The sequence below is a fragment of the Chlorocebus sabaeus genome, chromosome 21 (genome assembly GCF_047675955.1).
Source record: "Chlorocebus sabaeus isolate Y175 chromosome 21, mChlSab1.0.hap1, whole genome shotgun sequence".
In the NCBI taxonomy this organism is placed as follows: domain Eukaryota; kingdom Metazoa; phylum Chordata; class Mammalia; order Primates; family Cercopithecidae; genus Chlorocebus; species Chlorocebus sabaeus.
This window is the reverse complement of record NC_132924.1, coordinates 106,172,057-107,325,489: the sequence shown is the minus strand read 5'-3', so window position 1 is coordinate 107,325,489 and position 1,153,433 is coordinate 106,172,057. Positions and strand designations below refer to the sequence as shown.

Below are 1,153,433 nucleotides of genomic sequence, written 5' to 3'. Positions count from 1 at the left end.
GCAGGTTTATGGAAGAGGAGAAAACCACAAAAGCAGATAGCTTGTATGGGTTCTTATGAATCAGCCACACCTCTCTGGCAATTTTGTTATGAGCTCAGTTTTTGCTCTTCTTGTATGCCTACTCCATCCTCCAACATAACATTCTCCTAAAGCAGGCATCTGACAGACACTTGGGAGATGGCCCCAAACAGTGGATTCTCATGTTTTTAAGCCAGAAAGCCCTGGGCTGCTTGGCTGGCGCTCCCATCGGCTGGGTGATTTGGGGTGGGTAATTTAACCATTCTGGGCCTCAGTTTACTCATATATATGATGTCTCATTGGGGCTTTTGTCCACTGTGAGACATAAGCAGAGCCCCTGGTACATAACAGATATTTAGACAATGTTAATTTTTGTTTGAGCAAGGGATGGAGTCTTGCTGTCTCACTCTGTTGCCCAGGTTGGAGTGCAGTGACACGATCTTGGCTCACTGTAACCTCTAATTCCTTGGTTCAAGCAATTCTCCTGCCTCAACCTCCTGAGTAGCTGGGATTACAGGCACACTCCACCACGCCCAGATAATTTTTGTATTTTTAGTAGAGACGGGGTTTCACTATGTTGGCCAGGATGGTCTCGATCTCCTGACCTCGTGATCCGCTTGCCTTGGCCTCCCAAAGTGCTGGGATTACAGGTGTGAGCCATGGAACCCGGCCTAGACAATGTTACTTTTTCTCCCCTGGAGGCAAAAGCCATAAAGGTGGCTGGCTCTAGTAGACCACACAATCTCTCATGCTTACAAAATGTCTGTAATCATTTCTACTTAGGGAAAGTTAGCGTCTGGAGAGAAAAATTCAAATAATGCAATTTGTCTAATCCATTAGCGAGACAGCATAGAAGTTCCTAACCTAGCTTTGATCTGCAATTTGGAGGAAGGAGTTTCCAAATACTTGAGGGATCGTTTCTTCCCCTTAATATGATGCTGGAATTTAACTCCCATTAACCATAACAGGCATAATGAGTCGGCAGCCACGGGAAAATACCCTCTAGTGCTTAATGAACACAAAATAAAACATTGCCTTTTATCTTCAACATCTACCAGGGTAATTTGAATAATGATATTCATATTCATGATGCATACGACCCTTCCATCAGCTCAGCATTGTCACTAAGGCTCCCACGGAATGCCAATAAGTAAGCAGAGATCTTTCTGATGATGTGGTAGTATGGAAGACTCTACCGCAGATGAATCATTGCATCTCAGCTCAATGAGGCAGATAAAAGGCAGAGGACATTGCACACTAGCTGCATCTTTCCATCTGAACCCATGGAATTGGGAGGCCTTGAAGTGCTAACCTCCAAGTAGTTCACAAATCACCTTTAACAGAGCAGAGCTACTACTACCTGATGGATGACAACAGGGCAGTGGCAATAATGAAGACAGTGTTAGTTCATTCTTGCATTGCTATAAAGGAATACATGAGGCTGGGTAATTTATAAGGAAAAGACGTTTATGGCTGGGCACGGTGGCTCACGCTCATAATCCCAGCACTTTGGTAGGCTGAGGCAGGCAGATCACTTGATGTCAGGAGTTAGAGACCAGCCTGGCCAACATGTTGAAACCCCTTGTCTACTAAAAATACAAAACATTAGCTGGACATGATGGCATATGCCTGTAAGTCCAGCTACTGGGGAGGCTGAAGCATGAGAATTGCTTGAACTCAGGAGGCAGAGGTTGCAGTAAGCTAAGATCATGCCACTGCACTCTAGCCTGGTTGACAAAGTGAGACTCCGTCTCAAAACAAAACAAAACAAAACAAAAAAAAGAGGCTTAATTGGCTCATAGTTCTGCAGGCTATACAAGAAGCATGGTGCTGGCATCACCTTGGCTTGGCTTCTGGTGAGGCCTCAGGGAGTTTGTATTCATGGTGGAAGGTAAAGGCAGAGCAGGCATACACATAGTGAAAGCAGCAGCAAGAGAAGGGGAGGCTCTACACTCCTTTAATCAACAAGATCACACATGAACTCAGAGCGAGAACTCACTCATTATCCCAAGGACACGACCAAGCTATTCATGAGGGTTCTGGCTCCATGACCCAAACACCTCCCACCAGGCCCCACCGTCATCACTGGGAGTTACATTTCGACATGAGATTTGCAGAGGACAAACATCCAAACCATATCAAAGACCTTTCCACCAAACACGAGATTCTGCAATATGCCCAACTGGGACTAGACAGGACAGATGTAGGAATTTGAAAAGGAGTGGAGATGTGCAGGGGGAGGTGGGTGGAAGGGTTCAGGCTGTATTATGGTACCAAATTGGACATGAGAAAATCTCTATAGGGAAGCCATCTCTATCTTTTATTATATCTATGAGCTCCTTGAGGCAAAAGACTATGTCCTATGTATTACATATTTCTATTTCCACCTCTTAGCACACGGCTTGGTGCATAGAGGGCTAACAATTTCAAAGCATTCATTATGCACCAGGCCCTGGGTTAAGCATTTTACATTACACAATCTTATTCATTTCTCACTATGAATCTGTGAGGGAGGGAGGTAGTATTATTTCCTTTTTACAGATTAAGAACTTGAGTTTGGTTTAGAGAATTCTAAAAAATTGCCCAAGGTCTGCTAGTAAATGTTAGAACTGAGACTTGAACCAAGGTCTGTCTGGCGCCATAACCTACAATCTGATGTACCATAAAACGCTGACTTCACAGCATTGGCGTCAAGGATGGGGTCAGCACAGGCAAAGGATGTGTGACTTTTCTACATGAGTCTGTGGGCACAAAGAGCAATACAAGGATGAATTTAGCCTAGAGGACTTTGCGTGGTTTTACAGCGGGAGTTGGAAAACTGCTTCTTTAAAAGACCAGATAGCAAAGATTTTAGGCTTTCTCACAACTTCTCAACTCTGCTGTTGTAGCACAAAAGTCAGTCATAGAAAATATGTAAATCAATGGGCGTGCCTGAGGTCCGATAAAACTTTGTTTACAAAAACAGACAGCGGGTGCATTTGTGCTGTCTGTCTCCGTGGTTTTCCAGTCCCTGCTCTGTAGCATCTTGCCCACAAATATCAATGTCTACATTAAGTTGGGGAAGAGGTAGACCCCCAAAGCAGACACTGTGTAATTTGCCACTCTATCAATCAGGGTCCCAAAAGGAAACAGATGACATATTCAAAAGATTAATTAGACAAAGTTGTATGAAGGGGCTGGCTATGGAAATGTGCACAAGGTTAAGAATAAAGGATGGTTAAACTTCCAGAGGCTAGCAACAGTACAACCCTAGGCCTGAAGGGACAAAGAGAGGGAACCTGGCATGAGTTATATTCATGGGAGAGGATTTTCCTATCAGGAATTGTGGTCCTAGGTAGAAAGATGCTGCCATTGCCAGAACCATCGCCCATGGGGACAAGTAGCAGGGGCAAGAAAGACCTTGAGTTCTCTCTCTTCCTGCCCTCTGATCTCTTGACTGGTACCGGGGTGGCATGTTCCGTAGAGATGGGACTCTCAGGGCTCAAAACAGGACAGAAGAGGATGGAAAATGAATCTGGAGGGACAACAGAGAATAACCTGTATAGTTTTCTATGACAAAGTTAAGCATTGCTGTTTTGTTGAGTTGCTGAATAGTTTTTATGAATCAACCAATGTTCTTCTGAACCTTCTTTTCACCACCTTTTTGGGCCAAGACACTAAAGAAGGGCCATTTTCTGGACAAACTAGTAGCAGCCCTTCAGAGAGTAGCTCTTTTCAGAGAATAACCTCACAGATCTCCGTCCAGTTTTGTTGGAAAGATTCATCATGCACAGCTGCCCAACTGTCCCTTGTCCCGTCTGCTGAGTGCAACTTTCAGCTATGCCAAACCAAGTAAAAACTGAACAATCAATACTGATTCAATGAGTACTGACAGAGAGTTAATAGTTAAAATAATAATGTTAATAAAATAATAATGCTAATAAAAATGCTAATAAAAGTTAATAATGCTAATAAAACAATGTTGGAAAATCATCATCTCTCAATGTTGGGATGATGAATAATTTTTATGTCTTTTCTTGGTATTTTTATGTATTTCCCTTTTATTCTGTGGTGAACAGCAGAAAACATCCAAAAATGTGAAGAAGAAGGAGAGGAGGAGAAGAGGTGGGGAGGGGAGAGACAAATGATCTAATAGCACACTCTGTTGTTCTAGTGGATGTCAATGTTTGCACCTCCAGGCTCTCCCAAGGATATCTTACTGCTGACCCACGTAGAGTCATTCATTTATTTAGCAAGTTTCTATTGAGCATACATTATGAACCAATATTATTCTAGGCACTAGGTTTCCAGTGCTGAAAAAAGAGCTCAACCCTGGCTACATGGAGCCAACAGAGCAAGAAATAGATGAATAAGGCCCAGGGTCCTTATTTACCCTCATGGCCTCTCCAACTGAGATATGCTGAATACCCAAAAGGATATGTGCTGTGAGAGAGGTAGGAAAAGGAAGCTGTAAGAACACAGAGAGGGGCTCCTAGCCCAGTCAGCATTCATGGAAAGGTTCTTGGAGGATGCAACGCCCGAACTTACATTGGGAGATACGTAAAATTGATCCAGGAGGCGAGAGTAGAAAGGGAGGTCCAGGCAGAGGAAATAGCACAAGCAGATGCACAGAGGAACAAGACATTTTAATCTATCAGTGTCGAAAGTAATGCAAGAAGCGGAGGTAGACGGCTCCAGAGCAGCACCGTCCGGTAGAACTTTCTGCAATGATGGCAACATTCTATAAATCAGCACTGCCAAAGGAGAAGGTGTGTAGAATGGACAAGTCTAGATATCTAATGTGCAACACGAGGACTATAGGTAATAAAATTTACTGTATGTGAGATTTGCGATAAATGAGTAGATTTTAGCTGCTGTTACCCCAAAAACAAAAAAGCACAGGTAACTATCTGAGATAACGGGTATGTTAAGTTGCTTCACTATCACAACCTTTTAACTATCTAAATATGCCCCATAACATCACGTTTTATAACTTAAATCTACACAGTAAAGCACACTAATATGGTAGCCACTAGCCACGTGTGACTATTGAGTACTTAAAATGTGGCTAATTTGAGTAAAAAATCGAATTTTTCATTTTCTTTAACTTCACATATTTTAAATGTAAATAGTCGGATGGGGCTAGTAGCTACCAAACTGGACGATGCAATTTGAGAAGAAAAGGTTGGGGAAGAGACTTCACATCAAGAGGGTTGAGTATCGGATGCCGCACTTCCATTCAGAATTTGGCCTTGGATTCTCTGGACCATGGGAAGCCACTAAAGAGTGTGAGTCTGGAAGTGACAGTCAGATTTGGGTTTGTAGTGAATTGCAGCATCGTGGAAGATACACAAAGCACAGGGTGCTATCAAAGCTCATAAAAGGGAACCCTAACTCAAGATGAGCTTGGAAGACTTCCTGGAGGAGGAGGACACACCTGGGCAGAATTTGGAAAAATGAGCTGACATTTGTCAGGTGGCCCTACAGAGAGGGCATTGGATATAGAGACAAGAACAGGTGCAAAGCATCAGAGCAGGACCACGCGGCCATGCTCAGGGATGTCCACGTGCGGGAAGTGGAGGGCTGTGGAATGAGACTGGGAAGTTAGGGTGTGAAGGGCCCCGGACACAAGTTTGGAATTTCTTTTTCTGTAAAGATATAAGAGATTCACGAAGGCTTTTAAACAGAAAAGTGTATCTTATGTGTGTGACCTTGGGTTAACTATAAACCTCTCTGAGCTTCTCTTTCATTTTTTTGAAAATTGCGAATTGTGGATGATGGCACCTGCTTTGGGGATCTGTGTAAGGGCCAGGATGTTGCCTGCAGCAGAGTAACTGCAGGATAAAAGTCAGTTGCCTAGGGTTCTCCCAGCTGCCTTGTGAAAACTTAGCACCCTGGGGGCGGGCATGCCGACCCTTCCCTTTCCTAGCTGTCACCACTATAGGCTTGATGACTCCAACTTCCTTGAGACTCCATCTAAAACAAACAAACAAATAAACAAACAAATTGCACTTGAACAAACCCCGTTGCCACGTCATCGGAAACTTTGGGAGACATTCTTTCTAGGAAACAAGTTTTCCTTATGTTAGTGGGATGGGCAGGAACATAAAGCCTTCTTTGCTTTGCATTTCTCCGACTACTCCTCATTACCATTCACATAAGCCATCTGCCATGGTTGAAAAGTAAAGAGATATGAAGGATCTCGGATGAAATCTGATCCTGAACAAGCAGGCTTCCTGTATCCTGACCTTTGGGAGGTTATGTTGTGGACATTGGACTGGAGCTTGAAAAGCCTGTAATTCAGTTTTCTTCTCTATCCTGTTAGAACTTGTTGAAATACCATGAGGGCAAAATGGACGGGAAACTACTTGCCACTAACAGCTTTGGAGACGTAGGCTTTAGCACTGCAAGAAAAATAAGCCTGGAAGAATGAACTCCCGGGACAAACTCACAGTGGAAAAGAGCATGGACTCCAAGTCAGACGCTGTGCTCCACATCCTGCTCGGCCACCAGCTGCCTGGAGCCTGTTCTTTAACCTTTCTGAACTCGATTTCCTTATCTGTGTCTGTAAAATGAAAATTAAATAATACACCTCTCCCATCGGGCTGTGGCAAAGTAATATATGAGATACTGTAATGAAAAACATCTGGCAAAATACCAGGCACGGGATGGCTGTTCAATATATGTCAATTACCTTAAAGAACACTGACATATATAGTAAAGGCGTTTGTTCATTTGACAAGTATATATTGAGTACTACCATGTGCCAGGCACTGTTCTAGGTGCTGGAGATTCACACAAAGTCTCCGGCTTCCTGGAGTTTACTACTGAGTGGAAGACACAGGCAATAAAAAAGAAAATATAGAAAGATAATTGATATGCTGTTAAGTAATGGTAAAACAAAGAAAATAAAGCAGAGTAAGCTAAAACATAGTGTCAGGGGATGCTATTTTAGATAAGGTGGTCAAAAAGATCTCTGTGAGAAAGTAACATATAAGTACAGAACTAAATGAAAGGAAGGAGGGAGCCATGGATGGATACACCTCAGGAGAGAGTGTTCCAGGCTGAGGAAATGGCCCGGGCAGAGACGCTGGGGCAGGAATGAGCTCAGTATGCTGTAAGAGGCCCAGCATGGCTGGAGGGCAGATTGCACAGGCAAGAATGGGCAGATGAGTAGGAGAAAGGTACCAGGGGCCAGGTCACAAACTGGAGTATTTTGAACAGACTTAGTGGTTTCATCTGTGTGTATCTTGCCTCTCTGATGAAACTGAAAGCCTCTAGGATCAGTGGAGTAGAGTAGTTATGACTATGGTTTTGAGAATCAGACAGATCTGGGTGTTAGTCAAACTCCCAACTTAATAGTGCCTTGGAAAAGTTCTTAATTTCTCTAAGCCTCGATTTCCTCATCTATGAAATGAATATTATAATAGTGCCCATCTCACTATATTTTTATGAAGACTAAATGAGATAACTTGAATAAAATTCCTGGCATCATGTAATTGCTCCATACTTCAGATATTACTGAGGGCAAGGGGAACATGCTCTGAGCTTTTCTTTTGCCTATCAATAAATACACATTAATCTCTTACCATGTACAAGCACCGTGATGGATAATCCCATATTTCCTAGTGTCGTGTTGGCCACATGACTAGGCTCTTCACTAATTTTTTGTAGACTTACAAAATAGCAGTAACTTTTAAATCTAGCAATCAGCTGACTGACGACTCCATTCAGAACCCAAGAGCCAGGAGGAAAACAAAATATGTCTTGGAATTCCCAAAACACGTGTCAGAAAGATTATGCACTAAAGCTACAAACCTGAATCATGGAGAGGTCTCCATTCCCTACTCGTTTTTAAACCCAATCTTAATGGCGCAGTTGGGTTTCTCAAGCTGCAGAGAGTTAGAGGGGGACAGCGGCCAAGGGCAACATGCTGAATTTAAAAAGAGCAACGGTGTGAAAGAAGACAAAAATAAAAGCTATAAAAAGCAGAGAGAAAGACTCAAGGAATATAGGAATCTATTTATTCCTTTGTTCCTTTAATCATTCATTCACTCAACATGTACTTATGGGTGACTATTGTAGGCTAGGCACTATCCTGAGGAACTGGGTACATAGAAGTGACAAGAACATATCCTTGCCTTCACAGAGGCACCCCGGCTCATACACATGGGTGTCGTGGGGGCAGACAAGCAAGAAATGATTTCAATACAATATGTTAAGAAGCCAAGGGGGAGTACAGGACACTAGAGGGTACTGGAGGAGCATTGATCAGTCTTAGGTATCAGACGACTTCCTGGAGGAAATGGGGGCTATTTCGTATGAGGGTTCTCAGACCATGGTTCACCCAGTGGCTCAGTGAGAATCAGCACATTGCGATAGGGGATGCTCAAAACCATGGAGTTGAGTGCACAAACGAGGATAGCGAACATTCAATGTATCATACTTGATAAAGCAGGGGATTGCATGAAGACTTCCATTCAAAATCACTTTAGTACAAAAAATTTCAGCTCTAAAGTCAATGTATTATCTGGAAGTTCTTGGTTAGTTGGAATGAGTTATTTCCTAATGATACTGGATCTGTGAGGAATTACTGGAGGCTGTACTTTTCAGACAATATATAAAGTATACTATAATAATATTTTATATTGTACTTAAGTATTAAACAAAATATCTGCTTTGGTGTTATCTGTATTTGGAGTTTGGATTTTTTTAAACTATCTGGTTATAGGGAGAAGATTTGGAAAGAAGAATCCTTAGCTACAGGAGTTCTTTGAAAGCTTGTGCTATCAATGCTACGGTTACGAATCTAAAGTGTGTCAGTCCGTTAACCTAAGTTTCATAGCCAAGCAAGGGCCAGTTGTCCATGTATTTAGTTTACTCAAAAATACGTACCATGATATTCAATGCAGTGCTGGCTGTTACAGCAAAAGATGGGAACCAACCTACAGATCCAATAACAGAACCAGTTAAATAAAAGATGGTATAATCATAAGTGGAGTATTATACAGTCATTAAAAAGAATAACACACTACTAATGTGAGTATTCTCCAACATCTATTTTTAAGGAAAAAACAGCATGTGAGTGAAAAAACTACCTATTTTGTAGAAAATGGAAGAATGTACAAAACACTGGTGACACTGGTTGCTTCAAAGTGGGAGCAGTGGGTTACTGGGGCTCAGGAGATGGACGGAAAATTATTTTACACTAGTATCCTCTAGGCTTTTTGAATTTTGTACCAAGTAACCAATCCCAAAAGTAATATATCGGGGTAAGCTGGTGGAGTGACTGAGCTGGTGTCAAATGAGGGTGTTAAAGAGCTGGCTCATCCTTTTCCTGGCCCTGTCACTTAGGACAGGATCGGGGGCATAAGCCAGCAGCCTAGAGAAGAAATCTGGCTCAAAGATTGGTGTATGCCATGTCTTAACAATGTGAATTTGAAGGACTTAAAGAGACATTTCTCCAAAGAAGATATACAAATATACAAATGACCAATACACACATGGAAAGTTGCTCAACATCACTAATTGTTAGGGAAATGCAAATCAAAACCAGAATGAGATATACCACCTCGCACTCACTAGAATGGTCACTATGCAAAAAACAGAACATAGTGAGTACTAGCAAGGACATGGAGAAATTGGAACCCTGGGCAGTGTTGGTAGAAATATAAAATGGTGCAGCCACTGTGGAAAACAGTATGGAGGTTCCTCAAAAAATTAAATGTGAAACTATCATATGATCCAGGAATTTCACTTCTAGGTCTATCCCCGAAATAACTGAAAGGGTTTCAAAGGGACATTTGTATCCCTGTGTTCATAGCAGCATTATTCACAATAGCTAAAAGGTAGAGCAACCCAAGGGTCTGTGGATGATGAATGGTTAGACAAAATGTGTGGTACGCATAGAGTGGAATATTATTTAGTCTTAAAAAGGAAGGAGAGTCTAACATATGCTATCACATGGATGAATCTTGAGGAAATTATGCTAAATGAAATAAGTCACTAAAGGACAGATACTGTATAATTGCACTTGCATGAAGTACCTAGAGGAGTCAGATTCAGAGGTAGAAAGTAGAATGGAGATTTCCAGGGGCTGGTGGGAGGCAGGAATGGGGAGTTATTGTAGAATGGGTATAGAGTTTCAGTTTTGAAAGGTGAGTTTTGGAGCTGGATGGTGGGAATGGCAGCCCAACAGTGTGAGTGTATTTAATACCATGGAACCTTACACTCTAAAATGGTTAAGATGGTCAAAATGGTTATGTAATGTGCATGTTACCACAGTGAAAAATAATGTTGAAAATGCAAATTCAAATATATTCAGACAGAGCTTACACTTTTTAATTCCCCAACAAAACTTCTGTGATTTACGGCCAGTTTCACACATTTGCCTTAGAAATCAGTTTTACCCACTTTACCTTACCTGCCCGGCCTCATGCATTCACACCAGTGAGCCTTGGAAAATATACTTAATCATATTTCTCCTAGGACTAATAATGCCTATCTGCTTCATATGATTCATGTAGGGGGTAGATGGGCTCTGTATGGGATCACTTTATAAGCTGAAACTGTCAGAAACTGAGATATGCAGCATTCACTTCCTGGAACAGCAGATCAAAGCACATGCTTGGTACGTGGGTTAGTAACATCTTCTCAAGCACCTAATGCCTGAATCAGAGGAGAAACGTGGCAGTCGGGGTAGGAAAACTAAATGATCCCATAGGTCTGGTATTTTTTCCCCTAAGATATCATCAGTTGGCAGGGCACAGTGGCTCACGCCTGTAATCCCAGCACTTTGGGAGGCAGAAGTGGGTGGATCACGAGGTCAGGAGATCAAGACCATCCTGGCCAACATGGTGAAACCCTGTCTCTACTAAAAATACAAAAATTAGCCAGGCATGGTGGTGTGCGCCTGTAGTCCCAGCTACTCGGGAGGCTGAGGCAGGAGAATGGCTTGAACTCAGGAGGCAGAGGTTGCAGTGAGTCGAGATCATACCATTGCACTCCAGCCTGGGTGACAGAGCAAGACTCCGTCTCAAAACAAAACAAAACAAAACGATATTATCAGTTATACAAGGCAGGGGGGTAGAGGAACAGTAAAAAAAAAAAAAAAAAAAAAAAAAACCTTGGAGGCTTCTCATACTTGACACGGGTAAAGAACCAAGAAAACTTGATTCTTGGACACGATTCTTTTTTTTCTTTTTTTTTTTTTTTTGAGACAGAGTTTCTCTCTTGTTGCCCAGGCTGGAGTGCAATGGAATGATCTCTGCTCACTGCAACCTCTGCTTTCTGGGTTCAAACAATTCTCCTGCCTCTGCCTCCTGAGTAGCTGGGATTACAGGCGTGCACCACGCCCGGTTAATTTTCTGTATTTTTAGTGGAGACGGGGTTTCACCATGGCCAGGCTGGTCTTGAACTCCTGACCTCAAGTGATCCGCCCACCTTGGCCTCCCAGAGTGCTGGGATTATAGGCGTGAGCCACCGCACCTAAAGGTGGTATAAACAGTCTCATTTCCTCAGTTAGATTTGCCACTTCAGTTCAGTAATATAATTTAACAAACATCTTCTCAGCAACAATGAAGGGGAAAATGATAAGGCACGTAGACAAACGAGCTCTGGTACCTGCTGTTCAGGAGCTCCCCCACAGTCATGGGCATTAATGTTTGTTTCTTCAGGGAATTATTATTTTTTTCTTTTTTTTTTTTTTTTTTTTTTTTTTTTTGAGACGGAGTCTCGCTCTGTCGCCCAGGCTGGAGTGCAGTGGCGCGATCCTGGCTCACTGAAAGCTCCGCCTCCTGGGTTCACACCATTCTCCTGCCTCAGCCTCCCGAGTAGCTGGGACTACAGGCGCCCGCCACCGCGCCCGGCTCATTTTTGTATTTTTAGTAGAGACGGGGTTTCACCGTGGTCTTGATCTCCTGACCTTGTGATCCGCCCGCCTCGGCCTATTTTTTTCTTTTTTAATTAAATTTTTTATTTTTATGGATTTAGGGGATACAATTGCAGTTTTGTCACATGGATATATTGCATAGTGGTGAAGTCTGGGTTTTTAGTGTACCCATCACCTGAAGAGTGTGCATGGTACCCATCAGGTAATTTCTCATCCCTCACCTTCCTCCTACCCTCTCACCCTTTTCAGTCTCCAATGTCTATTATTCCACTCTCTGTGTCCATGTGCACACATTGTTTAGTTCCCACTTATAAGTGAGAACATTCGGTATTTTACTTTCTGTTTCTGAATTATTTCATTAAGGCAATGGCTTCCGGTTCCATCCATGTTACTGCAAAAGACTTGATTTCATCCTTTTTTATGACTGAGTAGTATTCCACTGTGTGTGTATCTATACCACATTTTCATTATCCAATCATCTGTTGATGGATACTTACATTGATTCCATGTTTTTACTATTGTGAACAGTGCTGCAATAAGCATACTAGTGCAGGTATCTTTTTGGTATAATTCTATCTTTTCTCTGGGGTAGATACCCAGTAGTGGAATTGCTTCAAGAAATCTCTATACTGTTTTTAATAGGGATTATACTAATTTGCATTCCCACCAGCAGTGTATAAGTGTTCCCTTTTCTCTGCATCCTCACCAATATCTGTTGTTTGTTGATTTCTCAATAATAGTCATTCTGACTAGTGTAATGGTGTGAGTAGTGATATTGAGCATTTTTTTCACATGCTTATTGGCTGCTTGCAAGTCATCTTTTGAAAAATGTCTGTTTATGTCTTTTGTCTACTTTTTAATATTTTTTTTTTCTTGTTGAGTTGTTTGAGTTCCTTGCAAATTTTCTTCAGGTAATTATTCGTACTTAATTTCTCTCATAGCAGGCACCATTTTCAAACCCTCACCTGTTTTCTTTATGAGTCCCTTAAAAAGTAACTGGTTTTTTGAAAGGTCCCCTTCCTTCCTTCCTTCCTTCCTTCCTTCCTTCCTTCCTTCCTTCCTTCCTTCCTTCCTTCCTTCCTTCCTTTCTTTCTTTCTTTCTTTCTTTCTCTTTCTTTCTTCTTTCTTTCCTATTTCTTTCTTTCTCTCTTCTTCCTTCCTTCCCTCCCTCCCTTCTTCCTTCCTTCCCTTCCTTCCTTTCTTTCTTTCTTTCTTTCTTTCTTTCTTTCTTTCTTTCTTTCTTTCTTTCTTTCTTTCTTTCTTCCTTCCTTCCTTCCTTCCTTCCTTCCCTCCAGCTGTTAGTTACTGAGCACCTACTAAAAGCCAGATGTCATCCAGATGTGGAGGATACTGTGGCTAATAAGACAAAGTGCTTGTCCTTGGGCCACTAATATTCTGGTCAAGAAGGTTTTCTTCCTAACCAAAGCGTCATGCTCCCAAATTACAGTAATCTGAAAAAATATATCTTCAAATAATGCCCTTGAAAATGTTAAAGTTCATAAGTCTATTAATATACCAGGGCATTGCTTGAATCTGACCTATGAAACAAACAACAAGAATATTTTGACTCTATGAATAATATCTTAAGTATATTTATAGTGCACAGCTCTAAATATCTCAAGATTTACATAATGCAAAGATGAGAAAACAATCTTCATAAGATAGATATGGAAAAGAGGTTTTAAAAAATCAAATGACAGATCTCTGTAGGACTGGCAATTTGAGACTTATCAGGCAGTATTCCATCAGAGTTATATTATTTAATTTTTTCTCAACAAGTTGTGTAAGTGAATTTTACAAATGATTCAAAATATGTCTGACTGTCTAGAACTAGATACAAAAATGGCTTTTAGAACAAGCTTGACAGCTTTTTCCACTGAGAGCACTAGGTCAAAGATGATGAACATTCCTAAAATGATAGATCCTTCTTTATAAAGTAAGAGGACTGTGAAGAGGTTTAAACATGTTGAGCCCAGCTGGTGTCTAAGAAGTTGCTATTCATTCAAAAATGTTAGAATTCTGAACTCAGGGTAATAAAAGAAGAAAAAAAAAAGGTCTATGAGATGAAATCATAACTATACTTCATAACTTTGGTTTTATGATAAAACAAAATGTCAAAGTTGACATGACCTCTATAAAAACTCCTGGATGTTCTAGTTGTCAATTTATGGCCTCTCTGCTCCAAATACACCCTTCATGGCCTTGTTTGGGATGCTGGAGCTGGACCCTGTGGACGTTTCTCCTCTGACAGGGGGCACAGTGTGGAGCTTTGTCACAGAGGGGGCTGCAGGGACACTGAGGGAGGAGCCGGCTTTTCTTCCTGGTTCTGGTGTGCTTTCCTCCATGTTGTTCATGCAGTGCTCAGCCAGCATGTAGGACACCCTGGTGCATTCACCCTGGTGAGTTCAACCGTACCCTTACAGCTGGTATCCAGAAAATTCTGTCAGAGTCCCACCCAGCTTCCTAGCAAGTACAAAAGTTCCACCAGCAGCTTCTCAATGAACTGGCCAGTGCCCCACCTGGACCCCAGAGGGTGATCATCAGTGAGTTTCATCAGCACCTCACTGACCTTCTCTGCTAGCCAGAGGACTACAGCTCTACCCCCTTCAATGAGGGCTGAATCTCCATTTGGGGAGGAGGGGAGAGGACCTTTTTCTAAATACGTTCTTTGCTTGGGTAGTCTGACTCAGTCTTACATAGTGGCTACTCCTTGTATCTGCTGTTCCTATAGTCTAGGGAGTTCTTTTAATCCTTTATAGTAGTTAATCTTCTAGTTAATACTATTAGTTAATAATTCTTTATATTAAACTTTCTTTGTTCAAATTACTATATAATTTCTATCTCCTGCCTGGACCTTGATTGATATGCTGATATCCAGCAGAAATGTACAAAAGATATGTACAAGATATTTCACAGTAGCACTATTGATAATAGCCAAATTGTCCATCACCAGAGAACAAATAAATTGTAGTATATTCATACAAGGAAATGATATACAGCAATAAGAATAAATGAGCTACAAATACACACAGCTGAATTGACAACATAATGTTGAGCAAAAAAAGCAGAAACAAAAGAAATATACTGCATGATTCCATTTATGTAAAGTGCAAAAGCAGACCAAACTTATCTTTGGTGCTAGAAAGTCAGAATAGTGCCTGCCCTTGGAGGGGGTTAGAGATTGGAATGGGGCACAGGAGCTGCTGGAATGCTAGTACTCGTTTATTTCTGAACCCGAGTATTGGTTATACACCACTGTTTATGCAAATTCACTGAGCAGTACATTTTTGATGTTTACATTTTTAAAATTAATCAAGCTGAAAAATAGCATATATTCATGAGGTGTGAATTATTTGACTACGTCAAGCTGATTCATTCATTCATTGAATAGAAAGTCTATGCACATATTTTATACCAGTCACCATGTAAGATGCTGAGGATCTAGAGATAAATTAGTTATTTGTGGATTCTGTTCATCAAAGGCTTAGTCTAGAGGGGGAGACCAACATGAAAACAGGTAACTACAGTGCAACATGATTAATGGATTAGTGGGGGTATGGAGGAGTGCTGGAGTTATAGAGAAGGGAGCCATGAATGGTTCATTGAAAAGCAGTCAGGAGCAGTAGCTCATCCCTGTAATCCCTGCATTTTGGGAGGCTGAGGCAGGTGGATCACCTGAGGTCAGGAGTTTGAAACCAGCCTGACCAACATGGTGAAACCCCTTATCTACTAAAAATACTATATATATATTTATACATGTATTTATATCTGCCAGACGTGCTGGCAGGCACCTGTAATCCCAGCTACTCAGGAGGCCAAGGCAGGAGAATGGCTTGAACTCTGGAGGCAGAGGTTGCAGTGAGCCAAGATCGCACCATTGCACTCCAGCCTGGGCAACAAGAGCAAAACTCCCCCTCCAAAAACAAAGAAAAGAGGAAAGAAAAGCTACACACAGAAAAGTGACATCTTAGTATGGCACCTTCCTCCTGCACAACATAGAGGTATCTACTCACTCTACTGTCCTCTCTGGCCACTGTAAAAGGATGAACAGGAGTTGGCTAAAGAGAAAAGAATAGTCCAAGCAGACAGAACAGCATATGCACAGGTAGGAATTTTGAAAGTTACTGTAAACTCAGAGAAGAGAGTGAGTTTATGTGAGTGGAGCCCAGGTAGCTCTAGGGAGAATGACACCAGATAAAACCAAAGAGGTAAACTGAGGCTTGACTGTGATGTTTATATGCCTTCTACTAAGTGTGACTTTTACACAAGGAATCAAGGAACACTGTATATAGCTAGACTTCAAAGACGTTCCTCCCACACAGACACAACTGATGATTGTGTTACTTTTCTCCCACAGTGAATCAAGCTTGGTCCTACAGAATCAATAGGGTGTGGCACAAGTGGCACTGTGTGACTTCAGAGGCCACCACGCTTCCGCCTTAATATCTTGGAATGTTTGTTCTAGGTGAAATAAGTTACCATTTAAGAATTCCAACTATCTTGAATCCACCATGTTGTGAGCAAGCACGGCCTAAGAGACACCATGTTAAGAGACTTGCTCCTGCCATCTCGGGGATCAACGTTTTTGAGCCTTCAGTGAACTCCAGCCCCAGCCCACATCTGACTGCAACTGCATGAGAATCCAAACAGAGGATAGAGTAGCTGTGTGCTGGGCACGGTCAACACACAGAACCTGAGTGAGAAATACAGTGTTTGGGTTTTTCTCTTTGTTTGTTTTGCTTTGAATCACTACAGTTTGGGGTGGTTTGTTATGTTGTACTACACAACTGGAACGGACACCTTGGAATAGCAATGGGACATGAAGATTTGGGGTTTTTGGAATCAGCCTGGAGGCAGCAGGAAGGATGGGTTAAAGAACACAGAGGCTGAAGGTATCAAGATGTTAGGAGGCCTTTACAGGAGGATAAGTGGATGTCAATGGGAATGGAAAAGAAAGGCTGGAATCTAGAGATACTTGTGAGGTGGAACGGACGGGATATAAAGAGCAAATACATATGCAGTGGAAAAAAGAGGAAGACCTAAATCTTTCAGGTTTTTCCCAAAGAGAAGAAGTACAGTGTTCTTAATAGCAATAAAGGCCTATTAGGGAGGGTAGGTAATGAAATGTGTATGCCCTGATGGTGAGGGGTTTACAGGGAAATATTAGAGAACATTCCAAAGACACTGGAAATTTTGGTTGAGGACACAGGGAGATGGGGGCTGTACATAGATATACACATAGGATCACTGTTCCATATGGCAATGGTGGAAGTTCCACGGGTGAAATTGCCAAAAGAACATGTACAGGGCAATAAGAGGAGGGAATAAATGATGGAACTCTGAAAGGAGAACCCAGCGGTCAGAGGAGGAGAGCCCATTAAGGAAACTGGCAAGGGTAAGTCAGAGAAGTCAGAAGAGAAACAGGAGACTCATGTCTTATAAACAGAGGGACAAGAGAATGTCCAGAAATAATGGGTTTTCATTGTAAAAAGCCACTGCCACGTCAAGTAAGGTGAGACTGTGGTATATGGTGTTGACAATTAAAAAGTCATTACGGCTCTAAACAGGACTACTTTTAATATTCTGACATTGATCAGAGTAGTTTAAGAAGCTGATTGGAGGTTTAACAAGTAAAGACTACGAACATAGATTACTCTTTAAAGACAGTTGATGGTAAAATGAGGGAGGAAGAAAGATAAGTTAGTTTCTTTGAGCATGATTTTGGTCTGAGGATGGGTTTGCTAGCAAAAGCTCTCTGAGCGAATCAGAGGGGAGGATAGAGAGGTCTTCAGAGTTAACGATTTTACAGGCTTCTGCTCTCCAACTGCGGTCAACAGGTCAGTAGCATCAGCATCACCCGGGAGCTTCTTAGAAATACAGAATCTCAGGCCATGCTGCAGGCCTAGTGAATCAGAATCTGCATTTTAATAAGACTCCTAGGTGATTAACATGCACATTAAATTAATACTCACTGCAGTAGGTCAAGACAGAAATGTGAAGGAAGGAAGGAAGATACAGAACTCGTGTAGATACTACAGTACTCAGGCCATTTTTTCTTGTTCAATCACTTAGGCATGCTTTGGTTTTTATCTGAGATGTAATGAGAAATGTTTAGAACATCCTTTAAGGGCTTCCAAATTCTTGGCATATATGGAAAATGAAGGTCTGTGTGAAGAGAAATCTCCTCTAATGAAATCCAGATGAAAATCCAGATCAGCCTTCCTCTTGGTAGGATTATCTATAGTGGAGGTGGAGATAGTATCATTGCTTCAGCCTCACTCCCAGATAGTCTGCTTTATTTGGTCTGAAGTAGAACTGGCACTACTATATACCTGTATATATACCAGTTTTATATATGTGTGTGTGTGTATATATATATGTATATATGAATATAACCGGTATATACACGTGTGTGTGTATATATATAATTGGTGTGTGTATATATATGTGTTTGTGTGTATGTGTGTGTGTATACATATATATACACACATATATCTTGTGTGACTCTATTATGCTGCCAGGATTGAGAACCACTGAGAATTCAAGTAAAGCAGTGGCTCTCAACCACATCTGTACATTGGAATCACTTGGAGAGCTTTAAAGATAGCCAAGTCCCACCCCCAGCGATTCTGATTCAATTAGACTGAGGTGCAGTCTTAAAGATGATCCATTGCTATTATCCTTAATCCTAGCTCTTTAAGGTACTCCCTTCCTTTACCTCAGTGGTTCTCAAACTTAGCTGGCCCCGCTCCGCTCGGGCCACAGTCAAATCACCTGGGGGATTTGAAAACTGCCAACGTCCAGGCACTTCTACCAGCAAAAATGCCTGTATCAGCAATCAGATCTTAATGGTGAAAAGAAGGCACACTTCCTTCTTCTTACAGGGGTATTCTCATAGCACTCAGTCTGAGCCATTCGACTTGACTCTTATTTACTCAATCAACAAGTGTTTGTTAAGCACATATTATGTACATAAGCTAGTGCCCCACTGCTCTTTATTTGTAAAATAGGTATGCACACTTCATCTACCCAGCAAGACTAGTTTTTGATGGAAACATGTTTACACTTCCTTTCTGCTTCCCAGTGTCTACTATAAAAGGTTAGCATTACTGCTTAGTGTTTTACCACACCAAATATTTCCATTGAATAGAATCCAACAGCAATAGCAAAGTACATGGTACAAAGCTAGGTAGAATTTTGGAATGTTATATTGTTTTTGCTATTTCCTGTGAGACATGAACCCTCTGAAGTCTTTCTCGAGATCTACAACATAGTTTGGAATGCTTTTTTCCCCCGTGGCTGGGAGATCACACTGGAATCATCTGAGGTACTCGTTATCAAGTGCAGATTACTGGGTCTCACTTTAGACCTACCAAGTCAAAATCCTTGTGTATGGGCTCTAGAAACCTGTATTTTTAACAAGCACTCCACGTTCTAATTCTAATGTATTCTAGAATTTGAGAACTGCTGCCTTAAAAAGGTGAGTAGGCAGAACTAACATGAATAGAATGCCTACTACCTGTGAAATTCAGTATTTAATGAGCACCCGTCTTGAGTCTGAACAGTGCTGGCACATTACAACAATGAATGAAAGAAAGTCCTGGGGTACATGTTCTGGGGGCACTGTGTCTCGGGTGAAAAAAATTAAAATTAAAAAAAAAAGGAAGGAAGGGAAGGAAGGAAGGAAGGAAGGAAGGAAGGAAGGAAGGAAGGAAGGAAGAAAGGAAGCTAGGAAGGAAGGTTGGTTCTTAGAGAAAGCGAAGAAAAGAAAGAGTCCTCACCATAGAGTTGCTAATAGAGTTGCTACCAGAGTCAATTAGTGCCCTGGGTGCCTCATTAAGAATGATAATATAAAAGCAATACACTTAGTATGTTAGGCTTTTCAGAGATCATATCTTTTAATTCTCACAACCTCCAGGTGAGATAGGCATTCTCGATCCTCTCTTTACCAAAGGTGAGATTGAGGCTCAGAGAAGTAGCCTGAGACAGCAGCGCTGATGAGCCAAGATTCAACCTCAGAACCTCTGAGTCCCACTATTCTTTACTAGAGGTAGAGAGGTAAGTTCAGATGAATTTCTACTTCCACTTAGTTCAAGAAGCAGAGTTGTTTCAGATGCTAGAAGGTATCTATAACAAGCAGTCACATCTCTGTAGTTCTAGTGCCGCCGCTGCCAGCAAGTTTGTTGTGACCCTGGCGGCCGAGTTACTTTCTGCGCTCTGGGCGTTCTCGCAATAAACAGTCACCTTTGGGACTTCATTTCCCAGCAAGCCCCGCGGCCGCCTATCGCGCGAGGGATGCCGGGCACCTCGTCCCCTTGTCTTCTCTGGCTGAGCTGCCTGGCGGAAGCGGGAACGCCGCAGCCTGACGTAAAGGTGCACGGCATCCTGGGACATGTAGTCTGGCTGGGGCTCGGACGCCCCCTCGGATGAATGGGACCGAGGCTGACTGCGAACTACAGATCCTGGGTGGCAGCGTCGGTGTTGACCGCGGGGGAAGGGGAGACCCGGCGCCCCTGGTGAGAGCGGCTCTCCAGGACCGTGCGATGTGCTGCGCTGCGGCGAGGCAGGAGGCCGGCTTCCTGGGGTAGCGGTATAAGCGGGCGCTTACTCTGTGCGCTCGCTCCCCCAACCCTGCACCGGCCATGCGCCCGGCCTTGGCGGTGGGCCTGGTGTTCGCAGGCTGCTGCAGTAACGTGATCTTCCTAGAGCTCCTGGCCCGGTGAGTGACCCACTCGGGCCGCACCCGGTCTCCCGGGGCGGGGCGGAGGAAGCCGGAGGAGAGGTCCCCCCGGGACGCGCCCACGCCCTGGCACCATCCCGCCGCCCACGGAGCCCGGGGCAGGACGGCCTGAGCCCCCCAACAATCCGTCCTGTCTGGGCAGCCTGGGACCCCGCTGAGTGCGCTGCTTCCCAAAACTGCGCACCGGCCGCAGTCCCGCCTAACAGTTTCAAAGCATTCCTGCGGGGGGAACACTCAAGGTGTTGCTGTTGTCACCCCTTTTCTACATTCGGGGAGGATTGATTGAAGCCTGAAGAGTTTTTCACATAACCAGTCCAAGGTCGGCGGAGAGCTAGTGTCAAAACCAAGGTTCCTTCACCAAACCACTCTCTCTCTTCCTTCCCATCCAACTCCAGCTCTTTTTTCGATCCTGTTAAATGGCACAGGCTGGACTTGAGCAGAGATTTTTGACGTACAGAGTCTTTGTACATGCTGCAAAGAAAGTTTTACTTTTATTACGGCGTCCTGCAAAGCATTTGCTTTACTGGCCTTGGAGATGGTTATGAGTGCATACATAAATGATGCGGTAGAACAGATTTTTATGTAGAAGATCAGTCCACGTGACCCGGGAGTGCTCTTTGAGGTGGCTTGCAAAAAGAAAAAAAAAATTATGTAGAAGATTGGTCCAAGTGACCCGAGAGGGCTCTTTGAGGTCGCTTTGAATGTGCAAAGTTCAGTGGATAGAAGCTATTACAGAAGAGACAACAGGTGGTGTGGAAAAGGCTCCAGGACTAAAAAGCTGTGTTGTGAAATTTCACTCTTGGCTCCGTCATCCACTGGCTGTGTAGCCCTTCAAGTCACTTAGCCTCTCTGGGCCTCCTTTTCCTGGCAGTAAAACAATACCTATAGTGTTTTCTGGCTCGTGTTTCTGAATCTATACATTACAAGTTGAGTATCCTTCATTTGAAATGCTTGGAAACGGGTGTTTTGTATTTTGTATTTTTTTTTTTTTTTTTTGGATTTGGGAATATTTGCATATACATAATGAGATATTTTAGGGATGGTACCCAAATCTAAACACAAATTCGTCTGTGTTTCTTATACACCTTATACACATAACCTTAGCTTGAAGGTAATTGTATACAATATTTTTAATAATTTGTACATGAATTAAAGTTTGTATACACTGACCTATCAGAAAGCAAAGGTGTCAGGTGTGGAATTTTTCGCTTGTAATATCATATCAGTACTCAAAAAGTTTCAGATTTTTTAGAGCATTTCAGAGTTCAGATTTTCAGATGAGAGATACTCAACTGGTATCTCTGTTGATCATCCGAACAATCCTGTGCAGAAGATAGGTCAAGAATTATAAACTGTTTTACTGAAGTGGAAATGGTCCAAAGAAGTTAGGTGACCTTTCACTGCTTGTAAGTGGCAGAGCCAGAAATGGGAGCCAAGATATCTAAGCTCCTAGTCCAATACCTTTTTGAACCTCCCTGCCAGTTTTGAACTTGAACAGCCCATAGATTTTGGTTATCCAGTTCTTCATGTGGTGCCTACTAGAAGTTTGTTTTATTGGGTATCATTGATTAAGTCATCCTGAAGCAATCAGTTTATTTAAGGTAAACTCTGTATGGGGTTAAGTTTTGCTGTTACGGAGCTTGAAATTTTGTTATACAGAAAGTGTTGATAAAGGTGTCTTATTTGACTTGGGTGAGGGTCTTTTTGACTTGGGTGAGGGTGGTGAGGGATATAAAAATGACAAAAAAAAAAAATTGTATCCAACTGTAAGTCTGATACACTTTTAAAGGAAGGCCACTTTGGCAGCAGTTGATGTGAAAATATAAAAAAGTCGGCCAGGCACAGTGGCTCACACCTGCAGTCCTAGCACTTTGGGAGGCCAAAGTGGGTGAATCACGAGGTCAGGGGTTCAAGACCAGCCTGGCCAACATGGTGAGACCCCATGTCTACTAAAAATATAAAAATTAGCTGGGCATGGTGGCGGACACCTGTAATCCCAGCTACTCAGGAGGCTGAGGCAGGAGAATCCTTAGAACCTGGGAGGCAGAGGTTGCAGTGAGCCGAGATAGCACCATTGCACTCCAGCCTGGGCAACAATGCGAGACTACATCTCAAAAAATAAAAAAAGAAAATATCAAGAAGTGATTTCATCAGGCCAGCCATGGAACTGAAAGTCAGGGAATAATGGTAATATTTGTGTTGAATATGCCATTAAATTAAATCTTGCCAAAGGCTGTATGACATGAGAATATGCAAGCAACTGAATCCCCTCTTTACTACTTTGTGAGCCCCTGACTGAATTACTTGATTTCCCTGAGTCTGCCCCAACTGTAAAAGGGGGTGATGGTGATGATGGTTCTTCCAGCTTCACAGAGTTTTGAAGGATGAAGTGAGATGTGCATGTGAAGCCTAAAGCACACTTGCAGGGCTTCCCATTCTTTCCAACAACTTGGTTTCAATACAGATTTATTTCTTTTATGAGATGGTCCTGCAAAGTCCTGGACAAATCTGATTTTACAAAATATTTTCATGCATTATAGGAGCTTCTATTTAAAATATTTTGAATAATTTGTAAATAAATCATCACTTCTTCTTTTTTTGGTAAATCTGCATTTTTTGCATAAAACAATGGTTTTTCATAAAGTGGCGAGGAGGTACATATATTAAAATAATCAATGGTGCACCAGACTGAATAGAGCCCTTTCCTAATTTGCTTAGACAAGCCTCCACTTCTCGTGTTACAGATCAATAAAATAAGAGCTAGTTGAACCAGATGGCCTTAAAGTTCTTTCTAGATATGGCCTCGGAATTTGTGACTTTATCTTGAGGCATCACAGTGGAAGGCCCATAAATTTTTATAGCATAGGAACTGTGCTTTTTATATTGGCTGGCTTGGAGCCATTAGGTGCCCTAATAAGTAGCAAGTATAATACTAAATATAAATGCTAAGTGACTTGCAGGAAGAAGAGGACATTTGTAACCATTTTCCACAAATTGGAAAACAAATTTAGGCTTTTCTTTCTGATTTTTATACCTACAATTGGGACCAATATTAAAACACAATGCAGTGGACAGAGCAGATAGATAGTAAGGGACGAGTGCCTTGATATTCCTCCTTAGGGAGCTTACATTCTACCTTGGAAACAAGATATACACACACCAGCTAACTAGGTAAGATATTACATGCCTTACATCAGGAAAACAATCTGAAACTTTTTTTCCCATTTTATTTTTCATTCAAGTGCCTGATCTTGAATTAAATAGTTTCCTAAATTCAGCAAAAGAAATGCAAAAGGCATAAACTATCTGCCCAATTCATTCTCTTCAAAGTTGCATCATTTTTTAAATAAAAATTTGAATTTTTGCCAAGAGAATTCAAAGTAAGAGAAACTGTTTGCAGTTAGTGATTACAATTCCTAAGGAATCGAGCTCAAGAAAACAAGATTAAGGGATCCAAGTTTTTACTCTGAAGTTTTAAAATGAATTATTCAAGTTAAAATAAATAATTCCACTGGTAGCTATACAACAGTGTGTTTCAAAAAGGCTTCATAAGTTGAGTTTTCAAAAATTATTTGAGCACATTAGGGAGATTTGTAAATTCTATAGAAATAGAAACAAAAAGTAAATTAGGGTTGTTGCTGGACTGGAGAAAGCAAGAAATGGAAAGTGACTCAAAATGGGAGTAGAATATCTCTTGGGAGTGTCGTAACATTAGTGGCAATTATTGCACAACTAAAAACCCATACCAAACCCCACTGAATTGTAATAATCATAATGCTAAGGGTAACTGCAAATGCCATTTCTTTGCCACTGACCCCTGGGAGACTTACCTAACGCAGTGCAATGGGACCCTCAGCGTCTTTAGCAATGGAATGAAATGGGCATATCAATACCCACCTCCATAAAATAACAAGTATTAGGATGTCCTTTTAAAAAATCCTATAGAGAATACACATGTAAAGTGAATCGTTTTTTAAATCTCTTTTTATCTCTCATAGACATTATAAGATTCTAGATCACATTGAAACACTCCCATTCATTCTCTTGCTTGAGCGAAGGTGGGTCACTGATCGGAAAGTGAGAGCAGAAAGGTAAAGGGACATGGTCTGTCCCCTCACCATCGCTGCTAAGGCACTGGCTTCTGATGGCCTCCTCCTTCATGTCTGGCTCCCTCATATTGTCATCTTCTTGGGCAGGGATCCAGTCCCCTTCAAGTTGGGGGCTCCCTGGAAGCTGCCACCTAACTCTACACGTAATTGGATCTTGATCATTGTTCTTTAGTTGACTTGGCCTAAGCTTGTTAAAGAGAACATAGAAGGAAACTTTTAAGCCTCTTTTGGATTAAGTCTTGTGCTTGGCGCTTATATGTATTTTCTCATTGAGTGCTCACTACAACAGTGAAGTCAGTTTCATTTTAGAGATGAGAAAACTTAGTCAACTGGAATGTCTTTAAAAGGGGGAGGACCTTTTAAAGGTTGAAGACCTTTCAGTATGCAAGATCCTGAATCCTGGTCATCATACTTGCCGTTTTCACTCTGTGGCAGGCACTGTGTTAAGTGCTTTTCAGGGATGACTCATTTACTCTACAATAAATCAAAGAGATAGGCACTTATATGGTTTCCATTTTAAAGATAAAAACACCAGACTTAGATAATTCACTTCTGTCACACAGCAAGTGACAGAGCAGCATCTCACATGTCAGTGTGTACTTTTAAGCACGGTGGAGCATGGTGGTTCCCAACCTTGTGTCAGCACCTGAGAACTACCTGTGCATTCACAAACACAGCGATACATGCACTCACACACACTCTTAACCCTTTCCCTGCACCTCAACTGGTATTTCTCCAACCTGGCTGCACATGACAATGAAGTGGAAAGCTTTTAAAAGTACAGATTCCAGGGTCCTACTCCAGACTAATCAAATTAGAAGTGGGAGAGTGAGCCTCTTTGGGTAAATAGGTTGTTTTTTTGTTGTTTGTTTTTGAGACAAGAGTCCCGCTTTGTCACTCAGGCTGGAGGGCAGTGGCGTGATCTCAGCTCACTGCAACCTCCACATCCCAGGTTCAAGTGATTCTCCTGCCTCAGCCTCCCGAGTAGCTGGAATTACAGGCATACACCACCATACCCAGCTAATTTTTTGTATTTTTAGTAGAGACAGGGTTTTACTAAACCTGTCTAATACCATACCCAGCTAATTTTTTGTATTTTTAGTAGAGACAGGGTTTTACCACGTTGGCCAAGCTGGTCTCGAACTCCTGACCTCAGGTGATCCACCTGCCTTAGCCTCCCAACGTGCTGGGATTACAGGTGTGAGCCACCGTGCCGACCATTTGGGAAACAGGTTTCTAAAGAGCAGAGTAGGCTGGCCCGCATTCCAAAGCACCGTGCTAGCAACCGTCTAGAGTTAAAGTTCTTTCTGTTGCTCATATTTAGGCTAATGGTTTTAATTAGCTCCTTGAATGAGGTAAATGTCTTACATGATTATTTATGGATTCCTGCATTTAGCCTTGTCCTTTGAACATAAGAAGTGCTAAAAGAGAACTTGTTGAATTGAATAGACAGCAGTTTTCAAGGAAACCTTCATAGGCAGCAGAACTTAAAGAGTAGCAACAGTTCTGCTTCAGTTAGTAAGCCTAGCTCTGTAGGAATGGCTCCTGCCTGGGCTGTCTTATTTTTGTGCCTGATGGGTATATTTAAGGACTTGTAGATCTTGGCATTGATTTATATATAATACTAACACCACCAATGGAGAATGGAGTCATTTCTGATAAGTAGCATTATATTAATATGTGATAATACAATTACATCCCTCTCTTCATCAGCTTCAGGTAAATGCCATTGGTCAAGATGAAAACGCAGAATACGAAGGCGGGTGAATATTGGGATTATAGGAAATCTGGAAGCTTCAGGAGAGCAAAGATAACTGCTCACTTTGTTCTTCTTCCAGTGATTGAGCAGAGCTGAATGGAAGACATGCTCAAGAAAACCTGAACATTTTAAATGACTGGTTTTCAGAGTGCCTCAAGATGAATGTCAGGAGAAAGTTTTTAACTTTGTAAATTTGTTCCTAACAATCACTGTTGAACGTGGGGAATCTTCCCCAACTATTTCATAGATCACTAAAGAGAATCTATTGAATTCCACAAACATTTTTTGAGTGCCTAATATATTCAAAACACTGGGTTAAGTGTTGTGGAGAATAGTAGACTACGGCAGTGTTTTTCAGTCTTTTGTTCATTATGCCTCCTCCAGAATACTTTTTTGACGTTGTTTTCTTAATCCCTCCCCCAGGTGTACTGGTTCAGGTACTGTATGTATATTTGTATTTTATTATTATAAAAAGAATAAGATTCCCCCCATCCCAGGAACCAAGTTTTGCCCCGCTGCTGGGCACCATTACCATTAAAGTAATGTCCCTATCATCAACAATGGGTTCATTTTTCATTTGACAGCAGTCTTGGTGATTCCTGGTCAGGAGGGATATATAAACGTTCCAGGAGACCTGAGCATATTTCTGTCTCTGGGCTTTGCTGCCTAAGCTGACTAGGATCCTGATTAAAGACCTTTTTGGTGAAGCAAAGATCCCAATAAGAACTTATGACCAATTTCCTGCAGTTTACTAGGAAAGCTGTATCATAGTTTTGGAAACAAATGTGTCACAGTAATTCTCACTCATGGCCTGGTACACACAAGGAAGAGTAAAATAAGAAAGCTTGACATTCTTCTCTGTGAGGTCAATGCTAAGTATATGTGATCCAAAGGCTATGAACATTGAAATAAAGGACAGTGGGTAATCGAAATCCCTCCACCCTGTTATTCTGGCCCTCTCATTAGAATGCATTTTAGTGTTATCTCAATTTTTGTGCCTTTCCCCTCCTCTTTTGTTATTCACTATACAGGAAGCATCCAGGATGTGGGAACATTGTGACATTTGCACAATTTTTATTTATTGCTGTGGAAGGCTTCCTCTTTGAAGCTGATTTGGGAAGGAAGCCACCAGCTATCCCAATAAGGTATGGTACATTAGAGTCTCTTTTAGCTTTTGGATTTTTTAAGAAAGTAAAGAGGTGGTACCTGTATAAAAGGAGTATGAGACATTCTTTTGTAAGATTTATTTCAGAGATATCAGTAGAATACTAAGTCATTTTCTGAATTTAATACGTTGTGAAAATCCAGGGTGCCTACTTCCAAGCTAAAATTTCTGCCACAAGATTTAAAATAACCATGATGGAGACAAGGGTGTGTATGTGTGTGTGTTCTTATTTAGTATAGGATTACTCAGAAGGCCTAGTGTGACCACAAATTTTGTACTGTCTTCTGTGTTGGTAAAGTTATCAAACATTCTAAAAGAGGAGTATCCTTGTTTCTCTTGAGAAACGAATGGCTTTTGGAAATAAACAGAGGTAGTAGTTGCATAACTTTGTGAATGTACTAAGTGCCACTGAATTGTTCACTTTAAAATGGTTAGTTTTATGTTACGTGAATTTCACCCCAATTAAAAGAAAATGAATGGCAAGCGAAGTCAAAATTTGTTGATGCCAGACCTGTAGTCCATTAATCCAAATTTGCTTAATTGTACTAATGGGGCCAAATAGAAAACAGGGCAGTTCTTATGATAAACAATGTATTGAAAACTCACCTTTCTTGCTGAGAGTGACTCGAGATAAAAGTGTAATCCATCCAATTGTGAGAACTTAGTAGCATGGTATCACTTACTCCCTTTTAGAGCGACATTCTGGTATGAATATATCCAAGTACCAAGGCGAAGGCCCATCTTTGTTGGTTTTCTTTTGCAGCATTCCTACGTAGCCTGCTATAGAAAATCTGGCTGAATTTTGTTAATATTATACTTTTAAAGTTCCCAATGCGATGCTAAATATTCCAGATACTTTTTGTTTTTCATTGGCTTTAGTATCTGCATAAAACTTTCTGCCCCTAAAAACCAGCATTTACATTGCAGTAAAAGCCCCAGAATTTCTTGACTCCTCTGGCCCTTTCCCGCCTCTTCCCACTGTCTCTCCCCATTCTCTCTACCACTAGCATAGATCAGGAAGTATACCCTGTCACCATATCTTTTATAATAGCATCCTAGCTGACTGACTTCCCTGCCTCGCACCTCTTCATCCGTCCATTTCACTTAATATCATTTTATCATGTGGCCTCACTCTGTGGTTACCATGATGTTCCGAATGACATCCAGACTCCCCAGCCTGCCCTTTGAGGGTCTCTGTGATCTTGCCCTCATAACCATATTCCCATGCATGTCCTATGTGTGGTGGCCATTTTATTTTCTGTAGGTGGAGCCGTAATCAAAATTTTGCTCATGTCATTCATCCCCATCAACAATTTCTAGGCAAGCAATGTGGAATAAATTAATTGTCCTAAAAGACCTTGACAAACTCTCTGTAAATGGCACCTCTTCAAGATAGAACTAAGAAAATTTGGCAAGAAACCTGATAAAGTTGCAGATAGTATGTTATGTAGAAGCTGTGAAGAAGCTGTTGCTGGTAATTTTGCATGTGTATTCATTGTCAAGTTCCTCAGACTCTCCAGACTATATTAGTTTAGCCTTGGCTTGACTGGCCTGTTGTGGTGTATGGCTCCACACCTAACTAGCAACGCAGAATGGGTTCTTTCAGGGAAGATCGCTTAGGACTCAGTGCCGTCATATCCTTCAGTTGTGCAAAGGTGGAAAATGGTTGGGAATCTCAAAGATCAACATTTCCTGAAGAATATGGAACCACTTATTTGCCTTTGCCCTGCATTCTTTAGCCATTTATTTTAAATACTGTTTTTTCTCTTACTGAATATGGTAAGTTGAGTCATATGAAATTTCTGGCATTCAACTTGTTGACCTATAAAAACGGCAATTTTATATGGTTTAGCCCAATATATGTAGAAGGCATCTTATGTATTTTCTGGATCACAGTGATGACATATAAATGTAAAATTATTTGTTTATTCATCTGTTCATAATTATTCATTTGTATTTATCCCTTTAAGTTATTAGGGTTACTGGATTTTGTTTGTTTGTTTGTTTTTGTTTCTGTTATTATTTTAAGACCTATAAACTTTCAAAAAACAGAGACCCTGATTTTAAATAAAAATCTGTACAAGTCAAACCATGTCCTCATTAATTTGGAGGCCACTAGTTCAGAATGCGGGAGAATTTAGCAGCTGCTAGGCTGAAAATAATCCTTAACTTAGCAAATACTTTCTTTAGAAACAGCGAAAATTAACAGTACAAACAAGTGTATAGAGGACGTATTTGAGAGAATCAGCCATTTGCAAGTTCTTCAGAGGTGTATGAAAATTATTTACAAAGAACCAATGCAATCATTTTAAGTTGCTATGTATACTTGAAAAATATTAAATAGTGTTTCTTTAAATGTACTTTATAACTCAGACTTTCCCATGTTAGTCTGGCTTTGTGAAGCATTTTGATACTTACTTAGTAGTTGACATTGCATGATAATAGCGATGCAATTTTGTAACGCAGAGGAAATATGCAAAATGCCTTTTTAGCCAAAAATACGTATTTCCTATACTTGATTTTCTTGAAATCCTAGATTCTGTTTGATGAGCTATTCTGTCTGCATTTCAGGTACTATGCCATAATGGTGACCATGTTCTTCACCGTGAGCGTGGTGAACAACTATGCCCTGAATCTCAACATTGCCATGCCCCTGCATATGATATTTAGATCGGTAAGTGCTGCCGGATCCCGTGTGTATGTTCGTCTGAAAAGTATAGTTAAATAGGTCAATTGAATATATGGCAGAACTAGAAGGGTCTTGTAGTAAGTGGTCTTGAGTAGAAGAATAGGTTTGTGAATGCATGAGCAAAAGTGGCTTTCATCTGAAAAGCAAGGCAAAAAGAAATCTCAAAGTGGATGGTTTACTTTTATTCATCTGAGGCCTAATGAGTGATTAATAAAAAGAAAATTAAATTTTCCCTAGGAAACAGATTTTGCCTTCATTTTCCCTCATCTCTTTGATTTTATATTCAAACATGCTATGTTATTTAACGTATTTCTTATCACTTACTTCTTTCTTTCATAAAAGTACATTTACTTCCAGAACATGAAAGAGATACTTGTCTTTTCTGATTTTACTTTTTAAAGCAGAGACTTGAGATAATAAAGGGAAATTCTTGATGAAGGTAGGGTTTCTCCCAAAGCACTCCAGGCAAAAAAGGCTGATAATTGTGATGATAACATTTCCATGTGGTCTGAGATTTTTGTGAGATTGTACTGTTCCCTGAGGGAGTTTCCAAAGCAATTATAATAATTAAGGTGACCTTCAAAGCATTGAAAACATAGTAGACTTTCAAAAACATCTGTTGATTGATTGTCGCCTTTTTAGAGAGCAGAGAGATCCTTGCATGACTTTTCCCATTAAAACTAGTCAGGGGCTGGGCGCGGTGGTTCACGCCTATAATGCCAGCACGTTGGGAGGCTGAGGTGAGCGGATCGTTGGGAGTTCAAGACCAGCCTGACCAACACGGAGAAACCTCGTCTCTACTAAAAATACAAAATTAGCTGGAAGTGGTGGCACATGCCTGTAATCCCAGCTACTTGGGAGGCTGATGCAAGAGAATCACTTGAACCCGGGAGGCAGAGGTTGCAGTGAGCCAAGATCACACCGTTGCATTCCAGCCTGGGCGACAAGAGCAAAACTCCATCTGAGGGGGAAAAAAAAAAGTGTTCGGGGGTGGAGGGTGCAGGTAATAGGGAGAAGCTTATTAAAAGCTCTTATAAATTAGGTAGATGGAAATTTCGACAAATATAAGTCCATGATATAATTTATTCCTGCTAGCCCTAGCTTCAGCACTGACCAATTATAGTTGACCCTTGAACAACATGGGTTTGAACCTCATGGATCCACATATATGCAAATATTTTTCAAACAAATATGAAAATACAGTATTCTAGGGATGTAAAACATGCCTATAAGTAGGGCTGATAATGACTATATTGAGAATTGATCCTTTTTATTCTCATTATCATCTTTAAAAGGTTTTTTTTAAAAATATATATACACACACACATATAGTTTTGGAGACGGAGTTTCGCACTTGTTGCCCAGGCTGGAAGTGCAGTGGTGCCATCTTGGCTTACTGCAATCTGCACCTCCTAGGTTCAAGCGATTCTTCTGCCTCAGCCTCCTGAGTAGCTGGAATTACAGGCGCCTGCCACCATGCCCAGCTAAGTTTCGTATTTTTTAGTAGAGACAGAGTTTCACCATGTTGGCCAGGCTGGTCTCAAACTCCTGAACTCAGGTGATCCGCCCACCTCGGCTTCCCAAAGTGCTGGGATTATGGGCGTGAGCCACCACGCCCAGCCATCATAATAGCTTTTTATGGTTTATACTTTTGCCGTCATAAGAACAACTAAATCTTACTAATTATTCATCCTAGCCTCCTTCATTCCATGTTTTTCCCCCTTGCCCATGTTCCTATTCATCTCGAATTATGTTTTTTTCCTAGCGCACTAAACCTGTTACTGTTGTCTCCTTTTGCAGGGTTCTCTAATTGCCAACATGATTCTAGGAATTATCATTTTGAAGAAAAGGTAAACAATATACTTCTATATTTTGTGAATGGAAATGATATCCTGAGCCCCTGTCCATAAGCTAGTCATCTGGATTCCTTGTCTCAAAGTAGTGATAAGTTTGCTTCTGGCCATCTACCTCTTTTCTTAGTTCTTTACCAGTGAGGCCCAATCATGCAATGTCCTGAAGCAGCTGACCAGGTAAGAGGCGACACCTATGGGGTCTCTATGTAGAACTGAATAGCTCTTGCCATCGTTGAATTTTAGTATCATAATAACCTGCGAAGCCAACTTAAAAAGATGATAGAGAGATTCACTGTGCAGTATGGTCACCACGAACCACGTGTGACTATTTACATTTACATTTTTCAAAATTAAAGAAAATTAAATATTTAGCATCTCAGTTTCATTAGTCATGTACACTTTTTTTTTTCTTTTTTCCTTTTTTGGAGACGAGGTCTCACTCTGTCATCCAGGTTGGAATACAGTGGTGCGATCTCGGCTCACTGCAGCCTCCAGCTCCCAGGTTCAAGTGATCCTCCCACCTCAGCCTCCCAAGTATTTGGGACCAAAGGCATGTGCCACCATGACCAGCTAATTTTTTTTTGTATTTTTGGTAGAGATTGGGTTTCGCCATGTTGTTCAGGCTGGTCTCAAACTCCTAGTCACATTTTCAGTGCTCAGTAGACTCATGTGGCTGGTGGCGACCATGTTGGAGAGCCCAGATGTGGAACATTTCTAACATCCCAGAAATTCCATGGGACACTGCTGCCCTAGAAGATGCTTATCAGTACAGCATAGCGAACTAAGGAATGGTTGTACATATTAAAAAGGAAATTCCTAACAAAGGCCCAAATAGCCAAGAAGATGGAAGGAAAGGTTCAGGGCTGTTCTTTGTGACCATCACCAATGGCTCTCTTTGGGATAGGAGCAGGAGGTACCAGAAGTACCTGGGATGCTTTTTCAAAGTATTTGTCTCTCACCTTCACTTTGAGCTTCACCCCTCACTCCTAAGCAGGAAGGATGTTAGCGAGAGACAACACATACAGTTTGGGAAATTTCTCAGGGAAAGTTCACTGGTAAGACCAAAACTATGTAAGTGATGGCAACTTTTCAATGTATTTGATATCCAGCCCCAAGCTCTCTATACGTGCTTGGAAAGTAGCTGTCAATTCAGAATGTGAGAACCTAGAGTTTTTAAGTATTAAGGGCTGTGTCATAAAAAGAACAGCTGTCCTGTCCTGCTAGGCTCCGTATCATGGACCCTTCATCTCCTGAGGCTTATGAATTCCCTGAAAAGTACTACTATAGTTTTCTTTCTTTCTTCTTGGTTCTCTGCATTTCAACATATATACATATGATGGTCAGGTTTGTTACACTTGAAGTGATCACCATGCTTCTTATAGTGTGGAATTCACCTTGGGACAGGCCTGTGCTCTTTTCCAACCTTTGATTCTGGCTCATAACAAGGATACCAAAGAACATGTTGTAAGAGGAGTTGTGTTCTCCTGGTATTGCCCCAAAATATTAGGGGTCTTTCCCAAGCATCTGTTGCCCTTAAGAACTTGTTCTGAGGGTGTCATCTTGCATCTGTCTAAGCCTTTTGACTCTTTTCTATGTGTATCTCTTTCCCATAGAGCAGGAATTTCCGTAAGTTAACTTTCCAATAGAGTGAATTAACTTCTTATCTCCTTTTCTCTTGGGTAGAAGACCCTCAAGTTCATAGTGTGCTCCTCCTTCCAAGATTTGGAGATCAAATCTATATTCACCTTACCCATGCCTTTATTATTCTTTTTGGCCTGAGTTGTAAACCTCTTCAGCGTGATCTTTCCGAACTAAAGAGGTTCATTATTTTTTACCATACATCCGCTCATACCTGCTTCCTCCCCAACTGCTCTCTAACATGGTCTTCTCGGCCCTTTTGGTCCCTTTCTCTGCTTATTAGCTAGTTCTGCTGGCCTTTTACAAAGTACTGTGACCAAAACAATACTATGTATTCGAGTAGAAAACCTGGGATGGTTCATCTTCTTAGTTAAATTTCTTTTAATCCTTGCCCGAGGCCTTTTGCTTGATCACCAAGAATCTGAGAGGGTGCTAATGATACTAGCTAATGTGAAATGGTACTGTTATTACTGCCCGTAGTTCTATAATCCGAATATCCTTCCCCTTATCCAACTATGCCAACATTTTAAAACAACATTAAGTCATTCAGAGATTTAAAAAAACAAGCCTCCCCCAGAGAATGGATGATTGGATTATGTTCTGAGTATTGAATCCTGCTACTTGCACCTGATAGCCTGTTCTTCCACTTGCATAGTGTGTCTTAGGACACAGATTTGGGCCCCCTAAAGACAGGAAAAGCAACAGATCCTAGTAAGGACAGGGTCAGGCTTTCATTTGGACTCTTGAGAGCAGAATGCAACATCACATCCGGTCTATTTATGTTTTTATTTCCTGATGAAATAATCGATTGGTCAACAAAGTGTTGGAGACAGACTAAACAGTACCAAGGAAAAGTGTTGGTTAGAAACCAGTCAATATCCTGATTCATTCATATGCATACTTCTGTGGACTGTGCTGGAAAGTAATCCTGTCTGTCATATTTTAGTGATTTGTACTTTCACGCACCATCTGACTGTAAATATCACTGGGAAATTCATATCTGTGCTTTCCTAAGGTGTTTTTCTTCTTTTTTTTTTTTTTTTTTTTTGCAGATACAGTATATTCAAATATACCTCCATTGCCCTGGTGTCTGTGGGGATATTTATTTGCACTTTTATGTCAGCAAAGCAGGTGGTAAGAAGCTCACAAATCATTTTATGTTCACTACTTGCTATTGGGGCCCAGTTACCAGGCAATTAATAAAATTCAAATTTTTAGGTAATACAAAGATTTTGAAAGAGAAGAGGGGAGGGAAATGGGTAACAAATATTTCCCTTGTATGTTGGCACCTTGCATGTAGTTCTGCTCTCTGTACCTAGTTTATTTTCTCATTTCCTAGACTTCCCAATCCAGCTTGAGTGAGAATGATGGATTCCAGGCATTTGTGTGGTGGTTACTAGGCAAGTACAATAATGATAATAAAGCTAATTGCCTCTGCAGTTGTGTTTGCTGAGTTTTCTCCTAAGAGACATGTTTCTTGGCAAGAAGCTTCAGCTAAACAAGTTATGCCATGGAAGAGAGACACCTGGGATCATATTTCTCTGAACCTTAGCGTTCAAGAAAGGAAAAAAAAGAAAATGCCCCCACATCCATGGCAATATGTTCTACAACATGGATCCGTGTTTTTCTTGGATGCCACTGGTGTAGAAAGAAGTGTGTGTCTACTTGCCCATCACACTCTTTGAATGTCATCCGTCTCTTCACGATCTGTCTGCCGAGCTGAAGCTTCTGCAAGAGAAGGGCACGTTAGAGCAATTGACTCGTTAAATTTCCGAGGGACTCATTTCTAAAGACTTATTTTCTTCAGAGGTTAGCTGTTCCATATGGCAGTGTTCCCAAACCTGACTGATCATCAGAATCTCCTGGGGAATTTTTAAAAATACAAGGATCTCTCTGTGGAATTAAATAGGCAGCTCCTGTAGAGCTTTGTTCTCCTGTTTTTTTGATATGGAGGTGAGATCGTCCCAGGGGCTTTCAATGATAACAATAACAGATTGAGACTGACCAAGTGGAAGAGAAATAGCAGTGAAAGAACTGTGTTCTCCTTGCTTCTTGGCTTTGAAACTTTATCCCTTTAGGTTGCTGTTTGTAACATAGAAAGATCCTCATGCGCTATTAGAAAAATACCCAATGAGAAAAATGTGCAAAGGATGTGAACATATAGTTCACGGGGGAAATAGTAGTACCCAACAATTTTAGGTTCAGCCTCACTAGTCTAGTAATCAAATAAATGCAAATTGAAACCCAAATGCAATACCTTTTTATGTTGGCCTATCATACCGGCAAGATGATAAATGGTTATCTCATTGCTGCTGAGGGTACAGTAAGACAACTATTTTTATAAAAACAGTTTGGGTATAAATGGACACAGCTTTTACGGAAAAATATATATGATATTTTTAAATATATTTATTTATAAAAAGTATTGTATTTTTTAAATGTCCAACAGCCTTTGACTCAGTAATTCCACTTATGAGGGTTTATCCTAAAATATATCAACATTTGTTTAAAGATTTGTATACAAGGATGTACATTGATTTTAATAATGAAATAATTGGAAATAACCATTCTCATATGTCTAAGTATGCTATATCCATATCATAGTCATTAAAAGCATTCTTTTGAAAAAATTTTAATGACTGATTTGAAGGAAAAGTCCAGGCAAAAGCTCATGAAAAAAGCAAGATATAAAATTCCATATGCAATCTGATCCTGTCTTAGTGTAAAAAATTTTACATAAATGAATATATAAGGAGATGTAGAAAGCTGTAAAGGACTAGATGGTAATAATGTGTTTTTATTTCTTTTTACAATTTTGTACATGTTCTACAATTAGTTTGTAATATTTGCAGGACTTTAAACAATAATGTTCTTCAAGAAAAACATCTGGAAATGAACAAATGCAGACATCTTGTAACCTGATGTTTTTTAGGTATTGGGGCACTGACTTTTGCTCTTCTGATGTCCGCAAGGATGGGTATATTCCAAGAGACTCTCTACAAACAATTTGGGAAACACTCCAAGGAGGCTTTGTTTTATAATGTAAGCAACTTGTTGAACCTGGGAACATGAAAATTCCTAAGTTGTAAAATGTTACTCCAAGTGAACTATTCCCATTCTTCTGGTGTAGTTGGAGGTTGATTATCGGTAGATGGCTTTAAGACCCACAGACTGAAGCGGTTTTGATGAGATGCTCTGGTGGGTTCTGAGTCACAGATCACTGCATGAGATGACACAATCAATCAAAGCGAATTAAATTGTGTCTGCATATTTAGCAAATCCTTTTGTGCAGAATGACTATATGTTTAAATTTCTCCATTCCCTGTTGTTGAGGAAAGGATGCTGGCTTCATTGTTTGCTTTGTCTGTAATGGCCCTCAGACCCTATAAGGGCAAGAACCATAATTTGGGAGTTGATAATCCTGCCATACAATGTGAACTAGTCAAGAAGCACCGTATATATTTAAGTCTAACTTGCTTTTCTTTATATTGCTGTCAAACAACCTATACAACTTTTAATCATTGTAAAGCTACTCTAATTATTCTATAATGTTTTTGCACTTACATGTATGTGACCGATTTCTTTCCACAGCACGCCCTTCCACTTCCCGGTTTCATCTTCTTGGCTTCTGATATTTATGACCATGCAGTTCTATTCAATAAGTCTGGTGAGTTTGGGGTTAGACAGTAGGATTACCTGACAATTTCTGAGGCAGAGTCTCAGTTTTACTCTTGACTTGGCCACGGCCTTTTTCATGATCCTATTCAAATCGTGTGTTCCTTTCGAAAATGTCTCCATTCCACTTTCCAGTCATTGCAGCAGCAAAAGCTTTCCGAGGAGTTTCTCAATTATTTACAAATGAAGTAAAAGAATATTTTTGAGTTTTCTATTTTGCTTTGATATTTGTGTGTTTGCATTTGAATGTGAAATGTTTGATGTTTTGAGAATGCAAATGAATACTTACAGCACACTGCAGAGACGGGAGCCCTGCGAAGTTGGGCAGCCGTCCAGCTCTCTCAACTGCTGTTTATCCTTCTCTGTCGTGAAAGGCAGAGCTGCTCACAGATCCATCCCAAGCTACTGTGGAGCAGAGCAAGAGGGGAGCTCCATGATGACAAGGTTTTTCTCCTAGTTACACATGAGATAGGCAGCAGATGAATAAGCAAAATTAGTTTCAAGCTTCTAGTGTAAGTTAGCTGTCACTTTTTTAAATGGCCAGTTAATAAATTAGCTATAGATTGTCAGTTAACTTGAAAGGGATCACTTATATGATCTGATTATCTACTAACAGTATTATATAGACAGTGAACACACAAGGAACAAATAAACATTTTTAAAATCAAGCTTTTATGTTGCACACACCTCAAATGCTTAAGTGCATTTTGTGGAATGACAGTAGGTGCTCAGTAAACATTTGTTTGCTATCTGAGCATGAATCATGAAGTTATGACTATTCTCTGCATTTATAGTGTTGCCTCTTCCATTTGCCCCACCCCCAAAAAAATGTGAAGGTAGTGTGTAAGAAAGTTTGTAAGGCTCTGAATTACTCAAATAATCATGTTTTCATATTAACACAACAGTTTTTAAGATCTCTGAGAAATCCCACACAGCAAAGGGCTATTGAAATAAAAATGTCAAATTCCATGTGATTGATTTAATTGTTAGAATGCTTCTAAAAATCACAGGGCTAGGCATTTATGATAAAATGTTTTACAGAATCTGCCTTCAACTTCTTCAGAATCATTTCCAAGTTAAAGATACATTTTCCTTCTCTTGCTTTTCTTGAGATTAAGTGTCCGAGATCCGTGAATTTTCCAAGAGAGCTAAATGTCCATCAAAATAAGTGATATCATTGTCTTTCCTTCAGGGATTCAGTGTATCTCTGAAGTTATTAAAAAGTAATCACTTTTGTTAACTTCCTTTTCATTTCAATATTTGCTAAGTATATCAAAGACAATAGAATACCAGATTATTGGCATTGCCCACTGATCCAGAACCAAGTTCCAAAACTGAGTCTTTGTGTGTGTGTGTGTGTATATATATGAGACATTTTATTGGTGAAAGAAAATTGATGTTTATTTTCTTACCAGATCTCAGCATCATTGTATCAGAATTTCTTAAATTATGCTATATAGTTCAAAACCTGAAAACAATTTAGTAATACAAAAAAACTGACCCATTGAGGATTTCTGTGTCTTTATTCTCTTTCATCTTAGGTATTTTATTTCCTCCCACAAATTTACTGTGCAAGTGTCATTATATAAAGCTAACATAAGAGTGAGTGTGTGTGTGTGTGTCTGTCTTTTAAGAGAGACAGGACCTCCCTATTGCCCAGATTGGTCTCGAACTCCTGGGCCAAAGGGATCCTCCTGCTTTGGCCTCCCAAAGTGCTAGGATTACAGGCATGAGCCACTACTCCTGGCCTAAAACTAACATAAGAATATATTTAAAGTTATTCACAGTTCCATCAACCTAGACATCTGCTAATTTTATTTTTATTGGTTTTCTTCTAGACCATGTCTATTTACAGAGATTCTTACATAGCTGTAATCCTTGGGTGGATATAATTTTATATTTGTTTTTTACTTTTTTTCTGAGTTTTATGTGGCTATGTAATCGCTACGATTTTCATTTTTATCAAACGTACAATGCTTCCTCTAATGAAAGTGCCTTTGTTTATGTAGCCATTGCACCATCATTGGACATTTGATTGATTTTGATTCAGAGTTATTCTTTATTATGTCTAGTACTTTAATGAGTGCAGAACCTTTTTCTTCCTTGGAATTAACTAGGATTAATTCTGAAGGATGGGTATGAATACTTTCAGAGACCCTTAATAAGGATTATGAAATTGATTTTTTGAAGAATGAAACCAAGTTATACTGCCACCAACCTGTGGCTGCCAGTTCCATTACCAACTTGCCGGATTAAGATATTATTTATAAATTTTGAATTGGCTAGGCACAGTGGCTCAAGCCTGTAATCCCAGCACTTTGGGAGGCCAAGGCAGGCAAATCACCTGAAGTCAGGAGTTCAAGACCCGCCTGGCCAACATGGCGAAACCCTATCTCTCCTAAAAATACAAAAATTAGCCAGGTGTGCTGTTGTGCGCCTGTAGTCCCAGCTACTTGGGAGGCTGAGGCACAAGAATCACTTGAACCTGGGAGGCAGAGGTTGCAGTGAGCTGAGATCACGCCACTGCACTCCAGCCTGGGTGACAGAGTGAGACTCTGTCTGAAAAATAAATACATAAATATTGAATTGCTAATTTTGTAGCTATAAAATGGTACAGTCTTATTTACTTTGGAATTCTGTAATTACTAGTGTGAACATATTTCCAAACGGTATTTGGTTACTAGCCGCCATTCCTCTTGCGTTGAGTAGTTAAGGCTGTCTGTATCATTTTATCATTCTCAACTTTTCTGTGCTTCACAGTGTTTCTTTGTAAAGTGAGGTACTAGTCAGGCAAATGGTAAAGCATTTCCTTAAAAATTAAAACGACTATTTGTTTTAAGAAACCAATTTAATGACTTTAGTGGCTGCTATAGACTGGAGTCAAGGCGAGTAAAGTGATGTGTGGTCCAATTCTATTTGCAAGGAAGACAATGTTGCTGTTCCTGTTATGTTCAGTCTGTATTACCCTGTTCAAACTATGAAAAATTCAGCTGTGAAAAAGTGATGTGGCTATATCCTCTTGTAACCTCTACAGAGTTATATGAAATTCCAGGCATTGGAGTGACCCTGCCCATCATGTGGTTCTACCTCCTCATGAACATCATCACTCAGTATCCTTTGGACTCTGCCGTCACCTTTATGTCGTCTTCAGGTTCTTTTGGCATAAGAATGGTCATTCTTGTCTTCCAACAGTGTGTTGACTTGAATCTGATTTTCGCTGGATTTGTTCTGCAGCAAGCTGGAGACAGAGACCCATTCAGGGAACTCCTTGTAGAGGGCAGAAGAGGTGCTAGTGGTGCAGTAGGTCAGTAAGGCACAGGGCAGCAGGAGGAAGTGCCCTGAGTGGAAGCAGAGGAGTCCATTGATTGATAGTGGCGGGTGCAGTGGCTCATGCCTGTAATCCTAGGACTTTAGGAGGCTGAGGCGGGCAGATCACTTGAGGTCAGCAGTTTGAGACCAGCCTGACCAACATGGTGAAACCCCATCTCTACAAAAATACAAAAGTTAGCCAGGCATGATGATGGGTGCTTGTAATCCCAGCTACTCCATAGGCTGAGGCAGGAGAATCGCTTGAACCTGAGAGATGGAGGTTGCAGTGAGCTGAGATCATGCCATTTGCACTCCAGCCTGGGTGACAGAGCGAGACTCCATCTCAAAAAACAAACAAAAAACTGTATAGCTTGAATCATCTGTGATTTCTACCTGTGATTTTTTGGTGTCCTAAGATATTTCCAGTGATCACAAGCTGCTGCAAAGTCCTGAAAGAAATTTCAAATTAAGAGGCTGAGGTGGGAGGATCACTCAAGTCCAGGAGATCGAGGCTGCAGTAAACTTGATCACTCCACTGCACTCCAGCCTGGGTAACAGAACAAGACCCTGTCTCAAAAAAAAAAAAAAAAGAAAAGAAATTTCAAAATAGCTTTCGTTTTTTAAAATAGTTATTTCGAATGATCTTACATTCATTATAAAAATAATTATGTCTTTGAAATAGTAAAACCAATCACAGTTGACCTCATTCCTCTGAAGTCAGCTCCTTGGTTTGCCATAGAGTCCCTTTCTGGAGGAGAGGATAGAAGGACTAGAGGCAAGATAAATAAAGGTGAATGGGATCACCCTTACCGAGAGTGTCACCCTCTGTCATTACCTTGGAGGTGCCTGTCATTGTAATCATAGGAAGACTCCAACATAAGAATAATTGGCAGTTTTTTAGGTGATTTCGAATTGGTACCTATAAATGGAATGTCAGGACAGCTGTTCTGCAGGTTCTCCCCAGGAGGAGCCTCAGAGCTGCCGTAGCGGACTTTCATGTTTTCTTAGAATATGAGAAGTTAAGCCAGGGACCATGCCAGAAGGTTCTCCCACTGATCCCCCAAGTATAGTCTACAAAAAACTACCTTGACTCCACTCCTCCAGATACGTGTGCATCCGGGGTGTGTTCATCCTCACTACGGAATGCGCCTCCCTCACCGTCACGCTCGTCGTGACCCTACGCAAATTTGTGAGCCTCATCTTTTCCATCTTATACTTCCAGAACCCCTTCACCCTGTGGCACTGGCTGGGCACCTTGTTTGTCTTCATTGGGACCTTAATGTACACAGAGGTGTGGAACAACCTAGGGACCACAAAAAGTGAGCCTCAGAAGGACAACAAGAAGAACTGAGGCCTGCCTGGAGTATGTAGACCAGTGTCGTCGTGAGGGAGGGACCACCGTTTCGCTTTTGTTAATGCCGAGCTACCCGCAGTGCTGAGCCAGCCATGCAACAGGAAATCTTCAGGAGGAGGGGACTTCTCACATTGCTCATACTGACACGTGTAGACTGAATAGAAACCCCTCAGCCCTAAAATAGAAAAAAGAACAGTTCTGGACTATTGAACAGCCCATTCATTTATTTGTTTTGTTTACCAAAATATTCAGTATTATTCTTGTTTATTGAATTCTGAGTCTCCATGAACTACTGGCTTACTATCCATGGTCTTGGAAAAGATTGTCCCTTCTGTTGCTGTTCTAATGCATCTCTGCCACAGCAGTCATTGTCATCCTGTGGCCTTATCCCTTTTGTCTCTCCCATCACCTTTTCCTTCCTCAGCAGCACCTCACTGTCAGTCAGACACCACCATCACCAGGAGTGGCCAAGTAAACTGAGACACCGGTAACAGCAGGGCTGGACTTCCTCCCGCGTTTTGGGAAGGAAACAGATGTTCCCTTGAGCTGATTCCCAGTGACACCGGAGCAACACTAGTGGGACTCCTCTTTTCCACATTTTGCTTTTTTTTTTTTCCTATGAAAAAGTCGGATGCTTCTATCCGTTGCTTTCTGTGGTTAGGGCAGCCCTGCAGCCTATCTCACAGCAGACACAGTGTTCATAACAAAGAAAGGTTGTGCCGGGCACCGTGGCTCATGCCTGTAATCCCAGCCCTTTGGGAGGCTGAGATGGGCGTATCACTTGAGGTCAGGAGTTCAAGACCAATCTGGCCAACATGGTGAAACCCCAACTCTACTAAAAATACAAAAATTAGCTGGGTGTGGTGGCGCATGCCTGTAAGCCCAGCTACTTGGGAGGCTGAGGCAAGAAAATCACTTGAACCCGGGAGATGAAGGTTGCAGTGAGCTGAGGTCTTGCTACTGCACTCCTGCCTGGGCGACAGAGTGAGATTCTATCTCAAAAAAAAAAAGAAAGAAAGGTTGTTACAGACTGGGCACCTCTGAAGCCCATTACCTAGGCCACAGTGGTGACAGCAGGATGGCCCTGCCCAGCACTGCAAGAGCCATGGCTGCCCCTGTTGGCCCAACCAGGCACTCACAGGGCAGAAGGGTAGGTCTCCAGTGGGAGGATAAAACTTCACCACCAGGAGATTCCCCTCTGCCCGATGACTCTGATAGAGTCACGACCAGTCAGGGGAATGCATAGATGGAGATATGTAGTGTGTGATGTGTAAATCAGGTCAAACCTCAACTACAATTGAAAGTTGTTATTTTATTGCCCTATAAGGTATCTTACCATTCTCAGTGGGTATTGATGCTTTATTGTATGTGGAAACATACCTCTCTTTGCTAATCATTTCAGAGATCCAGTTTTCCTCTCACGGGACAGTCTTGAGTAGGAGGAATGCTGTCGCTGTAATATGCGTAGCTTGTGTGTACTTTTTGTAGTCTGTGTGTGATCAAAGGGCACGGAAGTGGCTGCGCTTTCACATCCCCTTTCTTTACTTGGCTGGGACTTTACATACCAGTACACGTTCCCCTGTAAGCAGCTGAACTTGCCGGCCACTTCTCCTTTTGCCTATAGACAAAGACTGTGTGTGTGTGTGTGTGTGTGTTTGTGGTGCGCACATTGTGTTCTTAAACTGAGACGTGGCTCTCCGGGTCTCCTGGGCTCATTCCATGGTGTGGTATGTTTATTCCACTGTCCAGAGCTATTCTCTGATGGATTTGAGCTACGGCAGTGGAAATAAATGTCCTAGAGTCACCAGGTCGCTTGGAGAAGAAGTCATTTCAGCTGCCTCGGGTTTTTGTTACTTAAAATGTGGATATTATTTCTCCACCTAAATCACTGAGTTTACAGAGTAATAATGTGTTGCTCTGGACATTGACAGTGTTCTAGAGCCAGTAATGGGCTCTTCTGAAAGATGCTCAATTAGAAGTGAACCCATTCATAGGATCAAAAGCCACTTGCTTTGAAATATGTAAAGTTCCTCAGAATTGACGGTGCTAGAAATATCCAAGTGTTAAATAACCTCTTAAAAGCAACAAAAGCTACTTTTTTCTTATCACCTAATAGAAGAACCTGTCCCTAGAGGCGACTTGATTACCGCATATCTGGAGTCTCTGAACTCTTAATAGGATGCAGCCTCACATACATATTAACACCCATTTTATGTTGATGAAAACATTACAGGTTTTCATTATTGGGTATGTGTTGATGTGCGCAGACAGCACTTGGGCCCATTAGGTTTTAGCATCTGGTCTTAGAGCATGTGTGTTCATCTCAATGTGAATACTTCAGCCAGTCTTATGAATAGGAGACCATGCATAGGCACAGCTTAGGTTAGAACACTCGTACAAGAAGACCACATATAGAAGCACAAAGCCCCAAATCCCCTGGGAACTGGTTTTTCTCTAGTAGCTGAATATAAGGAAATATGTCTAATGGACACCAGTTAATACTTTTAAAAAACTACTCTTTAAAAAAAAAAAATATGTTCCCCTTGGTTAACTGATTTTTCAATCCAGGGTGGACATTTTTTCAACCTTTATTAAAAGGACAAATAAACTATTTTGAAGATCAGACTCCTACCTAACTGGAAGAGAAATGTCTATTAAATGTCTCTCCTCTTTCTCTGGGTCAAGACCATGTAATTTTATGCTTCAGAGATGAGGATATAGTTTGTTTACAAAGATGTTAGTCTTTAAGACATCCAAAACTCTATGCTAGAGCAAAAATCAATAGCAAAGGACACTAGCCAGAAAATACAGTGTATGTGTGTGTGCACCTGTGTGCCTGCTGAATGACTTGACAGTATAACAGATAAGGTAACAGAAGATGGTGGCTATTTGAATTGTATTAGCTTAATGTCTGCATATCTTTAGCCAAAACTCTATTGTCATATTAGAAACATGTTATCTTCTCCATGTTTATTAGTTTATTTTTTATTGTTTTCTTTTTCATCCAACTAAAACAACTGTAATGTACTTGATACATTTATATCAAGTTCTAAAGTATTTAGACAAATCCAAATACTTTGTTTTTAGTTTTTTCTTCCTTTCCATCCAGTTAACCACAGTGAAATGCTGCAGTATTTTGATTTGGTCAGTGCTACAGAGGAAGACCATGAAAGCTGAATTGGTCTGTGCCACCCAGAGTAAACCTCTTTTCTTCTGGAAAGAGGGCGTGATGTTTTTCAAGGATTCTAACAAATATCTCGCAGTCATCTCCTGAGCACCTTTCCTCTATTTCACTTCCGAACTCCTTCCCCCACTTTCTTCACTCCAGTTTCTTCACTTGCAGTGTTTTCTGCTAAGAAAGACCTATGATCTTGTATCTGCTTATGCCTCTATTCTTTGGGGCCTCTGGATGTTTTTGTGGATTTTTACAGAGTATTTATATCTGCACAGCATGTATTTATACATTCTTATACGCATTGATATGGGGGGGGTACATTTGTAATGGTAAGAATATCTGGCAGGGTATGTGAATGCCATATCTGTAGATGAGGATGAACGTGAAGGGTTAATGTAGAAATGTTAAAAATAAAAATTTGTTTATTCTGTTACAGCCCAAAATGGGGGCTGAGAATCTGTACCACCATTCCCGTCTCTATTTGGGAAACAATACTTTTCTTATTTTGCTATTTTTACCTTCCCATTAACTGGCTTCACTCCACAGTGCCAGATACCTATGGAGAGGGGAAGTAAAACACCTTAGGTCAGGAATAATTATAAACCATTGAGTTAGCTCAGGGCTGATGGACATGTTCACTGGTGGACCAGGTGGCATTGACCTAAGCAGACAGAAATGCACCACACGGAGGAGAACCACATTGAAATCAAGATCCTATGTCTATTGTATTTTGTTTTTCTTTGCCTGGAGTAAATAGCATTATAAGTCATTCCACCCTTATTAGATAACCAAAGCATTTTGGTCTCAATAGCTTTCTTCTAAAAAATTTGAATCTTACGTGTGGCAGTTCACTCTTAAGGTTGAAAGAACTGTCAATATAGATAAAATCCATGCCTTATTATTGATTGGCATGACATTTGAAAATATGTCTAAACAATATTTTTTTAAGTAAAAGAACTAGTCATAAGCTTCAGATGTGTTCAGTATGTACCAAGCTGGAATGGGAGACTGGCCCCTCTTGGCTTTGTAGTGTGTTGTCTTTTTCCAGCAGCTTCCTCCTAGTAGACATTCCAGGGATGAGAGGGGCCAGGGATCGTGTCTTATTTCTGTATCGCCAGCCCCTGGCATATGGTCTGGCTTATGTTACGTGAACAAATGAATGCTTGACAAGATCTCTTCTTCCCTCACGTTTCTGGGAAACCTGAAGGTTCCTGATGCCTGTTCCACTCCATCAGCTGGTTAGCAAGAAAGCAAATAAGGGAAAACATTCCTCACATTCCAAGCAAGAGAAGGAAGAAGGACCATTGGGAGGAAGTACACCAGCGATTGCTCAGTGTGCAGCCTGCTACCTCGCCTTTGGCTCTCTGGATTGCCTGGTGGTAGAAGGGAAGAGCATTATGTAGTTAGCACCTTGCAAATTTGATGCTCAGAGAAAGTGCAAGGAGATCCCTAATAGAACATTAAAGATTCTTAAAAGTTTCTGAAGTAGGCTGCCTGGGGTGACCAGTCCCACCCTTACATCTCTCCATAGCTGGTACAGTTAGCTTGCAGCAGGTGAAGCTGATGCCTGGAGATCACTGTCTGTTGGTCTGATCTCAGTATCATACTGAGGCACCTCCCCTGAGCCTTACCTACTTAAATTACTAACCGTCCTACCAAAATTTGTCAATTTTAATCAAATGAGGCAAGTTGCAGGGGAGCCAGAGATATGTGAAAAAAGAAAAGCAGAAATCCTAATACTTTCTAAGAAAGAAGTTGTAATAATTTCTTTGGTACATTGACTTACTGATATCTTTTGAAATGCATAGACGACTCTTGTGAACCAAAGAAAGCAGCAGTGGTTATTCCCCGGCGCAATAAAAATGCCTTTGTGTATCACTTGCGATTGCCAGTCATTTCTGTGCCAGTTGCTTTCATTCCAGAGAATGGCCTCATTCTCCAAAAAAAGACTATGATTTTTAGAAGTAGGATTTCCTAACAAATTATGTGGTGGGGAGGGACGGTGGGAATTTTATTCATCCCGTCTGATCTCTTCATTCAGTACTACCATTAGGTTTTAAGAACCAAGATGGGGGAGGAGGGAGTAGAAAGCTGAGAGTATGTAGAACAGCTACAAGACATTAGTGGGTATTCAGATTTTGAGCTGTGTAAATATCAAACATCGGCTTCCAGCCTTAAGAGTTATTTGAGCAGAGTTAAGGAGAAATGGGAGATTTTGTGAATAAAATGTTTTGCCAAACTGAATGAGTCTTTTTGCCATTATTTCTCAGAGAGAGCCATTTTTTACCTTCTGAAACAACTCATCAGACATCTGGGGTTTATCTTGAATTGTACCATCATTGTTTCTTAATAAAAGTGATACATTTCTTGCAGGTGTTTCCAATCACCATTACCTTTGAAGTGGCTGTATGCAGTTTCAAAAGCTCTCCAATTTTTACCTTGTCGAGTGGCAGTGGCATATTTTACTACAAACGATTGTCAGCAACCTGTCTTCCTAATTCCTCGCAGCTGGATCAGTAATAAACCACTTCTCAGGCCGGTTCCCGCATCAGAAGTTAAAGAGGATCAGCCTACTTTTGGAAGTTTTAGAGGTTTGTGGCAGTACATTCTGTAGCAAATCTCTCAAAACCTCTTTGCCTTGCTAGAAATACATTGACGTTTGTAAGCTGCAGTGACCAGCTCTCTTTGTCTTTGATATGTTGCTTTTAAATAAACCTCAACTGGAAAGCAACTCTTCAAAGCAGTTTACCACACCCAGCCTATTTTTAATCGTGGTATGCAGTAGCCCCCAGGTACAGAACACAAAAAGAAAAACAAATGAGAAATTTTGCACTAAATATAGCATAGTTACAATTCATCTCTTTAAAAATGGCATTACTCTTTTATCAGGACAGGGCTGGATGTTCTTAAACAGCCCTGGGCCTGTCATTACACGCAGGAATGGTCTCACTGCTTCTGAAGCCCTTTCACTCGCAAGTCATTAAGGCCTTAGAGTGTGTTGAACTCTAAGATATTATGAACCACAAGCCTACAAAAAGGTAAAGAACCTTCTGGGGGACAAAAGGTTGTGGTTTAGTTCAACTCTAGCAAATTGTATCATCTCGTTAGTGGAGGAGACTTCTACACAGAACTCTGATTCTGGGGCTAGCAGCAAAACACAATTGCAGACAATGCAGTGGGGGAGATGTCCCTCATTAATAAAGGCTCCAAGCACATAGGTGGGTGTCAGCAAAGATCCAATTTCTTTGTCCCGTCTTACATTCAGCATTTCAGCAGTACATTAATTCATTCTCGCGCTGCTACTAAAGAGATACCCAAGCCTGGGTAATTTATAAAGGAAAGAGGTTTAACTGACTCACTGTTTTGCGTGGCTGAACAGGCCTCAGGAAACTTACAATCATGGTGGAAGGGGAAGCAAACACATCCTTTTTCACATGGCAGCAGGAAGGAGAAGTACAAGCAGAGGAAATACCAGACACTTATAAAACTATCGGATCTCGTGAGAACGCGCTATCATGAGAACAGCATTGGGGAAACCATCCCCATGATTCAATTATCTCCACCTGGTCCCGCACTTGACATGTGAGGATTATTACAATTCAAAATGAGATTTGGGTGGGGACACAGCCGAACCATATCAGGCAGCCATAAGAAATGAATACATATCAATGAGTTGAATATGTGTTTATGTCAAAATTTCTCTTTAAAAGGAAAAACAAAGCACATCTGGCTATGCAAGTGTTTGTTAATAGAACTTTTCAGTAATGTTCTTTATCTGCAAATTAAAATCATGTCATTAAAATTATTTCATCATCTGATTGTTTCTTAATCAGCACTTCAAGGAATTAGCATGTGGCTCCATTTTTACATGTGACTCCATGATGTACGGATGCATTCTAAAGCCAAGGGGGCTTATGATTATGATTACTGGAGTTTCGTTATTTCCTGTAATAGCTTTGAATGAAGTTTACTGCATGAAACACTCCTTTCAAGAAGGCCATAAATCTGTATCGATTTCCAGAATCTTTAGCATTGTTAAAATAATAGGTTCCATTCCAGCAATTAAATGGAGTGACATAGTAATAATAGTAAACATATTTACTACGTGCAAGGCACTTATATCAATTTATTTAGTCCTCATGAAAAATCGTTGACAAGAAAATTACCCTGATTTTACAGATGAGGAATCTGAGGCTCAGATGAGCTTCCTGACTTGTCTCAATTACTCTTATATTTTGGAGCTGGGATTTGAGCCCGTGAAATCTGATTTCAGAATGCATACTGTTAAATCCCTGCATTATGCCACCTCAAAAATCTCTGTAATGGGACTACAGTCTCCCTTTGCCCTGTGTGTCCCTTCATGGTGTAGATTTTTATATGCTAAATGTCATCAATCAGTCTTGAGTCGTTATCATGTCATCTTGTGTTTGAATTCATGTCCTGTTTCCTCTCTAAGAACTTATGATCTGTTCTATAGTACAAGTGTAGTAGTCTGTTTTCACACTGCTGTAAAGAACTACCTGAGACTGGGTAAATTTATGAAGGAAAGAGGTTTCATTGACCTTCCACTGGCTTAACAGGCTTAACAGGAAGCATGGACTGGGAGACCTCAGGAAACTTACAATCATGGCAGAAGGCGAAGGGGCAGCAAGCACCTTCTTCACATGGTGACAGGAGAAAGAGGGAAGGGGAAGTGCCACACACTTTAAACCATCAGATCACGTGAGAACTCACTCACTATCATGAGAACATCAAAGAGGAAATCTGCCCCCATGATCTAATCCCCCCACCAGGTCCCTCCCCTGACATATGGGAATTACAGTTGAATATGCGATTGGGTGGGAACACATTGCCAAGCCGTATCAACCAGCAAGAAGAAAATAAAACCCAGGAAGTTAGCAGCAAAACAGGACTCTGAAACCATTCCACTTCTCACATGTTCACATCAAAATGTACCCATTTTCTCTGGTATCTGTAGCATATGACTTTCAGGTTAATCAGCAATAATTAATATACAGAATAGAAAAAGGTAATTAAATCCAAATATCAATGAATGCTACTTAAGTAGGTATAATTTTACAGAATATTTAATATATATATTAATTGGTCTTTCAGTTTCTCTAAGTTCTGTCCCAGAAAACATTTAAATTCTATTATCTCACCTACCTGGATAAATGTCATCCCTGAATTATCCTTTGATAGTAAACCTTCAACCATTATACAAGGATCATTACAAGAGTTTTCATTTTCAGTGATTCAGTATCTTTGACACAAATGGAGTTTAATACTTTAGCCATTATCCACTGGATCGCCTAATATCCCCCACTCAAAAAAGGATCCATGTTATATTATGGCTCAATTTTTAGTTCTAGAAAGCTTTTGTCTCTACAGATGTGTTTGCATGCGTAATTTTGTCAGAAAATGAAAACTAGCAGTCATCTCTTTTATACAGATTTTTTCAGGATTATGTTTAATTGCATGTAATGGAAACTCAAACCAGTCACTTAATCTGACGGTTTATTTTTCACAGGAGATAGGCACATTGGGGCTGGGTCAGTCATTCAAGGAAGTTATCAAGGAAAATAAGTGGAAGCTGCTATAAAATGGCACATCTGATCCACCCGTCTTGGCCTCCCAAAGTGCTGAGATCCGGCCACTGCACTCTGGCCTGGGCGACAGACCGGGACTCCGTCTAAAAAAAAAAAAAAAAAAAAAAAAAAAAAAAAAAAAAAAGGCACATCTGCAAAAGCCCACTTGCCAGAGGAACAATGCGATGCCCTTCTGCTTCACTTCCGCCTTCCACCCATCAAGTACCTGTCATTACAGGAATCCCAGAAAGCTGCCAGCAAAGATTGTGGGAAATGTAGATTCCAAGACTCCCAGCCCTTCTGGTACAGGGGAGAAATGAATGGGGAAATATGGCTGACTTGGCAACTCGCAATCCAGCACAGTCCACCCCTGTGGTGGACTATTCAACAATGTTTAACTTCCAGACAGAAAAATGAGAGCAACAACAGCATGCTCGTAATATGATGTGACTATCCCTCCTGCAAATGAACATGCTATCATTCTTTCCCAAAATGGAGACTCAAAGTCCCTTTCCTGCCTACACTGGTGATGGTGTTCATTAACTTTTACCACTGGACATGCAAGTACTAAGAAAGGTACACAGGGAATGCCTTGAGTTTCACATATTCCTTATCTGCATGATGTAGCAGGAACTCTGTTTCCCCTTGATAACCAGGATCAATTCCCCCAGCAACTGTAGTCATCGTCTTTCTTGCCTACTGCTTTGGTGGCATAAAAAGGCAAATGTGACCAGGTGGCAGTCTCAACTCTCTCCTCAACTATCCCTTTGTTATACTCCTTGGTGACAGTGTTCCTCCCTTGAGAACTAAAACTTCTAGACCAGCAGCTCTTGAAGTTGTGGGGATCAGAAATAAAAATTTCGCAAGGGGGTTATTATGGGTAACAATGAGAAGCCATTCATTTCTATCTCCTAACTCTTGGACCTGGGGTTTCTTGTGGGTGAAAAGGTGCCATATTGAACTGGTTGCAGTTTAAGCATACACTGTAACTTGTAGGACAGCAAGTTTTCATTAATCATACAATCAGCCTCCATGGAGACTCAACCAAGTAAACCAGGATGTGTCAACTTACCTAGATCATCCTTTTCCAACGGCCAGACAAGCAACGAGGTCTCAGGTGTTCATTACTGGTTTAAAACAACTTGAGTGGCATAAAGAGATTTGGCTGAGCTTAATCTGTCTGTGATGTCTTCCTTAAACATTGCTTAAACACATGCAAATGGAACACACTCACATTTACAGTATTTCTGCTGTGAATCCTGAAAGCTACATTCTTTCTTTTTATTCTGAAGGCTTCTCAGCTCCCCCAATCCCCTACACCTCTTTCTTTTATGGGCTCATTTTAAATGTGTTAAATCTAGGAAAAGATTTCATTAAAAGGAGAAAAACAGGTGGGAAAGAAAGAGATGAAAACACTCTTTGACAGTTCACTTCTGTTTTGCAGCTGTGAGAGCTGTAGATTGAATTGTGTTACCCCCCCCCACCAAGCTAATTAATTCTCTTTTTTGAAAAAGCCACGTCTCCTTCCTTCAATCAGTGTCAACAGCCAATTACAATCTTTCATCACCCAAAGTGTAATAACGCAAATGTTATCAAGAAAGAAAACAGTTGGACTGACAAGATTAGCAATTCACTCCTTCTTTCTTAATCTTGTAATCACATGGTATACAGCAGTTTACAATAATATACACCCAAGTTTGCTAGTAAATTACTCTATAAAGGCCGTGTGTAAATCCCCCATCATGTCATGTCTACACTTGGCACAGAAGCGCGTGTCTTCCTGTAGGAGACGCGGGATGAATTAAGATCGCTTCCTTAGAGAGCTTTCTCCTCATCCATTAACCACTGCAGAAGTCGTTAATTATGTAAAGAGAGGCACACTTGGTAGAATATAAAACCACGAATGGCATTTAGGGGTAACAGAAAACCGAGGCAGCTGACAGTGACAGAAGCTATTTCACCAATGTTAAGATTAACACTTTGCTGTTATCTGCTGGAAGACAAAAAACTTCTTACTTTATGGGAGTCTTTGACTCCCATATTTGTTGATGTCATTTGGAATTTGTCCCTAAAGTCTTTGGAAAGCCCAAGTTCATTATCGGTACACTCCCCACAAGCCCGGTGGGTGTGAGTACAATGGGTATGAATTTTGCAACACAAACTGGGTTGTGAAAGGAATGGCACATAGAATTGTTATGAAGACTTTGATTTCAAGCGCTCATTTCCAGCCCTCATTCTGCCAGATTGGTAAAGCTCTCAAGCTCCACCTTTGCTAAGGCACCCTCATTTCCCTGGTGCCAAACCGAAACCCAGGAGGCTAATGTGATGTTTAAAAAATGAATGGGGGCTTCTGCATTTCTGCTCATTCTGTGGTCCCTGAAGCCTGGTGACCTTGCAGCTCCGGAGCCTGACCCTGGAAACAATGCCTTGGCTACCCTTGGGCATTTAACTCTGAGCATTTCCCTGGGTCCAAACCCTGGCTTACCTCAGGCAAGAGAGCACAAAGGGCTTGGAGTGGGGGAATAAAAGCTTGGCAAAGGGATTTTAATGAATAAAAGGATGGCAGAGGCAGATCACATTCAGTGAAACACTGAAAGTGTAGCTTTGAGGTGGAGGAAGGATTGGGGCACCTCCTTAATTTAGAGCTTTCTGTCTTCCTATTATTATTCTCCTAGATTCCAAGAGGACTCACCACAACCACCACCATCTCTATCAAGTAGACGGTATAGCTTGTGCCCTCTGTGGTCTGTGGGGTCGCCTTGTCTCTGCTGCTGCTTCCATGCCCATTCCTTGACTTGCGATGCTGAAGGAGAATTTCTCTTTCTTGGGTGGCCACAGGAATATCAGTCAATCTTAGAAGATCTTATATGAGAGTGATTACAGGTGAGAGTGACCCTCTGCTGAGGAACCGGGAACACATTCCCTACTCTCCCAAAGTCTTCTGCATCATTTCTGCCAGGGGACCTCTAGGGCTCTCAGGCCAGAGGACTGGTGATGTGGTTTGGCCGTGTCCCCACCCAAACCTCATCTTGAATTGTAGCTCCCATAATTCCTGCTTGTTGTGGGAGGGACCCGGTGGGAGAAAATTGAACCATGGGGGCGGTTTCCCTCATACTGTTCTTGTGATTGTGAATAAGTCTTACGAGATCTGATGGTTTAATAAGGGGAAACCCCTTGCGCTTGGTCCTTATTCTCTCTCTTGCCTACCACCAAGGTAAGACGTGCCTTTCACCTTCCACCGTGATTGTGAGGCCTCCCCAACCATGTGACACTGTGAGTCCATTAAATCACTTTTTCTTTATAAATTGAGAAATTTCTCATGTATGTCTGTATCAGCAGCGTGAGAACGGATTAATACGTGATCCTATAATTGAATGGCCTGGGAAGCGCAGGCCCCACAGTCACTACTGCTGGAGTCACACATAGTCAATCCAGGATCAGATATTGGCAGCCGATGGGTAATACAAAAAAAAATTAGAATGAGAACATATCCCCAAATCATCCTTGAGTAGCTAAAATGTAGTCATGGTATAATAGATAATTGATGGAAGGCAGCGTTGTTGAGCTCAGTATGTTTAGTGCCTTGTGCTTGACTATCTCCCACCAAGAGTGAATGGAAATATTTCTATTTCAAATCAAACAAGAACACACACACTCTGCTGTGGATGCTGCGCGTTGAGTTCAATTCAAGCAGCTAAGGCACAGATTCCACAGCACACTTTGTCAGCACAGTCTGCAGGCGTTCAAAGGAGATGGTGAAAAGTCCGTGAGGTGCCTCTGCCATTTCCAGCCCCTAGAGTGCCCTTAGAGGGCATGGCCCACGCCCTGTTTTGCAAGCAGAAACTTGAGATGATACACAGAGTTTTAGAATGCATGACCAATGACAAGTTAGTGAAAATAGGCCGTGAAGGATTAAGAATTTTAATTGTTTTTAAGTGTGCTATTCTAATTCTTTAATTGTTGGGTACCAGAATTCACAAGCACTGAGCTAAGCTATAGAAATACATAGCTGAAACACCTTGATACTAATTTCAAGGTGCCTCCAACTCATCTGATGTGGTGGTTCTCACTAACCAAAGACAACGACTGAAAAACATTAGTATTTTTCTTTCCAGTTTTTTCTTTGCCTATATGCCATATGCCAAAATTAATATCATACTAAATATACAGCTCTATGTTGTTTTATTCACTTTGCACTGTTTTGTATACATTTCTAATATTCTTTGAAAATGTGAGTTTTCATGACTTCATGACAGTCTATTATGTGGATGTTCCATAATTATTTAAATAAAATTCATTATGGTTGATCATTTAACATTCACTGTTTCCAAACTTATTTTATTTTATTTTTATTTTTATTCATTTATTTTTTTTGAGACGGAGTCTCGCTCTGTCACCCAGGCTGGAGTGCAGCGGGCGATCTTGGCTCACTGCAAGCTCCGCCCCCGGGTTCACGCCATTCTCCTGCCTCAGCCTCCCGAGTAGCTGGGACTACAGGCGCCCGCCACCTCGCCCGGCTAGTTTTTTGTATTTTTAGTAGAGATGGGGTTTCACCGTATTAGCCAGGATGGTCTTGATCTCCAGACCTTGTGATCCTCCCGCCTCAGCCTCCCAAAGTGCTGGGATTGCGCCTGGCCCAAACTTACTTTACTATAAATAACAATCCCACAAACGTCTTTGTAGGTAAATATGTCTGCATTGATCAGATTTCCTTCCTAGAATATATCCCTAGAGATAGACATATTAGTCCACAGACCATACATATTTAAGATTCTTAAAGACAATTTTGTGGCTGTATACTTTACCTAAGTCATTAGTCAAGTATATATTGGGCAAGCTATTAGGTGTCAGATAAGATGCTAGGTACCAGGAGTACATTGCTGAGCAAAATCAGCAGAGTCCCTGTTCTTACAAATGTTATCATTGACCAAGAATCTAGATCTAATCTTGGAACAAGAATCTTTATAGATTTAATGTTAAATTCATACAAAATTAAAAGCTTAGTGGAAGGAAAAATTAAGAACAAAAAGAAAGATTTGACTCTTAGAATATCATTTATGCAAATAATTCCAGGAAACAAATGACATTAAAATGTGCTAAGCATTGTAGCAGCTGTCAAATTACCTATAAATTATGCATTGTGTTCAGTTAGTTAAGGTTATGGAGGAATATTGGAAAATGGTTTAACTCCAAATGGTGTTCAAAGGAAGAAATAAAAATAATTATTTTACTCCCCAATTTAATAATGAAAAGGAATAATTTGCACACCAGAGGTGTTAGCTATTTGTTTTTTTTGTTTGTTTGTTTTGTTTTGTTTTTTGTTTTGTTTTGTTTTTTTTGCAAAGTTATCTAGGAAAGGCTACCAAAAATGCTAGGAATGGGAAAATTTAAGAGGAAGGAAGAGTCTATTGGGAATTTCTGCATAATGTGACGAATCAAGTTGACATGAATGGGTTCTCCTCCTGTTCCAAATCCATAGATAGTCCAGAGGAAAGTGTGACAAGGAAGAGAGGGGGAAAAAGATGAAAGGATAATAATTAAGCCACAAACTAGGAGAATATGTTTGCATACATACAACAGATAAAATATTTAAAAACAGCATTCAGAAAGAACTCCTAAAATCAGTAAGGAAAAGACAACTAAATAGAAGAACAGGCAAAAAAGGCATGAACAATATTTCACAAAAATAGAAATTTCACAGAATAGAAAACACCCAATGGTCACTAAACAGGAAGGATACTTGATCACATTAATAATTAAAGAAATGCATTTTAAATCCAGAGTGACATATCACATTACATTCATCAGATTGGCCAAAATTGGAAAGCCAGGAAATATTAAGTTTGGACAGAGAGTGTACGCACAGAAACTTTTTATATACTACTGTGTAGCTCAAATTGGTAGAGCCAACTTGGGAAATAACTTGAATTTATCTTTTAAGGCTGAAGACCTGTCTGCCCTGCAACCAGAAATTCCACTCCTGGATGTACCCATAGAGAAACTCTTTCACATGTGTACCAGCAGACATACATAAGATTTTTCATAATAGAACTGCTTACTTTGCAAAAAACTGGAAAGATCAAAATTGCTGTTGACAAGAGAATGGAAAAGTGGAAAAGTAATGAATGTACTATAGCTTCAGCCATCAACAAAGCTGAATCTCAAAAGCATAAGGTTGAGCATAAAAAGCCAGACTCAGAAGACAACAAACAGAATGACAGAATTTTCATAAAGCTCAAAAATTAGCAACATCAAGCAACATGCCCTATTAACAAAACAAGGTAATCACAGTCTAGAAATTTACAATCGAGATTATCTCTACTTTTCTGGGCTTACATTTTAATAAGAGGAAACACATGGTAAACAAGATACATAATTAAAATAAATGTTAGATGTTGAAAAGTTCTCTGGAGACAAATGAAGCAGGGAAAGAGAAAGATGTGGGGTGTAGGTGGGGGCTCTAGACTGAGAGATGTTTAAAAAGGATGATCAGGGAAGACCTGAGACGTTGATGTGTGAGCAGAGACCTGAGAAGATGAGGGAGCAAGCACTTTGGTGATCTGGGCAAAGAGTGTCCTGGGGCAAGTTACAGGAAATGCTCACACTCTCATCTGTAGCTCAGTTTCATAAGTGAAAGTCACGTTGCAACACTGGTGCAATGAAATCAACCAGCATCATTCACCTTCCATTATCTTGCCTTCCCTGTTTCTCCATTTCCCTCCATCCTCTGGCATTCTGAGCCGTATACTGATTAGTTTTTTAAGGACCTGCCCAAGAACAAGCAAGTGTAGTTATTATTTAGGCAAATTGAGTGACTCAAGCAAATCCTTATTTTGCAGAATTCATAGTTAGATCCAGAATTTTGCTGCAATTTACAAGAACTGCAATTTTAGGTAAATAGATTGGAACTTTGTACCTAAGCTCAATGATCCGGTAAATGCAAAAATTTAAATATTCCACAGTGGCAATTCAGAATATTTTGACTTTATAATTGGCATGGTCTTTTATAGGAGTTAAAGAATTAGAGGCATGCATTAGGATAATAGAATAGAATTTTCAAGAGAACCTTATAAACCAGGGTGAAAATTAGATTTGGGGCTTTAGTGTCTGGGATTCTAATCTAACATGCTGTGGAATGCACCTCATCAAATTGCAAAAACTAATCTCTCATGTCAACAACTGCCTAGGTTAATAAAAAACCTGAAGTTTTTTACATGTTAGTAAACAAGAGAAAATATATAACTACAGACCTTTCCCCTTCTTAAATGCAACCAAGTTGTATATGACCTTAGTGGAGCCGCTTTGACTGACGGAAGCATTGTAATTAGTTAATCAAATTGCTCTCATTTTTCAGAGTTCTTGTTTGACAAAACTTCCTGCATATGATTTTTAAAAAGAGTAATAGCACAGATCCTGTCTGGTGCTACACTGATTTTTGTACTGAGTAGCTGTTCTTCATGTGTTAATTTCATCATCTTTCTAAACAACACCCTGTGCTATTAACAGCATTTGGGATTGGGGTATTTTCATTAATCAACTTCTTTAGGGAAGGTTTTTTTTTTTTCAGAAAAGTAAACAATGATAACATAGAATGCTTATGCATTTGGAAATCTAAATGGCACATGTATGAATATGCATGCAATGTCTCACCAATATTGCTATGAGAAGTGTTTGTTTTAGAGGGTTTGATGTGATGTGGGAAAGGAAGGAAAGGTACATTTTCCAGGTGCCCTCACACCTCTTCTCCCCCCGCCACAGACATTCCCTGGGCACCACACTGTGAGAAGACCATTAGACCACAGAATTTAAGAGTTGTTGCTATTCATAGACTTCTAGCTGAGGCCTAATTTTCATTTTTTCCCATTTCTCTTTTAGATTTTGGTTTATTCGTTTTGGTAAGCAGATAAATATTATGTATCTCTATATATATTACAAATATAAACATATATATGTGTATTACATACAGCTATGTATTGCTTTAATGAGTTTTTCTCATTCTAGTTTTATTCTTTTGTTGCCTGTTTATATTCATCCTATTGTGCAATTTATCTATTTAAATATTTAGGTTCTCTATTTTGTCCTTTAAGATTTATTATTACATGTTTTAATGTTATACCTTAAAAATACTTATTTCGAACTGTTGGTTTAGAATAGTTCTTTTATTTTTTCTTTTTTATTATACTCTAAGTTCTAGGGTACATGTGCACAACGTGCAGGTTTGTTACATATGTATACATGTGCCATGTTGGTGTGCTGCACCCGTTAACTCGTCATTTACATTAGGTATATCTCCTAATGCTATCCCTCCCCCCTCCCCCACCCCACTTCAGGCCCCGGTGTGTGATGTTCCCCTTCCTGTGTCCAAGTGATCTCATTGTTCAATTCTCACCTATGAGTGAGAACATGCGGTGTTTGGTTTTCTGTTCTTGTGATAGTTTGCTGAGAATGATGGTTTCCAGCTGCATCCATGTCCCTACAAAGGACATGAACTCATCCTTTTTTACAGCTGCATAGTATTCCATGGTGTATATGTGCCACAGTTTCTTAATCCAGTCTGTCATTGATGGACATTTGGGTTGGTTCCAAGTCTTTGCTATTGTGAATAGTGCCGCAATAAACATACATGTGCATGTGTCTTTATAGCAGCATGATTTATAATCCTTTGGGTATATCCCCGGTAATGGGATGGCTGGGTCAAATGGTATTTCTAGTTCTAGATACTTGAGGAGTCGCCACACTTTCTTCCACAGTGGTCGAACTAGTTTACAGTCCCACCAACAACGTAAAAGCGTTCCTATTTCTCCACATCCTCTCCAGTACATGTTGTTTCCTGACTTTTCAATGATCATTAGAATAGTTCTTTTAACTTCTCCAGTGTCTACCTTTAGCAAGTCTAATCTAGAAATGTCCTATGCCATGGTATTTATTTTTTATGTGTGTTTTTATTTATTCCTGGTTTCTTGGGTTTGAAATTCTTGTTCTCAAGCATTTGAATACCTTACTGATTTCATTTTTTAATCTCTCTACATTTAAATTATTTCTCACGTGTATGAAAGGAAACAGAAAGTTGGACTCACATGACCCACATGTAGAGTGATTATGAAATTATTGTCTGCATGAGAATACTTTTGAGGGTGACAGGGACCTCTGTGAATAATTTTGCTGGGACAATAGACATAAACTGAGACAGCCAAGGGCAGCCCAAGGTGCATGGATCTCTCAACCCACAGGGACGCTTCTAGATCTTCCCCTCCCGCTGCATCGTGCATTCCTAGGCCCATGAAATGCAGAGCTGCATTTCTGGGATTTTCTGATAGATCTTCCATACCTGCCAAACCTGTCTGGGCAAACAAACTTATACAAGGAAAAATAGCTCATGTTTATATGGGGCATCGATCATTTGACAAGCATTTTACAGGAACAGTTCAAGGGGAATGGGGTATAAACTTCCCCTGAAGGTAAATGTAGCCTCTTCCAAAACAGGTATGGTGTAGCTAGTTCTGCTTCTCCCACGTTTTTATGAGTTTCTCTGTGCCTCAAACCCAGTGGTCTCTGATATCCTTCCCGTTGGATTTGGGGCCAGTCTTGCCAACAGCATAGGAGGGAAAGGTCAGAGAAAGCATCCATTGGCAATGATACCTCCACAGTCCTGGTTGACTGGTGAAAAAAACATATAACCATAGGGAAATGGTACTGGTGAGGCCCCTGGAAGGCTGTCGACCTGCTCCCTGCCTTCCTCTGATCTGCATATGCTCATGTGTATTTGTGGCTGACTCTTCTCCCTGGCAAACAAAAGGAGTTTTCTGCTGTATGCAGATCCTTGGTTCCTTTTCACCATTACGAGGATGCTGGGAACGGCAGCAAGGATTAGCCTTAGGAAGGATTCCTCTTAAAATAAGAGAACTGTGCTTCTGCTGAACACCTTCTCACCTGACGGCACCCTAACTGGACAGACATGGTCCTCTTGGATTGCCAGAACTTTAGCCAGATCCATGCCACCTCTCCAGACAGACCTTGGCTGCCCCTGAGGAGCGGCTGGTCTCTTATAATAATTATTGCCACCTTAATTTATTGAATCTGGGATGTAGTACATTGTAATATACACCATCATTTTCTATTCCACCAAGAAAGAAAAACAATGCTGCCAGTTCAGCCATGGCATGCCATCAATTTTTAAATGTGCCCTGAGTTTAGAGATATTAAAATGTGAAAAATGCCCTCTTAAAATCAATGGAACACTTTTTTTCCCTTCTATTTTCCACCACTTGATTATTAATTCTCTTCCAAGATGCAGCCACAGGGAATTGAGGACTCGAGGCTAGAGGCCTGCCTGATATTGTTCAACCTGATTCATGATATGCCCCCATCCATCTCCCCCACCCCGTCCCCCACCATTCTGTGAATGACACCACCATCAGTCCTTCCATGACCGAGCCTAACAGATGAAGAAACAGAGAGCAGAGTAAATTGCCTAAAGTCAGACTCCTAAAAGGGATGAACCAGGATTTGAACTCAGGAATTCTGACAGCAGTCTCCCACCGTGAATAATTCTATAATAATACCTTCCTACATAGTTAGACATGTCTGTCAAATCACGCCTTTGGTGAGGGCAGGGAGAATTGTGATTTCGTATTCTATAGTCTACATTAGAGGACGTTACAAGGAATAGAAGTGGCTTTGTCAAACTCCAGACTGTATTTAATGCCTATAAGCTACTGAGAGTGTGGTCCATACCTTCATACTGTTGCCCCCTTTGGGAGAATTGGGAAAGTAAATCTCTGAAGTCATTGTCAAGAAAAGCTGTGCTGCTTCTGAGCAACTGTTTGACTCATGGTCTTAGGGTCACCATGAGTCTTGCTACTGTGGAATGGAGCTTGCTTCTTTCTTTGCTTTGGCTACCAGGAAGCTTAATTTTGTGACTCTAACAATTGGAGCTTGCATTTGATATATTAAACATTTTTCTTTCTTTTTGCCCCAATATCCTTGCCCTTTTTGTGCTTTATCTAATTGAATTGAATTTACTACTAAATATTCTCAAAGATTTTTGGAATGAGATGATATAAAAATACATAAATACACACATTTTTATGAACTTTTGAAAACTTAGTGCTCTCTAGAAATTGGAGTGCAGATAAACCGGGTTAATATGGTAGCATATTGGCAGCTACTTATCCTAAACTTCTCATTCAATGAATTTGTCAAAGGGGTGAAAGACAACAGCTTGATAAAATCCAGGAAAAAGCTTCAACAATAACAAGAGTAACTGGTAGTAGAAATAGCATCTAAAGTTAAGTCCGTATGCCAAAGTCTTGGTATTTCCACTGAGCACAGTATCCGGAGCATAACAGAAAAAAGATATATATCGTGGGAACAGCAAAAGAAATGCAAAGAAAAAAATGCTGTCATTTCTCACCTCTCACCTCTCCTGCTGGAATACAGAAATCAAGCCGACTCTTCTATTACCGTGTATTTTCCAAAATGCTCCCTTCCCCTCACTTTCTTTTCTGGCTTTTAGATCAAGAATTTGACCATGAGACAGTCATCATATAAAACAATTGGTAGTAAACATTTAAATTACTAAAAAGTTCAGAGAGAATTGCAATAACATACATATTGAATATAAAGTCAAAATAGCTCTTAAAGATTTATTTGAAAAAAATGGAGATGGGATTCTATAAACTGAGTCTGTAATTTCTAATTAAACATAATTGTGAGAATGGAAAAGGTAGGGAAAAATAAAAGCAATAAATACTACGTTATATATCAGAGAAGAGAAAAATATATCTTTCAAATTACTATAAATGAAAAGAGCAAAAAAAAAAAGTATAGCAAAAAGTGTAAACCAATAAGTGAAATAGCAAAACATCAGTGTCAAACTCAATAAAAAATATAAAACAAAATGGTAGAAATAGGACTGAACTTAGTATGAAAGATAAATTAAAATAGTTTTGCTCTACAACTGAAATGAAAGATTTGAATTGAGTTAAAGAAGATCAAGAGTGAGACCAAAATTAAATTACATTGAAAAGATAAGATTGAAAGGATAGGTATAGAAGGCAAATAAAAATAAGCACAGGTGGCACTGATATTTTCAAAGGAAAGTTCAAAGCAAAAACAATTCAATACAACAATGAAACAAAAAGGACTCTTTTCCATTGAAACAAGATGAAATCTGTAATTATGGTATAATAGTCCTGTGCATTTATGAGCTGATTAACATAACATCAAAATTTTATATAGCAAAAAACTATTTGATATATAAGAAGAAAGAGACTGAAACACAATTACAATTAGGTACTGAAATCCCACACCATCTATTACAGAACAAGTTGATAAAAATAAGAGGATGTATCTAGGTAATTTAAATAACATAATCAGTAAAACTGAATTAGTAGATGCAGCAAAAGTTTGTATCACAGATTTTCTTTTCAATTCCACCGATTTTCTAAAATTGAGCACGTTATAATAAGGCACAAAGAACATTAATAAAATTTAGAAATATAAACTATATAAGCCAAACTTTTATTTCTTTATTGTAATTCACCAAAACTAGAACTTATAAGGAAGAAAACTCTCAAAATGACTGTTGGATCATAAAGCACAAAACTATAATGATAAACCCTTTATAATTGCACTGTCCATTGTGGTAGTCACTAGTCACATGTGATTATCTACCTTTCAATTAATTTAAAACAAGTAAAATGAAAAGTTCAGTTTCCCAGTCACACCAGTCACATTTCAAGTGCTCAACAACTACACAGAGCTGGTGGCCACCACAGTGGACAATGTAGGTATTTCTACACCTTTCCATCATCACAGAAAGCTCTATTGGACTGTGCTGCTTGTGGAAGACAGGATTTGTGCGTATACACAAGCAAACACTACATAGGAAAATATAGAGTTAAAAACTTCTCTATTTAAAATAAATGAAGACCAATAACAAATTGAGATGGATATTCATAACAAATGGGAACCACATAGTTAATATTGAACAGACTATTATTAATGTTGAATCACTTTCACAAAAATATAAGAGAAAACACTAACATCCCAGAATAAAAATGTAACAAAGACATGAGCCAACAATTCGTAGTTCAATTAAGAAGGAAATACTAACAAAAAATAAGCATATGAACAATAGTAAACCTAATCAGTAAAATAACATATTTTTCAACAAACAAATTAATAATTCTAAAAAAGTATAATATACTTTATGCTAATGAGGCTGTGTTAATATGATCACTCATAAACTGCTGAAGGCCAAAAGTTAAAAAACTTGACAAAATCATTCTAGAAAGCCCCCATTCAACCTTGTGGAGCAGCGGTTCTCAAATCTATTTGCACATTGGACTCACTCTGGGGACTTAAAAAAAAAATGCAATGCCTGAGCTTCTCTGCCCATAGATTCTTATTCAATTGGCTTGGGTTGGATAGTGGGCTTTGGTATTTGGGGAGCTTATACAGAGTCTGATATGCAGACCAGGTTGAAAACAACTACTTTGGAGGCATAACCTCAGGGACCACGGTACCATAGACATCTCATCTGAGTGTGGGACTCTGAGAGGAAGGGCATTCATGCCCACTGCCTGGCTCTACCATCGAGAGCTCTACCAGGCATCAGGTTCACCAAGTTCTCAATATGTCCACATCCCAATATGTCTTCCCCTATTCAGGGGAAGACCAGGTGTGTGTCAAGGCAGAGAAGGGCTGAGCCTGACTCTTGGCACGGAGAGCAGTTGATTTATTACGTGCTTTCATGAAGGGAACCAAAGTTCCATGAAGAAGACTGTTGACACACCTCGAGAGCTCAGAATGATGGGGACGCAGCCACAGCCAGGCATGCATTCTGGCAAATAGACAATACCCAAGACTTTCTCATGAATTCAGGGAGGAACCTAATGTCTCCCCTGATGCCTTGAAACCCCACAAGCCCCTGGAAATTGGATAAAATCCGAAGTAAAATGCAAGAGAGGAGAAACTGTGAATTAATTGAGATTGTCCTGAATTGACTGAGAATAAGATTAATTCTTTCACTTTGGATTTGCACTTCAAATTAAGTTTGTGGCCTGAAGTATTCACACTCACCATAGATGCATTATCTAGTTTAATCATCACAAGACTCTTAATAAGTAATTCTGTTAGTTTTATAAATGATAGTACTGTCATTCAGATAGAAAGTAATTTACATTTTTATACTTTTTGCCTTATATACTTTGATGTCATGTTATTCAACTCATTAAGTCTTATAACTGTTATTATACCTTAATAATGGGATGTACCTGACTTAATGTAAAAGGTGTTTTATGTATCATTTAATGATTTTTGTCTTGACTTCTCCTTTGTCTGATTGTAATATTCCTACCCCTCCTTGCTTTTTATGTGTGTGGTATTTACTTCTGATTCTTCTGTAAGCATTTCTTATATACCACTGACTTTTCTACAACCATCCAGCAATACAAGAAGGAAAGGAGGGAGGTAAGAAGGGAAAGGAAAGAAGAGAAGGGAACAGAAACCCTACCACAGTGAGAAGTTTTTTGACCTATCAGTATGAATAAGTAGGAAAAAATGAAAAAGGAAATAAATGGTTTGAATAATACAATTAATATGATTGAATTAATACATACTGCAAATTTTTGTACCCTACAAAGAAAACACCCTCTTATCAATACTTATTCATGGTAAAACTCTTAGTAAACCAGGAAGAAAATGAAACTTCTTTCTCCAAAGAAGTTTATCTACCTAAAATCTATAGCAAATCTCACACTTAATAGTGAAGCACTAGGCAGATTCAGATGTGAGACAAGGATTCTCGTTATCATTGTTTCTATTCAACATTGTATTGAAGGTTGTCTCCAGTGCAGCTTAGAAAAGAAGAAAGGAAAGGAAAAAAGAAAATAATAACAAGAATGGAAAGAAAGGGAACATTGTTATGTTTTATTATACTATCTGCATAGAAATCCTGAAATAATCTATAGTACATTGTTAGAATTAATACACAGGGTTATCTGTAGAAATGAATTGCATTTTATACACCAGACAGAGAAAATATAACCTTTAAAAACATTCAATTTACAACAACCAAGATAAAACACATCTAGGAATAAATCTCACTAAAGATACATTTGTCCTTTATGAAGAAAAGTATACAATTTTATTAAAGAAATTAATGAAAACCTACATAAATAGAGAATGTTTATAGACAGGGAGAGCAAGTATCATAAAAAAAGAGAAGCCTCCTCAAATTTTTGAATTAAATGTAATTCTAACCAACTCCAAGTGAGGCATTTGTAGAATTTGAAACATAAATCCAAGCATTTATGGAAACAATCTATGAGAGAGAAGGTCTTACAAACTAGGAGGGGAGAGTAATGGGACAATTGGAATTTAAAAAAATTCAATCCTGTCTCACATCTACACAGAAGTTCATTCCAAGTAAAATATAGGCCTAAATTGGAAGAGCAAAACAACAAAAATTTAGCAAAGTATCTGAGATTATGTTTATGACAATAGGATAAAAAAGAAACTCATAAGATGTAAAAAGTACAAATGAAAAAGAAAAAGATTGACAACATTGGCCATATAAAAAACTTTTATTCATTAAAATATAACATTTTAAAAGTTGAAAAGATAAGTCACTACCTGGAAAAAGATCTTTGTAATATGCATAATTAACAAAGAATTATTAACCAGAATATATAAATACATCAAATCAATAAGAAAAAGACAATAACTCAATTTAAAATTGGGCAAAACACATAAACAGGCAATTCACAGAAGAGAACCATAAGTGGCCAATAAGCTTATTTAAAAGGTTCAACTTTACTTCACAATTAGAGAAATTCAAACTAAACACCTAACACCACAATGAGATTACATTAACATTTATTGGATTAGCAAAAAAAAGACTATTAATGCCACTTGTTGAAAATGTGAAAAAATGAGCACTCTTGTATGTGTTGGTGAGCGCATATTACAGCAACCATTATAGTAATATCTGATAGTTAAGTATTTGTATACCTATAATGCAGCAATTCCACCCCTACGGCAAGAATGTTTTTAGCTGCATGCTTCGTAATAACAAACATGTGGAAACAAATTTAGTGTTCACCAACAGAAAAGTGAATAAATTACCGTATATTCTTACAGTGCAATATTAATATATTTGCATACAATAATAATATATGCATATATGCTATATACAGTGTATATAGCAATGAAAATTATAAAACTACAACAATAAAAACTATGTGGATTAATCTTACAAACGTTGAGAAAAAAGTTAATTGCTGAATATGTGTAATATAACATGAAGTATTGACTCATGGAGAACAACAGTATATATTGTTAGGAATAGACACATATATACCAAAAGTGTAAAAAATTCATGGGAAGGATAAAAATCTAAACTGAGAATAATGGTTACATCAGGGTGGGAAATCAGGAAAATATAATTAGAAAGGATACAAAATGGGCCTTAAATATATTAGTAATGTTTTGTTTTTTAAAGTGAGTATATTATGGGCTTAGAGTTTTATTATATTATTATTCTTCACTTGTAAGATGTAAGTCTTGCGCATTTTTAAAAGATCTGCATCTAAAAATTTCATTTTGTTGAGTGAGTGTAGTTTCTGTTTCCAAATGCTCATTATTAGTATGCAGAAATACAATTGATTTTTTGTATCGATCTTAATACCTGAGACCTTAATGAACACATTTAGTCATTCTAAGAGTTTTTCTTTTCTCGATTTCTGGGAATTTGCCATGTAGATCATAATATTATCTGCAGATAAGGATTTCTTTCTTTCTAATGTGTATTCTTTTTGTTACATTTTCCTGCTATATTGCACCGGCTTGAACTTCTAGTCCTATGTTAAATGAGTGATGAAAGTAGTCACCTTTGCCTTGTTATTCTCAGAGAGAAACCATTCGGCCTGTAACCACTAAGTATGATTTTAACTGTAGATATTTTGTAACTGTTCTTTATCAAGTTGGGAAAGGTCCCCTCTATTCCTAGACTTTTATTGTGAATGGGTGTTGGACTTTTGTCAAGTGCTTTTCCTGCATCAATTTATATATTCTGATTTTTCCTCTTTAGCCTATTATGATAGATTTCACTTGTTGGTTTCAACTGTCGCACCAACCTGGCATCTCTGGATTAAATCCCACTTGGTCACAGTGCACACATCTTTTATGTATTGCTGAATTTTATTCACTCATGAAATATTTACCAAGATGGAATGTATCCAGAGCCACAGAAGAACTTCAATAAATTTAAAAGAATTGAGGCTGGGCGCACCTGTAATCCTAGCATTTTGGGAGACTGAGGCATGAGGATCACTTGAGGCCAGGAGTTTAAGACCAACCTGGACAACATGGTGAGACCTCATCTCTACAAAAAAGGAAACTTAGCCAGGTGTACTGGCACACACCTGTATTCCTAGCTAGTTGGGAGGCTGAGACAGGAGAATGGCGTGAACCTGGGAGGCGCAGCTGGCAGTGAGCCGAGATGGAGCCCCTGCACGCCAGCCTGGGCGACAGAGTGAGACTCTGTCTCAAAAAAAAAAAAAAAAAAAAAGAATTTTTGCGTATATAAGTGATATTGGTTTGTAGTTTTCTTTTTTTATATTGTCTGATTTTGGTATCAGGGTAATATTGGCCTCATAAAATGAGCTGGGAAGTTTTCCTTCCTCTTCTGTTTTCTGGAAGAGATTGTATAGAATTGATGTGAATGCTTCTGTTAGCAATTTGTTCTTCAGTGAAAGCATTTGGGCTTGGAGATTCTTTTTCAAATTCAATTATAAATTCTTTAATTCAACCTAATTATTCGATTTCCTTAATATATTTATAGGGTTATTCGAATTATCTATGCCATGCTGCATGAGTTATGGGAGTTTGTGTTTTTTAATAAATGAGTTTGTTTTATCTAAATTTTCAAATTACATATGTAGAGTTGTTTGTAGTATTTCCTTATTATCTTTTTGATATTCAAGGAGTCTGTAGTTTCATCCCCTATTTTATTTATATTATTGGTAATTTGTATTAAACTATATTATCTTCATCTGTTTTTACTAAATAGTCCTGTTTTATTGATTTTCCTCTACTGTTTTTTCCACTTTCATTAATGTCTGCTCTTTATTCTTTTCTTCTACTTGATCTGGGTTTATTTTGCTTTTGTTCTGGTTCATGAGATAGGAGCTTATGGATTTAAGACTTTTCTTGCCTAATGTAGGCATTTAGTGGTATAAATTTCCCTTTCCGCACTGTTTTAGATGCATACTACAAATTTTGATATGGTATATTTTCATTTTTATTCAGTTCAACGTATTTTATTTTATTTTTTGTAAATTCTAGATTCTGGGGATACTTGTGCAGGTTCGTTACACTGGCATATTGCATGATGCTGTGGTTTGGGCTTCTAGTGAACCCGTCACCCAAATAGTGAACATGGTACCCAATAGGAAGTTTTTCAAACCTTGCCCCCTCTGTTAGTCCGTTTTCATGCTGCTGATAAAGACATACCAGAGACTGGGTAATCTACAAAGAAAAAGAGGTTTAATGGACTCACAGTTCCACATGGCTGGGGAGGCCTCACAATCATGGCAGACGGTGAAAGGTATGTCTTACATGGCAGCAGGCAAGAGAGAATGAGAGCCAAGAAAAAGGTGAAACCCCTTATAAAACCATCAGTTCTCATGAGAATTATTCACTACCCATGGGAACAGTATGGTTGAAAGTTCTCCATGATTCAATTATCTCCCACCAGGTCCCTCCCACAACACGTGGGAATTATGGGAGCTACAATTCAAGGTGAGATTAGAGTGGGGACACAGCCAAACCATATCACTCCCAACCCTTTTGGAGTCCCAGTGTCTATTGTTGCCATCTTTATGTCCATGTGTACCCATTGTTTAGCTCCCACTTGTAAGTGAGAAGATGTGATATTTGATTTTCTGTTTCTGAGTTATTTCACTTAGGATAATGGCCTCTGGCTGCATCCATGTTGCTACAAAGGACAGGTTTTCATTCTTTTTATGGTTGTGTAGTATTCCATATTTTTACTCTTTCCATTTTTCTTTCTTCCTTCATGATCTTTCAGGTATCCTTCTTTTATCATTTCCATTCTGTTTCAGTAATTTTCTTCAACTATTCTTTTAGGATAGGTTTGTTGGCAACAAATTATTTTTGTTTTCTTTCATCTCAGAATGTCTTGATTTCTCCTTCATACCCGAAGAGGATTTAGCTGCCTTCGATTTCCCTGCCCAACCTGGTCATCTCCTTCATGGTCCTCCGGCTCCACCCTTACCAATCCCAAGAAAAGAACTTTCATCAGCTTCTGTTTGAGGCAGGACTAGGGGGAGGACAGGAGCCAACAGCAAATTGTGTTACAACCAAATTTGTCACAGGGAAGTGGATTATTAAAAGGGGTTTTGATATTTTAAAAAGGAAAGTCATTAGAGGATTATGATACTCAAAATATTTAACAATGAGTATAGTACTATGTGGAGGCTTCTCTTTTCACTAGTCATCATGCACAGAGTACTTAGAGAAGAGACCATTTACCAGTACAAAGGAATGTATGTCAAAGTTTTAACCATCAGGATAGCCTTACTGGCACATACTAGCTGAATACCAGCCTTGTCTATAACTGCTCAATGGAGGTGTTTCTTTTTAAGACAAGAAGTGAAACCACAAAGATGATGAAAGTTGTCTAAAAGTATATCTAATCACAAGCAGTCCATAATCAGAGTCAAAGAAGGGTGAAATAAAAGAATCAACTGTTACTCTTTATTGTTTCATGTTGCTAAAGCAAGTCAAGAACCCCCCAAAATTACATTAATTCCTTATGAGAGATGCAGTCAATATCATGTTGGTTACAAGTTAAATGGAACTCTGCAGTCCTTTCATAATCAGAACAAAATAAATCAATCCTCTAGAGCATACAGGAATGTTGTAAATGGACATGTTGAAATTTTAAGAGCACAATCCTAGTTGGATATATCAGAAAGCCACTCTGTATATCGCAGTGCAGGGATCTTGGGAGATTTTCCCATCTGATATTTCCGAGCAGGTAGCAGCTGGAAAAAATTTATTTATAGCTATAGAAAAAAAAGAAACGATATTTTTAAAAGCTAAGAATAATTCACATTCTAAAAAAAACTCACATCTTTAAAAATTATTTAAGAAACAATTTTTTTAATTAAAAAAACTAAAGACACCAGCCAAAGAATCACAAAAGAAATTGATTGAGAGAATTAAGGCAGATAGAACATTCTTCTGTGGGTAATGGGTTGAGTGAGAAACAGCTGGATCCATGGCCAGGTAAGGCAAGGAATTCAACATCAGCAGAGCAAGTTTTCCATGTTAGGATCAGACATCAAGTGCTGGTCTACCTGCGGCCCTGAGGGATTGGTGGGAGGGTGGGTTTGACGTTGGAACCTGGGCGACTGATGACTGGGACCGAGTCTTTTCTGTGTTGGTGAGACTCTTTTTCACGTGAAAATGATTGTATAGGCAGTGCTGTGAAACATTCAGAAAAAATGATAGTTAATCCCTTGGTTTCTTGGTACAAAGAAAATAAGTGTTGCATGATATAAGCACTAGAACAATTTCTAGAATTCATTCATGACAAACTATAAGAAATAAATGAGGCCAGGTGCAGTGGCTCATACCTGTAATCGCAGTACTTTGGGAGGCCAAGGTGAGTGGATCACTTGAGGCCAAAAAAAAAAAAAAAAAAAAAAGAGAGAGAGAAAGAAATGACATTCAAGGAAGAACAATAGTGGACGAGGTCAGACTATAGCATGTACATGGCTAAATAAGCCTTAAGTTGTATAGACTTGCCCAATGACCGCAGGATGCTATAGCGTGCAGTCACTAGCGATTCTTCCACCTGCTCATGCCCTCTGTAACAATGCTCCACTAGGTACTCTTTCACAATCGTACACATGCACACACACACACACAGTGAAGTGAAGTTCTTTCTATAGAAGCTTCATTTAATGCCCTCTAAAGATTGGCCTGCTCACCAAGCAGGAAGACATCTGGATCTCGGTTTCTCCCGGGACTGTGGGAAGCAGGAGGAATTTAGAAGATAGAGAAGAAAGATAGAGGCATGGTGGCCATAGCAGAAGCAGAATTCTCACTGGTAAGAAAGCAGAGTAGCAGGGATTGAGAAAGTAAAGCAGAGGATTTTATAGAGAGTGAGAGAAACAGAAATGACAGATAAGATTATGAAGACTGGATCTATTGGCCAAACCAAAGCAATGAAAAGTCAAAGGGAACATTGACCTTTTTAGGATATATTCAAAGAAAAAATAAGACATTATTTGAGAGGATATTGTTATCAGTAAAATAAAAAAAAAATCTCCTCCTTTTTAAAAATTTTTTTATTTTTTTGAGACCAGGTCTCACTCTGTCACCTAGGCTGGAGTGCAGTGGTGCGATCTCAGCTCACTGCAACCTCCACCTCCCAGGTTCAAATGATTCTCATGCCTCAGCCTCCTGAGTGGCTTGGATTACAGGCATGTGCCACCACCACGCCTGGTTAATTTTTGTATTTTTGGTAGAGGTGGGGTTTCACCATGTTGGCTAGGCTAGTCTCGAACTCCTGACTTCAGGTGATCCTCCCGCCCTCAGGTGATCCTCCCGCCTTGGCCTCCCAAAGTGCTGGGATTACAGGTGTGAGCCACTGTGTCCAGCTCTTCCCTGTTTGCTGGTTTTTGTTTTTATCCGTGGCGATATTTTTTAAACAGGAAAGAGCAAAGCAAACATGTTGAGAAGAAAGCAGACAGTAGAGGAGTAGGCCTCCTTTTTCAATCCGTTCAAGTCCTACAACCAGCTAAATTGTATCTTGGGGTGCTGGAATTGCTTATGGAAGCAGTTTTAGAGTATCCAGGCTTAGATAATTCATCCACAGTGAGAACAGTGTTGGAGACAAATAATATTGCCATTTTAAAACATAGGAATAAAGGTTTACAAACCAGTACATTTGAATTTTTATTTATTTTTGAGACAGTCTCACTTTGGCACCCAGCCTGGAGTGCAGTGGCACAATCTCGGCTCACTGCAACCACCACCTACCGGGTTCAAGTGATTCTCCTGCCTCAGCCTCCTGAGTAGCTAGAATTACAGGTGCGCGCCACCACACTCAGCTACTTTTTGTATTTTTAGTAGAGACAAGTTTTCACCGTGTTGTCAAGGCTGGTCTCGAATGCCTGACCTCAAGTGATCTGCCCACCTCAGCCTCCCAAAGTGCTGGGATTACAGACATGAGCCATTGCGCCCAACCACATTTGACTTTAAATCTTAGCAAATTTCAGTTTATTAAAGAAATTGTTGTGCATTTATAAAATACTGTTGTGAATGATGAGTGTTGAAGGGGTCTGCAAATAAAATTTACTTGAAAGTAACTTCATTTCCCTTTTATTTAGGCAGGGGTCCATAAACTATGGCCACACTTTTCTGTTTCTTTGTATGCCTTTGCTCTTTTGTTGAAAATTGGGCATTTGAGAAAACAGCTACCTCACCAAGGCTAATGTTAAAGAGCTCTCCCCGTTCACTTCATTCCTCTATCGGCTACTCACAGAGCCCCATCTTTGCTATTGACACCCAGATTATTCTCTCCCATTCCCATTTTCACCTCCTATTCAAGGTCTTTACTCAGTATTATTTGTGAACACTGCCGATGAGCCCAGAGAGAAACATACAATGTCCCTTCTGCCTCCGCCTGGACATGCACGTTCACATGTGTGTTTGGGATCTAGGAGAAAAAGGAGGTGAACGGGGGCTGGGCCAGATCCTTCGAGCCTCAAGTCATCAGAATTCTGCCAAACCGCCACAGTGAAGACTGGACTGCAACGCAAAGCCTCCAAGCTTTCCTCCCCTTCACTAAATGGAGTCTACCTCACCAAAACCTCTTCCAAAGAGCGTGTGGTCCTGGCCCCAGACCCGTGCAGATAATGTGGCCAGGTGGACAGTGCAGCAGCTTCTACTCAAAGTAGCTAAATGACCGTGGGTGGACTCCCCACCTTTCTCAACAGTGGGCAACAAGATAACACTCTACCTTACAGGGAGATTCTGACTCAATACTCTCATTCAACTTTCAAAAATCGGGATCAATAAAAAGACAGTGGGAAACATATATAAATATATACAGACTTATATTTATAATACCATATGTGAAACAACTCATATCTTTTTTCCCCTTTCTTTTTTTTTTTTCTTTTTTTTAAGACAGAGTTTTGCTCTTGTTGCCCAGGAGTGCAGTAGTGTGATCTCAGCTCACTGCAACCTCCGCCTCCACCTCCTGGGTTCAAGCAATTCACTTGCCTAAGCCTCCCGAGTAGCTGGGATTACAGGTACCCATCACCACGCCTGGCTATTTTTTGTACTTTTAGTAGGGACGGGGTTTCACCATTTTGGCCAGGCTGGTCTCGAACTCCTGACGTCAGGAGATCCACCCGCCTTGGCCTCCCAAAGTGCTGGGATTACAGGCGTGAGTCACGGCGCCTGGCCTAACTCATACCTTTCAGGGTCTCTTCGGTCTCACTGTCACTGGCTCCTGATCCTAGGTGTGAAGAAATGCTCCCCTCTGGAGGCTGGAAAGGCAATTCTTTTGACCACGGACAGAACTGAAGCAATGAACGTTCCGTGGAAACCAAGGCATCCTTCCCACTGAAATAATGAAAAATCAAAGATCTTTTTGAGATGCAAACTATGCACTGCTAATGGCCACACGATCTATGCCTATGACTTCACTGGGTTACTTTGTGTTGAGCCAGTTTTCAACAGTGTCTATAGCAGGTGCTACCTAGCAGCTGACATATCTTAAAGTATATTAGGTACTGTACACATTAGCATAAATGTCCCAGCCATTATACAAGGCATGGCTGAGTATCTACTAAGGGCAAGACATCATGATAGGTGCTGGAGTATAAAACAAGATGAGTAAGGCACAGATCCTCATCTCCAGGATTTTAGAATCAGTACTATATCAAGGATAGAGAAACAAAACCATGTTAGGTGGCCTCACATTGGGCATAGGTTTTGGGGACTGTGATTTCCTCTCCTTTTTTTTTTTTTTTTTTTTGGAGAGAGTCTTACTCTGTCGCCCAGACTGGAGAGCAGTGGCACGATCTGGGCTGACTGCAATGTCCACCTCCTGGGCTCAAGTGATTCTCCTGCCTCGGCCTCCCGAGTAGCTGGGACCACAGGCATGCACCATTGCCTGGCTAATTCTTGTCTTTTTAGTAGAGACAGGGTTTCGCCATGTTGGCCAGGCTGGTCTCGAACTTCTGACCTCAGGTGATCCGCCAGCCTTGGCCTCCCAAAGTACTGGGATTACAAGTGTGAGCCACTATGCCCCACACTCGTTTCCACTTTTAGGATAATGTTCAGGTATGATTGGGTGCCTGAAATCCCTGCTTCTGAGCCAAAACACTTCCTACTGCCAGGTTCCTCTCCTTTGGGATTCACCTGTTTCTTCTCTCCCTGCCAGGGAGGCAGCTCTACCAGGGGAGCTCATCCTGCAAAGCCCTGGCAAGCAGCTGAACCTTGTTTACAGGCACTTCTACGCACTGTGCCTCATCCCCACCATATTTGCTCTCATTGGAGAATCTGAAATTGATCATAAGAAAATGGTTGATATTTAAGCCATTACGTTTTGGATAAATCCTGCCTTTTAACAAGGGCCAAAGTCTTAAAAGAATGCAGCTCTCATGGCAGATTTCAGGCCTAAGCAAGAAGGCAGGAGAAATTTGCTGAGTGAAATTTCCTCACTGAACATTGAAGTCATGCCATTAGTAGTCCCTGACTCAGCAAGGGGACAGCTTTGATTCCACCTGACAGACAGGTGGACACAATCCTCTCCCCTCTCCCTGACCAGTGCAGTCCCCATCTCCCACCTTGGGACCCCAAAGATTGTTTACACTCTTAACCCTTTTCTGTCGCTCATTTATCAAGTCTCATTCACAATTCTAACACTGAGGAGGTTCAGGGGATATAGCAGTGAACATGAGATCTGGACCTGCCCTGTCCAGCTTACAGACTGGGGGGTGTATCTAATCCCACACGTGCTTTACAAAAACTGAGATATGAAGGAAAACGCAGATGCTATAAGATGATATATTAGGCATTCCAGGACAGCTTTCCTTGAGGAAGTGCCATTTTAGTTAAGACATGTGGGATCAATTAGCTAGAAAAGGGGGAAGGTGGGGTGAAGGTTGAAACTGGAGGGGAGGAAGGAGAACGCTCTCAGCAGAGGGACCATTGTGACATCTGAAGGGCCTCACTGGGAGACTTCTCTTCTCCAACTTAATGGTTCCGGAATGCTTCAGTCAAAGTAAACTTCAGGAATGATAGATGCTGGCTTGGAAAACTAATTGGAAAAAGGTAAGGAGTAGACTTTTTTTTTTTTTTTTGGAGACAGAGTTTTGCTCTTGTTGCCCAGGCTGGAGTGCAATGGTGCATCTCAGTTCACTGCAACCTCCGCCTCCCTGTTTCAAGTGATTCTCCTGCCTCAGCCTCCCAAGTAGCTGGGATTACAGGCATGCACCACCACGCCTGGCTAATTTTGTATTTTTAGTAGAGATGGGGTTTCTCCATGTTGGTCAGGCTGCTCTTGAACTCCGGACCTCAGGTGATCGGCCTGCCTCAGCCTCCCAAAGTGCTGGAATTACAGGCATGTACCACCACTCCCGGCCAGAAGTAGACTTTTTAAAGAGAAGGTTCGGGAATGGGAATAGGATAATTCAACTACTGAAAAGGCAGGAGTGGGAAAACATGAGGCCTGGAGTTTTACACCACTAGGGCTTGGGAAGAGGGCGCCATAACCCAAGTGACATGTGTCTCTTCTGACCCAGGCCACAGGGGGCTTGTTCCCGCCCATGTTTCTGGATCTCACCAGCCAATGACTCCAGGACCAGATGGTGGCTGACTGAAGTATTTATAGAGTGTGCTCTTGACCTCCCCAGCTGTCTCATCACTGGGTGCCCTCAGCCATTGGTAGGACCTTGGCAAAGAATCATGCTGAGACCAGATAAAAAGATCCCCTCATCCCCTGTGCACACACAGAAAGATTTCTAGTTAACAGCAAATGTCAAAACAAAACAAAACAAAACAAAAAAAACAGGTAAAAATGTAGGTGAACCCTTCAGACATAGAGTTGAAATGCAAATATGGGGCCCTCCCATTTTAAAAGTTTAATAATTTTTCTTTAGAAAGCCACAGAGAGTGTGAATTCTCTGTCGGAGATGCTGGCATATCTTGGGGGGCTTTAGCAAATAAGAGGTAGTTTGGGGAGAAAAAAGAAATGTCTGGTAGAAAATAATGAAAGACAAAAAAGATGTCTGAACTAATTGTGTTTCATTCATCACAGACGTGCCTGTGTCATTGGTGTTTCTCTATACATGTCTTCTTCCTCCAGTTAAGTTCTAAGCCTTGCAAACAGTGTAGCCAAGTGGCTTAGCACAAAGATTCAAGCCTTTTGGCTTTGGTTCAGACCTCAGCTCTGAGACTTGATAGCTTCAAGTCCTTTTACCGACTAATTAACTTGCCTCAGTTGTCACATTTTTAAAATGAGGAAAAAGACAGCATTTTCTTCTCGCCGGGTAGTAGTTATAAATTTGTGTGTGTGTGTGTGTGTGTGTGTGTGTGTGTGTGTGTGTGTGTGTGTGTGTGTGTTGAGATAACATATGTCACATTCCCAGAACAGAAACTGGCATGTGGTTGAGTGTTACACAAGATCCACTAGCTTTGTAACTCTGCTTCTCATATCCCATACACATTCATACTTCAGTTGTTTTGGATTGACTTATCTTTATCCACTGTATTAATTTCCTAAAAACAAAGTTCACTAATTGCTTCTCATTATAAAACTAAATCATATGCATTATAGACAATTTAGAAAATACAGAAAACTAGAAGGAAAAAGGAAAATCAGACATAGAAAGCCACTCTTACAGTTTGGCTCTTTTTGTTTTATGTAATTGTGCACATTTTCAGTGAATTTCAGTGAATTTTAAGTTATCAACAGTTTTCTGAACCCTGATCTTTAACCGCTGCATAACAGCCCATCAAGTATACGCTTCATGCTTTATTTGATCATTCTGTTATTTTTGGACATTCAGGTTCCTTCTAATTTTTTCTGTCATAATGAATATCTTTGTATATGATGATTTTCCACATGTTAATTTAGTAGTATCTGCTAGGGTCTGAATGTTTGCATCCCCACAAATTCCTATGTTGAAATTCTCGTCCCAAAGTGATGATATTAGGAGGCGGGGCCTTCAGGAGGTGCTTAGGTCATGAGGGTGGGGTCCTCATGGTGGGATTAGTGCCCTTATTTAAAACTCCAGAGAGCTCCCTCACCTCTTCCATTGTGTAGAGGACACACCTACACAATGCCACAAGATGGCATCTGGAAACCAGAAAGTGGGCCCTGACCAGACACTGAATCCGCCAGCACCTTGATCTTAAACTTCGAGCTTCCAGAACTGGGAGAAATAAATGTCTGTTGTCTATCAGCTACGCAGTCTATGGTATTTTATTATAGCAACCTGAATGGTCTAAGACAGCATCAATTCCCAGAAGCAGGATAACTAGGTCAATAGTAAATATATTATTTAGGATTTTGCTATAAACTTCCTAATTGCTCCCCAAAAGATTGTGAAATTTATCTCCCAACGAAATCTGGGCTCTCCAGCAGTATCTTTCTCTTTGCACCATGTAAAAAATAATTTTTAAAAAATCAGTTATGCTAATTAAACAAGCAAAAAGTGGCATATTATTTAAAATTGCTTTCTAATCACAAACAAGATTAAACATTATTTTTTATATTTATTCATTAGCTCCTCCCCATACTCCTTTTGTGACCTGTGTATGTCTTTTGCTCATTTATCTGTTGAGGACCGTACTGTTTTTCTTATCAATTTGTCTGAACTCTTTACATATTGAATATTAACCCATTTGTTGTATTGTATAAAGCTTGCTGTTTTTCTTTTAAATTTGATTTGGACCTAGACAAACTTTTTCTCATCTCTCCAAAAACTTCTCATTAACATTTTAATCAACCTGCTCTCTATATATAGTTAAAATTAAGTCAAATTATACAGAGAGGCTCTGTCTGTCACCCAGGCTGGAGTGTAGTGGCGCCATCCTGGCTCACTGCAACCTCTGCCTCCTGGGTTTCACTGATTCTCCTGCCTCAGCCCCCTCAGTAACTGGGGCTACAGGTGTGCACCACCATATCTGGCTAATTTTTATATTTTTAGTAGAGATGGGTTTTTGCCATGTTGTCCAGGCTGGTCTTGAATTCCTGACCTCAAGTGATTTGCCTACCTTGGCCTCCCAAAATGCTGGGATTACAGGCGTGAGCCATACCACCCAACCCTGACATCAATTTTAAATATATCTTTTAATAGATACGATTTCTGCTATGATACAGAAGAACTTAACTCACTTTATAACACTCCCCCTACATAGTTCTATCACTATTCTCAGTTCTTCCATCTGTCAGATCTGCATCTTCGTGTATCATATTTTAAAACTCCATTTCTTCTTTCATTAACAACAGATAATAAAATTGACCCTCCACCTCTACCTCCTAAACTTTGTCATTACAGGTCTGCTTTTCACTGTCAATGTTGATTATGTTAAGCTTTGTATTCATAATTCTGTCTTTTCATGATTTGGCCAAAGGTTGATTAAAATGTTGAAAATTAATAGGTAATTTTTTTGCTGCAGAACCTAGTAGGTGGCTGTGATTATACTTTCTCTTCTGTAGTTCCAATATTATGATCCCTATCCCAGCAAAGAAGTACATTTCTAGGATCAAGTTCAAGTTGACCTCCACTTGTTCACACTCCACATTTAACTTAGATTCGTACCTGGCAACAGGAAAGGCTGATGCAATTGGGTCTGTACAAAGTAAAGCCTGCCATTTAAATGAAGGCATCTACATTTACTAGGATGATATTATGACTGTGGCAGAGATTAAAAGAGTAGAAGCCAGTCTTAATGAAATGCCCCCAGGAGTTCAGGGCTCTAGTATTGAAAGACATAGTGCAATTAGCTCTCATCTGGGCCTGTCCTTGAGCCGGGAGGTAAGGGAGTGGGGTGGTATAGGCGTACTGAGGGTGACACAGCTAATGCGCGCCACTCACTTTGTCTGTATCATGTTTGAATGGCAAGCAGAGGGCACAGCACTGGTACACTTGGGAATCCAAACCCAGCTCTCCTGGAAAACCCACATGCTGCTGGGCATAGACACCTGCCTACTACTTGGACCTCAGATGTCTGTCAACTACAGCTAGGGCTACATGGCACCAACGTTCCCAGAGATGTTCTGTGATGGGCATTCTCTCTGCACCCTAAGGGTTCTGCTTAGAAGTGTCAGTTACTTGTTATCAAGTGGCAGAGAAGTCTGCCACTGCTTGCTCAAAGGAGGAGGTCCATCTTACCATCTTGGGCTGAGTTCTTGGGACTGTCTTCTCTTTGTTGGACAACAGTTTTTGGAATTCTACACCAGAATGTTAGGTCCCTTTAAATTTAACTTAATTTAATTTAATTTAATTTAATTTATCTATTTGAGACTGGATCTGTCACCCAGGCTGGAATGCAATGGTGCAATCATGGCTCACTGCAGCTTTGACCTCTTGTGCTCAAGCCATCCTCCCACCTCAGCCTCCTGAGTAGCTGAGACTACAGGCACACACCACCATGCCCAGCTAATTTTTTTTTTTTTTTTTTTTTTTTTTTTTAATGTAGAAACAGGGTCTCACTATGTTGCTGAGGCTGGTCTTGAACTCCTGGGCTCAGATGATCCAATCCTTCCACTTTGGCTTCTCAAAGTACTAAGATTAGAGGTGTGAGTCACCACACCAGGCCTAGGCCCCCTTTAGTTAGAGCAAAGTCTCCTAGGAGACCTTGTTTCCCAATCTCTTGCTCCCGCCTAGGGTAATTGAGCTTGCCCAAGAAGCACTTTCTAGAGAAGAGTAAACTGAGACCAATATTGCCAACATCTGGCTCTTCCAGTCACCGGACAAATCTCTCCTCTATTTCCTGCATTGGGAAAGTGTCATTATTAACCTATGCATGGGATCTTCTCTTTAGATTTATTCCTAGACTGAGTCTTTTCCCCTAAATACAGCAGTAGATGCATTTATGTTTTATGGGATAGAGCTTTTTATCAAATGATAGATGCATAAAGATGTTCTTCCACCTTTTAGTGAAAAATGCAGTAACCCAAAGTGATAAAGATATAGTGCATACAATAGTAGGTTATATTTATAACATATAAATTAAATACATACATAGCATATAACCATGTAGCATGTTAAAGGAAACACAGAATTGACAAAAAAATTTCACTGGATTTTTAATACAGGTTGTATTAGTTTGCTCCGGCTGCCATAACAAGGTACCATGAACTGAGTGGCTTAAACAATGGAAATGGATTGTCTCACAGTTATGGAGGCCTAAAGTCCAAAATCAAAGTGTCAGCAGGGTGGATTCCTTCCAGGGTCTGTGAGGGAGAATTGTTCGGGGCCTCTCTCACCAGTTCTGGTGGTTTGCTGGCAAGCTTTGGTGCTCCTTGGCTTCTGCCCATCACCCCAATCTGAGTCTTCATCACAAGGTATTCTCCCTATGCATGTGCCTGTGTCCAAATTTCTCCTTTTCACAAGGACAGCCTTACTGGCTTAGGAGCCCACCCTACTCCAATATGACCTCATCTTAACAAATTACATCTGCAGTGACCCTATTTCCAAATAAGGTCACATTCTGAGATCCTGGGGGCCAGGACTCCAACATATGAAATTGGGAGTATGGGGGACAGCTCAAACCATAACACATATGTTTTGGGAAAGAATATGTCTGCATTTAAGACACACACCAAAAGTGTCATCACAGAGCAAGTTCTGTCTTTCAACAATTGTTTTTCCTTTGCATCAAAGTATTAAATGAATACTCATTGAAAGTCAGAAGAAAGAAAATGGTGGAGTTAAAAGACACATGCATGACCACAGGTGAAGTGTCAGACTTGAGCCACAGGCCTGACCCCTTTTACCACAGGAAGAGATGATGTGTAAACCTACTGCAGCCCATTAGGCCACTTTGTTTTCTCTTTTTTGCTGTATTCCCATCTGCCTACCTCACTGGACTAACAATTCAGAGCTCAAACAAATCCTCAGAGATCACAGTTTCAACATGATTACAGAAAGCTAATTAACTAATGATAATGCTAGGGTCTCTCATCTCTAGAGAAATGTGCAGACTGAGAGGGGACCACTGAGAGGGGACAGCTATTTTTCATCATCAAATGTATGAAAGGAAACCCCAAGTGTCAGAAGAATAAAACTCAGAAATAAAGGAAAGCATTGCTCATTTAAAAAGTTTTCATTCTCATTATGATATATCACCCTCATAAAATATCCCTTTGCTGTGACAGACTTCTAAAATAACTTTGTAAAGAAATACTAATGCTTCAAAAATTATAAAAATGTTCATTGTTGAAAATATGGGGTGGGGGGGGTGAACAAAAGAACAAAAACTGGCCATAATCTATTCACTAGAAGATAATAACATAATATTTTGGTGTAAATATTTTTTACTTTCTCATGTATTGACTATTTCATTAAATTCTTAGGGATTTTAAATAGTTTTTTTAGGATACAGAAATAAAATGTATATCCCTGTGCAAATAATTTAGGCATTATAGGGAAAAAAGGATAAAGAAGAAAAATAAAATAACTGGTAATTCTAGAGAAATGGCCAGTGTTAACATTTTGGTGAGCTTTCTTCCAGTCACATTGTATGTCCATTACACTGCCATGCGTTTGGATGCTCCAGAGAGACTGCCATACCCTCAGACCCCTGCTGAAGAGTTTTCCACTTGGTTTGCTGTCACTGGTCTGACCACAGAATACTGGCTAAAAGATAGGTGCCTGGCATAGGGACAGCCAATCTATAGACCAGCCAGCAACCTATGAGGGCCCTGGCTAGAGATCTCTACCCAAGAGAGGCATCCTGTAGTAGACGGCGATTGACCCAACCAGCTAGATCTTTGTGTAAATTTGTTTTCAAGACCTACAGCGAGATGGTCAGTTGCAGTGGCAGGAGCAACTGAAGGAGAAACAAAATGTAGTAGAACGTTCACAAAAGCACAGCACTACACTCAGCGATGGAGGCTCTGTTGTGGTCTGTATGGGGCCCTCAGCCTAAACATGTTCAGCTTTTGAGCCACACTGTGACATATTGAACACTGAGACCCTGGAATGGCCTTTTATATATTGGACTTCCATTGGTAAACATTTTGAAATACAGCGTCATACTAATCAAAATAGTTGGTTGCAAATACAGACACTCTTTGGCCAAGACGAATATTAAAAAGGGAATTATTGGAAGGCTATGGGGTACTTTATGAAATTAATGGCAACTAAAATGAGGCAGGAACAAAGGTAAGCTTGGAGCCAAGAACACGGCCGAATCACAGTACAAGAAGAGATTAGCAGAACATCATTGCCTGCCTTACCACAATGGATGTCTGTGCTTTTCCTCTGAAATCTCGGTTCTTCTGCTACTGGTGACTTGAATAACCTCTAACTGCCCCTCTGTCTTTGTATCGCTCCCTCAAGATTCAAAGTCCCAGATAAAAGCTTCCAATGGTATGAACCTAGGTTATATGTCTGGGCCCTCCATAGAGGGGCAGGGTCTACTCCCTTCAAATTCTACAGTGGGAGTTAGGACCCTGCTTCCCAGTTTTAGGATCTCTCTGAAGCCTAGAGATGAGTACCATGATTTTAACTAACCAGCAGAAAATAGCCAATTCCATCCGACGAAACACCTCAACTCACCTCTTTTCAGGATATGGTCCAAATGGAGGTTTAAAATAGTCTTTACAAAGATCAAAACTTTTCCGTAGTTCTTCTAAATTTGTATAATAGTGTAGACCACTGGTGAGAGGTACTGGTACTGGACCCCTGGAATCAGAAATTAAAAAAAAAAAAAAAACCCAAAGGATTTTGTTATGATTACAAGTGTATACACATGTATACCTAAATATCCCAGATAAATGCAAATGCCAATGAGATCTATGTGGAATAATGTAATGTATTCACTCAGAAACATTCACATCAGAGCTTGTCTAAGTCATTGGCATCATTACATTCTAATTTGAAGGTTAAGTAAATATTCATTGCTGTGAATATTCCATAGCCATTAAAGTACTAATATAGGCAAATTATCTTCCTGGAGATTCATATGTACTCTATTATAAATCCTAGTCCATTTGTTATGCAACGGTTGGCAATATATCAACTGCTACAAAAGTTAAAAATAGGTGTTTTCCAACTTTATTTATAATCTAATGCTTTGAAATGGTATCCAAGTAAAATATTTCTAAAAATTCTACCATTATACGTTCAACTAAACTCTAGTATAAAATATCCTTTTTCATCTACTCATATGTGCTGTATGCAAGTCTGTTCCCTCGGACTGATTTGAAAGAAAAAGAATCATTAGCCATTTTTCGTGAATAAACCCTGCTGTTCTTCAGACTTGCTGGAGTTGCTATGTGCAAAGCAGCCCAGTTGCATATAAATGCAGGCAAATTCAAAGCATCTATCTGCCTTTGTGACGACCCATTTGGAACTCATATTTAAAATTGCATAGTTTCTCTGTCCAGGCTGTTTGAACAGGCCTGGCATTCTGCTGGGCAGTGGTCACCTAGGCCCAGCTTCAGCTGCTCTGGGAGACAGTGTCTCATTCCTGGCCACCACCCTCGCAAACCCCCCATACAAATGTGCATATATCACACAGCCTGTGTTTTGAATCCGACTATCCAAAGATAGCCTACTAACATCAAAAAAATTAATCACTCTGTTTTGACATAGCAGCAAACAAGTGAACAAAAATGTATTTATATTGATTAAAGATTCTCGATAGATAACTTAAAATTACAAACAATAAAAAGAACCGAAACAAGCAACAAAGGGAAAGGATAGATGGTAATTAAAGGTGGTGAAGCCACAACTCCAGATTAATCACCCGTCTTCTTCTTGCAAAGAAATATTATTTGCAATCTTCAAAAAATCATCAGTTTCTAGTAGCTATGAGCATATTGTGCCTTTTAATAATGTATACAAATGAAAAGGAAATACAACTTCTAGAACTGGGTGTACTGCTGAATCACTGGGTCCATTTTAGGACAGAGGTTTCTGTTTATGTTCATGATTTGGGATTCATTTGATATATTTGGACACTAGGAAATCAATCTAAAGTTGCTCATGTGATAAACTGCTACCTTTGAAATAGGAGTGTGTGATCAGGGCGTATCCTTCCCATTAGAGCTTGCCGGGCTGCCTCATGCTGTCTGTGTATAGAATCTCTTTCCTAGGTAAGAAATATCATTAGAGAATTATATTGATGTTAAGAATGTCAGACGATTAAAACATCTATAATAATTCTCTTTTGTACTAGAGATTGACCAATGTGTGGAAAGAAAAAGGGGGAAAAAGACAGGCATAAAAAACAATTGATATTCGCTCAGGAAAAAGAAAGGAACAAACTTTATAAATAAAACCAAAATCTCTTTATAAAGACTGTAATATAATATATAAACTCTATTTGACATCTAAATAATAATATGGCAATTTTTATTCACATTTTATGTGTGCATTTTTATCTTTCTAATGAGATTATAAACTTCTCAAAGGTACAGACTATTATGGTCTTTTTAGTCTTCTCAGATCTCAGCACATAGAATAGCTAACTGATTGAATGAACATAGCCACCAAAGTTTAATTATGATCCTGAAATAGGAAAAATTGATGGGGGTGGGGGGAGTCTTTCTGTCATTATTTCACAAATATCACTATCACTGTTTAGTAAGCATTTAATGCGGATACAGATACATAAAAGTAGTCTCTACATTCAAAAGGTTTATGGTCTGGTGGCAAAAGGCAACAAAAAAGGAGGAAATAAAACCCAGATAGCGCATGTTGTTTTATAAATAACAGAGGATGTATTGATACAAAGATCGCCTGATGGAGTATGACCTATTTAGCAACTGTTCAGGTACTGGATTTCCTCCCTTAAAGCAAACCTAATACACAAAGTTCTTAACTTACAGAAAAGATAAATTAGCAAGTAATTATTTGTTTTACATAAAAGACTTACAAGAGGATTTATAATGGTATTTATTTAAACAGCAAGTACACTTAAAATACATTAATCTTGGCTTCCAGTAACTTAATCTGAAATAAGCCTTGCTGTTTTGAGTTTTATGTCATTACCAGGCTCCACTATAAATTGGCATTCACTTAAAATTTCACAGGAAATAACAGCAAACAAGCATGCAAGGGAAGGATAGCCAATAGTTAAAGGTGGTGAAACCACAACTCCAGATTAATCGCCTGTCTTACCCTTGGGGGCTAGCATAGTTTCAATTGTTTGTTTGCATGTCTTTAGGGGAAGTTTTTTAAAAACAATTTTTAAGAATTAAGTTGATGTGATTGTAAAAACATTTTTGCATCACAATAACTTATCTGTAGTGATGCTAAGACTGACACACCTAACATCTCTGGAAGTAAGTCACATCCCAGAGAGATCAGCATCCCTTTTTTCACTGCTGTATCCCTGCACACAGCACGCACACTTTAGCACAAAGCAGGACCTCAATAAACCACTTTAATGTACAACAGTATACATTTGGGAGGGATAATGTAAAGAGTGAATAATGTTTACCATTTTTTTATAACCTAGGTTAGAATTTGCTGTCCACTGTTCCTAGCTTGAAAAAGTCTAGGTCAAGCTTTGAAATTGTTCCTTAGAGACCATGACACATGAGTGCTAACGTGGGCTCACTGAACACACTCCCAGGTGCATATTTGATTACCAAAATCATTTTACTCTTTCCCTGAGCTCTGTGTTTCTATGTAAACAAGATGAAGAGACAATTGTGTTGGGAAAGTCGGGGGAGGATGTAATGAGAGAAGAAAGGAACAGGCCTGATTTACATTTCACCATTTAAAAACTACAGGTTTAAATAATTCCATGAATACATCTAAAAAACTTGACATTACTATAAAAATAACTATACATTAACCAAGTCTGCTGTGAATTTATTTTTTGTGTTTGTTGTTATTCACTCTTCCGTGAATTTGTCATTATTTTGCTGGGAATCACTTTATAGTAGTACACTATTTACTACTGTGATTTCATTTTATACCACCCTTATTTTTTCCCTTATTGTAATATATTTTATTATAACTGAGAAGATGACAGTGGTAGTGGCAGCATACTTTTTGGATCTTCTAGAATTCCACATAAAAATAAACACAGCAACTAAATAGCAAAATCAAAAACATGTCAAAAAATATACAACAAAACCAGATGACAGAGTATCTCCTCAAACCCCAAAATGCAGGTGGGGCTTTCATAACCACAACACCTGCATGGTATCAGTGTCGATGCAGGAGAAAGTCAGAGGATAGCCACAACACCTGCATGGCGTGTCTATGCAGGAGGGAACTGAAGGAAGTGTCATCGTAACTGAAAGACCTGGAAACAGGGGAATGCCAAGACAGCTGAAAAATATTCACTGAAAAGCAAAACAGGACAATCTGGGAACCACAGCTGAAACAGAAAAGGGGTCATTCCCACTCCAGTAGTGTTTGAGTGTAAGAAGTCATAGGAACTTCTAAAGGAGCTGGGTCAACTGTAAATTCTTGAAACTGACCACCTGGGGCTCCCTGCTAAGACAGGCTCCGCACTCAGAGAAGGTGATGGGAGTGGAATAAAAATGTATTAGAATGGAGTCAACAGAAACAAAAGAAAGAGAAGGTCTAGACCAAAGGGGTGGGGACAGAGAACAGAGCCAGGAAATCCCAGGAAGAAAGCTGCCATGTATTTTGATGCTATTTGAAGGAATTGTGCTCCCTTCCAAAAGTCTGAGAAAACTAATTTCACATAAAAATGAGCAAAAGAAAGTATCAAGTGGAATCCCACACAAAGTTACTGTGAGAGAAAAAGGAGGAGAGTAACACGCTGACAATGAAAGCTTTCATATAAAACCAGAAAAAAATATCTGCAATCTACTACTTCAGAATAAACTAAAAGACGTTAAGAAAATGACACAAAACATCAGGAACAGATAAATTACAATTTTAAAAACTCATGAACTAGGTGGCAGAACTCAGGAAAGAATTAGAAATAGAGAAAAAACCACCTCAGAAACGAAAACTAAACTAGAAGAAATAGAAGAGTGAATAAACACAACAAACAATGGTTAAAAAAAATAGAATGTGAGCAGAGTAAAAAATTTTAAATAAAAAAGAAATGAATAGAGGTAAAAAAGGACTCAAGAGAAAATGATGAATATTTAAGATAAAGAAGACTCAACACACAAACAACAGTCTTCCTTGACAAAATAAACAGAACAAGGAAACAGGGTAATGATAAAAACTACAATTACAGTGTAAAGTATAAGTGTATCACACACTGTTATCCATATACAAGAACTCAGGAAATACTGTTTCTATAATCCTTTTTGTAGCTAGTAAAGAATAAGCTTAGACAACAAAAAACTAGAGCAGTGTTGACCTATGGTCTAATGATGAGTATTAAGCATGTACATACTTGAGAACTAAGGTAAAATAATTTGAAGGTAAAATGAGAGTTAAAAAGGAGAGTATTCAGTGACTATGCTTTGATAGTGTAGCTATGAATCCATAAATAATGGGGGGAGAACATTTGTAAAAAACGTTCTTAACTATTTTTCGGTTTTCATAATGGGTACTGGTGGTATTAGTATTGTTATTCTGAGACTGTTCTGTGTGTAAGGGGATAAATCAAAGGAGTAATTTAATGGGAGATTGTATCATCTCCTGTGTCTTTCAGAATCAGGGTTCTCAGTGTGGAAGAAAGAGAAATGCATAATAGAAAAAAAACTTAAGTAAAAATCTTGAAAGTCCTGAATTTTAATTGGAAATATTAACTGAATTCATGAAACATTTTATCTCTCTACCTAAAAGACCTAGAAACGACAACCACCTCAATAGTAATGAACATCCCTGGTAACAACAATGTGTTCTTGCACTACCATTTTTCACTTAAAGAAACCAAGATTTCTCGAAGAAAAGACCGATTCCAGGTCTGGGATAGGGAAAGTACAAGAAAGCATGGATTATCTTGTCATAACAGACAGTAAGACAGCTATGAAAGACTCCACAGGGCATGTTAAAGGACACAGATGTCAACTTGAACAGGCTTCCATTAGCCAAAGGTAAGATAATATGAATTTCAATAAGGATAAAAAATGTGGTGGGTGGTATCCTTCAAATATGCTTAAATGAAGACCATAATGACCATCAATGATAATTTAAAATTAATTGGTCACCTTCAGAGAATAAATGGGAGCCAATTCATTATCTTGAAAAAAGCATTAGCTGGGCATAGTGGCTCACACCTGTAATCCCAGCACTTTGGGAGGCCGAGGTGGGCACATCACAAGGTCAGGAGTTCGAGACCAGTCTGGCCAATATGGTGAAAGCCCATCTTTACTAAAAATACAAAAATTAGCCGGGCATGGTGACAGGCACCTGTCGTCCCAGCTGCTCAGGAGGCTGAGGCAGGAAAATCACTTGAAGCCGGGAGGTGGAGGTTGCAGTGAGCCCAGATGGTGCCACTGCACTCCAGCCTGGGCAACAGAGTGAGAGACTGTCTCAAAAAAAAAAAAAAAGAAAAGAGAAAAGCATTTAGCCTGCTGATCCTATAAGAACTGATGAGAGATGAAAGAAGTATCTCTTCATAGTATTATTCCAGCTAACAAAAGAAAATGAAATGATAGAATTACAAAATCATCAGTTTTCAATCCTCAACATATTAATTGAACTAGGTATTGAACAACAGCTAATATAATAACAATAAGTGTAAGAAATTTCTTCTGCTAGCTTCTTTTGAATTTCTGCCTTCAAATCCTCTTAGTGTTAAATTCTTCCTGTCACTGAAAGAAAATGGTACCTGATAAACTGTTCAGAAAAGAAGCTTGTTTTTACTTTTCAGAGCTAGATATCTGTATGGCCCTATAGGGGCATGTGGGTGTAGGAAACTTCTGCTGGAAGAACATCACAAAAAGAGAAAAACAGATGTTATTTACTCTTTAATGAAAAATAAATACCACTATTTACTGCCTTGATAAAGGAACAGATCCTGAGTCTGAACAAACTTCTGGATCCAGCTGCCAATTACAGGAAATTCAGGGGCAGAAGAACATGATGAATGGCACCATAAGCATGCAACTGGCAAAACCCAAAGTGTGGGAGATGCTACAGTCTAAACAGAGTCCTTTAACAGGAACTTGTAAAGAAAAGAAAAGGCTGGGTGGAGAACCTGTAGATTAAAAGATACTGTAAATATATATTATTTATTTAAAAATAGACAAGACTAAACTAGAATCTAAGGATGCACACTTGTGCAATAAAACCAAAAGTATTAAAAGGAATTGGTTAATACAGAGTCAGAATGATGGTTTCCTTTGGAGGGAGTGTAGGATGGGGCTCATGGGAGGGCTTCTGGAGTAACTGGAAAAGTTCCATGTCCCAACTTGGGGAGTGGTGACAAGGAGATTTGCCTTATAATTATCTATATGTTTATTTTACTTGTTTTTTAATTTTATAATTTAAAAAAGGGTAAGAAATTATATTGTATTATGATAACATGGAACTTAAATAAAATTGAGGTAGAAGATTGGGACTTGAGGAAGAATTAAAATATCACTGTGCTTCTTACCTATTAATATCTTACTAAAAATGTGATATCTTATTATGCATGAGAAGGAACATGATGCTAATAACATTTGTTCTAGCATTGCCTTGATTTAGCAAATAAAAATATAATATTGATACTTACTGAGCACTTAATATATTCCAGGAAATTAACGTTAACTAACCTAAGACTTGATTACTATTATCACTACAGATAAGAAAACTAAGACTCAGAGAAGACATGTGACTTGCCCAAGTGACAGTGCTCTAAACCGTACTTCCCCCTATTCCTTCATTCATTCAACAAGTATTACCTGAGCACTACTGTGTGCCTACCATTGTATAAAATAATGAATACATCAGGGAGTAACAATGATTTCTGCCTTTGGAGGATTTATAGTCTAACAGGGGGACACCAATGACAAGCATAATAGATAATCAAATAGCCTAATACATTAGAGGATGATATGAATTTTCCAAAAAAAAAAAAGTAGAGCAGGGAAAAGGGGCTAGGGAGGGCCAAGGAAGGACACAGAGTAGGGGATACAGGTTGCAGTATAAATTAGGGTTTCAGGGCAGACAGCATAGAGGTGGTAAAATGTGAGTTAATAGTTGAAGGAGGAAAGGGAGTCAGCCATGTGGCTATCTGGGGAAAGAGTGTTCTGGAAAGAAGAAATAGTTAGTGCAATGGCTCTAAGGCAGGAGTGCTGGTGGGTTAGAGGTACGATCACTTGCCAGTGTCAGTGGAGTTAGGTAGGAAGAGGAGTAGTAGGAATGAGATCAGAGACACCAAGGGAACAAGATCATGCAGGACTTTGCAGGAAACTGAAAGGCACTGAGCAACATGGAAGCAATTGCAGGTGTTTGAGCAGAGGGGGCTCATGATCTGACTTAGGTTTGCAATTGATCATTCTGTCTTCTGTGTTTGCAAATAGCCTATAGGGGCAGGGGTAGAAGCAAAGAGACCACTTAAGAGGTGGCTGCTGTGATCTAGGTGACAAATAATGGAAGAGTAGACCAGGACAGTGGGCAGATTCTGGATTCCAGAATAATTTGAAGGTAGGGCCAGTAGAAGTTTTTAACAGATTGGATATTGGGTTGGGAGAGAAAGGAGTACAACGTTTTTGGCCTGATAACTGCAAATATAGAGTTTGCATCAAATAAGATGAAGATTTAGGGCAACAATCAGTATTTTGGTTTTGGAAGAAGTGAGTGTAGATAGGGAAATAGTGGAAGGGAGAGGAAGAAAAGGAAAAAGGAGAGAAGGGAAGGGAAAAGAAAGAAAGGGAAGGACAAAGAACTGAGCCCTGAGATACTCCAATACCAAGAAACTGGAAAGAAAAAGAGAAAGGAGGCCGAAAAGGAACCAGAGAAGCAGAGGGGGAAACACAAATTTAATTAAATGGCTCAGACAATAAATCTATTCTTAGAAGAACAAATTTATCATGAGAAGGAACATGATGCTAATTTTAGGAGGACTAGAGTTACAGTAAGATAGTCATTCTATAACCAATTCCCTGCCCATCTACCAGTTGGAAACAACAATGAAGAAAGGAATCAAAGGAAAACTTTAGAGGAAGGGTTCTAGTATATCACAAATCATTCCTTTGTCCATTCACTTTTACTCATTCATAGGTTCAGCAAAATTTATTGAAACCATGCAGGGGGTCAGACAACCACACTAGATGTTGGGAAACCATCATTGAACAAAGCAGAGTATCTCATCTCAGGAAGACCAGTGTGTGAGATCGCTAAGAGACTGGGAGACTGCAGTAGATTGTGGTATCTGAGGGTCATATAATGCTTAGAAAAAGGGATATTGGGAATTAGCCTCATGAAGAGCAGGAGAACAGGTTTGAGATGCTGATCTGTGCCCCTATGAACCTAACCGAAGCTTTTTTTTTTTTTTTAATGACAGAAGACATATTGAAAATGAAACAGTTTAGAGCAGGGGTGTCCAATCTTTTGGCTTCCCTGGGCCACATTGGAAGAAGAATAATTGTCTTGGGCCACACATAAAATACACGAACATTAACAATCACTGATGAAATTAAACAAAAATACATTGCAAAATAAATCTCATAATATTTTAAGAAAGTTTATGAATTTGTGTTGGGCTGCATTCAAAGCTGTCCTTGACCACATGTGGCTGGCAGGCTGTGGGTTGGACAAGCTTTGTTTAGAGCCATGAGGATCCTGAGTTCAAATTAGACACAAAGAGCACAGGCCAAAGATACTGGATATCAAATGCATTCTCTCGAGATTCCTGGGTGACAGAGCAAGACTCCATCTCAAAAAAAAAAAAAAAAAAAAAAAAAGATTCACATTGATGTATCAATACTGAAAAATGCACCTGAATAGAAGAAGGCATTTTTCTTCTGAAATCAAAATAGACATTCCTAAGCTGTGTGATCCTTGGACAAGCAGCCTCTCTTCCCTGAGCTGACCTGGGTCCTGAGAGTATTGAAAGGAAATGGTGTTTAATACTTTGTCACCACAGGTCCACTTTGTTATTTCCCCTTCGTACAGTTTGTACTTACAGGATTGTACTGGCCTTGTCTGCTGTACACATATATTTGCTAAATTGTCTCTCAATTAATTGGTCATTCAGCAATTTTTCTTTCTGGAGAATTGGCTCTCAGTGACTTGGCCTGCTTCAGGGGTAAAGGTGTTGAAGGAGCTGGTTGAAGAAACAGATATGATGGAAGTAAAGAAAGTCAAGCTTCTAGAAGGCAAAACCTAGTCACAATAGCAAATCCAGAGCAAGAAACCTTAACTAAGTCAGCACAGCCTTCATGTATGCTTTCCAGGGAGCCAACCATGCAAAGAGCATTGGGTTACCATCAGGGAGGGAGACTGAAGTATAACGATATCTGACAAGTAACACACAAGAACTTAGATATCTGTAACCTACACATGAGTGTTGCAAAAATAAAAACCTCTCACTGATAGAGTTGGTCATTTATTTTTTGCAACAGTAAGAAAAGAGCTGTGCACTTTTTTATACTCAAACCTGCAAAGAAAAATGTTTAAGTGTTTAAGAAGTAAGGCTGATTAAAATTACATTTACAGTTCTCTAAGATTCTCTTAGAGATATTCAAATTAATGTGCTTTGGGAGTCATTCAGAAAAGTAAGTACCATTTAAGATAGGAAGAGAGAAGAAATAAAGCAACAAAGAATTGTATAAGCAAGGAATGAGAAAATGAGTAAACTCGATATTTTATTATCTAAATTCATATTAAATTTTGATCATATTTATAGAAAGAATTTTATATTTATAAATGATTGAGGTAGCAATCAAGACATGTGATGTTAGCAGATTTTGTTCAGATTGAAGAGTAAAAAATAATATTCGTGGGCATTTCTTCCTAACAAAGACAAGTCATTTAGGTTCCAGAGGAAACCTCCGGTGACCTTAGGAATAGGAAATAAAGAGCCTGGTGCGGTGGCTCATGCCTGTAATCCCAGCCCCTTGGGAGACTGAGGCGGGTAGATCAGGAGGTCAGGAGTTCAAGGTCAGCCTGACCAACATGGTGAAACCCAATCTCTACTAAAGATACAAAAAATTAGCCAGGTGTGGTGGTGCGTGCCTGTAATCCCAGCTACTCAGGAGGCTGAGACAGGAGAATTGCTTGAACCCAAGAAGCAGAGGTTGCAGTGAACTGAGATCATGCCATTGCACTCCAGCCTGGGTGACAGGGTGAGACTCTGTCTCAAAAAAAAAAAAAAAGATTAAAAATAACTGTCAGTATATTGGAAGTCAGTAATACTGAGGATTTTCTACTCAAAGAAAGAAGGTAGTAGTAAGAGGACTAGGGATACACTGACCTTATCCCATCAGTAAAAGTAGACCAGAGGATCTCACTATTAGAATATTAATTCTATCAGGACAGGGACCAGGCCCATATTGTTCTAGTGTCTACAGCACGGTCTGATCAGCAAATGTCTGCTCATATTGAAAAAGCAAATCAATGTCCTACATACATGATAGGAATTCAACAAATATTAGATGGGTAGATAAACAAATGAGGAAATGGGAAGAAGGCAAAAGAAGGGAAGAAGGGATGGGAAGGGAGGGAAAGGAAGGAAGAGGGGAGGAAAAGAGGAAGGAAGGAAGAGAAAAATGAAAGGATGGAAGGGAGAGCTAAAGTAAAGAAGGAAGGGAAGAGGAAGAGAAGAAGGAAAGAAGGGAGGAGGAGAGAGAGAAAGGGAGGAAAGAAGGGAGGAAGAGAGGGAGAAAGGGAGGAAGGAAGGGAAAAAGGGAGAGAGGGAGGGAGGGAGGAAGGAAGGAGAGAGGGACGGAGGGAGGAAACAAGGAAGGAAGGAAGAAAGGAAAGAAGGGAGAAAGGAAAGAAGAAAGGAAGAGAGGAGGGAAAAAAAGAAGGAAGGTCCTTTTGAATATGGGAATGGAGACAATGGCTATGAGAGCAAAGGCTCTTTTTAAGCTTGATCAACTAGCAATGACATAATGAACTCATCTGCCAACAAACTATCACAGACCACAGACACTACTTTCTTACTTGGCCACACCTCCCTTGACTCATTATTTCACTTTTCTCAGATTTATGTCCAGTGGGGTGGTAAGCTGGGTCTCCCCCTAATCTGGGCTACTGCCATGGATCCTCACTCACTTCAGATCTTTCAGATGGATCATCAAGTTGGACTCTGGCTGGTTTGGGCTTCAGCATCACCCTTGGATCCTCGCCTTATAGATTACTCTTAATTTTTCAAACTACAGCCCTCAGAAAATCCTACCCAATCCCAGAGTGGGTTATGTTAACTCACTGCGGCTTGTCCAGCTAATGAACAGAACAAATAGCATTCCAGTTCACCAGGTGGCCCCCTAAACCTCACAAACAATTGCCAGCGTCTCCAGGTCCCTCAAGACCCTTTTCAACTATTACCACATCTTCCCCCTCTGGAGATAAGCACTCTCCTGACTTTTACAGTAACTACTTCTTCTTTATAGTTTTATCACCTAGATGTGCATCCCTAAATACCATGGTTTAATATTGCCTGTTTTAAATTGTATATTAATGGAATCAGATGGCATGTATAGCATGTATTCTTTTGCATTAGAATTCTTTAGTTCAACAGTATGTTTGTGAAATACAACCAAGAAGTTAAGTGTGTTGGTTTACATTACTGTATATGTTTTATTATATGACGATTCAAAAATGTACATAGCCATTCTTCTGCTGATGGACATGTGAATTTTTAGTTTAGGGCTATTATGAACAATGCTACTATAAATATTTTTGCACATATCTTTTGGTGCACATAACCACTCATTTCTATTGGGTATATACACAAGAATACCACAGTTGAGGTGTAGGGTATACGCATGTTCAACTTTAGTAAGTAGTGCTCAACTATTTTCCAAGGTATACCAATTTAATTTCCCATCAGTTGTCTTATAAGAATTTCCATTGCCCCACATATTGATAGTCTTTATAATTTTAGTACTTTTAGTTTATGCATAGTAGTATCTCATTGGGATTATATTTTACATTTTCCCTGATTAGTAATAAGGCTGGGTATCTCTTCATAAGAATATGGGGTATTGGATATTACTTTGTGAAGGGATTTTCCTATGGGTTACCTATGTTTTTTTCTTAATAATTTGTAGGAGTTCTTTATATATTTTGGATACACTTTGTTGGTTAAGTTATGGCAAATGTCTCCTCACTCTCTGTAGTCTTTTTTTTCCTCCTTAATGCTGTGTTTTCAATTAACAGGAGATCTTAGTTTTATGTACTGCAATATTTCAGATTTTTCCTTCGTAATGAATGATTTTTGTGTTACATTTAAGAAATCTTGACCTCAAGATCATAAAAATATTATCTTACATTTTTATTATTATTTTGCTTTTCACATTTTATAGATAATCTACCTTAACTGTTATATATGGTGTGAGATCAGGGTTAAATCTAATTTTGTTGCTATTTATATCTAACTAATGCTATAAAAAAGGCATCATTTTCCTGCTGCTCAGTAGTGTCACTTTTTTCATAAATCAACTTTCCATGTGTGCATGGATCTATTTCTGGGCTGTTATTTATTTTACTTGTCTATTTTAGTGATGATACCAGCATTTTCAGATACATATTAAAATCAGATTATTAATTTCCACAAAAATGTGAGAATGTTTTTGACTGGATTGCTTTGAATGTATAGACCTATTTGAAGAAAGCAGACATTTGTATAATATGGAGCCATGCAATCCATAAATATGGTCTATCTCTCCACTTTTTAGGTCTTTAATTTTTCTAGAAAATGTGTTTTACATTTTTCTGAGTAGAAGTATTGCACACCTTTTATTAATTTGTTTTTAAATATTTGACACTCTAGATGTTACTGAATATATATATATATGTGTGTGTGTGTGTGTGTGTGTGTGTGTTTGAGACAGAGTCTCCCTCTGTCACCCAGACTGGAGCGCAGTGGTGTGATCTCAGCTCACTGCAACCACCAGTCTCCCAGGTTCAAGCGATTCTCGTGCCCCAGCCTCCCATGTAGCTGGGACTACAGACGTGTGCCACTACGCCTGGCTAATTTTTGTATTTTTAGTAGAGATGGGGTTTCACCATGTTAGCCAGGCTGGTTTTAAACTCCTGACATTAAGTGATCCTCTCATCTCAGCCTCCCAAAGTGCTGGGATTACAGACATAGGCCACTGCACTCAGCCTGAATATATATTTTTTAAAAATTAAATATATTTAAAATTGTTGCTATTAGGTAGAAATTTATTTTTATATGTTTTATGTTTCTAATAATTTTGTCAAATGCATTTATTAACTATTTTCAAGCTTTACACCATTTATTTCTTGTTTATGCTTTATTGCACTGGCTATGACCTCTGATACCATGTTAATTATTTATTTATTATTCTACTCCTTCCCCCAATTAGACTAAAAATAATACATTTCCTAATCTTCTTTTAGTATCATCCTAGAGATTAAAATGTTTTCTTGACTCATCAAAATCTGATAATCCGATATTATTACATTTACCCTCTTCTTAGACTTCAAATGCAAGGATTCTAAAACATTTTATCTCCATTTATATCCTTCTTGAGTTACTATAATTGTTGTCATAAATTTAGTTTTATTTTTAATTTTTATATTTTAATTAAAGTTTTTTATTGAGGTAAAATATACACATATAACTTACCGTCTTTACCATTTGTAGATGTATAGTTCAGTGGTATTAAATACATTTACATTTTTCCCTTCATTCCACATATTTTAATTTTATACATTTTAATTCTATGTATTGTTAAAGCCATTGCTGTTTTATATAGTCAATAACCCTTTAGATTTACTCATGTATTCAGATTTACTCCTGTATTACCCTTTGTCTTGTTCTTCATTTTTTTCTCTATCTATGATGCTGTCTCTCTGAAATCATTTTCATTCTGCCAAAAGAAAATTCTCTAGTGTTTCCTTTCATGTAGGCTTCCTGTGACAAATCCTGTTTCTTCGTCTGGAAATACCTTAATTCACCTTCATTTTTGAATGATATCTTCACTGGGTACAAAATTCTAGGTTGGCAATAATTTATCACTTTAAAGATATTCTCTGTCTTCTTGCTTTCATGATTTCTTTTGGAAAGTCAGCTGTTAACCTAATATTACTTTTTTGAAAGTAATTTTATCCCCTATGACTGCTCTTTAGATGTTTTCTTTTGTTTTTAATTTTAGTACAATATGATTTCAAAACAAATACGTGTCTAAGTTGGGTTTTTAAGATTTATTTAATCTATGGCTTGATGACTTTTATCAGGACCATAAAGTTTCAACCATTATCTCTTCAAATTTTGTTTCTGTTCCATTTCTTCTCTCCTTTCAGGATTCAATAACACGTTAGAACTTCTCACATTTGCTTTATGTCTCTTACTCACTCTTCCACTGTATTTCCCATCTTGTTATGTTTCTAAGATTTATTTTTCTTATCAAATTTTCTGTCTATTAATTCTCTCTTTAGCTGTGTCTAATGGGGTATCAATTTCAGTTACTGTTTTCCCCCAGGTTTTTACCATTTCCATTTAGTTAGTTTTTATTGTCTCCACTTTTGCTGAAATTTATATTTTTGTCTTATATCTTGGACATTATAAATACAGTCACATTAAAGTCTTGCTTTGATAACATCAATGCTTGAAGGCTTCAAAATATGTATTTAAAATCTGGAGGCTCTTGTAGGCCTGTTTCTATCATCTGGGGATTCTGTTATTTTTAGTTCAAGTTTTCCCATGTCCTTATGTGCCTAGTTATTTTTCATTATGCATTAGACAGTGTATTTACAACATTATTTATATGTATTTTTTTCTGCCATGGACCTAGGGACATCTGGGATCTTTTGAATATAATTTCAGGAATAAGAGTACTTTAACTGTGGCTCCTGTGAAGTCCTGACTACTTTTTGTTCACCTTTACTCCAAGGTTGCAGCCCTTTGGTTACCAACCTAAAGAAAGCATCGTTCACTAAGTTTACCTCCTTGATGGACCTCATATTTGATGTTATTGTCCTAGTTCCACAAGACTCTCAAAGTGTCAAGTCAGCCTTCAGCCATGTCTACCTCAATTAGCAAAGGTCCGTCCACAGGAGTAAGTGGTCTCTGGTACCAGGTTCACCTCTCAGGATCATCCTCCCCTAATTCCTGACCAGATAAACTTTCTCTTCTGTTTATTCTCTAATCCCTTCAAGTAGATATTTTTTAATCCAGATTTTCTAGCTGTTCTCAGCAAGAAGGTTACTCCAAATTACCAGGTCTGCCTTTAGTGGAAGCAGAAATTCAATTAACCACTTTTCAGGTATCTGAAGGTTCTTGGTGATACGGGGATGCCGATGATCCCCCAAAGGAGAGCTGCTGTTCTTGAATATAAAGAAGTACAGCTGAGGGCCTGAGCCCTTCCTCACTCCCTGCCTACCATCACCGCCAGAGCGACAACATTTGTTCTGTAGTCAATCATTTACAAAGAAGTTTCATATGCATTTGACACCATGACATTGTAAGATAGGTATTATTATTTCTCTGTATGTACTTTACAGAAGAGGAAATGGCATCTCATAGCAGATGAGTGGCTTTTGTAAGATCACCCAGTAGATGGCAAGGCTGTCACATGATTCAAAAGTTAGTGCATTTTTCCTCTTGGGTCAAAAAGCCAGTAGTTAAATGGAAATAGATATGAACATAGACCAAATACATACATAAACATGTACTTACCCAGCTAGTTATGACATGTGCCATATGTGACTACCAAGAAATAAGACTGGTTTCCTTAAGACATACACAAAACCAGCCTCATTATTTTGTAATCACAGCTCACACACATGTCACTGCACGCAATGGCCAAGGGAAGAGGAGAATATTAGATTACAGAAGCAGTATGGACAAGGCCTCATGTACACAGTGAGTTTTGAGGTGGATTTCAGCAGGAGAGAAAGAATGCTATCTTTGACATAACTGAGAATGGTGCTTCAGAGAAACAGAACCAGAAACAGAAACACACACACACACACACACACTGGAGATGGGAATTGCTACCTTGTCCATCACTGTCAAAGCCCTCTTAATAGTTTGCAAAAGAAAATATAAATACATTAAATGTACACTTAAGACACCAAAAAGCACAAAAATGCCTTTTTTCTTTTGGATAATTTAAGATAAAGTTTTTTGACAAAGGCAGCTGCAATTACTTTCTTCCATCCACTAAAAAGTTCCAAAAAGACATGGAAATTTACCTTGGGAAGGCAAGAGAAGAAAAACAACATCTTCTCCTTAGGGTTGCAGTGAGGGGTATGTGAGATATCCCACACAAAAGCTCTTTCTAAAGTATAAATGCTGCGTAAAGGCAATGTATGTTCTCTAACACATGGCATAATGTCTCAATGAAACTTCTGTTGTGATGGTCTTAAAAAGGTATATTGCTTCTTTTGCAGCATTATACCAGCTGTGCAAAAGGTTAACAACCTGTGAGATCTCCTAAAATGGGATAAATACTTGCAAATTCCAAGAGCACTGAATCCATAATCTTTAAAAGAAAAATGAGGCACCAAACATAATCTTAGGTGAATTCACCCATACATATGACAAGAGCAATTCAGTTATTACATTTGCCCTAATTTCATAAGAGTGAATCTGTTAGTTCTGAGGGGGGTTGATTTGCTTTTCTATGAAACTACCTTGTTACATTTGTATTTCCACCTAAACTACTAGCACTGAGAGGCACAGGCATCAGAACCTCAGGGCTCTGCAAATTACTACCATCAGAGGTCAGTAAATGCCACAGTGCTGACACTGGACACAACACAGGCTCCACACAGGGTTCCAGATGCTATGGATTATGGGGGCTGCTCAGTTTCTCAGGGAGGGGCACTGCAGGCAAGGAGCAATCCGGTGTCAAAGTTCATGAAACTCTTTCCAGTAACAGGTGGCCTGGGATATTGGATCCTTTCCCCCATCAGTCATCACCAGGGTGGCCCCTTCCACTCTCACAGATTTTTTATCCTCTCTCCGGTTTCCCCATACTGTCTTCATTTCATATTAAAACGTTAGAGCTGAATCACAGTTAAGAGCACAGAGTGGGTTTTTGTTTTTTTTTGTTTGTTTGTTTGTTTCCAGTTCTGTTCCCTTGTCCCCACCCCTTAGTACCTTATTGCCCTTGACCAGTGCTTTTTTTTTTTTTTTTTTTTTTTTTTTTTTTTTGAGACGGAGTTTCACTCTTGTTGCCCAGGCTAGAGTGCAGTGGCGCAATCTCCACTCACTGCAATCTCCGCCTCCCGGGTTCAAGCGATTCTCCTGCCTCAGCTTCCTGAATAGCGAGGACCACAAGCACGCGCCACCACACCTGGCTAATGTTTTATATTTTTAGTACAGACAGGGTTTCACCATGTTAGCCAGGATGGTCTCGATCTCTTGACCTCATGATCTGCCCGACTCAGCCTCCCAAAGTACTTGGATTACAGGCGTGGCAGCACTCTCTTTAATTAGGCCCCAACATTTTCTAACAGGTGATATTTAGATTGGACTTTTTTTTTTTAGCTTTTATTTAAGTTCAGGGGTACATGTGCAGGTTTGTTAGGTGAACTTGTGTCATGGGGGTTTGTTGTACAGGTTAGTTCGTCATCCAGTTATCAAGCCTAGTATCCATTAGTTATTTTTGCTGATCGTCTCCCTCCTCCCACCCTCCACCCTCTGAAGATCCCAGTGTGTGATGTTCCCTTCTATGTGTCCATGAGTCCTCGTCATTGATAAGTGAGAACATGCGGTGCTTGATTTTCTGATCCTGCATTAGTTTGCTAAGGACAACAGCCTCCATGTTCCTGCAAAGGACGTGATCTCCGAACACATTTAAATAAACCATGAATACCCATTAAGTGGAAGAGGGGTGCAAGTCAATGGTGTGTGCTTCTGCCTATCAGTGTGAATCCAGCTGTGCGTCAGGACAGCCCACCTGGGAAATGGGCTGCCTCTGATTGTCAGGGCACAGGCTTAACACTAAGGAATAAATAGGTGGACAGGATTTAGTGGTCTGAAGGTTTGCACTCTGGATTTCCATGTCCCAAGGGGACATTAAAACACTGATGCTGTATTTGAAAGTCCAAGAAGCATCAAGCCACACCATCCAAGAAGGCTGGAATACCAAGGGCAGAAGAGAAAGCTGTGGGCTGATCTGGAAAGAGGTGGATTTCCCAGGACCAGAAGGACTGAGAGTGATAGGTTCCTCATGTAGAGGGAGCCTTACCTGTTGACTTCCACCCATTACCCCAGGTATAGCAAGATGTCAGGGGTAGGTATTAGGAAAAAACCTACTAGTTAGCTGGGCTCACTGACTCATGCCTATAATTCCAGCACTTTGGGAGGCTGAGGAGAGACGATCACTTGGGGCCAGGAGTTCAAGGCCAGCCTATGCAACATGTGAAGACCCCGTCTCTACAAAATAAAAAATAAAGAAAAAGGCTACTAATAGTAGGAAAAGGTAGGATATGGAGAATACCAGGGCCACTGGCTCAGAATGGGATTTAGTGCCTTAGATAAGAAGCATGTCCACGGTAACAATGGTGGTTATTAAGCTAGACGCCCTTCTGCAATTTCCCAGGATGGTGGAACCCTCAGGATTCTTAAGCTTAATCCAAATATGGGGAGTGATCCACATTTCTAATGACATTTGATTTCCCACAAATCCTAGTGGGATGGGAACAATCCCAGATTTTATTGATTTTGGATAAATATGACTTTCCTACACTCAGTATCATGGAACAAATTCATCTTATTTATAGATGTTTAGTGTGCACTGACTTACCCCCTGCTGCCTCTAAGAAGCCACAGCCTGAGCCACAGGTCATGCCTTCTGCCCTGCCACAGGTGACCAGACAGGCAGGCTAATATGACCTCCATGGCATGGCTTGAAAAGTCAAGCTGGGCTGGGTAGATTCTCCTGCCTTCAGCAACTTGAATTAAAGAGATGAAAAGAAGTTGCTGGGAAGAATGAGCACAGAGCCAAGAGTCCTGGACAGTCGGGGCTGGATGGCGCATGAGAGCATGCTCACGCTAGTGGGAGCAAAGTCTGTGGGCGAGTGGAAGAGACCAGCCAGGAGAGAGAGGGCCACCACACGCAGGAAACAGAAGCAGAGATACTGTTTCTTGCACCTAGAACACCCAAAACTATTATGACTCAGTAAGAGTAAACTGTATATAGCTATACTATATCTGTATATACCCCAGCCTGAGACTTTTTGCCTGAAGTAATCAGTAATCAGTCTGATTCTTTTGACCACTGAACCATTGGCACTGAACACTGCCAATGGTTCTGACTTGATGCAACTATTTGTTTAGAACAGGCTATCCTTGGTGGGGCATGGTGGCTCACACCTGTCATCCCAGCACTTTGGGAGGCTGAGGCAGGCCAATCACCTGAGGTTGGCAGTTCGAGACCAGCCTGACCAACACGGAGAAACCCCATCTCTACTAAAAATACAAAATTAGCTAGGTTTGGTGGTGCATGCCTGTAATCTCAGCTACGCGGGAGGCTGAGGCAGGAGAATCGCTTGAACCTGGGAGGCGGAGGTTGCAGTGAGCGGAGATTACACCATTGCACTCCAGCCTGGCAACAAGGGCAAAACTCCGACTAAAAAAAAAAAAAAAAAAATCAACAACAACAAAAAACAGGCTAGCCTTAAGGAAACACAAACAAGGAACTGACAACCAAAACAAAAAGTTCTGTTGCTTCTGCAGCAAATTGCAATTGCAAGTAAGTCTCTGTATTCCCAGATCATCATATAAAAGTCATTACAGATGGAAAACAAGTATGACCTAATCTGAATGCCGTGCCAATTTTGCATTCAATACTCCTGTGCATGCTGCTTTCTCAAAACTTTCAAAGAATTAAGTTGGGACTAAGTGATGTGATGGGTTTAAGAAGTGCTAAGTTATAAAACACGGAATCTTTGAGTAGACTCACTTTTCAGGCTCAGCCCAAGAATACTCAAATTTATACCCTAGCAACAAGTTTTCCCTTGAAATACATCTTTCACTGCATTAATTTTCTTGTAATGCTTTTCTGTTCTTACTAAATGGAAGATTTGAATGTCAGAATTTTCCCTGGGAGCCTGGGAGAAAGGTACTCACACAATCTGATACTGAATATTCTACTTTTAGAACCAGTGTCTATTCTCAGGGATGTACAAAGAGGCAATATCCTGTCTTCAGCTGACACTAGCGAGAGAATAATTTTGGGGAAATCTATTGGTCTCAAAATATTAAATCCTCTCTTTGTCTGACATTGTGTAGAGCCCAGTTGTTGCTTTCCCCCTTCTATCCCTCCCTTACCGCTGGTGTTTTTTTGGCTGAAAGTTTGGCCCATAATTTAACAAGGTAGTTTCTGTCTGTAGAATGCAGGAAATCACCAATATTCGAAGAACTATACTTTGTAGGATGCACTTCAGATTTCAGGTGGGATGTCTTACCATCTGGTAGGAGAAAAAAATAGAGTTTAAAATAAAAGGCATAATATAAAGGAAATTTCTGAAGGGATAGAAATGTTTTATATTTTTATTTGCCCAAACATAACAAGCTAGATACTTAAAGTCTGTGCATTTCAACTTTAAAATAAAATAAAAATATATCTTACAATAAAATAATAATAACTCATAATAATAAAGTCAGTCTGTAACACCTAATAGATATATCCTCTGAATATACCCAATACTTAATCAATTCAGGCTTATAAATAGAATCAAAAGTAGTAAAGCATGTCAAAAACAGGGCTTCTAGATATTTAATTGAAAAATTACCCTTATAATGACTTTTCATTTGATGAAAGTCCAAAAGGCTAAAAGGAAAATAAACTACTCAATGTTAAGAGGCTTTGAAATAGAATAGAATGATGAGGCCACTGTTTTTTTTTTTTTTTTTTTTGAGATGGAGTCTCACTCTGTCACCCAGGCTGGAGGGCAGTGGTACGATCTCAGCTCACTGCAAGCTCCGCCTCCCAGGTTCACGCCATTCTCCTGCCTCAGCCTCCCTAGTAGCTGGGACTACAGGTACCCACCACCACGCCCAGCTAATTTTTTGTATTTTTTGTAGAGCTGGGGTTTCACCATGTTAACCAGCATGGTCTCGATCTCCTGACCTCGTGATCCGCCCGCCTCGGCCTCCCAAAGTGCTGGGATTATAGGTGTGAGCCACTGTGCCCAGCCTGAGGCCACTGTTTAACAGAATTTATTCATAAATAATATCTAATATTTCCTTTAAGACGTTAGAATGTTCAGAGACCTAGAATATAATAATACTGTATAAATTTGTATTACTGCTCATTCACAGAGGGGCTAGGAGTAGATAGCTTTGGCTACATGGGAGCATCAACACTTTCAGGAGTATTGCTTTTAAAGTGCTAAAATAAATGATATCCACATGTACCTTCAGTCAATACGATGGACTGAGCAGAAGCAGAAAACTACCCCCACCCAAAGATGAGAAAAACACTAATGTATAACATAAACTTGTTTTGTTTTTAATACATAGTAAGGCAGAAACCAAGAAAGAAAATTTTCTGGATACTACAAGTGTAGTGAAGGCTCGAAGTCAGAGGAGTGGGAATTGATGCTAAGAGGTCAGAGGGCATCAGGGGCTGAGGTTTGAACACGTGTTCTGAGAGGGGAAACCACAGTCCCTGCATGCTTGGCATACAAGACCTGACTTGGCCAGGTACGATGGCTCACACCTGTAATTCCAGCACTTTGGGAGGCCGAGATTGGCGGAACGCTTGAGCCCAGGAGTTTGAGACCAGCCTGGCCAAGATGGTGAAACCTCTTCTCTACAAAAAATACAAAAATTAGCCTGATGTGGTGGTGTATGCCTGTTATCCCAGCTAATTGGGAGGCTAAGGTAGGAGGATCACTTGAGATCAGGAGGTAGAGACTGCAGTGAGCCATGATTCTGCCACTGCACTCCAGCCTGGGTGACAGAGTGAGACCCTGCCTCAAAACAACAACGACCAAAAAAAAAAAAAAATGAAAAGAAGAAGAAGGAGGAGGAAGAAGGGAGGAGGAAGAAGGAAGGAGGGGAGGGAGGAGGAAGAAGGGAGGAGGGGAGGGAGGAAAAGAAGGAGAGGAAAAGAAGGAGAAGGAGAAGGAGAAGAAGGAGGAGAAGAAGGAGAAGAAGGAGGAGGAGGAGGATACCTGGACTGTTTGAAAAGGTGACAAGTTGGAAAAGGGGTATCTGGAAATGTCAGTCCACAGACGTAGGGGCTTTGTCTGGGGACAGATTCTTACTTAACCAGATGATAGAAACACCTGTGGGAAATCAGACTCTATTTTGGTTTGGAATCCGAACTTGAACTTCACCCAAATTGTGTGGCAATCCCAAACCAATAACACAAGGTCAAAGTTGTTGCAGACAAGTACAAGTATTTAATCATGGTAACGAAGTCTAAAGTTCCACCTAGGCCCTGTCTTGAGAAAGGGAGCTAGAACAGATGCAACAAATGGGTGAGGACTATATCCAAAGAATTTCAGGTAATAGAACAATCTACAAAGGAATATTAAAGAAACTGTGTTTAATCACAAAGCGATAAAATGAAACGACTGTATGCAGAAGCATTCTCTGTTGAATCTCTGCGATAAAAGTCACTTGACCCACATTTATTGCGCACCTGCTATGTGCTGGCTGTTGCTCTGGATGCTGGGGATATAGCAGTAAATAAAAGTTCGTGACCTGTGGGGATTACATGCTAATATTGGAGTCAGACAAATAACACATTAAATAACGTCAGGTAATGACAAGTGTGATGAAGAAACAGAAAGCCGGATGAGGGGACAGCATGAGAGATGGCATGGTGGTCAGAGGAAGTCCACCTAAGGTGGTGACATCTGAACACATATTAAAAGGCATAAAGAAGAATTGCATTCAAACATCTGGGGGAAACTATATCAGATCGAAAAAGTGGCCAGTATAAGAACATAGATGTATCCTTAATATAACTGCATCACAGTAAAGAACTCAGTGTGGCTGAGGCAGAAACAGAGAGAGAGAGAGAGAGAGAGAGGAAGGAGGTGCATCCTGTGCTAATTTATCTTTCAGAAAAAAACCCTTGTCCTGTTGATGTCACTCTAAGTACAAAGCATTAGGAAAAAGACTAGATGAACTGGAACCATATCAATAAGATAGAATTTAAAGAAATAAAAGCTATATTCACTGAAATAATTTCCATAGAATAGATCCTACATAATATATAAGTTTATTCAAAATATAGTTTTTGTGTCTGGGTTCCTTTTTCCAGTTTTCTAAGACATAAGCTGTCTGTGCTGTGGTGTGAACAAGTCAAGTTCCATCTGATGACACAATGCAGCTGTAATTCCAATAATTTAATGTCTTAGTGATTTCTCAGCAACCAAACATTCTGGGTAAAGATAATGTGTTTAGATTACTATTAAACTACATTGTAATACTACCACTTTAACGACTTGAACTCCTATAATAAAGAGTTTCATACAGTTCTTAATATATTGTCTAATGTCTTAATACATCAATGGACAAAAGAGCTTACTTCCCAATTTAAGGAGAAAACCATAATTACCAATGTTAGAACACCATGCGACAAATTTTCTTAATGTGATTTTATTCAAGCTATCTAAATTAAAGTCAACCTTGAGGCAACATTTTAAATATATATAAACTACTTTACAGTCCACAAAAAGAACCAAGTTCTTCAGTATATATGCTAGTTAAATTTCTTTAAATACCTGCAGTGAAGCATAAATGAATTTAATGATCCAAGGCAGATTTTTAAAGTTATTTTATGGATTAGTACCATTACAAATGCAGGAAAATGTAAATGAAGTATCTGGAACAACTGGAACCACATTTCAAATTAATTCTAAATGGCTTAGATCTTTTATGTTAGACATACTCTTTTGAAGTCAAACAAATTAAAATAATATTTGTATAAAACATTTTAAAAGAATAAGCATAAAATCCAAACTAAACACCAAAAGCAGTAGAGGCCATGTACCTAAGAATAAAAGATTTGTATGTATATTTAACATTATATCATCAAACAGACTAAATAGGGCCATTTACTGCATTAAGGAAAGTTAAAAATAGAAGATGTTGATGATCTGGTATCACAGGCATGTAGCCAGGTCAATAATCAGTGATGAACTTACCATTTGGGGGTCAGATTATAAATATTTTGAAAAGCAAACTCTCTATTTTAATGACAAGTGTCTCTGCATTAATAAGATTTCTTATACAGCAAGGCGATGTAGTCATTCTCCTGTCCAAAAATATCACTGATTACTTTTCAATATGAGCTTTTGAGCTTTTGACATTTAAATAAAACCTTGCAAAAAAAAAAAAATGTATCAACACTAGAGCTGATCTCTCTTTGAAAGCACTTAGAAGTGGATGACTTGGAAACAGGCTTTAATTAAAAAAAAAAAAAAAAAAAAAAAAAGTCCTCAGATGCACAGACGACTTCAGAATCACTTCTTTTTTTTCCCCCACTCAAATGGGGCTTTGTAATCCCAGCACTTTGGGAGGCTGAGGCAGGCGGATCACTTGAGGTCAGGAGTTTGAGACCAGCCTGGCCAACATGGTGAAACTCCGTCTCTACTAAAACTATAAATATTAGCTGAACATGGTGGCATGGGCCTGTAATCCCAGGTACTCAGGAGGCTGAGGCAGGAGAATCACTTGAACCCGGGAGGTGGAGGTTGCAGTGAGCTGAGATCGTGCTACCGCACTCCAGACTCCAGCCTGGGAGTCCTCCAGGCTGGACTCCACCTAAAAACAACAACAACAACAACAACAACAAAACCATATAGCAAGAGTTTTTCTTTTTTTTTTTAAAAAAAAGGAAAACTAACAAGAATAATTCATACCTACAATGATTAAATGCATATATACATATGATGTAAATACCTGTAAAGTTAAAATCTCTATAAGTCTTGATACTGAAATATGTAATCACAAAAAAGAGCTTAAAAGAAAACACAATAATCTGCTATCGAATTTTAAATATTTTTAATATGATAGATAATTTGTAGTGGAAAATTAAGACAAAAGTTTAGTTTATTAGGAAGTGCTATCACAAAACTAAAGGTGGCAAAAGAAGCTATTTTTCTAGGACAGAATTACATCTTAAAAGTCTTGTCTATCTGTGCTTCTAAGAAAAGAATAATATCAACTAGAAAAATAATAATTTTGCATAGTATCCATAATTTTCCATAGCAAAATAAACTTTTAGAGTAGAAAAATAACATAAGTCCAAGGAAATACAGTACTAATGTTGTAGTCATGTTACATAAGGTAAAGTGAATACATTTATTAAACTATGCTAACAGTGAAGTGCTATATTCTTGAGTGTCTAATCAAAGAAATAATTAAACAAAAACAACTTCTATATCAAGAAAAAGGAAAACACACACATTTACATTCATAAGAGCAAATAAAGTACAAAAATGTTCTTTTCCAGTAAACTTCATACATTGTAATGTCTTCAGTGGAGGTGAACTAATGGGTCAATATTTGGGCCTTGCATCAAGAATGTTCCAATTAAAACATAGAGCAATAAGGCCCAGAATTCCAAAAAAAAAAAAAAAAAAAAAAAAAAAGGATAGTATATAATGAAGTAGTTAGTTGACACTTTAAAGAAGATAAAACACATAGAACAGGTAAATTTCAAGAGTGAAAACTTGCTATATACGATCTGCATTAATATAGAAGAATTTGGGAAAGAAAAGAGGAAAAGGGTAGCAATGATTGGCAGAAAACAGAATATACATCATCAGGAAGCTTCAATATACACTAAAGACTTCCTTTCCTTCTACTAACATGTTCAAATAACTGTATTTCTGATGGGATTTCCACCCAATCCCACACCCCAAGCATGATCTTTGATTGCTAAGGGCTTATCCTTCAAGAATAACATCTTTTTCAAAGATGTTACTTCATTGGTCACTTTCTCCAGCAAAAACATTCTCTGTCTTTCTTCACTTTGCTTTTCTATTTTTATCCTAGGACAATGAGGGGGTATAGATCTGGTAATTGTAGAAGCTGGTCTTTGTCTCAACTGAGTCTCAAAGAGAAAATAAAATATCTACTATCTGGACCAGTGACTTGACAGCATTCACTATCTAACAAATCTGAAACCCAGAATATAAATGATCTTGATTTTATCAATAATGAAATCATAGTAAAAATAATAGATAGCATTTATTGAGCATGTACTATGTGCCAGGTATTACTACAGGTCTTTCATGTGTGGATCACATGGACATTCATAATAATCTCAGAACTGATGTTTCCCTACTCACTTCTCCAAACTGCAATGCTCCCTATGAATACCCATTGACAAACCTCTTGGTCTTCGTAATATTTTGCTCAACTACAATTTCTTTCCAATATTACTCTAATCTTACGTTCCTAAATTAAATCAAGGTTGTCACATTTTTAAAAAAGTATTTCCACAAAGACCATCTCATTTACCAAATATTTCCACCCAGCTTGAACAGTGTCGTCATCTTTCAATGAACAGGAAATGCAAACATTTTTGCTGCTTTCATATTAATATGAACACACGCTACTCATAGAAGCACTTACTGTGAGCTAGATATTGTTCTGGGTGGTTTCCAGTATACTAACTCATTTAATCCCCCTAAAAACACTGAGGTAGGTACTATTATTACCTCCATTTTATACATGAGAACTCTGAAACTTGCCCAAGGTCACATGGCTAGCTTGTAATGCAACTGGAATTTTCAAGGATTATTTTGAATTTTAGTGTTATCTGCAATCATGAATTTCTAAGGTTACAATCTGTAATAAAAGGTCTTCAGCTTTTGCAAATCATGACTGCACTCTCATAATCAGTTTTAAGATTAGAGGTTTGATCTTGTAACACCATTTATCTGTCATCAACACAGAAATGGTTAGGCCGTTCTTATTCTCTTCTCTGAATGCCTGGTCAATACAGAAAAGTGATTTCTAGAATTATGTCTTTCAAATTGGACTACGCAATTAAATTCATTTACAGACACACTGTGCTACATACTATATAAATAGTGCAATTATCTGAAGTGGAAATTGGTGGATCTTTTATGGTAATAAGATGATTTTCAGACTTGTCATGGAGCAAAAGGCAAGGAAGTAAGCTGATCAAGATTGTTCTGAAGTGCTTTTTTTTTTTTTTTAAAAAAAGCTCTATATAAAATGTATGCATATGAATTTTGGATGTATCTTATCCTGAGCCCCAACACTGAAAAAGAACATAACTGCCAATACACCAGATCTTTGTCCCAGAGCAGAATTCAGTATAAATGATGTCAACCCATCCAACCTCACTTGAAGGCAACCAGAGCAGGGGGGCAGTCTGGTAACAGGCCTCCAAGTAAGGACAACATCAAAGCAAAGCTCTAGGGCACTCAGTGCAGTGTTTTCCAAACTGCAGGCTGCAAACAAAATTGTGAAATCAATTTAGGAGGCCACGACCAGAATATTAAAAATTGAAATTCAGCACCATAGAAAATATCAGTCATCTATCACCATAGTAAGGGTGTTTTATGACACATTTTTTTTTTTTTTTTTGCCAGGTATGTATGTGTTTACTGGGTCACGATATTGTAACATGTATACTTCTAATTATGGATCTTGGTCAATAAAACTTTGAAAGCCACGTATGTAAGGAGTACTAAGCACATGTAATTTTCTAGTACTAAGCACTACATTTAATAAAACAGGATTCCTCATAACAAACAAATGGAGTCAGTTGCAGTAAGTGGATCTTAGATCATAAAATGAACCTTACATTTTAGCCAGTCCAACTAATCACCCAACATATGAAGACTTTCTGTAAGATTCCCGTAACAGAGCATCTAACTTCCGGAGCAAGTCAGTCTGTTCCTCTGCAAATCACCTCTAACTCTTAGAAAGTTCATGATGTCAAATCAAAACAGAATGTAAGGCTATTGCTTTCGCATGACAGCTCTTCAAAGTGTGTGTGTGTGTGTGTGTCTGTGTGTGTGTTTAAATTTAATTCTATATAACTTTTTCTGAATAAACATAGGTCATGGTAAAAAAATTCTAAAAAAATACTAAGAAGCATAGATGGGAAAATAAAAATTATGCAGAATCCATAATCCAGAGCTAATAACTAGAGCCATCCTGGCTCTACCTCCATAACCTGCTTTCTACTTACTATGCAATAAATAGTTTCCTCCAATTAAATATTCTTCTACTACATGATTATAATGACAGCATAACATTCCAGCATATAGTTATACCATAACTTATTTCTAAAATCCCATTAGATAGCTAGATTATTTCTAGATTTTATCATAAAAAAACACTAATATGAACACCCTTGCACATAAGCGATTTCCTTACAATAATCGTCAGATTCGCATTACTAGACTGAAGATATACAAAATATTAAGGCTTTGACAGAAAATTGTAAAACGTGTCCCAGAAAAATTGTGCCAATTGACTTTTTCTCCTGAGACATAGAAAGTGCCTTTACCCACAGCCTCGCCAACAGTAGACATTAAGTTGTTTTTCATCTGCCAATTCAGTACAAAAAGTCTATCCTGTTTTAACTTATAATGAGATTAAATACGTTTTGACATATCTATTGGACATTTTTATTTCCTCTTCTGTGAATTTCCCAATCATGCCCTTTGTTCAATTATCTTTTGAGGTTTTGGAAATAACTGATTTAGCTCTTTAAATATTTGAGGAAGGCTTTCATGCCAAGAGGCACTATTATCTCCACTGATTTGAATATTAGGTGCCGGTCTTCTTTAAAGGAGTTAAAGATGGTATTACTAACGTAGTAACTATAAGCCACAATGTTTTTTTGCGCCTATAAAGATCACCTTGCTGAGCAACATATCAAATGGGAATGATAGGAACTTGGCAAATATAGATGGAAAATGGCAAATTTTAAACATTGTTATTCTATGTGTAAAAATCAGAGGTTTCCCTTATACCAAGAAAATCAATAATAGCACTAAAGACCTCTTGTTGATACTCTTTTCCACTCCTTTCCTCCGATCACAAACAAAATGTTGTCCAGTTCCACTGAGTCTAAGACATTAGGAATGTATACTACCAAAACAATAACAGAAACACAAAGAAGTGATAACAAAAATTTGGCTTATCACTTCCCTTTTGTACCCTAATGGAAATGCAACCACAAATGCCTTCGGGAGCCTCAGAAACAGGCGCCCAAAGAGGAAAATTATACATTTCTAAAAGTAATTTTAAATTTGGAAATTCTTCACCTAAATGAGACATGGACAACTCTGAAGTGCCGCACACCTACCTCATAGAAAATGAGTAATTATCTTAATTTTCTTCCTCTCTTGTACAATCTGCCCTCCCCGACATCCAAGCTAAATATTTACCTAATTTGACAATTCCTGCCCCACAGCCTTGTTTCAGGCCTAACTTCTTTTCTGGACTACAGCAGTAACCTCCCTGCCACTCCTCCTGCTTCCTGTATTGCTCTCCTCAAATTCATCCTCTATACTCCCTCCAGACAGATGCCTCTCAGATACAAATTCAGTGGCTCCCATTGTTAAAGATCAAGTTTCCAAGCTCTTTGGCGTAGCACAAAAGGGACTTTGGATCTATATAGACCTACACCTCTCCTGGCATTCGGGTCCTTAGAAGATGCTATGCCTGTGCGTGCCTCTGCTTAGGCATACGTGGTTCCTTCTGCTAAGAAAACTTCCTCTCCCCATCAGTCTGCTGACTAATTCTGCAACCGCAAAGACTAAGCCAAAGGCTGACCTTCTCTTCGAAGTGTTTCCTGATCCCATATTTGTATCCCAGGCCAAATTCAGTGTCCTTCCTTGGTATTCCTATGACAGTCTGGAAAAGTTAACAAATGGATTTTCCTGTCTGTAGGATGCAAAATATAGCCTAGCACACTGTGGGGCCTTCAGTTGCCCTAATCACATGGCGTTATTAATATAATGAACCCTCTTATCTATCTCCCTTGATAAAAGACAAAGCTTCTTGAAGTATCCTCATCACCTCACCTTATCTAGCAACCATCACTGTCTGGCACATAGGGTGTGCTCAATAAATGCTTGTTGGATGAATGAACTTTTAGTAAAAATGAACACACTTTTAGTAAAAATAAATAAATGAAATAAATGATATGTTTTCTACAGTTACTGTATTATTTTTATCATGGACAAATCAGATAAATCAGAGGGTAATTACTGGCATTATATATGCTTTTCATTTTGCCAGAGGATTTCCATATCCTGGATTTCTAAAATATCAATTTCTTTTACTGCCCTTGAAATAACATTTGAAATTCACAGTTTCTCAGATACCTCTCTTTTGTGTAAGATAACATACATTTACAAAGGCATTTAATCATCAGTTACATTTTTAAATATGAGATACCAAACACAGTTTAGCATGCTGCTGTGTACACAGTAAGTGGTCAATAGATATCCTGTAGCTTTTTAAGAGTCACATCTTGGGTTGTCTGTTTTGGTCACAATTATCTTCTTTTTGGGTGGAGTAGAGTGTCCATACATAGGAGTTGGTTCAATAGGTATGTCTAAAGGTAACCCTGGTCCCTGCCAGAGTAGATTGGTTTGAGAACGAGTGCCTAAACCAAGCTAGGCCAACAAGATTTTCTCTGGATTAGGGTTAATGAACATTCATTCAAATTAATCCCTTTACAGTAGTGGGAGCTTCCAGAGGTAAAATCAGATGTGGGCTTGAGAGCTGCTGGTGGCCTTGTTCCCCGACATGTGCAGAAACTGAAAGAGTCATTTGTAGTCCAAAGAATGAAGCCAACATGGAGAAAGAAACAGAGATGAGAAGTGGTGAGAGTCCTAGACCAGAGTCCAGGAGATGACTAGAGTCCTGGTTATGTTCCACAACTGGCCCCCAGTCTCTCTGAGACCTGCTGTAGCCCTGCCCTTCCCATAGTTTGGTCATAGAAATCTTCTACTCCCTTCTAATAAGAGTCACACAAGCTGGCTTAGAATGCACTTCTATCATTTGCCAGCGAAAGAATCCTAATGGTATGAATAAATGAGCAACTGATTCATTTAAATGTTCTCCCCATTAATTCTTTTAATTGATTTAACCAGATGGTTTGGCATAATAAAGGCATGGGCTAATTTACATGAGATTTCTATTCAGAGATAGAAGGAAGGTATTCATTTTGAAATACATTTCAAGCAAAATAAGTTTCAGGCAACATATTGCCAAGACAAATCTGAAGCATTTGATCACAGCGTCATGTATGCAAAATATGCCCTCTTCCCTACAGAAGATTCCCGCAAGTTAACTGTAGGTTTGGAATCTCCAGGAACAGCAAAGGCTTCCTGCCTCAAGAGTTCCTTTTGCTTTGAAACTCCTCAATAATGCAAGAGGGATAAGAGGATGTTCTAGAAGTCTAGAAGTGAATTTTCCTTATAAAGAGAACAAAACTTAATGGCAATATGGCCCTGCTTCAGTCAGAGTTGGAACTCAGGTTGGATTCGTGTCTGGACACAAAGGCTACTTGCTGGCACCAGCTTTCCAGAACAGCTGAATTTGGTGGCAGCAGCTGATCAAGCCGCATCCCTCTGGGACAGCTGCTCTTCCAGGCGTGACAGCAACAGCAGAAGAGGCCCAAGAGTGCAGATTGGCTGCCTTCTAGGAATCCAAGGTTTGGACAGCACTGAGCAGCCCCTCCACCTATGCTGACCATGGGTTCAGGAGGAAGCCAGTGTGGAGACTCACAGCACCCAGCCATAGCTGGTCATTCTCTGACAGTACTGCCTTGGGGTTCCCAGACCTTAATGAGCTGGTGGCTCCAGGGATGGCTTAAACCTTGGTGCGATGACTGCCCCTGGAGTTCAGTCTTCCCTTCCAGCTACCCTGCTCCACAGCAGACACCTGGTTCTGGGGAGGGATGGGGCTTTTGTCCTGTGGCACTGCCCCATGTTTTCAGGTTTGCTTCTTTTTGGTTTGCTGCTTGGAATCAAGGGCATTGTGCCTTTGGACAGAGCTCTCTCTGGCCTGACCTCTCCCTGATGGGCTGGTGTGTCTTTGACAGGCTGCTGGGTTTGGGGCTCACTGTCCTCCTCTGGGGGTTGCGAGGCAATGTCTCTCCTCTGAGACCTGCCCTTTCGATGAACCTGTCCCTTTCTCCCTGGATGCTCCACAGGAGCTGAGCTATCCTGTAGCGACTCCGCGGGGGCCTCTTCCCTCTGGAGGGGTCTCCCGGGTGAGGGCTGGCCTTTCTGAGCTGGCCGATCGCCGTTGACGGGAGTTTTATTTTCTTGAGATAATTCTCCAAAAATCTCTCTCTTCAAAGATGGCCCTGGTTTGGACACATCTACATTCCGAGGCAGGTCATTTGTGGGGAGGTCGGTATGGGCTCTTTTTCTGGAATTATGTTGTTTTTTTACCTTCTTGTAATTGGGGGTCTCTAGGTGATGGCTGGGCATGGGGGGGGGGGCTCAGGAATTTCAGGTGTATGGAAGTTGCTTCTCTGGTTGTTTGGATCTCCCGAGTTTGTAATAGTTATATACTGAAATACTAGCTTAGACAAGAAACAAGAGAAGGGCTGGGGTTGGGATGGTCGGGCACCATGGCGGGAGCTGGCTGACGGAGGGGTTCTAGCTCCGAGGCTGGCTGGTGGCTCCCAGGCGGTGCCTCTTCCAGAGGTGCCAGTCCTCCAGCCGTCCTTTTCTGGATGGGGAGTTTTTTTTTCCTAGCCCCTGTCTGCTGAAGTGGCCCCTGGTTGTGGGGTGAGGCCTGCATGTCTGGAATCCTCCTCCTGGAGGAGCCGCCTGCTTGGGGAGCTTTCCTTTCCTTTGCAGGCCTTGGATCAGGCTGAGCCCCCGAGTTCTGGGGCAGCCCTGGCTCCGGGAGAGGAGCAGGAATGCGAGGGAGCCTCACTTTCTGAGCCGCCTCCTCCAGGGCGGGACTGAGGATGCGCGGTGCTGCTTGCTCCTGGCTGGGGGGACGGATAAGAGGGAGTTTCACCTCACTGACCTTCTCTTCCTGGACTTGCTGAGGACTGTGGGCTGCCTGGGGGCTCAGATTTGGTGGTGGTTTTGAGTGCGGAGCGCTGATGGGAGGAAGTTTACTGGTGTCTGCTTCCCGGGTTGGTGGAGGCCTGGGAGAGGGAGTCATGGTTTGATCGGAGGTTGTTCCTAAAGCCTCTTCCCTGCTGGGCGATAGGAGTTTGGGTGTGGGCCTCCTGCTCTGGAGGGGAGCCAGCACCTGAGGCTGGGGCAGCCGAGTGGGAGCCAGCCGGATTCTAGAAAGCAAGGTCGCCGGGGCTTCCCTGGCCTGGGGCTGCTTGGTATCTGTTGCTAAGTCTTGGGGATGTGGCAGTTCTAGGGCAGGGGTAGTGACCCCGATGGCTTCCGGTTTGGAGGTTTCCTCCTTCAGAGCTTGCTGAGAATCTCCAGCAAGTTTCTGCACCACCTCAGGGTGGGAAGAATCTTTTGGAGGATCATGGTGGGAACTGCTGGGTAGATGTTCGTCTGACTCAATTTCCTCATCCCGAATTCTCTGAGGGCTGAGGGGAGTGGGGCCAGGTGCCTGTGGAGGTTCAGACAGAGGAGGGCCACTGGGGGTTACCTGGGCCTCCCCTGACTCCTCATCCTGGCCTGGCTGAGGGCCGCCGGACAGGGGAGGGGAAGGGTGTGCAGGAGGCGCCAGGGTAGGGGTGATGGGAGACTGCCCCACCTCACTGGCTTTCACCTCAGGGACATCTGTCTCAGTGGCTATTTGTTTTAGAGGAAGATCTGATTGTTGGACATCCTCTTCCGTCAAGTTTAGGGATAGGTCCTGGGCCTGCTGAGGAAGACCCAGTGCCGATGAACTGAGGTGTTGAGGGAGCTCAGGATTGAGATGGCTGTTAGGAGAAAGCTCTTTTTGATGGGTTTCTCCATCCTGAGCCAGCGGTTGGTTCTGGGCAGGAGTTAGGCTCTGATTTTCTAGGTTCTTGGCATGAATTTGCATTCCAGAGAGATGCTCTGTCATCTGGCCATCTGCTTGCAGTTTTGCCAAGCGCCTGGGAGATGGAACCAGGTGTGCTGGTACCCCAGAGAGAGTCTTCTTGCTAGAGGGAGCCCCTGCTTTAATATAAAAAGAAGTTGGCTATAAACAGAAGTTAACTAACTGCTTAGAAATTAATAAGAAAAACATCTTTTCCCCTGTTAGATGCACATAGGCCCTTGAAAGGAATAAAATTACACATATAGGAGAACTTAACCTTCCCTTCTCCTTGAAGATACTAAGTGTCTATAATTCTCTTATTTTGTGGAACTTAGAACAATTTTAGTCAACTGAAAACATTAACTTCAATGAATAAACATAAGAGGTTTATGTCTGGTTCTCATTCATAGAACCAAAATTTACATCCAGGTTTGTGGGTGGTGACACATTTTCCAAGTGAATGAGATTTTAAATTTATACCAACTTAGAGTATCAGTGCTGCTTTTGATGGTAGAAACTAGAGGATGCACATCCAAGCCGGATGAAGTCTCATGGGTTTGTTTCCTTGTTTAACGGCAGCCCCCTTATATAAGCCGTGAGCTCTGTGAAGCATTGTCTGTTCACCAATACCTGGCAAAGGGGCAGGAACTGAGGAAATGGGTGATGAATGCAAGAAGGAAGGAAAGAATCAGCCTGACAGAATCACAAGGCACCATGGCTCAGAGCAGCTGTTCCTGGGGACCCCCATCCAGGTTGCTATACCCCCACTCACATCCCCAGGCCTCCCCTTGGACTTCCACATCTACCTTGCCTTCAAAAATGGCTCTCAGAGGCCACTAGCAATGCTGGTGTTGCAGAGAGGGGGTCCTCCTCCATTCACCATGACACCAAGTTCTCAGAATGACTGATCTCTGGGACAGTCTCACAGATGCCATCATCCAGCAGGCACTCGTTCAGTGGACACTTGTTCACTAGATGGATTCTGGGGGCCCAAATACCGTCTTACCCCAGTCCTAAGGACACAGCTCTGAAATGTGGAGCGGTCAGAGGTGGTACACCAGTCTAGAACAGCCTTGAAGAAGCTAGTTTCAGCTCACTTTGGGGGAGATCTGATACTCAGAGACTCCAACCCAAATCAGACCTCTGAGGTAACCCCGGAGTGATCCATTCCCCAGAGGTAAACCAGGCTCCCAGCCCCCGATCCCCTCCACTGACGCAGGATGAGCTTGCACTGCTGGGTTCTCACTGAGCCCCTAGTCTGGACGCGCACCCTTTGCATCCCATCAAACTGGTGTTCTCTAGGGAGAGGGTGGCACAAGTGGGAGCAAAGAAAGGCTTCCCTCAGTGTGGTTTCTGAGGGGATGTCCTGTTCATCATTTGGAACTCCCTAGTTTATAACAGCTATAAACTAAAATACTAGCTTAGACAAGAAACAGGGTTAAATTGAAAAATTAAACTGTGAAAATATCAAGAATAGGCAAACTCATAGAGAAAAGAAAGTAGATTCGAGGTTACCAGGAGTTGAGGGGAGTAACAGTTTAACGGGTTTAGAGTTTCTGTTTGGGGTAATGACAAATTTTGGAAACAGGTATTGGTGATGGTTATACAACACTGAGAATGTAATTAGTACCACTGAATTGTACACTTAAATGGTTAAATTTTAAAACATAAAATTTTATGTTATGGTATGCTTTTTAACCAAAATATAAAATTAATTTAAAAAGGTGGAAAAATATCAGAACAGTGAAATCCTGTGCTAAAGCTTCTTTTGTTCCTTAATCTCTCTTGGTTTACTGTAATCAGACATACAAGGATGTGTTCCCCACTTTTACAATTTAACAATTGACATAACTTGGCAAATCATACCAGGCCTTTTATTAAAGATAAAGGGAAACTTTATGGACTAGTCAACTGCTCAGTTCTCCTCTGTTTGACTCATCATAACCATCATCATTTCTTTCTACCATCAGTCAGAATAATGATTTACAAATATAATTTTATTTTATGATCTATATAGCAAGAACTCAGGGTGATAGTTGGTCCAACTTTCTAAAAGCTTTACTGGAAGCACTAACTATCCCAGAAGTAGGTTGTTTAGAGACAAATGGAAGGAAAGACATCCCTTAATACTGAGTTGTGAATATAGTTTTTTCCTTATTTTATATAAACTATTTTGTTTATTTGCACTTTTTAAGTTTTTGGGTATTAGAAATAAATGTTATTCACATTACAATAGGGAAAATAAGATGTGTGTATATATGTGTGTGTGTGTGTGTGTGTATATATATATATATATTTTTTTTTTTTTTTTTTTGAGATGGAGTCTCACTCTGTCGCCAGGCTGAAGTGCAGTGCTGCAATATCAGCTCATTGCAACTTCTGACTCCCTGGTTCAAGCAATTCTCCTGCCTCAGCCTCCCTAGTAGCTGGGATTACAGGCACACACCACCACGCCCAGCTAATTTTTGTATTTTTAGTAGACACTAGGTTTCTCCTTGTTGGCCAGGATGGTCTCAACCTCCTGACCTCGTGATCTGCCCGCCTCTGCCTCCCAAAGTGCTGGGATTACAGGCGTGAGCCATCGGGCCAGGTCAATATATATTTTAAATTAAGGGGATATCTGAAGATTTCAAGGGTTTATGATCACTGTGTACCTAAAGTTACTATTTTATACATGCATTAAGTGAAAATTCAATTAATCCATCCATTGGTGAAAGTTTATATTTCTGGGTCCAGGCTGAAAGATGCTGTACTCAGAACTGATAAACCTTGCACTTCCTTTTATCACTCTGTTCCATTCTCATTGTTAAGAGTAGAAATTCAGCTTGTATTCGTAGTTACAAATTAGCAATGTAAAATTACAAAAGATAAAGCTATATATTACTACTTCAGATATCTGGGAATAATTTTCAGTTTGCATTGATACAGGATTACCACTTTAAGAAAAACAATGGTGTTGGTCATAAGATTTCTGTTTGTACTGACGCCTAATCCAATTGGGAAAAACCTCAGCTCTGGACAGCCAGATTCTAATAGTGCACCATGACATTATATATAGGTTTTTATTTTAAGAAATTGGAGCTCAAAATTATTTCTCCAATCAAGTTAATGGTTATTGGTTAGATTTAGAATAGAAAACCAAGGCTTCATATTTCTAGTCCAGTTTTCTAATTGCTCAGACAAAGCTGTCTTTCACAGAATCGTAAATATTTTTTATTTCAATTTCTTCCTTTTGACAGCTCAATTATTTTTTAAAAAATTCATTATACTAAAACTATTGTTTATTTCTAGAGGTCCCATTTATATGAATAATGTGTTTATACACATATATCTAAATTATAGAACTTAAAATCAGAGTGACCCAGCTCAGCGCAGGAGCAATGAGGTGAAGCACCAGCTGAGCACATGACTGTGACTCTGCTGGGGCTCTGGGTCCCTTCCTGGGGAGTACTGATGAGAGGTGAGGCCAGCTGGACTTCCTGGGTCAAGTGGGGACTGGGAGAACTTTCCTGTCTTACAAGAGGATTGTAAAATGCACCAATCAGGAACTTTCCTGTCTTACAAGAGGTTTGCAAAATGCACCAATAAGTGCTCTGTAAAACGCACCAATTGGCAGGATTCTAAAAGTAGCCAATCACAGGGACGATTTGAAAAAGGGCACTCTGATAGGATAGAAAGGGAACATGGGAGGGGACAAATAAGGGAATAAAAGCTGTCCACCCCCACCAGCAGCGGCAACCCACTGGGGTCCACTTCCATGCCGTGGACACTTTGTCCTTTCGCTCTTCACAATAAACCTTGCTACCCCTCACTCTTTGGGTCCGTACCATCTTTAAGGGCTGTAACACTCACCATTAAGGTCCACAGCTCTACTCTTGAAGTCAGCGAGACCGCAAACCCACCTGCAGGAACCAACTCCAGACACGCTGACACTCGTTTTAAGGTAATTATGGTTGTCTCCACTCTCGTGCACTGAACCTGTAAACATCTGGCCCCAACTCCTTGCCACCTTGTTCACAGCCCTGAGACTCAGGAAGAACATCGGCTCTCCTTCTTGTCCCACTGGAGACATCATTAAATGTGTATTAATAAGGACCATGGCCATTAGAACTTTTTAGATACTCACTTGAATAATGTCTGGCCTCTACAATGTTACTTTATGTGCAAGCTTATCCTTAAACCCACAAGTGGAAAAAGTAACTTCCTCAGCAAATTAATTGTCTAGATAAGATAAAGTGGTTGGCTTCAGAAAACACATTGTTTTTCAAAATACTAAACATGCCAAAAAAAAAAGGGGGCCTTGAGGCTAGTGATTTGATACATTAATTACAAATCTGCCTACCTACCTTTTAAAGATGGAATTCTATTAGTCAATAACTAGATGGCTCAGTTTCAGTTATGAAATGTAACTGAGAGCTATCACATTTTTACAAAAGCAGTAATTCACACTTTTCATTAAATCAGCCAAGCCTGACCTCATTAGTCCAAATAAATAAAATTTCATTATACCCGTTAAAATCAAAGTCTATTTTTCTATGCACACATTATCTGGTCTATTAATTTACCAAATGGCAACTGCACCCAATAGCCAGTGTTCCTGATAGTTGTAGAATAAGAAAAGATACAGAGATGGACTCTCACTGGCTGTTGAGGCAAAGTCTTGTTCAAGCCTCACTAGTTAGTGGCAACCTCAGATTGAGAAACACACTGTTCTCAGTGACTCAGAGCTGGTCAGGCTCAGGGGGGACTGATTCATGTTTATCCAAACTCACAAGAGGCTGATTTAAAAGCCAGTACACCAATTAATTAATTTACAATGGAGACAAGCCTGGCTCAGGGATCAGGGCAGGGTGAGTAACGTAGGGTACAGCCCCCACAGGAGCAGGTCCACCTGATGGGACCAAATTAAAGATCAGAAGGTTGCTTGATTAGCAAAGAATTAAGGCAAGGGGAGCCAGATTTCCTCAAGAGAAACTTCTACTGAGCTACAGAAGCCTCATTAGGTACACTACACAGCCCTTCTCCATAGAGATGGCTTTCTAAAGAACCGACACCCAGTGCAGAGATTCCAAGCAGGGCTGGATAAATACACTGACACTCTCCTAATCTAATGTCCCCCAATCCCCCCTTCGTAGACTGAGCATAGTCCTCCAGTCCTCCATTCCTGTCTATTTTCAGACAGGTCAAACTTTCTCCAGGAACATTCTAGTCAGCAGGTCATACCCTGGTCACTTCATCTCCTATAAGACATATGGAGAACGAAATTCTCAGCCATTATCTGTTGATTTTTACCAGTTTCACATTGACCCCATTCCAAAACACCAGGGGCCCTCAACCTGGGAGAAGTGTGCAAAATTACAAGACAGCATTGATTTGAAGTCTGGCAAGATCATGACCTGCCCTGCCTCAGTCTGTCAGGATGCAACCTGGTAAACAAATCCTATTTGGGCAAAAAGTCACAACTGCTAAAACACAAAGCTGAACATACTTGCAAAACAGCCAGGGTCTCATGTTAACATTTCACAATATGCAGTGCATGAATGGGGTTCAGTCCATCAAGGGAAAGTTTTAAAATTTACTATGGTGGCAAAATATACATAATACAACATTGACTATCTTAACCTTTTTTTTTTTTTTGCTTGTTTTTGTTTTTGAGATGGAGTCTCGCTCTGACGCTAGGCTGGAGTGCAGTAGCGCAATCTTGGCTCACTGCAACCTACTACTCTCTGATTCAGGCAATTCTCCTGCCTCAGCCTCCTGAGTAGCTGGGATTACAGGCATGTGCCAACATGCCTGGCTAATTTTTGTATTTTTAGTAAAGACAGGGTTTCACCATGTTGGCCAGGATGGTCTCTATCTCCTGACCTCATGATCCACCCACCTCGGCCTCCCAAAGTGCTGGGATTAGAGGCATGAGCCACCACGCACGGCCATCTTAACCATTTTTAAGTGCACAGTTCAGTGGCATGAAGCGTATTCACACAGTGCCACCATCACTATCATCCATCCTCAGAACTCTTCTCATCTTCCCAGACTGAAACTGTACCCATTAAACCACTCCTAGCTTCTGGCAACTACCGTTCTTCTTTCTGGCTCTATGAACTTGACTATTCTAGATACCTCATGTAAGTGGAATCATAAAATAGTTGTCCTTTTGTGACTGGCTCATTTCATTTGGCACAATATCTTCAAGGTTCATCTATGTGTAGCATGTGCCAGAATTTCCTTCCTTTTTTAAGGTCAAATAAAATTCTATTTTATGGGTTCCTTCCACCTTTTGGCTATTGTGAATAGTGCTGCTAAAAACATGGGTGTGCAGCTCTCTTTTTGAGACCCTGCCTTCGATTCTTTTGGAGGTAGATCGGAAGTGGGATTGTTGGATGATAGGACAGTTCTATTGTTAATTTTTTGAGGAAACTCCATACCGTTTTCCACAGGAGCAACACCATTTTACCTTCCTGCCAACAGCACACGAGGGTTCCAGTTTCTCCATATCCTTGCCAACACCTGTTAATTTCTGTTTTTTTATTTTGTTATTATAGTAGCCATCCTAATAGTTGTGAGGTAGATTCAAGGGAGTCTTTTAAATACATCTCAAAATTCATGTACCAAAATTCTAACTTAGGGCTTTAGAATTCCTGGATTCCAAGGGGGTGCACTCTTACGTATACTACATCATGTGCTGCTCACCATCCATGTGGTAGATAAGGAGCATTAGGTCTATGTAGCAGAAAAGTAAACTGAAACTCTGAACAGCGAAGAAGCTGACCCAAGAGAGCACAGGGCTAGGACAGGAGCACCAATCCTATGACTAGTGCTTTTGCCACTATATTCCACAGCACAGTATTTTGAGGACTGGGGTAACACAAAGAAAAGGGAAAAGAAAACTCTCAGACTAAATACAAACCCGACAAGTAGAACAACATCTCAGCTCTCTAAGGAATGAAACTTCTGGAAGGCTGAGTTCTGAGCCATGAGGTTAACCCTTATCTATTACCTCCATCAAGGCACTGCCCAGCCTGTTCCTGAAGGGCAGTCCCCGGAGGGCCATCATGACCATGGAGTTAAGCAGAGTTACAGATCCAGAAGGCTGACTCATGCTGCTTGTTTTGGGGACAGTTGCCCCAGAAGAAGTACAGGAATAAAAGAGAACCAGCTTTAGCCCAAGTGATGCGTACCCAAATAGGAACTCAGATTTGTTTTCCTTTCCATGGAAGAAAAAAAAAAATCCTGGCACAAAAAGGATAGGATTGTACCTGCAGTTGTAGCCAAACTCTTGGCAGGTTCCTTAGTCAATCCAAGGTATTCTCTAATGAGCTGACTCAGGTTTTGGTAGGCAACATCCAAATCATCTGCAGCAAAGAGAGTACATTTTAAAACAACAGGATCAGATCCAAAACAGTTGATGCTTAACTATTGGTGGTAATGATTTGTTTACTGCATTTAATTTTATATATTATGGTGGAATTTTATATATATTATGGTAGAATTCTAAGATGATCCTAAGGACACATCACCCTTGTATAATCAATCTCCTCCCCTTAAGTGTGGGCAGAACCTGTGGAGGCAATGAGATACCACCTCCACGATTGTATGACATTCAGCAAAAGGGATTTTTGCAGATGTGGTTAAGGTTGTTAATGGGTTGACTTTGGGTTAATCAAAAGGGAGGTTATCCAGGCAGGCCCACCCTAATCACATGAGCCGCATAAAAGGAGAGTTCTCTCCAGCTGTTGGCAGAAAAAGAAGTCAGAAACTCAGATCCCAAGGAGGATTCGATGTGCTAGTGCTGGCTTGAAGATGGTGGGGCCACGTGGATGAGACCTGAGAGCAACCTCCAGAAACCGAGGATAATTCTTGGCAGACAGCCCAGTAGAACTGGGACCTCAGTTCTACAACCAAAAGAAACTCCATCCTGCCAACAAGAATGAGCTTTGGAGGCTTATCCCCAGAGCCTTCAGATGAGACCTCAGCCTCCTGATACCCTGAGCAGAGAATCCAGCTATGCTGTACCAGACTTCTTATCTACAAAACTGTGAATTAATAAATGGGTGTTGACACTTTAAGACACTAAGTGTGATAATTTCTATGCAGGAATAGAAAACAAATTCAACTGTGTAATACATTAACATGTTTCAGAGACCAAAAACTATTATTAATAAGTTGAACCATATGAAATTGCTGTTTTCATAGGTCAAAATAGTTGAATATCAACAATTTCATATGGTTCAACTAATGTCCCCTGTCCATCTAGTTCATCTAGTTTCCCTTTCCCCTAAGAGGTAATCAGGGTTATTAGTTTTTTGCAGATTCTGCCAGAGAATTTTTTTATGTAGTACAAGAAAATATAATTACACAATTTTTTTACATAAATGATGGCATACTATATTAAAAACCTGTCTTTTTTAGTAACTGTATGACTTGAAGATATTTCCTTATCTGGACACAGAGAACTTTCTCTTTCCTTTTTATGACTGTGTAATATAGTGCAGTTTAAAAATATATAGAAATTTGCTAGGCATGGTGGCTCATGCCTGTAATCCCAGCACTTTGGGAGGCTGAAGAGGGCAGACTGCTTGAGGTCAGGGGTTTGAGACCAGCCTGGACAACATGGCAAAACCCCATCTCTACTAAAAATACAAAAATTAGCTGGGCTTGGTGGCAGGCACCTGTAATCCCAGCTATTCGGGAGGTTGAGGCAGATGTACTGCTTGAACCTGGGAGTTGGAGAAAGAGGTTGCAGTGAACCAAGATCACGCCATTGCACTCCAGCCTGGGTGACAGAGCGAGACTCTCTCTCCAAAAAAAAAAAAAAAATATATATATATGTGTGTGTGTGTGTGTGTGTGTGTGTGTGTGTGTATGTATAAATTTCTAGAATATATCTATAGAAATTTTGTATGTGTAAAAATATATATACATATATATAGAAATTTTCACATTTCAAAAAATTCTCCCATGAACTATCGCTTTAAATTAAATGGTGATTTATAAACTAGTTTCTGAAAATATTTGTTTTACACATACATTTTTATGGTTATATTTTGAGTAGTTGGGTTTTTAACCTATGTGTAGATTATAATAAAATTACCTGAGTTTCATGTGCCTTTCTAGAAATTTAAATGTGTATTTCAAATTACATATAATTTAACTTTGTTCTCACAATGTCCCCTAAAAAATGAACTCAGTTCAGGCTCATTTTACACCAAATGTTATTAGCTACAATCTTAAAAAATAATTGAGACAATGCTCTCATTAAAACAGTAGAAAATTAGACCTCTTGGATTCTTACCCTTTTTGCATTCTTTGTGATTCACTGGTACAAGGAAAATAGCTTTTATCCAAGAATTTTATCCCCATGAAACAAACTTTTAATTCAGTAATCTTACTGAAATTTCAAAAATAAAACTTTGCTGAAAATTACCAACCTGCATTGATTACTGCATCAAAATATCCTGGAAAATTATGATTAATTTTAATATAAAGGTCCACTCTGGAGACAGCAAATTCAATTTCTGCACGACTGAATAATCCTTTTCTCCGCAAATATCCCTCATATTTTTCCTTGTTCATGGGTACCACCAGGATATAACGAGGCTCAAAATAGGAATATTTTAAACTTCTTACACCCTGTGCATTAAAAGGAAGATAATAAATTGGAGACACATCCATGATTTACAAATCATTTTGGAGCCATCTGACAACATGGGCATAAGAAGTAGTATTATTAATATATCGAAGAATGTATTTCACCTGTAGAGTTAGCTGCTGTTTTTCTATAAATATCTCAAGATTGGATTACATTTCTCTCTTCATCAAGTTTTAAATTGTCATTGGAAATATTAGAATTCACTCCACCTGGCTTTCCTTTAATTAATCATTCTAATGAATATGACTGTTAGAAAATTGCTGGATATAAAATAGGTACATTCATAGCAATATTGCAACTTTATTACAGAAAGGTAATTTTGATTCTATATTTCAAAAAGCTTCTGTGGAGCACCAGGAGACAGAGATCTTACCAGGGAGAAAAGGCTCTTCTGTGACCCCTTTGTCATCATCTTGGGACCCTTTCTGCAGCTAAATCGGCACCCTGGTTGGGAAGGCCAAGCTCCTGGTAGCCTGCAGACCAGGAGATCACAGTGTGGAACTGTGTAAGGAACTGACTGGTCTGTGAGTCTGGAGGGCTTGGTCACAACTGCAGCTCTCCGGCTCCCGTAGACTCTGCATAAATCCTTCAAGTTCTCTGGCTATCAGTATCCTCGTGGGTGAAATGAAAGAGCCATTCCAAATGGACTCTAAAGTCCCTTCCATCTCAGTCAGTTTCACTCAATGTTCAAAATCTTTGTTTTAAAAATTCAGTTGGAAGAAATACAGGCTATTTCCAAAACAATTTCTGAGTCAATGACCAGGCCAGTCTGGAAAAATACTTCAGCTGGGGAGAATCAGGGGAATAAAGCATGGATTATAGACTCAACCTCCTGGAAATGGGTAGGAGTGAACTCCCAGGGAGAAAAAGAGTGAAACAGGAGCCACTCCTCAGATAACTGTTGGACCAGAGAAAGATAGATAGAAAGGATGGAGAGTTTCTGGACTCACAAATGCATTAATTTTTGTTTCTGCCTTGTCAAATGAATAAATTTTTTAGAAAAGACCTTTTATTTTTGCTAGTTATTATAGAAACAAAGAAAACTCTCCTTTAAAATACCAAACCAATTAATCACAGAGAAATAAGATTTGAAATAGTCTAAGTCAGGAAAGTTAAAGAGCTGGAAGAAATATGTAAGCTAGGAAACACTTACACCAACACAGAGTCAAAAGGGAATTGCAGTCTCCTACTGTGTGAAGTCAGGAGGAAAAAAGAAGGATTCAGAGTTGACATCAAAGGATTATGCACCCAATTTGCCTAGGTTTTGTTTTCTGTATGTTTGGTCTAATTGAATTAGTTTTATAATTGCTTTCTTTTTAATTCCAAAAGTGTCATACTGCTCAGTTAAAGGATCTTGAAAAAACAATCAACTATCTTTGAAGGTTCCAAGTATGCAATAAAGCTATATTTTTAAAAAATAAATGAGTGGGATATTCATAGTTTTACTCTGGATCTTAATTTTGGAGAAGCTTCTATATACTCTAATTATAGATCATTGTTGGGGGAAGACAGGGTATCGGGGTAGAGAGAAAAATCTCTGACATCTACAGGTCTACATTGCCAGAAGTATGAAAATATTACACCCAGTAAGCAACTGCAGTTAAATGGCAGCACAGCCCACACATCTCATGCAGAACGAAGGAACAAAGTTGACCGCATGGGGCTGTCATGGTCCTAGGCCATGGGGAACCAGTTCCACACTCTACGAATCAGGCTTTATCTACAGCCTTTTATATAAACAGAGGCCATGCTCTAAAAAGAAAAAGGAGACTTTAGTGAGGAAATAACAGAAAATAAAGCTCGAGTGGCAGTTACACTCACAATATCTGTGCAATTTCTTGTATTGTAACCTAACTCCTGTCACTTAATGTTTCACGTGTCTTGCCCCCCATACTAATTATAAATGGAATATCTTATCTTGTGCCTGGCAATGTGTCGCCTGTGCATTGTAACCCCCTCCCCAACCTCAAATATGTATATACATTATCGCATGTACCCCAAACATGTACCTCAATTATGTATCAATAAAAAATTTATATATATATACACACACACACACACACACCCACCACACTCACACAAACTACACACACATTAATTGGTGGAATGAAAAACACTTACTTCTATTTCCATATGAACACAGCTTGCCAAACCATCTCTTGCGATAGCTTCTATGGTGTCCCTATTTAATCCATACTTGTGATTACCATAACTAAATGTTACAATGAATTTCCCCTGGAATTCGAGAAGAACAAAGATTTTCATATAACAGCAGCCATCATGGAATTTGATCACAACTAAAATCATTTGATGTCTTATTCTAAATAATTTCAAAAACCTTACAAATTTTAGCAACTGCATACGGATGACAATGGGGTACATGAAACTTAATTTCAAACTGTGACAGAGAAATTTATTCAGAATTCTCAGCTGACAAAAAAAAATAGGTTTTTAGAAATAATCTGCTGACAAAATGTTGAGGAGTGTTAAGGCACTGCAGCATATGGTAAAATAGACTATTTTGTTTACTTACCCACTTCCTGCCAAACTCGCACCAAAACCTTCATTACTGAGAGAACAAAACTAATGGCCTGCCCTTTACCGCCGCCATTTCAGCTGTGCCAGCACACCAGGCAACCCAGAAAAGGCCTCCATTTCCAAAAGCCTTGCATTCCAAGATAAGCCATGAATTATAGATAATTCCGGAAGGCCATGAATTACAGGGACATCCTAAAAGCTTTGAAAAAGCAGACCCATCCTGTTTTTCCTCATAAAGATAGCTTTCTACTGAAACTGCCCCAAATGTTATCCAACAGAATTGGTGTCTGCCCTATAGCCATTTGAACTATAAATGATGCCTCTGTCTGTATTCTGGAAGCTCAGTTCTTCCAAAAACTGTATTCCCTTGGGGAAAAAAAAGGCAAGTAAAAACACGTCTCTCAAAATTGTCTGTGACTTTTTCTTTGGCAATACTATATTCATTAAACCACTAGGTCAAATCTAAACTGCGTAATTGATGACAACAGAAGGAATAAAAATGTGGATGATCTCGGCAAGTGTGACTTCTCATATACGTGATTTTGAAATAAACAATGAAGTGAAAACTTGCAGGGCTGCACTGAATCCCATCAAATGGCGGTGACAGCATTAAGAACAGTAGCAGCTGGGTCTATTGCTGCCCTGCGTCCTGGCCCCAGATATTCTGGAAATGTGAGCGTACACGGATGGGCTGTCTGTCAGGGAAGAGAGGTGAGAGACCAGAAGGCATAGGGTGTCTTTTGAGGTTGGGGGATGGGTCTCTGGGCAATGTGTCTGCTGCGGGTGATGAGGAAAATCTACATCCCCCATAATCAAAAGAAGTTTATGTTATGTATTCCAAAAGTTAAAAACTCAACAATAAATATCCTTACTATTTTATTCCTTCAAAGACATGCTTTCTTTTTTTTTTTTTTTTTTTTTTTGAGACAGAGTCTCGCTCTGCTGCCCAGGCTGGAGTGCAGTGGCCGGATCTCAGCTCACTGCAAGCTGCGCCTCCCGGGTTTATGCCATTCTCCTGCCTCAGCCTCCCGAGTAGCTGGGACTACAGGCGCCCGCCACGTCGCCCGGCTAGTTTTTTGTATTTTTTTAGTAGAGACGGGGTTTCACCATGTTCGCCAGGATGGTCTTGATCTCCTGACCTCGTGATCCGCCCGTCTTGGCCTCCCAAAGTGCTGGGATTACAGGCTTGAGCCACCGTGCCCGGCCGAAAGTCATACTTTCTTTGTTATTTGGAACAAATACTGTGACTCCTTTTCTATATATGTATGTCACATATATATATGTGACTCCTTTTCTATATATATATGTATATATATAAAACCTGTATAGATATATGTCTGGCTCTCCTTTCAGAGAGACACTTTATCTTGTTCATTGCATCTGCTGGTTAGTGTTACATGTCAACTTGGAAGATGTTTGGGGTGAGATGAACATTTAAATTGGGGAACTTCAAGGAAGCAGACTGCCACCCACAATATAGGTGGACTTTATCCAATCAGTTGACCTCAGTGGAACAAAAAGATCAGCCTTTGGATTTCATCTGCACCACTGAAACCTCCATTGCAAAATTATGACTGAGACAATGAAAGAGATTTAACCTAACTGACTCCATCTTGCTTCTAACCTCCAAACTGTCCTTGTTCAGTCTTGGGCATAGGCTGAACTAACTTTGGGAGGAACTTACTTTACACTTTAAAACAAAGATGATAACAGCCCTTTCCCAAAACAAACTTCCTTCTTGCCTGGGGACTAGACTGCCTTTGTAGGACTAAAAAATTAGCCACAAGATTAGAAATTATGGTTTAGGGGTCATGCAGCTGGAGGCTATAAGATTCTGACCCTCCCTAAACTGTTCCTGAGATTAGTGCTTGAGATATTTTGCAGAGCCTGCACTTGATGGATCAGCTGGCACCGCCCAGATTGATAAACTGGTTCATCTGATCCTGTGGCCTCTACCCAGGAACTGACTCAGTACAAGAAAACAGCTTGACTCCCTATGATTTCATCTCTGACCAATCAGCACTCCCGGCTTGCTGGCTTCCCCCGACCCACTAAGCTGTCCTTAAAAACCCAAATGCTCAGGGCGATTGATTTGAGTAATGATAAAACTCCTGTCTCCTGCACAGCTGGCCCCGTGTGAATTATTCTTTCTCTACTGCAATTCCGTTGTCTTGATAAATCGGCTCTGTCTAGGCAGTGGGCAAGGTGAACCCATTGGGATTTCCTGGCTGCCTGGCTCACACTGCAGATTTGGATTTGCCAGTCCCCATAATCCATGTGTGCCAATTCCTTATACTAAATCTCTTTAAGAGATGGCGTCTTGCTGTGTTACACAGGCTGGGGTGCAGTGGGGCAATCATAACTCACTGCAGCCTTGACCTCCTGGGCTCAAGCAATCCTCCTGCCTCAGCCCTCCTGAGTTGCTGAAACTATAGGCATGAAACCCTACACCAGGCTAATTTTTTATTTTTTGAGGAGATAGGGTCTCATTATGTTGCCCAGGCTGGTCTCAAACTCCTAGGTTCAAGCAGTCCTCCCGCCTCAGCCTCCCAAAGTGCTAGGATTACAGGTGTGAGCCCAACCCTAAATATCTTTCTATACATATACACATCCTATTCTATTTCTCTGGAGAACCCTGACTAACACTCTATGACTCACCCTGTTTTCAAAATGTATACTTGAATTCCTTTTCAGATATATACTGTAAGTTTGTTTATTCACACGTACAAGGACCTTCCACTGTGGATCAAAAAAAACCAACCAACCAACCCATTTTCTAGAAAGATGTAGAGACAGAGTTGGGAGGAATCTTGCATAGTACATAGGTATAAAAAAGACTCCATTACAAGTTTGTTAAGAATTGGGATTAAGTGGTTTCCCTCTACCCCATTCTGGCTGGTGATGCTACTTTGGTTTCTTGCTGCATGTGGATTTCCTAATAAATAGCAATAGTCTTACTCCAGAAACCTCAGGGTCTGTGGTTTGATTTCTGCAGGAGAGGGAGAGTTTCTGTAGGCACTATGTATGTGTCCATAAAAAGGGTTCTCATATCTGCGGGCATGTTAGGGGGGTGATTGTGTGTTATGGGGGAAGTATCTGACGGGATGGAGGAGGCACCTGTGTTGGGGAGGGTGTGCAGGTCTATGTGTTGTACCTGTCAGAGCAGGAAGGTGTGACTGTCCACAGTAAGGGTGTGCCAAGGCTGTCCGTCAGTGGGCCTGCTGTAATGGAGGATGGTGGGCAGACTGTCTGGGTGGCTACTGTGTAGAGGGGGGTTCTGTGTACAGAGGACTGAGTGTCTGTGGGCGATTGGCAAAGCTGACAATGTGTCATGAGTTTGTCATCTCTAAGTTTGTTTCTCTTCATGAAACAGTTTCAAGCTTACATTAAAGGAAAAGAGATCAGAGGCACAATTCAAGTTCACGAAAATTATGTTATCCTGAAGTATATGTATATATTATCAGAATCTGTAAAAATAAGTACTTCTCAAACACAGGAGGATTTTTGTAGAGGTAGTACAATTCTAAGACTAAATATAGTACAGAAGTGTAGTGACTTTTTAGACTAGGAATTGAACCAGACTAGATTACAGATCTGATAAGGTATGAAACACCAGAGAGCAGATGGGGTTCTGAGAACAGATGAACTGACATGAGAAAAAAATGCCTCATACTCCAACAAGAGAAATTAACATTAATTTTGGGAACTAGTTGTCTTTCAACCTAAAGAGTCCTAAGAGAATGCTTCTTACTAATATCAAGATAACTTCTCAAATCTCTATTGAGGCTTTTAGAAACAAAATCCCAGAGTATTCTTAATCAATTAAACTGAACTGCCAAAATATAGCCCTAGGAGAGAAAATTATAAAGAATTTCCAAGATGTTCTTTTGACAAGGTTAGAGGAAAACAGGGATCATACGTTTTTCTCACTTGTATGTCTCCACAAACACAAGAGAAGTCCAGAAAACATGCACCATGTATAGAGTTGGCCATTCAAAATTAAACTCATAGAAACTGCAAAGCCTATGCTGAAATGGTTCATGATTTTGTACAATGAAGAATAAGCCAGGTCCATTATTTTGGGGGTGTAACAGAGGAAGGAAGAAGGAAAAAGAAGGAGAAAGAATGAAGAGGATATATAGCTATAAGGGAATCACCAGTTGGGTGGTAATCTTTCAAAAGCAGGAACACAGATGAGTCCCTCATCTGATAGTTCAGTGGGCTTCAGAAAAGAAAAGGAAGTGGTGTAGGATTTACTTGGTGATAGAAACAATGAAGATATAAACAAAAATAAGGGCCATAGTGAAGTAAAAACAAAGGGTTTACAGATACATTGGTCGTGATGACAATATGAACTCCTCTTTCAGTTTAACTGAAGTCATGGGCAGATACATATTTACATTAGCATAAACTTTTCAACAGATAAAACATGCTAGGATTATGAGGGTTCACTTTGTATGTGAAGGCCAAGAAGGAACAAATAAGTTGTTTTGAAGAAAATGAATTCAAAGACAAGAGTGTTTTGAGTTACTATCAATAACTAGATTGTCAGGGTTTCAGTAAAAAACAAACAAATGAAAAAACCCAAAACTTAAACAAGATTGCTCTGAGTGCCTGTGAAATGGACTAACGCATGGTAATTACCTTGACCTTGTTAAAACAGTCCTCAAAGAAGTTAGGGATCATCTCCCATCTTCTAGCAAGGGCTTCCATCTGCATTAGTGAACTGCTTGGCCTCCAGGACTGAGAACTTCTCCAACAGGAACATGACCATGGAAGGTAACATGTCCAGAAAAAGCCAACTAAATGGGACACACCATATTGAAATGGTGCTTAGGGCTGTAACAATTAGAAAGCACCACAGATAATACACAGAAAGAGTACTCTCTGGACAGAGTAGCCAAATCTCCAGACATACTTAATTTACAAGCTTTGTGCACCATCGGTTCTGTAAGAACTGTTTTTCTTGAGTAAATCTGACTAATAACAGCAGCAGCAACTGATAAACACAGATCACAAGAATTTTTCATATTGCTTTAGTTCTATTTCCTTAAAATGCCTACTCATTCATTTTTATTGGAAATTTACAATATTTTCTCCGAGACCATAAAGTAAAAAAGCATGTGAAGAATGATGTATTAAGCACTTTAAGAAAAAAAAAACCAATATGAACTCACCTCTCATAACAAGCACAAAATTTAATTCTTCCTTTTTTTAAATTTATAACTATTTCCTAACATTTTTGCCAGAGAACGTGCATTTCTTGTGCAATAAAAACAAAGGCAACATTCTTACCGTGTTTACCATTGCATCGAAAACTTCTTGAGAGATAAAATGATAATCAACTCGATCCCCTTCTCCAAAGTAAGGTGGTCTTGTGGTATGACAGGCCCTGAAATCATAAAACAGATCATCCTAGTCTATTTCTAACTGGAAATTCAAAATGGAAAAGGTTTCAGTATAAAGTATGTTTTAGAAAATGAAGTTAATCCACAAATCACAAATCATAAAGTAATACAGTTGTGAGAATATGTTGGTTTCAAAGTGCTAGATTATATTCAGTTGCTATCATCTGTAAGGATTATATAAAATTTGGATCATCCATACCAAATTTTTACTCATTATTACTTATCACCTTCTGAACCTCTTCCTCTGCCATCATGTAATAATACTTTAAGAAGTAAATCAATACTTATCATTTAACTATTTTCCACCCACCTGCTTTCATGTTTAATGTATGAGCCTTTTCCACAGGCTGTCCGTCTCTCCTTCCACCTGACTGGCCTACTCGTTTCTTAGGACTCAGTTTAAATGTCACCCCTCCAAAAATCCTTTCCTGACCTCTATAGCTGGATTATTCATCGCTTTATATTTCCACAGCCTCAGTGTCTGTGCCAACTGCATTTCAATTATATGTTCAGGGCCCATCCCCTCCACCACTTGAGGGCAAATCTGTCTCATGTGCCCTGTGCTTGGTCCATATCAACACTGTGTATAACCCTCCTGTGGCAATCCATGGTGCCAATGCTGAACGGAAGTCTCAACTCAACCAAAGAGGCCTTTTCTCTCCACTGTCTGAAATAGCCTCCCCATCCCACCACACCGCTCAACTACTGTCTATCAGCAGAACTGCTTTCTTTTATATATTGATCTGGTTTTTTCCCCATCTTCCCCAGCAGAACATATGAATCATAAGGGGAGGACCATGTCTTATTTACCACTGCATTCCCAAAGCCTGGCACACAGTAGGCATTTGATAAAATTTTGTAAAGTGAATGAAAAATGAAACATGAGAAGTGGATAACAGCTACTAAGAACTCCCTTTTATAGATGACTACAAAAATGACTCCTCTAAGGTCACACAGCAGGCCAGTGTTGGTCCTACAACAAGAATATGGTGGTCCCAACCACCAGGACTCTTGAATTCATATAATTCTGCCTTCCACTGTTAAGTGCAGGAAATGCAAACTGATTTTTAGATTTTCCTGTAGTTTTAAAATCGGAGATGAGAGCCAGGCACAGTAGCTTATTCCTGCAATCCCTGTACTTTGGGAGACCAAGGCAGGAGGATTGCTTGAGCCCAGGAGTTCAAGACCAGCCTGGGCAACATAGTGAGATTCTGTCTCTACAAAAAAATTTAAAAATTAGCCAGGTGTGGGGGCACGTGCCTGTGGTCTCAGCTACTCAGGAGGTTGAGATGTGAGGCTCACTTGAGCCCAGGAGTTTGAGGCTGCAGCGAGCCATCATTGCCCCATTGCATTCCATCTGAGGCAACAGAGCAAGACCCTGTTTCAATAAATAAATAATAAAATAAGAGATGAGACTAGCTAGACACTTGACATGTTATTTCATTTATTTCTTACAAAAACCATGAGCTAAGTATTATCTCTTATTTTTATTTTATAGATAATGAAACTGAGGCACAGCTATTAAGGAATATTACTAAGCAGCAATGCCCAGATGACTCAAAAGTCAATTCTTGTTAATATCATACTAATTCAGACAGTCAAGTTGCAACCTCAAAAGACTTTTCATTGCAAAGTCAAAGGCAAATAAATGTTTATAATTCATACCACTGCTCCCTTTCCATTCTACTCAAGAATTAACTGTACTAATACATTTTAAGGTCTTAACATCATATTTAAATTATATACTCAGGAAAGAGAGCACATTCTAAGAGAAGGCTGTCAAAACACCGTGGCATTTGTTTTGTTGTTTGAATACATTGGCATTTCTTCACACGCCTTAGCAGAGACCTGACACCCTCTGTCTATTGGCGTCCTTGACAGTCAGGGAAGATAAATCAATAGCTTGGCACCCTTGCAGCAAACCCTTAGCATAGCCTGTACACATTATGCTGGACTTACAGTTCTCAACAAAGGAATTGAGTGGCAAGAATTTCTTCTGAATTTCTCAAAGAAAGACAAAACAAAGAAGCAATTTGAAGCTTCTAGGCAGGTAAATAAAGAGATGGCTCCACTGGTGTGCAGAATGCTGATGACAGAGCCTGCAGCCACTGCAGACTTTCTATTAAGAAGAACCTAAGATGATCTGTGTTTTTGAATTTGTCATCCAATTTCCACATATACAAATGTTCACTGTGTTATATGCCGCCCAAATATGAACATCTCAAAAAGAAAATGCTTCACAGTGAAGGCAACATTTCACTCAACTTACATAGGAAAAATGATACCAAATTCTAGACAAAGAAATTTGCTCGAGCCAGGACTTTCAAAATTCGTCTTTTCCCTTGTCTAAATCTTTCTGCAGGTTCATTATTTACTAATTAATTTACTAGTTAAATTATGGTTTGTAATAGGAGCCATAATTCCAGTAATTTCACTCAACACAGAAAAGGACTGAGTTAGAGATGAACCCCAGACTCCAACTCTGGTCCTAAAAGTCTAAGGGTGCCAATTCATGGCCAGGTGTCACTGAAGCTACTACCAAACCGAATTCACAGAAAGGAGATGACCAAGAGGAAAAGGAATTGGAAGGCCAGGCCAAATAATGGAATCCCAAAATATCCAGGGAAATGTAACAGGAAGAAAAGATATCTAAGAAGAGCTAGCAGGTGGATGAGGAAGTAGAATTTTTTTCAGTGTCATTCAGAAGCATGCAGATTTAGAATCTTAATTCTGAACCAGATTGCCTCAGGAAATAATGAACTTGTTACTGCAAATATTTAGGCAGAGGCTTGGCTCTGAGCACATCTGAATTCAAGCACATTACAGCACATCATATTATTAGTAAGTGAGCTCTATCAATGGGTAGCCACAAAAGCCCAGGTATTACTAGAGGAATGTGGGAGGTAAATGAAATTGGTCTGAACACCCAATGCAGATATATGTCAATAGCTTGCTGGACACAATTTAAGTGATCCTCCACACAAAAGATTCCAGCACATACTGTATCTAAGTATCAAACTCCATGAAGCCACTACTCTGCTCCACTTTTCAGTAACTACACACCATTTTCTGACTCACGCTACCATCACCTGTCACTATACTCTACCTGGTGTTCTTGTCTCCAGACTTCCTTCCCTAAGCCCTTTCCCAAACTGCCACCAGGATACAGTTTTTAAAATGCAAATGTGATCACATCATTCCCCTCCCTGTTTAGAAATCCTTTATGACCAGACCCCTGTCTGTCCTTCCAGTCTTAACTTTTGCCATCTCCCTTGATAGTCTAAGCTGAGGCATATGCTGTACTCTCTGCCTAGAATACACCCCCACCTCAAGCCCCACTTCCCACTTCTCTTTTATTTCTATCTCAGAGGCTCTTTACCTCCCTCATCATAGCACCCATCAAACTATCTTGTGAGCATTGACCTGTTTAAATCCCATACTACTTTGTAAGCTGCCAGGAGGAGAAGACCCATACCTGTTCATTTCACAGTTTCATCACCCACATATAGCATAGCATTTGCACAGTGCTCGATAAATATTGAATGAATAAATGAACCATTCTACAAATTTGTCACATGTGTATAAACAGACACATTAGCTGAGACTGCATTTAGATTGCTGCAGCTCATATCATCTCATGTAGCTAAATAGCTGTGGTCTTTTATTTTACTGTATTACAATGCTAAAAATAAAATATATTTAGTAGTCAACATCATAAGAAGCCTATGAAAATAGAGATGGCTATAAAATAATGATCTAAAAAAGAATAAAGTTTTTCTTTCAGGGCCATTCAGATCACTTTCATGGCCTTAAATCTAGAAGATAGACAGGCATGCTGATATTGTTTTGTGTTGCCCTCATTATCCGGCACTTTTCCAGGAAGTCACTGATTTGTGGGTGCTCAGCTAGAAATCAATAGAGAGACTTTGAAGAAAGTAAATGCATATCTCCAGGTCACCCATAACTAATACTGGTAAAGAAAGAACATTCAACATATTTCTAAAACCAAGAACAAATAGTAAAATCAAAACCTAACCACAGCAAAATCTCTCAGCCACACCAATATTTGTTATGTGACTGAGTTACGTTTTCAACATTTATATAACTGGATATGCAACTTAGTGCGCGAAAATTTCATTGAATATCTCGATATTGGGTCAATACAATTTAGAAAGGAAGTAAAATACCAGGAAAAAATTAAACGAGGAAGAGGGAAAGAAATGATTCAAGCAAATGGTGGAGAAAGTGCCTTTGTAAATGCTTTTATGTTTCACCATGAGACTCTATTCATGCCTTTTTTCTTTTTACATAATTAAAAATCAGTAAAACTTATGTTGGATAAAGAATAATAGAAAGGAAAATCTAAACAAGAGCAATGACTTGCCCTTGAGAATGTGAGAAGGTGCTTTGGTTTTATTTTTAAATTCTAACTAGAAAGTTGCTGCATATAATGGTAGCACTATCTTACTTTCTCAATGGATCAAGTAACTACCTAACACCCTTTTTCATCTGATGCATAGTCTTTTATCCATGCCTTGATGAAATTCTTAGAATAATTTGCCATTGAACAAACCTTGACCTCTGCCTTCATGAAGATGACAGTGAATGGTTGGATGGTGCTTCTGAACCTCTGAGGGAGGTAGATGAATGAGTTTGTAGTCGGGAGGGGGGCAGTTAGGAGTATCTTTCTACTCACCGCTAATTCCAGCCAGAAGAGAAAAATAGCAGTGGCAGCAGTAACAGTACTGGAGCATGAAGCTAATTTTAGGATTCTGTTTGGCCATCTTGTACCTCCACCTAAATTTCATATAGCACTAATTACCTAAGGTCTGAGTCCCCCATTAGATTACAGATTTCATTAAGGCAACGACCTCACCAATCTTATTCCTGCTGTACCCTCAGGGACTAGCACAAGAGATGAAATCAATAAGTATTCATTGAAAGAATGAACAAGTGGATGAATCCATTCATCTCTGCATAGCTCCATCAGTGGAGGCTGGGGAAAATCACCCATGCTTCTTATTGTAGTCATTTCTATGATCTGTTGCACACAATGCCATTAATTCAGCCAACCATTTACTCAATCAGTCAGTCAGTTATTTAACAAATATTTATTACACACATATTAAGTGTCTGGCCATATACTGGGCATTGAGAACTCAATGGTGAACAAAGCTGACATGAGCCCTACCCTCAATGGGCTACATACAAGTAAGGAAAGCAGACATTAAATCAACTCATCACAAGCATGATGGATAAGCATTCTACTTAGGGAAATAAAAGATTTAATGAAAATGAGTAATTGGGAGGCCTCGCCAGATAAGAATGTAAGGGCAAATTGGCTCCAAATCTTGATGATGAGTCAATAAACACCTCTAAAAACATATCCAACAAAGCATGTCTTGGCAGTAGCATATCACAAAGAAATAAACAGGACTGGGCTACCAATCATTTGCTACATAACTGGTATCAGAGATGTGAAAGGAACTGGAGAAAACCTTGATTCCTCATCGGTCACTTTGGTTTGCTAAAAAGTTCCAAATTTATGCATTAGAAAATAGCATATACCCTTTTGCCCTAGTTTGACCTTCCATTCATTGTGTTCAGCTTATCTTTTAAAGCAGGTTCAGTACATCCACAGAAACATAATGTACTGTGTATTTTTATTCTAACATTAACTTTTATTTTTGTTACTTCAGGGTATTTAAAATATATTAATCAATAAATTATTCCATAGTGTGTGTGGCCTAGAGTTGTTCAAATAAAGGATGTAATTTTAAATATCTAAATAAATGGACCTGTTTGAAATAGTGTTTACATTGTTTGAACATGTGTAGCTTCAGGGAAGGAAGTTTTTTTTTTGTAATAGCATTAGGAAATAATTTGCGCTTATTTTTCTGGCTGTCCTATATATCTTCGTAGTCACATCCTCAGTTCACTGACAGGAACCACTAATCTAAAAGTAATTTATTTGCCATACATAAAAAATACAAGAGGAAACCAGTTTAAGAGGTGACAGACAATTCTAAATTTGAGTCACCAAAACCTCTGAAAAAAATCTTTTTTTTTTTTTTGAGCTAGAGTCTCGCTCTGTTGCCCAGGCTGAAGTGCAGTGGCACAATCTTGGATTCTCATGTCTCAGCCTCCCAAGCAGCTGGGATTACAGGTGTGTGCCAACACACCCAGCTAATTTTTATACTTTTAGTAGAGACAGAATTTTGCCATGTTGGCTGGGCTGCTCTCGAACTCCTGGCTTCAAGTGATCTGCCCCCCTCAGCCTCCCAAAGAACTGGGATTAAAGGCATAAGCCACTATCCTCAGGCTCTAAAAAACTTTTTAAACTCAGTTGGAGTTTTGTGTGTGTGTGTGTGTGTGTGTGTGTGTGTGTTTTCTGATGGTTCTAGTTTTTTGGATATGTTCCTCTATTTTAACTGGGTCATTAAGACATCACTAAGCAAAATATTTGCTCCAGAAAACTTGAAGTGTATTGAATGCTAACCTGAAGGAAAGAAAAAGAAAAACTTGCTGCCCCTTCTTCCTTCCTCCTGATAAACAACTCAAAAGAGGAAGACCGGCTGGGCGCGGTGGCTCAAGCCTGTAATCCCAGCACTTTGGGAGGCCGAGACGGGTGGATCACGAGGTCAGGAGATCGAGACCATCCTGGCTAACACGGTGAAACCGCGTCTCTACTAAAAAATGCAAAACACTAGCCGGGCGAGGTGGCGGGCGCCTGTAGTCCCAGCTACTCAGGAGGCTGAGGCAGGAGAATGGCGTGAACCCGGGAGGCGGAGCTTGCAGTGAGCTGAGATCTGGTCACTGCACTCCAGCCTGGGCGACAGAGCGAGACTCCGTCTCAAAAAAAAAAAAAAAAAAAAAAAAAAAGAGGAAGACCTGTCAGAGACAAAGAAGCTGAAGTGCCGTTGGCACATGTTCCAAGCTCAGACAGGACAGTCTGTCCCTGAACACAGATCTGCCCATCATACATCACAACACGGTGATTCATGCTGTCATACCGCAAGGCAACAGGAGAAGCCTGCCTTCAAATGCCATTATGCTTAATTAAAAAGATGTTTATTTTCAAACCCTGGAGGGTGATTTGGGCTGAGACTGAATTAAGTTAAGCATTTGGAAAATTAAAGTTAAAAAAAAAAATACAGTGTATATTACAGTATAATAAATGACAAAGAAGCTGATAAGCCTTTTATGGAAAAGGTAGGGAACAGCATGAATGAACCATGCTGGTTTGCTTGCTTATTTTTGTGGGGAACAGGGGAGTCATTGCTGTATGTTTACTGTCTGCTTCACAAAAGAAAAATTATTTTGTTTTGGCCAGGCATGGTGGTTCACACCTGTAATCCCAGCACTTGGGAGGCCAAGGTGGGCGGATCACGAGGTCAGGAGATCGAGACCATCCTGGCTAACACAGTGAAACCCTGTCTCTACTAAAAGTACAAAAAATTAGCTGGGTGAGGTGGCAGGCGCCTGTAGTCCCAGCTACTTGGGAGGCTGAGGCAGGAGAATGGCGTGAACCCAGGAGGCGGAGCTTGCAGTGAGTGGAGATCGCACCACTGCACTCCAGCTTGGGTGACAGAGCCAAACTCCGTCTCAAAAAAAAAAAAAGAAAAATTATTTTGTTTCTTCCTGCTATATGGTAAGTTCTTCTATTGCTAGAAGTATACTTTAGCAATCATCTTTACCATATCGATTAGAATGGCACAAGAATCAAGATTCTATCATTCCAGAACCAGGTAATCACATTGATCCAATTTTATCAATAATTTACTGTCAAGGATTAATACTCGCTTGGTGCTCTGTCTTTACCAAGAGTTAATATCTATTGACCATTCAATTTACTTACCACTTTTGGTTTTGCTATAAAGTGTAACTTAAATATTAAGTTGTTTTGTACATTCTGAACTTCCTTAAAATTAATAGCCAACATTAGCAATATCAGAGATTTTACTAGAAATGAACTGTTGATACTTCCAATAATTCAGATAAATTTCCAAGTCTTAGCAAGCCAATAAACAAACTTACCCGTATCTGAAGTAAGTGCTAAACTGTCTGCAGAGGCGATGGGCAAGTTCTCGTTTCCCACAAGCTGCAGGACCAGCTAGTATCAGCATGGGATAAGGGGCATCCAGGCTGGGAAGAGTGCTACAACACAGGAGCAGAGTCAGTTCTCCTACTGCAGCCAAGGAGACAGCACATGAACTACATCCATTAGGCCATCATTAACCCGGCTGAATGAGGACTCACTATAGAAGACACTGCATAGAAGAATAGTTGTCCTTTCCGGAAACAGATTGATTATATGTCAAAAATCATATTCAAAGCATAGATAACAGTATAAGGTAAAATATGAACTTCCGTAAATTTGCTTTACCATGACTTTTAAAGGAAAACTATTAATATTTATTGGTTCTTGATTGCTAGAGTGAAATATTCCTCCCCAAAACTGATCAATGAAAGAAATGACTGTTAAAGTTAAATAAGACTGTAAAGTTAAGATAAATATTCATAACTACTGAATTAGAATGCAGGTATGCAAAGCCAACTTAACAGTAATAGCTAAAATTTACCTGAGCAATTACTATGTGCCAGGAAGCATTCTAAGAGTCATACATGTATTACCTCATTTAATTATCACAAGAAGCTAATGAAGATGTTTCTGTCATTATCCCCTTTTAACGTATGAAGAAACTGAAGTACAAGGAGGCTAATTAAGTTGCTCAAAGTGATAGTTAATCAGGGAGAGCTGATATACAAATGTAGGCTTGACTGCCAAACCTGAAGACTGGACTAAAGAATGAATTCATTAATAAAATCTACTGCAGCTGGGCGTGATGGCTCATGCCTGTAATCCCAGCACTTTGTGAGGCTGAGGCAGATCACCTGAGGTGAGGAATTCAAGACCAGCTTGAGCAACATGGAGAAACGCTGTCTCTACCGAAAATACAGAATTAGCCAGGCATGATGGTTCACACCTGTAATCCCAGCTACTTGGGAGGCAGAGGCAGGAGAATCTCTTGAACCTGGGAGATGGAGGTTGCAATGAGCCAAGATGGTGCCATTGTACTCCAGCCTGGGCAATAAGAGTGAAACTGTCTCAAAAATAAAAATAAGAAATAAAATAAATAAAAATAAAATCTCTTGCAACACACTGAACGATGTGTTTAGACTCTACTCATGACACAAATTGTAGCAATCTAGAATCAAATATAAAGTTTTTAAAAACCACATGGCTGAGGTGTGGATTCTGTGAAGATGAAGGTGTAGATTCTGAGTAGAGTCTGTGGAAACAATGAAAGAACATAGTTCTTCAGTCTCTCTGAATTCCCACAGAAAAACAGAAAAACTTGAGAACAAAAGCCTAAGGGAACACATATAAGTACATGAAACGGTATCACCAAGAGCTACGGACCCACAAAACCTGTGTGGTACTGGAATCAATGCAGGAGGAAGAAGAAGGAAGCAATGGGCAGCATCTGACAGATCTGAGAGCAAGTGAACCCCAAAACAGCCACTGGGTAACTGCCGAGAGCAGGCAGGCTGAAGCTGTATACATGCGCAAAGGCCTGCACGTGAATGTTCATGATAGCCCTATTTGCAATCACCCAAAACTGGAATCAGTCCAGATGTCTTTCAACAGGTGAGCAATTCAAGTAACCGTGATATCGCCATGCCATGGAATGCTACATGGCAATAAGAAAGAATGAATAATTGATTCATGCAACAACTCGAATGGATTTCCAGGGAATTAGTCTGAGTGAAACAAATAAAGCCAATCCCAAAAGTCTATATACTGTATGATTCTATTTATATTACATGTTTGAAATAACAGCATTATAGATAGAGACAGGGACAGATTAGTGGTTTCCAGGGGTTAGGGAAGATGAGGGGCAGGGAGGTGCTACGGCTATTACAGAGTATTACAAGGGATCCTTGTGATGAAACTGCTCTATATCTTGACTGTAGTGGCACTAAGATGAATCTGCACGTGTGATAAAATTGCACAGAGGTAAACAGAACTAAAGACAAAAGAGTACATGCAAAACTGGTGAAATCCAATAAGGCTGGTGAATTTCCTGGTCAATTTCCTTGTTTTAATGTTCTGCTATAGTTATGCAAGATATCACCATTGAGGAAAACTGGGTGACTGGTATATGGAATTTCTCTGTATTATTTCTTACAACTTCATGTGAATCTACAATTACCTCAAAATATATTTTTTCAAAAAAATAACTAAGAAAAAGAAAGTGATGAATATTGAAAATAAGCAAGAGAGATCTTCCTGAAGATGAAAACCAAAGCAAAGGAACAGAAAACAGAGGCTATACTTCAAAAAACCTTTCCTGAAATTAAAACAAAACAAAACAAACAAACACTATACATTGAAAGGGCACACATTATACCCGAAATATCAGCCCGGAACTAATACCAGGACATAGTCTAGTAAAATTACTGGGCTTTAAAGAAAAAGAAAAAAAATTCCAATGAGAAAGAAAAAGCACATTACTTATAAGGGAAAGAAAATTAAATTATCATCAGATTTTGACAATGTTTTATGCCAAAAGACAATGGAGTAACATTTTTAATATATTCAAGGAAAAAGGCATGGGTCATGAATTTTATATTTAGCAGAAATGACTTTCAAGTATAAAGGGCACACATTATTATAACATGCAAGAATTCAGAGGATACTGATCCTATATCCCTTCCTAAGGAATCTACTAGAAAACAAGCTTCATACAACCAAAGTGACTCAAGGGACATCAATGTAACGACTGGTAGTAAGCAACAACTATGTAGTTAGCCAGAGAATTAAGACTAAATGAGAGCAAAGAGGGAGAAAGCACGGTATGTGATGGCTATAAGTTTTGACAATATAAATATAGTACAACACTATTTTCTAAACGGGGTGGTTGATACTTATATGAAATACATAGAATAGGCAAATTCATAGAGACAAAAGTAGATTAGAGCTTATTAGAGGCTGGGAGCAGAGAAGAACCAGGAGTTATTGCTTAATGGGTACAGAGTTTCTGTTGGGGGTAATGAAAATGTTTTGGAAACAGATGGTGGTGATGGTTACTTAACACTATGAATGTACTTAATGCCACTCAACTGTCCACTTTAAAATTATTAAAGTGGCAAATTTTGTTACATATATTTTACCATAGTAAAAAACACGGGAGGGAATTGGTAAATTATAGGCAAAAAAAATATTTTTAATGTTTTCAGGAATCATTTTGGTGGTAGTATTAGTACTTGTATTCTGATACCATTGTGCTACAATCTAGGATTTTTTCAAATAAGTAATTATGGGATTTGGTAATTTCATCTTCCTCTGTGTCCCTTAGAACCAGATTTCTTTTCTTGGTGTGGGAAAAAAAGAAATACCCATACAATAGCAAGGAGGTTGAGTAAAAGCTTAACTGTAGTTGTGGAATCAAATTGTAAATATCAAGAATTCAGAAAGTATTTAATCCATCTATCTATAGATAAACACAGGTAGGTCTACCCAAACAGACAGAGATAGATATAGATAGAACAAATATAGACAGGTACAAATAGATTGGATGGATGGATGGATGGATGGATGGATGGATGGATGGATGGATGGATGAATGAATGGATGGACAGATGAACTGATGAAAAGATTTACATTCTTAGCTCTTTCCACTAAAAGGCCTCAAAATAAATGACCAACCTGGTAGCAATGAGTATCTTAACCCCCAGACTGGAATGGGAAATACTACTTTTCACTAAAACTGGAGCTTCTTGCAGAAAAGGCTGATTACAGATTTGGGACAGGACATATACAAGATGAGTCTGGAGAACTTTCTCATATCAGAAGGTAAGAAGCTATCAATGACTACCAGACCAGAGTCAAGGTTTGGTCATGTCATTTTAATACTGTATCCTCACCTCAATTTTACCAGGAGAGGGGACAGTGATTCCCCAGTAATGCAGCATACAAGTCCCAAAGCCAAGGGTTGGGGTTCCTCTCCTGAATCTTGACTTCTGGTGCTGACAGAGAGCGGTATACTGGCCTAGACAGAGTAGGAAGGGCATTGCAGGCCTGCACATTAGCTACTGGTTCTGTGTCCATGAGTTTCCACAATGAATGCCACTCCATCCTGGAACATCTGGGCCTACTTGGCCTTTGTTCTTGTTTGCCCGACAGCCAGAAATGATCAAGACATATGTGTTTATCCAACACTGCTGCAAATGTCTTTGATATATGTTTTTATTTAAGTGTACCCTAAAGCATGAAACAACTAGCAATACCATAAACTAGAAAAGAAATACAATGAGGAGATAAATGCCCCTCTTTTGAATCAAATGTGCTTTTCCAGATGCATGTAAATAAATGATAATTCATTTCACCTAGAGGGCCACCATAAACATGTAAAACTGTCAATATCTACGTTATTAAATTATATGTAAAACTCATGTCCTGGGTTGCAAAATAAAACATTTTGCTCTCTGTGGGAAACCAGCCATGTGAAGTACAGGAGCAAATACCACATGAAGAAAAGAAACCATTTATATCCAAGAGATTTTACAAGTATTTTTAAAATGCCTTTGGGTATTGATAGAATTTCTCCATTATACTTATAGCATATATGGCCATCTGCTCCAACAGATTGTTTTAAAAAGAAATGGAGAAAGCACGGTAAATCTGTCTTCGAATTCAGAGGTGAGAGACTCTGTTCATGTGTTCCATCGAGCTGGGTGACTCTTCCCTACTGAGTTTATTGCAGCTTAGTGCAAAGACTGCTTCGGGTTTGCCTTAGGCTAGCTGGGTTTCCTTCTAAGGGACTCCCTAATAATGTGAATTCATGGAACAGTCTTTGGCAAGGGTATTTAGCATTCACTCACAGCTGAGGGAAAATTTACAATGGATATAAATTATCACAATTTTCTGTTAAGGTTAAGGTCTGTGTTTCTCTCATAAGGTAGAAAAATTGACTTTTTTTTTTTCTTTTTTCCAAAGATTTCAGTGTTGTATGGCACAGAATGGCCACCATACAAGGGGCTAGACAAATTAGTGAAGATGAATCAACTCATCACCACGCTTGGGGAAATACCAGCAAGCAAGCAGCACATTCAAGTACATGATATTAATAATATACCATAACGGAGACAATATCATCTATCAAATAAAGACTTGGTCCCTTCCCTGAGAGAAGGGTAAAAAGCAGCCTTTATCGGAAATAAAGGGGTCACAAAATAGAGGGCTAGGGGAAATGATGAGGCTGTCTTGTGCTTGCTCACCCTGAATTCTGGCCTGTGGATTCCTAATAAATACCTGTCAAAGATCCTCTGCGGCTGCATCACGCTGTTGACAACATGGGTCAGGTGGTCTTGAGCTGCAAGCACTTCAGGGGGAGGATCATATTTATTCACTGCCGAAACCTTTTCCAGAATTAGAGATGTAAAAGGGAAAAAAGGTTTTATTTCTTAAAAGGAGACAAAGCTTGGAGTTTTCCTTAATGAAATGTTGTACACATGCAGCCAGGTACACACAATAATTTAACACATGCCCATGAATGTTAGTATTCAGTCTTCATGTCTATGCTAATTTTCCTAAAATTCAAGAAATGATAATTATTTTAAAATATTGAGTGGAGTCTTTTGATCTCCTACTTCTTTATACTGCCTGGTTTGGGAGGGAAAATGACAAAAAAAAAAAAAAAAAAAAAAAAAACCAACACCAAACAAAAACCCACAGCCCCTCTAAAGCCTATGATTACTTTTAATATAGTAAACATTCCAACTTTCAATATGTGAAAAATGAATAAAACTTATAGCTGTAGATTCCAGGTTTTGATGCGTGGGGAATGTTTTCCTCATACCATCTCACCAAGAACAATTCCCACAATCTCAAATTCTACCAAAACTTCCTCTTCATTTAGCATAACTTTCTTCATTCAAAGATATGGGCCTTTTCTTCATAATGTACAGTTCTCCATCCCCTTGTCTTTCCCATTCTTCTAAATACATTATCCTCATCTACCATATGCCATATCTTTACTTAATACATGGTTTTAAATGGTATTCCTTTTGCAAAATGTTAAAGGAAAAGAGGAATCTAATAAGTACCTTTGAGTGTGAGAATAATGACAGTCTGGCATCTGTAACTATTTTTAACCAAGATTTCAGAAAGGCATTTATGAGATGGAATACGTGCCTCTCTACATATTTACACCTGTTTTCATTCCCATCTCAAATTTGCATCCAGTGTAAGAAATCCTTCATTAGTAGAGATTTTGGCTGTCACCAACCACTAAAGCAAGACAAAGCAGTGACCATGAGTTTGAAAAGCAGGGAGGCAGGTGCTAGCATTCAAGGTCTGGTTATTCTGGAATTCTGTGACTAGATGAATCATTATTTTAAAGAGCAGAATTAAGGATTTAAAATATCAGAGTAGTGATTTATTTGAGTACCTTTCGATTATATGGTAGAGTGACATTATAGTACATTTTGTTGTTAAATGAATTTTTCAGGTAACACAGATAGAATCATACACCTTCCAAATAGGATAGTTTTTCAAACTGATAGTCTGCCATAAAGCTATGACCTATATAAGTGGAGTGTTGCTTCTGTTCCCTACGGCCAACCTCTTCACTGTACTAACAGCAAGTCATCAGGCCTTTCACTACATTTGTGTTGATACTCACCTTTGCAGAGGGTTAAACAAACAGATCCTAAGACAAGGAAACATTCCCTAAATGAATTAATGTACATATTGTTATGTGTCTTATTTATTGATTATATTGCTTCCACAGCAGGCAACACGAGCTTTTGAGCATATTAACCCATAAACACAATGGTAATGGTATGACATGATTACATACCTTTTCTTCCACTTTAATCTTCTTCTGATCTAATTCTGTTAATCGCAGAAGCATAAAAATTACGGAGAACCAATATTCAGACTTTTCCTATTTAAAATATTAAGAGGACTGCTCAGTTGCCTTCCTTTTCCCAAAATAACAAGCACCAACATTGGGTTTTCATGAGCTTGGGCTTTTCACCTGCTACCTCATCATTCCCACACACACCCTCACAGGGCTATGCATTTCACACTTCCCAGTGTCCTTACATTAACTTAATGCAGACTGTGCCTTGTAACTTATAAAGGTCTTCAAGTGTACATTCTTGTTAATCTCCCTGTGAGATTAGAGATTAACAGGACAGGTGGGTTACCCTCATTTCTTTTTTTAAAATTTAATTTAATTGGCCAGACGAGGTGGCTCACGCCTGTAATCCCAGCACTTTGCGAGGCCAAGGCGGATGAATCACAAGATCAGGAGATCAAGACCATCCTGGCTAACACGGTGAAACCCCGTCTCTACTAAAAATACAAAAAAATTAGCCAGGCGTGGTGGCGGTGCCCATAGTCCCAACTACTCAGGAGGCTGAGGCAGCAGAATGCCGTGAACCCAGGAGGTGGAGTTTGCAGTAAGCCGAGATCGCGCCACTGCACTCCAGCCCCTGGGTGACAGAGCAAGACTCTGTCTCAAAAAAAAAAAAGAGAAAAAATAATAATAATAATTTAATTTTAAGTTCTGGGATATATGTGCAGGACATGCACGTTTCTTACACAGGTAAGGGTGTGCCACGATGGTTTGCTGGACCCATCAACCCATCACCTAGGTATTAAGCCCCGCATGCATTAGCTATTTATCTTTATGCTCTCCCTGCTCCTGGCCCCCGACAGGCCCCAGGGTGCACTGTTCTCCTCCCTGTGTCCATGTGTTCTCATGGTTCAGCTCCCAGTTATAAGTGAGAACATGCAGTGTTTGGTTTCCTGTTCCTGTGTTAGGTTGCTGAGGATAATGGCTTCCAGATTATCCTCATTTCTAAAGGCTACCAAGCCTCAGAAAGGTGAAGCATCTCATCTAAGATCCCGTGGCCAGTCACTTCAACCCTGTCTTCTAATTCCAACAAGTCTCAATTCTGCCAATAATGAAACTTTAATATTTTATATTATTTTGTTATTATTTATATGCAATATTTCATATTAATTTGTATTGTTTATTATGAATTTTTGTAATAATAAAATGATATTCATTTATCAGATCAACACCTTATTACTGCCTACCATCAGGATTATCTGCCTTTTGGAAATATAATTAGAGTTTTTGTAGTAAAAAGCTATGCCTCTTTGAGGGGAAAAAAGACATTAGATATTAGCAGATAATCCGTTATATATTAGGTTGGTGCAAAAGTAATTGTGGTCTTTGCCATTAAAATAATGCAAAAACCACAATTACTTTTGTGCCCTCCCAATAGATGAGACCGCATATGAGGTGAATGTACAAAGCTTAGGTGTAAATGTTGGAGGGAAGGTTTTGTATATAAATCAATTAACATGTGTCAAAGGGCTTGTGATGCTTATTCATGCGTATGCACAAACACCCTTCAGGGATCTGAAACTGAGGTGTGCTGACCACTTTAAACCCTGCCTCTTACTTTTCCAGAAATGTTTTTAAATTGCCTCTCACTGTTCCTGTCCCAAGGGCAGTTTTTAATTTATAAATCTTTCTTATATTTTTTTTCACCTATCTAGACATTTTCATCAAGATACACACAAAAAGGTTACTAAGAGCTACATGCAAAGTCAAGAGCCTGTGGAAACTAAGTGAAGGATACAGGTAGAAGAATGGAATGAAGGACAAGCAGACAAGGAAGGAGGAAAGGAGGCCGGGAGAAAGCATCAATCAATGGAGAGAAAGAGAGGGACTCGAAACACAGTCCCCGATCCTTCAAACCCAGAGGTGTGAAGAACTCTTGGGAAATGTATTATTTTGCTCTATAATTATTTTACATATACATCAATTTCATGGCTATATCCAGGTAAATTAGGTATCTAATCTTAGATTTTCTTTCCCTTGTTATAAAATAGGAATCACATTCTGTCTCCACCTATGTCTTGCATTGTCTAATGTGAGAGAACATTGTTCTGTAATCTTATTACCTCTTTCCTGTAACCTTTAGTACCACCAGGGATGAGTCACAAATGACCAGCAGAGCAACTAAATGATATTCAGTTTCAGGCTTTCCTTCACTGACAGTCATGTGACAGCTTGTTAGTCATGAAAGAAGATCTTAAGTCTTAAAAAAAAAAATGGTCACTGTAGGTACTACTAAATCCTTCCTTAGAGAGAAGGAAAATAGACAAATTCTAGTCACATTCCTGATATTCTTTTACCAAAAGTACTTCTTAAAGAATTCCTAGACAGTTCCCCTCCACCCTCCCACTTTCTTCTCTCTCTCCCTCCCCTGAGATAAGTAATGTTTCACCTGAATTGGATTTTTCAGAAGATTGAGAACTCGAAGGATGGGTAAATTTTTGATGTATTCTATTTCTCTCAGCTCAGCAATCTGTTCAATCAAAGAAAAAAAAGTACCAACAGACTAAATGCATAAACACAACAGAAAACATAACACAATAGGAGCCAGTTTGGGTCCTTTCAATTCAAGTTATTTTAAAAATTGCTCTGTCCAGCTTTTTAATGAGAATTCCACAGAACTACACAGAACAAGGGAATGAGTGCATACCCCTTCTATAAACATGCATGCACACAACCACTTCTTCTCTAGGTAGGGAACAGTAAGTTTCCTCCTCTTACCCATGTTCACTTTAAGGCAGAAATAAAATAGCATTCACAGTCAAAAAAACAGTACAAAAATGCATCCAAGGATGACCTGGTTACCCACCCCACCCCTGTTCCTAGTCTACCAGCCCCCCAACTTCCTTTCCCAATCCTGCTTCTGCCACCTTAGTCATTTGTGTGTTTTTTGTTTGTTTGTTTTTTTGTTGTTTTTTTTTTTTTTTTTTTTTTGAGATGGAGTCTCACTCTGTTGCCAGGCTGGAGTACAGTGGTGTGATCTCGGCTCACTGCAACCTCCGACTCCCTAGTTCAAGCGATTCTCCTGCTTCAGCTTTCAGAGTAGCTGGGATTACAGGCACACAGCACCACGCCCAGATAATTTTTGCATTTTTAGTAGAGACGGGGTTTCAACATGCTGGTCAAGATGGTCTCAATCTCCTGACCTTGTGATCCGCCTGCCTCGGCCTCACAAAGTGCTGGGATTACAGGCATGAGCCACCGCGCCCGGCCAAAGTCTTCTTACTGCATGCACATATATGGCTTTATCACTTTTTCCACCAGAGAATTAATTCAAGGAAAGGTAAAAAACTAAAAATTGTATGACGTATTTCTTGATGGGTGTGTACTGTTCACCTTGAACTCTTTAGCTAACTTGTACACTTACGTTTTATATACTTTTCTGTATAGGTTGTATTTCACAATTTTAAAAGGTAGCAGAACAGAAAGAAAAAAAAAAATGATTGCTTGACAGTTCCTTAATTTGACCAGGAACAGCACTTGGGTTGTGGCAGGCCTGAATTCTCCACTAAATTAAAGGCAAATAGGTTTGTTTAAATTTTTGTAATTAGCATAATTACAATTTTGTATCAAGTGTAGATATTAAACTTTTGCAAAAAATTAATCATCACTTTTTCATTTCTATTTTTCTCCAAATCATTTCTGCATGCATTGGAATGCACTCCAACAGAAGGGTCACCAATAACTCCTGAGTTATCCAACCACAATACACAATTAAAATGCAAACTAGACCCAAAGCCAAGTCAGAGGACAAACAGATGCACCATGTTCAAAGGATGCCATTTTCAAAGATATAATATGAAAGGTGAACACCAGAGTTGCAATCTACAACCTGCACACGTTAATCTTGTTAGAGCAACATTATACTATTATACACATCTTTTTCCATAAGATGACTAAACTGTCCATCAGCCTGCCATTTGGATTATCTTTTTTTTTTTAAAAAAGGGATCAATTGTTTTCTATTGTATTATTCAGGGAAGTGGAAAAGTAAACTTGTGAACAATGGATTAATTTTCTTCTAGCATTCCACCTGCTCTTGTTCTTTTTTTTTTTTTTTTTTTTTTTGAGATTGGGTCTCGCTCTGTCACCCATGCTGGAGTGCAGTGGTATGATCACAGCTCACTGCAGCCTCGACCTCCCTAGCTCAAGGAATCTTCCTACCTCAGCCCCCCACCCCCAAGTAGCTGGGACTACAAGTGTGCACTGTCAAGCTCAGCTAATTTTTCTATTTTTTTGGAGACAGGGTTTTGCCATGTTGCTCAGGCTGTTCTTAAACTCCTGGGCTCAAGCAACCCACCCACCTCAACTTCCCATTTCCAAGTGCTAGGACTACAGCCATGAGCCACCACACTGGCCTGCTCTTGTTTTTGGACCTAACATTAATGTTAAGAGATGTGTTCCTTCATTTATCACGTCTCACCAACAAGTCGTGGCCATGTGCATTTGCATACATTGCTAGTGAGAGTGGAAACTGGTGCATTCTTTCTACAGGGCAACCTGTTGTGTTTCATGTGTTTCATAAGCTATGAACCAGCTTTCCCACTTCAAGAGGCTTATACTAAAGAGATCATTTGTATCTAATTTTTTGGTAAACATTAGATTTCCCTCAAGGCCATAGTCTCTAAGCATCACCATCCAGATCTAAAGGGAACCACTAAATTCTTTTCTTTAAAAAAAAAATTATATATAATATGTAATTTCTACATGTGAAATATTCTATATTCTAATTTTTTGTAAAAAAATTAGATACAAGAACATTCAGCCTAACATTATCAACAAAAGTAAAAAAAGTGTAAATTCCTAAGAACACCACGATCATGTAATTAAATGGGTAATAGTACAGTCCTATAGTAGCAACACTACATGCTCATTTTAGAGGATAGTGATATTTACAGTGATTGACATGGAAAGATCTTGATATGTTTCAAACATCATGAACACAGTGGTCATGGAATATACAAAATTATACTGCCACAAGATGTCAGCTGGGATCAGTTGGCTTTTTGAGAGTCAAATGAAAGGGACCCATTTTCCCTTCCTGGCCTTCCATGGGTAGGATGAGGTGAGAGGGGAGAAGGTATGGGGTGGCCTGGCTTCACCTCCCCATGTCTACTGAATTAGCAAAGTGCCACAGATACTGCTTGCCCTGCATGCGCCCTCCCTCTCCTGCACAACCTACCCCAAGGACTCCACCCTCACATCTTTTCTCTGCAAAGGCCACAAAGCCAGGACTGTGTGCATAACAGACTTTTACAGCAGGAGTAGAGACAATAGCAAACAGCTTCCAGTGAAATACTGCCGGAAAAGTTATGTTCCTACAGGAAGTTTAGTCATCTGCTGCCAAGAATGTCATCTTAGTACAGTTGATCCCTAGACTCCAGTCCAGCCCATTCTCTCACCTCCTTTGCCCCTACTGACGATAGTCCACAACCCCATCCCCAAAGCATGTGTTGACTTCCTCTTCTTTTCTTCTTTTACCATTTCCCTCAAGGCCATAATCACTAAGCATCACCATCCAGATCTCAAAGGAACTACCAAAGTTTTATTTTAAAAAAAATTATATATACATATATAATTTCTATATGTGAATATATATTTATATATGTGAATATATAAAAATATATAAGCATATATAAATATATGTTATATATACACACATACATATACATATATATTTGTCTTCTTAGAAAACAATTGGGTACAACCATTAAAATTTTTTTCACTGCCACATTTAAACATAAATCTGCGCAGAAAAATATTTTTCAAACTGCAGAGAACCCATCAAGTAGCTGATGATGTTGGTAAGTGCATTACTGGAATAAGAATCAACAGATGGATCAATGGAACAGAATAAATACTCCAGAAACAGATCTTTTCAGTATTGGTTTTGTTTCACAATTTTAAGAAGGGGGAAAAAGAAAAAAAGAAAAAACAAGATTGCTTGACTTCCTGAATTTGGCCAGGGTTAGAATTTGGGTTGCAGCAGGCCTGAGTTCTCCACTAAACTAAAGACAACTAGTTTTATCTAAGTTTTCTGTATCTTAGTAGAATCTTAAGAGAAATAAGAATGGTGTATATTTAAAAGATGAACCACAAATATTTTTCAAACTGTGGGGATCTATCAACTAGTTGATGATGTTGGTAAGTGCATTACTAGAATAAGAATCAACAGACAGATCAATGGAACATAATAAATACTTCAGAAAATATTTATTTCTGTATCAGTGAGAAAATTAGTCTTATTCAATAAAACTATTTGTTAAATGAGTTAATTAATGTGAATTGGTTAGCACAAGGCTGGGGACATAATGGGTCCTCAATACATGATAGCTGTTATTATATTACTATTAGTTATTGAAAAAAGTAAATTGATTTTTTACATTTTTAGTTATTGTGGATACATAAGAGTTGTACATATTTATGGGGTAAATGTGATATTTTGATACAAGCATACAATGTGTAATGATCAAATCAGGGTAACTGGGGTATCCATCACCTCAAGCATTTATTATTTCTTGGTGTTAGAAATGTGACAATTCTACTCTTTTAGTTATTTTGAAATATACAGTAAAATATTATTAACTATAGTCACCCCATTGTGCTATTGAATACTAGATCTTATTCCTCCTATAAATTAAAATGTTTGTTTCAATTATACCATAAAATAAATTATGGATTAAGAGTTGAAAGGTAATAAAAGAAACCAGGGGGAAAAAGTTTAGGTGAATACCTAACAGATTTCAGAACAGAGAAAGACTTCATAAACATTTTAAAAATAATAAAGGAAGACACAAAGAAAAATAATGATAGACTTCAGAAATTACTTTCAAATGTATAGCAAAAGTACAATGAGTATAATGAAAAGTAGAACGATAATAATATAAATGATAGTCAAGGGCATGAATAGACAATTTCTAAAAAGAAAACTAAGTGTCTAACAAACAGGTCAAAAAAATGTTTAACCTCATGGGTAATCAAAAAATTTTTATATAAAATAATGCAAAATACTGTTTTTGTCTACCAGAGTGACATAATTTTTAAAAGATATTTGCTCACAAAGGTGTAGTAAGATGTGCTTATAATATAGTATTCTAACTGGTAGGATATTAATTAGTATGAACCTGTATGAAATATAGTAAGAGTCTTAAAAATGCCTATATCCAGTAACAGTATTTCCAAGAATCTATCCTAAGTAAATCATTTAAAATATACTTAAAGGTTTATATAAGAATATACACTACAACAAATTTTAAACATAAATTTCAATAAGTAAATGACTCAATAAATCCTGACATATCCATTCAATAGAATATTTTACCAGTATTAATCAGAATTCTGAAATGTTGGGACAATTTATTTCCTACCTGGGAATGAGATGCCCACCTCACACTACCCACAAAAGTAAATCCCAATTGGATTAAAGACTAAATATGAAAAAACAAAACTTGAAATTATAAGAAAATATATGAGAATATTTAAAACCTGGGGTATAGAAAAATTTCTTCAATAAAACATAAAAAGCAGAAATTACAAAAGACCATAGTGAAGAATAACTTTCAGACCTCATACTCTAGTCCCCAGACATAGAATTTTACTTGATATATAAGTTTTCTAGGGTTTACATAACAAACTACCACAAACCTGGAGGCCTAAAACAACAGAAATTTCTTCCTGCTACAGTTCTGGAGACCAGCAGTCTGAAATCAAGGTGTCAGCAGTCCCGCGCTCTCTCAGAAGGTTCTAGAGAACCCTTCCCTGCCTTCTCCAGCTTCCAGTAACTCCAGACCTTGCTTGGCTTTCAGCAACATAACTCTAATCTCTGCCCCATCTTCGCTTGGGTCATCTCATGGCCTTCTCTGTGTGTGTGTGTGTGTGTGTGTCTTCTTCCCTTCAGCCTCTTATCAGGACATTGGGTTTAGGGCCACCCTACATCCAGGATGTTCTTCTCTTTAGATTCCAAACTTGATTACATCTTCAAAGATCCCTTTTCCACATGAGGGGACATTCACAGTTTCCTGGGGGTAGGCTTTTTCGAGGAGAGGGGCACACAATTCCACCTGCTATACTTAGTAAGGATTAGCTTCCAAGAGAAGTGGCTCCATGGACAGGGCTTGCCTTCTGTCACAGACAACTGGCACAGCATGCCCCCACCCTGCTGTTGAAATGGGACACTCTGCCTCTAAGGTTTAGGACAAGATAAAGAACCATGCCCCAGGGGCTCTGGATGACAGTAAGGAGGCTGGATGGCAGCACTGTCACCCAGTCACCTGAGTCACTTAAGTTGCAAACCCGGGAGTCGTCCTCAGAAACATTTTCTTCCTCATCCACCACCTCCAATCTGCCCTAGTAATTCTTCCTCAGAAACACCTCTAGACCCCAGCCTTCCTTCCCCTTCCTCACTACTGCTACCTGATTGGAGGCCCTCATGCACTCAGCTCAAACCACTCCTCTGATCTCCAGTCACATCTCCCTTCTCTGCCCTGTAGGAAGACACTCGAGCCTCACTTCTTATACACAATCATTCCAGAATCTCGTCCCATGCATCTCAAACATCAACCGAGCACTTGATAGAAGGGAGGCAAATCTGGGTATTCCTGAGAGTTCCTGAGGGTCCTGCATTCAGTCAACAAATATTCTTTGTTTTTTTTAAGAGATAGGGTCTCGTGATGTTGCCCACGCTGAGGTGCAGTGATGTGATAATAGCTTACTGCAGCCTCAAACTCCTAGACTCAGGCCATCCTCCTGCCTCAACCTCACAAGTAGCTGGGACTACAGGTACATGTCACCATGCCCAGTTATTTATTATTTTTTTTTGGTGGGGGGAAGAGATGGGAGTCTTGCTGTGTTGCCCAGGCTGGTCTCAAACTCCTGGACTCAAGTGATCAGCCTACCTTGGCCTCCCAAAGCTCCAGGATTACAGATGTGAGTCACCATGCCTGGAGCCAAGACAACAAATATTCTTCAGTGCCATCTCTGAGCCAGGCATTGCTCAAAGTGAGCAAGATAAAGTCCCTGAGCTCTTGAAGCTAACATTCTAGTTGGAAAGCCAGTGAACTCTAACAGATGTGAAACTAGAATATGCAATATGACACAATCTCAGGTACTAGTAAGTACTAATGATAAATTAAGAAGTGTAAAGGGATAAAGAAAACAGGGAGGGGGTGCTGGAGAGGCCAGAGGGGGGTCAGAGGCCATTTTTTGTGAGAGTTTGCCAGAGGCTTAAATGAAATGAAGTGAATTTTTTTGAAGATGAGGGGAAAAGTTTCCAGCAGAGACATCAGATGTTATGAAGCTCCAGAGGTGGAAAGACGCTGGATCTGCATGAGGATCAGAAGAAAATGGCTGACTTAACATTCCCACTCCTTCTGCAAGGGAGCACTCACCCCGCCAGCTGCCCCTGAGAGTGCTGGTCTCCATCCCCAGTCACATAAACTGGCCACTGACAGCCAGTCCTGCGTAGCCGGCCTAACCAAGTCAGATGGCGAGGAACATGTGCTCTCCTGGTCAATGGCCGGCACTCTACTCAGTAAGCCAGTGCTAAAGCAGGCAAAGGGCAACTCTCCCTGCTGACCCATCATCATGGAGCCAAGGCACTAGGAAGCAGGCCAAGTCCATCACCGGGATATAAGCGTTAAGAAAGGGGTCGGGGCAAAGGGGAAAGTCACATTCACCTTGATCTGAGAGTTCAAAAATTGTTTCTAAAAGTGATGAAGCAGCATCAAAACCTGGACTCAAAGCGTGCACCCATTAGCACTCTCTGCAGAGAGCCAAGACTATCCAGAGAGCAGTTGCTGAGCAGATCAGGGTATCCTGCCTTGGGCATCACCTTTGGGTGTAAGGAGGCCAAAGACTTCCAAAGGAGCCTCCCTCCTGCTTGCATCCCAGGGCAGGTGTATGTTGGCCAGGTGGAATGGAGATTGACTTTAGCAGGAGATCTGATCACACTGGCATCAATGGTATGCCTCTGCATCAATGTTTTCAGCCCCTGCAGGCCCCAAGGACTCACCCAGTCCAACCCTTCTCATTATAGGCCTAACCTAACAAACTTAAATCCAGAGAGAAATAAAGTTCACTTAGAAGTCTGATTGGGTTTAATGTCCCCAAAGTTCCTTTTGCTCATATATGTGAAGAGAAGTGTGAGCCAAGGTTCAGTGAAGAAGGGGGTAATGCACATTGCTTGCCAGGGACATCAAATGGCATCTGTCTTTGAACAACAAGAAGCAAGGAGTCCTCGGCAAAGAATGTTCTGCCTATACAAAGCATCACAAAAATAGAGTGGAATAATGGTCTTCAGCTGCCATTGTCCCCATCAGCATTCAAGGAGAATGATTTAGAAGGAAAGCCAGAGCACTGCAAAGAATGAAGAGACAGGAAGCTCTGGGAGGAGCACTTTTATTACTTAGGATTCAAGTTCTCTCCATGCTTCCATTGCTTTATGAGTATTACCTTGCAAATCCTCACAAAAATTCAGAAAAGTAATTGGGAACCGACAGTGTGAAATAATGACACTGAGACTTAGAGAAGTAAGACAGTGTTTTTCTAAGTCACTCCTAAACTGATATCTTGCTTCTAGAAGAAAGGATTGAGGTTATAATAGAGCTAACAGCTTGGGATATGTTTTAAATGCTGGAAATGATGTAAAATCTAACAAGACTACATAGTAGAGGGTAACTAAGGTCCTCAAACCCCCAGCTGATGGTAAACATTCTCAAGTGGCCTTAAAAAGATGTTCAAATGATCACATGTGGGTGCTACAATGTCTCAACTGCTAAAACCAAGTACATAATAGTGATGCAGTGCTACCGATAAAACAATACTCTTAATGTCAGATTAATCATATGAGAAGCAGAAGTTAGGTTATGTTTCTGCCTAATGATAAATTTTCCATCCCTGATACACAGTATTCTCAGCAGTCCTGGAGAGTTCTCTGAGGAACTCTCCTGAAGCCTCAAAGAATATTTCAAAGTACTGCTGGTTGCTCCTCAACCTGCCCAGGGGGGAGCCGGGGAATAAGGTGATTGTTACAGACCTCATGGGTGCCAAAGGATCCCCCTTTGGGACACGTGGCCATTTTTTTTTAACGGATCCTCTTTAACATTTGAAAATTATAAACTCCTTTCTTCACATGATGATACTCCTCTTTTTTCTTTAAAGTTCGTCAAATACAATTTGAAAAGTCTCTTGAAATGGAAGAGAACGACATGCTATTTGTGAGGTGTTTCTAGATCTGCGCTGTCCCATATGATAATTACTAGTCACATGCAGCTGCCCAGCACTTAAAATATGGCCAGGATGAATTGAGACATACTTTAAGTGTAAAATACACACCGGATGTCAGAAATTGAGTATGAAACAATAGAAAGTTAAATGTCTCATCAATAAGTCTGTATGTAGATTACATGTTGAAATGACAACATTTTGGATCTACTGGGTTAAGTAAAATGCATTATTAAAATTAATTTCACCTGTTTCTTTGCACCTTTTTACTGCGGCTACTGGAGAATTTTAGATTACATCTGTGGCTCACATCTGTGGCTCACATGACGTTTCGCTGAGAAAGCACTGTATTGGGGCATTACAACAGGCCCTTTCAGAAGGGAGGCCCATTAGCATTTTATGTACTATATCACCCTGCAGAGGTTAAGAACATTGAAACTGGAGGCAAACCGCTCTCTATTTGCAGACTGGCTCTGCTATTTGCTGGATATATGACTTTGGGCAAGTTACTTAACCTCTTTCTGCCCCTGTTTCTTCATTTGTAAAATGAATAATAGGGTTATAATGAGGATTAAATGAGATAAAGTGCTTAGGAAAGTGCCTGGTGCATAAAGATCCTCAACAAATATCTCTAGATTATTTTATGACCAGAATTGTTACTATTATCATTACTGTTACTCCTTTTCCTAAATCCTTAGATGCATTGAGTTGAGATTTAATGAGTGTTTTCCACCTTTTCAACAGCCCTTGTATATATGTGAGAACCATTTTAAGTAAGACATTTTCTAAAACTCAGTCTTCGATGGCAAATGCATGAAAAAGGACACTAAAACCACACCAGACGGAGATTGTGTGGACTTCCTAAGACACGTGGTACAGTGAACAAAGATTGTCCATTAGAATTAACTGGAGAAGTTGCCAAAACAACTAAACATACAATTCAAGGACTCACGCCTGTAATCCCAGAACTTTGGGAGGCCGAGGTGTGTGGATCACGAGGTCAGGAGATTGAGACCATCCTGGCTAGCACAGTGAAACTCCGTCTCTACTAAAAATACAAAAAAATTAGCCAGGCGTGGTGGCAGGCGCCTGTAGTCCCAAGCTGCTCGGGAGGCTGAGGTGGGAGAATGACGTGAACCCGAGAGGTGGAGCTTGCAGTGAGCCGAGACAACGCTACTGCACTCTAGCCTGGGCGACAGGGAGAGACTCCGTCTCAAAAAAAAAAAAAAAAAATATATATATATATATATATATATATATATATATATATACACACACACATACACATGTATATATACACACACACACAAGTCAAGGAGAATGAAGAGGAACAGTTTTGTCTGTGATTGAAAACTCATCTGTTCCCAGGACTAATAACTGACTCTTCTTGATTCTTAGCAACCTAACAGATGAGGGAAGTTTGTTGGAAAACAAGGCTCATCACGCAAAACTGACAAGCACCACCACAGCAGAACACAGCAAGATCCCCACTACACGCCAGCTCACTTGAGCTGACACCAACTGTCCCTTTCAGGCTCAGCCCAACTTTTCATTTTCATGAAGAAATAAACATTCAACCTCCTTATGAAAGTGTTCTCCCAAAAATGTGATGAAGTATTCAATATAAATAAAATAACTTTGTAGACCTTATAGCATAAGAAGTCAGGTAAAGTTACCAACTTAATATACCATGATTAGGAGCACAAATTCTTTATTAAAAATAAAATATAAGAGTGAAAGCCCGTTTCTGTGATTTTTGAAGTAAAGTGTGCATTATTAAGCCAGACATGAAAATTTGAATAAACCCAGTCCCCAACCCATTGTGTAGATTGGTATATAAGAACTCCCTTCCTGTGCCTCTTCTCTTTAGTTTTAAGGGTTTAAGCCTTTTCTAAGGTATTTGCATTTTTTAACGTTTTAATTTTTTTTAAATTGACATATAAAATTATAGGTACTTATTGTGTACAACACGATGACTTAAAATTCATCACATCATCATGTTACATTGTGGGATGGCTAAATCTAGCTTTTTAACATATGTGTTACCTTGCAAAGTAATCATTTTTGTGGTAAACATGTTTAAAATCTGCTCTCTAAGCATGGAAAAATACAATATATTTTTATTAACTATAATTGCCATGTTATACAATAGATCTCTGGGACAAACTCCTTATGTAACCGAAATGTTGTATCCTTTGACCAACATCTTCCCAACACTTCCCTTACCAAGGCCCTAGACTTTTCTTTAAATGGCAGACACGGAGCACCACCAGCCTATGGCTATTCTGATATCTCCAACCTCCTTACTCCGATATTTCAGACATTCCTACTGCCACATTTCTACACAAAATTTTGTATGAACACGTATACTTTAGAAAATCACCCACACGTGGTTGCAGTTTAAACCTTAAAAATAATGTAATTAGGAATCATCACATTTTCAATAATTAAGATTTTAAGTACTTTTTAAAAACAATCCTTCTGCAACTACTCTAGGAATTTTGCTAGAACAATATTTCTAAGCTGGCATTTAATGTGTCCACCCTTGAGAAACCAAAAATGAAGTGTCTGTGCTTCTCTAATATGTCCTCTTATGTCAACACTGAAACCAAGACATGTGAAGTACAACACTACCTTATTATCTTCCAGGTTGATCACTTCCAAGAGGTCATGATTCTCTAAGCCTTGGAGGCTGCTTATCTGATTGTGGGACAGATCCAGATTCTGTAGGGCTTTTAGATCCTCCAAACCTGTGATTGTCTCAATCTGGTTATTGCTCTAAAATAGACAAAATACATTTAATGTCTCAAAGACCTCTCAAGGAAAAGTTGTAATGGCAAGTTTTCATTTTGGATACTGACCCAAATCTCTCTAAAAAAATCAGTAAGGCATGCTTGTCCTTCCCTCCATCCCATTTCCATCATTCACCACTCTAAACACATACACATATCCCAGAAAGAAGTTCCAGTGTTTCAGCTGGAAAACTCAGAATATAACATTTTCATTAAGGTTAAAGCAAGATGAGTATTCAAATCAGTAAGAAAGAAAAAGGCAGGTAATTTAAGCTTTTAACACCGCACACCTAAAATGTAATGATAGCATAACTCCAGATATATCATTAGAAATATAAATTTAATGTAATTATTTCATCATCATCACAAGAAGCCACTTGACTCACTTGACTATTATAATCCTCACATACATTTTGTTTTCAGCAACACCCTAAATATAATCACTCATGTGGTGAGGGTGCTAGTAGTCTGTTATCTTAGTGTTCTTCAATGAGTTATGCCCCCAGTTATTCCTGCCCTTGTGCAGTTCCCTCCACTCTTTTTTTTTTTTTTTTTTTTTTTTTTGAGAAGGAGTCTGGCTTTGTAGCCCAGGCTGGAGCACAGTGGCACGATCTCGGCTCACTGCAACCTCTGCCTCCAGGGTTCAAGTGATTCTCCTGCCTCAGCCTCCCGACTAGCTGGGACTACAGGCGCGCACCACCATGCCTGGCCTATTGTTGTATTTTTGGTAGATATTTGCTTATTTTTGTATATTTGGTTTCACCATGTTGGCCAGGCTGGTCTTAAACTCCTGACCTCAAGTGATCCACCTACCTTGACCTCCCAAAGTGCTGGGATTACAGGTGTGAGCCGCTGCACCTGGCCGTGGTCCCCTCCTCTTAAACTAGGCTGGACCTATGACTTAGCTTCACCAAAGAATATGGTAGAAGTATGCCAGTTCCAAGCCTAAGACTTAAGAAGGCCTGGCAGCTTCTGCTTTTGTGTGTCAGAAGTACTGAGCTACCACATAAGAACTGCAGTTACTCTGTTGGAGAGAACTTTTGGAGAGGTTATATGGAAAAGGAAATGTCACATGGGGAGACGTCCTGACACTAAATAGAAAAACCCAGCCATCCCAGCCTCTCAACTGAGCCAAGCCCCCAACCAATATGCCAGCTAATGCAGCAAGCCCAGTGGAAGAACCTCCCAGCTGAGCCTGGCTCAGATTGCAGAATTGTTAGTTAATACAATGGTTATTTTTCCAAGTCACTAAAACTGTGGTAGCTTGTTATCCAACAGTAGATAACCAAACCAAGTTTTTCAGTAATTCACACAAAAGCATCTTCCTCACCAATAAGAATAAAACAAAGATTTAAGACTGAAATGTTGTCTTCTTCCCCAATCTCCATATACCCATAACAACAAATAACAATAACAATAATTCTCTTCCCTCTGTATTTTCCCTGGTACATTTGATAGCAAGAGCTCATTTTCATCCTATTTTTTTAAAAAAATTTCATTTCAATAATGAGCAAGATTTGTGTTCATTAGTTTAATTCTATGGCTTTAAAAACATGTTAATAGAATGTTGATAATCTACAAAGCTAAGTGATAGCATACAAGGGTTTATCATAGTATTCTTTTTATTTTTAGAAAAATATCATAATAGAAAAAAATACCCATAATCCATTTGCCAAAGTACAGCCAAATTTCCTTCTGTCCAGAGTTCAAAAAAGTTATATAAAGTATAATAGAAAAGGGAAAGAAAAAAACTACACCAAACTTAACATCATATCCATATTAATTTAACATACTGCAATAAGACCCCAGTAGCCTATTCAAAATATCCCCACATATCAAATTTATATACAATATATTTCTTCCTAAAGAACTCTGAAATTCTTTAGATGTGGTAGATAGACTGTAATTCTTTTTAATACACTTCTTCCCAGAGAACTTTGAAGTCCTTTAGGTGTGGTAGATAGACTAATTCTTCCCACAGTATCTCTAATGGCTTTCAAAGTGGTAGATGACATGAGAAGAGTGAGCATAGAAAAGTTTAATTAGATAGCCTATAGTCATAAAAGAAACCAGAACTGAAAAAATTTAGAATCACAGAATTTCTGAATTGAAAGTTTTCTAGTTAAACTCTTTATCCAATGCTGAAAAACCAGTGCATCTCTCCTAAAAGTAGACATCCAGCTTCTGCACAAAAACTTCTTTCTGCTTGTTTCATAATGATTATCTGGGAAAAGACTTTTAGAATAAAGCCATTTTCTTGAATAAATGAAATTGGAAACATTCTTAACCAACCAATTTTGGAAGAAAAAAACAAGCAGTGTTTACTGTGACAAAATGAATTTTAAAGTTTGGAATGCATTGTTATTACTTGCTAAGAAGCTGGGTGACAGAACAGCCCATTAGCGAACCACATTTTCCACTTATATTAATCACAAAAGTTGATATGCGAGAATTAACAGTTGATTTGTATGGTGAGTTGTTCTTTTTTCTCTAAATTGTAAATTATTTTCAATAGTAACTAAAGCTGCTGGTTTCCTGATTCCATGAATTAAAAATAAAAGCATTAAAAACTATTGAAACAAATTTTACAGATTTTATTAAACTTTGGAAAAGAAAACCTTTCTATTCTCAAAAAATTAAGAAAAATGAATGATAGTATATTCCATGTATTCTAGTTGATCTTGGGTGATGAGGGCAGAGATTGGGAACAATCCACCAAATCTAAGAAAATAGAAGTATTCTATCCTTTTTCTAAAAGCTACCTGAGACAGAACTGTCAACATGGATTATTTATTTTGCAATTGAAACACACTCTTAGGATGAAAATGCTACATATTATTATTCTTAATAATGAGTTCATTCTAATTTCCTTAAGCACACCCCTATATCTTTTTCTATTTACCATGCTCCACTTTAAATGAATGGGAACATCAATACAGAGAAGATACGTAAAGAAAAGAACAAGATTCCAACAGACCACAAAATGAAGCATACATGCTGCTAAAAAATCCTTCAGACTGTCATAATTTTAAAATGTGACTTTCTTTTCTAACTTGAACATTTTCAATCTAATTTATCAAATTCGTTTTCATTTATGTTTGGCTTACATGCCTTCGTGGGCAGAAAACATGAAAGATCAGGAAAATTATTAAACCCTCAGGTTCATCCTCAGTACTGGGATGCCAGTACTTTATCCCAACCTAACTCACTGCAGGAATGGAAGAGGTTTGGTTTGTGGTTTTTGTTGTTGTTGTTCGTTTTATTTTGTTTTTTTGAGACAGAGGCTCTCTCTGTCACCCAGACTGGAGTACAGTGGCACAATCTCGACTCATTGCAACCTCTGCCTCCTGAGTTTAAGCAATTCTCCTGCCTCAGCCTACCGAGTAGCTGGGATGATAGGCGCCCGCCACCGCGCCTAGCTAATTTTTGTATTTTTAGTAGAGATGGAGTTTCACCATCTTGGCCAGGCTGGTCTTGAACTCCTAACCTTGTGATCCACCTGCCTTGGCCTCCCAAAGTGCTAGGATTACAGGCATAAGCCACCACGCCCAGCCTGGAAGAGTTTTAAGAAAGCACTTCGAGCTCTAAGCTAAGGGAAAAAAAAATTAACACATAGCCAATCTTCAGTGATCTATGGTTAAATAAGACAGAAATAGTGTATTGCATATGTCAAAAATCAGCAGATAATCCAAGATGTCATTTCTTTTTTTTGTTTTGTTTTGTTTTCTGAGACAGGGTCTCACTCTGTTGCCCAGGCTGCAGTACAGCGACATGATCATGACTCACTGCAGCCTTGACCTCCTGGGCTCAAGTGATTCTCCCACCTCAGCCTCCTAAGTAGCTGGAACTAGAAACTTGCGCCACCATGCCCAGTGAATTTTTTATTTTTTGTAGAGACAGGGTCTGGCTATGTTACCCAGGCTGGTCTCAAACTCCCGGACTCAAGTGATCCTCCCACCTCAGCCTCCCAAAGTGCTGAGATTACAGGCATGAATTGTAGTGCATGGCCCAAGATGGCATTTCAAGCAACAGTTTCAACAACCCTCTGTGGGATAGTTCTCGTAAGAAATTTACAAGCTACAAGCCTCATGGCTTGAAATCCCACCTGCCCACCCCATGATAGATGTAATGAAGAACAGCAAAGCCACCCAAGGGGGTAAGAGGTAGGAGGAAGGAGAAGAAAGAATCCTGGATATTTTACAGACAATACTGTAGACCCCCAAGTTAGGGAGCTATACCGTTATTTCAAAAATATTGTGCATATCTTTGGGACTATTAGAATCCTGCTGAATTTCTGAAAATTGAGTCATAGTCACACAGCAGGTCACACAGCTTCAAAAGAGTGCCCTCTGTGGGAAAAAATAATCACATTTAAACTTTCTGATTGGAATTGTTCATTTATTCTTAGCACTATTTTTTATTTTCTAGAGTGGAAGACTAACACATGTTAAAATAAAAGGACTGTCAAAATTCAGTACCCAGAAAACATCTTGTGGTTCATTTGAAAGCAGTTAAAGTGTTAACAGCAATAAATACTATGCTTAAGTATCCTTAAATGTTATTTTCACCAATAAGATATTATAAAAAATATTTGTAAATACATGCTAAAAGTATACCTTTCTTCCCTAGTATAAAAAAGTCAATCATTTAAAATATTGAATTTGGATAACAAATTAGCAAATCATTTTACTTTAGCATGAAATATTGCTTTCTGTCTCTCACAACCACACACGCACACACACATGCAAATGGTAAAGAAAGGAGTAAACACAACTGAAGACAATAACATTTCATGGAGGAATTTGCTCTTTATATATTTGAATCCTAAATAGTCATAATTCATGCAGTTACTAAAAATATGAACTACTATTTCTATAAAGAAGGACATTTTGTTAGACTCACCAGACTAAGTGTTTTGATTGGTAACTTGTTTAAGCCATTAATTGTCATGATCTTGTTGTTGGCCAAACTAAGGTAAGTTAGATTGTTGCACATCTCCAGTCCACTGATTTCTTCTATCTCATTGCCTATATACCATGACTACGTTTAAGGAAAATGTTATTAAAAGCATTTGGAAGAAAAAAAAGAATCAGTGTTAAATCATCAGTAGACAAAACAGCCCACAGTTTAAATAAAGAATGATTATATGCCCAATATAGGATGATTATTAATCCTGAAATACATTTTTCCATACAGAACATGTCATATTTTATACAATTTTTATTTTAAAAAGGCATAGCAGCCTGGTGTGGTGGCTCATGCCTGTAATCCCAGCACTTTGGGAGGCCAAGGTGGGCAAATCACGAGGTCAGCAGATCGAGACCAACCTGGCTAACATGGTGAAACCCCATCTCTACTAAAAATACAAAATTAACTGGGCATGGTGGCGGATGCCTGTGGTCCCAGCTACTCGGGAGGATGAGGCAGGAGAATGGTGTGAACCTGGGAGGCGAAGTTTGCAGGGAGGCGAAGTTTGCAGTGAGCCGAGATCATGCCATTGCACTCCAGCCTGGGCGACAGAGCGAGACTCCGTCTCAAAATTAAAAAGGCATAGCTTTTGAGTGTGCTGGGTTGTATTTGACTTATTTAATCAGTATGGAAAGAAAAATCACCGTGGCTCATAGCTGCCTCGTTGGCACTGTGTTTTCCCTTGATCAGTTAAGTCCCCATGAGAAACTCACGTGTGTTCCCACAGGCAGAACTTCTGACTACCAGATCGCCCTGCAGGGGCAACATGCAACACGCATTATTATCCGCATAACTGGGCTAAGAGCCTGGGAGGTGTCATCTGTAGCAAATGGGTGGTCCAAAGACCAATACCCTGTTATAGAAAGGAACAGCCCTTTCTTTCTGTCTACATTGACCTCTATTCTCCTTGTAAAATCAGTGAGGCTTAAACTCTGCCTTACTTTCTTCATCTGTTAAGTTCCATTTATTGTGAAAATTTTAGCTTATCTTCTGTGTTCCATCTTGTAGTCACCTAACACTACAATCTCAAAGTCATTAATTCTGTTCAGCTCTCTCTGTTCTCAAACTCTTTGACCAATTTCCAGGATTTAATGTCATTTCCCCATCAAAGCTCAGTTTTTCCTCTCAAGTAACCCATGACATCTCCATTTCTCAGCCACTCATAATCTGCAAGGCATCCAATCACCAGACCTGCCATGTTTTTGCCTTAAAATATCTCTTTAATGATTTCTTTCCTTTTTATTCACTCCTCTACCAACTTAACTCACCGTTAACATCAATAGTTACACTAATATCCATTACTTTCTGCCCTAAAGTCACTCTACACACTGTAGGCTGATTAATTTTTAAAAATATTGATTGAATATCATGTTTCAATTTAAAAATTCTCATCGAATTCCAAATTCCTCACTCTTCTATCTAAGGCCCTTTACTATAAGCAAAACCTGTTTATCCAGTTCCATCGACATTATCATCTAATGAGAATACCTTATTCCTGCCAGGTCAATTTCTCAATAGTTCTGGAATGTACCAAGAACTTTCTTTTTCCTACTTCTTTCTAAACCACACCCATTCTTCAAGACAACTCCAAATCCCACTTTTTTCTTTTTTTTTTAACATTCACATTAAATCAATATCTTAAGTATTTCTTTTTGACATATAACACTCATTCTCTTACTATTTATTTTCTTACTATTACTTTTTAAATACATAAATAAGTGAAAATGATAGGCTACAAGAACATGTTCACAACATATATTAGCAGACAAAAGATTCTACCTAGAATACATTAAAAATGACAATAAATCAATAGAAAAGAAACAACCCAATAAAAAATGGACAACGAATATGCCCAGGCAATTTCCAAAAGAGTGAATCCAAGTGGCTAATAAACATATGAAAAGACATTCTGTCTCACCTGTAGTCAGGAGAATGCAAATTAAGATAAGCTGCCATTCCTTACTCATTAGCTTGGCAAACATTTTAAAGTAAAAAGTTTTGAGTAACAGATACTTTTATACTACTGAGAGAGTTCATTATGATATAGCCACTTTAGAGGCAATTTTGCAATGTCTATCATAACTGTAAATATGTCACAGCCATTCCATTTCTTAGTATATATTCTAGACAAACCATTTCTTCCTCAAAGCCTCTCCTGGTCATCTTCTAATCTCCAGCTATCTCCTTCCATTAATCAGAGAAACAAAGAATTTTTTTAAAAAAGAAGGAAGAAGTCATAAATATCACAAAAACATTATGCCTCCATAATTATTTGTAATTATCCCAACTCTACTACTTTGTAGATTTTTCATTTAAAGTGGGGATAGTATCAGGTGGCCATTAAGGCCAAAAGTTAGGTCATGGTAAAAAAATTAGAAAATGGGTGTGAATGAGCAACAAACCATAAATCATCTCACAATTAAAAGGCATTGATATCATTACCAAATTACATTACTTGAGGCCAAGGAAGCACATCCTCTATCTCTTGGCCAATAGCACAGAAATGAAAAATTCAAGGTTAGGATTAAGCCTGAAAATACTTAGGCCAGAGAAAGAGGTAAATAAGGAAACTAGACAAAAATGTAAAATGTACCAGAAATTCTTGGGTTTTCCTCAATGGTTTCAGTTTCAATCCTTGGATTGTTTGTGGTCAACATGCATTTTCAAATCTATTTCCATAAAGCTTCCTGCCAGAATAGCCCTACAAACAGATGTGTGTGCTCGCAAATACTATCCTTTCTGGTTCTATTTTCTTTGGGCTGCTTAAATAATTGTTCTGAAACTAGAACAAAGACCAGATCTTTGTAGATACAGATTGTAACAAAATATGAATACGAAACATGAGAAATAGGAGATTAAACTATCTCACTCAGGTATGGATGAAATAAAATACCCTTGGAGCGGGCAATCTTTGGCAACAAAACTGTGCAAGGAAAACTTCGAATGGCCATCTGTCTCAGTTTAGCAAAGACAGGAATCACGTTTAAGTCCTATTTTAGAAGCACTAGAGTGTCCTGGTAGCTCTACCCCAACCAAGGTGAAGATCCTCTGAATCACGGCAGAATAAAACCAGTGCTTGTGGGTATCTGCCTCAGGAAGTATTCTCATGGGAAGCAGGCAAGGATCAGAAAACTAGAAAACAGGAATCCTGAAATTATCAAGAGATATCAGGAATCAAAAAGGAAAGCTTGTTTATTGTGTCTACAGTAATTTTCTAAGACATTAGAGGCTAACCACAGTTCCCTTGGTACATCCAACTTACTCTCTGGCTTGGACTCCCACAGCTAGTCATGTGTTCTGAAATTAGCACTGCAAGGACAGAAGGGAGGAGGAATTCAGACGCTCACTGCAATCACAGCCATGGTTTCTGCAGGTGCCATTGCGGTCACTAACAGCACTGGGGCAAAGGAGCAGGAGTTGCCTGAACATCTCTGTTGAGAAATATGCTCATTCCAGAAAAATTATTTCCTCCTGTTTCTCAGCTTTTCACTCTCCTTTAAATATCAAGGAACTTCAGGCACTCTAAATTAATCAGGCTTCTGAGTATAGAGAACTTTCTATAGTGACACAACAGCTTTTTCCTCTACTTGCTCCCACAGTTACCTCGTGTGCCTGGCGGCACTGCCAACAGTCAATATGCAGGCCTGGGTCATAGAGAGCTTTGAGTTCATAGTTGGTCTTCAATATCTTTATCTCCCCAAACTCTCGTTCTCTTAAGAACCTTCAGAAAATGTTACTTGCCCTTCCTCCTAACGTTATTCGTGTTCTTTCATAGGTCTTGGGACTTCCTGATAAAAAGAAACATAATCTGATAAATCACTACACATTACAATGAGTTAGCTTACTGGGTTAATCCTCTTAGGTATATTTTAATTTTAAAAGACCACTATTGGGAGAAAGAAACTCAAAAGAACTCAAAATCATCATACCACATTCCAGCTCTAAACTTTTATGATTCTGTGAATAAATCTTTTAAAGTGAAATTGTAGATCCTTGGGGAAACTGAATGAAGGAATCCTGTGGCACTTAAGCATAACTTTACAACTGGGGAAAAACTCAACAATATATTTTTACATTTTGACGATGCTGTCAGTAGTTCACAATGCTTGACATGAATTATTCACTAGTTCAGTATTTGCTCTTATTCATTTGTCTACAATCATAAAATATGGTTCGGGTGTATAGAAAACAGTTACTGGGAAATAGTAGGAAATCCATCACGGTACTCTTAGTGGAGAGAGCTGCAATGATGGCTTTAATCAAAACCAATCCTGAAAGATCTATATCACCTTACCAGTGAAAAATGCTCTTCACTGTGGGAGAGAATCTCTCCAAGAAATGAAACACGCATAGTTTAAATGCCTCTGTGACAAAAGTTGTAATTACTCAATGAATTGCAACATGGAAAAAACAATGGAATTCAGAAGTCTCAGTTCAACCATTTACCAAATAATCTGGGGCAAGTTGTTGACCCTTCTGGAGTCCCAGGCTCCTCTTCCATAAAATAAAATAGTGATTAGCACTAGCTGATCTCTAAATTTCTGTCTGGAATTAAATTTCTATGAATTTTTAAATTCCATTATTCTATCATCATAAATTCTAATAAACAACTAGTCAATGTTTATAGGTAAAGAATAAACTGTACCCTTTCTTAAGAATAAATATACTTACTTAACCTTGGCAAAGCTTATTGTACTGCAATTTAGGATGATTATCAATTAATCATCAATTATCCACATATGGAAAGACAAAATAGTGTAAGATAAAAAATTGATATCTTATAGTTACCGATTCATTCTGAAATATTGATATAATCCTCTACAATTACACTGTCGGTATTACTAGCTCAACTGATTTGTTTTTATTTTAAAGAATTATTTTAAAAGAAAATAATTTAGAATTTTCGGGTTTTTAAATTTTTACATAGAGCTGAGCTAGGTTTAATACTTGATTCACCATTGACCTATGCTTGACTGATTTTATTTTTAAAAATATGAGCATGCTTGAAACTAGTGCCCCTCAGCCCGATCAGTAGAAAATTAACTTGAACCTACCTCTGCATACCTCTCCTGTCAAATCCCTGTGTCTCCTTCCCAGAGATAGTAACTATGCTCAGTTGTCTTTCCTCTTACCTTCCTTAGTTTTATGCCTAAATTTTATTTACATGCATGTAGATATATTTCATTCATTTTCTCATACTGTATGATATGCTGTTGTGTGACTATACCATAACTCATGCTTTCTCTTATGAATGTGTTTGGGCTGTTTCAATTTTTTACTAGTAGAAGCAATACTGCTATGAACATTCTTATACAATGCTCCAAGTACACATATGCTAAACTTTCCACATGTAGGAGTAAAAGTACTAGGTCAAAGTGAACTTGGATGCTCAACTTTATAAGACAATATAAAATTGTTTCCTATGGTGGTTGAACTAATTTCATACCCACAAACAAGGCAAAAAGATCTTCTGGATCTACAAGTTCTCCAACACTTGGTATGTTTTGATTTCTTAAATTTTGTCAATTGAATGGATATAATACAATATCCACTAATATCCACTAAGAGCACATTTCATGTGGTCTTTAGTTGCATTTATCTGAATACAAATGAGGTTGATATCTCTTCGTATGTTTATTTGCCTTCTCTGATTTATTTTCCATAAAATTCTTTTTCTAATCTTTTATTTTGCCCATCTTCTTATCCAGGGACATGGGATATATTTCTCTTTAGTTAGGCCTTCAACACCCTTAAATAGAGTTTTGTTAGTCCTCCTACCCCCACAAGTCTTATTCATCTTTAATAAGATTTGTTTTTGTTGTTTTTATAAATGGGTTTCTTTTAAAAGTTGTTTTCTAATTGCTTGTTTCTGGCATACAGAAATGCAACTGATTTCTGTTTATTGAAGTCATATCTAGTCATGTTGTTGAACTCTCAAAACTCTTATTTATAGTAGCTTATTGCACATTTTTAATATTCTCTATAGATAAATGTGTCATTTGCAAAGAATGATTTTTATGTTCTCCTTACTAACCTTTACACCTTTAATTTCTTTCTCTTGTTTTATGGTGTTGGCTAAGACCTCCAAAATAATGATGGGTTGAAGTGGCAATGGCAGACATCCTAACTTGTTCCCATTTTAAAGGAGAAAGCTTAGAACATGTTCCCCAATTAGGATAAAGTGTGTTTCAAAGATTTTTGTAGGCATCCTCTATGAATTTGTGGAAATTCCCTATTACTAGTTCACTGAGGGTTTTTATTGTGAATGAGAGCTGGATTTTATTAAATTGTCTGTTGAGTTTCTATATCTCTAGATCATAAGGTTTATTTCCCTTAATCTATTAAAATAGTTAATTATGTTTATAGATTTTCTAATATTAAACTCTCCATACACTCCTGAGAAAAACCCAATTTGGTGGTAATACAGAGTCTTTTTAATACACTGTCAGATTCTGTTGCTAATATTTTGTTTAGGACTTTTACAGATACATCATGGGTGAGACAAGCCTGTCATTTTCCTTTCTCTTATTGCTCCTTGGCTGGCTTAGATATCAAAGTAACCTCATTAAAATGAATTGTGAATATGCCTTCTATTTTTAGTGTTTGAAAAAATTTGTTCACTATTAGAAGGTATGTTTTGAAAATTTTGGGTCTAGGCTTTTTTGGTAGAAAGATTTTTAATTTTTTAATTTAGCTTATTTTAATTTATAATAAATTACTTTTATAGTTATAGGACTACTCAGGGTTTCTATTTCCAAGCTGATGTGTAATATTTTCCTAGGAATTTTTGTATTTCATCCAAGTTTTCAACTGTACTGACATAAAAGTTGTTTCAAAATTCTCTTTTTAATCAAACAGTTTTAATATTTTCAAAAACAGTCTAATCTAGTGATTTTTCTTCTCAAGACATTAATTTATCATCTAGATATATTTTTGCTTTCTGCTGTCCAGAAAAGCTTGTGCAACTTCACCACCTATACCATGCACAATATGATACGCTTACACAGAACCGGAGAGAAAGAAGTATATTTCATGCTGTTTCAAAACTAGCCTACTATCTTTTCAAAACTGCAAGAGATCTAAGAAGTTTATTTCATTAACAGTTGATGAATGATAGTTTGTTTTTGCATTTTTTAAAACACAGGCGAGAAATGGTGCCACGTTACACTCTAATTATATACCCATGTTCTGAACTTCTATTGGTTTTGATGTAATAATTACAGTTTTTTATACTTTAGTGATAAGACTCAATTGCTACATCTAATGTCAAGGAAAAAAACCCTAATTCCTTTTTTCATGATATCTGACATTTACAAAATCATGATACTTTAGTTTTTACACGGAAAGCTAAATGTACATAGAAATTAAGACTCTCATGATAGAAATGTTTTCAAGTGTGTTTTGAGTCCAAAATACTGTGGAGTTGTTTTCTTTGGCAATTCCATGTCAAAACATAGAATGTTTTCTGGGGGAACAAGAGATCTCCATAACAAACTCCAGACTGTCATGTCACTATCAGCATTCAGGGTCCCCTAATTGCTGAATTCTTCTGGTTAGCAAGAATTTAGGGGCTGCTCACTTCTAGACCAACCAGTGTTTTTGTTTGTTTTTTTGTTTTGAGATGGAGTCTTGCTCTGTCACCAGGCTGGAGTACAGTGGTACAATCTCGGCTCACTGCAACCTCTACCTCCCAGGTTCAAGTGATTCTCTTGCCTCAGCCTTCCAAGTAGCTGGGGACTACAGGCACGGGCCACCACGCCCAGCTAATTTTTGTGTTTTTAGTAGAGACAGGGTTTCACCATGTTGGCCAGGATGGTCTCTATCTCTTGATCTCATGATCCGCCCGCTTCGGCCTCCCCAAGTGCTGGGATTACAGGTTTGAGCCACCACTCCCGGCCTAGACCAACCCCAGTGTTTCTTAAGCTTTAATGTGTGCTCAAATTGCTTTGGGGGGGGGGGTCTTATTAAAATGCAAATTCTGATTTCTTAGGTCTGCAATGGAGCCCAAGAATCTGCATTTCTATGAAGTTCCAGGTGCTGCTGCTGCTGTGGACCTTCCTGTGAAGCACCCTACACAGCCTGAGATAAATGGATGTCTGAGCCAGATAGCTTCTGGACTGTCCGGCTATCTCTTTGCAAACTCAAAATATATGATAGTCAAGCATGAAGTGAAGGTTCTACAGAGATACGCTGCTAATGTGTATGCTTTTAGTTTGTCAACAAAACGTGTTATTTTGGTCACTTTCTGATTTCTCTGTTAGGCTATAATCAGAAACACTTGCTCATTTAAGCATCATCTAAATGTCCACTAATTGCTCATTTTCACACACAGGTTCTAACGGGAGTGGTGCTATGTTCCAAGCTTTCCATCATATATGAATAAAGGATTTTTTCTTTTACAAGATACGTCTTCAAGAAGATGTACCCTCTGTTGTCCCTCATCTCAGCCTTATCACAAATGTAGTGTGTACTAGCTGCTGTCACATCCCTGAATGAGGCACCCAAGGCAATCAATTCATTCTCCATTCTGTCCCCAAAAATCCTCAGGTGAATAGAAAGATACTTACTGAGAAAGAGAAGGTACTGGCTCCCCTGCCACCAAGAAAACATCAGTCTCTGGTGTGAAGAAGAGACTCAAGCTCATTAAACTCAGGATCTCCAATTAGCCCCTTCTTAGCTCTAGAAGTTGGAGCTCCCTGTCTTTAAAGTAGGTGCTCTGCTTGCATGGGAGCCTGGCTCATGAAACAGGTATGTTCAAACCAAATCAAAAGTTCTTTTTTTAAAAAAAGAATGAAAGCATATTTAAAATACATTAGAAAAGCTTACTAAAGAGAACTTAGCATGAACTTATTGTAAAATAAATAATCACTAATTTTCCTTATGACCATATCTAGATTTTCAAATACTGAATTTACATAAAATAGGACACAAGTTTCAGTAAATTTGAAGAAAGGAGTTAATTTTTTTTTTTTTCTTTTGAGACGGAGTCTTACTCTGTTACCCAGGCTGGAGTGCAGTGGCACAATCTCGGCTCACTACAACCTCTGCCTCCTGGGTTCAAGCAATTCTTGTGCCTCAGCCTGCCAAGTAGCTGGGATTACAGGTGTGCCCCACCACACCCGGCTAATTTTTGTATTTTTAGTAGAGGCAGGGTTTCCGCCATGTTGGCCAGGCTGGTCTTGAAATCCTGACCTCAGGTGATCCAGCTGACTTGGCCTCTCAAAGTGCTAGGATTACAGGTGTGAGCCAACACACATGACTGAGAAAGGAGTTAACTACAACAGAACTTCTTCTCTGGTTCTAGAATAAGAATAAGCCTACACTTATCAGAAGGATGACTATCTTACTTAGCTTTTCAGGGGTAAGATACTCTTGGCAAGCTTTGACTCACAGTTTCATTTCTTGGTAAATAAAATATTTATCCTCATTTTGTGAATATCAATTCCTAGTCATTTGAATGAATCACATCTCTATTAAATTGCTTATCTGGTACTAGTCCATGTAATCTAGTCCATGTAATCTAGTACAATTCTTGTATATGTAGCCTTTAATTTTTATATTGTTTTTAAAATTTTCCCCTTTACTTATTCAAAGGATACCATCCAAGATTAGTTTAGTGAGAGCATGATACGCCGACAAATCACAAATTTCAGAAATGTGGTTGTGGGAAAAGTCCGCCTTCTGGCAAGAAAAAGAGAACAAAATGTTACATTAATATTTTACTTTTCATATTTACCACAATTAACTGCACAAGAAGAAGGTATTTCCGAATGTAAAGTTAGAATTCATTACTGAAAGTACACTAAGGCTAAAGGAGTCATCTGTCTTTAATCTTTTTTTTTTTTTTGAAATGGAGTCTTGCTGTGTTGCCCAGGCTAGGGTGCAGTGGTATGATCTCAACTCACTGCAACCTCCGCCTCCTGGGTTCAAGCGATTTTCCTGCCTCAGCCTCCTGAGTAGCTGGGATTACAGGTGCCCACCACCACACCCAGCTAGTTTTTTCTGTATTTTTAGTAGAGATGGGGTTTCATCATGTTAGCTAGGGTAGTCTCAATCTCCTGACTTCATGAATCGCCCACCTCAGCCTCCCAACGTGCTGAGATTGCAGGCGTGAACCACCGCGCCGAGCCATTTAATCATTTTCTAACTGGGATACTTTTCTGTCCACCTTGAGGATAGTAAGAAGGCCTCTTCCTTATGGTGCACAGGAACCTCCCAATAACCTAAACACTTTCAATTCCTGCAGCCACGCTCTCCACTTTTAGCATTTATTTTAAATTTCCTTGGTCTTCCTGCAGGATTTACCTCAATTTCATCCTTACCTACAACCATTTTATTTTCTCTACTGCCCAGTAAACTGTATTCACTTCATTTCTGTGCATATCTTCTTTCCTGTTCCTTTACCTTTTCTATTCCTATTTCCATATATTGTCCCATGATACTCTCTAAATGCCAAAATATTCATTTTTGTTTGTTTGTTTGTTTTGAGGTGGAGTCTCACTCTGTTGCTCAGGCTGAAGTGCTGTGGTGCGATCTCAGCTCACTGCAACCTCCGCCTCCCAGGTTCAAGCAATTCTCCTGCCTCAGCCTTCCAAGTAGCTGGGACTGTAGGCGTGTGCCACTGCACCCGGCTAATTTTTTTTTTTTTTTTTTTTTTTGTATTTTTAGTAGAGACGGGGTTTCACTGTGTTAGCCAGGATGGCCTCGATCTCCTGACCCACCTCCTGGTCCACCCGTCTCGGCCTCCCAAAGCGTTGGGATTATAGGTGTGAGCCACCATGCCCGGCCTAGTCTTTCTTATTCATCTCCAGGCAATGCCTCCTCAACTTTACATTCTTTCTCAAAGTTGACTACTGTAGGAAAACATTTTCAGCAACATCTGTTGTTCCTAGTCAAACATGTAAGACTAAAAAACAACATTAAATAACTTCAATTATTCACCTACTGGCAAAAGATAAACAAAAAAGGTTTTTTAAGGAAAGAAAAACTCAAGTTTTAGAAACACTGCATTCATAATATGCTGGGTACATGATAATCATTTTCTGGAAAACCATCAATCAATTACACAATAAGTGCTATTCTTATTTTTCCATGTCCTTTAAAATAGTGATTTCACCCCCTAAATTTATGGAGATTATTTTAGCAACACATTAAATACTAAATCCTTTAAATACTAAAAACTTTATATAGTAAACACTAAAAACTAATTTAGATACAACTCAAATGGCATAGAAAACTGATGAAGTGAATTGCAATATAGCAAGCAACAGGACTACTTAGTAAAATACAAGTGAGCAGACCATATGAAGAAACAGAAATGTACAAATAAAAGTGTTACTAAAAAAATCAGAACACCAAATGTATGCATATGCAAATAGGAGCTAGGTAAAATGCATACTATGAAATAAGTCAATTTGGCATGATGTAAATGGAGTTTAACATTCATTTTTTTCTTCTACAGAATAATAATAAACTAGGAATAAACTTATCATATAGGGTTTACTTATCATTGACACTTTTTCATGAACACCTTTCATTCTGGTGCCATAGCATGACATCTGTGTAACTACACCTCAGGCAGGGGAGCTAATACTATGCTCTCCGTGTAGCTATGGTATTAGGTTTCTTTTTCTTTTCTTTTTTTTTTAGATGGAGTCTCACTCTGTCGCCCAGACTGGAGTGCAGTGGCTCAGTCTTGGCCCACTGCAACCTGAGCCTCCCAGTTCAAGCGATTCTCCTGCCTCAGCCTCCTAAGTAGCTGGGACTATAGGCTCCCACCACCACGCCAGGCTAAATTTTGTATTTTTAGTAGAGGCGGGGTTTCACCATGTTGACCATGGCTGGTCTCGAACCCCTGACCTCAAGTGTCAGCCTCCCAAAGTGCTGGGATTACAGGCCTGAGCCACTGTGCCCAGTCAGGTTTCTTGAAAGACCTTAAAGGGGTTTGTGCCATTGTTTGGACTCCCATTGGAACCTAGAGCTTGGAAAAAGTAGCCATCAAGTCAAATTAACATTTTTCACCTAGTAAGAGCAAAAGCATTCTAATAAATACAAAAAGAGTGTACGTACAAGTTCCCACTCTAGGAAATGCATGTTCTCTCTGGTTGGTGGTACCAGGTTCATAGATATTAAATGAAAAGGAAGTGGAGCTTCTCGAGAGGGTGGGGGATAGTACACGAGCCTGACTTACTGGAAAGATGCGGGCTGTGGGGTCTCAGACAGTGGGTTCAATCCCAGTTCCGCTACCTCCCAACAAAGGTGAAGTTAGTTACTTAACCTTTCATGCTTCAGTATCAGGACAGTACCAGCTGCCCCACAGCTTTATTGGTGGGATTAAATAATACATTGAAACACCTGAGGCTGGGCGCAACAGCTCACACCTGTAATCCCAGCACTTTGGGAGGCCAAGGCGGGCAGATCACCTGAGGTCAGGAATTTGAGACCAGCCTCGTTAACATGGTGAAACCCCATCTCTACTAAAAATACAAAATTAGCCAGGTGTGGTGGCTCATGCCTATAATCGCAGCTACTCAGGAGGCTGAGGCAGAAGAATTGCTTGAACCTGGGAGGAGGGTGCAGTGAGCCAAGATCTCACCATTGCACTCCAGCCTAGGCAACAAGAGTGAGACTCCATCTCAAAAAAAACAAAGAAAAGAAAAGAAACACCAGGAAGCCAACATCATTCCTTCCCAGGTCTACACAGAGCTCACAGTGGCTCGCAGCACCTCAGGGTACAGCCTGGCACTTGGTACACACTTCTCTAAAATGACCAATATATTTGCTCGTAATTCTCCAGGAGCTCAGAACCTTAAAGATGGGGTCTATGATTTGCTTTTGTTCGTTTGTGGGGTCTTTCTGGGAGAGTGCAAGGAAGGGGTATGAAAGGGAGAAACTCCAAAGTTTTTCCTGGGGTAGGGATCATGCTGTTACCATGAATGACTGCCCTGTGGCTTCAGGCAAGGCGACTGGAACAGCAAAAGGAGGAGCAAATCAGCTCTGCAAATTCAATTCCTGATAACCTCAAAACCCTGCGGCCCCACACTGAGTACAGACAGGCACCTCGTGCGGCTTACCTACACAAAGGAATGTCACCCTGGCAAAAACTACAATGTCAAAGGGAAAAAGTGTGCTATTGATAACCGAATGATATAAAATAGAAGAAAAATTGAAAATTAAGGTCTCTCATCAGTATAAGGGAATGTCTGTTTCTTGATTTCAAACGGATTTTCCTATTTGTGCAACTCTCCACAGAATATTTTGGATTTAAGTTAATTTGGTTTGTAAATAAAATAAAACTAATAGATAATAAAAAGCAATAGTTGATGTCCATTCCTTAAAATAACTTTTTAGTTAAATATTTGAGTCCAATATAACAACACTAATCACAAAACCCAGGGCGATCATTTCCAGATTTGTCAGCACATTAGAGTCACCTGATGGTCTCTTTAAAAGTCCAGGCCAGGCGTGATGACTCACACCTGTAACCTAGCACTTTGGGAGCCTGAGGCAGGTGGATCATTTGAGTCCAGGAGTTCAAGACCAGCCTGGGCTACATGGCGAAACCCCATCTCTACAAAAAAATACCCAAAAAAATTAGCCGGGTGTTTTGGCAGGTGTCTGTAGTCCCAGCTACTCAGACTGAGGTGAGAGGACCACTTGAGCCCAGGAGTCCGAGGTTGCGGTGAGAGTGAGACAAGATTGTGCCACTGCACTCCAGCCTAAGCAACAGGATCACTTGAGCCCAGGAGGCTGAAGGTGTGGTGAGACAAGACTGCGCCACTGCACTCCAACCTATCTCCAAAAAGAAAATGTCCAAAGCCCACGCCTTACCTTGGACCACTTAAATCAGAATCTCTTGCAGCGGAATTTGGGCATCAGTAGGTCTGAAAACTCTCCCAGGGCATTCTAAAGTGCAGAAAAGTGTAGGAACCACTTCTCTCTGACCTTGCTACTTAAGTATGACCCATGGATCAGTGGCATGACATCACCACGAAGGTGTTTAGTAATCACAGGCTCAGGCCCCACCCCAGACCCAATGGGTCAGAATTCCCTTTTCACAAGAACCACAGGTGATTTGGGCATGCATTTAAGCAACAGACTCACTGCTCTAGGGCATAGCAAACTATTCCATCCACTGCTGTTCATAGGTAGTTTATTTCTGCTTCAGAAATGCAAAAGCAAGTGCAGAGAAGCAAGAATGGAGATCTGAAAGCATTATTTTCTTAAAAAGTAAAGTTGGATAAATAAAAGGGCAAAGTTTGAGCCTAGGACATTTTTACAGATTATTTGGATATAAAATTTTTCAGATAAATTATTCTGCTATATGTTCCATACCATCATGCTGTACATCTCAAATATATACAACAAAATGCATTTCTTTAAATAACATTTTCCAAGTAATATTTTTAAAAAATTGTTCTGCTATAATAACAAAAAAGTGCAATAATAACTACTATTCAAATGAGGGAAAAAGGAGACCAGAGGAAAGTTTGTTGGTTTGAACACCAGGTTTGAACAAAGCTTGCTGAAAGCCTATCCACTGACAGACCATATCCCTTTTCCAAAATAAAGGATACACAAGGTTGCCTTTTTTATTTCAATTCAGAAACTTACATTACTTACCTCTGTATCTTATTCTCTCTGAATTCTCTATTTGAGTGGTATTTTGCTTATTTAATGCACTTTTGCAAACCCCTAAATATGTGTAATTAATGTATTCGTAAAGTCTACCTTGAGGTTTTTGGGTGGCTTGAAATTGAAGAATGTAGTCAAATTATTTTGAGAAGCATTCAGTTCTAGGAGATAAGGCATACAACTCACACAAGATAAATCTGGGGGGGGAAACAGATACAGAATAAGGTGAGCCAATAAAATAACAAGACAAAGGCATTAAAAACAGTATACATGACCTCAGAATATTTTAAAATTATAATGGTTGCAAAGACATCTTAATTATTCCATATGAGTGAGAGGAATAAAATCAGGAGTATGTGAAACACACACAAAAAAATGTGGAAAACTCTCGATGAGTCAATAATTTAATCCTCTTCCGCCGGGGTGGCCAATCCTTGTATGCCCTGTTTTGGGGGCAGCCAAGTAACCAATCCCTGTGCCCTCTTCCTCATGCCCGCTCACTCTCCCGCTAACAGTGAAATGCTACAAAACTTGCCAGCCTTTGAGAAAAGGATGAGAAGGAAAAGCCTTGATAATCCTCTTGATAATTAGCCCTTAAATAACTAAATTAGATCTTTTCATAAAGAGTGGAAATGCCACAATTCGGAAACTCTCTTTGTTGTAAATTAAATTTTGTTTCAGTTGGACTTAGCACCAGATCGCATTAAGTATTTGAAGTGATTTAACTCATTGCTGTTATTTGATTTTGACTCTGGATTGGATCAAATGCACATCCAAGTTTTGCATTTTATCCCAAGCACACACTTTGAATCTTGAATACTAAGTAAAGGACTACTGTGCTAATAAAGGATACTGCTAATGAAATTACATATAAAAGATAAAAGATATGAACTCTTGTTTTACATTTCTCTATGACTTTACAGCAGACACAGAGGTAGCGGAATGAATTAGGGAAGGAATCAGGAAGGGTCACACAGGAAGGGTTATGGCCCTGTCTCTACCAATAAGTCCTTTCTCCGCCTGAAAATGGCAACAATACTAGCATTTCCCTCTCGCTCCTCATTCTAGATCACAGTATGTGCTATTACAACCCCCTGGGGACGGCCTCTAGTGGGAGAGTGGAGCCTCCTCACCCAAAGCCAAGCAAAGTGCTTCTACCTTTCTCCAGGTGGCACAGACACACGCAGATCTGGGGAAGGAAGCCAGTCTGGAGTAGCTGGGGCCCTGCCCTGAGATGGGTGGGACACGCTGTGTAAGGGACCTCCTGGTATCTTCCCTTTTCAATAGTCACTGAAGCCAGAAAATTCCCCCCAATTTCTATGTTATTTCTCTGGACGAAACCATGCCCTTCCTTACTAAATGTAAATAGTTCTAGGAGAGACAATACTTTGAGACATTAACACTTTGTTGGAAATGAATCAGCAAATCAAGGAAGAACTCTTTGAGGAAACCTAAGGAGAAACTGTGATTGCTTTCCAATTGGTATCAATTTGTCCACGCTGAGCTCAGCTACTTGTCTGCCAGTAGTGGTCTCAACTCTACTAACTTCACAGGACACCCAGACCCTCATGAAAGATGATCTTTCTGTGGGCAGGTAAATGGAGATCCTTCTTGAAGCAGAGGCAGCAGCTAGTACTTAGCTAGAGACAAAGAGATGGTGAGTGCATTTCACACACTGTACATAGCCAGTGTTTTCATATCAAGACAGAAAAAAGTCCCTGGTCTGGGTTGCTGGACTTTGAACTTGAGCTGGCCTGTTGTCCCTATCAATGCAGTGACCTCCTTGCCCACCAGAGGGCAGGAGCTCCTCGTGTCTCCATCACTGATTCTCGGCGTGTGGTCCCAGACCAGCAGCATCAGCCTCATCCAGGAGTTTGTTCGAAATGCAAATTCCCAGGCCCCACCCCAAACCTACGGAATCAGAAACCCTGAGAGTGGGGCCCAGAAATCTGTGTTATCAGGGCTGCCAGGTGATTCGGTCGCAGTCTGAAGTTTGGCCTACACCAGGAGACCAGTGAGGCTGTCATCACAAAAAGAAAAATACGCTGTACCTTACACACAGGAGGCTTTCAAACAGTTGATGAACTAGTGAAATGTGCCATCCAAGGTTCATGAGTACTGACCCGGCTGAAGAGGAACGCCTGGAGCGTAACTGTGGCCTCCCTGCTCCTGTTGTCAGCACTGAGCATTGGCAAGGCCCCCACCACTCCGCGATTTCCTACCCAGCAAACGGAAACAACCTCGGACGTATGGCGTAGGCCAAGTGCTCCTGCCAGAAACACTAGAAAACTCATGGCCTTCTGATGAGAGGACCATCTGAGATTTGCTTTAAAATAACCCTGGGGAAGCGGGGCAGGGAGGTATATAGATGGACTGATAATTGTTGAACCCAAATATTCATTCCAAAATTCTATGTATGCACATATTTGTAATTTTCCATAATAAAGCTTCAGAAAACTGGGAAAAAAAATTAAGTCTTTCAACAAAACAGTAGCATTTTAAGAATGAAAACGGGCTAGAATATTTCTTAATCGTCAAAAAGTGGACTTTAATTATTAGGGTCCTAGAAGGGGGAAAAAAACCAAAATCAAACAAAGAAGACATATCAGCAACATTTATTTGTCATAAAAAAGGCAGGCAAAAGAAGCAAGTGGAAAGATTATCAGTGAAGAAAGCAGGTCAGAAGTAATGATTTGCTCACTTCCTTAGAAATCTAAAGAAAAACATTGTACACTGTCAACTTCAAATAAGATCAGAAAAACATAAACAAGGATCAAGCTTTGAAGAAAATTTGACAATGGTAGGACTAATTCATTAAATGTGAACAAGGTGTCATAACAAATAAATTATATAGAACTACAAATGGTGGAGTTAGAGTTGAAAGAATCAACTAAACAAAGACAGCAAAAAAAAAGAATGAAAAATATGTATCTGTGAATCTCTGGTGCTCAATAATAAGGATAAAAGAGCTAACAGATTTAAAACACAAAATGTAGGCCCAGGCACAGTGGCTCACACCTATAATCCCAGCACTTTGGGAGGCCAAGGCAGGCAGATCGCTTGAGCCCAGGAGTTCAAGACCAGGCAAGGCAACATGGTGAAAACCCATGTCTACAATCAATACAAAAAATTGGGCATGGTGGCATGTCTGTAGTCCTAGCTACCCAGGAGGCTGAGGTGGGAGAACTGATTGAGCCCAGGATGTCAAGGCTGTGTGAGCCGTGATCACGTCACTGCACTCCAGCCAAGGTGATAGAGCAAGATCCTGTCTCAAAAATAAGATGGCTGGGTGTGATGTCTCATGCCTGTAATCCCAGAACTTTGGGAGGCTGAGTCAAGCAGATCACATGAGGTCAGGAGTTCAAGACCATCCTGGCAAACATGGCGAAACCCTATCTCTACTAGAAATACAAAAAATTAGGCAGCCGTGGTGGTACACGCCTGTAATCCCAGCTACTCCGGAGGCTGAGGCAGGAGAATCACTTGAACCCAGGAGGTGGAGGTTGCAGAGAGCTGTGATCATGCCACTGTACTCCAGCCTGGGCAACAGAGTGAGACTCCATCTAAAAAAAATTTTTTTTTTTTTAATTTTAAAAATAAGATTTTAAAAATGCAAAATAAGGAATGCAATAAAATATAAATCAAAAGCAAAATGAAAAGAATCCATTAAAGAAAAAAAAGACTAATTCATCTGCACTGAGTGACAGAGGAAAAGAAAAGAAATCATTAAATATTCAGGGAGCATTGAAGAAGTAATGATCGATCTCTTAAAAGGAAAAAATAAAGCCAACATTCCATCTCCTAGTCTTAAATATCATTGACTGCATCTCAGCCACATCATAATATTGCAGATCTGTACCTTTTTCTCTCTCATCAGTTATCGGTGCCTTTCTTGCATGGAAAGCAAAGGATCAATATGTAAATTGATACACAAATTAGTTATATCAAGTTTGGTATTATTAAACCATATTGCCTACTGCAACGTTTACGTTTTCAGAAAATTCAGTGATCAATCTAGAATGACAATTACATACCTTCAATTTTATTCACTGAAAGATCCAACTTCTGTAGGTGAACATATCCACAGAGAATGCTAACATCAATTAAATTACAACCCTGAGAAAATAAAAGGTAAAAGACCTTAATGTTGCTTTATCAGGTTACTACTCAGCCTTCTTGCAATAACTGTTGATGGAAAGAAATCCAGAATTTCTTTCACAAGTATAGAAGTGAGAGAACAAAATCTGAAGTCTGCTACTAATAGGATCTCAAAACAGATGCCACCAAAAAAAAAAAAAAAAAAAAAAGCCCTTCCTTTGAAGAAAATAATAGCTTAGTAATATTAGTGTTGTTAGCAAAAACAAATACAACATGAAAGGCCAATTTAAAGCAGTGTTCATGGAGACCGTTAGAACAGAGTCTTTTTTTTTTTCTTTTAATAAATCACACAATAGCAATAAAGACAAGGCCTTTATCTAGTAGAAGAAAAGAAAAAAAATGTCTAGAATTTAAATGAAGTTTTAAAGAGAATTCACAGCTCATCAGGAGATCATTAATAACAATACTACCTACACTTTCACCGGGTTCATTTTCAAAGCTCTTTCACAATAATCGCATCTGATCAAACACAGCTGTGAAATCTGTAGGGCTGCTTACTCCCAATTTAGAGATGAGGGGTGTGAGGTACAGAGAGGTATGTTAATAGCCTGAAATCACACAGCAAGTTAGTGATAGAGAAGCAGTATCTAAGTCTCTTGAATCCTTGTCCAAAATTCTTTTCAGGAAATCTTGATTCTAGTCAACTTCAAGTGAGGTTGAGGGGAATTCGGTTGAGTGGAACAAAGACTTCTATGACTGTTTTATGTCGTGATGTCAGAGTCAGAAAAAAAAGCAAACCAATGAAGAGTCATTATGAGCAGGTTCTCATATAGAATAATGGTGATTGCTTAATGAAGGCCGCTAGAACAGTAATAATAAATAAACACTTACTGAATATTTACTATGTATAAGGCATTGTGCTTGGCATGATGAGAAATACAATGATGGAAAAGAGCTATACTGTGCCCTTAAGAAACTTATGACTTTGGTAGAAGAGAAGATATGTACACAAGTAATAAGAGAAAGTAAAAAAATAACATGTAACATAAGTAAGACATAAAGGAAAAAAAAAATCACCAAACCAGGCAACTCTAAGAAAGTGTATTCAGTAAGACAGGTTATTAAGTCAAAGTAATTCAACGTGTAATATCTCAAATGTAAGGAGGTCAGTGGCAAAATAAATTAAGCTTCAGTCCATCCAGCTGAAATAAGATTTAAAGGATTGCTTTTTGGGGTAGATCAATTTAAGGCATAGCAGTACCTACATAAGTAGAATATTGATTGAAAGGGGCTTGTGTGGGGATGCATTGGCTGCTGGAATTATATACCATATTCCAGCATCGAACACAGTGCAATGCATACAGGGTGCTCCCTGTATGTTATTGCCTGACTGGCTGAGTCATCCATAAAATGTTATAAAGTGAAAATAGAAAAAGATTACTGTTTTAATATGCTGACCTTGAAGGACATGCCCATGGAACTAGTAAAGGTGAAAACAGTTTAACATTTCTTGCATAGCTTACTCATTCAAATCCAAGATAGAACAGGCTTACAGTGAATTATATATACCCTTTCGCCAAATCATGGTGCCATGGTAAAATTTCAATGCGCGTTTTTTTTTCTCATATGTACCTAAATTTACTCTGTGGATCTCCAATGAATATTTAATGCTTTACAATATAAGGAGGCAAAACGACTTAAATTGTTTTCCTAGGACTACGGAGAAACAAAATGAGGAAAGAAGCAAGTATTCCCAGTAGTTTGCTCTTACAGCCTCTCTTCTGATAAAATTGAAGCCAAGATTTTGTGCTACTCTATGACGAGTACTGAAATCTTAAAAACTGATGAATAATAATAGATTTGTTTCTTTAATGATAGGTATCTTTTGGAAAGTAAGATATAGCTCAAAGGCTCTTATTTCTTGACATACTTAGTGGGGAAAGTCAATATCAAAATACTTTGTTCCCTTGGATTCAGATATAAAGTTTAGTGCTTCTTCCACTGATCAGAGAGAAAATTCTTAGTCTTTGATTGGTTTTACAGAATCAAATTCAACCTCCTGGAAAGAAAGCATTGATTACTATAATACAGACTACTTAAGATGAAAGAAATAGAATGCGAAGAGAATGAAAACTAAGAAATTTGGGGGGCTGATTACTGGATTGGTCAGAGCTCTCTGGAGTCTAATATTTACATAAATATCTCTTATCAACAGTCTCCGTCAAATGTGAGGCTCCAAGATTTTCTGCCATCACAAAAGCTGTGAGTACTGAAGAAAAGGAATATGGTCTAGCCAGTGTCAAGCTGTAGCCAGCCAATGGAGATTTTGTCATACTCACCGACAAAGTCAGATTGAGGTAGACTTGCTCAGTCCCAGAGCCTGAGCGCCCCAAGTGATGGAGTGCTTCGGCCACGGCCTCCTCTCTCAGGACCCCATCAAATTCCTCCTGTAAAACACCCAGAAAGGTAGACAAAGAAAAGACTTTCATTAGAAAAGAAACAATCTATCTTGTCATATCCAGCACTTATTTAGTATATTTTATACCCAGGAGCTGAGCCCTCCAAAAATTACCAAGCCCCCCAAAAATTCTGTGTTGATAACATATACGTATTACATATAATTAAATAACTATCTGCCAAATCAATGTTTTCATTGCCACTGGTTTTTTCAGGTGGTCACTTGCATTAGGCATTCAAAGTTGAGTGAACACTCTAGCAGTAGGAACAGTAGTATCAGTGGTGGTATTGAGTGGTTCTCTATTCCAGACACTGTACTAACAGCCCTCAATGGATGAACTCATTGAATCCTTTGGACAACACTGAGACAGGTACTCTTATCTCCACTTTACAGACGGAAGAATTAGGGTTTGGAGGTTAACTTGCCTGAAACTAAACAGATAGTATGTGACAGAGCTGGAATGAAAATCCCAATCTGTCCAATCCCAGGGCAATTCTCCAAAACTGCCCTAACCACTGCATTTGACTGCTTACCCACACCCTAAAGGATGGTTACATCAAATTAAGGCAATTATTTCTCTAAATCTGGTATTCTTGCTGGAGAAGACAGGTCCTTCAGTTCACCTCCTATTAGTCAATGTTGCTAGATTTATAAAATGTACAAGATTATTAAAAAGGCGATGATCATTTTCACAAGAAGGTTGGCCCTTGGTCTATAGACATCACATGGACCAGTGGCACCCTGACATGCCCTTCCTCCAACAATGACAGACAAAAGAGATAACAGGTAGGTCAGTATCATGTTTGTGCTGCTTTTGGCTCCATAATGACCAACACATTGACACTGACATCAACATGAGGACACAAAACATAGTGATCACATGAGTCACACCGACATAACTAACCATGACTAGCATATAGACTACAATGGCAAAATACCCTTTTTCTAAGTCCTCTATATGAATTCAGGAATCAACAGTGCTGCTCCGGCTGTAGGTACTGATGACATATGCATGTAGGCTTGTGCTATTATAAAGAGTTCCTTTCCCAGCAAGTTTCCACTGATTCAGGGAAGTAAATACCACCAACGGGGAGGCAGCACATGGCTTCAGAATTGGGCAGGCGTGGCTTGAACCCCAGACCTGCCATTTTGGATGTGTGACTTTGGGGAGGTAAAGTTTTCACTGAGCCTCGTAGTTTTCAGCTATAAATAGGAAATGTTATTACCTTTGAAGAAATTCAGGACATGTCGCTCTAAAATATGCCACGTTGGTATATTGATTATTTTGAGCTGAAGGCACTTGAAAAACAGCAAATGCAGGGAAAGGCTCTTTCTGAACTCCCTTTATCTGCCTAAAGGCAGATCCTCCAAAAGAAACTCAGTTGTCCTAAATTCCTCCCCGCTGGTGGTTTCATCAAACACGGAAGAAGGACTTTTACCCACTCGGGAGAGGAGACCAGAAGTCAATGTCACACTCAGACAGACTTTGTCACAAACTCTCATACCTCACGTCTGTTTTTCTAAGGGACTATTTATTCCCTAAAAAGCATTTACTCTCCCCTAAGTGACCTGCATCCCTTCTCCCCTTCTCCTATTGAGATGGTACATAACATCTCAAATCTCACTGCTCTTTTGATTATTCACTTTTATTTTTTCCTGCAATGTCCCCCACAAACATTAAAAATTTATTAAAACTTAATACATGTATAATACCTTTTCTCCTGTTAATCCACCTGTTGTCAGTTTATTTTGTAGACCCAGCTATAAAAGCCAGGAGAGTAGAGGGAAAGTCATTCTTTCCCTGCACCTTCTTTTAATATTTTTGGAGAAAGGAAAAAAATGGATATAAAACTCACAGCACAGTATGTGCAACACAGTGTTCCCAGTAGATGACGATTTTTGTTACTACTAATTGATGAAGTCAGAAATTCCGCATCTTAATGTTTCACTCATCTATGCCAATCAGCCTGTTTACAAAATGGGCAAAACACATTTACTTTTCTAAATGAAGTTCTAATTTATTACATAAGGCCGGGAAGGAATGTTACCTTCCCTCCAAACTTTCCACCTAGCCCTCTGAAGTTCATCCATTTCCTGGAAATACGAAGACACTGCATCTTCACTTCTAGCAGGTGGATGCTTATTTTTCAACTTAGCCACTGACATGGAGATGAGCAACACTGTCACCATTTTTCCTTGGGGAAGGCAGCACTCTGCACAATAACCTCCTCACACCTCCTGAGGTTCCTGACATTTGGCAGTATCATGTCTTCTCCTTCTGATCTTTGGTCATTTTCAAGCTCCTGTCATTATCTTGAGTGGCTTCAGAATCCCTATGGATGGCCATCCAACACCCTATTCCCAGCACATGCACACACGCACAATTCTTTACTGCCTCAGCTCCAGACAGCTTACTCTCACAGCCATGCCCTGGACCTAGTCACCATGCTAAACTGCTCCACCCTGGAAACCTCAGACCCCAGTGTTCCACTCTAATCCCACAATTGCTTATCCTTCAACCTATCTAGCACCTGTTGAACTTGCTCACTGACCACAACAAAATCTCCAGTCTGTTCACAGATAGACACCTTTCTCAGAGTCTATCTGTTCCCGTCTAACTATACTCCCTTCCCTACTGGGTAGCCCATAGGCAACTCCTTTTTTTTTTTAGACATGGTCTCGCTCTGTCACCTGGGCTGAAATGTAGTGTTGTGATCTCAGCTCAAAGCCTCAACCTCCCAGGCTCAAGCCATCCTCCCACCTCAGCCTCCAAAGTAGATGGGTCTACAGGCATGTGTCACCATACCTGGCTAATTTTTATCACTTTTTTTTTTATAGAGGCAGGGTTTCACCATGTTGCCCAGGCTGGTCTCAAACTCCTGGACTCAAATGATCAGCCCACTTCCACTTCCCAAAGTGCTGGGACTACAGGCACGAGCCATCACACCTGGCCCCATAGGCAATTTCAATTTCTCTCTATCTTCAAGTCTCTGATCTTTGTCCCCTGGTTACAACTACCCCATCCATATACAAATCAGAATCAAGTTCACAATCAACTGCTGCATTGAGGCAGGACTGTGTCATGTTCGTCATTCATCAGGGGAAAAAAATCTATAGAATACCCAGCACATGCCAGCCACTATGCTTGGCTCAATGGATAAGACACAGTGAATCAGTGAACAGATATGGTGCCTGTCTATAAGGGATTTACAGTTCAGTCTGGGAGACAGACAAGTATGCAAACAATTTTTGGATTTGATAAATAGTATAATAGAGATAAGCAGTGTCTGCTGACTATGAGCAGGGCCCCCATTGTATGTCAGTACCAGGGTGGAGTAAGAGGTTAGCAAAATCTTCCTAGGAGAGACCAATTCAATTGAGACCCAAATTGTGAGTTACTCTGGCCAAAGGGAAGATAAAGCTGAAGAGCGAGCCAAGAAATAGTATTACAGGCAAAAGGGGCAGCATGTACAAAATCCCAAAGGCAAAAGCAAGCATGGCCTATTGAGAGAATGATGAAGGTTCAGGACGGCTGAAGCCTAAGTGTGAAGGAGGCAAACAGTGGCTCGCACATGGTGAGTGCTCAAACATGGGTTGAATGAATGAATGCACCTCTTCTGCCCCCTAGCTGCTGAGTGGGCTGGAGAAGACCCCACAACCCTGCATCCTGGAGTCCCTGTAAAGCTGACTTTCAGCTGGGCCTCTTTGCTATGAAAGTCTCCCGTTCTTCATCAGCCCCTTTTCAACTCCCCTTCTTGACTAGCCCAGCTCTCCATCACTCTCAAGCTGTGCAGTGCCTCAACTCCTTTGCCCTCTTCTCCACTAATGCCCTTCTCTTCTACTTCTGAGACAAAGTGGAAGCTCTCAGATGTTAAGCCTCTCAGCTTCCTAGGAGCACCTGTCCTAATGCTTCTCACTCAGGTCTTAGAGGAAGACTGTGCCTTCTCTCTACTCAGGGTCCCACCCCCTTCTCTTTCCTTGGGGACCATTTTTTCCCCCTTTCGTCTGTGTTTTGAACCCACCACTCTCTACTGTTCCCACTCCAGCTATACAAATGTGTCAGACGCTTCTGTCCTACAGAGGCTCTCTTCAGTTCTGCAGGTTCCTTTAGCTATAAACTAGAGTTTCCTTTAATAACCAATCTTCTCTAGAGTTGTTTTTTATGCCTTAGTTCTCCTTTCCTCGCCTCCCAACTAGTCTTCAACTTCACTTAGCCTCCTATTCACCCACCTCATAAAAACCACATGGGCCAATGTCTCCAATGACCCTCAAACAGGCAAAATGAAGGAGCACTTTTTAGACCTCTTCCCACTTAACCTATTTGTAGCATAACCCATTCCCATCTTCTTTTTTTTTTTTTTTTTTCGTTTTCTTTTGAGACAAGGTATTTCTCTGTCACCCAGACTGGAGTGCAATGGTATGATCATAGCTCACTGCAGCCTCGAACTCCTGGGTTCAAGTGATCCTTTTGCCTCAGCCGCCCAAGTAGTTGGGACTAGAGGTGCATACCACTATGATCCATCGACTAATTTTTTAAAAAATCTTTTATAGAGATGGGGTCTCACTATGTTACCCAGACTGGTCTCAAACTCTGGCCTCAAGCTATCCTCCTGCCTCTGGCTCCCAAAGTGTCAGGATTTCAGGCGTGAGCTGCTGCACCCGGTCATCATGTTCTTGAGACTCTTGGCTTCCCTATCATATAGGTCTTCTTTCTCCTCCTACTTCTACCAGTCCTTCCCAGTTTTCTTCCCTGCTTCTTCATCTGCCTACCGCTTAAATATCCTTCGTATCTGTACCTTTATGGTTCTATTTGTGGTCTTTTCCCTCCTATTCCTTCCGGGATGATTTCCCAGAATCTAGTGGTAATGATTCCCATGTCTCCTACTCTGAGATCCCTGCCCTGATTCCCAGTCATATGGTTCATATATCCAACTCCTTAACACATAGCTCCATCTGTCCCTGATTCCTGTGATAGACAACAGCCTTAATATTACCCCAGACCATGCCATAGGCCTAACAGTCATCCTAGACTTCTAATATTTAGTTTGTAACTGAACCATCTTAAATACTTTGAATATGTTTTATCTTCAGTTTCCTTTCCATTCCCATTGCCACTGCCTTAATCCAAGCTCTTCTCACTCCCCCCTGGATTTTGCTAGAATCTTCTCACTGATCTCCTTGCCTCCAGTATTACCATCCTCCAATCTAATACCACCTGGCCAACAGAGCAGTTCACTACTGTGTAGAGACCCAAGTCCATGTTCCTACAGTATCACAGTGCCCTCCACAATCTCACCCCTACCTAGGAGGCTGCTTCTGTTCTCACCTGTAACTCATCACTAGGAAAAGCTGCCACCTGCCTGCCCACACACCACCTCTCCACCCAGGCAAGAGTCTCCTTCCCCTGGCGTCTTCAATGTCCCTGCAATCCAGGTGTCAGCTGTACTCATCTCTGTATGACATACTACAGGTATGCTGAATTGCTATTATTTACTCACATTCTTATGTTGCTTTGAGAGCAGGGACCATGCATGTCTTCAATCATGTTCTCATCTTTTTCTACCATTACTGTTATTATTTATTGCAGCCATAATTTTTTGAGAGTCTATTCTGTATGAGACACTATAGTAAGAACTTTAAATATAGAGTTTCTTATTAAATTTGATGTTCATAACTATCCCAGGAGTAGGTATTATTACACATATTAAGGTTCTGAAAAGAAGTGCTTTTCATGCATCAATTTTTGGGCCCAGACACTTCTGCTCTGTACAGTCAAAGAGTGCTTTCTGCATAGCAATCATTCAGTAAATGCTTGTTCAATGAAGGCTAAATTAATCAAATCACTTAATGGGCTGTAGTTAGCAGATAAAAACATGTAAGTTACTATTTGTATTATTAACTGTATCAAAATATATTATGATAAGTGTTTAACATATAGGATCGATCTCATTTAATTCTCACAATTGTTTGAGTATTATTATAATTCCCACATTAACAATGAGAGAGGTTAAGTAACTTGCTCAAGATCTCACAACTAACAAAAGGCTAAATCAAGCCTCAAACACAAATCTTTGATTCCAACGGCAGTGTTTTGAACAGGTGGTCCATACTGCCTCCCTTACTTCATAAGGGTTTCCGAGGTTTAAGGCATATTGTATTGAAGGCACTCAATAATCATTGTGACCATCATAGCATTGCAAAGGTGCTAAGCTGGGAATAACACGCTAAGATGGGAATAATAAATCACTGAACATGAATTTCCAAATGTTTCTTTTTAAAACTTTGTTTCAGTTTATTTAGCATATTAAGATGTATGCAATACTATGAAAAGCCAAAATAGAATAAAAACACAAATGGAAGAAATAATGAACCTGTTCCACACGTGTCTTACAAGCCAAAAAGGAATAGCTAGTTCATGTCAACCCCTTCTATGGTTTGTTAATGGCATACTGAAGACAGATTAACAATGGTGCTAATGAACCCCACAGCCGAAGAGCTATGTGTTAATTAGAATAACAAAATATACTGGTGGTTCATTTGTGAATTCCTCTTGGGGGGGAAGCTGGTGGAAACCATACAAACATCTCAAAGTTGCAAAAACACTGCTAGAGTTTTGCAGTAGTCACTGTTAAAGATAGAAAGTAAATCAACAAAAGACAAAAGAAGTAATAATGAACAGAATAATTAATAGCTTTCTACGGTCAACTTTAAGCATAACTAATGGGAACTAGCTCACGTAGAAGGAAGTAAAAAAGAGGAAAGACAAAATGGAGGATGAGGATGGGAAAAACAAAACAAAACAAAATAGGCCAAATGTTGAAAGTGAACAGAAGGACATTACAAAGGAAGGGGAACCCAAGTGGTTAATAGAAGAATCAGAGTAACAGAAGACACTGCAGGTTAGAAAGGGGAGAATAAGGAGAAATAGGACAAATGAGGAAAGGAGTTTGTGAAAGCGAACAGGCATAACACAGAAATATGTTTGGCCTCAAAGAGAAAAGGTGACTATGAATAGATGCAAAGATGCAAAGAGGGGAAACCAGAAGAATATCACAGAATGAGAGCACTGAAAATATCCTAGGCTGGGCACAGTGGCTCATGCCTGTAACACCAGCACTTAGGGAGGCTGAGGTGGCCAGATTGCTTGAGCCCAGGAGATTACGACCAGCCTGGGCAATATGGCGAGACCTCTGTCTCTACAAAAAATACAAGAATTAGCCAGGCGCTCTGATGTACACCTGTAGTCCCTGCTACTCAGGAGGCTGAGGCAGGAGGATTACTTGAGCCTAGGAGGTTGAGACCGCAGTGAGTCATGACTGCACCACTGTATTCCAGTCTGGGTGACAGAGTAAGACCATGTGAAAGAAAGAGAAGAGGAGAGAAGAGGAGAGGAAAGGAGAGGACGGGAGGGGAGGGGAGGTGGGGAGGGAAGAGAGGGAAGGAGAGGGGAGGGGGGAAGAAAGGCAGGAAGGAGAGAGTGGAGGGGAGGGAGGGAGGAAGGGAGGGAGGGAAGAAAGAAAGAAGGAAAGAAAGAAAGAGAAAGGAAGAAAAAAGAAAGAGAAGGAAGGAAAAGAAAGAGAGAGAAAGAAAGAGAGAGGAAGGAAAGAAGGAAGGAAGGAAAAGAGGGAGGGAGGGGAAGACAGGAAGGAAGGAAGGGAGGAAGGAAGGAAGGAAAGAAGAAAGAAAGAAAGAGAGAGGGAGGGAGGGGAAGGAAGGAAGAGAAAGAGGGAGACAGGGGAAGGCAGGAAGGAAGGGAGAGAGGAAGGTAGGAAAAAAGAAAGAAAGAGAGAGAGGGAGGGAGGAAGGAAAAAAAGGAAGGAAGGAAGGAAAAGAAGGAAGGAGGGGAAAGCAGGAAGGCAAGAAGGGAGAAAGGGAGGTAGGGAGGGAGGGTGGAAGGAAGGAAGGAAGGAGAAGAAAGAAAGAGAAAGAAAAAGAAAGAAGAAAAGAAAATATTCTAATTCTCTACATTATATTTACTTCTGAAAAGAATTTCATGCAATTTATACTGTCAAGGAAAAGGAAAGGGGAGAGAAAACCTAAATAAAACTTTGAAATTAAGAAAAACTATTGAATCTAAGTTTCCTGGCAGCCAACACAAAGAGAAGAACCTAACAGTGTATTGAAAGGAAGCAAATTAGGCCGGGTGCGGTGGCTCATGCCTGTAATCCCAGCACTTTGGGAGGCCAAGGTGGGCGGATCGCGAGGTCAGGAGATTGAGACCATCCTGGCTAACACGGTGAAACCCCATCTCTACTAAAAAAAAAAAAAAAAAAAAAAAAAAAAATTAGCTGGTCGTGGTGGCACGCACCTGTAGTCCCAGCTACTCAGGGGGCTGATGCAGGAGAATCGCTTGAACCCAGGAGGTGGAGCTTGCAATGAGCGGAGATCACGACACTGCACTCCAGCCTGGTGACAGAATGAGACTCCATCTCAAAAAACAAATAAATAAAATAGAAAGGAAGCAAATTAAATTACGCTTTTGAAAGAAAGTAATTTATTGGAAGCCAAGAGAAAAAAGGGATGTGATGAGAAGTGAAAAAGGACAAGAAGACAGCAGTGGACTAAGAAAGGAAAAGGACGACAATAAGCGTAAGAAAGAAGAGGAATTGTGCGGTGGTCAGAAGAGGTATTGTAGAAAGGAGGGAATCCAATCAGCAGTTACGTGAAACGTGAAGCCGCCACCCCAGTCAATAGAGGCGGGATGATGGGAACATTCCCCACATCCTAAAATACTCCCACAATGAGCTGACTCTTTGAACATTCTAGGGATCTTTTCTGGTGTGTGTGCATGTTGCTTGTATAAGGCATATGCCCCAGACAGAAGTAATGTATTCAAATTTTAAGTCACTTAGTCTTTGAAGAAGCACTTTCAAAAGAGGATTATTATTATTATTATTATTTTCCCTGGAGAGAGGCTGACGGGACTAAAACTGAGGAAGAGTGTGGAAGTATGTCATAGCCATGGGCAACAGGTGCTGGCAATGTCAGAGATGAACTCTGCCTATTCACAAGACTGTCAAAGTATAATTTTGAAAAAGCTAAAGCCATAATTCCCAGACAATTATCTAGACACTCTTTCAAAGTGACGCTGTGTTAACTTGACTCATAAGAAATCAAATGTGTTAATGAAAAAAGAAAGGAGATATTTAGAGCTATTTCAGGCAGGGGGTGAGAAAATGGGGTAACAGACAGGGGAAGAAAAGTGGGGGAAGAGGCGTTCCTGGAGGCGAGAGAGCCTGACAAGGTGTGGGAAGCTTCGGGCTGGTGGGGGTGCATCAGGGAGCTGCCGCTGAAGTAGCAGGGCCTGACGGCTGGACGAGGAAGCCAGGGAGTGAGGGGTGGGGGGAAGACACACCTCCAAATTCAGCATTTCGGACTCTGAGGACTCCTCGGATCCCGCCTCGCCCTCGCTCTGGTCTTCGTCTCCGTCCACGTCCAGCTCCTGATCGGGGTGCATGAGCTGCTGGAGCAGGTGGGAGGAGGCTATGTTAGACCTGCCTTTCGTCTTCTGCCCCATGGGAAAAGAAGGCCAGCAAGGCTGACGCTCTTTTTCTGAACGAAACTGTAACGATCGGGCTCCAGTTCGGGATCTGCCCAAGCCTCTCAGGAGAGAGGAAGCTCTGGTCCTCAGGAGAGCCCTCTTGGGGGTCGCCATCTTGTTTAGCGGGGTTGCCTAGGAGACTGACCCCCGGCAAGGGGAACCGCAGGGGATTCTGGGGCCTGTAGTCTCCTCCGCGCGAGCTCGCTTTCTGCAGGCGGGGCATTGGGAGCTCCACTTCACTTTTCTTTTTCTCAGCCTCTTCTGTTATTTTTCTCTCTTTGGTCCGTTCTGTTCGCTTCTCTTTCTTGTTTTCACCTCTTTTCGCTATACCCCGTTTCTTTGTCTCCCGCTGTTTCCTCCCTACCCTGAGACCCCTCTTAGAGTTTTGTCATCCCACGCTGGGATCGCAGGTGCTCCACGTTCCCGCTTCATTCTCAAAGGGCTCTTTCCGCAGAGTCGTACTTTGGAAGTGTCTAATGTCTCTAAAGCTGACTGTAGGAAAGCTAGTACCGTTGAAATTTATGCAGAGCGCGATGCTAGGAGATGAGGGTGCATACAAGTGAAATAGAAGGCATGGTTCCTGTCCTTATGATTTAATTGCAGATAATAAAGAGAAACTACCGGACGACGCCTGAGAGCTGACTTCCAATTAATTTACATTCCCCACCCCCACCCCCCAATGATAAGCCTTGTCCTTGGGGAGAAAAACTGGCAGTGGTCTAACAATCCAAACAGAGAGAGAAAGAACTGCTGTCAAATTGACACTATCTGAAAGCGTCTGAAAAGCTATTAGCATCCCATAAATAATTATATTAGTCAAGTGACCTGCATTGGCAATTATTTTAATATTGTTGCATAGGCTTTCTTTGCAGTTAAAAAAATACTCTTGCAAGATAACAAAGCGTGATTTTATGCTAGTGTGATTTTATGTGACCCGAATCCCATAGCCTTAAGCTCCACAAAGTCGACACTCTATAGAAAAGCAGAATGAAAATTATAGTAACTATTATTGCCATAGTGATGACAATAGAGATCCTTGCAGGGAAGTAACCCTCATCCTCCTGGCCTTACAGGGCCTTTTCTGCACGCTTCAGTGACAGCAGTTGCAAATACAAAATGATCCTGTCAATGGCTGTCAGGGGAGAAGGAGAAAAAATCCTTATGGACACCATTCATTGACTATTATCTTTCTCAGTGCTTGAGGGGCCGTTAAAACTGACATAAAGCTTTCAGAATTACCTTCCTTCATTATCTTGCTAGTCATAAACGTAAAGGCCATAAGCAAAGTATCTCTTTCTGCCAGGCTCATCTTGCTTTTTGCTTATTTCTTTTTCCAATAAGTAGAGATTCCTTCAAGGGAATTTTCCCCACCTTAACCCTTGTAGGGCTTGGCTTTGGCTAAGTGACATAGGGAAGAATCAGGCAGAAAGTGTAAAAATGCAAATCTCGATCGTTTTTCTTTTTTTCAGTAACTTAATCAGCATTTCTAGTGAGTTTCACCAATGTCGGTCTACTGAGGAGAGTGTCTGAAGGCAGTCAAAGAATAATTTTCAAAAAGTTAAAAACAGCATTCTTATATAAAAAATATAATGAAGCACATGTGAAAGTTTCTATTCGACTCAATAATTAATGAAGAAATCAGGAAGATAGTAATTAGGTATTCAGAGTCCATGAGAAAAGACATTCTGAAATAAGTTTGCCAAGTTGTAGACAAAACTGGTTAAAGTCCCGCAGGGCAATCAAACTATAGCCTTCGAGGTCATATGGTCTAAGAATTCTGCCTCCTTTCATCTTCACATCTACCCTCTGTCTATCCTCATTAGACAGATGAGACCACTGAGCCTCAGAGAAGTTAAATAACTCAGAGACGTCAAAAGCCAAGTGGTGGTACTGAAGTCCAGACCTAGAAATGACCAACTCCACAGTCCACCTTCAACTACCACTTTTGCGTGTGAAAAAAAAAATGTGAGTCAAGATAAAGCTACGCAATAAGAGGTCTCAGAAGAAAAAATACATCAGTCGAGGTTTTTTAAGTATTAATGAAAGAATTCATTCAGAGAAAAACCTTTTCATATAGAACGATAAAATATAAAAATCAGAATGAAACTACAAGTCCATCTTATCCCAATTCTTTTTACAGAAGAAATTAATAGCCTTCAGGGGCTAATGACTTGCCCCAAATTGCCTGGCTTGTAAGCCCCAGAGCAGGAATTAGAGTCTAGACCTCTTGTTGCTCAGTTTTTGCTCATGCTAGTTCACCAAACTGCTCACTAGGCTGGACCTTTACTAATAGAATCCCTACTTTGGGATTCTGGGCATCGAATTACAAGGCATTGTATCCATAAAACAAGTTATTTTATCAGGCAGAGAAGACAGAATTAGACAGAGGGAGAGGAGGTGAGGGGAGGAACTATTTACTCTAAACTCTTCTGATTAGTACAAAAACATCAATAATCACTTCCATTTATTCATTGTTTACTGTAAACCAGGCCTGTTCTAAGTGCTGTACGCATATCTTGTTTAATTATTCCAATGACCCTCTGAAATAGGATTGACATCCCTATTTTCAAAGGAGAAGAAAGAGGCCCAAAGATGGTAAGCAAATGCCCAGTTACAAAATTTGTGTCTAAAGTGGCATTCCAACTCAGGTCTTCCTGGATCCAAAGCCCCTAAAATTAACCATTAATACTCTTCTTTCTCCAAAAGTATGAAATAGTTGCTCAGGAACTTATCATAAGGCATAGAGAACCTGGCCCTGGTGAGACTCTAAAAATGGGAGAGAGAGAGTGAGAATGGGGTGCGTGTGTGCGTGTGTGCGTGCGTGCGTGCGTGTGTGTGTGTGTGTGTTGGAGCAGGCAGGAAGACCTCAGGTTTCTCCAACCAGGGAATTAAGTGAGGTGGGCAAAGACAGTGGGATATGATTGTTCTGGAGAGCAGGGTCTTTTGTGATACCACTGGATCCTTGCCACCTTGGGTGAGAGGAAGGAGAAAGTAGAGGAGTGACATGATGATACTCAAGAGTGCCTTTTTTGAGAGGGCATCCAGGATAGGCTGTCCTGGAGGGAGAACCAAAGGGGTAAAGAGCTTAAGTTGGAAAGAGGGTGCTGACTCCAGCTTCAACTTCATGATATCTTTGCGTTGGTGTTATTATTAACTCTTACTTACCTCAAACTCTTCTGTGTGCAACTGAGTTGTTCCCCTAGTCTGGAGCCAGCACCTAACCTCATTCAGAATGGAAAGAAGAGGCCAGGTGCACCTTCTGTTGCCTATATTTTGGAAAGAATGCCTTTCTAGGAGTGTGGACCTTGGGCAAGGCAAAGAATGTGCGTCCCCTTCCCCTGTACATACTTACACCCCTTTTGTGCAAGGACAAACAGTGCTTCTCAGACAAATTGAGATGGCAACACTTCAAACTCATGGTGATTTTTTGTGGAACACTGTAATTTTTTTGTTTTTTATTTATTTTTTTTTTTTGAGACAGAGTCTCGCTCTGCCGCCCAGGCTGGAGTGCAGTGGCCGGATCTCAGCTCACTGCAAGCTCCACCTCCCGGGTTTACGCCATTCTCCTGCCTCAGCCTCCCGAGTAGCTGGGACTACAGGCGCCCGCCACCACACCCGGCTAGTTTTTTGTATTTTTTAGTAGAGACGGGGTTTCACCGGGTTAGCCAGGATGGTTTCGATCTCCTGACCTCGTGATCCGCCCATCTCGGCCTCCCAAAGTGCTGGGATTACAGGCTTGAGCCACCGCGCCCGGCCACAGAACACTGTAATTTTTACAGAACACCTTGAAATGAAGAGAGAAGATAGACAATAGAAGGCACCATTAGTATTAACATAATAATAACAATTAAAACACAACCACATTCATATTTATGAGTAATTGCTAAATGCCAACTAAGTGCTTTACATATATGAACTCACTTAATCCCTAGAGATTAATATTATTATTCCCATATTATAGATGAGGAAGGATAGGCATAGAGAGGTCATGTAACCTTCAATCCACTGTGTCAAATAGTGACAAAACTAGGACTCGGATACGAAGTCTGGTTTCCCAGCCTACACCCTTAATCAAAACGCTGTGCTTCCACTCAACTGCTTCAGTAAAACTTTACGGAGGAGAGCCTTAAATTTGAGATAATTTGATGAATTAACTTACTATCCTTTGATGGTTTCTTATCCCTGTCTAGGAAGAAGAAAAGAAAGCTTATCATCTCATAAAAGCCTAGTGGGTATATAGACATTAAGCAAACGATTACACTAATAATCATGTCGTTTTATTTGTCATAAGGGCTAAGGAGGGAAAACATAGGAGCTATGAGAATTTCACCTGGAGCCTTGACCCAGTGTGGTGGAGAGGGGCCCTTTAAAATGTTAGACAAACACTTTGAGCCGCAAAATTATAAAGTTGGGAAAAGCCAACAACGGATGAGGAATGCAGGTGTTACCTTTGCAGAAATCAGCTACATTCAGAATATAATTGTCATAAGTAATTGCGCTAATAAGATCCGATAAAGTCTAGGCAGAATTCGACTGAGCCAAATAATATCCATTCTAGCAGATTATCGAAGACGCTTTGGAGGTTGCCCCAATATTAGAAAACCCAGATCAGATACTGGTGTTGAGATCAAAGATAAAAATTGCAGTCCAAGAAAAAGATTATCTTAAAAGCTCAGAGACCAAGGCAAAAAAAAGTTAAGCCAATGAACAATTGTTGCAAAGGAATTGCAAGCATCATGTTGTGAATAAAATCTGAACACAGGACTAGATAAGGATTACTGAGAATTTCTAGCTCGGATTATCTTAGCAGACACAAAACTGGATATCATCAGGGAAGTCACAAAGACTTAAAATCAAAATGATTAAAATGATGACCAGAAGGGACTGTGTGAAATCTTTTGGGGATGAAGATATGAGAACTTGAGAATGTTACACTAGGACAGTCGGGAGATCAAAGAAGACCAGGAGAAATTCAGGAAGAAATTTATGAGTAAATTGCTAAGGTCTGACTCTAAATGAGTCCTGTTAGCCCCTCTGAATGCTAGTTTGTGTCTTTTTAATTCTTGGGAGCCTTCGGAGTCTAGGCACTCCTGTGATTACAGGAGGTGGTAAAAGGAAGAAGTGCTTGAAAGACACAAGTTTTAATAACTAAAGCGTCCCAGTGGCGCTGAATAATAAAAACAGAGAGAAGAGCAAATAGAAGACAGACACATGAAAGGTTCGAGAAATCCTGCCAGAGCACGTACACTTCAAAAGTAGCAACACAATTCATCTAGTTAAGAACAAGTGTGGAACAGTGCTGCTTTATGGAAAAGCAAATCATGCAGGCTCTGATATAAAGCACAGGTAACACCCAAGTCACCATTATCACTGACTGGTTATACAATCTATGAGGCCCTACTACACAGAGAGGGCTGTTTCAGGCACTGGGGATACAGAAAAAGTTAAAGTCTTGGTCTCTTTATTCAAGGGATTTGCATTACGGTTGGAGCAGCGGGACACCTACACCAAACATATAAGTTAAAAGTATACAAGAGGAGAGAGGTTCCACCTGACTGGTCTGGAGTTATGTTACAGGTCTTCACGGAGGGACTGAATTGGAGGCAGCAGTGGCCATCACTTTCCCCTTACCACTGTTGGCAGATGGGGCTCACTCCTGGACTCAGATAATGCAATGCTCGAGCCAGTCCAGGGGAGTTAAGAGAAAAATCTCAGTTGGGGTCAAATCTGTCCCAAGACAGCGTTGCTCAGGAGCTTTAGGGAAGAGGTAAGAATTGAGCGAGACCCTGAAAGAGGAGAAGGAAGTGGGCATTCTGGGAAGGGGAAGCAATAGAGATAAAGGGGAGGAGGCTGGCTGGGCTGTGCTGCAGGAAGTCTCTGAGAAGTAATTATTAATAATATAGAAATAAACTCTGCTCACAGCAAGTCGGAAGAAGGACGAGGGTCTTCCGAGGGTATTGCCTTCCTGTAAGAAAAGGGACATGAGTGAGGAAAAGGAGGAAATCGTGTCAAATGTCTAAGCAGAATCTAGAGATGAGAGTTAAAACAAAGGAAGAAAAGATGGGCACAGCTAGAGGCCCTGACAGCAGTGAGGAGAAGGCAGGAGCCTTATAAATCCTGGTCTTAGGTGACATCTATTACACACAGATGATGCTCTCCCGTGAGGTTAATAGGAGACTCTGTTGCCTGTGATCTACCATACCTTTTAGGCACCTTATAGAACTTTTATTTATACCTTGTATCCAAACTTCCTCAGTTACTTTTCTCCCACAAGCGTGTTTCTCTTTCTTGCTGAAAGTCTCCTGCACATAGTGGTATGCTTTATAAACATGCATAACTGCTCACAAACTTATCTTTATGGTGATCATGCCAAATGCATCTGCCACTTCGTTCCTCCTAAGTGAAATGACATCTGTGCAGATGAGTGTTTGGAATGAAATGATCAGGATGTTTATCTCAGAGAGGAGTGCCTAGACTCTGCAGCCTCCAAAGAATTAAAAAGACACAAACTAGCATCTAGAGGGGCTGACAGGACTCATTTAGAGTCAGACCTGAGATCTAATCCAAACTAGTCCAAATGCCTACCTTCCAAGGTTACAGGAAAAGTTAAAGGAAACGAATATAAAATTGGCTGATTCAGCATGCTAGATTGCAAAGACAGCTACCAATTCTTCCCATCCCTGCACGCACAACTCTTGCAAGGTGACTTTTGTAGCTCTCCAGTTAAGAGGTGGAGTCTGTTTCTCTACCCCTTGAATCTGGGTTTAACCGTGAAACTTGCTTTGGTCAAAAAACAGTAGCAAATGTGGTACAAATGCTTGGCCATTGGCTACTCGTTCTTGTTGCTCTTGGGAATGCTGTGACCACCCTGTGAAGAAGCTTAGGCTAGCCTGCAGGATAACAAGAGATGCTGCGGCCAGTTTCCCTTGTGGGCCTGGCCAACCATATCCCATTGCCAGACATGCGAGTGAAGCTAGCCCAGATTATTTGGTACCAGCTGCCTCGCCAACTAATTTATGAGGGAGCACAGTAAAAATCAGTTGAGATGACTCAGGCCAGAAGAACTGCTCAGGCAACCCAAAGAATCATAAGCCAAGTCAATGGCTATTTTAAGCCACTAATATTTGGGATAGTTTGAAAGGCAGTAAAAGTTAACTTATACATACAGTACCTGGATGTATATAGGATGTGAGATGCCTACAGTCTCACTCAGCTGGTTAGTAAAAGACTTTATTTTCTGACTCTCACTGAAGTGATTAGTTTCATATTAGTCTTTGCTACTGTGAGTACTATCTTCCATAATAAACAAATCTTTGCTGCTATAAAGGCCAAAAAAGAAGCTGCAAATCTTTCCCACAGTGCAAGTGTATTCATAGTCAGGGTTCTCTAGAGAAAGAGAACCAATAGGATGGAAGATGTTTCTTCAGAGAAACAGAATGAATAGAATGGGCTATAGATACATACATACATACATATTATAAGGAATTGACTCATGCAATTATGAAGATTAAGAATTCCATGATCTTCAGTTTGCAAGCTGGAGGCTCAGGAGAGCAGGTGGTAAAATTCCAGTATAAGTCCAAGCACCTGAGAACCAAGAGAACTAATGGTGTAAATGCCAGTCTGAAGGCAGGGGAGGACCAAAATCTCAGCTCAAGAAACCGGGCAGACAAAGTTTCCTCCTATTCAGCTTTTTTGTTCTATTCAGGTCTCTAATTAATTGGATGAAGCACACCACATTAGGGAGGGCAATCTGCTTTCCTCAGTCCACCCATTTGTATGTTAATCTCATCTAGAAACACCCTCACAGACACACCCAGAATAAAACTTGACCAAATATCTAGGCACCTCATATCCCACTCAAATTGACAAAATTAACTATCACAGCATGTTAACACTTAGAGAAGTTTCTAACTAAAGAACAGTGTCTTAGTCTTTTTTCTGCTGCTATAACAGAATACCAAAGACAGTAATTTATAAAGAAAAGAATTTTATTTCTTACAGTGCTGGAGTCTGTGAAGTTCAAGAGCATGGTGCCACATCTGGCAAGGGTCATCTCACAGTAAAAGGGCAAAAGGCGGAAGGGCAAGAGAGGGTGAGAGGGCACAAGACAGAGACGAAAAGGGGGCCAAATTCCCAAAATAACTAACCCACTCCCATGATAAACACATAATCCATTCATGAAGACAGAGTCCTCATGGCCCAACCACCTCCCAAAGGCCCCACCTTTTGACACCTCACAATGGCAACCAAGTTTCAGCATGTGTTTTGGAGGAGATGTTCAAACCACAGCAAACAGAAAGTCCTTTAGAATCTCTTAAAGGGAAAGAACAAACCTTACATCTTTGAATGTTGCTGTACCAGCCTTTCCATCCAGCCAGGTGGGCCTCATGGTGCTCTGCATGAACATCCTCGCCCATTTCGTGCACCGCTGTCTGTAAAGTGCTCCAGCCTTCCTTAAAGTTTGTGACGATGCAAACCATTAAGAATACTACAAAGTCTAGGATGCACATAGAAATAATACAATAATAATAGTGAAAAGAGCCACACTTGCATGAAAAAGTACAAGTAGACAAGAAGTGGCTTTGAAATTCCTTCCCCTTCAAATCAAACATTAAATGTTTAAAATGGAAAGAGTATCAGAAAAAGAGAATCACACCCTGAGTCATTTCACACAGGGCCTTCTGGTGAGGCATAGGACATCAGCAACATGCATTTCTGGAGGACAAAAATCCATTGCCTTGTGAGGAATAAGACAGAAGCCTGACCTTTGTCCCTCATTGCCTTTAGATATCAAGGTGAGTGATTTTGTGTTTGAATTATTTACTGATACATATACAGTCTTGCACATACAAACAGCTTTGAGTAGGCTTGGTATTTCCATTATAAATAAATTGAGACGTAGGGCATTTTTCAAAGTCATTCATTATTGAAGCGTCCTCAAGAAGTTCTCACTTTGTCACGTTCTGACTTTCATTCCTGAGCAAATCAAGCTAGTCAAAAGTCCGTCTTGACTGGAAACTCATTCTGAAAGTGATTTATGGACTTTTACAAAATTCTTTTGAAGAAAAACCATTTTAGAGAAATTTGATTTTAACTCTTTAGGTATTGAGTTTCTCTTAATACTACAGCCTTTAGAAACATTGTGGTAAAATACACATAACACAAAATTTACCTTTTAACTATGTCTAAGTGTATAGTCCGCTGGCATTAAATACATTCACATTGCAGTGCAACCCACCTGTCTCGAGATCTTTCACCTTCCAAAATTGAAAGTCCATTGCTACTAAATGATAACTCCCTATTTCCTTCTCCCCTGTTCCCTGGCAAACACCATTCTACCTTCTGCCTCTATGAATTTGACTAGTCAAAATACCTCATATAAGTGGAATCATACCATATGTGCCTTTTTGTTACTGGCTTATTTCACTTTGCATAACACTGTTAAGGTTCATCTATGTTGTAGCCTCTGTCTGAATTTCCTTCCTTTTTAAGGCTGAATAATATTCCATTGTATGGATGGAGCATGTTTTGCTTGCCCATTCCTCTGTCAATGGACGCTTAGGTTGCTTCCACCTTTTGGCTATTATGAATAATATTTCCATCAACTTGGGTGTCCAAATATCCCTTTAAGAACCTTCTTTCAATTATCTGAGGTATATACCCATAAGTCGAGCTGCTAGATCATATGGTAATACAATGGCTTTAGAAAATGCCATATAGTTTTTCACACTGGTTGCACCATTTTACATTCTTACCAACACTGCACAAGGGTTTCAATTTTGTTACATTCTCATCAACACTTATTTTCTGTTTTTTATAGCAGCCATCCTAAAGGGTACAAGATTATTTCTCATTGTGGTTTCCATTTCCATTTCCCTAATTATTGATGGTGTTGAGCATCTTTTTGTGTGCTTGTTTGACATTTGTATATCTTCTTTGGTGTAATGTCTATTCAAGTCCTTTGCCCATTTTTAAATTGGGTTATTTGTTTTGTTATTATTGAGCTGTAGGAGTTTTTGCTTTGTTTTGTCTTTTTGTTTGTTTGTTTGTTTGTTTGATTTGGAGTTTCACTCTGTCATCCAGGCTGGAGTGCAATGTCAAAATCTCGGCTCACTGCAACCTCCACTTCCTGGGTTCAAGCAATTCTCCTGCCTCAGCCTCCTGAGTAGCTGGGATTACAGGTGTGCACCACCACGCCCAGCCAAGTTTTGTATTTTTAGTAGAGACGGGGTTTCGCCATGTTGGTCAGGCTGGTCTCAAACTCCTGACCTTGTGATTCGCCCACCTTGGCCTCCCAAAGTGCTGGGATTACAGGCGTGAGCCACCACACCCGGCCAGGAGTTCTTTATATATTTTGGATGTTAACCTCTTATCAGATCCATGGTTGGCAAGTAGTTTTTTCTCCCATTCTATGGGTTGTGTTTTCACTTTGTTGATTGTGACTTCTGATGCAAAGAAGGTTTTAATTTTGATGTAGTCCAGTTTATCTATTTTTACTTTTGTTGCCTATGCTTTTGCTGTCATGTCCAAAAAGTCATTGCCAAATCCAATATCATTAAGCCTTTCCCCTCTTTTTCTTCAGCTTCACTGAGGTATAATTGACAAATAAAAATTATATATATTTAAGGTATACAATCTGATGTTTTGATATAAGTATACATTGTAAAATGATCATACAATCAAGCTGATTAACAGATCATTGGCCTGTATAGTTATCATTTTCTTTCGTGTGTGTGTGCGCGTGTGTGGTGAGAACACTTAAGATCTACTCTATTAGCAAATTTTAGTACACAATACAATACTGTATTGTTCATTATAGTCACTATGCTGTACACTAGATCTCCAGAACTTAGTCATTTTGCATAACTGAAACTTTGTACCCTTTACTAAAATCTCCTGATTTCGTCCTCTCTTGGGCCCCTGGGAACCACCATTCTACTCTCTGTTGCTATGAGTTTCACTTTTTAAAGATTCTACATATAAATGAGATCATGCACTATTTGCCTTTCAGTATTTGGCTTACTTCACTTAGTATAATGTCTTCCAGGTTCATCCATGTTGTTGCAAATGACAGGATTTCTTTCCCTTCTAAGACTGAATAATACTTCATTTCATATATATGTTTGTTGTATATATATGTATATGTGTATATATATAATACATATGATTGGATATGACATAAAAGTACAGGAAACAAAAGCAAAGATGACAAGTAGCAAGATGACATCAAAATTGAAAACTTATGTGCATCAAACATCAAAATCAACAATGTTTTATACTGTCCAGGACTGGTGGCTCATTCCTGTAATCCAGCACTTTGGGAGGCCAAGGTGGGCAGATCACCTGAGGTCAGGAGTTTGAGGCCAACCTGGTCAACATGGCATAACCCCATCTCTACTTAAAATACAACAATTAGCCAGGTGTGGTGGTGCACACCTGTAGTCCCAGCTACTCAGGAGGCTGAGGCAGGAGAATTGCTTGAACCCAGGAGGTGGAGGTTGCAGTCAGCCAAGATCATATCACTGCACTCCAGCCTGGGTGACAGAGCAAGACTCCATCTCAAAACACACACACACACACACACAATGTTATATACATACATACACACACACACACACATATATATATACATGTATCTGACATTTTCTTTACACATCCAACTGCCAATGAGCATTTAGGTTGTTTTCATATTTTGGTTATTGTGAATAATGTTACAATGAACATAGCAATGTAGCTATTCCTTCAAAATCCTGATTTCATTTCCTTTGGCTATGTGCCCACAAGTGGAGTTGCCAGATCACAGGATAGCTCTATTTTTAATTTAAGAAAATCCTATACTCTTTTTCAAAATGACTGTATCAATTTACATTACTACCAACGATGTACAAGCGTTCAATTTTCTCCACATCTTCACTGTATTAATCCATTCTCACAATGCTATAAAGACATACCTGAGACTGGGTAACTTATAAAGAAGAGAGGCTTAATTGGCTCCTGGTTCTGTGGGTTGTACAGGCTTCTGTTTCTGAGGAGGCCTCAGGAAACTGACAATCGTGGTGGAGGCTGAAGGGGAAGTAAGCACGTGGCTGGCATGAGAGAGAGCAAAGGGGGAGGTGCTACACACTTGTAAAAAACCAGATCTCACAAGAATTCTATCATGAGACAGCACTAGGGAGATGGTGCCAAACCATTAGAAACCACCCCTATGATCAAATCACCTCCCACCAGGCTCCACCTTCAACACTGTGGATCACAATTCAACATGAGATTTTGGTGGGGAAATGGAGCCAAACCATATCACTCACCAACCCCTGTTTCCCTTAATAGTGATGTTGAGCATCTTTTCATATACCTATGGCCATTTGTATGTCCTCTTTGAAAAAATATCTACCCAGGTCCTTTGCTCCTTTTTTAATTAGGTTATTTGTGTTCTTTGCTATTGAGTTATACGAGTGCCTTATATATTTTGAATGTTATCAGCTTATTAGATATGTGGTTTGCAAACATTTTCTCTCATTCACTCTGTTGATTGTTTCCTTTGTGGTGCAGAAGCTTTTCATTTTGATGCAATGCCACTTGTTTATCCTTGCTTTTGTTGCCTGCGCTTTTCTGTCGTATCCAAAAAATTGTTGCCAAGACCAATGTCAACAAAGAGTCAAAGAGTCAAACTGTAAAATATTTAAAAAGGTTTAATATCTGAGCCAAATATAAGTCACCAAGGCCCATGACACATTCTCCAGGTCTGAGAACATGTACCCAAGGTGGTTGGTTACAGCTTGATTTTATACATTTTAGGGGGACAGACGTTTCAATCAGACATCAATCAATATATGTAAGGTGTTCAGTCTGAAAAGATGGATCAACTCAAAGTGCAGGCTTCAAGGTCATAAGTGAATTCAAAGATTTTCTGATTGACAATTGGTTGAAAGAGTTAAGTAATTATCTAAAGACCTAGAATCGATAGAAAGGAGTGTCTGGGTTAAGATAAAGGGTTGTGGAGACCATAGTTTTTATTATGTAGATGAAGCCTCCAGGTAGCAGGATTCAGAGAGAATGGATGGTAAATGTCTCTTATCAGACCTAAAAAGGTGCTAGACTCTTAGTTCTCTCCTGGATCAGGAAGTGACCTGGAAATGGAAGGGGATTCTCTCCTGAATGTAAATTTTCCCTGCAAGAAACAGTTTTGCAGGGCCATTTCAAAATATGTCAAAGAAATATATTTTGGGGTAAAACACTTTGATTTCTTTCAGGGCCTGCTACCTGTCATGTGATGGTATACTAGAGTCAGATTGGAATTCAGTATCTTATTGTTTCAAGAGTCTGTTTTGTCAGTCTTAAGATCTCTGTTTTAATGTTAATGTTGGTCAGCTGTGTTTGTATTCCAAAGGGAGGAGGGTATAATATCTGACCCCCCATGGCCTGAACTAGTTTTTCAGGTTTACTTTGGAATGTCCTTGGCTGAGAGAGTAGTCAGTCAGTCAGTTGGGGATCAGGGGGAGAGCTTAGAGTTTTATTTTTGGCTTACACCAAGATCAACATTAAGAATCATTTTTTTCCTGTGCTTTCTTCTAGTAGTTTTACAGTTTGAAGTCTCATGTTTAAGTTTTTAATCGCTATTTTTTTTTTTTTTTTTTTTTTTTTTTTTTGAGATGGAGTCTTGCTCTGTCACCCAGGCTGGAATGCGGTGGTGCGATCTGGGGCTCACTGCAATCTCTGCTCCCAGGTTCAAACGGTTCTCCTGCCTCAGCCTCCCGAGCAGCTGAGACTATGGGCATGTGCCACTGCACCCAGATAATTTTTGTATTTTTAGTAGATACGGGGTTTCACCATGTTGGCCAGGCTGAGCCCAAACTTCTGACCTCAGGTGATCCACCTGCCCTGGCCCTGCAAAGTGCCGGGATTACAGGCATGAGCCACCATGCCTGGCCAAGTTTTTAATCCATTTTGAGTCGATTTTTATACATGGTGTGAGATAAGGGTGCAATTTCATTCTTTTACCTGTGGATATCCAGTGGTCCCAACATCATCTGTTGAAAAGACCCTACTGCTTTTTAAAAATATACTGTTTGCTTCTCTTCATCCTTCAGCTTCCTGCTGTGGCTAGGCCCCAGGGACCTCAGCATCCTTTGTTGGTTTCCTTAAACTTGCCCATACCTCTGTACATCGACCCTTTATTAAATTCTCTTCAGAATTCTGAGTGGGTCAAATGTTTCCTGCTGGGCTCCTGCCCAGTAAGAATGGTATGTGAACATAAAGACAGCCATCTGAAAGGAGCCAACAAAACTAATTAGTCTAGAGAGATATTCACTATGGTACTTACATCCTGTTTGGAAGTTGACGGTTAAATGAGAGAGACCCAGGAGTCATGTCCCCTGTGCTTTTTATTTTTCTTTTTCCTTTTCTTTTCTTTCTTATTTTTCTTTTCTTTCCTTTTTTTTTTTTTTTTTTTTTTTTTTTTTTTCTGTACGGGGGTGGGGAACTGTGGGAGAAAAAAGGAAAGGGAAATTCTGGGGTGAGGGGTGTGTGTGTCTGTGTGTTTTAAAGGCTAAGATTCCAAAGGGAAAACTTGATGTAAGAGACCAACATCTCTCACTGAGTAGTGATTCATATAGTTATTATACGCAGACGAGTAATAGGATTTTACACTACCAGCAGCTTAAAGGATCCAGGAGGGTTTCTTCAGTCTCCCTAAACCCAGACAAGACGTTAAGCATTGTTTATGTATCACTCAGCCACAGAAATACATTTATAATTTGGACATACCAAGTGAATGCAGGACTGGATTACATTAACCAAAATGTATCATATCAGAAGTGAATGAGAGCTATGACACCAATCTGGGACTACCAAAGTGTTCTCTTTCTCTTGTTCTTGCTCTTTTAGTCCTCTTTCAAAGGGATTGTATCCTCTTGTTACAGTAGGTAGCCAGCCAGGCATGAGCATTGTAAACCCAACCTATTTCAAGGATAATAACCATCACAATTTACACAGTTACATGACTACTTCCTAATCCTTTGTTGTTACTCTTTATGTTAAACTTTTTAAAATAAATAAGTGGACATGGATCACAGTTAAACTATAGATAGAGAGATCGTCTCTTCATCTAATCAGCTCATACGTATTGAAATAATGACTTAAGGCTAGGAGAGACAACTTCTAAATTTGATACATATTTCTTTATCTCAACATTTCTCAAAGAAGCTGCCAAATCTTCTTAGATAAATCCAAAACGATATTTTATATTTTATGCTTGTTTTTAAAAATGAAAATATAAAGACGAAGTATTTTTCACCCTGGCAATAAACCTGCACAGGTAGAGAATTAGATGTCAGAATCTTTAGCAGAAGCCACATTATTTAGCTGATGAATTAGTAGGAATTTGTGGAAGAGGAGGTAGGATGGAAAGTTAAAGCTGAATAACAATTAGGTTGTTTTGTCATTAAAATTCCACTTTTAGCTGCTACTAATTTTCTTTTGACCACAAAAGACATTCGTTTTTCTGAGTGAAGAAGAAAAAGATCTATATTGTTTTACAACAGTATCTACCAGAGAGGCTGCCATTGTAGGAAGAGGTTGTCATTTGAATTGCTTAGGAAGAAATAGATGAACAGAGGGGAAAGATAGGGAGAGAAAGGAATACACCATGGTCTATGTCGAGTCTTGATTGCATAAGCAGACTCGGATGGGAAGCAGCAATACTGTTTCCAGGGGTAAGGGAACGAATGAGGGAGGGCAAGAAGAAAGAGCAGAGGCAAGCTCCTCAACCCAGGGGAAGAGAGCGCTGAACACCAACATGGGCATGGGCCAGGTACTGTCCAGAAAAGGATCAGGTGCTTTAGCAGGGAAAGTCATGTTATTCAAGATCAAAGACAAGTCCGCTTACCTTCAAGTGACACTGTGGCTATTGGCTTTAAGCCTTTAGCAAACTTCCATCATTGAGATATTAGTTGGTGCCCAGAACTTACCTGGGGATGATGGGGTTTGAGAAATGCTACCCCAAAATGTCACCTTGAGGTACTGAATATTTCACACCAAAAGAATTTGAGAAAACTACAGAAGCAGAAAGGTCACTCTGACTGCCATCCACCCTCCCCAACCTCCTGAAGCAGATCATAAAACCTAAAAAGGATCTGCCGACCTTCCCCTGAAGCAGGTCAAAAGACTCTAATGTGGGAGGTGCCCACCTGCACGTGAAAGAAATAACATTCTTATCTTTGAAAACACAGAGATGGCAAGAAGAATCTGAACAGGGCTTGCTAAGTTTCCCTCAGTTTATTACCATTAGATCATTCCTTTTTTGCCCTATCATATTTCTCCACAATTTTCTGCTCTTTATCAAACCTACTATTAAAAAATGCTCAGGGCCAGTGCGGTGGCTCACGCCTATAATCCCAGCACTTTGGGAGGCCGAGGCGGGCGGATTGCCTGAGCTCAGGAGTTTGAAACAAGCCTGGGCAACACGGTGAAACCTCGTCTCTACTAAAATCCAAAAAGAAAAAAAAAGAAAAAGTTAGCTGGGTGTGGTGGCATGTGTCTGTAGTCCCAGCTACTCAGGAGGCTGAGGCAGGAGAATTGCTTGAACCTGGGAGGTGGAGGTTGCAGTGAGCCGAGGCAGCGCCACTGCACTCCAGACTGGGTGACAGAGCGAGACTCCATCTCCAAAAAAAAAAAAGAAAATACTCAGGTTTAACCACTTCAGGTCTTCTTTATGAAGGCTCCTGTATCACATAAAACTTATATTAAATAAGTTTGCCTGTCTTTTGGGGCCCCAGCCAATGCACCTAAGATGGGTAGAAGGAGACAATTTCCTCTCCTATAGGGCACAGGACTTGGGTTTACAGCCTGATTACCCCTTCCCATCCTAGTCTGCCTTCCTGTCCCAAAACAAATGCTGGTCTACTATTAGGATCACCAGGGCTACCCACCTACCTTGTTCACGATTTCAGACAATAAATACAGAAACTGGATACATTTCATTGTTAAGCAGGCCCGTTGATATATTAATTGAGGGCAAAAGAGCACAGGCATTTTAATTATGTGACAAACTGTAGAATTTTGGCTATAGACTGTCAAAGCTACAATTCTGAGCTCAACCACTCAAAGACCAAAGTGTCTAAGGTGAAGAAGTATCACTGTATGAGTAATACCTAGAAATGCAAAACAAGGATGAAGCCACCACTGCTCAACTCAAGACTATTACTAGAAAATCAAACATTCTTCTTAAAGCAACTCTGGTAAGCACACAACTTCTAGAGGAACAACAGCAAATCAAAGAAAGCTGATTCCATAAACTTGGAGTCACTCTACTAGAATAGAGGAACAAGAACTCCCCCTCAAGACCAACAGTTAGAGAGCTGCCATGAGAGGCTGAGATTAACAAAGAAGAAAAAAAAGAAAGAAAAAAGAAAAAAAAGGAATAAGGGCAGGCACAGTGGCTCACGCCTGTAAGCCCAGCACTTTCAGCACTTTGGGAGGCCGAGACAGGCAGATCACCTGACGTCAGGAGTTTGAGACCAGCCTGGCCATCATGGTGAAACTCCATCTCTACTAAAAGTACAAAAATTAGCTGGGAGTGGGGGAGGGTGCCTGTAATCCCAGCTACTCAGGAGGCTGAGGCAGGAGAATAACTTGAACCTGGGAGGCGAGGTTGCGTTGAGGTGAGATTGTGCCGTGGCACTCCAGCCTGGGCAACAAAGCCAGACTCTGTCTCAAAAAAAAAAAAAAAAAAAAGGAATGACTCAGCAAGAAGATGGCAGACCCTTACAAAAATGAAATGTGGGTCAGAGCCTCAGCCCTCCCTTGCCTTCCTAATGGCTCCTCTGAAAGTAGCTCTGTTAACTTTGCGGCTATCCCTTAAAGACACGAGGAAATGAACATCCCGTGACCCCATCACAGCACTAAAAGGGGTCATATTTCAGTTGGAAAATGGCAGTCTGTCTCTGTAATTTACATACTATACAGAAGCTTCTAGATTCCTGGGATTTCCCTTAGGAAGATAAGAAAAGTTTTTTAAAAAGTGCCTAGGCTAACCCGTGGTCTAGCAGGAGAAAGTGAACTAAGTCCAGATGACTCATAAAGCTGGGTGGCTGTGGTAATACAATGCGATTATGTACTAATGGAGCTATGGACCAGGGGCTAACAGAAAGCAGCAGAAATGGGGGCCAGTGGAGCTCTTTTTGTACCCACCAGTTCTCACTTCATAGACTAGTGAACAAGTGGAGTACCAAGTCCTAGTGAGGAGAGAAAACATGCCAATGTTTTCGTTTTCAGTTTGAGCCTCCTAATTTACTTGACTGGCTCTAGGTGCCTCCCTTCCTCAATACTTTACGAAGATACGCAATCCTACCAGTTTTCTCTGTGGACGCTGTGAACTGTAAATTATTTATTGCATTTCCTCTGAAAACAAATCCAGGATGTCAACCCGCTAGCAAATTAATAAGCAGCTGGCCCACCAGGTACTGCCACCATTTTGGACATATATAGAATAAAGGGATTTCACAGTAAGGGCACCTTCTATAATCCGGGCATTATACTGAGTTCTTCACACACTTTCTGTTTCTTAATATTTATAATGGTGGGAATTATTATCCCCATTTTGCAGAGGAACATAGTTTAGGAGTTTAGGTGACTTGCCTAAGACTGAGAGCACATAAGCTACTCGGTGGTGCCGCAAAAAATGTCAACCCAGGTCTTCCGATCCCTAAACCCATGCTCTTTCTACCACATTCTGTGCATCCCACAGAAAACCAGCTTGGACCTTTCCTTATTTCCCTTGATGATGGTAACTGCCTTTGGATGTTTCCAATGGCTAAATGGTTACTTAAACTATGTTGCCTTTTTTTTTTTTTTTTGAGAATCTGGGGCAATTAATTACTACACATTCATTTCTTTTCTTGTAATTTACAGAGCTTTCTTTCTGAAATGCAGAGCAATTACACAGGAAGCCGGAGGAAACTTCTCTCCCCATGTTCTTTTGTAAGATCAAACAGGTATCTGTCAATAAAACGCAGTCATTCAGGCTGGAGCTCTTTAATGTGATAATGAGATAATGCTAGGTCTCAGATTTCTCTGGGGCTTTTCAAGGGTCTGCAGACTGCACCCTATTTGTACCTCTTGTCCCAATTTGGTCCCTCTCTGTATCCTCCTCCCACTCCTCTCTCTCAGATGCAAACGAAATGTCTCAATATTCTCTGTCTTTTTACTCTTAACCCCTTTACAATCTTAAATTCACAGGGCACCCCAGATCTTCATCACTAAATTCACCAAATAGTGTGGATTGCCTACTATGTGCAAAGCACTGTGATAAGTGTGATGCAAGATATAAACTCCAGTAAAGTCAAGTCTCTGCCCTCAGCTTATACTCTTGAAAGGGAAATAAATCAGGGTAAAGTAAGCAGAGAGTACAAATCAGGGTACCATTTTTTACCAGCTGAGGAAGAAAGGGAAGGTGAGCCTTGGGGGTGAGCAGACAGGGGGAGGGGGGCAGAAGAGGGGAGTCAGCTCCTGCCTCCTTCACTTTGCAGATCAACTGCAGGACACTGCAGGTTCCAGGTCCCCCACTATTTTTTCCACTTCACCCTTTTCTTGACCCTCTTCTTAACTAGCCCATTGCCCCTTGTTGTGCACTGCTGCCTTCCCTCTGCAATGAGGAGCTCTCTTCAACCACTTTTTAAAATGTAGTATTGAGGCAGGAGAATAGGATCTGGAGGCAGGGAACATAAGGCCAATTCATGCTGACTTCCTAGAACTAAATCAAATGGAAACATTTCAGCTATGACAGGAAATATCCTTTACATTTACACAGGGCATACACCAAGTAAATGAGTTTGTAACCTTATTTCATCCTCCTCATTTACATAGGGCATACACCAAGTAACCAGTAGAAACCTCTAGAGGGTATTTAAATGGCAGAAAATTCTGTAACCAGCTCTTGAGCCCCTGTGCTTGGCCTGCTCCTACTCTGTGGAGTATACTTTCGTTTTCAAAAAATCTCTGCTTTTGTTGCTTCATTCTTTCCTTGATTCGTCTGTGCATTTTGTCCAATTCTTTGTTCAAGATGCCAAGAACTGGCTGGCCATCGTGGTTCATGCCTTTAATCCCAGCATTTTGGGAGGCTGAGGTGGGCAGATCATGAGGTCAGGAGTTCGAGACCAGCCTAACATGGTGAAACCCTGTCTCTACGAAAAATACAAAAATTAGCCAGGCATGGTGGCACACACCTGTAATCCCAGTTACTTGGGAGGCTGAGGCAGAAGAATCACTTGAACCAGGGAGGTGGAGGTTGCAGTGAGCCGAGATCGCGCCACTACACTACATACAGCCTGGGGAACAGAGTGACACTCAGTCTCCAAAAAAACATATGCCAAGAACCTGGACACCCTCCACCAGTAACATGTTTTATTGCTGCTAGCTGCCACCCCTTCTCCCTGGGATCTTCTAAGGCTGGGCATGAGGAAGAGCCAGCTGCAGGATGTTGAGTAAAATCTCATCCCTCAGTGTCACCTGAGGGAACAAGAGTTTAGCAGGAAAGGGGCTGGGGCTTCCCAGGGTAGAGAGTGGGCAGATGCCTTGGCTTCTGTCTGTGAATAAGGTTCCCTATCTGCCCTACCCTATCAGTAGGTGTACGTGGCTTCAGTGTTGGGTTGAGTGAGATTTGCTGGTACTGTTGTGGGCTGGGATGGGGGCAGTGGGATGGGCTGCATCCAATGAGTCACATACCTTGATGAGAATGTGAGACAGGCTTGGATACCACATGGCCTGCATTTGATACAGGAGGGGGGCAGGAAAGTGCTGGGTAGAGAAGGGCATGGTCCCTGGTTAGGGCTCCACCCTCAGGCCTGTGCCCACGGACCTAAGTGAGGACAAGCGTTTCTGTTTTCATACCCAAATGCTGCATTTTGCAAGACCACCCAGGCCTGCCACACCCCTATTCTGTGCCCATGAAAACCCCAAAACCCTAGCGGGCACAGACACAAGTAGTTGGATGTCAAGAGGAACACACTGGCAGAAGAGCACACGGGCAGACACCAGAGACACTGGCAGGTCATGTACAACAGGACAATGTGGAGTTCAGTCAAGGGTGGTTGGAAGAGAACCTGGCCACTGAGGGGCGTGACTCCAGGGAAAGACCACCCCGCTTCTGGCTCCCGTCCATCTGCTAAGAGTTACTTTGACCACTCAGTAAAACCTTGCCCTCATTCTCCAAGCCCATGTGTGATTCAATTTTTCCAGTACAGTAAGGCAAGAACCCCCGAATACAGAAAGCCCTCTGTCTTTGTGATAAGGCACAGGGTCTAATTGAGCTGATTAACACAAGCCACCTACAGATGGCAAAACTAAAAGAGCACATTGTAACACATGCCATGTGACTTGTTCAATGACAGGATACGAAAATCTACCAAGTACTGCCAGTAGAGTTGGCTTCTGTCCTTATGATGCTTACAGTAAAAAGGACCAGTAATACTGAAAATTAGGGCCTTTACTGGTAACACCAGCTGTTACTGGTAATATGTACTTCTGCAAGGCATTTATCCTCTCATATCCTCAGTTTTCCCAACAGAAAAATGGTGTTAATCTATGTGTTGCTCAGCTGAATGTAAGAATTACCTGAAATAGTGTAAATGCAGTGCCTAGCATGGTATGTGGCACACAGAAAAAACACTGGGTAGATGTTCTCCTTCTCCCCAGTTCCTTTCCATTAAAATTTGAGATTCAAGCTTGCCTTTGCACTGTAGGGGAACAAAAACATCTTTTCCTCATCCATTGTTAGCTTCATGGCTAAAGCCCCTATAACAAAAGACAGATTAACAAGAGAAAAAGCATACAAATTAATTTAGTAAGTTTTACACACACGGAGCCTTTATAAAAAAAATAACCCAAAGAAACACTTTAATTTAATGCTAAGTTTAGTGAAGAATGGACAGTCATGGAGAAAAATGGACAGTCATGGATAAAGGGGGGATGATTTGATGGTAATAAACTAGGGAGATCTTAGCAAGGTCTATTTGTTCAGATTCTTCTCTGTGTCTTTGTATCCTCAAAGATAAAAATGTTCCTTTCCTGCAGGTGTAGAGAGGGCACCTCTTGGATAAGGGTCTTATAACCTGCTTCAGGGGAAGGTCAGAAAATCCTTCCTAGGTTTTATGCTTCAGAGGAGAAGTGTGAAACAAAGTCAGAAAGTGACCCTCCTGCTTCTTTGGTTTTCTCAAATTCTTTCAGCCCACAATATTCAATATGTCAAGGTAGCCATAGTTTGGAGTAGCAAATCGTGAACCCCATCAGCACAAAATAATATCTGTAAACTGAGTCCTGTGGCTTTTATTTATTTATTTATTTATTTTTTTGAGATGGAGTCTCACTCTGTTGCCCAGGCTAGAGTGCAGTGGCACAATTCAGCTTATTGCAATCTCCACCTCCTTGGTTCGAGCCATTCTCATGCTTCAGCCTCCCTAGTAGCTAGGACTACAGGTGCATGCCTCCATGAATGGCTAATTTTTGTATTTTTAGTAGAGACTGGGTTTTGCCGTATTGACCAGGCTGGTCTCAAACTCCTGAACTGAAGTGATCCACCTGCCTTGGCCTCCCAAAGTGCTGGGATTATAGGCATGAGCCACCACCTACGGCCTTGAGTCCTGTAGCTTTCAAACAGGAGGAAATACCTTATAATTTTGAAGAAATCTCTAGAAAATTAACTGGTCACACATTTTGAAGTGTTAAAAAAATCTGGGGATGGGGAATCATTAGACTGGGGTGACTCCAACATTTTAAGTTTCTACGTAAGCAGACCAAAGCCTGATATAAATGACAAAACAAAACTAAAAACTTCACCAACCAGAAACTGCCAATAAACCTCCAACTAAGATCTTTCTACTGTAAGCAATGAAATAGATTTTCTTTGTGTTACTTTTATACCAGCTTATAAAAGCTCACTGCTCATGCTGCTACAGCTACAGAGCTCTCTGAACCTTTCCTGCTTTGGACTGCTGCCCGGTTCATGAATTGTTCTTTGCTCAAATCAATTCTGTTAAATGTATCTTGTCTAAAGTTTTTTTTCAATCAGAAGAAAGATCATCCATTGTGAAAATGAGGTGTGATGCTATAACTAGAGAATGGGTTTGTATAAATAGCAAGGACTGAAGTCTTCTGTTCAGAAGAGATGGTGCTGTGCTTCCCAATAAGTGGGCCACCAGCCACACAGGACCCTCAAACACTTAAAACTGAGATATGTGGCCAGGTGCGCTGGCTCACGCCTGTAATCCCAGCACTTCAGGAGGCCGAGGCAGGCGGATCACGAGGTCAGATCAAGACCATCCTGGCTAACACAGTGAAATCCTGTCTCTACTAAAAATATAAAAGATCAGCCAGGCATGGTGGCGGGCGCCTGTAGTCCCAGCTACTCAGGAGGCTGAGGCAGTAGAATAGTGAGAACCTGGGAGGTGGAGCTTGCAGTGAGCCGAGATCATGCCACTGTACTCTAGCCTGGGCGACAGAGCGAGACTCCATCTCAAAAAACAAAACAAAACAAAACAAAACAAAAAACTGAGATACACTTTAAGTGTAAAGTATATGCTGAATTTTGAAGACTTCACACCAAAAAAAAAAAAAAAGTAAAATACTTCAATAATTTTAAAATATGGATTGCATGTTGAAATGGTAATATTTTGGACACACTGAGTTAAATAATATATATTATTAAAATTAACTTTGCTTATTTCTTTTTACTTTTTAAAATGTGGCTACAAAAAAGTTTAAAATTATTGGCTGGGTGCTGTGGCTCACGCCTGTAATCCCAGCACTTTGGCAGAGGTGTGTGGATCACCTGAGGTCAGGAGTTTGAGACCAGCCTGGCCAACATGGCAAAACCCTGTCCCTACTAAAAATACAAAAAAGCAGCCAGGCGTGGTGGTGGGCTCCTGTAATTCCAGCTACTTGGGAGGCTGAGGCAGGAGAATTGCTTGAAACCAATTGGGAGGTGGAAGTTGCAGTGAGCTGAGATCGCACCACTGCACTCCAGCCTGGGTGACAAAAGCGAAACTGTCTCTAAAAGAAAAAAAAAAAAAAGAAAGTTTAAAGTTACATGAGGCTTGTATTCTATTTTTATTGAAGATTGCTGAAGTAGTAAGTAGTTTGCTTGTTTGTTTATTTGTTTGTTTGTTTGAGATGGAGTCTTGCTCTGTCGCCCAGGCTGGAGTACAGTAGTGCAATCTTGGCTCACTGCAACCTCTGCCTCCCGGGTTGAAGTGATTCTCCCGCCTCAGCTTCCTGAGTAGCTGGGATTACAGGCACCCACCACCACGCCCAGCTAATTTTTGTATTTTTAGTAGAGATGGGGTTTCACCATGTTGGCCAGGCTGGTCTTGAACTCCTTGCCTCAGGTGACCCACCTGCCTCAGCCACTGAAAGCACTGGGATTACAGACATGAGCCATGGCACCCGGCCTGAAGTAGTAAGTAGTTCCCACGGCAAGCCATCCTGTGTGATCTTATTCAATATTATTTGTCTTAATGAGTTTTGGTGACAACAGATCACATGTGGTATTTGTCACTTGTACCAGGCTTAATAAATACTTAAGAATAGAAGGTGTTAAGTAGGGTTGAGTGTGAGTTACATTCTACTACCCCTCACTGTTTAGCTGAACCAGGCTTTTCTTACTGTACTTTAAGGAAAGGCCTTTCTTCCATTCTGGCGCTAAAAGCATCCAAGCTCTATCCAGATGGGGCTGCTTCTCTCTTTCTCCAGATGCATCAATTAATAATACTTTGATAACCCGAGCTTCCTCTCTGTGGGAGAACTCAGTCTTCACCAGCTAATTAACTCTACAAAGAAAGCAGAGCTGCCATCATCTCAAATGTTTCCACTTCTGCTTCCTGAGACAGCCAGGAGAACAAAGCCAGAGATCACCCCTGTGGGCTGCGGGCACCTCGGGCTGGAGTTCCTGCATCTGTCTTTCTAGTTGAGAGGGACCTTCCTTGACAAACAAGAGTACTTCATCCTTCTGAAGAGAGGGATGACTTCGCTAAAAGCAGTGTTCAAGTAGTTTTTGCCACTGACCAGACCTTTTCTTTGTTAATAGTACCTAAGTGCGCGCACACACACACACACACACACACACACACACACTTGACTAGATGAGAACAACCTTTAAATGGATTAATTTATTTTGTTTTTTGCTTTTTTGTGTATTTTTTTTTTAACCATTTCACTTCATTTCTTGCAGAGTAGAACCATTATTTTTTAGCTGCCTTCAAAACCTCAATTCTCTTGTTTGGATGAAAAATGGTGCATTTTCTCCTAAGTCCAACTGCCTGCTGGACCCCTCCACCACCTCAGAGTCAATGTGTGCAAAACAAACTCCTCCACCTCCCCCACATGATGCTTCCTCCTAAATCTGCAAATGGCACCACTGTCCTCACAGTTACCAGGCTCAAATGTTGACCACGTTCCATTCAATTCCTCTCTCTCCCTTCCTCCCACATGCAAGCATTCGCCAGGTCAACCTATCATTTCACCTCTTGTCTTTATCCCCTCTTCTCTGACCTGCTGCCCTTTTCCTAGTTCAGACCTGCTTTGCATAGTTTTCAGATGATGGCCACAGCTTCTCACCGAGGCTGCTGCTTGGCTCTGTTTCTCCAAGGAGTTGCATCCGAGATTATCTTCCTGTGCAGGTGCTGATCAAGTCACTTTCTGGCCCACAATCTGCTTCGCCATGATCTACATGCTAAGGTCAGCCACCTCAAATCATTTTAGGCCAAGATAGAGAGAAATAAATATTAACACAAAACAAGCAAACTCCGCTAGACAAAAATGTAGATGTCTTTTATTTTTATTTTTATTTTTCATTTCAGATAGAGTCTTGCTCTGTCGCCAGGCTGGAGTGCAGTGGCACAATCTTGGCTCACTGCAACCGCCACCTCCTGGGCTCAAGCAGTTCTCCTGCCTCAGGCTCCCAAGTAGCTGGGACTACAGGGGCCCGCCACCACACCCAGCTAATTTTTGTATTTTTAGTAGAGACGGGGTTTCACCATGTTGGCCAGGATGGTCTCGATCTCTTGACCTCGTGATCTACCCACCTCGGTCTTCCAAAGTCTTGGGATCACAGGCGTGAGCCACCGTGCCTGGCCCCAAAATTTAGATGTCTTTTTCAGCATTCAAAGCCTGTTACTTGGCCAAATTAACCTTCCCATGCTCCTTTACAGACCTTGGTTCCAGTAGAACCAAACTGCTGAATGCTCTCAACATATTCTTACCCCAGTAAGCTCATGCTCCTCCTTCCACTTGAGGTTCTCCTTCCCATTTCTAAAAATACAGTCCTACAAACCTGTATTCGTTTCCCAGGGCTGCTGTAACCAAGTACCACAAGCTGGGTGACTTAAAACAACAGAAATATATTGTCTCACAGTTCTGGAGGCGAGGAGTTCAAAATCAGTATGTTGGTAGAGCCTTGCTCCCTCTGAAGGTGCTGGGGAAGGAGCTGTTCTAGGCCTCTCTCCTGGCTTCTAATGGTTCCTAGGCTTGTGGCAGCAGAACTCAAGTCTTCACATGGCATCTTCCCATGTATGTGTCTGTCTCCAAATCTCCCCCTGTAGGGAGAAAAAGGTATTCTCCTCACCCATTAACAACCTTCATGGCTGAGACCACTATAACACAAGACATATCAGCAAGAAAAATGCATATGTTTATTTAAGTTTTATGTGACATGGAAGACTTTAGAAATAAAAATCCAGCCGGGCACAGAGGCTCACGTCTGTAATCCCAGCACTTTGGGAGGCTGAGGGGGGTGGATCACGAGGTCAGGGGCTCGAGACCAGCCTGACCAACAGTGTGAAACCCAGTCTCTATTAAAAATACAAAAATTAGCCAGGCGTGGTAATCCCAGCTACTCAGGAGGCTGAGGCAGGAGAATCGCTTGAACCTGGGAGGCGGAGTTTGCAGTGAGCAGAGATCGCACCGCTGCACTCCAGCCTGGGCGACAGAGTGAGGCTCTGTCTCAAAAAATAAATAAATAAATAAATGAAGACCCAAAGAACCAGGAAAACCTGTGCAGAAGTGTTATGGGAGGGCTGGGTGCAGTGGCTCATGCCTGTAATCCCAGCACTTTGGGAGGCCAAAGCAGGTGGGTCACCTGAGGTCAGAAGTTCGAGACCAGCCTGGCCAACATGGTGAAACCCTGTATCTACTAAAAATACAAAAATTAGCCGGGTGTGGTGGTGGGCACCTGTAATCCCAGCTACTTGGGAGACTGAGGCAGGAGAATCACTTGAATCCAGGAGGTGGAGGTGAGCTGAGATTGCTCCATTGCACTCCAGACTGGGCGACAAGAGCAAAACTCTGTCTCAAAAAAAAAAAACAAAACAAGTGTGATGGGAGGAGCAAAGGGAACCATCTAATGATAATACACTGGGGGGAGCTAGAAGGCCTGTTTGTCCAGCTCCTTCTTGGTGTCCCTGTGTGTCTTTCCTTCCCTCTAGGTATAAGACAGGACAGCTGTCACATGAGCCTCTCCAGGAGAGAAGCGAGGGAGGTCAGAGAGTGACCTTACTAGGTTTTATGGCCTGCTTCAGGGACAAAGGGTGAGGGGGACGGTGAAAATGACCTTCCTGCTTCTGCTGTTTTCTCAAATGCCAAAGTGCCACAATTTCGGTAGCATGTCCTGAGTCCCATCACCCTTTTCACAAGGACACCACTTATGGGATTAGAGGCTCGCCTTACTCCAGTATGACCTCATCTTAACTAATTACATCTACAATAACCCTAATTGCAAATAAGGTCACATTCTGAGGTACGGGGGGTTAAGACTTAAAATACGCATTTTGGCTCAGGACACAGTTCAACTCATAACACCATCCTTTAGGTGAAGCCCAAACGCCATCTCCTTCTGGAAACAACCTTGACCCTTTCCCCACCTCCTTACCCCAAGCTTGACATAAACTCTATCCCTCCTTGAATGCCTCTGGCCTAAGAAACTCTTACATCTTTATCATACGTGATGGCACAAAACACTGGCTTTGCATTTGAGTCAGGCACTGTGTTGGATGCGGCTCTAAGCTATTTTCTAAAGGGCTTCTCTTTCTCACACCCATGTCTCATCTCCCTTGGAGGATGGAGGACAAGAAGCATAAACACTTCAGTGAGAGCTCTCGTTGGCCCCGGGAACTGGCTGAATGTGTGTCCCTGCCATGACAGTTGTCCCCAGAACCAGAGGTAGAGTTCTGAAGACAGCTGTGAGGATTTCTTCACTTTCAACTGCTAGAGGAAGTACCTCCAACTGCCACCCCTGAAGTACTGATGTTCTCAGCTGTCCCCACCCCTCCACCCCAGCAACTTTCCCACACAGGGCAGTTAATCTGCTATTTAAGATGCAGACCTAGCTTTCTTTTCACAGCTTGCTCAGCCACATTTTGCAGTTTTGATTAGGAAATAGCACTCCGTGTGCAAGAATTGGGTTGGGTTACACCATTTAATAAAGCTATCATGACTGATGTGAGCACTACTCACAAAAGGGAACAGGAGTCGCACAGCTGTACTCTTTGTGGCATGAAATCATGCAGCTTGCATTTGGGTAAGGACCTTTCTGATGTCACTGGGTGAGGGATTAAGTCATAATTATGTAGATCTGAATTACCTTCCAGCAAACCCACTGGCGGTTCTTCATTAACATCACAGCAGGCTTTAATTCTAGGAGAAGACTGATCAGCCTTCAGCTGCCCGACATCCAGCCTGAAGAATATGTTTGGAATTAAGCAGGGTTCTTGGTTGAAAAGAACATCAGGTGCTGTTTCTTGGCTTTGGTCTGAGACTTTATGTTGGTATGTGTGAATCCTCCTTTCGTGACAGTGCTTGGGATGTGTGTGTGCCAGGTTCTACCCATTTGCCTTCATTGTCTCATGCTCACACACTGGAATCTGAGAATCCAGTAGTTACTAGGGACCTTGGATACCACTGATCATCTGAGTTTTGATTAGAAGGCGGTACTGATCCAAGTCGGATTTCCAGGACCATTTATGACTGAGGTGGCCAGTTGATGGCACCATGAACATCTTCCAGGCCCCAGAAAACTCTTCATGCAATGGACCAGAGCTATAACACCTTAGTGTCTATCCCTAGGGAGGCTGAAATAACCAGGAGAAGGGTCTTATGGATAAATGGGATTTTCTGGGAACTTGGGTGTTTCCCTCCCACATAAACTTGTGGGGGTAGATTTCCACTCAATGTGTAGGAAGCCCTGGGATTGATTAGTTGATTTTTGTTTTGGGTCACCCAGAGGCTTGTCTCAGCAAGAATAGTCGATAAACCATTTTCTCTTCCGTTTTCCATTAGGGTGAACCAAAGAGAATGCCTCCTAAGTTAGGCAGGATAAAACAACCTTGCTTCAGGGAACTACAAAGCAGTCCCTGTGAATAATGAATTGTGAGATTTGCTTTTCTCCATTAGGGAGGGAACTAGGCATTTCATACCCACCTTCTGGGAACTGCTGCCCATGAGCTTTTTTTTTCTATCTGTAACAGGAATACTCTTTAGCTTACCTTAAATTGGGTAACGTTTAGCCTCTGACAAAATCATGGAGGAGATGACCAAGAGCTGGGAGAGACCGTCTGAGACAGTCGATCTCTAACCAGAATTAGATAAGAGGCTTAAAAAAAGAATATATTACCCGGTTCCACTCTAGATGTACTAAATCAACATCGCCAATGGTTGGGAGTTGAATTTTCTTCTTTGAACTTCCATAAGCTCAAATTTTTAATTTTAATTGTTGCTACTCTCCTAAGTCTTCCATGTGGTTTCTGATCTCTGTTTTTTTTTAAATTTGTATCTTTTTAATGTGTATATATCATAATTCCATACTACTTCATATTTTTTCTGTAAAAAAAATGGTGGTGGTGGTGGATGTCAAGTTATAAGTCAACTTGAAAACAAAGTTGTGATGGTTAAGATTGAGTGTCAACTTGATTGGATTGAAGGATGCAAGATATTGTTCCTGGTTGTGTCTGTGAGGGTGTTACAAAAGGAGATTAACACTTGAGTCAGTGGATGGGAGAGGCAGACCCACCCTCAGTCTGGGTGGGCACCATCTAATCAGCTGCCAGTGAGGCTAGAATAAAGCAGGCAGAAGAATGTGGGAGGACTTGATTTGCTGAGTCTTCCAGCCTACATCTTTCTCCCGTGCTGAATGTTTCCTGCCCTTGAACATCAGACTCCAAATTCTTCAGCTTTTGGACTCTTGGACTTACACCAGTGGTTTGTCAGGGGTTCTTGGGCCTTTGGCCGTGGTCTGAAGGCTGCACTGACATCTGAGTCCTGACATCTGAGGTTTTGGGTTGGACTCCCTTCCCTGCTCAGCTTGCAGATGGCCTATTGTGGGACTTACACCTTGTGATTGTATGAGTCAATACACCTTAATAAATTCCCCTTCATATATATACCTATATCCTATTAGTTCTGTCCCTTTAGAGAATCCTGACTAATACAAGAGGTCTTCTAAAAAATTCTCTATCCAGTAGAGAAGAAAATCACATTCAACATTGTGATAAATGGCCCTCTATCTTGGATTGAAGTATTTAAGTGAAAAGCAGCACACCACTTTAAAATGTGACTTATTCCATTGTGGGCTAGTCTTCCTACGTAAAGTTCTTCCTTTTATTAAAACTCACTGTGCTTTTGATTTATACCTCTCTGATGATTAGTGATGTTGAACATTTTTTCATATATTTTTGTATGTCTCCTTTTGAGAAGTGTTTGTTCATGTCTTTTGCCCACTTTTCAATGTTTTTTGTTTGTTTGTTCGTTCAATTATTTAAGTTCCTTATAGATTCTGGAAATTAGACCTTTGTTGGATGCATAGTTTGCAAATATTTTCTCCCATTCTGTGGGTTGCCTGTTCACTCTGTTGATAGTTTCTTTTGCTATGAAGAAACTCTTTAATTAGGTCACACTTGTCACTTTCTGTTTTTATTGGAATTGCTTTTGAAGACTTAGTCATAAATTATTTCCCAGAGTCCATGTCCAAAATGGTGTTTCCTAGGTTTTCTTCTAAGATTCTTAAAGTCTGGGGTCTTACATTTACTTTAATGCCTCTTGGGTTATTTTTTTATAAGGTGAAATGTGGGGGTCCAGTTTCATTTCTCTACATATGGCTATCGAGTTATCCCAGTAAGATTTATTGAATAGGAAGTCTTTTCCCCATTGTTTATTTTTGTCAACTTTGTAGAAGATTAGATGGCCGCAGGTGTGCAGCTTTATTTCTGGGTTCTCTATTCTGTTTCATTGGTGTATGTGTTTATTTTTGAGCCAGTATCATGTAGTTTTCATGACCGTAGCCTTATAGTATGATTTAAAGTTGGGTAATGTGATGCTTCTGGCTTTGTTCTTTTTGCTTTGGATTGTTTTGGCTACTTGGGCTCTTTTATGGTTCCATACGAATTTTAGAATAGTTTTTTCTAAATCTGTGAAAAATGAAGTTGGCAGTTAGATAGGAATAGCACTGAGTCTGTAGATTGCTTTGGAAAGTATGGCCATTTAAATAACATAGATTCTTCTAATCCATGAGCATGGAATATTTTCCCATTAGTTTGTGCCATCTATGATTTCTTTTTTGCAGTGTTTTGTAGTCCTCCTTGTAAAGATCTTTCATCTTCTTGGTTATATGTATTCCTAGGATTTTTTTTTGTTGGTGTTTTGTTTTTGGTGTGGCTATTATAAATGGAATTGTGTTCTGATTTGGCTTTCAGCTTGAATATTGTTGTTGGTGTGTAGAAATTATGTAATTGATTTTTGTACATTGATTTTGTAGCCTGAAACTTTGCTGAAGTCATGTATTAGTTCCAGGAGCCTTTCGGTGGAGTGTTTAGGGTTTTCAAGGTATAGAATCCTATCATCCATGAAGAAAGATAGTTTAACTTTTCCTATTTGGATGCCTTTTCTTTCTCTTGCTTGATTGCTGTGGCTTGGAGTTCTAGTACTATCTTGAATAGGAGTAGTGAGAGTAGGCATCCTTGTCTTGTTCCCCTTCTCAAGAGAAATGGTTTTAGCTTTTGCCCATTCAGTATGATGTTTGCTGTAGGTTTGTCATAGATATGTTCCTTTGATGCCTAGTTTGTTGAGGATTTTTATTATGAATGGATGTTGGATTTTATTGAAAGTTTTTTCTGTATTTATTGAGATGATCATATGGTTTTTGTTTTTAATTCTGTCTATGTGGTGAATCACATTTATTGATTTGCATTTAATGATTGGCATTTGAGGATTTTTGCATCTATATTCATCAAGGATCTTGGCCTGTAGTTTTCCTTTTTTGTTGTGTCTTTGCCAGGTTTTGTTATCAAAACTGATGCTGGCTTCACAGAATGAGTTAGGGAAGAGTCTCTCCTCCTTGATATTTTAAAACAGTGTCAGCAGAATTGGTACCAGCTCTTTTTTGTATGTCTGGTAGAATTTGCCTGTGAATCCACCCAGTCTGGGACATTTTTTGGTTGGTAGTTTTTAAATTGCTGATTCAATTTCAGAACTTGATATGGGTCTGCTCAGTATTTCAATTTCTTCCTGATTCAATTTTAGGAGATTGTCTGTGTTTCCAGGAATTTATCCATTTCCTTCAGATTTTCTAGTCTGTGTGTGTAGAGGTGTTCATAACAGTCTCTTAGGATCTTCTGTATTTCTGTGGAATCAGTTATAATGTCATCTTTGTCATTTCTGATTGTGCTTATTTGGATCTTTTCTGTTAACCTAGCTAGCAGATTATTAATCTTGTTCATCCTTTCAAATAACCAACTTTTGGTTTTGTTGATTCTTTGTATGGATTTTTGGGACTCAATTTTTTCAGTTATGCTCTGATTTTAGTTATTTCTTTTCTTCTGCTAGCTCTGAGGTTCATTTGCTCTTATTTTTCTAGTTCCTCTGGGTGTGATGTTAGATTGCTAATTTGAGATCTTTATAACTTTTTGAGGTAGATATTCAGTGTTATAAACTTTCCTCTTAACACTGCTTTTGCTGCATGCCAGAGATTTTGATATGTCGCATCTCTGTTTTCATTTATTTCAAATAATTTTATTTCTGTCTTGATTTTGTTGCTTACCCAAAAGTCATTCAGGAGCAAGTCATTAAATTTCCATGTAATTATGTGGTTTTGAAGAACCTTCTTGGTATTGATTTCTATTTTTATTCCACTGTAGTCTGAGATGATGGTTGGTATAATTTCGAGTTTTAAAAATTTATTGATACTTGCTTTATGAATGAGCATGTGATCAATCTTGGAGTATGTTCCATATACAGATGAGAAAAATGTATATTCTGTGGTTGATGAGTGGAGTATTCTGCATATATCTAATAGGTCCAATTGGTGAAGTGTTGAGTTTAAGTCCAGGATTTCTTAACAGTTTTTGCCTCAATGACCTGTCTAATGCTGTTAGTGGGTTGTTGAAGCCCCCCGCTATTATTGTGTGGCAGTCTAAAATCTTTTTGTAGATCTAGAAGTAATTGTTTCAGTAATCTGGTTGCTTCAATGTTGGGTGCATATATATTTAGAATAATTAACTCTTCTTGTTGAATTGGATTATCATTATGTAATGCCCTTCTTTGTCCTTGATTCCCGTTGTTGGTTTTAACTCTGTTTCATCTGTTATAAGAAGAGTGACCCCCTGCTTTTTGCTTTGTTTTGTTTTCCATTTGCATGGCAGATCTTTCCCCAATCCTTTACTTTGAGCCTTTGGGCACCATTATGTGTGAGATGGATCTCTTAAACACAGCACATGGAAGGAAGGGTCTTGTTTTTTTAATCCAGCTTGTGACTCTATGCCTTTTAAGTGGGGCATTTAGACCATTTACATTTAAGGCTAATATTTATGTGCGAGGTTTTGATCCTATGGTGAAGTTGTTAGCTTTTTGCTTTGTAATTTCTATTGTGTTTTTGCTCCGCTGGGTCTGTAGTCGATGTACTTAAGTATGTATTTCTGGCAGTAGGTATCGTTCTTTGGTTTCCTTTTTTTTTTTTTGAGATGGAGTCTCACTCTGTCACCCAGGCTGGAGTGCAGTGGTGCGATGTTGACTCACTGCAACATCCACCTCCTGGGTTCAAGCAATTTTCCTGCCTCAGCCTCCCAAGTAGCTGGGATTACAGGCGTGTACCACTACACCTGGCTAATATTTGTATTTTTAGTAGAGATGGGTTTTCACCATGTTGGCCAGGTGGTTTCAATGTATATAACTCCCTTCAGGATCTCTTGTAAGGCTAGTATAGTGGTAAAGAATTCCCTTAGCATTTTCGTGTCTGGAAAAGATTTTATTTCTCCTTTGCTTATGAAGATTAGTTTGGTGGGATATGAAATTCTTGTTTGGAATTTCTTTTCTTTGAGAATGCTGAAAATATGCCCCAAGTCTCTTCTGGCTTATAAGGTTTTTGCTGAGTAGATACTATTATTATGCAGTCCTTTAACTCTTTAGACATGATTTCCTTTAATTCTTTGAAAATATTCATATTGGATGATTAAAAGTATCCGTATAATAAGTCCAGTATCTGGATTTCCTCAATTTCTATTGAGTCGTCTTTTCCTGTGTACGTCTTTTTCTGATTTCTTTGTGCATCTCATAAGTTTTTTTGTTAAAAACTGGACTTTTTTTCTTTAAAAATTTTTAATTGAAATATGTCTTATAATATTGACCCTTTTAAAATGTTCATATAATTCAGTGGATTTTAGCACATTCACAAGGTTCTGGAAGCATCACCACTAATTCCAGAACACCTTCATCAACCCAAAAAGAAACCCCTTACCTAGTAATTCAAAACTGGACATTTAAAATAATGTAATGTAGTAACTCTGGAAATCAGACCAAGTCACATAACCCTTATTCAAAATGATTAAGAACAAAGTGTTTCAGATTTTAGATTTATTTTGGATTATTTGCATATATACAATGAGATATATTGGGGATGGGACCCAAGTCTAAACATGAAATTCATTTGTGTTTCATATACAGCTGAAGGAAACAAAAATATTCCTTTCTAAAGTACTGGGGATTTTAGTTAAGTCTTATAAAAGGTTTAAACACAGGGGCACACTCTGACCCTGCTCTCTGCCTTTCCCACCTAAAGATAGGCCCCTTTATAATGCTTGCTTATAAACTGAGAGACAGACGTCAGAAACAGTGCTGCTAGATCATCTAGAGCAGACTTTACTCTTCTCATAAATTTACCTTTCCACATTTTCCTGCCTTTTGGAAGCCTTCTTTGTCTTGTCACTATATAAGATTTATGGGTCTTTGTGAAAATACTGTCAGAGGCATTGAACCAGAGCAACTCCATCTTGAATAGGGCTGGGTAAAATGAGGCTGGGACCTACTGAGCTGCATTCCCAGATGATTAAGGCATTCTAAGTCACAAGATGAAATAGAAGTTCAGCACAAGATACAGATCATAAAGACCTTGTTGATAAAATAGGTTGCAGTAAAGAAGCTGACTAAAACCTACCAAAACCAAGATGGCCATGAAGAGTGACCTTTGGTCATTCTTACTGCCACACTCTCAACAGTGCCATGACAGTTTACAAATTCCATGGCAATGACAGGAAGTTCCCCTATATGGTCTAAAAAGGGGAGGCATGAATAATCCAGCCTTGTTTAGCATATCATCAATAAATAACCATAAAAATAGATAACCAGCAGCTCTTTTGGCTGCTCCATCTATGGAGTAGCCATTCCTTTATTCCTCTACTTTCTTAACAAACTTGTTTTTGCTTTGCACTGTGGACTCGCCCTGAATTTTTTCTTGCCCAAGATCCAGGAACCCCCTCTTGAGGTCTGTATCAGGACCACTTTCCTGTAACATCTTTCTGGCAACCATGAAGGGATGATACTGAAGAGACCCCTAATCCCAACTAAAAATCATCTGCTCGCACCAATTTTGGCTGACTTTGGGTAAGTGGGGTGCATATACCTGGGTAAAGAATGGGATTGGGTTAGAGGCTCAACTTTGGGGAGTTAGAGTCTCTCCTAAGACAAAGTGGATTAGAGGCCCCTCTTGGTACAGTCTTTTTTGGCTAAGGATGGGTTTGGCACTATGGGATGCTAACTGCTGTTCTCTTTGGATTAATCTACCTTGCACTCGTTGCTGATGGCTGTGGGTGACAGGATTAGGCATGTACAGGATCATGGGACATGGGGAGTATCTTCTTCCCTAAAAGGGAAAACCTAAGAGCTGATGAAACTGCTGGAGAAGATCCCTTCATGACCAACAAGCAGCTGCCTGAACATTTGAGCAATGGGTGGATCTTTCTCTGGTCTCCCTGAGCTCTTCGCCTTCCCCACCCTGCCTCAGGCAATGCTTTCTTTCTTTCTCTCTCTCTCTTTCTATGCTAACCGGTTGAATTAACGGTAAAAATCACATTTATCTCCTCTGTAAAGTTATGATTAATGGAAAAAGGATTTGAGAGGGTAGTGTTAAGCTGTAGTGAATCTGGTGCACTTTGTGTGTTTTTCTGTATTATTCTGTCATAAAGAGGGGTACCTTAGGATAGAGCATGGGCTTTTCAAAATGGCCCAACAAACTGGTCAGCTACAAACTTTGCTGCAGGTCCCTGAAAAAAACTGGATGAGGTTTCCTTCTTGTCTAGTATGTCCTTGGGAGCTTGACCTTGTAACCACGTGGCCGTGCTTTCTCTTTTCACAATGGTGGCCTGGGTTCAGGGTCCAATTCCTGGCTTAGAGAATGAGTCCTTTATCTTCTGTCTGTCTGTGTATTTATATGTTTTGCATGTGTGATTACACATGAAAGAGCTTTGATTAATTGGCTTAAAAATAAGTGCTTAAATCAAATATTTTGTCAAAAAAGTAGAAAGTGTAATGCCTTTTACTTCATGTGACTTTAGTAATCTTTGGAAAATAGAGACAGTTTTTAAAATTATTGGTAAAATAAAAATATCTTCCAAAATGTAAACATTTGGTCTAAATTATGCAGGTCAGATATTAAGTTTATTAAATGCTTTAAGGTCATAAACTGCTTCTTTGACTTTTAAAAATTGTTCAGTTTACCTACTTTGAAGCACTAGATTCTAGATAAGGCCTGGAGACATGTGGAATTAGCCATACCCCATAGCTATGCAAAGAAGTTTATAAAGAACAGAGACTATATAAGGAAGGATCTTATATGGTAAATTCTTGTCCTAAACTAAAATAACTGGTTGTTTAAAAAAAGGGATGTTTAGGATAAGTCACAAAGTCAAAGTATGTCATAGATAGTCTGTGTAGGTCACGAAATTCCCATAACAGGGAATTTATGCAAGAAATGTAAAATTTAAATGTGATTAGGCCTCCTAAATGCTTCATAGAATACTACTGTGATGCTTAACCGTACAACTTGCCTGCTTTATAGCTAGGTAAGGCTTGGGACATGTGAAGTTAGATGTTGGAAAGAGTCAGGACTTATCTGCACTTCTGTCTGGGTCCTAGGCTCCACACTAGTACATAATTAAAACGGCTTACTAACCAGGCTTTTCACCAGAAGAGTTGCTAAGAGTTAACAGTGTAACATGTATTTGAGACTAAAAAACAGTTTTATGTGCAAGGTGTGTAAAGAAAGTGAAATATGTTTTTGGTAAAAGATTATAAGAAGTCATAGGAATGTGGATTTTTTATGCCTAAAGTGTTAAAGGATTGTTTTAAGTTAGATAAGGTAAAGCTGAAGATTCAAGCAAGTTGTGGAAGGTTTGTGAAAAATTAGTTGTAAAAGAGATTCTGTGTGGGAACGTATTGGCTGAAGTTAAAGGGGTATCATTCAGTTTTTCCATAAATTGAACAGTGGAATAAAAGGACAACAGGTTTTTCTTAAAGCAAAAACCTGCTTATAATCTGCTCTTAATCAAAATTTGTAAAGGGTTATACAAGATTTAAGAAAATCTTATCTTATGGTCAAAGGGATTAAGATTGGACAGATTTATGTATAAGGTTTTTATTAAGAATTGGGTTTAACAGTACACTAATGCAAAGGTAAAATTTGCCTTGTTTGGTATAGTAAAATCATACAAGAAGTACTGACAAATATAATAAAACTTATTGTAGGTTATTAATAATTATAATTGTTACATAAAATCATTGTGTGCCACAGAGGTAACCAAACTTCTTTCTCAATCATGTTTTTGGCTGTGGTTGTCCTAAAACGTTTTGTCATCCACAAACAATTGTTGTCTTGTTTTAATCCTCTTCAAAAGGTGGTTTATAGTCAGCTATAGAACTCTAACAGGTGTTCTTAAATGCAGGTTTCTGATAACTTTGGAAATTGTGACATTAGAATAGAAGAAACAACTTTCAGAACTCTCATGGAGAACTGAAATATTCATGAATATCAAACAGAAGAGAAATTAACTGCATGGAGTAAACTAAAAGAAGTCTGAAGTAATCTTTTTAACTTTTTGCTTAAAACGTTGCTGATTCTTTGTTTTGTTTTTCAAAGTCAAGAAAACAAATTTTAAGCTATTTACGGTTTTTATCAATTAGGTAAAGTATACTCCTATGAACCCAATTTGGAGCATATTTGTTTCTCTCTACCTTGTTTCTCCAGAATTTGGAAACTACAAGTGAATATTCTTAATTTATGGCAATATAGTTATTTGCATAAGTTATTTGCAATAAGAATCTGTTTTCTTTTGTAACAGGACACAATTGGAAAAACTGGTTATTTTACCAAGGCTTTGACTGGAATGGTGTGTTTTCCTTTAAGGAATTAAATTTGACTTATAGAGCCAATAAAAGCCCCTTGGGAAAACTGGCCTCATACCTTGTCTACACAGTCCCTGTACAGGGTTCCTGACATGCCGTAAGTAAAGAATGTCACTTTCTATCAGGCCTGGGAGAGCTAAGTTATCTTGGAACCTCAAGAGGAGAGGAATTTATTCAACTTACAGGTATTTGAGGGTACAAACCCATGGCAGGGCTCAGCTCTAAAAAAAGTCTTATCTAAGATTCCTTTTATGGAACAGAGTTCCATCAATGGCAATTTAAAGAGAGCTTATGTGAAAAATAATTATTCTTGCTGCACTTTATACAAATAATCAGGCCAAGTAAAATAAAACAAATCAGTCTTACCATGATTTGTCTTAATAAAAATGGGAAACTGGAGAGAGAAAAATTATGTTTCAAGAACTATTGTACACTTGTTATTAAATTCTAGTCTCATTAGTTGTTTATGAGTTTATTTCCTGCAATTAAGACTAATTCTGCTTATTCCTGTGAACCAACCAGTGATCTCTGGTTGCTGCTCAGAAGAAACAAGAGGCATGGGTAATGTAAAAATCTGGATCAATATTTTAATTCTAGGCACATATTGAAATCATCTAGCAACCCCATATTAGCTTGGTTCCAACACAGCCCAGTTCATGGAAAGCCTTCTAATTTAGTTTACTTGGGATAATTTTACTTATTTTGCCTTACTCTTGCATAATATATTGCTGTTGTACTCTTTGTGTAGGAATGCGGGTGAGGTTACTCAATGTTTTCTTAAATTGAACAGTTATTAATATTCCAGATATCACCTTTTGTTGGAACTCAAAAGTTATGAATGGCCCTCATCATACCAATGCTTTCTGACTGAGCTGTTCTCTACCCCACATACAAGAGACTCTAATAGTTAGGCATGAACATCATTGCCCCTATTCTGCCTGAAGAAGTTACAGAAGATAGATCTTCATTCCTCTGCAAACCTTGAAATGAGGGTTGTCTTTTAAAAGGGAGGGGGGAAATGTCAGAGGCATTTGAAACAGACCAAATCAATCTTGAATAGGGGCTGGGTAAAATGAGGCTGAGACCTACTGGGATGCATTTCCAGATGGTTAAGGCATTCTAAGTCACAGGATGAAATAGGAGGTCAGCACAAGATACAGGTCATAAAGAACCTGTTGATAAAACAGTTGCAGTAAGGAAGCCGGCTAAAATCCACGAAAACCAAGATGGCCATGAAGAGTGACTTCTGGTTGTCCTCACTGCTACACTCCCACCAGTGCCATGACAGTTTACAAATGCCATGGCAACAACAAGAAGTTCCCCTATATGGTCTAAAAAGGGGAGGCATGAATAATCTACCCCTTGTTTAGCATATCATCAATAAATAACCATAAAAATGGGTAACCAGCAGCCCTTGTGGCTGCTTTGTCTATGGAGTAGCCATTCTTTTATTCCTCTACTTTCTCAATAAACTTGCTTTTGCTTTGTACTGTGGACTCGCCCTGAACTTTCTCTTGCCCAAGATCCAAGAATTCTCTCTTGGGGTCTGGATCAGGACCCCTCTCCTGTTAACAATACTATTTAAGCAAGGCCCCAGAACCACTGCCTTGAGAGGGAAATACTTTTGAACTGAGGGCTTTCCCTGTGATGGGTACAGTATGCATTACTAAACTTCTACTTGTTTTTCTTCTGTTAATCTTACTTTTGTTTTCAGGAGGGTGTCTCAATTAAGAACTTAAAAAAGAAAGGAAAAGAAATTATGTTTGCTCCCCTACATACTTTATGCACAGAGCCTGAAAGTAATTGTTTATAATACTTTGAATAATTTTGTGCATGAAACAAAGTTCTGACTGAGACCTGTCACATGAAGTCAGCTGTGGAATTTTCCACTCATGGCATCATGTCAGTGCTCAACTTTCAAATTTTGGAACATTTCAAATTTCAGATTTTTATATAATGGATGCTCAACCTGTACCCTTTGTATCCAGGGTTTGTTGTTGCTCTTTTGTTGTTTTTACTGTTTGTTTAGTAACTTTCCTGGACAAATTCTGTAAATAAGTATTTCCTATTATGATTGAAGTCCTGCTCAGTTAACTTAGTGGTCAGCTAATAATTGAACAGAGATTTTCATAAGTTCTTTGAACTAATAAGTCTCTAGCCTTAGCCAAGGGGTACTGTTAGCTATGTGCTGGGGCACACTTTCAATGCTCTGGTATGACTTCCTGCTTGCAAGGTCAGCCAGAGGTGAGAAGTTAGGTTCCACTTAGGTCTTTCCTGAGCACATACAGCTCTGCCATGTGTGTGGCCTTCCAGATGCCCTGTGATATGTTGGAGCTTTTCAAAGCCCCCTGTGAATATCCCCTTCCCAAGATCTTCCTTTTAAATGTTTTGCCAGGCTCCCATTTGCCCCAGCTGGTATTGCAGCCTCAGGCAGCCACATGTTAAATCATTGCTATTGGTTGTTTTTGACACACACCCTAGGGATAAGTTCTACTCCCCAGATCCCAAGCAATGAGTTGTGAATCAGATCAAATAATGACAATAACATCCTGTGAATGGAACCTTTCCAGGGAGCTGAAAGACAGGTAAAATAGTGACAATTCTAAGGAGATGTGCTTTTGGGGGAGCTCTAAACTCAGGTTATAACTCCAGTGGCAGTAAGGCTGCTCATATTCATAGCTTCCATAATTGCAGAGCTGCTGTTTTCAAGGTTTCTGCAGAGTGGGAGTGAGGAGTACAGGAATAGTGCAAGTTACAATGTTACAACATTTTGCTATTCTTACCAAGATTCAGCAGTTTTTCTTGCATAAATGTTCCTTGGATTTTTTGCAAGCCTTTGGTTAACTGCAGAGTTTTAAAAACGTTGATGATGATGATGATTATTTTTTTGGCCACGTATTCTTAAGAGTGGATTTTGGGAAGGTTATTACTTCACCATTCTGGAAGTTTCCAACCTCTCAACCTGACCTAGAGCTGCAATGAACAGGTATGAGGTATTAAAGCAAACTAAACATGGTCTGAGAAGGACTCCATACTTCTATATTTGAGTCCTTGTGGATGAACTGTAACCTAACTGGATAGGTAGACAAGATTAAAAACCTCATTTAGGAGTATGCACCTGTAACAATAGCTGAGTCTTGGCCAGTCCCAGCAGCCATACTTCAACCACTCATATACTGCTGAGCGTTCAAAATGTGTTCAAAAAAGGCAAATGCCCAGCTGTAACCAACCCAGCTGTTTTTATGGCTTACTTCTGATTTCTGTATGTCACTTCCCTTTTTTTGTCTATACATTTGTTCTGACCACCAGGCATCACTGTAGTCTCTCTGAATCTGCTGTGATTCTGAAGGCTGCACAATTTGTGAATCATTCATTGCTCAATTAAACTCCTTTAAATTTAATTTGGCTGAAGTTTTTCTTTTAACAGAGGCTTAGCAATGGAATTAAGGGGATGGGAAGACTGTCCTTTTGGTGAATTTTTTTTTTTTTTTTTTTTTTTTTTTTACAGCTGCACCAAATGCTTTTCCAGAAGTTTCTGTCCTTTCCCTCTTTTTTTTAAATTGAGACAGAGTCTCGCCCTGTCGCCCAGGCTAGAGTGCAGTGGCGCGATCTTGGTTCACTGCAAGCTCTGCCTCCCGGGTTCACGCCATTCTCCTGCCTCAGCCTTCCACGTAGCTGGGACTGCAGGTGCCTGCCACCACGCCCGGCTAATTTTTTTGTAGTTTTAGTAGAGATGGGGTTTCACTGTGTTAGCCAGGATGATCTCGATCTCCTGACCTCGTGATCCGCCCGCCTCAGCCTCCCAAAGCGCTGGGATTACAGGCATGAGCCACCTGTCCTCTCTTTGAGCACTTGGAAAGCCTGTGCCCTTTGTAACCACCTGCCAGCCTTGCAAGGTAGAAAGGTATCTACATTCAGAGAAACCTTCCTGACGCCCTCCTGATATAAAGATAATCCAAGGGGAGTCCTGATGTCAGCCTGAGATGAGAGGATCTTCCAGTCTCTTGGGACCTTCTCTCTGATCAGCTTTCTCAGCGAGGTTTCCCAGTGCCACTAGTCGCTCTTCTCCTTGCCTTGATGGTGCCTCACCAATTTGTAGCTATCTTCTCACTTTTGGCCACCCCTCAGGCACTTTTTGTGTACTTCGTGATACCCTAAGAGATTTTAAACTGTCTGTAACACTGGCAAGAGCTATATCTCTTCACTGTTGGGAAATAAGGAAGTCTCAATGACTTTCACAAGAATATTCAGGAATTATAACCAAGGTCTGCACATCTGGCTTAGAAGCAGTTGCCTTCAGAGTGACCAGTTATTGCCGGTGACCAGTGTGATAACTGATCAGTAGAAACTCCACACCCTTGGATGAGTCATGTTTCCAGGCTGATTACCTCTCTTTCACAGCAAATGGCCTTCTCGGGAGAGCCAGCTTAGCATCTCACTGGAGCCAGACAGCCTTGGTATTAGAGTGATAGCATAAGGGATCCTTTTTATTTGCTATAATAAGCCTCATTTCCTATGAAGAAGGAAGTGGAGAGATTTTGACTTTGCAAGACACTTCTAGAGAGAAATTGGCCCACACAGTAAGAGGAGCAGAAGGAGAACAACTTGGATGTATGCGTCAGACCTTGCCCCCTTGAAAATCCTGAACCAGACAGTGTGGCAGATTACAGATGGCTGCAAATTCATTGATATTCCTCCTGTTGAGAGGTTGGATCTATGACTGGCCTATTACATTTTGACCTTTAGAGTATGGTCAAAGTGATTCTATGCTAATTTTAGGACTAGCATTTAAAAGGACTGGTCACATCTGTTTTGGTTTTTTTTTTACAGCCCTGAGTCACTGTTTAAGAAGTTCAACTACCCTGCTGAAGAGATCACATGGATGGGCTCTGAGACTACAGCCTGAGAGCTGTTCCCACCAAGGTGTCAGGCTTGTGAATGAAGCCATCTTGGATGTTCCAAACTGGCCCAGGTATCAGCTTAGTACCATCAGGTGACTCTAGTTGGTGCCATATGGAACAGAAGAATCACCCAGCTGATCACCCCTCAGAAAATTCCTGACCCATAGTATCATGAGATACAATAACTGTTTTAAGCTACTAAGTCTTGGATTAGTTTGTTTTGCAGAGACAAATAATGAGAACAGGGAGCCAGTTGCCCTTCTGTGAGAGTCTGCCTTAGACATGAGCAAGGGACCAGAGATAGACCCTTACATTTCTGCAGCTGCATCTAGATGGGGCCCATATGACCTCTCTTAGGGTGTCCTGCTGGTGCATCATTGAATGGGGCTCCTAGGTGTCTGCTTAGTACACTAGCTGGTCATACCCTCCCTTGTCCTCTTGGTGAATAGCAAATCTTGTGCTTATGACTAGCAAATATATATACCTAGAAGGAAAATTGCTGAGTCATGGATATGTAAATTTCTAAACTTTTTGATACACACTGTCAAATTGTATTCCAGAAAGATTCCACCCTTTTCCAGTTGCTTCCAAAGTCTATGAGAGTGCTTACTTACTGCCCCCTCAGTAACACTGGCTGTTATCAACTGTGTGGTAACTGTGACTTTATATGTAATGTCATCCATTTGCATGACCTTGTCAGAGGCCTTTACCAGAGCAACTTCATCTTGAATATGAGCTGGGTAAAATGAGGCTGAGACCTAGGGGGCTGCATTCCCAGACGGTTAAGGCCTTCTAAGTCACAGGATGAGATAGGAGGTCAGCACATGATACAAGTCATAAAGAACTTGCTGATAAAAGAGGTTGCAGTAGGCTGGGTGTGGTGGGTCATGCCTATAATCCCTGCACTTTGGGAGGCCGAGGCGGGTGGATCATGAGCCCAGGAGATTGAGACCATCCTGGCCAACATGGTGAAACCCCGTCTCTACTAAAAATACAAAAATTATCTGGGCCTGGTGGCATCTGCCTGTAGTCTCAGATACTCTGGAGGATGAGGCAGAAGAATCACTTGAACCCGGGAGGCAGAGGTTGCAGTGAGCAGAGATCATGCCACTGCACTTCAGCCTGGTGACAGAGCGAGACTCAGTATCAAACAACAACAACAACAACAATAAAAACTAGGTTGCAGTAAAGAAGCTGGCTAAAACCAACCAAAACCAAGATGGCCATGTGAGTGACCTCAGGCCATCCTCACTGCTACACTCCTATGAGTGCCATGACAGTTTACAAACGCCATGGCAACACCAGGAAGTTACCCTATATGGTATAAAAAAGGGAGGAACCCTCAGTTCCCAGAATTGCCCACCTTTTCCAAGAAAATTCATGAATAGTCTACCCCTTGTTTAGCGTATAATCAAGAAATAACCAAAAAAAATGGTCAAATAGCAGCCCTCAGGGTTGCTGTGCCTATGGAGTAGCCATTCTTTTATTCCTTTACTTTCTTAATAAACTTGCTTTCACTTTACTTTATGGACTCTCCCTGAATTCTTTCTTGCGTGAGATCCAAAAACCCTCTCTTGGGGCCTGGATCAGGACCCCTTTCTGGTAACAACCTGTTTACTCATCTGTGTATCCAACATGCTTGGTGTAGGGTCTGGAACCAAGTGGGTTCACAACAAATTTTTTTTTAATGTATAAGGACTCCAAAGGCTGCACAATCTATTCTTTCAGCCCAAAGTCCTGTTGCCTCTACATCTTTCTGTACACGGCCCACAAGTGCCTCAAGTTTATTATCACCTCCTTCACCTCCAACCCTTTACCTCCAAACCTGCTTCTCCCCATCCTGCCTGGTGTTCCTTATCTCACTGAATAGCAGGCCATCCCCTCAGTTAACCTAGCTAGAAACCGGGGAACCTACCTTTGCTCCTTTACCACTTCCTCTTACCCCTTCCCATTCAACCAATTATCATGTCCTGTCAATTCTGTCATCTTTCACCTATTCATTCATTCTAAAAATATTTATTGACCATCTATTGTGTGCCAGGGATTGTTCTAAGTGTTGGAGCCACAGAGAACAAAAGATACAAAAGCCTCTGCCCTCAAAGAGTGTATACTTTAGTTGGGGAAGACAAACAATAATCAAATTAATGATTGAGTTGTACAGAATGTCAGATGGCAATAAAAACCATGGAGAAAAATTAAGCAGAAAAAGTATATGGTGTGGGGAAGGGGCTGCTGTTTTATTTATTTATTTATTTATTTATTTATTTATTTAATTTTTTGAGTTGGAGTCTCGCTTTGTCACCCAGGCTGGAGTGCAGTGGTGCAATCTCAGCTCACTGCAACTTCCACCTCCTGGGCTCAAGTGATTCTCCCGCCTCAGCCTCCTGAGTAGCTGGGATTGCAGGCATGTGCCAATAAACCCAGCTAATTTTTGTATTTTTAGTAGAGGTGGGGTTCTGCCATGTTGGCCAGGCTGGTCTCAAACCCCTGACCTCAGGTGATTCACCTGCCTCAGCCTCCCAAAGTGCCAGGATTACAGGCATGAGCCACCACGCCCAGCCAGGGCTGCTGTTTTAAATAGGTGGTCAAGAAAGGAATCATTTAGAAGGTAAAATTAAAGCAGAGACCTAAAGGAGGTGAGGGAGCAATGACGCTTTTATTTACGTATTTACAATTTTTTAAAGTCAGGGTCTCATTTCTGTTGCCCAGGCTGGAATGCCATAGCCTACAATCGTAGCTCAATTCAACCTCGAACTTCTGGACTCAAGCAATCCTTCTGCCTCAGCTTCCCAAGTAGCTGAGACTATAGGTGGGTACTACCATGCCTGACTAATTTTTAGATTTTTTTTTTTTTTTTTTTAAAGATGGGGTCTTGCTACGTTACCTGGGCTGGCCTGGAACTGCTGGGCTCAAGCAATCCTATCTTGGCCTCCCAAAGGAATGGGATTATGGGCATGAGACACTGCACCTGGCCATTGTGTTTTTAAGTATTTCCTGAATCTGTCTACCTCCCTCCATCTGTATTACTACCACCCTAGTTGAAGCCACTACCGTCATTCTCCTTGACCACTGACTAGTCTTCCTGCCATCTGCCTTCCAATCCATTATCCATCTTCCAGGGTGATATCTGTAAAGTCAAAACCCAATACTACTTTCTGGCTTAAAACTCCTTAGTGGTTACACCAGATCCCTCAAGATAAAAAATATATATACTTATTAATATCTCCTACTGGCCACTGAATTATTCTCCAACCTTATCTCTCCAAGTCCCCAGTTGTAGTCACAACTACTTTTAGTCCTTTCAGTAAGCATGGAGCTGAACTTTTACAAACCTTCTGCAGCTCTTTTTTTTCTCATTCCATAAAGAAAATAGTGGAATTTTGTTTTTGCTGTCGATTCTTTTTTATTTGGGTTTGAGATGTGTTTTAGAGAACTTGGCTGCCTTTAAAAGAGCCATTCATTCAGAAAGGGTAGGTTTTGTGGCAGGATGATGCTTTCTAATCAGTAAGAAAGGAGCTAATCATGCAGGTGAGGAATGTTTATAGCTGAACTAAGTCAGGGGCTGCAGCTATACATTATTAATAAGCTAGATCTTGGCTCTGTATCCTTGGAGAGGGAGCCTGTTTGGACTAGCATCAGGGGTTAGGTTTTGCGGGCGAGAGGGTGTTTCTGGTGAATGTGTTTAGCATCCCTTGTGCTCTGAGGCAGGCTAGGACTGCACCCTGGGTCCTGCCTTGAAAATCTGCATTGAAGTTTCCAAGGACACGTGGATGGCTCAGTGCAAACTCATGCCCATAACTAAGAAAGTCATGGTTAGTAGATGTCCTATTGTGGAGGACCAGAGGAACTGACACTGCATCTGAAGGGCACAGCATTTATTAAGGAGGGACAGGATAGCCCAAACTGGGCAGCTCCCTGAGAAATGACATCCTTAAAGACCAGACTCAGGTGCCTCCTTCCAGAACACACTTCCCAGAAGCGGCTGTGGCAAAGTTTTCAAGGACTGCCATCTAAACAGGAATAGTACTGGAGGGTTGGTTAATCAGCATAAAAGGGGTAAGAAATGAGTGCTGAAATTGTTCAAGACGTGGTGGGCTGGTAAGACTTTATGGGCTTTAGCAACTTTTTGTGAATGAATTAAAAAAATAAGTAAACCTAGTACTTGACAGCTATGAAACAGCACTGGGGGTCCTCAAGCACCCAGAACGCATGCAGAACTCTGTCTCTAGATAAAACTAGAAGGTGGGTCTGATCCTGCTGACAGAACATCGTTGTGCTTGCCTCAGAGGAAACTTTCCAATAAGGTGCTGGACAGAGAATAGGGACAGAGAGTGCTTCCTGAGCAGGCTGGAAGACGATGTTTGTGCTCACTTGCTAATGAATGTTGTCTGTGGACTGCTCATTTTGTAGCACACTACCTGCTAGCAAAGTTGTGAGGAGGAGCCACATTGCTTCCATCTCTGCTTATGGCAGAAGGCTACTGATGTTTACTGAAGGAATTTGGACAGCAGGAATGTCAAATTGCCCTAGATCAGTCCTCGATGGAGGGTGGGACGTGGGGCAAATGATGTAACTACTCCTACTTCCCTTCTGAACTCTGTAGGGTCTGGAACAGTGTGTAAGCACCTCAGGGGCATCCAGAAAACACGGAAATGAAAATACAAGAAAACGATGACAGTTAATACAACTGCAAGATGCAAGAATTTCTATATCCCCTATGAAAACACTTTAATGTTTGCTGTTATCATAGATGATGAATTGCTCTTTAACTGCCAAGAGGCTAGTACCTTGTGCTTTATTAGTCTCTTAAAGCTAGCTGAGTTAACAGCATTTAAGTGTTATGTTTCCTCATTTTAAGATGGCAACTTCAAATCTCATTCAAAACCATTAGCATTTACATCCATTGGGATATCAGAGAAATACAAGGAACTCTAAGCTGTTGGGGAGGAGGGTAGAAAAATATATTCTTTTCCTGAATCTTTTTCATGTTTTGGTGATTGGGTCTATATTGTTAGAAGGTAAACACTTACTGCTGAGGACGGGTAATAAATGATACTGAAATAGAAAGTTCCTAAAGAAAAAGGGGCTGGTCCAGTGAGATAATTAGACATCAGGATTTTGGAGCAGGGATGTGTGGCATCTTGTAGGGGGTTTTAAGCTTTGATAACAGCTAATTATTATGGATAGCAAATTTATATCTATCTATAATATTATAATATTACACATAGTTAACTATTATAGTTTTATTCTGTTTGTTGGATTTGCATAGAGGCTTTCCTATGAATACTCAGAGACACTGAATTAAGACCTATGTATTTGAGCTCACTAATACTATAGGAGTTCAAATAAAGGAAAAAGGTGGATAAAGCAAAAGACACAAATAAACTGGGTGGATCCAGGGTTGCTTGTTGTGATGGTTGAGGCAGGAAATTAAAGAAAAATAAATTAAAAAGAGAAATAAGTTTTCCCGTATTAGTCTGACTTACCCCAGAGGCAGCAACAGGCACAGCCCAGACCCAGGAAAAGTCTTGGTAATATTATGTAATGTGCTCTGGAGACTCTCCCAGCACTCTTTCAACATAAGGAGAAGAAAAACAAATTTTCCTTTGTTTTACGGAATGAGTTTATAGATTCCTGTTCTCTGTAACTAGTGACTTCAGGTATTCTGTTTTATCTAAGAAGTACAATGAAGGTCATGAGAAGCCTGAGTAGGCCTGAACTACAGCTGCCTGGGCACTAGAATGAAGGTTATAGGATAAGTCCATTCCCAGACAAACCTAGGGAATGGACATCTAGGTTGCTTGGCAACAGTCATGTGCAATCCTGTCTTAGTCCTGCGTCTTATCCCTGCTTTCATGCCGCTGTGAGCTTGCTTCAAGCTAGCCCACCCCCTTTTGTGAAGTGTGTATAAAAGTCAGGTGCAGTCTTTGTTCCAAGTTCAGTTTTTTGGAGGTGAGTCAGCTGGGCCTGAGTGCACTCAATAAAGATTCTCCTGTTTCAACCTGAGGTCTCTCTCGTCCTCCTGAATCCTGCAACAAGGGTTAGTTTTTTATGTCAACTTGACTGAGCTAAGGGATGCCCAGATCACTGGTAATGAATTATTTCTGGGTCTGTCTGTGAGGGTGTTTCTGGAAGGGCTTAGCATTTGAAGCAGTAGGCTGTGTAAAGATCTGTCCTCACCAATGTGGGTAAGCATCATCCAACTTGTTGAAGGCTGTGTTAGAATAAAAAGGTGGAGCAGGGACAAGTCTTTCCCTCTTTCTTTGAGTTGGGACATCCATATTCTTCTGCCTGTAAACATTGGAGCTCTTGGTTCTTGAGCCTTTGTACTCTGAGACTTAGACCAGTCCCCCACTTTCAACTCCCCAACTGAGAGTTACACCACTGGCTCTACTAGTTTTCAGGCCTCCAGGCCTGGGCTGAATTACACCACCAGCTTTCCTGATTCTCCAGCTTGCAGATGGCAGATTATGGAACTTTTCAGTCTCCATAACCATGTTAGCCAACTCCCATAATAATTCTGTCTCCTCGTCTCTCTCTCTCTGTCTTGCTCTGCTCTCTCTTTTATACACACACACACATATATGCAGGTCTTCAACTTACGATGTGTTTAACAGGATGTAAGTGAAGGAGTGTTATTGAATGAGTATTGCTTTTGAACCATTGTAAAGCCAAAAAATTTTACATCAAAACATTGTAAGTCATGGATCATCTGTATACGTAATTCTAGGGGTGCAAAGATTTCATGTATCTGCTGAGTTCTAACAAGGTAAGAACAAAAAAGTCAAGAATATTTGTTATTCTTTTATTGTTTGAGATATACATATATATGTATATATATAAAATTATAGACAATAGTTTTTTCTGTTTATATGTTAGATATATATTTATATATTTTTGTTTATATGTTGGATATATATCTTAAAGATACATATATATATCCTATTGGTTCTATTTCTTCGGAAAACCCTGGCTAATACACTCCTTGAGTGAACAACACATACTTGTTGCTTCTGTCTTTAGGACAGACATGTACCGACTGAGGACTTATTGGGAAAGCACTATCTTTTCTCCCCCTTCAGACTCTAAATTTGGCTCTTATTCTCAATCCTCCACTCAACTAGTTCTCTTTAAAGTCAAAATTTCATCCCTCATTAAAATTCTCTTGCTCTTTCTGCTCTCCTCACCATGATCAGCCTCTTTGTTGTGTGTATCAGTCAGGATAGGCAGGGTTATGCTGCAGTAACAAACAATCTCAAAATGTCAATGGCTTTAAACAACAAAGATGTATTTCTTACTTACCTCATGTGTCCACTGCAGGTCAGCTGGGGCTCTGGTCTGCATCTTCCTCCCTCTGGAACCCTAGCTGAGTGAGTGGTCACTATCTGGAACATAGCTGATCATTGTGACAGAGGGGGCACTGAGCTCTGGAGGGTTTTACACAGGTAATTAAATGGCTTTGGTTGGGAAGTGACACCCTTCTACTCATAACTTATTGGCCAAATAATCACATGGTACCACCCAAACACAGAAGGGCCTTGATATGGTTTGGCTGTGTCCCCACCCAAATCTCATCTTGAATTGTAGCCCCCATAATTCCCACATGTGGTGGGAAGGACCCAGTAGGAGATGACTGAATCATGGGGGCAGTTTCCCCCACAATGCTCTGCGGTAGTGAATAAGTCTCATGAGATCTGATGGTTTTCTAAGGGGTTTCCCCTTTCACTTGGCTCTCATTCTGTCTTACCTGCTGCCATCTAAGACATGCCTTTCGCCTTCCACCATGATTGTGAGGCCTCCAGCCACGTGGAACTGTGAGTCCATTAAACCTCTTTTTCCTTATAAACTACTCAGTCTTGGGTATGTCTTTATCAGCAGTGTGAAAATGGACCAATACAGGCTCAGAAATGCAATCCTACTATATTCCTGGAAGAGGAAGAGCAAGATATATTGAGAACCTAACGAAAACCTCAGACCTGATTTCATATAATGCACTTATATACCATCACCTCAAATCACCCATGCTGTATGCATGTAATTCTAGAGGGTTCAAAGATCCCATGTATCTACTGACTGCCTGTGGTGGTTGACAAAATGCATACCTTCATCTCAGCCCTCACATTGATTCTGTAGCTCCACTTGTTTCTCAAGACCATGGTCCAGTTCCATTTCCCCAATTAAGTTGTATTTGACTAACGATAGTCTACAATCATTATTCGTTTTTCTGAGTTCCTCAGAAACCACCCAGTGAGCTTTCAGTGGTACACTGGCTTACCATACTCCATAGTGGATTCATGTGTGTTGCCCTGTTCTTTCCATGCAACAGTCATGTCTCTTAAGGCAGGACCTTGCCTTCTATCCCTCTACTTGGCAGTCTAACAGCGTGATTCACATGGGGGCTCCCAAATGCAGGACCCTGGGAATGGTAGTCGAGACCTGGATGCTGGTCCTGGCTCAGACATGAACTAGGCATCCCCACTCTCTTCTCTTGGGCCTGCTCCCTTTGCTCCTCTGGCTCCTTTGAAAAATGAGATGGTTGGGATGGAAGCTCTCTCAAGTTATATCCAGTTCTCTGAATCCAAACAGGGTAAGTTATTGCGAAAGTAATTGATGCCAACTCCCCATCCCAAATTAGGATAAAAGATTCCCACTGCCACCCTGTAGGGTTACTTGGGGATTGCTCTTGAGTCCAGGCTCTCTTTATCCTCAGAAGTCTGGTTAACAAACTTCTTGTTTCAGGGCAGAAGAAGAAAAAAGGGGGAGAATAAGAGAGGGGAGGGGAGAGAGAAAACTTATCTTCACTCAGATACTCCCTCCAGCAGCCTATTGTTTTGAAAGGTATAGATCCAGGGAAGGAGGCTTTGCTCTCCCAGTGGCAGAAAGGAAAAGAGGCTTTGGCGTTGGGAGGAAAGAGGAGAGAGCTGCCCAACCTGGTGTTGGATCCCCGAAAGCTGGGAAGAGACAAGGGCTGTAGTGTGCACGGGAGCTCCACGGCATCTAGCTCACAGTGCCCATGCGGGCAGGCCCTCGTGTCGGGCAGCTGTGAGGGATGCCTGTGGTGGATGGACACTGAGGCTTGGAGGTCCCCAGAACAAAGCCTGGGCACACTGGAAAGGACTCTGCGTGTGGAGCACAGGGCCTGAGGACAGCACCAGACAGTGTTTAGAGCCTTCGCTGTGTCACAGAAGGAGCACAGGGACAGAGTGATCAGGATGCCCTGATGATGTAGTGCTCACCCCGCTCTCCTGACCTGCTTCAGCAGCAGGGTGATGGTGCAACCTGAAGAAGGGGAGGCCTCTCCCCAAAATCCCCATCCGCGGCCCGTGAGGAATTCACAATGACTGGAGTCGGACTTCTGCTGAGAACGATAAGCAGGGGCTCAGAGCCAGATTTGATTTTTAAAAATTAAAAAAAAAAAAAAGATTGTGACATTTTTCTCACCTCAATTTCGTAGAGCAACTTGTGAACTTATTAGAAATCCAGGGGCTGACATTCCTCAGCAGAGGTAGAAAGAGTAACAGCAAACTCAAACCCCAGGCAGAAGGCCATTATGTCTGTGAAGGTCTGGTCCCTAAAGGGTACTGGAGCCTTGAGTTAATGAGATGCTCATAATACGCTGGCAGGCAATGAGATGCAAAACCCTTGCTAATAGCTAAAATGGAAGCAGGCTTAAGGAGCCAGACACTGAGGGCAGTCGGCCTGTGTGGGGAGGGGGCTGAAACAATCGTGTAAGATCAGAACATCCAGTTCCTATGATGAGGACATCCAGTTCCGGGGGCCTTCAGGTGTCCACATACAGCAAGTAACAGTCTTGGGTCCACCCTGCCATAGCCTGGGCCTTTCTTTGTTTTTGTTTGTTTTGTTGGTTTTTTGTTTTTTGTTTTTTTGAGACTAAGTCTCACTCTGTCGCCCAGGCTGGAGTGAAATGGCATGATCTTGGCTCACTGCAACCTCCATCTCCCAGGTTCAAGGGATTCTCCTGTCTCAGCCTCCTGAATAGCTGGGATTACAGGCACCCACCACTATGCCCAGCTAACTTTTTGTATTTTTAATAGAGATGGGGTTTCACCATGTTGGCCAGGCTGGTCTCGAACTCCTGACCTCAAGTGATCCACCCGCCTCGGCCTCCCAAAGTTCTGGGATTACAGGCGTGAGCCACCATGCCCAGCCTAGCCTGAGCTTTTCTAACCAAGAAGCGTGGTAAGCGGGGTTGCACTCTTACTACACTTCAACACAGCAGGCTTTCTTGACAGTGTGTCTGAAACTCCTCAAATAAACAGACAAGATAATATTATTTGTTATGTATATATAATATTTATGACATGCCAGGCACTGAATGGCTCTGTTGGACAGGAGCTATTGGTATCACTGTTATCCCATTTCAAAGATGAGGCAACTGAGGGCATTTTTAAGCACGTGTAACCACATCAAAAAAACAGCATGTGCAGGGAGGTTTCTCTGACCCCCTGCCATCCCACTTCTTTCCCCCCTGAAGCGGGTCATAAAACCTAGGCAGACTTTTCTGACCTTCCCCTGAAGCAGGCCTAAGACCCTCCTGTGAGAGACCAGACTGGGCGATACAGCAAGACCCTGCCTCTGAAACACCACCACCACCACCATAAACAACAACAAAACCCCACCCAGGTTTAACTACTTCTTTGGGTCTTAATTTTTTTTCCATGTATAAGTTATATTAAATTAGCATGCTTTCTTCTTCTTAACCTGTCTTTTGTTACAGAGGTTCCAGTCAATGAACCTAAGATGGATAGAAGGAAAAGATAAGTTGCCTTCCCTACAAAGGCTAAGGCAATATGTTGAACCAAGATACACCAGATTCTAGAACCTGAGCATTTAGCCTCAGCCTCTCGGGGTTATCTCCAGTCTCCAACTGGCTGGGGGTCAGCCCCCGAACCAAAGGTTTGTGTTTCCAAGATTTCTATCAATGTACTGGCTACAGGGATGGGCTTGGGCAGCTGGGGGTGGAAGAGAATAAGAGAGGAGAGTGGGCAATGGTGGCCCCAAATGTAGTCCAGAAATGGTTCCTGCTGGAGGTTACAGGAGAGGACAGGGTGAATGGATGAGTCAGACTACCAAACAGTGTCACTTGGGGTTCAAGTATAGCATATGAGAGTCCCTGCCTTTGCCACACTAGACAAGGGGGTTTGGCTCAAAATAAGAGCAGAGGGGGTTTCCGTAGCAGTGAGAGAAATTTAGTGTAGTTGACTCCATCTTGCTTCTAACCCCCAAGCAAACTGCCTTTGCTCATTCCTGTGTGTAGCCCCAGCTAACCATGGGAGGAATTTAGTGTGTAGCTTAACTTCAAAGCAAGGATGATAACAGGGCCTTCCCCCAAAGTAACCCCCGAGGAGATAAGGAGGGCATACAACCAAGTAACAATGTTATGCTAAAGACTTATAGGAGTGCTGTGACCTGACCAAGGATAAAGAAGTTATGAAACTCCCTCAGACTCTTGCTGACACCCAGATGTCTGTGGTCACCTGTCACCTCCTGACCTTAACCCCCTCCTTGTTCCCTTTACCCAATAGAAAAAGCAGCTTGAGATTCATGCCTTTCAAGATGGTTCTTTAGGACACCAGTCCACCATCTTGGTTTGCCAGCTTCCTGAAATAAAGTCACTTTCCTTTATTTGGAAAAAAATAGTTGAGTATGTCTTGTCTTATTGGCTGTTGTGAGACAAGTGGTATGAGCTTTGGATGTGGCTATGGTTCCAAGCATGAACTCTGGTGTTGGGCAGAACTGGCACACTTACCAGATCTGGTGCAAAGCCCTTAACCTGAGTCTTAGTTTCCTCTGTAAAGTGGGGATGATAATAGTATACATCTTGTCAGATTATTGTGAGGATTAAATGAAATAATGTGGTAAAGCATTTAGCACAGCACCTGATACACATGAAGGGTTCCATAAATGGTGTTTAGAATAACATAGCAGCAATCATAAAATAAAAACAACCACAAAAACCAGCTACTAATGGTTTCCTGATCTCTCACACACAGTACATAAATCCTTGTGTGAAAGAAAACTTGAGCTGGTGATAATTAAATCAGTTTGGGATGAGGAGATTGCCAGGTTTTTTGTTTGGAATCAGGTTCTTGCTAGAGTATCTATTGCAAAGTCAGCAGGAATCTGAGGTCATTTTTCTAAATGGGATCAAGCATTCACCTGAAAACACCTAACCTCCTTTTTTTTTTTGGGGGGGGGGTTATTTGTACACACACAAGCGGTCACATACATCTTAATAGTATGCATGTGGCTTTCACAAGTTATCGCGTTCTTAGGTTCCCGGGGACTCTTGCTCCAGCTGTGTGAATGTCTGGCAATATTTTTAATTACAGACGCGTCTTTGGCCCAGACATATGAAAACGGCCCCTCCCCACATCGTGTAGTTTCATCACACTCACACCTACCTCCATTAGCAGAAATTCTCTCCTGGTGTTTGTATCTTAGTTCACTTTTAAAGAAATTTCCAGCTCAGTTCCAATGGCTTTTGCATCTCATTACACTCTTGATAATTAGCTCTATCTCATTACACCCCAGCCCAGTTGGAATAGGATTAGTTGTTTTCAGGTGTAAACCTGTGGTGTGCATCTTACTACACCTCTTCAAAATTCCAGGCAGGCCTTCTGCCTCCGCCAAATTTGGACAACCACTTCCAGCTGCGCACAGTTCATTACCCCTCCATTTCAGGAAAAACCTCTGTTGTATTCCACATCTGGTCACATGCTTATTAATTATGTACTTCTTATAACAACTGTGCCTAATTAGGACAGGGTTGACACCTTGCCGAGCCTAGTGATTCTTTATGTTTTCTTGTTTTTGGTACCTCATTACACTCCCTCCAAATTATGTCCAATTTGTTTTACATTCCTGCCACATTAAGACAATCACTCTCAGGTGTGTGTATTTCAGCATTCACTTTGCTTCGGAAAGCAAAATTGTGTTGACCAGGACTCTCCTTATTTTCACATCCTGCTAGAGGGACAGCCCCTTGGCTGGTCTTCTGATCACATCTGCCCTGAATGAAATGACTCTGGCTTGGAGCTGGCCTCTCGTCTCCTTCATGGTTACTGTGAAATTTCTGTGCCCTGGTCCTAGGGAGACAGCCACAGCTACACACCAGAGCGAGAATCCTGAATTCAATGGCCTCGGTCCATTCATAAAGGCTGTGGGGGTGGGGATCCATTAGTTCCATGAAGAAATGGTAAAGTGGCCAGGTGTGGTGGCTCACGCCTGCAGTCCCAGCACTTTGGGAGGCTGAGCTCCAGGGGTTTGAGACCAGCCTGGACAACATGGTGAAACCCCATCTGTACTAAAAATACAAAAATTATCTGGGCGTGGTCTGTAGTTCCAGCTACTCGAGAGGCTGAGGCATGAGAATTGCTTGAACCCAGGAGGCAGAGATTGCAGTGAGCTGAGATGGTGCCACTGCATTCCAGCCTGGGCAAGAGTGAGACCCTGTCTCAAAGAAGAAGAAGGAAGAAAGAAGAAAGAAGGAGAAGGAAGAGGAGAAGGAGGAGATGAGGAGGAGGGAGGAGGAACGAGGAGAGGAAGAAAAAATGGTAAAGGGTGAACTGCTAGGTGTGCTAGCCAGTGGGGCACAGTAGATCGTGAGAGTCTTAAGCTTCCAGAGAAGCAAAGCTCAGAAGAGAGTGCACAGAGTCAGGCTGAAGATTCGAGTTGTCTTCCGAAATGAAAGGGTGGTCTCGGAGAATCGAGGTGGGAAATAAGGACTCTGGGAAGGGTGTATCAGAGAGGAGTTGTAAGAAGCCAGTGGAAGTATAAGCTTTGTGTCACAAGGGGCTGTCTCTTTTGCCTGCCATTGCTTGACTCCCATATCAACCTGAGCTGTAACAGGCAATTCTATCTATTTGACTGACCGAATGCAAGCATTAATGCTATGAAATTCATGGATATGACTTGACAGTAAGTAGCATCAGGGTTTGGTTGCCAATTCAACTTGTCTGCATTGGAGTTTTTCCTCCCAAGCTATTTGAAGCATAAATAAGGACTGTCAGGCTCAGAAAACATTCAGGCAAGAATAAAGTCTTGGAGAGAGGCTGGGGCTTCTTGGAATGGGGTTACTCTGCAGAGGGCAGTAACTGCCAGAAGAGGGTCCTAGCAGATTAGTAGTAATGTAGTAGAAGTAATAGTACCTAAGGATGGGCAAGACACAACCCCTATGTTAGTCCATTTTCATACTGCTATGAAGAAATACCTGAGACTGGGTAATTTATAATGAAAAAGAGGTTTAATGGACTCACACTTCCACATGGCTGGGGAGGCCTCACAATCATGGTGAAAGGTGAAGGAGAAGCAAAGTCACATCTTATGTGGTGACAGGCAAGAAGGGTATGGGAGAACTGCCTTTTATGAAACCATCGGATCCCGTGAGACTAATTCACTATCACATGAACAGCACTGGAAAAACTCACCCCCAAGATTCATTAACCTCCTACCAGGTCCCTCCCATGACACGTGGGGATTATGGGAGCTACAATTCAAGATGAGATTTGGGTGGGGACACAGCCAAACCGTATCAGCCCCTTTTCTCAAGTAGGTCAGAAACAAGCAGGAAAGCTCATGAAAAGCCTCTGCTTTTTCCAGTGCGGTGTCACTGGCTGTTTCAAGAGAAAGGGCTGTAGCGGCTCAGGCCTGGTCTTACCACGAAACTTGAGCTGATCTGGACATACTAAAAAATAAACTTGTCTTTCAGAGCCTGGAAGCAGGGCTTGTCCTCTTACAGCAAGGGCAACCTGAGGAACCAATCCTTGTCTAATCATTGGGATGAAATCAGTGTGGAGGGGAAAACGTTCTAGTTGGGCAGTTAGATTTGAAAACCCTACTGTGAGGCGGGAATAAAAACGCTGTCCTAGGAGAAGACCCTGAAAGAAACTGTATTAATAGAGCAGGTAGAAAGAAGTGCCTGTGGGGTAAGGGGCACAATATCACCCAAAGAGTAGTTTCATTTATAAATTAAAAGGTATACTGACAGGCAATAATACGATAGCTAAAAGTAACCACAAAATGTAGAAGAAACCACTACCTGCACGTCTGAGAACACAATTTGCCTGCGTGTGTGCATACATATGTATATATATATAAAATAGTTGGATCCCAGCTGATGAACTAGTACTTCTTTTTCAAGGAATTTATTCCAAGGATGGCTAACTTGGAAGAGATTCTTTCAGTAGTTTCGGGGCCCTTGGGTATGGAAGAAAGGAAAGTAATATTTATGACATGGGTTGCTGTGAGGACAAAATGGGAAGACATGCTAAGTACCAGAGAGTAGATAACAGTGTTAGCAGAAGGAAGTGCTCTCTGGGAGCTGCTGTACTGATAACCAAGTCAGATGACATCACTCCAAAGCCCATGTTGATTTCCCATCTCAGGATCCCTCCTACTCCTGTGGGCCTTCTCCACGGTGCAGTGACTAGTGATGCGGGCAGCAGTCCACATGTCCCTCCCATTTGTACCTCTGTATAAGAATGAGAAAATGGTTTGCTTTGTTTCCAGCACCCCTTCTGGTAAGGCCTATTTCATTGGCTTTTTTGTTGAGACGCAGTCTTGCTCTGTCGCCTAGGCTGGAGTGCAGTGGGGCAATCTTGGCTCACTGCAACTTCCACCTCCCGGGTTCAAGTGATTCTCCTGCCTCAGCCTACTGAGTAGCTGGGATTACAGGTGCGCACCACCACACCCAGCTAATTTTTGTATTTTTAGTAGAGATGGGATTTCACTATGTTGGCCAGGCTGGTCTAGAACTCCTGACCTCCTGATCCGCCCGCCTTGGCCTCCCAAAGTGTTGGGATTATAGGCGTGAATCCTACACCCAGTCTTTGTTGGCCTTGTTATCTGCAATAGCACACTTAGGGAGAGGTCTTCATGCAAGAACATGATGTAACTCTGTATGTGTTTGGTGGGCCCTGTCCTTGGCAGACCCTGGCTCTCTCTAGCTCTTTCTGGTTGGTCAAGGCTGTAAACAGCACAACAGTCTCACAAAATACCCCTAAGTAGGATCAAAATGTGGAAATATTCACTATGTTTCAAAGGCATGTAGGTTCTTAGGTAGCCGTTGACTATCTACTGAGTGTGTCACTGGCTGTTCTTTACCTGTAAAGACTGATGTGCCAACCTTCAAAGAAACTTGGATGTCCTAAATGTCTTGGAAGAGTCCTAGAGCCCCTTTTCTGTGCAGAATTACCATGTTCAGTCCCGTCATTGTAAGCAAAGCAGGGATTTCACTTTCCTAAATGTTGCCCCTGAAGCAGCTTATCTGTCATTTTTAGGTTGGTTCTCAGGGCTCTTGACATTCTGCTCAATCCAAACCCATGTCTCTTTCCACACCCCAAAAAAACTAGTCTGAGCACTCTCAGTCCCACCCTGGCTCTGCTGCCATCACTGTCACCACTCCGGGTTCTCCGCCTGGAGTGGACAGGAAGAAAAAGAAAAGGTACAGAATCAATGCTGGGGGTCATGGCCATGAAGAAGCAGCTTAGGCAACCCTAATCTCCTCTCATCCCCCTTCTCCCACTACTGCTTATAGGGTAGACTATTTCTCATGATATTGTTTAGGGCAGTATGTTTTCCCACAGTTGTCTCCTACAGAGATTCTTCTTCTTCCCAGTTAGGCCCTTGGAGCCAGACTGACTACATTCCTTCCCACCAGAATCCCCTGGAACCTCCAGCTGCCCAGTGAATCCCCTTCACGGCAGCCCCACTGCCTGACCTGATTCTGACCCAGCCCTGAGTTTGAGCTGTTGGGATTTTTGACTCCAGTCCAGTTCCCACACTCTTAGATAATAAGGGGGTCCTCTTCATGTATCCATTTGCTCCTGTGTATGGCAGCATGGAACACATATTACGCTTCTGGGGAATATTTGCTGAATAAAGAATACAAGAAAAATAACATGAAACATTTAAGCTTCTCAAAACACTTTTTAATATTCCATTTTCCCATCAAGACCAAAGCTGTACAAACAGGTATAAAATCCCCCACCTTCAGGGTGTGAGGCATCACTGTGTGTGGTCAAAGTCCCTCCTCCTCCCCTTTCCACGAGTTTTCAAGATGTGGCCCAGTCAGTGCTTTGCTGCCTTCTGTGACCTATGAACCATGGCCAGCAAGAGGACTGGGGACATGGTGAGGTCCAGTGTGCCAGGAACACGGTAAATGCCCACAATGCGGGGGAGAGGACAATCCAGGGACAGGCTCAGCTGGAGGCCACACAGAGGAGAAATGTCACTCTGTCCCATCTTCCCTGCATTCAGCTGAGCTCAGACCAAGTGAGCACCTAAGAATCATTTACTCCCAAAGGATGTTTCAAGTGAGATGAAATGTTCTCTAACCATTATTCTCTCCGAAATTAGGGCGGCGGGCGGGGGTGGGGGTTGGAAATCAAGCAGATGGTTGAATTGCCTTTCATTCCTCCATATTTGTCTAATTGTATGGCTCTTGGTTTTTATATAGCAGAAATAAAACAAAATGGCAATAAACCAACCTACAACCTGTGTACAAGATATAGCATACAAAACTGTCCCGGGGACTGGGACCAAAAGACTTCGATTCCCAGCCCTAAATTTCTGTTTTGTTAGGGAAGTTTGTTGTAAACAGCAGCTGAGAAGCCATTTATTTGACTTTGCCAATAGAGACAGACAGCAATGCACAGACACTTATTTCATTGAGCTGCAAATGGATAAGGTCAGGAGAGAAAAATCCTACTGTTTATGTAATAGAACCCTACTAAATGGTTTTAGGAAGGGACCAAAACTTAGGTAGCAGTCTACTTTCCAAGGCTGGAATTATATATATATATATATATATAGAGAGAGAGAGAGTAATAAATGAAATATTAGTAATCCATCCACTCGTTTTTCAGAGTCCAGCAATTTGATACCACCTTCCTCCCTATCCCACCCTAGTCCCGTTAGACTTGACTGCATTAAAGTAGTTGTTCAACCAAAACAGTCAATACTGTTGCCTTCCTTTAGCATTTATATGAAAAGTCAAACTAGAGAGAAAAAATCCTTACACCTCCTCTCCACTAAAGCAACAGTGTAGAGAAAACTAAGCTCAGAATATACCAATAACATACCAAGGGAAAAAGTGAGTGTGACTGAGGGGACCCCAGCTACCAACCGAAGTAGGCCCTGCTAAACGGTAGTTATCTTCTTGTCCTTGGTGGCTTGCTTGATGGCAGCCTGCTCGCAGATGATCTCTTTGAGCCGCTGCAGCCTCATGTTCTGGGTGGTCAGTTCCCCCACCCCTGTCTGGCTGCGGTGCAGCAGGGTCAGGGCGTGGATGTACTCCAGCTCTGTGTACTTCACACCCTGGTCCACCACCAGGTTCAGGAGCTCGTCAGCTGTGTTGTAAAGCATCTCGTAGTACTGCCTGAGAAAGAAAGAGAGAACACTGCTCACCAGCTCCACCATTGGAAACATCCGTCTCGAGGGGACAAATATGCTGTCTATACATTGATTCCTCTGCTTAGTTCATAAAAATTGATCAGCAGGCAGTGTTCTAGGCCCCACCAATAGAATAAAGAACATGACAGCCACAAGCTCTGTCCTTTCGAGCTCACAGGAGCTCTCTTCAGGAGAAGTCTAAGTGAGGACCCAGGGAGGCCGCATACCTTTCAGTGGCTCAGTTCATTCTACATTGTTTGCTAATTTTGCACTTACCTTGGGAGAAAGGAAAGAAAAGTAGGGGCGTAGCCTGAAGAAGGAGAGAAGGCATTGTTAACAGGTTTTTGTCTCATTCAATCCCTCATTCATTCATTATTCATTGGAGTTTTGTGAAATACTGTACATGGTTTTCTGCTCCATAAAGTGGGTTAATAATAGTACCTACCTCTTGGGGTTATTGAAATAGTTGAGTTAATTAATACATACAAAGCACTCAGAGTGGTGGTGCTTCATAAAGATTAACTATTACTATTAGAACTATAATGATGCTAATGTGTGATAGTAATGTGATAAAATTAATAGTAGTACATAAGGATGGGCAAGACACAGCCCCTTTCCTCAAGTAGCTCAGAGACAAGGAGGAAAGGTCCTGAAAAGCAGAGACAGAAGGATTTCTGTGCTGTTGACCAAGTTCATTCCCATGCACTGTGCCACTTACCCCTCACTCCACCCAGGGGCTATGCCTGCCTTTTCCCAGACACAAAGACCAGAGCATGGAGAACTTAGAGGGCTTGCCCATGGCACAAAGACAGGGGCTGACTACGCCAGGATCTGAATCCAGGTTTCTGACTCTAAGTTCAAGACTGCTTTTTCATGGACACTTGACAACTCCCAAGAATATTCTATGTGCCATAAGTGAGGTCCTAGTACCGTGAATTAATAGCAGAAGAGGAGAAATTGCACCATGCTGAGGGGATGGTGTGGGACTGAGGAAGACGTCCTATGGGTAAGATTCTGTCAGGCAGGGCTTCCAGGAAGGAAATTCTAGTTGGAGGGAAGAGCATGAGAAAAGGCATGGATGAGTAATCTGGTTAGACTGGGGAGTGCAGAGCAATAGCAGAAAGTCCTGGGATAAGGCAGTTGAAGCCTCTGAACATCAGGCTATGACTTTAGACCTTTAAGCCAATAAAGGACTTCCTTTTTCCAGAGATCAGAGGTGCCATTCAAAGTTGTGTTTCTGGAAGATTAATGTGACAATGGGATGCAGAATGGTCTGGGAGGGCATTGGTTACAATTCTAGCAGAAAGAGGAGACTTGAGAGCCACTTAACGGCAAGGCCATTGGCCTGGGCGGTGGAGAAAGACTTGTGCCTGTAACAGAAATATGCATTAGAGTGATTCTTCAATGCAGCGAGAAGATGAAGGTGGGAGTCAGGAAGTCGAGAAGACGACCACTCACCATTCTTTAAGCCAATACTGTGCCACTGCTCTCTCTCAGAGTCTACTGGACTCTGAGGCTGTGACTTGCACAGCCACTCCAAATTACCCAGGAGGTCAAGTTCAACACAAACTCTGAGCCAGCAAGGCTTATCGCAGCTTGTCAGCGAAATGAAGAGTGTTACTCACTTCTCTCTGACGTGAAGGGTAACTTTGCCAAGATTGAGGGGACAGAACCAGGCAGTGCACTCAAGGCAACTCTTGGGGGCGAAAGAATCTTCCAGACCAAACAGGATCAGTGGCTCAGAAATCCTGTATTATTAGACTCAGGGCCATGAATTTGTTTCTTTCTCATCAGGAACATTTTGAAGAAAAAGAGCCTCCTACGGGGAAATGAAGCTATCCTTGTGGTAAGAAATACATTCTAGGAGCTCCATAATTTCAGGCCTGTTTTACTGAATTGCTGGTGCAAGGGGAATGTGGTCAGGAAGAGTTGCGGTGTCTTTTCACATGGTTAGCTTCTTTTCCTCCTGCTAAGCCTCCTTTTCTAACTAACACACTCTTTTAAAAAATAGGGGAAAGAATAATCTTTTGTGACTATTCCCCAAATAGCGGCAGAAATTCAAAGGGCTCTTTGTAGACTGTTAAGTTAATGAGGATCTCCTGGGAGCAAATTGGTCAGCATCCTTGTGTACAGGGGGCTAATTTTTCTTTTTTTTTTTGAGATGGAGTCTCGCTCTGTTGCCCAGGCTGGAGTGCAGTGGCACAATCTCGGCTCACTCCAAGCTCTGCCTCCCGGGTTCACACCATTCTCCTGGCTCAGCCTCCCGAGTAGCTAGGACTACAGGCGCCCGCCACCATGCCTGACTATTTTTTTTGTATTTTTAGTAGAGACGGGGTTTCACTGTGTTAGCCAGGATGGTCTCGATCTCCTGACCTCGTGATCCACCCGCCTTGGCCTCCCAAAGTGCTGGGATTATAGGCGTGAGCCACCGCACCCGGCACAGGGGGCTAATTTTCTACAGTGGTTTCAAACAATGTTCATTTTGGCATCACAGAACCAGATATATAGCAATCACTGGTTGAGGGCGACCCTAAATATAGACAGAAATGCTTGGTAAGAGGAGAAAAAAACTCCACTTCCAGAGGTGTGAGACCCCAGTATCAGCTACAATCAGTAAATCTTTTGAAGTTTCATGTTTAGCATAAAACTCACATGAACTTTGCATTCTACTCCTCAGTGTATCTGCTGTAATTTAAATACAGTTTCCAAGAAAAACTTGATGCTGCAGGAAGATGCATCATATTAATATTTATCCTACAGCTTTGCATGTCCCCTGGCTCTCACTGATATTGGCCCCTATTTTGAGAAATGATGCCCTATGTCATCTAACTCTGTTTCCTGTAGATGCACAGGTGAAGGAGAGAGTTGTCTATTAATGGAACTTCCAAAGAGTATACATTTTTAAAAATTGCCCAAGAAGAGCTCATGCATGTATCGAGATTCACCAAATGAAATGAGAGCGTATCTGGGGCTCACGATTTTTTTAAAGCTAGAAGGAACTTGAAAGCTGTGGTTTCAAGACTAGTAGTTCTTGAACTTCAGGGTACCTAACTAAGAATTACCTTGGGGTGCTTATGAAAAGTGCAGATTCCTGAGGCCCCATCCCCAGATACGTGCTTTTTAAAGGTTCTGAACCAGCCACGACTCAGCCAGACTCTGTTTGGCAGACGAACAGTTACAGAACTACTGTCTCCTCCAGCCAAGGACCTAAACACATCAGGGAAGGCTACAGAAGCAATAAAAGGTTTGTGATGCTTTTCACTGAGATTAAACCAAAATAACTGGATTTCTTTGTATTAGGATGTTGGTATTTTTATCATTTATCTTAAGAAGCAACACTGAACCCATCATGCCAGATGAAATTGGATTTCTTTTGAAAAATCTGATGAATTGTTTCCAGGGATACTGCCTGCTTTTCTACAGAGGCTGTTGTTCCACGCTGGGAGCAAACAACAAAACAAAGATGCCTGCATTTCTACTCCTGGCTCGTCCAGTGTGATGAGTGATAAAGGGCATGCTGCTTAAGTCCTTAATGTTTCAATATCCTCTGTGCAATGAAGACCTTTATAAATCCCAGAATGACAGTCTGAAGTGGACTGAGAGACTAAGAGTCCTCAAGAGCCTCGGATGAACAGTGCCCCTGAATTGCAAAGTGAGTTATTCAACAAAATTGACAGGTAACTGATGGTGTATTTTCTATAGTTACGGAGAAAAAATTCCTCCATAACCATGATGATATATTAGATCATAAAGAATCATAAATATTTAAAGACAGAACAAAATTCATTTATCTTTCAGAATGGTACCCAGGGGCAAAGATGACTAAACTGACATAGCAACAGTTTCACTTGGAGGTGGGGAAAAGATGCTACCAGGTGCCCTGAAGAGAAAACAGAAAAATGCCCCAAACTATACCATTAGAATGAGCTTCCATGATAAACACTGACAGACCGAAATGAAATCATGTCACCCAATAGGGATAAGTAATTTATCAACACTTATTGAGGCCCCAGGAAATTGAAAGCTTGGTCTTCATTATTGAGCATTAAAATAGCAGTCATGGCTTCCAGGGCAACACGTTTTCCATTTGATGACACTTTGCTCGGGCTGCCTGGATGGGATCAGTGAATGCACATTTGATTGAGACATTTTCTGGCTCAGGGCTTGTAGCCCTTCACAGCCTCTTCATAACCTACAATATTCAGCAGCCAATTGCTAGATGTACACCAAATATCTTATTCTGGAGACCAAAGAGTTTCATGTCACCCTGGTGGATGGAATGTTCTGGAAGGAGACGTGTGCCTTGCCGTGGTTTCTCCTACCCTTTGCTGTGTGCCTTTGAGCAGCAGTTCCCAAAGTATTATGAGCAGAGAGGGTGAGGGAGTGGAGCGACAGAGAAATGGAGGTGTGACTTCACAGACTGGTCTTATGTGCAGAGTCTAGAACATGACAATGTTTATGCTTTGTTCTGGTGCAAACAGATCATTTTCTCTTATCTTCCTCATGTTTGCTTTATCAACAGACTGTTCTCTGTGGCTTTTTCTTTTGTGCTTTATTTTAACGGTATAGCACTGCGACTCTTTCTCCCCCATACATTCTGTTTGAAAGCATTTCTACCAGGAAGGAAATGCAAGGTATTTTGGAAAGGTGGGCAGATATTTTTAAAGTTTTAAAATAAATTTTATCTTCCTCTGATTGGAAAGTTAATACATGTGCCATATAGAATATATGGGCATAGAGAAAGATTTCTCAGAATTCCATCATAAAGATAAACCACAGTTTGGCATATTTTCTTGTAGTTTGCCCCCACCACATGTAGGGTTCTAGCCAATTTTTTTCTTACAGTTGAAATATTTAGGTTGAAACACAATTGGATACTTCAATTGTTTCCAATTATAAAGACTTACTTTCTCAGGGATAGATTTCTAAAAACAGAATTAGTTAAAAGATAAGTATATTATTGAGGACACTTGACAATGCTGCCAAGTTGCTTTCTAAAAAAGCTCTATCGATTTATCCTCCTATCAACAACATATGGGCAGCATCTAACTCACATTCTTTTGAATTTGCATGAGGTTGAACAATTTTTCATCGACTTGTTTTTAATGTATGTAGGTATGTGTGTGTGTATAAATGAATTGTTGGTATCTTTCGATCTTTAAGTATTAGTGCTTTTCTGACTTCTCTTTAAGAGCTTTTCATAAATTTTCATAGACAAGAGGCCAGGAGTTTTCTCATCCCTGGTTCTACCTCTCACGTTGGCATATTCAGTGCAAAAATTAGTACTGTATCTCTGAAAGTGATTAGAAAGTTTCAGTTCCCTGCTTTGCAAATTGAGGGAAGAAATATTCACTAACATAAACTATTCCCATCCATGGCAACTCTTGTTCCTGTACTTGTAGGCGTTCAATAAACTTTGCCTCTAGGGGTGACAGCAAGGCCCTGACTGGGGAACTGTCCAAGGTCCCTGAGGAAAGCTTTGCCTGTTGCCTTCCTTTACTTTGTAGAATTCAGGTCCTAGATCCCGGGATGGAAACTGTGTTTTAAAATACATAGCTACATCTCATGCTGGGTTTTGGAATCTGTCTTGATTGTAGAATATTAATAATAATGTCTAGCTTTTAGGTGCATTTAAATCCTTTTAAATAGGTACTACAATTATCTACATTATACATATGAGAAAACTGAGCTCTACAGAGTATGAGTGATTTGTCTAAGGCCTCAAAATGAAAGACTTTGAGCCCTGTATTTACTCTAAAACCACCTTAATACAAAAATATTTGAAACTATAAAAAGCAAAAGAACTAAAAATAATATTTTTATCGCTGACTCATTTGAGTCTTGAGTACACAAATATGAATTAAATAAAATTCCCATACTCAGCTCTGCCTTTCATTGTAATGCAATGAGCCAGTATTGTGGCGATTCAAATTCGTTTGTACAAACTTTGCGGTTATATTTGAACAACACTGGATTTCATCTGGGAATTCGGTGCTCTAAACCAAGTAATGCAGTCATGTTGTAAATTTAACACTTAATTTGGGAGTTTACAGGAAAGATTTTTTGGCTTTTTGTTTCTTTTTATTTCTTTTATTTCTTCCTTTTTTGCCCCTTCAAGTTGGTAATGGATGAAGTAACCTTTCTTTCCAAAAGTTGACTGTCCCTCTGATTCAGTACATTTTTGGGGAAGGGAGACAATTATTTTCATTGTAAAGACTTTCTCTTGTAGTCCTTCCCAAGATAAAGTTCCAGTATTAATGTCAACAAATGAATTATATGCTGAATCGGACTTTCGAAATACAAATTTGAGAGGGAGAAAAATTGAGCTGAATAAAACTTAGTATTGACCATAGCTCCCAACATTATTTTTAGCCAATATCTATAGCATTTTGAGCACTTTAATAAAACCCAATGGTAGACAGGTCACTAAATTGTCAAGTGAAGCAGTGAACTTCTGTCTTCTCCACCCACTCAATGGTACCTATGATAATAACAGGGAAATGACAAGAGAAAAAAGAGTAATCCATAAACCAGATAATCATCCATAAATAACTGAGAGGTCATGGTTATAACACAACAACTTAGTGAGGTAAATATTTAAAAGATCAACTAAACTCAGATCCTGGGTAAGTCTTTCATTCCTCACTACTAACTAGCCATGTGACCTTGGGCAAATACCATCAGCTCTCTGGATCTATTTCTCACGTCCAAAGCAGAAAGGTTACAGCAGATGCTATATAAGCACTGGCATTTTTGGATTTTAAACCTTTACAGCATCCCCTGCTTGGTCCTTTAAAATCATGGGGCTCCCATTAGAATTAGCTGATGCTGTTTTTCTTCAAGCAATGGTAGACAAAGAGGCAGTAGCAATTGATTTGAAAACTCTGAACAAGTGTAATCTCAGCTCAAATGGACTTTCCAGACCAATAATGAAATGGATGGTAATCTGTGTGTCAGAAGAATAAATTAGTTTATTAAAAAGTGTAATCTAATTGCTCTTATTTGTATTCCCCTTCGAAGAGCTTAGAGTTTATTACAAACATGATTGAAAATTCTAATTTAAAATGAGCTGAAGTTATTTTCATTTTAGGAATGAGAAAACTAAGGTAGGGAAAAGCTAAATAATTTTCAGACAGTGCATGGCACAATTAGATGTATATTCTATATCGGGGTAGTGTTTTTGTTTTTTTTTTCCACTTCTCACAACAGATTGTACAGGTTTTTGCTGTGATCAGGACATGCTAGAAGTAAAGAAAGGTCTTTAGAAAAGATATTGCCTATATTCCCTCTGCTGGTGGCAGCAGAAAATCATTCAAGAGGTAAAGATAGCCTGGGAGTCTGTTGCTTTAAGGCTTGCTTGGGCTTCTTTGATCGGTCATCTACTAGCTACCTGTTTTTTATATATAGTGACACATGCACGCACCCACCCTTTGTCAATGGCGCTATCCTTAAATGGCAGTTACCAGTTACCTCTTGGCCTTGTTATGATAACCATCATGCCTTGGCAGTACTGCAGGGGTTGGACTCTCCTGGGAGGCGCTGAAAGTTAAAATCAGCTGTTTCACTCCTCTCAGGAACGTATCCTGACATTTTTGATAGAGAGCAGCAGCTAGAGCCTTGCTTTATTTCTCGTCAGAAAATAAAACCACTTGAAACAAAGAAACTCCTCCAGGACATCCCCATCAGCGTCGAGATGATGACACACTCCCAGGCTCGGTTACAGTCATTGAAATGGGGCTAAAATTTCTTTTTGTTTCCTTAGCTAGCTAGCAACTTCGCTCCCCGCCTCTGGAACACATTCTAAATTTATAAACATCTATGGTTGAAATGTCCTCTTCAACAACTTAAGGATTCATATGTCACTCTCCGCTACATCAGATAATTTTTTAAATTAAGTTTTCTACAACAGGGCTGGAGAAAGATCTGCATTTTAAATTCAGTACAATTAAAACTGTGTCTCTTTGGTCTGGCACTGCCTTTGGTCAAACCCTATTTGTATGAATAATTATTCAGTCCATTAAGAAGTCTGCTCAACTCCTTCTCCCATTTTGAAGGTTTTAATAAATATTGATCAGGCACATTTCTGTTTGCACTTGCCAAGACAATTCTGATGGATTCATCTTCTGATGTTATCAAATAATGAAATATGAAAGAGTGAATAGAATTACCCTCTTGTTCTGTGATTTTTTATTTAGGGCCTTCATTTTACTTTCATAATTGTGTTTGTCTCATACTTCTGTAAATGTTCTTTTGATTATCAAAAGGTGAGTCCAGGTTAAGGAATGCTATTCTGGGCTGAATATCACTTTAGAGTCTTTTCAATTTAAGAAAATAGTTAATCAAATATCACTTTAGAGAGTCTTTCTGATTTTTAAAGACAATTTATCTAATATCATAGGTTGATAAAAAGGACATTGTATTATATACTTTGGTGACCACAAAGCTACATATCATTTAACCCAATTAGCACAAGACTCTTGTAGTGTGTATTATCTACATTTTTCAGATTAGCAATCCGGGAAACAACTGCTGAGAGGCCCTACGGCTTTTTCAACTTTTAGTAATAAAATCACATCATTAATTTTTCAATAAATAATGCAAAGGATTTCTTCAAAGCAAAACCTAATGTTATTACTAATGCTTAGGAAACTCCAATAACATTTTAAATGTTAATATGATATAGAAAGGTATAGTCCTTAGCTTCAAGAAGCTTTATTTATTTATTTTTAAAATCCAATCCAGGCCCAGATCAAAAATACCCAAGGCATGAAGCAAACATTCTAATTTAAAGTAAAGGAAATCTAGGGCTTGGCAGTCTGTCTGCCTGCCCTTGTCTCCTGGTACATAAGAAGGGTACAAAGAATTGGAGTGCCCTAGACAAGGGATAAAAACAACGCTTCTGCTCCAAATGACGACCAGGGTTGGAAATGAGATGGTGAAGTGAATGGGTAAGGGGCTTCCTGTATTTATAATACTGGATCTTGCCCTACCTGTGGGTGTGTGAGGAGAATGGTCAGTGGCAACAGGCATGGCCTGCATGGCTTTGATGGGAACATATGCTCCCATCAACGAGAGCATGATGAGCATGATGCCAGCGAGGCCAAGGTAATGGTTGATTCTGGCAGTGCCAATTTGTTCTATTTTTTGGCCACCGACTCTGCCCCTAGCCAGCTACCTCACAATGATGTTAAGACAGGGCTGGGGGAGGCTGAATGGAGAGTTCACTGCAACCTACTACAGCTGCTGGGAGTCTTAAGACGCAAGGACTGCTATTCAGCCATCACTTGGCTGAGTCAGTCAAACCCTGATTCCTGACCTTCTGGTCCTGGTTAGTGACTCTAGCACAGTTCTTGAAATTGTAGATCTCTCTGCCTTGCTGAGACACAAGACCACTTCTTACAGGACTGAAGGGCCACAAAGGAAAATGATTTCGTAGAAGAACCAAAAAACTCTGGAATATTTGAGAAGTGTGAGCATATGCAAATCAGCAGGTCCCAGTGGCAAACACTTGAGGGTGTATTAACTAAACCCTTAGGTAATTTATGAAAGAGAGAAAAGCTAAATAAACCAAAGCTACAAAATGGGCCACCTGAGATTCAAGGACATGTGACTCAGAACAGATGTCAATTAGAAAAATAATAGACTAACTAGAAAGGAGCTAATGGAAATACGAACAGTATCCAGCAGGTTTAATTAAAGACCCAAATACTCTGACAAACGTGATGGATAGCTTTGGATAACAATGTGAATTTGGTGGATGAAAAGACTATCGTGGTTGATATATATTTGAATGTCAGTGAACCATTTGATGCTGTACCTCCAGAAAAATATAACTAGCAAAATGAATTTATTCTGAATGGCTACCCTCGATAGGACACAGGCTGAAAAACAAACAGAGGGTAATGATAACGGCAAGTCAACAAATGCAGAAGAGAAGCATCTAGTGAATGCTAAGGATGCTGGCTTTAGAACTGATCTCACTTAATACCTTCATTAATGCACAGGAAGATACAGAGTGGTGAAAGGGGCCAATGTTAGTGAACGGGGAAGGGCTGTGAACGGCAACAAAAAAGGAAAAATCACAGCAAGGACTCCAGGGAATCTGGAATTATGGGAAGCAAGTAATGAAAGGCGATTCATCTTAGAAAAACCCAAGTGAATTTGTTTGGGAGAAATTCTAACCTCCTATATTTATTCAATAGTTGGGAGAAACCTTAGAACAGGTGGGTGAATGGTCACTGGGTGGTGGGGAGGAGGAGATGGGTGTGTTGGGGTGGGTGGTAAGGGCCATGGAACCAGAGCATTTCTTATTTCCTATTTAAAAAGTACAATTTCTGTAATCCCAGCACTTTGGGAGGCCAAGGTAGGTGGATCACCTGAGGTCAAGAGTTCGAGGCCAGCCTGGCCAACATGGCAAAACTATGTCTTTACCAAAAATATAAAAAATTAGCTGGGCGTGGTAGTGCACACCTGTAGTCCTACCTACTTGGGAGGCAGAGGCAGGAGAATTACTTGAACCTGGGAGGTGGAGGTGGCAGTGAGCCAAGATCATGCCATTGTACTCCAGCCTGAGTGATAGAGCAGGACTCCATCTTAGAAAAAATAATTAAAAAGTAAAGTAGAAGAAAAAGTACCAGCTATAGAGCAAGGAAGTGACAATGATTTGTCTTTGTTGTACTTCATAGTTCTTCTTTTGCTTTATACTGTAAGTCAATTGAAAGAAAATCAGAAAAGAAGCTCAGATGGGATTAAAGGGACAGGAAGTTGGGGGAAAACAGAAGATTAAAAGAGATTCAGGTCAATTTTTGCTCAAATGTCTGCTTATCAATAAGCGAGGTTTTCCCTGACTACCTTTATTTTAAATGATACTTGCTCCATCCTCATCAAGCTTTGTCCTTTAAATAAGCTTTAATTTTCTTTTTAGCTTTCATCTCCGTCTAAAAAATGTATTTCCAAACTATATTTAAAATTATATATTTAAATATAAAATCAGAGATACTTTGATCAGCATATACAATGGTTAAGATCATGGACTCAGGAGCCAGTGGCCTGAGATTTCAACCCAATTCTGTCTCTTCCTATTTGTATGACTTTGGACAAGTTATTAATCTCTCTGTGCCTTATTCTCTTCATCTGAGAAAAGGAAATAGTAACATAGGATTGTTCCAAGGCTTAAATGATTAAGAACAGTGGCTACACAGAGTAAGAATGTAGAAGCAGTTAGCACATAAACAAGTATCTGCTTCCCCCTCCTCCAGTGCAGGTTCTATTAGACCAGGGCTGAATTCTTTTTTTCTTTTTTTTTCTTTTTGAGACAGAGTCTCGCTCTGTCGCCCAGGCTGGAGTGCAGTGGCGTGATCTCTGCTCACTGCAAGCTCCGTCTCCCGGGTTCACGCCATTCTCTAGAGCAGGGCTGCATTCTATATTCAACTTGCTCTTACCCCTTGGTCTAAGGAGACAGTAACTAGTGAGTGCTGAGTAAACGAAAAAGAATGAATGAATGAATGAGAGAGCTGATAGTCTATACATGTCATTAAGTATGGCATACGATCTAAAAAGCAGTCTATGATTCTCTGACACTGGGAAGAGAGGAACTATGAATGAAATAATTGATCCATATGAAACACAAAACGTTATTCTGATGTAACTCCGGGGGGAGATGATTAGGATAATGGTCGCTAATGGAAAAGGGGGTGACACAGAGATCCATGTTTTGGCTAGTGATCTGTAATCCTTCTCAGCTTTTCATTCTCTGGCAGATTTAGACACGAATCCTACACCTTTTACCTAAAATGCATGACTGGAAATTTCTGAACCCGTCTCAACTTCAGTTTTTTCATTTAGGCATGGGATAAATAATAATACATCACGTTAAGTTTTAAGATTAATCAAATGATATGATAGAACACCTGCTATGTGATATAATACAAATGATAAAGATAATTGCTAAGTTTGGCTGCATACTCCTCTGCAGTCTGTACTGGCCAACGTTCATGTATACATTTTCTCTAAGGGTCTCACAGTTGTATGAGGTATCACATCCTCCGTACCGAAATACATTTTAAAAAATCAATCCTTCCCTCGACTCAGAACAAGAGGGGCTTCTTTTCTTTCTGTAAGATTAACCCTGTGCCTTTGATCCTCACCCCTCCCAGTGCTTTCAAGACTCTGCTGGGTTTTTGTTTTGTTTTTAATTCTTGTATCCAGTATCTTTCCTTTTCACTGGTTCTTTCATGTCTGCTTCAAACATCCTTCTGCTTCTCACATTTTGGAAAAACAAATCAAGAAACAAACCCCAAACCCTTTACGTGATCCCGTGTCCACTCCATCTCTCCTTTTGTGTCTTTTCTCCCTTTCGTTGTTGAATTTCTTGAACAAATCATTTGTATTCACTGCCTGTCCTTTCTATGCCTCCACTGCATCTATGAAAAGGGTCATCAACGACGTCCTCATGGACACACACAGAGGCTTTTCCTAACTCCTCTTTTCCTTGACAGTTTTCCATCCTAAACCCAACTGTCATGGAGCCACATTTCTGTTTTCTTTTTCTTTTCTTTTTTTTTTTTTTTTTGAGACAGAGTCTCGCTCTGTCGCCCAGGCTGGAGTACGGTGGCGGGATCTCGGCTCACTGCAAGCTCTGCCTCCCGGGTTCATGCCATTCTCCTGCCTCAGCCTCCCAAGTAGCTGGGACTACAGGTACCCACCACCACGACCAGCTAATTGTTTTGTATTTTTAGTAGAGAAGGGGTTTCACCGTGTTAGCCAGGATGGTCTCGATCTCCTAACCTCATGATCCACCCGCCTTGGCCTTCCAAAGTGCTGGGAATACAGGTGTGAGCCACTGCGCCAGCCCATGGAGCACCCCCCCCCTTTTTTTTTTTTTTTTTTTTTTGAGATGGAGTCTTGCTCTGTCTCCCAAGCTGGAGCGCAGTGGCACGATCTCGGCTCACTGCAACCTCTGCCCCACCAGGTTTAAGTAATTCTCTGCCTCAGCCTCCGGAGTAGCTGGGATTACAGGTATGTGCCACCACGCCCGGCTAATTTTTTGTATTTTTAGTAGAGATGGGGTTTCACATCTTGGCCAGGCTGGTCTTGAACTCCTGACCGTGATGCACCTGCCTCGGCCTCCCAAAGTGCTGGGATTACAGGCATGAGCCACCACGCCCGGCCCCATGGAGCCACATTTTTAAGGCACTTCTCCCAGCTCCCTCTGAGTTTCCTTCTCTGATTCTGCTATTGGCTCTGTGTCTGCTTGCTGCAGGTGTTCCCGCCAGTGGGGGGGCGGTGGCCCTCCATTCTTCTCCCTCTGCTTCTGAAAGTCTTATCTGTGCATGTAATGCTCAGATGTCTCTCTCAAGATCTGGTCTCTCAATAGATCAAAGCTTCATTTTCACTTGTCTGCAGACATTTCTATCAGCTGCCCTTGTCAGGTGGCCTCCCTAGCCTCTGAATTTTGCTTAACGGTACTAGCTTGCAAAACCTCAAAATCTCAGTGTCACCTGGAATCTTCGCTCTCCTTCATTTCTTTTGTCCAATTGTTACCAGGTCTATCACTGCAACATCTTTCATGTTCATTTCTTCTTTCCAATCTCACTATCACAGGTCCTACACACTTTTCAATGGATTGCTACAGTTGCCTCTTAACTGGCCACCTCACTCACTCACTCCTCCTAGACTAACCCCCAGTTCTTAGTTGGATCATCTCACTATTCTGTATTTAATAATAAAAAAAAACCTTGTGCGTTCACTAGTGCTAACAGAATCAAGTCCAAACTTCCAACACTGACATCCAAGGCCTTTTAAAGACTTGACCTGTATTCCACCTTTTCTCCCAATTCTTCCCTGCTTCAACCTGCCATTCAAGCCAAATTGAGCTACTCACTGTCCCCTGAATAATACTTAGTACTTTTTGGCTCTAAGTATCCAGAGCCTACTTCATGTTCAAAATCGTTAAATCCTCTACCCTCTCTGAAGCTATCCTAAGCGATTTCTTTCTTCTCTGTCACTTACTGCATGGGTCACCCACTTAACATTTATCATGTAGAATCAAACCTTTTATTAAAAAACAACTCAATATTCTTTTTGAGCTGATGATACAATAAAAAAGGTTGCTAGGGTATTTACTTACTAGTTGTGTGAATTTGGGAAAGTTATTTGACCTTTACAGGCTTCAGTTTCCTCATCTGTTAAATGAGGATATTGATAGTACCTAGCTCATAGGATTGTTAAGAAGACTAAGCAAGTTAATATTTGTAAAGTGCTTAGAACAGTGCCTGGCACGTAACATTCTTGTTATGTAAAAAGATAAAGGAACAAAATAAGCATATAGTGCAAAGCCTCTCTCCCACCATTTCCTTTCCTAGAGACAATTACTGTTACTACTTTCCAGGGTATCCTTCCAAATATATTTTATACATATACAAGCAGTCTTTCTTGAGTGTGTGTGTATATATAGACACGCAAATATATTTAAAGATAAATGGTGTTTACATACTGTTCTGCACCTTATTTTTTCTACTAAATAATGGAGCTTGGAGAAGGTTCCATTTCAGTTCATATCAACGTGCCTCATTCTTCTTAATGGTGGCAGAGTACTCAATTGTGTGGATGTACCATTATACGTATTTATTATCCTCACCTAGACTGCAGGCTACTTGATGTCAAAGACTGTGTCTTACGACTTTTTGTATCATCCTTACTGCTTATATAGTGCCTTTCAAAGTCCTTTTTAAATCTGTTTACTTGCTCAACAAATATTTCAGCATCAATGACACATCAGGCAGTATACAGTAGACACTGTGGATGCAGAGGTAAGTAAAACATAGTCCTTGTTCTCTGGCAATGCAGAGTTTGGTGTGAAAGTAGCCAGGCACTGTATGTACTTATAGCAATGTGACTGTGGCTATAAAAAGGTACGGAGGAGATTCTCTAAGATCACAGGCAGGAAGTGTTGTAGGCTTCTGAGAGCAGCCAGGGAAGGCTTAATAGAGAAGGAGAAGTTATCAACAATGAGACAAATATGAAGGAAAGAAAGTCCTCCACAAGCAAAGGAAATAGAATGTGTGAACTGGATGGGAGAGTAGGAAGAATACAGGATTTGGGGAAAATGACAAGTGATTTATTGCTCACTGGAGTGCATGGAGCGTGGGGAAGGGCAAGGAAGGGGAAAGGTGGGCAAGGAAGGGGAAAGGTGGGCAAGGCAAGCTGGGCCCAGAGCATAACAGACCTGTGGGCCATGCTAAGACTTTGGACTTTCATGGGTAAGTGGAAGGAGGAAGGTGAATTAACCTTTATTTTGCCCAGATTATTCAAACAAAACAATTACCATCTATTATTACCAGGATTTGATAAAAGAAGGTATATTAACACACTTAAGTAGAAAGAAAATAATCTCAGAACAAAAAGGTTAAATGTTTTGTTGCGTGGGAAACTCAGAAACTTTTAGTCATTATTTATGAGAAACTCACAAAGTACAGTCATTATTTTTCTAATTTTCCCATGGATAAGGACAATCAGCTTCAGTTTATATACACCCTGGCATTTGGAACCAATGACAGGGAGGAATCTGGAAACAATTTTAGAAAGAAGTCACACGTGATGACAAGTGTGTTTTAGAAAGACCTTTTTCGCTGCAGCATGGTGGACGGACCTGAGGGTAAGAAAGCCTTCAGACTGTTGGGCAACTTGGCTATTTTGTTTTCTAGTATCAGACCACGCCAATCTTCTAGAAGGTTTCCTCACAACTCCACATCCCCAAGCTTGTAGCTAAACAAAATCAACCTCAAAGAGGGAAGGATGCCAGCACCTCAGTAAAGAACAACAGGCCGGGCGCCGGTGGCTCACGCCTGTAATCCCTGCACTTTGGGAGGCCGAGGCGGGCGGATCACGAGGTCAGGAGATCGAGACCATCCTGGCTAACACGGTGAAACCCCGTCTCTATTAAAATACAAAAAAATTAGCCGGGCACGGTGGCGGGCGCCTGTAGTCCCAGCTACTCGGGAGGCTGAGGCAGGAGAATGGCACGAACCCGGGAGTGGAGCTTGCAGTGAGCCGAGATGGTGCCACTGCACTCCAGCCTGGGCGACAGAGTGAAGACTCCGCCTAAAAAAAAAAAAAAAAAAAGAACAACACATCAGGCTCTCACCTCTAGTATGTCTCCTTCAGGTCAACAGTGACCTGGGGCCGTTAACATACACACAACTGTACTGAGATGAGGCCGGTATCTGAGAGGAAAGAGAAGGCTAGCAGTGAGAATATAAGAAATAAGAGGACACCTTTTACTCAAAGGTTCCTCCTAACCTACTCCTCAACTGGTCTGGCTGAAATGTGTGGGAGGGGGACTGAAACTGCCTTTGCAAAAATTATAACTGAGAAAGTTATTAGTGAAAGAGACCCTGACTTAACAGACTCCATCTTGCCTCTAACCTCCAAGCTGTCTTTGCTTATTCCTGGGCATATGCTGAACTAACTTTGAGAGAAACTTAGCTTATAGTTAAACTTTGATGACAACAGCACTTTCTCAAAACAAACCCCTTCCTGCCTGGGGACTAGACTGTCTTTGCAGGACTAAAAAATTAACTACAAGATTCAAAATTATGGATTAGGAGTCATGCAGCTGGAGGCTGCAAAATTCTGAACCTCCCCAAATTGCTCCTGGGGATAACACCACTATTGTTAAAACTAAGATCAGTGCTTGAGATACTTTGCAGACCCTGTACTCAGTGGATCTGCTGGCACCACCCAAATTAATAAACTGGCTCATCTGGTCTTGTGGCCCCCACCCAGGAAATGACTCGGTGCAAGAGAACAGCTTCAACTCCCGATGATTTCATCTCTGACCCAACCAATCAGCACCCCCCACTTTCTGATCCCTTGCCCACCAAATTATCCTTAAAAACTCTGATCCCTGAATTTCTGGGGAGATTGATTTGAGTAACAACTCCATCCACTGTTGGCATGGCCAGCCTCACGTCAATTAGACTCTTTCTTTACTGCAATGCCATGGTCTTTATTTGTGCAGCAGGCAGGAAGAACCTGTCCAGTTAGGTTACAGGACCTAAGAGCACAGAGTATAAATTGGGAGTATAAATATGATCTCATTTAAACTCTTGACAAACATACAAGAAATGCTTGACAACCTTAATTTGGCAGATAAATAAAGGGTCAGAGAAGAAGGTCACAAAACCTCCTTGTGATGAATATGACTCAAATTCTAGTTCATCCAATTCAAAAGCTCAAGCTCTGATTCTACTAAAGTTATGGGGATTTGCTGGGGGCACCAGGAACTCCTAGAGTCACTGTTACACAGCAGGAGTTTATATTAGATTCTTAGTTGTAGAATTGGGATTTGTGCCTTGGTGGGGGGGTGTCTGGAGTGGAATGACATATAATAGGATAAAATTAACCATAGGAAAATACATCCTGAGAGTCAGCTGAGAAAATCAGGCATTGCAGGAGAGAATAGCAATTTTTTTTAAGTGGCCCTTTCCATACAAAAAGACTAATACTGAGGCTGCTCCATAATGTGGCTCTCCTAAGCCTATATATAAAGAAAAAAGGCCTTTGATGGGAAAAATATAGAGAGCATTTGCATTCATTTTTTAGGACGAAAAAGTATCTGATTTGAAAAAAACCTCTCAGAAAGGGCAACATTAAGAGAGGAAGGTCTTCAGGCAAGTTTAATGCCTCTATTTAAATGCTAATGCTAACCTATAGCTCTGGACCACACAAAAACTAAAGTTTTTCAAAGACCATAAAGTGAATTTAAAATGAAACCTTAATTTCTTTAAGAAAAGATATTTTATTTCTGAAGAGCCAGCTAACACACATAATTTCATAAGAGCAGTACTGATTTGATCGCACCAGTGAGGAGGTAGGTGAGTTAATGGCAGAGGCTGGCCGGCATCCAGTGTGCAGGGGCTGCCTCTGTCACAATCAGTCCTCCTCAAAACACCTGCTTCTGGAGCTCAACATTTGCCTCCAGCTGTCCCTGATGGGGATTAATGCTGCCCTCCACAGCCCGCCCCACTGCCCCGAATTGTTTTTTGCAATGACCTGTGCTGAGAGCTTGCTGGTGTTTAGAAGGAAAGCTGGGGACAAAAGTGAGGAGAAAATACAAAGGCATGGGAGTCCCTGGGTTCAGAAGAGGAGGCTGTGGGTCCTGAGTGCTTGCCACTGCTTGTTTTCCCTGGGAACCAACATTAACGAACTCAGGTAACCGGGGCCTGGAGTACTGGGGAAAGGTCTCCCAGCTCGGGGGACCCCATACTTACTGCCTGTATTAATAGATACACAGGGAAACAAACTCAGAAAAAAAAAAATCAAACAAAATTAGGAAATGCCTGTGGTGAGGGCAATGACTAGGAGGGGGGCAATCTGAGCCGATTTTTTTTTTTTTTTTTTTTTTTTTGAGACAGAGTTTACTCTGTCGCCCAGGTTGGAATGCAGTGGTGCGATCTTGGCTCACCGCAACCTCTGCCTCCCAGGTTCAAACGATTCTCCTGCCTCAGCCTCCTACGTAGCTGGTACTACCCTCATCTGGCTAATTTTTGTATTTTTATTAGAGACGGAGTTTTACCCTGTTGGCCAGGCTGGTCTCGAATTCCTGGTCTCAAGCGATCCGCCTGCCTCAGCCTCCCAACGTGGTGGAATTATAGGCCTGAGCCATTGTGCCCGGCCCTGAGGTGGCTTCAATATTCTGTATTTTTACAGGAGTGATGGTTATAAGGGTGCATTCTCTTTGTCAAGAGGAATCCAGTTGTGTACTTAAGATCTGTGCAGTTTACTGTGTGTATGCCATACTCGCTATAAACACCTTTGCTTCCTTCTCCCCACCCCTACAGAAAAAGGAAATGAAACGGACAGCAGGCTGCAGGCCAGGTGTTGGGATGTGTACATGAGTACATTTTTAACTGGTTATTAAGTTAATACCTGGTTATTAAGACAAGTGCTAATTTTATAAATCTTGAACGTATTCTGCTAATTGAAACAAGCTAGCCACAAAAGACTAAATATTGTGTAATTGCACTTCTATGATCTATCCAGAAGAGGCAAACGCACAGAGAGAGAAAGTAGATGTATGGTTGCCAGGGGTAGCGTTTAGGGGAAATGAGGTGTGACTGCTAATGGATACGGGCGTTTCTTTTGGGGGAGATGAAAATGTTCTAAAACTAGCTGGTGATGATGGCTGTACAACTCTGTGACTATACTAAAAACCAATGAATTGCACACGTTAGAAGGGTTAATGTTTATGGTATGTAAATTATATCTTGATAAAGCTATTATAAAAATGCAAATCCTATAAACTACAACCCTGACTTCTTAACTATACAAAAGACATCTGTCCACAGCCAGTACTGTTGTGAGGATTGATCCATTAATTGAGACGTTAGCTGCAGTTCCACGTTCTCCTGTGATCATTGCAGAGAAGATTCTGTAAGCTGACAAATATGGCAACATCTTCACCAGTTCACATTTTCACTAAGTGCCCCAGAAATGTATTACAGTCATGTCTCAGGGCTCTACACTTTTGTAAGTTAACTGACCCCCAGCATCTTTGTACTAAATGCCTTTGAACTCTCTCCATCCCTACATACTATTCTCAAGAAACACTGATAACAACTAGTACTGAGTAACCCTTACGAGAATCATAGGTTAGAACCGGGAACAACTCTATGTACGATAGAAATATAATTCAGTCAAAGAGTCACTAAAGATTCTATTAATGTTTATTATTAAGAAGGACCATAATTATAGGGAACAATTAGCATTTAACACTTACTATATACCAGGTCCTTTCACATACACCTGATTTAGTCCTCACAACCTGAGGCTCCAAAGGCAAAACACCTGCCTAAGGTCGCCTGGCTGGCACCAGGATGGAATTCTTTTATTCTTTCAGGGTTAAAGTTTGACTATATAGCAAGACACTATCATACTTTACCTCCCACACATCACTCCAGGAAAACTGCTGAGTTAGGCTGTGAGAAAATAGTTCAAATCAGAAAATGCTTGGGGAGACAAAAATGTTTACTCATCAAGAGACCCACTGAAATCTCATTTGTGAAAGCTCTATGTTGATTGTAAAGTGCTATGTGAATATAAGTATCTAGCAAGAACATATTAACAGCACTGGATGGAGGGAGCTGGAAACTGGGGTGCGGCTGACTGCTCCAAGTGTGCATGTTGTGCTAACTTGTGCTACATTAAAGTGAAGGAGGAGATGCCTTGCAATTGTCTGCTCTTTCACAGATCAGACCTTCAGATCTTTATTCGTGGTAATGGATGACTGTTCACAGTTGAGTTGAGGCTGTTCTAGACAGCAAGGTGGCAACCAGGATGGCCTGTGATCTCAGCAGATACAGATGTCAAAGAAAATACACGCTGATCCCTAGTAGAAAAAGTAGACACTGTTCAAAAGGCAGCAAAAGTAGCCTGGAAACCTGAACCTAGTTTTTCACAAATCCTGCAGAAGATGGTGGTAGGCACGATGCAGCAGAGGTTCTATTTCCATCACACTTGCTACCTTCAGGATTAGTCTTGTAATTTCCAGTGCTTTCAAAAATCTCATGGCCTTCCACAGGTGCTTCACCTGTTTCAGTGGGGATGTCAGTGAGCGGGATGTGGCCTTATTGATTACTTCCCTGTGGCTCACAGGAACGGCTGCTCTCATGACCTGGATATCAGTGGAGAAAACAAAATGGGAGGAAGGTGGTGACAAGGACTCCCTTGGGCAAACTCTGGACAGGTTCCTTTGAGTTCTTCTCCACCAGGCTTCACCCAGTGCAAGGTGGATTAGTTGAGATTATCCATGAGTCAGAAATAGAGTTAGGATTCAACCCATTCTGCATAGACCATGCTCCATCACTGATCAGGCCAGCACTACAAACCAAGGTTATTTTAAAGACCCCACTTCCAATCAACACAACTGTGTTGGAGCTGCAGAGGCTGTGCTGGGAAGTGAGGGAAAAAATGAGGAAGAATCAAGTAAGCCTCAGCCTGTCCTTCTCTACAGGGAGACTGCCCTGGCCAGTCTCCCTGTCTTTACACTTCCTGCCTCCTGTCTTTACACTTCCTTCTCAACAACTATCCTACATTCACAGCTGCACGAGAGAACACACTTGCCACCGCCAGACCTCCCCCGAAACCACCGCACTCCTCAAGGTACCCCTAATAGTTTACACCCGAGAAAAGTCAAAGTCTAAGGTGATGCTGGGAGGTGTCACACATTCCTAGGGGCCAGGAAGAAACTGCTGTCCCTGGAGGACCCTGAATGCCCCAAACCAGGTGGCTGTGGGTGTCCCTCCCCTTCCAGATTTATACTTCTATTGAGAATCTGTTTTACTGACAAACATTCTAATGTTTTCAAAGAGAAATCTTTCAAATGTGGTGGTGATACAAACATTGGTTTGTGACCCAAATGTTGCTGCGAATGTTTTCTCAGGCTGGGGGATGTAAATGCTTACAAACCATTTGAGTAGGAAAACAGCAGTGATGTGTTTCAGTAATCGTTGCTTGGGGGAAAAAATCCCACCCCTACCAAATGCAGCCAGGGTGTCATTAAGAAAATTATTATCTGCTCCGTTATTTGCTGTGTGACAGTGCAGACATGACATGACATCTCTGAGGCATCTATTCCAGTCCTTGCCCCAGCACCAGCTCACTAGTGATCACGATCATGCCACGCAATCCCACTGTACCTCAGTTTCCATATCTGGGAAAAAATGGAGTAGACTAGAATATATGACATCTAAAAACCATCCAAACCTATGAGGGAAACTGCAGTGGGGGAAGGCGCAGCATTATATTGATTGATTGATTGATTGATTGAGATGGAGTCTTGATCTGTCACCCAGGCTGGAGTGCAGTGGTACAATCTTGGCTAACTGCAACCTCCGCCTCCCGGGCTCAAGCAATTCTCCTGCCTCAGCCCCCTGCACCAGTAGCTGAGATTACAGGCATGCACCACCATGGCCAGCTAATTTTTGTATGTTTAGTAGACACGGGGTTTTGCCATGTTGGCCAGGCTGGTCTCAAACTCCTGACCTCCGGTGATCCACCCGCCTCAGCCTCCCAAAGTGCTGGGATTACAGGCGTGAGCCACCGTGCCTGGCCGGGCAGCATTATTAATATTATTTCCATTTTCCAGGAAATGAGATTTAGGTGCGGAAAGACAAGGTCCAGATCACACAGCTAATCAGTGGCAGGGCTCTCACTTAAATCTGCATATCCTGAGCCCAAAGTCTCTAACCTTTCTACTACACCACACAGGCTCTTGACAATTTATCCAGTTCCCTGGCTTCCTCAGGCCTCTGTCATAATCAACAGTGTGCCCAGTTGTAGATGGCCCACATTTGTCATGTGTTCTTTCACTTTCCTTTTTTTCTTTTTTTTTTCATAGCATGCATTGTGTCACTCAATCTGCAATGAAGAAAAAGTGCTTTTGACAGGAGCATTGAGCACACTGGGAAATGCGGTTGATGCAGCTTTATTTCCAGGCATATTCAATTGAAAGTAATAGAGGCTTTATTGTATTAAAAAGCTTTATTGCGCTTTGTAATGAAGACACAAAGCACCTAGTTGAAAATAGTCTTTTAAATTAATCTGCTTTATACTCTATAGCAGAGATGCAGATACAAGGGAATTCAAAAGTGATTTCTGCAAAATGATTCACTCAAAGTCACTGTATCTTTTGAGTAGAAGCCTCAGTTTCTCCCAGGTATCCTCCTGTGCCAGGGTTTCTTTCTTGTCTCTTTTCCTAAGACATTTGTGGCAGTGCTCGCTGATCTTTCTCAATGTTTATTCTGCTTGGGAGGACTAGATAGACTTCCCCACAAATGCCGCTACATATTATATGATTGCCATCAGGGTACACAAACCCTGTACTGCCTACCTGCACATACGCCCAGCAGAATGTAACACAGCTGGCTCAGTGGGAGAAGAGGGAAATGAGGATTTTAAAGCCTTTAAATAAAGATTGTAACTGTTGTTGGACTGCACAAAGACACAGAGTAATTAAAAAGCTCTTCAAAGAATGGAATAAGCCCATTAAATCCAGTTAAATAATTTTTCAGAAACACTGCAAGAAACATTCTTGCTGTTTCCTTCTCTCACAATGAACTGAAGGAAGAATATCTCATTTTCCAAATGGAACTTTATGGAGTTTTCAATAAGCCCCCTCAGCACTTATCTAAATCTTTAATTAGTTCTATAATATACTGATGATATCAAGCCTAATTAAATTTATATAGATAAGGTGCAATGAAATTCTAACCAAGTGATCTGGAAAGCATATATTAAATAGTAAATTTAATGGTTCAAGCTGATAACCACAATTTTATATCAAAAAATTAAATTCAATTTACATGTTGTATTCAAATTGATTTTGAGTGTGCAAATTATTGGAAAAATCTCTTAAATATATCAGTAAAATTGCTAATCCAGCCTGTTTAAATATCAGTTATTAATGTCTACATTTGCAAATAAGCCACACACATTTCCATTTTTACTGCATATAGTAAAAAATTATGTAAACCTTATGCCATTTTTATTAAGAATATGAAGTAATTTTTCTTTTGGCTTCATGCATAAATTAAGGAGGTAAAGAAATGACTACTGGGTCTAAAGTAGAGAGAGTCAGCAATTCAATACCTACCAAGGCAAAGATGATATATATATTTTGCTGACTAAAGCAGTTTATGTTATCCTTTCGGAATAGCAGTTACAATGGTAAAAGTTTCCCTTATTTAGGATCAACTCAAACAGAACTATCTATAAACATCTGATGTCATAATCACGGGGAGAGGTGGCTATATGCAAATTTGGTGGGTTTTACCATCAGTTTAGGGGGGGGAAGGAAAATGCATGCTTCGGCTTTATTAGAGGGTAAAGGTACACACCAGCTGATCACGTGTCACAGTTCAGCCAAGGATTAGACCTGGGAAGTTACATTAAATATTCATCTGATTAAAGAGAAGGCCCGACCACCGATACCACATATGCTGACCAATAATAGTACCATTGATGATAGTACCACAGGTGATTGACTATCCTTTAGAAGTATCATCCTGAAACATGCTTACATATTTTTCTTTGTTGACAAACAATATTACAAATATTAACTGAGCTTTAGTTACCTCAGAATTAGCTACATATTGCTAAAAATTTGTGCACTCATTACTTTGCCATTATCATTACCTGCTTTCCCCAAGACATGCCTTTATTGCTCTTCAATTCCATTGGTTGGAAAATTATCTTTGAAATGATCAAATATTATTAAATATCTGTTTTATGCCTTGTGCTTCATTATGGAGGTTTCACGTAACATGCCAATGACTTTGGAAAACCGAAAAATGAGGGTCAACTGGAGCAGTCAATTATTCCAGAGAAAGGGTGCGAGTGCGATGTGTTCTGAAGGCTGGGAGTTGAAGAATGAATCAGAACAGCCAGAATAAAGAAGGTCTGGAGGATGGACCGTGAGTCACACCTAAAGAAGACTCTTAAATCAGTGGGAACATAAGGTTAAATAATGAGAGAAGATGCTGGCCAATTAAGAAAGAACAGTTATCAGGCAAATTTTTCTTTAACCCTGACAAGTTTGGGCCAAATAGTATATTTATAAAAAAGTCACTCTAAGGATTGGGCAAAAAATTAAGAGAAGCAATATCTTGGGATGATTAATCTATCTACATCACAAAGGATGGCTGAAGGGAAGAGACCAGGAGATTATAAACATCAGCTGTGGGACTGTCGCTTTATTCCAGATGTGATATGGTGGCAATGGTGGGAACAGTAAAACAGGTATTGAACTGAGAACCATTTGGAGGGAGAAAGAGTCAACAAGTCTATGTGTTTAACAGGATATAAAGGGCTGACAGGACAGACGGGTGAGTCACAGAGAGGTGTTGGCAATTTGTATAACGTGAAATGTAGGGTTAAGGGATGGAATACGGGACCGAGATTCAGATTTGGCAGATCTTGAGGCTACTTTCACAGAGAACCCAAATCCAAGTTAATGAAGCTATTAGTTTGTTACCAACATCTGGAAACTTGTAAGTAGAAGTGCTAGGACCAGATACAGATGATGAAAGAGAATCAGGAGTGAACAACCATCCAAGACTTCCCTCCTGAATGAGAATGCTATCAAAGTTAGAAATGGGGACCTGCTGTATGAGAGAAGATGATGAGCTTTGCATGTAAACTTCAGTATGGTGAAAACCTGGGTATCCTGAGACTCTGTTCCCATGGTTGCTCATTATACTGCGGCAGCAAGGAAAAGCAATATGACCAGCTGGGGGTAGAGGTCAGTTCTGAATGGAGGACTATGATGGAGGGCAGCAGAGAAGGAGATGACACTAGCAGGCCTGGAAAGATGATTTCATTTCAGCACTAGTACGATTGCCTATTCTGATTCCTAATGTTTTGTTCAGAATTCCAAGAACAAGAAAGCAAATACAGCCATCCAAAGAGAATGGATTTAGAATCTCACAGCACCTTTTGAGAATTTGGGAAAATCATGGACTATCCTGCCAGAAAAAATTCACATCTATATAAACATAGATTTTGCATATAATTTTGGGGGTTTATGGACTCCCTGAAGCTTTATCATGCACTCCAAGTTAGGAGTATATGGTTTATACTCCTGTACTCCTCACGTAGGTATGGTATACACTATACCTACGTGAGTACATATACATTTATCTATTATCTATATCTATTGATCATTAAGGCCTTATGTAGCAATCTTTCACTCATTTCTATCTCTGATTAAGCAAGATGTCTACTCAGACCATACACAGAAGCAGGAGAGGGGAGCAATGTAAAGGTGGGTGAACCTTTCCATGTTGCACCAAGAAAAATGAAGGCAGAAACCTCAATATCTCCAGAAGCGGGAACACAGGTTATGGGATTTACCACGTAAACACACACATGGGTATCTCTTTACATGTGCATTTGGAGTGCTTTGAGACTGCTAGGTAAGCAAATGTCCATTCATCTTGATTCTCAGCATCCTGACCTAGACCTAGTCAAGCCCTAGGAAGATCTTGTTTCCAACTGATAGCTCAGGGATGTTCCAAGAGCCCCCAGTTATTGCCAATGGTGAGTGACACAGACTGGGAGCAGCCTGTGGTGTGGCTGTTCTGCTTGTTCTAGGCTTTCCAGCACTCTCTGGGAAGATAAGGGCATGGGGCCACGGAGGACAGTGAAGGAACATAAGGTAATAAACAGGAGAAGTAAAATAAAAATGAGAATGAGTTAGAGGGTGAAGACTGGGAAAGATATGAGGAATCAGAAGGAAGCAATAGAGAATAAAATTAGTGTGTTACAAGTGATTTCTCAAAAAAGACTAATTGAACCACATAATGAAGCTCAGCAATCTAAGGCAATTAAAGGATATATAAAACAAACGAGAGTTCAACAATCCCTGAATATGTGACTACACGGAGGGGTTCCCGAAGAACATAAACGTAAATATATGCCTAGAGTATTAATACAGCACTTGGGAAATATTTTTATTTTGTAAAGCCTAATATATCCAGGAATTCATAAAAACTGAAATCTTTTTATGTGTTCACTGGATCTCCACAGGAGAAGTCAGGCTGCATGTTAAAATCCTCAATTTGCTGTGTGAAAGTTCAGCAATGCCAATCTGCCTGGTGCAAACGCCTCTCAGTTGAACGAGTTCAGACAGTTCCCATCTGCCAGATATGCTAATCCTTATACAATCGATACTGCGACTCCTTAGCCCATGCTTCTCAGACTGGCCTCAGGAAATGTGATGTCTGTTCTACTGAGTGGTCCATAGTGGGTATAGGGGGCCTAGATGGCACTGGGTCTTGACCTTTTAAAGGTAAATAGTGGAAGACAAGTTACCTATGTTAGTACCTGTTATCTGTAGTTCTACGCCTTCTGAAAAGAATTCCCTGGGTTCAGAATCAGAGAACACCTGAGTTGGTGAGTAGCAAGATGCTGAGGATCGCTATCTTATAATTGGAATACTAGAAAGAAAAAAGGTCCTTTTTATCAAGAACTCCTGGGACATCACTGGGAAACAAGAACTTGTAAAAACTCATAGGAAGTCTTCAGTTTTATTGTGGCATTCTGTTTCATGAACTGTTTGAACCTAGAGCAATTGCTCGAAGGGGATTCAAGAGAAACTGGAAAGATGATGCTTCTATACTCAAGGACTCTCCCTGAGGAGGAAAACTGAAAAATGAGGGTCAACTGGAGCAGTCAATTATTCCAGAGGAGGGCTGGGAGTATGATGTGTTTTGAAGGCTGGGAGTTGAAGAATGAATCAGAACAGCCAGAATAAAGGCATGGAGGTTGGACTGTGAGTCACGCGTAAAGAAGAACATTTCTTCTACATTGTGCCTAAAATGTTCATGTTCATGCTTATAGAGCCATGGGTACCAAAGCTACAGGAACACTGCTCCGGTCTCACAGCCTGGGTGGGGTGTGAAGAATGGAAAGTCTACCACAGGGCCCCGCTCCACCGATGTATGCCAAAACGAATTCAGATAATATGTCTGAACTTCTTTGAGCCTCCCACAAGGGAAAAATGCTAGAGACATTCAATTATTATTGAATTATAATCCTATAACATATTTCACCCACCATCTCATGCTTTTTGATCATCTGATTTCTTTTTATAATCAAAGTGTTTCAGCGAAGAAATAAAGTCACCGTGGTCTCCTTCTGTGAGGAAACCATTCCACTGAAATCCCCTTCAATGGGGCTCTGTAGGATCTGGCTCTGGGCAACGTGGGAGCAGCTTGCAGTCTTTGATTGAGAAAACTTGGTCAAAACCACTGATATCTTGTCCCTTCGGTCTTTATCCTTGCTGCCTTTCATCTCTCCTCTTGTTACTATATTCCTGTTTAAAATGAGAATTAAATTCCTCTGCCTTGCCCCCTAATTTGACTCCCTTTTCAATAACATCAAGCTACTATCAAAAATATAAAAACGGGGAAACCAAGTGCTAGATATCCTCTTACACATTACAATAGGAAGAATAAGAATGAACAATCACAAATCTCCCCCTTCTATTTGTACTGGGTATTTTACGTGCAGTTTCATTTAATCTACAACCACCCTAAAGTGTAAAGAAATCATCTCCATTTTATAGACAAGGTAACCGAAGTATTAAAAGGTTAAAAAGCTACTGGGGGCTAAGCAGCTACTAGTAAAAGGTGGGATTCAAGCTCTAGCTTGCATTTGGTTTCCACCTCACCAAGGAAACTTTGAGAAGTGACACAGAAACTTTCTGTCTCTATAGAATCTCTACATATGTAAATGTAAAATCTATAGATTTACAGAGATGAAGAAACTTCTAGAATCTATGAATTATATAAAGCTGTTTAATCCAAGAAAAAATTCATTCAGCAGTTCTGAGGATTCTCTCTCTCTTTTTTCTTTTGGGATAGGGTCCTGCTCTCCCTCCCAGGCTACAGTTCAGTGGCATGGACACGGCTCACTGCAGCCTCAACCTCCCAGGTTCAAGGGATCCTCCCACCTCAGCCTCCTGAGCAGCTGGGACAACAGACATGCACCACCACACCCATAATTTTTGTATTTTTGGTAGAGATGGAGTTTCCTTATGTTTCCTGGGCTGGTCTTGAACTCTTGAGCTCAAATGATCCACCCATCTTGGCCTCCCAAAGTGATGGGATTACAGGCTTGAGCCACCGTGCGCCCAGGCAGGTCTGAGGATTTTGATATGATACATAAGCTGGAGAGAAGGATGCTCTCTTTCTGTATCTCAAGGGAAAATCATTGATCAAGGAAACTAGAAAATCACCATGGCCTTTTTTTTTTCTGAATTATGTGTCATTAAACTCATACAGGGACAGCATAGACAACTTGTCTGTAATAGGTCTACTGGTAAGAACACTTATCAATTAAGGGAAAAGGTGAGATTAACAGTTGTCACACTTAAGTCTTAGGTTCATGCTGAGATACCAATTGCTATTTCTAGGGACTTCCACCAAATCAAATCTGCTGAAGAATGGCCGTAAGAAAGCAGCGTTCCATTTCTGTTGTCAGTTACTAGTTTAGGGGGAATGTGTGATCAAGTTCTGGCCAACAGAACATGGGAGGAAGTCAGCTGAGGGACTGCTAGGAAATGTTTCCCTGTTGATGAAGATAAAGCCCAGAAGGAAACACTCTTCTTCCAATGTGTCTCTGTGATGACTGGAAACTCAGCAGGCAACCCTGTACCACAGGAGCAGCTTAAGAGGATGAAGCCAACAAACTTTAAGGAAGAAAGAGCAGAGAGATGGCAAGAGCCTGGGTTCTTCACGACATCAGTGGGCTACTGAATTAGCCCACCCACAAGCCACCCTATCTTGGGACCTCACATTAGATGACAGAAAACTTTTTTTAAAAAAGTTTAAAGTCACTATTTAAAGTCAGTGTTTTCTGTTACATGTGGTTAAAAGTGTCCTAAAAGATAAACTTTCTGATATGGAAGACAAAGATATGGCTCATCTGTAGTACTGTTCTCCTTCTTTCAGTATTTTATGGTTATATTTTATCATTTTTGTGCAAAAATGTTGTTCTTTGTAATTTAACTACCTAAACCACTATTTTTACTTCAACAAATCTCTTGCCTGCCCCCACTTTTACGATGACACTATTAATGACCCTTTTAAAAAACCTTTTTGGCCAGGTGCAGTGGCTCATGCCTGTAATCCCAGCACTTTGGGAGGCTGAGGCAGGTGGATCACCTGAGGTTGGGAGTTCGAGACCAGCCTGACCAACAGGGAGAAACTCTGTCTCTACTAAAAATACAAAATTAGCCGGGCGTGGTGGTGCATGCTTGTAATCCCAGCTACTCCAGAGACTGAGGCAGGAGAACGGCTTGAACCTGGGAGATGGAGGTTGCAGTGAGCCGAGATCATGCCACTGCACTCCAGCCTGGCTGACAGCTAGACTCTGTCTCAAACAAAACAAAACAAAACAAAAAAACGAAAGAAAAGAAAAGAAAAGAAAAAAACCTCTTTTTTCCTCCTTCTTATTTCTGTGTCTCACCTTATATTTTCTCTCAGCTACATTCTTACTTTTGCTGGGAGAAGATAAACATTTACATACTATCCTGCAAACACAATGGAGTCTTTCATGCTTTGTTTGTATGATGATTCATGAAAAACAATAAAAAGCATTTAGGCCATGCATATACGCAAATAGTGCTCGGCCAGTGCTGCTAAGGATTGTATTTCCCTCTCTATCAGTCACTTACAACCTGCATTAGTCCGTTTTCATATTCATACCGCTACAACGAACTGTCCAAGGCTGAGTAATTTACAAAGGAAATAGGTTTAATTGACTCACAGTTCAACATGGCTGGGGAGGCCTCAGGAAACTTACAATCATGGCAGAAGGTGAAGGGTAAGCAAGGCACCCTATTCACAAAGCTGCAGGAAGGAGAAGTGCTGAGCGAAGGGGGAAGAGCCTTATAAAACCATCAGATTTCATGAGAACTCACTGACTGTCATGAGAACAACATGGGGGAAATTGCCCCCATGATTCAATTACCTCCACCTGGTCTCTCCCTTGACACGGGATTATGTGGATTACAACTCAAGATGAGATTTGGGTGGGGACACAAAGCCTAACTATATTACAGCCCTGAGGCCTCTCAAAGAGGGTGCTTCTAGAAGTTCACTTTGTATGCAGGCCACACATTTCCTGTACAGTTGCTTTTTTCCCTAAAGATTTCCAATTGCCTTTTTCTTGTACTACTTGAGTTTTTCACATATAGGTTCTTTTTCAATCTCTCAATCATACTACCTATTTTCTTGAGTCTTTTCCCACCCAGAGACCTTTCCCCAGAACAGCTATATCTCATTATCCCAATTTGGACTGGTTCTTCTCTAAGCCTGCTTCATGGTTACCTTTTCACTGTTCTGAGTTGGATCAAGTGTTTTTAGACATGACGTTTTCTAATTTTTGTGGTTTATTTACTTGCTTTGCTTAAATGCATTCTCAAAAAGTTCCCTTGAAAGAAGAGCATGAAAAGTAAACTTTCCAAGTCTTTATAAATCTGAAGATGCCCTTATTGCACCCTCAGAATTGGCCGATACACTGTTTGGATGTCTAATTCTAGGTTGAAATCATTCTTCCTTGGAGCTAAAAAAGCATTGCTTCATTATTTCTTAGCACTTAGTGCTACTGATCACAAGTCTGATACCAGCTGACATTTTTTTATGCACCTCTCTCTGGAGCTTTTATAAGTTTACTTTTGGCATTCTGAAAATTCACGAGGCTGTGTTTTAGGTGCTATTTCTTCATTCACTGCACTGGGCACCCAACAGGCTCTTAATACGAAGACTTGGGCCCTTTCTGAGTTCTAGAAAAGCATTTTTACTAGTTCTTCAGTAATTCCCCCTTCCCTTCATTTTCTGTTCTCTTTTCCACAGATTCCAATTGAATCCTGGGCCTCTAAGTATAGGCAAGATCATGTTTCTAAAAAGGCTCTTAGTGGGAGGGAGTTCCTGGGAGTGTTATGTGGGGTGGTGCAGAAGGTGCTAACAGGTGGGTTTCTCTTTAGGATGAGCAGGTGGGATGCCAACTGTCAGGCTGGGGACCTCTTCCTCCAATGCTAGAATGAAGAAGGTTTTATTTTGGCTCTCCAACGTCCACACCAGAAGTCTTGACTTTCCCTAAATATTTCCTAGGATGGCTCTTTCAAGAATAACTTCTGGATACCAACATTTTGGAGGGATGAAGAAAATAGTGCTGTAGGATATATATTTTTATGTCTAGAAAATTTTCATTAATCTCTATTTTCAGTGTGTCTTGGCACTCCTTTTTTTTTTTTTTTTTTTTTTTGAACTTCTGATTATGAGCCTGGAACTTCTCTGAGGTCCTCATTGCACATTCCAGACTGACGGTTTCCTTTTCCCCCACTACTTTATCCATTAATAATGTTCCATCTTCGTCCTATCATCCAGAAAGTTGCTGTCATCATTTGCTTATTGGTAAATCCTCCTATTCTTTCTCAGTTGTGGATTTATTCCTTTTTGTTTCTCTGCGAAAGTACAGTAATGAAGTCTGCCATCTTATACCCTACGCATTACCTAAACCTTACAAGCTTTGTGAAAAATGTTAGAGCTAATGGAGGACATTTAAAAATAATTTTCAATGCATGGCATTAATCTTTGCCTAGTGGTCAGGGAGGGGCAGAATATTGCTTATTTCTGTTACCTATGCAGGCACATGGTGAGGAGAAAGCTGTTGGTGCTGTCCACTCTCCTAGACAGAATAATTCCCTAATTGCTTTCATCTCCAGTAACTAGTACAGAAGAGACATGCTGGGGCTCTAATGTGCTGACCCCTAAAAGTACAGAATTCTTTGAGTCCCCAGGTCCAGTCTCACTGAGAGGCCCAGCTGCTTCTGCAGGCAGAAAGGTGGCCACCACACTCCCTTTACCAGTGAGGCACCCCCAGCTCAGGACTGGGCTAGTTCCTGTTGGCTTCACTGCTGTGAGGGTGATAACGAATGGTGGCAGTAAGAGGTGTCAGATGGCTCTGAGCCTGGCAGGGGAAATAGCTCCTGCACCTTGATGTGGTATGGAGAGGTGCCAATCAGTCCCATTAGCAGCAGGAAGATGGTGGCAGGGGCAACAGCTTGTGTGTGATGGTGATGACAGCAGCAACAGTGAGAACAGGCTGGCAGCTGTTCAGACACCAGCTGAGCAGCCACTGGACAGTGACAGTAGCGACAACTGCAGGAGAAAGTGTTCACAGACCTAGGGCAATACACACCGAACGCTTTGGTGTAATATATTGAAAATCACTTTCAATATGGAGGATGTTGCTTTCTAGGTAACGTACTTATAAGAAAAAACTTCAGTATGCATCAAGATGCCTATGACAAGGGGCCTCTTTCTCATATCAAGGTCAAGGACCTTATAAAAAGCCTTTGTCACCATCTCTGAATCACTGATTCCTAACTTCATCTTTCAAGAAATTAATTTGTTTCTAGAAAGGCTAGTATTTGCAGAAGGGGTATACTCTTTGTTGTCATCAGGTGGCAACAAAGAGTCATAATTTATAATCCCAGATGCTTGGGGTTACTAGGGAGATTAGACATTTAGTATTTTAAATCAGGACTTTATAAACTCACTGCTTATTAAAATAACAACAACTGAGAGAGATTCAGCAACAAATGAAACTTAGAAAAAAAATCTTTGTTGCATATATAAAACAAAATAATTCTGTATGCTTCTTTAGCTCTTCACTTCATGGGTATATACTGGAAACTTAGATTCATATACTGGAAACTTCATTTGCATAGAAGTTTCCTTCCCTTCTTTGGATGCATCTATTCTAACTTTGGAATTGCTATTTCTTCAGTAGCTCATGGCAGCATAGTTCCCTTTCTAGCATAAGCAAGTCTTCTTCCAGCTGGATGGAGGTGTCAGATTCTGAACTAGTAAGACTTCTCTCTACCCTCCCAAGTGTAATCTGCTCCTCCTCTACTTGAAAGTTCCTTAGTCCTAGTTAGCTCCACAATCACCTCTTAATAACAATAATGATGATGGTAATGATACTAAAATCACCAGGACCACTAAAACCATTTCCTTACTTCCAGGCAGGGTTATAAACCTTGTGTCTGTCTTTCCATAATCCATAAAAATGTTTTCCCTTTTAGAGAGAGACAGAGAGAACAAAAACAAAACAAAACAAAAACCTCTCTGCTATTCCCTACACTGCTCTCAGTTTTTGCTCTTATTCGTTTTTTTCTTCAAAAAACAGCTTTATTGAGATATAATTCACATACCATACAAATCACCAATTTAAAGTGTACAATTCAATGGTTTTTAACCTATTTACAGATATGTACAACCATGACCACAATGAATTTCAGAACATTTCTTCACCTCAAAAAGAAACCCTGTATCCTTTAGCTCTCATCCCCTTCCCCGCTACTCTCCATCCAGCCCTAAAGTGAACACTAATCTACTTCTGTCTCTATGTCCCTATTCTGGACCTTCATATGAATGACATTATAAAGTGTGTGGTTTCTTTTGACTGCCTTCTTTCATTTAGTGTAATGTTTTTGAGGTTTACCCATGTTGTATGTTGTAGGAGATTGGCCAGGGTGATGGCAAAAGGTTAAAAGTTATAGGGAAAGATGCAAACCTTCTTGGAAAGCTGGGAGGTTGCGCAAAAGCTTCAAAAGAAAATTTGGCTGAAGGCAGCCAAATTCTCTTATCCAGAGCCTGACAGCAAAGGGTAGATAACAAGGGAATGTAAAGGGTCTTATCTAGATGAATTTGTTTACTCCTGTCTCCAGAAACCAACCTTTGATCAATCATGTGCAGGACTGCTCTCTACTTGCAGGGTCAACAATGTTTACTACCCACAAATTGTGTTAGCTTCAAGCCTTTGTCATTAAATCTGTACTAAATAAATGCAAGTGTCTCTGGCTTATGGGGGCTGCTGTGGCTGCACTGCACTCTCATCAGCGGTGCTAAGCTGTGGGGTCCTCTAGCCACGCTGTCAGGCAACATACCTGTGTCAGTGAACTTCTTCCATCCGTTGCTCGGCCAGAGTCTGCGGGACAGGCTTGGCAACATGTAGCATGTATCAGTACTTCAAGTCCACTATGGTCACATAATATTCTGCTGTGTGGATATGCCACATTTTGTTTATCCACTCATCATTGATGGACATATGAATTGTTTCTACCTTTTGGCTATTATGAATACTGCTGCTATAAACATTTGTGTGTAAGTCTCTGTGTGGACACATGCTTTTCATTTCTCTTGGGTATATACCTAGGAGGGAATCTTACGAGGTTTTAACCTCCTTTCTTACCTTAATCCTCTCCCTCTCTTAATTCTTATCACAAGGTTCTGCTCCCATTACTGAGGTCTACTGTGCTATACTGTGTGCAAATAGGAATCATATTTTTATCTTTGTAGCTCCAGGAATGATTAGCTCTCACATTTATTCAATAATATTTGATGTATGAATGGAATGACTGACCCCTTGCCAATCTGTCATAACCTCAAGCAAGTGACTACTTTAAGAAACGTTCCAGATATTTAAACAGTTTAAATCATATGCTTGTACATGGCTATTCTCATTTCAGAAAGTAGTGGAGAGAAGCTCTCAGTGGTGGATGGTTCAAAAGATATGTAAGAGCCTAAGAAGAGCTACTTTAAAAGGGCCACCAGCCAGGCATGGTGGCTCATGCCTGTAATCCCAACACTTTGGGAGGCCAACACTGGAAGACTGGTTGAGTATAGGAGTTTAAGACCAGCCTAGGCAACATGGCGAAACCTTATCTCCTCAAAAATTTAAAAAAATCAGCTGAGCACGATTGTCTGTGCCTGTGGTCCCAGGTACTCAGGAGGCTGAGGTGGGAGGATCACTTGAGCCCAGGAGGTTGAGGCTGCAGTTAGCCGTGTTCACACCACTGCACTCCAGCCTGGGCAACAGAGTAAAACCCTGTCATTCATGAAGTAATAAAATAAAGCCAATCAATCAACCAATCAATCAATAAATCAATAGATAAGACCACCAAGGCCCTACAGTGAGGAGGAGGCATAATGTAAACAGACAAGGGAGACATTAGAATGTTTTGGATACTGAGGGTACGTCATCCCTACACATAAGAAAGATAACCCACTGGGTGAATATCTTGGCCTCGACAAGGTCAGCTTCCTTTATGAAGCTAAGAGAAAACCACCTGGGTGGGTGTCCTATGGTCACAATGGCTGGTTCCCTCTGGTCCCTCCTAACTCCTCAGAAAGACCCCTGAAGAGGCCGGCCACCTGAGGATCATTTCATATCTCTTTGCTAGATATGCCAGTACAGCTGAGAATGTTCTTTCAAGGCAGCCAGTAGGTGTCTAGATTAGACCACATTCCTCTCAGCGAAAAAGTGAGAAAACGAAGATTACGTGTAAGTGGCCCCAACACTAAATCTCTGCTCTCCTCCAAATTGGTCAGAGGTACAGATTCTCTCTTATCACTCCACACGTTAAGGGTACATGATGACCCTAAACTCTGGGCTCAGGAGAAGAACCTGTGCACCCTAAGGAGAAATCTTCATTGGAGGCAGAAGACTAGTTGGCACTTAACAAGTTAGGTGAAGACACTCTTCTTCCAGGCTTGGGCAATGGCACCATGCCCACTGCTAGCGAAAGAGGAGTCCAGCCACCCTCCACACTGCGGCTACCTAGGAACTCCATGCCTTCTTCCAAAGATTTCACTTTCCGCATCTTAGCAGCAGGAACAGTCTTCCACATGTTATTCTCACATAATCGCAGTTTTCATATTTTGTTTTGACTTATAGTTTAGTGGAATTTTGATTGTAATTGTGTTATAGTTTCTACTTTAATTTCCTTTCGAAAAAATAACCAAGTTGACGTGGGCAGAGCAGGTCTTTATAGCTAAGAGAGAACATGACAATTTCAATACCAAAGGCTAATAAAACTAATAATCTTTTTGCATTTACTTAGTAACAAGGACATGAGTATGTGAACAGAAGTCATAATTACGGTCACATAGTAATTTTTGTTTGTAAAGATGTGTCCACAGCAAAGTTACTCTAGTATTAGAGAAGGTGGATATTATGGTTAATGGGGTTAACATGATACTCTTAGGATGGTGTGAGAAACACCTCACAAGATGACCCTCCTCCTCCAGAGGATTCTAGTAATCATCCTCCTGGGTTGCCTGTTGCTGCCCTAGGGCATCACTCTTCCCTGGGAGAATGTGAATAAGGCTGAGAACTCCTGACATGAGTCTGCAGGGGGTGTTCAGAGCTCCAGGAGGGAGCCCAGAACAAGGAGTTCAGAAATCTGGGTTCTAGCCCTATCTGGATCATTTGTGCCCAGTTACTCCATCTCTCAGAGCAAGTCTCCAGCCTGATAAATGAAGGGGCTAGAAGACACCATCTCTAAGGTCCTACTCAATTAAGACTTTCTGAGTTTCAGATAGTACGATCTAGTGATCTGAGTCAACCAGGACTCTCTTCTTAGCAAATTGAAATCCTGTCTCAGATTTCTGCTTCTTTCTCCTTCACTAACCCCATGAGAACTGTAAAGTCAGCTCAACCAATTCTTTTTTTTTTTTGAGATGGAGTCTCTCTCTGTCACCAGGCTGGAGTGCAGTGGCGTGATCTCGGCTAACTGCAACCTCTGCCTCCTGGGTTCAAGCGATTCTCCTGCCTCAGCCTCCCGAGTAGCTGGGATTCTAGGCACGCACCACCACGCCCAGCTAATTTTTCTATTTTTAGTAGAGACGGGGTTTCACCATGTTGGCCAGGATGGTCTTGATCTCCTGACCTTGCGATCTGCCCGCTTCGGCCTCCCAGAGTGCTGGGGTTACAGGTATGAGCCACTGTGCCCTGCCAGCCAATTCAGTTTTTGCTGCTTTTCTCCTCATATTCTCAGTCCTCTTTCACTGTGTTTCTCAGACAGAGGTACGGGTGGGGTGGTTGGGAGTATTTTGCTTCTGTTTCCTCCTGAGTTCATGAGAGTGGAACCAAATTAATTTACATTTATGGAAACCTTCAGATTCACAGGAGGACTATAAATACAGATGACTGTTATTTCTGGTAATTTCAGCATCTATTGTTAATCAAAGTGACTAAGGACAACAAAAATGCATATATTGTACACTTTTTTAAGAGTTTTCTTTTCCTTGATAGCAATCACCTTGATAGTTTTATTTTTGTGTGAGCCCCCTACCTCCCCTTAATCACTAAAACATCTATTTGTCATATCTAGGTTAAAAAAATTCTTTCTGGAACCAACTAAATCTGTAACTATATAGTTCAACATACTATAATAACCAAACTCCTGATTTTCTTACAGGTATAATTTCAGAGGATCAGAAACATCCTGAAATTATACTCTGCAACCTTCTCTCTTATTAACAGCATTTGTTTTTTAAGAAAGCAACGTTTCCTCTGCCTATAAAATCCTCCTTCCTTCTAAATCTTACCTTTTTCAAAGTACAGCTCAAAAACTGCTTCTACAACATTTTCTCTAAAGATTTCAACCCACTTTGAGTAATATTCCAGCAGCACTTCTACCTCTTTCCATAAAAATGTCTTTCCATAACAGCATTGTTTTTAAATGTCTATCTTCTTTGACACCTAATAAACTCAGTGCAGTAGTGTCTGCACCACTCAGTTATAACCTACATTTTATTCATTCAGCAAACTGCCACTGGGCTTAGGCATGATCTTGTTTTTGTTTATCCAGTATCTATCCCCCTTCTTTTTGGTAACCAAACCTTCCCTTTCCGCAGAAAATGTTCTTCTAGGTCCAGATCAGACTGAGCAACTTTTCACCACAGGTGCAGATGGGTGATCTGAAATTGTCCAATCAGAATGCAGCATTCCTCTTGACCACAGGAATTGGCTCAGAAATGGACAGAGCCCATCAAGAGGCCTTCCATGGATTTTTCCCTAAGATTTCCAGCTATGAGTATAAGCCCGGGCTACCACTTTGCCATCGTGGGGAAGCAGGCTATGTATTAATAAAGAGAAGCAGATGCAAATAGAAGCAGGAGTTGGAGGAAGAAAAGCGATCCTGCTGATATGGTTTGAATCCTTGGATAAAACAAGCCTAAAACCAACCAGCCCTTGAAAATCTTAGCTTCATGATTCAAGAAATTTCCTTTACTGGCTTAATCATTTGAATTAAGTTTCTGCTCCTTGCACTGAAAGCATTCTGACAAATAGATGGAAGGTCTACTGTATGAGGCACTGTGTTGGGTGCATATAACTGGAGGCTGAAGTTTAAGTATAGTGGTAACTAAATTCCAAAGATAACTCCTAATGAACCATGCCTCCTGCTATTCATGCCTCTGTTTAGTCCTCTCCTACATTAAACCTGGGCTAGCCCTGTGACTTGCTTTAAGAAAGTGACAGAAGTGATACTATGCTCATCCTGGGTCTAGGCCTTAAAAAGGCCTGATAGCTTCTACTTTCATGCTTTTGGGAGCCCCAAGTAACCATGCAAGAGTTATGCCTACCCCGATGAAGAAATCACATGGAAAAACTACATGGAGAGGGGGAATCTCTGAGAGTACACAGAAACAGAGAGGAACCGAGCCATGCCCATCTCCCAGCTGAGTCCAGGCTTCCAGTCGGCCCCATCAAATCACCAGACAGATGAGACAAGCCATTTTGGATGTTCCAGCCCTAGCTGCCATCCCACTGCAACCACAGGAGAGAACACAAGGCAGTCCAGAGAAGAACCTTACAGCTGGGCCCCAGTCAATCTGCTCAACTAAGAGAACTCATATAATGGTTGTCGTTTTAGGTACTGCGCTTTGGGATGATTTACTGGAAACAAATGTGTAGATCCAATAACTACCTTTTCCCAGATCTGGGTAGCCTTGCTTCAGGGCATGCAATCCAGTCAATTTTGCTTTTTCTTTAAAAAATAAAAATTCTTGATAGACATTTAAGTTTGTTATATAACTGACCAAGATAAAGTGATACAATGTGGGTTGAAACTTCAATAGTACTAATAATAATGCAAGATTCCAAACTTCACTGTGGGCTGTCAGAATTAAAAGCTAAGATTAACAATTATTACTAGATTTTACTACAAATATATGTATGTAACAATCAGGGTTCAAAGTTGCAGAGAAGGAATTATTGAAAAGGTACTGGGCAACTCCAAGATGAGCCAGGAAGGCTGGAGAATGAGACTTGGAAAGGGAACAGGAATAAACAAAGCTAGACAGCAGCTGGGATTGTGGCCAAAATCTCTCCAGAATCACTCTTCAAAGATAGTTTTGTGAAGATACCACCACAGCTGCTGCTAAACACAGAACACCAGGTCTTGCTCTGCTGCCAGCAGAAGCGGATGTTGGCTATACCACTGCCACTACTACTGCCGCCACCTTAGGTAACCAGAAGTTACCACTGCTGCTGAGACAGCCTTCCATGGTGCTCTGTCACCTTTGTGCTTGGAGTCCTTAGCCCCCTGATCAGAGTTCAGAGTGCGTGCATCTGATGGTGCAGCCGAGGTTGTCTCCACACAGTGAGCAAGTTGGGCTTTTGTGTGTTGATGGTGGAAGATGTGCTTTGTTTCACTCCAAGACCAGGTTGTGAGGAATTCCTTAAACATAGATTTTAGAGGAGAGGTAGCCAAGAATGGACAAGTGTCAATAATATATCACTACTCTTTCTTTTAAAATGACTAGATTTTTTATTGAAATAACAAAAGACAGAGCTTCTTGATTTCTCCTCCTTTGTAAATATTTTAAAGTAATTAAAAACATACTAACTTCTAGCCAGGCGTGGTGGCGGGTGCCTGTAGTCCCAGCTACTTGGGAGGTTGAGGCAGGAGAATGGCGTGAACCCGGGAGGCAGAGTTTGCAGTGAGCCAAGATCATGCCACTGCACTTCAGCCTGGGCAACAGAGCAAGACTTCGTCTCAAAAAAAAAAAAAGAAAAGTCAAAAAAAATACTAACTTTTTTTTTTTTTTGAGATGGAGTCTCGGTCTGTTGCCCAGGCTGGAGTGCGGTGGCGCGATCTCAGCTCACTGCAAGCTCCACCTCCCGGGTTCACACCATCCTCCTGAGTAGCTGAGACTACGGGCACCCACCACCACGCCCAGCTAATTTTTTGTACTTTTTAGTAGAGATGGGGTTTCACCGTGTTAGCCAGGATGGTCTCGATGTCCTGACCTCGTGATCCGCCCCCCTTGGCCTCCCAAAGTGCTGGGATTATAGGCGTGAGCCACCGCGCCCGGCCACTAACTTCTTAAGGGCTATTTTAAGACACTTACATCAGTCACCGCGGTAGCACCCTAGGTAGGAGCTCTACTGATACTGTGGGAACTGAGGTTTATACTTGGTGGACTCATTCTCCCTGGAAGGTGTGGTCCAGCCTTCCTCCTGGATTTGGGCACCCCTAACGCTGCTGCCATGCCAGGTCTCTCTGAGGTCTTACATCCCCTTCATGCCTGTGGTCAATTCCTAGACAGGCCTTTGGGGCTGCGGTACAATCCTGCCTCATCATCTTCCTGGGTCTTCTTTTGTTTTTCCCTGCAGGTCTACGATACAACATCTCCTTTCAGCTCCTCTCTGTGAAGATAAAACACTGCCATCCCTCCTTTAAGTTCTTTTGACTAGGAATACTGTGCAATACAGTCAATAAGAATATTGAGGCTGTGGTACATTTTCCTGAAATACTGATGTATTACACTGTCATAAGCTGTATAGCGCAACGGCTAAACTGCAGATAGACCTGACTTTGAATCATGGTCTTGTCATTTACTACAGTGTAGAACCCGGGTTACTTAATCCTTCAGAGATTGAGTTTTCCCATTTGCAAAATGAAAAAGTTAATTCGTAAACATACTAGGTTAGTATAAGGATTAAATAAGATAATGTGTGCAAATAACATAAGTTACACGAAGTACTCAATTCATAGTAGTTATTAATAATACTAAAAATAACAAAGTAATATAAAATTATTTTAAGCAGTTTGTCATTACTACCTAGTCTTATGGAAGAAATGAAATGCTATGACAATTACAGAGATACGAATACTCTATGATGCAGGATGAAAAAAAATGAGGGCTTATTTTTAATCAGATATTCTTGCTTATTCTCAGATATATCATATTGAGTCACTGATTTTTCAGAGACAGAATACAGCAAAATATATATAATGGTAACTATACTAAATTGTAGTAGTATTCTTCTTTGGTAATGGATGGGATATTCTAGACTCAGGCAAGCATCATGAATCCCAATTATCATTGCAATGTAAAAGCACAGAGTCCTAGTTTAGCACAATTTTCCATACAGAGGAATTACTGATAACCAGTTCTTACTGTTCTTATATTTGGTTCTAAATATAAATAATAGTTCAAAGACAGAGGTTAACATCGAACAGGGAAAACATTGTTTTAACAGGGACAGCTTGGTATGGGAAATGAAGCAAACCTTTGAAATGCAGACTTAGGATACTTCAGTGATCAGGAATGAACAAGAGAGATTAGACAGAATAGACAAGCAAGATTAACATGAATTATTTGAGTTGAAAATACATGTGAACAATCCCTATTTTGAGGAGTGAGTTAGCCTTAGTGCAGACAGAAGGACATTGATGTGTGATAATATGCCATGCTGGCCAGTATACAGGCCTCACTATTCTATCTGCCAGGGCAAGGGTACCTGTTCAAATAGCTGCCAAAAGGAAATTTCTCTCTCTTTGTCCAGGTGAGTCAACAGAGAGGTTGGTATTATCCAAGTAGATCTTTACAGATCTTACGGGAAGGCAAGAACCCCAGGCAAGGAGCTACAGCTTTTAATAGAAAAAAACAGATTTTTTTTTTTTAAGTTTGAAAAAGGGGAAAGGGCTATTACACACTCTTTGGCTTGAGGGTCCATAATGTAAACCTGTGCTATTGGTGGGAGGAGCCTCAAAATGCCTGAAAGCCAGCTCTTCCCCTCTGCACAACAGACAGTAAATATTTAAGGCCCATTAGAGAACTGGCAAATAGCTGATAGCCAATAGCTACGAAACTTAACTAAAGCAATGAGCTTCCTCACACACATATGCTTCCCTTGTTCAAATGCTGGTTATGTGTAATTATCGTTTCAATACCTATGTCCCTGAAGAACTATGCACCAAGAAATGAAAAAAAGCAAAATTTCTGAAAACTGAAAAATAAAAATTCTCATACGCTATATAATTAAAGTTAACAAAAGAAACAGACGGACTGCCACACACATAAAACAGAGAGAAGCTGAAGCTTCAAATGACTGATTTACCACAGCAAGTAATGACTTTATGTTTTTCACAAACATTTGAAACCTATTATTACTTTCACAGCGGCACACATCAACAGAAGACTGTCACCTAAGGGAGAAATGGGGAACTGGGCTGTAATTAATTTCTGGTCAAATATATCATGAAGCCTTTAATGTTGTCAATAAAAGGCTCTAGCCACTAAAAATCCCCAACCTCTCCCTCCCTCCCTCTGTCCCCAATACCCCAAAATGTTTAATCAGGGTCTCTGCAAAACAGATTGCCTGAAGGAGAATGAGATGCAGTGTTAATGCCTGCTGAAAAGTTGAGGCCATTGATCCGTTCCTTCCCCTGACTGTATGTGTCAAGAGAGAGAAGTCAATCAAGAGCTGGCCTCTCCTACTCCACTCTTTTTTTTTTTTTTTCTGCTTTGACTCCATCTGTAATTGAGAAAAACAGAAGGTGCACAATTCTTTGGAGGAATTTAAACATGCAGATTCCAGGCAATGGAAATCATTACACGGCAACCGAAGTCTATATCGTTAAAGGTTAGAACACAGAGATTAAGAATGCCTCCAGGAAAAAGAGAAATGGCTGATCTGAATAAAACCTTTCCATCAATTGGAAAACTACAGCACAGCAAAGGAGATGAAGAGCTAAAGCAGATGTGACATTTATGTTTTTGAGTACCTACACGTTTATGTTTTGAATTACTGTTCAGAGCCTTATAAGACCTTTATAGGTCATGCAAAAGCAGTAGCCAGCATCTATCTCTGTTTTACTTTCCTGTATGTGTGGTAAGCAAATGCTATAAACACGATCTTGACTATGAAAATGAACAGGCCTCCAGTCCTTCCTTCCTCATTAATTCATCCATACACACATGCATTAGTTTATCCAGTCAACAAATATTAAAATGCCTGTTATATACTGCGTATCTCAGAAATCTTTACAGTATCTTTATAGAATTGGATGGGAGCTAATTTCCTTCCTCTTAGTTTTCCTGTGATAGTTTCTTCTGAGAGCTAGGAGTTGAGGCAGGGCTCTAGATCTCTCAAACCCCTCTCTGGTTTTATATCATGGAACTCTAGGCAAGTCCAATCTGCAAGAGACCCTATGGTTGATCTTCTAATCAAACCCTTCATTTTTTTTTTTTTTTTTTTTTTTTTTGAGACAGAGTCTTGCTCTGTTGCCCAGGTTGGAGTGTAGTGGCGCAATCTTGGCTCACTGCAACCTCCGCCTCCCAGGTTCAAGTGATTCTCCTGCTTCAGCCTCCCAAGTAGCTGGGACTACAGGCACCTGCCACCACGCCTGGCTAATTTTTGTATTTTTAGTAGAGACAGCGTTTCACCATGTTGGCCAGGCTGGTCTCAGACTCCTGACCTCAAGTGATCCACCTGCCTCAGTCTCCCAAAGTGCTGGCATTACAGGCACAAACCCTTTATTTTATAGATGAGGAAACTTCAGCCAAGAGAGCTGAAGTGACTTACTCAAATTCATGCAACAATTAAAGGTTGATTTATTAGCCAACTACTAGGTGAATGAAATGCTATTTACTCCCAAATTTCCAAGAATACAACCCGACCCTGCCTCAGTGTCTACACATGTTAACTGAGAGTAATAATGGTGACCACCTTGCCGGTCCTTTTAATGATAAGATAATCTAGAAAAGTGCTTTCAAGTTATTTTTACTTTCACTGCCTGAAGTAGGAGATAAGAGTCAGGGGGACTGAAGGAGAAACATGAGGCTGAAAGACAATGGTCTGGATATTTCACGACTCTCAAAGAAAACAGGTCAGGCCAGTATTTCTGCATGGGGATAATCTCCTGAGCACTTTAGTTAAACTGCAGATGCCCAAGCCCTACCCTCAGCCTTCTGAATCAGAACTTTTAGGGATGGAGTCAAAGAGTTTCCACTTAAAGCAATTTCCCTGGAAGAGACCCTATACCTGAGCAGGAAATTCTTATACCTTCTAGTCTTTGGGAAGCACTTGGTTGAGCTGCTGACTGTCTTAAAAGCACAGGTGTGTGCATTTGGATTAATGACAGGGCTGCTCAGTGCCGTGGACGATGTGCTAGTTTGTGGTGAGGTTCTGAGACAGTGGTCTTGGGTCTAAGTGTTGCTTCCCCAGGACAGTTGTTTGGAAGGCCAGCAGAAGACCCATAAGCAGCACGAACACCTGACAACTGAGCAAAACCAACCCCATAACACCTACCAAAGTAGGAAGAGTCTGCAGACCCCTCTGCCGTCAAATTGCCCATTAAAGCTGATTAAAACGGTTAAAATCAGAGCTCAGTGGAAATCAAGGGGGAAAGACACCCAACCAGAGAAAATAAAGGGAAAGAAAATGTTTGATAGCTAAGAGACTAACTGAAAAATCAAATCATATTTTAATATAAGCAAAAGAGAGACCCAACATTGACCAAAATGGTAGCCTCACTTCAAGTAGTTAAGAGCATACATAGACTTCGGGGTTGGATTGACCTAAGTTTGAATCTTGCCTCTCTTCTTACGTAAACTAGGAATTTACTTTACTTCCTTAAGCTTTAGTTTTCTATCTATTTGCAGCAATAGCTACATACAGAGTTTCAGGGACATTCAGTGAACCAATGTAGGTAAAACATTTACTACAATTCATGTCATGTGCTGAGATCATTATATAACAGTAATTATAAGTACTCATATTATGATGGGAATATGTCATCATCATCATCATCACTGAGAGAAAGTCACCAATATAGGCCTCTAGGATGGTTTGTAAAAAAAAATCACATGTCTTGCAGGAGCTTTCCTTGTTTTAGAGAAAGTAGTTTAAAGTGAAAGGTCTGTAAAGCTAGGTACAAAAACTATTTCTTGGTAACTTATTTGTATTTAGCTATAGATGCTCTCTAAAACATACGTCACGGCCGGGCGCCATGCCTCATGCCTGTAATCCCAGCACTTTGGGAGGCTGAGGTGGGTGGATCACTTGAGGTCAGGAGTTTGTGACCAGTCTTGCTAACATAGTGAAACCCCGTCTCTACTAAAAATACAAAAATTAGCCGGGTGTGGTGGCACATGCCTGTAGTCCCAGCTACTTGGGAGGCTGAGGCAGAATCGCTTGAACCTGGGAGGCGGAGGTTGCATGGGGCGAGATCACGCCACTGCACTCCAGCCTGGGTGACACAGAAAGACTCCATCTCAAAGAAAAAACAAAAACAAAAACAAAAACAAACATACATCGAAAGCAATACATATCAAACATACTTTGAAACCCAAATTATTTTCATAAATACTTTAGATTGCTGACAATTAGTCTATTACAGAGAAGCAAAACGGGGAAAATCACCCAGAAACCAAACAAAATACAATCATGGTAACTAGTCACAAGAACTTTATAATTCAGTAGAGACAGAGAGAGAGAGAGAGAACATGCTAATAAAAATTAGAGGAATAAAATATTAAAAGATGGGAACAAATGAAGAACAATATAGCACATAATGAGGTATTAATTTTAGAGTACAGAAAATTAAAAAAAAAAAAAAGGATTATAAAAAGAGCAGCTGATATGGGCCAGGCACATTGCAGAAGGTTTCAGGGAACAAAAGGTCCCTGAGCTGAGTGCTGGCCACAGAATTCACTGCGGCCATGTGACCTTCCTTCAGTACTCTGATCTTTTTCTCTTTGGATCAGCAAAGGGTGTTCAGCAAAGCAGGAGGTGGGAATGAAGAGAAGGACTTTCTTTCTGTATATGCCAAAGCAGGTAAAGGGAGGGGCAGGATACAAAGTCTGGCCATGATACCGTTTGCAAGGGACCGCAGCTCTGCTTTTACAACAGCAATTGTGCCAGTTTCCTACTTTTAAGCATCAAATTTTAAACACTACATCTTTATTTACAAAACAAGAAAGGTCAGTTTCCAGCCTCAATTTTTTCAGTGAGAATTCTAATAGAGTTGGTAAATGATCATTCTTGGGCTTCAGTCACAGAACAAGCTTAATATCTTTTCAGTACAATGCAACCCTTCCCTGGCAGAAAAATAGCCTCCCTGGGTGGGTTAATTTAATTTACTAACTATGATGAATACAAAGGTACTGCAGGATATATAAATAGCAGGATTCGATGAGAGATTTTGGACAAGTCACTTCTTATTTCTGTTCCTTGGGATCGTTATTGGATGATAATAACACTCGCTATCTATGCTAATCTCTGAATCATCCCAATTCCAGCACATGTGCTACAAAGGGAAGACTGTCACTGTCTGCCAGTAATCTCGAGGAACCCTAAATTATACATTGACAATATATACATACAAAATATGGTGACACTAATTGAGCATAATCAAAAGAAATCTTACTTAACCAAAGCCTCACACATGAGATATGTTTATGGGGAATCAAACGTCAGTTACTGAGAGAGATTTTTGTGAGAAGCTTAGAAATATTTATTGCTCTGAAGTGCTCTATGAAAGATATGCGGACCAGTAAGGCATGCTCACCTGTATTCAAGGAGTCCTAATTAAACGATTAATTAGAGATCAATTAACTAATTGTTACAATGCACGGGACCTAATGTAAATGTAAAAAAAAAAAAGGGAGATCAGAAAAAAGCGACATGGTCAGAAATGGGACAGCAAGGTCAAATGAGGTTTCATTAGAGAGATGTAATATTATTTAAATCTATTTATATAAAGATCTTTAAGAAAGTCCATCAGATCAGGCCATACAAGATTTTGTTTTATTATTGAATTTTATCAACTGGTATATTTCCTTCTATCTGGCAGCGGGAGCCATGTAAACCATCGCATTTCCCAATTTACTCTGGTCCCTAGGAAAATCGAGGCTAGCTTTTTATCACTATTACATTTAAGAGATTTCACAGCATTTTAAGGGGCATCATCATTAAAAAAAGAATTTTTTTTGGCAGCAGACTAGTCTTTTCTACAAAATTAATCCCAAATCTACATGGCTAATAATCTTGAGTCAAAAATCTGGAGTATTAAAGGTAAATCTTGGGAAAAGGATAGGTGCCCCTAGAATTGGGAAGGCGAACAAGACCAATGGCAGAATAAAGCTGGCAAATGCAAACAGAAAAAAGGATGTGACAAATACTGTGCTTCTCTCTCAGAAACAGAATTGTTCTTCTAGCAAAGCAGTCAGATACAGTTTTATTTGATAGGGTGAGGCATTTCACGTTTTCAAGGCAAGTCACTTTTGAAGTCTACTTCAGGGGCAGGACCCTCTCTTGATTCAGAAGAGTCAGGGGAGATTTAGGAGACCACAGACATTCTCAGTAAGGCTGTCTGTGGGCATCTCCAGTAGGTGGCAGCATGTCATTGCTAATCCCCTTCTATCAAACTACACTTCGGTCATTCCAAAAGGGAAAATTCATAACCTTTCCTGCAGGAAACAAAAAGTAATGTTCCTGCTGCAATCGGTTTGTAGGAAACAAATTTATGTAAACAGCTCCCCTGGGAAGAATTCAACATTCTCAGCTATGCCAGAGATCATTCCCGGCCTTAGTGAAGGTACAAGGTCAAGGAAGAAGCAGGGGTCTGAATCTGTATGTTTAGTTGCTAGGCTGGCTTTGTCACTCTGTCACTTGAGGAAAGTATCTAGACAGTTTAATTAAAAGAGTTGGAGAAGTTAACATGAGAAAATGCTTCCATGTATTGGGAAGAAGGATGCTCTATCAATTTACGGGGAAAGTGGCATTTCTGTGCAGGCAGCTACGTGATCATGCACTCTGCTTGGTCTACATGAGCTGTGTTCTGCCCTTGTCCTATAAGACCATTCCTTCCCTATCTTCTTCAGGGGCTCCTTTTCCTTCTCATGCCCTTTACTCTGGGTCTTCCCCAGGGGATTGCTCTCCATCTACCTACAGCCTTGATCTCCATTAACGGTTTTAAACAGCTCCATGATGATGATTCCCCATATCTGTTGGTTTACTCCCGGCCTCTCCCTCAAGCTTCCAGTTCACATGTCCAGTTGCATGTTAGATGTCTCCACTTGGAAGTCCTACATCCATCTTACACTCACCACAGCCACTGATGATCTTCCCTCCATCAAACCTACTCCTCTCTCCTCCTGTATCCTTATCTTACTTGACCGTGGTGTAATCTGGCTAGACACTCATGTTAGAAATTGGAGAGTCATCCTTGACTCCTTCCCTTTACCCTCACTATTCAATCACTCCCCAAGACCTGCCTATTTTAGCTCCTTCACACTTCTCAAATATGTCTCCTCCATTCCCCCTCCACCCACCGCCAAGCACTGATATTGTTGAAGCCCTGCACATCACTTACTTTTTTTTTTGAGATGGAGTCTTGCTCTGTCACTAGGCTGGAGTGCAGTGGCGCGATCTCAGCTCACTCTAACCTCCGCCTCCCAGGTTCAAGCGATTCCCCTGCCTCAGCCTACCAAGTAGCTGGGATTACAGGCACATGCCACCACGCCTAGCTTTTTGTATTTTAGTAGAGATGGGGTTTCACCATGTTGGCCAAGATGGTCTCGATTTCCTGACCTCGTGATCCACCTGTCTCGGCCTCCCAAAGTGCTGGGATTACAGGCATGAGCCGCTGTGCCCGGCCCCTACACATCACTTTCTTAGCAATCACCTTCCAACTGATTGGAAGGCATCCAGTTTTATCTTCCTCAAATCCAAGTCCTATACTGCTGCTGAAATGATGTACTTAGAATATAAATCTGACCATCTCACTCCTCTGCTTCAAATCCTTTAGTTACTTATAGGATAAAGTCCAAATAACTTTAACACCCACAAGCATTTACTGAATGTCTACTATATGCCAGGTACTGGTTTAGGTCCTGGGGCTACAGCAGTGAACAAAAAAGGATACCTGCCTACGGAACTTACATTCTATTCAGGGCAGACAGATGAGGAACAAATAAGTAAATATAAAATATGTCAGATACTTGCTTTTTAAAATCATGGTAAGGAGAATAGGGAGTGCTGGTGGGGGAGGAAGGCATGTTTTCAAAGTGCAGGAGAGAAGGCCTTAATAAGGTGGCATTTGTGGCTTATCCTAAGCCAGCCCTGACTTCAGGACTGATGATGACTCAGGTCTCTTCTTTCACCATCTCCTTCCTTGAACGTCTTCACCAGTCCCCGGAACTACCCTTTCTCTTCCAAATGACTTTCTCCCTATTCCGGATAATTCCTATCAAGACTAATATGAAGCATCACCTCCTTCTCCAAAAATTCTTCCTTTATCTTCTATCTCTCAGGATGGATTAGGGAAACTAAAAAATGAGCCAAATATTTCCTTTTAAAAGTTTCCCCACTAATGAGAGGCTAAAACTTGGGCTCCTCATTTCCTATGGCAAATCATTTGATTTTTCAAGTCTTAAAGCTCAACCTCTTTTTTTTGTTTGTTTTTAAAACAGCTTTATCAAGATCTAATTCACACACCACATAATTTTCAGACTTAGAGGGTACAACTCAAGGACTTTTAGAATAGTCACAGGGCTGTACAACCATCAGCACAATCTAGTTTAGCACATTTTCATCACCCAAAGACGACTCTATCAATTTCCCCATTTCCTTTCAACTCCCACTAATCTTTCTATCCTATGCACTTGCCTATTTTAGACATTTCATATGAATAGTATCATACAAAATGGCTTTTTGTTTGTTACTAGCTTCCTAAATTTAACATAATGCTTCAAGATTAAGCACATGACCTCTTTTTGTGGCCAAATAAAGTCCATTGTATGGATGTACCACATTCTATACATCCATACGTTGATGGATATCTGGTTGTTTGTACTTTTTTTTTTGAGATGGAGTCTCGCTGTCTTGCCCAGGCTGGAGTGCAGTGGCGCGATCTCGGCTCACTGCAAGCTCCGCCTCCTGGGTTCAAGTGTTCTCCTGCCTCAGCCTCCCGAGTAGCTGGGACTACAGGCATCTGCCACCATACTCGGCTAATTTTTTTTTGTATTTTTAGTAGAGACAGGGTTTTACCGTGTTAGCCAGGATGGTCTTGATCTCCTGACCTCGTGATCTACCCGCCTCAGCCTCCCAAAGTGTTCGGATTACAGGTGTGAGCCATCACGCCCAGCCTGTTTATACTTTTTGGCTATTATAGATAATGCTTGCTATGAACATTTGTGTACATATTTTTGTATGCATGTATGTTTTCATTTATCTGTGTATATACCTAGGAGTGAAATTCCTAGGTCATACCATAACTCTATGTTTAACTTTTTGAGGAACTGATGCAGCTGTGCCATTTTACTTTTCTACCAGCGGCAAAAGAGGGTTCCAGTTACTCCATAACCTTGCCAACATTTTCACTGTCTTTTTAAAATTATTATTATCGTTAGTGCAATCCTGGTGGGCGCAGAGTGGTTTCTCATTGTGGTTTTAATTTGCATTTCCCTAATAACAAAAGAATTTGAGCATCTTTTCATGCTCAATGTGAATTAGCCACCTGTATACCTTAATTGGATAAACGTTCTCTGAAATACTTTGTCTAATATTTTTATTAATGGACTTTATTTTTTAGAATAGTTTTGGATTCACAGAAAAATTGAGAAGATAGTACAGAGTTCACATATAATCTGTACCCAGTTTCCCTATTATTAACATGTTACATTAGTATGATACATTTGTTACAGTGAATGAACCAATATTAACACATTATTTTAACTAAAATCTATAGTTCATTCAGGGCCTCTTAGTTTTTACCTAATGTTGTTTTTGTTCCAGGGTGCCATCCAGGAGGTCACAGTACATTTTAGTCATCATATCTCCTAGGCTCCTGTTGGCTGTGATAGTTTTTCAGACTTTCCTTGTTTCTGATGGCTTTGACAGTTTGGATGAGTACTGATCAGGTATTTCACAGTACGTATCTCTATTGGAATCTTTCTGATGTCTTTCTTATGATTAGACTGAGGTAATAGGTTTTGGTAAAGTGCCATTTTCATCACCTCATGTCAAGGGCACATAGACATACTGTCAACCTAATTTATACATGTTGATATTGACCTCAAGAAATGAGAGGCTGCCAATTTGGTCTTTTATACATCGCACTAAAAATAATTGCATTTCTGTTTTGCCCTGATCACATCAAACCCTACCGTAGACTTGAGGAGTGAGGAACTTCTTCCCAAATATATACATTTGAAGCGTACTCCTACTTTAGGTCAGTTGTGTACGGAAGATAAAGGAATGCAGACCAAAGCATTTCAGGGCTCTTGTCAAGCTCACCAGTAGCCAGTTCTCTGTCTTGAGCTAATTTAACCTATCAACAGCATTTGACACAGATGAAGACACACTCCTCTGAAAACACCTCCCTTGACTTCTGGGACAACACCCTTTCTTAGTTACCTTCCTATTCTGTTGGCTACCTCCTCAACTTCCTCTGCTGGTTCTTCTCCAGCAGCTCAACAGTGGGGTACCCAAGGTCCAATTCTTGGATAGCTTCTCTTTTTCCTCTACTTGTGCTCTCACTGAGATCTCACCTCCCAGCCTTTCTCATGACTTTAAATCCCACCTATAAGCTGATGACTCCAAAACTCCCATCTCCTCAACTCCAGGTTGTATAGCCAGCTCCCTTTTTATGTCTATTCTGGTGCCTAATAGGCATCTCAAACTAACATTTCTTATTATCCACTCTCTTTCTGAGCCCCTGCTCCGCCCTCCACACACTTCAATAGCCTCTCCTATGGTCTGGTTCACTTTCATTACAGTAAATAAAAACTTCATGCTTTGAATTGTTCAGATCAAAAACTTTGGAGTCTCTGGTTCACTTCTGATTCCTCAGCAAATCCTGTTAGCTTAACTTTTAAAATATATCCTAATCTGACCATATCTCATCCTCTCCAGTGCTACCATCTTGCTTTGAATCACCACTACCTTTCACCTAGAAGATTATTGCCACAGTTTTCTAACAGAGTCTCCTGCTTCTGCCTTTGCCAACAATACCCTCCACAACTAACAACTGCGATGTTAGTTTCAACATCGCGGCCAGACTGATTCACATTATGTAGCATCCTTCTGCGCCAAACCTTCTAATAGCTTCCAACCTCATGCAAAGTAAAACTCAGTGTCATTACAATGACTTTCCAGATCTCAGCTCCTTAGACCAAACCTCAGACTTCATCTCTTACTCTTCCCCTGCTCACTCACTTCATCCATGCTGGCCTTTCTGCTTTGTTCTTCGGATGTTAAGTGTCCGCCTCCCTCTGGCTCTTCACCCTTACATGTTCTTTCCTGGTATGCTCTTTCCCTAGATAGCTGCATGGCTTGCTCCTACTCTTCCTTTAGGTTTTTCCTAAAATGTTACCATCTCATTAAGGACTTCCATGAACACTCTAAAATTTCAGATTACCTCCATTATACTCTGGCACCCTCTGGTCCCCTCCCCATGCCTACTCTTTTTTTTTTTTTTTTTTTTTTTTTTTAACTACAGCATATATTATCATCTGAAATACTTTATATATATTTTACTTATTTATTACTTTGCATCTTGCCCCACAGTAATGCAAGTTTCATGAGGCCAGGACCTACAGAGAACATACACTGAATAAATATTTGATGAAGGAATGAAGAAATGAAGGAATAACAGGGCGAGGAATCTGTCTTGGGTGTTACAATTTTTTGCCCTACTGCTTCCTGAACTGCAGCTTTTGTTTCCTTATCTTGCACAGGTTTAAGAATGAAAGATACCAGTCCAAAGAAAACCAAAATCAGGGGAAAAACTGAGGAGCAATGAAACCTTGAAGGAGGACAGCAGGAAGTAGAGTTGTTGGAGAAATAAAGGAGAAAAAAGAGACAGTTGAAGAGGTAGAGAAAGAGACAAAAGGGTGAAGAGGGGAGAACTGGGAAGAAAACTCTGGGATATTCTTTTTGAACGATGGCATCACTCAAGCTAGAAGCGTTGTCAGATACACCCTGGGGACTCCAACCACCATTCATTTGGACCTCTCTTGTTATGCTCCCACCATCTGGACTCCTAGGAGGCTTCTGTGACTCACATGTGGAAGGGCACATGACAGCTCAAGTTAAGATGCTCTGTGATGAAAGGAACTAAAAAAGCACACTCATAAAGCCCTTCCACCTTCTAACTCCTCTGCACTGATTTTCCTGGATAAAGCATCTTTTTGGCTCTGAAAATTAACAGTGGGGTCAAAACCGTAGGACAGCTTACATGATCATTACCATAGAGGACAGAGGCTCTCTGTACTTCTGGTAATGTTACAGGTTGCCTGGTTCCTTTGCTCACCCAAGATCTACCCTCCTATTAGAGATCAGTTAGAGGAAAGGTGTATATGAAAAGAGAGAGACAAGAAAAAATACTATGAGTAGAAGAATCAACATCAATGGAATTGCTCCAGATCCCTCATTTCTTTATTATAGAAAGGTGTTATATTTTCCACTGGCCAGGAAGGCTGAGAAGGTAAGAAAACTACAAGCACTTTGCAGCTTCTTGTTAAATAAGTTTTCTGACACATGGCAACTGGTGATTAATTACTGTGTGAGCAGATAACATTCCTATAGAGATTTGCTGGAAGTACAGATGCTGTCCATGCTTGATTAGACATTGCTTAAGGAATGCTGAGGTATACTGCTGTAGTCTATTATTTCTGGCTATTTTGGTATTGCTGTTTTATTTATTTTACATAGCTTCAAATATGGTAGAATTGGTGGAGCCCCTTTCACAAAACCTGTCCCTATCAAAAACAAGAAGGGGGGAAAAACAAGGCTATAAAGTATGTCTATATGAAAGCAAGAAAAAATGAGAGGGAAAGAGACTCTGAATAGTAGGGCTACATTATTTCTTTTTGTAATGCTTTTTGTTTTACAAAGAATGAACTGCAAGGAAAATATGTTTTTTCTTACAAGCTTGTAAGAAAACTGACCCATGCCGGCTAGTTTAAACCTTCAGGGAATTAAACATAAACTAACCTGTCAATATCCAAGGCCTTCATCCACACCAAAATTAGCCTTGATTTGGTATCTGTTCATTCATTCAGCACATACAATGAACACTTACTTTGGCAAGGCACTGAGAAAAACGTCTCAGCCTCTTGGAGCTTATAGTCTTAGAAAGGAGATGTCTTCTGAAGCAGGAACAGAAGAACAGATTCAGCCAGTACTGTATGTTTATGCTAGCCTATTTCCTGTCAAAAATCCATGTCAGAATAAAGAATAATAGTAGCAGTACACCTCCCAAGTGGTCCACATGCCACTTGTACCTACTTCCTGGGACATAATTCACCAATCCAACTGTAAAAGGCGTGGCGTGGTTGGGACTCAGTTAGTTCCTGAAGAAATGCTTCATCGGCACATGACCTGCTGATGCCAACTTCAATCCTGCCCAGTCAGCATTGCATTATTCAGATGCCAGGTTTTTCAGGCCCCATACTGTCTGCCAAAAACTGTGTTAATTTACTTATTTCAGCTAAATAAAAAAAAAAAATCATTTAAAATAGGATGATTGAATTTAGGAATTGTATTCCTTAGAGCATTAGTAATGGGTTTCTGTATCCCTCAGGCCTCTATGTTCTTAACTTCCCCTTGTCAATGTTATTATGACTAGACTAATTCAATAATGAGATCATTCCCCATAAGAGCGACCAAATAAATGCAGCATTCTGTCACACCTGGTTTCCCTAATCTGAGCAAGGAAGGCTTTCTACCAAATTTAGCCTAGAACATGGAATTTAATGAAAACACACACACTATCTTTCTCTCTCTCTCTCTCACTTTCCCACAAATAGAAAAAGAAAGGGAAGGAGAAGGACAGAAAGGCAGAGGAACACGGTAGCAATGGAACAAATGTAGTAACAGATTGAAGAAGAAAGGTTAAAAATGAACATATATGGTTCATAACCAAAACAAAGATCACAGCATATTTGTCTTTATAATTGTTAAAGTAATATAATATTTCATCATCTCCGTAAATGCCTCAAGAATTGTTTCAAATTTTCCTGCACTTCTCAAGGAATCAAAAAAATCAAGTGATTTCACCTTGTTAGCCAGGATGGTCTCGATCTCCTGACCTCGTGATCTACCCGCCTCAACCTCCCAAAGTGCTGGGATTACAGGCATGAGCCAGCGCACCCGGCCAACCCCGTCTCTACTAAAAATACAAAAAAAATTAGCCTGTAGTCCCAGCTACTCAGGAGGCTGAGGCAGGAGAATGGCGTGAAGCCGGGAGGCAGAGCTTGCAGTGAGCCGAGGTCACACCACTGCACACCAGCCTGGGCGACAGAGCGAGACTCCATCTCAAAAAAAAAAAAGAAAAAAAAAAAAATAAGTGAAAAGACACAGAAATACTAAATGTCAGGCAGAAACACTGGGGATTATTAAAAACAAGTGACTTCCTAGCCATGAAGGCTTCTGGAAAACAAGGGAGTTTACAGAATAATCCACTCAGGTATAAACGGCAATACAGCATGAAAATAACATATTTATCATCTTCAAATTGCTTAAGCTTTTATTAAAGCACCAAAGGTTTGATATTCTAATTAAGGTTTAGATGGTGTTAAAACAAAGAGAGAAGAAAACTAACTCTCAAATTTTGAAAAAGTGTGTTATACAAAAACATTAAAACTTGAGATCAAGGCCAGATGCAGTGACTTATGCCTATAATTCCAGTGCTTTGGGAGGCTGGGGCAGGAGGATTGCTTGAGGCCAGGAGTTCAAGACCAGCCTAGGCAACATAGTGAGACCCTGTCTCTATAAAAAAAATATATAAAAATTAGCCAGGTGTGGTGGTGTGCGCCTTTAGTCCCAGCTCCTCAGAGGATCCCTTGAGCCTAGGAATTCAAGGCTACAGTGAGCCATGTTCACACCACTGCACTCCAGTCTAGGTAACAGAGCAGTACCCTGTCACTTAAAAAAAAATTAAGATCAGAAAACTTAGAGAAAGGATAGTGATGAGTTCTCACTTTCCTCCTAGTGAGAACAAGAAGAGATGGGTTTCAAACGGAACAAGATGGAAGAAATGACAAGTAGGTTCCTGTAAAAATACAGTAGATACATGTTATTTACAATGAGAGGAAAAAAAGGGAAAAATTCAAATATTCAAAAATTTGCAAGTGATTAAAAATAAATATGGCTCATTTATGCCATGAAATATTTGTTTGGGCATCATTAAAAGTAATGTTTTCAAGGAGTATTAATGAATGTGGAAAAATTATGTTTTCAAACAACGTCATGGATATGGGAAAACAAAATTAAATTAATATAAAATTGCATTAACGTAGTTCCAATTTTGGAAAAAGGGAAATCATATGCTCGAGTATGTGTGAAAAGTCACATAAACAATACAGCACATGCAAGAAAGTCAGGAGAAAATATACCAAATATCTTAGCCTCTAGATCAAAGGTTTATATTCTTCTTTGTATTTTATCTTATGTATTTTATGCAATAAGCATGTATACTTTTATACACAGAAAAAAACGTTATTCAAGCATTGTAATAAGAACAACTTCGGTTAGACATCAGGAAAAACTACCTGCCAAAGTAACAAAATTCAACAGAATTCTGTGAAATTACCTTCTCTATAGGACCTAAAAACACCTATCTGTGCTTCTTTCTTTCTTTTTTTAAACTAAGCTTTTTCTGCATCAAGAGTCCATTTTTAAAAATGCCTTCGCAGGCAATGAGGTCTTGACTTTGGCACAAGAAACTAAGCCCAGTTTTCCCTCCTACCTTGCAAAGTCCAGGTCTGCCTCCCGTGACATGGTGATGTTGGTCAAATTCTGCTGAAGAACAAAAATGTTCCTACACATTTTCTTGATGCCAGACTCACTGATGCGCCTGAAGTACTGGGCACCATTAATGAGGATGCAGGAGATCAGGTGGCCCAGGCCTGAGGGGTCAGCACAGTGCGGGGCAAAGAAAACGGAAGACAGATTAGAGGCATTCCTACAGAAACCTGCACACAGAATTGCTGTCTTCTAATCCTACATTTAAATGACCAAAGAAAATCTACCTCTGATGGTTGCATCTGCTGATCTGATAATAATTTTAGGGTGTTTCTACATCGCCCTAGTAGTTACAAATGGGTGGACTTCATGTTGGCGGCAAAGCCTGGTAACAGCCACATCTCCGGCATTGCCATGTACACCTACTGCCACCATGCCAAGGCCTTAGAGAAGAGGCCAGGTTATTACAAACTGTTGAAGTGTACGGGAAATCCTGCTTTTCTTTACAGACAATTGGGAAGCAGAGAAGAACACAGGCATATAAAATGACCTGTTTGGCCTCTCCTTCCTCCTGCAAAGTAGAGAAGGACACTTTTGGCTCAAAAGTTGACTGGGAAGCTACATAAATAAAATCAATATGAAACTGGGCCTTGGCAATAATGTTAATATATTTCAACACTGTCAAGTAAAAAATAAATCAGTAAGAAAACTGGGTTATTGGCAATAATGCTAATACACCTTAAAAATGGCAATAGGTGTATTTCTAAAGTAGTAATTGGAGAAAATGTAATTAGAAACAAAGGGTGAAGGCAAAGCAGATAATACATTAACTGTTGACTTCCCGTGAGACATCTTTGGACATTTTGGGGCCACTTAAGTGGTTTGTTCTTACATCTGGAGGGTTCTTTTGTGGTCTGTGAAATTTAGCAAAGGACAGCTCAGGACATCAGCAAACTAACAAGTCCTCCTCAGGATACCCCATGTAATTAAGTTGAGAAACGCTGGTTCAGAACAACGTGAGGCACATATGGGTTACTATTTTTAAAAGCTGGATTTTAATTCTAAATGGAATTCAGTAAACGTTTCTTCCTTCTTTCTTATTCTTGGATGCTAGCAGGACATTTTCCTCGGAACTGTAAAACTGGTCTGACTAGTCGCAAGCCATTTGCTATTGGTTGTTTTCCTGTTCTGAAGTCTAGTCCCTTCCCCGAGACTCTCAGGTTTAGATCAGAGTGCAGGGCTTATCTTTAGGTCCGTGGCTCCCCATGTCTTCAAAATGAGTTTTCCCTTGATTAAGGTGAAAGAAGAAATGAGGGAGGAGATGCATTCAGGTCTTGCTTCAGCTACACTCACACAACATTGCTTCAAGACCACAAACTTGTATGTGCTACTATTTGAATGTGAAGAAAAGTTTTTATTCAAAGAAAAACACAACCGCAGATTCTACATTTAAAGCTAGACAACTTATTTACATGAAAAATCTCTGTAGGCCAAGTTTTGGTGTCATTCTCTCACGTCCATAACTTTAGGTACAGTTTTTTGTTTTTTGTTTTTTTTTTCCCTGCTACAATATAACATGGTCTGCAAGTCTGGGTAATGAAGGGGTATTCTGTTTGTAGAGAATAAGAAATAATAATACATTATAATAAATACATTAAATGCATTTTGTCATAGGAATAAAACAAATGTTGATATGCAGGGGCTGGGAAGAGCCACAGGCAAGGGCAAAGAGGAAACTCGGTATAATAACAGAAAAGTGAATTCTCAGGTAGGCACTGCAGCTTGAGGCTGCAGAATATTCCAGGTGCTGCCAAACTTATAGTGCCATGGGGTTAACTGATAGCTAACCCTTTAATCACTTATACTTTTTGGCTAAAGTCTTTGAGAGATATACCCCAAGAGAATACATCTCTTTATAACTCCATATATATTTAAGGATTGGATTTTGGGGGGTGTCCGAATTTGCAGGAATATAACTTTCATAAAGCAAACATTGGCCATGTATTGTCAGTTTGCCACAATCCTTTGGAGAACGTACCTTCTTAGTTGTTTTAAAAAATACTAGTTTAATTCTGTGAGAGAACACACAGATACAAGTTTTCACATAAACAAACCAAAACATGGACAAAGGGAACATAATGTGAAATCCTAACAGGGGTCCTCTGGGTGAAATTCATGAAAAATTATTTGGGTGCCATCACATTTCTTCAAAATTGTGAAGCATAATGTCTTTAGATGGTACTTCCTGTCTCTCACACCCTTCCTTGCCTGCCCCTTGGAGGCATTTATGGACATATCCTTCCTAAAAATTGCTGCTAATCAGAGGCTTCTGTTCTTTCCAGATGATTATAACATTCTGTGAGAAAACTTCCCGTTCTAGTGATAATTTTAGCCAATGAGTGATCTTTCAGGATTCTCTCCTCATTGTGTATGTGTGCTTTTTTTTTTTTCTTTCATAAGCTCCTCTTGAGTTAATTTGTGGCCCAGTCTGCACATTCTCTCAAATCTCATGAGTGGCATGTCAGGGAGGCAGCCATCTGCCTTATCTTGGATTAAATCTCCTTATCAACCACGAGCAGATGGCGGCCATATTGTTGTCTACCTAGTCACACACAAAGAGGCTAGGTATTGCAGATTTACTTCAAACAAGCAAGCAAACAAACAACTCTTTTCTACAAGTCTTCAACTTCAGTAATACAGAAAATCAGGAAAACCTTCATCCTTTCTTCCTCCCCAACTCCCAGAGACAGAAGCAGGGCCTGACCTTCAAAGATATACTGGAACTTGTGCTGCTGAAGGCTGGCACTCATGGCCTCTTCAATGGCGCTGATATCTTTGTTGAGCTTGACCACCAGGGGGTCATAATCCATACTTTCCACATTAGCCACAATGGCATAGTTCCCCTCCTTTGCAAGAGGGATGAGATAGTGGAAACAGTGAACCCTGAAAAAGAGAGAGATGGGGAGAGCAGTTACTAATAAATCTTTCCAGGGAGGGCAATGATCTTGGGACACAGCACCAAAATAACTACTAAATTATCATTAATAAATGTAAGACTAGCGATGATAGCCAACGCTTAACTCTGTACTCTATTTGTGCCAGACACTATGCTCTACACTTAATATGAAGCAGCTGTGGCCTTGTATGTTTTAATGTAAACACCCTCCCCTCTTTTAACCAGAAAGCCATCTTACTTATTCTATAGAACAACTGAGTGATCTGGGGCAAGCTGGCTGCTATGATTATTGCTTCTTTAATCCATACAGTGTTGGTAAGGAGTTCTAAAATTCTTTTCAATGCCAGGGTTGTAGGCATAGTGTGAAAAGCATTGTAATTTTCAACAGATATTGTTGCAATGAAGATGAGAGGCAGAGTTTACAGATCTTAAAAGTGTAAGGAGACTACTTTGGCTTTAGTCACCAGCTGTATAACTTTAGGCAAGTTACTTTATTTCTCTATCCCTCAGTTTCCTCATCCATTAAATGGGGGTAAAAACAACAGCTGCCTCATAGGGTGCTGTGATTACACTACTACTACTTATTAAGTGTTATGTATAGCAGTGTCTGGCACAAATGGAGTGCATAGTAAGTATTGGCTGTCATCACTAGTCTTATATTTATTAAAGATAATGTATTAGTTAAGTAAATCACGTACGGAACCTCTATGAATTTGTAAGACATTGTGCTAGGCCCTGGACATATAAGACAGTTTGTATCCTTAAAGACCCACAGCCTAGTGGGGCAGATTAAGAAAATGACTAAAAGAGAACAGCACCTCACTCCAAGCACATCTACACAGTGTGCCATGGAAACGTGCCACGGGGTATCAGGAAAGGGTCCTGACGGAAGGTGATGTTTGAGTCTCACAGAACATATCTGACAGCTTGAGGAAGGAGGGCATTTCTGTGTGAAAATGGCCTGTGTCACTCTGGTCACACACAATTCTCAGGTTCTTTTTGGCAGATATTAGTAGCTGCTGAAGAAGTCTGAGGTGGGTATGGATTGGCTGTACCAACACAGCCTTTTAAAGTTATAATCAGAGTGTGTTTCAGTCCAAATTCTGCCCTACATGCAGGTATTTATTTTGAATCCCCCATCCTAGAAAAAAAAAAAATCCTAAACCAACAGTATCCCTTGGCAGGCAGAGTTCAAACAGGCTGTAAGCCCAGTCTAGTCCTAACTCTGTCATTTTAGGTGCTCTGTCTGACCTTGCATGGAAGGTTCACTGGAGGTAAGACATGATGACATAATCCAGGGTCCAGGTTCTGTTACCTTTACAGTTGGCATCAAGTAATAAGAAATATTCCTAAATGAATGGCTGCAAAAGCCTAGGGCATTATTATCTCTAATGATGCGACCACGCTTTGCCTGTCATCTTTCTTTACTTCTAGTCAGGTTTATTGAGAAATAATTTACAAACAGTAAAACTACCCCCTTTTAGTGTACAGTTCTATTAGTTTTAACAAACATGTACAATTGTATAACCACCACCAGAACCAAATTATAGAACACAAATTATAGAACACAAACATCTCCTCCAAAATTCTCTGTGTCCCTTTATAGTCAATCCCTACTCAACTCCCAAACCTTTGGCAACCACTGATCTATTTTTCTGCCTCTACAGTTGTCTCTTCCAGGATGCCATATAAATGGAATCATACAGTATGTAGCCTTTTGAGTTTGGCTTTTTCACATAGCACAAAGCATTTGAGATTCGTCTATGTTGTTCATTACTTTTTATTGCTGGGTAGCCTTCCACTGAATTGGATGTCCCACAGATTATCTATTCACCCACTGATATTTAGATTCTTTCCAGATTTAGGTGGTTGTGGATAAAGCTACTTCATGTACACATTTTTGTGTGCATGTAACTTTGCATTTATTTCTCTTGGATAAATACCTAGAAGTGAGATTGCTGGATCATATGGTAAGCATATGTTTACTTTTGTAAGAAACTACCAAATTGCTTTCCAAAGGAGCTGTGCCATTTTGCTTTCTTACTGGCAGTATACAAAAGTTCCAGTTGTTTCACATCCTCATCAGTACTTGGTGTTGTCAGTTTTAAAGAAAAATTTTTGGTCATCCTAATAGATGTAGAGCAGTATCTCACTGTGGTTTTAATTTGCATTTTCCTAATGATGAATGATGTTCAGCATATTCTCACGTCCTTATTTTCTGTACATGTATCTTTGATGAAATATCTGTTCAAATCATTTGCCCTGTTTTAAAAATTGGGTTTTTTGTTTTCTTAAATTTTGAGAGTTCATTATATATTCTGGATACAAGTCCTTTATCAGATACACATTTTGCAAATATTTTCTCCTGGTCTTTTGCTTGTATTTTAATCTTGACAATGTCTATCAAAAATGGTTTTAATGTTGATGAAGTTCAATTTATAACTTTTTTCTTTTTGGATGGTACTTTCAGTGTCATATTTCAGAAATCTCTGCCTAAATAAAATGATAAAAATTTTTTCCTATGTTTTCTTCTAGAAGTTTTAGAGTTTTAGATTTTACATTTAGTTGAAAGATCTATTTTAAGCTAACTTTTATATGGGATGTGTTATATTCTTAAAAGCAGTTCATCCAAGAGAATCCAAATATCTTGACTACTGCTCATTTTTACTGATAGATACTCATCTTAACAGTTGCTAATTAACTAATAACTAATTTCACCAATAAAAACTCATTCTGACATTCATGTACTAATTGGCACAAATGTATAATTTTGATAAGAATACCGGTAATGGCACTGGTGGCAGCCTCCTCTGGAACGTGATCTTTCTGACAGAATGAAAGTTGACCAACTCTGGAATGGGATTCATGACTAGGGCACCGATTGCTACTGTGGTTGAAATTTAAATAAAGTTTACATTTTATTTTTAACTTTATTTTCAAAGAAGTTGAATACAATTAAAGCATCTACACTAAAGTATTTTTAAAGTAAATGACAGATATTATGACTCCAGGCAATGAGAAGACCATGTAAAATAGCATGAGACTATAAATGCAGGATGTTCTGAGGACTGGTGAGTAGTTTTTTTCAGATGCACACCGATCCGACATTACAGGCATGCCACGAGCTTGGGGAGATGGGCACGGGCCAGGTCAGCACAGGCTCTGAAGGCCATGTAGGGAATCAGGCCTCTATCCTAGAAGCCACAGGGAGCCTTAGGGGGATTTTAAGAGGTGAATAATATAATCAGACCTAAGCTTTGGCAAGATCACTCTGGCACAGTATACGAGTGGATTAATAGTAGAGAATGGAAGCAACTGGAAGTAGAGCGACTAGTTAGGAAACACTTAGGAACTGGAGGTGAGAGCTTATGAGATCCTGAAGCTATTGGGAGAGAAGACATATAACCTTTCTTTAAGGTATTATCTTCTTCCCAAGTGATTAGAGATTAAAAAAAAAAGAAATTAAAATAGTCATCAGCTAATGCCAAATTCAAATCAAGTATTTTTTTAAATTTAAATTCTGGCTTGTTGTTGCTGACCTTAGTATGACTTTGACATTAATGTATTCTGCAAACACTGCTGATTACACAGTGGGGTGGATGATTTTCAGAGAGTGCACACTTAGGATCCCAACAGTGATAGACAGTTGCTGTTGAACCTACTTAGAGCCCTCCTGATGGTGAGAAAAATCAGCTGATAAAGGTGACATTCTTGGCATCTTGGACTCAAATGGCAACTTAATTTTCTTCTTCTAAAGTTCAAATAGAAAAAACAAACCTCAACAGTTTTTAATGGGCTCACCATGTCTTTCGTCTCTTGGGGGTACCATTTGCTTTATGCTTTGTACTGTGGAAACCATTTGCTTTATGCTTTGTACTGTGGAAAGGGGCTGCCTGGTGGTTAAAATGTGAACCACAATGACACAGGTAAAATGTCAAACACTCCTTAGATGGACCCTTCAACACAGACTGCGTGGGATTTGAAAACAGTTTTTTGGTTTGAACTTTAATAATGTCAAAGAAAAATATGTGCTATGGATATAAAGATATTTTGGGGAACAAGACCAGTTTTTGGCATCTGAAGTTGTTCTGGATTTTGTTGGCATATCTCATTACTTTTTTTCCATGAATTTTTTTCTTCTATCTGTACTCTTATCTCAGTGATTTCTTGGCTAAAAGTGCCAGAGATAGGAGCTAATCAGCCACTTTTTCACCACACCAGCTGCTGGACAACTGGGCCTAAGCTCTAATTCCTTTTTTACAGCAGGATGGGAACAAAACAAATATTAGCTGATGAGAATGATGTTGGCCACATAGCCTCTGTACCTCTTAAGATAATTCAGTGGACTTACAAGTGGACTACTGTGTAAAAAAAGAAACTGCAAACCAATTCGTTTTCTTTAAAGACAACAGGTTTTGTTTGGTAAAGTAGCACTTACTTTATCTGGGTTTGGTTTCCAACCAGCTAATTCTTAATCACATTTTTACTGAGCACCTAATATACAGCATGATATTAGGTTTCGGGGCCAGCCATCACAATGAACAAGCCACACCTGGAAGAGCTGTTTGATGGTCTCTTCCACAGTCATGCCCCCAGAGCACTTAGCAGACAGCTCTATTCTAGCGTTATTATACTAGAGTGGCATGAAATCTGTCTTACTCATTTTGTATCATCACTGTGCAAACTGAAAAAAATTGTTAACATGACCGGGACACAGTAAGTGTGTCTACATTCACTATCCGAGCCTTATGTGGCATATTCTGCTAGTTGTATGTACCTTACTTTAAAAGGACCAAAGACGAAATGAAGCACACTTACAAGAAAGCAACCTGAGTGTTGGAACCATGTTTTACGAGGAAGTGAGGAAATTTAATTTAAAAACATCCCATGTTTTGTGTTCTGAGTTAAATTCAGGGAAAGATAATTCTACATCCAGGGCTCTAAAATTCAGTCTTTTAAAATATTCATTCTTAAAAATGACGTTTTTCTGTTTTTAGACTAATGTTGAAAAAGATATAGCAACCGGTGTTATAGCACTGTATAGTTTCTTGTAAATTAATGACTAAAGCATGTTCAGTATTAAGAAGAGTATTGCCAAGATGTATCAAAAGGGCAGAAATAGGGGTTAAGGACTTAAAAGATCTTACTCAAATGTGTTACAAATATCCCACTTGGAATTAACTACACATAAGTAGACAATTCTGAATGTAGAACACATATAAGCACACAATCAATAGTATAAATACCAGGAGTTGTGATAGTAACTAATTTGGTATTCCCTTGTTTTCCTTTGTAACGCAGGTAACAGCAGCACTAGAATATTACTTGGTGTTTTTCATTTCCTTCCATCTATTGCATATATTTATTCACAGAAAACACCTGATTTATTTCACTGTCCACTTGTAAATAAAGAGATACCAAATCTGAAAATTATTGTAAAACAAATCAGAAAATATATAGAAAAAGCTTTATTTCTGGACAGATTAATGTGAGAAATAACATCAGGAATAAAGCTGAGTAGCAGATTCTAAATCTGCAATGTTAACTTTTCTTGTTCCACTCACAAGGCTCTCACAAGCAATAAGGAGGTAACTCACTGGGCAATGGTAATGAAGGATAAAAAGCAAGTAGCACACACAAGGAGTCACCATGGAAATAAATCCAAGTTCTAACTGGAGTCCAAACATATTCCCAAGGGTCACCTATCAAACAAAGTCCTATTTACATTTTTAAACCCTAAATCTAGTAAAGACTTCAAATGAAAAGAAAAATAGTCTATCAATGTTAATCATGTTCCAAAGCAATACAGAACAGAATGTGTTACCACACCATGCACTTTCTGGTCCTGATGTTTGGACATTGCTACCTAGTTGTTTAATAAGCATCTCAAACTGAACATCTCTACATGGCAGGCCTGATTGCCGCCATTCTCCTCAACCCTTATCTTCTCTCAGTCTTTCTCCCCTCAGTTAATGGCACCAGCATCCACACAGTTGCTCTGGCCCCAAACTAGTGGTTTTCCTTGAGTCTTTCCTCTCACTGCACCAGTCGCTGTTTCCAATACAACCTATCAACAAACTTCATTAGCTCTACCTTCAGCATGTGTCCCAAATCCTACACTTCTCATACTTCCACCTCTGTCACCTTGATGCTCAGAGCTGGTCTCAACTGGTCACCCTGCTTCCATTCATATTTTTCGCTGCAATCCCTTTTCCATACAACAGCCAGAGTGACCTTTTAAAAATGTTAATTAATTGGTATCTCTCCCTTTCTTAAAACCCTTCCATGGCTTCTGTGACATCTGAATGATTCACTTGGTCTGTAAGACCCTGTAATGTATCAGGCTTCATGACTCCACAGGACTGGGCTCTAGCCTGTCTCCTGTGCCTTATTTTTTCAGTCCTCCCCACCCAGCTTGTTCATCAGCCTACAAGCATATCAGCCTCCTCTCTGCTCTTAAAACCGCCAGGCTTGATTTTTGTCTCAAGACCTTTGTGAGTGTGCCTTCCTCTGTCTGAAACTCTCTTCCTCCGGGTCTTTGCACAGATGGATCATTCTTGTTACTTTGTCACATTTCTTTTGACCATTTTATCTTAAAGAAAAAAAATCTCATTCCTAGTCAGCCCCAGCCACTCTTGGCAACTGCCCAGTATGCTAGTACTTGGTACATGTAGCTACCAGGCACTTAAAAATGTGGCCAGTCCACATTGTGATGTGCTGTAAGTATAAATGGGCACTTTCAAAAGCTTAGCGCAAAGGAAAATGCTGAATACCTCAATCACTTCTGTTGATTGCCTATTGAAATGCTGTTTTAGATATACTGGGTTAACTAAAATATATTAGTATAATTCTTTTACTTCTTTCCCTCTACTTTTTCCAATGTGACTCCCTTCTTGACTAGCAGAGCACTTTAGTAAAAATATGAATCACAATAAAGTCACCACAATAGCAAAGCTACCATATTTTGAGCACTTACTTTGTGTCTGGCATTGTGCTAATTATTATTCCATTTATAAAATCTCTATAAGTTAGAAACTACCATTTCCATTTTTAAAATAAGGAAACCGTGGTTTGTAAAGTTAATTAACTGGCCAACGATCGCCTAGCCAGCTGATAGTGACATTCCAATCCAGGTGACCTGATTTCATAGACCATGCCAGCTCTGAATTACCACACTCAAAATACACCGTGCGCTCAGTCACTGAATATGGCTAAAAATAACTTTCAGCGTAAAAAGGGATAACATCAATAATATGAGCCAGAAATTATGGTGATACTCCCTGGAAATAAGTAAGTGATTTATGAACCACAGTGCATTCAAATTGCAAGGTCCTGGGCTTGGCTGTATCATACCTCACTTCCAGATGTAAGACCAGCAAGCAGCGGTCAGCCATATCCTGGAACGATTTGGCAAGTTCACTGAGAGTCTGCATGATCTGCTCTGACACTGGGGGGAGATCCGTGTTCGTGTGGCTGTCCTGAGCAGGAGAAAGCACTGAAAAGTAAGGATAAAACACCAGTCATTTCATTAGATGCCTACAGATTTTTTTGAAATGACATTATTTTGCTGTTCATCTTGTTGTTTTTACTAGTTTGGGTAACACTAGTGTTGGCAGCATTAGAAGTCCAAGACATGATAGACTGTTTCTATATTTGATTGCACATAGAAGCTCAGTGGCTTATCTTGAATCAACTCATAGAATAATATTTAGTTTGGTGCAAAAGTAATTGCAGCTTTTGCCATTACTTTCAATGGCAAAAACCCTAATTACTTCTGCACCAACCTACAGAAAGAGAACCTCAGAGCTGGAAGAGGCCTTCACTATCATGCGGCCCAACCACCTGCTCTGTGCCTCCGTCTTCTGTGCACCTTCAAGTGGCTGTCCACATTCTGGTTGCACACTTATACAAATGCTGGTGAAGGGAAACTTAATACCTTTCGAGGTAGCCTGTTCCATCTCCAAACGATTTGACCATCTTACATCAAGCCAATATCTGCCTCCATTAACTTCTAATCATTGGCTCTAATTTTACCTAACTTTGCAATCACACATGTGTCAGTACTACAAGTATTGAAGATACCTCTTTTGGCTTCCTTGAAGTCTTCCCTTTTGTAGGTGGAATGTCCACAGTTCTTTACTCATTCTTCTAATGATTGAATTAAATCATTTTATAATCTCAACATTTACCTACCAAAACATTCGAATTTTCCTCTATTTCCCTTGAAATGTAGGACTCAGGACAAAACAGAACAAATACTACAGAAAGGGCTCACCAGTCTAGACATAATGATCAGTTCCCTTTTCCTAGATGCCATGATGCTTTACACCTCCCTAAATTCTGGGAGGTGGAAGTGCTAGTGTGCTATATTCCACTTCAACTCATATATAGCTTATGGCCAACTAAAAGCCCTAAAAAGGTCTTTCTGGAAAATTTGATAAAGCTACCTTCTATATATTTCCAAACCAATTTATTAAAATATTTAGCACCACTTAGACATTTTCTTCAAAGAAATGCTGGACAAAAATAAAAAACATTTGTTTATCTCTAAACTTCTATTGTATCCCCATTTCCCCACAATTTCTCAAAGATTACCAACCAACAATTTGGTAATCTCATTCAAAAGTTTTCTTAGCTCTCTGGAGCCTCAAAGTTTGGCTTTAAGCCATGGCTCCAACATTTCCTTTATGTGACCAAGAGCTAATTATTCAAATTTTCTCTGCCTTATTCTTTTATTTTGTAAAGTGAGGGTAATAGTATCTATATCATGGGGTTAAATGAATTAATGTAGGTGAAACACTTAGAATAACAACATATAAAACTTAATATAAACAAGAAACGTAAGCAATTATTATTCTTCTTTAGAAAGTGATTTTTTCAGGTTAGGTCTTTGATTTATTACAGCAACAGTAGACTTACAAAATAATTCCATCCATCCTTATTCAATTTCTGGTATGTTTTGCTTTTCTGTATGAAAATCCTTCTCTTTTTCAGAGAGTCCTTTGGAAGAAAGAGGCACTCTGGACTTAGGGAACATGGGAATTGGTGAGGCATCACTAACTCAGAAGGTCATTCACCTTATAGGGTAGAGAGCCAATGTCTTGCTATAGCGTGTAGTGTCTGCACTTATGACCTTTCAGCACTGTATCCATTCCTAAACTTTGCTAAGTCCAGAAAACGGCTTGGATAGACAATCCAGGCCTATAATATGTAAGGCTAAGTTCTTCTCTGTGGAACAAGATCGTAATAAGTAAAAATAACATGGCAAACATGAAAAAAAAAAAAAAAGAATGTTGTTCAAGGGAACTGATGGGTGAGGAGGAAGGGAATGTAGCAATGCAGACTTTAAATTATTGCCAGCCTTGGTATCATTCTAGATGTTTACTAACTTGATCTGCTGAAGCTTAGATGTATGACATTGCATCTCTTCTCTAACGTTAGCATTAATCATGTTGTTTGATCGCAAGGCAAGGTCACTGCTTTTGCAATGTTTTCATGGAACAGGCTAGAGGAAAGCAACTATACAACTGTAATATTTAAAAACATTTTAGGGCTTTTCAGCCCTTCAATTCCTCTATGGGGTGACAGTGACTGTAGCATGGAGAGTTATCTTGTATCAATGAGAAGAGGCAGAAATTGGACTTTGAAGTCTCACTCGTAGTCTGAGGTCCAAAGATACACTAATCGACCAAATTCCATCAAAGGCATTCTGGACAAATCCCGCCAAGAAACTTTAAAAATTCCCCTTTCCTATTTTATAAATACGTAATTTTATCATGTGGCAATTAACCACTGTCAGATTACAAATTAAGAAATATCTAAGTTGAGTAAGTCTATGGCAGATTAGCTGCTGAGGTGAAACTTAGAATGAGTGAGGTAAAAAGTAGTTTCAGGTAACAGCACACTGTACATTTCACTTGACTGTAATCTATGGCAAAAATATAACATTTTATTAAAGTAACATGAAAAATTATGCCCAGAGCTCTACTAGAAAGCTGGCTTGTGAGCTCCTCAGGGCTTACTGAAATTTACACAGTTTTCTTAACAAGAAGGAATATACTGAGCAAAGAAATACTAAGCATGGCAAACAAAGACAACACAAAAGCCATTAACTAGATCTTCAGTGTCAAATGAAAATCTATAAAAAAGCAATGCTAACACAATCTGCTTGGGAGGTTACAGTTAAGATATGAGATTACTAGACACACACACACACACACACACACCCTCATACATACCCTTTAAGAGGCTACATTGTATATTTATCTCCAGTATTGCTCTTCATATCAGCAGAGACCACACATATTGGACTTTAAATATGTTAGTGCTTGATCACTTTATGAAGATATGCACTTTGAGCTGTTTTTCTAATACTAGGGATGGGTGACAACAGATCATTCTTAGTATCTTTGTTCCTCCTATGACCACTGCATAAAGCATGCCATCTTTTATTTTTATTTTACTTTAAGTTTACTTTAAGTTCTGGGATACATGTGCTGAACGTGCAGGTTTGTTACATAGGTATACATGTGCCATGGTGGTTTGCTGCACCTATCAACCCATCATCTAGATTTTAAGCCTCCACATGCATTAGGTATTTCTCCCAATGCTCTCCCTTCCCTTGCCCTGCTCCCCTCGACAGGCATGGCACATATACGCCACAGAATACTATGCAGCCATAAAAAAGAATGAGTTCATGTCCTTTGTAGGGACATCAACGAAGCTGGAAACCATCATCCTCAGCAAACTAACACAGTAACATAAAACCAAATACCTCATGTTGTCACTTATAAGTGGGAGTTGAACAATGAGAACACACGGACACAGGGAGGGGAACATCATAAAGCATGCATCTTTAAGTCACCTAGTTAGCTGTTTGTGGCAGGATGATTGTGGCTTTCTGTACTACCTAAATATTATTCCATAAAAGGAAGCTGAACATTGGTCTTTGGAGCAGACACTGCTTTTTTGGTAAACCAGCAGCTACTTCCAATTTCATTCTCTGCCTTGCTCACTCCACTACAGATTCTGGAAAGCTAAATATTTGTAATCCCAGCCCTGTTTGTTGCTAGAGGTGGCCATGTATCATATCTGTCCACTGGCCCCCTAAGTAGAGTCTTTTGTGGCCATTGGGAAGTCTTTTGTTTTCCCCGATAAAAGGAGAATTGAGGCTGGTGCCACCACTTGCTCCCACTTTCCCCACTTTTCTGATTTGATCGAAGTACCTGAAGTTGCATCACCTTGCTATTGAGAGGAAAAGACCAAGAATCAGAGAGGTGCTGGACTAAGTATTGCTGAACCATCGGCCAAAAGAAGCTATTGCTTGACTTCAGACTTTTTGCTATATTAGAAAAACAAACACCTCTTTAAATCACTGCAAATCAAAAAAAATATTAATAATTTGCTGCCAAATTAAATCCTGTTTTCAGCCTCTGAAATTTTAAATTCTAATATCATATTCTCAGATCAAAAACTTTTCTTCTTTCAACTCTCTCCCACCCTCATTTCCATTATAACTTTAACGCTGTAATCCTCTCATTTTCTCCTGGTAGAAAAAGTCCCTCTTAGGACCCTCAGCATGGATTGCATGGTTGATCCCCTGAGCTACTCTTTGACCATAAACCTCAACTCCCTTGAATACTTTTCTTTCACTATAATTGCCCTAAAACTCACGTAACATTGAGTCAATTCTACAATTCATCATTTGACAGGAAAACAAAAGAACGTATTGTTCACTGATATCAAAACTAGACAAAGCGAAACAACAAAAAAGAAAACTACAGGCCAATATCCCTGATGAATATAAATGCAAAAATCCTCAACAAAGTGCTAGCAAATAGAATTTTACAACACATTAAAAATATCATTCACAGTGATCAAGTGGGATTCATCCCAGGGATGAAAAGATGGTTCAACATATGCAAATCAATAAATGTGATATATCACATCAACAGAATAAAGGATAAAAATCATATGATCATTTCAATAGATGCCAGAAAAAGCTCTTGATAAAATTCAACATCCCTTCATGATCAAAACTCTCAAGAAACTGGGTACAGAAGGAACATAACTCAACATGATAAAGGCCATCTATGACAGGCCCAGAGCTAGTATCATACTGAATGGGGAAAAATTGAAAGCCTTACACTAAGTGCTGGAATAAGACAACGATGCCCACTTTCACCACTTTTATTCAACAAAGTACTGGAATCCTAGCCAGAGCAATTAGGTAAGATAAAGAAAGAAACGGCATCCAAGGTGGAAAGGAAGAAATCAAATTATCCTTGTTTGCAAATGACATGATCTTATATTTAGAAAATCCTAAAGACTCCACCCAAAAACTCTTAGGACTGGTAAATGAATTTAGTACAGCTGCAGGATACAAAATCCACATACAAAAATCAGGCCGGGCGCGGTGGCCCATGCCTGGAATCCCAGCACTTTGGGAGCCCGAGGCGTGCAGATCACTTGAGACCAGGGGTTAGAGACCAACCTGGCTAACAAGGTGTAACACTGTCTTTATTAAAAATACAAAAATTATCCAGGCATGGTGGCGGGTGCCTGTAATCTCAGCTACTCAGGAGATTGAGGTGGGAGGATTACTTGAGCCTGGGAGGCAGAGGTTGCGGTGAGCCAAGATTGCATCACTGCATTCCAGCCTGGGCAACAGTGCTAGACCCTGTATCAAAAAAACAAAACAAAACAAAAATCCAGTAGCATTTCTAGATGCTAACAGCAATCAATCCACCAAAGAAATCAAGAAAAAAATCCAATTTACAATAAGAAAAACCTAGGAATAAATTTAATCAAAGTAAAAGACATCTGCAAGGAAAACTATAAAACACTGATGAAAGAAATGGAAGACACACACACAAAATGGAAAGATAGCCACACTCCTGGATTGAAACAATGAATATTATATTGAAATGTCTGTAGTACCCAAAGCAACCTACAGATTCAATGTAATCTCTATCAAAATACCAATGACGTTCTTCACAAAAATAGAAATAAAAAATCCTAAAATTCAAATGGAACCACAAACAACCCAGAATGGTCAAAGCAATCCTGAGCAAAAAGAAGTAAGCTGAAGGCATCACACTACTTTGATTTCAAATTGCACTACAAAGCTATGGTAACCCAAACAGCATGGTATTGGCATAAAAAACAGATACACAGACCAATGAAACAGAATAAAGAACCCAGAAATAAACACACACACTTAACAGCCAATTCATTTTGACAAAGGCACCAAGAACACACATTGGGGAAAAGACAGTTTCTTTAATAAATGGCACTGGGAAAACTGGCTATCTGTATGCCTAAGAATGAAACTAGATGCTCATTTTTTAACTTACTAAAAAAATCAACTGAAAATGGATTAAAGATTTAAATGTAAGACCTAAAAACTATGAAACTACTAGAAAAAAGTATTGGGGAAATGCTACAGGACATTGGTATGGGCAAAGATTTTTGGGTAAGACCTCAAAAGTGCAGGCAACAAAAGCAAAAATAAACAAATGGGATTACACCAAGCCAAAAAAGCTTCTACAAAGCAAACAATCAACAAAGTAAAGAGACAACCTATATAATAAAGCAAAATATTTTCCAACTATATACCTGGCAAGGGATTAATAACCAGAATATATAAGGGACTCAAACAGCTTCAATAGCAAAAACAAAAAAACAAAAACAAAAAAACAATAAACAATCTGATTTTAAAAATGGGCAAAAGACCTGAATAGACATTTCTCAAAAGAAGACATACAAATGGCCAACAGATATATGAAAAAAAAAAAATGCTTAACATCACTAATCATTAGGGAACTGCAAATCAAAACCACAATGAGGCATCATTTCTCACCAGTGAGAATGACTATTATAAAAAAGACAAAACAAAGCTGGTGAGGATGTGGAGAAAGAACGCTCATACATTGTTGGTGGGAATGTAAATTAGTACAACCATTATGGAAAACAGCATCGAGTTTCCTCAAAAACTAAAAATAGTACTACTATATGAGCCAGCAATCTCACTGCTGGGTATATCCAAAAGAGAAGAAATCAGTATATCAAAGAGATATCTGCACTCCCATGTTTATTACAGCACTATTTACCATAGCCAAAATACGGAACCAGTCTAAATATCCACCAACTGATGAATAGAGGAAGAAAATGTGGTAGATATACACAATGGAATATTATTCACCCATAAAAAGAATAAAATTCTGGCGGGGCATGGTAGCTCATGCCTGTAATCCCAGCACTTCAGAAGGTCGAGGCAGGTGGATCATGAGGTCAGGAGTTCAAGATCAGCCTGGCCAACATGGTGAAACCCTGTCTCTACTAAAAATACAAAAATTAGCTGGGCATGGTGGCAAGTGGCTGTAATCCTAGCTATTTAGGAGGCTAAAGCAGGAGAATTGCTTGAACCGGGACCTGGGAGGTGGAGGTTGCAGTGAGCTGAGATTGCGTCACTAGGCTATAGAGTGAGATTCCATCTCAAAAAAAAAAAAAAAAGAATAAAATCTTGTCAGTCGAGCAACATGGATGGAACTGAAGGTCATCATGTTAAGTGAAATAAGCTAGCATAGAAAGACAAATATCACATATTCTCACTCGAATGTGGGACCTGAACAGGGAATTTCAAGGAGGCTGTATGGTGATTACCAGAGGCTGAGAAAAAAAAGGGGGTGGAGGGGGAGAGGAAAGTTAGTTAATGGGCACAAAAATACACTTAGAAGACATAAGTTCTAGTATTTGATAGTACCATAGGGTAAGTATACTTAACAATAATTTATCGTATACTTCACAATAGATGGAAGAGAATTGTAATGTTCTCAACATAAAGAAAAGATAAATGTTTGAGGTGACAGATATCCCAGTTACCCTGATTTGACCATTACACATTGTATACATTTATCAAAATATCACACGAACCCCCCAAATAGGTACAGCTATAATATATTAATTTAAAAAGACAAAAATGTATAGATTGTTGCCACTAAAATGGATTTTAATTTCAAAAAAAGCTTTCAGTACCACATGTCAATCCTTTCCCTGGTGCTTGGCTAGCTCCTTCCCTTTCTCAGCAGTTTTTCCAGATTCACGCTGTTCTCCTCAGGCCCTTTGTACTACCTGCTCCCTATTAGTCCTCAACAGAGACGTCAAAAGAATCTTAGCACTGACTTTCTCCAGTCCCACCTCCTATTAACGCTTCAGTGTGCCACAATCTGACTCTGCCCTCACCTTTTTGTTCAAAACTTTTCTGGTAATAGCCATCAATGATACTGTAATTGCCAAATCTACTGGCTGCTCTTCAGTCCTCATCTCATGCAGGCTCTCTGCTATCTCTGAATTCACTGGCCCTTTACTTCTTGAAATCATCTTCTTTTGGCTTATGTGGCGTACTCTTCTGGGTGTTGTTTTCTCTCTCTGGCATTTCTTCCATAGTTTCCTTCACTGAATCCCCTTCCTTTAGTCCGTCCACAATGCCGGTGTTTCTGGGGACTTTCTCTTCTAGTGGTCTTCCTTACTTGCCAATATGTTCTGAGTGAGCTCATCCCTTTTCATTGTTTGCACTACTATCCATGAAATGATGACTCCTGAACCTTATTTGATTAATGATTTGCAAGATATTGCTACCTGTATATCCCATAGGCATCTCAAATGCAATGTGTTCAAAACTAAACTCATTATCTTTCTTTAGCATCTGCTCTCTATCCTGAATTCTTTTTATAGGTGATACATCAATCTGGGAGTCCAAACTGCAAACATGAGTGTAATTTTTGACTTTCTCCAGCAAAGACTAATTTCCACCAATTTTAGTTACAAATATTTTCTTAATATTTATTTTTTCTTTTCTGTATCTACTGCCACTTTCTTGGTTTGGACCCCATCTCTTCCATGGACTACTGCAATAGTTTCCCGACTGGTGTCTCTATTTCTTACCTGGCCCCCTTTTATCTAATTAAATATGAGTTAGATAAAATTATTTACCCAAAACACAAATTTGACTATGTTAATTTCTTGTATAAATAACATCAGTGTTTCCCACTGCTTATATGATCAAGTCTAAGCTCCTTAGCAAAGCTTTCCAAACCCTCCAGATTTTCTCCATCTCTCCATTCCTTTTTTCTCTCCAGCATATCCCCTCTCCAACCCTGGCCCTTTGATTTACCACCCTTTTAAAGCAAATTTCCTAAACATACCATGCTGTCTCATGATTCTACACCTTTGATGGCTCTTACTCCTCTTACAAAACTATTTATGCCTTGTCTGGCTCAGAAAGTCTTTTCTGATTCCCCAGGAAGGGTCAGTGGCTCTTCTGGATGGTTTCCCCACCCCTCTCAATTCTAGAAGTTATATTCCATTAACTATGTCTCCCTTCTGGATCATTAACTACTTCAGTGAAAGAATTACGTATTATATGTATTTTCCCCCATTCAAGGCCAGCAGAATAACTAGAGGCATTACAGAAGCTCAACCAATGCCTTCTTAATTAAACTGACCAATGCAATATGACAATGAACATAACAACAGATTGTTAAAGAAAGATCAGAAAAAAGAAGAAACAACTTGCCATTTATAACTCGAACTTTCTCCTTAGTTTTTCTGAGTATAATCTAGAGAGAGAGTAGGGATGGGGAAGTAGTTCATTATAGTTGGTTTCTGGGGATTCAGGAATCTAACAGAAATATCATTTAAAGCAATTCTGGTGAATCCCTATACCCCAAGTTCTTTCCCTATAAATCATGCTGCTGTTAGAAGCCACTTTAATTTCATGAGTTGTCAGTGCGCTTTGCTGCATCCACGACTTGGGGTCTCTCTTTACTATTGACATAAAAATGCCTGGCATTAAATACCCCGCATCTATCAAGGAAAGCCAACATACGAACTGTCATCGAGAAGTAATCAGACTAGGACATTAGGATGTCTCAAGTGGTTCCACATCCTAATATTAACCAGACTGAAATCTGTTTAGGTCTTAAAATTAGTTAAAATTGGACTCATTCAGACCCAGAAGAGCATCTGCTTTCAAGGATGCAGCTGCTACACTTTCAATGGCAACTTACTGTGACTTCTTTAATTGATTCATATGAGGATGTCCTTGTGCATCTGCAATATTATCTAAAATTGTTCCAGTATTAGCTTAGACTGGTATCAGCTGTCAGGAAAGCGAGAAAATGAAAAGGGAAAGATGGTTATCTCGGCAGGAAAGGAAAGGTTAACATTGTGAATTCAAACTTTTTAGAAGATAGAAAAAGACAGTGAAGAATGATCCCATGAAATTTTCTCACTGAAAACATTTTAGAAGATCAAATTTTGGTATAATAATGATTTCCAAATCCTCTTCCTATTTGTACAGAGGTGAAAGACACCACACAGTTTTCTACTCTAACTTGGGATAAAATAAGTTCGTTCTTTCTTTTCTTCTCCCTTCCTCTCTCTCCCCTCTTCCCTTCTTTCTCTCCGTCCTTCCTTTCTCTTCCTTCCCTATCTTTTCTCCCTCCCTCCCTCCCTTCCTTCTTTTTTCTCTCTCTCTCTTTTTCTTTCTTTCTAAGACAGCAATCCTCCCACCTCATCTCCCAAGTAGCTGGGATTATAGGCAAGCATCACCACGCCTGGCTAATTTTTTAATTCTTTTGTACAGAAAGGGTCTGGCGATGTTGCCTAGGCTGGTCTCAAACTCTTGGGCTCAAATGATTTTCTCACCTCAGCTTCACAAAGTGCTGGGATTACAGTGTGAGGAACCTTGCCCAGCCTCAAAATATTTAATTTTTAATCTTCAGTTTTCCTATTTAGAAAACTAATAATAGTACCTTCCTAACTCCTATAGCAGTATGTGACTAGGTCTTAAGACAACTCTGAAATCCTTTGATGTTGTTGCCTGGACAAAACTAAATACTTAAAAAAAAAATAGGAATGCTCATTAGGTCTGTGATATTAAGAATTCACAGGGCCTACAAAGTCAATGGGGACAGTGACAGGAGCCCCTCCATCTAACTTCTTTCCTCTCCTTAAATGCCTAAGGGATATGCTGCTATCACGCCTAACACTGGGATCACATTTGAGTGTCAGACACCATAATACTCCAGCTCCAAGCTAGAGATTTAATGCCAGCTAATTCTACCCCCAGTCTTCATAATTTCTCTGTACTACTGTCCCTGCATTTTATTTATTGCCTTGAATTATTTGGAAACCTATACAAACTAATCTTTCCTTACCCCAGTGCTTTGTATACTATAGGCACTAAATATGTGTTTCTTTAGAAATAAATTATGTACTTATGAAGCCTACTGGCTTTTGGATCAGAGGGGTGATCTTCATATGCTAAAGTAACTTTAAACTTTCTTGGAATAGAGATGTCCTTTTTTCTTGAACTAAGTCATTACACCAAACTAAAATTTCATGGTAACTATTTTTGATCACTCCTTCCTGAGTCCCATTTTCCAAAGCTACTACTCTTTTCCCAACAGTACTTGGCTTCTGCCACTATTAGCAATTCATGTATTTACTTGTTCTTTCCCATCTTCCAAACCCTCTATAATCTAGTTTTAAGTTCTTTTGCTATGTTTCTACATCAGGATGGGCCTTATCTAAGAAACATGTTTGGAAAGTTCTCTTCATTTTGCTTCCTATTTCAGAAGCAATAGTTGTTCTGCCTCCAAATAATAACTACCTCTTTTCACGGACCCCAGATATTTTAGGTTTGAACTACTAATTGCAAAATAAATAGATTTTGAAAACCACCATGCTCACTGATACTGTTCCTTCTGATTGCACAAGATGGGGACATAATGCACATTAGTCAGATTAGGTCCTATGCATGCATACACGTGTGTATAGCCAGCTGTGGAAATAAAGCCTACACTCTGAGGCACAACATGCAACCAATGAATCCTTTCACATCTCGATAACGGAGCAATCATTCCCTGCCATTTCACTGCTCTCTCTTTTTTGCCCACTTTTACAGAAGAAGGGCAGATGAAAGGGATTTATTAAGAACTGGGATGGAGAAAAGTGAAAGAAATCATCAGGAAGGATAAAAGGGATAAGAATGAGGGGAACTGGAGGATCGGGGAAAGGTGTCTTAATTATATGCGCTTTTCTATGGTCTAGTCACATAATTGGTAATATATTTATATTTAAAAAATGCTTCCTGAATATGGAGGTGTTGAAGTCAGATAAAATATAGAGATGAATGTCTAAATTTAAAATTTTTTATTTGGAAAGTAAGAATTGCAATTTGGGGCATACACAGAGAATGGGTGGTCTGTGACATAGCCAAAGAACAAAGAGAAGGTTAGGAGTCTTGTGAGAAAGACAAACACTATATATTGTTTTAAAAGAAAGCTCATTGGCCCTAGTAGCTGTCAAGCTCTGACTGGGAGTGACAGTGGTAGATAAAAGCAACTTTAGAGTCACAGCAGGTTGTTTCAGCAGCTACTAGGTAAAACTGGTCTTAGAGTTACAGCAGGCCATTTCAGCAGCTGGCCTTGTAGAAAATTTAATTCTTGGAGCAGGTGTAATGTACATAGAGTGATTTTACCTCTGGCCTCCTGAGTTGGATTTAGTTGGGGATGACAAGAATGACCCAATTTGTATAATGAACTTCCACAGAGGGGACATTTTATATTTGGGTATAGGAGGCAAAGACTTACTTTCTTTTATGTGGTACCATTTGTTATTTAAATGATCATTTGTTACACCTTCCCCCAACCACTGGTCATAAGACTATGGGCAATATAACTTCTAGTGTTTCTCAGAATGCTTCCTCCGAAATATCTTATATTACCCTAGCTACAAATAGTAACTCTTTGGGGAAGCAAAGATATACCTGTTCCATTCACTGCCCTGCTTAATGTCTTAGATGTCTCTACACTCGTTTGAGAATATATTATTATGAGCCTCCCAAAAAATAGTAAAAACCAAACTCTGCTGCTTAAGAGAAATTTTCATCTCTATGAAACCATACTCTTTGCTGCTGCTTCCCAGAGGAATATAATTTATTCTTCCACCTTTTATTACCTCTAGAACAAATTTCTTAACAACTCTAAGTCTCGTTTTCCTCAAATACACAACTTAGGGAGTTGTTGAGAGGACCAAATGGAAGATGTGGCACCTTGCACTGTGTCTGCAACAAAGTTAAGGGCCATCCTTTGAGCCCTGGTAACACTCTGCCTCTCTCCTACGGACTTAGTACATTTCATCTTGCACTGTATTTGCCCACAGCATTCCTAGTAGATTGTGAGATCTGTGATAACAAAAACAGTAACTACTTCTTCCTGGCATCTCTCAGTGTATAGCTCTTCCTTACTCTCAGTAGACTGCTGATAATGCTTGTTGAATTTTATCTTCAAGTTAAGGACAAATCAAAGAGTTTTATAACAATTTTTTTCATTATATTTTCACAATGCCTTTAACTTAATGTCTTCCAAATAGTTCATTTGCCTGGAACATTATTCTGTTTCAGGGTGAGAAACTAAAGCTCCAGGAAGGATATGAGCATCTGAAATGGAAGAATTACCCCAAATATCAAACTATATAGAAAGAACAAAGGAGATTCATGGAAGGCCCATTCTGATGAGCAAAACAAAAATAAGAGCCAAAGTAGAAATGGAGAGTCGTTCCCTTAGGCTACCACAGGATAAGAGGCCAGTTCTGAGCCAACAGTACACACTACACACTGCACAGCTCTGCAGAGAGAAAACTGCATCTGATTACTCCGGAAACAGTGCTTGATGGTAACAGGTCTGAGCAAGCCCTAGGTCCCCCAGGACATTTAGCTTTGGGGTCCTATCTGCATACAGTGCAAACCAGCATGGACACATGATTTTTATACCTTGTGATTGATAGTACAGACCTCAGTGTCTTTCAGTCCTGGGGAGAAACATTAAGATTGATTTTTCCTTTATTCCAAATAATCCTCCCTAAGGCTTGGTAAAAAAAACTCATCATTTGCTAAAAAGGCGTATGGTGTGGCCAATTCAGCTCTTGCCGGATATGAAAGAGAAACAGGATGGGTAGGGGAGTGGAGGCTAATGAACAGCTCCTGTTCTTCTGTTGAAAAGCACTATTGTGGTGCTATATTAGATTTCCATGGACTTTGTAAGCCTTTTGTATTTCTGTAAAACCCTGCATCAAAGAGCATCTAAAAGCATTAACCAATACTTAATCAGGTATTTTGGATGAATAAGGGACACAGATTTAAGCTTTGCAGAATTCTAGAGGCAAAAATATTACATGGCAGAGATAACATTTGTCTCTGTGTTCAAATAGGATCCTTCTAGCTTAAGCATTTGTAAATCTTCCAAAGAGCCTTAGGGAATGGCTTATTCACAGGTAAATTGGAAACATTAGGACCATTTACAAATGGTGAAACTGAACCAAACAGAAATAAAGCACACTTCCCAATATGACACAGCAAGTAAGTAGAAACAGAACTAAAGAAGCTGAATTGGAAGTCCCATATGGAGTTCCTCTTCAACTTAACTTTTTCCAGTTGCTTTATTTCATAGGTTTCTTTTTGAGGCAGCTGCATCACTCGTAAATTTGGATCTAAGTTGAAATACTCATTACCTTCTTCATATAGTTTGGATGTGTCCTCTCTAAACTTCATGTTGAAATATAATTCCCGATGTTGGAGGTGGGGCCTAGTGGGAGGTGTTTGGGTAATGGGGGAGGATCCCTAGGGCTTGGTGCCATCCTCACAATAGTGAATGAGTTCTCACAAGATCTGGTTGTTTAAAGTGTGTGAATCTCCTGCCTCTTTCTCCTGCCACGTGAGATACCTGCTCCCCTTCTCCTTCTGCCATGACTGGACGCTTCCTAGGAGAGGCCTCCCCAGAAGCAGATGCTGGCACTGTCCTTTCTGTACAGCCTGCAGAAATATGAGCCAATTAAACCTGTTTTCTTACAAATTACTCAGTCTCGGGTATTTCTTGATAGCAGTGCAAGAACAGACTACCATACCTCTTAACCAATAGCAGGTACAACCTCAGTTTTATCTTTGTATCTCCAACACATAATGTGTTTTCTGAAACCAGCAGGTAAGTACCAAGTATAGTGAACAGGAAGGTGGTCCTTTGGAGGCGGATTGACCTGAGTTCATATTTCTGACTTTCTCATATATTATACTATTTGGAAGAAGTTCTCTGTAACAGATTCCCCACCTGTGAAAGGAGAATCATCCTACCTAACTCACGGGGTTCTGATGATTACATGAGAAAATACATAAAGGTTTAGAACAGTGTTTGACACACAATTGCTAATACATGGCAATTCCTCCTCCTCCTCTTCCTCCTCAATAAAGGTGTTGAATAAATAACAAAAACCCAGTATCTTTTTAATTTAAACCTTTATTTTAGGTTGAGGGGTGCATGTGCAAGTTTGTTATATAGGTAAATTTGTGTCACAGGGGTTTGTTGTACAGATTATTTTGTCACTCAGGCATAAGCCTAATACCCAATAGTTATTTTTTCTGATCCTCTCCCTCCTCTCACCCTCAAGTAGGGCCCAGAGTCTGTTGTTCCCTTCTGTGTCCAGAAGGTCTCATCATTTAGCTTCCACTCATAAGTAAGAACGTGTGGTATTTGGTTTTCTGTTCCTGCATTAGTTTACTAAAGATAATGGCCTCCAGATCCACCCATATTCCCGCAAAAACATGATCTTGTTCTTTATGACTGCATGGTCTACCATGGTATATATGCACTGCATTTTCTTTATCCAGTCTGCTACTGATGGGCATTTAAGTTGATTCCATGTCTTTGCTATTGGGAACAGTGCTGCAGTGAACATTTGCATGCATATATATGTCTTTATAGTAGAACTATTTATATTCCTTTGGGCATATACCCAGTAATGGGATTACTGGGTAGAATGGTAGTTCTGTTTTTAGCCCTTTGAGGAATTGCCACCTTGCTTTCCACAATGGTTGAACTAATTTACACTCCCACCAAGAGACTATAAGTGTTCCCTTTTCTCCGCAACCTTGCCAGCATTTGTTATTTTTTTTACTTTTTAATAATAGCTATTCTGACTGGTATGAGATGGTATCTCATTGTGGTTTTCATTTGCATTTCTCTAAAGATCAGTGACATTTAGCTTTTGTTCCTGTTGCCTGCATGTATGTCTTCTTTCAAAAAATATCTGTTCATGTCCTTTGCCCACTTTTTAATGGGGTTGTTTTTTCTTATAAATTAAAACCCAGTATTTTTCATTCCATCTACAGTTTTATGTGGGCATTGGAAAAATGACTCTAGCTTTATACATTTGATGGCAAAATCTGAGAGCCACCAGACTGCAGAGGAAAATAGGCAGAATCTCAGAAGGCATGGCCGCTCTGACTGCCATGTGGATAACATCTGGATAACTGATTTATCTGGAAGAAGAAGCTGACCCTGCCACCAAGTACATAGATCATCACCGTGACTGGTTGTGTAATTGGTGGGGGCTCCTCTGAAGCATGTGAGAAGTGAAAAATACAGAATTAACTCGCTGACACACGGTAGACTTTGCAGGTGTAAATCTTGCTAAGACAATTTCTACTCAGTGAGGACAAGTGTGGCCACTTCTCAGCATGTGGTGAAGATAACAGTTAAGTACCTCCCCTTTAATCTCTTTAGGGTCAGACAGTCCCCATGCAGGCTGATTGACGAGGTGGTGTGATACACATATTGACTAATGCTTTGTGAAGGTTAATAATATATGACTATATTTCTGTCTTTATACATTAGTAACACATGAATACTATTCACACATCCATTCCAGTTCTGCCATGTAATCCCTAGAATAATTAACAGTTCATATAGATGCTTCCAGAATCAATTTTTTTAAAAAGTAAAAGATAATCTGTGTTTATGCCAGTTGAGAGTACATAGAGAATGAATTCAAGCTACATAGAGAAGCAATCATCTATCAGTTGTTTACACAATTTCAGGATATTACCTCAAAATCTAAATATCTTTCTCCAAGTAAAAGGATATGAGTATTCTTCCATTAACTAAGAACCAAATTCCTACATACACTTCTTTTGAATTGACAACCATTTCTTTTTGATTGGCCCAGAAAGTAGTAGTTACATTATGATTTAACCAGTTACTAACTGGATAACCTTGGGGAAATCATTAAACCTGTTTATCCAAGTGACTATTTTCAGCCTCAAAGGGTCATTGTAAGGATTCAATGATATAAAACACATAAAATATTTAGAACAATAATCAGCACATAGTAAGTGCTCAGCAAATCGGAGTGATCACTGTTGAACCCCCTGGTGAAGATCCTAAAAGAGTGAGATTCCTAGACTCATACTCTTACTCCTCGAAAAACCTCGCAAAAAATCTGACAACTGTGGGCCTAGTTGTTCATGGGGCTAATGGCCAGAAAGAAAATGATACATTAATATATTAAACATATACACTGGATAAGATCATGACATTTTGAACTTAAAATAAGGAATCATAGAAGTATGAGAACAACACAGGATTCTGGCAATGTTCAAATCAGTGAAAACACACAGGAGAGAAAAGGGATAAAGGCAGAGGGCAGGTTCAAATCTATCTTTTCATACATAAAAAGGGGAGAATGCCTTTCTCCAGTCTCCAGTTCATCCGTAGAAATGGCCTTCTTCAGGCATGAGGTAGGTGGTAGATTGGTAGGAAAGCCAGGAATGACGTTGAGGAGCAGCATGGAAGGAGATAAAGCAGCGTTTTTAACATTACTTTGAGGAATAACAGGGATCTCCCTTTCCGAGGAAAGGATGTCTGCCAAGCTAGGTTCTTTAACAAAGGCAACTTAGGGGTGATTTTTTTTTCTTTTCTTTTTTTTTTTTTTTTTTGAGACGGAGTCTCGCTCCGTTGCCCAGGCTGGAGTGCAATGGTGTGATCTTGGCTCACGGCAAGCTCTGTCTCCCGGGTTCATGCCATTCTCCTGCCTCAGCCTCCCCAGCAGCTGGGACTACAGGCGCCCGTCACCATGCCTGGCTAATTTTTTTGTATTTTTAGTAGAGACGGGGTTTCACCGTGTTAGCCGGGATGGTCTCGATCTCCTGACCTCGTGATCTGCCCACCTCAGCCTCCCAAAGTGCTGGGATTACAGGTGTGAGCCACTGCACCTGGCCACAATTTAGGGGTTATTTTAGGAATTCAAAGAATATTCACCAAAGCCTTGAAATTGTTCATGTGATTGAGAGATCATGTCTGCCTTACTCAAACAGGGCCTGGAATCAGCATTTCTTTCCTGACCACAGTTTATTTCCTTTCTGTCAAAGAGGCACTATGAGAAGGGAAGAGGATTACGTGAGTGTGATTCCTGGTGGCAAAGGTAAGACAGTAACGATTCTGAATCTAAAGAGCCATTATAATACCTATGAAGTTTTGACCTGAAATGATAGAAATTGTGTCATTTTCACCTGAAGAGACAGAAATTGGGTTATAAATTATGTTAATATGTACATAAAAACACTGACAAATCAAGTTTTCCATTAAGGCTTAAAACAGCTGAATCAGGATTATTTTGGAAAGATGCTTTTTATATTTTCTACCACAGGAGACTTGTTATTTTATCTGCTTTCTTGGAAATATGTTCATCTTCCTGTTACTCTAGACTAAATTTACTGTACAAGTGAAATGGGAAAATACCCTTGTGCCTTGTCTGTTGTCAACTCAGCGTCACCTCTAGCCACTTTCCTGGAAGCACAGGAACATTTACAACTTCTTACCAGAAGGGGTTTTGGGTTTGGATTCTGCCACTGAGAGGTACTCCCAAAAGATGTGCAAGGCAAAAAGAAAGGGAAGGCAGGATTCTCTTCTTACAGTGGCAGAAAGATGCTCAGGCAGCTGGCAAATCAGAAGCTTGTAGCAGCTTCCAGAAGAGCTCCTGCAGACAGCTGCTTCCTCGCAGCAGGAAGCTGAAATCCCCGGCTGCATTTCCTGATTATCCTCAAAGGCAGCAGCTAGATTCCTTGCTTTTTGTATCCTTCCAACTGCTGTCTAAGCCCTTTCAGCGATTTCTAAAACATCTTATTCCCTATATTAAATTCCTTCTTGCTTGAAATACCTAAAATGGTTTCTGTTTTCCCAACTGAGCCTTGATGAATGGATGTAACCTTCTACTCTTTGAGATATTTTTGAAGCGTGGCACTTAAAATCTCAGAGAAGACCGGAGCAGGAAGGAGTGAGGTGGAAGCATCACCAAAGATCTCTGGTCTACCTTTAATGCCATGCTGCAACCTCTAAAGCAAGGATTTTTAAACAGTGCCCTGCAGAGTTCCTAATCTCTGTTAAAAGACCAAATTACAACAAACGTATATCTTAACCGGCTTTTATTTGTGATTCTAGAATAGTGCAGCAGCCCAGATCAAAAATGGTTCAGAATGCTGCTCTACCACATGTGTAGATTATATTTATAGCCAGAGAAAAGGAAGTGGCATGTAATGCAAGGGATGTACAAAGCATGCATACTTAGTTAAAGCTCAGTGTTTGCCTCATTTGAACCTGGGTTGAAGAGTTGGCTGCCTATCACTGACTGAAGCTCGGCTGCTGCGATTGGCTGAGACTCAGCTACCTGTTACAAGAGTAGGTTCCAGTCTGTTTACACATCAAGTTAGGTTACGGTTCACTATGTACAAAGAACCCCTTAGGTCAAACTTAAAACATATACAGAGGGCCGGGCGCGGTGGCTCACGCCTGTAATCCCAGCACTCTGGGAGGCCGAGGCGGGCAGATCACAAGTTCAAGAGATCAAGACCATCCTGGCCAATGTGGTGAAACCCCGTCTCTACTAAAAATACAAAAAATTAGCTGGGCATGGTGGCGCATGCCTGTAGTCCCAGCTACTCAGGAAGCTGAGGCAGGAGAATAGTGTGAATCTGGGAGGCGGAGCTTGCAGTGAGCTGACATCGCGCCACTGCACTCCAGCCTGGGTGACAGAGCGAGACTCCGTCTCAAAAAACAAACAAACAAACAAATACACATAGGCAGCTTTGGGCCAAACTTAATTCAATTTAACATTCCTCAATCTCCATTCTCTCCATCTTGCCTTCTCTGCTTCCTTCGTCAGAGAGGCTCCACTTTGATTTGTTACCCAATTCGGATTTTATAGTAAAATTCTGCTGGAAGAAAGGGTTCCGCTGCGAAAACAAACCAACAAACAAACAATCACACACACACACAAAACAAACAAAACCAACCCAAAGCAAACAAAAAAACCACACACACAAAAACAAACAACAACAACGAAAAAACCAACCAACCCAAAGCAAACAAAAAACCAGCTGCTCACAAACCACTGTCTTTGAAAAGGAAGGATTTGGTCACAGCAAACAAGTTCCTACCACACTCCACTCTCTAGTTGCAAGCGAAGGTAGGGATAAAAGTCAAACATTTAAATTATGGCATCGTTCCTATAGGTTGAGGACGAGGGGGGAGGAAAATCTATATAAATAATATTTATTTGGAAGCAAGTGATTTGCTTTCTCCTTTCTCTTCATTATGTTTGCTATATAAACTCTACTATCTTTTTTTTTTTTTTTGTATTTAGTGAATACCAAACACATCATGAATTGCTCTTATTCTCAGTAACACACACAAGATTCCCTTGCAAAGCAGATTCAGCCTTCCCTTCAGAAAGTGTTTCACAGGACTATTTTACTTTCTAACTTTTTAGAAAAGTATGCCACGGGTTTCTACTATTTTCTAGAAACCCAGGTTAAAGATGTAGACCCCATCAAAACAGACTTCTTAGCAGGGTCACTCAATTTGGAGCTGCTTTCAATTACTCTGTAAAAGCTTCAGCTTAAGACTGAATGTATCTTCCAAACAAAGTCCATGCCTATGAGTACACTCAGTGTGTTACAACTTCTGGGCTCCACAGGTTAGACCACCAAGCCTCAAGCAAGTTTTTGGCAATTAGGTTAAAGGTATGAAATTGAGAAGGAACCACCTATCGAGGCAGAAAAGCTTAGCTCTCTTTGTTCTAAGGCTCATTCATCAGAACATTCACTTTTAAAAAGTGAAACTTAAAGTTTTGCATGTTCCCTTGCTGGATTAAGTCAAATTTGATTTTCAGAGAAACAGTGGGTTGATCCTGGTAAACCTTGATTTGTTAGGACATAAGAGCTAAGTTAAAAATATATATATTCATACCGATTTATAAACCAAACAAAGGTGTTTGAGACTGTGGCAAGACTTGGTCTCTGATTGGTAACTACAAGGACATATGCATAATGCCCCTGTTCCTTCCATGGTAAGGCCTGTCCATTTTCTTTCAGTAGCCCTTGGACACCTATGATACTTTTTATCCCTCCTGTGAACCATGTTGGCTTCTGGCACTCATCATATTCTTTTCCATGGGCTATCATATTGGATCATTGTCTAACATTAGTCTGTAGTTTCTAGAATTTCTTCTTCACTCTGTTTTAAGAATAGGAATATCTGCTGTAATCTGGGTGTTCTGTCACTTTTTACATGCTCTACAATTTCTCAAATTCAGCAAATTTCCTTAACACCCTCGGATTTGATCTATTTAAGTTCTACTCTAAAGAAGCCAGATGCCATCTGACACTTTCCTCACCTTTGTTTCTTATCACAACTTGTCTTATCCTTACATTTGAAGAGCAGGCCCCTTTCTAAATAAGACAGAAACAAAAGAGAAGTTAGAGAAGTTCCGGATTTTCTTTTTGTTTTTTTTGAGACGGAGTCTTGCTCTGTCGCCCAGGCTGGAGTGCAGTAGCGCGATCTCGGCTCACTGCAAGTTCCGCCTCCTGGGTTCATGCCATTCTCCTGCCTCAACCTCCCAAGTAGCTGGGACTACAGGCACCCGCCACCACGCCTGGCTAATTTTTTGTAGTTTTAGTAGAGACGGGGTTTCACTGTTTTAGCCAGGATCATCTCCATCGCCTGACCTTGTGATCTGCCCGGTTCTGCTTTTTCTTAACATTACATTCACTACTTCACCAATCTGTGGACCTATCTGTTTCATGTTCTCTTTGTGCCTAAATATAGCCACACACTGCATTTTGTGGTCCTTAGCATCTCTGATGACCATTAAGTCATTCTAGGCTTCAGCCTCCCCAACATTGTACCTACAGGTCCCCTGGACATTTTGTGTGCTTGCTATATGCACTCATCTGTGATTGACTGCAGGACTTTTCTTTCATTTTTTAAATATATCTTCTTCTACGTGACCTCATCAGAGAGTTCTCTGAATGCTACACAATAGTGTGGTGGTTAAAAGCACAGGCTGTGAAGGCATACGAAATAGGTTCAAATTTTGGCTCCACCATTTAATAGCTGTGTGTCCTTGAGTTATTTTAATCTGTGACTCAGTTTCCCAATTTGTAAAAATGAAGATTATGATATCTACTTCTTGGGTTATTGTGAAAGTGAAGAGTTGTCTGTGTGTGTGTGTGTGTCTGTGTGTGTGTGTGTGTGTGTGTGTATTTTAGAATACACCTTGTTAATGAATGTTTGCTATTACTTTTTGCTAAAATTACTGAGCATTTTATAGTTTAAATGTTACATTGTATAATCTCCTACCTCTCATCATAAATTACATTCCCTTTGACAGGTTTCTATTCATGAGATCATACCTACATTTTCTCCAAATGTCTAAAAATTTAACTTTCTGAAAACTAAACATCTAGCTATGCCTAGTGTTTACTTTCTTTGCTGTGTAAATTCCAGTATGATATGAAAATATTCTCTAAAGATTATTGATTTTTACTTTCCCGTGAATTCTTCCCTTTGGTCAGAATTATGCACAAAATGGTGGATCTCCACGTGTTTCTCTCTTGAGAAGAAACATCATCTAAAAGATAAGTCAAGAACTTATCATTGTAGTTTGGCTGAATTTGACTTCTGGAAATGTCAAGCTAATTGAAACTATCCCTACCATCCCCATATCAGTGTCATCATTTATGTCAAGAAAGCATGATCCAGACCCTATATTTCACTGAGTGAATAGTATACTTTTATGAAAATATCACTTGCTTCTTCCTTCTTCATTTATTTTAATCTTCATTTGAATATTTTTTCTAATTTCTCAGAGAGGTGAATTTCCAAAAGATATTTTCCACACTGTACTTATAAACAAGGATGATGGATAAATATTTGTACTTTCCTCCATATGAGATACAGAACTCAAAAAATAAAAATAAAAATAAAAAAAGGTACAGGAATTTATAGAAGGCTTGATTGGTTGCTGCAAATGGTCCATCTGGTACTTCGCCATAATTTTGGGTGAAAGCATTATACATAGAGCAAAGATGTTGATAAGTACTTGCAAAATCAATAGATTCAATTCTCAGTGAAACTTATACAGAATTCCGTAATTTTATTTTAGTTAGTACCATCAACTTTTACTTTCATTAAACCATTCACAAGGACTACTAATGAGCTGAGTTACTTTAGGGACATTCAAAAGCTTATTGCTCAGGGTGAGAATTACCTTCTTTGCCTTTGTGTTTTGAACTCTTTCAGGTTGTTTAGCTGCTTATAATTCTTCCTGTTAACCCCAAAACAGAACTCTTGTTTCACTCTATCTCCCAAATGGAACAAATACAGGGCACGAACAAAATGCCATTCAAGTGAGTCCATGTTGCTGCTTCTAGTAGGTATGTCTGGAGAATAATCTAAGATTAGATTTGTGTATTACAGACCAAATAATATGACTACAAATATCTTTATACTGGAAGAGATTTCTATGAATCAATAGTATATCCTAAGGAAAACTTTCTAAAGTTCTAGTTCAACTAAATAATTTGGACAGTTTTCTTTTGTTGTTTGTATTTAGAATTAAGCTGTAATACACATCTGTGATGTGCAGGTCAAGTTTCATTTTAATAAATGTCATTTTAACATATGGTTCTATTTGGCATAGACGATTCTGCATCCTAGCACAGCGCTTAATATAGCCATAGTGTGACTAGTTGTACAGACAAAGAACTTGGTAATATTTTTGATGCCCCTGTTTCCTGTACTCCCTGTAACATTCTTTCTTAGTATTTCTTGAATCCAACCCCACTATCTCTGCCTTGGTATAGTCTGCTATGGTTTAAATGTGTCCCTCAAAAAGTACGGGCTGAAAACTTAATCCCAATGCAATGATGTTAAGAGGTGGGACCTTAAAGAGGTGACTAGGCCTGAGGGTTCTATCCTCATGAATGGATTAAGGCCATCATAGCAGGAGTGGGTTAGTTATGAAAAGGCTGAGTTTGCAGCCCTGCCCCTTTTTCTCTTGCCTTTTCATCTTCTGCCTTCCACCTTCCACCATCGGATGATGCAACAGGAGGGCACTTGCCAGATACAGGTCCCTCAGTTTGGGACTTCCCATCCTCCAGAACTATAGGAAATAAATCTTTGTTCTTTATAAACTAGCCAGCCTCAGGTATGATGTTATAGCAGCACAAAACAGACTAAGACAAATCCTTTGCCATCTATCATTCATATTAATGCATCAGGTTTCTAAATAATCTCTTGCCTCAAGAATTATTCTTTTCCAATTCATTCCTCTATATTCTTACAGGAGAAATAATTCCAAAATACCATCTGATCATATCTCTTTTATGTCTAAAATCTTTCAATAGCTTGACATTGTCCTCCACATAAAATCTCAACTGACCTTGCCTACATCTCTAGCTTCGTTACTTCTTGCTGCTCCCCTATAGTAAGCCCTGCAATGTAGCCCTACTGAATATGTGAATTACCCTGAACTCACCATATTTGCTTCCACTTCATAGCCTTTTCTTTCCTTTCACTTAGTTTACCTTTCATAATATGACTTCTATAATGTAATAACAATATAACATATTAAATAACCCCTCTTTGTCTGGCTAATTACTACTTATCCTTCAAGACACAGATCAGGTGCCATCTTCTCCAGAAAGCCTTCCTTGATACTTACATCTCCCTTAAGATGTATACGTCATATATTCCAATTATACGTTGTGGTTTTTCCACAGTTGCCAAATCACATTATGAGGTTATTACTTTCATGCCTGTATTTTCCATGACTTTTAAATTCCCCATAGGCAGAGGCTGGGTCTTGTTTATCCATGCCCTCTAGCCATAAACATAGCTGGTACTGCATTATTTGTTAAACTGAACTGATCCACAAATACTTACTGAATCAATGAATATCTTCTCTAATGTCCCCATAAGATAGTGCACCACTGATTTAATTTCTGTTGGAAAAATCCCCCAGACCACATGATGTATGAATCCCTGTCTATGTGTGTAACAGTTGTGGCTACTCGGCTGATTGACTATGTATCTGTCTGTTCCTCCAGCAGGCGATGCCTACTGGAGAAGATGGAGAGTGAGGGAGGGGACAGACCCAGGGAATACAATAGGGAAGTCAGAAATCAAAGGCAAAAACAGGGAAGCCAAATTTCCTTTTCCAAGTAAGATCACTTTCAGCACTTCCTCATGCTCTACAACTCAAAAAACCCACAACACACAAAGTTACCAAAAATTCTCTAATGTAGATAGTGAACATTTTTGGGTTTTTGCATTTGCAATATTTATCTAAGCATTGCTTTATTTCGATATAAAGACATGTAAATGATCCTCTCTTTGCACACTGCTACCACACTGTATTTTCAAATTTACTTTGAACTTAATAAAGCAATTCTGATATTTCGAGTTTGTGCAAATGTCATTATACCTATTTTTATAGTTAAGAAAACAACTTAAATAATAAGGAAGATAAGTAAAGAACTTTCTAATCCAGAAGGTTAAAGTATGTCCAAGAATTGCCGAAACACATTTTCAGAAGAAAAGACACCTTTGCTTTATACTTCAGCTGATGGATCGGTAAAAATTTTTCTGTCACATGAGAAAGTAGAAATCATAAATATAGTGGACAGACTAAGCATTTACATGAGGGGTACTGAAAAAATGGAAAATAATGAATGTAAGAAGGAGAAAAAGAAGCAGGGTAAAATTTCTTGTTAGTTTAATAAAAAGTAATGTAGCTCTTGGGTCAATATCCCAGCTCTCTCATTGGCTAAAGATAGTTCATACCTTTTATACTTCGGTTTTTCCATCTGCAAAATGGGAGTAAAGACGTTAATTTTCTAATTAGCTCAGAAAGTGGCTGTGGGATGACTACAGTGTAAGGTACAAATGTATAGGGCCAGAGAGTTTTGGCCTGGGATGTATCAGAAAGTCAAAGAGAATGGGAAGAAAATTTTTAAATGAACACAATAATTTCATAGCTTCCTTGAGACCCCTGGATTCCTCATTTCAAAGAAGTGAGGAGGGATGCCCAATGAAGCTCTGAAAGTGATGTAAAGTCATCTAAGATGAGCTGTGATAAGCAGGCCTGACTGCGGTCTCCATCAGCTCAGTAAACACTAATGATGGAGAGAGAGTGCAGACTGCCACTGGTGATAAAGAGTCAGCTAAACACTCTATTAGTTTTTCATTTTGTGAATTAATGTCCTTCATAGTGTGTGTACACTAACCAGTAATGAATTGTCTCCTTTGAACTGCCTGGGGTGCTCCTCACTGACTCTGCAAGAAGGCATAAATTTCACATGGAAATTAGCACTTTTAAGGAGGCAATTACTCCTTTAAAAAAGGTTTGTTTTCCATTAGTTTCTGCAAACATCCTGCCTTTAGAAAATTCGCCTTTTGATAGAAAAATCTATCTATTTAATAAAAAATAAGAGGCGAGACAACCTTCTATAAGAAAAAATATACTTATGTATATATGTATATATATTCATATATTCTTATAAGAATACATAATACATATTCTTATATAGAATACATATTCTCATATATATATATAAAACTTTTTCCCACATTTCTTGTAAGAGCCCAGGTTCAAGGAGCTGGAAATATTTTTTAAAAAAAACAACTCTGAAGCCCTACTGGTTTTTGTAACAAAGAGAAATCAATCTCTTACTCGTCAAGTCCTGCACATTAACCCTGATGATTAGGTTTTTTTCCATTTGCCAAGGTTCTCTAAACCTTCTGTACCCCTGCAGAATCAGAAAGTCAAGCCTGGGCCTCTGATGCACATAATGGTATTTCATTTCTCTGGAGTTTCCCGTAACCTCTATATCTCACGAAGGCACTACAGTTAGGGCTGAGGTTCTCTTTTTAGTCTTTAACCAGCTTCCCTGGAGGTTTTTACCAAGAAGACATTTCTCAAAGACTTAGAAGCAATTTTGGAATCATTTTTCAGGGTTGAGAAGTCAGCAGATGAAGAAAAGGAAGGCAGGTCAGGGGAAAGCCATTTGGAACCTGCAGTTTCCTGGTGGCTCTATAGCTCACCATCTTGAAGCAGTGAAATTTAAAAACCCAAGAGAAGGGTGGCTGGCAAGATGGCCGAATAGGAACAGCTCGGCTCTGTAGCTTCCAGCGAGATCGACGCAGAAGGTGGGTGATTTCTGCATTTCCAAATGCGGTAACCAGCTCACCTCATTGGGACTGGTTAGAGAGTGGATGCAGCCCACGGAGGGTGAGTAGAAGCAGGGTGGGGCACTGCCTCACCCAGGAAGCGCAAGGGGTCGGGGAACTCCCTCCCTTAGCCAAGGTAAGCTGTGAGGGACTGTGCTGTGAGACACGGTGAATTCCGGCCCAGATACTATGCTTTTCCCACAGGCTTCGCAACCTGCAGACGAGGAGATTCCCTCCGGAGTCTACACCACCAGGGCGCTGGGTTTCAAGCACAAAACTGGGCAGCCATTTGGGCAGACACTGAGCTAGCTACAGCAGTATTTTTTCATACCCCAGTGGCACCTGGAACGCCAGCGAGACAAAACCATTCACCCCCCTGGAAAGGGGGCTGAGGCCAGGGAGCCAAATGGTCTAGCGCAGCAGATCCCACCCCCATGGAGCCCAGCAAGCTAAGATCCACTGGATTGAAATTCTCGCTGCCAGCACAGTGGTCTGAAGTTGACCTGGGACACTTGAGCTTGCTGGGGGGAGGTGCGTCTGCCATTTCTGAGGTATAAGTAGGCAGTTTTCCCCTCACAGTGTAAACAAAGCCACGGGGAAGTTTGAACTGGGTGGAGCCCACAACAGACCCCAGAGCCTCTGTAGCTAGAGTGCCTCTCTAGATTCCTCCTCCCTGGGCAGGGTGTCTCTGAAATAAAGGCAGCAGCCCCACTCAAGGGTTTATGGATAAAACTCCCATCTCCCTGGGACAGGGCACCTGGGGAAAGGGGCAGCTATGGGCACAGCTTCAGCAGACATAAACGTTCCTGCCTGCCGGCTCTGAAGACAGCAGCAGATCTCCCAGCTCAGCACTCAAGCTCTGCTAAGGGTCAGACTACCTCCTCAACTGGATCCCCGACCCCTGTGTCTCCTGACTGGGAGACACCTCCCAGCAGGGGTCGACAGACACCTCATACAGGAGAGTTCCAGCTGGCATCTGGTGGGTACCCCTCTGGGACAAAACTTTCAGAGGAAGGAACAGGCAACAATCTTTGCTGTTCTGCAGCCTCTGCTGGTGATACCCAGGCAAACAGGGTCTGGAGTGGACTTCCAGCAAACTCCAGCAGACCTACAGCAGAGGGGCCTGTTAGAAGGAAAACTAACAAACAGAAAAGAATAGCATCAACATCAACAAAAAGGATATCCACACAGAAACACCATCAGAAGGTCACCATCATCAAAGACTGAAAGTAGATAAATCCACGAAGATGAGGAAAAACCAGCACAAAAAGGCTGAAAATTCCAAAAACAAGAATGTCTCTTCTATTTCAAAGGATCACAACTCATCGCCAGCAAGGGAACAAAACTGGATGGAGAATGAGTTTGACGAATTGACAGAAGTAGGTTTCAGAAGGTGGGTAATAACAAACTCCTCGAAGGTAAAGAAGCATGTTCTAACCAAATGCAAGGAAGCTAAGAACCTTGAAAAAAGGTTAGAGGAATTGCTAACTAGAATAACCACTTTAGAGAAGAACAGAAATGACCTGATGGAGCTGAAAAACACAGCATGAGAACTTCGTGAAGAAAACACAAGTATCAACAGCCAAATTGATCAAGTGGAAGAAAGGATATCAGAGATTGAAGATCAACTTAATGAAATAAAGCGTGAAGACAAGATTAGAGAGAAAAAATGAAAAGGAACAATCAAAGCCTCCAAGAAATATGGGACTACGTGAAAACTCCTAACCTACGTCTGGTTGTTGTACCTGAAAATGACAGGGAGAATGGAACCAAGTTGGAAAACACTCCTAAGGATATTATCCAGGAGAACTTCCCCAGCCTAGCAAGAGAGGCCAACATTCAAATTCAGAAAATACAGAGAACACCACAAAGATAATCCTTGAGAAGGCCAACCCCAAGACACATAATCATCAGATTCACCAAGGTTGAAATGAAGGAAAAAATGTTAGGGGTAGCCAGAAAGAAAGGTCGGGTTACCCACAAAGGGAAGCCCATCAGATTAACAGCGGATCTCTCCACAGAAACCCTACAAGCCAGAGGAGAGTGGGGGCCGATATTCAACATTCTTAAAGAAAAGAATTTTCAACCCGGAATTTCATATCCAGCCAAACTAAGCTTCATAAGCGAAGGAGAAATAAAATCCTTTACAGACAAGCAAATGTTAAGAGATTTTGTCACCACCAAGCCTGCCTTACAAGAGCTCCTGAAGGAAGCACTAAACATGGAAAGGAAAAACTGGTACCAGCCATTACAAAAACATACCAAATTGTAAAGACCATCGACACTACGAAGAAACAGCATCAACTAATGGACAAAATAACCAGCTAGCATCATAATGACAGGATCAAAGTCACACAGAACAATGTTAACCTTAAATGTAAATGGGCTAAATGCCCCAGTTAAAAGACACAGACTGGCAAACTGCATAAAGAGTCAAGACCTGTTGGTGTGCTGTATTCAGGAGACCCACGCAAAGACACACATAGGCTCAAAATAGAGGAATGAAGGAATATTTACCAAGCAAATGGAAAGCAAAAAAAGAAAAAAACAAAGCAGGGGTTGCAATTGTAGTCTCAGTTAAAACAGACTTTAAACCAACAGAGATCAAGAAAGACAAAGAAGGACATTACATAATGGTTAAAGGGATCAATGCAACAAGAAGAGCTAACTATCCTAAATATATATGCACCCAATACAGGAGCATCCAGATTCATAAAGCAAGTTCTTACAGACCTAAGGGACTTAGACTCCCACACAATAATACTGGGAGACTTTAACATCCCACTATCAATATCAGACAGATCAACGACACAGAAAATTAACAAGGATATCCAGGACTTGAACTCAGCTCTGGACCAAGTGGACCTAATAGACATCTACAGAACGCTCTACCCCAAGTCAACAGAATATACATTATTCTCAGCACCACATCACACTTATTCTAAAAACTGACCACATAATTGGAAGTAAAACACACCTCAGCAAATGCAAAGGAATGGAAATCATAACAAACAGTCTCTCAGACCACAGTGCAATCAAATTAGAACTCAGGATTAAGAAATGTACTCAAAACCACACATCTTCTTGGAAACTAAACAATCTGCTCCTGAATGACTACTGGGTAAATAACAAAATGAAGGCAGAAATAAATAAGTTATTTGAAACCAATGAGAACAAAGATACAACATACCAGAATCTCTTGGACACAGATAAAGCAGTGTTTAGAGGGAAATTCGTAGCACTAAATGTCCACAGGAGAAAGCGGGAAAGATCTAAAATCGAGACCCTAACATCACAATTAAAAGAACTAGAGAAGCAAGGGCAAACAAATTCAAAAGCTAGCAGAAGACAAGAAATAACTAAGATCAGAGCAGAGCAGAACTGAAAGAGACAGAGACATGAAAAACACTTCAAAAAAAAAAAAAAAAAAAATCAATGAATCCAGGAGCTGGTTTTTTAAAAAGATTAACAAAATAGACCGCTAGCCAGACTAATAAAGAAGAAAAGAGAGAAGAATCAAATAGATGCAATAAAAAATGATAAAGGGGAGATGACCACTGATCCCACAGAAATACAAATTACCATCAGAGAATACTATAAACACCTCTATGCAAATAAACTAGAAAATCTAGAAGAAATGAATAAATTCCTGGACACATACACCCTCCCAAGACTAAACCAGGAAGAAGTCGAATCCCTGAACAGACCTATAACAAGTTCTGAAATTGAGGCAGTAATTAATAGCCTACCAACCAAAAAAGCCAAAGACCAGATGAATTCACAGCCAAATTCTACCAGAGGTACAAAGAGGAGCTGGTGCCATTCCTTGTGAAACTATTCCAAAGAATAAAAAAGAGGGACTCCTCCCTAACTCATTTTATTAGGCCAGCATCATCCTGATACCCAAACTTGACAGAGACACAACAACAACAAAAAAAATTCAGGGCAATATCACTGATGAACATCGATGTGAAAATCCTCAATAAAATACTGGCAAACTGAATCCAGCAGCACATCAAAAGGCTTATCCACCTTGATCAAGTTGGCTTCATCCCTGGGATGCAAGGCTGGTTCAACATATGCAGGTCAATAAACATAATCCATCACATAAACAGAACCAATGACCAAAATCACATGATTATCTCAATAGATGCAGGAAAGCCTTTGATAAAATTCAACACCCCTTCATGCTAAAAACTCTCAATAAACTAGGTATTGATGGAATGTAGCTCAAAATAATTAAGAGCTATTAATGACAAACCCACAGCCAGTATTGGTAATGGTATATTGAATAGGCAAAAGCTGGAAGCATTCCCTTTGAAAATGGCACATCATCTCAGCCCAGAATCTCCTTCAGCTGATAAGCAATTTCAGCAAAGTCTCAGGATATAAAAATCAATGTGCAAAAATCACGAGCATTCCTATACACCAATAATAGATAGAGAGCCAAATCATGAGTGAACTTCCATTCACAATTGCTACAAAGAGAATAAAATACCTAGGAATCCAACTTACAAGGGATGTGAAGGAACTCTTCAAGGAGAACTACAAAGCACTGCTCAAGAAAATAAGAGAAGACACAAACAAATGGAAAAACATTCCATGCTCATGGATAGGAAGAATCAATATTGTGAAAATGGCCATACTGCCCAAAGTAATTCATAGATTCAATGCTATCCTCATCAAACTACCATTGGCTTTCTTCATGGAATTAGAAAAAACTACTTTAAATTCAATGTGGAACCAAAAAAGAGCCCATATAGCCAAGACAATCCTATGCAAGAAGAACAAAGCTGGAGGCATCAGGCTACCTGACTTCAAACTATACTACAAGGCTACAGTAACCAAAACAGCATGGTACCGGTACCAAAACAGATATATAGACCAATGCAACAGAACAGAGGACTCAGAAATAACACCACACATCTACAACCATCTGATCTTTGACCAACCTGACAAAAACAAGCAATGGGGAAAGGATTCCCTATTTAATAAATGGTGTTGGGAAAACTGGCAGTCATATGCAGAAAACCAAAACTGGACCTCTTCCTTACACCTTACACAAAAATTAAGTCAAGATGGATTAAAGACTTAAACACAAGACCTAAAAGCATAGAAACTCTAGAAGAAAACCTAGGCAATACCGTTCAGGACATAGGCATTGGAAAAGACTTCATGACTAAAACACCAAAAGCAATGGCAACAAAAGCCAAAATTGACAAATGAGATTTAATTAAACTAAAGAGCACAGTAAAATAAACTATCATCAGAGTGAACAGGCAACCTACAGAATGGGAGACAATTTTTGCAATCTATCCATCTGACAAAAAGGGCTAATATCCAGAATCTACAAAGAACTTAAACAAATTTACAACAACAACAAAAAACTATCTCAACAAAATGTGGGCGAAGGATATGAACAGACACTTCTCAAAAGAAGACATTTATGCGGCCAACAAACATGGAAAAAAAGCTCATCATCACTGGTCATTAGAGATATGCAAATCAAAACCACAATGAGATATCATCTCACGTCAGTTAGAATGGCAATCATTAAAAAGTCAGGAAACAACAGATGCTAGAGGGGATGTGGAGAAATACGAATGCTTTTACAGTGTTGGTGGGAGTGTAAATTAGTTCAACCGTTGTGGAAGACAGTGTGGCGATTCCTCAAGGATCTAGAACCAGAAATACCATTTGAGCCAGTAATCCCATTACTGGGTAGATACCCAAAGGATTATAACCCATTCTACTATAAAGACGCATGCACATGTATGTTTATGGCAGCACTGTTCACAATAGCAAAGGCTTGGAACCAACCCAAATGCCCATCAATGATAGATTGGATAAAGAAAATGTGGCACATATACACCATGGAATCCTATGTAGACATAAAAAAGGATGAGTTCATGTCCTTTGCAGGGACATGGATGAAGCTGGAAACCATCATTCTCAGCAAACTAACACAGGAACAGAAAACCAAACACCATATGTTCTCACTCATAAGTGGGAGTTGAACAATGAGAACACATGGACACAGGGAGGGGAACATCACACACCAGGGCCTGTCATTGAGTGGGGGCTAGGGGAGGGATAGCATTAGGAGAAATACCTAATGTAGATGACGGGTTGATGGGTGCAGCAAACCACCATGACAGGTGTATACCTATGTAATAAACCTGTACATTCTGCACATGTATCCCAGAACTTAAAGTATATAGAAAGAAAAAAAAAAAAAAGAGAAAAATATGGTTGGTTCTTCAACTTAGCTGGCTTTGTTTTGTAATATAAAGTTGTGACTCTGACATAATGAACTGGACAAGGAGCCAGGAGGTCTGAGTTCTATGACTGGTTCTTTTGCTGATTTTTCTAAGGAGGTTTGGGATTTACTTTCTTCCCCAAAGACTTATATACTGCCTATTTTCAAAGAACTTGAAGTTCTTTCTCATACATTACCTCATATTAGCTTTGCAGATTTTAATTAAAAAGATTTCACAGGGGCATACATACATAATAAAAACATTCTCATAAAATATATAAGACAAGTCCCTATTTCCATACTTAACATTCTTAACAGTCATCCTTTCAAGACGAACTACTCCTTTCTTCTTTTTTCCATAATTGTCTGTATTTCCTAGGTAACCACGTTAAAAATATAACAGAAGCCTCTGCGTTAATTTAACTCATGTCTTATGTAGATAATGGCCCCACTAGGTTGTAATCCCCAAAGTGACACCATATCTAATGGTCACCGCTGAATGCCCCATGCCTAACGGTCCTGGGCACAGAGCAGGCTTGAAGGATTGAAGTAACAGAATGAATGAAAAAACAATATGCTTTCTTGCTCAGTGCCAATTTCACGTTCTTCTCTCCTTTCATGGCAATTCTCATTTCTTTCCTTTTTGACACTTTAATATCACGGATTACTCTCTAATAATTTAAGCATAAAACCAGTCTTACCCCAAATCCTTCACGCTGCAGTTATTTCATGGGGTACTGGGGCCCACAACATCTACTTGTCACTTTCTTTTCACTCCTTGTCTTGTCAGAAACACCCCCAGGTGCTGGCATTTCTTTTGCCTCCGGGCTGTCTTTAGTCTAAAGAGAAATTCCTGAGGGTTCAAAATGTCTGTGTTGCACTGTGGAATAGATTTTCTAGGGTATTACATTACAACAGTACTTAAGCGAGGCTGATGTGTACCCTAAACCCTTAATGTATACCCTAAAATGTACTCTACAACTAAAAAGCATTCACAGAGGTTTTAATTTATGAGCACTTTTACAGTTCTGAGTACTATAGATGCCTCCCCTCTCCCTCACCAAAACAAAAATAGGAGCACCCCAACAACCTTTCTGTGATACCTGATCTATGGGAGTGGGAAGAGGCACAACTGCGGTGAGTGATTAGCAAGGGCTACCTGGTGAAGTGCGGGGACAGGGAAGGCAACCACAGGCTGCAGTATTTCCTTTCCTTGCTTGGGATCAACTCCTGTTTTTACCATGCTGCCACCCTGTATCTCAGAGCCCTTCCTACATGTGCAGCATGTGAAAACATATTGAAATCCTCTTTGGATCACAATACATCTGTTCTAAGAGGCTGAATGAGAGATGCCAGGGGAACATTAACTCAGAATCTCCTAACTTGAGTGCAATTAAAATCTCAGCCACAGTGTGGAATTAATGTAGCCCTTTGCATTTTAAATACATATTTTAATTAAATGACACCCATCTGTAGAATATGAGACTGCATTTTTATTGAGGATTTCAAATGATATAATCTGTTCCTATGAAGCATAAATGGCTTGGTTCATGTTTCCAAAAACCTCAAAAGAATTATACAGATCTGGTATAAGCACATGTGGTGACACTCAATTTTGCTTAAATTTAAATCTGTTTAACTTGTATGCTAAATGTTGTTTGTGTGGTAAGATTTAGATAGTATATAAAGAGTGACAGAAAATAAGAGCACAGCCTTTTAAATGTCTTGGGGTACATCTCCACAGAGGCTGTCAAAGGGAACCAGAGGATCAAAGGTGGCACATCTCTGCTCGGGCTGAAGCTATGTAGCCACAATGATCATCTTTTAATTAATTTAACCTAATGAGAAGTGTCATCTAAGGTAAAGGATATGTTAATGAGCCCAACTAACAAAACATAGGCAGGACAGCTACTTGGGAGTTGCACAATTAGCTCTGACAGAAAAGATTTGAGGTATGTGTAAAGCTTCTCAAGAAATTAAACTACACTAACAAGGAGAGAGCAAATGCATTATTGTCTATTTAGAGCTGTTATTTGGTATCTTTGTTTGATGTGGAATTTTCACCTGTATTTCCACAGTAAGTATGTTCTTTAAGAAGAGAAGGCCCTAGATGAGACAGAAGTTAACCTGGGTTCTAGACCTGGCTGTGGCAGCACCTTGAGGTGTGACCTTGGGAGAGAGTCAGACATCTTGGTTCAGTTTTCGCATTCATAAACTGGTAGGAGATAGCAGAGAGGTGTTGAGATTAAGTGTGCGGGCACTGGAGTCTGACTGCACAGCTTTAAATCCTGTTTCCACCAAGCTTGGCCTCAATTTCCTCCTCTGAAAAATGAGGGCAGCCACCACCTTCCCCCATATGCTGCTGTAAGGACTAGATGAGGTACCACATTAGAGTGCATAGACCAGAGCCTGCTTCCTACCTGGTTGGTGTTCTATAAATGCCAGCTATTACTGCTGTTGAAAGAGTCTGGTCTGAGAGTCACACTGGCCTAGGTTCCAGTCCTGGCTGTGCCAATTACTTAGTCATGGTTTTTGTAAAGTTACTCAATCTTTGAAACTTAGTTTTGTCATCAGAAAAATGGAGACATTAATACCTACTGTGTTAGCTTCCCAGTGCTGCTGTGACATTACCATGTACCTTATGGCTTAAAAGAACATCCATTTATTATCTTACAATTCTGGAGATTAGAAGTTGGATATGAGACTGGGCGCGGTGGCTGATGCCTGTAGTTCCCAGCATTTTGGGAGGCCAAGGCGGGCGGTGGATCACCTGAGGTCAGGATTTCAAGAGCAGCCTGGCCAACATGGCAAAACCCCGTCTCTACTAAAAATACAAAAATTAGTGGGGTGCAGTGGCATGCGCCTGTAGTCCCAGCTACTTGGGAGGCTGAGGCATGAGAATTGCTTGAACCTGGGAAGCGGAGGTTGCAGTGAGCTGAGATCATGCCACTGCACTCCAGCCTGGGCAACAGAGCAACACTCCATCTCAACAAAGAAAAAAAAAAAGAAAAAAGTTTCACATGAGTCTCAATGGCTTAAGTAAGTGTCAGAGGCTCTAGGGGTGAATCCATTTACTTGCCTCTTCCAGCTTTGGGAGGCTGCCTGGCTCCCTCCTCATCTTCAAAGCCAGCAGTGAGGGTTGAGTCTTTCTCACAATGCATTACTCTAATCTACTCTTCTGTCTCCCTCTTCTACTTTTAAGAGCCCTTGTAATTACACTGGGCTCACCTGCATAACCCAAGATAATCTCCCTATTCTCAGGTGAGCTGAGAACCTTAGTTGTCATTTGCCTCACATTTTTGTAGGTTCTGGGGATTAGGATGTGGACATCTTTGGGGAGCCATTTATTCTGCCTGCCAAACTTACTCACACAGGTTGTGAAAATTAGAGATGATATCCTAAAATCTTCAGTATAGCATCTCATGTATCATAAATTCTCAACATATGGCAGTGCTTGTTATTGGAGCAGACTACTGGCTGAGGTTCTGTCAAACTTGCAAGTTCTGTGATTTTATAATCAATCATACAGCAATATCCCTGATGAACCCAGATGCTAAAATCCTTAACAAAATACTAGCTAACCGAATCCACTAACATATCAAAAAGATAACCCGCCATGATCAAGTGGGTTTCATCCCAAGGATGCATAAAGGGATGCTGGATTTTGTCAAATGCTTTTTCTGCATTTATTGAGACGATCATGTGATTTTGGTTTTTAATTCTGTTTATGTGGTATATCACATTTATTGACTTGTGTATGTTAAATAACAAGTAGTGAGATTGAAATGGTAATTTAAAAATTACCAACCAAAAAAAGTCAAGGACCAGATGGATTCACAGAATTCTGCCAGACATTCAAAGAATTGGTACTAATCCTATTGACACTATTCCACAAGATGGAGAAAGCGAGAACTCTCCCTAAATCATTCTATGAAGCTAGTATCTATTGCCCTTAAACTAAAACCAGGAAAGGACATAACCAAAAAAGAAAACTACAGACCAATATCCCGGATGAACATGGATGCTAAATTCCTTGTAAGTTTTAATCATTGTTTAGTTTTAAGTACTCAACTCCAAACTCTCTTCTGATGGACACATTTTTTTTTTCAATAAATCTAAACATATTATGTATTCTAATCAAAATCCTCCTCCTCCAAGAAGCTCTCCTGAGAGCTCAGCTATTCCTCTCCAGGCTAGCTACTTCCTAGGCCTGTGGCAGAGCTGTTATCTTGGCATATCCTGTCATGCTCATTCTGGAGATAACTTTGTCTTTCTGTAACTACTCTAGAATCCCCATTTCTTGTAGCAGCGCATGTTTTCCTATTTTTATGTAAACTCCTTCAGTTTGGTAGATTCTATGGAAGACTGCATGGAAGATAAGTTTTCTGAGAACTTGTATGTCTGAAAATGTCTGTATTCTTCCCTTACGTGGAACTGGTAGTGTGGTTAGATACACAATTCTAGGTTGAAAATCAATTTTTTTAGAATCTTAATAGTTTTTTCCTTTTTGTCATCTAGCTTCTTCTGCCACTTTTGAGAAATCATTGCTTTTCTGCTTCTTTTCTAGATGTCCTTTCTAGAAAATCTTTCATTTTTTTTTCTTCTGACAGTTGTAGGGTTTTCTTTTTCAACTTGAGGGTTCTGCAATTTTGTGATGACTGCCTTAGTGAGGATGTAGGTCTGTTTTCATCCGCTGGGTCCTTTCGTTTTGAAAATTCCTGTTTTCCATTTTGGGAAGTTTTCTAAATTTTGTTTATGGCCCTCTCTATTTTCTCTCTTTCCTTTCTCTGCGGACCTATAATTCAGTTATGGACTATCCTGCTGTTCCATAGGGTCCTTTTTCTGTTTTGCCTTTTTCTTCCACCTTCATGGATATTTCAATTCTATCTTCTGGTCTTTCTTCTGAGATTTTTATTTCACTTTATTTTTTATTTCTAAGAGTTCTTGTTTTCTGAATGTTCCTTTCATATAGTATACTATGCTTGTTTCATGAATACAGTATCTTATTTCTTCTAGGGATATTAACTTTCATTTTTTAAAGATTTTCTTAATTTCTGGATTATCCCTGTTTCCTCTAAGTTGCTTTTTATGTTTGTTTTGGTCTCTGTTTCCTATAATAAAGTCTCCTCAAACATCTACTCTTCTTAGCTGTCTGCTCATATTTACGTGGGGCTGACTGAAGTTTGGCGTCTGGAGGTAAGGCTGATGCACTGTAGTCATCTTTGTAGGTGATCTGGCTGGTCTCTTTTAATGGAGAACCACTGATGTTAGCATCTATCTCCTGCCTCCACCTGCCCCATCCTGGTGCTTATCAGATTTTTCAGAAAAAAAGACTTTCTAGTCTTTTGTCTGAAGTTATACTCCTGGATGCCAGCCAGTAGGAAAAAGAACAGAAGTGTCAGCAGTCATTAATGTAAACTTTGCCTAATTTCAGAGTAACAGCCCTCACACTCAGCTATGACTTATGTCCCTCATTCCAAGGAATCTCTATTTTACCATTTTCAGAAACTAAACCTCCAGTGCTCAGCTGCAATTCGGATAGGAGCATTGGCACAGGTATATGAAAAAAGAGAGAAAAATCTGAGGGTAAATATCTCCTAAACAGACTTTTAACAAGTCCTCCTGTTTTTAGCCTTATCTTCATTTCCTCTTTCAATGTCAGTAGCTATGCCAATTCTCTACTTTTTGGGTTAAAAAAGAACTTCTGGAATATAACAAATATATTATTCAGTGAGTGATATTTGTGTCAGAGTAGGTACTATAGGAAAGATTGTTTAAGAAAAAGTAAGAGAAGTCAAAGTAGAAGGTCAGAGAGAACAGTTTCAGTAAAGAAAATCCACATTTAGCAAGGGATAAAATAGGCATATAATTAAATATATTGCTTTAAATGTGTACATTAATGACCAAAATACTGTGGAAATACTAATCATACCATTTAATCCTAAGAGAAATTCTTAACAGAAATAAATGGATGGCTAGAGAGGAACATCCCAGTGTTATAAGACATTAATAATTGTTACTATCAGTGTTTGAAATGTGAGGGAGAAAAAAAAAAAAGGAAAAGGAATGATAGTACTCGCAAAAATAAGAAAAATGGTTGATTCATTTGAATAAGTAGCCAGTTTGGCAAATAAAAGCAGGGTAGAAGATTTCAGGCCCTCACTGGAAGCATTTTGTTAATTTAATTCAATTTGATAAAACATTTATTAAGTGCCTGCTATGTTCAAGGAGTTATGCCCTGAACTAATTTTATTACTGATACTGACCCTGTCAACATCTAAATCAACAGGAAGTATCACGAGGCACCATGCAGCACACTCAGATTGGCTGTGATTTCTACCTGGTGCTCTGGTTTACAATCTAAGTCACAATATGAAGCACTGCTGAGGAAAAGGAATCGTAGTGCTAACTGATCTGGCAGTGGTGACTGGGTTAAGTAATACACATTACTAATTCAGTGTGGAAAGTAGAAAATTAAGTGGACTGCAGCATGGCTAATTAACCCCTAATGAATTTGAGCTAAATAGCTATTTTCACTATTCTTATTTCCTAGCTCCTCTGAGTATATTACTGGGATGCATTTCTCAACTGTTTAGATGTTTCAAATGGTTCTGCTGAAGCGAATAGAAGATCCTGACAATGAAGCCTTTTGTTGTTTCATGATGTATGTGAAACCTTAAGAAATAATCCTTATAAAGGGTGGGTATACAAAAGAAATGATGGAGGAATCCATTATCCAAATAGTGAACACAGGAAATGCCACATTAACATTTAAAAATCTTGACTTTCCAAAGACCAGAGTGGCTTGAACTCCTTAGATTCTATAAGGAAAATCCTAATTTAGACTAAGTTATACTTTGCATCAGGATTTTACTGAAGACTAGAGACTACAGTTATTCAAAAGTAAGTCCTCGAAAGTTATGGCAGATATTTTAATTAATGCATACTAACTCTAAAACTTCCAGCATACAGGGCATTAAGGAAGTATCCCTATTCTGTACACCTTCCTAGAACTATTCAGGGTCACTCAGACATTTAACAGTCTATAATTATTCTGCCTTTCCAAAATAAAACTATTTCTCAGAGGTCTAACTGAAGAAAAAAAAATTCACTGTGAACAATCCATTCAATAAGACATGTTACAAATTAATCTCTAATGAAGAAAGGAAGAAAAGCTTTGACTTTAGGAAACACTTGCATTGAAAACTTAATTTAGTTAATTTTAAGCCATGAATATAAAGATCATTTTGAGTATGCCATTGAGGAACACTGAAAAGATACATCATTTCAATTGCACATTTTAGCCTCTCTATATAGTCCTCACATTGACAAAAAAAAAAAAAAAAAAAAAAAAAAAATCAACTGTATTATCACTTGGAAAATACACTTTTTATAAGGAAATGCATAGAAAACATGCTCTCTGTACAGGCCAAAGTGATTAATTATAAATATCTTTTTTGGTATTGTTTCTTCATAATTCACCAGTGTGGTGGAATAAGTATGATCACAATTCTTTGCAGCTTTTCCCATTAAGAAGTAGAGTCTTTTCCTCACCTCTTAAATCTCGATTGGCTTTATAGCTTACACTGACTGATAGGATATGGCTGAAGTTCTGTTATGTGACTTTCAGAATCTGGGCCTTGGCTATTCCAGCTTCAGTCTTTGCCTTCTTGGAGCTGCCCTGAGACCTGTGTGCATTGAAGCAGCCCAGACTAAAGGACCACATGGAGAGAGGCCCCCAGTTTTCCCACATGATGCAGCTCTGACTTAGCTGCCAGCTGGAAAAATTGAGGAGCTCTGGCTAGAAAAGTTGCTCAGTCAACTCACTGAATTGCGAGAAGTATCTGGGCTGGTTTGTTCTAAATACCAGGTACAGATAACTGAAAGGCCAAGTTTCTGTACACTCCAGCATTGGCCATGATACGCTTCACTTTGCAATGATTAAAACAGACAAAAAGCTTCCATGGAGGAAGAACTGTTGTTAGTCTGCTTGTCTGTCAGAAAATCCCATCCTATTTGAGCCACCTGTATCTTTTACCACTTACTTTAAGTTATATGGAAAGAATTTGGAGACTGCTAAAGTCCTAATTATGTCATATTATCAGCTACAATTCACAGTGTTCATCTAAAAACAAAACAAAGAAGAAAAAAAAAAGAACACAAAAAGCAATGGTACTGCTGTCCCTGTGGTCCCATAACAACTTCATTTGGAGACAATAGTATCTAAAGCAATTGATGGCCCCCAGCCACAGCTGCAGACCCAGGCCTCCCTGCGGTCTTGGGGGCCAGAAGCAGGCAGGAGCCCTGCCCTCCCAGGTGCAGCTGCTGCCACCCCAACTGGAGCTGTAGACCTGGGCATCTCTGGACTCAGGGACCTGGGAAGCTCCCCAACTGCCCCTGAAGGCTCAGAAGTGCCTACTGTCACTGCCTGGCTTCTCCCTGCTCCCAGTGCCCACTCTGATCTCAGAGCAAAGTTGAGGCTAAGCCTGGGCACTGTTGCAACCTGGTCATGTATGCACGCACTCAGGGCAGTGCTGATATGCCAGCCCCTTCTTGCCTTTGGGTGCTGGCTTGTCAGGAGGGGGGCTGATGCGGTGCCGAGGGCAGCTTGGTGCAGGCCTGTAAGTGCCCCTTGGCATGAACAGCCTGGGTACCATGAACAGCAGCAGGAGGCAGACAGGCCTCCTGACAAGGCCAGGTTCCCAGTGAAGCCCCACCTTTAAGCAAGGGAAGGTCTGAAGCCTGGGGGCCAGGCTGCCAGTCCCATGGACCAGAATGGGACCTTATGTTGCTTTTTCCAGGTCCACCCATGGACCAATCAACACACACTTCCTCCCCTCTGAAGCCCAGAAAAGCCCCAGACTCAGCCAGACTTAAGCAATCAACAGGACGACTTGCCTGCAGAGAGGAGCTACCCACTCCAGGGTCTCCTCTCTGCCGAGAGCTGAACACTTGACAGGACAACCAGCTGCAGAGAGGAGCTACCCACCCCAGGGTCTCCTCTATGCTGAGAGCTGAACACTCATTGGGATGCCTTTGCTACACAAAGGAGTTACCCACTGCCTGTCTCCACTGAGCTGTTTTGTTGCTCAATAAAGCTCCTCTTCACTCTGCTCACCCAATACTTGAACATGTAACTCATTCTTCCTGGATGCAGGACAAGAAATCAGGACCCGCTGAATGGCAAGGTTAAAAGAGGCATAAACTGGGCGCGGTGGCTCACGCCTGTAATCCCAGCAGTTTGGGAGGCTGAGACAGGCAGATCACGAGGTCAGGAGATCAAGACCATCCTGGCTAACACAGTGAAACCCCGTCTCTACTAAAAACACAAAAAATTAGCCGGGTGCGGTGGCGGGCACCTGTAGTCCCAGCTACATGGGAGGCTGAGGCAGCAGAATGGTGTGAACCCAGGAGGCGGAGCTTGCAGTGAGCCAAGATCACGCCACTGCACTCCAGCCTGGGCAACAGAGCGAGACTCCATCTCAAAAAAAAAAAAAAGAGGCATAACATAAATAGGACTGAGACACTCCCCTTGCTCACCAAGTTGCAAGCAACAAGAAGGAGAGAAGAGCTGCAGCCCCTTGGGGAGCCCAGATGTAGGAGCTCCCCAAGCCAGGGTTGTGACACCCTCTTTGGGGCTCTGCAGTTCCTGGCATCTCCAAGCTTCCGTGTGCCACCGTGTTCCCTGGTGCTAGCTGTGGAAGCTGCCTGTGGTATGCCTGGTCCACCTGCAGCCTCGCAGGCAGTTGGCGCCCATGCTGGGACCTGGAGTTGCCCATCCCACTGTAGTCAGTGTATCTGGCTGTGAGCAGTGGCTGGAGCTCACGCTCACTTGCTCACACCCCGCTTGCTGCTCCGCTTGCCCTTGGCAGGCATGGGATCCAGGCCGGTAGCGCAAGCCAAGCTGAGCACAGCCTGCCAGGTCAAGTGAGCCCAGTGGTCCTGAGCAAAACTCAAAGGCACCAGTGGCCACAGAGGCTTCTGCCTGGTGAAGAGATACCCCAAGGATCCCATAACACAATGATCTCCAAACCTCTTTGATTATATATTCCAACAGCGAAAAATATTTCTGTCTAGATTAATAGTAAATGTATATTTAGTTATTTATATATACTGGTACTAATATATTATATAAGTTTAAAAATATAACCAGAAAAGAAATCAATAAAAAGTAAGCTAAAGATGAAACAAGATATTCTTAAATGTCTTCCTAATGATTACAGCTTCAACATGTAATAGCTAATATTTCAAGGCACACATACACTTAGAGCAAGGTTCATGTTAATAATTGTAGATGTAAATCCGTATTCCAAATAATATCCTTGACAAGTTCTTTTGCCAGTTTCCAGTCATCTGATTAGATTATTACTGCTTAGATAATTATAATGTGACTGATGAAGATCCCCGCCAGGAACAATGACAATGCCAGCTCTGCCATTTTCTCATTGTTCAGTTTTGCTTATAGTGTCAATCCAAAGTTTCCCTTTGAAGTCACTTATCCATCTGGGGAAGGTGAGTTTAGTAAAAACTAGAAAACGTAATCCATAAATTTACTTCACCTGGAACATATTACAAAATGATGAAAATTTAAAAAAATGGCCGAAGATGCCAAAGTGAGCCTCTCTCTACTGAGGAATCCTTGGGGTTCCTGCAGGACTCCTTCCGTATAGTACTTCACATATGGCTCAAATGAGGGCTACCATGTCATCTCTTATGTTAAATATTAGTAAAACTTGCATCGTTTCTGACTGTTTTACTTTTAAAAACTATACATAAGTGGTCTCATGTTTCCTTCCCATGCTTCAATGTATTGTTTTACACAATTCTTGGGGGGCATATAGCCAACATTGTACACAGCTGATCTAGAGAACAAGCCAGTAAGCTTAAATTTCCATTGTCAATGTTGAATTCCCTAGGAGTGAAAGGAGGGCACTCTCTAGGGCTTTTAAATTTTTTTCTTTTCTTTTCCTTTTTGAGACAGGGTCTTTCTCCGTTCTGGGCTGGAGGGTAGTGGTGCAATCACACGTCACTGCAGCCTTGACGTCCCAGGCTCAAGTGGTCCTCCCACCTTAGCCTCCCTAGTAGCTGGGACCACATGTGTACATGACCATGTCCAGCTAACTAAAAAAAAAATTTTTTTTGTAGAAATGGGGCCACACCTGGCTAATCTTTTTTTTTTTTTTTTTTTTTTGTAGAGATGAGGTCTCCCTGTGTTGCCTAGTCTGGTCTCAAACTCCTGGGCTCAAGAGATCTTCCCACCTCAGTCTCCCAAAGTGCTGAGATTACAGGCATGAGCCACTGTGCCTGGCCACCGCCTGGCCAAATCTTTTATTTTCTATTTCAAGAGGTGGTAAGAAGTAATGATTGATTTGAAGGCGGCAAACTCTTGACCTCAAGTGATCCACCCACCTTGGCTTCCCAAAGTGCTGGGATTATAGGCGTGAGCCACCATGCCTGGCCTATATATTATTATCATATCTGAGAAACATACTGAACTTTCCTTCAGAAGATGTCACATATATAAACAATCAGAGAGTTGAGAAGAAGTAGAAAAACATGTGAAATACATCTAATCTCAAATGACTAATTTCCACAATTTCACTTCTGGGTATATACCCAAACGATCTGAAAACCAGGACTCAAACAGATATTTGTCCCCCCATGTTACAGCAGCATTACTCACAACAGGCAAAAGATAGAAGCACCCTAAGCATCCATTGATGGATGAATGGAGAAAGTGTGGTACAGTCATTCAATAGAGTATCTGCAGCTTTCAAAAAAGAAGGGAATGCTAACACGTGTTTCAACATGGATGGACCTTAAAGACATCATGCTAAACAAAACAAGTCAGTCACAAAAGGACAAATACTATATGATTCCACTTATATGGGCCACCTAGGGTAGTCATAGTCATAGAGACAGGAAGTAGCATGCAGGTTGCTACGGGCTGGAGGGAAGGAGAAATGAGGGATTATTGTTTCAGGAATATGGAGTTTTAGTTTGGGAAGATGAGAAAAGTTCTGCAGATGGACGATGGTGATGGTTACTCAATAATGTGAATGTACTGAATGCCACCAAACTGGACATTTAAAAATGGCTGAAATGATAATCAAACAGAACACAAATTTCCATTCCTAGCTAATACTCCTAAGATCCTAGCAGAACTGAGACTCCCAGAACTCCTGTAAGTGTGTTATTAGGCAGCAGAGAGGCGTAAGCAGCTAACCAGATTACTGTCACCCCTGTGGAAGAGGCCCAGCTGAAGCTTGGATAGATCTTAACTAGAGCTATTCCAAAGCCCACTTCAACACAGACAGAATCATTCTGTTGATGTTAAAAGGCCTGAGTCCCAGAGCTACTGTGGGCTCTGAAATTAGCTGGTCTGCCATTTTTGTAATAGTTTTTACTGAAGTCACAATTCAGCATTTTCTTTCTTTCTTTTTTATTTTTCTGAGACAGAGTCTTGCTGCTGTCGGCTCGCGCTGGAGTGCAAAGGCACAATCTTGGCTCACTGCAACCTCTGCCTCCTGGGTTCCAGCAATTCTCCTGCCTCAGCCTCCTGAGTAGCTGAGATTACAGGTGCCTGCCACCACGCTTGGCTAATTTTTGTGTTTTTAGTAGAGATGGGGCTTCACCATGTTGGCCAGGCTAGTAACTCCTGGCCTCAGGTGATCCACCCGCCTTGGCCTCCCAAAGTGGTAGGATTCAGGCGTGAGCCACTGCGCCCGGCCAATTCAGCAGCTTCTTCATTGCCATATTTCTTGATATGCTGACATGCAAGTTCACAGAGGAAGTAATTTAATGAGAGCTCGAGGTTTAACCTTAAGTTTCACTCATTGTGGCCCTGAATAAATACGACCTTACCCTATGCCTATGTTCCAAGGCCACGTGGATTTTGGAAGGCTGTTAAACTTAAGAGCTCAAAATCTAATTTCAGCTGCAATACAGCAAAGATCTTTTGAGATGAAATTAAACTATCAAGCAGAATGGGCAGAATAACCCAGTTATCAATAGGAAGGACAGGAGCAGGGGGAAATAAACAGAGGGCGGACTTGGGCATTTCACGGTGAGTACCACTTTCGGCAAATGTTGGTAGCTATATGAGAAAGAGAGAAATAAAATATTCTCAGGAAGAATAAGAATGAGGAAAAGAACTTAAAAAAGAGGAAGCAGAAGAAACTACTATTTATCATGTGATCACTGTTTGTAGGCATTGTACCAGGTGTTGTGTATACATTAGTTGAGCTGATCCTCCAAACAACCTATGAGGGATTTATAATACAAATGACACCATCAGCAATGTCAAGTACCTTGTCCAAGGACAAGCCCATACTCCTCTATTGAGTTACGCTGGTGTTGAGGACTAGAATTAAGGCAGCAGTGTAACAGATGTTGAGGTGGCCTCGGTATTCCATGGGTAGGGCTGGGTCAAGGGAGAGAAAGTCCAGGCACAGCATTCAAGAAAAGCACCCCTTCCCATTTGTTTTGCGGGAATGGGAGCTGGTGGGAGGAGCTTCCGGCCGCTGGTGGTGCTTGTGGCAGCCATCTGTCTGTCAGTGACCCATGCGCCGCTTCCTGGAGAGAGGCAGATACAGCAGCATATGCAAAACTCTTTTGTGGGGGTGTTTCTCTAGCACACTTCCAAGATTTCTGTGAAAAGCTAAAAGGCTGTTGGCTTGAACAAATGCGTTAATTGGACTTGTGGTACCATTAAACAAGTAATACGATGGTGGATTTTTAGTCACAGTCCCTCTTTTAGAAGCAGACGTGACCGGCATCTCCTGTCTCTGGGTAAAGTTTGAGCAAATATTTTTCATCGTAAAGCCAATCCTAAAGGGCAGCCCTTATTATTAATGTATGAAGACAGACTACAATGCTATTTCTGTTTGATGCTTACAACAATAATCCATAAATCTTAAAATGAATATTTTGGTGAGATTTTCTAACACAATCTTTTTCAGCATTCTGATATCACTACTGAAAGACTGTACCCATAAAACGTCAAAATCTTATCATCAAACTTCTTGAATGAAGTTCTATACTTCCCTGAAAATTGGGACAGACTCTCTTGGACACAGAAGCAGGCCCTGAGGCCTAAGGAGAGAGTTCCCAGTGACAGAAGATGTGTGGCTGTCTTATTGGGGTCCAAAGCTTGGGTAAAGTATACAGATCTTTTAAAATCCTTTCAGAACCACAGGGAGTAGAATTTTTTCAGGCTTAAAACAGTTAAAAATTTCAATAATGAGCTATACATAGAAAGATGTTGTTTGAAGTGGCATGTATCCCTCGGGTGTCAGGCTAATGACTTTATCATTTTCCTTTCAGGAAGTTTCTCATATAAAGACAGTCTATATTTACTGAAAGATCTACTTATATCGTTTATCACCACCTTTTGGAGGTTCTATAATATAATAATTCTGATAATACTCTCCTCATCTTGTCTTCTGACTACATCAGGCTTCATAATACCTCATCTTTGCCATACACTGTGTGTTTTAGCAGAATGGGGGAATCCAAAGAGACAGAGAATACACATGTATTAGAAAATAAAAAGAATAAAAAAGAAGGGAAGACCCCAGTCGCAATTAAAATGCAACAGGCCTTACTGCACATCCCAATGCTAGTTAATACAGACATTTCCAATAAATTTAATCTTTTAAATGGTGATTGTTAAAAAAAAAAAAAAAAAAGAAATCAAGTTTGCGTTTCTTAAAAGACAAGAGACACGAAAATGACTTGTCATATCTGGCTGGTTTGGAAATATAAAATCCAATTCTGAAGAAGTAGAGATAAGAAAAGTGTGGTGGAAGTGCCATCAGCTTAGCAAACACTAAATAATGAACAATGCAGAGACTGTCCAGCATGATAAAATACTCTATTAGAGGGACTGTTTTTAAATTAGTGATAATTGTGGCACATCCACAGTGAAAGGTTATTGAATTTTTATCTGTAGCAAGAAGCTTTTGACAGACTTGCTGAAAAGTCACCTACAAATAGTACCTTCTTTAGATGAATTTGACCAAAAGGGTTTTCCAGCATGTAACATCTTTCTGACATTTACAGGATTTTTGCTTCCCTGAAGAATCTGATCAGATATTCTTGGCTTCTATAAAGACACTTAGGTTTTTCATCAGTCTTACAGAAAAGTCCTCATTACTCTTCCTTTCATAAAAATTGGATTAAGATGTTGGTTAAGAACTCTAGTCAAATCCACCTAGGATTCAACAACCAGAGCTCAAAGATGTTAGTACACAGAATTAACTGCTATTAATAAGGAACACTGTGCCTTAGAGACCTATATCTGATCTACCTCTGTACCCATATGAAGAAGGAAATCTTTTATTGTATAATTTACAATATTTAATATCAATCACAGTATTGAATTTAAGATAATAAGACAACCTCTCCCTGAATGCATGACTACCAAATTTGGTTCCAAAATAGGTCCTTTGGGGGCAGGAGGTACAGCTTTTACATCTCAGCTTCTGAAAGAGACTAAAATAATGTCAAGCTCACTTTTCCCCACTCCTTCTTTTAAAGTGTATTATTCAATACCCATTTATACTAAACATTTTATTCAATACCATTTATACTAGGCACACAGCATTGCACTCGCCTTGCTGCTGTAGCTTTGGGAGATGGCTGAACAACAGCATTGCCTCCGTGGGGAAACAAAGGCATACTGGTTTGGTGTGCTTGTAGCTCTGTCACTCATAACTCATCATAGGTGATTATATTGTTTTTCCAGACACTCTGGTCTGCACTCTGAGAACAGACAGATGTGGTCTAGATTTTTGTCACTGACTGATTTTGACCTTGGGCAACTGCCAAACTTTTGCATTTCATGATCATGCCTTGTAAAACTGAGAATATAAAGGCTGGTTTGTCAACTACAGCTTGAGACAGGGATAAGAAATTAAGAATGAGTGGTTATAAAGGTCCCTGAAAGTCTGAAACGTAATCTAAAACTTGAATCCATTATCATTACCGTAGTATCCTTTGGGGCCGTTACACGCATACGATTCGCACATCCTGCCCCTTTGCTACATTTTCCTGGGCTGTCTGGAAAAAGTCTTTATGCACTATTGAGTAATAAGGAAGCTGTCTGAAAAAAAAGCACGTCCAGTTCACATTTAGAACATTTTTCTAAATTCAATCCCACGAAGTAATGGAGAATTCTTCCATGTTACTTCGGCCAGTCCTCCATCTTCTTTCTGATTTCCCTGTCAGGCTTTGTCTCCCCTCACCCACTGCATTTTGTAGGAGACCTAAACTTAGTTTCAAGGGTGAAGAATGGAAAGACACACTCTCTGGTGAGGAGTTCATTAAGTCATGATTTCACACTGGTTCCTGGGCTTATCTCAGGTTTTAAAACACCCAAGTGTCTAAGGGTTTTTCTAGATAAGAGGCCAGACTGAATAGCACAATCAGCGCCTTCAGGTACAATCTTCCACTGCTCCTCATTGGAACGCATGGTTCTGCTTGGCAACCAAATCAGTCCCCTCAGATGTCTTGTTCAAGTCACTCTGCTGCAGCAGCCGCTCCTCCTCTCTGCTGTGCGGGGTGTCGGCTCGGGCTCTGGTGACTCTGCATTTCCACCATCTTCTCTGTCTGATTCTGCAATTTCAGCATGCCATTTTAGAGCCTTCTCTTGCTTTCTGACTCCTTCTGTCTCTCCTCTTTCCCAGAGACTTTTGTCATTTATGTTTCTTCTGGTTGTTTCCATTTTATAGTTTTGCTTGAAGATACAATCATTCAGCTGGCAGCTCCCAGCCACCAAACTTAAGCATCCATGATATTATCATATTTTAATAAAATATTTCCCTTATGGATACAAATGTTGGCATTTCCAAAGAAACAGCCACATAATTTTTTATGGGCAAGTACTTAGAACTCCATAATTACATTGAAACGCCGACAGCACGAGCCTTCTGTAGCTCCACAGTTGACAATCACCTCCTTACGGAGGGAGGTGGGGTACTGCTTTCTAATCCGCACAGGACAGTGAACTCTACTAACGACCAGCTGATTGACAGAAGGGGATTGTGGTTGGATTTGGCATGTTTTTCAATATAGCTGAGCCTTGTTTTCACAGTTTTGAAGAACAAAAGGTGCCTTTTTCAAATTCAACCCTGGCTTCTCAGATGAGCACTTGTAGGCCCTCAGATGCAGGCCCATTCTCAGACACACTTCCATGACCTCAGAAACACTTTGGGAGCTCTGGTGAGTGACAGCTATGATTTACTGGAAATGATTTAGGAGCATACATAGTAACAGCTTTGAAAGCAACCATACAACTTGAGAGAAAAAAGAAGCCTGAAGGGGCAGGAGGAAGGGGAAGACCCAGGACAGCAAATGAGAGCTCCAGGGATAAGATTTACGGTAGGAAGCCCAGAAACCCCATAGTGAGCCCCACTGTGTATCAGACACTGCTGAGAACTTCAAGTTCATCAGATCATTTAATAGTTGGACCAATCCAATGAGTATGCATCATTATTTCGATTTAACAGGTGAGAAGACCGATTTAGGTCAGACAGGCTAGTTTCCCCGGTTATATACTAACTTGCCTGATTTGTCCTTAAGTGTGTCAGACTACAAAGTCAAATATGTGCTCTATGTCTCCTAGACTAAGGGAGAAGAATGACAAAGATTCTATGAATTAAAAGGAGAATTTCATGAATTGTGAGGAGAGTCAAAAGTCACCATGATTGGGGAGCCGAGGGAAGACATTCAAGGCACTCAATCACAGGAGAGGGAAAACAAGAGAGTAGAGATGTTTTACAAAGGGGGTAACCCTTGTGTATCAGCAATTTAAAATGTGTTCAAAACCAAGAAACACGGGGAACCCCACTGGGGTCAGTCTGAAGCTTGCATGATAAACAGAAGGAGACAGAGAGGTCTAGATGGTATTCCTTAGAAAATAAAAGAATAAGCAGCATCTCCATTCCTAGTAACAACGTGGGTTTCAGAAGAGGGCTAAGAAGAATCAGGTGAACACGCTAAGCACAGGGGCTTTCCACACACTTGTTTCTTCATTATGATAAGTTTCAATGAGTTTGTAAATATAAACAGAGTACAATTAAGACTGAAAATGAACAAAACTTGATCATCATACAATTATCAGTTGGTGCTTTTGTTCCTACAAAAGATTAGTTGAGACATTGAGCACAACATGGAAATATATTTGGACATTATTTTTAAAAGGGAGAAAGGCTCATACAGAAATACAAGTAATGTTAATTAGATAAGGTCAAAATATATTTAGAGTTAGGCAGGGGGTGGGAAGCTCATGAACAAAATACAATACCAGTGGTAAATTAATTTACTTAGTCAATAGCATCATCATGAAATCAACCAATGGCAATGAATTTGGAAGGTATCATCAATAAAAGAAGAACAAAGAAATGAAGCCACAATATGAGAGTCAGCTTAGGAAAATGACAATTACTAAGACTGAAAAACGATGAAGGGCGTGGAAAGTCTAACCACAGAAAGGTGATTAGAGAAACTAAACATGTACGGTGGGCTGAGGAGGAGCTGTCTGATAACAGTCAACAAATATTTGAAACTTGTAAATACTGAGGCGGGAGAGGAATTACCATGCATAGAGTTCTAATTAAAAAGAATCAGATGAAATTATGACAAGGAAAACTCTGGCTTAATGGTTTGACAAACGCAAACCTGAAACATGACAGATTCCCATGAGATCTTGGGTAGGGAAATTCTTATTCTCATTTATGCCAAGGCAGAAAAACAAACAGCTGGGGGATTTGCATTTTATTTTTCATTTACTATTAAGGCACAAAGAGTCCATGATAGTGAGCTCTAGCATGAGAAAATTCACATTCCATCTCATAGAAAATATTAAATCACCATAGGGAATGCATAAAAACATGCTGGAATATTGTACAACTGTGCACTTGGGGGATGGGGGTGGACCGACACCTAGGCCTTTTCCATTTATTTTCAATGATATAATTTCAATGACATATCTACATTCATTCTATTGAATTGCAGCCTTTTGTGTTGAGAGACACAGATTCCTTATGCCCTTCTCATGTAGCTGGCTTGAAAAGTATAAGAGGAACAGTTTTGTTTTTAATCAGATTTCGGTGACAGTTTAGCTAACAACTGCTAAGCAAGGCTGTGGTCCCGACTCTGGCATGGACACAAAGTACAGTATCTCCATGCCTACTGTTCTTGTCAGTAAAATGGGAAATCACGTTAATCTCAAGCTTCAGAGGATAGAAGAACTGGCAAAATAATTACAAAGCATTTCCCAAATATAGAGAGTGACAGAAATTGAAGAATCAATTTTTAGGGGCTCTAAATTGGTGGTTCTCAACCTTGGCTGTTTGTTAAAATTGCCTGGGGATATGTTAAAAAGCACAGGCATTTCTAATGAGATGAGGCTGAAAACCACTCCTTTACAACATGGGTTCTCTGCCTCTGATTTGATTGGTCTGGGGTGTAGCCTGTTGTTGCCCATGTCATACCTAGGAACAATTACATCAAAATCTCTGCATCAGTATTTTTAAAGCTCTCTAACTGATTGTAACTGATGTGCAGCTCGGTATGAGGTATCCTACTCTAAAAGGACTTCTCAGGAAGCGAGTTCCACTTGTGAATGGGTTTTGAGTCAATACTGCACATTACAGTTTAATTACAATGGATTAAAATAAGACTTTATTTTTAGTACAGAAATTTAGTTAAACTCTTTCAATGTCAGCATGGTTTTATTGGAAATTAATATGGTTGTATATATTTACTAAGGGATGTTTAGCACATATAGGAACCAAAAAGTAGCTACAGGCCTTAGTCAAGTGGCTCAGGGTATTAAAAAACAGTTCCTCCCACAGAGTCTTTCAGACCCACAAGATTATAATTCATATCAACTGCATAATTGTTTAAGGTAGACAACCATTTTTCTTAGCAAGTATTCAACTCATCCAAACATTGGGCTTATAATAAGATGCTTCTATCATGTGAAAAAAATAGCCACTAGAAAGATAAGCAATTTGTATAGGAAAGTGGAGAATCAATCCAAAATTCGGAAGGAACTGTCAAGAGAGGACTACACAAATTGGAGGCACAAAACCAATCCTAGACATCATCAGTAATAAGTTACATTGATGATATGTACCCTTGATGTGATTTCATCAGAATGGTACCTCGTCTCTGCAGTTTTCCTTTTGAAAACCCACAAGCCCAGTCTTATCAGGAAAAGACACCAGATATAGCCAAATTGAAGAAGATTCTACAAATACCCAACCAGAATTCCTATAAACTCTCGAGGTCATAAAAAACAAGGAAAGTCTAGGAAACTGTCACAGTGTAAATGAGCCTAAGGAGACATCATTATGTGATATATGTGGTAACTGTGATATGGGAAAACTGTGGTGTATATGTGATACATCCTGGATGAGATCCTAGAACAGAAAAAGAAGATCAGGGAAAAACTAAGAAAATCTGAACTAACTATAGACTTTCATTAATAACAAAGTATCAATATTGATTCATTAGTTGCAACATATGTATCATACTCATATATTAACAATGGGGGAAACTGGATGAGAGAGATAAGGAGATTATCTGTAGTATCTTTGCAACTTAATCTAAAAACATTATACAACAAAATTTTTGCCATAAATCAATCCCAGAAGCCCCACAATGGATATATTGACATTATTCCATAAATTGGGGTGTGTTATAAAATTGTAGCTAGAATCTTTGAGAATTGTGAGAAAAGCACAATGACTGGAAAAGGGTCAGTATAGCAGTAGCCAAGCCTGAAACAGGTGGAAAGGGAAACCATGGTTATTTTATATTGGTTGACTTGAACATGTCTAAAAATCACTAAATGAATCAAATAATCAAATAACCAAATTGCAAAATAAGTCATCTGATAGTATGCAAATTTGCCAATAATATGAAATTAAGTTCCCGCAATAGTGGAACATCTGCCCTGAGCCTGATGGTGCTGGGAGAAATAAAATATTCTAAACAAATTATATAAATATAGCATTGGGCAGTGTCACCTGAAAGTTGTTTCATGGACAAAAAGCCCTGTGAGATACTGGGCTGGGAGAAAAGAATTCCACTGAAAAGTAAGTTTAAGAAACATTCCACTGCTGTAATTATCTGGTTAATATAGTAAAGATTTTAGAGGTTTTCTGGTATTGAATTATATTTAATGTACTTTAATATTTTCCCAGTCTATTTGATCACGAAACCTTTTCCCTTTTAGCATTAGTTAACATCAATAGGAGAAATTTTGATAATGCAGAGCCAAAAACATCAACCTTCATCAGGAGAGTACATGTGATCTGAGGCTGGACAATTAAAGTAGTTCACCATGTTTTGTTAGAACTAGGTAGGCATTTCAAGTATCTTTCAAAGCCTAAGTATATGGACTGGAATTATTTTTAACCTTTATCAATGACCTCGGTGATGATCTACAGCATTGGCCAACAGAACTTTCTGTGATGATGAAAATGTTCTATACCTACACTGTCCAATATAACAGCCACTGAGCATTTGAGACGTGGATAGTATGACAGAGGAACTACATTTTTAATTTTAATTAATTTAAATTTAAATAGTCACACAGGGCTAGTGGCTACTGTGTAGGACAAAGCAATATCTAGAATATATTACATGGCATGATAACAAGACAGATGGAGTTTCTAACTTAGAAAACACGTGCAAAACAAAAATAGAGAGTGGCAAATTAGAGAAATGTTTTATTGCAACTAAGATGAAATTTAAGAGGGGTCTGTACAATAATTCCACATATTTAGGTGCAGAAATTCTGTTTAGGCACAAGAAAATGATCAGAAATGATCACAAGTTACTTGTAAGCATTAAAGTGCTTCCATTAAAATAAAATATGTCCACACTGCTGGAGTGGTTTAATAGGAATATGGCATGAAAGGTCCCATTAGTGGCTCTAACTGACGTAGTAGAAAGAAAATTAAACTGGGAATCTGAAGACCTGCTCCATCTCAGTTTGGCACAGACAGGTGATATAACCACTCTGAGACCTTAATTTCCTCATGTGCAAAATGACTGAGTTAGACCAGATGATTTGTAAGATGCCTAACAATAATTTACCTTTAAGAAAGAAGTATATAAATAATTGTATAACTAATACTGCAATTCACAAACCAATTCTGGCAACCAAAATTATGAGATTTATTTGCCCGAAAAATTAGAAGAATGTTTAACTTTGTGGTTGCTCAGACTGAAAAAGACTAGGGCATGGTTTTTCTTACTCTTACTATTCATGTATGTGGGCTTAGCAAGAACTTCGGCAACGGGAACTCAGAGAGCTGGAGTGGGTAAGCCTGCTGTCAAAGATCCTACCCTAAGCCCCACATTCACAAAAGCCAACAGCCAAATCATCGTCCAAGAGACTGAACTTGCGCCTGATCGGGGTTCCTAATCCTACTAGATTTGGGTGTCCTTGACTCACAGACTGGAATTATCACAGGCCCAAAAATCTTTAAAATCCAGTGATAGGGAAGTACAAGTCCACGGAAACATTTTTGGAAGCATTACAATATTTTATAGAGAAAATAGTTGTTAATAGTCATTATTTAATTTCTGAAGAGAGTATAAAAGAAGAATGAGGTTTAGACTGAAGCACAGGGGTTTCACTTAAAAAAAAAAAAAAAATGACTTCCTAGCTGGTAAGGAGCAGAATATATAATCAAGGAGGTTGTAGAATCTCTAATCCCAGAGATTTTTACAGAATTCAAGATAGAGAGAAGGGCCTCCCTAAGGAAGCCATGGAGACAAAATAAGCCCTTGAGCCTCCTTCAAATTCTGTGTAGTCTATTTTTAAAAACAATCTATCTTTAAAACAAAAGGATAAGATGCAAAAGAAAATCACTAATGTTAAACTGAAAAATAGTCTAACAATTTTTATGTAGGTCATATTTTGTTCTGAGAATTTTCTTAATGATAACAATTTCGGAGTCTTTATTTAGGGATCTTACAAACAGCAGGCATTACAAAAAGCCAGCATTATTTGTGCCTTTATTACGAGGTTGAAATTGTGATTAATGCAGGAAAATAAGTAGAAACTTACATCCTGAATGCTCAAGGCTAAATATGCTCCTGCCCACCTTCCTTGCACTGAAAGCACATCTGTTAAAGCAGGTCCTGAATGTAAGGGTCTTCTAGGGGTAGGGATGGGAGGCTGAGACTGGGGTGGGGTGTGGGGGAAAAAGAGAGAGAGAGAGAACAGGTGTGTAAGCATGCCTGGGACCTGATGATATTTGGAGAACCTCTGGATCCAGTCACTCTTAAAGTCCTTTGATTTAATCAGTTGTATGAGTCAATGCATTTTTTTTCCTTCAATTAAGTCTGTGACTTTCAACTGAAAGAATCTTAAGTAGAACCAGTGTCGGAAAGACTGAGGGGAGAATACCAGAGAAGATGGAACAGGGAACTGTGGACTGTGTGGTAGGGCAAATACAAGAGTTATACCTTTGGTGTGGTCAGGAGTTAGATACAACCAGGAGACCCTTTTATGTCTAAAGGAGTTAAGAGAAACATTTAGGCAAATACGAAAAGAAATGAAAAAACTACCTTAGAAAAAAAATAATCAGTTTTAACCTGCTGAACAATGTATAGCCAGCCATGCTCCGGCATTAAAATGTGGAATTTTTTCTCTACTTTCTTCTAAATGTAATACCTGATGTGAAATGTTCAGGTGGATGAGAATCCTACTGTCCTATCTGAAGAGATATTCTACTATGAAAATAATTTTTGGCCGGGCGCGGTGGCTCATGCCGGTAATCCCAGCACTTTGGGAGGCTGAGGTTGGCGGATCACGAGGTCAGGAGTTCGAGACCAGCCTGGCTAACATAGTGAAACCCCGCCTCTATTAAAAATACAAAAAATTAGCTGGGTGTGGTGGCGCGCGCCTGTAATCCCAGCTACTCGGGAAGCTGAGGCAGGAGAATCGCTTGAACCCGGGAGGCAGAGCTTGCAGTGAGCGGAGATCGCACCACTGCATGAATCCGTCTCAAAATAAAGAAAAAAAGAAAGAAAATAATTTTCTGCAAACTTTTTCCACCCTATCACAGTAATAGCTTCTTAAGCTTAATAAAACATGGCCTTTACCATACCAAATAGTTAACAGAATGTGGAACAAGGAATAAACCGAACATCTTCTTACTTGATTTCTTCCCATCCTGCTGAGCATTTTCCTCGAGTTCTCTAGTCTCCAGACTTGGAAACACTTTTGTTGCAGTAATCATTTGGTTCACTTTTCAAAAAAATAAAAAATTAAAAGCTGTCCCCTTGTCCCCTTTCTAGAGTCACACTGACATAGGGCAATCAAAGTAAGCCATTATCAGAGAATCCCCTGCTTTGTTCAAATTATAAACATCAATGGGCATCTCTCCTGGGAATTCAAAGAGCACGTAAGTGGGGGTGAGCCAGGCTTGCTGTTAGCAGGATAAACCAGGCTTGCTTGATGCTTTGTTTTAGCAAAGACACCATAAGTAGTGATTACAGTTCACTTGGGTTTTGCACTGATTCTCAAAATGCTGACAGTTACTTAAATCACTCACTGAGTGGAATAATCACCCTGGAAGGAACTGAGAGGGTACAACTTATGTTATAAAATGGAACTGAGAACATGAGGCAAAGGATTAACAGGCGTGGTAGATGAGATCTTTGTCAGAATAACAGAGATGATTATAGGCACGAATTAGACATCAACTTTATGGGGTACTTTCAGTGACATGAACACAACAGCTAAATTGTGCAATTACAAAGTTAAGCATAACTTAGAATGCATCTTTCACCTTTTGAAAACAGTTGATGCCAGGTTAGCCTGTGTGAATCACTCAGTGGCTTGCTACAGAGGTTATATACTATCTTGCTTTGTGAAGCCCTTTTAGAATGGGCAGAATAGAAATCTAGAATGCTGTGTCATTAGAAACAAGAGATTGTAGCATTAAATATTAGATGCTAATGACATACTAAATGACAGCACTCCTTCCAAACATTACTAAATAAACTACCTAAGCAGCTCTGTATTTCCAAGTCAAAGAAAACCAGGAAAAGAGGCAAGTGGCCCCTTTTTTAGAGCTGTTCATTTTGCAACTAGCAAAGAAAAATTAGTTCTTTCTGACTTTTTCTAGAGGGGAGAAGGGAGCAGAGTGGGTTTGGCAGATAAAATGGATAATTTAAACTGCTGCTTGTAATAGAACTGCCTGATACTATGGGATTATAAACTTAAAGGGGCCTTTAAGGATACATCCGTATGTAGAATCTGGTCAAAAGTAATACTGTGCCCAAACTATCCTTAATTGGTAGACACATTTTCTATTCTTATAGATTTCTGAGAATAAACTTGTATAATTTTGTCATCAGATAAAAAGCAGTCTTTTAGAGTTGGGCATGGTGATGCATGCTTGTAGTCCCAGCTATTTGGGAGGCTGAGATGGGAGGATCACCTAAGGCCAGAAGTTCAAGACTAGCCTGGGTAATATAGCAAGACTGTCTCAAAAATAAGTAGTATTTTCAATAAAAGACATAAGAATAAAAGTATAAATATACAGTAATATTTTAAGAAGATTTCTAGTGCAGATTCTATGATCTCCCTCCAAAGCCCACAGATTCAGTGCCTTCCTCCCACCCCGCATTGGCCCTTGGGATAGGCAGAGAATCAGCATGAGGCCATACAAGCAGTGAGCACTTAAGGGGCTCCTTAGACTCCGAGAGGATAAGAGAATAATTCACCCTGTGAATTTAATCCACACCTTTCTATCTCTAGGCTGGAAACAAGGCTAATCAAGTAATAATACCTTCTCAAATGACGGTGATTTAAAAAAAACTCACTCTGCTGTGCACAGTGCAAATAATGTTTTCTTTCTAATAATTGTCTAATAGCCCTAATATTAAATTCACAGGTGATTTTGCTTCCTTCTCCTTCCTGTTGTTTTTTGGCTTTTTCTATCCTGTTTCTATCTCTCCATTCATGCATCTAAATCTGCCTTTTGGGCTGGATTTGGTTGGATTACATACTTGTAATCCCAGCACTTTGGGAGGCCAAGGCAGGTGGATCGCTTGAGCCCAGGAGTTTGAGACCAGCCTGGCCAACATGGCGAAACCCCATCTCTACTAAAAACACAAAGCCAGGTGTGGTGGTGCACACTTGTAATCCCAGCTACTCAGGAAGCTGAAGCATGAGAATCGCTTGACCCCAGAAGGCAGATGTTGCTGTGAGCTGAGATTGTGCCACTGCACTCCAGCCTGGGCGACAGAGTGAGACTGTCTCAATAAATAAATAATAAATCTGCCTTTTCCTTTATGCCTTCTTCATATCATGTTTTCTTTGTCTCTATTTTAATTGTGTTATACATACTCCTGAAGTAATGCTTTAAGTACAATTGTATAGCTATTAAAGTTTATGTGCCCTAAAGTTTTCAAATCATTTTTTTCAAATCATTTTTCTCTAAGTCATTGGTCCTTGACAGAAAAAGAGGTTCCCCTAATTTCATGTTCTGTTCCTTAATTTCCTTGAAATCTGTAATTGCTATCTCTCAGCCATCTTTTTTTCCAGAATAATTGTTGTCTTCATTGACTCTATTTTCTAGCACCTTAATCACTTCTATGACTCCAATAAAAAAATTAGCTTTATGCCAAGTAAAATGAGAATGTCAGCTGTGCACACAGCCCTGAGCTCTGAGACAGTTTCTGCCCTTGAGAAGTTGCTGTAAGGAGGAAAAAAGGTATTGCTTTCTGTTCTTGAGACATAGTGGCTCAATCCTAGATGAACTGATGTTTCTAAGGCTATGTTAATATCAAGCTATGTTAACATGGGCCTTTCTTGGCTTCCCACATTCCACACAGGGAAACCAAGATTAGTTCCTTTCCCATTATCACAAAGTACGAGAGGTGCAACACAAGCAGAATTCTAACCAGGATCTTCTGACAACTTGAGATGCGCCCCGACATGGTGACCAGTGTATACTCTCATTTTTCAATGAACGCATTCAGTCTAGTTCCTCAACTGTCCCCACAACAGCTTCCTACTAGATACTTACTCTGGGATGTAGAAAGATTGGAGAAAGCTGACTTTGTTCGACTTGCCAACCATTCCAGGCTTTCATGCATGTTGGCCAAGGCTTTGAGGTCACTGACGTCTCGAAGGATGTCTTGTGGAGGGATTAATTTATCACCCAGGTTTCCAATAAGAACTTCAGACTCCTTGCCAAAAGCTGCCCTGAAAAGCAAATTGGAAACACACTTCATATATATAGCATGGGAAAGGTAGGACCAGGCAACACTGTTTCAGGCACACCTAGCACAAGGACTGACATGATCACTATTTTACTGCGTGCTCTTTTTCCTAGGTTTCACTTTGTGAGACAACTATCACATGCTGGCTTAACCTGATTCTGGTAGGGGAAAAGTTCTTAGAAGAAGAAGTAAGTGACTCCAATGATTGTGCCTTCAACAGGGACGAGCATGGGCCTGATTTCTACAGTGATGGCTCCTGGGGATGGCATCTATACTGCTCTCCTGTAGGTGTTTTCCTTGCCTCTTCTCATGCTATAGAAGTTGGTAAACAGCTTAGGGTGTTAAATATGTACATGGTTTAAAGTTTATTGTAGTGAAAATAAAACCACCAAGTTAATCTGACACCTAGAAAATATTGAATAATATTCAAAAGCAAAGACCCAGCCTCTTTAAAAGAGTAGGTTACAACTGAGATGGATGACAGGCTTCATTTATTCATTTACTAAGTTGTTCTAAAAAGGATCCAACACACATAAAGTATAAGTATTAAGGCATTTAGCATTTGGAAAGAGACACCAATTAAAAAAAGTAAATGCTGGGATCCTTTTACTGACTGGAAAAATATAATCGAGTGGGTTGCATGCAGAGCCCGATGTCTCCAAAACGTTTTGCAGGGTCAGGGAGGGGTTGAAAAATCAAGTTATAGGGGTTACAAAGGATGAAGCTGGAAGGGGCCTGAGATCACAGAGCTCAGCCACTGCGGAGATGAAGAACTGGAGGCTCCGACAGTTAACTGTTCTGCCTACATGACACATGAGTGGCAAAGCTGGGACTCAGGCTGCCTAATTTCCACAGCTCTCTTTCCTTTTAAAAATGAAAAGGGCTAAAATTAGAAAAGATGACTGAGGGCTGGGCACAGTGGCTCATGTCTGTAATCCTAGCACTTTGGGAGGCCAGGGCAGGCGGATTACCAGAGCTCAGGAGTTCCAGACCAGCCTGGGCAACAACAGTGAAACCCCGTCTCCACTAAAATGCAAAAAATTAGCCAGTTGTGCCGGCGTGCACCTGTAGTCCCAGCTACTCGGGAGGCTGAGGCAGGAGAATTGCTTGAACCTGGGAGGCAGAGGTTGCAGTGAGCTGAGATCGTGCCACTGCACTTCAGCCTGACCAACAAAGCATGAGACTCTGTCTCCAAAAAAAAAAAAAAAAAACTGAGAATGTTAGGGGAAAAAATCAAGAAAGTTACACACAGGTGGGTAAGCAAAGCTGATGCTGGAGGAGGTTGAAATAGGCACCTGGAGAGTTTTCTGTAAGACCCAAGGCTTTTAAAATCTAACACACCTTAAGTGAGAAGAAGCAAGGGCTTAATTTAACTAGAACAAGTCAAATTAAGTTTCGAGCATGCAGTGATTAATAAAAATGGTTGACACATAGTCAGAAAGATGCTTAATTGACACACAGGCGTTTAGCGCCCAGCACTACAGCAGATGCCCAATGTTGAAAGAAACAACTGCTGTGAATCAAATGGTTATCTAAAATGTTTATAGTGAGTCACAACTAGCCTCCTTATTTTAGCCGAGGGTTATCTTTTCTAAAGGAAACGCCACAGTTGATGTTGAGGCAATGAAGGGCAGTGAACCCAGTACATGGAATGTGGGTGTGCACCAATCTGATCTAAGGGGTGTGGAAAAGGTCTTGGGGTGGGGCCCCGAACTCTGCATTTCTAACTGATTTCCAGGTGAGGCCCAGGCTGCTTGTCTGAAAAGTGTTTTCCTTGAGTGGCAAGGGTGGGACACAGACTTCAAAGCGAGATAAACCCAGGTTTGAATATTGAATCTGCCACTTGCTTATTGTGTGACACTCCTTAACTCCAAGCATTCTTATCCAGGGGTAAAAGAACTGACCTGATATGAAGGAATGTGAGGATTAAATGTGACTTTTAAAGCTTTTCATTGGGAAAATTTCAATAATTATAAAAGTAGAAAGAAGAGTATAACAACCCCCCCATGTAACTGTCTTCCAGCTTCAACTATTAGCAACTCATGCAAGTCTTATTCCATTTATCCTTATTTACGCCTCCCCATCACCACTGTAGAAAATTTTAAAGCAAATCATTCAGGTGATGCTTTTACGTGCATAACACAGTGCAAACAGTTTTTACCTGGTAAAAACTACTGTTGTTATTATTATTCTCAGGTCTGTTGAGATGGCTAGTTTATTTAGTGGGATGATGAATGAATTTAAGTAGATGAGAGTGAGCAGGAGGAAATATGTTACATATCAAGGGCGAGTTTTACAAATACCAACCACAGCGTCTTATAGTCCCGACTTTCATCAGAATTTTCAAGATGTTAATTATTGTGACAGAAGCCATTAGCTGCCTACCCAGTATCTATTATCCCATGTGTTCTTGGTAAAAGTACCCTGATGTTGTTGGGGTCAGCAATGTGCCCAACTTAAGGTGAAACAAAACAAAAAACCCCAGTAAATTTTCCTGCCCTTCTTGCAGATGCGGTGGCCAGTGAGATGTAAACTGAAATCAGTAGAGGGGCTTCAAGGAAGCTCTCTTAAGCAATCTTAGTTAGCAGAGACCTCTTTTGCCTTCTCTCTTTCTGGAATGAAGCCACGGCAACTGGGGCTGCAGCAGCTCTTCTCAAACATCAGGTGACCTTGAGTATGGAAGCCAGTGCTGAGCATAATGGAGCCCAAAGACAGTGGGGCAATGGTACACTGATGCCTTCATGGGGCACCAGTGCAGACCCAGACAATAAAAATGCTTTTGAGCTTCATGTCATAGCAGAGAAAAATGAAACCCTACTTGTTTAAGCCACTGCTATTTCAAGTTTCTGTTAGTAGCTGCTAAATGCAATTTCTAGCTGACTCATTTATCTAATTAGCATACGAGATGTCATCCCAAGGAAGCTTTCTCTGAATTTGGATAGCTCTAAAATCCACTTACTAGGAAAAGCAAAACAATGTCTCCTCCGTGATTTGAGCCCAGAAGACATTTATAGTATTTCCCTTGGCTGTCACTCAGTCAGGTTGTAAATATTTAGTTTTCTTAATCTGCCCTTATATATCAACTCTTCGAGCCCCTTAATCATCTGTGATAGGTGTAACACAAAATATGCCTCTGAGCTGGGTGGTGAAAAAGCAACAGGGGGGGCAAATGGCTTTGAAAACCAGGCTTGGAGCTATTTTTATGCATATTAGGTATAGCCCTAGGTGGAATGTGACAATCAAGACAAATGTATTTATGTAAGAAGTCTAATCTGCTTGAGTGGGGATCTTGGGCCCTGGGCATGTTTGCCGTGTGCTGCCAGGGCTTGATGCCTATCCCATTTCCCTCTGGCTCACTGAGATTTGCTTAACCTCCTCAGACAGAAGAGCAATAGACTGAGAAAAATACAAACTGCCTCATGTTGAATACATAGCAGACATCTCATTTGACAGGAATCCATAATCACCCCCTAACAACCTGAAAAGAGCACAGAAACCATGACACAGAGAATAAGTGATTGACAGCTATAACCATTTCACACAAAAAATCATTCCTTCGAGGATTTGTGTGTGTCAAAGAGCTTGGTGGAAGGTTTTTATGTGTTAGAATAACCTTAAAGGGATGGCTTTAGCTGTCTGACTACAGATTTTTTTCCCACACCCTCTGATTTATTAAATTATCATCTATCTATACTATGGAAAACCATGAAGTCATTAGGAATTATGTATACAAAAAACTTGATAACATAGAAAACTGGTGTAGCTTACTTTTCATTATGATGTGCAGTTGTGTAAAATAAACTTACACAACTGTAGGTACTGTATGATATTAAGAAAATAAATACATGAACCAAAAAAAGGTTGGATGTCTATATGCTAAAATGTCAACTGCAGAAATGTATCATGCTTTTCTATACTGTCCATATGTTCTTCAGAAAAGCAAGTTCACGCTTTAGTGAACAGAAAAATGGAACATCTCACTACATATGAGAGAACTTTCAAATGGGCATGTCAGGAATCCCAGCACATAAAACTGGAGGACACGGGTATTAGTTACTTGTGCCAAGGTGGGAGGCAGTGGGCCCACTGGCCTGAAGCTGGTCTGGACTGGTGCCTCCAGGCTTGCAGAAGACACAGTCACTTGCCCCCTGCAGAAGACCTCACAGCCAGAATGACTGCTGCCTGGCAACTGGACAGTATTATTTCCGCTTTACGTACCCCTCATCTTCTGCTTATTATGATAACACATTATTTAATGAAGACACTATGTATTTTTGAGTGAAAGCGGCAGCAAATTAACATTGTCTTCAGAAGGTGAAGTAACAGAAACTCAGAGGCAACAGGCACTCAGCAATTGATCAAAATGATGCGACACAGCAGGAGCGGGAATCAGAACTCAAACCATGAGTGTTTGGGTACTGGATCCCATCTCAGGACTTGCCTTCCAAATCCATTGGCCAACAGGCTCACATAGAAGCCTATGAAACTAAAGAAGAATGTTAAACCTGTTAAGTTTAATTTTTACCACACAATTATTTATAACCTTTAAAGAGCTCTGACGAGAATTCATTTAAGATAATTTTGCCAGGAGTGTTAAACCCATTTAACTTAATTTTACCACACAATTACAATCTTTAAAAAGGTCTATCTGACAAGAATTCATTTAAGGAAATTTTGCCACAGATGCTCAAAATTGTCTCCATTTAGTCTTTAAAGAATTCTGTTATCTACTGAAAGGAAAGCGAAAAAGAAAAAAAAAATCTGCGCTTTCAGCAGACCTGATGCAATTATGAACAAAACATCACAAATGGTTTCAGGGATTGGTCTGCAGACCTGTGCTGTATCTGATCACATTTACACACACACACACACACACACACACTCACACACACACTCAGGCCCGTCTCTCTTTCTCCTGGCCATGTTCCCCAAATCTTTCATTGCCATTTCCTATCGCTGAGCCCAGACCTGAGATAACTGCCCCAAGAGCCTAGGAAATGCTGCCTGCAAAGTCAGTTCCCCTGTGACAAGGAACAGAGCAGGGGAAAGGCCAGGACAGACTCAAATGACCAAGCCTACTGACAACAGTGGTAATTTGTTACAAGGCCGCAACATAAAACTAATACATACGGTAATGATATGGGTACATAAGAGAATGTCTTTGTTCTTGGGAAATGCAGGCTAAAGAGTTCAAGAATAAAGGTCATTATGTCTGTAGCCTACTTTTGAATGGTTTGGCAAGGAAGTGTGTGTATGTATTTGGAGAGAGCATACAGTGAGTATAGCAAGATGTCAGTGGTCAGGAAATCTCAGTCAGTATATGGTACATATGCTTTCACTGCACTGTTAACTTTTCTGTGGGTTTACTGTTTTTCAAATTTCTAAAATAACAACAAAGAGTTAAGCTCAGGGAACAAATAAGAAGTGAGAAAAAGCATTTCTTGTTGGGCTTTTCAAAATCAGTATCTCTCCTACTCCTGTCCAAAATAGTTCCTAAGATGGTGAACTCCTGGGAATCACTTCCTACATAGATCCCTTGACAGTGCTCTTTAAGTTTCTTCCCAGCGTGCCGAGTTTCTGGAAATGAAGGTTTTATACAAAATATAACATGTACGATGAGAAGTTAATGCACCAATTACAAACTTAAGCAATATTACGAAAGCAATCAGAATCCCTGCAAAGTGTCTCTGCCGTTTTAATTTCAGATCTGGAGAGAGAAAATTTAGAATGACAGTCAGTTACGTTTTGACATGTTCAATCCAGGAACACATAAATGCATGGTTTCTTCTGTCAGTCTATCTTTCTGTCCTTGTGTAAGTATTTTTGAGTGTTTATGTGTTGTGTTCTCAAGGGTGAGCACAGAAAAACTATTATGCATAATTTAGTCTCTTCTAGAAGAAGCAAGGTTAGAGTGATCAAAGCTATGGCAGAGGCAAAGGTCTAGAGAGTAAATTGCAGACACCATTCTGCTAAGGCAGCTTTGCCACCATGCAGGCTCCCAGTCTAAAAGAAAGATACAAACGTATCATCCTTATGGAGGCTAGATTGGTAGCAAAACACCAGGATTCCAACAGCTTCTCCAATTAGAGGCCAAGATCTTAATCACAGGTCCAGGTGTGTGATAAGTCCAAATGCATTAGTATGAGAGACTTACTACGTTTTAAAAAAACCTGTTCCTATTTGACTCAGATCTATATAATGTGTATGAGAAGAAATTCTTTAAAATTTCTCTATAATTATACTTTTAGTTTAAGTTACAGTTTTTCTTTCCTAGCAGCATAACTGTTGTTCTTTTGCCTATATTATTAAAATATATTCTATACATTAAATAGATAACTTTTTGATTTCTGAGTAATTTTCAATTGCCAATATAAAACTGCAGCTCAGAATTTGGGCAAACAATTAAGTCTTTGTACTCCATATTCTGAGATTCCTCCTATACTATCCTTTCTCTTATTTGAATCCATTACTTATACATCAAGTAGCACATGAATACAGACATACATTCATTCAACAAGTATTTATTGAGCCACTCCTGTGTGACTCATTTGATGCCTGTCATTAAACACTTAAATTCTAGAACAATAAAACTGGCTAGGCACTCTGGTCATTAACCTTACATCTTTGATATCAGTGTTGAATCCTGAGTTTATCTAAGAACTGGATCCTTCAAAAGCAATTACAGGCAGCTTTTGGTTGTATGATACTGTTTTTCTGGAAACCTCATTGGAAAATAGTGATTATCAAAAAATGGACACAATTTTCTTCTAAAACAGCTTTACAATGGGAGGTTCTGTTTCTGAGACATCAAATAAATGACGAATGTTTGGGAAAAAAAAAAAACAAAACGCCATAAATGTAAACTAGAACCCAAAGTAGTAACTAAAAATAGTACGATTATATTCAAAGTTCCACAAAATGGGTAGAAATACATTAGGTGATTACACAAGGGGTTCCAACTTACTCTGAAGCATAAATATCTGACTTAAAAACATAGCTTTACAGGATGTTAAATATGACCTAATAAGCTAGTTAAAACAAATAAATACACATAAACACATACACACACACAAACATCACTTAAAAAAAAACAGCCAGTAAGTTGGAGACTCACAGGTTGTCGTTTACAGAGGAAGAGCTGGAGGTGCAGAGGAGGAAGGGACACACGGGGAGTTAGCGGCACAGGGGGTCAGGAACCCCAGGCTCAGTCTCAGCGTTTCTCCACGTTTTGTATCCCCGTTTTTGGTACCAAGCAGAAGAGTACACTGATGTATCAGTGGGTAAAGACAGTGAAAAAATTCCGTGAAAACTGATACTAGAAACTAAGCAAAAAGCTAACTGTAAAGCAGCATGTAGTACTTTGATGCTGACAGCACCAGCTCAGAGTTATGATATGTAGACTTGGAACACAATTGCATGGAAATGCTCTACGAGCTTGGAAAAAGAATGCATCTTTCTTTAGCTAAGACACTCAAATAAGCTTGGCCACTAGCTTTGCTTCATAGAAATTGTCAAGCAACACTAGGTATAAACAATTAGGTTCATGTTTTTTCTTTAGGTGCTAGGACTTCTGTAGGTATGCAGTTTTTCTGCCAGGAGTCACTGTATAATATGCATTATACAGTGCATAATTATAACAATAACTTTCCACAAAGAATTCCTGAACTTCAAAATAAATTACCAGGTGATAGGAGTAAAATAACCAATAATCACTTATTATAAGTTGAACACATAATTCTCTGGTTTTTCTACTACTGAGAATGAGTATGGGTTTAAAAGCCATACTTTATATAGCATTGAACTCCTTCCCCTGAGGATACCAGCTTATTGACTGTCTTGGTTATCTGTCAAATTGCCATATGATTTCCTCTTGAAGAACTGATATCTGTTCAGAGCAGAGATATTAAACAATTGACCTCAGGCAAATGCAACGAGGTATCAGGTAAGGTTTCTTTTCTCTTGGAACAGAGAAGAGAAGGGATGAGGAATGAGTAGGGGATTGGGTTTTAGGAGGAAGGAAGAGAGAGATGTGAACCTTGGCAGGGGCAAAATGAGATACACACTGATACAACGAAGGGAGCAGTAGACATGGGCCTACTTGAAGGTGAAGGGTAGAAGGAGGGTTAGAATCAAAACACTACCCATAGGGTACTATGTTTCTTAACTGGGTGATAAAATATTCTGTACGCTAAATCCCCATGACACGCAATTTACCCATGTAACAAACCTGCATACATATCCCTGAATCTAAAACAAAAGTTGGAAAGAAAAAAAAAAGAGATACTATACAGAAGAGTAAATGCTTTGTGTAAAATTGGCAAAAAAGTGAAAATGGCTTAAGATGATCCATTTTTTCTCTGGGATAGAAGTGTTAGAACAACAATGTATTTGGGAGCAGCAGGGAACTATCAGAGCAGTCACAGGGTTTGAGGATGTGTGGAGAATTATTTTTAAAGCAAATAACAATTCTAAACCAAAGGAATAATTACCCATGGTTAAATAACCTGCATGAATCAGTAGTGACTCCACTGTCCTACCACTCCCCAGTCTCAGTCTTGTGCCCCAGAAACAACCACATATAACTGTTTAAAAAGGTACTACTGTAACCGGGCATGGTGGCTCACACCTACAATCCCAGCATGTTGGCAGGCCAAGGCGGATGGATCACGAGGTCAGGAGTTCAAGATCAGCCTGGTCAATATGGTGAAACCCCATCACTACTAAAAATACAAAACTTAGCCGGGCATGGTGATGAGTGCTTGTAGTCCCAGTGACTTGGGAGACTGAGGCAGAAGAATCGCTTGAACCCGGGAGGCAAAGGTTGCAGTGAGCCAATTGCGCCAATGCACTCCAGCCTAAGCAACAGATGGAGATGCTTTCTCAAAAAAAAAAAAAAAGGTACTGCTCTTTCTAAAATTCTTCCAGTGACTTTCGCCATCTCTCTGAAGAATCTGTTGAAACAGCTACTTGTTGATGTTAATTTTAGACATTGTGTTCTGACCTCTTGCTTGATGGATGGGTGAGGACCACCTTCCCTGAGCTCCAATTCCATCCCCTTTGTCTTTCTAATGTAGTTATAGTATGCTTTTTAGTTCTCTGGCCTCTTCTGTGGAGGTTTATCCATATTTTTCCCTCCAGCAGTAGTACTCACCACACTATTAAGGGTCTGCTTACTTGTTTGACTCACCCACAGACTGGGAGCGAGGGGAGCAGGGTGGAATGTGGAACAGGAGGAGGGTTTCTGGGAGGAGATGCTGGAGGAGTTGATACCGGAGCTGAATCTTGATGGCAAAGGTGAGTATGAAAGAGGATGGTGGACTAGGAAGTGGAAACAATTCAACAAGGAGAGAAAGACAGATGTGAGGAGGTAAATGGTCCTTCACCCCCTGGCAGGGAATTTCAGCTTGCAGCAGAGAACAGGCATCAGCAGAGACAGAGCGGGGCAAAGCCTACAGCAGGCACGGGCTTTTGGTAGTGCTTCTAGACCGTCTCACCACTTGCCCTTGTCTTGGGAACACTTCTGCCTGCAACCTACCCAAGGCTTGATCACAGGCATCCTGCCACCACCACAACGGCACAGGTGACCACTGCAGCCTGTCTTTCTCAAGGGCTAAGTGGGACTACCTTGGGAGAATTGCATTTTTTTTCTTTTATTAAGCCTCAAATGAAAGAGGAATGGAATTAAATGTCCACTTTAATGGAAAAAAATTAAATAATTATATCTGAAATTAAATAAAAAATGAAATGTAGAAAATAAATGAGTAACACTTTAATGATACTAACAGATAATTATAATTCTCAAATAATTGTCCAAATACACTAGCATTAATGTGATGTGTAGGGGAGATTTTACATTTTGTTTTTTTCCATTTACTGCCACTCTTATGCTAACAAGAATGGTATCATTTTCATATAATAACAGAATGCCTAATTCAATCATCTTGAACATTAATTGATATGTTTGCAGCTGAGTCTCCAGTTAATGACCTGTCTTTTTTGTTTAGTTTTGAGATTTAAGCCAGCTTCTCATCCAGACTTGCCTGGCAGCATCCTATATCCATCTATGACCTTCACCTCATTTAACTGCGGCAAAGAAAATATTTTAGTAAAGCATTTTCTACTCTTGCACTTATTTAATATATTCATGTTTTCTGATTTGTCTTTCCTTTTATAATTATATTTTAAAAGTTATATTAAGCATCCAGATATAATGAAATAAATGTCTCCAATTTATGAACATAAATATGAACATTTTGTTCAAGACAGCTAAAGTCTTTTTTTTCCTGCTTCACTCCTTTCACTTACTCCTTCAAACTTATCTAAAGATTCTTTGGTAGTTATAGTTAGCTGGAACCTTTTAACAGCTGTGGCTTGTATTACGTTGAGAACCTTTCAAATTTCCAACAGGAACTTTTCTGAGAATCATTTGCGCTCTACTTTATTCATATAATTTCCTCATCTAAACACATTCCTAGCCCTGCTAGAGTTCTGCTTCTCTTAGAATTGTGTAATCCGAATTGGATGAAAAAATTGAAGAGGTATAAAGAACTACTAAGGACAAAACCAAAACAAACTAGTTAATGATGGTGTTGAGGACCAGAACGTAGGCCAGTGACTTTCCAAAGGGAATTTCTTACTATGCATGTAACTTTTAGAGAGTTCACTGAAGCCTGAGGCCTCCTCATTTTTTTTTTTTTTGTTTTTTTGTTTTTACATTTTATTCCTTTCATTTGAGGAGTAGCCGATCCTTCTCATTCATTCAACATTTACTGAGGACCTATGGTATGAGGACCTATGCTAAGAGGATTCCACAGAAGAAAAGTAAAAGTGCAAACCTGCTTTCTGCTTTTATTCCTTTTTCACTGAACACTTAACATATGACTCACGTCAAATAATAACTTAAGATCAACCGTCTTGCTTGCTGGAAACGAATATTTTGCTGTTAATCATGTTGACTTCCTAATTTCATAAAACCCCAAAAGGTAGTCATAATAAACATACCACTCATCTGATTCTCCAGACAAAATAGAAAACTTATTTTCTGAATAACTCAATAACTACAAATAGCTACAAAATGTCCTTTAGTCTCTCTTCCCTATTCAGGACTGCATCACCCTCCACCCAAAACCTATGTAATTTATTTTATTTCATTTTTTATATTTCATTCCCCCATCTTCTTTTCAACAATGATTATTATTTTTTCTTTGCATTGATTAGTCAGACATATAACTCAAAGGAAAATAAGACAAGCAGTTTTAAAGCACCTAGATTCAATATATTGATTTTCCTCCAAATACAGCTGGATGTTCTGTTTAACAACCTGTTATTGTAAGGGAGAGAACCTATAACAATATAATACATTATAATACATTAGGTAACAATATGATACATTAGGTATAATATAATGAATACCAATGAAAACGAAATCTAGAGTCAAAATGCTTATACGATAAAATGTCTGTGACATTAGCATAAAATGATTCAACTATCAGTCAGGATTATGATGTTCAATGAAAACGAAGGGATAATTCAAATGTCAAAATCCGCAAATTCCTGATCCATTTTTAGGCTGCTCGGTCATAGTGTGGTGGCTCTGGAAGTCAGATTGCCTAGAGTCAAATTCTAGCTCCGTCACTGAGTGGCTGTGTGAATCTGGGGAAGTCATTTACTTCTTTTGCACCTCAGTTTCCTCATATGTTGAGCAGGAACAATAATTCCTGAAACTTTGTACTGCTGCTGTACAGTGCCAGGCACTGACAACTCTTATTGGTGTGACTGCTGGAATAGACTGAACAATCTTAATTCTTTTTTTTTTTTTTTTTTTTTTTGGAGACAGAGTCTTGCTCTGTCGCCTAGGCTGGAGTACAGTGGCCCAATCTCAGCTCACTGCAACTTCCGTCTTTTGAGTTCAAGCAATTCTCCTGCCTCAGCCTCCTGAGTAGCTGGGATTACAGGCATGTGCTACTACTCCCAGCTAAGTTTTTTTTTCTATTTTGGTAGAGATGGGGTTTCACCATGTTGGTCAGGCTGGTCTCGAACTCCTGACCTCGTGATCCATCCACCTCAGCCTCCCAAAGTGCTGGGATTACAGGCACAATCTTAATTATTTATTGTGCATCTTTCAAGACTAATCTGTAGGTTTTATATATTGCTTGACTTTTAGCACCTGAAAATTCTGCTTATCACACCTATTCACTTAAGGATTTTCAAACCCGGCTCTAGAGAACTTCTTCTTTCATTCAGGGTACGAATGAAATGGGGGTAACAATTTGCGGGGACGGGGCGGCTGCCGTTTTTCTAATACACATGGCCTCCCTAGCTCCTTCCCTGTCCCCTTTGCTCTCCCCAACACCTTATCCCTTCTGTTAATTACATCTCCAGAAAGCAGGAATGCCTTTTACCAGCAGATACTCACTGATCTCAAAAGGATAAATATATACATATATATGGCAGGTGCAAAGACAATGGGCTAGAAAGCCTGCTTTCAGCTTCTTTGGGAATAAAAGGATATTTGCTATTTTCCTTTTTTCTATGAAAGCCCTTGCTTGACCTATTTTTCCTCCCTCCATTCAAAGTTAAGCCTGAAAATAATACATTTTATTTTTTAGTTAAAAAACAAGACTAGAAAAGAGCCTCGTTTAGTAATGAAGGGAACATAACCTTTATTCAATGCAAAGGGCACTGGATTCTATATTCATCTATGTGCCAAGCAGCCCTCTGAGCTTTAAAAACTAATTATAGGGGGAAATTGTGACTTTTCAGTCTTTTTGGCTCATGCCATATTCTATGGTACTCTAAAGTGCTAAATCAAGGCACTCTGTCAAGTCTACCACATTGGAATATCAATGAAGAGTGTCCTCTTCTAGTTACCTTTGCTTTAAACTTCTAATTGGGATAGAGAATGTGACAGGTTAAAAGGAAAGAGTCAATCATATACCAAATAGACCTAAAAGTTACTTTTCTTTTGTTAAGGCAGATATAGTTTGTTTTTCAAGTCATGTCTATAAGCAAAAGCATGGATAAATCCTATAGGCATAATGTTGAACAAAATAAATCAGATGCTATAATTAAATTTATATAAAATTAAAAGACAAGTAAATCTAAACTATGGTGATGAAAGTCAGACTAGTGGTTACTTTGAGAGCAGGACTTTTGGGGATACTAGAAAAATTGTATATTTTGATCTGGGATGGTATATAATAAGATATTACATTTAGTTATACACTTAAGATTACACTTTACTTCATGTATTAAGAAATATACATTTAGTTTGTTTTGCCTTCAGATTTAAGATGGAAAGTGATATAACTCAGTGAGCAAAACAAGAATAAAGAAAGCCAGGACCTTGATTCTAGCTTTTCTAAATCAGACGCATGAGGTGGTAAAAACTCATTTCTTTGGATCAGTATTCTCTTTTCTGGAATAAGGCTGGAAAGCATTCCCTTCAATTTAAGCTACTGAAGATACCTAATAAGATTGATGGAAAATCCCATTGCTAAGCATCAAATACAATTAAGGAGTTACACAAAAATAGGCTGAGGGACAAGAAGAAGAAGATATTTAGTCATTTAAAATAATCTGCAAAGTTGGGGAAACTGCTTGTAGTGTAACTATTAAGGGTGATAGCTGTAGTTAGATGAGTATGCTTACAGAGAACGAGTGGGGACGTGTTCACCCAGGTGTCTTCAAAATCTGGCAGTGGGAAAATATTATGGCAATACTGTGAAAGAGTGGAGCCTTGTGGCTTGACTTCTGTCCTAAGGTCAGTTTAATTATTTCTACTCAGGGCTCTAACGATCTCTCAATCATTCTTTACCTGTCTTGATAGAAAAAAACCCTCAAGTTACTCTCTACACTATAGTCATGACAACATGATGCAAATGAAGGGAAGAGAACAGGTAGAGGAAATAAAAATGTAAGAGCTTATCATTTATATCAGATGTAGGGGGAAAATACGTTCAGCACAATGAAGGTTTTAGAAGAAAACATCTCTGTGACTTTGGTATATAATAGATTTCTTAAATAGGATTCAAAATATCCTGTCCAGAAATAATAACAAATTCAATTTATTAAAACTTTAAAAAGTCTGTTTAGTAAAAGACACCATTAAGAGAGTAAAAACGGCAACCTGTACAGTGGGAGAAGATCTGTTGGTCGGTCGATCTATCTATCTATCTCAAATATGTTACATCCAGAAATGCAAAGAACTCTTAAAAGTCACTAAAGACAGGCAAGCTAATTAAAATGGGCAATAGATTTGAACAAATATGTTACCAAAGAGGATATTCAAATGGCCAATAAATATGTAAGTGCACATAAAAAAGCATTCAAGTTCATTGTTCAAGAGATAAATGCATATTAAACGACAACGAGATACCCTTACAAACCTACTGGGCTGGCTAAAATAAAAAATTAAGTGCTGGTGAGATATGGGGCAACTAGAACTCTCATACAACACTATAAGGGAAGTCGAGGTGGGCAGATCACAAGGTCAAGAGTTCGAGATGAGTCTGGCCAATACGGTGAAACCGACTCTGCTAAAAACACAAAAATCAGCTGGGCATTGTGGTGGGCGCCTGTAATCCCAGCTACTTGGGAGGCTGAGGCAGGAGAATCTCTTGAAACCAGAAGGCGGCAGTTGCAGTGGGCTGAGATTGCACCACTGCACTCCAGCCTAGGCGAAGGGCGAAACTCTGTCTCAAAGAAAAAAAAAAGTATAAACTCTTACTACCACTTTGGAAAATTATTTGGCAGTGTATACTAAAACTCAACATATGCATACTCTATTACCCAGAAATTCTACTCTTAGGATATACCCAACCAAAATGCATATATATGGTTATCAAAAACCCCCAGGATATTCACAACAGCACTACTTGAAATAGTTCCAAGTGCCCATCAGAATGATGTATGTATGAATACACAATCACATGTACATACATACACACACACAGACACACACACGTATAAATTGTTTAAAAACCTTGTTGTAGTAACATAATGAAATTCAATATAGACTATGTAGTAATGAGAACCTATATACAACAATATGGATGAATCTTGCTCACATAATGTGGAACATAAGAAGACAGTCATAAAAATTAAAACGTATATAATTGCATGATTCCATTAATATAAGGTCCAAAAATAGATTAAACTAGTCTAGTAGTTACCAGTCAGCTAGGGTAACTTTTCAAGAGGCAGGCAGTAACTAGAAGGAGGACAAGAAGGCCCTTTGCTGCTATGTTCTATTTCTTATTGCTAATGTTCTATTTCTTGATCTGAGTATTGGTTACAAAAGAGAAAAGTGTAAAAACTGGCACAGTTGTGACTTTGATATGTGCACCTTCTCACATATTTATTATGCTTCATTAAAAGTATGTATATATAATAAATAGATATCCAATAAAAAGCAAACTACAGGTAATGCAAGAAGAGATGAAAACTCTAAGAAAGAATCAAGAGGAAATGTTAGAAATAAAAAACACTGGGTAACAAAAATGAAGAATGCCTCCAATGGGCTCAGCAATAGACTGGATATGGCCAAGGAAAGAACTGGAGACACTGAAGAAATGTCAATAGAAACCTTCAAAACTGAGCCAGAAAGGGAAAAGAAGAACAAAACAACAGAATATCTAAGAACTCTGAGACAGTTAAAAAACATGTGATCCAAGAACTACAAGACAGTTTAAAAAGGTATAACATATGCATAATGGGAATATCAGAAGGAGAAGAAAGAGAAAAAGGAACAGAAGAAATATTTGAAGCAAGAGTAACTGAAAATTACCCCAAATCAATTAGAGATACCAAACCACAGATCCAGGAGGCTCAGAAAGCACCAAGCAGGATACACACCATAAATTCTACACTTTGGCATATCATATTCAAAGTACACAAAATCAAAGACGAAAAAAATCTTTAAAGAAACCAGAGGCAGAAAAAATCCTATAGAGGAACAAGGGCAAGAATTATATCAGATTTCTCTTCAGAAATCACGCAGGCAAGAAGAGAGTGGAGTGAAATATTTAATTGTTAAAAGAAAAAAACAACAATCAATTGTGATGTTTAATTTTATATGTCAACTTGACTGGGCTAAGAGATGCTCAGATAACTGGTATAACATTTCTGGCATGTCTGTGAGGGTGTTTCTAGAAGAGATTGGCATTTTAATCAGTAGACTTAGTAAAGAAGATCCTCCCCCACCAACATGGATGGGTATCATCCAATCCACTGAGGGCCTGGATAGAACAGAAAGGTGGAGATGGGTGAAGTCCTTCTCTGCATGCTAGAGCAGGACATCCATTTTCTCTTGTCCTCATACACTGAAGCTCCTGGTTCTCAGGCCTTCAGGCTCCATGACTTACACTAGCCCCACCCTCCAGCCCTGTTCTCAGGTCTTTGGACTTGGAATAAATTACACCACTGACTTTTCTTTTTCTCCAGCTTGCAAATGGTGGATGGTGGAACTTCTTGGCCTCATAATTTAATGAGCTAATTCCTATCATCAGTCAATCAATCAATCTGTCTATCCATTCCTCCATCCTATTAGGTCTGTTTCTTTGCAAAACTTTGACTAATACATCAGTCTAGATTTCTGTACCCAGTGAAATTATCCTTTCAGTGAAGAAAAAATAAACACTTTCTCAGACAAATAAGAACTGAAGGAATTTGCTGCCAGTAGATCTGTCTTGCAAGAAATGTCAAAAGAAGTTCTTCAGAGAGAAGAAAATTGATACAGATCAGAAACCTGGATCTACACTGAGAAAGGAGGAGCATTAGGGAAGGAATAAAAGAAGGTAAAAATAAACCTTTCTAATTATTACTTGTAGTGTATGGTGTAGTGTGTAGTGGTACAGTGTTATTGAAAGCAGACTTGGATTAGTTGTAAATGTATACTACGAATGCAAGGAGTAAAAAAAGAAGTATAACTAATATGGTAAAAGCCAAGAAAAATGGGATCATACAAAATAATTAAAACAAGAGAGAAAAGCACAATTCACAGAAAAATATGTGGGACTTAATTAAAAGTTCTCCTCTGCAAAAGACATCGTGAAGAGAATGAAAAGGCAAACCACAGGCTGGGAGAAAATCTTTGCAAAATACTTATTAGATAAAGGACTGCTACCCAAAATATACAAATAACTCTTAAAACTGGACAGGAATATCCATAACCCAATTAAAAAGTAGGCAAAAGATCTGAATAAACACTTCACCAAAGATATATAGACAACAAATAGCATATGAAAAGATGTTCAACATCATGTCATTAGGAAATTGCTAATTAATACAATGAGATATCACTAGACATTCATAAGAATGGCTAAAATCCAAAACACTGACAGCATCAAATGCTGGCAGGGATGTGGAGAAACAGGAGCTCTTGTTCCTTGCTGTTAGGAATGTCAAATGATACAACCACTTCGGAATACATTTTGGCAGTTTCTTATACAACTAAACATACTTTACCCTTATGATCCAGCAATCACATTCTTTGGTATTTACTCAAATGAGTTAAAAACTTGCATCCACACACAAACCAGTACACAAATTATTTACAGCACCTTTGTTCATAATTGCCAAAACTTAAAAGCAACTAAGATATCCTTCAATAGATGAGTGAATAAAGTAGTACATCTATGAAATGGAACATAATTAAGAAATAAAAAGAAATGAGCAATAATACCACAAAAAAACATGGAGGAAACTTAAATGCATATTGCTAAGCAAAAGAAGTCATTCTCAAGAGGAAACATGCTGTATGATTTCAACTGTATAACGTTCTGCAAAAGACGAAACTATGGAGGTAATAAAAAGATCAGTGGTTGCCAGGGGTTCAGGGTGTCGAGGGAGGGAGGGATGAATAGGAGAACACAGGAAGTTTTTAGGGCAGCAAAATTATTATTCTGCATAATACTATAATGGTGGATGTATTCCTTATACATGTGTCAAAACACATATATTTAGAATATGAAGAGTGATCCTTAATGTAAACTACACAGACTTTAGTCATTACTATTGTATCAGTATTAGCTCATCAATTATAACAAATATACCACGTGAATGCAAGATGTTAAAAACAGGAAATGGTTGGCGGAGGTGTAAGGGGATCTATGGCAACTCTGTACTTTTTGTCCGAGTTTTTCTGTAAACCTAAAATTGCTCCTTCAAAAGATAAAGGTGGGGATAGAGAGAGTTTTCTTATATAATTAACTAGCTAATAAGTTTCTTTCAGATACTGTCAATAATAAGGAAGAAAAACATAAACAGGAAGAATTTAGGTTAAATTACACATGCACTTTTGAGTATCATGGCTTTGGGAAAGTTTAACATGACCCTATAGAAAATTTTCATATTAAAAAGTTGGTAAAAATATGACACTACGGTGTATGATTATAGGTTAACTTTGTGAGCAGTAAAGATTTGTCTACAGTTGCACAGTTTGAGAGAGAGAGAGAAACAAGAACACAGTTCTGTGATGAATTAAAACATGGGCCATTACTCCTTTTATTCCTCTTCTAGTCTTTGTTTCTTTAAAATGTTTTTATTTTATTTTTACCACTTATTCAATTCATTTAGGCAAAAGAAAATAATATTAAACCTAACTTTGATGTGACAAAGTATTACCACCATTGTTTTTCTACTTTACACAGCTCTAAAGTGACAGAGGTGAAAATGTTTCACTGTGGCAAGTCAGCCATATGGAAATGAGTAGCTTCATCAAATGAGGCCACATTTTCATGGCTAAGTAAATAATTTAAATTGAACAAAGGCAAATGTTGAATGACAAAGTTAAAAGAAAGACTTTACTTTTGTTAAAACACAGAAAACAATCACAGATGATACAAAGTACGTGAACACACACACAGGAAGCACATTTGTGTTTTCCAGAAAGCCCAACAAACAGTTTTATGGACTGAAGAACATGTTAAGAACAATCATAACATATTCTGTATGGACAGAAATTTATCTTACTCTCATGTTTGAAAGGGTATGGCCCATATGGGGGCTATAAACAGCTTTGCTGAATGAATGAATGAATGAATTCTATTTTTCCTCTAAGAGGAAAGAAGAACCTATAAATGAAGAGATATTTTAACCCAATTTAGCAATGTTCCAAATTTGACTCACATTAATGTTTTTCCTTCTGAAGTTTTGAGCTCAAGGCACACCTGCATGGGAAATGAGGTGAGGCAGGAGGAAAACAGATTTTACTAAGTTCAAGTAATTGCTGTTTGATTTTTAGAATTGGCCAAAATCTCACGTAAGAAAAGATTGGTTAAACAGATGTGCTTCCTCCCCACGTTTAGTACAACTTAGAAAATGGACCCTTTACCTTATGAAATCTTCTTCCTCCTCTCTTTTTGGCCTCAGCTGTTTGGGTTGAGCCATATTCATCCAGTTTGGTAGAGATTTCAAGAGTCTGCTGATATCATCATCTTTTGCCCAGGATGCACTGATAACAAGTTTTTCTTCTGACTGGACAATACCCCTAAACACAGCCAATAGAAAAGAGACACTGTAGCATGATGCCTGGTATTCAGTTAGCATTTCCATCTACCTTTGCTGCAAAAAAGAGATCCCACTCATCTCTCTTTTGAACATAATCCATTATCTAAGTTGGAGTCCGTGATACCCATTAATAGGTCACATCACTGGGAAACAGCATTTCTAGATTTCATTCTTAGTTTCTTAGTTCTTGAGTAATTGTGACAGTTGAAAACACTAACTAGGTCCTCTTACTGTATTTGATCCCTTAGGATAAATAAAAGCGTATGGTATGTTTTGGGGGAATCTTTTAAGAAAAAGTGGGATCTTTGAATAAAAAGTGGGATAACCATGTTAAACAATGCTATTACGTGACAACATAACTAGTACCTGAAAGGTGACAGAAGTGTTACAAAAGGTTGTACTCTGACTTCTTGGTTTAAATGATCAATTAGTTCCAGTTGAGGGTATTGTTTGAATTATGGACGCCCCTCTCTTCACAGCCAATCTACCATCATTAAGAAACCCTGAGCCCCAGATGTCAGGCAGAAAAAGCCTTTGATTGCTGCCATCTCCAGCGGGCTCTGACTGGTGACCTAGAGCTGACAGGCTTCAAGTCTTTTAATAGGGCCCAGGGGTTAGCTATTAACACTGCTCTTACCAGAATGTTACCTGTAAATTCATCTTAAATGTTCAAGTTCAATTTAATTAAAAAGCTTTTCTTTCTGTTCAACATTTGTCACTATAACTAATTTTAATGATCTAAATATCCTCGTCAGCAATACTAGGTGACAGAAGTGACATTTATTTACGAAAGGAGTGCCAATTAGCTGGCTCCTCCTCTGAGGCTGACCAAGACTCCAGGAGATTGCCCTCATCATAGGCAGGAATCTCTTTTGGTACTGGGGGACATTCTGCACTTCCAAATACACAATATATATGGCATGTATGTATGATACCTCCTTGACCCAACAGACAATTAATGTTTGTAGACAAAAGAAGGTGGAGCCTAGGCCAGACACAGTGGCTCACATCTATGACTGCAGCACTTTGGCAGGCTGAGGCAGGAGGACTGCTTGAGGCCAGCAGTTCAAGACTGGCCTGGGCAACATAGATTGACCCTCTCTACAATATAAAAACAAAAACAAAAAGCTGAAGCCTACAAACCTTGATTCATGACAGATTGACTTAAGCCCTGGGGCATGGACTGGTCCTGGTCCGTGGCCTGTTAAGACCTGGGTGGCACAGCAGGAGGTAAGCAGCAGGCCAGTGAGCATTACTACCTAGATCAGCAGAGGCATCAGAGTCTCATAGGAGTGCAAATTCTATTGTGAACTGCACATGCGAGGGATCTAGATCACATGCTCCTTACGAGAAACTAACTAATGTCTTATCATCTGAGGTGGAACAGTTACATCTCGAAACCATCCCATCCCCTTTTCTCCCCCCAAACCCCACCCCAGTCCCTGGTGACGAAAAGGTTGGGGAACACTGTTGTAGGGAGCAATATTACCCTGGTTCTTTAAAAATAACTAGAATAAATAAGACAGCTGTTTATTTGCTCTCTTATTCTAAAGTTTTGAGCTCAAGGCACACTTGCATGGGAAATTAGGTGAGGCAGGAGGAAAACAGATTCTAGAATTCTTCTAATTCACTATAAGCAAATGTTTTCTCATAGTAACCATGGTCAGAGACACAAAAATTGGATTACAGAAACTTCTTCCCTCCAATCTCTAAAATTACTTTCTTACTGCTATTTTCTATTCCCTCTTTTGTTATTTCTTTGCATCTTTTCTGCAATATTTATGGACTAATCCAACAATTTAACTTTTACCATCTTATACTTGCACTGCTAGGTGCAATCTTATAGCGTGGTACCACCTCAGATATGAGATTCTGTTGCAGGTGTACCCTCAATGTTCTCTGACATTCTTTATACCTGTCTCTGATCAGGCTCATCTCCCCATTTATCTTACTAGCTATTTCTTTAAAAAACATTTGCCCTTTCTGTATCTGCTCATTGCTTATCCCCCCATATCCTTCTTATCTGACAGAGAAAGGAAGGGATCTACTTACACACTTTCAAATATTTGACCTCCTATCCCAAACAAAGATATGTTCAAATCTGTTTCACCCTCATTCATTTCCAGTAATTCCTCTACTTAGGCTCTTGGGGATCTTTTTTCCCTGACCTATCTCCCCTTTTTCTTGTATTTTTACCCTTTCCATTATATAGTCCCTAATCCTCTGTTATTTTAAAAATGAATGGATGAATGAATCTCTTCTCTGCATTCCTCTCTAACAAAGCTGCTCCCTCTCCTTCAAAGGCATTCATCAAAGGAGCGGCCTGCACTAATTGACTTCCCTGCCTCACCTCTCATTCATGAAATCTCTCTCCAAGGTCTACTTTATGATTTAACCCATCTACTGCTTTTTGAAAAATTTTTAGTTATTATATTTTTCATTTCTAGATTTTCTATTTGCCTCTTTTACAAATCTACTGGCTTTTCCCTCCCAAACTGCCCTGTTCTTGTATCATGGAAACTGCCCTTTTCTTTATCTCCTTGAATGTTTTAGAAAACAACAATTTTTAAGTTCCTTTTACGAAGTGGCTTTATATTCTTTGGTGGTTCTTATAGATGTCAAGTGTCCTGTTTGTTGCATTTGCCTTCTCTTCTAATGATGCTGCTACTTCATGTGGTCTGCTACTTTCGTCTGGAAGCTCTACTTCAGTGGGACTTATCCTCTGTAGGACTCTTGCATTTGCCCTGAATTTTCAAGGTATCACTGTTAGGTAGTCTACATTTGCCTCTTCTGGGTCCTTTGAGTTTCACTGGTTCCAAACAGGGTTTTAGTTTTTTTTGCCTTTTTTTATTTTTTACTTTTGGCTTAAGGCTTTTTCTCCCTATGTAGGTAGTACAGATTGAGGTTCTTACTCGCACATATCACATGAAGTGTGGGATTCTGATTTCTTTTAGGGGCTACTTTTCTACTCTAGGTTGGGTAGCTCCTTCTTAGTACCAAGTTTTCTTGGTTCCATTCATGAATGAACTAAGAAATACGAATGAAACAGTTATTTGCATAACTTCTGCACAGATAAAGCTCCCTCATTGCCTGGAAGATGTCAAGATGCTAGCCTCTATTTGACCTCTAAATGTGGTCCTGAAACCTTTGTAGCCCACTCAACTTCCACATTTGTCTGTTTCTGGCTTTTAATTCCTCTTTCATTCATGGCATCTGGAGAATTCTCTTTCATCTGTTTGAGTTTGGCTACATATTTAAAATGCTTTTAAAGTTATAATTTTTTAATCCAGAATTTCTATAAGTTAGAAACAAGAAAAGGGCTTTTTAAATCTATTCGTACCAAACTTTTGACAGGAAATCAAAATCCAGTCTTAAATCAACTGCAATCAGGGTTCTAGAACCATTATTCCATTGAAATTGCTCTGCCAACCCACGAGCACTTTTTATTTTATTCGTCGTACTCTTTGACTGTTCTAAAGCATCCAACACTTTTGATTACTCTCTTCTTGAAATATTACTCTTTTGCTTTCCATATCATGTTCTTTACCTACCATCCTAACCTTTCTTAGCCAGACTGACGGCTCTTTTTCTCCATCCGTACTTCAAATGCTGTGTTCCACAGAATTCTGTATCGCCCACTTGGGCAGCCATCTTCTTGCCCAACTTGAACCACCTATATTCTGATGACTCTGAAATTATTATCTCTAGGGTGGCCCTCTCTTCTAAGTTTCCAGTCTGCATATCCAAAGGCTTACTGTAGAACTCTACTTGAAAGTTCCATCCGCATTTCTAGTTAAAATGAGTCAACAGGAACTCAATTTACTAACTACTTCTCTCTCTCTCCCACTGAGCATCTAATGTGTCCTATTCAAGCCATCCTGTTATTCAAGTCAGGAACGAACGCGGAGTCATCCTAATTACCCAGTCACCACATCCTGCCAATTCCACCGCCTTAATATCTTAATAAATAAGTCATTTCCTGTCCAGATTCACTGCTATTAACCTATATTTTAACCCTCATCTGTTTTCACCTGGACTTGGCAATAGCCTTGTAACTGGGCTTCTCGCCTGCAACTACAAGACCATCAGTTCACTCACCACATCAGTCAGAGGAGTCATTTTTCTAAACTACAAATCCAATCATGTTATAACCCTTCCTACAAGTCTTCAGTGACTTCTAATTCCAGGTAAGACCAAGGCTAGACTTAGAAAGCCATGAACATCTATCTTTTCAGCTTCATCTCCTGCTATTCCTTTTCTCCTTTGTGTCTGTTCACTATTCCTAGCCAACCCCTTGCCTATGCTGGTTGAACACATTACCCATAATGAGTATTCCAAAGTTTTCCAAATGGGATCTATTATTTCCTGCTTCTGTGTGTCATCTCTGCCTAGAAAGCCTTTTTCTCATCCTCCTTGTTTGCCTCTACTTGTCAAGCATTGCCCCAGTTCCTCCCTTGGTACATCTGAGTCCTCTTTTTTTGTGCCTCATCACCCCTATACCAGAGGTTTTCAATCTCGACTAAACATTAGAATCACTTGGGGAAGCTATTTTAAAAACCAGACGCCCAAGCCATACCCAAGACCAAGTAAATCACAATCTCTGGGCTGCGGGACCCAGGCAACAGAAATTTTTATAGTTTCCCATGTGATTTAAATGTGCACTCAAGGGCCACAACCTTTGCGTTTGCCAACCTCTATTTTAACTGGTCCTTCTACACTTTTTTGCAAGCTGGAATCCCACACTGGATGATGAGTTCTCTGAGGGCAGAGTTGATTTCTTATTAGTTTTTGTGTCCCTAGTGCCTAGCACAATACCTGGTATATGGAAGGCATATAAGAACTGAAATACAGATAAAAATAAGCCCTCTTCAATTTCAAAAGTCGAGATAACTTATTGCACTAAAAGCATCTTAATGGTTTCAGTTTTCTTCTCTGCACTAAACAACTTTGATGAGCTGTCAAGTCATTTGGCATTTAACCAAATCACAGATCACTCTGTGCCATGCCCTTCTCCATGCCTCTCTGGATTCAATGCAAATAATGAATACAGGTGTGTCCCCCTCTGAAAAATTCCAACATAAAATAGTCCTGACAAATGAACCAAGGAGAGATTATGAACAAGCCTTTCCCTTCTATGCTACTTATTCCTAGGTGGTCTATTATTGGAAAGTCTCCTCAAAAACTCACTTTCTCTGTGAAGAATTTGTTGACTATGTCAGCCTACAATGATCTGTTCCTTCGGAAACAAAACAAACAAAACCCCGCCTTTTACACTTATCCATAACTTCCCAGTTAGCACTCTGTCTGATACAATGGGGTGGGCAAACCATGAGCTGCGGGCCAACCCTACCCATCAGTGGTCTTTGTATGTCCTGTAAGCTAACAATGGTGTTGGCATTTTAAAATGGTTTTTAAAAAACTGAAAGAATAATATTTTGTGACATGTGGAAATTATATAAAATTTCAATTTCACCATTCATATCTAGAAAGAATCTTGGCTGAGATTTCACTGTTCATATCCAGAAAGAATCTTGGCTGTATGGCTCAATTCCTCTTAGACCTACACTACAGGTCAAATTCTGTTTCACAGAGTGGGAAGCCCAAGCCCAACTCATTTTGTCAACATCTACGTCTTTGAGCCCATCCGTGCTGACCCATATCTGCCTTCAGGTTCAGGAAATAGTTGGAGCTGTAGGTGTGAGATGGTATTGTGCATTTTGAAGGGCTAGAATTTTCCATTTTAGCATTAGCTGAACTAAAAAAATTAGGTTAGGTTGGAGGACATTAAAGGTACCCACATTATTTACTTACATGTTTTTAAAGGACTGGATTAATTCAGTAATTCAAGATTATGTTATCTCTAATATGCATCGATCCCATTTTATTAAAAAATGGTCATCCCAATGAATGAAAATGCTACTAACATACTGCCCTCAATAATATATATATTAGTACATACTAGAATGAACATCAATCCCAAAAGTAATTCCAAATATTCTAATTTGAAATACTGGCATTGATCAGCAATATACAATTACCGTAAAGAAATTTTTCACTCAAGTGGCAAGTCCACCCTGACTAATTGCATTTACTTGTTTTTGATTTTCTGATAAATCAGATCATGTGGGTTACAGAAGTCCAGGACATCTCCAAATAGCCTCAAAAAAGAAGAGCTGTACCTCCAACAATTATTCCATAGGAGAAGCAAGGTTAATCATCCCTACCAGAACCATAATGTACTCATTAATTCACAGCTCAATGGGCCACAGACACAGCCATCTGTGTAACTATTTGTATCTGTTCCCAAAAGGAAGAGGAAAATAGGTGTACCTTTTGGTACAGGTGATGAGGCTGCCAAGAGAAAGGTCCACCCTCGAGATACGGCTGAGTGAATTTCATTCAGAAAACATCTGCTGGTGTCGCCTGGCTCTGATGTGTACCGCTTCCTCTCTGGAACAGTTGGGAAGTGCGAGTGTGCACGGTCCCTGGACACAGCTGGGGTGCTGAGTCTTTCATTAGGTAAACAACCAGGGGCAGGTGGGGCTAATTGGATTCAACTGTTTGGTGACAGCCAAGGCATGATGTTTACTTTCCCAGACTGAATCTTTCAAAATACTTCAAAAACTAGGAGCCAAGCTCAACAAATGAACCCTGGACAAGGCTGGTCCAAATTAAAGTGCCGTCGTCCAGTTTAGACTGTGAATAACTGGACCTGCAGCAGACGAAACCGCAGTGAAATGTCCAGCAGCACAAGTGATAATGATAATTAGGGATGCAAAGATAATAGTATTGTGCTGCCAAATAAAACAAAACGAACACAAAACCAAAACCAAAAAGTCAGTTAAGATGGAGCAGGATACATAGGAAAAGAGGAGAGGAACATCAGAACATCTTTGACACCATACTCAATGCTGGTCAGAGAGCTTTATGATAATGTACACGTCTACCTGGGAATGACAACTTCTGGTAACTCTGGAGAGCTCCCATGGAAAACAGAAACCATCCAAGGGGACCTAGGGAAAAAAGCTTTGGAATGACAGTTTACAGAAGGTAACTCTTGGGGATAATTTAATAACAACCTTTAAACAGACAAGTTCTCATATGAAGGGTCATAACTGATACTTAAAAGATCAAGAAGAAAAAAATTATACTATAACACAGGTAGTGGACCAAGAATTCATATAAAATCTGTATCAGGTGGGCGCAGTGGTTCACGCCTGTAATTCCAGCACTTTGGGAGGCCGAGATGGGTGGATCACCTGAGGTCAGGAGTTTAAGACCAGCCTGGCCAACGTGGTGAAACACTGTCTCTACTAAAAATACAAAATTAGCTGGGTGTGGTGGCACTGTGATCCCAGTTACTTGGGAGGCTGAGGTAGGAGAATTGCTTGAACCTGGGAGGTAGAGGTTGCAGAGAGCCAAGATGATGCCATTGCATTCCAGCCAGGGCAACAAGAGCAAAATTCCTCAAAAAAAAAAAAAAAAAAAAAAAAAAAAAGAAAAAGAACTGTCTCAACCGTCAATGTTCAGATTTTTCTCATAATAAAGCAAATTTAAATATAGTCTGTGTTTGAATATCATTAAGATCTTTATAAGCAGATCTCAGATCAGATAACTCCCTATTTAAACTTTGCATGTCTTCCCATTTAACTGAGAATAAAATTCAAATTCTCTAGCCTCAAGATCCTTTATTAATGGTTCTTAATCCTGACTGCACATGAAAACACCTGGGAAGCATTTTAAAAATACATCAATTCACAGTCTGAAGTGGGGCTCAGGCTGGATATGTTTTCATCTCCCATGTGATTCTCATGTGCAGTAAGAAATGACCCAAATGATCCGACCCCTGTACCTGTCTAATGTCACTCAGTATTCATTCTCTTTGCTCACTAACCTGAATTCATGCTACTTCCCATCTTCGGACTTGCTCCTTTCTCCACCTGGAGTTTTCTTCCCCACATTTCCACGTGGCTCCTTCTCATCCTTCAGAACTGAGCTCAAACACTGTATCCTCCAAGACGGCTTCCCTGACCCTACTCCTCACTTGAACTTCTTGTTTTATTTAATCACTTCATCCTTATTAATGAGAAATTTATTGTTTATTTCCACTTGATTATTATCTAGCTCCCTCCATTAAGGTGTAAAATCCATGAAAGCAAGGACCTTACCTAGTCAGTTCACTTCTCCACCTTTAGCCCTAGAATAACGCTGGCTCCTAGAAGTGCTCAATGAATGATTTTTGAATGAGTAACAGATTGAAGCAATGAATGAATGATACAACTGAAGCACCAAACACCAGGAAAATAACAAACGACCTAAACATATCTTTCTGAACCACACACCGCATGTTCTCACTCATGAGTGGGAGTTGAACAATGAGAACACATGGACACAGGGAGGGGAACATCACATACTGAGGCCTGTTGTGGGCTAGGGGACTAGGGTAGGGATAGCATTAGGAGAAACACCTAATGTAGATGACAGGATGATGGGTGCAGTAAACCACCGTGGCACCGTGGTATACATTGTATACTGATGCAACAAACTTGCATGTTCTGCACCTGTAGCCCAGAACTTAAAGTACAATAATAGCTGGGTGCCATGGCTCACGCCTGTAATCCCAGCACTTTGGGAGACCCAGACGGGTGGATCTCGAGGTCAGGAGATGGAGACCATCCTGGCTAACACGGTGAAACCCCATCTCTACTAAAGATACAAAGAAATTAGCCAAGCGTACTGGCGGGCGCCTGTAGTCCCAGCTACTCTGGAGGCGGAGGCAGGAGAATGGCGTGAACCCAGGAGGTGGAGCTTGCAGTGAGCCGAGATCGCACCACTGCACTCCAGCCTGGGCGACAGAGTGAGACTCTGTCTCAAAAAAAAAAAAAAAAAAAAAAAAAAACTTAAAGTATAATAATAATAAAATTTTAAAAACTTTCTTGTACTGTCTTATTATTGAATATCAACAATATCATCAATGAATTTAAAAGTAAATAATACAAAACAGCACCAAATGCAGCAACAATAAATAATCATATTGGCTGACAATTTAGCCTTTACCATGAGCTGTGCATTCTTCTGAACATTTGGCATATATTAACGTTTAATCCCCACAACCACCCTGTGTGGTAGGTACTAACATTACTTCCATTCTATAGGTGAAATACAGAGGCACAGAAGGTTGGGAACTTGATGGTGGTCAGCCAACTAGCAAGGTAGAACCTGAAATGAAACAGACCCACTGTTCTGCAGTCTGTTTTCCTAGCTATTACACTCTCTCTAAAGCACTGGAAGCATTTTTCAGGTTTCCTATTTCCTCTTTAATTCCATTGCCTCTCCTTTGGGCTGAAGACTGAGATAGAGCTAGTGCTTTTCACACACGTACTACCACTTCATGCTCTGCGGCCTTTGCCACGTTATTAACTTTTCTGAACCTCTGTTTCCTCATCTGAAAGGCAGAGAGAATCTAATTTAACAGAATTGTTGTGACTGACTAGATGAGCTAGGACTATAAAGTCCCTTGCACAGAGACTATGTATTAATACTTTATTATTTATTTTCATTCCAGTCTAGGTCCTTGTTACTTTATGTCCAGGTCACTGCAACAGACTCCTATCTGATTATGGTAGAGTGACTTGGGTAGGAGAAATGAGGACTGGCTGCTTGCTAGAGAATTTGTAGGGCAACTGGTTAGGTGGGTAGCATCTGTATTTGGCCAGAAGGGCAGCTGATATGTACTGGAAAGGATGAGTGAAGGGATTCACTTGATCAAAAACCAAGAGTGCAAGCCCTATACAGAGACACCATGTAAGATATTGCAGACAGGTGTGTAGAAAATGACATAATAACTTACTTCTGGAAGCTAAGAGTTCAGACCAGTGATTTCTTGATTTCTCTCTCTCTCTCTTTCTTTTTTTTTTGACCAAGTCTCACTCTGTCACCCAGGTTGGAGTGCAGTGGCATGATCTCGGCTCACTGTAACCTCTGCCTCCCAGGTTCAAGTGATTCTCCTGCCTCAGCCTCCTGAGTAGCTGGGCTTACAGGCACCCACCACCATGCCCAGCTAATTTTTGCATTTTTAGTAGAGACAGTGTTTCACCATGTTGGCCAGGCTGGTCTCGAACCCCTGACCTCAGGTGATCCACCCACCTCGGCCTCCCAAAGTGCTGAGGTTACAGGCGTGAGCCACCGTGCCTGGCCCAGACCAGTGATTTCTAACCAGTAACACATGAGAATCACTTTGAGGATATTTTTAAACTAAACTTGCCCAGGTCCAACTCTCAGTGGGCCTAGTATGGAGAACCCAAGATGTGTGTTTTGAAATTTCCCTAAATAACTCTGTGTGAAGCTACAATTGAAAAACAATGTGTTTTTTTTTTTTTTTTTTTAAAGAAAAACAGTTAAATCAATAACTAATGAAATAATATATTTTAAAAGTTTAAATTACAATACAATGGAATAAATACCAGTATAAAGTTTTGCATAATAAATTATAGGAGCACATAATAAAAGCTCATTTACTGAATGCCCTCTATGAAACAGATACTGTATATAGGTTATAATGTTTCTGTAGCTATTTAATGTTAAATATAAATGAATATATATATCAGTGTTAGGAGACAACATAGCTTTGAGAGACAGGTCACAAGCTGGAGCTTGCAGAGGGTTTCCCTGGTGTATGCCCTTGGCTGTTCTGAGGTTCGAAGTTAAGTTAGATTGGCAAAAGCTCCAAGGCCAGCTCAAGGAGAGTCTCATTTCTATAGAACCCTGGCCTCTGGCTACACAGGAAACCTGAAGGGCTTCAGAAGCAACCAGAGCCACTAGTGTCTAGTCTCTGCTATTGAGCACAGTGGGGCCAGTGAGACGGTAAAACACCACTTTGATCATGTCATCCTCCTTACCAAGACCTATGTGTCAGGCCTCTGAGCCCAAGCTAAGCCACCGCATCCCCTGTGACCTGCACGTATACGCCCAGATGGCCTGAAGTAACTGAAGAATCACAAAAGAAGTGAAAATGACCTGTTCCTACCTTAACTGATGACATTCCACCACAAAAGAAGTGAAAATGCCGGTCCTTGCCTTAAGTGATGACATTACCTTGTGAAACTCCTTTTCCTGGCTCATCCTGGCTCAAAGAAGTTCCCCCACTGAGCACCTTGTGACTCCCCACTCCTGCCCGCCAGAGAACAACCCCTCTTTGACTGTAATTTTCCTTTACCTACCCAAATCCTATAAAATGGCCCCATCCACATCTCCCTTCACTGACTCTTTTCGGACTCAGCGTGCCTGCACCCAGGTGATTAAAAAGCTTTACTGCTCACACAAAGCCTGTTTGGTGGTCTCTTCACACAGACGCGCATGACACTACGATAGTACTCTTTTACCTAATACAGGACATTAAAAAAAATCCCCTTTCCTGCCCATTTCTACCCAACCACACTGTCCACCCTAGTCACTGTGATTTCTCAGCCTTTCTCCCATGCACCATGGTCATCCATCCTGCTCCACTGCTTGCTCGTTCTGTTCAGTCCGGCAGAAATGTCCTCATTCATTCAGTGAGCATACCAAGGGTCAACAAGGTACCTAGCCCAGTGCCAGCTCTGATGTCTGCCATCAGCCGCTGCAGGTTTCTCCTCCTCACTCTTTCTTCATGTCCAGCATGAGTTCTAGCTCCTCTCTGAAGTGGTGAAAGGGGTGAGCTGAAAGTAACATGCTTGTGTCTTAAATCAGCTCAAACCAACTGAGCCTCTAACACGAGGGAAGAGGTTTTATTTGTATTCTCTACCAGGCCCAACACAAGGCAGAGAGCCCCCTTATCCCGCACCTCCAAGGAAAAAAACTGATTAATGAACTGATGCTAAATTGGAACAGAGAGAAACTTCAGAAAACTGTGATTTCCAATCTTTACATTATAATTTTGGGACTCATGAGCTGCTGGTTGGATCTCAGGACAGAGGACAGGCAAGGGGAGGGAAGCACTCTGCTTAGACATAGGCGACTCACAGGCAAAGTGCCTGATTGCTAATGTCGAGCAGTACAGAATTCACAGCTGAGTTTCCCTTTAAGCCCCAAGGCCTGTGGATAATTAGGGAAAAGACTCCTAGCCCCACTTCCCTTTTTAGGAAAGCCCTCTTAATCCAAAGCATGTAACCTGACATCATTACCTGCAGCACAGTCTCTCTCTCCAGAATGAGGTACTCATAGAAAGGTGGTATGTTTTTCACCTTTCCTCAGATCTCTAAGCTCCCACGAGCTGCCCCGGTTCTCATGGGAAGCTTGGAAGACAAGCCAACCCTCAGCAGAGGGCATTGTGAGCTTCTAGATTTTATGATTTTTCTGAAGGATATCTGCTGAGGATTACATGGGAGAAAATCAGACTGCAATGTCTTCCTGCTCCCTTCCTCCTTCCCCAGTGTTATACCATTTTGGATCATTTGAATTGTATATGGCTTTCTATTTAAGTCAGTCATTTGCTGGCAGCAAAACTAGAACATTTCCTGTTTTTCCCCTCACTGTAATCAGGATTTGGCCGTCCAAATTAGGACTGCCCTAATTACTCCTCAGCAGGTGCCAATCTGGGGGAGGGCAATAAATAGGAAGAGAGGAAGTAAGGACACTTTGCATCTTCAGAGTCATATAATAAGAAAACACTGTCTCCAGAAACCTGAATATGCTGATTAACCAGCAGGCAACAGCACCATGGGGGCATGTGTTGTGCCTTTGAGTGTGCATTGTTGTATAACAACTAGAAAGATGATTTTCTATTTATTCCCTTTCAAAGCCTCACAGAGTACTTTTCCCAATCCTGAGAAAAATTTAACATAGGTCCATCATTCAGCAACTATGGTCGATTCCTCCCAGATAATCCCCTGTGATGTGACAGTGGGCAGCAACAGGTGGCCACCATTTCAGAGACTATGGGTAGCAGAGATGCCACAGCAGTAGAGTTTCTTACGGGAAGGAATCAAAATGCTCCTGACGACCAGAATATGTCAAAAACCAAAAGCAATGGCCATGTTCCAGAAGCAGCAGTCCAAGGGAGACAGAGTTCTGCTGTTTGGACAAAGCAGTAAAATATGAATGACAGAGAAATAACTCAATTCCTATAGAACAGACAGACAGCATGGGCAAAACTATCCATGTTCCCGCCTAAACCAATCACTCCAGTTGCGCACCCCTCCTCCACCCTTACTTCCCTGGCCAAAAACATCATTTCAGGGATTTTCTCCTTTCTCTCTTACATCACCAAATTTCCCTTCTTCCCAGGTCCACTTCTTCAAATACAAATATGCACTTATTTCTTCTATTTAAAAAACACATAAAACAAAAAACACCTTCCTGTGACCTCACTTCTCCAGCCACTATGCCATTTCTCTGTACCCCTTTGCAGCAAAACTCAGTGTAAAAGTTTTGCGTCTATTTACCCTTCCTCTACTCTTAGTTTAAGGCCATGCCTGTCCAGTTTTCATCCCTGCTACTCCACAAAAACATTCACATTTATCACTCAGTCCATGCTGAGCTCTAATGCTGGCAACACTACAACACTACATTTTCTAGATTTTCCTCCTCCTTCACTGGCTGCTGCTTGTCAATGTCCTTTGATGGTTTCTCCTCATCTTGCAAAATTCATAAAGTCCATGGTCCTCTTCTTTGCCATGAGTATACTCCCTCCTGTGAAGATCTCATCTAGTCCCATAGTTTTAAATTCCATTTAGCTATGCTATTTATATGTCGATCGCTGCCAAATATCTATCTCCAGGCCAGACCTCTCCTATTTTGATGCATATGTCCAACTCCGTCCCCCACGTGGCTAAGAGACACTCCAAATTTAAGCCCTGATCGGCTTGCCCAGACCTGCAGCATCCTCCGTCACAATAGCTGGCAACTCCATCCATCTTTTCACTGCTCAAATATAAAACCCTGAGAGTTATTTTTGACACCTTTCTTTATCTCACACCCCATCTTCAATCTGGCAGGGAATTCAGCTGGCTGGTTCTTCAAATACATTCAGAGTTCACTCAGTTCCCTCCATCTCTGCTGCTACCAACAGTGCAAAGAGTCCTCATTTCTCACCTGGGTTACCACTCTAGCCTTTAGTTGGTCTCATTGCTTCCATCCTTGTCTCCCTAATGCCTATTTTCAATACTTAAATTTTAAAATACATGTAAGATCATGCTGCTCCTACGCACAAACCTTATAATGGCTTCCCATTTCACTCACAGTAGAACTCAGCATCCCTAGAGTGGCCTACCAGGCCCTCCATTCCCCCTTGGTGATCCTCCAATACCCTTCCTTCTCTTGTTCACTTTACTCCAACCATGCTGGCCTCCCTGCTGTTCCTTAAAAGTGTCCCAGAGAGCCCTGCCTCCTGGCCTTTGCCCTGTGCCAGTGCACTCTTCCCAGATGGCTGGTCAAACTCTTTCAACTCCTTGGAGCCTTTCCTCTAAGCTCAATATGACAGAGCCTCCCTGGGGCATCCTATTTAAAACTACAACCTGCTCCTCCCACACTCCTGACTCTACCTACTTTACACCATTTCTTTTTTCCACAGTACTTACTATCTTCGAAAATTCTTTTTTTGTTTTGTTTTGTTTTTTGAGACGAGTCTCACTCTGTCACCAGGCTGGAGTGCAGTGGCGCAATCTCGGTTCACTGCAACCTCCATCTCCCAGGTTCAAGCGATTCTCCTGCCTCAGCCTCCTGAGTAGTTGGGACTACAGGTGTGTGTCACCACGGCCAGCTAATTTTTTTGCATTTTTAGTAGAGACGGGGTTTCACCATGTTGGCCAAGATGGTCTCATCTCCTGACCTCGTGATCTGCCCACCTCGGCCTCTCAAAGTGCTGGAATTACAGGCATGAGCCACTGCGCCTGGCCCTAAAATTATTCATGTTTATGTTTTACATTCATTTATTGTCTATCTCCCCTCTCCCATCCACAACAGAACATAAACTCCATGAAAGCAGATATTTAATCTGTTTAGTTCACTGTTATATCTACAAACTCTTGTACAAGCACTCAATAAATATTTGTTGGATAAATGGAATTCTAGAAACAAAGTGAATGAATTGTTTTAAGGATGCAGTGGTCCACTGTGTTTGTTAATGGTTATTGAGATCAAAAAAATTCCTGAAAGGTTTAACAAATTTAGGGAAGGATCTTATGGTGCCGAAATAATTCAAAGCATGGAATCACAGAACCACTGCTGAACGTTTTGAAGGTATCCTGACACACAAGAAAAAGTGCCTGGGAGCAAATCCCTGATGCTCATAAAAGAAAAGGAACATAAATTACAGAAATGGGGTGAATTTGGAATTGTAGGCAAAATTCTGAACAGATAATTAAAAAGTAGTTCATGAATAATTTGAAAGTGGTACTCACTAGAAGCTAGAAGGATCTTACAAAGAATAGGTCAAATGATCCTTTCCTAACTGACTTGGGGCAGTGGTAAATTCGGCTCTTGGTTGTCTTGTTTCCAAAGGTAATTTGAAAGCTGCCCAAGAAGAGAGTTCTTAAGGAATGGTTTAGTTGGGAGAAGTGGGTCCTAACAGTAAAGGGATGGGAGGATTCCTGAACAAATATCTAGTATTGTCCATAACAGGTTTGCATGCCCATCTTGGGTGGACATGAGGAAGGGTTGGCTGCATTAGAAGAATCAGGCTGGGAAGACACCAGCAAGAAACCTGATCAATCTTTTACAGGGCAGATTATGAAATATGTGGAATAACTGTCATGGGAACTGGTAAAGGCAATTACTGTCATTACCATTATCATCATTATCAAAATAGCAGCAAATCATTTTGGGGGGAGCATATTATTTTGCGAAAACTGGTTACAAAAGATTGACATTTTTTGAGACAACCCTTTGAGAAAAGGACTATTAGTACCTTTTTGCAGATGAGGAAATCAAGGCAGAGAGGCTGAGTAGCTTTTCAGGGTCATATAAGTAGTAGGTAGAAAAGCTGGCATTTAAACTGAAGCTGTAGGGCCTGCTCTTGAGCTAAAGCCCAGGCTCCTAGTTAGAAAAACATACGAACTCCTGAGGCACTAAGTAATAATACGTCAACATACAAGGAAGTGTCAGGAGGTATAGCTCCCAAATTCTCAACTTAGTCCTAAGCTGTTGGACATTTTTTCAATGACATGCATAAAAAAAAGACTGCTTATGTAATCAAGGAAGACATGGAACTTACAGGAATAGCTAAGATTTTTTGATGACAGAATGAAGATTCAAAAATATCTCAATAGGCTGAAATGGTGACTTAAAAATAACATTAAATTTGGCCAGGCATGGTGGCTCATGCCTGTAATCCCAGCACTTTGGGAGGCCGAGGTGAGTGGATCACCTGAGGTCAGGAGTTTGAGACCAGCCTGGCCAACATGGTGAAATCCCGTCTCTACTAAAAAAACTACAAAAATTAGCCAGGCATGGTGGCGCATGCCTGTAATCCCAGCTACTCAGGAGGCTGAGGCAGGAGAATTGTGTAAATCTGGGAGGTGGAGGCTGCAGTGAGCTGAGATCGTGACACCGCACTCTAGCCTGAGCGACAGAGCGAGAATCTCTCTAAATAAATAAATAACATTAAATTTAATGGGTAAATGTGAGATCCTGAATTTGTGTTTTACAGAAATCACCACAAATACAGCATAGAAAAGATAATACTAATTTCAATCAGTATTTCTTCTATAGCCAATCAGTGGCCAAGTCTTGTCAAGTTTAACTCTTTACTATCTCTTAATCTGTTCCTTCCTCTCCATTTTCCTTCCCTGTCCCCTAATTCAGGCACTTAATGTCTCTCTCCCCTCTATCTCTATACTCTTGCTTTTCAAATCCATCTTACACAAAACTCAGAAAAATGTCCCTAAAGCACAGGTCTCCACATGGCACTCCATGCTTACCGCCCACTCAGTGGCTCCTTGCCACTTAATTTAAAAAGGCAAAGGTCCTGGAGTCTGACATTCGCGATCCTCCAGTCTGACCCAAGCCTTCCTTCCCACATCCCAGACATTTATCACTTGTTCTTGCTCTTCTTCAAGCCTCTGTCTAAATCCTCTTTATTCTTCACAAAGTCTAGTTCATATCCTTCACCAAGCCTTCCCTATTCTCCTTCGTAATTTCTTCCTCCCACAGCAAAGCATTTTTACCTATCCTGCCATATTTTCTGTCATGAATTAATGCTGTGGATATATGCTATTTCATTGTCCCGTATTTCCCTTTCTATTCTTCACCAAGAATATAAGCACAAGAAAGGTAGAATCTTGACTGATTCATTTCTTTATCCCCACACACCCACACAGCATCTTGGTAAATGCTCAGTAAATACCTGACAAGCGCAATGATAGGACACACTACGAAGCATTGTGTCCAGCACTGGGTCCCGAACAAGGAAAGTGATGGTGCTGCTCAACACCCAGAGTGCATCTGGTCACGTGGGGAAGCCGAGGCGGTAGGAGGATTGCTTGAGGCCAGGAATTCGAGACCAGCCTGGCCAACATGGTGAAATTCCATGTCTACTATAAATAGATTAGATAGATAGATAGATAGATAGATAGATAGATAGATAGATAGATAGATAGACAGATAGATAGATAGATAGTTGGGCATGGTGCTTGCACCTGTAGTCCCAGCTACTCAGGAGGCTGAGGCAAGAGAATCACTTGAATCCGGGAGGCAGAGGCTGCAGTGAGCCAAGATTGCACCATTGCACTCCAGCTTGGGCAACAGACTCTATCTCAAAAAAAAAAAAAAAAAAAAAAAAAGAAAGAAAGAGTACGTCTGGAACACTGGGCATAGTCTGGGGCATTCCTTTCTAAGATGGACACTGCCAAGCTAATGGGTAATGGAGAAAGATGACTGGGATAGTTCGTAGACCAGGGCATGCCAGAAACTGGGAATGTTCAGTTTAAGGAGGAAAAACAAGACTAAATGGACTATGATAGCTATCTTCATATATCTGAAGGGCGTTCATAAAAGGATTAAACTGATGAGTTATCATTCAGAGAAAAGAACTATGTCCAATGGATAGGAGAGTATCACTTCAAACTAAGAGAAAACTTCCAGATGAAAACTATTCAACAATGATCAGTCTGCTTTGCAGATGCAGTGGCTTCTAGCCACTTGACCTCTTGAGAGGCAGGAACATAAATGATTGGAAAAAAAATCACGCATGATGAATATGGTGCCAAGCTACAAGAACTTACAACATGTCTTTCAAGCCAACAACATCAATAATACTATATAAATGGCCATCAGTGAGATTTGCATTCTAGAGACAACTTGACCTTATCGTGGTCAGGTTATGCAACATCTCCACTATAATTACTATTTATCAACATTATTATTTGTGAGAAAGTAATTGGGTACCCATAATCAAGTAACTTATTAGAAAAAGAGGGCATGCCCTACTTAAAAAAAAAAAGCTTTAAATTTAATGGAGGATAAACATAAATTTAAAATGTAATATTATTAAAATGCAGTATTATTAAAATGCAATTATTTTTAAAATTTTTAATTTTTTAATATTTAGGTTTTTATTTTTTATTTTTTGAGATGGAGTCTCACTCTATGACCCAGTCCAGAGTGCAGGGGTGCGATCTCGACTCACTGCAACCTCCACCTCCCGGGTTCAAGCGATTCTCCTGCCTCAGCCTCCTGAATAGCTGGGATTATAGGCATGCACCACCACACCTGGCTAATTTTTGTACTTTTGGTAGAGATGGGCTTTCACCATGTTGGCCAGGCTGGTATCGAACTCTTGACCTCAGGTGATCCGCCCGCCTTGGCCTCCCAAAGTGCTGGGATTACTAGCATGAGCTACTGCACCGGGACTAAGTTTTAATAGTTAAAATATTTTATTCAATTCTCTTTTGGTAGATGAGACGTTGGTACTACCACTTTAGAGTCTGGTTTTGTAAAACTGAAAATCCAAGACTCTATGGCCCAGAAATTCCAATCTCAGACAATTAACCTAGAATAGTGGCTTTTACAATTGTTATTGGTGTATCCCTTAAAATAATTTTGGAAAACTATATTCTCCTTCCTTTTTTAAGTTGACATTTAATTTTTTTTAGCATGCGTTTAAATAGATGCAAAAGACATAAATTTTGGCATATCCTAAAGACTGACAATGTTAAAAATCACTATTTTAAATGTATCCAATGGCCAGGCACAGAAAGACAAATATTGCATGATTCCACTTAAATGGGGACTCTAAAAAAGTCTACAAAAGACTCACAGAAGTAGAGGGAGAACAGTGGTTGCCGGAGGCTGGGGACTAGGGGAGTGGGATGGGTGTGGGGTGAGGTGGGGAGATGTTGCTCAAACCATACAAAGTTTCAGTTAGGAGGAATGGCATTTTGAGAATGACTGAACATCATGGTGACTATAATTAATAATAACATAATATATATTTCAAAATGCTAAGAGTAGATTTTAAATGTTTGCAGCACAAAGACACAAAAAGACAAGTATGAGAGGTAATGGATATGTGAATTGGATTGAATGTAATCATTTCATAATGTATTCATGTATCAGAACATCGCATTGTACTCATTATATAATTATTATTTGTCAATTAAAATTTTTAAAAACGTATCCAATGGAATCTCAATGCCACAGGGATTTGATACCCTCCATTATACATTTAAAATACATATGAACAAGCTTTTCTTTAACAGTTGGATATTTTTCACTTTTCCTTTTCCTCTTTGAATTATTATTTCTATTTCATTTCCTCACTGAAATTTATCCTAATGAAATATATTTTATGCTTGAAATTATTTTATTATTCCATTGTAGCTTTTTACAAAAGACTATCTGTATAAATTAAAATCCAAAAACTTTAAAGTTTCTGTTACCACAAGACTAAATTTTAACTTTCTTTTGTTTGAATTACCATTATAATTATTATTTAGTACACAACCAATTGACATAATTGTTAATTATATGTATGATTTTAACCTAAATATAAGTTTTGATAAATAATTATTGAACACAAAAGGTTATTGGGACAGCATCTCAATGAGATGGTTGTTGCTTAATTTGTCCATGTAACTGTGGATAATTCTTGTTGCGGAATCAGGAAGGGTAAGCATTAATCTATGTTGTATTCCTCTGCCAAATCAATCTTCTGTAAACATTGCTTCCTTGCTCACTTATAATGATTCCCTATCTGCTATCCAACATCTACATTTTCAGGATCTTATTTTTTATGACCCCTTTTTAGTTGGTCTTAATCTTCCTATTCAACATTATATCCTGCTAGATTCTCCTAGGAACTCTGTCCCAGTCAAACTTCCTCCTCATAGTCGCCTTTAAATAGCGGGCAACTGGGTTGGGTGCGGTGGCTCAGGCCTATAATCCCAGCACTTTGGGAGGCCAAGGTGGGCGGATCATGAGGTTAGGAGTTTGAGACCAGCCTGGCCAACATGGTGAAAGCCTGCCTCTACTAAAAACAGAAAAATTAGCCAGACGTGGTGGTGTACACCTGTAGTCCCAGCTACTTGGGAGGCTGAGGCAGTAGAATTACTTGAATCCGGGAGGCAGAGGTTGCAGTGAGCTGAGATTGTGCCACTGAACTCCAGCCTGGTGATAGAGCGAGACTCCATCTCAAAAAATAAAATCAAATAAATAAAGTAAAATAGTGGGCAACTGTCTCATTGCTTCCTCCATCCCCGCCTTCGTGTATTCTCTCCATCTCCGTAAATTTCATCAGTCCAGCACATATCTCACCTGCGAAACCATTCCCGATTACAACCCATTCTCTTTCTTGTGTTTTGATCCCTCTGCCCTCACAGTCCATATTATACAAGCAGCGCCTGACTACGTAGTGCACTTCACCTATCTTGTCTTCAATATAGAGCACACAAAATTTAGTATTTTATTATACATTCTTTTCTTCCCTAATTGTTTCATGTATTGTGAACCAGACCGTAATTTGTTCCTATTATAAGCTTTCTTAGAGAATTGCTATGATCTTTTCCACAAGTCCACAGAGATTTTTTTGAACCTAGGGAAGGAAATCAGAGGGATAACTAACGGTTTTCAAGTACATAACAATGGTTTTTCATTGCTACTGATGCTGAAAACAGGGGTAACTGTTCTTTTGTGACAGTAGGAATGCTACAAATTAAATGTCAGGAAGAATATATATATATATATATATTTTTTTTTTTTTTTTTTTTTTGAGACGGAGTCTCGCTCTGTCGCCCAGGCTGGACTGCAGTGGCGTGATCTCAGCTCACTGCAAGTTCCGCCTCCCGGGTTCACACCATTCTCCTGCCTTAGCCTCCAGAGTAGCTGGGACTACAGGCGCCCGCCACCACACCCGGCTAATTTTTTGTATTTTTAGTAGAGATGGGGTTTCACCATGTTAGCCAGGATGGTCTCGATCTCCTGACCTCGTGATCTGCCCATCTCGGCCTCCCAAAGTGCTGGGATTACAGGCGTGAGCCACCGCACCCAGCCAGAATATATTTTTAATTAAAAAGAAATACTGTTAAAGATTAAGAGTTTCAAACTGCTCTATTTTAAGGATCTTTTTAACCATAAGATAGACTAACCAAGATCTGGAATTTCCTTGAGGAACATGATCTTATTATTCCAGGTTTTCATGAACATCAAGGCTGACACATAATCCAAGCCACTCAATGGCAGTCCTAGTGGCTCTGTCCCTTCATCACTTTCATTCTCTCTGTTGTTCTGACTACACAAAGGTCTAGGAGACTACTTCCATGATGGATGTTCTCATCTCTTGACAAACTCAGAGATGATCCTTTTGAAAATTAGGCTATTGAGGCAATTTCACCAATCAGAACCACCCTCAGGCTCAAACGTTACTTTGCTTAGCTCCTAACAGAAGCTATACCTGTAAGCTGCAGTGCAGGTGTCCTTGTACTCCTGGAGCTTCACGCACACCATGTTGAGGAATTGATCTGAATATGCACTCAAGTCATGCATCAAGTTCAGGAGGTCTTGCACTGTCTTCTCCACAATGATTGTGCTCTGGAAATGAACATCAAAGAGAGGATATGAGATTTCTGTAGTCAAGTAATGTGTAGGACAAGGAAGGACAACTCCAAGTATGTCATAATTTAAGGTATCTGAGCTTTCCTGGAAGAATGTGACATTTTGAAATATGAACTCAAAACAACAACAAAATAAGAATCTTACACAGCACTGGTCTTCCCAAGACCTGAGCAAGTGTTTTCTCTGGAAGGACACAGAATAGGGATTTTCAAGTTGATATCATGGAATTCTTGACACTCACAAGATAACTCCGGCTTTTAAGACAGAAAATGCATATTCAACCGGAGCCTGATTTATCACTCCAAGGCTCTTTGAGATTAGGAACCTATGATAGGCAGCACAAAGAAAAAACCTTCCATGATTTATTTTAAAAGTTTCAAAACCATCAATCTATTCAGAATAACAACTAACATTTGTATTGTGTTTTACAGCTTGTAGAATGTTTTCACATACACAGCATATGTTATCTCACTTGAGACTCACATAATAATCATGATGATCATGAACATTTATAGGGTTCTTACAAGTGCAAAGTACAATGATAAGCACTTTGTATATTTTATTTCCTTTAATTCTCTCAACACCCCTACCTATCAGGTGTATCCTATAATCATCCCCAGTTTAAAGATGAGGAAACAAGCTTAGGAGGATGAAGTAAACAAAGAAGGAGCTCCAGGCTTTGCTCTTCTAACTATACCATTCTGCCTCAGAGCCAGACCAGAGTTCTGCTGCCCACAGTGCATTTTCTCACGAGATTACAGTGTTTCATATTGCTGTCACCACTGTAGGCGCAGGGTCTAAACACACTCAGACATATTTTAAAACTGAATTAGAAATATCCAAAAGGAAAAATAAGCCCATCTTAAAGCTAAACGCCGACAGCATTGTGCAGCAAATCAGTGTTATATCTGAAAAAGACACATAGTCAACAAATTCTAAATATTTGATTAAGAAAAGACTTAGTTGTTTAAACCATTAGTTCATGCCTCTTTCAAGAGAAGCAGAATTACACCGGGGTAAATATTAATTGCATGCTTAGCAGCTTGAAATCCTTCAGTCAGTAACTGGTTTGTTGATTTTATATTTATATAAAATTACATAGGCTATGATAAGCTTAGCCATAAAAGTAAGCTTAAAAAAATACTTTTCCAGTCTTGACAGTGAACTATGAAGAAATCAAAGGCATTTTTATTATGCTTAAATACAAATGATGGGGTACAGGGTTTTGGCTAATTATTGTCTTAAAAGCAAAAGATTAAAAAAAGGTGTATAGCTCTTCTCAACACAGTGGGGGATTAGCTTGAATTATGAGTTACACTTGCATGCTTATTCAAGATTTGGTGGTAGAAGTTTCTTGTCATCTTTCCCCTTCCTCTCATTTTTCCCACCCCAGTAAAATAATCAGAAGGTGAAAAGCAAGGAGCACTTATATTCTGTAAGGCAAACCTCATAGGAAGCCAAATTACAGTCTCTATAGAATCCCCACAAGTTCAACTTCCTTTTCTGTATTGATTTTAAGATTAAAGCACTGCAGCTTCACCCTGATCCATAATCCCATTCCTCTGTATTTGTGTGTGAGTGACAGGAATTGATTCTGCCTGGCTACACGTCCCTGCACTAGGAAGAATTTAAAATCCTCATCCTGATTCAGAACACAAGATATCCTACAACATGTGGGCAGCAATTAACAAAGGAGGCTGAAGTTCAGCCATCCTAACAAAGCCTGTTTAAAATCTAAAACATTGCAGGGAAGACGAGCATGAGGAGATCCCTCTGATTATTGGGAGAAAGGGCCTGGTTCTACTCCCAAGTATGCTATTGATGACCATCTCTGGGGTAGGTTTGGGTAGCCCTTTCCTTTCTTATGACTCAATTTAGTTCTCTAATAACCAAGGATAATTGGATTGCTCCTTTACTCTGTTGGCCCCCATGACTCATGCATTCAATTTGTGTACTGACGCTTTCACACTGGACGAATACTGTGTAATGGCTCTCAAGGCATCTCAGGTGTATTTCGTCTTCCTGAATAGATTATCAGCCTCTCAAGAGGGATCAGCATTCCTCTTTTCTTTTTGTCCATCTCCTATCCTTCTCTTCCCTCAGTTGTTTATAATCTCTCAGGATTTTCAGGACAATACTATTAATAAAAGAAACTAGACTAATAATGTTAATACACAGAATAAATCTCCGAATGCCATATATGTGAGGGATGTTAGGCACAGACACCTTTGCATTTTGAAATCTCCTTGGGTGGTTTGGGTTTGGTTTGTATTTATTACAGAGCTTTCAGCTGACTAGAATTGTGCTGATAGCATTTGGAGGGGAAGGGATGACTGCCAACACCTCTGCATATCCACTGGAGGTCAAGGTTTTGGGGATGAACAGGAAGTACCAGCAGGGAATGATTAGATGCTATGGTTTAATTCTAATGGTTGTGCTCAACACAGAGCCTCTGTGATGCTATATGATTACACACAATTTTCCAGCTATTTGGTTGGTTTACCTTGTCATGGTAGCACTCTGGATAATCAATCACTACATTCTCTTCAAGAAAAATGACACTGTATTTTGCCAAATGATGGGTATTTTTACAGGGAAAAAAGTTTCCATTTTTCAAGAATTTATAACAATTTCCAAATCAGTGGCTCTGACAGATAAATGTTGAAAATATCAAATTTCTAACAAGGTCAATCCTGTTTTTATTTATTTGATCTCTTTAGCAATGCAAATGATTTACTGACACATTATTAATTTTGGGATTTGCTAATGTTGACTATAATGACTTCATAATAAGCAAAACCCTGATTTTCTTCATTATAATTTATATTAAACAAATCATAAATGATTGATATTTGCTTAGAAACAACTCAATTCACATTTCTTGCAATTTATTACCAGGTAATAAAGTCTATGCATGACATGAAAAATGAGAAAAGAAAAGATAAATCCCAGGACAGTTGATGTAATAAAAAAAAATATTGCTGTGGAAAATAAACACCTAAAGTTTATTACAGGGATACGCTGGTAATCTAAAGTATAAAGTGAACCCGTTGTTTGGTTCTGCACTTAAAAAAATTTAATCAGTGAATGAATAAAGATGATTGTACTTTTGAGAACTAGTCCACTGTTTGCCAGAATGGGGCTCTGCCTCATGATACTAATATCCTGTTACAGAAAATCAGCTCCCAGTCCACATAATTTGGAAAATACTGAATTAAAGAAAACTGAAGTGGTGTTTTTACTGGATGACTTCAGAAACCTTTAATATGTTAGAGTCATGAAGAGTCTTAAAGAGTTGCAGTATTCAGTCTTCCCTTAACTATCAATGTAATGAAACCATTGTTCACAGTCCATCTTTTCACATCTACTGGAACAGTGTTTCACGGTTTGGGAACAACTCTCCCTAATTCTCTGGTCATACTAATCAGGACCCTAAGGCCCAATGACATGCTTGAGGACACATGAGGAGTACCACTGTGAACAGGGTGAGCTTGATCAGGCCTCTTACTTCTCGATCCTTCCTTCTCAGCCCTTTCATGAACACCAATCATCTTCAGTTCTGCCTCTAGCCTATCCCTCTACGCTTCCCTCAAAAGTTTTTTTCTCCATTAAAATTATTGTTATTATTACTATTTTTTCCTCTATGCTTCACTCCAGTTCCTCTGAACATGCCCATCTTTTGCTCCAACCACACTAAATTACTAGTGATTCCTTGCCTGCAGCAGGCTACTTTTTGCCTCTGTGCCTTTGTGCCTCCTCATCTTAGTGTCTGGAATACTATTCCTAGCTCATGACTCTCATCTTTGGAGATTACCTGCTCTGATTTAAATGCCCCTTCTGTGCCACCAGAGGACCCTGGCATTTTGGCCCATGCTCTAATTGGAGTGTAGTAATCACTGGTTCAATGGACCATCTCTTCCACTACGCTGCTAATTCCTGTTGATCAGTGACTGTACCTTCACACCTCTAACACCTCACAAGGTATCTGGCATATTGCAGGTGCTCAATAAACATGTATTGATTTAATGCACATGCACAACACATTCAGAATAGGGTGAAAAGAGCGAGTTAGAGTATAATTGTAGTAGTGGATAAGAGCCTGATTTGGTAAAATCAGACCACTGCCTCCTTATTACTACACTGTATCTTTTTTTTTTTTTTTTTTTGAGACCGAGTCTCACTCTGTCGCCCAGGCTGGAGTGCTTGGCTCACTGCAACCTCCGTCTCCCGGGTTCAAGTGATTCTCCTGCCTCAGCCTCCCAAGTAGCTGGGACTACAGGCACGTGCCACCACAACTGGCTAATTTTTGTATTTTTAGTAGAGAGGGGGTTTCACCATGTTAGTCAGGCTGGTCTCGATCTCCTGACCTCATGATCCGACTGCCTCGGCCTCCCAAAGTGCTGGGATTACAGGCATGAGCCACTGCGCCCGGCCACTACACTGTATCTTAATTTCCATGGTTCTAAGGACTGAACATTTATTGTGGCTGAAAGTCTTGGGTATTTCCACAACAGCACTCTTAACTTCAGCTGATTGTATTATTTTCTATAATGGCAATTCATTATATATGTATATATAACTGAATGTGCTCATTTTAATGTTTTAAGACATAAATTCCCAATTCAAAATGTGCTGATTTTAAAGTTTTAAGACACAAATAAATTCACAATTCAGAAACAAAACCAACACCAAAACAACTTTAGTTTGGCGAATGGAGTCTCTGTATCTGTGTTGTTTTACTTCCTGAGAGGACAGATCAGAGATGCTGCTAAGAATCTAAGGTTCTGTACGGTCAGAGAAATGTGTGTATCGCTTCAGACACACATCTCCAGCACCATCACACACGTGCGTGCGCACGCATGCACGCGCACACACACACACGAAGTGTAGGGCAAGCACACCTGAGAGCAATAATTTAAGCATCTCCTTAGAATGATCCTGTGTGGCAATGCACCTGAATGTGTGTTCCGAGCTAGGTAATTTGGGAGTGGCTAACTTGGAGATTCCTTCCTTATCTATGATAAACATCTGAGGCCCCTGGCTGATTTCATGGAACACCAGCCATACGGGGATCGAGGCCCTGAGTTTTGGGTTACATTAAAGTTGCCAGGTGGAGGTGGTTGGTGGGAGGGTGGTAAGTGGAAATGCTCTATAAACTGCATGACGTTTGTAGGTGGTTGTGGTTTTCCTGCCCAGCCCGTCCCCACTGGACTCTCTCCCCTGTATTAAGCCCGTAATAAAACCCCCTCTCTCCTCTGCGGGCTCTGGGTCTCTTCTTCCACCTCTTGAACCTGATGCGTTTCCTACTGAGGTTAACAAGAGTTTGGCACAACAAGAAGCAATTGTGAAAACAGGGCTTCGCAAACGTTTGATGACAATAATGGTTTTGTTTATTGGGGCATATTCAATGACAAGTCACTAAAACTTGTATATCATATTGTCTTTGCAGTTACTATCAGCTCTAAGCTGTAGCTGGCTGTAAACAATGATAATAACTATGAAAACGACAGTAATGATAGAAGCCAAAAGGAAATATGCTTTCCATTTTTTAATCTACGCTTTGATTTGTGTGATGTTTAAACTGTTCTGAATGTGTCCTCTCTTTACTAAGATGACTTGCAAAAGGCTATACATCCAAGAGCTGGTGCCTGAGGAACTGCCACCTCTGTGCCTTCCAAATCAGCCTCCACCCTGAACACAGAGTCATCTTTTTGAAAATTCTACCTCCCACAGAAATGAGTGTTCATGTCAATCAAAAGACATGAACACAAATCTTCACAATGATTTTATTTATTTATTGCAGCTCTAGCTTAATTTTTTCTTTTTCCTGAGATGGGGTCAGACTGGAGCTCAGTAGCGTGATCATAGCTCATTGCAATCTCAAGCTCCTGGGCTCAAGCAATCCTCCCACCTCACTCTCCAGTAGCTGGGACTACAGGTAGAGGGCACCATACGATGCTAATTTCTTTTTTTGGGTAGAGATGGAGTCTTGCTATGCTGCCCAGGCTGGTCTTAAACTCCTGGCCTCAAATGACCCTCCCACCCCAGCCTCCCAAAGTGCTGGTATTACAGACATGAGCCACTGTGCCTGGCCTAATCGTTTTATTTATAACAGCAAAAAAAAAAAAAAAAAAAGCAATTCTCATGTCAATCAATATGGGCAAATAAATTGTGGTATACTCATACAATGGAAAACTACAGAGTCATGAAAGGCTACTGCAACAGGCAACACATGGATGAACTGTGCAGATCTTAGGCTGAGTCAAAGTAGCCTGACCCAAACGTCTACAACTGGACAATTTTGTTATTACTGTAGTTCAAAATCAAGGAAAGTAACCTCTGGTGATAGAAGTCAGAATAGTGGCTACCCTTAAGAAAGGGTCCTAACTGTGAAGGAGAGGACATTCTAGGTGCTGGCATTATACTGATGGAATAGCTGTTGTGTTAGTAAAAATGTATATAAAAATTCTTTGTGCTTAAGATTTGTGTACTTCAGAATTTGTAAGGTTAACATCAAAAGAAAAAAATTTAAAGTTATGTCCGTTCATGGGATTAAAACTCTTTAATGGATGAGGACTCACGTTGCTCAGATAACTCATACGGCCCTTCATGACATGGCTTCTGTCTACCCTTCCAGCCCCACCTCCTACCATTTTCTACTTTCCTCTCTATGATTCAGCTACATGGGGGTTCTTTCAATTCTTCATTACCATTTCCGGACCTTGTACCTTCCAGCAATGCTGTTCCTTGTCTTCCTTCCCGACAGTACTTTTGTTTCTCTTTCGGGTCTCAGCTAACATACCCTTTCTGTGGGAAGATTCTCCCTAACCCTCATACCAGATTAGGTTTTCCTGTTATAAACACCTAGAACACCTTCTATGTCTTTGTTACAACATTTAGCACACTTGTAATGGCTTGTTTAGGGTCTGTCTTCCCCAGTGGTCTGTGAGATTCCAGAAGGGAGGGACACTTATTCAGGACCTGGCACACAACAGGTACTCAAAAAATCTTTCTTAACTGAATGAGTAAAGTTAAGCACATCCTGTATTAAGATCAATTCATTGCCTATTAGAAGGCAGAGAAAGGACAAAAAGCAGGTCTAATGCTATGCTCTGTAGTTTGGTTCTCAAATAAAACTTTATGTTCAAGGCCAAGTCTGGAAATAACCCAAATGTCCATCAACAGTAGAGTAGATAAATAAAACCGTGACATATTCATACAATGAGATGCTACAGAGCAATGAAAAAGAGCAAGCTAGTAGTTAACATAAGAATTCACGTGGAAAAATATCACAGACATAATGCTGAATGAAAGTAGCCAGTCACAAAAAGATATATACTATTTGATTTCATTTATGTGAAGGTCAAGATCCGGCATAGCTAATACAGGGTGAGACAAATCAGAATAGTGGTTATTTGTTTTTAGAGCGGGGTTGGGAGGATATTGACTGGGAAAGGCATCTGGTTGGTGGTTACATGAATGCATGTTAAGCCTCAATTTTAAACAATTTATTTACAACCATTGTTACAAATAGGTACCTCTTCAAAAACCTTTGATAATACAATCCTTAGGTATATCGGTATTCTCATACAATGGTTTTTATTTATGATATACTTTTAAAATGTGAACACATAGAAGTATTGTTGGCAATACTGCTACTGACTACCAGATGAAAACTGTTCTGGAGAGAATGGGAAGTTGTTTGGGGAAACAGCAGGGAACTTAGCTAATTGATTAAATAGATAAATAAGTAAGTGCCTTCTCTATGCCAAACACTAGCCTAACTGCAGGAGATACAAAGCCAGATAAGATTCTTGCCCTCCAACAATCTCAGGTACTAGCAGGATAAGAAAGTAAGTTCACACAATGAGAACACTTGGACACAGGGCGGGGAACATCACACACTGGGGCCTGTCATGGGGTGGGGGGATGGGAGAGGGATAGCATTAAAAAAAATACCTAATGTCAATGATGAGTTAATGGGTGCAGCAAAGCAACCCATGTATACGTATGTAACAAACCTGCATGTTGTGCACATGTACCCTAGAACTTAAAGTATAATAATAAATAAATAAATAAATAAATAAGAAATTCTTGATGAAGATTAAAAAAGAAAGAAAATAAGTTCACAAATAAGGACAATAAAGTGTCCTAGGTACTGATGGGCATCTGCATACTGTACGGTAGAGGCACAGAGGAAGAAGGAGTTAATTGGACTGGGGTGAAAGGCAGGGAGAGAGAGGTGAGAAAGAAGAGTGTACAACTGAACTGACTCCTGCAAGATAAATAATTGCGATTTGTAGAATGAACAAAGATGGAAAAAGAGCACTTCAAGAAGATGGAGCAGTATGAACATGAAACAGCATGGGATTCAGGGAACTGTAAGTGGTTGTTCAGGGCTGGGGTGAAGGGGGTATGTAGGGGAGTGGGGGTTGGGGGGGTATGTATGCATGATCAGGTGGGAGGGCTCAGAGAGGCAGTCAGAAGCCAAGTCATGAATGTCCTTTTACGACATACATACATACATACACACACAGAGTACTTGAACATTTGGAATGTCACTCATTTCCAGCAAGAAAATATAAATAATTCAATCTGATGACACTAATCACTAGATGATCCACTTCAAGTACAGAAGATAATTTCAAAAAGTTTCACTGTTCAGAAAACATGAATATACTTACATAACAAACTCTGAAGCTCTGTTTGTCAGGCTAACGAGGCAGAATTTAGAAATAGGCTTACACAAAAAATATGAGGCCAAATTTTAGACAATCAAAAAAAACTATATGCCTTTAGAATTCACATAAGCTATTCTTATTAAGTTTATTTGCCAATAAAAACATGGAAAATGTATATGATATAAATTATCAATAATATATATTTTTAACATTTTGGGTAGAAATCATTTATGGTTGAATAAAATCTGTGACGAACATAATCTTATAAGCACAGCTGTCTCTTTATGAGGCTTATTTGGGGGTTTGTGATTTCATATTCAAAACAAAACAAAACATAACAGCAGGAAAGGGAGAAAAAGTCTACAACAGTTGTGCTTAATTAGACCGTATGAACCCAGGGGCCATCTATCTTTCCCCAGCTAATATTACATAATAAGGCAGTAATTGTTGACTTATGTATTTCAAATCAATGCAACTCTACAGGTAAGTTGTCAATACCTCTTGATATGCAATGGGTTCCATTACATATGGGTAGAAATAGATCGATGAATAGGAAAGTATTAGCATTTATAAGAAATATCCCCAACACCCTCCTTCCCCAACACACACACACACACACACACACACACCCATGCACACTTCAAAAGCAACTTAAGGCTGTTATTCAGCAAAACAGAAGGTGTTACATGTTAGAAAAGATATAGAAATATAACAATGACATTAGCAGATACTGTACTTCTACTGGGCCTAGCAATGTTCTTGGTAAAAAGCATGGACTTTTTTTTTTTCAGGGGTGATGATAATCTACTCGAGAAAACATCAATTAGAACAGGAAACAGTGATATTCCAAGAGAAGAGGGAAATGAGTATAAAGACAAGGTAAGGGAACAGGAATAAAAAGGTGGGGGAGCCTGAACTGGGATCTGGAGTACAGGGAGGTTTGGATACTTACAGAGGCAGAGGCAGGGTATTCAGGCAAGGGAAAAGGTATAAGTAAAGGCTGGGGATAAAGGATGAGCTGGTCATGTGTAGCAGTTAGGAGACAAGTGTGGCTGGAGGAGGGAATTTCTGCCAAGGAATCTGGAGAAAGGGTTGAGTGGATGGGGGAGCCAGCTTGTGAAAGGCCTGAATGCCAGACAGGCTGAGGGCCTTCTGCAGCTGGACAGGGGCAGGGCAGTATTCGGTAGCAGAGCTCAGGATCCTAATTCTAGAGCTGAAAGCAAACCTTGTTATCTAGTCTAATTCTCTGGCTTAAAAAAGAACCATAACAAATATTAAAGGGTCTGTCAAAGATATTAAATATATAGATAGTTTATGATACTTCAAAATCTAGAATCCAGCTCTGTGAGTCCCTCTGGCCAAAGCTGATGCTTAGTGCATCAAGAAGAATAAATTATTACAGGTGATTATGCATACTGAAAAATCAACGAAGAGAGAAAGTCAGAAAAAACTCATTTGTCACCATTTAAGGTGGCTACTAAAACAAAACTGTCTTTGAAATTTAGTACATAAAAATTACGCATTTGTGCTATCTTGCCAGTAGGAACTATATTTCAGCATTACCAAATTCAAAAAGTCCTATTTTAAGGAAGAATACCAGCTAATAAATGTAGAAAAAATAATATAATTACAAAATAAGGCAGGATGTGGTGGCTCACACTTGTAATCCCAGCACTTAGGGAGGCCGACACAGAACTGCTTGAGTCCAGGAGTTTGAGACCAGCCTAGGCAACATGGCAAGACCCTGTCTCTACAAAAAATAGAAAAATTAGCTGGGTGTGGTGATGTGTACCTGTAACCCCTGCTACACTCGAGGCTGATGTGTGAGAATCACTTGAGTCCAGATGTTCCAGGTAAGCTATGATTGCACCACTACTCAGGCCTGGCGACAGAGTGAGACTCTGTCTCAAAAAAAATAATAATACAAATAAAAAAATCATTTTCTGGCCCCTAATAAAACAACTGATTCAGGTAAAGGTTATCTATTGGTACTAAGACAAAATGAAAGTTGAGGCCAGGCGTGGTGGCTCACCCCTGTAATCCCAGCACTTTGGGAGGCCAAGGCAGGTGGACGGCCTGAGGTCAGGAATTTGAGACCAGTCTGGCCAACATGATGAAACCCTATCTCTACTAAAAATACAAAAATTAGCCAGGCAAGGTGGAGCACACCTGTAGTCCCAGCTACTCAGGAGGCTGAGGCAGGAGAATCACTTGAACCCGGGAGGCGGAGGTTGCAGTGAGCCGAGATCACGCCACTGCACTCTAGACTGGGTGACACAGCGAGACTCCGTCTCAAAAACAAACAAACAAACAAACAAACAAACAAACAAACACAAAAAACCAAAATGAAAGTTAACCAGAAATTGTGGAAATGAACATCCACATAGGGTCAATGTTATAGAACATCAATTACTTCCCCACAAAAATCAAAATTACACAACGGAGGGATTAAAAGGTCACAAGCCTCATCCAGGGGTTGAGCTTGGCCTAATTAATGTAAGGAAACCAGTTCTTACAGGTTTATGGATGAGACAGAATATGAATATAACATCATCTATGATATATTCTCACTAAAAACATTTAACTTCAATCTAATCAGGCTTTCAGACTTAACTTCTAGTAACAGGAAATAGAGGAAGCAATCAAATATAGAAGATGGAATGTTCCACAGCATGGCTGGCTGGTTCTGTTCACTGTATCAGTGTCAAGAAAAAAATGTGACTGTTTGGGATTACAAAGACTTAAGCCACGTAACAATTATGGTCCTAGATGGAATCCTAGTTTGAACAAACCAGCTGAAAAGGACATTTCTGGGACAATGCATCTGGGAAAATGCAAAATTGACTACATATTAGAAGTATGGAGATATTAGAAACTTTTTCTAATTGTGTCAGTGATAATGCTATCTTGATAATGCGTTAATGATAATGAAGAAAATGCTCTTGTTCTGCAGGGAAGTAAAATTAAAGTATTTCAGTATAAAATAGCTTGAAATCCTGCCTTAAGCAATTAGAAAACCAGACAAAATATGGGAAACAGTAGTTTCAGACACCAGAGATGAAAAACAAATGACGTGAGCCCTCTGAGTGCCCCACCTGAAGAGTTTCTGGGTCATAATGCAGGAAGAAGGGACCTGGACAGAGCCTGGCAGTCTTGTTAGGCTGAGGAGACAGAATTTGGAGTTTTAGCAGACCAAGGCAGCTACAGTTCACTGTGGCAAAATACTGAAGAGTGGAGAGCTTCACAAAGAGAGGGGAGGGTGGGGAGAGAAAGAGAGCACGTGTGTGCAAAAAGGAGCACGTGTGAGCACAAGATCTCTGTAGATCTTCTGTGTAGAACCTTTGGCTAAGTACTGGTCTGTGTGAAGGACACTACTGAGGCCAGAGAGGACTACCTCAGTGGAGCAGGCAGAATAATCCAATTTGTGAACTCACAAATCCTGTGAGTCCACACAGGGCAATGAATGGTCCATGTTCCTTCCCACTAGCTAGAGTGGAAGAACCTCCTAATAAATAGGGTGTCAGGTAGTCTTCAAAACAATATTGCCTCAGCAGTGGGGCCACATTAGCCTCAGAGTAAAAGCTGCCCTGGACCTGTCTGATAAAGCCTAGAAGAAAGACAGACATGATGAAAATAATTCTAAATAACTTAAATGTGTTCCCAAAGTTCAACAATATTTAAAGAACTATAACAAAATCCAGCACTTAACAATGTAAAAAACACCTTGCATGTCTAGCATCCAATAAAAAAATTACCGGGCATATGGAAATAAGTTGGAAAATATATGAGGAGAAGTAAAAATCAGTCAAGGGAAACAGACCCAGGGATGACACAGATAATAGACAAGGAGGTTAAAACAGTTATTAGGAATAGGGTCCTATGTCTAAAAACATAGTGGAAAATATAAACACGGCAGAAACAGAAATGGAAGGCACAGCAATAGAAACTATACAAAATAAAACACACAGAGAAAAAAGGATTAAAAAAAATAGGACAGAGAGTCAGCAAACTGAGAAACAATATCAGGCAGCTTAATATACATGCAACTGGGGGTGAGGGGTGCAGAGAAAATGTAACAAGATATAGTGGCTGGAAATTTTCCAAATTTGATGAAAAGTATAAGCCCACAGATTCAAGCAGCTCGATACATCTCAAATGGAAGATAACAAAAACTAGAGAAAGTCACAAATAATCGAATTGCTGAAAATCAGTGATAAATAGAAACATCTTAAAAACCACTACCAGAAATCAAACTAGAACTCAGGACTAAGAAACTCAATCAAAACTGCTCAACTACATGGAAACTGAACAACCTGCTCCTGAATGACTACTGGGTACATAACGAAATGAAGGCAGAAATAAAGATGTTCTTTGAAACCAATGAGAACAAAGATACAACATACCAGAATCTCTGGGACACATTTAAAGCAGTGTGTAGAGGGAAATTTATAGCACTAAATGCCCACAAGAGAAAGCAGGAAAGATCTAAAATTGACACTCTAACATCGCAATTAAAAGAACTAGAGAAGCAAGAGCAAACACATTCGAAAGCTAGCAGAAGGCAAGAAATAACTAAGATCAGAGCAGAACTGAAGGAGATAGAGACACAAAAAACCCTCCAAAAAATCAATGAATCCAGGAGTTGGTTTTTTGAAAAGATCAACAAAATTGACAGACCACTAGCAAGACTAATAAAAAAGAAAAGAGAGAAGAATAAAATTGACGCAATTAAAAATGATAAAGTGGATATCACCACTGACCCCACAGAAATACAAACTACCATCAGAGAATACTATAAACACCTCTATGCAAATAAACTGGAAAATCTAGAAGAAATGGATAATTTCCTGGACACTTACACTCTTCCAAGACTAAACCAGGAAGAAGTTGAATCCCTGAATAGACCAATAGCAGGCTCTGAAATTGAGGCAATAATTAATAGCCTACCAACCAAAAAAAGTCCAGGACCAGATGGATTCACAGCTGAATTCTACCAGAGGTACAAGGAGGAGTTGGTACCATTCCTTCTGAAACTATTCCAATCAATAGAAAAAGAGGGAATCCTCCCTAACTCATTTTATGAGGCCAACATCATCCTGATACCAAAGCCTGGCAGAGACACAACAAAAAAAGAGAATTTTAGACCAATATCCCTGATGAACATCGATGCAAAAATCCTCAATAAAATACTGGCAAACCGGATTCAGCAACACATCAAAAAGCTTATCCACCATGATCAAGTGGGCTTCATCCCTGGGATGCAAGGCTGGTTCAACATTCGCAAATCAATAAACATAATCCAGCATATAAACAGAACCAAAGACAAGAACCACATGATTATCTCAATAGATGCAGAAAAGGCTTTTGACAAAATTCAACAGCCCTTCATGCTAAAAACGCTCAACAAATTCGGTATTGATGGAACGTACCTCAAAATAATAAGAGCTATTTATGACAAACCCACAGCCAATATCATACTGAATGGGCAAAAACTGGAAAAATTCTCTTTGAAAACTGGCACAAGAAAGGGATGCCCTCTCTCACCACTCCTATTCAACATAGTGTTGGAAGTTCTGGCTAGGGCAATCAGGCAAGAGAAAGAAATCAAGGGGATTCAGTTAGGAAAAGAAGAAGTCAAATTGTCCCTGTTTGCAGATGACATGATTGTATATTTAGAAAACCCCATTGTCTCAGCCCAAAATCTCCTTAAGCTGATCAGCAACTTCAGCAAAGTCTCAGGATACAAAATTAACGTGCAAAAATCACAAGCATTCTTATACACCAGTAACAGTCAAACAGAGAGCCAAATCAGGAATGAACTTCCATTCACAATTGCTTCAAAGAGAATAAAATACCTAGGAATCCAACTTACAAGGGATGTAAAGGACCTCTTCAAGGAGAACTACAAACCACTGCTCAGTGAAATCAAAGAGGACACAAACAAATGGAAGAACATACCATGCTCATGGATAGGAAGAATCAATATCGTGAAAATGGCCATACTGCCCAAGGTAATTTACAGATTCAATGCCATCCCCATCAAGCTACCAATGAGCTTCTTCACAGAATTGGAAAAAAACTGCTTTAAAGTTCATATGGAACCAAAAAAGAGCCCGCATCTCCAAGACAATCCTAAGTCAAAAGAACAAAGCTGGAGGCATCACGCTACCTGACTTCAAACTATACTACAAGGCTACAGTAACCAAAACAGCATGGTACTGGTACCAAAACAGAGATATAGACCAATGGAACAGAACAGAGTCCTCAGAAATAATACCACACATCTACAGCCATCTGATCTTTGACAAACCTGAGAGAAACAAGAAATGGGGAAAGGATTCCCTATTTAATAAATGGTGCTGGGAAAATTGGCTAGCCATAAGTAGAAAGCTGAAACTGGATCCTTTCCTTACTCCTTATACGAAAATTAATTCAAGATGGATTAGAGACTTAAATGTTAGACCTAATACCATAAAAATCCTAGAGGAAAACCTAGGTAGTACCATTCAGGACACAGGCATGGGCAAAGACTTCATGTCTAAAACACCAAAAGCAACAGCAGCAAAAGCCAAAATTGACAAATGGGATCTCATTAAACTAAAGAGCTTCTGCACAGCAAAAGAAACTACCATCAGAGTGAACAGGCAACCTACAGAATGGGAGAAAATTTTTGCAATCTACTCATCTGACAAAGGGCTAATATCCAGAACCTACAAAGAACTCAAACAAATTTACAAGAAAAAAACAAACAACCCCATCAAAAAGTGGGCAAAGGATATGAACAGACATTTCTCAAAAGAAGACATTCATACAGCCAACAGACACATGAAAAAATGCTCATCATCACTGGCCATCAGAGAAATGCAAATCAAAACCACAATGAGATACCATCTCACACCAGTTAGAATGGCGATCATTAAAAAGTCAGGAAACAACAGGTGCTGGAGAGGATGTGGAGAAACAGGAACACTTTTATACTGTTGGTGGGATTGTAAACTAGTTCAACCATTATGGAAAACAGTATGGCGATTCCTCAAGGATCTAGAACTAGATGTACCATATGACCCAGCCATCCCATTACTGGGTATATACCCAAAGGATTATAAATTATGCTGCTATAAAGACACATGCACACGTATGTTTATTGCAGCACTATTCACAATAGCAAAGACTTGGAATCAACCCAAATGTCCATCAGTGGCAGACTGGATTAAGAAAATGTGGCACATATACACCATGGAATACTATGCAGCCATAAAAAAGGATGAGTTTGTGTCCTTTGTAGGGACATGGATGCAGCTGGAAACCATCATTCTTAGCAAACTATCACAAGAACAGAAAACCAAACACCGCATGTTCTCACTCATAGGTGGGAACTGAACAATGAGATCACTTGGACTTGGGAAGGGGAACATCACACACCGGGGCCTATCATGGGGAGGGGGGAGGGGGGAGGGATTGCATTGGGAGTTATACCTGATGTAAATGACGAGTTGATGGGTGCAGCACAGCAACATGGCACAAGTATACATATGTAACAAACCTGCACGTTATGCACATGTACCCTACAACTTAAAGTATAATAATAATAATAAAAAAAAAAACCACTACCAGAAAAACAACACAAAACAAAACAGAAAGAAAGAAATGAGATTTCAAAGGAAAAAGAAGAATCTAGGCCCTTTGAGTCCCAGTTTGATGTTCTCTTTACCACCCTATATTGTGCCTCCTCCCTGGGAAAATGGTATTCGATGAAGACTTGGCAGACACACTGGGGTGGCCTGGAGAAGTGAGAGTTCACAGTAAGGCATCTGACTAAAGCCCTGGAAGTGGTCTAGGGTGGCTTGCAATGTGGTACCATGAGAAAAAAGAAGATTCAACAGAGAAAAAAAGAAGTAGAACATAGACCATAAAAAGAAAGAAGGAGGAGGAGGAGGAGGAGGAGGAGGAGGAGGAGGAGGAGGAAGAGGAAGAGGAAGAAGAAGAAGAAGAAGAAGAAGAAGAAGAAGAAGAAGACGACAACTTAGTATGATAAAAGCTAAGCTAAGAAAAATAAGAGTTCCTTGGATCATGTATGGACATTTGACCTTTAAGAAACAAACCACCTACTCACATCCTCTAGTGAAGAAAGAACAACCCGGGAAGACTCGCTCGAGGTAATGATGTCCCCAGAAATTTTACTTCCCAGTTGTATATTTCCAAATATTCTTTTCCTGCTCAAAAGGCCCAATATGATTCCCTGCTCTACAGTCTACACACACACACACCCCTTCACTCTGTTCCTTAACCTAAGCAATATGAGTTGTTATTTTTTTAAATGTAATTTGCTCAAGGAAAAATATTAATAGCAAGAAGCAATATAAAAGTTAAAAGACATGAAAAGCCACAAATATAGATGAGCTTATAGCAAACAGATATATATTCAAAGACAACCAATTCTAGCCCCTACAAGGTAAAATACCCAAGCACTCTTGCTTCCTTTCTCTTGTTTTGGGTATACCTGTAGATATTATATCAACAGCATTTATATTATAATATAAATGTGAATGTTAGAATAAGCCTACTTACCTATCTGCAAATCCATCCAATATTTATTGACCACCTACTATGTGCCAGGCACTGCTACTATGCTATGCTCTCGAATACAACAGCAAAACAGTTTATACTGTTATGACTGAAACCCAGGCAGACGGAATCCAGAGCCCATATCTTAACCACTATTTGTTGTTACTTCCAGTAAAGATGAAAAGCAGTAAGTTCAATCTTTTCAGGTAGTCCATGATGCCAGGTGTAGTGTGGTAAAGATGAATGAAGACTGCTTGTGGAAGAAGGTTATTGTGACCTTCCTCAGATAGCAGTTCCAATGGTGGGATTGGTGAGGCCAAAACTAGGTTTACAGGAAGCTGTGAAGGTAGTGTGTGGTGCAGGAAGACAGATTGTCATTGGAGATATTCACCAGTGGAAAAAACGGTGTGAAGTAACTCAGTAAGTAGATAGGATGGAGTCAGGAGAGCAAATGAAGACGGGACCTTCCTGATCATCAGTAGACCATTCTATGTGACCAGCCTCAGGAGGCACAGACCACTCCAATGCCAGCAGCCAAGAGACAATTCGTGGGCAGTTTTGGGCCAGCAAGATCTCTTCTCTCATCCCACATTCCTCAAACCCTAACCTCTAAATTCACTCAGAACTGATACCTAAGACAAAAGGACAGACCAGAAGGACATATGGTTGTGATACAGGTACAGGCCAGTAATCCAACCTGTCTTCAAACTTAACATTCTGAAATCATTTTAGCATAGGTTTCCACGCCCTGCTAAAAACATCACCACAGCATTTCCTAACACCCTTCTTCCTCAGAACTCAGAGTACTTGCAAATATCTCAATCAATATCCAAACAGATTGTGAGAAAGTAGAGCAGTCATTATCATCCCTATTTTATCACGAGTCTAACACTTAAAGCCGTTTCAAGGAACAAGTATAACACTAGAAAAAGGTTTTCAAAGAACTCCAGAATATCAAGCTGCCACCAAAGGTGGTCTGAAATGCTTTCATTTCTTCACGTATCTCAGATTCGCATTCCACACCAACTAGTTTGTCATGCTGCAAAGCATCTGTAGTTACAGAAGCCCCTCTTGATGTAGTAATGTTATTTAGACATTTTATGTGATTATTTTGTCCTTTTAAAGATTACATGTCCTCAGCCACTCCTTTAGAGCCAATAAACCCCCAAAATTCACAGAGGAGAACATTTACTATTCCTTTTACTAGCAAAGGTAAGGTCTATTCAGCAGGAGGCTCGAATGACCCATAATGGGGCATGATTCATTAGGGCAGAGCTACAAATATATCAATCAACATGTCAGAGGAGAAGTCCAGTTACATGCAGTGGGAGATGCATACCACATATACATTTGTTCCGCTCTGTGCAGGCTCACCTGTCTTTGGTGGTTCACACCATATAATAATCAATTTTGCAGACAAGTTTCCCTACAAATTGTTTCAGCCTCAGTTACACGTGCACCTCAGAGGTGAGATCTGCGGCCCTCTAAGGAGGAGAATGAGCAGGGAGCTTGGCTTCCAGTAAAACAGAACATATGGAACTGTTTGAGGGAGAGAGTGTGCAAGCAAGTGTTCCAGTGTACACACACAAGGGAAAATTTGTTCAGGAGTGGAGATTCAGCTTGGATATGCCTCCTACTGGGAGGGACAATAACACTTGAGAAGAACTAATGAATTTTCAGAGCAGTTCTTGATTTTAACGAAACTGGTTGTTGTGAACCCAGCATTCTAGCTCATTCCAAAAATAAATTTAACTGCTTTATATAACTTTTCCATGCTGAGTAAAACAAAATGCACTACTGGGCAAAAATCAAATAGCTAGCCAACAGGAGACCTGGGCTCCAAACATAATTTTAACATTGACTGACTTTGAGATGTTGAACAAGTTGCTCTCCTTTTCTTCATTTGCAAGGGTTATGATAATCTTTATGAACCATGGTGATATCTCCAGCCTTCCCACCATAAAGTAACCTTAGGCTTTAATTTAACTGTCTCCCTGAGTTTAGGAGATGAGTCATTGTATTTCCTAGATTTTAGTTATCAAAGCACATAATTTGTCAAGAGATAGGCCAATGATGTATTGGAACTCACTAGAATGTATTCTAATTAAACTCAGTGGCATCCTGCCCAAGTTTATATGAAAGGAACAGTAACAGTACCACCCACGTATTGCCCAGGGAAGCAGCTTTTCTCCCAAGTCCAAGAACAGTTAGTGGTTAAAAATCAGAATATCAAATCTTTGCTGTTTCCCTCTGAGACAATCGCTTCACACAGGAAACACCTACACCCTGGGAAGGAGACAGCCAACACTTAGAATGTACAATAGTTTTCAAACTCAGATTTCACCAACCAGGAAAAAAAAAATGGACCAATAGAGATCCAATTTTTCATTTTATCAAGTTAGAATACTTAAAACAAAGCGGGATTATCTATACTACCACTCTTTTCATAAAATAATGGCAATGTTTTTTTTTAAATTATTATTATACTTTAAGTTCTAGGGTACATGAGCATATCGTGCAGGTTTGTTACATATGTATACTTGTGCCATGTTGCTGTGCTGCACCCATCAACTCGTCAGCACCCATCAACTCGTCATTTACATCAGGTATAACTCCCAATGCAATCCCTCCCCCCTCCCCCCTCCCCATGATAGGCCCCGGTGTGTGATGTTCCCCTTCCCGAGTCCAAGTGATCTCATTGTTCAGTTCCCACCTATAAGTGAGAACATGCGGTGTTTGGTTTTCTGTTCTTGTGATAGTTTGCTAAGAATGATGGTTTCCAGCTCCATCCATGTCCCTACAAAGGACACAAACTCATCCATTTTTATGGCTGCATAGTATTCCATGGTGTATATGTGCCACATTTTCTTAATCCAGTCTGCCACTGATGGACATTTGGGTTGATTCCAAGTCTTTGCTATTGTGAATGGTGCCGCAATAAACATACGTGTGCATGTGTCTTTATAGCAGCATGATTTATAATCCTTTGGGTATATACCCAGTAATGGGATGGCTGGGTCATATGGTACATCTAGTTCTAGATCCTTGAGGAATCGCCATACTGTTTTCCATAATGGTTGAACTAGTTTACAATCCCACCAACAGTGTAAAAGTGTTCCTATTTCTCCACATCCTCTCCAGCACCTGTTGTTTCCTGACTTTTTAATGATAATAATGGCAATGTTTTAATACCAAATAGGAGGAAAATAATATCAGAAAAAAGGACAGTGTCTTCTAAGAAAATCAACTTAAAATCTTCACACTTTCCTCACCTCCCACACATCCACCCTACCCACTACTTTGACCTTACTTCCCCCATTTTCTGTGGATCCCATGCTGGTCTGGCTGCCCCAGGTTAGTGAACAGGCTTTTGTGTACCTTCCTCTAGGAGAGAGGTGTGAGGTATCATTAACAGAGTACATGTTTCACAGATGACTACGCCTGATGAGACATATGCCAAAAGACAACGTTTGACTGTTGTGATCGTTTTCAACTTTGGGTGAGGCAGAGGAACTTTTGCTTTTATTTTTATTCATTTACTTTTAGAGACAGGGTCGGGCTCTGTCACCTAGGCTGGAGTGCAGTAGTACAATCAGGTGCATACCACCACAAATGGCTAAAATTTTTTTGTAGAGATGGGGTCTCACTATGTTGCCCAGGCTGATCTCAAACTCCTGCCTCAAATAATCCTCATACCTGGGGCCTCCAAAATGCTGGGATTATAGGCGTGAGCCACTGTGCCCAACCAAGCTTTTGCTTTTGACTGAGAAGTCATCATTCTACCAAACCAGGCTTTGTATTTTCTCAAGTCTGTCACTAGACTGGGGAGGAGAACAGAGATAGGGTCATATGTTTTAAAAAGCAGAGGAAAGAAAACATACAAAGACTCGGTTATCATGATTTATCTTTGGGCTATTAAGTATGCATTTTTAAAAATACAAAATTAATATGAAACTCAAAAGTGTTAAACGAAATTGTTCAACAGCCTCTTACTGTGGGTTACTTAGGAGGGATTTTAAGAACATGCAGTTATAATTTGGAAAAACATTCTAATGATTCATAAAATTACCACAGTTCCCATGTAACTGAAAACAATAGTGCTCACCGCCAAACATAGAGCATTCAAATCATTTTAATGGTTTCTTGTTTTTTTTCTTTTAAATTCTCTGCTCCTTTTATCACTAAGATTTTTTTAAATGAAAAGTAAAATGTCCCTGCTGCCCATTTTCTTCTTTTATTGTTTCCCTTTTGCTCTAACAATGAGGGTAAAATTAAGTGCCTGGACCACTAGAGATTTCCAGATGGTCAGACAAATGAGTACTTCAGCTCCCGGCTTGCGTTTTTGATAGATATGGACACACAGCTCTCACTCTGTCCCTGTGGCTCTTGTTCACACAGTTGATTTAGCCTAAGTACCTTAAATATGTGGCTACCACATTCCTGCCTGGGGTGAAGACCAAAACGGAATTAACTGCTAACATCAAAATGGGAACTTTCTATGCATTTATAAAAAATATCCCTTTATTTTCCCAGGGCTTATACTTGAAATAAAATACTAAAAGCTAATATTATGTATATTTTAATCTTTGCAGATTATTTTGAAATGTAATTTTTTTATTTGTCTTCCTTCCTGATTCCCACCTTTCCTCCAGTTCATTTCATTGACTCTTTTCCTAGTTCGCTAGAACTGTCACACCACTCCTGTGATACAACCCCAGGCCATTTTGCCTCTTCTTTTATTCTCACATGTTCCATTGCTGGCCTTGAACATTAGCACCTAAGGAAGGGCTGGATGACAAATGCAAGTGTTTATTTTATTAAGTAAATATGCACATATTGCTTACTATAAGCCACCCATTATTCTAGGTGCTTTTAAATTAACTCATTTGGTCCTCATAATAACTGTGCTAGGTGGATACTGTTATTATCTCCACTTTACAGATGATAAAACTGAGGCACAAAAAGTTCAGTAACAACCCCAAGGTAACATAACCAGCAGATGATGAAGCCCAGATTTAAAGCCAGTCAGTCAGTCTCCAGAGCCCTTGCTCTTAACCATTGGTAGAGGAGGAATGTGAAGAAGCAGGAAGGAGAAGAGGATGGGAAGCAGAAATAGAGGGAGAAAGAGAGAATTTAATGACTGAATCATTGGGGATGAGAAAGATGGAGGGAGAGGCAGCCTAGGAGTAACCATGGATCCAGAGTAAAAATCTGGGCTTGGTGTTCACAGGGCTGTGGGGCAAAAATACATAAGGTTGGTATAACCACCTTAGAGGAAGAGTTTTGCCATCTTGAAGATGAATGGTAATTGGTGCGGCTCACAATCACTCATGACTGGCGGAACAGAAGAGCATGACTAGCGGTGTGCTGGTAAATGTTTCGACAACCAGGGAAATGGAGGGGTCCTGGTTTGTGGTGTTTGGTGGTTTTCGTGGTGTAAATAGTCCCACCATGGCTGATTTCAAGCTACCACTAAGATGTCACTGAACTTAAAGATGTCATTGAACTCAGAGTTGGGAAGAGATGAAAAGCAACACAAATAGTAATAAGGTATAATAATTCTACTATCAGCAATAGATGCAGATACCCTCAAGAACATAGATAATCCTGAAATGTTATAAAATAATTAAGAAGTGATGAGTCTTGGCATTTACTACCTTTGTCATATTATGGGATTTGCTTTTTAATAATGGCTGTATTTAACAACCAGCTCACAAAATTTCAGAAAGTTTAACAACCAGCTCCCTGGAGCACAGAGAATGTGAGTATGACTACCCGAGTACCTCTATTCTCAGGTAAGTGGATGGAGAGTGAGCTGAGACTTGATCTTCACAACACCCCAAATTTACCCTAGCTAGGAAATAAATGCAGAAAGAGGGAAAACAAAAATGACAGAGATTATGAAAAACAGAATACCCACTCTAACTTGAAGACTGGAGAAAGGTCAAGTGTGAAAGAGTTTGAAAAGGCAAGTCTAGAGAAGGGCTGAGTGTGTGTTCTCTACCAGGCTATAGGCCATGAGTGGCAAACAAAACAACCTTACCACCTACCCTGAACTCCCTAAGCAAGGTCTTGTGTCTTCTTTCTCTGTTCTACCGAGATTTGTACTCACAGGAAACACAGGTCAAGAAGGAGTAGAGACATTTCATAAAATGACCCTCTTTAGATGAGCCACAATAATCAGCTGTGTAAAAAGAAAATACAACTCAGGAGTTTAATGGAAACCATTTACACATAAAGCTGGATGTAGCACCGAGAAAAAATTTGCACAGACAGCTCTGGTAGAGAAGAAAAAGTCAAATATCAAAGGCAGCTAGAAATCTTTGGAGGGCAACAATCTGTCTCACTCAAGTTTTCCTGAGAATCAGGCAGAGTCTAGTACAATCATACTCGGGAAGAATTTTCCACTAAATGGATTTCCATGGTATCTGTTCCATGAGGTAACTGTTTTAAAAATTTTTGTCACTTGAGTACAAAGGGAGGTAGGGAGATGTGTGTAAGAAAAAAAAGTTTTTCATGGAAAACACGCTGCCTTTTTCTTTATTGCTTAAGATATTTGAAAATTCATGAGCTCAAAAAGGGATGCACACTTAACAATCTTTTACCTCTAGCTCTGCCTGCAACCTTTACTAGATACAGCACAGTAAAGAATTTTACGTATAAAGTACTTACCAAATGCTTGCTGAATTGAAAGATTAGTGCAAGATCCATCTCATTACACCAAACTGCCAAATAATAGACTGTTTTGCTAATTGACATTTGAATATATAATTATAACTAGCAACCCTACCTAGCAGAGCACCTTGGGTCAAACAATCAGCTAGCTGCCAGATCCCAAGTGGCAAGCTGTGGACTGAATTGGAAGTTAGCTAACACACTTCTCACGTGTAACTGGAAATAGGAGGCACAGCTGAAAGCCTCAGGTTGGCTTTGGTGAAGCCAACACTGAGACTGAGGCCCTTTCAGTTTTACTGAACACTGTGTTTCTGTTCCCTCGTGCTCCTTAAGTGATAAGAACTTCCTGCCACATGATTCTAGTTTAGAGAAGGGATTCTACTTTTCTGCCATAGTTGATATGGTACAGCTGGATACAAATAGAGTATGTCTAATGAAGAACCTCTACCAAGTTCTTTTTCCAGAACAATCATTTAGTGAATATTTCTTGAGCACCTACTACAAGGAATGCACTGTGCTATGGAGATGTGTGGATAGAAAGAGCAGGAGACTAATGTTTATTAAATATCTCCTCCATGCCAGGGATTATGCTTAAGCAGGGACAAGGCTTCATCTCATTTAGTCCTCACACGCCTCATTTTACAGATGAAGACAGGGAGCTACAGAAAGGTTAAGTTCTTTGCCCAAGAGAACACAGCTAGTAAGTGGTGAAGCCCAGAGCTGCCCCCAGGCTGCTCCTATCCCAAGGCCTGCTCTACTATACCGCATTGCAACTTATTTCAAGAATTATCAGGCAAAGCCCTGGAGCAAGAACAAATGCAGTCTAGTTGATCTAGTCTGAGTCTTCTTGAAGAGGATAGAAAATATGCATACACAGGAATTCAGCTGCCCACAGGAGGTATATATGAGTGCTGTTCATCACAACCCTGAGTGCTCTAGAATGGCTTTCTAGACAACTTAGAATCTCAGCTGCGCCTTCAGGGAGGGTAACTAGAAAGGCTGGACTTGCAGTGCATGCATAGGAAGAAAAGAAGTGGGGTGGGTGTTCCATATTCCTCCAAGCGCCTGCTGGGAGAGGCGGGGCAGGGCCTTCTAAGTAAAGGCACAGGGAGCAGGAAGGAGAGATGTTATCGAGGGGAGAATTTACTTCTAGGTAAAGAAAGCAGATTCAAAATACACATTTATTCTCCCTCCCTCTTGAAACCCCACTGAAATGATGATAAAGAGATTATTTTTTCCCAAGACATAAACCTACAAGGGTAAGGAGAACAAGAGGGAGAAAACAAAAGCAACATAATTTTGGAAGCTGAAAGGCATATTAGAGAGATCAGTTCCTCTAATAGACTCAAGAAAATGGAATCCTGTGTGAATAGGAGGGAAGGCTGGGAAACAACCTAATCTTTATTTTGAATTCCTGGCAGCCCCAGGTACATCTGGACATGGGGGCAAAAGGGAGGGAGTGGTTCATAAAAGGATTACTTGAAAGTCTACTGAAGAAGTAGTCAGACCCCTAGATCCCTTAGGCCCTCCCTGGGCAACTGTCTCTTCACCCCAGCAAAAACGTGAAGGTTTATTTTTTGGAAGGAATAAAATAGAGGGTCACTGGACTGGCAGACTGCATGAACAATTAAGGGTGGAAGAAATATTAAGTGAATTCACATATACTGGATGCCAGAAATTCCCACCTCTCTTCTACCCTCTTCCCATTTGGTTTCCTGGATACTGGCAGCCAGGCCTTTGATCTCCAGAAAGCAGATTAGAGAATCTTTCTCTGTGGAATCTGGTCTAAGACAAAAGACTTAAAGATACTGACATTGGAGGTTTCGCAAATAAATGGCCCAGTCAAATCTTTATGGTTCTATGACCCTACCTCAAGCCAAGAGGTAAGATGAGAAGAATAAATAAAAGCTAAAGAACTCCATTCCTTAGTATTTGAAAAATAAAAAGGATCTCTTTGAACCAAACTCCATATAAAACTATTACTAAAAAACAGTTTAAAGTATTTTAATTTATTTACAGAAGAAAATGCTTTTTACCTTCTGTGTTCTTGGCAATTATTTGCTTACCACATTAATGGAATAACCTCAGATTCACGCTGGTTGAAAAGAGAAGGCCATTAGCACATATGCCTGAAAGATCCCCTAAACCATACAGTAAGATAACACACAGTGCAGTGCACAAGTCATAATCTTCCTTTAATTAAGTTAATCAATACACATTTGCTCAGGGTTCTACAGAAAGGACCTGGTCTCTTTTAATATGCACACCCACCTCTGAGACTTCTAAAAATTAGTCTGTGGCAGGTTTAAGTAAGTGATTAGGGTTTTCCACTGCTATCCTACAGGTCATACTATGCATCACATTTAAGTGAATGTGGCAGGATAATCTTCTGAGAGACTACTTTCTGTTCTAACTGCTGCAGGAAACTGGACGGGATGGGGGGTGAGGGGAGAAACACCCCAAAGATATTTTTCTCCTTCTCTGCCCTTACTTGAAAAGAATGGTTCCCTGGGAAAGGATTAACAGCTTCCTTTGCTTCAAGAAATATCCCCCTAAAAATCTACCAGCCAGGTGTCTGAGAGAGGAAGCTGAGACTGCCCTCAATGGGAAGGGGTAAGAGGTTTTATACACTTCGTAAAGATTGATGCCATAATGGTAATGAGAAAAAAGTTGAACATTTATTGAGTGCTGACTACTATGTTTGAAAGTTTTCATAGTAATATGCAAATTACAGATTTACATACTAATTTATTTAATCCTTGCAACAATCCTGTGAAGAGGGTATTATTACTGCCATTTTGCAAAAGAGAAAACTGAGGCGCAGGGAGGATAAATAATGTGCCTAATGCCATACAGCTAGTGAATGGGAGGGCCAGGATTTGAACCCTGGCAGTCTGGCTGCAGAGCCCACTGGCTTATTTACTCATAGTAGGTCCCTGGCCTGGGAATGCCTGGACTGAGGAGTGCTAGTTTCCATACAGGCTCCAGTGGTTGAGTTCGATTGGCATGAGTGGTGAGATCACAGGGCACGGCAGAGCCAAAAGTTTTCAAATCTGAAGGGACTTGCGAGTGACCCTCTCAGCAAAGACGACAATGGACAGAATGCATTTTAGGAGACAGGGCATGCACATTTCTCTTTTCAGTAGAACAAGTTGTACAACTCTTATAAAGCTCTCCAAAAAAGGTTTTAAATGGGAAGTGTTAGCTTGATTGTGGGCATCACTTCACAATGGATGCATAGATCAAATCGGCACATTGTACACCTTATATATAAGTAATTTTTTATTTTTATTGTCTCAGTAAAGCTGGAACTTTTTTTAAAACTCAAAGCTTTAGAGCACATAGGCTCTCGGATCCAGGGATGAATCAAAATGAGTTTTATTTTGGAAGAAGGAAAGTAGATAAATAAATTAAAAGGTACTTGTTAGAGCTGAGATTTAGTGTAAGAAGAAAGTGGTGATGCCTCAAATTAACCAATCCCATTGCCCAGCCTACATGACTAGCTATCCCTTATCCAAAACGGGACAGCAGCCTCACCAGTAGAGCCTCTCTAGCTAGCATTATCTACCTAGGTAGATATCTCTAGGTAGCATTGCTACCTCCCCTATGTTGCACAGCTGTAATGAAGAGCACACCTGTGCCGCTATTCCTTAGTTCCCTGCCCCCAAACATCTCATACCAACTAGGCCTTGACATACATAAGGCCCGGTGCATCCTGAGCATCTAGTCAATGTCTGGTACCCAGTAAGCCAAGTACCTGAGCCACGTAGTGTGTAGTAGGGACAGAAGAGCTTGAATGCACTTCCATCTCTGTCAGTGACTCACTCTGTGACCTTGAGAAGTTGCTCGATTTCCCTTAATCTCATATTTAAAGTATTTGCAGTATAGTATTGTTGCAAGGATTAAATGAGATCATATATATGAAAAGCAAGTTACTCAACAGTAAGGTGTCTATTATTAGTAATCGTTAGCTATTAATAGTTTCCCATCATAAATGTGACTTGTCAGTCCCAGAGTTATTATATGTCCCCCTTCATAAATATTAGTTGAAAGAAGGTAATTTCTCTGAGAAAATATTGATAAATGACTATAATCTTTATTAAGAAAATATGCACAGCAAAATCGATGTCTCCAAGTTCACAATGATTGCTGATATGATTTGGCTCTCTGTCCCCACTCAAATTTCATGTTGAATTATGATCTTCAGTGTTGGAGGAGAGGCTTGGTGAGAGGTGACTGGATCATGGGGGTGGATTTCCCCCTTGATGTTCTCGTGATAGTGAGTTCTCACAAGATCTGGTTGTTTAAAAGTGGGAAATAATATCGATTTCCACATATAAATGAGTGGGCCTAGTCAAATCAAGTTTCAGTACCTGTAAACAAAAACTACAGTGGACACACAAAGCTCTGTGCTATTTTATTTTAGCGCAGTTATTTATGCAAATTAGCCATCAGAGATTACAGCAGAGACATGGTCAGCAATCAACAAAAGAACTGATGATGATGATAACAAGTCGACAAATAACAAATTCCAGAATCAACATCGGAAGATATACTTATTACTGCTGCTAATGTCACCCTAAGCAGATACAAGCAGAAAACAAACAACCCAATGGCCACTCACTGCCTTTTGTGAAATCTGTTTGCTCAAAGCTCTGTTTGGTCAGTAGGTTGTAATAGAACTACTGAATGTCACAACCATCAGTCACTAGTGCAGAGCTGCAAAGCAGGAAGTTTTTCTAAGCAAGAAAGCCATTCCAAACTAAATAGCATCCTCTAATACAGCCTTGATTTTCTTGGCAATATGTTTAAGTGAAAGAAAATATATAAACAGAAAAGTGCAAAGTGCATAAATTGTAAGTATGGAGCACAATAAACTTTTACAGAGTGAAATCACCCATATAACCACCACCCAAATCAAGACAGAGAACACTGCCAGCACTCCAGAAGCCTCTCTCCCTGGACTCTGCCAGTCACTATTCCTGCCCAAAGGTAACCCCTGCTCTGACTTCTATCCCTGTGATTCCTTTGACCTGTTTTTGAACTTTATATAATGAAATGCCACAGTATATGGTTACTGTGTCTTGTTTGTTTGTTTTTTTTTTTTTGGTTTATTATTACGTCTATGAGATTTCTCCACATTGTGGCATTTAGTCAGAGTTTATTATTTTTCATTGTTATAATATTCCATTGCATATTTGCCTAATTGCAAGTCATAAATATATTCTATTTTATCTTTCCAAATTTTTAAAATTCATTTGGATATCTAGTTGATCCAGCACCCATATGGAAAGACTACCATTCCCCCATAGCCCTGCAATGGCAGTGTTCATAGTCAGAGGCTGGTATGGTTTTCATTTTCTGTTATGCTCCAATGATTTCTTTTTAATGAAAGAAATTGTGCGGATCTCCCCCTGATGGCATCTGTATGTTCAATATTTTTTGATAAAGAATATATTTAATTACCCAAATATATTATAACTTCAGTAAGGTTTATAATTATTTTATAGGTATCATTATAGCTTTTACCCATGTTAACAAATAGTACACTTATGTATGAACCCTAATAATTCTGATTAATGGATCCATGTGATAACTCGGAGATTCTCACACTGATAACTATGCTTTAGATGTTAATTTTCAAATGGTTTTACTCACATATATTGGCTCTGATATAATTTCTCACTGTAAACATAAATCTGTCACAGAACCAAATGTAAACATAACAAAAAAATTTTAGAAAAATATTTTCCTTACATAATAACTACCTCAGTTTCAAAAAGAAATATGTATGTATGCACATATATGTATGTAGTACATATGTATCTATAGCTTAAAGAGCAACTTTGACTTCTTGTAGACATCCTAAAAATCTTAGCAATGGCCATCAGTTTCACAGCTGGAAAGCAATGATTTTGTTTAACTAAAGGCCATCCTTTCTGTTGTAACTAGTATTTTATTCAGTCAATCAATCGATCAAACCCCAAAATAAAATGCCTTAATTAATGAAGTCTCTGGGAATGAGGTTCTTTTTATTCCCCCCTGCCCCCTGAGACGGAGTCTTGTTCTGTCACCGAGGCTGGAGTGCAATGGCATGATCTCAGTTCACTGCAACCTCCGCCTCCTGGGTTCAAGTGATTCTCCTGCCTCAGCCTCCTGAGTAGCTGGGATTACAACCTCCTGAGTAGCTGGGATTACAGGTGTGCCACCAACTTGGCTAATTTCTTTGTATTTTTAGTAGAGACTGGGCTTCACCATGTTGGCCAGGCTAGTCTCGAACTCCTGGCGTGATCCACCCACCTCAGCCTCCCAAAGTGCTGGGATTACAGGTGTGAGCCACCGCGCCCAGCCTAGACTAAAGCTCTTTTTAATGAAAAACATAAAATTTAAAAAAAAAAAAAGAAAGAAAACTAAAGATATGAACCATATGAGCCAGTGCTGATATAAATCTGACAGCTTTATGGGATTGCTTCTAAAGCTACATACACAACAACTGCTGACTAAGTACCTTGTCTCATGACTTTTATGTGTAATCACCAGAGAAAAATGGGTTTGATCTCGCATGAAACTGTGAAAGCATCCCTTTAACATTCCCAACTTTACCTTCTGTACCATGCCTTACCTCGGTATGAAAGGCACCTGTCCTCTAAACCAGTGTTTCTCAAAGCAGGTCCAGGAAACACCTTCAACGGAATCACCCTGGGTGCTTGTTAACACTGGGGATTCCTAGCCAGACAAGGTGGCTTACGCCTGTAATCCCAGCACTCTGGGAGGCCCACGCAGGTGAATCACTTGAGATCAGGAGTTCGAGACCAGCCTGGCCAACATGGTGAAACCCCGTCTCTACTAAAAACACAAAAATTAGCCAGGCCTGGTGGCAGGTTCCTGTAATCCCAGCTACTCAGGAGGCTGAGGCAGGAGAATCACTTGAACCCGGGAGGCAGAGGTTGCAGTGAGCTGAGATCACACCACTGCACCCCAGCCTGGATGACAGAGGAAGACTCTGTCGCCAAAAAAAAAAAAAAAAAAAAAAAAAAGTGGATTCCTGCTCCCCACTCCAGATGTAGAGAATCAGAATCTGTGGGGTGGTGCCCCGGAGTTTCTGTTTTTGTTTTTATTTTTAAATTGTATTTATTTCTTAAACGTTTATTCTAGGTTCAGGGGCACATGTGCAGGTTTGTCATGTAGGGAAATTGCATGTCACAGGGGTCTGGTGTACAGATTATTTTACCACCCAGATAATTAGCATAGTACCTAATAGGTAGTTTTTCCATTTTTAAACAAGGTTTGCAGGCAATTCTCGTGCACCCAAATTTAAGAACCACTGTTTCTGGCCCTATTGTAGCTTCTCCTCATTTCCTGAAAACCCTTGGGGTTCTCTTCTCTGACTTAGTTAAAGCACAGGTCAGTGTTGAAGGAATCTTCTCTTCACATGCCTCTCTTCCCTTTCGACTTGAGAACAGTTTAGTTACTTTCAGCTGATGAGGTTGTTTTGTGAAGGAGGTGGCAGCTGAGTCAGTAGTATTTGGATATATCTGGATGGATAGAAGGGCATTCTCAACAGACAAAAGTGAAGGGGTAAGAGTGTAAAAGCAAGCATTCTCTCAGAATGTGAGGGGAAAGGTAGCATTTGGGTTTGGCCTAAGTGCTTGGATTATTTCTAGTCATATATAGAGAAACAAACAAATACATGTTGAGATCATACATATTAATGGATTTAGGTAGACCATGACATCATGCATGTATGTGGAAGTGCTTTTAAAGGTTTAGAGGGTTTTGCAAAGGGTATTATTATTATTATTATTATTTCATGGGTTTAAATTAAAGCATTTAAATCCCATGTTTGAAAACTGAAAGAGGAAAAAGAAGTAACATCTATTAAGCACTTATGTGTGTGTTGGCTGTATATGTGATATTTAGCTATTTGATTCTCTTCAATTCAACAACATTTCTCTAAAATAAATCAGAACTAGTAGATATGAAAATATTTGCCCAAAGTCACACAGCAGCTGTAAGGGGGGAAAAGATTTCTTTTTCTTTTCCATAGTCCTTTCTTCCCTTTCACACACTGCCATCTCTGGAGTCACCAGTGTTAAAGTTTTTCCTTGTCAATGGTACTTTGTAGGCATGAGGAATTGCTTGCACTTGTACTTTCTTCCTCGGAACTTTTAGTTTGATGTTCTCTCATGCTCTGTTAGCTTAACAGTGTAATATGTAGAAATGCTGTGGAAAACGAGGCGGAGAAAGGGAGACCGAGCTGTCCGACATTAGTCAGTCTGTGTGACCAGATGTTCCCCTAGCATAGCAATTCTGAGGCACATTTCAGATTCACAGTTAACAGCTTAGAACTGGGCTCCTCTCAAGGACACACAGGCATTGGCCCACAGGCTTCGGATTTTTTCAGAGGCAGGAAACATACCTATGGTGCTCTCTTGGCCTTCAGAATTCCATCTAAAAACAAAACTGCATAGGTCGAATAGTAGGAAATTGCCACCATTTGACCTTGTTTGACCTACAAAGGTGGCAATTTCATAATGAATAGAAACAAACATTCCAGATGTTCTATGAGTTGGAGTTTTCCAGTCTGCAGCTGGCTCTGCTTTATAGAAGACAGCACAAATCTTTGTAACAAAATTTCCCGCACTGTAAAGAGCTTCAGCATACCAAACAATAGCAGCCCTGACTATTACACCTACAAGCGCTCAGAGCAATTTTTAACCAGCATCTTATTTTATCTTCACCATTCTGTACACTGAAGACATTAAAAAAAAAACCTATTTTTTTCTAACTCTTAAAAGTCAGAAATAAACGTTTTATGTTAGGCCTTTTGTTCTATCTCTAGAAGGATTTTGTGAATTTGCTCTCTAAAAAAGCCAAAACCAATCAACTAACCAACCAAACTGTCCTAAGTGTTCAAGGATGGCATGAAAGCAGCTCTCTAGTCCTTGTCTTCAATATGATTTCCTCCCAGTGCTAATGACTGTAAGCCACTATTCCGTGAATAAACCCATTTAGGTCTCCTAACACCAGCTGCAAGTAGGAAATTAAAGCAAATGGAAAGTCAGGCGCTGCAGTAGTTCCAGTGTGGGTACCAGGATCCAAGAGACACTCATCCATTAACCAAACAGCAGCACTTTCCAGCCCAGCGGGAACCAGTGGCTCCCTGCTGAGAAACAGAAATTAACTTTGCGAGGAGATAATTCGTCTTCAGATGGTTGTCATATTCAGAAAAGCTCTCTGGGTGAGGCAGTGGGAAGAGAGGGCGTGAAGCTCCAGACAACATAGCCACACATGAAACAAAAGGCTTATCAGGGAGCCAGGTGGCACTGAAGATTGATGTTCTGTCTTGCCACCTCTGGGACATGAGCTTGAAATGTAGCAGGAGCTGTGGTGCCATTTGCCTCTAATGGCTGCTTGGAAAAACGAAGATGCACAAGCAGTGGTTGTAGATTTAACTCTACCGAAAAGAAACAATGAGACAAGTAGAATAAGGTTTTCAAAAAACAAATTGGTGCCACTGGGTGGGGTTCTGCAAAGTTTTGAGGGAGGGGAGAAAAGTCAAATACCAAGAGGATGCTACAAAAGATGGCAAAAAAGAGACCTGCCAGGGTGGAAGGCTGTCACAGAATAGGCGCCTGGAATTTGAAATGGATCTTGGGATTGGATAGCAAGCTGCAACAAGATGCCACTTGCTGTTCAGAACAGATGAAGCATAGAAGTACCTCAGACTGTAACACTGATTTGACTAATTTGAAAATAATTTGATACTATAGGGTTTGGATTAACTACCATGGGGTAAAAGTACAGGAAAAGTCTGACGTTTGGAAACTGAACAGAACACCATTCCATTTCAGAATCAACATTTGATGAGCACCTGCACACCACCAGGTCTCCATCCTCAACAAGTTTCCAATAAAATTATGTCTGTTTAGTCCAAGGTTACTAATGATAGCAGCAGGAGGCAAATTCCTAGGCAAGAAGGGGCAGGTTCCTGGTGATACCTCACCTTCAAGCCAAATACAGCAGGAAGCCTGAAAACCAGGCTGCCAGTCTCGGGGAGAATCCATTACCCAGAGAGAGAACTTCCTTAACGCCCTCAGGTCAATCCAAAGGTGCTTTTTCCAGGTCCACCCATGGACCAATCAGCACACAATTCCTCCCACCCATGAGCCAATCAGCACACACGTCCTCTATTCTGAGTCCATAAAAAACCCCAGACTCACCCACATGTTAAGACTGCCCACCTGCAGGTAAGAGCTACTCACTTTGGGTCTCCTCTCTGCTGAGAGCTGTTCTGTGGCTCAATAAAATTCTTCTCTGCCTTGCTTACCCTCCAGTTGTTTGTGGAAACTCATTCTTCCTGGATGCTGGACAAGAATTCAGAACACACCGAATGGTGGGCTCGAAAAGGGCTGTAACACTTTCCTGGCCAGATCGCTGAACTGCGGGCAATGACATGCTCCTGTTCATGAGACTGTGGGAGTAAACACTGGCGACCCTTCTGGAGGCCCAGACCTCAGGATTCCCCAAGCCAGAGCTGTAACACTATAGCCTTCCTACCCTTCGCTGGTGTTGGGTGGCTACCCCATGTGACGGGAAGCAGCAATGGGGCCAGGGCAGCCTGGGAGCTGTGGGCCAGAGTGAGGCAGTGGGACTGAATGAGGCAAAAACACGCCTCCCTCCTACCCCCCATTCGCCAAGCTGTGGGTGGTGGAAACCAGAGAGCTGCAGAGCGCCCCCACACCCACCCCTTGGGGCTCTGCAGTTGCTGGCATCTCCGAGTTTTCAGGTGTCACCGCATTCCCCTCATCCAGATGCTGGCACCCACAGGAGAAGCTTGTGGTATGCCTAGTCCAACTGTAGGCTTGCACGGAGCCTGGAGCTGCCTGCCCTGCCGCAGCAGCTGGTGTGTCTGGCTTTGCGCACTGGCTGGACTCCACGCTCACTCGTGCACACACCCCTTGCTGCTCCATGCCTGGCATGCCCTCAGCGGGCATGGGTCTGGGTCGGGAGCATGAGCCGAGCACAGCCTGGCAGGCCAAGGGGGACAGAACAAGCCCGACGGGCATGAGTGAAACTCAAGCAGAGGCGCCGCTGGCCACAGAGGGTTCCGGTTGGTGAAGTGACCCTAAGAGAATCATCCAGGGAGGTTAAGTGGAGGTAATATTTTTTCAAGGGTTCTGTTTCTCCATTGCATTTACGGCTTTAGATAAGAACCTATCAAGCAGTGCCCAAGAGGCATCAAGAAACCTACAGATGTAGAATGAAGCATCTGGATCTCCTATGAGCTACACTAATTGGCCATTGCCCTACCAATTCCAATTCATAGTTATTTTTATAAGCATAAATGATATCTAAGAGGTACCATAGTATAAAAGGTATGGAAGATGATAAAAATCACACCTTTATTCATTCAACACACTTTCTCTATCTACTACATGCTGGATACTCCACTAGGAAGGAGCTGCATACACAGTCTGAAGACAATCTCTCTATACTCAAGGAATTCAGACTTGTGAGTGACAGAGAAGTAAATAAACAATTTCAAAAAATGTGACGCCACAATGTTAGTAAATGGCAGTGTCAGGGATCACGCCCAGGCAGTGTGCTCCAGGTGCTTAGCCATTTGGATGCTCTCTCACAACTCACTAAAGCATCACACATATTATTTTCCCACTTACAATGGCACCAATAACCTAAATCTATGTAGGACTTACCTTCTTTTAAACACGTTACTGACTGAATCCTCATATTGGTGTTGTAAATTGGTATTACTTCCGTTTTATAGCTAAGGCTCAAGGAAGTTAGGCTTCCTGTGAAAGGCCACATAGCTAGTGAGGAGCAGGTCTGGAATCTGATCTCACGTCTAATTCTAAAATCCATGCTCTTTTAATGACACAGGGCAGTTTCTTAAAATTAATATGTATGTAGTGTTTGACAAAGTGCTTTTACGTGTTCTAGATCTTTTAACCTTCCTGGCAATTCTGTGAAGTAACTATCTCAGATGACAGGTAAGAAAATCAAGGCTCAGGATGGTGAGGGATACGACCTGTTTATATGGGTGACAACCTATGTACATGGTTGATAAAGCCAAAGGCTTAAAACCAGGTGCCAAACCAGGCTTAAAATCAGTGCCTTCCCTGTAGACAGACACAGTCTACATCTGTAGATATAACACTTACAGATAATTATTGCAGCCATGTAATAACTGTTCACTAACTTTCTTGAGTGGGAAGGGGTATATTAAGGTTAACTGCTTTGACTGGCAGATGGATTGTGGGGAGCTGGCTAAGGCTTACTTTCTTATCAGTAGTTGCTTTTACCCTCCTCCCAAAGAGAAAGGTACACACTATGTTTTTCAAAATCATGGATCATTCTATTATTATGTTAACAGTGCTATTACATCACTATATAGGCACTTAGGGTGGAGAAAATGAATCTGGAGATTTGAAGGTTATAGGCTAAAATATGAATCCCAGGGTCCTAGAATAAAAGCCACGTACCTCCAAATGTGCTGACATCTTTAGAATTGAGATAGTCAATCCTGCCTGCCTGATAAATGGAAGACATACAGACATGGGCGTTTGTATATCTTTTCATTTCTCGATAGAAGAAATCTGACAGGGTACCTGCTGTAGTGTAGAGGAACAGCTGAAATCTGCTGTGGAACTAAGTTGGTTTTCTGGTTTAGATTATTAGATTATTCCAGGAAGGTTGATTCCAGAGGACTGAGAGAGTATAAAGCAGCAGAGGTGCTCTACTCATTGTCTGGGGTAAGCCATACATGAAAAACAACTGTCCACTTCTCTGCTGATTTAAAAAAAAAAAAAAAAAAAAAAAGCCTTAGGAATAGAGAAGCCATTATATTCCCATAATCAGCTAGAGGGCAGCACTGTGTCATCTACTTGCTGCAAATGAGAAAGACATGAAGACAATAAGAGAATCATAAAAAGTAGGGAAAATATACTGCACAAGTCTCTAGCTGATGATCTAGATCATAAGGTGTCTTCCCTTTAATTAACGCCAACAGCCAAGTTCTTTTTTTTTTTTTTTTTTTTTTTTGGTTTCTGGGGAGTAAGGAAAAGGGATGGTGAGAAGGATACACCCAAGCAGATGAAATGGCGAAGAGGGGCTATTTGAAGGTAGGGCTAGAGTGGGAGTTAAGAGGGCCCAAAAGTCTAAAGTGCCTTGAGGTCCCACACAGCTTCTCAATTTTGCTGATGGCTGCACTTGTGTTTTAAAAATAAAATATCTGCTGAGTGGATTAAAGGAGTGAATTGAATTCCCAAGGCTCCGATTACTTTTCCCTTTGCCAGTTTTTATCAGCAACGATCAGTAAGACTGTCAGATCTGATGTAGTAAGACTGTCAGATCTGATGTAAGCTGCCTTCCTCTTGCACTCTTCTTTAGCTTCACAGAATGTGAAGCACAGGATTAAAATGTGTGTGTGTGTGTGTGTGTGTGTGGGTGCCCACGCGCGCACGCTCTTCTAACAGTTGAGCCCAGTTGAGAAGAATGCTAAAGAAAATTCCCTAGGAATCGGGAGACCAATAAGAGGTGGCAAGCACATGCGAGGGAACACCATCCTCGGTCTCGAAGGTAAGGCCCTGGAGTCCGTCATTCTCATTCCCAGCTCTACCCCAGCCTCACCCTGAGGAACAGGGAGCTGGACAACTAGCGTCTGCAGAGGCACATGTAAAGTGATGCTACTGATGTGTTATTATGAGGCCTCTTCCCGCAGCCAAATGGGCTGGACCTTTTGACACACTCCCTCTCCCTGTGCACACTGATGCCCCGATGAGGCAGCTGCCTGCCAGCTCCTGGCTGAGGCTGTTTCCTCCAGGCACCACATCCACTTGGAGGTTAAACACTCTGCCTCCAGAAGGCAAAGGGAAACAGAATCAATGTTTTTGACTCACCCCCCCCGCCCACCCCAGGGACTGTAAACTGCTGAAACCTTGTTCATGAATACTCTGTGCCCACAAATATGCCAGTCAAAGAATGCACTTGGAATGAGGGCACAGTACAAACAGGCTGCTCAGTTCACAGGAACCAGCAAGTTCTTCTCAGTTTTAATCTGTCCAGAAGAGAAGGGAAATGATTCTAGAATAGGATCACTATAGAGACACTCCTCAGAGATGAATACAAACATGAGCATGGGGAAGGACTCAATAAACACTGGCTAACTGTATCAAACTGAAGCAGGATGTCGCCCCACTGGCAATGGTTGGGAATGGTTCCCCAGTTCTCAGGTGTGCCTAAGCTACTTAGATATTAGGGCAAAGAAAGATTTTCTTTCCCCATAAAATAGATAGAGGTGGCGATGGTCAAAAACATGGATGAGATGTTGACAATATGAATATTGAAACCAGCTGCAGTGGTGCATCCCTGTAGTCTCAGCTACTCAAGAGGTTGAGGTGGGAGAATTGCTTGAGCCTACAAGTTCAAGACTAGCCTGGGCAACATAATGAGACCCTCTTTTCATCTCTCTAAAAAGTGTGTGTGTGTGTGTGTGTGTGTGTGTGTGTGTGAGAGAGAGAGAGAGAGAGAGAGAGAGACAAAGAGGGAGAAAGAGGGAGAGAGAGAGACAGAAAGAAACAAAGAAACAGATGGTAACAGAGCCCAGCCAGCTACACAAAGCAGGTGTTCCATCTAGTGAATAAGCACATAGTTATCCTCCATGTCATGCTAAAGAATGGCATTGTTCCAAAGAAGCCGGAGACGACCTCGATTGCTTAAACCACAGTCAAAATGCACTTAACTGGTACTTCTCTACCTTAGGCTACAGCCATTTACTGGATTCTGAACATTAGAAGCAAAAAGACAGGTAATTGACTAAATCCAGCTTCCAGTAACTTAATCCATGTGAGATTCTGCCAGGCCTTCAAGGAATACTTGAGAGCAGAGATGCCCGATTGTGTATTTATTTATTGTTTTGTTTTTTGTTACTCTGGTCCCTAGATCATTGTGAAAGTACTCAATAAATGTGCTTTGTGTGATTTTAAGGATGGATTTTAAGTGGCAGCAAATGTTACTATTCCTTTCCCTTAGAAAAAAATGTTTTGTTTTGTTATGTTTTGTTTTATCAAACAAGACTCTATAAGCTTTTACTTGTTCCCCAATATCCATCCCAAAGACAGGAGTCAGGGAAATGCTATGGTTATTTTTTAAAAGCGGGGGAAAGGATTTTAGAAATTATTGATTAAATTTCAATCATCCCTTGGGTTGTGAATATTTAGACAAAGAAATGTTAACTAAGAGCCATTATACATTCACCTAGATATTATGCTAATTTTCTTTTCTTTTCCTATAGGATTAGCAGACTAAGCAGTCTATATGTGTTGAATTATCTCATGGGCTATCCTTGCAGAAAAATATGGGGAAATGAAAATTCATTTAGTCAAATATTAGCAGGTGGTTGAAAAGCTATATTGAGAAAAGGTTGCTTAATGGATTCTTTCAACTAAAGGGATACTTGTAACAGACTACAGTCCTTAGAAATGACCTATACATGTAATCCCAGCTACTTGGGAGGCTGAGGCAGAAGAATGGCTTGAACTCGGGAGGCAGAGGTTGCGGTGAGCAGAGATCGCACCATTGCACTCCAGCCTGGGCGACAGAGCAAGACTCCGTCTCAAAAAAAAAAGAAAAAAAAAAAAAAGCTCTATACAATGACTTTATTGCCAACTTTGAATAAAAAATTTATTTATTAAACTTAATAAAACCCAAAAGCTGAGAATGCTCTAGTATTACTAATGACAAAGTCAGTATTCAACATTATTCTAACAAGGCATGAGAGCAAAATTATAAAATTTAAGAGCAACAAATGTTTTCCACTGAGATTCCAAATTACTGGCTTTGTCAAGATTATAAGAAAATTTTAAAAGATCTGGGGATTTTAATTTGCCAATAATAAGTTTGTATGAGAAGTCTGACTAGGTTCTTAGAAAAACAATGGCAACAACCAAAAATCTTGGGCTGGACTAACAGCAGTATAATGTAGCATGATGACTCATGGGAAGATCAAATCAACAGGAATGAACTGTTGAAGTTTCTGACACTCTCCTGCTTAAAATCTTCCAATGGCCACCTACTATGCTTACAACCTATACTTACCTGAGCCATGGTAACACAGCTTTGATGCCTTAAATATGCTGGCTGCTGCCTTCCTCTCCAATGTTGCTGAAGTAACTCTCCTCTTTTTTTTCAAAGAGAGGCACGTGACCTCTCTTTCTTTTGACAAGACTCATGTTCACCATAGAGCCTGCCATGTACCACTCCCTCTGGCTGGAATGTGCTGTCCACAGACCTTCATTCGTTCCCTGGTTCCTTTGTATTATTCAGGAACAGTACAAACGGCACGTTCTGAGATGCCTTCCCTTACCACTAATCAAAACATGCCACCCTGGCCGGGCCAGTGGCTCACACTTGTAGTCCCAGCACTTTGGGAGGCCAAGACAGGAAGACGGGTTAAGCCCAGGAGTTTGAGACCAGCTGGGGTAAGATAACAAGGCCCTGTCTCTATTTATAAACAAAATTAAAAAATACCACCTCTCTGCAAATATTTTCTATCATATTATCTGGTCTTATTTTCTTTGTAACATTTTTGACTACCAGAGACCATCTTGCTTATTTCTGTGTTTCCTGCCGTTTACTTGATTTTTCTACTACAAGACTAGAAGCTCCATGAAATATCGACCTTGCCTGTCTTCTTGTCTGCTGTATTCCCAGACTCTAGAAGAGTGCCCAAAGGAGAACAGTGGCTCCAGAAGCATCTGTTGAATAAAAAGTTAAACATGTGTGCTTGACAGATCATAGCAGACTGTGTTTAATTCTAGTTATCTTGTTTTGAGAGGGACACTGGACATTTTCCAGGGGAAAGTAACCAGGATGTTGAGAATTCTAGAAACTTCCTCATATGAGGAAGAGTTGAATAAGCTAGGAATAGTCAATCTGAAGAAGAGAAGGTGAACAGGAAACATTATAGTCATCTTGCAGAAAAGAAAGCAAACTTGTTTTGCCAATATTCCAGATGGCAAAACTAGAAGGAACGAGTAAGATACAGGGAAACAGATTTTTGGTTCAATTATAAGGAAAATCTTTGTTAAAAAAGGAAAGGAGGCCAGCCATGGAGTGGAATGACTTTTGGGATGGGAAGTTTCCTGCTAAGGTCTGTATTCAGCAGAGGCTGGATGACCATCTGTCGGAGTGATATAAAATGGATTTTGACATGGGTGTGTGTGTGGGGTAACCTAGATAACCTTGCCCTCTCATGTCTGAACGTATGATTCTATAAGACTGTTCATACATAAATACAGCATTTGCCAAAGAGAAATGGAATATTAGGTCCCTGTGACAGTCTTGTGGAAAAAAAAATCATTTGGGAAATACTATATACTATATCCCCTTTGGTGATGTGCTACCATTAAAAAAAAAAGAAAAGAAAAAACAAAAAACAAACTTATTTAATACTGAAACAATTTTTTCCAAACCTATTTGGAAATGAATCAGTTTTCATATAGTACCTATTAACATCCCACAGGGCTGGATCCCAAGGAATATATTTTGGGAAATGGTAGCCTATACTAGAGGAAGATAATTTCTTTTCTCCTTAGAATGCCCTAAAATGCAAAAATACTAGAATTCCTATTTCTACATTCAGGTCAGTGCCAAAGCTCTAGGCTAAAAATGTGGAAAAGATACAGCACCCAGAGAAAAGTTTTCAATTTTCTGCAATGTTATAAAGACAAATAATCTACATATCATAGGAATTGGCAGTGTTTTGTTGGTTTAGAAGAACACACCAGCTGAAAGAAATTGACATTCTACTGAAAACTAGTTCCTGAACATATTTACATTGAGAGTTGTTTCTGTGAACATTATGGCCATGAATAACTCAGATACACTTACTTGGATGATATTGAAAACATTAATATTTCATACGCTGAAGTGCTTAGGGATGAACCTTTATGGTATATTGTTAAAGCTGACCAAAAGAAAGAAAATGAAATGTGATTTTTAGACAAGAAATCTTTTTCCTTTGTTTTAAGTTGTATTAATTTGGTAAGAATGCAAACGATTGGATTGATTCATTCAGTCAGCTAATACCTGAGTACCTCCTGCTACGTGTTAGGCATTAGAGATTCAATGGTGAACAAAAAGACATTATTGCTGCTTTCAGGAAGTTCATTATTTAGGGAAAGAGAGAGAAAACGAAATCAGCCACTATAATAAATTGTGGTAAGAATAGCGATGTGCTGGAGCTGGCTCTTTTGGCTCCTAAGCGTGGACTGTTAAAGTTTTAGGACTTTCACGAGTCAGTTATTAAACACAGCCATCATTAAAAACTATATAAGTGTACAATTAAATAAAATTTATTAAAAACAATGGTAATACTCAAAATGTTTCACTTCCCAGTTATCTTATTATATATTTCACTACTCCTTAAACTTTTTTTATTTTTTAATTTAAGAGACAGGATCTTGATCTATCACCAGGCTGCAGCACAATGGCACAATCATAGCTCACTGTAATCTGAAACTCCTGGGCTCAAACAATCCTCCTACCTCAACCTCCCGAGTAGCTCAGACTGTAGGCGTGTGCCACCATGCCCAGCTAATTTATTTTCTTTGTAGAGATGGAGGTCTTGCTATGCTGCTTAGGCTGGTCTCAAACTCCTGGCCTCAAGCAGTCCTACCACCTCCCATATCACTGGGATTACAGGGGTGAGTCACTGTACCCAGTCTCTTTATGCTCTTGGGGTTATTAGCATCTATTATAGCTGTATGATGAAAATTATATGTAATGAATTTTCTTAGAAAAACTGTGCATTTCTTCCAAAGTCTCAAGGCTTCAGGTTAAAACAGATGAGGCCTCCATTAACATGTAAAAGCTATCAAACAAGATTTCTGTATTCTGGTATTCTTGGATTAAGAAGGGCTCTCCTATAACAAAACTGTATATACTTTTGCTTAAACATATTATTACTCAACAAATATGTACTGAAGAACCTACCACATGCGAGGTTCTGAGAGAGACGCAGAACTGAACTAGAAATGTCCTGATGTCCCCAAATTTCTAATCTCATTGAGAAGATGTGAAAAGATAATAATAAAATGAGTAAACTGTAATTTTAAATGATGGTCCAGACAAGCTATTAAAATTTAGAAAATGAGAATATTTTAGATCCCAGAGAAGGGATGAGATGTATTTATGGATAAGATCTGACAGCTGAAGGAAAGTATGAAAGATATTTCAGGTAGAGGGGGAAGAGTTGTGGAACAGTAAGGGGCCAAGAAAATACCATGTATGCATTCAGGGACAATAACTAGACCAATGAGAAGGTCTGCGCTATATAGAATATACCATTCTATCTAAGATACAATTACCTTCCACAGTTGTCCTTATAGACATGTTTGCCTGCTAGCTTCATTAGTGTTAAAGATTCAGAGACTGGGAAAGTCGTAATATGATGTCCCTTGAGTGTATCAAATCTTGGCAAGTTGAACATTTTCACATGGGAACACTTAGATGGGAGGGAAACCAGCTATAATACCTATCACCTCGTTGACTGCTGGAGTTGATATAAAAATATTACAGACCCTGGGGGCATCCTCCTCTTCCCCTGCGTGTTCTTCCTGAAGCTGTACACGCAGGCAAAAAGGCTCCTTTCACATTTGTTCCCTTTGCTAGGTGATCTGTTGCTGAATCACATTCACACGCACATTTCCAGGTGCAGTGTACCGCCCAGTGTGGGGCTCTCATAGGGCTTGTTGTGGCTATGTCACTAAATCCTGTGTTCAAAGATATTCTGGGATAGCTGTGACTCCTGGGCCAGGTGCGGTGGCTCATGCCTGTAATCCCAGACTTTGAGAGGCCAAAGCAGGCGGATCATCTGAGGTCAGGAGTTTGAGACCAGCCTGGCCAACATGGTGAAACCACGTCTCTACTAAAAACACACACACACACACAAAAGTTAGCTGGGTGTGGTGGCGGGCGCCTATAATCCCCAACTACTTAGGAGGCTGAGGCAGGAGAATTGCTTGAATCTGGGAGGAGGAGGTTGCAGTGAGCCGAGATCATGCCATTGCACTTCAGCCTGGGCGACAAGAGCGAAACTCCATCCCCCACCCCCAACTCCAAAAAAGAAAGACAGACAGAAAGACAGAAAGGAAATAAAGGAAAGAAAGAATCCTAACCCAGCCAGGCACAGTGACTCACACCTGTAATCCCAACACTTTGGGAGCCCGAGGCGGGCCGATAACCTGAGGTCAGGAGTTCGAGACCAGCCTGGCTAACATGGTGAAACCTCATCTTTACTAAAAATACCAAAAAAATCCCACAAAAAATTAGCTGGGCATAGTGGCACGGGCATGTCGTCTCAGCTACTTGAGAGGCAAGATAATCGCCTGAACTCAGGAGGTGGAAGTTGCAGTGAGGAGAGACCATGCCACTACACTCCAGTTTGGGGAACAGAGCGAGACTCAGTCTAAAAAATCAACAGAAATTAAAAAAATAAAAGAAGTGAAACCTAATCCTCTCCTCCCCTAGAAAAATTGCCCTTGCTGCTGCTAATAATACTTATTAGGGGAAAAGTCTATGTTTACATAGTACATCATAGTGAATACATCTTATTTATCTAAATTATGCTCTTTATTCTATTGCACAGTAGGGTGACTATGGTTAACAGTAAGGTATTGTATATGGCAAAATAGCCAGAAGAGAAGCTTTTGAATATTCTCACCACAGAGAAATGATAAATGCATGAGGTGATGGGTATGCTAACTACCTTAATCATTATGTAACATAATGATTATATAGCTAAGCATCAAATTGCACTCCATCAATATGTATAATGTGTTAAATAAAAAAAATTTTAAGTCTATAGAATGTTAACAAAAATTAAAAATTAAATTATCCCATGCCATATGACTTTCTAAGGAAGGCATGGGAAGTGCTATTACCATGAACTTTACAAATACATATAAAAGTATGAGACCCATTTGAGACCACACTGTGATTATACGGGTCTCAAGCCCCATGTGAAACCTCAGTTTGAAACCCAGCAATCTCGTCCGCATACCAGGAGTCAGCAAAGTACGGCCTGAGGGCCAAATGTGGCCTGCCACCCACTTTTGTAAATAAAGTTTACTGGAACACAGTCACATGCATTCACTTATATATATGTTGTCTACAGCTACTTCCCCACTACAAAGGCAGAGACGAGTGGCTGCAACACAGACTGCAGAGCCCAAGAAGAAAAAGATTGCTTGTCCCTGCATTATACCATATTATCTTAGTTGAATGGTCCTAAATTCCTAGAAACAAAAGTATGAAATCTTTTAGCCCAGCATATAGAGAACAATCTATATCTGACTGGGTACTGGAAAGGGACTCCCGAAACCCATAGGAACACTACAGGATGAACGCCACCCACATAGCATGCAAGGACTCTCTAAGCCCAGAGTACCAACTGTGGGATGCATGCCACCTACACACAGCTCACTTAAGGGTGGTAAAAGGCTGTGGTTACAAGGTACTGGATTAACTTCAGGTTGGCCTGTGATGTCTATTAGCATTTTTGAAGGTTACAAGAAACTGAAGAAAAATAACTGAGTAGAAAGATTGAACTGAATACTTAAGAGATTATATGAAAGCCTAAGGTAATGAGGCAGGCAGTTGACAGGGCTAGAAATGGATTTTACGAAATTCTAGTCTCAGCTTGCTTCTTGCAGCGTCTTTTCTCAAAGTTCCTTTCACTTTATCCCCTATTTTTTTGCTTGATTGAAGACCAACTTCAGAGATATAAAATAAGTGTGACATTTAACTTTTTTTTTTTTGGGGGGCATAAAATTCTTGTGTGTGGGAAGGGTAGTGAGGACTAAAAGGCAGTTATTACAGAATTCATTGCAAAGTCAATTGTTTTATTATAGTAAGCAAATGCCTGCCTTTTATGTTCTTTCAAATCCTGTAAGACTGAAGAGTTTATCCAGTCAACCAGACACACAACATTCTCCCCGAAAAAGGAGAGTGTGCTATCAGTGGTCTAATGCCACTGCAGCAAAGAATCAGATTACTCTGACTTGTGTTCACAGCATGATTATAAAATAAACCTGTAATCTGTGAAAGTGAGCAAAGCTTCCTTTAGCTCACTGCATGCAACATGAAGTACATAGAGTTTTGTTTATACTAAGTTCCAAGCAGGTATCAAGATAGACTCCACTAGCTGAGAGGTAGACGCCCATGGCTGAGACATGTGGCAGGAATGACGTGCTAGAGTAGGCATATGTGAAATGCTTCTGTCAGGGAGAAAGCCTACCAAGTTACATGAAAAGCTTTTGGACTTTCTAAGAGAACCAAATACTGGACACTTTGGGATGAGTCTAACTCACAAACATCTTCAGTTAGTATAATGGGCAAACATTATATTTCTTTTATATATCTTATATATCTAGTATATATAAGAATATATATAAATATAGCAAATATATATATTATATATAATATTGTATTTTACACACACACACACACACACACACACTCACTCCTAACTTGCATATCATGCTAGTTGGCCCATGCTGGGTGCTCGAGTACATCTTAACTGAAGGGAATATTCCCAGTGGGCCATTTGTAGTAAAACAAAACAGGCAATGGTATGTGCATGGATCATGCAACTGCAGCTCTTGCACTAGAAAAGTAACATAAAGCACATGTTTACCTAGTCAGAGTAGGCTTCCATATCATCTTTCTAAATACGCAGTAGTTTATTCACTCTATTTCATACAAAGAGAAAACACATAAGCAATACAACCCAAAGTTCCCAGGATATAGAGTCTACTTATACATACAAATTTCAATGCTAAGATATAACTTTGGATCTTCAGGCTTGAGTTAATCAAAGGCCCTTTCAAATAAAATTCATATTAGATACAATGAAATTTGCTATAAAGTAGAAAATCTAGTGTGGTTTTAATGTGGACACGGGTGTTTTCAGGTCAGGTTTCAGAATGCCTGAAATGACCTCCTTTTTAGTCAGAAATGGGCTGGTGAAGGGGATTCTAAGCTTGGTTACAAACACCTGAGTAGAGTTTGAGGCATATGATACTTTGATGCTGTTCTACCTATAGAAGCATGGTAGGGAGGTATGGCCAATGAGAAGAACAATGAGCAGTAGGTACTCCATTGTCAAGCAGGTGCAATCCCAGCACTTTGGGAGGCCGAGGCGGGCAGATCACAAGATCAAGAGATTGAGACCATCCTGGCCAACAAGGTGAAACCACATCTCTACTAAACATACAAAAATTAGCTGGGTGTGGTGGTGCGTGCCTGTAGTCCCAGCTACTTGGGAGGCTGAGGCAGGAGAATTCCTTGAACCTGGGAGGCAGAGGTTGCTGTGAGCCGAGATCACGCCACTGCACCCCAGCCTGGTGACAGAGCAAGACTCCGTCTCAAAAAAAAAAAAAGGAATGTGTGGTAGTAGTGAAGAATCCAAGAAATTAAATAGGTTGGGTACAAATGTAAAAGAGATTAGAAATAATTTCAGGTAGTCATTGGATTTCAAGACAGGCAATTGACAGAGCTGAATTCTACCAGACATATAAAGAAGAGCTGGTACCATTTCTACTGAAACTATTCCAAAAAATTGAGAAGGAGGGACTCCTCCCTAACTCATTCCGTGAGGCCAGAATCATTCTGATACCAAAACCTGGCAGAGACACAACAACAAAAAAACTTAAGGCCAATATCCTTAATAAAATATAGATGCCAAGGTCCTCAACAAAATACTAGCAAACTGAATCCAGCAGCATATCAAAATACTACTCCACCATGATCAAGCAGGTTTCATCCCTGGGATCCAGGGTTGGTTCAACTTACACAAATAAATAAATGTGAGCTCATCACATAAACAAAACTAAAAACAAAAACCACATGATTAGCTCAATCGATGCAGAAAAGGCTGTCAATAAAATTCAACATCTCTTCAGGTTAAAATCCTAGTGAAGGAACATAATTCAAAATATTATGAACCATCTATGACATACCCACAGCCAACATCATACTGAATGAGCAAAGCTAGAAGCCTTCCCCTTGAAAACTGAAGCAAGAAAAGAATGCCTTCTCTCACCACTCCAACTGCCTTTTCTCACCACTCTAATTCAACATATTACCGGAAGTCCTGGACAGAGCAATCAGACAAAAAAAAAAAAAAAAAAAAAGGTATCCAAATAGGAAGACAGGAAGTCAAACTATTCCTGTTTTCAGATGCTATGATTCTATTCCTAGAAAATTCTAGTCTCTGCCCAAAAGCTCCTTGATCTGATAAGCAACTTTGGAAAAGTTTCAGGGTACAAAATCAATGTACAAAAATCAGTAGCATTCCTATACACCAACAATATCCAAGGTGAGAGCCAAATCAAGAACGCAATTCCATTCACAATAGCCACAAAAAGAATACAATACCTAGGAATACAGCTAACTGGGGAGGTAAAGGATCTCTACGATGAGAGTCACAAAACACTGCACAAAGAAATCAGAGATGACATAAACAAACAGAAAAACATTCCATGCTCATGGATAGGAAGAATCAATATTGTTGAAATGCCATACTGCCCAAAGCAATTTACAGATTCAGTGCTATTCCTATCAAACTACCAAAGACATTTTCCACAGAATTAGGAAAAAAAAACTATTTAAAAATTCATATGAAACCACAAAAGAGCCCAAATAGTCAAGGCAATCCTAAGCAAAAGGAACGAAGCTGGATGCATCACATTACCCAACTTCAAACTATACTACAAGACTATAGGAACCAAAACAGCAGGGTACTGGTACAAAAACAGACACACAGATGAATGGAACAGAATGAGAGCCCTATTAGAGAGCAGAAATAATGCTGCAAATCTACAACCATCTGATTGACAAAATCCACAAAAATGAGCAATGAAGAAATTTGTTCATTTATTGAATGGACTCCCTATTCAATAAATGGTGCTGGGATAACTGGCTAGCCATGTGTATTAGATTGAAACTGGACCCCTTCCTTATTTATACCATACACAAAAATCAACTCAAGATGGATTAAAGACTTAAATATAAAACCTAAAACTATAAAAACCCTGGAAAATAAGCTAGGAAATACCATTCTGGACATAGGACCTGGAAAAGATTTCATAACGAAGCAATTGCAATGAAAACAAAAATCAACAAATGGAACCTAATTAAACTAAAGAGATTCTGCATAGCAAAAGAAACTATCAACAGAGTAAACAGACAACCTACATTATGGGGAAAAATATTTGCAAACTATGCATTCAACAAAGGTCTAATATCTAGCATCTATTAGGAACTGAAACAAATTTACAAGCAAAAATCAACGCCATTAAGAAGTGGGCAAAGGACATGAACAGATACTTTTTTGAAATAACATATACATGTGGCCAAGAAGCTTATGAAAAAGTGCTAAGCATGACTGATCATTAAAGGAAAACAAATCAGGGGGCGCGCCCAAGATGGCCAAATAGGAACAGCTCCAGCCTCCAGCTCCCAGTGTGAGCCACCCAGAAGACAGGTGATTTCTGCATTTTCAACTCAGGTACTGGGTTCATCTCACTGGGGCGTGTCAGACAGTTGGCGCTGGTCCGCGGGTGCAGCCCGACTAGCGAGAGCTGAAGCAGGGCAAGGCATCACCTCACCTGGGAAGCGTAAGGGGGAAGGGAATTCCTTTTCCTAGGCAAAGGAAATCGAGACACACAACACCTGGAAAATCGGGTAACTCCCATCCTAATACTGTGCTTTACCAAGGGTCTTAGCAAATGGCACACCAGGAGATTATATCCCACACCTGACCCAGAGGGTCCCATGCCCACAGAGCCTCCCTCATTGCTAGCACGGCAGTCTGAGATCTAACTGCAAGGCGGCAGCGAGGCTGGGGGAGGAGCGCCTGCCATTGTTGAGGCTTAAGTAGGTAAACAAAGCCACCAGGAAGCTCGAATTGGGTGGAGCCCACCACAGCTCAAGGAGGCCGGCCTGCCTCTGTAGACTTGTCCTCTGGGGACACGGCATAGCTAAACAAAAAGCAACAGAAACCTCAGCAGAGGTAAATGCCCCTGTCTGACAGCTTTGAAGAGAGCAGTGGATCTCCCAGCACGGAGGTTGAGATCTGAGAACAGACAGACTGCCTGCTCAAGTGGGTCCCTGACCCCTGAGCAGCCTAAGTGGGAAACATTCCCCACTAGGTGCAGACCGACACATCACACCTCACATGGCAGGGTACACCCCTGAGACGAAGCTTCCAGAGCAAGAATCAGACAGCAACACTCACTGTTCAGCAATATTCTATCTTCTGCAGCCTCTGCTGCTGATACCCAGGCAAACAGGGTTTGGAGTGGACCTCAAGCAAACTCCAACAGACCTACAGCTGATGGTCCTGACTGTTAGAAGGAAAACTAACAAATAGAAAGGACACCCACACCAAAACCCCATCAGTATGTCACCATCATCAAAGACCAGAGGTAGATAAAACCACAAAGATGGGAAAAAAGCAGTGCAGAAAAGCTGGAAATTCAAAAAATCAGAACGCATGTCCCCCTCCAAAGAAACGCACCTCATCGCCAGCAACAGAACAAAGCTGGACGGAGAATGACTTTGACAAGTTGAGAGAAGAAGGCTTCCGTCGATCAAACTTCCAGGGCTAAAGGGGGAACTACGTAACCAGTGCAAAGAAACTAAAAACTTGAAAAAAGAATGGATGAATGGATAACTAGAATAATCAACGCAGAGAAGACCTTAAAAGAACTGACAGAGATGAAAACCATAACACAAGAACTACGTGACAAATGCACAAGCTTCAGTAACCGACTCGATCAACTGGAAGAAAGAGTATCAGCGATTGAAGATCAAATGAATGAAATGAAGCAAGAAGACAAGTGTAAAGAAAAAAGAGTAAAAAGAAATGAACAAAGCCTCCAAGAAATATGGGATTATGTGAAAAGACCAAATCTATGTCTGATTAGGGTGCCTGAAAGTGACTGGGAAAATGGAACCAAGTTGGAAAACACTCTGCAGGATATCATCCAGGAGAACCCCCCCAACCTAGTAAAGCAGGCCAACATTCAAATCCAGGAAATACAGAGAACGCCACAAAGATACTCCGCCAGAAGAGCAACTCCAAGACACATAATTGTCAGATTCACCAAAGTTGACATGAAGGAAAAAATGTTAAGGGCAGCCAGAGAGAAAGGTTGGGTTACACACAAAGGGAAGTCCATCAGACTAACAGCAGATCTCTCGGCAGAAACTCTACAAGCCAGAAGAGAGTGGGGGCCAATATTCAACATTCCGAAAGACAAGAATTTTCAACCCAGAATTTCATATCCAGCAAAACTAAGTTTCATAAGTGAAGGAGAAATAAAATCCTTTACAGACAAGCAAATGCTTAGAGATTTTGTCACCACTAGGCCTGCCCTACAAGAGATCCTGAAGGAAGTACTAAAGATGGAAAGGAACAACAGGTACCAGCCACTGCAAAAACATGTCAAAATGTAAAGTCCATCGATGCTAGGAAGAAACTGCATCAACAAGCGAGCAAAATAACCAGCTAATATCATAATGACAGGATCAGGTTCACAAATAACAATATTAACCTTAAATGTAAATGGACTAAATGGTCCATTTAAAAGACACAGACTGGCAAATTGGATAATGAGTCAAGACCCATCAGTTTGCTGTATTCAGGAGACCCATCTCACATGCAGAGACACACGTAGGCTCAAAATAAAGGGATGGAGGAAGATCTACCAAGCAAATGGAAAACAAACAAAAAGCAGGGGTTGCAATCCCAGTCTCTGATAAAACACACTTTAAACCATCAAAGATCAAAAGAGACAAAAGGCCATTACATAATGGTAAAGGGATCAATTTATCAGGAAGAGCTAACTATCCTAAATATATATGCACCCAATACAGGAGCACCCAGATTCATAAAGCAAGTCCTAGAGACTTACAAAGAGACTTAGACTCCCATACAATAATAATGGGAGACTTTAACACCCCACTGTCAACATTAGACAGATCAATGAGGCAGAAAGTCAACAAGGATATCCAGGAATTGAACTCAACTCTGCACCAAGCGGACCTAATAGACATCTACAGAACTCTCCATCCCAAATCAACAGAATATATATTCTTCTCAGCACATCACACTTATTCCAAAATTGACCATATAGTTGGAAGTAAAGCACTCCTCAGCAAATGTAAAAGAACAGAAACTATAACAAACTGTCTCTCAGACCACAGTGCAATCAAACTAGAACTCAGGACTAAGAAACTCAATCAAAACCGCTCAACTACATGGAAACTGAACAACCTGCTCCCGAATGACTACTGGGTACACAACGAAAAGAAGGCAGGAAAGAAGATGTTCTCTGAAACCAATGAGAACAAAGATACAACATACCAGAATCTCTGGGACACATTTAAAGCAGTGTGTAGAGGGAAATTTATAGCACTAAATGCCCTCAAGAGAAAGCAGGAAAGATCTAAAATTGACACCCTAACATCACAATTAAAAGAGCTAAAGAGGCAAGAGCAAACACATTCAAGAGCTAGCAGAAGGCAAGAAATAACTAAGATCAGAGCAGAACTGAAGGAGATAGAGACATAAAAAACCCTCCAAAAAATCAATGAATCCAGGAGCTGGTTTTTTGAAAAGATCAACAAAATTGATAGACCGCTAGCAAGACTAATAAAGAAGAAAAGAGAGAAGAATCAAATAGACGCAATAAAAAATGATAAAGGGGATATCACCACCAACCCCACAGAAATACAAACTACCATCAGAGAATACTATAAACACCTCTATGCAAATAAACTAGAAAACCTAGAAGAAATGGATAATTTCCTGGACACTTACACTCTCCCAAGACTAAACCAGGAAGAAGTTGAATCCCTGAATAGACCAATAGCAGGCTCTGAAATTGAGGCAATAATAAATAGCCTACCAACCAAAAAAAGTCCAGGACCAGAAGGATTCACAGCCGAATTCTACCAGAGATACAAGGAGGAGTTGGTACCATTCCTTCTGAAAGTATTCCAATCAATAGAAAAACAGGGAATCCTCCCTAACTCATTTTACGAGACCAACATCATCCTGATACCAAAGCCTGACAGAGATACAAAAAAAAAAAAAAAAAAAAAAAAAGAATTTTAGACCAATATCCCTGATGAACATCGGTGCAAAAATCCTCAATAAAATACTGGCAAACCGAATCCAGCAGCACATCAAAAAGCTTATCCACCATGATCAAGTGGGCTTCATCCCTGGGATGCAAGGCTGGTTCCATATACGCAAAATCAATAAACGTAATCCAGCATATAAACAGCCATCAGTAGAAAGCTGAAACTGGATCCTTTCCTTACTCCTTATATGAAAATTAATTCAAGGTGGATTAGAGACTTAAATGTTAGACCTAATACCATAAAACCTTAGAAGAAAACCTAGGAATATCAGTCAGGACATAGGCATGGGCAAGGACTTCATGTATAAAATACCAAAAGCAATGGCAACAAAAGCCAAAATTGACAAATGGGATCTAATTAAACTAAAGAGCTTCTGCACAGCAAAAGAAACTACCATCAGAGTGTACAGGCAACCTACAGAATGGGAGAAAATTTTTGCAATCTACTCATCTGACAAAGGGCTAATATCTAGAACCTATAAAGAACTCAATCAAATTTACAAGAAAAAACAAACAACCCCATCAAAAAGTGGGCAAAGGATATGAACAGACACTTCTCAAAAGAAGACATTCATACAGCCAACAGATACATGAAAAAATGCTCATCATCACTCACCATCAGAGAAATGCAAATCAAAACCACAATGAGATACCATCTCACACCAGTTAGAATGGCAATCATTAAAAAATCAGGAAACAACAGGTGCTGGAGAGGATGTGGAGAAATAGGAACACTTTACACTGTTGGTGGGACTGCAAACTAGTTCAACCATTGTGGAAAACAGTGTGGCGATTCCTCAAGGATCTAGAACTAGAAATACCATTTGATCCAGCCATCCCATTACTGGGGATATACCCAAAGGATTATAAGTCATGCTGCTATAAAGACACATGCACACGTATGTTTATTGTGGCACTATTCACAATAGCAAAGACTTGGAATCAACCCAAATGTCCATCAGTGACAGACTGGATTAAGAAAATGTGGCACATATACACCATGGAATATTGTGCAGCCATAAAAAAAGGATGAGTTTGTGTCCTTTGTAGGGACATGGATGCAGCTGGAAACCATCATTCTCAGCAAACTATCGCAAGAACAGAAAATCAAATATCGCATGTTCTTACTCATAGGTGGGAATTGAACAATAAGATCAGTTGGACACAGGAAGGGGATCATCACACACCGGATCCTATTGTGGGAAGGGGTCGGGGGTAGGGATAGCATTAGGAGATATACCTAATGTAAATGATGAGTTAATGGGTGCAGCACACCAACATGGCACATGTATACATATGTAACAAACCTGCACGTCGTGCACATGTACCCTAGAACTTAAAGTATAATAATAATAATAATAAAAGGAAAGCAAATCAAAATCACAATGAAATACCTTTTCACACCAGTCAGAATGGCTATTACTAAAAGTCAAAAAAATCCAGTGAGGTTGTGGAAAAAGGGAAAACTTATACACTGCTGGTGAAAATGTAAAATAGTTCTTCCATTATGGAAAACAGTTTGAGGATTTCTCAAAGAACTTAAAACAGAATTACCATTTGACCCAGCAATCCCATTATTGAGTATATACCCAAAGGAATATAAATCATTCTATCATAAAGACGCAAGCACACATATGTTCACTGCAGCACTGTTCACAATAGCAAAGACACGGAATCAATCTAAATGACCATCAATGGTAAACTGGATAAAGAAAATGTGGTACATGTACACCGTGGAATACTAAAAAAGAATGAACTCATGTTCTTTGCAGCAACATGGATGGAGCTAGATGCCACCATCCTAAGCAACCTAATGCAGAAACAGAAAATCAAAACTGCATGTTCTCACTTATAAGTGGGAGCTAAACATGGAGCACATATGAACACAAAGAAGGGAACAACAGACACAGGGACCTACTTGAGGGTGGTGGGTGGGAGGAGGGTGAGGACTGAGAAACTACCTATTGGGTACTATGCTTATTATGTGGGTGATGAAATAATCTGTATCCCAAACCCCTGCAACATGCAATTCACCTATATAATGAACCTGCACATATACCCCTGAACCTAAAATAACAGTTTAAAAGAACTTTCTGGAAATAAATACATAAAGATGGGGAATTGAGTAGTTATCTCATCAGGACTCTGGCGGAAATGGTACTGATTTATACCTATCTGAAGAAGTAGGCAGGAAAAGTAACCTTTTTGTAGAATAAGAATGGACCTAAAAGGGAAAAAAAAAGCTGTAGCAGAAAAAGCCTTGCCCATTGTGGATACTATATTCCCCATCTCAGCACATGTCCTCTTTCTAGTCAACAAATTTAAAAACCTGGGAACCATGGTAGACCCTGGCTTCCCATGTCCTATCAGTGGCCAGGTGATTCTAATATTAACACCCTTCACATCGTCAGTGGACTGAATGTTTACGAACCACTTCCCAAATTCATATATTGAAATCTTAACCCCCAAGGTGACAGTATGAGGAGGTGGGGACTTTGGGAGGTGATTAGGTTATCAAAGCAGAGCCCTTGTGAATGGGATTAGTGTCCTTATGGAATGGGATTAGTGCCCTCAGAGAGATCCCTCACCCCTTCCACACTGTGAGGTTCCAGAGAAAAGGTAGCCAACTATGAATGAAAATATAGGCCCTCACCAGACACCAAATCTGCCGGCACTTTGATCTTGGACTTCCCCACCTCCAGAACGGTGAGAATTAAGTTTCTGTTGTTTATGAGCTACCCATTTTGTGGTATTTTGTTATGGCAGCCCCAATGGCCTACGACAATACCCATTCTTCCATTTCCTACTGCCTTATTCAGGCTCTCATTGTCTTTTAAAAAATCTCCTTTATTGTGAAATGTAACCTAACATATTTATGACAAAGTTTATAATAGGAATGCACATCTTAATAATCATAAAGGTAATACCCAATGGAACCACAAACTTGGTAAAGAAATGAAAGTGTCCAGCCAGGTGCGGTGGCTCACGCCTGCAATCTCAGCACTTTGGGAGGTTGAGGCAGGTGGTCTCCTGGCCTCGTGATGGCCAGGAGATCAAAACCATCCTGTCCAACATGGTGAAACTCTGTCTTTACTAAAAATACAAAAATTAGCCAGGTGTGGTGGAGCGTGCCTGTAGTCCCAGCTACTCAGGAAGCTGAGGCAGGAGAATCGCTTGAACCCAGGAGGCAGAGGTTGCAGTGAGCTGACATTGTGCCACTGCGCTCCAGCCTGGGCGACAGAGCAAGCCTCCATCTAAAAAAAAAATAAAAATAAAAATAAAATAAAACTTTCCATTATCCCAAGTGCTCTCTTGCCCAATCAAAATCTTCTTCCCTTCCTATCTGAGGTAACCTTTGTAATAGTTTTTTGTTGTTGTTGCTATCCTTTATGATTTTACCACTTAGATATGCATCCCTACACTATATAGCTTAATTTTGCCTGTTATGAATAGAATCAAATTTTACATATTCTTTTGTGTCTTGTTTCTTTCAACATTTTTAGATTAATGCAGGCTATGTATGACATGCGTTACATCCATTCACTCTCACTCCTGTATCGGATTCCATTATTGGTATATCTGACCATGCATCTATTCCCCTCAATGAGGTATGCCACTATATCTTTGTTAATACTTTTTCCTCTATTTGGAATCTATCTACCTTTCTAGATTCAGCTTAAGCATCGTCTTCTTTATGAAATTTTTAAAAAATGACCTTCAAGGTAGAATTGACCACTGTCTCCTGAACTCCCAATGTGTCATACACAAGTGTAGATCATGGCCGATTTGACATTAATTTATTAGTATATCTACCCTTCTCTAATAAACTTGAGGGCAGGACTCAGGTCTCCTTCATCTCTGTTGCTCCAGTGTCTGAGACTGTGGTATGGATTGAGTATATACACACGATACATGTTGGCTAAATAAGTGCATGGACTGTTTGAAAACTTTCAAGTGTAATACTTAGAACTTCAAAGAAATGAAATATATGTGATCTATAGTAATGAACAAATTAAAAAGATGAACCTAATATAGTGGCCTGAGGTTCTGGATTTTAATATTCCTATAAAGCACCTGTCGCTATAAGATTCGGGTCTTGGTACAAGTCCTCCATGGCTGATATCATAAAGTTCAATAGAATTCTTACCTGAGTATCAACTTTGGTCTTCATTCTTTATTGACTGCCAATTCATATGACCATTTCCCTATTACTGGTAGGCAAATAGGCAAACGCTAAACAACCTTGCTGAGGAAAATACAGTGAAAATGAATTTATTAAGAGCATACATTTTTCACCAGAGCACAATCTTCAAAGCAATATGCTACACTGTCATTATCTCATTATAGTAATTTCAAGACTTGCTCCTGTTAACTTATTAAAAAACATTTAAAATCATTTTCTTCATTGCAGGCACAACAAACTATCTCATTATCCAAATAGGATCAGAGCCAAATGATATGGCAAGGGATGGGATAAAAGAAATGCACATACGCAGAAAAAAGTCAGAATTCGGAGAAAGGCAGGCACACAGCAATATACAAGTGTAAACGACTGTTTGCCAAAGAAGTGATTTTTCAAAATGCTGGCACTATTATGCCACAATAGAGCTAAGCCATTATGCCTTTCCCCTTACTCTAAGTTCTCTAGAAAAAACAAGATACCTTGTTAATTGACTAAAAATTTTTCTTGCATAATACTTAGGTATAGCATGAATGAACCTCTGCTCGTTGTATATATGCCTAACATCACTATAAAACAATCCCATGTAGATATATGGATGACAACCTTTACATTAAAAATAACAAACCACTTCAAATACATTGCCTAAGCAGGGGTTGGCAAACTACAGCCTGCAAGCCAAATCCAGCTGTCACATTTTTTTTGTAAATAAAATTGTAATTGAAATGCAGCCATGCTCATTCATTTACATATTATCTATGATTGCTCTTATACTACGATGGCACAATCAAACAGAGATGATATAAACCACAGGCTGAAAATATTAACTTTCAGGCTCTCTTCAGAAAAACTCTGCTGACCACTGGTCTACAGCCTTGCTACCGTAAAGTAGTACCGTGGACCTACAGGGTAGGCATTACCTGAGGGCTTATTCAAAATACAAAACACGAGGCTGCAACCAGACTGACAGGATCAGAATGTGCATTTTAAGCTGTCCCTGGTGATGAAAGTGAATATTAAAAGTTTAGAAGCACTGGTATAAAAAGAAATAAACTCACCAAAAAGGGGGTGGGTAAATTATTACTAGACTCACAATATTTTATTATTAGACAGCAGAGAAGAGGGCTGCTTGCGAAGATTTTCATAAAGACGAGAGAAAAGGAGGTGGATTGCAAATTAGGGAACACATTAATATTGCAGATGAAGGGGAGAGATTTCTATTAAACAGCATCAATTTATACCCCTAGAGACTACGGGACATGTGAAAACTACTTTAACTCAGATGGCTAGGTATTTTGTTTTCTTTCTTTCATAAAAAACCATTACCGCTGAGAGCTGGTCTGGGCCCCGTATCATTCTCCCTAGTACAAAAACAACGAGTAAATAAGAAACAAATTTGCTGATTTCAACCAAGTCCATTTGGTTGTCATATTCATTTCCTTTTTAAATACTCCATTCTCCCTGTGTAACAGGAAAATTGTTTTTCCAATAAGGCAAATGGGTTATGATTTGCTCCCTGAAAATAAACATGTTATAAAATCCACTCTAAATCTCCATTTTATCATGTGTTATTTGTGTTTCATTTGTAACAGGCTATATGCTGTCATTTGGGGTTGACTTTATCCAGCGCTATAAGGGTCTGGCAGAGATGAAAAGCATTTCCTCTTAAAGTTGCAAAGCCTGCTCTATTGTATTTACACTTAAGATCCTTAAGTTTTCTAAGTTTTCGAGTTAGGAAGTTTTACCTTATCCAACTTAGATACCTCCAAAGAGAAAAGCATAACATATAAAAAAGCACAAAACCCATTTTGTGACTTTCTCTTCTAACCAATAAATAGTGAAGCTCAGGCTTGTGAAAACCACATTAGAATTAGAATCCTCACTGGAAAAACAGCTTCATGAGCTAAGAAGACATCAGGCAATAATTTGAAAGAGAAAGTTATTGCTGCTTTGATAACTTTCAGTTACTCAGAGATTGTTACCTTCTGCCTCCAAACACACACTGTTTTGGGCATGCAGGACTTAGCAGGAAGAAAATGTATTCAAGATAAAGGAATCCTTTGTCAAAGAGCTGAAATCAGAGATGACAAAATGACTTCTGCCACAGAAGATTTAAACCTTTTACCACTCCCTATTCTTCCAGTTAAATCTGACAAAGAAGCAATGTGGCTGCTATTGTATGATCTTTTTTTGGAGCACTGCCCAATGTTATAGCTAGGAGAAAATTCAGAAGAGGGCCAATACGCTCTGTTTAGAGATGAGAAAACTGAGGCCCAGACAGATTAAGTATACTGTGCAAAGTCATGCCACAAGCTAGTAGGAGATCACCAGGATGAACACTCCTAGAGGACAGTCCTTTTCTTTAAATTTTTGCACTTCCTAATTGTTAGTACTGTCCCTGGCACACAGTAGGCATTCAAAAATTGTTAGTTCAACTGAATTCCAGGCCAAAGTTTTTTCCATTGTACCATGCTTATTCATGTTTAACAATGGATTCGTCTTTTTTATCTTCCAAAAGAATCATAAGTCAGATTTCAAATTATGCTTTTACACAGGTATAATTAAATCTTTAAAAGGTGGGATGGCAAAAAAATGAGAGGCTACAGTGTAACAGACATTTTACAACCTGCAGATGCCAGCAGCAGGCAGCTCCCATCCTACTTCACTCCCACATCCCCCACAGTATAACGGCAATTATATTCCAGGGTGAATAATATAATTATCTAAATGAAACCAGGAAGGGAAAAATAAAGCATCCAACATAAAAGGATTAGCTGCTCAAGGACTTGCGGTTGAGGGAGGCAGGAGGATGCATCCAGGCTGACAATTTCATAAAGTAGCCATCAATTATTTAAATCACTGTGACTTTTCAGACAGCATTCTGGACAGCAAGGGGGGGGAAAAAAACTCTGAAATTTTGAAAACCATACATTAGGAGAGAGATGTGTGTTATTTGGTTTTGGAGTGAAACGTGTTCTGCCTTTAAAGAGAGGAGCAAAAGGAAAGGCAAAGTCACCCTAAGTAGGAGGTGGTTTAAGATGTTCCTTTACTGGAACTTCAGCAGAACAAAATATTTCTTTTACAGTACAAGTGTCAGTGCTGTTAGAATCCAATATAAATAAATCATCCAGCACATGAAAGGTTAACAGGTAGAATAGAAATAGAATTGGGCCAGAAGGAGAAGGGCCTGAATTCTACTATTGGATCTGCTATTTACCAGATATGTCATCTTAGACAAAGCACTTAATGTGTTGAACTTGACTCCAGTAAAGAAATTAATTTCTAAGGTATACCTTCCAGTCTTAACATTCTATTGAAGTCTAGCCTTTATATGATAGAGAATACCAATGCTAGCTGGGGAAAATTAATAATGTAGGCTAACTATACACAATCAGGCTTTTATTGAAAAGATTTATGACTCAGAATAATTATCCCATGTATATGAGTTTGGTTAAAACATTGCCTGACTGCTATATTATATTTCCATCATGTAAGTAAACTAGCCTGTGCCTGTATGTCCAGAACCTGAAAGAAATAAGGAAACAGAATTGAAATAAGCATAGAATTTTTGCTATTACTTGAGGTATTTGCATTTGCTAAGCTAGCACTAAGGCAGTTAATTATTTCTACCCAGGCACAAGGTCTATAATTGGGTTAGTAATCATGAAGTTAATCTGGTCAACAGTTTCATGAGCCAGTTAGCTTCGTTTTCCCTAGATAAAGCTGGTTGACAAAGAGTAAAGATAGCTTCCATTCCATTCATTTATGATGATTTCTATAAAACGACTCCATAAAAAGGCGATATTATAAATATATAATCACATAAATATTTAACTAATGCATTTTAGACAAATATATGAACTATAACATGATTTTTAAAAATATACTTACCCAGGGACTAATTAAAAACATTCACCAACTATGTGAAAGGAAAATAAATCTTGGGACCCCCCAATTCATTAAGCTAAAGGGAAAAAGTGAAGCTGGAAACTGCTTAGGGCAAGTCTGTCTCCCATTCTATTCAAAGTCATCCCTCAGCTCACTGAGATAGATGCATATCTGATTGCTTCCTTTGGAAAGGCTAATCAGAAACTCAAAAGAATGCAATTCCGTGTCTCTTACCTACCTATGAACAGGAAGTCCTGTCCCCACTTCGAATTGTCCCATCTTTCTGGACCAAATCAATGTACATCTTACATGTATTGATTGATGTCGCATGTGTCCTTAAAATGTATAAAACAAGGCTGTGCCCCGACCACCTTGGGCACATGTTGTCAGAACCTCCTGAGGCTGCATCATAGGCACACGTCCTTAACTTTGGCAAAATAAACTTCCTAGATTTACTGAGACCTGTTTCATATATTTGGGCTTCACAACTGTAGCATAAATTACAACTTATCTCTTACTTTTTTTTCACTATATTATTTCATTTTCACACTGCTCATAAACGCATACCCAAGACTGGGAAATTTATACATGCAAGAGCTTTAATGGATTTACAGTCCCACCTGGCTGGGGAGGCCTCAAAATCATGGCAGAAGGCAAGGAGAAGCAAGTCATGTCTTACATGGATGGCAGCAGGCAAAAAAAGAGAGCTTGTGCAGGGAAATTCCCATTTTTAAAACTGTCAGATCTCATGAGACTCATTCACTATCATGAGAACAGTGCAGGAAAGACTCCCCCCGCCCCTTAATTCAGTCACCTCTCACCGGGTTCCTCCCATGACATGTGGGAATTGTGGGAGTTACAATTCAAGATGAGATTTGGGTGGGGACACAGCCAAACCATATCATTCACTTAAAGAGAAATCTTAAATTTTCTATTATTTACGTCCTATGTATCAAAACGCTTCTGATCACTTGCTGTTTACAAATTTCTTGTCATGTTGGCTGTTGGAGAAAGTTCTTTCTGCACTTATACTTTGGCTCCTCTGCTCATACTCCTTCCACCCTATTAATTCTTGTTAGGAATAATGCTCAAAATCCTAAGGAAACTGAACACTGGAACAAAGGATTCTTAGAAAAACAATTTTACTTCTGCGCAGAGGGGTGCCTCCTTGGCCAGCTGCCATGAGAGCACACCTGAACAAAGGGACACGAGAGCCTTTATTCCTGACACAAGTCCTGCCCCTGTACCCTTTCCCCAATGGCTGGGGTCGGGTCATACAATCTAAACCAATCCCGGTTGGCTAAACATTTGATTTTTTTTTAGATAAGGTGGGCACTTAAAAGAAAGTGGAGGGGAAGGGGAAGGGGTGTCTATAATGAGCTAGATAGTCCTCTTTCCAAATAAGGAAATGAATGTGAGCCGGTACTGAGAACGCCTGGTACTGTGACATGCCTGGGCATCTATCTAACAAAGGTGAAAAGGAAAAAAAGGAGAAAAAGGGAAAAGGTGGGGGGTACTATGAATTAAAGAATAAAAGATTGATCAGATTATTTGAAGAGAAACCTCATCATATCCCACAATTCTGCTTCAAATGAGGAGAGCTTGTTAATCTAGTCAAGCCTCTGAGATTATGTTATCTTATTAACATATAGGGTCACTGTTCATTTAAGGTGGGGGGTGGGCTTGGTACCCCTTCCTGTGTGTTCCATCTGCTAGGCAGTAAATATACTTCTCTTTCTCTATTCTACCTTCTTCACCAATAACTGGTTTATAAGTCAGGTTCTAACTGGCCCAGCTGAATGAGTCACCTAATACTGAAAGCTGTGCAAGGGTCAGGTACGGTGACTCGTACCTATAAATCCAGCACATTGGGAGGCCGAGACAAGCTGATCGCTTGAGCCCAGGAGTTTGAAACCAGACTGGAACATGGCAAAACCCCATCTCTATAAATATACAAAAAAATTAGGTGGGTGTGGTGGCACATGCCTGTGGTCCCAGCTACCTGGGAGGCTGAGTTGGGAGGATCACCTGAGTCCAGGAGATCAAGGCTTCAGTGAGCCATGACTGTACTACTGCTCTCCAGCCTGGGTGACAGAGTGAGACCCTGTTTCAAAAACAAACCAAACAAACAAACAAAGGTGTGTAGGCTGGAAGCAAGAGGCTTCTGAAAGGCCTCCTGGTCAAAGCCATCTCTTCCTGGAAGCTTAACAAAAACAACTCCTAGTTAGCTCTTGACAAAGGGAGATTTCATTTACCATTTGGTGAGCTCCTTCGGGTTTAGCTCCCTCTATAAGAAACATCTGGGAGGAACTCCAAATCCCAGAAAAAATGACTTGTTGCTATCTCTAAATGACTTGGTAAAATAATTATATTTGTTCTTTTGTCTTATTAATCAATTCCAGGTTTCCAGATACCTAAACATCCCTAGGCCTTTTTTTTTCCTTCTTAGGGGCAAGAACTGATTATTCACCTTTACATGAAATTTCTCTCCTATTCTTTGAGTTGGAAGAAGAAAAATCATTGTGTTAAGTTTTGCAGGAGTCTACCACCTGACTTGTGGTCTTTGCTAGAGCTTTAACAGTGTGTCTTCAGCAAGTTAGGTTGGTTTGGAGGGTGTGTGTGTGTGCATGTGTGTGCATCTATGTGTGTTAACGGTGTGTTTTTCCTGGAAAGAACTGCTAAATATTATCTTTTCTATAAGAGAGCCTAAGAAAGATTTAAGTATTTTTACTTTTGCCTTTTTCTTAGATTCAACAGTTTACATGTTACATTTATAGTTTTATGAAAGCACTTACCACTGATATACTTGTTTACTTGTAAATCTCCCTCTACTACACCACAAGCCCATTGACCCCTACAATTTCAATACATTAAAAAAATCCAACTGATTAGAAAGCTTATATACACACAAAACCTAAACGTAAGTGTTTATAACAGTTTTATTCATAATCACTCTAAATGGAAGCAACCAAGATGTCCTTCAATAGGTGAATGTATTTTAGAATCTATGGTATATCAATACAATGCAATATTATTCAATGATAAGAAGAAATGAGTTATCAAGTCGTGAAAAGCCATGAATGAATCTTAAGCATATTGCTGAGTGTAAGAAGCCAGTCTGAAAAAGGCACTTCTTGTATGATTCCAATGATATGAATTCTGGAAAAGGCAAAACTATGGAGACAGTGAAAAAATCAGTGACTGCCAGAGTCTTAGGGAGAAGGGAGAAATGTTGAATAGGTGAAGTATGGGAATTTTTTAGGGTAGTAAAAACCATTCTGTGTGATATCACAATGGTAGATACATGACATATTGCATTGTCAAATCTCACAGAACTTTAAAGCACAAAGAATGAACGTTAATGTATGCAAATTAAAAACATCATTTGGGTTATCATGGAATCCTACGATTTAGTGCAGAATGTGACAAAACTATTACAAACGTATAAAACAATGTCTTTGAAGAGGGTAAGGAGGAAAGGTACTGACCCAAGTAACACCGGAAATGAGTATAGTCTATAAGACTAAAGGCAAAAGAAACTATAAAAGTACTGTATACTAGCTGATAAAGTTGTTTCCCACAAGGGTATGCATTAACAATTCTGACACTGCTATACGTATATATTGGAACTGAATGACTGTGTTATTGTTACACATGTATACTAGACTCCATGTATACAGTTAAGTAAACTAATGGCAGATGGTGGGAGCCAGGTTTCTCACTGAGGGAGAGGTAGGTCACACCTAACCGAGAGGAGGCTAGAATGCTCCACATAGTAATGGATTAGTGTTGGAGACATCATTATGAACTCATTTTTAGCTTAATATAGATATAAATGGTTACATATAGAAATATATAAAGATATGAATATATTCAAGGGTTAGTATACACACATATATTTTTCCTTTCAATGTCAGCTGAGTGGGCCTAGAAATAATGATACTTAAGTAACAAGAAACATTCTAAAACCCCAGATCTTGTTTTCCAATACTAGTCTCTAATAAAGGAACTAGGATTCCTAGAAAAATGGCAGATTCTAGGCCTGGGGCAGGCAATATACGAGATGAGCCAGGAGCACCTTATAGTGCCAGAAAGTAAGGAGGTGCCTTTAAAAAAAAAATCACAAAGATGGGAACTTAGGAGATAACAGAAGCCAATCAAAGAAGCTCCTGATGTCCAAAGCTAGACATCAGCAGCAAAATAAAGTGGATTATAACTCCAAGAATAAAACACAAATCTATAAGTCTATACTGACAAATAAATAACCAAATAATTACATAAATGAAGGAGAACAGACAGATCTCTCATGTAGAAGCATTCTAAATCAAATCATTTATACTGATACTCCACTGTCAAGGAAGTGGAGAATAACTCCCTGCACGTTAAGTGTGTGGGCTGGGCAAAGCGGCTTCCTTCCAAAGAAGACACTGTGGAAAGGGAGTGAAAGTAACTCAGTAGTGAAAAAACCTGACAAGTATTGCCTCAGGCAAGTAATCAAGGTTAACATCAACAGTGCTAAGTCATATTGATAGTGTATACCCTGGTAAGATGTGATGAAAATGTCTCCCAGAAACACATAATCCCAGTGAAATCATGAGAAAAATAGCAGACAGACACATATTGCAGGACATTCTACTAAATACCTAACCAGCACTCCTCAAAACTGTCACGGTCATTAGAAGAAAGGAAAGTGAGAAAACTGTCACATTTAAGACAGCCTAAGAAGCCATAACAACTAAATGTATTGTGGTATCCCGAACAGCAAGAGGGCATTAAGTTTAAAAAATACACACACACATATACACAAAACAAGGCAGTATGAATAAGGTATTATTAGTTAATAATAATGTGTCAATACTGGCTCATTAATTGCAATATATGCACCATAGGAATACAGGTGTAAGATATTCATATAATAGGGAAAGTGGGGGTATATGGGAACTCTTTGTACTGTCTTTGCAACACTGATAAATCTATAACTTTTCTGAAATAAAGTTTACTTTTTAAAAAACACAAATATTTGATACTCCTTTCCTTGGCAAACAACAGAGGTTTGCTTTTACACACCCTACCCCTAACCAAGTAAGCCAGAGGCCTCACTTTAACATAGCTGTTGGCAATTTTCATTTTATTCATTTAGCAAATAAGTACCTACTATGTGTTAAAGATTTCTTTTGGCTCTAAAGCAACACTTTGAAAGGTTGGAAGAAAAGCGTACTCCTCCTGTTCAAGAGGCAAGAAATTAACTGACAGGCCAGCCTTCTCTCTGCTCGGGCAGGCTGCTCGCTCTGGTAAAGCCTCAGAAGCCATGGGCAAACACAGCAAGCAAGGTCACCGGAGCACTTCTGCAAGTGCCTGATAGGCAGCCTTGACCTTGAAATGACCAAGGGGACAACAAATTCCGAAATGCTTTGTGGAATAAAAAGGAAGAAGCAATTAAGCTCCTGCAGCTGAAATGGGGCAAAGAGAACTAGTGTGTGTGCAGTGAGAAGAGGTGGAGAATAGCTCTCATTTAAGTGTAGTTATCTGTATTTGACTTTGTAGCTATTTGCAAGTGAATACTCAGGGTATTCTGGACTCCACAGATATGACCATCCATCATGGGAATAGCTGTAACTATAAAGGGGAAAAAAGGAGATAAAAATGAAGAAGAAAAAGAAAGGGAAACTAGAAGGCTAGATAGCTTTTTTTTTTCCTCCTCAAAAGACTCTATTTCCAACATGCACAATCCAGAAAGGACATAACGACATAGATAACCTGTTAATGAACTGGCGGCATGTTGCCTTTTCCCCAAAGCAGGACTTTAACTGACAGAGCTCCTGTGTGTCTAAAAAAGTAACGAATGAGAAATGTACAGCTTAATCTTTAAACAAATGTGAGTGTGCTAAAGCCAAGATGGCTGCTCCTGTGGACACGAAGGTGATGATGAACCCCATTTGGTCATGTCTTTGAGGGCTCAGGAGGGAACACCCTCATGAAGATTCATGAGTGCAATATTTACCTCAGAAAGTCAGACTGTTGGGTGGTTTGGTCAACTAGGACAATAATTCAAGAGACTGATGACAAATGCTAAGCTCAGCACAATGCTGGGGCTCACTGGATCTCAGGCAGCCATGATGCCATCACCCAAAACTTTGGTCTGGAGAGAAACACATACAACTTTCTGTCTCCCCTTCAGAGCTGAACTTAGTGGATCTCTGCCTCAGCTGCCTCTGGGACCCCAGGCTCTCTGCCCCTTAATCCTATCTGAACTGCCAAGGTCCACTGTTCCTTAAAAGTGCATCCATTTGAACACGTCCCTTCTCTAAAAACTGTCACCATTCTGTATCAGTTCCACTTCAAAAGTAAACTGGTGTGTTCAGAGTTTGAGACCTCTCTGGTAGAGTTTTGTGTCCCCGTTAACCTTATTTCTCATTCTACTTTCATTCCTTCACTCATTTAGACTCTCACTGTCTGATGAACACGCGATGGTCAGTTTTACCTTTTGTGTCTTTGCTTACGTTGTGACCGCTGTTCAGGTCACTTTTCTCCTCTGCCTTTTTCATTTCTACACATCCTACAAGGACTTTTCTCCTCTGCCTTTTTCATTTCTACACATCCTACAATGACCCAGGGCCCACTTCTTGCCTAAGGTCTCTCTTGAATCCTCCAGCCTTCTGTGTCTCTCTCTTGAGCTCTTATAGTGAAAATCTTCTAAACCATCACATTCAGTACTCAATTATAAAGTGTCCTTTACTGTTCTTGGATTTGTAGGTGTGAGAAATTCCAGTTTCCTAATTAATTGATCCCTACTAAATTCCTGAGAAGAAGGAGTCTTGCTTTAAATTTATTCTGTATCCCCACATCACCTTGTCCAGTGATAGCACAAAGCAGGTGTTTAATAAATACATATTAATCATTTCATTTTATTAAAATTTCAGTGGTGAAAATTCTTTCACTGTGTCATGTCACTCTTGTTTTAAGAGATATGTCAGGTTTCACCAGTCCATCTGAGATTGTCTATGCTAAGATTAAGTACACACAAGTTTTTGAGTAGGGCAGCATCCTTGAAAAGCATGAAGAAAAGCAGCTGCTTTATTTGAACAGTTAATCTTAAAGGGCCATTAAACTTTGAAGCTGAGATAGTCTTGTTTCTCTCCATTTTCTCACTAGAACATCTCTAAGCCAGAGCTGCAACATCCACATAGGGCAAAAACTGCTTAGAATAAGAACCTCAAATATTTCCTAAGTACAGCAGTTCTCTGTCCACACTCATCTGGCTCCTACTAGCAATCTCGCACTATCAGCAATTCTGCTGCTCCCAAGAATAATAACTATCATTTGCTTGGGCTGTTGAGCCAGGCTTTTCTCTTCCTAGTATCTTTCAATGGGATGCTCTTCCTCTTCTCTAACATTTAAGGAAAAGAAATAAATCTGAAGATGCCTTTGTTAACAAGTAAAGTCAAATATATTTCAGGCAAAGGCAGCCCTCTAAAGATCTGAGTGACAGAGTGTTAATGTATTTCAGTCCCTGTCAGCAGATCTGTCATAAGTCATTACCTTCTCTCCTGCTTATCTACCAACGAGTGGGCTGAGGCAAGATCAAAATGGACAGCAGCCAATCAAAACCTCAAAATGCTGACCCCAAATAAGCCCTGCTTCATAGAACAGTCTAGGTGACAACTAAGACGACCATCAGTGGGGCTTCTTTACTCATGATAGAAAGTAATCTCAGAGTCCTACTTTTAAACCCAGGGGTTATCCCTATATTGATGTCATTCTGAAACAGCCTTGTGCTCAGACAAGTTTCTTAGCACCAAGCAAAGCTAGTAAACAAGTGTCACTGACTATAATTACTTTCTCATTCAGTAGTCCCTCATGACTCCTCTACCCAAGGAGATAAAGGTTTCCAGTTTATTCTTTTTAAACTGACCTCATAACCCAGATGTAGTAGATGAATTCTTTAAAAGTTGCATCTAAACTAAAATCTGTTCCAAATACATTAAGAGAGATTATAGATTGTTGAAGAAAACATTCAGAATAATGGTTGACCTCAAAAATAAAAAATGTTCAGATAATTAAGGATCCTTATAAAATGTGTAAGGTTGGTTGCAGATGATTTTCTGAAGACAAAAGAAAATAATGTTTATCTCTAGTCCCTGTGGTATTATTCCAAAACCCTAGCTGGCTATATTATATAGAAGCTAGTTTAAATATAGTTAAATATTTTTTTCTGTCATTGTTTTGCAGAAAGTTACTAACAGAAGTCTAGTTAACCAGGAACTTCTCTAAGAAAACCAGCCAGTCAGAGGAGATCCTGTTTCTTTTTCATTCGAAGGTAAGACAATAAGTTAATGATATTTACAGAAATTCAATTTGATCATATGATAGGCCTGTTCTGCCTGTATATTAAAAAAATCATCTCTGAGTGGCTCGACTCACAGCCTTCTTCATCAACAGTTATGAGGACAAGTTCCTCTGTAATACTATATCAATAAAGGCACTACTTATAGATTAATCATAAGCATGAGCTGGTCAATTTCCTTTTCCATGGAACTATGTGAAGGAAATGTTTGGATGAGTACTTTTAGAAAATAAATACTCTTTTGAAGCAACTACTTTCTTACTTAATGTATCTCTTTGTATGTTCAGATTTTCTAAGATTAAAATACTGGGAACAGCACCATAGTAAGGTACTCATGGAATGATGGGGAATTCATTTCTGTGAAGAGGAATCAAAATGACCAGGTTTGGTTATGCTATAAAACAAATACAGAAAAGTGTTAATGGTAGAATCTGGGTGGTGAGTATGTGGGTGTTCAGTGGACATTTTTTTCTAGAAGTTTTGTATATTTAAAACATCTTTGTGATAAACTGGGGAAAAAATATTGCCAGGTTCTTATAGTGGTTGTCTAATCATGTATGAAACAAACCAGTAAATATTAGTGAAGCTTTCTACTTAGTAGAAAATATTTTTATTCATGTAGGCGATTTCTTAGCACCACTCCCTTTCACACTAGTGGATTTTTTTTTTTTTTTTGAATGGAGCAATCATGTGGGCATGTGGACCACTAATAATAATTATGAAACAGATCAATATGTAGAAGACTTCATAAATCCCTGCTGAATCCATGATCCCATGGTACTTCTCATCCTAATCTCTGGAGGTAGTCTATGGTCTGGGCAAGTGTCATTCTCATTTTATACATGAGAGAGCAGAAGCTCAGAGAAGGCAAATGGCTTGGACTTGTCTAAGGTCATTGAGCTGATGATTATAGAGACCAAATCTATGTTTTATATCCATTTCCCACCTCACCATGATGAAACGTAGCAGTAAGCACTTTCAAAGATGGCTATGAAGAATCACAACAAAACTTTTACAAAATTAAAATGTACAAATCAGTAATAGAATTAACAATACATAAGTAACACAACTTAATAAAAATGATCTGAAAACATGGACGAATGTTATCAGATCCCAAAAGTCTCTATTAGTAATAAAAGATTTAATTTGCTCTGGTGTCTTGGAAGTGAACAGGTGAGTGCTGGACAATCTAAATAAAGACAAGAACAAAGGCATCTTCCACTCCATCTTCCTCGATAAAGTCTTAGGTAGCCACAAGTGGTTATTTCTTGACATGAAGAGGCAAAATAATAGTTGGTGAATAAATAAAATAACAAAAGTAAAATGCAAAGAAAATCAAACCTCTGAGTGGTAAGTTAGTGTTTCTTTAGGTATCGATAAACACTGAAGAATCAGATTAGACCCCAAGGCATCTTGGTTCTAAGACTTATTTTTAGCACAGTGAGACCATTAGCATCATCTCTCAGCGCTTACAGGGGGAAAGAAAATCAATTGGTCAGTTCTCTTCAACCTAATGATTTTCATAATGACTTCCAGCAGACCTTAAATGGGACTAATCTATTTACACCAATAAAAGCTGAATTTATTCTGTACCAGAGTGTGGAAGGGCAACAACTGGCTGTGATGCAAACACCGCTCAAACGCAATGTTCTTCATATGAACATAATGTGATATGATGAGAACAATATGCTACTGCTGCTGGCCACACTTCCTCGGGAAACCAGAAGAAGTTACTGGCAGTGCCTTAGCTTGGCTGGGGAGATAATAGGTTTGGGCAGCAGTATAATTATCTCTAGCAAATTATTATACTGTAAGCAGCTGTGTCCACTAACTTTGAGTAAGAGCTCCAGCAATCACTCAGCCTACCAAACATTTTCACTTTGAACCTTGTTGACATCTAGAATTTAGACCATCCTGGGCCTACTGCCTTAACAGAATACTTATTTATTTATTTTTTCTTTTTTAGAGACAGAGTCTCACTCTGTCATTCAGGCTGGAGTGCAGTGGCATGATCATTGTTCATTGCAACCTCAAACTCCTGAGCTTAAGTGATCCAACCCTCCTGCCTCAGCCTCCCGAGTAGCTGGGACTACAGGCATATATCATGACACCTGGCTAATTTTCTTTTTCTTTTCCTTCTTTTTCTTTTCTCTTTGTTTTGGGGGCGGGGGGGACAGTTGCTTGCTATGTTGCCTGGGCTGATCTCAAATTCCTGGCCTCAAGCAATACCCCCACCTTGACCTCCCAAAGTACTGAGATTACAGGTGTGTACCACCCAGACTGGCCAACAGCAATACTTCCACACTGCTTCCTGCCAGAGAGTCTTCAAGGAAAACATAGCCAATTGAATTGACTGCATTCTAGTTATGAGCTGTAGTGGACTAAACAGTGTCTCCCTCCAAAACTGTACATGGAACTTCAGAATGTGACTTAACTTGGAAATCTTCTTAGATGTAACTAAGGTAAGGATTGAGATGAGATCGTCCTAGATTAAGACTAACGCTAAATCCAATGAAAGTATCCTTACAAGAGCCAGTAAAGAAAACATGGAGACACAGGGGAGAAGGCCATGTTACAATAGAGACAGATATTGCAGTTACGCTGCCAGAGCCAAATATCAATGGGAGTCACCAGAAGCTGAAAGAGGCAAGGAAGGATCCTCCTCCAGAGCTTTGGAGGGAATGTGGCTCCTAGGCCTCCAGAACTGTGCATTTGTGTTGTTTTAAGGCACTAAGTTTATGGCAATTTGTCATGGCAGCCCTAGGAAACTAATCCCCTAGCTTTAATGGACAAAAACAGTGCATGCTGCTTCAGCTGCTAATAAATGACCAGCTGACAAACCAGGAAAAGGAGAAAGCACGTGAAACAATATCTTCTTTTGCTGTGACACCAGGGTAGGAGAAGGCAGGAAAGAAGTTACTAGCTGGGTGCTAGAGTAGAAAGAACAGAAGGTGGGTAAACAGCAAGCTGGTGATGAGAAGATGCAGGTTGAAAATCTGGGCAGAGAGGGGAGGAGTTGGGGAGCAGTCAGTAGAGTTCAGGAAGGAGGGCGGGTGTTAAGGGGCAGGCAGGAAACATACCAGAGCAGTCAATGCAGAGACCTGCTCTCAGGTGACCCAGGGTAGGAAGGAGAGGGCACGTTTTAACTCATTACTCCATTTCACCACTAGAGTGTTGCTATGACACAGATTTTATGATTCCCATTTTATAGGGGAAGAAATAGGTACAGAGAAGTTAAGCAATTTGGTGAGAGCCACAAAGCTATCAAATGAAATGGCTGGGATTTAAATCCATTTGCATCTGATTCCAAGGCTTATGTACAAGGCTTGGTTCAAAGTATCCTACAGAGCAGTCTTTTATAAACCCGGCTGCATTAAAGAAAGCCTCAACTATATACAGATAATATATATGTAATATTATGTATTATATATATTTTATGTGTGTGTGTATATATGTATTTTTGAGACAGGGTCTTGCTTTACTGCCCAGGCTGGAGTGCAGTGGCGCTACCTTGGCTCACTACAACCTCAACCTCCCGGGTTCAAGCGATTCTCCTGCCTCAGCCTCCGGAGTAGCTGGGACTACAGGTACGTGCCATCACACCCAGCTAACTGTTTTATTTTTAGTATAGACAGGGTTTCGCCATGTTGGCCAGGCTGGTCTTGAACTGCTGACCTTAAATGATTCACGTGCCTCGGCCTCCCAAAGTGCTGGGATTACACGTGTCAACCACCACGCCTGGCCTTCAACAGTAATTTTTGATGTGCTATCTCTCCCAGCAATAACTGATACTAGGGAGTAGAAAGATCGAGGCTGGTGGTACAAATTCCGGCTGCATGTTGGGATCACCTGGGCATCATACCAAACACTGATGCCCATGCACACCCCACCCCTGACCAATGGGATCTGGGAAGTGGTATTTTTAGGAAGTTCCTGGGTGATTCTAATGGGTGGCATTGGTGAGAATCACGCTGTAAGCCTACAGATATAAGTGGAAAGTGCAGCTGGCAGAGGAAGAGATGACAGCGTGGTGTTTGCAGGCAGATTCTAGCCATTTCACTTCTCAAAAGTTACTTTGATAAATACTGGGGCAGAGAATAAAATGAAAATACGCTCTAAACATTTCAAGATTGCCCAGAATTTGTACTTGCACAGCTTATGTTTGTTCCTCCAATGATGTGGGAGTTTAAGCCTGAGCATTAGAAAAGCTGCCTCTGTCTCACATTGCCCTGCATGAGCCAGAAAATGTAGGCTCATCCTGTACTTGGAAACAACTTTGCAAAATCAATGTGCTAGACTAGGAAGCAGCTTCTGCTGCTGCTGCAAATATTGTTTTTACAATTGCTGGGCCTGCATGAAACAAAGCTGAATACTTTTTAAAAAATGACTACTGTTGTGCACCACAAAGCTAAGACCCCACAACGTTAGATACCATTTCCTAACCTCACGCTGGGTATCATGATGACGTTATGTTAAGAGAATGCTTCTTAAACTTCAGCGAGTATCAACATCACCTGGAGAGCTGGTCTGAACAGAGATATCCAGAGTGGAGTGAGGTTCACGAATCTGCATTTCTCATAAGTTCCCAGGTCACACTGATGCTCTCAGTGCACGGGTCACGCTTGCTTTTGCACTGGTATAAGGCAATGCTGCTCAAACTCTACTGTGTAAACAAATCACCTTGCGATTCTGTACAAATGCAGACTGATCAGAGGGTGATGTTCTTGGCCACAGAACACTCTCTAAGTAGCAAGGGTATGGGATATTCCATTGGGGATAGAGGAAGAAAGTTTGCTTGTACCGCTTGTTCAAATAGATAGTTGCCCATTCAGCAATTTGATAGATAAGGGGTTAAAAACTTTAAGCAATAGTCCCCTCACTCTTTCTTCAGATGGAGACACCAAAGAAGAAATAAATTAAATGGCATCTCCAAATCATTGATAAACCAGGGAAACGAAGTAAATCAGTTTAGTCTGTCTCCTCATTTTTAAGGAATGAATAACTTGTACTCTGGGAGACATATAAAGCATGAGATGGTATCCACTTCAATGGACTGTTTCCAGAACTCCAAGTTCAGAATCTGACTCAAACGAAATGAGTAATTTCTCTTAAGAGAGTTCCTTAGTTTGAATCAACATGCTTTGCCTTGCAACAGGTGGAGGCCATTCTGCAGAAAAAGTGATGGCAATGGAGGGATCTCAGATGGTAAGACCATGAGATGCATCCAATCCTGCCCTCATCCTGGGAGCATTAGAGGCATAAGAGCTGTGACTTTTTAATTTTAGCACCATTAACAATCTTAAACCCAAGATCATGAGTCTTATACTGTGAGCAGAAAACACAGCCATGTCCCTGTACTAAGGAATTCATAATTCATTCATTCATTTTCATTCACTCATTCATTTATCCATTTATTAAATAGTGAGTGTTTCCTCCATGGCAGACACTATTCTAGGAGCTGGTGATTTAGGAGAGACCCAACTGAAACACATATCCGCGCTTATCTGTCTATCTATTGTAAAATGCTTTAGGCACTGGGGCAAAAAAGATGGTTCTGTGCTTTACCTCTCTGTGAGGCAGTACCAAAGAGTAAGGGATTTAAAAAGTTCTTCTCTAACTATGGAGAGCCCAGTTTTAATCCCCAATCAGTTGCACATTGATACTTTTATAAAACATAAAAATGAACTGCTAGAAAAAAGAAATTTTAAAACCCACAAAGATATACAAGAGGCCCAATTTTTTATTATTGGATTCAACAGACAATGTCAAAATGCTAAAAAAAATTAAGTGTCTAAATGCTCACGCCTAAATTCTCTAAGTCTCATAGCAGACTGGTGACAAACAGCTTGCAGACAAGCATAATCCTCAGAATCCACTTTGGGTAGAACTGGCCGGGAGCACAGACTCCAGGGTTACATTGCCTGGGTTTGTATTACAGTTCTACTACTTGGCAGCTATGTGACTGTGGGCAAGTTATTTAATTTCATTGTTTCTCAGTTTCCTCCCCATAAAAAGAATACCACTCAGAATTGCTGCCATACATTTTAAACACTTGCAATCAATATAGACAAAGCACTCAGAATAGTGTCTGACTCATAGTAAATGCTACTAAAGTGTTAGCTGCTATCATTACTACTATCCACTATTATAACTGCTATCATTACTGTTTTCACTTCTTCCATCATTACTACTAGTGTTACTCTGCTGTATCAGCTTGGGCCAACACTTGCACAGTTGTTTTATGTATAAAATGCTGCTTGTCATCTCTTCCTTCCTACTGACTTCCTTCCCTCCTATGGAATCTGTGACTAGAAAATGAAATCACTTATAACACATGTTGGCACCCACGGAAATGCCTCTAATAACCCAAGTGTCTGTACTGCCCAGATGCCACTTCAGAGAGACAAGGACAAAGTGTCCTGGGGTTCTCTCCACAGGGCTCCTAGGCACTGTGTCTGTCCATTATCAAACGAGTGGAAGCATCACTGAGACAGCTGTCCTCCCACCCTCCCTGGAGAATCTGGCTGGGCTGATGCTGTGTGACACTGGGTGTTGCCTCAGGGAAAGGCACGTCCTCTCTTCTACTCTGTGACCAAACAACAGTTTAGCAAAGGGAAGAATTTTAAAGGACATTTTTATACTTCCTGTAATTGAATACTTAACCCACATGCATCTTTCACACATACACATATTTCTCCAAGCTCCTTCTTAACATTTATTTTCGATTCTCAGTTAAAGTTTTTGAGAATAATTTCTTACTCTTTCTTCAGATTAGCCACCTACAATTAGCTGGGAATAAAATATTGAGGAAACATAGAAACACATCCGAGAATAAAATTCACCTTGTGTGTGTAGAGGGAGACAAAAAAGGAATGAAGCTTGAGTATGGGGAATTATTAGAAAACAATTTACAATCACTATAAGGCAGGAAAATACCCAAGATAGGAAAAAAAAATAACCATCTCCTTGTTTGCTTTTTAAACTGCATAACTCTCTCTGAGAATATTAAACAAACTTATTGATATGGTTTAAACAATTTGCATTTTCATAAAATAAAATTTTTATGAAAGAAAGGAGAGTAACATAATCACACAAAAAATTAAGCAGGTGTGTTAGCTCTAGAAAAAAAAATTTGCAGGTTAATAGCTTGAATGGTCTTAGTCTCAAGATTTATTCACTTATATATAATTACATCTTGACAAGGTCAAAGAGAGAACAGGTAAAGCTGGAGTTCTTACCTAGCCTCACAATGACTTAAAGGGCAAGAGGCACAGTAACGTGTACAAAATGGCTGGTGATGAGGTTGGGAGTGATCTGACAGGCACATGGATAGACTGCCCAGATATGTCATTTTGCTGGTAGCATATGGCCTTCACATGGCCCAGATTGTAGCTACGGAGTTACGAGTTTTAATGCATCTTTGCTACTGAAGCTGCAAATTATCACATTTAATAGTATTATTGGTTCACAGATTCACTCTGTAGTGTCCTGTTGCCTTTTTTTTTCCTTTTAAATTCAGTACACTAAACATGTTCAGGTTGCTCTGTATGGCATATAGCGTGACACTTCAGATAAATACTGAAAGGTTTTCTGATGGAAATGAGGCTAATGATATGGTCAGACAACACATAAAAGTAAGCATATTTTTGTCACTCTCTATTTCTCATCTCCCCATTCTGACTCTGCGGGTATTCATGACTCTCAAAACTTACTCACTGTATCCATGCTTCCACCTTTCCTTCCTTCTTTCCATCCATCCATCCCTCCCTCCCTCCCTCCCTCCCTTCCTCCATCATGCATTCATTCAGTAAGTTATTCATTGAGCACCTTCCTGCTGCCTGGCATTATAATATGTGTTTGGAACTTACCCTCTAGTGGGAAAAGACAGAAAATATACAAGTTAGTGAAATTAATTAATAATTAGAGTTGTGATAAGTGTCAGGAAGAAAAACCCAAAGTATTAAAATACTGATTAACTGGGGAGATCTATCTGGGATCCTGACCAAAAAAAAAAAAAAAAAAAAAAAAAAGGTATTCCATTCAGATGATTCAAATAAAGAAATATGAATGAAGAAATAACTTACAGAGGTATGGGCAGGGTTGAAAGCAGCAACAAGGGATACTGAGGCACCCAGAGGCTTGTAACAGCAGAAAGTTCAAATGAAGAGGCAAGGAGAAGAAATGACCTTGCTAGAGTCCAGTGAGAGCTGGAGCTATGGAGGATGTGTCACCTGGCAGGATCTCCGGTGATAGAGGGAGGCACGCACAGCCAGGGCCATGATCCAAAGTGAAGAAGAAGGGGAGAAGAAATCACCCACCCTCTTTCTCCTCCCACTTTCCAATCTTCTACTTGTGCTGCCTATTGGCAGAACCTGATCAGAAGCTATCTGGCAAGGGGGCCTCCATGACACAGTTCACAGACACAGTCCATAGGGTGTGGCCTCAGTATTGATAATGGATGGGGGTGGTGGTGAGGGAAAATGGGAGAATGGAGAATAACCAGGAAAGGGGACCTACTTAGCTAGGACAGTCAGGAAAAGCCTTCCAGTGGACATGACATTTGAAGTGACACCCAGAGAGGAGAAGACCCCAGCCACGCGAAGAGCTGGAGGAGAAATCCAGCAGAAGGAAGAGCGAGCACGTGCCTCTGGCATTCCCCCTTCTCTGCACCCCACACTCAGTACAGATCCCTCACCAGGCGTATGGTTATCAGAGACCCAGACCATCCAAATGAACACCTTCCTCTTCTATTTTATCAACATAATAAAAAAGCTTGTTCATAAAAAAACATACTCAAAAGTAGGACACTTCTCTAAGAAAGGTCCAGCACTTCTGTAAATTCTAACGTACAAAGAAAAATCAAGGGAGACATATGTAAAGGCAGGAAAGGGCAGGCAACTGGAGCAAGCATAACTCCCTTCCATTTATACAACTTCTCTGAAAAGCCCAAGCCTTCCACATATTGAATAGTCTCATATTGTACAATTTACTAAAAGTGTGAGACTGTGCCCATCCTACTCTTAAATGAAGAAACACAGTAAGGATTCAATTCCAGTGTAATAATAGTTAATGTATAACTATAATTTAAACTCCTACTAATTTTCTTTTAGTTTTATATTTATTTACCTCCAAGTCACCAGCTAAAATGTATATAAAATATATGCCTCAAGCCTATTAATCAAAAATATGTACTGACAGATGATTTTATTTTTTCTGATGCTAAGAAACCATTTTTTTAAATATAAAGTAAAATTTCCAATACTAACGAGATCATCATGTGAATTCAGTGATTTGACTTTTAAAGGCCAGTTTACTAGTTCAAATTCCCAGTGAGGCAGCCAAGTCATTGAAAGGTAAGTCTGCCCTTAAAAGATACAGAGGGTTTCCTGCTGGTAATTGAGGTTGGGCGTCATAACTTCCTTCCTGTTAATCCTTCATACTCAGGGATGCATTCACCAATGGAAAAACAGTTCCTTTCAAGGACAAATTCCAGGCATAATAATGAGGAACTGCCTGCATGTTAATGAGATTCACCATCTCTCATATCCAAAGGTGTTTTTTTTTTTTTTCTTAAAGATCTTAAGGAACTTCTATCATCCAACTACATTAAATCTAAATTTCCCTAGTGCCTATTTAATTTATTTTCTTTTGTTTTGTCCCTGATGAATATGGAAACAGATGGTAATAATTCTTCTTTTTTAAATTTATGACGGTTGCCAAGTCAATGAAAATTGCTGATAAAAATAAGCTCAAAGTGTATTATTACCTGTAGAAGAGGCCGCTGCACTCCCAGCACCTTCATGGTGTCTGCGTTAGCCAGAATCTTCAAAGGGTCAGATGTTTTAGTGACTCCTTCAATCTCCTTGTTGATCTCAGCCAAGACTTGATTGAGAAAGATGTTTTTGATGTACACGGTGAGAAACTCTCGAAGAGGACACTGTTTGGCTGGGCCAAGACCCAGGGCATGCTCAATCTCCTGAATAAATCTGGAAGACAAACAGTAAGAAGGTTATTAAATTTATGAGGAAAGTGTTATATAAATATGTCAAGATGACATGAGAATATCTAGCGTTGGCTATTTCCGTGAAGAGGGCAGGTCATCGTAATACTCATCTCTGTATAATTTTTAATCTTTTAAAAATATAAATTATTCCACTAATTGAACAGAAATAGGATGAAACAGAGAACATGACTTCTAAAAATGGGGGGAAAAGGAGAAGACAAAAACTATTTTTAATTCAAGAAGGAGATAAGAATACAAGAAACAATGGGAAAACATGAAAAACAAAAAAACACAAATTATCGTGCAAGTTAAAAAGCACATTCCCGAAGAGTACATATTTCCCACTGAAACCTTTACATCAGGGGTCCCCCTACCCCCGCACCAGGCCATGAACCAGTACTGGTTTGTGGCCTGTCAGGAACCAGACCATACAGCGGGAGGTGAGCGGTCCCTGGGCGAGCATTACCACCTGAGCTCCGCCTGCTGTCAGTTCAGCAATCACATTAGATTGTCACAGAAGCATGAACCCTACTGTGAGCTATGCATGTGAGGGATCTAGGTTGCATGCTCCTTATGAGAGTCTAATGTCTGACCTGTGGTGGAACAGTTTCATTCTGAAACCATCTCTCCCGCAACCCCTGTCCATGGAAACATTGTCTTCCACAAAGCTGGTACTTGTGCAAAAAAAAGCTTGGGGACTGCTGCTTTACATGTACATATATAAATGTTGAAAAGAGAGAAACAGAGAGAGAATGAAGGATACTCTAAAATTCATGATGATATGTGAGTTCAGAGGTTAAGAAGGGGAACGGGATGGGAGTTGGAGGACAAAGGAGAACTTCAACCTTACTTGCAATGATCTATTTCCTTTATTAAAAACACTTAAAGAATATATAACAGAATGTTAATGATTGTCAAGTCTCAGAGATGAGTATATAGATATTTATTAAAATTCTAATTTTAATAACAAACAAAATACATTTATTATTATAATTCTTTTTAATTTTCTATTCAGGCAGCCCCTACTTATATGAACAAATTGAAGTTACTACTATTTTTTAGTTAAATAACATCAGTCCTTCAATTACATAGTTTAAATATCTCAATACCACAGTATAGTCACCACAGTACATTAAATTTAAGTAACTAAAGTATAAACTTTGTTGCTAGCTCCTCTGAAATCCCTACGTAAATAACTGATGTGTGTTCATCATGATTAGTGACCAATCATTTCCCTTCTTCCAATGTCTATTGGCAACTGGTCACTGTGCATTTGTTATTCGCTTCGTATACAGGCAGCAAAGCATGCAGCTGTGGTGCCTCCCTGTCTCCCACCGATAAACCCATGCGGCATTTTATAAAAATGGATAATTGAAAGAGGGAGGGAATTGGCCAACAAAGATAAAAGTACCACAAAGTGGTAACACTGGAAGTGAAATTTGAATTGAATGTAAAGGGAGTTACAGGAGAAAGAGCTGCCCCGGGAATGTTGACACTGCTGCCATTGGAGAGGCATAGCCAGACTGAAGGCGAGAATGAACCAGGAAGGTGGTTGTGACCAAAGGGATGCAGAGGATGAAGAGACATGAGACGCCAGAGGAAGTGATGTGGCAACAAATTTCACACTTAAAAACCTCTTGGAGATATTTCACAACACAGAAAAAATAAAGAGTAAAATGCTGGCAACTGAGCCAAACTTAGAAGTATGACAGTTCGCCGAGGCCCAGAAAAGATGCTTGCTGTATACTGTAAAGTATATAAGGCAGCGGCAAGCACTGCTATACTAATCTTGATAAGATTTTAACAAAAAATAAAACACTTTAATTCTCAATGTTTCTAATGTTACAGTGTACTAAATACATATTGGTTTTCTTATTTTTCATTTCTGTATATATTTATAAATGCCAGGAATAGACTTTTTAATTTTTTTTTTTTTGAGACAGAGTCTTACTCCATCACCCAGGATGGTACGATCTTGGTTCACCTCCATCTCCTGGGTTCAAGAGATTCTCCTGCCTCAGCCTCCCTAGTAGCTGGGATTACAGGTGTGTGCCACCATGCCCGGCTAACTTTTTTCTATTTTTAGTAGAGATGGAGTTTCACCATGTTGGCCAGGCTGGTCTTGAACTGTTGGCCTCATGTGATCTGCCCGCTTTGGCCTCCCAAAGGTTTTTTAATGTTTTGACAAAAAATTGTAAAGTCATGAAACAATTGTGACTATCCTCATTGATTGCGATTGCTTTGCGTGGTTTCAGCTTGTATGGTCATTTTTACAGTTCCACAATGCTATGGAAAGCAAGAGCTGTGTTGTACTTCAATTTCTTCTCAAAAAGGGGGAGAAGAAAAATAAATGAAAACATAAAATGAATAACCAATTGGGAAGATATATTTGCAGTTTGAATCACAGATGATGGCTGGAACTCAATAAGAAAAAAAACCCAAATAACTTAGTAAAAAAAAAAGATCAAAACACATGAAAAGACTGTTTATAGTCAATACAATGACTAATACATTAAACATTTAAAAAAATTATTCATTCATAAGAAAAATGCAAAGTAAACTATACTGAGATACCAATTTTTACACCAATGCAATTGGCCAAGTTCCAAAAGTTTGAAAACACACTCTGTTGCCATAAGTGCGAAGAAAGAGGCATTCTCATATATTATTGATATGAGTGAAAAATGGTACAACCCTTGTGGAAAGCAGGTTGGCACTATTATTCAAAAATCCAGATGCATTTCTCTATGGCCCAGAAATCTCATTCCTGGGAAATTCTTCTGAGAGCTATATCTAAATATGGATGTGATGATCTACATACAGAATATACAGATCATTACAGCATTGTTTTTAGGCAAAAGACTGGGAGCAACCTAAAAGTTCATCAATTAGGGAGTAATTAAATAAACTGTGGTATATTTACATTTTGGAATACTGTACAGCTCCCTCTACCCCCAAATGTGGAAACTTTTGATGTAATGTGAAAAGACCTCCAGGATATATTGTTACAAGGAAAAAAACAAGCTCAGATCAATCTACAGTTAGTAATATTTACTACACTAACCCCTATATAACAATTATATATCCTCATTTTTTTTATTTTAGCATAAAGACACCCTGGGAAGTCTCAAAAAAATGACTACTCATAGGAGGCAGGTGTGGGGGTCAGGTCTGGGAGAGGAGTGGAAATTAGACTTCTGAATTTTAACTTTTAATAATCATTTGATTGTTAAAAACTGTTACTGTATTAGCTACTCAAATAACATTAAATCAGAGAATTTAAAAACTGGCAATACGTATCAGACTGTATTTCATAAATTGCTGTCTAATTAGGACACATTTAAAGTGTGGTGTATAAACAGTTCCTTAAGTGTAGCTGTTTAACCTAATAAAGAGTTTTCTTTACTTACTGTATCAATACATTGCAGTTAATCTTACATATTACCAGTTAAACACTCTATTAATCCCTGGGGTGTATGTGTGGTGGGGGATGAAGATGGTGTACATATAGGATTGTCACAATGAAAAAGGTAGCTTTCCTTCAAAGAAAGATGAAATTGAGAAGGCACAAGAAAGAGCGCTGAGGCTTCTTAACTGATGTTATCACTGTGAAAGAAAAATAAAATATGACCAAAACCAAAATACAATGGATCTTAAGGAGAGGGTGAGTGAAAGAAGGCAGGGAAAAATGAAGAAATAAAAGTAGATGGTTAAGCATGGCCACAATTTGAAGATCTCCAAATATCACATCCTGCTACGATGACCCCTTCTGATCTCATCTAACCCTCAAAAAGATGCCCTACTCAGGTGCATCCTAGTCTACTTGGTTGCCTTCCAAAAGAAAACCACTGTTATTAATTTCCTAATGAGTAAATACACCGAAACTCTTTTTATTATTTTTTAATATTATGAGAATTAATCATCAAAATCTGTATTTTCTTCAAAGGGACTTTGGAAAAGAGTTTTATGAGTGTAAGTACTTCTTACATTTTCAAAATATTTAACATTTATTAGAACAAAATTTTTACTAGTCAATCTGCTGCTAAACAGATGGACAGAAGACTCTAAATTAGCCTCATTTTCTTTTTTTCTAGTCTCATATTTGCCTTTGGTGTTCCTAAAATATGAACTGCGCTGAGCAGCACAGACAGAGGGGCTGCCATCGCTTTTGGCTGAGTGATTTCTTTCCAATTCAAATCATTTATTCCCTAAAGCATACACATTCATCTCACATGACACATACAGGTTGATGTTGTCAGCACTAACTGGAGGGGACTCATTCAACATGTTTCCAAATCTGCTTTCAGAGCTACAAGGGACCTCCCTGTGCAGAAGCACAAAACACGTGGGTGAGAATGAAAGAGAAAAATTAAGGCTATTTCACCAGTCCCTTCTTTACCTTAGAGAAAAATGGGTAGAATGGGGGCTAAGGGATGTGGGAGGGGAGGAGATGTTGGTCAAAGGATACAAAATTTCCAGGAGGAGTAAATTCAAGAGATCAACAGATCTAATCTACAACAGGGTGACTATAGTTAGTAACAATGTGTGGATACTAGAAATCACTGAGAGAGCAGAGTTTATGTGTTCTCACCACAAAAAATAAACATGTGAAGTAATACATGTTACTTAGCTCAATGTAGCCATCCCACAATGTATACATATTTCAAAACATGTATATCATAAATGCATATAATTTCTATTTTTCAATTAAAAATAAATAAAAATGAAAAAAAAGTAGTTACATTAAATGGGCAACCTACCCTTCATGGGCAGGAAGGACACAGAAAAATGAGCCTTCCTAGCCATCCAGGAGATGAACCTCACTCACTGTCACTCTGCAGAGGGGAGTGACTTAGAGAAGGAGAGTGGTCAAGAGAGGAACACTTACAGTAGGGCTTCCAGAGTTTGGACCTGGAACGCACAGTCTTGAGTAGGTTACTTAGCCTCTCTTAGCTTTACTTGTGTCTTCTGTAAAATGGCTATAATAACACTACCTACCTCACAGGATTGTTCTGATGGTTTAATGAGGAAATTAAAATTAAGCACTCAAAACAGAGACTGGCACACAACCGCTTAGTAAATGGTGCTGCAGTGGTTTTTAGAATTACTATCTTACATAAACCCTGATGAGGCTGGAGATTAGAGGAAAGTGTGAAATATTGTATGGTGTTTTTTTGTTTTTTTTTTTTTTTTCACTTTGCTCCCTTATTTTCCCATCTAATCATCCCTAGTTGGCAATTCAGACCATTAGGTTAATACTTGGAATATTTCACTAATAAATGGAGGTAGGAATGAGCAAGAAACCCCATGTGGCCAGGGGCAAAGTGTAAATTGCTAACTGCTGAATCCTTCGTGCCTAGTAGTGCTACTCTATGGCTGGCACACAGTAGACTTGTAGGAAATGCTTATTGAATAAAATATTGGATAAAATAATTAAAAGGTCCTTTGATCATAACCCATAGTTCCTGAAACTAGGACATAATCTATCTGGCATGTAATGCCCTTCTCCTAAGAATTTGGACTACAGATTTCAATACAAAATTTTAAAAAAATCATCCCATATCTCCACCATTCCAATGTAAACCAGTAATTCTTATTGAAAGAAGATTCTCTCATTCTTATGCACATCCCACACTGTTTTATATTTTGTGCAATATGGCTGTTCACACTACTTTGTATTCTGCTCTTTCACAGAGTATTACAGACTCATTCTATCAAGCTAATGAACACAGTATTATTAACCAAACCTCTACTAGGGAACATCTTCATTTTGCTTCTGTTGAATTATTTCCACAAATTAAAATATTGCAAGTAGCTCTTCAACATTTTTGGTGAGTCTTTTTTATTTTCCCTGATTTGCCACAGTGTACTGGATGAGTCCTTTCATCTAGCAAGTGTTTAAAAATGATCTGTTGAATGGGAGACAGGAGGGAGAGTCAAGGGTATAGAAGAAAATAATCAGAAAGCCCAATTTTCCCAACAATGCTCCTCATTAGCTCTATGGAAGTATGAAAACATTGAATTTTTAACAGCGAAAAGAATCTCATTAGAAAAGAAAATACTTCACTTCAAAGTTAAGTTAGAACACAGATGGAGCCCTGTCAAAAGAGTATTATTTAATCTCATGAAGTGCTTTTACACCAGGGATTTCCTATCTCTGTAAATGATGAGCAGGCAAACACAACGTACAGGTATATCTGTGTATATGGAAAAAGAGACTATGAGAGTCAAAGAAAAGGGTATACATAATGCTGTATGGAGAGCATCACATCACAGGATTTTGAGAACCCTTATTCAGATCAGCCTCCTAAACTTAAGGCTGTAAAATAGGAGAAATCAAAAAACAAATAATGCTAGTATGCAACTGACTCTCGTTGCTTTCGAATGTTTAAAGCATGGATCTGGTAGGGCGTGGTGGCTCACACTTGTAATCCCAGCACTTTGGGAGGTCGAGGCGGGCGGATCACGAGGTCAGGCCATCCTGGCTAACATGGTGAAACCCTGTCTCCACTAAAAATACAAAAAATTAGCGGCCGGGCATGGTGGCAGGCGCCTGTAGTCCCAGCTACTCAGGAAACAGGCAGGAGAATCGCTTGAACCTGGGAGGCGGAGGTTGCAGTGAGCCAAGATTGTGCCACTGCACTCCAGCCTCAGCGACAGAGCAAGACTCCCTCTAAAAAAAAAATAAAATAAAATAAAATAAAATAAGATAAAATAAAATAAAATAAAATAAAATAAAAGCATGGATCTTATTGTCTAAATTCTAATATTTATAAATATTTAATTGAAGTTTTCCCTTTCAGATTCTCAACTAAGGGCTCTCTAAATGTATGCACATAAGCAATACCTGTGTTGTTGAATTTACTTTCTTACAGCAAGTTATGTGTCCTTTGGAATGCACACATGAGCACACGCTACCAACATTTCACCCAATATTTTCAAATTTTTAATCTTGATTTGATTGCTATCGAGGGAAATTATAAACTAATTAAAATTTCACTCAAGCATCCCTCACTTAGCCCAGCCTTATCACAAATTCTGTTTCACTGTACAGCTCCATTTCTTCCATTTCATCTCAGCCAAGAATTGTGGCTGCTACCAGCTGGAAATATCCTTAAACAGAGAGGTCTTATATCATATTGTAGAAGCTGCAATATGAGCAGTGATATGTTATTTATTTGAATAAAAATGATTGCTTATTCAATAAGTATTCCTTATATTCATACCCTAAAAAGCTTTTAAATTCGACAGCCAACATCACTAATAATGGGACAAAATGGACATCATGTACCTCCTGATATGATATAAAGAAGAACACAGTATTGTTCTCTGTTATTCTTGCTAAAAAATGCATAACTTGAATCTAATCACAACAGCACATCATCTTTCATAAAACCAAAATATAAAAAATTTCAGAATATTCAAATTCAGGATTCTGGTTTTACAGCACAAGTAATTCATGCATGACTCTGTCATAAACAGTGAATCACTTTATTGCTAATTATGTTTTGTAATATATACATTTATATATACTCTGTATCATACAACATAAACTTTTCATTTGGCTATTTCCTGACTTTGCTGTGTATCATTACATATAATTTGGTAGTTTAGGCTGAATAACATACACATTAATATAGATATCTGGGAGGCCTGGGAAGTTTCCTACTGATTCCATGTATCACAACCAATAGAAACATGTGATTTATCCTTTACGACTTCTGCATTTTGCAGGATCTCTCAATATATCATTTTCTCTTATATGTTTTCTCATCTAGTCTTCACTCTGCAGAGATGTACCATCCTTACTGAGAAGCTCTGAATCTCTCCTACTAATAATTTTAAAGACTAAAAAAAGAATCTGAATTCTCTTCTCTCCATTTTAGTCCAAGATTTCTATGTGAAAAGTTGCATGACATTTACAGGTCTGCAGAAGCTTTGCATGATCAAAAGTAAGTCCACACGGTCCCATCCTCATTGTGCCCATCCTCTACTGTCACATTTAATGTTGTTGTATGACACAGATTGTGTCTAAAAGCATACATTAAAATTTTAATTAGCAATAAACGGTGATATACAGTTTGTGACACCATCATGAATGAATTACGTGTCCTACAAAAGCCACAGTTCTGCATCAGAATTCTGAACCTTTGATTTCAAAGTTTGGTTTTATGTAAAGAATGCAAACAACAGTAATAACAAGCCTGTAGCATGAATGATACATGAGTTACAAAGAGAAAATAAAATGCACATTTTCCCCTAAATCCAGCAAACTGAAATAATCTTTGAACCCAGAATGAGAATAAAACACTAACTGTCAAATGCAGAACTTTGCAGGAGAGATACGGGCCCATGTACAAACATGGCAAACAGCACTAATAACACAGTTCTGCCTTCTGATAACACTTTCTGCACACCACTCTAAGGGAAATCATGGACTTTTATGAGAACACAGTATAATCAAAATCTCTACCATGCTAGATTTATATGGAAAAAAAAAAAATCAACCTACAACTCATAATAAAATCCACCCCCAGACATGGGCCCATCCTTGTACAAAGAACTGTGACCAGTTAGCTATACTCAGATGATAAACGGGCCTTGGGAATCAAAGCCAAGCGAGGCCATGCCAAAGGCTGGAAACAACTCCGTCTGCAGAAAGAAGGCGCCCCCAGCAAACAGGGCTCCTTTAAGATGTATTTCTTACTTTCTCAACTGCTCTCAGGTATGACATTTAAGACACAGAACAAACTGGAAAACAACTCGGGCAAAGGAAAGAAGCCTCAGAGGAATTGATTTGAGATATATTCAACTCACTAGTATTCTCTGAGTCGAAAAAGATCATTTAGAAATTATTTACAGGGGACTCATTCAGAAACAGCAGCAACAGGCATATTTAAGACCATAAATCAGTGGAACATGAAAACCGAAGAAAAATCCATAAAGGTTAATGCACTTTGGAGCACATTTGCCTCTTAATTCATGGGAGTAAGCCATTGGCACATCAGGAAGAGGTTCTCCCCCAACAAGCTGTAATTGTTCATGCTGAGTGTAACTACTATCTGTGCCTTTTGTATATAAAGATTTTCTGTGTAAAAGTGCAAAATAAGCTCATCACTGCAGAGCCCAATCATGTCCTCAGCCCATACCCGTAGGAGACAATTTGCTGAACTAATCAAATAAAAAGGGATTTGGGTGCTCTTATTTGTAACGTGTGAAATTCATGTCTGGGAGTAGAGGAGAAAAGGGGTAAAAATCGTTAAATAAAGGGAGAAAGAATATCATCTACAAAATTTGGATTCTGCAGGTTTATAAACAAATTTAACTTAAAAAAATCTTACCATAAGTATATTGCAAGTGATTTGTGACTGCAGTTAAGTGTTCCCTCTAGACTGAAAAGCACTTTAGGTAAAATGAAGTAAGCCTCTCTAAAAATGACAGCTGTTAAATTTTTTTAAGCATATAATTTGGAAATTGAAGTGACTTAAACTCTAACCCTTAATATCAAACAATCTTTTTAAACCAAAAATTGCATAAATAAATAAGGGATGCTGACATAAAACTCACGAGAACAAAATAATAATCCTGCTTTTCCAATAGGTCTGGAATTCTGTTTTTATCCTTTCAGTTTATCTCACAGTAAAATAACCTCTTCTTTATTTTGTTTTTCAGAAGGTAAAGCTTTCAGAAAATTTTCCAAGAAAAACTGTAATTTATTACAAAATGTCTATCATACACCTGGAAACTGATGTGTCACATATTAAATATATTCTGTTTTAGGCACCCCATATCAGTTTGGCCTTCAGACTCTGTAATGCAGGACACAGAAGAATCTGGGAAAGCTTCTACCTGTTGTTATTGCCAGTAGGAGCTGTATTAATAATTGCTTACACCCACGGAGCGCTTACCATGTCCTGATCAAAGAGCTTTATATGGATTCTTTTTTATGTGATTTTCACAGACACTCCATGAGGACTATGCTTTTACTATCTCCATTTTACATGTGATAAAACTGAGCAGCTAAAAAATGGCAGTAACATTAACAGCTGACAGTTCTTATTGTTCTTATTATAGTCATCTTTCAATATCCCTGCGGGACTGGTTACAAGACCATCTGGGTTGTGTGCACACTCCAGTCCGGCAGTTGGCCCTGCAGAACCTGCGTATATGAAAAGTCGGCCCTCCATATCTTCTGATTTCACAAGCTGTGAATGCTATATTTTCGATCTGCATTTGGTTGTGGATGCATAGCCCTCCGATATGAGGGCCAACTATATTTATTTAAGAAAATCAGCATAGAAGTGGACCTGTGCAGTTCAAACCAGTGTTGTCTGAGGGCCAACTGGATAAGCCAGCACTGTTTTAAGTAATCACCATGCTTTACTTCACATATTCCTCACAACACTATGAAGTTAGGTACTTTTATAATTGCCATTTGGAAGAAGACATGAAGGCACAGAAAGGTGAAGTTACTTTGCCAAGGTCATATAGCTAGCAAGGGACGGGGCGAAAATTTGACCTTGGACAGTTTGTCTCCAGAGACCATGCCAGACTTCATCACTCTATCCAACATACTTCTCTAATATCACTGCCTCTCAAAGGTTCACCCGTAGGGTTAGAACTCCAGAGGTGGGCAGGTAAGGGGATGACAATCAATAGACTTAAGTCCATGTTGAAAACCCTAAAGTGTGTGTTGAGGTACTGGGACCTTGTGTGGATGGTGAGGACCATAATATTACTAAACATAAGCATTTGAATATATCAAAGACCGAACTATTTCTCTTAAATACAACAAATAATATCTCCAGCCCTGACTTCTTGCTCCTGACCTGTGTTGCCAATCACTTGATAGATACTTTCAAGTGATGTCCTCCTGATAACGCAAACTATGTCCAACATGGAGCTCTTTGTGCGGCACTTCCATTATCATTTCCATTCTCTCCTCCTGTGTTCTCTATTTTTGTGTCATCATCATTCCAGTTACCTAAGCTCAAGCTTAAAAATCATCTTTCACTTTTTCTTCAGCCTTGCTACTCATGCAAGAAGCTTCTAGATGTATAGACATTCTCTTCATATTAAATCTTAAGTTCATACATTTATCTACTTGTTTACCCCTTCACTTATTTATTACTCCTTATGCTGAAAGGTAGGCACTATGTTAGTGTTCTAGGCCTAAGGCACCCACAGTGAAAGAATTATGCCCCAGGAGCTATCACCCACTTAGCATATGATATGAATAGTGTTCAAGTTGTTTAATGTTGGCCTGAGTGCCTTCAACTTATGTAATATATGACTATTTGGTTAATCTCACTAAAGCAAAGAATCTAGAACTCCTCGCAGTTTCATAAAACATGCCTTGCTCTCTCTTGCCTCCAGCATGGTCTCTGTACATGCTGGTTCATTTATCTAGAACAGTGTCACCATATATCTGTCCTGACTGTCACTTGTCTGGTAGCCACCAGCTTAGATATCACTTCCTCCAGAGGCCCTTCTCCCTTAAGTGTATGTTGAATGCACTTTGACTATGTCACCACACCACCCTAAGTCCACAGAATTCTGCTGCTATGGAGGTATCTGTCTTCCCTACTAGTTTTTAAACATCTTGAAAAGAGGGAACATGGCTTTTTCATTGTAGACAATGTTTGGCATCCAGTAGGAACTCAAGAAGTAAGTCTAACATTATTTCTACTTCTACTCATTAGCAAACTTTGAGTCCCATGTACTCTCTGTATTTTTTTAAGTTCATGCCTTTTCTTATAATGATCCTGTGATCTACTTCTAGTGTTCCCTTGCATTTTCTAAATTGTAGCAAATCAGCTAAAGAGGAGTTTCGAAAATTTATCATTTTCACAATAGCCTTTCCTCAAGGACCTCTTCAAAACTAAGTCACTCACAAAGTTTTCCCTGATGCCTGTAAAACTGCTTCATGTATTTGAACTGTTTTACTTCATAGCATTAGTCTTTTTTTCTACCTGTTTTTCTCTTTTAGAATTAAGTTCCTTCTGAGCAGCAACTGTGTTTTGTACATCTTTGAGTCATACCTGAAACACTTAACACTATATCAAGTACAGTGGACATAATTAATGTTTTAATAAATAATATTGTTATTTTTACAGCTTGTTTAGGCTTGTCTTTAAAGGCAAGTCCTTCTTGAAGGGGATACAATATACAGATTATTTTAAAGCTATGTTTTAGGAAAGAAATATGGCTGGCTAAGCAAGATAAAGAATAGAGATGGTGAAAGAAAAAAAGGAAGTTGTGAAGTTAAATGATGCATGTACTATGTTAAACATATCAATATGAGGCATTTTTAAGGCAAATTAACAGCAAATTAAAACCTAGTCCTTTTCTCAGATGTGAAATTTAGTAAAGCTGGCCTAAGGTGAACATTACTCAGGTATCAATAACAGAAGTCAAAGTCTGGAAGTATTTCATATGTCGAAAACGTGACTGACTTGTGTACCTACTAGGATAAAATTATATACTGTCTGGAAGAAACAAACTGGCTCCATGGTTCTTCCACTCTTTTCCAACAGGATGGATTGCATTACATTTAATAAATGAAAGCTTTGGAAAACTTAGTCTGAATGATCTCTAATGAGCCTATTTGGCAACCGTCCTTATTGCTGAACTTAGTTTATTATTATTTCTTATCGCACTCTTAGTTTACTATCACTTGATTAACTGGCAAAGTGTTCTGAATGCACAGTGCCCTAAGAAAAAAGTAGTCACTAATGATATGAGTCACAGACAGGCAATAAAAATTACGAGTCTTGTCCCTTAAACTTTTCTATTTTTGTTTTCCTGTATTCACACACTTGATCATTAATTCAGGTAAGCCAGGATCATCTTCTCATATCACTGTTGGTTTCTTTCTCTGTTTCCACATCTACACTTTGCCTGAAAAATATCTACAATTATCTTGCAACAGTATTCACAAAGTTATTTTTCTACGGTGGTTCAAAGTTCTTCTCAAATTTACCTCCTCCAGAGCCCTTTCCTACTTGGAAGAGATTATTGTCTTTTAGAGTCTCACTTTGGGTCATCTATTGAAACATCACACTATCAGGATTTCAACATAACAAAATGGGCTAGAGTAACATCAAATTTACATCAAAAGTGAACTAACAGTAAACCAAGCTAAATATTTTAAGCCATCTCAGCCAGCATTCCATTCTTACAGTTCTTTGTTCCTTCAAGAGGCACCAGTGTTAAATTCTTCTTTATAGTTAATTTCATAAATAGGTCCACTTATTATGTAGGAATTAAATACTTTAGTATTTCCACCTTTCTATTTTATTTATGTTTTCATATCCTCTGTAAGGCTAAATCAGAGTTAAAAATTCTGCCTACAAATCTGAGATATAGAAAAGTATAGATTATTACATCTCTATACAGGATAATAAAAGGTATCTTCCTGTCTAACTGATTACTTGCAAGTGAATATCTATCAATTGTATATAGGCATTAAAATGATGGAATATGCATCATTTTCTAAGAAAAACTAGACTCTGTAGAAGAATTTTGATTACAATATTATCAGTTCCTGCAGAACTGATATTCTTTTGGATTATGTTGATGACAAATTCCTAAAACTCACAGAAGATAAAACAGCTGTCCAAGCAAGAGTCAATGTCTGCAATCAGGTGACTCTGCCCAGTGTGTTATACTCAGCAGAATATGCAAGAGACAGAAAAAGCCTGTAGAAATAGTTTGTACATTTAAAAAAATAAAACAACAAAACTCCAGGATAAGCCCTGGTTTCATCTGAGAAATGTTTCCTGTTTTCAAAGTAATGGAAAAATACAAGAAATATACGCTTTATCGTAACACAAACACAAAATACATCTTAATGGAAAAAATTATTTCAGAAAACTACTTTGGCTCAGATAAAACTTGTGAAAAAATTTCTAGCCATCATATTGGCAGCGAGTTCTAACACAGTTGATTTTAAATATGATAGTATTCATAAAATTGTTCATTGCTATAAGGCTGACAATAAAAAATTATGGCAACAGGCATGATAGCCACAAGCACAAAAGTTAGTTTTGCATTTACCATTTATGTATTCAGTTCATTACTTCAATGCATTCACACTTATTCATGTCTTTAGAAGTGTTTTTTTGTTGTTGTCATTTCGACATGCATATCTTGTTTTGGGAGCAATATAATAATAAGCCCTTCTTGGACAGGAGGTATTCACTGTATTTTCTCTCTCTCTCTCTCTTTTTTTTTTTTTTTTTTTTGTTGAGATGGAGTTTTGCTCTTGTCGCCCAGGCTGGAGTGCAGTGGCCTGATCTTGGCTCACTGCAACCTCCGCCTCCCGGGTCCAAGCAATTCTCCTGCCTCAGCCTCCCGAGTAGCTGGGATTACAAGTGCCAGCCACCGCATCCGGCTAATTTTTTTGTATTTTTAGTAGAAATGGGCTTTCATCATGTTGGGCAGGCTGGTTTCAAATTCCTGACCTCAGGTGATCTGTCTGTCTCGGCCTTCCAAAGTGCTGAAATTACAGGTGTGAGCCACCGCGCCTGGCCTATTTGCTCTTTTTAAAAAATATGGAGCAGCATCCATTTTACTGTTTGGTTTTGACAAATTCTCATCAACAGTTATTCATGTAAGATCCCAGCAACAACCTGACACATGACAGTAAGCCTACCAAATATCTAAGTATTAATTCAACTAACATTTACTGACCATATGTAAGCTGTGCCCTGGAAGCTAGGAATGCCAAGTCATGTAAGTCAAGTGGATGCATGATTATTGCTCATATCTATAGTGCATGTTAGCACTTACAAAAGACTTTCACATACTTGAACCTCATTCTGTTTTGGGGGCTGTTTTAACAGTGATAATTATTTCCATTTTACATATGAGGAAATTATAGTTCAGACAAGATAAGTAATTTACTGAAGGTCACACTGCTATCAAGCTTTCAGACTGTATCTTGAAGCCAGATCTGGTTCCTAATTAGTCCACCATTCTTTCTTCTATACCACATCCTAAAAATGGCAAAGCCCATAATGCCTGTAAATCCAGAGGAATGTAAAATACATGGCCCACAGGTTCAAAGATTCTAGAAAATTTCCCAAGGAGCAGAAATACGGAAAGGCTAATTTTTCATAACTAAGTTTTAGATATTTTGGTAGTTTTAGAACTTTCTGATGCACTACTATATCCTGAACAGTTTTAAAACACTAGCAAAGTCTGATGTGTATAACCTTGTTGGAAAAGTGGGTGGGCAAAATGCGTATATAAAGGAGCAATATGACAGGAACTTGTACTATTGGTGTGTTATTTCATATAGGAAAGGATCCCAAAATGGGTAGGACATGATCAATGCTATACACAGGTTCTGGCAACCGTGAAAGATCTGAGATTTTTCTAAGACTTAACCACAATAGTAGGCTGAGCACAAAATCTGCATCTTTTGCCTCTGAGTTCTCCAATGACAGAAGTCAAAGAATAATTAGACTATGTGGGTTTCTCTGTAACCTGGTTGGCCATTTCCCCTAACAGCACAATTACCCTGCTAATGAGATTAAATCTGGTTTAACCAGGGGATTATTTCACTACAGAGACCCCCGCCGACTCAGGTTCCCACAGGATCCATCCCTGTGTTGATGCACCCATCTAATATTCACCTGCCTTAATGAAGGCCAGACACGAGAATCAGGCCTGCACAGTAGCAAAAAACACAAGGGCTTTTGTTTCTATTGAAGAAGAGTCTCATTTAGTCAATCTGAATCTTCCTAATACCCAGTGAAATATTTATTAATGAGTATCAGCACAGCAAGCCAGAAAGTCTTATTTGCATTCATTTAAACCATAAATAATTGAAGGTAGAGTTCATTCCTTCTGTCATGGTTTCAGGAAAATCCTCAATAGCATGCTGAATAAAAAGAGACCATTAGTGAGAGAAAATGAATTAAAAGTTGAGGGTGGTAGATGTTTTGCCTACCCTTACACTACATGGATCGTTTCCTGATAATATATAATTCATTATCTTGCTATAGGCATCTCAGTGGAGGTGACAGAATGAGATACTAACAATTTTTTTCTTATTTCTTTAGGTCATTATAGAGGACATATCTGTGCTGTTCATAAGGTCAGATCAAAGATGGTTCCGAGTAGACATGGGTATCCCTTTATTCGCTTACTCACTCATCAAAAGAAGGACTTGATCAACTTCAACCGCAAGCTTGAGCCACTGTATTCCCCAAGAAAATTTATGTAAGTTAAAACATTGGAATGGAACAGAAGCATGAGATTATCTTTAAAAAAATTGTACCTCATGCTCAGATTTGAGAATTTATGTATGCTTGACACTCTGTAATATCGTTATTAGAGAACAGAAGACGCCTGCCTACCCACACTGAAGTTATGACTAGACGTCAACACTGTCCATTACTTGGGTCATCTAAACTTCGAAAGCAATGACCAGGGGATCTTTGTGAAATGTTTCCCTAAATGAATTATTTTTGACTATTGTTCCTAAGATTGCTTCAACTTTTGAAACAAAAGAAAGAAAATCTATCATCAGAGGACAGTGCAGAAATACTACTTAATAATGTGATGATTACTTAATACTGCTTTATGAGGACAATAAAAGGAATGTTATTAAAACAAAACTGGAAAACTTTTACTTTTCGGAAGGAATCAGAATAGTTAAAAACTATTAGAATGATTGAAGGATATATTTATTTCCAAAAGTACAAGTAATACATAAATCTACCTACTTTAAATGTGACTTTACGAGACTCCAAAAGGATGACACTGGATAATAACATTTCAAATTTGTTTTCAGAATTTTTTAGTCATTTTCACATTCATTACCTAATTTAATGCCACCAGCATTTTAGAGTGCTAAGCTGAGACTCTCATCTGGGGAAGTGATATGTTTGACTGTAAGTATAAATGTAGAGAGGGAGGAAAGAAAATATGATGGGTGGATGGATGGGTAGATGAATGGATGGATGGATGGATGGATGGATGGATGGATGGATGGATGGATGAAAGGATGGACGAAAAAAGTGCATTCTAAAAAGCGACAGCTACCTGACTCACTAAGTTCTTGGTATCTAACCTGCTCCTTCGAGTGTGAATTATTTCCTTTAAATCACATTAATGAGATTAAGGTGAAAAGTAACCTCCAAACAAGTCCCATCTCTAGAAATGATCTAACTCTAGTCCATACCTTCTTCTAGATTGTAAGTGTCTCTGGTCTGGTCTTTTCCATTCCTACTTCACTACCCACCCTACATTTCACCACTAGACTAATTTGCATCAAGTTTTCACAGTATATTTCATTTCTCTAAAACTTTCAATGGTTTTTACTTCCATCTCATGAATCTCTAATTTTCTCTCTGGTTTTCATGGCCCTCTTAGGATCAGGCTGCGTTACTTTCCCGTATCTCTGCATAAAGGCCATTTGATGATTTCAGAAGAATCCAAAATTATTTCTGCCCTGGTTCTTTCGCTTATGTTTTTCTACTTGTTTAGAACATACTCCACTTCAGTGAGGTTTAAGAATACCCATATTTAATGTACATGAAATCAGTGGCGCATGGGCTGAGAGGGACAGGGGCAATGCAAATACAACAAGGTATTTGGCCTGCCATTCCACTCGATGAGAATGTGTCCCACAGTATGCAGGACAGGGAGGCACCAATCCAGGTCCCTCAATCAGACTCAGCTCCTGGATGTCTTTCATGGTGTTAGACTCTAGTCACTCTGAGTGTGACTGTGTGATCTAGTACTTAAAATGTGTATTTTTTATGTGACATAATTATTCACCGGGGGAATACTTCTTTTGGAGTTTAACCAAAGGGGTATAAAATTGGAGGAAAATGTAGCTGGGTTATATTTACCATATTGAGAGACAGTAGTTCATCTCTTGCTAAGCAATTTTCACAGGTAATCATGATGATATCTGATTTTCATCCTAGGTACAGAAGTAGATTCTAACATCCATATATGATTGGAACTCTATGACAGAGATCACCTGAATTTTACCTGTCTCTCAAAATTACAGCTTAAGGCTTATTTTCTGTAGTCTACACTAATCTCTTTCTGTTCCCTAGCTTTCACAGTCCAAGGATGCAATGATGTGTTTATAACTCTTCTTTCACTGCCCTCTGTTATTTCTCTTAAAATTACCTCTCCCCAACTATATTTTCATGTCTCTGAGTACAGGGTTTGTGCTTTTATTTTTTTTCTGTCTTTCTCATGGTTCCTAACACAGTGTGCCACTCATATTAAGATGATATTATGGTCGTTTGAGCAACCTAATATACAGGAGAGGCCACAGGGTTTGAGGTCAGACAGGCCTGGGTTGGAATTTCGGCTCTCCCAGATATTTAACTGTGGCACTTTTCTGACCACTCAGGCTCCTAATCTGTAAAATGAGGAAATAATACCTGTCTTGCAGGGTTATTATAAGATTGGCAGTGATGTATGTATTGCAGTCGTACCTTAAATTCACCTAGTGTCTATAAAGTGTCTGAAATATGGTAGCACTCATTATACGGCAGGTAATACTACTAACAAGTAATTCCTTTGTTTATTTATTTGTAAATATGCCAAGAAAATTACTGCTAAAAGGTTTGTGTGATAAAAAGTGGTATCACCACAGAGTTGGTCTCTTTAAGTGGGAATTCCCTCAAAGCTTTCAATGACTCAGATTATAATGATGGAGATCTCTACAGCTTATTTGGAGCTTACTAACAATATCCTACATTTATGTATTATTTATAGATTACAGTACCTTCTCATGCATATTTTCTGTATTCCCTAACTTACAAATAAGAAATGTTGAGGACTAACTCTAATATTATCAGGCAAAGGAATGTGGAAGCAGCTGGTTTCTTGGTGGTAGGACTGACAAAAATACTTCTAATTTGCTTGGGCCTCTGAAAGTCCTGGTCCCTCTGCCTGGGCTGCTCTTCCTCCAGACAGTTACACAACTCACTTGCTGACTTCAGTAGGGTGCCAAGACATACATCACCTTCTTAAGATCATTCTCCATCTCCCTTCACTGCTTTTTTTTTTCTTTACAGCACTTATAATATGATACCACATGCACTGACTTCGTTTACTTTTCATTTTCCTTACTGGAAAGCAGGCCCCATGAGGGCAGGGTCTTAGATGGATTCATAGCTGCATACCTAGAACCTAGGAAAGTGTCTAGCACACTGCAAGTGCTACTTAGATACTTGCTGAATAAACGTAAGCTTGTGAAACTGTCTAGCTCTTTGCATAAACTCCAAGGACTAGAGATTCTAGGAATCCTATAGAGCAGGGCTGTGACTCTCACTGAATCAATAGTGAATGAATAGAGATGATGTCTTTACTACTTCTTCCCCACCAGACACATGCAGCCACAGTTTTTCAAAGGAGAATAAAGCTCATAACCCAGTTCTGCTTCCAAACCGTTATATTTAGCCCATCCATTCTGTTCCCTGACCTCTAGTGGTCCCAGGAAGTAAAACTAGAACCTGTGAACTTAAAAAAGTGGTTATGTAGCACTGCTCTAGACCTTGTCACCTGTCCTTAATGCCTCATTAAGATTGATCTTTGATAATCACACCTGAAAAGAGAAGAGTACCAGTCTAATGATATTACTTGGGCAGAACAGCTTTAATTTTTTTTTGAATTATCACCAGTAGCACATTCTTCCATGCTCAAATCCTGTGGTTCTCAATCTGGCCCCCTGTAAAAAGTAACATATGCTCACAATAAATCTTTAAAATGGCTCTATTAATAGAGTGGCTGTGGTGACAGTTTTATAAATGGGCCCCATCTTTATGCAAACTGTGTTTTATTCGATTGCATTATAATGATTTGTAATAAGAATACAGAGATGAATTCTGAGAGAAGGAACTCCAAACGTTCCTAAGCCGGTCAGGGGTTTCAAAGCCTATGCATTCCGTGTGGTGGATTCTGCATTCCCAGAACAACAGACATCATCAGATTAGTTTTTGCTACAGTTGTATGCTTCTCTGGCTGCTTTTTTCCAATCAGATAATAACAGTCTAATAACCGACTTTGTGTCTGTCAATCCAATTACTTCCTATTTGGGATATGCTGACACTCCATTAAGTCGGCAGACAGATGGCAGGGTCTTTCATTACCCTCCGACTGAATAATTAGTTTCCCAGGCACGTAACTGGGGAAGGAGCCTTCGATGAAGTCAGGTGTCTTTCAAATAAACCCAAAGACATAGATTACTACGAATAATCTTTTTTATTTTGAAATGGAGTCTCGCTCTGTCACCGGGATGGAATGCAGTGGCACAATCTCAGCTCACTGCAACCTCTGCCTCCCAGGTTCAAGTGATTCTCCTGCCTCAGCCTCTAGAGTAGCTGGGACTACAGGTGCGTGCCGCCATGCCCAGCTAATTTTTATATTTTTTGTAGAGACGGCGTTTCACCATGTTGGCCAGGATGGTCTCTATCTCTCGATCTTGTGATCCGCCCACCTCGGCCTCCCAAAGTGCTGGGATTACAGGGGTGAGCCACCGCTGCACCCGGCCAAAATAATCTTGTTAACCCACTATTACATCAATGCCATGCCTATAATAGGCAAAGCTATCCAGTTCATCTGAACTGAGGAACCTTTCTGAGCAGCCTTGATCAGGAGGAGTGGTCCTCTGGCCCTATTTCCACCAGAGTCTTCCCCCGACACCCCATATATCTGATTGGTATTCACTCAAGGAAAAAGGCAGCCTCGGTCTGGGATCCAAATGATGTCACGTTGGGAAAGAAAAACAGTTATTTCATCAGATCTGAGCTTATTAAGAATTTAAAGAAGTACCACACTGACTAAAAGAAGTTGTCTATAGAGAAAGTTAAGTAGAATTTAACTGAAAACTTTTAAGGCTTAAATGTCTATAGTAAATTAAGACTTAATCATAAGAATTTTAATGAAGTTACCTTAACTTCATAGGATGTTCATAATACAGTAAGGAAAAAAGAAGTAAAAGGAAGCATCATCATACGTCTTCCTTATTCTCGACTGTATCTACCATAGTGATCAATTTTTATTGTTCTAAGAAGGCTAAATATGATTTAACAGGTGTTTCATAGACTCTGAATAAGCTTAAGGATGTTTTTAAAACGTGAATAATGATAATTTTTAAAAAGAAAAATATGTGATATAGTTGGTGAAATTAATACCCCCAAATATAACTGGAGTTTACTTCTAAGAAACTACATGGTTGATAGAGATGCTTTTCTATTCCTCTACCCTCCTTGAATAACTTTGTCACGTAAGTTCTACCGTCATGGTCAAATTCTAATTTTAGATACCTGGCGTTTTGTCTTTTCCATGGTTAGAACCTCGGGAATGGAAAAGGCGAATTCTTATGGAGATAATAAGATGTCACAGAAAGAATCTGGACCGCGAGTTGAAAGACCTGGATTCTGGCCTGGCTGTGCTATTCATAACTGGGTAGCCCTAGGCTTCCGTTTCCTCACCAGGTCCTTTGCAATACAGCCTCGCACTCCATGATTCAATATGGGATGCTGGCGTGATGTGCCTTTTTCTCAGTTTTCTGAGTTGCTGAGAGTAATTCTTTTGGGGCCTTAAAAAGGCTCTGAAACATCACTGCTATCTCATTATGAATATTCATTCCCAAAGGCCACAAAGACTAATAAACTCCCAGCTGCAGGGAACAGAGGGTCGACATACTAAAACAGCACTAAAAGCAAGGAGACATTAGTGTGCTGAACCGAGAAAGCAGACAACTTTATAGCCCTTTAATGAGGATTATACTTTCGTGGTTGTGGTTAGAGGGAAAAGCAGACCCATTACCTATTGTTCTCTTTTTTCTAGGTGTCATCATTTCTTATTTATTGAGGGTAATAGTTCTATTCAACAATGGTTATATATATGAGCTTGCTTGTGCAATACTTGAGTTTTTAAAAAAGGTTTTATGAATAAATAGTGTCTTCAATGTACCAGTTAAAAAAAACATGCATAATGGGTAGTTGCTTTGAAAACTATCCACTGTGATTCGATTGGGAGATGCTCACTCAATGGGGCAAGAGTTCTGCTACTGAAGAGACAATGGTAAGCGCCAGTGGGTTGTGACACACTCAAGCTATTAGCAGCAGCCTGGATAGCTTCCAAGGGAACTAATATAATGATAGAAGGAACATCTGGGCTGAAGGAATTGAAACCTGAATAAATTGAACTGAGGGTAATGCCTCTTAGGTACTAAGAGAAGAGATGGAATAGCCTAGTAACTAAAGTTCAAAATCAGGAAAACAGGTAACTTAATTTTGAGATTTCACAAACGCTGAAAATAAAGTAAGAACTCCAAAGTAGAAGAATAAAGTTCTACTCCTGGGCTCACTAAGGAGGCCAGATAGCTTCCATGTTACTAAGACAGTCGCCAAGGGGTTAGTCCGTCAGTGACTTTCTGAAGGAATTCACCACTTGAACCAGGAGAGAGACACAGTCTATGACTCATCTAAACAGTAAAGATGAAAATATCACCCAAATTACTGATGTCTCCCGAATGTATATGAAAAGGTATCTTCAAAGAGTTATTTTTCCAACTAGGGATAAAGAACACGAGAAGCATCACAGAGGATTCAAAGCTGATTATAGTAACTGGAAAGTGTATCAAAAAAGCCCAAACCAAAAAATGAACTAGACAGTTCAGGTTTTTTTTTTTTTTTTAAGTTTTTAAAAAACTAAACCTAAACTAAACTTTTTTTAGTTTTTGCTACTAGATAGTAGCAAAAAAATGAACTAGATATATGAGGAGAAGTTCAAGATCCTTGAATCTACCTCTTCAGTCAATTTCTCACTGTATCAGGACTGCACATGAAGTGAAAGACCTACCAAATCTAAGGGGTCATTTTTATTGTTCTTAGAAGGGTAGCGTAAAGCTGAAAGTCCTCTTGGAGTTGTATATTTGAGACTCATAGTTCAACAGTTATGTGAAGTACCTGATAAATACAGTCAGAATTAACTTTATCCTGCTGTTTTAGAGCTATTTTTTTATTTTTATTTTTACCTTTTTTTGAGATGGAGTGTTGCTCTGTCCCCAGGTTGGAGTGCAGAGGTGATCTCAGCTCACTGCAGCCTCCACCTCCTGGTACCAGAGATTCTCCTGCCTCAGCCTCTTGGGTAGCTGGGATTACAGGCATGTCTCACCATGCCCAGTTAACTTTTGTATTTTTAGTAGAGACGCGGTTTCACCATGTTGGCCAGGCTGGTCTCCAATTCCTGACCTCAGGTGATCCACCTTGGCTTCCCAAAGTGTTAGGGTTACAGGCACGAGCCACTGCACCCAGCCTTGTTCTACGGCATTTTAAATGATGAAACAGTGCGAGCTGTTTAATCTGAGTTGAAACAAATGTGAAAACTCATCAAGTCTGAAAGGAACGTCCAAACTACAAGAGCCAAACAGAATGGTGGTAGATCCTCCAAATCAGGATCCTTACCGTGGGGTCTGTGAATTGCCCGACGCTATGAGTAAACTGCCTGGGTCTGGGCACACAAGTGTTAGCCCACAGTCCACAGCTGTCATCAGATTCTTAAACATAGCTGTAGCCCCCCCAAACTTCCCTAATCTTGTATTAACATAGTCAAGATTAACAGAGTACTATTGTGTCTATTAACATCTCTTCAAATCACCAGAATTAAAAGGATTAATGAAGATAAAAGGAGTTGAAAGTCCTCCCTGTTCACTCTGCCCTTTCAAGATTTTGGGGCTTCATTTTTGCTAAGTATCTTCATTTGCTAATTGGATACATTGGGTTTGCTTTCCTAGTAATTGGCTTATTTTCACAGATAAAGAAAATGGGTGGGGTTACGGGAGAACGGCAAAAAAAAGCCAAGGTGATTGTCCACATGCATCTTCCTTTCCTCACCAGGGTCTTGCTGATGTTCTGAAGGTAAGGAGAGCAGCCTGAGAGGATGACTCACCATTTGGTTCTCTCTACACTAATGAGCCTCCAAATCCACACAGACAACCTACCATTGACTATTCTATTATTTGGTACCTTTTCTTGAAGAACTCTAAATGTATGCTATTTTTATACACTTTTTCAGAACATTAAAGTTGTCTCCATTTTTACAGTGCTATTTCCATTTTGGGATAAAAATGCATACTTTACAATAGCTCCACTTAAGGCTTCAACATAACATAGTGATTTAGATTTTTGTTCATTGTGAACAATTTTCTTCTACAACAGGTTTTTTATATTCCATATTTTTCAAAAATGAAAATGCCTCAGTTGTAAAGTAATCACCTTCTATGGACAATGTAAAAAGTACCTTTTAGGGTTTTTTTTTTTTTTTTTTTTTGGAGACAAGGTCTCACTCTGTTACCCAGGCTGGAGTGCAGTGGTGTGATTGATCTCAGCTCACTGCAACCTCAACCTTCCAGGCTCAAGCAATCCTCCCACTTCAGCCTTCCGAGTAGCTGGGTCTACAGGTGCGTGCCACACCACTCGACTAATTTTTCAATTTTTGGTAGAGACGAGGTCTCACTACATTGCTCAGGCTGGTCTTGAACTCCTGGGCTCAAGCAGTCCTTTCACCTTGGCCTCCCAAAGTGCTGAGATTACAGGTCTGAGCCATTGCACCTGGCCATTTTAAGGCATTTTAAATGATGAAACAATGTGAGCTGTTTAATCGGAGTAGAAGCAAATGTGAAAGCTCATCAATTCTGAAAGGAACATCCAAACCAAAAGAGGGCCAAACAGAATGGTGGCAGAGCCCCCAAATCAGGATCCTCACCGTGGAGTCTGTGAACTGCCCGATGCCACCAGTAAAACCGCCTGCGTCTGGGCATACACGTGTTTGTCCACGGTACACAGCTGTCATCAGATTCTCAAAGGTAAACCCCCAAATTTCCCTAAACCGCAAAACTCCCTTGAACAGAGTCTCAACTGCATGTGAAAAACAATGTTCAGTGATGTTTCCACACCCTTTAGACGTAAGAGTAAAAGTGAGAAGTAACTGTAGAGGCAAGTTTTATTTAGAGCTGTAAATGTTTGATTTCCAAATCTTAGGCAGCATTTTCATTCATAAAGGTTAAACACCTAAAGGAACCTGATCTGTTTTCAATAACATAGTTTGTGGTGGGAAGACGGTGGGCCAATAGCTCTGGATTCTAATCCTGGTTTTGCCATCATCCCCCTGCTCAACTTAAGATACTTAAGTTTTCTGGGCCCTAGTTTACAACTGTGCAAAGTCATTTTCACACCATTATATTACTAATTTGCTCTCATGGAGATTTTGTTTTGAAATATTTTTACTAACCAAACTGTGCTTATTAAACAGTAATTGATTTCTTCTTTAAGAAAATTAATCCAAGTTTCTATAACTGCCAAAAGAATTTCTGATTAGTTCTTCTTCCGCTCATCAACCAACAAATATTAAAATTTCTACCAGGTGTGAAGTCCTGTTCATGAGAGCTACGGACACAGAACTCAACTAGGTAGACCCACCCCCTATTTCTATGGAGCATACAATACACACTACACTTTGAGTTGATATAACTGCAACCCCAATATAAATAAATTGATTTGTAGTTTTGTGGTCATATCATGCATGCATTCATATTCATAAATATACGAAAAATAACTTGTAAACCCTATCACCAACTTCTCAGACTTCTAGGGATTGGGTAGCCTGAACAGGCAGCTGCTGAATGAGATCAGTTGCCAGGTTCCTCTTGGTTCTAAAATGTGAAGATTCCACTATTCTCAGTGAAAAGAGTGGATCCATTGTTCAATATCAGTCCCTAATATCCAGCTGTAATAAAAATGGTATTCCAGTGATTAAAACCTTCCACATCCCCCCAATCTACATAAATGTCTTCTTTTTCTAAAACCTGATTACGCCTACAACTAAAGTAGATATTTGTAATGATAATTCAATCGATGTAATGTACATCTCCTTCCATGCTTCAGAGAGTTGAGTTTAAATGCCTTTTTTGATTACTAATTATTTTCTAAGTGAGTTTAATGCTTGCGAAAGCTATTGGGACCACATGCCTGAGAATGAATGTTCTCTGTTTATTTGACAAGCAGGTTCCAGACAGCCCCCAGCCGCATGCAGCATGAAACTCTACCTGCAAATCTCAATCTGGAAAGGCTTGTTTCATGGAACTGAAGAATATTTCAGTCATATGTTGCCTTCAGTTACTGACTAGTTGTAAATTTTAAATAGAAGGACAACCTAGCTCTAGTAACAGGAGATTAATTATATGAAGAATTTGCCTAATTATTTCAAATGAAATGCATGTGGTCACACACAAAATACAAATTTGGTAAATAAGGTTAACATGTGAACTTGTGATAGCAGCAAATTACTTCCACATATTTCCATCCAGTTGCCTAAGTTCCATCACTTTGATGCAACATGAGGTGTTAAGGTCATCGCCCCGACAGCTCCAGGAAATGGAGGCATGATTTTCCATGATTTGTTTCAGCCTACTCAGTGCTTCACAACATGGAAGTGCCTCAGTGGGCTGGACAGAGACTCAGCAGCAGCTTAAAGCTTTAAGACTATTAAGCAATCTCAGGTGAAGAATCTCTGAGACTTTTCCAGTGAAAATCAATTCATCAGATTCCTTTCCTGTCTACATCCTATTGCATGCTCTATCGCTTCTAAAAAAGCTTGTTTCTCCTCCAGCTGGGGGAAGTGCAGTTCACTCAGCAACCACTGATACTTGGACCATATTGCATACTGTGAAGTAGGCTGACGTATTTCTGCTGGGAAGATCAGGTTCTGTTAGTTATGTGCTCATTATTTACGAGGCTGGAAGCAGCTTCTGACTCCCTGAGGAGCTGCCTAACACGACCGACGTCAGGTTTGTTACAAGAGAATATATATTTCATCTAATTATGTGGTCAACAGGTTGAAGATGTCCCTATCCAGAAAGAGTGGCAAGTCCTTGGATACTTTAAAACATATGATCAAAATGTTGACTACATCTAAGATGGAGAGTTAGAAAGTCAGTCAGTATAATATGGCTGTGATGGTTAAAATGCACACCTTGTATATAAAGTTTATCAGTACTTTTAACAGTGTATTCTCAGAAATTGAAATTGAACAGAGAAAGTCTTTCCCCATCATACCCTGCAAATGACACCAAAATAACAATTTCCCTTTGAAATGGATAGACAGGCTGATTAGTAAACCTGCAATTATTATAACAGTAACACAATCTTACAACCAAATACAGTCACTGAGATAGATATACAGTCATCAAAGTAGACCAAAAATACACCTAGGATCAGCAACGGGCCTAGAATCCACAGCTTTCAAATCCTCAGCCAATCTTCTTTCTAATACATCATACTGCTTTTATTCTACCATCAAACGGTAATGCTGTATCATTAGTGTGAAACTATAGTCAGAAGCTTGCTGGAAATCAGCAACTCCACAAGTCATCAAAAGCAAAATATACCCCCTTTGGTCCTGGAGAAGGGGAGGGAGTAGTGGCATAGAATTCAAGAAACATCAGCAAAATGCAAAGTCGCACTAAATGGAGAGCTTCTGTGTGGCTGTAATCTTTTCCTCAAGTATTTTCTGGAGACCTGTGTTCTAGAACTTTTTAGATAAAGAATAAACTAAGGCTTTCATCACATTTCTGGAATAGATGCTGGTCCAGAAAATGCTCTGGCCCCTAGTTTTCCTTTCCTCTTTCCTTCTTGCTTTATAGGGCATGGTGAAGAATTGGAACTTTACTCTAACAAAGTGCCATAATCTACCCTGTGTTTTAATAGGATCACTCTGGTTGCCATGTGAAAACCAGACTATACGGCAAGAAAAGTAGTAAAAAGTGTCTGATAGGAGACATTGCAAAATAATGGAGATGAGACATGATGGTGGCCTGATTCAGTGGGGTAGCAGTAGAGATAGTGCAGGGTATCAAGTTTGTTTTATGAGAAAACATATATTTCATGAATTATATGGTGAAAGAGCAGAAGATCTTGCTGTCTAGAAAAAGTCAGATTCTCCATACAGCCTGAAGGTAGAGCACACAAGGTTTGTTGAGGGCCTATTGCATGTGGGGTATTAAAAAAAGAAAAGTTTTTCCAGGTATGGTGGCTCACGCCTGTAATCCCAGCACTTTGGGAGGTTGAGGCAGGTGGATCACCTGAGGTCAGGAGTTCGAGACCAGCCTGGCCAACTTGGTGGAACCACGTCTCTACTAAAAACATAAAAATTAGCGAGGTGTAGTGGTGGGCACCTGTAATCCCAGCTACTAGGCAGGCTGAGGCAGAAGAATTGCTTGAACCCGGGAAGTGGAGGTTGCAATGAGCCAAGATCACACCATTGTACTCTCCAGCCTGGGTGACAGACTGAGACTCTGTCTCAAAAAAAAAAAAAGTGTTGAGCATGACATAAAGACCTTTTGTCTGAGCAAATAAGAGGGTGAAGCATTTACTGAGATGACCAAGATAGTAGGAGGAGCAGTTCTGGTAAAAAAAATTGGTGAAAAAAAAATTTGTTTTGGACAAGTGGAGTTTAAGATGCTGATTAGACATCTAAGTGAAGACATGAAGTGGGCAGTGGATATATGAACTGAGAGTTGAGAGTAGAGACTGGCGTTGCAATAAAAGTTTAGATGCTATTCTTGTATAGTTGTTATTTAAAGCTGTAAGACTAGGCAGTGGATCTAATGGAAAAGAGGAGAGAAGAGGTCTAAAACTGAGCCCTGAGATACTCCAATTAAGAGGTGGAGAAGATGAGGAGGAGCCAGCAAAGGAAAAGTAACAGCATGTAAAGCAGAAGAACCAACAAAGAAACCAGCAAGTGCAGTGTTTAGAAGCTATATGAACCTTATTCAAGCTCCCTTTCCTGTAGAAAATTCCATATATATATATATATATCTATGAATTCCATATATATATATAAATTCCATATATATATATACACACACACACATATATATATATGCACAGAGAAGAAGTATCTAGATTGCTACCTGTGTGACCTTGAATAAGTTACTTAACCTCTAGGAGTGCTATGGATTGAACTGGGTCTCCCTATCCTCACAAATTCATAGGTTGAAACTCAAACCCCCAATGTGAGAGTATACGGAGGTGGGGTATCTGGGAGTCAATTAGGTTTACATAAGATCATGAGGATGGAGCCCTCATAACAGGATGAGTGCCCTTATGAGAAGAAACAGCAGGGAGCTTGCTCTTGCTCTCTCCCTGCACCCTTTGTGAAGACACAGCAAGGAGAAGGCCATCTGTAAGCCAGCAAGAGCCTCCGCCAGAACTGGACCACACTGACATTCTGATCTTGGACTTCTAGCTTCCCGAACTGTCTGTTGTTTGAGCCACCAGTCTACAGTATTTTATTATAGCAGGTCAAAGTGACTAAGACAGTAAGCCTGTCTCTTTAACTATAAAGCACTATCACCTATATGCTAAGGGATTAAATGATTTAACCCATAAAAAGTGCTTTGTATAAGAACTTGACACAGCCTGGGCAATATAGGGAGACCTCATCTCACAAAAAAAAAAAAAAAAAAAAAAAATTAGCCCATTGTGGTGGTGCATGCTTGTGGTGCCAGCTACTTGGGAGGCTGAGGTGGGAGAATCACTTCAGCCAAGGAGTTGGAGGCTGCAGTGAGCTATGATGCTGCCACTGCACTCCATCTTTGGCAAGAGAGCAAGACACTGACTCAAAACAACAACAACAACAACAACAACAACAACAACAACAAAAACAGTACCTTACAGAAAATGCTCAGTAAATATTGCTTATCATTATTTTTGTTATTCATGAATCTTTTATGCCTAAGGCACTTTGCATCTACAGACTGATCGTTTGGAATTTACTTAAAACCTTGAAGAATAGTTGTAACTACTTCTCTGTTTATACCTTATATTGATAACTAAAATATAAGCAATTTGAATTCAGCAACTGGTTCAACTTCTTATGTTTTCTACAATTCTAGCACAATACTCTGAGCATAGCAGATACTGAACATACATTAGAGGACTAATATATTCTGACTTCTTTGTTTGCCTGGATGATTAGGAGGAAACATTTAATATGAGATATTTAAACCATAAATCTTCTAATGCCAGGATGGTGAAATCATCACTGTTGGATCTTACATGGCCTTTGGTTAGATGGGGCAGACAAGGAAAACAATTGAATAAAGGTCAGTAAAATGTAAAGCGACATCGATGTGGCCTTAAGCCTAAGGAAAAATGCTTCTCTTGATCTGGAGTTCCAAACTTCTCAGGTACTGAATATGCTTTGAGAGCTTTCCTCATATTTCTGGAACAGATGCTGGCCTGGAAAACTCTTTGACACCTGTTTTGTGATATTCTGAATTATGTTCTGGACCCTGCCTTAACCCTGGATCCACCAACATGGATAGTTCTTGGGTGGCATACACAGTCTCCCTTCTCAGAGAAGGATCCAGTCTCTAGCAGTGCGGACTCTGAAACCATGTTTTCTGTCTCATGGCCTTGCCTTTGCTCTAGATGATGTGCACAGTATCAGTAGACCTCTGGCCAAAGCGAGACCTGGGGCTTAGGAGTTAGTGATAACTGGGTTATGCAATGACCCAGAGGGAAGATTCGCAGACGACTCCTGCTGAGGCCCCCAGCACTGCCCTGGTTTTTGTCCTTCCAAAGGGTTAGATTCCATGAGACATTCTAGTGTCTTCCAAAAAACTACCTCTTTTGCTTAAAACTTCTATTTTTGCATTGGTTTCTTTTATGTACCAAATAGAACCCTTTATTGATATATTTGGTATATTGGAAAGAAGCTGAAGTGTGAAGTAAGAATATTTATTAAAGTTGCTAAAGTAAAACCAAGGAAATAAAACATGTGCCCATTTCTGGCCAGGTGCGGTGGCCCATGCCTGTGATCCCAGCACTTTGGGAGGCCAAGGCGAGCGGATCACAAGGTCAGGAGATCGAGACCATCCTGGCTACGGTGAAACCCCATCTCTACTAAAAATATAAAAAATTAGCCGGGCGTGGTGGCGGGCGCCTGCAGTCCCAGATACTCAGAAGGCTGAGGCAGGAGAATGGCATGAACCCGGGAGGTGGAGCTTGCAGTGAGCCAAGATTGTGCCACTGCACTCTAGCCTGGGTGACAGAGCAAGACTCTATCTCAAAAAACAATACAAAACAAACAAAAAAAACCAAAACATGTGCCCATTTCTGTCTTCCATCTCTTCCTCTGGCCTCGGTTTGGTGAGTAGAAATAATAGCATTCTTGGGGGCTGATGATGAAAGAAGCCAGGCAATTTAGAGAAAGTAAGTATGTGCTTAGTGAAAAAGGAGGGAATATGTGGTGGTTTTTGTCCAAGTCACCTCACTTCCTCCTTGTCTTTTCACTCTATCCCTAAATTATACAGTCATCAAAAGACAAAACTCTTAAGTTATGATACAGTACAGTAAATCAGACACACATGGGAAGGAAAAAAAGTCAACTGAAAAAATTTCTCAATTCTATGGAAGTGTCAAAGAAAATGGGTATAGCAAATACTCAGATTTGATCAAATGCCTATATTGTTATTTTTTAAATTTAAAAGGGGATACTACAACTAGCAACTGAAAAATTAATAGTGCTTTAATTCTAGAAATTACCCATGTAGGCAAATAGACCTGGAGAACATAATTTTCAGGTATTATTCCAATGGCGGCGGCACTTGGGCTGATCAACAGAAGTTCCTTTTTCCAGACCTGTTTTGCTATGAGGCAGTAATCTGGAAGATGGGTAAGTAAGGCTGGGAATATATTAACCGGTGATTGAACTTAGTGAAGTTAGCCCCTATGGAAACTAAACTCGTGGTCTTGATCTCACGCAAACCATGCTCTAATTAACTACAATACACTGTTCTGTGGTCATGTAGCTGCAGATATCTGGAGGTCCCAAAACAGCACAGCTGTTAGGAGTAAAAACCAGCAGTCAAGCAGTTAATTGCATTTGGGAAAGCAAAATAAATTTTTTAATGGCTTCTTTTTTTAAACTTTAGCCTGGGTGCAGCTGTGATTCTTGAACAGCTTGTTCTGAACCACATGGCCTTCCAGCCTCCCAATCTTCCCACTATGTTCCATGCTCAACTGGCTTTCAACAGCCTTCCCGAAGCAACTCCTCAGCATACTAAACTTGGGATTCTGTAACACCAAGTAACACTTTTCTCTCTTTAATGGGATAATTTAGCCTTCTGACTTTCACAGCAGATGCATTTAAGACTCAGTGATGTCATTTAATTACAGACTTTGAAGAAATCTGAAGGCATCATTATCACTAGCCCGGACTGTCAGCTCCCTGATGGAGCTCACCAGAAATGCCACACACGAGAAGAACAGACCCCAGAGAGGTAGAAAGGCCTGTGCTCCGTCCCTTGAATACTCATGTCCAGGATGCTTCATATATCACTTAGTTAAATGGAGATAAACTTAGAAGGGCCAAGACCAAGGGTCCAAATTAGAAGGCAAATGAATGATCAGGTCAATATACCTATTGAATAATTATTAAGGTGTATTTTCTCAATTAGAGTGATCAGATTAAGATATCAAAGGTGCATTTTTCTGTCCTCTTAATGAACTCTTGAAGTCTTAACCACAAGAGTTCAATAACTGCAATGGACTATTACAAGCATTTCTACTTGGCCTTTGCCTAGTAAGAAAGAGATGATGATAAAGAAAAAAAATATGAGCAAAGAGAAGACTATATGTTAATCAAATGATAAAGCACTTTAAAAAATTAAGTGGCATTTTTTTATTGATTAGAATTATTAACATAATTAGTAATATTATCATTGAAAATGGAAAGATAGTTAAAACACACCTTTTTTTTTTTTTTGAGACGGAGTCTCGCTCTGTCACCCAGGCTGGAGTGCAGTAGCGCGATCTCAGCTCACTGCAAGCTCCGCCTCTCAGGTTCACGCGGTTCTCTTGCCTCAGCCTCCTGAGTAGCTGGGACTACAGGCATCCGCCACCGCACCTGGCTAATTTTTTGTAATTTTAGTAGAGACAGGGTTTCACCGTGTTAGCCAAGATGGTCTCGATCTCCTGACTTTGTGATCTGCCTGCCTCAGCCTCCTAAAATGCTGGGATTACAGGCGTGAGCCACTGTGCCCGGCCAAAACAGACGTTTTTAAACTAATGATTCCTATTATTTAAAAGTGGAAGGACGGGGGCATGAGGAATATATTACATGCATAAGTTGTCCAAAGAAAGCAAACCAAACCACATCAAAAATAAACATGCATTTCATCTACTGTATAAAGCTTTCTCTTCATGCCATCAACTAAGGGCCTATGCAATTAAACTGTATGAAAGAATCTGGCAAAGTTTGAAAGCATCACAGCCCCAAATCTGTACTACCTCCTGTTATTGAGAATGTGTATCTCTGGTATACTGTACATAAAGTAAGAAGGAACTGAGCTATCTTTGTGAGTCTATCAAAGTCTAAACCTTCTTCCTTTCCAAATCATCTGCAGTTTTTAAAACTACCAACAAGCAATGATCCCATACACTAATTCTCCACACAGTTCACTGAACACACACTTTATTACACTACCTAAATGTAACAGAGTTCAAGAGAATATAGATGGATGAGTAATTCTGCATGGCAAGGGATATGAACATTCTGGCCCTCTGCCACTAGGAATCATATGAAATTCATTGTTCATAAAAGCAGTTACATCCTAAGGGAGCCACAAATAGGACGAAGGCTAGACCATGACTTGATATCATGATGTCACACACAGTAGTGCTTCATATGTAAGCATCTAAGTCCATATGGGTATGAAATTATGATCTACTCTTTCAACAACCAACCCCTGATCCCAGGACATGTCCAACTAGAGCTGGCCTTGGCAACAGGGGCAGCAATGAGACTTAAGGATGCTATGAAGATAACTTCATATACTTAAGTCCCCTGTGACAGGAAAGGGACTAAAAAAGTAAAGTTTTCAAGGAATGCAAAGGCTTATATTCATAGTAGCAGATACAAGTTATAAGAGGTTCCTTAAAAAATAATGTATTAATGCTACCATGTATCAGGCATTATATGAATTCCTATATACATTTTATTACCCATCTTTAAAATATTCCCATTTTCCCCATTTTAAAGATGAGGCACAGTGATGTTAAGTAACTTGTCCAAAGTCACCAGGCAAATAAATGGCATAGATGGGATTCAGACCCTAGTCTGTCTTGACATTTGGGTCTTCCCACTCTGACACCCTGCTTTCCAATGGCCTGGGCGAGTAACCATACAGAATCCACCAGTGGGTGGTCTTGAAGCCAGAGGGAAGGTCTGTGGAGACTAACTTTGTCTTTCTATACATACCTCACAATACCATTTGCCTTTGCTATGGTGCCCCTCTCTCCACACGCATAGTATAATTGTAGTTATGTATCCAGGTCCGAGGAACATTTAATCTAAGGTGACAGTCATTCCTGGCATTCATTTAACCAGATTTTATCTACAAAAGGAAGTGTTCCAGGGGACCTATTAGAGTGTGATTTGCTCCAGGCTCCACTCCTACTATGAATGACTGTGAAGAAGGCTCCCATGTCGGGTTCATTTTTCTGCCCTTATGTGAAACTTATCCTTTGACAGCTTTCAGCCTGCCTGATCTCAGTTTCATCTGTTCAAGCAGATTATTGCAAAAGAGACTCCTTGCCTAGTAAAATCAACATGCAGGGAGCATCAGATAATTTCTAATTGAATTTTGCATCACTTTGATTAATGTTAATGCCCTCAAGGCCCCAAGGATGGGTACATTTGTGTGATTTGAAGTAATCCAAGAACTTTATAAAACCAAGGAGGGATGCTTGTTTTATTTGTGAGCCTAGAGGCCCAAGTATCTAGCTAGTCTAGATCCCTGAATGACTGCATGCCCTCAGAGGTTACATTTACTTTAGTAAACCTATGGATATGGATAAATATAACATTTCCTAATTCCCCTGAGCTAAGGAAGCCAATATGGTCTTAACAAAAGCTTTAAAGATACTAGTTGCAGACAATACTGAAACACAAGCAGCAGTGACACTTGGCAGCCTTTTGATACTGACCCCACTTGGTTGTATTCATCTCCCAAAACGATTCATATAGGCTAGGATTACAAAGAAATGATTATTAAAATTAGAAGCTGCAAAGTAATAATTAAAATTAGAAGAGATTGGTTCTGACATAATAAAAGCTTTTTTTGTGTTATCACTGATTATGTGGCAGGTCTGGAAGTACACATTATTTGTGCTTTGCAGCTGGTGAAACTAAAGATAAGTTAGATAACTTGGCCAAAGGCATTAAGAGTTGTAAGTCCAGAACACAATTGGGAGTTGAGGCTCTGAGCCCCCTGCCACTCCAGTGATCATCATGAGTCACTGCTGAGCCTCACATGGGAGACTCACAGAGGTGAAGAAGGCCCAGAGCAAGGCAGACTCTCTGGAGACATATCAATCCCTCCCACGAGCTCTAAGTGTGTGGGCAGCTGGGCTTTGAGGACTGCAACCATCTAGAATTACTTAGCCCTGACACTGACAGAATTACTAAGTTTTAGGATTGTGCAGGGCCTCTGCACTCACTGCCATTCCAATTCTTGCACTCTGCAAACAAAGAAACAAACCCAGAGACTAACTGATATCTTCAAGGAAACACAACTGGTAAGTGGCTCTGCCAGATTCTAAACTCAGGTCTACAAACTCCAGGCCCACTGTTCTTTTAATGGCACCTCAGTGTGGACAAACCATCTTTAGATTTTATAGCCTACAGAAAGCCAGTTTATTTTTTATGGTGACTCCAGGAACCCCAAGAGATCTGGTCTGATCTTGAGTTTCATGGCCACCCTAGGGTGTGAAGAAATGGACGAGAAAACCCAGAATGGCCTTCAAAAGTTTTCTGCTTCCAAAAGCCTTCTTAGCAAATGGTTTTGAATTCAACACTTAGGAGGGAATTTTGCTTCTTGATACTTTTTGTTTCCGTTATATAGAAAGATATAATATCCAAGAGTCAGCATTTTCTTTGAGAACCAAAGTGTTGGCAGGAATACAGACAGCATATTCTACTCCTGTCGGGGCTGCTGACTCACTGGCCAGTGCCTCATGCTTCCAAAGGCTAATAAAAGGTTATCTACCCAGTTTTGTGATGTCACCCTATTCTTTGTGTTTTATAGTATCATAAATCCATACTTCTCAACACGGAGGCAAAAATAAGAGTTAGTAGTATTGAGAAAGCCATTAAAAAAAACCCCTCATTTTTATAGACAGGGGCATTAAATACATAGCATTTAAACCTCTCATTTATACAATGAAGATGGCAAGTAGATATAAATTTTATAGTATCAGAAAGCAAAACCCCATGGCCTACCAAAACAAAATTACCTTTCCAATACAACTTTGCAATGACATTTAAACTCCAAAGGTAATTTTGCATCCAAGGTACTCACTGATGTATAAATGATACTCACCAAGGTGAATCAATAGATTTTGTTTGATTGCTTTGTCATCCCTCCATTATCTCAAATCTTCTAAGGCAGCAGGAGAGATCATAAGGATGTCTGAGTATTGCTTATTTGAAGATACAGAGAAGGCCAAATCATATCATCTCTATTAAAGGAGTGGAGCCTGACCATGAAATTCTAATGAACACTGTAACAATTTACTTAAAAGTCTCTGATGCAGCCCATGTGAGGCTAAATCAGAAGGGAAACAGTGTTAGCATTTTAGTAGAATTAAATTAAAAGAAAAAAATGACATAACAGAGACCACATTATAGACTAATAAGGGATTAGATAAAGCAATTATTGCTTGGGTATTGTTTCTGCTGTGTGATAGAATGAAGAGGACGCAGCTCTGAAACTTCGGTTAGAAGATGCTAACTTTCTGAATGAGTAATGGTGGGACATAGTCAGTGGTCACAAACTTCTGACCTATCTGCATCTTAGAATAGTAGAGAAGTCTTTGTTTTTTTGAGACACAGTCTCACTCCCTTGCCTAAGCTGGAGTGCAGTGGTGTGATCACAGCTCACTGCAACCTCCACCTCCTGGGCCCAAGTCATCCTCCTGCCTCAACCTTCCCAGTAGCTGGGACTACAGGCACACGCCAAGCCCAGCTAATTTTTTATTATTTGTAGAGAGAGTCTCCTGATGTTGCGTAGGCTGGTCTTGAACTCCTGGGCTCAAGTGATCCTCCTGCCTCTCTCCTGGTCTTGGATTACAGGTGTGAGCCACCATGCCCGACCTGAGAAGTCTTAAATGAGATAATATCTCAGATTGAGTCCTGTTCAAAGTGAATAAGGGATTCATGAGGAATTTGGTTTACATTTTTCTTTTCTCATTAATTATCTCCTAAGATAAGCACCAAGAGAGGGAGTAGGATGGATGGCAACTTGGGTCAAAACTCTTTTTTTTTTTGAGGCGGAGTTTCGCTCTGTCGCCCAGGCTGGAGTGCAGTGGCCGGATCTCAGCTCACTGCAAGCTCCGCCTCCCGGGTTCACGCCATTCTCCTGCCTCAGCCTCCCGAGTAGCTGGGACTACAGGCGCCTGCCACCTCGCCCGGCTAGATTTTTGTATTTTTTAGTAGAGACGGGGTTTCACCGGGTTAGCCAGGATGGTCTTGATCTCCTGACCTCGTGATCCGCCCGTTTCGGCCTCCCAAAGTGCTGGGATTACAGGCTTGAGCCACCGCGCCCGGCGGTCAAAACTCTTAATATTTTGGACCTTTCCTTTGTCTTAATCATGGCACAGTCCTGGTTAAAATGTAAATATTCTTGGGAGAATGCCTGCAATTCTCAATCAAGTATATTTTTATAAATCTTTCAGAGAAATTTTTTTTAAAAATGGAAGACAGAGAATGAATGTTACTAGATATCTAGGCTTCAATTAGCACAGAGACACAGAGATTATGTAATCCCAGAAAGCACAGACTATTACCTGGGTAAGGTATGCACCAAGACAAACTTCATAACGACTCATGATAATAGTCATTCATATATACTAGCTATATGCCAGAGACTTTTCTAATAACTTTACATGTATTAACAAGCTTAATCCTTACAACGACCTTATAAAAGGTGGTATTGATCATTATCATCCCCATATATCACATGAGGAAACCAAAGTACAGAGAGGTTTAGCGACTTGCTCAAGGTCACAAAGCTAATTAGTGACTGGGTCAGAATTTGAACCCAGATAGTCTGCATTCCCACCAATGTGCTGCCATCTCACATCTATATTACTCATCTACTTTCTACTATAATTCCAAATCAGTGCATCCTTATTCCACCAATAATCATAATACTGTCCTATTCCTTAGAATAAATGCACTAAGAATGAGAAAGCCCTTTTCAGCTCTAGAGTAGCACCTTCTCACATAATCCTCTGCAGGAAGTATTTTTCTCTACATTGTGTTCCAAAAGGTGATCCTCAGATTGTCTGAATCAGACCTGGATAAAGAATTCAGTAATAACGTTTCCTGATAATTTCTTCTGAAAATATGTCTAATACAATCACACTTGATATATACATATTCTCTCTCTCTCTCTCTTTCTCTCTCTCTCTCTCAGACTAGAAGAAAGTGTACATGATCTTCAATCTCAGGAGAAGTTCTGATAAATACTATGCTCAAAGAATTCTGCTTGATAGGGAACAAAAATCAATAAAGATCGTGGTAAAACTCACCATTTTAAATCTATAACCTTAGCAGACTAAATCTAAAAAATCAACAACAAAATATATTTATAAAATAATGTTTAAAAATATAAATTAATTCTCCTGGCCCTCAAACGGTCCTGTATTTAGAACAAATTTAAAGCTCCTGCTCCTTTTTGTTTTCATTTTTGTTACTTTCCAGAATGCTAAATGGACCTTCTTGTTACAGGACAGCTTTGTTTCGTATTTTTAATATGGCAGCGAATTACAGATAAGTATTCTTAGATACCAAGCAATTAGGAGGACATCAGTAAAGCAGGGAACGAATTCATGGCCCATAACATGCAACAAAGAAACAGAGAATCATACTTTGTTAAGATCATCCATTTGAAGACCCAAAGCAATAGGTTTCTGTACTTCATCCAAATTATTTGGCATACAAATAGGCTAACTCTAAGCCAAATGTTAGCTCTTAAACACTTGATAACTCTTAAAAAATAATATGTTGATGATTTAAGAGGGTACAAATCAAACATGGATTGAATTTTTCATAAATTACCCATGATCTAAAAAATTAGACAGGAGAGTAAATGACTCATGTCCACAATGACAATGGATCCCAATCCATCATTCACATTCTGGAGTCCTTCATTCACAAGAAGGTAAATTAGCCTTCTTTGGCAGTCCCTTTTTCCACATAAAGGAATTGGGCTTGGGGCAACACGTGCCAAATGTCTGGAACAAGAGACAAGATGTTCAATTAACTCCTGAAAGATGACTGAATAAATTAATATAGAACCGAAACTAACATACAAAACATGTCATTTCAGTTGGCAGCATCAGAAAAGGAGAGAGAGTAGCCTTTAAGGAGGATGCTGCATTGTTGCTTTATTTTGCAACAACATAAAGACAACACCATTTGTATTCCTAGAACTGACGCATGGAATTAGAAAACAGACTTATGACAATTAATAAAGAAATGGTGCAAAAAGAAACTGAAAAACTCAGTATCTTTAAGTTGCTAACCTATTCTTTAAAATCATGGTTGCAACTTGAAGTCCCTACTTGCTTTAGCTTTCTAGCCCAGCTAGAATTAGATATCCCACCTTATTTTTCTTTATTTCTTTAAGAGTGCTTTTTATCTACAGAATACCCAGTAATGTCCAATAAACCCTAAGTCTATTAAGACTGTAAGTAATATAGATGCAATTCCTTCTAGATGATGTGGTTTCCTTCTAGCATCGAGCCTAGTCTTATGTCTCCTAGAAATCCCTTCCTGAAGTGAAGAAAAGTAGAGAACATTAAAGTTCAATTCTTCTAATGTAGACACAAGAATATCCCACATGGTCTATAAGCCATGACTTTCTCCATTGCAACTGCAAAATCAGTCCTACTGTCTCTAAGGATGCACGATAGAAAAGTGAATGAAAGGCTTACTGATGCCCCACGGGAGACACGGATAGGGAAAAAATCTTGTATATTTTCTTAGACATTTTGATGCTTTAACTGTGCCACAGTTCTCCCTATGTACTTAATACAAAGAAAAACTATAGGGAGAATATATCCCAGATAGCTTTAGTGTAGTTATAGACATGCCTGCTGATGCACCTGTTATGTATTTGGCAGATAAAACTAATTTATCCTCTTGCCTAACTTTATTAAAGACAATAAACTAAAAGACAAGAATATATAAACAGAGCTACATTGTGTACCCAGATTAAGAAGGTCATGTGTTTGCAGATCACCCTGTGAGACCGTCAAACTGACTGCTTAAATGAATGGTTTCACCGGTGGCTTGACATCATTTCTCCATGCTACAAGCTGCAAATGATCCACGTACACTCTTCTGAGACAAAGCCTATCACATGAAGGCTGTACATTTCATGCATGTTGATTTCTACTCCTTTTCCCCCAAAGATTAGGCATACTACAGATTAAAGATGTTAAGAAATCCTGGCACGTGGCACAACCTAGTAAAGAGTTCAGGAGGGAAATGCAATTCCTCACTTCTGAAAAGACAAACTAAGGGAAAAAAAATCACGTAAAATGCCATCTACTTTTTTGAAAAACTGCCACAATTATAGCTCCATAGAGTTAATGTTATTTAAAATCCCCAGACCTGGAGTCCCAGGGGTAAAGACGGTGCTCTATTCCACTGCTCTATATCTGGGTCACTGCTAGAGAGAACAGGCTTTCGTCAGGTTAGCCATGTGTTCATCCTAATTTATTCAACTAATAAAGTGGTGGTGGGGGCGGGGGAGCAAGCTGGGTGGAGGATTGAGCCTTTAGGGAAAAATAATCATAAACTGTGAATTGACAATGTGAATTATCCATAAGCCTCAGTGATTCTTGAAATTATTCCAGAGATGAGCTTCATACAGCCCATTTAGTTCACCTAAAAACATCCAATGCACTAAACCCAGTGGAAACATGAATTCAGAACTAATGTCCATAAGTTAAGGACCATATACTATAATATGCACAAATAGGGTAAGAAGTTAGGCTTGAACAAAGTAGATTGTTTAAACTGCTGTTTTCTAGAAAATCAAGTTAAATGTCTTGAACTTTCTATGCTTCATATCCATAGTCAATATGCCACTGATTATCAGTAATAACTTGAGTTAAACAATGATGGCACAATAATAATAGTAATAACTTCAACTGAAGTTAACATTTATTGAAAGCTTATTATGTGCTGGGCTCTGGCTAAACTAACTAACTGTAATATATATTATCTCGTCATCTTTGGTTGCATCATTTTTTTCAACATCTTTATTCAATGTCATTCTACCTCCTATGGGGCATCTTCAAACCTTTACAAACATTTAAGAGTCCACAGCTGGTAAGGAGGCTGCATTCATTTAGAAAGCAAGTGAACCATTATAGTAACATATGGAACTGGCTATTGCATACACTCTCTGCTCATGCCTGAGAATAATTCAAGAGATCAGCCTGGCTCTTTGGGGATGTTAATGGCCTACAATCCTGCAGCCTTCCCAACTCTGCCCTGGCTGGTTAGCTCATTGGGTAGAGACTCATACAAGGTTAGGCCTTGTTTTATGGCTTAATATGCTTTCTGATCCCAGTCTATTTTGCACAGAGAATAATCAGTACCACACACCACATCCTTAATCCCAGCTACGTGTTTTGAAAATCTGTATCACTGATTATGAGGAAACCAGATGTAAGAAAGAATGGTCTAATACAAACCCAGCCATATCATTCGGATGGTGGGTATGAAGGGATTAAAACCATTACCACCATAAAATAAAATGAAACAAATCTCAAACATGTTTTCTACTGGTAGCAGACAGCAGGCTTATCTTACAGACAATAGCAGCTATCTACTATATAATCCATTTAGACTAGAAGGGTTGTAGACCAAGTGGTGATAGTGGGTGCTGGGTAGCTTTGTGCACGAATGAGTACATAAGTGCAAGGAAAGAAATGCCAGTGTGTTCAAAAATTTATATTATCAGTTCACTGCTGATATTTCAACCCCCAACATGTGAAAGTTAATTACAACCCACAAAAAGTACCCAGAGATTTTAGCAGCTGTTGAAGCTAGCATATTTTGGGTATGGTATGATCTGCTCTGATAGAACTAGGCACTCGAAAACGTGGCTGGTCTTCACAATTATCCAGGGAGCTCAAAAAGAAAATAATAATAACAATAAAACAAAACCTAGCAAATACATAGATTAACAGGCTCTTCTCCAAACTTCCTGTACTAAAGGTTTTCCTTCGAGGGAAATTGACAGAAGGGCATTGAGTGGGTCAGGGAACGAGAACCTGTACTTTTAAAACATTCTCCAGGTAATTCTTCCTCTGGCATGTGTGGGAAGCACTGTCCTAGAGACAGCAGTTATGATAACTTGGGTTGAAAAAGCTTGAATGGCAGCACACGGCTCAAGTGGGCATGTCTCTAAAATAAGAAACAAAGTACTGGGTGGCCCATAAAAGAGTACGGCTTTCAATCACAAAGGCACTGAGAGCCTTCTTATGCCCCTGAGAAGGCACTTACAAGCTCCAGGCATGCTCTGGGATGACAGCAATGACCTAGGGACACCTAAGGATAAAGGCAATCAGAAGGCACCATAAGGTTGCTTGGAGTCTTACTGAAGGCTTCGGAGTGGCTTCCCCATTGACGCTCACTGTAATTCTATGAGGTACATATTATTCCTGTGTCCATTTTACAGACTGGGACTCTCAAATTCAGAAACATCCAAGGCTTCGCCCAAAGTCACTCAGGTAATGTCACTAGCTAGTGCCCTTAAGGGGAAAGAGTAACAGCCTAGAACTCAGGAGAATGGAATTCCAAGTCAGGCTTGCCCAGAAACTGCACAATCTTGGCAAATTACTTCAGCATTCTGGGACTCAAATGTCTTTGTTTGCGCAGAGCAAAACGAGCGGACTAGAAAATTTCCAAGAACGCTTAAAATGTTAACAATCTATGATTTCAACACGGTTTCTACCTCATGGCTTAGTTTTTAACAAATATTATACTTCATTGTCATGCTATAATGATGTTCGGTAAAAGGGAGCATGAAAAATTTAGGTTAAGTACTACTGCAGGAATTATTCAAATTTAAGGTTTTAACATATGTGAGAATAGATGACTTTAATTAATGCATTACAAGTTGTGTTTTAGAAAAGAGGGAAGCCTGGTAGTTTGAATTTAACAGTGTGAAAGATTCTTTTTGTTCTAATGCATAAGTTGCAATGACAAGAGGCATCTTCCACTTGAGACCAGGTGTTAGACTGCTGTGTGAGATGTCCCTAAATATTACCAGGGCTGCAATAACATCGCTGTCTGCAAAATGCATGCCCAGCCCAGCCTGGGATGCAGAGTACATACTAAGTAGGAAACATAAATGTGCAGAACGGCTGTATAATTGTTGAACTCGTGCCTCATGTATTCACAGTTAATTTTGGCAACCGATTTCAGTTACGGGAAGGGGGAATATGAGGAGGGGGTGACTTCTCCTGTCCTTCAACTTCCCAGAAATGTATTAAAAATGACAGCCTATGATTGCTGCAGACAGTATCTAATTAACTGTCATTATAAAACACATGTCAGAGCCTGGGGCCTATGAGGGATCTGATGTCTAATTTCTTTCCAGAATAATAAGAGTCTCCTTTGAAACAAGCTGGTGAATGAATTTTGTTGTCTTATTAATCAACTGATTTCAATCTGACCCCCTGTTTCCCTCCCATACCTCATTCTTTCCTGCTGCATACCCTTCCCTAACTACTTTGGAACTCATATTATAGACAAGTGATGGATTTAAAACAACTTCTTGTCATCTTCTGCCGAGGCAATCTCAATAAAGAGCGACTGTAGCAATATGATATGGAAACGGAAGCTGTTTGTAAAAACTATTAACTCAATAATGAAACAATTATTCCTAAACAACCATGAAAATTACTTACAAGCCTTATTTTCTCTCATTTTGCCATACCACGGATTGCAATTCTATTTTCATTTCTATTAATTAGAACAAAGAATTTAATCCTTTTCTCCTTCTATTATGCAAAAACAAGCATGGTTATTAGGGAGCTATCTAGTTTCCAATTAATTTTATTTAGGAATGAGTTGCAGAGACTGAATCATTACTGATGTCCTCTAACTAGGGGGTTAAGATGAAATGAGGCCTGAATCAACATAGAAAGTAAGCAATTTCCTTCACTTCATTTTTTCATCCACGAGATGACTCATCAGCTTCTCCAAATGGATCCATGACACACTGCAACAAAGCAAGGCACATCAGCAAATGAGGCTGAATGAAATTGGAAAAAAGGCTGTCAGTTGATAGAAAAAGAATGCATTCTCCTGTGACATGGGAGGCCTTCCATAATCTGCTGCCAACTTGCCTTTCTAGTCCTGTCTCCCATGTATACCCTCCCCAGATTCTCTGTAAGTCTACGTCTTTGGCTGGGACTTCAGTTCTGCCTAGGCTGCCAAAACAACTTTGGTAAATTCCAGTTTCACTGCCTGCAGCCTCTTTTGTGAATCCTTACTCAATCAGGGGAAGTAAATCATTCCTTTCACTGGGCTACAACATGTCCATTCATGTATGGCCACAATCCCTTCTGCCAAACTCTTAGGACGAGATATATTTCAGAATTCAAAAAGTTCAGATTTTAGAAAGGTTTTCAGGGCATTTACTATGTATTATATATATTATGCAACAATGCCAGGAGAGCTTGGGGTAGCACTTCATAATCAAACACACGTACGAAAAATTATATTAAGAGGTACAAACGAAGGCTATATACGATGTGGCCGCATATGAATTCAGGCATTAGTGCTAAATGAGTCCACACATTTTTAAAACTTCATTTCTTAGTGCATTTTGGAATTTAGAATTGTGGATAATGGATTATGTACAATTAGTAAGCTGCCCCAGCTAGAGGTGACCTCCTCAAGGTCGGGACATATACATATGTATATGTATGTTTACCCTGATGCCGGATACAATGTCTGGCTCACTATTAGCAAAAGTACATTTGCTGAATACAAATCTTATTAAGTATGCATTGGTTAAAGCTTGCTTTCAACATTTACAAACAAAACTACCAGTAAGCTAATAAGTGCTATCGTAAGAGATCAATGACAGCAATGACTGTCATGTCTTTTTTTAAGATCACAGAAGGATTAAAAGGATGAGGTACAGCATAGCATTTAAGAGCATGGGTTCTGGAACCAGACAGGCCTGGGTATGAAGCCAGCACCGTTAGCTGTAGGATAATGGGCATGTTGCTTAATTTCTTGTGCCTTAGCTTCCTCACAATAAACAGGATAACACTCTAGTATCTACCTGAGAGAACTATTGTACAGGTAAATTCGGTAATACAAGCTAAATGCTTAGCATGAGTTAAGTGATAAAACGTAATAGTTAACTAATATTATGATTATAAAATGATTACGAGAACATTTATGACATTACTGAAACAGCTACAGGAGGGACCAAAGTGACATTCCACATGTATAGACGGCTACATATGCTGATTTTGGCAAGTTTATTGAAGCAATGACCTACTCTTTCCTAATACATAATTTGATTACTTTCACGAGGTTTCAGCTTGGCAGAGGTGGACATTTAAAAACAGCAGATGAGGCTAGCAAAACAGAGGCACTTGCTATAACTACACAGAAAATGATTCCGATTCAGGAAAAAGGATGGGAAATAGAATTGGAGTGTGAGGCTCCCTGTGGTGATTGCTAATAGTCTCCAAACCTGGAAGCTAATTCTTAACAAAAATTGACTCCTTTGGATATTAAACATTCATGATAAAGGGAATAAGGAAAAAAGTTCAAAACTGTTTTAGATTTGCTTTGTTATCTAGGAAACAAGATTGACATACTGCATTTAGAGCTTTTTTTCCCCTCACTAGAAAATAACCAAAAGTTTCTCTCAAGTCAGTCTTTTTTTTTTTTTTTTTTTTATTAAATAAATGTTAACTATTCCCCTCAGTAGTTAATAAAAAGAATAAGAAGAAGAAATCATTTGTCCTTCTGTGTGCTACCTGGCTCAAGGCACAGCATGTTCAGACAGACCTTAGTATTGGAATAAAAACCAAACACAACCCCAGGACAGAAAGATTTGATGGATCAAAAACATGTCTGTTCAGTCTCTGAGAAAAATGGTGCATTAATTGGGAATGAAACTTTCCATTTTAGTAGCCTAACCACTGGGTAGGTGGTTGGCAAATTCAGCTGCTACGAAACACCAACATTTGCCTTCTTTGGCAATGGAAGCCCAGCTTTCAACACTTAAAAAGAAACCAATCTATTTATTTTTATTTTTTGTTTTACTTTAAGTTCCAGATACAAGTACAGAACGTGTGGGTTTGTTACATAGGTATAAGGTGTGCCATGGTGGAAACCAACCTATTTTTAAACGACTACGCGCCAGGCTTGAGTAGCTTCTTTACCTGCATTCGCACGTGCAATTCTCACAATGTTTTGTGGTAAACGCTATATGCAGATGTGGAAAGTTACGTTCAGAGACGTTGCATGACTGGCCCAAGTATCGGACATCCAAGTATATGTGATTTGCACTTTAACAGAAAGCACATAGGACATCCTTCCCTGTGTCTTCGTCTGCCTAATTTCTGATTCATTCTGAAAGACTCAGTTTAAGTGTCGTGGCCTCTGATACGACATCCTCTTTTCTATAACCTGCTCTTTAGGTTTCTTGCGTAGCACTTACCACAATATTTCGTAATTATCTACTTACTCAACTGACTTCTTCACTAGACCATGGGCTCTCTGAGAAAAGGGGCCATGCCTTTTCACTCTTGCACTTAATACAGTGCCTGATATCCGACATTCAATCTCAAAGAGTGTTGAATTGAACTGAACATCTCTCCCAAATTCAGCAACAAATTTTAGGGAATTCATCAAGGTGTGGCTAATAAATAACACTTTACTATGAACCAGATACAAATTTCATATTATAACTGAGAATCCTCAAAAAACAATGCAGCATTTTCGTTTTGCCAATTAAGGTTTGTTATCTAACCTTGGTGACAGTTTGAACATGAAAAGAAGTTTTGATTATTTTTAGGTTCCTAGAGAAGCCAGTTGCTGTTGTAGACACAGTAGATTTATCTGTAGTATTTTAGACAGCAGCCTGATTGACCATTCCCAGTTGACACTGGGGGAAGAGTTGTGGGGGAGACAATAAAAATTTTAAGAAGGAATATAACATTCTTTCTAAATTGCACTTTTTCTCAATTTAAAAAAATCTATAGTCCTCATATTAATAAAAAATGTTTATTTCAAATCATCAAACAACTCGTCCCTTCTCTTTCCTTCTACCTCATTTCCAGCTTCTTAGTTCGGTTTTTCCCATTTAGGAGAATAAACGTGATTTGTTGTTTCCTACCAGGGTTTCTTAGTCTTCTGTCTTAGTCCTTGATAGTCTTGCAGGGGTTTTTGTTTACGTAAGGATTCATTTTCGCTGCTGGCAATCAAGGCGCAAACTGTTCAAATCATCAGAAAGCCTTCTCAGATGAGTTCATGGATAAGCACAGCTTTCTATGCCCTAGGTACTTACACATTCCATTTATGCCATGCATGTTGCCTTAAAACTACTTTCTTTAACTGAATCTAGAATTGCTGAATCTAAGAGTTCAAAGAGGTTGTCTACCAGCCTATGAACTCCTTCACGGGAAGGACTGTGTCTTAATTTGTCTTTGTGTCTAGTCCTAGCCAAGTGTCTACCATGTAGTGGGCACTCATTAATGTGAGTGAATTCAAAATAACGGTTCAGTACTTCAGAACTATCTGATTTTGCGGGGTCTGACTTAGAACACAAAAGGACCTTGTATTTCATGGACAGCAGTTACCCCTTTCTCTGTTTCACATAAGTTTCTTATGGTTTCATGTAAGATTGCAGTTGAAAAGATTTTTCACTACTAAGAAAGCTTGAAAAGCACTGACTTTAGTAGCTTCTGTCTGATTGGTTGGTATATTTTGTCTGTTGAAATAGAGTGTGAGCATATGACAAAAGGAACTCAGTGGTGTGTACACGGTATGTATAATATCACATATATAAGGGGTAGGGGTGTGTGTGTATTAAAGGCCACTGTTTATAATTGGAGCCTACTATGAATTAGATGCTTTACATATGTTACATCATTTCACCTTCTCTCTAGCCCTAGATGGCTGTCATCATTGAGCACCCCACTTTACAAATAAGGACTCTGAAGCTCAGAAAATTAGCAACTTACCTGAAGAGGCATGTTTTAAACTCATTTCTGTCTGGAGCCAAAGATCAAGCTCTTGTGATAGAAAAGAAAGTTTTTGATGTAAATTAGGGAGAGTGACTGGGTAGAAGAAATTGCAAATTTTTTTAGATTGGCATTTCAGAGAGAGGAAGTAGTTTTAAATTGAAGGAAAAAAACCCAGATAAGAGTCAAATGCTCTGAAAAGATGCAAGCATGCATGCAAAAAGAGGGAGCAGCTATGGAAATCAGGGTTCCCCGCTTATCACTAGGATCAGTCGGGGAAATTTTAAAAAATATCTACTGTCTGACAAAGGGTAGGAGGAAGAAGACACGTGTAGAGGTAGAAGAATTTTGAAACAGAGAGGATGAAGTGAATGAAATGGAAAACACTCAACTCCACTGGGAATCCCATTTTAACTCGAATAGATTTGCAACCCTGAAAAAGCTTACATATATGCTAAGTACCTGGGTGAGTGATCATAACCAAGTGACCTGGGCAATGTGACTTTAAACAAATGCTTCAGAGAATATATTAGACCCACTTCTAATTAGGTCTTTGAGAATCACTGTCAAGTATAATTCCCTCCCTCTCTCTTTTATAGAAGGTGATCCGGAAGTTTGGAAGAACAGGCAAGGTTTTCCTTAAAGGATGAAAATGTTTCCTTCAGCAGATGCACCACGTGCAGCATCAGCTGGTGGTTTGGCCATGTTAACCATTTTACTCTAAAACTTGAAGATCCCTAATTACAATCTGATATTAAAACAACTCTGTTAAATTTTAGCGAGTCCAAATTCCATTGAGGTAGATAAAGATTTTTCAACTACTATTCTAATGAAATGCCACTACTATTATTTTAAGAAGCATATTAAATTGAAGTTTAATTTAAATAGAAAGTGAGTTGCTTTCCTTTAAAGAATTACACTGTTACCAGTGTTAGGCAAATAATAATTAACACAAGTACATACAGTTATAATTAGCATGGAATTTAATTAAACAAATATGCCAACATAACCAGATGCATGACAAAGTAATTGTAATATGTCTTGCCAGTGTGTTCTTTCCCACTTCATAGTTCTTACATAGCAATTATAAAGCTATCTCTTTTTTCATAAGCACAGAAACTCTAAATACAAGCCTACTAAAAGCCATATTCAAGTAAAAGAAAACAAATAACAGAAATCTTATTGAAGGAGGGGCGTTGGAGAACGCAATCAATTACTTCACTGAGGACTCCTGGTAAAAGTTCAGTTGATTTTGATTCTTTAGCTCCACCTGAACTTTACCAGATATCATCCTCACTTTCGATTTATGGAGCTGTATCTCTAAGCTAGGAGAGACAAAATCATATTTTTAAAAGACTGATTTTACATAATCTCCTAGTAGTAAGTACTCTTGTCCCTTGAAAGGAAAGCAAATCATCTAGAAGTCATATACTACTTTGAGTACCAAAAGAGAGAGTAGGGAAAGAAATTACCGAAGAGAGAGGAATATGATTCACAGGTAAAGTTTAAAATGCGTACTCTTATTTAACACTGAGGAAAGAAAAATGATGGGTCAGTCTGCTAGTTTCCTTATAGGAAAGATTATAATATAAAGGAAGGTGATTAATGCAGAAAAAAGAAAGACTTAATTAGGTCACTTCTAAAATAAGCCCAAGTATAAACTTTAACATCACAATGCTATGCTACACAAAGATCTTAAACTATCATACTCCCTTTTTATTTTTATCCTAAACATACAAAAACTATGATGCTTTTAGTGATTGAGAAATAAGCGATCTGCCCATGTTAACAGGACATATCTGGAGACACACATACAGCTTTCAATTCCCTAGCCTACCATCCTTATAGGTATTCTATTCGCCTTGGGTTTTTTAAATGAGAACAAGCCATTTGAAAATATGATCTACTCTGCATTCAAAAAGAATCAGCTATTCAGCTTTTTAAATTTTGTGTCACACATGTTATTCTAAACCAGTGATAAATTCAATCCAAAGGCAGGCAGGGATCACTTTCATTTAAATGTTAAATCCTGAAATCAAGGAGAAAAAAACAGCAATCCTCACTAGATGCAATATCCAGTTCAATGAAAGTGTAAACCCTCCCTAAGCAATGAAGGCATGCTTACTTTATAGAAAAGAAAACTTATTTTCATAAACAATATAACATAAAGATAGCAGCGACAGCCTACCTCTATGGAGGACTAGAGGTCCCATCTACCTCTATGTAGGGCTTCAGTGGTTGTAGAAATTATCTCACAGTTTAACTTAGCTGGTGGTCACAACTGTAGTTACCTAGTGATTCGTATCTGTATTTAATGTTGTGGTAATTGAGACTGCAGAGGTTAAATATCTTGTTCGGGATCACCTAACTAATAAGTGGCACAACTGGGGCTCAAAACCAGTCTTTGTATTTTGAATTTACTCTTTCCCACCACCTTCCAGATGTCAAAGAGAACACAGATCTGTCCATATGTATAATAGACATCATCATTCTCCAGATGAGCAAATGCTTGGTCAATATTAAGCACCTCCCAGCTGGGTTAGCTGATGGCGAAACAACTTATCTAGAAAAGTTACCCAATATACTTAAAACTACAAACTTTCTCAGTATTTCAAATATTACTTAAAAAGAAAATTAAATGGCAACTGTGCATATATGAGATATAAAGTTTGTTTCCTAATCCTCACAGGAAATTAATTCACTCTTCCGGGATTAGAAAGTTTTTGAACTGAACGCCTCAAACCAAACAATTTCCAGTGGCACCTTTGCCTCAGTAAAACATCATACTCCTGGGCTAAGTCCTGGCAGCCCACAGCATGCTGGAGCTCTTCTAGGAGGGGGAATGGATTCATCCCTAAATACAGATGCCATCATAAAATATTCATGAAGCCTTCTTGTCCTGGAAGAGAAAGGAGGACTTCATATTTTGATGATTTGGATTAACTCTTAGATAATATGTTTTTTAATGGGAGTATCAGAAAAATTATTAGATTGTCAACTTTTAGGGCAGTTCTTGAAAAAGTTTGCCAATCCTAGAGACAACACAATCTTCACTTCTGTACATTTGAAAACGATGGGAATGTAGGCTGCAGGATGAGCAGAAGGCAAAGTGTGGAGGAAAAATGAAATGAATTAACATTGAAGCTGAATCAGCTGTGTGCCTGGCACCTTGCTAATTCCTCACCTCATCTTCACAACTAACCTGTAAGGGAGTGAGTACTGTCACCATTCACAGAGAGACAAAGGCAAAATCACAAGGTTAAAGAATTCTACTAAGGTCAAAGAGAAAACTTTCCATGCTTCTTTGTGGTTTATTTTTTATGGCTACAAAAATCAAAATAAGACTAAGAAACTTTCATATGCTTTTGGTAGGTCTCCTAGTTGGTAAATCCTGGGACTGTTAGAGCCACTAAAAGCAGAAATGTCCAGTAAAACCGGCCATATTACTTTCAGAGAATTCTATTTTCTCTATAGTCCTTTCCCCAAGTTTCCCTAGTAAATTAAAAAACAAACAAACAAAAAAACAACAGCAACAAAACTACAATTTCCCCCTCTTGAAAGTGTTTGCTGTTGCAATGTTGTTGTTTTTTTTTTTTCCCCGCTAGGTATTCAAATAACTCTTCTTTTTTGAAAAGGATTAAAAATGCAAGCAATCCTACACGACAGTAACAACAGCTGCTAACATTGACTAACTGCTGTTCTAAAACTTGTGCATTAACTCATTTACTTCTCCCAACAACCTCATGAAGTTATTTTACAGACGAGCAAACTGGGGGCGCAAGAGGTTACGTAATCTGGCCAACAGCACATCAGGGTAAGTTTATGGAGCCAAGATTCCAATTCATTTTTATGATTTCAAAACCGTACTCTTTACCACTTATTCCATTCCATAAACCAACCAACACAACTGAACATTTTTTCCTAAGTCATGGACTGTGCTAGGTGAAAGGGATACAGACAGGAATTTTAATTTGTTACAGCTTGGTGACTTCGAGACAGCATTTATACTTGGTACTCAGCCCTGTTTTAACGAAATCCAAGGACCAGTGATAAGAGCTTCTGACCCCTGGAAGCAGAGGCTGTGGCAGGGGGAGCAGCAGTGGATACATGTTGACACCAGGAACTTATTTTCTCACTGGGGATATATATCTCCATATGGTGATTCTCTACATTAGTAATTCTCAAAGTGTGGTCCCCAGACTTACAGCATCAACACTATTTGGGAACTTATTAGAAACGCATTATGTGCATGTTGCCATGTGAACATGCTAACCTTTGGCCAGGGAGCATATTGACTTTATAAATTTGTATACAACAATTGCAAGTATGTAATTATTAATATATAAATGATGTAAAACAATAGATGTTAATTGCATAACAAAATTAAAACAGCAAAGAAAAAATATTTCTTTCTCAAAAGTCAAAACATTATCAATGTTTTGGTATATTTTCTTGTTCTTTTCAATGTTTACAGCTTTCTACACAATTATATTGTATATACTATTCTGAAATTACTTTATTCACTTACTATATTCTACATGTTTTCCAGTGTCATTAAAAACACTTGGTAAATATCATTTAATTACATATTATGCAATTTTAATTATATAACACTACATAATATGGATACAACATGATTAATTTACCTTCCCTATTGCTAGATATTTAGTTTGTTTTCAATTTTCTGCTGTTATAAACAAATTGTGAAGAACATATTTGTGCAAAAATATTTATACGTGTATCAATCTAGCACCTTGGTATAAATATCTAGCAGTGAAAAACACTGAGTTTAAATATTTGCATACTTACTGGTTGTATTAACCAATGCTCAAACCAGGAAAGTATAATACTAACTGTTGGTCTATTATTTAATGAAGTAAAAAGAAAATGGTTTCTTATTTTAATTTTCAATTTTTGGCTCTTAGTAATGTTGAACTTCTTATATATTCACCAGCCATTTATGACATTTTTGCACATAACTGATGTCATTTGATTTTTACTTTTTAGGTTAAGCCATATGAACTTGCCCTTTTGTAAATATAATATAGTTGAAACCAGCAATTTCATATTCTTCAAACCTAATAGCTTAGCCTTTAGGATTCTGAAGCTGTATCACTTACAGTGATAGAATTCTCAAATGGGGATATAAGACATATATACATGAAAAGAAAAAAATACATATCACTAGTCTCAGAACCATCATGGATTCCACTCAGAGCTCTGCCTTCTCCTATAACCAAGTAGCCAATGACATTTAAACATTTATATTAAAGGGCACAGACGGAACAGATTAAGCATGACAGAGCTGAGCTTGAGGCAGAGAAGAGTATCCACATGACTCTCCATGTGCCACCTTCTCATTTCTTCTTGGCAAGTCACTTCAGTGAAGTCTCACGTCAGGAGGGAGAAGCACCACTTCACTCGCAAAAGCCAGCCTAAGTTGTTCATTTGGTCAGTACAGGTAAAAATCATTGGGCCCAGGTGAAACTATTTGCTTAAAATTAATATTGTTTGTAAACTGCACAGGGACATGGTTAGAAATGAACACAATCATAAAGATAATTCACTTATAAGTTATTACCTCAATCAACAACTTGACCGTACACTGAAAAGCTAATCAAACACTAGCCAGGCAATATAGTGGAATGGGAAGAGCAGTGAACGCTTCTTTATCTTTCAGTCAGCATGGAGTCTAGCCCTAGGTCTGTTGCCAAAGCCAGCTATGGGACCTTCACTGAGTCAACAGTCAACACATCAGTTCACCCTTTCGTAAAAAGAGTCAGATATGAAGAGTTCTAAAGTCTCTCTCCAGTTCTAAATTCTATGATGACACTGACAATTGAAGAAGACTATAGAGTGACTCTTTTCCATATAACTCTGGCAATAATTTTTACCGAGAGACTCAGCAAACCTTTCAAAGCAGGCTCTTAAGCACCCTTAAACTCTCATGTATGCTAGAAAATACAACGCTTTTTATGAGTTTCATGAGTCTGTTTCGGATACTTTAGAAGAAATAGTGTTATCCAACCTAATTAAATCATTTCATCTGTGTGGCTCTATGCAATTGTTGGGATTTTTCCAAAAATGCTCCTTAGGGTATCTTCTGCTCACAATGTTTTGTTCAAAATTTCCAAGGTAAACATCAACAGAGAATGCTAATCTTCCTCTAAGACTTCTTAATTAGGGAAGGTTGAAGCCCCAGTAGATTTATTGTTAATACTACATTCTTAGTTTATCGGTTTGTTTGCCCTCTCACTTATCATCAATAGGCTGAACATGTGATAATTTTGGTGGAGGGTTGTGAATTTGCCATCTTGTTTTTTTGCCATCAAGCTGTAAAACTGGGTGTTATGGGTCAAATAATGATAAACAGAAATACAAAAGGTGATATGTATCTGTTTACTTGCTTAGAATGTTGCCATATCAAATATTGCTTGAAATAAGAGCATTTCCTAGGCCTTAGAAATACTTGTGTTACACAGAACTTTCTGTTGTCCAGATAAAAGGTCCCTTTTAAATCAACCTGATAGGACATTAAGCATGCTGAGCTACAGTTAAACTTTTTTTTTTTTAAGTAAAGAAGGTTTTATAATATAGTGAAAACAATAGGGAGATGAAAACCAGGAGACCTGGGTCCCGCCTTTGTTACAAATGCCTTTCCTAAAAGCCTCAGAATAGTGTGAGGTCAAAACATATGGGCAGAAAGGAAGTGGTCATCAGAGCAAAAGAAAGTACAGGTGCCAGGCACTCACATGTGCAGTCATATCAGGTAGAGATGATGAGTAGAGATCTGCCCTAGAAGACACTGGATTCTGAGATTCAAAGGGGACAAGTTAATTTGATAGCCAGTGATTTTACAGCCCACTTTCCCTGCCCCACCCCTACTCTAAGAACTGACATTCTATTAGAAGAAAATATTAAGATGGTGTCTATCCTTCCATATCACATCCCATGAACCAAGACAATATTTTAGAAGTTTCTGGGTTTATTGAAAGCATTGCACATTACATTCCAATATAGTCACTATACATAAACACTACACTCAAAATGTTACTTTCTTCATTAAAAGAACAAAAAATGGACAGGGTCTTCTGAATGGCTCTGTTATACAAATTGGCTTTGACTCTACAACTTGCTGTATCCCTATCAGGAAGGCAGTGTTTACAATGGCTATCCCAAGAGAGTAGCCTGATTACACAGAACTGAGCAGCGCAATGGTACCCCTAAAAACAGAATTTACTTTCTGGTGATTTTGCCAGTAAAGGATTTTCACTCATCACGCCATTTCATCATTGGTCAAACTCATGCTGACGTGGAGAGTCAAAGCTGAATTCTCGCCTGCACATTGTTTCTTCTCAGTCCTTTCCTGTAGCCCTTTCGTGTTCTTTTCTCATACCTGAGACTCCTTGTAGCCCAAATTGGAAAGCTGGTGAGTCGGCCACTGCCTTCCCATCTTACTTTTCTTCTACTGTACTCCTTCCTATACTCTGACCACCCCCACCCCCCCAACATCCAAGGACTGATAACCTTTCCCCTTCTTCCTTTCCCTCAACCTCCATCAGAACCTCAATTAAGCAGGGACCTTCTCTCAGTTTGCTGTCACAGAAGATAGAGGAAAAGAGTCAATACGTGATTCCAGGTGGCAAATATCTAATGACAACTTTATATGCAGTGGGGGTAGAGTCATACTACCAGGGTTTGAATCCTGGCTCTGCCATTTACTAGTCATGTAACCATGAAAAAGTTATGTAAATCTGTTAAGTCAAAATCTCTTCATCTGCAAAATGAGGGAGCTCATAGGACAGTCATACTTAAGTGAGATAATACTTGTACATGGAAAGCCACTGTAGATCTGTGCCTGAGACACAGTGCAGTTATGTACCATTTTAAAACATCATAATGTTACCATCATCATCTCATCATCATTTACTAGCCTCTCCCAGATCTATTTCAGTTTTAAATGACGACTGCTCAGAGAAATATCTTAGTTTAATATTCCACGAGAAAAAGGATTCTGGACAGGTGCAGTGGCTCATCCCTGTAATCCCAAAACTTTGGGAGATGAAGGCAGGAGGACTGCTTGAAGCCAGTAGTTCAAGACCAGCCTGGGCAACAAAGTGAGATCCCATCTCAATCATTTGTTTTTGTTGTTGTGGTTTTGTGTTGTTGTGGTTTTGTGTTGTTGTGGTTTTGTTGTTGTTGTTGTTGAGAGGGAGTCTCGCTCTGTCGCCCAGGCTGGAGTGCAGTGGCCGGATCTCAGCTCACTGCAAGCTCCGCCTCCCCAGTTTACGCCATTCTCCTGCCTCAGCCTCCCGAGTAGTGGGGACTACAGGCGCCCGCCACCTCGCCTGGCTAGTTTTTTGTATTTTTTTTAAGTAGAGACGGGGTTTCACCGTGTTAGCCAGGATGGTCTCGATCTCCTGACCTTGTGATCCGCCCGTCTCGGCCTCCCAAAGCACTGGGACTACAGGCTTGAGCCACTGCGCCCGGCCTGTGGTTGTTGTTTTTAATTAGCTGGGCTAGGAGGTGTGCCCGTAAGGGTTTTTTGACATGGGGAGCAATCCCTAAATCCAAAAAAATTCATCACAGTTAAAACTGTCTACTCTGTCAACATGATAGCGGTTCCTCTCCTTATTCCTCCTTACCCTCTAGGAAACGCCTCAACATTTCAGCATTTTTTCCTTAAGCACTGAAACTGCCAAAGCACTTGAATTCTTGATTTCCCCTGATGAATAACACGATCTTTGTCCTCTGTAATCTACAGACTAAAAAGGCATGCTGTAGCTCTGGGGCGCAGGGGGAAGAGCTATATCTTAGTAAAGTTATTAAACTTCAAAGATTAATAAAGAATCATCTGGTTGGCAAGAAAAATTAATGAAACTATTATATACACATACACACTTTCAGTGTATAACTATATAGCCTGTGTCTATTTTACTTATCAAAAGTATATATGCATTCTCGAAGTATGAGTGAAACAAAGAACGCATGTTCATCCCCAGTGCCCTCACTGCATCTGTATATGTGACTCTGTGCACCTGTTGATTTGTATATCTGCTTCTCTCAGACACTGAGCTCCTCAGGGATTGAGACCTAGCCTCTAATCATCTTTCTGTCCCTAGGGCCTGGGATATCATAAGCATTCAATAAGTAACCATTCAATTCAAGGAATAAACTATGGGCCGGGCATGGTGGCTCATGCCTGTAATCCCAGCACTTTGGGAAGCAGAAGCGGGAGGATCACTTGCGGTCAGGAATTCGACACCACTCTGGCCAACATGGTGAAACCCCGTTTTTATTAAAAATACAAAAAGTAGCTGGGCATGGTGACGCATGCCTCTAATCCTAGCTACTCGGGAAGCTGAGGCAGGAGAATTGCTTGAACCCGGGAGGCAGATGTTGCAGTGAGCTGAGACATGCCACTGCACTCCAGCCTGGGCAACAGAGAGAGACTCCATCTCAAAAACAAAAATAAAAATAAATAAACTATGCATTGATTTCATTATTTCATATTAGCTTCATGACTTTCTGCCTGGATCGCAGTCACTAATAATCCCACTGAAGATGTTTCCTAAATAGTCTAGCAATTCAAAATTCCCCCAACTGAACAAAAAATAAAAGCAACCATTAATGTGATCCTTCTTCAACCCCTCTGTATAAGAAAACAGGTTCTGCAGCTCGACGTCCTGAGTTCAAAGCTCCGTTTTCCCATTTACTTGTTGTGTCAACTTAAGCAAATTGTGTAAAAATTTTAAGATTGTCTTCTTATCTGTTTAAAAATGAGGGATAATAATAGTACAGGTAACTACCTCATAGGGGTGTTAAAGGGATTAAATGAGTTTATAAACACAGAAGCACTCACACAGTATTTTTCATATGAATAGCACCGAATAAACCAATGGGGTCATTGAACAAACACAATTTAGTTGAAACTAGATATATGAATATCTTGTCTTTATCCAGCTCCACAGTATTCCAAGAATGTTAATATAAAAGGGTTTTGCACAGACAATGGAAGATATCCCACTGTGGGATTATTGTCCTTTTTTCACTGTAATTTAATCCAATTTGGGATTCCATGGCATAGGCCTCTCTCAGAAGAATCCACCAAGTAGTTCTGACTTCAAAATCCCTCAGGAAAAGGGCTGTCTGACATTTTTCTCTCTCATCTCAACCTGGACACTTCCAAAGCTGAAGCACACTCATGACCTTATTCATGACACTCCTTTAAACATCAAAATCACAAAGCAAACACAATCTGCATTTTTTAAAAAATAAGATGCTTCATATTTTTTCCTAAAACTACTTCCTCCCACCTCCCTGAACTCAGCAGAACAATCTTGAGCCATTTAACTAAAGCCATAAAATGCAATTTGTGTTCAATGGCTCACATTCAAGATTAGATCATTTCCCCACTATAATCGCATTTTGAAGTAGGATCCAGTATCTTCCCATGTAAGAAGAGGGCCCTGGAAAAACGGGTGGCATCTTCAGCATTAAGACAGCGTGTAAGCATCTGAACAGCCACTTACACACAGAAAACGAAACTCGAACCACCAATTTCACAGATATATTATTAGAAAATATAATAATATACAGTGAAGCTAGGAAACATATTCAAGTCTTTAATACATATTTTTAAAAAGCAGCTAGACCATCGTGACCTTGCCCATTTCCCCCTTCTCATTCTAGAAGCCTGAGATTAGCATTTCCAGAGTCACCATCTTTGACAACAGCGATTCTCCTAAGCTAAATAATCAGATCAGATCCAGATATATTGAACTCATTTTAGTCACTATTTTATGTAACCTTGCAATGTATTTTATACATGCTTTTCAGAATATCTTCCAATTTTCTACTTTCCTGGTTGCATAATATCAGAGTAAAATAAGCCACATAATTTCTCCCACCTCTTAGATAGGGAATACTTTCTGAATTCTATGTCATTTCCATAAATTTTTCTTTCCTGTGCTTAGGGCAAAAGATTCTTGATCCCCAGATGGTATTGCATGAAACATTATATATGTTTGTGCAAAGTGGCAATTTTAAATGGAGGAGGATTCAAAACTTTCACCGTATTCTGAGTGGGGTGTATGACACAAAAAAGGTGAAGAATCACCAACATTATAGAGGATTACAACATTCAGACGGTCATCGAGTCACAGACTAGTTAGAAGTTGATAGGACTTTTGAGATAATGTTACAGATGATCAAGTTCAACACTCTTCTACAGGTGAGATAATGAAAGATCAGAGAGGTTAAGTGAATCTGAAATAACTCTTGTGAAAAAGTAACATTATCAAAATTAAAAGTGACAGTCTAGGCTTCCTCAGCTAAACACCCCTACCCCTTACCTTATATTGTAACACAAGTACTTAGGGGAAAAAAAGCAGGAAGTGCCATCAAGAGAGTAATTATGGTTGATTTATTTTCTGTAATGGGTTAACACTGTTTTTATGATGAAAATGATACTTATGAAAATTATATAGAAATATGAAAAAATATGCTGTGTAAGAGAAAAGCAGAATACAAAACAGTCCAAGTGGTTTTATAAGAATACACATGCATGAGGAAAAGAGCTGGAGGGTATGGAACTAAAATGAGTTATGCTGGGATAGAATATGATGTTTTTTCTTCATTCGAATATTTCATTAGTATCAGACTATTTTCCCAATGATCTTATTCAGAGTACAGCCACCATGCAGACTCTGGTAATATCAGCTAAGTCATGGAGGATGAAGAGGTAACACAGAGAAGGAAAAGCAAGTTATTTAGGTCAAAGATTCCACCTTGACAAGAGACATAAAGAAATTAAAAACAGGAATATCTTGGAAATGGTTTAAGAAGTTCAGGGTGTTTGAGCACATAGTTCTGTGGATAAGAGGAGACATGTACTGTACCTATTTGCACAGAGCCTAGTATGCTAGTCATTCGCAAATGGAATTAGGTGTTACTGTTTTTACTCTATAGACCCTTTAAAAATTAAAAATGAGGCTGGGCGCAGTGGCTCACGCCTGTAATCCCAGCACTTTGGGAGGCCGAGGTGGGCGGATCACTAGGTCAGGATATCAAGACCATCCTGGCCGACATGGTGAAACCCCGTCTCTACTAAAAATACAAAAATTAGCTGGGCATGGTGGTGTGCACCTGTAGTCCCAGCTACTTGGGAGGCTGAGGTAGGAGAATCACTTGAACCTGGGAGGCAGAGGTTGCAGTGGGCTGAGATCGCACCACTACACTCCAGCCTGGCAACAGAGTGAGACTCAGTCTCAAAAAAAAAAAAAAAAAAAAAAAAAATATATATATATATATATATATGTGTGTGTGTGTGTGTATATATATTTATTTTATATATATATTTTTATTATATCTATATAAATGAATGGTTTACTGTTTCATTGTGTGAAGAATTTATGCAACATTAAGTAAGTCTTGTGGAAATAAAACTGGTAAATGAAGGATTTGTTAGCACTTATTTTCTGTTGATCTTTAGCCTGTTTCTCAGCTTTTCATTATATTTTAAATAGGCTAAGAGTTGACAGAGAAAGGTATGTTGGAAAAAATGTAGGGTCAACGTTTCTGGCAAGATTTTTGTTTTAAGTAGGAAAAAGAACATCATCAATATGCATTCACTGACCAGCAACTATAATACTGTATTTACAGATCTGTGGGAAAATGCAAACAATCCCTCCTCATTAAGAGCAAGGGTAAGTATGTAGAGAAAAAGAAAACATCAATTTAGTCCCTTTGAAGAGCTTTCGACCACATCTTAGAAATAATACTTCTTAGCCCTTCTAAATTCTAAGAAAGAAAATTATTATTAACTAAATATGTGATGTTTGTCCTATTTGTTAGCATTAAAGTAAAATCAAGTTGGACTTTAAAATAGTACATATGCATAGCTCATAGTACATCAGAGCATCTCATATAATCAATCCATACTGTACATTTATGATGGCTAATGATTTTATCACAGCAAAAATGTTAACAGTATACAGTAGTAGAATCTTCACTTTAGTCCCCATCCTCTGACCATTCCTGAAATGGTTATGTTCCCTAAGGTGTTACCTAGTTCTCTTCTTATTTAACAAACTACATAGTTCATTTCAACTACTGACATGGTCCCAGCTAGCACCCAAGTATCAATAACTCCCTTTCATAAACCTTTTACTGATAACCCTTTGAGCTCTTGAGAGGCATCCTTCTCAGTATTTGTTTGGGACCTCAAATGCCACAAATTCGAATCTAAATTTAACATCCTTCTCCAGAAATCTGCTTCTGCTTTCAGTCTCTAGCTCAGAGAAAAGCACTGCCATCGCAAGCTGCCCAGGGCAGAACTGGGGGGTCACCATGGCCGTCTCCCTCCCCTTTACCTCCAACAGGCTAAGACCTGTCAATTCTTGTGACAAAACCCCTTATCTCAGTCTTACTGAAACCATCTGATTTCAAGGACCCATCATTTCTCAACTAGGGTATTATAATAAACTACTCCCATTGCCTTTAGTTTTGCCCCCATTCAAAACATCCTCTACGTGACTGACACATTATTCTGGGCATCGAAGATGTGAAGATTAAATGAGTTAATATATATAAAGAATGTGAATTTTTGCCTGGCACATTAGAAGAATTATAATCACCTTCTCTTCCCTTTTTTCCACCTTCTTCAAGTTCAAATCTGATCAAATCATTTTGACTTACACTCCTTCAACATTCCCCAACCCATAAAGTCTACCTGAGTCCTCTATAAATCAGGCCTCTATACATCAGTGAGGTTCCAGCCTTGCCCCACCCTTCCAGCCTCAAGTTCACGTCATTAAATACACTCAGCATGCTAGGTACAGTGAGAAACTTGTAGCTGTGCAAAAACGTGAGACTCTTTCCAATTCTATGCTTTCTACAGATTGACTCCTCAGGCAAGAATATGCTTCCTTCCTTGTTCACCTGGAGAAATTCTTGCCATCCTTTAACATAAATAGTGTAACATTCATCGAGCTTTTCTGTACCTCCCCTGGTAGGGTGATTTAACATCTTCAGTATATCTCTGTAGTAATAATTATTTCTAATTACCTATTAGATATTTACACAGCTGATTTCTAGAGTTTTGGGTTGTTGTTTAGATATAATCTAAGCTCAACCCTAAATGTTTGTTAATATATTCCTTTACTTAAGTAACCTTTTATCAAGTGTCTATCATTCTTGGGTGTCCATGCTAGTAATACAAAGGTGAATAAATTCTAATCCTGCCTCACTGAGACACAATAAGGTAGCAGATTCAGAAAACAAACAGTTACAATGAGGACTACAAAGTTGGTCTTTGGAAAGAACAGTTACCTCAGCTTCTTCCCATTCCTATTCCTAATGGATCAAGTTTTCTATATTTATACATTAAGCTGAAAAGGCACAGAACATAATTTATATATAAAGCACATTTTTAAAAGATTGAGTTCTTTGATCTTTAAAAGAGTTGGTCAATATGGTAAAGAAAAATATCAAGAATATTCCTCAGGATAAAGATAAAAAGAATGATGTTGCAGAAGCAGAAACGATCAAATAACAGAGAAAGGAAGACAGATGAACCAGCTTCGCCTAAGCAGGATGGCATTAGCAAAACATGGCGTTGGAGGTTGGGCATCTTTGTGGGATGATGTCTGACAGAGCCAGGGGAGCAGTCAAAGGTTGAGAAGAACTGGGAAACTGAGACTGGTGAAACACCTGCAAGTTTTGCTAAGGGCAGCAAAACAAGGCCTATTTTTCCTCATCTTTCATGAAGACATTCATTAAGTTAGCATTTACATGCTGAGGAAAGTTGCTTGTGCCTTCTCTCCACACCCCACCAAAAAAGAAAGACTGATGGTTTCCCCTTGCTTCTTCTATTTAATGCTCCCATGGCATCCTGTACTCACTCTTTTTTGTTGTTGTTTTGTTTTTAAACAGTGATCACACTTATAACCACATTTTTAATGTTCATTTTCCCTAGTAGATGGTGGGTTTTATGACAGCATAGACTATGTGTCCTTCCTGACATTCTGGTGTTGGCACAGGGCTTCACACAAGATAAATGCTCAATACATATCCTGAATGAATGAAAGAACAAACGAGCAAATGAGAAAACACCATCCCGGAAAGGTGGGTACCATTAGTCCCATTTTACGATGAGAATATTGTGGATTGGGATATTAACTGATCTGACCAAATTCACAGAGACAGAAAGCAGCAAAGGCAGTTGCGAGTCCAAAAACGTTAGGACTCTGCCACCCACGCTTTTTCCTCCTGATCACAGAGCTTCCCTTTTAAAGCAAGTAAAATTAAATTCTTAAGTGCTGAGGAAACATAAATGAGTCCTCCAGAAAAGGAAGACTTATTAGAGGAAGAAATTTTAGATAATGGTCCTTTTGTTTGTTTGTTTAAGAGAAAGGGTCTCACTCTGTTGCCCAGGCTGGAGTGCAGTGGCATGATCATAGCTCACTGTACCTGCAAACTCCTGGGCTCCTGAGATCCTCCTGCCTTTGTCTGCCAAGTAGCTAGGACTATAGGCATACCATGATGCCCAGATAATTTATTTATTTATTTTTGGGGTAGAGAGAGAGTCTCACAATGTTGTGCAGGCTGGTCTTAAACTCCCGGCCTCCAGCAATTCTCCCACCTTGGCCGCCCAAAGTTCTGAAAGTAAAAGTAGGGGCCACAGTACCTAGCTAATGCTGGTCTTGAAGAAAATAAATTAGAAAATTCAGAGAATATAATAGAGTAGCTGTTCCAAGTGAAGAAAAATAGTATGTAAAAGGAGAGTTTCAAGGGCTCTTGAATCAAGTTAAAAAGGAAAAGTAGATGTAACTGTTTCACAGTTTTAAGATGACATAAAAACCCATGTGACAAAAAGAGCTACATAGGAAGCTGTGGTTTTGACAGAAATAAAAGAACAACAAAGAACAAACACCCAAATCAAGATGCTGCTATATATGGAGATTTGCTCACTTACATCATCTACCTAACTTCTGCCTTCCTGCTTCAATTCAGTCCATGAAAACCAATTAAACTTGAATGAAAAGAAAGCCAAGCAGTTTCTGAGAAGATGTAACACCCCCTTACATGCTGACAAATCAACTTTGGGTGGAGGCAAAGCAGCAAGGAAATTTCAAACTATTTTGGGCTATGTATTTTCTCAGGTCTTTCCCTGGCTAACCCTTCCCAACCCCAAAATTTTACTAATTGGATCTCTAGATTTCAAGCAGAAGTCTTGAGCTGTAATTTGGTACATCTGCTTAGAAATGTGACTAGACTCCCAAACGATTTAATTGTAACATTTGGGAATGGTGAACACTAGTGCAATTACAAATAACTACCAGAGAAATGCTAATAAATGTCACTTTGTTGGAAAAGGAGAAAGACAGGCTCCAACTTTATGCAAGCAATTAAAGCTGCCTTTGTGACCATGAAATAAGCTGGCCTTCCAAATATTTTGATGGTCTTCCATAAAACATGAAACTCAAAGGATTCAGGAAACCAGTTCAGGGGAAAAAGTACTTTCTTCCAAAATGGTCCTCCTCCACTAACACACGTGTGTGGGCGTGAAATACAAACAACGTCTGTCTAAGTGGTATGATTCTTGTATTTCAGGAAACTTCATGCTTTTCCAAAAATGGGTCTTTGTAAGTTTTCCCATCAAAAAAGTTCAAGGCTGGGCACAGTGGCTCATACCTGTAAGCCCAACACTTTGGGAGGCCGAGGTAGGAAGACAGCTTGAGCCCAAGAGTTTGAGACCAGCTTGGGCAACATAGGGAGACCCCGTATCTATAGAAAGTAAACAATATTATCTGGGCATGGTACTGTGAGCCTGTGGTCCCAGCTACTTGAGAGGCTGAGGTGAGAGGGTCACTCGAACCCAGGAGATTTGGGTTGCAGTGAGCCATGGTTGTACCACTGTGCTCCAGCCTGGGAAACAGAATGAGGCCCTATTTCAAAAAAAAAAAAAAAAAAAAAAAAAAGGTTAAAAACAAGTCCATAATCCCCTCACACAACAGTTACGTTCTCCAGCAGCACACTACCTTGACCATAGTTTTAAAGCTGGATTCCTCACGGCATGAAGCACTACATGCAATCTGCTTTACATATATATTTATTACAGAAGAAACCAGTGAGCTACCAATGGTGCTCTGAACCTCCAATTAGGGAACACCATATAAAACCAAAAGAGCATAAGACCTCTTAAAGGAAATGGAGTTCAATGGATACCTTGAAAAGTGTTTTAGGTCAATGATCCTTACACACATCGAGATCTAAATATGCTTGAAATATAAAGCACATTTCCATCCATGATCATGACAATGGCTCACTATTAAGGACACACAGAATCCAGAGTCTTGGGGGAAAGGAGACAATGGGAAGCAGATGCAGTGGAGAAACAGAAGCCCATGTAATCTGAGTCCTCAGATAATTCTAATACACAACTTCCCTTCTCTGCTTATGACCAAGAGGAACACATTAGGCCTTGGACCATTCCTTCACTTCTGCTACATTTCCAGCAATCTCATTTTGGTCTCAGTGGCTTATCTGCTTAGAGTTCATGGCACCAAAATCCACTGGTAAAAACAAAAAAACAAAAAAACAAAAAAACAAAAAAAACACCTACCACCTTTAGGAAGCCCAACAAGGGAGAGCAGAATGTCTTAAACAAGTGTTAGGGTTCGTCTTCTACTGAACCTCAAGGTACTGTAAAAGTAAAACCAATTTAGCTTAGAAAAATAATTGACCATTCGTTCGATGTTAAGATACTAATTCATATCATGCTCAGTGCTTGAATTGAAATTTTAGACACAATATTATCCCTTTGAAGTTTAATAAGATTAGGTTTACTTATGACAGACCGAACAAGCTCAAAACAGGCCAGGCCCGGTGGCTCATGCCTGTAATCCCAGCACTTTGGGAGGCCAAGGTGGGTGGATCACCTTAGGTCAGTAGTTCAAGATCAGCCTGGCCAATATGGCGAAACCCCATCTCTATTAAAAATACAAAAAATTATCTGGGTGTGGTAGGGCGCCCCTGTAGTCCCAGCTACTCAGGTGGCTGACATATGAGAATCGCTTGAACCCAGGAGGTAGAGGTTGCAGTGAGCCAAAATCATGCCACTACAATCCAGACTGGGAGACAGAGTAAGACTCTATCTCCAAAAAAAAGACTCAAAACAATTAAGTCACATTTTCAGAGTTCTTCAGACTGATTATGCGGAAAGCTTTTAAATATGGGCCACTGTCCATCAGGACCCAGAGACATGGGTAAAATTGTAAAGTAGGCCATATGGGGGACTATCTCTCCTTTCCATCACCCCTTCAGGCTCCAGTGAAAAGTCTATCACAGAGAGCAGTGATTCTCAAACAAAAGAGCAGGGCACCAGAATCTCCTGAATTTAATTTCCAAGTAATGAAGTTCCCTTAGATTACTAATAGTGAGTTATATGTACTAATGAAAGCATAAAAGTATTTATCTCTCATGTATGAAAACAGGCACCAACTGCCCAGGCTCCTGAGCCTATTTTTACATGTTGCCTATCCACTAAAATCATTGAAGCCACGTATTTATCTTTGTGCAGGCTGAGACTGCTATCTTAAAAAGGGCCTGTTTGCAAGGTTGGCCTTGAGTAGCATTTGGGAACTTGGGTTTTGGAAGTGAGCTTCCCTTTCCCTGAGTGATCAGGGTAGTTTCCTGTCTAGACTGTGCAAACAACATGGTTTGTGCCAAATACCTGATTTCCTTCTGGAAGTCTGCAATTTTGGTTTATGCTAGTGAGAGAGTTGCCGACGTGACCGGGTGACAAGTCCCTGATCTTAGGCACTGAATCTCTCACAAATGTTGCATTTTTGTCTCCTGGGGAAGAGTGTGCTCTATATGACCCTCTCATGGAAGGGAGACAGCATAGGAAGCCTGTACATGGATTCCTCTAGACCTCAACACCTGTGCTTTTCCCCCTTATTATCCAGTTGAGTAACCTTACTACCTCAGTGTAATAAATCATAGCCATAAATACAATTATACGCTAAGGTTCCATAAGTCCTTCTAGTGAATCTCCAAACACGGGAGTGATATGGGGGACCCCAGTGCAACTCTGGAATGCCTAGCCAATCTGGGCCTTCATGTGGTTCCTCTCATCCCTGGGGCTCATTGATTGATAGGCTTCACTTTCCCCGTGTTGAAATCTGCCTAGCTCTTACTCTCCTAGATTATTGATAAAGTGTGTTAGTGAAGAAGGGTCACTGCAGAGTTCTAAGATGTAAGGTCTTCCTTCAAAACTGTATCATGTTTGAAAAAAAATCCTCAGGTTCATTTTCTGAGCCAAAGTATTAACTATGATGGGAGAAATCTAAGGTCAGGTAGAAAGATGATAGGTCAATAATTGATCAGTGAAAAAAAAAAATCTGGGGGCAATACAGGCTTTGCAGTGTCTCCAGTCATAACACACCAGCAGCTCTTAGATCTGCAAATAGGGCTGGTCTAGCACAAAGATTGAGGTAAATGCCCACAGGAAGAGAAAATCTACTGCTCTGCTAGTCTTTGTGACTGTTTAGATTCTCCTTTTTCAGTATGAGACGGGTAGCAAAAAGCTAATGAGACGTTCTAAGTCTCAAAGATCAAATCTTCAATCAGGATGTAGATGTTGCAATTATGTGATGGTGACTGATGGGCAAGAAAATAATTAATATTCTCCCTGACTGTTGTTTTTTTCTTGCTGAATAATACAGATTTAAAACACTGTCTCAGAATAGGAACAGTTATGTTGGCATGGGGACGGAGGAGCGGGCAGCAACAGAGCAGCTAGGAAGTCAGGTTATACGCTCAAGTGGATCCTCTGAGGAGCAAAACAGCTCAAATCACCTTTATTTTTTGACAAACGTAAATGAATACACCAAGGTCAGAAAGGTACATTACCATCACCATTTTAGCAACATACACTTCAATGTACATGCATTTCAAAGTCAATTCACAAATTATTTCATTGGATACTCACAGTATATTAATTTATATGACTATTTCTGGTGTGATTTTAAATAAATGTTACTATAGTACTATAATGTTAGTCTTCTTGGAGTTCTAACCACAAGTTAAACATGCCAAGTTTATTTCCTGTAAGAAAAATAACAGTGATAGTGACCAACAGTACTACCACTGCCATAAGATCAATTCAAATGTACCATTTATTCCTTCTATTTAGCATACAGTTGTCTTTAATCTGGACTACATTACTTTCAATAGTAACTGCTTTTAGGTGTGTTTGCTACAATGCTTTCCAATATTATATTAAACAACACAACTTAATATAGAGCAATAAGAGTATATGGTATTTCAGAAAACTGAATACACCACCAACTTGGAGTTAAGGGCTCAGAAAAGTCTCAGACCTTCAGACTAACCAAATGCTACTGGAAGATTCATTACGCACATCTAATTACATCACTTCAACCAAAGATTTAGAGAAGTGGATGCTTTTCTAAGTGCTGCTTCAAACAACATACTTTTTGTCTGGACCTAATTCCTAACATTCCCCAGGTGTAGTTGTACTACTAGTATTGCCAGTCAGTAAATACCCGTCTGAGCCTCTGACTTTCTCTCCTCAGGTTGTTTCCTTCTCTCTTCCTCTCATCTCCTGTTTTTGCTTTCTCTAAAGTCCTTCAGTGAGACCCTCTTTAGAAAAGAGAAAACTCTGCCCTGACTCATAAGAACCATGGTAGAGTTTCCTGCTGTCAATCTGGCAGTTGAATGAGGAATCACAAGAAAGATGGGCTGCATCTCTGGCTTTGAAATTTGTTAGTAACAGATGAGAAGGTTTCTGCATTCTGTTTGAATTCTCTCTGTATGAACCTGTGTGTATCGTTACAATCCGATTTCACTGAAGTTTCATCTTTAAAAATGAGCACTGAATTACAGAAAACCTTATGAACCTCAACAACGAATGCCAAGGCCAAGTTTCACTGGAAAGCAAAGTCTCTGGCAGAGAACCATGTATTCCTCTCACTGGTGTATCTGCAGGTAGGTAACTTACAGGTAACCTAGCTGTAGGCACAAATGCACTGCGGCTCAGTGAGTCAAAGCATGCTAGGTAGAAACTCTGGCACTGGGAAAATTAATACAGAGTAAACCACGAATGGAATCTGTGAGTTCATTAACCACGCTACAATTTTTGGAATTAAAAACAGGGATATTTTCTCACCTACAACAAGGTTTTAAGGTAATATTTAACTAGCAAAGTAATGAAAGTTCTTTATGTCACTTGGAACTAACTATCCTAATCAAAAAAGAAGAGTTTTAGTCGGTATAAAACAGAATAGTGGAAAATTAATATACCTAGGATTTTCTCAGACTGATTAAAAGCTAACAACAAAAACATCAAAAAGTTAAAATAAATAAAGGCTGTGAGTTGGAATGGCCACTTCTAAAAACAAAACAAGTGAACATGTAATACAAGAATTTTTTTCTTCTTCCTTGATACTTTACCATGAACTGTAGGGTAATACTTTTAAGTATTACCTATTTTAAGCCTTTAAGAAAGCTGAGCTAATGTTTTAAAAATAGTCTTTTTAAAAAATGTTATAACAGTTAGGGATTTTCTGTTAACATGACTGGAAAACATAGAAAAGTAAGAAGCAAATATATTCACTCAACACGTGCTTATTGAAGAGATGTCCTGTGCCAGACACTTGGCATCAGACACAATATATAATGGTAGAAAAAGACTGACTTGAGTCCTTTCTCATTTAAAACATACATGCTACAAGGAGAGACAATCAAAACCAACTAAACAGACAAATACAATAACTGTGGATTGTGATAAGTAACCCAAACAAGGAAAAAAAAAAAAAAAGTAACAGAAGGCAGTAATTCTAAACTAAACTATAATTAATATTTTGTTCTATTTTATTCCAGTCCTTTTAAAAATGTTTAAATGTTTATTTTAATAGTTGTGATCATATGTCACTTTATATCCTCTTTCTTAAAGTTCTCTCATGAACATTTTCTGTATCATTACACATACCTTATAGACATAATTTAGTAAGTTTTTGTTATTAAATAGGTTAACATATATTTATAGAGTGCTATGTACACAATACTTCCTATATGTTAGTCATTTAATATTGATAACAATGCTAGAAGATACTTCTACAGTTCTCATTTTATAGAATATAAAATTAGACAATAAGTTTAAAGAACTTACTGAAGATTATATAATTAATTAAAAGAACAGTTGAGATTCAAACCAGGCAGTTGTACTTGACTGTAAGCTCTTATTACATAACTACACTCTATTGCCTTAGTGCTTGCATAATATTCCATCATTCTTATTTGGTATTTGGCACACAAACTTCCTATAGGGTGAAAATCAAAACAATAAAGACAAAAAATATGGAGAGACAATGGAAGCAACAAATATGAAAGAAAAAAGGCAGAGCAGTAGAAAGAACATTTCCTGGGAATTATGAAATAAAAAGGAACAAGAAAGGGGAGAAAAAGTGAATTTCAAAAATTATCTCCTTGGCAAATTTCTAGACATTGCTGATCCAGAAGTGATTATGCATTTGGAATAAGTTTATTTTTTTAAGTAAAAAAACAAATGCTTATTATGTACTAGTTTCACCGTGAAATCATCAGCTAGAACCTTCTATACACTTGGGATCATGAGCAAAAAGCAGCAAAAATGTAGCCATCAGCTCTGTCCAGGTTTGGCTGCATGTGCAATTCACTGGCCTCAGCGAAAGGGTATATAGAATCAAGCATTTTCTGCAAGCCTTGGTACAGTTTTATAAAAATGACAGAGCCAAGTCACCAATCAGCAAAGGTTTTACATGCTGTAGGTTTTACAGACAGCAGGGATTCACACATGCAACCTTAACCAGTGGTGGAATAATATAAAGCCATTTGTAGCATTAAAAATAATTAACAATAGTTCTCATCAAAGCTCTAGTTCTATCTATGCCTCCTCCTCTTTACTTTTCAATGCCTTTGGGCATGTACGTTTAATTCAACACTCTTCTATCTCACTCTCCCAAACCAACATCTCTATCCTCAGTTAGATTTTGGGTTCACTGAGTAAATACCAGCTTCATACATTTCTTCTTCCCCTAGAGAGGCTTTCTTTTAAACATCAAGTAAAAATTGTAATAATGAAAGGTTTGTGCTTTTAAATCAGACTCTCCTGGATTCAAATCCTGGCTCCATCACTCACTTTTGATTAACAAACTTACGAGGGAAGGAGGGGAGGTTCAGGGGGACAGTGGTGGTGAGGGGCAGAGTTAAGAGTTTGCTATAGTTCCTGTATAGAAGACGTCTTCGATAATGCCTTGTACATAGGTGCTCAATAAATATCTTCATATAATATGCCCCATATCTACATTTTCTCTGTACATTCAACAAGATCTAATTCTCTTCCACATTTTTTTTTCTGCCTCTAGGAAATGTGTACCTGGCAGATGTTTAACAGCTATATATCAGCAATGAATGAAATGATGTTGGTACATAATTTGGTTGTAAAGTTTACAAAGTGCTTTGAGCTGACAGAAATAGCGCAAATGAAGACTGTAAATGAACATAAAAAATGAAATATCTCTCTCAGCAGCCTATCCTTCCTCCTTAGAGTTCTCTCTCCAAAACTAGGAATTCCTCTGGTTTTCTCCTTCCCCTAGGAGGCAGACACACCAACCTAATAAGTAGCAGAGAGAAGCAGGGTGCCTCTGATTTACTTAGAAGACTTCACAGCATCAGGGCACGAAAACACCCAAGTAGCTTCTTCACCTAATGTGTATGGCTTTTTGATTAAGCCTCACTAAATGGCCAGTGATCTCTAGCAATTATGTCCATAAAGAACAATGGCCCAAGTATGGCCCACAATGGCAACCATGGGGGTTTTTGACTTATTTCATGGTTTTGTAAAGGATGGCATCTAGTTTCCAAAAATATCCCGATGTTTTAGGGAGAAATCCATCCACTATCTTCCTCTGGAGCTTTAATATATGACATGTCATAGTGCTTTTGAGTGGGCTACTGCCAGTAGTACAGAAACTGATGACATGAAACAGGTACCAACAATGGCACAGCTGCTAAGGGGCACATTTAAATCAACATCTATTCTTCCCATGCCATCATGCAAAGCCCCTTTTACTGCTCTAAAACAAATACAGCTTAATTTTATTTCCTGCTTGGCTTTGTATAATTCTGACATGTCCTCAGTCAAACACGACCCAGACCCTTCAATCAGGGCCTTCAATCAGGCCCTATTTTTCTGGAGATGGGAAAACAAGAGGAAGCTAAAGTAATTATTGAAAACTCATAAGCAGCAGCTTTAGCCTAATTACCTTGACTTTTCTTTTTAATTTTTCTATCGATTGTCTCTTGTTAATATACAAGTATTGACTGAGCTAGTAGAGCCTGGTGCTACTATGATAAGAAGAGATGCCGCTGGGAAGTGAAACGTGATTACGAGACCCAATATTCTGTTCTTCTTTTTCAGAAGCACGCATGTGCAGCACAGACTTTGATTTAAGACCCTCATAAGAACCAGCAGCAGCACCTACACGGCCAAGAATCTTTGTTAAACGTCCTTGCTGTCTGTTGTGCCTTTGCCACCAGAGGGCAGTTGGGAAAAGCAAAAACAATCCCTTTTTCTTTGTTCCTCCTTCGATGTTCAAATAATGTTTCCCCTATTTTTAACACATATTCTATTAGAACTCCCAGGTCCACAACTCCAGGGGGATGCACAACCCAGGAATGAAGGTGACATCCTTTGGAGCTACATGTGTTCCCTTTTAACTGCTGTTGTATTTAAAGTGTCAACTTGGCGGGGGGAAACAAACCAAAAACTAAGCAATATTGCAAGAGCTATCCTGAATATTAATGTATCACTGACAAACGCTTTTAACAGATTCTGATTCCTTTGTCAGAGAGAAATGTATGGTTTTCTTGCTGCGGGATATGAAACTAGCTTTAAAAATACTTCTAAAATATTTTAAACTTTTTGGTTTTTCATAAATCCAAGTTTTATGGAATACTAATAATATCTTATATGTTGGGAATCTTACATTGCTATCAAGGTGTAGCTCACTTTAAGCAAACATAATTCAGTAAAGTTGTCGCAAATCCATTTTCTAGGAGCCAAGAAGACCTTGGTAAACCAGGGTATCATGTTGCATTCTGTTTTACTGTATCTTTTAAAGCAGAACTCTAAGAAGAAATAAATGAAGCAGGAGCAGTTCTCAATGCTAAAAGTAACCAGAAATCTCTAAAAAGGGGACTTTCTCAAGGGCTAGCTAGCAACAGCCCTAAAAACGGTGTTAGTGTTGTCTAATCCAAGAAGCATGGGGAAAGGGACAGGAGAAGGAATCCAATCATTCAAAGGAAAAAAGAATTAAAAAAGCATTAGACTGAAAAAGAGGGCTAATGACTGGTATTCAACACACATGGTGCCATAAGCAGTAGAAGCAGCCACAGAAGTAGCTTAGTACTTACAAAGTGTATTATAATAACAACAACAGCACATTCGTTACAACATGACAATTCTACAGACTTTGGGGGCATTTATTTCATGAAAGGGCAAATGGATTTCTATTAAAATGACTCCATTGGTCCCTGAAAGCACTGTAATCAGCTAGTCTCAGGAATAAGTCTATCACCAGTCCAGATCAGCAAATGGCAAACAATTCATTAGAAGGTACTGAGAAACGAAGTTATACTACAATCTGTACAACAGTATGAAAAGCATCAGACAAAGTCATAGATACTCATCCATAACATAGGTTTCAAACATGCCTTAGTGAAATGTTAGTTCGGGTACCCTAAATTTAAGGTTCAGAAATGAAAGTTGAAAAATATCTTTAGGATTTTGAATTACCTAATTCTGAAAAGTAATACCATGCTATGCACTCAATGTTTCAGAAGTTCAGGAAACATTTTCTGAGTGCCAACTATGTCCCAGATGGTAGAATACAGGGTCAGATATGACTGAGGCTTTCTCTCTAGAAAGGTCTTTCCCTAGTGGAGAGAAACACCCAAATAATTACGATACAATGTGATAGGAACGATAATTATGACAGGAGCAAGGTGTTATGTTAACTAAAGAAAGAAAATAGGAGGTTTCATATTTTTTAGAAGGTTACATTTAAGTTATATCTTGAAACATAATTGAAATGATCAGCGGGAGAGCAGCAGGGCTGGAACAGTGGGTAGAAAGAGGCCCTGGCATGCTCAGGTCAGCTCAGGCATGCTGGCGAGAGACAAGCTGGTATGAGTAAGAACAGACCTGTGTTTAGAGGCAAGAATGGGAAGAGAGATGAAGATACCTGCTGGCGAGCTACTTTAGGAGACAAAGTGAAGAGTAAAGAAAGATGAAATAAAAAAGTAGACGGTCATCCTCCAGAAATTGAACTCCAGTTTTTACCAACTTTCTAGGCATGCGATAATTGAAAGAGCTTTGAATTTATTGTTGGATGGGCTGGATTTAAGTTCAAGCTCCAGTATTTACTCTGTATGTGACTGTTTCCACCAGGGTTAACTGAGCTGCAAATAACAGGAAACTGACTATAGGTGGCAAATAGGGTTTCACTGTAACAGACAGAGAAACCACTCTAGTTATTATACCTCCAACTCACAGGGTCTTCCTTTCCTGAATTCTAACATGAGGATGTTAATATCTGCCTACTCATCGAACAGGGTCATCATTCCCAAGAGAACGAACCTATGCCTACTATCTAACAGGGCCATCATTCCTAGAGGATCACATTAAATGACATATGTAAACTCTCTGTATACAAGCAGATGCAATTATTATTATAAGGGGGAGTGAGAAAGGGGACTTTGTTTCTCAGAAAGTATCACCAGTCTCGGAATAGTGTTAATTAGAAGGACAAATAATTGCTATGAGGAAAAGCAATTTGCTGAGATGTGTGTTTCTGAAGCATTTTATATTATCACCATGGGAAAGAAGGTTAGACTATATCTAATGAAAGACAACCAGCAAACCATGAAACTGCCCAACAGTGTTGGAGTGTTTCCAGATAATTTTTTTTTAACAGAGACTCTCCTGAGCAGTGTCAGTATGTAAATAAAGGTGGACTACATTTATGAAGCAATTCCACTATCCCAGCAGGTAATAATAGATCAAGAACCTCAAGTTTAAGGGACGGGTCTTAGTATTAATGTACATGCTAACATTCATGCGGACTCTTATATACAAAATGTGTGAAAAATTGGAAATTTTATGGTCCTACAGTTTTCAAAGGGTCATATGCTTACTTGTTGCTTCCAGTGCACAAGCTAATGCATAAAGTCTTCCTGTCAAGTCCTAACATTATTTTTTTTTACACTCAGTAGAATTGTATTTCATATAGTTCTATGAGGGTAGCAAGCATTACTATTATCATGCTTATAGTATCTTTCTGCTTGCTAAAGTTAACTCACCAAATCAAACTATATTATAACATGAAATATTATAAAACTGGATGTCATAAATTGATGATGAAACTTTTCAAAGAAATTTCCTCTAATATCTTCATTTCTTTACTCTTAATTTTGCTACATTAGAATCCTTTACCCTTAAATACAATGAGCCATGCTATAGGACTCTCAGCCCCACAGTAACAATAATGATGCAAGGAAATACACTGGTTATGCCTCAAATTTCATCATCCAGATATTATGAGAAGGTTGGAAAAAGCCTTGGTTGCAGAATATTAGACAAGTTATGCAGAAGGATTATTTGTTATGATGGCTTTGTAATGTGCAACTTGGCCAGCCTGAACTGCATTTCCCAGAATTCTCTTCCTTGTGTGTTCAGGGGTAGGGTGGGCTAAAAGAGACATTTTTGCTTGAGCTGTGAAGGGTGGAAGGAAAGCAGTAGCCAGTCTGTTTTAGACAATCAGCAGCTGCAGCCTTAATGTTGCTGCTTAGCAACTTTTCATAAGGCAGCTGCTCCAGCTTTCCTGGATCCCCTTTCTGCTTCATTGATGTGTAAACCAAGTGTTTCTCTAGCTCCGTGATGCTTCTCCTACAGGACATCATTAGGACTGGAAACAGGGAGAACTGACATGAATTCCAGCCCATTCTCGCAGTTCCAGCTTGTCACTGCTCTCCCTGACTTTATATCCCTCTCTGTCTTCTGATGGCCTGCCTTGTGAACTTCAAGCTCCATTATGAGTTATGAAGACAAAAATCTTACGGAGACTGTTTAGCCAGATCCCACAATTAAATGAGGTCAAGTTCCTGCAACAAATCTCTTTTTATACACAAACGCGCGCGTGTGCGCACACACAGACACACACACACACCCCTCTACATGTGCTTCTGTAAGGTAGGTAGATGTCATGATAAAGTTCAATGCCATCCTTTCATAAAATGTCTTTTGTTGTTCTATTAGAAAACAGTATAGTCCTATACTATGGTGAGTATTCATAAAAGGCACCAGAAGGAAGAGTGTCAGGTCTAAATCACAACAAATAATTTACATTCATATTCCATTTTATAGCTAAGAGTACACTTTCGGGTCTCAAGCTATGTTTCAGTCTCCATTGCGCAGGTTGGTTTCGCTCTCTTCCACAGCTACAAACTGTTAAAATAATCCATCTATTTTATAAGTGTATTCCATATATAAAAAGGAAGACTAGCCTAGAGCATATTCATTTCAAGTGCTGAAAACTATCTGAACAGAATGGAAGTACCAACACAACTTGGAACTGATAGGAAACTTACAGGCATGCTGGTTCACATGGTACCCAAGCTCCTTTTTGCAGTATCCTTAGAGATGTAACACTATCTTCAAATTAGAAGAAGCTAATAGTTTAGATAATTTCTAATAATTACCACTTTATAAAATATTTTAAATCATGTTCCCTGAAAATGATGTTTTCAAAACTCCAAAAATACATGTCAAAATTATCTATGAAAAACAGGTCACAATGACTGGAACAACTGAGCTTCTTCATACATGTAGAGTCTGATAGTTAATCCAAAAGAATGTCTCATAGAATGCAGCTCAGAGAGTAAGAGGTTATCATTTTGTTATTCCATTACCCACATTCTCAACTATAAAGCTCTTCTCCAAAGGAATTCTTCTTGTCTTTTAAAATGTTGCACTAAGTAAGCACCATGCTATTTCCAAGCAAAGATAACCACAAAGGTAATGAGGCTGCACATTTAATTTTTCTAGCCTTCGTGTGACTGCTGACATTATAAATGAGTCATTAATGGTCTCAAATAGATTGACATTGTCTGCTACTACTGAGAAATTTCATTTCTTTCAAGGTAGCAGGAGGACAATTTGGATTTAATAATCAAGCAGGGCTGGGCACTGATGGCTCACACCTGAAATCCCAGCACTTTGGGAGGCCGAAGCAGGAGGATCACTCGAGGTCAGGGGTTTGAGATCAGCCTGGCTCACATGGTGAAACCCAGTCTCTACTAAAAATACAAAAACTAGCCTCGCATGATGGCATGCACCTATAATCCCAGCTACTCGGGAGGCTGAGGCAGCAGAATCGCTTGAATCCAAGAGGCAGAGGCTGCAGTGAAATGAGATTGCACCACTGCACTCTAACCTAAGCAACAGAGCAAGACCCTGTCTCCAAAAAAAAAAAAAAAAAAAAAAATCAAGAGGCACAAAAAGTGGGCAAAGTTAGAAGAATCTAAAAGTATATGGGTCCAACTTTCTAGGGTATTTATTTTGTCATTTAACTCAAAGTCCGAATGGCATATTCCATAAATCATGGAGGCTGTGAAGATAGCCTCTGGCCTACAAAAACACGGTAATTTAAAAACAAAACATACCTGAAAAACCTCTTCTTTGCCATGTATAGTTTGAAGGAAAAAAACAATCTGCTACACAAAGGTCCCAGGATGTCACATACATCACAGTCAGCCACAAGCCATCTTCTAATGTACAAACACATCCTAGTTAAATGAAATCCAAACAACTAGAAACGGTAAGCTACTAGTTCTCTACTGAATTTGGAAGTCTAATGTAATATGAGGTAGATGCATATAGCCTAGAACAAGGCAAAAATTTTCCTGCCTAAGGGATTCAGAAAAAAAATTAATAAGCTTAATAAGAAAAAAGAACATTTATGCTAGAAAAGAAAGGTCAAAAAAAAAAAAAAAAAAAAAGTTTAAAGGCTAGGGAGCACCAAGCAGCCCAGTTTAGCTGAAGCAGAGAGTCTCTGCAGAAGGGTGATGGAGATGGATTGAAAATGCTGGCAGAGAACTATTACCAAGTGCCTTGAATTTCATCCTAATTGTTTGGATTCAATTATAGTCAATAAGGAGCCATAGAACATATTAAAAGACAGTGAAAAGAGTGGGGCTCTGCCTGAAAATATGACAGCATTGTGTGGTACATAGTAAGGACCAGCTACTAGGTTATTATAATTGTACATGTGCAGCCAGAATAAGATTAATGACTATAGGAATATTAAAAGAATAGCAAATTAAGAAGCTGTTCATAGGATGGAATCTATAGGTTTTAGATAAGAACTGTTAGTGACAAAAAGTAAAATAAAATTTAAATATGATGTTTATGTCACAGGTGGCTGAAAAAATAGGAGCTAGAAAGAAAAAAAAAAAAAAATTCCAGCAAGACAATAAGCTCTTCTCTGGACAAGAATGCCAATGATATATATAAAAAGGTACCAGAAGGCAGTTTGTTTTGAGGATTCTGGGTTTGGGGAAAGAGTAGGGTGATATTACGCAAACATAATGGAAAAGTAAGGAAATAAGATCATTACTCTAGACTATATAGATTAGAACAACTACCTAGGTTAATAATTGGGGCAGAAACAGTATTTTTGGAATAGACAAGGGGAAGATAAGTCAAAAGAAGACAAAGACAATGAGCAGTCAGAAAGGTGGGGGGATAAATATGGTGCACTATTTCAACCATGAATATTCATGGGCACAAGGAATGTTATATCCTACTTTGAAAGAATAAACCTAGAAGGGCAAATATTGGGAAGGAAATCTGTTCAATTTAACTTTTAGGAGGTATTATAGTGATCGGTTAGAGCAATGGTCCTCAACCCAAAGCATATTAGAGTCTTCTGGGGAAATTTTTAACGTTATCAATGGGAAGACTTATCACTGAGCAATTAAATCAGAATTTTTCAGGAAGGAACCAAAGGATTAGAAGTTCCTAAAAGCAACCCAGATGATTATAATACAACCAGGGCTGAAAACACTGTTCTACCCAGAATGATGAGGCAAAAAATATTCAAAAGAGAAAGATTCGAGTCAGTGGGTGGTTAAAGTAGAGAAAAGGAACACAGCCTACTGTTTGGATAAACGTGGGGTAGAAGAGTGTCTTGAGAGGATCTCAGGTTAGGGGAAGGTTTCTTTAGGATAAGGAGAGAATGAGCATGCTTGTAAGTAGAAAGAACAAGATCAGTGGACATAGAGAAAACACCTTTTTTTTTTTTTTTTTTTTGAGACAGGGTATCCCTCTGTCACCCAGGCTGGAGTGTAGTGGTGCGATGTAGGCTCACTGCAACCTCCGCCTCCCAGGCTCCAGCAATCCTCCACCTCAGCGTCTCAAGTAGCTGAGACTATAGGCATGCACCACCACACCAGGCTAATTTTATTATTATTATTATTATTGTTAGTAGTAGTAGTAGTAGTAGTAGTAGTTAGTAGTAGAGATGGAATTTCGCCCTGTTGCCCAGGCTGGTCTCGAATTCCTAACCTCAAGTGATCTGCCTGCCTCGGGCTCCCAAGGTGCTGGGATTACAGGGATAATCCACCATGCCCGGGCAGAAAATAAGTATCTTATGGTAATAGAGGGCTGGATTGGGTTAGGTGGGGGATGATGTAGCAAGATTCTAGAAAATTTGGAGAGTTCATAATCAAAAACACAAATGGGGAGTTTCGCTTGATACAGCAGAAGACAACTCGTTCTGAGGAAAGAGGGGAAAAAAAAGGAGAGAAGAGAAAGATAAAAAGAGATTTTTGAGTAGAGTAGGGGCATGCTAGAAGAAGGCTCTTCAGAGGGTCTCAAATGGAAAAAGAGGAGGACTATAATATCTATAAAAATAAAGAATGTAAGATCCCATTTAACTGAGGCAGGTACATAATCTTCTAATGCAACTAATCAGATTTCCTTATAAGAAAAGATCAGGAAGATGAGTGGTGTGCATGGAGATGACTCAGATAAACTTGTAAGTCATCTAGTAGAGGTTTATAAACAATATGCTAAGATTAAAAGTCAGATCCCGGCTGCTTTATAAAAAAGAGAAAGGGATGCTTAAACTGATGTTTCAACATGTACATTAAGTCTAAAGAAAGTTAAAGATCTGATCAAAGTTTTGAGTAAGGAATGGCTTTAAAATAGCTGACAAACACTAAACTGTACTTTAACTTTTTTTTTTTTTTTTTTTTTTTTGAGACAGGGTCTTGCTCTGTCGCCCAGGTTGGAGTGCAGTGGCTTGGCTCACTGTAACTTCCACCTCCCAGGTTAAAGCAATTCTCCTGCCTCAGCCTCCTGAGTAGCTGGGATTATAGGCACACGCCACCATGCCCGGCTAATTTTTTTTTTTTAAGTAGAGACGGGTTTTCACCACATTGGACAGGCTGGTTTGTCTGTCCACCTGCCTCAGTCTCCCAAAGTGCTGGGATTACAGGCGTGAGCCACTGCGCCTGGCCTTTAACATTAACGATATACAGACAATGAAGTGAGGGTTATGACTTGTTAAATCTCTAATATTTCAAAAAGTTGCATGAAACTAATACAGGTTGAGTATCTCTTATCCAAAATGACCCAAAATGCTTGGGACCAGAAGTATTTTGGATTTTGGACTTTTTCAGGGTTTAAAATATTTGCATCACATACTCTTACCAGCTCAGCATATCTAATCCAGAAATCCAAAAGTCAAAATACTCCAATAAGCATTTCCTTTGAATGTCATGTTGATGCTCAAAAATTGTCAAACTTGGAGCATTTCAGATTTTGAATTTTCTAATTCAAAATTAAGGACATTCAACCTGTACAGGAAAACTAGAATGTCAAGAAATCCCTGCGTTTCTAGAAGGCATACAGAAACTGGAGGAAAAATCTTTGAAATATAATTTTTCCAGTAAATGGAATCTAACAGAAACAATTAGAGATCTAAAGTTTCAACCTCATAACCATCTTGAAAAAAAAAAAAAAAAAGTGAAGAATTGTCATGAGATAAGTGAACTTCAAAGATTCCATTTACATTCTGCCAGGTCCTGTTTAAGTAAAATGGAAAACCAATTTATGACCCATCGCCATCCCCCTGCTTAACGTGATAATGACTGCACAGGCTTAAAAGGTTTAATTTTAAATTCTTCCTAGTACTTGGGATGTTCTCATCAATAATTTGAGCTTGTGAGTGTCACCAACTCTCACTCTGGGCTGCTAACGGAAGCCGTCCCAAGGACGCCGTGCAGCTCTCCGGTGGATAACAAACAACTTACCTGTACAAATTTGATCTGCCACAGGTGCTATTGTCTAGTGGTTGGTAAATGGCTTGTATAAAAATCCATATATTGGGGTGAGCAGGAATGAAATAAAGTCTGAGCAGCGACAGGATGTCAATTATGGAGTTGGTAAAATAGCCCTTTTAAAAAGTTGCTAACTTAGGCACTTTTTTGATTCTAAGGATTTTATTTAAATATCATATTTCTCTGCCACGAGCTACCTTTTTGTCACTTGCATAGTATCATGAGGAATTAGAAGTGAAGGGTGAAGAATCTCAATACATCACCCTAAGATTTCTACAGAGATGTGGTAGGTTATAAACACTGAAGAGAAAATTACCATAGACTTGTAAAAATTAAAGTTCAGGGAGAATGAAAATTAAAGAGTGACACCTAGATGTGTCAAGTGTAATGACAAAACTAGTAGTTAAGAATTGGCAAGGAAAGGCAATAAGAGGAAAACATTTATGCCATATATCTGTATATGCCAAATGCCATGTACATTAACATTTGAGGCACTTTCTGCCCTTTTGGCTCTCTCAGTAGCAGGACGGCAGTTGCCAAGAACAAGTGCCTTACAAAAGGTGGCCAAAAGGAAGCCAAAGAAGTGGTTGATTCATTTTCCTTTTTTTCTTTTTTCTTTCTTTTTTTCTTTTTTTGAGACAGAATCTCTCTCTGTCACTCAGGCTGGAGTGCGGTAGTGTGATCCTGGCTCACTGCAGCCTCCGTCTCCCAGGTTCAAGAGTTTCTCCTGCCTCAGCCTCCTGACTAGCTGGGATTACAGGCATGTGCCATCATGCCTGGCTAATTTTGTATTTTTAGTAGAGATGGGGTTTCACCATGTTGGCCAGGATGGTCTCAATCTCCTGACCTCGTGATCTGCCTGCCTCGGCTTCCCAAAGTGCTGGGATTACAGGTGTGAGCCACCGCGCCCAGCTGGTTGATCCATTTTCTAAGAGTGACTAGTGTGATGTGAAAGCATCTGCTATGTCCAATGTTAGAAATATCATAAAGACACTAGTCACTAGGACTCAAGGAACCAAAATCGCATGAGATGGCCTCAAGGGTTTGTGTGTTTGAGGTGAGCCTTGCTGATCTGCAGTCAAGTTGCATTTAGAAAATTCAAGCTGATTACTGAAGACGAACAAGGTAAAAACTGCCTAACTTTCATGGCATGGATCTTACCAGTGACAAAATATGTTTCATGGCCAAAAAATGGCAGACGATAATTGAAGTTCATGTTGATGTCAAGACTACTGATGTTTATTTGCTTCATCTGTTCTGTGTGGGTTTTACTAAAAAGTAAACAATCAGATATGAAAGACTTCTTATGCTCAGCACCAACAGGTCCACCAAATCCAGGAAATGATGATAAAACCCTGACCCAAAAAGCATAAGACAAATGACCTGAAAGAAGTGGCCAGTAAATTGACTTCGGACAGCATTGGAAAATATATCAAAACGGGTTGCCAATCTATTTACCCTTTCCATGATGTCTTTGTTAGAAAAGTACAAATACTAAGCCCAAGTCTGAACTGGGAAAAGGCATGAAGCTTCATGGTGAAGGTAGTGGTTCTGGAAAAGCTACTGGAGACCAGACAGTGGCTGAAGTTGAATGAGCTGATGGGTGTGAACCACTAGTTCAAGAATCTGTTTAAAATTCAGTCTTTTTTTTAAAAAAAATTTTAAGTTCTGGGATTCATGTGCAGGATGTGCAGGTTTGTTACACAGGTAAATGTGTGCCATGGTGGTTTGCTGCATCTATCACTCATCACCTAGGTAGTAAGCCCCGCATGCTTAGCTATTTATCCTGGTGCTCTCCCTCCCTCCACACCCCTGACAGGCCCCAGTGTGTGTTGTTCCTTTCTCTGGGTCCCTGTGTTCTCATTGTTTAACTCCTACTTGTAAGTGAAAACGTAGTGTTTGGTTTTCTGTTCCTGTGTTAGTTTGCTGAGGATAATGGCTTTCAGCTCCATCCATGTCCCTGCAAAGGACATGATCTTGTTCCTTTTTATGAGTGCACAGTATTCCGTGGTGTATATGTACCACATTTTCTTTGCCCAGTCTATCACTGATGGGCATTATGGTTGATTCCGTGTCTTTGCTATTGTGCATAGTGCTGCAACGAACATACGTGTGTATGTATCTTTATAACAGAATGATTTACATTCCTTTGGGTATATACCTCATAATGGAATTGCTGGGTCAAATGGTATTTCTGGTTCTAGGTCTTTGAGGAGTCGTCACACTGTCTTCCATAATGCTTGAACTAATTTACATTCCCATCGTTTGATTTGTTTAAATTTCTTTTTGAAATGTGAGTTAAAATTTTCAGAATACTTTGATATAATTAAATTTTTGGTTCCTCACAACAGCCATGTGAGGCTGAAAAAGCAAGCTTTTATTATGCCCATTCTACAGCTGAGGCAACTAACACAGGTTAGCAACTTGCCTAGAAGCAACCATTTAGGCTAAATGGTAGAGTCAGGATTCAACCTGAGGTCTCATGCCAAATTCCATGCTACTCCATTGTACTAGTGAGTGTTTTGCTTGGCCAGACATGTTACTATTTTATTTATCTCTTTACTCTTTCTCTGCTGTTTTGCAATAGCATAGTAGTAGTTCTAGAAGTCTAGTAGTTCTACAGGTTAATTTTTTTTTTTTAATCATATCCCAGTAACAAATGGAGAGTCTTCGGTTAGTACCTATTACTTTTAAAAAAAGCCAAAGATATGGGATATTCATTTATACACGTCTCACATAGAAGAAAGCAAGCAAGAAAAGGGAAATGAGACGTTATTAGTTAAAGGGTAGCATTTCAGTTTGGGGAGATGAAGAGCTCCTAGAGATAGATGGTGTTCATGATTGTTTAACAATGTGAATGTATTTAATGTCACTGAATCATACACTTAAATGGTTAAAACAGTAAATCTGATGTTATGTTTTATTATTTTATTGCAATGATCAAAGGGAATAAAACATTTAAAAACACATCAAATTTTCATCGAAATATTGTCCAAAACATAAATTAGGGTGAAATCTAATATTTTTGAAAATCTGTTAAATATGCTGCTTTTTAATTTAAACATAATCTATATTTTTAAGTAAAATCTAAAGTCAAAAATACCTAAGTCCTATCTTCCATTTGAAGAGCTGGATTCACTTTGTAATGATTATCAAGTGAGTCTTGTGAAATCAAATGAGATCTGATAGAGGAAAGTAGAATATTTAACTGTACTAAAGGCCTGTCTTCCACAGCATTCACCAAAAAATGACCAAAGCGCACCATACTTGTGTTTATCTGTTGTTGTGAATTAATTCATACAAAACTGAAAAATAAAACCAATAGAGCACATAATTTCAAACAGTTTGATATTCAGTATTGGTATTTTTGAACTCTTCTTTCAATATGCTTTGGATTGTAAGCTCCATGAAGACAGAGACTCGTCTTACGCTTTGCTGTATGTCTAGAATTCAGCAAGTGATAGAGGAAGGAAGGCAGGAAGAGAGGAGAGATGGAAGACTAATGACTTCATAAACATATTCAAACAGGCATCCCAAAGCGAATGCACAATCTGACAAATCTGAAACTGGTAGCTCACCAAGTTGACTTTCATTATATCAGAAAGCTAGTTTTTTTTAAACAACTGTGCTCAGCAGATAGGGCAGGACCATTAATACCATCTTACTAATCTATAATCTGTTTGAAAGGAATAATGAGAATTTAGAACATTTCAGTAAAGTGCCATCATAAACAATGAATCCTAACACTCCATACATGAGGATCCCGTTACCTCTAAGATCTCCCCTATAAGGTCCCTGTCCAGGTAGAGAATGTAATTTCAAGCCTATTTAACAAGATTGTCATATTGTCACAATCAATTATTATCCTGTTTCCAGTCATCTCATTTGTACAGTGTAGGTCAGAAAGAAGGTCACTAAGAAGCTGTTTTAGCTGCCTTTGGGATCTAGTGGGTGGTTTTGTTTGTTTGTTATCCTTGATTTGTGGTTATTAGAAAGAGTAACAATGTTGGAATAACAGGAAATTAAAGCCATGCTCTTATTTGGTCAAAAGCCCACATCTTTTATTTCCTTCACCTAAATCCAAGAAAAGTAATCACAATAGCCAATGATTATTTATCCGGATGCTATAACATTTAATTTCTAAAGGTCAATTACTTTATCTTCCTCTGGGAGGTTTTCAGATAAATATTTAATTTATCATATACCTTTGACCAAGAGACTAGGCTATTTTAGACCTAGAAAAGGAAGTTTTCTTAGTCTTCTGTAGTGAGGAGAGAATCTATCTTTTGAATACATGGAAGCATTTAGAAAAGGAGAAATATAAAAGCTGATAATGACTATTTCAATTCTTTTTAAAAAGTTACCATCAAAATAATGAAGTTTGAAAAATACTCTAAAAGAAAAATCTACAATTAAAAATAAAATAACAAGAAAGCTTGAGAAGTCTTACCATCTTTGAAAAGAAGTTATTCTGTAAGTAAGCACTCCCTTCCAATCACGCCAGATAACATCATTTCAATCACAGGAGGCACAATGAGGCCTTTTTATTGCTCCCTAATATGCAGTGAACTAAGCTGACAGTGCTGAATCTTTCTGGTTAAATATATATTTACCTAGCAGTATCTTTTATGTATTTCTCTCTTCCCTAATCCCCTTAAAGAGCAGTTTGCAAGATTTGTATATTAGGTCAATGTGAGTCCAAACCCATTGATTAAAGACAAATAAGCAAATAGCAATGCTTTAACAATTATACAATAGACTAGTGCAATTACTGTCTTCACAAAAAAAAGTTTTTAAAAATGGCATAATTATATATTTACTCAATAGAAGGTAACCAAGCCAGCTGTCAATCATTCCCACATTTCTTCTCACAACTTGCCTCAAGTTTTTAGTTTGCAACTAAGTTTTTGTATCTGTTCTTCTTAGCTTTTCTTGAAACTAATTCTAAGGAAATATAAAGGAAGAAAATTCATCAATAACCAACATTATCGGAGAACCAACAGAGTCTACAGAATAGAACTATGAATCTGTCATTCAAATATATGAAGAACTGTTTTGTGGAAGAGAGATTAGACTATTTCCATAGAAACCCAAAGGCTAGAAGTGCAATGGAAATTTCCCCAGTATACACTGTCAAACAAATAATCCTTTCAAGGACAGGTGAGGCTGGGAGGAGACTGTGTTTTGCATTAAAGGAAGGCTTTCCAATAGGTAATTTCATTGAGAGATGAAATGGGTTTCCTCAAAAGGTGGGGAGTTCTGTATTACTAACAACCTAAATGTTAGGGTGGACAAAATTCAAAATGAAGGGATGCTAGAGAAAAGATCATGTGTTAGAGAGTGGCTGGGCTAGAAAACCTTCAAGGTCTTAGTATAATGACTTGTACATAGAAGTCCTTCTTGTTAATGCTACTGGCCAACTAATAATGAAATGGGGTAACATCCCAAAAGAAGTTTGTAGAATAGATGAATTTTACATCATGTTATAGTGGCACATACTGTAAATTACAAATAGCTAGGTGGCAATGAAGTAAGGGAAGTTTGCACTAAATACCAAGACAAATTACCGGCAAATACAACCATTTTCCAAGGGAAGGACAGAAAATCCAACTTAAATCTAACAAGGAAAGACACGAAAGACACTCTTTGATTCATTCGATAGGGTCAGAAAAGCTTGAGACAGTCTATAACTCTCAATGTTATCTACAGTTCTGAAATAAAAAGCTGTCTACAGTAAACATTATGTGACAACATCAATAAAAAGTCTCAATAAAAATTTCCCCAGTACATACTGTCACAGAAATAATCCTTTCAAGAGGGCTCCCTAGCAAATAGTTACTTTCATGAAACAGCAACTATGTTTCTTACTAGCCAAGTTTCACAAAGCTATTAAGCAGAGGTTTAGCTTCCCATGGAACTTTCTCTCTCTCCACCTGATGCACTACCATAAATTTTTAACATAAGATTTTAAGGTCTAATGATAAAGTTACAAATATTGACTTCGGCTGTTGCTCGTTTTCACTCAGTGATGCTGTTGATCAACAAGAAAAGTGGCAATTTGGGGTAAAGGAAGAATCAGACACTCATTTGTTGTTATCAAGGCAATAAACTGCCAAGTTGGCAATGATTTAAAATAATTTTAATAAGGAGTGTAAAATGAAAAATAAAAAAGAAAGAAATTCAACTGTAATTAACTTAAAACATAAAAGTTAATGCTTAATCCTTTCAATGTAAATAATTTAAGAATAAGCATGTGTTCACAAGGGAAAGTGGTAAACACTATAAAAAATATAAAAACATGAATAAAAATGGGAGTAATCTTGTTATAACTTTTCCTTGCACACACTTGTTTATTAAATTACCTACCCCGAAGTGCTGCTGCTTGTTGTGGGTGTGATGGCTTCGAGGTTACTTTCCGGAGCTGGGGCATTGACTGTGCAGGCCCGCAGTCCCAATGGGGCGACCGCAGTACGCTCCATGGCATCTGGAGGTGGTGCTCCTAGTGATGGCAAGCAGGTGACTGGGCTGGAGAGAGAGGCCATGATGGCTGCCCTGAAGGGACTGGACCCTACAATATACTGACCCCAAAGGCAGCCTCCAAGGCAGGAACCAAGGAGGAGCCTAATTTAGTCCTGTCCATCACCAACAAGCATATAGGGGGCTGCGTCTGTGAAGAGGACAACAGCATCATCATCTGGTTTTGGCTGTGCAAAGGCAAGACCCAGCAATGCCTTAATTGTAGAACCCATTACAAGGTGGTGTCACAGCAGGTAGCCCACTAAGTCCATGCACTAAGTTACTCAAAATGTGCTGTAAAGTTTCTTCTTTCTGATAAAAATTAGCCATTGCATTGGCACCTTCTCTCATAAGTGGCTGGTCTTACTTCTTTCTGATATTTTTGGATAGGCATGGAATATTCTTATGCTGGGAATAACTATCTGTTATCACTAGCTTGCCATCCACTTACTTAAAGTATCTAATCAGTGTACAGTGCTTAGATCAATAACAAAAATAGATTGACAATCTGTTAAAAATAAATTATTTAAATTGAAAACACTTAGCTTGAATCTGACAGGCAATAAGTGTAATATTTGAATAAACTTAATGTAACTATCTCAACTAATTCCATGACACCTTATTTGTCTTCATTTACAAGTGAAGAAATGGAGCCTTCAGGAGTTTAGGTTACTTACGAAAGTCACAGGCTCGTAAATAAAAGAACTAGTATTTGAAAACAGGTCTGTTTATACCCTTCTCCATGCTCATAATCATTCCACTATGGTGTCATGCACCTGCTCACAGGGATCCCAAAATGTCATGTGCAAAACAAAATGAACAACTGGAACCAAATGGAAAGTGGGATGCATGTCAGTAGAGCCATGACAAGGGTTTAAGGACAGGTTAGAAAAGAAGTAGAGGGAAGGGGAAGTACTCATGAAGGAGACAGCATTTGAAATGGCCCCTAGTAGAGGGATAAGATTTCAATAGGTAAAGAAGGACAGAATGGCATTTCATACATGAAGGAATTTGCATAGAATGAGTAAATAAATGCAAAATTGCAGAGCCTATTGGAGGCCTATGAAGAGGTGCTGCAGTTCAACTCAGTCATATATTAAAATACAAATTCCTGGTCAAGGAGTTGGCAATGGGGAGCTATTAAAGGCCTCTGAATGGGGTAAGGGGGTATTGTATATTAGAACTCAACAGAAGTCACTATAGAATAGTGCGTGCCCAGTCATTCGTTGACACAGCACACATACGTGTGCCTATCATGTACCACGCAGCATTTGATAAGTACTGATGAAGTCTTCCTTGACACACTTGCACTTGGCTGCTAAAACATCACTTTCTGGTTTCTTTCACCCTTCTGCAGTCTTCTTTTCTCAGTTTTCCTTATGTATTTTACCACATACTGAAGTATGCCAAGGATTAGTCCTCAGACCTTTTTCAGATCTTTGTCAAATTCTCACTCTAGGAGATCTTATTCCTACCCATGGTTTTAATACCATTTTTTATAACTATCAAATATATATAGCTGCAGTCCAGATCTCAGTCCTCACCTCCAAACTCCCCTTGGATAACTGACAGACATCTTAAACTTCAAGCCAAATTTAATAGTTTCTCTCAAATCTGCTTCTATCCAAGTATTTCCCATCACAGTAAATAGCAACTCCATTTTGTCAAATGCGGAGGCCAAACACTTTTAAGTTATTTGTTTGAATTTCCTCTGTCTTTTACACCACACATGCAATCCAGCAATAAATCCTATCAACTCTGCCTTTGAAATAAGCCTGGTCATCGCCACCTCTCATTCCGACACCAGGAGTTGGTAAACAACAACCTATGGGCCAAATCTGACTGATGAATGAATAAGCTTTCATTGAAACACAACCATGCTAGTTCATTTACATATTGTCAATAGCATACTTCAGTAATTGTCAGAGTTCATATGAAATGTCAACCCTGGCCAGATGTGGTGGTTCACACCTATAATCCCAGCACTTTGGATGGCCGAGGCAGGTGGATAGTCTGAGGTCAGGAGTTCGATACCAGTCTGGCAAACATGGTGAAACTATGTCTCTACTAAAAATACAAAAATTAGCTGGATGTGGTGGCGGGGGCTTGTAGTCCCAGCGACTCAGGAGGCTGAGGCAGGAGAATAACTTGAATCCAGGAGGCGCAGATTGCAGTGAGCTGAGATCGTGCCATTACACTCCAGCCTGGGTGATAAGAGCGAAACTCTGTCTCAAAAAAAAAAAAAAAAAAAAAAAGAAAGAAAAAAAGAAACATAAACTCTAATATAGTTACCAGCTAGCCTTTAATAAAATTTTTTTTTTTTTGGTAAGCCTTGATCCGCATTCCTAAGGCTTCTCCCTGCTTTTGTCTCTTTGCTTCCACATACTATTCTCCATAAAGCAACCTGTGAAAATGTATAAAATTTTTCTGACCAATATGCTAGCCATATGTTGCTGCTTAAATTAAAATTCTATTAAATTAAAAAATTCAGTTCCTCAGGTGCACCAGCATCACTTCAAGTGTTCAATAACGACAAAGGGTTAGAGGGCACTGCAGATTTTAGAATATTTCCATCATCACAGAAAGTGCTATTGTTCAGGACCACTTTAAAACCAAAGTCACATCATTTTCCTCTACTTCTCTAAATCCTCCAACAGCTCTTTAATTCAATGTAAACATCTTTGCTATGGCCTATGATGTGATCACCCTCCATCCCCAGTTCCACAACACTTCTCCGACCTCATCTCCCTTCATTTCTCACTCATCATATTCTAATCCTACCAGTCCCCTCACAGTTCCTCAAAATGCCAAGCACAAGCTTTTTTCAGGTACTTTGTACTTGCTGTTCCCTCTTGCTAGAACATCTGTCTCCAAATATCTGCATGAACCATTCCCATACTTCTTTTGGCCTCTGCTCAAATATCACTTTCAGAGATCCCTTTCTTAATCAGGCCTTCAGTCCACTTTACCTTCATGGTGCTCAACACCAAATGATCTATTATCTGTATCTTATGATTCATTAATAAAATAATAGATATGATGTTATTAACATCTGTATTTCCCTACAAGTTCCAAAAGAACAGAATATTTTTCTCTTTTGTCACTAATACAACTCCAGAGCCTAGAACAATATCATGTACACAGTAGATGCTCAGTAAATATTTGTTGAAAAAAATAAAAAATATTTGTTGAATGAGTGCTGAGTAAATGAACTTATGAATGAAAACACCCAGCAAATGAGTCTCCAGAAGAATTAAGGTGTATGAGGTAGTACTTCAGAATGTGCTTTTGCTGCACTGACCTAGCTTCCAGATATGGTTTAAATCTTATCTTGACCTCCATCAAACTTTGGTCTGACTGAGGTCTCCTTTGGAGTAACTGGAAAAGTGAAGGATTCTCAACAAAAGAAGACTGTAAGACTTTTGAAATATCAGCCTGGGAAAACCACATCTGACTTAGCAACTCAAGACCTCAGACTTAACTTACCATTGATTAGTCTGACAGTCTAGGTTTAATTATAATCAATAATCTATCATCATTAAACTGTTAATAATTATGTAAGATTTTTGACTCTCACATAAGTTAAACTGGTCCGACTAGCAAATGCATGTACGTTTTTTGTTGCTGTTTATATAACTCAGGGCTTCACTTTTAATTTTAAATAAGTCACTATGGAAATAAATTCTATTTATTTAGTAGATCGAGATAATATTCTCAGCTGGGCATGGTGGCACATCTATAATTCCAACTACTCAGGAGTCTGAGGTGGTAGGACTGTTGGAGCCCAGGAGTTCAAGACCAGACTAGGCAACACAGTGAGGCCCTGTCTCATTAAAATAAAAAAAAATAAGTAAGTTGGGCATGGTGACTCATGCCTATAGTCCCAGCACTTTGGGAGGCTGAGGCGTGCACATTACCTGAGGCCAGGGGTCTAAGTACAGCCTGACCAACATAGTGAAACTCCGTTTCTACTAAAAATACAAAAAATTAGCTGAGCATGATGTCACATGCCTGTAATCCCAGCTACTCGGGAGGCTGAGGCACAAGAATCGCTGAACCCAGAAGGCAGAGGTTGCAGTGAGCCAAGATCACACCACTGCACTCCAGCCTGGGCAACAGAGTGAGACTCTGTCCCAAACAAACAAACAAGAAAGAAAAAGAAAAAAATATGTGTTCTCCCATCAAGTACAAAAGGTAATGTCTCACCTGCATTCTCTGCCAGAGATGGATAGACCATTTCTCTTGTTTTAAATAGCATTCTATTTCTCCACTCTAACCAATCCCATCGAAGACTGAATGAATGAAACAACATGGGAGGTGGAAGAGTGAAAGCAATTGTTCAACGTTTAGCAGAAACTGCCCAAAGGCGCCAGTCAGTGCCAGCTGCAGCACAGCAGACTTTGTTATAAACTGCCTGACCTCTTCTTCCCTCTTTTCTGCCCCTTATAACACTTTTTATTTTTGCTGTGAACCAAGCCAGCTACTTTTTTTTTTTTTTTTTTTTTTGAGACGGAGTCTCGCTCTGTCGCCCAGGCTGGAGTGCAGTGGCCGGATCTCAGCTCACTGCAAGCTCCGCCTCCCGGGTTTATGCCATTCTCCTGCCTCAGCCTCCCGAGTAGCTGGGACTACAGGCGCCCGCCACCTCGCCCGGCTAGTTTTTTGTATTTTTAGTAGAGACGGGGTTTCACCGTGTTAGCCAGGATGGTCTCGATCTCCTGACCTCGTGATCCGCCCGTCTCGGCCTCCCAAAGTGCTGGGATTACAGGCTTGAGCCACCGCGCCCGGCGCCAGCTACTTTAATGAGCAACAGACAAGTAGCATAAATATATTCACTCATCTGGCAGCTTTCATTTGGCAAATTTGTAACATATGAATTCCAAAGCAGGTAAATAATTTAAGATTACTAATGTAAATGGATAAGTAACACTTAACTCATAAATAATACTCATAGAAGAATTTTTCTTCTCTGAGGCATATAAAAGCAAATCTGTATGATGATCACTGACCTAAGAAAAGGTTAAGAGTAGTTTAATAAATGCACAAGTAGAATTCAGACTGACACAAATTTATTTTTCCTGTTACTACATCCATATGGCAACAATCCAATCTGTGAAGCTGAATTTATGAGGTAAGGGCATAACTCAAAACCTGCTTGTTTAAAAATGCAACAATTTAGGGCAGTTTGGAGTAGTGATATTATACACCACTTTGCATTTTGAATGGCAGTGAAATTTTACATTGATTTTCACGGTAGAAGACACTTAAATGAACACTCTAGTAAAAATTAATGGATTATTTTCCCTTCCCCAATGACCTTTAAAATGCCTAAAATTCAAGGTGAAGTACCTAACAGTTATCACCTCTGCTTACTACACCAGTTGTATTACACCAAAGACAGGGTTTCAATATTTCCAAATTGGCTACTGATAGAGACATGCAATTGCCAAAGACAGGGTTTAACAATAGCCGGTTTCCCTTTCCCTGTGGGGGGGGGGAAAAATTGCTTCCTTAGCACTCCTCATTCCATAGAATCTTGATTTCTAAAGGAGAAAGAAATTAACTATTTTCTCAATTTAAAGAGACTGTACTCTAGATAAATGCAAAGGCAACAAGAATGTAATGAACTCAGGTAAAGCAGCTGAATACGTGTGGCCAGAGATATCAGTTTTCTCTGGTTTTACGTCTTGACACTCTCAAAATCAAAGTGCATTATCAGTAGACTTCCAACATTTCATTGCAACGAAAGAATAGTTTTCAGGCATCCAAGTCACAAACGGGATAAGGGGCAAAGCCTATTTAGCAAGAAATCATAAAGCCACATTTTTATGTCTTTAGTTCTGACCTCCTGTTTGCGTGCCAGAATTTATATGCAGCTGCAAATTGCATCAGATATATAACTTCATCTCTGTCCCTTACTTTAAATTCAGTATGTTCAAACTCAATTCTGCCAGAAACTGTGAAGAATCTCAGGTTTTACTCTACTTGTAAGCTAACAAGTTGGCCTGCCATCATTTCACGAATGCTGGTAGAAGTTAAAAACGAACAAACAAACAAAAAAAAACTTCCTGGGTCAAGGACAAGGATATTTTATTACTCCCCACAAAAATAGTAGCCAGAGTATCATCATTTAGTGGGAGGCATTGTCTCTTTCTTACAAGGCTGTTCACTAACTAACCATCCTTCAGTTTACAACCAAAAGGGTATCACTGTGCCTCTGTTCATGAGACAAGTACACAAGCAATCCATGGAGCACTGTCTCCAACAAATTCCTTCTTACCGTGTAAACCTGCCCCATGGTTACATGAAAAGAGACACCTGATTTATTAGGAAGTCATGAAAAAGACCTGGTGCTTTTGGTTGACCACAAAGATTCAAAAACTTACTGCATCATACACCAGGCATCATATTTTATCTGGATTTTTCTTTTTCTAAATCTTAAAACTGGCCTATGTCTAATGTGATAAAATCTAGCCTCTGACAACATTAGGAATAGGAATGAGACTCCTTGGCTTCCAAACATATCGTTTTTCTGACACACCACCCTGGCTTCAAATTATAAGAGAGTCTCTCTCTTATTAATGGTTCCAATTACCAGTTTTGATTCGTAGCTCTTTCCCTAAGGGATACTACATGAACCTCAAACAGGTAACACTCAAAAGGTATGTCTGATAATGTTTTGAGGTATTTTTCTTTATAATAAGTTCCTATGAGTATGGGAAATAGTAAATTGCAAGGTAACGCCATTGCTGATAAATGTGCAAAATACAGATTTTTTTCATAATCTTAATGAAAAAAATCAAAATGAAGCTCCATATTTTCTCATCTTCACCCAAAACCAAGGCCAGCCCATTAATTTAGTGATAGGAAGAAAGAGTTCTCTGAATTTCAAGTTCTTTATTTTCCCTTAATTGGATACAGATAGTAAATTCAAGAGCAAGTCTGCCAGAAGCAAAAGGAATAGAACAAAACTACTATTTCAACATCAAATACCACTAAGCTACATATTTACTGTAGGAAAATTGAAGGCTCCTATTTAAGCTATAAAGTTATATTCTAGCTCAAAAGATTTTCTTCTCAAAATTATCAGATAAATTTAAGTCCTAAATAACTATTCACTGTTTTTTGGTTGTATGCTTAGGATAGCAGTCAGGTCCGTTTGAAGTTATCTATCTTCTTGCTGGAATGTTCATTTTCTACATCTCCAAACAGTCTATGTTCTGTTTATCTACCATGGAAATATTATTGTTTGCTAAATACAATAGCAGGTTGCCATTAAGTACCATCAACAAGTTAAGCAAAATATTGTCCTGACTCTCTTGAAATTTATTTTTCTTTGGTATTTTAACAGAAAACAACTGAGGCAGGCATGCAAAATCCACCACACTATCAGAAATTTCTAGTTGTATAACTTGATATATTCCAAAAGGGGCTATTTTATTTTCTTTAACATGAATAAAAAATAAAATACCCCCAAAATAAGATCCTATTGTCGACTGCTCTGTGCATTATGGTTCCCTTGGGTAAACAGGTTATTTCCTTACCGGTGGTTATGCCTTGCAGCCTCCTATTATGAAGGTTTATGCGCAACACTCATTAAATAAGTCCCTTGATTAGTTGCATATATAGCAGATTTAATTATTATTACTCTAAGGTATTATTATATTTTAACCTATTATGTATTGGCAAAATAGGTACTATACATATTTTTTTAGATAAGCAAACCAAGGCTCAGAGATCTTAAGTGAATGGCTTAAGGCCCAAGGCCGGAACATAATCCTTTATTGGTGATATACTCTCCCAGAACTCCATGCTTAGCATTATTTCCGGGGTAAATTCACTTACTCACTTAATGAAAGAGTATTCTAGTTAACAAGCTAGGAACTGGTAATACAGTAAGAAAAACAGAGACACAGACCTTGCCCCAAGAGGTCCACAGCCAAATGTGGTGATGGTGAAGACATATTAGACAATCATATACAATTAATCACAATCAGTGGGATAAGGTCCAATGAGTCTGAATTCCTTTGCATACCTTCAATTAATTCATCCATCCATCCATCCATCCATCCATCCTTTCCTGAGAAGAAGTTAGTTTGTTACAAGCATTATGCTAGACAGAGTTAGAAGACACAATGCTGGACAAGACACTGCAAACTTTTATAGAACTCTGGCTCGCTACATTAAAAACAATTACTATTTCTTGCAATGAGAAAGTATAGTTTCTGAGTTTCTGCCAATTCAATTTAATGAGAAATCACCAAAACTCACTTCAGACCAACGCCATTTATGTTGTTTTTGTCACTATGCCTTATTAAAAATAATTTTGATTACTTCTTAACTCTTTTTTGCAATACTAAGCCTCAAACTATGCACACAATGAAGAAAAGCAGCAGAGAGACAAAGGTCTGAGGCATACAGCAAATAAGGGCATAACTAAAGGAATGAAGGCTGATAGAAGACGAGATGGAAGTTGAAATTTTAAAAACTCAAATCCACGACTTCCTGGAAAATAAATTACTTCTAGCCTAAAAGGTCTTCCTGCCCTTGTTTACTTTTTAATCTACGTGGAATGCCTACCACCACATTACTTTTCCTAAAAATTCTTCTATGTGTCATAGTGTATTAGTTCGTTTTCATGCTGCTGATAAAGACATAACCAAGACTGGGCAGTTTAGAAAAGAGGTTTAATCGACGTACAGCTTCACATAGCTGGAAAGGCCTCACAATCATGGTGGAAGGCAAGGATGAGCAAGTCACATCTTACGTGGATGGCAGAAGGCAAAGAGAGAGAGTTTGTGCAGGGAAACTGCTCTTTTTAAAACCATCAGATCTTGTTACACTTATTCGCTATTGAGAGAACAGCACAAGAAAGACCAGCCCCCATGATTCAATTACCTCCTACTGGGTCCCTCCCACAAAACATAGGAATTGTGGGAGTTACAATTCAAGATGAGATTTGGGCGGGGACACAGCCAAACCGTTTCTCATGGTTCGACATGAAAATCATGAATGGCTTCAAATGGACTGGAAGATGACTCTTTGGTCTTACATTAAGGGCCCTCCAAAAATCCAGTCTATTCTCCCTAGAATGAGCCCTTTCCCTATTGAGAATGGGAAAGTGGGTCCACCCACTATCCCTGAGCATGCCTATGCCCATAAAAATGTTCTCACCACTCACTTTCTCAGAGGATCCTTCCTTTTCAGCTAATGTTTACTAAACATTCACCATGTGTTACATGGCTATTTTATTTAATCCTCACTTCATGCCTGGACAATGGGCTGGCTTGGGTAGCTGAACACCTTCCTCCCAAATCGGTTATCCTCAACACTGGTGGCTTCCCTGAAAAGAGAAAACTGCCAATTCACATCGGTCTAAAGGCATCTAAGTACTAGGCAAGCAGCTGACATTCTCAGACAACTTCTGTAGGCAGCTGGGGCCCTAAACTGAACTGCGGGGTCCTAAGTAGCCTCTGTATTCTCCACCAATAAGAATGCTTCTTCATTCTTGCCCTGTGGTAAGGCGGAATACCACTCAAATCCACAGAGTAGGTTCAGCGGAATCCAAACCTACTATACCTAGTACGCCCTCTTTTCTCTTGCTGACTTAGCCTTCTAAATTGTCCTTTTCAGCAGTAAAAGCTATTCCTTAACCCACGCTGGGTGGGCAATCAGTGTTGAACTCTGGTGCGTGATGAATGGAGACTTAGATGGAATCTAGTGAATGAAACCACCACCACCACGACAGTGCCTTTCGGCATGTATCTCACTCACTCTTTTAAGGCTGAGCTAAAGTCCCATTCCCTCTGTGAAGAAGTCTCTGATTCTCCTTATTAAAAGGAGTTCTTTAGCCTCTGTTGATAAGAGAGGTGATCCTTTAGCCTGTGAATAAAGCAAGGCTTTGAGATACATACCATCTTTAGTTAAGGCAACGTTTTCACAAATGTTAATTTTGGTTCCAATGAAACTGTAAGCTCCCCAAGGGTCAGACAAGAGCCCTATATTTAGCAACTTCGACAGGACCAGATATAAACATGTAAAAAATAGGCATTTAATGTATATTTGCTGGTTTTGTGTGTATAAGTATATTCTGTCCTTCACAAGACCACACACTTCATCTACTCATTATTTACATATGCACATCTAATACACCAAGTACTGTGTTGGGCACTGGGTTCATAAAGATACTGTCTTGGTGCAAGAAGCTCCCAAGCTGGCAGTAAGATGAATATACAAACAATATGTTCAAAAAATTTATGCAGAACCGTGAGGTAGTGTGGAGGGCACATCATGGAGGACCTCACGGGTTGGGGGAAGCAAGCATGTGCACAGCCAGAACAGTTACATTCTAGTAGTGCTCTGATGGATCAGACTAAAAGGGAGAAAATATCTATAACTGAATGAAAAATACATCAACTCTTAAGTTATTAAATGAATAATACTAATCTAATAGAAGATTATTCCTATCACTGATAAAATTATAAAGCTCACTTAATGATCAAAAGTCCTCCCACAAGTTATTAACTTTGAATTACACACAAAAAGTAATTTCACTGATTTCATTCTTCAGCAGTAGCCACCTTAAAGGATAAGAAAATAGTGAACCTTTCAGAAGTTTTGACAGTTCATCTTTGGAATTTTTTTTATTGGAATCTATTCAGGATACCAATTTTTAAAAAATGTAACAATGAAAGAAAAACTAAATTTCTTGCTTCTTATAGTTGAGCCCAAGGAACACAGAACTGGTATGAATTATGGCCAATTGAAGAAATGTACTTTTAAAGAATTTTTTTTTGGTTGAGATGGAGTCTCGTTCTGTCGCCAGGCTGGAGTGCAGGGGGGCATGATCTCAGCTCACTGCAATCTCTGCCTCCCAGGTTCAAGTGATTCCCCTGCCTCAGACTCCCGAGTAGCTGGAACTACAGGTGCGCACCACCACGCCCAGCTAATTTTTTGTATTTTAGTAAAGACAGGGTTTCACCATGTTGGCCAGGATGGTCTTGATCTCCTGACCTTGTGATCTGCCTGCTTCGGCCTCCCAAAGTGCTGCGATTACAGGCATGAGCCACCAGGCCCGGCCAAAGAATATTTTCTAACTAATGTAAAACAAATAAATCCTATCATTACAAAAATATTCTAGAAGTAAGCTCTTTCTTTTGGGCATTTTCATTTCTATATGTTATGACAGGAGACCATAATCTATATTAAAAACCATTTTATGTTTTCAAGTCTAACAGGCAAGATTAGACATAGAAAGTACACACTATTCTGTGAATAGGCAGAATGTCTCTTATAGATCCTTCTAAAGTAGTATTTTTGCTCTTACATTTTTCTCAATCCTTATCTGTATACATAGGTTGCATTCACCCAAGACTCGCTCCCATATACAAGTATTCAGCACTGTAACAAGCCCTTACATTTTTCAATTTGTTTTCTCCCACACAGTGAAAGCCACTTAAAGACAGAGTCCCATGTCAACTTTTCATTGCTACATGCCCAGCACTCTGCAGTGCCCTGCACATTATAAGTACTCAATAAACAGTTGCTGAATGGATGCCTAAATGAATGAAATGCATCTAGAAAAAGAATACTTAAGTATCATGCCAGAATCAACCTTTTTGAAAGCAGTGTTGTAGCATACAGTCTTTAAGAATTTGACTTTAATAATTTAAAGAAGCCGGAAAAGAATGTCTCGATTGAGATACCATGTGCCTTCCATATTCTCTGGCAGAGTTAAGTGCTTTAATGATTCTGCATCACCTGTAAATGGTTCTCCCCATTTGAACAGGATGACATAGCAATCTGACAGTAACTTTCCAATGAAAAAATATGCTTTCTAGACTTAGAGTTAACATGGGAAGTAAACTGCTTAGCCTCATGTGTCTATAGTACAGACTCATGAGAATTAAAGAATCAAAGGACATTGGTACCCTAGCATCCTCCCTTCTCTTCCCTTCCTTTCTCTCTCTGAATGCCTCTAACAGTGAAAAGAAAACAAACAATGTCTGCTGAAACAATACACAAAATGCAGAAGAGGTAGAAAGTGGTCAGCTTTGAATTCAGCAGACAAGAGTAGAGATAAGTCTCTCAAAAAAAGAAAAAAAAAGAAAGAAAAGAAAATGTCCTATATTCACTCAAAATATAAAGATTTTTATATTGTACGACTGAATTACTATAACTTTTAACTTGCATCTCTCCCACTGGTTGCATTCCCAATTTCTCCCTCTTCAAAAAAAAAAAAAAAAAAAAAAAAAATTAGAAAATGTGAAAGATCTAATGGTTACTTTGAGAGCGGCAGAGAAAGGAGCTAGAGACCAGATCTGTTTTTGTAGTCTGTAGTCAGGTTACACCTTTTCAAGCTAACATATTCAGTGGTAGTCACAAGAAATGAAAGGATAATGAAAACACTGAAGTCTCAAAAATAACTGATTTGGGCAGAACCGTAGTCCCAGCTACTTAGGAGGCTAAGGCAGGGGAATTACTTTAGCCCAAGAGTTTGAGGCCAGTCTGGGGAACACAGCAAGACTCTGTCTCTAAAAGAAATTTTTAAAAAACGTATACTAGTTTGGAATTAGAGACACTGGAACACTCAGTACAAGGTTGCCCACAGTTTCCATTCTCTGCTGTCTAGCCTCCTTTATTTATATAACACAGGAAAAAAAACTGCTGCTCTTTTGTGATGATCATGATGATTTTGAAGAGTAAAGAAAAAACAGAAGACAAGAAGAAATATTAATGGAATCAGGTATCAGAACCATAAGAAAAGCTGGAGATCAACAGATACAACTTATCCCATACCACAGATAAAAACGAAGCCCAGAGATGTGATGTCTTTCTCAAGGTCACACAGTAGCAGAGTAGAGGCTAAAGTCCAAATCTGCTTGCTCTTTTGTAGTCTAGTGCAGTCATTCCTGGTATTTGTATGGGGACTGGTTCCAGGAACAACCCCAGTCCGCTGCCCACAGATGCTCAAGTACCTGATATAAAATGATGTAGTACTGGCATGTAACCTGTGCACATCTTCCCACATACTTGAAATCATCTCTAGGTTACTTATAATACCTAATACAATGTAAATACTAAATAAATAGTTGTGCAAAAAAAAGTCTGTACATGCTCATTACAGATGCAACGATATTTTGATTTACACTCAGTTGAACTGGATGCAGAACCCAGGAATATGGGGGGCCAACTGTATTACTTTTATTACGTTATGACAATGATTATAATATGAATGGAAAAGACAGCTACATTTGAGTTCTAAAGATCAGGACTTGAATCCTGGCTGAGTCTTAGGCAAGTCACTATACCACTAGAGGCTTTGTTCCCACTCTGGTAAAAAGGGGATGACTTGCTAACTAACTAATTGGTTCCTAAAATTCCTAAACATACAATACAGACTATGGAAGAAACATCCAATGTGACCTCTCCGTCAGCACGCTTTCAGCAGCAAGAGGATGCAACAGTTAGTCAGAAAGTGGGGAGGGTTCCAGGATGATGAACTGTGGCTCCAGCTGTCTGTCACTCCCTTGGCTTTTGCCTAGTCTATGGTCAGCCTGCCCTCAGGTTATCTTCCCTTTAAACTGCAAAAGAGGGAAGACCTCTCTCTCCCAACTCTAGAAAGCTTCTACCTAGTACTGGCACTTATTGTTGGTGTGAGGGTGGGCCTGACGGTGGTTGTGCATCCAAAGCTCTGTGTATCCTATCAAGCAGGATGATCAAGTCCTGGATCCACCATATTTCTATGTCTCAGTTGCCTATTGGTTTCCATTATAGCTCTTATGTTCTATGATACTGTATCAGTCCATTTTCATACTGCTGTAAAGAACTGCTCGAAACTGGGTAATTTATAAAGGAAAGAGGTTTAATTGACTCAGAGTTCAGCATGTTTGGGGTGGGGGGAGGCTCAGAAAACTTACAATCATGGCAGAAGGGGAAGGGGAAGCAAGGCATCTTCTTCACAAAGAGGCAGGAAGGAAAAGTGCCAAGCGAAGGGGAAAGAGCCCCTTATAAAACCATCAGATCTTGTGAGAACTCATTCACTGTCACAAGAACAGCATAAGGGAAACCACCCCCATGGTTCAGTTACCTCCACCTGGTCTCTCCCTTGATACATGGTGATTATGAGCATTATAACTCAAGAGGAGATGTGGGTGGGGACACAAAGCCTAAGCATATCAAATACCTTTCTTGTGTTTGTTTACTTATTTTTTGGTCTTTCTACTCAAGCAGAACCTTAATTCTAGATGATATCTTACATTTATATCCCCAAGACTAACATAATGCCTACAGCCCAGCAAGCATTCTGAATATTTCAGAATGATGAGATCAATGACTGTTATGTACCTTTGTGAAAAAAATAATTGGTAAGTCAAAGAATAATCCCCATTCTGAGGGAGGTCACAATCTAGTTGGTAGGAATGAACATAGTTCATATTCCTTCCACTATAAATTAAATTATCTTTTCTTACTTAGGCAACTCTGTAGAAGAGGAGATGAGTTGGTTATTCTTATAAAACCTACTGCATATGAGGACTTGTCTTTATTAGCCCTTTACTTTCTCTTCCCAGATAAGAATTCTTAGCTGTTTTATTTTTTTTTTTCCTCAGGAATAACTTATTAAGGTGAATTTCATATAACACGAAATTAGCCATATTAAAATGAACAGTTCAGGGGCACCTAGTACAATAAATATTTTGCTATCACCACCTCTCTGTATTTCCAAAACATTTCCATCACCCCAAAGTAAGAGCCCTTACCTGGTAAGCACTTCCTCCCAATTGTCCCCTTTCCCTAACCCTTGGCAACCATTAATCTGCATTCTGTTTCTATAAATTTATCTATTCTGGATAGTCATATAGATTGAACCATATAATACATGGCCTTTGGGGCCTGGTCTCTTTCACTTGGTATAATGTTTTGGAGGTGTATCCATGTTGTAGCATGTATTGGTAGTTCATTCCTTTTTATCACTGAGTAATACTCCACTGTATGGATATACCATTAGTTTATCCATATATTTGCTGATGGCTATTTGGGCTATATCTATCTTTCAGTTATTGTGAATAGAGCTTTATTAATGTGTATATATGTACTTGTTTGAGTCCCCTGTTTAAATTTTTTTTTTTTTGGTATATGTATCTAGGAGTGAATAGTGAAGTTATATGCTAATTCTATGTTTAACTTTTTGAGGCACAGCCAAACCTGCCATCATGGTGGAACCCTTTTGTATTCCTACCAGCAGGGTAGGAGGGCTCCTCTTTTTTTTTTTTTTTTTTTTTTTTGAGACGGAGTTTCATTCTTGTTGCCCAGGCGGGAATGCAATGGCATGATCTTGGCTCACCGCAAACTCTGCCTCCTGGGTTCAAGTGATTCTCCTGCCTCAGCCTCCTGAGTAGCTGGAATTACAGGCATGCACCACCATGCCCGGCTAATTTTGTGTAGAGATGGAGTTTCTCCATGTTGGTCAGGCTGCTCTCAAACTCCTGACATCAGGTGATCCGCCCACCTCGGCCTCCCAAAGGGCTGGGATTACAGGTGCGAGCCATTGCGCCCGGCCAGAGGGCTCCATTATTTTTTTAATGTACTGGCAAGCCTTGTTATGTTGCATTCTTATGTTACAGTCATCCTAGTGGGTGTGAAGTAACACCTTATTGTGGTACTTCAGTCTTTTTTAAGGCTCTACTTGTTAATACTTGCATTTTCTAATGACTACTTCTGAATGTTCTTGATGTTTGTCAAATCCACTTTATTTCATGGAGCTCAAATTTAGGCAAGGTAGCGAAATTTTTAGAGCATCTTGATAGTCAAAGAGAACAATAAATCAAAAATGGGCATAAATGAATAAACAAACAGGAAGGCATGGTAAGATAGTGAGTACTACAGTCAGTCAAGAACTATGGGCAACAGTCAGGAAATGACAATAATAAGAGGCACCCATAAGAAATGAACTCTCTCCCCCAACCAGGAAATCTCCTAAATGATTCCTGCTAGGAAAAGACTAAATGCTGGGGTTGGCCAGAAAATAATTTGGACTTTATCCTGTTCTTTGCTCGCTCACCTCTCTTAAGTGCACCTAAATAAGTATGGCTTTACAAATACTGTATTCAAGGGCTATGATAATGGCATTGACTATACACAACTACATCCCAGACTGACAGAGTCTGAGTTCCTCTAAGTGCCGGGGGTCTTATCAGTCTCCATCTCACTGAGTCTATTTTCCCTAAAAACATCCATGAATTGCTTAATACCATGTGCTTTTATGAGACACTCAAAAGTGATCATGTGTATTTTTATCAGTGGGTTTCAGTTTGTGCATCCTTCCACAAAAATCCATGAAACTCTCTCTATTTTGAGTTTCACTAAATCCATTTCTTTCTCATTTCAGTCTGAGCATTGCAATCTAGCTCTACAGGTAGCAAATTGAAATGTTTAGTGGCCCATTGCAGACAGATTGAATCTGAAAAGAATACAGCAGTAAGAAAGAAGCCAGGCATCAATATCATACAGTAAAGCTCTCACCAATGACAGCGATGATGTAGGGTGAATGATTGAGCATTTGTTAAACTTCTACCATTGTGAAAGTAACCTATTATTTTCCTGGTGGTGCACTGAAATGCTTCAATCACCAACAGAACAAGTCAGTAAAAAATGATATAGTTCATTTTCTATTGCTGTTTTTCCATGGGGACAGTGTGGTGTATCACACCTCTCACCCCTTGAACTCTACTTTACCAACACTGTGCTCAAAATCTCTTCCTTCATTCATTTTGTAAAATGTTTTATATCTTGGTGGCAATTTTTTTTCTTTTTGGCTGTTAAAATTAAGCCTGATGCCATGACATGGTTTTCTGATTTAGGATTACTCTATAGAAAAGAACAGTATCTGGCAAAAAGTATCATGTCAAAACAAAACAACAACAACAAAAAAGAAATTAGTAGCAGCTGCCCTGAAATACATTTCTGTCTCTCTGACTGCATACTAAAAATAGTTGAAGCTACTGGACAGATCTTATGCAGTAGCATTTTGTATCTGCAACTACCAATTTATATCACAACTAGTTTCTGTGTCCAAATCATCTCACCACTGAGTGAAAACCCCACACAAACTGAGCCATTAAAGATGCACTGACCCAGGCCTTTGAGCAAGAGGGAAGACTGTGGATGGCACTTGAAAGATCAAGTACAGAGGAGACAGCACATCTCCGAGGTCGGTCCCACCCTGTGATGGAAGCACAGACCATCACCAGTGCTGCTTCTGCTGCACTTCCTCCCAAGTATTCTGTTCTAAATGCCTGGCTACTATGGCATATGATATTTCATTAAACTTGTAAGTTATTTTATGGCTGATAAAAATTTGACAACACTCATAGGCAAAGTGCCAGGAATCTAAAAGTAAATGCAGTTATTCATCTGCCATTTGATGCTAAGAGGATAATGGTGACCGATTTAAGTATGGTGTGATAACACATGTGTAATAATAATTACAGCAATAACAACAATCACAGTAATAGCAGTCTAGCTAATGCCTACAGCATTTACCATGTGCCAAGCACTCTTCGAAGTGCTTTACTCACAAAAATGCTATCAAGCAGGTTCTACTGCTATCCCCATATTACAGGAGGAAACTGAGTCAAGAGATTAAGTCATTTGTCCAAGGTTTCACAAGGGGTAAGGGATTGGCATTAAGGCGATTTGGCTAAAAAGCCACAGAGTCTTCACCATGACACTGAAACCACACACTGCTTTGGAAAAAAAAAAAAAAGAAAACAGATTATGATAGTGAAGAGTCTATCAGAGGATATTTTAAAACAATGCTAAACTGCTAAACTCACTATAGGCAATGAATACCCGTAATCTTCCAGCTATGTAGTCTGAGGTCTGGCCAAAACCACATTAAATATGATTATGTCCCCTTCTCTTGGATCAGATGTAATCAAAACCTTAATCTAATAACAAACAAGGTGTCTAAACAAATTGGCAGGTAGCAACTCTCACCTGCTGGGGCAGAGCCTGGTGACAGCCACTGCTGATAATCAGTTTGCAGGACGCTTCACAGTAGCTGACTGGTCTGTGCATGGAACTGTCTTGCCTCCTTTTTATCTTTTCTTCCTCCTTGATGTCATCTCCTACATCCTATTCCTCCACAAAATCTATATGTGTCTACAGCACCTCCATCAATGTCCACCTTGGCAGACACTGCCTGGTGATAACTTGTTGTCCTTTGCAATTACACAGACTACACTAGTAAAGAGGAAGCTGCTTATCAGAACCTTTCGGAACACAGTGTCCATTACGAATCTTCCTGCTGTTATTGACGAGAAGTAGCCATTTGTGTGACCAGATCAGAACAGCCACATCAGATGTCATTTATTTGAAGACATTACCAAGCCTAATATTCCAAAGTAACTGCTCTGAAAAAATGCAACTGAATGATGAACAAACTCATATACTCTAAAATTATTAAATGTGGATATTTGGTAAGGAATTCTTATAAAGAGTGTGACCATGGAAGGAGACAGTACAGTAGTGGAGCTATGGATCCATGGGGTCAGACCAACTGAGATTTTTGTTTTTTGAAACCACTTTATTAGGCTATGACTGAAAAGATGCTGTACACATTTAATGCATGTAACTTGACGAATTTGTAAATAAGTATACACCAATTACCTTTCCAGTTACTTACAAGTCGTGTAATCTTGAGCAACTTTCTAAGACTCAGTTTGGTCATCTTTAAATGGGAAATAATAATAATGCCATAAATTGCTGCAGAACTTAAATGAGAAAATGAACATGAAGAACTCAGCACAGGGCCCACAACAAAATGGAAACTTCTCTCTCATCAGAATTTAATCTCTACAACAGCAGCGAATCCTGTCTGTTCTGCAGCACATAATAAATGCCCAACAAATATTTATTGAATAAATAAATGAATAAATGTGTTGATTGACTTCTTCCAATCCATTCAATACCAATTAATGTTGATCTCCATTTTTCCATGCTGTGGAATGGAATTCTTTTATTAGGACTAGGTAACTTACTGAATTCTTTCGTATCAATGTTCCCCATCTAGCCAACTAAACTGTTTGTTCTTTCCCAAACTCAATATCACAAACTCAACAATAGACTATAAAAAATGCCTCAAATTCTTCATTTATTTTAGTTTATCAAGTCACATATGAAGAATTCCTATTTTTCTGTATTGACCACATATTCTTCCTTTTTGTGTCTTTTTCTCCTTGCAATAAGGAGTCATATACTTCTGCTTCACCTTATACTAAGAAGTCAGTACTCCTACTTCCAACTTCTGAGTCTGAAAGTTTTTATTAGATTCTATCTTGAAGATTTCAAAACAGCGCATTATAAATAATATGAACCACGGAGCACCTTAAAAATTTATAGTAGTTTTATCATTCCATTATCTAAGTAATTGTTCACCGCCACTCATGATAACCAGAACTTCAGAATTTCAAAATCCAGGAATTCCATTCCATCAAAACCAAAAGTGAGGCCAGGCACAGTGACTCATGCCCATAATCCCAGCATTTTGGGAGGCCAAGGCGGGTGGATCACTTGAGGTCAGGAGTTCGAGAACAGCCTGCCCAACATGACAAAACCCCGTCTCTACTAAAAATACAAAAATTAGCCGGGCGTGGTGGTGTGTGCCTATAGTCCCAGCTACTCAGGAGGCTGAGGCAGGAGAATCGCTTGAACCCAGGAGGTGGAGGTTGCAGTGAGCCAAGATCATGTCACTGCACTCCAGTTTGGGCAATGGAGTGAGGCTCTGTCTCCAAAAAAAAAAAAAAAAAAAGATAGCAAATATTGTTCAGAAATAAGCACTTGGGAGGTGAGCAAAAACTGGACAGATTCCTAAAATCTACACTAAAATAGAAAACTTACTTAATTGGTATTTCATTTTCAACTTTGTCTTTCCTTCTTTTTAACAATGGCTTTTTTTTGAGTTGACTCTTGTGGAGGGAAAAAAAACAACAACGGCTTTTCTGTCATCTTTTATTTTCTTTGTATATGTCGATATAGTCTCACTCTGTCACCCAGGTTGGAGTGCAGTGGCATGATCTTGGCTCACTGCAACCTCCACCTCCTCGGTTTCAGTGATTCTCATGCCTCAGCCTCCAGAGTAGCTGGGATTATAGACATCCACCACCACATTTTCTGTCATTTTCTTGACTAATCATGGACCTATGTTAAATTCTATACTTTTACCTGTAAATGCTTCAATACAGATCCTTCAAAGAACCTTACAATGAATTATGTCCTAAATTAGTCTCTTAGCTTCAATTCTGTATTGGTTTTTTGAAAGCACAGGCAAAAAAAGGCCACTTAACGTGTACACACCCATGTCTTATAAGAGCTCTGGTTCACTGGGATAGAGACAGTGAAAGCTTGAGGTTATAAATGTCTGTGTTTCTCCAAATTCAGACGCTGAAGCCCTAATCCCCAGTGTGACAATATTAGAAGGTGGGGCCTTTGGGAGGTACTTAGATTTAGATGGGGTCATAAGGGTGGGGCCTCATGACGGCGTTAGTGCCCTTATGTAAACAAGAAGAAAGACAGGTGCTCTTCCCTCCCCGCTTTTCCCCTTGCTCCAACCATAAGCCATGCGGGGATATAAAGTACTTCAAATGTGGCTAGTCCAAAAGGAGATATGCTCTAAGTGTAAAATACATGCTGGGTTTCTAAGACCTAACATGAAAAAAAGAATGTAAAATATCTCCTTAAAATGTTTATATTGATTACAGATTGAAAAGATAATATTTTGGATGTATTGGGTACAATAAAATGTATTATTAAAATTTATTTCATTTATTTCTTTATACTTTTTTAATGTGGCTCATATTATTTCTATTGGAAATAAAATTACATTTGTGACTTGCATTATATTTCTGCTATCAGAGAGGGCTCTTAGTCAACCAAAAGCCATGTCTAATGATGACTTGGGGGTTTCCACATATGTGTGTATAAATGTAAATGTAAGTACAAATACTAATATGTTTGTGCACCTCTCCTTTGTTGTATCCTTTTGTAACTGATAAACCTATTTTGTAAATTCTTATAAAGTAAAATCATAGTAGCATGCCGGAAATTACTTATCTGGATATTTTTGGTACAATAATTTAATTATATTGAGGCTAATGGAAGTAATAAAAAAATTCATACACAATTTTTCACACACACAGATACAGACTTGCACATACACATACATATGGTGGTCATCAAAATGACATTAATTCAAACTTGTTGGGAGAAAAGTTTATACACAACCTGGCAGAAAAGTCAGGTGGATACTATACTTTTTTAAAAATTAAGAGAGATTATTTCTAAAGTTATAATTGCACTGGAAGTGCTAGTTAAATGCTGTCTGCTTCTAGTAGAAACTAAGTTTAAAAAACAAATAAAAATACAGTAGTTCCTCCTTATCTACATTTTTGCTTTCTGTGGCTTCAGTCACCTGCAGTCAATTGTGTTTCAAAAATATAAAATGAAAAATTTCAGAAATAAACAACTCATGCATTTTAAATTGCACACCATTCTGAATAGTGTGATGATATCTTATGCTGTCCCACTCTGTCTCATCCAGGATATGAATCATTCCTTTGTCTAGTGTATCCATGAGTTTTATGCTACCTGTCCGTTAGTCACTTCGTAGCCATCTCGATTACAAAGTCAACTCTCAGATGGGTATTGCAGTGCTTCTGTTCAAGTAATCTTTATTTTACTTAATAATGGCCCCAGAGTCCAAAAGTAGTGATGCTGGCAATTTGGATACACCAAAAATAAGCCATAAAATTCTTTCTTAATATTTAATATTTTTGGACCACAATTGACCATGGGTAACTGTAGCCACAGATAGCAAAATTGTGGATAAGGAGAAACTACTATATTTTTATTTGTTTAGTAACTATAGTTTCTACTAGAAGCAGACAGAATTTAACTAGCAGTTCCAGTACATTTATAATTTTAGGAATAATCTCTCTTAATTATTATTATTCTTATTTTTTTGAGATGGAGTCTTCCTCTGACACTGAGGCTGGAGTGCAGTGGCATGATCTCGGCTCACTCCAGCCTCTGTCTCCCAGGTTCAAGTGATTCTCCTGCCTTAGCCTCCTGAATTGCTGGGATTACAGGCACGCACCACCACACCTGGCTAATTTTTGTATTTTTAGTAAGAGATGGAGTTTCATCATGTTGGCCAGGCTGGTCTTGAGAACTCCTGACCTCAAGTGATCCACCGGCCTCAGCCTCCCAAAGTGCTGGATCTACAGGCGTGAGCTACCATGCCTGCTTCTCTCTCAATTTTTAAAAAGTACAGTATCTGCCTGTCTTTTCTGCTAAGTGAAAGGTGAAAGTTCTTAACTTAGGGAAATAAAATAAAATCATATGCGGAGGTTACTAAGATCTAAGGTAAGAACAAATTTTCTAGCTGTGAAATTGTGAACAGCAGATTGTTATAATTGTTCACCATGCTGAGCAACCCTAATCCAAAAGTCTGAAATCTGAAATGCTCCAAAATCTGAAACATTCTGAGCATCACATGATGCCGCAAGTGGAAAATTCACACGTGACCTCATGTGACAAGTCACAGTCCAAATGCAGGTGCACAACACAGTTTATTCAGCACTCCCAAGGAACAAAAGACCCTCCCAGGAAGGATATCTTTCTTCCCTTCAGCTGCAATGCATCTTCCACACACACCCCGATTCCCCCCATAAAAGCACGCTCACAAAGTGTAATACAATGCCACACGTACAGGCCAGATGCAGCAAGGACAGGTTCCCCAGGATGGGGCTAAGACCTATGTGCATTAGTCACTGTGTTTGTGTGCTTATTCTCTGCTCTGTGGTGAAAGATATTGTTGAAAATTTCAAGAAGGCTATGAAAAACAGTGATCGGAAAAAGAGAAAGCATTTATGTTTCTCTATGGCACTGAAAGTCAGGCTGTTGGAGAAACAGAATAGCAGTGTAAGTATGAAACATGTCACAGAAGACTATGGTGTTACAATGACCTCCATACACGACCTGAAGAAAACAAGGATAAACAGTTGAAGTTCCATGCTGAAAGTGATAAACAAAGTTAATGAAACACAGAAAAACACTGCAGAAAGCTAAAAATACAGATCTTAGAGATGGCCATGGCAGCTCACACCTGTAATACCAGCACTTTAGGAGGTCAAGACAGGAGGATCACCTAACTGCAAGAGGTCAAGACCAGCCTGGGCAATATGGCAAGTCCTCACCACTATTTAAAAAACAATTTATCAATTTTAAAATCTTAGGTGTTGAAAGAGGGGATTCATCAGTGTCACCATGAACACATGCCACTTAATGGTATGCTGATGATGAAACAAGCAAAGCTCTATCAAGATGAACTTAAAATTGAAGGGAACTGTAAATATTCAACAGGCTACTTATAGAAACTTAAGACATGGAATTCAATTTGTTTTAAAGATTTATACAGTGAGAAAGCATCTGCTGACCATGAAGCAGCAGAGCAATTCACTGACGAATTTGCCAAGGTCATTGCTGATGGAAATCTGATGCCTGAACAAGTCTATAATGCTGTTAAAACATCACTGTTTTGGTGTATGGTCCCAGAAAGACACTGGCTACAGCTGATGAGACAGCTCCTACAGGAACTAAGGATGCCAATGACAGAATAACTGTGCTGGGATGTTCCAATGCAGTAGGCATGCAAGAGGATAAATTTGTTATGATAGGCAAAGGCTATGATCTCACTGTTTTCAAGGAGTGAATTTCTTACTAGTCTATTATTAAATGAACAAAAAGGCATTTAACACCAGGGACATCTCTTCTGATTGGTTTCACAAACATTTTGTACCAGTGACTTGTGCTCACTGAAAGGAAGCTGGCCGGAATGACAAACGCACGACTTTATTATTCCTTGACCACTGTTCTGCTCATCCTCCAGCAGAAATTCTCATCAAAAATCATGTTCATGCCACATATACTCCCTCAAATGTGAATTTATTAATTCGTCCATGTGACGAAGGTATCCTTACATCAATGCAGAGTGAATATAAACATGCATTCTTGAACAACATGCTAGCAGCATGAACACTGGTGTGGTTGTGGAAGATATTCAAAAGGAGTTTAGCACAAATAATGCCACATATGCTGTTGCCGACACCTAGAACACTGTGACTAAAGACACAGTGGTGCATGCCTGACACGGCTGCTAACCTGTGACTATGTTCAGTGATAATGATAAACAAAATGCTGACTTTGAAGGATTTCACATGCCGTGTGAGAAAAAAAATGTTTGATCTCCTTACATATGCAAAAGCTGTTATCTTCAGAATCCATCAGTATGCTGGAAGAAGTGGATGTTAAAGAAATTTAACATTGATAATGAGGCTTCAGTTATTTCATTCATTGACTGATGACAAAATAACCAAAATGGTTCTGAATCAAGGTGATTGTGATAATAGTGATGATAAAGACGGCATTGTTAACACTGCAAAATTACTATCTACAGACAACATGGTGCAAATATGTGATGAGCTCATTGAAGGACTAGAGCAGTGCACATTCATAACAGAACATGACCGTTTATAAAATTAAAGAAAGACTTCTAATACAAAAATCATTATGGAGCTGCAGATGACTCTGCTGGAAGCATTTTTAAAAGCCACCCAGCAGAATGCTTCCTCATCCCTAGAGGATCCACTTCCGGGACCCTCAACTGCTTCTGATGTTTCTTCTCATCTAAATAAATAAAATATAGGCTGGGTGCAGTGGCTCACATCTGTAATCCCAGCGAGTTGGGAGGCCAAGGCAGGAGGATCACTTGAACCCAGGTGTTTGAGACTGGCCTTGGCAACAAAGCAAAATTTTTTTTAAAAATTGGCTGGAAGTCATGATGCCCACTTGCAATCCAGGCTACTCAAGAGGCTAAGGTGAGATAATTGCTTGAGCCCATAGTTTCAAGGTTGTAGTGAGATGTGATCACGCCACTGCACTCCAGCTTGGGCAACAGCGTGAGATCCTGTCAAGACAGACGGAAGGAAGGAAGGAAGGAAGGAAGGAAGGAAGGAAGGAAGGAAGGAAGGAAGGAAGGAAGGAAGGAAGGAAGGAAGGAAGGAAGGAAGGAAGGAAGGAAGGAAGGAAGGGTAGGAGGGAGGGAGGGAGGGAAGGAAGGAAGGAAGGATCGATCATTGGTGGCAACAAAGACGGCTGTGGTTCAGCAGCTGATGTGGGTGTTCTGGTGATGCTGCTGTGCTGCTTAGATACCCTGAACACATTATTTTTTCACTATTTTAATGGTATGTTATATATTTTGCTATTAACTATTTATGTGTGAATAAGCGAAGCATAAGAAAATGATTTCTTATCAGTAGCATATATATTCAGAGTCAGAAATGATGGTCGCTTGAGCCTGGGAGGTCGAGGCTACAGTGAGTCAAGATCACCACACTGCACTCCAGCCTGGGCAACAGAGGGAGATACTGTCTTGAAAACGGGAAGGGGAAGGGGAAGGGGAGGAAAAGGAAAGGGGAGGGGAGGGGAGGGGAGGGGAGGGGAGGGGAGGGGAGGGAAGGAAAATGACAGTGATTCCAAACAACCACAGATTGTCCCCATGGGTGTCTGAGATACTGACACCTTTGTTTCCTTATGGTTTAATGTACACAAACTTTGTTACATGCACAAAATTATCACAAATATTATATAAAGTTATCTTCAGGATATGTGCATAAGGTGTATATGAAAATAAATGAATTTTTTATTTAGACCTGGGTCCCATCCTTAAGATATCTCATTTTTTATATATGCAAATATTCCAAAATCTGAAAAAAATCAGAAATGCAAAACATTTCAGGTCCCAAGAATTTCAGATAAGGGATATTCAACCTGCATTTTATTATTATTTATTGTTGTTAACCACTGACTGTGCCTAATTTATAAATTAAATCTTATCCCAGGTATGTACATATAGGAAAAAACACAGTGTATATAGGGCTTGGCACTATCTATGGATTCAGGTATCCACTGGAGGTCCTGGAATGTCTTCCCCATGGATAAGGGGGGGAGTCACTCTAACCAATAACCAGCATAACAAGGCCCCAGTGTAGGCAAAATCCTTAACAGTGTCTAAAACACTGTTGCTTAAGCAGGCAAATGTTTTCCTTTTCAGCTTGTTGATCTTGTTTAATCAGGTCCTTCATTAAAATCTTTAAGGTAATACTATGCTTCAACTCAGTTCCAATTCAGATTAATGCTGAACGATAAAGTCTCTTGCACTCTGTGGAGATCTTTTTGGGGCATGTAAGAGCTATTTGGATAACAAAAAAATTCTCAAGTCTAGGACATTTTACTTTGAATTATCTATGGTGAAATTCAAGTTGGAAAAGTAAGACTTCATAGGTGTTCTTAACTCTGGTGGAATACCACTTGCAAGTTCAAAGTAATGTTTATTTTCATTAACATACGTATCTGTATTTTTATTCTCATACTACTTACCTGGTCTTTTCTATTTATTATACCAGGTAAGAATACATTATAATTTTTTTTTCTTGGTAGAGACAGGGTCTGGCTATGTTACTCTGGCTGACCTTGAACTCCTGAGCTCATACTAAGCCTAATATTTGAATCTGATCAAGTTAAATTAACTTACAACAGACACTACTAAACTAAGTTAATATTGACTATCAGAGAAGCCCTCTTTTTTCCCTTTACTAACTAAAAATAAGGGCCACAGACAGAGGTCCCTGTAGTGTTCCTTAGACTATATTTCATACTTAAGTCTCCATATAAAAAACAATTACCAAGCCAACCTCCTTCAGCTAATAAAAACATAAATCCAGTAAAATAAACAAATGTGTATTGTCTATTATTTGTTATAATATAATCTAATATAATCCGACATATACATCTTAACTAAGACCTATTAGCAAAACAATGACTACAAGCTGAAATTCACAAATCCAAAAGCTGAGTATTTGCCCATGAGTCTCCTCAGATAGCCCCCTTGCTAACGAATAAATGGAAACAATTTTCTGCAATTTTGGAATTTGTCAAAACTCATAGAGCATATCAGAGTTGAATATAAGAAAAGAGCCCACAACCAATATATTTTCAATTTCTTTTGTTAACATACAAAGTTGAGATGACTTTGATATAAAGAACTTGAATCAACATCTTACAGAATAGATGAGTGCAGCTCCTCCAAATTACATCCTGAAAAAAAAGAAATAGTCCCTCAAGAAAAAATAAGAGTAATTTTGAAGAGGATTGTGTTAACAGATAACTGTAGAATACTGCGCGTTACAGCAATCTCTTTGGCACTATGCACTTTAGCCCATTAGAGTTGAGAAAAGTCCTAGAGTCAAAAGCAAAAAATACTATTAACTTTTACTTGAGGTTTTTCCAAAATCCATCTTCCCCTCCACTGGCCATGATTCCAGTGACGTTTCTTGGAAGCAACAGTGTCACGTGGACTGTAGCTGGGCAAAAGCTAGTTTTTTGAAAAGTATATAGGATTGACCGACAAATGAGCATAATGTCAGACTTGTATGACTTCAGCAAGCTATGTAGCTACCTCAGACCTTGGTTTTTCTAAAAATAAGAATCATAACATATGTCACAATTATATAATGTGAAATCAGTTGTTCTGTTACATTTTCTATTGCAAACAATAAATTTTATTCATTAAATCAAAATCAAACAATTAGTGAATGTTCAATGTTTCAGACTCTATGGGAGCTCCCAGAGATGGTCCTTAAATGAAGGAGCTCACATGTACTTGAGAGGACTGTGAAAGTTGTCCACGTCAGAAGAGAGTCACTTATGTCAAACTCCAACAAAATGGAGCCAGGATGCAATGAAAGACAGGCCCTCATGCACATTTGCTTGACAAAAGGAATTATCATAAGAGACTGCCAAAACCACAATGTTATATAAAGCCTACTGCAACCCTACCATACAGATTAGTTCTATGAGGAGACCTGCCCAGCAACTGCCTGTTCCACTAATGAACTGATGCCAAACAGCTACTGTAACCTCCCTCATTTTGCCTTCACAGACTCTTACCTTCCCTTGCCTCTCTGGAAGCGCCTATGATCCATCATAGCAGGAATATCCTGGACCGCTTCCCTGCTATTCCTGAAGAAACTCTTTGGAGAGTTGGTCTTTCTGTTGCTTATTTTAGGTTGATAAGACATACACTTAAAAAAACCATTGCAGGTGCAGACTGGGGGAAAAAACACTGACTCAGTCTAGAAAAGTGTCAGGCGGAGAAGGCTCTTTTGAAGAATGGACCTGAGGGGATGGATACCAATTTGCTCCAGGAGCAGCAAAGGGAAAGAGAATTCCAAAGAGAGAGAAGCGTGTAAGAACATGCATTTTAAACCCTCTAAATTAAATACACCCCTCTCTTGAGATTTCAGACTAGCCTCTTTACTGTGTATTTTAATTTCACCTGTGCAAATATTTATATCTTATCAATGTGATTCTAAAAAAAGTGAATGCTAATACTAAACAATAACATTACTTCTAGAAAGCAACCTCAAGTTAGTGCAGTTTTACCAAGAAATACAATATACATGCTACAGAACTTCAAAGCACACGCCTATTTTATTCCCTACTTTTTCATTTTCATAATTTATTGTTACAGTCAGCTTTTAATTTCCATATTACAGACACACATCATACACAAATAAATTAACCATCAACTTCTAAACTTTAACATTCTATGCAAAATCACAGTACAAGGCCTCAAAGCCACCAAGACAGAAAAACAATAGCCAACATACTTGCCGTAAGAAAAAAACAAGGCACAGAGTGTGTTAAAGTAATGTGCACACTGAATATAGGTTGCTGTTTTTATAAGTTTAAGAAATAGTTATATAGTCTGTAGTGTGAAAAAATAGCTGTATATCTACATGTATCTCATCTTCTTCTTTTTTTTTTTTTTTGACACCACTCTGTTGTCCGTGCTGGAGCGCAGTGGCGTGATTTTGGCTCACTGCAACCTCAACCTCGTATACACAGGTGAATCTCCCACCTCAGCCTCCCAAGTAGCTGGGACTAAGGGCGGGCGCCACCACAACCGGCTAATTTTTGTGTCTTTTGTAGAGATACAGGCTGGTCTCAAACTCCTGGGCTCAAGCGATCATCTTACCTTAGCCTCCCAAATCCTTAGCTGGGATTACAGGCATGAGTCACTGCAACCGGCCTGCATCTTCTTTAAGAATAACAGTCTCAACACAGAAGTGAAGGCACTATTTAAACTATACACAATGTTTTTTAAAAAAACGATAGCCTAGGATTTCCACCCCACTCCTGTCCCCTATGGAAAGGCACTGATACAGAGAGCAGGGGTAAACAAAACACAACACAACCAAGGTCACAAATATAAACCAACATAATTTTTTTCATAAATTATTTAAATTTTTTAATGGAATAACTTATTCACTTTCTTCTGTTTTTCAAAACAGAACACATATGCAGTTAGTACAACACATTTATAAACCAGCTAAATTTGGTTTTACTATAGAGCTGGTGATAGACTCTCTTCATTGACCAAAACTTGAGTCAGTCTCCTCTGAGTCCTTTCTGAGTAAGCAGCCATTGGGCTTCCCTCTCTGCTCCTGTAGAATCCAGTTAGAGCAAGAATCCTGCTAAGTCAGTTTAGGGAAAATTGCCCACCTTTGGTATCTGACCACCATGGATAACTTATCATCTGGCCCGCCTTCAACAAGGGTCCTATCAGGTCAGGTTAGCCAGAAACCCCTGCAGCTGATGCTTCCACTTAGGGACTTTCCACCCTATCCTGCACCATGCTCTTTGGTTATAAATCCCCACTTGTCCTTGTTGGAGTCAGGGTAGAGCCCCATCTCCCTCCCACACTGAAAGGCCCCATCGCAGTGGTCCCCATACCTATGGCCACGAACCCTTGAATAAAGCCTCCCTCACCATCTTTAATAAGTGCCAAGAATAATTTTTTTCTTTAACACTCCTTTTATTAGGAGAAAAGAATATGAGCTCTGGAGTTACACACCTCTGGGTTCCAAGCCATATTCTACCATTAACTAGTTTTGTGGCTTTCTGTAAGTTTTAAAAACCTTCAGTGCTCAATGAAAAAAAGGGAAATAATAACATTTGCTTTACAAAATTATTCTGAGTGAAATAAGATAATCTATATTGAAGTGCCTTCCCCTTCCTTAAACTTGAAAATAAGCTACTTAGTCTCCCAATTCCTATTTTTTCCTGTGAATAGAAATAAAAATTTAAAAAAAACAGAGACAAGGATATTAATCAAAGAAAAGGAAAAAGACGATATATCCAGTCTAGTGAAAGGACAACCTCTTTATCTTGAGGCATGACAGAACACTAGTATCACTATGAGAGCTTTGAAAAAAAAAAAGAAAGACTTCTCCAGTCCCAAGCCTTACCCTAAAGTATCAGAATCACCAGGGACGGAGTGTAGGAGTAAGAACTACTTTCAAAGTTCCCTAAATAACATGATGCAGCCAGCCCTATGCTTAGAACAAATTTGTTACAACACGCAACAGTCCTAACACAAAGTTTGTGCTCAAAACATGTTTATTAAATGAATTACTGCATGATTGACTAATTGAGTCACTTGTAAAATCATTAAAAAGAAAAACTACACTAATGATGTTGCCAGGGACAAGAGATGTAGTGAAAAATAAGACATTTTGCCCTCACGACTTAGTAAGGGAGAGGCTGATATATAAACAAAGAAATTAAATAAAATTGTGGTAAATGCAACAACAGAAACATAGTGAAGAGGAAAGTGGGATTAATGTGCTGCTCTAAAGCAGCTATAAGAAATCAATAATTATGTTATTCTGTTGTTAATACCAATAACAACAACCAAGATTATACAGAAAAAGAGACCAGAATTTGAGTGGAAACATTCATTTGTTTTGCATTTAAAATATTGTTAACATAAGACCATGAGGTACACGGGAGAAAAAAAGAGGAGCTTTATTTTCTATAAGCGATATGCACTGGAAGCCTACAGTGCAAACTGAAAATGTGTTGGCTCTGAGGATGGGTTGGAGAGTCAGAGATTATGAAGGCAAAAACTGGAGGACAGAGGAGGGGAGTCAGGGGAATAAGGAATAGTCTTGATTGGATGACCTTTAAGCCCTAAATCACCAGTCTCTCTTAACTGGCTGGTTCAGCGGTCAGTTGGTTGGTGTCAGGTGGTCAGCTGGGGGATTTCCAGCTACAGCCATTTCCAGCTACAGCCAATCTCTGCATTGACAACAGAAACTGGTTTGGCATGATTGTAGAAAGGGAGGTCCTATGACACCTGAACAACATCTCTGCAAAACACAGAGTACATGACTACCCCCTCACACAGCCATGGCCACCTGATCTATTTAACAAGCACCTCAGTTAGCCACAGGAAGTCCACTTTGCCAGCCAGGGGTATACTTTAACAATGTCATGCTTTAAATGCCCCTTGATCAGTAAAATGTTTTATTTTTTAATGACCTAAGAAGCAGTACAAATAACCTCTAAAACATGAAAAATGTTTGAACCATATTTATATGTTAATCTTCATATAATAAAACATTACTTCAAGCAATCCCTACATACAGTTGTGTTTCAGTATAACAAATGAATTTGGATGGTCCCTTGGCTTTTACTATAATAGGATTTGGTTCATACAACGTAATTGTTAGGATAAGCATAACTCAGATGCCTCTGGAATTCCATTTCAAATTTGTAAAATGCTGGGACAACTCAATGAACATCAATGATAATGGACTAGAAAAGGTGCTATCTCTATGTCACTGCAACAATTATCAATACAGACTTATTCAAGCTGATGATGGTTTGGTTTTACCCCAATATTTAAAGAATAAGTCATTAGTTAATAACAACATTATTAAATGATATGAAGTCTCTTAAAAGTAAGAGGCTAGTTGGGAAGGAATTCAACTATTGAGAAAGAGGTGAAAAGTGAAGGTGAAATGTGGAAACTTGCTATCCACAAAGTCTACTTTCTTATTTAAAAAAATACTAGACATATAATCAAAAAAAAGGAAATCAATATATCAAAGATACCTATATGTTCATATTTATTGCAATACTATTCATAATAACCACAATATGGAATCAACCTAAGTGTCTATCAACAGATAAATGGATAAAGAAACTACAGTACACATACACATTGGAATATTATTCAGTCATTAAAAAGAATGGGAAGCTGTCATTTGCAACAATATAGATAGAACTGCAAGTCCTTCATCAAATGAAAAAACCTAGGCACAGAAAGACAAATGTTGCATGTTCTCACACATACGTGGTAAGGTAAAAAAATGAATCTCATGGAGATAGGGAGTAGATTGTTGATTACCATAGTTAGAAAGGGTAGTGGGGGCCGGGAGCGGTGGCTCACACCTGTAACTCCAGCACTTTGGGAGGCCGAGGTGGGTGGATCACCTGTGGTTGGGAGTTCGAGACCAGCCTGACCAACATGGAGAAATCCCATTTCTAATAAAAATACAAAATTAGCCGGGCGTGATGGCGCATGCCTGTAATCCCAGCTACTCGGGAGGCTGAGGCAGGAGAATCGCTTGAACCCGGGAGGCGGAGGTCGCAGTGAGCTGAGATTGCACCATTGCACAAAGAAAAGGTAGTGGGAAGGGAAGATGATGGAAGGTTGATTAATAGGTACAAAAAAGCAGTTAAAAGGAATAAGATCTAGAGTATGATAGTGCAAATAGGGTGACTATAGTTAATAATTTATTGCATATTTCAAAGTAGCTAGAAGAATTTGAATGTTCCCAACATAAAGAAAACTGTTACAGTGACAGATATCCCAATTACCTTGATTTGATCATTACACATTGTAAGCATCAAATGTAAGTATCAAAATTTCAGAAGCCCCAAAATATGCACAACTATTATGTAACAATTAAAAAAATAAAAATAAATGAAATGAGAATACATCTTTAATTGCTTTTCTTTACACACACTGTTAGACCAAAAGTAGACAATTTCAGTACGATAAACAACTCTGTTTCTTTTAGGTTGCAAGGGAGAGGAATGGAAATAATATTGTAATTCTTGAAATAAGTCACATTCGCTCATCTTCTGAGCATTTATAGCGGCTCTCAAGTTTGAGCATACCTAAGGATAACCTGTAAAGGCTTCAAAAATGCAGATTTCAGGGCCCAACAGTGTTGCTACTTCCATAGGTCTGAGACTTAGCATTTCTAACATTTTTTTTTTTTTTTTTTTTGAGAAGGAATCTCATTCTGTTGCCAGGCTGGAGTGCATCAGCCTGATCTTGGCTCACTGCAATCTCTGCCTCCCGGGTTCAAGCGATTCTCCTGCCTCAGCCTCCCAAGTAGCTGGGACTATAGGCATGCACCACCACGCCCGGCTAATTTTTGTATTTTTAGTAGAGGCAGGGTTTCACTACGTTGGCCAGGATGGTCTCAATCTCTTGACCTCGTGATCTGCCCACCTTGGCCTCCCAAAGTGCTGGGATTACAGGCGTGAGCCACGGCACCCGGCCAGCATTTCTAACAATCTTAAGAGATGTTCATCCAAGGGTTACTCTGTGAGACTCCCTGGTAAGCATTATCTCTTCAGCCTTGAACACCACTAAACAACCTGGCCATATCCACTGAAGCTTAGGTCATAAATAACCTCTTTTCTGAAGCCTCATCTGAGACCTTAGTGGTGTCTTCCTATCCTGCTTCCCCTTCCTCTTACAGAAAAGACATTTCCCTTATAGCCCTTCTCTGCCAGGGACTGCACTGAGGCTAGGTTTATCTACATGGCTATTTTTTCTATCACCCGTGCTTACAATATAGACAGCATTTTATTTTTTTTTTTTACTGATTTAAATGCATGTGATTATCAAGAGAGTGGGCCCTGGAATCAGATTGCCTGGGTTTGAATCATGGCTACATGACTTTCTAACTGTGTAACTAGGAGTGTGATGGTTAATACTGGATGTCAACCGGATTGGCCTGAAGGATGCAAAGTATAGTTCCTGGGTGTGTCCGCGAGGGTGTTGCCAAAGGAGATTAACATTTGAGTCAGTGGATGGGAGAGGCAGACCCACCCTCAAGCTGGGTGGGCCCCATCTAATCAGCTGCCAGCAGGGCTAGAATAAAGCAGGCAGGGGAAGGTGGAAGAATTTTGACTTGCTGAATCTTTCGGCTACATCCCTCTCCCACGTTGGATGCTTCCTGCCCTCTAACATCACACTGCAAGTTCTTTGGCTTTTAAACTCTTGGACTCACACCAGTGGTTTGCCAGGGGCTATTGGACCTTCAGCCACAGACTGAGGGGTGCACTGTTGGCTTCCCTACTTTTGAGGTTTTGGGAGTCAGACTGGCTTCCTTGCTCCTCAGCTTGCAGACAGCTTACTGTGAGACTTCACTTTATGATCGTGTGACTCAGTACTCCTTACTAAACTCCCCTTCATATATACATCTATCCTATTAGTTCTGTCCCTCTAGAGAACCCTAATACAAGGGCATGCTACTTAAATTCTCTGGACCTCAGTTTCCCTATCCGAAACAAGGAGGAGGATATCAACAGGACACACTTCACAGGACCAAGCTACAAATGGAATAAAATAACATGTGAAGTGCTTAGCACAGTAACGAACATGTGGAAAATAATTAATTTCTATTTCGTTGACAATATTATTAAGAAATACTAAGGAGGAGGAGGAAGGTTAAGGTGCTGTTGGAAAACTCTTGAATAAAAAGGTACAAGAACATACACTGATTTTTACACATAGACTGATACTTATTGCTTCTGGACACAGACTAAGTTTAAAAAGGACTAAGAACTCTGTTGATTTTTAAAATATTTTCTTTTCTAATTTCTCACAACTGGCAATCCAGAGGGATTCTGATTCGCTGGAAGGGGAGATTATGGAAGTGGAATCTCTCAAAGATGGGTAAGATGGAAGTGTTTAGCAAGTATCTGGGATTTCTTCCATCTTCCCATTCACACAACAATAATTTCCTTAGATTTCCCATAAAAGGTCCACAGACCCTGTGAGTGTCCCAGGGCGGGAGGTACGTGTTAAGAGTTGTACACCATCGATCTGAGCTCAGTTAGGGGAGACACTGTGATGCTGTAAAAAGAAAAGCACAGAATGAGTAATTCCTAGATTGGTAGAGAAAAGACTTTAGTAAAAACTATTTTTTTTTTTTTTTTTACAACTAATAACGTGTATATTTTGCAATCACATTTGGAGAGTATGCCAGGAAATTCTACTGCTCATAGCTGGACTCTAGAAATACTCTCTTGAGGATTACTTTTGGCTTGACTGTTTTTTCTACTTAGGTATATTGGCGCTAAGGTAGTTTTTTTGTTACTACTGCTTCACAAATTTTGCAGGTTAAAACTACCACAGACATACTCCATAGCCTCATTATTTATGCATAGGTGAGAAGTGAATGTCTTCCAAAGATACTCTTGACCCAGCCCTATCATTATTTCCTCTATATTATTTTGCCTCCCATCAGAGATGAGGTGGCCTCTCCAACAGCAGATTGAAACATCAGCCATGAGATTATGACGCACACAGTGGAGGTGGTCAAAGGATAGTATCTTTTCCATGTGAAGGCTTCCTGTGATTTTAAGCACAGCCTTATTCTAAGCACACTGGCTGCTTTTCGATTTCTCAAATGTGCCAAGCTCTTCCTCACCTCAGAAACATCCATTCTCAACTTGAATACACCTCCCCAGGAGGCAATTTTGGCTGAAACTTCTTAAACTGGCCACCAAATTTTATTCTTTACTGTACTACTCCCTGGGGATTTCCTGACAGCCACTTACTGGATTTCGTAATTATCTGATATTTTTGCTTGCTTACTTCTTGTTTATTATCTGTCTCTCCCCATTATATTTATAAGCTCCTTGAAGACACAGGTCATGTCTGTCCGGTTCACTATTACATATCCAGCATACATAATATGTTTCTGGCATACAGAATATACTCAGTAAATATGTATCATTAATATTTTATTTGCTCTGTTGTATTGCATTTACTTCATTGTTAAAAATACATGCATTACATTACAAAGTATTATCTTCAAGAGAATCTCTAGAAGCTATCCCATTTTCAGGAACAGATAATTCTTCTGAGCAAATGGTTTATTTTATAGGACAGACCCAAGGAATCAAATGAGATATAGCTATGTGCATCTCTGTGCTCACTGCTGGAAAGCTCAAGACAGTCACAGTCCATCTCCAACCACTAACATCAATGGCTGCTTCTGACTTTTTGAGCCATAATTTCCTTAGTTTCATATTTCTCATATATCATTAAGTTTAGCTTACTTAATTGCATCTGTAAAAGCCACTTTAAATCTTTCGTGAATGAGGGAGATGAGGATATACTACCCTAAAATATGCTGCTCAAACACAAGGATTATTTTGAACTGAAGGCAAGTCAGAAAGAACAGACGCAGAAGAGTTCTCTGCCCTCCCTTATCTGCTTAAAAGGAGGGCGGAAATTTCCCTTGTGAGGGTGTTCCCTACTTCTGCACCAGAGAAAGGAGAGCAACTCTTATCACAAGTTATCACAAGATGAGGAGTCGGCACCGAGATGAGACTGTATAAGCAACCCTTACTAAAATAATCCTATCTTCCATTAGTTTCCCCCATATTCCTAGTCACTTCCCCACAATTTATGGCTCCTTGAAGCCCAACCCACCCTGCCCTGCGTTTGAATGATATAAGACCCTGAGACTAACTACTTTTTGATTTTCTTTTCTGTGAACTCCCATGTATATAAATAGTAACAAAAACTGTGTAGCTTTTATCCTGTTAATCTGTCTTTTGTTATTCTAATTCAGTGGTCCCCAGGCACTGAAATAAAGAATGTAGTGAAAAAGCTTCTCCTCCCACCACATGGAAAAGGGGAGAATATAAACAAATCTAACTGTTTGTTGAGATGAAGCATTTGATTCGCCAGAATCCCAGGAGAGCTGCCCCTCTCAGGAAAAAGCTTACAGCAGGAATGATCCTGTATCCAAGGAGGCATTGCTGCATCAGCAGGAAGGGAAGAAAGAAGAAGGCAATGGTAACAGGGAGATAGCATGGTGACATGCGGCCTGTGGGCACAATTTTAGCTGCTCCCATCACTGCAAACTTTGGGCTGAGGAGGAGGTATCTGAAGAGGGCTTTTACAAAGTTTTGCCGTGAGGTGAATCTTAAAAAGTGACTTTCTCCTCTTCAAGAAAATTAAGAGTAAGTATCTTTATTCTGACAAAGACTCTGTTAAAAATTTATAGGAGGCTATGGGTTTGGACTCAGATCCTACACTAAGCCCAAGAGACCAAACCAAAATGGAGTGACTCATGCTGAAGTAGCAAGCCACCAAGCTGAAAGTAAGTTATTTATCTGACTTTCTGGGAAACCAGGAGAGAGATGATAGCCGAAACTCCAAACAGGCCAGTTTTAGCTGGCATGATAAAGAAGTGCCCTGTGCTTCAACTTCCATAAAGAAAATAGCTTTGAAATGACCAATCCAATTACTGCAGTCTGTTTTTGTTTTCCACAGTCATTTTTAGTCTATAAAGCCAAACTCATCTGCTCAGCTCATCAAAACACTCATTCTGTTTTATAGGATGAGGCGTTGCTTGATTCTAAAATTGCAAATAAAGGTCAATTAAGATGTTTAAGCTAAATTTGTTGTAATTTTGTCTTTTGACAGTTCTTTCCCTTGACCAAACTTGAGTCAGGCTTCTCTGAGCCCTCCTTCTGATGAGGTCCCTGACCTTGGGTTCTGTCCTTGGCTCCTTCAGTCCAGTTTTAACAACAATCCTACTGGATCAGTTGAGGAAAAGTCCCTCACCCTGAATATCTGATCAAATTCCACCTCCCCACCCTTGATATCTGACTACCTTTGATATCTGATCAAATTCTTTATCCCCTGCCTTCCATGTTTTACCACCTTGGCCTGCCTTCAGCAATAATCCTATCAAGTTGGTTTAGCCAGAACACTGTTACCCCTGATGTTTCTTCTTAGTAATTTTCCATACAGTGAGCCACATCCATATCCTTGGCTATAAATCTCTACTTCTCTTTAATATATTCTCAGTTGAAACTGATCTTTCTACCCCACTACAAAACTCCATTGTAGTAGCCCCCCCTTGAATAAATTCTGTCTTTAACAAGAATCATGAAATAATTGATTTCTTTTTTTTTTTTTTTTTTTAACAATTCCTTCATAGCCCTCATTGGTAGATTGGTTTGTTAAATTAGGCCACAAGACTGCTCGGCTTTCTGTATTTTATATGTGTTAGAGTAGATAAATGTAAGAGGAACTATGAAAACACTAAAGGAGGAAGCTTAAGCTGGTCAGGGAAAGTATTTCATCATGATTATGAATAATCACCTCTACTATGACAGCCATTCACCGAGAAATTGCTGGATGTGTTGGTTATTGTACTTAAGAGACCAAAGCATAGTTTCCATACTGTTTCTTTTCCAAACTATTCGACTAAAGCAACACATTTGGGGAAGGAGGGTGGCTACAAGGGAATGAAGACTGGGACTGTATGAAAGAAACTATATAGATAAATAGTCACATTAACAAAATATATCTATGGAAAGAAGACAGCACAAATCCAGCATGTGCACAGAATGTTGTGAATGCCTGACTAGTAGATGAGATTCCATTGGTTAATTCCAAAAGAACTAGAATCCTTTGGTTTCTTAAGTATTCAGAGTGTGATATAAATGTCAACACTTTCACACAGGAACCAATGAAGCACTTCTTGACCGAAAAAAAAAAAAAAAAAGGGGGCCCAGACCATGGGGCTATGCCTTCTGAAATGTTTAAAATGATGGACAAGCTAAATTGTGTATGAACATTTTATTTTCCTAAGGCAGACAAACTACATTTTTTGCCAACACTGAAAGATAATTTACTTGTTTAAAAATATATTCAGGCCACGTTCTTCTAGCTCCACAAGCTTCCCATACTACTTATAACAAAGAATACTAATGACTAATATAATTGGGCACCATTTCTGTTCTTATCAGTCCCAAAGGAACGATAATCATCACTGTACTGTCATTTCTAAAGTAAAGTCGCTAATCCATTGGGACTCTAAAAAGCTGCAAGATATTGCTTTACTGCTGTTACTTTTTTCAATACATATTTTCACTTCTGTAGATTTTCATTCTGTTTAATCAAACATATGCATTGATCAAAGGAAAAATACAGGTAGATACGAACATAATGAAATGCCTATTCCATGCACTGTGTGCCTACACAGAGAGGCACATTTCAACCTACTTCACATAAAGGCCACCTATCATGCTATAAAACTTACTGCCTTCTTCCTTGCTTTGGTGAAGACCACTATAAAATTACGCAATGACCTCAGGACATTTCTATTTGCATTACAGGGTGTCTCAATCATGATTTTAACTCTGAGCTCAGTGGCATGGAAAGTGATGCTAAACGGTTCTCTAAACTAACTATTTTAAGGGAGCTTGCAGGCAAATATACATGTTCTCTAATCCTAAAAAAAGTAAATTTCACACATGCCTGTATATACAGTTTGTTAGATTTATATACTAGTATTTTAAGATGCAATGAAAATATTTATGTTAAATAAATATCTTTTATCTAACAGGTTTTTTTTTTTTTTTTTTTTTTTTTTTTAATGGCAACTGATTTAAAAGCTAGTTAAGCTAAAATAATGACCAATTGTTTGAATTATTTTTTAAGGACAGATTGAAGAATGTAACTAGTTAGGAGAAAAAGTAACACTTGTATTAACGTTACAGAAACACCAGAAGTTCAGTATAGGTCCTGCTGCTCACTGTGCAGAAAGTCAATCACTGAGACGGTGACTATTGCCAAGGAAGACTTTAGTCAGGTGCTACAGCCAAGGAGGCAGGAACTCAGTCTCAAATCAATCTCCCTGACTGACCAAAACTAAGGGTTTATATAGCAGAGAAGAAATGAAACAATGTGTCAAGAAAACCGGAATTAGGGATAGGCAAGGAAGCAATCATGGTGAATGAGGGGTCCAGCATCTTATTGTCTGGATTTAGTGATCTGGTGAGTTTCAGTTCTTTTTTCTTTAATTTTAAATATAATATTTTAATTTTTTATTTCCATAAGTTTTTGGGGAACAGGTAGTATTTGGTTACATGAGTAAGTTATTTGGTGGTGATTTGGAAGATTTTGGTGCACCCATCACCCTAGTGTACACTAAACCCAATTTGTAGTCTTGTATCCCTTACTTGCCTCCCACCCTTTCCCGAGTGCCTAAAGTCCACTGTATCATTCTTATGCCTCTGCATCCTCATCGCTTAGCTCCCAGTTTTGAGTAAGAACTTCATACAATGTTTGGTTTTCCACTCCTGGGTTACTTCACTTAGAATAATAGTCTCCAGTTTCATGAAGGTTGCTGCAAATGCCATTAATTCGTTCCTTTTTATGGCTCAGTAGTATTCCATCACACGCGCACACACACACACACACTCCCCCCCCCCCCCCCCAATTCTTTATCCACTCATTGATTGATGGGCATTTGGGCTAGTTCTATATTTTTGCAATTGCGAATTGTGCTGCTACAAACATGCATGGGCAAGTATCTTTTTTGTATAATGACTTTTGTCGGTCTGGGTAGATACCCAGTAGTGGGATTGCTGGAGCGAAAGGTACTTCTAGTTTTAGTTCTTTAAGGAATCTCCACACTGTTTTCCATAGTGGTTGTACTAGTTTACATTCCTACCAGCAGTGTACCAGTTCCCTTTTCACCACATCCATACCCACATATATTATTTTTCTATTATGGCCATTCTTGCAGGTGTAAGGTGGTATCGCACTGTGCTTTTGATTTGCATTTCCCTGATCATTGGTGATGTTGAGCATTTTTTCATATGTTTCTTGGCCATTTGTATATATTCTTTTGAGAACTGTCTATTCATGTCCTTAGTCCACTTTTTGATTCTTAGATACTTTTTTGGGAGGCCTGAAAGTCCATTCCTAAGGAAGGTACTCAGATAAAACAAATGTTAAGTTTCAAGCTTTAGGGCCAGAAGGATCAATTGCTGTGTGTATCCAAAAACAACTGTCTATAGGACTAATGGGTTTTCATCAACAGTGGAGTCCTGTGGTGGGGGGAAAAAATGCTAAGAGGCAACAGAGAGGAGGGAAATGCCAATACAGAAATTCTGAACTCAAAATACATGTTTTGATCCATTTTCTGTTGCTTACAATACCTAAAACTGGGTAATTTACAAAGAAAAGGAATTTATCCTTATAGTTATGGAGGCTAGGAAGTCCAAGGTCAAGGGGCCAAATCTGGTGAGGACTTTCTGCAGAGTCATGAGGTGGTAATGAGCATCACATGGACAGGGGGCCGACTGTGCCAGCTCAAGTTTCGCTTCCTCTTCTTACATAGCCATCAGTCCCACTCTCATGATAACCCATTAATCCACGAAAAAGAATAAAATCATGTCTATTGCAGCAGCATGGGGAGAATTAGAGGCGGTTATCTTAAATGAAACAAGAAAGCCAAATACTCATGTTTTCACTTGTAAGTGGAAGCTAAATAATGTGTACACATGGACATGCAGTGAGAAATAATAGAAACTGGAGACTTGGAGAGGTGGGAGGTAGGTAAGGGATGAGAAATTAATAGCATTAATTAATAATAACATTATCCAGGTGATCACTACACTAAAAGACCAGACTGCACCACTACGCGATATGTCTATGTAACAAAACTGCACTTGTGTACCTTAAATTTATAGAAATTCAAAAATGTTTCACATTTTCATTTTTAGAGGTCTACTTGTTCTTTCTCAAGTCAGCCTAATCTTCTCTGGCAGCCTCTTAATCTTTTACTACTTTTACTATGTTTTGATTTCTATTTCTCAAATGTTTAAAACATAGCCATTTGATATTCTGTAATCAGAAATCTCATTTATAAAGTTATTGGGAATTAACTGAACGGCTGTATTAGTCCATTTTCATACTACTATAAAAAAACTGCCCAAGACTGGGTAATTTATAAAGGAAAGAGGTTTAAATGACTCACAGTTCACCATGGCTGGCGAGGTCTCGGGAAACTTATAATCATGGAAGAAGGTGAAGGGGAAGCAAGCCACCTTCTTCACAAGGCATCAGGAAGGATAAGTGCTGAGCAAAGGGGGAAGAGCCTTTTAGAAAACCATCGGATCTCGTGAGAACTCACTACCACAAGAACAGCATGGGGGAAACCACCCCATGACTAAATGACCTCCAACTGGTCTCTCCCTTAACACGTGGGATTATGGGGATTACAATTCAAAATGAGATTTGGGTGGGGACACAAGGCCTGACCATACCAACTGCTTATTGTTTCTGCTGACTCCAGTTTATGGTTACATATTCCTTGTATATTTCTATGATTGGGGATTATGAACTCATGTTTTAGAAGATTTTATCCATGGGAAGAACAAAGGCCTAAACTGAAGGCAAATTCCTCAAGAACTGCTTGCTTTTGCCAAGACAAGTTTCCTTGCCATCTCCCTTTGCTGATTAGATTTTTTTCTATTCTACCCTTTAACTGATGATGTAACCCTTCAAAAATTACATGCTTTATAAAAAGGAGGTTTCAATTCTCCATGCCATTTTGTATAGGCCAAAGGCCCTGTCTTCAATAGTGATCCAGCTGTTAAAACTTGGACCTCTAGGTTACAGAGGCTGAAAAATGCCCCATGGCAGCTGAAATTTCAGTGTCCGTTTACTGCTCTGGATTTTAGTTTTCTCTTTATTTGCATCCCCAGGAGACCTCTAACTCTCTAAACAAGGTCAACAATGCTTTTAAAAGGAAGTTTATTGCATTTTATCCAACATTTCTAACTGCTTTGTACTGGGAAATTTACCAGACATTTTAGCACTCAATCTTGCCAGGAATCAAAGTCCTTTCATTTTCTTTTTATGGGGTCCTTTCTAATATATTTTCTTCACCATTTTTTCTTTCTTTCTCTGTGAGATGAGGTATTGCTATGTTGCCCAGGTTGACCCTGAATTTCTGGGCTCAGGCGATCCTCCCACCTTAGCTTCCTGAGTAGCTGGGACTATAGGTCCATGCCCCCATGTTTGGCTCTTTTGCATTTTCTTAGACATAGAATCCACAAATCTATCAGATATCATGGAAAAGCCGTCTACCTTATCACACCAAATTATTAAAAAGTCAAAGTAATTTACTATTTTTAAATTACCAACCCAAAATATGGTAATTTGTACTATAACTGTCTTTAGAAGCATAACAAGTTTACACATAATAAACCATTAATTTTGAATCTTTTACAAAGTTAAGAGTGTATTACAACTCAAAGAATGAAGAATTCTGATATTTTAAATAACCTTTTTGTCATGAAGGATGAATGCTTTGATTTGTAAAGCAAGAATGATATGACATCCTGAGACATCTTTTCCGAGCGATATGATCAGTTCTCACTCAAGTTCCTTGTATCTGTGCTAAGTAGGATCTACAAGTTATAGTTTATTAAAGTAGAAGTGTCTAAATAATTTGGATAAACAGTGTATGCTATAGCAGAACAATAAATATTTAAAACAGCAAATGTGATTCCATAGCTTTCTAAATCATACAGGACAGATGGCTAAACATGTATAAACTAACTTGGATGTACATTGCGACCACTTGCTCAATAGGCTATGTTTAATTTTGAAAAAAGAAAAAATTATACTTTCTAGGACTTTTATTTTGCAGCCTTATATTTTGTGCATTTAGATCTATAGGAAAGATATTTACCAGCTCGTTGTATTTTGATGTTAATAAATATTATCTTGTTTATCCCCACATGTTACAAAAGTGGCAATTTTAACAGAGTTGGTAAAGTTGTTTCTTGGTTGAAGAATGCCTACAATCTCATATGAGTGCCACAAAATTGGAAAAAAGAGACAATGTGCTATGTAGAGACCATACAACTGTAAGAAGGGTAGGAATTTTTTATTTTTCCTTGCTTTTCTCGTTTTGTCTTATTTTTAGGGGTAGGGCTTTTAAATATGGGCTTTACTAAAAATTATTTTCATAATTCTAAGCTTAAAATGACACTTAACATTCAGTGAAAGAATAATTATCACAGTATATTTTCATTTGATTCAAAAGATACAGATATTAGTTCAAATGGCTCAGATGATCAAATTATAAAGCATTCATTCTCCTATTGCCAGAGTCTTGACAGTTTAATATATATGTTAGATACTGAGCCCCAAGATATGAACCAACGCTGCATATAAAATCAGTACACTGTGAGTTAAATTAACAAGTCAGATGTAGAATAAACTGCAAACTTGATACTGATCAATTATGCCCCAAGCAGAGCAATCAAAGAGTGCTATCTTTGAAAGTAAGCCTGTTGACCTGGAAGAATGAGAAACAACATTCTCAGTGATTTTACTCCTTCTAATCTCTCTGATAACACTAACAAAATGTGTCAGCTAGAATGAGCTATGCAATATAAACACAAGGGGAAGGATAAGTCAGGTCCCACAAAGAAAGACGGGGTAAAAGATGAGGAGGAGAGATGACATTCAAAAGAGTCATAGTGCTCAGATAATCAAGGTGAGAAGGGTGGTCTTTTAAATAAGCCTTCACAGTTTTCCCCCTTTCCCAGAATGACAACATCTCTGTAAGATCAGAAAACCAACTTGTTTAAAGAAAAGCATTTCATGGTGTTCAGCCCAAGAGGGTAAATCCATACATCTCTTTGCCATGTCTGCACCACCTCCTTTCCTTCAAAAGCATGTATTGGTACTTGAGAAAATCACAATGGGCTCTGGGACCCAACAGGTGCGGCATTTGAGTCATTTTGACTGAGAGCCTCAAACTCTATGTGGCGGTAAAAGCATCTGATCTTTACCACTACTTTACATGTGGTAGGTGACTAGCAGGCAGTGAAATTATAATGTGTGCAAGAGAAACGTGGCTTAGAGAAAGTGCTCAGGGTTTGCCCTTCCTCCATAATGCCATACACAGTTATCTGAGTGTTACCCCAATAAACTTCATGGTATAAACCTGGTAGGAGAATTCCAGATACGGGGTGTATTAGTTTGTTTTCATGCTGCTGATAAAGACATACCCGAAACTGGAAACAAAAAGAGGTTTAATTGGACTTACAGTTCCACATGGCTGGGGAGGCCTCAGAAGCCGCGCAGGAGGTTATAATGGCGGCAGCAAGAAAAAAGGGAGGAAGAAGCAAAAGCAGAAACCACTGATAAACCCATCAGATCTCGTGAGACTTATTCACTATCACCAGAATAGCACATAACATACACTTTTCAAATTACTATGGGAGAAGAATTTTATATCAAAGTGGTTGAGAATGGAAACTTTTTTAATACAAAAATTGGCCGGGTGCGGTGGCTCATGCCTGTAATCCCAGCACTTTGGGAGGCCAAGGCGGGTGGATCACGAGGTCAGGAGATCGAGATCATTCTGGCTAGCACAGTGAAACCCCGTCTCTACTAAAAAAAATACAAAAAAATTAGCCGGCCAAGGTGGCGAGCGCCTGTGGTCCCAGCTACTTGGGAGGCTGATGCAGGAGAATGGCGTGAACCCGGGAGGCGGAGTTTGCAGTGAGCCGAGATCGCGCCACTGCACTCCAGCCTGGGCAGAGCGAGACTCTGTCTCAAAAAAAAAAAAAAAAAAAAAAAAAAATTTACAACTTTGGTAAATAATATAAAAGTCAGAAAATCAGTAAATCTATTTAGGTAATAAAGATAATAGCTGCCTGGACGTGGTGGATCACTCCTGTAATCCCAGCACTTTGGGAGGCCAAGGCGCCAGATCAGTTGAGTTCACGAGTTTGAGACAAGCCTGGGCAACAGGGCAAGATCCCATCTCTTAAAAAAAAAAAAAAATAGCTGGGCATGGTTACACATGCCTGTGGTCCCAGCTTGGGAGACTAAGGCCAGACGATTGATGGAACCGGGGAGTTCGAGGCTGCAGTGAACTATGATCATGCCACTGCACTCCATCCTGGGCTACAGAGTGTGATACTGTCTCTAATAACAACAATGGCTAGCAATTATGGAATATTATAAATCAGGTGCTGTTTTAAGCATTTCACATTTATTAATTTATTTAATCCTTACAACTAAAACGTATAACCGATGAAGCAGGCACTTCCTTATCTCATAGTGAGATAACTCAGACACAGAGAAGTAAAGGCCAAATTCACACAACATGCAAGCTAATCATTTTGCTCCATGATATGGTTTGCCTGTGTGCCCACCCAAATCTCAACTTGAACTGTATCTCCCAGAATTCCCACATGTTGTGGGGGGGATCCAAGGGGAGGTCATTGAATCATGCTGCTATAAAGTCCTTCAAAAACTTTTCTCTAAACTATGGTAGGAAGACTGAAGTCCACATACTAACAACATTGAATGTAAGCTGGGTCCAGTGACTGAGGAATTTGCTTTGCTTCGCTACTTACTCGAAATATCATGTGAATAAGTAGGTGTCCTATTTTGTCACAACTACAGACCTTTCTCACTATAGATACAGAGAGAACATTTATTTTTAAATAAAAACAAATTTGCCCTTGAAGCAAATTTTCATCATTCAAAAAGATATCTGGTGCTGAAATGTCCTTTACCTTGCTTTATTTACATGAAAAACACGACAGAAAGAGACTTTATGCTCTCTACTACCTAATTTCTCTAAGTCACAGCCATTGATTCTTTGTAAGTTTATTTATTCAAAACAACAGCACAAACAATTCTTTTTTTCTTGGGTCAGCAGCTTACTGAATTAACATCAATCATCAAAGGAGACAGGGCTGAAAGGAAGATGGAAGCCCATTTTCTCAGAGATTGATTTTTTTAAGCCAAAACACACAGGCATAAGCAGGAGGCTATTTACCATCAAAAAGGTTCAACTTGAAAGTCACAGCCAAAAACTGAGCCCTCACAGTACTGACCAGGTTCCCTGAAATCTTAAACAAGGAAAATGTTTTTCGTAAAAATCATTTAAATTTCTTTTTTAATGGCCTGTGAGAGTTTGATTACTTTACTATATAAAGTCCAACTAAAAGACTTAAAACAAGGAAAGGGGAGGTTCCAAAGGAGAGAGAAGAAGTAGATCAATGTTGGTATTTATTATAATGATTTTCTAATGGCTTTCTCTACTCTCTTTGCTTTGTTTGATGTATTTAAAGTGGGAAAAGTTCATCAAAAGACTTCTGTGATTAGGGGCTTAAATGTATTCAAATAACTACCTTTGGCATGTTTGAAAGGTGATTTGCTCCATAGGTCCTAGCGAAATTGTTTTTTGAAAATCTTGATTCGCTTCTTGCTAGAAATTCAGCTCAATTATTTTTCCTTACAAGATGGGGGTGGAGAGTTCTTGCTTGAAAATGAAGTCAGAAGGGTCAGTATTCCTGAGACTCTGGGAACTGCAAAAAGTAATTGGTTTATATCCATTTTACATCCTGTCGTGTCAGGGGAATGTGTTTCCTTCCTATAGCTTTTCTGGAGATTTATGTAAGGTGAGGAATGTATTAGAATAAACATGTATAAACTGCTAGTTGCCTATTTCAGTAGAATGTGCTATATTCTTTATTTTAGATATTTTTAAATGTTAACTATATTGTTAAATCTACTTTAGAAGAAAATGTGAGATTTTTCAATTTAGAATTGTAGTGAATGAAAAAAGATAAAAAAAATAAAAGGCCCATATGCCTGAGTTGGTTGGCCGAAAGGATTTGTATTATCACTATTTTCTCTTAAATTGAGACAAAATTTATTTCATTTCAGAATCTGATATCAAAGCTATCAATCACTTGCTTGTCTGAGAATGAGGCAGGAACATCTATTTGTTCTCCAGATGTAAAACAAAGATTTTTAGCCTCTAATTCACAGGGATTATGATAAATAATAAAGGTCACTCCTTGGAAGGGAGAAAACATACAAATTACTTAAACAAAAAAAAGTAAAAAGCATGAAGGACTTTCACCCAATTTAAAAAAACAACAAAGCCCCCACTATTTAATATTGAGATAGTATCATTTGTTAGCCAGCGTAAACCTTCTTTTCCACTTACTCTCATAATTAAATCACAAACAAATGAGCAAATTAATGTACTGCATGTTATCACATATGGCCACTCAAGAGCAATCTTTTAGCTTTACCATTCTACAGAATGTTTTGCGTGAGAATATGCAAATTCTAGAAGAACAAACGCCTGTCTCAAATAATGAATGGCAAAGTCAACTGATTATAATAGTATTATAGTGAATATGATGTCCATACCATTCTATGAGGAGAAGGTGGAATTCAAGTGAAGCTAAAACCACTCCCCAGGGCCAGCTCTGAGGTATGATAGATGATAGCTATCATTCATGGATGGATGGATGGATGGATGGATGGATGGATGGATGGATAGATGGGGCAGTAGTAGGAGCTCCTGGACCATCAGGCCAAAGGCTCTGCTCTTAGCACCTATGTAGTGGACTTCCACCACGAGGAGAACTCTCAGAGGCCTCCAGAGCATTAACATCATAGGGAGAGGAAGTAATTTTTCACAATGAGTTACAAGAGGGAGAACTGAAACGTACTGTTAATAGAAATGCTTTCGGAGAGAGATTGTTTCAAAAACATGATTTGGAACAAAGGCAGCAAAAGGGAAAAAAAAGGCCTTATAAAATTCTAAAAATATAATTTGCTGAGATTTTCAAAATGGCACATGCACTTTCAGCAAGATGCTTCATTCCCAAAACAACAAGTTATGGGAAAGAAGCATCACACTTAGAGGAATAGCAACTGGAAGTGCTTTAAACTATCTCTCTGTGAGTGAACACGTAGTGCAACACGCTGTGAAGAGCGTAATTCCACACTCACATTGTGTTCTGCAAGCAAAGTGGGAAACTGAGAATTACTGAACCATGCTCAAGTTCTTATCCAAATGACTGTTTCAATTAGTTAACTAAGATTTCCCCATGTTTTAGAACTGTAGTATGTGGAAAAAAGCAGTCAATTTATGGTGCTGCAAAATGCTCCAGCAAATTTGTTACATGTGGGATTAAATCTAATGAGAGAAGGCTATTTGTGTTTTAACACACAACAATATAATTTAGATATTTTAGGTTATTCTTTTTAATACAGCAGCTTTACTGAGATATAATTTACATATCATAAAGTTCATACTTTTAAAAAGGTTATTATTGATTTCAACAAATACAGGAGGCAATGAAGACATTAAAAATCGCAAGTTTTGCAGTACAATTATAATGATGTTTTTTAACAACAGTACAATGTTGAACACATTATAGGACGTTCAATAAACATCCTAATTCACTATGTGATGTAAGGTCTCTCAAATATATCTACCAATAATAACTACTTAAAACATAAAAAGAAATCCTTCAGTTACAACTAATACAAAAAAAAAAAAAAAAAAAAAGCCATCAAAGTGATGCCTCCTAATGCTATTTAGCAGAAAGAGAAGGATTTAAGATTGATTAGCAGGTCTGGGTGGTCTTGGGGTAGGAGAATGTAGGAATGAGCTTTTACTTATCTTTGTAACTATTAAGTGCTTAAAACAATTCTTTGCACATAGCCAACATTTAATAAATATTTGTGAAATTAAACTAGAGAAAGAAGGAAGCTGAAATGTATAAAGAAAAAGCCAAATTAAAAATGGGAGCAAAAGAAACTTTAAGACACAAGCTTGTAATTGCAAACTAAAGCTATGGAATTTTACTTTTATGATTGATAACTCAGATGACAATCTTTTTTTTTAAGTGTACACAATATATTTGACATTTGAGAAATTCTAGTATACATTCCCTGTGGTGAGATTAGCATGGCCTTGACAAAGATGGAAGTGTCTAAAGATGAAATCATGGAACAAATCAAGCACAGTAAATCACCTGCATACGGCACTTTGACCCATGGATTTGGTAGAAGCCTTATGGAATGACAAAGACATGGGATTTGTCATTTGTTCCTACAAACAACAATACATCTTAACAGTAACAAAGATGTTAACAAGAATCTTCTGTTCTTTTTTTCTAAAACTCAAAAAATGAGAGACAAGGGAGACACTAAGAATTACTAAAACACTAAGTTTTTTTCTCATGTATATGCAACAGGGAGCTCAAATAAAACAGAATAATATCTTATAAGGATAAGACAGATGTTATCAGCATAAATAAGAATGACTGTCAGAATAAAGGAGGCAAGAACTCCAAAGCCTTGGTGATTCATCACTTTGTTCTCAACACACACACACACACACACACACACACACACACATACAGAGTTTACTACATACCCCTCAATAATTTATTTTTTGAATAAATAAATATAACTTTTTGAATAGCTTTCTATAATATACATAAGAACCTCCTACTGTAAATAAGAGATTTAGAACAGACTTTTAACTAGTGAAAATGACCAGAAAAATAGGAAAATAAATAGCTCAAGGGTATACACAGTTAGATACCACATGGATATCCTATTAATTAATTAATTTACTTAATTAAAGACAGAAAAGACTGCCTTGGAGAAAAAAAGAATAGGGTGGTAGCTAATAAAACATCTTATGGGAAATTACTAAATCACAGAAGTATAACACCCTTCCTTCCACTTTGTATATGCTAGATCCTCTCACAATTACTGTCTTCAGTCCTGGTTCCTACACATGAAAAGAGACAAGAATCAACTAGAAAAGACTCACAGAAGGGCAGCCAAACTATTTAGAAGAAGAACTGCTGCTATTCAGTCTAAACTTGAGACCAATGTGACTGAAATATTTAATGGCTGTCATAAAGTGATTAGAACTACTCTATGTTGCTCTTCAAAACAGGCATAGTTGGTCCCATTCCAGCAGCTGCAGCTAAAACAAAATAGGCATACTTGGTATTTTACTTGTTTAAAATAAAATTTTGAGCCCATTCTAAATGTAATGTACTTTGTTGGGTGAAATAGAAGGTAAAAGGTGGTCAGACAAGAACCCTGTTCTCATACACTATATGGTCTAGAAATAAAAGGAAGATACAGAGGATGAGTACCATCTAGTATCTAGAACAGTGCCTGATACATAACGGGCACTCCATAAATATTTTTTGAATGAATTAATGAATGACTGCAACTCTCAATTAATTTTGTGACCACCTGCTTGACTGAGTTGCATGAACAGATCTGACTGTCTCATGTTCTTCTTCAAAACTGTCAGCTCATGAAGCAGATGATGTTGCCACATAGAGATGAGACATCCTTTATTCATGGTATAAGCATAAATAATACACAAGGCAGAAACTAACATTTGCCTGAGAAGAGAACCAAAGAGTGCACTGGGAATTTTGAGGTTGAATAAATTAGTATTAAAAATTATAAGAAGGCATATTTCATCTCAATTTAATAATTAAAGTTGTCCAACAAAGGAACAACTTCCAACTACCCAAATCAAGATTGTGCTTTTTGAAGCCTCTCTTTAGAAGGATACGGTACACGGTTCCTCACTCCTACGCCGTTATCTGGAGATGTAGTGAGGGGCTAATTCATCTTGGCAGAGCCATCAGGAATGCAGTCTGCTCTAAATCAAATAATCTACAAAGTGGAATGATTTGTCCACATAGAAGTAGACAACTAGTAAATCAGACCTCAGAATCTTCCAGAATAAAGTCAATTCTTCCCTGATACAGAACTATGGCCTATATTGTTTCTATAACACCCTACCTGGTTTCAAATTTTAGGCATTCAAATTTATGACCATTTATTTAAAGGAACAAATATCTAGAAAAGCAAATCATATCAAATAAAAACAAAGACAATACAAAAATAAACCAAATAATCTTAGAATATAATCAGGCATACATTGATCTAGAAAGACTTTTGAACACTCATATATTGACTCTTTCTGGACTTCAACCATAAAACAGAATGACCCTACGGACCAAACGCCACACAGACGTTCTGGCTTATAGATATTGCATTTATGGATAGCTGACAGCTGGGGTCGCCTAGAAAATTCCAAATGGAATTGACAGAAAAGAGATTTTGAAGCAATCCCCTGCCCCCTCCCACCCCCCCCACCAAAAACACAACCCCCCAAAGCTAAGGGTTTTCCAAGGGTGAAGAAAGTGGAAAACACTAACTTATTGTGTATTTAGCGTAAGAAATTAAGCATTATATGCTTTTGAAGAACACTTTCTTATTTGAATTGCCGATTTAGAGTTGGTATCACCTTCTAAGATGTTGCTAATGTGACTCAGTCTCCTCCCTCCCTGAGTCTCACTGAATTCAGATGCTAGTAGTGAGCACAATGTCAAGCACTATAATTCTGCCTTTATTAGATTCAGGTATATAAATGACATCCCAGCGAGCATGGTGAATTTTGATCGTTACTTCTCCACTCAGGTTGTGTTCATCTTCCTGCTGAGAGGATGATCAGTGAGTTTTACCATAGGCCCAAGAGACCTATTATTTATTATAGTACATTTTATGCTGTGGAGTAAATAAATAGCGTTAAAGTGCTAAATTCATTCACAAGAGATGAACTGTATTCATAAACTGGAGAAGTTCTTTAAATCAAGCCTATGCTGCTAATAGGCTCTTCATAAATATGCAGAAAACATTCATTGTAATATGGCAGCAATAAAGGGAGGCAGCTGGAGTAACACACAGAAACATTACAAAGCAAACATTCTAGGCAAGGCACATTATCGGCATATAAGTGAATCATGAGGTTAAACACAACAAAACTCATTTAGTAACGTATCATGTTTATATACCTGAATTGCAAAAATTCAAACCTTAAAATAATGTAATTATCCTGATAGAATTTCAAATAAATTAAGTATATGAATGTATTTAAAAATCCAGCAACCCTGACCTCTTCTAAGACGTTCCTAATTACTGTGCATTTTGTCTTAATTGGCTTGTTTTATAGTAAAGCCCATTGGGTGGGGAATGTGTCTGTATCTGTCTTTTGTACTATATATAATCCACTCTCATTTCCATTTGTGGTTTCTAGGGTTTCGAGCAATTGCTTTTGGTATAGCTTTTGACTATAAAATACTTTCTAGCCATCACTCCTTTGGGATTTTCTTTCCGCATTCCTCATGTGACTTTTAATCATTCAAGGCAAGCTCCAGCTCTGCATTTTTTCCTTGGCAGGTTTAAAATCTGGAGGGTTTGACAGTGATGCAAATTCCTTGCCTTACTTGAACTCCACTAAAGAAGGTCACAGTGGGTCTTCAGAATAGGGCACCATACAACCCTAGCATCTGCTCTTCCTCACACAGCGCTGTACCAACACTTCCTACAGGACTGTGAGTGGCTTTAACAATAGGAATGAGAATGCATGTTCTGTGTCAATTACAATATTTATTTAGTATTATGAGCTGGTACAACACAGATATAAGGAACAAGAAAAATAAGTAACAGAGTGCCGTAGTAATTATTGAAAAACATACTTAACAGAATTCCCACAAGACCTATAATCAACATATTAAAAATGGCAAGGAAAAAAAGCATGCATGTTGTCTTCTTGTTTTTCACATTTATCTCCATGCCAGTGTAATAGCTCAGAGAGCACAGGAAACAGTATATCAAATACAGAATGGAAGCTAAGGCAGAGCCAGGTGCACGGAATACAACCAGAGGTTGGGACATGCAGGAGAGATTCCAAATGCAGGCTTGTTAGAGTACTTCAAGACAAAGCAAGGATGTGTGTGGTGAGACCAAGAAAGACTCTGAATCAGGGCATACACAGGAACCATGAATGGAACTTCATTCAAGGAGAAAAGAGAAAGACAGGACATGCAAGGTTAACTCTCTACACTTGAAGTCCAGAAGAAGAATTAAAAGAGAAGATGATAAAAATAATGGAAAGATAATCAGATCTAGCTATCAGAGATTTGGAGTCAAATCTACTTTTCAACCATATACAATAACTTTCTACAAGTTGCCAGGCCAAGTATACATACAGATTCTAGCTTCCCCATCTAGGAACTAACTCCCTTTAAGTACTCCTTTAAGGAACCACAGAAGAGCAAAGTAAGGGAGAAAGGAAAAGTCCAGGGCTAGGCAGATGTTTGGCTCTTTAAACTCAACTGCTGAAATAAGAAATACTGAGGCTATCTCCAATCCAGCTCCTCTAAAATAAGCCCTGGAAGAACTAGGGAGGGGTGATGGTGGGTGGCTGATGAGTAAGAGGTCATGAACAGAATTTGGGATTTCCAACAGGTAGCAGTTATAAGATGGCAGTGCTTGGACCTCAAAGAAGAGAGCATATTTCCTGAAAAAAAAGTTTTAAAGGCTAATCGAGTAAGCCATTAATTTGTTCAGCATTGTTCATTTTAGAAGTGATTATAAAGCAGTAACTATTTGCTAGGGCCTGGGATAAGAATGGGTTTCAAAGAGAGAAATCCGTACATGACTTGCTCTATAATGAAGGTGATGAACAGATCAACAGCATTTATACATTTGATTATTCTCATTAAAACACTGTCTTCACTTGGCTTCTTGGAAACTGATTTCTTTTGGTCTTCCCCTTCCTCACCATCTATTGCTTTCTGAATACCTTTTGCTGGTAGCTTTGCATTTTCCTAACCTCTACACTGGAGATCTCAGTCCTCAAATGTCTTTTCTTCTTTACCTATGCTTCCCCCAGGTGGACTTACCCAGTCTCATGACCTTACAAAACACTGGAATGTTGATGGCTTTCAAGTTTATATCCATAGTCTTCCATGCCAAGCAATAAGTAACCACTACACACATATGACTATTTAAATTCTAATTAAGATTAAATAAGATAAACAATCGATTTCTCAGTTGTACTAGGTACATTTTAAGTGCTCAATATCCACACATGACTAGTGGCTATTATATTGAACAGTGAAGATATAAAACATTTCTATCATGGTAGAAAGTTCTTTTGGACAGTGCTAGTCTAGTTCTCATTTCCGAACTTTAGTGTCATGTATTTCAACTAGCTACTCAACATATACACTTGACTATCTAATAGATATGTCAAAGTTAGCATGTCCCAAAACAAACCCACAACCTTACTATCCAGCTAGCTTCTTCCTGTAGTCTTCCTACGGTCTTCTGAAATTACATTTCCATTGTGCTGTTACTTAAGTGAAAAACCTTTGCAATATGCTTGACTCCTCTTTTTCTTACATGCACATTAAACCAATTGGCAAATCTGCACACTTCATCCAGAATGTGACCACTTCTCCCCTCCACCGTTACCATCTCTTACCATTAATTATTACAATGGTTTTCTGCTCTCTGTTACTACTATTATTCCCCTACAGCATATTCTTCATATGGCAGCCAAATCCATCCTATTTATTTATTTATTTAAGATGGAGTCTTGCTCTATTGCCTAGGCTGGAGTGCTGTGGCATGACCTTGGCTCACTGCAACCTCTGACTCCCCGGTTCAAGTGATTCTCCTACCTCAGTCTCCCAAGTAACTGGGATTACAGGCACCCCCACCACGCCCAGCTAATTTTTGTATTTTTTAGTAGAGATGGGGTTTCGCCATGTTGGCCAGGCTGGTCTTGAACTCCTGACCTCAAGTGATCCGCCTGCCTCGGCCTGCCAAAGTGCTGTGATTACAGACATGAGACACCGTGTCTGGCCCAAATCTGTCCTTTAAAAAGGTGAAAGCAGATTATGACAGCCCTCTAGTCAAAACTCTCCAATAGCTCCCCATCTCACTCTGGATAAAATTCAAAGACCTTATTACCATCTAAATGACCTTTCATAATCTTGTGCTAGCATCTCTCTGATGTCATCTTTGACACACTCCCTTCCTTGCTCGCTTATCTTCAGGTGTATGGGTCTCAGGGCTTTTGTCCTCCACTAGGAATGCATCTCTCCCAGGTATCTCAGGGTTTGTTCCCTGAATGCACTGAAGTCTTTGCTTGACCACGTGCCCTGAGCACCCTATGGCAAGCAGCTTCCTATCTGACTCCTCCTTAGCCTGCTTCATTTTTCTTCACAATACTTAACACACCTGAGGCATTTGACATTTGCTTACTGTCTGCCCTTCCCATTAGAATGTACACTCCACGAAAGCAGGTTTTTTTCATTACTCGATACATAACAGGAGTTAAATAAATATTGTTAAATACAAACACTTATTACATCATGGTGGTAAATGCTCGAACAGCATGTTATAAGAATGTTCTCCAAATCTGTCACCTCAGCCCTCCAGTTGGGATTACCTCAGTCAGGCAAATACTGTCACAGAAAATAAGAGAGATATAGACACAAACAAACGTTCAGGGGAGATTCCCAGGATAACATGTTACACAGTGAAGAAGAAGAAACACAACGAGGGCATCTAGGAAAGAGTCTCTGGAGGCTCATGCCCCTGACAAAGAGGCAAAGTAGTCTTCCAGGCTGCCCCTCAATGTTTGGCGGCTCAACAGACGCCCTGCAGCCAGGCTGTACTGCTGCTGTTTCTCTGCCTGCTCGCTAGCAATAGTCCAAGAGCACGCAGTCACACATGGAACCAAACTGAAACAAACCACGCACTGGCTGGGCAGCTAGCAAATGCCAGAAGCTTTCACATGTATCATTTGAGTTGAACAGAACGGTGAGCTAGGTAGTATTTGCTCCATCGTACAGGTGAGGAAACAAGTTCAGATGATTAAAGAACTCGCCCTAAGTCACAAAGCTGCATGGCTAGAATTTTAATGCAAGCACCACCCCAAAGACTCTGCAACCTGAGATAAGTTAAAATAGCTACTGAGGGTACATTAGCAATGTACGCACCAATCTTTAAATGAGACACTTTAAATTCACAAAGAAACACCCTCCCCACAACAGTTATTTGCAATCTTAATGTTCAACATGAAAACCAATCATGACTTTGTAATACCAAAAGTTGAAATGACTAACCTTCAGGAAATCTACTAACAGTTCATTAAAAACTTCAATTTTAAAAAGAAAATGAACTTCCTAACACCCCACCCCCTGCCAAATCACAGCTACAGTGCCAGATTAGGTAAAGAAAATAACTGTGGAAATGTTTTGATATAAAAATATAATAAGGGAAACAATACTCCTTAGCGTCCTTGTAAGTGTTCTCAGAAATGGGAATGTTATCTCCGATGCCATTCAAGAAGCTTTATGGGAGTGGAAGGGATTCTGAAGGAATTCATCTCATGTTTCAGCCCATCTAGTTTCCCTCTCTTTCCAAACACCCTCTCTTACCCCAAATACACACAAATGCATTTTACTGCAACTTTCTGTCTTTGAAAACTGTGCATATTTAGAAGATTCAGGGACAAGGGACATATCTTCTCATGTGTTAAACACAGTCAGGCATTTAGCGAACATAGTTCTTTATTCACTGCTGTGTTTGAATATTACTTAATTGGTTTCTAAAATTAAAAAGTTTCCATTCTAAACTTTCCATGATTTGCCACTAAATCAGAAATTCTGATTCCAAAGAAAAGTACTCAGCACTCTCTTCAACTGTCCTCCCCACATGCACACAGGTGCCCTGGCCTGGCCACAGAGCTAGCATTGTTTACCCTCCCCACCTCAGCAAAGGCTTCCCCCACCGTGTGGTCTGTGGATCTCACCCTGCATTGAGGCAGCCTCATCCGCTGCACATGCCAGCAAGGCCATAGGAGCTCCTTTTCCTTACAACTGACAGAAACATCTCGCTGCTCCTCCTCTCAACCACTGCAGACGCTGCATCTGCCAAAAACAGCTCGATTTGGCTTCTTATCCCTCCCTCCAGTCATGGCCTCCCCGAGTGAGGGGGAAAATCTGTTGGTGTGCTGGTAGTGGCAATGGGGAAGAGAAAGGTAAATGTCTTTTTGCCAAAAAGGGAGAGTTCACCCCACATGCCTTACTAACTAGGAAGGGAAGTAAATAGAATAGAGTATGAAGTAACAGGCAAAAAAATAAATAAAATAGGGAGAACAATCTGTTGTGCATAACAAAAGGGGCCCACATATTCACTCCTATCCTCAGACCCCCATCACCTCCTTCCCTTTCCATGCCTCACTCCAAAGCTGTTACCTGACCCAGGCCACATCCTGCCTCTTATACCAGTGACCCATGGAGGCTGCCCCTCACCACCTAACTCTCTCCAGAAAGGCACCTCTAGCCCAGGCCCTCGGAACCATAAGTTGGGAATGTTGGAGGTGATATTCTCATTCTCAAAACAAAGGAAGGCGGACTAATAAGCTTTAACGTCCCCTCTGTTGACCATATCCTAACATTGCATAAGCTTGTGATCCCATGCATAGCATTCAGTAGGAAGAAATGTGCTCCTAGAATCTCAAGTCAAACTCTAAATCCATTCCCAGGACACATGCTTAACACTTTAGTTAAATTTCAGAAAGCCACAATAAGATACTAGAAATACATTATGGATAAACCTGTGTTGCAGAGGATTGCACCAATCAAGATAATATAAGATTATGTCTATGAGAAAATGCATTTTGAATTTCAAACAACTGACTTACAAGTGAACCAGATGTATGAACTAAAATCTATTTAAAAATAAAAAACTATATTGTTATGATTATAATGGGGTGCCCTGCTTATAGAAAAGCTTCAGAAAACAGGCGATTAGGCAAATGACTGTGAACACGACCTAAAGATGACCACTGAATATTCTGTATGTATACATTTTTATTGAACTTACACATGTTTCTGGAATATATTTATGAGAAAAATAAGGCCTTATTATAAAATATTTTCCATTCATACATTTAATGGTTTCACTTCCTTGCCTATATTCATTGCACTTCCCTTGACATAAAAAACCATTCAGAATATAAACCATACAGTACTTCTGTAGTGCATCAGGTTTTAACACTGAGTCACTTTATATTTGTCTGTAGAGCATGAAGGAGAGAGGCCCACCAGGGCCTAAAACATGATATGGCTATTAAGGAAAAAACATCCTAAATCTTAGGACAGGCAGCAGATGAGACAATTAGAAAGAAAAAAAGAACAGCAGACAAATTCAGGTAACTTTGTGGGAAAATAGCAAAAAGTGGCCGTACAGTCTATTTTTTGTCTATTTGATTGTAAAGGCTATTTATGTAAGAGTTATTACCAAACGCACTAGTTGTTGGAGTTCCAACAACTGAGTAACTGTTGGAACAATTTAAAGTTCTGAAACTAAGTGAGTGAGCCTGGAAATACAGCGAAAATTCCTGTTATTAAGTCTTGCATAGCAAAGATAAAAAACCAAAATGTTTGAAGAAAATGCAAATGTAATTGTGAAATGTGCAACAACAAAACAATAACCTTCTATGAAGACAAAAGAGTAAATTCAAACCAAGAAGATCCATGGAATACTTCCCTCGAGTACAAGGTGGAAAACTAGAAACAAAATACACTACACAGGGCTTAGGACAGTATTACACTCCACAAGGGCTCAATAAACATTAGCTAATGCTTCCCAGCAGTGTCCATAACTTATTTATCTATCCACTTACGTTCTCAATGCCTCAATTTCCCTGTCTAGAAAATAAATAAATACTTACTATAAAATAAAACAGCCATCTATACTCACTGAGGGGTTGGGAGGCTTCATTTCAGTTTCAGAAGCACTTGGAAGAAGGCAAATGATGGATGTGAGTGTCAGTCATCATCACTGCTCATAACTGCTCTTGCGGCAAGCAGGTTAGAAAGCCAGCACGCCAGCTCTCCTGGCTCCTGTGTTTTCTGTCACAGGAGAGGTGTCCTTTTTCTAAAGCCACACTCTTCTCGATTAGTTAGGGTATGGAGGAAAGATGAGAATTGCTAAGGCAATAAAACTGGATATAGCCAAGTTCCAATGCTTTACATCAATGAAGATTTCCCTTAATGTATGACAAGTATTTGTGCCTACAAAATATATATAAATTATTTCCTAGGAAATGCTAAGAGAGAATGGAAGAAAAGGAAAGAGAAAGAAGGAAGGAGGAAAAAAGAAGAAACTCATCTGGAAAAGTCCAGACTTCACCACTATGCAATATACGCATGTAAGAATCTGTACTTGTACCCCCTAAATACACAAAAACTTTTTAAAAAAGAGAGAGATGATACTTATCTGGGCTTTGAACAGAGTTGAAAAAGGAAAAAATCTTTGATTAGGACCTTCATTGTATACTACTGGTTCCTAATCCATCAGTCTATAAATTACGTCGAAGCAGGTATTGTGGCAATCACTCTTACGTTGACTGGCATAGTGTCTGGAATACATTAAGCACTGAGGAAAGGCTCAATGAATAAATGGATGAATATCTATGTCTCAATGTCTTATTAAGCAATAGTCAAAGCCTAACCAGCTACCAAAAAGCTGACAGTAATGGTTCTAGTTGCTTATGAACTGCTTCAAAGTAAGATTTTGAATGTTTCCATCCCCATTAGCATAACCCTTAAAGGCAGGAGAGAAGAGGGAAGGGGGAAAAGACAACATCTCTATACTCTATAAAATGTCCACCACCTTAATATATGACATGGTTATCAATCTGTACACCAGTCACCCCAATCCATTCTGGAGAAAAATCACTGCTTCCAACATAATACACTAAAACAAATTTATAAATGTTAATAAAAATTTTAAAAGGTCAGGTCACTACTTCCTACAACATATGTCAGGGGAACCTAATATATCTCAGTATCAGGTCATTGGCAGGACAGCTATGACATTAAAGGATGGAGAAAATGGAATTTTTTCGTTTTTAAAATTAGTTAACCAGCACATCTGTCTGTTTCCCTCTTGGATGCCTGGTATGGAGCAAGAACTGTAACAGGGGAAATTTATTGAAACATACCATTAAATCAATATGGCAGAGCACTCTACTTTATGCCATGCTATAAAAGTCATGCATGTGGGAAAGCGGAAGGAAACAAATTGGTACTGAAAATAAGAAGAGAAATGTTTAAAAAAGTAAATGGATTCCTAGAATTTATAAATTTAGTAGATGAGGTAGCAAAACCAGGGTCCTGAAATAGGCCTTGAAACTCTTTTGCTCTTAGGCTAAAACTGTAGTAAGTTCTGTTACTTCACAATCTAGCTTGAAAATGACAAAACAAAAATGAAGGTTCTGGCTGGATTAACACAAATTACATTGGAAGAAGGCAATAAAACTGGATTTATAGAAGAGAGTCAAACTAGAGCTTTATATTGTCACAAATGGAGATGCTATATTTTTGTAAATCATCCAGGGAGATTCAGAGGGCAGGAAGGAAATGTGTTGTCAAATAATTCTGCCGTAGGGTAAAAAGTGTTCCGAATGTCTGAGAAGCAAATACTGAAAATATAGTATGTGCATCACAGTGACATTCAGAAAAGATTATAAAAAAATCCTAGGCCACTTCAGATCATTCAATAGTTCATGGTCAACTCATAGAAACCCCAAATTTTATGTATGTATGTATTTACATCCCAATTACCTTAATTTTATAGAATTTACTAGAAGGATTACTTTCAGAAGTCTTAGAACGATTCAAGTCTACAAATCAACTGGTCTAATATCCACATAAGCGCCATTAACTTAAATGTTTACAGCAATTTATGAAGCATATTTGTATACATTTGATCCCCACAACAACCATGCACAATATGAAAAGTTAACTGATCAACTTGAGACCACCAGTTAAGCATGTAAAGGTCAAATAGGAAGGGGAATGACACACATGCTTCTCACTTAAATTAATAATGGAAACAAATGCATGGAAAGTGAAAGAAATCAGTATAGATTCCTGTGATCCTGGTGTAAGTGTCTACAAGTGAAAATAATAAGGAACTAAACAATTCAACACAACAATTTGCAAGACATGTGAATACCACAGGAAAAGGAATGAATGAACTATACCAGGTTGGAAATAAAGAACATTGCATGTTTGCCTGATACGGTAGAGATTCCCCCACCACTGTAAAAGGGTGCATGTATCTTTTTCAGCCAAGGTGCATGTACTTACAAAAACAAAGAAAAGAAAATCAAAAAGATACCATGAAAATCACCTGGGCCAGCAGATTGTTTCATTGCATCTTTGGATGAGGTTTTTTTTTCTTTTTTCATTACCTTACCAAAAACAGGAAAAAATCCCCACCTTGCATGGCTGCTCAGCCTACAGAGACCCATTTTGTCACAGGCCATTAGTGTTCATCATTACACAGCTTAATGCAGTTGTCTGTTCCCTTTAGTGAACTCTGCATAGATTTATCTTCAGCTAATGCAGCAGAGGCTAAGGGAAACTACAAAGGTCTCTGGATTTGTTTGCCTTGATGGGATAGCGTTTTGAAGTCATTCTGGGCCAAAAGGACTAAAGAATTGGAGATGGTAATATGTGTTTCTCTTATTTGGCTCTAATAGGCAGTTCTTGTTCAGAGACATAAAGATCTGGTTACTCAGAGGCACCTCCGTTCAGAGGTGGAAAACTGTTGTCTTGAGACTGCAGTTCGGAGATCAGTAGAAAAATTGTACTCGCAGACCAATATACACGACATAACCCTGACTCAACCACTCTATTTTAGGCTCTGAAACTTCATTCATTCATTCAACAAACATTAATTGAGGGTCTACTGTATGTCGGGAACCATTCTAAGTGGTAGGAAAACTACAGTGAACAAAACAGACAAAAATTCCTGCCTATTTGGAACTTATATTCTAGTGGGAGAATACAGACAATAAGCCAGATAAAGATAAAGTATGTGCATAGTAATAAGGGCAACAGAAAAACATTACAAAGTAGGGCATGCTGGAAGAAGATATCACAGTTTTCAACAGGATGGCCTAGGTAGGCTTCACTAGGAAGGTAACATTTGAGAAAAGCCGTAAAGGTATTAAGGGAGCAAGTTACTTGGATGTTTGGTGGAAGAAAAGTAGTGCAAATGATTAAGGTTCAAGGAATAGCTGAGAGGCCAGTGTGGCTGGAGGAGTGTGATCCACAGAGAAGACTGTAGAAAATGCATTCAGTGTCAACCAGTAGGGGCAGCTTATTTAGGGCCCTGTAAATCACTGAAAAGAATTCTGGCTTTTACTCTGCATGAATTGCAGTTTAAAAGTTCTGTGCCAAAAAGTTCTTGTAATGTGACTTACATTTTAATAGCATTATTATGGTTAAAAGGGAGAGGAGCAAGAGATAAAGTATAAGACCATTCGGGAGCCTAATCCAGGCAAGAGATATTGACAGATTAGACCAGGGTAGGAGTTATGACAGTGGTGAGCAATGGTTAGATTCTGGGTATGTTTTGAAAAGTCAGTAAGACATGCTGATGGATTGCTTCTGAGGTGTGTGAGAAAAGGGATACTCCTGGGATTCTGGTCTGGGCAACCTGAAGGATGGCATGCCACTCACTGAAATGCAAAGACTAAGGGAAAGCAGGTGGTGAGCACAGAGTGTGGAATATTGGGATCTCAGTTTTGGATATTTAAATCTGAGGTTCTAATATAACAAGGAAGTGGACATGTTAAGTGAGCCAAAAGGCATTTAAGGCTGGGGTTCAGTGAAGTGGTCCAGGCTGGAGATATAAATTTGGAAGTGATCAGCTTGAGATGGTATTAAAAGCCTTAGGATTGGATCAGATTACCAGGGAAGTGAGTGTACATGAAAGAAGAAAAGGTGGCCAACGACTAACCCCTGGGTACTACAGGCTAGTAAGAGGTTAGGCAGATGAAGGGGACAGAGTTGGGAGAAGACAGTGAGGCAGGAGAAAAATCAGAAGAGCGCGTATCCTGGGAGCGAAGTGAAGGGAGTCTTTCAAGGAGAAGATACCAGTGAGCCACATCAAATACTATAGATGGATTTAGTAACATGTCAGACTAGCTGTTCACAATGGTGGTGACACTTTGTTCTGATGAGCAGGAAAAACACAGACTGGGAGACACTGCACAGAAAAGGAGAACTGGGGGGGTTGCAATTGTCCCACACCACTCCTTTCTGTTTCAATTTCTCCACTGCAAAAGGGAAAACAAAGAAATTCAACAGCCATATCATTTGCACAATACATATTTATAAAACGAAGCAAGTCTGTGAGATGTTTTGAGTACCTTAGTAAAAAGTATAGGAAATCCCACTTTCAGTTGAGTCCACTAACACATTTACCCTATTACCTACTGCCATCTTCCATCGACTTCTTAGCAAAATACTTCCTAGGCAAAATAGAGAAAAATAGCTAATTCTGCTTTCTCAGTAAAGCAGATACTATCTCACACTTTTTTTTCTTGTTTTATACACATATTTATTTTAGAAAAGAGAAAGAATGGGACAAAGAAGTAAAGGAAGTGTCACATGTGCTACTTTTTTTGTTGTTGTTAAAAAACATTCAGAACTGCTACCCTAGATTAAATAATGCTCTTAAACTAGCCATACATGACAGGTGAGGATAATCACTGAATAAACTAATTCAAAGCTTCAAAATGAATGGCATATTGAGATATGACTAAATGTTATACTCAAAACTGTTCTTGTCAAAGTCCCTAAAGACACATAATCTCTATATCCAATAATTTCCCTCCCATTCTCCTTGAGTTCTTTGTAGTTTTTAATAACTCTCTTCTTCTCTAAATACTCTTGCGTGGTTTCCCAAAACTGGCTTTCTTTCAGTGTCATTTGCTAGCTCTTCACGTGCTATCTCAACACTTCTCTCACCCTTAATGAGGGTATGTTCTAAGATTAAATTGAACCCTGCTTTCAACTATATTCGAGGTTCCAAAATCACCTCTATGCAGACTACCATAGGAATGAAGAGTTTAGATTTAAACATCACAAAAGTTTGCCTTTGAATCTCGCTCTAACAATTGCAGTTGTGTGACCTGAGACAAATTTCAAAAACCTTTCCTGCGCTACGTTCCTCATCTGTAAAATATGGATTTTAATACTACCTTCGTGGAGTTTTTTGTGAAGATTTAATGAGCTCATCCACGTAAAAGGCTCAACACAGAGACTGGCACATATTAAGCATCTTTAAAATGCTGGCTATTATTGTGGCTCCCAAATACAAATTCCTAGCTCCAGCCTTTTTAAATTTCAAGTTTATTTTTTAACTACTCTGTAAGTACTAAGGAGTTTGATGTGACACCATACTTTACAGGACAATATATGCTTTATAGGACTACCAATATAGTTCTGTAAAGCACGGTACCACATCAAACTCCTGCTGGACACCCAGCTCACTGGTTATAATCTATTTTAAAATATAGAGTCTGACTGTGATCAAAATTTTTTTTTTTTTTTTTTTTTTTTTTTAGTTTTAAGGAGTAGAGAATTTAATAGGCAAAGAAGAAAGCAGAAGGAAGAAGTTCCTCTATATAGAGACAAAGGGAGGGGGCTCCAAAGCCGAGAGAGGGAACCCCCAAAATTCTTTTATTTTACAAATATACAGCCCCTAATGATGAGCAGTTAATACGATATATCCAGAGGGCCAGCTAAATGTGCATTTTAGCATTTCTTTGTGAGTTTTCTGTATTCTTTATGGCAGCAAACTTTTCACTTTTGCCCAGAGGAAGGGGGCAGAATACAACTACAGCTCAGGTTTTGAAAACAATTGCTAAAATGTAAAAAATATCCCTCCTGTATTGCTCAATGACCTCGCACAGTAAGATGTGAATATGGTTAATTGTGACCTTGTGTTCTTCTCCCTCCAGAAGACAGCTCTTTAAGCAGTTAATTCCCAGAGCCTCAGCAAACATACGGTGGCTTTGCCAGCATGCAGCAAGAGACTGCCGAGCAGCGGGCATGGAAGGTGGGTTCCCATCCTTGACCCCTCTCAGGCGTGATGCTACCCTGTCATTTCAGGTATCTCAAGTGCATTATGAAAATGTCCTGCCTGGTATTTTCGTGGAGTACCCTGGCAAGAAAATGAAACTTAAAATCAGACAAATGTGAATTAAAATCTGAAATACAACACATGGTAGTATGTTCTATAACCTTGAGCAAATCACTTTATCTCTTTCTCCAGTTTCTGGGTTTTTTTTAAATATCCCATAACTGTTATGAGAATTAACATAAGACATGAAAAGTAGTTGGTACACAGCAAGTGCTTAATCAATGAATAAACAGCAGTTCTCTCCCTCCAGGCAATGTGTGGACTTCTGAAGGTGGCAGTACATCCCACACATCCACACTTGTCATCAAATTCTGTATTCAACTTTAATGAAGCATTTACTATGTATCCCCAAGGAATAAAACTACCATTGGGTCTCCCTAACAAGTAATCGGAGGCAAAAAAGTGAAGAATAATTTTTTTAAAAAGATAAGGAAAGCCCTAAATTTCACTCAAAGGTTCAATATTCTTCTGACCGGATGCTTTTGAACTTTGCAGAGTTCCACTAAGACCATTCAGCAGGGAATAAATTCTTTTCCATGACTTATAGAGATCAGCCCAAAACAAAAACAAGACACGGTGTGCTATACTCCAGTAATCAAGAAGTCTTCCACACAGTGTGGCCGAAGTAATATCTTAGAGTGGGTAGGCATCTTCACCATCACTCTTTTCTCTTGCTTATTCTTTTAAAAACTCCTGCAGGAAACGCAGGCAGACAGCTATTTATGCCTCAACATTTCCCCTTATTCTAGCTCACGGTTTCCTAACTCACCTTTGCTTGGAAAATACTCAGTAAAGAAATGAGTGGAAACAAATTAATCATTCTGCAGTCTATTGATCAAGCCACACTAAATCAGAGTCTCAGTAGGTATGCTTGGGGAAAGGGAAGCAATCAATTCAAGGCTGAAAAAAAAATAATGAAAACACACAGAAGTTCCAGTCTGTTTTTAGCTAGTTATTAACATTCAGGTTGTGAATCCTAAACATACTGCTCCAGGGCAATAACAAACCTCAGAATGGGGAAAGGGAAAGGGCATTGGTAGCTCCATGACACTGCAGGTTGGTGGCTGATGGTGCCAGCCTCTGCTTCTGGTTTCAGAGAAATGGATGCTAGTAAGAGAAGACTTAACTAGAAAGGAAGTGAGTTCAGTCATATCTTACTTATCTCTGGGAATTATCCACATAAATGAAGCCTACTTAAGAAGTGTATTGCTCAGTTTCTCCACCCAAAGTAAAGCAAAGAAGGTTTGTCAGGATTCACAGTTGTAGAAAATCTGAGTAAGTAATAGAAAGAAGAGGTAAGTGACTTTCCTTAGTGGAGCTCAGGGAGGTCAGGGAGACAATGTGACCCTAACAGGTTGTAAACTTCAATACGTATAGAAATCACCTAAGAGCCTGTTCAAAATGCTGATTCTCCATGCTCTGCCCAGAGGTTCTGATTCAGTAGGTCTGACGTAAGGACCAGGAATCCACACTTACAATAAGAACCCCCGCTGATTTTGATGCAGGCAGTTTTTAGAACACACTTTGACAAACACTGCAAAAGTATAAATGAAACCAAAATAAGCAAACATTTGCTTTTGCCAAAAAAAGGGAGGAAATGCTAATAACAATATAAAACCAGTCATTTTTCCCCAGAACCGAGGTACGTGACAAGGCCCTTAGAGCATCCGTAGTACTTATTTGCCTAGTGAATCAATGAGTGAGGGAATGAATACGTTCATCATTAGCAAACACAGGCAGACAACTGTTACCATAGTTATCACTTATGGGATACTTAACATAATCTTCAGCAACACTATGAAATAGCTGCTGGTGGTGCTGCTACTACTACTATCCACATTAGATAGGTGAAGATAGATTAAACAACCGACCAAATATCACACAGCCAAGAAATCATGGAGCTAAACTGCCCTTACATCACAGTCTATGTCTCTATTTCCTATGGATAGTCAATGACTAATGCTTTGAGGCATTTTACCTGAGAGGGGACACCACAGCTACTTCTGTCTTGGAGAAACCAGCCCTAAAACCAGCCCCTTTTCTCATTTATATGGAAAGAAAGAAAGAAAGAAAGAAAAAAAAGAAAAGAAAAGAAAAGAAAAGAAAAGAGAAAAGAAAAGAGAAAAGAAAAGAAAAGAAAAGAAAAGAAAAGAAAAGGAAGGAAGGAAGGAAGGAAGGAAGGAAGGAAGGAAGGAAGGAAGGAAGGAAGGAAGGGAAGGGAAGGAAAGAAAGGAAAGAAAGGAAAGAAAAGAAAGAAGGAAGGAAGGAAGGAAGGAAGGAAGGAAGGAAGGAAGGAAGGAAGGAAGGAAGGAAGGAAGGAAGGAAGAAAGAAAGAAAGAAAGAAAGAAAGAAAGAAAGAAAGAAAGAAAGAAAGAAAGAAAGAAAGAAAGAAAGAAAGAAAGAAAGAAAGAAAGGAGCTTCTCTGAAGTCTCACCAAATCAATGATTGGCTGAGTTTTTTGTTTTTGTTTTTGTTTTATCTGAAACTAAACCAAAAGGTCATTTCTTTCCTATGCAATATCATTTGCAACAACATCAACATGCAGTCACTGTTCCAGGTACACTACTCTCTCCATCAACTATGCATTGAGATTAAACAGGATTATTCAACACCGCATCTTTACTCCTTATTGCAACAATATTCTTTTCCCATACCTTTACTCAAGATCTCACTTGATTCCTACCTTCCTAGGAAACCTCTCCAGTTGATCACATGTCCATCCCTCATATCCTTTCCTTTTGGAATTTTCTGTCGTGCTTACAACTTACTTCAATGTCATAATAAGTCTGTAGAAGCAGTGACTGTAAACTGCAGAGTTAGCCCAAAGACATAGTCAATCTCATGATTGCAGTTAGCACAGGCTGGGAACAGACAGCACCCCACAGGCTAGGGGCAATCATGTACTTTTGGGGCGTGGGCAGCATGAGCCCCATAGCAGCCTGGCCATACAAAGGATATTCGGCAGGGGCAGTCACACTAACAGGAGATGTGGACCTCCTTATTTGGGCACAGGGTAGATGTCAGTAGATTTTAACCTGTTAGGATCCTAAAGGCCCTAAAACATACTGGCAGAAGGGTCATGTGGCCTACAATCAATCAACTGGTTGCATTTTCAAACCATAGGTGAGAAAGTGCAAGAGCTAATGGACAAACAAGTTCATATTGGCATAATCTGGTAGATCTTAGACTCAAACAGTCCTCACAGATGTTTAGGGATCTCTCTCACTCTCTCTTTTCTGACTGCCTTGGCACATATACTTTCTGATAGAAAAGGTCTTCCCCATATCCCTAACTAAATATTAGTCATCCTCTAGGTCTCAGTTTAGACATCTCCTATTTTAGGAGGATTTCCCTGTCCCTCAAAGGTAGAGTTAGATTACTCTACTACACTCTCCCATCCTTTTGGTAACTTTCTTTAAGATTGCCTATATTCCCCGCTAACCTGTGAGCACCATGAGGGTTGGAATGACTCATGTCTATTTTATTCCTATTGGCTAGCACAGAGCCAACCACACAATGGGTGTTCAGTAAATGACTGCTGAATGAATCAATGAATAAACCAATGAACAAATAAGCAAGCAAACTAAGCCCTGACAAAGTCCAAGGACCCACAGTAGGTTCATGACAGAGCCAATTCTGTAAGATTTATTTCAAGTGCTGGGTTCCTGCAGCAGTATAAAGTACCAAAGAGCAAAACCCATGTATATCATTACAAGAAGCACAGAGAAACTACATCTCCCAGTTCCAAGTTTCTCCACACAGTCTCTGGAACCAACTCAATTATCCCCCAATGCTGAGCCCACACTCAGCCAAGGCAGGATCCACACTGATTTCTAACGTAACACTGCAACTCTGGTGAGATGAGAAGAAACTCAAAAAGCACACACCACACTTACAAAATGCTGTCCTTGGGAAACTGAAGATCATTTCTGCTTAGAATTACAGTTTATATTAAACGTAGAATGACCCTCCTTAGTAAAATACCAACATTAGTAAAATTAATTGTATCTATCAAGGGAGTTGGGGTAGAACTAATACAGAACTGTTGATGGTGTTTAACATCCATGCTAAAGAAAAAAAAATGCTCGGAAGTAAAATTTTGGTGTTTAAAATTTTATTTTTCTATGCTCAGTAACAAAACTCTAAAACTTTCTTAATAGTAGCTGTGAATGGCCATCCCTTCTTGGGCTGAATATTAACTAGGAATGGAAAGAAACTGATGTCCATGCTTCTCATTTGCTGAACTTCATTCACATCATTAATTTAATATGAAACCGGAGGGGACCAGCAACTGTCACCATGCATTTAGCAAAACTTGTTTCTCTTAGCCATGCCTCAATTCCTAGAGGAAATACCATTTTACCTTTCCACACTAAGAACAAAAAGACAAGAGATAATATCTGCCACTTCTGATTTTCTCCTTGGCTGTCTCCACATCTTCATAGCATATGCTAAATTAGATAAATGAGCTTTTGTTCCCCCAAGTGTCATTTGTTATTTGAAATGCTGTTCTGAATTATTCTCATTTCAAGTGCCAAAATCATAACTTAGTTCCTAAACCATCAAAAGTAAAATTCAGGCAAGTATATACAACTTTACACAAATCCCTTCAAAGCTATACTATATCATTTCACAATATTCAAATTTATGTTAGTGTTCTGGCACAAATCCTACGTGGTAAGTCAGACCTGATCCGTTTAGTACAAATAACTGCAACTCTACTATTTCTGGCAATATTTTCTGCTTAAGATGGAAACAATTTAAAATAGGTAGGCACTTGTGTTTTTATTCGGTAAGGATTCACTAAAGTCCTCACAATTAGTTTAACACATACGTGTCTGTGATGGGTCATTTCATCAGTAGTTGGCTGTCATCTCATTTGCACTATTAATAGGATCACTCACCATTTTACTAGCACTTTTTCTATATTTGAGGGGATTATTAACTCCTTAATATTTTTAGAATTCAAAAATAGTGATTCTCACTGTTCCAGTTACATATATATATACTCTGGATGCTTTACAAGATGAAATTCATTTTCTATTTCTTCCAGTATTCAAACTTGTGAATTCATTTTCACAGGCAGAAAAGAAAGTAGTACATTCTATGTGTTTTATGAATTCTCCCTTGCCAACTGGTATCTTTGCCACTAAAGCTTCAAATTTAGCCCTTAATAATTTAAGTGTAAGTGATCTTTCTCCAAGTCCTTCTATACTACAAATACTGTGGTGAGGCAATATATCCTATTACAGTCATGCACCACATGATGACATTTTGGTCAAGAATGGACTGCTTATATATACCATGGTGATCCAGTAAGATTCCAGTGGAACCGAGAAAGTCGTATCTCCCAGTGATGTCACAGCCATGATAAGGTCACAGCACAATGCATTACTCATGTACTGTGCTGATGCTGGTGTAAACAAACCTACTGTACTGTCAGTCTTATAGAAGTACAGCATATACAATTATGTAAAGTTCATAATACCAGATAAGAATAACAAACAACAATGTCACTGGTTAACGTATTTACTATAGTCAGCTTTTATCATTATTTGAGTGTATTCCTCCTTATTAAAATAAACAAACAAAAAAGTTAACAGTAAAACAGCCTCAGGCAGGTCCTTCAACAGGTATTCCAGAAGAAAGTATTGTCATCCTAGGAGGAGGCACCTCCATGTGTGTTACTGCCCCTGAAGACCTTCCAGTGGGACAAGATGTGGAGGTGGAAGACAGTGATATTGATGATGCTGACCCTGCGTAGGCCTACGCTAATGTGTGGGTTTGTATCTTAGTTTTTAACAAAAATTTTAAAAAGTAAAAAAATGAAAAATTTCCAAAACAGAAAAACGTCTATAGAATAAGGATGTAAAAAAGAAAATATTTTTGTACCACTGTACAATGTGTGTTTTAAGCCAAATGTTATTAGGAAAGAATCAAAAAGTTAAAAGGAATATGTTCAGGTGTTCTATTACACAGCAGGGAGACTATAGCTAATAACAATGTATTGTATATTTCAAGATAGCTTAGAAAAGACAACAGTAACCACCACATAGAAATGATAAAGGTTTGGGGTGATGGATATGCTAACTACCCTAATTTAACCATTATAAAATATATACATGTATTGAAACATCACAATGTACCCCAATGTGTACAATATGTCAATTATAAACAAAAATTTCCAAAGTTTATAAAGTTGAAAAAATTACAGTAAGCTAAGGTTAATGTATTATTGAAGAAAGAAAAATATTTTTAAATAAATTTAGTGTAACTCAAGTGTACAGTGTTTATAAAGTTGCAATACTGTTCAGTAATATCCTAGACCTTCACATTTATGTGCCACTCACTGACTCACCCAGAGCAACTTTAGTCCTGCAAGCAACATTCATAGGGTAAAGGACCTATACGGTTGCATTATTTTTTATCTTTTATATGTATTTTTGCTCTGCCTTTTCTATTTAGATATGTTTAAATACAGAAGTACTTACCACTGTGTTACAACTGCCTATGTTCACAACAGCAACCTGCTGTTCAGGTGTGTAGCCTGGGAGCAATGGGCTATACCATAGAGCCTAGGGGTGTTGTGGTTATAACATCCAGTGTTTGCAGAACGATGAAATCACCTAATGGCGTATTTCTCAGAACACATCTCCATGGTTAAGTGATATGTGACTATACCTTAATATGAATGACGCCTGAGCAACAGGGAAGAGAAAGAAAGAAAACTGCTGAGCCCAGTACTGAGATAAGAGGGAAGGAGCAGATAATACTCTCATACCCTTCAGTTTGCTCTATCCATAACCAACACCCCGAAATGCTAAGGCCCCTCAGATCCTCTAAAAGTGTTAATCCATTTAACCAACCATTTTCAGTTTCTATAATAACTACCTGTACAAATATCATTTAACAAGACCTGTGTTTCAAGTACAATTCTAATTAATTTAGGTATAATGGCTCATCTTCTCCTAACAATCCCATAAAACTTAATGATATTATTGCCATTTTAAAGATGAAGGAACTGAGGCTTAGGGAAGTTCAGTGACTAAAACAAGAATGGAACTTAGATTAGTTTGACTCTAAAACCTGAACCTCAACTGTATTTCTGCTTTCAGGGCGAAACAGTTTCACTCACAGCTCTCAGAATACTAATGAATTTAAGGTCCTCCTTTAAATTCCTACTAAGGTATATTCTTTCATGCAGGATTGATTTGGATAAGCCCTAATTCACACATGCATAGAACTGGTGCTGTAATGACAGAGACCACCCAGCGCACTACTCGATTTCTTATTAAGGCAAAACTCCATCTATTAGAAAGCCTATTTTATTAGTCCCAAAGGGGGAAACATTTCTAGAGGAAACACTTCTTCCATGACTATCCCTACCTTTCCCGACTAGGTTTCTTAATTGTAATTAGACTTTCTTGTGTATTATTCACCTTGGCCAACAGAAATGGAATTTCTCTAGCCCTGAATTCTCTGCTGCCCTGGGCACTCTCCTGCCCTTTTCCTGTTCTCACACTCATAAAAGGTAGCTATGGACAGAGAGTACACCATTCTCAATATCTCTAATTTGCTCACTTCAAATTCTGCTGTGCAGTTCAGAAACAGGAAAGTTGTTTAGAGAGTGACAACTCGGAAAAAGGTTCACAAAGTCAGGCTTTACTTGTTCTTATCTGTCAAAAGGGAGGAAATTGGAGCTACACGGGAAAGAATACTCAGCTATCTAGGGAAAGGTATTTTATGAGCTTTGGACAGTTTACAAGGAATGAGGGGATATTTGCAGAGCTGAAGACCCAGAGAAAAAAAGATTAGAGAGGGTTTTTGCCCTATCAACTTGCCAGAGAGAAGTGAAATTTCTGAAAGATAAATGTACTGCTGCATTTGTGTGCAAACACAAAATAGTGCAAAAATAGTACAGAGAGGTCCTGTACATGTTAACAAATTACTCTTGAAACACGGTTTTACAAATAAAGGGGTATCTTAGTACAGTGAGTATTCTCAACAGTTCTAGGTAGATATGTTGAGAGCATTTTATCATGGCAATTGGTCTTTAGGGCAAAAAAGCTAGTGAAAGCTAAGTTTTGGTTTTAGATTCCAAACCAATTCAAAGTAATAGAGAATCTGAAAATATAGGATCTACTTACTAAAATAGCATATTAATATTAATAATGATCTTCTTCTTCTCTGAAGTTTCATTAGAAGACACCCCCCGGCCCACTATGTAGTATGTAGAAAAACATTACATACAACTGTTCTATTACAGATGCAAACATATAACCTCAGGTTTCAAAATTCTTCAAGGCCCAATCTCACTCATTTACTGATGTTGCTCTCTTCCTAGGAGTTAAACTAATTAAAAAAATTGTAAGCATTGCCAAAATAGGTCACTGATAGTTTTAAATTCCTACAATTCCTATGTCCTAAAGAGTTTTACTCTTCTAAACAAGAAAAAGCAGGCTGATATTTTAAGTCCAAAAGGGGTCTACTTTAATATAGTATGCAGTCTGCAAGCTTTTAGGATATTGTCACAAAAGCATTAAAGCTATTTTCATTTTCCTATCTGTAAATAAAACTGATGATGATGAGGAGGGTTTGGAATGGAGAAACAGTTGAAATTCATTAAAACAGCAAAACCCACTGCTTGCTCAGAGGCGGAAACGTCAAGGGGGCCACATAAGGCCCTTTGACCTGTGGCTGCTTCTCCCTCCCCAGCCACCCTACAATCTCCATTTCTCTCCAAGTCTCCTTCTTGAACCAGGACTCTGTCTTGCCCCTCCCCCATCACTCCTCTTTGGACCCTGGTCTGTCTTTGTCTTTCTTCTTTCTATGGCTTCCCTTTGCCACTGGGCAAGGGGAAAACTCCAGTCTTCACTCCTTCCCTCTGCTAAGTGGCTTTTATGGAACTGAGGTTTGGTTGGTTGGTTGTTTTTAAAAAAAAAAAAAAAAAAAATCACTGTGTTTAGTAAATAAAGCACTATAATCTCTACATTATGCTAAAGAAAATTAAATCACTTCTATTTCTTGAAGAATAACAACAACAAACTGTATTTTACCAGTATTTTGCTTTCAAATTAAAATCTCTCCTCCAACTCCCACTTACATTCAAAGATACTATATGTCTAGGCTGCATGTGAAAGTAATAACAGTTCATATTTTTTCATATGTAAATCTTTTAAAATGTGTATCCTTCTATTATAAGTATTAATACTTATACTGGTAGCTTTTCATCTACATGGAGAATATTTACTGTTAGTGTCACGGGGAGAAAGGCAGTTATAAACCATCCACATCACAGCCGAATTACCTGGAAAAGAAAATCAACCAGGTTTCCCGTTTATTTCTAAGCCAATAATGAGAATCAATCTACCAAGTCGCACCTGCCTTCTAGAGTTTGAGTTATGGCAGGGTGCGGTGGCTCACGCCTGTAATCCCAGCGCTTTGGGAGGCTGAGGCGGGTAGATCACCTGAGGTCAGCAAGACCAGCCTGGCCAACATGGTAAAACCCCGTCTCGGCTACAAATACAAAAATTAGTCAGGTGTGGTGGTGCACACCTGTAATCCCAGTTATTTGGGAGGCTGAGGCACGAGAATCCCTTGAACCTGGGAGGCAGAGGTTGTGAGTTGAGATTGTGCCACTGCACTCTAGCCTCTGGGCAACAGAGCGAGACTGTGTCTCAAAAACATGTATATATTTAAAAAAATACGGTTTGAGTTACAAGGTGTGATCCTTCTGGGAAACACTAATATCAGATAAAAGTCCTCAAAATAATTTTTAAAATCTTTCTATGCAATGAACAAACAATCTATATCTTGGAATCCTGGTTTAATGCTATGAGGCAAAGCACTTACTCATATCATAAGTGATCCAAAGCCTATTTCCACTATAGTCAACAATCCTTTTCTTATGATAATGTGATAATTTTTCAGACTAATGAATCATGATGTTTTTCTGAAAATGTGCAATTCAAAACAAACACAGAATCTGTAGTGCTGAGGATACTATAGGTGTTGGGGTTTTTTCACACTTTGTTTTGGTTTTTAATTTTTTGAAGATACAACGTCCTTTTCCTTTAGATTTATTCAAGTTTGAATAAAAAGTTCCTGCTTCGGTTCTGAGTTTTGATTTCCTTAGCTATGATGTCTTCCTTGACCTAGACCCTAATGAGCAGAAGGCACTACACATGCTGTCAATCACTTACGTCAAATGCTGGGAGTGAGTAGAAAGGGACTTTTTATTACAGAACACTGAGGTCTTATTTCGACAAAAACTGGGGGATATGTGGTGTATGACTTCTTTCGCATTTTCTTCCTTCTCGTATGGGGAGTGCTTTGAACATATTCAAAGACACTTGCACAATCATAACAATTAAATCACTAAGGAAACTCCCTCCTGCTTTCTTTCTTTGACCACACACAATAAATGCCCATTCAAAAAAAAAATAAAAAACAAAACCTGACCAATCTCAGTATGTACTAAGAAAGCTTTATTTATAATCCTAAAGGAACAGTTTCTCTCTATTATGGGATAAAATAACCTAAAAGTTAGGAATACGTCTCCTGGCTTTACTTCCGCTTTGTATTTCTTCCACTGCAGTTATTGTACAGTTAGTATCCAAACAGTGAATATCCAGCGGGGTAGGTTGCTGATTACATCTTATGATGAGACTACTCCTCCGGATTTAGGCTTCAATATGAAGTCAGCCAGGATTATTAGTGTAAAGTCTTAACATAAGATTCATTTCCTCATTCCAAGGAATAACTACCATAGTTAGGGACCTTGAAACAAGTACTCCATTAGTTTGAAGTGGCATGAATTAGGGCTTATAATTTAGATCCTTTGTATAATAATATACAGACATAAACACACACCATGTAAACTTCTGGCTTTTTTTATTTTTTAAAAAAACACCAATTTGAAGATTAAACATTGACAAAGTATTCTTAAAAGGGCATAATTTTCATTCTGGAAAGGAAATGCACAATCTCAAGTTGCTACCAGTGGGAGGAACAATTGAGTTTAGAGCTCCATTTCACAATTTAAATTCTGGCTGCATTTTATCATCAAGTCTTTTTTTTTTTTTCCCCCTTCTCGGTGCCAGATATACATTCCAAAACCAATGTTCCCAAGTGAAAACATACAGTATTTAGACTAGCTGTAATTCACTAGTAATGTTGCCACATAATCATTTCACACACAATTGCTAATCGTGCCATGTGACAGAACTCTCTAGACTAGGGAACATATATATGACTGTAAAATTAAATTACCAAACTGAAAAATAAAGGAAAAATGATCAAATAAAAGAGTATATTCCAAGCTGGTTCAGAGTATTAACCAAGTCTGTTTTAAATAGTTTTGTAAATGTATAAAAGGATTAAAAACCTAGAAAATAACTAAATCTTAAGAATATAAACTTTCTGTTACTCCTGAAATACTTAGCTAAAATTATTTTTCCCCAAAGTAGTGATGTAACATTAAATAGGTTCTTATTCAGTCATTTATCATCATAACTTCTAAGAATTTTGCTCTTAAAATCATTTACTGAAGCTCATTCCAGTAACAGCAACAACAAAAACAATGAATAAAATATATTCCTACCAAGCCTCCCTCTCCCTCTAACCACTTCAAGCCACTATCAGGCAGCCATAGAAATAAGGTGTTGGAACTACACCAGAGCTTCTGAGAGCACTCTCCTGTGAAAAGCAAAGCATGGCCTTGAACCGAACTCCACTTCTTCTCCTTCCGCTCAAAAGGAACGAAACAGAAGGTGGTGACTGAAAGTATTAGTGAGGTTTACATAGAAGAAAGCCAAGAGAAACACTCTGATAGGGCACACCCTTCCCTCCCTTCTTCAAGAACACAAATGAGCATGAAAGAAATCAAAGTTATAAATAATCTTTACTGGTAAGAAAAAGTAGTAATGCTTCACACATGGTAGGGTCTGGCAGAATATGTTACAGAGCCAGCCTGTGAAATGCTTAGCTATCAAATTCATTCCAGTTGGCTGGGCTATGAACCCTATCATGTGTATTGAAAACTAGATGAAACATAACCAAATGCAATGATAAAGAGCAAAGAAAGTGGTGCTGGAAAAGTAATCATGAAGCTCAGCATGTTTAATGATTCTGTCAATATCTGGAGAAGAGGAATTCCATAGAACCATAAGTATCCTCAGGGGGATTTTGCAAACATTAGGAAGAAATTATTAAAAAGGAATTGCAACACCAGTAATTTTTAAAAGAGGAGGAGGCATTATTATTTTAAAATAATAAGCTCAAGAAAATGCCCAACTAAATTTAAAAGCCAAGGTGACTTTTCCCTTCATGAGTGGTATATCGAGACTTATGAAACTACCAAAAAAGTCTACTCAAGCTTCAGTGTAATCCACCACAGACAAAATTCATCCCTTTCATCTCTTTGTGATATTAAAGGCACTAAATGGAAAAGCACAGGTATTTCAAGAGAAATGGGTAAGAAAAACTAAATATGTCCAATGCTTTCCTTTCATAAATTGTTGCTGACATTGTTTTCCCACAACTTCGGTTTTTAACCGCCCCTCAAACGAAATATTCAGGCAACTGTTTCACAGTCTCTTCAGAAACGGATAAGCAAGTAAATAAATTTTAAAAATTAATGACATTTCTGAATCAAATTGCAAATCTTTTATTCAACCTTTCCAAATAAATATGTAAATGTATCTATTCCTTCTCATGTAAGACTAAGGTTCAAAGGCGGCACTAACAAACAGTCTGTTTAAGTCACAATTGTCTTCCTCCCCTTTAATGGCACCCACTGTATCATCCTACTATAAAATAAGGACTAAGGAATATGTCATACATTGGGGGATATATGTGTTTACAGACGATTCACAATAGTGTCATGAAGACTAAAATATTTGAGAACAGTATTATATTGCACATATCTCACAGAAAAAAGAAGATGATTCTACAAAGGCAGAAGTCATTTGAGAAACAATGTAATACCACAAAATGTAGGGAAGTGTATGCTCTTCAGAAGACAGTGCCAACAGAGAATGTTTATAAAGGAGACAGTCCCGTAGCCAGCACGTGAGGTTGCTGAAAGTTTTCCTTTCACGTCAGACCAAGACCTAAAGCTAACAGGGAAATCACAATGTTCACTTCTAAAAATATTTAAGTGCTCCTCTTTGGCAATAGAGGCATCCCTAATCTGTGCAGATCAATTTTTTTTTAAATAAATTAAATTATATTTTAAATGGGCTTGAAAATTTACTTGGGTTAATGTATTTAATAAAAGTCCTTAAGTTATGCAAATAATTAGACCTATATTAGCCCATCAAATACATAATCGTTTCTTCTAAATTGGCCTCTTTCTAGATTCTTATCTTTTAGAAGTAAAACTAATAGAAGGGCATAGTAACTGGGCTAGACCAACATAGCGAAGTGTTCTGAGCTCATCTTGACCTGGCCTGGAAGCCTCTGGGACACAGGGCTGGTCATATTTTATTTTTTCATCTTAGTTTTGGTTTTTTTTTTTAACAGAAAAATCATGTATTTCAACCTAACAGGAGAACTGTTCATGAACCAGACATCTTCCATGATGGCTTTACTTAGGCTGTTTGATAATCCAGAGTTGAACTGGATTATCTGTTTGACTGTGGATTATCAGAGTGGATTATCTACTCTGTTTGACTGTGGATAAACTTTTTGACTGGATTATCAGAGTCAAACAGCCTAATTAGAGCCACTGTGGAAGAGTCCTCGAGCCTGAGAGCCTCCTGTGGTAAGGGTTTTAAATGGAGGCACACACCTGAGGCATAGAGTAAAAGGTACAAGCTGGGGCTCTAGGGTCCTTCTGTCTAGGCTTGATCCTAGCCCCCTATTTACAATCGCCTGATCTTGGTCAAGCTACTTCATCTCTCCATGCATGCCTCAGGTTCCTTAGCTATAAAATGGGGGTGATACTATTTCCTACTTCATAGAGTTGCTAGGAATACTAAATTAGATAATACATGCAAACTGTTTATAACATAGCTGAGCTCATCACTAGGGCTCAATCATTGTAGCTCCTCTTATTATTTATTTGAGTTGACTGTGACCTTTGCAATACATATGCAAATTTCAAATGACCCAGAATGTACCCTTAGATAATTAGTTCTATATCATATTATCCTAACATGCACAGACTTCAGAATATTTGAAAACTTTTGCTTTCTTGTATATAATCCAAAATAAAAGGATTTAAGATGTATGCTAATTACCATTTCTAGGGACAAGTAGGAAATGGCATTGTTTGTGAAATTCAGTGTTTGCATGCCGTCAAACACTTCGTAGCAAACTGGATGTGAGCAATGCAAGCAAAATCATTAGGATTGCATCAGTAATCTGACTCCTTATGGCTTCAGTGATGGGTTTCCTTGAGTTGGCCATGAAAATGCATATTGATAATGCTGATCCATTAAGGGCCATGTGTGCTGTTTCAATGTGTTCCAAGTAATTTAATCATGCTTGTTTGGGAAAGGCTTTGAGCTGTCTTAGGAACATTTAAATACCTGGGTTTCTTAGAATATGCTAATACATTTAAATTATAGAGGGGTTTCCTGATTGCATTAGAAATGCATCCATCTTCCCCTTCTCTTCTTTGCAGAGGGCATGCTACTAGCTTTGTCACAACCAAACGTAAACTTCTCCAGGGCTGGAGTTGCTAATTACATTTTGAAGAGCAATTGGTTTCTCTCTTAGTAGTTATTCAACATGTATCAAACAAAATAATATCTGAAATATGCATACCACACATACATATATTTCATCCAACTCCCAAGTAAGTACACATGTGGATAATTCCCAGAAGTGGGTTTGGTGGAAAGCATCTAGAAGACTGGGAAGAAACTAAAAGGAAAAATAAACAGAAACTGTAGAAATATCAAGGTCATTTGAAAAAGCTTACACTTTCATTTTCAGAGAAAGCAGGAAAAAAAAAACATGAGATATAAGTAATACTTAGAAGAAAAAATATCTAGCCTCTTGTAGTGTAGTAAACTATAAAGTTCACACAAAATACTGGAAAGATTGCAAATGTGTCAGCAGAGGCCTCCTTCCTCTTTTCCAAACCATGAAAAATACTTTCTGCAGAAGCTCCAAAGCGTATGACAAAATTTCTCTAACATTTACATCTGTAATGGTTTTTCTTCTGGAGAGAAGAAAAAATATCAGGACATGAAATTTTTGACAGCGTTTGTGATGTTCAGTAAGGTGGAAGTATGTTTGCAAACTCCAAACCTGACTGACTTGTTGTAGCACCTTTTCTGACAGGCAACGTTAAACAAATGTCTCACATAGAAGGCTCCTCTGATATGTGTGCTTGGGTTTGGGGAGGGGAGGAGAGGAGAAGCTTCATGTGCTGTCATGGGAAATTAATGGTCTAACTTAAGGAGTTTATAGACTATCATTTTTAATCAAACACAGGCAGTCTGTCAGCTAACATAAAGCAATAAAGATTGCAAAACAAAAGACCTTCTTTCTCTGCTTCATCCTCATCTTTACAATGACCTAAGTAAAAACTAGTCCTCTTTAAATACTTTACCACAAAATACATTTGGAAGTGCATATTTGTAATTTGTCTATTTGGATATCAAAAGCAACTCCAAGAAGAAACACTGGATGCAAATCTGTTTTGGGGGGCAATGGTCCGAAGGCACACAGGAGCACAAAACCTGAACCATGAACTGTGTGTGGTTTCCTAACAACCAGTTGTCTGTTCTTGATATCCTGGTTCTGACAGTGAGAACTATATGACCTTAATTTCCATGAAAAAGTCACATTACTGATTCACTCACCAAATATTTACTGAGAATCTAGTGTGTGCTAAAATTCATTCAAGTTCTAGTTATGCAAAACTAATCAAATAATGGTCCCTAGCATCTTCTTAATGAGGGAGAAGAAATACTCAGGAAGTAATGTGCTAGGTCCCACAAGGGCACAGAGGAAAAGGAAAGGGATCACTGAGACATGAGGAGCAGTAAGAGAGGTGGTAGAGGGCTGGGCGCAGTGGCTCATGCCTGTAATCCTAGCACTTTGGGAAGTCAAGGCAGGTTAATCACGAAGTCAGGAGATAGAGACCATCCTGGCTAACACAGTGAAACCCTGACTCTACTAAAAATACAAAAAATTAGCCGGTCGTGGTGGCACGCGCTTGTAGTCCCAGCTACTTGGGAGGCTGAGGCAGGAGAATCACTTGAACCTGGGAGGCGGAGCTTGCAGTGAGCTGAGATCACGCCACTGCACTCCAGCGTGGGAGACAGAGCTAGGCTCCGTCTCAAGAAAAAAAAAAAAGTGGCAGAAGGCTCCCCAGAAAAGATGTTGCTGAAGGATGAGTAGAAATTCATCAGGTGAAGGAGGAGGGAAAGGGCATCAAGTAGAGAGAAAGAAAACACATACAAAGATACAAAGGGATATAGCTATGGCCGAGCACTGTGGCTCACAAAACTTTAAATAGTTTGCACTACAGGAAGAATACAGAAAAATTAAGGAAATGATGCTTAAAAGAGAGTTCTACAATCCCGTCTTTCTCATGCACTTACTAAATGAAAAGACTCTGAGGGCCTAGGCATGAGGGGGGCCACCAAATGAAGGTGGCCTGTATCCCTGAATCACCTTGTGGTACATCCCATGGAGTACCTGGGAATGGCTCTCTTCAGGCCCAGGCTCCAGATCCAACAAAGTGCAGAAAACACAGGATTTATAATCAGATTCACAGATTTTTAAGTTTTGCCTCTAATACCATGTTACTTTAAACAAAAAATTGTCCAAGCCTCAACTATAAAACAGAAATAATATGTCTCCTTCAAACTATTTCTTAGGGTTGGTACAAGGACCAAAAAAGACAATGTATTTTCAAGTATTTTGCAAACTGTATTTAAATGGTAGCTATTAATGCTATTATATACTTTACATATTTAAGTAAACATCAAAATCATAGTAATAAAGTTATAACAGATCTAACCATGGGAACCACAGTCACTCAACTACAAAATTTAAATACAATGGGAATAATTGCATCCCAAGATGGCAGGGGCCAAGTGACAGCACTCAACCATCAAAGGCAAAGAAGGCATAGCTACAGTAATGGACAGCAGGGGCAGAGCAACAATCAGAATAGTCTGACTTCCGTAGAGCTCTGGCATTGGCTAATTAATCACAGTGTTCCTAGAAGTGAAATTGACAGGAAGCCTACTGCATTCCTACTTCATTCATATAAACAGAAAACTTCTAGGTCAAATAGACAAAAGACTAATTTGAATTATAAAAACAGAAATCACAGCCCCTCAATCAATTTTCAGACTTGAGCCAGTTTACAGACCCAGAACTCCTTGAATGAAGGGGAGGCCAGGTCCCGTCGAGGAAGGAGCCCACTGCATTACTGACAATTTATGCAGTGAATCTTTCTCCCATTCTTCCCCAAGGAGACCTCTGGCCTTCTACCATGGTAACTGTACACTGGGGAAAGGGAAATGATCAGTAGAGGAAGTAGTCATCAATACCTATGATCAACAACAACTATGACCACGTGACCAGTTGCAGAAATAAGGACGGTAATTATAATGAGTATTTCCTCCTCCTTTTGTTAAAAACATGTTTGTGTATGTATACATTTGCATTAAGAAAATTGCTTCATTTCATTTCCTTTTTCCTTCATTACGTGACATAAGATTTATTGACTTCATATCAGCATTTAAGTATTGTTAACTTCATGTAACAGCATTTTGGTTGAGGATTGGTGTGTTTCTGGTTGTACAAAGGACAGTTGTATTATGTTAAGCATAATGACCTTATTATCGTCTTTAACATTATACATGATCTCAGGAGATGTATATGGGTTCAAGTTGACAAGGCGTGGACTTGGGATGGTTAATAGTGAGTGTCAACATGACTGGATTGAAAGATACAAAGTATTGATTCTGCGTGTGTCTGTGAGGGTGTTACCAAAGATTAACATCTGAGTCAGTGGGCTGGGAAAGGCAGACCCACTCTTAATTTGGGTGGGCACATTCTAATCAGCTGCCAGCATGGCTAGAAGAAAGGAGGCAGAAAAACGTGAAAAGAGACTGACCTAGCCTTCCAGCCTACATCTTTCTCCCATGCTAGATACTTCCTGCCCTCAAACACTGGACTCTAAGTTCTTCAGTTTTGGAACTTGAACTGGCTTTTCATGCTCCTCAGCCTGCAGACGGTCTATTGTGGGACCTTGCGATCATGTGAGGTTCTAGAGAACCCTGACTAATACACCAAATAACACCTGTGTTCTATCCTGAGTCATCTCTAGACAATGTGCTCAGTGCTACAATAAAAATATAGCAAAATCACAATAATTTTTTAAAAGCAGACAATGATCCACTTACATTATGCAAGGGTGGGTAGGAGTAGGCCCAGGAAAAAGTTGGAAGAAAAGGGGATACATGAGCTGATTCTTGAAGGATAAAATGTCTTTCGGACAATGAAGGAGGTCAAAGGTCAGTGTTGGTAGATGCCTTTTTGGTAGAAAGAAAAAAAATTTGAAAATAGCATGACAGACTTGGAAAAAGAAAGGGTTCATGCCTTTGAAGTGTACAAGGGGGGCCTGAGAGCAGTGTGCATAAAGTCAGAAAGTCAGGCCTTCTATTCTACAACAAGGAGTTCCACTTCAAGGGCTGGGGATAAGAAAACACAAAGAAGGAGGGGAATGACATGGATCACTCTGGAAGAAGAGTAGAAGATGGATTAAAGAAGTTTAGGTTTGGAGTAGCAGAAACCAATTAGGAAACCGAGCGACTGAAGCGATGGCTACAAGTATCGAAGGGGGGATTGGATAAATTTGAGACATATTTATAAAGTAGGACTGGTAGAAATTAGCAACATTAGATGTGTGGGGTAAGAGGGTCTTACCCCACACAAGGGTCTTCTAAGTGGAACTTCAAGACTTTTTGGTCTGGATCCCAAAGGGGATGGAGGGAAGTGGGATGAAGACCAGAGGTGAAACTACCTCTGAAAAAGAAATGGCATGAAAAGAGATGTGCCTCTGCAACAGATAATCTTCTAAGTGTAAAAACGGAAACCGGAAGAAATTTAGCACTAGTGGAATGATGGGCTCCTTTGTCATAGATTTTCTGTTATTCTCAAATTACCACAATACCCTCGTTAGGAACACAGTCTCCACAAAGCCAAGGACAGTGTCTGGCACAGAGTAAGCACTCAGTGAGTATTTGCTGGAAAAAAAAGAATGAATTAAAAATAACTGAAAAATACGACTATGTTGAAGAATTTTGCCCCAAAATTCAGTTTAAATACTGTCAACTCCCACTGAATGTTGAAGTTGCATTTTTAAAATCAACATGTCAATCAAAAATATGTAGAAAAGAAAATGTAATGAGTTGAGGCTTATAAAGCAGACAGACCTCCAACATTCAGAGAAGGATGTTGGTTTCTTTTTAATCTTCATGAAATCCTCATATCAATTTTCTTAAAAGCTTCAAAGAAAGAAAGAACTGTAGATTCACTTAGATGCATTTCTGAGCATTGATGCACCTCTGTCAACCCTGTTCAGCATTTATAATTTCATGCTAAAGAATGAATTCAGTGGCCTATTTTTGTACAATTTTCTTTACTATTCTTATTTCCACTGTTACATTGAGAAGATGTTCTACCATTTTTCACAGATGCAAAAAGCAAAACTAAATAGAATATGCAAAAAAAGATATTGATGGATGCCAGCACCCTCAGCACACTGGACAGAGTAAGACAGCTTCAGGTGGTTGGCAAAGCACTGCAGGTGACACTGATACTAGCAGCCACCAGGAGAGGCTGCAGATGTACAAAAACTTGAAAAACAAAAGTGGCTGGAACAAATGTGACCGTATAAAATATATTCTAATAATCAACTAGCTAAAGTGAAGGCAATGAGTGTGTGTGTTTATATGTATGTATATGTATGTGTGTGTATGTATGTATATATGTGCTCAGGACAGTATAAAGAGGTTAAAAAAGTATCTTTTAATATTCAAGAATTACAATGAAAAGTTCTGCAGACATACTAAAAGAATATTCAATATCCATCCAGTTTGCCTTATACATTTAAAACTGCCCCCACTACTTTTACCTTCAATTAATTTGCTCATTTGCTCAAAACACTTTTAGTGACTGCCTGCTAGGGACCAGAACCATGTGATTTACGATCAATAAAAGTAAATTCCCAACTCACTACAATTATTTTAGGGTCTCTCAGTTGGGTCCACACCTGATCATGGTTTCCTGTGATAATTCTGCATCTGGCTCTTGGCTAATCCCTCATGTCAAGCTTCTCTCCTCCCTCTTTGACTGAATTTACTGTCCCCAAAAACTAGCCTACATATTAATGTTGGTTTAAGAACACTGACTTAAGCTGGGTATGGAGGCTATGGTGGGAGGATCGCTTGAGCCCAGGCATTCTGCAGTGTGCTATTATTGCACCTCTGAACAGCCACTGCACTCCAGCCTGGGCAACACAGCAACATCTTATCTCTTAAGAAAAAAAAAAAAGAGAATGTCGATTTTAAATTGCCAATTATCTTTCCTTAAAAAGGATGGATCTTAATTCTAAGAAAAATCCCTTTTATTTAATAAAAGTAGCAACTCGTGTTAACTGCCAATTATCTCTTCACTGACTGATCAGAAAACCCAAAGTCTAGGAAACATGTCAACTAATTTTTGCTTTCCTAGCTTTTACTACCAAAGCTGTAGGAAACAGTCTACGTCCATCACAGAGAGAATGTGGCTTCCAGCTATACTGGCTCACTGCCCTGCTGGACACTGCCCCACCGCAAGATCTCTTACTGCCCTGAGAACCTCCTTGGACCCACAAGATAGGAAATCAAAAGATTTCTTGGAAAGTTGTTTAGAAGAAGTTTAATTTGTGAACAGTTTTTAGCACCATAGGATTCTAAAAGTTCTTTTATTCCAAAATAATGATTGAATATTATATTTTATAATTGCTAATTTCAGTAGTATACTGACACAATGACTAACATAAAGAAATCAATGTTAGTCTATGGATGACTAACATAGACATCATGTCACACAAAAGAAGTCAGGCACCAAAGAGTACATACTATATGATTCCATTTATATCAAGTTAAACCACAGGCAAAACCAATCTATCTGTAGGGACAGAATTCACAATAATAGTTATCTCTCAGGGAAGGAGATTGACTGCCAACATAAGCAAGTCTTCTAGGGCAGTGAAAATGATCAATATCAATGTCTTATATCTTCATTTGTGTCATGGTTATACTTGTATATACATATGTAAAAATTCATACAAATATACAAATATCTAAAAATATGTGTACAGATGTATACATTTGAATGTATATATGTGTATCTCAATAAAAATTTTAAAAGATTTTAAAAAATGTAGAGATTCTGAATTTACGGAGTCCAATTAAGTAACATACTTCCATATTCTTTCACTAAAGAGTGATAATGTAGAAACTTGTTAGCATTACAGTTTTTTTTTTTCTTCTCGACATTATTGAATACTTTCTCACCTATTTACAATGTGGTATTTTACAGAAATAGGCTTTGAAGGATGCTCACCAAGTTTAAAAATAGTATGATTGTCAAAATTACTATTATTTCCCAACTAGTAAAAACAACATAAAAACATCAAACATTCCAGCAACTATTTCAAGTGCAACATGAAAGTCAGACCCAGCCCTTCCCAGGTTCATAACCACTACTCTTACCAAAAAATGAAATTAAGGTAACTCAAAACTAAAACTTCCTTTATGATGCTTCCACCTTTCTTCTCCTTTCTAGCTGGCTGTTCTCACTTACCTTGCTGAATCAAAGAAGTTTCCTTTCTCAGTTATTAAATAATAAAATCCTGAGAAAATATCATTGCTTATTTTGGGGTTTATTTTTGTTTAATTACAAAAAGAAAATAAAAAAGATCTCATGACCATGAAAAGAAAAATATTTCACTTGCAGTATGATACATTTTTTAAAAACACGGTAAGCAATATTAACGATCAAATGTTCAAAAGACAATTATGACCAAAGAAGAGTCTTTGGTATTATATAGAATGCCCAGTAACAAAGAATGCAAAACAGAAACAGAACAAAGTAAACAGGAAAGAGGTTGTGTGTGTGTCTTTCTGTTTTCTGAGGAGCAAGAGGAATGATAATTTTTTCCCAATCATATAAAGAAACAATGCATAGCCAACACTCAAAGGAATATATGTTATTAAAGGGAGAGACTGTATTTTCCCCCTAGGTATGCCTATGTTATTTTTAACACCAAATTACATTATCAATTCAGATTTCAAAATCAGATGTAAATGGCCCTGTGGCTGGACATAAACATATTTCATCGAATGCTGAATAAGCATATTTTGTATATTGCAGTCCAAAAGGCGAATACATGTTCAGAATACATAAAAAGCAGCATACAAATTATGCAAGCATTTTGTTCTGAATAGTCTTTTCTACTGTCTTTTATATGTAAGCTGCTAATAAGGTTAATTAATAACAAAATGTAATTGATAAAGAGACAAAAACTTGCATCTAAAATATCAGCTTAAATCTACGTCAAAATCACAGCAGCAAAGTAATGCTGATTTTAGGGTTATTTGGAAATACAGCGTTGGTCCCAAATTAGCTTTTACAACAAAAGAAAGCTAGTTTTCTTTTTCCTTTAACAGTCACTGGAAGAGTTAAGTTATACTCGTATGTACCAGTTAGTGGACATGAAAAAGAAAAAGAAAAATACAAAAATAAAAGCAGAGAAGAAAAAAAGAGGATAGAAGGAACTATACGGTAGGGAGGGGTGGCGTTTGTCTAACAACCCTTCCATGAGTCTCCTTGTGTTCGAAAGAAGAAAGTCAATGCTGAAGTGACACAGAAGTCAACTATACTCCCTTGACCCTGCCAATGATAATCATCAGCATTAAGCTGAAGCATAAAAAAGTAACTCAAATGAGCAAGATTGGAAGAAACATATCTCCCCAGAGCTCTGAAGTTGCACAGTATGTTAGAAAGGCTTACAATCAGAGATTTAAAGAATGTAGACCTGGAAATTCAACAGCCAGTTAACTGCATCATAAATTCAGCTTCTGGTTAATCATCTCCATGAAAAAATATTATCTCCCAAGAAAAGCTTTCCTATTTCTGTTGCCTTATTCATTTGAAAATTTTCATTGTGTAGAGCAGAATCTCTTGAAACATACAACAAACTAGTTATAATCCATATGTACGAAGCAACAAATAACAAAATAACTTTATCTCTTTAAGTGATTTCAATATAAAGCGATCTCTTTATATATGTAAATAGATAAAAAATATTCTGTTTGTCCCCTGTTTTTCACTAACATTTCCAGTTTTTCCTACTGTTTCTCATGAGAAATGGCCTATTCTTTTGTGCTAACTAGATTGGGATGCCTCACCTCTTTAGAAATTGCTGAAATGTGCATAGATACATGGGTTGAAACTTTTGACTGGCTCTCCATTTTACTCAGTAGTACAAAACTGCCCATTTAGTTGCAATCAGTGTTTAGCCATATGTCATACATTTTGAAAATATAAAAGTAAAAAAAGTTTAGAATGAAATTTTTTAATCTCCAAAAGTTAGGTGGTTTGAAGGTTTATAGCATTTAACATTTGTAATATTAAATCAAAAGAAGTTACTCAAATATAGGGCTTGAAATCTATGTATATCAACCACTCAGCACTTCACAGGCCTTACAGGTCAGGCAGACTGAAAACTAGCAATATTTTTTCATAATTCTGAGCAGAGGGGGAAAAATGGCTGTGTTTCATAAAAATGCAACAAGGTGTCCACATTTCCGCCCATGCATGAATAATGTATGATCTACAACATTATTTGCTAGGCTGTCTAATCACTAACATCTTTCAAAATGTCTACATAAGCTTTAGCTCATTAAGAACAAACATGCAACTGTATAAAAATATCAAATACCTGTGAACACTGAGAATAATATTCTGCTAAATAAATATCAATGTACACATCAAATTGACATGGGTAGAACAATGTCACTGCATTTTTCAAAGATAAAAATATTAGAGATAATGTGCTTAATTATAACAGTAAATTATATATGCCTTTGATCTGAAAATATTGGCAATATGTGATATTATAAGTACTATAATTATTAAAACAAAAAGTATAAAATAAAAATGCTAATCACAATTCTCTTTTACTTTGAAATGTCATTTTTGGAAACAAATTACTGGTTAATAGCATAATCACCTTTGGAGCCTTTCACTGCTCCAGGTTTGGTTTCAGTTACTTCCTGTCCTAACTTTAAGCATCTCCTAATCACAGGCATTTCAAAGCTATTTCACAAACAGGCCACAAAACAGTACCCTATACTGCTGCAATATAGCGATTTCTATGTGTAACATCTACATCTCAGAGTAATTTTTAGAAATTCTTCTCTATGCATTAGATATGACTACAACTACTTATTTTGACTGTTATTAGTCTTAAGGATGGTACACAGCAAACCAAACCATCCATCACCAAAAGCCCAAGTTGCCAAGAGAGTTTCATCTTCTTAACTGACCTAGATGCCAGGACTTTCCTCACTGACCAATAAATATTTCACTTTTTGCTCTACCTAGAAAGACATAAATTGATGTCTGATCTTAATGAGGTGTGGATGATAATTACTAGTAAAAAATGCTTATAGCCCATATATTCAATATTCCAGCAGTGCTCAACAGAACTAGAATCAGTAACACTTTGCAACTTGAATGGCATCATCATCCCCATGTCCCCAGCCTCCCGCTTCTGTCATGTCACAAGACTGCAAACAACTGTTCTTCAGTTGTCCCGTAAGAAATACATCACTTCATGCATGGCAAGTATTCATTACCCCAAGGAGCCAAATGCCTTTTAAAAGCCAGTTGAAGCAAATAAGCAACAATTCTCCAACACACTATAAAACTCACTTGCTACATAAACTTTTAAATTTCAAAATGCCAGGCCTTCAGATTCCCTAAATATTATAAAAGCACTGCCCAGTCACAGAATCACAAAACTTAATGGGTAGAAAGTAACATCCAAACCAACCAACTCGTTTATTTAATGCTTTTCCTTACTGTTTTCTCTTTCTGGTTAAGCGCATCTGTTAAAGATTAAATTTCTAGAAAGAAACAAGATATAGTATTATCTTGCTTTTACTCTTTACCTACCAAGACATTGTCTGTCATTAAACACTTACTGAATGTTTTTCCTTCCTTTACAGATACGGGAAACGAAGGCTCACAGTGATTTGGCAGACATCAAAACTTAGAATGTGTTCACTTCTATCCAGCCCCAACACTTCACTTCTTCACTTTTAGTGGTCTAATCTCTCTCTCATACAATGTACAAAACTCTTTTCCAGTTAAAATAGGGCTCCAATGCTAAAAGGATGATTAAATACCACTTTAATTAGTAGTCTGTTCTGACAGTGAATTTTAATATATATTCTCTGAAAGAGGTAATTAAGGTCAAATGAGGTCACAATGGCAGGGCCCTGATCCCATAGAGCTGATATTCTTGTAAGAGGAAGGGACACCAGGAAGCTCTGTCCCAGTGCACAGGGAAGAGGCCATGTGAGGACTCAGAAGTTTTCCTTGGGCCAGTGTGTCCTTGTTTTTGAGTCACGTCCTAGCTAACCACTGTTTCTGAAGCAGTGATGGGCTGCATCAAATGTTGCCATCCTTCTTTGACAATTCCACCTATTTAACTGGGACTCTGTGGTTATGAGGTGCTATGTGCACCTGTCAAAGGCATGACTTTGTTTCAATTTAGCAACGCTCCCACCAATACGCCTTATTGGTCCAGGAAGAAAAAATGGCATTAGAGTATCTTCTGAATGATACTTCTAGTTAGGTGCAAGCATTCAGATTTTCTAAGAAATAACTTGTGTTCTCACCTGTGTTTGCTAAGTGAAAGAACTGTACTAACAAATCTAAGGCACAATAAATTACCTGTTTTTAGACTTGCAGAGAATAAAGAATAATAAGAAATGAATGAAAAAAAAACAAAGAGAAAAGTAAATTCTCACTCCTTCTCCCCACAAATTCCACAAATAACAGCTACAAAGTAATTTCAAATTTCCTGAAAAGACTACATTATATATTAATTGTAATAAAAAGTGTCACCCTGATTTAAATTGTGATTGATACTATAATAAAATGTACTTCATTGCCAAAGGTTTCTTTATATTCAGATCATGGTTAATAATTACCATGATGTAATTATTCAAAAATAATTATTTTTGGAAAGAAACCTAAATGCACATCAGAACTACACAAAAGAAGAGAAATAATGTCACTCAAATTCCAACATTAACATATCTTCCTTCTGTTTCCCAAAATCAAGGCCCATAACATAAATTCCATTTGTAAGAATGAACTCATTCATTTGTCTTAAAGCCTTCTAGAGAAAGCTGAAAGACAGGAAACATGTCAATGGAAAAAAAAAAGGCATCAGTTATATCACTTTCAGAGTCTACATTTTAGGGAAAGTATTTCAGAATCTATCTGGGCATGGCTAGAAACCGTTGTTTTACTATGGTTTTGTTCATTTAGACCCACAGGCAGAAATACTGATTAGATGACCTGTTACTGGCTGGGCACAGTGGCTCACACCTGTAATCTCAGCATTTTGGGAGGCCGAGGTGGGCGGATCACCTGTCAGGAGTTTGAGACTAGCCTGGCCAACATGGCAAAACCCCATATCTACTAAAATACATTAGCCGGGCATGGTGGCACATCCCTGTAATCCCAGCTATTTGGAAGGCTGAGGCACAAGAATTGCTTGAACCCAGGAGGCAGAGGTTGCAGTGAGCCGAGATCACACCATTGCACTCCAGCCTGGACAACAGAATGAGTTTAAAAAAAAAAAAAGACCTATCATTAAAAACATTCATTAAAGGTTTAGTTACAGACAATGTCTTGGTAGGCTAAGAGTAAAGCAAGTAAGATAATATACTATACCCCATTTCTTTCTAGAAATTTACTCTCTAAGAGACATGCTTGACTGTAAAGAGAAAACAATAAGGAAAGCATTAAATAAGCAAGTAAAGGGACAAACAGAGTTAATGGGCGGTGAACAAATTAGAAGTCAGTATATTTGACTCTCACATCCTGTGAGATTTCCTAGTGATAGAACTGCAGTAGCTATGAGAACAGTATAAAAATAAGTTAGCAAGATTACCAGAATTGAGGACCCAGTATAATAATTTTATGAAAGGAGAGTAAAAGCAACTGCTGAGAATATACAAACCAGCATAACGGGAAATTGTGCTGTGGTATTCTTAGAAGGGTGGTTGGAATTGTCAACATAGAAACCCTCCAAGCTGCAAAGAATGCACTGCTAGAATAAAACTATGAAATGAATGATTTTAATAAATGAAGTGTATAGAATAGTCATACGCAAAGTTTCAGGAAGACACAGTACCAATGACACCAGACATAGGGAAAAAGTAGCAAAGGAAAGTGAAGGACCTACACACTTGAAAGGGGTGGATCTCCCTCCACTGAAAACAAATGTGAGTTTGCCAAGAGACCATGTAAGAAAAAAAAAAGATATAATGTTTAAATAGGTCCTGACTTTTGATAAAAGTCAACTTGTGATAAGTTCCTCTAGAACTTATTTCATTTTATTTTTGAGATGGAATTTCGCTCTTGTTACCCAGGCTGGACTGCAGTGGCGCAATCTCAGCTCACTGCAACCTCCGCCTCCTGGGTTCAAGTGATTCTCCTGCCTCAGCCTCCCAAGTAGCTGGGATTACAGGCACATGCCACCACGCCTGGCTAATTTTTGTATTTTTAGTAGAGATGGGTTTTCACCATGTTGTCCAGGCTGGTCTCAAACTCCTGACCTCAGGTGATCCACTTGTCTCGGCCTCCCAAGGTGCTGGGATTACAGGTGTGAGCCACCGTGCCCAGTCAAACTTATTTTTAATATGAGCTAAGTTATAAATAAAGAATAGTTATTGTAATCAATTAGAAAAAGAGTTTGGCAAATTGGCATGGAAAAATAATATGAGTCAGTTGATAACAAGTAGAAACACACTCAAGAGCATTAGGAGAGGGAACTGCTGGGTAACAGGAAATGTGATTTCTCAATAATGTCAAACCGGTTGAGAGAGGCTGAACCAATTTACATCCTCCCACAAGGTATAAGACATCCCACTGATCCATGTCCTCGCCAATATGTGGTGTTTTCAGGCTTCTTTGTTTTTTGCAACCCATGCGGCTACCAAGAGAGGAGCTTGCAGGTAAGGATATGATCTTATTTTTTTCTTTCCCCAGGACATGGCATAATCAAAGTCTAATAACAAGCACTGCATAAAACTGAAGTGAAGAGGCCTAGACCTGAACCAAGATCACTTGCCATGTTTTCCATTTGAAATTTGCAATCCTGTACATTTTTTCCACGTTTCATTCTTCCACACTGCCTCTCCCATTTTGCTACACTATCTTTCAAATAACAGAATGCTAACTCATATTCACTTAAACTAGCATATAATAAAAGCAATGACCATTCTAAAGAACAGAAAACATATCTACACAATTTTTGTTTACATAATCTCATAAAAATAAGAGCAACTACGTCTGAACAAGAGACCACATCTAACTTGTAGATAGGAAAATATGCATCATAAGTATTCAATAAATATTTGTTGAATATAAAATTTTTAAATTATAATAGTACTAATAAAATACACAAGTATGATAATGCACACTGGTTCGTTTAATTACAAAAATGAAACTTCGGCCGGGCGCGGTGGCTCAAGCCTGTAATCCCAGCACTTTGGGAGGCCGAGACGGGCGGATCACGAGGTCAGGAGATCGAGACCATCCTGGCTAACACAGTGAAACCCCGTCTCTACTAAAAACACAAAAAACTAGCCGGGCGAGGTGGCGGGCGCCTGTAGTCCCCGCTACTCGGGAGGCTGAGGCAGGAGAATGGCGTAAACCCGGGAGGCGGAGCTTGCAGTGAGCTGAGATCCGGCCACTGCACTCCAACCCGGGCGACAGAGCAAGACTCCGTCTCAAAAAAAAAAAAAAAAAAAAAGTGAAACTTCTAAATTTTAGAAGAAATAATAAATCCAACACTCAGGAAATGCTGAAGTGTAAAAACTCAAATAAAAAAAGTAAAAAACCACTAAAAGATCTTAATCATTTCAAGTTCCACAAGTCAATCAGGAGTTTTCGACAAGGTTGCAATTTTGGGCCAAGGGCTAATTTAAACTCTATCACAGTCATCTGTTCATCGACGAATGAACTTACCTTTCAGACCACACAATATTTTTGGAATTTCCATTAAGAGATACAGAGAGAAAGAATGAATGATAAACTATATCAGGCAACAAACTTTTTTCAGTTTTAATCAATAATAAGTTAAAATTCTGAATGAAAGTAGAAATCAAGTAAGTGAGTAAAACCACTGGGAGTACTACCATGCCTTGAAACAGCGATCTAGCGAAGCAGTATTTATAAAGACTTAACAAGTAACTGTCAAGAACTGTAATACATTATGTTCCACCAGAATCTTCTACAAAAAAAATGCATTTTATTAAGTGTAAAATAAGTACTAACATACATATTTACATATATGTGTGTGTGTATATATATATATATTTCATTCTTCTAACTTCACATTTAAAGAGAAAAAAAAAACAAGAAAAATTTCTTGAGAAGTGGTTACTGACAACACTGTTAATGGCTTCTAAAGGATTTCTTTTCTACTTAGGAATAAATGTAAGCACAAGAGTTCCACTTATCCAAACTATAGTGTAACTTAGCAGTAAATTATGGCACTAAATCTAGGTTAGAAGATGCCTACCATGATTAAGGTATTTTCCAATTTCTAACAATTAGCAACATTAACTAACTAGAAATCAATTGTAATTGAGGAAGACAGTGAAAACTAATTACCAAAGTCAATTGATATATATAATCAATGTTATTTAATCTATAAATTCTGTATGTTATAATTTACTTATACACATATAATACTTATCAACTAAACCTACAGAGAAATAGTTTTATTTTTCTTAATCTCTTAATAGTCTTAGTTTTCTTAATCCCATGGGTCTTAAATGAATTTACTTGCTACAAATCTCTGCTAAAACAGACTTCATAAAGTCAATAAAATTTCTTTAAAAACTTTTTATTGTGTGAAAGTCAAGTTTTCGATATTTAATTTACATATTTATGTTTTTGTATTTAAAATCAATTGAGGAAACTAATCCAGTACAATTTAGAACACTGGTTACCCATATAAGATATTAGAATGTAATTAGTTCTAATGGTATCAATTTAGTAAGTCTCAGTTAATGAGAAGGTAGGACAATTATAATAATAAACTGTTTATGCTTGGAGAAAATATTCATAATATTATCTCTGGCCAGTTCAATAGCATTTGTTTAACTGTTATTCCAAATGCCTCAAATATTATAGAATTGATCTGAGAAAGGTAAGGTGATATTCTGAAGTACCTAACATTTAGTAAATTCAGGAGTTTCTGGTCTATTATATGAAAATGCCACAGATATATACTCTGGTTCTTTACAGAGAAAAAATACAATTGATATTATATTAGATATCTGGATCCCAAAAGAGGCATTTAAAAAATTGTGGTTAAAAAAATACATAACATTAAATTTACCGTCAACCTTTTTTAAAGGTACCGTACAGTAGTGTCAACTATGTGCATATGGTTATGTAACAGATCTCTAGAATTTTCCTGTCATAAACTGAAACTTTTTATCTACTCAACAATTGCCTTTTTTTTCCACTCTCAAAAAGTACCTTTTTAAAAGTATTCAGGGTTTAGATTTTTTTCTTTAATGGAGGCACTGTGGATTCTTACTTTCCTATAATCACGTTATCCTAATGAACTGAGCATTAGAATAGATTTCACTCTGGTCACATCACGTTCTCTTTCAACATATAAAAACATACACTTGATGTGTATGTCTTTCATTTTTTTAAAAATCATATTTCTTCAGAGACCTGCCAGTTCTCAAAGGATATCTCAGACATTGGTGTAAATGATTAGGACAGATTATGGGTTGGCAATTTTTTCCTGTAAAGGGCCAGAGAGTAAGTATTTCAGGCTTTGTGGGCCATATGAGTTCTGTTGCAATTAAAAGTCTGCACTTGTAGCACAAAAGCAGCTATGGACAATACGTAAACAAATGAGCATGTCTGTGTGTCAATAAAAATGTATTTAAAAATACATGTGCAGGGCAGATTTCTCCAGCAAGCCATAGTTTGCCAACTCCTGAGACAGAAAAGAAAGAGACAGGGAGGAAAGGAGGGAAGGGAAGAGGGTGGGAGAGGGACAGAGATAGGGAGTGTGAAAGAAAGAAAATCAAATAAAAGTATTTACTCCTGAAAATAAGTAGCTACTGAGTGGGACTGAGATTATCTGTTAAACTGACTAACTTTGATAGTGAGGCCCTAAAAATAGAACAAATTTCTTTTATGACTTGTTTCAATGCTGACGCAACAACTGGCATTCAGTAGAGCAGCATAAATAATGAAAATATTGATCTTCAGTAAGTACATCATAGCACTTGACTTACCTTAGTAATGGGTGGAATATGACGGTAATGTTTCTGGCTCCAGGTTTGCAGACAAATTTTGTTCCTCCACCTTCAATTAAGTTGTCATCAGGACCCCCTTTCAGAAGAAAGAAAAAAAAGAGACTTAGCTCATTGAAACGTTTATAAATAAACAAACCAAGCATATCTAGATGAGTCCTATAGTGTCATAATTAGGACCATCTTTGCAAGCAATAACCTTCGGTATGTACAAAATTATTTTGAACGACTTCATCCAGTCTTCCTCACTTGAATAAACAATAGATTAGAATTTTCACTCTGGCCGGGCAAGGTGGCTCACAGCTGTGGTCCCACCAGTTTGGGAGGCTGAGGAGGGTTGAGCACTTGAGGCCAGGAGTTCGAGATCAGCCTGTCCAATACGGTGAAACCCTGTCTCTATTAAAAATTTTTTAAAAATAGCCAGGCGTGGTCACATGTGCCTGTAGTCCCAGCTACTCGGGAGGTTGAGGCAGGAGAATTGCTGGAACCCGGGAGGCAGAGGTTGCAGTGAACCAAGATTGCACCACTGCACTAAAGCCTGGGCGACAGAGCGAGACTCCATCTCAAAACAAACAAACAAACAAACAAACACCCAGCATTTTTACTCTGAGTAAGAACATGGAATCACAGTAAGAACAAATGCTACATTTAAAGGAACAGTGCAAGGCTACAATTCCGTTAAGGTGAAAATTTTGATCTCTAATGACCAGGGTCCATCTTGGACAGTATGGGACATAAGGCTTTCAGAGAAAGGATGAAGTGCCTGCCATTCTAAGTTGCTGCACATTGTAAAGATTGGAGCAGAGATGCATATAAGCCTAACTTACCATAGTTTATCAAATCTGAGACTCCAATGATTATAAGACACACTATTATTTTACATATCACCAAGAAAAAAAACAGTCCTGCTATTTAAACTATATAATGCTTTCTTGGAATGTTTCCTTTTCCTTATTGAATAGCTCCTTTGGCTTTCTACATAAACAAATGGTTACCATAAACCTCTCAGGCACATTCAATAAGGAAATATAAGAAAAATAAGTTTGTTAAGGTATTCTTAACACTAAGTAATATTTGAAGTCTAGCTCTTTCGAATCACTCTGACTCAGAGTTTTCAATGTCCTTGTTTTCTAAACATTGTCATCCACTGTCACCAAGAGCGTGTGTTTCATAAAAGAGTGCTCCATGTTGCATCCTATATTTTATTCCACGCTGCTGATATCCATCCTGCAAAGTTTAAAGTTGATGCTTTCTTGATGCTATCAGAAGGTTTAAACAGAAGGCTTTCCTATCCCAACCAGGACTCATACTCTTTCCTCAAATGGTCCTTAATTGCTTAATTAACGGAAACACTGAAGGGTCATGGTGCAAGGAGTAACACAGGCTCACACACACTACACCGGTGACAATTCACCGTGACTGGTTTCCAGTAGGCAGCCATTAAGATGCCACTGATTTCAGATACATCCTCATTTCAGAGAATTTAGAACGTGAAAAGATGTATCACTTTGGATGTTGGGGAAAATGCTCTCCCCCTACTTGTGTTCCTTGCCACTATAATGAAGTTCAACTAATGTAATCTCTGACCTCTCTCCACCTTTTACCCACTCCAGGGGCAGTGATATAATGCCTCTGACTGATAAAAATTGAGAAGAAAAGGCTGGGCATGCATGGCTTAGCAACTCCCATATTCCACTTTAGAAACTAGAGTGCCTGAAGACAGTTAAGTGGTGTCTGGTGTAAGTTTAGCTATAAAGGCCCTGCTTTGTCAGAGAAGGCCTGAAGTGGGCCAACATCTTTTCTAAATGGGTGAGTAAATCTGTTTAATTGTGATGTTCAGTTAGCAAGCTTTGTTTGATTCTCAAACTGGGTTACATCCTGCAATCTGGCTTAAATCAATATAAAAGTGACATTTCACTTACTATCTACCTTACTTATTTCTCAATAGTTTCAAAACTCTGGCAGGAAAGATGGCTACTATTTAGTGGGCTTCCTCAAAACCCTAGCAATCTACACTTACAACATTTGGTTTCCTTCTTCTAAATTAAACATTTTCTTTCTGAGTACAGTTCTTTGCATGTTACCAAACACAGCTAAATCTCCCTTGATTTATTATCTATTTGAATGGTCTCTAGGCATCTTGGAAATTGACTGATAAAAACATGTGAAGCTTCAGAAATCCATACCCTGGATCATCAGGACTTCCCAGAGGCATCAGAGTCTAGACATTTGGATCAGTTGTTTCTACCAACTAATCAGTGCATACTTTTTCTTAAGAATAACCAAAAATACAATGGCATAGTCAACCCTTAATTAAAAATCGTGGACTGTTTTTTCTCATTTAAAAAAATCAATCTTGTACGAGGTTTGCATCAGAGATATGAATGTGCTGCTAAATTTTGCTGAGTTAAGGAAAGCATGAAGACTGAAACAAACACTACACTTCTAATAAAATCCTCCTTGAAAGGTCACATGGTATAGTTACAAAAATGATAGAATAAGTATAACTTCTTTAACAACGTATTTCCTTTTAAGATTATAAAATCTAGTCAGAATTCATTCACGAAGGAGATGTGTATAGAAGAAAGCGGGATATATTCTATACTTCAGGAACAGGTAAATAAGTCTACATAAAAATAATGTAATAATCGACCCAATATGAACATGTCTTTTGATAACCTATATGAGATAGACTAGATGATTTCTAACAGTTTATAAATATTCTGAACTGCTACGATATTAGGCACTCAATAATTAAATTCAGACCTGACTAACCCGGCTTCATTCAAATGAAAACCTTCACGTATGGTAAATGCGCTGTAAGCATGTGCACCTCTATGCCTTAGCCACACTGCGCTACCATCTGGAGGTCTCTCTCCCCTCGTACCATTTCTTTAGGTCCCACATCTATTCCCAAACTGTCAAATGCCCTTCTCTCAAAGTCCACAATTCCATTAACAGTGACTATGTACAAAATAACCCATAAGAACCTTAACATAAGTCACTTCTGTTACTATGTGTTTTCTTCCTTATGTCACTTTTTCCCACCTGGAATGTAACTTCCTGGAAAGTGATTAAACAAGAATACATTTGCTGAATGAAAGGAAAAAAGACCTAACTTGCTAAAATGTTATAGCAATTAGATGAGACAGTATGTGTGAAAGCTTAATAAATGTAAACTGTCAAAACCTGAATAAATGTAAGCAACTGTCAAAAACTAATAAAGGTAAGCAAATCTCACTGTATCATCAAAGCTGTATAGGGAGTAGGTGTGCTTAATAAACATTTGTTGATGACCATATTACAGAGAACAAAGATAACAAAAGATAAGCTACAATACCAAAAATAAAGTATCAGAGTCACTAGAAATGTCAGTGAGAGGAAGATATGGCTGTGAAAATATAGGCACAATGACAGAGTATGAGGTTAGAAACTAAATAATACTTTCATTAGTTCTAAACCCCTGCTAGCTACCAAAAGATGATTACTGATTCACATAGTGCAGTTAAGCTAAATAAAAAGTAAAGTTCAGAGAGAAATGTGAAAAAAGAGACTCTCCTCCCTACCCCAAGCCCTAACCAGATTTCCACCTACAGGAACCTCATATACTCTTCCAGCTCCATTACCAAATGCCATCTATACTGCACTTGTCATGATTTCCTCTTGAAGATGAGAAGTCAAATGTTTCTTACTACATTACCAATAAACAGAGCCAACCCAATGAAAATTTTCTTGAAAATAAAGCTGTCAGAAACAAAAGTAAAGGTCATGGCCAAAAATCATAAGGTCTGAGTCCTGACCCCTTAAAATCTACTTTAGCATTTCAGTATTCTAAGTGAAAAGCAAAACTCACTTTTCCTCACGTGCCTTCTCATCTTCTCATGATCCAATAACCTGGGACCTACTGTCAGGAATCTTTTTTTTTTTTTTTTTTGAGATGGAGTCTCGCTGTGTCCCCCAGGCTGGTGTACACTGGTGAGATCTCAGTTTACTGCAACCTCCACCTCCCAGGTTTAAGTGATTCTCCTGCCTCAGCCTCCTGAGGAGCTGGAATTACAGGCACGCACCACCATGCCTGGCTAACTTTTGTATTTTTAGTAGAGACGGGGCTTCACCACGTTGGCCAGGTTAGTCTCGAACTCCTGACCTCAAGTGATCCACTCGCCTCAGTCTCCCAAAGTGCTGGGATTACAGGTGTGAGCCACCATGCCTGGCCAGGAGCCTTCTTAAGAAACATGTTGTTCAATCCTGGTTATAGCACAGGACAGGTCAGAGCACTCCTTCCCTTCATTATATTTATGGTCTAATTGCAGCTGTGAGAAGCCAGGTGACAGGCACCAGAGAAAATGTCGAATGATGATGGATGGCTGGAATGTAAGGGAACCCGACAATAGTATTACAAGTGGAATATACTATGCAAAAGGAGAAGAAAGGCCCCAGATACTTCCTACTTTTAACAATGAGGACAGCTGGAAACAGGCATCGGGGCCACCTGATAACTGCTGGAATGACAACATCTTAGTGTTCACAGGTTGGTCCCTTCTTTTAGAATTCATTTGCTTTTAAGTAATAAGATTCCACATTTATTTATTCCTTAATTCTACCCAACTGGAGTTTAATGTGGTTTGTAATAAATATTGTCATATTAATAAAACACAAACAGAAACCAAAGCCTTAGAAAGAAATGGAAACAGGATTCTCACTGAAATAACTATGGAATAGAGGGAAGAATCAAAATGATCTTGTGTCAAACATCAGACCACTATTCATTATTAGCATAAGTGTGATAAAATTATTTAAAGTCTCTGATTCTCAGCTTTCCCATTTATAAAATAAGGATTGCAATAAACTCTTTCAAAGACTTGTGATGTTTAAGGGAAGTAACGTAGATAAGGGCATTTAGTACAGTGTTCTGTGCTGAGTACATCACCAATGCTCTTTTCCTTTTCCATTAGAATTACCGAACAGTGAAGGATCTAACTGATTTCACAAACTAGGGAGAAAGAAAGTCCAAATTCAAAAAATGTTGTTCTTGTTACTTTAGGCAACACAATACGAGTCAATATCATTAATGAGACCAACTTTACAACAAATGTGTGAAACATGCTTGGCTTATTTTTGTGGAAATATTACTGTAGCGAAAGATTTAGAAATTTGCTGGGAACACTTAGCAGGACAGAAAGAAAAAACGCTTTCTCTAGTCTTAATTTTTCCATTTTTTTTAATTTATAAAAACATTAGATAGTGTTAGCCATTGTTCCCCCTACTCTTTTTTTTTTTTTTTTTTTAAGCGATGAGGTCAGGCTGGTGCGGTGGCTCACACCTGTAATCCCAGCACTTTGGGAGGCTGAGGTGGGCAGATTACCTGAGGTGAGGAGTTTGAGACCAGCCTGGCCAACATGGTGAAAACCTGTCTCTACTAAAAATACAAAAATTAACCAGGCGTGGTAGTGCATGCCTGTAATCCCAGCTACTCGGGAGGCTAAGGCAGGAGAATTGCTTGAGCCCAGGAGGCAGAGGTTGCAGTGGGCCAAGATCATGCCACTGCACTCCAGAATGACCAACACAGTCAGACTCTGTCTCAACAAGAAAGGAAAAAAAAAGAGAGAGAGAGAGAGATATGGGGTCTCGCTCTGATGCCCAGGCTGGAGTGCAGTGGTGTGATCACAGGGTTCCTTCCACCTCAAGTTCCTGAGTAGCTGAGACTACAGGTGCGTACCAACATACCTGGTTCATCTTTTATTTTTTGTAGAAACAGGGTCTCAACATGTTGCCCAGGATGGTCTTGAACTCCTAAACTCAAGCGATCCTCCCACCTTGGCCTCCCAAAGTAGTAGGGAGTGCCCAGCCATACTCTTTATTTTTCAATTAAAAATAATGAATATTAAATGTATAGATGTTGAAATTATAACCATCTTGTACCAAGTGCTCAAGTGAAAATAGCATAAAATTGATCATGACTTTTTGAGCCACAGGAAGTCGCATGCCCCATCTGACCTTTTTAATGTGTCCTGATTTTTAAATTGGCCTTTCCACGTAGAAAAGAACCACAGTGAAGGTGAATTCTTTTATAGCAAATATTCTGCTTCATAACTACTTTCTAAGGATTATGAAATAGTATACAGTATAATAAATATGGAATTCCTGACTGCATCAATAAATGGGGTCTTTAATTGGCTCTAAGAGCCAGCTGAATGGTTCAAGAGTTCCCTGAATTCACAGCTGTCACCCTGCCAGAGGGGTTCTTTTAGATTACATTTCTTAGCAAGTGCTTATTCTTAAAGCACATGTGATCATTATGGCTTAATGCTGTTGCTGCTCCTACCACCACCACTAAACTTGTCAGAAGGGTAACCTTGTTACAAGTATGTGACCTTGGGGTTTGTTGCTACATCAAGAAGAAACAAAGGTAAAATACTTATCCTTACCCTCAAATGATTTACTATCACAGCAAAGTCAAGTAAATCAGGATTAGTGATGGTACTGTGTTACCCAAGAGCGAGTTGCTGCTGGACACAGGAAGAAAATCCAGGCAACAAGCCCCTTCAAGCAAAGAATTACCTTTTGCACTCAACTCTTAGGTAGTGTGTCATTATTATTAATAACAACAATACTATTTTGTTCATAATTGTATTATTTGTGCCTAAGACAGTTTCTACCAGGGAATAAGCACTCAGTATATTTGTTGAATGAACATATGCACAAACAAAAAATGAGAAAGAATCTCTTTTTTAGAACAAGTGAATTCTACCTACAAACCAACTAGGAGCAAATAGTAATTATGTTTTTACATAAAGTTTGCTCAGTGAGAAATCCATGTTTCAAGAAAGGGCTGAAAAAGTATATTGATTACAGTATTATTTATAAAAGATAATCTCACAAATAGAAATAAATTCATTATTCTCATCATAAGAGAAGTAAATGTCTTGCCAATATTGTGTTCAATTATATTTTATTCTTGTGTAGCTCTCGTGTTGTACTTTAGGTTAAGACAGGTGCCAAGTATTATCCTGGATATATAGAAAAAAGATAAAAGAAGGGCAAGGGGCAATTCTGATTTATCAAACATCTACTAAGAAACTGGCACTATGCTGAATCCTTTACAAAAAATACTCGCTTCATCCTAATAATATTCCTGTCATATTATTATCTACCATAGAGATGAAAAAATGGAGGCTCATGGCAGGGGATTAAGGGGCATGAAGTGTCTTGCTCAAGGTCACACGTAGAGTAGGTGCATTATTCAAACTTCAGTCTGTTTCTCCAAGAACAATTTTTTCAACTATATATCCTACAATGTGCTTAATATCATTTTATGTTTCCAAGGAATCTGCAGGTTGAATAAAAGGATGCAGATAATAGTAGTGCAGGAAACGTTTAAAACAGGGACCACTGAACACTGATATTGTGATGGAGTTTGACACACAAAATGTTTTCCATGGAATCAACATTAAATAAAGCAGCTGGTTATTCCAGCCAAAACACAAAAAGCCTCATTATAAATGTAGGTGAAGCTTAAGAGAAACAATATATAGGTTATGTCCTATATATATTAATATAATGATCATGTATGCAAGGTTTGGGTGGTCCAACTGAAGCTAGAAATATTCTCCTCTCTAATACAGTCCCAGTAGCAAGAACTAGAGCTCTGCGTTTTTCTGTCTCTCCTGACTAGTAGTGGCTATGATGCTACTTATCCCATCTTCACCTTCAAACTGTTGGTGAGAGCTCCCTGGGTGTCAAAAACATGAAGGCAGGAACGAAAAAAAGGGGGGTTTGCAACCTTCAAGAAAAGAACGGTGGAGAGTTCACCTGTCATCCCAGAAACACTGATAGAAATCCATCTATTCTGCTTCTTCTTCAAAAGGAGAAAAAGAAAATCAGCCAGGTGCGATGGCTCATGCCCTTAATTCCAGTGCTGTGGGAGGCCAAGATGGGAAGATCACTTGAGGACAGGAGTTAGAGACCAGCCTGGGCAATGTAACGAGACCCTATCGCTACACAAAATTAAAAAATGAGCCCAGCCTGGTGAGGAGCAACTGTAGTTCCAGGTACTTGAGAGGCTGAGGCACGAAGATAGCTTGAGTCCAAGAGTACAAGGTTGCAGTGAACCATGAGTGCACCACTGCCCACCAGCCTGGGTAACAGAGTGAGACCCTATCTTTATTGGATGGATGGATGGATAGACAGACAGACAGACAGACAGACAAAAGAAAAATAGTCAACAGACCTTTCTTGCTTCTGTTACTGTCACCGCAGACCATTTCCACACTTCTAATCATCCGAGACCCAAATAATGTCTTGCAGTTTCCTCACGACACAGAAAAAAGCTATGGTTTAAACGTCCCCTCCAAAACTCACATTGAAATTTAATTGCCATGCAACAGTATTAAGAGGTAGGACCTTAAAAAGGTGGCCATAAGGCTCCAGAGAAATGAAGGAAATAAGGCAAATTGCAAGGATCTCAACTCAGAGGAGAAAGGACAGATCCTTTTGGTTCTCCCTAGAGTCACTCGCAGGAATAGGCATAATGTCAAGAAAGAGAATCTAAATGTGGGACTGCCTAATGATGGATCATTGTGAGAAGGACATCTCTCATATGTGCTGAAGTAAAAAGAACAGCATGTCATGTGTATGTGCAGTATCTTATGTGTGCTGGAAATGTCCATGCCAGTAGACTGCTAGAATGGAAATAACTAATCGAAGTTTTGCTTCAAGTACAATTCTCTCTTAGATTTTTGGCTAATGACCATAAAATAATCCTCATAAAGAAATAAAAATCATATTTTTTGTAGTTCAACAACTGAGTACATTCTAGCTCCTAAATAACAATGAATTCTATAATAATCTACTATTTATTTCGAGGTAATCTCTTGGTTTAGAACACAAAACAAGAGAAAAAAAAGCAGCTTTCTCAATTATCTCCTTACAATACATTAAAAGAGGAGTGAAAGGACAAGATAACAAGGGAAGAAACAAAAATGAAGCAACAAATTTGAAGGTTAATAATAGCTCATCCTGAGCCATCAGTAAAATGTGTTCACCTGGAGCTCTTCCCTGAGCATAAGTCAAAGGAGGGTCCATTAGCAGCAGTGCCCAGTGTTTCTACAATAGAGTCTGAAAACGGCATGTTCTAGGAAGAGCAAAATGTAAGATATGAGCCAATTACCAAAGGATCCACAGTGACTCCATGCATATTTTTAAACGGTTGATCAACAAGGCACAAGGGAGTTTTCACTGACAACCCAGTGAGGAGCATTCCTATCCATGTGACATTATCCTACAACTCACTTTATTTTAAGGTTACCTTGGAAGATTGCAGTAATTCTCTTTCCACTCTAACTGATTCTCTAGATTTAATTATCTTGAATCTATTAAATATGTTTCAGTGGCTATTTGGGTATATCTAGCTCAGAGATTCTCATGTGTGTGAGCCGGGGAACTGTACTTCTAATTACATTTTTTTTTTTTTTTTTCACTAAGCATAATGTTTTCAAGGTTCATCAGTGGTGTAGCAGGCATCAGTACTTCATTTCCTTTTATGGAAGAATAATATTCCAATGCATGTATATACCACATTTAATTTATCCATTTATCAGCAGATGAACATTTGGGCATCTCTACTGTTTGGATTAAATAATGCTGCTAGAAACACCCAGGTACAAGTTTTGTATGGATGCATGTTTCAATTCTCCTCAGTATATACTGTATCTAGAACTGAAATTGCTAAGTCATATGGTAACTCTGTGTTAAACATCTTCAGAAACTGCCAGATTGCTTTTCAGAGAGGCTGAACCCTAATGTTGGGTTTTTTGTTTTTAAGTAACTAGTTGCTTAACAGAAAATGGCAGGGCCCAGTGGCTCATGCCTGTAATTCCACTACTTTGGGAGGCTGAGGCGGGTGGATCACTTGAGGCCAGGAGTTCGAAACCAGCCTGGCCAACATGGTGAAACCTGGTCTGTATTAAAAATACAAAAAAATTAGCCAGGTGTGGTGATGCACATTTGCGGTCCCAGCTATGTGGGAGGCTGAGTCAGGAGAATTGCTTGAACTTGGGAGGTGAAAGCTGCAGTGAGCCAAGATCCAGCCACTGCACTCCAGCCTGGGTAACAGAGGGAGACTCTCTTAAAAAAAAAAAAAAAACACACACACACACACACAGAAAAAGGGGAGATGGGGAGACAGAGAAGGTAGGCAGCATGCAGAGAAAGTATGAATATTTTCTTCTCTAGGCTCTGTCACCTGGCTCTTGTAGGAGTGGTCTTGTGTATGTCAAAGAATCATTGAGAAGGCATTACCAGACATAAGAGATAATGGCTAGAGCAGAAGCACTGGGGAACTGGGCCAACTAGGAAATTATCTGTGCTATTTGTATTCTTTGAACTAAGTGTCTATTCTGTTTTATCACTCACGATTAAAACAGACAATAAGATTTCTCTTCTCACTCAACTTTCAGATTGCAGAAGACTTTACTGTTTGCTCTGTAATTCTTGTTACAGCAAGAATGATATGAAGGACAACAGAATGCCATGAAGTTCTCTAATCAGGTGAGCCCATCTCATTGCTGTCCTAAAGCGTATGGTTGGCTAGTTGAGAATCCTCTGATGACAGCTTGCCAGTTGAGCAGTAGATTTATGATGCAAATAAGCCTCAAACTGAAAACATGTTGACCTATCAATCTTACTTTGTCTGTGAAAGGGTCCACAAAAGAGCTCAGTCCACTGGAAATTCTTAGTGCTAGTTCACATAGAAGAAACAGTGCTGTTTAAACGCTGTCATTGTCTTCACTCACAGAGGTGTGCTTAAATCTAAGTACTCCCAAATTTGGAAAGACATTATTTTGAAGGGATTGGCATAACAAGTATAACTCAAAATGACTAAGAGAAGTCGGAGAGATAGAGTGCTCTGTAAATACAAAATCAGAGTCAAAATACAGGTTGCAAAACATGGTGCCATTTAGCTTACTGACAAAGATAATCAGAGCTGGCATCTAAACAGAAACACCGTTATTTCACGGCTCATTAGAAGCATCTGGATTACTGAGGCACAGGTGGTTTTAAATAACTTTACCAGCAAACCTATAGTTGCTGTTTAGGTTTCACTGGCAACAGTCAACTTTCCAGGCACTCCAGGCAGCAATTTTTGTAATATTCTAACAAAATCAAAATCGGTCTTCCAAGCCAGGGAAATGTGAGCCATGACAAGATCAATATTCAAAATTACAATTGCTAGAGTCGTTTTTCCTGTTTTCACACAGAGAATGTTACATATTATTACGATATATAATATTTCTTATTGTACATTATGTTCAACAAATAATTGAGAAAAAATAATCATCATTTTACAGTCTATCCAGACTCAGACTATTTCTCAGATCTCCAAGGTAGAATACAGTTTAAATTTTTGCTCTGATGGAGTACTATATTGATAACAAAAGGAAATACAGCACTCGTACATATCTTCAATCAAAATAATGACACCAACCAATAGAAAAAAGGTAAGTATTCTGTTTGAAGTACTGACCTCTGTCCTTCACTGAATTCAGTAAATTCAATGTTGACCATCCACCAAAGCAAAAAGTAGTGAATTTTTCCAATCTTATTTGCTCCACATTTGTCTAGCACACTTACATGAAAACTCAAAATTTTTATTTTCCATTTGATCGGTCTTGATTGTTATAACATTTTGAATATTATCTGATCTCAAAATTCCAGTTCTAGGAATTTACTCCCCACCGCAATAAAAAATAATAGCATGGGTGAAATTCAGATTTGGCAACAAAGATGTTCCTCACAGAATGGTATATTGAACTTTAAAAAAACAAAACTCTCAAAATGCAAAACAAGACTAGATTAAATAAACATAAATACAGATACACACACACACATATATATAACTAGAATATTATGCATCCATTAAAAATAAACACTTCAATAAAGCAAGGAAAAGATATAAAAGGCAGGCGTCATTAAGGTGAAAGGTTATTAACTAAAATCATATTACAAAATGAGCCTGTATCATATGTCTGATAATTACAATACTGGAAGTCTCTGTTGATCTGGTTCTTCTCCTTTCACCTCTACTGAATCCTGATTAACTTCTTCCTGTGTATCATGTGTGTATATGTTTGTATGTTTTATACTCTCATCTTCCTTAGATCTTTATCTATAGCAATTCTTTAAGGCCCAGTTTGAAAGTAGGTCCCATCCCAAACATTAGCAACAGTTCTGCTAATCCACTTAAGGGCACTACCAACCTGGAACACATTTGGAACTCAATTCTCACTTTAAACTTTCCTCACATTATCCAGAGGATGTATATTTTGACAAGACATCTAGTTAAGAATTCTTTAGGGATGTTTTTCTCTTCTCAGCCTGTGTCAAGGTGACCAGCTTTCTTTTAGTCTCTTAAAGGAGGTGGGGTATTATGGGAAAGAGACGATATTTTTAGATGATCCATATGCTTTATGTAGAAGATGGGGATGCTTCTGTCAGACTCCCCAGGTTGCACAGGTCCTGGGCTTTGTTCTGTTCCTCCTGTGCCGTGCTAGTTCATTTGGGTTTAGTAAATACCCTTAGGGTGAAAACTGGCTTTAGCGGTGCTTTGTCTAATATCTCCCTGAAGCTCATTTGTGTTATTTTGTTCATGTGAATCCTATCTTTCTTGCCAGTTCATCAAAGCAATTCAACACAGTTTTGAATGTTTTATCTGGCAGTTTTAGTTTTTTCATGAAATGATCAATGAAGGTACTAGTTATGCTGGAGAGAGAAGTCCCCACGCAACCCTCTCTTTATGCAACAGTCTACAAATAACTTCACCTCACCATTCAGTTGTTCCAGCGTGAGTGTCTTTGGATTCTACTCAGATAAACTGTTACGGTTTTTATGGTTTTAGTCCATTTTCTTGTAATCCTAACTAAGGCAATCACTATAAATAATCCAAAAATAATTAATATAGAGCAGGATACAGCTTTTGCCTTAAATGTTATGTTAACTGGATATAGTGAAATATAATGATATATAATACAACGCAATTCATAGATTACAAAATCAGATATTAGGAAAACAAAGTTCTCTATCTAACTTTGACATAAAGTATATGGTGTTAAGTAAGCTACTTAACCTATCTGGGACTTCTATTTCTTGTCAATAAAATAAGGCAACCAGATGTGCTCATGAGCAATCTCCAATCTGTGAATTTTGATTTTTTAGATGATAAAATTTCCTTTACAATATATTCTGTCCATTGGTTTTATTTACATTTTTCTGATACTGCATAAAATGGCATAGTAGCACCTTTTTCAAGTAGAAAGGAAGTCCAATTATTATAATCGTTGATATAGATGATAATTCTAGTAGATTTTAAAGGACAATGAACTGTATGTTTTGCTTTGGGATATTAGTAAAGCTTCAGGAATAAATGACTGGTATCATTTGCAGCTGACAGTTTTACATGATTTAGTTATGATTATTTGATACTGTCTTTCTTTTCTAAGACGCATCTTAGATCCTGCCATGATTGTCACAAAAATTATCCAATGCAGAGAAAAAAAAATGGGCAAAATTATTACAGGTCTGTGCAATTTTGGTCTAAAAATTTTCTCAATTATTTACCACAAAACAAGTATCTGAACTTTAAGCAAGTCACTATAATCAATGGTTTTCAAAAGTATATTTCCTTCAGAATTGCTTTAATAGGGAAACACATTATTTCATTTCATTCAAAAACGCATGATTAGTAATCTATAATCAGCATCTTTGTGACTAGAAGTGGGTTCATGGTGAAATAAACATAAGCAATAGCCATAATCCATGACCTCATGAAGTTCACATGACGATGTATTAAAAGGGTATAAAAAAGAGCACACCCAAAAATTACAAGCAAAGCTATTACAAGATAAACCAAAGGAATAAAAAAGCCTTCCAACAAGACAAAACTATTGCTCTTGAGTTTGGAAACCAACTTATAAATGCATAATAAAATCCAGGGAGAAACATGAAGTTACCATTGTTTGGTAGAGAAAACAGGACACTGTTCCTCTACAACATAGGCCAATATTAATAATATAGGTAAATGGACTGGCAATGGTAACATATAACACAGAACTCCTAATATTGGTATTCAATACATACTACATTTGACTGATCAAAAACAGTGACTCAATCACACAACAAATAACTACTTATCAACAGTTTCTAAACACATCACATAAAATTACTGCTACGACCCCTTCCTGGAAAAACACTTTTTCTTTGTATTTCTTTAATGACTGGTTACCAGGTGCAGTGGCTCACACCTATAATCCCAGCACTTTGCGAGGCTGAGGCCGGCAGATCACAAGGTCAGCAGATCAAGAGCATCCGGGGCTAACACGGTGAAACCCCGTCTCTACTAAAAACATAAAAAATTAGCCAGGCGTGTGGCAGGCACCTATAATCCCAGCTACTCGGGAGGCTGAGGCAGGAGAAGGCGTGAACCTGAGAGGCGGAGCTTGCAGTGAGCCAAGATCGGGCAACTGCACTGCAGTCTGGGCGACAGAGCGACACTCCATCTCAAAAAAAAAAAAAAGGTGATTCTGCTTTTTAAATGTTGTTTTTCAAAAGTCTAAAATACAGATAAAGCTTTTATTAAAATAAAATGTACTTGTCGATTTAGCTCAGGAGAGAACAGAGACAGGTAGAGGTTACCAACGAAAAGGCTCTGATAATACTAGACAAAGCAACTTAAGCCTAAAAACTAACGGTCCCTGGAATACAACTCAGCGTAAACCTTTTTATCTCAGTCGCCAAGCACCACTCAACCAACAGAGAACTGAGAAATTAAAACAAAAAGACTGGAGGCAGATGAAATTTGAATACAGCTAATCCTTCAACAAAGCCGGAGTTAGGGTTGCTCCACCCATTCCAGTCAAAAATCGCTATATAACTTTTGACTTCCTAAAAACTTAACTGTTAATAGCCTACTGTTGACCAGCAGCCTTACGATAACATAAATAGAAAAATTAACATATATTTTGGATGTGTGTTATACTGTACTGTTATATTAAAGTAAGCTAGAGATAAGGAAATCATAAGGAAGAGAGAATTTTACTATTCACTAAGTAAAAGTCAATCATTGTAAAAATAAATCACCCTCGTTTTCCTCATTTTGAGTAGATGAGGGGGGAGGAGGAGGAGGGAGAAGAGGAGGGGTTGGTCTTGCTGTCTCAGGAGTGGAAGAGACAAAGAGGTGAGGAGGTGGAGAACATAGAAGGGGAGGCAGGAGAGGCCGGAACACTCAGTGTAACTTTACAGATGCTTTTTCATTTCTCTAACAATGTTTCTACATGGTACCAATCCTTTTACAACTGTTTGCTTTAGTTTCAGTGACTATATCATAGAACGGTCCATGTCATAAAAGAAGTCAAATGCAGTCTTGGATAATCTGAACCCTTCTGCCAGATTACCTCATGTCAATGTGTTTTCCGGCAGTGCTTCTTCTAGATCTTCTTCCTCATCATCTGGCACTGTTTTGAAAGGACTCAACTCCATCAAGTTGTTTTCTGTTAATTCCTCTGGTATGCTGTCTGCTAGCCCTTGAATTTCTCCAAGATCTGTATCTTGAAACCCTTCACAACCACCATCTTTTTTTTTTTTTTTTTTTTTTTCTGGCTATATGCAATTCTTTCATGACTTGTTTGATCAGCTATCTTGTAAATCCTCGAAAGTCATGCACAATATCTGAACACAGTTTTCTCCAACAATTCATTTTGGGTTTGGTGGTTTTCAAGGCATTTTCTATAACAATGGCATCTTCAATGGTGTAATCCTTTCAGACTTTCATGATGTTCTCCCTGTCAGGATTCTCTTACATAACGCTGACAATCCTTTTCACAGAGTATCATGTACAATGAGCCTTAAAAGTGTTCATGATTCCCTGATTAGAGACATTCTGTTTGGGGGCAAGTAGACTATTTCTCCTTCAGTGTTGAACTGATGGAGTTCTGAGTGGCCAGGAGTATTGCACAATTAAAAGGCAGTCCCTTACTGATTCCTGACTTCAGGGACAAAGCATCAATGGAACCACTCCAGAAAAAGGTTGTTATTTGAGCCTTCTTACTGTACACACCAAGAGACTAGCAACTGCTGTGCGTCTTTTCCCTTCCAGACTCGGTGGTTACAGACAACAGCAGTCCCAATCATAAACCTGACTGCATTTGCACAAAAGATTAGAGTTAGCCTATCTCTTCCTGCCTTAAATCCTGGTGTTTGCTTCTTCTCCTAATAAATATCCTTTGTGGTATTTTTCCCCCAGTGTAGGGCACTTTCATCTGCATTAAAACCTGTTCAGGCTGACATCCTTTTTCCTCAATGGGTTTCTTAACGGTGTTTGGGAACTCATCTGCTGTCTCTTGGTTGGCAGAAGCTGCTTCTCCTATTAACTTGACATTTTTTAGACCAAACTTCTTTCTAAAATTATCAAACCATCCTTTGCATCCTTTCAATTTGCATTAAATTGTCTAGCTTTACATCCTTCACCTTCCTTTTGCTTTAAGTTACCATATAGTGACTTCCCCATATCTGGAATCATATTAGAATCTATAGGTATGCCTTTCTTATAGCAGTCCTACACCCACATAAAAGCTGCATTTTCAATACCAGATAAAAAGGTATTTCGCGAAAAGCACAAGGTTTTCATACCTGCTGATGCAGCTTCAATGACAGCTCCACAAATTTCCTTTTCTTTTTACAATAGCCCTTACACTGAATTCATTTATGTTGAAATGGCAGGAAACCACGGCTGCAGACCTCAATCTATAGTACATATCAAGCAATTCCACATTTTTTTTTTGTAATGTCATGACTTTTCCCTGCTTCTTGGGAGCACTTCCAGCGTGACTAATGGTGCTTTGTATGGGTTCCATAGAGTTATTCAAGGCTTACAGTATTGCACTAAACACGATGGAAAATACGTGAGAACTGCCAAAGATCATTTCTCACTGCCATACGAAATTTACTGGAGAGATGGACTGCTCACAAGGAGACGATTAGTATCACACAGCATTTTAAGCAAATACTCGCAGCACTTGAGCTCATGTTAACAGCAACAGGAGGTGACTCTGAAATGACTGCAATAGTACAGTATGCACTATAGCTCATTTTATGCAGTTAGGATTTAACACTGCATCTTCATGTCTCTTTACATTTCTTTCTACTATGAATGGCACCATGTAAGGTCTGTATTTGTGTAAAAGTTCTGATATATTTTAAGTTTTATAATAGAGTCATATATATTTTCTAATAAATGATAAAAATAGACTAACATCAACATATACTTTGTGCATTCATGACATATCTTTTTCTTAATTTTTCTGCTATTTCTAGACTATACACTGTCTCCTGAGTTTTTTCAAACTATAGGTAATGTTCAAAAATTTGTTCAATATATTTATTTTTTAAAATCCACACACAAATGGACCTACACATTTCAAACCCATGTTGTTCTGGGCCAACTATACAAAAAGTATTTATGAAGTATCAGCCATGTACAGGTACAGTACAAGGTCCTGGTGATGGTAAGAACAACCACCTTTAGTTGCTCATGTCTAAAACTTTGGAGTCATCTTCACTCTTGTATTTTTGTCTACCTCTCATCCAATCCATCAGTAAATGCTTTCCATTTTGTCATCAAAACATAAAGAATCCCAGTACCTCTCACCACCCTCACTACTACTACCTTCCAAGCCATTTGTCTCCTGGATTACTGGCCTCCTAACTGGTCTCTCCTCATCCATCCTTGCCCCCTGTAAGTGGATTGTCATACCTGCCAGAGGGATACTATTAAAATACACACCTAATCCAGTTACTTTTCTCTCCAGAATGCTCCAAAGACTTCACATCTCATTTGAAGTAAAAGCCACACTACTTAAAACGGCCTGTAAGACCTGTGTTCATCTTGTTCCCTCTACTATGTTAACACTCTTTCCCCAGAACTGCAGACCTCACTCCCTTACCTTCTTCAGGTCTTTAATCAACTACCTCCTTCTCAGTAAGCCCTTCCTTGGCATATAAAGTAAGAGTAAAATCCAATATAAAAAAGATCATTTAAATATTAAATCTAGTCAGTAGAAAATGTATACTTCTATATACCAGCAAGTAAGAGCAAGTTTCAGAAATCTGCCCATGATGATATAATTGTGAGAGAGATTACCTGGGAATGCCCACTAAAAGGAAACATTTGCACAAGCTCACAACTCACATAAAAATTGAAACCATATCTATATAAATGTCTGAGTCAGCTTTTTCCTCCTAATATCTATCCTAAGTGTTTTCCCATGTCATTAAATATTCTTAAGAACATGAATACTAAAGATTACAAATACTGTAGGGAAGCACCAAACATTCACCCATCAATAGTTGTTATTAGACAGCTTGCTGCACACCAGGCACTATAGTAGGTGCGACATGGTCCCTGCCCTCATGGAGTTGACCATATTGTAAATGAGATTATTTACATGTAGTAAATGATATTCAGCAATAGTGCAAATAAAGATGCAATTACAAATTGTCTTCTGTGTTATGAAAGATTAGAAGAGAATGGCAGGAGAGACCCTAATATCTCTATAGTACTTAACAATAATCTCTATAATATCTATTGGGGCTAATTTATGTCAAGGTCAAGGAAACCCATTTCAGGCTTCATTTCATGGAAATGACACACAGAGACCTGAAAACAGGTGGGAGTTGGTCTGTAAAGAACAGAGGAAGGTGTGTTCTGGGCAGAGGAAGAGCATGTGTGAAGGCCCTGGCTACATTCAAGGCACTGAAAAAAGTTGACTGTAGAATGCTAGGGAGGAAGGAGAATGAATGAAGAAGGGAGGTAGGTAGACCAGATCAATAGGGTGTGGTAGGTCCTATGAAGGAAAAGACATTTTTTCATCCTAAGTACAATGGGAAGCTATTAAAGATTTAGAGCAGGCGAGTGATACAATGAAAATGTCAGAAGATCATGTTGTTAAAAACTCAGAGTAACCTCCGACACAATCTTTTCCTTAATTTTTACCCTGATATAAAGTCTAGCTTCAAAATGCTTTTCCTATCTGCTCCAAAGCAAATTATCTGAAATGTCTCCTGTTCTGCCTACCAAGCAGCACACAAGGTCTGTACCTTCTGAGACCATCATCAGTCATGCTAAAGTGACAAAACCTCTGGCTACTACCAAAGCCCATCACACCTCTCACTCCTATTTCATTGGCTTATTTTCTTGGCTAGTAACAATCTAACCATTACCACTCTATAATCTCTCTCATAATCCTCTCATTAAATGAACAAATAAAGGCCAGGCATGATGCTCATGCCTGTAATCCCAGCCTTTGGGAGGCTGAGGCAGGCAGATCATTTGAGCCCAGGAGTTCAAGACCAGCCTAGGAAACATGGTGAAACTCCATCTCTACAAAAAAAAAAAAAAAAAAAAAAGAGAAAACAGCCAGGCCTAGTGGTGCACTCCTGTGATCCCAGCTCCTTGGGAGGCTGAGGTGGGAGGATTGCTTGAGCCCAGGAGGTCACGGCTGCAGTGGGCCATAATTATGTCACTGCATGGCAACCTGGGTGACAGAGTGAGATCCTGTCTAAAACAAACAAACAAACAAACAAACTATATATATATATATATATTTGTTAAGTTCTTTGTAAAATTTTTATAAAGGACATTATAAATGCTAGTTACTGTAACACAGAAACAATTGTGTGTTTTGCTAATCCCTACTGCGAGGCAATCACAAGAGTTGAATCCTCAGAGGAAAGCATGCTTAAGTTTTAGAGTTTTATTCAAGAATATAAAAAAAAAGTGGAAGAAATGGGGAATGTTTAGGTGAGAGAAGTGGAGGTGTGGGGAGGAATATGATTAGTGTCTTGTGACATGTGAAAAGCTACATGATGAAAAAGGAGTTAAAATTATATTCTGTGGTCCTAGAAGACAGTATTAAAATAAACAGGCTGGAACTTTCAAAAAGGCAGATCTGACTTTATAAAAGCAAAAACTTACTAAGAAAGGCATGAAAAAGTAATGGCTTTCTTAGGAGACAGTTTATTCTCTGCAACTTCAGTCTTTTGTTTGTTTTTCCTAAGAGAAGTTGAAGGTCCACTTGTTGTGGTCTCATAAAGGAGATTTAAAACATTGATTAGAATGTTAAGAATCAATTCCAACAGCGAGATTCTGGGAATTCATCAAAATATCTTGGGATTACATCCATAAATATTAAGTCAGGAACCATCACCAAGGTTTCTGCAGCAGGTGTCAACTTCCCTGAAGAATTCAGTGTAATTCTCTGTCACAGTCATGGAGGATCATGGAAAGGAAATTAAATTTATAACAAGTTTAATTACATCTAGTTATGTCTATCAAGAACAAAAAGGAATATTGCACACATCAAGGAACAGGTGATTACGAAACAATGAGAATAGTGTTTAAGAACACTAAGATTACAGAACAATAAAGCAGCATTCTAGCCTCTCTTCCTATGGGTAAAAAGTTGTTCATGGACTGTAATTACTGATGTGTTGGTCAATGTTTAATAAGCAGCTCTGTGAGAGAGGCTAGAGTCCTGTTGTAGCATTTGCTGATTTCTGTTGTGTAACTACACTCACCGTGGCCAATTCTAAGCTACCAACATGATGTCACTGAATGCAGAATGTTCAGTGGGAAGAGATGTGCACCACTGGCTCTGGTGAGTCAGCTCGACCCCACCTGGCCCACCGAGTCTATCACTGTTCTCATGATTCGTATAATTTTATCACTCCCCAATCCCCAGGATAAAACCACATATAAGGCAATGATGTTTAAATACAGATTTTTCCCAGTTTAGTTGTAACTATGCTTTACATATATAAATTTTTTATTTATGTGTCAATATGAGAGTTGCAGTTGATGGGAAATATTCCTCTATTAACATTTCTTCTCAGTTGACTTCTACGTATTCCCTGTGCTTATTACACAATCAAGAGAAAAGGGCAATTGCTACAGAGCTATTATGAATTAGTAATACCAGAAAATTATTATTTTTCAACTCACTGCAGGCACAATGTACATGTAATTAGAATATGCTATATTCACAATAGTCAAAAACTCACTTGGCATAAACATCTGAATCAAGACCTGGAACAGCCACAAGTTCAATTTAAGTGTGGAAACAGTCCACACATACAATAATAGGAAGAAGTTCTGCACTGTCATACTGGATTCCATATAACAAAACTTATTTCTTTTTTATTACCTCCTTTTAATCAGTAAACCCTAAATGGAGGCAAAATGTATAATTACAGTTCCCCACACTTAGATATTCCAATTGATGGATTTGTGGATATCTAAGAAGGTGCTCTTTGGTTTTAAAGATGTGAATTCAGGCAAGCAGGGCTAAAATGACATAATGTCTGGAAGTTGCTTTAAAATACTTCCAAAAAGAAAAAAAATAAAACAAAATAGATGAACCCGGTATGGTAAAATCTTGATAACAATATGACACTTAAATATGAGAAATGAACACATAAGTTATATTTAAACTATTTCCCCAAATTGTGTGTTTATTTGAAATTCTTCCGAAATAAATAAATAAAGCTACCAGAAATACAGCGGTTAAGGTTAGGGGCGGTGGCTCACGCCTGTAATCCCAGCACTTGTGGAGGCTGAGGCAGGCAGATCACGAGGTCAGGAGATGGAGACCATCCTGGCCAACATGATGAAACCCTGTCTCTACTAAAAAATAGAAAACTTAGCTGGGCATGGTGGTGCATGCCTGTAATCCCAGCTACTTGGGAGCTGGGGCAGGAAAATCACTTGAACCAGGGAGTTAGAGGTTGCAGTAAGCCAAGATTGCCACTGCACTCTTGCCTGGCAACAGAGTGAGACTCCATCTCCAAAAAAAAAAGAAAAGAAAAGAAAAAAAGAAATACAGTATATTTACTACATATAACAACCATTTATTAATTTTCCCCACATCCACTAGGGTCTTTAGTATGATGTACTCCTAAACACTGTTGCAGCAAGTCTGAATACTACATTCCTTTTTAACTCCTATTTCAGTATAATGCCTAAATCTCTAATAATGTTCAGTAGCTGATGATCATAACAAATATAGATCTATTCTGAGAAGGCAGAAAGAAATTACTACAAACTCCAATGGGGTAATCGAACAAACTGTTAATCTAGATACCTTTAAGGAATATAAAAGAAAATATTCACTAGACTCATCATCCTGTTTGTTCAAGGGAAAATGTATTTCCATTGCTGTTTTCCATTTACCTAACAAAAAATAAGTCCCAAACTCAGATTAAAGTGTTCTATATTAAACTAATATTCCAGAATCTAGCTTAAGAATAAACCCCCAGGAAAATTCTATTATGAAAGTCTGAACATCTTTGAGTTGAAGAATATTCTACTAACAAATGCCAGATTTCAAAAACAATTTTCAAAAGAAAATTTTCTAACTCTATTTACAACTGAAAAAGTCAATAAAGAATGACTTAAAAACGAGTTACTGATACCAATTTTGGCTTGCTGCCCCCACTACCCCTTCACTTGGTGAAGATGAAATTCAAATTTCAGAGCCATGCTTGTTTACTTTTCTGAAATCTGTTGTTCTAGTTAAGGGGTATGTAGTTTTATGCAATGGTCCATTTTATATCACATAGCACATAGCAGGCACTAATGCAAATTTCTCCATTATAATAATCTGCACTTCTACTTTTAGTGTTTCTTATGAGAAGTCTATAAATCGATTACAGTCTTCTGATCTTCTTAAAGCACAAGAGAGATGGAGAAATTAGAATGATCACAGAATGCTTGTGATAGTGCCATTTCACTCTGATCTCTTTTATGTCAACTCTGTGGAGATCTTGAAGGCTCTTTTTGGTGCCCTATAATTATTTATTTGCTACATATCGGAGCTTGATGCCATGAAATGCATTTAAATATTGTTATGCAGATAATGCTTAGGTACAACGTCCTTCTGATGCTGCCGAATCTGTTTTTATTTCCAATACTATCTTGTCTGACATCCAACACCATATGCATTGAAATAAGTTGTTCTTCAATGTTTCAAAACCTGATTTATTAGTTGTTCACATTCCATCTGCCTCGGAAAACTGCAATGTGCCTTTACTTTCACTGGCTGCCCAAAAGGTTGAGGCTCAATTTTCCTTCACTTTATCATTTGATCAGCTTGTCAGACACATGTGTTAAGTTCTCCTTTCAACTACACGAAACATTTAAAAATTCATGCATTTTTTTAAAAATCAGGGCCGTATGGCAGGAGCCTGATTAATGCATTTGTCATCTTCCATATTTACTAATGTCTCAGAAAAACCGCTCTAGAAACGTATCCTCACTACTGTAAACCACATAGAAGCTAGGCTGTAACAATGCTTGCCAAAACTCGGAAAATAAATTACTATTAGCAAATATACTTTGTAGGATCTACAGCTAGGAAAAGGTGGAACAATCCCAGGGTCTATAAATGAGTACAAGAAATAATAACAGATGGAATAATCTGAAAGTATGGGAATTTTTAGGGAGAAGAGAAAGAAAATGATCTGGAAGAGACAAGGAAGACACCTATCACACCAATGTGCTGGAGATGAGCCACCATTTAAAACAGTAGCAAAGGGCCAGGCGCGGTGGCTCACACCTGTAATCCCAGCACTTTGGGAGGCTAAGGTAGGCAGATCACCTGAGGTCGGGAGTTCGAGACCAGCCTGGCCAACATGGTGAAACCCAGTCCATACTAAAAACAAAAAAAATTAGCCAGGCGAGGTGGCGCACACCTGTAATCCTGGCTACTCAGGAGGCTGAGGAAGGACAACTGCTTGAACCTGGGAGGTGGAGATTTCAGTGAGCCAAGACTGCACCACTGTACTCCAGCCTGGGTAAGAGAGTGAGACTCTGCCAATAACAATAATAATAATAACAATAATAATAATAAAAACAGTAGCAAAGGAAGCAGGTTCTCAAGAGGGAGAGTGTGTTTAATTCTAACTGTCCTAGGAAGTAGGTTAAAGGAGTATTCAGTGAAGATATTCAGGATATAAGGGATTTGCAATGATGAAACAGGGAAGTTCAAGTAATGCATACTGGAAGGAAATAGAGACGTATAGAGCAATATTGGGGAAAGGGGGTCTGAAAATGGCAGATAACTAGAGAACCCTGGACTCTGTGGTAGCTGACAGGAATGAGGTAAAGGGCATGATGAGATGGAACAGACTGTAAAGGCGAGGCCAGAAGACTTGCAGGGGATTAGGAGCATGGGAATGGTCAGGAATATGCACAGCTCTCAGGCCCTCACCTTCACTCTTGCCATTGCTAGTGTGGAAACTACCTTCTTAAAATGGTCTTAGTCAATGAACAATTCCCTGTCCTTATCTTTCTTATTTTCTTATTGGATCTAGCAGCATCACTTGACACAATTAACCATTCCTTTCTAGAAACACCTTCTTACTTAGCTTCCAGGACCCTATACTGTCTTGATTCTCCTCCTGACACACTAGCTAGAAACCTTCTGAGGTTTCCTGGCTAATTCCACCTCCTTTTTCTGACCTTTTAGCATTTAAGTGCTCCGAGGCTCAACTCCCGAACCTTTCTCTGCTCCACCTATACTCCCTAGCAGATTTCATTTAACCTGGTGGCTTTAAGTATCATCTATAGGCTAATGACTCCTCAACTCATATCTCCAGCCCAGGCCTCTCTCCAGAACTCCAGACTTCTGTTTTCAACTTAACAACTTAACATCTTCACTAGAATTCCATTAAGCATGTCTCTAATTTAATATGTCCAAAAAACAAACTCTGACCACCTGCAAACCCTAGCTTCCTCCTTCAATAGTCACCCTTACTTCAGGAAAAACAAATAAAGTACTGACTCATGCTATACCATGGATGAGCCTTAAAAACATTACGCTAAGTGGTGGAAACCAGACATAAGGCCACACATTGTATGGTTCCGTTATACTTCGCTTCCAAAACAGGCAAATCCACAGAGACAGAAAATAGATCAGTGGTTACCATCGGCTGGGGGAAAGAGGAATGCAGAGTGACTATTATGAATAGCGGTTTCCTACAGGGGTGATAAAAATGATATAATTAGATAGTAGTGATAATTGTACAATTCTATAAAATATTATGTAAATTTTATCTCAATAAAATATTCAAAAAAATAAAAGATTGCAGGAACTTTGTTTTGTTTGCTCTTGTATCTCAAGCACCTAAAGCAGAGTCTGACAATAGTGTGTACTAAGAAAACATTTGCTGAATAATTGATGAATTAGTCTGTAACGTTCATACATAGACACACCTACTATTTTGCTGCTCTCTTTCCTTCCTACATGAATACCTAACAACCTATGAAAGACGAGAAGAGGTTAGACCAGAAGTCCACTGTTTCATCTTGACATCAGCGCTAGAGGCTGGGTGCAGAGGCTCATGCCTGTAATCCCAGCACTTTGGGAGGCCGAGGTGGGTGGATCATCTGAGGTTAGGAGTTCAAGATCAGCCTGGACAGCATAGTGAAACCCCATTTCTACAAAAAAATACTAAAATATTAGCTGGGTGTGGTAGCGCATGCCTGTAATCCCAGCTACTCGGGAGGCTGAGGTAGGAGAATCACTTAAACCCAGGAGGCGGGGGTTGCAGTGAGCTGAGATTGCACCACTGTACTCCAGCCTGGACAACAGAGAGAGACTCTGTTTAAAAAAAAAAAAGAAAAGAAAAGAAAAGAAAAGAAAAGAAAAGAAATCAGCGCTGTGAGTTAATGCAAAAACGAAACCAGAGCTGAAGGAGCAGTACCAAGTGTGTCAAGTTCAGAACTCACTCAAAGAAAAGATCATTTTAATTACAGTCATGTGCCATACATACAGTGATGTTTGAGACAATGATGGACAGCATATACTGTGATGGTCCTGTAAACATTCTAATGGAGCAGAAAAATTCCTGTCGCCTAGTGATGGTGTAGCTGTCCTAACATCTCACAATGCAATGCAATACTTACATATTGTAGTGAGGCTGGTATAAATGAACCTACTGAACCACCAGTCATAAAAAAGTATAGCACATACAATTATAAACATTATACAATACTTACTAATGATAATAAATGACTATGATATGGTTTATGTATTTACTATACTATACTTTTATCATTATTTTGGTGTGTACTCCTATCACTTATAAAAAAAGATAACTGTAACGCAGCCTCAGGCAGGTCCTTTAGGAGGTATTCCAGAAGAAGGCACTGTTATCGTAAGAGTTGACAGCTCCATGCATGATATTGTCCCTGAAGACCTTCTAGTGGGACAAGATGTGGAGGTGGAAGACAGTGATACTGATGATCCTGACCCTGTGTAGGCCTGGGCTCACATGTGTGTTTATATCCTAGTTTTTAACAAAAAAGTTTAAAAAGTCAAAATAAATAAATAAATAAACAATTCTAAAATTAGAAAAAAAGCTTACAGAATAAGGATATAATGAAAATATTTTTGTACAGCTGTACATTGTGTTTGTGTTTTAAGCTGGGTTATTATAAGAGTAAAAAAGTTGAAAAATAAAAATTTATAAAGTAAAAAAGTTACAGTAAGCTAAGTTTATTAATAAAGAAAAATATTTTCTATAAATTAAGTGTAGCCTAAGTGCACGATATTTATAACATCTACAGTAGAATACAGGAATGCCCTAGGCCTTCATATTCACTCATCACTCACTCACTCGAGAACTTCCAGTCTTGCCAGCTCCATTCATAGGGTAAAGGCCCCCATACAGACGGACCATTTTTACCTTTATACTGTATTTTTACTGTAAAAGATAAAACATATCTTTTCTATGTTTACATGTTTAGATACACAAATACCCCTTTGTTACAACTGCCTACATGTTGTACACATAGTACAGTAACATGTTGTACAGGTTTATAAAGCAACAGGCATATCATAAACTATACCAGGAGCAACAGGCTATACCTTATAAGCTAGGTGTGTGGTAGGCTATACCATCCATGTTTGTGGAAGTACACTCTATCATGTGCACAAAATGATGAAATCACCTAATGATGCATTTCTCAAAAGATAACCACATCATTAAGTGAGAAATGACTGTATTTAGGTATCTGCATGAAGCTGCATTTGAGTTTGAAAATTATTTTTTGTAGAGCACAAAGAGGAAGTTCTAAATCAATCCAGACAGGCATTACAAAACTATTTTGAGTATGGCACCTAGAGAGAAAACAGAGTCTAAAACATAGTGCTCTACCTCAAGCACTTCACAACCTACAAAGGCACAGAATCAACACCAAGCCCTAGAATTTCCAAGGTAAAAGACCAGCAGGTGAAAGAGTAAAATTATGTAAAGTTTAAATTTGGTAGCAACTTAAAAAAAAAAAAAAAAAAACCACCTCGTATATTCTTGATTTCTAAACTCCTGCATATTTTTTCAATGTGGAAAAGAGCATATCATTAACAGGGGTAGTAGACACGAAATAATTGTTTTTAGACAACCATAACTCCACAATACATCTTAAAATCTAGGGAGCCACCCAACACACCTAACACGTATTTTTTTCCTACATATTATATAAGAAAGGAGTTCATTTTCCATTTCCCATTGGCAGGCAAAGAGATCGTTCCTAGCAGCACGGGCTTTCCCAAGTGAGCTGCTGCCTGAGCTGCTCATGCCAAGGCACAGAACACACCTGTCAAGAAGAAAGGCCCAGCTGAAGCTGAAATATATGATTGTCTAGACTTTGCCCTGCCATATCATGTTCCTCAATCTGTTCATCCATAATCTCTTTTAGATGGGTTTCTCTACCTTCTCATCATGGCAGCTTTGTTTAGTCTGAAATTCAATCACAGATGAATTAGGCTTTAGGAAACATTCCCATTCTAGTTTTGTAGTCACATCAGAAACCCTAGACCCCGTGTTAATTTTGTTACAGCTTTTAGTTCTCGCATTTCAATGTGAAATCACTTCCCCTTGGAGAATGCCACTGATATTGGCAAGAAAGCACAAGGGGCTGCCACACAACTCAATCGCCAATAACAACCTGGGAAACTCAACCCTCAGCAGACATTAGTAATCATGGGAAAACAGCCAGAACTTTAATCACAATTCTTTCAAAAACAGCCAGGGATTTGGAAATGCTGTTATTCTAGGATATGACCCTACTACACTGCTTAATCAAAGCCATTGCCAGTACAAGAACAACCTGCAGACTTTAATAAAAACCAATTTCATAAAAGTCAGTGTGTCAGTACCATGCTGGACTCAATTTAGCAAAATTCCAAAATCTTTACATATATGCACCTTCTACAGATACAAATTTGCTTATTATATCGCATACAACCTCTCTGTTTGGAGTTGCAAATTTTTACAAAAAAACACACACATACACCGCCATTTTGGCATGCAGTCACCCAACTGAGGTTATACAGTCAACAAAACTACTGAAAAATACGAACCTGTAAAATTGGTGACCAGCTGGGTGGGCAGGTGCAGGATCTGGATTGGATTGCCTCCATGCCCCAGAGATGGTCTGGAGGCTTTCTTCAAAACAGAAATTTGGGAGAGAGTATTTTCAGTGCCAAGCTTCCTGATGTTCAGGAAGCCATGTGGCTTGACTTCACTCCACCAGTAGCTCTATTTTTAGGCAACATCCTGGTGAAATGACAAAGGCCGCAAGCACACCTTAAGATACAGCAGCTGCCGCCACTGCTACTGTGGCTGGTGAGAGCACAGCGGAGTTGTTCTCTGTCATCACGGAGGAGAGAGAAGGAAGGCAGAAAACTGCTAACCCATCCTGTCTGCTCCACTCCCACTTCTAGGGGATTTCTCTTCTTCCAACTAGGAGAGAAGTAGGGAAAGTAGCAGTGGGAAAGGAACATGAAGATGGGGAGGGAGAGGCTGGATTGCAATGTTTTATTCATTTATAAAGATCATGTCCGCCAGGAAATGTGAATATAATGGTGGGATAGATACACAACAATTCAGAGTGATTTATGGCCTATTAGAATTGAAGGGAATGAACTAACCTTAATTTTTGAAAAATACGTATCCCCCTCAAAAAAAAAAATATATATATATACACACACACACACACACACACACACACACACATACATACATACAGGCCTCCAAAGATTTTCACTGTATCTTTCCACTAATAATGGGAAAGATATTTCTCCAAATAAGAATAACAGGACTATAAAAAAGTATGCCAAGCCAAAGGACACCAGTAAAACAACAAAATTCAGCATTTCAATGAATTTAAAAAGCAATCAGATTTTTACCCCCGAAAAACACCCCCTTAACAAAGAGGTCTATGAAAAGAATATGCCAAACAACCTATTCCTCAATTTTTTAAAAAGCAGCATATAAACAAAGGGGAGGATGGGCAATGCAGTGTACATCTGTTGCATTTCTAGGTACTGTTAACAGGACAATCCAGGATTATTCCCTGGATTGGTGATTCACTGCAAACCTGCTTTCAAACGTACATTGACAGTATTTAATTACATACTTTCTTAGTATAATCTATACATAGTTGGTACTGCTATAGAAGCTGAGAAAACAAGATGCTTCACACAAGTCAGTTACTGTCTGACTAAAGGTTTGAAATGTTAAAAAATAAAAATAAAAAGAAGCCAACAATGCTGTAAGCTAGAACTCTGCACTGGTTAGAGACATAGATACGTATCTGTCCCACAAAAGGCTGCTGAGAACAAAGGGCAAAGATGGCAAGTTGCAAAGTTTATTTTCTTCTGAGTCAGACTTATTTATTTACTTATTTGCTTTTGTTTTCTGAATTATGAATTCTTGGAACACAAGAGAGACCCATACGTAAATGTAAATGCTGAATTATTTTCTGAATGATTTTCTAATTATATGACTTTTTGGAAAATTTGCAACATCGATTCTCTCCATTAGTGCAAATAATAGAGGGTACACTGCACCTAGGTGATTGGGAAAGTGGAAAACTACACCACTCTCATTTCACTGAAGAAGAAAATAGGTCTATGTAAATAATATCTTGTAATAACGTAGCTACTAAGTGTCCAAATTACCTTTGCAATCATATTCTCCTCTGAGTCTCAAAGTATTATGAGGTAAAGCAAATATTACTAAAGCAACCAATGAGAAAACCAAGATCCCAAAAGCTGAAGCATCTTGCCCAAGATCCTCACAGATGGCTGGCAGTTGAAAATAAATAAAAATGCTAGGCAATGCAAGCAACATTCAAAGACCTCAAAAGTCAGGGGATAGTGGTTTACACCTGTAATCCAGCACTTTGGGAGGCCAAGGCCAACAGATTGCTTGAGCCCAGGAGTTCGAGAATCTCCTGGGCAACATGGTGAAACCCCATCTTTACTAAAAATACCAAAAAATTACGGAGGCACAGCGGCACCCACCTGTAGTCCCAGCTACCTGGGAGGCTGAGGTGGGAGGATTACCTGAGCCAAGGAGGTTTAGGATGCAGTGAGCCATGATTGTACCACTGCACTCCAGCCTGGGCGACAGGAGTGAGACCCTGTCTCAAAAAAAAAAAAAAAAAAAATTCAGGAATCTGTTCAATTTTTAATACTTGCTTATAGTTAATATCTAGTGCGATATTTTGGTGTAATAATGTCAAGGTAGACATGAGTTTGTACTTTATAGAATAAGAGTCACACCACTTTATCCCCCCAGGAGATACCAAAAGAAATGAAATAGTAAATAAACAGTATGCTCTGGACACAATATACTCCACACAATTTCAAAAAATAAAAAGTTTGGTCTCTGCTCATTTATCATCTAAGAAATGACGAATGTCCAGAAAAGGTCCATCTAGCTATGGAAATTATTGTCTGAAAGGCTAATTTGGTAACTGTCATCAAAGAGGCAATGATACATCATATTCAGCAAAGTATGCCACATGAAGATTACACAGTATGGTCATCTTCTGTTAAACAGCCATTAGAGAATTCCTATTTCTGGCAGAGGCAGGGTTAAGGGGAAGACTGAGGAAGGATCATGACAAAGTGAAAGAAGTAGAGAAACACAGGAACATAAAGAAGAAGACAGTAGCATTCAGCAAGGACATTATGACAAAAAGATAAGGCCCAGCTGTATTCATCTTGGAAATTTGTTTCTTCTGAAATCAGAAGATATTAAGAAGCCTCATCATTTGTACAGAGTCATGTCCTCTATTAAGAGATGAGGCTTTATAACAGTGCCAACCAATGGAACTGTAATGTGGGTCACATATGTAATTCTTCATTTTCCAGTAGCCACATTAAGAAGGTAAAATGAAACAAGTGAAATTAGTTGCATTAATATTTTCATTTAACCTAACATAGCCAAAATAACATGCAAACATTTAGTCACATTTAAAAATTGAGATATTTTATTCATACTGAAGTCTTTAAAATCCAGTTGGCATTTTATTTTATTTATTTATTTATTTATTTATTTGAGATGGAGTCTCGCTCTGTCACCCAGGCTGGAGTGCAGTGGTGTGATCTTGGCTCACTGCAACCTGCGCCTAGCGAGTTCAAGCAATTATCCTGCCTCAGTCTCCAGAGCAGCTGGGACTACAGGCACCTGCCACCACGCCCAGCTAATTTTTTGTATTTTTTAGTAGAGACAAGGTTTAACCATGTTGGTCAGGCTGGTCACAAACTCTTGACTCTAGGTAATCCACCCTCCTCGGCCTCCCAAAGTGCTGGGAGGAGCCTAACTTTCCAAGGATTCTTTTTATTTATTTATATTTTTTTTGAGACAGAGTTTTGCTCTTGTTGCCCAGGCTGGAGTGCAATGGCGCGATCTCGGCTCACTGCAATGTCTGCCTCCTGGGTTCAAGCGATTCGCCTGCCTCGGTCTGTTGAGCAGCTGAGATTAAAGGCATGTGCCACCACGCCTGGCTTATTTTGTATTTTTAGTAGAGATGGGGTTTCTCCATGTTGGTTCAGGCTGGTCTCGAACTCCCAATCTCAGGTGATCTGCCCGCCTCGGCCTCCCAAAGTGCTGGGATTACAGGCATGAGCCACCGCGCCCGGCCTCCAAGGATTCTGTGCAACAAGGCTGTCCTATCAGCCCTGAACTACATCTGACTTGTAAGTAAGAAGGGGAAATGTCCATCTTGTGGAGGCCATTGTTATTTTAGGTCTTTGCTACCTGTAGCAGAATCTAATCCACACCGATAAAGGTGAGGAGGGGGCTGCTTCAGTGACATGAATTATCTTTGTGCTATTCACCAAACTTGATCTGGACAATCTGGCTGGATGAGGAGATACTCCACATATACTGAAGAAGACAAACTAAAAATTTGGCTGTCAACCTAAATTCATATCCTCCCTGATTGCTTCCTCTAAAAAGAGCCCTAATTCTGTTCTTCTGGACAGCTGGATGCTTCATGGGAGACTGACCCAAAGTCCTTGGCCATAAATAGATATAGGCAAGGTCCACAATTCAGGCTAACGAGACATGGGGTCTTCCAGTAAAGGTTCACTTGCTTTATAAAGGACAGTCAGAAAGAGATGAGCCTTTGTTGGCTCTAAAGGTCCTGAGTGGATTTTATAGCTATGAGAGCTATGATGCTGGGTACACTAGTGCCCATCTTGGACCTAAGTTGAAGATGAAGTTTGTACTTGGAAAAGGGAAAAACCATGATACCGGCAGGGAAATGAAGCTGGAACCCACCCGCTGTAATGAGACTAAAGCTCACCCTATTTGAGAGATGTCTTGTTGCACTTATGGGGGAGCCACATTGTTGGGGGGAAGAGTGAATTTCTCTACAAAATCATTTCATTATTTTACCAAGCTCCAAACGCAACAAACAAATGATTATAAACAAACAAACAAAAATACATAGCTGAGTTATGGAAACAGAGGATAAAGAATGGGAGTTTAAAGCAGGAAAATCTAATTTTAAGTAGTTCTACTATTAATTCATTCTGCAAATATGAACAATTCTCTGCACATGTTCCCTAGTTTTAAAACAAAGTTAGCCTATTTTTATCTTTTCTCCAAAATGAGGCAGCACATTATGAAACATAAAAAAACAGCCAGAAATCACAGAAATTCTCAAAACTCCATGGAACATTTTCTTTTTCCAATGTGAAATAAAATAACAAAATACAGTTTTCACTAAATAGCAAGAAAGAACTCTAGATTAGGTCAAGGATTGAGACACCAAGACATGTAGCATTTAGGCTGTGAGATGAGAGAAAGAAATTACACAGATGAAAGGCATATGAAGACAAGGGCAGAGGTGGAAGTCATGTGAATAACGGTGTACAAAGAGAGCATGTTGGAGCAAAGCAAATGGGAGTGTGGGAAAAAGGCAGGGCTGGTTGGGAGCCACGCTTAGCCAAGACAGAGAAGACAGAGGCATGGTAAGTAGGTACAGAGGGAGATACTAGAATCTGAGCCTTTCCATTAGCTTCTAGAAAAACTCTAAGAGTAGAGATATTTGGTGATAAGACAGTGCGAGGTATAGGAAGGAACTTCTTGTGGCTAAGAGTGTAAATTTTAGAATGAGAAAGGCAGTTTTAAAAACAATTAAAAAAAAAAGTTTTAAAAAACAATTCTGCCACTGACTAATTATGTGACCTTGCACTGATTTCTAAACCTCTCTGATCACTAGTTTCCGTATCAGTAAAATAGGAATAAAGGTAGTTATAGCTCATAAGGCTGTAACAAGGATTAAATGAGATCATGCACATAAAGTGCTCAGCACAATGCCTGACACACAGAAAGAACTAAAAAATGTTTTTCTGACATACAAATACACAAAACAAGCACATCAGAAATAATTCATCCCATAAAAGTAGACGCTAATCTCATGAGGTATGCAAAACAGACATTTGTGGGAAAAGTCTTAAGAAAGGCATATGCAACAAAAGCAAATTACTTATAGAAACTAAAGACCTCATAGCAAGGGACAAAGGACAGGGGAAAGGTAGAGACAGATTTTCTAGGCTGTAGGACCAAGAACTTTGTTCACCACTTCTAAGGGTATCAGCAGCATTTGACACATACTACTGATCACCTCCCTTCTTCTCTTGGCCTCCAGGATACCACCTGCTCTGATTCTCCTGCGTGCTACTGCATAGTCTACTGGGTTCCATCCTCCTTCTCTTCCTTTACTCTATGGGGAAAAAGTCCTCTCTGATCTCATCCACCTACTCTCCCCATTACCTACACTCCTCCATCCACACTGGTTTCCTTGCTAGTCCTCAATGACTTTCTCCACCCCCACCTCTACATCTGCATGGTTCTTTGACTTCCTTCAGCTCCTGCTCAAACATCACCTTATCAGGGAAGCATTCCCTGACCATTGGATCTGAAATAGCAACTGACACCTACTCCCATCATTACTCTGACCCCTGAACTGCTTCATTTTTCTGATTATACTTCCCATAAGCAGATCTGCTTATTAATTTATGTTTTTTTTTTTTTTTTTTTTTTTATTCTGGCAGGCTCTTGAGCCAGAGTAGGCTTAAAAAGACTGAAGCTTGGCCAGGTGCAGGGGTTCACACCTATAATCCCAGCACTTTGGGAGGCCGATGCGGGGGTATCACGAGGTCAAGAGATTGAGACCATCCTTGCCAACATGGTGAAACTCCATCTCTATTAAAATACAAAACTTAGCTGGGTATGGTGGCATGCACCTGTAATCCCAGCTACTCAGAAGGCTAAGGCAGGAGAATTGCTTGAACCAGGAGGCAGAGGGTGCAATGAGTCAAGATCGTGCCATTGCACTCCAGCCTGGTGAAAGAGCAAGACTCCACTTCAAAAAAAAAAAAAAAAAAAAAAAAAAAGAATCAAGCTTATTTATTTCTTGTGTCACCCACTCTCCATAACAAATGTAAGCTCCATGAAAGCAGAGACCTTGTGTGTTTTATTCACTGCCTACACCCCTTGCCCAAAACACTGTCTAACACATGGTAGGATCTCAACCATATTTGCCAAAGGAAAAGAAGAGAGAAAGGTTTTCAAATGAAAATATTATTCATTCTTTTTTTACTCTATCTCTCATTACCTGAATTTATTTTCTTCCAGTTACTTTTTAGCCACTGTCTCTCTAATATACAAAGACTCACACATCAACTCTCTTTTTGGTTAATGGGAAGCAACAGATACCATGCATCAAAGTGGTTCACATTTAAGGGTTCTGACAAATCTTAGATTCTAAGATTACTGTCTCAGTTCAACTTAACACAGTTTTGCCTCAGTAACACTCAGAATGGTCAATATGACTATTTCAGTTTGAGGACAGTCTCTTAATTACTGTGCTTCAATTCTACTTGTTAGAAGAACATTATTTTTATCTAATCTACAGTTAGGCACAGGCATTTTTTTTTGATAAATTCATTCTTTAAAAATCATTAAACTTTCCACATTGCTACATAACCACATAAATGTGTGTTCCAATACAAAATTAGAAAGCATTTATTCTTGTTTTAATATTTAATCAGAATAAAACACAAAACTGGTCTACTTCTGTTTGCTTAAAAATTTTGCATATTATTCGTAAGAATATTGTCTATTTTACTGTATTTGCTCAAAATATGTGTGTGCTCATCTATTATAGAAACACTCTTCCAAAAATTTAGAAAAGCGAGGTGCAGGAGTTGTGCCAAGTGGAGGAAAGGATTGTCTTTGAAAGTCTTTTGATGTGTGGTAAACGGAACTGAAAACCAGAATCAGGAGAGATTTCTATAATTTAAGAGCTTTCATCCATAAACATCCCCTATGATAATTTACCATATAGATCTGACAACTGAACTTTATCAGTTATTCTTCTCAATCCAGACTCCCCAAAACACATTGATTCCCATTTTATAATCACATACATTATAATTACACATTAGTGATTCAGGGAGCAAGATGGCCTAGGGCTTAAAGATTTCTAGCTGGATTCTGTTCAACTCTGAAGGTTATGCCTGCTGGGTAAGGATTACCAGAGTTAATTTCAGATAGTGAACAAGAGATACCAAGAGCTAATGAAGAAACATCAGACTCCACAACGAAAACAAGTAAGCAGTGTCTCCCATCTTGCCTTAACAAATCTCCTCTTGCTGATGATATGTGATTCATTCTCCTGTTTCACTTGTAAAAACAAAATGAAACAATAGCATCACAGTGCTTACTACGGTACAGAATTGACGACTGTTCACACCACTTTTTCTCTCCAATGTTTCACAAAAACTCAAGAACAACAAGAATTACTGACACCAAAACAAAAGACTTGCCTAATTTTGAAAGTATAAGCTTTAATATCTACCAATTTAGGCCAGGCACGGTGGCTCATGCCTGTAATCCTGGGACATTGAGAGGCCAAGGTGGGCAGATCACTTGAGATCAGGAGTTTGAGATCAATCAGGCCAATATGGTAAAACTCGGTCTCTATTCAAAATACAAAAAATAGCCAGGCATGGGCTGGGCATGGTGACTCATGCCTGTAATCCCAACACTTTGGAAGGCTGAAGTGGATGGATCATGAGGTCAGGATATCGAGACCATCCTGGCTAACACGGTGAAACCCTGTCTCTACTAAAATTACAAACATTAGCTGGGCATGGTGGTGCATGCTTGTAATCCCAGCTACTCGGGAGGCTAAGGCAGGAGAATCGCTTGAACCCAGTAGTCAGAGGCTGCAGTGAGCTGAGATCGTGCCACTACACTCCAGCTAGCAACAGAGTGAGACTTCGTCTCAAAAAAAAAAAAAAAAAAAAAAAAAAGCCAGATATGGTGGCACACGCCTGTAATTCCTGCTACTCAAGAGGCTGAGGCACTTGAATCACTTTAACCCATGAGGCGGAGGTTTCAGTGAGCCAAGATTGCACCACTGCAGTCCAGCCTGGATGATGAAGTGAGACTTGTCTCAAAAATAAAATTTAAAAAAAGTAATATCTACCAATTTAGTTGCTGGGTAGATCTTTCAAGGACTCTCCAGATATTCCCAGGCACTAAAGTAGCCAAATGAAAATGTTTTCCATATTGTGGGAGGCCAAGGCAGGAGGACTGCTTGAGCCCAGGAATTCAAGACCAGCCTAGGCAACATGGCAAGACCCCACCTATTCAGAATTTTTTAAAAAAAATTCACTGGATGTGGTGGCACACACCTGTAGTCTCAACTTCCCATGGGGCTGAAGCAGGAAGATCACCTGAGCACAGGAGTTTGAAGCTACAGTAAGCTCTGATCATGTCACTGCCCTCCAGTCTGGGCAACAGAGCAAAGACCCTGTCTCAAAAAACAAGAAAAAAGAAAAGAAAGAAATGTTTCAAAGAACTCACATCTAGATTTTGCCACACTTTGGCATACTTTTCTATAGCCAAAGAATAATCCCAGGAGGTGAATTTTAGAGTACTGAGTGGAAAAAAATTCAAAAACTGTTTAGCTCAGCAGACTTAAAGGGCAGCTCAGGATCACAACACGCATCACTGCTCCATGTGTATCTACCTGTAACCACCTTGTTGCCACAGCATGGAGAAAATGGAAGTGTTTTTAATTGATTCCCCAACCTACATGCATTCAGTCCCACAAACCCAAGTGTCACCTTTTACAGAGCGGTCCATTCTGACCAGCAGTGCACAGACCTGAGAAAACTCACTTCTGCAGAAAAACTGTTAGTCTCAACAAATTCAAGTCGGCCACTTAGATCCAAAGATGTATTTTTTACAAAAATATACAGAGTGCAAAATGAAAGAAAAGAAACAGTGTTGCCAGAAAATACACACACACACACACACACACACAAGGTCTTTTAAAAGTTCACAGAAAATGCATATGAAAAAACTATGCCATGGGTTTCAAAAACATTTTTGTATCAAACTAAGCTTGCTATAGATCCATGCCTGAACAGGATCTAGTCTGAGGCACTAAAAAGGATAAAACATCAGTCACATGAATTCTGTTAAAATTGAGGCAAGAATGAACATCAAAATTATGGCGAAGGCTGGGAGCCAAGGCTCACCCTATAATCAATAGCACTTTGGGAGGCTGAAGTGGGAAGACAGTTTGAGTCCAGGAGTATGAGACCAACATGGGGAACATAGTGAGATTCCATCTCCACAAAAAAATTGTAAAAGTTAGCCAGGTGTGGTGGTACATGCCTATACTCTCAGCAACTCGGGAGATGCTACAACTGAAATGGGATAGTTCCCTTGGCCCTTTCGTGGGACTCCCAAAGAGGGTGGCTTTTTTACTCAGCCCATAGCCCTCAACCCCTCATAGGAAGGGGAGCACACAGGTGAGCAGGTACAGGGGCTGGGGCAAGTACCTTTGGACACCAGCAGGGCCGAGCCCTGTATCAGCCGCGTGGCAGTGTCTAGGGAGGTGCCCTGTCCATGATCTGTGGTGCCCCAGAGGGAATGTTATACTGTGCTCTCTTAGCTTTGCTGTCTATCGATGGCTACGTGTTTAACAGCTCAGTGTGACAGCCCTCTGTATCCCAAGCTCTCGTTCGGCATCCAGGAAAAATCAAGTCACAGGAATAAATTGAAGACGGTAGATGCAAGGGATTTTAATACTGATGAAAGAGGCTCTCAGAGGGATGGAGAGCTGGAAAGGAGATGAAGTGGAAAGCTGGTCTTCCCCAGAGGTTCGGCCATCCCTAGCCAAACTCTTCCCCGAAGTCCCGCCGTTGAGCTGTCCTTCTGAAGTCAAGCTGCTTTTCCCCGAAATGTGGTTGCTTCTTCTCTCCTTCTCTGCCACTCTGCCTCCCTCCTCTACCAGTGGAGCCTGGGGTTTTTATGGGTACAGGATGGGGGCAGAGCTAGGATGATTTCACAAAGGGCAGCATTTGGGAGAGAAAACAGGAATGTATGTTCTCACTTTGGGCTGCGGGTTCAGGCTTGAGGGTGGAGCCCTTGCCAGGGACCCTGCCCTTTTCTACCCAGTATTTCCCTGCCTCCTGTCCGTATCAAAAGGAGCTATGATTGTTACACTGCATTCCATTCTAGGTGTCAGGGTGAGACCCTATCTCTAAAAATAAAAATAATAATCACATTTTAAAAAATAGAAAAACAATATGGTGAAGCTTGGATGGAAAAGTGGTGAAACTGATAGATACAGGAGGCAGAGAAAGGAGTCTGCACAGGGTCTTGCCTGAGCATGCCCACAATGGACCAGGGGCCTGCATGTGTACTAGGAAAATGGGCTGGAGGCATCAGAAATTCGAGCCTTAGACGAGGAGCCAGGGGTCTTCAGCTTGTGTGTGGTGGCCTGTTATTCAATCTGTGAGGTGGGAGCCTATTAGCAGAACCCCCCTCTTTTCTGCGGACAGATTTCTTTTAATCACTTCTGTTTTCCTCACCTTTAAATGTGTTTGCAAGCCTCATTTTTTCTGGTCGTGAGACAGTAACTTGGATTTTAGCTGAACTAAGGAATAAAAAAAGCTGCATCAAAATTATTGATTCTTTATATAAAGATGATACAGATAACGTCTCAAAGATCCAGATAACGTCCCAAAGAAATCAGCAGTTTATAAATAGACGACTTGTTTTCAGAAGGGACAGGACAATCTTGAGGATGATGCCTACAGCAGCAGACCATCCACGTCAATTTGTGAGGAAAAACTCAATCTTGTTCATGCCCTAATTAAAGAAGGACAACAATTAACAGTACAAACAATAGCCAACATGATAGACATCCCATCTGGTTCAGCTTACCTACACTCCTGACTGGAAAATTAAAGTTCAGCAAACTTTCCACTCTGCATGGCAAAACTGTTATGCTCAGATCTGCTGCAGACAAGAGCAGAGTATTCAATGGAAATTTTAAACAAGAAAGATCAAGATCATGAAGCACTTCTCTGAAGAACTCTAACAGAAGACAGAACATGGCTTTACCACTGTGATCCTGAAGACAAAGCACAAAGCAATGCCTCCCAAGAGCTGGAAGGGGTCCAGTCAAAGCAAAAATGGACAGGTGAAGAGTGAAGATCATGGCAACAGTTTTTTGAGATGCTCAGGGCATTCTCCTTATCGGCTTTCTAGAAGGCCAAAGAATGATACCATCTGCTTATTATGACAGAGTTATGAGAAAGTTAGCCAAAGTTTTAGCAGAAAAATGTCCAGATGATCTTGAAAAATCTTTAAAGGCCACCCATTTGTCTGCAGTTAGTAATGTAAAAAAGATGGCACTGACATGGTTAGGTTCCCAGTACCCTCAGTTCTTTAGGGAAGGACTAAATGGCTGATGCCATCATTTATAAAAGTGACCTTGATGGAGCTTATGTTGAGAAATAAAGTTTATATTTTTATTTTGTATCTTTTAATTCCTTTTATCCAAGACCTTTTGAAGTCCCCCTTGTGTGTGTGTATACACATCTATATACACACACACATATACACACACATATATATGTACACACATATATACACACACACATACACACACATATATATACACACACACATATCTATACATACATATATACACACACACACAAACACTTTTGAGACAGAGTTTCACTCTTGTCACCCAGGCTGGCATGCAATGGTGCGATCACGGCTCACTGCAACCTCCAGCTCCTGGGTTCAAGCGATTCTCGTGCCTCAGCCTCCCGAGTAGCTGGGACTGCAGGCACAAGCCACCATGCCCAGCTAATTTTTGTATTTTTAGTAGAGACAGGGTTTCACCACGTTAGTCAAGCTGGTCTCGAACTCCTGACCTCAGGTAATCCGCCCGCCACTACCTCCCAAGGTGTTGCGATTACAGGCATGAGCCACCGTACCTGGCCATATATTTGTTAATTAAAATAGAATTACATCCAAAAAGTTGAAAAGAAGGCAAAAAAGTGGTAAGTCTTCATTTCCCTTTTATATGGACATCACATTTTTATAGAGTAAATAGAGAATAGTGGCAAAAAAAATCTGCTAATATTTTTTCTTCATGATAAGTAAATTATTAACCACTAAAAAGAAAACCACAAATAAGCAAACCGTAAATATTGAAACAAAAAGCATTTGGTTTGTATTTAGGATATCACTTAATATTTCTAAAGGGTGAAATGGGAAACCCTGGGGAGAAAGAAAGGAGGAAAGAAAATCATTCATTTTATGTCCACGGTATTTAATTTCTTTCTTGGAATGAACTGAGAATCTGGGTCTCATGAATCTAAATGCTGCCACATGGCCCAGTTCCTAATGATTGGTCTATTACACTATAGTTGAATTTATTTGAACAATTAAATGGCTTGTCCAAAACAGAAGGCATTCCTGCCTTCCAGTAGATAAAATACACAATTTCCCTTAGGGGATGAATATAGGGCAAGCATACAAAGAAGTATGTCTAACAATGGTAAAAATGTCAGGAAACAGAAAATGTCAAATCCTCCAGGGAAAAACAAACTCAAACTTTGCTTAGAGCTCAGGCACCATGTTTTTTGTGATGAAATTACACTCTACAGTCTCCCCTAAGGGGGAAAAAAAACCTGCTAGAACTAATCAAAGTGTAATGTTTGGTGAATTTTTTTTTTCTTTCTGCAAAGTTCAAAACAAAAGCAATAGCAACCACACAGTTTTCATGTCATCACTGGCAGGAAATTTAACTCTTCTCTGGATAAGTTCTTTGGAAAAAAACTGAACCAGAAATGAGAGTTTCACATTCTGAGTTCTTCTTTCTAATTTCAATTTCCTGCCTGGTACGCTAGAAGCTAAAAAAAATCTGGAGGACAAATTTAACTGTTAATTACATATTCAAGCCATCTGATTTTGTTGATAGGTTCAAACAATGATGCTAAAACTTGGGCATTTTACTTGATTTTTGCTCAATCTGACATGCAAACACCTTTTATAAAAGACAAATATAGTGAATAAAATTGGCTGCTCACTCCCCACCTGTCCAAGGCCAGTCTAGTTTAGTTTCACTCTGAGCACTGGAGCTCCAGTTAGTTCTGAGATGAAGCAGTTTCTCCCCATAGTTCCAGTTTTCATTATGAAACTCAAAGACACTAACATCCTCATTCAAAATCTCCAAAGGACAATTAATAATGCCTGGCAGAGGCAGGTAGTCTTTATTCTTCTGGTTTTCATTTTGCAAGTGTCTGGACTAATAAAAATTAGACAAAACAAGTATTAAGTATTTAACTTTCATAGAATTCCACCAGTCTCATCCTAGATGTGAAGGTCTTGCCTCTTCCATTATCTCCTGTTCTATTTTGATACCATACCAATTCCTTGTCACTATACTTCTACTGCAATGAAAATGGGATCAGGGCAAGGCATGGTGGCTCACTGCTGTAATCCCAGTACTTTTGGAGGCCAAGGAAGGTGGATCACACAAGGTCAGGAGTTTGAGACCAGCCAATATGATGAAATCCAGTCTCTACTAAAAATACAAAAAAAAAAATTAGCCAGGCACGGTGATGTGCACTTGTAATCCCAGCTATTCAGGAGGCTGAGGCAGAGAGAATCACTTGAACCCAGGAGGCAGAGATTGTAGTGAGCTGAGACCGCACCATTGCACTCCAGCCTGGGCGATGAAGTGAGACTCTGCCTCAAAAAACAAACCAAAAAAATGGGATGAGGAATACAAAGAGCCCATAACAGAGGTGAGGGCACAGCTGACAGAATGAGTATAGCTAGATAAACAACCGCAGGTCAAAGACAGTGTACTATGAGTATGTCATGTGTTTCCCAATTTCTGAAGAGAAAACTTCTGAGAAGCCTTTCCCATTCAATCTATCTATTCAACCCAGCAATCCCATTATTGGGTATATACCCAAAAGAATATAAATAATTCCACTATAAAAATACATGCACATGTATGTGCATCAGAGCACTATTTACAATAGCAAAGACATTCCTGGAATCAACATATATGTCCATCAGTGGTAGACTGGATAAAGAAAATGTGGTACATATACACGACCATGGAATACTATGCAGACATTAAAAATAAAAAAAGTAAGATCACATAAGGAGTAAGGAAAGGATATAAGGAGTTAATTCCTTATACGAAAATTAATTCAAGATGGATTAGAGACTTAAATGTTAGACCTAATACCATAAAAATCCTAGAGGAAAACCTAGGTAGTACCATTCAGGACATAGGCATGGGCAAAGACTTCATGTCTAAAACACCAAAAGCAACGGCAGCAAAAGCCAAAATTGACAAATGGGATCTCATCAAACTAAAGAGCTTCTGCACAGCAAAAGAAACTACCATCAGAGTGAACAGGCAACCTACAGAATGGGAGAAAATTTTTGCAATCTACTCATCTGACAAAGGGCTAATATCCAGAACCTACAAAGAACTCAAACAAATTTACAAGAAAAAAACAAACAACCCCATCCAAAAGTGGGCAAAGGATATGAACAGACATTTCTCAAAAGAAGACATTCATACAGCCAACAGACACATGAAAAAATGCTCATCATCACTGGTCATCAGAGAAATGCAAATCAAAACCACAATGAGATACCATCTCACACCAGTTAGAATGGCGATCATTCAAAAGTCAGGAAACAACAGGTGCTGGAGAGGATGTGGAGAAATAGGAACACTTTTACACTGTTGGTGGGATTGTAAACTAGTTCAACCATTATGGAAAACAGTATGGCGATTCCTCAAGGATCTAGAACTAGATGTACCATATGACCCAGCCATCCCATTACTGGGTATATACCCAAAGGATTATAAATTATGCTGCTATAAGGACACATGCACACGTATGTTTATTGCAGCACTATTCACAATAGCAAAGACTTGGAATCAACCCAAATGTCCATCAGTGACAGATTGGATTAAGAAAATGTGGCACATATACACCATGGAATACTATGCAGCCATAAAAAAGGATGAGTTTGTGTCCTTTGTAGGGACATGGATGCAGCTGGAAACCATCATTCTTAGCAAACTATCACAAGAACAGAAAACCAAACACCGCATGTTCTCACTCGTAGGTGGGAACTGAACAATGAGATCACTTGGACTCGGGAAGGGGAACATCACACACCGGGGCCTATCATGGGGAGGGGGGAGGGGGGAGGGATTGCATTGGGAGTTATACCTGATGTAAATGACGAGTTGATGGGTGCAGCACACCAACATGGCACAAGTATACATATGTAGCAAACCTGCACGTTGTGCACATGTACCCTACAACTTGAAGTTTAATAATAATAAATAAATTAAAAAAAAAAAAAAAAAAGTAAGATCACATCCTTTGTAGCAACACGGATGGGGCTGGAGGTCACTATCCTAATAATGGAGGATATTATCCTAAGTAAACTAACACAGGAACAGAAAACTGAATACTGCATGATCTCACTTGTAAATGGGAGCTAAACATGAAGCACATATGGACACAAGGAAGAGGATAACAGACACCAGGGCCTACTTGACGGTGGAGGAAAGGAGGAAGGTGAAGATCAAAAAACCACCTATCAGGTACTCTATTTGTTATCTAGGTGGAGAAATAATCTGTACACGAAACACCCGTGACACACAATTTACCTATCTAACAAACCTGCATATGTACCCCTGAATCTAAAACTTAAATAAAATTTCTACCACCCCTCTTGATACCTCATATCTCCCTTTCCTCCTTTTTCTCCTTAGCACTTATCATTATTAAAACTGTATATATTTCTAGGTCAGGTGTGGGGGCTCACACCTGTAATCCTAGCACCCTGGGAGGCCGAGGCAGGCAAATCACTTGAGGTCAGGAGTTCGAGACCAGCCTGGCCAACATGGTGAAACACCGTCTCTAGTAAAAATACAAAAAATTAGGTTGGTGTGGTGGTGTGCAACTATAGTCCCAGTTAAAAGGGAGGCAGAGGCAGGAGAATCACTTGAACCTGGGAGACAAAGGTTACGGTGAGCTGTGATCTCACCACTGCACTGCAGCCTGGGTGACAGAACAAAAATCCATCTCAAAAAAAAAAGTATATATTTCTTAGCATTTATCTCCTCTTCTAGAACATAAGCTCCGTGCTGACAGCTACTTTTTATTTATTTATTTATTTTATTTATTATATTTTTTTTAGACAGGGTCTCACTCTGTCACCTAGGCTCTGGCGTATAGTGGTGTGGTCACAGCTCACTGTAGTGTCAACCTTCCAGGCTCAAGTGACCTCTTCACCCAGCCTTCTGAGTAGCTGGGACCCCAGGTGTGCGCTACCACCCCGACCAATGACAGTGATTCTTGTTCATTCTGTTCACTGCTATATCACCACTGCCCAGAGTAATACCAAAGTAAATACTTCTTAAATGAATAAATAAACGAATGAGGGCGCACAAAGGGACCGAGGTCAGAAAAAGTAACCATGTGCTATACACTTCAGTTTATTAATTTAACCTACATACGGTCTATTTTACACATAAGAAACCTAAAGTTTAGGAAAGTCCATCATTTGAAGTTACACAGATAACACAAGGATTTGCATGAAGCTTTATAAAATACCACACTGCTTCCTCTTCGAAGAGGAAATGAGACTTGAATTATTGAATTTGACCTTTGCATGTGTGAGGAGTAAAGAAAGTAATGGAAACAGCATTTTAAAAGGCAGACATAAAAATTCAGGAATATTGAATATCACAGAATGACAGAAGCCTAAGGTTTATGCTGAGATTTACATTTGAAAAAATAAATTAGATAGGGAGAGACTCCAAAGAGCCTTGAATGCCAGGATCTGTATTTTTATAAATGAATACTTTCAAACTTTTTTTTTTTCACAGCAGAACTCTTCTTTGTCATTGGAAATCTTATACAGAACTCTGACATATTACAGAGATAAAAGTCTGGAACAGGCATAATGGCTCACACCTGTAATTCCAGCACGGGGGGGCGAGACGGGCGGATCGCCTAAGGTCAGAAGTTCTAGACCAGCATGGCCAACATGGCAAAATCCCATCTCTACCAGAAATACAAAAATTAGCTGGGTGTGGTGGAGTGCATCTGTAATCCCAGCTACTCTGGAGGCTAAGGTAGTAGGGTCACTTGAACCCGGGAGGCAGAGGTTTCGGTAAGCCGAGATCACACCACTGCACTCCAACCTGGGCAACAGAGCAAGACTCTGTCAAAAAAAAAAAAAAAAAAAAAAAAAAACCGAAATAGGTAAAAAACAAAGGCCTGAAAAATAGTGATACACGTGGGAAAAAATCAGAAAGGGCAGATCTAAAAGGTACTGCACAGAAAAAAAGCAAAATCATGATGACTAAGTGATGAGAGATTACACAGTTAATTGTCAGAGAAGACTCCCAACTCTGGCTTCCAACTATATTGAGAATGATACAATTTTGAGTGAACAAGACAATTTAGTAAGAAAAGGGTTTTGAGCAGATAATGATGACTATCTCCTCCACCTTCAAAATCCCTCAGCTGCTGGGGTCCCCAAGATTCTTTTCAAGTCTTTGCTCTTCTTACTGTATCTCTGATCAAATACACAATCATGATATCAACTCAATGAGAACCTGAATGCTAATGATACTCAAAGCCATGTGTGGCCCAGACCTCTCTCTCAAACTCCAGATTTCACCTAAATAGTCCATACATCCCAAATTCAACAAGTTCAAATCCAAATCTGAGCTCTTGTTCCCTACATCCTGCCCTTCTTCCACCAAAGTTAAACCCTCCAGCATGCAATTTTCTGAACCACAGTCATCTCACACTCCTCCTTGTCCTTTATAACCCTTCTTCTTCCCCAACCCACAGTCACTATCCTCCAGACACAGCCACAGTTCATTATCTCTAACTAAAGCAACCACAATCACCTCTTAGACATCCTGTCTCCTTGCCTTGGCTTACCAAATTTACCCTCAGACCTCCTGCTAACATCTCGTCATACCAATCCTCTGCTTAAAATCCATCATCAGCTTTATCATTTCTTCCTCCACGTAAAATCTTTCAAAGGCTATCTCTGCCTTCAGGATGATGATTTTCCTTAGTACGGCATTCAAGGTTTTTCGAAAATCAGGCCCTTCCCCATCTCTCCCTCTCACTTTTTCTCTCCTAGACACGCCACTGAATGAACTGGTTGCTTTCCTCTAAATACAACTGGTTCTTTCAAATCTTAGAAGCTTCATATATGATAATCCATTTGCTTGGCATTCTCTGTCTTATACATCTGGCTAACTCTTACCCACTCTTTGAGATTCAGCTCAAGAGTTCTTTCTCCTGCAAAATCGTGCCTGCACCTCTCAAGTGTCCTTCTATGTTCCCAGAGCATCCTGAACAGCATTTCAGCCCCTGGAGTGCCACCATTACTCGTTTATGTAACTGTCCTCCCAGCTAGACCAACATTCCTCAGTGCCCAGCGCACAACAGGCTCTCCATCAATGATGAATGAATGCATAAAAAAGCAGGACACGTAAGAGATTACCAGAGTAATATTAAGGAAGTGAGAAGAACAAGCTGGAGCGTAGGACTAGTGTTTCCGTATTAACAGTTGAAACAGCCAAAAAAAGTAGGCAAGATCTCAAAGAAATCAAATGTAAATAAAGAATAATAGAGGCTGTTGGTGAGAATATGAAGAAACAAACAAAAAAAAAACCACACTTTAAAAGAAAAATAGTCTATTGTAAAATTAGAACGGAGCAATGGCTATACAACTCAGTGAATATACTAAAACCACTAAATAGTATACTTTAAATGCGTAGCTTACACGGCATGTGAATTATTTCTCAAAAAAGCTGCTAAACAACACTAAAGAATATGTAATACTGATGTTTCTTAACTTCTACATATACTGTTATTTCCCAAAGGATGCAATTCATCTGCAAAGAATGAAACTTTTCAAAACCCCCATGAACTCTTTTGTATTTCTTAAGACTCCACTTCTTTTTTCTTTTAACATGTTAATTATTGTTTGGAAAATTTTCTGATTGCTTGAGAAACAGGGTAATTCTGGTCCTTGTGATTTGTTTCTGTTGCAATTTAAAATGCTTTTTTCTTAATTTTTTTATTTTTAATCATTAACCCAATGATCATTATTCATATTTATACTAAAATGGCAAGGTGTCTAATCATTCTGCACATGTAAACAACATTAGGAAAAACTTACATTTACATTTCTCCTTATTTAAAATAAAAAAAATACAGAGCGATTGTGACCCCATAAGGACTATGGAAATATCATTAGGTAAATTTTATTTGATTAATTATGTTTGAAAAACCTGATTTTAACAACCCTGCAAAGCAGTCTCTTTTATCTTGGATATGGAGGCTTTAGTAACATCCATAAGGACACTTTTAACAATTAGGCTTTGAAACATAAAGTAGAGAAGTCCTTAAATGACCTGATGGGGCTGAAAACTGTGGCACGAGAACTACGTGATGCATGCACAAGCTTCAGTGGCCGATTCGATCGAGTGGAAGAAAGGGTATCAGTGATTGAAGATCAAACAAATGAAACGAAGCGAGAAGAGAAGTTTAGAGATAAAAGAGTAAAAAGAAACGAACAAAGCCTCTGAGAAATATGGGACTATGTGAAAAGAACAAATCTACGTCTGATTGGTGTACCTGAAAGTGACGGGGAGAATGGAACCAAGTTGGAAAACACTCTGCAGGACATTATCCAGGAGAACTTCCCCAAACTTAGAGTAAGACAGGCCAACATTCAAATTCATGAAATATCGAGAATGCCACAAAGATACTCCTCAAGAAGAGCAACTCCAAGACACATAATTGTCAGATTCACCAAAGTTGAAATGAAGAGCATTGTTTAAAAGTGCTGTTCTTCAGTAGACTGGATGAAGAAAATGTGGTCATATCCACCATTGAATACTACACAGCCATAAGAAAGAACAAGATCATGTCCTCTGCAGCAACATGGATAGAGCTGGAGGCCATTATCCTAAGTGGAACTAACATAGGAACAGAAAACCAAATACCACATTATGTTCTTGCTTATCAGTGGGAGCTAAACACTGAGTACATGTGGACAAAAAGAAGGGCACAAGAGACACCGGGGGCTACTTGAGGGTAGAGGGAGGGAGGAAGGTAATATGGTTTGACTCTGTATCCCCAAACAAATCTCATCTCAAATTGCAATCCCCACATATCAGGGGAGGGGCCTGGTAGGAGGTGATTAAATCATGGCGGCAGATTTCCCCATGCTGTTCTCACGATAGTGAGGGAGTTCTCACGAGATCTAATGGTTTGTTTAAAAGTGGCAGTTTTCCCTGCGCTCCTTCTCTCCTGCTGCCATGAAAAGACGTGCCTTCTTTACCCTTCGCCTTCTGCCATGATTATACGTTTCCTGAGGCCTCTCCAGTCATGCAGAACTGAGTGTCAATTAAACCTTTTTCCTTTATAAATTACCCACTCTCAGGTCATTCTTTATAGCACTGTGAAAACAAACTAATACAGAGAGTGAAGATCAAAAAGTACTATATTTATCTCCTGAGTGATGAAATAATCTGTACACCTGTGGCAAGCAATTTACCTATCTAGCAAACCTGCACATGTACCCCCGACCTAAAATAAAGGTTAAAACAAGTGCTGTTCCTAACAACAGTAGAAGTCTTTGACTATGTCAGTCTCTTCAGCTATTAAATAAGGTTCTCACTGAATCATCTCATAGCTTCCAGCCAACTTCAAACTTCCATAATTCTGAGCCAGTGTTAACAAATCAGAGAACAGTTGGTGGGTCCAAACATTTTCTGGTCCTGTATCAAAAGCAGCAGGAAACAAAGGCCTAGTCTTCATAGGCCCAGTGTGTGCCTTAAAGCAATATTATATTATACAACATGGAAAATGCATGCTCAAAGCAACACCAGCGTGAGACTGCTTATACCACACTGGAAAGGAAAGAGGCCTATGTTAGTTACTTCCTGAAAAGTTCCTCCCAGACTGGACCTGTGTATTCATGTATCATATGTATTTTGAACACCTATGACTCGCCAGGCACTATGACTTCGGTACAGCTGATGCTATAAAGTTGAAAACTATGTGGATAGTACAGTGTCTGACACAAACCCACGTTCAGTAGCATTCACTAAATGGAAGTCACTGTACTAAGATGCAGTACCTTAAAAGAGAAGCTCAAAAGAGAAGACAATTATCTACAGATATGTGTGGGAGGGTGTTAAAAAGCTTTCTTGGGAAGATTTTTAGAGGAATTTGAAACTTCATCTTGGATCTGACTCAATCAGCGTTAATCAATGTTTCTAGAGTCAGAGAGAAAATAAAGAAGGATTTTCAAGTTTACTTCACACCTCTCTGAATCGTTTGAATCTCTACAATAAGAATATGCAAACTTTTATAACTTAAAAATCAATATATTAAACAGAAATGTAGGCGTGTCGGCGAGGTTGTAGAGAAATGGGAACCTACGGGCTCTACTGATGGAAAAGTCAAATGCTGTAGTCGTATGGAAAACAGTAGGGAGATCCCTCAAAAAAATAACAATAAAATTACCACGAGATCCAACAATTCCAGTTCTGAGTAAACATCCAAAAGAGTTAAAAGCAGGGTCTCAAAAAAATATTTGTATACCCATGTTCGTGGAGCAGCATTATTCACAAAAGCCAAAAGCTGAAAGCAACCCAAATAATGTACATGCCATGTAAGTCACACATTTAAAGTACACGTCCATCAACAGGAGAATGAATAAACAAAATGTGATGTATACATACTTTGGAATATTCTGCAGCCTTAAAAAGTAAGGGAATTCTGACACATACTGCCACGTAGATAAACTTTGAGAACATTACGCTAAGTGAAATAAGCCAGTCACAAAGAGGCAAACACTGCATTATTTCACTTATATGAATCAATGGAGTCACGTTCATAGAAAATAAAACTGTGGGCTGGTGCTGTGGCTCACGCCTGTAATCCCAGCACTTTGGGAGGCCAAGGCAGGCAGACCACAAGGTCAAGAGATCAAGACCATCCTGGCCAACATGGTGAAACCCCGTCTCTACTAAAAATACAAAAAATTAGCTGGGCATGGTGGCACATGCCTGTAGTCCCAGCTACTCAGGAAGCTCAGGCAGGAGGATCACTTGAACCCAGGAGGCAGAGATTGCAGAGAGCCGAGATCATGCTGCTGCACTCCAGCCTGGCGACAGAGTGAGACTCTGACTCAAAGAGAAAAAATGAAATTGTGATTATTAGGGAATTAGGGACTTGCAGAGGGGGAGAATGGGAAATTATTGTTTAATGGATATGGCTTCAGTTTTGTAAGATGAAAAAGAGTTCTGGAGACGGATGGTGGTGATGGTTGAACAACAATGTGGATGAAGTAACAGTGTACTGTACACTTTACACTTACAACTTTTTTTAAGTCTAAAAGTCAACTGAAGCAACTAAATGAAACTCTAACTACATAATAAAGATAAATACTAGTGCTTAAAAAAATTACAGTACTTCAACACCAAAATACATACCTACACTGTGTCCCTGTTTTAGTCTATATAAGAGAATATTTTCTTATCAAAAGAAATGATGAATTACATGAGTAAGCAAATTATTTACTCATGTCAGGTACTATATTTTCATTTCAGAGACAAAATGCCAATATATTATACACTATGCTAAAGTATCCCTTCACTGTTAGTCAAGTTTAAATGAAACTCTTTATGGATGGCTAGAGACCTGAAACTAAAGTATCAGTATACTATTAATATTTTAATTGACCATGAATATTCATAGTCATTTATTGCTTTACAGAAAAAGATAGGACAACTAAATTATTCTAATATGCAAATTACAGTTCTGACAGGACATCTTACCTTCATCTACATTACAAAAACCAATGCATTTTGCATCCATTCATTATTTATGTAATTCTAGAGTTTTTCAGGTTAACAAGAGCTACTGAGCACAAGAAGCATTTTCTCAGACAGGGGCAGAACAGTCGTGACGCTGCAAAGTCATTTTGCCCTAGCTACCTCAAAGAGTTGTATTTTATTTTTTCATGATTCCAAACTAATTTCAACACCACTTCAACACCCGTTCTTCAATACAAGCCCAAGAGAACAAGCAGAAAGTAACACTATCAAAGATTTGTTTCTTTGCTGTTTTTTTCAATGCCCTGGGAAATTCTAGCCCTAACACTGCAAAGAACATTAAGAACTTTGACAGGTATGACAACTGTTTTATAAAACTAATAGTGCATTACTTCAACTCTCAGGCATAAACATATTTATGCAAATTAATTGATAATCCTCTGAAGTGAGGCAACTCTTTTTGATACAGCTGTACAAATCACTTGCTAATACAAGGAGCTTTCAAAAATACATCACCATGTCAGGGTTATATATATTTTTAAATCATGTTATTATATTCAAGTTAGCCATAGTGATAAGAAATATAATGGCTAGAAATTCTACGATCACTCATACGAGATATAAAAATATATCTTAAGATCCAAAAATCACATATGTGACTGGAGAACAAGACGCTGGATTTTTAGTCACCAAATAAATAATTAGCCATCTGGGAACTACACTCAAAATTTTGTAGCATTAAGTAAAGTGAAAACAGTCTTCTTTTTATGTACTAAAGACAGTCAGGTACATTCATAAAAATCCCAATAAGTCTAAGATGAGAGGTGAAACTGATTTAAAAGGGACAAACAGGACCAAAAGGGGATACAGAATCATAAATCTCCTCTTCCTGAAAAGCAATGTGGTAATCACATTACAAAAACACTACAATTTCAACAAATTAAGACAATAATATGAGTAATAATTCAAAGGTATGTTCAGTTGGAAAACTATTTGCTTCTATTTATTGGGGGGTTATTAAAAGAATCCCCATGCTATTCTGAAAATCTATCGCCTTTACCATGCTGATTTGTCTGTGATAATGAACACTGACTTATATAATGTGACTGTGTTGGTATTTCATTATGCAATAATGTCCTTCCAAATAAGCCAGATGGATCCATTTTCGTTTCTTTTCTAACTTTTTTTTTTTTGAAAGTCAGAAAAAGTGCATATGTAAAACAAAACTACCAGTTTCATTCACTCAGTTAATAAATATGTATTGAGCATTTTTTACAAAGATGGCCTATGGAAAACAAATTTTAATTCTATAATTCTATTATTAAAACATGGATGACAACATTGATCATAATTGCTAAATTAGACTGCAAACAGCATACCCTTGACATTTTGCAGCCAACCCAGCCAGACTGAGAATGTGATAGAAGGCAACATTAGAGTCAAAAGGACTGAACAAGGATGAGAGGATCTAGGTTCCTCTCCATACTCTGACTTAACTTGTTGTGTAATCTTAAACATGTAACTTAACTTTTGGGGAACTTAGTTATCTCTGCTGTAAATCACATTAATGCTATTTAAGAGATCTTCTAATTTTAAAGTAATCATTGGAATAATTTGTAAAAAATAGTTTTCTTAGAGACAGTTATTAGAAGAAAGAGAATGAAAACTGAGAGAGAGGTGATACAGGACATTGGCACACAGTGGCATTTTTAGATTTTAAACATTTTTCTATAAAGGAAAATATTACTAAATATTACTTACAAAGAAAATACAAATTTGTAACCTCAGAATATACTTGCAAGCTTCTTGAGGTCTGATGAATACATTAAATAGAGTGAATGTTTAAAGATAAGTAGAGGTGACACATTTTACTTTTCTAATCTACAATAGCACCCAAAATTTAATAAAGGTCTGTCCTCGCCCTATCACTTGTATAATTTACTCTTAGATTACGTCTATCACAACTCACACTGTGAAAGACTGCTATGTTGAAGCCTCTGTACCTATAAGTATGTGAGCATCTTCTTCTACTTAATAATCAATGAAAACAGATATCCAACCCCAGGCATATTATCTTTCTCACTCTCACTCACATACCCACATACACACATGCAGTGAATAAGAGATCTGGAAAGCAAGAACAAACAGGTTAATTTAATCTTAAAACAGATTACCCAGATGAATTCATCTTAAAACAGATGAATTAATTGGCCCTAAATCTCGAGGAGTTCAGTAAAGACTTGCTGTGGACAGAAGGGCTGTCTGGGTGTAAAGGCCTCACAGTTACCCCTCCAACAGTAGTACCCTGTAGACCAATATCTTCTATCTCCATGTTGGCAACAAGTCTTCACTGGTTTCATGGCTCCCATTGCTCACTTCTGACTGTTTCTTTTTCAACTGAGTGAGATCACATTTAGCAATAGCTAGGTGGTTATCTCTACCCCCTTGAGAAATCCGCTTTATAGATCTGGGATTATTGGGATCCTCTCCTTTGCTCATTTTGGTTTTGCTTGCCGTTACTAAATTGGCCATGTAAGAAAATATTTTAAATAATTCAAATGCAACTGACAGATGCCCTCTATAAATGGGTTAAATAATTTAAGTGTAGTAATATACTACATAATGCTAATTTGACTGTGACGGAGACAACAGATTAAAATGAAAGAAACAAGCCAACCAATCACTTTTCTTAAGGTGTGATCTGCCAATTATCTCAACCAACACAGATCCTAATATTATCATTCTAGGCCATATGTGTAACTCTCAGGCAAAAAATAAATCTTGTAACAAGTCTGTAAGGACTGTTGGCACTCATTCATGCCAGCCTGCACTAACATCTTGAGAATTTTCTCTATTCCAAAAAATACATAACGGGGGGATAGAAGAGGTGGGAAAGAACCTAGCCATACATGTGATTTAGTTATAGGTCCAAAAAGATGTAAAGATCCAAGCAATTCTTTTAAAATTTGCTAATGGATAATAAGAAAAATGCTGGCAGTCCTCACCACTCATGAGCTGAAGGAGTAAGCGGAGGTCCAGAACACTTTCAATATTCACTGTGCCCATCTGTCAGCAACACAGTCGCTGAAGAGAACGAGCAATTACCAAAGCCCTTTTCAGATATAATCTGTCAACCACATCTAGTCCTCGTGCCAAAAGAAATCAGAACTGAGGAATGCAAAAACAGACTGGCCTTATGGGACCAACGATAGGTTCATTTAAGATGAACCTGGAGATGAAGAAAAGAAGGGGAAAATCAGAGAAATGTTATAACTACTCATCAGATATTTTTGAATTGTATACCACTGGGCATCAGGGAAGCCAGGGAGGACAGAGGCACCACTATGATTTAAACCTTCTTTGCTGCATTGTGCTTATTACAACGTTAATTTCAAAAATGCTCTACTCATTCCCAGAAATAGTCCTCTTTGGACAACGAAGATGCTACATACCGGATTTGCTCCTCTCTAGAATCGTCCCATTACCATATCCTACCATCATAGAAGAATTTTTAAATCAACAAACTATTTCAATTCAGTAAATATAATAAACGTTTTCACCATCTAAAGCGGTATTGTATATGTTATAGGTCCACAATTATTTTTTAATTGGGTGGGGGGCAATTTTGAAGTTAGTGCTCTAAAAATTACAAGCCAATACCTCTCTTGTGCACTTTTTGACAAATTATGCCTTCCAGTCTAGAATTAAAATCTTATCACCACTATCACCACCATGGTAAATAAATGTTTGCTGAAGTATACAGTATATAGAATGAACCAGAAACAGGAGAGACAAGCATTAAGTGTACAGTAACTCAGGCCTGAGGTGATGAAGACTCGGACAATGTGGTAGCAATGAAATTAGGAAGCCATAATGGGTAACTCTAAGCTAAGAAGGAAATGACAAGAAAAAATGAATACATTCTGACTTCTTTGGGGGGAAAAAATCACTTTAAAACTTCCATAGCTGTGAATTGAATGCATCTCTTTTCAACACGTGTGTATACTCATAATTATCTGATCCTGTGGAGCAAATTACCAATATAGATAAAATAAACGCACATGAAACAATCAGGTCATCTGTTTCACCAACAGTTTCATTTGTATTACAATATCCCATCCAAAAATTTGTTTCTAACAGGTCTGTCATCAACGCTGAAGATAAAGGATCATTCTTAACTCTTAAGAGTTCAAATCTTCACCAAATAGCATCCCTGCAGGTGACAACTTTTCGGATATATCTGGGTACAATGGAACGAGACAAAGTTATTATGAGAAAAAAAAGAAAAGAAGAAGAGGAGAGCAGCCAGCATGAGGTGTAAGTACAATATTCACAACAGTGAGAAAATTTGCATTTCTGAGAAGCAGTGGTCACGCTGATCACGAGCTTCATTCTTCATTCACGTAAAGAGCAGATACTTCAGGGTCAAGGCAGCTATCAGTGGTTGCAGCTCACCAATCCTCTAGACAAAGTGACTGGCTTATACACACACAAAGCACCCTGATCTTAATTATTCTTTAGAGAAACGTAACAATTTACCCAGTCCCAAAATCAGGGCAAGCAACAAATATTTCATTCAGTGTCTATGAAGTAAAAAAACAAGAGAAAATGTCTGCCTGCCCTCAAGAAGCAAATGTCTACCCTCATCAGCTCTTAATTATCATCACATTAGTGAAGAAGCTTATAATCTAGATTCAATCTAATTCATTCCCTAAATATCTAAGAAAGCAAGTAAGTGTGTGCCTTTTGGTGTATGTGTAAACATACATGTATACAGAGTTCATATTTGTATAAATCATATATAATTATACATGACTATATGATTATGCATGTATACAAACACATGCATGTACACAAATACATGTGCACAAACATACACATACATTCTCTTTTCAAGAGCCAGAGCTACTTCTTATATATATTACACACTTTATACTTACATCAGATATCAGTTACAAATAATTTATAATCACAAACTACTAATAGGCACAGCAACTTATTAGCAGTCTTACTTAATAACTCATGATACTAAGGAGCACTGTGAGAATACAAAATGTTTCAAATGTCCTAAATAATAACTGGAAAAAATAACATGTAACCAAAGGTATTTTAAGATTTCACAAAGCTGAAGAATCTCTCTACACAGTAGAAATGTATGAAGTCCCCAACATCGTTAATTTGTACTTAACACAGGAACCTACAATGCTGACAGCAATGAATCAAACCGTAGGCTGGCAGTTCAAGACCTGGTTTGGCAACGTGCAATGGCTCATGCCTCTCATCCCAGCACTTTGTGAGGCCAAGGTAGGAGGATCACTCGGGGCCAGGGGTGGAAGGCTATAGTGAGCTATGACCATGCCACTGCCCAACAGAGCCTGGACAACAGAGAGAAACCTTGTCTCAAAAAGAAGAAAAGCGGGGAAGGGAGGGGAGTTGAGGGAGTTCTGCAGGACTGGATACTTTAGGGTGTATTATCACAGCTTTCCAGGTACCTGACTCCCCCTTACAGAAGCTGCCTCAACTAGATGGGCCTAAGTAGAGGACCAGAGATAATGACTTACCAGAGAGGGCAATGAGGTGAGTGACGGGCTATCCTAAGTATACTATATGGCGCTGAAACTGGTTCTTCCTCTATTCTTCTAAGTAGCATCATGGTTTATCTACACTGGTGACCAAAAGATCTGGTGCTTATTTATCTCTGTCAATAACAAGTCAATTCACCTCTCCAGAACTAAGTTTTGTCATTGTGTAAAAATGGGGTTCCTTCCATCTCTAACAATATATATAAAGTTGTAAGTATCCTATATATCACAGATAAGTATTTTTTGTTATTAATCAGATAACTCCACAGTCAACATATTAACTAAACTCAAGATCTAAGTGTTCATGTATTACCACTGCTATATATGACCACATCCTTTTATTTGTTTGTTTTAGAACTGGTATAATTTCATATTACCTATATAGAGTAAGTGCTTTGCCATATGGTCGTATCCTGAAATATTATCTTAGAATCTGGATAGTGCTTTCTGGTGAATGGAAGATGTCTAACTCAAAAATTCAAAAATAATAGACTCTTACCCCCAAGCAATCAATCCTCATTTTCATAGTGGGAAACTAAGATTATTAAATTGAAAATTGTCTAGTAGTTTCAAATGAGAAGCTGGTCATAAGCCTTTTTAAATCACTATAGACCATATTCAGAGATCATTATTCTTGGATTATTAATCAGCAATCACAATCACACTGTTTTAGTGGAATGACATTTAGGGACCCCAAAAGCTTCCCTGGAATGCCAACAGCTCTTCAATTCAATAATATATCTACACTAAAGTTTATCATTTCACTAAAGCGATTTTTGTTATGCTGGAAGGAATTCTTTTTATGTATTTTTTTGCTTGTACTTCCTTTATTCTGCTGTAACCTTTCAAATGCTAGAAATCTTTCATGTACACACAAGAAGACTATCAATTTTTTTAAAAAAATTTATATTGTTCAAAGTAAAACGATTATAGAAGCAACTTGGATATTTATTATTCTTGATTTATTCTTTTTTTATATATTGAATAAGCTTTTACAAGTTTTTTTCCCTAAGCTTATTGATTTTTCAGTTCCAGTCATCTTTTCCAGTTCATGTTTTAGCCTGTTCAATTATTCACTGCTACAATTCAGATGTACTGTTTGCCTCGGTGCAAATTTGGAGGAATTTACAAAGCATTTCAGACAAGAATCTGAGTTATTCAAATAAGCTGTAATGATGCAGAAACAAAAGAAAACAGACTGGGGTGGTGTAGTAAAGAACCTCTAAGCACAAGTATGACCATCCAAATAATTGCTTCCTTTCTTTGATACCTATTGACACTTAAATTCCTTATTCACAAACACTACCACTCTTTCATTACAGTCATTGCATATTTTGTATACATCATTGTGTATTTTCACCCAGTAACTCACTAACAAAGAAAATCCCCGTGCATACCTTCCCAGTAAATACTAATTTTTCATTAACCTTCTGCTATAGTTTCAACGTATCCCTTTTAAAATTCCAGTGTTGCCAATGTGATGATAATTAAGAGCTGGTGCCTTTCAGAGGTGATCAGGCCATGACAGTCCTCCCTTATGAATGAGGTTATGTTACTTAGAAAAATAGAATTCTTGTAGCTTTCAGCTCTCTTACTCTTCTGCTTTCTACCACATCAGGACCCTGAGTGTCCTCCTCACTGGAGGATGCAGTTCTCACCAGACAGCCAAACAGCCAAACTTGCCAGCACCTTGGTCTCAGACTTTCCAGTCTCTGGAACTGTGAGAAACTAATTTTATTTTATTTTATTTTATTTTTTTGCTTTGAGGCAAAGTCTCACTCTGTCACCTAGGCTGGTGTGCGGTGGCACAATCTTGGCTCACTGCAACCACTGATTCCTGGGTTCAAGTAATTCTCATGCCTGGCCTCAGCCTCCCAAGGACCTTGGACTACAGGCGCGTGCCACCATGCCTGGCTAAGTTTTTGTATATTTAGTAGAGATTCACCACGTTGGCCAGGATGGTCTCAAACTCCTGACTTCATGTGATCTGCCTGTCTCAGCCTCCCAAAATGCTGGGATTACAGGCATGAGCCACTGGGCCTGGCCTAAACCTCTCTTTTTTACAAATTACTCAATCTGTGGTATTTTGCTAAATTGGCACAAAAGGGCGAAGACACCTTTCTTCATTTTGATTAGTAATTTCCACACTCACTGGATCCCTTCTGTCTGGTGACCATTGATCAGACAAGGGCTCCCTTTCAGGTTAAGCCCCATCGAAAGGGGCTTATCCCAACACAGTTCTGACTGAAACCTGTCTCTCCTCCTCTAAACCATTACACGATCGAGAGCTACACAAGTGATCATTTAATAATCACTCTTTAAAATATCATTCTTTAAAACTGTTTATAAGTTGTATCTTCTGCAAGATTCTAAGTTACTTAAAGGCAGAGTTTGAAATAATTATAAATTTCACTGTCATGGAAGATAAGGCCACGGTTGTCAGCAGGAGTGAAGATGGGATATCAAAACTTAAATTACCATTGATAATCAGTTCCAAATTAAATCAATTTTCAAATATTAGGTAGCACAGTCTTACTTCTTTAAAATGCCTAATTAAAGCTGGCCCATGCTGGGCAATTTTACTTCTTATTAATAAGCATACATCACCCTAAGAATTGGCATCATGTTGATTTTAGATGTTTTTAAATCTTGTTCCAAACCTCTAGGTAGAGTGAGTCACTTCAATTTCTAGAATTTGAAAAACCATACAACAGAAAAAATATTGAGGAGTGGATACGAGTCCTGGTTTCCCCATTTCCTACATGTGTGACCTTGGACATATAACTTCTATGTATTTCAGTTACACGCATGACATGGTCTAGCCTTCTCAAAGTGTGCCTGCCACAAGAGCCATCTGCATCTGAGATTCTTGGGTCCACATCCCAGACCAGCTAAATCAAAATCTCTGAGGTTGGAGATCAGGAATCTGCACTTTTACCACAAATCACACGTGGTACACTGAGAGTTGAAAACCACGGTGGTGAAAGACCAACATGTGCTGAAACCAAAGCAATGAAACAAGACAGAAAACCTGTTAATCTCTGCCACCAAATTTGCTTCGTACACACAGAAAAATTACTTCTTTAGGTTTCACTTTCCTACTATAAAATAATGTGACTAAACTGGATGATCACTAACTGGTGAGAGTGTAAGACCTCCAGTTCCCAATCTTCAGTCTAAAAGCTCTCCCGACAATATTAAAAGTGTGCAGAGGCTCTACATGCATGAGGTCATCAACATTCACAGTGCCATCTATTATACATTATATATTGACACTGCTAACTTTTATATACCAAATTTGAACTGTCAAATATTTCCTATTAATCCACTGCAGCCTTTCCAGCCAGCTCACAATTTAATTTCAGCAGCACTGACATCTTGGTATAGAAGTGGCTAGGTAACTATGTGATATTTTATTGTGTTCCACCATTATCTTATAAAATTTAGTGGTGAACAGAAAGACAAGTGTGTACACTCGTGATAAGCACAGACCTCATAAACATATTCCAAAGGTGACAGAGATGTAAAATATTAGGTAAAATATAGAATCTGTAAAATACAGAATCTCTAGCAGAAGCCACACATTCATTGGAAGCAGCCTGGAAACTTGGGCATTTGATTACGAAGGAAAAGAATAATATTCATCTTCATGAATGAAAGGCAAAATACTGTGTCAAAATTTGAAGAATAATTAAATATTCTGTACTTCTTTTGGCTCTCTGGAAACAAAATCCAACACTTCATCATTATGTCTTACATACACATACACACGGATATGCATTTGAAATATAATCCACACATCCTTCCTCAATATTGTCTTCCTAATTCTTTACTCTCTTAATAACACTGAGTTAATGCATGTTTAATAATAAAGTTATATATCTATACTCAGTTTTTAAAAGACTTTCATATCTTTCTAGTTGAAAACAACTAACTGCTTGTACCTAACATGGGAACTATATTCACTTTCCTTAAGATTATGTCAACTTATACATTTTATCTTACTTTCAAAACTGAAGCTCTTCTCTTATTAGTCAAGTCCTTTGGGTATGTCTAACATATTTGTTGTCCCCTGCATTAAAGTCCTATAGACTGACTGAAAATTCTTACTTGCTTTTATTGGCTGTATATTGCTTTTATATGCTTGTACAATGTACAAGTATTATACATTTAATGTTATTACCTCACAGTTTATACTCTCACCTTTCAAGTTATCTGAGGCTTTTGTTGTTTATTATTAATCTGGCCTTCTAAAAAATCTTTATTAATTATTCTTTTTTTTCTCAAAAGGAGTTCCAAAATCACATAGTTGGGAAGTTAGTGTTCTTATATTACTAGCATCTCCAATATCTTGAAAACTCTCTCAAATTAGTTTTCTTAGTTCTATTTATTTGCTTACTTATTTATTTTTACCTTGCTAAAAAATATCAGTAGAAAGCTGCCAGTCTTATAAACATGAATCCTATCAGTTGGTCTATTCATACTGTACATCAACATTCTTATAATTCAGACTGTATCTGTTCTTCTAAATAAATCCTTCAGTTTCATAAAACTAAACTGTTTTAAGATATTTCTGACTTCAAAGATGAGTATGGTATAAATATTTCCTTATTCTGAGTCCTGTTCTTTCCTATACAAAGAAAGAATGAGTCACTCCTGTCTATGCATTCCCAAACACCTCTACCATAACACTTCATATGATTTTTCATTCATTATTTGTTTTGGAAATCCTAGTCATCCAACTAAGTTTTAATATGCTCTATGAGGGACACCCACCAAATTTCCTGATACATAAATGATACTCAATGAAAACTGGTGGAAATAGTGAAGTCATAAATAAAACAAAGTCAAGGCAGAAGTCGAATGATTTCCTCATAACCTATACCTAGATAATTGCCAAACGAATTGAAAATTTAAATGAAAAACAAACTATAAAAGTTATTTTAAAATTATAATAAAATTCCTTATTTATAACCTCAGCTGGTAGAAGTCTTTTATAACTGTGTCACAAATGTAGAATATGTTGAAGAAAAGTTTGTTATATTAAATAAAATAAAGATTAAACATTTCTGCATGGCAAAAATTATGCTAAGGAAAGCCAAAGTATAAATGGGAAAAAACTGGAATCTCATATCTCAAATTGCTACATTCCCAGATTAAAAAAAAAAAAAAAAATCCTACAAATCAGTAAGGGGGAAAAAAGAGGCAACTGAAAATTATTCAAAATAATATGAGGAGACAGGTCACAGAAAAGGAAATGTAAAAAGTTCTTAAATATATGAAAACGTGTAATCTCACAAGAGAAATATAAATTCAAACTAAAATAAAACATTTTTACATATCAGAATGGGAATGAGTCAAGAGTGTGTTAACACAATGTATTGATAATAATGTAAAGAATGAAGAACGTTACTTGGTAAAAGTGTAAAATGGTACAACCACTATGGCGGGCAGTATGGCAGTGCTACGGCTTGAACATCTGCACCATAACTCATGTTGATATTTAATTGCCATTGTAACTGGGTTGACAGGTAGAACCTTGAAGAGGCAGAGTCCTCATGAATGAACTGGTATTCTTATCATGGGAATAAATTAGTTATCACAGGAGTGAGCTCAAAATAAAAGTATAAATTCAGGCCCATATTTCTGTCTCTTGTGTTCATTTCTGCCTTTTGCCCTTCTGTTATGGAATGCCCCTCCCAGATGCCAGTGCCATGCTCTGGGACTTTCCAGTCTCTAGAAGCATGAGCCAAATATACTTTCGTTCTTTATAAATTATCCAGTTTATAATATTCTGTTATAGCAGCAGAAAATGAACTAAGACAGGCAGCATCCATCAAAACTACAAATGCACAAACCCTGGAATATAAGGGTTTGACCCACAAATGCCACTTCCAGGAATTTATCTTACAGACATATTAGCACATGCATGCAAGGATGGTTATACTGTAGCATTACTTGTGACAGTAAAGGATTAGAAACAACATGAATGCATATTAACAGAGGACTGGTTATATAAATTATGGTGTAACAATACAATGTAATACTCTTGCCATAACAAAGAATGAAGAAATAAAACTCCATGATATACAAAATGAAAAAAAAATTGATGTTCAGAACAGTGTTCATACTGTTACCATCTGTGGAAAACAGGAAAAAAAGTACATATATAAATATATATATATTTGCTTATATATGCCAAAAAAAATTCTAGAATGATATATAAGGAACTAATGATACAACTTAACCCGTGGGAAAGATAACAGGGTATCTATTGGACAGGAGTTTTAAGGAGATGTTTAACATATACACTTTTATACTTTTAAATTCTGAAGCATGGGAATGTATTGCCTATTTAAATTTACTTTTTTGTTTGTTTGTTTTTGTTTTTGAGACAAAGTCTTGGTCTGTCACCCAGGCTGGAGTGCAGCGGCACAATCTTGGCTCACTGCAACCTCCGCCTCCTGGGTTCACGCCATTCTCCTGCCTCAGCCTCCTGAGCAACTGGGACTATAGGCACTCACCACTACGCCCGGCTAATTTTTTTTTGTATTCTTTAGTAGAGACGGGGTTTCACTGTGTTAGCCAGGATGGTCTCGATCTCCTGACCTCGTGATCCACCCGCCTCGGCCTCCCAAAGTGCTGGGATTACAGGCATGAGCCACCGCGCCTGGCCTAAATTTACTTTTAAGAATAATAAAGGTGGTTTTCTTAAGCCAGCATAGTATATCGAAAGGTTGAAAAAGAGAAGAAAACCCAAGTGACTGTTCTTACATCAGACATTTAAAACATTTCCATTTTTCTTGACATTCTGTATGATTGTGTATATGTGTCCAGGTTCATTGTTTGAGATATTCTGAACCTTTAGTCTAATGTTATATCCATGGGAACATACATCTTCTGATACAACAACTTCGTCTACACATAACCATAATATCCTTTAAACACAGTTTATTGAAAGCATTTACCAGTGGTAGTCATTTTTTTTTCCATAAATATTTATTATCTATTATACAAAAGGTACTGTTTTAGACATTAAGGAAAAAACAAACAACAAAGCAAGAATAGTCTCTGCTATCATGGAGCTAATATTGTAGTGGATAGTAGACCAAGTAACCAAGTTCTAATATGTACCTTCCTGTCTATGCATGAATCTGTGATGTTTCTTAGTCAAAAAAAAAAAAAAAAAAACCCAACTTGACTCAGAGGATTTGTTAACAATGTCTTAAAAACTTACCTACTAAATTGAGGATTTGAGTTTTATTAATCCTAATCCCACTTTAGTCTGCACTTAAGTGCTCACTGTATGCTAAACCATGTTCTTTTTTTTTTTTTTTGAGACGGAGTCTAGCTCTGTTGCCCAGGCTGGAGTGCAGTGGCGCCATCTCAGCTCACTGCAAGCTCTGCCTCATGGGTTCAAGCAATTCTCCTGCCTCAGCCTCCCAAGTAGCTGGGATTACAGGCACCTGCCACCACGCCCAGCTAATATTTTGTATTTTTATTAGAGACAGGGTTTTAACATGTTGGTCAGGCTGGTCTCAACTCCTGACTTCATGATACGCCCACCTCGGCCTCCGAAAGTGCTGGAATTACAAGCGTAAGCCACTGTGTCCAGCAAGCTACACCATGTTCTATGTGTACCCTTGTACATCATGCTCACAACAATCCTATGAGATAGGTACTATGATTATTTCCACTACACAAATGAGAAATAGCCCATGAAATAATCTCTCTACACTGCCTCCTGTATGACTCTAATTACTGGCTTCTGACTTAAAGGGATTATAGATAAAGTACCGATGAATTTAAGGTTTCATCCTGGGCTCTCTCATTCCCAACTCCAAAAATAATTCCTGGCATTAAAAAGCTATAAATTTGAAGTTCATGAAAGTGTAGCTCAATTAAAATGAGGCCAAAAAGATGGAACCTGTATTTTCATTTAGGCCAATGCACTTAGTTACATACCTTTACAAATGATCTCAAACTCATGTTCCTTATTTTAAAGACTTAACCACAAATATATAACCCCCACTAAAGTGCAACTATTTTGACACTAACATTATTGCCTTGTATCTTGCATATATTTTGAACTCCCAGGGAATGTGATGCCTTCTGCTGCAGTTATTTGTAAATGATCATCAACATACTCCTCAGATCCATCCAGCAGCAGGTATTGAGAAGTTCTCAAAGCATTGTCCTGAACCACCAGTAGGATCACCTGGGAAGGAACACATTCGACATGCCAATTTAAACTGCCCCACCCCAGACTCAGTTTTCCAGATTTAGTCAAAATGAAACCAAAAACAAAAACAAAACCAAAAACCCAGAAGATTCAAATTTGAGATAAACAATGAATTTAGCACAGTTAAATTAAAATTTCAGACAGTGAATTATTTTAGTATAAGTATGTTCCAAATATTGCATGGGACTTATTTAAAAGACTGGTTACCATATATCCGAAATTCAAACTTAATTAGGCATCTTGTATTTTATCTGGCAACTCTACCCTAGGGCTACTGAATCAAGAAAACTCTGAAGGTCATTTCCAGTAATCTGTGTTTTAATGAGTACTCAAGGTGATCTCCAAACAACTCTGGGGCCTAAGGTAAAACCCCATTCCTTTGAGTGGGTAGTATCTGTAATTGCCAACATATTTACTGAACACTCACTATGTCAAGGCAGTATTTTATGTGTTATTTATGGATTTTCTTTTTAATCATCATAAACAACCCCATGAGGTGACTATAATTATTGACTACTGTCATCTCACCGATGAGAAAACTAAGAGTAGAGGAGGTTAAGCTCAGGATTTAGCATGCTTCAGAGAGCAAACTAAGTCTATGGTCTTCCCTACCAAGCCTGCCAGGCATTTCCAATCCTTGGGAATTAGCTTCTCCCTTGGCTCCTAATTAGGTTACAGTTCCCCTGAACCTCAATCCATTTTGCCATGGTTCTGAAAATGGAAGAAGCATTTACCAAGGCCACTAATTGGGATTCTAATTCTAACTAAAACCAAACATCCCAACACCACTATTCATCAAATTCGATTTCTATCACAATTCCACTCTCACCATGTTAGACCCCGAGGTCGTCTGTACTTGGCTGGGTTAGGTTTGAGTTCCTGGAATCCCTGGAACACTGTGATTCAGACTACTGGCCTTGGCCTTAGCAACCTTCGTTCACAGGCCTCAAGGTTCAGTTCCAGGACAATCTGCAGCGAACTCTAAGGTTAGAAAATATTTCCACTCATTTAAAAGTAGAATTAAGATGTCTCCTTTTTGTCTCTCACATTACATATCAAAAGCTTCATACATTACAAATCTTAAAAAATATTAAGTGAACAGTGAAAAATCTTGTGTGCCTTGTACTGGTCATCAAAATTCAGCATTTGACTGGGCCTTACCTTCAAAATTGATCACTAAAAGAGGTTAGTTAGGTTTAAGGTATGGTGTAGTTGGTTTGGTAAAGGTATTTCATAAAGACTAAAACATCTTATATTCTATCTTTTAATTTCCAATTTAAAATAAGTGGAGAAGGAGAACAAAAAAAAAAAAAAAAAGGAGCTTGAATTTGACCTGTGATATGGTTTGGATCTGTGTCCCCGTCCAAATCTTGGGTAGAATTTTACTCCCCAATTTTAGAGGTGGAGCCTGGTAGGAGGTGACTGGATCATAGGGGTAGATTTCTCCTGTGTTGCTGTTCTCATGACAGTGAGTGAGTTCTCATGAGATGTGGTTGTTTAAAAGTATGTGGTACCTTCGCCTTCTCACTCTTGTTCCTACCATGGCCATGTAAGATAGGCCTGCTTCCCTTTCGCCTTCTGCCATGATTGTAGGTTTCCTGAGGCCTTTCCAGAAGCAGAAGCTGCTATGCCTCCCATACAGCCTGCAGAACCGTGAGCCAATTAAATCTCTTTTTCTTTATAAATCACACAGTCTCAGGTATTACTTTATAACAATGCAAGAATGGACTAATACAACCCACTACTGAGTAGGTAAAATAAAAGAATTTCTATGAAGTAAGTGATCTTTCCATAAAACTCAATTTGAATCATATTCATATGTCAACAAGAATAAAACATTCTCAGCACCTTCATTTATCTTTAAAGACTTCCATTCTGCAGAATTATGCCCAAAAGAGTAACTCAGCAGGAAAATTCAAATGGACAAAGCGACCAGTGTCAAAAGTCAGTGGTCTCAATGTGTAATATAATTCCTGGCAATTCTGTAGAAACAAATTTCTATCTTTACACAATTTGTAACTCACGTAAAAGTATAAGCAAGTATATTTGAATTGTTACATTTTAAAGCCCTATTTTGAAAGGTCTTCATCTAATCTAAGATATATCTCAATTTTCCCCACTAACTTATGCTGCCTAGTTTTACCAAATCCACTTCAATGAAAACAGAAAAGACAATGTATCAGACACCTCCTACTCAAGCTACACATAACTAGGCTACAGCTGGTGTAGATTAAATTCAACTCTTAACAGGTGCTTGGAGGAAAAGGCTTTAACAGATAAGCATCCTTGTCTTTAGGATCTTAAAAATAACTAAATTATCTTACTTTTTTGACACAAGCAAATGCATGTGACCCAGGCAACAGTAGGAAAGAGGAAATAAAGTGACATGTAAGATGGAGGAGAAACGAGTAAAACTAGAAGCCTCACAGCCAACAGCAGCTGCAGGGCAATTAAACTCAATGCTTTACAGATGTTCATGAGCAAAAGCTCATTTGTCCAATTTTGACTGACTTTTTTAACACATACATTTCTTGAGACATTCTTTAAAATTCCATTTTTTGGGGGGCTACTTTAATAATTAAAAAAACCTAACTTTCCTTCTTTCCAACACTTCAGTCTCTTTCAATTTCATATGCCATTAAAATGGCCATTAAAAAATGACCACTAATGCCAGAGTGTGACAAGCCACTAGTACAGATCAAACAAATGAAATATAAAACAGTTTACAACAGAACACTCAGCCTCCCAAATGCTGACCACAAATAGTGCTCCTTGGCCTGAAATACCCATTTTAAATAAAAAATGTCACCGAAATGCCCAAAATGATTTCATCCTCCTTTCAAGACTTCATGCATCACCAGTCATCCCAGCAGACCAGTGCATTCCTAATGAGTCTTTCTATTATTAAAATTAATTAGAAAAGTATTCAGTTTGGCCACAGGAGGGCTAGCAATACCAAAATGTGATGACTCAGGGACTAAAAATTAAAAGCTCTTATTAAGAGGCATGAGGATTACTAAAGACACATTAAGATCCTTTTACTTTAGATTTTGTAAGTAACAAGGTCCCAGTGTGATACACGAACCCAATAACGTATTCGTTGTATCGTTAGAAACTACAATGACTCAATGCCCTCAATCTTTCTTTCAATTTGTTGCCTTAGAACAAAACAAGAATATTTCAGCTGTGCTTATCTGAAACTAATTGCAATTTTCCAGCTCTTCACACACTTGTGAAAACAGCTCTAGTTAAAATAAAGCTAATATTTTTCTTAGGTAAGAAAGAACTGTATTTGTCAGGAGAATGGCATAAATGCTGAAGCAATGAGACCTAATAAAAATGACAAGTCTGGAAGTGTCAGGTGAATGGGATTGAGAGAACCACATTAACCAGAAGCACAAGGCGGCAAGGTCAGGCAAGCCAGAAAACCGAGCATTGCAGAAACCAGGAACCAGAGCAACACCACGAGAACCTAATCCAGAGGTCAGGCTAGGGCCCTGTAAGAATGCTCATACTGCCTTCATATCATAGGAGCAGAAACCAATGGGCTTGGACAGTCTAGAGCAGCACACCGTGGAATAAAAGCAAATGTACCCTTCACAGAAGTTTAACTATTTCTTCACGGTAAAAGCAAATACATAAGCAGAAATGCAACAAGTTCTTCACTTAACATCGTCTATAAGTTCTTAGAAACTTCAACATTAAACAAACTGATGTACCACAAAACCAATTTCCCCGCTGGCTAACTGACGTAAACAAGAGTTGTTATGGCATATTTCTGGTTGCAAAAACATCACCACACCTCTAAATGAAGACAAAAACACTAATATTAAATACTGAAATAAATGTGAGCTATGCATACATTTAAGATAAATGACAACAAGTAAGATATTTACCCGCTTAATCCAGTTCAGGCAGCGGGTAGCAGGAGCCTATCTCAGCAGTTCAGGGTGCAAAGCGGGCACTAGCCCTGAACAGGACACCATTCCATCTCAGGGCACGCGCACCCACATTCAGACTGGGATAATTTAGACATGACAATTCAAAGAACATGCACAGCTTTGGCATGTGGGAGGAAACTGGAGTATCCAGAGAAAACCCACAGACATGGGGAGAATGTGCTAACTTCACACAGACAGTGGGGCCCTCCAAGAATCAATTCCTTTTTCTTATCAACGTTACAGCAAAGCGATGTTATTCAAGAACCTGCTGTGGAATCAGCATTCCAGCTCAGTGAGGAATGCCCAAGGCAATTCAGTCTTAGGCAATCAAGAAATAGCATTTTAAAATGATGGAAAACACACTATAAATGATTTTTTGGGTTTTGAGGACCCTTTTCTGCACTGTATAAGTGCCAGGCAAACAGGGGTAATGGCTTCCTAGAAATCACTGAGGGAAATAAATGAATAAATTAAGAAGCTTAGAGAAACACTGATTTAAGAAGATGTGGAAGAACTTATTTATCCACTGTCTAAAAAATTGGCTTGTACAATTTAAGATCAAGAGTAATTTTGGCCTTATTTGCAAAGGCAGATGGTGTTGACTGGCTACCCAAAGGCCATTCCAATCCTACTTCCCACAATAGAGATTAAAAAGCCATGTGCTTGCTTGTCAACCTTACCTGCATGGAGAAGAGTTCATGTGACCAGGCAGAAACAGAGGTACCCTAAGCCAGCTTTCGTTTTACTGACAACAAGGGAACAAACTAACATCAAACATTCTGTCACCCTCTTGCCTCAAACAGGTACATAATGACTGTCCTGGTAGCAGTCATCTTGTGGCTACCAGAGAAAGGCCAAAAGAACTGTACAGAATCGTCTTTGACTTTACTGAGTCACTGAACCAGTATCTTCAAACCTCTTTGATTATGAATAATAAAATCACACTCTTAGCAGGTTTCTTTTTACTTAAATGGGAAAGCATTCCTGATACAAATGCCAATTTATTGTATCCTAAACATTTAACCTCTGTGGAAGATACAGCACCATGATATGCCTAAATGTATATACAGTTATCCCTAAATGGCAAGATTACAAGAAAACTTTTTCTTCTTTTACTCATCTTTGCTTTCTAAATTATCATTATTCAATGAAGTTTTATTTGATTAAGTAGAGATTAGTAATGGGCATTCATTTGACAGTAATACAGCCACACCGGCCCACTTTACCATAAAAAAAAGATTTTTTTAAATGGAAAAGCAAATCATGATTCTGGAAAAAAACCTTGGCCCAGCACAGTGGCTCACTCCTGTAATCCTATCACTCTGGGAGGCAAGGCGGGAGAATCTCTTGAGGCGAGGAGCTCCAGACCAGTAGAGACAACATGATGAAACCCCATCTCTACTAAAACTATAAAAATTAGCTAGGCATGGTGGCACACACCTGTAACCCCAGCTACTCAAGTGGCTGAAGCATGAGAATCACTTGAACCCAGGGGGTGGAGGTTGCAGTGAGCCAAGGTTGCGCCACTGCACTCCAGCCTGGGCAACAGACAGTGACTCTGTCTAAAAACAAAAACAAAAAATCTCAAAATAAGAAGGCAAATTTCCACTCAGAAAGCTATAAATTCAATGCATTCCCATCAAAAAACATGGGATATGTACTGGAACTTGACATACTGATTCTAAATTTCATTGGGAAGAATAAATACCAGCCAATAATATTCTGAAAAGTTAAAAAAAAATGAGAAAGTACTTGTCCTACAGTTTTATAAGCCAAACAAAACTACAGTAATTGACACAGCACTGAACTGAAATAGGCATGGATAAACAGATAGAACTTCTAGAGAGTCCAGAACGAGACCTATGTACCTAAGCTGCCTAATTTTTCTAAAGAATAATTAGCCTTTCATCCCCATGGTTATGGTCAGGGCTGGCTATGTTTTTAATGACTTCATTTCCAGAACACAGTGAAGGGCCGCTGACCCAAATCTGAGATTTTTCAACTGGTAACCAAAAAAGTAGTTTCTGAGTAGATGAAACACTCAGGAACCACTCAGAAAAAGTGTACAGTAAGAAAGAAGAATGAAGCCAATATATGAAAAAGAGAAGAAATGAGAAATGAAGACAAAGGAAAAAAGAAAGAGAATGAAACCTGACGGGATTTGAGTTCCCGTACATAGCTGTTGCCAAGGCACAGCCACCCGCTCTGTGGTCATGAGGAAAAGCCTGCTCTCCTTAAAAATTACCCAACTTTGTTTATGCTCATTAAGCCAAGTCCTTTACACTCGAAATCAAGAAATTCTAATTACGCATTTGGAATTGGGAAACACAGTGTATTTCAAATCACTGGGAATGGACAGAACTGACCAACAAAAGATTCTGAGACCCTTTTTTTTTTTTTAACATCAGGAAAAATTAAATCAATATCTTACAAAGAAATAAATTCTATATGGATTAAAGGCCTGGATGTAACACAGAAAAGTTAAACAATGAAGTCTAGGAAAAAAAAAAAAAAGTATGCGTTTTCAATATTAGTGTAGAGAAAGCTTAACTAAAGAAAATTTAAAAACCAAGAAGCTATAAAGAAAAAAGAATTCATGACACAAACATTATACATTTGCATAATAATAGATACTATAAAAGTTTAAAATATAAGCAACAAACTGGGAGAAAACAATTTGCCACACTTGGAAAAGGATATCCATAATATATGCAAATATATACAAATCAATAAGAAGTATAGAAATACGGTAAAGGGATAGGAACAGGTCATTTGGAAAGACAGAAGCAAACACCAAATGTACACCAAAGTGGAAGTTCACAGTTTGCAGTATTTGGTTTAACTGCTTAAAATCATAAACCTGAGACACATTTTATGTAGACCCTGTATATTATCAAGAATTTCTCCTCCTATGCCTTTTATTCATAAAATAGAAAGGCTACTATGGTTGGTCATATGATTGATGACCCTGGAGGATAGGTGGGCACAGGGTTTCCTCCTTCTGCCCCTCGGGCTTCTCTTGAAGGCAGTCATCAGTAGCATTTCTCTTCTGAGCAAATGAAAGTGTATTAAATGAGTTGAAATGTTAACTGTGGTACCTTAGATGATCAGGATTCCATGGAGCACAGTTTATATCTATCTCACATCCTTTCAGTGAGCATAGTCACAGCCTATGGGAAAAAACTAACAAAAGAAAAATACAATCTATATCCTTAAAATTAAAAAAAAAAAAAAAGACATTTGAAGAACACGGACATTTGTTTGTAACCAAAATTATTGTTCTACATTAAAAGAGGGAGTAGATTAAACACGTTTCTCATTAAATTAGTCAATGTTTAACACACCCCTCTCCCCAGTGCCTCAGGTACTTCAAGAACTTAAACTATTATTTATGCATTGAATTAAAGAAATCTATTATTGTGGTGTTATACATTCAGAATGAATATAAAGCAACATATGTAACTCTTTAAATTCCAAGTTATAGCTGAATTCCAAGAAGCCATAATTCTGATACTTTATTAGATTTCCCTCTTACATATCTCACAGGATTTATATTTATAACAGATTACAGGGCAAAAAGTGCTTTTATTTAAAAAATAAAGAGGGAAGGGAAGGGAAGGGAAGGGAGGGGAGGGGAGGGGAGGGGAGGGGAGGGGAGGGGAGGGGAGGGAGGGGAGGGGAGGGGAGGGGAGGGGAGGGGAGGGGAGGGGAGGGGAGGGGAGGGGAGGGGAGGGGAGGGGAGGGGAGGGAAGGGAAGGGAAGGGGAGGGAAGGGAAGGGAAGGGAAGGGAAGGGAAGGGAAGGGAAGGGAAGGGAAGGGAAGGGAAGGGACCAAAACGCCAGCTAGCATTTCCTTTCAGGAAGTATTTCACCATGGGAGTTTTAATAGGCATATTTCTTTGATCAAGGAATAAAAAAGCAGATGAATTAACAAACATATGACACAGGTCAGAAACCATGCATGAGGGGAAAACACTTATCATACTAATTTCCTGTATTTGCTGTTTGTGTTTGTTTTTGAAAAGGAGTCTTGCTCTGTTACCCAGGCTGGAGTGCAGTGGCGATCTTGGCTCACTGCAACCTCTGCCTCCCGCGTTCAAATGATTCTCCTGCCTCAGCCTCTCGAGTAGCTGCGATTTCAGGCGCCTGCCACCATGCCTGGCCAATTTTTGTATTTTTAGTGGAGATAGGGTTTCACCATGTTGGCCAGGCTGGTCTAGAACTCCTGACCTCAAGTGATCCATCTGCCTAGGCCTCCCAAAGTGCTGGGATTACAGGCATGAGTCACCACATCCCACCATTTGTGCTGTTTTAAGTACAACAGAAAATAAAATGTTGGATTTGTGCGTTTAGGATCAGAAAGACTTTTACTATTCCGAATGCCATAAAAATCACGTATGTTTTATTCACCACACATCTGTGATTCCAGCATCATGACAAGCCCTAACACTACGAATCTATTGACTCTATTTATTCAAAATAAAACAATTTTAAGTTCATGAGAAATTGAATGTTTTGATTTCAAAATCAAGCACTAACCTTGGGCCCGTGAAATCCCCAGGCCATTAACAGAATGCATATGGCATATACCATTTAACTGACAGAGAATCAATATGCAACTTAACAATTATTAGGTGTCAATTATATGCCAATTAAATACAAAATAAAAGTGAAATATAGAGAATAGTGAATGAAAAAAAAATGCAAGACTTTTGTGTTTGGTTTATTTGAAGGGAAAGGTAGGAAGGGAGGGGCTTTGGGGGAGGGAGGAGAAACCAGGTGGTATTTAAGAGTTTAATGACTACAACATTCTGAATAAGTCAGGTGGAACAAAAGCTCTAACAGCTAGTTAAAGAAAAGGGTACCTGTCTCCTTGGTCCAACATTCCAGTTAAGTACTTTAGGTTAACTGCTCTTTTCTGAAGAGCTCAGTGAATACAATGACTCTGAGGTGAGAGGCACTTAGAATTTCTAAAGGAGGTCCATCCTCTATCTGTCTAATAACATTTTCTTTCTTTGACTTATCCTTTCATATCCACTCACTGATTCACTCACTGTAACAGAGGGACGCCGAAAGGATTCAAGAAGGCCCCTGGCACTGACGTCCTTGGGTATCAGGAAGGTCTCCTTGCTAGCAGGGCTCCAGCTCTTTTCACACCTACATCAAAGTACACATTCCCTGAAGATCAAGTCCTTAGTCCTGATATTGAACCCTCCCACTCCTTCAGCAAGTCATCCATCATTTCCAACAACACCCACAGAAAAATATTCCATTAGTGCCTTATCTCCCTCATGTCCAGCCCCATAATTCTTCCAAAAGTGGTTAATTCCTATCATAACACTTCCTGTGTAGGTCTCTAGCAACTAAGCAGAAATGCTTATCATACACACTGAAACTAGATCCCATCCTCACCGTGGAACACTATTTTTGTTTCTTCAAAAATCTGACATGGTATATTTTATGAAAGTCGGTGCTTTACTGTTTCTTTTTGGACAGTGTGGGAATTATGAATTTGGCAGGGACGTAGGATTTGAAGATGGATAAGAAACAATAAGGAACTGAACACTAAAATAAGCTAATCTTAATAAAATGAGATGAAAAAAGGTAGGCCAAAAAATCTCCTTTCAAAAGAAGAAGAATTAACTCTAGATATGTATGGAAATTCCATTTAGGATAAGAATCAGCGACAGGAAACAGCCAGAAGGGACTATTCGTACTGAAATACAAGCCATTAACTTGAGCCAAGCTAACAGCAAATGACTGCAGCGGCAACTGCTGGCTACAGATAATTAGTTTAGAACCTATTTAAACATGAATATTTTATCATGCAGCCCAAAACTCGTTATGGAGAAGAATTAAAGAGCCAGGACGTCTGAAGGCTCTGGAGAGGTGATCTGTCAGGTCCTAATAAACAGCCTTCTAGGAGAAAACAGGTTTAGTGATTCAGCAAGACTAGATTTCATTAAAGTTACAACAATCCATGAAGAACATACCTGGTGACAAGTTAAAGAGTGTAGGTACCAAGTTGCACTGCAACAACTTAACTACAGGCAACAAATAACAGGTAAAATGAAGTTTATGAAAAATCACGTCAAGTGGTTATAATTTTCTAAGTGATGCACACATCCTATTTCTATCAGAAACAACCTAATGTATCTGGCCAACCCTCTCACAAAAGCAGAACGACCTTACATATACACGGTACAGAAATTCAAAGTGTTGAAAATTCAAAATTGTATTTGGCATGCTATGTAGGAGTACGCCGAACTGGAATTTTTATTTTAAAAATACTTGTCTATCAAGCATATGTTATAATAGCTAACAATCCTATGGGCATTATCTCATTTAACTCTCAGAATTACCCCAGAATGAGGTGAGTACCGCTACTGCCAGTATTTTGTAGATGCCAAAATAGCAAAAAGATGCTAACGTAAATATTTATAAAATCATACAGCTGGAGTAGCAAAGCCAACATTTCAACCCATGCAATTTGATTACAAAGTCTGTGCTCTTTCTGTCTGTGTGTCTTTCAAATAGTCTCTAGAGCTTCTGAATATAAACCTAGGTTCTTAGAGGAATAACTTAAATGACTTTCAGTTTTATTAAAGAAATAAAAACAGGAACATATACGTATTACTCAAAAACTTATTATTATAAAGAAAAAAATATAGCTAACAAGAATAAAGTTCTAGGTAATCTTTGAAGTTGAAACATAAAATGTCTTACCTGTGAAAATAGTTAACACACGCTAACATATTACCATCTTCTTAACCATTACACGCTCAGTGACCAGCCAATAAAAAAAAAAAAAGGTATATTACTAGTTTTTCAATCTATTTAGATGCCTTGGTCTATACAAAGAAGAGTCAAGTCTAGCACAGTCCCTTAGGCTGAGGGGTACTCAATATAGTTCATTGTTATTTAGATAAATAACTTGCCCAGGCCACTCTCTGTTACAGGAATTAATCCACACCTCGGGAGGAATTACAGGCTAGATTCAATTTTTCCAATCATTTCTAATCCACTGCTTTCCCCGATATTTTCTATCCATAGAAATCATGACATACTGCTATACCTAAGGGAAACTACAAGATGAGGCATCTTACAATCATTAATCCATCTTTTAATTCCACATTTACTACATGTAATGTGCAAGGCATAGGATTACAGAAAATTAATAAATCATGATCCCTTGCCCATAAGGATCTCACAGTCTAGTTGGAGAGATAAACATACAAATGCAAAATTATAATACAATGTGCCGATTGTTACATATAAGGAGCTACTGGGATAGGAAAGGGAAGATAAACTCTAAAAGGTCAGGTGGGGCTCCATGGATGAAAAGTGACCTGCAGGAGGCTACAAGACGCCTGAAGCAGCAGGCCTAGGAAAGGACAGGTTTCAAATAATGAGGAGGAAATGACAATGGCCACAAAACCTAAAACTCAAAGGGGTCCTGTGATTGGCATTCTGATTCATGGTGATTTTGTCAAAGACAAGGCATCAATTTAGTAGCATTTTGAAACACAGATCAGGCAGATAGGTACAGACACTGCCCCAGCACTAGATGAAGGTTGGCGAGCAGAGCAATAAACAATTCTTCCAGACCTCAATTTACTTTTAAATTGAGAAAATGTATAACAACAATTCTATTTTTCATGTAAAGAGCTTAGGAACTTAGAATTTAAACATATACGGCTGTTGACATTTACAAGATTTTTGATACTCAAATAATATTAAGAATGATTTCTAGAGAATAGTATTAAATTACTAAGAGATAAAATAAAACATTTCATCAATCTATAGTAGTACAGTCTATGAAGATTTTAATAGTCTCAGGAATAGGCCTGGGCTGTAAAGTTACTATTTTCCTAAAGATCCACCTGAGATAAAGCACAACTTAAGAAAAGCTAATATAAAGGAGTCTACGTAACAGATAAACTGTGAGGTTTTTCAACGTAAAAACTGGTTCTTTGATTTCTAGATAGCTCACCTCTTCATTCCTCTAAACAGCTGTTTCCTATGGAATTTGTGTTAGAAAATATATTAAACATTTATTATCTGTATTACATAAAATAAGAATGCTTATAGATCTACATAAACTCCCCTTATCAGTAAAGTACAAATGTAAGCACCAAAGAATAGACATGGGTGGAGGTGGGAGAAACTGGTAACATGCTACAGGAGCGATAAAAACCTACCACAATTTAAAATTCTCCAACAGCAAAATAAAACCTAGGATCACCTCTCACTTTGTTGGGAACAACAGAAAATCTAATTCGTTAATACCTTCTCTCCCCTGGCTGCCATCCCCATTCCTACCATTATCTATTCCATTTTTATAAAAGAAACATTGGGCCTGGCAAAGGAGGAAAAAAATTAAGGGACAAAGTCATATCTGAGATGAGTCTTGAGAGACAAATCAGATTTTGTTGAGTAGAAACATTATGAGGTTAGAAAGGAGAAAGGATTTTAGGTAGAAATAACAGCACGTGCACAGGCATGTAGGTGGCAAGTATAAAGAGCTCGGAATAGCAAGCAGTTCAGAAGATGAAATGAGAGGAAGGAGTATAAAGAGAAGATAAGGGCTAGAAGAGTAGACAGGTGGCACAGCAAAAAGTCTTGAAAAGGAAAGTAACATATTTAGAACATTATTTCAGGACTACTGAACACATCCTATTAAAGCAAGAGACAGGGAATTGATTTAGCAGAAGATAGGTACAATACAAGTGTGAGATAGCAAAAGGACTGAATTAGCTGGGGCAGTCAGAATAAACAAAGATGTAAATTACAGACACACTGTGATTAGTAATGTACTAATATACATTACCCTTTATATGTATATCACATTTTATAAAACACTTCATATCCATTATCTTATTTGATTCTCATAAACATCCTATAAAGTGGGATATATAATACTAACCCTAGCTTATCAATAAAAAATCAATCAGTGCCTGAGATGTTGTAAGTTTCCCAGGGTCACACACCCACTAGTAAATGGCAAGGATAGTACTGGAGCTCACTATATGTTAATCCAGTCAATGATCCTTCAATTATACCAAAAGCAAATGGATCAGACTTTACAAAGGTAAGTTCTCATCCTTCCTTCATTAATTCGCCAAACTCATTTTATTCAAATATTTAATAAAACTTTAAGAGGAGGCCAAAAACAACAGTAAATATACACATTAATGGGTAAAATACACTTTAACGACAAACATTTAAGTGTGAAAAAATATGATTTGTTATTATCAGGAAAATATGGTGTTTTGTACTTTGCACCAGATACCGTGACAGATGCTATGAATACAGTGGCAGATACTTCCATGCAGCCTGACTGTGCTGATTATACATGTATGATCATTTCTGTCACTAGTTAAGGACACCATCCCTCCCCATTACCCCGATTCTAAGTCACCACTGAGTTTCAGCAGTCTGCAGAAACAGTCCAATTTGCCATCTCCCCCTAGAGGTGGCTATGGTTGAAAGGAGGTAATGCCTAATATAGATGGCTTTTGAAGTAATTTCAAATATCAATAATTATGGCTCAATTTCTCTCACATGTTGGGTATTAATAAAACACCTGCAGCTAAAAATCTCAAATGTCTGCCAGACTGTAAACAAGTAGTACCTTTTTGTTTTTATGTGACAGCAGTAACACAAAGACATCTTCAGTGATTTCTACCCTGTCTATTAAAACAGCTGCTTTGAAGAGAGCCTAAAATATTTAAGATGCAATGTAAAACAATGCTAGCTGACACATAAACCAATAACTCTGCCTCAAGCTTAGAGAAGCATTTTTATGAGGTCTGAATACCATGGTTCAATTGAGCCATGTTTTTTTTTCTGTTTCTGAAATCAAAGGTTCTTAATGATATAAAACAACTGCAATATCATGCAGTCAGAATGCAACCAGTTTTATTACTTTTTATATTCAATCAAAATGCCAAGTGCCATTCACAATATCATTATTCCTGAACCATAAAAACATATATTCATTACTATTACTTTTAAAAATGTCCAAAATGATCTAACTCCATCTTCTCATGAAGACTCAATAAAATAAAAAAAATTAATTTCCCTCTCCACTCCACAAGTCAGAAATGGATACACTGTTCCCTGCTGTTAATGGGGTGATAGCAACACTACTGCTATATTACTAATGCACTCCTTTAATAAACCATTCTTTTTTTCTTGGTAATCACTGTAACAACAGTAACTCATCCCAAACTTCGGCATTTTAACACAGGCATATTATTTTCATTTCCTTATTTAGTTTGCTTACCTCTTGGACAAATTTAAATGAATGAAAATCGGCTAGATTACAGGTGGTATAAACCCCAAAAGCAGCACCATATGGAGATCCATATGCTTTGGCACTATATCAGCATGTGACAGAATCCTGGAATTTAACTTCAGAGCAACTGACATCCCCCTTTGTATCAACTCTCTGTACTCGTGCTCTAGAATATTTACATTTTAATCTTTGAGCTAACATGTTACACATTTAACTACTGACTCTAGTAAAATGCACGGCAGTTACGTTTCTTCTTCCAAAAAACAGAGCAATTTTGAAATAACTAAAATTATCAAAATATTATTTCTCTGTACTCTAGACCAAAAAAATAACATGATGAAACTATCCTTAGAATAAACCTAGAAATTAAAAAAAATCAAATGACAAAATTGGCAAGTATACAATAGTATGGTCTGTGGCAGCTGTGCAAGTGAAAAGTATGTTTAGTCCAAGAACTTAACATGCAGCAAGGGTCTTTTTTGATATGTAGCATAGGAATAGGATGATTAATTAGGAATCACTATTTCTTATAAAATTATCAGGAGCCATCATTCTGATAGGGTAATATATCAGTCAAGGTTCAACTAGAGGAGGAGAACCAATGGAGATACATGCTAAGAAATATACTGCAGGGTACTGGCTTAGAATAGTGTGGGAGCTATCTGGCCAAGCACAAAATCATCAGGACAGGCTGTCAGGAAGGTGGGGCCTAAGTCCCAGAAATCAGCCGAAGATGCTGTCCACAAATGAAACTTCTTTTTCAGGGAAAGCCACAACCCTTCTTGTAAGAACTTTTTGCTGACTGAATCAGGCCCACTTAGAGTATCTAGTATCATCTCCCATACATGAAGTCAACTGATTATGGACTTTAATCATATCTACAAAATACCTTTGCAGCAGCACTTAAATTAGTGTTTTGCTGAATAACTGGGGGTGGTAGTCCAGAAATGTTAACATATCAAAAAGGCCATTACAAGTTCTAACGTGGAAGCTAGGAACATGCCCTCATTTGTGAGGTTAGGAAACTCTGGACACTATTCTTGCAACTGCATCTCGGTTAAAGTTGAGTGCTTATGCTTATCTTTTATTTTCTGAAATTAATAAAAATGAGTGATAAAGGAAAGTGTAAAAAGCCTTATACTTATAATACTGTTGGTGGTAATAAAACACTATAAGGCCGTTACTTTTGAGCAAAAGCTAGATGTCATTAAATGCTAGATTTGCTCTGAGATATAGATTTTATAGTCTCAAACTTGGAGTTACATTTTCTTGAAAATTTATTTTTAAAAAAATTTTTTATTTAAATTCCTGCAGGAAGAATAACTCTGTTATTGTGAGTAATAGCCATAAATGTATAATAAAACAAGTCTAAACAGGGCCTGATTTTTTCTATTTATTATACTTTAAGTTCTAGGGTACATGTGCACAACGTGCAGGTTTGTTACATATGTTACTTGTGCCATGTTGGTGTGCTGCACCCATCAACTCGTCAGCACCCATCAACTCGTCATTTACATCAGGTATCACTTCCAATGCCATCCCTCCCCCCTCCCCCCTCCCCATAACAGGCCCTAGTGTGTGATGTTCCCCTTCCGAAGTCCAAGTGACCTCATTGTTCAGTTCCCACCTATGAGTGAGAATATGTGGTGTTTGGTTTTCTGTTCTTGCAATAGTTTGCTGAGAATGATGGTTTCCAGCTGCATCCATGTCCCTACAAAGGACACAAACTCATCCTTTTTTATGGCTGCATAATATTCCATGGTGTATATGTGCCACATTTTCTTAATCCAGTCTGTCATTGATGGACATTTGGGTTGATTCCAAGTCTTTGCTATTGTGAATAGTGTCACAATGAACATACGTGTGCATGTGTCTTTATAGCAGCATGATTTATAATCCTTTGGGTATATACTCAGTAATGGGATGGCTGGGTCATATGGTACATCTAGTTCTAGATCCTTGAGGAATCGCCATACTGTTTTCCATAATGGTTGAACTAGTTTACAATCCCACCAACAGTGTAAAAGTGTTCCTATTTCTCCACATCCTCTCCAGCACCTGTTGTTTCCTGACTTTTTAATGATTGCCATTCTAACTGGTGTGAGATGGTATCTCGTTGTGGTTTTGATTTGCATTTCTCTGATGGCCAGTGATGATGAGCATTTTTTCATGTGTCTGTTGGCTGTATGCATGTCTTCTTTTGAGAAATGTCTGTTCATATCCATTGCCCACTTTTGGATGGGGTTATTTGTTTTTTTCTTGTAAATTTGTTGGAGTTCTTTGTAGGTTCTGGATATTAGCCCTTTGTCAGATGAATAGATTGCAAAAATTTTCTCCCATTCTGTAGGTTGCCTCTTCACTCTGATGGTAGTTTCTTTTGCTGTGCAGAAGTTCTTTAGTTTAATTAGATCCCATTTGTCAATTTTGGCTTTTGTTGCTGTTGCTTTTGGTGTTTTAGACATGAAGTCCTTGCCCATGCCTATGTCCTGAATGGTATTACCTAGGTTTTCTTCTAGGGTTTTTATGGTATTAGGTCTAACATTTAAGTCTCTAATCCATCCTGAATTAATTTTCGTATAAGGAGTAAGGAAAGGATCCAGTTTCAGCTTTCTACTTATGGCTAGCCAATTTTCCCAGCACCATTTATTAAATAGGGAATCCTTTCCCCATTTCTTGTTTCTCTCAGGTTTGTCAAAGATCAGATGGCTGTAGATGTGTGGTATTATTTCTGAGGACTCTGTTCTGTTCCATTGGTCTATATCTCTGTTTTGGTACCAGTACCATGCTGTTTTGGTTACTGTAGCTTTGTAGTATAGTTTGAAGTCAGGTAGTGTGATGCCTCCAGCTTTGTTCTTTTGACTTAGGATTGTCTTGGAGATGCGGGCTCTTTTTTGTTCCATATGAACTTTAAAGCAGTTTTGTCCAATTCTGTGAAGAAACTCATTGGTAGCTTGGTGGGGATGGCATTGAATCTACAAATTACCTTGGGCAGTATGGCCATTTTCACGATACTGATTCTTCCTATCCATGAGCATGGTATGTTCTTCCATTTGTTTGTGTCCACTTTTATTTCACTGAGCAGTGGTTTGTAGTTCTCCTTGAAGAGGTCCTTTACATCCCTTGTAAGTTTGATTCCTAGGTATTTTATTCTCTTTGAAGCAATTGCGAATGGAAGTTCATTCCTGATTTGGCTCTCTGTTTGTCTGTTACTGGTGTATAAGAATGCTTGTGATTTTTGCACATTAATTTTGTATCCTGAGACTTTGCTGAAGTTGCTTATCAGCTTAAGGAGATTTTGGGCTGAGATGATGGGGTTTTCTAAATATACAATCATGTCATCTGCAAACAGGGCCTGATATTTAATACAACAGAATACAGTACATTTGGCTATGAAAGAGGTTTAGGCTAGAGTTAGAGATTCTGATTTGAGAATCCCTACTATGTACTTGGCATTGTGCTTGATTCTGCGATCACATTAGTACACAAAGGAGACATGGTGCCTGCCCTCAGAGGGCTCATTTAGTAAATATAAATGATTTACTACAAAACACCTCTCCCTGCCAGTGTAGGACTGTTTACTACCTAATGAAGGCAACAAGGTTTTATAACAAAAAGCATGGCTTCAATTCAAATATAAAAACATACTTTAGAGAAGATTTCATTCATAAGAAATAGTCAATTGAGAAACAAAAATCCACTGGTTTTGTACAACTTATGGTTATAGAAAGTATCAGCCACATAAATTTCAAACTTAAAAATGTGAAAGAACAAAAATGACAAAGAAAAATGTGAATTTCAATAAACAGTTTGCCAGGTGATACTTTCAAAGTCACATTAGTAGGCAGAAAAGGTTACTAGACTTTTATGTAACGGAAATCTAGACTTAAAGGCATGCTCCAAATTTCAACATGACATCTGCCAAGATTTCTTGTGTTGTCCTTGGTTAAAACACATGTACCAGCACATGTTTTTTGAAGTATGCTTTGCTTTATTGCATTTTTTACAAATTGAAGGTTTGTAGCAACACTGTACCCAGAACGTTTATAGGTGCCATTTTTCCAATAGCCTGTGTTCACTTTGTGTCTCTATGTCACATTTTGATAATTCTTGCAACATGTCAAACTTTTTCATTATTATATCTACCATGGTGATCTTTGATGTTACTACTGTAATTGTTTGGGGCACCACGAACCACACTCATACAAGACTGCAAACTTAATCAATGCATGTGTGCGTTCTGACTGCTCCACTCACTGGCCATTCCCTCATCTCTCTCTCACTCCTCCAGCTTCCCAATTCACAGAGACACATCAATTTCATAAAATATACAAATTAATAACCCTACAATGGCCTCTAAGTGTTCAAGTGAAAGGAAAAGTCACACGTCTCTCATTTTAAAAGCTAGAGGCTGGGCGTGGTTGCTCACGCCTGTAATCCCAGCACTTTGGGAGGCCAAGGAGGGCAGATCACTTCAGGGCAGGAGTTCGAGACCAGCCTAACGACACAGTGAAACCCATCTCTACTAAAAATACAAAAATGGTGACGCATGCCTGTAATCCCAGCTACTCAAGAGGCTGAGGCATGAGAATTACTTGAACCTGGGAGGTGGAGGTTACAGTGAGCCGAGATCATGCCACTGCACTCCAGCCTGGGTGATAAAGCAAGACTCTGTCTCAAGAAAATATATTAATTAATTAACTAATGAAAAGCTAGAAATAATTAAGTTTAGTGAGGAAGGCACATGGAAAGCCAAGACAGGCCTCTTGCACCAAACAGCCACGTTGTGAATGCAAAGAAAAGTTCTTGAAGGAAATTACAAATGCTACTCTAGTGAACCAAGAAAAAAGGATAAGAAAGTGAAACAGCCTCATTTCTTATATGGGGAAAGTTTTCGTGGTCTGGATAGAAGATCAAACTAATCACAACATTCCCTTAAGCGAATGCCTAATCCAGAACAAGGCTCTACTCTCTTCAGTTCTATGAAGGGTGAGAGAGGTGAGAAAGCTGCAGAAGAAAAGCTTGACGCTAACAGAGACTGGTTCATTAGGTTTAAGGAAAGAAGCCATCTATATAACATAAAAGGGCAAGGTGAAGCAGCAAGTGCCAATGTAGAAGCTACAGCAAGTTATTCAGCAGATCTAGCCAAGAACATTGATGAAGGCATTGATTTTCAGTGTGATGAAACAGCCTTCTATTGGAAAAAGATGCCATCTAGAACTTTTCAGATCTAGAAAGGAGAAGTCAATGGCTGGCTTCAAAGCTTCAAAGGACAGGCTGATTCTCTTGTTAGAGGCTAATGCAACTGGTGACTTAAAGTTGAAGCTAATGCTCATTTACCATTCTAAAAATCCTAGGGCCCCCAAGAATTATGCTAAATCTACTCTGCTTGTTCTCTATAAATAGAAGTGGAGCTGAAAGATGGACTAAATTGCTGCAATCTCAGGATAAAATTTGAATGGAAAAAGAGTCCTTACAGTCGAGCAAAGAAAGTGGTTTCTTGAGATGGAATCTACTCTGGTGAAGATGCTGTAAACACTAGTGAAATGTCAACACTGTTGACACAAAAACAAGGAGATTGTTTTCATGTCTGCTAATATAACGTCTGTTCTGCAGCCCATGCATCAAGGAGTCATTTGGATTCTTAAGTCCTATTATTTAAAAAACACATTTTATAAGACTATAGCTGCTATAAATAGTGATTCTTCTAATGGATCTGGGCAAAGTAAATTGAAAACCTTTTGGAAGAATTCACCATGCTAGATGCCATTACAAACATTTCTGGTTCATGGGAAGAGTTCAAAATATCAACATTAACAGGAGTTTGGAAGTTGGTTCCAAACCTTGTCGATGATTCGGAGGGGTTCAAGACTCCAGTGGAGGAAGTAACTGCAAATATGGTAGAAACAGCAAGCGAATTAGAAGTGGAGCCTAAAGATGAAATTGCTACAATCTCATGATAAAACTTAAATAAGCGAGGAGTTCTTAAAGTCAAGCAAAGAGAGTGATTTCTTGAGATGTAATCTACTCTTGGAGATGCTGTGGACACTGCTGAAATGACAACAAAGGATTTAGAATTACATAAACTTAATTGATAAAGCAGTGACAGCGTTTGAGGGGCTTGACTCCAATGTTGAGAGACGTTGTACTGGGAGTAAAATGCTATCAAACAGCATTGCATGCTACAGAGAAGTTTTTCATAAGAGGAAGAGTCAATCCATAGGGCAAGCTTCATGGTTACCTTATCTCCAAAAACTGGCACAGTTACCCCAACATTCAACAACCACCATCCCAATCAGTTAGCAGCCACCAACATCAAGGCAAGACCTGCCACCAGCAAAAAGATGACAACTTGCTGAAGGCTCAGATGATCATCAGTACTTTTTATCAATAAAGCTTATCAATAAATTAAGATATATATTTTGTTTTTCAGACATAATGCTATCACACACTTTACAAACTACAGTATAGTGTAAACGTAACTTTTATATGCACTGAGAAACTAAAAAATTCATGTGACTTGATATATGGTGATTTTTCACTTTATTCTGGTGGTCTGGAACTGAACCTGGAATATCTCCAACATATGACTATATAAGTACAAATTGAACAATAATAAAGTTTAGTGGATTAAAGTAAAATATCAAAAGAGAATAATTAATGAATAAACGTCATCTTAGATAATGTTGTCTAGTGTTAAATAAGGAATTTTTGTGGGGTTTTTTCCCCCTTGGCTCTTATCTTTGGTTGGCCTTTTATCCCCAATAACATGGAGGATCAGCTAAAACGCATATCAAATGTATGCATGGTATGAGATAGGGAAGAAAATAAAAACAGAATTGGGATTAAAAATATCTTGACAGTCTAGAGCTACATATCCAAACTAAGATGAAGAAATTTTAAATAAATAAAGTATTATACCAGAGCAGAGAAGCCAACCATATAAGAATAGAATGGTATCTACAAAATACAAAATTATATGGACAGGAATCAGGTTGCCAGAGGCTGGGGGTAGGGAAATGAACTGGCTGCAAAGGGATACTAGGGAACTTTTGAAAAGGAAGGAAACAATTTATATCTCAATTTTGGTGATAGTTATATGACTGTATACGTTTGTTAAAACTCTTCAAGTTTTCCAGCTAAGGCCAGGTAAAGCGGCTCACTCCTGCAATCCGAGCACACTGGGAGGCCGAGGCACGCAGATAGCTTGAGGTGAGAAGTTTGCCAGCCTGGCCAACATGGTAAACCTCATCTCAAACAAAAAATACAAAAATTAGCTGGGTGTGGTGGCACATGCCTGTAATCCCAGCTACGGAGGCAGGAGAATCACTTGAGCCCAGGAGGAAGAGGCTGCAGTGAACCAAGATCATGCCACTGCACTCCAGCCTGGGTGACAGAGCAAGACTCCATCTCAAAAAAAAAAAAAGTTTTCCAGCTATTATAAAAAGCGTGAAATTTTGCTGTATGTAAATTATATCTCAATAAATCTGATCTTAAAAAAAATAAAATAGATATAGTTTAAAAACAGTAGCCGTAAGAAAGAATTCTTAGAAGTTATCATGAATCAACAGAGTGACTGGCTATAAAACATACCTAGAGTGATATTAGGCTACATTAACAGAAGTATCTAGAAGAGAAGTAATTATCTCACTCTCTTCTGGATTGGTTAAATCGTATCTAGACTAGAATCCATTCCAATCCAAGAGCAAGTTAAACCAACTGAAATAGCAGGAAATAGCAACCCTAGTGTCAAGGCACTGGAAACCCCAAAATATAAATTGGCAAGTAGGGATTTTCATTTGGAAAAGGGGAGGCTCAGTGAGAACATGCCAACCATCCTCATGTATTGAAGAGTGCCACATGAGACTGAGATCTGACTTTTTTTGTGGTTGGACAGGGTCAAACTAGGACCAGAACATTTAAGCAACAGATATAGACTGCAAAGTAACTTGAAGAAAGGATGCAAATACAATTCAACTATTGGGACAGTAGTCAAACTAGATTGCTTTTAAGAATCTTTAACATTGAAAACGGTTCAAGTGAATGATAAAGAGAATGTAAACTGGAGAATCTGTAATAAATATAGAAAGGAAAATTTTTTAAAATTTAAATGTAAAATCGAAATGATTTTATGACTATGAGTATATGAAGAAATAAGAAAAAGATAATTTAAATCAAGATATGGCATTTAATGGAAAAAGGGAAAGAACCTTAGTATTTATCAATACTTAGTATTTATCAATCGGCTATAAGGTATCCAGTTTTCTTGATATCTCAAAAATACTAAGTTTTTTGCAGTTCTAGGCATTTTACACTTATTTCATCCTCTGAACAAATCATTAAAATAGGTATTACATGTCTATCTTTAGAAAAGAAGAAATGGAGGTTCAGTGAAATTTATAACTTGTTCTACATCTAAAAATGGAGGAGCTAGTATGATTCCCAGAGGTAGGATTTAGTTATCTGGAAAATTAACTTTTGAGAGACACTTCATTTCTTAATGATACTAGCAAATGAGGCATTACTATACTTTTTTCTTCTACAATGCAAGAATCTTGAACCTGAAGTAGGGGAGGAAAAGAATAACTCATTATGAGTATTTGGCAGAGAAACAGCTACCACATAGACAAGGGAATTGTTGAAGTAACCTTTTCATCCCTCACAAATTTCCAAATACTAAACACATACATACACACATACATATGTACACACACATATGCTTTTAAAGGCCCAAAGTGAAATGAAATTTAAAAATGAAATAATTGAAACAAAAAGTGAAGAGTTATCCTCCCATTCATTCAAATCTTCTTGTCATATTATTTCATGTGCAAGATACAAAGAGCCCTGAAATACACTGACTGGGAAAAAAAAAAAAAAAAAGGGCAGAGCGGGGATGGAAACCTACAAGTGGAAGACAACAAGGTTTTTCAAAAAAATCAACCCACACAGCAATGTCCTCTTGCTTTAGAAACAGAACATAAAAAGGTTATTGCTTTAATTCCCTCGATTTGGTTAAAAATCACAATTGACAAAATATCTAACAAACTTACTAACATGGTCCTAGAGATCAAGAATAGAGGAAAGAAAAAAAATGACAGTATTGGAGTTCTAAAATGTCAGTTAAAATGCAGAAGAAAAAGGCATTCAACACCGTTAGGTGACCTCATTTCGTTTCTTATAGGAGCTGATAAAAACGGGTTCTGAAGTCCTAGATCCTGACTGACAAAGAAAAGACAATTTCAGAATAAAGATACCAGAAACACATGTGGAAGTAAGGTAAATCAGTTTCCTACTGAGAAAACAAATAAATGGTGGAAGTTACTATAAAAGTCACTTTACCAGCAGAAATTATACTAGATTTCAATTTAATTTGATCTTTAAATGATTAGGCAACTAAAAGGAAGACAGATAAAACAATGAAGACATTAGTCCTAAACATGCTGTGATTATCAAGATTTGGAACTTTATTTTAGATCTCAAAAAAAAAAAAATCAAAGAACAAATATTCAGTAAAATTTACTTTGAACATGTATTTCTCAGTTCGGCTACAAGTATAGATGGTGAGGAATCTTTGTTCTGTTTAGAAAATATATGCTGATTTCTTAGTGCTTGAATTTTCCCAATGCACCATTATTTGCTGATAAAAGGCAAAAAAATATATGTATGTAATAATAATCAAAATTTAGCCCCTAGCCTTGGCCATTTAACTTTGTTCAGAAAGAAATAATTCAAAATTTTCTAAGTAATGCTATTTCTGGAAGAAATAAGATAAATCTAATTTCATTTACAGGCAAACTAAAGACTGAGGGTCCATTTATCATTTTTAAAATGCTAGCCAGCAGATAAGATTAGTTTCTGTCACTCACAGCACTGTCAAGATGACTCAGTATGATTGCAAAGTCGATTTTTATGGCCATATTTGAACAAATAATAAATGTTCCCATGAATGCTTCAGTTTGAGGATCTCAAAGAATTTGACTGCTATAGAGGAGAAGTGACAAGCACACTGCTAGCAGTAGGTTCGTTTTATAATCTCATACTACTCTTTTCTAAAGAAGATCTAGAAGAAGCTGCTAAAATATTAAAGGCTGGATAAAAGCAGGATAAAAATAAAGCTTAAAGGAACTGGGATTATTGTGGCTGAAGAAAAGACAGCATAAGGATAACCTAATAATAGTTATTAAATATATGAAAGCTTATTGTATGAAGGATGGATGACGCTGTTCAAGGGAGCAGCAACTCAGGAGAAATGTAATTAAGGGACCAGGTAAAATGAGGGGAAAAAAATGCCCACAGTATAACCATAGAGATGAAAATATAAAAATACTCCTCTGAGACTCAACACTAGGGAAAATCAACTGATAAGATCTTGGGTGGAATAAACAGAATTAATTAAATTATATCGTCGATGCCTGAGTTAGCTCAAATAAATATTGAATAGAAACCTAAAAATTTGCCTTAGGGGAAAATCTTAGGCTATTGAGATTATGTCAGGACACTCAATTTATACACAAAGTATATTTTGCAAGGATTGTATTAAAAAAATTCTCATTACCTTTTAAAATCAGTACCAAAGGGTATTAAATCCTTTACCACACCATCCAGAAAACAAACAGCAAAGCCAATCAAGAGTTCAAGGATAAATCTGAAAAGCTCAAGTTTCTCAATATATTCAAGCTGTTATGTTTGTGGTATAAAACTGAAAATAAGCAAAACATTCTTTTGATAGCTGTGGTCATCTTAGGGCACTCCATTAGCATATTTCTAAACACACTTAATATTATTAATATTTATAACCTCTAAGTTTTTATTCTGAATCCAACAATTCTAAAAAAAAATTCAAATTTTTTTTTTACATAGAAGAAAAACTAAAATGGTACTGACAATCAAACACAGAATTAAACGCCATGCCTTAGATCAGCTTCAAACCATTTCAAATCATTTTCTGAACACCTTTAAGTAGGCTTTCTCCAAGTGACATATATTGGGGCTCAGAAGACACTACCCCCAAAATGAAGGCTTCAGAAGTGGCCTCAGAAGTTGAAGTTTTTCTCTGATCTTCTCTCCTCCTCAGTCCTATTCTCCCCTCCTCAGTCCTATTCTCCCCCAAGGCTACCCACAGAAACTAGAATCCCTCTTGCCCAAGGCTGGTCACAGAAGCCAGAACCTTTACCTCAAGGCCAGGCATAAAACCTAAAAATATTACCCTAACTTTCTCTCCACATTTCCATGTAAAAACTGGCCAAAAGGAACTTATCTGACCAACCTTGTTTCGCTATAGGTCATAAGAGCCCCCACTCCCCCCGCCCAGTTCCAGAAAGGGTCCTGCCCTATACCCAGAAGGAAGGCATGCATGCTCAGAGAGGCTAGGAAGAATCTAGACGGACAGGCCTTGCGGGATTTCCCCACTCCTTCTGTGAGAATTATGATCATGCTCTTTTGTCCAATCATAATTCTACATGATTGTCCATACTTTGTTGAACCTAAACATAAAAATGGACAATTTCCTCTGTTTCTTTGGGTCTTCATTCTGAAGGCACACACACACACACACACACACACACACACACACACACACACACACAACTAGACAAAATTTGTCTGCCTCTTCTCCAATTAATCTGCCTTTTGCCAGTTGAATTTTCAGTGAATCTTCAGAAGGCCAAGGATCTTGGCTTGTACACACATTGCTTCAAAATAATTTTTAAAATAAGTTCTTAAAATAAACTTATACTGTGTCCTAAAGCAAGATTCCTAACAGGAACCCTGGAACCTTGAATCTACCAGAAAGCAAAAGTGCATGACCACCACAAATGAGACTTCAGCCTCTGCTGGAATTCCTCACTGGACACCCACCCCTCACTCATGACACAGGATACAGTGCCTGGGGAAAACTTCTTTCCCCAAAAATTAATCCCAATATTACCCAGAATTTTTAAATCTATTATTCTGCTTATTCATTCACCAAATAGAGGCCAATATCCACTAAGAATTTTCCTCCAATATGCAAATATACTTGAGCCCAGGAGTCAAGACCAGTTTAGGCAACATGGCGAGACCCCCATGTCTACAAAAAAAAATACAAAAAATTAGCCATGCATGGTGGTGCCCGCCTGTAGTCCCAGCTACTTGTGAGGCTGAGATGGGAGGATCATTTGTGCCCAGAAGGTTGAGGCTGCAGTGAGCCATGATCACACCACTGTACTCCAGCGTGGGCAACAAAGTGAGATGCTCTCTCAAAAAATAACGTAACATAACGTAACGTAACATAACATAAAAACAAATATACCTCGGTTGATGATTCATGCCTGAAAGTAGTTATTTATGAGGCAACTATTTAATGAGAAATCATGCATCATTATTCCCAAGTGTTTATAGCCAACAGTTTCTAAGGCTATCAGGGAGATTCTAACCACAGTGCCCCAGAACGGATAGGTAACAGTGACCAATATTCAAACATGAAAAATTAAGCTGAAGGCCATTTGGGCATAGGTTCTCAGAGACGGTATATCTAACTGATACTTCCTGCATAGTGCATAATTTGTCAAATGGTTTGAAAAATATGGGGAATCATTTTCAATATGAAAATGGTAAATAATGACTATAATTAGCTTAATTAAACCTAAGGACACTATATTACAAATAACTCAAAAACATTCTGTCTCAAAAATTATTTCATGTAGACATAAATATTCAGGAGATGTGCCACGATATTCCTTATTATTGCATATCTTAATGTAAAATCTTTCCTTTTCCTAGAATTAAAGAAACAAAATTGTTAATAATGTCAAAAAAGGGGAAAGAACTAGCAAGAAGTGCTTCGATTCATTGTGTAAAGATATACCAAACATCAAGATTCCAAATTTCAAAACAAAAATTTTTTTTTAGTTTTTTGAGGAGCAGTAAATAGAGAATTAATAAATGTGTCTGTGTAACAAAGCCTTTCTCTACCATATAATGGGAAGCTATTAGCTTTGCAAGTAAAACTGGCAAAGTCTATCAGGTCAATACATTGTTCCATAACATGCAAATTGATAACTGCTGGCAGGAATCTTTCAGAATAAGAGACCCAAAGCTATTGAATAAGGAAGGCATGACAATTTACCAGGAAACACACACATACATATATATATGCAAAGAGCTTTGCATTAGTAAATGAAAGCACAGACTTGGAAATTGTTTGTAAATTTGAAAGTGAATAAAATGGCATCTTAGCAATTTAGCAATTGGTTATAAAAATGAAGCCATGCATGGAAAACTTATTAATGTTCTTTTAACAGTTTTCTGAAGTAATAAGAACTATGATGGGGTAATCAGGTGGAGTTATGCTGGTTTTTAATATATTTTCTTTTCCTGGGCATCTAGTATGCTATGTTCCTAAGAAATTTCTATTAGTGGTTCATTGACAAATAGAACAGCAACAGTATTCCAGGGCTGGAGTTTGAAGAAGAAAGAAATCCAGTGGCAACATTTAGATGGCATGTGGTTTATCACAGATTACATAATGACAAAAAGTAGCCATCAGGAGTAAAATTGCAGCTCCTGTAAGCAACTGCATTAGTGAAGCAGGTGCTACATAAATGATAACAAGTAATGGCAATAGTAATAACAAAAAATGCCTTATGTTTATCTAGTGCCTTCCTTCTAAAGTCCTCAAAAATACTACCAGGAAATAGCTAACTGCTGCTCCCAGGTTTTAGAGGTTGCTGGTAGTAATTTTTTTTTTCATACTCGAATTATAGAATTATCAAAAAATCATCAAGCAAGAAGCGATTGTGAGATTACCTCCAGTGAACTCATTACCTCTACAGAAGATGTGCCCCTAGGGCATGCCTCCTTAGAATCTTCTGGGAGAGCATCTATACACTTCCTTAGTAAGATAGTGTTAGAAATTCTCGGGTCTAGGGATTCATAAACTTCACAGAGCAATGATCTCCTTTGCAAAGACCAACTAAAAAATTCAGGCCCCATTAATGATGGGATCTTGAAACAGGTTTCATTTTTATAAAACCGTATTATAATTTCCTTTCCTATACTTAAAAACTGCTAAGTCACACACAAAAAAGGAAAAATTCTCCAAGTCATTAAATCATCCAAGCTACTACACCGATTTTATAGTTAGCTTTTAGAGAGAATGTATATCTGGGGCAAACAAACTTTCCTATTCTTGATTAACAGGTACTAAGCCTGTCTTTACTTAAATCAACATGGAACTGAATAAAACTGAGATCTAGAACTCTGTTATATCAGTCTTGCCAAAGGAAGTTCATTTCAAAGTTCATAATTTGAGTTCAATTTAAGGTTCAGACATTGCAGTTATGAAATAGGAAAAAAATCCAACCCAGCAGAAAAGGTTAAGGGCAAAAAGAGATACAGGAGAGATAGCTGTTTTTGTCAGACAACAAAATAATAGTACAATAAAAAGAAGACAATACAAGAAAAAAAAAGTCTCATACCGAATCAAAGCCTCACATTGCTTAAGCAGGACAGAAAGAATGCTGCGTTGTCCACTCCCAGGGAGGGCAGGACACTCTGTCACTGCCTTCTGTCTCACTCTCTGTAATATAATGGCAATAGTAATATTGCCATTTAGACACATGCATGTGTGTGTCTAAGTCTAAAATTGTTCTTCCTAGAAGCAATGAGGTAGAGCAGAGGCTTAAGCATACCACAGATACAAGATACCTGGGTAAAAGATAAAGACAGACAATGAAGTAAACATTTCCAGAATAGAGAATGACAGATCAGCAGCAGTTTATATTAAAAATGTACCAATAAAGAAGACTAAGACAAAAAAAAAGGCAGCAATTTCACAGGGACAATTTTCTTTTCCTTCCCTTTTCCTTCTCTCCTTCTCCCTTTCTCCCCCTCTCCCCTTTCCTCCGCCTCCGCTGCCGCCTCCTCCTCCTCCTCCTCTTCCTCTCCTCCTCCACAGCAATTTCACAGGGACAATTTCCTTTTCCTTCCCTTCTCCCCTTTTCCCCTTTCCTCCTCCTCTTCTCCCCTTTCCTCCTCCTCCCCTTTCCTCCTCCTCCTCCTCCTCCACCTCCTCCACAGCAATTTCACAGGGACAATTTTCTTTTCCTTCCTTTCTCCCCTTCTCCCCTTTCCTCCCCCTCCCCTTTCCTCCTTCTCCTCCTCTCCTCCTCCTCCTCCTCCTCCTCCCCCTCCTCCTCCTCCTCCTCCTCCTTCTCTCCTTTCTTGGCACAGCGTCTTGCTCTGTAGCCCAAGCTGCAGTGCAGTGGCAGGATCACAGCTCACTGCAGCCTCTAACTCCTGGGCTCAAATGATTCTCCTCCCTCAGCCTCCCAGGTATCTAGGGGGTACAGGCACATGTTACCTCACCTGGCTGAGTTTTTTATTTTTTTTTTTATTTTTTGTAGAAACAAAGGTCTCACTTTGTTGCCTAGGTTGGTCTCACACTCCTAGACTCAGCTGATCCTCCAGCCTCAGCCTCCCATAGTCCTGAGATTAGAGGCATGAGTTGCCACTCCTTTCCTACCAATCCTTTTTTATACATACATTATGTGTCCCTGAAGAGATTTAAAGTACCTTGAGAGCATATATATGAATGTTAAAAAATATTATGCATTCAATTAGAGAAGAAAGGGGGAAAGGTCTAAGAGTAAAATATTTTAAGAACCAGAAAGGAGATGTTTGTCAAGCTATGGATGAAAAGGAAACCATTTAACAGGAAATACAGGGAAATAATACTATCCCAGCTGAATAATACGGTATAGAGATGAGGGTTCTGCCATGAAGGATGACCCACCCATTCTGAAGTAAAAGCAATAAAAAAAAATACAAAAATCTAGCCGGGCGAGGTGGCGGGCGCCTGTAGTCCCAGCTACTCGGGAGGCTGAGGCAGGAGAATGGCGTGAACCCGGGAGGCGGAGCTTGCAGTGAGCTGAGATCCGGCCACTGCACTCCAGCCTGGGCGACAGAGCGAAACTCCGCCTCAAAAAAAAAAAAAAAGAATTTTGAGAATTCAGTCTATAATATGCAAAAGAATGCTCTTATTTTCCCATTCTTGTACCACGTGAAAAAGGAAGTGAGTTTGAGTTCAAACGACCTGGGTTTGATTCTGGGATCTGCTGCTTGCCTGTTATAGGGCCTTGGACAAGTTATCCAACCTCTGAACTCAGTTGCCTCATCTTTAAAATAAAAATACTCTTATGGCCTCAGATACCTGTCAGTCACAAGAAAGTATATGGAAAAAAAAAAGAAAAACAGGGAGAGTTCTTGTAATTGTTCCTACTAAAGAAAGGAAACATTTATTTATAAAAGAAAAAATGAACCACAAATATGTGTTATTGTGATCAACATGTAAAACTTTTTACAACCCCATCTTCAATACAGTTTGGTTAAACGTTCTTTCATTACACTTGAGCACTGATATATTTCCACAGATTCTTTGATAAAAATAAATGAACGAGTGTTATACTACCATTATTTGGGTTTAAAACAACAGTAAAATCCATGTTAGACTACTTTCAGAGGAATGGGGGGGGAAAAATCCAATATGGCATTCTGCTAGATTTGTCTGCTAAGACTACAGTCACTGACCATGGTGGGTGGTTCAGGAGAAAACAAAGAATCTGACTAGAAGAAACACTTTTCTCTTGGCAAGAAAATGAACAAAATACAAGTGGTATTCTATTTCCATAGATAGTGTGGACTTAGAAAGATAAAGCATGGGATAACAATAGATAGCTATATAGTGTGAAATTAGGCTGGGCGTGGTGGCTCATGCCTGTAATCCCAGCACTTTGGGAGGCCAAGGCAGGCAGATCATTTGAGGTCAGGAGTTCAAAACCAGGTTGATCAATATTCTGAAACCCCATCTCTACTAAAAATACAAAAAAATTAGTCAGATGTGGTGGCGGGTGCCCGTAATCCCAACTACTCAGGAGGCTGAGGCATGAGAATCACTTGAGCCTGGGAAGCAGAGGTTGCAGTGAGTTGAGATCACGCCACTGAACTCCAGCTTGGGCGACACAGTCATCTAAAAAAAAAAAAAAAAAAAATCCACAGTGTGAAATTAGAGGATTTGGTTTCCTGAAACCTTGGCTAAGGATATGGCACATCTCACACATACCAACAAGGCAGACACTGCCAGTTGTCCTCAAATATCCATTATCTCCTTCTTTTAGGCATGTGGATAATTGAAACAGGATACATTTCTGAGTCTTTGCTGTATCTAGACATAGTCATGTAATACAGTTCTGGCCAAATGTAAGAGGAAGTCAGTGTGGGCAACTTCCAAAAAGAAGGATATGTCTTACTTTTGCCCCGTCTACTTCCTGCTGCCTAATATGTAGATACAATAGTAAGAGTTCAAGTATCCACTTTGGACCAGGAGGGGACCTTAGGAATGGAGCCCGTATGTGATGAAGCATTAAGATAGAAAGAGCCTGGGTCCTTGAGGACTTCGCAGATCAAAGTCCCCACACAAGTACTTGACTCCCACACTTTTATGTGAGAAATAAAGTTCTGTCTTGTGACATCACTATTATGCTGAGTCTCTGTTATTCACAACCAAACCTACACCTATAGCCAGGATAAAGGAAGCCTGTCAACTAGATAAGGAGGCCTTTAAAATGGACTGACAAGAGGCCAGGCACGGTGGCTCACGCCTGTAATCCCAGCACTTTGGGAGGCCGAGGCGGGTGGATCACGAGGTCAGGAGATCAAGACCATCCTGGAGAACACGGTAAAACCCCGTCCCTACTAAAAATACAAAAAAACAGCCAGGCGTGGTGGCAGGCGCCTGTAGTCTCAGCTACTCAGGAGACTGAGGCCGGAGGATGGCGTGAATCCGGGAGGCGGAGCTTTCAGTGAGCCAAGATCATGCCACTGCACTCCAGCCTGGGTGACAGAGCGAGACTCCGTCTCAAAAAAAAATTAAAAAAAAAAATGGACTAACAAAAAAGAAGGAAACAAGAACAGATAAAATAGATAACGGGGGAGACAATGGCTATCACTGGAAAAAGTAGTGTGATAAAAATTGCTACCAAGAATATTTTGAAGAAGGCTGGCTGGAAACTATTTGTATGATCAGAGCATGGTCAAAGTAAACTTCAAAGTGGATGTGCGTGATCTCATAAGAACTTGGGGCTGTAAACTGAGAGAGAAGGAGAAAAAGAGGAGGAGGGAGAGGCGAATAGAGGGGGCAAAATATCTAATTAAAACGCATGAGAAACAGTACTGCATATAAAGGAGAATTGTAATTTGTTGAACATTTATTCTGAGTAAGGGACCACGGTAGGCATTTCTCTCAGGCTGCCCTATCAAATCCTCACAACAGCACAACTAACCCCTATTTTACTAACAGGATTGGGTGTGACTGGGAGTATTTGAGTAATTCAATAAAGCTAGTAAGTGGAACAGCAAAAATCCAAATTCAGGTCTTTGTCTCAAAAGCCTACACTTTTTCCATTACCTGATGCTGCTGCCTCAAAGTTCTATTTCTGAACAAAAACTACTAAACTCAGAATAAAAGCGAAGTTTTAAAACTCAGACTGTCATAAAAGACAAAAGAAACAAATGTGTTAGCACTGCCTGCATTAATGTGAGCCATCAGAAAAGACAAAGATGATGCGATAGTGACAGAAATCTTGGAAGAAAATGAAGATGCTTATTCGAGTTTATAACAGCAACAAAATGTATGCTGGAAATACTTAAACGTGTGCCACTAGCCTTGAGGGGAAGAAAATGACACGTTTGGAGGATAGATATGTATAATTCCAGGGCTGAAATCTATAAAAGAAAATTAAAATGTATAAGCTAGAAACCATTTTTAATCATATAAAAGAGTTGATATTGCTTTAAAAATATGCATTAAATTGCTTTCCATAAAACAGTACTGAGTTCTGATTACCCAGGCTGCCCTTGGTCTGCACGCAAATCCTATAATCCTCCCACAGAATGCTGGTAGACACTGTGATGCCATCCTTGCTTTCTACAGTATTTCCAATATTACTGCTTATCTTGACTGAAGTTAGGATTCAGGCGGCCATGGTCATTCAGGTATGAATGTAAATTTCCAGGTATGAGAAATTCTTTCAAGTGAAATTCTTCTCATAATTATCTAGCATCCTGTTAGCCACATAAACAAGGCAGCTGTTAATGGCTGAAAGACAAAATTACTGTAGCTGGAGTCAGAAGGCCTGCATTCAAGGTCTGGCTTTTACTTATAGGGAGGGTAACTTTGGACAACTCACTTACCAGCTCAGAACTTCATGAGTAAAATCAGGATAAGGACTCTTAACCTCCCACAATGAGGCATTATAAAAACATCATCTCAAAAGTCAAGTGCCACAAAGACATTCAGTTTTACAGTGGGCTCTCAACCGATAAGCATTTGACACTCAAAAAGGTTGTTTTCAAAAAATAAAATATGGTTGTTCCATGTGCTCACGCAGAGATATTGTGAGCACAATATGAGGGCCCATCTCGTCTCCAAGTAATGACTCTCATGACCTTTTAAGTATTCTGCCTCATAGGCACAAAACTTCAAATCTGTTGACACATCTATACAAGTACCACTGAGAAGTAAGCAACAGATACCACATGGGATAATAACAGCTCCAAACATAAAATTCACCCCATTTACCCCATACTTTTTCAGTCCATGTCACCAAAGACAGTATATTATTAATCAAGCAGTTCTTCAGCTGGATATGAGGAAATCAATGAGACCAAAGGAAAATGTACTGTTTAAGTTTGCTGACTAAAATCACAAGAAAAGTCATCTTCAAAATCTATTTCCTTCTTTTGTTTGATTTGGCCTGATTGACTTTGAACACTGATGTAACACTACTGTGTATGTGTATACAAGTGTATATACATGTTAATGTAATTCAATACTGCCAGGTTAAACTGCAGAGAAAATATTTCCTAGCCCTTGATTACGGCCTGCATTAAACCATCAGGCCCCATCACAAGCTTTGCTGATGAGTAGCTATTTGGACACACACAGAGCTGTGATTTCCATCCACTTTACTAATCACCAAGTTCAGATTTGCTGCTAATGTGACAGTGATGAACAGAAACGACATTGATGTGACAGTGATGAACAGGAATGACAGCTCAGGGCTGACTGAAATTAGCTAAGGATCTTCAACCTACGACAAAATGGAAACAACTACAACCAAACATGCATCTTGGAAACAGAAAGAACAAAAACATCTGTTTACTGATTATACATAAATCTAAGCAAATGTACATTTCAATGTGACATCGTTTAAAATGTATGCAGTCATTAATCAAATCCTACACTAAATCAAAAATGGCAACAAAAACGTGAATACACAGAACCAAAGTGCTGAGCAAAACAAAATGTCAAAAGGCAGAGGCTACGGTTTGATTATGAAAACACAGGGAACACTAGAAACAAATCAAGTTCTTACGTGAGCTGAAACAAAATTCTCTGACCTAAATGAGTAATTTAGAAGAGGTATTCTCAAATGCCATGTGAACTTCTCCCATTTTATCATTTGCAAAGACTTGAAGATCATTTGCAAAGATCTTTTATCCAAGGACAATTCAGGACAATTACCTCATCTTCCTTCCCTTCCTTTTTCTCACCAGCTACTCCCATACCATCAAGGCCAAATCATTAGATTAGCACATCAGGGAAACAGAAGAGTCAAACTGTACTCCCGTCAAGCAGGTAACACATTTCTCTTTTCCAACATACTGTACTTAATCCACCCAGTTTCTGACATCATACTATAGTTTCTATAAAACAAAATTATAAAACAAATAAACAGAAAATCCATACAGAGATGGCACAGTCAGCCATGGCACTACCATAGCTTTCTAAAGGTAACACAGAAGACCTGTGGCCAGGAGTGGACCATAAATAATCCACACTGTACACGCTATCCCTAGAGCTAGGTATAGAATAGCATATGATATCAATGTCCCTTTTTTAAAAAAATTAAAGTCCACTAATACATTCTGCCTCTATTAAGCTCTACATAAACTGGCCAGATTCTCATTGTTGACAGTACTGAATTTAATTCCTAAAGATTTACTCAAAATATTAACCTGCACCACCGAGTCATCTGAAAAGAGTAGGCATCCACAAGCTACGATGTCCTGGCATAGGCCGTCATTCCATCACTTAAGACCAAAAAGCATTTCAACACAAACATTTATAGAGATGAGGTTCTACAAAGAATAAATTAGAAAAGTTTATTATATACCAGAAATAACAATCTCAGAATCCTAGTACATTTTAATTCAGGTTTTCTTCATTACTATTCAAATTGATTGAACTGGCAAATACTAACAGAAATGGTTAAGCGGCCTTCTAAGAATCCAAAAATCTATAGATAAACCAGACACATTTTACAAGCATTTCTGAAAGGAGACAACAAAGGAGATAAAAGAACAAGATACATTGCTCAGAGCTTCTGTAATCAGATACTGAAAGTCAATCAACACAGGCAAATCTTCAATTACTGTATTCCCAGTGGCAATCAATGACAGCGCTGTTTCTGGGTCATGCTCCAGTCATGCAATTTTCACCCTGAAATCTCAAAGAAAACACTGCATTCAAAGCAAATCTCTAGTTTTAAACTCTAACCATCTACAGTAACCCTATTTCCTGTTTAGTAAATCGTTATTTCTCATGCATAATTGTTTAAATTATCCTTCATTAGAACTCTTCCTCAAAAATAAATTTTCTAAAATTATCTGAATTGCTTTATTGCTGCTAAATAAGTCAATTACTGACACCTCCAAACAAATTTATATTGGAGAAAATAATTCATTTATTTTTCTTGGGCTAAGATTCAAAATCAAACACGGATTCCAAGCTTAAAACCTGATGTGGCCAACTTTTAAACTGTCCACACCAAAGTCCTATTCACTTCCAGAAGAAACAGGTATTAAAAGCGGGCTTTCTCCTAGAACTATGTTTTCTTTTAGCATTATGCTTCATTTCTTGGTCATTAAGTTATGACCATAGCACCGTATATAAAAAGTACTTGGCACCCAGGAAAACAAATTACCTATAAAACGAAGCACCAACTCTTGACTGGTGTGGTTACTCTGCTCCTGTTTACAGTGGAAGAGTGTGATTAATACTTATTTCCTAAGAGTTTCACTGAAGAAATTTATTATAATTCTTGTCTTTTTGAGCCCATCCCTCCTTTTATGTTTCTAAAATATTACTAAATGATGGGTCATATATTGATGAATGACAATAAAAGAGTTAAGTTCAAGCTAATGAAGAAAGAAGAGGTTTAGAATATTTTTGGAATTACTGGCTTCGCCAACATTAGAAATAGTAAGTATTGGTACAGGTTGAACGTTCCTTATCAAAAAATTCAAAATCTAAAGTGCTCCAAAATCCAAAACTTTTTGAGCATCATTACGACACCACAAGTAGAAAATTCTACACAAGTACTTAACATAAACCTCATTACATGTATAAAATTACTTAAAATATTGTATAAAACTTTTTTCAGGCTACATATATAAAAACAAATGAATTTCATGTTTAGACTTGGGTTACACTCCCACGGTATCTCATTATGTATACGCAAATATTCCAGAATCTGAAAAAGTCCAAATCCCAAACGCTTCTGGCCCAAAGCATTTTGGATATGGGATATTCAACCTGTGCTTGTAGGTCTACCAGGCCTCTTGTCCCCAAAACTAATTTCTAAAAACAATTTTAAAGGAAGATTTTTTGAAAATAAAAAAGCTATCACATTATTAAAAGTAAGGTTCACTGCAAAGAAGCATTACAACTGAATTCTCAATCACAAATCCAAGGAGGATTTATGTACCCAAGGACTACTATACTTTTCACATATGAAGAATTTTTCTCATGTCTTTTTTCTTCCTAACTTTGAACTCTGACTTGGGTAAATCTGCTCGCAAGTCTTGCCTGGGTCTCAAATAAGTGGTAGTGCCACAGTCCCTGACTAAAGACAAGTCTTTCTTGGTTTTACTAAAATGTTCCTTTGTCGCTCCTCCAGTTTTCACCTACTTGTCGAAATTTTAAAATTGGATATAAATTCAGTCAATGATCTGTAGTTAGAAGCCAACTAGACCATATTATAAATCTAAAATGCTAAACATGAAATGGTTTATTATATCAGAACTAATTAAAGCAGCACAGACACGCTCCAACTTGGATGGTTGGGTTCTGTGCAATAGCAGTGTTAGAATCTGTGTTTCAAGAGTTAACTTAGGAAAGATTTCACAAGTACATTTATAGTCAATAAAATAAAGACACCATCTCTTATAAAGATAATATCATCTATATTTTAAAGGAAATGAATAATAATGGGTACTATAATATTATTTCCATTAAAATATATTCCTTACTAAAAACTTCATTTTATCCTTTTCCTACAGTTTGGATTCCTTATAGAAAATACATATCTTAAGAAGTATTTGTATGTATATGTATACTAATGATTTTAGCTTCCATTAAGTCCTGGCTCTATGAGTCTGGCCATGATGTCAGAAAGGCCAACCTTAGAGACACTTTAACTAGAAAAAAAGAGTAGGATAAGCCCCTTGACTACATTCAAGGTTATGCAGTTAATTTGCCAAAGCATATGACATCACTCTCTCCATCTTCACAGATGCCTTGGCATGTAAAGTGAACTAGAATCCTTCATATTCCCTTTGACAAAGCTGAATATGTGCCAAACCCATCTAGCCTTTCTCTGCCACTGCTTTAACTTTCCTTTTTTACTCTCAAAACCCCTAGATTCCACTTGTACCCAACAAGAGTGATTTAGAAATCACATAACTAACTTTCTTGGATTAAAAGAAAGTTGCCAAGTAACTCTACATGTGCTTTCATTTCTCTTTAGGAGATTAGCATTTGAGGATGGATAAATGTATGCCGCATAACATTTCCATCAACATCACACTGTATATACAATGATGGTTCCATGGGATTACGGTATTTTTACTGTACCTTTTCTATGTTTATATACACAAATACCACTATGTTACAAAGACCCTATTCAGTACAGTCACATGCTGTACAGGTGTGTAGTCTAGGAGCAACAGGCCAAACCATGTAGGCTACGTGTGTAGTAGGCTATGCCATCTGGGTTTGTGTAAGTGCACTCTATGATGTTTGCACAACTATGAAAATGACTAGTAACACACTTCTGGGAGTGTGTCTCCATCATTAAGTGATACATGACTGTATATCCATTTTCTCAATATTTCTTCCTGTTTGATGGAAAAAGAAAATGTCCAGGTGTTCAAATAACTTACCTCTCTTTTTCTAGGTTACTGTGTCACACCACTTCCACGTCTTAAACTGCCATTCCTTGGCAGTGTAGCGTAGTGATTGAGAGCTCGAGCTCTGGAATCAGATGGCAGCGCTAGCCCCAGCTGTACGCTTGCAGGCTATGTGACCTTGGGCATATTATTTAAATGCTTTGGACCTCATTTTCTACATCTACTCTTACACCACCTAGAGGATTAAATAAAATAACGCATGTATGTGCCTGGCACATAGTAAACTCCCAATACACATTAGTGGAGAGGTTGATATTTTCTTCTCTCCAGTTACAAAGAAAGCACCTGGTTGGTTGCTATTCCTGAACATCCCTGCCTATTTCATTTGCAAAGCCTGAATAACTCTCCAAATAGAAAAATGATGACCTAGATATAAATCTGAATCTTCGGATAAAAGTAATATTTTTAAGATGGTTCCTCTTATCTTTCTTTTGTCCTAAATAATCATGCCACATAAGCAAACAATGATGCCACACAAAAAACGAATACAGACATCTAAATTTATATGTAACTCAGCAAAAGGTTGCATAAATAGTACAGAGAGATGATGGAGCCAGAAAGACACAGATATGAATCCCTGCTTCACAATTTACTAATTGAGTTTTACATCCTTCTGATGCTTAGGGTCCCATCTACAAAATGAGATAATAATTCCTATATCTTTATGTCTCATAGATTTATTGCTACAATCGAATGAAGTAATAGGACTAAGCACCTGATACAAAATAAAAAATCATAAGCTCCCTCGCCTGATAAGTATGAGAAACTGAAACTTGCAACCGTCTCTCCAGCAAAGTTGCTTTTTATACCAAAGGGAGCAGGGATGTCTGAATGATAGGGTTTATTGTGAAAATCTGTCCTTAATATTCTTCTGGTTACATAAACAAGTGATATGTACTAATTACACTAGGGTTTTATTTTTTTAAATACAAGGCACAGCACACACCATAAACATAATAAAAAGGCAAAGAAGAAGGAGAAAGGATTAAGAAAAGGAACAGCTGGCATAAACTGTGCACATCATTCAAAGAGGCAATGGGGCCAATAGAGTTTTTCAATAAAAGGAAGAGAACACTAGGTGGTAATGAAATGGATACTTTAGATCTCAGGAAGCAAAACATATTCACTACTCTTCAGGATGCCAGGGGAGGCTTGGATAACATCTCCTGTCTTAATGAGCTATATTCCATTCCCAGCTGTTCAGAACAATGACAGAGTTCACTGCAGCAGAGTATCCATATACAAAACTCCATGGTCCCTAGAGCCAGAGGTGCAGGGCAAATGCTAACTCATACATCTGTTGATGTTTGGATGTATAAATGAACAGAGATTTAAGAAGAAGAAGAAAAAAACCCTTGCACATTCAGGATCTTTCTTCTCCAAACTTATGTACATTTTCTCATCTCTTCTTTTGTTCAGACAAATGTGTTGGCTCTGAGTACATTTTTTTTTTAAATTAATTGACTTTAAATTTTAGAGCACTTTTAGGTTTATAGAAAATTAAGCAGGTGATACAGGGAGTACTCATATACTCTCTCACTCTGAGCACTTTCACATATCCTGGCTGACTTAAAATATTACATGGTCACTCGGTATCTGAATGAATCAACATATAAAAGGCCATAGAAGATAATTTGAAAGGCTCTTCCCGATTTAGGTTTGCAGAAACCAACTGACAGTGACAACAATCTGAAGAGAATACAATGATCAGCCACCAGAAAGAATATATATAGCTGTAGATCTCTATAGTTCCAATCAAGGAATCACTACTACCAAATTCAAAAATCACAACCACTGATGTCGAACTCAAGTTTATTGGTAAAATTAGAACTTTCACAGACAATTAAAAATATTAACATCTCATTGACCCCTATATTTCCTACTATAAGGAAATCTCTCTCCAATTTAAAGGACTTTGAATGTTCCTGAGATCAAGGCTCAGAGCTCCATTTAGTTTTATTATACACCTTCTTTCAACTGTGAAACTGCTCCCTCTTGTTTTTAATACGATGAGGTAGGTGTTCTATCATGTCACTTAGATACCATCTGTCATTAAGCCAAAGATCATCAGGTGAGTCTTCACTACGGCTAGGAAAAATTAAATGGACAATATAGTGGTTATCAAAGTGTGGTAATTAGAAATGTACATCACTGGGTCCCACTCTTGACCTAATGAATCAGAAATCTGGGGATGGTACCCAGCAGTCTGTGTTTTAACAAGCCCCCCAGGTGATTCTGATGCAAACAAAGTTTGAGAATGACTGATACATTCAAAGATGTTTGACCAAGTACAAAAAGGAAGTGAGCATGAACAGTAAATATCTCCCCACTATATCATACCCTCACACACAGTTTTGGCTAAAAACAAGAATGATTCTTGAAGATCAATGTTGTATTTTATTTGGGAATGCTGATGACTGTTTTGTAGGGCTTCATATAGTGGCCTACTGAACAGAACTCTTTCAACTACAGCCATTTTTTGAATGTAATTCAAATTTTCCATGCATCGCAAAATGAACTGAAACCTACTGTTATAACTAAACACAATTTTTCTCTTCTACACAACTTGAAATTTATTCTAACTAGTTTTTAATCAAAATGTTATTATTATTATTCTTTATCTATTGCTCAGAGTGTAGTAACAGCAGACTTACCATAGAAAGATCCCATGTTCGGATAAATCAGATGAAAGTTTCTAACCGTATGCTCTAGTCTTTAGTTAACCAACATAGAAGGCCCATCAACTGGATGACTAAAATACATATATTTATTTATTTTATTTTATTTTTTGGAGATGGAATTTCGTTCCTGTAGCCCAGGCTAGAGTGCAGTGGCACGATCTCAGCTCACTGCAACCTCCGCCTCCCAGGTTCACACGATTCTCCTACCTCAGCCTCCCAAGCAGCTGGGATTACAGGCCCCCAACACCATGCTCGGCTAATTTTTGTATTTTCAGTGGAGACAGGGTTTCACCATGTTGGCCAGGCTGGTCTTGAACTCCTGACCTCAGGTGGTCCACCCACCTCAGCCTCCCAAAGTGCTGGGATTACAGGCATGAACCACTGGGCCCGGCTAAATACACATTATTTTAAAAGAACTACAGTTTGATGTAAGAAAAATCCAGTTAACAGGGGTGGTATTAAGGTTATTGTCCCTTTGTAATTTTGCCTCCTTTAATGTTATCATCTATATCTACTTTTTGTTTTTGTTTTGTTTTGTTTTGTTTTTTTGAGACGGGGTCTCGCTCTGTCAGCAGGTTGGAGTGCAGTGGCGCAATCTTGGCTCACTGCAACCTCTGCCTCCTGGGTTCAAGCGATTCTCCTGCCTCAGCCTCCCAAGTAGCTGCGACTACAGGCGCGTGCCACCACGCCTGTCTAATTTTTTTGTATTTTTAGTAGAGACGTGGTTTCACCATGTTAGCCAGGATGGTCCCGATCTACTGACCTTGTGATCCGCCTGCCTCGGTCTCCCAAAGTGCTGGGTTTACAGGTGTGAGCCACCACACCCAGCCCCATTTCAGTTCTATTTTATATATATGTTTGTAACTTTAACAATATAATAATAATGGTGTGGGTTCAGTTTTTTTTTAAAACTGGATGCGAGTTATTTATTTCATGACTCCTGTTTATAAATCAAAATCAGCAAAGTATTTCATCAATATTTGTCCTCTTCAAACATTTTAGTAAATTGTAAGAAGTGAAAGTGGAGTTGAATACCAGTCATAAAGTTAGTTAAACCTCTTCCAAAACAAACATACAAACAAACCCCTAAACTACAGGTGTGGACCTTCATTATCTTTTCTCAGAAAACATAATGTGCCTTTAATGTGTTTGAGTCTCTCTGAGATGCATAATACGTGTTATTTGTTTGAGTTTCAGCCATAACTTAGTAGTGATTTTTCTCCATTATAGACTTTGCACATAATGAATTTCAGGAAATACACAACAGCTTCTTCCGCTTGTAGATAAAGACAGTAATATGATGGAGTGATCAAATACAAATGCTCCTTTAATTTATTTTACCAAGACATTTATCCATGTTTTATTTATAAGGCAATTGAAGTCATTCATTTTGTATGGAACTCTTCCTCTTCTGAATAACAAATAATATATTATCATATATAGCGCATTGGGGGAGGGAGTGATGAAAGCCAAACTTGAAAATAAAAGTTTAATATTTTGGGCTCATTGGGCACAATTATAGTGGTACTATCTTTGTTTTCAACTGAATCATAATTGTGTGTGCAGATTTTTTAAAAACCGGGATGGCATACGGCACAGAGTAGTATGGAAAACAGAAAATCCTTTGTTTGAAGAGAGGGTTTTTTTTTTCCCTCCAGTTGAAGAGCATTTTAAATGCACAAAATCTGTCTCAGAAATATCCCTTTGAAAGATTTTAGCATGCACAAGATTTAAAATGCTTTCATTCTGTGAGTGACTTGAATGAAATGGAAGACTACATTCCCAAGAATCTCTGATATGACCATATAAAAACCATGACCAACTGTTTGTTTTTAACTCTTACCATGTACAAGCCCATTTGAAGGGTATGGGCAATACTTCATTTCCGAACCAAGTCAAGTTGACCACTGGCATTTAACACACCACCTAGTGTTTGCTGTTGCCTGATGCCAGTAAGAAATACATTGAAAGCTATAGTATAATGATAACCATTATTTGCCCTCAGTTAAAATTCTAGCTAATGGGTATGAGGTGCCCGCAGCTTCATATTGCTTGAGACTACCCACTTTTAGGATATTTTAGAATAAAAGATCAGACCAGAAAGAAAAGTTTAAAGCTCAGAATCTCATAGAATAAATGGAAGATAACCAGCTAGTTCTGTTAAAGCAAACTCTATATTTTAAATTCAGTAAGGATTTAAGTACATTAATGGTTACCAGTTTCCTATAAATCAGTTTGGGGAGGTCCATGTGACACTGAAGTCATAGTTTACTGCCATGTTTTTCCAAAGTATGGTCACAGGTGTGTGGAATACGTATGATCTCATCTGAAAATAAAGAGTATATATACCTTTCCATTCTTACTATATCTTTCAACAGTGAGCTGTTCCTTAGCACTTTGAGTGTATCTGGCTTATAAAGTACTATTTCAAGAATATCTCTTATAGAGAGATCCAGGCATACCTGATGATTATAAAGACACGAGGTTGTGATTGTTTTAATATCCAGTTTGAAGGGTATTAAAACAATATTAAGAATAACTAGGTTATCCTTCATTTCTCCTATTTTGCTAAAATACATCGGGGGAGAATACAAATTTCAAAGGCTACAGAAATAAATAAGTGTTAACAAATAAATACTTTCTGATTTTATAAAGTAACAGCCTTAGAGCCACTTTTATTGTTTAAAAGAAGGTATTTTTAAGTAGATAAGACAAATTATCCTCAGGGAGAAAATCATGGAAGAAAAATCTGTTTTTTTTCTCCTGTGCTTTGGGGAAGTGACTTACAAACAGAAAATTATAATTACAACTAATACAAAAGATAACGTAAAATAAAAATCATCTAATGTCTAGGGTTTTCAATTGCCAACTAGTGTTTCCCACAGCATAAAGCAGCTCTAGAAAAATATTAAAATATAGTAAGTATATTCAATACAATAAAAGCTAAAGCCTGACTGATACAAATGTCATTTTGAAAATGTATAAACACTGTCATTTCCAGTAGCTAATATTAAACTCACTCAGTTTACCATCCAGACCACGTAATGTGGACTTATAAGCCCTGAAGGGTCAACAGTCCACATAACATCCTTCCCTTTATTTTATACATCATCACCAACAGTAATCATTCTGCAGTGAAAGCTTATTTCCCTCCTCATACTGGTACTATATGAAAGCATCCTTGGTTGATTTTTATGGCAAAACAGGCAAAGGCATAAATGAAACTCAAAGACTTCACTCTTTCACTGAGCTGTTGTGAGGAAGGCAATAGAAAAAGGAAAAGAAAGAAAGGGAGAATAGAGAAAAAAAGAGGTAAAGAGAATGGGGGTGGGAAAATTAAGACAGGAGGAATTAAGGTAGAGCTTCAGCAACTGGAAGGAGGGAAAATTAAAAACGGCACCATAAAGATCTCCCTGTAATTGATTCATATAAACAATGTGTGCTAGTTGCATTTTGTAATGTGACTTCAATAGCCACCAAATATTTTACTGGAACGTATATTTCATCTTTTAAAATATTTTGCACCAAGAAAGTTAACGTATGCTGCATTTGCACAGTAACTTAACTGAACATTTTTCTACCCCCTTCTCAAATCTGCTTCATCGACTGACAAATGCATTTGTCAGCATTTCAGACCTCAGTAAAATAATAGCCCCAGAATCCAATTTGTTCATACTCAGACATTTACAAAATGCCTTCTGGACTAGACTTTGTGTTTGTCCCTGAAAATACCAAGATGTGAAGGGTACACACACATACATATCCCACCCCAAGTGAGACTGATACAAAAACAGTAATTATACAATAATGTGGCAAGAACAGGAATAAGATACATGCTCAGGTTTTCACTCAAAAGAGGATTTTATCTGGTAAGAACTTTAGCCTTTCTGTCATATTTTTGGCAACATTATTCAATTAAATTTTTTGGCTTTTAATTTTATATGTTTGGATTATAAAAAGTTTAACATTTTTATGTGGTAATATTAAGTTATCATTTCCTCTTAAAGTTCTTTCATTATTATTACGCAAGAAGTATTTGTATATCCAAACATTAAATATTTACTTTTACCTTCTAACTTTTTGTGTCATTTGTTATATTTTACTACTTATCTATCTGTAATTAATTTTGTCAGATAATGTGAGGTGAATTAAACCACACATTATCTGTGAGATTTTTCCAAATTTCTGTAGCACCATTTACTGACTACATCTTTTCCACACTGAATGATCATATACAGTAGGTTCCTATAGAAACTGAGATATGTATTCATTTCCATTGATCTGGCGGTCTGCTTTACACTGGGAACTTCATCTGAAAACTCACCTTGACTTGTAGCTCCCACAATTACCACATGTTGTGGGAGGAATCCAGTGGGAAGTAATTGAATCATGGAGGCGGGTCTTCCCCGTGCTATTCTTATGATAGTGAATAAGTCTCGCAAGATCTGATGGTTTCATAAAGGGCAGTTTCCCTGCACAAGCTCTCTTCTCTCATCTGTGGCCATGTGAGATGTCCCTTTCACCTTCGGCCATGATTGTGAGGCCTCCCCAGCCAGGTGGAACTATGAGTCCACTAAATCTCTTTGTTTTGTAAATTGCCCAGTCTCAGGTATGTCTTTATCAGTAGCATGAAAAAGAGCTAACACACATGGAGCGGGGTAAGGAACTCAAGAGAACAAAACTTATATATTATCTTTGTTAATATCTTCAAATGATTAATAGATTTGTAGGTTTCATTTTCCCATCTCAACAGACAATTGATAATAGCAGGCTACCTTTTTCTTGATTTTTCTGTTATTCCCTGCATACTGCCTTTAAACTCTCTCTCCAGACTCATTGTGGAACTGCCGTAACTAATCCTCCTTCCCAACCCTATACTTTCTATTAATCACACTGCCTCCCATGCAGTTTCAAACATGTCTTCCAACTGTCTTGATATTATTTTTACAAATCAAATAATTGTCTTTTAAATAAATGTATAGAATTCCTTTTGCTCTGTGAAGGACCCATTTACTCTCATTGTCCAAATTAGTATCAATATCATTATGGTTATGGCATACTTATGTCCCTTGGTGCATCAGAAGGATACTTAAATAGATATATACATTTTAGAAAGAATAGATTTAGGTGGATGTGCATAAATGGTGTATTTACATGTACTATTTGTGATGTAATGACTAATCTACATCACAAATGGACATGTTCACACATCAAAGAGGGAAGAATAAACAACTCACCTTGAAGATGATGGCCTAAAGCAAAAATATTTTAATTGAATGTTTTCTACTGTAAATAAATGGTATAAATTCTGTAAAAAAAAAAAAAAAAAAAAAAAAAAAAGGCAGCTACCTTGTCAGTTTCCCCAAAGAATAAACCCCGAATGACCATATGATCCAGACTTTCCACTTCTAGGTGTTTACCCAAGCAGGATGAAAACATGTGCATATAAAATCCTGCACATGAATGTTATTCATAGTACCCAAAAATTGGAAAAAATACAAATGTCCATCAACAGTTCATGATGAGATATATAAAATGTCCATACAACAGAATAGTATTCAGCAATGAAGTAGAGACCAATGCCACACATGCATGAACTTGAAAACCTAAGTGAAAGAAGCCAGTCACAAAAGACCACATCTTATAAGATTCCATTACATGAAATGTCCAGAAAAGACATTTTTTTAGAGATACAATAATTTTTGTCTGCCTAGGATTAGAGGAGAAAAGAAAGAAGAGACAGTGACTGTTAACAGGTACAGAAATTCTCTTAAGGATGACGTAAATGTCCTTAAATTGACTGTGCTGTGGTTATATACTTTGTGAACATCCTAAAAAAAACTAAATTATACATATGAAATGGGTGAATAGTACGGTATGTGAATAGTACAGTAAGTATTTCCATACAGCTGCTTTTTAAAATGTAAAAGCAAAATAATAAAACAAAAGTCCCCCAAACCTTGTAGTGGTGATATAGTTGCTAAGACTGTCATATTACCCACCTTAGAGACTGTAATTTCAATAGTGATGCATCGATATTCTTCCAGTATCTTAAAGCACTGCCATTGAGCAATGGTTCAATTCGCAGTATATAGCTAGTAAGTCAATTAACATTGAAGGGCAACTAGATGACAAATTTTCTATTCAGATTGATGAAACCACAATTACAGACAATAAAGCTCTTCAATACATTTGTACACAATTTTGATAATGACTATAAACTGTAAGAAGAGACGTTGTTGGTGAATTCTTTAGAAACTGGCTATAGTGAAGCATCTGTTTTTACTTCTATAAAAACTTGATTTGATTTTTTAAAAAAGTGCTAGTCAGGAACTCTGGCTCACCCCTGGAATCCGGGCACTTTGGGAGGCCAAGGCAGGAGAATCGTTTGAGGCCAGGAGTTTGAGACCAGCCTAGGCAATGTAGCAAGAGCTTGCCACTACAAAAAATTTGAAAATTAGCCAGACATGTTGGAACCTGCCTATAGACCCAGCTACTGGGAAGGCTCAGGTGGGAGGATCACTTGAGCCCAGGAATTCCACCCTGCAGTAAGCTATGACCTTGTAGCGACATTCTACAATGTTGTCCAGCCTGGGCAACAGAATGAAACAGTCTCTCTCAATCTCTCTCTCTCTCTCTCTCTCTCTCTCTATATGTATATATGTATATGTAAAATACACATACACATGTGTATATATGTATATATGTGCATATATTTATATAAAATTACACATATAATTATATATGTGTAATATATAATTATGTGTGTGTGTGTGTTTGTGTGTGTGTGTGTATACACACTTGGGCTACTGATTGGAGTAACCTCCATGGTTGGAAGCTATAAAGGTTTTACAAACCCACCTAAAAAAGTATGTCCTGAAGTTCTTGCAATATACTGCACCGTGCATCAGCATTAACTAATTGCACAAACAATGTTGGTCCAGTTCTCTATCCCTCTCTCAGTATAATAGTCTAAAAATAATCAAGTAAATCCATATTCCACACATATAAAAAAGTTGAGCAGCTAGTAAACAAAATAAACTATCTTGTAGAGATGTATACAAAAAAGTGCTCTAAAAATTTGTTAGACATGAATATATTAAGAACTATAGTTTAATATTACTTTATCAATCTGAGCTTCTCATTAATAATAAAGACTAAAGTGGTGGTAGCAACAAAAACATTGACTTTCCTTAGTCTAATGCATCAGATTAAAATGCCCTTATATGAAATGATATCATTTATCACAGTAATGGGCATAAAGTACTGGATCAAAAATAATTCACATTCTCCTACAGGGTCCAGATTTTTCTTGGGCTTTCCGTGCCATGTAATCGACTCAAAAAATACTAACCTATTCTTCTGCACAAATGTTTATATTTTCATTAGTCTCCTTTCAAGAACTTTGGTGCATCTTGCTGCCTGTATGGAAAGTCTCTAAATCTAGATTAAGGAGTCTCTCTTCAATCATTTAGATACTGAAGGGGTTATCTGATGCTGCTTAAAGCCACCTCTTTGCCAAATTTTCTAGAACATTCATTCCAGGAGTGGATTTATCAGAAATTACATGGATAAAAGGAAAGTTACTTGTTTTAAGTATAAAGATGTTCCAGGCCGTGTGCAGTGGCTCATGCCTGTAATCCCAGCACTTTGGAAGGCCAAGAAAGGCAGATCACGAGGTCAGGAGATCAAGACCATCCTGGCTAACACGGTGAAACTCCGTCTCTACTAAAAATACAAAATTAGCCAGGCACAGTGGCACGTGCCTGTAGTCCCAGCTACTCAGGAGGCCGCGGGAGGAGAATCCCTTGAACCCAGGAGGTGGAGTTTGCAGTGAGCCGAGATCGTGTCACTGCACTCCAGCCTGGGCAACAGAGCGAGACTCCCGTCTCAAAAGAAAAAAAAAAAGATGTTCCAACAAGAGGGATATTAGAACTAAATTAATCAAATTGATTACACAATAGAAACAAAATTTTATCAATACCATTAATACATGTAAAGCACATAGAACAATGTCTGCATATAACAAACAATAAATGTTAAGTATCACGCTACATACATAAATTAATAAGCATGATATAGCGCCCTGAGCCAGCCAGCCACAATGTGCTAGGAAAACACTACCCAATGGAACAGCCAATTTTCTCCTCTGTCCAATTACTGTCCAGCAAATTGAAGAGCAGATACAGCTCACATATCCAGCAATTTCATGAATCTTCATAATAATCAAGAACTGAAAGTAAACAAAAACGGCCTCTCAAGGGACAAGACAGATGTTAAAATTTCACAAACCTTATCACTCACCTCAGGTCTATTTACTTTTACTTTACACAGAGCAATACATTCTTATATCCGATTTCTAACTCCAAAAGAAAGAAGGAAACAAAGACTACTAGAAGACAGTAGGCTATGAGCAGGAAGAAAATGCCTGAAACAAAGAAATAACAAATTAAATACAAATCAGACCCAAGAACACAAAAAGATAGGATGCTGGATCACTTACATCAAGGACAATCAGACTGAAACTTTAGTATAGTATGCTGTTTGGAGCTGATAATGACAACCTGAAGTTATCAGCAAAAAGGTGTATCATGTTTAAAGTATTATGTTCAAAAAGACAGAAAAACATGTAAAATATCTTAGAATGCTTTTCCTAGAAAACAGGTAAAACTTTTGATGATACAAATAATATCAAGCCAAGTGTGGTGGCTTGTGCCTGTAATCCCAGCACTTTTGGAAGCCAAGGCAATGGATCGCTTGAGTTCAGGAGTTTGAGACCAGCCTGGGCAATGTGGTGAAACCCTGTCTCTACCAAAAATACAAAAATTAGCCAGTCTCATAACCCAATAAGTCTCAAAAATAGGTAAATAAATAAAAATTTAAAAATAAAATAAAATTAAAATACCAGACATACAGTTAAAAGTTTCATATACTTTATTTATTTATATATTTTTTTGAGATGGAGTCTTGCTCTATTGCCCAGGCTGGAGTGCAATGGCGCAATCTCGGCTCACTGCAGCCTCCGCCTCCCGGGTTCAAGTGATTCTCCTGCCTCAGCCTCTCAAGTAGCTGAAACTATAGGTGCACGCCACCAAGCCCAGCTAGTTTTGTATTTTCGGTAGAGACGGGGTTTCGCCACATTGGCCAGACTGGTCTCGAACTTCTGGACTCAAGGGATCTGCCTGACTCGACCTCCCAAGGTGCTGGGATTACAGGTGTGAGCTACCAAACCTGGCTAGTTTCATATAATTTATTTTCCATTTTAACTGCCTCCCTGAGGATGAGAATGATCAACCTTAATGTAACAGATTGAGGCTTAGAAAGAGTAACTTGCCAAAAATCAGATGACTAAGACCACGCTTAACCACAGTGCAGCATGACCTAAACTCAGTTAACTGTCCAGTTTGTTTGTTTGTTTGTTTGTTTGTTTTTGAGCTAAGCTCTCCCTCACTACACTAACTTCTTTGAATGTCTTGTGTACATTGATCTTCCTCACAGGGAGCCTTCACAACTATCTTCCCTATGTTTGGCATTCCCTTTCTTGCCTCTGCTCCATCTCCCTGATGCTAGGATCCTTCAGAAATCTTCCCCAGAGAAGATTTCTGACTCTATAGGCTAGATCCTGTACTATGCATTTTCTTTTTTCTTTCTTTTTTTTTTTTTTTTGAGATGGAGTCTCGCTCTATCGCCCAGGCTGGAGTGCAGTGGCGCAATCTCGGCTCACTACAACCTCCTCCTCCTGGGTTCTAGCAATTCTACTGCCTCAGTTCCCGAGTAGCTGGGATTATAGGCACGTGCCACCATGCCTGGCTAATTTTTGTATTTTTAACAGAGACAGGGCTTCCCCATGTTGACCAGGCTGGTCTCAAACTCCTGCCCTCAGGTGATCCACCTGCCTCGGCCTCCCAAAGTACTGGGATTACAGGTGTGAGCCACAGCGCCAGTGCATTTTCAAAGCACTCTATACCTTCCTTTTACAGCAGTTATCACAACTTAACAACTATTTGTGTGATATTTGCTTAATATATATTTCCCCTGCTAGACTGTAATCTCCAGCAGAGTAGGATCCATTTTGTCTCACTGATATCTGAATCCTCCAAGCTGAGCAGGTGGAGAAAAGTAAGAATGCTGTGCTGTGGCTAAGCGTGAAGTGGTGGGAAGGAATGGGAAGGGCAGGGAGGGGAGGATTTCGCACAGGATTACCATTCACTAAATATTTACATCACAGGTACTGTTTCTGCATTTGCTTTACAATGATTATATTCAAGGGAACCAGAATATGTCACCCCAAAAAGAAAGAATGCTGCACTGTGGTTAAGCGTGAAGTGGTGGGAAGGAATGAGAAGGAAGGGGAGGAAGGATTTCGCACAGGACTAAATTCATTCACTAATATTTACATCACAGGTACTGTGCCTGCATTTGCTCTACAATGATTATACTTAAGGGAACCAAAATATGTCACCCCGAAATATGCCACTTTGGCATAAAGATGATTCTGAACTGAAGGCAACTGAGAAAAAGCAGCAACAGGAATAGCTCTCTGCCCTCCCCCATCTGCCTAAAAGCAGGCATTAATTCTCCCTTGCAAAGGCCCACTCCGACCCCCGTGCCAGGTGAAGAACAATCCTTATCACCAGAGACAGAGAGAGCACTGAGATGAGTTTGCATAATCAACCCTCACAAAATAAACCTTATCTACCATGAGTTTCCCCCATATATTTAATCTTCCCAAAATTTTTTTTGCCCCTAGAAACCCAAACCCTCTTTGCCTAGTCAATTCTCAGCAATGTAGTACCCTTTGTTAAAATTGTATATAAGCCCCCCAATCTAACTACTTCTTTGAGACTTCACTTCCTTTCTGATTCCACACATGTAAAATTTAAAATAAAACCGGTATGCTTTTTATTTTATTAATCTTATTAATTTGTCTTTTTTATTGTTTAATTCACAGACCTCAAGCACACACCTAAGAGGGTATAACAGAAAATTATGTGGCCAGGATGTCTGGAGCCTAAATGTTTTGGATTAGTATTTCCAAAATTTAGGTATTTTACCTACCAGTAAAGAAAAGAGAAAGAAAAATGATGCAGATCTCGTGGATATACTCTTTCGGCTTTTCTTTCTTTTATACATAAGTTATAAGAGCATATTAAGATTATGTACCAGACACTACAATTCTGAACTTTAAGATGGTTCTTACTTGTCAAACCATATGAGCAATGAAAAAGTCACAACTTGTGCATTACCAGGACTATCACAATACAGTCACTACAGCTTCTGGTGTGATGTGTACCACTCTGTCCTTAATGAGTGAATAAACTATCAAGACAATACTAAGTAGTCATTTGAAGCCCTGTGGGTCCCACTATCACCACCCACAGTGCATTACTGAAAATCACTATAATGGTGTGGGTTGTTTTAATACATGCTTTTGAAACAATTCTATTGCTCGTATGCTGTCAGTGTTTAGATTGCTAAACAAATGATCTCGTAAGGTATTTCATTTAATCCTCACAACAACTGCATGAGGAAGTCTGTATTATCATCTTTTAGAGATAAGAAAATCACATGTTTTAGAGACGAGTAGTTAGGCAATTTGCCAAAGGTCACTAGCCTATTAAGCAGAGCTAAGATTCAAAGTCACATGTGTTAAGGACTTGAAGAGCAATGTTCAGAGCAGCATACTCACAATAGTCAAAAAGTAGATGCAACCCAATGTCCATCAACTGATTAATGGATAAACAAAATACAGTATACTCATTCAATAAAATACTATTCAATAATAAAAAGGAATGAACTACGGATATGTGCTAAATTATAAATAAACCTCCAAACATTATGCTCACTAAAACAAGGTCATACAAAAGACCACATCACGATTCTATTTATATGAAATGTCTCAAAAGGTAAATATACAGAGACAGATATTAGATTGGTGATCTTCTGAGGCTGAGGTGGGGATTTACTGTAAACAGGCACAAGGGATAACATAAATGGGTTGACATGCTCTAAAACCGAATTGTGGTAATGTTTGTAAACCAGTAAATTCACTAAAAATTACTGAATTGTACATTTAAAAGGGGCGAATTTTATGTTCTGTAATTACGCCTCCATAAATTTGTTAAAAATAAAACAGGTGTATCTGACTCCAAAAGATACACCATTTCACTAGGTGAAAAGAAGAAGAAAGAAAAGATGTAAGATGACAGGGACCTAGTGATACATGTGGAATAATTTACAATGAACTTACAAAGTCATCTGTAAAGACACCTCATAGGTTTTAAAGAGATACCCTTCATTAACAAAGACAGACAATGCCATCTTCAATATAAATAGCAAGGTTTGCTTACAAGTAACAGAAAATCCAAATAAACTGGTTAAACAAGACAGACATGTATTTTTCTCTCCAATCTGACAGTCCGGGGCTGGAAATGTTGGTCTGCGATCATGTGGCATCAAGGCTCCTTCCTGCTCTACTAGTGCTTGGTTTCCAATTTCAAAGTGGCCTCAGAGTCTGGGATGGCCACTAAAACATCCCAATGCCAGGGAGAGAGGAAGAGGAAGGGTTATAAAAGAGTACCTTCCAGCTGAGCCTTCCTTAAGGAATTTTCTCCGAAGCCCTATCCAACTACCTCTGCTTGTATTTCAATGGTTGCACCCAACTGCAAAAAACACAGAAATGTATCACTGGGAACATTGCCACCTTAAATACAATCAGAAGGGGTAAAAAAGGAGGAGAAAGGGGTGAGTAATTGGATACTAAGCAACCAGCAGTTTCTACTATGTGCCTTCTAAAATTGCTCGGGACCAAAAATAATCCAAAGAAAGTCTGGAATAAAAACTCAACAGTAATGTACAACAAACATGTAGCACAATGATAATATCTCTCTACAGCATTTTATTATTTTTCAATAGTGTGGTATGCCTTATAAGTATCTAAACTGACTAGTCATTTTCAATTCACAATTAGTACAAAATCTCTATTGGAGTAACAGTTTGGATGCTACTCCTTCATTCTCTTCCTGCTTTCCCATCTCTAGTTTTATAATTCATGCATAAAACCCAAATGGAGGAGACTTGTACAAACACCCTGATAATTGTTAATTTGTGACTGTAGGTACAGGTTTTACGTCATTTGATGGAAATGTCTCTTTTCAAATTGCTCTAGGCCCAAGGGAAAAGGTATAAGGTTGATGATCTCTTACAGTGCATGCATAATTCTATTAGGTTTGATCTTCTCCAGGGGAAATAAGATAATTCCTAAGTGCTACAATGTCAAAGAGGAAACAAAAGTAGTTGGTCATGGGCAATAAAACTACCCTGATTAGCACCACCTTTCATCATTTTTATTACCAGGTTTAGAGTAGTGCTTCTCAAAGTGTGTTCCCTCCATCAGCATCATAAAAGGACTTGTTAGAAATGCAAATTTTCAGACCCCATCTCAGACCTACTGTGTCAGAAACTCAAGTAATGGGGCCCTGCAAGCTGTGTTCACAAGACTTCTAGGTATTTGATGCACCCCAAAGTTAGAGAACACCGACTCACGAAATACTTCATATTTCATTTCTTTCACTGAAAAGACATAAGTTCTCAAGGACAATGATATAAGAAATATCATGATGTATTATTCAGTTGGGTACCTTTGTAGCCATGGATTAAAAAAAAACAATCTGTGTATTTGTTACTGATTTTTCTTTTCTTTTCTTTTTCGCTCTTGTTGCCCAAGGCTGAGAGAGTGCAGTGGCGCGATCTCAGTTCACAACAACCTCTGCCTCCCAGGTTCAAGTGATTCTCCTGCCTCAGCCTCCTGAGTAGCTGGGATTACAGGCATGCACCGCTATGCCCAGCTAATTTTGTATTTTCGGTAGAGACAGGGTTTCATCATGCTGGCACGGCTGGTTTTGAACTCCTGACCTCAGGTGATCCACCCGCCTCGGCCTCCCAAAGTGCTGGGATTACAGTACTGATTTTTCATGTTACCAGAAGAGGAATTATGATGTTGCAGTTTATAACTTAACACTTTACACTTCAGAACTAGCCAGTGGTGATAGGGAAAAAAGTCAACTGGTCATGCTAAAATTCTTCCAGTCATGTTCGGCTATGGTCATCAACATAGAAGTGATTCTCATGCTTTCTACAAGGAAATATATGTTGGGTCACATACTGGGCCAACCACTGCTAGACAAGAAAGCTATGCCCTATTTGCATGGCACATGTATTTTACCTTGAGAGCACAACTCAACAGACTGAGATTCTAATTTCGGATTCCGCAACGGTACTACCTTCAGTAAACTGTTAAATATCTATTCTTCCCTTCTGAAAAGTACAGATGCTGCCGACTCACAATTGATCCAGAAGGATACTATGATGCTGACAGTTTATAAAACAGACTGATTTTAAGAAGAAATGCAGTCATGTTGCTACTTAGTAACAAAAGATTTGAGATTTAATTTAAAAACTTAGTGAAATCTTGAAACTTCATGTTAATAGGAAATTTTTTTAGACTACTAAATAAGCTAGATAGGTATATCGACTAATGTTAATTAACACATTTATATATATATATATATATATATATATTTTTTTTTAAGTTGAGAAACAAAGTTAATAAGGACTGTGAGACACTAGAAGCGATTCCCCAAGGAAAACTGTAATATCTACTTACTTTATGGTCTTTTAAAAACATCCATCTGAAAGACATCATACTATCAAAAAATACTACTATAATAGCTTTGAAATTATTTTTAGAAAAATCATCTTTGTCCCCAAATTAAATCTTATCTAAATGTCTGACTAGGAGGAAAAGTATTTGTAATACATTTGTATCTAGAATATATAGAGTACCTAAAAATCAGTAATAAAAAAAAAGTCCAATAAAAATAGGAAAGAGGTATTAGGGATTATTTTTAGACTCGATAATAATTAAGTGAAAAACTACGAATGTCAAATAAATGCAAAAAATATGCTAATCCTGGTTAGTAATCAGGTACAAACTCTAATCAAGTTGGTAAAATTTCAAATTTTTAAGACCTAAAATTTAAATTAAAAAAATTTGGTAATATTAAATGAAGTCAAGGATGAAAAGAAATGATGTTTCCATAGATTTTTAAAGAAGTGTAAACTAGGAAACACTGGAAAGTAATTTGTTCATCTATCAAATGTTAGATAAGACTATCTTTTTTATCCAATGATTCATCTTCTAGATACCTACATTAAAGGAGTATCACAAATGTTCATAAAAGTTTGTATTGCAACATTTTTTGAAATAGCAAAATTTAGAAAATATGTCTGTGTGAAATCCCAACATACAAAACCAAAAAAATTAAGCATCCCTGGATGAAGCTTTCAATAAGGAATTGAGAATTCTGATCGCCTAATTTCTTATACCTTTCCAGACCTCTAACTGTTCCAGGGAACATAGAGTTTTAAAACTGCTAGAGTAGATTAACTCAGAAGATGCTTCCTAGCCCCAGGGAAGAATGTAATTTTTTGAGGGCTTTAATATCACTAATGATTATCCAAACTTTAATTACAGACATGAGTACATTTAGATTACCAGAACATTACCATGAGTGCCATCTACAACCTAAAACAATCATATTAAAGAAATATATCCTCCCTAATTTATTTAGGTATTCTAAAACATATCCTGTCATCCAATTACCAAATACAATACAACTAACAAATAAGCCAACCACTAAATAGGATATGAATATTTTTCAAAGTATTTTTCCAGCATATCTCTCATTTAAAAAAAAATCTAGTTGAAGAAGGCCATTTGAAAGTATTTACATATTCCACTGAACGTAACAAAAAGGAACTGTTCATTCATCCTGTACTAAATGCTGCTGATGGACACTGCCTGCACAGTGAGTAAGCAGGAGACTTCAGCAGTAGCTAATGGCAATTAAGCTGAACACAACCACAAAATCATAGCAATTGAAACTCCCAGAGAGAAATGTAAAAAGTCATCCAAGCTACTAATCATTTATAACTTTTTTTTACATTATTTAAAAGAATCTACCTACAGAACATCAAGCTTTTGTTATTATCCTATCAAGCTTGTGTTACATTATCAAGCAATTAGAGAAAAATCTGAAAACCTTAATGTGATCTAAGATAGTACTAAATTCTTAGAAGACTCAGAATGGGTATGAGATCTCTAACTTAGGAGGTTTTGCAATTAGCTGGACCTCACAGAAGGTTCATATAAGATACAAAGAGAAGTTGTTGATGTTACATTAGAAAAATTTTCATTGCTATAGTTAGTTTCATGCCATTAAAACAAAATATTTCCATTAAATACAGGATGTCATAGTTAACCAAAAATTCTTTTTCACTGACCATTTTCTTACGGGCTGCAAAAATCATACAATTCGAACTCTGGAAATTGCAGACAAGAGCAGACTATTAAACAATTAAAATGAACTCATAATTTTGGAAAAATTGGGCTCAGAGACAAAGGTGCGGTTATCAAAACTGGCAGGAGGGCACAGGAAACAAAAGCCAAAATCGGACTGTGGTTCTTGGGAATCATTAAGAACTCATCTAAATGTGTTTTTCAAAAAGTGGATAGAAGATTTTCACACTATAAACCTTAAGTGTCCATTTGCCTGCCTTTCCCCTAACTTACTCAAGACGCTGCTCGAGTGTCACAGCCTACTCTTCTTCAACAAACTAGCAGCCTTTTCCTTAGGCAGAGTCTAGAGTTTTTCTTTCCATCTATTACTGTTTTAAAAGCTTAACTCCAGCGTTTCCATCTATCTCATAGATGACTCATAACATTTCAATCTCCGACCTGACTCTCTGCCAACCCATTGCTTTGAACCCTGAGGTTTCCATATTTCATTTCGCTGGCCTACACTCACTTTCATGCTCACAAAAATCTAATTTCATAAATTAGATTGACTACTATCCTAAGAAAATGGGGTTCTTTGTACCTACACTACTTCTGCTAGAGTAGGAAATTCTCATGAAAGCAAGTATTTAGATGAGAAGTGGAAAAGAGTTCCAGAGACTCAATAATAACACAGTTATCCCAACAGAAATATCAATCATAGATATTTAATAAATATCTCTTCAGATATAATCATATAAACACACATTAGTTGATCACTATTAAAGATTAATTATGTCATACTAAAAACGAAAGGCATTCTTTTCCACCCATCACCAGCAATGATTTTTAAATATTCTTCCACATCCATCATCTACCATGATATAAACTGAGCATAAGCAAATCAAGCAAAGCAAAAATGAGCCAGTAGAACAGGTGACACCCTCACCTCACCACTGGGAATTCAACATGATAATATGATTATTATCAACTCTTAAAGCCTCTTAAAGCAAATCAAGTTCCTTAATTAAATGATCAATTGAGCTATATCAAACTGTACTTTTAAAAAAACTTCACATTAAAGGAGAAAAAACAAACAAACAAACCTAGAATAGCTATGCTTTTCTGCTTTTCTACTCCATTAAATAATCCTTGCTTTCTTTCAAATGATTCACACTTAATTACTATGCCTCTCTTGATTAATTTTCTCAATTTTTATAAATTCAATTTATCTGCCTACCTGTGATGTTAATATAATTAATATTAAATGTTACTAAGCATTTAAATATAGTTAGATGTATTTAATTCACATTTATTACAAAAGGATATCATTTTATGTGCTTTCACTAAAGTTGTTATATTGTTTTCTTCTGTTGATAATAAGGCTCTCCAAGTTGGGAACTGTATTTGTATATGTATTTATGAATATGTGTGTGTGTATACGTGTGTATACATATATACACACATCTATACATATCTACATGTGTATATATACACACATCTACACGTGTGTATATATACGTATATATACACATATATATACACACACACGTAACAATAGCATTTTGTAAACCTAATGAAAACTTGGTAACTTCTTCCTGCTCCCCACCCCTCTAATCTGAAGATGCTGCTGGGTATCACAGACTCCCTGAAGGCTACCCATGTACCCTCCCCCAAACCACCCAACACACAACACACATAGACTAAGAATCCCTAATTCATATGCTGAGGCTCCCTTTGTTACGGACCTGGTAGAAACATTTCCCAACAAAGAAAATATCCATAAATATAACTATAAATTCTTTCCACAAATGTTTATTGGATGCCGAAAGGCATGTAATCATAATCATCAATATCTAAAAACATGAAGATCAGCATTGATAACTGATGACTACAAATCTGACAAGATCAACTCTTCAGCCTCTGACTGGCAGTTTTCTTCCTTTTTCCCCCAAGATTAAACTGCAGCCAATTTTTATCCAGGCAGTGATAGATACTCTTCATCAACAAAGGAAGGAGGATTAAGCAAGACTGACAAACAAAGCTGAGAATCCATAGTAGGATTGCAAGAATGATAGGCTAGATCAATGGATCATGTTCCTAAATCAGAGGGGCTTTAGAGAGAAAAATGCAATACCAAAAATCTCTGATTATATAAATGACATATGGCCTCTTCCATTCATTTTTGGTGTAGTCTGGAATCTGCTTATGAAGATGTTTTTTAAAACAACTTCCCAGATTCTAACAAAAAGTCCTATCCCTTATTTAAATAGAGAAACCAGCGCTAGGAGAATACGAGAGAAACCAGATTCACACAAGACTATCAATCAGTTCTCAGTCCCTCTCCCACCCTGGGCCAAAGACGCATTGTTCACTTGTGTTCCCTCTTAGAACTGGATGCCAACAAGTTTCCTAACATCAATAGGCAAGCAATCCACAAATAGTACATATTACTAATTTTAATATTTATAGTGTACCATTTTTATACTATTTATAGATAGGCAATTCATCATACATGCAAATACGAAAACAAGGTAATGAAGAGAAGGTTGGATGATTCAAAAATACTGACAAGGTCTCTTAAAAATCTTAGAACCTACTGAATAAAGAACAGAGGCATATGAGTTTTAACTTGGCAGAATGAATTAAAACAAAGGATACACTGCTCCTCTAGTTCTCTGTGAAAATTAGATGTCCAAATTAAGAAGAGACAAGATGAAAAATATTTTCCAGAACAAATGAATTTTTCATTATGTTGCATTCCTCAGGGAACACCAATTACACTGATGACAGAATATACTGTTTTACAGCAAACCTGGGATTGCCTTACTTCCTATCTCAGGCACCTAAGCTTGACAAGGCCACTTATCAATAAGTGGTCATCTATGGCTTGACATAACCCACAACCTAAACTGTGTTTTGAGTGACTTAAAAAAGTTAAAAACACCAATGAAAAGAAACAGACCCCCTGTCCACCGTCAAAAAAAAAAAGCAAGAAGCTCCCTTTTCCAACAGGAGAAATTTTCGCCTCTCTCCAACATATATAAACATTTTAAATATTTGTTCAGCCACTGAATATCCAAGAGAAATTTATGAGAGAAAAACTGAATAATAAGTAACAATGAAGGAACAAAACAATATTGCTGTGCTCCTAAAACATACTTGCAGCAAACATTTACAACAGATATTTTGCATAGCAAATAGGCCACTACAGAATCAGTCCTTTCAGGTTCTTCCATTTCAGACTTGTTGTTCTTTCCCTCCTCTGAATTTCCCACTGCCGTAACAGCAATCTCAGAATCAAAATCAAAAGACTCTTTTTTTTTTACATATAATTTCACACTCCCCCACTCCCGCTTTGCTGTCAAGTGTCTGACCCTGGTTTGATAATCTCATTTCCTGAGAATCAAAAAGCTGGAAATTTAAGCTTCCTCGAGTGTTAATTGCGGCCCTGCTCCATTGCTAATCAAAAAATTGGATGTTTTGCATGAAAATGCTTCTCTAATTAATTCTCAGTCATAAATCGCCCTGGTTTTAATAACCCCTCCTTGATTGGATAGCCTTTGAAGAGACAGTGCAGCTAATCCTCTAAACCAGAAAAAACACACGCAGAGGAAATAATAAGTGGGCTTACAAGGTATGAACTAGATGATTGCATTAATACTGTCAAACCAAAAAAGTGAGTTTCCTTTCCAGGTCTTCCAGACCTCACCCTGTACCCCAATAAAATAAACCATGAAACTAGGAATCATGAACAAAGGCAACTGTCAAAGAGGTCATGCATCAGAAGTCAAATCTTTTCACCCTGCTTCCTCATAAAACAGCCATTCCCATCATTTTTAAAAAAAGAAGTTTCCCTTGACATTTTTTCCCCTAGAAACCAGAGATCCAGCAATGTCCACTTGTCACAATGTCTATTTTAATAAGACAAGGTTTGTGCTTCTCCCCTTCTCTCTGTTTCTGACTGACAATATATTATCACACATATCTCTAAGAGGTGCTGAACTGAATTTTCATTATCTAAAATGTCAAGATTCATTTTTGTCATCAGAGAACACAGCTGGTCTACACCAGCAGCCCTCTGATTAATTCAAATGGAACAAGTCACCTATACATAACTTCATTTTCCCTAGACTAGTCCTTGCATTCCGAAAGTTTTAATTTACAGCTTCTCAGTTTAAGATACCATTTGCTGCCATGGTGGCACTCAAAGAAAAACACAAAGTCTTAATTATCAGAGCTTTGCATTAGCCCTGTGATTACTAATAAAGCAACAATTGGGAATTTTTATCTTCAAAGCAGGACTTATTCAGAACTTACCCACAAACTTCCAGAAGATGCTGGAAATATAGATATATACAGTAATGAGCATTTTATGAGTATTTTTAGTAAGCATTATTTTTAATGTGTAATTATATATATACATATATGTCATACACACACAAACGTATACATATATGTATGGCTTTCCAGTTGACTCGTAAAATAGTTACATGTATTTTCTCTGTATTTAAAAACTTCATGGAGGTAGACATAAGTTATTCCAAAAGACAAGACCTATAATAAGAGGTTTAGATGAATTCTCACATGAGAAAAAGGATTTGAGGTTGATTCTAACTTGGATATAGAAGGCCTGAATCCACATCCGTGTGGCCTCCTACATCAATAAGATGTTCTATTAAAAATAAACCACCATAATGAGATACCACTACACACCCAGCACAATGTCTAAAATTAAAAGAATGGACAATACCAAGTGCTGACACACATTGTTGCTGAGAACATAAAATAATACATTTATTTTAGAAAACTGGGAATTTCTTTAAAAGTTAAACATATACTAATCATATGACCTAAGAATCCCACTCTTACGTGTTCCTCAGGGAATACTGTCCCACACAGATACCTCCACACAAATGTTCACAGCAGCATTATTCACAATAACTAAAAACTAGAAACAACCCAAATGTACATCAACAACTGCAGGGATAAGCAATAAGTGGTATCTCCATACAATAGAGTACTACTCAGCAGTGAAAGGAACAACTACTGAAGAATGCAACACTGAGATGAATGTCAACATCATCATGTGGAGTGAAAGAAGATGGACACAAAATTGTCTATTGTATGATTCCAGTTACATCAAATTCTAGAAGTCAAAAGCTCATCTATTATGCCATAAAACATTTTAACAGTTACCAAGGGCTTGAAATCAAGGGAGAAACACTGAAAAGGACACAAAGAAACTTCTAGGTAATGAAAATGTTCTGTATCTTAATAGTGGTATTATTTTCACAAGTGTATACATCCACCAAAACTTATCAAATTGTTCATTTTAAATAAATGTGGATTATATAGAAAATATCTCAATAAAGTGGAAAATACACAAGCCATTTCAAATGCAAGTTATTTTGCAAACTCTATATAACAGAACTATTATGTAACAACTTTGTCCTTCATTGGTTTTGTGACTTTGGTCAAGTTACTTAATCTCCATGAGCCATGTTTTTTTACCTTAGCTATAAAAGAAATGAAATAACAAGGCATATGAGTCCATTCTCACACTGCTATAAAGAAATACCTGAGACTGGGTAATTTACAAATAAAAGAGGTTTAACTGGCTCACAGTTCTGTAGGCTGTACAGGAAGCATAGTGGTTTCTGCTTCTGGGGAGGCCTCAGGAAATGTATAATTATGGCAGAAGGTAAAGGGGAAACAGAAGGTAAAGGCGCTTCTTACATGGCAGGAGCAAGAGAAAAATCTCAGGAGAACCCTGTCACGAGAACGGCACAGAGGTGATTGATGGTGCTAAACCTTACATGAGAACTCCGTCCCCGTGATCCAATCACCCCCATCACGCCCCACCTCCCACACTGGAGATGACAATTTGACATGAGATTTGAGCGGGGACACATATCTAAACCATATCAAAAGGCCTACTTGACAAAATGATTATGAGAACAAAATAATTATGTATATACCCTAAATAATTCCATCTCAGTCACTTCATGCTCTTCTCTCAAATAACATTAGTTTCTCTTAGCTTCCTTCTTAATATAATCTAATCTGTGATATATTTCTGTATATCTCCAAGTATTATCTGCTTATGGAAAAAACCTCTAAACTTGAAGGGAAAATACCTAAGCTGCTGTCTCATTCAGGCATTTGTTTAATAATATTGAACTTCTTTTACTTTTAATAAGCATGATTATGTATTAGGTGCTTACTATACTAGTGATTGGTATATACTGACTTGGTCCCTGACTGCAAGGAACTTAAAGTGAATGATAAATACACATTTCAAACAACAGCAAATAATTAAATAACTAAGTATGCCAACTGAATAACGTAAGTATGTCATGTGCTACAAAGAAGGAAGCTGACCTGGTCTGGGGTAATTTTTTTTTTTCCAAAAAGCTTCCTGAAGGAAATAATGGCTAAGGGAATAAAAGAAGAAGATATACTACCTGTAAAATGTTTTAGAATACTGATTGACACATGGTAAGTACTTAATAAGCATTATATAAAACTCTTATTATACAGAGAGGATTCGCTTAAAGATGGCATTAATTATCAAGAATATGGAAGGAAGCCAATTCCATGTACAGACAGCAGTATGCAAGGAGGCTCCAAGGCCTGAACAAGCACAGCGTGTTCTGGGAAGTCCTCAATGCTATGATTTTCAAAAGAGGCCAAGAAGCTGCTGCATATAGCGGTGGCTAAATCATGCAGAACTTTATTAGGCATATTGAGGAAATGGGGCTTAGTACTAAGTACGTAAGAAATTATTAACCACCTTTAACTCACTGTAGTTCTGGTATAAAGAATGGTTTGGAGGGATAAGAGATAGAAGCAAGAACAACCAAGAGATGATGGCAGTTAGAACCTGTGTAGAAGCAAGGGACATTTTATTTTTGTTTTGTTTGTTTTTGAGACGGAGTCTCGCTCTGTCACCTAGATTGGAGTGCAGTGGTATGATCTCAGCTCACTACAAGCTCCACCTCCCAGGTTGACGCCACTCTCCTGCCTCAGCCTCCCGAGTAGCTGGGACTACAGGGGCCCATCACCACGCCCGGCTAATTTTTTGTATTATTAGTAGAGACGGTGTTTCACCATGTTAGCCAGGATGGTCTCGATCTCCTGACCTCATGATCCGCCCATCTCAGCCTCCCAAAGTGCTGGGATTACAGGCATGAGCCACCGTGCCCGGCCACTAGGGACATTTAAAAAAGAAACAGTTTTGATTTGCATTTCTCTGATGGCCAGTGATGACGAGCATTTTTTCATGTGTCTGTTGGCTGTACACATGTCTTCTTTTGAGAAATGTCTGTTCATATCCCTTGCCCACTTTTTGATGGGGTTGTTTATTTTTTTCTTGTAAATTCGTTTGAGTTCTTTAGGTTCTGGATATTAGCCCTTTGTCAGATGAGCAGATTGCAAAAATTTTCTCCCATTCTGTATGAGATACCATCTCACACCAGTTAGAATGGCAATCATTAAAAAGTCAGGCAACAACAGGTGCTGGAGAGGATGTGGAGAAATAGGAACACTTTTACACTGTTGGTGGGATTGTAAACTAGTTCAACCATTATGGAAAACAGTATGGCGATTCCTCAAGGATCTAGAACTAGAAGTACTATATGACCCAGCCATCCCATTACTGGGGATATACCCAAAGGATTATAAATCATGCTGCTATAAAGACACATGCACACGTATGTTCATTGCGGCACTGTTCACAATAGCAAAGACTTGGAACCAACCCAAATGTCCATCAGTGACAGACTGGATTAAGAAAATGTGGCACATATACACCATGGAATACTATGCAGCCACAAAAAAGGATGAGTTTGTGTCCTTTGTAGGGACATGGATGCAGCTGGAAACCATCATTCTTAGCAAACTATTGCAAGAACAGGAAACCAAACACCGCATGTTCTCACTCATAGGTGGGAACTGAACAATGAGATCACTTGGACTCGGGAAGGGGAACATCACACACCAGGGCCTATTATGGGGAGGGGGGAGGGGGGAGGGATTGCATTGGGAGTTATACCTGAAGTAAATGACGAGTTGATGGGTGCTGACAAGTTGATGGGTGCAGCACACCAACATGGCACAAGTATACATATGTAACAAACCTGCACGTTGTGCACATATACCTAGAACTTAAAGTATAATAAAAATTAATTAATTAATTAATTTTAAAAAAAAGAAACAGTAAGTGGGTTTGTAAGGCACTTAGGAGGCAGCATCAGTAGGATCTGGTGACAGATTAACTGTCTAGGGTAAAGGAGGAGGAGTCAAGGATGCCTTTCAGGTTTACCAACAGTGCCATTTAACAAAATTAGGTGCACTGAAAGAAAAGCAGGTTTGAGAGTGGTAGGGAGAAGGAAGAATCATGAGTTTCATTTGGGTATGTTCAGTGCCGGGTGCTCATAAGACAGCCCAAGAAGGTAGCATGATAATCTGTGCTGCCTTCCTCAGGGGGCTATCATCACAACGATGTCTTTACTGTATCTATAACTACAAACATTTTCAAAATGGGTATCTCATACTATAAAGCCCACAGTAACAGAGAAAACCTATAAGACTTCCATCCTTTCCCAAAGCCCCTTTCAGCTTCCAAATTAAATAAAAGCCATAGAGAACTGGAGGGGCAAGGAGATATTTCAAGGCTGACAGACGTGTCTTCCTCATTAGTATAGTGGTATCCCTGCCTGTCATGTGGGAGACCGGGGCTTGATTCCCTGACAGGGAGGCAAAGGTGTTACTTTGGCCAGGACGTGGTGGCTCACCCCTGTAATCCCAACACTTTGGGAGGCTGAGGTGGGTGGATCAGGAGGTCAGGGGTTTGAGACCAGCCTGACCAGCATGGTGAAACGCCATATCTACTAAAAATACAAAAGTTAGCCAGGCTTGTTGGCAAGCGCCTGTAGTCCCAGCTACTCAGGAGGCTGAGGCAGAAGAATTGCTTGAATCTGGAAGGCAGAGGTTGCAGTGAGTGAGCCGCAATCAGAACCACTGCACTCCAGTCTTGGCGACAAAGCAAGACTCCGTCTCAAAAAGAAAAAAAAAAAAAAGACTGACAGACGGTTGGAGTAAATTTAGGGTAGGGTAGGGTAGGGTATTTTCCTTTCTTACAACAAGAGAGCTAGTCTAGCAACTTTCATCCATCAGTCTTACGAACTACATGGGAGTCTCAAAGGGGCAATTTCACATATTTAGCAGCTTAGAAAAACAAAAATTGACGATCTCACAATTTCTGTGGGTCAGAAGTCCAGGCATGGGTTAGCTGAGTCCTGTGTTCAGGGTTACTATGCTGAAATCAAGGTGTCAGGCAGGGTCACAATCTTATCCAAGGCTTAGGGCCCTCCTCCTAGCTCATTCTGATTGTTGGGATAATTCTGTTCCTTTTGGTTATAGAATGGGGGCCCTATTTTTCTGTTGGCTGTTAGATAGATGATCCCAGGTCCTTACAACATGGCCTAATCTATTCACAAGAATTACTACTTTGAGGCTAACAGAAGAGCACCTTCTGCTGCTTTTTGTCTCTTGTAAGGGTTCAAATGAATGTGTGAGGCCAAACCACGGTAATCTCCCTTTTGATCGACTCAAACTTAAATTATTAGGGATTTTAATCACACTGGCAAAATCCATTCAGTGTTGCCATATAAAAAACGAACCCTGAGAGTGACAGTCCATCAGAATCATGGACACCACCCACACTAAGGGGAAAAGTTATAACTACATGGGCATGGGTCTGGTCACTGGGGTCATTCTAGAATTCTGTCTACTACCAGTGGGAATATCAGTAACAAAGAAGCAATAAAAAGATCATTCCAACTAGAAAACCACTGACCAAAACATTACAAAAAGTTGAAAGAGAGGAGATACCTTTATCTTCCACCTCGAAGGTGCTAAGAAATATGGTAGGGGATTTCTAGTAAGAAAGGCCACTAAAGAATCCTGGGTAGAAACTGTATGAACATGATCAGGACTTCTTCTAGAAAGAATACAAGATCACTGAACTATGAAAAACTATACTGGCTGGGTGCAGTGGCTCAAGCCTGTAACCCCAGTGCTTTGGGAAGTTGAGGCAGGAAGACTATTTGAGGTCAGGAGCTTGAGACCAGCCTCAGCAAAAAGGTGAGACCTTGTCTCAACAAAAAAGTTAAAAAGCTGGCCAGGTATGATAGCTCATCCAGTAGTGTACACCTGTGGCCCTAGCTACTTGGGAGGCTAAGGCAGGAGTATCACCTGATGTCCAGGAGGTCAAGGCTGCAGTGAGCTATGATCACACTGGTGCACTACACTCCAGCATGGGGGACGAGCAAGACTCCATCTCAAAAAAAACCAACAACAACAACAAAAAAAGCTGTACTGTAAATCAGTAAACTGGCAGACAGTCTGTATTGCAAATAATCATATCCAGAAATTCCTGCCAGTATGGGGGCAGGGGAAGAGTGCAGAAGTAAGGAAAGCTTAGACTCTTCTATTTTTTTCTTAAAAAAAAAAGTATACTCTTAAAAAAAAAAAAAAAAAGAAGGTATACTACACACTCAAGAGAATGGTAAAAATTTGAACCCATAAAAATACATTAGTGAGAATGTAGAGCAACTGATAATGTTATACAATTTCTTATCAATTTCTATAAAGGTAAAATGCTTGTATCTCCTGAAGCCAAACACATGCCGATATCATGAACCAACAATTCCATTCCTAGATATATTCCTATGAGAAATTAGTGCATTTGTAACACAACTGTTCATAGGATAATTATCTATAGCAGCCCCATAGTGGAAACAATGAAAGTCCATTAAAAGGTGAATGAATGAATTGTCCTATAGTCATAGAATAAAATACTATGCAATAATAAAAACTGATATGCAAATCAGCAAGAATGAATGTGCCAGACATTTTGTTGAGTTACAGAAGCCAGACACACAAAACACAATATGATTCTATTTATTTAGAGTTAAAGAACAGGCAAAACTAAGAGATAGAGTTAGAAATCAGAATAGTGTTGACCCTCAGGGAGTGGTAAGAAGCATGGGAAATCTTCTGGGTGGTAGTTATATGGGAATATATGTGTGCAAGAATTCAGCTGTACATCTAAGATGAGTGCATGTTACTTCACTGCAGGTACATTCACCTCAATAATAAGTGAAATCTAATCAAAGTGTAATAATAATATTAACAAATAAACTAAGGTTTAAAAAAGGGAGAAAGAACAGAAAAGATTCAGTGTACAGGCATCTAAAACTGCAGTGTTAGAGACACAAATTTTTTTTTTTTTTTGGAGACAGAGTTTCACTTTTGTCACCCAGGCTAGAATGCAATGGCGTGATCTTAGCTCACTACAATCTCCACTTCCCAGCCACAAGCGATTCTCCTGCCTCGGCCTCCCAAGTAGCTGGGATTACAGGTATATGCCACTGTACCCAGCTAATTTTGTATTCACCATGTGGGCCAGGTCGGTCTCGAACTCCTGACCTTGCGTGATCCACCCACCTCGGCCTCCCAATGTTCTGGGATTACAGGTGTGAGCCACCATGCCACACTCAATTTTCTTTAATATAATGTATATTATTATTACTTCTAAAAGTATTTATAGGAACTATAAATTTCAAAGTGTAAAATGCAACAAATATGGCTAATAACTAAACAGAAACCAACTAAAGTAGAAGTTACTTAAAAAGAGTTAATTATTTCTCCTGGGCATTATAATTGCCTAAAAAATGTCCTGGAAGTGACAGTAAAAAGAAGACCATACTGAGTATCATTTGGGGATGACAAAGGATTTCCATTGGTTAGAATAAGTTAAACCAAATTCTGTATCTATTTTAAGGCAACTGCATCTATTGTGTTAGGGGAAACACCATAATTTAGGAATGATAGTCAACCACTCAATTTACATGTTAAAGAATTCTTATGGAAAAAGTTCCTGTCTTGAGGAATTTTTAAAAATGATTCACAACATATTTAAGTGGATATGGAGTTAATGGTTCTCAATAACAGTCCTGTAATCTAGAAATGGTAGATAATCATAAATGATTGAATGATTCATCCCATCAATAGCCTTGTTTTTATCAGTCCTCTTTCAGCAGACATGCTGTGGGGAATGATATCCATAAACAATTCATTGCTTGCTTTCCAAGGCAAGTCAAAAATTTCCCTTTCAGATCAGCTGTAAATTTTTTTTTTCAAACTTTGTTTCTGTGATGGTTACCTTTATATGTCAATTTGACTGGGCTAAGGGACGCCCACAGAGCTAGTAAAGCATTATTTCTGAGTGTGTCTATAAGGGTACTTCTGGAAGAGGTCAGTTTTCCAATCTGTAGACTTGAAGAAAGAAGCTCTCCCTCACCAATGTATTACCTAATCCGTTAAAGGATTACAACAGCATTTTTATTTTTGTTTTCACAAGCGACAAGAAAGTGATGTCAAGCTGGAGGCAAGAGGAAGGCAAAACAATAATGTACATAAAACAACGCCAAATTTTCAGCTGCCATTAATTCATATACAGAAGGGCTGTCCTTTCCATTTTAACTTCTTTACTAGCCATATTCCTATCGTCCTAAATTATTTGTGTAGTAAAATTTTGAGTTTGTGCCTCTGCAGATCAAATGGTTTTGAAGAAAAATGGCCACGTTCATTATGGCCATTAATATTTCTCTCTGGGGTGGATATAGGCCGGAAAGACGAATTCACTAAAGGTCACCAAGTATGGCCCTCTTAGTTAGAGGTATATGTGAATCACACCTACGTTCTCAAAATGGATGTCACTTAACATTACAAGACTGGGACAATCTCTGAGGTAAACATATTTTCTCAACACTCTAGAAAGACTTCTGTCAGAGAAGAAAACAGGAAAAACGGGGGTGGGGGGAGGAGTTTCTAGAGACCCTTCTAGGAGATACTACTAGAACTTACTTGTCCATTAACAGGCTTATTGGTGCATTAATTTAAAAAAAAATTTACTGAGTGCCTCCTATGTGTGAAGAATGAGGCCAGGTGCTACAGGTTATGGGTAAAATAAGAGTTGCTAACATTTATCAGTACTTAACATGTGCCAGGCACAGTTTTTTGTTTTGTTTTGCTTTGAGACAGAGTCTCGCTTTGTCACCCAGGCTGGAGTGCAGTGGTGCGATCTTGGCTCACTGCAACCTCTGCCTCCTGGGTTCACGTAATTCTCCTGCCTCAGACTCCTGAGTAGCTGGGACTAGAGGTGTGTGCAACCATGTCCAGCTAATTTTTGTATTTTTAGTAGAGACAGGACTTCACCATGTTGGCCAGGCTGGTCTCAAACTCCTGACCTCGGGTGATCCACCTACCTCGGCCTCCCAAAGTGCTGGGATTACAGGCATGAGCCACTGTGCCAGGCCCCAGGCACAGTTTTAAACATTTTTCATGTGTTAACTCATTTCATCATCACTATGGCCCTATGAGGTTAGGCATATTATATTCACAGTTTAAGAAAATGAAAGTGACACACATAAGGAGTTAATGTGCCCAAAGTCACCTAGGTAGTAAGTCACATTCCACAGACCACACTCTGAACCTTAACTAGTCCCCAGACTCTGCCCTGAGGAACAGACAGTGGGCAAGTGACTGAGAATCCAAGAACCTAGAGCTTTGGAGATAAATGAGACTCAAAACAAAACAAAACAAAAAAATGATTTACCTTCTTCCCTTTGCAACTGAGAAAACTGGTTAAGTGACTTGCACAAAGTCAGAGCAAGTTATCAAGAAACATCTCTAGTAGTTTGATTTTAATAATAAAAATACAGGGTACATCAAAGAATAAAAATTAAAGAATTCATATTCTTAAGAGACTAAAGTGGGCACTAAAACTAATATATCAATGAAAGCCTAGAAAAAAAGAGAAAGTAGTATTTGCAATTAAAAAATAAAAACAGGAAAAGGGATGGAAGAAAACCGTAACTCCATTACTCTGAACTTGGGAAGAGTAATGGTTAAGAGTAATCACAAACTGCTGAAAGCCTTACACTTGAAGGAAAAATAGAAGATTAGACTATGTAATAAAATTATATTGGGCTAGATTAGACAGATCTAAACACAACTAAAAGCATATACAATGAAACACTATCTTTACCCCAATGCTCCATAAAAACTACTCCTCTTTTCATATTTCCTATCTTAAAAAATAATATCATTACCTACCCAAGACACCAAAACACATCCCTCCTGCTGAAACACCACACAGAATGAGTCACCATGTCCAACTGATTTTACCTCCAAAATAGGTTCTGGGTCACTTCCCACCTCACCTAAATATTCTTCTATAAGCTCTCACCTGAAATAACAACACAACTTGCTTCTGTGTACACTCTCATTCCACTCAATTCATTCTCCACACAGTCATCAGAAAACATTTTCTAAACTGCACGTTTCATTATGCGACTCTCCTACTTTAAACCGTTGGAGGACGCCTTATCACCCACAGGACAAAAATGGAACCTTTCTGCTATGGCATACCAGGTCTTTTGAGATCTGCCTACCAGTCTTCCCTGTCTATATTCAATCTTCCCCATACACTTGACGCTTAACCACAACAAATTATTTCCAGTTCCATGAAATTCTCACACATCTGTGTGTTCATTCGCATCTTCTCCCTACTTGTAGCGAGTTCCCTTCCCTTGTTCAGTGTCAACTCATCTTACCAGTTCTGCGTAAGGATTCCACCTTTGTAATACTCCCTATGACTTCCCTTGAAAATGTTGAGTGTTTTCTCTTCTGTACTCCCCAAAGTACTTCTAATATTCACTGAAGCTGTGACTATTTACATGTCTTATCTTCTACAGCATCTAGAACTCCTCTGTACACAGAAAATGTTCCAGGAACAGGCCCCAGAATATAGTTGGCCTAGAAATGTTGACTGTACACCATAACCTCCAGTGTGTCAACTGATATGACAGCCCTAAGAACTAACTAGCATTAACTTCATTACACAGATGAATAACCTAGAGCTCAGAAAAGTAAAGTGCCTTGCCTAGAAAAGCTAGGATGAGTAATAGGTGATCATTCCGCTAAACCATAACACTCCCCAAGCTACTCAAAGCCCAAAGAGAGCTGCACCAATATTCCACAGATGAACATCACTAACCAACTGAACAGGGATATGTAAATGAGTTAGCTGGTGCTGAAATCAGACATTAATGTGCAAACAAACAGGGACTTATTTGAGCTAAGTGGGCATGAATATGCAAATTACTGGCTGCAATTCAGTAGATGTCATCACAATTCTAGGAATGAACATCCTATATTATGACTATTACAATATTCATGTCGCATTCATACATACTATCATATATTACCGTAATATGGGCTTTTCCAGTTTAAAATTGTGGGGAAGCCAGAAGTAACTTAATGCATGTTTTCATCCACACCAAAATGACAAGCTGGAAATCAGATGTGAGCACACAGAGCTCTGCAATCTCTATATAGAACCAGGCAGCCATCATGATCACTTGCAGTTCAAGCTGAACATTCTATTTTTAACTCAAGGTAGTTTAGAAATAGGTTGTGCTGGGAGCTCTACCAATATGTCCAGCCTCAGCTACCATGCACAGTCTAATATAATACGCTATAGTAAGTGCATTTAAAACAAAGTTATTAATGCACTATATCACCAGTACACCATTGGTTCTTATCAATTCTTGATCTCTTATTAGGATGAACAATGGCCAAAGCCATTCACAATAGCTTTGATGTACTTTCATCTCTGACTCCTGAAAGTAACAAATTACAATCAGTAAAAATCTGTATATATAAACTGAGTTCCTTAATTAGTAGAAAAATATCCGATTCATGTTGTGAAATTCTGATGAGAGAAGAGCCTATACTCTCACACTTTCATACACTCACCCGTACTGTGTCTGGTACCTGAAATGCCTGCCTCAATTTCTTTACCTGGAAAACTTCTCTTCATCTGTTATAACCAAGTTTAAGCTTTAAATATTTATAGATGCCTCCCTGCCTTTCCCAGAACTTCTATATGCATCCCAGTTGTCCATATACATACACACAACTCCGTGATAGTGTGCATCACAGAGCTGTGATCACTGGTGTTCCTGCTGAATTAACTGAGATATAAGTAGGGCTGCATGTAACATGAATCAAAACACTAGTGAATTAACAAGTCAGAGTCTACTCCTCTCCCATGCAGAAGTCTGGGATGATGTGGTGACTCTGGTCCAGGAAGTTCTTGAGGTATGGCACTGCACAGTATCAGAAACCCAGGCCCCCTCTGTCTTGTTGCTGTAGCTTCCCTTCAGTGCTGCCTCACCTGCATGGTTGAGGAGGACTTACCACATTCCATTCATATTCATACCTTCACACACATGCTGGGCTGGGAGAGAAAGACAGCCCCTTTCTTCCCATTAAGAGCATGACCAAAAGTTACACACATTACTTTCAATCACATCCTATTAGCCAGAATTCAATTACATGTCCACGTTGGCTGCAAGGAAAGTTAGAAATGTTCCTATTTTGGGTGGCTCTGTGACTAGCAAAATATCAGGGACTCTATGAATTTGGAGGAAAGGGGGAACAAATGCTGGGAGGCAGGTGACCATCTGAGTGACACATTTATAGTTCCTTTCTTTTCTTTTGGCCTTCAAAGACAGTCCTGTTCATTATTTTATTCTGAGGGCCTAATGAAGTATCCAGCACAAGTAAACATACAATAAATCTACACAGGATTAATAAATAAACAGAAAGTCATTTAACACAGAAAACAAAAGTCTAATCGCTGCTGACTCCAATTAATATTGGGTGTCTGACATCCCAGATGGAGGATGATGGAGGGAACAGGTAAGTTGGGAGGAAACTCTTCTAACCACAAAGATGTCTTCTCATGAATGACTTAAGGTACAGTACTAGTTCAGGGGTAGTTGATAGCTTTGGCACATACCAGGAGTTGCAACAGAAGTGCTGCTGTCCAGAAAACCCCACATTTGGTCTGGATTTCTAAATGGGAACATTAAACTACATACATGGTTTTGTCTCTAAAGCTTTACGAGACTTCTTTAAAAACTGTTTATATCTGTACATTTTTACGAAATGTATGAGCGCATATGACATTTGTACAGTTTTTAAAAGAATAAAACAACAGTATTTCTATAACAGCTTAAGAAACAGAACATTACTAGTATCTTTGAATCCCCACAAGCTCCTCTCTTTGGTTACATCCCTCCTCCATCCTCTCCAGAGGTGATCTCTTCCTCCAGTTTTATATTTATGCCCTTACCTTCTTCACTTTTTTATCACACAGGATATATTCCTATGAAACACGCTATTCAGTCCTGTCTGCTTCTGACCTTCATACAAATGACATTAGATTTTACATATATTAAATATATTAGATATTATATATTAGATTCATATATTACATATTAAGTTTACATGTGTAAGATATTAGATTTATATATTATATATTAGACTTTATAGAGATTTTATATATATGACATTATAAATGTTTACATATTTTTATATATAATCTAATTTCTAATATATAATCTAATATTTTCTTATATGACTACTTTTGAGATTCAACCAACTCAATGTATAGCATAGTTCATTTCATTTTCATTGCTACATAGTATTCTACTTCGTGGCTCTAGGACAACTTACATATCCATCCTTCTTTCTATGTGTATTTGAGCTGTTTCTCAGTTTTTGCTACTAAAATAATGTTGTTATGAATAGGCTTGTCTTTCACATTTGAGTTATCAACCTATTGAAAATTTATTTCCGGCCGGGCATCACACCTGTAATCCCAGCACTTTGGGAGGCCGAGGCGGGCGGCTCATGAGGTCAGGAGATCAAGAACATCCTGGCTAACACAGTGAAACTCCATCTCTACTAAAAATACAAAAAATTAGCTGGGTGTGGTGGTGGACGCCTATAGTCCCAGCTATTCGGGAGGCTGAGGCAGGAGGATGGCGAGAACCTGGGAGGCAGAACTTGCAGTGAGCCAAGACAGCACCACTGCACTCCAGCCTGGGCGACAGAGAGAGACTCCGTCTCAAAAAACAAACAAACAAACAAAACAAAACAAAAAAACAGAAAATTCATTTCCCTAAATGATATGAGGTACAAATCCAATTTCTTTTTTTTTTTTTTTTTTCCTGTATGCATGATCAATTGTCTCACCATTCTTTATTGGCTGGTCTGTTCTCTTCCTAAACTTTATAACGTCATTTCTCCCTCATATAATATTTCCGTAAGTCTGCTTCTGAGTCTTCAGTGTTTTCAATAGTACTCTGGGTGCCCACACAGAGGAAGGAAAAAGAAAAATATGAAGTGGGGGCTGGGGCAGATGGGGCTCTGAATCCTCAACCCCACTTTGTTAAACCATCTCCACTTCTACCTGTTGTCTACCTTGAACTGTGAAATAAGATGAAACAGAAGAAGAGTTCTATAACTAAAAATGAATTTAAAAAGCACTAGACTATGAGTTCTAAAGCACTTTCTAACACTAAAATCTATTGTTTGATTTTCCAGATATCACACTACCTGCATGTTTACATAAATTTCCTCTGAAATTTGGTAATTAATAGCTCCCTTCAGAAAGGAAAAACTTCTATTAATACTATTAGTATTCCTAAAAGGATCCAAACTTCATTTTCAAATACAAAATTATCTCACGAATTGTGTTTATTGGGACAATAATAAATTCATTATTTAGCATTTTCACCCGTTTCTAATAATTACTTTCTTTACTATATGCCATAAATGTTTGTGGTCTTCTCTGTACTTTAACAAGGCTTAACTCATAATGAGTGGTATTACATAAACTATTAGAATTGCTAAAAATATACTTTCTTGTATAAAGCCTAAAAAAGGTCTAATAAGATGAGCAAAGCTGTTATTTCTACCTTATTAAAAAACTAATGTGAATCAAATAATTAAAAATATGAGATATAAGTTAACTTTTAAATTTCCCTGTTGCATCGTTTCAGAAGTTTTTATTCTGAAAACAAAAACTTTTTACACAAATTTAGTGTTTTTTTGTTTGTTTGTTTGTTTTTGAGATGGAGTCTCACTCTGTCACCCAGGCTGGAGCACAGTGGCACGATCTCGGCTCACTGCAACCTCCACCTCCCGGGTTCAAGCAATTCTCCTATCTCAGCCTCCTGACTAGCTAGGACTACAGGTACACACCACCAAGCCCAGCTAATTTTTCTATTTTTAGTAGAGACAAGGTTTCACCATATTGGTCAGGCTGGTCACAAACTACTGACCTCAGGTGATCCACCCACCTTGGCCTCCCAAAGAGATGGGATTGCAGGAGTGAGCCACCACCCCCTGGCCATAAATTTGGCTTTTAAAAAAAAACCTTATAATTGAAGTATAATACAAATATAGAGAAATGCATTTGTTTAACTTTTAAAACTCAAATATATTATATTTCATTTACCAGCATTCCCTCTTTTCTCACATCTGTATGAATGAATAGAATCCTTTTAGAAATAAGGTTAGATGTCATCAACTAGTTCTGTGTGATGACCAAGTATCATTATTTCAAGAGTGAGGTTCTTAGGCTTTACTAAGCAATGGGCTTTGTGATTGCTATTTTGTACTCTCAAAGATCCATGTTATCGTAAATTCCAGGCTCTTCCATATGGTTCAGCTACCCATGGTTTGTCTACTGGCTAGACAAAATAATGCATGGATCAGATTTATTCAGAAAACAAATCTAATTTGTATAAACTAAATTCATAACTAAAGAATATTTTTAAATAAAATAAATTTCTACATCATATCAATTAAGGCTAAAAAGTAATACACTTGATAACAATCTTGGCATAAGAATAATTTTATTTCCTAAATGATTTGAAATAATGCAATCTGTTCATGACCTGAGGAAAGTATATTTATTAGTTATAACATCTTAGGGATAGAGAAAGCAATTAGCATTTGTAAAAATTCTATTATAACTTTATTATAAGACAAATCTTACATATAAGTAACTTAAGGTCATTCTTTTAAAAAAGCAAGAATATAAATCTACGAAGAAAAGGGGAATCAATTTTTAAACACTATTTTAGAGGCTAAGACAGAAAAGATAACTATGAAAGATTAAAAGTTATTTTGCGATAATTATATGCAATTTTCAGAAGAAAAAATGTACTTTTTTTCATGTTCCCTGCATATTGTTACATAGTTATTATTAACAAAGTCATTAAGCAAATTCTAGAAGGCTACGAAGAATTTTCTAATCAAATTTCAGGGTATAAAGTTTTGAAAGTGCTTCTTATATTTAAGGCTGCAGAACAAATATACGTCATGAGCGTAATATTGCTATACAAAATAACGCACCTCACTTCAATCAAAATGACCCCGAAAATGTGTGCAAAAGTGAAATATTGCCGTGAACGCTCCATTACAGAACAGCTTGCTATATATGAGACTCCTATTATAAACCCTTTTAGTAAAAATGGATAATCAACTCAGAGTGAATCTATCTCAAATACTATCTCAAACCTTTTCTTAAGGCAAGACACCCCCGAACAGATTAATTACATACAATATCATTAAGCATTCACAATCCTAGTCACCAACAACCTATTAGAAAAACTCTGAAAATTCAAGTCAGGTCAGTATAAGAGCTGTTTTTCCTTATGCCAGTATGTCCATATTTACTATGTAATGCAAATCATCTTAAAGAAGTGAAGTCTCAAGTGGTTGGAGATTTACAGAACATTTTAATGTCAGGGCTATAGAAAGGCCACTCATTAAACTAATGGAAATAAAAATGGTACTCTAAAGGTAATATCATTGAATAAAAACAGAAGTATTAAGCAGTCCCGAGATAGAAAAGAAAACATAATGGAAATGGAGTATATATTTCTATTTGAATCAATGAAAATTAATATACTCTTACTCATTCACGAGCTTTAATATCCTTAAAAATGAGAAAAGACAAATCACAGGACTCCCAGTCTGTTTATTTAAACAGCCACTAGGTTTCTCACATAAGTAGGCTTGTACCTACAAATAAGGAGATATTAAAGACAGAATCATATGTGTTCATCATATATGTCTTTAAGTGCCTAATTCAAGCCAAGCATTATCCTAGGTACTGAAATGTACCCGTGAATAAGGCTTGCATTCTGGGTCAAGGGAAGTGAAGGAAGTTAAGAAATTAATAAGACATGTACATATTAAGAAAAGTATAATGAGAAAAATGTTTTAAATATTGCGATAAAGAATTATAATGTGGAGAGACAAGATGCTAGAAAAGGTCAGAAAACAATGAGAACAGGGCAGAAGACACAGACATGGAGGTCAGCTGTGCTCAGGCACCGAGTGAAGCTTGGTCTTGGCTGAGATCATCTGGGGAAAGTCTACAAAGTGAGCACAGAAGAAATACCAGGACCAAATCATGAGATACTCCAACAGGCTTTTGACAAGACTCAGAAAGAACAGGAGGATAAGAAAAGAAAAACAGCAGAAAGATCAAGTGAAATGAATGCCAGAAAAAGCTAATACTAAGTCTGCCAAGCAGAGACCACCAGTGACTCGGAGGAGAGCTAACTCAGTGGACTGCAGTTGAAGAGAAAATGGGAAGTAAAGAAGCAGATGGAGCACTCTTAACTGCATGATGATAATTTTTTTATTTTTATTTATTTATTTACTGACTTATTTATTTAATCACTTATTGTGAGATGGAGTCTCACTCTGTCACCCAGGTTGGAGTGCAGTGGTGCGATCTCAGCTCACTGCAACCTCCACTTTCCAGGTTCAGGCAATTCTCCTGCCTCAGCCTCCCAAGTAGCTGGGGTTACAGGCATCTGCCACCACACCAGGCTAATTTTCTCATTTTTAGTAGAGACAGGGTTTCACCATTTTGGCCATGCTGGTCTCGAACTCCTGACTTCAAGTGATCTGCCCACCTGGGCCTCCCAAAGTGCTGGGATTACAGGTATAAGACACTGTGTCCGGCCCAAGATGATTTTTTAAAACACCATTTTATCATTTAAATCAACATTGCTAATCTAATGTTTCTAATGTAGAAATTTCTAATATTAATAATTTAAGTTAATAGTCACAACATTTCCCTAAAGTAGTCAGGACTGATAACAGTTCTCATTTTTTCCTATGAGAAATCTGAGGCAGAATGTCACTGATAAACCTGTGAGCTTATTTTGGTCATGACTGGCAGTCTTTAGATTGTTTTTCGTTTTTTGTTTTCAACCCTCACCAGATAATGTGTTCATCAATCAGCTATTCCCGTGAAGAATTATACATTAAACCTGAGAAGCTATATTCAAATTAAATGTTCATTAAAACTTGTATCTTTCTTCACTCCCAACACTGCTGTCTAAGTACAATGAAACGGCAGAGGCTAAAACCACAGGAAGCCCATGATTAACATTGACACATCCACAAGTTAGATTTCCACCTGGTATCTCACACATTTTGAAGCAGCACCCGCATCTCTGCAGCCCAACTGCCAACAGCAGACTATATAATGAACCATCTGTACCATAACAGTTAGAGCCTATTGAGATGGGTTGATAACACCAAAGAAATCTCATTTTTTTAATCCTTTTATCCCCTTGGGTGTTGTTAGACTGAGTAACATTTCTAATTGTATGATAAACTGAAAATGTTGGCAGGAACTTAACTTTTGTAAAATTTGAGCTTTTTAATGTTACTTTGTCTTTCTGGTGGATTTCTTTGCCGCTTCCCTGCGATGGAAGGAAAAGTTGACCTATGAACCGAAACTACTGGGAAGCAAAGCTGCCGCTATATGGTGTTAACAGAAGAAACAAAAATCTTCCCCTAGTCTCTTATGGTTTGACTGAATTATTCAATTATGCCTTTTCAGGGATAAGTTGAACTGCAAATCTCGTTGTGGTCCTTGGACCAGTCAGATTAATGGAATAATTGAAAAAGGACAGCAGTTTTTAATGGAAGACAGGTATGATTTTCTTCTCTTTTTTTCCTGTTGAAATGTTAAAAGTATTCATCAGAGAAACTTTCCCTCCTGAATGAAACATCAAACTTTTACAAAAACTGGTCCACTGATTCATTCTCTCACCAAGTGTGTAATATGTCAGCTCACCTAAAGTATTTTTAATGGTTATTAGGAACATAATGTGCTTGCTAACTATTACTTTTTTTCTGTTGTAACCAGAAATATTCCTTGCTGAAAACTGGTAAGTTCAATTGATTTGTGCTTGAAAGTCCGTATTTCAATTAACTTTTTGAAGGATGGGAAAATTCCTAGTTAGATTATAGTGATTTCTCCATTAACCATCCTCACAGAGTAAAATTTCTCTGTCACTTAGATTTTAAAATGTTTTTCAATTACATACAGTAGTTTTGTCCTGGGCCAGAGAGCTCAAGGGCAATATTTCTACTTAATAAAGCTTATAACTGCAGAGGACAAAACCATAGATGTATACCCTCTACTTTGCCTTCAACTTAAAGACTAATGGAAAACTATAAAGCTGAAAGTGGCTCCTTTCAGGCCCTTCCTGCCTCTCCATGGTGCTCTCTATCCTATTTTAGATCCTAACTGTCCTCATTCATTCTGTCACTAAGTCAACCAGTATTTATCAAACATTTCTTGTACCAGCTGCTGTGCGAAGCCCAGGAAATAAAATAGTATTTTACCCTTGGAGCTTATAGTTTTGTGGCAAACTCAAACAAGAGAGCGTTGTTCCACAATGCAGTATGGAAAGTACTCAGCAGAACATCATTAAAGATGTGGCAGTAACACACAGCAGGGGCCACAACCCCAGAATATGTGTGTATTTGTGACAGGCTGAGAGAGGAGGGACAAGCAGGGAAGCCCATCTGAATGAGTGACACCTAAATTTAACTTGGAAAGCTCAGGAAGGCTTAGCTATATACAGATGACAGAAAGGACAAACAGAATGTGTGTGAAAACTCTGAAGTCACACCACAGTACTAGAAAAGAGGAGAAGAAAGGCATAGCATCCAGTGTATGTCAGACACCTTTTGAAACACTTCCTAGCTTAACTCACCTAATTTTCATGACCACCTCATGAAGTTGGGAGTGTTACTTTTATTCCCATTTAGAGAAAAGGAAAAAGAGGCACAGAGACCATGGAACTTGCTGGAGATTACAAAAAGAGTGCTGGGGAGCTAGGTTCCTAAACGGAAGTGACCTGGGCCCAGAGCCGCCTACTCTGCACTGCCACCCTATACTGTCTCTCAAGAGAGCGTGGACCACTGGGGCGGGGCTGAAAAGCCTTTCCATGGCTGCCGCACAGAGCGCTCTCCATACTCACTCATACAAGCAGAAAGAATCTGCCATCAGTCCTGTGCCCCTGTTGACTGACTATGCTTGAGTGTGAGTGAGCGATGAGAGGTCCTTGGTCCCTATGTAACCATAGGGACATGTTCTGCCTGTTCATCTGGAAGGGTCAAATGGAAGGCTGCACTGTGCTGCCGGATGTCGACACTGGAAGAAGGTGGGCATGTGTGGGGACAAGAGCACACAGAACTCTACTTTCCACTCAATTTAGCTGGGAACTTATAACTGCTCTAACAGATAATGTTTATCAATTTTTAAGAAAGAAAATAATCAGGACTCAACCTAAAAAAGAAGAAAGGAGACGCTTTGTCACCATTAAATAAATGTGTGTATTAGAAGACAGGTGGAGAGAAAATATGGAGGCAAATGTAAACTATTCCTTAAGGCAACTCTGAAGAGAAATTAAAATTAGGATACCATGAATGTGAAGATACACTAACCTTAGATAAGCTGCTAAGGGCAGTTCAAGCACAATCCTACCTCCTGCAAGAACGTATGTTCTGTTATCATCATTTCCTTTCACTGTCGGCAGCCTAGCCTCTTCTCCTGGGAGGCAGCAGCCTGCCAGAGCATGGGTCACCCTCCTCCTTCACTCCTTTCTGTCCTTTCACTTGTTCCAGGTCTAATGACTGTCTGTACTCCTCTTCATCAAGACCCTCGACATGCACGTTGCATGTCTTCCAGAATGCATGACAACCCTTTCATATTAAATAAAATGTTGGTAGGCTAATCTCCTCTTCCTAATACCCTAAACATACTTCTAGGCTTTTACTTCTGGTGACCACATATATGGGCTGTAGAACTATCACTGTGATGTAACTATGAGAGAGTACAGCAGCATCTCTGAAAAAACTTAGAGGTTATTCTATTAATAATAAAGGTGAAGTTAGGAATGACAAGGCAATAGTCTTTAAATCAAGAAAGGTTGAGTGGTTACTTCACAGTCTTGTGGTATAGAATAATGAGTCTTAAAAATTAAATATTTAATTACACAGGCCAGTCACTGCAAAATGCTAAGTGCTTCCAATGCATCAAAGACAGTAAAAGTATTTGTTCCCATCCCTCATGGAGAAAAGCCCAGAGTTATAAAATAATTTATGTAATCACTCCTTTCTTGTAATTTCTCTAGCAATTTATCCATACCACACACTCAGTTGTTAGTATTTACTTCCTGATATTGTTATTGACGTGTGTGTGTATGTATTTATGCACACACACATATGTATACTTTACTGTCATAACTAGATCTTTAGGCTTTATATTTCTCTGTACCCAACTTCCATTACTTCCAACACCTAAGATGTCTTACACTTAGCAGACCCTCACCAATTTTTTTTTTTTTTTTTTTGAACCGTGGTCTCACTTTGTCACCCAGGTTGAAGTGCTGTGGCATGATCTCAGCTCACTGCAACCTCTGCCTCTCAGGCTCAAGCAATCTCACCTCAGCCTCCTGAGTAGCTGGGAATACGCACATGCCACCATGCCCAACTAATTTTTGTATCTTTTTATAGAAACAGGGCTTCACCATGTCGTCCAGGCTGGTCTTGAACTCCTGGACTCAAGTGATCTGCCCACCTCAGTCTCCCAAAGTGCTGGGATTATAGGTGTTAGTCACCACACCTGACCTCTAAATCTTTCTTAACTCATTACATTTACTATGATCAGCATCTTTTTGTCACAGAAGGAAATGTTATCAGTCTAATGTATTTATTTATATTTCTTTTTTTTTTTTTTTTTTTTTGAGACGGAGTCTGGCTCTGTCGCCTGGGCTGGAGTGCAGTGGCCGGATCTCAGCTCACTGCAAGCTCCGCCTCCCGGGTTCAGGCCATTCTCCTGCCTCAGCCTCCCGAGTAGCTGGGACTACAGGCACCCGCCACCTCGCCCGGCTAGTTTTTAGTATTTTTTAGTAGAGACGGGGTTTCACCGTGTTAGCCAGGATGGTCTCGATCTCCTGACCTTGTGATCCGCCCGTCTCGGCCTCCCAAAGTGCTGGGATTACAGGCTTGAGCCACCGCGCCCGGCCCCGGCCTATTTCATTTATTTTCTAAATATTTTCTTCCTCAGCTTACAACTCTTTGGTAACCACACATGGGTATCAAAGATCCTGTGTATCACAGTTATGTCGATTATAACATACTATTTAGAGGAATCTTTTTCCCTTTCAATAATGACAGTGGTTGCATTTTCCCTTTCCCAAATCTCAGGTACTCCTGTAATATTCTAGAAGGTGTCAAAAACAGCAATTAGAAGAACAGTGGCAGTCGCAGAAGACCAGCATTCTCCTAGACTCTGACTGGACTCGGGTCTTCTGTTTAAGCAAGACGAACCTGGCCTCATCTCTTTTTGCTTTGAATTCCCACTTGAACAGTCGCAGGTTTATGAGTCCTATAGCCACAGTAATAGTTTTACCTGCTTGGCAAATAGACGAAACAAATTATTAAGTCATTAAATGTTTGTTATCTTGAAAGGATCTTGTGAATTCAGGAAACAAACTCACATGCAATAAAGGAGATATTCCTCCAGAAAATTAATTTTTCCAGAGACGCACAATCACCCACCTTGCAGTTCTCCACTCCGACTATAGAGTTCCCTTCTCTGTTCTCGCAGATAGGCGCTCATACTGATGGCATGGGAGGACGATTCGAACCTGCAGAGAAACACAGGGGGAACAGACAAGCAAGTATAAAATGAGTAAGGGCTGACCAGCTCTGTATTCCACAAGTATTCTACTCTGGTCTGTGTGGTGCTTCCCGACGTTCTGTGATGAAGACACTTTGGCTATACCATGACAGGGCCAGGGCCAGCTGCCACAGACATTGATTTATGAATGATATTCCTGGCTAAGGCTCCATTACAACCGTATTTGGATCTTTTGCTTATTCTCCATTTCAACTGGTACAACTCTGATCTGCCCCAACTTCCTTTTGCTTTCAGACCCCCATCTGCCTTTGCCAAGATCCTTATACATACAGCAATGAGAGCATCCTATGAAATCATTCTAATTACGTTACCATCCAGCTCAAAAGTCACCAGTGACTGCCAGCTGCCAACACAGACACACTGGCTCCTCAGAGCAGAACTCGCGCCTAACTCCCATAGGTAGAGGACTAGACAAAGGACATACTAGAAATGTGGCTGAAAAATGGCACCAGAAAAGCAAGGCAGCTATGGTCTCTCCCTAAATGGCCTAAAAAGCAGTTTCTTCTCTACATGGCTGCTAGTTTTTTGACCAGCTGCCTACCATATAAAATACTCTCAAAAATACCAAGCTACGCAATATTTGTTCACACCTACCCAGGAACTATTTCAGAGGTTAGAAACGCTGGTGAAGGAAGGACAACGAGAGACTCATGACAAAGAACAGGTTTCTAAAACCTAAAATAATAACTATAAAAAGAAATAACAAAAACAAATCAGTCTTAAGAGAAACGTGCAAGTAAGAAAAAAACAGATAAAATTATGACATATCAAACAGTAAATCCTTTGATGTGCTAAGAGATTCCATTTCAAACTGAGATTTCAAAGGCAGGATAACAACCTGCCAGACGGAGGAATCCTTCTATGAATGACTGCCACTAAGGGGTAAGCAACAACATAGTACAAGCAACAGTGCTAATGGGATAGGTTTCTGGCAACAAGGCAGGCACACCATCATTTTCTTAATTATGCCTTCTTTATCCTTTCCTTGACAAGGAAGATGAATACCAAGATGAATGTCAGTCTGTGAGGGAAACACTTGGGTTACTTGATCCCCTCTCTGCACCCTGCCAAGAACTAAGAGGGTACTAACAGCCGGAAAGCAGGCAAAGTGTACAGTATACTTCAAACATGCCACCTGCCAGTCAAGGGCAGAAAAGAAGCCACTGACCTCCAAAAAGCATGCTGACAGCTATTGATCAGATATGGCAAAGAAAAAAAAAATAAACTCTTAAGCAAAGAATAGAGAGGCACACATAGCACAATAAGGCAGGACTTAAACAAACTTAATTAACCTTAGCTAAGGGCAATTAAAGAGGGTAATAAAGTCCTTCACAGATGTGATAAAAACAGATTACAGCTCGCCAAAATCTTAATCCTTTATGACTTGATGTATTTTTGCTACTCAGGAATTCTTTTTATGTCTGCGACAAGTCACAGATTGATATAATTTTGCAGTAAAAGAGGCACTAGAGATTGAATCTCACCTCCTTATTTTATAGCCAGAGGCACTGAGACCTGCCCAGACTCACATGGGCTCAATGATAGAACCAAGACTGGAAACAGATACATCTGTAATAATGGCCTAATTCTGTGTCTCTGTGGTAAGTTTCATTACTGCCCAATAATAATAAATGTGTAATAATTATTTAAGACAATTTGTTCATTTCCAACAATTTCTATTTTTTTTTCCAATACCACAACTTCAGAAGCACTGGCTAAATGTTTGAAAATGTGTATGCTGTCTGACTGAGGCTGAAAGTCAGAGTGATGGTTGAGAGCAGGAACTCTAAAAACCCTAAAGCCTGCTTTCTGCAATGATTCCATATTTAGAAGGTTCAATTGAGCTAGAAATAGAGAAAAGAAAAAAGAGAAGAGGAGAGGAGAGGAGAGAGGAAGAGAAAAGAAGAGAAGAGAAGAGAAAAGAAAATACAAGACAAGACAAGAAAAGAACCTGGTGAGGCACATTTGAGACAGTGTCAGTTGCCTCTACCAACTACCTTTTCCTTCTACTATCTTTGTGCTTGCTGGTATAGCTCTGATTCCATCTGGGCATTCTACTTCCTTGCTCTTTACTCAGTCATGTGCTCAGAAAAAGTGGCTTCCTCTCCAGCTGGAAACCTAGCACCAGAGAGGAACCTGACTAGTTTAAGACAACCACTGAGATCTGCTTCCCCTTGCCAGTGACTAGTTTAGGAATGGGCTTACAACCCAATCCTAGAGCTTAATAGGAACTTACCAAAGAGTTTTGTCACTAGCAGAAATGACTAATAAATTGATAATTAATAAGTACTAATTTAAAAAGATTTAAAATGGTACAGCCACTTTAGAAGACAGTTTGACAGTGTCTTATGAAGCTAAACATAGTGTTACCAAATGATCCAGCAATGTTGCTCCCAGGTATTTACAAAAATGAGTTGAAAAGTTATGTCACACCAAAACCTGCACATGAGTGTTTAGAGCAGCTTTACTCATGATTGCCAGAAGTTGGAAGCAACCAAAATGTCCTTCAATAGGTAAATAAGTAAGCTAAGGCATATCCACACAAAGGAATGTTACTCAGCAACACAAAGAGACATCTATCAAGCCACAAAAAGATGTGGAAGAAATTTAAATGCATATTGCTAAGCGAAAGAAGCCATTCTGAAAAGGCTAAACACTGATTCTGACTATATGACATTCTGGAAGAAGCAAAACCTGTGGAGACAGTCAAAAGATCAGAGGTTGCCAGGGGTTAGGGAGGGTGGAGGGATGAATATGTGGTGAATGGAAGATGTTTAGGGCAGTGAAACTGTTCTGTATGACACTGTAATGGTGGATACATGACCTTATGCCTTTGTGAAAACCCATTGGAACTGTACAACGCAAAGAGTGAACCCTAATGTAAACTATGGAATTTAGTTAATAATGACATGTCAATACTGGTTCATCAATTCTAACAAACAGACCATGCTAATACCAGATGTTAATAGGGTAAAACGAGAACGGGGGAATATAAAGGAACTCTCTGTGTTTCCTGCTCTACTTTTCTATAAAGCTAAAACTGTTCTAAAAATAAAGTCTATATGTTTTTTTAAAGAGACAGATTCACAGGGAGAATCACATGCTATTTTCTTGCCCACACTGTCTTTAGTGGACTGGACACACCTCGTGATCACAATAGAAAACATTACTAATGTGTTGAGAATGGCAATACAGAGAGATGAAAAGGGCTGAGTCCTTTACGATACTGTACAGTTGAATTAAGGAAACCTCTACATTCATTCCTGTTATGTGAGATAGTAACTTTCCTATAGTTCAACCTGTTGTATTTAAGGTTTTATGTTACTTGCAGCCTAAAGCATTTTAACTGATATTGCAGCTACTCTCTGAATAAAACTGTTTAAAAAGGAAAGCATTCAATAAATGGAATAGATTTCATTTCTGGCAGGGACATACTAAATAAATCTCTCTGCTAGATCACAAAATAAATAAACTGTTGAAGCTTTCTTTAATTATTAAAAACACTACAAATCTAAGACAAAAACAAGCCTCAAATGTGAATCAATAGAAGGTATTAGAGCTCCAAATGCTGAAAAAGAACAAATTCAATATACTGGGATACTTCTGTGGTGGTCACTTTACATGCTTATATTTACAGACACAACTTCTTAAATATCTACTAAACTCTCAAAAGAAAACAGATCTAAAGTCAAACTGCCAGGATTTAAACCCTCCTTCTACCACATGTTAGCTATGCGACCTTATATAAATTCCTTAACCATTCATGTCTCAATTTTTTTATGTGTACAAAGTATTAAAAATACAACCCTTGCCTATAAGGTTGTTGTAATTAGTAAATAAAATAATCTATGAAAATAATGTAATGCCTTGAGTGGCACTTAGTAAGAACTCAATAAACGTTAGCTACTACTGCTGCTGCTGAAATTTAGTATAATCCAATTTAAAGTATGTTTAATTGAGATTATTTTGGGAAACTCACCCAGTACACTGCCTGATACCTAGGAAACAATCAATGGTAGCTGTTATTATTGAAGTTATTATCAATATTATTAACTATTAGCTGTTGCCAAGAGATACACACTTTGGGCACATGGCTTGGTGGAGTTAACTAAGGTAATAATTAGGAAAAAAAAAACCCAGATTGTTCTTTAATTAAACAAGTAACCACATAAGGCCCAATACTGCTTAGCTAGAAACACTTGCATAACTTTATTAACAAAGGTTGTTTCTTGGCTCTTGGGGCTTTTTCAAGGCTGACATATTTCATTTCCTTTCATTTCATATAAAATTCCCCAGAAACAATTGGGGAGTTTCATTTCTCTTATTTTTAAATAAAACTTCCCTGAAACAAGTTCCAGAAATTTTTATTAGGAGTTCCAGGTAGTCCAGTCACCATACCCAAAACAGCCACTTCACCTGACAGAAAACAAAAATAAATAAAACTCAACATATATTCACTTCTTCTAAATTATTCAATCAACTTAAGCTACAGAAAGTTATGGCTATCAATAAAGTAGGAAGTCATCTTACTTCAGTCTAAGAATTCTTAAAACCTATTATCTTAACAGCAGAATAATACTTACTTGAAAAGAGAATTTTTTGGCCTTTGAGGTTTCTTCTTGGCAAAAAAGGCTGCAAACTCTCGTCCAGTGCTGGCATAGCTTAGTTGTGCTGATGGTTCAGAAGCCGTACGAGTATTTTTCATATCCAAGTACTCAGTTAACAGCATCTGTGCAACCAGATAAACAAGTTAATGTTAATATACACATTTTTAATGTGCTATTAAGAAAAACTATTTTAAAACCATGCAAATCGAATTCTAAAACCTCATCCTTGACATTCAGGAATATATTAACCTGGTCATTAATTTTCCTAGTTGGGGATCTAAGAAAAGATTCATTATAGCTAGTAAGTCATTTACTTGTTACCTATTCATAGGGAAGAGGTGTGGTGGGCATCTGAACATGGGAGTAAAAGGAACGTTTTTATTGAGTATCTACTATGTGCCAGATATTGTGCTGAGTGAGTGAATCAACATTCCTCTTTAATCACCATTTAATCCTTACTATTCTGAACTACAGCAGCATTAGCAGCAATGCCATAACATTTACTCAGAGCTTACTATGATGACTATGATGCAGGCAACATGTTAATCCATGTAAAATGTATTATCTCTTTTAAAGCACGGAATTTTATCAGATAAATTCACAGATTATAAACAAAGAAATGGGGCTTACAGAGGTTCAAGAGCTGTAAAGTGATCCCTAGTGGACTAGGAAGTCCATGCTCTTACCACTCACTATTACACATAGTGGATAAACACTATAACAAACCTGCCAATAAGAGATACAGAAAGGCCACAGGAAGCTAAGAAGTCCTGACCTACAAAGAATTTCCATAGCCACTACTCATTTGAGAGCTTCAACAGAAGAAAAACAATTACCTTTTAAAAAATCGACAACTAGGTAGGCAAAGTGGCTCATGCCTGTAATCCCAGCACTTTGGGAGGCTGAGGTAGGAGGATCACTTGAGGCCAGAAGTTCGAGACCAGCCTGACCAACATAGTGAAACCTTATCTCTACTTTAAAAAAAAAAAAAAATTGACTGGGTATGATGGTGCACAAGTGTAGTCCCAGCTACTTGGGAGGCTGAAGCACAAGAATCACTTGAAGCAGAGATGGCAATGGGCTGAGATCACGCCACTGCACTCCAGCCTGGGTGACAGAGACTCCGTCTCAAAAAAATTAAAAAATTGACTACTGCCAACAGGTTCTACTTATAAAATCAATCCAATTTAAAATCTAAGAATTACCACAAAGCAAAAACCCATAACAAATACACTAAAAACAAAAGGCAGCAAATTGAAACATGCTACCAGAGAGATCATGTAACCACAAAGACAATAAGGAGGAAGAGTTACAAAACGACTAGAAAACAAGTAACAAAATACCAGCAGTAAGTCCTTACCTATCAATAATAACACAATGTAAATGAACTAAATTCCCTGATTAGATACACAGTAGCTGAATGAATTAAAAAACAAGACCCAGGCCAGGTGCGCTGGCTCACACCTGTAATCCCAGCACTTTGGGACTTTGGGAGGCGGAGGCAGGCAGATCACGAGATCAGGAGATCGAGAGCATCCTGGCTAACATGGTGAAACCCTGTCTCTACTAAAAATACAAAAAATTAGCCGGGCGTGGTAGTAGGCGCCTGTACTCCCAGCTACTAGGGAGGCTGAGGCAGGAGGATGGCATGAACCCAGGAGGCAGAGCTTGCAGTGAGCCGAGATCACGCCACTGCACTCCAGCCTGGGCAACAGAGTGAGACTCTGTCTAATAAATAACAAATAGGCCAGGCGTGGTGGCTCAAGTCTGTAATCCCAGCACTTTGGGAGGCCAAGATGGGCGGATCACGAGGTCAGGAGATCGAGACCATCCTGGCTAACCCGGTGAAACCCCGTCTCTACTAAAAAATACAAAAACTAGCCGGGCGAGGTGGCGGGCGCCTGTAGTCCCAGCTACTCCGGAGGCTGAGGCAGGAGAATGGCGTAAACCCGGGAGGTGGAGTTTGCAGTGAGCTGAGATCCGGCCACTGCGCTCCAGCCTGGGTGACAGAGCGAGACTCCATCTCAAAAAAATAAATAAATAAATAACAAATAAATAAATACATAAATAAGACCCAGTAATGTGGTGCATGCAAGAAACTCACTTTCCCTATAAAGACACATGGACTAAAAGTAAAGATATGGAAAAAGTTAGACTTTAAGTCAAAAAGACTTACATAGACTTTAAGTCAAAAACTGTAAAAAAGATAAAAAAGGTCATTAATTAAGGGGTCAATTCTGCAAGAGAATATAACAATAGTAAATATATATGCACCCAACACGAGAGCACCTAAATAAGCACAGGTCTATAGGTGGCAGTAAATGGACTTCATTTCATTTTCTTATTTCAATCCAATAAGGATTGCACCTGGAAAGTATAAAACATGTCAATAGACTGGTAAATATTTTTTATTTATTTATGAAGCCACTAGAGTATTATTCAGTATGTGAATGAAATAATATAATGATAAATACGATCTCTGTTAATACATCACCCAAACTACCCAATGGTCAGGGAGAATATTGAGTTGGGTCTCTAGGAATAACTCAACTCAGGGACTAAATTATATTGTATATTTGTCACTGCTACTAATAAGATTTTCAGCAATCTGTGATCAAAAAGACCAGTAAACCAGAAAAGAATTTCAAATTAAAATAACACAGAAAGATGTATAGAAATGCATTGTTTCGCTCATATTTCAGATGGTTAACACCAACATGACAGAGCGATGTTTCTACTAAAGCGTGAAAATGCATTAATCCAAGTAACTCTTTTGAGGACTTGCTATCCTAGAATCCAATGATTAAGACCTTGTGTAATAAAATACTGACCTCAAAACACAGGTATTTTAAGATCATTTTGCTTTTTCTCATCATCAGTAAATTCCCTTTAATTGTTACCACTCAGCATTGTTAGTCTATTCCTATCCACCCACTTCTGCTTTCAATCTGCAAACACATACTTATCCTACTTTCTCAACAAAAATCTTGCATTGGTCCTTATGCTATATCTATAATCTTATTTTCCTTTCGTCTTTGGGTTCTAAACTTTACATCTACTGTTTCCTTTATCACAATGTGATTTATTCCTCATTTCTCTCCTGAGCTCTAGTCCCACATCTGTGACTGCATGCTTGATATACATTCACATATTTCACTAATAAAATCAACTTCTCTGAAACCTAAATCATCTTCCCACAAAAGCATTAATTCTTTCTGTCTTCTTTTTGTTGGTAGTTTCTTATTTTCACTACTTTTCAGGTTTAAAACTTCAGGACCATCTTTTGATACATTCCCATACCTTTTGTGCCCATAAAGGAATTAGTCCTCAAGATCATTAATGACTGTTCCTCAACTCTCTCCTAGTTTGTCCATTTCTGTCCATTTTGAGAGCCACCAATTTAGTTCAATTAGTATTCACTGAATTTTCTGTCTCTCATCTCTTACCTTTCCAGTCCTCCTCACATACTATCAACAGACAGTCCTAAAACACTGCTGCTATCATCAGAAGGCTACTCCTTTCATCGTCTACAATATTCTGACTTCAATACATATTTCCAAGTGTCTCTTATTCTCTCAAATGTGAACCCAACACTGCAATCAAAATTACTTAACTCTTCCCTTAATATATGTGGGCATTCTCATTTCTAAAAGGCCTAATCTAGATCACCCTCTCTCCTAAATAAATACAAACAAACCCTTCCAAGAACAATTCCAATGTTTTTTCTTCAATGAGCCCTTCCCAGGCCACTCTAGTTGGCTATACCCTCTCCTGAACTCTTAAAACACCCATTTTCTACATCATTCAGTAAGTATTCATCAAAAACTGCCTGATATTATTAGTCCTTATTTAATAAAAAAGACACCTGACTACCCCCAATTTATATGTTGCTTAAAGCATTACATTTCTTTACTTCCACCATAGAGCCATGCAACAGACCAGCAAATCAAAAAAATACAACTGCTGAACATTTTTTTAAAAAGTATATAAGAAGCCTTAATGAATATGTTGTTATATGCAAATTAAAAAGTCTCCAAAGTAGAATGAACTCTGTAAATTAATCCTCAGTACAAAAATCTACAATACAAATAAAATTTAAAAGAAAAGGGATGGTTGTGATTGTTAACCACAGATAAAATGTCTTTGGAGCACCTAATGTATCTTCTTAGCTTAAATGAGTATGTGTTCCTTCACTAAGATACCCATGGATTGATGACTGTGTGTGTGTATATATATATTTTTTTTTATTTTTTTTGAGATGGAGTCTCGCTCTGCCACCCAGGCTGGAGTGCAGTGGCCCGATCTCAGCTCACTGCAAGCTCCGCCTCCCGGGTTCACGCCATTCTCCTGCCTCAGCCTCCCGAGTAGCTGGGACTACAGGCGCCCGCCACCTCGCCCGGCTAGTTTTTTGTATTTTTTAGTAGAGACGGGGTTTCACCGTGTTAGCCAGGATGGTCTCGATCTCCTGACCTCGTGATCCGCCCATCTCGGCCTCCCAAAGTGCTGGGATTACAGGCTTGAGCCACCGCGCCCGGCCAATGAGTATATATAACATGCATCTATTGACATTTATACCAAAATTACTATCTTTGCAGAATACTAGTATCTCATAAAAACAGGAGTAGTGGTTTGCACACATTTCAATCTGTACAACTATGAACCCCATTTTCCTTGCTTTTTTTTTCTTGCCTTTTTTTAAGATGGAGTCTTGCTCTGTCGCCCAGGCTAGAGTGCAGTGGCACGATCTCGGCTCACTGAATCCACCGCCTCCCAGGTTCAAGCCATTCTCCTGCCTCACTCTCCTGAGTAGCAGGGATTACCGGTGCGTGCCACCACACCAGGCTAATTTCTATATTTTTAGTAGAGACGGGTTTTCACCGTGTTAGCCAGGACGGTCTCGATCTCCTGACCTCGTGATCCGCCCGCCTCAGCCTCCCAAAGTGCTGGGATTACAGGCGTGAGCCACTACGTCCTGCCCCAATTTTCTTGACTACTAACTTCACATATTCAGTGATTTACATTAAGCCATAGTATATTAGTCCTCCTTGATGAATCTGATAATAGACATGAGAAACAGTAACACGAAAACATCACCTCAAGCTCCCAACATGAACTAAGACTCAACTTCTCTTGGGCAATATTTTAAATGTGCCTATATTAAATACTGGAATTTTCAATAACTTGTTCTTTTAAAATGCAAGTGCCCAAGAGTTTGTATTCTGGGTACAGCAAAGCAGTTCTCATTGAACTGGTCCTCTTGCTGATAATTGTAGAAGCCAAAAAAAATACTAAAAAATAAGAATTTGAAGACCCTAGAGAGGAATCTAATTAGGCAGAAACTGACAGCTATTGATCCCTGGAAGAAACAAAGAAGCACAGTAGGTGAATCCCTCTGGCTTTCTTCCAGAAGGCGCCTCCTGGTTTTCATGGAGCAAGGGAAGAGCCCAAGCAGAAAGTATAGACTTACCCAATACAGGATGTCTTAAAGGCACTTGAAAAGGATGAGAGACAAAATCAGGGTAATACATCCACCAAATTATAACCTTGATTCCTGAAAACATTATAGCCAAGAGACTGAAATAATATAATAATATTTTTAAGTTAGGATGTCCATTTTAAATTACCAAAAATTATCGGGTTTTCCTCATAGATTTCCTATGAATAGAGTGTTAATAACAGAAAAAATAACAGAAAAAGTTATTTTTTCAATATAGCAGTCTAATTTCCCTATTATATAAAGTCTAAAATATTCTGCAGTAAGGAAAGCAAAGGAAAAATCATCATTTTGAAAACAAAGCGGATGCCTGCTCAATTATACTCATTGTCAGTGGCAGTTGTACAATTAAAACCACTAATGCTATGGTCTTGTGAATGGTTCATTAGTGTTCAGAATAAAACAAATCAAAAACTTCCAAGAGTACACATGTATTTTTGGTCCTGTATCAAACATCTGATCAAACTACTCATGTTTTGTTTTTTTTTTATTTTTCCCAAGAGAATAGCTCTTAGCAAAGAAAGCCCAGTTTTAATAGCTTCCAAATGCTTTCATTCATTTTAAATATATACTTATTTAACACATAAAATATGCAAAGTATTATGCTAGATATAAAACCAGGACTCATTAAAAATAAGTCCTTCCCTCAGTGTACTTATCTAGTAATAGAGACACACATGAATGACTACAATACAAAGGAGAAAGTGGTAAAACATCAGGACAAAAATATGGCTAAGTGCATTTGTAGGAGGACAAGATGGCTCCTAACTAGGGCAACAAAAAAAGCATTCAAGATCATGGAACTATAGAAGGACATAAATTGAATCTTAGAATGTGTGAAAACCAAAAAAAAAAAAAAAAAAAAAAAAGGCAGAGAACAGAATAAGCAAAGAAATAGTGTTGCGAACATTTAGGGCGTCTTCAGTAACTAACAAATATTTCAGGTGACATTAAAATGACCAACGAGAGGTAAGCCTGGAAAGGGAGTACACTGACAAACTTCCAAGAATCTTTAAAAAAAAAAAAAAAAAAAAAGAATCTGTAATAACAAACTTACAAACTGAAGCCAAATACAAAATGAGGCAATGAAAAAAGAGTTTTAAACAGGCAAATGAAATGGTGATAAATATGCTGTATGTAAATTGATCTGACAGCATACAAAATTACTGACTGGAAGGAAACAGGATTGGGGGCAAAAAGAATGATCAGGAAAATCCTATACAGGAAGGAGAGCAAGAAGAGACAACCTACCAAGACAGCTCAATTTAGAAAATTAAAAGGTTTTAAACTAAAGCAGTGGCAATAAGATTATACAATTATGACAAATTTAAGAGTCAAGGCAGAGAAAAAAAAAGAACAAAATTTAATCAGTCATTCTGAAAAAAAAAGGAGAAAAAAGAAAAAAGAAGAAATAAAAGCAATGGCTAAAAGACTGCTATTTGAGAGATTTTAAAAATTATGGTTCTATGAACAATAATTAAGAATGCATGGGTTTCGTGGCACATGGTGGCAATAAATTTTGTTTGGAATATACTCCCTTGAGCTTGAGGTAAATAATGTGAATAGGTTAAGATCAATGGTATTTCCATGTTCTATAAGTTAATAAATTTGCATTAGGTCAAAAAGTTCCTTGGTGATGCTAGCTGCAGGTTTTTCACAAGTGTCTTTTATGAGGTTGAGTAAGTTTCCCTTTTTAATGAATAATCAGTAGAGGTCAAGTGCTTTTCCATATCTATTGAGATGATTATGTGACTTTGGCTCTTCATTAATATGGTAATACATTAATTGACTTTTAAAATAAATCCCAATGAATCACGGTATAATATAGTTTATATGTCGATACATTCAATTTGTTAATATTTTATTCAACATTATTATACTTACGTTTGTAAGTCTACAGTTTCCTATAATACTTTGGCTTTGTTATTAGGGTAAGACTGGCCTACTAGGATGCATTAGAAACTGTTTCTCTATTTTCTGAAAGAGTTTGCAAAGGACTGGTATTATTTCATCTTTAAATGTTTGACAGAATATTTGTGTGAATTACATAATGTGCAGGAAAATTTTTAATTACTAATTTATTTGTTATAGGACAAATCAGATTTTCTATTTCTTCTTGAGTCAGTTTTGGTACTTCATGTCTTTGTAGAAATTTGTCTGTTTCATCTACATTGTCTGACTGGCATATCACAGTAGTATCAGAATCCTTTTAATTTCTGTATAGAGTCTGTAGTTACATCTCCTCTTTCATTTTCTGATTTTGGTATTCTTTAGATCTCCCTCTTTTTTAACTGATTGGTTAAGATATATCAATTTTTGATCTTTACAAAAGACGTCTATTTGGTTCCATTGTTTTTCTCTACAGTTGTCCTGATTTTTATTTCATTGATTGTCACTTTACCTTTATTATTTTCTAACCTCTGCTTGCTTTGGCTTTGAGTTTTCTCCTTTTTTTTCTTTTTTTTTTTTGAGATGGAATTTCACTCTTGTTGCCCAGGCTGGAGTACAATGGTGTGATCTCGGCTCACTGCAACCTCCACTTCCTGGGTTAAAGTGATTCTCCTGCCTCAGTCTCCTGAGTAGTTGGTATTACAGACCCCCACTACCAAGCCCAGCTACTTTTTTGTATTTTTAGTAGAGACACGGTTTCACCATGTTGGCCAGGCTGGTCTTGAACTCCTGACCTCAGGTGATCTGCCCACCTCAGACTCCCAAAGTGTTGGGATTAGAGGTGTGAGCCACTGCCCCCGGCTGAGTTTTCTCCTTTTTCTAGCTCTTGGGATGAAAACATGATTATTCATTTTAGGTCTTTCTTCTTTTACCCATAGTTTATTCAGAAGTTTGTTGTCTTATTTTCAAATATTTGGGGACCTCCAAATTTCTTCCCTTTTTTTGTTTAATTCTGTTGTGGTCAGAGGATATACTTTGTGTGATTTCAATTCTTTTAAATGTATTGAGATTTACTTGGTGATCTAGTATATAGATTCACATGGAGAATATTCTATATGACCTTGAGATCATCTGAATTCTGATGGTGTTGACTGAACCATACATGTCAGTTTAAATCAGGGTGGTTAATAGTGTTGCTCAAGTCTTCTCTGTATTTTCTTCTAGTTGTTCTATTAATTGTTGAAAAAGAGTATTCATTATTTTTAAAAATCACCAACCATAATTACTGAATTTTCCACTACTCCTTTCAGTCAATTTTTCCTCCATGTATTTTGGATCTCATGGTATTTCAATAGTTTGTTATTTCTATTTTCACTCTTAAAAAGCAAAGACAAGTTGGCCAGGCGCGGTGGCTCATGCCTGTAATCCCAGCACTTTGGGAGGCTGAGGCGGGCGGATCACGAGGTCAGGAGCTCAAGACCATCCTGACTAACATGGTGAAACCCTGTCTCTACTGAAAAAATACAAAAAATCAGCCAGGCGTGGTGGCAGGTGCCTGTAGTCCCAGCTACTCGGGAGGCTGAGGCAGGAGAATGGCGTGATCCTGGGAGGCAGAGCTGCAGTGAGCCAAGATGGTGCCACTGCACTCCAGTCTGGGCGACAGAGCGAGACTCCATTTAAAAAAAAAAAAAAAGACAAATAAAAGAGATAATGCTAGGGGATGGCACAAAAATGGTCTCAACATTCAAAGGTATATTCCTAACTATAGCTTCAATATATTCTCTGCCCATTTCATTTAAACATACTTTAAAGTTCATTCTACCTATTTACATTGCTTTCTCCCCTTTTCTCTTCAACTTTGACTACCAAACTCTAGAACTGTCTTACCCCATTACAAAAACTTCAGGCTGGGTGCAGTGGCACATGCCTATAATTCTAACACTTTGGGAGGCCAAGGCAGGAGGACTGCTTGAGGCCAGGAATTCAAGACCAGCCTGGGTAACAGTAGTGAGGTCCTGTCTCTACCAAAATAAATAAATAAATAAATAAAAACTAGCCAGGTGTGTATGTGCCTGTAGTCCCAGCTTCTTGGGAGGCTGACCCAAGAAGATCCTTTGAGCCCAGGAGTTCGAGACTACCGTGAGTTATGACTGCACTACTGCACTCCAGTCTGGATGACAGAGTGAGACCCTAACTCCAAAAAAAAAAAAAAATTCAGCTACTGGTTAATTGTTAATTAGCTAATTAGCACAATTTTACTCTGTTTTAAGCCTAATATGTTTCATCAAAATATATTGACTCCTTCTATCATCACAGAGTCTTTCTCAGTCTCCTAGATTCCAATAACCTCCACTCTACTATTCTTTAGGATTCTGTGTCCTTAGGAAATACTCCATCTATAAGGTCACCAACTCTGAGTTCTCTTTGTCCACAATGTTTTATCTCCTCCCAAAAACTACAGACCTCTTCCTTCTCAGTTTGTGCTAAAATTCTGGGAAGACTGGTCTGCACATAGGAATCACTTGGAGAACTCTTTTAAAATAGAAACTCATGTGCCTGCCTTAGAACTACAAAATGAGAGGGTCATATAAAAACGCAGAAAGTCTGTGCTTGAAATCAACTCTACTACTTATTAGTTATGTGACCTGATCAAGTTACTTAATCTTCCTAAGCCTCACTTCTCTCATCTGTGAAAAAAAAATAATAATAAAAGATAATAATAGAACTATTTCACAGAAGCACATGTTTACCTATGTAACAAACCTGCACATCCTGCAAATGTACCCTTGAACTTAAAAGTTGGAAACAGAAAAAGAACTATTTCATAGAATTAATATGAAAAAATTTTTAACAAATGCATATAAAATGCTTAGCACATAACAGACTATTATTATCTTTCAGGATAAGGCTCAGAAATCTGTTTCTTTTCTAATATATTCCAGTAACTATATATCTATGATATTACCTCTCAGAACCTCAGTTTCTTCATCTGTAAAACAGAAATAATATCATCTATTCCACAGTACTATCATCGGGGTCAAATGAATATTCCACTTAGAACACTGCCTGAAGCACAGTAATCAATTTGTAAGTGTAAATGAGTTCATGAATGGGTAAATGAAATTATCTGTGTATCTTCATCATCTCCTCACAGTTATCATTCTTCTCCCTTCTTTCCTCTTCCCCTTTGTTCTACAATAAAGGTCTCAATCACCAAATCCAGGCTTTTGCTAATACTCATTCTCTAAGCTTTTGGAATGTTTTCTTTCACTTCAATGAGTTTGATTACCGTATTTTACAACCTAACTACTTGAGCATTAGTAGTTAGGTTGTAAGAACTAACACTAATACTTAAGACTATTACTTGAGTATTAGTAGTTAGGCTGTAAAATGCGGTAGTCAAACCATGGAAGTAAAATATCCTAACCCTTGCTCCTGCTCTCTTCCATTTTTATTATTTCTACATTTTGAATGATTCCCAATTATCCCTCTTACTTTCTCTCAAGCTCCAAAGATACAATGCCATTGCCTGCAAGAATGTCTGGGTTCTCACATCCATATCACAGTAAGCAGGTCAAAACAATGCAGCAGATGTTTAGGAAATGCTAAAGCATGGGTCCAACAAACTCAGCCTGACCAGGTAAACTCTCTACTACCGCCTCTCCTCAAAGGGAAGAAGGGGACCAAAGGGGAGGAACTCCTTAATGTCATCATTCTTCTGATCACCTGGGATCAAAATGTGTAGTTAGTTGTAGCTCTTCTCAGTCTCGTTCTCCAAATCACCTACCAAATCCTACAGACTTAATAGTACACATTTCACGTCCAGTTCCTCTTCTAAATATTTTCATTCCCATACTCATCTTTCTAAATCAAGCCCTCATTATCTTTCATGTAAATTATTAAAACAGTCTCCCACTGGCCATATCCTGCCTTATGCACCTCATGACAGTCTATCCCACAACCTGCTACCAGATTAAACTCAATGTTTTCATTCCTCTGACAAGTTCTTCAATGGCTTCCTCCATGCCTTCAAAATAAATAAACCTCTATCTTCTCATTATTATTCAGCACTTCTCACAACACAGCCCCAATCAACCTCTGTAGGATTAGATCCTATTGGTTCCTTTTACATCATTACCAGCTGATTAAACTAAAATTTTATTTCCTGTTTCTTAAATAACTCCCAAAGGCTTTCCATCAAGTCTAAATTTATCTAATTTTTTTCCTGCCATTAACTACTCTTCCATTTATCAAGTAAAGAGAATGTTAGCTGTATATCAGGTATCAGGGAAAAATAATTTTTTTTTAAAGCTTGGGGTATGAGATCAAGAAAGTGAATCTAAGTAGAATTTAATGGATTTTAGCAAGCTACTTTTGCTCCATTCAGATGTTACTAATCAGACTTACATGCATGGAGATGAAGCCAACCCCATGCATGAGGAAACAGAGAGAAGGGCTTATAGCTTTGAAGTTTTATCTTCTCATGGAGTTGTTACCTCTACCTTCTTCTTTTGAAAGTTCTTTTTGCACTGGTCTTTTTACATCACTTCCCCTTGGTCTTATGATAACAACTATGTGCCTCTATCTTCCCATCAGATGTAAATGTGTAGCATGCTGGTGGGTAGAATAAATCATTCTTATATTCTTTTCTAGCTAAAGGTCAATATCTCACCAGTAGGCTGACATTCAAGTTGAGGTTACAGGGAACCACTGAGTGGCGTATATCTCTAAAAGATGCTGTGGTTTTTTTCCTGGTTTTCACCTACTTACTATAGTCACTTTAGATCAATGCCAGACATTAATATTTCATATTCTCAAGAGGAAAAAAAGCACATATATGAAAATTGTAAAATATGTTTACGATTTATTCAACTCATATTTACAAATATATTTGTTCATGTTAAAATTTATACATATACATATCTATATACTGAGAATAAACATGAATGAGCATATTGTGTAAAAAAGCCATGATTCCGGTCTTCTGGGAGATTACCATCTATCTCGACTGTCAACTATGATATCTCTAATTAAAACCCATACAGCAGTTTGTATCTCTCAAGGATATCATCTTGCAGTTATTTGCCTTCTCTGCTGCCTGTCAGCCAGGTCTTTTCTTCGTATCTCTGTCAACATCTAGGCACAGTGTCTTAAAGTAGGGACTCTCTAGTAGGTTACCTAAATTGAAAATAAGATGCTCCAAACAGCAGCTACTTATTGCTGTTTCACATTCATAGATGAGCTCCTCGGAGTACAACTACAACACCCATGGTGAAACTTCAGGCTTTTTGAGGCACATTAATTTACTTACATTATAGGAATATCGTTTATTACATTTCTGCTCCAATGAGATAAGTGCCACCCTAACGACCTGAAAGAGTTAATGCATCTTGGAAAAGACCCAAATTACTCTCTGGAGACAGTTAATTCAATTAAGTGTCTAAGATCCAGCATTTTCAATTAGCAGTTCAGTTACTAAAGATGCTTTTTTATTGATTATCTGTAATATGTAAATATTGACACACTTATAAAAAAATTTGCCTACAGTTCATTCAAAATAGAATTTTTAGAGATAACAATTACGAATTCAGATTCAACCAGCATTTACTTTGTACTTACCAAGTGCCAGGAACTGTGTCAAGTACCTTCTCATTGGAATTTAAGGGGAACATTGTAAAGACCAGGAGATAAGGGGGTTTGGAAGCACTGAGAATACAAGGCACCAGAATGCAGAGACAAATAAAGTGGTTCTGTTCTTTCAGGAGTCCACAAAGAACATCTCAACCGAATTCATTGAAGCCTCTTCAGAATCTAGTTAAATTCAGTAAGGTGCTCACTGTTCTGAATACATGTATATTATCCCTATCTAAAATGATCTTTCCAAAATACCTAAATCCTAGCCTTCTTTTAAGGACCAGTTCAGCTTCTAACCCATGCGCAAAACCTTCTCTGGCCAATCTATCAGAAGTTATCTTTTAAATTCCTAGAGGATCCACAGATGATATTTGGACTTGGCAATTAATCACACACAGCTGTATATTTAACTTTTCCTGTATTTCTCTCTTAACCTCTCAACATGACTTGAGGAAACGGCGTTTTGTCTAATATCAGCATGTATTAGACAAAATTCATGTCTAATGATATTTCCACTGAAGTATCTTATTAAAATGCTTTATGATTGAAAGAACAACTTAATATCACTAATTTCTGTACTTTGTCAACTCTTGCATCTACAAGAAAGATTCTGCCTATGAAATAAGCAAAATTCTTCTACCTGAAGGTGATGGTGTGTGTGTGTGGTGTGGGGGGTGTAACCCTTGAGCAAGCTACTAAACTAATGAAAAATACCTGTCGACAGCTTGGTTAAACAAAAAGTAATACTATTTTATCACTTTTGTTGCCAAAAAAAAATTTCCACATCTACAATAGGTATTTGATTATTATACATTATTTATACTGAATGTTATGTGTTAATTCAAAACATGGAATTAAACTATTTTATTTATGCACTACACTTGAGGACAGCCTAAAATTTAAAAGGTTACTCAAATGAACTGCGCTGCTAGCTTAAGTAAGTTTACAGTAAATGTGAAAACTCTAGTGCAAGGGTTCCTGTGCACTAGTTACCGGTCTATGGGCCTTTACCAGCACCAGCCCATGGCCTGTTAGGAACCAGGCTGCACAGCAGACAGTGAGGGGCAGGGGAGCAAGTATTACCACCTGAGCTCCACCTCCTGTCAGCAGCATTAGATTCTCATAGGAGTGTGAACCCTATTGTGAGCTGCACATGTGAAGGATCTAGGTCGTGCGTTCCTTACAAGAATCTAACTAATATCTGATGATGTGTGGTGGAACAGTTTCATTCCAAAACCATCACCACCACCCCCTACACATGGAAAAACCCTCTTTCATGAAACTGGTCCCTGATGCCAGAAAAGGTTGGGGACCACTGCTCTAGTGTACAAAAATGGGGAACTATTTCACTGATATTTCTGGCATCCAATTTAATTCTTTTGCATTGGCTTTCCTATCTCTTTTTTCCCAAATAATTATTTATTTTGATCTTTTATTTAAAAGCAATATACACTCATAAAAATTTCAAAGAGGAAAGAAACATGTAGATTCCAGTATTCTTTAATAGCACAATCATATGCAATGTATTTAAATGATATGTCTTTGTTGATTTATCATTTCATTATTTTTCTCATCATCCCTCAAATTCTAATAAGCACAGTGTCCTGCATACATAAAGTACCTAAGAAATGCATTATATACATCCATCAAACAGTCCAGTTCTATCAGTAAATGAAAAACACACTATATGACTAGCAGTATATAATCCAATAAGATCCTTTCTTTCAACTATTTACTCCCCATTTTCCATTTATCACAGAACATCTCAGTTTGTAAATTATACTACATACGTCTGCCCCAACAAACTTAACCCCTACCTCTGCCCCCAGGATCCAAGGGCAACGGCTGAACATGCCTGATATCAGAAATTAGTTGTATACCTGGATCATTTCTCTCCAATAACTACATCTTTTAATTTTAACTCTCAAAAAGACAACCACAGCCAGGAGATGGATACAATAAATTCATCACAGTAGGATGATTAGCCTTGACTCCATATGACATGAGAATGAGTGTTTGTAAACATAACTAGAGAACATCCAATAGGATGAGGAACTGTGCCTAACTCTGGTACTTCTGAAAACCACCACAGCTCTACCTAATTATTCTCAGCTCTATCCTATCATTCAGTAACAAGTTCATACCATAAAGCAAGCCACAGAAAAGAAAAAAAGACAGCATGCTATTTAAATACCAACCATGTTAACGCAGAAGCAATACCATACAATTCATGTACCTCATGTTCTCTGCTAATTGCTTAAGATATCCTGCAACAGAGAAGACAGCAACAGTAGCCAGGCCCTAGTCTTCTTTAAATGCCAGCTCTTAATAACAAACTCCAAAAAGGTCTTAATTGCATTTACCAGGAGCTCATGAACTTTAAAAGTTGTTAATCAGATTTCCATGTAAATGGAGTGACAATTAAAGGTTAAGTACAGGTTTCTGAAATTTCAGAAGTTGAGAATATATTGCCCTTCACAGGGCGGGGGGTGCAGGGGTGGGGAGAGGGCTACCAGCCTTGACAGGAACGAAACATCTTAATTAAACATGCAGAAGTACCATGCTTATTTTTACGTGAAGTTCCATTTCCAAATGTCAAAGTTAATCATGCACTTGACTAAAAATGTGCAATATTCTCTCTGCCAGCAAAATGTCTTAGTCTTCTTTTCTGAGAAGACACCAGCAGGTCTTCAAAAATTTCTCTGGAGTCCCCTCAGACCTGATCTCTGCCTATGCTACAAGAAAACCTGAGAAGCAGAGTGAAATGCCTTTACAGAGAGATCTTAATTGCTCTCCACCTGAGGAGTAATCTAAAACCACACGTTTTCAATCAATTCTGCTTCATATTTATGTGACTCAGGAGAAACACGAGGTGCTTCCTCCATAAATTTGCTGCACCTGTGTCCCTGGAGTGACATGTTGACAAATGAACACGACATCTCCTCAAACTCCAATAAGAATTTATGATTCTTTGAAAGAATATATTTGATCAATTATAGTGTCATCACAGTTGAAAGCAAAACCATGTCTTTGGAGTGCACTTCACAAAATGTGCGAGGGCTTGCATCCTGCAATAGGATAAATGACAATCCCAACCCCCAGAGTCAGGTCCTTATTCCAGCTGTAATACTTAATCTCAGATTCCCCAGCTTAAGAGGAGCTAGGTACAACAACCGATAAGTGCAATAATGAATGAGATGAATAGCTGTGTAGGGCTCTAGACAAAATAACTACAGAACTCAAAATCAGAAAATATTTGTAGTGTGACATCTAGTCAGTAAAAATAATTATTCTTTAGGTATACATTTATTAAGAAAAACACCCCTTCTGTCAACCCCATTATTGGTCTCTGATTATACTTCTAATTCTTCCTTATTTTATTTCTTCTAAAAGTCTGAGAAAAATTCAGTGTCTGCTAAATTCAAGTACCTACAGCACACTTTAAAAGAAAAGCATAGATTCTTAGCATCATTACTGAAGCTACACCTACTACCGTACCATTATGATTAAATTTGGCCACAGAACTAACCAAAATACCTGAGGTTTAAAGGAATCCGCAAGTGAAAAAGTAATAAAATATATTGGTTATCCAATTTACAGTGAAAAAAGAAGAGGAAGCAGAGAAGGGAAGAATTTTTAAATAATTATTATCAGCAACTGTCTCTGCCAGATTGTGAAGTCCTTCTGGCAGAGTCCCTGGTTGCCTCTCAAGGACAATGGGATATACCAACTGTAAGGAGGTTCCCTCTTCCTGAGAATAGCATTTCAGAGTTTTAAATTTGATTCAGTCCAACAAGTATCAGATTTTGATAAGCAACCTAATGGAGAAAATGATCCCACTCAGTATGGCGAGTTACCTGAGGAAGACGGGTGCGCTGAGCTATATACTGCACTTGCTTCTTGCTGGTGCCCTTTCGAGACCAACAGCCTATAGTAAGCCTATTGATCAGCAGTTATGAGACTAGTCTGTGAGACAGAATTTCTCAGTAGAAAAATGTCTCATCCCTTTGTATTTCCCCAAAGAAGCTTGCACTCAGTCTTTTTGTGCGTGTGCAATCAATATCAACCTCTTATCAACCATTACCACCACGACATACACCACGGGCCTCTCATCAGACTGACCTCTCCTGCATCTCACAAAATCAAATAAGCTCATTCCAACATCTGTGCTCTTGTTCATTGAGTCCTACTATTCTGAAAAGCCATGTCATTTTCCTTTACTAAATCAAATTCAACCACCATTCAAGGCCCAACACAAATATGAACGTTTCACTAAAGTTTCTGTTCATTCAATGAGCATTTATTGAATGCAGGGTACTATGTTAGGTATTGCCCATGAAAAGATGAATAAGACAGTTTATGCTCTGAAGGAGCTCTCAGTGTTCTTCAGTGCTCTTCCATTTCATTGAACTACATTTAGTTTCTCTGCTGGCTTATACAAATAATCCTGCAAATAAAATTAACCTGAAGTGTTATCTCTTTTCTTCACATGCTATGGCCTATTCCTGTAATTTCCTTTATTAGCTTAAACAGCATTTATGAGTGCTTTCTGTGTGCTACACACTACAAGTATCTTTGTCACGTAGGTGATCTGTAGAGTGACTCAATTCTCCAAACCACCTATCATGTCCTTCATCCTGGGTTCTGTGATACCGGATTCCATACTGGCGGTAGCTGCAGCCCAAAAGTGAGCTCAGAGAACTTCGGAAGGTATGCCTGCCTTCAAGTTCAAGATGATTATCCACACCATTCAGGGGAGTTTGCAAAATTCAATTCATGATGTTTCCTAAGTTTTATCATATCAGACATTGATTAGATAGTACAGAATGTGGTTTACTGTTATTTACCAAACTACCAGGGGAGTTTCATCTCAAGTTCCTCTCCCTACTAAGTCAATTCAATTATACGATCACATGAATGTGAATTATGGCAGTGTGCTCCATAAAGGCAACAAAGTTTACGATTCCTGACACTGCGGCACTTTCACACAGTGGAGATATAATTATTGCCCATTTTGTTGACCTTGGTGCAGCCATTCTTTCTTCTGGGCACATAAAACTAAAACTCAAATAGTTTCCAGCCACATGGTGACCTCTCTAGAATCTGGTGATCCATATAAACACAGTGATTCTAGGATTCAGTTACAATAACTTACAAGAAGACATTCGAATGATTAATGATAATATATAGGCTGGAATAGAGGTGCTTTCCCTTCCTTTGCATTTACCTTCAACTGATAAAAATGTACTTATCTTTACATAACAGCCTCCATGAATAAAAGCAGAATACATGTATATTGATTACAGAATGAAGCATATCAACCAAAGATATTCTGGCTTATTCCAAGGTGGAAGGAGACAAACGGCTCACATAATTTATTCCTTATAATTTATTTTCTCAGAGGGTAAACCTATTGCAATAATTCTCAGTTAATACATAATAAAGGTGCATGATTTGGGATACAATAGACATGGCAAGAGCTGCACTGCTTATGTTGCAAGAAATTCTGTTACTTTTGATGTTTGAAACATCATTATCACTAGATAGATCATTCAATCTTTCAGTCATAATAGCAGTAACTTAAAACCCATAAATCCATGGGATGCCAATTATGCATATTATATATGCGGTTTTAAAGCTCCAGTAAGCACTTATTCACTGGACAACCACTAGCTCAGCCTTGTCCATGATACTGGTTCACATACTTAGCGACCACTTGAATTTTCAGATTTATCAATTTTAGAACAGCTTTCAAAGAAGCCTAAAACTCTCTATAATAAACAGGTTCTACAAGTAACAAATTTAGAAAATAAACTCATTTTGTCTCATATGTCAACCATGACACTGTAACTGAAAATCTACGATTAAGATCTAGATGGTGGTATTCTTAAACTTTGTCAGATAAAATTTGATAAGAAAATACTACTACTAAATAATACAGTGGTCCCATCCCCACCTCCCCTAACCCCTGGGCCCATGGTTTTGCTTTCCATGGTTTTAGTTACCCATAGTCAACCACAGTTCAAAAATTTAAATGAAAAATTCCAGAAATAATTAATAAGTTTTAAATTGCGTGCTGCTCTCAGTAATGTGACGAAATCTTGTACCGGCCCACTTCGTCCCTTCCTCAAATACCTTAAGAAAGAGAAGTTATGCGAGTTTTACTCACGTAACTTTTACTATGGTATATTGCTATCATTGTTCCATTATTCGTTATTGTTGTTAATTTCTCACTCTAATTTATAACTTAAACTTTTTATTAATTTTATATATATATATATTTGGGAGACAAGGTCTCACTCTGTTGCCCAGGCTGGAGTGCAATGGCGAAATCTTGAGTCACTGCAGCCTCAACCTCCCAGCCTCAAGCAATCCTCCCACCTCAGCTTCCCAAGTAGGTGGGACCACCATGCACGGCTAATTTTTATATTTTTTCATAGAGATAGTGTTTCACCACATTACTCAGGCTTACCTTGAACTCCAGAGCTCAAGTGATCCATCTGCCTCAGCATCCCAAAGTGCTAGGATTACAGACATGTGCCACTGTGCCTGGCCTATAACTTAAACTTTATCATAGTATATAGAGTGGTTCTGTACGAGCTTCAGTTTCAGGCCTGCACTGGAGGTCCTGGCACATATATCCTCCATGGATAAGGGAGGATTACTATAATCACATATTGCCATCTTAGAAATAATTTCTATTATTTGCAAGGAAGAAATTTTGTTTTATAAACTTTGGCCTAACAAGAAACAAAGCTCCTCAAAAGAAATGAAGGCAGTGGCCAGGCATGGTGGCTCAAGCCTATAATCCCAGCACTTTGGGAAGCCAAGGCGGGCAGATGACTTGAGGCCAGGAGTTTCAGACCTGCCTGGACAACACGGCAAAACCCCATGTCCACTACAAATACAAAAATTAGCCAGGTGTGGTGGCGCACAACTGTAATCCCAGCTACTCAGGAGGCTGAGACACAAGAACTGCTTCGCCAGGAGGCAATGGCTGCAATGAGCTAAGATCACACCATTGCACCTCAACCTGGGCAACACAGTGAGACTGTCTCAAAAAAATGTAAATAAATAAAATAAATGAAAGCAGTGTTGGAGAAATTATTTAATATGTAATACAAAACAAAAGGTTCTTTTAGTACGAAAGAAATGTCCTTTCAGAAATGAATTAAGGAAAAGATTTCCTTATCTACTGGAAACTGAATTTTTATAATGTTTTCAGTCTAGTTACGTGTGAGTAGGGGTGAAACTGTAATAGTAGCATGTCTTTAATTTTCTTTAAGATTGGCATTTAAAAGCAATCTGAATCACAGAATTTAAAACTTAATCATAAATTGTCTTGAAATGCCAGTGCTGTTAAAATTATATTAGTTTGATCTCAACTAAGAAGCAATCTAAGAACAGCATTGTGTCTTACACCTCTTCTTTATTATGTATAGAGGTATTTATTATGTATTATGTATAGAGGTGACTTAATTCTAGTGACATGAATGAAGCATTTTTTATATACAAAGAAAATCATCTGGCTGTCACAATAAAGTTATGTACTTACCATGCAACATATAATTTTTAACTGTGTAAGAGTTACATATTATAAAGAAAACTTTCTTCAGCAAAGAATAATCTGTATATTAAAATGGAAGTAATTAACCAAGAGACGATATCTTTAGTAAAAAGAATACTCTCTTTAATACATGCTTAAAAGGAATACATAAGCTTATGTAAACTTACATAAACACGTATGTTTATGATTAATTTTCCCTAGAAAATATTGTTAAAGTAGATACAATATGGAAAAAAAATTAAGGAGATTCTCTGGATGTTTTATAAAAAAGTAGTCTAAAAGTTAATCACTAATTAAAGAGAAATGACATTTTAAATAAGTTAAAACAAAATGTTTAAATTTTTCAATACAGATTTTCATTCTTTAAATGATTACAAATCTGCATGCTATTATCCAAGAGCAAATATAGAGAGAAAATGTAAAATTTCTTTTGATAATTTGATAACAATATAAAGCAAATGCAATCTCCAACAGAAAGTATCACTGTTCCATGCTACCAATGATCTCCCAGAATTTTCACTATGGAACTTTCTACTATATTCCATGCCTATATTCCTACTATAGAAGCTGGCCAACCAATGATATTAAAATCACTGGGACTTATTGGGAGAAGTAGCAATATATGTCTGCCTTTACATAAAATGATTTCCATAACCTTGCTGTATTATTTATAATTCACCGTGATTTTTATATTCTCAAGTCTACAGATTTTTCTTAGTGATTTATGCTAAGCTCTTTTAATGCCTCGTTCATATTTATGGTTTACTCTCTTCCCAGAAAAGGTAACAATCCATTCCATGTATAAATGTCATGACAAACTTACAGACTGGTAGAGGGAGGACTAAAGGAGACTTTACATAAGGGAAAGGAGATTAACGAACAACTGGTAATGACATTATAAGGCCCTTTTCACATGGAAACAAATACAAAATGGACTATCGAATTCCACAACTAACCTCACATGACAGAATTTTAAACACACATATATTTCAAATGTCCATATGTTGTTCATTTGCCCAGAGTGAACACAAAGCTGAGCAGTTTACATATGTAACATTCTGTTGGCTATTCTGTCATCACGGCTAAGCACATGTTCCACAGAGTACATTTGTCAGGCTGTCAGTTGCTCTCAACAATCCATAATGGTAGAGAATCAAACAACTTAGTTAAAAATAACATTTATAGAAAAAAATAAAACTGCTATCTAGAATGGATGAGCATTAGCTATTCTGGACATACGAGATGCAGAGAGAGCTAAAGGTTGGGTGGGGCATGAGGATGGCAGAGGCTATTGAGGGAACATGGCTTGTGACCTTCTTGATGCCAGTGCTGTGGCACTGTTCTACTCTGGTCACCAACTTCCTCCTCAGATACAACATTTGCTGCTTCCTGTCACCATGTGGGAGACTTCCTGTTATTTCTCAGATTCTAAGGTATACATCTGCTCACATTTTTTCATGTATCTAAAAATCAGTAGTTATCTTATGATAGATGTATATACATTTAAGGTAGTTTTACTTTTTTGTCCTAATCTTATACTTCTTAGGGTCTTGGAATCAAGGAAATGAGATATTTACTAATAATGCTGTAGGAACCATTTATAATCTAAGCTATATTCCTCTTCCCTCCTCTCTGCTTTTATTCTCTCATTTTGTCTTCGGTTCCTTCCATGAGAAAAGTTGGACTGTTCAACAATTCACAATGCATCAGGCTAATTATCAGAGCCTCAGCTCTTCAGAGCAGGACAAAAAGCTTTCAAAGGTAAAGGCAATAAAAGATAACACTAACATGAATATAGTTAACACTACTGAACTGTACAATTAAAAATGGTTAAGATGGTAAATTTTATGGTTTTTACTACAATTAAAATTTTTTTTAAAAAAGGTAATAACAAGGCAACAGGTTTCTCTGTAATTATCCTGACATACAGTTGTGTTTCCAACTCAAAATCATTGACCTCCTTCCATCATATCAATTAGCTATAGGCTGAGTAGGTCTACCCTACCGACACACTGGAAACTAGCATCATGCTGGAGACCTTAGGGATGAAACATCAGAATTGAGAATCCATTTCATCGTGTTCCTAGCTCAGCTGATGGGTGGCTATTATCTCAAATCCCCAAATAAGTCTTTGTAACTCTTTCTCTGACTCAAGGTTTTTAAATAATATATGCCTGGGGATGAGAGAGGAAAATATACAAATAAAAGAGAAAGTAAAACATTTTAAATATTGAGTCTATCAAACAAATGAAAGAAAGAAAATTCATTCAGGAATACAGGAGAAATAATTTTCTCTTAAATATTAACAAATAAAATATTAGTAACTTACCTGAATTAATAAACATTTATGTTAATCTGCTAACTAAAACACATTTAAATTTGAAATCCCATTTAGAGCTAAAGAAAATAAGATCAAAAGAGGATATTGCCCTAAATTACAAGTCATTAGGAAACCTACAAGTAGAAATGAGGAACAAATGTCAGACTTCCAAGTTAAAATGGTATTTGGCTAGTAATACCCCACATGGTCTCTCCCACATACCCATTCAAATATCTATGAATGCAAAAGAATAAAAAAAAAAAAAAGCTTCATAATGTCAAAAAAAAAAAAAAATCTGGACCCACACACAATACAGCCAGAATCTTTAAACAATCTCTACTACATACAAGGTCAATAGAAGAGAGTTAACACGTACACTGAATGGTTTGTGTTGCAAGTAAGAAGGAAAGTAATCTTCTCACTTGGAAGTAGGTACAAAAAGCCTTTCCCACTCTTACACTGTCTGTACTCTCCAAACCAAAGTGAGCAACCATTCACGACCGCATAGTTGCTGGCCTGAGAAGCAGCTAGCCCTCCCGCTCACCATCCCACCCGAACACTTCTTGTCCTGCATCCATTAGAAATAGTACTTCAAATTACACAGTCTACTAGGAAGTAGAGAGGACTAACAATGGAGTTGACAAAGAGAATCCTCTTTTGTAAAATACTGTAGATAAATACAAAAATAATCATGGAAAATGATTTATGTTTACCTTAGTAATTCATTTATTATTTTCTGTGTTTCAGGAAGCCAGACAGTGATACAGGTTGAAGTACCATCACAGAAAAACAGGTTTGCATTATATGTTAACAAGGAGTTGAGCTAGCATATGTATACATGAAATTGACTACTAGCAGTAAAACTCAGAAAAAGATTTCATTAGCACACATTTAAATAACAGGCTAAAAGGCAGTCTTCGTATTCCAAGAGTCAGCAAACACGAGGTCCAGGTAGATTTCCTCTCATTTGAGAATGAGTAAACAGGGAAAAGAAAAAGTGAGGAAAAGATACATTTCAAGAAATTACAGGCCTGACACAGTGGCTCATGCCTGTAATCCCAGTACTCTGGGAGGCCAAAACAGGAGGATGACTTGAGGCCAGGAGTTCAAGATCAGCCTGGGCAAGAAAGCAAAACCCCATCTCTACAAAAAATAAAAATTAAATGGGTGTGGTACCACACCCCTGTAGTCCTAACTACTCAGGAGACTGGGGCAGGAGGATCACTGGAGTCAAAGAGTTTGAGACTACTGTGAGCTGCACTGTACTGCAGCCTGGGCAACAGGGTGAGACTCTGTCTCAAAACAAAAATAACCCAAAAACTAGAAACAAGAAATTTTCAGTAAATCCTGGCATCCTCAGTAGCATACAAGAACACATAGCCACTTGCAACAGTAAAAGAAATCTTTAAAGAGAAAACAGGTTACAAGGAAAGGATATCAGGATAAGGCTTTTTTCTAAGGGGGGACAAGGGAAAGATAAGAATTGTAAGGAAGGTTAAAATGCTATAACTTCAGAAGAGAAAGCCATAATAAAGGAACTAGGAAATAACAATTGATATTCCAGAAAATAAAATCAGAAATGCAAAAAACAAATTGAGAAATACTCCCAAATAAAGATGGGAAATACAGCAACAATAAAGATTGAAGAAGTTGAGGAGAGATGATAGACATAAAAATTTTAGAACAGGGATTCAATCTAAGAGTTACAGAAATAACTTTTGTAAAAAGAGATATGTGTATACATACACACACACACAAAAAATATGTATTTTCTTGCTTTAACGAAAAAAACACCATGAGTAAGACAAACGAGTTTACCACATTTTGCAGGGAAAACAATGAAATTATACTTATCTAGATACAGGTAGAATAAGGAACTTATAAAAAGAACAAAAATCACGATAGCTATATACTTCCTGTAACACTAAATGACAGAAAACTAAGGAGCAATGTTGATAGATTTGTAAAGAAAAAACAGTGTATTAAAAGAAATTATCCTTGCATTTAAGAAAGCTCAGAAAACAACTTGAGCGAGTTCAGACACAGGTGTTCATGAGACGTGTGTTAGTTTCTCAAGGCTTCAGTAACAAATGACCACATACTGGGTGGCTTAAAACAACTAAAATGTATTCTCTTACAGTTCTAGAAGCTGCAGATCTTAAATCAAGGTACCGGCAGGGTCATGCTCCCTCTGGGGTCTCTAGGGGAGGAGTCTTCCTTACTTCTTCCTAGCTTCTGGCGGTAGCCAGTAATCCTTGGCGTTCCATGGCATGTCCAAGTTTTACTCTAATCTCTGCCTCCATCATTACATGACATTCCCAGTGTATCTTCTCTGTAACCAAATTTCCATATTTTTTTTTTTTTTTTTTTTTTTTTGGAGACAGAGTCTCACTGTCACCCAGGCTGGAGTGCAGTGGCATGATCTCGGCTCACTGCAACCTCCACCTCCCAGATCCAAGCGATTCTCACGCCTCAGCGTCCTACTGAGTACCTGGGATTACAGGCATGTGCCATCAAACCCAGCTAATTTTTATATTTTTAGAAGAGACAGGGTTTCACCATGTTGGCCAGCTGGTCTCAAACTCTCAACCTCAAGTGATCCACCCACCTCGGCCTCCCAAAGTGCTGGGATTACAGGTGTGAATCACCACACCTGGCCTAAATTTCCATCTTCCTATAAGGGCACTAGTCACTAGATTGGGACCCAATTTAATTCAGTATGACCTCATCTTAATTTGACTGCATCTGCAAAGACCCTCTCTCTAAAAAGGTCACATTCACATATACCAGATGTCAGGATTTGAACATATCTTTTGGGGTGATACAATTCTATCCACCATAAGCAGAGGAAAGAGGCTTAAGACCTGCTCTAGGTTGGGCATGGTGGCTCATGCCTGTAACACCAGCACTTTGGGATGGGTGAAGTAGCAACATCACCTGAGGCCAGGAGTTTGAGACCAGCCTGGGCAACATAGTGAGACCCTGTCTCTACAACACACACAAAAAAATTAAAAATTAGACAGCCATGGTGGTGTGTGGCCTGTGATCCTAGCTGCTAAGGTAGCTGAGGTGAGGGATTGCTTAAGCCCAGGAGGTCAAGGCTGCAGTAAGTCATGATCGCACCACTGTATTCCAGTCTGGGTGACAGAGCAAGACCATGTCTCAAAAAAAAAAAAAAAAGACACATGAGGAATGAGTGAAAATTGGTATTGAAAGCATAAAGAAGTCACAATATATAGGACTGGTGGGGTTTCCCAGCTCCAATGTTAGTTATCTAACTAGACTGAGTACAGTGGGGCATACTCCACAGTCTAAGGGCAAACGGAGGCCCAGAAATGCTTCACTGAACTGTACTTTTTCCTGCTCTGTCCCTCACCTAGAGCCACTTTTTAACCCATAGTCACAGTATTTTAGTTGAACACTTAAGACAACAGCAGTATTGTTCTTTCTAGCACTTACTAATAGTGGCTCAACTATTTTAAACACATTTGGGACAATATTACTTGACAACTACTAAATAAAAAGTACATCTTTCTCTCTAAAGGGAAGAGTTACATATCACAACATAAATAGATACTTTTTCCTTAGGAACTTCAGAAATAATTTTTCACATCTTTGAAACTCAAACTGAATGACCTGAGTCATTAGTATTTTTATTAACTCTTCTCTCATCCGTAACCTGTGACAATGCCTGTATTAAGTACACTTAAAAATAATTATGATATGAATCCAATTTAAAAAGTAAGTAAATATAAGCGAAGGTTAAAAATTGTCCCTGGGATATAGGATTCTGGGTGATTTTTAAACCTTCTTTGTAGGTTTTCTCTATTTTCTTAACATTTTTATAATATATATATCTACATTTATTGATAACAGAAAAAATAGCTTATTTAAATAAGCACATAGAATTTTGTACTCCCAATATGTTGAAAATTTTGTAATTTTTAATGAAGCAAAATTTGAAGAAGGAAATGCATAAAAATGTGAATTCTCTAAGTGCTAGGAATATAAAAAAGTTAACTCTCCTGTTTCACTTTTCTGTATTTCCCAAATATTCTATAATAAGCATGCATTATTCTTATAGTAAGAATAATAATATACAAAAAGGGAGTGGAGGAATTGCCTGGTAGACTCTACAGAAGATGAGAGAGTGAAGCAATGTTCATTTCTCATCTGTAAGAGGATCTATACATCCTAGTTAGGAAGAAGCAAGCAGAAGTCTTTGATTGCCTAAAACAATGTGTAACAGAAAAGGATTAACACTGATGTTTTCATGCCTCAATGTACTTTAGAAAATGATGTACTTTATAGAACATACTAGTATACAGCCAAAATACAAGTGACTATATAAAATGATGAACTGTGGAGTTGACTTGGTCAGAATCACTCAAAAATGAAAACAAAAGATGCCAAAGCAAACTGAAATCTATCTATCCCCTTTATAACTTCACTTATGGTTAAAAACCGACCAAAATGTTCCTGAGTCTTCAAACGGTTATAGAAACATCTGTAAATGTAAACTGCAACCTAGAGAGGACAGGTGGCAAAGTATCAGAAGCAGGTTGAGAAATGTATATTGTAGATTAAGGCTAAGCTCTAGGGTAATGCCCAGTGGCAGAACTTGAAATTTACCACTTACAGTGTGTTACTCTACATCCTCAAAACAGTCACAAATCAAGAATATTATTTCTACTTGTGAAAAGAGCAGGGGTAGTTATTCTCTCAGTGACTACTGGATTCAGAGATCTAGTCCATGGCTTCTGAAATTATCATCGGTTTTTGATACTTTACAAAACATTAAAAGTGTATTTTTTAAAAAGACAAAGAAGAACAAAATCTAAAGTTATGTTTTCCAAATCACTAGGAGTTTCTAATGGCTTCATCTCGATTTCTGTACTTATTTCATCAAGGATGGGTAATAGTGAGCAGACTGGTCGCTGGACTGAGGACCGTGCCCTGAGTAGCTCAGAGTAATCTCGCCAAGTTATAAGCCGGCATGTTTTCACTAGCTAACTGTGAGCAAACTAGAGAAGAAGCTATCTTCATTTTACAGACAGCCCTGTGTTAAAAGCTAGGAATAACCTTCAAAAACACTATCGAATCTCCAGAGATAATTTTATAGCACAGAGGAGGGCAAAAAATAAGAAGCATCTCTCTCTATCCAAAAAATGGAATAAAGTCTCCCTCGTAAATAAGAAAACAGTTTTATTGACAGGTTTTGGTTGTAATTAAATTGGGCTGTGGGAAGAAAAGAGTTAGTCCAGTTTCACTGGTCTCATGTACAGGCAGAGAGAATACCGATACCAGAGAAAGAATGTGTGATACCTGCAAACTCACAACCAGAAACAGAAACGGTCACAAGAAAGAGGAAGGACTCTGCTTGAGACTTAAAGAAAGAAAAGAGAGAACTTCCTTAACAAGGTCATTAGAAGTATCCCAGTTGGCTCAGTCATTTTTTTTTTTTTTTTTTTTTTTAAGACAGGGTTCCATTCTGTCACCCAGGCTGAAGTGTAGTAGTGCAATCTCGGCTCACTACAATCTCGACCTCCTGGGCTCAGTTGATTCTCCTACCTCAGCCTTTTGAGTAGCTGGGACTGCAGGCATACACCACCATGCCTGGCTAATTGTTCTGTGTATTTTTTGTAGGGCTAGGGTCTTGCTATGTTGCCCAGGCTGTTCTTAAACTCCTGGGCTGAGTTTAAGCAATCCTCCCACCTCAGCCTCCCAAAGTGCTGGGATTACAGGGTAACAACACACCAGATAACGCAGCTCCTGGTAAGGCAATGTGGAATAGGGCAGAGGCTCACAGCTACTACTGCACATCAGAATCACCAGGAGAGGCTGATTTGTTTGTTCGTTTGTTTGAAGTAACTGTCCAGGTCTCTGAGGTGGAGGCACAGTTGCTGGGCTTTTTGTTTTATTTTATTTTGTAACTTCCCAAGACGAAGCTAATATGGAGCCAAGGTTGAGAACCACTGAAGGAGTGGAAAGACCCTGGCATATAAATTAAAGCCTTGGATTCTAAGATTGGTCCTAACAATGTTTAGTTGTGTTTTCCCGTCAGAGTCACTTTATAGTCCAAAATCCTACCCCACACAATTGCAAAGGAAAGAGTACAACATCTTTCTACCTCACACAGGTTTTGGAACCTCAGATGTGTGTTACCTATAAAGCACTTGACACACGTTCCAGCCATCTCTTTCAGATACAGTATTTACTAAGAGAGATTTCTGGGACTCTTAATAAATCTGAAGATCAGAAACCTATGACTACATATGCACACTTGAGTACATTCTATAATGAGTTTAGAAAATTTTCCATTTGTCAGGATATAAGCTGAAAACTTTGAGAATTGCTGTCTTTTAGCCATCAAGTACATGACAGGAGGAACTTGTCAATCAGTACACATACGGTCCAGAAACATGAAAAAAACATAGATACACAAAATCATATTCATGCCCTCAAAGTTCTGCCTCATTCAACAAAAAATCTGTTCTATTTAAAATAAGAATCTTACGTGTTGTTAATCTCCAGGCAAATACACATGATTAAAAAGAACTCCAAAAAAGTGTGAAAATGCCATCTCATCCAGTCCTGTGACTTTAAAATACAATCTATCTGGTAAGGCCCTGCAATCTGTCATCCCAGACCTCTGACCTGAGCACCGACAAGCTGACACCACCGACCTACCTGCTCATGATCTCAGGTACCACAGGAAACCGACGTTTAACACAGCCAAAATACAAGACCCAATTTTCTTCTCCCTTCCCTCAATCTTAATGTGGCACTCCTTCTCACCACTCAGGACTCAACCCAAATGCCACTTCTTCAAAGAAGGTTTGCTGACCGCACTAGCTTTAACACCTATAGAACAAATCACACCCTACAGCGCTGGTTCTCTAATTGTATCTTTTTCATAGGAAGTCATCAGTAAGGAATTACCCTATGTGTATAGGAGTTTACCATCTCCACGTGTCCACTAAGACATTGATCCATGGGGCAGGAAACGGGGGTATAAGATTGTCTTGTTCTATCTTGTTCATTGCTGTGGCCCCAACACATAAAACAATATCTGGTACAAAGTCAATCCTTAATAAATGTTAGTCTCCACCTCGCTAAGTATGTGTCCAAATTGAAGCATAAAGAAGGAGGGAGATTCAGGAAGAATAAAGAGCCTGAAGGAAATGCCAAGCCCCATTTGCTACCCTCTGCTCCGATTCTTCATTTGCTGGTCTCCTTGGTCCATTCTGCTGGCTCTCATCCAGAATCTCTCTTACCCCTTCGGACTAAAACTCCTTTGGTCAGCCAGCCTGACTTTATAATTTGGCTTCTCCTGAAGAAACACTCAGACTGAACCCATGGCTATACACAATCAGAAAGTGAGCTACACTCCACTCTTATGAAGACCTGGTTTTCAGCATCTCTTTTGGGCCCAGATATCAGTATATCCAGGTCTCCTGACCCAAGAGAACAGGAAATGCTCGTAATTCCCTGAACCACATAGTTCCTGGGGTTTGTCATTTGTCCCTGGTCCTGCCTGGCACAATGGCCAAAATAAAGGCCACACTCCCAGCTTTCCTTATCTGGGCATCATCTTCCAATACAGGTGCTTCTTATACAGTTTGAGCTTTTTGTGTATAGAAGACAACGCTTAAACACTACATGCCCCTATGAGAGGGGGTATTTTCCAAATGACCTTTCTCGAAATATAACTTTGAAACAGAGAGATGGAGCTCTGGGGTCCTTAGATACTGTAACTAGTTCTGGCTCCTCATCACAGCCAGGAAAATGGGAGAACCTTTGTTAAAGGCCACTCATACCACCCACTGATGCCCCCAGAGAGGTCAAGACAACCTGTATGGAAGTGAATCTGTAGAGCAGCAGAGACAAACACTCACCCAAAGCATCTGCTGGATTCTGCACCCTGGTGCGTGACCATGGCAAAGGTCACAGAGGAGTTTTTGGTATTTGAGTTTCTATCACCAGACTGAAGTGACAATAGACTCGAACAACTAATGCCTATGAAATAGGCATTTCATAGACCTAGAGGCTGATTTCTAACTCCATCCAAGGCTATCCAGCTGCTCTCTGGTGCAGAAAGCAGAGATGGGCCCACATTCTGTACTGCGCATGAGACTTTACCAAGAGGCTGGTGTGTCAACTGTTCATCTTTCCCCAGCCTCCCTGCTAGGGTCTCCTGGGAACCCACCCCAGCCTTGAAAAGGGCATTTCTGTGTCTAACAGTGCTTCTACTGCCCATGGGAGGTCGAGCCTCCACAACCATGCCTGTGCCTGAGATCCTGGACAAATGTGACTCCGGAAGAAGATGTGAAGACGAAGCAGTTATACACCACCCCTATAGGAAAATAAATTGTTCTAAATCTCACCCGCTGGTTCCTGTCACAGCAACCGGAGCTTCTCACTCTACTACTTCACAAACACCCAAGTCCTGAAGACAGGCACTTTGTATTGTAGATTACATTGTCATTACACTCCTCTGTAATCAACGGTGTTCACCCTTATCTTTCACAGGTCAACCCTATCAACCTTCAGTACAAGCCTCCTCTGGACTCCCATTATCTCAAACTCAAATGTATTTAAAAACAGATTCATCTCTTTATTACAAATGGGACCACCATTCTTTCAGTCACACACAACTGATTCCTTGGTCATCTTTGATTCATTCCTTTCTTCAGTATCCAGCAAATCTTCAATTCCTTCAAATGCCTTCTCCTAGCGGTCAAAATCCTTCTACTCTCACCTCCTCCATAATTCACTTTATTAATCTCCTCTTCTCTCTCCCAGATCATCTCTTTTTCTCTACTAGGTTGTTTCTTTTTGCTTATAAATAGGCTCAAATACCACCCTACAAGTTCTTTTCTAGTTCATTCCCCATCCCCAGTAGCCTGAGGCATCACTTCATGCCTCAAGGGCGCTTCAGCCTGTTTCATCCTGAAGCACAGCCTACCATCACTACTTAGCTACTGGGGGCTCTCTGAAGTAGGGTCCAGCTTTTTCAGCTTTAAATCTCCACAGTGTAATAAATTTCAATAAATGTTTACTAAATGAATAAATTCTCCCTCTAATTATTCTCTAATTCATCCTTTCTACTGTCTAATAACCACCTCTTTCTATTCTCATTGTCCTTATTCTGTTCCCCTCATCTCATGCTAGACTTTCAAAAGGGTCTTTTTAATGTGGCTTAATATTTTATCACCTCCAATTCATCAACTATGTCCAGTACATCCTTTCTAAAACAATAATTTCAAACTATCAATTGCAGGTATTAAAAAACACACATGAAAATAAACATAATATGCAAAAAATAAGCTAACAAAAAAACCTCTAATGGTTTGCCATTGCTTATTGGCAAGCCTTGTAATTGGGTCAATCATTAGTTATCAGTAGATCTGAATGACCATGTGGTCAGAATTTCATTTCACAGTATTCCAGGATTATTCACTGGAGGAGAACTCAGCCAGCAGCAATGCACTGTCCCCCATTCTGCTCAAGGACTCTCATCTTAGGAATAAGCACCAGTAGGGATGTTGTATTTACACAGGTATGCGTGCGTGCGTGCGCGCGCACGCACACACACACATACACACACACACACACCACAGAGGCTTAACGGTGTGAGTCAAAATTAGCCCCACTGTATCATTTGCAAGTCACATCTCTTAGAAGATGATTGGAACCTTAGAGGAAGTGATAAATGCCTCTTCAAGATAACTAGAGGCTGGGCACAGTAGCGCGTGGTGGTTCACGCCTGTAATCCCAGCACTCTAGGAGGCCAAGGTGGGTGAATCGCTTGAGGCCACGAGCTCAAGACCAGCCTGGTCACATGGTGAAACCACGTCTCTACAAAAAAAACTACAAAAATTAGCCAGGTGTGGAGGCACACATCTGTAATCCCAGGTACTAGGGAGGCTGAGGCATGAGAATCACTTGAATCTGGGAGACGGAGGTTGCAGTGAGCCGAAATTGCACCAGTGCTCTCCAGACTTGGTGACAGAGTGAGACTATGTCTCAAAAACAAGGCAAAAATACAATTAGAAACCCTTGCTCCATAAAATATGCAACTGAAAATCTTCAGGTGGAATATCTAGGCCCTCTATGAGCCAGTCCCAACCTACCTGACCAGGATTTTCTTTCACACATCTTACATGCATACCTTCTGTCTAGTCCCTTCATTATATTCCCTCCATGCACACATTCCATATACTTTCCTAACTCTCTGGTACTGCTTCTCCAGATCTTACTTGCTGTAAATATCTCTTCCATCTTTTGCACTTTCCAACAACTCAGTGATCTCTACTTTCCTGTAACTCCCCTGGTACTTACAGTCTATCATTTATTTGGCATTTGCCACTGGCTGTTGATGTTACAATCTGAAATAGAAGACCTCAGCCAAAATCTCGCAGTAGTACTAAAATGTTTCTGTTTCCAGAAACGGGTCCTGATCCAGACCCCAAGAGAGGGTTCTTGAATCTCACACAAGAAAGAATTCAGGGTGAGTCCACAGAGTAAAGTGAAAGCAAGTTTTTGGAAGGAAGACAGAATTGAATGGATAATGGGGGATGGAGATAAAGGTGGAAAAAATAACAGAAGGAGAACTTTTATAAAAATGCAGAATTGATTCCAGTACTGTACTTTCCTCTGAATCCCTGAATAAGTCACTGTCCCTCCCAGGAAGACTCAGATCCAGTGAAAACACGAAGAGAGATAAGAAAGCCATTGCAGTGTGCAAGAACTATGACAACTTCCTGAAGAGTGTAAAAGTAGTTAATGTCACCTATGCAAGGCCTCGACTCGGAAATGGTTAAACTGTGTGTCCCTGTGCGGGTGGGAGAGGGTTGCCGTAAGTGGTTATTCAATTTAATCACTAAATTTATTTTTTAATGCTTTCAAATGAATATATTGAATTAAAAAGTAAAAAAATAAAGAAGCTATAACTCATAATAAGAATTGTGCTCATCTGAGTTTGGTTTCCTGGAGATGTCAGAGGTGAGTGATAGATGGAAGAGTTACCCACTGAGTTATAGTCCCGCTGAGGGCTTGGTTGTTAGGAATCTTTACACATTACACAATTCGACAGTGAGGCAGGTCCAGAGAAAACATGGGAAGGGTCATCTGGGCTGAGAGACTGGTAATCTCCTCCTACATCTTTGCTTCTTTTGTGTTATAGGCTTTATGTCTCTTAATAAATCCTGAGTCTTTCAGGAGTGTCAGACCAGTGATACAGCTTTTTTGGTCCCAAGTAACCATGTGTCAGTAGTCAGAAGGTAGCTTTGTGTGGTATCATTATCCTCACAACTACAAACACACTCACACACAAATACGTACACTATACTTCATGGATCATATGATACCTATTATTTCACATTTTAACATCTCTGAAGTTGGGAGGGATAAGTGATGATACATTAGAACTGATGAAATATGGGCCGGGTGTGGTGGCTCACGCCTGTAATCCCAGCGCTTTGGGAAGCCGAGGCAGGCAGATCATGAGGTCAAGAGATCGAGACCATCCTGGCCAACATGATGAAACCCCGTCTGTACTAAAAATACAAAAATTAGCTGGGCGTGGTGGTGGGGGCCTGTAATCCCAGCTACTCGAGAGGCTGAGGCAGGAGAATTGCTTGAACCCAGGAGGCAGAGGTTGCGGTGAGCTGAGATCACCCCACTGTACTCCAGCCTAGAGAGAGAGTGACACTCTGTCTCCAAAAAAAAAAAAGAACTGATGAAATAAGGTACATTTCCTTTAAATAACTGTAACATCTTGAAGATGGAAACCGAAACCGAGGTTCAAATACTGACTGAAAGGAACAGTGGTAATCCAGCCCAATCTCCTTCATTTTACAAGTGAAACACACACATATGTATACACACATACACAAAAACATACGTGTACAGAGGCAGAAGTAAAACCAAACCTGTAAGTCAAATTTCCTGATTCCCAGTCGTCGTTCTTACGTTCTATCAACACCTCAGCAAAATACTAATGAACTGACCTACTGTCATCTGTAAGCAACAGGTAATCAAATAAGTTTTTAAGATGAAGAAAGCAATTCAACATACTATAAGAACTGCAAGATCAGGAACAATGCCCGTTTTGCTCACTGTGATATTCTGAGTGCCTAACAGAGAGCAAGCATTTTATAAATGTTCTGAGATGAAAAATCTGGCTGCTGCATTTAAGATAAAGGATGGCAGTTAGCAGGTGGTAGCCGTAGTGGACCGCCTCAGTAGACCACCTCATTAAAACTTCTTGGGATGTTTGGCTCTTCATATCTAGGCTCTTCACAAACCAAATGAATTAGAATTTCTGCGGCTAAGACTCAGAAATCTGGACTTTTAACAAGCATTCCAGGTGATTCTCATGGCATTAAAGCTTGAAAACCAGAGTATATTAGATAATAACAACCCCCACTGGAGGCAACAGAAAGGAAGAAACTAATGTCATAATATTTACATCAAAAGAACATAGGGCATTAGAGAAATAAGAGACAAAATCAAGATGACAAGGAAAAACCAGGGGAAAGTTACTTAAAAACTAATATAAGACTATTTAAATATAAAAGTATAAACATTAAGGAATCAGGAACTCTGAGGAGCCCTGGGATAAGGAATTAATTCCATCAGTGTGCAAGAGGCCAGGGGTACCATATGAGACATCATTAGGATAATTAAATAATTAACACACATAGGATTAAAATTCCTCTTGGGGAAAATGATAATGAACAAGAAACACCTAATGTAGTTTCACAAATGACTCTTCAAATATCTACAGACAAAGACAGATCTGAACTAAATATGGAGAAAAGTGAAAAAGTATCTTGTTACAGTCAGCTAAAACTTACAGAAAAGAGTCAGAGGTAGCAAATTAATTCATGCTACTCAAATAAGTCAGACACGAGAAGAGGAGCTTTTAAAATTACCAAGAGCGGGACAAAGACTAGGAAAAGGAAAATGCTGCTAAAAATGGAGTGGGGTTTGGAATTAATGAAGACTAAACTAGCTAAGAAACTGAACTAATTCTTTTTAATTTGTCTTTGACAAGAAAAATGAAGAAGGCATATTTGTATAATTAGAGAGAATGAAGACTTTGCAAAAACAGCGACTGACAAAAAGCAGATGGGGAACACTTGACAATACTGAACTCATACCAATCAGCAGGCCTGGATGATGGGAGGCAGAGGATCTTAAGGGAATTCACGCACGCACTTGTGGAGTCATTTACGATCATTACGGAACATCACAGAAAAATGGGGAAATAAAAGATCTGAAGTGGAAAAAATATTAGATAATAAAATATCCTATTGATCTTAAAATGGAAACAAAGAAATACTGTGGAAAATTTTAGTGGTGAAACCAGTAGCACTGTTTTCCCATCCAGATGTGAGCTCCACAAAGTCAGAGGCATTCTTCTTCATTGTCCAGCATTAGTCTGGAGTTTAGAGCAAATAGTAAGTGATCACCAGATAACTGAAAATGGGAAAAGACCTTGAGCTACAAAATGAATGCCACCACACTTTTCCATTTCTTCTGAACAGAAAATTGTACCACAGGGAGCTTACCATTCATTTTTTTCTCTCGTAAATAATAGAAAAAGGTAAAATACTTAAACATCTGGTGGATAATTACATCATAAGCCACAATCAGAATAAATATCTAAAAACTCTAGTAACATAAATATAAGTAAATTTGAGAAACTATAAAAGCAAAAAAAAAAAAAAGTAGAACACAAATATTAATTTGGGCAAATATTTTCAGTACTTTAAAATGAAACCCTCTAACAAATTTGGATAACATGCAAAATTTAAAAAGAAATCAAAAATAAAGAGAAATTTTTAAATTAGCCTTTACTATGACCACTATATATCTCAATGAATCACGGAAGATCCTCGCATCCTCACACACTCCAACACAAACCCATCCATGGTCACTCAGATGTATTATTTTTTAGTCAATTCATCCTCAATTTATAGACAGGGCCAACAGGCAGATTTATATAAAAGTATATGCCTCCAGGAAATTGACACAAAGCTCATGGGAAAACATCATAAGTTACTCTAAAGTAATTATCAACACAAGGAAAATAGAAGAAATGCATTTCCTACAAGCTAAAATAAAGGGGGTGGGGGTGGGGGTGAAGATTTCATTTTTGGATTTTTTTTTGCATAGAGCACAGTGCATTCCATAACAGTGCACATTAATAACCATATACTGATTAAACTCAATTGAAAGCCACTGGCTCATATATAGGAAGGGTATACGATGATACTTAAAGAGGCCGATTATTTCATAGGTCTATCTTATTTCTTTTGTCAGGTCCCCAAAACTGAACTCTATGGTTCTAGGCTTTAGTAAAGAAGTATTAGAAGTATTATGCCAGTAGAGTATCCCATAAGATATGAATAATATTAGGGTTTTTTTTTTTTTTTTTTTTTAAACACCACACTGCCTTCACTGAGGAAAAGAGAGACAAAAAAGAGAAAAAGAGAAAGGTTCTAATTACTGGAAAGGAAGTTACTTTCATCATTTATTAGTTTTGATGCCAAATGAAGAGGAAAGGAGAAAGCTATCTCAAAAAAGAATATCATTTATATGAGTAATGATAGCTCTGGCCTAAAGAGGACAAATTCTAGATCTTCTCAGTCAGAGGGCAGAGCTCAGAGCACATAGAAGGGCAAGTACAGACACAGCAGCTGAAACAGTCAGAAGGCAGCACAAGGAAGGCCCATGACACTCTGGGTTTGATACAGTTCATATCGTTAGTTTGTATGGATGCCAAGAGAAACATCTTTCAAAAACAAGCCGGCTGATGCAAGAGCACCAATTTCTTGAAGTGAATAGCAAGAGCAAATTCTATCTACTTAAAAAAAAAAAAAACAAAAACTGAGATAATTCAAATTCTTTCACCCTATCCTTCCTTATGTGGCTCTAAGGAATAAAGGACAAGAACAAATTAAGAGGAAAAAAAAGTAACCAAATATTTAATCACACACACAAAAAAGAAAAAACCCACTTCCTTCAGTACCAAAAGAAGCATATTATTCATTCACTTATCCATTCAGCACAATCCAGGTGGCAAAATAAACAGCAATAACTTTACCCCCAACCTAGATACTTCTAGAAATTAACAGATGACTAGATAATGGAGCATTTTTCCCAGAAATGGATCTTCATGGAATAGCTAAAACTTAAGGAACACAAATACAGATGGATGGGACTAGGATAAAGAATTCTACAATAAAAGTGTTTTAAGTATCATTTGATTACCATTGTTAGCAGAATAATACCTAATTTACCTGGCAGCCTGAACCAATAAGAATAGCAGAAACTAAAGAAGAGAAAATTAAGAAAAAAAGGACATTTCCAGGGGCAAAATTTCCTTATGTTATACAATCCATAGCTGAGAATTCATGGGCATGATGCCACAGAGTGCTCTCTGGTCGCTATTCTACACACAATTCTAACCACCTTGGTTCTCTGCCTTTGTAGCTCATACCACAATAGTTGAGCAACTTAGCAAGAGAAGCTTGTCCGAAACAGACACAATCAATAGCTAGACATGATAACCTACCCCCAAAAAGCAAGGGAAAGACAGAGGGCATGAAGAGTCAACAACGAAGATTTTTTTTTTTTTTTTTAAAGGAAATCCGGGACTGGTTCAGCACGGTGGAACATTGTCCATGCCTTCACAAGTGACAAGATGACCTCTGACATATCACAATACATTCAATAAAGGGTAGTGTGCAAAAGTGCAACCAAAGCATCCATTAACCAGGTTCAAAATGACAGCCCTTCAGTTACCAGAAAAAGTCTGAATGTGCTCAGTATATTGTGACAAGGACCAAATCTGAGAAATGCATTTTATAAAATTTCCATTAAAGATGTTAAAATACAACCTTTAATGCTTAAAGGGGAGAGACTTTATTTTCTGGAAAATTAAGCCATATTGAAAATCAGATTCCTAGATGGTGCTAATAAATTAGGCATCACCAGTCTTCTTTTTAAAGAAACTATCACACAATAGTTAGAAGTTTACTTACAATAAAGCAATCAGTCTCTATCAGAACAAAGACAGCCACTGAAGACAAAAAAGAGGAAGAATAAAGCTTTAATTACAAAAACAAACAGATACATGGATTTATCTATATGACACCACAATCCTGAAGTCTGTGTAAAAGGCACCTCATTTCAGTCCTGGCACACAAGCTTTAAAAAATGGTTAAACAAGCTCAAAGTATCTTTGAAGCAACATCAATGGTGTATGGTACTTGGTTTCCGATTTTTTCTGCACCAAATTAAAAGTTAATAAATGTTGCCAGCAATTCCTCTACATTTCTCAATCCACCCCCACCACAAACTCTGGGAAATAAAAGCAGCCCCTATCATTACTTTAGTCTAGAGGGTTTGCAAAATGACTTGGAGGGGGAGCTTTGAAGTTTGTAGTATTAGAAAGAGAAATATTCCATGAATGCCAGAGGGGGGAGCTCAGAGCAAAGGGAAAGATCATGTTTATAATGGGCAAAAAAGGGAAATTCTGAAAACCTTCTGAGCTTTTACACAATATCCTTTTTTCTCTTTTTTCAGTATTCTCTTTTGAAGAATGGGTTCTAATACCTTTTGAAATAAACAACCTTCTTTTTTCCCCCCATGTAGAGAGAAAATAAATAAAAGTAGTACTGAGGGTAACCAGTTTAAACAATGTGCAGGTTTCTGAAACCTCTGCTTTAGGGAAGTCTCACACACACAGCCTCCAGTCTCTAATCAGTTTTGTTTGCAAATGAACCTACACAGTAGGATTGGCATCTAATGATGCTGAAGGCACAGTAAAGGAATTAGCCCAAGACAATCATTATTTTAAAGAGGCGTTTGGCCTCCTCCAGATTCCTTTATATGTTTACTTCTTAAGACAAAATGGAATTTTAATAGGCTCTTTCCATAATTAAAGACACTATCTTTGTGTATTCACTGCCCTTTGTACCACTAAGGACATACAACTAGCTGATCCAACAACAAAAAAAAAAAGAGCCACTGGCCATTATACTTTCCAAGAAACAACTTCCAAGTACAGACAGGTTTGTGGAGATAGACAGGGTCAACCAGCACTCTTCTTCCCATCTGAACTGTAAGCATTCCTTTAAACTGAGCTTTCAATCCTGAACAGTTTTGCCAGTAACCAGAGACAAAATTGGCATTAAAATAGGTGCCATTGAACAGTAAAGTTCTTGATGCTACATGGAAAGCTACAGCTTTCACAGCAGTGCCCAAAGAAAGTCTTTAAAAGAAATGAATATCCTTTTGTATTTGTTGGCTACCGCCACAATACTGAGTAACAAACCACCTCAAAACTCAGCAGCATACAACAAGTATATCTTCCTTGCTCATATATATGCTCGTTATCTGGGACTTGGCTGTAGGCTGGACTACACTGGGCTTGGTACCAACCTGCAGATCAGGTCCAGAGCCAGTGCTTTTCATCCTCCTTGAATTAGCAGCTACTAGAAGCATGTTCTCACGGTAAACAATAGAAGTACAAAGACCAAGTCCAACTGCACAAGCATATTCCAAGCCTTTGCTAGTGGCATATTTGCTAACATTCCATTGGTTATAGCAAGTCACACGACCAAGCCCAATAGCAATTGGATGAGGAAACAGACCGCTCTCACTGGTTGGGTGGGGGGCTGCTGGGGGTGGGGTGGGTTAGGGAATGAATATTTGCAGAACAATAATCTAACCTACCGCATCCTTCCATTCAGGCTGCTAGAGGTTATTTGTTTACCACATCTGGTATCCTGCTGCTTATGTATAACAAGATCTCATCATCTAAGTAAGTAAGTCCTAGTTTTACATAAGTCTGCCGTTTATAGTACCATTAGAAAATAAGAATGAGAATTAAGCAGAAAAAACTGTAAAATTGGTATTATATTGTATAAATGGACATGATTAGGAGTTTCATTGATGCCTCAGAAATCTGTTGACAAAGGGTAATACATTACAGCTATAGAGTACTGCTTAGTATACTCTAGTGTTTCAAGTCTATGTACTTGCTAAGCTGTCTACCTTACATCGGCATCAACCATATTTTATGCAGTATTAGTTTTGCATAGAAATAGCCTGCTAGACAGCAGAATTACAAAGAAAAGAGAAAGCAGGAAAGATCACACCAAGGTTTCCAACTTGGATAATGTAGTAAGCAATAGTAGTGGCATTAGCAGAAACTGGAAGAGAGTGGAAAGCACTTGACAAACAGATTTAGAGCAGCTATTAACAAAGCTTTACAGTGAAAATTTTAAGATAACTTTAAAAGGCTCTGGCTATTACATACATTTAAAAGTTAACTTGTCAACCACATGCCAGTTAAATCCTACTGGAAACAAGACATGGAATGCAGATATAAAGGCGGGAGAGGAATATGTATATTATATAAATATGACACATATTTATATATCTATTTACCAAAATTTTCTTAAGAAGGTCCAACGAACCCCAGGTTCAGATTTCACTATCAGCTATTAAATGCCTACTGTGTCCCCCATACATTAGCTCACACAGTACAAAGCTATGTTGTAATGTAGGAATTATTATTATTGTCCACATTTTACAAATGAGTAAAGTGAGTCTTGGTAAAGTTAATAAGGTTATATAACTAATTAGATGTAGAGCCAGAATTTGAACACGAATCTTCTAAATAAAAGCCTGTTTTGTTTTTTCCTGACTGTCCCATGCTAATTCTCTAAAATGCCTTTTTTACCTGAACCAAAAGGATTCTTTTATAGTCTCCCATTCTCAACTCCCAACACTAAAGGGATAGAGTAGACCAGAAACACAATTATGATCATAATAGACTTATGATCCTCCTAGAATATCTCTCACAGATACAACAAAATTCAGGAATCTTTTAAACGTGTTACTTTAAATACCAGGTATCACTCAGTTGATCAAAAGTCACAAAAAAGAGGGAAATCTCAGTACTTTCAAGTAATATTTTAACAGTCTGCTTCCTGGAATGAGTTTTAAGTAAGGTAATTGAACACACTGTTTCGCATAAAGCCTTATAAAATAAAGTCTTTGTCAAAAGCAAATGAAATATATGCTCTCTGCATTCAAAGGCTCTGGATGTCTACCTGTAGTCTACAGCTTTTGCACAACGATTCTCAACTTCATTAGGGGTCCAGTCTATAAACCTATCCCTCATGGCACACAACTCCACTTAACATGCAAATGTGGTTCTAAGAACACTGCCTCAGATACAGGGTAATCTATGCTTACTTAAGCTATGCTACATTTAATTTACACATATATTACTCTGGAAGAGCAGAATAAGGAGGAAAGGCTGATAAAATGGATTCCTCCATCCGCAAGGGTGATTACGAAAGAAAAGAATACCAGTAGATAGCAAACCTGTAGTAACCTGTCTCACTTTCAGATAATTAGTTGTGAAATTTTTAAGGCAAGTGACTCACAAGGGAGGGTACAAATTTATTGCCTTCCACAATCTAATAATCTTGGCAGCAATGAAAGTTATCTATTTATTGATAGGCAACTGTAATTTATCTTCCCTGGGTAAAATGCAGTCATTTAAATGTTTTTTTCTTGTTATGAATGCTAGCCTCAGCAGTAAACATGTAAATGACTTCACAAGAACAAAAACACTCATTAAATGTCAATAAACCCCCAAAGCACAGCTATAAAACTGTCAGAAAATTCTGTATCAGGTCAGCAATGGACCACGAAGTTCAGGAAGAAAAGTGAATTCAAGATGACTATGATGGCAAGAATTTGGCAAGGAAATCAGGACCAGAATTCTAGTCCTTGTTCTACCACTAAATTCCTTAGTGACCTTTAGAAAGTTACCTGACATCTCTGGGCATCATTTTTCTCATTATGAAACAGAGGAGTTTGATTAGATTCATTTATTCAGTAAAATTGGCTGAGCACCTAGTATTTACAGTGCTGACATAGGTGGAGTAGATACAGAAGTGAACAAAACGGACAAGGCACCTGACCTCAGGGATTTTCCATTCCAGCAGAAAGATGGATTCATTAGAACCTCTCAAGTTCTACAATTTTAGGGCCTTTCAAAGTATCAGACAATAACTAATTCCAGTATATATGATGTCCAAAAGGCAAGACAGAAAGGGTAAACCTATTTTGTGTTAGTATATCAGTTACATTTCAAATAATATGCCCAATATGTATGGTGGAATATGAAATGATACAGCTGATTTGGAAAACAGTTTGGCAGTTCCTCAGAAACATAAACACAAAGTTACAGTATGACCCAACAATTCCATTCCTAGGTATAGCAAAATTGTAAACAAATATTCACAGAAAGACTTGCATGCAAATTTTTATAGCAGCATTATTAATAACAGCAAAAATGTGGAATCAACCCAGATGTCCACCAACTGATGAATGGATAAACAAAATGTCCATATAATGGAATATTATTGATACGGACAGGAGGCAGGGAAATATTAGATAGAAGAAGGCAGTTCCCCAGCAAAGGCCCTACCCACAAGCCTGGAAACCACTGCCCTAAATGGGAAGAGTTATCCTTGTTTTCCCGCTCAAATGTTGCTTTTTCCAAAATCACCCTGGCCCGCCATGTCCCCCATCCTTTACCCATAAAAACCCCAAACTCCACTGGCAGAGGAACAGAGCAGTGCAGCAGAGAAGGAGAAAAGAGAAGAAGCATCTGAAGGTCAAGAGGAGTTCAGCCGGGGATGGCTGGAGATGAGGGAAGATCCTCTTCCCACTCCACCTCCTTTCCATCTCCCCATCCTGCTGACAGCCACTTCCATCACTCAATAAAATCTCTACATCCTTCAAGCCCATGTGACCTGATTGTTCCTGGATGCTAGACAAGAACTCAGGTACCAAGAAGGCAGAGTGTAAAAGGCTGTCACCCTGACTCTCCACTGAGCTGGTTAACTCTTAGCTGTTCACAGATGGCAACTGCTGAAAGAGCATTAATTTTAACACACACCTAGACACTGCCATGGGGCTGGAGCCCAAAAGTGCTTGTCCCAACCCTGACCTGCTCACCTGCGTGTTCCCCATTCCTCAAGAGGTTTGAGCACAGCAGCGGCCCAGTAAGCGGGCCACACCCCCATCACAAGTCCCATGAGGGGGTCAAGGGAATTCTCCTGTCTTATTATTAAGCAATAAAAAGAAATTAGGTACTGCCATGCTATAACATGGATAAACCTTGAAAACATTATGCTAAATGAAAGCTAGTCAGAAAGGCCATATACTGTATGATTCCATTTACATGAAATGTCCACAACAGACAAATCTACAGAGATAGAAAGTAGACTGGTGACTGCCAAAGGCTGAAGAGAAGCGGGAATGGGAGTGACTGGTAATGGTGAGTGATTGCTAAAGGACAGTTTTCTTTCTGGAGTGACAAACATGATCTGGAATTAGACAGTGGCGATAGTTGCACAACCTTGTGAATATACTAAAACCTATTGAGTTACATTCTTTAAAATGGTGACTTGTATGTGAATTATATCGCAATATTTTTAATTTTAAAAAATTAAAAATTATGGAAAAAATTTAGGTCCTAATACGTAACAGAATCAATTATCTTAGCAAAGTTAGAAAACAGCATAGTAAAACACAAAGCAGATGATTTGCTAGTGAAATGTTTAAAATAATGTTCAGATTGTGATTTCAAAGCAGTCTTACACTTGGTTCATTATTTTAGATCCAAAATAAACATCATTAAGATTGATTCAAACAAAATATAAAAAGTCATGTTTCCATCAATTCTTTCTCTAATATTCTAAGACTTCGTTGTTTCAGTGCCCTTTCATTTTACTAAATCAATATCCTCACTACTTCTCCTTCATCATTTTCTTCCAACCCATGCTGTTAATCACCTCAATCCCTTTTCTCAAACCATGCCTCTCTTGCTTAATACTTTCCCTGCAACTTCAGCCTTTCTAAGACATCAATATTTCCACAATCCTCCTCTAGTCAATGTTTGACTCATTATAAGAATTTCTAATCTACACATCTGTATAACACTCATAAGGTAACTTTTGATCAGGGAAAAAGAAAATGCAAAAAAAAAAAATTAAGAAAAATGATGATACTTACTGAAAGCAATTTTACCAAAATTAACTTTAATAAGTCCTGGTATACCGTAGCTCAAAATTTAATATCTACAATAAGCACCAATAGATGTTTGTGGCATAAAAGAAAGCAAGTGGCATACCAGAAAACACACTGATGTAGAATATAACTGAAGGAACCCGAATATTATATTAAACAAGCCTTCAAGCCACAACTATTGAATCCCTTTCCTGATTTATAAATTCTACAAGAGCAAATTTCTAAGCATTGAGTTTGTGCATAACTAGCCAAAGCTGGACATGCTCTAAGGATTACAATAAAATAAGAACAGAGTAGAGTAGAACAGAACAGAATAGAATAGAATATTAGCACAGAGTGATGACCATTTGTTCTGACATTGTTTATTCCTGATCACTCTAAGGCATGTGCTCTACTTGGTGGCAAATGCTTATGGCTACTGGAACAACAAATGGCATTTAGATGTCAACAGTGAACAAAGTCAAAGGTGAAATGTTAGCAATTCTCTGATTGAGAAATCCAAGGGAGAAAGAACTCCTTAACACTCAGTGTGGTTGGCCTTGACCAGAAATTTAACTGTAGCTGAGAAATTTACTTTCGACTACGCAAGACAACAGGAAGGATGGCTGCTCCTCACATCAGACCAAGTGAATAAAATTGAAAAAATTTTAAATCAGGACATTTTCTATGCTGAGGTTTAATAAGCTGTAGACATACAAATCACTGTCAAGTGTGATCCAGCAATTCTGAGAGCTGCATTTTTAAGCTTCCATTACACTGGAGCACTTTTACCATGATCCTATCAGTCATAAGTTGAGAAGTTAAATACCCTATTTCTCAAACTCTTGAAAGCATCACAGACTGAAGCAAATAATTTGCAACCACAAGTAGTTATGTCTCTCATCTTTTTCTGTAATAAGGAAATTGATTCTCTCCTCAAAACCTACCAATTGATTTTTCTCCTTCTGTTAATCAGATTACCAAAACACAGTATAATTTTTCTACATGGGAATTTCAAACTGAAAGGAAGAACAATGGAATACCCAAGGTGTGCGTGGTACCACCCCTTACCCACTGGAAATACAGTAAGAAAATATTTGGCCACCAGCCTCCTAAACTCTCATCTCTGCCATGGCAACTCATGGAGAAAACTGGCAAAGAGAGCCCATGCAAAAGCAAGATGTTAATTTATAGAGTACAGAGTTTGGTGGTTGAACCTTCCTGTGCCAACCCCACATCTCCCTACACAGTAACGCACTTGTAGATGGCAGAAATGAGGTTGCAGAGTAGCTGATAAAAGCTAATCCAAGATACAAATTGCTGTTTTCCTTTCTGACTAGATGTTACAATTCCTGCTCTACCAAAAATTAAAACAAAAATCCATTTCCATTCTACTTCCTGTTTTGTGAACAACAGATCATGGTGTCTGGCATTCCATAAAGATAATAGTTTCAAGCTTGTCATGTCAAAATGTCAGAGTTGCTGACGAAAATGCATAGAGGTAATGTCAATGCTTGAGCCTTAGCATATAGACAGCAAACAAATAAAATAGTAACCCAGTACAGCTGTGGCTCACAAAGGCTGGGAGTGGAGAAGCACAGTCTATAAAGTTGGATACAAAAACAAACACTCTTCATCCCAACTAAAGACTCATTCCCACACTCATCCCCTAGCTTATGAGGTGACTGACATACAATCCAACTTAATGAACTGCAAAAAAAATGATTATCTTGAAAAAAATAAAACAACTCATCAAATCACCTTTGATATACCTCAAAAAAATATATATGGGAACATCAAGAGAGTCACATTGGATGCTAAGGTTCCTTTAGAGTGTATGGAGCACCAGGCAGAGTTTAGAGCCATCTTTTCAATGTGAATCCAATTACTCATTAATGAAAAAGACAGAGACCATGGATCACACTGTCAATATAAACTGCTCAATTCCCTGTTTTACCTTAAGAGAGGAAATGTCTGAAGCTCAGCAAGAAGCTGACATCAAAAGATGTTCATGAAAAAGATCAACAGGAAGTCAACTGAACTATTGAATGTTGATATTCAATAATAAGAACCTCTGTATTATTTAATGATGTTGGTGATGACAACCATCTGTTTAGAGCAGAAAGAACCTACATTCATTAATAGTTCTTTCTTCACCATGTATTTACAAATACTGTCTTTAAAATTGCCCTTGGCAAAGCAAAGATAGCAAGACACGGTAACAGTTTTCATAATTTCAAGGAAGTGTTTCTAAAAGAAAGGCAAAAGGAACCAATATTTATTATTTTCCACAGGAAAATTAGCAGAAAATTGAGCCATGTAAATAAATTTGCCATAAACATCCAAACAGATACTATTATTATCCCACACTTCATGAGCAACTTATTTGCATGTAATTAATTTGCTTATTTCTGGGGCCTCAGACAATATAATATGCTTATCAGCTTGGTTTCCAAACAATAAGTGTTTAACTCTTCCTTTTATATTTGTAAGAAAATATTTACTTGCTGTTTCCTTGACAGATTCAGAGCCAGCTGCAGGCATAACACACAGGGCTGCTTCTGTGGCAATTACAGACACGTAACCCCCAACTGGGGCATGAAGTTACTAACCTTAAAATGAACATAGAATAATAGCCAAGGCTGAATTCCCTAACATGAAAAACATCACCACCAGAAACAGAAAACATCTATGGGAAAGGGGTGCTCATATCTCCTTCCTGTAGACAAAAAGAGTCAAACTCTGTAAAATATTTGAAGAGATATATTCTGAGTCAAATATTTAGTGACCACGGCCCATGGCACAACCCTCAGGAGATCCTGAGAACATGTGCCCAATGTGGTCGAGGTGCAGTTTGGTTTTATACATTTCAGGGAGGCATGAGACATCAATCAAATACATTTAGGAAATATAATGGTCTGGTCCAGAAAGGTGGGACACCTCAAAGCAGAGTGTTCCAGATTATAGGTAGATTTTAAAATTTTTCTGGTTGACAATTGGTTGAGTTTATCTAAAGACCTGGGATCAAGAGAAAGGAATGGCTGGGTTAAGAGAAAGGACTGTGGAGATCAAAGCTCTTATTTGCAGAGGAAGCCTTCAGGCAGTAGGCTTCACAGAACAGGCTGTAAAATGTTTCTCCTCAGACTTAAAGTCTGTGTTGATGTTAATCCTAGAGAGGTATAATGGGGCATGTCCAACTCCCCATGTTCCCGTCATGACCTGAGCCAGTCTTTCAGATTAAATGTTAAGAGTGTATTGAGCCAGACGTGATGGCTCACACCTGTAATCCCAGCACTTTGGGACGCTGAGGCACGTGGATTGCCTGAGCTTAGGAGTTCGAGACCAGCCTGGGCAACATGGTGATACCCCGTCTCTACTAAAACACAAAAAATTAGCCGGGTGTGGCAGCGCACACCTGTAATCCCAGCTACTCAGGAGGCTGAGACAGGAGAATCGCTTGGACCCAGTAGGCAGAGGTTGCAGTGAGCCAAGACTGCGCCACTGCACTCCAGCCTAGGTGACAGAGTGAGACTCCGTCTCAAACAAACAAAAAACAAAAGAGTGTCTTGGCTGAGGAGGAAGTCCATTCAAATGACTGGGGGGCCTCAGAATTTTATTTTTGGTTTACATTCCCCAGACTACCGACTTCTAAATTCTGTCCTCCCTTGAAAAAGCAACTCCCTACCAACATCTCCCTATCCCCTGAAGCTTCCATGGCTGCTCAGCTCACTGTCTTTAAAGTTCTTCTCCCTGCCAACTGTAACTGGAGTCCATGGAGCCCATGCCTTCCCCCCACCAGGGTACCATGGCAGTGTCTCCCCATCCTGAGCTCTGGCCCTAGGAAAATACTGTTGTTTCCTCGCTGAACTGGTTGCCATCACTAATACAGTCTGAAGCTTTGGGAACTCCCTTAACGTTTTCTGTGTGCTAGCCAACCTACTTTCTAGAGGCTTTGCCTCCAGAGAATTTTGGTAGTCATTTGTCAAGTTACAGGCTAAAGATTTTAAATGTCCCATCTATTGATCTCCCTCTCTTCTTAAGTTTAGCTTCTCTCTGAGACAATATAAGAAAAAAGAGTTAAGCTGATCACATTTTTAGGGTTTGTTTACTGACTCTATTCATAGTGCTAAACCTCACATCGAATATACAATATTATGACTCTAAACATAATGTTACCTCTAAATATTCCAGGCATATCTTTTTATGAGTAATGCTTGTGGGGTACAAAGTTATGAGAAATATTCATTTATTCATTCAGTAGTTACTAAACACCTATTATGTACAAGAACAGCACTAGGCACGGGGTACATAATAATAAGCTAATCACATGATTCTTAAAATTTAGCAGGAAGGAAACTGACAAAAGTCTACACACATGCACATACTCACACCTACACAATCACCAAATGAGCAAAGTGATGTAAAGTAAGATAGAGAGTGTTATGGCTTACATATGGCTTACCTAAAGTGAGGTCAAAAGATGACACAGAATATCTAAGCAGCAGTATTAGTTTTACCATATATTATGAACTCTCTAGAAGAATTCTAGAATTAATCTCTAAAAGAATTCTCACAAAGAAACTTATTTAGCTCATTTTGGATTGCTCCATTAATTCTATTACTTTACCTAGTGATAATTTTCAACATGAGATTCTTTCCCTTTCTCCTTTTAAAAAGTAAGCATTTCCCACAATTTCTGCAGTAAGATAAAACCTTCACATACTTCTCTAAAATTCTAACTACAGATTTTTTTTTTCTATTATTAAAAAGAATGAGATTCCTAGTTTTTTTTTTTTTTTTTAATTGTTCCATAAATCCCCAAGGGATTTTCCACCAATGCCCATTTCAATCAGCTCTAAGTTGAATGTCATTCTGAACTGGGTCATTTTGAAGAGCTGCATGAGCCAGTAAAACATGTAACCTACATAACCTCCATGTTAAGAAAATGTGGTTCTAAAATCAGCTTCATGCAGTTTGACTATAATTTCACTGGCTCCCATCTAATTTAAGCACCGATTTTATTATATAATGCGAACTACAGGAAACACAGAACTCTTACGTTAGGCACCCTTTTTATTAAGCAATGCAAGCAATATCAGTACCCTCTTTATTGTATAATATAAGATATATAAGTACCCTTTTTATACATGATGCAAGCTATAAGGAAAACAAAACCTCTAAAGCCAACCTTAAACATGAAAATCACCCAGAGCTAAAGGATGACTTAATCAAGAAATCAACAACTTCACTAAGCAAGTTTTTCTAAAATCTCCGATTTGAACTTCTGTTTTGTTTTCAGTTTTGCCTACCTCAGTGTATTGTCCTCTGCCTACTTAATGAAGAAAGGTATACAGGTCAAACTGCCCAGCCTACTTCCAATGTTCAGAGACACAAGCAAAAATGATGGGTCCAAAAGCATGTCAGGACCTTATCATCAATCAGGGACAAAAGGGCTCCATTCTTCACAAAAAATGAAATTTTTAATGACCTTCAATAAGGTTACTGGCCATAACATAAAAATTACCTCAAATGAATTGCACATAGCTCTTATTTCTTTATTCTGCCTAGTATTATAGGCTGTCATTTGAATGTCCATTTCTCTTAGTAAATTAAAAAACTGCTTCAGGGCAAGGATCATATTCTTCATTTTGGCATTTCCAAAGTATCCTGAAAAAATGCTCAATGACTCTTCAATGAATGAAGAAATATAATTGGCTTTTAAAAGCAAATTATATAGGCACTGGGGGGAAAATAAATGAGTAGTTAGGAGAGTTTTAAAAAATTTTAAGTACACACTTATTGGCTCACATTTCAGCTCTCTAGTTGAAAGTAACAGAAAACAACTCAAAATAGCCTGAACAAAAGAGGGAAATTATTACTCATACATAGATTTAGAGTTATGTGTTATACAACTTAAAGGCAAAAATGCTGCCAGGACCCAGAAAAGCAAGCAGGAAATGAAAAGCAGATTGGCCCCCAGCAGTAAGCCCTCTTTCTCTATAACTTTTCTTGTCTCTTCAGATCTGAGCTGCCTCTGTCCTCTGCAAGGAGCATTCTCTGCCACTCATACAGTAGAAGTCAGCTGTACTACAGCTTCCTCAGTTTCTAATCTCTTTATGTTAGATCAGCAAGGACTAAACTGTCATCATTTGGTCCCAAATCCAAATTCCCAAGACGGAGAATCTGTGTGACCCAGTTTGGATCAGCCATCTATGCCTTCCCTGAAGGTCTGTCATCAGACTAATTCAAGGAACAATCATGACTTTTGGGTACACACTACTATTGGTAGGAAGGGGGCAGCCCTGTGAATGAGGCAATACAATAAAATGAGTCCACTACAGCATTATATAATGCTTTACACTTTACCAAGAACTCACTTCTTTAACTCATTCAATTCACACAACAGCCCTGTAAGAGAAGAATGACAGAACTTAACATATAAAAGAATTGATGCTAAGGATAGTTCAATGTCTTTCTCAAGATAGTTCTGCTATTAGGGCAGAGCATGTCCATTACTTTATACCAACCCCTATCACCAAAATGGAATAGTAAAAGAGAAAGGAACAATTTTTTTTTTTTTTTAAGCCCATGTTAGGATGTTACAAACTCTCTCAGGGAGTTCAACAGCACTACAAACGTGAAAAACACTATACTCAAGCAGAAGTGGCAGGAAGAAAGAATACCAAAAATTCCCTGATGTGAATAAGCTTTTACATAACAAATTATTTTGCTGACCATAAAACAATTCACCTGGCCAGGTCAAGCCCAAAGAACTTTCTTCTCCCTCTAAATCAACCTTCTTTGGCACCTACCATCTGTAAAAGTTTCTTAAAATGTAATCGTCTAAGGAGTGTCGCTGAAAGGTAGATTCTGATTCAGTAGTTGCCGCAGACAAGACTTTACAGTGAACCCATGATCCCTACCTCCTACTGTCCATGCTTTTGTGTGTTTACCTCCCCTTCAGTGTGGGAGGGAACTGTGACTTGCTTTTAACCAACAGAATATGGTAAAGATGACAGGCTGTCACATGACACTATGCAAGACTCTGAAGCTAGTAGAACCCCTCCCACCAACCCCACTGCTGGCTTTGAAGAAGCAAGTTGTCATGAATCCTGGAGCAGCAAGGAAAAGAACTCAGCCAACAACTGGAGATTAGAATCAGACTCTTCCTCAGCTGAGTCTCTGAGGTGAACCCAGCGCTGGCTAACACCTTGACTGCAGCATGGTGACAGACCCCGAAGCAGAGGAACCATCTTAGTATCCCAGACTCCTGACCCACAGAAACTGTGAGATAATAAGTGTGTGCTATTTTAAATCACTAAGTTTGTGGTAATTTGTAGGCAGCCATAGGCAAATAATAAGAGTCAGTTTGGATTGGGGCCTGGAATCTGGGATTCACACTTCAAACAGCACTAACATTCATTTGACACACCAACATTTGCTGTCTTCCGTTTAGGTTGGCCTTTGATGTTATCCCTCTGCCAATCAGACTATGATTCCCTTAAAACACAAAAACCATATCCTCCATGGCTCCCCAGGACAATACTCAAATAAATACTTGAGTGTTGGCTGTGCATGAATGCACCACTGTTGCCTTCCTGATCTCCCATCATACAGATTTTATCCCTTTAACTCTGCTTCACATCAAAACACTAGTCAGGTGATCAACTGCTTTACTGTTAGTTCTCAAAACTGACTTCTTAATTCTTTTAATCATGAGTACCAACTTGAAGAACTGGAGAATTTCAAACGTGTTCCTTCAGTGGATCTGTAAATAAGTCCTTAATCTGTTCCTTACCATGAGTCTCCTTTCCTCCTCTTCCTTGACATTTTTTCAGTCCTACTAATCATACATCAGCTCATATGCTGCAGATGGTGCTACAGGTCCATAACCACCCCAAATCCTCATTACATGATTCATCTAATGTCTCTCAAATTGAAACCACCTTGCTATTTTCTTGAAATTCTCTCTCCACTTCCACCTTCTTTAATTCTGCCTATACCCAGCCTCTTGAAATAACAGTTATTCTGAGGATGTCTCCCGTTTCCTCTGCTGTACAACACTCCTTGAATTCACTTACACCAGGAATATCATACTGAAGCACTTTATGACTTTGAAACACAGTCAGAGATGACCTTTTTCTCACCACTGAAATTATCTGTCATCCTTACAATATATTCCCATAAATCTCCATTTATTTTTTCATTTTTAATTTAAATTCTGAAAGCTTACTGTATATGAAGGCTTCATCTAATCCTATATCCTGCATAAAAGTTTGCTATAAAATACCTGACCAATCAATTACAATGGTCTCCCAGCCTCAGAGTATATGCACCAATTCATCTTATATCTAACAATATTCACAATAACCCTAAAAGTAACTACTAGTAGTGAGTAGACAGAGTGATGCAAATCAGAATAAAGAAAAACGACAAACCCTGGGGATCACAGCTATAGCAGAATCTCAGGAGGTGGGTTGTGTATATTTAGAAACGTTTTAACTAGAGCTTCTGCTATCACCCCTTAAAGAATGTGGTCCCCACCCTTAACCCAAGAGAATCAACGCACTGACCCATTTTTTTCTCTCCAGCACTTCATAACCCGTGCACATTTCAGACATTATTCTTAGTAACTTCTGACATTATTTTCCATGAACACTGTGACTTTAATTCAACAGCATCTTAGCAGTACAATGTGAAAGTAACTCTGAGATTGATTATTCAGTCTTCTCCAAAACCAATGTACAACCTCAGTAAGCAAAAAGAGCTAACTGGCCAACATTATGAACCAAGCTACTTTGCCATTCCTTTCACATTCAGATGAGGCAAGAGAAACTACAGTAATCAATACTAAATTTCTGGGCACTAATGTGCCACAGCAACAAAAAATGTGTCGAGTCTGGGATTCTCCAAGATTGCAGCCTATTGTCTAAACATGTAAAGCACTGAACCAAGGAAGGAATCAATACATACAGTTGTCTCTTGTCCTGAACTGTGTTCATAACATGTTTGATGACATTATCTTTATGAGATGAGTGAAACTGATAAATCTGCTATGTTCTTTCTATTACTAAATAGAGATGAAAGTGGAAAGAAAGGGTAGAAAGGAATTACTCGAAAATTCTTTTTTAGTAAAAATAGAAGAGACATTTAGTTATTAATACTATGACTTTCACTTAAAATCAAATATTCATCTATTGATTGATGCCAGAGGTTAAAAATCATGCAAAAACTGGAAACCTATAAAGAATTCTAATGTTTCACATGCACAGTCTACAAATAAATTTAATACTCCTTGGTTTTTTACTTTAAAGAAGCCAATTATAATGACTTGTCCTCAAATGAAATTTTAAACGAGGGTAAAAAAAACACGGTACCTAAAGGTACTGATGAGGTCGACTGATCAAGGATCACAGCAAGTAAGAGGGGATATTACTGATATGATCAGTCCTTGATGTCACTAGTATATAGAGGCAGAAAAAAAGGATGTAAACTATGGCAAAGATATTCCCCAAATGTCTTAGATCCTTGGCTCCATTCTGTGTACAAGTAGAAGCTAACCTTGATTCTTGTAGTCACTGTATGTATTCTAACCTAGCCTGGATTCTTATAGTCACTACATTTATTCTGCTTTTAATTATAAATGAGATTTTTTTACCCCATCAATGTTCTGATTATAAAGCCATTTAACACCTTAAGTGTAAAAAAGGCTTTCAGTTGACACGCAGTCAGACCTTCCATCTTCACATCCTAGCTTCTCTCTGAATCCTTCCCTTGTTAGGAAACTCCCTACCTCTAAAGACAGTGTATTCTAAGAATAGATAGCTCTAATTACTGGTGATTTCTTTTGACTGGGCAGGAACCTGCCTTTCTTTGACTCTTTAGTACCTGAGTTCTGTCCTATGATAAAACAGAATTAAAAGAATTACTTAACCATAAAAGAACTGTTAAAACATTTAAGGGAAATTGCCATGTCTCCACCAAATCTGTCCTTGCAGTCCTGCAAATCCCTTCCATTACACACCCTGTATGCTCTTCTTTACTCCCAGCTTCCAAAGTATAAAAATCATATAATCACATAGACGTCATCATTCGTACTATCTAAATCCATGTGAATCCTCAATGTTGTTAGACAATGCATTTAGACATCTGTCTTTCATGTCTTCACTCATCCAAAGATGTTCCAAATGTTGTTCCTTCCCTGTAATGCCCCACATTGCTACCTTCATCACCACCAGGCCCTCTTCCTACCAACTGGAGGGCACTCACCATGCATTCCTTCAGCTCCTCCTCTACTCCAACATCAGCTTAGCTTCCCTCCCTGCAAGCAAAGAGTCATCCATCCACCCATCCTTTTTTAAAAAATGTACTGTTGCCCTTTCTCTCCATTCCTTTCAGAGTGTTCTGAAACTGTTTTCCTCAATTATTTCTTCTCAAATATCTAGTGGAGGAGACATGAGGAAATACTAAAGATTGACTGATCATGAGTGAGGCAGTGTTGATGGCACTTGGTACACATTGTTTCATCTTCCCAGGTTTTTCACGGCTTTCCCACATACAAAGTCTCTCCATGCTGGATAAAGTTCTTTTTCAAGATATATTTACTTATGCATCTGACTATACTCTGTGGTTGGCAGTGATATTATAGAAACCATTATTCCTTACTCAAAGGATCTTTGAGCGCTAGAAAGAGAAACAACCCTATATGCACATAACATGTTTTTAAAAGAGAGAAGGTATGAATAAAAAACTTGTCACTCTAGGTATCTAAATCAGAATTATGTTGCTGTGGTACCACTTGGAAATTTCAAACTGTTCACACGAGTGATGGTCAAGTACTACAGCAAATCTGATGCACAAGGCAAACTTCGTAGCTCCATCTTTCCTTTCAAGCCCTATTTCTCTCCTTCAATTCACTGACAACCTTTTTAATGTGTTTTACACCACAGTCTTTTTTTCTCATAGGGTATATATTGTATACTCCCTACAATCTGATTTTGAACCTTGCTTCTAAAATAAAAACTGCATCCTAGGAGGATATCAATAAGCTAATTGCCAAATATGAAGTTTTGTTGTTTTTATTTAACTACATTCACTCCCTCTCTGTACCATCTGACATTGTTGACAACTTTTCCTTAGTATCTGTACTAATAAATGATTCTCCAACTTATACCTTTACAACCAAATTTTACTTCCTGTTTGTCAGATCTCAACAAAATGTAAGCATGCACCAAAGCATTTCTACAACTTGTATTATGTTTTAATTCTTCCTTGGCAAAATTTTCTACTCTCATCACAATGACTATTATTTTGAGGTTGTTGACTACATCTGTACATATCTATATTTTAGAAAATGATATAACAGCTATGTATCTAGCACCACAGCTTTAACAAATGCTAATATTTTGCCTTATTTGTTTAATGTCTTTTGTTATTTAAGAAATAAAATGACACAAACATAGCTAAAGCTTCACTCACCATCTCTTCCCATTTTTTTATACTTTGATCATACATGTGTGTATCGAGAAACAATATATGCCAATGTTTTATATGCTTTAAAAATCTATATACAGTCAATATGCACATGAAAAAGATGATCAACATCATCAGAGAAATGCAAATCAAAACTACAATGAGATACTACCTCACACCCACTAAAATGTTTATAATCAAAGACGAACAGTAACAAGTATCAACAAGGATATGGAGAAACTGGAGCCCTCAGATGCTGCTGGTGGGAATGTAAAAGCATGCAGCCACTTTAGAAAACAATTTGGCTATTCCAACATAGAGTTACCAGGAATCCAGTGATTCCACTCCTAGGTATATACCCAAGAGAAATGAAAACACAGGTCTACACAAAAACTTAAAACATAAATGCTCATAGCAACATTATATAATAGTTACAAAGTGAAAACAACCCAAATGTTCAACTAATGAATGGATACACAGAATGTGGTATATCTATACAATTAAATATTACCCAGCAATAAAAAAAACAATGAAGTACTGATACATGCTACAACACTGATGAACCTCTAAAACACTATCTAACTGAAAGAAGTCTATCATTAAAGACCACACATTATATGATTTCATTTATATGAAATGTCAACAGGCAAATATACAGAGAAAGAAAGTAGATTTGTGGTTGCCTAGGGCTGGAGAATATGACAGACTGGCAGGGTTTGGGGGTAGGGGATTGATGGCTAAGAGAACGGAGTTTCTTTGTGGAGTAATGATAATTTTCTAAAATTGACTGCAGTGATAGATACACAACTCTATGAACATGTTTAAAGCCATTGAATTGTGTATTTTGAATTGGTAAACTGTATGGTATCAAAATTATATCTCAAAAAAGGTTTACTTATAATAGAGAATATAGACAATCACTATATCACATATATAATAGTTACATTACATATATTACATACTCTTTTACAGCTTACATTACCCTTAGCATGTTTCTGAGATGTATCCATGTGGATACATGTGCAACTAGTTTATTTTAACTGCTCTGCTGTATGGAGGAAACATCACCCAACATTTATCCATTCCTCTACTTTCTTTCTATTTGAAGTAGACAGTGCTAAAATGAACATCCTTGTACATGTCTCTTTGTTTTCTATGTGTGACAATTTTCTAGGCTAACACATAAAGGCAGAATGGCTGAGTTGCAGAATATGGACATCTTCAACTTTACCAGATATTTCTAGATTGCTTGCTTAAAAGATTGTAGTAATTTATTCTCATCAGTAATATACAAGAGTTCCTGTTTCTTCTCATCCTTGCCAACACTTGGTGTTATCAAGCTTATTAGGTATTGTCAATCAATAGTTGTAAAATGGAATCTCACCAGGGTTTTACTTTTCATTTCCCCAACTATTAGCAAAGTTAAGCATCTTTTATAATTGGCCATTCAAGCATTTACCTATGTGAATTGCCTAGTCATATTCTTTATCCATTTTCCACTGAGTACTTTATCTTTTTCTTATTGATTTGTATGACTTCTTTCAAATTCTGAATATTCTCTTTGGCCACTTAGAAGAGTTACAAATACATACTACCAGTCTATGGTCTGGCATTTTGTTTTGTTTTAATGTCTTTTGTTATATTTAAGATTTTTAAGTTAATGTATTTTTTTAAGTCAGTCTTTTAGGGCTTGTGATTTTTATATCTGCTTTAAGTGTCTTCTCTATTACAGTGTCATGAAAGTATAGTCCTTTAAAGTTATTCAGAGTTTGTCTGAAATGGCCTGGCCTTTATACCTCCTTCATTGATCAGTCACTATGGGCCAAACCAGGAAGGTATATGATCTTGGACAACATAGCTCTCAGCAGCTTTGGCAATCTCTAAACGAGGTGACAGCTGAAGTTCTGGGTACCAAGATCTTTGGTTTGACCCATAGTGCAAATATGAATGATCTTCTATTTAAAACCCTTCGAAGACTCTTCTGCACTTCCAGCAAAGTCCAAACTGATTAAACACGGCTATAAGTCCCGAAAAGGAATCTGAGGTTTATAAAAATTAAGTCACTTGCACAATATCCCAGAGCCATCCAAAGTAGCAAGACCGAAAGTCAAGCCTAAATCTGACACCAAAGTCACTGCAGTTCTATGACATCATCAATAAAATCCCAATGTGAGTATATGAAAAGGGATTCAAGCTAGGGAAGACTAAAGAAAGACCATCTACAGCAACATTTTCTTAAGAGCTGTCTTACTATCTACACTGGTCCCAAGAAAACCTGACTATTAAATAGAGTTAATTAAGAATGCCCCCTGGTAAGTCCTTTGGATTTAGGCACTAAGCAAAATGACAAGGAATTTGGTTTTGAAATGACCAAACTGCCAGTTTCATCATAACTTTCACTGGAGCTCATAAATCAGAAAAAAATTCAATGAGCTGTGCAAACGGAAAATCACTGAACTCAACAGAAGAAATCATTCCGAAATAGGTCTTCAGTAGATGGAGCTCTCCCCTTTGAATTGGTACTGAACCAGAACTGAGAAATCTGAACAGTTGGAAATACAGTCGTTCAGACAAAGGTTCTGAACATTTCCACTGATTAAAATGCCAATCACCCTTCTCCTTAAAGCACCAGCATTAACCCTAGTACACTAGCCATATTTCAATCCAGAATAACATTATTATTAAACATGAACTGAGCACCAACAATGCCTTCAGCACCTCTAAGAAAGATAGAGAGTCCTTGCCGAGACGTTTGCCATTAAACCACTATTTTGAGAAAGATAGCAGAACAATTGTAAACATCTTCTGAATTTTATTTTCATGGGAAAAAAAGAAAACCTCAAACTTCATTTCTCCCATTAGATTTTAATATGAATCAGAATTTACTTATGAAAACCTTCTCTATGATTACTACTTTTTTCTGATGCTTGATGTTTTCATATTAGGCTTATGGCCTGGTCCTGTTCTTTCGTTTTGTTCTGATTTTTTTAGAGATAGAGTCTCACTATGTTGCCCAGGCTAGACTCAAACTCCTGGACTCAAGCAATTCTCCTGCCTCAGTCTCCAGTAGAATTGGGACCACCGCTAAGGAGGATATTTGATTTTTCATGGTGGTTTGGGATTAACTGTGAGGTTGCAGAGCTGGGCTACCATTAGACAAATGCTCAAGAAAAACAAAACATTTTATACCTGAATGCGAAAAAAAAAATAATTGGACATTATCCAAAAAAAAATGGAAATATTAAAATACCAAATATACTCAAATAAAAGTATGTCTAATCCTCCCACAATGCCCACCACAATACACCACTTTTATCAGCTAACTAATGCCCATCAACCAAATACTGGCAAAAAATTTTTAAAAGCTGAATTCTGAAGGTATTGACCAGATACAAATCAGAAATTCTGCACCGTCTAGACGCTCTTCAAGGCTTAAATTTAGATAGACCAAAACAGAGCAAAACTAACTTTGGCCCAGCAGTCAGGTAATAGCCCATCAAAAGCAACACACCTTATAACAAGCTCACTGATAGGCAAGTGATTATTATTTAGTGATCCACTTGAAGGTCTGACCTCTTCCTATCAAAGCCACACTTAGAAGTAAACTGCATTATTAGAGAGAAACAAAAACTTGCAATGCAAAATCAAAAAAAATTGCTTTGTTATAATGATGTACTCCAAAACTTTTAAAAGGCAGAAGAAAAACAGCAGGTGAGCACATACATTCAAGTATTTCAGTATAAACAATGCTGCGTGAGTACCAAATAAACGAGCATGTTCCACTTGACACTATGACACAGCTTCCCCCAAAGCCAGCATACTTTTGTGACCTTGAAGATAAATCTCCCATAATCTGATCATAATTTGCACCTGGAGATGTCCTGTCTGGAGTATTTAATGTTGGGATTTTTGTTCAAATGACTTTCTTGAGAATGTCAATACATGTTTAGATGGAATATAAAGACTAAAACAACTGCCCTACTTTTGCTGATGCTAAGTCCTGAAAAGATTAAATGTACAGATACACAATCTGTGATGACATCTAGCTAGAATTCTGCCAGTGTACAAATGTGCTAATGTAGTGGCTGAGGTCAGGAAAAGCACAGGAAATGGGAAATGTCTTTTCAACGCATAGATGACTAAGAATATTTCTATTCTTATTAATAGCATGTTTATTCTACAGTAATAAGAATTATTGAGTTTACTTCTAATGACATTATAAACTATTAAAGACTACACTATAGTAAAATGATTCAGTGAGGATCTATGATCTACGGAATATACAAAGATGCTTCAATTTCTTTATATTTGGCTAACACAAACTATTTAAGACTTTGTATCCAAAAATGAAGCTACAGATTTAAGACATCAAGTTTAACTATTTGTTTACAAAAGTGAGAATGAGTGTGCACTAATCTACATACATCTTTTTGCTAAATTCCTTTTGATACAAAAGATGGAAACTTTTAAGATGGCTGGCCATAATTTGGGGTATAGTATATGAATTAAAAAAAACAGCCCAAGTTAACTAATCCAAAGATAGTTAGCCTTTGTAACTTTAGCCTCGTAAGAGACTCTAAAAATCATAGTCCCATCCAATGTAGTGCCTATCCTAAACTTTAGTAAAATAAGATCAGAGAGGTTGACTTAGCACAATTTAAATGGTCCATATTTATTGATGCTAATGTAGATTACAAACAATATATTTCACTGTCATCTTTTGGTGACCTTCGATGTATTATTCAAATAGAATATAAAACAAGGTGATACATCAATTATATCTTCAAATAGTTTTAATAACTTTGGGAAATTATCAAGATGTGACATTATTTTTAAAGTTAGGATGCAGAACTGTATACATGCATAATCTCAACTATATAAGCATATATAGAAAAGAAACTCACAGCTAACAGTATTTCTACATAGGATAGTTATAGAGTAAATTTCATTTTCTCCATATTCTATAACTTTCTCAATGAACATTTATTACAAGGAAAAATAAAAATATTTCTTTCTCCCTCTGTCATCCCCAACATGCGCCCACCCCAACACACAATCCTGAAGGTAAAAATCCAAGGTTTGAATCAAAATAGACCTAACATAGAAGCAGACAACATGCTGATAACCAAATAAACCCTCAGGTGAGTCAAATTAAATGACTGTGTTGTAAAAAAAAAATAAGATAAAATAAGGCAACAGACAGATGTCCATGCGTGCACAATGTGAATGCATGTAGTAGAGCCATACATGGAGGAAAAAAACCACATACATAGATATACATTCGTCAATATTAATGTTCATTTGATAACCCTGCACAAAACTCTAATTTCCCTAATGTAATGCTTTTTACCCTAATATAATGCTTTATTCCCTCCCTCCTCTGATATCCTGTGAGATATAAGTCTTGATAAGAAGACAGAGCTATCTTGAAACACATGTCCAAGACATTATTATGATTCCTGCAGACTAACCATGTGGTGCTCACAGACATAAAACCATTTCAAAAGTACATTCACTGTGTACTGGCTCAGCAGGATGGGTTGTCTGGAGGAAGGGAAAAAATGAAAAGACGATAAGCAGGGAGGCCTGGGTAAAATATAACTTCATTTCTTAGCATGAAAAAGAGACTCCCAGCAAATCTGTAAACTCAGTCTCTAATCTTTATTGGTAAAATCAAGCTAATAATTCTGAATATTCTTTCAAGAAGATCACACAGATAGCCTAATTAAGCATTGAAAAACAAAAAAAATGCAAAATTATTTTTAAATGTTAGCTAAAAAGAGGTTTCCCTTGTAAGAAAGATCTAGTAATTTCTAGTTCTTTCATTCAACTGTTCTTCCTAGTCCTGTAAGGCTAACTAACCCAGAGCTATGAAGATGAAAGTATTTCCAAAACTTACCAAGCTAGCCAATAGTAACATTCTTCAGAATACCAGATCCCTAGGGCAATTAAAATGTACAGAAAAGAAAGAAGGAATTAATTGAATGACCACAGCCTGCCAAATGTCTGAATAAGGTCAATTGTTAATACCTTCCACAGTAAGAAAAGTTTAGGCAGGGGTCAGGACGGTGACAGCAGACAGTCATATGAACTGCTCTGAGTTAGTGATCTCTAAAGGTAATAGTGAAAATACTCATGGAAACAAAAGCAAATCAACTCCTGTGGCCATTTTTGGATACACTTTAAAGAGAAACAAAGCAATTCAGCCTCCAGCATATTCTGTCTCTCATAGCTGGTGATACTTCACACAACTGCTTTGAGAAGATGGGGGATGGAGGTGGGTATCACTGTGCATACAGCATGTAGCACAGACATTTATACATGGATTTCTCCTGTCACTTGTGCTATAGGAACATTCTGTAATGGCAATGAATTAAGAGTAAATCTAATACAGCTGAAATTCTGGTATTTTTAGTAGACTATCAAATGGTAGCTTTCTAACAGGAAAACAAAGCCTCAATAAAGTGGCAATAAAACTTGATCATTCTGTTATTGAATTTAGCTAAACATTTACAAATTTGCTAGTTAATGTACAATCCCTTATGAGTAACACGGAGGTACAGCCTATAAGTAAGAACAACAGTGATTTATCTGTTGACTAACCTACTGGGAGGTTTATCTGATTTTGATTATACTTCTTTTTTACGCAGTCACTCCAGATAGTTCCAGCAAGAGAAAATTGTTTATATGAGATTGTCCTAACACAGGCTATCTATGATAGTTCAGAAAGGTCTTTTGGTCTTATAAATAAAGTGGTGGATATTGAAATATGCAAAGGTAAGAGAATAGAATTATTGATGGCAGTTTGACCATCTTATACTAGTCCCACAGTCCCAGAATACAGGTGTCGTTAGTCTGTGAAAATACACAGAATTCACATATGGTGGACTGAAAATAATGTGAGAAGCAATGTAACATTTCTTTGAAGTATGTGGACTTTGGTGTCAGACAAACTTAGGTTCAAATCCAAGCTCAGCCACTTAATAGGCATGTAGTAAATTACAGATGCAGAGGTGTAGGTGAAACGAGATCATTCCAGAGGTTAGGATAAAAGAAATACTAAGCAAGTGGCAGCTGCCACCACCATAACACCATCACCTCCATCATTACCATCAACATCTTCACCATCACTGCCCCCCTCAACTCCATCATCACTACCAATCCCTCCATCACCCCTACCACCCTACCATGACCTCCGTCATCATCACCACCATCACCTCTACCACCACCACTCCCACTCCACCATCACCAACCCCTCTCCACCTCCGTCATCACTACCAATCCCTCCATCATCACCACCATCACCTCCACCATCACCAGTCCCATCCCACCATCACCACCCCCTCCCTACCTCCATCATCACCACCAATACCTCCATCATCACTACCACCCTACCATGACCCCCATCATCACCACCATCACCAGTCTCACTCCACCAACACCATTCCCTCTCCACCTCCATCATCACTACCAATCCCTCCATCATCATTACCATCACCTCCACCATCACCAGTCCCATCCCACCATCACCACCCCCTCCTCACCTCCATCATCACCACCAATACCTCCATCATCACTACCACCCTACCATGACCCCCATCATCACCACCATCACCAGTCCCACCCCACCAACACCATTCCCTCCCCACCTCCATCATCACCATCAATTCATCATCACCAATATCTCCATCATCACCACTACCCTAACATGACCTCCATGATCACTACCACCTCCTCCACTACCAGCACCACCATTTCCATTATCACCACCACCATCACCTATAACACCATCAACACCTCCATCATCACCACTAACTTCCCCCCAGTTCCACTTCTCCTTCATCTTTACCACCACCATTATTTTACAGGTTTTGGAGTTAGGTTTAAGTTCTAGTTGACTTCAAATAAATTATTTGACCATTTTTAACCTCAAGTTTATCATCTAAAAGTGATTAACGGTCCCAGCTTTGCATAATTATTGAGAGGATAAAAGAAAAAAAAAGTCCGACCAGGTGTGCATCTAGAAATCTAGGAGCCCAACATGAACCTCATAGTTAAATTCTTATTTTGCTTATTCCAGCTTGACTTTAAATGTTTTTACAACCTCCTTCAAGGAGAAATGGTCCATAGGTTGGTAATACTGGTATGTATTATCAGCATTTTATTTAAATTAATCTTACTCCTAGAATTTACGGCCACCCTTTCCAGTTTGCTGGGGACTACATCTTACATACACCTTATCTTACTCTAGATTGCTATTCTTCATAGTTTATTTAAACATTATATATTTGAATATGGCTGATATCCCCTTCTTTTACCTTTAGGCCACAGGAACCTTAACCTCTAAACCCAATCGTAGACTTGATTACTTGAATTGCTTTTGCTGCTGAGAATCTGTTAAAGAAAAAAAAGTCACTCTCAAACATGTTAAAAATGGTAGGAAAGATTTTATTCAAGACCACAACAATAGAGATATTGCAACAGGGGAGAAAAGCTGGGCTCAACTTCATATTAAGCTAAGACATTTGGGATTTATAGCCAACAACCAGAGTAAGAGGACAGTGGATGGAAAAGTACTAAGAGGAAACACATCAAGAGGAGGGGGATTCTTATTAAACTAACCTAACAGGATTGCTGCTAAAGGCAGGTCAAGGACTTACAGATCAAAGGTGGGGAATGTGGAACTTGATCAGATATCAAGGGTGATCAGGTATCAAGGGGAGGGTGGATTCTCATTAAACTGACACAACAGGATTCTTGCTAAAACTGGATTTAGCAAGGACAAACACAGAAACCCAAGGTTGACCCCAAGTTGAGAAGAGGGCTCAGAGGAACCTAACTGAAATTTGTCCCTTAGGAAACAGTCTTTGTCAAATCCAAGAGTAAACAAGCCCTGAGTGCAGGCCAGAGTAGCCTTCCTAATAAAGAACATAACGTTCATGGCACACATTTTAGGACATCAATACCAGTGGCAATGGACTGTCCCCTCTCACTCTCTGTCCAAGTGGAGGACTATAATAATACCACCTTACATTCATACATCACATTGCATTTAATAAACCACAGTTACATTCATTTTTATCAACTGATACTGTCAATATAAATGACTGTTGCCTAAATGAAAACTTTCTGCAGAAGCAGATACAAAAAATAATTTAAACTGAAGTGAACTATGATATTTTATTTATGTGTTGTAATTCCAATAATATATTTCTTTCTCTACAGTTCCTTCTAGCTATAAGAATTTCACCCTTTGTATTTTATCAAGATAGCAAGGAAATTGCAAAAGGCAGAGAGAAAGAATCTAAAGAAATTTCAAAAATACATAATTTCCCTTTACTGCTAATTTTTAAAAAAATACAATTCCAGAAAACATTAAGGGCAAAACCAGGTTTTTAACGTTTTCCAGTGACAGAGACCCAATAGTAATACAATGGATGTAAGTTAGGTTGTGCTCATCCCCAAGGCTCAAAAATTATTAAGCATTTGCATCATAAATTTAAAAAAAAAGTGCTTCTAAAACCATATTCTTAAAAACTTGATATGATTCTGTAAGACACTCCACAATTGACGATGGATGTAGTACAGTATGATGTGAGGAAATGGCACGGGATTTGGAATTGGAGCCCAGCCTAGGTTCAAGTTTACTTTCTCCATCACACAGCAATGTCACTTTGTACAAATTACTCTCAGTCTCTGTTTCCCTCCTCTGTGATGTGGAATTAAAGGCAATAAGACGCACGAAAGAGCTCTATGAGCAGTACATCACTATACACATGTTCGTTATCTACAGACAGCAAAGAACACTCACATGTAAGTTGTTTTTGCAAATAATGGACATAGTTTATCTTTCAGGTCATATATATCTTGCTTATAATCCCAGCACCTAACACAGTGTCTGTCTCACAGTAGGCACTCAAATATTTACTAACTGAGGTAAATGGATAATCCCCCCCCCCTTATCCACAGTTTCAATTTCCATGTTTTCAGTTACCCACGGTATAGTACATACCTTCAATATAGTAAAATAAGATATTTTGAGAGAGAGCAAGAGAGTGTGTGCAGGAAAGAGTTCACAAGTGTACATTCATGTAACTATTATGGCATACTACTATCATTGTTCTTTTTTATTATTGTTGTTAATCTCTTACTGTGCCTAATTTGTAAGTTAAAGTTTATCATAGCTATGTATAGGAAAAAATATGGTGTATATAAGGTTTGGTACAAACTTCAGTTTCTGGCATTCACTGGGGAGCCTGGAAATTATCCCCACAAATAAAGGAAGACTACTGTATATTTGGATGGAGGCAATTCCTTCCTGTTTTCTAGCCCTAAATTAGAATCCAATTACCACCTTAAGGTGGTACATTTGCTACCAAAGACAAATAAAAATAATATTCAGAAAACAAAAAAAATCAATTTTTTTATAATACTTATATCAGTTTACCATGATCTAAATAGAGAAACGACAAAAATGGAAAAATTTAACATTTCACAATTACTACAGCATCTACAACATCTCTATCTTTATTCAAATATTTATTATTGGTTTTACGATTATTATTCCAGATATTTTCCCTCCTCTTCCATATTTAATATGAATCACTGCCTACATACTAAAATTACAAATTTTGTTTTATTGATATTTGCTCTACATACATCATTAAAGCTTTATTACTCAATCAATGTGTATGAATTTAATATAAACTTTCCATAGCCTCAACATTGTAAATTCTACCTCACACAAAAAGAAACAGTACTTATCTAAGTTTTAATTTTCTTTTTTTAAAAATGGTTTTTAGAGACAGGGTCTTGCCCTATCACTCAAGCTGAAGTACAGTAGCATGATCATACCTCATTGCAGCCTTGAACTCCTGAGCTCAAGGGATCGATCCTCCCTCTTCAGCAACCCAAGTAGCTAGGACTACAGGTGTAGGTTATCACACCCAACTAATATGTGTGTGTGTGTGTGTGTGTGTGTGTGTGTTGGAGGGGCGGGAGGTAGAGGTGCAGTCTCACTACGTTGCCTGGACTGGTCTTGAATTCCTGGCCTTCAAACAATCCTCCCACCCCAGCCTCCCAAAGTGCTGGGATTACAGGCATGAGCCACTGCATGCAGCCTTTTCTTTTCATTTCACCTCTTATTCAATAAATATTTCTAATGTGCCAGGCACTAAGACAGCTGTGCACAGGTCACAGTCACGGCCCCAAGAAAGTTCCCAGTTGAGTCAAGAAAAGGCAATGACAACGTAAGATGAAAACTGCGAGAAAGAAATGTGCACAGCGCTTTAGGGAATTCTACAACAAAGGGTACAGTATGTGCAAAAGATTGGAGGCAAGAAAGAAAAGGACCCCACCAAGAAACTAATGTGAGACGCACAGCTTCCACGGCCAGACTCAAGGAAGGCCTTGTGTGCCATGTCAAGGAATTTGGACTTAACTTTCAGAGTTTAAATGTTAAGGAGGGATGTGTCATTCAGAAAGCTGATCCCAGCTGCACTATGGAGAGTATATCAGAATAGGGCCAGAAGATCAGTTAATAGGATGGTATAGTGAGCTGGGGAGAGAGACCAGTGCCCTGAACTAAAGCTGTGGTCTTAGAGAGAGACAGACAGACTTAAGAGGATTTTAGAGACAGGAAGAGGTAGAATTGTTAGACTTTAGTGACTGATGTGGGACCTTTCTGATAGCAAATTCCTGGGCTCAAGCTACCTTCCTACCTCAGCCTCCCAAGCAGCAAGGACTACAGGTGTACACCATCATACCTGGCTAATTCTTAAAAAAATTTTGGAGATAGGATCTTGCTATGTTGCCCAGGCTGGTCTTGAACTCCTAGGCTCAAGCAATCCTCCTGCCTTGGCCTCCCAAAGAGATGGGATTACAGGTGTGAGCCACAAAACCCAGCCAATGTGGGGCTTTTTGATGCAGAGCACCTGAATGGTAGTATTCAGAAGTTACTGAAATGGAGAACACAGCCGCCTTAGCACCCAAAACTGAGTTAAGCAAACAGACAGGATTTAACTGACAATGTTGGTACCATTGTAACTGCCAATCACTATAACGGACTAAATTCATTCCTACTAACACTGGTAATCAACAAGGAAGTTCAGAACTTCAGCTCTGGGTCAAACATGATACCCCACCAGCAGTCTTTCCATAAATGCAGTAGGATCACAGTGATAAAAGGGGAAAGGGATACTGAAAAGACAGGAGTCATGACTACAGTCCCTTAAGGGTCTCCAACAGCTCCCACTATCTGAAAGATGACAAATGCTTATGGATAGCAGGCATGCTTGTGCATACGTGTGAGCATGTGTGTATAGTTCCTGTCAGTAAAGGATTTCTCCCCTTCTTCTAAGAAATATTAGGCTCTTGCAGCCGGGCGCGATGGCTCACACCTGTAATCCCAGCATTTTGGGAGGCCGAGGCAGGCGGATCATGAGGTCAGGAGATCAAGACCATCCTGGCCAACATGGTGAAACCCTGTCTCTACCAAAAATACAAAAATTAGCTGGGCATGGTGGCATGTGCCTGTAATCCCAGCTACTCGGGAGGCTGAGGCAGGATAAACGTTTGAATCAGGGAGTTAGAGGTTGCAGTGAGCTAAGATTGTGCCACTGCTCTCTAGCCTGGTGACAGAGTGAGACTCCGTCTCCAAAAAAAAAAAGAAAGAAAGAAATATTAGGCTCTTGCTACTCAATGTGTGGTCTATGCACCACTGGTATCATCTGATAGCTTGTAAAAAAATTCAAATTCTCGGCCGGGCGCGGTGGCTCAAGCCTGTAATCCCAGCACTTTGGGAGGCCGAGATGGGTGGATCACGAGGTCAGGAGATCGAGACCATCCTGGCTAACACAGTGAAACCCCATCTCTACTAAAAATACAAAAAAATTAGCCGGGCGTGGTGGCAGGCGCCTGTAGTCCCTGCTACTCGGGAGGCTGAGGCAGGAGAATGGCGTAAACCCGGGAGGCGGAGCTTGCAGTGAGCCGAGATCTGGCCACTGCACTCCAGCCTGGGCGACAGAGCGAGACTCCGCCTCAAAAAAAAAAAAAAAAAAAAAAAAAAAATTCAAATTCTCCACCAGGCACGGTGGCTAATGCCTGTAATCCCAGCACTTTGGGAGGCCAAGGCAGGTGGATTGCTTGAGGTCAGGAGTTCAAGACCAGTCTGGCCAACATGTTGAAACCTCTTCTCTACTAAAAACACAAAAACAAAATTAGCTGGGTGTGGTAGCGCATGCCAATAATCCCAGCTACTTGGGAGACTAAGGCAGGAGAATTGCTTGAACCTGGAAGCGCGGAGGTTGCAGCAAGCCAAGATGGTGCCACTGCACTCCAGCCTGGGCAACAGAGCAAGACTCCATCTCAAAAAATAAATAAATGAATGAATGAAATGCAAATTCTCTAGCCCCACCCCAGAAATCCTGAATTAAAGTCTACAATTTAAGAAGATCCCCCAGTGATTGTGATTCATATGCTTGTTAAAGCTTGAGAAGCACCGAATTAGGAGACTTGTCCACAACTTATTCTCTATAGATAAAACAAAAACATAAGCACTGCTTACTTCATACCTGTTTGAAACAGTTACTCAACAACAGCCTTCAAAGTATACCACTTACAAAGCAGTATACGTGGGTACTTAATGGCAATTAGCCATCAAAAAGTAACTTCAGGAGTTCCTATAGGCCAGAATACTTAGACAAACTAATATACTTACAGTTTGTCCTTGTTTTAAATACTTTCCAGAGGAAAATTTTCATTTCCACCACACATTTATTTACTAGAGCACTAGAAAACTTATATACATTTAACTCATTCCCAGTCTTCCAGCTTCCCCAAGGGCTCTGCAAAGCCCTTAATTACATAGTAGTCCAGAACAACTATTTCATTAGCTAATTTTCTGCCCACCCTCTTTTGTCAGGTGCAAATGTGTTACCAAAGTTCTTAGTGAAGGCGCAATTAATGTGTTTTGGATAGTGATTTGCCTTAAAAGGGGTAATTAATATTCTAGTTCCAAAATATTAATAGCACAGCTATTAAAATAATGCATTCAGGAATAGATTAAAAGGTTGAAGAAGGTAAACTTATGTCAAGATTTAGACAAAAAAACAAGGAAAATCATGCAGAAATCACTGTATAGACTACTTAGTATCTTAAGCTATTTAAACAAATTCTCAATGAAAAAGATTCAAAGTGATGATTTATCTTTTTTTTTTTTTTTTTTTTTTTTTGAGACAGGGTTACCCAGGCTGGAGTGCAGTGGCAGCAACATAGTTCACTGCAGCCTTAACCTCCTGTGCTCAAGCAATCCTTCCACCTTATATTCACAAGTAGCTGGGACTACAGGCCCATGCAACCACACCCAGCTAATGTTTTCATTTTTTGTAGAGAAGGGGGTCTCACTATATTGCACAGGCTGGTCTTGAATTCCTGAGCTCATGATCCTCCTATCTCAAACCTCCCAAAGTGCTGGGATTACGGGCATGAAACCAGTCATCCTCTAACTATTAAAGAACATAAAATAAACTGTCCTTGCTAAGAAAGACCAAATTTCAGGACAACTAAAATCATTGAGAGGTTAAATACTTGACTGAATAGGAAAGAGAAGAAAACAGGCACTGAAACTAAATTTGGATCAATATTAGCACAAAACCACTACAAAAAGGCCTAATCTCTTCAGATTGCCAAGTTAAAAAAAAAAAAGAAGGGGGCTCTGGAATTATTCCCAAGGAATAATATTGTATACAAATGGTAATGGTAACTAAGATTCTTAGGCACACCCCAGCGTGGAAATTAAAAATCCTGGCAACTCTTCTAGTTGGTTAAAAGAGAACCAGAAAGACATCTGAATAACCTTTACTACTTCCTGTACAACTCAGAGTTTAGGAACCTGAGTTCAACCAGAAACCTCTGGCTACAAACAGCAACTCGTGTCCCCACTCTGAGGTCTCATACCTTTTCATTTTCTGTCCTTCTGTTTTCAACTTCTATCTTCTCTTAAACAATTCATTTTCCAAAATATCCACTAATCTACCAATCTGTATGTTTCACCTACCTCTACATTCATCTCCTCATTACCTTGTTTATTAACCTATCACGTAACACAAAACAAGGCACAAGAGCCCCTCAAAGGGGGATGGAAAGAAAGGAGGGCCCAAAACAAACCTTAGATAGTTGTTATGGCCAAGTGCTAAAATTGGGAGAAAAAGTCAAAACTACTTCTTCAAAGAGATGTGGCTTTTGTTTCTAAAATGATGGAATACAGAGAAAAAAAAATGAAAAACTATAAACTAGATTCAATGATGCGACACAGTAGGCTGTTGTAAAAAAGAAAAGCCAAAAAAAAGAAAAAATCCTAAGAAAAGAATAAAGGAGACAACACTGTAAAAACACAGTCTTTGTTCAATCAGGTGACTCCCAAATAACTGGTCATTACAAACACTAGGAAGTAACTTATTACATGGTTGTCCCCCAAAGTAACTAACATCAGGTGGGCAGAGGGACAGAGTGAGCAGCCCATCAAATCTAACGAAGAGATGTATGTAGAGTAGGTGATTGATAAATATCCGCCAACTAAATACTCGTCATTGCAAGTTCTTATTACATTAGATGATATGTAGAATAACCAAGAAAATATGAAGTTTCAGTCGTCTAGAACCAGGTCTTCAGTAGCTGAATTTAGAAATTTTAGGACCAAACATAACCCAAGGGGTCGTTGACCCTAACAGCCTTCTGCTATTTCTATCTCTGGTCTCTCCATGTTTACCCAGGTTGCTCATATATCTCAGTGCCATTAACTCTTGCCCCCGCAGTCCAAGTGTCTTGAGCATAAATTCAAAATGCATATAAAAGTGCTGAGCATTGTGCCTAACACATAGATGGTATTCAGTAAGTGTTAGTTCACTATGAGTCCTTAGCTAGCATTCAAAGTCCTTAGAGATCTGACCTCTATTTAACTGTCAAATTTGAATGGTGACTAAACCCATACATGAACCCTTAACTCCAAACAAACTGGAAATCTCCCTGCATCAACACATGTAATATGCAAGACATAGCTATCTTCCCTGCTTGGGATACATGCCACCACTACTCCCTCTTTTTTGGTTCTCTTACCAAAGCCTACACTGATGTCTAAGCCCTCTATCCCCAGTGGGCAGTTCAGTTCTAATTCCACCTCCATGTGAAGCATTTCTAAAAAGGTACAACTTTGCTCCTGTGATGTCCAACAGTAGATCTTGTCTACACCACTCATGAGGCACAACTTGTGGGCATCTCTTACTGTGACTACTCAATGTAACTTTAATCCAGTAAGATAACACTTCTGGAACATACAGAAATGAGTTTTATAATGGAAGAAACATCTGAGCATGAAAACTCATTGTGTCCATAATTCCAACCATGCTGATGTTTAGACAGATTCAGTCTGTAAGACAGAATCACACACTCAAATCGAGATTCAACAAACAAGTGATGCTGGTAGTGTGTTTTTTCCTGACCCAAGTGTTAAGTGGGTAGGTTTAGTTCATGAAAATTTGTGAAAAATATACAATGTGTGCACATTCCTGCATGAATAAAAAATACAAAATGAACAGAGGGGAGAAGAAGAAAGTCAAAGATATATAATCTGTACAAAAAAATAAATTCTCCAACATTGGCTTGGCAGCCATGTCAGCAATTCCAGCATCTCCTTAACTTCAAGGGTATTTAAAAATGTTTACCTTTAGTGGTTTTAAAGCTATTAATCACTTTCACCCTTTTAACAAGTTGTAGTTGTCTGAAATAAAAATAAGAACTATAAACTGAAAATGGCAACATTTCAGAGGATAATATTGACATAATTTATAGAAATGCCAGGAGGACTAGCTAATTTACATGAACAAAGCACTTTGGAAATGTAAATGGTATACACATTCTAAATGATGATAATAATAATGGTTATCTATATTTTAACCTTTATAAATGTAATTTAAAAATAATAAGCACTTAAACATCACTTTACATTCTCTAATCAGTGTAGAGATACTAATTAAGCCAGAGGGCATCCTCTGAAATACATGTAAATATTTCCACTTAGAGAAATGGAAGTCAAGTCACTAAGTTACAGTGGCACTGAAAGGAACCAAAGGTAATCTAAAGATAATCGGGTTCTCTTTCATCCCTAGAAATTCAGTTGAGAATGTGGAACTTACGGAAATAAAGCAGAACAATACAAACTCAAATTTCTTATTCTGCTTTTAGCTCCCTCTCTAAACCTGGCTTAAAAAAAGAAAGGATTACTGAGTGCCTGGAAAGGAAAGTTATTAAAATGAAGATCCAGCCCTACTGTGTGATCTAATCCACATTAGAAATTCAATACAACTGAATAAAGCAAATGCAAAGAGGGAGCATGAAATAGGAAAAAGGTTTACATGCAAAACACGAAGTCACTAAGATCCTGGATTGAAAGGAATTGAAATACCGGAAGGAAGTAACTAAACTAGAAGAATGCTGATACAGCCTATTTCATAATAGGACTGTGTGTGCATCCTTGTCCTTACCTTATACTGGTATAAATATTTATTAAAAATGGCATCTAAGCTTAGTTTTGAACATATATACTAACTGTGTCATTGCTAGAGTGAGAAGATAGCTTGAGTCATGTGAAATAAGTCTTAACCTGGGAGGCTGTAGCCCATCACAGCCCCATATGACATTCAGTTCCCTCTAGCAGAAAATCCTTATTCCAGGTGTAGGTAGATGCCTGTCGGCCTAGAGGTCTCTGCATATTTTTTTTCCAGATTATAATAAGCAGGTTAAGACTAATACATGGGTAAGAAAGATGTCATACTAAAGCAAAGCAGACAAAGCCATAAAGGTTTTTATGTCTTCTGAAAACAATGGAGGCAATATACTATAGTGGTTAAAAGTTTAACTGGAACGAAGATACAGCTGAATTTGAATCTCAGTTTCGCCACTTAACAGCTGGGGCAAGGCACTTACCCTCTCCAAATTTCATTTTTATCACCTACAAACTAAGAATAATAATGGCATTATAAATGTGGGGGTTAAATGAGATAATGCATATAAAGTACTAAGCACAGCGGTATGTAGCAAATGCTCATCAAATGTTAGCTGTAATTTTTTAATTTTTTGTTATTAATGGAGAGAATAAAGAGAGAGAGAAGAAAACAATGATGTATCTGCAGTAGTGGAACGGCGAGTACAAACGCTCAGAGGGAACAGGCGAAAAAACTCACAAAGAGAAAAGATAAACAGAATAATATACAGAAGATAGGCTGGAAAATAATAGGAAGGGACAATAAAATAAGGAAGAGGCAAAATATTAATTCTCTATGACATTATTGAGCACATACTGTGAAAATGACACAGTAATAGTTTCCAGACAAAAAGCAAAGAAGCTGTCCTCAATGCCCAAGAACTAATAATTCAGTTAAGGAGACTGCAACTTTAGGTGACAGGTAAGAAAACCAAATGAAACAAAAACAAACAAGACGATATCGAAAGGCCTAGATATAATGACCAGATGGGATATGTCTGAACCAGATCCAGGCTGTTTCAAATCAAGGCTTGAGATGGAAGAACCATGACTATTGTTGTGACAAACAGCAAAGGTACACGTCAGTGAAATACTTCAGGTTTGCAAATGAACCCCTAAATAAAATGCAGGTAAAAGCAAACTTCAGCATCTTGGTTGGTTTGTATTTCTTTTTCCATCACAACAGGATGGTACTGCATAGAAGCAAACTATAGCTCTCCCATTGAAAGGGGATAATGACCTTGAAAAAGACACTCCACTATGCTTATTTTTCCAGTTCGAAGTGGAAAGCCTCACTGTAAAATAGGCAGCACACTTCACAGGGAAAGTACAGTCATCTAAGGAATCAAGTCTCCCAGGAAGAAGCCTGTTCAGAGGATATTAGGCCAACGAAATGAATGAGAGAGAGTAAAGGCAGAGTCAGGACTAGAGTTGAGTTCTAGATTATACTCTGGTTTGCTCTTGGCACCCAACTTGCCACTCAGTCTCTCAGGCACTTTCCTAATTGATGACATACTTAGTTGTAAAAAGTCACAAGAATAGCCACTTCAAAATCATTCTTTTTTAAATCTTCCTATTCTACAGCAGTTAAGAAAATAAACTCTGAAACCAGACCAAGATTCAAAGCCTGCTTTACTGCTTACCAATCAAATGAGCATAAACAGAGTGTCATCATCTGAACGGAAGAATAATGACGGCAGGCTCTCGGAAGTGTTATGAGGGTGGAAGGAAATAAGATATTTAAGGTTTGGCCCAGGTCATATTCATCAGCATAAGTGAGTCTGAGTGTTGATGTTTCTTGAAATAACACTAGCATTTCATTATTACAGTCTGTGTCTAATTCCGTGGTTCTCCTGCATATCAGAATAACCAGGAGGGCCTACTAAACAGACTGCAGAGTTCCATCCTCCAAGTTTCTCAATCAGTACATCTGGGATACAGCACTAGAATCTGCATTTCTAACTAGTTCCTAAGTGATGCTGATACTGCGGGTCTAGGAATCACTCTCTGAAAACCACTAGTCTATCAAAGATCATTCCTGATGCTATTGTCTATCTTGAGAAATTTTCATGCTAAGACAAAGGAATGAACTTCTCCTATAGAATCAGAAAAGGCTAACATAAAAAAAAAAAAATTTTTTTAAACAATCATCATATTGCCATGTTCGTATGCTGTAAAGAAGAAAAAGAAAAAGAAAAAAAAAAAAAAAAAAAAAGCATCTGCTGACTTGAGAGCTAAACAATTCCTGAACAGAAATTTGGTTGTCCTCCTCCCCTTTTTCATAAAATGTTAGCACAAGTTTATTCTGTACAAATCCCAAGTGATTCACTGTCAGATTAAATCCCCACAGAAATACAGACAGAATGAACAGATGGTCTTTTTCTTTCTAAATACAGTGTGTGTGTGTATTTTATATATACAGCATATATATATATAATTTTCTACTGAGCAGTAAAACTCACTTCCTCCAGAATCACATAGGGCCTAAATGTAATAATCTCAATACTTTCATAACAATCACAGTTCTGGGGTCCCATTCACTTGCTCCTTCGATATTGTGAACTTCCTGTGCTGTATTTGCATCCCAGCTGGCCACAGATCAGGGAGATACAGTAGATGTAAAATCAAGAGCATAATAGATATAAAATATGAGAAGTTTCCCAAGCTCTTCTGGCGGCCTCCAGATTTTTATTTTAAAGAAAAGGGCATCATTCTTCACTGTATATACTTCCTCATCGCTTTAATCCTCTGATTAGTGATCCCAGAAGATGAACAACAGCTCTTCACACATATTGGAATGGTGTTTATATGTGGGTAGAGAAAAATTTTAAGACTACTTTATATTTAAAATGCAAACTTTCCTTAATGTGAGTGCTTCAAACGTCCCTATTTCACATTAGGAAGTTGCATTTACTCTTTCACGAGTAAATGGATTTTTCATCATCTTCAATTGCGACCAAGGGGGGGGAAAAAAAAAAAGGCAAAAGTACTGCTGTTTGACCAGCAAAAATAATATAAAGCTTTGGTGACCGCAGCAAAATTACACTAATTACCACAGACTGGCTGGTGATCTTCAAATTGAGGCTCTCAAAAGTAATTTGCTACCATAAACTGACTCAAATACAGCAACTTTAATTTCATATTTTTATAGCTTCCTTTTTCCGTTTTTTTTTTTCTTTTTTATATTTTCCCCTTTTAAACGTTGCTGATCTTTAAAAAAGACACTGTCAGGCACTTTTGGTAGTGTCTTCTTTATGCTAGGTTATTTGTAACATTCACTTGAAGCTTGAAATTAAAATTCTTTCTCCTACCAATTTAGTGCCTTCCCATTTGGCAAACATCTCTTTTGATTCTTGCATCTCTAATGAAGCTGAAAATTAATATGACTTTTATGTTTAATTCTTTGGTTATGCAAAAGAATCATCAATGATGTTAGCATGGTTCTGTATAGTAGGTCAGGAGTTGTAATAAAAGCCTTATATTTCTATAGCACCTCAACTCCCAGAGGATCACAAAACACTTCATAACTGTTTCCATTTCTCAGAGGAAACACCTTCATATCACTCACTGGAAGCTGCCCCTCCAGTGAAATGCATGCTCTGATTAACTAGGGTTTACTCCAAAGAATTACATAATAGAAGCTCTGATGATTCTAAAGACAGACTTAACAGTTAAAGAAGGTAATTACAAACCAAAGCTATCACTGAAAGAAGTGGATTTAATTTGCAGCAAGTACATTTCACTTATAGCAAGATATGAAGGAAAATTTTTTAAATACGAATAAGAAAATTAAAATGAAAAATAAAAAATTTAAATTGTTTTCAAAGAATAAAGGACAAGTTTGTATAGTTTAATTTCACTTAACCTATTATCAGATTTTTCACCATTCTTCCAAATCTATTATTGTCTTGCCCATGATAAAAATGATACTATCTATGCATGAGCATTGGCTATATAATAGTATACTATGACAGTTCCAATTATTAATGGTTTATCTTGCCAACAATATTTCATGCCCCTTATTTCATGACATCATTTCATATCTAGAAACCTGAGCTAACAATCTGCCTGGCCAACAGAAACTCTTCATATAGGAATGATTTAATTGCAGGCCGGTCTAAGAGAAAGCAGGAGGAACTGGTCTCCTGGGAATATAGCAAACCTTCGTAGTTTTATGAGTCCTCTGCTACATGATTTTTAAACCTACAAAGTTCATCACATTTACAAAGCATTTAACATTCAACTTTGTCTTAGTTCAAACCACTACAACAAAATGCCACAGACTGGGTAGCTTATAAACAACAGAAATTTATTCCTCACATTTCCAGAGGCTGGGAAGTCCAAGATAAAGGCATCGGCAAATCTAATGTCTAGTGAGGACCCCTGTCCTGTTTCACAGATGGCCATATTCTTGCTGTAACCCCACATGGCAGAACTGTCGAGGGAGCTCTCTGGGGCCTCTTTTATAAGGGCACTAATTCCATTCATGAGGGCTCTGCTATCATGACTTAATTACTTCCCAAAGGCTCTATCTCCAAATACCATCACATTGGGGATTGGCTTTCAACATATGAATATGGGGGTGGGGGAGACATAAACATTCAGTCTATAGCAAATCTTAAATCAATCAATCAATAGATACGTATAGAGTATCTACTACTCATTTGCTCAAAACATAAGTGCATACTGCCAAACTCTGTGAGTGGAGGGCAGGAGACAGGCACGATAAATAAACCATAGTTCCTTCTCTCCAAAGGCTTAAAGACTAGTTGAAAATTGAATTTAAAAATCGAAGGCAAAAGCACAGTGAGAAATTTAAAGACATGTAAGAAATGGTCCTCAAGAGAGCCTTTTTAATCTGATTAAAAAGGAAAGATGTGGATTCGGGAGATGAAGAAAAATATAACTGTTAGATATGTCAAATGAGTAGTAAAAACAAGAAATGCAATGAGTTCTTGAAGGGAAATGATCAACGAATGCTTCATAGATAAGACAGAGGACTGGAGCATATCAGAGAAGGTATTCAGAGATGAGGGCAAGGACAGTAGGAAAGACGTATGGAATAAACAAAACTACTACCTTAGGAAAGGACAGTCATTTTTAGAGGACAGAAAGAAAGGCTGATTTAACTGGACTACAGCATTTCTATAGAAAAGTGGTAAAGCTAAGCCTGGAAAAGCAGAGACTTTATCCGAATTATAGAGGTATTTGAATGCCAAGCTAAGAAAACAATCTCATCCAAAAGACTTAAGATTGGATAACAATCTAACAATCTTATCCAACAGACTAGTTTATAACAAGGAAATACAGACCATTTGTAATGAACCGGAAATTTAGTTTGCATTTTCAGTTTACTTCTTTGATTATACAGTGATACTACTACAGGCAAAGACTGGCATACACACCACTGCCACACCATAAGGAGTCAAGCTCTTCTCCAGTAGCCCTTTCCCATCCAGGAACCTGAAATTTTCACATTTCTACAGGACACAGTAAAAGTCTGTGGTCTCCTATTCTGCTAAACATCCTTTTTCTTCAAAGTAAAGTCCTGGGGGAAGAGGGGGAAATAAAACCATCATTCACTCCCAAAGCACCCAAAGAGGCCAGCTTGAAGCCCTGTTGGGTTATCAGATATATTTGAAGAAGACACTGACCCCATACACATGGCTCCATTCTATATTACATGTATTCACCTTAGGTAAAGGACCCTAACACTGCCTCCCAAATAGAAAGGAGAAATTCTACAACACCAGGAGGGATGGTGCCAGGTCAGCCTCAGGGAAATGAAGCTCCACTTTTAGCCTATGTCAATCAGGAAAGCATCTAAAATGTGCCTGGGTGTAGAAAAACAAGAGATAAAATTTCTTCCTGATCACAGCAGGTGAAGAGACCATCAACAGGACCCAGAATCAGAGAAGACAGAAATGAAAAATGCCTACAAGGATATTCAGTCTATTTCCCTACTGATACACATTCAGTTCTGTCAGGATCAAATGGCCAATGAAATTCAACCCAATCTTCCTAGGGGAATATCCTATGGTCCAATAGTTGTCACTGCAGAAATGCTCCCTGACATTCAGTTTATACTCTGTATTTCTTAAATTATTTCTTTCTTAAATTATTTCTTTCTGTTGTGCTTGCCTATACTATTGTGGAAAGTAAGTATAAAGTCTCACTCCCATTGTTCCCAGGTTTAACATTTGCATTTGAATTTCCAATCAAAAGCACCTGACTTACGTAATCTATTATTTTCTATTCCTTCTCACATTATAGCAAGCACTGCCAATGTTAATCTCTTGATTAAAACACAGTTGACCATAAATAAGTCTTTGCTTAATTTTGCTTTAGAGCCCCTTTTTGCTGATATGCTGTCTGTGAAAGTATTTGGGTAATTCCTCTAAAGTGCACTGTACTAAACTAATGCCAACTATGAGAAGTCTATGATGTATTTCCTCAACATCATCCTATCTCTGAAAAGGTTAACGTCTCTTTACTTCTATGCTCATTCCTAAATATGCCACTTCTAAAACTTGTCTCATCTAAAGTCCTTAGTCACGGCAGATGCTCTGCTTGGGACTCCTACCCATTTGTCTATCCTTCTAGTATGCACGTGTCCTACACTCAAGACAGCATCCCAGATGCTGCCTCACAAGTACTGGGTAGAAAGGAATGATCAGCCCCAGCTTGGTGATGAGATGCTGTTTTGTGCAGCACAGCCAAAAATAGTGTTGGCTTTTTTCACTGCCATATCACGTTGCTAACACATATTTAATGTGCTGTCGTTTATCACCCCAATGAGACTGGCTAATTCGTGCTGAGCTTTCGTCATTTGCTGTAGTTGAATTGGCAACAGCCGTCATCTTCCTGTGGAATCATATCCAAAGCAGTGAATTTTGTTGACGGTGGTGGTGCTCACTTTGTATTTTACTTTATATTTTCAAGATCCTTCAAGACTTTCAGGTGGCTAGTCAAAAAAGGTTTGTGCCACTCACTTATGGGACACAACTCTTTGGCAACACCAACAAAAGTTTCTGGAAAGCCCAGAACTACTACAGAAAAATATAATCTGCACCTTTGATAAAAGATTTTCTTTATGATATTACTAAGGATAAAAAATTAAAATGATTTTGAACACAATTCCCCTGTGAAGAAGGGCACATCACCTGTGTTCAATGCCTCACTGAATTACAGGCATAGATTTGATAGCAAACATTTATTTTGCCATCCTTCTGCAACTAGGGAAAGTATTCATAAAACACAGATGAGTAAATAAGATGCTGTTATACAGGTTAAGGGATATTTCCGAATAGCACATTTTCTTAAAATCCTTTCAGCTAGGGAGGACTTTTGAAATGATTACATATAAGTTTTGTAGTTTCCCATTAACCACATTCTCTGTAGTCTCAGGGGATATAAGACAGAAACAGCAGCAGGAGAGGACACAAGGGAACTCTTGGTGCCCCACCTTCACTAACCGGTTCTCTCATGATGTATAAGGTCAGGCTGGGCTTCCGAAGGAACTGAAAGAGACTAACACAAGTCTATCAAATCCCTTCAACTCCAAGGTCTTTCCCTGCAGCTGGCCCCACACACTTCGTCCTGCTTGCTCTGCTTCTTCACTCCTTCCAGGCTCTCTTATGGACTTGGCTTTTATTTCCTCCCAAGGTGTCTACATCCCCAATGGAATCACCAGCTTCAGAAAGTCAACACTCCTGACGTGAACAGCAGCTGGATCCTGCTCAAAAATCTACTACCATATCACCTATAAATGATGAAAAGCCACAGAATCAAAGAACCGCAAAATGTGGCATCATCATGAGAAACTCCAGTCTCTAAAAACCGTGCAATATTTTGCTGTGACAACTACAGAGAGCTGATTAAGCTGACGAACTACTTAAGGAAAGTGCTTCTCACTTCACTCATAAGTTTCTGAGCTGTTCCATTTGTATGACTTCAGCTATTCCCAGGCAGACAGAGAATCCCTAAATTTCTATCTCCTGCCCTTACCTCTTCCCTAGTCCCCCATGATCAATCTAGCTGCCTTATATGGTTTGGCTGTGTCCCCACCCAGATCTCATCTTGAATTCCCACATGTTGTGGGAAGGACCCAGTAGGAGGTGACTAAATCATAGGAGTGGGTCTTTCCTGTGCTGTTCTCATGATAGTGGTAAGTCTCATGAGATCTGATGGTTTTAAAAATGGGAGTTTCCCTACCATCAGAGTGAACAGGCAACCTACAGAATGGGAGAAAATTTTTACAATCTACCCATCTGACAAAGGGCTAATATCCAGAATCTATAAATAACTCAAACAAGTTTACAAGAAAAAATCAAACAACCCCATGAAAAAGTGGGTGAAGGATATGAACAGACACTTTACAATAAAGAAGACATTTATGCAGCCAACAGACACATGAAAAAATGTTCATCATCACTCGCCACCAGAGAAATGCAAATCAAAACCACAATAAGATACCATTTCACATCAGGTAGAATGATGATCATTAAAAAGTAAGGAAACAACAGGTGCTGGAGAAGATGTGGAGAAGTAGGGATGCTTTTACACTGTGGGTGGGACTGTAAACTAGTTCAACCATGAGGACAGTGTGGTGATTCCTCAAGGATCTAGAACTAGAAATACCATTTGACCCAGTCATCCCATTACTGGGTATACACCCAAAGGATTATAAATCATGATGCTGTAAAGACACATGCACACGTATGTTTATTGTGGGACTATTCACAATAGCAAAGACTTGAAACCAGCCCAGATGTCCATCAATGATAGACTGGATTAAGAAAATGTGGCATATATACACCATGGAATACTATGCAGCCATGAAAAAGGATGAGTTCATGGCCTTTATAGGGTCATGGATGAAGGTGGAAACCATCATTCTGAGCAAACTATCACAAGGACAGAAAACCAAACACCATATGTTCTCACGCACAGGTGGGAATTGAACAACGAGAACACATGGACACAGGGTGGGGAACATCAAACACCAAGACCTGCCTGGCGGGTTAGGGGAGGGCGGAAGGGATAGCATTAGGAGAAACACCTAATGTAAACGACGAGTTAACAGGTGTAGCACACCAACATGGCACATGCACACATATGTAACAAATCTGCATGTTGTGCACATGTACCCTAGAACATAAAGTAAAATCATAAAAAATAAATAAATAAATAATAAAAAATAAAAATGGGAGTTTCCCTGCACAAGCTTTTTTTTTTTTTTTTTTTTTTTCCTGCTGCCATCCATGTAAGATGTGACTTACTCCTCCTTGCCTTCCACCATGATTGTGAAGCTTCCCAGCCACATGGAACTGTGATTCCAATTAAACCTCTTTCCTTTGTAAATTGCCCAGTTTGGGGTATGTCTTTATCAGCAGTGTGAAAACAGACTAATACACTTCCTGTAACACAATTCTGCAAGGATAGTCTACCAATACTCAGACCTTCAATTCAACATGCACAAAGCACCATCTTCCTGACCCTATTTCCCAATCACTCAGGTTCACAACTTCAACCTGACTTATAACTCTCCATTTTTTTTTTTTTTTTTTTGCCCAGACTGGAGTGCAATGGTGCAATCTCAGCTCACTGCAAGCTCCGCCTTCTGGGTTCAAGTGAATCTCCTGCCTCAGTCTCCCAAGCAGCTGGGATTACAGGCACCCGCCACCACACCCGGCTAGTTTTTTTTTTTTTTTTTTTTTTTTTTTTTTGTATTTTTAGTAGAGACAGGGTTTCACCATGTTGGCCAGGCAGGTCTCAAACTCCTGACCTCAGGTGATCCACCCGGCGCCTTGGCCTTCCAACGTTCTGGGATTATAGGCGTGAGCCACCACGCCCAGCCAACTCTCCATTTCTTGTAGTTAAACCTAAAAGGTTTTGAAAATTCCTTCTTCTTTCAAAATCTCTCTCATCTCTATTGCCTATCTTTTCCCTGCTGCTGCCTTACTGTAGCCTTTCCCTCCTGCATTGATTGAACCTGCCTTCTAATTGGAATCTATTTCCTCCTTTACCAATTCATTTTGCACACTGCTGCCAGACAAACCATCCTAAAAACATTACTTTCACTAGTTTACTTCTCTATCCAAAAAAGCATAATACCTATGAAGTAATCATGTTACCACAAATCAACTTAAATCTGATCAAGGCTCTAGATCCAAGTTACAGGACAAAAATAAATAGCAAATGACGCTAGCAATCAGCCAAAGCCAGCCATGCTGTGGAAAATTTTACAAACCAAATGATATAGTTTCTTCAATAAATAAATTTCAAGGGATAAAAATAAAATGACAGATAAAATGACAGATGGAGCAGGAACTTACAGATTAAAAGAATCTTAAGAAACTTAATCAAATTGCAATATTTAAACCTTATTTGGATCCTGATTCAAACAAAATGTAAAAAAACATAATTATAATATTTGAGACAACTGGAAATGTGAACACTGACTGGATATTTGATGATAAAGAAATTATGTCTTTAGGTACTATTTTATGTTATTTTTGAGACAGAGTCTCACTCTGTCACCCATGCTGGAGTGCAGTGGCACAATATCGGCTCGCTGCAGCCTCCACCTCCTGGGTTGAAGCGATTCTCCTGCCTCAACCTCCCAAGTAGCTGGGACTCCAGGCCACCACTCCTGGGTAATTTTTGTGTTTTTAGTAAAAACAGGGTTTCACCACGTTGGCCAGGAAGGTCTCAAAATCCTGACCTCAAGTGATCTGCCCACCCCGGCCTCCCAAAGTGCTGGGATTACAGATGTGAGCCAACACACCCGGCCAATTTTTAGGTATAATTTTAAAAAGAAGAGTTCTTATTTTTTAGAGATACATATTAAAATATAGATAAAACAGTATAATTTCTAGGATTGTTTCAAAATAATAAAGGAGAGGGAAACAGGGAGGGGTAGAAAACAATATCACATAAATTGATAATGCTGAAACTGATCAAACTGGATAATGAATATGGGAAACCATTCTACTGGTTCAATTTCTGAACATGTTTGAAATTTTCCATAGTAATAACAAAACAAAACTATAATTGCAGCCCATGGCTTAAAAGGCAAAGTCCAAGCCACCCAACCTCTTCTTCAAAGGTCTCTCTATCACCCAAAAGTATTCAATCTTTTTTTTTTTTTTGGTAACATGTTCTAAGAAAACAAACAAACCCCCCAAAACTCATCCTCCCCAGCTCTGTATAGTGCTATTCACATTATGCATTTATACTTAACTGTGTGAAAACATGCCAAGTCCTCCTTTGCCCATGAACTCAACTACTTTAACCCACTCTGACCTCAGCCTCCCAAGGTCTTCTCTAGCACTTGTGTTCAGACTGACCATTTGTCCATGGGACCATAAACTGTTCTGCTGTGTTTTTGTTTTGTGTTTTGTCTTAGCTCCAAGCAAGATTAAAATAATTTCCTAAATTCCTTTTACATTTACTTGTTAAAAAGGAAAAATGTTCTCCCTTCCATTCCATAAAAATCTCATCAATATAAGCCTTAAAAATTTATACAAGTAATAAATGGAGGTGGGGGGAGAACCTAGAAAACCCCCTTCTTAATAACAGACAATTAACATGATGATATAATTGTTTCCAGTCCAAAAAATTATTGGATGAAGTAATGCATTTGTCAACATTCTCAACTGTTCAAGTCAGAAATAGGAATTATCTATGTTTGCCAACTTTGGGCTGCTACTCTAAATAAAACTGACCAAAATCTGTAAATGGAGATCAGTTAGAGCACAGATGTCTAGTTTTTCTTTTCCCTTTATAGTAATGTACATTAAAGCACGTTCCCATATTTATGAAGTTTCATAATTCTATCTTCGTTTGCTATATGCTGCAGAACACAAACACTCTCCTAAACGTGACATATCTTTCAAAACGAATCAAAATTTGCCTCTGTAAACCTCTTCAACCCCTTAAGACTTTAATGGATTTGATTTTAATATGACCAATCCTGTATCACTTACTAATCCTGCCTCTTAACCAGGAGTGTGCGTTAGAATCAGTTAGAATCCTACTGAAGCATGCTCTAGAGATGTGGGGTCCACAGGCCATTCTGATTGTGCATCCCCACAGAGATTTGCTGCTTTAAGATAGTAAAGATACCAAAACTGAGACTGACCATGACTAGGATAACAGAATCCAGAAGACGTCATCGACCAGATTATACATACATTTAAAATAGACCAAATAATGGAGTTCAATACATTATAGTGCACTGTGTGACTTCTGCACTGCTGTTTCTTGACACCCTCTTTACCAGAACAACTGGGTCTTGCCCAGTACAGCAAAGACACACACACACACAAAAACTCTTCTCTCATTATGTCTTTCATTTGCAGAATTCCAACTAATGGAGATCTTACAGGCCAAGATTAGAAGAAATGGTGCAATAACAGGTTCTACGTCACCTTTTACCACAGAGGGTTTAAAGTCAAGGGCATAAAATATCAATATCCTACAATATCACTTCCACTCAATTTTTAAATAAAGCTTTGCATACATATTATGGTACACATGTCAGTAATATCCCTCCATTCTATATTCCAGCCTTCAACCCTGAACAAGAGTATAAGCAGCACAAACTAAAGTGGTGAAGGACTGCTCCCTTCACTACCAGAATGCAGTCCTCACTGGAGTGACAAACAGGCAAAAGAAGTACGCTCTCAAAGGAACAGCAACTGCCAGAGCCTCTTTGTGCTCCCTGCTGACAGCCACTTCATAAAAGCAAGATATACGAGAGAAAACAACACATTCTAAAAAGAGGGACAGAGGAAGTCACAGCTATTACAGACAGTTACCATTGGCTCTGGAGAGGAATGGGGGAAGGCCCAGTGACCACTGGAATAGCAAAATGTTCAGAATGTTCAGTTGATCTAATCTGAAGCCACTGCCAAAAACAAAACAGACATAGCCTTACCTTTCTTGACTGTATAGGGTAATGCAAAGGCTTAAACCAATCTCAGTGCCTTTATCAAAATCTTTGGTATTTTAAAACAGGAAAAGACAAATCTCTATGCAGAGATGGTTATTCTTTTAAACTTGAAATCCACAGAGTAATTATGTACAATTTTATCTGTCAATGTAAAAAAAAAATAAACTTGAAATCCTGAATCTTCACAATTGGAAAACAATCATACATGAATACATGTATACATGTATAGTGGTAAACACACTTGTATATATACAAACAGTAAAATCCTTGGTTGGACAAATTCCTCAACACAAAGCCTTGATTTTAAAAATATGTGAACTGAAATCATTTTAACTAAATGAATCAGCTGAAAGAGTTATCACGAATTCTCTTAAGTAAAATGTCAAGATGCCAAAGTATAAGCCAAAGTAGGCTTTTAAATCAATGACTTAAACATTGTAAAAGAAAGCTAGGGCAAGCTGACTCCATATTTGACTCTTCGGTGCTAAAAAACATGATTTAAAACCCATCACAGTTTCTCCACCTCTAAAATGGGGCACAATATGACACATTGTAACAACAGAAAGATCAAAAGGATTAATAACATATAAAAAATCATTTCAGTGCTTGAGTGTAAAGTGACAAAGTGTAACTACTATAAGAATTAACTCACTTGAACAAAGGAGTTCTGTGAAAGACTTGTATTTTCCTAAATGTATCTTGAATGGTCTTTAATATGATCAAACTGGTGAAATGTTGCTGAATCTGGTAATCATTTAAATATTCTCTAACAAATTAAGAGCAGTAGACAATGAAATACTGGCCTCTATCTTGTGATACAAACCCAAAGACAATAACCTCATGCCAGTGTCCGACTGGTGGGTCTACAAAGGCAAACTTACAAAGTCCACAGCGAAGTGGTAGAAAAAAAATAGCTTCAAATTCCTTGCCACTCTTCACATTAAATAAATTCTATTTTCCCTCCACTTAAATCTGAGCTACCCAATTGACCAAAAGAACACGGTAGACATGATACCAAGTAATGCCCAAGGCCAGGCTTTAAAAGACCTGCAGCCTTCCCCCTTTAGAATGCTCTCTAGTTAAAGGTAGCCATCATGTATGAAGTCCAACCACCCTGAGACAACCCTGCTGCAAGGTCATGTGGTGAAACAGAAGCCACGTGGAGAAAAATGATGGTGCCAGATACATAATAAAGTCTTTCTGGACCTCCTAACTGGTCCATGATGCAGATGCGCAGCCAAGTGAATGTTCTCAGCCAATGCCATGTCAAGCAGAAGCACTGTGCATCGGAGCCTTCATGAATTCCTGACTCACAAAACTATGAGAAATAAAATGGTTGATGTCTTAAACCACCAAGTTTCTGAAGAATTTGCTATACAAAAAAAAAAAAAAAAAAATCAGAAGACCTATCGCTATACGCAAGGATTCAGACATAGTCATTGCTTCCACAATCAGAATATGTTTTTTTTAAAAATACGCTTAAAAAAAAAAAAGAAGACCAATTCAGGAAAATGTAATTATTGTTGCTCCAAAACCTTCTCAAGTAGGCAAGAGCAATATGTCAGTGAAGATCATGCCAGTAGCTATAATTTCACTCAAATCACAGAATGATACTTTCTACATCATACTATTTCACTTCATGCTATTAATCACCACTACTTATTATGGCCTCTTGGTTCCTAGCAACATTTTTGCCTTGGCCCAGGTGCACCAAATCTTGATGAGGACACTTAAAGGAGCAATAGCAGCATGAGTCTGATGGACACTTGGCTTTTAACAGTTCACCCTCTAAAATAGCAGACAAAACCAGACAGAGATAAGCTTTGGAGGCAGTGAGGGAGAAGGAAGAGCTGCCATTTCTACACTTGTGTTCTCTAGACCAAGATGTAATGAGGCCCGAGCAGGCCCATCCTGGGTATGTGAAAATTTAAGGAGAATAGCCTTCCTACCAGATCAACCTATTCTGGGGTATCCCCAGCAAAGCTACTATTTTCTAAAGTTTGCCACAGTGTATTAAGATGTCTACGACATTGACATCACACTTCACTAGGCATTAGACACCCTAGCACTCTGATGTGGGCATCTGCTACGTCTGTACTAGAAGCCAGAGGAATCTCCCTGGCTGCTCATCAGTTCCTGCTTGAAGAATTAGTAGTGAACATAAAACAACACAGGGAGAGTCCTGGTGCTATAGAAACAAACTCAAATTTAGAAGATTTTTAATTTAACTTGCAAATGTTAATTATATTCTGTTCACTTGGCAGCATACTATCCATTGACAAGACAGAAGAAACATTCTAGGAGCAAGCACTTTTGTGGAGACTCAATGGCCTGGCCAACAACATGACTTCATGATGCCACCCAAAATAGAGGTTATCAAAAAGTTTTACAGGCTTAGAAATAAAGAAAAACTATTTCTGCAAGAAAGTTCTCATATGTTTTCTGGCCTGAAAAACTAAAGTAGGCTAGTTTTACTTTGGTATAGAATCTTCAGCTAACCAAAATATCAAATTTGACAAAACCTAAGAACAACCTAGTTTCGGACGTGGATTCAAAATAGAAATTGCATGTGTCTCCTTGAAAATCCACTCCAGGTCAAGGATCAGTGCTAATAATTTGGTGGATTCTCTTACCTGACAGCAAATGTCAAGCTTTCTCTGCAAGAGGTTAATTTTATCACTATTTAAACATTTATATGGCAGTGAACAAAAGTAAAATGATTTTACAATCTGTCTCCGTTAATCTCCAGAAAAAGAAATCAAGGCACTAAAAAAAGTAAAGTGACTTGTCCTAGGTGTCACTAATAGTGGTAAACCGTATAATCAGAACCCACTGTACCCATCTGTAGACACAGCTTAGCACGCCAAGGGGTTACACATTTAAGTCAACAATGGCTAAATAGACAGTTGTGTTTTGAAATGAGATGTGAAAAAAAAATTATTATTTTTTACAGAATCAAAACATCTGGAGGATGGGTTTGTTGAAACTGATCCTCTTCCTTTGCTATACAGAATTCAACAAGACTAAATGTTTTGTGTTTCTAGTGTACCTCAGTCTTTTACACACTTGAAAACACACAGCCAGGGGCAGTTCCAAGAAGGCCGAATAGCAACAGCTCCAGTCTACAGCTCCCAGCATGAGGGATGCAGAAGACGGGTGATTTCTGCATTTCCATCTGAGGTACTGGGTTCATCTCACTGGGGCTTGTCAGACAGGGGGTGCAGGACAGTGGGTGCGGCACACTGAGCGTGAGCCAAAGCAGGGTGAGGCATTGCCTCACCCGGGAAGCACAAGGGGTCAGGGAATTCAATTTCCCAGCCAAGCAAAGCTGTGACAGACAGCATCTGGAAAATGGGGTCACTCCCACCCTAATACTGCACTTTTCCAAGGGTCTTAGCAAACAGCACACCAGGAGATTACATCCCACGCATGGCTCAGAGGGTCCCATGACCACAGAGCCTCGCTCATTGCTAGCACAGCAGTCTGAGATCGAATTGCAAGGAGGGAGCCAGGCTAGGGGAGGGGCGTCCATCATTGCTTAGACTTGAGTAGGTAAACAAAGCGGCCAGGAAGCTCAAACTGGGTGGAGCACACCGCAGCTCAAGAAGGCCTGCCTGCCTCTGTAGACTCCACCTCTGGGGGCAGGGCACAGCCAAACAAAACACAGCAGAAACCTCTGCAAACTTAAATGTCCCCATCTGACAGCTTTAAAGAGAGTAGTGGTTCTCCCAGCAAGGAGTTTGAGATCTGAGAACGGACAGACTGCCTCCTCAAGTGGGTCCCTGACCTCCGAGTAGCCTAACTAGGAGGCACCCTCCAGTAGGGACAGACTGACACCTCACACAGCACAGTACACCTCTGAGATGAAACTTCTAGAGGAGAGATCAGACAGCAACATTTGCTGTTCAGCAATATTCACTATTATGCAGCCTCCGCTGCTGATACCCAGGCAAACAGGGTCTGGAGTGGACCTCCAGCACACGCCAACAGACTTGCAGTTGAGGGTCCTGACTTTACAAGGAAAACTAACAAACAGAAAGCACATCCACACGAAAACCCCATCTCTACGTCACCATCATCAAAGACCAAAGGTAGATAAAACCACAAAGATGGGGAAAAAACAGAGCAGAAAAGCTGAAAATACTAAAAATCAGAGCACCTCTCGCCCTCCAAAGGAACGCAGCTCCTCGCCAGCAGTGGAACAAAGCTGGACAGAGAATGACTTGGATGAACTGAGAGAAGAAGGCTTCAGACCATCAAACTTCTCTGAGCTAAAGGAGGAAGTTCAAACCCATCTCAAAGAAGCTAAAAACCTTGAAAACAGATCAGACAAATGGATAACTAGAATAACCAGTGTAAGCAAGTCCTTAAATGACATGATGGAGCTGAAAACCATGGCACGAGAATGACGTGATTAATGCACAAGCTTCAGTAGCTGATTCGATCAACTGGAAGAAAGAGTATCAGTGATTGAAGATGAAATGAATGAAATGAAGCGAGAAGAGAAGTTTAGAGAAAAAAGAATAAAAAGAAACAAACAAAGCATCCAAGAAATATGGGAATACGTGAAAAGGCCAAATCTACATCTGATTGGTGTACCTGAAAGTGAGGGGGAGAATAGAACCAAGTTGGAAAACACTGCAGGATATTATCCGGGAGAATATCCCCAACCTAGCAAGGCAGACCAACATCCAAATTCAGGAAATACAGAGAACGCCACAAAGATACTCTGCGAGAAGAGCAACTCCAAGACACATAATTGTCAGATTCACCAAAGTTGACATGAAGGAAAAAATGTTAAGGGCAGCCAGACAGAAAGATCGGGCTACCCACAAAGGGAAGCCCATCAGACTAACAGCAGATCTCTGGCAAGAAACACTACAAGCCAAAAGAGAGTGGGGGCCAATATTCAACATTCTTAAAGAAAAGAATTTTCAACCCAGAATTTCATATCCAGCCAAACTAAGTTTCATAAGTGAAGGAGAAATAAAATCCTTTACAGACAAGCAAATGCTGAGAGATTTGGTCACCACCAGGCCTGCCCTACAAGAGATCCTGAACGAAGCACTAAACATGGAAAGGAACAACCGGTACCAGTCATTGCAAAAACATGCCAAAATGTAAAGACCATCGAGGCTAGGAAGAAACTGGATCAACTAACGAGCAAAATAACCAGCTAATATCATGACAGGATCAAGTTCACACATAACAATATTAACCTTAAATGTAAATGGACTAAATGCTCCAATTAAAAGACACAGACTAGCAAACTGAATAAAGAGTCAAGATCCATCAGTTTGCTGTATTCAGTAGACCCATCTCACATGCAGAGACACACATAGGCTCAAAATAAAGGGATGGAGGAAGATCTACCAAGCAAGTGGAAAACAAAAAAAAGCAGGGGTTGCAATCCGAGTCTCTGATAAAACAGACTTTAAACCATCAAAGATCGAAAGAGACAAAGAAGGCCATTACATAATGGTAAAGGGTTCAATTCAACAAGAAGAGTTAACTATCCTAAATATATATGCACTCAATACAGGAGCACCCAGATTCATAAAGCAAGTCCTTAGAGACCTACAAAGAGACTTAGACTCCCACACAAAAATAATGGGAGACTTTAACACCCCACTGTCAATGGTAGACATATCAACGAGACAGAAAGTTAACAAGGATATCCAGGAATTGAACTCAGCTCTGCACCAAGTGGACCTAATGGACATCTACAGAACTCTCCACCCCAAAGCAACAGAATATACATTCTTCTCAGTACCACATCGCACTTATTCCAAAATTGACCACATAGTTGGAAGTAAAGCACTCCTCAGCAAATATAAAAGAACAGAAATTATAACAAACTATCTCTCAGACCACACTGCAATCAAACTAGAACTCAGGATTAAGAAACTCACTCAAAACCATTCAACGACATGGAAACTGAACAATCTGCTCATGAATGACTATTGGGTACATAACGAAATGAAGGCAGAAATAAAGATGTTCTTTGAAACCAATGAGAACAAAGACACAACATACCAGAATCTCTGGGACACATTTAAAGCAGTGTGTAGAGGGAAATTTATAGCACTAAATGCCCACAAGAGAAAGCAGGAAAGATCTGAAATTGACACTCTAACATCACAATTAAAAGAACTAGAGAAGCAAGAGCAAACAAATTCAAAAGCTAGCAGAAGGCAAGAAATAACCAAGATCAGAGCAGAACTGGAGGAGATAGAGACACAAAAAAACCCTTCAAAAAAAATCAATGAATCCAGGAGCTGGTTTTTTTTTAAAGATCAACAAAATTGATAGACCGCTAGCCAGACTGATAAAGAAGAAAAAGAGAAGAATCAAATAGACACAATAAAAAATGATAAAAGAAATATCACCACCAATCCCACAGAAATACAAACTACCATCAGAGAATACGATAAACACCTCTACGCAAATAAACTAGAAAATCTAGAAGAAATGGATAAACTCCAGGACACACACACCCTCCCGAGACTAAACCAGGAAGAAGTTGAATATCTGAACAGAACGATAACAGGCTCTGAAATTGAGGCAATAATTAATAGCTTACCAACCAAAAAAAAGTCCAGGACCAGACGGATTCACAGCCAAATTCTAGCAGAGGTACAAGGAGGAGCTGGTACCATTCCTTCTGAAACTATTCCAATCAATAGAAAAAGAGGGAATCCTCCCTAACTCATTTTATGAGGCCAGCATCATCCTGATACCAAAGCCTGGCAGAGACACAACAAAAAAAGAGAATTTTAGACCAATATCCCTGATGAACATTGATTCAAAAATCCTCAATAAAATACTGGCAAACCGAATCCAGCAGCACATCAAAAAGCTTATCCACCACAATCAAGTGGGCTTCATCCCTGGGATGCAAAGCTGGTTCAACATACGCAAATCAATAAATGTAATCCAACATATAAACAGAACCAAAGACAAAAACCACATGATTATTTTAGTAGATGCAGAAAAGGCCTTTGACAAAATTCAACAGCCCTACGTGCCAAAAATTCTCAATAAAATAGGTATTGATGGGACGTATCTCAAAATAATAAGAGCTATTTATGAAAAACCCACAGCCTGTATCATACTGAATGGGCAAAAACTGGAAGCATTCCCTTTGAAAACTGGCACAAGGCAGGGATGCGCTCTCTCACTACTCCTATTCAACATAAGAGTTGGAAGTTCTGGCCAGGGCAATCAGGCAGGAGAAAGAAATAAAGGGTATTCAATTAGGAAAAGAGGAAGTCAAATTGTCCCTGTTTGCAGATGACATGATTGTATATTTAGAAAACCCCATCATCTCAGCCCAAAATCTCCTTAAGCTGATAAGCAACTTCAGCAAAGTCTCAGGATACAAAATCAATGTACAAAAATCACAAGCATTCTTATACACCGGTAACAGACAAACAGAGAGCCAAGTCATGAGTGAACTCCCATTCACAATTATTTCAAAGTGAATAAAATACATAGGAATGCAACTTACAAGGAATGTGAAGGACCTCTTCAAGGAGAACTACAAACCACTGCTCAATGAAATAAAAGAGGACACAAACAAATGGAAGAACATTCCATGCCCACGGATAGGAAGAATCAATATTGTGAAAATGGCCATACTGCCCAAGGTAATTTATAGATTCAATGCCATCCCCATCAAGCTACCAATGACTTTCTTCACAGAACTGGAAAAAACTACTTTAAAGTTCATATGGAACCAAAAAAAGAGCCTGCATTGTGAAGTCAATCCTAACCCAAAACAACGAAGCTGGAGGCATCATGCTACCTGACTTCAAACTATACAACAAGGTTACAGTAACCAAAACAGTATGGCACTGGTACCAAAACAGAGATATAGACCAACGGAACAGAACAGAGCCCTCAGAAATAATACCACACATTTACCACCATCTGATCTTGGACAAACCTGACAAAAACAAGAAATGGGGAAAAGATTCCCTATTTAATAAATGATGCTGGGAAAACTGGCTGGCCATATGTAGAAAACTGAAACTGGATCCCTTCCTTACACCTTATACAAAAATTAATTTGAGATGGATTAAAGACTTAAATGTTAGACCTAAAACCACAAAAACCCTAGAAGAAAACCTAGGCAATACCATTCAAGACATAGGCATGGGCAAGGACTTCATGTCCAACATACCAAAAGCAATGGCAACAAAAGCCAAAATTGACAAATGGGATCTAATTAAACTGAAGAGCTTCTGCACAGCAAAAGAAACTACCATCAGAGTGAACAGGCAACCTACAGAATGGGAGAAAATTTTTGCAATCTACTCATCAGACAAAGGGCTAATATCCAGAATCTACAAAGAACTTAAACAAGTTTACAAGAAAAAATCAAACAACCCCATCAAACAGTTGGCAAAGGATATGAACAGACACTTTACAAAATAAGACATTTATGCAGCCAACAGACACATGAATAAATGCTCATCATCACTGGCCATTAGAGAAATGCAAATCAAAACCACAATGATACACCATCTCACACCAGTCAGAATGGTGATCATTAAAAAGTCAGGAAACAATAGGTGCTGGAGAAGATGTGGAGAAACAAGAACACTTTTACACTGTTGGTGGGACTGTAAACTAGTTCAACCATTGTGGAAGACAGTGTGGTGATTCCTCAAGGATCTAGAACTAGAAATACCATTTGACCCAGCCATCCCATTACTGGGGATATACCCAAAGGATTATAAATCATGCTGCTATAAAGACACATGCACACATAAGTTTACTGCGGCACTATTCACAATAGCAAAGACTTCGAACCAACCCAAATGTCCATCAATGCTAGACTGGATTAAGAAAATATGGCACATATACACCCAGGAATACTATGCAGCCATAAAAAAGGATGAGTTCATGGCCTTTGTAGGGACATGGATGAAGGTGGAAACCATCATTCTCAGCAAACTATCGCAAGGACAAAAAACCAAACACCACATGTTCTCACTCATAGGCGAGAACTGAAAAATGAGAACACTTGGACACAGGAAGGGGAACATCACACACTGGGGCCTGTTGTGGCTGGGGGGACGGGAGAGGGATAGCATTAGGAGATATACCTAATGTAAATGACAAGTTAATGGGTGCAGCACATCAACATGGCACATGTATACATATGTAACAAACTTGCACGTTGTGCACATGTATCCTAGAACTTAAAGTATAATAAAAAATAAAAGCAAAAGGAAAAAAAACACACAGCCAACAATATGACACACTTATCACCAAGCAGGTGTCATTTTAGAAGGTGCTGCTGCTGCTCAAAAGGGCAAAAACATGTATTTCTATTATCACAGTTTCAAAAAGAGTGTAAAACTGAAAAAGGAGTGCAATGGTGTGTGGTCACAGGGCTGACACCAGGGAAAAACTATGACACCCCGTTACTATCGCAGCTATAGCCTTGTCTCCTCACTGTCTGTCTTCAGACAAACACACTGAGACAAATGAGCCTTCCAACTAAAGGATGGGTTCTGGCTGCTAGGGGAAGCCCAAGTTCCAGTGGGAAAAAACTGTTGAAGTCATTAAAAGATCAAAAATTATTCTCTCCTCCAAGAACTAACTTACTATACAAAGAATTTAATATATAAGGAACATTTCAACTTTTCAGCAGGAAATGTTTTCCATTCAAAGAAATGCAGAAATTTGAACTCTAAACACTTATAACTCTATTCATCATAATATCCCATCACCTTCATTCATGCTGTTACATACTTAACTAAAGGCTTCTAGTATTCTGTTCAATTATTTTGTTCTCCAGGAATGATTTCTAACCTAAAGAACATTCCTCCAACAAGTATATGAAAACTAAATCAGCCCCATGTGTAAAACTGTACATAGAAACTTAACCAAAAATTTTCGTCCTAAACCCTCCATATAAGTGAACATTAAATATTTCCTAGCCAGGGCTCTCCTGCGTTCAATGTATTTTTTTCTGTTCCCCAGTACTCAGCACATAGTTGATCACAATAATATAACACTAAACCATCATTAAAATATCTGTCATATTGGAAACTAGGCCGGCAGATGGACCATATCATCTTACAGATTTTCTAAAAGACTCTGAAAAGGTTTAGAAATCTTCTCCCTTCTTTGTATTCCTTGACCATACACCAAAGCCTGTCTTGTTTACTTCACTATTAAACAATACCTCAAGTAATTTATGCATAGACTCTCCATGGCCTACAAAATAGTTTGCCTGCCTTAGTCTCCACCCTCTCTACTCAGTCCTTTTCACTCAGTCCTTTTCGTTACTACTACACTAATCTTCCTTCATCTCATCACATTCCAATACAAATCTCCAAAGGTCCCATATTACCTACAGCAAAGGTCCTCAAACTTGAGTGTGCCTAAGGATCACCTGAAAGTCCCGCCCCCAGAGTTCTTGTTTCAGTCAATCAAAGGTGGGGATAAAATTTGCATTTTTTAATATGTTCCCATATAATGCTGATGATGGTCCAAGAGATATACATTGAGAATCACTTACCCAACACAATGACTTCCAAATACAAGATCCTAAACAAATATATCAGAATCACCTTAGGTGCTAAAAAACAGAATGTAGTCCTTATCCACAGCAACTGTCATTCATAGGGTGTAGGATGGAGCTAAGAATCAACCCCTAGATAAGTCAAATGTGTAACCAGGTTCAGAAACTATTACTCTAAAGATAAATCACAAACCACTTAGATAACCCTAACAGCTTTTCACAACCTGCACCCAAATCTACCTAACCAAGCTTATAGTCAGATCCACAAAGTAAACCTTCAGTTATGCTACACTCTTCTTCTTACCTATCCCTGAATATCCTTGTCTATTCATTCCTTTTTTGCCGCTTGCAAATATTATCTCATTAGCCTTTCCACCTACCTGAAGTGTCATTTCCCATCTCCTCTACCTCTACCAATCCTCCAAGGATCAACTCATCATCAATCTCCAAAGCCTTTCTTGGGCCATTCAACATGTCTCAGAATAATAACATTACATATTACATCTACTACTCTTCTTACATTCAGCAGCATTAGTCCATCTGTGTGTCTGTGCCATTGGCCATCCAGTTTATTGATAGGTATATAGCCTAATATTACTCAGTACTGTATAACCTGAAAGAATTCTGAGAGAACTAGAAAACATGGAAACCTAAAAATAATTTAAAAATTATATAACAATTTCAATTGCATAGCAATTACCATTTAAAATATTTATATGAACCTCTTATTCAAAAATGCTCTGTGCTCAAATGTATAGAACAATAATAAAGATGAGTAGAATAGACAGTTAAGAAACAATCAACAACAGATTAACTCAAGTCATGACTAAGGCCATTCTTCCACAACATGCTTAAGAAAAAAGGGCAGAAAAGTAGATAGTTAAAGAGGAGAAGAAAAATGGGGAAACAGAAAGCAAGCAAAAATGCAAAGAACACTGCCATATCTTGGCCTCAGAGCAATTAAACAAAATACATGAAATGAAATGTTATTTCTATGTCAGACCTCTCACCTTTCACTAGAACAGTTTCAGTTCTATGTTCCTTCTCTGTCAAATAGCTTATGCCATTGGTACATGTATGCATTAACGTGGAATAGCAACAGCACTGCCAAGTGCATAATTAATTTGGAGACAAGTTTCTGACAGATATAACACATAATTGATACCTCTTTTAGTGTCTTAAATTCATCTTGTCTACCTTCTCTTAAACTATAAAATTTCCAAGGATCCGTATTTTAGAAAAATAACAAAATAAAGATCATGGATCCACGATAAAAATAAGTCATTTCCAAAAAGTAGATCAGTACCCCCAGGCTAGGCCTAGAGGTAAGTGGGATATGAGGAGTGACTGCTAATAGATACAAGATTTATTTTGGCATAGATGAAAATGTTCTAAAATGATATGATTGTGATGGTTGTACAACTCCATAAACATACTACAAAACCACTGAACTCTATACTTTAAATAGGTAAACTTTAGAGCATGTAAATTATATTTCAATAAAGCTGTTTAAATAAACAACTACCTCATTCCATAACTTAGAATCTCCAAACCACTCATTTTAAACTATATGTATGAAACGTATAACTCATTTAATAAAACAGAAATACCTATTTTTAATCTGTAAATTTCACCTGTTAATTTCTGACGGAATTTAAAGTTGCTTAGTTCATCACAATCATTTTTATCATGAAATAATGGGTTTCGTTTTCAGTTGTACAGGAATTATATACATCTGACAATTACAAAGTAAGCAGTGTTAGGGAAGACATGATATCTTACTTTGTTCATAATCACAGCTAATTCCTCATGGTAGTATTCTAAATAGGATTCTAACAGATTTAATAATTGTTTTCAGTTTAGAACATAAGTAAAAGCCAAAGATGGGGGGGTCATAAAAAGTTATTCAGAAACTATTTTATGACCTTGCCATAAGCAAAATTACATAATCCATAACATACTTTCTAGGCCTTGATGTATTCAAGTTCTAAATGTCTAAGTACTATAATACAAATAATTACATTTATATATTCTCATAATGTCTGATGTATTTGTGTAATACTAGCTATTTTTATTAGTATTTCATGGTATATCTCTTTCTATTCTTATATGTTTAATCTTATGTTTAAAGTGTATCTTTTAAACCCAAAATGACAAACTTGCATTAAAAGGGGAGAGATACATATTTTTCAAAAGTACCACTATCATAAAAGAGAAAAAAAAAAGACTATAAATATTCAAGTTTAAAGACAACTAAATGAAATACCTGATCCTAAACTGGTTTCTCTACTGGAGGGGCAAAAATACTGCTGTATAGAACATTACTGGGTCCGTTGACAACACAAGAATATAGACAGTCGAGTATATACCTTGCTGTCAATCTTTCAAAGAGAAATGCATGTGTGTGTCCATATATACACAGAGAAAACAGGAAAAAAGTGGTAAAATGTTAAGAACAGCTGAATCTAAATAAAGAGGTATATGGCTCTTTGTACTATTCTTATTCTCACAACTTTTCTACAATTTTAAAATTATTTAAAATTTTTTAAAGTAATAAAATATCATAAAATGCATCTCTTGAAATAGCATGGTTGAGTCTTGGTTTTTTTTAAATCCAGTATGATCTCTTTCAACTGGAGTATCTTGTCAATTTATATCTAATGTAATTATTGATATGATTGGTGCTAAGTCTATCACCTTGCTTTTGGGTTCTATTCATCCTCTTTGCTTTTTTATTGTTTCTTTCTTCCTTGTTCTTTTTCCTTCTTTCCTTTCCTCTGAATTAATCAAAAATATATTCACTGTTCAATTTTATCCCCTCTACTGGCTTCTTAGCTATGTATCTATCTCAGAATTTTAATGTTTGCTCCAGGAATTGAAATAGGCATCCTGAACTTATCATAGGCTACCCTAAACATTATACCACTTCATGTATTATATAAGAAATTCACAACAGCATGGTATCATTTACTCCCATCTTTTGTGTAATTATTGTCATATACTGCCTTCCAAAATATATTATAAAACCCACATATACCATGATTGTTTTTGACTTAGACAGAAATTTTAAAAATTCTTTAAATAAAAATAAATCAAGAAATGCGGAGGGGGGAAGCATTTTATTTTTTTGTCCACATATTCGCCATTTCTGGCCCTATTTACTTTTTTTTGTAGATCTAAGTTACCACCTGGTATTATTTTCCTTCAGCTTGAAAAAAAATTTTTTTTTTTTTTTTTGAGATGGAGTCTCGCCCCGCCGCCCAGGCTGGAGTGCAGCGGCGCGATCGCGGCTCACTGCAACGTCTGCCTCCCGGGTTCAAGCAATTCTCTGCCTCAGCTTCCGGAGTAGCTGGGATTACAGGTGCCAGCCACCACACCCGGATAATTTTTTTGTATTTTTAGTAGAGACAGGGTTTCACCATCTTGGCCAGGCTGTTCTTGGACTCCTGACCTCGTGATCCACCTGCCTCGGCCTCACAAAGTGCTGAGATTATAGGCGAGAGCCACCGCGCCTGGCCGAAAAACTTTCTATAACGTTTATTTAAGTGTAAGTCTAGTGGTGACAAATTCTTTAAGTTTTAGTTCATTTGAAAATGTCTCTATTTCAGCTTCATTTTAAAGAATATTTTTGGTAATACAAAATCCTAGATTGACAATTTTTGTTTCTTTTCAACACTTTTGGAATGACATACATTGACTTCTGGCTTGCATTGTTTCTGATGAGATGTCACTGATAATTTTTATCACTGTTTGCTTGTAGGCAATATGTTTTTCTTCCTCTGGCTATTTTTAAGATTTTTTTCTTTGGTTTTCATAATGTGCATATGTATGTTGATTTTCTTTGTGTTTATCTTGCTTGGGATTTGTTAGTTTCTTGCATCTGTGCGTTTATGTTTCTCAACAAATTTCAAAACTTTTCAGTCATTATTTCCCCTAATATTTTTCTACCCCAATCTCTCTGTCCTCTCTCCTTCTGTACCTGTAAACCACATAATTGTTAAGCTGCATAATATCCTTGAAGATATTATAGCTTTGTTCATTTTTCTTTTGTCTATTTTTTTCTCTGTGCTTTGATTTGGATGGTTTACATTGATCTAACTTCAAATTCACTGATCCTTTCTTCTACAGTATGCTATCTCAGCTAAATCCATCTGGTGAATTTTTCATTTTATTATTTATTTATTTATTTATTTGAGATTGAGTCTCACACTGTCACCCAGGCTGGAGTGCAGAGGCACAATCTCGGCTCACTGCAACCTCCACCTCCTGGGTTCAACCAATTCTCCTGCCTCAGTTTCCTGAGTAGCTGGGATTACAGGCGCCTGCCACCACGCCTGGCTAATTTTTTTGTATTTTTAGTAGAGACAGGGTTTCCCCATGTTGGCCAGGCTGGTCTTGAACTCCTGACCTCAAATGATCCACCTACCTTGGCCTCCCAAAGTGCTGAGATTACAGGCATGAGCCACTCCTGGTGGGTTTTTCATTTTAGATATTTATTTCTATCAACTTTTTCATTCTGGTTAAGAGTCACATTTTCCTGCTTTTTAACAAGCATAATAATTCTATGCCAGACATTGCGGGTGCTTTGTTATTGAGAAACTGAATTATGTTGTCTTACTTTAGAGAGAGTTTTCTTCTATCAGACAATAAATCTACAGGTGGATCAAGATGCTGAAATAGAGGCTTGGTTTGGGGCTTTGTTGTATGAGATCTATAGTAGCCTGTCTTCTACTCCTAGAATGGCCCTACTCATAAGGTGTGACCTTTCTGAGGTCACCGCTGAAAGCACAGTATGTTCAGCAAGCTCTCCCCACACTGGCTGGTCTGAGCTCCAACACTGCTGAGAAGCTTCCAACTTCTAAAATCTTCATTCAGCTCACAGTCCCACAGTAGCTGTTTTCTGCCAAGCCTTGTGGTGTACACAGCTTCATATCTGACCAACAGGCTAAGAGTCTGGAAAGTATTCACGAAGAAGATGCAGGGATGAAGGCAGAGCTCACCTAGTGTGTTCTTTTTTCTCAGTTGACTGTGCTGACTACCTAAGTTGCTTACAGCAAAAGGCAACTTCATCAAGAAGAAAAACAGAAGTCCTTAATTCTAATTATTTCTAATCTAGCTTTAAAATCTATTATCTTATTTCATACTTAAACAGGGACATGAAAGGCACACATTATTTACATAGGACGGATGAGTAAATCAAGATGCAAAATGTTAAATAACCAGTCTCCAACCCAGAAAGATACTTTATTCAATACACAAATATTCACCAAGTACCTAGTACAGGCATGGTAATTGACAAAGCAGTAAAAAGAACTTAGAGAATATAGTTTCAACCAATATTATTTCTACTGAACCACCAGTAAAGCATATACACTGTACCAAAAGTTGTCTAATGAATGAGAAACCAGGAATCATGCAATCCACCAAGAACATGCCTACATTCGAAAAAATGACTATAATTTACATTCATGATTTACTTTTTTCTGCAAAGACTCCTATTTGCCATGGAAGTAATTTCATTCTTACACAGTTACGTTTTCCAATTCCCTACATATACTTAATTTTTTTCATATTAGCAGATACTATCTAACAAAGTTACTTCTATTTAGTTATGTCAAACTTGCTTCAGCTAACTCTTAATTATATTTCTAATTTCCATCTGGCCAAATCAAATATATTTTGCTCACACATGGAGAAAATATATAATACAATTTCTAAATATCATTTCAGCAGCATCATACCAGAGAGTAATATCATTCCTCTAATCTTCAACCAATCAAGCAAAGTGATACATTTATACTTCACAGATCTATTCTCATCTCTCAAAATAAGCTCTTGTTCTGTCATGTAACCCAATATATGCACAAGTTGACTCTAAGGAAATAGTCAACAAAATTAAGCTACATACATGTAAGAACATTTTAATATTTTTTACTTTAATATATGACTAATTCCAGTGAAGTATACTACAACAGAAAGACAGATACTATACATATTGAGAATATGCTTCTGTTTTTAAAGTCTGCCAAAAAAAAAAAAAAAAAGAAATCTGTTAAAAGGTTTTTTTTTTGTTTAGATGGAGTCTCACTCTGTTTCCCAGGCTGGAGTGCACTGGTACAATGGCTCACTGCAACCTCTGCCTCCCAAGTTCAAGCGATTCTCCTTCCTCACCCTCCTGAGTAACTGGGATTACAGGTGCCCGCCATCACACCCAGCTAATCTTTGTATTTTTAGTAGAGACAAGGTTTCACCATGTTGGCCAGGCTGGTCTCAGACTCCTGACCTCAGGTGATCCGCCTGCCTTGGCCTCCCAAAGTACTGGGATTACAGGCATGAGCTACTGCACACAGCCTGTTAAAAAGTATTTTGAAGATGGTAGAAGTTAATGCCATCAGCAACATCACATTCAAATGCAAGCATTACTTTCTCACCCTGTTTATGACTCTCAAGGTAATGTTTTAGGTGGCTTGTTGTTGCTGTTGTTGTTGTTATTCTAAACTGTTACTCTGAATCAAGATGACACCCTTTGTAAAAGGCTCTTACCTGTAGAACATCTTGGATCTTCACCCATACATCTGCCATGTCATAGAGTTTGATATCTTCCTGCTGAGTCACTGGAGTCACTACAGTGTCCTGCAGGTATCCCAGGACCACAGAGTGTGCAGTGGCTACAGCATTAAACTTGTCAAACAGTAACTCCAGCAGTTCTAGAAGCAACCTAGTGACATAAACAAATAAATAACATTGACACATATATACATGCAGATAAATGGCTTACAGTGACCTGCAACAAAAACATCAAACTAAAGTAGCACTCTCACTCTACAATGTAAACAGCATAAACGTTAGATTTCAGCAGATGTGAATTCAAACAACTGTATTATCTTAAGCAACTTTTAAAAACTTATCTAAGCCTCAGTTTCCTCTGCTATAAAATGGAAATGATGTAAGAATTTTAAAACCAATTGTAAAGCCCCTAAACCAGCAACAGCATCTCAATAAACATATGTTGCCTCTTTAACATAGCTCACTGGTTACAATACTACTACTATGTATTCATATTGGCAGCTTCTCCAAGGAATGCACGCATTTCAGACAACAGCTCAGATGTAACACAGAATATGCTATTCCCTAGCAATAAATTAGGCACTTTGATAAGCATATTAATCCATTTAGTCAGGGAAAGCTGCGCTTACTACAATCCAAACGCATGGCCCGAGTTGCCTGAAAAAAATATATACACCTGCCAAGCAATCTGACTTTCACCACAGGGAGAAGCTCAGGCATCCACATTATCTCATTCATCATAGTGAGATATGCTGGACACATATTATTACATCAATTTTATATACTCAAGGACACAAAATAAGGTTGCAGTGCAGCTAGGCCTAGAACAAAAGTTAATTTCCATGTCAGTACATTTAGCCACCTAGCTCTCACTACAGTTCTAGAATGTAGATGTATCTTTAGAAATAGCACAAAGATTTATGTCAGAGATGCAAAGTAATTCCTCTACCACTGAGACTTACAGTTTCAATGATCACATAGGCCTGGAATCATCTTTTCCTCCTCTGAACCTGTATACTATTTTGCCCTGCTTTTAAGGAACTTATCACGTGAGCCTCACATATGTGGCTCAATAAATGTCGGTCATATTTCTTTATATATAGATTTTTTACCTCACTTCTCCATTATTAATCTTGCAGAGTAGGCACTGCTTTATACATCTCTGAATACTTAGGAGCACTTAGAACAATAATTAGCAAATACTGTTGAATGAATTTAACATGTATAGGATGAACAAGTACAGAAAATTTTGCAATGTGAGCTTTATTGTATATTTTGTGGCTCTCAGCTTGTAATTCCTAAATATACTGATAAACCAACTTGGAAAGTTGAAAAGGAAAGCAAAAGAGCTTGTCAGCAGTGTCAATTAACAAGGTTTTATTACCATAAATAAGGGGTTATAACTACAATCTCATCAAAACGTACAGCACATTATCTATTCTACGGCTTCTTTACTGCCCAATTATTGTAATTAATGTGCCAATGTGACAGCCCATAACTATCTTCTGGTAAAACCATAATATCTATTTGACACTATAATTTGGATGAGACAAAATCAATAGAGTTTATGTAGTACTCCCAGCCTAGAATATACATACATAATCCAGACGTTACACATTGTATTTATAAATAGAAGTCATTCTACCTTTTGATTGATGATTCTTTGTAATCCTTTAAAGGTCAAATTCATATTTATACTCACATATATCTAAAATAATTCTTCTTTCTCATCTGTGTTATTGAAGAACTACTCAAATATTAGCAGAGATACATACAAGATACAGAAACATGTGTCTAAACATACCAACTGAAACACTTAATGTGGTGCAGGGAAATAAGCCGCATAAAACTGGTATCTGGCATCATACACAGATCAGTAACTTAATCAGTAAATACCTGATTAAGTGAAAGTTCTCCTTTTCCAACAAAGATTTATTCTAGGTATGTAAGACTGTGGTTCTCAAATACAAATCTACAGCCTTAATATGTTTTTGAGTGGTGGATAGCAAAGTATGAATAATATATGGACTTTTCACAAAGGTAAATTTATTTAACATTACATCTTTTGTACTCTCTTGATAGGAAAATCTTAGTTATTTTCTGCCATGAATGGCAGTTATGTTGCCAAATGTCCTTACTGGAGAAAATTAAAACTTAATGTATGTTAACGTAAATGTTGGGGTATCCAAAACATGGTTTGAAATCATATTGATCCATGACATTCAGATGCCTGAGGTACACTGGTGTCTAATGTCCCAGTGGCATGAAGTTCTAGATACAGGATTGTGAACCAGCAGCAAAGTTTTAATGGAAAAGTGGCTCCTCTTGTTAGGGGTGCTGTTATCTGGTTATCTCCAGAGCCAATGAGTTCCACAACTGCATACCTTGCCTGTCGGTCAAGGACAAGAGCTGCTCAGCAGCCAGGAGCAGTGCTACATTTAGGGAAAAAAACCCAGTAGAGAATAGAGGTGTAAGATGAGATTCACAGTATCTATTAACATCTTGAAAAGAGCCATCTCTTAATAAAATGCTGACACAGTTCCAGCTTCTGCCACTCCTGGAGGCTCAAAACCAAAACAGGCCTGTTCCTCTAGTGTGGCCATCACAGCCACAGGACAGGCTACACAGGGAGGAAGGAAAGGAGATGCAATAGTAGCTAGGAGACAGATCACAAGTGGTGACACTCCACTTGCAGCTCGACCTATTTTGAGACCTCCAGCCATTTTAACGGGAGGAAAGCTCTCTTCCACCTTACCAAAGCACAATGGTGTCATGTTATTTAATAAAACCCACAGCTCTCACACCAAAATTTAAAATGTTTGTGCTTCAAATGATACCATCAAGAAAGTAAAAAGGCAATACACAAAATGAGAGAAAATATCTGTAAATCATTAATCTGATAAAAGACAAATCTAAAATCTTACACTCGTAATAAAAAGACAACTGAACTTAAAAATGGACAAAGGATTTAAATATCCATTGCTCCGAAGAATATATATGAATGCCCAATAAGCAAACAAAAAGATCCTTAACATCATTAGCCATCAGAGACATGCAAATCAAAATCACAATGAGCTAGAACTTCAGTCCACTAGGATGGCTATAATCAAAAAGCAAAGCAATAAAAGTATGAGTAAGGATGCAGAGAAATTGGAACTCTCATACAGTGCCAGTGGGAATGTAAAATGGTACAGCCGCTTCGGAAAACACTTTGGCAGTTCCTCGGGACATTAAGCATAGTTACCATATGGAGCCAGTGATTCCATTCCTAGCTCTATACCCAAGAGAAATGAAAACATACGTGCACATAAAATCTTGTACACAAATGTCCTTAGCAGTGTTATGCGTAAAAACTCAAAGGTAGAAACAATCCAAATATCCATCAACTGATAAATGGATAAATAAAATGCAGTATATTCATACAATGGAATATTATTTGGCCATAAAAAGGAATAAAGTACTGATACATGGTACAATCAGAATGAACCTTGAAATTACTATGGTAAGTGAAAAAAAGTCACAGAAGACCATATATTATATGATTATGGTAATATAAAATATTCAGGATAGGCAAATTTATAGAGACACAAAATATATTAGTGGTTACTTAGGCTGGGGGTGGGTGGGAACTGACTGATAAAGTATATGGGATTTGTTTTAGGGAGGACATAAACTTGCTGGAACCAGAGAGTGGTGACGGTTGCAAAACTCTATGAATGTATAAAAACCACTGAATTGTATATTTTCAATAGGTGAATTGTGCAGCAGCGAATTATACCTCAATATAGCTGTTCAAAGAACAGCAGCTGTGGCTCTGAGTGGGGAGAGGGAAGATCCAACACCTCTCTAACAGTGAAGAGGAAATACATAAAATAGTGAAAAATGAAACTTGGCATCTCAAAAACCGAGGTGTTGTGAAAGCTGATTCCTTTACATTCTTACTACCAGGAGGACATCAACTTTTCTCTTTTAGCTCACTTGGTTTTTTGTTTGTTTCTCCTTCTTAAATAACACGTAAGAAACAACAGATTTCCATTCTTTCCCAGCACTGACACTTTCTACATCTTTCATTATGAAAAAACTCTCCCAACTTCTCCAAGTATCCCCATCTGCAAAGCGAAAGTATTAATTAATAACTGTTCTAAGAGACTCACAACACTGCTGGAAAAATCGAATTAGAAAATAGAACTAGCTGAGGTAATGCTACAATTCTAAAGAGAGGGGAAGGTTCAGGTTTCCTTTGTCTGAAATTCTGGCTTGAGCAACACTGAGGAGAATGGTTAACCTTTCCTGTGTGAAAGCAAAATAAATCTTGGGACTCCAAAATCACTAAGACAAAGGGAAAAGTCAAGCTGGGAACGGCTTAGGGCAAACCTGCTTCCTGTTCTATTCCTTAAAGAAATAGCTACTAAGATTTTTTTAAAAAGCTACATACCTCCCTCACAGTTTGTCCACACGGAAATTCCTTGTGGACAAAGAACAGACAGAACTCAACATCATGTCTCTGGTCACTGAGATAAATTTGTATCTGATTGCTTCCTTTGGAAAGGCTAATCAGAAACTCAAAAGAATGCAACTGTTTGTCTCTATCTATCTATGACCTGGAAGCCCCTCCTCGCTTCGACTTGCCCCACCTTTAGGGATGAAACCAATGTATATTTTACATATATTGGTTGATGTCTCATGTCTCCCTAAAATGTATGAAATTCAAAATAAAAATAAACAAGCTGTGCCCTGACCAGTGTGGGCACATTTCATAAGGACCTGTGCCCTGACCAGTGTGGGCACATTTCATAAGGACCTGAGTCTATGTCATGGCTACGTCCTTAACCTTGGTAAAATAAACTTCCTGAATGGTTGAGACCTGCCTCAGACACTCTTTGGTTTATGCTTGAGAGAGGTGGGGGGAGAAAGAATTAAAGTAAAACCAGAAATCTGGAAGGACACCGGGTGCGGTGGCTCACGCCTGTAATCCTAGCACTTTGAGAGGCCGAGGTGGCGGATCACCTGAGGTCGGGAACTGGACCAACATGGAGAAACCCCGTCTCTACTAAAAATACAAAATTAGCTGGGCGTGGTGGCGCATGCCTGTAATCCCAGCTACTCGGGAGGCTGAGGCAGGAGAATCGCTTGAACCCAGGAGGCGAAGGCTGGGTGAGCCAAGATTGCGCCATTGCACTCCAGCCTGGGCAACAAGAACGAAACTCCATCTCAAAAAAAAAAAAAAAAAGAAATCTAGAAGGAGAGATGTTGGGTTTTTATCTGGATATGTTAAGTTTAAGGTGTATATCCTTAGGTAGTCAGATATGCAAGTCTGGAGCTCAGCAGAGAGAATGATACTGGAAATTTTAAAAGTGAAAAATATTTGAGGAGATGAGACCACTCGGGGATAATATGCAGAATAAGAAAAGCAAGTGAGGTCCAGGACCAACACTCCAGGAAAGAGTATCATTAAAAAGATGGTTAGAAAGTAACTAAAGAGGAAGAAGGAAGCCAGGGAACATTGCAGAGGACAAAAGAGGAGAGAATACCAGCAGAGTAAAAGGCTATGGTAAGGCTAAGAGAAAGAAATTTACAACTTAAGGTCCCCAGTGACCTTGACAAGAAGGGTTTCAATGGATCATTGAGTGGAACTCAGTAGTGGGATAAGCAGTGAATGACTAATAAGGAAAAAGAAACCAAAGTCAACCATACGTTGTCCCTCACCAGCATGTACACTCCTTTAAAAAGCAAAGGAGAAAGGAAGACAACGCTCCCCTGATGCAGCAAAGAATAAAAGACATTAGGAATCACTCACATAAACAGGATGTAAATCTGCACTAGCTTGGCCCAATTTAAAGCTACCAGAAATAAACTGAAATATGTTGTTAATATTTATATACACTCTCTGACTGCCCACAAGATTGAGAAAGAGCTGTTTGCCTTTAGCTGGAGGCACACTGAGGATGAAAACACAACGCCCCATTGAAATCATTCCCTGCCCCACTCCCACCACAAAATATTAAATAAAAGAAATAAAACATTATGTTGCAGCTAGCTCAGTTGCTTACATCCTGCTAGGATCAAGGTTTTCACCACTGATCTAAAAAAGACAAAAGAGTGGCAAGATCATGAAATTATCTCATGATTCCTTAAACTGAATTGAATTAGTAAAGGCCCAAGAACCTTAGAGATTTTAATTTCAATTAATTGCGATTTCTACCCTTCAGAAAAAAATAACACACCCCTCTCTCACAGGTTATTTCTAAAGTCACAAAACAGTATGTAGTAATACTCAATACAGCATCACAGTTGGTGAAAGAAAATATTAATCCTGGATGGCAATGTGGTATAAATGCCAGTTAGAAACCTGGACTTGAATACCAGCTCTCTAGACTTCTCCAAATTTCAGCTTCCTCAGAAATTGACTGTGAGAGCTACATGCAAAAATATATATGAATGTAACACTTAAAACAACAGCAAATTAAAAGTTACAATGTTAATTCCTATATCTTTAACATTTACCATCTAGAGGAAAAGGAGATAAGAGATACTCTGGATGTTCCTAAGGCCTAGCGCATCTCTCTCCTTCTTACAGCTTGGTTAGTAAAGTCCTGCTTATATTCCACAACGATAATTCTGTATCATTCTAATAAAAAGCTCCTCTTTGATTAAGTTAGGTGATTTCAATTTCTGGCACTTATAACCAAAATAGACCTAATCCATAGAGTAAGAGCTAATTCTCTCTTTCCTCTGTGATTCTACAATCCCTCCAAACAAACAATTACAATGAACTGAGAGAAGTGACAAAACAGGCATGCGTGGCCTCCTGGGCCAGAAAGTGAAGGCAGAATTCCTATTTTACGGTTCTTTGTAAACACATCTCTCCTATAACACATGGACCAATGTCCAGAATGGAGAAAACAGTCAAATTTTGAGGGCAAATGAGTTCATGAATAAAAGAATGAGCAATGCAGAATGGCAATATGAGCAGAAGTCTAGGATGAAAGATGATGACCTGGGGTCCTTCTTCTACAAGGGGCAGGTAGTTAGCTACGTGTCATAATGGAGGAGATCCCTAAGAAAGTAAGACTGAAATGAAGTATCAGTGACAATGACAATGAAATCATGACAGCAACAAAAAGGAGACCTATGCTCATAATAGCCACTCTTTCCTAATTATTCACAACATTCTGAGCCCTGTGTTAAGTACTTTACTTGGATTATCTCATTTCATCCTTAGGACAGCCCTATGAGGAAGGTACTACTTTATCCCCATTTTATAGACAAGGAAACTGAAGTTCAGAGATAAGAAGAGAACAAAGGACACAGTTTTGGAGAATGTCCCTTTTTAGGGGTGTTAGAAAACAAGGAAACTACTTTAGAAGAGAGGCCAAAGTAAGTACTCTATGATGCTAGGGAAGCCAAGGCTAGAAAGAGAACCAACTGTCTATACTGCCTCTTCCTTCTCACCACAAACAGGTTTTCACCCCTGGAACTCTACTAAAACATCTGTTGCTAAAAGTCCCTAATAATTATTTTGCTCCATCCAAGAAACCCATTTTGGCCTTTAATCAAACAGCCACAGCACTTGTTTCTACTGCCCACTCTTGCCTTCTTGAAACACTGGCTTCCACTGGCTCCACAACCCTCCACTCTTCTGCTTTCCTGCCACTTCTCCAGTTGCTCCTTCTCAGGAACCTCATCCTCAGCCTGTTCCTTAAATGTGGTAAACTCTTCTCAACCCTCAAACTCTCTCTAGCTGAGCTCATTCGCCCCTAATCTTCAATTATCTACCTGCTATCAACTCTCACACATATCTCTTGGCCAGATTACTCCACTGAGCTGTAGACCTCAAACTTAATATGACTTAAATGGAACTCATCATTTCTTCCCCAAACCTACTTCTTCATGTTCTGTACGTCAGTAAATGGTAATGCTTGCCCCAGCAAAAAATCCTTACCTGCCCTCCTCCCTCATACCCAACGCATCACCAAGTCTCTTTACTGCTACCTCTTTACTCTCTCTCAAATAGGCCTCCTTCACTCCATTGTCACAGTTACCTTGCTCATGCAGGCCATGCTGCCTTTTGCCAGGATTATTAAAACTGTCCTCAAACTAGTCTCTCCTTCCCTGCAGTCCTTTCCTCTTCCCCCCTACTGTAAGCTCACTATGGGTATGAGTTTCTGATTTATTACTGTATTCCAATATTTGGCATGACACCAATTGGCAAAATAACATACGATAGGCAATAAATGAGTATTTGTTGATGAAGGAATGAAAAAGTGGGCTCCAGCAGAATGGGAGAGAGGCCTGATTACAGATGAGGTGGTAAGAAAAAAAGTGTTATAGATTATAACCTCCTGATTTTAGAAGCCCTCTATAAAAAATATTTCACACAAAACTAGGCTCTCAAAAAGGTAACCTTATAAAGCTAAACACGAGAACATGAAGTAGAGTTACGAGCTGAAAGATACACACTTTAAGAGCCAACTTTAATAATATGGCAATAAAATATATTTTACATTTAAAAAACAGAAAAGTATCAGGATGAAGAAAGTGTTAATTCCTTAAACACATATCCAATTACCCAGCGGGTTTTAAAACCAGACTTCCTAGAGAAGTAAAATGTTATTTATTCTCCAGATCATCTACTAACTTAGCAATCCCTGGGTATCTCATCTTCAAGTGCTACCATGAAAAAAGGCAGAAGGCTAAGAAGAGGCACATGTTAAGAAACAGTCACAGTTGCAGAAGGCAAGAAGCATCAACAGTGTAAAGCTACATCATCAAGCTGTGAAAAATGCTCAATATTTAAGGTGAGGTAAGACTATCTGAATCTAAATTTAACATCCAGGGAACCTTGAATTAGTCATTTGGCTGGAAAACCCATGTTTGCAGCCAAGAAGCTGCCTTACTTGATCACGAAGCAAAGACACACACAAGGTAGAAGAATTAGTTCTGTTCTACTACTTATCTGCTGAGACTTTAATATCAGGGTTCTGCATTTCCCCACTAACAGACAAAGGCAATAACCACAGAATGTTTATTTCCCTACCACTATGCTCTAAAAGGTAAGAAAGTAGTGAACTCAGAGCATAGATTTTATATAAAAACTTTATAATTTTATAAAAAGAAATGTATAATCAATTAGCTAAAAATGGTCTTTGTTTTACCTGCCCATATGTCTCATACACATTTCCTTAATAAGCCTGGCTGAGTTACTATTTTTCATTTCAAATAGAACATGGAGCCCATTTAATCTTCAAGGTTATCTAATACTTACTTTTAAGGGATAGAAATACGTTTTACCACTTATTAATAAGTCTTCATGTAAAAAGGGGTTACTATTTAAAGAGTGCTGACTAATTCTCCATCTGCTCTATGAAAAGAGCAAGAAAAAATTAGTAGTAATATAGAATGAAACACAGTAAAAATAACAAGAATACTGAAGTGGGGCCTGGCGCTAGTCACTTCCTTCCTGTGTTACTCCCTCCTTGTCAAGTCAGGTTTCTGAGTTCTGGAGAGATGACTTCAAACATCTAATCCTGATGTACGCCAAATTAGTGGCTAAAATTAGAAAATAAACCCAGGCCCTCTTTCTTTGAATTAAAGTATCAGTATCATTCTTTTGAAATCCTTTCCCCCATTCCAAAAATAACATTTCATCATAGTGGAATATTAGAAAAATGATCCATAAATCTACTTCCCAGGGATAACAAAAGTTAAGATTTTAGGTGCATATTCTTAGTGCTTTGTTGTATATTGTTCTTAGTACAAGAATGCCCCTAGAGGAATGATTTAGATAATAAAATTTGATTCTCAAGTGACCGAATTAGAATCCAGGCACTCTGTGGCTGCTTTTCACGCTTCTCAACATGTCCAGCTATCTCTGAGGCCTGTCACTGACCACAGTGTGAGGTATGGGTAGGAAAATGGATATTTAGTACAGAGATCATCCTTCTGAGGACAAACAAAATCAGGCCCACAACATGGGTTGGAAACATCATCTTTATATAAGCCAGAAAGCAAACTTACATGGTGGAAAAAGACTACTTCTAATCTTAATTGCACCACGAACAAGCTTTGTGAACTGTCAAATTATTTCAGCTTTCACATTTCTCTGGGTAAATCTGGGATTAATAATAATGCCCCTGCCTGTGAGGAGGCAAGTGGTGAGGCTCACTCAGGTGAGATACCAGATGGCAGACAGCTTTGCAAAGCGTGAATACTACAAAACTGCAAAATTCTATGATGTTTGTGATGTTATCTAAAGAGTGTTCTCAAACTTCAGTGTGCATAAGAATCAACCATGGCATAGAGTCCTGTGGGCCCTGCACCCAAACATTCCAATTTAATAACCACTGCTTCTTGGAGAAATTTGCATTTCCAACTCTCAAGTGACACTGGTGATGTGGGTCCACAGACCCACTGTGAGTAGTGCTAAAAAAATATAATACTAATAACTTCCACTAAATTACCTTATTTGCATCTTTTTCTTATTTGTTCATTCATTAAAACTGGCCAGGCATGGTGGCTCACACCTGTAATCCCAGTATTTTGGGAGGCTAAAGTGGAAGGACTGCTTGAGACCAGGAGTCCAAGGCCAGCCTGGGCAATCACAGTGAGACACTATCTCTACAAAAAAAATAAAATAAAATAAAATAATAACTTTAAACAGCCAGGCATCGTGTCACATACCTGTAGTCCCAACTACTCAGGAGGCTAAAGCAGGAGGATCTCTTGAGCCCAGTGGGGTCAAGGCTACAGTGAGCAATGATGATTGGGCCTCTACATTCCAGCCTCGGTGACAGAGTGAGATCACATCTCCACAAAAATAAACTCGTAGGCATTTAATATCTACCATCCCTAAATCAGGCTGCAAACACAAAGTTAAACACTCCCCCTCCCCTTATAAACTCACAGTCCAATCTGATTAGAGACTATGACAAGAGGATGAGGCAGGAGCTAGAAGAGCCCAGACAATATGAAATCAGCCTGAGAAACACATGAAGGTGCTTTAATCATATATGACACCGCCCCTACACATCATCAATGGAATAATTTCCTTTGACATAGGTTTGTTAGTTTGTTTTTGCAATGAAAAGATCCAGTATTAGTCTGAGCTTGGAGTGCCTTTCCTATTACAGCACTAGCAAGTGTACAAAAATGACAAAACCTAAGGCAGCTCCCATTGTAGCAAACAGAGAAGTGGCCTTGATATAGCACGACGGCTGACATCTAAATAAAGTTATGACAGTCCATGAAACAGATTGTATCTATTCCTCTGACAGGTCAGATCTTTAATTTGAACCTGCTATAATATGTAAAACATGAGAAATCGAGAGTAGGTTTTTGTTTTTTTTTTAAACTTTGCCACACAAAAAAACAAAGGTTTAAGAAATGTAATATGTAGTAACATCTCTGGCTTATTCAGCCAAGAAGCCTTTTTCTAATGACTATAACCAAAGGACAATACACAACCAGAATGATAGCTGTCCAACCTCATGTTTACAAAAGAACTATGAACATTATCGACATTTCTCAGTCACTGTATATGTGATGGAGCTATTATCAATTAATTTATTTAAGTCTTACTAGGAAGTATATAGACTTGGGACCTTTCATGGTAATGATTATATATTTTAGTTAACAATTGGAGTAATAAGTCCCATATGTAAAAAGAATTAATTCATTTGTTCTAAAAATATTTCAGTTAAGCTGCAGGGGACATATCCTAGTTGAAGAATAGTGGGATTTCTTCTATATGTCCCTGGTTCATCCTATTCATCCCCTTCAATATTTAATAGTTGGGTATATTTAAAGCATGTTCTCACTGATACGTGTAATCAAAAGTAGAGATTTAATCAAATGGAATCATAATCACTGAAGTTAAATTTACTTGCTTGCCGCTTGCTTTGATTCGAATTAACTACTCATCTAAATTACACGGAGGCCCTTCCTGATTCCAAGCATGTCCAGGTGCTACATGCGGTGCTTGGGAATGGCTATAAGAAGCCACAAGGACAAATGCCTGACCTTGCTTCAAAGCTGCTCTTAAATGACTTTTCTGTAAAATAAAATGACCAATTCTACCATGTTCTGCATTTCGGATACTTAGAAGACGGGTAACTAATATAGAAAGAAGAGATAAAAGGAAATGTTATTTATATGAAAAAGAAACTCATGCCTGAATCTAGCCACAGGTCTAAAACAAAAATCATGATCAATATTTCATTTACTTCTCTTTCCATAAACATGGTATTTATACTACAAAACTATCCTTGAGGCCTGAGCCTTTAGTCTTCCTCACAGATAAAAACATTTTATAAGAATGTTCTATTACATCAGTATGCCCTCATTCTGAATTCTGGCCTCCAAATTATAAAAAATATTTCAAAAGTTTATTTTTTCATTTTTAGAGCAATAATTCAATGTATTTCTGAAAATCTCAGTCTTCACAGACTGAAAAACCAGGAGGGAAGAAAGAGTTTTAGAAAATGAGGCAAATACCAACCTTGAGAAGAACCATGGCTATATTATAAATGATTCAATGTTAGAATTATTCAGCAATTATGCAGCTAACATGGACAATCAATTACATGACAGATACATGGGTGACGGAAATGAAAAAGGTGTACAACCCCTTACAATACAGTGTAGTACGTGTCAAGTGTGCTCAAAAGTCGTTTGGCCACTCCTTCAGGTCCCAGATGTATCAAAGATATAAATATTAAGAATGAGACTATGTAAGTACTAGAAAAGTGTTGTAAATTTTATTTATAATCTAAGAGTAGGGAAGCTCTAAGTATGACACAAAACCCAGAAGCTATAAAACCTGATAAATACAGCCTCATAAAAAATTAAAACAAATGTCTACATGCCCAGAAACATCATGAAGTCAAAAGAGAAACTGGCAGAAAGTTACAAAATGAATTCCAAAGAATCAATTTCCTAGATATGTAAAGAGTTCCTACAAATCAATAAAAGACAAACATGCTAGAAAAATGTAAAGACTTCCTACAAATCAAGAAAAGACAAACATATTAGAAAAATAATTCACTGAAAAGGAAATAAACACTATTTAAATATTGTACTGTTGAAAATTTCAAACATTAAAAAAGTGAAGATAATAGGATAATGAACCACCTTGTACCTATTACCCTGCTTCAGTATCATTTCATGGCTTGTTGTAAATGTATCCTCACTCACAACCTATTTTATTTTGAAGTAATACATCCATATATAACCCAGATATCATGACAAGTTACTTTTATACAAACGAAAAGAAGTGTAACCGTACTTATAATAAAAATGCAAATCCAAATCACCTTGGAAATACCATTTTTCACCTCTCAGATTGGCAAGGATAAAAGTATTTGATAATACAATCTGTTGGAAAGGGGACATAGGAACTCTCAAACATTATCCATGATATGAAAAACTGGTATCATCTCTAAAAGCACACTTGGCAACAGTTAAAATTCAATCAACACAGAGGTAAGCAAAATCAGTGAAAATGGCATATCAAGAATCTGGTTGCTTTCATTCTCACATCTTAGGGTTCTTTGAGTAATGCCTTTCTTCCCCCTTTAAACTCCAGGAGGACAGGGACCACATATAATTTGTTGGGCATTTTAGCCCAGTGTCTGGTCCATGGCAGATATTTCATAAATGTGGAATTTATTCTTGCAATCAACGATAAATTTCTTATGGGTCAGGTGGGCACTGTGCTAGATTCTGGAGATACACCAGTGCTGAACAAGACAAACTAGTGCTCTCTTCTCTTCCATTCTAGAGGCAGCCAATAAATAACCAAACATATATAAAGTTACACATAATAATAAAATTAATGAATGATATCAAGTTGGTTTAAAAACAGGTATCACATTTTTCTATATTAAAATTTAGTTTTATGAACTTTCATACCCCCATAGGCATTTTAATTTCTAATAATTTCTTGTGATTAAAATAACTTAAGTAATAATGTAATTTCTTGATTATGAATTATTTTGACTATAACTTGAGGTGCAAAATAGGAAAAAGCAAAGACTACAAGCCTACTAATCAAACACAACTACTTTTAGCATTAAGCGTATTTCTTTCCCATGTTTTCCATGAAGCTTTCTTCAATATCACAACAAGCCCAAAACACACAAAGTTCTCTGCTTTTCACATCTGACATTTAATCTTCTTTCTTCATAACAGAGGTCAATGAAGCTTTTAAAATGGTTTCCTTCCAAAAGAGAGCAATGTCTCCCTGGAAGCAATGGCTTCAACTCACTCAACGCTTTCTGCCCTCTCTAGGACCAAAAGCTCTACCTAAGTGAAGCTGACCTCCACCATCCCTTCGTGCAATGAATTTTTGCCTTCGCATTTAAACAGGTCCATTTCCCTCCCACATGCCAACCATTCTCTTTTCCCATATTCTTTTCTTCCATATTCTTGACAAGATACCACATCTTTGATAAGTTTTTCTTCCATCTCTTCCTTACGCTTTTCTTATTTGTTAAGTATAGAACTCCTTCCAGCTTCTTTTAAATAAAAATAATATAAAAATACTCATGAATTGGATTTTGGGAAAGAATCAACAATCAGGCAGCAGGAGTTGAAGAAATCGATTCTGAAATGCAGAGGCTTCAGGCTACAGTCACCATCTGAAGTTGAAGACACTGCCTGTCTTTCTAGAGAAATAATGGGTAGCAGGTGGTTCTGGTAAATTAGGAAGGCAAATGTTACCCTAATGTTTATCAAGTTGGCAATAATTGTATTTGAATATTTTCCTTTAATAGTAAGTGGAGGCTTAAAGACACTGATAGATTATGAATGAACAGAAAAGACAAAATATTTCTCCTATAAACAGACAACAGATAGTTTGGGAGATCAAAAACAAAATAAAATAAAATAATATGTAGGTCACCAAAGTAATTTTCTAAAAAACTGGCTGGGAAAGTATCCTGGCTCTGTAGGAATTAAAAGCAAGAAAGAATTCACTACCTTGTTTCCTTCTACATTTCTAGCAAAATAGCACACAACATTAATTCTCTTTACATAAAGACAAATGAAAACAAGCCTGCAATGCATCACAACCAGAATATATTTAATAAGATGATGAAACTTTCAGGGAAACTTACAGTATGGGTATCTTGTCTCAGAATAGCTAATGTTTTAGAACAGGATATTTCATTGGAGGGTGGGGGAGAAAATATGCACGTTGGGGAACAGGATTTTTGGATTTTTTAGTCTATGTTCCAACTTTCTTTAAAAAAATAAATTCATGGATCTTTAACTGTAAAATTTCATGAATGGTAAACAATAATAAAAAATAATGCCAAGTATTGTGATTTTACTTCTCTCTGAAATAAATGCCACTAATACCTTCCTAAGTAAAGTTCAATGCACAAAAGCACCACAAGCTTCAAGCGATAATTTGACAATATTGCTTCTAAAATTCCAATCCTTTAGAAGCAACAGTGCTGATCATTTTTGAATGACTGTGCTTAATTCAAGAGAATTAATCCCTGAAAAGTTTTAAAGCATTTGATAGCACACAACAACTAGAGACTAGCTCAAAATTATCAGTCATTTGGAATCCCAACCCCCAAATTTAATCTTTGATCTTCTAACAAACTGGTTTACTCCAAATATTTGCTTTCTCTGTACTATTTTGTCTCATAATAAACAGTTTGGGTACCAAATATTGAATTTGTATGTTTTATAAAATGGGATTATATTATAGACATAAAGCTAAGGCAAACAGCTCATTCACTTGTTAGTGTCCAATATATCCTGCCTACAAAAGCTTTCTAAAATAAGACAAAAAAAAAAAGACACTTAACAGGGGAAAAAACCCTGCTGCTGACTCATTCCTCATAGAGAAACATTTAGTATTTCCCAGGGCAGTGTGCTGAATTTCCATTATACTTCTAGTGCTATAATTTCCACTCATGAATTCTGGAAGGAGTTTAGGCAAGGGGGAAAAAAAAGATGAAACTCCTATGAAAGACACAGTGCTTTTAAAGGTACTATAATGAGATCTGTAGAAAAGTTATTAATCCATGCCCTTTTGTTTTATTTCTGATATATATTACAGTAATGCTATTTCCCTAGGAAAGTTCACTGTATTCATCTAGGAACTTGCAGCAACAGGGCAAAGAGCAAACCAGAATTTTAGAGTATCATCGGTAAGGAGTCAAAAGGTCTTCACGAAAATCCAGGTACCAGGCAAAGAAAGAAGAAAGGCAAAGCTCAAAGAACCTCTCTCCAGCTTCTCTGGATCATGATGTAAGTGATCAAAGAACATGGAATTTGAGGAAGGCACCAATAATAAACATGTATTCATATGCACATGCGTACATGCATATACACAAGCATGCATGCATGCACATTATAGTACTTACTGGTGCTATTCCACTAACCACCACAACCATATAACCTCATCTAAAGCAAGCAACTCTGTAAGACAGGTATTTTTTGCAAATCACAAAATGGGGATACAAAGTCAGGTCTGTTCTCCAAAACCCATCAAATATTTACTTTTGGTGTTTTTGTTTGTTTTTTGTGTTTTGTTTTTGTTTTTGTTTTTTGTTTTTTGGTTTTTTTTTTGAGATGAAGTTTCACTCTGTCAACCAGGCTGGAGTGCAGTGGTGTGATCTCGGCTCACTGCAACCTTCATCTTCCTGGTTCAAGCAATTCTTGTGCCTCAGACTCCCAAATAGCTGGGACTACAGGGATGCACCACCACGCACAGCTAATTTTTGTATTTTTAGTAGAGTCAGCATTTCGCTATGTTGGCCAGGCTGGTCTCAAACTCCTGACCTCAAGCAATCTGCTCACCTCAGCCTCCCAAAGTGCTGGGATTACAGGCATGGGCCACTGAGCCTGGCCAGATACATACTTTGAAACATTCTGTGGCAGGAGAAGGATAAAGGATAGTACTTCACCAAGCATAGTACTTTTGAATCAAGTTTACAAGGAAATTAATTTCTGAAATGTTAAAGTATAACTGAAATCAATGTTATTTAGATATGCAAAAGAACATAGAAATACAGAACATATTTTTTCCAAAAATTTAAATAAGTCTACAGAGAACTCTATACTAAATGAGTTATTATTTCTGCTTATCTTCTTTTAAAAACATTTTAAGCACTAAGTATAAACAGTAGATATTTCCTTAACAACATATCTACAAGATTATGATTTCTTGTTTGTCACACATGATCCCTTAGCATATGATAGTCACAAAGTCAGAATCTGAATTGAATTTCAGTACTCTCCATATGAAACAAGCACTATGAAATTCAAATCTTATTGTTTTAAAAATTCCTGAGACTGATTTGTCTATTGGAAAATATCATTACACATTAAAGAAGAAAGCATAAGACACAGGAAAGACCGTGGATTTTAGAATCAAATGGACTAGTATTCAACACCAAGACAAGCCACCTGTTCTAAGAGCTTGCTAATTATTCAATCTCTGAGCTCCAGTTCTTCTCACTGCAATATGTGGATACTAATAATTAGCTCATACAGTTGTAGTGATAATTAAGTGAGATAATATACATAGATTGCCTTGAACATTGCTGAGTACTTAGTATGTGTACAATAGCTACTACATTATTTGATTCAACTTATTTATTCTTTAAATATGTTTAAATATCGACAATCTTTACTACGTCCATATTTTTCACTCAGTGATAATATGCTTTAAATTTTTCAACAACATCAAAAAACAGACAGCTGAATTATGCCTAGTCAATCTGTTTCTACCAATCTAAGTTTATATGGGCTATAGTATCCTTTTTTTTCCTTTTAGAGACGCAGTCTCGCTCTGTCACCCAGGCTGGAGAACAGTGGTGTGATCTCGGCTCACTGCAACCTCCGCTTCCTGCATTCAAGCAACTCTCCTGCCTCAGCCTCCAGAATAGCTGGGATTACAGGCATGCACTACCATGTCCAGCTAATTTTTGTATTTTTAGTAGAGACGGGGTTTCACTACCAGTACAGGTTGGTCTCAAACTTCTGACCTCAAGTGATCCTCCTGCCTCAGCCTCCCAAAGTGCTGGGATAACAGGCGTGAGCCACTGCACCTGGCCTATATGGGCTATAGTATCCTAAATTCAGGAAAATAACATCAACAGAAGATAAGTTACTTACGCTCCGCCTAGAAAATGTACAATAAATAGAGTTATCAAAAATACAAACTACACTCCCACCTACCTTGGTTGGTTCTCCACAGTAAGGCTCTCCCCCCGCTGATAGCCACTGTCCGCCACCTGGGTTGTAGACCTCTTCACAATTTGCTTCAGCTCCTGCTCCAAGCGCTCTATGATCGCCTTAACTGTCTCTGGGATCTTCTTCAGTTTGGCCAGACCCTTAATGAGGATACCCATAAAAAGAGTGCTGTTTTCCTCTGGATCCAATTCTAAATCTTCCTTGATGTCCTGCAGGCTTATCTCCCTCACTGAAAAATTAAATAATAACAATAACAGATACAGATTCCACTCAAAAACCCCAAAAAAGAGCAGTATAATAAATGAAATCACTGCCTTGATTACTCTCTTAAGAAATTAAAGAGGATTTTTCAATTAAATTATATTTGCCCAATAACCATCCAAGAGTCACAAAATAACATTTATATTCTTCAAATCATACCCATCAGTTAGTAATAAGAGGCAGATGCAATAAAAATTAGTAAACAAATCACCGTGGGAAGTTTTCCACAGACCACTACTTCTGCCATGAGTCCGCTGGCCCATGACATTTATTAGGCACTCGCTGTTTATAAAATGCCATATGTGATGCTGCAAGAGAATTCTAAAGAGCTGGATCCTAGCCTCAGGTTTGTATTTGTTAGTTAAAAGTGGTAAGTCACTGGAGAAAAAGACATCATAAATACACACAGGGGAAAGGGTGGTAAATAAATTAAAATTATAATAAATTTTTTAAAAAGATTAAGGAAAAACAGAAACAAGTGAGACAAGACTTTGAGGAAATAGAGTAACGAAGAGGTATTTCATAAATACAAAAGAACAACCTATTTTTCTTTAAACATAGTCTGCTACAACATCATTATCTATAGGAGACAGACCTTGCTAATAATCCATGAAAGGTTTCTGAGAAGTAATGTTATATGTCAAAAGCCTCTGTAGATCTTTAGAATACAGCATTCATTCAAACAATTTGGCATTGAAATTGAAGAAATAACCAAAACTTTAGTTCTTAACCCCTGTGGCAAGTTGGGGAGAGGGGAGAACTGCTGATAGGAGATCTCTGTTATCTACTGAAAGCCACAGGCCTTGCTCTCCAAAGAATGAATATACATATGCAAAACTTCACATAGGAATTCCGGGTTTCCACAACTGCCAAAAAAAACAGGTTACAAATCTCTGACTTAAAAGTAACTGCCTCATTTTACAAATGGCTGGATTAAGATATACAAAAGCAAAAGTGGGTATAAGCCTGAAGATGGAGACTAATAGTCAAAAGTTTGCCCCATCCACCTCCATCCTCCAACCCTGAAAACAAATGCGAGATTTTAACAATACGCAATATCCTGCAAGAATGAATACATTCTTCCTTAGTAGATTTAAACTCAATTAGACTACAAGTCATTCTAAGTTATTCAGCACTACTGGAATGGTACTGAAATCTACTAGGGAAGAAAGAAAACATCCCAGTAAATGGAATGAGTTCTTGTAACTGCTGCATAAAGTCCGTAAAACCTCTATTTCAGATGATCTGAAATCCACTGTAGGGCATTCTCCTCAGTCCCTATTTTGGGGGTTCCCAACTTATAAAATGCACTTAAGGAGGATTCTGGGAAGGTTGCAGAGTAGGAAGCACCAGGAATCTCCCCACCGACAGGACTGTACTGGCAGAATCTCTCTGATGTAACTATTTTGTAACTCTGGAGTCTATGTAAGGCTTGCAACTTCCAAGGGAAGGCTTAGATGGTAAATTGTGGTTAATTTCGGTCAGTTACAGCTCTTACCACAGTAGCTACCCAGCACTGTGGCAAATATCCCTGTACCTGTTCCTGGAGTAGCTTGCACACACCTGGTGGAGACACCATGGGCAAAAAGAACCCTGCCCACCAAGTATCAAGAACCTATGCTCCAATCGCTGATTGCTTCCTCTAATCACAGAGGTACAAAGAGGTGGGTGACCATTGCTGTTGCACCTCCTCCAATTTTTCAAGCCTCTCCTACTCTTGCTGAAGTAAATTCCAGGGAATTTAAAGAGCCAACAGCCTTCCCCCACCACCTTTATTTTTCTCTTGCTCCCTTTTTAAACCCAAACATTGGGACTAGGACATTAAAAAACAACTGAATGTCTTCAAAAAATTATAAAGTGACCGTGCATGCTCATGTAAAGGTGCAGGCTTAGAAAAGCTTAATTTGAGGAGATCTTAAATTAAAACCCAGGCTGATCCTTGGGATAGACACTGGCTACAGTAATTTATAAAACAATAACAACATCAAAACCCAGCAAACCCTGGAAAAGAGGGAGAATCCGATTTGCAGAGTCACCACATCATTAAACTGAAATGCCCAGTTTTCAACAACAACAAAAAAATCACAAAGCATACAAATAGAGAGGAAAATATGGCCCAGTCAAAGGAAAAAAAATTAATCAACAGAACCTGTCCCTGAAAAAGACTTAATGGTAGATACATTAAGGAAAAAACTTTTAAAAAGTTTTTTTTTTAAGTTTTAACTATTTTAAAGATGCTCAAATAACAAAAAATATAGAGAAAATCAAGAAAATGATATATAAACAAACTGGCAATATCAATAAAGAGATATAAAAACTAAAAAAAAAGAATAAGAAATTCTTGAGTTGAAAAGTATACTTGGAATGAAAAATTCACTAGAGGGATTCAAAGGCAGATATGAGCAGAGAGAAGAAAAAAATCAGCAAACGTCAAGATAAGACAATGGAAATTATCATCTGAAGAACAGAATGAAAAAAGATTGAAGAGAAGTGAAGAGAGCCCACAGGATACAATCAAATGCACTAATTTAGACATTGTGAGAGTTTTGAAAGGAGAAGAAAGAGAGAAAAGAACAGAGAATATTTAAAGAAATAATAGCAGAAAGCATCTCAAATTTGATGAAATACATGAATATAAATACCCAAGAAGTTCAACAAACTCCAAGTGAGAGGAACTCAAAGAGACCCACACCACGACACATTAGAATCAAACTTTCAAAAGACAAAGAGAGAATCTTGAGAGAAGTTACTCATCACATACAGGATCCCCAAGAAGATTATCCACAGATTTCTCATCAGAAACTTCAGGGGCCAGAGGGCAGTGGATTCATTCAAAGTGCCAAAACAAACAAACAAGCAAATAAAAAACTGTCAACCAAGAATTCTGTATCTCGCAAAACTGTCCTTCAAAAGTGATTGAGAAAAATTAAGACATTGCCAGGTAAACAAAAGCTACAGGATTTCAGTACCATCAGGACTGCCATGCAAGAAATGTTTTAGAAAGTCCTGCATGTTAAAAAGAAAGGACATTAGACAGTAACTAGAAGGCATATGAAGACATAAATATCTCAATAAAGATAAATGTCTAGGCAATTATAAAAATTAGTAGTGTTACAAGACAATTATTTCTAACTGTAACTTTGTTTTCTACATAATTTAAAATATTAAAAGATTTTAAAAATAATTAGTCTAAAAGCTAGTATTACTGTTAACTTCGGTTTGTAAATTCACATTTTGTTTTCTACGTCATTTAAGAGGCTACTGCATTTAAAAGAATTATTAGCTTATGTTTTTGAGCACACAATGTATAAAGATATAATTCTGTGACATCAACAACCAAAAGTGTTAGGGACAGATCCATTAAAGGAGTGGACGTTTTGTATTTTATTGAAGTTAAACTGGTATAAATTCAAGTTAGATTGTTATAACTTTAGAATGTTAAACATAAGTCCTATGGTAAGCACAAAGAAAAATGCTACAGAATGTATACCATCGGGAAATGAGAAAGGAATTTAAACATTTCACTATAAAAAGTCAACTAAACACAAAATAATACAGTAATGTAGAATATGAAGGGCAAAAAAATAATAATGCATATGGAAAAAAATAACAAAATGTCTGAAATAAGTCACTCCTTATCAGTAATTACTTTAAATGTAAATGGGGTAAACTGTCCAACCAAAAGACAGAGACTAGCAGAATGAATAAAAATTCATGACCCAATGATATGCTGTCTACAAAGGCACAAATCGATTCAAAGGCACAAATAGACTGAAAGTAAAAGGCTGGAAAAAGATATTCCATGAAAATAGTAGCAAAAAAAGAGCAGGGGTAACTATACTAATATCAGAAAAAAATAGACTTTGAATCAAAAAAGATTACAAGAGACAAAGAAGGACATTATATATTAATAAAAGGCTCAACACAGTAAGAAGATATAACATTATAAACATTTATATACCTAATGACAGACTATCAAAATATATGAAGCAAAAACTGACAGAATTCAAGGCAGAAATGCGCAGTTCTACAACAGTTGAAGACTTCAATACCCTACTCTTGATAATTGATAGAACAACCAGAGAGAAATAAGAAAATAGAAGACTTAACACAATCAACCAACTAGATGTAACAGACACATACAGAACACTCTACCCCAAAACAGCAACATACACACTCTTCTCAAGTACACATGGGACATTTTCCAGAACAAATCATATATTAGGCTGCCAATTAAGTCTCAATAGATTTAAGCAGAATGTATCACACAAAGTATCTTCTCTAACTAAATAGGGATACAGTTAGAAATCAATAACAAAGTTAAAAAGAGAAAATTCACAACTTTGTGTCAATTAACACACTCTTTAAAAACCAATGTATCAAAAAAGAAACCTCAAAGGAAATTAGAAAAATACCTAGAGATTAAGGAAAATGAAAACAGAACATATGAAATACAATTTACAGGATGCAGGAAAAACAGCAAAAAAAGGAGAAATTTATAGTTATAAATGCTTACGGTAAAAAACAAAAAAGATCTCAAAACAACAGCTTAATTTTACAGCTTAAGGAATTTGAAAACAAAGAACAAACTAAACCAAAGCTAGCAGAAAAAATATAAAGATTAGAGCAGAGATAAAACAGAGAATAGAAAAACAATACCAAAAACTGATGAAACCAAAGTTGGTTCTTTGAAAACATCATCAAAAATAACTGTTGGGAACAGGCCCCCCAAAACCTGGCCATAAACTGGCCCCAAAACTGGCCATAAACAAAATCTCTGCAGCACTGTAACATGTTCATGATGGCCATAACACCCACACTGGAAGGTTGTGGGTTTACAGGAATGAGGGAAAGGAACACCTGGCCTGCCCAGGGTGGAAAAACCATTTAAAGGCGTTCTTAAACCACAAACAATAGCATGAGTGATCTGTGCCTTAAGGACATGCTCCTGCTGCAGATAACTAGCCAGACCCACCCCTTTATTTCAGCCCATCCCTTCGTTTCTCATAAGGGATACTTTTAGTTAATCAAATATCTATAGAAACAATGCTAATGACTGGCTTGCTATTAATAAATACGTGGGTAAATCTCTGTTCGGGGCTCTCAGTTCTGAAGGCTGTGAGACCCCTGATTTCCCACTTCACATCTCTATATTTCTGTGTGTGTGTCTTTAATTCCTGTAGCACCGCTGGGTTACGGTCTTCCCGACCGAGCTAGTCTCGGCAAATAACAAACCTTTAGCCAGGTGAACTAAGAAAAAAATAGAGAAGACTCAAATGACTAAATTCAGAAATAGAAGTTACATTACCATTGATTCTAGATAAATAAATTGATAATAACAGAGTACTGTGAATAATTGTACAATACTAAGTTATATAACATAGATGAAACATATAATTTCCTGGAAGCATAAAACCTATCAACACTAAATCACAAAGAAATAGAAAATCCAAATCGATCTATAACTAGTAAGGAAATTAAATAAGTAGTCTAAAATCTCCCAACAAAGAAAAGCTCTAGACCCGATGGCTTCACTGGTCAATTCTACCAAACATTTAAAGAAAACCAAACTTTTCCAAAAAATTCTAGAAGAAGGAAGAAAACTTCCTAAGCTATTCTATGAGGCCAGAATTGCCCTGATATCAAAGCCAGACAAAAGCACTATAAGAAAACTACAGACCAATATCCCTTATGAATACAGATGTAAAAATTCTCAACAAAACACTAACAAACTGAATTCAGCAGCATACTTATAGGACTATACACCATGATCAAGTCAGTTGCGCTTCTATACACTAACAGTGAACAATCTCAAAAGGAAATTATAAAAATAATTCAATTTACATTTAAAAGAATAATCAGGAATTAACGAAAAAGGTGAAAAACTTATATAATGAAAGCTACTATATATATATAAGCTATATAATGAAAGCTATAAAATGCTGCTAAATTAATAAATTATAATTAGTGAATAGAAACACATCCCATGTCATGGACTGGAAGATTTACTACTGTTAAGATGTCGATATTATTATACCGAAAGCAATCTACAAAGTCAATGCAACCCCCATCAAATTCCCAATGACATTTTTTTGCAGAGAGAGACCATCCTAAAATTCATGTAGAAACTCATGGGATCCAAAATAGCCAATACCATCTTGAAAAAGAAGAACAAATCTAGAAGACTCACACTTCCTAATTTCAAAACTTACTTCCTAATTTCAAACTTACTTAGAAGCTACAGTAATCAAAACACTGTGGTGCTGGCACACAGACAAATATATAGACCAATGGAATAGAAAAGAGACCCTAGGAAAAAAAACTTCACATACGCAGTCAAATGATTTTTGGTGAGAATGCCAAGACCATTCAATGAGGAAAGGACAACCTTTCAACAAATGCGGTACAGGGAAACAATATCTACATACAAAAAGTGAAGCTGGATCCTTATCTAACACCATATACAAAAGTTAACTCGAAATAGATCAAAGTTCTAAATATAAGACCTAAAACAAACTCTCAGAAGAAAACACAGGGCAAAAGCTTTATGACATTGGATTTGGTAATGATTTCTTGGATATGATACCAAAAACAAAAGCAATAAAAGAAAAAATAATCAAATTGGACTGCATGAAAATTTTAAAATTTTTGTGCACCAAAAAACACAAAGAATGGAGTAAAAAGGCAACCAAAAGATTGGACAAAAATTTCAAAATATCATATTGGATAAGGGATTAATATACAAAATACATACAGAACTCCTAAAGTCAACAAAAAAGTCAACTTGAATATGTGCAAGGGACTTGAATAGACATTTTTCCAAAGAAGATATACAAATGGCCAATATGCACTTAAAATGATGCCTAACATCACTAATCATTAGGAAAATGCAAATCAAAGCTAAAATGAGATGCCGCCCTACACTCATTGGGATGGCTACTGTTAATATCACCACCATTTCCCCCCAAAAAAAACAGGAAATTGCAAGAGTTGGCAAGGATGTGGAGAAATTGGAACGTTTGTGCACTGTTGTTGGGAATGTAAAATGGTACAGTCACTATGAAAACCCGTATTGCAGTTCCTCAAAAAATTAAAAATGAAATTACTATATATCCAGCAATTCTAATTGAGTATATACTTAATTGCAAGCAAGGTCTTGAAGAGATATCAGGGTCTTGAAGACTACACTCATTTTCATAGCAGCATTATTCACAATCACTAAAATGTGGAAGCAACTCAAGCGTTCATCAACACATGAATGGATAAGCAAAATGTGATATATACATACAATGGAATATTATTCAGCTTTAAAAAGGAAGGAAATTTGGATGCATGCTACAACATGGATGAACCTTGAGTATATTATGCTAAATGAAATAACTCAGTTAAAAAAAAAGACAAATACTGTATGATTCTACTTACATGCAGTACTTAGATTAGTCAAATTCATAGAAACAGAAAGTAGAATGGTGGTTGCCAAGAGCTGGGAGAAGAGGGGTATGGGGAATTGGTCTTTAATGAGTACAGAGTTTCAGTTTTACAAGATGAAAAGAGTTACGGAAATGGATGCTGGTGATGGTTGCACAACACTATCAGTGTATTTAATACTGTGGACCTGTACATTCCAAAATGGTTAAAATGGTAGGTTTTATGGTATGTGACTTTACCACAATTAAAAAAAAAAGCATTTAAATCTGAATCAAAACCATTTTAATTACATACATGATATAATCACTTACACAAGTTTTATTCTTATAAGTCCTCTAATTATCCATGATGCAAATCTTACTAGACTCATTAGATCCCTGAAATCTATGAGGAGAGAGAGGTATAATGACCAGATTCATGTGGTTTTACTTGCAATGTGGAGGGCATTTGATGATATGGGATTTAACAAATAAACTTTTTGAATATTAGTAAAACTTGGAATAAAACCAAGAAGTCTTAAGCTTATAAAGATGACAACGCAACGCTGAAGGCAGATAAAAAAAAAAAGACATTAATATTTCCAAATCTGAAATTTCAGTTACTGGTTTTGTTTTACACATGAAGAAGCTAGATGAGAAGTACTCCATCCAGCAAAACCAACACCACAGCAAGGAGAGCAAAGTATTTAGCAGTCAACGAGCCAACTAAATTCAGCATGCTTGGGGATTGGGGGTAGAAACACACAAAACTGTAAGCAGAGCTTCAAGAAGGACAAAAAAGTAATAGGAATTTAGGTGAGACAAAATGCTCTTCACAAAAGAGCACGAGTCACAAACGGACACATACAAAGTGCCCCCTGAACACTGCAGCTACCTGCCACAAAGGTGATTAGTGATGAGGTAAATGCAGTTTAAATCAATAAGGCATGAGATTATGTCACATGTAGCCTCTTATATACACACTAGTATGATAGATAGCCCATTAAAAAACAGCAAATAAGCAAGGTATGAGTAATAAGATGACACAGCCCCAAATGGCACTTGTTTAGAATCTTATCTTCCTGTTTGTTTCCTGAAATCTCCTAGAGCATAAACACTGAACAGATCCAATATTAATTAATTTATATTATCTATTTCACTTACATCAGCTGAAAATTAAAAGGCAATTTAAAAGGATAATATAATCAACCATGACTAGTCTGATATCACAAAACCCTGTGAGGTCAGGTAGAATTATTGGTGCTTTATGAAAAAAGCCCTGTACAAAAATAAGTTAACAGGAATTCAGTAAAGTCTCACACTAGAATTATAACAAAATATACATATTTCCAAACGACTAAATTCCTAGTCATTCCCTAGTATCTATATTGCTACGATATGTACTCAGCATGTAGGTTTTAGAACACTTTAAAATTAGAAATACTTTACTTCCTTTCCCAAATCTCTTACCCTTGATTATTCTGCTCTGAGGGTCTTAAAGAGTGAAGATTTCTCAAACCTAGTTTTGAAGACTTTCACAGACTGATAAGATAATGCTAAATATTAAAAGATTTGAATGCCCTTTAACCAATTATTTCTACTAAAATTCTCTTGGTCCCAAGTGCTTGTGATCACAGCCCCCTACACACACACACACACACACACACACACACACACACACACACATTATATATAGAGATATGGATATATTGGCATATATGTCTAAATGGCTATAAATCATCTCTGTGATTGAAGCTAAGAATGGAATCATGAAAGGAGGGCTTAGCTAAAACTCTCTGGGACTCATGAAAGGATTGACTACATAATATCTATTGTCCTTTCATTCTCTACAATTCCATGATTCCACTAAGTACAGTTTACAGGCTGGGCGTGGTGGCTCACACCTATAATCCCAACACTTTGGGAGGCCAAGGCAGGCGGATCACAAGTTCAAGAGATTGAGACAATCCTGGACAATATGGTGAAACCCCGTCTCTACTAAAAATACAAAAAGTAGCTGGGTGTGGTGGCGCACACCTGTAATTCCAGCTACTCAGGAGACTGAGGCAGGAGAATTGCTCGAACCCAGGAGACAGAAGTTGCAGTGAGCCGAGATCGCGCCACTGCACTCTAGCCTGGGCAAGAGAGCAAGACTGTGTCTCAAAAGAAAGTAGAGTTTACATCTATATATCCTTGGTTACATAGCCTACAGCTACTTACATGTATACCTATATTATAGATGGCTCATTTAAAAAATAACATAAAAAAGCTAAATAGACTATTTATACAGTTAAATATTTTATTTAAAAAACTACTTCATGTCCTAGCAAGTACAGAAAGCAATATAGACCACCAGTTCATCATGACTGCTTCCTTTGCTCAGTATATTTGGTGGGACAAGATCAGTAACATATGCCATACCATACATATACATCACCAAACCCCAGAAGGTAAGGGCCCTGGTGATATACTTCAACTTTTTACTTAATAAACTAAATTATTTCATTTATATTTGTACATGTTAACTAAGATATAGGACAATAATAGTGTTTACTATAGAAACTCTTGGTAGATGTCATTCCTTATACTATACATGATACACAAATTACACAAAAATCACATATGATTTCAATCTACATAACTTAAATCACATGTATTCAAGAATATTATCCCTCTATCACATGAGAATTGTCTGCCACTATTGAATAGAATTCAATATAAAAAGAAGTGCTCAAAAACATTACCCAGTCTAATTAGACCACTAGAGTATCAAAAAAGTTACTTATCTACAAGCCCTACAGAAAGTTACCATTTAAAAATAATGTGAGTGCTTCTGATCAAAATGGCACTATAAATTCACACTTAACATATCCAATATGCTCAAAATATAATTAAATGTAAAAATATAAATTAAGAAATTAAAAAGAAATCATCTGACTCAAGATTGAGAGTAACATCTCTGTGGACAAGAAATGCAAACATGGAGAGGAGCTGGAGTACAGTTCCAATGAGCGCTGGGTGGAGAAGTAGACAGAAGCAGACCGGATTTGGCCCATGCAGGGTAATACAGAATGCGCTCCACAGGCCAGGTGAGCCAATCAAATCAATCCTCCATCAAAAGCAGCAAGCACAGGACCAAATCAAGGGCCTACCTAGGTTGGAAGGCTCTTGCCCTTGCCAAATCTGTATCCTTAGCCTCCACTCATGTCTTATCTCTGTGTGGAAACTGGACAACTACATATCTTAAATAGCATTCCCTTCACCAGTGAAAAATTACTTCTTACATCTTTTATTCTAATTAATGCACCCACTGGTGCAGGTTGAGAGCAATATCTGAGGCACTGGCTGCCTCTGGAGTACTGAATTTTGATTAGGGTCTTTCAAATGTTAACTAACTACCCCTGGAGTGTAGATTCATGATTAAGGTACTTCAAAAATGTTAACTAAGCACCCCTAAGGTGCAGATTAAATTACTTTAAAGAAAACTACAGACAATATAACACTCACTCCAGAAAGGAGGTAGCCAAAAGTTGTTGCCAACTGCTACTTGGGGCTATCCTTTCCATTAAATGCGGAGTTTGCACAGGGAGCGCAGTGAGTTTTGAAAGCCAGGTGAGTGTGCACGGGTCCTCCCGTAAGTTAAAGTGAGCCAAGAGGGAAATGATAGTAGGTCTGCTTTAAGGGGAGATAGAGTAGAAAGCTCTATTAGGAAAATAAATAAATAAAATAAACAAAATTGACATCTGTTGAATCATTTTTCTCAAGAGACAGCACTTACTGTACATGATCTCATTTACAGGAAAGAAAATGTACCTTAGAAGGTCAAGGAGTAGCAGCCAGTGGAGAAGAGGCAGGAATACAAGATAACAGGAGGGATAAGGAACAGATGAATAAATTGACAGTTTATAATCACTAAAATGTTTTAGGTTGCAGTATTTCGTTAATGCATGGGTTTTCTAACTTCAGTTACTCAGAGAGATGGCAAGATGCAGAGAAAGAACAAGAGCTTGGTATCATACAATTTCAGAGTTGATTAGAATCTCTATCATTTCTAGTTGTGTGATCTCCCTTGAGTCATTTAATCTTGCTGGACCTTGATTTCTTCATCTGTGAAATGGAGATAATATGTGTAGCTCAGAGGTGTGCAAATTTAATGAGATAATGTGATGAAATGTAATATCAAAACTCAAAATTAAGAAAAATAGTTAAAAAGGCACTTTTAAAACGTTTGGCTTTGGAAACTCCCAGGCTGACAATGGTGGTTGCTTATGTCTCCATCTTTCAATCTTTCCTCCAGAAGCAACAAAGAACAAGAAAAAGAAGAAGCAAAGCTACACAAAAACCATGTCCTCGGGATCACTAGAAAACAGAAACTGGCCAAAATCCAAAACAACTGTAAATAAAAATAAGAAAAAAAACACCTAATCCCAGCAAGTGATCTCTCATGCTCCTCCTCTGCCCCTGATCTGCCAGAAGGCTTTATTGCAAACAAAGGTAGAATGTGAAAAACTGTAACAAAGAGAGAAGGGAATTACTGATGAACTTAAGGTTGATCTAAAACCATCAGAGGAAAGACAAAGTCAGCCCTAAGTTTCAAAATACTTAAAAGGTATCCAGACAGATAACAGAGCTGACTATAGGGATGGGATGTAAAAGCAGACACAATCTTAAGGACCAGTTTTTGAAACACGTACCTCCTGGGAAACAAATAAGAAAAAAATAAGTAGAGAGAAATGCACTTTGGCTATTGGATGGCTAAAAGAGAAACAGGAAAAAAGGGGAAATTTTGGAATCCTACCGATGACAAGAGAGCTAAAATTCAGAGACCATACAACCTTCCGCTGCCACCAAAACAAACAAAAATCTGGACTTTGCTATAGTGACAGAAGAGGGAGCCAATGAGCTAAAAATCCTATAAAACACCCCAATATCATAAAAATGAACAGAAAAAAATGATGAACAGACTCACACTGAAGTATTATTTTAAAAAGACAAAATATCCAACACACAGCAACAGGGGTAAATTCCCTTCAACAAAACAACCATGAACCACAAGAAAACTAGAAGGCAACATTCCAGAAGGAACCAACATACTCAAACAAGAATTTGGGATGAGAAAAGCCACCTTGAGCCAGAAATTCAAAAACTAAGAAAAGATATGGACAAAAAACAGGAAAGTGTGAAGAGAAAATGATGACCCTCAGAAAAGAAATGGAAGAAAAAGACAAAATTAGGCCGGATGCTCTGACTCACGCCTGTAATCCCAGTATATTAGGAGGCCAAAATAGGAGAACTTCTTGAAGCCAGGAGTTTGAGACCATCCTGGGCAACATAGTGAGACCCCATCTCTACAAAAAAACAAAAATAAAAAAGTTGGCCAAATGTGGTTGCTCATGTCTGTAGTGCTATTTGGGAGGCTAAGGCAGAAGGATCCCTTTGAGCCTAGGTTCAAGGCTGTAGAGAGGTATGATTGCACCACTGCTCTCCAGCCTGGGTAACCGAGCAAGACCCTGTCTCAAAAAAAAAAAAAACTCAAAGATAAATAATAAATTATTAAAAGTCCAAGAGAGGGGCTCAAATGAATAATTCATAGGAAACACTGAGGAAATACAAGACACCAAAACAGAGAACAAAGTACAGATAAAGAAATAGGCAGGATGAGGGATATGAAAAGCCACCTTGAGCCAGAAATTCCAAAACTAAGAAAAGACATGGACAAAAAACATGAACGAGTGAGATGGAAGTGATGAAACTCAGAAAAAAACGACAGAAGGAAAAGACAAGATTAAGTCCAGTGCGTGGCTCATGTCTGTAATCCCATCACATTGGGAGGCCAAGGTGGGAGGATCACTTGAGCCCAGGAGCTCAAGTTCAGCATAGGCAACATAGGGAAACCCCTTTTCTACAAAAAATACAAAAATTAGCCAAGTGTGGTGGTGGTAACTGGAGCAAGTGCTGGCTGAGAGACCAGCTGAGAGACCTGAAGACAGATCACATCACAGGACTCTTTGAAGACACCCCCAAGTACCAGCCCATAGCCTCTGCTGGGTGGCTAGACCCAGAAGAGCAATAACAATCTCAGCAGTCCAGCAGTCAGGAAGCCCCAACCACAAGGGAATGCAGAGAGCACCACATCAAGGGATCATGCTGTGGGACAAAAAAATCTAAACAGCAGTCCTTGAGTCCCAGATCCTTTCTCTGACATAGTCTATCCAAATGAGAAGAAACCAGAAAAACAATTCTGGTAATATGACAAAACAAGGTTCTGTAACACCCCCAAAAGATCACAGTAGCTCACTAGTGATGGATCCAAACCAAGCAGAAATCACTGAATTGACAGAAAAAGAATTCAGAAGGTCAATTATTAAGCTACTCAAGGAGGCACCAGAGAAAGGTGAAAAACAAATTTAAAAATTAATGCAAGCTATGGATGTAACAATCTTGAGAGAAACAGATATCATAAATAAAAAACAATCACAACCTCTGGAAATAAAAGACACACTCAGAGATATGCAAAATACACTGGAAAGTTTCAACAACAGAATTAAACAAGTAGAAGAAAGAACTTCAGAGCTCAAAGACAAGGCTTTCGAATTAACACAATCTGACAGAGACGAAGAATCAAAAGAAAAAAAATGAACAAAGCTTCCAAGAAATCTGGAATTATGTTAAACAACCAAACCTAAAATTAATTGGTGTCCCTGAGGAAGAAGAGAAATCTAAAAGTTTGGAAAACTTACTTGAGGGAATAATCAAGGAAAACTTCCCTGGCCTAGCTAGAGATCTAGACATCCAAATATAAGAAACTCAAAGAACACACGGTAAATTCACAGCAAAGAGATCACCGCTCAGGCACATAGTCATTAGGTTATCTAAAGTCAAGACGAAGAATCTAAAGTCAAGACGAAGGAAAGAATCTTAACAGCTGTGAGGCAAAAGCATCAGGTAACCTATCAGATTAACAGGAGATTTCTCAGCAGAAACCTACAAGCTGGAAGGGATTGAGGTCCTATATTTAGCCTCCTTAAACAAAACAATTATCAGCCAAGAATTTCATATCCAGCAAAACTAAGCTTCATAAATGAAGGAAAGATACAGTCTTTTTCAGACAAACAAATGCTAAGAGAATTCGCCACTACTAAGCCACCACAAGAACTGCTAAAAGGAGCTCTAAATCTGGAAGCAAATACTGAAAATACAACAAAACAAAACCTTCTTAAATCATAAATTTCACAGGACCTATAAAACAATAACACAATGAAAAAAAAACACAAGGTATTCAGGCAACAAATAGCATGATGAATAGAACAGTACCTCACATCTCAATAATAATGTTGAATGTAAATTGCCTAAATGCTCCACGTAAAAGATACAGAATGGCAGAATGGATAAGAACTCACCAACCAAGTATCTGCCATCTTCAAGAGACTCACCTGACACATAAGAACTCACATAAATCTAACGTAAAAGGGTAGACAAAGATATTCCATGCACGTGGACAGGAAATGTGAGCAAGAATAGCTATTTTTATATCAGACAAAACAAACTTTAAAGCAACAGCAGCTAAAACAGACAAAGAGGGACATTAGATAATGATAAAAGGACTAATCCAACAGGAAAATACCACAATCCTAAATCATATGTACCTAACACTGGAGCTCCCAAATTTATAAAATATTTACTACTAGACTTAAGAAATGAGATAGACAGCAACATGATAGTAGTGGTGGACTTCAATACTCCACTGACAGCACTAGACAGGTCATCAAGACAGAAAGTCAACAAAGAATCAATGGACTTAACCATACCATAGAACAAATGGACAAACAGATATTTACGTTCTCATTCTATCCAACAACTGCAGAATATACATTCTATTCAGTGGCACATGGAACATTCTCCAAGACAGACCTTATGATAGGCCACAGAGCAAGTCTCAACAAGTTTAAGAAAATCAAAATTATAACAAGTACTCTCAGACCACAGTGGAATAAAATTGGAAATCAACTCCAAAAGGAACCCTCAAAACAATACAAATACAGAGAAATTAAATAACCTGTTCCTGAATGGTCTTTGCATCAACAAGGAAATCAAGACGGAAATCTGAAAGTTCTTTGAACTAAACAGTAACAGTGACACAACCTATCAAAACTTCTGGGATATAGCAAAAGTGGTGCTAAGAGCAAAGTTCATAGCATTGAACACCTACATCAAAAAGTCTGAAAGAGCAAATCTAAGGTCACACCTTAAGGAACCAGAGAATCAAGAACAAACCCAACCCAAACCCAGCTGCAGAAAAGAACCAAGATCAGCACAGAACTAAATGAAATTGAAACAAACAACAACAAAAAATAAATAAATAAAATACAAAAAAAAAAAAGCTGGTTCCTTGAAAAGATAAATAAAATTGATAGAACATTAGCAAGATTAATCAAGAAAAGAAGAAGATCGAAATAAGCTGAATTAGACATGAAATGGGAGATATTACAACCATTACCAAAGAAATACAAAAGATCTTTCAAGGCTATGAACACCTTTATGAGCAGTAACTAGAAAACCTAGAGGAGATGGAAAAGTTTCTGGAAATATACAACCCTCCTAGATTAAACCAGAAAGAAATGAAAACTCTAAACAAACCAATAACAAGCAGCGAGACTGAAATGGTAATTAAAAAACTGCCAACAAAAAAAAAGTCCAGGACCAGACAGATTCACAGCAAATTCTATCAGACATTCAAAGAATTGGTATCAATCCTATAGACATTATTCCACAAGACAGAAAAACAGGGAATCTTCCTTAAATCATTCTATGAAGCCAGTATCACCCTATTACCAAAACCAGGAAAGGGCATAGTAGAAAAAGAAGTACATACCAATACCCCCAAAGAACATAGACACAAAAATCCTCAAAAAAAAAAAAAAAAAAAAAAAAACTAGCTAATTGAATTCCAACAGCATATCAAAGAGATAATCCACCGTGATCAAGTGGGCTTCACAGAAGGGATGTGGGGATAGTTTAACATCCAGAAGGCAATAAATTGTGATACACATGAACCGAATTAAAAACAAAAATCACAGGATCATCTCAATAGACGCAGAAAAAAACATTTGACAAAATCCAGCATCACTTTATGATTAAAACTCTCTGCAAAATCGGCATAGAAAGGAAATACCTTAACGTAATAAAAGCCATCTATGACAAACCCACAGCCAACATAATTCTGAATGGGAAAAAGTTGAAAGCACTCCCCCTGAGAACTAGAACAAGACAAGGACACCCAGTTTCAGCTTTTCGGTTCAACATACTACTGGAAGTCCTAGCCAGAGCAATTAGACAAGAAAAAGAAATAAAGGGCATCCAAATTAGTAAAGAGGAAATCAAACTGTCCCTGTTCACTGATGATATGATGATCATATACCTAGAAAACCCCAAAGATTCATCCAAAAAGCTCCTAGACCTCGTGGATCACGAGGTCAGGAGCTCGAGACAACCGTAGCCAACATAGTGAAACTCTGTCTCTACTAAAGAATACAAAAATTAGCTAGGCATGGTGGCATGCGCCTGTAGTCCCAGCTACTCTGGAGGCTGAGGCAGGAGAATCGCTTGAACCCGGGAGGCAGAGGTTGGAGTGAGCCAAGATCGCGCCACTGCACTCCAGTCTGGCAACAGAGCAAGACTCCATCCCTAAATTAATTAATTAATTAATTAAAACAGAAAGATTGAAAAAAATACATAATTCACCAAAATACATAAAAATAAACCTTAAACATATCAGAAATTGTTCAAATGTTATACATAATTATAGAAATGAAAATTAAACAACACTGTGATAACAATATTTACTTCTCAGATTGGCAAAAATTGTAAAATGAAAACACATTCTGTTGGGAAGGCTGTGCAGAAACAGGTACTGTGACGCATAGGTGGTGGGAATGCAGACTGGTACTACTCTCTTTGGGGGAGAATTTGGCAAGACCTAATAAAACTATACATGAGCATAGATGCTGATCTTATACCATATACAAAAAGTAGCCCAAAGTGGATCAAAGACCTAAACATGACCTAAAACTATAAAATCCTCAGAAGAAAACACAGGGGGTAGGCTTCATAACATCGGATTTGGCAAGGATTTCCAAGATATGACATAAAAAGCACAGACGACAAAAGTAAAACTAAACTACATCAAAATTTAAAATTTCTGTGCATCAATGTACATAGTCAACAGAGCAAAAAGGCAACATATGAAATGGAAGAAAATATTTGAAAATCACACATCTGAAAACATGTTAATATACAGAATATATAAAGAGCCCCTGCCACTCCACGGAAACAAAAACAAATAATCCAATTTTAAAATGGGCAAAGGACTTGAGTAGGTATTTCTCCAAAGATTACCTACAAATGAGCAACAAGCACGTGAAAAAATGTCCAACATCAGTATCATTACAGAAATGCAAATCAAAACAATAATCAGATATATCCTCATACCCATTAGGATGGCTACCATCAAAAGAAAAAAATACAGAAAATGGCAAGTGTTGACAAGGATACAGAGAAGTAGAACCTTTGTACACTGTTGTTGAGAATATAAAACGGTATACCTGCTGTGAAAACAGCATGGCAGATGCCCAGAAAATTAAATATAGAATTACCATATGATCTAGCAATTCAATTCTAGGTATATATTCAGAAGAATTGAAAGCAGGATCTCAAGGAAATATCGGCACACTCGTGTTCACAGCACCACTATCACAATAGCCAAATGTTCACTGACACACAAATGGATAAACAAAATATAGTATATATACAATGGAGTATTATTCAGCCTTGAAAAGGAAGGAAATTCTGATATGGGGTACAACATGGATGAATGCTAAAAATATTACGCTAAGTGAAATAACTAGTTACAGAAGACAAATACTACATGATTCCACTTATATGAGGTATCCACAGTAGTTGAATTCATAGAAACAGAAAGTAGAATGGTGGCCACCAGGGGTTGGTGGGGGCGGACAAAGAGGAGTTGTTTAATGGGCACACAGTTCCAGCTTTGCAAGATGAGACAGTTCTGGAGACTGGCTGCACAACAATGTGAATATACTTAACACCACTGAACTGTCTACTTTGAAATGGTTGACAGTAAATTTCATGAGTTTTTTAAAACATTAAAAAAAATTTTAAGCTATAAAAAAATGAGTCCATACATATGGGCTTACCTTCTGATTGAGCTATCCTTCTAGAAATTTAATGATACACCTCCAACAACATGAAAATACACATGCATGTTATTTATTCCACCACTGCTTGATGGCAAAATACTGAAAACAATCTAAATACTCATACAAAAGAGAGTGGTTACAATAGCAAAGACATGAAATCAACCTAAATGCCCAACAATGACAGACTGGATAGAGAAAATGTAGTACATATACAACATGGAATATTACATCACCGAAAAAGAATGAGATCATGTCCTTTTGCAGGGACATGGATGAAGCTGGAGGCCATTATACGTAGCAAACTAACACAGGAACAGAAAAACAAATAACCATGTTCTCACTTAATGAGTAGGAACTAAATGATGAGAACACAGGGACATATAGAGGGGAACAATGCACACTGGGGCCCATCGAGAGTGGAGAGTGGAGGGTGGTAGGAGGGAAAGAATCAGAAAAAATAACTAGTGGGTACTAGGCTTAATAACTGAGTGATGAAATAATCTATACAACAAACCCCCATGACACACATTTACCTACGTAACAAACCTGCACATGTACCCCTGAACTTAAAGTACAAAAAAGAGCAACAACAGAGAGTGGTTGACCTACGATAAATCAACCCAACAGAGTACTATGCAGATATGAAAAGAACACTAAAGAGTGAGCAGAACCTCTATAAACGAATACAGAATGATTTCCAGGATATATTGTAGAGTGAAACAGCAAAGTATAAAGGAGTATCTATAGTATCCTTACCCTTCATGGAAGAGAGAAAGGATTTAAGATACATTTAACTCCTTGCTTTTGCAAAAAGAAATACAGGAAGAATAAAGCAGAAATTAATGTGATTGATGACCTATAGGGATAGATGGAAAAAACAGGTAGGAGACTGGGAATAGGATAAAAGATAAGGATGGAAAAGTGACACTTGCCTGAGTGCTTTGTGTTACAGTTCTAATGCTTACAACATGATAATGCTTCCCACGTACCCCCACAATAAATAATTAAAATCAACTGAGATCTAGGAGAACCCAAATGAAATTTAAAAAGTTACAAATGAACCTAAATGCATTGCAAATAAATAACATAACCATCAGTGAGTGGGTTGGGTTCGAAAAGAACTAACCTAAGTAACTGGACTTTGACCATTTTGACTAAATATTATAAGCCTTCTAATATGCAAATTGAACTGCATACAAACATTGTACTCAAGTTAATAGATTTGTTTTTCACATCCGTGAATTGTTTTTCATTGGTTAGCAATTGTAAAATTATTTTATGTATATACTAGGATTACACAAATGAGTTGCTTGTCACAAGAAACAGGTGTCTCAGTATTGAAAAGAGCTAGAAATAAGGAAAGGAAGAAGGCTCAGTTGAACTGCAGTGGTTGACATGGAATTGGAGTTGAACTCATGTTTTACTTATATATACACATGGCTAGAAATAAACAGATACAGAAATAAATAGATACAGATCTATATAGAAATACATATAGAAATAGATACATACAGATGTATATGTATATGTTTCTGTCTATACATGTGTATGGTGTACACACATATACACATGTAATATACATAAGCATGCACCTACATTATCTCCTAGCTCTATCAACTAAGAGGGACTATAGCAACATTACACCAACAGCAATGTATTCAACTAGAATACAAATCTAGGTTTCAAAATATCATTCTCCAATTAAAAAAAAAAAAAAAAAAAACACAGATCTCCTTAGGGAAATGGTTAATTCTAAGGCAAAGGGAGGGGAAGTACAAGGTGAGTCTGAAATGTCTCGTGGTACCAGAATGTAAGGAAGTTTTCAAAAATGGATAGGGACATGTTGGAACAACCTAGGAACCAACCTGAAGGAGCTACCAGTGGCCAAATTTGGGACAATTTGAGCAACAATATAAATAATGACAGCACCTGATTACAAGTCATAGAACAAAGTAAATATCCATAAATTTTTACTGATTTAAACAATTAATGAATATGGAAATACATGAAGACACAGCTCTTCATCATAGTAGAATTCTATTAGTAAATGAAAAAAGAATGACAGAAAAAGAAAATCATAATTTGACCAACACCTGATAATTGCTATAGGCAAGAATAATCATCATACCTTGGAATGTGTACTGCATTTGAAATATTAAAGAAAAAGAGATACTTGATAACTTTAAAATATCTCTGTAGCACAGTAGGTGCCAAAAATTAAGGTTAAAATCTCAAAGAACAAAAATATAATCTATAGCTTCCCACCCAGAAGGGTAAATAACCAGTCAAAAATGAAAAGGAAATATGATACGTGATGACATTTTAGAACCATTTCCATTAAGGGCAAGACTCACACTATTGCCTCCCAGCTATGCAAAAATTACATGTTTCCCAGCTATGCAAAAATTAAAAACAATAGACAAAAAGGGGAATCTTTAAGAAAAGGAGACAGCACTGCCCTTACCTGCAGACACTTACTGTTTACATACGAAATCCAGGAAAATATACAAAATATATTTTTTAAATATTCTATTAGAATTTTGAAAATAATTCAACAAAATTGGTAGATACAAGACCTCAGCTCACTGCAACCTCTGCCTCCCAGGTTCAAGCAATTCTCCTGCCTCAGCCTCCCAAGTAGCTGGGATTACAGGCACTCACCACCATGCCCAGCTAATTTTTGTATTTTGGTCATCATGTTGGCCAGGATGGTCTCTATCTCCTGACCTCGTGATCTGCCCGCCTCGGCCTCTCAAAGGGCTGGGATTACAGGTGTGAGCCACTGCGCCCAGCATCCAAATTCTTAAGATATATATTAAGTTTCAGAACAAAACTTTATGGAATAAAATGCACATCAAGAAAATAGCAGCAAAAAAATCATTTAATTTGTGTTCTCCTTAGGTTTTTATTGCTTAACCTATGCTTGTACCAAAAAGAAAAGAACTAAGAAGTCCAGTTTCATTACAGTCATATTCATGCAATCCCAGCAGAGGCATGAATAAAATGAATAAAGAGCCACAAATGAAATACCTGTGTTCCCTGGGAGTAACTGCTCAGTCAAAATGTTCCAAAGGCAGTTTGCCAAATGAAAAGACATACTGGGAGTCCAAAAGCTTAAACCAACATTTTACTACAATTATTGGCTTTTCTCCACACTTCTCCCATCCTTCTACTTAAGTTATAGTTGAACTACTACATCTAAATTAGACATTAGTTTCTCTGTGCATTACAAAATACTGTGACTGAGGAGAAAAAGAGAAAGGCTTGCAAAATACATGCCCTACATATTTAGTCTGGGAACAGCATGAGGCCAGGCTCCAACAATTACCATCTTGGTTGAACCTGGCCAAACCACTCAACCTACCTGCATTCAGCTTCCATATCTGTAAAGTGATTGTAAAGATAATACCTGATTAACTAGAATATAAGTGGTTTTTCATATATTAGCATTGGATTCCCCTTATGCAAACTGTTCATGATCTTGCCTATTATTCTATTATCTTGTTTTATTGATTTATAGAGGTTCTTAACATATTCTAGATACTTAAATCTCCATCAGATAAATGCCAATTTTTCCATGGAAAGGGACTCTTCATTGAATTGTCCATTATTTGCTCAGTTCTTTATTATGTCATTTCTTTTCTTCATTAATATGTAGGAAAGCTAAGTGGATGCTAATCATTTTTCTTTTAATGGGTTACTTGCTTTTGCCAACCTGTGCCTTGACTTTGTATTTTGTAAGTAAATGTTTTATATCTGATCATACACTTAATGATCTAAATATAATAACTGTAATAGTAATCACACAGTACCTGGCCTAACTACGTCATAGGACTGTTGTATCATTTAAATGATATATTTTGCAAACTATAACTTATAAACGATGATTTTAAAAAAAAAAACCTCTCACAGAAAAGTCACCCACAGATTGCTGGCAACACGGCCGAATAGGAACAGCTCCAGTTTGCAGCTCCCAGTGAGATCGACACAGAAGAAGGCGGATTTCTGCATTTCCATCTGAGGTACCTGGTTCATCTGACTGAGACTGGTTGGACAGTGGGGCCGCTCACGGAGGGCGAACTGAAGCAGGGTGGAATGTCGCCTCACCCAGGAAGCACAGGAGTCGAGGAATTCTCTCCCATACTCAAGAGAAGCTGTGAGGGACTGTGCGGTGGCCATGAGGAACAGTGCATTCCGGACCAGATACTGAACTTTTCCCACGGTCTTCGCAACCCACAGACCAGGAGATTCCCTCCAGTGCCTACACCACCAGGGTCCTGGGTTTCAAGCACAAAACTGGGTGGCCATTTGGGCAGACACGGAGCTAGCTGCAGTTTTTTTTTCCAAACCCCAGTGATGCTTGGAACACCAGCAAGACAGAACCGTTCACTCCCCTGGAAAGGGGTGCTGAAGACAGGGAGCCAAGTGGTCTGGCTCGGTGGGTCCCACCCCCACGGAGCACAGGAAATTTAAGATCTACTGGTTTGAAATTCTCGGTGCCAGCAGAGCAGCAGTCTGAGATTGACCTGGGACACTTGAGCTTGGTGGGGAGAGGGGTGTCCGCCATTGCTGAGGCTTGAGTAGGAGGTTTTACCCTCACAGAGTAAATAAAGCCACCGCGAAGTTCCAACTGGGCGGAGTGCACGGCTCAGCAAGGCTACTGTGGCCAGACTGCCTCTCTAGATTCCTCCTCCCTGGGCAGGGCATCTCTGAAAAAAAGGCAGCAGCCCCAGTCAGGGGCTTACAGATGAAACTCCCATCTCCCTGGAACAGAGCACCTGGGGGAAGGGGCAGCTGTGGGCACAGCTTCAGCAGACTTAAACATCCCTGCCTGACGGCTCTGAAGAGAGCAGCGGATCTCCCAGCACAGAGTTTGAGCTCTGCTAAGGGTCAGACTGCCTCCTCAAGTGGGTGTCTGATCCCCGGGTCTCCTGACTGGGAGACTCCTCCCAGTAGGGGCCGATAGACACCTCATACAGGAGAGCTCTGGCTGGCATCTGGCTGGTGCCCCTCTGGTATGAAGCCTCCAGAGGAAGGAACAGGCAGCAATCTTTGCTGTTCTGTAGGCTCTGCTGGTGACACCCAGGCAATCAGGGTCTGGACTAGCCCTCCAGCAAACTCCAGCAGACCTACAGCAGAGGGTCCTGACTGTTAGAAGGAAAACTAACACAGAGAAATAGTATCAACATCAACAAAAAGGATGTCCACTCAGAGACCCTATCCGAAGGTCACCAACTTCAAAGACGAAAGGGAGATAAATCCACAAAGATGGGGAGAAACCAGTGCAAAACGGCTGAAAATTCCAAAAACCAGAATACCTCTTCTCCTAAGGATCACAACTCCTCAGGAGCAAGGGACAAAACTGGACGGAGAATGAGTTTGACAAGTTGACAAAAGTAGGCTTCAGAAGGTCAAAGGAGCATGTTGTAACCCATCGCAAGGAAGCTAAAAACCTTGAAAAAAGGTTAGACAAATGGCTAACTAAAAGAACCAGTGTAGAGAAGAGCTTCAATGAACGGACAGAGCTGAAAATCACAGTATGAGAACTTTGTGAAGCATACACAAGTTTCAACAGCTGATTCGATCTAGCAGAAGAAAGGGTATCAGTGATTGAAGATCAAATTAATGAAATAAAGCAAGTAGACAAGATTAGAGAAAAAAGAGTGAAAAGAAATGAACAAAGCCTCCAAGAAATATGGGACCATGTGAAAAGACCAAATCTACGTTTGATTGGTGTAGCTGAAAGTGACGGGGAGAATGGAACCAACGGAGAAAACACTCTTCAGGATATTATCCAGAAGAACTTCCCCAACCTAGCAAGGCAGGCCAACATTCAAATTCAGGAAATACAGAGAGCTCCACAAAGATACTCCTCAAGAAGAGCAACCCCAAGACACATAATCGTCAGATTCACCAAGGTTGAAATGAAATAAAAAATACTATCGGCAGCCAGAGACAAAGGCTGAGTTACCCACAAAGGGAAGCCCATCAGGCTAACAGCAGATCTCTGCAAAACCCATAAGCCAGAAAATAGTGGGGGCCAATATTCAACATTCTTAAAGAAAAGAATTTTCAACCCAGAATTTCATATCTAGCCAAAGTAAGTTTCATAAACGAAGGAGAAATAAAATCCCTTACAGACAAGCAAATGCTGAGAGATTTTGTCACCACCAGGCCTGCCTTACAAGAGCTCCAGAAGGAAGCACTAAACATGGAAAGGAGTAACCAGTACCAACCACGGCAAAAACATACCAAATTAACAATATTAACCTTAAATGTAAACAGGCTAAATGCCCCAATTAAAAGACACAGTCTGGCAAATTGGATAAAAAGTCAAGACTCAGTGAGCGGTGTGCTGTATTCAGGAAACCCATCTCATGTGCAAAGACACACACAGGCTCAAAATAAAAGGATGGAGGAATATCTACCAAGCAAATGGAAAGCAAAAAAAAGCAGGGGTTGCAATCCTAGTCTCAGATAAAACAGACTTTAAACCAAAAAAGATCAAACGAGACAAAGAAGGCCATTACATAATGGTAAAGGGATCAATTCAACAAGAAGAGCTAACTATCCTAAATATACACAGACCCGATACAGGAGCACTCAGATTCACAAAGCAAGTTCTTACGAAGAGACTTACACTCCCACACAATAATAGTGGGAGACTTTAATACTCCACTATAAATAATTAGATCAACGAAACAGAAAATTAACAAGGATATTCAGGACTTGAACTCAGCTCTGGAACAAGCAGACCTAACAGACCTCTACAGAACTCTCCACCCCAAATCAACAGAACATACATTCTTCTCAGCACCTCACAGCACTTTTTCTAAAACTGACCACACAATTGGAAGTAAAACACTCCTCAGTAAACGCAAAAGAATGGAAATTATAACAAACAGTATCTCAGACCACAGTGCAATCAAATTAGAACTCAGGATTAAGAAACTCACTTAAAACTGCACAACTACATGGAAACTGAAAAACCTGCTCCTGAATAACTACTGTGTAAATAACAAAATTAGGGCAGAAATAATTCTTTGAAACCAATGAGAACAAAGACACAATGTACCAGAATCTCTGGGACACATTTAAAGCAGAGTTTGGAGGGAAATTTGTAGCACTAAATGCCCACAAGAGAAAGCAGAAAAGATCAAAAATTGACAGTCTAACATCACAATTGAAAGAACTAGAGAAGCAAGAGCAAGCAAATTCAAAAGCTAGCAGAAGACAAGAAACAACTAAGATCCAAGCAGAACTGAAGGAGATGAAGGCACAAAAAACCCTTCAAAAAAATCAATGAATCCAGGAGCTGGTTTTTTGAAAAGATTAACAAAATAGATAGACCACTAGCCAGGCTAATAAAGAAGAAAAGAGAGAAGAATCAAATATATGCAATAAAAAATCATAAAGGGGATATCACCACTGATCCCACAGAAATACAAACTACCATCAGAGAATACTATAAACACCTCTACGCAAATAAACTAGAATATCTAGAAGAAATGGATCAATTCCTGGACACATACACTCTCCCAAGTCTAAACCAAAAAGAAGTTGAGTCCCTGAAGAGACTAATAACCAGTTCTGAATTTGAGGCAGTAATTAATAGCCTACCAACCAAAAAATGGCCAGGACCAGACGGATTCACAGCCAGATTCTACCAGAGGTACAAAGAGGAGCTGCTACCATTCCTTCTGAAACTATTCCAAACAACAGAAAAAGAGAGAATCCTCCCTAACTCATTATGAGGCCAGCATCATCCTGATACCAAAACCTAGCAGAGACACAACAAAAAAAGAAAATTTCAGGCCAATATCCCTAATGAACATCAGTATGAATATCCTCAATAAAATACTGGCAAACCGAATCCAGCAGCACATCAAAAAGCTTATTCACCATGATCAAGTGGTCTTCATACCTGGGATGCAACGCTGGTTCAACATACGCAAATCAATAAATGTAATCCATCACATAAACAGAACCAATGACAAAAACCACATGGTTATCTCAATAGATGCAGAAAAGGCCTTCGATAAAAGAAACAAGGTACTGATGGAACATATCTCAAAATAATAAGAGCTATTTATGACAAACCCACAGCCTATATCATACTGAATGGGCAAAAACTGGAAGCATTCCCTTTGAAAATCGGCACAAGACAAGGATGCCCTCTCTCACCACTCCTATTCAACATAGTGTTGGAAGTTCTGGCCAGGGCAATCAGGCAAGAGAAAGAAATAAAGGGTATTCAATTGGAAAAAGAGGAAGTCAAATTGTCTCTGTTTGCAGATGACATGACTGTATATTTACAAAACCCCACTGTCGCAGCCCAAGATCTCCTTAAGCTGATAAGCAACTTCAGCAAAGTCCCAGGATACAAAATCAATGTGCAAAAATCACAAGCATTTCTGTACACCAATAACAGACAAACAGCGAGCCAAATCATGAGTGAACTCCCATTCACAATTGCTACAAAGAGAATAAAATACTTAGGAATACAACTTAAAAAGGATGTGAAGGACTTCTTCGAGGAGAACTACAAACCACTGCTCAAGGAAATAAGAGAGGACACAAACAAATGGAAAAACATTCCATGCTCATGGATAGGAAGAATCAATATCGTGAAAATGGTCATACTGTCCCAAGTCATTTACAGATTCAATGCCATCCCCATCAAGCTACCATTGACTTTCTTCACAGAATTGGAAAAAAAATTACTTTAAATTTCATATGGAACCAAAAAAGAGCCTGCATAGCCAAGACAATCCTAAGCAAAAAGAACAAAGCTGGAGGCATCACACTACCTGACTTCAAACTATACTGCAAGGCTACACTAACCAAAACAGCATGGTACTGATACCAAAATAAGATATATAGACCAATGGAACAACAGAAGGCTCAGAAATAACACCACACATCTACAACCATCTGACCTTTCACAAATCTGACCACAACAAGCAATAGGGAAAGGATTCCCTATTTAATAAATGGTGCTGGGAAAACTGACTAGCCATATGCAGAAAATTGAAACTGGATGCCTTCCTTACACCTTATACAAAAATTAACAAGGTGGATTAAAGACTTAAACATAAGACCTAAAACCATAAAAACCCTAGAAGAAAACCTGGGCAATACCATTCAGGACACAGGCATGGGTAAAGACTTCATGTCTAAAACATAAAAATCAAAGGCAACAAAAGCCAAAATTGATAAATGGGATCTAATTAAACTAAAGAGCTTCTGCACAGCAAAAGAAACTTTCATCATAGTGAACAGGCAACCTACAGAATGGGAGAAAATTTTTATAATCTATCCATCTGACAAAGGACTAATAACCAGAATCTACAAAGAACTTAAACAAATGTACAAGAAAAAAAAAATCACCCCATCAAAAAGTGGGTGAAGGATATGAGCAGACACTTCTCAAAAGACATTTATGCAGCCAAAAGACCCATGAAAAAATGCTCGTCACTGGTCATCAGAGAAATGCAAATCAAAATCACAATGAGATACCAACTCATGCTAGTTAGAATGGTGATCATTAACAACTCAGAAAACAACAGATGCTGGAGCAGATCTGGAGAAATAGGAATGCTTTTACATTGTTGGTGGGAGTGTAAATTAGTTCAACCATTGTGGAAGACAGTGTGGTGATTCCTCAAGGATCTGGAGCCAAAAATGCCATTTGACGCTGCAATCCCATTACTGGGTATATACCCAAAGGATTATAAATCATTTCACCATAAAGACACATGCACATATATGTTTACTGCAGCACTATTCACAATAGCAAAGACTTGGAACCAACCCAAATGTCCATCAGTGATAGACTGGATAAAGAAAATGTGGCACATATACACCATGGAATACTATGCAGCCATAAAATAGGATGGGTTCAGGTCTTCTAACACAAGAACAGAAAACCAAACACCTCATGTTCCCACTCATAAGTGGGAATTGAACAATGAGAACATATGGACACAGGAGAGGAACATCACACACCAGGGCCTGTCGGGGTGAGGGGCTAGGGGAGGGATAGCATTAGAAGAAATATCTAATGTAGATGATGGGTTGATGGGTGCAGCAAACCACCATGGCACAGGTATACCTATGTAACAAAACTACACGTTCTGCACATGTGCCCCAGAACATAAAGTATGATTTTAAAAAAATAGTCACCCACAACTCTACTTCAAAATAGGACTTGTGAAAAACGATTTGTTTAAAAGCAATCAGAATTCTCATTTAATTAATAATAACCTGAAAGTTCTCAGGAATCACCTCCAACCTTAATTTATGGTACCCCAATGGGAGAGCCATACTACCCGGGGATTCCCTACTGGAACTTCCTCTATAAAAGTGTCAATTCTAATGGATTATACCCTCAATCTTACTGTTTCACAAAATGAGAGAGGAGCTTTAAGAGCCTATGTTAAATTTCCTGCTGAAAACGGCTATTACTTTCTAGGCGGACTTGCAGAGCACTTCACAAATAGACTCTTAGGACTTACAGTTTATTATTAAGAATAAGACAAAATTCTTGCTTTTTATTATAGTATATTTCATCAGTCCCATAATTTTATATGTATTTAGTAACATTTTGTGCAGTTCTCTACATAATTTATATCTTCCTCATTTATACAATTCCCTTTAATAATGTGATCCAGATTAATAGAGTCCTAAAGACTAGACTACAATGACTGAAAAAAATTTTGCTACATAATTTGAAGAAAGTCAAATTTTTACACTTGCTCCTAAAGATAATTTAAGTCACAAAATGGGCAGTGCAGAGTGTGGTAAGCAGAATTATGGTTGCCCAAAGACATCCATGTCCTAATCCCTAGAACCTGTGATTAGTCACATTGCAAAGGAGACTGCAGATGTGATTAAGGTAAAGGACCTTGAGATGGGAAGATTAGCCAGAATTATCCAGGTGGAATCAATCTAATCACATGAGTCCTTAAAAAGAGGAAGGAAGCACAGAAGAGTGGGTCAGAGAGAGGCAACGTGAGAAGAATGTGACCCATCGTTGCTGGTTTTGAAGATGGAGGAAGGAGACCACGAACCAAGGAATATGGTGGCCTCTAGGAGGCGGAAAGGCAAGGAAACAGGTTTTCCCCTAGAGCCTCCAAAAAGGAACACAGCCCTGCCAACACCTTGATTTTACTGCAATCAGATTTGTATTAGACTTCTCACCTACAAAACTGTAAGATAATAAATGTATGTTGTTTAAGCCACTAAGTTAGTGTGAGTGGAAAATTAATACACAGAGGATACCTAGCTTGTTTTCAGCAAAACAAACTGGTTAGAAGAGCATAGTCGAACCTGGCTCTGAGCTGAAATCACAATTACTTGTCAACTGTGTAAACTTTTATCAATTATTAACTTCCCTGTGCCTCAGTTTTCTCATCTGTAAAATGGGACTGACAATAAATTGTTATAAAATTGTTGTAAAGCACTTAAGACATGGCTTCACCATATACTAGGCACTAAACACATATTAACCTCTGCTATTATTGATTTTAATCAATAATATTTTTACTTTCTTTTTTGGACATGCACCAGAAAAAAAAAAAAAAGAAGAACAAGATCAAGTCTTCAGAATAGTCAAGGAAATGAACCCATCTAAAAAGAAAGTCTGGCCAGGCGCAGTGGCTCATGACTGTAATCCAAACACTTTGGGAGGCCACGGTGGGCGATCACCTGAGGTCAGGAGTTTGAGACCAGCCCGGCTGACATAGTGAAACCCTGTCTCTACAGAAATTAGCAGGGCATGGTGATGCATGCCTGTAATCCCAGCTATTCAGGAGGCTGAGGCAGGAGAATCACTTGAGCCCAGGAGGAGGAGGTTGCAGTGAGCCAAGATTGCACCACTGCACTCCAGCTTCGGCCACAAGAGTGAAACACCGTCTCAAATAAATAAATAAAAGAAAGGTTTATACACATCTCTACAAGCAGTCCCCATAATGCTCCTAGCCCCAGTCAACTACCAAGCAGTTCTTCAAGAGTAATTCCTAATAATACCAAAGTCAGAGTGTCACCATGAACCCCACTAGGTGATGAATGCTAACTCCAGACGCTGACAGATAAAGTGCCTATCAAAAAGTAAGGCCTATCATAGTAAAAATAACAGATGTAGCAAAATTAGCTTCTACTGAAATTTGCCATAATTGGCATATATCAGCTTATTTTATATTTATACAACACTTATTTGAAAAGCCTGCCCTGTCATTTCTTCATAAATAATTAAATTTTTTCTTTCACTTGGCCACTGACTTGGCAACATTTACATAAATTAATATAACCAGGCTAAGCAGTAATGATTCACATTATAAAAAAGCAAAGATGTAACAATTGGTAATTTCCATGAAAGGCAGAGATAAAATACAAATCAAAGGTACAAATACATTTTGTTTCATATTTCAACAGTCTACAACACCTCAGAGCAGTGTTAAAACTCAAAAGCAACATTACATCAGAAAGAGGGAGAAAACAAAACCTTTCTAGCTCCAAGAAGAGACTGGAGTACAATCTACTGTATTTGTTGTATAATAAAAATAAATGTTTGCAATTTTTTAAAATTTGGCTACTAATTAAAAAAAGGAAAATTTATTATCAAATTCTATACTTCCCTGTAGTTAAAGTAATAAACTTCAAGATTCCACACCTAAATAACCCTAAAATAATTTTAAGTGGCATTTTAAAAGTAGCAAAATATGCTCCAACAATATATTAAGCTCTCAACAGAAATATTTCCAATTAGTTATACAAAATGGACTGAATCCAAATTGTTTTTCTACTTTTTTCTACCTTTTCATTATTTCAAGCTCTACAGAACTAGTAAGAACTGTAAGAACTAATTTTTATCTGAAAAGACAATGATAATAAACACTACAATTTTGTTAAAATGCAATGAAGATTTTGGCTGCCACAAGAAGGCACCTGTGAGGCATCCCACAAAAGACATCCAGTCTTCTCCCCCAACCCAAAGTTATAATAGCAGAGAAACTCTCTGCAGAGGTCCAGAAGGTCTCCAAGCCCAGTTGAGCTGAACCCTCTGCAAAAGCAAGTCTAAGACAATCCACAAGATTCCCCTAAATCTTTACATTCAAAGTATACCCTCCTGCCCGCAACCCTAAACATAACCCCAAAATGGCTTTGTCTTGTTCAATAAGATATTGGGTGTCTTCAAAGAAGAAAAAATAAGTTTGTGGATATTTCCTCAAAGTGTGTTACAGGTATGACTATGTATGCACACGTGGATGTGTGCACATTTAGGAGTGGGGACGGCATAGGACAGAGGTCACACACTCAAAAGCTCCCAGGACCAGACATTGAATGTAATACATGAGATAACTGAGTAAAAGCTACTAGGAGTAATAAATATTATAGCACAAAGGAAAGCATATGCTCTATCAAAAAGCATTCAAACTCAAGTTTAGAAAAACAGTGCTGGTCGCCCAGATTTGGTGGCTCACGCCTGTAATGCCAGCACTTTGGGAGGCCAGGAGTTTGAGACTAGCCTGGCCAACATGGTGAAACCCTGTCCGTACTAAAAATACAAAAATTAGCTGGGCGTGGTGGCAGGCACCTGTTATCCCAGCTTCTTGTGAGGCCGAGGCAGGAGAATCCCTTGAACCCAGGAGGTGGAGGTTGCAGAGAGCCAAAATTGTGCCACTGCACTCCAACCTGGCCAACAGAGCAAGATGAAAGAAAGGGGAGGGGAGAGGAGGGGACGGAGGAAGGGAAACGAAAGAGAAGGGAGACGAAAGAGAGGAGAGGGGAGGGGAGGGGAGGGAGGAAGGGAGGAAGGAAGGGAGGGAGGAAGGGAGGAAGGGAGGGAGGGAGGGAGGGAGGAAGGAAGGAAGGAAGGAAGGAAGGAAGGAAGGAAGGAAGGAAGGAAGGAAGGAAGGGCTGGTGCAATAAAACACAGATGCAGTTGGATTCAGCAGGCAGGGCAGGTTCAGCTGCCACTTTTCAATCCTGATAATGCAACAGACCAATGAATCACTGTACACCTTATTTGCTCTGAAGGTTGCAAAGGGCTCATCACAGGTTCCAGCGCACTTACCTCAGGCCCACCCAGCCCAGCTTAGCCCCCAAAAAGCTCCTCCAGGTCTTTGCCTAGGAACTGAGGCATACTAAAAAGCTTAGTGGCTGAAGAATTAAATACTTACCACTTGAGCTTCCAGCAGTAGAATACTGAGAGGTATCAAGGAATTTTCGAGGAGTAGGGAGGTTTGTAACATCAATCAGAGGAACAGAAGCATCTTTCACAAGGGAGCTGAACGGGAAAAGAAGCACTAGTTACCACTTTCTCCAAAACCAACTGAAGTCCTCCCACTACATGCCCCACCCTTACCACTTTCGTTTTTGTCATGAGTCCTCTTTACACTAGAACTTCAAACATCTGGATCTCCCCAGTATATTTTCAATAAAGAGGTGACTGTCACAGACAGGGGTATAAAAATGTATTGTAAGAGTTCTAAGTACTTAAATTTTTATTTTGTCATTTCATTCAATGCTGTTTAAAAAATTAGCGTAATGTATTCTGGATCACTGGATAACCACCTTGTAATAACACTATGCCAGGCAATTTCATTATCCTCCTTTGTATCTGTATTAAATATTAATTTATCAACAAAGAAAGATGAACTGACAACATGCCATGATACTGAATAAAGGTTTAACTAGTGTTTACATATGTTTTTCAGGCTACAGTTTTTGACATATTCCAGAAGTTTACTACATTTAGTTTTCTTCAAAAGAGACTCATAAATTTCATGACGTTGATAATCACAATTAAAATGATTTAAGGATCTCAAACAGGTTAATTCAGTATTTGATTACCCATTTCACCTTTCCTAAGAAGGCCAAGCTCCTCATCTTAATAATTAATTTTAAAGAAACTAATAAACTTTAAATAAAATAATAAATCAACTTCCTTCAAAATAAACACATTAATTTTAAATCACGAAAACTATAAAAATCAAAATTTCAAATTAATTCCCATCTCAAAGTACCTGTTAAGTGCAAGAATACAGGCAATGCCAAGCCAACTAAACTGTATGCCCTACTCTCAAGAAATGGAATCGTCTCGCCACACTATCTACAACAGAAGAGCCTCTCGGAGCCAAATCCAAGGGTAGGGAAGTCAAAGCCGTAATTCTCACTTTTTAGTACTGAAATACATCATCAGTAGCACTGGCTATGGAGAGCAGGCAAAGGAAGAGCAGGAAGAGACCACGCCCATAGGAAAGATTTCCTCAAATGGAAGGAAGGAAGGATGTACGCAATTGGGAACAACATCTGCCCCCACCACAGCGATATATCCCCATTTCCCACCTACACTCCTTTTGGAACAAATGTGCTAGGTATGTGTGTATTTATAATCCAATAAAAAACAAATATGTTCTCTCAGAGAACTTTGAAAAATAAAGTTTGTTAGGTTCAAGTGATAATTTCGCACTGTGTTAAAGAGCGAAATTATCACTTAAGGTTTTATTCTTTTCATTGAGTGCAAATAATGTGGGAGCCACTGTCCTAGGCCTTGAGGATTACTATGACAGTCATTAACTTCTCCCTTTTCACTTGTTACAAGGAACAAGGAATCATTACTCAAACGATTCTTCAGCATCCATTATGTGCTTGGCACTGCGCTCAGTTCTGAGGATGCGAGTATGACTAAGACATGAACTAAACCAAACAGCATTATTTCCAAATGAGCTAAACCAAACAGCATATTTCCAATTGTTAAAATCACCCACAGGCTAATGTGAAAAGTGAAGTATGAGATATTAAAGTAACAGAAAGCATTTACCAGGAATTGAACTGGCATCCTCCCAAAAACTCTTTTCCACCAATATAAACCTGTAAGTTCCCAGCCTAAACTATCTTAAGAAAATCCAACAGTCCTCAAATCCAATATCTTTTCATAATGGTTTATCTATTTATAAAATAGATAATCGATTTGTCCGTTCTTTCATGTTTTATGACTTCTTTTGTCTTCTCATTTTTTTCCACTTAATGACGTCATCCTCTTTCACTTGCATTTTACTCACAATTAGAAAACACTTTACAGGTTCCCCTAGGCCCTGGATACAGATGCCCAAAGACACAGAGAGCTCTTTCCACCACCTTTCCATGCCACCGTAATGGTGTGCATAAATGTCCTGTCTGCTGCTTTCAAGAGCATCGACAATGCCGAAAAGAGAGGCAAACACCTGGTTCTTACTAGACCTTTTTCCAAAGTTATTGTCTGGTGTCTTCATCAACTGTGACGACAAAGTATGGGTACATGGGCGAACTTGAAATCACTGATGATCACAGAGCTGGAAAAATTATTGTGAACCTCACAGTGTGACCAAGTTGTTGTGAACAAGTGTGATCAGCCCCAGATTTGACATTCAACTCAAAGATCTAGAAAAATCTAGAAAAATCACAGAATAATCTGCTCCCATACCACCAGTTTGGTTTCATTGTACTGATTTAGCTCACATCATGGACCATGAAGAAGCAACACAAAAACACACAGGAGAGAAAATCCTGGGGTTCTTCATCTAGTGATGTAATACATATTTACAAATAAAATGCTTCAATGGACAAATGAATAAAGTAAAATAATATTTTTTTTTTTTTTTTGAGACAGAGTCTCGCTCGGTCACCCAGGCTGGAGGGCAGTGGCCGGATCTCAGCTCACTGCAAGCTCCACCTCCCAGGTTTACGCCATTCTCCTGCCTCGGCCTCCCGAGTAGCTGGGACTACAGGCGCCCGCCACCTCGCCCGGCTAGTTTTTTGTATCTTTTTAGTAGAGACGGGGTTTCACTGTGTTAGCCAGGATGGTCTCGATCTCCTGACCTCATGATCTGCCCGTCTCGGCCTCCCAAAGTGCTGGGACAATAAAATTTTTTTTAATTATAAAAAAAGACACAGGTTTATGGTACTGCTATAGAGTAAAAAAACTTCAACTTTAAATGACAGGAAAAATATAATACATTGTCTAAATATTTAAATATTTCTATAACCAAGTGGAGGAATTATTTTCAAAGCATAAACAAAGATATCAATCAGTGGAGAAATTCAGTTATATAGCTGGAATACTGCCTGCCACACCTAATGATGAAACGGTGCACACTGATATTTTTCAGTGCACACTGATATTTTTACGTGTATTTATAATAGTACATACTTCTATGAACACAGATGTACATGCGAATCACTTTAGATTAAATCCTACAATTATTTTCTCAGTTTTAACCTAAAAACATATTTCAGCTAAATTTAGAGTGATAAACGACTTGCCATTTCAACTCTGAAAAACATAACCTGCTGATTTTATTATCAGAGCCAGAAGGGCCCTCGAACTCCATCAATAAACTTTTAGAAAGTCAATTTACTGCAAAACTATTTTCATACACTCATCTCTCTCTCTAAAATGTTCCCTTAGGCTTCAATTTTCTCCTTTGTGAGCACTAACCCAAAGGCAAGTAACTCTGGAAATGACTTTAGATTTGCTCCCGCTGTTTTATGAAAGGACTTAGTCTCAAAAGTTCCAGAGAAAGGGGCACACCCACTCACTTTGTGACTACAGACATGAATGAAGCTCAGCAGAAGGTAGGCGCTATTGTAGAATATCACATTAAATAGTATGGACCTCAGTTTCCATTTTACAACAGAAAAAATACCTCTTCTCACCACATATCAGAGATTAAGCTGAGAAGGGATTAATTAATACCTTCAAAGGGTTTTTAATCTCTCAGAGAAAGCATTTTTTGAAAACAAAAAATAAAATAAAAATTAGACTGTTCTTTTGGAAATATTGATAGTTATTTTTCATTTTAAATACATGATTACAATTTTTTATTTTAAATCCATTCAGAATCACTCATAACTGAGATCAAAAGACAGCTGATATACAGTAAATCCCTGCTTGTATAAAACAGTCCCCCCAAAATTACCAATTATATATTGTAACCGAATGCATTTTGCCATTTAATAGCAACATGGTAGAGGACAAGAAAAGCATACAACAAATTAAACCTAAAACAAGCAACAACAACTACTGCCACTGTAACCTCAAGAACTTCCTGGCCATTAACCAACCATCCAACTAGTAAAGATCTGCTTCTAAATGTTAGATTTCAAAATTTCACGACATGGAAACAGTTTTTTAAGAGGGGTAAGAAGTGCTGACAGCTTATTAAACATCTACTTTTTAATTATAACATATTTCTGTTCCTTCATTTCGCAATAAATGGGTTCAACTACGTACAAAATTTACAACTGCAACTGATGTGGCTAATTTTGTGAAACTAAAAAATGACAGAGATGAGTTGAACTTTAAGTTGTAAATCGAATTAACTGACATATTCAATTCTATAACCAGAACAGCTGGCACTGTACCTGTCAAAGAGCAAGTGCTCATAAAATTTTGTTAAATCAAACTGAGCTGAGAAATATCTGTCAAAGATAATGTGCCCTTAGTAAGAAGATTTAACTAAATAATGAAACAGGAATGGCTGGCATAGTAATTCTCAATAGTTCTAAGATCTGGTGGAACACTCAGAAAGAATAATGAATGATTTAGAGGGTATAAAAGTAAAAATGAGCCATCGTTTCAAATGACAGACCAAGGGTGAAGACATGGTAACAGAAAATAAAGTGAAGCTAAAAATTTAAAATCTAAGCAAAGAGGGGTAAAAAAAAAAAAAAAATCACTGAAAGATAAAAGGAAAACCAACATATGTGAACAGAAAAAAAAATCTTTAAAAGACAAAATAGGGAACAAATACAATGGAGTCAAGAACGTTCTTTACATGCCCAGAGACAAATATGGACACCAAATTTTCTCTTCCATGAGCTAGAGGATGTCCAGGATGGCTGAGGAAGCAAGGTTAAACCAAGTATTAATCCAAGAGATCATGCAATAAATAAAAGAATTACTTTTAAACAACTTTTTAAATTTTATCTGATTATAAAGGTGTAAATTCTTTCTAGAAAATATAAAAAAAAAATCCATTCACATCATTTTGGTATATTGCCTTCCAAAACATCTTACAGAAAGGAGCATCAAGGCCAAGCACAGTGGTACGCCTGTTACTTAGGAGGCTGAAGTGCAAGGATTGCTTGAAAAAAAATTTAAAAATGAGTCTCTGTCTCTCCATCCACCCCCAACATTGCACACCACAAAAATGGCACACATGCTCCTTTTTCAACATTCTTTGATCATCCTGCATAGTTTTGAATTCTAGTTTTTCCCTTCAAGCATATAGCCTAAGCATTTTCCCATTTCATTTTTAAAAATCTTCAAAAGGATCATCAGTAATTGTATTATTTTTTAAAAACATGCTCATGATGTACACAGGAAATAAAAGAATTTCTACTTCCCTATTCCACACCTCACATTTCCATTTCTCACAAGTAATTCCTTTTGTCAGTGTTCTGACATTATCTGTCTGGACATTTTCTATACACATACAAATATTTATACCAACATATAAAGTATACATATTTAAGTTTCTGTCCTTTCAATCTTTCACAAATAGGTTCATACTATCTATGCTATTTTTCAATTTGCTTTTGGGACCCAAAAATGCACCTTAGAAACCTTTCCATATCAGCACATAGAGACCATTATCATTCAAGTTCTATAATTACATGGTATCAATATACCATACTCCTCTTGATGAACATTTAAGCTGCATATTTTTGTTGTTCTTACCAACAATGTCACAATGAATATCTTGTTACATATATTTTTATGAACTGGTACTGTTTTTGTAGGATGTAGACCTAGAAACAAAATTCCCTGGACAAAGAATATGCAAATTTATTTTCCAAAAAGGCATACTGGTTATTCCACCATCAAGAGAAAGGTATGCATTTCCACCATCTTTGCCATCATAACATGCTATCAATGTCTTTGAACAAAAAATTGCATTTAATTTTTCAAAAGTGTATTTCTCTGACTACTCATGATATTGAACAATCTTATGTTTATTAGCCATTTGTATTTTTAATCTATGAACAGTCTATATCCCTTTTTACTAAGCTTACAAATATCTGCATGCTTTAGATATTAAAGCGTTATATGACATACATATATTTTCTCAGAGTGTAGTTTATCCTCTGACTCCGTTTTACTAAAGGTAAGTTTTGGGTTTTTAAATGGCTAAACCATTTAATATATTTCTTTATGTCTTCCGATATGCTTGGAAAAGGCTCCTCCACACATATCTTTCTATAAGTTTTTCTAATGCTAATACAGTGTTATGTGATTTTTTACATCTGGCTGAATTATTTGTATATAAGAGGTAGGCATCTAAATTTATTTTCTTCAAATCAACAGTCACTTGTCTGAACACTATATATTAAATAGCCTTCATTATCCCCAGTTGACTTGAACTATTGTTCAAAAATACCAAAGTCCATAGATCCTGGGGTCTATTTCTCAACTCTACTTTGTCTCACCCATCTGATTTTCTATTTGCATGTCTGTACTGTTTGCTTTTTTTAAAAAATTTTGTTTTTGTATGTCTGTACTGTTTTGACTAAAACAGTTTTACAATATGCTTTGATATCACATAAGAAATGCCCCCCTCATAACCTCCCTTCACAATTCTTTTAAACGATTCTTACGCATGTATTCATCCATGTGAACTTTAGATTTCATTTGACAGTTTCAAATTTTTCAACTGGAATTTAACTGCAACTGACATCTTCATGAGCTAAGAACAAGGACAGTCTCACCATTTATTTGTTTCATTTCCTCCAAATAAAATATTTATTATTTATGTATGTGAGCATGTACCTTTCTTTCATTTGTCAATTCTACTGCCTATTTTCTACTTCGAAAATGTCTAGTAGTCTTTATACGTAAGCGCCTTCATGTGATTTCCTTTGTTTTCTCCCGCAGTAGAAATTTGTTGGGTGTTTGTTTTGGGTACCAAACATCTGAACAGTCCATCCCCACTGACTGCATCAAAGCAAAAAGAAGGCCCCACTTCCTACTATGGAAGCTGAAGGAGGCCAGGCATTACTAGGCTCAGCAAACTGGATGCTTGAATCCAGAACTTTGAATCTTGAAGAGATAAAGGAAAGATGCAGGGACATTTAGAGATCATTTACAGAAGACTTTAAAATCCAGCTATTGTGGGCAGGGTGCCAGCAAAAATAGCAACCCAAACAGACCCTTCCTGTGGCTTGTCTAAGACTGTGTGTGCTCAGCTGCTTAATCTCCGTTGGTTCCTACTGGGTTTTAGAGCCTGATTATACAGACTTCCCATAGATTCTGTGAACAACCTGATAACTTTCCAATAAATTCTTTTCCTATTTTAGTTACTCAGACTGATTTCCTCTATTTGCAATCAAGAATCTTGGCATATAATGAAACCATTTAACCATTTTTTGTTTTTCTCTCATCAACAGAGGACCTTGAAGGACACAATGTTATTCTAGGACCTTCTGTACGTCATTTCACTTAAAGTTACAGCTTCATTTCACTTAAAGTCACAGTTTCCAAGTACCTATTGAGAGCATTAAGTGAGAATTTACTGTGCAGGCAGATTCAGGGTTCAGTACTATCTGTAGTTTCAGGTACCTACTGTGGGTCTTGGAACATATCTCCTGCTGACAAACGAGGGCTGCAGTACAATATCTTTTGTAATACAGAACATTTTTATTTGTCTTCTCTATTATAAAAATCCTTAAATATACATATCTAGATCAATAAAAACAAAATTAAACATTTTCTCTAATCATTAAAGTCCAAAACAAAACTTCACCCTCATCTTAAGCAAGAATTCAGCATTCCTTTCTCCTGCCTATCCAAATTTCCTACTATTAACTGAGTAAAAAGGGATATAAATTCTGTTTACTATTACAGAGTACTCCTTGACTACATAGACCTTTTTTTGTTTGTTTTTTGAAATAGAGTCTTGTTCTGTCACCCAGGCTGGAATACAGTGGCGTAATCTCGGCTCAATGCAACCTCCACTTCCTGAGTTCAAGTGATTCTCCTGCCTCAGCCTCCTGAGTAGCTGGGATGACAGACACGTACCACCATACCTGGCTAACTTATATTTTTAGTAGAGATGGGGTTTTACCATGTTGACCAGGCTGGTCTCAAACTCCTGACCTCAAGTGATCCTCCCACCTCGGACTCCCAAAGTTTATTACAGGCATGAGCCATCACGCCTGGCCAACATTTTTTTCAACAATGGTTTTTAGCTGATATTCTCAATCTTGCAAAAATATATTTTTCAGTTACTTACAAATATACATGTACATATTTAATGGTATGTGGCCCTCAAAGTTGTTTCAAACTACCTACAACTTTATTGTTCTCTGGTTGCAATTTTGACGTATGTCTTACAGTTTACCTCTGAGAATTTTGCTCAGAAAAAGAATATTAATGATTTTTTTATTATAAATTCTTATCTGAGAATGTCTCTCTGTCACCTACACATATCAATGTCCCCTTGGCTGGGCAGAGAAGTCTTTGATCCCAACTCTTCTCCATTCAGGTTTATAGACTTTGTTCTATTATCTTCTGGCATTAGTATTCAGCAAATCCTGGTGAGCCTGATTTTTGCTCCTTTCTGTGTAACTGAACTGGTTTTAAGTGTATAAAAAGAAGACCAAATAATAGTGGTCTGAGTAAAACAAAACTTCCTCTCATATTAAAGAAGTACCCCATCCAGGGCTAGAAAAGAGGTTCAAGGTGATCATGGAGTTTCAGATGTGGCTTCTATCCTCAAGGTCACCTTGTGTCTAGGATGGCTTGATGGCACCAATCTATGTCCCAGATAGAAAGTAAAGAAAGGCAAATGAGGGGTAAAAGAGTGAGCATACCAGTTTAATTGGTATCTTTGAAAAATTAATGACCTCCCCATTCAACAGCTTGCAAACTGAAGTCCCACTAATCGCCCTCTAGCTATATGGGAGGATGGAAAATGCAGCCTTTTAGCTGGGCCTATAGCCACCAGGAATGAAATAAAGATTGTCATTAAAAATGAAGGGAAGAATGGATATTGGGTGGGCAAATAATTATCTCTATCACTTCAGATCACATAATATTTCTTCCTGGTGCTTATAAAATTTGTTTTTGAAAATCATAAAAATTTCCAGATTATATAAAAGAGTAACTTTTTTTATTAAGTTTTTTATTAATTTTACCTTAAATTCTTTCAACTTGCAGACTTTTCTGTTTAAGTGGGTTTCTTTATTTATACTCTAATTATTGCTTCTGATCCCCTGAGTTCACTCCCGCTGCCATAATAAAGTAACACAGACTGGATAGCTTAGACAACAGAAATTTACTTTCTGCAGGCTGGAAGTCTGTGATCAAGGTGTGGGCGTGGTTGGTTTCTTCTGAGACCTCTCTCCTTTGCTTGTAGGTGACCATCTTCTCCCTGTGTCTTCACATGGTCTTCCCTCCAAGTGTGTCAAATTTCCTTTTTATAAGAACATCAGTCCTACTGGATTAGGGCCCACACTAATGACCTCATGTCCACTTAGTTACTTCCTAAAAGACCCTATTTCCAAATACAGTCATATTCTGAGGTACTGGGGATTAGGATTTCAATATATGAATTTTAGGGGGAATATAATTCAGCCCAAACACTATCATTTTAGTGTGATCCTCTGGAAACCCTAAAATCACTGGATTGGCCACTGTTCATCTTCCATATTTATCATCTTCCTTTTGACATCTTGTCTTTTTCCTCTTCATCATGAGAAGTTTTCCCTCCACATCAGTGATTCAGATCTTCTCTCTAAAGTTTTAAAGACTTAAATTTCCCTACTTCATTTTGGTTTCCTTACATGTTTTTCATGTTTTAGTTAGCTCCGTTAGCATCTCTCCTCACTCTGTTCTTGTAACTCCTGGTTACTATTTTCATATAAGCTATGCGCCTGCTGCATACAACCACAAAATCTCAATAATGTTCAACAATAAGCATATATTTTGGTGGTTGGTTGATGCAGGCTAGGCAGGTCTGCTGATCTTCAGCCAGTTCCATGTCTCTCTAGCTCTTCTCCTGGGACCAACAGCAAGACAATGGCAGAAGCACGAGAGGCCACACTCAACAGCATAAGCACGTTTGAAGACCCTGCTTGTGTCATGTACCCTAATGATGGCAAAAGCCAAAGCACCAAAACCAAAGGGTAGGAAATACTCCTCTCCCACGAAAGGAGTGATTATTCTGAATAGTCGACTATATCGTGTTTCTTGTATTTTTTGAGAAACTTTGAGCTTAAGTCTCTTAAATGTTTCTTGCTTGCTTTACATAAATTTTTTTAAAATAAATGTTCTTCCTCTGAGACCTCAAAATAATGCTCATTTTCCCTTATAATATAGAATATTTTCACAGGACTCATAGTGATTTTATTACTTAACCTTGTATGGGAAGAAATCTCTTCAGATCTGCTATTTATCACCAGGCATTGTAGAAAGAATTCCTTAGCACTTCCCCTACCCACCACTTCACTCTCTGCTGAGGTACTGACAAATACCGTACTCAGAGCTAGCCTTGAAGTTATGTCTCAGGTACATATCAAATCTGTGTGCCTGGCAGAAGTTTTTCTACTGCCCATCTGCTGAAAAGAGGTAGAAACTTCTTTCTCTGTCAGGGTCTCTGATTAAACTGAAGCATCACACACAAATTTGGCATTTTTTGTTCAAACAGGGTAAGAAAGACTTCATTCCCAGCGTGCACTGATTCCAGTACTCTTCTTGTCTATATCTGAATGAAAAAGCGTCAACATGTATATTTCAGTAGACAGTGCTAAAATGCCCTCTGAAAAGATCTATTCTAAAGAAATGTTGGAAGGACATGTACTATGCACAGCTGTCTAACATGTTAAAAACTCCAATGTTCTATCATCTTAAGATCTAGTCTTATTCCCTACCAGGCCTCTACTAACCTAATGAATTTCTTGAGACTACCCAGGTCATTAAATATAGGGCTATGCTACAGCCAACCAAGGAATAAAAGTGTTCTCTCTGAACCTTTCCTTAACTATTCCAGAAAAAGGACAACCTAAAGCTGAACATAACCCTAAGTAACAAAGAATCTTATTCAATCAATACATCTATATTTGTCATTTTTTTTAAGAGACAGGGTCTCTGCCTCTGTCACCCAGGCTAGAGTACAGTGAGCTGCAGCTCAAACTCCTGGGCTCAAGCCATCCTCTCATCTCAGCCTCTGGAGTAGCTGGGATTACAGGTGCACACCACTATACCCAGCTAATTTTGGCCTTTTCTTTGTAGAGACAGGGTCTTGCTCTGTTGTCCAGGCTGGTCTTGAACTCCTGGGCACAAGCGATCCTTCCACCTCGGCCTTTCAAAGTGCTGGGATTACAAGCGTAAGCCACTGCACCCAGCCAATATATCCACATTTCTTAATTAGACTGACTTCACAGTCCAATTTAAGAATTTTTCAACTTCCTTCTGAGATGTACCAATGTCTCTGATCCAGAATATGAGACCCACAGTAAATTATTCTTATATATCCTCACAGAAAAGGACCATAATGAGTGTAGAATGAATGAACGAACAAACTTCAAATGTCAGCCTCTCAGAACATGGAGTATTTGCTATTACAAAACCATCCTGAAGTTTCAGAGACAGTACATTAAAGGAAAAATAAAATAAACTACAACAACATTCTGGAAAACAAAAAATATTCCTTCTAATCCTACACTGCCACAAGACACTTATAGCAAAGAGCCTCTTTAACCTCATTTTCCCCTTTTCCTTGTTACGCTGCACAACTCGGCTAGTTGATTTGATGTACAGGTGCCGGTGTAGTTCATCTATGAGAACCAAATGGAGGTTCATCTTCTTGCTGTGAAGCTCTAGTCGAAGGTCACTCAGTCCTTCCACCTGAAGCAGGGGGCCCTCCAAAGACTCAACTGCTGACACCTGAAAAGAGAAAAAAAAAGAAAGACAATTAAGTACAACTTAATAACCTGGCAATATTATAAATAAGAAAGACGTCTTAAAAAGATACTAACAAAAGGGAGCTTACGAGAACTTTATCAGCATATCCAAGACTTCGCAGAGTATAATATAATGTGGCTAGGGGAGAGTTTTTCTCACCTTAGATAATGATAGAACAGTCTTGACAAAGATAAACATGAAAGCATACACAGCACCACAGCAAACTATTTATGCCCACACACGCCCGTCAATGGACACATGTAAAGAGACCTCCCTATTTAAGTGATACTATCATTCACATTCTCACAGGAATCCCATGTACTAATGGTTTAATCAACTTTTACTCAAAGTTAGCTTTTTTAAACTAAGGCTTTTAAAAAAACCCACTATATAAATGTTTTAAAAAGAACTTGTTCTCACAGCAATCATGACTCTTTATGCTTACCAAGAGTCGGGCTCTCTCTCACTCTTTTTCAAATACACATCACACAGAGGTAAATACAGTTTTTTACATGAATGCTACAAGTGGACAACAGTAGTCATCACTTCTCCTTGTCCTGAGTCAGTTTAATAGAAGAAATGGGAAATGAACGGTGACTGGAAGACATAACATAAAGAGGAAGATACTCCTGGTGCAAAGTGGTTTGGGAGATTTTCAAGGCAAAAGGACTGGATAAATCAAACTGGTATAGGAATGCCTACAATAAATGGAGAAGATGAATGCTTCAGGGAACCTGGAACAACCAACTCACTTTGAAACGCAAAGTGACATCTGCAAAGGGGAAAAAAAAAAAAAAAGACAGCATGCATGATATGATCCCATTTATTCATGTACACAAAATTATGTTTGTTTTTATGTATAAAGATCTTGTATCTTTTCAAAGAAAAAAACTTAAAGAGCATACTCTAGGTGCTATTCTTTGAGAGAAAATAGAAATGACAGGATGAGCTTAGAGGGAAAGAACACAAGTGAGCTCCCTCAGGGATGAAATGCTATGTGTGTTATTCCCTGCGTAGGTTATACTAAATATTTGTAACAAGTACAGATAAAGGAAATAACTAATGATACTTCAGGGTAAAGCCCTTAAACGTAATTCTGGATGCAAACACGCTCCTAAAGAATGAACCATTTACACTAAAACAATAGGTAATTAAAGCCATGAAACACATTGGTGATCAAAAATGTTGATCACACATCTACAACAGTCTAAGGAGTCATTTAGGAGTTTGTGGACAGTGAAGAAAGAAATCTTTGTAGCTGCCCAATATAAACCAGCCTGAAATGGTAAAGAAAATGTGATGGCTTACCCACAACCACATCACTTGTTTTGTGATGTGCTATAATCAAATGTCAGTAGCAAATAAGTTTCCTTAAGTTAACCAAGAGAGAATCAAGGAATGTAAGAGTGACAAGCCCTGGGCCAGCTCTGCCCTCTGAAGCCTGCCAGTTCATTTTCACGCTGACTTGCAACTGCCCCTGCTATGAGAGCCCCTGGGCCCAGAGCAAGCTGCCAGCAATTCCAAATGGAAAGGCAGCCTCACAAAATGACCAGAGTGTCCCCAAGGAGGAAAAAACAACAACAAATTCATTTACACTTATGCCCTAAAATGGATTTTAACTCGGGTCTCTAGCAGAGAAAAGAGGATGCATTAACCTCCAGTGACACTGAGATCCAGAAAATGAAAAATAATTTGGTAAACCACTGGCCCATCATGTAGCCTTATCCCTTAAGGTAATTAAATCCACCTGAGATATTTAAGCTTAAAAACCACCCACTGCACACCCACACTTGATTTGTTTGTAGGAATTTACATGAAGATTTTTAACCCAAACAGTACATGTTCCAAATACAGAATTTTATGACAAGTGTCAACTTTCAAAGCCACCTAATTAAATTAAAAGTAAAAATTCAGGTAAAACACTTAGCGCAGTGCCTGGTACCTCCTCAATGCTTACTGAAATTATTTTTAAGAGTACCTATTTATTCCATGAGTAAAGAAACCTCAGAGGGTATTCCCAACATGTTTTAGTGAAGCAATTTCAGTAAGTGTTCCTTCCTTCTTTGAGCCATTGTAACCATTTAAATGACAAACTTTGAATATATTTCCTTGACCCAAAATACAAGTAAAATTAACATACATGTTATCAAAGGTAGTCTCAGAACTTCAAAAATTTGAAAACCTTACCACAAAAGAGAAAAGAGAATAGTCTCTTATTTCTATAAGAAAACACTGTTTTATTTTCTGGCCTTCACTTATTAATAGTCTATTTATAAAGCTATAATTATGGAAGCTGGACAAAGCCACTGTCTTCCCTTACTCTAACCATACTAAGTGGTACTCAAACCAATTTAAAGAAAATAGTTGTCAATGCAACATTTGCTCTCTAGAATATATATTTAGAAACCTAACATTTACCTTTTTTTGTTTTTATGAGATGGAGTCGCCCTGTCGCCGATGCTGGTGTGCAATGGCGCAATCTCGGCTCACTGCAACCTCCGCCTCCTGGGTTCAAGCAATTCTCCTGCCTCAGCCTCCCGAGTAGCTGGGATTACAGAAGCCTGACACCATGCCCAACTAATTTTTTGTATCTTTAGTAGAGACAGAGTTTCACCATGTTGAACAGGCTGGTCTCAAACTCCTGACCTCAGGATCCACCCACCTCAGCCTCCCAAAGTGCTGGGATTACAGGTGTGAGCCACTGCGTCCAGACCTAACATTTATCTTATCTGGTTTTAAGGAGTTTGAAACATAAAGTTCACCCACAAAGGAACAGTTGGCGAGGTAGCAGTCAACTCAACAGACTACTACCTCTGACCATCAATTCTGTTGTACTGGGGAGATGCAGTTTCCAGGTATTTACTAAGACTTGAGATTTACTAGAAATAATAATCATCTGTATTTACGAATGTGCATAATTAATAATAAAAAGATTGTTTTAATATATGGGAAGTGGTCATTGTATAAATTACTGCACTTTTCCAAATGTAATGACTGCAGAGTACCTTTTAAATAACACACCGATGAAAGATTAACAGAAATTTAAGAGACGCAGTTGGATTAATGTAGACAGCAATAAAATAATTTCACAGGGTAGCTACTATAAGAAATTATTTAAAAAGGGGGGACAGTTCCAAGATGGCCGAATAGGAACAGCTCCAAGCTACAACTCCCAGCATGAGTGACACAGAAGACAGGGGATTTCTGCATTTCCAACTGAGGTACCGGGTACATCTCACTAGGGTGTGTCAGACGATGGATGCAGGACAGTGGGTGCAGCCTATGGACCAAGAGCTAAAGCAGGGCAAGGCATCACCTCACCTAGGAAGTGCAAGGGATAAGGGAATTCCATTTCCTAGCCAAGGGAAACCATGACACACAGCACCTGGAAAATCGGGTCACCTCCACCCTAATACCGCATTTTTCCAAGGGTCTTAGCAAACGGCACACCAGGAGATTATATCTGGGGCCTGGCTCGGAGGGTCTCAAGCCCACGGGGCCTCCCTCATTGCTAGCACAGCAGTCTGAGATCTAACTGCAAGGCGGCAGCTAGGCTGGGGGAGGGGCGCCTGCCATTGCAGAGGCTTGAGTAGGTAAACAAAGCAGCCAGGAAGCTCAAACTGGGTGGAGTCCACCTCAGCTCAAGGAGGCCTGCCTGCCTCTGTAGACTCCACCTCTGGGGAAAGGGCATAGCCGAACAAAAGGCAGCAGAAAGCTCTGCAGATTTTAGTGTCCCTGACAGCTTTAAGACAGTAGTGGTTCTTCCAGTACGGAGTTTGAGATATGAGAACCGATAGACTGCCTCCTCAAATGGGTCCCTGACCCCCAAGTAGCCAAACCAGGAAGCACCTCCCAGTAGGGGCAGACTGACACCTCACATGGCCGGGTACCCCTCTGAGACAAAGCTTCCAGAGGAACGATCAGGCAGCAACATTTGCTGTTCAGCAATATTAGCTCTTCTGCAGCCTCTGCTGCTGATACCCAGGCAAACGGGGTCTGGAGTGGACCTCCAGCAAACTCCAACAGACCTGCAGCTGAAGGTCCTGACTGTTAGAAGGAAAACTAACAAACAGAAAGGACATTTCACACCAAAACCCCATCCGTACGTCACCATCACCAAAGACCAAAGGTAGATAAAACCACAAAGATGGGGAAAAAACAGAGCAGAAAAGCTGAAAATTCTAAAATCCAGAGCACCTCTCCCCCTCCAAAGGAACGCAGCTCCTCGCCAGCAAGGGAACAAAGCTGGATGGAGCATGACTTTGATGAGTTGAGAGAAGAAGTCTTCAGACTATTAAACTTCTCCAAGCTAAAGGAATAAGTTCAAACCCATCACAAAGAAGCTAAAAACCTTGAAAAAAGATTAGACAAATGGCTAACTAGAATAACCAGTGTAGAGAACTCCTTAAATGACCTGATAGAGCTGAAAACCATGGCACAAGAACTATGTGACAAATGCACAAGCTTCCGTAACCAATTCGATCGACTGGAAGAAAGGGTATCAGTGATTGAAGATCTAATGAATGAAATGAAGCAAGAAGAGAAGCTTAGAGAAAAAAGAGTAAAAAGAAACAAACAAAGACTCCAAGAAATATGGGACTATGTGAAAAGACCAAATCTAAATCTGATTGGTGTACCTAAAGGGAGAATGGAACCAAGTTGGAAGACACTCTGCAGGATATTATCCAGGAGAACTTCCCCAACCTAGCAAGGCAGGCCAACATTCAAATTCAGGAAATACAGAGAGCACCACAAAGATACTCCTCGAGAAGAAAAACTCCAAGACTCATAATTGTCAGATTCACCAAAGTTGACATGAAGGAAAAAATGTTAAGGGCAGCCAGAGGGAAAGGTTGGGTAACCCACAAAGGGAAGCCCATCAGACTAACAGCACATCTCTGGGAAGAAGCTCTACAAGCCAGAAGAGACTGGGGGCCAATATTCAACATTCTTAAAGAAAATAATTTACAACCCAGAATTTCATATCCAGCCAAACTATGTTTCAGAAGTGAAGGAGAAATAAAATCCTTTACAGACAAGCAAATGCTGAGAGATTTTGTCACCACCAGGACTGCCCTACAAGAGCTCCTGAAGGAAGCACTAAACATGGAAAGGAACAACCAGTACCAGACACTGCAAAAATATGCCAAAATGTAAAGACCATCGATGCTAGGAAGAAATTGCATCAACTAATGAGCAAAATAACCAGCTAACATCATAATGACAGGATCAAATTCACACATAACAATGTTAACCATAAATGTAAATGGGTTAAATGCTCCAATTAAAAGACACAGACTGGCAAACTGGATAAAGAATCAAGACCCATCATTGAGCTGTATTCAGGAGACTCATCTTACATGCAGAGACACACGTAGGCTCAAAACAAAGGGATGGAGGAAGATCTACCAAGCAAATGGAAAACAAAAAAAAGGCAGGGGTTGCAATCCTAGTCTCCAACAAAACAAACTTTAAACCAACAAAGATCAAGAGACAAAGAAGGTCATTAGATAATCGTAAAGGGATCAATTCAACAAGAAGAGCTAACTATCCTAAATATATAGGCACCCAATACAGGAGCACCCAGATTCATAAAGCAAGTCCTTAGAGACCTACATAGAGACTTAGACTCCCACACAATAATAATGGGAGACTTTAACACCCCACTGTCAACATTAGACAGATCAAGGAGACAGAAAGTTAACAAGGATATCCAGGAATTGAACTCAGCTCTGCACCAAGGGACCTAATAGACATCTAAAGAACTCTCCATGCCAAATCAACAGAATATACATTCTTCTCAGCACCACATCACACTTATTCCAAAATTGACCACATAGTTGGAAGTAAAGCACTCCTCAGCAAAAGTAAAAGAACAGAAATTATAACAAACTGTCTCCCAGACCACAGCACAATCAAACTAGAACTCAGGATTAAGAAACTCACTCAAAACCGCTCAACTACATGGAGACTGAATAACCTGCTCCTGAATGACTACTGGGTACATCACGAAATGAAGGCAAAAATAAAGATGTTCCTTGAAACCAATGAAAACAAAGATACAACATACCAGAATCTCTAGGACACGACACATTTAAAGTAGTGTGTAGTGGGAAATTTATAGCACTAAATGCCCACAAGAGAAAGCAGGAAAGATCTAAAATTGACACCATAACAAAGATCTAAAACTGACACCATAACATCACAATTAAAAGAACTAGAGAAGCAAGAGAAACACATTCAAAAGCTAGCAGAAGACAAGAAATAACAGATCAGAGCAGAAATGAAGGAGATAGAGACACAAAAAACCCTTCAAAAAATCAATGAATCCAGGAGCTGGTTTTTTGAAAAGATCAACAAAATTGATACACCACTAGCAAGACTAATAAAGAAAAAAAGGGAGAAGAATCAAATAGACGCAATAAAAAATGAAAAAGGGGACCCCATAGAAATACAAACTACCATCAGAGAATACTATAAACACCTCTACGCAAATAAACTAGAAAACCTAGAAGAAACGGATAAATTCCTGGACACTTAACACTCTCCCAAGACTAAACCAGGAAGAAGTTGAATCCCTGAATAGACCAATAATAGACTCTGAAATTGAGGCAATAATTAGTAGCTTACCAACCCAAAAAAGTCCAGGACCAGATGGATTCACAGCCGAATTCTAGCAGAGGTACAAAGAGGAGCTATTACCATTCCTTCTGAAACTATTCCAATCAATAGAAAAAGAGGGAATCCTCTCTAACTCATTTTATGAGGCCAGCATCATCCTGATACCAAAGCCTGACAGAGACACAACAAAAAAAGAGAATTTTAGACCAATATCCCTGATGAACATTGATGCAACAATCCTCAATAAAACACTGGCAAACCGAATCCAGCAGCATATCAAAAAGCTTATCCACCACAATCAAGTGGGCTTCATCCCTGGGATGCAAGGCTGGTTCAACATACGCAAATCAATAAACGTAATCCAGCATATAAATGGAACCAAAGACAAAAATCACATGATTATCTCAACAGATGCAGAAAAGGTCTTTGACAAAATTCAACAGCTCTTCATGCTAAAAACTCTCGACAAATTAGGTATTGATGGGACGTATCTCAAAATAAGAGCTATTTATGAAAAATCCACAGCCAATATCCTACTGAATGGGCAAAAACTGGAAGCATTCCCTTTGAAACCTGGCACAAGACAGGGATGCCCTCTCTCACCACTCCTATTCAACATAGTGTTGGAAGTTCTGGCCAGGGCAATCAGGCAGGAGAAAGAAATAAAGGGTATTCAATTAGGAAAAGAGGAAGTCAAATTGTCCCTGTGTGCAGATGACAGGACTGTATATCTAGAAAACCCCATCGTCTCAGCCCAAAATCGCCGTAAGCTGATAAGCAACTTCAGCGAAGTCTCAGGATACAAAATCAATGTGCAAAAATCACAAGCATTCTTATACACCAGTAACAGACAAACAGAGAGCCAAGTCATGAGTGAACTTCCATTCACAATTGCTTCAGAGAGAATAAAATACCTAGGAATCCAACTTACAAGGGATGTGAAGGACCTCTTCAAGGAGAACTACAAACCACTGCTCAATGAAATAAAAGAGGACACAAACAAATGGAAGAACATTTCATGCCCACAGATAGGAAGAATCAGTATCGTGAAAATGGCCATACTGCCCAAGGTAATTTATAGATTCAATGCCATCCCTATCAAGCTACCAATGACTTTCTTCACAGAACTGGAAAAAACTACTTTAAAGTTCATATGGAACCAAAACAGAGCCCACATTGCCAAGTCAATCCTAAGCCAAAACAACAAAGCTGGAGGCATCACACTACCTGACTTCAAATTATACTACAAGGCTACAGTAACCAAAACAGCACAGTACAGGTAACAAAACAGAGATACAGACCAATGGAACAGAACAGAGCCCTCAGAAATACCACCACACACCTACAACCATCTGATCTTTGAAAAACCTGACAAAAACATGAAATGGGGAAAGGATTCCCTATTTAATAAATGGTGCTGGGAAAACTGGCTAGTCCTATGTAGAAAGCTGAAACTGGATCCCTTCCTTACACCTTATATGAAAATTAATTCAAGATGGATTAGAGACTTAAATGTTAGACCTAAAACCATAAAAACCCTAGAAGAAAACACCTAGGGAATACCATTCAGGACATAGGCATGGGCAAGGACTTCATGTCTAAAACACCAAAAGCAATGGCAACAAAAGCCAAAATTGACAAATGGGATCTAATTAAACTAAAGAGCTTCTGCACAGCAAAAGAAACTACAATCAGAGTGAACAGGCAACCTACAGAATGGGAGAAAATTTTTGCAATCTACTCATGTGAGTAAGGGCTAATATCCAGAACCTACAAAGAACTCAAACAAATTTACAAGAAAAAAACAAACAACCCCATCCAAAAGTAGGCAAAAGATATGAACAGACACTTCTCAAAAGAAGACATTTATGCAGCCAACAGACACATGAAAAAATGCTCATCACTCACCATCAGAGAAATGCAAATCAAAACCACAATGAGATACCATCTCACACCAGTTAGAATGGTGATCATTAAAAAGTCAGGAAACAACAAGTGCTGGAGAGGATATGGAGAAACAGGAACACTTCTACACTGTTGGTGGGACTGTAAACTAGTTCAACCATTGTGGAAGACAGTGTGGCAATTCCTCAAGGATCTAGAACTAGAAATACCATTTGACCCAGCCATCCCATTACTGGGGATATACCCAAAGGATTATATAAATCATGCTGCTATAAAGACACATGCACACGTATGTTTATTGCGGCACTATTCACAATAGCAAAGACTTGGAACCAACCCAAATGTCCATCGATGACAGACTGGATTAAGAAAATGTGGCACATATGTACCATGGAATACTATGCAGCCACAAAAAAGGATGAGTTCATGTCCTTTGTAGGGACATGGATGCAGCTGGAAGCCATCACTCTCAGCAAACTATCGCAAGAATAGAAAACCAAACACCGCATGTTCTCACTCGTAGGTGGGAACTGAATAATGAGAACACTTGGACACAGGAAGGGGAACCATCACACACCGAGGCCTGTTGTGGGGTGGGGGTATTGGGGAGGGATAGCATTAGGAGATATACCTAATGTAAAATGACGAGTTAATGGGTGCAGCACACCAACATGGCACATGTATACATATGTAACAAACCTGCATGTTGCGCACATGTACCCTAGAACTTAAAGTATAAAAATAAATAATTATGAGAAAAATAGTAAAAAAAAAAAAAAAATTATAAAAAAAACAGGCTTATAAGTGTGACACACAACACTGAATAATGTCACAAATATATATTAAAATTACAAAATAAAACATAGCAGATGAAAGACCAAACAGACAACATCCACAGTACAGTGAATTGGTAAATGCTGTCTATTCCTCCATTCACAAATTGAACACCATGCATTCATGTGCCAAATGATCTGTAATATGACGTTCTAGAATTATCAGGTATATCTCACAGTGTCTTAAAGTTAGATTACTATATAATAATGATTCACCTAAATGTATTTAAATTCTTCATATATATAGATAGATAGAGGTATTTTTACATGCATTTTGGAGGAAAAAAGATATCACTACCAGTGAATTTTTTCACAGAACACCTATTACCATCTAATAGAATATTAATGTTCTAGTCAACACAGTTGGAAACTGCTCAGATAGATAACAGAAAACTGTTTTAGAGCTGAAAACAAATATTTCCTTTAGGATTCTGAAGATAAGCAAACATTTTCCAAATGTTTTATCACATGATATTGAACAGGAAAGCATGTTTTGCTATTAGAAACCTATCCATGTAAGAAAACAAAAATTCTAAAAATGTTTCTATAACTAAAAGAATAGGTCAAATACACAGTTAAAATGTATATAATCAAGAATTCAAAAAAATTTCCCTGAGTTGAGATATAAGACTACAACAAAAGAAAATATTTGCCATTAGGAACCACCATACCCTTACATTTTCTTTCCCAATGTCTATTTCTCAACTTCATTTTAGTGTAAAACATAGGAAATAATTATTTCATAGTTAAATGCTTGTCTTTAGCCAATCTTAATCATGCTTATCAGGTAAAAAGATGTAGTTTTGTGTTCTGACATGAACCACTGTAAATATTTGGGAGGAACACTAAACTTGGCCATTCTCAGCAGCTACTTTGTTGAAGAACTGTTGTAAAAGAAACTACTGATCTTTTAATTTTTCTAGTTGAGGTGAGTAAGACACACAAAGGTAAATGACATGATTAACTGTTTCTGAATAGAAATAAGGTTCAAGCCAAAAAAAGAAGAAAAACTTGTGTATAAACAAAAAACACAACTGATAACTAAACCATCTGGTAGCTAATGAATATGCTTATTTTGGCAACACTGTTTCCTAAGAAAAACAAATGTACTGCCATTGTTGAATCCAAAACAAATATTTCCTTGAGGACTCTGAAAATTATATGGTTCCAAAATGTTTTATCACTTTTCACTAGGTCAGTAAATCTCCCTTAAGGAAGCATTTTTCTAGTAAGACAACATAACCATTCTGAATATGTTGCCATGGTCTACCTTGGAGTTGCAGTAAAAAAGATATGAAATTAGGCTACTTCAGAGAACTGATACCTTCCCCCTTCTTACATATATATAAGACACAGTTAAACTTTTTGAGCAGTCTCAACTATTTAATAAATAAGAACACCGCAAAATCTCTGGCTATGAACAAAAGAAACATGCCCTGAAGCCCTAGATTTACTTAGTGCCCAGGTCACCCTCCTGCTGCTGCCTGCCCCTGCACTGCTGGAAGGCAACCTCCAGTGGTTTTAGGCCCTGCTCCCCTAGAGGGCCCTCCACCTCCAAGTGTCCACCTTCAGGATCAGGGAGTCCTGGGTGGGCACAAGAAGCCTCCAGGTCTCCCAGTGAATGAGGAATGATTCTGACTCAGGTCTAAGCAAGCAGCGAAGATATTTATCACACAGGAGCCAAGAATCCCAGATCATTCACTCACCAACTATTTCTACTTTGCTACATGTTATTCTTCCCAAGGCAGAAATTTTTATCTTTATCAGGCAGAAACTAGTAAAACAAACAATGCAGGCTGGAAAAAAAAAAAAAAATATATATATATACACACACACACACACACACACACACACACACACATATATATGGTATCTATCACATTATTAACTTGAACCATAAGAAAACACTGTTTTTACAAGTTAAAAATGATCAAATACTGGTTATTTCCTACGGCCCAACCTAACAGCTGTAGCAGCAAGTCTGAAAGCTTTGATACATCTGGGACATCACAGCACTTTTTGCAGAACATTGTAGCCTTTATAGAACTCTATGTATCTAACTGCAGCAGATAAACTAGGAACAATTTTACTAGTAGAATATACCACAATATATATGTATGTGACAAAAATGTGCAAGCAAGTGAACCCAAAAATCCCAACTGTTAATATAAACCTAATAACATCATCCACATAACTTTTGTTTACAGCATGACACCAGTAGACTGGTCTTCATGTAAACATGGCGGTCGGGGGAATAAGAGTATGAGACATGCAAGGGAAAATAAAGGGGATTCATTCAAGGGTCAGGGCTATTGTGAAGGTTTCAGGGACTCTTGCGGGATCTATGGGAAAAACAATCTCTGATTTCAGCTTCACTGGAGAAGACTAAGATGAAGTTTCTGGCTCCCTATGGCCAAGCTTTGCCACTGCCTGAATGCCTCAGGGTTATTGACAATCTGGTACTGAAGGCAAACTTCCAAAAATAGCTGCATCAGGAGCAAAGCCAAGTGCCTGGAGCAAGAACACCTTTTTCCCCTAACTCCTCAGCCTATATGCTAATCAACAGTGATCAAGTAAGACAATCAAAAATGCCCATTCTTAAATCAGCCTGACAAAACAATATGGATCAGACCCATTCAGATGCCCTATCTCCCTTAGGAAACCCAATACCTATAAAGCAGACTTGGTGTACTCTCACCATTAAAAGGATGCTGTCTACCTCCCTTCTCCCTTCATTACTGCCAGGTTATTGCATGTTTTTATTTAATAAACCTTCATCAGCTCAAATGAAGGGTTGTTACTAGTTGAGCTAACAGCAAATGATAATGCTCCAGAGAGATATCAGTGCTTGTTGGTGCATTAACAAAGAGAGGAGAAGGACTGAGGTCAAGCATGTGTCAATGTAAATGAGGCGATATTAGGTACTAAGGGCTTAATGCAATAGACTGCCAGGGAGATAATGGAATTTACAGGATAAGGTAAATTAGATGAAGTTATTGATAAGTGAATGAAGGGAGGGGGGCCTGCAAGATAAAGTGCTGTCAAAGAAAAGGCCCTTTACTTGTGAATTTCTTCTTTAAAGTATCTTCAGATCTAGCTTGGAAAATAAAACTCAAAAACAGGATCAAATGTGACTTCTTCCTTCATGAAAGATCTCATCTCATTACTACTATGAAATGCAGACTTGTTCTAAAAGCATACCACCTTACTAAGTTATTCTTAAGCATTCTTCGGGGTTCCCTGTTTTGCTGTTGGTTTTTTTTTGTTTTTCCCCCTTAAACATCAGGGCATTCTGCCACAAATAATTCCCATATTTTATTAAAGAAAAGTAATCTTTTTTTTTCCCCTCCTAAACTAGGGACAGACAAGTCTTCTAAGATACCCTATCAGCCTGAGCCTCACAGAACAGCAGTATCTGAGAGATGAAAAGTAAGAACTTTCTATTGAAAAAGACCTTTAAAGGTTGTCGAGACCGAGGTCCCACCCTAATTTCACAGATTAAAAAAAAGTGAGGCCTAGAATGGTATTTTTTTCTTAAGCTTTGCATTTCTCCCAAATTACAAAAATAATACCTACTCAACCAAGACAACTTGAAAAGCACAGAAAATTACAAAAGAAAAAGATCATCATATTGTCACTCATCTGATGCAATAATATATAATATTTTAACCTAATTCCTTCCAATCATTTTTCCATGCAAAGTGTTTGCAAAAATACTTGTTTCTAAACATGCTTTTTCCATTTGGCAATACACTGGGAGCATGTGCCTATCCCTAACATTATATTTAGTATTTTCTTTTTTCTTTTCTTTTTTTTTTTTTTTTTTTTTTTGAGGCGGAGTCTCACTCCGTCCCCCAGACTGGAGTGCTGTGGCGAGATCTCCTCTCACTGCAAGCTCCGCCTCCCGGGTTCACACCATTCTCCTGCCTCAGCCTTCTGAGTAGCTGGGACTACAGGCGCCCGCCACCACGCCCAGCTAATTTTTTGTATTTTTAGTAAAGACGGAGTTTCACAGTGTTAGCCAGAATGGTCTCGATCTCCTGACCTCATAATCCGCCCGCTTCGGCCTCCCAAAGTGCTGGGATTACAGGCGCGAGCCACTGCGCCCGGCCCTATTTAGTATTTTCATACTAGTCCATGAGTATGAATATACAATGACTTAAACCAATTCCCTATATTTAAGTCATTACTAATCTTTTTACTTTCATAGATCTTACTGTGATAAGTATTCTTGTATACATATTCGTGACACAAAACAGTTACAATTCTTAATTCTTTCCTTAAAATACAATTCTAGAAGTAGATCCCAAGTCCTAAGCTATGCATAGTTCTAGGGGTTCTGATGCATAATTCCACATTAAGAGCCTTATTTCTTCTAAAAGGCCTTGTAACGGATCTGTTCACAATTACTTTCCTGATGAAATTAAACTATACTTAACATGGTAAGAGAAAGATAACTGTAAACTGCTCATAGGAAAACCTAGAAAAAAACCTCTTTTGTTCCTAACCTCATGGTCCCTTCAATTCGCAGTTCCCATCAGTGCTCTGTAAGGGAGCATTAAAACCTAGGTTTCTACTACAAAATGCAATAGAAGAGACCACTAGAAAAGCCATTCTTTTTGAACAAGCGTCCTAAAGTCACTCACCCCGTCATGTTATTTGTTACTCTGGGACAAGAAAAAGTTACAGAACTCTCTTTTTAAGAGTTGGCAAAGGAGGTCTCAGAATCACTTCAGGCTCACACTTCAATCAAGACAATTTCGCCCACACTCTGCAAGAGCCCCAAATCCATTAGAAATGCTCAGCACTTACACAGCTCTTTACTAACATGAACTATTAAAATCCTACAAAGGAATGATAGAGGAATATGGCTTTTTTCATTTCAAGAGCTAGGCAACCACAAGTAATTAGTATTGGGATGAATCTCAGAGAAAATAGACTTCTTTAACAAGCTCCTCCTATCTTGTCAAGCCAAGCAAAAGCTACTGATTAGCATTCTCAGACCGTCATCAAGTTGAGACTGAAGTCCCCCATCAACAACATGGTTGTCATCAGCTGCAATTTACACAAATATCTAGTTCCCATCTGGCCACAGACTGACCAAGCAAAAATCTGTTCAAGAAAGGTCATATGTGAGGTTGAAACCACAAATATGATGGAAGATGGCAGCAAATGACTTAGGCATTATTCTTGACTTAGAACATTCTTCCTGTAGACTCAAGTGTGCAAACACAGTCACACTTGGTTTATCTGATTAAAACAGGTGTGCATTAATGATGGTAGCACCAGAATAGAAATGCTGCTCAGTGTAAACAAGCCCAGACTCCTGCATTTTCGTTTTACCTGGCACTGGGAAGTGACGACAATGATACCTACGTCGTTTTAAGTTTTTATACTACTTTGTATTCTACAAAGCACTTTTCCTGTACTATATTTCACTTTTATTCTTATAACCATTCTATAATGTAGACAGGTAAGTATCTGTTTATCTGTTCTACAGATAAGGATCCTAAAACAGAGAGATAATGTAATTTATTTATCTAAGCTCAAGGAACTGGTAAGTCATTGAATCAGGACTAGAACTAAGAATTCTTGCTTTTAAATCCACTTTGCTTCCATTATGAGACACTATACACAGCCACCACTTGTCAATTAATAAATATATTCTCTAATTTCAATCCATTAAATCCCTGCAGTAGGTCATATCAGGACCCATAGCAAAGATACACAAATCAGAGCATCAAAGATGACAGCTCTGAAGAGTGCAAGTCAGTCCAAACCTGGAGAATCATCTCATTTAAAAACTAAGTGAGTTAACTATTAAATCATCTCATTTAACTACTAAATCTATTTGACCAAATAATCAGACTATAAAATCAGAATAAAAGCCAAATACTCATCAGCTCTATCCCAAAACTACAATAAAGCATGGCAACAAAGCAACTTCAAACAATAAACATCTACATAAAAGTGAATATCACCATGTGATGTGTGTCTTACATAAATACTTGGTTTTCAACTACTTACCGCTGTCGCTAAATGAAGACAAGAAAAGTAAGTTTTGCTGAATTCCACAGAACAAGCTACACTCTACACCAATAGTTTCAATTTTGTCTGCATATTGGCATTACCTGGAGAGTGTCAATAACTGAAGTCAGTGGCCCACCCCTAGAGATTTTTATTTAACTGGTCTGGGATGTGACTTGAGTTTAGAATTCTTGCAAGATCCCCTAATATACAGTGTGGGAATCATTGCCCCACAGCAAGCAAGCCAAATGGAAATTGCTGAACCTCGTAGGCTTTAGTGCAATAAAACAGAATTTCCATTGGCTTTAAAATAAAAGAGGCAAATGAATAGCAGATTAAAAAAGCAAATTTAAAAAAAAAAGGAAAACTAACACAATAACCAGGTGCCTATCAAACAATCTGGTTTCCAAAATCCCAAGCCTTCAAAAACAAATATAAATAAAAAGGGCCTTGAGCAGCATGAAAAAGAGCTACTAAAAAGCCCTGCACTTTTACTCTATAAGAGAAAAATAAAGCTGTCACAAACCTACTCACTTAATTGTAGATATAAAAAAAAACAAAGTTACTCGTTTTATTTTCAGCTTTTCCTAAATCTTTTTGAAGAATGAAGGGGGGGTCCCAAATGTGACTAAAAGCAGCTACAGCTGACCACCCCTATTTAAATAGCAAACCACACTACCCCTAACCCAACTCCCAGTCTCCCTGTCTTACTGTATTTTTCTCCATAGTACTTAATATAATATGAGAGACACTATTTGGTCACCATCTGTCTTTACCTACTAGCTAGTTATATCCTCCACGGTTAAGGCCACTTTCACACAAACACATACCAACAACAGAAGTTATCAACAATGGCATTATCACATGTTAAAGACCCAATCATTTGTCTCTTTATCAAAATATGTGCCAGATTCTTTCCTGATAAATTATTAGCATAGAATATTGGCCTCAGTCTTTCAAGCTGCTCTAGGAACAGATGGGCTTTAGTAATGGCTATTTCATTATTGATCACTGATATATTTTTATCATGTTGTGGAAAATCCATATGGAATATTGGAACATTGTTGTACAGTCGCTGAACCACTTTCAGGTTTAGTCCAATAAGCTCACTAGAATATTCCAGCTCCTGTTATCTACAGAGCTTTCACATGGATACTTTTCCCAGAGTAATAAGAAAAAATAATTCTGTGAGATCTCAGAAACTTTCAAGCCAGATAAAAGGGATGTATGTATGTTTTGGTCCCCTTTTTTCTTGCTTGCACATTAATCATTTCGCAGTGGATGCATGATCACCCATTCCTTGTACATAAAGAAGAGAAAATAAGATCAGTCTATTTGCTAATGACACAGTTTTATTGACACAAATAGAAGCAACCTCACTGGTCCACTGGTCCTGCTATCTAAGCACTCACAGAAACAACAGCTTAACACCAACTCTTCTAACACTAATGTTAGATGACAACACCTTCCAGTAGTGACCTGGTGATGATACCCAGTGGATTAACATATTTACTTACCTAAAAGTAGATTTTACAAGCTCATCTTGGATACTTTACCGACAAATTACATCGCTCATGATTATACAATCAATGGGTACCCTATGAACATATTTTTAATGTAAGCCGAGTAGGTAACTGATGACACAGAATCTGAAATTTGTCCATGCCAAATCCTAGAAATATAACACAGAATTGTGGGTCTTGGTGGCCCATCTGTGCATATGTTAGAGTAGACTAGAATTGCTTTCTGAGAAAAGCCCTATCCACCCACAAGAGTTCCTTTAACTTTAAAAAAGGTGGGCTGGTCTTTCATTTAGGTATATCCATGTTGGGCCAAGAAGAAAAGGAAGCTAAACTGCTTAACCCAACCCTACTTCAACTTTTACTAGCTCAAAAGAAGTCCACCTCTGAGACAGTTTTTGAGATTATAACATGGAAGCAATCATCATATCATTTCCTACAATGTCAGTAAAATTTATCGATTTATTGTAAATAACATTTCAAAAACTTTATACTGCATATACTTTATGTACACAGTTTAATATCTCACTTAATCCATTCAACAACCTTTGGAGATATCTTTATTATTCTTAACTCCAGCTTTCAGCAAAGATAAATTACTAACCACAAGTCATCTAGCTACTAAGAACCAAAGCTGGGATTCCAGCATCAGACAACCTAATCCAAATTAAGACCCATGCTGACATTCACAACCCACCATGTTATCCAAATCCAAAGGATCTTGTTAACTAAAAATACTACAAATATACTTATTTTATTACATAAAGTCTTAGAAAACTATTCGATTAAATAGCTGCCCTACTCTCTCTATCCCAGATATGGCCACATTTTCACAGTGTAAGTGAAATAATTCCATTACACCATTCTCTCAGCAAAGCACTCTGGGATCCTCTGGGAAGAAGGCAGCTATATAAATATAAGTTGTTATTATAATTATCATAATAATCTTTATCTGACTATACAGCTATGGATTCTTTTTAAAAGGCTTATAAATAAAGACAGACAAAATGATTAAGAGACATTCAAAATCTCTACAATCTCAGGAAGGCTTAGAAATGAAAAAATTATTTTAGTCACAAGCCTTGTGACTGTCAGCTAAAGTGCTTCAAAACTATTTGCACTGGCTTGGTTTCCACTGATTGAATGCAATTATGAATTGACTTCTATGGGATGATAAATCAGAACTTGTGTAAGTGGTTTTCAAAGCTCATCTGTGCAATTTTAGTTTGATGCAGACTTCTACACAAATTTTCCCTTTAAAAAAAAAGTTTATGAAAATATTAACTATCATGAAATACCTTCCTGGTTAGCTCATGCCACTGGGAAGAAGCTGCTATTCTTATATTAATAATTCTTCCCAGAATTAATCACTCTTTGTACATTAGAACCAGCAGCTGGAGTGTTCTGAGTGATAATGAAGCCTGTAACAAGGCATCTTCAGCCGTCTTTTCAAGACAATAAGAAAATTAAAATTTCAATTTAAATGCAGAGGTTTGAAACACGCTTCACTGGCAAAATTACTTCAATTAATGTGAGTGGAATACAAAGGACAGACTGCAGAAATGTGATGCTGCAACCAGAAATTATGTCATTAATGTGCTTGCATCAACCCAGCACAATGACTGCAAAGGTCTAATTTAAACCGTACATATCACAAAGCTACAGGCTACAATATTAATCAAGTCTCTGATTTCAATGTGGCGGATACAGGCTTCTTGTTGGATCACTTTTAGCTTTTCGTAAGCCAACAGCAGCTGTTTACCTTGAAGAAAGAAACAAAAGGCCAGACCTATTTGCAGACATTCCCTGTCATGACAATTTAATTATTTTATGCAATACTCAGGTTATCACATCAAAAGAAGAAACAAGTATCTCACCTAGAAGCCAAGCCTATGGCTACCAGACCAGTCTGATGGTGAAGTAGGAATAGCAGGAGCTGCCAAGAGCAATGGGTCACCACAGAGTTATTTACTCTGGATTTATTAATCTATTCTGAGTAGGGATTAAATTACTAAGCATCTGCATCTGCCTTAAAATGGAAATGCAAAATCTTCTGACAAACAAATCCAAGGAAATCAGGGGGTTTTGAAGATTGGATTGTTTTGTCTTCACTTTCCTCTGATGTCTTTTAGCAAAGATTTCTATTTGGACCCTTGAGATGCCTTAAGTAGATTTTACTTCTAATAGTACATAACCATGGGGAAAGAAAATGTGACTGCTTTCCACGTGAAGTCCAATGAAAGAGCAATTATAGAGCTTACTACTCAATCTTTTATACAACAGACCAAGTTGAAGATATCTCCAACCTTTTAAGTGCACTTTAAATCCTACCTTCACAAAATTTTTGCATATTGGGATATACAAATCATTGTTTTTTGGGATATGCCAACTCCCCAGAACATGCAAAGTTATAAAATGGTAATATCAGAAGTGGAGTTGTTGAGAGAAATAAGTTAACAAATGTAACATATTTCAGATAGTACCAGGACATAGTAAGTGCTCAATACATATTAGCTATTGTTATCATGGTCATTCATTTAATTACTACAAAAAGGAAAGGTTAGACACTAGAGAACCTTGCCATTAAAAAATAAATAAATAAATAAATAACCAGAGAAGAAAAAACAGAACAAAGCTCCCACAAAAGAAACACCTTTTTCTTTCTGTAGTGGTATTAAAGTCTTCCACATAGTCACCCATTTAGCTAATGATTTGTGAACCCTGACTATACGAGCTACACTATGCTGGGAACAGGGCAGACAAAAATAGGTAAGACACAACCCCTACCCTTAATGACCTACCACACCAACAAAAGGAATTATATATATTAAAATGAAACAGACGAGCTTATGGAAACATTAAGAAAAGCACCTAGCTATCTGAATATCTGGGACATTCAAAGAGTTGATGAAATTTGAGCCAGGTCTTAAAAAATAAGTCATCACTTTTCAGGCAGACAGTATTGGGAATCAGTTCAGGGAAATATAAGGTCAATTAAAAAAGAAAAATACATCACATCCTTATGCACCAGCAACCAGTAACTAGAAACCTTAATAAATAAATAGCTACTGTTTTAAAAGACAACAGCAAAAAAATGTAATACCCAGAAATACATCTAACAAAATACATGCGAACCTCTAAGGACTATATTGCTAAGCATTATTAAAGGATACAAATGAAGATTTTAATAAATGAAAGGAATATGTTCACAGATAAGGAGACTTAACATTGCAAAGATAATTCTCTTAAATTCTATCTATTAGCTATTGAAGGTTCAAGTGATTCTCCAGCCTCAGCCTCCTGAGCTAGCTGGGATTACAGGCATGTAATCCCACCTAATTTTGTATTTTTAGTAGAGATGGAGTTTCACCATGTTTGGTCATGATGGTCTCGAACTCCTGACCTCAAGTGATCTGCCCACCTCAGCCTCCCAAACTGCTAGGATTACAGGTGTGGGCCACCATGCCTGGCCACAAAGACAATTTTGAATAGCAAGAGACAACCTCTTCACTTCCTATCAAGATGTATTATAAATTATAGGAGTTAAAACAGCATGGTTTGGGTGCAGGTACAAATAATACCATTAAACAAAATAAAGAGCTCAGAAACAGATCCATGCATACGTGAAAAGTTGCTGTGTAACCAAAATAGCATCATAAAATCAGTAGAAAAAGGATTCAATAAACAGCCTGAGCCAACCGACTATATAGAAGAAAGATAAAATCAGATCCTCAGTTGATACCATATATAAAAATGGACTTTTGATGGGTTAAAGAAGAAAACATAGGAGATTCTCTTATGACACTGGGATGGAAAAAAGTTTTCTTACATCAAAAATCACGTAACAGGCCGGGCACTGTGGCTCAACATCCCAGCACTTTGGGAGGCCAAAGCAGGCAGATCACTTGAGATCAGGAATTCCAGACCAGCCTGACGCAACATAGTGAAAACCCATCTCTACTCAAAATACAAAAATTAGCCAGGCGTGGTGGCACACGCCTGTAATCCCAGGTACTTGGAAGGCTGAGGCAGGAGACACCCTTGAACCTGGGAGGCAAAGGTTATGGTGAGCTGAGGTCACGCCACTGCACTCCAGCCTGGGCAACAGAGTGAGACTGTCTCAAAAAAAAAAAAAAAATCACATAACAAAAAATACTGAGAAATTGTTTTGCATTAAAATTTTTAATTTCTTTATAACAAAGACACTGTAAACAAAGGAAAAAGATAAATCCCCAGTTGGGAGAAGATATTTGCAATCCATCTCTCAGACAAGAAGAATTAGTATTTAGAATACATAAACAACCAAACGGAAAACGAAACAAAACCTCCAGAAAATGTGTCTTACACACTCACTCTTTTCTGGACATGACTGTTCTTCCTCCCCATTCCACCCCCACTGCCCCAACCAGATAGTTTTATTGATGATTATCATACCCAACCTGGCTCAATCTAGCTCCTAACCCTAGATTTCTGAATTATGGGGGGAAAAAAAAAGAGTATTTTCTTCTGTAAAGGTGGAAAGATGTAGACATAGCCTATGCCCCCTGTTTTTTCTCAATACCCAACCTCCTCCCTCACACATGAAGAGACCAGTCTTCAGCAGAACAATGAAGAGGGTATGCAGAGAAAACACACAGGTGACATTCCACATACACTCCTGTTCCTTTGGCAGATGAGTCAAACAATTATTTTCACTTAAGCTAGCTAGAGGTGAATTTCCGTAACTTACAACCAAGAATTTAAAGAAGTTATTTAATGAGTCTTGAGGAAAATATGTTAGAAAAAAAGGAACAGTATTCATTATTGATTAGCCTTTACGTAAATAAATTGATTAGCCCTTAAGTAAATAAATTAGCCCTACAAAGACCATTACACAAAAATCTGAAATCCTAAATGAACATAATTAACAAATAAATTCTAACAACCTATTTTAATCTGTGGCACTTACTTAAAAGCAAGCCCACTCCAAAAAAATCGTGATTCAAATAGATGTATATTTGCTACACAAATATATACATGCTTATCTGATTGCTGAATCTTGATGATTTAGCACACGTATACATTCATAATGCATAAATCAACACTAAAGGTGAAAAGCAATTTTTTTCTACCAGACACCCTATAGTCATTATTACTAAAGAAGAAGCCACTTTGCATAAGATGCTGAAAATAACCAATTCTTTTGTCACTCCCAAAAGTCAATCTTTTTTTGTTGCTTTTTGGGATTCTTTTTGAGACAGAGTCTTGCTCTATCACCCAGGCTGGAGTACAGTGGCACGATCATGACTCACTGCAGCCTCAAACTCCCAGCCAAGGGTCAACCATTATTAATCTCCTTCCACTGTGGAAACTGACCATTCAGTCTTATCACATAACCAGGTTTTAATATCTCATAGAATATCATGGCACTTCTCACTCCTTGGTTACCAAATTTCCTTAAAAAGCTTCTTATGAAGGACTTTTAGCAAAATTCTTCTTGGAAGTCTGAATGAATTAGAACCACTTAGAGCATTTAATCTGTGTCCCTACCAATTCCCCTTAGTGTTTTTTCCAGTGTTAAAGCCAATCTAATTTGGTGAAACAACGGTAAAGGGCTTTCACCTACTGTGAGGAAGAAAAAAACAACAATTCAAATATAGCCCATCTGCTGCTGGGAGCTCCTATAGAGAGCTTCCTTAACCAACTCTGAATGAGATGGAAGTGGGACTGGGTGGGTAGAAGGGAAGGGGGAAAGAGCAGCCCTCTCTAAGAGCCACAGGCGCTGGGAAAGTTAGGATTATTAGGGAGCAAACTCTGTATTTCTATTTTTTATTCATCTTCTTGACACTCAGCCACATGAACCACCAACTGCATCCTTCTGGGAACTTTCAGCAATTCAAAAAGGAGCATACACAAAGGACTAAGACAGACGCTAAAGGCTAGATTGTGGAGTACTCTTGCTCAATAAAGTTGCTTCCAGCATTAGTCTCCCAAAATTGTATTTCTTATCAATTTCAAGGAAAAGAACAAAGCCCTAATGTAAAAATTTCTTCAAAAAATGTGTGGAACACTAGTCTATAAATCTTCAGAAGTTCTGTATCATGTAGATTTCATTCTTTAAAATTGGATTCATTAACTATTTTCCTCTGAAGCTAAAAAACACCTCTCATTACCATTCTAACCTGATTTAAGTACTGGTTTCTTACTATTATATTTCTTCCCATTGTTACAAAGGCAGATAATACATAAATAATAATCACCTACCATTTCAAACACTGGAATTAGAAAGAGAACCAGCCAGGCTTCACCTGCAAGGGCTCATGCATCCCAAGAGGGCAGTTTGTAATGTGCTACACGCATTACAGGATTCAGAGAGAACAAAAGAGAGTGCTTTTACATCTTAACAAAAATGACCCTTAGCACAGGCTGTTCTCTTACCAGCATGTCAGTGGCACTGAGATAGTGCTTGCTGGCCATGCACTGTTCCAGTTTTTGAGGCACTTGCTTGATATTCTCAATTTCATCCAGCAAGTTCAGGACATGCTTATGCTCAATTCCTTCAATCCATAGTTTCCGAAGCTCATCCCGTTTGCAGTGCAGCAGCATCTTGCATGAAAGCAGGTTCTCTTTTACCTACAATAAAACAGATTCAGTCTTGGGTCAGTCCAAAGTCTTGCCAGTCTAAACCTATAACCTGGTTAGTAGTCTTCACTGGTACTACTGTATGTAGCAGTTCCTAATTCCCACTGCCACTTACTCTCCTTGGTCTGCCTCCAAAATTCTAATCCTGGTTCTGACATAGACTCACTTGGGCACATCTCCACCTCTCTCTAATTTCTCTCCCATGAAATGAGAAAACTACTCCCAACCTACCTTTTCTAGATTACCTTTGAGTAATCTAGAAAAAATTACTAAAGAGAAAGCACTCTGAAAACATGAAGTACCTCATCAATATTAATATACCTAAAAGGGGAGTGATCAGTGTAAAAGTCCATGCTATTATACCTTCCCCAATCCCTGCAAATCTCCTATCCAGCTGATGGGTCACTTGGTCCATGCTTCTAGCTCTAGGACTCCAGCTGAAGTTTAAAACCAAGAAACTGGGTGCTCAACTTAACTGACTAAAATAAAAATAACCCCAGCTTCCAAAAGAGAGTAGGCACATCCAGAGATAATCTCAAAATAAAAGGATGTACCAAGGCTTTTTTTGCCTTGCATTCTGATTATTAGATATTTAATAAGACAACCTCCACCACCTGTAGATCTGCACAGTATAGCAACTAGCATACGCAAAACATGACAAAATAAAAGGGACAGTAGAGGAATGGAGGAGGTAGTTGTGATGCACGTGATAGGAGTAAGTTTTTATTTGCTCCCCTAATTGAAAATTTTCCATTTTTGGAAAATGGGAATGACAGCCATTTTCCAGCAACATGGAAAAATTTTAAAAACTATCATCTTTCAAAATTCACAGAACTACTTTCACATATTTTTGATAGTCCTCACATGTATGTTATTTAAATTTGAGTTTAAATATTCCTTTACAGTTTTGTTTCTGGTTTTCGTTTGAGGTAAAATTTATCCATGAATGCATCTCAAGTGTACCACATGGTAAATTTTGGCAAATGCGCCCACCTGTATAATCCAAACCTTCATCAACACATGGGACATGTCCATCAGCGCAGAGAGTCTACCATAGTTTTGATAACTGAAAATCTGTATTGTTCTTCTACAAGATTTGATGTGGTGATGGAAATATTCACTGACACTATGCCTCTGGTGATTACAAAACTAAATTTCAACATTCATCCAACAAGTATGGAAAATATGAGGACAAAATACCAAGATTAAAAGGTTTCTTGAGAAAGCACCTAATCCCTTTCTACAACTTCATGACAACACCTGAATCATGCTTCTATGAAACTCTCCCATGTTAAAAAAAAAAAAAAAAAAAAAAAAGTCTTGAATAAGAAGACCTTGTAACCTCTCTTAATAAGTATAATAGACTGATTATTAATTTAGGGGGTCATAGAACTCTTTGCAAATCTGATGAAGATAATTCCAATTATTTCTACTCCTTCCTGCAATCCCACCAAAGTAATGGCAAAGAAATTTTTTTAAGCATAAAAAGAGAGAACAGAGAAGAACAGCAAATAAGAGATGATAACAAAACTGTGGAAGTTAGCAAGAAGATGGACAGTAGGCAACTAAATTAGCAGGCCAGAGAAATCTGAAAACCTTAGCCTGGAGCAGGATTTGCTAACATCAAAAAGGAGGCACCAAGTATACTAAAGGCAGGGATACTGGGTTAAAAGTTTCCATAGGAGTATTTTGATACCCAAATCCCCATCAAGCCACACACATGGGCAATTCCCTCCCCACAGCATTGGCCAAATTGGGAGCAACTGAATTGGAAAGGATCTAGACAAGGAAATGTCAGGTATGGTTGAGCGGAGGGCATGAGACACTACACAGAAAACAGGAGGATGAAGACAAAGTAGGACCTATTAAACAGTATGATCCTCAGCCCCCATGGACCCTCGGTCTCTGTCAACAGTTAGGCTCCAAAACACTGCAGCTTGACTTTTCACCCCAACACAGGAGACATAAGGCTTCTCCCTTGGGAAAGTCAACTGGTCCAAGTGAAAAGGCCTATACAGACAGTGACATCTGACGATGCACGGAATAAACTGCTGAGTCCCTACCCAACAATCATTATGGACAAGCTCCATAACATGTTCTGAGCTTCCAATCAGCTTTGTAGTACCTGCCTCTTACATACAAATGGTTAGCCAAGAATCACCAGACATTCACAGAAAGCCTGCAGAATGGAATGACGGGCATCAAAACAAAAAGAGAAAATTACTGAAGCAGGACATGAGGGAACAGAAACTGCAGGAAAGATAATTTTGTTAAACGATAATTAACATCCTTAGGAAAAATAAAAGAAGCTAGTACATCAATTAACCAAGGACAGAATGATATAAACATTTTTAAGAAATGAAAAACTCTTAGATATTAAAACAGAAATTTTAAAAATCAAATTGAAAGGTTAGAAGGTATCCTTGAGGAAATCTCCAAAGAGGAAAACACCAAAAAATGAGATAGGAGGTAAAACACAACAATGGGATTGATCCAAAAGGTCCAACACTTACCAGATAGGAGTTCCAAGGAAGGAAAAGTGAAAAAAATGGAGTGGAAAGAACAAGTTTGAAAATAATTAAATAAATAATTTTTTTAAAAAACTGCCTGCCCAGGGCAGTATCTTACTATAATCCCAGCACTTTGGGAGGCAAAGGTAGAGGGCTGCTGGAGCTCAGGAGTTCAAGACCAACTCTGGCAACACAGGGAGACCCTGCCTCTACAATAAATTAAAAAATCAGGCAGATATGGTGGCACATGCCTGTAGTTCCAGCTATTCAGGAGGCTGAGTTAGGAGATCACTGGAGCCCGGGAGGTTGAGACTGCAGAGAGCCATGATCGTGCCACTGCATCCAGCCTAGGCAACAAAGCAAGACTCCAGCTCTTTTTTTTTTTTTTAATAAAAAAAGAAGAAAGAAAAAAAAAATGCCAGAGCATGCCAAGACATAAGTTTTCAGATTGAAAAGGCACACCAAGTACTCAAGAAAATGGAAAGCAAAAAGGCCCAAGTCAGGACACATTATTCTGACATGTAAGAACACAGGGGACAGAGAGACAATCACAAAAGCTGTCAAAGAAAAAAAGGAAAAACCAGGACCTATACAAAGGCTTGTGAATCAGAATGACATCAGATTTCTCTCAGCAGCAACATTAAAAGCTACAAGACAAAGGAACGACAAACCTTCAAAATTTTAAGAAAGAATTATTTCCCAGAAGAACTATCAATCAAGTATGAGGAAAGAATAAAGACATTTTCAGGCTTGCAAGCTCTCAAAAACTCAACTTTGTATGCACCATATCTCAGCAAACTACTGAAGAATGTGTTCCACCACTACAAGAGAAAACAGAAGAGAAGAAACAAGTGATCCAGGAAACACAAAACAGAAGAAAGGTAACAGGACTATCCAATCAGTAACTCCAGGAAAACAACGACACGAGCACACAAGAAAAAACATAATCACAGTATGCTGTATGGCTTAGATGTACATGTTAGTGTAGTTATAAAAAGACAAGCACTGATCATCTATTTAACCAAAACTAGAATACAACTATATAGAGAGGATGAAGGAGGAGGATGTGGTAGGATGGGGAGAGACTGGGAAGCGGGCTAAGGCCTCATCTTCCGTAATTGGAAGTTAATACATAACATTTAAGAAAAAAACACACGTTTTTTTCACAAGATGGCGCCGAAAGCGAAGAAGGAAGCTCCTGCCCCTCCTAAAGCCGAAGCCAAAGCGAAGGCTTTAAAGGCCAAGAAGGCAGTGTTGAAAGGTGTCCATAGCCACAAAAAAAAAAAGATCCGCACGTCACCCACCTTCCGGCGGCCCAAGACACTGCGACTCCGGAGGCAGCCCAAATATCCTCGGAAGAGCGCCCCCAGGAGAAACAAGCTTGACCACTATGCTATCATCAAGTTTCCGCTGACCACTGAGTCTGCCATGAAGAAGATAGAAGACAACAACACACTTGTGTTCATTGTGGATGTTAAAGCCAACAAGCACCAGATTAAACAGGCTGTGAAGAAGCTCTATGACATTGATGTGGCCAAGGTCAACACCCTGATTCGGCCTGATGGAGAGAAAAAGGCGTATGTTCGACTGGCTCCTGATTACGACGCTTTGGATGTTGCCAACAAAATTGGGATCATCTAAACTGAGTCCAGCTGCCTAATTCTAAATATATATATATATCTTTTCAACATAAAAAAAAAAAAAAAAGAAAAAAACACACACAGCACAAGCATACTATTAGAAATAGAAATACCTAAAAAAGAAAAACTAAAAAAGTCGGCACCTCTGAGATGTTAGAACTGGGACTAGAGTAGGATGAGGTAGGAGAGTCCAGTCTTTTATCATCATTTGTGGCTTTATTTGACTTTTAAACATATCTCTCCAGCTGGCCACGGTGGCTCACACCTGTAATCCCAGGGCTTTGGGAGGCCAATGAGGGCAGATCACGAGGTCAGGAGATAGAGACCATCCTGGCTAACAAGGCGAAACCCCCTCTGTACTAAAAATACAAAAATAAAATTAGCTGGGTGTGGTGGCGGGCGCCTGTAGTCCTAGCTACTCCGGAGGCTGATGTGGGAGAATAGCATGAACCAGGGAGGCGGAGCTTGCAGCGAGCTGAGATTGCACCACTGCACTCCAGCCTGGGTGACAGAGCAAGACTCCGACTCAAAAAAAAAAAGCATATCTCTAAAAGCCATTCCTAGATTCTACTGCAGTTCTTAGCCTCTAGGTTAAGGACTCCAGCTATTAAATCATTTCATTTTAAATCTTAGTTCAAATCTGTTAGAATCTTGATTTCTGATATCCTGCTCATATCACCTTGCTAATATAGTTCTCAGCTTTTTCCTCTATGTGTAATGGTTACCATGGAAACAATTAAAAATAAATTTTATGTCATACAACACCCAACTAGGCTCTTGATCGAGAGTGGGGGACAAACTTACAGGGTGTCAGTAAAGCTTGGCAAACTCCTATCTGATTGGAAAAAGACAATTGTGTCATTTCACATTAGGATATGTACAATGTAATCAGCTCATTCACTTTTGCTTACTACATGGAAAGAAAAGTGAAGTAGAATTTGTTGGGGGTAAACAATTGGCATCAGGTTGTGTAGAAAATGACCACACCAAGATTCTCTAAACTGAGGTAACAAAGCTATAGACCAAAAAAACTACAGGAACTTTTAATACTAAATTGCCCTGAGGTTTCTGCTTTATGATTAGAAAGTCACAGTCATAAAAAATGTTATTTTAGAAGTTGGGGGATAGGGTCAGTCAGCCACAAAAAGGAAGAAATAATGAAGAATCACAAAAACATTATGCCAAGCAAAAGAAGCTAGACACAAAAGAGGGCATAACATACAAAGTTCCAGAACAGGCAAAACTAATCCATAGCGCCAGAATTCAAATCAGTAGTTGCTTGGAGCAGGATGTAAGAGAGAACCGACTGCAAAGAGGCAGGAGAGAACTCTGGGGTGATGGTAACACATTCAGTGATATATACGTTTGCCAAAACTCATTGCACTGCACTCTGAAAATATGGCATTTTACTGTACGTAAACTATACCTCAATAAAGATGGAAAATACAGCCACTGTGGAAAATAGTATGGAGTTCCCTCAAAAAATGAAAAAATAGAACTACCATATGATCCAACAATCTCACTACAGGGTCTATATCAAAAGGAATTGAAGTCAATACGTCAAAGAGATATCTGCACTCCCGTGATCACTGCAGCCTAAGTGTCCATCAACAGATGAATGAAAAAAGAAAATATGGTATAAGCACAACGGAATGCCATTCAGCATTTAAAAAAAAGGAAATCTGTTCGGGCATGGTGGCTCACACCTGTAATCCCACCACTTTGGGAGCCTGAGGTGGGTAGATCACTTGAGCCCAGGGGTTTGAAACCAGCCTGGGCAACCTGGTGAAAACCCATCTCCACAAAAAATTAGCTGGGCATAGTGGCATGCACCTGTGGTCCCAGATAGCAGAGGGACTGAGGTGGGAGGAGCGCCTGAGCTCAGTAAGTCGAGGCTATAGTGAGCCCCAAGATCGCGTCATTTACTCCAGCCTGGACAACAGAGTGCGACCCTGTCTCAAAAACAAAAGGAACTCTTGTCATTTGCAACAACACGGATGAACCTGGAGGACATTATGTTAAGTGAAATCAGCCAGACACAGAAAGATGAATATTGCATCATCTCCCTTACATATAGAATCTAAAATAGTCAAACTCACAGAAGCAGAAAGTAGAGCAGTAGTTACCAGGGGCTCGGAGTGAGAGGACTGGTTGAGAAGATGTTGGTCAAATGATACAATACTTCAGTTAGACAAGAGAAGTAAGTTCAAGAAACCCATTGTACAACACGGTGACTACAGTTAATAACAATGTATTGTATGCTTGTAAATTGATGAAAAGGTAGATTCTAAGTATTCTCACCACAAATAACTGACAAGCATGTGAGGTGATGTGTATGTTAATTAGCTTGGTTTAGCCATTCCACAATGTATATGTATTTCAAAACATCATGCTGTCTACTACAAACATATGTAATTTTTGTCAATTTTTTAAAATTAAAAAATAAAGTTTTTTTTTTAATGGGAAGAAACAGGGCTATACCCATCAATGAATAATAACATTCACATGTTAGAAAAGTATCAAATAACACTGAATCATTTATTTCTCAAAACTCTGTTCTACTTTTATAAATGTGATGACAGTATTTTCATTTCATTCTATTTAATGTATAAGTATAATTAAGATTGAAAAATTATGTTACTCCGTTTCTTCCTTAAACAAATGCATGAAAAGTCAGGTTGTTCAAACCACGACATCAAGCCAGAGACAAATTTCCTTTGCTTTCTCAGAGTTTTAGTAACTTCACAGTTGCTCCAAATCACCTGTTCGGCAATAGCTAGAATTTCACAAAAACTACAAGTCACCCTAACTAGAGACTATTAGAAAAAGAGAAAAGAAGGAAAACAGGGCTCAAGAGGCTATTGTGAATAGAAATGTGAGATGACACAGACGGCAGAGAAGTTGAGATTTTTGCAGCCCTCTCTTGGAAAAGATAAAGGGGTGAGAAAAGCAAAGTGGGACTTTGAATAAAACTGCCTTAGCATTTGTGAGAGGAAGACCAGAGAGATATAGAGAGAGAGAGGGGCTGATACACACAGGCCTGGGGAAGGTCATAACTTTTAAGTCATAAAATCAGAAAAGTACTGAATTTGGCTGGGCATGATCACTCTTGCCTGTAACCTCAGAACTTTGGGAGGCCAAGTGGGGCAGATTACCTGAGGTCAGGAGTTCAAGACCAGCCTGGCCAACATGGTGAAACCCCACCTGTACTAAAAAATATAAATATTAGCTAGGTGTGGTGGTGGGTACCTATAATCCCTGCTACTTTGGAAGGTGAGGCAGGAGAATCACTTGAACCCGGGAGGCGGAGGTTGCAGTGAGCCGAGATCGCACCATTGCACTCCAGCTTGGGCAACAGAGCGAGACTCTGTTTCCAAAACAAACAAAAGAAAAGAAAAGTACTGAATTTGGATCAAGGAAAAGATAAAGAAGTGAAGGAATGCCTCTGCGTATGCATATTATCTGTAATAAAATACAACAATGTGCAAACAGCTCATTGAAACTATAGACTAGAAATATCCTGAAAAATTCTCTATGAGGCAAGGATAGTAAATGCAAATTAATGTGTTGACATCATTCTTAATTTTAAAAGTATAAAATATTGAGATGTGTTGTTTTTGTTGAATTTTGTTGGCAAAAGTAAATCTACATATAAGCACTATCATAGGTTTTCTCCTGCCATAAGAGATCAACCCAATTTTTTCCATGGAGTCTTACAGAAAGCACCTAGAAAGAACAAACCTTGGAAATACCATTCATTGTTCTGTTTAAAAGCCTTTTAGAACTATAGATCATTTTTAAATTACCTTCAAACTTGTATTCCCCGTGCTTTCTTTCCCCGGGTTTTTTCAGTTGCCATTCTAAGGTCTGAAATTCTGAGAGGCTCCCCTCAACGCTTTCCAATACCTTCCTTCGAGCTGCAGAGCCTAAATACAGTACACAAATACACACACACCTGAACTTAATGGAAAGATCACCTCATGGTTCCTGCGACTGCACTAATGTGCTCTAGAGTGCTGCACACATTTAAAATTATATCTCATTATTACCCACTGTTTAGCATGTCCATTTCTAGAAACCAAAGGCCTTCTCCCTTTCTCAAACAAGTGGCTAGAATTTTCCATCTTATATTTGGGCTGTAAATAACTTCCTACCAAACCTTGTTGTTCTACTAGGACATTTTTAATATTAAGGCTATTCCTCGTTCTAATTCTACCTTTCAAGGTATAATCTCATTTAAAAGCCATAATTATTTTAGGTATATATTAAATAATAAATGTTTCATTACTCAATGATTAAGCCCTAACAACTTCACTTGAATAATCGTGTACAGTTATTTCTCATTATAGGCAAGAAAAATGAGATTCAAAACTTGATCTAGTACCAACAAGGTGGTCAAAATTGGGATGAAATGTTAAGTGTTTGTGTGCACATCACAACAAAGCCAGGTATCTCCCTTCAACCTACCCTGCTCCAGTGATAAGAATTAGACTACTCTGTAACTTTAAAGAAATCTGAGGTCATCTCACTCACCTAGTACACATAGAGAAACACACCAATTCATTTGGCCCAAATCCCCAATTTGTCTCAACTCATATCCATCTATTTTGGTGCTGCTGCTGTAATAAGCCGGTCAGTCATTATTATGAGAGAACTGGCAAGACCTATGGAATTGGAGGTTTACCAATGCAATAACATCTCATTTTGAGAAATTTTACAATGCATTCAAAAGTAATAGAACTGCCCAATTATTTTGCTTATCGTCCACATCACTTGACCTGATCAATTGCACATGGTATCAAGGCTGAGCCTATGAGCCTTCTGTTGAGATCTCGACTCTACAAAAACAATTTTAAAATTAGCTAGGCATGGTGGTGAGTGCCTGTAATCCCAGCTACTCAAGAGGCTGAGGCAGGAGGATCCTTTGAGCTCAGGAGTTTGAGGCTGCAGTGAGCTATGATGGCACCACTGCACTCCGGCCTGGACAACAGAGTGAAACCCTATCTCTAAAATAAATCAATAATTAATTTTTTAAAAAAAAAGCTTGGACCATCATGGAAGAAAGTTAAATCCATCTGTCAGCTCATTTTTATCCTCAAAAACATAGAATCTACCAATATAATATAAATCAATATATGAAAGTAATGTCAAAAAATGAGACGTGTAGGCCACGCACAGTGGCTCACACCTCTAATCCCAGCACTTTAGGAGACCAAGGCAGAAGGATCACTTGATGGAGTATGAGACCATCCTGGGCAACATACGGAGACCCAGTCTCTGCAAAAAAATCAAATATTAGCCAGGCATGGTGGAACGCACCTATGGTCCCAACTACTCAGAAGGCTGAGGCAAAAGGATCACCTGAGTCTGGGAGGTCGAGGCAACAGTGATTCATGATGGTGCTACTGCACACCAGCCCGGATGCTGGAGAGAGACTCTGTCTCAAATGGGAAGCATAAACAGTTCTGTGGTCTCAAGCTTTAAAAGGTGGCAATAGACAAATATGAACATCTTCATTTGCCTTGGTCCGCACTGAAATCTATTCCCAGCACAGCAGCTAGAGTGGGCCTTTTAAAATGTTAGCCACACCACGTTATTCCTGTGCTCAAAGCCATAAAATCAAGACCGATAGTTAAAATCAATGTCTTTCCAGTGACCTACAAGACCCTACGTGACTTCCATCCACCCACCCACCACACCACATGCCCTAGCTCTCCCATCTCTCTCCTGCCACTCTCCCCGTGCCTCATTTTGCTTCAACCTCACCACCCACCTTGCTGCTGCTTCCAACCTCCAATCATGCCCCTGCCTTAGGATCTGGGCACCTGCTTCCTTTCTTCCTGGAATGCTCTTCCTGACACTCTCCCTAACCTTCAGATGTTGGCTCATATAGGACCTCAGTGAAGCCCTGTCTGGCCAACCCAGCTAAAACAGCAACTCCCTAGTCTCCCCTCCTTGGTAGGGGGGTGGGGGTGTGTGTAGCACTTCTCACCATCTGCTATGCCACACTTTACTCATATATTCACTTACAGTCTATAGTCTGTCTCCCCCGAGTAGAATGTAAACTCCACAAGGACAGAAATATTTGTGTTTTCCCAGTTAGAATGGCAATCATTAAAAAGTCAGGAAACAACAGGTGCTGGAGAGGATGTGGAGAAATAGGAACACTTTTAACATTGTTGGTGGGATTGTAAACTACTTCAACCATTGTGGAAAACAGTGTGGCAGTTCCTCAAGGATCTAGAACTAGAAATACCATTTGACTCAGCCATCCCATTACTGGGGATATACCCAAAGGATTACAAATCATGCTGCTATAAAGACACATGCACACATATGTTTATTGCGGCACTATTCACGATAGCAAAGACTTGGAATCAACCCAAATGTCCATCAGTGATAGACTGGATTAAGAAAATGTGGCACATATACACCATGGAATACTATGCAGTCATAAAAAAGGATGAGTTTGTGTCCTTTGTAGGGACATGGATGCAGCTGGAAGCAAACTATCTCAAGAACAGAAAACCAAACACCGCATGTTCTCACTCATAGGTGGGAATTGAACAATGAGATCACTTGGACACAGGAAGGGGAACATCACCTATTGTGGGGAGGCGGGAGGAGGGAGGGATAGCATTAGGAGATATACCTAATGTAAATGACGAGTTAATGGGTGCAGCACACCAACATGGCACATGTATACATATGTAACAAACCTGCACATTGTGCACATGTACCCTAGAACTTAAAGTATAATAAAAAATAAAAAAAAGAAACATTTGTGTTTTCTTCACTTCTATACCTGAAAATCTAGAACAATCCTCAACACAAAGTAGACACTCAATACACAGAGACTACATAAATGTTGTTCAACATTATCTATTTGTTCGTTTTCTGTCCTCTCATTTGCACATAAGCTCCATGAGGACAGGAACTGGTGTTTTCCATTTGTACAGCCCTAGCACCTAAAACAGAACCAGCAACGTAGCGGGCACTCAACAGATATTTGTTACATGAATCCTAATTATTTTGGCAGAGAACACAAAGAAAATTTCAACTCAGATCTACACATTCTCAGCATCTTGCTTGGCTCTGAGATAACGTAGCCCAAACGTTACTGAATCATCCATGTTTTCACTTTAAAAAAATACATACCTACATTTCATATATAATCCAAAGTACAATTAAAAGCCAAAAATGACAAGAAAAGATTAGTGAGAAAACATCAGTGTTTCCTTGGTGATAAGAAATGGACTGTCATGGTACAAAATTGTCAAAAACAAATTCTTTTTCATTTTCCCCCAACACTTTTATTTTCCCATTAATCAATTATTAAAGGCTCTTTTGAAAAGAGCTTTGACCCTTTATTTCTCTTCCCAATACTGAAGCTAATTCATAACTCAGAATAGTATGACATTTACTTTCTTGACAACTATCAGATATAATAAAGTTTTGTTATTTTCTTTTGCTCAAAACTCTAGCATACTGAAAATGAGGACGGTCAGAAATGTGGCTACTAAAACAAATGTGAAATGATCAAGATGAGGCTCTTTTTCAATATCAGGAGAACATTGTCTGTTTGCAGCAAAGATGCTATTGACTCAGAGTGATGGGAAGCAAAGCAGAAATCACTGCTGGTGCTTCCCGTGAGATTAGGACAATGTCTTTTCAGTCAACCAGACTAATCAGAAAACACAAATACCATGAGGTCCTTCACCTTTGCTGTGATTACCCAAAACAAAGCCAGAAGGTCAGCAGCTCTATACATTCATTGACCCCTCCTGAGCTTAGTATATTGGGTCAAAATGGACTACAGTTTACTTTAAATCTAGAGCAAGTGATCTATAACTTTACCTAGTTTCACAGAAAAATCCATAGGATGAACTCAGCACTTGTAAAGGCAAACATTTATAGTATCACTTTCAAAAATGCCCAGTTACAGCCAGGCGTGGTGACGCATGCCTGTAATCCCAGCTACTCGGGAGGCTGAGGCAAGAGAATCACTTGAACCCGGGAGGTGGAGGTAGAGGTGAGCTGAGATCGCACAATTGCACTCCAGTCTGGGCAACAAGAATGAAACTCCGTCTCAAAAAAAAAAAAAAAAAAAAATGTCCAGTTAATTTTAAAATGTAGAGAGGTCAACATGTGGCTTCCAAAAAGGTTAAGAGCATACTGATTCTGGAACTACACTCTTAGACATTGAAAGTCATATATCATCAGTATTTGTAGAAGCATAATTTATATATCTGCTTACAAAATCATAATGTAAGATCTAATGGACACAAAACAAAACATGAAGATGCCATATGCACAGCTGTTACTGGGCAGATACAGGCCAGACAGTCCCCTAACCAATCTGATAGCATAGGGTAGTGAATTTTAAATCACGGTCTATGCATCCCTCAGTCCCACAGTGGTGGGGAGAACCAAGCATGATGCTTTGGACCTCTCACCCCAAAACCAAATAAGAGGAGAGCATTGCCTCTCCTAATGATTGATATGTTGGTATTCTGCAAAATATCACCCAAAAAAAAAGTTTCTGCTGCTTTAAAAATGCCTGAAAATCAGCATCAAAGGCTTTAGAATCAGGGAGATTAGAGTTCAAATTCTAAATTCATTGAGATGATTGGACATAATCATCCCTTGCAAAGACTCAGTGTTCAGTAAGTGGTGGCAATTATTGTTATTTATCACAGGGTAGTACTGAGCGGTATTAAAGGAGTGATCTCAAAATACACAGTTAAAAACCACATAACTATAATGTTACACTACATAACCCTTATTTGATCAGTTCATCCTTTGGCCAATTATGAAAATACTCCTTACAAAACCATTTTATCCTTTAGGTACAAAAGGCATAGTACTCAAGAACCAAGATTTTTCTCTAGGACCTAACGCAAAAGGAAGAAAGTGGGGGCGGGGAGCAAGATGGGGTAGGAGAAGAGAGAGAAGGGGAGAAAGAACGTGGGGGAAGGAAGAAAGGAAGGAGGAGAAAAAGGGAGAAAAACAACAAATAAAAGAAAAATTGTTCTAAAACATGAAAAGAAAACTACAAAATAAAAATTAATGGCAGGGTGTGGTGGCTCACACCTGTAATCCCAGCACTTTGGGAGGCCCAGGCAGGAGGATCGCGACGTCAGGAGATCAAGACCATCCTGGCTAACACGGTGAAACCCCGTCTCTACTAAAAATACAAAAAAAACATTAGCCAGGCGCGGTGGCAGGCACCTGCAGTCCCAGCTGCTCAGGAGGCTGAGGCAGGAGAATGGTGTGAACCCGGGAGGCAGAGCTTGCAGTGAGCCGAGATCACGCTACTGCACTCACTCCAGCCTGAGCGACAGAGCGAGACTCCATCTCAAAAACTAAAAAAAAAAAAAAAAAAAATTAATACACATTAGTCACAACTAAAGCATGATATTCAAGAATTTTGGTTTTTTGGCAGGCATGGTGGGTCACACCTATAATACCAGCACTTTGGGAGACTGAGGCAGGAGGATTGCTTGAGCCCAGGAGTTTAAGGCTTCAGTGAGGCACTACTGCACTCTAGCCTGGGCAACATAGCAAGGCTCCATCTCTAAAAAAAAAAAAAAAAAAAAAAAATTGTTTTCATAAACATTTCATTTTATGTTTAAATAATCTGTAGGTTAAATTTTCTTCACTTCTCAAAAAATATCAAGAATGCACAATAAATGCAGGCAAATCACAACCAACTTCAATGTAGGAGACATACTCTCTTTTGTGGTTTAGATTCCGATAAAAGGGTATTCAGCTGGCTGCCCTCCAATTCATGTGAGTGTAAATAAGTCAGCCACTAAGATTCAGAATAGGCACTGACTCAACGGTCCGAATATTATGCTTTGTTGTTTAGATGTGTGAAGTACAGGAATAACTGCTAGAATGAGAATGGAGAATACAAGGGCCAGTACGCCTACTAGTTTGTTAGGGATGGACCGTAAGACACAAGCAAAAGAAGGCCATCTTGCTTGTCTCATTCCACACTGCAGTGAGAAATAATGGCAGAACCAAAGATAAGACACAGGGGAGGGGAGAAATCAGCCGAGGATGCCTTCTGTGGTCTTTCCCAGCAAGCCTTTCCAGACACCTGCAGAACTCCTGAAAAGCGGCATTTTGAATCACTTATTAAGGACCATTAGCCACTACCATGGCTCCTCTCCAAGCTGCAACGCCTATACTGACAGGAAGTGCTGCCATCACCAGACAAGAAGGGAGGAATACCTGCTTGATTTTATTTCGGGAGTTAGTGATGCGCTCTGTGATGCTCTGGTATGTGCGAATGGCTGTCGTCAATTCTGTGTAGTGCTGCACAATCAATTCATCCAGGTCACGGTCACATTTCTCGTAGGCTTCTTCAAGGCGACCCTTCTCATTTTCCCTGTCTTCGACATCGTCACTAGTAGACAGAGTCCTGGTGAAGGCAGAGAGTATATCAAGCTGAGTAAAACTTGAAAGTAAAATGCAAAAGAAAGGTGAAGCACGTTCATCTTACTAACTAGGAAATGAAATAAGTTACAAACACAAAACACAAAACTTCCTTCACAGTAAATTCCAATAGCCCATCTAAGTGGATTTGTTGTTGCCTATCCAAGGGGCCCTTCTCTTCTGTCACTGGCATTAGAACTGATTTTAATCAGCTAGCAGGCAGGCATGAACGGTTCAAAAGACTGGGTAAGTCTTGATTTGAGTGAACTGTTCCATTCTCCTTATCAGTGACAAGTCTGGTCAATGAGACAGACCTAAGGAAGTACTAGGAACAATTTTCTGCAAGAAGAATAACAAGAAAAGGTCCCTTTCCCAACCCTAGGTATCACTGTACAAAGATAAGATACTCAGACACTTCAGCCATGTGTCTGAGTAACCGTGGAAGGAAAAACCAGGAGGAATGCCAAGCTATCACTATGTCCTTGGCCACCAAAGCAGCCCTGCAGCGGCCTTACCTCAGGACTTCTTGTTAGGGGAGATAATAAATATCCATTGTTTAAGTCACTTTCAGCTGGTCTTTTTCATACATAGCTGAAAGCACAGTAACGGATACAATTACTTATACACTGAGGAACCACCTTCCAAAAAGCTCATTTGAATGACCTGAATTTAGTATGGAGCCCCCAGCAGTCTGGAAATAAGGTCATATTAATTCTAAAATCTCTTACAACAGCAGTCATCTAAGGTATCCTACAGGACAGTTCCTGCACTTACTAGTCTTCAAACAGCACTAACAAGATTGATATGAATCAACAATAACCAGGGAATGAGATAGATATACTTATTAAAAATATTTCAATAACTTCGTTTGATACATGGACCACAGATCTTTGTTTCCTCTACTATCTTTCTCGGATAATTTTTTTTAATTTAGTATTATAATCAGTAACAAAGGAACCTTTTCCTCTTATCTGTTGGCTGTGGTAATTTAGAGTTTCATTAAATTCCCTCAGATTTGTCAGCTTATACATTCAGCCTAGTTTATTTCATTTATCTTTTTTAATTTAGGGAGGGGGATATTTTAGGTTCTCAATGATGGATACCATCAATTATAAGTCCATCATTAGAACTGCTTTCAGAGATGGTCTGTCAGCAAATTAATCACATATCCACTTCTAGATATTTGCAAGCAAAATACTGTACAATAGTCTGCTCTGAACTGTCATTTAGAGCAAAGGATCTTAATTCATGAGCCACACAATATATAAAACTCCTTTTTCAATTTATAGGGAAATTCAGGCCAGTCTTTGACTTCAATCTAACCTCCAAAAAGAATTTTATAATTCTTTTTGTTAGGTGTTAGGGATGCCAAAAGATCAGCTATATCATGAATACGGGTAGGGGGATGGCAGGAACAAAGGCAAAGAAGGGAAGTGCAAAAGCCACTAAGGACAGCGTGGGATGCTCCGGAAAGGAACACTACTGGGAACCGCCAAGACTTGATTTAAAGCCTTTACATGAGAGATCCTGTTTCCTCATCTGTAAACTGGTGATCCTAAGCCAGACTACTTCCAAGGTTTCTTGCAGGTAGAGAATACCACCCAAGTGTTAGACTATTAAAGTAAATCAGAGTGGAGAATGTAAGCTAAACTGGGCTTCAAAAATAGAGCTACCAAGATTACTTGCAATATTTGGGTACAGAGCAGCTTAGCATGTATCATGTCTTCTTGTTGTTTTAATGATACACAACTTTGCTCTTTAAATCTGAAACTTCCAGGCTGTTAATCTAAAGTAAAACACAATCAGAAAATGCCTTCAATTTATTAACTGTCCCAAAGGTAAGGGTTCCTAGATGTTTAACTCCATTATTTCCCCTTGTAACAGCAGTCACAGAATTGTCAAAGCTACACTAGATCAGTTTGCCATCTTTACAAGGCTTTTCATGATTTCTGCTCCACTACCATTTGTGGAAAAAATATAACATTTCACATTGTTTACCTTAACTAGTTAGAATTACCATTAAGGAAAATGTCAGGCCCAGAGAGGACACCTTCTCTGGCATCAGCTGTCACTGTGAACACATTACTGCATCATTAGGAGTTATTTAGGGAATAGAAAGGGTTACTAAAATGAAGATTTGAGAGTAAATTGGGTCTACCGGGGGGTTTGCCTCCTATTTTCCTTTTTCAAGAAAATATTTATGTAAGAAATACCCTGTGCCAGCTTTGCCCCATATTTGAAATGTATCCTCTTGATGTAAACTGGGATGAATAATATTTTGTCTTTAGTGAAAAATATTTACATTACAGAACTCAGAGTGCAAAACTACTAAAGCTTTTTTTTTTTTAATTAGAGAAAAGACAGCAAGGATAATAAAAATAATAATAGTCTTTAATATTTAGAGAGGCTTACTAGCTGCCAGGAGCCAGCTGTGTTGCACATTTTATAGAATGTATGTTTAATCCTCATAACAGGCCTTTGGAGTAGGTCTTATTATTATTCCCTCCCCTCTTTTTACAGATGAAACAGCTGAGATTTAAAGAGGTTACATTAATTTACACCACCTCACACAATGAAGGTTAGGAATAGTATGGGGATTTAAAACCCAGGTTGGTCTGCTTTCAGATTGCACTCCTAACAGCTACAGAGTGTGTCTCTTCAGGCAGAGTAAAGCTGCCTGGGTTAGAATCGTGGCTCCACCATACTGACGACTCATGACTGTAATAGCATCTCATTTTGCTCATCTATAAAGTGAAAATACTAAGATACCTTCCACATAGGGTTGTTAGAATTAAATGAGATCAAACAAGGCCTGGTATGTCATTAGCACTCAACAAATGTTGGTTGTTGTCGTTAGCTATTATTGTTCTAGTAAAAACAGTAGTAATAGCAGCAGCAAAGGCAGTAGCGTTTTTCCACAATACAATAAAAAGTACACCCTCTGAAGACAAAAGTTAAAATCCCACCGCCCCCAAATACTAGATCACTTAACCTGGGCATTAGGTTTAAACTCTCTGGTTCTCACTTTATTCCTCCTTAATGTCAAGAATGGTGAAGGCTGAGATTTTATCCTACTTGCAAGCTGAGAGGTTAGCCAAAGTTTCACAGGTGCTGGCAGAAGACACAAAACTCCTGGAGCTCCTCAAATCCAGAAGACTTGATCACACTCATAGCACAGCAAGCGGCGTAAGTGCAGCTTGTTCACATCGGTTCCCCTCGCCCCCGAGTCCCACAAGGGTTAGGTAGATGGGCCCAAAGAGAAGCCTGCCCACATAGGCAGCTCCTGGAGAAGAACTCCGAGCTCCAAAAACCGGATCTAAGCTCCGAGACTGGACTGGAAACACACCTGCCCCTTGCTCTGGAGTGAGAGACCATCTCTATCTTCCAACGCTGTCTGCTAAACAAACATCCTTGGCAAAATAACCTAAAACAAAGGGCAATCAGTGCTTGGCTCACAAGAACTTCAGAAACATACGAGACCTGAGGAGAATGGTCTCCCAACAATAATAAAATCTAAGTCATTGGGTTCCTTCAAGGATTGAATGCATGGTGCCAAGCAACAGCAGGCAGTGAATATTTATTTCCAAGCTCTGTTTTCTTTTCTGCAATATGAGAGCAGAAATACAATGTCTCAGACAATAAATATTTGTCTGAGATAAAATTCAATAAAAATGAATAAATGATAGACCATAAAAGCATGAGAGGCCAGGCGCGGTGGTTCACACCTGTAATCCCAGCAATTTGGGAGGCCAAGGAGGGCGGATCACAAGGTCAGGAATTTGAGACCAGCCTGGCCAATATGGTGAAACCCTGTCTTTACTAAAAATATAAAAAATCAGCCAGGCGCAATGGCCTGTGCCTGTTGTCCCAGTTACTCGGGAGGCTGAGGCAGGAGAATCACTTGAACCCAGGAGGCGGAGGTTGCAGTGAGCTGAGATCGTACTTCAGCCTGGGCAACAGAGTGAGACTCCATCTCAAAAAGAAAAAGAAAGAAAAGCATGAAAGAGCTGACTAATTCTAGGGAGAAAGTTCTCATGCACGCTAGCAAATCCCAGCAAATTTCAGTGTGGGATTATCACTAGTCCCTCAACCTGAACAGACAGCAGTGCAGAAAAGAACACTTGTCACTGAGCTCCCTCCACCAGCCAGGTCATGAACCTCTCTTCAGCCTGCTAAGCCTCTGTGCAATACAGAGCTCTACCAGTTCACAAAGCAACTCACTGCAATTTTGAACAGCTTTACTTATTATACAGCCTTCCATTAAAATAAAATAAAATCAGCCTCTTTATAATTTCTACCCATTGATCCTAGTCCCATGTTTTTCTGTAACACAAAAAATGTCTCTTCCTTCTTCCATGAAATTTCCCTTTAAATGGTGAAGGACTTTCGATAGTTCTTTCTTGGGTTACACACCTTCAATTTCTTCAACTGTTTCTTCCATACCATGACTTCCAACAGCCCACCATCCTTTTTGCTTTCATCTGAAGTCCCCTCGGAAACAGGTAACACTCACACAGAACGTACTATGTGCCAGGCATTAATCTAAGTGGGTTTACACATACTAATTAATTTATTGCGAAAACATCCTTATGAGGTAGGTACCTGTATTAATCTGTTTTCATGCTGCTGATAAACACACACCCGAGACTGGGCAATTTACAAAAGAAAGAGGTTTACTGGACTTACAATTCCATGTGGCTGGAGAGGCCTCATGGTGAAAGGTGAAGGTGAAAGGCACATCTCACATGGCAGCAGACAAGAGAATAGGGCTTGTGCAGGGACTCCCCTTTTTAAAGCCATCAGATCTCATGAAACTCATTCACTATCACAAGAACAGTGCAGCGAGGAGAGACCCCTTCAATTCAATCAACCCCTACTGAGTTGCTCCCACGACAGGTGGGAATTGTGGGAGTTAAAATTCAAGATGAGATGTCAATGGGGACACAGCCAAACCATATCAGTACCATACATATCCCTCTTTGAAGAGATAAAGAGATGGAGTTTTTTATTCAAGGCACAGTCTTTAAGGAGCAGAGTCTGACCTCAAACCTGGGCCATATGGCTCTTAATGGCTTCACTAACCTGCCTCTCAGATGTGCTGAGAAGTGAACGCAACATACTTCCAAACGGAAAGAGGTTTTATATCCCACAACATGAACACTATATTTCTAATAATATAGCCCAAAACTACATTGCATTTTTAAAAAATATAGTCCAAAAATTATCCAAGATCCCTTTGACAGTAAGTGTTGACAAGTCAACTCTCATTCATCCTCCACTTGTGAAATTTTAAAACTAAACGCAGAAATTTACATGCATTACAAATTTAGGACATCCCTGTGTCCTACATGTTTGGAAAGGAAGGTGAAAGTGAGGCACAGGATACAAACTACTGAGTGTCTATAACACACCAGGCAATACAGTGGTTATTCTGCATACCTAGTCTAAGACAATCCTCAAAGCAGTCTAGTATAATAAAATATTATCACCAGCCTTTTTATAGATAAGGAATCAGAGGCTCAAAGAGGTAAAGTAACTTACACACATGCAGATAGTTAATAACAGAGTTGAAATTAAAGCTAAGTATATTTGACTCCAAAATCCATGCTCCTTCTACTATACATGTTACAAAATCCTATCTTTCCTGCCTTCAACTCCTGAGCTGCAGGACACACACTCTCATCAAGCCACAGTTCATAGGTAAAGAGAACAGCAGACAGCTAGGGATGGAAAGAGAGCACCAAGCAGCTTTTTCAGTAATAACAGTCTTGAATCTGGGCAAGATTTTAAAGCATGAGCTAAATAAAAGACATGATCAAAGGACCAATGGTATAAAGTTGCCAACCCAAGATGTATTCAAGTTATTCAATCACTCTAGATTTTTTTTTGCATTCCTATTCTCAAAACGATTATGACTTATAAACTATTGTCAAGTTCATGGAGGAACATAAAAGAATAAACAAGATTCCAGTTAAGCTGGACACAAAGACATTTCTGGATCATTAAGAATTTTTCACTAAGACAGCTCTGGTATTTTGCATGATGAATTACATCTTAACCATGACTAATTAATCCCCAGGAAGGAATTTATTTACCTAAAGGGCTAAAAGGACCACGGTACACATGTTAAGCTACTCTTAACGACATCTAGTAGGAACAAATACATTATTAAGTTCTAGTTGATTCACAACCATGAGCTCCAAGTGAGTCCCATAAACAAGCATTAAAACCCAGGGCAAATAATGGGAGATCTAAACTAAATTTGTCTGCTTCCCATTTTCATACTAGCTTCTGTATTTCAGTGTAGCCGATCAAATGTTTTGAAAGGAAAATAACCAGTCACCATCACTGGTTCCTTCTGTGGAGCAATTTTGCTCTCACTTTGGACTCAATAGAGTAATGGAGTCCAGAGAGGAGAAAATACATAAAAGTCGGTATTGTTCTTAAAGACAAAAGAAAGATCCAATAAAGGAAAAAGCACACCTGTGAAAATAAGGCCAGTCACCAAAAGTGACTCATTACTCAAGTGGAATAAAAGGATGCAAAAAGAAAAACCCAAATCTAGAATACTAACATTAGGAATACACCAAGAAAGCCTCTTACTACCTCATCAAGTATGTCAAACAAGAGCCATCCACATACGCATTAAAGGAACACAGGTTCTGGAATTTTTAAAAACCCAGATTCAAACAGAGCTCTGCAACTTTCAAGCTGCTCGACCTTTGGTAAGTGACTTAACTTTTCTGGGTCTGTTTTTTTCTTTATAAAACAGGTAAGATAATAAGAATACCTGCCTCACCAGGATACTGTTAGGACTGGAGAAGTGTGTGAATGTGCTCTGAAAATATAAAGTGTGACAGAAGTGTTGGCTGATATATTATTAGGAACAAAATAAATAATCTATGAATCACAACATTGTTAGCCCAAATCCCCTAAAGTCTACCCCTTTCTAAAGTTCCTGAGGATATTTATTTCTGAATTGAGATCAGACCTTTTTCTCTACACTCTGACAGTGCCTGGTACATTGAGTGCTTAGTAAAAGCTAAGTAATGAGCAGCAGTGCGATGCAGATCTAGAGAGGTCATGGAGGACAGTTCCCAGCCTTAAGAAACAATTGTAACTAAATTGTCTCACATGAAATGCATGCTCAAAACTCTGTAGAAAAGAACAAATAATAGTTGCTAGTGACCCTATTTAATTCACTTATTCATTCAACAAATATTCACTAAGTATCTATTACTTACCAGGCACAGTTATGAGAGCCTAGAGATACATACAGCAATGAACAAAACCAGTCCCTCCCTCATGAAGCTTATGTTCTAGTGAGGGGAGCTGGGAGGTAACAGCGACGCAAAAGCCAAGACAGGCAAGGAGGAAGGAGGCTACTTCATTTATAAGGAGGCCAGGGAGGGCCTCTGGATAAAGATGGCATTTGAATACAGCTTACTGGAAAGTGAAAGAAAAAGGGCACTATCTGGGAAGCTGATTCCAGAGAGAACAGACCCTGAAACAAGATGTGTTTAGCCTGCTCAAGGAACATGGAATGACAAGGAGGTCAGTGTGGCTTCAGAGACTTGAGGAAGAGTGACAGTGACAGGAAATGAATCAAGGAGAAAATTAGGAGTCAGACCAGTCTCAACTTTGTGAGCTTTTACTCTGAGTGTTCTATGAAGCTACTTGGGGGTGAGCACCCAGTCAAAGACTGATAACCATTCAACCAGTATTTAATGGTGAAACTGAGTAACAATATCTACAATCAAGTTTCATTTTAATTATATCCCACCTCTTCCCAAAAAAGATGTGAGATGGCTTGCACAAGAGTATAAACAATAAAAAGTAAAATATAAATGAGAAAGTGGGACTAAAGAGATGCAGAGCTAAACAACACCAAATAGATGTAAAAGACAACTATGCAGATCATATGGGCAAGTAGAGTGAATATGAAGTGAGCCCCCAAACTAAATCTGAGCTTCCTAGCAGCCCAGGCAAAAGGAGACACGTCACATAATATAATTCTCATTGTCAAAAATATGGACTCCAGTTCCTCTAAGGAAGCACATTTTGAATTAGTCCTAAATTCTAAAAGAAATCTTTCACTTAAAAAACACGGAAGACCTAATATAGTAAAAGATGTCCTTAACAATCTTCTGAAAGCAGACAAAGTCACAAATCTTACATGGCCATTTCTTATAAGTTCCTTCAAGAACATAACATTAAAACTCAATTCAGGCCTAGAGATTTTGAAAGATCTGAATATAGCCCAGGTACAAAGTTTTCCAACAATTCATTTTAATTTAAGGCTAGAATTTCAGGAACTTACAGGACTAAATAGATCAAATTATGTTTTATTAATTTTAATACAAACCAGAAAAGCATGCAGTAAGATTGACAAACAATTGTGAAAAATTAGCAGCCTGATCAGGGCTCTTGCCGGAGCCTCAAGACTACTTGTAGGTGATGAGAGATTGTCACTCTAGAAGCAGTTTAGGATCTTTTATCAAAGTAATAAGAGTCCCCAGGGTACCACCTGTTAGGAACTTCAGTTCATAACTGTGTCCCTCCCAAATTCAGATGTTGAATCTCTGACTCTCAATGTTATTGTATTTGGATACACAGTCTACAAAGGTAATAAAGGTTAAGTGAGGTTAGAAGGGTGGGCCTTAATCCAAAAGGACTGATGTCCTTAGAAGAAAGGAAGCGGAAGGAGAAGTCCTCTCCACACATTTACACAGCAAAGGCCATGTGACAGTAGAGTAAGGGAGCCATTTACAAGTAGAGTGAGAGGCTTCCCTAGAAACCAGCCCTGATGGGTTGACCTCGATCTTGAACTTGTAGCCTCCCGAACTGTGAGAAAATACATTTCTATTGGTTTAGCCACCTAGTATTCGGTGTTTTGTTATGGCAGCCCAACTAGACTAATACACCACACTTTAAAACACAAGCAGTGTTATTTTGGTTGGCTAATTTCTCAAGATAGATGTTATCAGTCACTCTTAGACATAAGCAACACAGAGTCTTGGCAAATCCACAAGAATTAGCTGCCTAATACAGCCCCTGATAACTAAACTAATTAACCAGCTATAAGAAATATTTAATGTAATACACCTGAATTTTGGCGACACCTGCAGAATAATTAGCATTAAGTCATGCTTTCTGCAAACAGTTAATGGGCTTAATTGTCTACTAAGGACATTCTTTGTTGGCATCCAGTGACCTCTCCTCCAGGAATAATAAAGATTAACAAAACAATTAATGGAAATCCCTTCAAGCAACTCAGAAAAACTAATTACAAGTACAGCTTCACATATCCAAAAATCACTTATCAGGAAGCAACAGCTCTACAGAGCACAATCTATAATAAGAATCGAATCTCAGTGACCCTTCTTAAAAGTACTCAAAATGGGCCCCTAAGTGAATAAACTATATCACCGAATCCCTGCCTTTTCTACTCATCAAGCACCTGAACCGCCCAATCAGTGCTACCTTCTCTCTTGTTGGGACGATTCCAGTGACTTTTTTTTTTTTTTTTTTTTTTTTTTTTTTTAGACAGAGTCTAGCTCTGTCGCTCAGGCTGGAGTGCAGAGGCACGATCTTGGCCCCAATGAAATTTCTTAAATTGCATAATGCAAAGAGTACTAGAGAAGGAGCCATCCTGATTTAGTTACAAAATATTCTAACACATTATCATAAGGCAAAAACTAAGCATAAATGCTCAACAAATGCTGAAGAGTTCACTAGTTTCAGAACCTCACTCCAAGATGAAAAAAAAAAAAAGGAATTATTAGCTTACTGATCTTTCCAGAACATAATATTCCTGTTGCTACTAATCCCAATGCACAAAAAAAAAAAGTCTAGAGCTGATATGATTCTTTACAACACAAATCCTGTTTTCTCTCCCAAACTGCTTTTAACCAGAAGACATTAAGTTAAGTTATTGTATCTATTCAGCCCTAATTTCACAATGTGACAGTCAGGTTCTCTTTGCCTTTAAAATTCTAAAGAGCCAATCTAAGAAATGGCTGACAGCACCATATACCTATAATGTCATCAGGAAACAAAAGCCAGTCCTAAGTATGAATAGAACGAAAGTACAAACTGAAGAGGAAAAGAGATAGTTAAGAATATAAACACTAAAGAAACAAGTTAAGAAATGTCTTTCAAGCCTCTTATTCTAAGCAGAACAGTTTGTATAAGACAAATAGTCTATAAATGCTCCCAGTGAATTATAAAAATAAGAGACCTTCATCATATCCTTTCTGAGTTACTCAGCATTATGAGTTTAATGTGTAAAAAATTACACATTAAAGACATGTTCAAGATGTGTATCACTATATAATCATATAAGATACGGCTTCACTCAAAGCATAACCAAATCTACACTACACTTTTAAATCGGATTTTATTATATTCAATTATACATTGTGATTGCTTGTTTCTTAATTATGTCTTATTAGAGCACACAAAATACAAGATAATCCTATCCCAACTGATAGCAATTCACAATGACAAGTCCCTCTGAAAAAGTTTTCTGATGCATAAAAACAATATCCCCTAACAGTACAAAGAGATGTATTTAATATCAAGTGACACTAAACAATTTTTGCTTAAAGTCAATTGAAAATTGGTTGGTGTCTTGCTTCAGACAGCACTTAGGGCCAATTACTACACCCAACATATACAGTTTTTCAACATTTCAATTAACTCAGTTATAGAACACTTCTGGGGACCAAAAGCTATAAATCTCTTAGGCAACAAAGAAGGTCATTATCTAATATTAAGTAAAATCACCCCACTAATGCATAAAACTGAGCCCAAGGTTGACAAAGTCAACTTAAAATCTCCCCCCTACTCTTACGTCACCGAACTCTACCTCTTTTTCTACTTCTATTGCAGCCCCACATCCTTCTTCAAGCATCGTCCAGTGATCTTGTTTTCTGGTGAGTTCCTCAGAAACAATGTTTTACAAAAAATTAAGAGGTGTTATGTGGTCAAATTTTGGAAATTCTGGGCTACACAAATTGAAGCAGATTTCTTAAATGCAGAAATCAGAGACATTTAAATATGTTATCGTTCCAAGTGTCTAGGGGAGAGAGAACAGGATATAAAGAATATATAGCATTTCTGTAATATACTAATCTATTAAAACATCAATCAATTAACTTTGTTTCTCACTATCTTCCCTTCCCCGCAACATATACATATGTAAACACACACACACAAAAAAATTTTTATGGAATTTTCAACCATGAACACACATTAAAAGATCTGTCAAATAGGTCAGGCACGGTGGCTCATGTAATCCCAGTACTTTGGGAGGCCAAAGTAGGCAGACCACTTGAGGACAGGAGTTCAAGACCAGTCTGACCAACATAGTGAAACTCCATCTCTATTAAAAAAAATAAAATAAAAAATAAAAAAAAGAAGATCTGTCAGATAAATCCAACTTCAACAATTATCAACACATTCCAGTCTTCTTCATTGACGACCCCAGTTACTCTAACCCTCCTCTCATTATTTTGAAGCAAATCCTGGACATGATATCATTTTTGTTGGTATATATTTCAGTATATACACTGCTTAAGAATAATGTTTTTGGCTGGGTCTGGTGGCTTACACCTGTTATCCTAGCACTTTGGGAGGCCAAGGCAGACAGACTGCTTGAGGCCAGGAGTTTGAGACCAGCCTGGCCAACATGATGAAACTCCCTCTCTACAAAAAATACAAAAACTAGCTGGGCTTGGTGGCACACACCTGTAGTCCCAGCTACTCAGCAGGCTGAGGTACAAAAATTGCTTGAGCTTGGGAGGCAGAGGATGAAGTGAGCTGAGATCACGCCACTGCACTCTAGCTTGGGTGACAGAGTGAGACCTTGTCTCAAAAAAAAAAAAAAAAAAAGAATGCTTTTTCAAAAAACATATGTATATAAGGTTTATCTCAGAAAAAAAAATTTAACAATTGCAATTGGCTTCTTGTACCTCTTTTAATTAATGCAAAATATTTGTACATATTTATGGCACACGTGTGATTTTGTAATATTCATAGACTGTGTAATGACCAAGTCAGTTGTATTAGTCTGTTCTCAAGATGCCAATAAAGACATATCTGAGACTAGGTAATTTATAAAGAGAAGAGGTTTAACTGACTCACAGTTCATCATGGCTGAGGAGGCCTCACAATCATGGCAGAAGGCGAATGAGGAGCAAAGTCACATCTTACATGGCAGCAGGCAAGAGAGAGCTTGTGCAGGGGAACTCTCATTTATAAAACCATCAGATCTCATGAGACTTATTCACTATCATGAGAAGAGCACAGGAAAGACCCACCCCCATGATTCAATTACCCCCCACCAGGTCCCTCCCATGACACATGGGAATTATGGGAGCTACAATTCAAGATGAGATTTGGGTGGGGACACAGCCAAACCATCAGGTATTTAGGATATCCATGTCACTAGCATTTATCATTTCTATATGTTGAGAACATTTCAAGCCTGAGGTTTCTTGTTCTAAGGGCTAACTAAACTTTATCATGCTTTCAAATCACCTGGGACTCTTGTTTAAATGCAGATTCAGCTCAGGTAGGTCAGGTAGGACCTGAGATTCTGCATTTCTAACAAGCTCTCAAGTGATATTTTTAGTATAATTCTCCCATAATTTTCAGCACAATTATAGGTTTTAAATGGAAAACCACTTAATTATATTCTACTTTATTTTTGACAAAGACTTTATACTTTTAAAAGAATAAATAAAAGTCAGAAAAGGGTCTCCTAAGAATCTCCTAAGTATTTTATTTTCTTTCTTTTTTTTTTTTTTTTCTTTTTTGAGACAGAGTCTCACTCTGCCGCCCAGGCTGGAGGTGCAGGGGCACTATCTCGGCTCACTGCAAGCTCTGCCTCCAGGGTTCACGCCATTCTCCTGCCTCAGCCTCCCGAGTAGCAGGGACTACATGCACCTGCCACCACACCCAGCTAATTTTTTATAATTTTTTGTATTTGAGACGGGGTTTCACCATGTTAGCCAGGATGGTCTCGATCTCCTGACCTCGTGATCCGCCCACCTCAGCCTCCCAAAGTGCTGGGATTACAGGTGTGAGCCACCGCACCCAGCCGAAATATTTTATTTTCTTACCAGGTGTCAAATGTAATATAAGAATTTTCCCTTATTACTTCCTGTTAAACTGTACACACCTATGTTTTTCAAAGCTAAACCCCTAGCACATAAAAAAACTGGCCACTATAAGGACAAAGGTCATAATTTATTTCATGGCTTACTATGCTGCCCCAACGGGAGTTGAACTACTGAGCTCAAGCAATCCTCCCACCTCAGCCTCTAGAGTAGTTGGGACTACAGGCACATATCACTGCACCCAGCTGCCATCATTTTAAATAGCACATTTGAGTATCTTATTCTTCTACTCTGAGAAGACGCAATACAAAATAGTACCTTTAGAGCTATTTTTTAAAATAAGAAGTGCTGATGGACTTCTACTTCAGGCCCAGAAGAAATAACAGGGACTAACAAAGTAACGAACAAACAAACAAACAAAACGGGTTTCAAAACACTGCATATTAAGGTGGTTAGAATCTGCAGGGCAGTAATGGAGATGGGAAAGAGCATCACAGGGAAGTCTGCAGATCTGTAGAGGGTCGTCAGCTGGGTATTGATCAGTACACATGTGACAGGTAACTACCCAAGGCCAGGAAAACAACCTGAAAGGATTAGAGGGACTAATGATCTGAACTCACACAGGGCTGGAAATAGTGCCTATCGCCCTAGGCCAGAGTGAAAAAATTTCACAATTCTTACGGTATTGAGTGGAATACTCAAAAGAATTTTGTCACAGTAGTGAGACAATCTTAGCCCTAGACTAAATGTTGCTCTGCTTCTAACTAGCAGAACATAAAAGAAGGCCTGAAAAGAGCAAATTGTTTCTAAGTAACTTAACCACATCTCAGAACAAAGCTCAAGAATAGTGGAGTACAAAAATATCCAAAACCAACAGCCATCAAGATAAAACTGACAACGTCTAGCATCAACTCAAAAAGTACAAGATGCCTGGGTGTGGTGGTTCACAGGCTGAGGCCTGCAGATTGCTTGAGGCCAGGAATTCCAGACCAGCCTGAGCAACACAGCAAAACCTAAAAAAAAATATGAAAATTAGCCGGGTGCAGTGGCACACACACTTATAGTCTCAGTTACTTGAGAGACTGAGGTGGGAGGATCACTTGAGCCTGGGAGGTGGAGGTTGCAGTGAGCAAAGATTGCGCTACTGTGCTCCAGCCTGGGCAAGAAAGCTAGCTAGACTCTGTCTCAGAAAGAAAGAAAAAAAAACTACAAGGCATGTAAAGGAAGAGGGAAAATTAATCAATGGAAACTAACCCAGAAATGGCACAGATGATAAAATTAGTAGACAAGGACATTAAAACTCTTACAATACCCGTATTTCATTTGTTCACAAAGCTATAGGAAAAGTTAAACATGTAAGCAGAGACATGAAAAAGACCCAGATCAAACTTCCAGATAAAGAAGATAAGCTTCTGTATCTTACATTGAAAAGTACAATCTAAGATAAACAATAACATTAGATGGGATTAACAAGAGATTAGGAGTAGCAGAAAAGACTAGTGAACGAGCATAGCAACACAAACTATATAAAACAAAACACCAAGAGAAAAAAAAATGCGTTTTTTAATGAACATCAACATTCCATGAACTGTAGGACAACTTGAAGTGGCCTAAAATAGAGATAAATATGACCAAAGACATATAAACCTAGACACTAAAATCTACATACACACATACATACACACACACACACATTGCTGAGATAAACTGAAGAAGAATCAAATGGAGATATATAACCCCCATCCATAGATCAGAAGACTCAATATTAAGATGTCAATTTCATATATTAATCCCAATCAAAATCCCAGCAGGTTTTATTGTAGAAACAGACTAGCTTATTTTAAAATTTGTAAGAAAATGCAAACAACCTAGAAGACCCAAAACTACTTTGAAAAAGTAGAATAAAGTAAAAGGGGCCGGGCACGGTGCCTCACGCCTGTAATCCCTGCATTTACTTTGGGAGGCCGAGGCAGGTGGGTTACTGGAGGTCAGGAGTTCAACACCAGCCTGACCAACATGGTGAAACCTCGTCTCCACAAAAAATACAAAAATTAGCCAGGCGTGGTGGCGCACGCCTATAATCCCAGCTACTCAGGAGGCTGAGGCAGGAGAATCGTTTGAACCCGGGAGTCGGAAGTTGCAGTGAGCTGAGATCGTGCCACTGCATTCCAGCCTGGGCGACAGAGCAAGACTCTGTCTCAAAAAAAAAAAAAAAAAAAAAAGTTGAAGGGCTTACACTATGTCTTCAGAACTTTAAAAAGCAGTAATCAAGACAGTGCAGTATTGTTATTAATATAAACATGAATAGAACAGACTAGAAAGTCAAGAAATAAACCCACACATATAAAGTAAATTGGTTTTTGACAAAGTTGCAAAAGAAAGCAAATAAAGACAGCATAGTCTTTTTAACAAGTGCTGTTGGAAATGGATATCTTTACACATACAAAAAAAAAGGTACTGGAAAAAAATGGTAGAGAAGGATCATTCTAGTATGCTGGAAGTGTTCTATATCTTCAGCTGGACAGTGGTTACACAGATAAAAATTCATCAAGCCATATACTTAAGATTTGTGCACTCTAGCATATACATGTGTACCTCAAAAAGGAGGACAAATAAAATTAGTATATAGAGTAAGATCCCATATTTAATAAAAAATTATTTCTGGCCATCAACATTTCATATACACACGTACATTCACACAGAAAATGGAGGGGTCTGGAATTAGGTTCATCTAATACCAATGATAATAACTTATAGAAGACAAAATTTGAAATAATTTTTTTTATTTTCATCTTCACATTTTTCTGCATTTTCATTGTTTGAATTATTTATCATGAGAGTACTATTTTTGTAACAATAGAGTGATTTTTTTTCTTAAACTAGAAGCAAAAGTATTAATAGTGGATAATGCTGGTGAAGAAAATACAAGTGGGCCGGGCATGGTAGCTCACGCCTGTAATCCCAGCACTTTGGAAGGCCAAAGCAGGTCAATCACCTGAGGTTAGGAGTTTGAGACCAACCTGGCCACCGTGGTGAAACCCTGTCTCTACTAAAAATACAAAAAGTAGCCAGGCATGGTGGCATGTGCCTGTAATCCCAGCTACTCGGGAGGCTGAGGCAGGAGAATCACTTGAACCCAGGAGACGGAGGTTGCAGTGAGCTGAGATGGCACTACTGCACTCCAGCCTGGGTGACAAGGCAAGACTCTGCCTCAAAAAAAAAGAAAAGAAAAGAAACTATGGATGATTTTTTCTTCCCTATTGTTCTGTATATGTTTAATTCCTCCACTTAAAAAACTTACGTAACTATGAAGACTGTAGAGCAATATTTTTAAAAATGTATATACATGGACAAGATCCACACGAAAACCTGAAAAACGGTAGTATTTTGGGAAATTAGATTGCTGGACAATGTTTCTATGACTCTAGTCTTTACAAATTTGTACAATACACAATATTGTTGTCCTTTTTATAAAGCACAATAAGGATTATCTCAACAGAGTATGGGCCCCTTGATTTGCTTGTTTGTAGTCTTTTCAGTCTTTTAATCTAACAAATGTTTTATACTTTATGTGTGTTTATAGTTTACATGTTTTACATACCCACATAACCATACATATATTTAAATCTAGCTTCTTTAGCTGACTCTCAAATTACCAAATAATTACTATCTTAATTCAGCTGTACAAGATTCCCTGGTTACAAAGACAACATCTTGACAAATGGAATCAAACACTCTAGTCAACGCATCAAGGTTACTTCTGGTGAAAAACTAACCTTATAGCCTGGTTACTATCTGGCAAATTTATTAAAATCAAAAGAATCTTCTTAACAAAAGAGGCTACAGATCTAGAAAGGAGGAAATGAACGTCTGAGTGCCTACTGTGTGCCAAACTGTGCTAGGCACTTTTATATACTCTCCTCTCGTGTGATGTTCCCAAAAAACACAGATCGTATTAGCCCATTTTCCAAATGAAGGAACTAAGACACGGTGGTTTCAAGGAACTGGTCTAAGGTTACCCAGGTAATACAGGAAGTTTCAACTACAACACACCACCACAGCACTTCTCACCACAGGCTGTGACCACATCTATCTACATAATGGCTTGAAAAAACCTGACCATACCACCCACCATCAATACTACAGGCCTCAACGCCTTCAGGAAATCCCAGTGTTAACAATTACACAAGGTACATTAAGACATGGGTCCACAAGACACTAATTCTGAGCCCAAGTATGGGAATTGTGTTGCCCCTTACATTCACATACGCTGCCAGACATCCCAGGACTTCCGGGAAGCACTGTTTCTGGGAATTCTAGTAGTAATTTTCAAACAACACAGCATGGGTAGGGCCAAGATGTCCCAGGGTACAAAGAGAGCTAGAAACCAAAAAACCATTATATGATGGGCTGAAATGAAGAGAAGAGATGGCGATGCAAAGAACATTAACACCTAACCCAACTTTCAGGACTCGGCTCAGAACAGGGGAACAGACTGACTGCTTTCCTTTCCTTTCCTGCCACAAACTGTGTTACGAACCTCAAAGCTATTTGTTCAAAGCCCTGGTCAAAGCCTGGAACCCTTCAACAAAGTTTACTTTGAATTAAACACAGGGCTGACCAAAATACTCTCCAAGGAGGAAGGGAATTTAACAGGTGTCTACAATAAAGGATTTTCTACGTTTTTGAAATTTCAACTTTTGTGAAGACATAAGAGTTGATGAAAACGTGAGCCTTCCACTGCCTTCAAACCTCCTTGACATCTGTAACCAGAGTGTGTCTTCAAAAGCTCTGCTCCAAGGTTCCGATAAGGTCTCCTGAAGTCGCAACCAAAGTTTGTCTTCCCAATTAAACTGGCTATTACAGGCCAAGTTATAAAGAGAGACAACATTTAATTGGAAAGCAAATCACCTAACAGTAAGTGGCAGACACATTTCCCAATTAAAAATCTGACAAGAACTCACAGGAATAAAATATCTCCAAAATGCCATCTTATTTCCCATCTAGAGAGGCTGCCTCCTCTGACTTCCCACCAAACAAAAGGTTGGCAAGGGAAATCAACAGAAAAGTAGAAAAATTGTATGTGTATATGCTTGTATGTGTGTGTGCACATGTATGTGTATGTATAAAACATCCAAATCTTACATCAGCAGGTCAATAGAAAAGTTGGGGGGGGGGGTGTGCAAAACTGTCCAAATCGTACATCACACATCAGGATTCTGTCCCCACAGTTAGTTCCATTTTAAAGGGCTAGTGGCAAGACTTAAAACCAAAAGCTGCAGTTGGCCGTAGCCTCCAACAAACTGAATTCCAAGCACTACCTGTCCCCTCACCAAAGCCCCACCTCACAGGCCTGAGGTCCTCTTCTGCAAAGCCCAGGAAGTCTACCCTTTGAAACATCTGACTGCCCTGAAATATTTTTACCTGATAATTTTTAAATAATTAAGCATTTTTATTTGAGTCTCAAGGCACTTAAAAATTATCATATAATACTTACATTACAATTACACTACATCTTTATTTTTGGCTTTTAAATGCTTTAAAGTTCAAATACTTTGTACTAGCAAAATACTTTATACTAGCAAAATAGAGTCATTATTTAACTATTTAGTGCAAGAGCTGGAAATAGCGATGAGATTTGGATATTCCCCATGTCTACACCTACTCTGTCCTTAAGTCAAACCCTTATCCACCTGTAGTTTTTTGAATACAATATTAAAAATGACTGTAACAATAAAAGCTACCCCAACTATTAGGAAAAGCATTGAAAAAATACAAAATTTTATGATACATAATGTATCATAATGTAGTATAGAAATGAAATTTTCACACATGTGAGCAAGAGAATTAAAGGAGCATTTTTAACATTCACTATTTAAAAAAGAAAAACTACTACTCAGTGACACAAAAAGATATTTTTTAAAAAGCTAAGCTGATCAAACTTTTCAAAAGACAGTACACTAACAGGTAATTTATTTTGTGACAAAGTAAGTCCATGGAAACATGAAAGGAGCTAGCAGGTACCTGGTACATGTTAGGAATGCTCAGACTTTATAAACACGAGCCTAACATGGGTTTTCCTTTTTGTGGCTTGTTGCCAAAGCAACTAGGAAAGCTATAGTCTTTGGGAGAGAATTTGAAAAAAAAGTTAAAAGATAGGAGGAGATAAGCAAAGTTTTATATGAGGAATTAAGAATAATGAATACAATGTTGCAAGAAGGAAAACACAAAGGACAGAAATTGAACAGAAATACAAGAAGCAACTTCCAAGTGACAGCACAATTTACTAACAAGAAATATACATTCCTGGTTCTATTACCCACAGGACTCTCCCCCCATTCCCCATCCCAAACACCAGAGTAATACAACCATTGTCCTCTCATTCACTACCACTGTTTATAAAATTTAAACCACTGGGTATGTTCAAAAGCATATTAGGAAGGAAATAACAGGAAGTTATAGCTACCAACATCCTCACTCCAACACCAAAATCTCCCTGTGACTCAAAGAAATGTTGAAATACAAACACCAACACCACTCAGTCTCAAGGTCATATGTAACAATGTATCCCAAGCCTTATTAAACTTGCCCAGGATACTAAGTATAGACATTCCCTTACACCACTGCTTATAAAAAATATATAACAGAAGTGTTATTCAGTGATCTGAGGTGATCAAGGATAAAGTAGAAAAATGAGGGATGGGTGCGGTGGTTCATGCCTGTAATCCCAGCACTTTAGGAGGCCAAGGCAGGCGGATCACAAGGTCAAGAGATCGAGACCATCCTGGCCAACACGATGAAACCCTGTCTCTACCAAAAATACAAAAATTAGCTGGGTGTGGTGGCACACACCTGTAATCCCTGCTATGCGGGAGGCTAAAGCAGGAGAATCACTTGAACCTGGGAGGCGGAGGTTGCAGTGAGCTGAGATCGTGCCGCTGCATTCCAGCCTGGAGACAGAGCAAGACTCTGTCTCAAAAAAACAAGAAAGAAAGAAAAGAAAAGCAATAACGCACAACAGAGATCAAAGTAAAAAATGCCTAGGCCTGATAAAGTGCAGGGCATATATTAATAAACTGGCATAAGAGATGGATGACCACAAAATCTTTGCCATCAAGCAGTACGGGGTTCCTCCTGGAGAACACGAAGGAATGGTCAACCAAAGGCAATGTATGTTCTGAATTAGCATTAGTAAAAAATGCTTTAGGTTGGCTTTCATGCTGTTTTCAAAAATATGACATTTAGAGTAAATTCAACTGGCACTGAAGAAAGCACAAATAGCATAAAAGAAATGGGAAGAGCTTGGAGAATGAAAAGTAAACAGATGAGATGGCACATTTCACTTTCATTAGAAAGGGCTACTCCTCCTGGATTTCCATAACATTTCATGTCTCTCTCGTAGTCTTACGTCATCATTTTTACTGACATGTTTTATCCCCCAGGTAAACTATACTCTCCTCAAGGGTAACACTGTTTCATTTCTGCAAAACTCAGGGCATTTATTCATTCAGTCAACAAATGCTATTAAATATGCAACTGTGCCAGACACCATACTACAAACTGGCACTAAATACCTATTGTTTAAATGAATGTTGACTATAAGGTAGAAAAAACAAACAAGTTCAAAAAAGGATCCAAATAATGTCCAGGAATTCTAACTCCACAGGAAATTCAGATGGGAAGCAACAAACATTCTAACTGGAATTTTAGTATCATGAAATACATCTACACTACCTGTGTATTGTCGCAGCGAGAATGTGGGCCTATCGATTCACAATAGAACAGCACTTCCTCTGTATGGCCTACCAAGTATATTAAGCATTTCCACGCAGAGATTTTTTCTCTTAAGCCCAAAAGAAAATTAACAGTAATGATTTAACAGGCTATAATCTTAAAGCCCCCTAAATAAGACCCAAAAGATGTGTCTTTGTCAGTGAGTGGTAAGCTGTTTTAATGGTTTGATGTATTCATTCATTGAAGTGCTTAGTACCTATCAGATAATGTTGGGCCCTGGGTTTTGAAAAGATGATCAACACATTCCAGGAGCCTTGCAAGAATTCAAACAAAAGTTTAGCATTGGTGGGGAAAAATAGTAGTGTTTACGAAAAATAAATGAGTTGAAATTCAAATGCCAACAACGTAAAAAACGTGCCATAATAAATTTTATTTAGATTGGTTTTAGTCAGTACCTGTATCATCTCCAAGGTTCTTGAAAGGGTTCCCCCATCCTCAATGTATTTCACTTTTTTTTAAAAAGCTCCTAAAAGGTCCACCACTCCCAGTCCACCCCCACCCTAATCTTCTGGGAGGTGCAGAGCGGGAGTGCATGGAAGATAATCTGAAATTGGTTTGGTTTTGCTTTTTTAAGGAATGGACCAGAATGGGAAGGCAGGAAAAGGCAGAGCAAAAATCGAAAACCGATGTGTGCCTTCAAACCCAGTCCTCCTACCAGCTCGCTGCAGATTCTTGTATTTGTGGCTGTGGCCACGCACAGGTGGTTGAAAGTATCCAGAGTGTGAAAACACAATCTGCAACTCATCAAAGGAGTCTCCGGACTCCAAGGCCTTACATCCCAAAGTCCAGGAAACAAGACGCCTTTCTCAGTGAGTGCTGCTACAGGCAAACAATAAATAGGCATTTTAGGAATCAATAAACACACCTTCATTTGGTCTTCTCTACCAAACCCAAATAGCGTGCTTTGGGGCCCCGAGGCTGTAATAGAAGGTGCTGCCCCTAAAGAAAAGACTGAGGCGGGGCTCCTCTCTCTATAGCTAACCCCAGAAAAAAAAGGTGGGGGGAGAATTGCTGGGGCCCTGGGGAGGGGTTAGGGCCCTGGGGAGGGGCTGCGGGAGGCAAGGAGGAAAGGGAAGGGAGAGCAGGGTGGGACCCAGCTAACCCTTCTCCCTTCCAAAGCGGAGGTTAAGCCACTGCCCCTAGTCCCCAGACCCTGCCTCCTGCCTCCCTCACCTGATCACAGAGATGAGCAGCCCCGAGGGGTCTTTGCTTTTGCTGACTGTGCTTCTGTATTTCCCACCAGCTGCTTCTGCCGCCATCTTGGACGCGGGGAGAGCCGCTAGGCTCCAAGGAAGCCAAGAGTGCGTAAATTCTGTATTTGACCCCGCTGGAGTCTCCACCAATGGGTGAGGAGAATTCCAGAGGCGCGGAAGTGGAAAATCCAATCACTGAAGTGAGGAGGCGGGACTAAGGGAACAGGTTTTTGAGGCAACGACGCGCGTGTTCGCTCTAAGCACTCTGGGAGTCGTAGTTTTCCTTCTCCGTTTCCTGGGCGCGCAGGAAAGCTAAACCAGCTGCAACTTAGTGAGTCTTGTAATGAGTGTCTTCATTTATCTTTATTCTGACTTCGAGCTTTTTTCGGCTTCCTTGCTTTTAGAATTTTGTCAGGCTTTAAATCAAATTTATCTGATGATGCCAAAATTTGTTAGGGTGTGCATTTAAATGAAAGAGGGGTTCTCTGCTGGATGTCTATGTGCGAAGTTTTTGCCTTAAGCGCTAGTGATTTTTTTAAAAATTCAATAAAATACGAAAATGAATATAAGCAGAAATGCTTTTCTTTAGTGTTCTGTAAAACTAATGTTTCTACGTTAGGTTTATGTGTGACTTCAATTTTCCCCAGTGTTCTTATATTTCCAGATAGCCCTAAAAACACACGCACAGGAATAAACAAATGAATATTGATGAAGAAAAGACAGTATAAGCGAAAAACAAACAGACCACACTGCAGATTCCTTTTTTTCAAGCTAAATGAAATAGTTAGTAGTAATGCACATTTGTGTTAATACTTTTACCGGTAAGCTTTTAGTATTTCCTTTATTTGGTTCCGTTGGCTTAGTCGTTAATTCATAAGACCACGTGAACAAAAGAAGACCAGAATGTGTGTGGACAGTGGTTAGACTGAGGAACAAGAATAACAAAAATTAAAAGTAAGGAAGGAGGCGGCCTGCTCAGTGACAATAAAGATTGAAGAACTTAAATGAATAGAAAGCAAACTAACTCAGAGGTCCTGGAGTTGTGGAGCAGCAAACTCAGAATGCATCAACTACTTTTATAAATAGACATCGAGCTGGTAGAAGTTCACATTTTTAAAAATTAGTTGAAGATGACACACACACATATATGACATGATAACTTAAAAGTATTCATAACCTTTGGCCCAATAATTCCAGTTCTAGGGACTTTGTTCCTAAAGAAATAAAGATAGGGTACTGACATTTTTTAAATAACACAGAAGTATTAAATAAATTATGTAAGATTCAAATGAGTAGATAACATATAGCTTCTGGGAATCTTAATTTTAGTGGCTCTTAAAGAAAATAAGATTTTTGGGCCAAGTGCGATGGCTCACACCTGTAATCCCAACACTCTGGGAGACCGAACCAGGCAGACCACTTGTGGCCAGGAGTTTAAGACAAGCCTGGCCAACATGGTGATACTCTGTCTCTACTAAAAATACAAAAGTTAGCCGGACCATGGTGGTGCATGCCTGTAATCCCAGCTGCTCGGGAGGCTGAGGCAGGAGAATTGCTTGAACCCGGAAGGTGGAGGTTGCAGTGAGCCAAGATCGTTACACTGCATACTGCACTCCAGCCTGGGCAACAGAGGGAAACTCTGTCTCAAAAAAAAAAGAGATTTTTATGGTATAAGTACAAAAACTGGACTATAAAATTAAATAATTCATAGAGAAAGGGAGAGGCAATTGGGCCTACTGGTTAAGAATGCAGGACATAGGATAGAAAGTGTGATCATCTCAACTGATGCAGAAAAAAGCTTTGTCAAAATCCAAAACACTCTCACAATAAAAACACTCAGAAAACTAGGGATAAAAGGAAACTTCTTATAGACTATAAAGGGTACTTATGAAAAACCCACAGCAATCATCATAGTCGATGAAAAACTGAAAGCCTTCCCACTAATATTAGGCACAAAAAAAGGATAACCATTTTTTGCCACTTCTATTCAACAAGTTATAGCCAGAGCAATGAGGCAAGAACATGAATAAGTCATCCAGATTGGAAAGGAAGAAATAAAACAATATCTATTTTTGGATGATATGATCTTATATATAGAATATCCTAGATAATACACACAAAAAAACTATTAGAGCTAATAAAATATTCAACAAAGTTGCAGAATGCAAAATCAACAGCAACAGAAAATCAGTGGTATTTCTGTAAACTGGCAATAAACAATCCAAAAAGGAAATTTACACAACAATTCCATTTCCAATAGCAGCAAAAAGAATAAAATGCCTACGAATAAACTTAGCCATGGAAGTGAAAGACTACTACACTGAAAGCTACGAAACATTGCTGCAAGAAATAAAAGAAGACTCAAATAAACGGAAAGACATCCCTGTTCATGGGTTGAAAAACTTAATATTGTTGAGATGGCCAAACTCCCCAAAGCTATCTACAAATTCAATGTAATTCCAGTCAAAATTCACTAGGCTTTTTGTGCAGAAATAGAAAAACCGATCCTGAAATTCATATGGAAATTAAAAGAGCCCCAAATAGCCAAAGCAATCTTGGGGGGAAAAAAAAAATCAATGTGGAGGTCTCACACTTCCTGATTTCAAAACGTACTAAAAATCCACAGTAATCAAAATAGTATGGTACTTGCCTAAAAATAAACACATAGATAAATAGAATAAGCCATACAGAAATAAGCCTATTCATCCATGATCAATTGATTTTCTTTTTTTTTTTCTTCTTTTTTTTTTAGACAGAGTCTCTTTCTGTCACCCAGGCTGGAGTGCAGTGGCTCAATCTCAGCTCACTGTAACCTCTGCCTCCCAGGTTCAAGCAATTCTCGTGCCTCAGCCTTCCAAGTAGCTGAGATTACAGGCGCCCACCACCACACCCAGCTAATTTTTGTATTTTTAGTAGACACGGGGTTTTGCCATGTTGACCAGGCTGTTCTTGAACTCCTGACCTCAGGTGATCTGCCCACCTCAGCCTCCAAAGTGCTGGGATTACAGGTGTGAGCCACCACACCTGACCGGTCAATTAATTTTCAACAAGGGTGACAGTACCATTCAATAAGGAAAAAATACTCTCCTCAACAGATGGTATTGAAAACTGGATAAGCATATGCAAAAAATTGAGGATGGACCCTACCTCATACGATATGCAAAAATTAACTAAAAGTGGATCAAAGACCTAAATATAAGAGATAAAACTCTTAGAACAAAATATAAGGGTAAATTTTCATGATTCTTAGCTACAACATCAAAAGCATAAGCAACAAAAAAAAATAGATATATTGGGCTTTATTAAAATTAAAAACCCTCATACATCAAAGTACACTATCAAGAAAGTGAAAATACAGGCACAGGATGGGAGACAATAAAAGCAAGTCACATACAGTATCTGATAAGAGTCCTGTATCTAGACAATGTAAAGAACTCTTACAACTCAACACAAAAGGAAATAAAAATTAAAACCTGGGCAATGGATGTGAATAGACATTTCTCCAAAGAAGATGCACAAATGGCCAAAACACACATAAAAAGATGCTCGACATCATTAGTCATTATAGGAAAATGCAAAACCATAATGAGATACCACTTCACACCCACTAGGTTGGTTATAATTTTTTTTAATGAAAAATAAGTGTTGGCAAGTATGTGGAGAAACTGGAACCCTTGTACATTTATTTTGGGAAAGTGAAATGGTTCAGCCATTGCAGAAACCAATTTGGTGGTTCCTTAAAAAATTAAACACAAAGTTACCATACGACCCAGCAGGTCCACTCATAGGTATATACACAAGAGAACTGAAAACAAGTGTTCAGAAAATAACTTGTACGCAAACATTCATAAAAACACCGTTCAAAATAGCCTAAAGGTGGAAGCAATCCAAATGTTTAACAATCGATGAACTGCAACAATATGACTGTATGAGTGTGGTATAAACAAAATGTGCTATATCCATACAATGTAATATTATTCACACATAAAAATGAAAAAAGTACTGATATATGCTGCAATATTGATAAATCTTGAAAACATGCTAACTGAAAAAAGCCAGACACAAAAGGCCATATTGTGTATAACCCCATTTATCTGAAATATCCAGAATAGGCAAATTCATACAGACAGAAAGCAGATCAGTGGTTGCCAAGGGCTGCAGGGCAGGAAGAAATGGGGAATGACTGCTTAATGGATACAGAGTTTCCTTTTGGAGTGATGAAATGTTCTGGAACTACAGTCGATGGTTGCATAGCTTGTGAATGCATTAAAGGTCAGTGAATTATAAACTTTAAAGTAGTCAAAAGTCATAAATTTTGTTATGTGTTTTTCACCAAACCTTTAAAAAAAAAAAAAAAGAATGCAGTTTGTGTAGCAGGATGGCCTAGATTCATTCCCAGCTTTCCACTTCCTGGCTAGATTACCTAGGGCAAGTTCCTTAACTTTACTCTGCCTCAGTTTCCTTATCTGTAAAGTGGGTGATCACTGTATGTCACGTAGAGAATGTTAGTAAGAATATGTGAGTTATACATTATTAGCACTTGGTAAATATCAGCTATTATTACTAAAGTATTGTTGAAAGTACATCTCTGGGGGTATTGCAAAGTTGTTTTGAGCGTCAATAACATGGATAATTTTTTTTTTTTAATACTTTTCTGTGTTTTACAAAGTTTCCGGGACAGGCACAGTGGCTTATGCCTGTAATCCCAGCACTTTGGGAGGCCGAGGCAGGCAGATCATCTGGGGTTAGAAGTTCAAGACCAGCCTGGCCAACATGGCGAAACCTCGTCTCTACTAAAAACATAAAAACTAGCCAGGCATGTTGGCAAGCTCCTGTAATCCTAGCTGCTCTGGGGGCTGAGGCAGGAGAACTGCTTGAACCAGGGAGGCGGGAGTTGCAGTGAGCCAAGATTGTGCCACTGTACTCCAGCCTGGGTGACAGAGGGAGATTTCATCTCAAAAAAAAAAAAAAGAGGTTTCCAGGTGTTGCTTTTTATAAACAGAAATACACAAAAGTACTTCCTTTAAAGGAGAATTGGATAAGTGTCAAAAACAATGGCCTACTTTCATCACAAAATGGAAATACAATTAAGTGATAAATAAATTAGCACATCCAAATTAATTAATTTGTTTTATTTTATTTTTTGAGACTGAGTTTTGCTCTTGTTGCCCAGGCTGGAATGATGTGATCTCAACTCACTGCAGCCTTCGCCTCCCAGGTTCAAGTGATTCTCCCGCCTCAGCCTCCTGAATAGCTGGGATTACAGGCACATGCCACCATGCCCGGCTAAAACCAGTATACATGCAGGTCTTGTTTTATGTTGTCTAAACCAGGGCAGACCATTTCCTAATATTACATTTGTAAATGTACCTAGGGGCTCTTAAAGCCACAGGAACATCCAATTAAATTAAAATGCTTTGACCTCTTCGGATGAATGGCTCTATATAAATCCAAGGTATTGATATTCTTATTATTGTGGATAAATGAAATGTGTGAGTGAGGCCAGCTCAGCAGCAGAGTGGCTCCCTGAGATTCATAAAAAATGCCCAGGCTTGGGTGTCTACAGGACACCCAACACAGACACAGGAGATTTGAAAACAAACAAACAAACAAAAAAATGAAGTGTCTCATAATATCAGCTATGTGGCCAGAACCCTGGAAAGGGGCTACTTCCCTGACCCCATCAATATTGCCTGCTTAAAAGTCAGCTCAGCTAAGATATTAAAGATGTGCTTTAGCCAAGGCTGAGTAAATCAAGGTATAGGATATAGATTATAAACTGAAGGGAAAAGTCAGTGACTCTGTCACCATATAAAAAGCAACTGTTTTATTTAGGAATTAAATTGTATGTTAGCTTTTTCAATCACGTTGAATTAAATATAAGCTTAGTTAAACATATACACATAGTATATTCTATTTGGAGGAAAATGTTATAAGTAGATTACAATAAGCTGTTAATTTTCTTGTCCATATTCTCAATACCTGGTCCAGCCTATGTTGTCTAATGGGGGAATTGTGATTTAATCTTCATGTTGCATTTGAGTTTCTGAGTGTTTTAGGAAGTTGGTCAAGGATATTATTTTCCATAATAAAGGATAGCTTCATTGAAAGAGGAATGTTTTTTGTTTCTGTGAGATGCAAGCCTGATCGCTGTTGAGCTCAGACTGCAATGGCCCCCCGGTTTCTCTCCCAAATTCCATCATTTAATAAACACTGAATGCATAGAGTGCACAAGTGAAAATGTTCTGGAACTAAATAGAGTTGATGGTTGCATACCATTGTGAATGTACTAAATGTCACCACATTGTATACTTTCAAATGGTTTCTTTCATGTTATAAACTCTACTTAAAAAGAAAAATCTTTTGAGTCCCCAAGTTGGGATCCATTAAGTCATCTTTCTTTTTTTTTTTTTGAGACGGAGTCTTGCTCTGTTGCCCAGGCTGGAGTGCAGTGGCTCTATCTCGGCTCACTGCAAGCTCCGCTTCCCGGGTTCATGCCATTCTCCTGCCTCAGCCTCCCGAGTAGCTGGGACTACAGGCACCCGCCACCACACCCGGCTAATTTTTTTGTATTTTTAGTAGAGACGGGGTTTCACCATGTTAGCCAGGATGGTCTCAATCTCCTGACCTCGTGATCTGCCTGCCTCAGCTTCCCAAAGTGCTGGGATTACAGGCGTGAGCCACCACGCCTGACCATTAAGTCATCTTTCAATTAGTCACCAAGTTCCATCAGTTTGACTTGCACAGTGGTTCTTTTTTTTTTTTCTAGACTGGGTTTTGCTCTTGTTGCCCAGGCTGGAATGTAGTGGTGTGATATCGGCTCACAGCTTACTGCAACCTTCACCTCCCAGGTTCAAGTAATTCTCCTGCCCCAGCCTCCTGAGTAGCTGGGATTACAAGTGTTGGCCACCACGCCTGACTAATTTTGTATTTTTAGTAGAGATGGTGTTTCACCATGTTGGCCAGGCTGGTCTCAAATTCCTGACATCAGGTGTTCCACCCGCCTCAGCCTCCCAAAGTGCTGGGATTACAGGCGTAATCCACCGCACCCTGCCAATGGTTCTTAAATTCGTCGTCTTCTCCACATTCCCACTCCCATTGCCTTGACTAGGCCTCATCTTCTCTTCCATCAACTACTGCAATGGTTTCTCAGTTGTTACTCCTTTTTCTTATATAAAAAAGAGATTGGTTCTCATTCTAGTCTACCCACCACACTTCTTCCTGATTATAGTGAAGCATGAATCTGATCCTTATAGCCCAGCTTTAAAAAATTCCAAGGACTCCACTTCTCGTATTATTGTTTTACAAACTGTTCACTAGAGAACCAGCTCCAAACTACCTTTTCAGCTTCTTTATTGATTACTCTTGCCATTGTACCCCAGTCTCTAACCATCTGCCAAGTGGGCCAGGATTCTTCTATTTCCCTTCTTTCTACATACTTTTGCTCAACCTAGAATGTCTCTGAGTCCCGGATCATACATCTGTTAAAATGTGGCTGCCTATCTTCAGCGTTGTTGAGAGACTTGGAGAAAATAAGATATGTACATAGGACACTCAGCATTGGGTTCTTTTTTAAGAAAAGTTTCTTTCAATTCATCAGGTTAAAACTTTGTTTATTCTTCAAGGCCAAAGTTCAGTAGCTCACCTAAGCATTCACACACATTTACATACCGTAACTCTTTTAATTCTTGATTAGTACTGGTATGACAACATAATATGACTGTTGGCTGGATGTGGTGGCTCACGCCTGTAATCCCAGCACTTTGGGAGGCCAGAGCGAGTGGATCATCTGAGGTCAGGAGTTTGAGACCAGCCTGGTCAACATAGCAAAACCCAGGCACTACCAAAAATACAAAAATTAGCCAGGGGTGATGGTACATACCTGTAATCCCAGCTACTGGAGAACCTGAGGCATGAGAATCGCTTGAACCCAGGAGGTGGAGTTTGCAGTGAGGCGAGATCGTGCTACTGTACTCCAGCTTATGTGACAGAGAGATACTCAGTCTAAAAAAAAAAAAAAGATAATATGACTGTTATAGAGGATGTGTTTGTTCCCTTTAGTCGAGTTCATTGTAAACTTGAACACAAAATCATTGTTGTATTCATTTTCATACTCTCAATGCTTTCAATGGAGCAGGGCTCTCAGTGTTGGTCAAATTGTAACATCCTCTATTCTACTTTAATATCTAACGGGCCAAGACTGAACCTTTCAAAAATACTTCATTTTAGCCCAGGCGCAGTGGCTCATGCCTGTAATCCCAGCACTTTGTGGGGGGGCCAAAGCGGGCAGATTACAAGGTCAGGAGTTCAAGACCAGCCTGGCCAATAGAGTGGAACCCCATTTCTACTAAAAATACAAAAATTAGCTAGGCATGGTGGTGGGTGCCTGTGGTCCCAGCTACTCAGGAGGCTGAGGCAGGAGAATCACTTGAACCTGGGAGGCGGAGCTTGCAGTGAGCCGAGATTGCGCCACTGTACTCCAGCCTGGGCGACAGCGGGAGACTCAGTCTCAAAAAAAAAAAAAAGAAAGAAACACTTCATTTTTAAGGAAAATTACACCATAGAGGCTGGTAAAAGTCATCACAGTTGTCAAAGTAATGATAAGTGACTTAAACACAGTATTTCCTTTATACATTTTTTTAAAATTCACTGTTTAGATGAATTAATGCAAACTTAAGTTGTCTTTTGGGAACAATAACAAAAATAGAAACCATTTTTGACTGATTTATAGCTCATAAACTTATTTTAATACATAAAACTGGGAGGAATATTAAAAACAGAATCAGCAACATAATTTCGTATCTAAAATTTCTCATACTCTCTGGAGTAAAATCATGTTATGTTTACGTTTTTCCCATATATGAATAAAACTGTAGATGATACAAAAATCCATGTACTTATTCTGTAAAAATACTTATAGATATTTCGTGTGGGATGAAACACTATCCAAAATACAAAAGTTTTTGAAATTTATTTATTTATTTTTGTTTATTTATTTTTCTTTTTCGAAACAGAGTCTTGCTCTGTCACCCAGGCTAGAGGGCAGTGGTGTGATTTAGGCTCACTGCAACCTCCGCCTCCCAGGTTCAAGCAATTCTCCTGCTTCAGCCTCCTGATTAGCTGGGATTGTAGGCACGTGCCACCAGGCCCGGCTAATTTTTGTACTTTTACTAGAGACGGGGGTTTCACCATGTGGGCCAGGCTGGTCTCGAACTCCTGACCTCGTGATCTGCCTGCCTCTTAATATTTATTTGATGCCTATTTTGGTCCTTCATTGATTCATCAGTGATACAAAAACAAAACAAAACAAAACACCCAACAAGGTTGTACCAGACATTAAGAAGTTCAATTATGTTAAAATCACAGTTCACATTGCAACAGGCACTAGCTTCAACAGCATGACCGCTATTTCTGTTTGACTCCTTGGAGAGGATTATCAGCCATCCACAGAGATCATTTTATTTATTATAACAAATGTCCCATAGATATCCAGAGGTTAGAGAGGTATCACAGGGGAAATCCAGTTAACAGATGATTTCAACTGTTCTGCATGGATTGGTGGATGAATTGGTGGACTCATAGTATGCAGGATATCTCCTATAGCAATGGCTACTCAACAAAGTTCCCTAGTTCCTTAGTACCCAGAACAGACAAGGAATAAAGAGGAGAGAGAGAGAAAGAACATGAGAGGATATTAAAGAAAAATCAAGTGAGATTCCAGAAAGTCATTAGAGAGTCTTATAGAGAGGGAAAATTAAAAGTAGTCATGGCAGAACGGGGTATAGCACCACGAATTCCCCAGATGTTCATCACTGTCTAGGTCAACAAATCGTTGAGCCTCTGCCTCCACTTTTCTGAGTAACTTTTAAAATAATATGAAAGTAATGCTTATTATAGAAAAAAAAAAACATGGAGCAACAAAATGAATGAAATAATCCCATATAATTCTACTACCTGCTACTCAGACATAACCACTATTAACATTTTATTTTGTATTCTAAGATTCCATTTATGTGTATGCCAATACATATTATCTTGTTACTTGCTTTATTTAAAATAATAAACAGTTTTCTGTATCATTACATAATCTACTACTAATTGTTTTTTAAAAAATAGCTGAAAAATATAGCTTTGAACAGTTATGTGATTATTTTACCAACCTCCTACTTCTGAGCATTTGAGTATTTTGTGCTATTTAAAAATCATGTGAAGAGTACTAAAATGAACATCCATTGAACAGAGATTATCAAGGTGAGTTGGTTTACCTTATAGTTGAAAAACAGCTACCCATATAGTTGAAAAACAGCTACCCCATAATTTAATGAACTCCCCAAAACTCACTTGCCTCTATTAGTCCTTCACAAAATAAAAACCCTTTTGAAGAAAAGTCATTGTATGTGGAGGCAGTGATAACACATTACAACTTATTTACGTTTTACACACACACGTGTGTGTATGTGTGCATGCTTCTTCTCCAGATATATGGCTACGTGTACACGAAGGAACATAAAAAATGTATTTGTGGCAGGGCATCATGGTGCACACCTGTAATCCCAGGACTTTGGGAGGCCGAGGCAGGCAGATCACTTGAGGGCAGAAGTTGAAGACCAGCCTGGGTAACATGGCGAAAACCCGTCTCTACTAAAAATACCAACCTTAGCCAGGCATGGTGGCGCATGACTGTAATCCCAGCTACTCGGGAGGCTGAGGCACAAGAATCGCTTGACCCCAGGAGGTGGAGGCTGCAGTGAGCTGAGATAGTGTGCCACTGCACACCAGCCTGGGAAACTGAGTGAGATTCCATCTCAAAAAAAAAAAAAAAAAAAAAAAGATATTTGCAGTATTGCTGAGCATTGCAAGAGAAATGCGCCAAAACAGTAGAATGCATCAACAGTTCCACAATCATACAATAGAAAATACTAGAGCAATGAGCAAGAAACCAACTTTTGTTACACAAAACAACGTGAATGAATCTTGAAAATATAAAATGAGGTTGGGCATGGTGGCTCACACCTATAATCCCAACACTTAGGGAGGTTGAGGTGGAAGGATTACTTGAGCCCAGGAGTTTGAGACCAGCCTGGTCAACACGGCAAGATCCTGTTTCTACAAAAAAACTTCTTTTAAAAATTAGCCAGGTATGGTGGCATTTGCCTGTGGTCCTAGCTACTTGGGAGGCTGAGGTGGGAGGATAGCTTGAACCCAGAAGGTTAAGGCTGCAGTGAGCTGTGTTCACACTATAGCACTCCAGCCTAGGTGACAGAACATGTCAGTGTCTCAAAAATAAAATAATAAAATAAAATAAAATAAAATGGAATGAACAAATAAACAAAAATAATGTGTACTGTATAATTTCATCTATATAAAATTCAAAAACAGGCAAAATATATTGTTATATATCAACATAATGGTTACCTTCCAGGTAGGAGAGACAGGGTAGAAATTGGGGAGTGCTGGTAATGTTTTCTTTCTTGATTAGGTGCTGATTACATAGATACTAACTTTATTTATTTTTGTATTTTATATTTTGTGCTTTATGGGGGTCATATTATACTAACTTTCCTGAAATTGACAACAATATATTGCCAAATGTATTGTTCACTTTTCTGAATGTGAATATATACACCGAATATATATTCTGATTATACATATGTATATACATTATATGAATCATATATTCTTATAAGAATATAAGAAATAGGTAACATGAGCATCTTGGTTGTCTCTTGGGAGAAAACACATGGCTGAGAGATAGGGGTGCATTTTCTTTTTTTTTTTTTTTGAGACCAAGTTTCACTCTTGTCACCCAGGCTGGAGTGCAATGGCACAATCTCAGCTCATGACAACCTCCGCCTTCTGGGTTCAAGCGATTCTCCTGCCTCAGCCTCCCGAGTAGCTGGGACTACAGGGATGTGCTACCACGCCCAGCTAATTTTGCATTTTTAGTAGAGACAGGGTTTCTCCTGTTGGTCAGGCTGGTCTCAAACTCCCAACCTCAGGTGATCCGCCAGCCTGGGCGTCCCAAAGTGCTGGAATTACAGGCATGAGCCACTCTGCCCAGCCAGGGGTGCATTTTCTTCCATTTTGAAACATATAAATTAGTATTTGCTCAAAAAATAGATAAACTACTACAACAAGATTTACGCAGTATAACATGCATTGTTCTGACAGATCCTTATAGTTTCAGTATTCTTGCTTTTACTTAAGGTGTTTTCCTTTTGGCACTTAATATTGTGAATTGCACAGGGCTCACATTTGTGTTCTAAGGTGATGAACCACTCTTTGCATTTCCAGTCATTCTCTTTCTTCAGCATTCTGTCTATGTCCAATGTCAGTTTCAAAAAAAAAAAACCTCTTCCAGTTTCATTGGCATTTCTGATCCAGGTTCCCAGAATTCATACATAACCATGCAGTCACTTTTACACATTCTAAAACTTTTTAAACTTTAATGAAATTATTGCTCCAAATCTCATCAAAATCTTTGATTATGTAAATAGCCACTCAGAAACACCACTTCTGTAAACACTTGTATGTACTGAGTAAATGCAAAATAGATGACATTTGTTTAGCTTCACAGGTTTATGAAATTTTTACGCTTAATTTCAAAAATATTAAGTAAATAAATGCTCGGATATGCACACAATTCTTAAGAAACAGTCACTACCACCTGTTATCTGTTCAGTGCCAACGTTTATAAAATAATAAATATGGTTTTTATTTGAACACCGAATGCTGGGTTCTTTGGCTGGAGTAAACATGTAGAAAATGTGCTCTACCTTGGGGAAATATGATATTTATACATAGATATGTCTGAAATTTTTATATATGATTCATAGGAGTGTAATGAAAAGGAAAATGCAGAAAATTGTAAGAGTAACAGGAAGACCTTAAGTAGTAAAAACTGTTTAATCCTAAATCTATGAGTGACTTGGTAAAATATAAATTCTAAAACCATTTTTAAAAACCATAATCCCTGTTAATAGACAGGAGGACTGAAATAGGCAGAGTACTCATGAATGTGTCTATTCAAGGTTTTCATTGTTTTTCATCCCGGAGGGATATTTTTTAAATTAAGAGTATGACACAGATACTGACCAATTAGAACAGACATCTCAGTCGTGGTCCTGGAGGTCATCTGGGGTGCCAGGAATTAAGGCCTTGATGCCATAGTGTGCCAATAGTAAATAGCATTTTGACATTAACAATCATGCAATTACATGAGTGCGTATCACCAGAATGTCAGCCTTGCTCTAATCCTAGCTATTCCCAGTTACAAGTGTCTGATATGTTGACTACATCCTGTTCTATATGTTCTATACTTACTATTCCTAGTCCCTCTATCATCTTTGTAGGTAGCAATATTCATCTCAGATTCTACCAGGAAGAACTGTGGGACAGAAACAGTAAATGAATGACTCTTCCACATTTGTTCAAAGGGACTTAACATGAAAAACTGCATTTCTAGCTTATCCTGAAATATTACAAGATCTTACAAGATAGCACACATTCCTGGATGAAAACAATTTGTCTGAATTTAGAAATAATAATTGGCAGCATGCAATTCATGAATATTTATAAAGTCCTATATTTTTATAAAAGCAATAATAACAACAACTATTTAAAATGCTTGAAATGACTATGGAATTTTTTTTTTTTTTTGAGACAAGGTCTCACTACGTTGCCCAGGCTAGTCTCAAACTCCTGGCCTGAAGCAATCCTCTTTTTTTTTTTTTTTTTTTGGTGCATGGGGGACAGAGTCTTACTCTGTTGCCGAGGCTGGAGTGCAGTGGCGTGATCTCGGCTCACTGCAAGCTCTGCCTCCTGGGTTCACGCCATTCTCCTGCCTCAGCCTTCCGAGTAGCTGGGACTACAGGTGCCTGCCACCACACCTGGCTAAGTTTTTGTATTTTTGGTGGAGACAGGGTTTCACCTTGTTAGCCAGCATGGTCTCGGTCTCCTGACCTCATGATCTGCCCGCCTCAGCCTCCCAAAGTGCTGGGATTACAGGCATGAGCCACTGCGCCCAGCCCTGAAGCAATCCTCTTACCAGCCTCCTTAGTTATTATGGAATTTAAAATATGAACTGTATTTTTTTCTTATGTGTCATTACAATATTGTAGTTATATGTATTTTTTGTTTTTATCTTTAGGAAATGTGTGTTGAAATATTTGCAAATGAAATGTCATGTTTTCTGCAGCTTATTTTAAATATTTTAGAAAAAACTAAGGTATATATGAACAGATAAAGCAAATGTGGCCAAATATTAACAACTGGGAAGTCTAGGTAAATGTATACAAGTTTTCTCTGTTCTACTCTTCCAACTTTTCTGTACGTAGCTTTGAGCATTTTCATAATAAGATGTTGATGGATTAACCTGGAGGACATTATGTTAAGTGAATGAAATAAGTCAGGCACAGAAAGATAAATACCCCATGTTCTCACTCATATGTGGAAGCTAAGAAAGTTGAGCTCATAGAAGTGGAGAGTAGAACCGTGGTTGCTAGAATCTGGGAAGGGGAGCAGGGAGAGGTGGATAGGGAAAGGTTGGTTAACAGATACATAATTAAAGCTAGATAGGAGGAATGACTTACAGTGTTCTATAGCACTACAGAGTGATTATAGTCATTAATTTATTTCTTAGTTTTTGTTACTTTTTTAAGAGACAGAGTCTCACTCTGTTGTACAGGCTGGAATGCAGTGATAGGATCATAGTTCACTGAAGCTTGGAACTCCTGGGCTCAAGCAATCCTTCCACCTCAGCCTCCTGAGTAGCTGGGACTACAGGCATGTACCACCATGCCTGGCTAATTTTTTTTTTTTTTTTTTTTTGAGACAGGGTCTTGGTCTGTCACCCAACTGTCACGCAGGCTGGAGTACAGTGGCACAATCATGGCTCACTGCAGCCTCAACTTCCAGGGTTCAAGCAATCCTCCCACCTCAGCCTCCTGAGTAGTTGGGTCTACAGCCACATGCCACCACACCCAGCTAATGTCTTCTAATTTTTGTAGAGATGAGATCTCGCTATGTTGCCCAGGCTGGTCTTCAATTCCAACTTCAAGTGATCCTCCCACCTCAGCCTCCCAAAATTCTGGGATTTCAAATGTGAGCCACTGCACCTGGCCTATTGTATATTTTCAAATAGCTAAAGGAGAGAATTTTGAATGTTCCAAACACAAAGAAATAGTCAGTGTTCGATGTGGTGGGTATGCTAGTTACTCTGATCTCATCATTACACATTGTATACACGCATGGAAATAACACTCTGTATACAAGTATCGAAATAGCATTTACACATTGTATAGATGTAGCGAAATAACACTCTGTAACCCCATAAAGATGTACAACTATGTCTCAAAACTTTGTGAAAACATGAGAAAATGAAAAAATATACATGGTGTATATATATAGAAAATGCCCAATAAATATTCTTTATATATATATTATTTATATAAGCTATTCAATAAATATACTTTTTTCTCCATGTCTAGCTCATTGTTCTCTCTCTCTCTCCCTCCCTGTCTCTCTCTCTCTCTATATATATACACACACACACACATACATGTATATGGCTATGTATATATGGCATATATATATATATATATGTCAATGAGCCAGACGTGGAGAAAAATTAAGAAAATGTGAAAGTTGTGTCCACCCTGTAGAAACATACCAGCAAGGTGGGAACAAATAACTGCACTGTACATGATTATAATCTGATGTTACTATGCAGTTTTAGATATGAAGTGTTTAAACAATAACACCTAGAGTCACTGGCATAGAAGGGAAGAGAATACTTAATGCTGTTACCCAGCAATTGCCATGGTGTAGCTCAAAGTACAACCTTTTAGTGTAGCTGCCAGGCAGGGAGCAATACTTCCCACTAAAGAGGATCAACCAGCCCTGGGATTTCACCACACAGGAAACACGCATTGTGCCAAAGCAAGAACAGAGACTGAAGAGACCAAGGATGCAGCATGCTCTGAGGACCCTGAGAGGGGAGCTTTCTTTCTCACCAAGCACCCATTTACATTAACAAGTAGAGCAGGCAACTAGCAAATAATTCTTAGAATCCATAGCACATAGGAAAGTCTCCCACAGAAAATACATAATATGGCTGGGCGTGGTAGCTCATGCCTATAATCCCAGCACTTTGGGAAGCCAAGGCGGACAGATCACTTGAAGTCAGGAGTCTGAGACCAGCCTGGCCAACATGGCAAAACCCCATCTCTACTAAAAGTACAAAAATTAGCCGGGCATGGTAGCATGTGCCTGTAGTCCCAGCCACTTGGGAGGCTGAAGTTCACTGCTTGAACCCGGGAGGTGGAGGCTGCAGGGAGCTGAGATGGTGCCACTGCACTCCAGCCTGGGCAACAGAACAAGACTCTGTCTCTTAAAAAAAAAAAAAAAAAGAAAGAAAAGGAAAGAAAAATAAAATATATAATATTCAGTCCTTTGAACTGATGCTTTGACAGGCAAATGCATCTACATTTGCAGCAAGAACAACATGAAACACATAAAGGAGGGCACAAGCTAGACCAGAACCATTCTCGTCAACACATGGGTTAAGGGTTTTGCCAGGGCATTAGAAGATATACTTTAGGGTATGTTTAATGTAAGTGCCTGGAGAAAAATAGACAGTACATGCAGTCTTTCTCAGCAAATCTTTGCTGCCATTTTCATAGAATTCTGAGATAAATTTTGCTAAGTGTTATTACACTGAGATTGGACCCAGTGAATCCCATATGACTGTTAAGTCTGCATTGTCCTCTCCTGGGCCTTATTTCTGTCTAGTATGCTGTGCTATATTAACATGAGGAATACCAGGAGTAATTGTTACAGGAGTCTGGAGGTTTTAAAAGATTGAAGGCTGCACATGGGACTGGAAGAAACAAAAGAGAACATGAGTGGGAAATCCCACAAAATGATATGGGGTTATGGGGAAAGGATTTCCTGACTATAAGACTTATGAATCACACAGGAATGAGTGACTGTAGAGAGTTAAACACACACACACACACACACACACACACACACACACACACAGTTTTCACAAAAACCTTTAGGCTGTGAATATTCTATTCTCCTCCACCAAGTCGGAATTGTTCTTCCTACAATAGGAAGTGTTCCCTGGCTGACCTCTCCTTCACAGTCATCAACCCTACCTTCTATAACCTCTCATATCACTAAACTAAGAAAACATAATCATCAGCCCGCAGCAAATTCTAAAAGGCCTTTGGCATATCACATTGGCTTTGCATCAAATTTATTGCTGAATTTCACTGGCTTCTCCTGATCTGCTTTATTGCTGATTTTAATCTTGTTTGTTTTAGGCTTCTGAGCCCCACTGCAAAATACCTAATATACTCTTTGTAGCTAGAGACTGTCTAAATAAAATGTATCACATTCCCATTATAACAACACTATATCATCCACATTATGTAGCACCCATAGGTGGCCTACATTTTTAATTATTTCCCTCCCCCAAACTCTAAATTAATACAATGAATTTAGAAACCCCTCCAACTCTCATCAGAGCAAGTAATTGAATACTCCATTATGATAATAAACCATTTTTCATTGAAAGTGCTTGTTCCCAGAGGGCTTTGCTCTGTGCAGTAAGTCTGCAGGCAATAGTTTTGAAAGGGCAGTGTGTGCTATGTACTCAGATAATAACACTTTGTTATTTTGCCTTAGATCTTAAACCACTTTCACTCTAACAAACCATCCAGTATTCTATGGCAAAAAAAATCAATCAAGGAAGCTACATTTTTTAGGTAGAAAAGGAGATGCATGAAGGTGGTCGCTTTTCCATAGCACCCCAGTGATTCAGAGATTGAGTAAGAGAAATAAAGCATGTAGCCAAACAGGGCTGGAGGTGAGTATTCCTGTTTTTGTTTTTGTTTTTGTTTTGTTGTTGTTTTTGAGATGAAGTTTCGCTCTCGTTGCTCAGGCCGTAGTGCAATGGCATGATCTCGGCTCACCGCAACCTCTGCCTCCCGGGTCAAGTGATTCTCCTACCTCAGCCTCCCAAGTAGCAGGGATTACAGGCATGCACCACCATGCCAGGCTAATTTTTTGTATTTTTAGTAGAGATGGGGTTTCTTCATGTTGGTCAGGCTGGTCTCAAACTCCTGACCTCAGGTGATCCACTCGCCTCGGCTTCCCAAAGCGCTGGGATTACAGATGTGAGCCACCTTGCCTTGCCAAGTATTCATGTTTTTAATGGTCTCCTGGCCCGTCCATCTTCTCCTGTAAATGCCCCTGGATCCAGATGAGGTGTAAGAGCCTCCAGGCCAAGGATTATGTCATGTGTAGTTTGAATCCTTTCAGTGCTTTGCCTGAGATGGGCAATCAATGAGTGTTGAATAACTGGGCAAGAAATGATGCAGGCTGCCCTATGTTTGTCCTCTGGAGCACAGGTGAGGAGGAGCAGAAGACAGCCCTACCTCTAAGCAATTGCCCAGGGCCCAGATGAGAAGGGACAGAAAAAAACAAAACCTCATCCCACATTTGCAATAGCAGCATACAGATGTGCAAAAACAATTGAGCATTTAATGCAGCATTGATGTAGATAAAATATCTTCAGGTTGAGAATTAGTCTAGAGTAGATTAAGGTAAGAATATAGCCTCTAGAGTCAGGCCACTTGGCTGTGAATCCTTTTTCTGCCACTTACTGGCTAGTGGTGACATTGGGTGAACTACTTGGTCTCTCTGTGCTTCAGTTTCTTCATTTGTAAAATGGGGATAATGAGAGTACTGACTTTGAGGGTTGCTGTGAAGATAAAAAAGATTAAAAATTACTTAGAACAGTGGCAGACACATTATAAATACTGTTACCTATTATTATGGTTGCTATGGATTACATGCCCATCATCACTCAAGAAGTACAAGGCCAGGTAGGTGGTCAACTCCATGGTAAGGACAGAAGCTGATAAAAGGTCTGTGTGAACAGATTCATCAGTCCCAAGAAGTCACAGGTGTGAAAATTCACTCATCAGTCCTACTCTTTATGGCAGAAGCCCCCTCTGAACATAAAAATGATATAGGAGTGGAGGGTGATTCACCCCTGATGGGTTTCCCTTCACAAACCTCCGGTGATTCCTGATTGCCTCACAACACATTCCTGCCCTAGCTTTTGAAGCTCTGTACTGTATGGTCCCAGACTATTTTCCTCACCAGAACTCTTAACTGCTTTCTGCATTTACCTTAGCTCTGGGCTTTCTGTTCATCTAGCTGATGCTATTAAAGTCTGTTCTGGCTAGACATAATTCTTCTCAAGGCATCCTGGTCTGGCCACAGGAACCCTTGACAGCATGTGCCATTAAAGTCCATTGAGTTTCCCTGCCTACATCTGGAAATACCTAAAAGGTTTTCATAACAAAAGGATTAATTAGGCCGAGCCACGTGGCTCACGCCTGTAACCCCAGCACTTTGGGAGATCAAGGAGGGCGGATCACCTGAGGCCAGGAGTTCAAGAACAGCCTGGCCAACATGGCAAAACCCCGTCTCTGCTAAAAATACAAAAAATTAGCCAGGCATGGTGACGGGTGCCAGTAATCCCAGCTACTCGGGCAGCTGAGGCAGGAGAATTGCTTGAACCTGGGAGGCGGAGGCTGCAGTGAGCCAAGATTGCACCATTGCACTACAGCCTGAACAACAAGGGCAAAACTCCGTCTCAAAAAAAAATGTTTTTTAAATAAAATGAAAAAGGATTCTTTGGGAAGCCAAGGCAGGTAGATCACCTGAGGCTGGGAGTTTGAGACCAGCCTGACCAACATGGAGAAACCCTGTCTCTACTAAAAATACAAAATTGCCCGGACATGGTGGCACATGCCTGTAATCCCAGCTACTCGGGAGACTGAGGCAGGAGAATCGCTTTAACCTGGGGAGGCAGAGGTTGCGGTGAGCCGAGATTGTGCCATTGCACTCAAGCCTGGGCAACAAGAGCAAAATTCCATCTCAAAAAAAAAAAAAAAAAGGATTAATTGCCCATAAAACTGTAGGAAATATATATACAGCAACTAGCAGTGGATCTTCAGCATAAACCCAGTTATAATTGAGATAGTGTCATTCTCTTCTATTTCCAATTCGTTCACACTAAAGGGCAATGTGTGCCACGTACTCAGCACAAAGGGACGGATCTTTGGCAGAGGGTTCTGAGGGGGTGTTAGAGGATGCCAAAGCCACAAGACCACAGGGAGCTTCTTTCTGAATCATGTCTTTGGCAGCCTGCAGCCATTTCTGTTAAGGTAGACAAGCGGCTAGCAAATAATTTGTAGAACATTTGGTAGGTAAGTATTTCTTCCACAGAAAAGCATACAGATTCAGGACTTAAAGATGGTTCTTTCACAGGAAAATACAAAGGGCCACGGGGACTCTCTGCAATGCTGGTCATGTTCTTCCGCTTGGTCTGGTTGGTAGCTATATGGGCATGTTCATTTTGTGAAAATTCATGCAACTGCACACTGAGGAATTGTGTACTTTTCTATATGTCTGTTATACTTCAATTAAAAAGTCTATTAAAGAAAATTGAACATGTTAAATGTATATATACTATTTGAAATTTTAAAGGGCTTTAATTAACTGTGTCAATGGACTAAATATTAATCAGTCAGTAAAAGCTATCATTCAAAATTTGCTAATTCCATGAAATAGAATAATAAGATTTGTAAGCTGAACTAAAAAACTTAAGGAAAATATCATTCAGCCATAAAAGAAATGAAGTACTGATTCATGCTACAATGTGGATGAACCTCCAAAATATTATGGTACATGAAAGAAGCTGGACACAAAAGGCCACATAGCATATGATTCAATTTATGTGAAATATCTGAATAGGCAGATTTATAGAGATAGCAAACAGATTAGTGATTGCCAAGGTTGAGGAGGAAGGTGGGAATGGGGAATGATTGTTTAACGAGAAGGGAGTTTTACTTTGGAGCAATGGAAATGTTTGGAACTAAACGCCACTGCATTGTCCACTTTAAAATGCCTAATCTTAAGTGAATTTCACCTCAAGAAAAGACTTACGATGAGATTTATATTTTCATAGTTAACATGTAATACATTCAATAGGAATATTTAGACTGCTGAATGGTTTCTGTGCACCCAAACCACCTCAAGGGCACACAAAGCAATCTTACTTTCTTTTGGCTTTTACTGTGGGGGCTATAAAAAGGGTCAGGTTCACAGTTAGATGCAGGGATGGGAGTATCGCACGACACTCTTTGGAAGAGATGGTTCACCATCTTTGCAAATCCAGTTTCATATGTTCTCCCTAGCAAAGTGGAGAATGAGATATAACAATTAAAATGTAATTGATGGAGTCTGAGGAGTCACCTGTTTCTTCCCTCCTGCCATTTGATACATCTGAATTTGATCCATTTGAGATGGCCTCTCTCAAGTTAACCAACTCCCAGGAAGGGAGGTTCTACAAAATGATTGTAATAGATCTCATATCCAATGAGTAGGATTTGTAGAGAAAATTATGACATTGATGATTATGTCTTTGTAATGTGTCCATAGGAGGTCAACATTAAGTTCAATTTATCATTAACTGGACATGTTTGTTACTTTGGCATAGGAAGTAATGTGTAATATGTACACATTAATGGTATATGTAATGTGTAATGCATCCACGGGAGGCCAACATTCAGTTCAATTTATGATTTAACTGGACATGTTTGCTAGTCTGGCAAAGGAAGTTATCTTGGTGATAGTGGAAGGGGTTGAGCATCTCTGGAATTTGGGGAAGAAGAGAACAAATTCCAAAATAGACCTACTTGAAAAACTTGTTTCAGCATCTACAGAGTGGAAAGTGCACTTAAAGCACAAACTTTGAGTAGCTACAGACAGAAATCAAGATTTATTTGCAACTAATATGCCTGTCTCAAAACAAGAAGATGACTGTTCCAACAGAGTCCAACAGGGGGCAGTAGTGATTTCCTCAGCTCCATTCAGTGACAGCAAATTGACCTCAAGTTTCATTAGGTTTTGGTTGCCAGATCTAGTAAATAAAAATACAGGGCACCAAATTAACTTGAATTTCAGACAAAGAAACCAATTTTTTAGTATGTATCATATATGTCATATGAAACTGGGGCATACTTAGACTAAAAAAACATTTATCTTTTAGTATGATATCCATATTTAACTGAGTATCTGGTATTTTATTTGGCCTTCCTAACGTGTGTGTGTGTGTGTGTGTGTGTTTAGGAGAGAGAGAAACAGGCCCAGAGAATACATGTGGCTCATCTAGTTTACACAGTCTAACATACTGAAACAGGGTTTCTGTTCATTTCATCCTAAGATGCTATGAAAAGGCGAAATCGTGGTCTGAAAATTTGGGAGTTTTCCTGATTCCTGTCTTTTTTCTGATCTTCCTCTACTGGCTCTATCTTTCCTGCTTTATAGCCAAACAGATTTCTAGTTAACCTTGTCTGTCCCCATATTGGCAATCATCTTCATGGTTTATGTCTTCCAATGAACCTGTCTCCTTCTCCCAATTTTCTTATCCTGCCCCTAAGGTTTAATTTTGTTCAAGAGTCTTCTGAAAACAAGCAGAAAGTAAATGAAGACTGTCAGCTCACCTTAACCTGGACCAGATGGAGTTAGGGAGGTAGTGAAAACATGAAGTAAAAGAGAAGGAAAAACATGTTTTATTTGTCTCTTTTTGTCATGTGTCACAGAACAGGGGACCTGCTATATCTGTGATATTTACCTTAGAAACAAGGTTTGTGTAAACTGGGTAAGCCACATGACCGCAGTTTTTTTCAATGGTAAATAAAAATAATCTCAACCTAGAACTGCAGGTAGGCTTCAATGAGAAAAGGATGTACAAGTACTTTGTAAGATGTTAAAGGCTATGGTTATAACAATTTATTATGTGTTTCTACTTTTGGAATACTATAACTAATATAGGCTTTGATCTCTTGAAAATAAACATGGTCAATATATATTCTTCGCCATCACCCTAACAGCAGCACTAGTCAAAGGTGTTATAACAGTGATAACGAAGCTGAACTAAGGCAGGCTAAATAATCGGTACCTTCCAATTTCCTGGGGTTGAGCTCTCCCTTGGAGAGCAGGTGACAGTTGGGGACAGAGTGATACTCTTTTTTTAAGGCCACATTAGAGTCTCCAAGAAATGACAATGTTTCAAATGCATAAAAGGAAACATTCTGAAGCTAAACACCAGGAAACATCTATCAAAACACAAAAGAAGTCAAAAATTACTTTATAATATGCAGAAAAATATGCATTTGAATGATCACCTTAAAAGAGTTTTGGGATGGAGGAATAACACATTTATTGATGTTGTGCCAGAGGATGGGTGACTGCCATATTCTTCTATTAAATCTTCCCAGGAAAGGAAACCTTAGGGACTCAAAAGATGCTTGTGATGAGTTTATCTTCCTTGCTTTTCTAGACTTTTGCTTTCAGCAAAGCACCGTAGCTCTGACTGTTATATTCATCACCCATGTTAGGTGTCGGCTGCTATTTTTGTTTATTTCTCACACATTCTTCTTGTGTTCTCGTCTTTCCAACTCCAGAGATAGCTAAGCATTTCCAAACTTATATCCCTTGTGTACTTACATCCCCTGCATTCAATCCAGTGTTCTAAACCCCAGGTACAGTGATTCCCTACCACTTACCAAAGGGGATGTGCCTTTCAGGGGCCCTTGTGGAGGTCCTATGTGACCACTTAACACCATTTGTCAGCATTAGTTTCCAGCAAAGGATTAGACCACAGGTCTCTAAAGGGGGAGCTGGGGGTGAGATATTCCTCCTCATTCCTGAATGTGATGTTCTAGGGTTTGGGTAAAATGACCTATTGGTATATGAGGAAAAAATAATAAAACAGTTATCTCTTTCTCTTAAAAGTGAAAGGAATTCAACTTTAGTATTTACTGTATGGATACACAAAGACACTCTCACTGGTATGCCAAGTGTCCTAGGGAGAGTGAGAATTCCATAGTGAGTTGGGATTGACAGTGACCCCTGCTATAATTTGGATTTTTGACTCCTCCAAATCTCATGGTGTTATTTAATCCTAATGTTGGAGTTGGGGCTTAATGGGATGTGTTTGGGTCATGGGAGTGGATCCCTCATGAAGAGATTAATGCCCTCCCTGTAGGGGGAGTGGGTGCAGTAAGTGAGTTCTCACTTTTCGTTCCCAGGAAAACTGGTTATTTTATTTTTATTTTTTGAGATGGAGTTTTGCTCTGTCGCCAGGCTGGAGTGCAGTGGCATGATCTCGGCTCACTGCAACTTCTGCCTCCCGGGTTCAAGCGATTCTGCCGCCTCAGCCTCCCGAGTAGCTGGGACTACAGGCATGCGCCACCATACCTAGCTAATTTTTGTATTTTTAGTAGAGATAGGGTTTCACCATGTTGGCTAGGATTGTCTCCATCTCTTGATCTCGTGATCCGCCCGCCTCAGCTTCCCGATGTGCTGGGATTACAGGCGTGAGCCACCACGCCCAGCCGAGAACTGGTTATTAGAAAGAGCCTGGTACCTCCCCCATCTGGCTCTCTTGATTTGCTCTCACTGTGTGATCTCTGCACACATGGGTTCCCCTTGACTTTCCCTGTTCGTGGACGCAGCATGAGGAACTCACCAGAAGCCAAGCAGATGCCGGGGCCATGTTTCTTGTACAGCCTGTAGAACTGTGAGCCAAGCAAACCTCTTTTCTCTATAAATTCCCCAGCCTCAGATATTCCTTTGTGGCAACACAGACTCCTCCATTCTCATTCATTCTATTTCCTAGAATTGTGAAATATTGCAATTTGCATGTAAAAAGTTATATGGTTTTATAGGTGAGGTTATTTAGTTTTAAAATATTCCTGCAGAGAGAGCATGAATTGAATTGAGTTTTAATAACACAAGCAAAAGGAAACAACAAGAAATTGGCAGAGCTGATAACTTTTTCTCCTTCTGGCATGAGCTCTCATTCAGCCATATTACAGGTGAAAACAGTGGTCATGTAATAGAGCTGACACATCTCTCTTGCTCATGAAAAGTTTGTTCCTGTTAAAAATAAAAAGGTTTAGATCACAAACAAATGAAATAAAATGTATTTTAAAATATTATTTTCCCCTCAAAAATTTTATAACCATATTAATAGAGTAGTGTGTGTATATAATATAAAGCTAACTACAAATCTTTTGCAATGATATGCTCAAAGAATTGTTACTGATAGGTGGATGCAAACAAAAATGTCAGACAACCACTAAATGAGAGTCAGTGCTGTGCTAGAACTTGCCCCTACAGGCTTATGAGTGCCGGCTATTAAATTTTCAGGAATTTTTTTAAAACTACCTGTTATACACAACTGATATGGTTTCGCTGTGTCCCCACTCAAATCTCATCTTGAATTGTAGCTCCCATAATTCCCACGTGTCATGGGAGGGACCCAGTGGGAGGTAATTGAATCATGGGGCGGGTCTTTCTTGTGATGATCTCGTGATAGTGAGTAAGTCTCACGAGATCTGATAATTTTATAAAGGGCAGTTCCCCTGCCCTTGCCTGCTGCCATGTAAGACTTGACTTTGTTCCTCCTTCACCCTCCAGCATGATTGTGAGGCCTCCCCAGCCACGTGGAGCTGTGAGTCCATTAAACCTCTTTTCCTTTATAAATTACCCAGTCTAAGGTATGTCTTTATTACCGGCATGAGAACTAATACAACAAATATTATTAAATTTTTAATTACATAAACTTATAATTACATATGTTAAAAACAAAGGTAGTAAATATCCAAAACTTGGCATTTCCTAATTACTCTTCTTATTTTACTAATTCTATGCTCTTTAGGGTATTTATATCTATTTTATCTTTATGATGGTATATTCGTTATCTATTGCTGTAAAACAAATTATCCCAAAATTTAGCAGTTTAAAATAACAAACATTAATTAGCTTACATAGTTTCTAAGTCAGGAATCTGAGAGTAGCTTCACTCAGTGGCTTTGGCTCAGGATTTCTCACGAAACTGCAGTCAAGATGTCAGTGGGGGATGCAGTCATCTCAAGGCTTGACTGGAGTTAAGGGTATGACTTCCACGAATATTAACTCATATGACTGTGGCTGGAGGCCACAGTTCCTTGCTACATGAGCTTCTCCCTCAGGTAACTCAGAGCATGGCAGCTAATCTACCTCAAAGTGAGTGATCTGAGAGAGACAGAAAGACCAAGATAGAAGCTACAGTGTCTTTTATAGCCTAACCTTGGAAGTAACATACAACCACTTCCACTATATCCTACTGATTATACAAAACAACCCTGGAACTATATGAGAGGGAAATAAACATTGAATACCAGGGCTCACATCTTAGAGGTTAACTAACATAGGTAAACATACAATAAAATGATGTGCTACTGTGCATCTCTTTCCATCTCCACATTCAGTGTCATCACATTGATTGCCTGAACTTGGCCATGGTGCAAGTATGTACACCACAGAAATCAGTAATTGCTACAAATCAAGCGGTTTTTCTTGTTTCTTTGTGCATTATTCACGTGCTTGTTTTTTGCCTGGGGAGCTGTTTGTGAAACACTTAGCAGCACCTCACTGATTAGAGTGCACTACCATGCTGCATTTGGTAAGGGGAGAGATGGGGATACCCATAGGTGAGTGTGTGGTATGGAGAATGAGCTGGAAGTTAGTTTGGATGGGGGAGTGAAAGGTCCAACACAGAAGCAGCAAACCAAAATTGAGGTGGTAAGGGTGTGATTAAGTGCGGGATTGGTTCCCCAGTGCACATTGCCCCATTCTCATCATGAAAGTCTAGGATGAGGCCAGACACTTCTTAACTACGTAGGACATGGTGTGCACCCACCCTATAAGGAGCTAACAAATTGTATCTGAATTTTGACCTTGAGCTCATATTAGTGCACTAATCTGGGACTGACAGGAGTGATTTAAGATTGGGAAAGTGGCCGGGCACGGTGGCTCACATCTGTAATCCCAACACTTTGGGAGGCCGAGGGGGGCAGATCACAAGGTCAGGAGGTCAAAACCAGCCTGGCCAATATGGTGAAACCCTGTCTCTACTAAAAATACAAAAATTAGCCGGTTGTGGTGACGCACACCTGTAGTCCCAGCTACTCAGGAGGCTGAGGCAGGAGAATCACTTGAACCCAGGAGGCAGAAGTTGCAACGAGCCAAGGTCACGCCACTGCACTCTAGCCTGGGTGACACAGCGAGACTCCATCTCAAACAAACAAACAAACAAAAAAGATTGGGAAAGCAAAACTCTGAAGCAACGATTAAAGAAACAAGAAGAGAAGTGTGGTAGAGGAACAAGAGGTGATAGAAATGAATTTCTAGATAACAAAAGGCTCATGCACAGAAAAGTAAGCAGGATAGTGACTGTAATGTTTATGAGGTAATATCTATTTCAATCTGTTCTTACTACTAACTGATGAATGTAGACTTGTTTCGTCATCAATATGACACTCAAAATTCAATTAATAAGTGCTTATTCAGGGCCCCCATGTTCCACAAACTGGGCTGGGCTCCTGGAAATGCAGGTTGGCATGGGGGTGGGGTGTAGGGTAAGAGAACTATACTAAACAGTCTCTACTCTAGATGATATTACAGACTTTCAGGTCTAGTTTACAACATTTTAGGAAACTTCCTAGTTTTTTTCCTGATAACAAAGATGTTGAAACTTAAAATTTTTTTATTGTGATAAAATACATATAACATAAAACTTACCATCTAAACCATTTTTAAGTGTGGAATTCAGTGGCATTAAGATATGCACAATGTTGTACAACCATCATATCCATTTTCAGAACTTGTTCTCATCCCAAACAGAACTTCTGCACCCATTAAGTAATACTTCCTGCTGAAGGGATGTTGAAATTTCGTATTTTGGATTGCTTTATTTTTCTATTTATTAATTTCTTCAGAGCCAGGACACTAGGCATTAAATATGAAGTCATCAAACCATTAGCTAGTGTTAGTGAGCCCAAGATGGATTAAAATATTTTAAACCCAAATAAAAACAAGACTTTGACCTACATGGTATAACTGCTGATAAAACTGAAAATGTAAAGATCAATGAAAGAATGATGATATGGTTTGGCTGTGTCCCCACTCAAATCTCATCTTGAATAGTAGCTCCCATAATCCCCATGTGGGACCTGGTGGGAGGTAACTGAGTCATGCGGGCAGGTTTTTCCAGTGCTGTTCTCATGATAGTGAATAAGTCTCATGAGGTCTGATGGTTTTACAAAGGGCAGTTCCCCTGCATATGCTTTCTTGCCTGCCACCATGTAAGATGTGCCTTTGCTCCTACTTCGTCTTCTGTCATGATTGTGAGGCCTCTCTAGCCATGTGGAACTGTGAGTTCATTAAAGCTCTTTTTCTTTATAAATTACCCAGTATTGGGTAATTTTGAAAATGGACTATACAAATGGGTTGATCAATTTAGTTGAAGAATTTGGGAACAACTGAGTGCAACTGGTCCAGTAACAAAGACCAATCAGTTCTTGAACCAAAAAATTAGGTGGGCTGAAAGAAACTATGAATCATAGCTGTAGCTTTCAGAATGTGGCCATCAAACAGAGAAACTAATTAGAAGATATTTAAATTCCTAATTGGGGCAAGAGATTAGGGGAGATCAGGACTGGGTCGTGGCTGCACAGATTGAGAGAAATGGCGTGATTCAAAATGTATTTTCAGGGTAGAATCAATGAAAAATCAATGGTGATTCTTAGGTTTTTGGCTGGAACAATTGGGAAAGTGGCAATGCTATTGCTAATTCTGGAAAGGCTGGGGAGGCATACATCTGGGGGTAAAAATCAAGAATTCTGTTTTGAACATGTTCTGTTCAAGATGTCAGTTATATATTCGAGTGAAGCTATTAAGTAGGCAGCTGGAGCTATAAATCTAGATTTTAAAAGAGAAGTCTTGTTTGAGATATAAATTGAGGCCTTAATAACATCAATTTAGGTGTCAAATAAGAGATAACATTTAAGCCAGGATATCAGACTTCCAGTTTTAAAATAGGTGCAGAAGAGATTTCTACCTCTGTGCTAGATATCTTCTGTGTAACCCTCCAGACCCATTTTCTTCCTCCTTCTACCCTGTTTTCTTCCTCAAGGAGATTGATATGTATGTGCAGAGCTGTCAATGGGCCCCTTTGCCCTCTGGCTCCTGACTGAGTTGCAGTCTGGGCACCCTCCCACCCCCACCCCCAACTTCACTCACAGGAGATGAAAGGGAGGAAGCATGATGAGGAAGCATGATGAGGTCTTCCTCCCTTTGGAGTCAAAGGTCACTCGACTCTTTCAAAATGGCTTCCTCTGATTAATTCTCTCTTCTGGGTCCCACTTATCCCTTTTCTCCCTGTCGGGCTAGAGGCTAGGTGAGTAAGAGCTCTGCTACAGCCCCTGGCACTACAGTCTCCCTGTAGTTCCCCTACATCCAGCTCATACATTTGTAAACATTTCATTAACTGAACATTTCTCAAATTATTCCAAATTTAGCACGTCACATGTTTCCTCCTGGGACTGTGAAAAATACACCCCTTTCTCCTCTTGAGAGTCATCCCAAAACAATAATGACAACAAGTGACCAAAAACACAGACTCTATCTGGTTATGTATTACCCCAAGCAACACTATGTAAAGATGGAAAAGTTACTCACACCCACTCATGCAGGAGATTACAGATTTATTTTTCGGAGAAATTGAACCAGAGAGGGTCCAGATTGGAACAGGAAGGTGGAGGCTCTAAAAGGAATATTTCCAGGAAATAAATAGTAGAATGGATTAATTTCCTGACAAGTTTGACTATGTAGAAAATTCTTTGCAGTAGCATTTTTTACATGTCTCTGTAATTGTACGGGATAGCTTAACTGTAGGTTCAAAGACTATTAAGTGAATGAAAATATGAGTATATTTTTAACTCCAGACAAAACAAAAATTTGTTCAAGAAAATAAATATAATTATGGCACATTGGTTGGCTCAGCAGTAAACAATATTTATATATTTATAATACTGAAAACAGATTTAACATATTACTATGTTGGGAAGAAAATGGAGTACCTATCAAAAATGCACATGCCCTATGATCCAGCAGTTAAAATAATAAAACCTGTATTGGCTTGAAGCTCCAGGACAATGTTGAATAGCTGAGATGATACAGATACCCTCCCCTTGTCCTGATGTCAGTGAAAATGTTTCTAATGTTCCCTCTGAAGTTTCATTGCTTATGCTGAAGGTATGGCAGACAGTCTGTATCAAGTTAAGAGTCTTTTCTCCCTTTACTATTTTAGTAGGAGGGTTTTTTTTTTTTTTTAATGTTAACCAGAAATAATTGAATAGAGTTGAATTTTAGCAGATTTTTTTTTTTTTTTTTTTTGAGATGGAGTTTCACTCTTGTTGCCCAGGCTGAAGTGCAATGGCGTGATCTAGGCTCACTGCAACCTCCACTTCCCGGGTTCAACTGATTATCCTGCCTTAGCCTCCTGAGTAACTGGGATTACAGGCATGCGCCACCACGCCTGGCTAATTTGGTGTTATTAGTAGAGATGGAGTTTCTCCATATTGGTCAGACTAGTCTGAAACTCCTGACCTCAGGTGATCCACCCACCTTGGCTTCCCGAAATGCTGGGATTACAGGTATGAGCCACCACGCCCAGCCGAATTTGAGCAGATTTTTAAAGCATATAGCAATGTCAACTCCTTCATTTGTTAATGTAGAAAATTACAAGATTTGCTGACATTGCAATATCCTTGTATTCATGGGGTTAAATAATACTTGGGTAGGGTGTGATTATGTGAGATATATATTTATTTTATATTGTTTAGGATATATGCATTTATGACCATGTAATTTTTCTTTCCATCTGTGTCTGTATAACAAGTTGAAGTGCTTTACATCTTTTCCTATTACTGGAATAATTTATATAAAACAAAAATTATCTGTTTCTCGAAAGTTTGTTAGAACTTGCCTATAAATTGTCTGGGACTGAGTCCTTTAAAGGATAAGTATTTGATTACCTGTTAAATTACTTTTATGATTATTGAATTATTCAGTATTCTACCACTTATTTCTCCCTAAGTCAATATGAAAAATTTATATTTTTTCTAGAAAACCATCCATTCTATCTACCTTTTCAAACATAATGGTACAAAAACTTACATACTCTCTTGGAAGGAGAAGCACTGCTGTAATTTTCATTTGTTCACTTTCATTTGTTCTAAGGCTTATTATTTTTCTTTTTTCTCTTTATAAAAATTGGCAAAAAATTACTTACTATTCTTTTAAGATAATTCATTTATGTTTATATTGACCAAGTCTAGTATATTTTTTTGTTTCATCCATTTCTGCTTTTATTTTTACAATACTTCCTCTGTACTTTTTTGTTCTTTTCAAAGGTTCATGTGATGAATGACTAGTTCATTGATTTTTAATTTTTCTTATTTTCTAATAAATATATTTAAGGCTTTAAATTTTCCTTGGACACACCCAACAAGTTTTAATATGTAGGGCCATTATGGTCCTTCATTTTTCAATAACATGTAATTTCATTATTGATTTTTTAAACCAAGAAATATTAGAAAGGTATTTTGAATATTCAAGTGATATTTTAAATGGACTTGAATTTCCTTTTTAACACAAGAATTACCTAAAAGGCGCAACAATGTACTTAACACTACTAAGCTGTACACTTAAAAATGGTTAAGATTTTTGTTTTGTTTAAGAGACAGGTTCTGGCTGTGTTGCCCAGGTTGTTCTCAAATTCCTGGGCTGAAGCAATCCTCCCATCTCAGACTCTCAAGTAACTGGGACAACAGGCACATGTCACCACCCCTAGCTTAAGAAAGATCTAAATTTTTTATTATGTGTATTTTACCACAATGTTTTAAATTTTTAATTAAAAAAAGGTAGGTGGATTATCTGGGTGGGCCCAATGTAATTGCAAGGGTCCTGTCTTAGTCCGTTTTCTGTTGCTGCATTAGAATACCTGAGACTGGATAATTTATAAAGAAAAGAGGTTCATGTCTGACAGTTCTGGAGGCTGGGAAGTCCAAGACCGGGCAGTTGCATCTCATCACCTTTTAGTAAGAGCCTTATTCTTTGTCATAACATGACAGAAGGCATCACAAAGTGAGTGTGTGCACTGAGAACCAAGCTATTTTTCACAATAGACTCACTCTAATGATAACTAACTAATCCACACCTATGATAACCAATGAATCCATTAATTCATGAATGGACTAATCCATTCATGAAGGAAGAGCCGATCCAGTTGCTTCCTAGAGGCCCCATGTCATAATATTGTACATAGAAGATTAAGTTCCAACCTGAGTTTTGGAAGAGACAAACATTCAAACCTTAAAAGGTAAGTGGAAGAGGGAGGCAGAAGAATGAACCAGAGAGATGGCAGTGTCAGAAGGACTTGGCCTGACATTGCTGAATTTGGAGATGAAGAAAAGGGGCCTGAGCCAACACATGGTGGCCTCTGGAAGCTGGATAAGACAAGGAAACAGATTCTCCCCTAGAGCCTCCAGAAGGAGCACAGGACTTTAGCCCAGTAAGACCCACTTTGGACTTCCAACCTCCAGAACTGAAAGATAATAAATTGGTATTGTCTTAAGGCAAAAAAAAAAAAAAAAAAAAGAAAAGGAAAATTATTGAAAATGGTATTTTTTAAAAATTCAATTGAACAGATTTTAAGAGGGGCTGTAATTATGCTAATTCTAATGAACAATACAGTATTTGCCATAGTTAATTAACCCCTGAAGTTTATATGAGATATAGCATTAATATTAGCTACTTTCTGTATTTGATCTAAAAGTAATCTAAGTGCAGCCATAAAAAAGAATAAAATTATGTAATTTGCAGCAATGTGGATGTAGCTGGAGGCCATTATCCTAAGCGAATTAATGCAGGAACAGAAAACCAAATACTGCATGTTCTCACTTATAAGTGAGAGCTAAACAATGGCTACTCAGAGACATAAAGATGGGAACAATAGACACTAGGAACTATTAGAGGGAGGAGGGAGGAAGTGGGGCAAAGTTTGAAAATCTAACTATTGGGTACTATGCTGACTACCTGGGTGATGGCATGAATCGTACCTCAAACCTCAGCATCATGCACTATTCCCATGTAACGAACCTGCTCATGTACCCCCAAATCTAAAATAAAAGTTGAAATTATCTTTTTAAAAAAGTAATCTAAACTTAGTGATATGTCTGGCATGGCATATAAGCCATAGGAAATTCTTCCTATAAGATATTCAAACCTTCTTGTCCTCTTGTCATCTTTTGACACAAACTTAGTGCAGACAGCACCATCTAAGTTTTTCTTTTTTTATTTTTTATTTTGAGATGGAGTCTCGCCCTGTCACCCAGGCTGGAGTGCAGGGGCGTGATCTCGGCTCACCGTAAACTTTGCCTCCCAGGTTCAAGCGATTGTCCTGCCTCAGCCCCTCGAGTAGCTGGGACTACAGGCGCACACCACCACGCTCAGCTAATTTTTCTATTTTTAGTAGAGATGGGATTTCACCATGTTGGCCAGGATGGTCTCAATCTCTTGACCTCGTGATCCACCCACCTTGGCCTCCCAAAGTGCTGGGATTACAGGCGTGAGCCACTGTGCCCAGCCCAAAGATTTTCAATGTGAAAGTAGAAGCAGAAAGAAGCTAAGCTCCTAGAACTTAGGATCAGTGATGGAGGATGATGTAGAACTTTTTAGATTAGGGTTATTTCCACCATCCTAACTAAGCTCCTTCCAGAATTCACTCCACATAGCCAGGATCAAAATACTGAGACCCTGTCATCCAGTCCCAGTGAGGTCCACAGAGTCAGAGCTTGGGAAATATTAAACTGAAACACTATCAAAACTGTCATCTGCCAGTGTGTAGAATGGCAGTGAGAGAGAAGTCAGGCAGTGAGAGAGAAAGGCCACCGCTCATCAGGCTCTTCCCCTCTCAAGGCTTAAGGGAATTTCATTCCTGGAAATGTGTACAGAGCCCTTGCCACTGTGTCCCAGATGTGTTCTCTTTGCTCATCCTTTGAACTTTAGATTGCATTAGAAGAGCTAACATTTACTTATTTGGAAGGAGGCTGAGCCTCTTCTTGACCCTTCTCCCTGGCCATTTGAGAAAGGTCTGGGAGTGAGAACGGTGCCTTTAATAAATGGAGACAGAGCCTCATCTTGCCAACAATATTTTTATCAATCTTTCATTTTACTATTTTACAAAACAGAATTCAAGGAAATGTTCAGATCTGGCATAACTTCTCTGATCTATGATTCTCTAAGTTCGTAGATTAGTACATGACGTTTTGGCCCATAAAGTGGCAAAACTGAGGCAGGAAGTAGGGGAGTGATGGAGTCAAAGATATTCCAGATTGTAGGAAGAGCAATCTGAAAATCCATGATGGCATAATGAATTAATTAGAAACTCAACCAGAGGCTTTCCATTTTTCTCCCCTTCTTCCCCTCCTTCCCCTCAGTGATTCTTCAGCATCTCAGAATAATTATGTCCTAGGTTTCACCTATAACTCTGTTTCCCCAATGCAGAAAATGGAGGTGAAAATGGACTCTGCATGTTTAAAGCTGAAAAAACACTTTATCTCCCCTACACCCCCACTTCCAATCATCCAAATAATTCATATAATTACTGCAGCCATTGAGTCCTGAAAAACATTTAAAATCTCCTTTAAACAGGTTTGTTTTGGTGCTAAAATGCTATTCCAAATATGAATTCTGCAAGCAAAAACATAATTTGCTCATAATAAATTTTATTAGCACTCTTTTACAACTTATAATCTTTACAAACTATTTTCTTATGTAATCTTTCTCAGAAAGCAGTTTACTTAAGAAGGCAGTTTATAAAAGTTGTAAGTTGCTGAGAAGTTACTAAGGAAAATCATTTATGTGCAAAATAAAATATTGATCAAATGGTTATAACTTGGAGTGAGCTCTCACATAAAAGAAAAATAAAACGCAAAGATGTAAAAGCACTCAAGTGAAGAGGGACCTAGAAATAGAATTAATTACCAAGAGGTTTCTGCTGAAGGGCTGAAATGCCTTACCTGGTCATAATCGCCTCCTTTCCTGCTGTGTGTGAAGAATTGATGATCAGACCTGAAACTTAAGAGAAACAACTTCAGCAGAAGCTGTGAAGAAAGGGAGTCACTGAAACAATTCTTTAAGTTAAAGCGATAGCCAATAGTTGATGGAAGCTACGAAAACAACTTTTCACCCTAAGGCAGACTACAGAGCCCATCTGACATGTTGTCTGACTTTAAAATAAGAATTAAAGAGAAATTACAAAGACATTTTCGAATCAAGTCTTGGGAAGATATATCATGCTATGAATGATAGTGTTTAGAATTTGTAAGAAGTGAAGTGTGGTTTACCACATACCAGTGTTTTCCAACTATTGACAATGGATTAGTGGATCTGAAATAAAGGGCATAAGAGCCATGGAATGCTAGTGCTCACCAATGTCCAAGGCTTTTCTGTTCTACCTGAACATATCATGAGATTACATTCCCCTTCCCAATTTATAGCTAGACGTGACCTCCGGATTCAGTTCAGCTCTGGACATAATATGGCCACTACCATGATAGCCTATAAAACCTCTCAGTGAAACCCCGTCTCTACTAAAAATACAAAAAATTAGCCGGTCATGGTGGCACATGCCTGTAGTCCCAGCTACTTGGGAGACTGAGGCAGGAGAATCGCTTGAACCCAGGAGGCAGAGAGCGAGACTCTGTCTCAAAAAAACAAAACAAAACAAACAAACAAAAAAACAAAACAAAAACTCTCAAACCTCTCACATAGTATATACATCACATTCTCAGTCTTCCTTCATTTTTTGGTTGGAGACAGAGTTTTTCCATGTAGTACTTCAAGTCCCAAGAAAATGACATAACCTTAAAATGTAAGAAGCCTAGGTCCCTGAACTTCTGCATGGAAGGCTGCCAATCCATTTGGATTGGGATATAAGCAAGAAATGAACCTTTTGTTGTTGTGTTCACCACCTGAGGTTAGGGGGGCAGGGTTGTTATGGCAACCAGGACGCCTTGATTAATACAATGCTTACGAAAAGTGTAGACTTCTTGCCCCATTACCAGATATGCTGAAGCAGAAACTCCAGGAACAGCACCCAGGAATCTGGAATTCTCAGAAGTTCTCCACGTTATTCTGTGCACACCAAAATGTAAGAAGTGCTGGGTTAGATTTTGATTTCTTTAAAAGTACTTCATGTATATCAAAATTAAACATTTTCGGCCAGGTATGGTGGCTCATGCTTGTAATCCCGGCACTTTGGAAGGCTGAGGTGGGTGGATTACTTGAGGTCAGGAGTTGGAGACCAGCCTGGCCAACATGGTGAAACCCCATCTGTACTAAATAAAATACAAAAATTAGCCAGGCGTGATGGTGGGTACCTGTAATCCCAGCTACTTGGGAGGCTGAGGCAGGGAAATCGCTTGAACCCTGGAGGCAGAGGTTGCATTGAGCTGAGACCACGCCATTGCACTCCAACCTGGGCAACAAGATCGAAACTCCGTTAAAAAAAAAAAACAAAAAACAACAAAGAAAACATTTTCAAAGGTCTTCAGTTGGACATTCAAGAGTTGTAAGTCTGCTAATACAGAAAAATACATTTGAAATAATGTAAATCTTTCAAATACACACGTAGTTAGAATCATAAGGGTCAGAGTATGCAACATTTATTCAACAGATACTTGTTAAGCACCCACCCCACTAGGTGCTAGGAACTGCTGTAGATACAAGGATCGAGATAGTAGCATTTCCCACTGCTATAGAGCCCTCTATGGATATGGATAACTATAATATGCTGTGATAGGTGGAAATACCTGGCACTCTGAGCACAATTGTGAAAAACATTTAACCCAGGTGTGGTGAATTCAGGGAAGACATCTCAGCTGAAACATGAGGATGAGTAGGCATTAACTTGATGGAAAGAAAGAGGAGATAGGTAGAGTAAAACATTGGTACAAGTAAGCAAACAGTATGAGTGAAGATCAAAAGGTGAAAGAGGATATGGAACGTCAGGTTAAAGATGGATGTGATGAGAATTGGGGATAAGGAACTAAGTATGGGCCAGGTCAAAAGAGCGGTGAAAATCCATCTAAGAAATTTGGATATTATCTTCAGGGTCATGAGGAGCCATTGAAGGGGTTTTATTTTATCTATCTATCTATCTATCTATCTATTTATTTATTTATTTATTTATTTTAAATTTTAAGGTCTTCTTTTTTTTCCAATTATACTTTAAGTTCTGGGTTACATGTGCAGAACGTGCAGGTTTGTTACCTAGGTATATATGTGCCATGGTGGTTTGCTAGCTAGGTATATGCATGCCATGGTGGTTTGCTGCACCCATCAACCCATCACCTACATTAGGTATTTCTCCTAATGCTATCCCTCCCCTAGTCCCCCACCTCCTACAGGTGCCGGTGTGTGATGATCCCCTCCCTGTGTCCATGTGTTCTCATTGTTCAACTCCCACTTATGAGTGAGAACATGCAGTGTTTGGTTTTCTGATCTTGTGATAGTTTGCTGAGAGTGATGGTTTCCAGCTTCATCCACATCCCTGCAAAGGACATGAACTCATCCTTTTTCATGGCTGCATAGTATTCCATGGTGTATATGTGCCACATTTTCTTAATCCAGTCTATCATTGGTGGACATCTGGGTTGGTTCCAAGTCTTTGCTGTTGCGAATAGTGCCACAATAAACATACGTGTGCATGTGTCTTTATCATAGAATGATTTATAATCCTTTGGGTATATGCCCAGTAATGGTATTGCTGGGTCAAATGGTATTTCTAGTTCTAGATCCCTGAGGAATCGCCACACTGCATTCCACAATGGTTGAACTAATTTACACTCCTACCAACATTCCTATTTTTCCACAACCTCTCCAGCATCTCTTTTTGCATGACTTTTTAATGATTACCATTGTAACTGGTGTGAGATGGTACCTCACTGTGGTTTTGATTTGAATTTCTCTAATGACCAATGATGATGAGCATTTCTTCTTATGTCTGTCGGCTGCATAAATGTCTTCTTTTGAGGAGTGTCTGCTCATGTCCTTTCCCCATTTTTTGATGGGGTTGTTTGCTTTTTTCTTGTAAATTTGTATAAGTTATTTGTAGTTTCTGGATATTAGCCCTTTGTCAGATGGATAGATTACAAAAATTTTCTCCCATTCTGTAGGTTGCCTGTTCACTCTGCTGCTCGTTTCTTTTGTTTTGCAGAAGCTCTTTAGTTTAATTAGATCCCATTTGTCAATTTTGGCTTATGTTCCCATTGCTTTTGGTGTTTTAGACCTGAAGTCTTTGCCCATGTCTATGTCTTGAATGGTATTGCCCAGGTTTTCTTTGAGGATTTTTATGGTCCTAGGTCATACATTTAAGTCTTTGATCCATCTTGAGTTGATTTTTGTATAAGGTGTAAGGAAGGGGTCCAGTTTCAGTTTTCTGCATATGGCTATCCAGTTTTCCCAACACCATTTGTTAAATAGGGAATACTTTCCCCATTTCTTGTTTTTGTCAGATTTGTGAAAGATCAGATGATTGTAGAAGTGTGGCATTATTTCTGAGGCTCCTGTTCTGTTCCATTATTCTGTATATCTGTTTTGTTACCAGTACCATGCTGTTTTGGTTACTGTAGCCTTGTAGTATAGTTGGAAGTCAGGTAGCGTGATGCCTCCAGCTTTGTTCTTTTTGCTTAGGATTGTCTTGGTTATGCAGGCTCTTTTTCGGTTCCATATGAAATTTAAAGTAGTTTTTTTCCAATTCTGTGAAGATAGTCAATGGTGATGGGGAAAGCATTGAATCTGTAAATTACTTTGGGCAGTATGGCCAGTTTCACAATATTGATTCTTCGTATCCATGAGCACAGAATGTTATTCCTTTTGTTTGTGTCCTCTCTCATTTCCTCGAGCAGTGGTTTGTAGTTCTCCTTGAAGAGATCCTTCACATCCTTTGTAAGTTGTATTTCTAAGTATTTTATTCTCTTTGTAGCAATTGTGAATGGGAGTTCATTCATGATTTGGCTCGCTGTTTGTTATTGGTGTATAGAAATGCTTGTGATTTTTGCACATTGATTTTGTATCCTGAGACTTTACTGAAGTTACTTATTAGCTTAAGGAGATCTTGGGCTGAGACGATGGGGTTTTCTAAATGTACAATCATGTCATCTGCAAACAGAGACAATTTGACTTCCTCTCTTCCTGTTTGAATACACTTTATTGCTTTATCTTGCCTGATTGCCCTGGCCAGAACTTCCAATACTATGATGAATAGGAGTGATGGGAGAGGGCATCCTTGTCTTGTGCTGATTTCCAAAAGGAATGCTTCTAGTTTTTGCCCATTCAGTATGATATTGGCTGTGGGTTTGTCATAAATAGCTCTTATTATGTTGAGATACGTCCCATTGATACCTAGTTTATTGAGAGTTTTTAGCATGAAAGGTTGTTGAATTTTGTTGATGACCTTTTCTGCATCTATTGATATAATCATGTGGTTTTTGTCATTGGTTCTGTTTATGTGATGGATTACGTTTATTGATTTGCGTATGTTGAACCAGGCTTGCATCCCAGGGATGAAGCCCACTTGATCATGGTGGATAAGCTTTTTGATGTGCTGCTGGATTTGGTTTGCCAGTATTTTATTGAGGATTTTTGCACGATGTTCATCAGGGATATTGGTCTAAAATTCTCTTTTTTTTGTTGTGTCTCTGCCAGGTTTTGGTATCAGGATGATGCTGGCCTCATAAAATGAGTTAGGGAGGATTCCCTCTTTTTCTATTGATTGGAATAGTTTCAGAAGGAATGGCACCAGCTCCTCCTTGTACCTCTGGTAGAATTTGGCTATGAATCCATCTGGTCCTGGACTTTTTTTGGTTGGTAGGCTATTAATTATTGCCTTAATTTCAGAACCTGTTATTGGTCTATTCAGAGATTCAACTTCTTCCTTGTTTAGTCTTGGGAGGGTGTATGTGTCCAGGAATATGTCCATTTCTTCTAGATTTTCTAGTTTATTTGCGTAGAGGTGTTTATCGTATTCTCTGATGGTAGTTTGTATTTCTGTGGGATTGGTGGTGATATTTCCTTTATCATTTTTTATTGTGTCTATTTGATTCTTCTCTTTTTCTTCTTTATCAGTCTGGCTAGTGATCTATCTATTTTGTTGATCTTTTCCAACAACCAGCTCCTGGATAGATTGATTTTTTGAAGGATTTTTTGTGTCTCTATCTCCTTCAGTTCTGCTCTGATCTTAGTCATTTCTTGTCTTCTGCTAGCTCTTGAATTTGTTTGCTCTTGCTTCTCTAGTTCTTCTAATTGTGATGTTAGGATGTTGATTTTAGATCTCATCTGCTTTCTCTTTTGGGCATTTAGTGCTATAAATTTCCCTCTACACACTGCTTTAAATGTGTCCTGGAGATTCTGGTACATTGTATCTTTGTTCTCATTGGTTTCAAGGTACATCTTTATTTCTGCCTTCATTTCATTATTTACCCAGTTGTCATTCAGGAGCAGGTTGTTAAGTTTCCATGTAGTTGTGTTGTTTTGAGTGAGATTCTTAATCCTGAGTTCTAATTTTATTGTAGTGTGTGGTCTGAGAGATAGTTTGTTGTGATTTCTGTTCTTTTACATTTGCTGAGGAATGTTTTACTTCCAATTATGTGGTCAATTTTAGAGTAAGTGCGATGTGGTACTGAGAAGAATGTATATTCTGTTAATTTGTGGTGGAGAGTTCTGCAGATGTCTATTAGGTCTGCTTGGTCCAGAGCTGAGTTCAAGTCCTGGATATCCTTATTATTTTTCTGTCTTATTGATCTGACTAATATTGACAGTGGGATGTTAAAGTCTCCCATTATTATTGTGTGGGAGTCTAAGTCTCTTTGTAGGTCTCTAAGAACTTACTTTATGAATCTGGGTGCTCCTGTATTGGGCACATATATGTTTAGGACAGTTAGCTCTTCTTGTTGAATTGATCGCTTTACCATTATGTAATGGCCTTCTTTGTCTCTTTGTTGGTTTAAAGTCTGTTTTATCAGAGACCAGGATTGCAACCCCAATGAAGGGGTTTTAAAAGGAAATGCATTTGGCCAGATTTTCTTAGAAAAATTATTCCAGCTGTATTGTGGGGAAGGTATTGGATGATCCAAGACTGGAGAAAACCAGTTAAAAGACTTATATGTACATGTGGCGAAATCCAGGCGATGAGTTAACTAATTAACTAGTTCACTCAACCAACATTTATTGAGCCCCACGAAAGCTTGGTGAGGGAGAGAGAGAGAAAGAGAGAGAGAGTGAAATTGAATATGTAATAAAAAAGTAGCTCAGAGTAGTCACAATAAGGGTGGAGAAAAGTAAGTACTGGTTATTGATGAAATGTAGGAGGTGAGGAAGTCCAAGATGATGCTGGGCTTCTGGCATGAATGAATGGCACCACCATTCATTGAGATAAAGACAGGAATAAGACTAAAACGATAGTATATCCGTTTTTGGACTTACACTACACCTAATTTTAAGACTTGTGATAAAGATACAGTAATCAAGATGGTGTGATATTGGCAAAAAAATAGAAAAATAGATCAATGAAACAGAGTAGAGAGTCCAGAAATATATGCACACATATGTGGCCAATTGATTTTCCACCAAGATAAAAAGCAATTCAATGACATAGAGATAGTCTTTTCAACAAAATATTGGAACAATTGGACAACAATATGCAAAAAAATAAACTTTGATCCATACCTTATATCATATGAAAAACTAACTCAAAATGGATTTTAGATCTAACTGTAAAACTTCTAGAAGTAAGCACAGAAGTAAACACCTGTGACTTTAGATAAAGATTTCTTATGAAAAATACCCAAAACACAATGCATACATAGATAAAATGAATACATTGGATTTCATCAAAATTAAGAACTTAGAAAGATGTTGTTAAGAAAATTAAAAAACAAACCACAGACTGCGAAAAAATATTTTAAAATCACATATCTGGTAAAGAACTCAAATATACAATATATGAAGAATTCTCAAAAGTCAGTAAGAAAATTAACAATTGTATTTAAAAATAGGAAAAAGATATTTGAGAAGTCTCTTCACCAAAGGAGATATTTAGATGGCAAATAATCACATGAAAATGCTTAACATCAATCATTAGGGAAATGCAAGTTAAAACAACAGTGAGATGCCACTGCACTCCTATTATAATGGCTAAAATTAAGAGACTAATCATACCACATGTTGGAGAGCATGTGAAGTAACTGGCACTTTCATATATTACATACACTAGTGGTGGGAGTGTAAAATGGTACAACTCCCTTGGAAGACAGTTTGACATCTTTTACAAAAGTTAAATTTATCTATCATGTGACCCAACCATTGGTTGCTAATTATTTATTTTTTAAAAATGAAAATGTATGTCTATCCAAATACTTGTAGATGCATGTAGATAGGAGACTTTATTTGTCATAGTCCCAAGCTGGAAACAACCCCAATGTTCATCAACAGAGGAGTGATTAAACACATTGTAGTGTATCTATACAATGGCACAGTTCTCAGCAACATAAAGGAGTTAACTATTGAGACATGCACCCAGCCTAGTATTTATTTTTTATCCAGAATCCAACCAAGATTCACACCTTGCATTTGGCAGTTATGTCTCTTTAGTTTCCACCAATGTTCCCCTCTATTTTTCATCTCATTGAATCCTTTGAAGAGTCTAGGCTAGTTGTTCAATGGAGTATCTCACGATCTGGGTTTATCTGTTTCCTTGCCATAAATTTCGGGTCATGTATGTCTTGTAAGAACTCCACAAAAGTGAGGCTATGTTTCTCCAATTCTATTACCTTAGGAGGCACATCATATCAGACCACCCCACTTTGGGGGATGCCAAGCTTGACCACTTAGTTAAGATGATTATTGCCAAGTCTGAAGTAGAGAATTTCCTTAAAGATTAGAGAACTGTGTTAAGGAGTAAATAGAGTAGGAGAGATTGATGCTGCTGGAAGAGAAAGCATAGTAATTGGAGTGAGGTTCCCCAAGGAGGTTGGAGGGAACGAGACCTAGAAGAAAGAAGGAGAAATTACCCTTACACAAAGGAGAAGCCTCTCTTCAACTTGTCAGATTCAAGAGAAGTTCCTCTTCAAAAGTTTAGTTTTCTTAGTTTCTTTGTTCTCTACTTTCAAGGTCCAACTTCCTTATCCTTTGTGCCTCCCTGCTCCTAGTTCCAGTAAACAACTCTCCCATTGGTCCTTATCTACAGAGCCCACATCTGCTACTCACTCTGTAATTTACCCCTCCCACTGTGATGGCTCTTCCCACCAAAGCTGTCTTTCAAGTTAGCCAGTTGGGTTCAGTTTAGATTGTTCAGTCCAACTCCAGCCAACGGAGACAGAACACAGTAGTAGGGACAAGCTGCATTAGGAATAAAAAAACCCTTTCCCTCTTTTGTTCTGTGTGCTCTCATGGGAACCAATCCTGTGAGAAGCACCCTTCTGCAGAAGTAAATTTGCCTTGCTAAGAAATCTTTTGTTGACTGGGTGCAGTGGCTCATGCCTGTAATCCCAGCACTTTGGGAGGCCGAGGCAGGCGGATCACAAGGTCAGGAGATCGAGACCATCCTGGCTAACTCGGTGAAACCCCATCTCTACTAAAAATACAAAAATTAGCCGGGCGAGGTGGCGGGCGCCTGTAGTCCCAGCTACTTGGGAGACTGAGGCAGGAGAATGGTGGGAACCCGGGAGGCGGAGCTTGCAGTGAGCGGAGACTGCACCACTACACTCCAGCCTGGGTGACAGAGCGAGACTCCGTCTCAAAAAAAAAAAACAAAGAAATCTTTTGTTTGAGTGCCGTTTTCTTTGTGACTCCAAGCTTTACTTCCAACCAATTGAACCAGAATGAAAGGAGGAGAACTCAGTGCAGATGCAGGAAGTTGCTAAATGTTTTCAGTCTGATGACCTTTATTTTCTCTATATAATAAGAGATAATGTCATCTGTTGAACTGTAGGAGGCAGTGGTGGGGTTAAAGAGTTAGAGACTTGAGGCCTTCTCTGTCCTTATACAATGCTTTTAGCCTTGCAAGCTATTGGACTTAAAAAAAAAAAAAAAAGAAAGAAAGAAAACTCATTAGAAAAGTTTCTTTCCTGCAATTGATCTTTCCTAATCCCTCACCTGGCAGCTCTGCTTGATTTAGTTTTGATTGGATGGTCTCTAGGAAATTAGGGCATTGGATGGAATCATTGAGAGGTTCTGGACTGCTTTTCGATTGTTGGCCTCTGTAAATGTGATGATGAAAATATAACTCCTTTTTCCAGAAGGATGAACATTTGCACATACCCACGCAATATTGCATTCAGTTTTTAAAAGTTTCATTAATTGTCACTTAATATAACCTGAATTTGATTACTGTGGGTATCTTTACAGTTATATGATATTATGATCATACCACAAAGTTGGTTTGTTAGCCAAAATTTAAAAAATTTTTGTTGTAATATTTTTCCCTAAACTTGTATGTGTGTGGTTTTTGTTTGTTCGTTTTTGTTTTGTTTTTGAGATGGAGTCTTGCTCTGTCGCCCAGGCTGGAGTGCAATGGCACGATCTGGGCTCACTACCACCTCTGTCTCCTAGGTTCAACCAATTCTCATGCCTCAGCCTCTGGAGTAGCTGGAAGTACAGGCAAGCGCAACCATGCCCAGCTAATTTTTTTACTTTTAGTAGAGATGGGGTTTCATCATATTGGCCAGGCTGATCTCAAACTCCTGACCTCAAGTGATATGCCCACCTCGGCCTCCCAAAGTGCTGGGATCGCAGGTGTGAGCCACCGTGCCCAGCCCCTAAACTTGTATTTGAGATCCCTTTCTGTAGTCAGTGAGGTCTAAAGCTGCCAGCATATACATTTCCCTTCTGACTGATCAGATTTTTCTCTCCCGGTGTGACCCTTCCCTGTTAGAGCACCTGAAAGTCTTGTGCTAGTCACCCCATCAGATTTTATTTAAACAGGATCAATCTCTTCAGCTTAAACAGCTGACCCTGACACCGTTTGTTGACTGGCAAGAGCCCAGCCCTGCAGCTGAAGTTGTTGAGGGGACGTCAAGAGATACTTGTCACCCAGCCAATTCACTCTGACCTGGGAATCATAAGACAGAGAGAGGAGTTTTGGTACAGAAGGCAGCGCAGGGGACTGATGGGCTGATGAGGGGGTCTCTGCTGAACACATCTGAGCTCGTGATCTCTAGAGTACTTGGAAATGACAGGCCTAGGAACAAACCATGGAATGAAAGGAGGAAAGAGAAAAGAAAACATTTCCCCCGAATAAGCAGGGAAGCAACAAACATACACCATTAAAAGTTTTGTGTACAGGCCAGGCATAGTGGCTCATGCCTGTTATCCCAGCACTTTGGGAGGCCGAGGGAGGTGAATCACTTGAGCCTGGGAGTTTGAGACCAGCCTGGGCAACTGGCAAAAGCCCATGTCTACAAAAATTAGCCAGGTATGGTGGTGCATTCCTGCAGTCCCAGCTACTTGGGAGGCTGAGGCAGGAGGATCATCTGAACCCAAGGAGGCTGAGGCTGCAGTGAGCCATGATCGTGCCACTGCATTCCAGCTTGGGTGACAGAGTGAGACCCTGTCTTTAAAAAAAAATAAATTCACATACAGAGGTAGCCTTAATTTTTTATTATTCTTAAATTAAAATAAATCACATCTTATCTCCCTCTCTTTCTGTTAAAAGGTTACTAACAGTTTGTCCAAAGGAGCAGTAGATCTGCTCAGTATCCAGAGAGGGTACAAACCCAATCCATTTCAGGAAATAAGCGGGCTGCATAGGTCAGATTATTTCTTCCCACTTTTCCTCTAAAACAGAAGTTTCCTTTACTCTCTATCTGTGCTTTCCCCTTTTCTGTGGCAGTTCATTTTCTCACCACTACTAACTATACTCTACCAAATTCCTAGAATAATGGTATAAAAATTACACGTGATTTATTTACTTTTTTTTTTTTTTTTTTTTTTTTGAGACAGAGCTTCACACTGTCATCCAGGCTGGGGTTCAGTGGCACGATACCAGCTCACTGCAACCTCCACCCCCGAGGTTCAAGCAATTGTCCTGCCTCAGCCTCCCAAGTAGCTGGGATTGTAGGCACCTGCCACCACGCTCAGCTAATGTTTGTAATTTTAGTAGAGATGGGGTTTCACCATGTTGGCCAGGCTGGTCTCGAACTCCTGACCTCAGGTGATCCACCCACCTTGGCCTCCCAAAGTGCTGGGATTACAGGCGTGAGCCACTGCACCCAACCTTGTTTTGATTTTATCTACAGCTCAAGAGGATTTGAAATGACTTACAATAAAGACTAAAATGCTGGGTAACCACTAAAAGATAGCGGAAGAATATGAGCCAACCAATAGGTGGATTATAGCTGTGTCATAAAACTTAGGTTTAGCAAAACCACGCAACTGATCCCCAAACACAGTTCTGAGCACCCGGGAAGCCAGGATAAAAAAGAGAATATATAATAACTGAACTAGGCTTTATTATCTGTGAAATTAAATATATTAACTTTAAAAATGCCTTTCCTATTATTAAATTCTAAACTGAATTTATTTGTCACAGAGATATTCAACTAATATGGTAGATGTATTATATTTAATTTTGAGATATCGGAACACTTTTATATGAAAATTTCTCAAATATATCCTTGAAGAGTGTCAAAGGAAGACAGTTAAGCCATTGATTTGTTAAGGTCTTCTCATAGGTAGCGTAAAGAGTCTATCACAGGTGTGTTATTTGCTAGTTTTTTTGACTCAGCATGAGGATAGAACTTAGGCTAGAGGAGAATTTCAGCTGGAAGGATATTTCTGTGGCCAGTTTTTTTGAAAATTCTTCTCAATTAATCAGTGGTCTCAGGTGAGTAATTAACAGACAATGACTAGTAGGTAATTTGAGACCTAGAGCCCAGATATTCCACATTGTTGATAGGAAATTCATGTGCTAGCCAGGCGCCGTGGCTCACACCTGTAATCCCAGCGCTTTGGGAAGCCAAGGAGGCTGGATGGCTTGAGCCCAGAAATTTGATACCAGCCTGGGCAACATGGCAAAACCCCATCTCCACAAAAAATAAAAGAGTTAGCTGGGTGTAGTGGCACAGGCCTGTAGTAGTCCCAGCTACTCAGGAGGCTGAGGTGGGAGGATCTCTTGGGCCCTGGAAGTTTGGGAGGTGCCTTGGCCTCCCAAAGTGCTGAGATTATAGGCATGAGTGACCATGCCCAGTCAGGCTTCCCTTTTTGATAGGAGTTTGTCAATGAGATTATCTGCTTTTTAGAATGATTGGTAATGAAAGTAAGACTATAGCCAGGCGCCTGTAGTCCTAGCGTTTTGGGAGGCCGAGGCAGGTGGATCACTTGAGGTCAGGAATTCAAGACCAACCTGGCCAATATGGTAAAACCCCATCTCTACTAAAAATACAAAAATTAGCTGGGCGTGGTGGCACACACCTGTAATACCAGCTACTCGGGAGGCTGAGGCAGGAGAATCGTTTGAACCCAGGAGGCGGAGGTTGCAGTGAACCAAGATTGTGGGCTGCTACACTCAGCATGGACAACGGAGAGAGACTCTGTCTCAAAAAAAAAAAAAAAGTAAGACTATGCCAAAAAACAAAAACAAAAAAAGGCTATGCCATCATTAAAGAAAAGAATGCTTATCCATTAGTTTGTCCCGGAAAGACAGAATGCATCCAGCTCATCTAAAGGTTGTACCAATATATTTGGTATGAGTTCCAGGAAATGGTGAGGAAGTTATAAAGTTGCTACAAAGAGGACACAGGATTTCTGATTTCTGCTCCTCAGGACTTTCATTTAAGTGAGCTGATGAAGTTAGAGTAGGATCAGATTTACATTATCCATTTCAGTAAGGACAAAAGGGGACATGGTACAAGCTACGAGAAGCAAAAGACTGATAATATCAGCGTGGTTGTTGAAGCAAGAGGAAATTTGCATTACAGTTTTCCATATTATTAAAATAAAATGATTTCCTTTACATCCAAAGTCCACTCAAGTATCTTATCCTTAAAGAATTAGTCTTTAAAAGACTCCTTTGGGAGTTATTTCTCCTCTGGGAATTTGACTATCATGTAAATCGATAAATAAAAGGATGTCCTAAGAAGAATAAAGTAATAAAAGCACTTCTTTGAGGTCTTGTTTTTCTTTATAGAGAAAGAGTCTTGCTCTGTTGGCCAGACTGTAGTGCAGTGGTGCAATCATAGCTCACTGAAGCCTCGAACTCCTGGGCTCAAATGATCCTCCCACCTCAGCCTCTCAAGTAGCTAAGACTAGGGCTACCTTCCCTGGCTAATTAAAAAAAAAAATTTTTTTTGTAGAGATGAGATCTCACTATGCTTCCCAGGCTGGTCTCAAACTCTAGGCCTCAAGCAATCCTCCCTACTTAGCCTCCCAAAGTGCTAGGATTACAGGTGTAAGCCACTGCACCCAGTCTTGAGTTTTAAGATTTGGAAAACAAATCTAACTGATGTTGACAGTGTGCCATGAACAGAGAAGTATGATAATAAAATTACTTGAACCTGAGGTTCAAATAAACAACAGCAACAGCGACATGTCTAGGTCATAACTTGAGAACTGATTTTGACACACACACACACACACACACACACACACACAGAGAGACAGAAAACAAAAAATTCCATTTAAATAAACATTCCCTGAATTATTTCCCCAGAATATGAACTCCATACTAGTTCCATAGCAGTTCCATATTTAGCCAAAAGAAAAAGGGATTTCCTTAGTCAAATAACTTTGGGAATCTACATACTGCCTCCTGATTCCTGGTGCGATGTACATTAGCATAGGCAGAACAGTATACTTTGTTCAACCTAGTTTTCTGAACTTGTTTCACCAGGATATTCTTTTCATGTGACATTTATTAATTTCCTACTAAACTTTGCTAAACAGAACAGTAAATGAAATGCTGGCCATGTTTCTATGCAGAGTACGACGTAGTAGCTTTATGCTTATGTTACAAATGGAGAATCCACGGGCAAAGGACTTCATCTTCATGAGTTTGCCATACTTCATTCAAGGCAAACTTCTGACAAATTAAGACAAGTGCACGCCAGTTAATTTTTTTTTTCTTATTGGTACAATTGGTCCCAGAAGGGTCTGGCTTCTTTATTGATGTCTACAGGCCCTGTTCCTTCTGCATCTATGGAAGAAACTACTCTGCTGGTGGAGATGCAGGCATTGTAGACAGCTACCATACAATAGGCACTTGGAGTTAAAATTATAAAAAATTTGTTATAAAAACTAGATTTCTGTGGTTTAATGTAGATGAGAAAAAGTTTTATATACATGTGATATTTTCCTGTAATTGATGACCTTTAAAATTATTATCTGTCTATTTGCATATGGTGGCTGTTTTATAGAGAAGAGAAAAGATGGGGAGAGTAACTATAATTTCTCACCAATTCCAGTTTCTATGCTAGATCTTCTACGTAGGTCATCCATTGAATATTTAAAACAATCCTATAATATGGGTCTTATTAGCCTCTTTTTCAGATTTTAAAATGGAAGCTCAGGGATATTAATATACATTTCTTGTAAGTGAGAAAGTCAGAATTTGAATCCAGGTCTCAGAATCCAAAACCCATTGTTTTCCTACTACTCTGCAGGCTATAGGACACAGGACACTGAAGACAGGCTGGCCATTACTAAATGTGTGACCTTAGCTCAGCGCTGCACAATAAAAATAGAATGCAGACTGCATGTGTAATTTAAAATTTTCTAATAGTCACATTTTTAGTGAAACAGGTAAAATTAATTTATATACTCTGATATATGAAAAATGTTTCAACATGTAGTCTACATTTTAAAAATTATTAATGAGACAGTTTACATTCCTTTTGTAAGAAATCATCAAAATCCATTGTGAATTTTAAACTTACTTCGTAATTCAAACTGAACTAGCCACATTTCAAGTGATAAAAGCCATGTGTGGCTAGTGGCTACCATATTGGACGGCATAGCTTTAGCCTATGTAATTTCCTATCTAGTAAAACAGAAATTGCCATAACCTTCCTCTCAAAGTTGTCTTAAATATTACATGTGATAATTTATCGAAAAACATTGCTGAGAAAAACAATGGGTGTGGTAGGCCGATAATAGATGACTCTCCCCACTCAGATGTCCGCATCAGAATTCCTGCAACCTGCAAGTATGTTACCTTAAATGGTAAAGGGGCCTTTGAAGATGTGATGAAGCTCAGGATCTTGAGATAGGGAGATTATTTTGGATTATCTGAGTCGGCCTGATGTAATCACAGGTGTCTTTTTTTGTGTGTGTGAGATGGAGTTTCGCACAGTCACCTGGGCTGGAGTGCAACGGCACGATCTCGGCTCACTGCAACCTCCGCCTCCCAAGTTCACACAATTCTCCTGCCTCAGCCTCCCGAGTAGCTGCGATTACAGGTGCACACCATCACGCCCGGCTAATTTTTGTATTTTTAGTAGAGACCGGGTTTCACTATGTTGACCAGACTGGTCTCGAACTCCTGACCTCCTGATCCGCCTGCCTCGGCCTCCCAAAGTGCTGAGATTACAGGCGTGAGCCACTGCGCCTGGCTACAAGTGTCTTTTTAGGAGCTCTGGAGGCAGGATATTGCAGTGATTAGTTGGAGATGTGGTGATGGGGACAAGAGGTTAGAGTGATGTGAAGAGGACATTGTGAGACGAAGGGTGCAGGAAGCCTCTAGAAGCTGAAAAAGGTAAGGAAACTTCACCCCTCACAGTCTCCAGAAGCAGCCAGCTGTGTAGACACCTTGGCTTTAGCCCAGTGAGACTTTGGACTTCTGACCTACAGAACTATAAGATAATAAAAATCCTAAGTTCTTGTTCTAAGTTCTTGGTGGTGGTAATTTATTACAATAGCAGTGTGAAACTAATACAAAGGGCCATGTAAATGAGATATATCACTGTCATCATATGTGGCTATAAAAGGTGATTTTAGGGCAGGGAGTGGTGGCTCACACATGTAATCTTGGCACTTCAGGAGGCCGAGGTGGATGGATCACCTGAGGTCAGGAGTTTGAGACCAGCCTGGCCAACATGGTGAAACCTGGTCTCTGCTGAAGATACAAAAAATCAGCTGGGTGTAGTGGCACGTGCCTGATATCCCAGCTATTTGGGAGGCTAAGGCAAGATAATTGCTTGAACCTGGGAGGCGGAGGTTGCGGTGAGCTGATATCACGCCATTGCGCCCCAGCCTGGGTGACAAGAGCGAAACTCTGTCTCAAAAAAATAAAAACAAAAATCAAAAAGACCATTTTAAGCTTGGCTTTCGCAAGAATCAAGGCTGAGGTGTTGTGAGGGTGGGAGGATTAGGTGTGGGTCTTGGCTGTTTCCAGGTAAAAAGGTAATTTCCCACTTCAGTCTTCCTCAATTTGCACTCAGAAATAAGGCAGAAAAGCCACCTAGGGAACATATACTAGATCCTATCCCTTTTCCTCTGAGTGCGAAAGACATACAAGTATTATGACAGACCAGTGCTCCAGCCTAAGGCCAGATTGCAGAACGGAACATACAGGTCCCTGAGAAGAGACCACCACAAAAGAGGACAAAATCTGGGCTGGTGGCCTGGACTTAGCCTGAGCAGCTTGGCTTTCAGAAAACACCTGCTGGTTTGGGACACAGCCCATGGATTAAAACTTCTCACTCAGCCTTCCCAGTGCTGTGAGACCTCCATGGTAAAAATGGCTGTCACCTCAAAGAGCTGTACCCCTCTGAGAGCAGGCAGTTGTGTGGCTGGCTGCCGCTGCCTGACATTCTATTTGGACTGATGGCAGGGGTTCGGGGCGGGGACTCCAGGCCAGCAGGAGGCCCAGCAGATCTCATTGCTGCAGGCTGGCTGGCTGGCCTCAAGGACATCTGAGTTGTCCTTCTCCTCTGCGGGCAGCTGGCAAGCAGTGAAGGGGACTCCCAGGAGGAACCAGGGGGAGCTTGAGGAGGTCTGGCAAGTGGAGCTCAAGGGGATGGTGATCTGGGGTAATGTGAGTGCCTTGGTTTTTGCCATAAGCTTGCGGGCTATGGATATCTAGGTGACTTTAGGGAGCTTTTCAGTCCTCCGTTTGCTTCAAGAACAAAGAAATGACCATGTGGCCAGGCGAGGTGGCTCATGCCTATAATCCCAGTGCTTTGAGAGGCCGAGGCAGAAGGATCTCTTGAGGCCAGGAGTTTGAGACCAATCTGGGAAATACAGCGAGACCCCATTTCCACACACACACAAATTAGCAGGGCATGGTGGTGTGCACCTGTAGCCCCAGCTACCTGGGAGGCCAAGGCAGGAAGATCACTTGAGCCTAGGAGGCTGAGGCTGCAGTGAGCCATGATGGTGCCACAGCACTCTAGACTCAGCAACAGAGCAAGGCCCTGTCTCGAAAATATTAAAAAACAAAACGAAGATGGCCATGTGTAAGAGATGTTCTGGGAACAGTGTGCCTAGCAAGATAGAGATTAGAGGATTAGACAGTGTCCATTGACAGTGGGGCTTCAAATGACACCTTTCCTTGGGAGACTGTTCTTATCAAGGAAGAGTGAATTGAGCTGACCACCTGCAACTTTAAGAGAGGAGCCACCTGTAGCTGTGAGGCAGGGTGGCAAGGCCACTCACAGTCAGTACATTTTAGTATAAATGCTGGTCTCAGCTGGATGCAGTGGCTCACGCCTGTAATCCCAACACTTTGGGAGGCCCAGGCAGGTGGATCACCTGAGGTAAGGAATTCGAGACCAGCCTGGCCAACATGGCAAAACCCTGTCTCTACTAAAAATACAAAAATTAGTTGGATTAGTTGGCCGTAGTGGTGCGTGCATGTAATTCCAGCTACTAAGGAAGCTGAGGCAGGAGAATCACTTGAACCTGGGAGGTGGGGGTTGCAGTGAGCTGAGATCGCACCACTGCACTCCAGCCTGGGTGACAGAGTGAGACTCTGTCTCATAAATAAATACATAAATGCTGGTCTCTGAGGAAAGGATGGACCAACTGACAGAGACACAAGACTGCCCTGAAAGGTAAACACCTGGGGAAGGGTAGAGGAGGAACGAAAGGATTGTGGAAGAAGGACTGGCTTTAACACAATGAAAGACTGGAAACACCATCAGATCTCAGTCCTGGGCAATGGCGGGCTGGTAAACTGGCTCTCCGGAAGAACCATCACCACCATCCCCAATACACCCTCCCTAGAAATTAAGCCTTTAGCATCTAGTAACAATTCAAGGTATTGGGGTGGACCTCAGCCGAGAAATCCTGGGCTTTCTGCCAATAGGTGCTTGGGAAAGTTTTGCTGCAGGGCAAACAATAATGAGAAAAGCAAAAGAACTGTGAACATATTTGCACTGTGAGTTTGTGGAATAAACAGTTTATACTATTGATATAAATCATGTTCTACTTCCGGAAGCATTCAGCATTCAATAAGACAGTCACCCTCACCATCTCATTCCTGATTAGACTTTGTATGACCTTGTTGTCTAAAACCTCAAATGGGAGTAGTCTTAGGAGTAAAGGTTATGAAATACTCACATGACCCATTGGCTGCCATCCTTTGCAAACAGGCCTCTAGACAAGCATCACTGGGTTTGTCTGACATTTGCCAAATTCCTACATAAATAACCATTACCTGAATCTCTAGCAGCTGGGAAATAAATAAGATTTAATAGGTTCAGACTGATAAGGTGGCCCAATCCAGCTGACTTTGCTTTGAAACGAGATTAGATGCCCATCTAGAAGCTGTGAGAGTTTAAATATGTGCTAAACGTGGCCCCGAAAGCCTGTTAGCCACAGCTCTGGGCTTCATGGAGGTGTGAGGGAAAAGAAATTTCCTCGGTGCACAACTGTAGAACATTTTACACCCTCTGTCTCTGCGGATGAAATACTGTCATCCTGTGTGGTCTAAAGCCTCTCTCTGTGTTCTTCTTTAATATTCAGTTTCATCAGAGAAAATGATACACAGTAATTTTAAGAGAGAGCTATTGCTAGAAGAGGTCAGGCTGGAAAAATGAACTGCTCAAGGCTGCTGCAGTTCTTATTAAGGAGAAAAAGCGTATGCAGATGAAGACAGAGACGAGCTTCGCGATGGAGGGGAATGCTGACAGCAGGTTGGTAGAGAGACTCTAAAAGCGTTTTCTGATTGGAAAATGACCATTATGAGGCTTCCATCGTGCTGACCTGCAGCTGTGATGGGGTTATAAATCTCTCTTCCCAGCAGCACTGAGTTTAGTCCAGGACTCCCCGTGCAATTAAGGAAGTTCCATACGTACTCGTTTGCATGAATCAAGGAGAAAGAAGTAACAGGAGAAAGAGGGGAGAAGAAGGGAACTGGTGATTGAGAAGGCTTATAGGAGTGGGTTTTTCATCAGCTTCTAAAATGTCTTCCAACTGTTTGCTGATCGCCGTAATTAACAATTCAAAGCAGCTCCGGATCTCAATTGTCAAGTTCTGCCCCCGTTCTCAGTTACCGGGCAAGGTGGGTGCGTTCTACCCATAGGAGAGTGACGTGGCTCACAGCAGGGACAGCAGGAGTCCCTACTCTTAACATTTTCTGTTGTCTCAAGATTTATAATGGGTGGGTTCATGTTGTGGCTTGTGGGTGGAGGCAAAGCCTGGAACACTGGCACATACCCAGTCAGGACCACTCATAACTCAGGTGGCAAAGTCACAAGTTTCAGGGACAAAGCCAGAGGTGTTTCTTAGCAAGGGAACAGTCAGAAAAGACAAAAGACACAAGAATAGGCCATGTAGTGCAGAGGTCCCCAACTGGTCCGTGCTCTATAAGGAAAGAGGCTGCACAGCACGTGGTGTTTTTACAGCCGCTCCCCATGGCTCATTATGGCCTGAGCTCTGCCCCGTTAGATCAGCAGTGGCAATAGATTCACATAGGAGTGTGAACCCTGTTGTGAACTGCACATGCGAGGATCTAGGTTGCACGCTTCTTATGAGAATCTAATGCTTGATGACCTTCACCTGACAACCCCAGATGGGGCTGTCTAGTTGCAGGAAAACAAGCTCGGGGCTCCCACTGATTCTACATTATGGTGAGTTGTATAATTATTTCGTTATATGTGACAATATAATAATAATAGAAATAGAAATAAAGTGCACAATAAATATAATGTGCTTGAATCATCCCGAAACCATCCCCCTCCCCAAGTCTATGGAAAAGTTGTCTTCCACGAAACTGGTGCCTGGTGCCAAAAATGTTGGGGACCACTGGTGTAGTGAATATAGGCAAGTTTGTTCCATGACATCTGTGGGAGGTACAAGACAGGGATATGGAAATAATTCTGTGTTCAAGTACGACATGTTGCAACCAACCCCAGAGCCTGTGGATTTTAACATGCGTAAAACTCCAGACCCTGCCTCTCAGTATAGAGCTGGGTTCTATATTTGGTTGGTTGATGGAGCCTGTGGATTTTAACATGCCTAAAACTCCAGACCCTGCCCCTCAGTATAGAGCCGGGTTCTATATTTGGTTGGTTGATGGAGCTTGTGGATTTTAACATGCCTAAAACTCCAGATCCTGTCCCTCAGTAAGAGTTGGGTTCTATATTTGGTTGGTTGATGGGCTGAAACCCATCAATTTCAGTATCTCTAGATTATGGCAAAATCGTTTAGAGGCTCTTCTGACTGATGGACTATTCTTTTTCTCTTCCATCATCACAGCATGTCGAGTATGTGCTTGCCATAATTAACTAACTTAATGTTAATAGCAAACTTCAATGATGTATATCAGCCCTCAAACTCACTAAGATGAAGGAAAAAAAGAGTAATTTTTTTCTTGCTTAACACACAATCCCCTGGGGAAATCACAAGCTAAGGAAATTTCCAGCAATGAAATTAAAAACTATTCTCTCAGTGTATTAAATTAAATAATAGGGAACAAGAGTGGCTGTAACTTAACTGTAAGGGACATTTTAGGGTCATTTCAGAATCAACAATACTGACACACAATGCACCTTCAATAAATGTTGACAGAAAAAGAGAGAGAGAGGCTAACAGCATGAGGGAGGGACGGAGGAGGAAAACAGACTGCAAAAGAAAGAGCTGGCTCAAGTTTAGCTATGATTTTTGAGGAAGCCAGTGAAAATGGAGAATAGATAACTTAATGTATATATGTTGGAAAGATCTTTTAATTGCTTCCAAACACTTTTGATGTATCAATAGTTACAGTGACGTATAACTATCAAGAGGATCCTTAAATGTTTTACTAGAGTAGAAGGAGTCTCCTAATATTGCCTTCAGCCGTGATGATGAGCACCACTCGAAAGTGGAATTAATAAGGTTTACCTGAGTCAGGTAAAGAACAAGCATACAAGGAAAAGTGTTCTCCTGAAACTTTTGGGTTAAAATGAGAAAAAAATGGTATCCCATATTCTCAACTTTTTTATATATGTATATGTATACATATGTGTGTGTGTGTGTGTGCGTGCGTGCACATGTGCTGGTGCACACGTGTGTGTTATGGTTTTCAATTAAAAGATTCAGTTGTGGGAAATCAGGATCTCAAAGAGATATTTGCACCCCCACGTCCATTGCAGCACTAGTCACAACAGCTAGATGCAGAAACAACCTAAATGTCCATTGACAGAGGAACCGATAAAGAAAATGTGGTATTTATTTATTTATTTATTTATTTATTTTTGTTTGATTTTTTTTTTTTTGAGACGGAGTCTCGCTCTGTCTCCCAGGCTGGAGTGCGGTGGCGCAATCTCGGCTCACTGCAAGCTCCACCTCCCGGGTTCACGCCATTCTCCTGCCTCAGCCTCCCGAGTAGCTGGAACTACAGGCGCCCGCCACTGCACCCGGCTCATTTTTTGTATTTTCAGTAGAGATGGGGTTTCACCGTGTTAGCCAAGATGGTCTTGATCTCCTGACCTCGTGATCCACCCATCTCGGCCTCCCAAAGTCCTGGGATTACAGGCTTGAGCCACCGCGCCTGGCCGAAAATGTGGTATATATAATGTATTAGTCAGGGTTCTCCAGAGGGACAGAACCAATAGGATATATGTGTATATGAAAGAGAGTGTATTATGGAGAATTGGCTCACACAGATAGGCCATCTGCAAGCTGGAGAGAGAGAGAAGCCAGTAGTCCAAGTCCCAAAACTTAAACCAGGGAAGCTACAATGCAGCAGACAAAAGCTACAGTGCAGCTGTCAGTCTGCAGCTGAAGACCTAAGAGCCCTTGAGAAGCTGCTGATTTAAGTCCCAGAGTTCAAAGGCCAAAATACCTGGAGTCTGGTGTCCAAGGGCAGGAGGAGAAGAAGCAAGCAGCTGGCATGGGAAAAAAAAGAGAGCTAGAAGATTCAGTGAGCAAGCCTATTCCCCTTTCCGCCTCTGGCTTCGTTTCAGCTGCACTGGCAGCCAATTGGATGGCACACACACATTGAGGATGGGTCTTCCTCTTCCAGTTCACTGATTCAAATGTCAATCTCCTCTGGCAATACCCTCACACCCAGAAACAATACTTTACCAGCCACCTAGGCATCCCTCAGTTCAGTCAAGTTGACACTTAGTATTAACCATCACATATACACAATGGAATATTATTCAGCCATAAAAAAGAAGAAAATCCTGCCATATGCAACAACATGGATAAACCTGAGGACATTATGCTAAGCGAAATAAGCTGGCCACAGAAAGGTAATGACCATGCAATTCCACTTACATGACATTGATGGCAGCAGTAACCCATCTGGAGCAGCCACTGTGAAAATACTGGCTGCACAAAAGCTAGCAGAAGGCAAGAAATAACTAAGATGAGAGCAGAACTGAAGGAGATAGAGACACAAAAAACCCTCCAAAAAAATCAATGAATCCAGGAGTTGGCTTTTTGAGAAGATCAACAAAACTGATAGACTGCTAGCAAGACTAATAAAGAAGAAAAGAGAGAAGAATCAAATAGGTGCAATAAAAAATGATAAAGGGGATATCACCACCGACCCCACAGAAATACAAACTACCATCAGAGAATACTATAAACACCTCTATGCAAATAAACTAGAAAATCTAGAAGAAATGGATAATTTCCTGGACACTTACACTCTCCCAAGACTAAACCAGGAAGAAGTTGAATCCCTGAATAGACCAATAGCAGGCTCTGAAATTGAGGCAATAATTAATAGCCTACCAACCAAAAAAAGTCCAGGACCAGATGGATTCACAGCTGAATTCTCCCAGAGGTACAAGGAGGAGCTGGTACCATTCCTTCTGAAACTATTACAATCAATAGAAAAAGAGGGACTCCTTCCTAACTCATTTTATGAGGCCAACATCATCCTAATATCAAAGCCTGGCAGAGACACAACAAAAAAAAGAGAATTTTAGTCCAATATCCCTGATGAACATTGATGGAAAAATCCTCAATAAAATACTGGCAAACCGAATCCAGCAGCACATCAAAAAGCTTATCCACCATGATCAAGTGGGCTTCATCCCTAGGATGCAAGGCTGGTTCAACATACACAAATCAATAAACATAATACAGCATATAAACAGAACCAAAGACAAAAACCACATGATTATCTCAATAGATGCAGAAAAAGCCTTTGACAAAATTCAACAGCCCTTCATGCTAAAAACTCTCAATAAATTTGGTATTGATGGAACGTATCTCAACATAAGAGCTATTTATGACAGACCCACAGCCAATGTCATACTGAATGGGCAAAAACTGGAAGCATTCACTTTGAAACCTGGCACAAGACAGGCATGCCCTCTCTCACCACTCCTATTCAACATAGTGTTGGAAGTTCTGTCTAGGGCAATCAGGCAAGAGAAAGAAATCAAGGGTATTCAGTTAGGAAAAGAAGAAGTCAAATTGTCCCTGTTTGCAGATGACATGATTGTATATTTAGAAAACCCCATCATCTCAGCCCAAAATCTCCTTAAGCTAATAAGCAACTTCAGCAAAGTCTCAGGATGCAAAATTAATGTGCAAAAATCACAAGCATTCTTATACACCAGTAACAGACAAACAGAGAGCCAAATCATGAATGAACTTTCATTCACAATAGCTTCAAAGAGAATAAAATACCTAGGAATCCAACTTACAAGGGATGTAAAGGACCTCTTCAAGGAGAACTACAAACCACTGCTCAGTGAAATAAAAGAGGACACAAACAAATGGAAGAACATACCATGATCATGGATAGGAAGAATCAGTATCGTGAAAATGGCCATACTGCCCAAGGTAATTTATAGATTCAATGCCATCCCCATCAAGCTACCAATGAGTTTCTTCACAAAATTGGAAAAAACTGATTTAAAGTTCATATGGAACCAAAAAAGAGCCCACATTGCCAAGACAATCCTAAGTCAAAAGAACAAAGCTGGAGACATCATGCTACTTGACTTCAAACTATACTACAAGGCTACAGTAACCAAAACAGCATGGTACCAAAACAGAGATATAGACCAATGGAACAGAACAGAGCCCTCAGAAATAATACCACACATCTACAGCCATCTGATCTTTGACAAACCTGAGAAAAGAAATGGGGAAAGGATTCCCTATTTAATAAATGGTGCTGGGAAAATTGGCTAGCCATAAGTAGAAAGCTGAAACTGGATCCTTTCCTTACTCCTTATATGAAAATTAATTCAAGATGGATTAGAGACTTAAATGTTAGACCTAATACCATAAAAGCCCTAGAAGAAAACCTAGGTAATACCATTCAGGACATAGGCATGGGCAAGGACTTCATGTCTAAAACACCAAAAGCAACGACAACAAAAGTCAAAATTGACAAATGGGATCTAATTAAACTAAAGAGCTTCTGCACAGCAAAAGAAACTACCATCAGAGTGAACAGGCAACCTACAGAATGGGAGAAAATTTTTGCAATCTACTCATCTGACAAAGGGCTAATATCCAGAACCTACAAAGAACTCAAACAAATTTACAAGAAAAAAACAAACAACCCCATCAAAAAGTGGGCAAAGGATATAAACAGACATTTCTCAAAGAAGAAATGCATACAGCCTACAGACACATGAAAAAATGCTCGTCATCACTAGCCATCAGAGAAGTGCAAATCAAAACCACAATTAGATACCATCTCACACCAGTTAGAATGGCAATCATTAAAAAGTCAGGAAACAATAGGTGCTGGAGAGGATGTGGAGAAATAGGAACACTTTTACACTGTTGGTGGGATTGTAAACTAGTTCAATCATTATGGAAAACAGTATGGCGATTCCTCAAGGATCTCAAACTAGAAGTACCATATGACTCAGCCATCCCATTACTGGGTATATACCCAAAGGATTATAAATCATGCTGCTATAAAGACACATGCACATGTATGTTCATTGCAGCACTATTCACAATAGCAAAGACTTGGAATTAACCCAAATGTCCATCAGTGACAGACTGGATTAAGAAAATGTGGCACATATACACCATGGAATACTATGCAGCCGTAAAAAAGGATGAGTTTGTGTCCTTTGTAGGGACATGGATGCAGCTGGAAATCATCATTCTCAGCAAACTATCACAAGAACAGAAAACCAAATACCGCATGTTCTCACTCATAGGTGGGAACTGAACAATGAGATCACTTGGACACAGGAAGGGGAACATCACACACCAGGGCCTGTTATGGGGAGGGGGGATGGGAGGAGGGACTGCATTGGGAGTGATACCTGATGTAAATGATGAGTTGATGGGTGCTGACGAGTTGACAGGTACAGCACACCAACATGACACAAGTATACATATGTAACAAACCTGCACGTTATGCACATGTACCCTAGAACTTAAAGTATAATAATAATTTTTTAAAAAAGAAATAAAAAGAAATAAAAAAAAAAAAAAGAAAATACTGGCTGCAGCAGGGGAGGCCCAGCCAGGGCTGCAGCTCCATAGAGCCTGCGGGAGCCAGGAACAGGTGGGAGCCCTGACCTCTTCTGAGTTGGCAGGGCTCCTTCCCTGCCCTCTTTTGAGTTGGCAGGGCTCTTGCCCTGCCCTCCCAGGCACAGCTGCAGCCACCCAGCTGTGGCTGTGGTCCAGACATTCCTGGATTCTTAGGGACCTGGGAACTTCCTCTCCCCTCAACAGACTCAGAAGGGACTGTTCCTACTGCCTGGCCTCTGCCCACTCCCAGCACCCACTCCAAATTTGTAACAAAGCTGTGGCAGAGGCTGGGTACTGTTGCAATCCAGCCGGGTGCGCACCCACTCAGGGCAGTGCTAACATGCCAGCTCCCTGCTGCCTTGGCCTCCTCTGGACTTTGGGTGCTGACGAGCATGGGAGGGACCCCGAGGGAGTGCTGAGGGCAGGTTGGCACAGGCCTGCAGGCATCCCTTGGCACAAACAGCCTGGGCACTGTGGGCACCATGGATGGCAGGTCGATGGTGGCAGGAAGCAGACAGGCTCCTGGGCGGAAAGGGGCCGTCCGTGGTGAGGCTCCACCTTCAAGCCAGGATGGACTGAAGCATGGGGGCCGGGCTGCTAGTTCCACAGACTGGAGTGACAACTTATGGTGCTTTTTCTTGGCCCACCCTTAGCTGCCCACAGACCAATCAGCAGGCATTTCCTCCACTCTGAAACCCATAAAACCCCCAGACTCAGCCAGACTTGGGCAGACACTGGGACAACTTGCCTGCAGGTAAGAGCTACCCACTCTAGATCACCTCTCTCCTGAGGGCTGCAGATGACGGGGACAACCTGCCTGTGGATAGAAGTTACCCATTCCTGGTCTTCTCTCCACTGAGAGCTGCACTCACTGGGACAACCTGCCTGTGGAAAGGAGCTACCCACTTCGAGTCTCATGAGAGCTGTACTGTTACTCAATAAAGCACCTCTTCACCTTGCTCACCCTCCAGTTGTCCAGGAAGACCTGTTCATACTTCATTCTTCCTGGACACAGGACAAGAACTCAAGACCCACCAAATGGCAGGACTGAAAGGGCTGTAACATAAACATGGCTGAAACATGCCCCCTGACTCATCATGTTGTGGGTGATGAGGAGGAGAGAAGAGAGAAGACAGAAAGCAAGAAGAGCTGTGGCCCTTCAGGGAGTCCAGACATAGGAGCTACATGAGCCAGGGCTGTGACACCCTCTTTGGGGCTCTATAGTTCCTGGTGTCTCCAAGCTTCTGGGTGCCACCATGTTCCCCAATGTCCTCAGTGAAAGCTGCTTGCAGTATACCTTGTCCAGCTGCAGCCTCGCAGGGAGCCATCACCCTTGCTGGCTCCTGGAGCTGTCCACCCTGTGGCAGCAGGTGTGCCTGGCTGTGCACAGTGGCTGGACCCTGTGCTTGCTTGCTCACACACTCCTCGCTGCTCTGCCCCTGGCTCACCCTTGGCAGGTATGAGATCCAGGCTTGTAGTGCAAGCTGAGAGCTACCTGCCAGGCCTAGTGGGCAGAACAAGCCCAGTGGGCCCAAGCAAAACCTGGGCAAAGGTGCCACCAGCCACAGAGGTTTCCAGCTGGCCAAGTGATTCCCCAAGGATCCTGTGACAACATGTCTAAAATAAACACATGGAAACAGTAGAACTGTGGTTGCCAGAGGCTGAGGCAATGGGAAGATGGGGAGTTGTTCAATGGGAATAAAGTTTCAATTATGCAAGCTGATTAAGTTCTAAGAGATCTGCTGTATGACATTGTGCCTATAGTTTAAAACCGGTACTGTACTGTCTTAAAAATTTAAGATAGTACATCTCATGTTTAGTGTTTTTATCACAATTAAAAAGAATGATTCAGTCATGGAAATCAGTGCTCACTTAAGGATAGCCCTGGTGATGAAATTAACACTATCTGTAACACTTGAGAAACTTATCTTATGATGTGGGAGCTGGACATTAACAAAATGTTGACAGGTAATTTGTACCAGCCCACAGTATTTTAGTTTGGGGCTCAGGGTTAGAATTATATACACCTTCACTAATCTGCCAGAAATTCCAAGAAAGGATGTGACCTTAATCCACAGATATTAGTGAAAACCCAATTAAATACCAAATGATTAATGACAATCTGAAGTTCTTTTGAACTCTCAAGGAAGAGAAGATTTTTGCAACAACAAAAAAATCTTTATTTGTTTGTTTATACTTAGATTGTAATCTAAAACTGTAAGACTAAGCCATGATAAAATATAAACTCTTAAAAATTAAGGGAGAAAGAAAAAGAGAGAGACATAGCCAGTACAGAATAAAAGGAGAGAGGGTGTGTCTAAGTATGTGTACCCCAGAACTGTCCAGAGAAAAGTGGAGTTGGCAAAGAAAACTAGAAGGGCTGCTGGTACCTTGTTGGTATATGAAAGCAGGTTGAGCTTTCACATACCAACCAAATGTAAAAAGAAAAATGGAGTAGAAAGAAATTCAGCTCAAAGGATGGAGAAGGTGAGAAGAGAAAAATGGCAGAAAAGTAAAAGAAATTCGAAGAAAAGTCGTTGACTAAATGGGCCTGAGCATAAAAAGAAGGAAATCTTGCCATATGTGACAACATGGATACATCTGGAGGATGTTATACTAAGTGAAATAAGCCAGTCACAGAAGGGCATTTACCGTGTGATTCTACTTACATAACATATCTAAAATAATCAAACACATGGAAACAGAGCGTAGAATTATGATTGCCAGGGGCTGGGGGAACGTGGAAATGGGGAGTTGTTCAGTGGGAATAAAGTTTCCATTATGCCAGATAATTGATTGCATAACTGAGCCCCAGCCCCAGCATTCTGCCACTGACTGGACTTCTACTAGCAGCAACTGGTAAATCAGCTCAGCTTGGAGTCCACCTGTGACTTTCAGTAGCCATGGAAGGCCCAACCCCCATCCACCACCCTCCCCAAACCCAGAAGACTGCTGGCCTGAAACCAGCAGAAATGTGTTCACTGTCTTCCAGAGATGCAAAGCGCTTGTGTCTAAAGCATGAGATCTTAGTCCAGAGCCACTTGCATTCTGTCTCCCTGGAGCTCTTTCTCAGACACATTTTCCACATCCCACAGACTCGGGCCTCCAGTGTGTAGGGACATGAGCAGGGTGCAAATACCATGGCTCATCCAGCCCAACCTGCTTTCACATACCAACAAGGTACCAGCAGCCCTTCTAGTTTTCTTCCCCAACTCCACTTTTCTCTGCACAGTTCTGAGGTACACATACTTAGATACACCCTCTCTCCTTTTATTCTGTACTAGCTATGTCTCTGTTTTTCTCTTAATTTTTAAGTTTATATTTTATCATGGCTTAGGTTTACAGTTTTAGATTACAATCTAAGTATACACGAACAAATAAAAATATTTTTTGTTGTTGCAAGCAACAGAACTCTAACTCAGACTGAGTTTAGCACAGCAAGAAACCTATTGGTTCTCAGGATGGAAAGGTTCAGAGCTTCAGGTATGACTGGGTCCAGAGGCTTGAACCATGTCAAATCAATAGAACTCCATTTTCTTCTCTCTCGTCTGTATTAGCATCATTTTCAAGTTGTTCTCCTTATAGGAGCTCCCAGCAGCTTCAAGCATCTACCATTCTTTTATTAATAGCTAGAAATATCTGCAAGAGCTTACCTGTCCTAGTAATTCCAGTGCAAGTTACAGGATTGAATTATATCGCCTGGCTTAGATGGCACTCACGTCATTGAACCAATCAGTGTAGCCAGCAGAATGGAATCTTCTGACTGGCCATGGTTGGGCCACATACCAATTTCTGGAGCCATAGGCGGGGTCAGTTCTCTCAGAATGACACTGACTGGGAGTAGTGTTACAACCAAGAAGGGGAAATAAGTCCTGGGTAAGCAAAAGCAATCGATGTCCACTACATAGCCTTTCTCCTCTTTTTTTTTTTTTTTTCTCTCTACATCCCTAGAAACTTAAGGTCCTTTTCTCTGCTTTTCAGGAACAACTTCTCTTACCTACAGTTCCAATTGGAAAATGAGTTTCTCAGTTGCTTGTCAATCTAAATGGTGTGCTCCTCATTCCCTGCCCTCCTTTCTCTGCTCAGAGCTTTTGACCTAAGTGAAAATATTCCCTTCAGCATTGGTTCCCTGCTTTCAAGATGCTTCTGGGCTCTCCTCAGTTCATTTTCTCAGATTCTGGTTACTTCTGCTTTCCTTCACTTACATCACAGCATTCTGCACCATTCTGCTGCCCATTCCTGAATCTCTCTCTCTCTTTTTTTGAGATAGGATCTTGCACTGTTGCCCAGGTTGAAGTACAGTGGCATGAACATGACTCACTGTAGCCTCAGACCTCCAGGGCTGAAGAATCCTCACAACTCAGTCTTCCTTCAAGTATCTAGGACCTCAGGTGTACATAACTACACCCAGCTAATTTTTATATTTATCATTATGTAGAGACAGGGTCTCACTATATTGCCCAGGCTGATCTCGAACTCCCAGGCTCAAGTGATCTTTACCTTGGCCTCCCAAACTGCTGAGATTACAGGTGTGAGCCACCCCACCTGGCCTCCCATGTCTCTTAATGCTTCCCTTTGCACTATTCTACAAGTATATTTGAGATAACAGGCCTACAGGGCCTCTAACCTGCAAAACATTGCTGACTTCAACATATGGAAACACAAATTACTTGTGAAACTACTGCCATCAAATAAACAGTTTTTTAAAAAATCCACAGGAAGTTGGGAGGTGGGAAATTCACTATGATGGGTGATAGTAAGAATTACTAAATTCTTGCACATGGATAAATGTATGGAATTTGCTTCGAGTTCTAGGGGTCAGCAATTTGGTGGTATGAAAAGTATCCTGAGAGGTTATGGCAAAAATCCTAAATTTATATGCTGGGCTTTCTTTCCCTCATTAAATATGTGATGCCGAGGTTGCAAATTTGGATGTCTACAGAAACCTAGCAGGTTGACATAAATGAAGGCAGCACTAGGTGGCAGACGATGGAGATGGATGGAGACTGTGGTGAACTGGAGCATGCATAGCACTGCTACTGGTGGTGTGCAGTGGCTAACAGCACAGATCCTGGAACCAGACAGACTGAGTTCAAATCCAGCTTCTGTTATTTCTCACTGTGTGATCATGGTCTAAATATGTGATCTCTCTGCACCTCAGCCTCCCATCTGTAAAATGGGCTCATCACAAGCGCCTGCCTTCTAAGGTTATTGTGAGTACTAAATGCTCAATACATAGAAGAGTTTCTGGCATATAGTAGGAATGGTATAAATGCTGGCAATTATTATTTCTAAATTCAGACACTTGTTTTCATCCAGGAATGTGTGCTATCTTGTAAGATCTTCTAATATTTCAGGATAAGCTAGAAATGCAATTTTTCATGTTAAGTTCGCTGAATGTGTTTGAGGTAATTGAAAAAGAAAAATTAAATCACCAAGAAGAGTATATTGGTTAGGAATGCATTCAGCTTCAAGTTATTGAAAACCTACCTTACAGTGGCTTAAACAAATATATATATATATATATTTTTTTTTTTTGCTTAAAGAGATTTCTGACATAACCCCACTTTGGAAAACTACTTGGCAGTGCATATCCTATGACCCAGTAATCCCATTCCTAGGTATATACCCAACAGAAATGTGCACATGTGTTTATATCAGACTGTTTAAGAATGTCTGTTGGGCCGGGCACAGTGGCTCACACCTGTAATCCCAGCACGTTGGGAGGCCGAGGCAGGTGGATTACGAGGTCAGGAGATTGAGATCATCCTGGCTAACACAGTGAAACCCTGTCTTCACTAAAAAAACAAAACAAAGCCAGGCGTGGTGGTGGGTGCCTGTAGTCCCAGCTACTTGGGAGGCTGAGGCAGGAGAATGGCGGGAACCTGGGAGGCGGAGCTTGCAGTGAGCGAAGATGGCGCCACTGCACTCCAACCTGGGAGACAGAGCAAGACTCCGTCTCAAAAAAAGAAAAGAAAACAAAAAAAGCAGAATGTCTATTGATAACCAAACACTGAATAACACACAAATGCTCATCACAGGTAGAATGGATAAGCAAATTGTGATCTATACACACATAGGTTACACATGGGATAAAGTAAAGACAATGAATAAACCACAACTACCCACACCAGTATGAAAGAATCTCACAAGCATAATCTTGAGCAAATAAAGCCAGACACACAAAAATACACACCCTACACTTCCACTTACATAAAGCACAAAAATCAAGCCAAACTCATCAATGGTTTTAGAAGCAGAAAGGGGCTGTCCTTGTGGAGGTAAAGACTGCAAGAGACCACATTAGGGGGACACTGGGGTACTGGCCATGTTCTCTTTCTTGATCTGAGTTCTGCTTACCTTGGTGTGTGCAGTTTGTGAGATTTCACTGAGCTGTGCATTTATGGTAGTGGTCTTTTCTGCATGCATATTATAGTTCAGTAAAAATATTTAAAAGGAAGAGGAAGAAGTCCAAAAGCAATGGATCTGGTATTGACTCAGGGCCCAGCTCTTTAAATATCTGTATTCTACAACCTTTGGTTATTGGCTTTCATCCTTAAGCCTTTCACTGCATGTGACGATGACCATACTCCTGGTCATGTTCACCTTCATGGCATGAAGAAGGGGCCATCTCCCTTTTTATCAGGAAAGCAAGCTCTTTTTTAGAATTTCCCCTCACCCTAACCCAACAGTCTTTCACTTACATCTCAAAGGCCCAAACTGGATCATGAGGCCCCTCTTAGTTGCAAGATGGCCCTGTATAGTGGGAGGGGCCAAGGAAGAGATGTTTGAGAAAGGTGTCTGCATGATCTATCAACAGTGTCTGCCACGTAGGCCAAAGGAGATATATTAGCAAGTCAGGTGTAATGGTTGTTACTTCTTCCTAGATCCATATATAAGGGTGTTTCCTTGTGTGTATTCATGGGTAGAACATATCAGATTAAATTTAAGACATGCTTTTGTGATTAACATGGCTGATTGCTGAACTGCCTGACCTGATGAATCAGGCTCAGCCAAAGTGTTAAGTCAGAGAGGAGACTGGGTTTGAAGGTGGTTCACAGTGATAGGAACTTTGTGAGATTGTCCTTTGGTTAAATAAACAATGAAATGCGGGACTACTCTTCTTAAAAACATCTGTGACTAGTCAGATTTCTGACTATAAAAGAAGTTTGTGCCTAAGTAAAGGCAGGCCTATTCTTGATTTAAACACTGAACACCCCTCCCCCAAATCCTAACTGGGTCAAACTTTTCACAGTAAAATCTAGTGAACCAGCGACATGAGGAGGAACATCAAAAACGACGAAACAGAGGGGTGTCTGGTGGCTTTTGAGGAATAACATAAGGGGTTAAATGGTTAAATCTTTTTTTCCTTTTTTTTTTTTTTTTTTGAGACAGTCTGCTCTGTTGCCCAGGCTAGAGTACAGTGGCGTGATCCCAGCTCACCGCAACCTCTGCCCCCTGGATTCAAGAGATTTTTGTGCCTCAGCCTCCCGAGTAGCTGGGACTACAGAGGTGCACCACCATGCCTGGCTAATTTTTGTATTTTTAGAGACTGGGTTTCACTACGTTGGTCAGGCTGGTCTCAAACTCCTGGCCTTAAGTGATCCGCCTGCCTCGGCCTCCCAAAGTGCTGAGATTACAGTCGTGAGTCACCATGCCCAGCCTAGGGGTTAAATCTTGGTATTTGGGGACTGTAATTAAGGTTGTTGAGCTGCTAAACCAATTGCAAATAATTATCTCCACCAGGCCTAGACTGTCCTCCAGGAAGAACTTCTTTTATTGCTGAAGCCAATTCACAATATATGGCTTTTTCTTTTCTTTTTATTCAATCTCCTTACCCTCAGAGGCTTTGATGTGCAAGGCTTGATCACACGGCCTAGTCGTTTAGGTATTTTATCCACGTGGTACTTGGCCCCCAAATGGATCTCAAGGTCATAGAGTTTAGGGCTCCCTTTCTTTTCCTTTCCTTCCTTTTTCCTCCTCCTTCTTCTCCCTCTTCCTCTTCATCTTCCTCTCCTCCTCCTTCTCCTCCTCTCTCTCTCTTTGAATATTCTCTGTACAGTGTTATATACCCAACAAATACTTAGCCATTGACTGGTTGTCTGGGAAACTGGCTTGATAGATGAATGAATGAATTCATTTTTTATGCTCTTGGGATACTTGCATTCTGGAAGATGAAAATGGCATGAGTGAATGCTTGCAGACCCTACACAGCCCAACATCAGTTTTCTGACAGTGTGCAGTGACACTGTGGTTAAAATCATGGCTCTGAGATCTGTCTGAGGCCAGAGATTTGTGGACTTGTGGGCTTATATCCCAGTTCTGATCCTCTGAAGCTGCGAGACTTTAGGCAAGTTCCTTCTGAAACCTGAAAACTTCATATATTATTTCAGTTTAGTGGTCACCAGTAACATCACTGAGTCTGGCTAGTTAAATAACAGAAGGAAACTTATTCTCGTAATACTGAGTCATTTCAATTAAACAGCCAAGTGAGGAGCCTAGGCAGCGAGGGCTGCACTGGGGAGCTAGCAGTAGAAGGCTGTGTCTTTGTTTACTTTTTTAATTGGGTAAAAGATATATAACATAAAATGTTGCCGTTGTAACCATTTGTAAGTGTACAATTCAGTGGCATGAATTACATTTACAATGTTGTGTAACCATCACCACCATCTTTCCCTAAAACTTTAAAAATCATCCTAAACAGAAACTCTGTATCCATTAAGCAATAATTTCCCATATTCCTTTTCTCCCAGTCCCTGGTAATTTCTAACCTACTTTCTGTCTCTATGAATTTGCGTATTCTAGATATTTCACATAAGTGGAATAATCCATTATCTGTCTCTTTGTGTCTAGCCGATTTCACTTAGCATAATGTTTTCAAGGTTCATCCGTGTTGTAGTATGTATCAGAATTTCATTCCTTTTTATAGCCAAATAATATTCCATTGTCTAGATAGGCCACATTTATTTCTGTATTCATCTGTTGGTGGATACTGGGGTTGTTTCTAGCTTTGGGCTATTGTGAATAATGCTGTCATGAACGTTAGTGTGTAAGTATCTAAGTCCTTGTTTTCCGTTATTTTGGATGCATACATAGTAGTAGAATGGCTGGGTCTTGTGGTAGTTCTGTGTTTAGCTTTTTCAAGAACCACCAAATTGTTTGCCACAGTGGCTGCACCATTTTACATTCCCACCATCAAGGTACAAGGGTTACAGTTTCTCCAGGGACATGTTCTTCATCTGGATTTCTGCCATCAGTGGGCACGGCCCCACATCTGTGCACTTTCACTTCACATTTCTTGGAGACAGAATGTGTCTGACTCACCTTGGGTTGGGTCAGGGGTTTGCCCATGTGTCAGTTGGCAATGGGGGGAGGGGAGCAAGATCACAAGATCCAGATGTGGTCGTATTGGGGGAGAGACTGTCAGAGTTGAGCAGTCAACCCAGGAGGTTTGTGCGACACTCAGTTTCCTCTTTTCTGAAATGGGAACCATCATACCTGATACCGTGTTCCTGTGAGGATTAAATAAGAGAATGCACGTACGGTTCTTAGCAAGTCCCTTGCACTCAAAAAGCAAACGGCAGTAGTAGCAGCCGTGGTTTTGAGAGTGGCAAAAAGGACGATTTGTATCAAGCACAGCTATTCTGTCAAGTGTCAAGTAGACCTAGCTTTCCTATTACAAAGGAAACCTCTGTTGTAGATTTATAGGTCTTCAATTTATCCAAAGCAATTTTTGAACCTATTTCTATTTTCAGCCTATATTACCTTCAGGGGCAACATGTTTCATTTCTTTACTACCTACTTTGTCGAGTAGTAATTTGTTGTATTTGTCCTAAAACCACCCCTTTCAAGCTCCTAAGACAGCTTCTTGGATCTACCTCTGTAGTCCCTGAGACCTTCACCAAGAGAACCTGTTCACATTTCTGAATTCAAGTGAATGGGAGCATTTGTACAGAGTCCAGACTTTCTTCAGAGTTGCATTCCAAATCACGTATTTCCTTTGCATATCTTCATAGACAAGTTTTAGCCTTTTAAGCTTTATTGACGTGTCCAAGTGAAACACTTCTTTACAGTGTTTGCATGTGTTGCTGCCTATGAGGACAAGGCTGAGTTGCTGCATGGCTATCTTGAGACTGGGTTAGTGTCATCCCTGTCTGTAGCTCTTTTTCTTGTCACCTGTCACCTACCACAGGTGATTCAAGCTCATGCCTCAATAAAGTGACACATTATGTTACCTGCCTTTGGAGTCACTTTGATCGCAAACCAAAATTTATGAATGCAAGAGTTTACTGATTCAGAATTCAGTTAACACATGCATTTTCTTACCCTCTTTATTCCTTTTATAATCAGGGGTACACTTAGGGACATCTGAAAAGAGAATTTTCTGTATATAAAACTGCGGAGATCTGACTCATGGTCTTCCTTGGACTCCACCAACTGAGTTAATCACATTAACCCCAACTCTGAGAAATGCTATTGTGATGTGGCCCATATGGGACAACTGTAGATCTGCCCCATATAGAGCCACCTTCCAATTATCTGCACAAATGCAGGGGTGCGGTGGTGCAGATAATTCAAAACAGCACACAACTCAAATGCCATTTCTGCTTGGCTTGAGAATACATTATGCAAATTTGGGGCAGCAAATTTACCTTCTTTATTACATTTTGCTTGTATTCATATCAAAAATTGTTTGCATTCTTTATGAGTGTGTATATATTTGGGGGAGGGGGTAGAAATGGCATCCCCAGAGTTCAAGGGAATCATAAAACCTTGGCACTCAAAGAAGTCTTAGAAATCATAATGCAAATTCGTCCTTCATTTTCTTTAGAAAAAGCAACCAAGATCTAGAGAGGTGATGTGACTTATGGGAAACCCCAGAGTAAACTAGTGGCAGAAGAAAGACCAGATCCAGCCCTCTGACTCCCTCATTCCAAGGGAAGATCACGCACTATCAATCAGAAGCTGACTGAGTGCTCTGGCATCATCAGTACAAACTTGTTAGTGCCTCTAAGGGTGAAGCCATATGCAGTCTAACTTTTGGAGGCACAGAACTTCCTAAGAAGGCTGGATCAGGAACCTCCACCTCCCTGTGGACTAGACAACAGCCATTCCCCTAAGGCTACCTAACAGTCCTGGTGGGCTCTGAGCCTTCTTGCCATGTGTTGTTGGGATTTGAATTTCTTGGTACCAGCCCAGAGCTCTCATGGAGGTTCACCTGAGTTCTGAGTGAGCTGGGCGTAAGGAATTGCTGGGAGGCCACACACACTGGAATTAGTAAATCTGTCCCTCAGGGAGTGGGGCAAGGGAAAGCACTTATAGGCACCATGCTTCAAATAGGACACCAGACGCTTACGCCAGGCTGATGGGTAATCTGGGACCTGGCTGCCAGGGAGTTAAGATGACCTCGAAATCATAGCTAAAGAGCGAACATGAAGCAAATAGGCAGGCCTCCACCTCTGGCTCACCTCCCCGAGAAGCACGGAGCTGAGGTTGCAACAAAGACATTCAGGAGATCAGCCAGCCAGCAAACGTCAGCTCAAGGCATGTCTGGGGAGCTGGGCTAGTGGGGATGGTAATGCCGGGTTGCTACAATCTGCATCAACTTTCACTCCAGCCTGTGGCAACCATGCCAGTGGTCACAAGCTGCTAATGACTTTTTGTGGCGTGGAGCCGGCTGGCAGGCATTTCCTGAGCGTTCCTGTGTGGAAAGGTGTTGGTGCCTTGAGTCCTCCTGGGGCGATTCAGCAGACGTTGCTGGAGCACCTGGAGGTGCTCAGAGGCTGGCATGGCCTTGGAGGCTGAAAATGGAACCCAAAGATTGAGGAGGTGCTCTGGATGGGGATACAGGAAGGGTTTGTTTGAGCTCCCAGGACTGACAACTCGGATCCATCAACACCACTCACATGTCCTGAACACTCTTCTCTTCTGCCAAGGATGAAGATAAATATTTACGTTTGAATGCAGAATAATGTCTGAAGCTACATAATGGGTGAAAGGCCTTCCTTTTAATCAGGGACTGATTTCATTAATGTTTGTTCTTTCTGGGCAAAACCTTTTTCTCTGCTGATAGCAACTTCCACTTGGAACTGCTGGGGTTACCAATAATAGCAATGTTCCAACAATACAATAGACTACTAATGATAATACATAATTTAACTTTATGAAATGTTAACACTGATGAAGTAGTTTGCATAAAATTTCCCATTTAATTCTCACAATAGCCATGGAAAGGAGGGAAGAGTTTTTGAGTTTTTTGTTTTTGTTTTTGTTTTTTTGAGACAGAGTTTCGTTCTTGTTGCCCAGGCTGGAGTGCAATGACGCGATCTCGGCTCACCACAACCTCTGCCTCCCAGGTTCAAGTGATTCTCCTGCCTCAGCCTCCTGAGTAGCTGGGATTACAGGCACGCGTCACTACGCCTGGCTAATTTTGTATTTTTAGTAGAGATGGGGTTTCACCATGTTGGTCAGGCTGGTCTCGAACGCCTGACATCAGGTGATCCGCCCGGCTTGGCCTCTCAAAGTGCTGGGATTACAGGCGTGAGCCACTGTGCCTGGCCTGGAAGAGTATTTTATTATCTCCAGGGTGTCAGAGGTAAACTGACTTACACAAATACACAGTGCAGTAGAAACTTGAATCCAGTTCTTAACATTCTTTTCCATGTTCTGTGGCTCTCCCTCCAGATGCCTGGGAAGAAAGATGAAGTGTCTCACTTAAAAGACAAAGTGGGAGCTGTGAGCTCAACCCTATGGCTCAGCAGAATGCTCAGTGCGTGGAAGGCACAGCAATGCTGTTTTGAACTCTGCTCTAAATGCACCTAGATGTGGATTGAGGCGCCTCTGTAACCAGCTCACGGAAGTCATAGAACAGGCAGTCACCTCCACAGGGCAATTTGAAGGTC

General features: G+C 39.0%; 4 protein-coding genes and 1 long non-coding RNA gene across 7 annotated transcripts; 3 read left to right on the top strand and 2 right to left on the bottom strand.

Annotated features, from left to right (window-relative positions):
* The first annotated feature begins 20,224 nt into the window (after positions 1 to 20,224).
* SLC35B4 (solute carrier family 35 member B4) lies at positions 20,225 to 45,796 on the top strand. The gene is made up of 10 exons (XM_007982973.3): positions 20,225 to 20,606; positions 27,527 to 27,640; positions 30,232 to 30,334; positions 32,150 to 32,199; positions 34,893 to 34,974; positions 35,180 to 35,240; positions 36,773 to 36,882; positions 37,432 to 37,507; positions 40,550 to 40,625; positions 41,929 to 45,796. The coding sequence occupies exons 1-10, from the start codon at positions 20,530 to 20,532 to the stop codon at positions 42,173 to 42,175; spliced, it is 996 nt and encodes a 331-aa protein (XP_007981164.1). The 5' UTR covers positions 20,225 to 20,529; the 3' UTR covers positions 42,176 to 45,796.
* A 24,809-nt stretch (positions 45,797 to 70,605) lies between these two features.
* LRGUK (leucine rich repeats and guanylate kinase domain containing) lies at positions 70,606 to 200,808 on the bottom strand. Of its 2 annotated transcripts, XM_007982970.3 has the most exons (20): positions 200,219 to 200,808; positions 190,745 to 190,852; positions 188,342 to 188,423; positions 184,404 to 184,504; positions 179,273 to 179,354; positions 169,608 to 169,732; positions 164,548 to 164,691; positions 153,086 to 153,166; positions 150,634 to 150,720; positions 149,085 to 149,191; positions 143,804 to 143,923; positions 135,654 to 135,750; positions 129,942 to 130,055; positions 127,600 to 127,801; positions 125,428 to 125,523; positions 104,531 to 104,670; positions 85,239 to 85,327; positions 83,791 to 83,916; positions 74,466 to 74,614; positions 70,606 to 71,458 (listed from the first exon to the last, which is right to left on the bottom strand). In XM_007982970.3, exons 1-20 carry the CDS (start codon positions 200,516 to 200,518, stop codon positions 71,328 to 71,330), a joined length of 2,481 nt encoding a protein of 826 aa, XP_007981161.3. In that variant the 5' UTR covers positions 200,519 to 200,808; the 3' UTR covers positions 70,606 to 71,327. The 2 variants fall into 2 exon arrangements, with proteins under 2 accessions (XP_007981161.3, XP_007981158.3); XM_007982967.3 differs by lacking the exons at positions 70,606 to 71,458; positions 74,466 to 74,614; positions 83,791 to 83,916; positions 85,239 to 85,327; positions 104,531 to 104,670 and adding an exon at positions 109,209 to 118,311.
* A 60,127-nt stretch (positions 200,809 to 260,935) lies between these two features.
* Positions 260,936 to 1,079,711, bottom strand: EXOC4 (exocyst complex component 4). 2 transcript variants are annotated; one of them, XM_007982965.3, is made up of 18 exons: positions 1,079,585 to 1,079,711; positions 1,057,290 to 1,057,479; positions 1,042,697 to 1,042,891; positions 1,019,171 to 1,019,355; positions 1,007,609 to 1,007,715; positions 974,525 to 974,768; positions 956,303 to 956,477; positions 852,209 to 852,354; positions 847,484 to 847,572; positions 697,547 to 697,643; positions 511,569 to 511,788; positions 432,075 to 432,211; positions 410,037 to 410,192; positions 390,508 to 390,686; positions 330,131 to 330,272; positions 322,586 to 322,764; positions 319,826 to 319,985; positions 260,936 to 262,405 (listed from the first exon to the last, which is right to left on the bottom strand). In XM_007982965.3, exons 1-18 carry the CDS (start codon positions 1,079,668 to 1,079,670, stop codon positions 262,168 to 262,170), a joined length of 2,925 nt encoding a protein of 974 aa, XP_007981156.3. In that variant the 5' UTR covers positions 1,079,671 to 1,079,711; the 3' UTR covers positions 260,936 to 262,167. The 2 variants fall into 2 exon arrangements, with proteins under 2 accessions (XP_007981156.3, XP_072865446.1); XM_073009345.1 differs by lacking the exons at positions 260,936 to 262,405; positions 319,826 to 319,985; positions 322,586 to 322,764; ... (4 more) ...; positions 511,569 to 511,788; positions 697,547 to 697,643 and adding an exon at positions 794,174 to 794,303.
* LOC140709579 (uncharacterized) lies at positions 523,249 to 528,433 on the top strand. The gene is made up of 2 exons (XR_012090078.1): positions 523,249 to 523,472; positions 527,876 to 528,433. It is a non-coding gene; the product is annotated as an uncharacterized lncRNA (long non-coding RNA).
* On the top strand, positions 1,046,566 to 1,047,064 carry LOC119626144 (large ribosomal subunit protein uL23). The gene has a single exon (XM_038004311.2). It carries the CDS (start codon positions 1,046,581 to 1,046,583, stop codon positions 1,047,049 to 1,047,051), a length of 471 nt encoding a protein of 156 aa, XP_037860239.1. The 5' UTR covers positions 1,046,566 to 1,046,580; the 3' UTR covers positions 1,047,052 to 1,047,064.
* Positions 1,079,712 to 1,153,433: the final 73,722 nt, after the last annotated feature.

Bases quoted from the DNA above. Each gene is read 5' to 3' on its own strand.
- LRGUK (XM_007982967.3), bottom strand. From the start codon at position 200,518: ATGGCGACCCCCAAGAGGGCTCTCCTGAGGACCAGAGCTTCCTCTCTC. The intron at 150,721-153,085 runs GTGAAACATTAC...TATTTTAAATAG, and splicing joins TTCTGAAAAATCCAATTCAG to GAAAAGTCTGAATATTGGTT. The intron at 135,751-143,803 runs GTAAGTTTGTTT...TTATGATTTCAG, and splicing joins AGCACTTACTTCAGATACGG to GGCCTGTCATACCACAAGAC.
- LOC119626144 (XM_038004311.2), top strand. From the start codon at position 1,046,581: ATGGCGCCGAAAGCGAAGAAGGAAGCTCCTGCCCCTCCTAAAGCCGAA.
- EXOC4 (XM_007982965.3), bottom strand. From the start codon at position 1,079,670: ATGGCGGCAGAAGCAGCTGGTGGGAAATACAGAAGCACAGTCAGCAAA. The intron at 330,273-390,507 runs GTAAGTATCTAG...CTTACTTTTCAG, and splicing joins CAATCTTTCTACATCCCAGA to TGCTTTCTCCTGCTCAGGAC. The intron at 319,986-322,585 runs GTCAGGCCCTGC...CTGACCCCTCAG, and splicing joins GTTCCAGTATATCTTTGAAG to GCCTGGGCCACCTGATCTCC.
- SLC35B4 (XM_007982973.3), top strand. From the start codon at position 20,530: ATGCGCCCGGCCTTGGCGGTGGGCCTGGTGTTCGCAGGCTGCTGCAGT. The intron at 27,641-30,231 runs GTATGGTACATT...TCTGCATTTCAG, and splicing joins CCACCAGCTATCCCAATAAG to GTACTATGCCATAATGGTGA. The intron at 30,335-32,149 runs GTAAGTGCTGCC...CTCCTTTTGCAG, and splicing joins TGCATATGATATTTAGATCG to GGTTCTCTAATTGCCAACAT.